This window comes from Lissotriton helveticus, chromosome 3_1 (genome assembly GCF_964261635.1).
Source record: "Lissotriton helveticus chromosome 3_1, aLisHel1.1, whole genome shotgun sequence".
Taxonomy (NCBI): Eukaryota; Metazoa; Chordata; class Amphibia; order Caudata; family Salamandridae; genus Lissotriton; species Lissotriton helveticus.
This window is the reverse complement of record NC_136061.1, coordinates 315,887,631-317,041,063: the sequence shown is the minus strand read 5'-3', so window position 1 is coordinate 317,041,063 and position 1,153,433 is coordinate 315,887,631. Positions and strand designations below refer to the sequence as shown.

Below are 1,153,433 nucleotides of genomic sequence, written 5' to 3'. Positions count from 1 at the left end.
TTGATGTGGGCTTTCATGTCTAGGTTCTCATCGAGTGTGATTCCTAGTGATTTTGCCGAGTCAACTGGGGTAGGGGTGCGGTTAAGCGCCGTGATCATTTTGGACCATTCCTTCACTTCTGTGTGGTTCTTTGGTGGTGAGATTAGTAAGAATTCTGTTTTTTGTGCGTTTAGCTTCAGATGATTGTTAGTTAACCATTGTAATGACATTTTTAAGGCCTCATTCATTAACCTGATATCTTCCAGAGACGCGATCTTGATGTATATCTGCGTGTCATTCGCGTACATGTGAAAGGATATTTTGGAATTTCGGACAATTTCTGTAAGAGGTTCGACATACAGGTTAAACAGTGAAGGAGATAATGTAGATCCTTGAAGGACTCCAATTGAGTTAAGGCACGATGGTGAAAGTGATTGGTTGACCAGGAATCTTTGCGTTCTATTCTGGAGGAAGGATTAAACCATTTTAGCACATTACCCGACATTCCCATCCTGTCATGGAGCATGTTCAGTAATTTTTCATTATTTACTGTGTCAAATGCAGATGACAGGTCTAGGAGGATGAGTAGACATGTTCGATTGTGGTCTAGGGACTGTAGAGCATCTTCGACAATATGTAGGATCGTCGTTTCCGTGCTGTGTCCTGTTCTAAATCCCGATTGGCAGTCGTCCAGTAGCGAGAAATTGGCGATGTGTTGGCTCAGTTGTTTTTGCACACATTTCTCTATTAGTTTGGCAAGTACAGTAATTTTGGTCACTGGGCGAAAGTTATTTGGATCCCTTAGGATACAGAGGCGTTTATAATTTTCGTCCATATAGGAATCACGTTATGGCTGATTTCTTTCTGGCATTTTGATGGGAGTGGGTCATTATAGTGGTTATTAGGTTTGATATCTAATAGCATTTTGGCGATGGTATTCTGGTCTAATAGTTTGAAGGTATCTCATTGTGCCTTGTTTTTTGCCCTATCATCGTTAATCTTCAAGTTGGTATTGCTCGTTAAGGGTGTTTGGTTGTCAAGGTTATCCGCTGCTCTCCAGAGCTCTCTTTCAAACGTGTTAGCTTTGTCAGTGAAGAATGTTGAGAATTCTTCACAACTTAGTTGCATTTTTGTGATTTCTTGGGCCGATTTGTCCAACTTATTGGATTGCTGTTTTAAGATCTCAAATATTTTCCGTGGTCTGTTTTTAGCATTATCCAGTTCTGATCTAATAAATTCCTTTTTGGAGTTGAGGATCATTTTGTTGTATTCCTTTCTGATTTTTCTGAGAGATTTCAGTTCAGTTCGGGGAAAGATGGGTGCTGTCTCCATTTTCTTTCTTGAACCATGGATTTGTAACCTTCTCTGTAACTCTTTTCAGTTTTAGTGGCATGGTGGCGTTGACTATATTCGTTATTGATGAAGTGTAGTGGTCCGTTAGATCATTCATGTTCTGCAAGTTGTTAGGTAGATTTAGGTCCTTCTCACAGCTTTCTAATAGTAGTTCAATGTTCGAGTCTTTAGTGTCCCGCATCCACTTTTTGAGCTTGATAGGTTGTGTGTTCCTGTTCTTTTTCCATCTGGGTATAAGGAAGGTTATGGCATGGTGATCTGACCAGTCGCACGGCTCTATTGAGAGGACTGAAATGTTATTGTTTTTGAAATTATCCAGTCCAACATAGCTCATTTCGAGTGAGTTGGCTGTGTGCATGCTTGGGAGAGGTTTAGCTCTGCTAAAAAGTCTTTGAAAGCGTGGATCTGTTTGTCGTTGCTGTCGTTCCAGTGTAGATTAAAATCCCCTAGGAATATGTTATTTGCGTCAGTGTTCGAGTTAGCCGTGATGATCTCCATTAGCTGGTCTATGAAAGTCACATTGTTTCCTGGTGGGTGATAAAGCGCATGCAGATTGCACCTTTGGTTGTTAGCCGATCTTATATTGAGACCTAGGTATTCGCAGGATTCGAGTGGGTCTGATTGTATTTGGCCTACCTCTATATCCGATCGGTGGATGCAGGCTATACCACCCCGTCTTTTTTAGTCTATCAAGTCTCACAATGTTATATTGAGGGGGCACTAGTAGATCCATGAATGGAGACGAAGTGTCAGGGTTGAGCTCCGCAGGATTCGGCTGATGCAATATGGGTTCCACCCCCAGACCGCAACAACACCCCTAGTATAACACAGGGTGTTCGAGTGATCAGGTAAGGGAAAATTGTGAGAAAAAATAATAAACAGGAGGGGAAGGAAGGGGACAGCTGGGAAGGGATAGCTGAAATGAGAAAACACACAGAATTATAATACATTCGATAATTCTACTCTCATTTCATTCTCGCTACCCTAACTAATCGATATATTCACCTGTGTCTTTTTGCATTCACCGCTCTCCTCTTGTTTCTAGCACCAAGTACTATCATGAGTTATCACTCCCTATTCGAAACAAACACACAGGTTAGGGCCATAGAATACCTCCTTGTATAAAGGAAAAAGCAACCACTCTGATTAGAACATACCCTCCTGTTTAGTATTCATGCAATGTATTGTTTCCATATGAGATCTTCATTAGTTAGTCTGTCTTTCATCAGAAAACAACCAAAGGTTCCCAAGAACGAAAAGGTTCCAAATTAAAGCAAAATATTACACCTCAGTGATTACTTCTCAAAGTATTGTTTTCTTGCACTGTATAATGTAGCTTCCTACCACTACTATCCGCACTATGCTCTGTTCATAGATTATTTGTTATCCTTAGAAAAAGAAAACATCCTTTTGACACGGTAGAATGTAGGGAGCTACCCCACTACTCTCCGCTCAAAGAACTGGTTCCAAATACGTCTTTGTAGCCACCAATCTCTAGACAGAAACGATACTGAACCGAGTTTACTTTCACTCGCACATCTCTTGAACAACAAGTCTTTTTAAAGTCATTAATGACATACACGCAAATGACCGCGCCTACCAGTACCGCTGGTGCGTTTTCTGAATATTTAGTTGGTCACAGCGGGCCCGCTGTGATGCTCTTGCAGCCTTCTCCTTCCTTATACAGCCTGCACTGGCCAGACGCCAACTCCAACAGTATCCGCACAGATAGAATCAGGAATTGTGCCCGCGAAGGAATTGAATCACGCGGCAGCTCTCTCTCCCTGACGAAACCCGACCAGGTTTCTATCACCTAGACAAAAATGGTCGCGCTGGAGCAGCGACCTGTTGTCTTCCTCAACCACGAACAAAGTATACAAATAACACACGATGTCTCTAAGCCACGCCCCCTCTTTTATGCTCCCACAACCGCAGGGAATTCTGGGAGATGTAGTTTAGTAACTAGGCAGGCGCAGTTTAGAAATCAAATCCTGACAGTATGTCCCCGTCCCTAGCGCCTCCTAGGAACAGGCTTATGCGGGCATCGCATATGAAAAGATCTCACCGCTCTGGGGGCATGCACATTGGACCAGGGTTCCCAGGAATCGTCCTCCGCGGAATATCCCTTCCAAGCCACCAGGTACCAGAGCAGCCCTCCGCGCAACTTGGAATCACGGATACTCCTGACCTCATACTCAACACCACCATCACTAATCACTGGAGGAGGTACTGCCCTCCTAGAGGACAATGCAGGTTTCAACAAATGTACATGAAACACAGGGTGTATACGCAGAGATCCTGGCAACTTCAGTTTGTAGGCCACAGGATTGATTTTCTTAACAATAGGATAAGGACCAATGAATCGAGGATGGAATACGCTGCGCAGTTTGAATTGGATATTCTTTGTCGACAGCCATACTCTATTACCCACCAGGTACTGATGACCCTCCGCACGATGCTTGTCCTCCCATTTTTTGTACACTTCTTTGGCTCGTACCAGATGGGCATGCACACCCTTATGCACACGCCTCAGCAGTCTCACTTGCTCTCTCACAGCAGGCTGATTCTGAACTTCATCAGGGATGTCCACTGGCAAGGTGTGGGCATCAAACCCATAATTGGCTTTGAAAGGGGACATACCGGTCGAGCAGTGCCATGCATTATTATACGCCAGCTCAGCCATCCATAGTAGTTCCACCCAAGATTCATGAGCCTCTTTGGAATAGCATCGCAGATATTTTTTCAAGGTCTGATTAAGTCTCTCAGTCTGTCCATCCGTCTGAGGATGGAAGCTGGTAGACAAGGATACATCAATGTTCAGCGCATGACACCACATCCGCCAAAAACGGGCTATAAATTGTGGCCCCCTATCACTGAGAATCACTTTAGGTAATCCATGTAATCTGATGACATTACTGGCCAACAACTGTACCGTCTGACTGGCGGTAGGCAAGTTTTTACAAGGGATAAAATGTCCCATTTTAGTAAGGCTGTCTACAACCACCAATATGGCATTATATCCTTGATCCATAGGTAGACCAGACACAAAATCCAGGCTAATGTTCAACCAGGGCCGCTTAGGAGTAGGCATCGGTATAAGCTTCCCAGCTTTTTTTGCATTCACCCCCTTAGATCGAGCACAAACGTCACATTGGGCCACCCACAATGTAATGTCCTTTACAAGTGATTCCCACCAGAAATGTCTTTGAATGGTGACCACAGTTTTGCGAATGCCTGGGTGACCTGCCATTGGTACTTCATGGCACCATCGAAAGGCTTTTCTTTGCAAAGGTACGTTGGGCAAATACAAACGCTCTTGTTGAAACGGCAATCCCTGTTTCACCAGTCTTGCTGGATTACCGTTTGCCCAAGCATTCCAACCTCCAGGGTATTGATGTGCTTTCACCTCATCCAAGAAGGTCTCCGCCCTCACTACACACACCACTTTGTCTGCTGGTATGATAGCCTGTACCTCTTCCTTTTTAGGCACTACTGGTAAAGTCTGTCTAGATAACGCATCAGCTTTGCGATTCTCAGAACCTGGTCTGAATGTAACCACGAAATTGTATTCTGTGAAAAAGAGCATCCAACGCATTTGTCTCTGCGTCAAGTGTCTCGCAGAAGTCATGTATTGTAGGTTTCGATGTTCAGTGTACACAGTGATGACATGACGTGCACCCCACAAATACTGTCTCCATTCCTGGAATGCCCTTTTTATAGACAGCAGTTCTTTTTCGGCTATTGTATAATTAAGTTCAGCCGAACTCAATTTCTTCGAGAGATACGCCACTGGATGTAGTTGCCCTGTATGTTTGTCTCTTTGGGACAGCACTGCTCCTATTGCTTCATCTGAGGCATCAGCCTCAACCACAAAAGGATGTTCTAAGTTCGGATGGGCTAACACAGGAGCCGTTATAAATGCTGACTTCAATCTCTCAAAGGCTTCCCCTGCTTCGCTGGTCCATGCAAAGGTGACTCCTTTCCTCACCAATCTAGTGATGGGTACCGCTATTTGTGAGAACTGCACTATAAACCTACGATAGTAGTTAGCGAAGCCCAGAAAACTCTGTACCTCCCTTACATTCCTAGGAACAGGCCACTCCTGGACTGCTTGCACCTTTCGCTCTGACATTTGTAGTCCCTCTGGACTGAGCATCACCCCCAAGAATTCAACTGAATGTACCCCGAATTCACATTTACTCAATTTGACATAGAGTTGATGTTCTCTCAACTTTTCCAAGACCATACACACATGTTCACTGTGTCTAGAGGTCTCCATTGAGTATACCAAAATGTCGTCTATGTAGACCACCACAAACAAATCAATATACTCCTTTAAAACATCATTAATGAGAAATTGAAATGCCGCGGGGGCGTTACACAGCCCAAAAGGCATAACCAGGTATTCATACAACCCGTACCGCGTCTTGAATGCCGTTTTCCACTCATCCCCCTCACGAACCCTGACCAGGTGATAAGCACCCCGCAGATCCAATCGGGTATAAATACTTGCTTCTCTCACCTGATCGAGTAATACAGAAATGAGGGGGAGAGGATAACGGTTACGTACGGTGTTTTTGTTCAAGACGCGGTAGTCCACACATGCTCGAGGATCGCCATTGGCTTTCGCTATGAAAAACAGCGGCGAGGCTGCAGGAGATCTTGAAGGTCTAATGAACCCCAACCTCACATAATGCTCCAAGTACTCCTTCAAATGTGCGGTTTCAGGGACCGACAGCGCATAGACCCGACATGTAGGAATGGTAGCCCCTTCTACCAGGTCTATGCGACAATCATAATCCCGATGTGGGGGCAAAGATTCCGCTTGGATTTCACTGAAAACATCTTGGTAGGATGAATATTCGACTGGCAACATCACATCCTTTCTGCTGCAGTCGCTATCATGAAAGAACTAGCCAACACTGCTACATGAGAGCACACACATGGAACAAAATGCTCTTGACAAAATTCAGGCAGAAACTTAATCGTTCTGCATTTCCAGTTTATCAAAGGGTTATGATATATCAACCATGGCATACCCAAAATGATCTCATATTGAGGGGCATCTATGATATTCAATTCCAACATCTCTGAATGTCTACCCTCATCCACCTCTATGGATACCCTCATCTCAGCTGTTCTCTCAGTGATGAGTCCTGATTTAATAGGCTGCCCATCCACCGCCAACACTTCCTTGGGATTTTCCCTAGGAACTCTAGGCAACTCTAGACGTGTAACCAACCCGTTATCTATGAAGTTGCCCATAGCACCGGAGTCCAACATCACTAGGACATTATGTGTTTTGTCTTCACATTCGACCACCATATTAAGAACCAGATGAGACTCTGTCTCCCCTATGACATTCGTGGACAAAGAGGTAAGCTTCCACTAATGGGGTTCTTCGTCTCTCTGAGGTAGGGACTCCCTTTCCTCCTGCACCCTTACTACAGAGGAGGCCGCCACTTTCCTGTTCTTATCCCAGGTATTAGCTCCCTGTTTTTTAACTGGACACTCCCTGACGTAATGACCTTTCCGGCCACAATACATACACAACCCCTGAACCCTCCTGCTCTCTCGTTCCTCTCTGGACAAAGGGGCCCTTACAGCACCTATTTCCATGGGTTCTGGTTCAGGGGTCGAGGCACTCGCTGATTTACCGGAATACCTGTCATACCGATATCTCCCCTTCTCCCATCGCTTCCTGTCCCCACTTCTGTCAGACATTCTACTATCCAGTCTCAAGGCCAGGTTTATCATATCTATACATGAAGTGGGTTGAGGGTCTATCTGAGCAATGACTTCCTTAATCTCATCTCTAAGCCCTTGATAGAAGAGTGACATACGTTTGCCTTCTGGCCACTCAGATTCAGCCACCAGCCGATTAAAGGATGTCAAATAGGTGATAAGTTCTCCCCTACGTTGTTTCAACTCCATCAATTCTTTATCGGCGCTAAAGGTATTAGCCCTCCTATCAAAAACCTTTTCAAATTCAGCTCTAAAAGCTGACCAGTTGGAGAGGATGGCATCATCGTTTTTCACCAGCGGAACAGCCCAATTAGCCGCTTCGCCTACCATATATGAAATGGCAAAAGCCACCCTGGAATGATTACTCGGAAACGCAGCAGGTTTACAAGAGAAGTGAAGTAACACCTGTGTGAGAAACACTTGGATCTTACGGGGATCCCCCGCATAACGTTCAGGATTCGCCAAAGGAATAGGGGGAGGTACAGTAACCTGTATTTGAGACGGACCAGAGGAAAAAGGGTTTTTTGACAGTTGTTCTACCCTATCTTTTAAAGCAACGGCCTCAGCCTTAGATGCTGCCAATTCCTGCTGCACCAAAACCAGTGCTTGTAGTACATCCTCCATGGAAGCCATATCTACACCAACCGAACCAGGCGGAGCGTAATTCTTGGGTGTGTTATTCTGTCAGGGTTGAGCTCCGCAGGATTCGGCTGATGCAATATGGGTTCCACCCCCAGACCGCACCAACACCCCTAGTATAACACAGGGTGTTCGAGTGATCAGGTAAGGGAAAATTGTGAGAAAAAATAATAAACAGGAGGGGAAGGAAGGGGACAGCTGGGAAGGGATAGCTGAAATGAGAAAACACACAGAATTATAATACATTCAATAATTCTACTCTCATTTCATTCTCGCTACCCTAACTAATCGATATATTCACCTGTGTCTTTTTGCATTCACCGCTCTCCTCTTGTTTCTAGCACCAAGTACTATCATGAGTTATCACTCCCTATTCGAAACAAACACACAGGTTAGGGCCATAGAATACCTCCTTGAATAAAGGAAAAAGCAACCACTCTGATTAGAACATACCCTCCTGTTTAGTATTCATGCAATGTATTGTTTCCATATGAGATCTTCATTAGTTAGTCTGTCTTTCATCAGAAAACAACCAAAGTTTCCCAAGAACGAAAAGGTTCCAAATTAAAGCAAAATATTACACCTCAGTGATTACTTCTCAAAGTATTGTTTTCTTGCACTGTATAATGTAGCTTCCTACCACTATTATCCGCACTATGCTCTGTTCATAGATTATTTGTTATCCTTAGAAAAAGAAAACATCCTTTTGACACGGTAGAATGTAGGGAGCTACCCCACTACTCTCCGCTCAAAGCACTGGTTCCAAATACGTCTTTGTAGCCACCAATCTCTAGACAGAAACGATACTGAACCGAGTTTACTTTCACTCGCACATCTGTTGAACAACAAGTCTTTTTAAAGTCATTAATGACACACACGCAAATGACCGCTCCTACCAGTACCGCTGGTGCGTTTTCTGAATATTTAGTTGGTCACAGCGGGCCCGCTGTGATGCTCTTGCAGCCTTCTCCTTCCTTATACAGCCTGCACTGGCCAGACGCCAACTCCAACAGTATCCGCACAGATAGAATCAGGAATTGTGCCCGCGAAGGAATTGAATCACGCGGCAGCTCTCTCTCCCTGACGAAACCCGACCAGGTTTCTATCACCTAGACAAAAATGGTCGCGCTGGAGACAGCGACCTGTTGTCTTCCTCAACCACGAACAAAGTATACAAATAACACACGATGTCTCTAAGCCACGCCCCCTCTTTTATGCTCCCACAACCGCAGGGAATTCTGGGAGATGTAGTTTAGTAACTAGGCAGGCGCAGTTTAGAAATCAAATCCTGACACGAAGATTGCGATAGCCATGTTTCCGTAAGGATTGTCATGTCAATTTTCTGGCTAATGATGAGGTCAGATATGTCTGATGCATGTTTAGCTGCAGACCGACAGTTGAGCAGTAGGCATTTCAGCGGTTTCCCTGTGCTACTTGGGTTCAGATTTTGCAGCTCGGTGATTGGCTGGACTTGTAAGTTGTTAAGGTTGGGTTTCCTCTCATTCTGTCTGGATGTTCTATTAGCATCGATCTGGACTGTTCTAATTTCCTCCCCTCTACTGCGGTCCGTCGGCTCATACTCCCGGAGTAAAGATAGGGTTTCTTCTTCCGTTAAGTATTTATGCTTCCTATCTGGTCGATTATGCCTATTTGATAATGGCATCGCCGTCTCATTCCTCTTTCTTTGAGAGTTATATACTAGTTCTTTTCCATCGCTTGTAGAGTGCTTAGTATGTCCTGCGACATGTTGTCTGTTTTTGTTTGAAGCTCTTTGATTTCTCTCAGAGTCTGGGGTGATGTATTACGGGTGCTCGCCCGCTTAATTTGGGATTCACATTTTGCGTTCCCGTGTTTTAGCTCTGATCTCTTCATCGGGATCCTTTTCTTTTTGTCATTAGTTAGGTTGTCTGCTCCACCTTTATTTGCAGTGTGGGATGCGCTATCAATGCTTTGTGCTTTTAATACCATGTTTGGGTGATATACATTTCGTAGGGTTCTAGATGTCCTATGTGCTGAAGTAGAGTGTGGTATGGAAGGGGTTGTATCTTCCATATTTGTTATTTCCAGGTTTTCAAAGAGTAGCCTACTCGTCGGAGATGCTCCGTCATTGAGGAGAGGCATCGATTCTTCCCTCTGATGAATATCTATGTCATTATTTACATATCGTGTAGATATTTCTGTTCTTTCTGTATCATTCCCAAGCGACTTGTCTCCTACTCCGATTGTGTCTTCTAGTTGCGTAGACTGTTGCAGTTCCTGAGGGTCTATAGTTAGTATGATGTATGTGGTGGTAGTGTCATCAGAGTCTAGAGTGAGTTCTTGTGGACTCAGGTGTTGTTGAGATCTTGAGGTCTCTACATATCCTTTTAAGGTTGAGAACATGTTGTTGAATTTTTCTAATTCGATGTTAGCTGCTTGTATCAGCACTATTCCGTTCTTGTAAATAGTTATGCAGAGGTCCGCTCTGCACCTTGGTGACGAAATTGTCATAATTTTTGTGCCATTTGGGATATTGGTTATAGTTTTTATGTTGAGCATATTTGTAATGGCATTGCGCCATTTAGCCGTTCTTTTGTTAAAGAATATCATATCATTCATGATAATGCCATTAACTATGTTAAATGAGGGGTCAGAGATCAGCGTGTCTGGTTTTTTTCCTTATTAGGTTATGCTTGAATTCTTTGGCTGCATTCTTGGATAATTTGGTTGGATACTTTATAATATGAGCGTTCATCCTTACTGGCTCTAAGTAGTTGTCCGCCATATTTGTTGATTGGTATGGAGAATTATTTGATTGATAAGGAGAATTATTTGATGTGCCCTCTTCTTAAAAGTTACTAACTGTGATGAAGGTTCAAGTACTCTCCTTGTTTTGATATATTTTGTTGTAGTTTTGTTTATTTTCTGCTTACTATGTGTTGCTTTCAGGACTGGGCAGGTAAACTCCTTATCTGACTCCAAATTACTCCTCACAGTTTATAAGATCCATTAGGATCGGTATTACAAACCCATAACAACTCTTTCTAAGCGATGGTCTTCACTTGTCCACAGGAATTTGTAATCGCAATTGCGGCGAGTTTTCCAAGATGGCCGCAATGTTACCTACCAGGTTGCCGGTCTAGTTTTTTAGACCAGCAAAGATCACAGATGTCCTCGCAGGCTGTTATCTGCGAAACTACGCACTTCAACTGTGTTCTGTGGGGAAGCGGTCGCATTTCCTGTGTCGACGCTTCAAATTCAATTGGTTTCGGAGGTCCGTGAGTATTATATATTTAGGAAGAGCAGAAGAAAACTCACTGCGGCTGTGGTGAGTCAATTATCAAATTCTCTTCACCTCAGAGACATTCTTTGAAGGAAATTCTTGACGGTTGTCAGGATTTGTTCTGTGAAGGAGGAACATCTCTTTTGGGCACAGCAGACAGAGTTCAGGAATATTCTAGTTCTAGTTGAGCTACTACATCGTTTTCAAACTCCTTGAGTCGAACATTATAAATGAGAATGCAGTGCAATTTCAGACATAAATAGGTCATTTTTAAGACTTTAGTGACTTTATTCTGTGAAAGTTGATATGAGAGAAATATCGAGTTACCAGCAGAATTCCTAGTGACATTCATCTCGAGTTTTCCAAACAAATATTATATAAATAAGGAAAGGCTCATCAGCAGTGTACCAGTAAGTAGGTGTGTGTTATATATATATATATATATATATATAAAGATACTTACCTCCTTTAAAGAAGTTATTTCCACCTTTCCTCATCCAAATTTTCCCTGGAAATCTTCGAGGGAGAACTAATTAAATACTGTAAGTTTAGATATGGTAGTTACATATTAATCAATGCACCTATGTATTTTAGAACTGCTATACAGAAGAAAAGTAGAAGACAGTCACCTTGTGATCAACACACAAGAGAACAGTTAGCCAAACTGCTTGGACAGGTATTACAGATAATAATTAAGAAATGAGTTTAGAATTAAACAGACACAGAAATTTGTATTGAGTTGCTTGTGTTACAGGAGGAAGACACAATAGAGTGGAAGACCAGTCCAGCAGAAGAAGCCTTGGCGTGTTTCTCTTTAATCCCAATCCCCTTTTCCCCCCTCCTAGCTGACAAGATCAATATGACCTTGGCAGCTGGGATAGGGGTTAGAGGAAATAGCATCTGCTCCTGCGGAAACCAAAGATTCTGGATTGACAGGTACTTGACAGTTGCCAGCTCAATGTTCAGAGTTCTTTCTTTCATCTTTCCTTGATTAAAAGTTATTTCAAGACGGTCGCAAGTTTGTCAGCCTTATCTGAGATCTGACTGCCTTTCTCTCTATCTATTGATTAATTGTCCTCTTTCCCTTACCCTTACTTTTGAGGCCATTTTGGAGATGATATCCTACTATGTAGACTCCTTCCCTCAAGATGGCCGGGAACCACAGCAGTAGAAGAAGTCCTACAGCGTGTGCAGTTTGAAGATTACAATCACAGTGAGGAGGGGACTGCTGTATCTGACCACATATCTGGATGTCAGCGGCGGTTGCCATTTTAAGGTCAGGCAGGCCGGGCCCTGACTCCCCAGTTTTTTTTCTCTCCTTTCCTAAATCTATTGTACATCCATCCTATTTGTATAATTTCTAGCGACCTGGAATAAGCTCTTTCAGCAGTAGGGGGGCCGCTGTGGCCCGCGCTGGGATGTCATGTGCGTTACAGACTCGTGAAATAAAGTCCCATGGACCTCTGCGCCGCTGCCCCGTCTGCGCAGCAGTGTGATGCCGATTCCGTGAGACCCGTGAGTTCATGCGGCGCTCTGGCGAATGTGCCTCATACCTTCATGTTTTCGGTTTCCCCCCTGCACTCACTGTTTCGCCCTCAGCCAAGACAAGCAGCCAAGACAAGCGCCGGGAAATATTACTGTCTATAGATGCGAGACAGTAGTAAGGCGTAGATCATTGGTGGCACCGATAGCCTGGGGGTGCCGTGGTCAGAGAATATGCCGCATTCCTTCCTGTTGTCGGGCTCCCCCCACGCACTCAGTGTCTCGCCCGCAGTCAAGACAAGCGCCGTAAAAAATATCTCTGTCCATGGAGGCGAGACAGCAGCAGGGCGCAGATCATTGGAGGCATCGATCGCCTGGGGGATCCGTGGGCAGAGGATCTGGACCCTCACCTCTGTCCACTACGGTCACATCATCCTGAAGGGGGTCAAGGCAAGGATCCGGACAATTGATTCTAGAGACGCGTCTAGAGGATCCCGCTGGGGGGCCAAGGCAGCGTTGTCTCGGGAGCAAAGATCAGCTTCCCGGTAGCTCCTATGCAGTTCTTGGACAGTGTATCGACACCATCCGGCCTCTCGTGTCCTCCGATGTCCCTGACAGGGCGAGTCGTCGAGATTGCTCCTGAGATCTCCTGTTCGTGTCCTCAGATGTGCGAGCTGGTGCTGACCAGGCGACGTAGTGCTGGATAAGTTCACTGCTCTTTTTAGGAGTACTGAGAGTGTTTTTAATAAAGAACTTTTCAGAACTTTCTGTTAGTTGGGGCTTGACTGGTTTCCCATCCAAACTATCTCTTCCTAGTTCTTCGTAGGTTTTTTCAATTATTCTGGCCAGTTCATATGGTTGCTCAGTTATATCAATTTCCCTTATTTTTTGGCGGATTGCCATTGATGCTGCTTCACCTTTAATATTAGCTAATATTATAGCTGAGACCTGTTTGAAATCTTTCAGTAATTTCATACCCAGTTTTAAAGCAGGCTCTGCCCCATATTAATTTTAAATCTGTTTCAGGACATCTGGTATCACCGCCATAGACGGAACACCATGTGTTTTTGTGTAGATTGCAGCAAAGACTGTACCCCAAGTGTCACAGTCCTCCAGGTGTGGTGCGATCCCCATTGGTAAACAGATTGTTAAAATTCTGTGTTTCTTATGAAGTGTACTGTCAGGAAATACTGCCTCTATTTGAGTAATTTTTTGAGCTATCCAGAATGGAATTTTCTTCCCTTTTTGCGGGTAATTTACCAATGACTGATTGTATAGTCTGTGGTGTAATTTTATTTGTGTTCCCCTGGTGAGGGGTTTGTTGTGGAATCCTTATAGGAGGTTGAACTGTTAGAGTCCGCATGACATATTGAACCAATTGTCTATGTATTTTTATTAGTTGTTTTAGTTGAACTAATAGTTCTTCACCTGTCATTTCTTCAATGGCAGGATGTGGTGTATAGCTGGCTAGTACCGGCCATGTTGCTCCTGGTCTACCAAGTGGACCGAACCTGGTAATGTGATTTTGATGTTGTAGGGCGCCTTTAAACCAGAGCTGATGCTCTTGGTAAATTAGTGGAATTTCAATGTCCTTTGATTAGTTTCTGACAACAGCATAAACATGACAACTTTGTTTCCCCAAGATTAAAACTGATCTTCAGAGTCGTGGAAACAATAGATAGAAATTTTACTCAGTCAATCGTGCATGCTTTGTTTCATCAGAGGTGCAGAGAAATAGAGAGACAGGCGTTTTCAATAAAAGGGTTTTATTGAACAGTCTTCTTTCTCATGCAAGTAAAGTGAACTGCTACAATCGTAATACTGGTTGCAAAGTATAATGCATACAGTAAGAAGAGTATTATAAAATAATACTGTAAAAGCATTGTATGGTTTCTAAACCATAGATAAAGGCATACTTAAATAACAAAGGATAAAAGTACTCAACTGGTGCTTCTAAAATACGCCTATCCCAATGTACCTAACCTAAGTTGAGTACGCGGGAAGAAGTAAGTGAGATGTAGCATAGGTTTAGTTTTTCTTTGCCAAGAATCTAACCAAGATTTCTCTTAGGGTCTAATCAGCTCCGTACCTTGGTTTTAGAATGAAGGAGGTCTGGTATCTCTGTCTCAGGTCTGGATTTCCCAACACCCCGCGAGGGGATCTTGGAAAAACTGGAGCTGTATTCTCACCGGGAGAAATGCAGCCTCTTGATCAGTACGTCAGCTGGAGGGTCAGCTTCCTTCGGCACTTGCTGTAGCGAGCTGTGTCGGGCAAGTAGATGATCGAGCTGCTCCTAACCACCGTGTGTTTGCTAGGGCAAGTGTAGGCATATTTATACCTTGAAGGTGCCTAGTTTGACGTAAAGTCGGACATAATAACGTCATCAAAGAACCCCAAGGGAATGGCAGTTCTTTGAAAACTCCATGATTTCTAGAAAAAATCAATGCTCAAGCAAGGGGATGTCCCGGACAGCTGAAGCCGAATTTTCCAAGAAATCGTTGTGGCTTTTTGGAACTAGTGGAAGTAGCCATGCCTGTATTTGGACTGGATGGGTTATGTCTAAATATGGGTAGGATTTTTATGTCTATATAAGGGCAATGTGAATTATACCTATATAAGGGCATGAATCGGTAAATTACACTTGGATTCTAAAATGCTACACAACACTCTTTATTTACAATGTGTACAGAGAGGGGCAGGCTTATAAGGAAATAGGGACACTGTGAACCTGGCAGGTGAGTGCCTAGCCAACTTTTCAATTTTCACAGCAGGGGGGCACGAGTTATTGAGCCTTGCCCTGGGCTAATGTAACGTGGTAGAGCCTTGAAGGCTAAAATAAGGAGGCAGTACTGCTATGGAAAGGAAAAGTGGCCTGTTACTGCCATAACCAGTAAGGGGTGGCAAGTAGTAGGTGGGTGCCCTCACTTCCATATCCATCTATCCGATAGCTGCGCCTGAAAGCTCAGGAGGTCCAGGGCAGAGTGAGCTGCTTGTCAAGTGGTGCCTGACGTGCAACTGACTTCTCCCCAGCTCTACCATCCTAGCAGGCGCACAAACCTGCTCAGGGATTCCCCATTCCACCAGATATCCTTTTACAAGCAGTGGAGTTGGGCCAGTGATCCTGGACTGACCCAGCCCGCCAGTCAGTGTAAGCTGAGGCCAAAAGCTGGGAGTAGTGTCAGCGGTGGGGGCCCAGCCGCCGAGGTTTGGGTCCTGGCTCGAAGACACAGGCTTGGGATCGGCTTGTGGAAGTCACAGTCTGGTGGCCTCCCAGGCCGCTCATGTTACAGTCCAACAAGGTCTGTAAGGGCCCCTCCCTGGGCCAGCTGTCTGCAGTGAAAGAACATACCAGCTCAAAGCCTACATGTAGTCGAATCATGCTTATTATGCAAAACTGTGCAAAACAGCCACACCAAGACACAGAGTCAGACCTGCTGGACCGGGAACCCAAAGCAGCTCTGGAGGGACCAAAAGAAAATAAAACTCACTGCGCCGCTTCAGCTACTGGCCGGTCCCGAGTCCCGCGTTTTCTTGCTGCTCTCCTCAGGAAAGTGGCCCACAGAAAGCCTCCCTCCCTTCTGCCAATCACAATGCTGTAATGGCAGCGTTGTGATTGGGGTGGTGCAGGCGCACCACACCAAGGGCCTCCCATTGGGCACCCAGCCGGGTGCCTAATGGGAGGCCCTTTTCTCTATGTAGGCTAAATGCAGCCTACACAGCCACGATCGGTAGTGGGAGTACCTGCCGGGCGGTGACGTGGGGATGGGGAGGGGCAGGGTGTGGGGTAGTAATCTATGGATTACGGAGCTTTACAGGTAAGTAAACATATAAATAAAACGAATTTCATTGCGCACACTGCGTCGCATTTGGGGATGCAGTGCATGCAATGATATTCGTTTTATTTATTTATATGTTTAATTACCTGTAAAGCTCCATAATCCATTGATTACTAACCCCCACTCTGCCACTCCCCCTCCCCACGTCACCGCCCGGCAGGTACTCCCACTACTGACCGCGGGTGAGCCTACATAGAGAAAGCATGACTACTTTGGTCGGCCCCAGGCTGACCAAAGCAGTCAGGGCCCACAACACTGGGCAAGCCACTCCCCCCTACCCTCGAACAGGACCCCCTACAACCAGGCACTTCTGCTTTCTCGCAGTGCGAGAGGCAGAAACATAACATTTTTGTTTTACCATTTTATGTTTCTGCTTCTCGCACTAAGAGAAAGCATTGGGGTGAAACCCCCACACCCTTGTGGAGGAGCCACCACTGGCTGCGTCACCTTACTCATGATTTATGAGGCGACTTAAAGCCACACAGGGTGGCTATGTGTGGCTTCATAAATCTTTATTAATGTGTATGTACCACTTTACGTGATGCAAAAATGATGCAGGGCTCTCACAAATAAGCCCCCAGTTACATTACACATGGGTAACTAGTGACGCATGTGGCTTACATGTGTTTTACAAAATGATCTCACAGATAATCCCTAGAGATTCCTGGGGGGTTTTGAAACCTTTGTGAATTTTTCTTTAATTCTATTTTTTCTGAAAATGCATTATAAACATACAAAATATCAAAAATAAAAATAATTAAAAATTATTTTTGAGAGTTTTTTTATCAATAGTAGGATAAGCACTTTTTATTAGAAGAGAAGAAAAACATGCCTCCAAGTGTACCACAACGATCATTATCATAGCTGAACTTGCCCATGTAGATTAAAACTGCCACATAATTTCCCAAAGTTTGTCGCAACGTGTTAGATAATAAAAAAATCACTTGTTTTTTACCTTGACCTTCTATCTGCCAAGGTACCCTAAAACAGCAAATTCAATATAAGGATAGAGTGTATTTAATCATGGGTAGGTCCACAGCAGGTGCAGCGTGTGCAAGATCTATCAGCCTTGACGCCTGTTTTATGAAAGTCCGTCAAATTTAGAAATGACTATCAAACTGGCGATCACGTCACAGTGGTTCCTGTCAATGCTGCTAATGTTTTTGCCAGCGGTGGCTGGCATAAGAGAGGCGAGCGCACACACACAAATAATATTATTAAAAAATAAAACAATTACCAGCACAATGTCCTCCGCTCCGGACCTCTTCTTTCACCTCAGGAACTGGAACTATATGCTGCAACTCCCTAGACCAATCCTAGAGCTGCTCACATGCTAACAAGCATGAGAGCAGAGCCCTGATTGGAGGGAGAGGCCTGTCTCAGCGCTTCACAGCACACTGGAGGGCTCTCAACCCAGCTGTCTTAAGATAGCTGTGTTGAAAGGTTTAAAGTGCGCATGTGTGGCTGACTTGCCAAGACGGCGGTCCAAAAGGACCTGCGCACTTGAAACAGTGCACAGACAGCAACAATGACCAGACAGCTCACCCTCCTCTCTGCTGCTGATGTCACTCAGCAGGCCCCGTCCTGTCCTGATGCTCTGTTCAGGACAGGTGGATGAAAAACAAAATGGTAATAAACTATAGGTTTAGTTTTAATCTCTGGGGTTTTGGCGGGCATTTAAGAAGGGCAATGCTCCTCTGCTTCAACGGAGGAGCCGCCCCTGGTTTTTGCTGGGCTCCGTCACTTCCTTTTAAAAATGCCACATTCTCTTTTTTCTGGTTTTAGTTCGGGATCCCAAAAAGTCTTACAACACAAGAGGTTTTTCTAATTGAGAAGTAAATATCAACTTCTATATGCTGAATTAAATCATTATCATATCAATGAAAGACGGTCAATGAGGTAAACCTGGCGCAATATAAAGCAAACGTTGAATAATAGCACAATTTCATATTATGAACTGAGACCTCCATCTTCTTCAAACACAGCATTTTGGGGGAGCAACTCTGGTTTCGCAGTTGCTGAAATAGAATAAGAAATAATTGTTCAATAAGCTGAAAACATTGGTATGCAAAGAACAGCGTGCAATAAAGACTAAAATATTAAATGGAGCACGGGCAACTTTAATAATGGAGTGCGTCCCGTAATAGTAAAAGGGAAATGGTGGCAGCAGAGTATTTACTTTACTTGTCAATGGATAGACAATTTAATCAATCGATTCTTCAGTGTTCTCACAAGCCTATAGGTTCCCAAATACCTTTTAGGTTTGTGTGAATAGGAACTCCTAATGCACTCCAGTTATATCTGCCTGGTTGTGCTGTAAAGTTAGCTGTCAGTCTTTCGGTGATTTGTTTATAGTCACACAGGACAAACATCGTCAGCATATAATTTAATTTTAGATGAAATATTCAAATATGGACGAGTTGCAGGATCAATTCAATATACACTGGCTAGAGATGAAATAAAATAGCATATAAAATAGACATAGGCCTGTCCTGTTATGTTATTTTTGTTACAGTTATCCTGTTTGATCAAGATTAACAGATTACGATCTGTGTTTGAGATTGTGCGTGCATGCAGATTGGCCAATAATCTCATAAATTGGGAGTAAGGAAAGCCATAAGACTGAAAAAAACGATAACAAGCATTACCCACTCATGAGATGAAAGGCCTTCTCAGGGTCAAGCATCATGATTACTGCCGAAGTCTGGTTTTGAGGGTAGACATCCATAGACTCAAGTAAATAATGTGTATTGGAATAGAGTTGCTGCCTGGTATAAAACCATTCTGGTCAGATTTTATTAAGGTTTTTGCTTCACTAGTGATCCTGGTTGCTAAGGTATTGTTTGAATAGCTTATGATCAGACATAAGCATAGATAGATGGTTGATATATACATTTTTAATAGAATTCCACCCTCCCTACATGTGTTTGCATTTGGGAGTCCCTAATGATCTAACTCAGAAATTGCTTCTCTTGGCATTGGGAATTATATCTGGAAACAATGTACATAAACTGCATTTTTCTGGATCCTTTTCTTATTAATATATTTCGTTGTTGAGGTCTGAAAAATCTTCTTAATCTCATACTGAGCCAATCTATTCAAATTAGACATGGATTTGTAAATTTGATTTATCCAGTTCTTACTATTGTAGTTGACCTTGCAAATAATTTCCCTTTATATTTACCTTCTTCATACATATTTGATAATAAGTAGCTCTGTTAACCATTTCTTCAGGATAATAGTGATCTTTTAGAGCTTCTTTTTAGCCTGATCCCAACTTTTCTTATTTTCTCCGGAGTTGCGGGAGAGGTATACATTTGGGATGCGCATAAAGCCTGATTTAGAGTTTGGTGGATAGGGTACTCTACTACAAATGTTGGGGCCATCGGCGTACGCCGTTGGTGTAGGTACATCAGACTGAATGCCCATTTTAGAGCAGACAGTCTGAAGTACTTGTTTTTCAGTTCAGCACCACCAGGAAAACCCTATTGCTCCCAAACTGAAAAACAATAAAAAAATTATCCCCATTGCCTGGAAGAAACGCACAGGGTGTCAGGGTCATAGGTTTTTTGTTTTTCAAAACCAAACTTGCTTTTAGAGTTTGTTTCTAAAAAAACTGAACAATAAACTGTACTGTACTGTATAGCTGGCCACTCAGCAAATTTTCAGTGCCTTCATAGGTACCACGGTGGCAATGACTCCTCCGAAGGCACAAAGCTCTCCACAGGGCCAGCAGAGATTGCTAAATATGATGGTCTTCGGTAATTAACTCTTCCACTCGGATAGACAATGGGCTACCTGCCATACTCAAAATGAAGCCCTTAATTTTTTCTCCAAGTGCTTTAATCCTGGACCTCCTTATTGATGATTGAGTTATAGAATAGGAAATTATTTTCCTTCTAAGGGTTGCTTTGAAGGCATGCCATACTACAAAAGGGTTATCTGATTTTGTTGTGTAGTTCCCACTAATCCGTAAGCAAATGAAAGTGATTACAAGCACTAAAATAGTTCCACCATCGTGCTGAACCAGTGAACATATGCAGGTATATAGAACAAGGTAGCAATCAGGCCTACTCCAATTATGCAATCCCTACTCTTTGTGCATCTAGAATAAGTGTAAGTTTGTGTATCTAGAGCCAAGATCCCTCCACGAGATGATCCAACCCCATTTCCTGGCAGGAAAAAATGTAGCACAAACTGGACACCTCTCACGGAGATGTTAGGCAGCTGCTTAGCAAAACCTCAGCACGCAGGGACCCCTGAACATCACCTGAAGTGTCTCCTTTGCTAATCCCCAGAAATGCTTATGTATTTATAATAAAAAGCATCCTTGCGATATATATGCAGATTAGCACTGTGGTGTTGCATCCAAATATAACACAATCCTGCTGACAAATGGTGATAACGTACCTAAATGGATTTGTGCACCTAAACAGTGCAAAGCACAAATATCGATGTAAAAATATCATTTTACACAAATATTGAGGTAAAAATATTGTGGGTCAGAAATATCGAGAGAAAAAATATTGTGGTCAAGAATATCGATTTTAGTTGAGTCATATAAATGTAAAAAATATTGAAGTGTTAAATATAATTTGTAAACATATAGGGCCCCATTAGGATGACAGGCGGAAAACCACCCGACCGCCATGGAGGCGGAAACCAACCACCCGCCGGGACCGTGGATTAGGAACAACCCCGAAAAAAGACCGACCGCGGCGGTAGCGGGCCAAACATAACTGCCCGACGCGAGCGGTGACGTCCAAAAACCGACCGCGCCGGTCAGAAATGCTGCGGAAAAGCTACAACCCGCCGCAAGCATAGCGGGGACACTGCACAGGAAATGAGTATATCCCCGATGGTTCCGCGGTACGATCCACTGTTTCCGGCCGTCGCATACAGGAGTGAATGTGAGAGACAGTGGAAGAGCTGCAGCATAGCTACCGCAGCGGACGATATATGAAAAACATGGCGGTCCAAAGCAAAAACACTGCCGCAATGCCAAAAATTGCACAAACCAAAGTAGCCATGCCCCCCAAATACATAAAATACAAACAAATGAAAAGGAAAAATGCCAAACTGAAACCTACAAATCCCAGGACAACCCCACAACACACCTGACAGCACAATCCCATGTGGACACACCCACACAGCTGTGTATAAAACCTGCCCCTTCACTGACCACAATCCTTTGCAACACCCCAGAACAGAAGAGCATACACCAGATCTGACAGGAGAGGCAAGAGAACACAGTACACCCAACACCACCACCATCACACCAGCACCAACAATCCCCCAGCACATAACACACCTCACACAAAAACACCACACCCCTGCACCCACAAACACTTCAAACACCACACACCATGGCATCACAGAAAATGTCCACATTCACAGAGGGTGAGTTGACAGTCGCGGAAAATGAGATAGTCAGAGTGGAACCACAACTGTTTGGTAGCCTGGTCCAAAAGACACCATTAGCCACAAGGACTCAAATGTGGGAAAGGATAGTACAAAGGGTCAATGCAGTTGGATCTACCCCGCGATCCAAGAAGGAGATCATGAAGCGGTGGCATAATCTCAAGAGGGTTGTCAAAGATAGGAGGAACAAGAACTGGGAGCTGGCTAACCAGACTGGCAGTGGCCCTCCCATCCCACAGAAAACATTCACACCATGGGAGGAGAAGGTACTTACCATACTGCATCCTGAGAGTCTCACAGGAGTATCCGGGGGAGTGGAGGCTGGTAAGTACAAACAAATGTCAACCAACAAACTGATATGTACTGTTTTGTACATCCAAAAACACACATCACACCAGACAAATCACATCCATCTGCACCACACACCCAAAAAAACCTGTCTCACGGATACAACAGACACCCACTCCCATGTACCCTAAACGTAGCTAGCAATATAACCATGGGAGCATGAGCACAGTCAGCCTGCACTACTACTCCCACCATGCCCACTGTCCCACACTCCAGCAAGATGGAGCCCACCCTCCCTCCCACAAGCACTGTGAAGATTGAGCCCTCCCCCCACACCACCCAGGAGCACATGGAAGCCATTGCATTCTTCACCCTCACCTTACAGGTAGGTAGCCATCTTCTCAGGGAGGCCTGCACTACTACTCCCACCATACCCCCTGTCCCACACCCCAGCAAGATGGAGCCCACCCTCCCTCCCACAAGCACTGTGAAGCCATTGTATTGTTCACCAAACAAACTAACAGGCAGGTAGCAGCTTCTCTGGGAGGCCTGTATGTTGGAGGGAGGCCTGTACTACTACTCCCACATGCCCCCTGTCCCACACCCCAGCAAGATGGAGCCCTCCCTCCCTCCCTCCAACAAGCATTGTGAAGCCATTGCATTGTTCACCAAACAAACTTACAGGTAGGTAGCCATCTTCACTTGGAGGCCTGTATGTGGGAGGGAGGTCTGCACTACTACTCCCATCATGCCCCCTGTCCCACACCCGAGCAAGATGGAGCCCTCCCTCCCACAAGCACTGCGAAGCCATTGCATTGTTCACCAAACAAACTTACAGGTAGGTAGCCATCTTCACTGGGAGGCCTGTCTGTGGGAGGGAGGTCTGCACTACTACTCCCACCATGCCCCCATCCCACATCCCAGCAAGATGGCACCCTTCCCCCCACACCACCCAGGAGCACATGGAAGCCATTGCATTTTTCACCCTCACCTTAAAGGTAGATAGCCATCTTCTCTGGGAGGCCTGTATGTGGGAGGGAGGCCTGCATCACTACACACACCACCAATTGCATTCAATGCATCGATACCTGAGATGTATGAGTAATTTATGTACCTCTGAATCATGTAATGAGGCACAGTATTGCACTTACAAACAAAATTGATGAACTGTCAATTATGTAGTGTACAGACAGTGGATGAGACACAGCTAACAGATTTCTTGTACAGTGCACAACACTGACCATTCCCCATCTAATCCACAGGTGACCAAGAACCTCGCGGCTGAGGACGACAACAACGACCAGCAGAGCCAGTCTCCATCCCCAGTACATGGACTCTCGGATGTAGACTCCCAGGATTCTTTGGACGATGACCTCCAGGCCAGCCCATCTGGTGTGCCAGGGAGTATCAAGTCCCAGGCCCCCATCCTCCCCACCACCACATCTGCTGCAATAACAACTGCACAGCAGACCCCTGCAGTTACGGCCTGTGCCACCACCGCCGCCATCACCACCACCACCACCAGTGCCACCTGCAGCACCCTCTCTGTCCCATTGGCTGACCAGCCCACACTAACTACTGCGGACGACAGGGAGAGTGTGCGTGGACCCATAGTGGCGAGGCAACAGATCCGTGGTAGCAGGGCAGGTGGGAGGGCCAGGGTCACCCCCAGACCTCAGGAGGTTGGCACACCATCCCTGGACCACTTCACCAGAGTCATCGCGCCTACGAACAGGTCCACGGACAAAGTGGCCGGTCTGAAGAACTATTACAAGAGCTCATCCTGCTGATGAGGTCCATCGACACACGCATGGGACTAATGGTGGACCTCATGAGCCAGCAAGTGGCGTTACTGAGGGACAGGCTTGCGTCCCAAACAACACCTCCGTCCCTCTCTGTTGTGCTGCAGGATGACAGTGCACCATCCTCTCCTGTGGCCACAGAGAGGGGTGAGTCCTCAGACGCCGCTGGCCATGCAGCAGGGCCCACCGCCCAAGCGATCAAGGGGGCGTCCAAAGAAGAGCCTGGGAGTATCTGGAGGCAAAGCACCAGCCAGACGCCAGTCATGGAGCCAGCTCTGATGGCAACCCTCTTCCCCACTGCATTGACTGGACTGTCCTTCCCCACACTGCCTTGTGAATGGCACCTGTCTGTTGGACTGGGTAACCACATCCATGTGGTGTCTACTCATACATCTCATTTACCATGACTGTTAACTCACTACAACATCACCACCTTCATGTAAGTCAGCTCGCACCCCTCACTTGTCAACTTTGTAAATAAAATACCTTACATAATTTAATTGGTTCAGCTTCGTCTTTAGTTCAATATTTACAGTGTTCAAAATGTCCATAATGTATCCAAAAGATGTACAGTATTTAGGCATGGATAACTTCAAGGCCCCTAGGGAGACACAACAGAACAACAGTCACTGGTGTGAGTGTGGCATCTTAGACAGTACACTACACCAACCATCTACATGAGTCAACGGGCAGGCAACACAATGTGCAACAAGTGTCAACAAACTGAGTTCCGTATATGTTCACAGATGACATGTCACAGCCACATTTCCACACACAGGTGACTTTACATGTGCCTGTCTGTACCATCCGCACATAGCCCTTCACGACCACAGCAATCACACCATACATAGTACAAGTTGTACCCCGTCACCCACCTTCAAGTGAAGTAGCGGGTGATTAGCTGTTGACGCATGTCAACTCCTTCCTCCTCTCCACTGTCCTCATCACTGGACTCAGGTCCTTGGGCAGGCGGGGGCCTTTGGTCCTCATCATAATCAAGGAGCAGGGGAATCCCCTTGTGAATGGCCATGTTGTTGAGCATACAGCATGCCACAACGATCTTACAGACCTTCCCAGGCGAGTATGACAGTGCCCCTCCAGTCCGGTCAAGGAGGCGGAATCTTGACTTGAGCAGGCCAAAAGTCCGCTCAATGACACGACGGGTCCTGCCATGGGCCTCATTGTACCTCATATCAGCCGGGGTCCTGGGATTACATAGTGGGCTCAGCAGTCATGGACGGCTGGGATATGCAGAGTCACCAGGAATGACAAACACACATTGCAATGTTGCACAGGCAGAGGGCAGCAGGTCACACACACAGCACGCCATATTATTAGGCATACTCATCCACAATCCAAGCACTCTCTGGAAGCAGATTTGCCATCATCCGGGGCACAATGCTGTTCCTCAGGATGTACGAGTCATGGGCCAAGACGGGAAATCCGGCACACACATGCGAAATGGTCATGTCTGCCAGGCACACCACCTGCACATTGATCGAGTGATAATGTTTTCGATTACGAAAAATGTGCTCACTCGCCTGTGGTGGCACCAGACCGACGTGTGCAATCAATGGCACCAACAACACGGGGGATGTTCCCAAGCGGATAGTAGTCTCCCTTACAACTGCCAATTCTGCTCCCCTGGGGAAATGTATGTATCTGTCCTTATAGATCATCATGGCTTCAATTACATCCCTCAGCACCAGGCTGAACATGGGTTGAAACATCCCTGCAGCACTGGCCACGATCTCCTGGTAGGAATCAGTTGCAAAAAAATGGAGGGCTGCCATTACTTTGTACGTTGGTGTGAAAGCTGTTGGGTAGTGGCGACGAGGCTGCAGGTGGCGCTCCAACAGATCACAAAGGGTCTTCAGGGTGGGTCTGTCGAGGCGGAATTTGCAAATGATCGCAACATCCTCCATGTCCTCCATCAGTGTCAAGTGACGTAGGAGATTAGGCCTTCTCCTACTTGAGATGAAAATGGATACATGACAATGAACAACCATCATGAGATGGCCACAGCACAACCCGTTAAGGATGTCACGGAAAAACTAACACTGCCCTGAGAAATGCGTGACACAACAGGTTACATGGGTGGACGTTTAAGCCACACAGAGGGCACACCTCTCCATTTACCATACAGAAGTTTCGCAAACAACCCATAGGTCATTGTGAATGCACACATACTAAATCCCATATTTCACATATGCACGCCTTGCAGCTTACCATCCAGCCAATGTGTGTAAAATGAACATGACTGTCTCATACTCATCTGCTGTACCTGTCACACCTCAATGCATCATGTAAACTTGGCACACATCCACAATGAACGCAGTAGTCTGCAAACTGTCAATTGTATGTATGAGAAGATATAGAAGCAGAAGTAAGTAACAACATCATACAGTGAGACAAGCCTTGTCACGGTCATCACTGACCCACAACACAATGATTAGTGCACACATTGTTGAGTCCACTTCAACAGTGTCACGCACCATCAACCATCAAATGCACACTTGACATGGCAGGGACTACAGACCAATGTATGTCACACATACCCAACCATGGCACATGCGGGCACCTGTGGAATCAATGAAATAATGGCATTGTGTAGACGATGATGTGCCCTTCACCATGTTGCCACTGTGTACGTTTTCAACAGTTCCTGGTGGACATTCCCATTGCATGCCACCTTACTCGTGGTAGCTACTGCCTGGCCCCAGTGGTGTGTCACGAGCACCACCCCTTACACAAGTGCAGTCGTCATTGGCATGGAGACATGCTCAAATGGTGGTGGGCATGCTCCGCCACCCTACTCGTGGTAGCTACCGCCTGACCCTGGCGGTGTGTCACCAGCACCACCCCTTGCACGAGTGCGGTAGTCATTGGCATGGAGAAATGCCCAAATGGTGGTGGGCATGCTCCGCCACCCTACTTGCGGTAGCTACCGCCTAACCGTGGTGGTGTGTCACCATCACCACCCCATACACAACTGCGGTTGTCATTGACATGCTTTCTCTATGTATATATGCTTGTGTTATGGCTACATTGCTATGTTATTTACCGTGGGACTCCTACTTCAACGACGGGGAATATTCAAGCATGTTAATCTATGAAAGACACTTCAGTACAGGAGAACTCATACTATGGGGAGATTTTAATACTACTTTGGACGCATCCATAGACAGAAAAACCCCCAAAGACCATAGCGGCGCAAACCTCAAACTGGGAGAGTTCACAGAGACTCTTGACCTAATAGACGTATGGAGAAATATCTCCCCAACTGAGCAACAATATTCATTCCATGCAGGAGTGTATAACAGCCTTTCCAGATTAGATTAAATTTTTACATTGGCAACTGGGCTGGTGGGGGTAACTGAGATCACGCACCTACCCAGGGGTATCTCGGACCACTCTCCAGTGCTCATCACATATACTGCCTCCACCCCCAGACGGTGCAGGCTGTTTCCACTTTCCACTAGTTACCTTAAAAACCAAAAGATCAGCAAGGATCTCCTTTAAACGACAGTCAACTACTTTGAAGAAATCCAACACTCGGTCCTGTCCCCCACAACATTGTGGGAGGCTTACAAAAATGTTCTTAGGGGGAAGGCTATCTCCCTGATAACTGGCCATAACCATACTCAGCAACAACACATTGAGAGTTTGGAGCAAGACATGTCTCAGGCAGATGCGGCTCATATTATAGATCCTGATGAAGGCACAACACACAGGTTACACTTAGCAAAACAAGAGTACAGGGCCTATGCATGGGAAGAGGCAAAAACCAAACACACTAAAACGCAACACACTAAATACCAACTAGGGGATAACGCGGGAAAACTCCTAGCATGGCTGGATAAAAAAGAGCAAACCAGTAAGTGGGACGCGCAGCTCCGGCTTGCAGATGGCGGTTTAACGACGGAGCCCCAGCAAATAACAGAAGCCTCAGCGATGCATTATAAAAAAGTTTACACCCCAACAGACACCAACACGGTGGAGGAAATTTTTGAATTCCTCAAAGATATAAAAATGCCCACACTGTCCCCTGGTGCGGCAGACTCTAGAAAAGGACCTGACTACGGAGGACCCAGAGCTGGCAATAGGTGCATTGCACAGGAAAAGCTTTAGGGCCTAATGGAATTCCAGTGGAATTTTAAAAGAAAGCGGCGCCATGGGTCATACCACATTTACTTAATATGTACACAGACAATTTGGAAAAAGGAATCCTACCCAGGGATCAGTGCCTGGCCACCATAGTGGCAATTCACAAGCCCGGCAAGCCACTGCATGAATGTATGTCATATAGACCAATTTCCTTAATTAACGCAGAGGCAAAAATACTGGCAAAGGCACTTGCCATGCGGCTGCAGTCCCATCTCGCCACTGTGATCCACCCGGATCAATCCGGATTTATGCCAAATCGAAACACAACACTTCATCTGAGACGCTTGCATGGAGTCGTGGCCCTTGAATCTACTATAGAAGAGGATGCAGTTATTTTATCGCTGGATGCACAAATCGCGTTCAAGTCTTGTCAAATTGCCCTTCTTGTTTGCGGTCCAGAGCTACTTTATACACTGCCACTCGCACAGGTGGTAGTGAACAGACATATATCAACAGATTTTCCATTAGGCAGAGGGATGAGACAAGGCTGTCCCCTTTCGCCACTGTTCCTTGTATTGGTTCTGGAACCGCTGGCGGCCTGGGTGCGTCAGGACCCGGCCACACGCGGTTTAAAATGGGCCATGGGCTGAGAAGACTGCATTTCAATTTATGCGGACCACATACTGTTATATTTGACAACTCCAGGATGCTCAATTAACTGCCTGTTGGATATTTGCATGTCATTTGGATGGGTTTCAGGTTACACCATTAATTGGGCAAAGTCGCTTCGCTACATACTGCACGGCTCCCTACCACGGCTTCCGCGGGTATGTGACATTCAAATAGCTCATGGGGGATTCAAATATCTAGGGATATATGTAACACATGATACAATGCAACTCATTGCTGAAAACCTCACACAGCCCCTGATGAGGTTCCGTCGTGATGTTAGAACTGTGGCGCACACTCCCGTTTACGCTACTGGGAAGAGCAGCCCTCTTTAAAATGATGGCGCTCCCCAGATTCCTATATGCACTACAAAATACACCATTCCCCGTTACTCCAAAATATTTTAGGGAGATAAACGCAGAAGTGGCCAATTTGCTATGGGACGGTAGGCCGCCGCGCATGGCCTGCAATAAACTTATGAGAAGCTGGTATGACGGTGGCATTGTCCTCCCTGATATCAAGTTATACTATTGGGCTTCGCAGCTCTTTGTTAGAAATCAATGGCTTCACATATCGCAGGATGACCCAGCATATCACATGGATAGACACCTCCTGGGAGCTGCGGGGCTTATGGAGGCGCTTTACAACAAGGTCAGGAAAAACACCCTTACCGGTCCGACAGCGCACACTATCAAAATATAGTTTGAGGTGCAACGAGCAATGGGTTGGGAGGGTGTAACGACACAGGCCACGCCACTATGGGACACAAAAAAGCTGGGCACACTTGGTCGTAGATCTGTGGAAAAAAAGGAGGGAGGTGGTCCCATTCGCTCAACTACAGACTACATATGATCTGACACACACGGAAATATTCCGATACACACAGATCAGACATGCACTCATGGCACTAATTCCACAAGGTATGCAGCTCGAAGAATCTTCACCACTGGAAGATACACTCCTCACAGACGACCTCACCAAAAAGGCCATCTCACAAACGTATTGCAAACTTATAAATAATCAACCAGATCCCACTGCGGCACTCAAAGCCAAATGGGAACAGGAGGTAGGTGAATTGGATGACGCAGACTGGCAAGAGGCACTTGCGTCTCCGAAGGAGGTTGCGATATAGTCCAAACTCAGGTTGGTGCAATTAAAAATCTTACACCGCACCTATTATACTAGGACAATCCTACACAAAATTAACCAGACAGACACACCACTCTGCCTCAGACAATGCGGTGCACCAGGTACATTCTTCTACACCCTCTGGCTTTTCCCGGAGGTTGCGGGTGACTGGACCGCAGTAATGCACACACTATCGCAAGTCACAAAGGTCATAATTCTCCCAGAACCGAAAAGGTGCCTTCTTAATAGGTGGGAACCCACGGATCTCAACCTCACACCACAGGACTGGGTGACAGTGGGCATGACATTAGCAAAGCGTAATATTGCACATCACTGGGGATCCCATCAAACCCCTACCCTGTGCCAGTGGTGCAAAGACATGGACAGTGCCATGATAGTGGAGAAATCAGTTTATGTGCACAGAGGATGTCCCAAACAAGCATTTACAATGCAATGGTCTCGGCATTATTAAAGGTAGAACTATTGGCATTGCTTATGACTTTTTTTTTAAAAATCATAAATAAATGGCATTGTCATTTACATCCCAATAGCTTAATCGTTAAATAAATGGCATTGTCATTTACAATGCAATAGCTTAATCGCTCGAAAATGCCTGACCTATTGCATTTACACCCACACAGAGCCACACACACAAAGCCACCTACACACACATATGGAGCCACCCACACAGAGTCATTCACACAGAGCCACCTACACAGAGCCACCCTCACACAGAGTCACTCACATAGAGCCACCTATACAGAGCCACCCTCACACAGACTAAGCCACCCACACATTGAGCCACCTACAAAAAAAGCTATCCACACAGAGCCACACACACACACAGAGCCCCCCACAAACACACACACAGCCAAACACACAGAGAGCCCCCACACACACAGAGCCCCCCACACACAGAACCCACCCCACATACACAGAGCCCCATACACACACAGAGCCCCACACACACACACTGAGCCCCCCACACACAGAGAGCCCCCCCACACACAGAGAGCCCACCCCACACACACAGAGCCCACCCCACACGCACAGAGCCGCCCCCACACACACAGAGCCCGCCCCCCACACACACACAGAGCCCCCCACACACAGAGCCCCCCACACACACAGAGCCCCCCCCACACCCCCACACACACAGAGCCCCCCACAACCCCACACACAGAGAGCCCACCCCACACACACAGAGCCCCCCACACACACAAACACAGAGCCCACCCCACACACAGAGAGCCCACCGCACACACAGAGAGTCCACCCCCACACAGAGCCCCACACACACACAGAGCCCCCCACAAACACACAGAGCCCCCTACAAACACAGAGCCCACCCCACACACAGAGAGCCCACCCCACACACAGAAAGCCCACCCCACACACAGAAAGCCCCATGTAAAGATTGATCAATGCCTAACAGCAAAGTCCGCCCAGTTGAGACGTAGGTCTCTATATCTGGAATTGATGGCGTTTTGCCCTAACAATTAGGTAACCTTAGGACAAATGATGAAACTAGATATAAAGGGGAAACAAGAAACAGACATATCTATACTGTGAGATCAATGACATGCCATATGTCCACCTAGTCGGTTGGCATACTGGGCACAGGAGAGGGAGGGGGCAACAAAATGTTACAGGAAAAAGGGCCTTCGCCAATTACACTTGAGATTTTGTGTTGCAGGCTGACTTTGTACCCATGTCAGGTACAGGCAAAATCACTTTTGGGGGTTTTAAGAGTAACATCAAAAGCGGCTGTCACACGCAAATTTAAGGTATCCTGTATAAACACTGTCTGGCTAACACACAAGACATTCAAGCTTCCATAAATAACTGGGAAGAGGATAATGTACGATGACACGTTCGGTTCCAAGATCCGGTATTTTACCGCACATCCTCCCCACTGTAAGTTAAAAAAAAGAATAATTTATGTTTAGCGCAACAACGGGCAGAGTATAAAAAGGAAGAAGGCTAATATTACCCGCATTTCTTCATCATAATCACTGCCTGGTTTGCGCAAAGAAATAAAGTATAAATGAGGGTGTGAATATATTCAAAGTTGGTTTTCGGGGGGTGGAGGGTAAATCACCGAGGTCTACAACACCCTAGAGGAGAGTTTAGAAGAAGCCACTCCTGTCGAAAGTGACGGCCCAGTCACGCATCGAGATTCTGTTAAGTTTGTGGCACAGACGGTTAACGAAACATTACAAACACTAACTCCAAGTATTGCAAACGTAATAAATGTTTCGCAAATCAATATGATGAAACACACCCCTTTTTGAATGGCTAGCTAACAGGTGGCCCTACGTCACATGTGGCACCTTCAGCTAACACTACGTTCTTTGCCGTGACCACTTTGCATGATGAGATTTGAAATACTTTTGATATTTAGAACTAAGCTACTTGCTCTTAAACGTGTTGTTGGCTAAAATGCCATGACTGGATAGAGATGGTACATGGCTTCTGGCCTCCAGGAAACTACCCGACTGTCCATGGGACTACTGCAGAGTTTCTAACCAATGTCTCGATTTTTAAAGTGGTGTGTATGGCCCGACGTGGGTCTTCGGCTCACTGTACCACTGGAATCAAGCTAGCCTGGCTGATGAGCGGTGGATGCCCCAAAACATGTCCCAGGATGCTGGACCTGGCTTGGCATTTCAGGCTGGACTGGTCCCATGAGGCACAGGGTAAAGACTGATTTGCAATGCAATTTCAAAACTTTATTCGACAGCCGTCATAAAAGCAATTTTACATTCTTCACTACACAATAAATACTACAAGAATATTAAAAATCATCATCTTTTTAAGAACAAATTAAACAAGGTGCTGTCATTTACAGAGTTACTACATAAAATCATGTAAATTAATCATATTAATATTTCATTAGGCAGAGTCTAACTGTTGAAAAGTGCGGGTGCGTATAATCCATGACCAACCTAGGAATTTGGCGACGGCCGTCGCCAAATAAGGTGTACAGTCTGTTTCCAGTATTCTTAATGCCTCTGCACATCTACGTGTTCCTAAATTTAGGCACACTGGTTTTAACCATATTCGTCGTGGGTTAGCATATAAGAGGCAGACAAACAATATGTGGGCCACATTCTCTATTAGGTCGTTGCAGTAAGGACATTTATCATCTAGGTTTATCGACCATCTGCAGGTGAACGCCTTGATAGGAAATGTTCCAATTCTAAACTGAAAATACAGTTTTCTATCAAGCGGTCTTTCAATGATGTCTCAATAGGACTCACATGATGGTACAGATTTAAAATTTAGGTAACGACCTGTTAGATTTAAATTTTAGCCTGTACGTTGAGTTGACAACCATATCATTTCCCAGTACATATTCTTTATTGTGGTCTTTGATGGGTAGCTTTCAATATTAGCAGAATTCCACATATGGGCTAATCCCAGCTTTCTAAGCAACCATCTTATTTCTTTTAGCCACTGGATTGAATGAAAGCGGTCTACCCTTATAATGTCCTTTAGGGCATTTGCAAAATGGGCAAGTTCTGGTGTTGTCATAGGTCGTCTCCAGAATAGTAGTGGGCGTAACCGAGCCAAATCATTAATGTTTTTTCTGCCCAGATCATAGGCCAGTGCTACGGTTGGGGTACTCTGGGGAACCCCAATCAAACGGCGGAGAAAACTATTTTCAGCTGCTGTTAATTGTTTCAGATTGGAGAAACCCCAGAGTTCAGAACCGTATAAAACAGCACTGATCAGCTTCATATTATAAATTTCTAGGGCAGGAGTAATAGGCTTGGTCAATGAGATTTTATGTTTGTGGGCCACTACACCTGCCAGTTGATGGAACTTAAGGACGACCATATCAGTGTGAGTTTTCCAGTTCATGTTAGATTGGAGGTTTATTCCCAGATATGTAAATGCTTCGACCTGTTCAAGTTGGATACCATTAACATTTATTGAACCTCTAAAGGTGTTTCGCTGGTTCAAGCACATGAACTTGGTTTTAGATGTCTTTAACACAAGTCCATGTGCTTTACAGAACTCTCCGAAGGCATAACTGCCTTCTGGAGGCCGCTCGGTGTACGAAAAACTATGAGCGTATCGTCCGCAAACATGAGGACAGGTACACGTGCGCCTGCTAGCATTGGGGCATCGGTGGGAGAACGGTTAAGATAATTTACAATACCGTTGATGTATATGGAGAACAATGTTGGTGCAAAACCACACCCCTGTCGAACCCCACGTTCGACAGGGAATGTCTCGGTCACCTCGCCCTGAGCACCCCACCTAATTCTAGCGTAATTGTTCTCATGTAAGCGGACCAATAACGTCAACAGTTCCGGGGCCATCCCGGCTTCAGCAAGCACCCCCCAGAGTTTAGAGCGAGGAACTAGGTCAAAAGCAGATTTTAAATCTACGAATACAGCCTAGAGTGTTCCCTTAGTAAGCAGGACATTCCTCCAATAAAGGGCTAAAAAAAAGAAAACCTGATCCACTGAGCTTGTGCAGGGACGGAACCCAGCTTGATAGGGAGATAAAATGTCTTTTTCATCAATCCAGGTTTGTATTTTATTCTGTACTAGACGGCCTATTATTTTTTGGGCAGAGTCTATTAGACTAATAGGTCTGTAGCTACTGGGTAATGATTTATCCCCCTTTTTGAAGACTGGAATTATTTCTGCACCCTTCCAAGAGGTCGGTATAGGTGCGCCTCTGGCCACAGAGTTTGTTAGCCACTCGAAATATTGGGACCAGGATGGGCGATCACTTAAAAACACATCTGCTGGTATGGCATCCATTCCAGGGGCACGACCCCCTGTCACACTATCCAACGCTATGTTGACATCCTTTAAGGTAAATAGATTCCGATGGTAAAAAACTGTAGGAGGTAAGCTATATTCTCCTTCAGTTAGCGCCCGTGCGTATTGAGGTTTAAAAAAGTCAACCCATTGGTTTTGTGCTACATTATTTTGCGGGGGTTGAGCCACCCCTCCTCTTTCCCATTTAACCAGGGCCCAAAATTGACTCTGATTCCTTACGTCACATGCAGCTTTCAAGTCACGCCAGTGGGCTTCATCCCATTTTTTCTTGGCCTCTTTTTGTACCTTCCTGTAGGTTTCCCTCGCTCTTCTCACCCCTAGAACATTCTTGCTCCTAAGTTCTACACTAAGGCTCTTGCGAGCTTCCCTACAGGCCTTGTCATACCATCCTGTTTTGGGCATGTTATTATGAGCGTTTCTTGGATTATTCTTCTTCTTAAAAAACTCTTGAAGTTTTGTAAAAAAAAATTTATGGGCATCAAGCATGATTTCAGGGAAGTTTTGCCTCTTAACTTGAGAGTTGATCTCAACCACTTCTTCCAAAACCAGTTTTTTTTAGCTCCTCTAAGCTTTCCCTGTTCTCAATAAGTCTACCCCATTTGATGTGGCGTTGGTTGTTCGAAGTTACCACATCCTGAGAAATATTACCTGACCCTTGATAATGTTTTCTTAACCCTACATTTGTTCTAAGGACCATACAGAGAGGATTGTGGTCACTCTCTGTTCGGGTTTTAATTATCATGTCAATCAGCCTATGCCATATTCTAACGTCCACTAAAATATAATCTATTCGACTGGAGAACCTACCATTATCAAATGTTTTGTTCCCCTGTCGATCTGAGGGGGTTCGTCCATTTGCTGCTCTAAGTCCTCTTGTTAAACATAGGGCCTTAAGTTGTATGGCCACCGTCGTCCATCTAGTGGCTACGGGAAGATCCAGCTGTGGGATGCCCCATTTGCTGTCCTCTTCCTCAGTTAGGAATTGGTCTTCTTCGCCAAGCGGTTCGAAGGTAGTATTAACATCGCCCCCTACAATTTATGGCAAATCAACTGGGAGAGCTTCAAGCTCATGGTCCCGAGCGGTTAATACTTCTGATGATTTGCCCCCCACAACTCCCCTGGCATAGATGTTAAATACGACCATCCCCTGACCATTTGCCCAGGTTAGTGTAATTGACAGAATATCGTCAAGTAGAGAACTCCTTTGTTGAATTTTACAGAATAAGTTTTGACAAACCCAAATAATCAGGCCCCCTGCCGGTCGACCCTTAGGTTTTTTTATAGCTGTATTGTAAAAATGTAAATACCCAAGGTGATGTAATGGGGTCACTGACCATGTTTCCTGGAACAATAGAATGTCGAATTGATCTATAAATGCACACCATTCGGGTGAAGCCAGCTTATTTGTGATTCCAGCAATGTTCCAGGATAGGAAGGACAACCCTGGCTCTACTGTTCCCTCTATTATTACATCTAGAGGGATCTGCGGTAGGAGGGAACCTTGTAGATGAGCTTCCGTCTCTATTTCTATTTCTCTAACTACATTATTATTGTGGTGGCATAAAGGTTCGAGTACAGATACGACAGGGTCAGAAACAGGGCATAATTCTCCCGTAGAGGGGTTTGATTGTGGCTCAAAGTGTATCATCTTATTTCTACTACTTCGAGTGAATGCTTCCTTTACCCTTTTCTCCAAATTCTGGGTAGTAGTAATTGCCACATAGGGCTCTTTCACTGTGGCAGTGTCTATGTTCATTAACTCCTCTAATTCATTTATCACTACTCTATCAGTCAGCTTAAGTCAATCACATTCGTTCAGATTAGACAAGGCCCCAAATCGATTTTCAAGGTCTATTTCCCATTCGCTAGATTGAGGGATCCTGCCCCGTTTGTATGACACCAGATTCCACTTGGTCTTTAGAATATTAGGATTCCCTATTTTAATACTGTGGTAGAAAATATCCAAAGTTAACGGGACAATATCTGTGCTCCTACGTTGTGGGGGATGGATGTACCTTAAGACCTCAGGAAGTATTTCTGGGTTTAAAAAATGTAAGACTACACAGTCACCCTTGAATTTTTTAACACCATTCCCAATCCATTCCACCCTTCTAGCCATGGTAATTTCTTCGGCTAGTTGCTGTTTGCCCCAGGGAGATATCAACATGTTATTAGATAGCCAATGATAGACTTTACTAATCAGAGAAGGGGTTGATTCTACTTGCCCCTTTTTTTAATGGTGGTACATTGGCCAGAACCAAAACTAGGGGGGAAGCCTCAACGATGAGTTGGACAGGACCTTTCTCATAGGCGTAGGTTTAGGTGGAGGATCTTCTGTGTTGGTTCTTTGGTTGTTATTAGGTGCATCATGTTGGGGCATTCGGGGAATCGGAGTCGTATTAGCCCTAGTCTCTGTCCCAGCACCTGTTACATTTACTATGGGTTCAACTCTGATTGTATCTAGGGATGATATATTGCCCACCTTTTCCGCGGTCTGATTTATAATACCCCCTAGCCTATTGATCTCCGATGTTAAATGATCAATTTTTGCTATCAACGGTTTGACAATACTTTTTATCTTTGAATCAATCATATTTACAAATAATGCAATTTGATCATCCCCCAGCGATACCTTCCCGCCGGACATCCCAGGTATGTCTTTTATTGGCATGATTTTCGGGGGGGGAAACAATCCTTTTCCTACTAGAGCGTAAGCCACCCCGTTTATTCTGTCCCTTTTTACAAGCTCTAGCTGCTCTGGTAACGGGAACAGACGCTGGCGAAGAGGGGAGGGATTTTTCTGGGGACTGGTTGGATAAATCTAAGGAGTCATTAACCAAAATGATAACAGTATGGATAGTTTGATCAGGGTTATCTTCCTGGGTGAATATATTATCATGAATGTCAACAATATCACTATGGTGCACCTGGATTGGGACTTCAACCTGATGTGATTCTAATAGAGAATTCTGGGTAGAAATAGAGGGAGGAGAACTCAGGCCCAGTGATAACCTTCTAGAATTATTAATTTTGCTCACTACCTGTACTAAATAATTATCTATGGTATTAGAAGCGGAGGATGACTTCTGTTTTGACATTATGCACAATCCAGTGGTACAACACATATACAAAGTTCAAGTGATAACACGAGTTAATTGTTAGCAAAAAAGCGCAGCCCAGTTAACAATAGAGGAAGGCAGCAAAATGAGTCTTACGGGCAGCAAGTCGCAGGGAGGCAGCAGAAGCAGCGAAAGATTCCTGGCCCAGTCCAGTCACGGTCAGTCTCGGACTGTCTCAGACTGTCCGCCCTTTGTCCGGGCTTCCTCCCGGGCTATTTCCCGCGCGCGTCCCGCGTCGCGGGGATAGGTGCGAGACTAAATCACTGCAGGCGGGGGGGCGGGAACGCCGAGGGAAGAGGCAGCAGCTGTGTACCAGAGGGCCTGCTGGACCTCGCAGTCCCTCGGCGTCTGTAGCAGTCAAAGATCTCTCCCCTTTCCGCAACCCGCACAAGGCAACAAGCGCTAGCAAATGCGCAGAGATCCCACGATGTCCTTTACTCGCAGCCACAGGATTTAGGGTCAGGAACAGCAGCACACAATGAGTGGCACCCCAACTGATTTGCATATGGCTGGGTCTAAACTGGGGTGGCATGTTGAGCAAAAGTAGGATGGATTTAACCCAGATCTCTTGACTGGAGGTGAATGTTTTCTTGGTAGCGCGCTACTCATGTAGGCATGCGCTCGAGATCCACACGTAGTTACAGTAAACTATACACACACGTTGCAATAGAAGTGTGCAAAATAACAGGGCTCTCAAGTGTCCAGTGATTATCCTATGTAATCCAATTAACGGCATTCTGGGATTTGTAGTCCTGATTTAATAAGTGCGCGATCAGACCTAGAGGGCATTCTGGGACTTGTAGTCCTGATTTAATAAGGGCGCGATCAGACCTAGAGAGCATTGATGCTGAGCTGATGAGTTCCTCCCATGGACCTGGGTAGCTTGAAAGCGCTGTACAAATGCAGAATTAAGTAAGGCATGCCGTACCTCAGGGTCGAAGTAGTCGTCATTCTGCAATGTGCGTGCGCGCCTCTTAACTGTACACTGGCAGGTCTGGTTGAAGAACTTGACCGGCCACCTCTCCCGGTCGTCCACGTTCCGTAGGTTGTAGGGGCCGCTCAACAGCCGCTCGTCCACGCGCACCGGCGTGCACCTGCCCCGGCTCTGCAGAGAACCGCACACGTTGGAAGGCTCCGGCCCCAGCGGCGGGCAGCACTGCTTGGATACCAGCGACTCCACCGTCATGCAGGCCCGGGGGAACTGGGTGTGCACGAGCCCGAAGGCTGCCAGCCAGAACAGCGCCCCCCAGAGCGCGGGCACCGCTCTGAAGCAGTACTGCGCCATTACTAGATGTAGGCCGTATTAGCACACCTAACAGAGCCCTTTACAGCTTTTAAAGGCTTAGCGGGAAGCACAACATAAATTCAACTGTGTCTGCCCTAAACTGAAATAATAATGAGCGTTTCCGCTGGCCATGAACATACCATAGATAGTTAGTGGTACTGTTTGGCACAATAATGCTATGGTAGGCTATAACGCTTGATTTCTTCAATTCCCTGTTAATTCGTTGGGAGCACTCGTGGTTGTACGGGGCTTGGCGAACATGCTTTTTGTTTAAGGGTATTACAGAATTCAGGCACCGCAAAAGCATGCAGCTGTCCAATGCTATGATATGCCGTTTTTACTTGGGCTAAGCAAGGAATGCGCATATCTCTTTCACAAGAAAGACAGTCCAAGATAATGTCCCTTGCTAGACTGGGCTGGCCTCTATATTTCGCCCTATGGCTAGCCATAATAGAGCTGGACGCACACATACAATCTTCCAGAAAGGGCAAGCCCAGCTTTTCCTGGCAGGTGAACCCTGGGGATGAAATGGAGACAGAAACAATTTCCCTACAAAAGCGGTGTTCTCCGCACTGAATAGCCGCACAGTTTGATGTACCTCAAACTTCAGCCCCGTACATTGCGATGGAAATATATTGGGACTTGTAAATCTGCAATAACGGGCTGAGCGAGTCACCTCCCACACGCTGCGGAAGGATACATAGCAAGATGTCATTCATTCACACTTACACATGCAAGTTAGTGCACACGCACTCAAGCGAACACACTATATTGAGAGCATTTTTGTTGCTTACCTTCATGTGCATGCACAGGCCCTGCTTCTGCTCCTCAGGTGCACCTGCTTCGTTTAGAGGTCCGGCCTCAACTACTAGAGCGGGAACCTGGGAACTGGAGCCGAGCAGTGCCTCAGAATGGGCCCAGCGACGCGTGCCGGAGTCCATACTGACACTGAGCACGCGCTAGCTTTCAGCCTCCTGCTTCCTCCAACCCTTTCCAAACTACGACAAGCTGGGGAAGTGTGAGGAGACAGACTGACCAGCCTGTAGTCTCACGCACTGTAATGCTGGAGCCTGAAGCGCGTGGGTTATCTTTAGCAAAGACACTGCAGTGCTGCGTCACACACGGGGAGGCACTGAGGCATGGCAGACCCTGAGGCCAGGACTTGGACTTGCTCAGCCCTGGACAATCTGTCAGATGCAGGCGCATGCGCTCACGGCAGTCATCAGACAGATGTTTCTGCAGACCTCCGGCTGCTCGATCCTTCTGAGGCTCAGCATGTTTCTACTATATAATAACCCTGAATAATGAATATTTCAGAAGGCATCAAACAGTAATACTTAAGCAAGATGGAACCTTTAACAAGCAGTGGGAACAACAGACGCTCCAAGCTTGCGCTCACAAAAACAAAATGGCGGCAGCAAACGTCCGAACATTTTCGGATTCGGGGGCGTGTTTTGGCGTTCTGAGTGACGGGGGATGTCACAGGTGGAAAGAACGCCAAAAACACGCCCCGAATCCGAAAGAGACAGGGCTTTATTGGAGTGATGCCTTTCTCCTCCAATGGCTGGCCTCCGTTTAGGAAGCCAGCCAATGGAGGAGAGAGGAGGAGAGAGGCGGGTTCAAGCCCCCATACTCCAAATCATTAAATCTCCGACCGGAGACTGCGCAAGCGCAGCCTTTAGGTCCTTGACCTAAAAATAGACACGGGTATGGGAAAGTTGGAAATATATGTGAACCCCCACTCGTGGAATCATTATCAGAAACGAGTGACTGACTGGACCAAAATAAAAGACTGGGTGCGAGATGAAATATATGCCACTTGCCCACAAACTATAGTCAGCATGAACCTCACCCACTACGATGTGTCCACTGGTGAGCTAATGTATACCCTATTGTGTCAATATGTATGTACCATTGTTGGAAATGGGGGTTGCCCAAGTCTCAAAGGGGGTAGCATGGCATCAAGCGGGCAGGCCAAACTTCGAGGACATGTGAAGCACTCACGCAGTACCCTCAGTCAACACACCAGGCACACCACAAAAGAGGCAGGACACCAGTTTGAGTTGGAAAAAGATACGTCCTTTAGTAGGGTTTCCAACCTGCAAGGCAAAAGAATGGAAAACAGTAGTGTCACACAGGACGCCAAATGGCGCCAGAGCCAAGTGAATAAAGGGGGGAATTATTTACATAGGAAGTAGTCCATGCTGAAATAAAGAACAATTGTGATTAAATAACAGTAGACCTGGGGCCAATCTAGCGGGGCCAACTCAGGCTCTCATCCTTAGGGGGTTGACTGAAATTGTTGCAACATTAGCGTAAGTACACCTCATGCGTGACCATACCAACCCAACCCCTGTTAGGGAAAGAAAACATTAGGGCATCACGGCATAACATGGGCAGGAACACCTGCAATAAATCAGCCTATCTGGCCCATCAATCTGGTACATAACAAGGGCCTGGAATAACATCAGGCCAACCCGTTGACCAACCTAGGCGGAATATACATCACCCAGCATGATATCAGGTAGGGGCCCTCCTCCTAGATCAGGAACACCTGTCAGGACTCAACTAGGCTCCCTTTACCATCACTAAGGGGTATCAACATCAGGGTGTACACAGCAGTCAACCCTCCTTACTTCGGGACTCCCTTAGACATTTCCTTCCTCAGGGTACCTTAATAACTGGGGACCTCAGGGCAACCCGTTCAGCAGGGACCTATATTTGCACTAAGGGAGAATAAAACTCTCTACCCCAAAATATGCGATAAGGACAACCGGCTTGCTCCTGAGTTGTCTAGAAGGACAGTTAGGTACAGGCGATGTAGGGCAGTTCAATACTTCTCGTGCCCAAGTTGCAGGTGCCCTCTGCCAGACGGGCCGCCTGATAAAGTAACACAGTCCCCGGGGCGGGCACCGGCAATGTACCCCGTTGCCCTCTTTATCCCCCACACAGTTAAATGTAGGCCCCACTCACAGGGCTCAATAGGTTCTGCGGGGCGTCCTTTGGGGTCTCCTCTGCAGGGGGGAACCAGGCACCGACAATGTGCCTCGAGGCCCCCCTTTCCGCGGTGTCACCCGGGGCCCAGGGGTTCCAAAACGGCCTCTGGACGGCCACACTCGCCTCACCCGGGCCTCCTTCTCTCACAGGGGCCTGGGGCTTCAACACGGTGTCTGGGCACCCGTGGGGGAAGCCTGCCTGGCTTTCCTCCCACGTTACAAGGCTCCTGCAGCCGGCTTCGTTGGAGGGGGCGGGGCTGGCACCGACAATGTGCCCCGGCCCCTCACTTAGGACCGCAGACCGGCGGGGTGGCCTCCCGCTCCGGTCGCTCCAATTCGGGGCTCCCCATTGACCACGGGGGCCCCGCACCAACACTTCACCTGGGTCCCCTTCCCTCACGGGGACCCAGGGCTTGGCGATGCTCTTCTCGCTCTGGCGGGCCGGCACCGACAGCGTGCCCCGGCCCCGCCTTCTCCACCGGCCCCTCGCGTGGGGCACAGACCGGCGGGGTGGCCTCCCGCTCCGGTCGCTTCTCTCGGGGCTCCCTCCTCGGCACGGGGGCCCCGCAACGGAGCTTCACCCGGGTCCCCCTCCTACCTCACGGGGACCCGGGGCTTCGATTCCCCTTCTCCCGGCCTTCCCGGCCGATAGCCAATCCCTGCGCGGCCTTCAGGGGTCACGGCCGCGCAGGCCAATCAGTGCGTGGCGGGGGCGGGCCGATGACGCGGTCAGGCCCCCGTCACGTGACGAGGTAGACGGCGGCTTCAGGGCCTAGCGCGGCCCTCACTCCACTTCGGCGGCCCTCTCCTGGCACCGGGGGCCGCCGCAACGAGGCCCACAGCAGTGGGGGGGGTCCCACACATGCCGGGCCGCGGCGGTGATTCCCAGCGGCGATAAGGGGTAGGCTCCCTTGTAATTAATTAATTATTTAGCGGACAGCGCGCGGAAACGAGGGTAGGCTCCTCAGCGCTATTCCTCCTCACAGTTTCCTCAGCACCTGCACAGCGCGATTCTCCTCAGCAGATGGCGCTATTTACAGCGCACTGCTCCTCCCTCTGCACGCAGCCAGAATAGGGACAGTTCAGTCAGGCTACACAGTACTTCGGCGCTTCACCGTGGTCGCAGTTCTCCTCACACCGCTGGCAAAGGGGGCCACAGCTCCTCCTTGGGGGCACCAACCTCCCCAAAACAGCGCTTCCACAGCACAGCGTCCAGCAGGTACACCTCACAGGGGCTCAATCCTCCCCAGGCGGCTCCACCCGGCCCAGCACTTCCAAGGGGGGCCACAGCTCCTCCAGAGGGGGTAGAAAGTCCCACTGCAGTTCCTCAGGGGCAACTCCTCACCTCCTGGGGGGAATCCAATTAGCTCCTTCCCTTCCCAGTGCTCTTTCAGCGCGGCGCTGGCATGGTTCAAGATCCCAACTGTGACAGGGACCTAGTCAGGGGCCCTCCCTTGTCAGGGGCCCATGGGGACAGCAGAGGGGGGGGTCCTAGGGGTGCAGGGCCCAGCTCACAGGCCCATGTGGCGGTAGCACCTCACAGCAGGTCCCCTCTCTTTCTTGTCCCTGCGCTGACTGACTTTCTGGTGACACTTCTCCCTATTTATACCCTCCTCCCAGGCAGTGCCAGGACCTTCTAGAATGTTGGCACATCTAGCCTAAACTGGTTCTAGGGGAGGGGGTGAGCACCCTGGGTGCCAGGCCTTCCCTCCAAAAGCTAGGGGTAGCTGGGTAATATTATCTAGACCGCTGACCTATGTCAGTCCAGTGGCAAAACCCATGGCCATGGCATCCATTTTAAAAGCAATACATTTCAGTCAGGTGCAGTTTTAAAATGGGGGTGCAGTTTTAAAATGGGGGATTTTACAAGTGCTCACATTATTTCAGGTAATTACATTTTCACAAGGTGTCTCACACCACTCATGGCCTATACAGGTTTAATCCCATGGGGGAGACAATCTAGATAAGGGGGTCAAAAGCGAAAAATTTTGGGGGGAAAAGGCCAAGTCCAACACGACTCCCCCCCAGCCAAAAGCCAGGGTAGACATATCAATGCCTTGATGGGCTTCCCTGCTTGGGGCGGAAAAAGGTGGACGCAGGCCTGCAACTACAGGAGCACCTGCAGTCTCTCCTCCACTCTGGAACCCGATGGTTCTCTTTCGCAACCCTCCCTTCACCAACAAAACCACCCCACTGGTGTTCCCTAGTGGGATGTTTCTCCTTCCTAGAGTGGGAGGCTCTAGCCTCAGGCTTGTAATTCTCTTGGACCACTCTTCTCTCTCCAAATTGCCACTGGTCCACCCATCTGGGGTCTACACCCTCAGACTGACCAGCCCTTAGGGGCGAGGCTCTCCTCCCCCTACTTCTCCTCCTAGGGTTCCTCCATCTCCTACGCTGGGGGACACCCTCACACAACTCTCTCCCCAACCTGGAGCCGAAACCCACAGGCTGAACCGGTGACAGGGGCGAGTCCTCCCTCTCCCTGCACCCCCTCCCAGAGTCCCGCACCCTCCTAACTGGAGTAGTACCCCTGGGAGTCACTTCCGGGGGGACTCTGGTTACAGAGGTCCCTCCCACCAGAGCAGGCAAACCCTGTCCCTGGCCACCCAACCCAGGATCTGCGCCCTGTGGCTGAGCTGGTGACAGAGAAGAGACCTTCCTCCCTCTGCACCCCCTCCCAGAGTTCCGCACCCTCCCACTGGGAGTAGTACCCCTGGGAGTCAAATTGGTAGGAACCTGAATTACAGGTACCCCACCCTCCAGGTCAGGCAACCCCTTAACCTGGAACCCCAGTCCAGGATCTAAACCCTGTGACTGGTCAGACCCCCGAACCACTGGAGCTCCGATTATTGATGCTCCGGGTCCTCCTGACATGAGGGGATCCCTTCCTCTGGATGACGCATCGGGACAGCCTAGTCTCCCAACCGGAGGTTCTCTTAAAGAACACTCCAGGCCCGGTGACCACAGCTGGGGCATCTCGGGACACCTCCCCGTCTCACTCCCTTCAGGATCACTTCCCTCAGCCTTCCCAGACGCTCTGGCACTTACCCAGAGGTCTGCCTCCCGTGCAAGTTCCCTGGGGTCTGAGAACCCGCACCGCAACAGATGGTGACGCAGTCTTGGGAAACAACTCCTCAGCATGTGCTCCCGGATAACGGCATGGCACAGCCCTTCCCAATCCTCCACTGCTCTCCTCGCCACCCAATCCTCCAGTACAGTCCAACACTCCTCCTCGAACTCTCCCCAGGACTGATGGAACAGCTTTCCCCTGCCCCTAAATACTAACCCGTCCTCCTCTTCCGGGGAATCAGGCACAGTCTCTTGGGCTTCGGGAGTGGGACTCCTTGCACTGGACCTACACTCGCTGCCACCACTGGATCCCACCCTCTTCGGTGAATCCAGACTCCTAAAACCACTCTCAGGGGACAACCTACCCACCTGAGCTGATCTCTCCCTGGCGAAGGCCCTCTCCGCCTCCGCCATCCTCTCCAGCGCTAGGACTTTTTCAGTCTCTAGTCGCTGCTCTTCTACCCTCAGCTGCGCTAAGCCCTCGGCATGCCTGAGCTTTGCTAGCGCCAGCTGATGCTCCCTCTCTTCTCTCCTATCTACCCACTCTTCTGGGGACAGGGAAAGGGATGGGGCAGTGCCCCCGGGACTGGACCCAGTGCGAGACTCCCTATCTTCGGTGTCCTCCACAGCTACTGGCGTCTCTGCCCTGCTAGACTCTTCCTCCTCCTCATCGGAGCAATTACCTCCCAGGGTTCTGGATGGGGAGCCCTCTCTCTGGTCTCTAACCCACTGACCCTTCAAAACTTCAGGAGGGTAGTCAGACAAGTCCCCATCAATCTCTAAGGGCTCTCCCCTCTTGAGGGCCTCATAGAGAAACAAATTCCTCCTAATGTTCCCTACTGGGGGTATCCCTCTCTCCAGGAGGAAGTCTATCACCTCCTGTTCGGTGTACTCCATCAGTTCCACTTCCTGGTAAATCAACCCCATCGTGGCGAGATACACCCGGGACACACCCACAGTGGACCAAGGGGACACAATTGTCAAACACTTTCAGGAGGAAGCAACAATAATCCCCACAACAAGGCTCGGATTACATCCAAAGCTCTATTTGCAGTGTAACCCGTGGTCGCTGTGGTACTGCGCAAACACAAGTCCTATCCCACCGCTCTGCCACCAAATGTTGGAAATGGGGGTTGCCCAAGTCTCAAAGGGGGTAGCATGGCATCAAGCGGGCAGGCCAAACTTCGAGGACATGTGAAGCACTCACGCAGTACCCTCAGTCAACACACCAGGCACACCACAAAAGAGGCAGGACACCAGTTTGAGTTGGAAAAAGATACGTCGTTTAGTAGGGTTTCCAACCTGCAAGGCAAAAGAATGCAAAACAGTAGTGTCACACAGGACGCCAAATGGCGCCAGAGCCAAGTGAATAAAGGGGGGAATAATTTACATAGGAAGTAGTCCATGCTGAAATAAAGAACAATTGTGATTAAATAACAGTAGACCTGGGGCCAATCTGGCGGGGCCAACTCAGGCTCTCATCCTTAGGGGGTTGACTGAAATTGTTGCAACATTAGCGTAAGTACACCTCATGCGTGACCATACCAACCCAACCCCTGTTAGGGAAAGAAAACATTAGGGCATCACGGCATAACATGGGCAGGAACACCTGCAATAAATCAGCCTATCTGGCCCATCAATCTGGTACATAACAAGGGCCTGGAATAACATCAGGCCAACCCGTTGACCAACCTAGCCGGAATATACATCACCCAGCATGATATCAGGTAGGGGCCCTCCTCCTAGATCAGGAACACCTGTCAGGACTCAACTAGGCTCCCTTTACCATCACTAAGGGGTATCAACATCAGGGTGTACACAGCAGTCAACCCTCCTTACTTCGGGACTCCCTTAGACATTTCCTTCCTCAGGGTACCTTAATAACTGGGGACCTCAGGGCAACCCGTTCAGCAGGGACCTATATTTGCACTAAGGGAGAATAAAACTCTCTACCCCAAAATATGCGATAAGGACAACCGGCTTGCTCCTGAGTTGTCTAGAAGGACAGTTAGGTACAGGCGATGTAGGGCAGTTCAATACTTCTCGTGCCCAAGTTGCAGGTGCCCTCTGCCAGACGGGCCGCCTGATAAAGTAACACAGTCCCCGGGGCGGGCACCGGCAATGTACCCCGTTGCCCTCTTTATCCCCCACACAGTTAAATGTAGGCCCCACTCACCGGGCTCAATAGGTTCTGCGGGGCGTCCTTTGGGGTCTCCTCTGCAGGGGGGAACCAGGCACCGACAATGTGCCTCGAGGCCCCCCTTTCCGCGGCGTCACCCGGGGCCCAGGGGTTCCAAAACGGCCTCTGGACGGCCACACTCGCCTCACCCGGGCCTCCTTCTCTCACAGGGGCCTGGGGCTTCAACACGGTGTCTGGGCACCCGTGGGGGAAGCCTGCCTGGCTTTCCTCCCACGTTACAAGGCTCCTGCAGCCGGCTTCGTTGGAGGGGGCGGGGCTGGCACCGACAATGTGCCCCGGCCCCTCACTTAGGACCGCAGACCGGCGGGGTGGCCTCCCGCTCCGGTCGCTCCAATTCGGGGCTCCCTATTGACCACGGGGGCCCCGCACCAACACTTCACCTGGGTCCCCTTCCCTCACGGGGACCCAGGGCTTGGCGATGCTCTTCTCGCTCTGGCGGGCCGGCACCGACAGCGTGCCCCGGCCCCGCCTTCTCCACCGGCCCCTCGCGTGGGGCACAGACCGGCGGGGTGGCCTCCCGCTCCGGTCGCTTCTCTCGGGGCTCCCTCCTCGGCACGGGGGCCCCGCAACGGAGCTTCACCCGGGTCCCCCTCCTACCTCACGGGGACCCGGGGCTTCGATTCCCCTTCTCCCGGCCTTCCCGGCCGATAGCCAATCCCTGCGCGGCCTTCAGGGGTCACGGCCGCGCAGGCCAATCAGTGCGTGGCGGGGGCGGGCCGATGACGCGGTCAGGCCCCCGTCACGTGACGAGGTAGATGGCGGCTTCAGGGCCTAGCGCGGCCCTCACTCCACTTCGGCGGCCCTCTCCTGGCACCGGGGGCCGCCGCAACGAGGCCCACAGCAGTGGGGGGGGTCCCACACATGCCGGGCCGCGGCGGTGATTCCCAGCGGCGATAAGGGGTAGGCTCCCTTGTAATTAATTAATTATTTAGCGGACAGCGCGCGGAAACGAGGGTAGGCTCCTCAGCGCTATTCCTCCTCACAGTTTCCTCAGCGCCTGCACAGCGCGATTCTCCTCAGCAGATGGCGCTATTTACAGCGCACTGCTCCTCCCTCTGCACGCAGCCAGAATAGGGACAGTTCAGTCAGGCTACACAGTACTTCGGCGCTTCACCGTGGTCGCAGTTCTCCTCACACCGCTGGCAAAGGGGGCCACAGCTCCTCCTTGGGGGCACCAACCTCCCCAAAACAGCGCTTCCACAGCACAGCGTCCAGCAGGTACACCTCACAGGGGCTCAATCCTCCCCAGGCGGCTCCACCCGGCCCAGCACTTCCAAGGGGGGCCACAGCTCCTCCAGAGGGGGTAGAAAGTCCCACTGCAGTTCCTCAGGGGCAACTCCTCACCTCCTGGGGGGAATCCAATTAGCTCCTTCCCTTCCCAGTGCTCTTTCAGCGCGGCGCTGGCATGGTTCAAGATCCCAACTGTGACAGGGACCTAGTCAGGGGCCCTCCCTTGTCAGGGGCCCATGGGGACAGCAGAGGGGGGGGTTCTAGGGGTGCAGGGCCCAGCTCACAGGCCCATGTGGCGGTAGCACCTCACAGCAGGTCCCCTCTCTTTCTTGTCCCTGCGCTGACTGACTTTCTGGTGACACTTCTCCCTATTTATACCCTCCTCCCAGGCAGTGCCAGGACCTTCTAGAATGTTGGCACATCTAGCCTAAACTGGTTCTAGGGGAGGGGGTGAGCACCCTGGGTGCCAGGCTTTCCCTCCAAAAGCTAGGGGTAGCTGGGTAATATTATCTAGACCGCTGACCTATGTCAGTCCAGTGGCAAAACCCATGTCCATGGCATCCATTTTAAAAGCAATACATTTCAGTCAGGTGCAGTTTTAAAATGGGGGTGCAGTTTTAAAATGGGGGATTTTACAAGTGCTCACATTATGTCAGGTAATTACATTTTCACAAGGTGTCTCACACCACTCATGGCCTATACAGGTTTAATCCCATGGGGGAGACAATCTAGATAAGGGGGTCTAAAGCGAAAAATTTGGGGGGGGAAAAGGCCAAGTCCAACAACCATGGAATATTGTTGGAAAGTATTTAATTGTTCTCTGAATCAAAATGTCAATAAAAAATATTTAAAAAGAATGCGTTCAAGTGTCTTGCCACCTAATAATAATAATAATAATAAATCTACACTTACCTTTGACCGCATTTTGGAGTCAATATATTGGTCACAGTATATCTGTAGGTTGATCTTTCTAGGGACGATATTGTAACATAGAACCCTTTATCAGGATCCATAGGCTCAAGTCTGAACAATGTTTAGTGTAAAGTTAAAATTCCATCTACCAGGATGGGGCAGAGTTTCCCTCTTCAGAGAGGTGTCTGGGAAGGTCATCTACACAGAATGCAATGCACGGTACTCTGCCTATATGCATAAGCCCAGCTTTACCTTAGAAGAGCCTCCTCATATGGGAAACCTTGTGCATCAGCCCTGGAACCATATTTCACAGGATGAGGAAGTGGCTGATGGTGTTGCCCACTGTGGACAGCATTCGTCCCCTACCCCACAACGTAAATACTGACAGATAAACTTAAAGGCAAGTGCGACAGTAATGTTCATTAAGCCTTTACCATAGACATTTGTTCAAATGTTTCAGAGGGTATGGTGGTGCCATTTCATATAAAGTTTGTGAGTAGGGACCCCCAACTTCTCCAAGTAGTAGGCAGCTCCCGTGGGTCCTGCTATGTACCCCAAACCAGAATAAATGGAATCATTTAAGGGGTTGAGGAGAGAGGGTTATTGGGGGGGCTAATCCTTCAAGACTGCTGGTTAGGGGGTTACATAAAAGGGCAATTCTGTGGCGCGCAAGAATGAAAAATGTCCTAGCTAACGGAAAGTTTTCATTCTATTACGGACTCGGAGGCGAGGATTATGCTAACACTTTCTATGCTTTATTACACAGCAGCCATCTTAAAGCACAACTTGGACCACATTTCCCAAACACCCTTGGGAAAAATGATCGAAAAAACATAACAAAAAAGGGACAATATATCCCTCAGTCCATAATGTCCAATCATAACTCAGGTATCCTCTCCTAGTCCGTCCTTGCTGCCCTGCTACTCCTCTTTCTTTGCGACTGTAATTCTGAAAAGTCTGGACTCGTGAATAAAACTTCATCATAACGTGCCGAATTTGGTATCAAAAGACCGAGAATGGCTAGTACACTATGTACAAGCATTTTCGTCATATTCCAGTAACGACTTCACCTCGAAATCGTCATTGGCGTCCTGAACCCTTGGCTTCCATTTTGTGTATAGCAGCCATTTTGTGAGTTGCCCTCACATAAGCTTATAATACAGCCAAATTCGATTCCAAAGGACACGTACACCTTAATTGACTTCTCTGTGACCTGGGCAAGCTGGAACCATTGCCCCAGGCCAAACCTGTTCGGTCAGTTCCTCTCCCAGTGGCCGAACGAGATAGCATCAAGGCACAACATGCCATAAACCCTTTTCATCGCACACACACCCTGCCTAATCTTGCTCCCACCTGTCCCTGTTCCTTTATCTCTCACTTGCTTTACGAGGAGGAGGTGCCCGTTTTTAATGGGGGTCCACCGATATCTGATGAAAATGTTGGGCCTTGCCGGGTGATTTGTTATGGGCTGGGCAAACTGTAATGTGGGCTTGTCATCATGACTCTGCTTTTCCTTTGTAGTGAAAACATGTGAATGGTATACTAAAATGTGAAGAATGTTTGCCTAAAGCACAATATTTCGTATAAAAAAAGAAGCCTGGTTTTGTAAGTGGAGCAGTCTCCTGAGAATATACACACCGTGTTGTTGTACTTCTAGGACGCCTGTTACTTGGTTGCAGCCAATAAATTCGATCTTTGACTTCACCTAGAAGACTCTGAGTTTCTGTGTCTGAATCAGTACTCGAGGTCTTAGGGTGTACCCTGACACCACTGGGTTACCGGTTCGGTACCGGTTCTGAAAAACCCAGTACCTCAGCTGGCGCCCAACGTGGGGCGATACCAATGGAACCGGTCCAAGCCAGAGGTTCGTGAGGAGCTTCGTGTGAAAATTCTGGAGGAAGGCCGTCACTTCATCGACCCCTGCATGTCGACGTGGTCCGAAAGTCTTTGCTGCGAGGTTCCCCGCTTCCCGACGGCTACAAAGGACTGCTGCCCTGGCTATCGCCCTGATTTGGACCCTTGATGTTTGGTAGAGCGAAACGATAGACGAGTCTTCTGGTGACGTCATCGATATCTCAGTTAAGTATAAGTGGAGCGTCTCCCAGTCCTTAGTTGGTTCTTAGTTTTGGGTATCCCTTCGGGATCTTTGATTTGGAACTTGCAAGTACCAAAGCCGAAGGACTCGTGTATTCACGAGAATATCGTAATCAATAATCCTTTGAAGTTTGAAGCTAGACTAGAAAGCGAAGATGCCTGGTCTTAGCAGACTTGGAAATTTGTTTTGTCTTGGTTGTAATAAGGATTCCCGATTGGAGGACTCGTGTCCGGTTCCTCCGATTGGAACTCCAACTTATGAATTGTATGTGAAACATGGAGTAGGCCCCATCACATATAATGAAGTGTGGATCCGCTACACCAGAAAAGATGGTGTTCTAAAATGGCCCCAATATGGTAGCTTTGACACGGAAATCCTAGATAATCTAGAAGTTAAACTTTTTAAGAAGAAAGCCCGGCCGGCGATGTTTGACTCTTTCCGCCTATGGCGTAAGGAAGCCAAACAGAAGGAAATTAAATTAGCGAAGAAAAATAAGAGAGAAAGGGGTATTTCGATAATGCAAGCTGCTATGCAGTTTAAAGACAATGAAGAAGAACAGATGAGTGAGCAGTTGCACCGGCAACGTAAAATGGTCATCGATAAATGCTACCCAGTTTTACCGCCTCTTCAGCAAGATGCAGCAAAAGAGCTTGAAAAAGATCCCCTAATGTCGCATTTGTTAAGTTCGCCACCCCCTTATGCGCAGAATGCTACAGCACCTCCGCAACCTTTAGTTGCGCAACCTGTGGTTGCATTGCCTCCTGCTCCTCCACAGCACCCACCAGCTATTCTTCAGATGGATCCTGCTCCTCCGGTGCAGCCTCCTCAAGGGCCACCGGCTTTTACATCTGCTCCTCCTATACTTCCTACAACTTTAACTACTATACCAACTACCACTGCTGGTACTCCTCCTGATACTGCCTCTGCATCTGCCTTGCCTCACCCTGTTTTTCCGCTGGTCTTTTCGTCGACTTCTCCTTCTGTTCGTCAGAGAGTGGCTAGTACTGTTACTAGTATTCTATAGCCTTTCTTTGGAGCGGCAAGTCCGGCTCCTATCTCTGAGCGCACACTGTTGCGTAGCCAACTGCCTGATTCTAGGGAGAAAGAAACGTTGAATCATTTGGCTCATAGATGGGTGACTGACCCGATGAAATATGACCTAAAATCTGTTATGGATGTCTTCCATCAGTGGGAAGCATCGAAACAGAGATACGTTTTTGAGAAAATGTGTGGTTTCCTATGTGAAGATTTAGAGGACAATGATTTGGACTCTAATCCGCCCGAGTTGAGCCATGTACGGTTCGAGTTTTCAAAAGGCGCAATTGTGGGTTCAGATGTTGAGAAAGCAGTTGCGACGTTGTTGTCGCTTAGGACTGAAGGTGTTTCTAGGTCGTTGTTTGAGTCTGATTCCTCTGTTAAGAAGAAGGGGAGACAGTATCCCATGAGAGAAGTTCCCCCCGTTTGGAGAGATGGGGATGCGAATGCTAAATCCAATTATTCTGCCACACTTTCAGCGTGTGTGGGTACATGTTCCATGGAAGCGAGCTGAAGTTTTGGCCCTTAAGCAGACATTGCCTGATCCCCGTAAGAATCCTGCAGGGTATTACAAGGAATTGTCACAGACTGCAGGGTCATGCATTATGAATTTAGCGGATATAGACATGTTGTTTGGGAATGTTGTTCCACAGCCTTTATGGGGAAAGATTCGCCATGCAGATCATGATCAGGAGTTAGGTGACTCATGGGCTAATATTGCTGCTGCAGATGCCCGACAAGTTGGTGGTGCTAAACCCGAGCCTTTAGTAACAGAACTTCCTGGTAAAATCATTGATTACATGAAAACTATAATGCCTGCGATGCGTGTAAATTGGGATAAATTGTCTGCGTGTAAGCAGAAGAAAGATGAAACGGTGTCAGATTTCTTCACCAGGTTTGAAGAAACGTTTGTCGACCACAGTGGTCAAGATATGAGTACAGAAGGTGGTCAGCGATTGTTCGTCGATAAATTTGTGCACAATTTGCTTCCCGAGTTGTGTAAAAAGTTAAAAGATTCAGAGAGTTCTTGGGCAGTTTCCTCTTCAGCACAGATATTGGTTACTGCACAGTACTACGAAAATCGAGCCAAAGATGAGAAAGATAGAGCAGAGAAGAAAACTAAAGAGTTAAAAACGAAGGTTCTGTTACAGCAAGCGTACCCGCCACCTGGTGGTCAGAATAGTGGTGCTCAGAGTAACTATCAGAATAACTGTCAGCAGCCTCAACAGTTTCAGAGGAACTCGCAAAGAGTCGAGTATACTCAACCACGTGTCCCTGTAGGTCCCAATCAATGTTTCTATTGTAAGGAAGAGGGTCACTTCAAGTATAGCTGCCCTGTTTTGCTACAGCGCGCGAATGGTGTCTCAGGTGCACGAGGTCGAGGTGTTCAGCAAGCGACTAGAGGTAGAGGACGTGTAAATTTCCCCCAGAATGCTCGTTCCTTTCCGCCTCAGAATTCAATGAATAGGTTTGATCAGCAGAATAACGCGTCTGGTAGGACGGCTCAGTACTATGCTGATGATTACTATGCAGAAGATGAGCATATGGAAGGTAATGATTGCTAGGACAGCCATAGACAAAGAGAGGGAGTTGTTTAAGTTTCAGTAGATCAGAGTGGACCTTACGTTGAGGTGATTGCATCAGGTGTATCAGAGCCTTTTCTGTTGGATACTGGTGCTACAAAGAGTTCTATTATGCAGTCAAAACTCCCTGGCGCACCTTTGTCTGGCGAAATGAATGTTTCAGTAGGTCTTTCTGGCGCCCCAGTTAGAAATCCGATTTCTGACCCTTTGTCCCTTTCTGTTGGACCTTGTGAATTCGAAGCACCCCTTATTCTGACAACAGGTTGTGGTGAAAACTTGTTGGGATTAGATCTATTAAAAAGATTGTATGCGACTTTGTACTGTTCTCCTTCTGGAATACAACTTACACTGGGTAAGAAAGTGGTTTCTCCAATGTATTTGTCAAGGGATAAACTTCCGACAGAATTGTCGTCTCTTCCTAATATTCTTTGGGCTACTGGTCCTAATGATGTAGGTCTTTTGGAAATACCGCCATATGTTGTAACATTGAAAGCCAATGTTAAAATGCCACGCATTCCCCAATACAAAATTTCTAGTGAAGGTGAGAAAGCTTTACCAGCGATCATTTATGATCTGATTGAAAAAGATGTAATTGAAGAGACAAGAGGCAACGTTTGCAATAGTCCTGTTCTGCCTGTTTTGAAACGAACTGACCCTTCCCAGCCACCTGTTTACAGATTTGTGATTGATCTTAGAGAGGTCAATAAAATAGTTGTGCCACAATTTCCAGTTGTTCCTGACATTACTGCCCTATTGACTATGATTCCAGCTTCTGCCACCTGGTTTTCGGTGATTGACTTGAAGAATGCTTTCTTCAGCATCCCGATTGCTGAGGAGAGTAGGGATATTTTTGGCTTCAGTTTAGGAGGTCGAAGCTTCCGCTTTAAACGCGCTCCACAGGGCTACTGTGAAAGTCCATCAATATATAGTCAAGCTTTAAAAACACAGCTTGATACGATTGTTTTACCTGATGGCGCTACCCTCATTCAGTATGTTGATGATTTGCTTGTTGCTGCAGATACTGAGGAAATCTGTAAAAAAGCCACGTTGTCATTGTTGCGTCATTTGTGTGATTTGCATCACAAAGTGTCTCTCTCAAAATTGCAATATTGTCGACAAGAAGTGACCTACTTAGGTCATCTCTTATCGAAGGAGGGAAGGAAACTGACCCCAGAAAGAATTCAGGCAATAGCGAAATTGAGTGTGCCAAGGACACAGCGAGAAGTGCGTGCTTTCTTGGGCATTACATCATATTGCAGGCAATGGATACCAAATTTTTCCTTGCTGGCCAAACCTTTGGTGGCATTAACCTGTAAAGATTCACCGAATCCCGTCCCATGGTCTGAAGAGTGTCAGAAAAGTTTTTCCGAATTGCGCACAGCATTATGTTCGGCTCCTGTGTTGGGTACCCCCAACTACAGTAAGCCCTTTACATTGTGTGTCCATGAGAAAGAAGGTTGTGCATTATCAGTATTGACACAGTTGTTTGGAGACAAGCAGCGTCCATGTGCATATTTTTCGTCCACTTTGGATCCGGTAGCTAAAGCATTGCCGAGTTGTTTAAGAGCAACAGCGGCAGCAGCTGTTGCTATTCGACAGTCTGCTGGTTTAGTGATGAATAACACGTTAATTGTGATGGTTCCACATGCAGTGGACACGTTGTTAAACAGAACCAAGACCCAGCACTTAACTAGTGCTCGATTGTCAGGTTACGAGTTAACATTGTTAGCGAGTCATGTGCACATAAAAAGATGCAACACACTTAACCCAGCTACGTTGTTGCCAATTGTAACAGAGTTAGATGATTCAGAACAGCATGACTGTTTTCTTAGAACAGAAGTAGAAACGAAAGGGAGAATAGATCTACTAGATACTCCCCTTGCAAAGTGTGATGGTACCTTATGGGTGGATGGTTCATGCTTCAAGCTTCCGAATGGTGATACGACTGCAGCATATGCTGTCACGACTTTGCATACAATTGTTGAAGCTGCACGTATCCCACATAATTCAGCTCAAGCAGCAGAATTGATTGCACTCACGAGAGTATGTGTGTTGTCGAAAGGAATGAAAGTGACTATCTATACCGACAGTCAGTATGCATTTGGAGTGGCTCACAGTTTTGGACGATTGTGGAAAGAACGTGGGTTCCTGACTTCGCATGGAGCTAAGATTCAGCATGGTCAGTTGGTGAATGAGCTTCTTGAGTCACTGACTTTGCCGTTGCAAGTTGCGATTGTGAAATGTAGTGCTCACAAGAAAGTGACTGATGATGTTGGTCGTGGTAATGCATTTGCTGACGAAATAGCAAAAGAAACTGCAAGGAATGTGATGAGTCGAATGTATGTTGCGGGCCCTGCAAGATGGGTTGGTGATGTTGGAATGTGTGAAGACACGATAGAGAGTGTGAAGTCTATTCAAGCTGAGGCTACAGAGAAAGAGTTGAGTGTGTGGAGAGAAAGTACGGGTAAATTGGATGCCAATGGTTGTTGGGTTGAATTGTCAGAGCATCAGAGATGGTTGTTACCCGATGCGTACATGCTTGCAGTGGTTACAATGGCCCATGGAATGGGTCACATCAGTGTGAAAGGGATTTGTAAGTTGTTGGCTCCAGTATGGCAAAATGCTGGAATTCCTAAGTGTGCAGAGAATGTTGTCAAGAATTGCATGGTGTGTCTGAAATACAATCCTGGTAGGGGAACCCCAACTCCAGCTGGTCATTTTGCGCCTCCTACGTATCCGTTCGAGGTTTTGCAGCTAGATTTCATCCACATGGAGAGGTGCAACAATTTAAAATACGTACTCGTTGTTGTTTGTGCCTTCTCAAGATGGGTAGAAGCATATCCCCTAAAAGACAATACTGCCTTATCCACAGCTAAAGCCCTTGTGAAAGAGTTCTTCCCCAGATTCGGAATGCCTAGAATGGTCTGGAGTGACAATGGGAGTGAATTTGTGGGTCGAGTGATGAAGAAAGTATGTGAAGGGCTAGGCATTCATCAGAAATTTCACGCTGCAAATCACCCCCAATCAGCTGGACTAGTAGAATGTTACAATGGCACATTGAAACTTAAATTGGCCAAAATTCAAGCGAGCACTGGTCTTAAATGGCCTGATGCTCTACCCTTAGCACTCCTATCCACCAGAATGACTGTGCATTCGCGAGTGGGACTTAGTCCCTATGAAATTGTTTTTGGCCGCCCGGCCAACATATGGGGAGTGCCAAGGCCCACAAAGTTCAGTGAAATCGAACACCCTGTTTTGCTTGATTATTTGTACGAACTGACGGCTAAATTGCGTGTTTTACACCAACAGGTCCATGACACCCTGCCTCCGGTCTCTGAAACTCCAGGTCATCAGATCGACCCTGGATCCTGGGTTCTAGTAAAGAACTTCCAGCGAACAAAGAACGATCAGCCCAGGTGGACCGGACCGCATCTCGTTCTTCTCTCAACAAGATCAGCTGTTCGAGTGGAGGGGAAGAAAAACTGGATCCACTGCAAGCGGATCCCTCTGCCTCTGCCATACGACCGGTGGGTCCAGGAGGGTGTCCCCGACTCAGAGACTGAAACTGTGCCACGTTTTCTGCCTTTCAGTGATGCACATGTAAAAGGAACACTTACTGAACAGGAGAGTGACAATATTTTGCAACCAGCTGTATCACCGTCAATTCGATTGGACACTACAGAACCTGAACTCCTTTTCCAAGACCAAACAGTACCTGGGAGAAAACGTTATAATTTGAGGCCGAGACCTATGGACAAATAAATAAAATTTTCCTTTGTTTTGCTATTTTTGAAAGCGCAGCTCTCCCATCTGAGAAACTTGCTTATTTTTGTTTTTCGAACCGCCATCCGGGTTCCGCTGCTAGGGCCGCGATTGCCCAAAGTCTTTGGGGTGCAGCTGACAACGTTAGGTCGACAGTTCTGGTTGGTCTAAGGGAGTTGCCCTAGACTGACAGAAGCATTCCTTAGCAGAAACAACCTCCCATCGCGGGCAGCATTGTATAGAGGATGGAGTTTTTCGAGATGGAGAGACCTGCCAAGGAAACGAACTTTAAAAACAGAATATGTAAAATGATGACAAAGAAAAGCTTTTTGATATTGTGCATTTTCATGTTATTCAGTGTGATGATATTTTTAATAGGTTATGTTTTATTCTCTTTTCGAGTAACATTTGCACCCACTACATCGCCTATACCTCCTCTTTCTACTGTTTCCTCTCATTCTTTTCAACCCCTTCCTGAACATGAATCCGCTAGGAGATTAGAGTTTATTAATAACTCCTTTGTTCAGCTTTTACACCAACACCAACTAGTAATGAACACGACTAACTGTTGGGTGTGTGGTCTTATGCCTCACACAACGGATAAAGGTATCCCTTATCTGGTCCTGGCTTTCAGCCACAATGGTTCTGTGTGGGCATACAGAACAATGTTCATATATGCACATGAAGTCTACCCCCTACGTTCTGAAACAGACAATCCTAAGAATAGTGCTCTAGTTAAGGGTATAGTAGACATGATTAAGGAAGATATTTCTTATGAGACTATCCCGAGAGATGAGACACTAGTATACGTAGGATGGAACGTAACCGGATATGGAGCTACTCTGAGTGAGAAACAGCAAGCTAAGAGATCTTCCCCGATTTGGATTGTACCCCATCAGGGTCACCTGTGTCTGCAAGGTAATGGCAAGAATCCCAGAGCTCAGTTAGGGAAGAGTATCTGCACTAAAATGTATGTTTTTGCAGCCCAGACTTCCCCTTCGTTCTTAGCAGCTAAGGGTACCTATTTCATCTGCCATGATAGAGCCTATACATGGTTGCCCCCTGACTTTTCGGGCACATGTTTTGTTTCGTTCCTGTTGCCTCCCACCTACACAGCAGCGGCAGATTACCACAAGACAAGGATAGTTAGAGGTGCCTTGAGTAAAGAAGACACTGCAGGACAAGAATTTGGGGACTTCGTAAAGGGTTTTCTGCCGTTCTGGGGACCGATGGCTAACAGCAGGAACATAAGGCAATTGACAAGGGTGGTTGAATCCACCATGGTTGAAACTGCCGGTGCCCTTAGTAACTTGACTGCTGAGCTCCAGTCGGATCGTCTTATGACCCTTCAGAACAGGGTCGCATTAGATGTCATACTTGCAGACCGAGGTGGGGTATGTAAATTGATCCAATCGAGTTGCTGTGTTTTCATTCCAGATAACGCTCCAACAGTGTACCAGGCCATCTCCAAACTACATAAGATTTCCGAATCTATTCATGTGGATAAAGGAGATTGGTCGTTAATGGGATGGTTCTGGGAACTGATATCCGCCTGGGGATGGAAAATTCTGATGGTCATTGGGATGGTCTTAGCCATTCTTTTCCTGTTCTGTCTGTGCGTGCAGTGTGCTCCTGCAATATGTGGCCTCTGTGCTACATCATGTGTAAGGAAACATGTATCAAAAGACGAACTAAGTAATAGGATGATGTTACAGCAACATCTCAATGACTTTAGAAATATAGACCTGGACTCAGATTAGCATGAGGATAGGTTAATTGCCTATGTAAGGGCAAAAGGAGGGTTTGTAGTTCTGAAAATTCTGGACTCGTGAATAAAACTTCATCATAACGTGACGAATTAGGTATCAAAAGACCGAGAATGGCTAGTACACTACGTACAAGCATTTTCGTCATATTCCAGTAACGATTTCACCTCGAAATCGTCATTGTCGTCCTGAACCCTTGGCTTCCATTTTGTGTACAGCAGCCATTTTGTGAGTTGCCCTCACATAGGCTTATAATACAGCCAAATTCGATTCCAAAGGACACGTACACCTTAATTGACTTCTCTGTGACCTGGGCAAGCTGGAACCATTGCCCCAGGCCAAACCTGTTCGGTCAGTTCCTCTCCCAGTGGCCGAACGAGATAGCATCAAGGCACAACATGCCATAAACCCTTTTTATCGCACACACACCCTGCCTAATCTTGCTCTGGCTTATAGAGTGCCATTACCAAGTGGTGCCTGTTTCTCTAATACGTTTGTTGCAACTCACAAGTGACCATATAGCACGCCGGTGTTACAAATACAACTTTGAGAGATACTACCATCCTGGTTCTGGGCAACTATTACCAGCTTTGGTTCTTGTTGTTTGTTGAAATGATTTAATCAGGACGTGTGTGGTAGCCCATTTTACTTTATTGACCATTCTCTTGCCCGGTTGTGTAACTACTTGACTGATTAAGGAGGCCAATATATTGGTTTTCACTTCACCATTTATTGTGATACTATATATGGTTGCTCCACATGGACATTTCCACGTCTTTATGCATTAGAAACCCATGGTGAATGACCTTATACTGTTATCCATCCTGCTGCATAATTTACGTTCCACGCATACGGGCATTTTGGACTGTGGTTTTTGTTTTTCTGCTGGAGCCTTTAGTATATTGCATCCTCCAGATGGACTGACATCACATGCGTCGAATCATTCTATCCTATTAGCCTTGAAAAAGTCCATGTACTTATTCACAGTACGGACGAAACACGTGTCGGCTGTTGTTTTATGAATTTGGAAATCACTTTGAGAATCAATAAAGAAAAAGATGACACGAAATATGAACTTTATTCATCCCTTTGTCCTATAACGTATGAGAAGTTACTGACCTCACTTGCAGTTACATGTTACTCTGACTGTATATTATATCAGTCTTGTACATAGTTATCTCATAGGATTGTGCTTTCCTGACCTCTCTGTTTGCTTATGTACATACTCGCTAATCCTTTGGCTTGACGAGTTTTTGATCCTTCCTGGTAGTGGGGGACATTGGTCTATGCAGCACTCCGTCTCTGATATTTGGAGAGATTCTATTGACTGTCCAGTACTGTTTTCATTTTTACCAATAACAGTGTATGTGCGGTTTATTCCAAATTCTTTGGGAACACCACTACCGATCTTTTGTATATAACTAATCTTGCTCCCACCTGTCCCTGTTCCTTTCTCTCTTACTTGCTTTACGAGGAGGAGGTGCCCGTTTTTATTGGGGGTCCACCGATATCTGATGAAAATGTTGGGCCTTGCCGGGTGATTTGTTATGGGCTGGGCGAACTGTAATGTGGGCTTGTCATCATGACTCTGCTTTTCCTTTGTAGTGAAAACATGTGAATGGTATACTAAAATGTGAAGAATGTTTGCCTAAAGCACAATATTTCGTATAAAAAGAGAAGCCTGGTTTTGTAAGTGGAGCAGTCTCCTGAGAATATACACACCGTGTTGTTGTACTTCTAGGACGCCTGTTACTTGGTTGCCGCCAATAAATTCGATCTTTGACTTCACCTAGAAGACTCTGAGTTTCTGTGTCTGAATCAGGAAAGTACTCGAGGTCTTAGGGTGTACCCTGACACCACTGGGTTACCGGTTCGGTACCGGTTCTGAAAAACCCAGTACCTCACGACGAAGCGCCGTCAATCCATTTAGGAATCCTGTTTTCCGGAATCCGATCCAGGAAAACCAAAGAATACATGAGGACCTAAGCCCAGAAAGATGAAGCAAACCAACTACAAAATGATACAAGTCAACAGCAGTAAAAATTAGCAGAACATGCCAACCTCATAATCCTGAACAGGGTAGGTATCACATCAGAATACTACAGCAGAGAAAACAGAACAACTTTGCAGAGAAAAAACAAAATCAAACGAGAACAGATACTTGCTCCCAACGGGGAGGGAATCTCACAGAGATCCGGGGTGAGATAATCCTCGCCTCTGAGTCCTTAATAGAATTGAAACTTTCTGTTACGTTCGCTAGGAAATTTTTCATTCTATGTCAGTGCCAGAGGCTTTGGATAATGCTGCTTCAAAGATTACTTACCACCAAATGGGCCATATCAATGACCGGCTTAAAATAGAATATTTTAATAGTAGAGTCAGAGGACCAGTCCACTGCATTCATAATGTCCTCTAACGAGCTCCCAGTGAAAAAGCTTTCGAGGCCATAGCACTTCTTGCTGAATGAGCCCCAAAATGTCTTAGACTAATGCCCACCTCTCCTGCATAACCCAACGCACCCAACGTGCTATAGTGGGCGATGACACTGCCTTGTGTGGCTTTTTAAGCGCAATTAAGAGAGCTGACCCTCTCCAGGAGGGCAAAGTTCCTCAGACATCTCCTCATATGCCTTAAGACAATGCACCACACAAAGCTTAGGAGAGTCTGGGAACGCTGGGTACTTAATAGTTTGCGTACGTGTCTTAGTCCTGCGACTAACAGTGAAAGAAACCCCCGAAGGAGAAAAAATTCTGCATGTGATGTCCAAAGCTTGCACGTCAGAAACTCTTTGACATGAAAATCAAACAAAGGAGCATAGCTAACTTCGTCGATAACTCCTTGCGAGAAAGAAACTTGTTCTGTTGCCATGAAAGGAAGAGATTAAGCACTCTGCTGTCATCCTAGAGCTCCGAATACCTGGGTTCCGGAAGCGATAAACGGAGACCTCTCAAGAGCCGGCAAACAATTGGATGCTCTCCCACCGGCTTACCCTCCAGTGGAGAATGTCCTGCAGAAATTGCCGAACGGAAGGTGTTAATTGACCGATATGCGGGACCTCGCTGAGCCAAGTGTGCCAAAAAATTAAAAATGTGGACCACCTTGGCGCCCACGGGATCACAACCCCGTCACACACAGCAACGAAACCATCTTGTCCCGGCCGAGCGATAACGCTTAATGGTACTATCTGACCGGGCTCTAGACAAGAGGCTCTCAGCTAACTGCGAAAGGCCCGGGAGCGACCATCATCCCCAGTAATCCTACACGCCATGAGGTGGAGAGAGCCGTCGAGAACCATCGGATGAGGAACTCCGTCTGGATTGAGGAGAAGCTCTGGAAAGCAGGGCAGTGGGATTGGAGAATCCCAAGAAAGTTCCAGAAGAACACTTGAGACTGGGCGTATTGAGAACCATGCGTGCCCGCTGACGCCGGATCTGAGCTGTGACACTTGTGATCATGGAGAAAGGCGGGAACGCATATGGTTTCTCCTGCATCCACTCCTGCAGGAACGCATCCGTGGCTGCCGCCAGGAGATCCGGCCTCCCACTGAAGAAACGAGGCAGCTGGTGATCCAACCTGGAAGCAAACAGATCCACAGAAAAACGACCCCAAAGGTCCTTAAGCCGAGAAAAAACGTCCAGATGCAACTTCCATACTGCCAGTCGGCCACCAATTTCTCCCGGCCCGGGAGATACTCCATCGTTAACAAGATCTGATTGTCGAGGCAAAACTGCCAAAGATTCGCAGCCAGGTCTGAAAGAACCTTCGAACGAGTACCTCCAAGGTGATTTATATACCTGACCGCCAAAACATTGTCCATCTTCCAAAGGACGCAAGACTGGACTCTTTCCTTGGTCCAACAATGCATGGCGAAAGAACCTGCCATTAGCTCTAGGTAGTTGATATGAAGCTTCTGCTCCCGCGGAGACCACGAGCTGCCTGTGGAGAAATCCCCGCACCTGGCGCCCCAGCCTGACCTGCTCGCATCGGATACTATGACTAGGTCAGGAGCGGAACCAAAGATCGCTCTCCCGTTCCACGCTTCCATGTGGGAGAGCCACCAACTAATCTCCTCCATAACCTCTGGATGGGAGTAAGGCAGCCCTTTCCATAAGCACTTGGCCTTGAGCCGTTGCAAGGCCCGATAGTGAAGGGGCCCCGGAAAGATTGCCTGGATCGAGGCTGACAACAACCCCACAATGCGAGCTATCTGCCGCAGGGGAACCGAGCCCCTGACCAAAGTCCTTCTGAGTTTGTGTCAAATTTTTACCACCTTCTGCGAAGGAAGGCTGAGGGTTGCCACCGTGGAATCGACCACGAAACCCCAAAACGTAACGTGTTGAGCCGGTACGAAGAGGGACTTTTTGGCGTTTATGGCGAAACCTAAGCTCTCCAAAAGCGTCACAGCTTGCTGTAACTGGTCCCGAAAGGTTTGCGGGTCCTGGGCTAGCAAGAGCATATCGTCCAGGTAAATGATTAGGCGAGTGCCTCCCGCCCTGAGGTACTCCACCACCGGTTTGAGAACCTTGGTGAAGCACAAAGGGGCGGAGGCGAGCCCGAAAGGAAGGGTTGTGAAATGGAACACCTGACCCCGCCAGAGGATTTGCAGGAATTTCTTGTGAGGAGCGAAAATAGGGATGGCTAAGTAAGCATCTTTTAAATCCAACCGGGCCATCCAATCCGCTGGCTGAAGCACATCTAGAAGGAGGTGAATACCCTCCATCTTGAAATGGCGGTAAAGCAGCCATTCGTTGAAATCGCTCAGATTGAGAACCGGGAGCTGCCCTCCCTCCGCCTTGTCAACCACAAACATGTTGCTGAGGAACTCTAGAGGATCTAAGACTGTGTGGCAAATAGCCCCTTTGTCTAAGAGAGTGGAGATTTCCGCGTCAATCAAGACCTCTTCCGGCCGAGAAAACTGAATGGGCTTGGGAGGAAATGACTGTCTGGGCTCGCCGCAAAACTCTATCCGAAACCCCAGTACAGTCTGGAGGACCCAAGCGTCGGACGTGATCGACCTCCACACACTCTGAAAGCGGGCCATGCTACCCCCCACTCTCACCACGGAAAAAGAAGAGAGTCTTACCGGTATTAGTGCTGTTGTCTCCGCTGCGGAAACCCCTGCCCCTGGAACGTCTGCCACGGGACGGGTAAAAGTTGGAGTAGCGTGCCTGCGTCTGATACTGCCCCTGTCTGGAGCCTTGTACCCTGGAATTGGAGGCATTGGGGACCTGGCCGGTCGAGCGGCCCCTTCTTCGGCCAGCCCCACGGAAAACCTGTGAGGGAAAAACCTTTTTAACAGAAGACTGGGCTCGATCTAAGGAAGTGAAAGTATTAACAAACTTCTCTAATTCCCTGATGAACGGTTCCCCAAACAAACCCCCTTGAGCCCCCGCTCCAGCCTCCGAATCCGCTAAATCTCCCAACTTGGGGTCCACCTTAATCAAAAATGACCTCCTGCGTTCTGTAGAAAGTGCATAATTTGCATTTCCTAAGAAAACAATTGCCCTCTGCGCCCACCCAGAGAGGGCCTCTGGGAAAATCAGGGCTCCTGAAGTCTTGGCATCCTCAGCCATATCTAATATCATTGTCATGGAGCCTTGATAAACTTAGCAAGAAAAGTCGCCATCCTGGGGTCGAGTTCAGGCGTATGCGCGACTTTCCCGTCAAGGGAGGGGCAAGGGCATTCAGACTGCAGGCGACTGCGCGCTTCCATGCCCATTGGGGTTCGGACCCTACTGGCCACATAACTGGCCACTTTAACAGAAGGTGTCCACTCCGAGGACCGAGGATGCATCAGAAGCTCGGGGTCCAACATATCCGAAACCCCCAAAGGAGCCTGAGCGTCTGGGAGGGTGAGGCGATGCGGAGGGACGCCACGGCCTTGAAGGCTCGGGCTCATCATTGGTATCCCCAGGGTCATCATCACCCATGTCCTGACCGGGGCTGGGCGGATCAATGGGCACTGCAGGGGAAGGAGGAATTATCTGCTGGGGCTGTGGAGCTTTCTGGGCCATGAAGGACTCACGCAAACGTTCAAAAGCATCCTGATTAACACCGTCCACCCTGGGACGCTTCGCAGGAGCCGGGTCGCTCTCAGGGACCGCTTGCTGGGTAGAAGGCGCCAGTGGGGTCAACTGAGCACAGAACTGCTCTAACGTTTTGCAAAGGTGCTCCTCCATGGGGCCCATGACATATTCTACGGCGCAGTAGATAGAGGAATCCACCGCGTCGTAGAAATCATCATGAAAAGGCAATTGAGATAGGGAATCCTCCCCCCCCTTTATTGTCTCCCTGCTGGGACATACTAAGATGCCCAAACCACCCCTGACAGACCAAGAAAAAAACCTAGTGGCACCCTCTACAGCCTCAAGACTGGAGATTCAATTGCTGGGGACCAGCGCAATTCACAGGGTAGAACCCAACTATCTGCTGAATGCCCCAAAAGAGCCTTAGGGACACACAAGCGTGGGTGCAGGGAGAAACACGCACTAACCGCCCTGGGACGTGTCCCACCAGGCCCCAATTCAGCCTGGAAAAGAATTGCCTAAATCAGCCAAGCCAAAAAATACACCCAGAGGGCGTCACCGCCAAACCACACACACCGACTCAACAAGCGAATGTCAGAAGGCTCAAGCAAAGCTCTACGGACCCTCCGGGAGGGCGTCAGTCTCCAGGGGACGTAAGGCAGATAGGCAACGGCGGTGGAATGACAGGAATGTAACAGAAGAAAGTCGAACCCGAGGTAAGACGCCACAACGCGCTAGGCACTTCAATACCAAATAAACAAAATATACCACAGAAGCGAACGGTATACAAACAATCATGCGTAAGGAAAAGACAGGTGAGAGACGTTGAACCGTCCCGCGACCGCCTTACAATATAACAAATTCAATAAATAGGCAGAAAAATACGAAAACCCTCATCTGAGGCTGCTGAACAGCAAAGAAAGAGGAGGAGCAGGGCAGCAAGGACGGACTAGGAGAGGGTTCCTGAGTTATGATTGGACATTATGGACTGAGGGATATGTTGTCCCTTTTTTGTTTTGTTTTTTTGACCATTTTACCCAAGGGTGTTTGGGAAATGTGGTCTAAGTTGTGATTTAAGATGGCTGCTGTGCAATAAAGCATAGAAAGTGTTAGTATAATCCGAAGCCTCCGGTCCTGACATAGAATTGATTTGCGGGTACTGTAGGTATTTGGGACCCCACAAACACTTATAAAAAAGGCAAAGGGTTGTGGAATTTTGAAACAAACTAAGTAAGTGGAAGCCATAACATGGCTACTCGGATGATGCAGGCCATCCCTACAGAATGTAGATTTTTATTAGGCTATCCTGAGAACCTGGTATTGTTTTGGCTACTCTGGGCCTATGCTGGTCACGTGCTTTATACAAATGGGACAGCCATCCACATACAAGCTGCCGAAATGAGTATCACACTTCACTTTCTGAAACATCTGATCCCTGTATTTAAGTGAAGCACCTATGTGATGGGTGTTTTTCTAACACCCAATTGTTAAACTTATTGCATTGTGAAAAAACAATGTATAAAGAGTAAAAACAGGTTGAATGCCTGATGTTCTAAGACCAATTCACAAACTAGGCTTTGCAATTTGCAGACCAATATCGGCCCGTGTATGAATTTCCAAATTGAGATGCAACCTGTATAATAAAGTTGCATCACAAATTGCACATTAGCAGGAGGTCGAAAATGACCTGTTAATGACTATTAAATAGGTCAAAACATGCACCCCCCTACAAATGGCTTCAAATGCAGGGGTGGTTACCTGCAAGCTACAGCAGACCATCATTCATACACTTACTTTCCCAAACAGGAAACATTTTTTTTAAAACAGGACATAGTCATTAAAGGGACAAGAGCTGGTTTTAACAAAATGTTTTCCGTTTGGGAAAAAATTGGGAGGGAGTATTCAGTTTTATTTTTATTTTTTATTTTATGCGTTTTTATATGGCGCGGACTTTACCCGAAGGTGTCAGAGCACTTCACAATAGGAACAGTAGCGTTACATGGGGAGAAAATTACAAGTGGGCATGTTACAAAAGCAAACGATACATTACATGAGGCAAAGGTGACAGTTATGCATGTAACAAAAGCAAACAAAATAAAAGAAGAGGTAGCAAACAATACGTTACACAAGGAAATAGTGACATGTTTGCAAATTACATAAGCGTACAAAATACAAGTAGAGGTTTAACACTGCAATAAATGGCAGACACTCAAAACACAATAACACAATGGGAAGGCACTTCTATATGTTATGTTATGTTACTTTAGTTTGTATAGCGCCAACTCACCTACAGGTCTCAAGACGCTTTAGACCAAGGAAAACACAACAATTCTACCAGCCAAAAAGGGGGATAAGATAACATGTAATTAGATCGGGCCAAGGGCTTCCCTAAACAAAAATGTTTTCAGCTGCTTTCTGAAGCGTAGAAGATTGGCCTATTTACGGAGAAGATCTGGCAACTTGTTCCACAGCTGTGGAATCTGTATGGAAAAGGATCTTCGACCCTTTGTTGTCATTTTAAAACGAGGGCAGGCCAACAACTGAGCATCAGAAGATCCGAGCGATCGTTTAGGGTTATAAGGCATCAAACGATCCTTTATATAGACAGGTGCTTGTCCATATATTGCTTTATGTGCTATACACAAGCTCTTGAACTCCACCCTCTGTTTCACGGGGAGCCAGTGAAGCTTGAGCAGTAAGGGGGAGGCATGAGTTCTTCTGGGAAGATTGAATATTAAACGCGCCGCGTCGTTCAGGACAACCTGCAATCTATTGATCAGATTATTTGGCAGGCCTAAGTAAAGAACGTTACCATAATCCATTCGTGATATAATTGTGGCTGAAACCACCGTGCGAAGCATAGACTGGGAGAGAAGAGGTACTAACCTACGCAGCTGCCTAATTAGGCCAATGTAGGTTCCAACTACCGTTGAAATCTGGGCAGACATTGACAATTCACGGTCAATTTTTATGCCAAGACTTTTAACATTTGCTGCTGGTGTTGGAGTAGGACCAAGTTCTTGAGGCCAATACAGGTCACCCCAAGGCGATGTACCAGTAGACACCACCAAAACTTCCGTCTTTTCGGGGTTAGTTTTCAGTCGGTTACAGTCATCCAGCTGACTGTGTACCTAAGGACCTCTTGCACATAGGCCTGAGCCACAGTTGAGTTCTCAATACTAAATACCAACTGGATGTCGTCTGCGTAGTTAAACACTCGACAACCCATGTGTACTAAGGACTCAATCAAAGGTTGTAGGTGAAGATTAAAAAGTAGTGGGGATAGTGCCGAGCCCTGCGGGACTCCGCACTCCACCCTACCTACATCGGAGATGCCATCTCCCTGCTGAATCCTCTGTCGCCTCCCTGTCAGAAAAGATTCTAGCCATTTATATGCCGCACCCTTTATTCCAAATCTGGCCAATATGTCCAAGAGCAGGTCATGGCTGACAGTATCAAATGCCGCTGATAGATCTAAAAGTATCAGGGCACTTGGTTTCCTACTGTCAGCCATGCCTCTAAGCTCATCCAGCACCGAGAGCATCACTAACTCGGTGCTGTGATGTGCCCGAAAGCCTGCCTGACGCCCATGGAGAAGGTTGTGAGACTCCAAAAAAGAAGAAAGAGCCTGCAGCACATGTTGTTCCAAGATTTTGGATACAAATGGTAATTGGGAGATCGGTCGGTAGTTTTTTAGATTTGCTGAATCCGCTCCCGTTTTTTTTATCAGAGGTCTGACCCGAGCCTCCTTAAGACTAGATGGAAGATAGCCCTTCGACAATGACATATTGAGAAAGGAGACAATGTGATTTTCCAGGATGGGACGCGCCACCCGGAAGACACTGGGGGGACAGGGGTCAGCCGGTGACCCTGATTTGATGCTATTCATCAGTTGCTCAAGCTTTGTTGAATCGATCTCAGGAAAGCTTGAGATGATACAATCCTGAGGAATTTCAACATTCTGCGACGCGATAAACCCATTTACTGTGTTGTTTTTGATCTCAGAAAGAATAGTTTCCACCTTCTCTAAGAAGTACTGTTGGAAAGTGGTACAATCGATCTTTGTATCAGTATTGACCGTTTTTTTTGTCAGTTCTGTCAAGATGTTAAAAGTTTCTTTCTGAACTTTATGCGCCTGCTTTATGCGGGTGTCAAAGTATTCTGCTTTTGCTGCCAGAATAAGTTTCTTATAAGTGTTTAATGTAGTTTTGTACTGTTCACGATCAATTTCCTCCTTTGTCTTCCTCCAACTCCTTTCCACACGACGAAGCTCTTTTTTATGTTCTCTCAAAGGAGGGGTAAACCACGGCGCACCTTTCCCCAGCCCTTTTACTTTTTGTAACCTCTCCGGGGCTATCTGATCGATCGCCTGAGTTAGATTCTGAGTTAAATTCATATAATCCTGATCTAGATTGCCGCTGAGAGGGTTAATGCAATGTGGAAGAGTGTCTGTCAAGGTTTGTAGATCAACCTTCTTCCATTGGCGAACTTTCTTCATTTTCGGGGCTTGGGTTAAAGGTTTCCCATTGATAGGGATAACATAATTGATCAGATAATGGTCCGACCAAACACAGGGTAGGACATCTGCAATGATCACTTCAGGGTCCGAGGTCCAAACGAGGTCAAGCGTGTGTCTCCTGTTATGCGTGGGACCTTCTATCAGCTGCTTCAAGCCAATTGAGGACATAAAGAACTCCAATTGTCGAGATACCGAGTCTTTAATAATTTTCTCCCAGTGTAGATTAAAGTCACCGGTTACCACCACCTTTTGGTATCTGGTGCAGATATCTGATATAATGGGGGCGAAAAGATTGTTAAATGCTAGCGTAGAGTTAGGGCTCGATAAATTGTAAGAATCACAAAACATGAGTTATTAAAAACAACCTTTACTCCAAGTAGATCTGCTAGATCCACCGACTCCGCTATTAAATTTTCTACTCTCAAGTACTTCTTAAATAAAATTGCGACTCCTCCACCTCGAGAGATGTTAGCACGATTTTGCCAGACTGTGTCATATTCTTTAGGGAGAGCTGCTATGATGTCCGGTACTGAATTTCCATCTAGCCATGTTTCAGTTAAAGTTAAAATATCTATATCTCCCTCTTGAAGAAGAGTAAAAATTTCAAGATGATGCTTGTGGAGAGAACGTGTGTTCAAGCTCACAACCTTCAACGAAGGTTGACTAAAATAGGACCTCGCCTTAGGGAGTTTTAGAATATGTATATCTTTTAACTTGCCGATAGTACTCGGACTTAACCTCACCTCATTAGAGTGTAACCGATGCAGGGTATCCGAAGAGTATGTAATACTCCGACCAAGAGTCCTGGCCCCTGGGCCCGTCCGTGCACGGACGGGCACAGACGGGCTGGACTCTGGCGTGACTCCGGCGTGCTCACGCTGCGTGTAGGCATGGCCGCTTTAAGTAGCTTTTTGGGTTCTCGCCGCCTAGCACGCTGCCCTGAATGGCGCCGCCATGCAAAATTACCCCCAAGATGGCGCTGCCTAATCAGAACCGAGGGAAGAAGGACCCGCGAAATGCGGTGATAAAAGTATTATGGAGCAAGTGAGGGGCGCTAAAAACAAGGTAGATGTAAAGCAACCATTAAATTAAATACAAAACAGGTATTTTAAAATTATACACAAGTTCGAAGCTGTTAGCCTGAAATGCGCGACTAATCTGAGCGCTATGAGAGAATTATGCGTCTTGCCTGATCAAAGGTTCTGCTCCCAAATACAGCCCGCTTTAAGTAGCTTTCTGGGTTCTCGCCGCCTAGCACGCCCCTGAATGGCGCCGCCGTGTAAAATTACCCCCAAGATGGCGCTGCCTAATCAGAACCGAGGGAAGAAGGACCCGCGAAATGCGGTGATCAAAGTATTATGGAGCAAGTGAGGGGCGATAAATACAAGGTAGATGTAAAGCAACCATTAAATTAAATACAAAACAGGTATTTTAAAATTATACACAAGTTCGAAGCTGTTAGCCTGAAATGCGCGACTAATCTGAGCGCTATGAGAGAATTAGGCGTCTTGCCTGATCAAAGGTTCTGCTCCCAAATACAGCCCGCTTTAAGTAGCTTTCTGGGTTCTCGCCGCCTAGCACGCTGCCCTGAATGGCGCCTCCGTGCAAAATTACCCCCAAGATGGCGCTGCCTAATCAGAACCGAGGGAAGAAGGACCCGCAAAATGCGGTGATCAAAGTATTATGGAGCAAGTGAGGGGCGCTAAAAACAAGGTAGATGTAAAGCAACCATTAAATTAAATACAAAACAGGTATTTTAAAATTATACACGAGTTCGAAGCTGTTAGCCTGAAATGCGCGACTAATCTGAGCGTTATGAGAGAATTATGCGTCTTGCCTGACCATAGGCATGAAGTACAGAATTTCCTATAGTGAAAGAACTTCCTTCAGGGAATAGAGAGAGCGTGAATGAGATTTGGAAGTGTCTTTGAAGGAGGAGAACGTTGAGGTCAGTTTTGAAGGACCAGGAAGAGGTGGTGGTCCGGAGTTTAGGCGGAAGTGAGTTTCCGATCCTTACCGCGTTGCCTGAAAAGGATTAGGCCATCGATCTTTCCTTTTTGAAAGTGGGAGGTTCAAGCAATACATTTTACGCGTTACGTGATGGTCTAGAGCCCCCAGAGAGCTTCAGTTTAATTGCCAGGTAGCAAGGAGAGGAGGAGTGCAAGGTTTTGTGGGTGATACAGGCAGTCTTGCAGATCGATCTTGCATTAATGGGAAGCCAACGGAGGGAGGATAAAATGGGTGTGATGTGGTCGCTTCTTTTGGCCCCATATATGAAATAAGCTGCTGAATGGAGAACAGATTTAAGAGGAGACAGGTGGGATTTAGGGAGGCCAGTAAGAAGAGAATTGCAGTAGTCCAATCTAGAGAGAACCAGCGATTGGACCAGGGTTTTAAGGTCCCCCAAAGAAGGCGCAGTTGGTATCGAGCAGACTTTGCAATGGAATTGATGTGTGAGAGTAGATTGAGTTTTTTGTCGAGTATGAAACCAAGGGATTTTTCGCTGTCGACAAAGATGGGTTTATTGTTGAGTAGATTCATCTGATCCATCCATGATTGAAACGTAGGAGGAGAGGAGGAGGAATTCAGTTTTGGAGGGATTCAGAATTAGTTGATGAGTTAGCATCCAGTTTTGAATGGAGTCAAGAGTAGAGTTTAGGACGGAGAGATCGTGAGTGGAGTAGATTTGAGTGTCGTCCGCATATAGATGATAGAGGATCCCGGATTTACTTAGGGGATTTCCCAATGGTTCCAAATAGAGGTTGAACAAAGTGGCTGCAAGTATAGAGCCTTGAGGAACACCTTGACCTACCGCCAAAGGAGATGAAAGACTGTTCATGATCATTTGGGATCTATCAGAGAGGAAGGAAGCAAACCATTTAAGCACAGTGCCCTGCATGCTCATTCTCTGTTGAAGAGTGTTAAGGAGAATGCTGTGATTGACAGTGTTAAAGGCTGCAGAAAGGTCAAGGAGAATTAGATCCGCAGCGCGTAATCAATCACTTGCAGCAGGGCTGTTTCAGTGCTGCAGTTTTGAATGAAGCCAGCCTGGAAATTGTCAAGAAGATCATTGTCCTTGATTTGACAGGAGAGTTGTTTCAATACACATCTTTCTGTGATTTTCGCAAGAAAAGGTAGGTTAGTGATGGAGCGGAAGTTGTTGAGGTTGTTCGCATCAGCGGTGGGTTTTTTAAGCAGAGGGGTAACCTGCCCAGTTTTGAAGGAAACGGGAAGGGAGAGGTTGACCAGAGTGGTCCCATAGGAAAGAGAATGGGTATAGAAGTCGATGGCAATGGCACTAGGGATGGGGTCACGAGAATGGTTGGAGGGCTTTGTTTCGAGGATGCATTTGAGGAGGGCATCTTCAGAGATGGGGGTCAAAGTTCTGCCAAATGGCTAAGGATTTGCGCTCCTCTGGCTGGAGGGGTTGGATGAATGGCCTGATCCACAAGTGATTTCACTTTTTTGTCAAAGAATATAGCGAATTCCACTGCTTTCCTTGTAGAATACTCCAACTTGGAGGTTGGGGGAGAGCAGTTTGGATTCTTGATGAGATCGAATAGTTGTTTGGGTCTATTTTTGGCTCAGTCGGGGAGGGTTCTGAAGTGCAATGCTTTTCCGAGGAAGATGTGCTTTCGGTACTTGGATCTTGCTGAACGAAGCGTGGCCAAATTATCGGTGGAGGGCACTTGTCTTCATTGTTTCTCCAGGATTCTTAGGTACTTCCTTTCTTCATAAAGGGATTTGTTGAACCAAGGTGCTGAGGGAGTAGGCCTTTTCTTTTTGCTTTGAAGAGGAGCGACGTTATTGATTTTGACTGCAAGGACTGTGAGACATTGGGAGGTGAGTTCGTTAACATCCAGGTTCGGGTCTAGCTTTGGAAGTGAAAGCAAAGCTGAATCACAGAGGGTACCGAGGTCAATATTTTTAGTGTCACGGAACCAGGAAGTATCCCTCTTTGGATGGCTGAGAGTTATAGAGTGTGATAACTGTCTATACTGTCATTTCTAAATATAGAATAGCATCTCAATATTGTTTAGGATGATTGTATCGGAGATTTCAAGTTTGTGTTTTATTGCAGATCTGCAGTTGTGGAGCAGACAGCGCAGCTCTGTCGAGACTGTTTTGGTAACAGGGGCACTTGGGCTATGAGGGGTGATAGGGATAATGTACTTATACAAGGGTGCTCGGGAGCATTTGGGTGGATGAGTGGTTCTGACAGAGGAGATGGACGGAATAGTGTAGATAGTAGAGTTACTTGGAGAGGAAAGTGGAAGAAGGGTGGCATTCGAGGACTTGTGAGAGTTCGCAATGTTTGCAGACGACAGGTTATGATTGGCTATATTGGGGTGTGGGGGTGAGGTGCATCTTGTGGGAAGGTGAGTGTCTTCCAAAGGAATTGAGGTGTATGGAAAGGTGGAAATCTTGGAGCTTAAAATTGAAATGAGAGCTTCAAGTTGGGAGATAGAGGTGATGAGAGAACCTAGCTTATTTTCCAGAGAGAGTAGGGCAGAGCACGGCATGCTGGGCGGCTCGATGGAAATAGGAGGGGGTGCAATTGGTGGTGGAAGGCAGGGAGAGGTGGGGGGACGGGAGTTGGGGTGCAGGGTTCAGAGGTGGGGAAAGGTGGTGGTTGGGAGCGGGTGTTGGTGCATCAGAGGTGAAAGGAGAGTTGTCTTTGTTGACGTTGCAAGAGGGATAGGAATTAAGGACATAGTTAGGGGGAGATAGGTGAGGAGCGAGGCGGTGGGGCGGAAAGGCAGGGGGGAATGTGTGGAGTCATGGGAAGGAAGGAGGTTTGGGAAGAAGAGAGGGAAGGGGGTTGGAGAGGTCATGTCGGCTAGGTGAGGAGGATGTGAGGGAACGGGCACCTGGCAGAGTGAGGGGGGTCGGGAAATAGGGAAGTTGAAGAAAGAAAGTGGTTCTGCTAGGCCTGATGGAGGGAAAGGGTTACCGGGGGGGAGGGGTAGCACAGCATTACTGGAGGAGTGGGGGAAGAAGGGAGATGCAATGGGTTTGTGAAAAAATCAGAGTATATAGTGAGTGGAGGAAGGGGTAGAAAAGAGGAGAAGAGGAGGGAATAGGGGGAGCGTAAGGAAAGTTAACTAGGGGAAGGGTGGGGGGAGAGGTGGACTAAATAGGGGGGTGGCAGATAGGGATAGGGGGAGGAGATAAAAATTGGAGTACCGGAACAGTGCAGATTGGACAAGGAGCGTAGTAGCTAGAGGTAAGGCTGAAGTGATGAAGGATGGGGCACACTGTGAGGGGGAAGAATGGGAGAGGAGGGCCCAAGGGAGGGGGGAAGAGGGTCGACCTGTGCCTCCCAAGAGAGCAGCCTATTGGAGTGTAGGGGGTCAGGGGAGGAGATAGGGAGTAATGGGTGGAGCCGGATGAAGAGTCAAAGGAGAACCCGGTCGCTGGGGAGGGGAGTAGGGAAGGGAAGAGGTGGTCAAAGAGAGAGAGACAGGTGTCTTTGGCTTGGATCATGACAGTACCGTTGTTATAGAGTGAGATAGTGAGGGAGCAGTTAAAACATGCAGAGGGGGACATTTTTAGCTATTTCCCATGAGGGATAGAGGAGGAGGAGGTGACGTTAAGGGAATTTTATAAGCTGGTGGACCAGGGGGGGACGTCGTGAGTGAAAAAAATTAAATCGTTTTTGAGCCTCCCATAACGACCATTGTAGAATTGATCAACAAAAATGGAATCAGGGAAACATTCAATGGTGTTATGCTTGAATCGTTTTGCTGAAGCTTTAGTCAGGTTAGGAGGATAGATGATTTTGTAGCAATTAATTCCAGATTTAACTCGAGTGGTGGCCATGTTGGGAAAATGAGTAGGAGGGGGGTGGTGGGGATATGAGAAGAGTATTACTAGGGTAGAGGTGGTGAGGAGAAGTATAAGGACAGGAAGGGGGCACATATTCCAGAAGTCGGGTGAAGATACCCAAATTAATGTGCAGTCAGGGAAGTGTGGCGATTAGGAACAGGTTGTTACTTCAGAACAGGACTGATTCAACAAGATAGGCCTGAAGATAGAGCGGTGTAGGAGGAAGAAGGGGGCACAGATTCCAGTAGTTGAGAGAGGATAATCGCTATAATGCGCGGTATGGCTCCTTTGTAAAGTCAAACTGAAGAGGAGCCAGTTATGACCCCGTCAAGCTGCACAGCCGTGCCTTCAAATAAGTCCAATAAATCAAACTCATAATATGCTTCCTTTAATCCATGTTTACTCCATTTTTTATCAATCTTTTTGTCCTTTATTTTCTTCGATTTATTTTACTCATTTCAATTCTCTGTCAACGTCTTTTCACAACAACACAGGAGAAACGTGTTTCCAGAGGTCACAATTTATTCAAGAACACCCAATGCATTTCGGGATTACCCTTCGTCAGGGGTTCATCTGGGGAAAAATATGTACACACAACTATCAATAAAATCCAACTTTTAAGTTTCTGTACATAAGCATCAAGCCACGTGTAAAACGTCATTCATCAGTGCTGTCTACTAAAAAGAGTCAAACAGTGTCCAACATTTCATGGCTCCTTTGTAAAGTTAGGCATTGTAGACTCAAATCTCCTCGGTCGTCAAGGGGCCACATAGAATTGCTGATCGTCAAAGTCAGTCAAGGTACCATGGTCACTACCTTGATTTTGGGATCGGCGCTCTCTCCAGGGGGTGGGGGGGAGAATCAGTGCTCACTCCAAGTGCTACTCGGGATATCACAAGGTGTCCCGGTCCTCATCAGCCACTCAGGTAAGGCACTACAGTTCTCTGGACTGTTCCAGTTAGGGGTAACAGCAGCAGGCTTGCACTTCTTCGCCTTGCCTGTGTTCCAAAGCCCCAATCCACTGGACTCCAGTCCCGCCTCAAAGCTTTACTGCTTGGGAGTCTCTATGACTCTGCTGGATTTTGCTGGGCCCTTCACCTAGGTATCTTTAGCGTCTCCTCATACTAAATGATCTTAATGGCGGCCATCTTAGGGTCAGGCAATGTTTGATGCTCCTGCTGTCAGTAATATGGCCCAATCACCACCATTTTAGAGTCAGGCGTGGCTGGAGGGAATCTCCTCACCGCCTCGCAGATATCCGCCTGTGCCTCCTTTTCCATGCGGGAGCCCGTCACGTATGTATCCCTGCAGGGGCCCCTATTATTTAATAACCTTTGCCGCAAGTCCGAAGGCAAATGCAGGGAGGCTCTGGCAGCAGGCGATCACTCAAGTCCATCCACCGCATCACTTTCACCAACATGCAGCCTGCAGAGTTCAGGAAGACGGTGTCTCCCCTGATCTCGCAGTGATCCCTTCTATTACCTCTGTTCCCATCGAGGCGGACCAACATAATTCCCAAATGGAAAGATGTCCCCTTTAGACAGAGCACTGGAGTTACTTGGCCGGAGAGGACCAAATTATGTGACAAGGTTGACTAAATTATATGCCAAGAAATAGTAAATTAAACAGCATAATGTAGCACATTTTGTGATAGTATTATATCCTTATTTTGATATGTTTATACAGGTTAATACTATATGGGCAAATGTTTCGCCTCATTAGTGTCTGTTTAAAAACCAAATACAGCGAGACGCAATAGAAAGGGGCTCAGCCAATACTTGCAAAGGGCCTTAACTGTGCAGGAACACGTTACCACATTTTTAGCAACTTTTGATCCCTTTGAGCAAGAAACAAAAACATTTTTTAATCTGCAGATGATGGATTATGTGTCAAACCATAGTTATGCAGAAAATACAGCGGCTGCAAAACTGTATAATTCCAGCTTCCCCTTCGCAGCCACAAACTAATGTGAATGCCAATGCGCAATTAGGCGGAAACATCCATGTTAAGCTTCCCTTCTAACTGCGATTTTGAATGAAGTGCAAAACCCCTTTTGCTAAGCAGAAGGATTTTCTAACTTTCAAACAAGGTTTAGTACATGTCCCGACACCATTGTGGAAAGACATAATGTGAAAATGGTGTCATATGTAGATGACACACAGCTTATTGTCACTTTATCACATGATCCTGAAGCTTCAGCCACTCGCTTCTCGCTATGTTTAGATGAGTTGGCCACCTGGATGGCAAATCATTGCCTCAAACTAAACGGCAATAAAACTGAGGTACTGATTGTAGGGAAGATGCCCTCTATCTGGTCCTCTGCCTGGTGGCCTGCCTCTGCGGGACAAACCCCCACTCCCAAAGCAGTAAGTAAAAACCTTGGGATCTGGTTCGACTCAGAACTATCCTTTGACTATCAAATCAGGATAGTCGCGGGTAAGTGCTTTGGAATCCTTAAAATGCTAAGGAAACTTATTGATCTCCTCCTCTTAGCAGCCAGCAAGACTATCGTGCATGCCTCAACTAGACTATGACAATGCCCTATATCTGGGGGTGACCAAAGGAAGTCTAACCATGCTTCAACGCATTCAGAATGCCACAGCTCGCCTGATATTGGGTCTCCCCAGAAGATCCTCAGCCTCCAAAGCATTGAACACTCTACATTGGCTGCCGAAAAAATAATTACCTATAAAGCGATGTGCTGCTGCCATTAAGTCTGATGGAATAGGAGCCCCAGCTACCTGCGTCCTCTAATCAGCCTTATACTCCTTGTCGCACTCTTAATCAAGCAAAACCATTCAGGCTAAGGTTCCCAAAATCCAGGCAGCGAGAATGGGCGTCCGCTCCTTCAGCTACCTGGCAGCAAAAATGTGGAACTCCCTACCCGTGCCGTTGAAATCTTGACAGATGGAACACTACTTCTGTAAACATCTAAAAACCTGGCTATTCATGTCATAATTCTGGTACTTCTTTGTATCTTCTAGATCTATGCTCTTTATCAGGGCACAAGTACTAAATAAAGAAGTGGGGGGACGCTCAAAGACAGGAAGTGATGTTACAACAGGAAGTGAGGTCACGAAAGGTAAAAACATTTGACCGGAGACGCTGGACCTCAAAAAGGGAAATATAAGAGTCTCATATCATTAAATGTCACGACTAAAAAGCTCTTCATTATTTTTATCGATGTCTACATAGAATTCCAAGCCAGTTATCAGTATGATGTTGTCATTTCGACCCCACATTAATAACGATGGGGTCAGCATCAGGACAGGAGATACTTTATGGTTTTCGAGGCTCCATATGGCAACCATAAGGGAGCCAGCAAATGTTAGGACGTCAACCCACCTTGACAGCTCACTGATGCGAGTCAAAAAGGAAACGGTGCCTCTTGCACCCACCTGTACTCGCGCTCGAGAGATGTTATTCTCTGTATTATGTCATCACTGTCTACGTGACACTGCGCCTGAATCATGTAGCATGCCATTTCAGTGTGACCGTTGTGTACAGCTTGGTGTACAGCTTTCCCGTTCGAAAGGTAGTCTCTGTTGCAGAGGTAGGAGTAGCGTGCACTCATCTTCGGTGCACCGTCTGGCTGCATTCAGTTAATGGCAAGAATACACTTTATGCCTCAGCAAGGGCATCTTTGCAGGGGGGACAGCGTCCACCTGGTAAAATAAGTGGGGGGACGCCGTCCACCCACATGGTACCCCGATTCGAGCCTTACTCTTTCTGCTCTTGCTGGTTTGGTCTGATTCTACCTCAGGGACACACCGTTTGGTGTAACCAGGCGCTTTACAAATGGTATTTGATTGATTTAGTCGCAAATTGTATAATTCTGTGAATTGCAGGAGTTGTGTCTGAAAAATGGTTGAACTTTGAGTGCGCTGGCTGCATTCGGCACACTTCTAACGTGCTTTCCTACTTGCAGTATACCTCAACCGAGGCTTTAATTAGCAGCTGGCAATATCCTAAAAGCTGGGAGAGTTCAAAAAATGTAACCTGCTTCGTTCCCTTAATCATAAGTGGTAAAATAATTATGGACAGTTCATTTTTATCAGTTCAGTCTGCCTTCTAGAAAAACAGAACGCGACCTGAAAGTCGTGTCCCACTTCGTTTTTGCACGATCGAGTGATTGTAAATGCAGCCGGTTGAGAATAGGCTCGATGCACACAGACTGCTCCCTGTGAACACTTCCTGAAAGGTTGATGCAGAATCACAAATTTGCTAGCATTCGCGACAAGAATTTGCAATTCTATTAAGGACACGGAGGCGAGGATTATGCTTCTCAAACTTTACTGCATCAACACAGCAGCCAATGAAAATATATTATTTTCTCAAGTAAACAGTAAAATTACTACATTTCCCATGAACACCATGGTTATAGGCACGCCCCCACAGTCCATAAGAACCCCCAGCGTGCACATCACATCCTCTTTCTTTGAGGCGATAAGTCCATAACGTGAACCAAACAAACAGTCCATAACATGAACCAAACAATCCTCCAACGTGGAAGAAGAACTTCAGGTCGTCATCTCGACGTCAGTCGTCTGTCAGTCCGACTTCTTATCCGATCCTGAAATAAAGGAAACAACACCACCGTAATCCTTGCATAAAAGGGTGGGTAAGCTTAATACATACAGTACATTAAGCCGGGTGGGATAATCCTCGCCTCCGTGTCCTTAATAGAATTGCAAATTCTTGTCGCGAATGCTAGCAAATTTGTGATTCTATGGCAGGACCGGAGGCTTCAGATTATGCTAGTTTAACGCTGATTAAATACCACAGAAGTAATGTCTCCCACCGGCTTGTAATAAAACGTCTTAAACGTTGAATCAGAGGACCAATCTGCACAATGCATAATATCTTGGATACTGGATCCTAAACCATAAGACTTGGACGCCATCGCGCCTCTAACTGAATGAGCACCAAAAACATTTGTATCAACACCTGCTTCCTTCATAATGAACCGAAGCCATCTAGCAATAGTGGCAGCCGCCACTGGTTTAAAGGGCTTCTGAATAGCAATCAATAATTGTGAACAGCCCTGCGGCCGCAAGGCCTTTGTACATTCCTCGTAGGTCTTCAAACAATGGACCACACATAGTTTTTCATTGTCAGGAAAAGCATTATAAGATATATGTCTAGACATTGTTTTAGTACGACCCGTAATATGAAAAGAAACCCCCTCCGGGGTAAACACTCTACCTGTTACGTCAAGAGCTCTGACATCCGAAGATCTTCTGCAAGAGGACAGACAAAGCAACATGGCTAGTTTAGCCCACAATTGCTTCCTGGACAGGAGAGAATTAACCGGCCATCTGTCGAGCAAAGAAATAACCACCGAGACATCCCACAAACCTGAATATTTGGGTTTGGGAGGGTTGGCCACCCTGATGCCTTTCAACAACTTACAAACAACCGGGTGCATGCCTACTGGTCTACCATCCACCAGGGCATGCCCCGCCGAGAGGGCTGAGCGAAAGTTGTTGACTGAACGATACGCTAGGCCACTTGCCGCCTTCTCGGAGAGAAAGTTCAACACTTGGGGTAATCCTGCCCCCACGGGATCCAGATGTCGTCCCACGCACCAATCCACCCAGTTCTTCCAGGCAGCGGAGTATCGCTTCCTGGTGGAAGGTGCCCAAGCCTGCTTGATAAAGTCAGCAGCCTTGTCCGAAATTCCTGGCATGTGCCACTGTTCCCTGAAAGCCTCCATGCCATCAGGGATAACCTGCCCTCCAACAGCAACGGGTGCTGTTCCTGACGAGGGCCCTGCAACAACCACTTCAAATCCGGCAGTAGCCGGGGGCGGTCGCAGCTCCACTGTAACAACTTGGGAAACCACGCTTGTGATGTCCACCACGGAGTCACCATGACAATTTCCGCCGCTTGCCGTATCACATGAGTCATTACTCTGGGAATCAACAGAAAGGGGGGAAATGCATACTGGGTCCCCTCCGACCAATCTTGGAGAAAAGCGTCCGTCGCTTCTGCCATCGGATCCGGTCTCCAGCTGAAGAACCGGGGAAGTTGATACGTCAACCTGGAGGCGAACAGGTCCGTCTGAAAAGGACCCCAAATCGCCTGTAACCAGAGAAAGACCTGGGGAAGCAGCTTCCAGTCGCTGTAATCCCTCAAGTGTCTGGAATGCCAGTCCGCCACTTGGTTGGCCTGACCCGGGATGTACTCCGCTATGACTGAAATCTGGTTCTGTAGACAGTACTGCCAAAACTCTCTGGCCATCTGGACAAGAAGAGACGACCTCGTGCCGCCCAACTTGTTGATATACCTCACTGCGGACACATTGTCCAGGCGCAGGAGGATGCAACATGATGTCTGCTTCGGGGATAACGTGCGGACCGCGAACGATCCTGCCAGTAATTCCAAACAGTTTATGTGAAGTTCCAGATCCTGAGACGACCATCTGCCGCCTGTGGAAACCTCTCCACAGCGCGCGCCCCAGCCCCATCTGCTGGCGTCCGACTCGATTACCACATCTGGTCGCGACCCGAAGATCGCTCTGCCGTTCCAGGCATCCACGTGGCCTAGCCACCACTGGAGCTCGTGCCGAACTTCGTCCGTAAGCGGAACCGAGTCCGTATACGAGAGACCCTTCTGAAGGTGTCTGATCTTTAGACGTTGGAGGGCTCTGTAGTGCAAGGGACCCGGAAATATCGCCTGGATAGAGGACGCCAGGACTCCTACAATCCTGGCCAGTGTTCTGAGCGAGACTAACTGCCTGTCCAGCAGTTTCCTGATCTCCTTCTTCAAGTCCCTCAACTTCGCCTGTGGAAGAAGCAGCTGCGCCGTGAGGGAGTTGATCGTGAACCCCAGAAAGTCTATTACCTGAGTCGGGGTCACTACTGACTTCGCTAGATTGATCACAAACCCCAGTCCTTGTAACAAGGAAGTAGTCATGGTCAAGTGTTGCAGTAACACTGACCGGTCCTGCGCCATGATCAGAATGTCGTCTAGGTAAATGATCATGCGCACACCCCTCTCCCTGAGGAAGGCCACCACTGGTTTCATTACCTTGGTGAAACACCAGGGAGCCGAGGAGAGACCGAAAGGAAGAGCTAAATACTCGTACCACTGGCCGCTCCACTGAAATTGCAGGAACCTGCGGTGTGGAGGAAAAATCGGAATAGAAAGATATGCATCTTTCAGATCTAATCGCACTAACCAATCTCCTTCTTGTAACAAATCCGCCAACATGTGGATACCTTTCATTTTGAAATGGTTGTACACCAGATGTTGGTTGAAATCTCTGAGGTTGAGTACAAGTCTGTTGCCACCTCCCTTCTTTTGGACCAGAAAGACATTGCTGGCGAAGCCGCGAGGGCTTCTCTGGCAAAGAGCGATCGCGCCCTTCCTCAGCAAGTCTGCCACCTCTGCTTCTATAAAACTGTGATCTAGTTGGGAAAAATGGAGAGGTGGCGGGGGAAACGCTTGCGCCGGAGGAGAGTAGAATTCCAGCTTGAATCCCTGAACAGTCTGCAAGACCCAAACATCCTGAGTTAACATTTGCCATTGCCGCAGACAATGCTGCGTGCGACCCCCCAAAGGAAGAAAAGACACATCTGTCAGACTCACCGGAACTTTGGTGGGCCTTGAAATTCGCCCTGTTGTTTCCCGACTGGAAACGGCCCTTGTTGAAGCCTCGTCGTGAGGGATAGAAGGTTCCTCCGCGGGTAGAGTCCCACTCGCCGCGGCCGCGGCCAAAATCCCCTCTCTGGGAGCCTCTCTGGAATCCTCGGCCTGACGAGCGACCCCCGCCTCGCCCGGCCCTGTTGAAAACACCCTGCGTGAGGGCGCGCTTAATACCACTCTGGGCCTTATCCAATGCGGTGAAGGTGCCAACATACTTGGTGACGTCCTTCACGAACCTGTCTCCGAAGAGACACCCACCGGCCAGAGGGCCAGGTTCAGCTTCCGCCAGCTCCGTTAAGTTGCTGTCCATGCGCATTAGTAAGGACTTGCGCCTCTCCGAAGAGACGGCGCAATTTGCGTTACCCAGAAAGCAAATGGCGCGCTGAGTCCACTCAGCCAAGATGTCCGGATCTACAGGAGTCGCACCCTCTTTGGCCGCTAAGGCCATCTCTAGGATCTTCGCCAGGGGCCCAATGACATCCAACATCTTGTCTTGACAGCCTCGCCAGGCCCTGTCAAGCCCCCTCTTAGGGTCCTTCGAAAAAATTTTCAGGAAAGTGAGCATACTGGCATCTATCTCCGGTGTGTCCGCGACACCGTCCGGAATATCCGGACGCGGACATTCCGACCGCAGCCGGTTGCGCACCTCTCGAGGAAAGCTCTTACGGAGGTGGCTGTGAATGTAATCAGACACGTCCGCTGGCGGGACCCAGTCCGAAGACCGAGGGTGGATGATGTCTGAAGGGTCAAAGTGGAAGGCCTTAGGGGCCTTGTCCTCCACAGGTTTAGAAGCCGGTCTGGCCTTCTTAGGGGGCGGAGGATGCTCCTCCGAAGTATCAGTATCGGTATTGGTATCAGTGTTAGTGGTGGTGGTATCCGTGTCCACCACCACGGGACGTTTACTTTTCGCCTTGCCGCCAGAACGTGGCTGACTAGCGCATTCCTTAACCGGAAGGGAAGCCAAGGACTGCGCATGCGGCCACGACTGGCGCTCCTCCGGAATTGAAGTAGAGGTAGACGGAGCATCGCGCTTCTGCTTCTTGCGTTTATCGTATCCATGACGCTTCGCAAAGCCTTCCAACTGCTTACGAATGGGGCGCAGGGCCACTGCGAGTGCTTGCTGCACAGTCTGGGGGACCTTCGTCTCCATGGCTCTGTCAACTGAAGCTTGGACCGAGGCATCCAAAGCTTCAACAATAGTATCCTCTAGAACAGCGTCCTGCTGCCCTTCATTAGTAACCTCCCCATCTGCCTCTTCCTCCTCAGGGTATTTAACCCACTCTTCCATGGTATCAAAATGGCACTGAAATATAAGGGAATAACCCTGGCAGCCTTTGGGGGTGGTGGGGGGGGTCAGCCCACTGCACACAACAGGTAAATATCACACAAACTGTACCCAAACCCCCTCAGCAAAGCTGTAGTCAGGAAGGCCAGTGACCAAGGTCCTCAAATATAGAGAGCGTGTGCCCACTCTGGACTCTCAATTATCCCACCCTGCACAGGTGATCCAACAAGGGGCAAGCCGGTGTGTAGAAAGCGCAAAACGCGCTTTCCAGGAAGCCAGGGGGACGTGCCGAGGCGCGCCGCCCAAAACGCGACCAAAATACTACTAAAACCAGCCCAAATGGTCAGCGTCCTTGGGCGCGCGCGTCGGCCGTGAGCCACCCGGCCTGAACGCAGGGCGCATTAGGGAGCCTCCGCGCGCCTTCAGGCAGCCGGTAACGGGCCCCAGTGATGAGCGCGGATCGCCCCTTGCCGGTCAAAGACCGTAGAAAACACGCGCTGACAGCCGCGCTCTCCACAACGGAAGCAGCGCGCTGACAGGCGCTCGCTCCAAGGCGGGAGCAGCCCCTTGTAGAAGACGGCCCAAGCAACGAAGCGCAAGGTGAGCGCTCGAATCTAGAAACACAGAAAATCAAAATGCACAAAAAAAACGAATATAAATGCCACCAGGGAGCACCCCCGTCCTCAATTCAGAAGCGGAACCACCCGCATTAGGCAATCAATCCAGACTTTTCCCAAGACACCCCCAAAGAGACAAGCAGAGTGAGGGGACAGGGAAGTGGCACTTAACTCTGTCTTGAGCAGCAAAGAAAGAGGATGTGATGTGCACGCTGGGGGTTCTTATGGACTGTGGGGGCGTGCCTATAACCATGGTGTTCATGGGAAATGTAGTAATTTTACTGTTTACTTGAGAAAATAATATATTTTCATTGGCTGCTGTGTTGATGCAGTAAAGTTTGAGAAGCATAATCTGAAGCCTCCGGTCCTGCCATAGAATCAGGCTGCCGGAAAGTCAATGGAATGTTGCAAGAGAAACATGCCGTGACGGTGACGTCAGCCTGGCACAAGTGTGCTTTGGGCGTTAGATGTTGCTAGGGAGCGTGCCAGGGCTCTGCGCAGCTTACCACAATGGTGCCTGTGTTAAACAGCGGACATGTTTAGACAAATGTGCTGCCCCCGCCACTTGGGCGTCTTCCAGTTGTCCGTCTCTGCCCTCTGTGTCGGTCTTCCATCCATTTTGCTGCAGCACAGCGTAAGGTATAGAAAGTCATAGCCCGCCTCCTGATTAAATTGCCGTAATACATTTCAAGGTGTTGAGTGCAGCTATGTGTTTGTACCTAAGGCCATTCGTGCATTGCAAATCTATATATATATATTCAGTGGAAGCCCGTAAATCTTTTCGCGCTGCATATTGAGGCGAGGGGAGCTCATGTTTGATTCATTGCATCATGTATTTCCCCGTCCATCCTCTCGATGTAACACATCCCTCTCTGCTGTAGCTTCACCCCTCATCTGCACTTCTCATCAGCATCCCTGCGCTTCCAGTCTCTTCACCACTCTCTCCCCACCACCCCTGCTTGAGTTTCCTGCTGCTCTGCACTCCACCTCTCCCTGTATGAATATGACGTCTAGTCAGGGCCGGCGCTAGGCATGGGCAGTATGGGCAGCCGCCCAGGGCCTCGCGCTCGGCTCAAACGCATGGGGCCTCGCTGGGGCCTCGCTTCCACGTGAAAGGCTTCATTAAAGTCAGGCCCCCCCTCCCCTCCGATCACTGCAATTTTACATTTTGCTAGTGAGGTGCCTAAACGTGAGCAGTTATAAAGGCGTGGTGTCAGTCCTGGGATCACGGGCATGGAGGGATGGAAAGAATGACCAGGGGTCTTGGAACAGCAGGGAAGACTATTGTGTGTGAGCAGGTCAAGGGCCAGGCTGTGCTCTGTTGAAAAGGTGCCATTTGCGTTTCCAAGCAACAAATGGCCCTTTTGTTTTCAGGATCGGCTGAACTGTAATAGGTGCGGAGAGGCGGCGCAGTAGAAGAGGGAGAAGCCGTGGCTGGGCAAAGTTTATAGTAAAAGCACCACACCTCTTTTAAGCCCGGGGGAGGTGGCCCCCACTTCCCTGGGCTTCCATGCACTGGATCAGGGCCCAAGTGCAGGGCCCCTATCTCTCGGCCTCACATCCCTTATCCAGCGCAAAGAGGCCCAGGGTAGGAGAGGCCCCTTGTGCCCTGCAGCAATGGATCAGACCTCTAAGCCCAAGTTTGGGGGGCCCTGCCCTGGGACATACAGTCATTATTCAGAACTGTGACACCCAGGGTTGGGCCGCCCCCCCCCCGCCCCCCCACCCCATCTCCTGAACTTTGTAGCACTAAAGTATGGCTCTGAAGCCCATGGGACAAACGCTTTCTTCTGGGCTTTATGCGCATTGAGCAGCCTAATAGAACTGAAGAACTAGGTTAGAGTCCCAGCGTCTGCTGAACATCCTGTGATTCTGGGCATATCACTATTTCCACACGCCCCTAAAAAATGAAAATATCCTTTTGTAACGTAACTGGCGATCATGTAAAGCTCTCTAATGCCTTAGAGCTGAGTTCACATAATATAAGACTGCAAATATCCTCACGTTCTGGAACTGAGTCATGCCTGACTTTACTGCCACAGTCCATGTAACACAGCAGAGTTTTACATTTGTAGGTGCATTTGCTGTGTGGGCAGTCCAGAGAATTTTCACATGCGCTGGAAATAGGGGTGAGTGGGGTGCTACAGCACCCCCTAAATAACCCTGCTGTTTTCCAAAGGTAAATAAGCAATAAAGATGCTTTTGAATTATTGCTTTTATATTGTCACATTTGTTGTGTGTGTTAACATCTGGGTCTGTGGTGTACCCTGCCCTTTAGGAGATAAGTGGATGGGAGCGTGCGGAGCGAAAGTGTGAAGATAACATATAGCAATAGAGGGGAAATGGGAAGACTTCAAACGTGAGACAGTTTGTGTTAGGACGAGAAAGGTGATCAAGAGACAAGATGCTGGAGGGAGGCTGAGAGAGGAAAGCAAAGGGGATACTTGAGAGAAGTAAATAGCAGCAACACACTCTGACTATGGGGAAACAGTGTGCTTAGACCAGGAGGAGGTAAGGAAAAGTGTAAAGAAATAAGATACATGCCGTATAGGAGACAAAGAAGGCTATAGGTGCTGGAAGTAGGAGTGCGGGGGGGGGGAGGGGGCAGCTGCAGGACCCCTAACTTTAAAATGCTGGGGCCTTATTTATGAAGGCCTTGCGCTACCGGTGCGTCACTTTTTCCCATTTTAAAAGTGACGCACCGGCGGCGCAAGGCCTTCATAAATAAGGCCCCTGGAGTTTGGAAGGTGAATGAGCAATAAAGATGCCTGTAAATTTCAAAGACAGACATCAAATATCAGGGGATGTGTTCTGACAAATTGCTGCCTATTCTTTTAACATAGAGTTTTCTTTTCTTTGAGTGCAAAGTGAGAGGACTTTACAAATTGATCTATGTGACAATCTTGCTGATGTAAAAGGAAAGGCTATAGGATGTAATTTTTTTCTAATACACATATAATGGTGTCGGGCGAGAACAGGCTGGCTTGGAGATTGGTTGTATGTCACTAAGGGGCCACCTGTTAAATTTCCCTGGTCCATGCAAGATGTCCTTCTACATCCCAAGTTTTTATTTTGATTTCTGGTGCTTGTAGTTTTGTTCATGCCATTATAAAGCAAGACAACAAGCCCCAGAAATCAAAGAAAAAACCTGGACTGGAACAGCACTTCATGCAGTGGCACCATTTCAGTTGCCAGGTCTGAAGTATATAGACCTCCGGGCCAGAACAGAGGGGTGGCATGTGCCAAAAATAACTGGGCTGCCACATATCACTACCGGGCAGAGCTTTTTAAATTACCTTTAATATCAGGTTAGCAAACGCAGTTGTCGTCATTAGAGGGGATTGTAACACCCGCTTCTAAGTATTGATCGCAGGGCAGTTTCCTGACATGAAGTCATTGATTTTTAATATCTGACTGTGGAATATATGCTCATGCGCTAGGCTGTGAAGAAAAATCTCTAAATAATGAAAATGATTGTAATCTTTTGACGCCAAGCTGTTCCTTGAGCCTTCCAACTAAACAGTGGAATGTAATGCTGGGCTTTGTTGAATGAGTAGTGTGGGGTTCCGTGGGGCTTTGCATTGAGGCCTACCCCTTTCAACATTTATTTAAGTCCATTGGCAGACATCGTCAAGGAATTTTAGGAGTTGATGGTCTCCTTTGCCGACAACACCCAACTGCCAGTCTCCCTTTACCTGGGAAAAGGTTTGCAACAACTAGTCCCTTTTTTAGAGAAAGTTGCATAATGGATGGCTAACTGCTCACTTAAATTGAAGGGAAACAAAGCCAAGCTGATGATTTTAAGAAACAAGCCAACACCGCAAACAACCCTCGGATGGCCAGAGTGTCTGGGGGCACTACCAATCTCTCCCCCTCCCCATTACGATCTTAGGTATGTGGTTGGATAGCTCCCTATCTATGGAGGCCTAAGTAAAAACGTTTACAGCATCTTGCTTTGGCTTTATCAGAACCCTACGGAAAATCCTAGACCTCCTACCTACACAATCTAGGAGAATAGTGGCCCAAGTGCTGATTCTTTTCCTGCTTGGACTATGGAAATTCCCTGTATATGGGCTCACCCAAATATATCACCAAGAGACTCCAGTTAGCCCAAAGTGTGGCAGCAAGAACTATCCTCAAGCTTCCCAAACATACCTCAGCAAACATTTCACTGGCTTCAAGTGAAGGAAAGGGTAGAATTTAAGACACTTTACTTGGTGCATAGGGGAATCAACTACAATGGACCCTCCTGGTACCTTACAATCCTAGCAGTACCTTAACATCCTCCAATGCTTGATTGCTACAGGTCCAAAGATCAGATTGGGGTGTGTGTATCCTTCTCGCATTTGACCCCTAAGCTCTGGAATGCTATGCCCACTGATCTCAGAAACTAAATGGACCAGATTAAGAAAATGCTTAAAACATGGCTTTGCCCCACTTGCTCTAGACATGTACCGCCTCAGAATCACGCTAGTATACACGGCGATCGACTCACGCAGCACTGGGAAGCCCTCAGGCGGCTAACTACTTTATAAATCTGCATAGAATAAATCTACATAGCATAACTTGAGGAGCACTGTTACAGGGTGGTAGTGAGGGAATTCATAGCGAAGGAGCTCATTGGCGAGGCGACCAACTGACATTGTCGCACCAACGCCCACCAGCACTAACGCCGGCACTGAATGTCCCAAATTAGAGGGGCCTCACATCTTCCCTTTCGCCCAGGGCCCCAAAAGTCCTAGGACCGGCCCTGCGTCTAGTCCTTGCACACCTTCCCTGTAAATTCCCCTCTCCTGTCCTCTGCAGTATTACAGAGCGCCATACAGGGAAACAACCTTTACAGTGCAACTTTTACAACACACTACCATCCGTTACCGTTACATCGCATGCCATTACAACGCAACCATTACAACGCATGACACTACAACCATACCACTACAACGCATGTCATTACAACGCATACCATTACAACGCATAACATTACAACGCATAGTACCCTTACACTATCCAACACTTACCCTACTGTTACACCCCCTGGAGTTAGAATAGTAATTTTTACCCCTACACTATCCAACACTTACCCTACTGTTGCACCCCCCTGGAGTTAGAATAGTAATTTTTACCCCTACACTATCCAACACTTATCCTACTGTTGCACCCCCCTGGAGTTAGAATAGTAATTCTTACTCCTACACTATCCAATACTTAACGTACATACAATGTAATGTTATGCGTTGTAATGGTATGCGTTGTAAAGGTAGTATGCATTGTAATGGAATGCGTTGTAAAGGTAGTTTTTAAAAATTCGTTGTAATGGCATGCGTTGTAATGAAATGCGTTGTAATGGATGTTGCATTGTAAAAAATGCTTTGTAAAAGTTTGCGTTGTAAAAGTATGCGTTGTAATGTCATACATCCCCATACACAGGTCTACGATTGCTCCTATAACCTGAACTGCAATACCCTTTCTGTTCCATTACTGGGAGCCACGGACAACTCTTTCAATACACACCAACACTTATCATAAGTGTCTCCAGCCATTCCAATAATGAGACCCAGATTCAATAGCTAGGATCTTACGAGTGTCCTATAACACCCACTACACTATGCGATTTACACATTAGGTAGCTACATGGGTTCTCTACTGCCTCACTCCTCACTTACAGCTCTTTTGCCATTTCACTACCAGGAACACACAGGTCTACCTATGCACCTTACCTCACTTTTTGTCCACCATAAGCGTGGAAGGGTATACTCAGATGTGAGTCCCTTGCTCATTGCACCATCAGGATTCAAGCAAGCCGGGCCGACGACGCCTGAAATGGCAGAAACCGGTCCCCGGAAGCTTGTTTCCTTCCCAGTATAAGAATTGGCTTGGTAGTTTGGTTTGCCCTGTTCCCATCATGCACTGGAACAGGAACAGACTAATTTGCATATAGCCAAGTTCTGAGCTGGGATGGTGCAGTGAGCTAAAAAACGGTGATGGATCAAGCCCTGATCTTTGGACTGGGTAAGAGTGGTCTGCTTAATTCAGGCACTCTGTTCATCACCACCCCCTTTTCTGAATCATTTTGTCCACCATAAGCGTGGAAGGGTATACTCAGATGTGAGTCCCTTGCTCATTGCACCATCAGGATTCAAGCAAGCCGGGCCGACGACGCCTGAAATGGCAGAAACCGGTCCCCGGAAGCTTGTTTCCTTCCCAGTATAAGAATTGGCTTGGTAGTTAGGTTTGCCCTGTTCCCATCATGCACTGGGGCAGGAACAGACTAATTTGCATATAGCCAAGTTCTGAGCTGGGATGGTGCAGTGAGCTAAAAAACGGTGATGGATCAAGCCCTGATCTTTGGACTGGGTAAGAGTGGTCTGCTTAATTCAGGCACTCTGTTCATCACCACCCCCTTTTCTGAATCATTTTGTCCACCATAAGCGTGGAAGGGTATACTCAGATGTGAGTCCCTTGCTCATTGCACCATCAGGATTCAAGCAAGCCGGGCCGACGACGCCTGAAATGGCAGAAACCGGTCCCCGGAAGCTTGTTTCCTTCCCAGTATAAGAATTGGCTTGGTAGTTTGGTTTGCCCTGTTCCCATCATGCACTGGGACAGGAACAGACTAATTTGCATATAGCCAAGTTCTGAGCTGGGATGGTGCAGTGAGCTAAAAAACGGTGATGGATCAAGCCCTGATCTTTGGACTGGGTAAGAGTGGTCTGCTTAATTCAGGCACTCTGTTCATCACCACCCCCTTTTCTGAATCATTTTGTCCACCATAAGCGTGGAAGGGTATACTCAGATGTGAGTCCCTTGCTCATTGCACCATCAGGATTCAAGCAAGCCGGGCCGACGACGCCTGAAATGGCAGAAACCGGTCCCCGGAAGCTTGTTTCCTTCCCAGTATAAGAATTGGCTTGCTAGTTTGGTTTGCCCTGTTCCCATCATGCACTGGGACAGGAACAGACTAATTTGCATATAGCCAAGTTCTGAGCTGGGATGGTGCAGTGAGCTAAAAAACGGTGATGGATCAAGCCCTGATCTTTGGACTGGGTAAGAGTGGTCTGCTTAATTCAGGCACTCTGTTCATCACCACCCCCTTTTCTGAATCATTTTGTCCACCATAAGCGTGGAAGGGTATACTCAGATGTGAGTCCCTTGCTCATTGCACCATCAGGATTCAAGCAAGCCGGGCCGACGACGCCTGAAATGGCAGAAACCGGTCCCCGGAAGCTTGTTTCCTTCCCAGTATAAGAATTGGCTTGGTAGTTTGGTTTGCCCTGTTCCCATCATGCACTGGGACAGGAACAGACTAATTTGCATATAGCCAAGTTCTGAGCTGGGATGGTGCAGTGAGCTAAAAAACGGTGATGGATCAAGCCCTGATCTTTGGACTGGGTAAGAGTGGTCTGCTTAATTCAGGCACTCTGTTCATCACCACCCCCTTTTCTGAATCATTTTGTCCACCATAAGCGTGGCAGGGTATACTCAGATGTGAGTCCCTTGCTCATTGCACCATCAGGATTCAAGCAAGCCGGGCCGACGACGCCTGAAATGGCAGAAACCGGTCCCCGGAAGCTTGTTTCCTTCCCAGTATAAGAATTGGCTTGGTAGTTTGGTTTGCCCTGTTCCCATCATGCACTGGGACAGGAACAGACTAATTTGCATATAGCCAAGTTCTGAGCTGGGATGGTGCAGTGAGCTAAAAAATGGTGATGGATCAAGCCCTGATCTTTGGACTGGGTAAGAGTGGTCTGCTTAATTCAGGCACTCTGTTCATCACCACCCCCTTTTTTGAATCATTTTGTCCACCATAAGCGTGGAAGGGTATACTCAGATGTGAGTCCCTTGCTCATTGCACCATCAGGATTCAAGCAAGCCGGGCCGACGATGCCTGAAATGGCAGAAACCGGTCCCCGGAAGCTTGTTTCCTTACCAGTATAAGAATTGGCTTGGTAGTTTGGTTTGCCCTGTTCCCATCATGCACTGGGACAGGAACAGACTAATTTGCATATAGCCAAGTTCTGAGCTGGGATGGTGCAGTGAGCTAAAAAACGGTGATGGATCAAGCCCTGATCTTTGGACTGGGTAAGAGTGGTCTGCTTAATTCAGGCACTCTGTTCATCACCACCCCCTTTTCTGAATCATTTTGTCCACCATAAGCGTGGAAGGGTATACTCAGATGTGAGTCCCTTGCTTATTGCACCATCAGGATTCAAGCAAGCCGGGCCGACGACGCCTGAAATGGCAGAAACCGGTCCCCGGAAGCTTGTTTCCTTCCCAGTATAAGAATTGGCTTGGTAGTTTGGTTTGCCCTGTTCCCATCATGCACTGGGACAGGAACAGACTAATTTGCATATAGCCAAGTTCTGAGCTGGGATGGTGCAGTGAGCTAAAAAACGGTGATGGGAGGAGGAGCCAAGATGGCGGCGGAGACGGACGTGTAATCGTCCGGCTCCCCGAGCCTGTTCCGCTAATAATTTATCCTGACTACTATCCTGCGGCAAATTAGCCGAGAAAGGACGATGATGGCGCGCTGTTGCTGGTGGCGTTTCTCCGGTGCTCTTACCTGCCCGACTTCTGGTTGTAACGGCGGATTTTCTCTTCGACCGGTGCCGAGCCCTGGACCAGTGCCCCGGGTCACTGTGCCCCGCTGGAGACGGTCGGAGCTCCTTTGAGCCCACTGACGGGTGGTGTGCCTGCGTCCCCCGCTGCGATTCATCGCCTGTCGGGTGCCCGCACCGATCGCTCCTGAGGAAGTGCTGTTTGACCGGCAGTGGGTTTCCATCGCTTCTTCCCCTCAGAGCGGCGTTGAGGTGAGCCGCGCTGTTTTGTGCTTGATTGAGCGGACATGGCCGCTGCGACTCGCCATTGTTCCGCACCGGTGCGGGTCTCCATGACGGGACCCACATGAATCATCGCAAGCTGATGAGGGGAACTCAGGATTTTGTGTGAGATCGCACCCCAGCTGCCTATCGTGGGACCCACCCGTACGAGTGGATAACCCTTTGTTGGTGCACAATATGGCGGTCGTCTCCTTTGCAGCACGAATGGGCTCCATCTCTGTCCCTGACGGTGTCGCCCTACATGGATTTAAGCGGCGGTCGGAATACTTGGCTGAACTCTGCACTACCGAATTTCTAGATCGGCCGCCTGGCATCACCCATGCCTCCATCCTCACAGCGTTAGCCGATTTAGGGGCAGACTGGCATGATTGCTATTGTGCGCTCGGCGCGAAGTTGGAAGCAGCCGCTCTGGGGCTGGAGAGTGCCTCGCCAGCTGTCCCCCCTTGTGGTATCGACCGAGTCTCTCCTGGCATCGATGTGGGGACATTGTTGCTGCGTAACTATCAGCTGGGGCAACATTCTGAGACTGGATTCTCTGCAGGACTGCAGCCAGCCCATGTCGTGGACGCTACATTGTTTCCTATCCTGCCTCAGCTTTCACTGTCGACCGATGTACACCTATCCTCGTTTGTGGCTCGGCTGGGGAAGCAACTAGGTTTCTACGCTGCTCAGGCTGGAGATGCTGTGGATTTAAATCACTCTTTTATGCCGCATTGTATGGACTTGGGTGCGACGCTATTCTGGATCAATGCCGTGGTTGGTGCCTGGGTGTGTACTATTCGTGCAGGGGGACATTCTCCTTGTAGAGGGCGGCCATCTTACCCCTTTGTTCTATCTGGGGCGGTGTGTTATCCGGGTTCATATTTGGGTGGACGCTTGAAATCTGGCCAGGGTTAGGAGTGATCTTCTTCGTGTTAACTGTGCTAAGGGACGGGTGGGGGCCCGGTACGGGACGCTACCTCGACGCGTGCTGAAACGATTTTTGATGTCTCTCCCTGCCTTTTTTCTGTTTGGATGCTCTGATTTTGTTGTCGTGGGTAGAGGAGTTTTTTGATGGCTGGGGAGTTCGGGTGATTTAGAATTTGGCCCTCCTCCAGTATTAGGGACTTCTTTTTCTATTTCTCTCTTTCTTTTCTCTATATTTCGGGTTCTTTAGTGGGCGACAGACACGCTGGCGGGGGGGGGGTAGGCCGTAGCCTCCGCATTGTTGTAGGGTGGGGGGGGGGTTTTAATTTCATACAGTTCATTTCTATGGGCCTTTTCTATTTTCTGCGCTTCTCTTCACCTATTTCTGTTCTGGGTTCGAGGGACGGGTTAGTGGGAGTGGGTGGCGCTGTGCATGGCGTGTACTTTTCAGTTTACGCTCTTGCTGTTTTGCCTTGATCCGCCATGTTGTCTTAGATGCCAGCTTATACGGTTGATTCCATACTATGCTGTTACCTGCTCATGATGTGAAGTAATGGTACGGACTCAGTACTCCTTGATCTCTATTCTTCACTGTTTATGTTTTGCATTTAAAAATTTTAAAACTAACCTTCACTGCTCCTGTTTTCCCGGTGGCACGTAATCGTTTTCGGACTTATTCCTAGATTATTGCTATTTATCCTGGTGCTGCTGGGAATCTGTATTGTTCGCTCTTGTGCTAAAAGTATTGTGGCCGGCCTGACGGTTGTGGGCCCGTATTTGTTGATGTTTTGCACAATAAAGGTTTTAAAAAAAAAAAAAAAAAAAAAAACGGTGATGGATCAAGCCCTGATCTTTGGACTGGGTAAGAGTGGTCTGCTTAATTCAGGCACTCTGTTCATCACCACCCCCTTTTCTGAATCATTTTGTCCACCATAAGCGTGGAAGGGTATACTCAGATGTGAGTCCCTTGCTCATTGCACCATCAGGATTCAAGCAAGCCGGGCCGACGACGCCTGAAATGGCAGAAACCGGTCCCCGGAAGCTTGTTTCCTTCCCAGTATAAGAATTGGCTTGGTAGTTTGGTTTGCCCTGTTCCCATCATGCACTGGGACAGGAACAGACTAATTTGCATATAGCCAAGTTCTGAGCTGGGATGGTGCAGTGAGCTAAAAAACGGTGATGGATCAAGCCCTGATCTTTGGACTGGGTAAGAGTGGTCTGCTTAATTCAAGCACTCTGTTCATCACCACCCCCTTTTCTGAATCTTTTTGTCCACCATAAGCGTGGAAGGGCATACTCAGATGTGAGTCCCTTGCTCATTGCACCATCAGGATTCAAGCAAGCCGGGCCGACGACGCCTGAAATGGCAGAAACCGGTCCCCGGAAGCTTGTTTCCTTCCCAGTATAAGAATTGGCTTGGTAGTTTGGTTTGCCCTGTTCCCATCATGCACTGGGACAGGAACAGACTAATTTGCATATAGCCAAGTTCTGAGCTGGGATGGTGCAGTGAGCTAAAAAACGGTGATGGATCAAGCCCTGATCTTTGGACTGGGTAAGAGTGGTCTGCTTAATTCAGGCACTCTGTTCATCACCACCCCCTTTTCTGAATCATTTTGTCCACCATAAGCGTGGAAGGGTATACTCAGATGTGAGTCCCTTGCTCATTGCACCATCAGGATTCAAGCAAGCCGGGCCGACGACGCCTGAAATGGCAGAAACCGGTCCCCGGAAGCTTGTTTCCTTCCCAGTATAAGAATTGGCTTGGTAGTTTGGTTTGCCCTGTTCCCATCATGCACTGGGACAGGAACAGACTAATTTGCATATAGCCAAGTTCTGAGCTGGGATGGTGCAGTGAGCTAAAAAACGGTGATGGATCAAGCCCTGATCTTTGGACTGGGTAAGAGTGGTCTGCTTAATTCAGGCACTCTGTTCATCACCACCCCCTTTTTTGAATCATTTTGTCCACCATAAGCGTGGAAGGGTATACTCAGATGTGAGTCCCTTGCTCATTGCACCATCAGGATTCAAGCAAGCCGGGCCGACGACGCCTGAAATGGCAGAAACCGGTCCCCGGAAGCTTGTTTCCTTACCAGTATAAGAATTGGCTTGGTAGTTTGGTTTGCCCTGTTCCCATCATGCACTGGGACAGGAACAGACTAATTTGCATATAGCCAAGTTCTGAGCTGGGATGGTGCAGTGAGCTAAAAAACGGTGATGGATCAAGCCCTGATCTTTGGACTGGGTAAGAGTGGTCTGCTTAATTCAGGCACTCTGTTCATCACCACCCCCTTTTCTGAATCATTTTGTCCACCATAAGCGTGGAAGGGTATACTCAGATGTGAGTCCCTTGCTTATTGCACCATCAGGATTCAAGCAAGCCGGGCCGACGACGCCTGAAATGGCAGAAACCGGTCCCCGGAAGCTTGTTTCCTTCCCAGTATAAGAATTGGCTTGGTAGTTTGGTTTGCCCTGTTCCCATCATGCACTGGGACAGGAACAGACTAATTTGCATATAGCCAAGTTCTGAGCTGGGATGGTGCAGTGAGCTAAAAAACGGTGATGGATCAAGCCCTGATCTTTGGACTGGGTAAGAGTGGTCTGCTTAATTCAGGCACTCTGTTCATCACCACCCCCTTTTCTGAATCATTTTGTCCACCATAAGCGTGGAAGGGTATACTCAGATGTGAGTCCCTTGCTCATTGCACCATCAGGATTCAAGCAAGCCGGGCCGACGACGCCTGAAATGGCAGAAACCGGTCCCCGGAAGCTTGTTTCCTTCCCAGTATAAGAATTGGCTTGGTAGTTTGGTTTGCCCTGTTCCCATCATGCACTGGGACAGGAACAGACTAATTTGCATATAGCCAAGTTCTGAGCTGGGATGGTGCAGTGAGCTAAAAAACGGTGATGGATCAAGCCCTGATCTTTGGACTGGGTAAGAGTGGTCTGCTTAATTCAAGCACTCTGTTCATCACCACCCCCTTTTCTGAATCTTTTTGTCCACCATAAGCGTGGAAGGGCATACTCAGATGTGAGTCCCTTGCTCATTGCACCATCAGGATTCAAGCAAGCCGGGCCGACGACGCCTGAAATGGCAGAAACCGGTCCCCGGAAGCTTGTTTCCTTCCCAGTATAAGAATTGGCTTGGTAGTTTGGTTTGCCCTGTTCCCATCATGCACTGGGACAGGAACAGACTAATTTGCATATAGCCAAGTTCTGAGCTGGGATGGTGCAGTGAGCTAAAAAACGGTGATGGATCAAGCCCTGATCTTTGGACTGGGTAAGAGTGGTCTGCTTAATTCAGGCACTCTGTTCATCACCACCCCCTTTTCTGAATCATTTTGTCCACCATAAGCGTGGAAGGGTATACTCAGATGTGAGTCCCTTGCTCATTGCACCATCAGGATTCAAGCAAGCCGGGCCGACGACGCCTGAAATGGCAGAAACCGGTCCCCGGAAGCTTGTTTCCTTCCCAGTATAAGAATTGGCTTGGTAGTTTGGTTTGCCCTGTTCCCATCATGCACTGGGACAGGAACAGACTAATTTGCATATAGCCAAGTTCTGAGCTGGGATGGTGCAGTGAGCTAAAAAACGGTGATGGATCAAGCCCTGATCTTTGGACTGGGTAAGAGTGGTCTGCTTAATTCAGGCACTCTGTTCATCACCACCCCCTTTTTTGAATCATTTTGTCCACCATAAGCATGGAAGGGTATACTCAGATGTGAGTCCCTTGCTCATTGCACCATCAGGATTCAAGCAAGCCGGGCCGACGACGCCTGAAATGGCAGAAACCGGTCCCCGGAAGCTTGTTTCCTTACCAGTATAAGAATTGGCTTGGTAGTTTGGTTTGCCCTGTTCCCATCATGCACTGGGACAGGAACAGACTAATTTGCATATAGCCAAGTTCTGAGCTGGGATGGTGCAGTGAGCTAAAAAACGGTGATGGATCAAGCCCTGATCTTTGGACTGGGTAAGAGTGGTCTGCTTAATTCAGGCACTCTGTTCATCACCACCCCCTTTTCTGAATCATTTTGTCCACCATAAGCGTGGAAGGGTATACTCAGATGTGAGTCCCTTGCTTATTGCACCATCAGGATTCAAGCAAGCCGGGCCGACGACGCCTGAAATGGCAGAAACCGGTCCCCGGAAGCTTGTTTCCTTCCCAGTATAAGAATTGGCTTGGTAGTTTGGTTTGCCCTGTTCCCATCATGCACTGGGACAGGAACAGACTAATTTGCATATAGCCAAGTTCTGAGCTGGGATGGTGCAGTGAGCTAAAAAACGGTGATGGATCAAGCCCTGATCTTTGGACTGGGTAAGAGTGGTCTGCTTAATTCAGGCACTCTGTTCATCACCACCCCCTTTTCTGAATCATTTTGTCCACCATAAGCGTGGAAGGGTATACTCAGATGTGAGTCCCTTGCTCATTGCACCATCAGGATTCAAGCAAGCCGGGCCGACGACGCCTGAAATGGCAGAAACCGGTCCCCGGAAGCTTGTTTCCTTCCCAGTATAAGAATTGGCTTGGTAGTTTGGTTTGCCCTGTTCCCATCATGCACTGGGACAGGAACAGACTAATTTGCATATAGCCAAGTTCTGAGCTGGGATGGTGCAGTGAGCTAAAAAACGGTGATGGATCAAGCCCTGATCTTTGGACTGGGTAAGAGTGGTCTGCTTAATTCAAGCACTCTGTTCATCACCACCCCCTTTTCTGAATCTTTTTGTCCACCATAAGCGTGGAAGGGCATACTCAGATGTGAGTCCCTTGCTCATTGCACCATCAGGATTCAAGCAAGCCGGGCCGACGACGCCTGAAATGGCAGAAACCGGTCCCCGGAAGCTTGTTTCCTTCCCAGTATAAGAATTGGCTTGGTAGTTTGGTTTGCCCTGTTCCCATCATGCACTGGGACAGGAACAGACTAATTTGCATATAGCCAAGTTCTGAGCTGGGATGGTGCAGTGAGCTAAAAAACGGTGATGGGTCAAGCCCTGATCTTTGGACTGGGTAAGAGTGGTCTGCTTAATTCAGGCACTCTGTTCATCACCACCCCCCTTTTCTGAATAATTTTGTCCACCATAAGCGTGGAAGGGTATACTCAGATGTGAGTCCCTTGCTCATTGCACCATCAGGATTCAAGCAAGCCGGGCCGACGACGCCTGAAATGGCAGAAACCGGTCCCCGGAAGCTTGTTTCCTTCCCAGTATAAGAATTGGCTTGGTAGTTTGGTTTGCCCTGTTCCCATCATGCACTGGGACAGGAACAGACTAATTTGCATATAGCCAAGTTCTGAGCTGGGATGGTGCAGTGAGCTAAAAAACGGTGATGGATCAAGCCCTGATCTTTGGACTGAGTAAGAGTGGTCTGCTTAATTCAGGCACTCTGTTCATCACCACCCCCTTTTCTGAATCATTTTGTCCACCATAAGCGTGGAAGGGTATACTCAGATGTGAGTCCCTTGCTCATTGCACCATCAGGATTCAAGCAAGCCGGGCCGACGACGCCTGAAATGGCAGAAACCGGTCCCCGGAAGCTTGTTTCCTTCCCAGTATAAGAATTGGCTTGGTAGTTTGGTTTGCCCTGTTCCCATCATGCACTGGGACAGGAACAGACTAATTTGCATATAGCCAAGTTCTGAGCTGGGATGGTGCAGTGAGCTAAAAAACGATGATGGATCAAGCCCTGATCTTTGGACTGGGTAAGAGTGGTCTGCTTAATTCAGGCACTCTGTTCATCACCACCCCCTTTTCTGAATCATTTTGTCCACCATAAGCGTGGAAGGGTATACTCAGATGTGAGTCCCTTGCTCATTGCACCATCAGGATTCAAGCAAGCCGGGCCGACGACGCCTGAAATGGCAGAAACCGGTCCCCGGAAGCTTGTTTCCTTCCCAGTATAAGAATTGGCTTGGTAGTTTGGTTTGCCCTGTTCCCATCATGCACTGGGACAGGAACAGACTAATTTGCATATAGCCAAGTTCTGAGCTGGGATGGTGCAGTGAGCTAAAAAACGGTGATGGATCAAGCCCTGATCTTTGGACTGGGTAGGAGTGGTCTGCTTAATTCAGGCACTCTGTTCATCACCACCCCCTTTTCTGAATCATTTTGTCCACCATAAGCGTGGAAGGGTATACTCAGATGTGAGTCCCTTGCTCATTGCACCATCAGGATTCAAGCAAGCCGGGCCGACGACGCCTGAAATGGCAGAAACCGGTCCCTGGAAGCTTGTTTCCTTCCCAGTATAAGAATTGGCTTGGTAGTTTGGTTTGCCCTGTTCCCATCATGCACTGGGACAGGAACAGACTAATTTGCATATAGCCAAGTTCTGAGCTGGGATGGTGCAGTGAGCTAAAAGCGGTGATGGATCAAGCCCTGATCTTTGGACTGGGTAAGAGTGGTCTGCTTAATTCAGGCACTCTGTTCATCACCACCCCCTTTTCTGAATCATTTTGTTCACCATAAGCGTGGAAGGGTATACTCAGATGTGAGTCCCTTGCTCATTGCACCATCAGGATTCAAGCAAGCTGGGCCGACGACGCCTGAAATGGCAGAAACCGGTCCCCGGAAGCTTGTTTCCTTCCCAGTATAAGAATTGGCTTGGTAGTTTGGTTTGCCCTGTTCCCATCATGCACTGGGACAGGAACAGACTAATTTGCATATAGCCAAGTTCTGAGCTGGGATGGTGCAGTGAGCTAAAAAACGGTGATGGATCAAGCCCTGATCTTTGGACTGGGTAAGAGTGGTCTGCTTAATTCAGGCACTCTGTTCATCACCACCCCCTTTTCTGAAAAACAGACCAACAGTCCTTCTCCACCTACGCATACAGATGGCGTGCGTCCGAGGAGGTGTGCAGTTCCTGTGGGAAGGTCGGTCTAGAAGTTCCTGAAGGGATTGAGTCCGGGGGATCTGATCCTTCAGGCGCAAGAGCCCACACACACCCCAAGGGGCGTCATGCTTCATCATAGGGCAGCTCCTCGTTGGGCCGGGCTGCAATGCCTAACGGGCCACGCGAAGGGGCTCTTTGCCGTAGTTCTTTTAAGCTGCCGTTGTGAAGTATGGGTGTGGTGGTGAGGGTGTAGTGAGTGAGTAGAGTGGTATGTTTAAAAATAGCTCATAGGTAATTTATCAATGAAATTTTAATGTGTAAAGCCCTAGGTTATATTAAAAACAAGTGTAGGCCAAGGTGGGTATAATGGTCCACATTACCTCAAGGTGTAAATTTTGGTCAACATTTTCCTTGCTGGTAAAGTCATAAAAGATCTAGGCAATTTGTCAGAACCGTAAAATGTTAACCCCTTCCATGCGGGGGTAATTCCCCTGCTGTGCTGTATGTTTTCGAGAGTTTGGTGATGGCACAAACCCCACATGACCCACACGGATAGTGTCCCGTTACGGATGGTAAAACCCAAAAAGATTGCTGTGTTTGTTTTTGTACAGTTTTGGGTCTCGTGTGGCCTATGGTATCTTTTAGTTTCAGGTGCATTTGAAGGAAAACCTTGGCAAGGGGTATTGCTGTCCCCCAGTCTGTAAAATACCCCAATGTTTTTTGATCACTCTTTTAATCTGATTTGAATGGGTTGTGAAAGATGTTACGAACGTTAAGATCTCATCTTGGACTTAAGGATATGATTCCTGAAGTGAGGCCCCGTTTTTATTGCAAGCTCTTTTGTGGGCCATCTTGACAATGTGGGTTGATACTGGCATGTTTTATGGCTGGATGTCAAACTGGCAACTTGTTGTTCAAAATCGACCAGGGTGCTGCAGTTACGAAGTTGGTGTAAAAATTGGCAACGCTTTTAGTGCAACTCTGCTCTTGCTCATTGGAGCACAGATTCCTATGTATAGCAGTAAGACTACCCTGCAGGATATTCCCCCTCTGTCACCCTGCACAGCGCATGAGAGTCCTGGTCCCCAACACTCATCATGAGGGCCTGGCTGTATAACTTCCCTCATGGCGTATTATTTGCCCACCATTTTTTGCCATAGCATACCCTTATGGTGGTACACATTTCGAGTGTGATTGTGCCTCATGGAGTCTTTAGTTTCACATCGCCCTGCATGAGAGCCACACTCCTGAATATCCATGCCTACGTTATTTCTTAACCTACGAGTGACCGCCTGTCCATCGCTATCGTGTATTTTCTTTTTGAATATTACTGGACAGGCGTACTGCTATACCTGCTATGCACTGAATTGAAGCATGCAATTGCCTGGCATGCACACTACTTCAGGCACCAAAACTGTAATTAAATCCTGTAATGACTGGTGGTGTGCCTCTCATCCCTTTTCTCCCCTTCCCTCCTTTTTTTCCTCTCCTCTAGGTCTGTACATTTATTGATTGCAACAAGGTAGATTCAATATCCACTTGCATTTGGATTAGCACGGTTCTAGATGACACATGTGCTTGACTGCTTTCCTCGGAGTAGTTTAGTTTATTACATTTCACAGTCCTGACGAATTGCCTGGATCTTTTATGACTTTACCGGCAAGAAACATGTTGACCAAAATTTACACCTTGAGGTAATGTGGACCATTATACCCTCCTTGGCCTACACTTGTTTGTAACATAACATAGGGCTTTACACATTAAAATTTGATTGGTAAATTCCCTATGAGTTATTTTTAAACATACCACTCTACCTTTAACTGGGCCTGTTTGGCATTGCATCACCGGCCCAAGGAGGAGCTGCCCTATGATGAAGCATGACACCCCTTGGGGTGAATGAGGGCTCTTGCTCCTGAAGGATCAGATCCCCCAGACTTGGACCCCTCAGGAACTTCTTGACCTACCTTCCCATTGGAACTGCATACCTTCTCGGATTTCCATTCTCCTGGGGGCGCGTGTGCTGGACCTTTATCTGCCCTCTGTCCCTCGTTGTGATTTTTTTATACAGATGGTGTGCACTATTTTACAAAAAAGCAACCGTTCTCAAACTTGAATCATAAAAAAAATGTTAGATGACAATCATGGGCAAACGGGTCATAAATTAATCCCAGGGAAGGATAAAGGTATTTTCCAGAAGAATGGAATTGCAAGAAAAGTAGTCCCTACAGTGAAGGCTCAACTCAAAACAACTTTATTAAGAAAGAATTCCATAAAACTTACATTAAAAATACAATATTTCGGGTCAGAATACAGTCGACTTGTGCATGCAAAATAGTTCATCCAATACTAATAGCTCACGAGAAATATTTAATCTCCGGTCAACTCACATGTAAAATCTGGTAATATCCAGGGAATTAAAACATGCAAATATAAAACATTGCACTAATTCGTACCCATGGCTGCAGGGGACAACCTGTGTCCAGTTCTCGCTGCATGTAATCAAAGGGTGTTTAGCAGAAAGATGTAGCTGTAAATAAAGTGAGAGGAGGATGTCGCTGAAGGTAACATCCAGCATCCAATGCTTCTGCACACAATTGAAGGCTGCCTTTAGTGAAATTTGAGTGACTGCAGGGTATGGCCATAAGTTATGATTCACGGTGGGCCAGGAGAACTTTCAGTCTGCAATGATTTCCTCTGGCCTCAACAGTGTCCCTCGGGTGTTCACAAAATTGATGGCGGTGGTCTCAGAACATCTATAGAGGTTGTGGGCGCTAGTCTTCACCTACCGTGACAACTAGCTGTTGAAGGGCGGGCTCACCCCAGGCAAGTTATCAACCACCTCGAGAAAACAGCAAACCTGCTAACATTGTTTTTTTTGTTTTTATATTTCTTTATATTAAGACAAGGCATCAGCAAAAAAAATCACAATACAGAAGATACACTTTTCCACATTACATTACGTCATCACGGAGGGGGGGGGACGGGGAACATACACATTAAGAACTCAAGGGGATGTGGGAAGTACAATAACGGAGTCTCTAGGCGGTACACAGATCTCACCCTATACCGGTTCCATGGTCCCCACACTGACGCCCACTTTCAAAGCTGGCCTCTCGCTATGTAAACAGTCTTTTCACGAAACATACACCAATCCATGTCTTCTTTCCATGCCTCAAGGGTAGGAACTCTCTCTGATCCCCACAGCTGAGCAATATTTCTCTTCGCAATCATATAACCGTGTGTTGCCCAATTAGTCTGTGCCAAGTTAAGATCCGTGGGCTCCCAAATATTCAGGAGGCATCTCCTTGCCTCCGGCAATATTGCCACCCCCAAGACCTCATGCATAGTGTCGTGGATCCCACCCCAAAACTCCAGTATATACCAACATTCCCAGAGGACGTGGAGAAAGGTACCCACAAGACCATACTTCCGTCTGCACAGCTCTGTTGCAGATAGCCCCATCTGAACTAAGCAGGCCCTGTGACATAAACCCTGTGTAGTATCTTCAACTGAACAAGCCTCAGTCGCACTGGGATCGCAACTTCCTTCGGCGAAGACACAGCAGCTTGCCAGTCCTCATCGTCCAATTCAATGCCGTCCCGCATCCATTTATCCCTCAGAACTGTGAGGAGATCCGCTCTATGATTAATCAATTTCTTACAGATCAGGGAGATAGTCTTCTCAGGCAAATGGCCATCTAGAATCCTATCCTCAAGGGGTGAGGCCTCTGGAAGGTCCGCCCCCACAGGCAGGGCCGCCTTCCATGCATGCCGGACCTGTGCATAGCGAAAGTACTCAGTTCTACTCAGGGCAAATTCGGCCTGCAGGTCTTTAAATGTTTTAATCCTCCCTTTATCCCAGATGTCCCTGATGGTTGAAATCCCTATCAAATCCCACTTGTCAAAACCTCTTGTGTTCCAAAGCTTTCCCAATTTCTCAGAGTCAAACAGTGGAGTGGCTAGTGTCAATCGGTCCCTCCATCCCAACGAACTCACGGCGTCGTGCCAGATCCGAACCGCATGTTTAGTGGCCCTGTCAAGCGCAATTTTGCTGACTTAGCATACAATGCTCTATTGTAATTACCTCCAGGGAGAAGCCACCTATCCATCGCGTATCCGGGATCTGTGACAGACCCATAAGTGCCCTGGTTAATGGCCTGCAAGCTGGGAAGCCCAGTAATATTGTTTGATGTCAGGGAGAGCGACACCGCCGTCTTACCATGGAAGCGTATATTTTGCCAAAGCAATACGGGGTCTGCCCTCCCATAATAGACTACGCTGCAACCCTTCCACCTCACGAAAATAACTGGCAGGCACTATATCTAAAGTATTCTGGAGGGGATACAGAAATCAAGGCAGTGACATCATTTTAAAGAGGACTGCACGCCCCAAGAGGGGAAGAGGAAGTTTCTTCCAATTAATCGTATCACTCCTTAGTCTCTGCAACGGGGGAAGGAGATTCCTTGCATACTGGACCGCCGGGTCCAAGGAAATGTAAATCCCCAAATACTTAAACCGCCCGTACCGATCTGAATTGGACAATTTTGCAGAGGGACAGGAGTCTCCCCACTAAAAACAAACAAGAGAGACTTCCCCCAGTTTATAGACAACCCAGAATTCCTACCAAAGGATGCCAGCACATCACAAACGACAATTAGGGACTTTCTGGGCGAGGTCAAATAAAGTAGAATGTCGTCCGCATACAGAGAGACTCGGTCCTCCCAATCTGGGGACCATCAAATACCCCGGATAGAAGGCTCCCAACGAATCCAAGCTGCCAAAGGTTCAAGAGCCAGTGAGAAAAGAAGAGGAGAGAGGGGACATCCCTGTCGGGTGCCCTGCCCAAGACAGAAGGACGCAGAGACCCGGTTGTTCACCACTACTTGGGCGAGCGGTTCAGTATATAACAAACGCACCCAGCCAATGAAGTCGGGACCAAACCCGAATTTAGCCAGGACTGACCACAAATACTGCCATTCCACGGTATCAAAGGCCATGGTTGCATCCAGCGAGGCTATTATGGCCGGTTCCTTCAGGGTATGAGCCCTGGCTATCACGCCTTGTAACCTGCGCAAATTTAGGGCAGTATTTCTAAGGGGAATAAAGCCCGACTGATCCGGATGTACCAGTCTGCTAATCACTTTAATCAACCTGTTGGCGAGAAGCTTGGCAAGTATTTTGGGCTCTGCGTTCAATAGCGAGATAGGCCTATAAGAGGCTTGCCCTCCTTATGAATAACCACCACCGACGCTACTCTCTGATCATAAGGCTCACGGGCCTCAACAAACATACCCTTAAGGTAAGGAGCGATCTTATCCGGCCGAAGCTTATATAGCTCAATGGGGAGCCCGTTGGGTCCCAGTGCCTTACCAGAGTTCAAGGAGCGAACTGCCAAGGCTATTTCATCAGCGGTAAGGGCACTATCCATGTACTCACGGTCCACCTTGTTCAAGCACGGGAGCTGTATATCTAACAGCAGCGAATAGGGGTCCTCCTCCGGTCGATCCGACACCGAGGTATAAACAGTGTGGAAATAAGCCGCAAAACTATCCACTATCGGTAAGCCGTGCTCCCTCAGCCATCACAAGTTCTCGAACAACTCGATCTGCCCTATCTTTTTTGTCCAGCCAAGCAATAAGCTTCCCTGCCTTAGCACCGAGGTCATATAGCCGTCCCTGCTGCTCTCTACTCAGGGCTCTGGCACTATCAGTAACCAGAGCTCTGTACTCAAGTTGCTTAAGATTCAGGACATGCAATTTAGCGAGTGTTACCTCCTGTTCCAGTCCTGCCTCCAGGCGACCTATCTCAGCCTCTGATTCAACAACTTCCTTATTCCTCTCCTTCTTCGCTCCCACTATCAAGGACAGAGCCTGACCCCTGATAACAATCTTAAAGGCTTCCCAGAGAGAAACAAAAGAGGACACCGACCCCTCATTTTCCAGAAAATACTGTTCCAGAGCCCTAATCAGGTCTTTACGAACTCTGGGATTACGCAGATACCAAGGGTTAATAGGAGTTATCCTACCCGCCGATCCGACGCAATAGAGTAGCGGATTAAAAGCGGGGAATGATCAGAGATGCCCCTAGCCAGGTGAACCGCCTCCGCAATGTAGGATGCGTGGGAAGCGGGCACAAGGCAATAATCCAAACGGGAAAGACTACCATGGGCCCCAAAGTGAAAGGTGTATTGCCTCTGGTCCGGGTGATGCAGTCGCCAGCCATCCACTAACCCCAGGGCATCTAGAAAGTCAGGGAGCCATCTCCGCTCACGCCTCGTATCACGCTGGGGGTGCCTATCCATCACTCCATAAACCACAGAATTAAAGTCTCCTCCCAAAATCAGCAGTCCCCCTCGGAAGATCCAGCAGAATCTTCCCTAAGTCGGCAAAAGTGATAGCCTGTGCATACCCGGGGGGATGTACACCGACAACAGAGTCAGGACCTGCCCCTCCCAGCGACCCGTCACCCCAACATATCTGCCTCTACCATCCTCCGAAACAGAGTCCATCACCAACGGAAGCCCCCTCCGAGTCAGGATGCCCAACCCTCTGGATCCCGTTGTAAATCCCGCATGAGCCACCAACCTGTAACCTATTCTATGCATCGCCTTACACGAATTACCTACTAAGTGCGTTTCCTGGAGTAAAACCACATCAGGCGCGTGACGTTTGAGATACTGAAGAACCACACTGCGTTTAATTTTGTCCCCCAACCCATTCACATTCCAACTCAATATCTTCAGTTCCCTACCCCCCATCATCAAACATGAAAAAGAAGCGACAATCCTCTGACTGCTGCAAGACATAAATGCCACATTTCAACTCAATACCTTGATCAATGAAAACTGAAAACACACAAAATAAATCAAAAACACAAAACAAAACCCACCCCACAAACGTTAATCTCTCTCCACCCCCCCACCCCGCACCTCTGCTCACGGCATTCGCCAACCCCCAACTCGCAGTGTGCCTGTCGCCTCATATTCTAACTAATCAACTATCTAAAAGTAGATCTGAGGAGGAGTGCGGCACTCCACTCCCCGCCTTACCCCTAGGATATTGCTACACCTGTTTTAAATCTATTTCCCAAAAAAGCACACCTGCGGAAACATCTCGTACATGACCCCCTTACCATTCCGGTCCCCCGCGACTGGCAACAATGTCACTCAACATTACTGTTTTAACGAGCCCTCTTCATCCTCGCCGCTCTGTCTTTGATCCTCTCCTCGGGAGAGAAGACTCTCTACCCAGTCCAAAGCAATTTCCGGATTGTCGAAGAACCAAACTTTTTCCTCGGCTTCAACACGCAACTTAGCAGGGTACATCATGGCGTACTTGAGTCCTTTTTCACGAAGCCGCTTCTTGACTCCGATGAAACTTTGCTGCTGCTTCTGAACTGCCTGTGTAAAGTCTGGAAAAAAGTTGAGGGTAGAATTCTCGTACTTCAGAGGGCCCCCGGACCTGGAGGCCTGCAGGATAGCGTCTCTGTCTCTAAAGTTGAGCACCCTCGCAATCATCGGCCGAGGTGGAGCCCCCGGTCGCAGCCTTCCTCCCGGAGTTCTGTGTGCTCGCTCCACTGTAAAGAAATTTCCCAGGCCCTTCGGTTTCAAATGGTTAAGTATAATATCCTTCACAAAAAGGTCCGGGGCCACACCCTCAGCCTTCTCTGGAACACCAATAATGTGCACGTTGTTTCTCCGGGCCCTTCCTTCATATTCGTCCAGCTTGCGGATTCCCATATCGCTCGAGGCCTTAAGGTTCCGGACCTCCTGCTGCAACTGTGCCATATCGTCCGTCAAACTCGTCGTTTTGATATCCAACGTCTTTACCTTTTCACTGGTTTTAGTGAGATCAGCCCGAATTAAATTAACCTCAATAGTTACTGTGTCCAACTTTTGCTCCAGGGACTCCATCTTCTGTCCAAGGGAGGTTTTAACCCCCTCTATTGCGGCCATCACATCCACAAACGTAGGATCCATTGTAGGGCCAGAGGCTACTCCACCCCCGTCTTGTGGTTTTCCAGTCCCCTTAGGTGAGCCACTGGGCTGCGTGTATCAATCCAGCTTGTTGGCTTGGACGTATCGGGATCCCCTGTTGGGCTTAGACTGCTGTTTCTCCGCATCCGGTTTCATCGCCATTTCAAGAGTCGGCCCAGGACAAGACGCTTGGTATCACAACTTCCTGCGACAATGGCAAAAGACTACCGCTGACCGAGGGGTCCTGGCCGCACCCCGGGCTGATCGGTGTCCGTCGCCAACAGCTCTGTTCACCAATGAATCGGAGGGCCGGCCGGACCTGTGACAACTTATTACGCAATTATCAGCGCACTTTTCGAGTAGTAAGCCCAGTCTTCTGTAGACCGGATAGGACACCACTTCTACTGCCCACCGCCAGTCAATAGCGACCTTCCATCACGTGGGCTCTCAGAACGTCTTGTCCGGTCCACCGCCGCTCCAGTGGCTCTGCCCATGCAACACATACGTGTCCCCTGGCCTGCGCAACATCCACGAGGCCACTCTTCACCACCTCCAGCGGCCTGACAGCACCGTGGGAGCAACCGGGCCACAACTCCACACACCAGCACAGTATCTGGCGCTCGTCCCCCCCAGGCAGCGTGTACATGGCCATGTCGTCGGGCAATCACCCCTCAATATCACCAATGTCTGCACTGGCAATATTCTCCAGCAGTCTAACGGGGGGGGGGTCGCCCTCAAAACAGGAAAGCTCCGGGCTAGATGCGGGGCCGGACCGGCGACTTCCGGTTTTCGGCCCCATTGTTGTTTCACTCGCGCCGGGGTCTGTTTCAACTCGAGACCCCGGCTTGCAGATGGGTAGGCCGCAAATTCGCCGGCGATGTTTCTCCGGCCCTCGGCATCGGAACAGACCGTGGAACTCAGCGCCCGGCACCGCTTGTCTTCCGTTACAGGATTCCGCCTTCAGGGCACAGGATTTTCAGCAGGATATCTCCGGGGGCGCCGGAGGACTCGGGAGCACCAAGCTCACGCGGCCATTTTGGACTCACGCAAAGCTCCTCCTCCCCTACTAACATTGTTGGAATCAATGATTCATAGTCACACCTGACCACCTTGCAGACACTACATTACATCACAGCCATTCTAGATATGGCACGGTTCTGTGCCTTACCACCAGAATGGAAAGTCTAGGACATTCGGGCTATAATCCGGATGTTTCAGCCTCTGTCCTAGATCTCAGTGCAAATGACTTATGAAGCCGCCTGAATTGTTGACTTACTGCATTCTGCTGGTGATGCATGCCAGATGGCACACGTTGAGTCTGCAGTGGGATCTAAAATCCAAGTGGACACAAAATTAGAAAATTCTGTCCGACTGTATCCAGAATTGGGGGGAGACTGCAAAAGTTCTGCAGTAGTAGCTGCTGGACCGCAATTGGAACAAAGGCAGCCCTTTTCTTATGCTAACCAAAGCTGACTGTGCTCACAGATGCATGAATGCTGGGTTGGGCTCTCCATCTAGGAGAGGTGGAGATCAGAGACCCTTCTCTGCAGCAGAAAATCAACTCAACATTAACTTGTTGGAAGTGTGGGCAGTATCTTTAAATAGGCAGTGTCAGTACTTCTGCACACTGGAGTTTCCAAAGCAGCTCTCCCTCTAAGATGATTCCATCTAGAGTAGAGTTCAGGACTTCTGCATGCCTTCCAACCACTACCTCTCTTGACCAAGGTTCTGAAGAATATTAGGAACAACCGGGCCCAAGTTATGCTAGTGGCAGTGGATTGGGCCAGGAGAGTGTAGTACCTGGAACCTTGGCACGAGCTTCTGTTCTCTGATCAAGCTGCCGCTTCAGGAGGATCATCTTTCGCAGCAGCATGGTAGGGTGTTGCACCTGAGCCTTCACACTTTGCATCTCCATGGTTTGGAGATTAAGTGGCAACTGCATTCTGGGGTAGCGGAAGTCATCTTGGCAGTGAGGTGTTAATCCACATAAACAGTGTACAACAGCCGTTGGGACAACTTTGTGGATTAGTGCGGCACCAGTCAAATTGTCCTTCACTAGGTAAAGTTGTTTGAAGTTTTGTTATTCGTTCTGTCCCTAGCCAGGAAAGGACTTGCCAATTACTACATATTGGATATTTTGGCCTTGCTACAGTTGCTGGAGTAGCCTTTGTTATTTAAATCACCAGTTACTATATGGCTTTTGAAAGGTTTTCAACATTTGCTTCCATCAAAGCCCTTTGTGATGCTCGAGTGGGACATGAATTTAGTCCTCACATTCTTTATGTCTACCATGTTTGAGCCATTGCACAGTTGTCCCTTGAGACTTCTAACCTTAAAAACAGTCTTTATCACCTCCATAACACTGACTACATTTATGAGCGAACTACTGGTTCTCTGTGTATATCCACCATACACCACCTTCTTCCCTGATACATTGATTTTGAGGACCACGCTCCCTTTATTCTGAAAGTGTTGTGCCCTTTCATGTCAGCCAGGTTGTCTTCTTTCTGGCATTTTTGACCCACCTCATCCCTCTAAGGAGGAAGAGAGACTCCATCAGTTGGATCTTAAAAGAACATATAGCTACATTCATCAAATACCCGTTTTGCGAGTCTTTAATAGCGATTCATAAGGAATCGCCTATTAAGGACTTGCAAAACGGGATTCATGTAGGAATTGCAAAAAATATTGCGATTCCTACATCTTCCTTATTTGCGATTAGCAAATTGCTAATCGCAAATAAGGAATAACTCCCCATGCATTCCTATGGGCCTACAGGCAAATAAGGATGCGATTTCAAGGGTGCCAGGGGTGTCCAAATGACACCCTGTAGCACCCCTGAAATGCAACATTACACAGGTGTTGCGCACACACATGTCCAAAGGACATGTGTGCGTGTAACATGCAACAGAGAATAATGCACTAAAGTGCTTTTTTCTATTTTTTATGCTATTTACCACGAAGTCTGACTTCGTGGTAAATAGCGGCCAAATATTGCAAATTTGCAATTTAAAATTGGTTAATGAATTGCATTTAAGGAATCTCAAATAGAGATTCCTTAAATGCAATTCCTCTCTAAAATGCGAATTCTGTAATAGCGATTTTTGCATTTGGGATGATGAATCCCAAATGCAAAAATTGCGCTCGCAAAGGGCCAGATTCTGAGAATCTGGCCCTTTGCGAGCCAATTTTCTTTTCATGAATCTAGCTGATAGAGTTTTGATATCCGTCGCATCAAGGAACACCAATTGGATGATTACCTCTCTGTATGGTTTTCCAGAGCAAAGAAGGGTAAGGCAGTGCAAAAGATGACCACTTACTGATGAATTTTTTTTCTGCATGAAGATCTACTGTGGACTGGTTAAAAGGTAGCCCCTGAAGGCTCACTGGCTCCTTCCACCAGGGCCAAAGCTGCTTCCACATCATTAGCACATGGACAACTGTCAGACAGCCACGTTTATGAAGAACTACTGGCTAGACAGTCAGGTCAGGTCCATTAAGAAGGGCATTTTGTTCATTCTGTCCTGTTGGACTTCTTGCTCTGAGCTAGCTCACAGATCTGCCCCCATGGAAGATTGAGCTTTGGCTTCTATTCACCAAGTGAGGACTCTGCACTTAGAAGTATCCATCGTAAAAGAGTTACTTTGGGTAATGATCTTTCTGGATTTTACCTTTTCTAATTACCAATTCCTCATCACTCTCCCACCTCCTCGCTCAGTAAACTGGACTATTTTCCATCTAAAAAGGCCCCACTCTAGAGATCTGACCACAGGTCATACCAATTTGCTGATGGGCTTTGCGTCTGAAACTTAGACAGCCTAGGAAACAACAGTGTGGCACTTATGGGTTTTTCAGTCACATCCTGAGTAGAGTGGAGTGGCAGCGGCGAGGAGCTGCGCGACACCACCTTGTGGCATACTGGAGACCTGTTCTGAAAGCTTCCTGATCTAATCTGACGCCTGGGCATTTTCCACAAGGTGAGGAATCTGGGGTTGATAGAGTATCCACCAGAAAGATCGTTATCAATCGTAAGTAATTTGTTAGTATGCCTTTTTTGGGAATGAACCTTAGGAAGTGAACTCAAGCCTTTCAACTTGTATAAAATAATTGCTATGTCATATGTTTTTGTAAAGCCCCTAAACATCACTATGGCCTTTTGACACTAGAAGCAGATAAGCAAATAGTTGATAGGATGTGACTAATCATGGGCCTTGCAGATCAGATTGAATTTAATAGTCAAATAATATGTGTGAAATTTACCTGGGGAGTGGGTTCAGAAAATGTATACCATAAACCCACCAGTTTTGGTGACCTTGCATGGCGGCTGTGGGTAGCTTAATAGTTGGGGGGGGTTGTACAATGGGCAATGGACAATGGTTTTTAGAAGGGAAGGACAGATGTGAGGCATCTAGGGCCCATTGGTAAGCAGTGACAAGAGCTTGGAGCACATAGACAGACTGCATTCTAGTTTTGGACACATGGGCATGTACAGGAACTTGTGGCACATGGGAAAACAGGGTAGGAAGACTGGGTCAGGAATCAGTCTTCAATACAGGGATCTCCAGTGGTCAGGAATGCAAGAAATACAGTCTAAACCACTTAGGATATTATTTTCTAGGAGTCTTAAAAAGTTATAGCAGTGGCACAACCATACGTAGACTTGGAGGCTTTAGAGAACGGGTAGATGGAAATTGGGAAGGTTATTTAAGGCTGGTGCTCCGAAGCTAAGGCCAAAATGGTCATCAACTGGTTTCAACTATAGGCATTTAGAAGCAGTTTCAGTTAAAAGGACAGCAAGCATGAAGTACTGTTCTTGGAAACAGCGGTAGTTGAGCTTTATCCGCTTTCGATCCAGTTCACACCCAACTGGCATTCTCTCATTTTTGTTGTGTTTTACCTTCCCATGGTGACCTCTGTAGGTAGCTCCATTTTAGGCAGGGCTCGGCCATCCTTCCTTTTCCTCTGTTCCCCTACAATCCTGTGATGCTTGGTGCTCACTTCACGACCAAAGCTTTGCTGGACCAATGCACCTTCCCCTTTTGGTTTTCTGGCTGTATGCTGGTAACTGTGAACCTAGTTACAGAGGTTTCCTTACTTGGTCATGGTAAGCAACATAGAGAAGCGTGGAGAAGCGTGGCTCAGTGGTAGTGGAGAAGCGTGGCTCAGTGGTTAGAGGCGGCAGACCCGGAACCTGAGATCAGCCGTGGACCAGGGTTCGATTCCCCGCCTCGGCGGGTCTCGGGCTCAAAAATTCCACGGACTCGATAATTCTCGCTCCGGTGCCTACTCGACTCACGGGGTCACACTCTGCGACTCTGGGCAATAGCTTGCTTAATCTCCACTACGGCCCCTCGCGGTGGGATGCCTGGCTTTCACCTTGTGAATTCCCTGCCGGGGTATCTCACAGGGGAATACCAGGACGGGTTCCCTAAGCAAGCGCCTTGAGACCCCTGGGTGATTCGTGCGCTATATAAATCGAAATACATTTACATTTACATTTACATATTGAGTCATAGTTGTGGAGTGAATCACACAGTTAAGGTCTGTTTCTTGTGTTTCATTCTTTCACTATAGAAATCAGAAGGCCCAGTGAGAAATGTGGCACATGAACACTCCATGCTAAGGATTTGTACTGCAAAGGAGATCCCAATCCTTCAGTGCCATAAAATCCTCACTTCTTGTGGATCCTCATGGCCAAGAGTCCTGAAGCTTACAGACACCCTCACCCAACACCCACTCCCACATACCTACTCCCTGCTATGCCCTGCAGATAAACTTTAACAACAAATAAGCAAAGGTGTAGCTTAGTAAGTGAGATTCGGGAGTGAATCTCAAATTTCCCAACACAAAAAGCAGTGGACAACAGAGGGAATGGGTGAGATGACCAAGATTTGGCAAGGACTTTTCCCGTTAGGAGCAGGGTCAGTACTGATTTTAGAGTCTGGCAGTCAAATACTGTATTGCAATAGCGACGGAGTACCCTGGCCGCTAAATTTAAGGTCTACTCACCCAATTTTGAGTTGGATGAACTTCCTCCAACTGACCAACAGAGTTAGGATCCGTCGGAGGTAAGTCATCCGACAGTCTGCACTATTTAGAATGGACAGTTAGGTGACTTTTGTTTACTATCCATCACCAACATGTGTATCCTGTTGGTGAGGGATAATAAAAAAGAAAAATGACCAGCACACTACAGAAGAAAACTGTCATGGTTTAGTGGTAATTTAAAAAAAAAAATTTAAACAAAATTCTGCTTTGATAGTTTGTTTTTAAAAAATAAAAAACTTTGGAAAAGTTTGATGGACGGTTACCGTGAGTAGTGGAGCTGCCCATCAAACTTTTCCTACATTGATAGGAACCGCCATGATGGCGGTTCCTGCCAATATATTGAGATGTCCGCGGGGCTAGCGGACATCTCTAAACTTGGCAGGTAGAGTAAAGACAGGATGGCTCATGTAAAGTCCTCCAACACAATATCTGTCTTTACTCCTTCTGCCAAACCCTAAATCAGGCCCTCTGTCTAGTGTGGCACATTGGGTGAAATGATGGTTCTGAATGCCAGCAACAGCAACTGCCCCTGAATGCCAGCCACAGCAATTGTCCCTGTTAATACTATTTGCAGGCATTTGTCTCAAGACCTTTTGAGTGTTTGCTTACCAGTATTATGCCTAGAAACCTGAGACGTGCACATCTTTCCAAGCTTGCTAATGCCAATGTTTATGAATTCCATAAACTAGTAGATTTACATCCATTTACGGAGCACTTCTATGGGTGCAGATGTTCTACTTTTTGGGTGAAAAAGTCACTATATATATTTAAGCTCAAAATATGAACAAGTTGAAATCTCGAAATGAAATCAGGACAAGAAAAACAAACAAAGACTTAGCATACCCGAGTCTGGGTCCACAGACCCAATTACCAAGTCAAGAAAACATTTCTTTGGGGCATGTCAAGCCGCAAACCCCCCCCCCGCCCGCCTACCCGAAGCAACGCTCGAGCAAATAAGCTGCTTCAGTCTTTCAGAATTAAAACGTATTTCCATTAGTTAAGAGCAATAGTATTTTGAAGCAGGCCGGGACTGGCAGTACAGGCACCTAGCGTTTTCCTAGGAGGCTGGAGGGAATGGGGATGGTTTTGTTACTGGGGCTGATTTAACAGGCCAGTCCACCGCTCACTTTAAACTTGCCACCTTTCGAGCCTCCGGTGCACTGCTGGCCAGTGCAGGGTAGCCTCTGCCTGCACTGTATACACAAAGTCAGAGTTTGACTAACTAAGAGCTGTTGTCCGTCTTTGATTTCCACAGATGGCACTGACAGAGAATGGAATGCGTAGTAGCCAGCAGGCCATGAATACGCCATGAGCCTGTTTTTAACATTCCACCTTTCAGCAGTGCTTAATGTGCCTGTGGTTTCCGGCACTTGGCACCGGCACTTATTTGTCAACACTGGCACCTATGACAGTTTGTCTACAATGGAGGGAACCTAGGGCTTTTTAGTGGCACCTATGACAGTTTGTCTACAATGAGAGGGAACCTAGGGCTTTTTAGGCAGGTCCAGCATACATGCCCTGACGGAGATCAATGCAAAAAAGGTTATGCAGTTCCTAAGTGAATAAAACATGTTGTGTAAGAGAGCAGCCTGTAGTGTTGCGCTCTAGTCTCCGACGCCCGACGTGATGACGCGGCGCGCCGGAGCAGGAGCGGAACACTAGCGCATGCGCGCAGGGCGGAGTGGAAAGCGCGCGCAGAGCGCCAGACGGAGGAGAAGCGACCGGAGCGGTTTTGTTAACGCTCGGCGCTCTTTGTATTAGCGTATCATTTCTAGTTGGAATAAAAGCATCTGTTCACTACACCTGCGAAGTGTCCTCTGTGGGGGAAGCATCTAAGTACATTACAGTGGCGACGAGGACTGGGATCACCCCACCACCCCCACACAGCAACATCGGAGAAGCTGCACCAGGGGCACGAGGAACAAAACAGGTCAGAGACTGGGGAAAGGGCCACACGCCAGTGGGCGCACCCTGATAATTAGCGCTATTTACAACAGAGCGTGGCAGCAGCGTGACACACCTGCAATCTGCATTGGTGAAAGCCCAGCGCCCAAAGGCAGGATAAAACCAGCATAACGCATAGGAACACAGAGCTGAGACCCTGGCAGAAAGAAGAGATAGTGACAGGGAGGAAGAAAAAGTACACCTCCCCGGCCCCACACGAGACACACCAATCAGCGCACCTGGCAGTCCCAATAGCCATGGGGACAACTTAGGTAGAGAAGATAACCCCAGCGCTCCGGGCAGCCCAGGGAGCCGGGACGGAGGGCCAGAAACAGCACCCAGAATGAGCAACCAGATGACATCCCTCACAGCGCCCGTCCCCTTCCTACCCAGACCAGGGGAACCCCTGATGAAGTGGGAGGACTGGAGGGAGTATTTCAAGAACTATGTGGAGGCCGTGGAAGATGAAAATGGTGAGCCATTTCCCAGCGCTAGAAAGAAAAGGTTACTGCTGCATAACCTGGGTCCAGAGGGTGTACGTGTGTATACTAACATTGTGCCAGCAGAGAGGCCAGCTACAGCCGATGACGTCTTCAAGAATGCCTTGGAAGACCTAGACAACCATTTTCGCCCAGCAGTATGCGTGTCTGTCGACCGGTACAACTTCCAACAACGGAAACAGGAGCAAGGAGAGTCCATAGATGATTATGTGGCAGCTCTGAGACGACTAGCCATCACATGCAAATATGGGCAACTACAGGATGAATATATCAAAGACCAAATAGTAATGCACACCACGAACAGGTTGGTCCAGGACAAGTTATGGGCACAGGGAGAGACGTCGCTCAAAGACGTTATCGCCATGGTAAAGAAGGCTGAACTTTCGAAGCGGTGTGCAGACTCAGCAAAAAAGGAAGGCGCGCAGAGACAGATGGTAAACAAGATCGACGAGACGCCCTCATCCACGAAGTACAAAGGAGACACAGGAGAAAGAAGGCAAGATTCTAGGTGGACAGGAAAACAAGCTACTCCTGGAAGACAACACTCGGACAGCAAATTTTCATGCTACAGGTGCGGGAGTGCAGATCATTCAGCGCAAGACAAAAGATGCCCTGCGTTTCGCGCCAGATGCTCCTTCTGCGGCATTTTGAGAAAGTGTGCCGCAAGAAAGGGAAAAGAACTGTGGTAAAGTACATAGGGCAGTCCTCGTTGGAGGCCCCGGCTGATGAAGACCTGGAGGATGACGACATGGTCTTATGCATCGAGGAGCAGGTGTTGGTGGTTGCAGGCGGACGCTCAGACAAACCACGCACGGACATGGTGATAGGAGGAGTGAAAGTCCACATTGCGATTGACTCAGGGTCCCCGTACTCCATTGTCCAACGGTCAGTATGGGAGGAAGACTTTGTGCCCATCCTGGGTCCCCGACTAGATCCACCGGACATACGTCCCATTTCGTACACTGAGAACGCAATCCCCATGGTTGGCTTCCGCACCTTGAAGTTTGAATTCAGGGGCAGATCAGCGAACAGCAAGTTGTATGTGGCAGAGAGGGGTCCCTCAGTGCTAGGCTGGAGAGACCAAGGCGATTTGGGCATCAAGCTAGATCCGGGTGGCAAAGAGCAAATCCTGCTGACAGAAGAAGGCCCATGGCCACAGCAAGACAAACTAAAGCAGGCATTCCCCAAAGTGTTTGGAGGCACGGTGGGTAAGCTGGACAAGTTTGTGCACAAAATACTGCTCAAGGAAGATGCCCGACCTGTGTCCCACAAAGTCAGAAACATCCCCATTGCTGTGAAGGAGGCAGTCCAGCTGGAACTCCAAAGATTGGAAGAACAAGGGATAATAGAACCCATAGACAGCTCAGAATGGTTGGCCCCCTTGGTCGTGGCCAGGAAGCCCAATGGCAAGGTACGCTTATGCGTGGACCTCCGCGAGCTCAACAAATGCTTAATTGTGGAAAAGTTCCCACTACCAAGGAAATGTTGGCTAGAACAAAGGGAGTGTCCTGGTTCTCTACAATAGACCTTACGTCGGCGTATCATCAGATCGACTTACACCCGTCAAGCAGGAAACTAACCTCGTTCATCACACCCTTTGGGTGTTATCAATTCCGCTGCATGCCGTTCGGGCTGGCCTCAGCGGCTGCGGTGTTCCAGAAATTGATGCACCGCCTATTCAAGGACTTACCAGGTGTCCAGTACTTTCAGGACGACATCCTGATCATGGGAACCAGTCGAGAAGATCATGATGAGAAGCTGACAAAAGTACTTACCGTGCTTCAAGAAAGAGGTCTCACGGCTGAGTGGAGTAAGTGCAGGCTGGGCATGTCATCAGTCACATATTAAGGGCATGAAATAGGGAACCATGGAATATCCCCTAAAAGGCAAAATGTGAAAGCTATTTGTGATGCAAGAGCTCCGGTCAACAAGGAAGAAGTGAGGTCATTCCTCGGGATGGCGGAGTACTATAGTAAATTCGTAAGACATTTTGCCACCAAGACTCACAAACTCCGCCAGCTTATCCGAGACAAGTCCCAGTTCACATGGGATGAGGAGGCACAGAGGGAATTCGAAAGGTTGAAGCTTGACATCAGTAGTGCGGTGCCGCTACATGGATATGACCCCAAGAGCAACACCATCCTGACTACGGACGCTAGTGAAAGAGGACTGGGAGCAGTGCTGGCACAGGAAAGAGCGGATGGCACGGTAGAAACACTCAGTTTTGCATCCAGATCACTGTCACCCATGGAGCAGAAATACAGTGTCATAGAGAAAGAAATGCTGGCGGTCTCTTGGGCAATGGGAAAATTTAGACAATTCGTCTGGGGTACCCGCTTCCAACTGCAAACGGACCATAAGCCTCTGGTCAAGGTGCTAACCTCAAGCGGCCACGACACAGCCACCCCACGCATCGCTAAGATGACGCTCAAGCTCCTTGACTACACCTATGATGTGGTGTACCTACCAGGGACATGTAATAAGGTAGCGGATTATCTGAGCCGAGCATCGGCCATGGAGGAGGCACCTGCGGTCTCACCTGACTCTGACGAGATGGTGGCAGTTATGGAGGATGCGGAAAAGGCCATCAGCAGACAGGAGTGGGCCCTGGCCTATGAGAAAGATGGAGAAATGGAGGAAGTAAAACAATACTTGATCTCAGGATGGCCAGAGAAAAGACACATTAAAGAGGACCTGAGGAAGTACTATGAGATAAGAGAGGAGCTGTCGATGAGTGACTCGGGCATTTTCATGTACCGGGGAGACAAGGTAATCCCTCCAATGACTCTGATCCCCCTACTTCTAAATCAACTCCACGAGGGTCACCTGGGCATTGTCAAAACAAAGTTAAGAGCGAAACAAATGTATTGGTGGCCGAGAATGGACAGCCAGATTGAAAGGCAAGTGAGGGAATGTGGCCAGTGCCAAGGTGCTGATAAAATACTAAGACCCCTGAGGCCAGCGTTGGGAAAATTCGAACAGCCCCAGAATCCCTGGGAAGACATAGCAGTAGACATTTTAGGGCCTGTGCTCGACTACAAGGGTATAGCCAAATACATATGTGTAGTCATAGACAAATACTCTAAATGGCCAGAGATTGATGTGCAGGAAACCATGGACATGGACACGGTGCTGAAATTCCTCACCTCGTTGTTCTTGAGGGAAGGAATACCGAGAACAATATTAAGCGACAATGGACCGCAGTTCACATCGGACAAATGGAGCAAGTACATGGAGAGGAACGGGATAAAGTCGAAACATACGGCAGTGTATCATCCCGCTTGCAATGGTCAGGTGGAACGGTATAACCGTGTACTGATGGGATCCATACAGGCAGCCATAATGCAAGGGAAAGACTGGGAAGTGGAAGTGCAGAGCATGTTGCGGGCTTACAGGATCACCCCTACAGCGCTAGGATACAGCCCCTTCCAAATCCTGAGAGGCAGGCTCCCCTTCACGAGATACAACGTGGTAAGGAGAGAAAAAAAAGTGACGAGCAAATGGTCACCGGCGGTAGTTCAGCACAACCTGGAGAAGGCTTAAAAGGTGTATGCTGCGCATTACAACAAAAGGCACAACACAATGGACACTGCTCTGGAAAAAGGGGAGTGGTTTAGAGTCAAGCTAGCGACTCTCCAAAGAAAAGGCGAAAGCAAGTACAGCAAACCCCTACAGGTGCAAGAAGTACATGGAAGAGCGGCCTTGCTCAGTGATGGGAGAGTGTGGTCCCAAGACCGCATGGCAAAAGTTAACAGGATCATGCGGTGGCCAGTTGCCAAGGACGAAGAGGATGAAGGCCCGGAGCAAGCCTACGAGGATGAAGAGACGGTGATAGGGAATGAGAGACTGAAGGAAAGACATACTCAAGGGGGCAAGGAAGAGATTGAGCAGGCAAGGGCACATGAAGGAGCAATGGTGAACGCGACCCCGGCTGGAGAGAAGGAAGCGGACACACACAAGAGAGTAAGGTGTCTTCCCGGTGAAGATAACAGAGAAGAGCTCACACCGGTAAGACGAACCCGTGCCGGGAGGGCGATCACCATGCCCTCTCGATTCAAAGACTATGATATGAGTGACTGTTGATGTTGGGACTTAACAATTGTATGTTATTGGAAAAGAAGGAGATATGTAGTGTTGCGCTCTAGTCTCCGACGCCCGACGTGATGACGCGGCGCGCCGGAGCAGGAGCGGAACACTAGCGCATGCGCGCAGGGCGGAGTGGAAAGCGCGCGCAGAGAGCCAGACGGAGGAGAAGCGAGCGGAGCGGTTTTGTTAACGCTCGGCGCTCTTTGTATTAGCGTATCATTTCTAGTTGGAATAAAAGCATCTGTTCACTACACCTGCGAATTGTCCTCTGTGGGGGAAGCATCTAAGTACATTACACAGCCGCTCTCTTGGTATCTAGACAGAGGAGGGGAATTCCTCTATTCAGAATTAGGACCCTCACACACCCAGCCAGTAATGACCAATGACAGTTTACCACATGGTGGCGCCGTTTAGCTTATTTAGAGATGAGCACAACAACTGTTGTTTATAAATTCAATAAACATTCAAAATGACTATTAATCGCCGCTGATGCCATTCTAATAGCTTTGGGGGCCTGGAATAGTCTGAATTGTCAAACTTGTAGGAGTGTGATAGTTAGTAGTTGTGTTTGTATTGTTATTGGCTGTGCTGGCAGGGGGTATGGGTGGTGCGAACTAAAGTGGCCTACTAACGAGGGTCCTGGCACTTTTTTTTTTTTTTTTTATACAAATTAAGCATTACCTTTAAGTGAGTGATAAGTGCCACTACTGCTGCCCGAGGCAATTTTAGAAACGCCGCCATTTGACACCCAGAAGACAGCATGAACAGAAGCCAAAAGATTATCTGCATGTCCTACTCAGAGCCAGGCGAGCAGGTCTGTCTACTTTGCTTAGTATGCTGGCATCTAGACTGAATGAGTAACGTGGCCACACACCTCCTTTTTTTCTCATTTAGGATGACTGTTGCATAACTATTGAAATGTAGTCTGTTAATAAGCACGGGCTAAGCTAATTATCAAATTTTAACATAACAAGGTACTTCATTCACATATTCATATCAGGTTGAATTACATCACAAGGAAAGTATGCTGTGTGTGCAGGGGAAACACTTTATTTTATAATCTAATTGAGTAATTTTAAATTGATGGTACTTTATTTCATCCTCTATTCGCACAACTAATCATCCACCAATTCAATCATCATTTCTCACTTTCAGTTTTACATCGTCCAATAAACTGTGCTCATGTATTGCTACTTATTAGCTCATCAATCCGTACATCTATCCGTCCATTCGTCCACACCATGTTCATTTATTTATCTTAAACTCCCTAATTCGTCCATTCAAATTCACATTCGTTCATATCATACACCCACCTTCACACTCTCATTTATTTGTCCTCCTACTCACAAACATCCAGACAAACTCACACCCATTTGAAACCAAAATATTCATTTAATGACAGGTTCATAGACCCATTTGAGGTGTATTATAAGATTAGATAAATTGCTTATATATAGGTGAATACAAAATAGACTTAGAGGGCCAGATGTAGGTGGCCAATTACCGGTCGGTAACGGCCGAATTCGGCCGTTACCGACCGGTAATTGGATTTTGAGATGTAGGGCATGCATTTACAGAATCGGTATTTTACCGATTCTGTATTTACCGATTCGGTAAAATTACCGAATCGGTAAATACAGACTCGGTAAAATACCGATTCTGTAAATGCAGATGTAGCTGGCACATGTCAGAGTGCCACAGGGCTTTAAGAATCGGTATTTTACCACCCAATCCAATTGGGTGGTAAAATACCGAATCCAGGTGTGCATGCACATGTGTGCATGCACACCTGTGCCATGTGACACATAGACATGCCCTTAGGGCATGTCTGTGTGCCACATGGCGCACATGCCTATTTTTGGGGTGCCAGAGGGTGTCAAAGTGACACCCCCTGCACCCTTGCTAAAATCGGTATTTACCGATTCTGTAATTACAGAATCGGTATTGCCCATTGATTCCTATGGGCTGCAAGGCCCATAGGAATCAATGGGCATTACCGATTCGGTATTTACAGAATCGGTAAATACCGAATCTTAACGATTCGGTATTTACCGAACCTGAAATACCTACATCTCCCCCCCTCTATTTTACCACCTCTTAAATACCGATTCGGTATGAATCGGTATTTAAGAGGTGGTAAAGTAAAATTACCTACATCTGGCCCTAAGTCCTTCTACTTACTAACTTCTCAAAAATGTACAAGAACTGCAAAGGAGACGTCATTAAACCAGATCTCTATTCCTTAGTGAGACCTGCACCTCTCTGGACATCACTCACTATCCCCCACACATCTTTTCTGTAGCCATGCACAGAATTGTATCTCCTTCAATTCTATATTTTTTCCCCACCAGCCAAGCGCTTTCCAGAGCAACTGCACTCTTCTCCTAGTAGGTACATCACACAAGCAGTAGAGTCAGTGCTTTAAATGGAAATATAGAAGTTCTGGTATTCACTCTCCACAGCACCAGTTTGCTCCTTAGACATGCCGGTACTGTCCCTTTCAATGTAATGCAGCAGTGCTGAGAAGTGCAGGTACTCTCCCTTTCAAATTAAATTAGGTTCTCAGTACTGGAAAGTACCTGCTGATGTAAAGCACTGGGAAGAGCAGATTTAGAGCATCTCTGCTAACCTTCGCATCCAGCCATAGCCTGTCTTCTTCCCATCCTTACACTAATTTGTAGTTATAAATCTTTCCGGCGATCTGATGTTTTGGTGGACGTGTGAGATGAAAGTAGAGGGAGGACAGAACTTTGAGAAACCAGGGAAATTGTAGGACAACAAGGGAAGAAATGTGGCCAAGAATAATCTTACAGAAGTTCTCCAAATTCAGGGCCAGATGTAGGTAATTTTAATTTACCACCTCTTAAATACCGATTCATACCGAATCGGTATTTAAGAGGTGGTAAAATAGAGGGGGGGAGATGTAGGTATTTCAGGGTCGGTAAATACCGAATCGTTAAGATTCGGTATTTACCGATTCTGTAAATACCGAATCGGTATTGCCCATTGATTCCTATGGGCCTTGCAGCCCATAGGAATCAATGGGCAATACCGATTCTGTAATTACAGAATCGGTAAATACCGATTTTTGCAAGGGTGCAGGGGGTGTCACTTTGACACCCTCTGGCACCCCAAAAATAGGCATGTGCGCCATGTGGCACACAGACATGCCCTAAGGGCATGTCTGTGTGTCACATGGCACAGGTGTGCATGCACACATGTGCATGCACACCTGGATTCGGTATTTTACCACCCAATTGGATTGGGTGGTAAAATACCGAATCTGAAAGGCCTGCGGCACTCAAAGATGTGCTACCTACATATGCTTTTACAGACTCGGTATTTTTACCGAGTCTGTATTCACCGATTCGGTAATTTTACCGAATCTGTAAATACAGAATCGATAAAATACCGATTCTGTAAAGCATGCTCCTACATCTCAAAATCCAATTACCGGTCGGTAACGGCCGAATTCGGCCGTTACCGACCGGTAATTGGCCACCTACATCTGGCCCTCAGAGTCTTCACCCTCAGAAGACACTAGACAGGTGTTCCATTAAGTAGGCGGAAAACTGATGAGCTCCTGTGTGCCCCTGTCTCCAAATGATAAGCATCAATACACATACGCCTATCATGGTGTATCGACCCATGTCAAAGAACAAATCAGATTTCTCTCAGGTTTTTATTTTAGTGAAGATCTGATCTTCTTGGCAGAGATATGAAGTTTCCACTCACACCCTCTGGACCACCTACGATTTCATCTTCTCTTTCTTCAGGCAATCCTGCTGTTCAATCTCTTTGTGTGCAACAGGCAAGGACTCCTCAGGTTGAGGGAGATGAGTTTTTATTTTTCTTCTGCACAGCAGTTTGGTTAGTGACTTTTGAGAGGAGCTATGTGGACTACATCTATAATGTTTCAAAGAGGTCCAGAGATATGTGCTTTTTAAAGAGCCTGGACACATGCATAACTAGTGCCAAATTTGTAAAAAAACATAAGTGCCAGGGCTCTCGTCAGGAGCCCATTGCACCTTGCACTACACATTTCCCCTTGTTGGACATGGCCCTTCTTAGGGGGGATTCCCCTAAAACGTTCTGCATTTTGTTCTCCTGGTTTTTGCCCACTCTGTTTTCCTGACCGTAGGACTCTAGGCACTTTCACACTGTATTGCAGTGGGAAGCACAGGCGCCCTTCCTACACATGCTAAAATAGTGTGCTTACTTAATTGGTTTAGATGTCGGTCCTGTGAGTGCCCGGTAAAAAGGTACACCACATACCCAGGGGGGTTGCTACACTGGCTAATGGTGAGACGCCACACTGATTGTGCTACCGCCCCCCCCCCCAGAATGGACTATCAAAAATGTCTACTGCTCAGGATGTCCTGGCTCACTCCATAGCCAACCCTGAGGTGGCTGTTCACTACCACCCCATTGGGTTAGGTGAGGGGCAGGGTAGGTACATCTGGCTGTGCACTGCCTGGGCAGGGGCGAACTCCCATGTGGGGTTCCCCTACCTAGGGGGTCGGCCCTCCCCAATGGGGGACACCTGTCGGGTATGGCTGGTTAACGTATTGCGGCCATAGGGCCAGGGGCCCTTTCCCCCTGTCAGTGCAGGGGGAAAGTGTGCACACCTTTCCTACACACATTAGAAAGTGATGCTTACCCAGTTTCTGAACATAGGTCAGGTCTGCCAGTGCAGGTCCGTGTGTGTGTGCGCACTCGCACCTTGGGTGGTTGTAACCCGATGCCCAGCCTACATTGCGGACCAGTGTGGGCACTTGCACATGTAATGTTTAAAAACCTGTGTCCAGCCTGCCATTACGGGCTGGGGAGCACATTTGCACTAATGGTCTCCCTGAATAGTTGTCCGACATGCCATTGCAGGCTGGGGTGTGCACTTATATCTGTGATGTCGCTGGATAAGTGCCCAGCCAGCCACTGCATGCTGGTGTGCTCATGGGCACCAATGGTGTTTCTACAAATGTGGCTGGCTTGAGTTTGCAGACTGGTGTGCGTGTTGCACCTATGGTGTTTCGGACCAGGTGTCCAACTTGCCATTGTGGGCTGGTGGGTGCCCTGGCACCAATGGTGTTCCTAAATACTTGTCCAGCCTGCTGCCACATGCTGGTGTGCGCTCGGCACCAATGGTGTCTCTAAATCTGTGTCCAGCCTACCATTGCAGGCTGTGTCCATTTTACCAATGTGGACTGCTGGGCATACTGGCAGTGATGGTATGTCTAAATACGTGTACACCTGCCACTGTAGGCTGGCATTTCAGGCTTCTTCATTCACAAGCTTGGAGCAGGCCCTATTCCACGTATACACACATCGGATCCTATTGATGAATGCCTTTAAGGATGATTCTTTACAACTATACGGTGATTTGATGAATGAGCTCCTTCCTGTATTTGAAAATACGTTTATTCATTGATTATATTTTCAGCACCCCTGAAGAAGGGCTTGTTTATTCCGCAATGCATTGGCACCGTTTTTAAGAGAAGATGGATTCTGTCCACATTAGACATATTGGAAATATTATCTGTAACCATTGTATACGTTGTCACTGAAGTGAATTCATGAAACATTGATTTGAGTTTTTATAAATCATGATTGTGTAACAGCAGGGAGGGATCAGCAATGAATAAAAAGAATACAATGCAATTGCACTAAACAATGTGTTTTAAAGTATATATATTGATTCAATTTGGTTGATTCTGTTTTAAGAAAATATCCAGCTGTGCGGCCAGGGGTCAAGTGAATTGTTACACTTGCAATACAGTCACTGGTACTTCAGGCTGCCATAGTAAATTGCAGTGGGGCAGCCTCATCATGTTTCCTATCATTTGATTGAGTGGCAACCCCTTCCCAGTGGTAAAGTTGGCTTTGTCATGATTTATGTAGAAATGCCACTGCTAGAAAGTGGGTATTTCTCTACTCTAAAACTCTGTTGTTTGCCTTTGTGCTTGGCTCCGTCCACACTGTGGGTTGGACATTTGGGCATTCCCCAGCGGCAGCTATAGAACACTGGGCATGCAACTGGAATGACAGGCCTCTGCAATTTGCGGGCCTGGACGGAGAGATCGGGGAGGAGTTTTTGATACTTGGCCTCTGAAGCCAGATCATAGCCTCACTAAAGATTACGATTCTACATTCCATGGCCTCATGGCAGACAGGAATGAAATTAAGGGGAGACATATTTGGTTCAAAGGAAGACCCTTTAAACCACCCACAACTTCAAAGGCACTCTGTAGTATAACTACTGGTACCATATTTCAGCAGGTCAGAGGTACTCTTGTGTGGACATGGGGCCAGAGAAACTGGAACTACGTGGTGTACACTGCCAGAGGAATCTTTGGTGCACAATAACGATTACTGCCATTGAAAGGGACTGCGTGCCCTTCCTGAATAGTGGCTTGCCTGGGCCAACTACCTGTGGCACCCTGAAGTGTGCTCTCCAAGGGCTTGTTGAGCTTGTCCCTTGTTCTTTCGTAGTTCTCAGGGGCATCAAAGTTCTCCTACGAAGGGGGGCGCTAGAGGGCGCACAAGCGGAATGGCTGCTTAGACGCGCAGCTCCCGCTCCTTGGTCTTTAATCCTGCAATTATCCTCCACCACAGGGTGCAGACTTGCCCGATTTTCACCTTACATGCTGTAAGGGGCTACGATCTACACTCGACCCACGTTTGGGGTCGCTGCGAGGAACGGTGCCGGAGATATCGCCCTTTGAAGTCCTGCCGGCGATTGCTCTGGAGCCGGCGTGTGAAGGAGGCCGGCTACGACAGCCCACGCAACCCCGGGGATGACCACGAGGCGATAGGCCGCAGAACCGAGAGCCGCCAGGAGTTGGAGTACCTGCTACCTGGGGACGCGGGACGGGGACGCTTGGCTGTAGCCCCCATCCGTGCACGGCTCCCCCCCTCCTCCCCGACATCAGACTCTGCTGACTGTTACTGCAGGTGAGCGGCTGCTTGCACCCGGACGGGCGCTGTGAGGCGGGATGACCTCGGGCGCCCACCGCAACCACCATCACGTCGGCGCTATCCTCACCTGGGGGGCTCAGGCTGCGGGTGATCCACGTCGGACGGCGAAACACCTGCCTCTGACTCACCGCGGGGGGGACCGTTATGCCTGTGCTGTACCCCTGAGCCCACCGCGCCCGGGCCTCGCCGCTGTGACGCTGCTGCCAGTTTCTGCGCCTCCGGGAATATACCGTGAGGGATCCTACCCCCCCCAACAACCTGCACTTGCTCTCCCACCTGTAGCAGCGTTGCAGGACTGGACATTGGGCTGACCCCGATCTCGAAGAGACCCCCGACGGCATCCTACCCATATCGGACTCTGCTTTCCTTCTGGGCCTGGCGCCTGAGAGTCATCTGCCAGCGCCCATAGCCTGCCTGTCCCGCGAGGACACTCTTGGCACCGTACCACGGACCACCTAGGGTGCGCAGGAGGTGCCTGAGGCTTACCACTGAACGCCTACATATCCCCGGTGTCGGTGCTTTCCCGGTGGTTGCTACGTAGCGCCCTACCTGCGAGGACTGCACGAGTCTCCTGCATTGGCATACCTCTACACCATCCCTGTGATTCCAGCGCTGATACGCCGCGGTGCCCCAGCGCTGCGCCCTGTTGCTCCATAATGAGGCCTGACAACCGCCAGTCCAAGCTTAGCTTCGATGGAGCCAAAAAAGGCGCGAAATCGGTGCCAATGGACCCTGGGCCTAGTGCGGCCGCATCGAAGGCCATCTCGTCCCCCGCCAACGACATTGATCTGCACAGCCTCTTTCAAGAGATGAGGCAGGGGTTCGCTACCGTCGTCGAGAAGGTCGACGGGGTCACTGCCCGGCTGGATGCCTTGGTGCATAAGGTGGATCGCCACGAGGAGAGGCTCACGACTGCGGAAAAACGTATTTCCGACAACACGGATGCCACCTCGACTCATACGACGCAATTGGCCAGAATGGATAATCTGCTCAGGGTCATAGCGGCCAAAAACGAGGATTTGGAAGCCCGTAGCCGCCGGAACAACATACGGGTCACCAATGTGCCGGAATCTACAGACACAGGCAGGATGGAGCTCTTTATTGAAAAGTTGCTAAAAGGTTCGATCGGGGATGACGCTTTCTCGCCTCAATTCATCGTGGAAAGAGCACACAGATCCCTGGCGCCTATACCGCAGCCCGGACTCCCGCCGCGGCCAATAATTGCTAGGCTGCTGAACTATCGTGACCGAGATACTGCCTTGCGGGTGGCCAGGTCTCAAAGGACATTGCAGTTTAATGGCATCTCCTTCTCCATATACCCGGACTTCACACCCATGGTGCAGGAGGAACGGCGCAAATTCCTCCCAGTGAAGAAGAAGCTACGAGAAGCCCAGGTGGACTATGCGCTGTTATATCCGGCGAAGCTGCGGGTAACACACCAGGGGAAGCAACGGTTTTTCACGAACCCGCAGAAAGTGGAGGATTTTCTAAAAACGCTCCGGAGAACACGCAGGGGGGACCGCGATGCTGCAGAGGACCAAGAGGACGGAGACCCTCCTCCGGCGCTACATGAGTGATGCTTACCTGCTCCAACTACGCTGGACACATCTTATGTGCTGCTTGTACCTCCTCTATTGCTACGAGCGTGGTCAGAGCGAAGACTACGCATGCTGGACCTGCACTGACTTCATATACCTGTGGTAATGTACACCAAGGACCACTCTCTTGGGCCTAGCCTCCACCAAGGGCGGTATAGTTTTGGAGCTATGGCCTGGGAGGTGGCTGTGCGTACTCTATGCTATTCCCCTATTGGGTATTCCCCTTAAGTCTGCTGATGTTTTTGCTGTTGTTGCTGAGGTTGGGGGGGGTTGGGGGAGGGGTGCTGGGAGGGGCTCATTGGCTACTGGCATGATTGGGATGCTGGGGTGGGAGGGGGGGCGGGATGTTCTACTCAGAGGCTTTCATCGACTGGACTAATTGTTTTGACTTTGCTTTGGTGTGGGCGCCGCGGGTGGCAGGGCAGACTGGGCCATATATTTTCGCCCTGGCCGGGACTATGGTGCTTAATGTTGGACTATCCATGCCTACTCTAAATGCTGATGCACACTTAACTTGCATTTCCTGGAATATACGGGGCTTGAATGATGCAAAGAAATGTCGCAATGTCCTTGCTTATCTTGATAGACATCGCTGCAGGAAACACATCTGTCACCGCAGGGTAGGACCACTTATGCGAGCAGATGGGCTGGGACTCGCATTTTCTCCTCATATTCCACTTACGCGAGGGGGGTTGCTAGCCTTATAGCCCGCAGCGTACCGTTTCAGAGACACGGAGAACTGATTGATGGGGAGGGGCGATATGCAATGTTGTGGGGCCAACTGGGACGTGACACTTACACATTTGTTGTCACAAATGCACCAAACATAGATACTCCTGAATTCTTTACTACGCTGTGGGGCAAGATCATGACTGCTGGGTCGCGATACATCGTCTGGGGCGGGGACTTCAATCTAGCGATGGTGCCACAGCTGGATAGGGCGGACGGAGTCTGCTCCTATAAACCTAGAGCGCGGGAGGCACTTGAGGGGGTGATTGTGGAAGGGGGGCTGCTAGACGCCTGGAGACACTTGCACCCATATGGGAGGGAGGGCACTCATTTCACCTCACACACGGGAACTTGGGCGCGCCTGGACTACTTCTTGATCACCAGTGGAATGGCTGCAGAGCTGGTAGGGGCAGTGCACCTGCCGAGAACATACTCTGATCACAACCCTGTCTTGCTACACTTTTGTACACCAGGATGGGACACCCCACGACCTCACTGGCGGCTCTGCCCTGACATTCTATTGGACAACTTATTTCGCACTGAACTCGGGGAGGAAATAGAAGCCTTTTTTCCCAGGAACAGGGGGTCAGTTGACTCGATAGAACACATATGGGAGGCTTTCAAGGTGACCATCAGGGGACTCTGTATCTCTAAGAGCCACAGGGTTTTGCGGGATATCCTTAATACGATACACACGCTAGAGAAAGAACTGCGTGCACTAGAACTTCGCATGGTCGTCGAGGATAGGCCAGAACTGCATGCTGCTTTCAGAGAGACACTGACAAAGTATGAGGAGGAAGCTATCAGGGAGGCCAAGTTCCGGGGTAAACACTGGCAAGCCCGGAAATATTGTGAGGGGGACAGGCCTGGGAAGGTACTCGCTACACTCACACAACCTGCATGCGCACACACTGTCCTCCTTGAAATTGCAGATGGTCACGGTCCCACAGTCAGGGACACAGATGAGATACTCAAGATATTTACGACACATCATCACTCGCTCTACACTTCCACCACGAGGCCCGACATGTCTTATGCTGACTACTTGAAAGATGTGGCGCTCTGTTGGCTCAGCGATGGGGATCGGGCGTTTCTGGCGGCGCCTTTCGAATTGGACGAGGTCCGCGAGGCCATAATGTCCCTCCAGAACGGCAAAGCCCCGGGCCTTGACGTCTTTCCTGCCGAGTTCTATAAAGCCTACATTGATATCATGGCACCTGTCCTTCGTGAGGTGTACTCTGAATCGCTCTGCGACGGTTTACTCCCTTGCTCTATGCGCGAGGTAGTGATCACCTCCCTTCTGAAGCCCGATAAAGAACCCAGCTCCTGCAATTCCTATCGACCACTCTCCCTCCTGAACTGCGATGTCAAAATACTCGCTAAAATTCTTGCCACCCGCTTGTCGCTGCTGATGACCAGGATCGTGTTGCCCGATCAGTCGGGCTTCGTGGCTGGCCGGTCCACCTCTCACAACCTCCGCACTCTATTCACTCTGCTTCGTACAGTTCATCCTGATATGCCTGTTGCAGCTGTCTTTCTCGACGCATCTAAGGCTTTCGACTCGTTAGAGTGGCCCTACCTGTTCTCGGTGTTGGCTAGCATGGGGTTCCCTAAACTGTTAATATCCTGGGTTCGCCTCCTCTATACCAACCCCACGGCGAGGGTGTTAATTAACGGTCGCCTGTCACAGCCCATTGCAATCACCTGGGGCACACGCCAAGGTTGCCCGCTTTCTCCCCTCCTTTTCGCCATAGCAGTTGAACCTCTTGCCTGTCGCTTGCGACAACTACACCGAGACGGGGCGGTACAGTGCTTACAACGTCAAATTGATGTGTCTCTATGCGCGGACGACATCACATTGTACGTTAAACACCCCGAGATACACCTTAATCCCCTACTCAGGGAGTTTGTTGCTTTTGGCGGGATGTCAGGTGTACATATCAATTGGTCCAAGTCGCAGTTTTTCCCCCTAACTGATGCGGTAACTGACTTTCCTCTTGATTATCCCCTAGAGTGGTGTCGGACTGACCTCCGGTACCTGGGGATCCGTATTTCCCGAGACAAAGACGAGACATTACGGTCCAATTATGGGGTGGCGATAACCAGGCTGACTGCTACTGTGGATCGCTGGATCACCCTGCCGCTCTCCATGGCTGGGCGGGCATCCCTCATTAAAATGGTTGTCCTTCCCCGATTTCTTTATTTCTTCCTCAATATTCCTTATTTCCCTGGCGCTTATTTTTTCAAAACCCTGAAGACGGAATTGCGCAGGCTGTTCTGGGGTGGCAAGAGTCCCCGGCTAAATGGTCCACGCTCACTCTCCCCTATGATAGGGGTGGCTTTGATGTCCCCGATTTCGAGGTATATTATCAGTGCGCGCGGGCACATTTTGCCTATCACTGGATGGCTCCTACGCCTTTCATGCCGCACATCGCGGTGGAGGACTGGATAGTGCATCCTCTCCCGCTTAATGGGCTGATGCACTGCCCCGAAACGTCCATACCTACGCCGAATACCTCGGTCTCTTGCACCTTAGACGCGTGGCGCCGTATAACCAAGAGGTTGTCATGTCCCCTGCTTTACTCGCCCAAACTGCCGCTCACCTATCCTCCTAATCTTACCCTACTGTTGGAGCAAGGTTTCCGCAACCTTTGTGCGAGGATTCGCATTGCCTGCTGGGGCGACTTGTTTTCTAACGGCCATTTTAAGTCGGCGGAACTTTTCTTTGCGACGCATGGCCACACCCCACTTGAGCTATTTTATTATATACGCCTGCGGACAGGGATGAGGGACATCCTGCCCGACTTTCCCGATGAACCTGAGGTTCTGGCTCCACTTCATTTCCTGCTCTGCTCGCAGGATGGGGCTCATCTGGTCTCCGGCCTTTACCGTCAGCTCAGGGACGCGGCTCCGACGCCGGATTCTAATGCTCGAACGCACTGGACTACGGAATTGGCCACTGACATTACTGACGAGCAGTGGCACTATTGCTGTGCGCTCACCTCTCGCATCTCTGCCAGTAGCAAACTGAAAATTATACATTATAAATTCCTGCAGAGGGTGTATTACACGCCGGCGAGGAAGCGCAGATTCGGCCTTGCGGTGGATGATCGCTGCGAGCGATGTCGCGCTGAACATGCAGACTTTCTGCATTTGGCATGGGGATGCCCCCAGGTCGAGTGCTTCTGGCGTCAGGTAACAGGGACCCTCACTGAGATGACGGGGGAAGCGGTACCCGCGGATCCACTGGTGATATTCCTTGGGTACACTTTGCAGATCCCTAGATCTTGCCGAAAATTTGTGGATATTGCACTGCTCTTGGCCAGAAGGCGTGTGTCGTGCCGCTGGGGTCGTGGCAGAGCGCCCAAATTCAAAGAATGGCTGGCAGATCTAACCTACTGTCAGGATCAACATAATACATTCGCTGAGCTGCTGCCCATCTCGAGTAGGCCTCGCGACATCTGGGCCCACTGGTGAGCTATTTGCTCACACGCTCAGATGACGCAGACTCGCCTGAAGACCCCCTTGCTACTGTTTAATATTCCGGTCTGAGCTTCGGACCTGACCATTGCTCCCATACATGTGCTCATAGTTGCTACTGGATGGTCCACGCCGGGGCCTCCTCCCCTCACGACATACCGACTGGACCTACTTCCCGGGCTTCGCGCGGCCCCCACCGTTGTGGATCTCTCCCCTTTCGCTTGCCTATCCCCCCTCCCATAGGCCACTCTGGGGTTTCATACGCCATGCTCTACACACACCGTTATTCCTTCTACTACTTCCCTTTTTTCTAATATCACATACATTGCTCCTTCTAGAACTGATGGATAGTCGTTAGGCTTAATGCGACGTGACTGTGGTACCGTGCCCACCTCTGCCTGCCTGGAATGCCACACCAACACATCACTATTTTCTCTTTGACCTGAAGTGAATTGCCTCTTAGTTTTTCTCTACAGTTGGGGGTTTCTGTTTACTGTTACGGGTGTGACCAACTTTCTCAAAGGAACAAGAGTAACCAAATAACCTGTTCTGCTGCTGTTTATCCTTCATTGCCCTACTACACCGGCAGTGTTCTTCATCCTCAAGCTTGGATGTGCTATGCCGCCGGGCCTCAGGGATGCCGGCCAAGAGGCTGTGTCATGATTAACTTTTTATGCTGCCGGCCTCCGGGTTGTAGGCGTGAAAAGCTGTGTCTTGTGATTCTTATTATACAATAAAGCAGTGTTTGAACCCAAAAAAAAAAAAAAAAAGTTCTCCTACGAAGGACCCACACCTTCTACCTGTGACACCTGGAGAGTGGTGCCCTCTCAAGTGTCCACATCATCTGCTGGAATGAAAGTGGTAGTGCGGGGTGGGCGTGGAACTAATAATAGTGCCTGGAGACCTGATTGCCTCATGCGAAGCCCGAAGTTTTGCTCGTATCGAAAGCGTGTGGCCCCATCAACATGGGGACCTTGGCACACATAAGTGTCTTGCTGATGGTAAGCGGATTCACCCATTGCGGAATCCAGAGTGGACTGCTTCAACTATCGTGATGCACCTTTGTCATGCAACAGGCCAACTACATGCTCATTGCGTGTGTTGTCTGATTCACAGGTTAAGACCCTTGGAGGTGGGGGCGTAACCATAGTAGTGCCTCATTCTACCTCGTAAGGTATTGCTGAACTTGCGCCTGTGTGTGTGACCGGAACTATGTGGTGCAACCAATATCAATGTGCACCGAATATTGTGCTTCATTTCCAGGGAGGCATGCAATTTATGACTCTTCATTGTGTGTGACCGGAACGGTCTGGTGCAACTTGTATGATGGTGCACCAAATGTTGGGCCCGAATTGTCTGGTGCGACCAATATCAGTTTAAACCAGACATTGTGCCTCATTTCCTAGGAGGTACATATTTTGCAACTCTTTGTTGTGTGTGACCGAGAGGGTCTGGTGCAACCCTTATCATCATGCACCAAATGTTGTGCCCAGATGCCGGGGTGCAACTCTGATCGATATGTACCTGGCGGGGTGCCTCCTCCTTCCTAGATGCCCCCCTCCCCTGTTTCATTCTCCATTCCTCGATTGTTCCCTTGCTGGCCCTCAGCGCAGCGGACCAACTGTCCTCTCTTCACCCGGCCTTCCCCTATGACATTGTGTTGCCCGGTAGCATTGCCCGGCTAGGGCCTAGGTGGTGAGAGCGATTGACTGAGCTGAAGGAACGCTTCAGAGAACGACTGGAAGTAGGTCAAGAGATTGCGTTTCCCCCCTCTGTGCTCTGCAGAACTGGTCCGATGCCGGTAGTCTCCAATCAGGAGGTGTAGGATAGTCGGGTGAGCCAGAGGGTGGAGGAAAACCTGGGGCCATGGAGTCAGAGGCATGTTACCAACTGACCTGCTGGGTAACAGCTGCACTGCATCAGGGTGCTGGGTGTATATGTGTGCGAACGCATTCTGTACGGACCTGACTGATATCCGTTGCACTGCGTAGCTGTGCAGATTGAGTGTGTGTGTGTGTGTGTGAGTGAGTGACAGTATGTGAACCATCTGTGATTCATGACAATGGCCAGCAGTTTGTCTTATATGTTGATTTCTCGCTAGGCTCACGTGGGAATTGGTTTTATCCGAGCGGCCTCGGCCCAACGCAGTGCTGCTAAATAGTGGTATAATTCTGTGTATGTACAAATTTCTGTTATTGTTGTGACCCTGGGTGCACCCTCTAACTGTGTGATAATGACGTACAATAATTGTTAGGGTGGGCCTGGGATGGACAACTTGTTGCATTGCATAGGCTGCTGAAGGAAGTGTAGAGGATATTTCCCAAGAGTGCATATTGCTGATATCATTCAAACACGTTTTGGCCTAGTACTGCTAGAAATAACTCCAAATGTGATTTATGCCCAGCAAAACATGCTGTTCATGTTCTGTTAATTATTATGTGTGTGTTGAATGCAAACATTATTTACATACACTTTGGAAGACTCTTTTGTGACACTCAAGCTATTTATGGTGAGTGAGTGCAGTACCAATGCTTTACACATTACCTCTGTGGTAAGCCTGACTGCTCAGTGCCAAGCTACCAAAGGGTGAGCACAGGTTATACAGTGTGTGTATTCACCTGTCCCTGATGGAAGTGTTTGGTTCTGCCTGGCTGGGGGAGTGCCTAAGCCACCCAGAAAGTGCCAGTTCCAACACCCTTGCTATGCTGCCAATGATAATAACAACACAACTTCTAACCATCGCACTCATACAGGAGTGACAATTCAGAATAGTTCATGCCACCAATGCTATAAGAAAGGCTTGGGTGGCAGGGAATAGTAATTTTTTATGTATATTGAATTAATAAATCACTGTTGTTGTGGTCATTTCTAAATTATCCAAACAGTGCCACCTTCTGACACACTATCAAAAGCACAGGTCTTTAAGTTAAGTGCTGGTGCCGAGGACCGGAAACCACTGACTCAAATTAAGCACTGTGCCTAATTTTCTTCAATGCTTCCTTGAAGCTTTCAGAAATGCCACTTGCTTGAGGGCATAAAGCAGTGTTTTTTCTGTGATGGAAGTCCATCTGACATAATCTTTAAAGCTGTTCCATTAAATTGTAGTCAGTGTTCAGATTTTACATCTTTATGTACGGTAAATATATAAATTGTATTAAATAGTGCTAAAACACTCTATTGACTGTAGTATTTCACTAAGCTATAACGTCAGGAACTGTGGAGTGTTTCTCAGTAACGGCAAGAAACACTGTCCTGCCGGGATTAGCGCAAAGAAATCAAAAGCTACCTGTTCCCAAGTGCTGTGAGGCAGCAGTCACAATTGTAACAGCTCACAAGAGAATGGCTTCCTGAAGCTCCGGCAAAAATGACTATCGCCTAACATTATTGATAGGCGTTCTTAACACAAACTCGGTGCAGCCATAGAACAGGATGCTGCATGCCAGGGCACACCTCTGTTCCTGTAATCACTGCCCAGCTCTATCTGATCCTTGCACCCTCCCTTCCATAAATGTACAGCTGCCACTCGCACCTTCTTCTCCCCTCCACCACCGCACACACACCCTGCAATCACCTGAAAGCACTTTAATGACCAGAGCAGACACTGCATGGATGCAGTTGAGCTCCTTATGCCTCTGCTGGGCTTGAAATGACATGGGGTGGCCCAGTATGGTACTCTGTAGCATTTACCCAAAGTTTCTGGGCATAGAACTGTGGTGGAACAGAGCTCTCATTTACAAGTCTCCTGGCTCGTGATGTTAATTCGTAAATGCTAAGCTCATGGCTGAAACATAGCCCCGGGTGGTAGTGTGCCTGGGCAGACAGACCATTCTCCGTGTCAAGTTAATTCAATACATAGCTGCATTGAAGACTTTTGGGCCGGTCCCTGACTGGTTTATTGTAACTTCACTTTAGATGGTCTCATTCCATTATCGGCATCAGTTGTCCCTAACTACACAGTGCACATCTCATCCAGGTCATGTGAAACACTGTGCATCAACAGTCTCCGCTCTCAATAGCAGATACACAGAGTGTAAATTGAAGTGAGCCTTTCACTGGACTGGAGATAGATGCTAATTGGGACTTAACAGGAAACTCTGTATAACTGAATATCCTGGTGAACTGTAAGAGCATTTCTATGCTTTAAACGTTAGTAGATTTGAATATTTAATGAACATTTTTTTTAAGAATGCACCATGTGTTTCCAAATTTTCTTTGGGGGAAAGGGGCGGGGACAGAATCCCACAAACTCCCTTTGTGGTGGTCAGACACTCTGACTGCGCTCACTCACAACGCACCCAACATGGGGTCTGGTCTGATAACATTTGCCAGGCCTGCTTTGGGTTCCCAGTTTGTGTATCCTAATAAATTAGCAATCCTTCCAGTAAGCACGCACTGTAAGCATTTATAGACACTCAAACAAGAACAATGCAGAACATAATCGTGGAAAAGGCCGCATTTTTAAAATACCTTCCAGAAATCGGAGCTAGAAGCTGCACTGAGAGACGAAGACGGGCATGCCATCATTGTTGGAAGCCAGCTACAATGGGAAGAAACCTCGCCCACAGCTGTCCCCCCGGCCAGAACAAAGCCGCAGATGCCTCGCGCTGTCATCTCCCTCACCCTGAAAATATATGGCCTGTTTCTATTCAGAAGCACCGCCTGGGAGAGCGGGCGAAAGGTGATCCGAGGGACGTGCCATTGTGTAAACGAAAGAGCAGAAACCTCCGAGCGATAGGAACACGCCTGAAAAAAGTCAACATGTCTCCACACAGCCAGCCCTGACCGATGCTTCTGGAACCCGACCGCGGAACTGACGCGCCGGGGCCTGAAGGTGTCTGGCTCTTTTCTGAAGTTGCTTGCTGACTCTGGACTGTGTAGAATATGCCCCTACAAATCTATAATTAGATTTATGTTGTTAATTTACCGCCGAACAAAGACGAAAGGCGCGAATTTCCGACGGTTGAGACAGATTCAAAAGAACCACAAACACTAAACCGACAACCAGCCTGCAGCCACACCTAGCCTGGTTAAAGGGGGTACTGCGGACCCCCAAAAGACACCGAAAGGAAAACCCAGTTACCTTTTTTAATGCATTTTTATGAAGCGCGGACTTTACCCGAAGGTGTCAGAGCGCTGTACAATAGAACCAGTTACGTTACATGAGAGGACCGTTGCAGGAACGGAACACACAAAAATAGCATGCCATAGAATCACAGCGACACAGGCAAAAGGCACACAATCTCAAGCACAGCAAGCACAGACTGTACAAGCAACAATAAGAATAAATATGACAAATTTTACAATGACTAAAGACCTTCCTGGCGAAAAATAGCAGGCCATAGAATCAAAACGACGCAGGCGAAAGGAACACAATATCAAACGCAGCAAGCACAGGATGTACAAACAAAAATTTAAATATATGAGACAAATTAACAATGAATAAAGAACTTTCAGGCGGGGTCTGAGAAGAAGGGAATTAGTTCTGAAAGTGTCTTTGGAATAAAAGAGATTTGAGTTCCGCTTTGAAGATCTCGATGGAGGTGGTGGCACAGAGCGAAGGAGGAAGCGAGTTCCAGATTCTCACAGCATTACCTGAGAACGATTGTGCCAACAATTTTTTCCTTTTGAAGGAGGGGGTTTCAAGAAGTAACTTTTCTGCATTCCGAGAAGGTCTTGAGCCTCCAGACAATTTCAGTTTCTTCGCCAGATAGCGAGGGGAGGAAGAGTGCAAAGCTTTGTGGGTGATGCATGCTGTTTTGTAGATAGCTCTAGCCTCGATGGGAAGCCATCGGAGAGAAGACAGGATAGGAGTGATGTGGTCACTTCGTTTGGAGCCAGAAATGAAGCGAGCTGATGAATGGAGGACGGATTTGAGGGGGGAGAGGTGAGATTTGGGAAGGCCAGTCAGAAGAGAATTACAATAATCCAGTCTAGAGAGAACTAGCGATTGGACCAAGGTTTTTAGGTCATTTTCCGGGAAGAATCGACGAATCCCCCATAAAAGGCGCAGCTGATAACGTGCGCTCTTGGCCATGGAATTTATGTGTGAGATTAGGTTGAGTCTTTTGTCAAGTATGACACCTAAGGATTTAGCGCAGTCCACAATGATGGGTTTACTGTTGAGTAGATTTGATTGATCCATCCAGGATTGAACAGGAGGCAGAGAGAGGGAGCTAGACTGTTCGCAATCTTGATCATTTGGGATCTGTCCGAGAGAAAAGAGGCAAACCATTTGAGTACTGTGCCTTCCACGCCCATTCTCTGTTGGAGAATGTTAAGGAGGGTGTTGTGATTAACAGTGTCAAAAGCTGCAGAGAGGTCAAGAAGAATCAGAAGGCACGATTCCCCCACACACATTATTCAGAATACCATGTACCACACAACACTTACCATTCATACATTTCTGAAACCAAACATCTTCGCGGAATATTACATACACAAATGCAAGCACGCACACACACAAACACATCTGAGGCTTATTTACAAGCCCATTTCGTCACCGGTGCAAAACTTTTTATTTTTATTTATTTTATTTTAAGCAACTTATAAAGCGCGCAAATACCCTTGGGCGTCTCAGCGCTGCAGATTGTGGGAAGAAACGGTCATGGAGCGGGTGACTTTTGGTTGAAAAGCCAGGTTTTTACCTGTTTCCTAAAAGCCAACAGGGTGGGACTGAGTTTAATGTGGAGGGGGAGAGTGTTCCACAGTTTGGCGGTAGCGACAGTGAATCGTCTATCGCCCCAAAAGGCTTTCTTGGTCCGAGGGACCGTCAGAAGGTTGGCTGCTGATGAGCGCAAGGGTCTATTGGGTATATATGCACAAAGTTTTTTTCAGAAACTCCGGTCCGGTGTTGTGGTTGGCCTTTTATGCAATGCATAGCTCCTTGAATTTGGTTCGGCTTCTTATGGGCAGCCAGTGGAGCTGTCGTACCACCTTGGATATAGGCTTGTACTTAGGGGTACCTGACAGAATCCTGGCGGCAGAGTTCTGTATGAGTTGTAGCTTACTAAGCACCTTTTCCTGGGCGTTGATTAGGAGACCACTACAGTAGTCAACTTTTGACATTACCAGTGTGCTGATGAGGGTTTTGCCAGCACTGGGTGGAAGGAATGGTAAAGGTTTTTTTTAATCATCCTGAGGACGTAAAGTGATGAGGAGACAACTGTGTTCGCGTGGTGTATGAAGGATAGTTTGTTGTCGAACATAACACCCAGGTTTCTGACCTTTTTGTCGGGGGACGGAGGTGATCCCAATTTGGCTGGCCACCATGTGGGGGACCATCTAGGGGAGAGATTGCCGAAAATCATCACCTCGTCTTGTCAGAGTTTAATTTTAGACAGTTGTTAGCCATCCATGTACTGATGGCCAGCATTCCTTCTTGAAATTCTTCTTAATTATATAGAAATTCCTTCTTCATATAAGAAATAGTGACATACCAGCGGCGCAACGGCCTTGTAAGTAATCCCCACACTTGCAGGAGCTTAGCGCAAACTGATGCCCCCCACCCTCCCCTACAGAATGTGACTAGGGGCCCGAGTCTCCCACATCTCATGGATATTTGGCCTTCGGGAAGAAGGGGAGCCCTGAAGGGTTGCCCCACCCCGTTGCCCCTTTGCGCCCCAGGGGATGCAGGGGCTTCCGTTGCGCCCCACCACTGTTGATTGGACTCATGCCAAAAACACATTCCAGATGCAATGGAATCCTTGACAACTAGGGCGCCACCGTCCTCAACTCTGCTACAAAGGGGAAACGGCCTCTACAACGAAGCCGTTTCCACTAAATCCTTAACCACGCATGCATTACCACGCATGCGTGGTTAACACGAAAGCCTTTACCACGCATACCTTTACTACGAGGTTTGTAGTAAAGGCATATGTGGTAAAGGTAAAAAGTAAAAAAAGGGGGGCTTGGGGGGGTCTCCCCCCCAAAATAAAATCTCACCTGAAGTCACGTCGGGTTATGTATTTAATCAGCGTCGTTTAAGAGAAATCGGAAAATAAACTTCCGCTTTCTCTTAACGACGTATGACGTCACCACGCAAGCATCCGAGGTAAAGGTTATGCGTGGAAAACGAATTCCGTTGTAACGCATGCGTGGTAAAGGCATGCGTTGCAACGGAATTCGTTGTAACGTCATACATTCATACAAAGCCCTTCCAACAGTAATGCATATCTAAGTAAATATCTGTAGTCACTTTTAAAAGCAGTTCTGAATGTGTGATAATGAGCAGATATATTCCTGCTTTCGTACCATGAACTCCCGCTGTGCAGTAACGTGCAGCAATAAATGTCTCTTTATCAGCTAATTACTGTGACTTATCAAAGGAATATAACGCAGAAGCTAAACTTGAAGAGCGAGTTATCGTTCTCATTGTTTAAACAACAGTTGTAATTCTGTTCTCCGACTGCCTTTCCAATCGTCTCCTGGCAGCAGGCATTGTGAGAGCACAACAAACCCATAATAACGTATTACAGTGAAATAATGATGTAATTTTCTCATTAGTATTGTCACAACTAAAGTGTCATAAAAAATATAGAGGCAGGTCTTGTACCCTTATCACAGACTTCCTTGTATTATAGTAATAATAGCTTGTGCTTGTAAAATGCCTCTTACCCTACTTCTCCCTCTTCTAAACGCTGCAAATAAAGGGTGTCTTTACCTCACACAAGGAGAGTAGGGAAGATTGCACTTTTAGTGCATCCCATGTTGCATAATACCATAACAGCAGGCGTCTCTGCTTTCCTAGTGTGTTGGTATGTGCACCTCATTGATAGTATGAAGAATGCAGTACCTAGGTATACTCTGGGGTCTTTACCGAACAATTGTGATGAACACTGAGGAACCGTGTTGCGTCACTATGCATGTGTTCTTGTTTGTGGGTGTTGGGAAATAAATTCCTCTTTATGATCTGTAGAGCATGCGCTCCCGGCCTATGTCATTTTTAGGTCGTGCTGTGCCACGAGCCGTATTGTTTACAATTCAGTGGGCTTTGATCCCGCCCATGGCATACAATTATTTCTTTTGTTGTTACTCTCACTTGCAATCTTTCAATTGCTTATCTCCTATAGGCTTTCCTTCCTTTCTTTTATTAGCTCCTTCCTGGAGCATGGACCAAGTATTTTTTTTTTGTTTAAATGTTTTTATTGAAGATTCACATCACATTACAACCATTATCCTGGCAGGTGTATACATTTTTCAATATGAGAGGAAGCAGAAAGAAAAAAAAATGCAGTAAGGCATGGCTGGTATCTATGCATTGAACAGTGGAAACATATCATATCGGTCACTACCGGCTACATCTCGAGCATAATTCCTGTGTGTACCTGTAACTATTGCTGTGGGGGGAATCTACATCCCTTGGTCTGCGCATCGTTATGCACTGCACGAGTCACACAATGGTATTGCAAGGAGTGCCCGGGGACAGTTTGTGTCATGTCTGTGTATAACTGTAGTAACTCCATCTATGCAGTTGGTGTATGTGTGTCGATGAATTGCGCGTCGGAATCAGAACTTCCGAATGTTGAGGGGAACAACTAACCGTAGTGGGGGGAGTGAACTAGGGGGGTAATGTTGCGGAGCTCTCATTAGTGGGAGAAAGGGAGGGTGGCGCGGACAGCGGCTGGTGTGGAGTGGGAGGCCATGGTGGACAGAGATGTTCGTGACTTGTGGGAGGGGTGGGGTTGGTATCCGGTAATCCTGTAGTCTAAGGGCCGGTATTTCTTTGGGAGGCTTCTACTGTCTGCTCTGGCGGGGAGTTCGGCGTGATATGTAACTGAGAAGGAGTGTGTAGCAGCTGTGCCCATTCGAGAGAGATGGGGTGTTTGCGTATGCCCTTTACCTCCTCATCTCGTAATACGCTCTCTTCCACCGCCCCCCATTATTTTACTGCTCCTCTCCATGCTGCCTCCGGGGGCCCCTCTGGGGCTCGCCAATGCATGGCTATCTCCCTCTTCGCTAGAAGAAGGGCGAGGCAGGTGAATCGGTAAGGCACCTTCTCATTTTTCCGCTTGCGAAACAGTCCTAGGGCACTAACTTCCCATGTGGGTAAGGTTGCATTTCCAGTAACTTCCATGAGAATACGGTGTACCTGTGTCCAGTATTGTGCAATGACGGGGCAATCCCAGAACATGTGTTTGACGTCGGCTTTGGGGGTTTGGCATCGGGGGCAGGCAAAATGTGTGTCAGGGTAGAACCGGTGAAGTCGCTGTGGGGTGAGGTACGCTCTATGAAGTATATTAAATTGGATGTTTCGAAAGCGGGTGTTTCTAGAGACTTTTTTGGGATATTCCAATACTTTTTCTCACTCCCTATCATTGAATATCCGACCGACCTCTTCCTCCCACACCTGTCGTAAGGAGTCCAAGGGTCGCAGCAGAAGCTCTCGGATTGCCTTGTATAACCACGTGACCAGGTGTCTGCCCACTCCCATATGTATTATAGTGTGTATCACCGGGTGTGTCGGGGGCTCACCCTCCCGCGCATCCCAAAAGGGGCGGCAACTGTCTACGAGTTGCCGGTGTAGGAGGAATTGACCAGGTGGGAGCTCATATAGATCCGTCAATTGAGCATAAGACATCAATTGGCCGTCATCGAAGAGGGACGCCATGTCCGTGATGGAGTGGTCCGTCCAAACCTGGAGGGCGCGGGGGTATAATAGCCTTCCTTTCGAAGGAGGCCTATCAGCGGAAGCAGCGGTGAGTACGGTGGTTTCCCTTTGGACATGTGGTTAATCCTGAGCATACACCTGCGCGCCACCGTTACCTGTAAGGGGTATGTACGCAGTGGCTTTGTGCCTGGGAGCAAAAGTCTGTGTATCGCCGGAAGGGAGACCCTGCTGTGGTCCGTGATTATTTCCCCGATATAGCGTTCCGCTGTCCAGTACGATACCCATTGGAGTTGCGCCGCCAGAATGTACGCCTCAAAGGATGGGGCTCCGAGTCCCCCTTGGGTAGTGGGGAGGTAAAGTGTGGAGACGGCCACCCTGTGTCTACCTCCTCCCCAGATCAGTGTTGTGAGGATCGAATTAAGTTCTGTAAAGAAGGATCGTGGTGGTATCACCGGGAGATTGGCAAAATGGTATAAGAGTCGAGGGACCATAATCATTTTTGCAAGCGCGACACGACCTATGAGGGCTAGTGGCAGAGTCTTCCAGAAGCGTACTGATGTTCGTAGCCCTGCTAAGACCTTACGGTGGTTCCCTTCATATAGGTCTGTGGGGGTGTGATATAGCTGCACCCCTAGGTACCGAGGTGCTGCTGTACACCATGGGAGCGTGTGGGGACCCATCAGTAGGTCGTGTGGCGCTAGGTGAGGGCTTAATGGGAAGATTGTGGATTTCGACCAGTTAACTTTAAGACCGGAAGCCTCCCCGAAACTCTGTAGTGCCAACCAGATCGAGGATAAGTCACCTGTAACGTCTCTGACGTATATCAAGAGATCATCTGCGTATAGTGACATACAGTGTGTGACGTCCGCTATTGGTATGCCCCATGTCTGTCCCTCCTGACGTAGTTTGATTGTGAGTGGTTCGACTGCTAGGGCAAACAGGAGGGGGGACAGGGGACATCCCTGTCTGGTCCACCTGTTGACCTGAAAGGGAACCGATATGTATTTACCTATCCGTACCCGAGATGTAAGGCCCTTGTAGAGGAGTTTGGTGTATCTCAACAAGACAGGTCCAACTCGGGCTCTGCGCAGTGTCGCGAATAAGTATGGCCAGAGTAGAGTGTCGAACACCCTTTTCGAGATCTAAGATCAAGCAGGCCGCATTAGGGAATCGCGTTCGCGCACTATCTTGGATGTGGAATAGCCGACGTATGTTTTGTGAAGTGTTTCGTCCAGGGATAAAACCGTTTTGGTCTGAGTGCACCAGGGGTGGGAGGACCTGGGTGTATCTGTTTGCTAGGATCTTCCCGAGTAGTTTACAGTCTGTATTTAGAAGTGTTATTGGCCGATATGAGGCCGGGAGGGTTGGGTCTCGACGCGGTTTGAGAAATGTTACAATGACAGATTCTCGGAGTGATTCCGGGAGTTGTCCCCGGGTTAGTGCCTCATCTAATATAGTCACTATCTTAGGAACCAGGTGCATCGAAGGACCTAAAGTTACATTTGCGCAGGTCTCGTAGTGCCTCTGCATAGGCAGTTCTGGCTTCCGCTATTTGTTCAACATTGGCGTCCGTGGTGTCAGTTTGCTTCGTAAGCGTTGCCAGTGTCTGTTCCGTAGTCTGTATAGTTCTGTCTAGTGTCCTACGGACTCCAAGGATCTGTTGTATGCATTGGCCCCTGGATGCTACTTTGAATGCGTCCCATTCTATTAGGCGAGACCCCGCTGTGCCTGTGTTAATCGTGAAGTGTTCACTGATGTAGGAGCCGTGTGTTTGTCTGAAAACCTGGTCGGAAAGACAGTCACTAGGTAGTTTCCAGGTGGGTATAGGGGGATGGGGGGGCGCCATCTAAGTGTCAGGATATGTGCATCATGGTCGGAGAGGACTCTACCGAGATAGTCAGAGTGTTGTACGAGTGGGAACAGTGTCATGGAGCAAAGAAATCTATCGAGGCGGACGCGTAGATCATGGGGTATGGAGTGAAAAGAGTATAGTTGTGTATCCGGGTTGTGTGCGCGCCACGGGTCTTTCAGGTTCCAATGCCGTACCCACTCCTGATATTGTGCAGTCTGCTTTTGTGCCGGTGAGTGAATCGGGGGGGGGGGGGTGTGATCTATCTAGTTGGAGATTCAGGACGCAATTATAATCCCCTCCGAGGAGCCATGGGGTCGTGAGATATCTGGCAAGTACTCCTGTAAGGCGTGCCCAGTAGTGGTCCTGGTCTATATTAGGAGCATATATGCTACCCAGTAGGAGAGCCTGACCGTCTAGTAAACCTTCCAGTAGGGCATATCGGCCTTCTTTATCTATGACTCTTGTGTGTTCCTTGAACAGGACTCCTGGCCTGATCCAAACAAGGGCGCCCCTGGCGTACGCCGAGTAGGTAGTAGTACATAGTATACCCCGCCATTTCCTTTGTAACCTGGTTACTTCCTGCGCAGACAGGTGGGTCTCTTGTAAAAACGCTATCTGCGCCTGCTGACGTTTAATATAGGTGTAAACAGCGTATCGTTTGCTAGGCGTATGCATACCCCTGACATTTATGGTAATGACCTTAATATCAGTATTTGGGGAACTAAGTGCCATGGTATGTCAAGGGTTGCCTCCCCTTTTCGTACATCGTCCCCGCTCCCTCCTCCCGCATCCCACCTCTCCAATTGTCCAACGTTTTCTGGTTGCATAGTCTCCCAACAGATCGATCTGCATAGGGTGTAGGTTGAGCCTTGTAAACTAGGACATTAAACTTGGATGTTCGGGAAACTTCCCAACAAGAGGGACATAGCGTCGGAAACGGGATGTCCAAACTGTACTTCATGTACTGTCTTTAAGTCGTTTTGTGGAGGAGGTGGTTGCTCGGTTGCGGGCGTCTCTAGCCGCCCGGCCGCCCGCTACATGATGATCAGTTCTTGTCGCTGGGGGGACAGGTTCTCCTGACGTCGCGAGTGCATCTGTCTGCAGTGTGGCTAGTGCTGGTCGGTCGGGCTCTTGGCCGTCTCTTGTTGCCAACCACAGTACTTGCACATACATTAGCCGCAATGCCGTGTTCAGTTTGATCCGTTTGTCCTGCCGCAAATTAGATCAGTGTGTCCACCGTTTGTGGGGTGACCAGCGGCGGTGTACCGGATCCATCAAGTGATGTGTGCGTATCGCTGGCTTCATCATCGGACGAGAAGATGTGAGGGGCTTCCTCTATGTCGGAGGTGTTCTTATCTTCTCTCCTTGCAGCAGCCGCCTGTATGACCTTTCTGCGTTCTGCTATAATTTGTTCCAGATTGGGGACTCTGCGCGCGGGCGATCTTGGATGGGAGGTGAGTTGTGTGAGAGTGACCTTCTTCCGTTGGTGCCTGGGGCGGCCCGATTGCCGGTGGTGTGGCGAGCCCTCCTCAGCTGCGGGGCCCGGCAGGGGCTGGTCCACCCAGGAACTCGCCTCCGCAGGGTCAGTGATAAAATGTGTGGAGTCTTTATAGATGATTTTTAGTCGGGCTGGAAAGAGGAGAGCGTATTGCACTTGCTTCTGTTGCAGGGAGCGTTTGACCACCAGGAAGGTGGCCCTTTGTTGCTGAACCGCTTTCGAGTAGTCTGGGAATAACATGACCCACTTATCTTCCACTAGTAATGCACCTCTCTCTCGGGCCGCTCGAATGATGGTGTCTCTGTCTTGGAAGTGGAGGAGCTTAAGGAGGAACGGTCTAGGGGGCAAGCCTGGTTTGGGCTTACAAGCCGGTACTCGATGTGCTCTCTCAATGGAGAAAAACTGAGTTAGGTCTTCGGGGCGAGTGAATGTCTCTATCCAGGTTTCCATGTGTGTGACCGGGTGGGAGCCTTCTGATCCTTCCGGCAGATTCAGGATGCGGATGTTGCTCCTCCGAGAGCGTCCCTCCAAGTCATCTGTTTTATTTTCGAGGAGTTGTATCCTGCGCAGCATGTCCGTCAGTGCATCCTGATGCGTGTGTACCTCCGGCGCCATGTCTTGGAGCGTTGTTTCGGCTTGTTTGACCCTGTCTGCCAATTTCCTGTGGTCATCTCGCAGGAGGCTCATGTCCGTGGCCAGTTCTCCAAATTTAGTTTCCATTGTGACCCTGGAGTGTTCAAGAGGTGGATGGTTTGGGAGGGATCCCTTCGGCCGTGGAGGAATGAGTGGGTTTCGGGGAATCCAGTCTGCGATTTCGTGCTGGCGGGATCTCCGCGGCGCGTTGGCGTCCCAGGACGCTGTTGGCGAGTGCTACGAGCTCCTGTTGAGGTGCGTGGATCTTGCCGCCCTATGTCGGGGAGGGGAAGGTGCCGCTAGGTCTGTGGCGTGAGAGCAGCTGCCGGTGAACACCAAGGCTTCGTAGGCGTCGCGCCGGGAGTCGTCGTCTGTGTCGTCCAGCTCCGGGGCCTCGGGGCGAGTGTGCGCCGGTCTTCGGTTACGAGCGAGCGTGCTGGGTCTATGACTGTCTCTTACTCACCTCGAACTCCAGGGCCGGCAGGGGGGCGGAGGTCCAGGGAATAAAGCCCTATGCCATCAGATTGCTGCGTAGGGGCGTAAGGCACATCTGGGCCGGGTCTAGTGGTGGACGCGCGTTGCGGCCTGTCCCCTGTGCGTTGCGGATCCCAGCGCGATGGTGTTGTGTGGTGCAGGTCCTGTGTGTTCCCCGCTGCGGGGAAACATCCTTTACAATGCAACTTTTACCACGCAGTGCCTTTACGACGCAACTATTACAACGCATGTCATTACAACGCATTGCGCTGGGGGGCGCTCTAGGATAGGGAATAGATTTAATTTACTATCCAACACCTTCCCTACTATCCACGGGGACTGGAGTTGGAATAGTAAATTAAACTATTCACTATCCAGCACCCCTAAGCGCTATGCGTTGTAAAAACTGCGTCGTAACAGCATGCGTGGTAAAAGCATGTGTTGTAATGTCATACATCCCCGCTGCGGGGTCCCCCTTCGTTCCGTTTACGCACCCCCACAACCCCACGACTGCCTGGGGGGTTAGGGGGGGTCTCCCTCAATGTCTCAGAGGCACCGGGAAGGTGGCGGGTGTACGCCACCCGTGTCCTCGTGGCGGCGCTGTGTGAAGGGTCGCAGTGATGTTCCCCGGCAGGGGCCCTTGTGGCAATGAAGCACCGGAGGTGATGTCTCCGCTGTCCTTCCCACCGACCACCGATTCGTGGCCCGGAGAGTATGGTAGCCGTTGGTGCCTCTTTTAACGCGCAGTGAGCAGGTGGGCAGGGAGGTCCCCGTGGGGCACCCGTGTCGTGTCCCTGCACCGGTATGGTAACCGTTGCTGGTTGCGTAGCGTCCCCCGCATGGGCCTCCCTCCGGTAGTCGAGCGTGGCGTGTGCAGGCAGGAACGCTCTCACCTTCGGGTTTGGGGGCGTCCGGGGGGGGGGGTCGCTGTCACTCCGTCTCCGGTATTGCTCTGGGCCCACCGCTGGTGAAGGTCGGCAAGTGCCACGGGTGAAAGGAGGCTCCCGATCCGCCGCCGCCGGGCCTCGCCGCAGGATGTCTACCAGGGCGCCGCCATGTTTCTGCTTCACTTCGGCCGCGGAACGACCTTCCCGGTTCTGCTGGTTCCTGGGAGCATTTCACGCCACCGCGGCGCTGAGGGTGTCCCGGTAGGTGCAGCTTGCGGTAGGGATGGTTGGAAGGTCAGGAAAGATACCCCAGCATACTTGGCGCAATTTTTAGGCGGGCAGCCGGGACGGAGCTCTAGAGAGTCGCGTCAGCCATCTTAGGCTGCCAAGCCACGCCCCTGGAGCATGGACCAAGTAAACATGCTCTTGCTTGTCTTTGTTCTTCCTAGTCTTTTTAAACCATTTTATAAGCATTTCTGTATTATTCCCGGATATGCAATGTATTTTCCCACTTTTAACACAGGCATATCACTTCTGATTTATGTTTGTTTTCTCCCTATCTGCTGTCTCTATTGACGATTTAGTTAGATACACCCACAACTGTACTGCTGTATGCCACTCTACTCTGCGCCTCACCTCACCACTCTACACCACTCTACACTCCACTCTGCACCACTTTATTCTATACCACTCTACTCTACGCCACTCAACTCTACTCTATGCTACTCCAATCTACTCTATGCCACTCCACTACACTCTACACCACTCTATTCCACTCTACGCCAATCAATGCCAGTCGACTACCCTCTATGCCACTCTACTCTATGCCATTCCACTTGACAGAATTCCACTCTACGGAACTCTACTCTATGCTACTCTACGCTACTCCACTCTACTCTACACCCCATATGCACCACTTCACTCTACTCTACTCTACGCCAAAACACTCTACTCCACACCACTCTATTCCACCCCACTCTATTCTATGCCACTCCACTCCACTCTAAGCCACTCCAGTTCACTCTACTCTGCACCACTCTTCTCCATACCACTCCACTTCACTCCATTCCACTCTACATTACACCACTCTACTCCACAAAAAGACACTCTATAGCTGTCTACGCCACTCCACTCTAGCACTCTACGCCACTCTGCTCCATTGCACATCACTCTATGCCACTCCATGTCTCTCCACCACTCTACTCTATGCCACTCCATTTCTTTCTACGCAAATATGGCAGTTTACTACACTGTATACCACCCTACTCTTTGTGACTCTACTCTATGCCAATCAACTCCACTCCACAGAATGCCTCTCTAGGGCACTCTACGGCACTCTACTCTATGCCACCCTTCTCTACACCAATCTACTCTAAGCAACTCTGCGACAATCGAGTCAGCTCCACTGCATGCCACGCTACTCCTCTCACTCTGTGCCACTCTCCTCTACACCACTCCATATTACACCACCCTAATCTACGCCATTCCACTCTACTCCACCATACTCTATTCCCCATCACTCTACTCCACGCCACTCCACTCTACTTTACGCGACTCCACACCACACAATGTCATCATATGGCAGTCTATGCCACTCCACTCTGCACCACTCTACTCCACACCACTCTAATCTATGCCACTCCACTCTATGCCACTCTACTCCACGCCACTTCATGCCACTCCACTGTACCTCACACCACTCCACTTCAAACAATGCCACTATAGGACACTCTACGCCACTCCACTCTACTCTAGCGATGTGCCCTCGAGCGCGCAGCGGTCGCGCGCAGCGGGCACGCCGTCTGCGCGCCGAAGGAGCGCCAAAGGAGGGCCCGTCTGTGCCCGTCCGTGCCTCGGACGGGCCCAGGGCCAGTCACCCTGCCCGGCCTCCTTTGGTGCCTACTAGCTCAGCGACGCGGCAATACTCGCGCGCTGATCTCCTGAGACTTGCCCCTCACAGCAAGGGCCTGCCTTGCACGCGTGCAAACCTAGCCAATGCTCTGGGCAGATGTGCTACGTGTGCATTCCAGCCCCAACCCTTCCCCCCCCCGCGTTCAGTCAGCAATGCCACCACCACCAACATCAGGGCGGGACTGATTAATGCAAGATCGGCGGTTAAGCATGCGGCCGATATTTTTGAACTACTCTCGGACGGCCAACTGGAGCTGCTGTTCCTCACGGAGACTTGGATGACCTGTACCTCCGCTCCTAGTGTTGAACTTGCGGTCCCCAGGGGGTTCAAGATAGCTAGAGTGGATCGCCCCCTGGGTAGAGGGGGCGGACTAGCAGTGGTGTTCAAGGAGGGATGGAGTTTTGAAACCGAGCCTCTGACTGAGAGTCTAGGGGGTGAGGCTCTCCACTTCTCCATTAAAACCTCTCCCCATTTCACCTTAGGTGGATCTTTGATTTACAGGCCCCCGGGCCTGGCTACCCAATTCCTAAATTCCTTAGAGGAATATTTAGTGCCACGGGCCTTAGGTTTTCCTAAGTTTCTTTTGGTCGGTGACCTAAATGTTCACATGGATGCCCCTGACTCCTCCGAAGCTCGCAGGCTTGGGGAAATTCTTGAGCTTGCTCAGTTAGTACAATGGGTTTCGGGTCCTACGCACGCGGGTGGCCATCTACTTGACCTGGTGTGCACGAATTTCCCCATCCAGTCAGTGTTTGTGGAAAAAACATCCTGGTCTGACCATGACTTGGTCAGGTTCAGCTGGGAGTTGGCAGAGTCCAGCCCCTCGCCCCCTACATGCCATCGTCAAAAAATTAACCTACCCGCGTTTAGACTGGCCCTGTCTAACACTCGTCCACAACTTAAGGGATGTTTGGACGAAGCAGTGGGGGAGTTTAATGAATGGATACGGCAGGCGGCGACTGCCTCTACTAAGCAAACTATGCTGACTAGAGCCAGACGCGCGCCCTCCCAACCCTGGTTTTCCCCTGAATTAAGAGAGATGAAACAGGGCTGCAAAAAATTAGAACGTTTATGGAGGAGAGAATACAGCCCCGAGGCCAAATCCGCCCTACGGCTTGCTCAAAAAGACTATTATGCAGCCATTAGGGATGCAAAAGGTAACTATTATGCTGGGCGCATTAACAAGGCCAATAACAACAGCAGAGAGATCTTTGCGATTGTCAAAAGCTTTGTGTCCCCTGTTGCGGAAGCTTTGCCCCTCCCGTCCTCTGCGCAATGGTGCGAGGAGTTGTCCACTTTTTTTATAACCAAAATAGCGAAGATTCAGCAGGGCCTTTTAGAGGCACTTCCTGCCGACTGCTCTGCAGCTGGCCCCTGTTCACCCTCTCCCTCATCCCCTGGGCACCAACTTACCACCTTCGCACAAGTTGCGGAGGGGGATGTTCTCCATCTTCTCCAGTCCCTAAAATCGGGCTCTCCTGCCGACCCATGCCCTGCCCGAGTGCTCTCGGAGGTGGCGGTTACAGTCTGCAGTGAGATTACGCAGATGGTTAACCTCTCCCTGGCCGCAGGCGCGGTTCCCCAGGTTTGGAAACACGCCAAACTCCTTCCACTCTTGAAGAAACCAGGACTGGATGTGTCGGTCCCGGGAAACTACCGACCCATCTCCCTTCTACCTGCTCTCACGAAAATCTGTGAGAAGGCAGTTCTTCAACAAGTGGAGAGCTTTGTCGAAACATCTAATGCCCTCCACCCTGCCCAATCGGGCTTTAGGGCTGCCTATAGCACCGAGACGGCCCTGGTGGAGATGACCGAGGCTATTCGGGAATGTCTAGACGGAGGTGGCAGAGCGGTCCTAATTTTATTGGACCTCTCTGCCGCTTTCGATACTGTCCCTTATGATCTCCTTCTCGGTCGGCTGTCTGACATTGGTATTGGGGGAGTGGTGCTGGAATGGCTGTCCTCTTTTTTATCTGATAGGACCCAGCAGGTCTGGATGCCTCCGCATACCTCGGAGCAAAAGCCTTTGCTTACAGGGGTCCCGCAGGGGTCCACACTTAGCCCTTTACTGTTCAATGTGTACATTACACCTTTGGTATACCTAGCTGAACAGTTTGGGGCTAAAATCTTAGGGTATGCTGATGACACCCAACTGTTGTTCACCTGGCCGGACGACAATCTGGACACGTCTCCAGTCCACCTGTGTCTGTCCTCAGTATTTCGCTGGCTAACACAGGCCCAGCTGAAGTGCAATGAGGACAAGTCCGAAGTGCTCTTTTATGGCTCCTTCCCCCCCTCATTTAAGAGCACACTTTGGCCCTCTAACATTCCTTGCCCAATAGAGATGGGGAGACCAGCAAAAAATCTGGGCATTTGGTTTACGGAGGATCTCAGATTTGAGCATCACATCAAAAAACTCACAGGCACCTGCTTTGCCACTCTGAAAATGCTCCGCAAATTCTTCCCCTTGCTCCCTAGGGAGGCCAGAGAGTCAGTTGCTAGAGCGCTCATACTGGCTCGCCTTGATTACGCGAATGCACTGTTCAGTGGCATTCCGGCATACCTGGTCAAACGCCTCCAAATTATTCAGAACGCAGCTGTACGCTTATTATTTAACATCCCCAGGTGGAAGAGCGTTCGCACGGAGCTGCGCTCGCTTCACTGGCTTCCCGTAGCGCAACGGATTCTGTTTAAATCTTTGGTGTTGGCGTTTCGGGCAACTCATGACCAAGGCCCCTCGTACCTGAGAAAGAGATTCACAAGGTACATTCCGGCACGCACCCTGAGATCTGCCTCTCTGTTTAAACTGTCCCTTCCCCGTTTTAAACGTGCCAGACTGGGCGGTCAGTCACTGTCTGTTGTGGTGGCCCGGGCCTGGAATGCCCTCCCGCACCATCTACGCTCCACGCCGACAGTGACTGCTTTCAAAAAACACCTGAAAACTCATCTATTCACGAGTGTAGGCTAGGAGGATCCCCCGTTGTTCTGTTCTCTGCCGATTTGTCCCTTTCCCCGCGCCAGGATACTCACCAGTAACAGAGCGCGTTACAAAACGGTTTATAACATATAACATAACATACTCTACTCCACTGTACTCTATGCCACTCTACGCCACTTGTCTCTACAACTACTCAACCCTAAGCCACTCAACTCTATGCCACACTACTTTACTCTATGCCACTCCAAGCCACTCCACCCTACGCCATTTCACTCCACACCACTCTAGTCCATGCACCTCTACTCCATGCCACTCCATTCTACTTTACACCACCCCACTCCACACAATGCCACTCTATGCCATTCTACACAAATTCACTCTACGCCACTCCATCCACGCCACTCTACTTCATGCCACTCCACTATAGGTCTCTCTACTTTACGTCACTTCTCTTCATAAAATGCCACTCACTCACTCCACTCTGCCATTCCACAGTACGCCACTGTTATCTACTCCACTATATGCCACTATTCTCTACTCTACTTCACTGTAAACCACTCTATTCCAAGCCACTCTACTCCACGCCATTCTACTCCACCCCACTATATGCCACTTCTCTGCACCACTCTATGCCACCCTACATAACTACACTCTACACCATTTCACTCTATACCAATGTAATCTATGTCACTCTACTCTACGCCACTCTATGCTACTCCAATCCACTCCACTCTATGCCAGTCCACTCCACACAATGCCACTCTACGGCAGTCTCCAGCACTCTACTCTACGCCTCTTCTGTGTGCGCTACTCTACTGTACACCGCTCTACTCTATGCCACGCTGGTCTACGCCAGGTCAGGCCACTCCACTCTATACTACTGCACTCTACGGCACTCCACACCACACAATGCCACTCTACAGCACTTTACATTAGTCTAACTGATTTGAACTAAGAGATTACAAGACTCACGCAAATCACTTGGCAGACAAACTGATGGCAAGAAAATATCATAGGAGAATGGTATCGCAAGCAAATAAAAAGGCAAAGAATAATAACAGAGACGCCCTCCTGGAACCGCCATTTGTGAAAGAGAAGGAAGACAGACCAATCTGCATAACAACTTGCAACATAGCAGCAAATGCAGTATCCAAACCCATTAACAAGCATTGGCGCATTCTCAACAGTGGTTGCCTGTCGATACAGCACCCTATGTTCTCTCAAAGGAAAGGGAAAAGCCTCAAAGACATACTAGTACACACATGCCCTCACAAGGACATGAATAATTGACTGACCACTCAAGGAACTTTGGCACCAATCACGGGCCATTACCCCTAGGGTAATTGCAGTGTTTGCCATTTGACAAAACCAACTAAAACATTGACATTCAGCTACAAAATGTCTTGGCAACGTAGGAAATTTACGAATTGCAACACTGAAAGAGTAGTTTAGATGATTACCTGTCCTTGTGGTCTTAATTACATTGGGATGACAAGAAAGATTAAGACCAGAATCTGCGAACATCGTATCAATCTACGCTGTGACCGTACAACAACAAAAAGCACACTAAATTGGAAAGAAGTACACAGTACACGATTTTAAATGGGTTATTTTATCATCTATGGAGAGTCTTGGTGCTGTTGAGACCAAACTGTTTGAGAAAGAACAACGGTGGGTTTTTAAACTTAAGACACATACTGAGGGTCTAAACGATAAGATATCATGTGGCAGTTTTGTACGATGATCAACTGAAAAAAACCTTTTTTACAGTCTACCAACTCATCTCATAGGACATAAACATGGAAAGGGTTTTCCACAGGAACCCTATAATGGCATGTACAAAAGGGATATACCATTTCAAAAAGCCTAATAGGTAATAAGCTGACCCGACAAGGCATATATAGAGCATACACCCAGTAATAATATGCCTAAACAAGTCTTTTTTCATTAATAAATATGCCCCATAATGGTATTAAGGAGCATACAGAAGGATGTCACTGCATCACGAGACATCCTCACTCACAAAATGCCCTATAATGGTATCAGCAATCCTCACATAAGGAATGTCAGAGACCTATTCCCTTCTTCAAGAAGCCCCATATGGTGATAGTAGAGTGCACACAATGATATGGGCATCCATACATACTAGTATAGATCCTATATTCAAAGCATACATTTCTTTTTTGAAACATGCTCTCGATCATTAGCTTGTCATTTACCCCAACTGGCCTTTTCTTAAACAACATAGACCCGTCCTAAATGATTACAAATGATATGAAACATTGAAAACGCTTATGGAGAATGACTTGCTCCACTACCCGACCACCATCTTGTTTTTTAGCGGGCTAGTAAACGGGCTAGTTGTTACGTCGCGATGACACTATATGCATACGTCCCCACTCTGTTTTAATCCACCGGTGTCCGGGATACCGGCAAGATGCTCTCGAGCGGCTCCCAAGTAGGTGAGAGAAGCAGAGTGAAGTCTTGATGAGGTAAGCGCTCACTGATGCCTGCTCATTTAACCAGTAATCGATAACGAATGGTCTTCAGAAAACCCTGTTTATGAGGCACAATACGAACCTTTCTGTTCTGCATTATGGAACAAAGGTTATTTCTCGATAACTTTAATATATTCTTTCCAACAGAGTGTGACTACAGACTACTCTCCACAGGATGAACCATGAAGCATTAGCTGAATATTACATATGTATGTGGTGTATTTATGTCTCGTCTGTGTTCATATTTGTGTGTGTGTTAAAATACTCAAAACGTTTTGATAACTCGATTATTTTTCGATTGTGTTTCTCACTAGATGTGCCACTGACTGCCACTAGCATGTTGAAAACGAGTCATGGAATGTTTTATTTTCACACTGAAGGTGCTCACTGATGTTACAGGGTTCCAATGATATCGGGGGAGTTAATTTGCAACTGTGACCCTGGAACTTGCAAAGTTTCATTCTCTCCCCATTTTAGCTTAACAGAATCAATAGTATGAACAAATGACAGGTGGTATAAGTATATTCACCATTAGGATGCAAGTTTATTTTTTGTTAAGTGTACAACTGCAAGAGTGGAACCAGGCATTGCAATAAGTGAAGAATTTAAATATGCTAGGTCCTGAAGAATAACCAATAGGGGTAGGCTAGAAACATGTCGACCATTAGGAGATAGTAACATTATTTCCTTTTGCCTAATAGTTCCCCCGTTTTTAACCATACCGATTAGGGGTTGCAATAAAATAATCATAACCCACTAGCCAGGTATTTTTAAAGATTCTCACTTCCTCTTTTCCCTCTCTCCTCCCTCACAGACCATCTCCTCTCTCATAGTCAACAAAGGTGTTCCTGCGTAACTTGTAGGTCGCAGCATGCCCCGTTCTGCTGCAGAACGGGAAAGACCCTATGATGAAGCATGCAACCAAGGGGTAACCCTGGTGGGTGAGGGTCTCATAGAAAATTTGGTGTTTTCTCCTGGGCACAAACTAGACTTTCCTAAAAATTGTTGGGTGCCTTTTTTCTGTGTTATGAATAGTGTTTGGAGGGCGACCCCAGCACTTATTCTCTAACTCCCTCTTTATTTATGTTTTCACCAGTCTAATCTATGCCACTCTTACTCCACTCCACCCCAATGTAAGCCAGTCTTCCCAATGCCACTTTATACCACTCTATTCTACAACACTCTACATTTCTGTACTCCACTCTATGCCACTTCACGATACGCCCCTCTACTCTATGTCACACCACTCAACTCCACGTTAATACACTTAACATCACTACCCTCTACACCACTCCACTACACTCCATACCCTACCACTCTACTCCACGTCCCTCTACTCTACACCACTCTACTCTGTGCCACTCTACCTCAAGCCACTTCACTCCACAGCATTCTACTCTATCCCACTTCCTCTTCACTATTCCAATCTATGCTACTCCACACTACACCTCTCTGTGCCACTACACTCTATTCTACTCTGTGCCACTCAACTTTACTCCATTCTACTCCTCTAGACTCTATGCCACCTCTATGCCTCCCCACTCTACTCCACTCTACTCTACTCAGTCTACTCGAACCACTCGACTCTACGCTACTCCACTGTACTTTATGCCACTTCACACAACGTCACTCTATGTCACTCTACTCTACACCACTCTACTCTACTCTGTGCCACTCTACTCTACTCCACACCACCCTACTATATGCCACTACAAGCTACGCTACTCTACATCACTACACTCTAATCTACCCACTCCATGCCACTTCACTCAATTCTACGGCACTCTACTCTATGCCACTTCACTTCCTACAACGCCACTCAATGTCACTCCACTCTATGCCATTCCACTGTATGTCACTGTACTCTACGCTATATGCCACTCTACTCTACGCCACTCCACTCGACTCTACCTCACCCTATGCCACGCCACTCCACACCACTCCACTCCATTTCAGGCCACTCTAGTCCATGCCATTCTACTCCAACCCACTCTATACCACTCTAATCTGCGCCACTTTATGCCACTCTACTATATGCCACTCTGACTCTGCACCACTGCACTCTACAACATGTCTCACTATACTAAAGTAATCTACACTACTCTGCTTTACGCCACTCTATGCCACTGCACTCCACTTCAATATACGCCACTCTACTCTACGTTACTCTATCCTACTGTACTCCAATCCACTCCAGTCTAGGCCACTCTACATCAATCCACTCCACACAAAGCCACTCTGCAGCAGTCTAAGGCACTCTACTCGTTGCCACCCCTGTGTGCAATACTCTACTGTACGCCACTCTACTCTATGCAACTCTAGTCTATGCCACACCACTCTACGGCACTCCACTTCACAAAATGCCACTCTATGCCAATCTACCCAGTGCCACTCTACCTCACTCTGTTCTGCGCCACTTCACTCTATGCCACTTCACGATAAGGCACTCTACTCTATGTCACTCCACACTACTCTATTTCACTCCACTCCACGCCACTTTACTTCACTCCACTCTACGACACTCCATACCTCACCACTCTACTCCAAATCACTCTACTCTACACCATTCTACTCGGTGCCACTCTACTCCATGCCACTCCGCCCGACTCTACGCCACTTCACTCCACAGCACTCTAGTCTACGCAACTCCAAATTATGCTCCTCTCCTCTACACTACTCCAATCTATGCCAATCTACACTACACCACTCATTGCCACTACACTCTATTATACTCTACGCCACTCAATTTCACTCCACTCTATGCCACTAAACTCTACGCCTCTCCACTCTGTGCCACTCCAGTGCATGCCATTCTACTCTACACAACTCTACTCAATGCCAGCCTATCTGCACCAGTCTACTCCATGCTACTCCATTGTACTCTATGTCACTCTACACCACTCTACTCTATGACACTCTACAATATGCCACTCTACTCAATGGCACTCCATTCCACTCTATGCCACTCCACTATATGCCACTCCATGCTAAGTGACTCTGCCCCACTCCACTCTACTCTATGTATGCATGTGTATGTAGATAATTTGTAGAGTGCAGGAATCACCCCCGCAGGGGTATCTCTGCGCTGTAGAAGAGAGTCAGACAAGCTTGAACCACCACAACTAGATTTTAAATAATTCCGTCATCAGGAGTTTCCTGAAGCAAGTGAGACTGGGGCATTTGCGTAGCTCCTCCGGTAAGGAGTTCCAGTATTTTGGAGCCAGATAGGCTACAGTTTTGCCACCTGATCGAATTTTCTTAAAGCGGGGGAGCACTAGAAGTCCCTTTCCTTACGATCTGAGACATCAATACGGGCAGTAGACAGTGAACTTGTCTTCCAGATAGCTCGGGTTCTTACCATAGTGTACTTTATGGGCAAGACAGCAGAGTTTACATTTTATTCTCTGGCGAATTGGGAGCCAGTGGAGAAATTTCAACAATGGCCCTGGGGAGGGTCGAGGAGGTTTCTTGAGGGACAGGCGTGCGGCCACATTCTGGACAATTTGCAGTCTGCTAAGCAGTGATTCGCTTGCTGATGCCAACAGAGCATTACAATAGTCCAGGTGGCCAATGATCAAGGCCTGAATCAAGGTTCTGCGTACAGAGAGGGGCAGCCACATGAACACTCTGAGTAGAAGGCGTAGCGTATGGTAGCATGGCCCTGCAGTGGCCAAGATATGATCCTTCATAGATAGCTGTGTGTTCAGTCGAACCCCTAGATTTTTAGCCACAGGGGATGGAGAGGGAGCAGGGCACAACCCTGGCGGCCACCACTCGGGGGACCAGGACGTTTGTGCAGCGCCAAACAGCAGGATCTCTGTCTTTGTCGCATTTAGCTGCAGGAAGTGTTCTGTCATCCACTCAGAGATAGCTAGCATGCCCTTACCAAAACGTTGATCAGCTAACTCCAAGTACTTGTCAAAGGACGGGAGAAGTTGCGTATCGTCCACATAGGAAAAGGGCGTGAAGCCGTACTCCCGGATGACTTTAGCAAGAGGGGCCACGTAGATGTTGAACAAAGTAAGGCTCAAACAGGAGCCCTGGGGCACCCCCTTACTAAGGTTTGAGAATGAAAAGGGCACAGATTAATGGTCTGAGTACGCTGGTCTAGGAAGCTAACAAGCCAATCAAGAGCTTGTCCCTGTAGGCCGGCCTCTCTCAGTCGAGATATCAGTTTCCGATGAGAGACCGTATCGAAGGCTGCTGTCAGGTCCAACAAAACCAACAGCACTGCTTTGTTATCGTCCTAGGCCACTTTGATATAATCAGTGACCCTAATGAGAGTGGTCTCTGTGGAGTAGTTGGATCTGAACCCCGACTGCGAGGAATCAAGGATGCCGTTGACTTCAAGGTAGTTCATTAATTGGGTGTTAACATGACTCTCCACCATTTTGCTCATGATTGGAAGGAGCGAAATGGGCCGGTAATTGGAGAGTACTTCGGCAGGCACCTGAGCTTTCTTCTTGATAGGAAGCACTTGGGCAGCCTTCCAGTCAAGAGGCAAACTACCCTCACTTAAAGAGGTATTCAAGATCGCAGGAATAGGGGCAGCCAGGAGAGTGGCGAGGAGAGCGAACTTGTCGGCGGACATAACATCCAGAGGGCATCCGGATTTCATTGTTTTTAACATGGCTTCCACCTGCAACACCTGAAAAGGATTAAAATGTTTCAGGCCTTCGCCGAAGCCTTCTAACGGTACAAATCCTGTGTTGGTTGGTAGCACATGATCAACGCTTGGAGGAAATTGGTTATAAATTAAATTGATTTTGTCGTCAAAGTACTCAGCTAAACTGTCACACAGTCCCTGAGAGGGAGTAATCTGCTGTGCACATGCAGTGGGATTGGTGAGAGAATTTAGAATTTTATAGAGATCCTTTGACGAATTTCCTGCCTGATTGAGTTTAATTATAACGCGATCTCTGTGTGCCTTTTTAGAAATTTTTGTGATAGGCAGTGAGGGCTAATTTAAATGTAAATTGTTCATTTACTAGCTGGGATTTGCGCCCGGATTTTTCCAGGCGTTTGCATCTAGATTTTTCCCCACGTAAGTCAGCATTGTACCAGTCTTCACTTTTTTTCCAAGAATTACTGAGCTGGTATTTCATAGGGGCCAGCCTGCCTATCACATCATTCATTGTGTCATCAAAGGTTCTAAGTTTCAATGTGCCATCCATATGTTCATTAAACACAGGGGGAATATATATTTTACTAAAGGAATCGTACAAGACTTTGTGCCAGCGCCTTTGCAGCCTGTTCAAAGGGCGAACCGTTGTCTGGTGTGTAAGGTAGCTGTTCACCCGAAAAGGAATCTTAAAATGATCTGACCACATCAGCGGGCAAGCGGGGTCAGCATCAATAAGGGAAGAGTTAGTAAATATAATGTCCAGTGTGTGGCCAGCAGAATGTGTAGGCCCGGAATTGATCTTACCTAAGCCTAAAGTGTTCATAACGGCTCGGAAATTCGCCACCTCTATATTCTCCTTCTCTTCGCTGTAACAGGAAGTGTTTGGATGTGGTAGTGTGAGGGGCAATTTTCTCAATGAGTTTTAGATTAAAATCTTTGAGTGGCCCGGGGGGTGGGGAGGGAAATAAATATGAGCGCCCTTAAAAAATTCCTGGGGTGTCAGCTCGATTTTAAATATACACATTTCTATCTTGTTATCCATAATGGAATCCATCACTAACTTTCAGTTCCTTTTTGTAGATAATGGCTACCCCACCACCCACTTTCCCTACTCTGTCCAGCCGAAGGAACCAGTAGGTTTCAGGGAGAGCCAGAGCATTATCCGGCACGGAGGCGGGTTTAAGCCATGTCTCTGTTAAGAAGCCTAAGTCTGGGGAATCAGTGCTCACCAGGTCCCAGAGTTCGGTGGCATGTTTGGGTAGCGAACATACGTTTGCTAAAAAACCCTTCCAGGAGCACAGCTGATTAGAAAAGTGCGGACTAACTGGGCTGGCGGTCACCACGCCTCCCCTGTCATTTCCTCACTTCTAGCATTGATACCTTGTGTATCAGATGTAATATCAAAGCAGTAAAACTTACAATGCAAGCAGGCAAAGGGACCTTCAAGATTAGTAGTGCTACGAACTTGCGAGCATGTTAAGAAGCCATGTCTCAGCTGTAGGAGTTGTGAGGCCGAATAAATGAGCCTGGGAGCGGTACCTGATGACAAACGGGCAGAAATCCTAGCTCCTGGCGACGAACAGGCGCGGATGGGTGTGGACGGGCTTGCCTTAGGCGCGCCAGCTGCGCCCCCGCTGCATGTGGGAGCAGGCGTCGAGTTAAGTAGTCATATGTGGTGGGCCACTATAGCGCTAACCTCCGTTCCGGTTTAATTACTGGAAGTGCCTTCCATCTCCTTCCGCAAGCGCTGACTTCCTCCAGACAAACAGGACAACCTGCGCTGGACCGGGAAGAAACGCTGAAGGTGCAACGCACGATGTAAGTAATAATAAATATATCACACAATAAAAGGCTAAAACACAAGCTAAAAACCCCCCAATTCACAATTTTAGAAGTGAACAGTATGGCCCTGATGTGAGCACTTCAGAGGCTGCAATTACCAGGTGTTGTGATTCGGGAGTGTCAGAGAGTCTCTAGCACGTCCGCTGCCCGTGGGAGCAGGCATCGAGTTAAGTAGTGATGTGAGGTGGGCCACTATAGCGCTAACCTCAGTTCCGGTTTAATTACCGGAAGTGCCTCCCGTCTCCTTCCGCAAGCGCTGACTTCCTCCAGACAAATGGGACAACCCGAGCGAAACATATCCCAATTCACAATTTTAGAAGTGAACAGTATGGACCTGATGCGAGCGCTTCTGAGGTTGCAATTACCAGGTGTTGTGATTTGGGAGTGTCAGAGAGTCTCTAGCACCACTCCACTACATGCCACTCCACTGTACGCCACTCCACTCTACGGCACTCCACTCCACTCCACACCACTTTACTCTACGCCAGTCTATTCCCTGCCACACCACTCTTCTCTATGCCACTCCACTCCACTCCACACGATGCCACTCTTCAGTACTCTAATCTATGCCACACTATTCCGTTCTACAACCACTCTACTTTATGCCCCAGTGTCCAGTGTCCAGGGGATGGTTGTAAGAGCTTTTTCTCATTAACGACTGTGTTTTCCCTTGTCAAGAGGACTGCCTGCTTGTTACAAAACTATAGACTAGCTGAAGCCAGGAGACCTCTGAAAGTTCTCACTGGCCATGCCCATACTTTGTAGTAGTTTACCCTACCAGGCTTAAGCCTCTTCCGGACATTGTCTGAAGGTATGTGGCATTGCTTAGCACTTTAGCAGTTTCATAGCACGTGCTTTGAAACATCATTAAATAGCAGGTCAAATCAGAGAAGAGTAAAGAGAGAGATAAGTTCCTATCAGAAGAATAGAAACCACACAGGTAGCTGACTGGAGACTGGATTAACCTGTATCGAGTAGAAGCATGAGCTTGTGCACTGTGCTGCTGATTGCTAGAAACCGTGCTCGTAATCATGTGGAGTGAACTGCCCCAATTGAATCAAATGGTCAATGATCTCTTGATGGTAAATCGAGCTTGGATATACGTTTTTAAATTCAGAAACTGAATGTGAACATATCCATGGGTTAACATTGGCTATGGTTACCAGCATTAAGAGAAAATGTGATGCTTAGCGCATAGGCAGTATAATAACATTTGAAGGAACTCGAAAGTTCTGGTTTTCGAATTGTATACTTGTTTTATATGTAGTACTGTGTCATATGATTATTAAAGTACTTTTGCTTTTACAAAGTACACCAATAGCAGAAGAGGTAGGCTTATTGTGGGTTGTAACTGTGCTTTACAATGTCCTAGATGTCTAACCTGCATTGTCTCCTTGACTAAGCCTTGATGTGCTCTGCCTTGATATTCTGAAAGTCAAGTGACAAAGGGGAATACCTGCCCATCCTCGTTGGAGCCCATTAGTACATTGTGCCCAGGACTCCGGTGTTAAACGAGTCACATGAACACAATTGGAGAGGAGTTATCACGTTCTACCATACGAACCAAGGCTTTTAGAGAGAAGTTGTTTATTTTCAACTATGACAGTACAATCATTTTTATCTTTTAATGTATTTTCATTTGGGATTAATGTCTTGAAGCTGGGCTGTGTTTTTGCATTGCATGCGATGGATGGAAATTATCTTCCTCCCTGCGCTAAGGCATTGTGTGCTATAGTTCTAGTCAACCTGCAGCAGAGCAACAGAAAGCTCTTGAATAAACCACTTACTTTTAACATTTTCCTCTGGCTGCTGTTAGGGCTGATACCAGGAAAGTTCACATCTGGGATGCACTGGCTTTTGAAGGCTGTGCATTATAACAAACAACTTTTACGAGATGAGATAACACCATCAGTTCACCTTCAAATCTACTGTAATTGCAGAGGCTGCTCCCGAAGGGGGCTCGAGAGTCGGCGCCATAACCTGCGCAGTGACCCCCCCCCGGATAAACTAGTGGTGGGGCGGAGTTTGGCGCGAAAAAGACAAAGAGGCCAAAAAGCCTCCCCCTCTCTCTTCCCCCCCGCAGCAGCCACCGGACTGGTGCAGACACCCCAGCCAATGGGGGTCATGGCGGGTTACAAACCTCCCCCAATGGAAAGGGGGGGCCTCCTAGTGGGAGGGAAGGCAAGTCAGGGGGCATATAAGGACTGCTCCCCCAGGCATGCTCCTATCTTCACGGAGCGGGGGGAGCAGCAACGACGGCGGGGCCCAATCTTGTCCCACCCACCCACACCTAAGGATCAGCAATGTCGCTGGGCCAAGGAAGAAGCAAGGCGTGGCGAAGAACTACGCTGATATCAGTTGGTACGGAGGCACACCGGAGGGCGGTGTGCCAGAATAGGTCCACTCACCTTCAGATGCCTCACGGCTGGGTGAGTTGGCCTAAGGACAGGTGGTAGGACTACACACTCTGGGATGCCTCACGGCTGGGTAACTTGGCCTACCGAATAGGGGGGGGTAACAAACGGAGACGGCGCTCGCAGTCAAGCCCCGCCGGACGGCAGGGCACAACAAAGTCGGACAAGGTAGCGAGATGGCCTAACTCCAGGACAGAAGCTACTCCCTTTCCGCGCAAACGGGGCCCAAAAATCCAACCTCCCAAAGGAAACGACCCAGAAGGGCCAAGAGACACTACCAAGGAAGTTGTAATATCATAATGCAAATTATATACATGTTTCCTTGTATTCCTAATAAACTGCGGCCAACAAATGACCACCACAAGACAAACGTGTACGTTGGCTTTTCTTGTTATAAGAAGGAATACAGTACAGGGGGTATATATGACATACAAGAGGGAGTGGGGCAGAATGCGGGGGTTATGTTACCTTCATCACCAATGCAAGCTGCTTTGTAGCGGCCTTAAGCAGCATATGTGTTGCAAGAACACATTACAAAAGTATGGTAGAAAAAAAACTATGGGCCAGGGGAGAAGGATGCCAGTGTGTGATCCTTTTCCTATAAGCAGAGCACTTCGCTCTACTCCAGAAGGTAATAACACACAAATGTTTTTGACTGTTGTACTATTATGGGGCTGACTACAACTGGCCCGAGTCGGATGCAATACTTATTGCACCTGCTAAAATCCGAGAGCAAGGTCTTATTTTTTCTCACCGTCTTATGGAGCTATTCACAATTGTGAGTAAATTATGCGTGTTTAGTTTGATTTGAGGTTTTATAAAGCGCTCAAATGCCCGAGGCCGTCTTGGTGCTACTGCCAAATGCCAGATTGCTACCAGTAAAGAAAGCTTCTAGACCAGATGGAGATAGCATAGTCCTTTCTTTCTTTTTTTTTTTTCAAATGCTTTACTAAATTTCCCATAATAAAACAAAATAAAGCATGTCTGGTAAAATATGTCAACCGCACTCTTGGTACAATGTTACATTTGAACAAAGCCTAAAATTGACGATATTCCTTAAAAATGATTGTTCCAAACAATATATAAACAAAAAATGTGTGAGAAAAACACAAAGAAAAGACAGAACAAGAAAGAAAAGAAAAACAGAAGAAAAAAAAAGAAAGAAGAAAGAAATAACTACTAAAGAAGAAGAATCTCTGTTAAGTAACTAACATGGTTAATATAAACAATAAAATAATTAAGTAATGAAACAATGAAGAGGCCTTCTGCAATATCTGGCAATTATGACCAAAACCACCAGACAATAAGGGGTCGATTCCGATTCGGGAAAAAAACCGTCTGTACGATTTGTATCCGGAGCCCTCTCCGTACGAATCGTACCCGTTCGTCCGAGTCCCGAAGTACGATCCGTAATCCGTGAATCCGTCCGAATTGTCGCGATCTGTACCGACGAGTACGATCCGGACCGGGGTATGAGGACGCGATTCGTACGGTCCACGTCAGGTAAAGGCGAGTCGTACGGAAAAGCACACAAACACATACACACCGTACGGTCCGTACACCCCATGATCGCAGGGGTACGCACCGTACCCCTGCGATCATGGGGTGTACGAGCTGTACCCCCATTGTACGATGGGTGTACGAGCCGTACCCCCATTGTACGATGGGTGTACGAGCTGTACCCCCATTGTACGATGGGTGTACGAGCCGTACCCCCATTATACGATGGGAGTACGGCTCGTACACCCATCATACAATGGGGGTACGGCTCGTACACCCATTGTACAATGGGGGTACGGCTCGTGCCTGCTTTGATTGATTGGCCGTATCGCCCTCTAGTCGAATGTCCCCATTTGGCTATCAGTGTTTGTTTACCTCGTCGCCATCACAACATCTCAGCAATGCAAAAGAAGCAAGTAGGTGAAGAATCTGGAAGGCGTTTCTTGGAGATATAAAGCATGGTTATTTTTGCTTAAGGGCCCTCGCGCCATCTGTGCAGGAACCATCGCGTGCACATGTGTCCAGCAGCGCAGCCCCCCACGAGGCCAGCTCCAGCCCTCGAGACACGCCGTAAAAGTACCATCCAGATCATAAAACACTCTAGAGGTGTGCGGAGATAAGGGCCTCTGGGCTACGGGCACAGGTCCAGGTGTGACAGTGTTCCATTCCTCTGATCCGACCCCTGGGGGCTCCTGGCACAAGCCCAGGTGTGGCATTATCTATATTGCACCAATCCCTGCTGTCCCCGGGCTGCCGCATATACCTGTCTGACCAGAATACACCTCTGTCCTCCCAAGGCATGCATGAATACTCTGATGTAGGCATTTATTTATTAAAAATGTTGCATATTTTAAAAACTATTTGAATGTGTGCACCGAGTTGTCGTCAGTGTGGTTGGTCCAACAGCTATCAGGCACATTTGCGCTACCTCTGTTGGCATTAGGGGGAGTAGAGGTCCACGGCGGTGGGGGAGCAGGGAGGGCTTCGTTATTACATGCTTGGGTGTCTGTGGCCCACGTTGCTAGTTACCTTTTGTCTCTTTGCGCAGTCTTGATTATGCGTGGGGTATCTGGCTTGTCTAATACCCGCTCTAAGTCCCTGACTCAGCGAGTGGTTTGGGTTGCTGCCTGCAGGGATCCCTCTTGACAAAATATAGACTAATCCGTACACAGAGAAGTCGTGCAGCAGTAGCTCGCGCCCTTCCAACGCCACGGGGCTAGGGGGAGGGGCGGGGATGCTGCTTGCTCTCTTCTAATGCCATAGTGCTCAGAGTTGTTGACTATTGAGTATCAGACCACCGAATGCCCTTATTTACCGACTCAGCCGACAACCTAAGCCTGTGTGCAGTTTCCCAGTAACGAAGTGCCCCGCTTAGAGTGGCCAGATCTTGAAACCACAAGACATATTCAACAAGCGGCAGTGAAAGCGATTTCGCAATCGCTATTGTAAAAAAAAAACCACGCATGCGAGTGGTGCGTGCGCCACAGCGAAACATATGGTTTCAATTATCGATTCCTTGTCTGGGCACGATAATTGAAACCCATGGCCGACGGTATGCTCAATAGACACCAATAGGCCATGGGTGGAGTAACGCGCCTGCCTTTGGCCTGTTGAGTGCTCTCTTGGTAAAAAAACACGCACGCAAAGCCAATAGCGTGCCCCTAAAGGAAAAGCACACGCTTGTGCGTGTGGCATTCCTAGGGCAGTTTCTGAAACCCCATTTTTACCTACTAAATGTCTCGTGCTGCGCGAGCAATGCTGCGCACTGCAACGCTAGGTGTGAGACCTAAAAAGGTCTAGGGGGAAAGCAAAAAGTTTAGGGAACTTTAGCCAAAATGGGCCAAGTCCAACAGTGGCATTAATAGCGTTCCAAAGAGTGTTTACGTTAGTTTCTGTATCATCATTATGCTTAAAATAATCTCTGATTGCTTCTTCAATTTTCTTTTTGTCCTCAGGGTCTGATAAGACATCATTATTAAAGCGCTATCTTTTGGGTGACGGTTCATGATGACTGCCAGCCAATTTAACACTGATGCAGGAATGATCAGACACTAACTTGGGCAATATATCTGAATGTTCAATTAAATATGTGAATGAACCTGAAATAGGAATGTATATGAATTGTGAGGGGCAGAATAAAAAGTATAATCTCTGGAGTCCAGATGTTGGAAACACCAGTTATCTTTGAGGTTAAATTTGGAACATATTTTATGAACTATTCCGTGCAATCTTTTGGCGGGATATTTGCATGTAGATTGTCGATCGATTATCGGATCTAACGGAATATTAAAATCGCCGCCGACTATGGTAAGATCATCCTGGGGGAGATTTTCTATAGTATTCGATATACCATTCCAGGCATCTGGATCAACTATGTTGGGGCCATATATATTAATTACATGTACAAGATCCTCTCCTTTCTTTAGATGTGTGACCTGACCAGTAATCTACCATCACTATCGTGAGATGGTGATTCCAGGTAAATAATGGCTTTTCTCGCTATTGAGGTAATTACTCCCTTCTTTTTATGAACCGCAGGTGAACAAGCAACTTGAGAGATCCAGTTACGTTTAATAAAAGCAGCATCTTCTCCAGATAACTTTGTTTCTCGTAATAATATGATGTCCCCCTTAGTTTTGGCTAAATCATCAAAAAGAATTTGGCGTTTAATCAGGTGATTAAGACCTTTGACATCTAAGGTTACGATATTGAGATCTTCTGCAATATTACCTGACTTATACGTTTGAAGGCAAGATAATCTAGACACATGCGTTATATATAGAATATTGAATATCAACAAAACTGATAAATCAATTCCAATAAACACATTAGGTGCATAACGATAACATGTATTGACTGTGACCATTCTAGAGATGCTAACAGCATTTATGAAGTAAGTAGCAGATAGGCACTCTTGTTTAAGCAAATCGAAATACAACCAAAACGATAATAAGAATAGAAAACAGAAAGAGAAAAACAAAAAACAACTGAGAATACCCAAGGCACAAGCAACATCCCATCCAATGTCATTCCACAACCCCTGGGATTCTCCCCCCTCCCTCCCCACCCTTCCCTGCAAACCTCGAATGTAGGAGGTGCCACGGCAGGAGCGTCAAACTGTCGGAAGGAGTATAACTACACTAACATGATACCTATTTCCAGAGTGAATCTTTACCAACCAAAACAAATTATCTATTAAAACCAACTATATTGCGAATTTGGCTGTTACCAAGGGAAAAAATAATCCCTAACTTCTAAACACATTAGAAAGCAATGAATATATCAACAATCAGCAATCTCATTGTAAAAGACCCAACACTGTATTAAGAGCTGACTTCAAACCACACGCTACCCCCATGGTTAAGGAAAAACAACCAGCGATTATGGGAGCATTTAGAGCAACATCCTGTGAAAGAACCCAAGACAAACAATTCTTATGAACCAAGATAAGTTCAGACACTTGAACATCAAGACTTCCTCTTATTAGTAGAGGACTGAGCAAAATCCATGTCTTAAGTGGGTGGACCTTCTAGAACACTCGATAAGTGATTAGGGTCCATAAAGTAGTGGTGCCGACCATTGACTATGATTCTGAATTTAGTCGGACGAACAAAGGAAAACTGAATATTTTTATCTCTTAGTTTGTCCCGTAGAATGAGAAAGCCCTTCCTGATGTCCACTGTAGGTTTAGAATAGTCCTGCGTGAAAATTATTTTGTGTCTGTTCCAAATAAGTTGACGACTTTTACGGGCAAAGTTTACGTATGTTGAAATCTCGGTGGTCTACAAATGATAGGATGGGTTGTTTGTCCTGAAGAAGAGTTAAAAGCCAGAACTCTGTGTGCCCGGTCCAACTATAAATGGGTTGAAAATGTTATATCAGTGAACTGAGGAATCCAAACTTTTAAAAAGGCCAAGCATGATCTGTCGGAATGTTCTGAACCTTCCGGAACACCCAGAATTCTAATGTTGCCTCTCCTGTTCCTATCTTCAAGCTCGGCAGTTTGTTTTTTAGATTAGTTGTCAAATCCCTAAGAGATTTCAACTCTTTGCTGGCCTGAGAAGAAAAATCCTCAAAGTTGCTAATTCTTTGCAATGCGGAAGCAATTTAGAATTGATTGTTTTCATGTCCGCCCGGATTGCGGTTAGTTCTAGCTGCAGAGCGTCCGTATTTTGTTTAGTAGCTTTAGCGAAATCATGGACATCCGCTAGTTTTTTGAGAATCATGGCCATTGTACTATTAATGTCTGCTTTGGCCTTGATGGGAGAATCAGGAGATGGATCCTCTTTGTTTTTAGGAACTGGAGTTTGGACTCTTTTTCTGTCATTGTACCAAACTTGTAAAGACAGACTGTAAATATACTCGTACTGATCCAACTAGCACTAATGGGATATAGGTTTCGAATGTCCCAACGCGCCAACTTATTTTTGAAAACCAGCTAACATGGACCAAGACAAGAATGACTGGTGATATCCGACCTCAATCAGATACGCTCACTGTGATGAGACGTAGGGTATATATTATATAAGGAGTGCTAATAAATTATATACCTTGACTGTGTAGTTGGACCCCTGCTATGGCTCAAAGGTAGGTGACCGACTAAAGGATAACTTCTCCTTAGGTGGCTGCACTATATGCTCAGTGTAACTGTAAGATCTACAGACTTTTGGGATCTTTTTTTCTTAGATCTGGCTGGAAGGTCCAACAAGTTTGATTAGTGACGCCTTTACCAGTAAAGCTGGGATGAAGTAATGGCAGGGTAGAAAATGGTATTTAATAATACTGAGCTCCATATTGATTATCACAGGCTCTTTTAAAATGCAAAGTGAGTGCCAAAAGCCTGATGATAGAAGCAAAAATAATGTGCCCCATCTTTGCTATAACAGAGAATGAGGAATTCAAGCACAGCCGTACTGCTAAAACCCCAAACCGGTCATAGGATGCTTGTTTCTAGTCCAGGGAGGACCTGGCTGGGCAGTTTGGGCTGGACTGTTCCCATGAGGCACAGGGTCAAGACTGATTTGCATATGGCTGGGTTCAAACTGGAATGGCATGGTGAGCAAAAAAACACTGGATTTAGGCTCAGATCTCTGTACTGGGGTGAATGTATGACATTGTTCTGCATTCTGTCCATCAATTGTTCTTTTTTCAAAAGGATGGAAGGCTCAGTCGGCATAATTAGGATTTTAATTTGTGATCTGCTGATCTCCATGGTGACTGTTTACGTCGCTGAGTCATACTACTGGAGACTTACCAAGACTGAACAAGAGAATTGATGAGTTTTATCAACCTGTTAAAATGGTGTGTTTATTCTACCTGACTGGAAGGCTTAGATGCCCATTAAGAAAGGACTGTGCTTGCGTGGCTTGGACAGCAGAGCCGATGGCTGCTTGATCCCGTCGCTCTGTCGTGCACGGAGACAGAAAAATTAATTCCAGAGGTTTTTGGAATCGCCGGTGTTTCGAGAGGAGTGGCTTTTATTCCTGATCAAGCTCTGCTGTTGCGGATGCTTTTATTACTGATCAAGAGCTGGGAATTGTAAAGAAAACACTGTCGATGGTTTTGCTGGGATCGGCGAACCGCAGATGTAAAATGGTGGCTCTTGTGCGATCTGCTTTCTGAAGCTTACTAAAGGCCGTCTACAACCCAGGATCCCATTCAAACTCTGGACCCATGAACTGATCACTGTGTTCACTCTCTCGAGAGGTATTTATACCTTTTTCAGGTAAAATGAGTGATCGGTGCATGTCTTTTCAAAATTGCAGCCTGACCCTAAAATGGCCGCTCCTAATGCCCTTTCGGATACCATGTTGCTGTTATTGAGGGTGTTGTGCTGCGAGTAATGGAGTAGGCGTGTAAACATTAAACCTGTCTTGGCTGATGTGCTAGCTGATGAATTAAGGAATTTGGAGCGGGTCCACTATCAACTTGCTGGCGTTCTGTAGGTGATCGATGCCTAAACCAGTTATGGCGGCTGTGTTACGACAATGTGAATCGTCACTGGGAATGCCAAGTGAGGATCTTCAAGCGTCTGATCAGTGCTCGTACTCCCGGTACTGCTTTGGTTTGAAAGCGCTTTGCAGTACTATTGCCCTTGTTGCCAAGACTTGCCTACATGGAGGGTCTCTTAGCCCAAGTGGTTTCTGTTAGTACAGTGCCCTTGGTTCCATGATCTCACGTTCTACTGAGCAGTACAAATGCAAAACAACAGTTCATGGACAGAATGCAGAACAATGTAAATGTCATACATTCACCCCAGTACAGAGATCTGGGCCTAAATCCATCGTTTTTTTGCACTCCACACCACCCCAGTTCAGACATGGCCATATGCAAATCAGCCTTGACCCTGTGCCTCATGGGAACAGTCCAGCCCGAACTGCCAAGCCATGTCTTTCCTGGACCGGAATCAAGCATCCTAGGACCAGTTTCTGTCTATCAGCCGTCTTCAGCCAGGATAGCTTGACTCCAGTGGTGTGGAGAGCATGGAACTCACGTCTGAGCATACCCATTCCACTTGGGGTGACAAATGTAAAACAACAGTTGATGGACAGAATGCAGAACAATGTCATACATTCACCCCAGTACAGAGATCTGGGCCTAAATCCATCGTTTTTTTGCACTCCACACCACCCCAGTTCAGACATGGCCTTATGCAAATCAGCCTTGACCCTGTGCCTCATGGGAACAGTCCAGCCCGAACTGCCAAGCCATGTCTTTCCTGGTCCGGAATCAAGCATCTTAGGACCGGTTTCTGGCTATCAGCCGTCTTCAGCCAGGATAGCTTGACTCCAGTGGTGTGGAGAGCATGGGACTTACGTCTGAACATACCCATCCCACTCGGGGGTGACAAATGCAAAACAACAGTTGATGGACAGAATGCAGAACAATGTCATACATTCACCCCAGTACAGAGATCTGGGCCTAAATCCATCGTTTTTTTGCACTCCACACCACCCCAGTTCAGACATGGCCATATGCAAATCAGCCTTGACCCTGTGCCTCATGGGAACAGTCCAGCCCGAACTGCCAAGCCATGTCTTTCCTGAACCGGAATCAAGCATCCTAGGACCGGTTTCTGTCTATCAGCCGTCTTCAGCCAGGATAGCTTGACTCCAGTGGTGTGGAGAGCATGGGACTCACGTCTGAGCATACCCATTCCACTTGGGGTGACAAATGTAAAACAACAGTTGATGGACAGAATGCAGAACAATGTCATACATTCACCCCAGTACAGAGATCTGGGCCTAAATCCATCGTTTTTTTGCACTCCACACCACCCCAGTTCAGACATGGCCATATGCAAATCAGCCTTGACCCTGTGCCTCATGGGAACAGTCCAGCCCGAACTGCCAAGCCATGTCTTTCCTGGTCCGGAATCAAGCATCCTAGGACCGGTTTCTGGCTATCAGCCGTCTTCAGCCAGGATAGATTGACTCCAGTGGTGTGGAGAGCATGGGACTTACGTCTGAACATACCCATCCCACTCGGGGGTGACAAATGCAAAACAACAGTTGATGGACAGAATGCAGAACAATGTCATACATTCACCCCAGTACAGAGATCTGGGCCTAAATCCATCGTTTTTTTGCACTCCACACCACCCCAGTTCAGATATAGCCATATGCAAATCAGCCTTGACCCTGTGCCTCGTGGGAACAGTCCAGCCCAAACTGCCAAGCCATGTCTTTCCTGGACCGGAATCAAGCATCCTAAGATCGGTTTCTGGCTATCAGCCGTCTTCCCGCCGGACGCAGACCGGAGGAAGAAGACCCGCCATTTTGCCGTGCCTGGAGGGCTGAGACGAAGGTCCGGGAGCCTGGCCCTGGCTGCTGCGGGTGCTCTTTTGGCCTCAACCCTGTGGCGCGGAGCGATGGAGCCCTACGGGCGGTTCCCCTGAACAGCGGAGGTGTGTGCCGGGAGACCTCTGAACCGCCGCGACCCCCCATCTTGAGGTTTGCGGGAACGGCCCGAGAGTGACGCTGAACTCTGGAGCCTTTGGGGCACTGAGGGAGGGTGCGTGGCGCCGCATCTGTGAGTGGCAGCGAGGTCCATTGGCGAACGGCGAGGATCCGGGCCCCGGAGGGAGACTGCCCTCGACGTGCTGCGAGGTGGTGCCTGGCCGGTGTGCACAGAGACGAGCCCCCCCGCTGAGCCTGTGCTGGTCTGCCTTTGCTGGCTGCTGTGGGAGAGAAGTGGCCCCCAGGGGTCTTTCAGGCGGAGGGCGAGGCCTGGGGGCATTCAGGTGAGCGGTGTCGTCCCGGCGAGGGTGGCGGAGGAGGACAGAGCAGTCCGCAATCTTCAGTCTACTGTGGGGTTTGACTGGGGAGGCCTGACGCCCCGAATAGTGGTTTTGTGGGCAAAGTGGGAGTGATCTGCCTCCCGCCCTTCATCGGGTCTCTGGCTGTTGCATCCCCCGGACAGTGGGGTGTTTGGAGTGGGGAGGGGGCGAGTTGCGGGGTATGGTTTCGCCCCTCTCTTGAGTCACCTGTCGCGGAGCCCTGGGCCTGAGCGGAGTGGACCCTACGCCGGGCGCTTGACGCACTCTTTCTTGCCTGGAACTGTGGTGAGGCTTTAGACTGTGGGATGGCTGGCTGATCATCTCTCTGGGCCCAGTTGTTGGAGAGTGGTCTCCTCGTTAGCCTGACCTTTGCCTTGCGGGTGGAGGGTCCTGCCTGGGTGTGGGGCCAAGATCTTTGGTGGTGGATGGGTGGCCTTGTTCCATCCCTAGACTTGCCCACGGTGGGCTGACCTCCTCCCCTGATCAGTGAGGGATTTGTTTGTGTTGCCTGCTCTGGAGAGCACTCAGTGATGACGCGCTCCAACAAAGGAAGCAAGGCCGACTCGGCTGCGACGCCCAAGGACAATACGGTTATGGCCATGTGGGGTAAAGCGGGGGTGCCTGCTGCTGGTGAGGGCCCATCCAGGGGTGCGGAAGGCTCTCTGCCGGTCACCCAGGCGTTCATGTCCTCCTTCATGGTTGAGCTGAAAGCAGAGATAGGTTCCCTGAGGTCCGAGGTTCACAGCTGTGTGAAGGAGCTCCGGAAGGAGGTGACGGACCTTGGAGATCGGGTAGATGGGCTAGAACGGAAAATGGATACACGCACGGAGGATCAGGAGCAACTATGGCAGCGCCTGGCGGCCCTGGAGGAGCAGAACATCGAGCTCCAGGTGAAGCAGGAGGACTTGGAGAATAGAAGCTGGCGCAATAATCTCCGCATCCGGGGCATTCCGTTGGGAGAGGAAGGGGAGGACATCATGGGCTACGTGGCGCAGCTTCTGCACGAGGTCTGGAGGGACGAGAACGCCTCACCCCCGACATTGGATCGGGCGCATCGGGTGGCCGGCCCGGCGGGGAGACCAGGGCTCTTGCCGGATATTCTGACCAGGGTCCACTTTTTCACTGAAAAGGAGGCAATCTGGAGGAATGCCCGTGACAACCCGGATCTGAGATATAATGGTCACAAGATTCAAATCTTTCAGGACCCTAAAGCGGAGGCGCGCATTCCGCCCGGTGACTGAGAAGCTGCGTAGTATGGGTATTGCATGCCAGTGGGGCCACCCGTTCGCACTTATTTTTCAGTGGGAGTCGAAGCGCAGAATTGTAAGATCCTACACGGAGGCGGCGCAGCTCCTTCGCCTGGCAACGACCCCTCCGCCGAGCCCGTCGCAGCCTCGTAGACAGAAGAGGACGCCGGCGGGACCAGATTGGACCACGGTGCATCGGTATCGTCGTGCCTCCCCCGTGGTGGTGGTCTCCCCTACTCAGGCCAAACAAGACATCATAGCCCACATACGGTCCCTTGAGGGGGATAAGGCAGAGTTAGACGAGGGCCCCCTACCACCTTGAACTATGGGCTGTCTCTTTCTCTATCCCTGTTCCGGGGAAGCTGCCCCTGAACCCGCTTGGCTTTGTGTGTGGCGGAGCGTGGAGGCTCCATACATATTACCCTGACTCCACCTGGGTGGGCTGTAGGGACGGCGGGAGCTCCTTAGCGGTATACCCTTTGAGACCGTCACTTTCCCCCCCTTTTTCTTGGTCTGCCCCTTAGGGAGTCACATCCCGGAGAGCGTCCGAACCTACGGGTGCAGGATGCCCTGTAAAAGGGTCAGTGTTCCACGGCCCTGTTGGCCGCGATTGTTATGTCATGATGGGTGGCCCTTGTGGCTACTAGTTACCTCTTTATCTCTCTCTTCTTTCCTTTGTTTCTGGCTGCTCTTTCTTTCCTTTTTCCTTTCCTCTTGTGGGGGCCCGGGAAGGGGGGGTGGGCTGCGGGTGAGGGGTGGGGGTGTGCGGCCCCAGACTAGGGGTGAGTGTGCTGAGAGCGGAATGGCTGTTGTGGGGGTTATGATAGCCTCTGAGACACCCAAGCATGGCTGTGAATGTGCCTAGTCCTATGAAAGTCCTGACCCTCAACGTGAAGGGTCTTAACTCGCCCAACAAGCGCAAACAGGTTTGGCACTATCTTCACCGTCAGAATCCAGACATCATATTCTTGCAGGAGACCCACCTTCTACAGGCTGACACTGGGCACATGGCACACCCTAGGTACCCTCTTCAGTTCTGGGCAGCGGCAGACACGAAGACAGCGGGGGTGGCAATATTGTGCAGGGCTAGCATCAGGTGGGGGGAAGGCAGACCCTTTCGGGGTGATGATGGCCGCTTTCTCAGAGTGAGTGTCGAGGTGGGACGTCACCGTTTCACATTGTGCAACATATACGCCCCCAACCAGGCGCAGGATCGCTACCTCCGAGACCTCTTGCGTGATCATGTGCCGCAGGGCGGCCCCTCGCGTATTATGGGGGGGGGATCTTAACATGGTCTGGTGCCCGGAGATGGATCGGAGTGAGGGCTCCTTCAGTGGTGCTGGAGCAATGTCCTCAGCGCTACGCAAGCAGATTGCAGACTTAGGGCTGTTCGACGCGTGGCGTTATTTATCCCCGGACAAGAAAGAGTACTCATTCTACTCGAGTGCTCATCGATCCTTCTCTCGCATCGATTATCTGTTTATGTCCCACGACCTCGCCCGGGATGTCTTGGGAGTGGAAATGTCCGATATCTCAATTTCTGATCACGCTCATGTGGAACTGCTCCTGCAAGATCCAGACGCTTGTCCTCCCCGGGAACGGAAATGGTGCTTGCCGCCAAGTATCCTCCGGGATGCAGCGGATGTTGAAGACATACGTGAGGCCATTACCTCCTATTTTGAGAGCAATGACTTGCCTGAGACGCCTTTTCCAGTGGTCTGGGACGCTTTTAAGGCCACGATACGGGGACATACTACATCCCTTGTGATCGCGAGGACGCGTGAGGCACGAGAGGTAGAGGACAGACTAGCGGATGACCTAAAGAAAGCGGAGGCACAAGATCAGGGCGGCTCTACTCAGCGGTCGAGGCGCCACCTGGCAAATCTTCGAGGCCAGCTCCAGATGTTGCGCACGAATAGGGCAGAAAGATCCCTTTTGGCATTAAAGCAGAAATATTTTGAAGGGGGGGACAAGGTGGGGAGACTTTTAGCGAGGAGACTGAAGGCCAGAGCGGCTAAGACATAGCGAACGTTCAACTACCCAATGGGACCAGGGTCGCGGCGGTTAAGGATAAATGCCAGGCTTTTCGGGATTACTATACATCACTTTACTCTGCGGAGAAACCACCTCCTGAGCTGGTGGAGGAAGTGTTAGGGCAGTATGGTGGGGCAACATTGCACCCCTATTTTGCGGAGCTACTGGAGGAGTCGATTACACAAGAGGAGGTAACCTTGGCTCTCCGAGAGCTCCACCTGGGGAAAACACCGGGGCCCGACGGGCTCCCGCTCTCCTTCTATCGCATGTTCCAGGCTCAACTGGGGCCCCACCTTCTCTGGCTCTATAACTCTTTCACTGACGAACAGGGACCTTCCCCGGATATGGGATTGGCTGAAATTGCTTTACTCTTGAAGCCTGGGAAAGACCCCACACTGTGCTTGTCATACCGCCCGATAGCTCTATTGAACACCGACTTTAAAATATACACCAAGTTGCTGGAGAGGCGACTGGACCCCCATATGCCTGGCCTGATAGACCCTGATCAGGTAGGTTTCATACGCGGCCGACAAGGGGCTGACAACGTACGAAGGGTGGCACATCTGGTAGGGAAGGCCCATCACTGGCAGATCCCGGCCTGCCTCCTCTCGCTAGACGTGGAAAAGGCGTTTGACCGGGTGGACTGGTCTTTCCTCCGGGCGGTCCTCCACAAGATTGGGATTGGCCCGAAGATGGTCACTAGAATAATGGCGCCTTACGTTGCACCGCGGGCCAGGATTCCCGTAAACGGGCAGCTCACGGAGCCGTTTAGAATAGGGAGAGGAACAAGGCAGGGCTGCCCGCTCTCGCCTTCACTATTCGCCTTGGCGATTGAGCCATTGGCGGACATGATTCGTCGGGCTCCGGACATTCACGGCATCCCCTTAGGTGGCCAGGACCATAAAGTGGAGCTCTTGGCAGATGATCTCATCCTTACCCTCAGTAAGCCCCGAGAGTCCTTGCCAGCGGTACATTCTACGCTCTGCCTCTTTGAGCGCGTCTCAGGCCTGAAAATTAATCACAGCAAGTCCTGGGCGCTCAACCTTACCGTCCCCAAAACGGAAATTCCACCTCTAGAGCAGATATGCCCTTACCGCTGGACGGAACACCATATCTGCTATCTCGGCTTGCAGCTGACCCCCTCGTTGGATGGCTGGACGCATGTTAACTGGAGGGAATGCCGCAGATCGGTCCTTGAGGATCTGCGGAGATGGAAACCGCTGGTACCGTCAGACTCAACGCGATAAAGATATCCATCCTACCCAAACTTCTTTACTTATTCCAGTGCCTACATACCCCCATCCCGCTGCATAATATAAGGAGTTTTCAGAGAGACTTAACCAACTTTATATGGGGGAAGGAAGAGGCCTCGATTCTCCCAGGCACTCGTTATGGCGCCGCGGGATCGTGGAGGGCTGGCATGTCCTAATTTGGCGGACTACTATTGGGCTGCCCATCTCCGCTTCGTAATTGAGTGGGGCACCAGGGAGAGTGAAAAGGGGTGGCTCCATATGGATAGAGCTGTGACTGGACATACCATCTGGGACTTGGCGTGGAAACATAAGGGAGGGCGTTCTCCGAGCGCCTACTTGGCGGTGCCCACGAAAACGGTGTTGGAGATATGGGACAGGATAGCGGTACGTAGGGGCCTCATGACTTTTCCTTCTCCGCACACCTCAATTGAGGGGAACCCGTGGTTTCCGCCGGCTCACCGTACTAGAGCCTTCCATAGGTGGTGTCAGGGCGATTGTAGGGTGCTTACAGATCTCTTTGACGGGGGCGCCCTTAAGACTTTCGCCCACTGCCGGGAGGAATTTCGACTCCCGCCTGAGGCTGAGATGCAATATATCCAGCTGCGGCACTGGGTGCTGGCGGATGCGACGTACCAGGCGGCTACCCGTGCTTTTACCCCGTTCGAGCGGCTAGCCCGTTCTTGTACGGAAACGAAGGGCTTGATCTCCAAAATTTATCAGATTCTGCAACACCCTCAAGTGCCGCCTTCCTATGCCTATCAACAACGATGGCACTCTATTTTGGGTGCTGACGTCACATCAGCGCAGTGGCTCCGTTTGTGGCGGGATATACCTAGAGTGTATCGTAGCATACCGCAACAGGAAAACGCATATAAAATGAAGACCCAGTGGTACTACACGCCGCAGCGATTGCGCAAAATGTTCCCAACCTCTTCTCCTGAATGCTGGAGGTGTCGATCTGCGCCTGGGGACTTTCTACATATCTGGTGGACCTGCCCCTTGATAACCGTCTTCTGGAAGGAGGTCCTGAGTCACATTAGGGGGTTCCTGGGGTTTCCTCTGCCTGATGCCGCTAGTACAGTGTTGCTGGGTGTCAAACCTGTGAATCTGCTGGGGCTGACCCGGAGTGATTGGATACTAGTGCTACAAATGCTGGGTGCTGCCAGACAACTCATCGCCCTGTACTGGAAGAAGACGGAGGCGCCTCCCATCGCTGCGTGGTTTGTGAGACTCTGGCATGTCATCACCATGGAGCTACTTTGAGCTAGATTTCAGTCTCGCGACACGAGCTTTAAGGCGGTGTGGCAACCCCTGGTGAAATATTTGTGCAAAGTTGACCATGCGCAAAACATGCCCCCTAAGCTTAGGGCGCTGCGTTTGGTGGATGATGCTGTGCTTCCCCCTACCTCGAACAGGCCTTTGCTATAACAGTCCTTGTGCCCGTGGTATAGAGCTTGGCGAGAGCTCCCGTTCTCCCCAAGGTTTGGAGCGACACTCTTCCCCCTGTCCCCTCCACTGTACTATAGGCCCTCTCCTCTTTTCTAATTCTTTCTCCTTACTCTCTTCTGCTGCCATTTCTGTTCTGGTGCCTCTCTTTTAGTCACTCTGTTACAGTTCGGACCAATCTGGCCCGGTAGTTCCATCAGTTCTAGTTCCTTGATTCCATTCGGCCCTAGGGGCCAGGCTATTATTGGCAGTGACTTTCCGGTATACCCTGGGTATTTTCAGACGCGGCCGGCCCTATTGGGTTGTAGGCAGAACGCTGTGTATAATGCTATGACTTAAGTATACTGTGAATGTTTTATTACTGCATTTTCTCTGACGCGGCTGGCCCTTCTAGGGTTGTGGGCTTATCGCTGTGTATATGTCACCTTTATCCGTACTCCCTGTTTCGGGGGTGAAATAAAAATAGATTTGATTATAAACACTCCTGGACCTGTGGAAGATTCGGATGAAGGACTGCCCTGCGGTCTGAAGCAGTAAGAAGGAAGAAAGATTGGACCGGCTTGCCTTGAACGCAGGCTCTCCAAAAGTGACTCCAACGGTCAGTTTGCTGATCTACTGTTAGAGCTACAGGGACACAACAAGGTTCCAGAGGCCTTTCCTGCAACTGCCTACTTGACCTGCACCAATGGGACCTGCCTGGGCCCAACTGCTGGCCTCTGATGGAGCATGTCCTGGTACGCAAAAGGTCCCTCCCACATCCTTGTCACTTGGCTGGCATCAGTGTGCACTCCTTCTGAAGAAAGGTTGAAGATACAGAGGTTTTGGGCTCCTAGGGATCGCCTAGCGACATCTTCTCGCCGAGAATTATCCACCTCTGATGACCTCCAACGCAAATCTCCAGTGGGACTGCTCTTCGTCCTGATAGTGACTGTCCACAACAACTGAAAAGTGAACCTCCAGTGAGACCTGCTCTTCGCGCCGGCAGCCCACATCGACGCAAATGTCCAGGGATGACTAGTTCTTCATGGTACAGCAGCGACTGTCCATGACACTTGACCTGCTCCTCATGCCGACTGTCTCCTTCTCACAGCCCCTGCCAACGCAAACAGCATTCTTTGTGTACACTTGAGGAGGTCAAATGTCAAATGTTCTTATATAGCGCACAACTCACCGTGAGGTCTCATGGCGCTAGCAGTTAAAGGACGATAGAACAGTCAACAATCCGAGGCTAGTTAGCGATTGGAGGGAAGAGCCAGGATTTACGTTTTTTACGGAAACCTTTGTGATCGGTTGTCGATGAGATATGTACAGGCAATTTATTCCATAACATGGGGGGCATGGTATGAAAAGGAACGGCCTCCGTTGTGCAAAGTTCGAATTCGAGGCTGAGCAAGGTATCATTTTGAGCTTGACCGTAATGATCTTCCTGGTACATACCATTTCAGTTTGTTTTTAAAATAGTAAGGGCTGGCATCATACATTGTCTTATGTGCTAGACTTAAGATCTTAAAATGGCATCTATGTCGGATCGGAAGCCAGTGAAGGGTTCGTAAATTGGAAGTGGATGGAGATCTGCAGGGAAGATTGAGGACAAGCCTAGCTGCTGTATTCTGCAGAATCTGGAGCTTGGAGAGCAGATCTTTGTTCAAGGCGGTAAACAGGGCGTTTCCATAGTCCAAGCGACTGATAATAAGGGCCTGCACCAACGGTTTCCATGCCTCGATGGGTAACCACTTAAAGATCTTACGAAGATTGCGCATGATCCCGTAGCAGACCCCTAAAACCTGATCAATATGGGATTTCATAGACAGAGAGCTGTCAATGGTGATGCCCAGATTTCATACATCTGACTTAGGGGAGGGACACGCTCCTAATTCAGAAGGCCACCAGTCATGTGACCAGAAGTCCTCAGCTCTTCCAAATAAGATGATTTCAGACTTATTGCTGTTTAGCTGTAGCTGATTTGTAATCATCCATTCATTTATTCGGGTCATACAGTTCTTAAAACGAGATCGAGTGCCGACGTAGTCATAGTCGCAAGTGACGAGTAATTGAGTGTCGTCAGCATAAGACACGATCTCAAAGCCGTAGGATCTAATTCTCGCCGCTACAGGGGTTAGATAGAGATTGAACAACATAGTGCTTAGAATGGAACCCTGTGGGACCCCTACAGTCACGGGATGACTCCATGAGGTTATGGTGTCCACTGCAACAGAGGTAGATCTGTCCGCCAAATAGCTCTCAAACCAGTCAAGGGATTTCCCTCTGACTCCCACCTCCCACAGTCGATGTTTCAATATGCTGTGGGAGATGGTATCAAAGGCGGCAGACAGATCTAAGAGAACCAGGACTGCTGATTCCCTCTTTTCCAAAGCTAATCTTATGTTGTCAACAACCTCAACAACGGCTGTCTCGGTACTGAGGGCGGATTGAAACCCAGACTGTGAAGTGTCGAGAAGACCGTGATTCCCCAGGGCCGTGAGTCTTTTGTTAACTAGATGTTCTAGTACCTTCCCGAAGTAAGGTAACAGGGAGATAGGACGGTAATTGGTCGGTAGATTAGGGTCGGCCAAAGGCTTCTTAAGAATGGGCTCTATTTGAGCTTGTTTCCATCTTGTTGGAACCTTGGCTTGTTGTAATGACATGTTGAAGATTTGAGTTAAGGCCTCTGCAAGTAAGGGCATGATCTTGGTGCAGGCTCGAGGGGGGAAGGGCTCAACTGGGGAGCCAGATTTGAACTTGGCCAGGCCTTCCAATACTTCGACAGTGACAATAGGTTCAAATTCATTTAGCACCGGGACGTTGGTTTTTATGGGTGTTGCTGGCATAGAATTAATAGAGTGGTGAGGATCTGAGTCCTGAAGGAAAGGAACAATAGATAGTTTCGATTTTATTGTGGAAAAAAGAAGAAATAGAGTCAAGCCATCCTTGGGTAGGGGAAAAGGAGGACCGTTCGACCACTGGGGAGGTGAATTCCTTAAGAATTTTATATAGTTCCTTGCTAGAGTGAGCAGCATTATGTATTCGTTGGGTTAAGTAGAGTTTTTTTGCAAGTTTTATATTTTTTATGTAGTGGAAATGGGCCTGCCTAAGTTACTTCGGTCTTTGTCTGTTTTTGTTGTCCTTCACTGACGCTCAGCTGTTCTGCTTAGCTGTTTATTAATATTCAGTGCAGCTGTAAACCATGGAGATGCTTTGCTTTTTACTTTTACTTTAGTGAGCGTAACTATAATGGATGTTTCCAACATACTTATGGCCTGTTCTACTGTATCAAACAGTCGGAGATCTGCTGTGGCTTAAAATGGGTTAAGAAGACGTCTGGGGTGAGTTTACGCCAGGGTCGAATTAGGGTGTCTCTCTTCAGCCCTAATTTCCTATCGAGATTAATGGACATGCCAAACTTTAAGAGATAGTGGTCTGTCCATAATAATGGGAGTGGTGGCTCGGTTGTCAGTTTGGATGTGTTAGTAAATATTAAGTCCAACGTGTGCCCGGCTAGATGTGTCGGGCCAACTGACATCTGCGTTAATCCTAAGGTATCCATTGCTTGAATTAAGTGACAGGTATCAGGGTCCATGGCTAGTTCCGCATGATAATTAAAATCACTGATTAATAAGAAATTATCCAGCGCCAATGCGTTCGGTGCTATGACTTTTAGTAGCTGGTTGACAAATTTCGTTGGTCTGTAAACCAGGGCTCCTCCCCAGGTTTCAGAGTCAGGAGTTTCCAGCCTGAATATCAATATTTCCAGGAGTGTAGACGTAGAAGACTCTAGCGCTTTAATCGCACAGGGGATGTTAGTGGCAACTGCAATGCCACCTCCTCTTCCAGCCTCCCTGTCCTGTCTAATGAGGTGGTACTGAGGGGGAAAGGCTATGGGGAACTCGAGGGAGGCCTGGCTATGGAGCCATGTCTCAGTGATAAAACAGATGTTGGGCATTTCGGCCTCCAAAAGGCTCCAAAGTTCTAATGCATGCTCCGGTATAGATCTTGCAATGAGATACAGGGCTTTCAGTTGTCTGGAAATTGCTTTTGCACCAGTGGCAGTGATCGTGGTGCTTTTACTATGGAGTGCAGGTGTTTTTAAATGATTCTGGGCATGAGGTTGGTGGCTATCGGTGGAGTTAGCTCTTTGTGAAGAGTGGTCGTAAGTTTGACAGCCTAGGGGGTTTAAGAGTCGTAACTCCTCGCTAGAATAGCTAAGCATAGTGTCTGGCGAACTCACCAGGGCGTAGAGGAAGATTTAGGCTGGGGTCCTGGCGGCTGGCGGCGGTCAGGCGCGGACGGGCGCAGACGGGCTTGCTTTTGGCACACTGCCGGCGCGCCATTGCGCGTGTCGGCATCCTGCACTGGGTTAAATGTTGGAGGGGGGCGGGGCCAGTGTGATGACGCTACCCTCAATCAGGTGAAGTGAAGGATGGCCTCAGGTCCCTCCGCTCAAGCACTTGCCGTGGCGGACCGGGGGCTGGCGATCCTGATAACGGGTAAGAAGTGCAACTTCAGTGTTCACTGTCCAGATGACAAAGCTCAAAAGCGAGTGTTTACAATACAAAACAATCGACAATCAAAACAAGTGTTTAAAATACAAGACAATCCTCAGAGGTTAAAAGTTACTGGCATAGCAGCTAGCGCGAGCTGCTAACACTCTCTATCGTTGGAGTAAATCGTTTCGCTGCACGCGTCAGCGCCCTGCACTGGGTTAAATGTCGGAGGGGGGCGGGGCCAATGTGATGACGCTACCCTAAATCAGGTGAAGTGAAGGATGGCCTCAGGTCCCTCCGCTCAAGCGGCACTTGCCGTGGCGGACCGGGGACTGGCGATCCTGATAACGGGTAAGGAGTGCAACTTCAGGAGGTAACCCTTCAGCAGGACAAACCTGGTCCTTGTATCTGACTTGCGCTTCATCGGCTTTCACCTCTCACAACTATTAACTCAATTTCTTACATCTACATTATGACGGGCCACACTGATTCTCCAAGACCATTGGCAGCAGTTGACACATTGGCAGCAGGTGACACAAAGGGGGAACTCCACATCTCATCTAATCCCAACGGCATCATTAACACATAACCCTGGCGACAATTGGTGGGTAATTAGTCGCTAAGTCCTGCATATTCACACAACATAGAGAATATTCCTATAAGCTTATGACGAGAGGGTAACCCTCTCCCATGCGATTAAAACCAATGTTTGGGGTTTCAGATGTTTTCTGGAAGGATTGTGGTGATAGGGGGACGTTGCTCCTTGCATCATGGCCCAGGATACACATATAAGCATTCTGGCACACATCCTATCCTATGATAAGTCCATTACTGGAAAAACTTTGCCACTAGAAATTGGGGGATTTAATTGTGACGATCCTCGGACGTACTCTTTCTGCGCTTTCTGGAGGTTAAGGAAAAGTAGTAAAAGGCTATACAATTGGGGAATTTTTTCACAAACCTTCCTTACTTATTTAACACAGTTACTTTAAGTTATTGGCAAAGATTTTCAAATGAATACAAAAGAAGTAATTGGATTGATCTTCAAACAAATGCAAGTAGATTTATTGAATTAATAAATCCATTTGTATATATATCTGAAGATCTGAAGATCTTCGCCTAGCGAGCTCTGGGTATTTTGTGAAAATAAATCTCCTAAGGGATCATTCTTCTTGATGCCTTTTATGGATATCTGGCTGGCTAGAAATTGTGTAACTAGGTAGGTTTAGGAATAGGCACAGTTTGAATTCTTTCAATAAAGAGAGGCAAGGAGGCCTCAAAGAAACCTTGTAAGTAATCATGAAGGTCCTAGCCATACATGTGTTCTCTGAGGCCAACTAGATGGAGCTTATTGTTTGGCCACGAGCCATTGGAACTTACGGACCACATCAGATTAATTTCTTACTAGTTTGCAGTTGTCTTCTAGAACACTGGCTTGCCTTTTGTTATGTTGAATGTGTTTATCATGGTGTGCCATTCTCCCATTCATTTTATTGGCCCCTTTATTGCTTCATTAACCACATTGATAGGGATCGTTTTGCTTTTAAGGACTTTTATAGCCTCCAGATCAAGTTCATCTGGAGGATTTGCATCTTGAGTAAAGCAGGCACTCATCTTGACCTCATTGTGTCGACACTTTCCAAGCACAATAGTGCTGTGATTTTTTTTATGGGTCACCCTACAGAGTATGCTTTCTTTGCTTTGAAATTTTTAGAACAACCCATTCTAAGGATCTAAAATTGGCTACCCTCCTACCTGACTTGCTACTTACAGAGCTCTGGAATAATCTCCACTATCAACCCTATTGTTAAATATCGACCACTACACATCTACATTATGACGGGCCACACTGATTCTCCAAGACCATTGGCAGCAGTTGACACATTGGCAGCAGGTGACACAAAGGGGGAACTCCACATCTCAACCAATCCCAACGGCATCATTAACACACATCCTCAGTATATGAGCCTTCGGAGAAACAGTTTTTTAGAAGATTGCTACCATCAGAAGAATCATCTGATGACATTTACCGGGAAACAAAAGAATTTAGTGAATGTAAGTTAAGGCGAATTGCCAGACATGGGCAAGGAAGGTCATGAAAAGGACTATATGATTGGAATACATGTGCAAGTTTTGGAAAATGGTTGTTGCCTCTAAGTCAAAATATCTACCCCCTCTCCTTGCTGGTACCAGTAAATGTTTAGGCAAAAGTTTAACAATTCAGTAACTTACACTATATTGCCTTTTCAATCAACAGAGGTCAACAAACAGCATTACACACAGAAAGCAGCATGACTTTTGCGAGTAGGAAGTAGTGAGGGCTCCCATAAAGATAAAATCAGAATGACCAGATTAGGTGCCTGTGGATCTACACAGAATAAGTGAAATAAGATGGTGGAGAAGGCTGGGTTTACTGTGTTAATAAATGCAGTGTTGTTCCATGATATTTGAAAATCGAGATTCTCCCACTTAAAAAAGCAAACCGGTATGACTCAGCCTCAGACAGGCCAATCACAATCCTTTATTCAGCCTCATAACCTTTTGAGAATATTTGCCTGCGGCGCCTTCAATCTTCAATGGAGCACATCATTGTGAAGGTCTAGGCTGTCTTTAAGAAAACATAGGGACTAATAATAACTATTTCATTCTCATAAGTGTATTACTGAATATGGCAACATTTATTTATTTATTTCATTTATTTATTTATTGAGTTTTATATAGCGAATTTATATACATAATTCGACAATATAATTTAATTTGCCAGAATCCATAGGAGAACGACTGTATTTGTCAGAAATGTGAGCAGAATCTGGTTTGTGAGGCTGGTTAGAGATCTCTACTTATCGAACACACGGAGTGGCATGTTTACTAACATTTAAAGCCAGCAAACTTGCGTCATACAGCAAAGGGGGCATGCGTTGTGGTCTGGATAGTTTTTGTGCAGGAAGGCATACCTTATTGCACAAAAACTATCCTTTGAGGCTATTTCTTCTTTGTATGTGTGGTGCAAAATGCACCACACATGCAAAGAGTAAATAACGAAGAGAAATAATGCTATTTCTCCTCATTAGGCAAGCCTCAGTTAAGCACACCTTTTTGGTGCAAACCCTTGTTTACAAGTCTTAGTAAGTATCGGGTTGTATCAAAATACATAGGTCGATGCATGCGAATACCCATGTACCACCCAGGTACGCCTACGTGAAGCAAGGTTACGCAAGGAAGTGCTATGCAGTGCACTGCTTTTTTTCACAAATAATGGATTTTGTGTCAGGATGCACCAAATAAATGAACACATTAGTGAAGCTAAATCTTTGTTTTTGTTTTTTAAATCAAACATTTAATAATTGGGAACACAGTTTTAACAAACATCAAAATACCCTTATCCACAATCATTTGACATTCATACATGCACTCTACGCACACATATTCTTTTCTTTTTAAAAACACCAAAGTATTCTTTTACCTATAATTACAGACATTGAATTAGCAGTAATTGACGACTAATTTGTCAACGCTGTGTTTTGATGGTTTACACAATGGTGTTACACCTGCTTTTTTTAACTTCTGTTTATTGAGGTTATACATCTATACACAGCAACAGTAGCAATAAGTCAGAATAATATCAACCTAGTCCACATTTCACATCTCAGTCAGGTCATTCACATAAGAAGTCTAGAAAACAGACTTTATTTTCATCACTAATTCTTTGTACTGACTTCTCTTGAAACTAATAACGCTTAAGTTCAAGAAGAAAAGACAGATAGAAGAGAGAGAAAGGAAAACAAGAAGGTAAAAGGGAGAAAGGAAGGTGTCTCGGTACATCAATCATTTAGGGGTCCCAATAGTCACAAATCGCCTCACCGATCATTGGAAAGGCAAACATACCCAGGGTCCTCCCTTCCATCTCTCCAAGCTGCCAGTGCCGCCCTCAGGTGGGAGGGGTGCTTTATCTGCAACCCAGGAGAGACCTGAGTACCAATCTGTCCTCGCAATCGCAAGTAACTTTGGAGGGGGGGTCCAAATTTATTTTGGTAGTGAGCTGACCGGCATTAAATCCCAATATGTTTTGAGTTGGCATTCCAATATGTTTTGAGCTGACAATATACCGCATCCTTGAGCCAGTCCTCCATTTGGGGGACCTTCCGACGGCCCCAACACATGGTCATCCTTCGCTTGTCCAGCAGCAACAACAGGGAAATCAGCTTTTGGCTGTCCAGGGTACCTCCATAACATATCCCAACAAAGCAGTGAGGGGGGAGCGTTCCAGTCACAAATCTGTAATCTCCTCCGTCACATCAAAAAAAACCTCCATTATCGTTCTGCGTCCAAGCACTCCCAGAACAGGTGCAAGAAATGAAAATTAAATTAGCAAAATTTTATTATCCACTTTGATCATGGACAAAGGCCTATATGATTTGCTGTGCTGTCGGTCTTCATCAGGCTTCAGGATCATAATGATAAGCGCCTTTCTAAGTGACAGTGGAAATTCACCCCTCTCCAGTGATTCGCTATACATATTGATAAGATGGGGGGCCAAAGGAGCTGCAAACTCCTTATAAAATGCAGCAGATAGGTCATCCAGACCCGGGGTCTTGTCTCCCGGGAGAGCATTGATGACCTGTATGACCTCTTCATCCGTAAAAAGTTCATCTAAAAAAATGGTGATGCCCATCCTCTACCCAGAGTAGCTGAAGCGAGTCAAAAACGGTATCAAGATCCAGGGGGCACTCACCTGTGACGTCCCATAAAGCGTTGAGTAAAAGGAGAGCATTACGTCCTGAACCGCCAACCTGGCCCACCACCTGCTCATTTTCCTCAGTACGGAGTTTGGCAATATAATCATTAGCCCGTGGCTTTCTAAGCAAGCCCGCCAGGGACTTACCGGCCGTCTCCCCATCTCCATATCTTATACCGCAGACCTCCTTGCCAAGATAGTGCACCTCTCGCATTGCAGCCTCCCCATAGTCATCTATCACATATACGACTCAACAACTCTGTAGTGTAGGTAGCAAAGTATTTATGTTCAAGCCCTCTGATCTCCTCTTCTAATCTCCTCAGCTTCCCTCTGAGCGCCTTCATCACTTCTGCTTGTTTGGCTATGCATTCACCCCTAATTACTGATTGGAACACCTCCCATATGACTGAGAAGGAGTCAACCGTGCCATCGTTATGCTCAAAATATTCCTTTATTGCTGCACAAACGGCCTCAAGGAATACCTGATCTTGTAAAGCTCCAGGGGGCAGTCTTGACATGAATGCTCTACCAGGGCACCCGGGCATGCTAAGCTCTATCAGCACCAGTGAGTGGGCCGACAGAGTGCTCGAGAGGTGGGTTGCAGCTGTCACCCAAGTCTTCACATCACGGGAAACCAGCCAATAGTCTATCCACGACCAGGATGAAAATGCAGTGGACATACTGGTGCCTTCCCGACTATCTCTGTGCCGGCCCGCCACACGTCAACCAAGTCATTCTCTACAATGGAGGAGTGGAGTTGGGCTGCTGCCTTGGGCTATGGTCGTCAGGAGTTTCCCGATTTGTCACGGTGGTAGTCCAAAATCACATTAAAATTGCCTCCCCACAAAACTGCCCTTGGTCCCAGGGACTCCACCAGCCTCCAAATCTCAGCCAAAAAATCTGGATCATCCACATTAGGACCATACAGGGACACAAGCCTGATTGGGTACCCGCCAAGCGTGCCAGATATCGCATAAGACTGTGTGCGTGCATCAAGGCAGCCCCTTCTTGATGATAATGCCAACCTCTCTAGCATAGTTCGAGTACCAGGCTATATGCATCTCCCTTATCCATCCCGCCCGCATTCGCGCGCCAGCGCTTTCAATCAAATGCAGCTCCTGCAGTACACAGATATCAGCAGCATGCCGACCCAGGTACATCACCAATCTCGCTTTTCGTTTATCATTCATACCACATCTGTTCCATGTAATCACCTTAATCGAAATCAGGATAGAATCTTAATCTTCCTAACCAATGACTCCGAATGATAGTGCACCACAAGAGGTGCCCCCACTACCCCAGTGCAATAAAGACCCAACAGAAACGAGACAAGAGATAGCACAGAGAGAGAAATAAATGTAAGCAGACATAACAATTCAAACCTTCCCCTCCACACCCACCTCGCATCCATTCCAGCCCCCCAGGCGGGCAGGAAGAAGATCCCCCCACCCAACCATAGCCTCATGGTGCTAACTCAGTAGAAATTTGAGGGACTCATCCCCGAGGAGGGAAACAATAGTCGCACAGCAAAGCCCAGCACCAGAAGGGCAGTGTGTCTGGAACAGAAAAATAGCCAGCAGACACTAGCCGAAGAACGGGGGAAGGACAGCACAACCACACATATAATCATCAACCAGAAGGGGAGCACCTCAACCACGTCCCCCTGCTCGGGCAGAGAGAGAATCAAACAGTAACCCATTTAACTAAGTTGACCAGTTAATCAGTCATTATCACTGCTGTGGCTGGCTTCCTCAGTGTCATGAGCTCCTCAAGGGTTCAAGCTGGCCAACCTGAGGCCCCTGACAAATGTAGCCGCAGCCTTGGGGACGGTGAAATAGGAAGTCTTGCCAGCATAGAAGCTGCACAGTTTTGCAGGGTACAGCAGTGAGTAAAACCAAAGATGATGGACCGAGTGTTAAACACTGCAAGCACTCACCCCCAGACAACTAATCTGGGTTTAATCCATCATCGTTCTTTAGCCCACTCTGCCACCCAAGTTTAGACATGGCTATATGCAAATCAGTCTGACCCTGTGCCTCATGGGAACAGTCCAGCCCGAACTGCCAAGCCATGTCTTCCCTGAACCGGAAACAAGCATCCTGGGAAAGGTTTCTAGCTAATCAGCCATCATCAGCCGGGCTAGCTTGAATCCAGTGGCAAAGTGAGCAAGGGACCCACGTCTGCGCATACCCTGCCAACTTAGGGTGAACAAAGCAAAACCAAAGGGGATGATGGACGGAATTTGGAACATTGCAAGCACTCACCCCCAGTCAACTGATCTGGGTTAATCCATCATCATTCTTTAGCTCACTCCGCCACCCCAGTTCAGACATGGCCATATGCAAATCAGTCTGACCCTGTGCCTCATGGCAACAGTCCAGCCCGAACTGCCAAGCCATGTCTTCCCTGGACCAGAAACAAGCATCCTGGGACCCCTTTCTGGCTAATCAGCCGTCATCAGCCAGGCTAGCTTACAATACTCGCCTACTGCAGTCCTAAGCACTCCCACACATGGAGCAAGGCACAGCACTGTGTGACCCCCGCTACTTCAGAAGAGCTTCAATCAGGGCCCAACAAAACGAATCGTGGTGGATCTACGACACTGTACTGCACCCCAGAGACCCAGTTCTTCTCACCTCAGGGGTCAGCACTTCCAGTTGACACCCCCCGGTATCAGAGGCTGTTGGCATGGCTCACGGGTGGCCGGGGCGATTGTAGGGGAGGATTTGTGCTGGGGGTTTGTTGTGTGCGCATTATAAATTTTTTTAAACGTACCTTGCTCCTGGTCCTGGGTTGCTGCTCCTGCTCTCCTTGTCTTGGAACAGGAAGGCCGACTGACCAATCACAACGCTGCAAGTTCTCCTTCACCTCAGCTCCGTAGCCTTCCATGGCCACTCACCGGGCTTCCCTCTCCGCTGGGCGACACACCTCTTCACCGCCAACAGCTCACTTTCTTATGCGATGCTTTCCAGTTCCCTTCTGCCCGGAGGAGCAGCTCCGTCCGAGGTGCCAGGCCTCAACAGCCACCACAAGTGTGGTAGGGTATACTCATATATGAGTCCCTTGCTCACTGCACCATCAGGATTCAAGCAAGCCGGGCCGAAGACGGCTGCAATGCCAGAAACCAGTCCCCGGAAGCTTGTTTCCTTTCCAGTAAAGAATTGGCTTGGTAGTTTGGTCTGTCCTGTTCCCATGATGCACTGGGCCAGGGTCAGACTAATTTGCATGTAGCCAGGTTCTGAGCTGGGATGGTGCAGTGAGCTAAAAAACGGTGATGGATCAAGCCCTGATCTTTTGACATGGGTAGGAGTGTTCTGCTTAATTCAGATACTCTGTCCATCACCACCCCCTTTTATGAATCGTTTTAGGCCTCAACAGCCGGCACGGTTCGCGGGAGCTTTATCTCCGTCTTTCGGGTCACAGAGGCCTCCCCATCAGCCAACAGCCACAGATGCCATCCAATGAAGCAGATAAATGTTGGATTGTTGATGCAGCCTGCAGAGTCTCACAGAGGGGAGGCCATTTTGGGGCCGGACTCTCTCGCGCCACCGTAAAGAAAAATCTTAGTAAATCTGGTCCAGGATGCACATTGTAAGCCCAAGGTAAATCACATCTTGTTTTTAACATATGAGATATGTAGAGATTGAGTTGTGTGCCTTTACCAATTTTTGGGTCTAAAATTTTGAGCTACGTGAGACATAAAGCGGACCCTCAAGTAATGAATAACTTCTGTCTCATCTCTCTGCTCCCATTCACCTTCATAATTCTAGAAAATGTCAATTGTTCTTATTTATATAGAACAATAAACTGCTCCATCAGGTGCTATCTAGGTTGTGCCCATACTATGGAAGTGAGCTAACCCTGCTTGCTTGTGTCTGAAGACCCCCTTGTCATACTTGTCCAAGGAAGTAGAGAAGCCATCTTTCTTTTAGATTTGAGTGCTGTATTTGAAACAAACCAAGTGTTGATTCGCCTTCTGGCACAATTTGGCATTTCAAATGCTGCTCTTGCATGGTTCCAGACTTTTCTCACTCATGTCACTGGCTTTTCATCTTCCTCCAATCAGTTCTTCTTACCTTACAGTGTCCTGCAAGGATCTTCACTTAGCTCCACTCTATTTAAAGTATATATCAATCATTTAGCATTTCTCTCAAGGGGAGCATTTAGACCCTGAAGGATGGTCTACATAGGCCCTCCACTTGTTCGCTGGTTATGACAAACCTGATACAGCACCTACAATTGGTCCAGAATGTTAAAGCTTGACTAGTTTTAGGCTTTTCTTCTTGTGCCAACATTTCACACTAACTTCCCCGTTATAATATCTCCTTTCTTTCCTGTCCTCCATTTTACCGGTTGGTACGTTGTAACCTCCCCCCTAATGGTACTGCCTGAGTATGGTGACAGGAGTGCACCTTAGAATGTTGGGGACTGTGGGCTGAGGAGCGCCAGGCTAGGCAGCTTGATGATTTGTCTCTAATAAATCCACGTTTCGTTTTTATCCGCCTTTGTGAATTACTTCTAACACTTCCCTACATTGGTTGCCAGTACTAAAGTAGTCTATTTTAAAGCTTTATTCTTGTGTCATAGGGCAATTTCCAAGTCAGGGTCCACTCTATCTTCAGGCTCTCTTCGTTGGCATTTACTCAACAGAGCCCTGCATCTTGCTGCATCAAATTACCTTGACATCCCTAACAATAAAAGGGCCTGATGTGGTGAGCTATCATTTGTCTTTTTAGGTTGTTAAAAATAAAACGTTACTCCATTAGACATCCAACTTCCCTCCATTAGACATCCATCCGTATGATGGTGGCCCAGCCAGTGTAGGTTTAGAATGAAAGTTCTACACTGAATAATACACAAATGTAAAGACTTTTGCAGTTTGTTTGACTTGTTGAGCTCTATAAACAGGTCAGAAGGCAGAGCCTGTGGTCATTTGTTGTGGTATTTACCTCTTTCAGGCTATAGCACAATATTCCTATGATAGTCTCTTGTTATCTGAGTTATATTATTTAATTTGTGACTCTAGGAGTTACCTCCTTTGCCTGCGTATATATCAGTCTTCCACCTTACAAAGTGCAGCCCGTAATACACCAGTGAAATAGAATAAATCGGAGTTACCTTAAAAATGTATGAATGTCTTAGATTGTATGATTATTACACACATGCATATGCTTGGGACAAAAGAACTTCAGTTAATCACATAGTAAGCCCGCACGACTACGGGATTGGACATCTGTTTGAATGCATAATTTTCTCTATATTAATTGAGATAGCTTTGCCACAATTTGCATTCAGTTTGTGAGCTTAGACTATGTGTAATCCTCAAAAGAAGTACATCGATATTCCAGGACTAGGCAGACGAGATGTCATCTCTCTGTAGTGCTCATTTGCAGGTTTCTGGGCGTTCAGAGCAAATAGGAGTCCATTCTTTGCTGCCCATCTGGGGCCTGGCTCGGGGAGAAATAGACAACCTGAATTGTGTATGAAGGAACAGAAAAAAAATGTTGGCACGGGATTTCCCTTATTATTGGATGGTAAAGACAGTGTAATTCAGTACAAGAGGTAATGTTGCTACTGAGAGACGGGCTAGCTTGAGAAAATACATTCACAGACACCAGAAAGGGAAAATAACACCTGTCGGGTTACACATCTATGGAACAAACCAAACAACACGGCAAACCAAACAAAAGAAAGCATGTGTAGTACACAATTGTCTCCACCTATGGAGATTTACGATCAAACAGTGCATTAAAATGTGTACAAGCTTGCCATGTGGCTCCAAGTACTTGTTTCCCACCCCACACACCTGATAAGGATTGCACCCTATTCTCCCCGCCTGTCGTGGAATGTGTTAATTCACCCAAAGCTGTTTATTGTGAGTCGGTACTAAAGTGGTTGATCAATCAGCAAGTTGAAATTGCACTGCCCCAAGAGACGTCTTCCTTATATGAAAAATATCTACAAAATGTGTATTCTTCCCCACCAGCCTTATATATGTGTCCAAATCAAGAGGACGGTTTCTTTTCGGTTGAGCCGCGCGCCTTCGACTTGATGCCAACCGCAACTTTCTAGCTTTACCGTGACCTCGAACATCGGCAGTCGGCCAATAGAGAAAGGGCCAGCATCTGACGTCACGCGCGCCTGTACCGCTGCATTCCATCCAGGAGACGACGCTGCTATAGCGCCAGCGGCCTGCGGACCCAACAGGAGTGCGCGCGGCCGCCGTTGACAGCGGGAGGCGCGCGCGTGCGCCAGATTGGAGCTCCGCGCAGCCCAGGCTCCCACAGCTGAAGCCCATGCCGCCGGGCTGGAGATAGAGGGCGGCGAACCCCAGGCTAGCGGCGGCGCTCAGGGCAGGACCAGGCCAATCAAGTAGTCTGGGGGTGAATTGGAGGGCACAGTTTACTCTTGCTTCTGCGAGGAGGGCTGCCTGTTGATCCCCCTTCTGCTCTGCGAAGAGCGGTGCCTGGTGTGCCCCCTCCGCCCTCTGGAATACCCGGTGCCCCTAACTCCGTCCCTCCCCCCAAGGCCATGTCGGAGGCCGTGCCTGCGGTGGCCCTCCTCGGAGAGAGCCTGGTGTCCGGAGGCGAGGCGCCGACGGAGGTGGACGTGCGTTCGCTTGCCTCGGCCCCCGGCGCCCTGCTCGGGCTCTTCTTCGGCAGCAGCCTGAGCGGGCCCTGCCGCCAGTTCAGCGCCAGCCTGGCTGACTTCTACGAGCGCTTCCGCCGCAGCCGCGGCTCCGGGTGCCTGGAGATCGTCTTCGTCTCGTCGGACCAGGACCACGAGCAGTGGAGAGAATTCATCAGGGACATGCCCTGGGTGTGCCTTCCGCACAAGGAGCGGCACCGCAAGGTGAGAGCATCCAGGTCTGAGCCAGGGGTCCTGGGGGCAGACACAAGGGGTGGGGACTCATGAGCACAAGGGGTACTCGATCAGAGACAAGCCTTGGGTGTGCCCATCGCACAAGGAGAGGCACTGCAAGGTGAGCAGATTAATTGGGGAAAGAGTGCGCAAACTCCAGAGAACTTGAGCCGGGACGTGCTTACTTTGTTGCTCCTACTTTAGGGTAGACGCAGAACGATCCCGAGTGAGGGGACATGTCACACTGGACTTTGATGATATCAGTGGTCCAGGCAGGAGGTAAAGGGAGAACATCAAGAGGGCAAGCATTGGGCATTGAGAAAGGGAACACGTCACGAGGTAGTACTATCCAAGAAAACGAGAAGCCAGGTTTCAGGAGGAAGGGGTTGGTAGTGCCGCGTTACACCTGCCCTGGTGGTAGCGGCATAAGGCCAAACACTGACTGCCAGAGAGAGGGTAAAAGCCCGTTGTCTTCTGACAATCCAGGAGTGCCATCAAAGGCTTTCAGATGAGGGAAAGGTTCTAGATTAGACGACTCTTCACAGAGAGCAAAGTGATGCTGGCTGCCTAATACTGCCATTCTGGGGTGTCAAGGTGGCCAGATCTGTCAATATAAAATAATAATTAACACTAATTAAAAGAACATCAAATGCTATTAGTGCAATACAATAATAAAAAAAAAATTGTGATAATGTCTACTTCAACCATCCATAGGGCCACTGGAATCATGCGTCAGTGAAGGACTGAATTACGTGGCAAAGTTGACTAAATTATGCGGCAACAAATGTAACATTAATTGTCTTAATAATTTTGTAACTTTTTCACATGTTGACACTGTGTGTTGGCAAAGGTTTCACTTAATTAGTACCAGTTTAACATCGAAATACAGTAATGAGCCTCCGAAAGATAACCAATCAACGTTTGCATAAGACGTTTCTTCCACTGTGCTGCTTTTGGTTCATTTAGCTAGCAACAATGATTTTTTTGTTAAGATTTGCCGATTACGCAGTAGATGATGGATTATGCACTAAATTCATAATTGTGCAGAAAACGTTCAGCTGCGGAATCGCATAATTCTAGTGTACCTGATGATAATGAGGCATTATTGCTTTTGGGTGCATCTCAAAGTTACATTTATATGCCTAATATTCTGCCTAGATTGAGGATCGAGACGGTACCTGGCTGGTGGTATTGGGTGAGTGGTACTTGAGGGAATGAAGAGAGAATATCTTGCTTGGTTCGTCTTGCTTTTCCAAGAGATGCCCAGTTAGTCAGGTGGTGGAAATGGATTGGTGTGAGTTAGGACTCCAGCACTACAGGTGAGATTGATAGGAGGACATGCAGCGGATACTTCTCCCTTTGACGTTAACATTATAAACATTTTTTAATGACCCCCCACTATAAACTGCAATGTTAGTGAGATATGCTTTGGAATGTGTGAATTTAGAGATTACTGTATTACGTAATTACGCTACTGATGTTTAGACCCAGGGGAAGTTGTGGGGAGGATTGCCTAATAGCCAGACATGTTGGTGGAAGGAAAACAACATCTTATGGGAAAATTCTGGACTTTGAATTAGAAGAAGTTTTAATGGACACATTTTGACTACTTAAGTAAATGAGACTGTTTATTGTGCTGATAATGAGGGCCACGGTTGTTTCTTATTGTAGACTCTTTGGGTAACCAGTTATAGCAGCTGCTTGGCACCAGATGTAGTCACTTATTGTCTTCTTTAGTTATAGTATGTAGTATTTGTTAGTTAGTTATTTTTATTTATTTGTTTGGAGAGTTTTATAAAGCGCGAACAAGATCCTAGCGGATATCAGAGCGCTGTACATACAATAAATGTTACTTATACAGCAAACAGAAATATATAAAATTAAATGTGTTATCCTTTGTTATCCACCCATTTCTTTTTCCTCAGTGGTTTACGTGGATGGGTTTAGCATCATGATGAACAGAGAAATCTTGTGTAATTAGTGCTAAGGTTTTAGATTGTGTGTTTCCCAGAGACATGCTGCCTCTCTGTTGTATGGACCGTTTTAAGGACAGTTTAGTTGTATTAGATTCTCCCTCCTTATCCTAGTATTTTTTTTCACCTTTCATTCTTAATACTAAGCTTCCATTTTACTTTTACATCTCCCTGTTAACTTGTACCATGGAAACTTACCCGTCCGTCCTTCCTTATCTCACCAAGTTTTACTGTGCAGCCTTCATAGATAGTTCCTCTGCTTTTCTTTATGCCTTTCTTCTAATGTTTTTCCCTCACCACCTTATTCCCTCCTAGCATTGTTTGTATCCTTCCCCAACACTTGTTCACCCCCATATTTCTATCCCTTCCCCATCTTTACATGCTTTTTTTCTCCCTATCATTTATTTTCTTCTTTCTCTCTTCAGCAATTGACCTACCTGCTTTTTCCTAATCTTTGCTGGACTCCTTCCTTTTCTCTGAGAGATGCCAGCTTTGCTGATGTCTTTTTGAAATATTTAAAAACATTTTAGGGGATCTCTAGCCTTTGCCATCTCCTGCCCACCAAGTCTTTGCTGGCGTCTTTCCTCCTCTTCACTTAAGCCGCCACATTGCACTCCGTTTTTTTTGTCATGTTCTTCTTTTCCTCTATTGCCTTTATCTGACTTCAACCCTTTTTTCTTTTTTCTCCAACATTTATATATATATATTTATATTCAATGGCTCTGCAGTGAAGAAAGCACACGGCAACAGAGAAGTCGGTAAGAACCTTCATTTAATGCTGAGAATGTCCCGGCTTCCGTCTCTCATTCTTGGCAGCCCGACGCGTTTCAGTGTTTCCTTCACTTTCCTCTGGGGCTTAATGACAGTGCGGTCTGATTTGAAGAAGGCTTGTATAATTACCCAGTCCCTGCTTACTTTAGTAGAATAGCCTGGGAGGCGCTTTGTCAGCACGTGACCTAATTGGTGTCTTCTGGGAATTGTAGTATCTTTTGCCTGTAAATATTTCCCACAGTGGGTTCCACACCGGCATTAAAGTTTTCCAAGTTGCGCTGGTCTAGTAGCATACTAAAGTAAGCAGGGACTGGGTAATTATACAAGCCTTCTTCAAATCAGACCGCACTGTCATTAAGCCCCAGAGGAAAGTGAAGGAAACACTGAAACGCGTCGGGCTGCCAAGAATGAGAGACGGAAGCCGGGACATTCTCAGCATTAAATGAAGGTTCTTACCGACTTCTCTGTTGCCGTGTGCTTTCTTCACTGCAGAGCCATTGAATATATATATATATATATATATATATATATATATATATATATATATATATATATATATATATATATACACACACGAAGTTGGGGCACGCCGTGCCCTGCTGATCCTGCCCACTTCGACCAATATATATATGTTCTTCTTTTCCTCTATTGCCTATATCTGACTTCAACCCTTTTTTCTCCAACATTTATATATAAATGTCACGAACATCAAGTTTTTTTTATAGGCGATGGCGGTTTCTTGTGTCCTGGAACACATTTTCAAGTAAAAAAGTAGGGGAACGGAATGCTTGGAATTAACAAAGTTGGGGCACGTCGTGCCCTGCTGATCCTGCCCACTTCGACCAATATATATATATATGTTCTTCTTTTCCTCTATTGCCTATATCTGACTTCAACATTTATATATATATATATATATATATATATATATATATATATATATATATATATATATTGGAGAAATAAGGGTTGAAGTCAGATATAGGCAATAGAGGAAAAGAAGAACATATATATATATATATATTGGTCGAAGTGGGCAGGATCAGCAGGGCACGATGTGCCCCAACTTCGTTAATTCCAAGCATTCCGTTCCCCTACTTTTTTACTTGAAAATGCGTTCCAGGACACAAGAAACCACCATCGCCTATAAAAAAAACTTGATGTTCGTGACGGGCGGGGTGGCAGAGAAGTAGCAGGATTCTGTCTTTTCCTTCTTGCCCAGAGAAGACCAAGACAGTGTTCTCTATTTCTCTGCTGCTTCAGCTGCCCTGCCACTCTTTTCTTCTTCCCTCTCTTTCTGTCTAGCAGTTATTCTCTTTAGAAAACTGTGACTTCAAGACGGGGTTCTCACTCTCTTTCCTCTCCTTTCTTTTATTTGCTCCCATGTGAAATGGATCCAAAAAAGAAAAACACTTTTGCAGAAAATGTTGTATTTTTCTGACATTTTAATTCCAAAGTGCAGCATCAGTAATAACAGGTTAAAAATATGAAAAATAACTAAATAAAATAAGACAGAGTGGTAGTAAACTGTCTAGATTGATTGTATTCACACCCACAACACATTAGCGCCACTTTTACAGAGTTTGCCAGTGAAGCGCTAATTTTGTTTTCTTGTCTTACAGATATAAGCAATGGACATTGAAATGGGTCCATTCAGGGCCCTGTAGTCATGTCCTTAACCCTTCAGGCAAAAGCACTCACTGATTTCTGAATAGTGAGTGTAAAAGCGATATTGTAACCATGTTGTTCCTGCTTACATTTCACATGTTTTGCAAAATTTTGCATTCTCTATGCTTGTTTATTTTTGCCAGGATCTTGTTACTTTTTCTTTGTAGGCCGCATATTGGTCTTGTCTAGTGCATAATTTAAATTGAGCCGCATTCAGGTGTTTATAGCCGGCAACAATTGGGTTGTAGTTGAAGGCAGTCCAATTTTCTCTCAGTGGGGCGTATGGTGTTCAGTGGGGGAGATAATGCGGCACTATGGCCAGAACTGCTGGATTTGGAACTGGGGAACCAGGTTCAGCCTTAATAACCAGTCCACCAGACCACTCACTTGAGAGAGCAAGTCAAGTCAAGTCAAGTCAAGTCATAAAATTTGTATAGCGCACTACATACCCAGAGGGTTTCAAGGCGCTTAGGAAGGGGAGGAGGATTATTTGTCAAATATCCACGTTTTAAGCTGCTTTCGGAACGCTAGGTGATTCTGGGTGAGGCGAAGGTAAGCGGGGAGTGAGTTCCATGTTTTGGCAGCCAGGTATGAAAAGGATCTGCCTCCCATGGTGGTCTTGTTGATGCGAGGTACAGTGGCGAAGGCTTGGCTGGAAGAGCGAAGTTGGCGGGAGGGGGTGTAGAAGGACAGTCGGGAGTTGAGGCAATCTGGTCCGATGTCGTAGAGTGATTTGTGTGCGTGGGGAAGCAGTCGGAAAGTGATCCTCTTATTGACGGGCAGCCAGTGGAGGTCTTTAAGGTGACCAGAGATGTGTTCGTTGCGTGGGATGTCTAATATGAGCCTGGCTGAGGCGTTTTGGATTCGTTGTAGTTTCTTCTGGAGTTTAGCGGTGGTACCTGCGTAGAGGGTGTTTCCGTAGTCCAGTCGGCTTGTGATTAGAGCGTGGGTGACTGTTTTCCTTGTTTCGGAGGGGATCCAGCGAAATGTTTTTCTGAGCATGCGAAGAATGTTAAAGCAGGAAGAGGATACGGCGCTGACTTGTCTGTTCATTGAGAGTGAAGAATCCAGGATGACGCCAAGGTTCCGTGCGTGGTCTGTCGGATTGGGTGCTTTTCCGAGGGCTTCCGGCCACCAGGAGTCGTCCCATGCAGATGGGGATGTACCTAAGATGAGGACTTCTGTTTTGTCTGAGTTCAGTTTCAGACGGCTTTGTTTCATCCAATCGGCGACTTCTTTCATTCCTTCGTGTAGGTTAGTTTTGGCGGTGCTGGGGTCCTTGGTGAGAGAAAGGATCAGTTGAGTGTCATCCGCGTAAGAGATGATGTTGAGGTTGTGATGGCGTGCGATGGCCGCGAGGGGGCTCATATATACGTTGAAGAGGGTGGGACTGAGAGAGGATCCTTGAGGTACGCCGCAGATGATTTCAGAGGCCTCGGACTTGAATGGTGGGAGGCGGACCTTCTGGGTTCTTCCGGTGAGGAACGAGGTGATCCATTCCAGTGCTTTTCCTTGGATTCCGATGTTTCTGAGGCGTTGTAAAAGGGTGCTGTGGCAGACTGTGTCGAAGGCTGCAGAGAGGTCGAGGAGGATGAGGGCGACTGTGTCTCCATTGTCCAGTAGAGTTCGAATGTCGTCTGTAGCTGCGATGAGGGCGGTCTCAGTGCTGTGTTTGGCTCGGAAGCCAGATTGTGAGGGGTCGAGTGATTTGTTGGCTTCGAGGAAGGCGGCGAGCTGGTTGTTGACAGCTTTCTCGATGACTTTGGCCGGGAATGGGAGAAGCGAGATGGGGCGGTAGTTTTTGAGTTCGGTGGGGTCTGCTGTTGGTTTTTTCAGAAGGGCGGTGAGTTCAGCGTGTTTCCAGTCTTCCGGGAAGGTAGCGGAGTTGAAGGAGCAGTTGATGACGTCTCGGAGGTGCGGAGCTATAACGGAGTCTGCTTTGTTGAAGATGTGGTGAGGGCATGGGTCTGTGGGGGATCCAGAGTGGATGGAATTCATCAGGCGGATGGTGTCCTCAGTGGAGATTGGGTTCCAGGCGTTAAGGGTGTTTACGGGGGGAAGATGGTCAGCAGATGGTAGGGTGGGTTGGCTTCCGGGTTGGTTGTCAAAGCTGTTGTGGATGTCAGCAATCTTGTTGTGGAAAAAAGAGGCTAGGGAGTCGCAGAGGGTTTGAGAGGGGGTGATGTCGTTGGAATTGGCCGAGGGGTTGGAAAATTCCTTGACGATGTTGAAAAGTTCCTTGCTGTTGTGGGCGTTGTTGTCAAGTCGATCCTTGAATGCTGTTTTCTTGGCTTTTCTGATCAGTTGGTGGTGAGTACGGGTGGCGCTTTTGAAGGCGTCCTTGTTGCTGGTGGATGGGTCTTTTTTCCAGGCCTTTTCAAGGGAGCGGCATAGTTTCTTGGACTTCTTGAGATCATCGTTGAACCATGAGGCCTTCTTGTTGCCAAGTTTGTGTTGACGTTTTTTCAGTGGTGCTAGGGTGTCGGCGGTGTTGGATAACCAAAGGGTGAGGTTGGAGGCGGCTTCGTTGGCGTTGGAAGAGAGGGCTGGGGAGGTTCGAAGGAGCGATGTGGAGATCAGATCCGTGGTGATTTTGTTCCAGTTTCTTTGTAGAGTTGGTTGGAGGTGGATGATGGGTTTCGGCTTGTTGTAGGTGAAGTGAACACAGCTGTGGTCAGTCCAGAGGAGATCCGTAGTGTGGCTGAAGGAGACATGGTTGCTGGAGGTGAAGATGGGGTCGAGAGTGTGACCTGCGATGTGGGTGGGGGCAGTGACCAGTTGTTTAAGTCCGAGGTTGGAGAGGTTGTCTAAGAGGGTGGCGGTGTTGCGGTCGTTGATGTTTTCAAGGTGGAAGTTGAGGTCTCCCAGAAGGATGTAGTCTTTGGAGGGGAGCGCGTGTGGGGTGATGAAGTCCGTGATGTCTTCACTGAATTTTGCGCGGGGTCCTGGTGGCCTGTAGAGGAGGGTGCCTCTAAGAGTTGTCTTGGGGTCGGTGTGGATCTGGAAGTGAAGGTGTTCGGAGTTAGCGAGGTTGGCGTCAGAGCTGGTTGAGATGCGGATGGATTTCTTATGGACGATAGCGATTCCTCCTCCTGTATGGTCGATGCGGTCCTTGCGTGTGATCTTATAGTCATCAGGGATAGAGATGGCGATGTCAGGGGCGGAGGAAGCGTTCATCCATGTTTCCGTTAGGAAGGCGACGTCTGGAGAGATGGCGTCTAGTAGGTTCCAAAGGTCGATGGCGTGCCTGTGGACCGAGCGGGTGTTGAGAAGGATGCATTGTAGGTGGTTGGGGTCGGGAATCTGTGGTGTGGTCGTAGCGGAGATGTTATTGGTGCCGCTAAATTTGCAGGAGTAGCAGGAGAACGGTCCATGGGTGCGACCAGGAGCGGCTTGGACGCAGGTGGGGGCGCGACCGGGGTTAAGGGCTAGGAGGGTGGCGGCATCGTAGGTAATGCGAGAGGGCTGGACAGCGCGCGGGGCAGGGGGTCTGGCGCTGGGCGCGGTCCAGGCGCGGACGGGCGTAGACGGGCTTACCTTTGGCGCACCTTCGGCGCGGGTTGGGCGCGGACGCTGCGCGTAAACGCTGCGCGTGGGAGTAACTGTCATATATGGATGGTGGGAAGGGGGAGGGGCGAGGGAGGGTCAGCTGGGAAGGCGGGAGCGGGGTGGAGCCTCGGGCGTGGCGACACAAACAACAACAGCCTTAACACTAAAATGGCCGGCAGCGCGGAGCAGGCAGCCACAGCAAATAATCCAAGTGCAGGACAAACTGAGCGAAAGGGCAGTCAGGGCAACACAGGGACGGCACAGTGGTACAAGCAGCAACCAAGCAGGCGAGGTGGTCAGCGCTATTAGGCGACAGCAATTAGATCGCAGAGCGCAGCAGCTATATCGCTGAAATAATTAAATAATATCGAAGTCAACAATTGCAGCGGTCCCGTAATGCGCGTTCAGACACAGATGGCAATGATTAGAATCAGCTGAGTAGAGTAACGATACCAGGCTGGAATCAGGTCGGGGAGCAGCGAGGAGGAGCAACCGTGTCTGTGGAACACAGGACGGTCACAGCGCGATCTATGCAGCGTGGGGCAAATGGTCTAAGTGGGAGGGAGGGTCAGCTGGGAAGGCGGGAGCGGGGTGGAGCCTCGGGCGTGGCGACACAAACAACAACAGCCTTAACACTAAAATGGCCGGCAGCGCGGAGCAGGCAGCCACAGCAAATAATCCAAGTGCAGGACAAACTGAGCGAAAGGGCAGTCAGGGCAACACAGGGACGGCACAGTGGTACAAGCAGCAACCAAGCAGGCGAGGTGGTCAGCGCTATTAGGCGACAGCAATTAGATCGCAGAGCGCAGCAGCTATATCGCTGAAATAATTAAATAATATCGAAGTCAACAATTGCAGCGGTCCCGTAATGCGCGTTCAGACACAGATGGCAATGATTAGAATCAGCTGAGTAGAGTAACGATACCAGGCTGGAATCAGGTCGGGGAGCAGCGAGGAGGAGCAACCGTGTCTGTGGAACACGTCCCATGAGCACAATCCCATGCTAGACCTTAGAAGACTTCGCAAGACCTTATAAGCCCTGGTGTCTTAGCACCAGGAGGTGAGCCCTAGCATGACAAGTGTAGGTTAACCTTCAAGGTGTAGGTTAACCTTCAAGGCTTGTCCACCACAATCCATATTGACGTTCACCTCCAGGTTTGCAGGCAAACCTATGAAGCAGCACACCTTAGAACAACAGTGACTCTGTCACTGAGGTCACAGGACCCTTGAGACGGGCCAGCTCTAGGGCGGTGCAACCGGTGTGACCGCACTGGGTGGTGACTTTGGGTGGAAGCATTATGTTCACAAGTATATTATGGTTTTAAAAGCGCTTTCCGCCTCCTTCCTGGCCTCCAGCAAATTTCGGCAACAATAAAAATGTAATGATGACTCTGGTGATTAATGTTCTTCCTAGAGAAAGATTGTAATTTTGGCTAGTGGAAGTTTTGACTCGTGGAAAGGTAGCTCAGAGGGTTAATGTGCCTGCTGCAAAGAAAATGTACCATGCAGACCACAAAGTGCACATAATGTAAATAGGTCAGTGGGATACTGCTTTTGTCAGAGAGATTCTTTTGTTACTTGCAGTTTATAAGTTAAAATCCTAACATAGAACAGTGAGCTATTAACTATCATCTAAGAGCCACATACAAACTGCAAGGTATAAATTAGAGAATTATGTTTTTCCCCCAGTCTTTGATTATGATAATGTTGCAAAAATTGTTTTTTTGGACAGAAATCAATTCTGATTATTAAAGAGAACCCCCAACCATATTACATTTTAAGTTCTGAATTTGTGTTTCTTCCGATACATCACTATTCAACTATACAGCCTACTAGTATGGTTGTCATGTGACTCCTACACCTTGTAGTCCTTACTCTTATGTAACATTTTCTGTACAGTGATTTACACACATTGATTGTCTCGGTGTAATGTGTGTGATGTAAAGTGCTCTGACACCCTACAATGGTATGGCGCTGTAAATCAAATTAAATGCACCCGAGAGAGAGTGGTTATGGAGACTTGAGAAGCACTGTTAAAGGGTGGTAGTGAGGGAATCCATGGCAGAGGTGGTCATTGGGGGGCACTAACAAACATTAATGCACAGGGCGCCACCAGTGCTAAGGCGGGCCCTGCCCTTGAGGCCAGTCTACCTCACCCATAGGTACCTCCATTGGCCTTGTTTCAGAAGTAGTAGCAGCAACTCACCAGGGATTGGCAATGCAGGATTTGCACGCACACCAAACTAAGTTCGCAAACTTAGTCTCTCTGCTTCATTCACAAGCAATTTTAACATGTGATGCCTGCTGTGGGGCCACTGGAATTAATTATGCAGCAAAGGGGGACATAATTATGCCGCAGTGTTGACTAAATTATGCACTAAAAAAAGTCTGCAGCGTAATGCAGTATGTTTTGACATTTTATTATTTAGACGTCTACACATGCTAATAGTCTCTGGAAAGATTTTGCCTTATTAGTACCAGTGTGACATACAAATGCAGCAGTGAGAAAGGTGATCAGTCAACCTTTGCAATAGGCCATCCACTCCGCAGCAACACAAGTCACATTTTTTATTAACTTTTGATACGTTTGAGCTACAAATAATTTATTAGTTTAAATGGCCAGATCATGCAGCAGATTTTGCATTATGCGGCAAATATGGCAGAGCCATAATTATATAGAAAACATTTGCTAACTAGGATATTTTGCCATTCATGTTTGAAACTGTTGTGCAAAAAGGGAGAAGTGCTGATGACAGAAACTCCATGGCTCGGAGACAAATGGTTTGTTCTCCCACATTTTATTGTATTTGGGACAGTCTGGGATTAGAAGCATATCCCACTTTGTGAATGTATTTTAATATCAATAACTCATAACCCTAAATAATCATGTGTATCCATTGATTGATTAAACTGGGCAGTGAAATGGCAAACAGATACTAAAAACTGGGATGTTTGCGCATTCTGGCCACACCTCTGGCTCCACCCACTGATCCAATCCTTGGGTTATTCCCGCCCTCTGATTCTCCGCCCACAGTTCTCCTACTTTTTTTCCCCCCACTTCGACCACTGCATTTATCCATCAATTCCGCAGGCGACCCTTTGCTGGTTTGAAGCTATTCAGCTAAGTGACAACCTGACTCTGTAGAGCACTTGTCTGCGATGATTTGGATTACATAGCATTCCATGTTAATCTGGTGTTAGACAAGATATTTTGATTTTACTAAAATTATACGTATAACATACTAAGGGGTTTTCAGGCCACCATATTCATCCATTGGTGTCATGTCATCCACATTTTTCATCTGCCCACTGTAGCATACAGCAGTGGTCCCACTTCAGCAATTGACTAACCTCATTGAATGACGGCATTGAGCCCTTTCATGAGGAGAAAATCCAAGCACAAAGTAGGTCCCTTCAGTTTCGGGCTACTATGGCAGTGTTTGATTTTTAGAGCAACTGTTGCTTGACGAGGGACCAAAGCTTCTCCAAAATAAAGTTTAGCTAAAACCATAACAAAACAAGCATTTAAAAAGGAAAAAGTTGGGCAGCCAATGCTAGAGCTATGGGCGTTGCCAAAGCTTATTTTAATATGAGGATTTCATTTCGCTATGAGGTAAATTTGCCAAAGTGAGCAAAGTTTTTCTTTTTCTTTTTTAGGGCTAACAATTTGTAGAGATTTTGTGCATATTTTGGAAATGGTTATATGTAATTTTTATTTATTGTTAATGTTCTTAGTGGTGTCACCATCTCGTATCGGTACTTCCCCAATCAGTGTTACTTTAATAACATATAGGCACAATATTTACCTTTAATTATCGAGAATGTGTAGGCAGAGAAGCCTTAAAATAGATGTCACCCGTATTTAATTTGTTGTGCAAATCTAACGTTGCTGAAAGAAGTTCTGCCAACGTCTGGTTAGGTCTAAAATGATGTTGGGCAGTGCCAACAATTGTGAAAATAGGGCATTGTCTGTCATAATGGGAATGTTATTAAATGTTGCAGCGCAAACAAGTAGAATTACCGAGTGACGGAAGAGAACGATTCATAATTAACGACATTGCATAAGATGGAAATTAAGTTTTATCTTTCTCTCTAACACCTTTTCCACTCCCTTCTGATTACTGCTGGATAGCCGAGAGTACTATACATCTTGGACGCTGTTAAGACCTGCAAATAGGTGATGAATATAAACAAAGCCAGTTAATTGCTGCAAGCTTAAACTGTTGCATTAGCATTTTTTTTGCTCCTCATTAGTCTGGTATTGAGTTAAATTGACTTGGATGTGATTTTGGGTGTAGGTTTTATCTATTTCCAAATTATTTTGTCCGGATTTTTTAAAGGATTGTTTGCAGGGTGCAAAGTACATCATTTAATATGCAAATAGGGAGCAGTCCTTAGAGTTATCATAGCATCCAATATTACATCATAGTAAGATAGGACAACGGCATAAATATGTTGGGGAAGAAGGAGCCATCATCAAAAATCCCATTGTGATTGTGACATAAAGCTTTGTCTCGAGTATATTATCAAGATAATTTTTATATAGAGCATGGGAGAAGAATGTATTAAAAAAAATACTAAGATCATGAATCTTGCCCAACTGTCCGGCCATCCTCATCACTTATTGATGATGATGGACTAAGTCTATATATTCCAGATCTATGTAAGACAAGTGACATATCCCTTCTATATCATCTTATATTTTTAATTAACGTTCTGAAAGGGACTAGATCTTCTCATGTGTCCATTCTGTCAGATACTAAAGCCAACAGGGGTTTTCCATGGCAAAAATATACCCGAGTTTTGGCCACCACATATTCACGGGTGGAGTTTTTGGATGTTTTGCTATTGTTAAATGAGCTACCAGCAAAAAGTGAGTGAGGAATTTGCCAACGTGGGTGGTTAGCAGATATCCCCCCTCTTCACCTGTGTCCCCCCAAAAACAACATCAACGAGTTTCTAGGCACATTAATGGCGCTTATCAGTCTAATTTGCTCCAACACCTCCAACCATAAAATCCCGACCTGTATGTCCCCATTCTAAGCATTGCTACTCGTGCCCCTGGATTAAACTCTCACTTCTCGAGGCACAGCTTGCATATATTACAGCTGAACAGCGTAGCCACTTCCTCTGCTGCTTTCATGTGGGCTGGCTTCCTCTTCGTCCTCAGATCAGATCTCCGCTGTCCTTTTGGAAGGGAAGATGCCTTTCGAAAAGTAACTACTTGTTTACTTTATGGGCGTGGCGAGCTGCGCGAGTTGCAAAACCCCGTTTGAGGTTTTGAAGTGAGTGGAACACACGTTTCTGGTATTCAAGTTAAATGTTGTTTTGCAAATCGGAGTGATCCAAGTTTGTCACCAGGGTGATGTCAGTTTTGCCTGCCAAAATTGTAATCTGCCCATCGCAGAACAAAGAACCATGACTGAACTTTTAGTCTGAGAAATCTCCCAAAAGTACAACTGCTTTGCGTATGCGGTTCTGGATAAACTCCTAACATTTGTTTCTCCCTGTATCACCGTGTTAGTTCCTAATCCGATGTAAATTATGTCTTGTCCGGTGTTTACTTTGGGGTTAGTGGAGTAAGCTCCATGTAAATCATGGTGTTTGGGTTTGTCATTCTTAGGCACATCACTTCACAGCCAATTATGTGGGAAGCTAGGCGGTAGCGATATCTATTTTTAATTCGAAGTTCGTTTATTTTCTCTCTTTACATGTCGCATTCTTTCGGCGTAGTGGCTTACATTTCAGTGTTAGACAATTTCTGAAGTGTCCACTGCAGGTAGAAAAATATGGTGGCAACAAATGAGTTTAGCATTCATGCAGTCTGGATTAAATGCATGAATGCTATTTTATCAGAACTTTGTAGGGCTCCTGTTTCACGTGATGGCCACTTGGAAGTGGGAAATGGTAATTTTTGGACCCCTCCGCATTTTCTTCCCCCCCTTCCGCTCCCCTTTGACTGATCCACTCTTGCAGTCCCTCTAGATCGCTGCAAGAAACCCCATTCCCAGGGCCTCTACAGCCGTTTCCTCTGCAACCATCCATCCTGGGCGTAGTAGGAGCCAACTTTGCTCATGCCCGGTGGGAGTATTTTTTCTTTGTGCTCCCACAAGATGGGAGCAATTCTGTGTTGTCCTGCCTGAAAGAACGTGTACAGGGAGAAACATTTGTGCTCCCCACCTGGTGGTAGCATTTCTGCTACTAACTCTAGATGGGAGAACTGAAGTCTTCCCTGCCTATGTTGTAGCGGTTAGGGAACAAGTGTCCAGAGGAATGGGGTCACATGAACACCAACATTGACCTGGTCCTGGGGGTTAGGGTCCCCAGTGCTGCACCATGGCTCGGGGTGGGGCCACACGCCCCCTCTCCATGAAATGAATTCGTCCCAGGGGGATTGTGTTCTAATGGCCTTAAAATGGCTTGGGAAGTAACTTCCTCTACATAAAAAGAATATCGGTCCTAGGGTATGGGGTCCATGGGGCCTTGGAATTGCTCGGCGGGGGCCGCACGCCCCTTCCCGTAAATTTTTTATTGTGCTGACCCCACCCCACCCCGGCTCTGGTGTACCCCAGAAGACATGTATTTCTAAAGAGCAGGAGTGTGCCCTTCTTTTTACTTCAGATGCTCCATGAGTCTGTGGAACCTTTTATTTTATTATTATTTTTTTTTAAATATTTCTAGGCCTCCGGGGGGGCCTTAATGGGGCAGTGCATAGCTTTTTTGTTTTTTTGTTTTTTTTAAATTCTTTTTGCAGGACAGAGGACTGAATCCCAGAATTCTAAAATGGCTTCCGCCGTATCTTTGTTGATGTTGTGGCACCCAGTCAGATTTTAGCTTTAGTTTTGTCCAGTCCAGAGATCTGTTGCAGCATGAAAACTAAACACATTTTAAATTAATTATCACAAACTGATGAAGAACAGATTTACACCAAATGACAAAAAAGCACACTTTCTGGCTCAAGTTCTAGCTTTTTGTGAAATTTGGTATAATTTCTTGAATCTATAATGTGGAATCGCTGTTAATTTTCGCCAGATAAAATTGCATGGAGAAAACTAGCTTTGGGACCTCCGCCCTTTTTTCTTGGCCATCTGCTGATGGTTCACCTCAAAACGTTCCAGGATGGAGCTGAGGCGGAAGAGACCCTTTCTTTTTTTTTTTTTTTTGGTGAAGCTTTGACAAACGGTGCAAAAGTTGAATGCAAACCAAAAAATCAAAGGTTAAAGTCAAGTTGTAAGGTTCTATTATATGAGTTTATGTTAAATAAAAACATCTTGAAATTCATTGTAAACACCAAAAGTTATAGTGACTTTATAATAAGGAATTGTAATACTAGAAAAACGGACATTTAAAAACTAAAAAAAAAAAAAAATTCACTAGTTCTAGTTTACTGAGCTAACTATAACTTGAACACCTGCCATGCATTGCTTATGACTTGACTTATTACGCCACTCAAGTCATGTTGAATGACATCATAGATGACCTCACTGATCATATCACTGATGAAATCTCCCAATGGATGTGACAGTTTGATGTAACCTTTTCATACCGGAAGGCATTAAGCAAGGTACACATAGACCCATTATTTCATAAGATCTACAGAACTTGAGTTTATCCTTTCACAAAGAGCAGATCATAAAGCATAATTGAAATCACCCACAATAAGGAGATATACCTTTGTAGCCTAGAGGCAGCGCGCATGTGCTACTCTGCGGGACTTATTCTAGAGGTGTAAGGAATAGAAGCCCCGTCCACCCGTCGCCCATATTTGCCATTGGCTTGTGTCATTGTACATCCTAAATGCTGGCTTCTGATTCGTCAATAGACTTGTGAGTCCCTCCGTAGTACAGCCTCCTCTTCATTTGTCACCTCCTATGGCGACTGACCCCTTTACTTCGGTTGTTACACGGTACATATTACTTCGACTGTGAGCACTATTTTCTTTAATGAGGTTCTCCTACTGCAGGCACAACATGCTTTGGTGCCTTCTTTACTCCCTCACCCTCCCTCCCGTTGCTGTGCCTTCTTCCCCCCGCCCGCCCGTTGTCTGTGCCTTCTTCCCCCTGCCCGCACTCCCGTTGTATGTGCCTTCTTCTGCCCGCCCGCCCGTTGTATGTGCCTTCTTCCCCCCCCGCCCGCCCTCCTGTTGTCTGTGCCTTCTTGCCCTCTGGATGTTTGTGCCTTCTCGCTCCCCTGCCCGCCCTCTGGTTGTCTGTGCCTTCTCGCCCCGCCCGCTCTCCCTCCCATTGTCCATGATGCAAACCATTTGCAAAGCAATAGGTCTTGTGTAAATGCAAGACGTATTGCATTGCAAATGCTTGTTTTGAACTGGTATTTAGTATACCTCCTTGTATGCCATTTTTTGGGTAAACACAGGTCGCAACATTTCTTTTCATGTTACGGCGAGTCAATCCGATCCTTTTGTCCCTCAATAGCGGTCCTGTGGGACCAAAAGTTCAGATTGGGGGAAAGGGGGAGGGGTGCTCTATTTTTTAGATTGGCAGGAACTGCAGTACTCCCATGTGAACAACTGTGCAGATATTACTGTTTTGAAGTTTATTTTCTCTGAAATGGTTTTACACCAGTTCAGAAAAAGCTTGCATCCTGAGTAAAGATTATAGGTTTCTGGCAAATTTAGTTTAATTTTGTAAAGCCATTATCGTCTGTACTTCTTACTAATATTGTTATGGGAAGAGAGTGTTTGTGTGCTGTGTCTGTGTGTGTGTGTGTGTGTCATTCACTGCAATTATGTGATGCTATGTCTTTTTTCGCATAATTAATTTGCCTCATAATTCATCATCGGCTGCATGCATAGTTCGCAATGTTTAACAAAAAGAAATTGTTGTTGGGGGCGTGGCCGGACAAGCCATCATGGGAGATGCTTTCTAGAGCGCTCAGTCTCACCGTGCCACAATATCCGACAACATCCTTCAATTTCCCCCGTGCAGACGGACAGGGCGACTCCTGGACCAAACATGGGAGAATTCAGTCTGTGGAACGGAGGTGATCGCCGAGCAGGCTGGCCTCGCAGACATCTGTGCTTTCCTTCTGCTTCTAGCCGGTGCCCGGCAAGGGTCGAGGACCGTGGTCCTTTCGCAGGCCCGCCTTTGGCAGGCCGTCACAGATCCTGGTGCGGTGGCTGTCAGAGTGCTGGGAGGAGTGGTGCACTCGGACTGGCAGGTGTAGCGGGCGGCCCGGTCTGTCGGCTCTGCGCCTGTGACCGCAGCGGGGCCTAGGGTCTGGGTGAAGGCCCAGGAGGCAATCTATTACCTGCTGACTCCGCCACCCGCGGTGCGAGGGTGCTTCCTGGTGGGCCCTCGCCCGGATACAGTATTGTAGGGGCCTGAGTGAGCCAGGGCCGCCTCCCGTCGACCACTACCGGCCGGGGGCGAGACTGCCTTCAAGAAATCCTCGTCCGGAGGCCCAGAGGTAGGCCTGTGGTGTGGGACGGCCTATTACAGGTTTGGACCCCAGGGATTCACCATACTGATCCACCGAGGTATCCTGACTGCCTGCCGATACCTGAATCTCTGTGGCCCCTCTTGCGCTGGGCGTGGGGGACCATACTGGGAGGCAACATAATAATAACAACCCGGTGAAGAGTTTTTACGATTGCTGGCATACCCCACGGTGGACGAAGTGGGGGCAGGTAGACGGAATAAAAGAGGCGCCGGCAGGGCGCTCGGGGGCTAGTGGTTCGGCTGGCTAGATCCTCTTATAGAGTCTGCTTGTGGTCAGCCCTTGGGTGGCAGAAGCAGCCGTGCTAGGCCTGTAGGCCAGGTGCGAGTTGCTGCTCAGGGTAGGCTGAATCTGTGAGGTTCTCGGTGCCCTACTTTGCATCAAAGAAGCCTCATCAGTGAGATACTGCTGCGTGAAGACTAGGCCCCAACCATGGTGATCCACCCCCCCATACCCTATCCGCCTCCACCCATGCCAACATGATGAAAGATAACATGTCGGCCAATTCTACAAAACCGAGCACTCTTGACCAATATGCCAGTGCAATTACTGGGGCAACTGGTGGGGCAGATGATGGGGATCCTATCCCAAACAACACTGCCCTGCTGGTAGCAATCTCAGTCATGCTACATGCTGGACGCCAAAATTGGTGCAGTGGGCACAGAGGTCTCATTTCTTCGACAGGACCTCCGGAAGGCAGTGGATCGCATTACCGAGACCTGGTTGACAGTAACTTCTCTCCAACAAAAAGTAAATCATATCACGGTGGTGACACAGGAGCTTGCAGCGCGGGTGGAGGCTGCAACAGGCGAAATAATTTACGCTTCGTAGGATTTCCAGAGGGGTGCAATGGTGCATCAATGGAGGGGTCCTGATGCGGTGACTGTGCTGACTCATGCCAGCGGGGGCACTTCTCTCTGCTTTGCTGTGGAGTGGGCCCATAGAGCCCTCACAGTGAAGCCACCCCGCCCTCCCTCAAGGCACGACCCCGTCCTGTCATTGCTAAGCTGCTGAATTACATGGACAGAGATTCTGTTCTTTAATTTGCTCGAGGTCACAGAGATAAACCCTTCCATGATTCACAGGCTATCATGATTTTCCCCGACAACACAAGGCTCGTCCAACAACAACGTCAATCATATGTAGCAGCCAAGTGCAGACTCCTGGAACTTAAGTTAGTACATGTTGCTATATCCGGCCGGATGAGAGTGATCTATAAATCTCAATCCTTATTCTTCGATACCCCTGATGAGGTCTTCAAGTGCACTGAGGAGACCGTACAGCTTGAGTCACATACACCGCCTTCACTGGAGTCTGACTCTTCCCAAAACAATAGGCAGAGCTGCCCGAAGAAATCCATGTCGAAACGGCGGCACTGATCAAGATCCAACTGGCGCTCCCAGACACAAAGGGGATGATTTATACACCAAATAAACTGGCTGCCCCAGGGACAGATACATTGCCACAGAATGGCTACCTTTAAATATGTTTTGCCTGGTCCGATTGCAGGGGCTAGCATACACTGTTGGCCTCCATGAATCTCATCTACACGCCCTAAAGAACTATGTTTTGAGGGTGTTGGGAGGTTGGAGAACCATTAGCGTGAGGCCCTCCAGGTCCCCCATTGGGGCCCGGTAGATACTCTCACCACAACAGATACTTCATGTTTGCTGAGATATTGGGGTGGGGGAAAGGGATGTTCAACTTAGATGGGAAACGTTTCACACTGTCTAGGCACAGGCATAAGGACCCAACCGATCCCATGCACCAGACCCACATATGGCGCCCTCCCTAATAACTAGATGACTAAAGACTCATTCAATGATCATACCGGCGGGATCCGTATTATGACTTAGATCGTCCTGGATAAAATTAAGCGTGGGGCTGTTCTGAAATAAGCCAATCGACTTGAAATTGATGTGCTGCTAATGCAGAAACCCAAATGATGGAAACTAGAGCCCCATGCCTGGCACGTTATGGGTTCAACCAAGTTTTTCACTCTGGCTGTGCCCCCTGACCCCCTAGGGAATCCATTCTCATTCATTGCAGAGTCCCCTATAAATGCATCAAAGTCTAGATGGACCCGGGAGGGCGTTACACTCTTGTGGCAGGTACATTACATGGAGAGTCACTGATCTTAGGCAGCTTTTACGCTCCCCCACCCCTAGGAACGACCTTTATAGAGAGGGTCATAGACCTTTTGGGGGGGGGGGGTCAGGGGGGGGTGGAGAATGCCGGATGGTCTGTCGGTGATGGAGGGGGAGTGGGGACTGGAATGGCATCATGGAACCCATTGACAGGTGGCGCACAGGTGGATTCTGCTACATCATGGGTGAATTGAAATTGCATTACCAAGCATTTTCGCTGGGATGGTCAGACGTATGGAGAGCATACCATCCATAGGAAACTGAATATACCTTTTTCTCAATGGCCCATAGGTCCCTATCTAAGCTAGATCATTTATTCCTCCCCCTTTTCCAAATCCATAGGGTCACAGCGGTGTCCATCCTGCCTCTAGGTCTATCAGACCACTCCCCAGTGACCCTCAAACTACACATAGGGCCCCAAAGATCTCCATTTCGTTGACAAATGTCACCCTGGCACCTGAGAGAGTCATCTTATAGGAAGGTCCTTCACCAAGCTGTCACAGATTATGTGGCACACAATATAGACTCCACCCCCTGTGGCGTTATCTTATGGGAGGCCCTAAAGCAGTAGCGGCCCGTGGTGGGCGCTGACGTGGGGTGGGTTGGGGGAGGGGCAGGGGCAGGGTGGGGGTAGTAAACTACGGATTACCGACGATTAGAGGTAAATTTGTTTTATTTATTTATATGGTTACTTACCTCTAATCGGCTGTAATCCGTAGTTTACTACCCCCCACCCTGCCCCTCCCCCACCCCACCCCACCTCAGCACCCAGCAGCACTCCCACCATGGGCCGCTACTGCCCTAAAGAGCACTATACATGGGGTAGATATCCGTTACTCTGCAGGGGAGAAATGTTGCTGCCTAACGCATATTGTAGACTTAAAGACTCAACAACGAGTCCTTGAAGACGAAGTGAAGGCAGATGGTGGAGCCCAAGCTAGGCGCCGCCTCCTCTTTTCTCAACAGCAACTACCGACTACTCACGAATGAGGCCCAACACGCGTGGCAAACGCCCCAGTACAGAATTTACCAATGGGACGACAATTCGAGAAGGATGCTACACCTTCTATACCAGATAGCGCAGTCAATGACCCTAATACCGGTATTGCGGGACGCTGAAGGTATGCTATGTACTAACCCTCGCGCGGTTGCCCAGTCTTTTGCAACTTGTTACTCAAGCCTATACGCAAAAAGGGAAACGCTATTGTTGGAAAACGGGGCAGCATCTGTGAGGCCTGCACAAATAACATGACACATTTGTCCTTCACTGGGAACCGAACACCCTAGGGCAGCGCCTGACTCTCAGAGGGTAGCGTTGCAGAGCAGTCTGAGGCTTATTCAAGGGAGGTGGTGTGGGCTAGTAATCTCCATTTGCAGGTGTGCGAAAATAACACTCAGTAATTGTATGTCCAATCTGTACTTTGCTTTATAAAAGTAAGAGTACATTTATTAAACACACACACCACTCAATACTACACACCAATTTACAAATATACATAAGCTGATGGAATTACTTTGTGACATTGCATAACATCTCCACCCCTCCCACAGGGGGGGGTGGGGTCTAGTACCACCACTCCCATGTATGCACATCAACATGCCCCCAATGCAGTGAATTGGTCTTAATCTGGAGCGAGGGCCCTGCGCACTGGCACCATCCCAGTGGCGACCCCCTCCATTACCTCAACAAGCATTAAACAGGATACACCTGCCTTGGTGACACATGACCCTGACTGAGCATCTCTTACTGACCATACAGTATGCACCTCTACATCTTAAGGGCTAATAGTCTGGGGTCTTCACCTAAGCACAGCAGCAAGACTACATGTTTACGCATACTTTAGAATGACAGTGCTCCTAACATTTGGATGTCCTTAGGATGCATTGCAAGTCCCTAAAGTCATCACAGATAAAATCACAGGTTCAAGTATTTACAGACAGACACCCTAGCAGGAATGTCTAGCCACTTGAATCCACTTTGCTTATGACATCACCTTAAACCAGTACTTCAGACCTTAAACCAGTACTTCAGATGGAACATCAGTCTCTTGAAAAGAAATAATCATTAATAGATGAATTTCAGTGCAAGTAGACCATTTCACCTCCAGGGGATGCCCTTCTCAAGACATCTCCAACTCTTTTTTTTTTTTTTTTAAACAAAATTTTATTGATTTTACACATCAACAAATAACAGATGACAGTGGTTCCACTAATTGCCTGTTACATATCAATAGTTCTGTTAACATACCCTACATGTCAAAGCCCTCACCTTCCCGCTCCCTCCACCCCCTCTACCCCCACCCCCCCCGTGTCAGTGCGCCTCATATGATACTCTTGCGTTGCAACATAAGTCCGCATGAAACAGCAGGTGTCTCCTCCTAGGTCTGAAACAGTAACTCCCACTCTTAGACGGGGTCTGAACGCTGAGCAGACCCGTGCATGCCACTCCTGCCAGCCTCCACCACCCCCAGTGCGATCATTCAGTCCCTTGGTTGTTAACGGATGTGTAGACCTAATGTGCTATTCCCCTTGCAGGTGTCCCCGCCCTCCCCGCTACCATCGCCTCCTCAGGGCCTGCTTGAGCCTCCGCCTCACTGCCCTCTGCAACGTCTGACATTGATTGTAATTCCACTACCAGCGCAGTCCACGCCCTGGCTGTTTCTAGTGCTTTATCATTGGCCGCGCGGGCGGCTAACTGTAAGCGGAGGGTCCCCTCACTAGAAGCCCATTGCTGGAAACACCCCCGCCATCTCAGGAAGCTGGGACCCCCCCTGGACTTCCAGTGTAGGGTGAGCTCCCTCTTGGCCAGGATCAACCCCAGATCGAAAAATTTACTGGTAACTTTCGTGGATGGGGTGTGCGGGAACCAAAGGAGGAGGCAAGCTCCCATGTCAATTTCAACCTGGCGTCCAGTAATCTCATTCAGACAAGTCATGACATCAGCCCAATACGAACCAAGCCCCGCGCAGGCCCAAAACATGTGTCCAAAGTCAGCACCCTCCGAGTTACAACGAGGGCACGCCGATTGCGCCCCTCCGAAAACCCGCTGGATCTTGGCCGGCGTCCAATACGCCCTATGTAGAGTGTAGTATTGGACCAATTGGAACCGAACATTGCGCGTGCCCTTCCAGGCCCGGCGCACAAGTTGGGGCCAAGTCGTCTCCGGGATCTGTCGGCCCAGGTCCGTTTCCCAGCGTTCCTGCAGCCTGTCCAGTGGGGGGGGGACCATCCAGCGCCAATCTCCTATATAAACAAGTAATGGCCTTGAAGGTGCCAGCCGCCGTCACGACATATTGACAGCCTAATGACGTGGGAGGTTCCGCCAAGCCCTTCCTCCAGCGTCTCTGGATCGCAGTGACTAGAGCCGCGTGGAGTAGGAAGTCGCCTCTCGGTAAGTCAAAAGCCACTTGTAGGTCGGAAAATGATAACAAGACACCATCCCTGTACAAGTCTCCTATCATGTGGACCCCATTGTCCTCCCAAGCAGCTAGCCCTGACCAGTCCCCGCCGTGCGGGAGGGCCGTACACATACCTAAGGGGATCTCCGGCGCATAAGGAATGTGGATACCAGCAAGACATCTCCAACTCAGCCCTTCACTCCATGATGCACCTCTTAACACACCCCCAGGTGAACAAAAGTTCCAGCCTAGGAGGTGATGCAATCTGGGCTGATCCCTTGAGGGGTTATTCTTTTTAAATCATCGTGTGACTTAGGGGGACTTGTCACTTATTGCTGGGTGGGGAGACTGTGCTTCTCCAGCAGCTCCCCCCAGCACCTTTTCACCATTGAGGGTGACCCCCCTCCTCTGGGGGGCCACCACGCGCCCAAAACGAGATTCCCCATGCCTTGCTAGGCATTATGGGGTGCTTCAGGCTCCTTTCTGTGAATATCGTATGAGCGGCTCTCCCGCTGTGCCGGGGAGAGCCGCGCTGATGCTGCCGGCGGTCGTCTGCCGCGTTCCAGCCTCGTTGGGGGGCCCGGTCCCACCCGGACCCCAAGGTACTGTCCCGTGGCCCGAGGAGCCCACCCCCGGCCGCTCGTGCTGATTTTTTCCTGGGGCCCGGTCCCACCCGAGCACTACGCCTCTCCTTGGAGGTTCTTCCGGGGGGGGGCCCGGTCCCACCCGGGACCCCCGCATGCCTTCTCGCTGGAGGGCAGCCCGGGGAGCCCACCTCCGGCTGCCCCCACCAGCTCCCCGCGCGGCCAGCACTCTTCTGTGCCCCCGGGACCTGACCCACCCCGGGGGCATCTCTGAGACCGGCGGCGGAGCCCCACTCGCTTCGTCGTCGGTCTTCTTAGGGGTCAAAGGTTGCCTACCTTCCGGGGGCCATATCTCAGCCCCTGGGGGTCCGATCTGCCCCATTTTCCTGTCTTCTGGCTCCTGGTGGCGTCCCCCAGCCACTGGAAGCACTCTCCTTTGCCCTCCGGGTCTCCAAGGGGGTGCATTCTGCAGGGAGCTGTTTTCACTTGCTCCCTGCGCCTCTCTTCTCCCTGCGCAGAGGCCTCCTCTTCTGCGACCTGATCCTGGGCTCTTCTTCTGGCGCTGTTAGGGGCCTGGGGGGCAGTCAGGGGTGTCCTCTTTCCAACTGCCCATGGCACCAGGCTCCAGCACCTTTCATCTCAGCAGACCACATCCAAGAGAGCTCCTCTTCCTGTACAAGTACTTTTTAAAAGTTGAGTAGGGGGCTGGCAGGAAGTCTCTGTGTGTCCTATCAAACAGCGACACATCACTTCCCTGCCCCTGCTCCCTCCTCCTTGTCCAGCCTCTGGTTTGTTCAAACATGGCGTCGTCCAATGTCTCTGGCCACATGGCCTCTGAAACCCAACTCCTTCCCCCCTCACTGCCTTCACATGAGGCAACCTGGTGCCTGGCACCCAGAGACAGCAGTTGATGAACTGGCTTGGCGCTCCACCTATCTTTTCTTCTTGGAGGGAAGATCTTCGTTCTGGGAAGAGAGGTCATTAATCTAACCTTTCTTGGCCAGACCGCAGCCAGGGACTCAGAGAAATATGACATTTCCGGGCGACCCAAAAGCAGTACAAATATGACTTTGGACTTTGCAGAATACTAATTTTCACATCTGCTACACTGGACATTCGTGCGTGTCTGGAATCTGTAGGCTTTGTGGTAGTCATTTTAGCCATGGGCCCCGCATCCCCTATGGGGAATAATGAAGTGAAAACACAGTAAAACACACTGACTTTCCCTGGCATGTTCCTTCCCAGGGTATAAAGCCTATTCCATGTCACTACCCAATCCTGCATACGTCCTACCACACCATTCCCTCTGTAGCTGCTCCTGGACTGCGCACGCTAGGAATCTCCCCTGCGCAGCCCCTACACGTGTGCACACGCATGTACACCCGTGTCTGCATGTAACCAGCACGGTGCCCCATACTCCAGCTGCTGTGCAGCAGCCTAGTCAAGCCAGGGGGACACCAGTAAAATCTCCATGCAGTATCCTTCATTATAAGTTCACTGTGGGTGAGTCCCAGATTATGAGGCTCCCCCACATGAAAAGCTCAACAGGTAGGTGCTCAAAAAGCGAAAAATCCGGTCGGCCCATAGTGTCAGAACCACCTTCACTTTGGAGGTAATTATTGTCATGAGTGAGAGCAATAGGAGTACATTAGAGGAGGAACCATTATCAAATGCTGGCACTGACATACTGAGGTAATTGTTGACGTAAGTGTCACTCATTGTATATGAATGGCATTAATAGCAACAATTCTGGCTCTGATATATTGTTTGTAATTGTTGGCCTATGAAGGCATCATGACAAAATGCTGGCCCATTCAGTTTTCACATGCCTCTTTCTTGCCACTTCTTAGCTCCATCAGCCCTGAGTGGGGGCCAAATAGTTTAAAGGGGCATACCACCAAAACCGGTTCCCGATAGTGTATGGGAACAATTGGACATGCCAATCGCAATAGAATAACTCACCAATGCCCTCTTAGGCATGCATCCTGACTGGGCTTCGGGCCCAAATGGGTTTCCAAGCGAATTTCTTAGACTACACATATTCCAATTAGGCCCCCACCGACTCAGGGCACTTCAGGAAGCCCTCGAACAACAGATCCTCCCACCAGACTGGAGACACGCAGAAATCGTGTTATTTCTTCAGCCTGGGCGTCTTCCAGAGGAACCATCCTCCTATCGCCCTATCTCATTGTTGAACCTGGAAGCCAAGCTTCTAGGTAAGATTCTTGCGAATCGCCTCTTCCCATAAATATCAGAACTTGTTCACCCGGATAAGTCCGGCTTTATGCCTTAACGATCCACACGTCATAATATCAGGTGAGTCCACAATGCTCAGGCCATGGCGGCAAAACTCAGACAACCAGCAGCCATTTTACTTACTGACATTGATAAAGCATTCAATTCTCTCAATTGGGAGTATCTATTCCTCCTGCTAGAAGCTCTTAATTTTTGCCTGAAATTCCTATTGTATATCCGTCTCCTATATGGAGATCTTTCAATTTTTGTGCGTGTAATAATTTTGCGCCGCTGCTGGCTCCCGGGAGCAAAACACTATGGGAGTAAACATTTCCCAAAAAGCTGGGACATCCACACGACTTTGGCAAATTGCATGCTTTCAATTTTGAAAGCCAGACGCAAAGGCCAATAGCGTGTGAGTACCACATGCACAAGCTTGAAGAAAAGCTGAAGTGTTTCAAAAAGGCCTATTCCTAGTGCAGCGCATGCGCCCTGCGCTAGGCTCAACCTAAAAATTTAGTACTTTCGTTATTGTGGGATAGGACAGGTGAACTACCCAAGTGATTAGTGAAGGACAAGTGTCTTGCATACCTTGTTTTGGATGCTGCAATACTGTATGTAGTGTTAGATACCTGTAATCTAAAAACATTTGGAGCAAATGTATGCATTAGTAAGTCTGATTAGGATAGTGGAGAATTCATGACGGGTCTCATAGGTACCTTAATGTTTAAAGAAACAGCTGGCCTAGATTAATGGTTCTGTTCTACTTTTTGTTACAGTATGATCTCTGTATTAGTTATTGATGGAAAAAGGCAGCTACATTTTTAAGTCGAGCCTTGCAGCGTGCATGCGCTGCTCTGCAAGGCATGGTGTGTTCTGTACATGTGTTTCAAGCCAGCCGATTACTTTTTATTGGTTGCTCTGGGTGCCCTACTAAATTCCTTACCTTTGAAGTGTAAATTATGCCCATTTGTCCCTCCTTTTGGTCTGTTGTTTCCTCCCATAGCGACTGGCCCCGTTACAGGGCTCATGTCACTTCTGTCCATTTCAGTTTGTTTGCGCTCTATTTTTTCCAATCGCCTGTCTTTGGTTCTGTAAATTCTGCAAACACGAGTGGCCGACCAGTGTTATTGCTTCCCTTCCCCCCACCATTTTTAGGTCTCGTCCTTTTCCATTGCGAAGCAATGGGAAATGGGGGAGAATTCATGTGCTCCATCGGATAGTCAAACCACCACTTTTTTCCGTGGCGTTTTCTTCGAGTGCACGTACAGGCACGCGCATTTGGCCCATACACTTTCATGGCCATCTGTTCCTGTTCCTAATGGCCCTCCCCCAGCACAGAGCGCGCATCGCGGCCGCACAGCACATCAAAGGGCTTCGCCCAGCGTGTGCTCTGCGGCTTCTCGGCTTCTCCTCCCCTAACTTCCTTGCATTTCTCCTCCCCCTCCCCAGCCAGCTTCCCCCAGGCCAGAAAAGTACATTGTCATCACACTGTTTGTTTCATTCAGTTCGTTACCTCCTTTATGCTGTCTATACATAAAACAAACGTATTTGCTACTTTTTACCAGTCTTGGTAAAGCCAACAGGTCCAGCATAAAAGCATTTGTGAATGCAGCTAAATGATTTGCCTACATGGGCTACCAGCTGCGATACAACGGAAGCACAGTGAATCACACATGCTTTCATCCATCCCCAGAGCACTCTGATCTTTAATTGGCAATCGGTAGCAACATGTAAAACCTGTAAAGATTTACAGAATACTATGATTGGACATTAGGGCCGAGAACATACCCTATTTATTAATTGCACGGCACTTTTAATTAAATTATGAGTTATCCTCTAATCAAACGTGGCCACAGGAGTTCTCTTTTAATGCTTTTCTCACTAAACAGTTACCTTTCTGTCTCTCGCGCCTTTTTCTGTTCGTCTTTCTTGCTCAAAGTTAGTCTTCTTGGCTTAATTGCTTTAAATTGACGCCCCCTTTATGATTCTCATTTTCGCTGTCGCTCTGTTAGTCAACATTATGCGTCCCTTGATCTCTCTTCTCTTTTTTTGCTCTCCTCTTCCTTGCTCCATTTTACTTCCTCGTTCGCTTTTCCCCTCTTCCCTGAATCCCTCATCTCCTTTTCTATCCCTCTCTTCCTGGGCACCCCTGGTAGAAAACTGACTTTTGTTCTAATTCATTGCCCGTGGTCAGGCCCGTGTAATATATCCTGTTCTCAGACAGACCTGGACTTCTTTTTCCCGCTGCCTCCTACCTTCGCCTCTGACTGTGAGACTGCATCCCAGACGTTTGCATTCGTCTTAAAATGTTCAATGTGCTTCTTTATTTAAATAAACTTTATTAATCTGTTGATATGCACGTTCCTAAGCAGTCACTGTCACCCTCGAATTTTTAAACAGCTCGTGCTACCACGTAATTCATAAAAGAAGGAACATCGATAAATTCATTCAAAACTGACCCAGAACATAGCGTTCAGCTATACCCAGCCTTAACCAACGCAAACATTCTGCCGTCAGCACAATCACTACATCAGCAGGACACACAATGACAGTCAGAGGAGCCGGAATAGCTAACGTCATTTGCATGGTGTCGCAAATTCATCATTCCTTCAATCAACTCACCGGACCCCCCCCCCCACAAGCACTCCCTCCCCGCACCTCTTGTGTCCCCACAGGGAGGAGCAGTGCAAGCTTCCCTCACACACAGAGCAGGTACAGCACAGGCAGCTACAGTGCAAGCTTCCCTCACACACGGAGCAGGTACAGCACAGGCAGCAACAGTGCAAGCTTCCCTCACACACAGAGCAGGTACAGCACAGGCAGCAACAGTGCAAGCTTCCCTCACACACAGAGCAGGTACAGCACAGGCAGCAACAGTGCAAGCTTCCCTCACACACAGAGCAGGTACAGCACAGGCAGCTACAGTGCAAGCTTCCCTCACACACGGAGCAGGTACAGCACAGGCAGCAACAGTGCAAGCTTCCCTCACACACAGAGCAGGTACAGCACAGGCAGCAACAGTGCAAGCTTCCCTCACACACAGATCAGGTACAGCACAGGCGGCAGCAGTGCAAGCTTCCCTTACACACAGAGCAGGTACAGCACCGACAGCAGCAGTGCAAGCTTCCCTCACACACGGAGCAGGTACAGCACAGGCAGCAACAGTGCAAGCTTCCCTCACACACGGAGGAGGTACAGCACAGGCAGCAACAGTGCAAGCTTCCCTCACACACGGAGGAGGTACAGCACAGGCAGCAACAGTGCAAGCTTCCCTCACACACAGATCAGGTACAGCACAGGCGGCAGCAGTGCAAGCTTCCCTTACACATGGAACAGGTACAGCACCGACAGCAGCAGTGCAAGCTTCCCTCACACACGGAGCAGGTACAGCACAGGCAGCAGCAGTGCAAGCTTCCCTCACACACGGAGCAGGTACAGCACAGGCAGCAACAGTGCAAGCTTCCCTTACACACAGAGCAGGTACAGCACAGGCAGCAACAGTGCAAGCTTCCATCACACACGGAGCAGGTACAGCACAGGCAACAGCAATGCAAGCTTCCCTCAAACACGGAGCAGGTACAGCACAGACAACAGCAGTGCAAGCTTCCCTTACACATGGAACAGGTACAGCACCGACAGCAGCAGTGCAAGCTTCCCTCACACATGGAGCAGGTACAGCACAGGCAGCAGCAGTGCAAGCTTCCCTCACACACAGAGCAGGTACAGCACCGACAGCAGCAGTGCAAGCTTCCCTCACACACGGAGCAGGTACAGCACAGGCAGCAGCAGTGCAAGCTTCCCTCACACACGGAGCAGGTACAGCACAGGCAGCAGCAGTGCAAGCTTCCCTCACACACAGAGCAGGTACAGCACAGGCAGCAGCAGTGCAAGCTTCCCTCACACACAGAGCAGGTACAGCACAGGCAGCAGCAGTGCAAGCTTCCCTCACACACGGAGCAGGTACAGCACAGGGAGGAGCAGTGCAAGCTTCCCTCACACACGGAACAGGTAGAGCACAGGCAGCAGCAGTGCAAGCTTCCCTCACACACGGAGCAGGTAGAGCACAGGGAGAAGCAGAGCAAGCTTTCCTCACACACGGAGCAGGTACAGCACAGGCAGCAGCAGTGCAAGCTTCCCTCACACAGAGGGCAGGTACAGCACAGGCAGCAGCAGTGCAAGCTTCCCTCACACATGGAACAGGTACAGCACCGACAGCAGCAGTGCAAGCTTCCCTCACACACGGAGCAGGTACAGCACAGGCAGCAGCAGTGCAAGCTTCCCTTACACATGGAACAGGTACAGCACCGACAGCAGCAGTGCAAGCTTCCCTCACACACGGAGCAGGTACAGCACAGGCAGCAGCAGTGCAAGCTTCCCTCACACACGGAGCAGGTACAGCACAGGCAGCAGCAGTGCAAGCTTCCCTCACACACAGAAAAGGTACAGCACAGGCAGTAGCAGTGCAAACTTCCCTCACACACAGAACAGGTACAGCACCGGCAGCAGCAGTGCAAGCTTCCCTCCCACACAGAGCAGGTACAGCACAGGCGGCAGCAGTGCAAGCTTCCCTCACACACGGAACAGGTACAGAACAGGCGGCAGCAGTGCAAGCTTCCTCACACACAGAGCAGGGACAGCAGCAGTGCAAGCTTCCCTCACACACAGAGTAGGTACAGCACAGGCGGCAGAAGTGCAAGCTTCCCTCACACACAGAGCAGGTACAGCACAGAAAGAAGGGGAAGGGGTTAAGTCAACAAGGACTACAGGTAGAAAGGGCGTGTTTTATGCACCGCTTGCAGGTTGTCAAAACACATAAATTGAAGGCATTGTCATTTAGAATGCCAGTAGCTCTCAAAATCTCGCAAATACGAGACCTATTGCATTGCAAATGCTTGTTCAGTGTGTTCTCCCCTTCACATCTTAGCTTTAAATTATGAGCTACAGAGTCTGGGTCACTTAAGATCGAGTTGATCAGTCACAAAGTTAGAATGTTAGAAATTTGACTTTACTCACTAGCTCCATTTCACCCAAACTTTCCTTTTTAGTATTAATTATGTTTCACTTGCTTCCATCTCCATTGCTCGGTTTTGTAAACAGGGCTGGAAATATTTTTCTTACTCTGGTCTGAAATGTGGCAGCTTTGTCTCTATTCCCAGTGGTAATTCCTCATTCTTAGTCCTCTAGACAGTGCTACAATTGCTTCTCTGGTCCCAGTGGTTATTCTTCCTTCTTAGTCCTCTAGCCACTGCTGCATCTGCTTCTCTGGTCCCAGTGGTAATTTCTCATTCTTTGTATTACAGCCAATGCTGCAGCTGCTTCTCTGGTTCCAGTGGTAATTCCTCATTTTAAGTCTTCTAGACAGTGCTGGAGCAGCTTCTCTGGTGCCAGTGGTAATTCCTCATTCTTAGTCCTCAAGGCAGTGCTGCAGCTGTAACTGTTCCCAGTGGTTAGTCCTCATTCTAAGTCCTTTAGACAGTGCTGCTAGGTGCTTCTCTGGTCTCATCAGTAATTCCTCATTCTAAGTCCTCCTCACAGTGGTGTAGCTGCTTCTCTGGTCCTGTCAGTAATTCCTATATTCTAAGTTCTCTAGACAGCGTGGTAGATGCTTCTTTGGTCCCAGTGGTCATTCCTGATTCTTAGTCTCTAGGCAGTGCTAATAACTGCTACTCTGGTCCTGTCAGTAATTCCTCATTCTAAGTCCTCTAGGCAGTGCTGCAGCTGTGTTTCTGTTCCCAGTGGTAATTACACATTCTAAGTCTTCTAGACAGTGCCTCTATCTGCTTCTGTGGTCTTGTCAGTAATTCCTCATTCTAAGTCCTCTAGCCAGTGCTGCAGCTGTGTCTGTTTCCAGTGGTAATTCCTCATTCTAAGTCCTCTAGACAGTGCTGCTACCTGCTTCTCTGGTCTCATCAATAATTCCTCAATCGCAATACTGCAACAGTGCCTCTGTTCCTTCATCCACTACACTCCAAACCAAAATACATAGATAAGACATTGTCATTTACAACACCAATAGTTCCAAATCTGACAAATGTGAGACCTATTGCATTACAAATGCTTGTTAAATGTTACAAAAAGATATGATATATTGGATCAATTACTCAGAATTCACAAAATATTCCCCATATTGGAGGTTATCGTGTAGACTCCAGGGGTGAAAAATCTAGGAGGTTTGGCCGCTGTACTTATCACTCGGTCCAGATTCTCTTATTTAGGAATCTAGGAATTTTATAGATATTTTTCCTTTAGAATTGTTAACCGTAATATCCTGTGTGCGGTTATTTAACTATTGTAGGAAGCAGGCCAAGTCTGATTCGCTTCCAGGGAATATGCCGAAGATGTTTTCGATGTACCTTACCCAAACAGTTATGCTTAGAAAGAACACAATATTTTTTTATAAGGAAATGTCTTTTTAAGACTGTGTCATGAAGAGGCTTGCCATCTGTGGGGCAAAATGAAAAGGAAAAAGCTCTTCTTCAGGGCATGGATTTCTAAGGATAAGATGAAATTTGAGGGTACTCTGTGATCTTTCCCTTTTTATCTAGATATATTTCTTATCCATGCAAGGCATCACTTTTGGGTATATTTGTATAAAGTAGCACAACATAAATTGTTAACCATTGTCATTCTTTTCTCAGCTGTCACACCAGCATAAGAACTACACACGTTTACTAAACTTTTTAGGTCTCGCTAGACGTACGCAAAGCTTTTTGCGTCTAGCGAGACAACTAATGTAATCACTTTCAGGGGAATGTAGACAGCAGACTGTCACGAGCGTCTCCTGCCGGAGATTCTACCTCGTGAGCGCGCACGCCGCCGTCCCTCATATTCCCATGCAAAGAAAGGCACACTGAACACACACATGCAGGCAAGAAGGCACACACACACAGGAGCGCACCTACACACATACAAAGCCCCCCCAAACCCCCCCCCCGTCGACGCCGCATACATAGAAGTCCCCCCCCCCACCTGCCGCCGCCGCCGCATACATAGAAGGGCCCCCACCCACCTCCCTGCCGCCGCCGTCGCATACATAGAAGGGCCCCCCCTCCCCCTGGCCGCCGCCGCATACATATAAGCCCCCCCTCCCCCGCCGCATACATAGAAGTTCCCCCCCCCACCGCCGTATACATAAAAGTGCCCCCCCAGGTGCCGCCATACATGCAAGCGCCCCCCCCCCCCACACCATACATGCAAGCGCCCCCCCCTTACCATGATTCTAAGGTCTTGCAGCCTCCGCGGGCTCTCCCTCGGGCATGAGCCCCGCGTCACCAGCACTGCTTTCCCGTGGGCGCGTGCGCGGCTTCCGAAGACTGAAGTCCCGCCCCAAGGAAGGTTTCGCTTTCGGAGCTGGTTATGTGCTTGTTGTTCCTTTATGATATAGTACAATTAGACTTACGTTGCGCTATTGTTTAACAACTTGCTGATACGCAGTTTCCTTGTTTTCTTATCCTAGTAAGAGCCATTGTTATGCTACTGCTCATATCCCGAACTGTGGTTTTACAAACGTTGGCTTTTTCGCAACAAGTTCACTTTTAAAGCCGTCCACATACACGCCCTATTGCTAACGCCCAAATCTTGCCAAACTCTTTGCCAGCCCTCTAACTACTTTTAAACTGTTCTTGCATTCTGCCTAACTTTACTCACCCATCAAATACGCTGCCTACCACCAGTAACACTTTTCCAACTGAACAAGTTAGCCTGCTATCACAACATATGCAACGCAATACTTAGTTAAAATGCATACCACACATTTCATACGTCTTATTATACCCTGTGATCTTATCCGCTGTTAAGCGTGGTCACAATACATTAAATGCCTATGTTTCCAGTTCCCAAACTAAAAACTCGCTAGTGCGGTTCACACAGTTGCTATAGCAAACACCACTATCAAGTTCTTGCAGGATGAGGGAAGACAGGCTGTACTCATTCTGCTTGACCTAACAGCAGCATTTGACACCATCTCGCATGTCATTCTTATCAACAGAATGCACGAGATTGGTGTGACAGATACTGTACTGACATGGATTACATCTTTCCTTTCCAATAGATCCCAAACGGTTTCATTAGGTCCCTACTCCTCCAGAGAAAGACCAATTACATCAGGAGTCCCCCAGGGGTCTATACTTAGCCCTCTTTTTTTTAACATTTATATGACCCCCCTCCTTGAACTGATAGAATCCCACGGAATCCTCGTTACATCATATGCTGATGACACTCAGCTTGTCGTTACCATCGATAAAAAATGCACGGATGCAGTCTTTAGATTTAAGAACTGTCTCTCCGAGGTCTTTCTGTGGTTGAATAGTAACCACCTCAGATGTAACAGTGCCAAGACTGAGATCATACCCCTAGGGAAAGACTTGTCCTTTTCCCCAAAAGATTGGTGGCCAAAAAACTCAGAAGCCCCTCCTAGTGCTGTCTCCTCGGCACGCAATCTCGGCATCCAATTTGACGCATCCCTCAGCTTTGATGACCATGTTCGCATCACTGCTGGGAGCTGTTTTAGTCTTATTAGAACACTGAAGAAATTCTTCGACTTCCTCCCCATCTCAGCCAGAAAATCGGTCGTGGTTGCCTTAGTCCTCTCCCGACTCGATTATTGCAACGGACTAATGGCAGGAGTGAAGAAGTCCACCTTGAGGAAACTGCAAAGTGTTCAGCATGCGGCTGCTAGACTCGTTCTTAAACTCCCCAGAAGGTCCTCAGCCTCAGCAGCCCTCAACACCCTCCACTGGCTACCTCTTCACAAAAGAACCTTGTTTAAACTCCTATTCACTGTATTTAAAGCCACTAGAAAAACTGGTCCCTTGTATTTTACCAAGTGCTTTATGTACTACAATCCTACGCGCTGCCTGAGATCCTCAGGAACCCACGTTGTCGTTATCCCAAGATTCAAGTTAAAAACGTGTGGGGGGAAGACTTTTTCCTTCTTAGCATCTAGAGCCTGGAACAACCTTCCCGTTAACCTCAGGCTAGCCGCCACTGAGAGCCACTTCAGAAAACTCTTGAAAACCTGGGTATTCCAGCAATCCGACTCCTCAGTCTTCGCAGCCATCTGACCTGTCGATCACTATGTTTCTTTTCCTGCATGCTCAGCGCCAAGATGCTCCTTCCGGAGCGATAGTCGCGCTTTACAAAATCCCATAAATATCAAATATCAAATATCAAACTAACCTCAATATTACTGCCTCCAAACCCACCCAATAAAAAAACGCTCCAAATTTATAACGATTAAAAACCTTTCTGTAATACAAACCCCACATTTACACATTATTGTTTAGCAAACTTACAGTTTTAGTTAGATTGGAATCTCCTGCAAAGCTGCTCGGCTCCCCGCAACACGCTAGCATATCCATGCGTACGCACCCACATTGTGCACGCATATGGCATCATTAGCAAAACGCCATGAACAGAAATATGCGCGAGCATGACTGCCAACGTATTAGCGCGCTTGTTGTTTTTTGCTAGCACGCGTACAGCACTGTTTGTGCACCTTAAACCAGCAAACAATTATCAACGTAACTTGTTATATTATGTCTTTGCAGTTTTATGGTGTATTGGATACTGTGTAGACTTTGTTAATAAAAGTCCATAGGCACAGTACAAGCATTGCGTGGTCTTGGGCAAATCGGGATATCGTCTGCTGCCTAATTTATTAGCATTTATGAACATACCATACATCAGGGCTTTTGACCCCTTTCTAGATGACACAGTAGTGGTGCAACTCCTCCATGACTCCCACCGTCACAAGTCAGTCCCAGCTTCTTAAAAGACTGAACAATCTATAAGTTTAGCCATCATATGTACAAGTGTGTTAGAGAGAATCCAGCGTTGATAAGTGAAACAATTATTTCACACACATTTATACTTAAGTGCCACATGAGCTCTAATACTCGTTTTCCCTTTTATAACGTGCCATTTCTCAAACTATCCCAGTTGGTCAGAAGTGAGATCTAAAAATTCATTAGGCGAAAATCCAGGATAAAATAAAACAAGCACAAATCACAATGCTTTTTAGTTATGTTTTAAAACCCAGCACATAAATAAAAGGCACTGTCATTTACAATGTCAATCTCAAACTCTCGCAAATGCGAGACCTATTGCATTGCAAATGCTTGTTTATACTGTCAGTAATCATATTTACCTTGAATGCAGTTGCAGAGACTCCTGTGGCTGCTATGTTTAAGTTAAGCTAGGGAATAGAATAAACTCCTGAGTGAACTATGCTTTGCTATAGATCTGCTCCCATTTTGCAAATATTTAAAAACCTCTCTTTTTAAATGTTTATATTATATGTTGGCTCGTGTCTGCCCTGTGCAGTTGTCTTCCTTATTTATCACCAAGAAACGTTAGTGAATGTGCGCTTACAAATAATAAATAGAAATAAAAAAAAAATCTAAATCCTCCCCAATTCTGTGCATGGAAGTTTTGAAACTAGGCCTCTTGAATGTGGCGTTCTTTAACCAACAAATGTGACACATTATAAGAGGAATTTATGAACTGAACTGATAAGAGGAAGTTATGCAATGTGTGTCAGCAAAATGAGAAACTGTCATTTTTGTGCTGCTGCATCTGAGTCAGACTGTTTGATTGCACTTGGGGTCTCCTTGGAAAGCAATGTTGGATTTCATTCATAAAGTTGTGATACACCCAGCTAAGGATGTGCCATGGTTACATCTCCTATAGGTAAACGTTAACACAGTCACCATCTTGAGGTTAGACGTATTCTGACTACAGGTTATGTGTTTCACATAGAGGAGTGGAGGATAATTTAAATTACTTTTTTCCAAGCTCATCTCTTGCTATGGTCTTTTATTTAAGACCGGTCTGTCTTGTCATAGGTGATCGATAAGTGACTGGTGCAGAATGCAGTCTTAGAAAAACAAATACAGTCCTTGGAACCTGTCATGGAGCTAACAACCGCAAGGTCCAGCAACTGATTGGACTAGGGTAGGGTTGTTTTGAAGAGACTATCAGCAATGGACATGGAGGCAGCAGTGTCAAAAGCAAAGTCTAATAGATGTGGATGAACAGAGTGATCCAGCGAGATACTTTAAATCTTTTGCTCTTCGGTTATTTGCAATGAGAACTGATAATACGAAATTGTCAAAGACCTCTCTTTATAGTGCTTCTAACATCACCAAATGAGTATAATACTAAAGCAAAAGGGCTGGACATGTTCTGGATCTTGAGCGCCTGGTCCTTAAAAACAGGCTAATGTGCTATTGTACACCTTGAACATAAATGTTGACAAAATGTATGCTATTAGGAAATAGCCAAGAAGTAATATAAAAGCAAGCGTTTTAGGTTTTTCTAATGGGCCTCGGAAAATAATTTGGACCCTCTCCTCGCTCAGCTGAAGGACTTATTGATCCACTATCAGGCATTGCAGCTTACTTTCACTCAAAACCAAGGGCCTGACTATGATTTTGGCAGTCTGTGGGATGGCCAAATCCACAGTGGTGTTGCAACTACCGCTGCACCAGCAGTCCGACTGCCGTATTTCAAGTTGGGCAGTCGGGCCACAATGGGACCGCTGCTACCACAAGGGATCCGCGATCTCTTGCAGTGGTATGAGGACTGTAATATGTTAGTGGTGCTGCTGTGACACTGCCAAGCATATTATCAATTTCCTCACTGCCACAGTTTTCATGGCAGTGAGACCACCATGAAAACCGTGGCGGTGAGGAAACTAGGCTTTTTGCCTCGGGCCATGAGGTGGATGCAGGAGGGCATGTATGCACCCCCCTGTGTGCATGCACATCAGCTACAGTACGGCATGGACTGCACCAGTCCATACCGTGCACAAACGGGATTAGGCGTTCCCAATGTAGTGCCTTTCTAAGGTTCACTGCCTGGGACCATCAAGGCACCGTCCGTCAAATCAGGAGAAAACTCCTAATCTGGTGGGCGGTCGAGTTTGGCGGTGTGGGAACAGGGCACTGGCGTGGCTGCCCACTCACACTTTAACACTAATCAACTCGAGGGGTATCCAGGCATCATACTCGTAATCAGGCCCTAAGTCTTTGTTCCATCATCCTCTTTCTTGAAAAATATATAAATATGATCAGTGTCTCTGATTCGCAAACTGTACGGCAACATAGAATGAAAACCTTTGTGTGTGACCTTCCCCTTGAGCATGGGTGCATTACTGCGTCCTTTATCAGACTCTACTTTTTCTTTTTTGTTTAAGCACTTCACGGATTATTTTAGTATCCTTTGTCATTTTGAAAATAAGTTCTATTTTGAAGGTTGGAGTCTGTACTCAGAAACTATTGCTGGCCTCCTGAAATGGCCTATTTCATGGTTTTCTTACATTTACTTCACCCATTTTGACCCCCTTCCTAATGCAAGAGGAATATCAAATTACTTGGTGTTGCATATCAGTGTTTTCCTGTGTTTTGTCCTGATGAAGGTAGAAGTGAAACTAGGGAGTTCCACCAAAATGTACACCAATGGCTTTTAATCAGTCTACAGTAGTAAGCCACACAAGGAGGAAAACATACTACTTTCCTCCAGGACATTTGGACTTTGTTTCTTCAGCTATGGCTTTTGCTTTTACGTAAAGACTAATATTTGGTTTGGTTCATTCAAGAATGGTGGGGGCTAAATTAATTTTGTTGCTTTGTAATTTTGTGATTTTTTTTAATGTTAGATCTAAATGATGTATCCTTAAATAATTTATAAGAAATAAATTATTGTTTTGATGAATTATTGATCTTGATGACTAATTGTATTGTTGGACTGAGAAGAGTTGGTTTTTGGCTCTGATAAGCGGGTACTCTCTTGCCCTTTAATTCCCACTACCTGATGAAGGTGAGCCAGAATAAAGTGCCTTCTGGGAGATGAAGGCTAGCTTGTATATATTTTATGCTTAGGTGGAGAGGCAGCTCCTTGCAATTGCCTTTCTTTTGCCATGGGATAGCCAAGCTACCATATGCAGTGCTCATTTGAGAGGGCTAGGTGTAGTTTGAGGATTAGTGCAGCCTTGTCAGCACCTGGGCTTGAGTAGCCTGTTAAAATCATTCTCAAACGTGACTGTATAAAGACAACAGAAGAGCCTAAGTAGGTATTGTGCCCCGTTGGGAAAAGAGGTTAAAATTGCTGCCAAAGAAGAAGGGTGGTGATTTGCCTCATTTTAAAATGTCATGGTGATATTGAGCATACATTGAGACACGTTTGGACTGGCATATAGTACAGTTTGTGGTCACGATGTGTATTTTGAGAGGGTTGAATTTGAGCTGATGAATTGTCATCCAGGATTGACTAACTTAGTTGGCCTACGCTGGGTGACGAAATTTTCAAATAGAGCAGAATGGCATAGGCATAGAAAGGGTAGCGATGCTTGAGTGCTTGAGACTCGAGGGTTCCTAGTTAAGGTTGAAAAGTTATTAGGAAGACCCCTCTTAAATTTATGACCAGTGAATTTTCCCAGATATTTTGGATGCCCTCCCACTTGGTATTTTAACTAAATTTTTACTTTTAGGGCATGGCAAGTCCCTGCAACAGTCCCTTTCAAGGTCCTTGCAGGGTTGAACCATTAACTCCCCCTTTTCCTGCTGCCCTAACTCAGTGTTGCCAATGCAAGTCCATACCCATGATAGAAATAGTAAAATCTGCAATTGCAGACAATAGACTTTGATTTATGTCTTCAGGGTTATAAAGTCTACAGAACAAATATTTTTTTATGTGTAGTACACTGACTGGAGGTCTGTGTCATTGTGAGTATTGTCCTTAAGGTTGGAAAGATGAAATATTGCCAAAGTCAGTAGGTTCTTCTGGTTTTAAATAAGCAGTGCCATTTGCAAATTCATGCTCTTCACGAACTGCAATTGGTTTTTTCCCGTTACAGGGTGCAGTAGTAACTCACAGGTGCCTTCTGTAGCATACTGCAGTACTTTAAGCCCTTACTAGTTATGCCACAGGCATAATGGACCCTTTGTTTTAACAAAAAAACGCAACCTTGGGGGAGGAGTATCGAGTATTGTGCACTATAGAGGTAAATTTGGTGTAGGTAGGGGAGTGTAGATAGGGAAGAGTAGCTCGGATAAGGTCGGTAGGGTAGTATTGGGTATGGTAGGTAGGCTAGGTATGTTATGGAATTCCACGGTAGGTATGGTTGATTAAGTAGGTTAGAATATTTCATACAGAAATGTTGCGGACATAGACACTGAATTCCAAATATTGTTCACAAATATATTCTCCCATTGGGTGTAATTTTTCTGTTCTTTACTTCAGTGTGGTGACTGGGTAGGTAGGTTGGTAAAGTAAGTTAAGTAGGTAAGTATGATAGGTCATGTACGATAGGTGATATGATAGGTGAGTTTGGTATTGCTGATTTGGTATGGCAGGACAAAGTACATTAGTCTTATATGTAACGGCTGGTTCTAATAAAGTTTTTTATAGACATCTTGCTTACAATTAATCACAGTACAAATGTGCATTAGTTACTGAAAGTGCCCTTTTAAAATTTAGCACAAAACCCTCTTAAAATTAAAACAAAATTGGTTGGGAGAATGATTTGGAGAGGGGCGGTGCAGGGTAAAGCAACACTGTTGGCAGGGTGTGAAGCAACACTGCTGGCAGGGGGTGAAGCTCAAAGCAGGTCGAGCAGAGAGGCAACACAAGAGAGGCAGAGAGAGCACTGTGAAAGAGAGCAATGAGTTTGGGTGGGAGATACGAAACACATAGGAGAGAGCAGTGTGAAGGGAGGAGAAAAGCTAACCAGGGAAACTGCTGGAAAACACATTCACTCTAATGTAGTGCTTTAAAAAGGAGCTACCAGAAAGTGAGCAGAGGAAGCATGGAACCCAGCCAATAAAAGAGATGGTAAAGAGGTTATGCTCCAGAGTAGGGACGAATACTAGATGGGCAGGCCAAAACCAGGAAAAATGATCCAATAGAAAGCAAGCAAATAAGAGTGACCGTAAAGCCACCAAATGGTAGCAAAGGTCTGGCTGCAAGCCCCTGTATGTTCCTGGTAATCCTACAGCATATCTCTTTAAGTAGTTCCACATCCAGTTCAATGCCAGCACGTGGCTTGGACATGATGGCTACATCCATATGGCCAACATCATTAAGCAAGAGATGACTACTCAAAAACTATTAGACTGAGACTTTGTCACTCAAGCCAAGAATTGATTGATTCGGGCTGAAGACTGAAACACGCTAATTGAATAAAGTCTGTGGTTGAAAGGGGCAGTTTGAAAGCTCATTATATGTATATTATTTGCAGTAGATCGGTTAGATGGCTTCACTGCCAAAATTCAGACCTTAAAAGCCCTTATGAGCTCTTCTAGCTGAACAGGAAAACGTTTGTCAGGGTCGCCCCCAAATCATCTGACAAAACAAACATTTACAATGCAATGGTCTCAGCATTATTAAAGGTAGAGCTATTGGCATTGCTCAAGACATTTTTTTCATTTAAAAAAAAAAACATAAATAAATGGTATTGTCATTTACAATGGCAATAGGTGAGCATTAGAGAGTATTCGCGGACACAGAGCCCCCCACACACAGAGAGCCCCCCACACACAGAGAGCCCCCCACACACAGAGAGCCCCCCACACACAGAGAGCCCCCCACACACAGAGAGCACACACACACACACAGAGCACACACACACACACACACAGAGCACACACACACACAGAGAACACACACACACACACAGAGAACACACACATAGAGCACACACACACACACACACACACACACAGCGAGCCCACACACCCACAGAGCGCCACAGAGCCCCACACACACAGCGAGCCACACACACACGAGTCACACACACGCACACAGCGAGCCACACACACAGCAAGCCAAACACAAAGCGAGCCACACACACACACACACACACACACAAAGCGAGCCACACACACACACAGCGAGCCACACACACACAGCGAGCCACACACACACACACACAGCGAGCCACACACACACACAGCGAGCCACACACACACACAGCGAGCCACACACACACACACAGCGAGCCACACACACACAGCGAGCCACACACACACACAGCGAGCCACACACACACACACACACACACACACACACAGCGAGCCCCACACACACAGCGAACCCCACACACAGCGAACCCCACACACAGCGAACCCCACACACAGCGAACCCCACACACAGCGAACCCCACACACAGCGAACCCCACACACAGCGAACCCCACACACAGCGAACCCCACACACAGCGAACCCCACACACAGCGAACCCCACACACAGCGAACCCCACACACAGCGAACCCCACACACAGCGAACCCCACACACACAGCGAACCCCACACACACAGCGAACCCCACACACACAGCGAACCCCACACACACAGCGAACCCCACACACACAGCGAGCCCCACACACCCACAGAGCCCCACCCACACAGAGCCCCACCCACACACAGAGCCCCACCCACACAGAGCCCCACCCACACACAGAGCCCCACCCACACACAGAGCCCCACCCACACACAGAGCCCCACCCACACACAGAGCCCCACCCACACACAGAGCCCCACCCACACACAGAGCCCCACCCACACACAGAGCCCCACCCACACACAGAGCCCCACCCACACACAGAGCCCCACCCACACACAGAGCCCCACCCACACACAGAGCCCCACCCACACACAGAGCCCCACCCACACACAGAGCCCCACCCACACACAGAGCCCCACCCACACACAGAGCCCCACCCACACACAGAGCCCCACACACACACACACACAGAGCCCCCCACACACACACACACACAGAGCCCCCCCCCACACACACACACACAGAGCCCCCCCCCACACACACACACACACACACAGAGCCCCACACACACACACACACAGAGCCCCCCACACACACAGAGCCCCCCACACACACAGAGCCCCCCACACACACACACACAGAGCCCCCCACACACACAGAGCCCCCCACACACACACAGAGCCCCCCACACACACACAGAGCCCCCCACACACACACAGAGCCCCCCACACACACACAGAGCCCCCCACACACACACACAGAGCCCCCCCCACACACACACAGAGCCCCCCCCACACACACACAGAGCCCCCCCCACACACACAGAGCCCCCCCACACACACAGAGCCCCCCACACACACAGAGCCCCCCACACACACAGAGCCCCCCACACACACAGAGCCCCCCACACACACAGAGCCCCACACACACCCAGAGCCCCCCACACACCCAGAGCCCCCCACACACCCAGAGCCCCCCACACACACAGAGCCCCCCACACACACAGAGCCCCCCACACACACAGAGCCCCCCACACACACAGAGCCCCCCCACACACACAGAGCCCCCCCCACACACACACACACACAGAGCCCCACACACACACACACACAGAGCCCCCCACACACACAGAGCCCCCCCCACACACACAGAGCCCCCCACACACACACAGAGCCCCCCCACACACACACAGAGCCCCCCCACACACACACAGAGCCCCCCACACGCACACAGAGCCCCCCCCACACACACAGAGCCCCCCACACACACAGAGCCCCCCACACACACACAGAGCCCCCCACACACACAGAGCCCCCCACACACACAGAGCCCCCCACACACACAGAGCCCCCCACACACACAGAGCCCCCCACACACACAGAGCCCCCCACACACACAGAGCCCCCCCCACACACACAGAGCCCCCCACACACACACAGAGCTCCCCCCACACACACACACACAGAGCTCCCCCTCCACACACACAAAGCCCCCCACACACACAGAGCCCCACACACACATACACAGAGCCCCACACACACATACACAGAGCCCCACACACACATACACAGAGCCCCCCCCCCACACACACAGAGCCCCCCCCACACACACAGAGCCCCCCCCCCACACACAGAGCCCCCCCCCACACACACACAGAGCCCCCCCCCCACACACACAGAACCCCCCCCACACACACACAGAACCCCCCACACACACAGAACCCCCCACACACACACAGAGCCCCCCCACACACAGAGCCCCCCCCCCCACACAAAGCCCCACAAAAGGAGAAGTGTGGCTCAATGGTTAGAACGGCAGACCCTGATGCAAAGGTCTGGCCTGGGACCAGGGTTCAATTCTCGCCTAGGCGGGTCTTGGGCTCAATTTCCTCGGACCTGATAATTCTCGCCTCGGTGCCTATTCTAATCATGGGTCCCACTCTGCAACTCTGGGCAATAGCTTGCTTAATCTCCACAACGGTCCCAAAAGCGCTAGGATGCCTGGCTGCACCTTGGGGGTGCCCAGGAGTGGGCGCTTCACAGGGAAAAGCCAGGAAGGGTTCCACAGAGGTATTCGGACAAGCGCCAGAGAGACCCCATGCGGGGTGATTCGGGCGCTATACAAGTACTACAACATTTACACACAGAGCCCCACACACACACACACACACACAGAGCACCACACACATACAGAGCCCCCCCCACACACACAGTGTTGTAGACGAATCTAGGACTCTAGTTAAATATTCCCGATTCATGCCCTTATGTGGTTATATCAAATCATACCCATATTAAGACATAGCCAATGCAGTCCAAATACGGCAAGGCTACTCCCATAGACTCCTAGAAAGCACAACGTGTTCTTAAACGAACCAAGCCTCCAGCAGCCCGGGAATCCCCCTGCTTCTGTATTGATTTGTCCTAGAACTCCCGGAGTCCTGAAAGAACTGCGAGTTCTTAGTGACGTCTTATGTCCAACCTTACGTCAAACTCGGCACCTTCCAGGTATAAATATACCAGCATCTGCCCTAGCAAAACACACTGTGGTTTGGAGCAGATCGACTATCTACTTGCCCGACGCCCTGTTGTAGCAAGTGCCGAAGGAAGCCGATCCTCCCGCTGACGCACTGAGAGAGACGCTGTCTTTTCTCCTGCCGAGAAATCCAGCTCCAGTGTTTCCCTGTCACCCTTGCGGGTTGCTGGGAGAACGAGTCCTGAGAGAGAGATACAAGACCTCCTTCATTCTATAGCCAAGGTACGGAGCTGATTAGACCCTTAGAGAATTCTTGATTTAGATTCTTGGCAGAAAGTATCTTAACTCAAACTACATCTCACTTACTCCTTCCCTGTACTAGGCTTAGGTTAGGTACACCGGGGTAGGCGTATCTTAGAAGCACCAGTTGAGTACGTTTAGTCATTATTTTATCATTGTGTGTATTATATCCATTTTAAACACCGTATGGCTTAGAAACCATACTATGCTTTTACAGTATTATTTTATAATACTCCTTTTACTGTACGCACTTTACTTTATGACAAGTATTGCGATTGTAGCAATTCACTTCTCTTGCATGAGAAAGAAGACTGTTCAATAAGTAACCTCTTTTATTAAAAACGCCCGTCTCTCTGTTTCTCTGCACTTCTGGGTAAACTAAGCATGCACGATTGACTGAGTAAAATAGCTATGTATTGTTTCCGCGACTCTGGAGATATACTCCTTGTTCTAGGGGAGCAAAGTTGTCATGTTTATGCAATTGTCAGAAACTAATCCCTTCTTGTGAATTCGAGAAAGTTTCTAGTGACCTCTGAGCTAGCTGACATTCATAATTAAGTCTAACATATTCAATAGAGACCGAGTTGACCTAAGTCCTACGTCTAAACTATCGTTTATGTTATTCCAATGTGCAGAGCCTATTGGGAATATAGGAACTACACTACGTGGCGCCCAACGTTTGGTAAGGCGATCATTTAACGCTAGATACTAGAGTAACTCAGTCGTGCTTTTCACACAGACCCCTTTTTCCCGTAAAAATTCCAATAGACGTCTGGAGTGGGTGAAAGGTTAATATCCGCCAAAACCTAGTAGGCTGAGAATCCTATGAATTAGTTTTTGGTTTAGTCAACGTTGAAGGATAGAGTGTTCCAAAATATTGTGCACCTAATCTTTGTTTCCTTGAAACTTGCATTGCAAACTTTCTGTCAGCAAAATTGACGGATAGTGACGACGAAAGGGAAAGAGCTAGAATAGCAGCTCAAGTAGTCTTAGATGACACAGCTCTCCAACAAAATGACCCGGATGCTATATTCATCCTGGTAAATATAAGGAAAACCATAACTATAAAACTTATAGAAATGGAGTATCATCGAGCGGTGGTACAGTCGTATTTGTAGTAGAGGCCCATGAATATCGGCAGACAGAGGTATTCTATTCATGGATAGCATTACCAGCAGCAAATGCTGTGACGCACGAGTTCCACTACTACAAAACAAAGGAACCTCCGTAGGAATACGTCCCCTTCGAGGACGTTGAAATTCCACTAACTTACCAAGAGCATCAGCTCTGGTTTAATGGCGCCCTAAAACATCAAAATCACATTACCAGGCTCGGTCCACTAGGTAGACCAGGAGCCACATGGCCGGTTCTAGCCGGCTACACACCACATCCTGACATTGAAGGAATGTCAGACAGAGAACTTTTAGTTCAGCTAAAACAATTAATTAAAATACATAGACAATTGGTCCAATATGTCATGCGGACTTTAACAGTCCAACCAGCAATAAAAATTCCACATCACACACCTCACCAGAGGAACACAAATAAAATTACACCACAGACTATACAATCAGTCATTGGCAAATTACCCGCAAAACGGGAACAAATTCCGTTCTGGTTAGCTCAAAAAATTACTGAAATAGAGGCAGTATTTCCTGATACTACACCTCATGAAAAACACAGAATTCTGACAATCTGTCTACCAATGGGGATCGCACCGCATATGGAGGACTGTGACACTTGGGGAACAGTCTTTGCTTCAATATACACAAAAACACATGGTGTTCCGTCTATGGCGGTTATACCAGACGTACTAAGACAGATTCAAAATGAATATGGTCCGGAGCCTGCTTTAAATCTAGGTATGAAATTACTGAAAGACTTTAAGCAAGTCTCGGCTATACTACTAGCCAACATAAAAGGAGAAGCGGCATCTGTGGCGATCCGCCAAAAATTAAAAGAAACAGAAATCACAGAACAACCTTTTGAACTTGCCAGAATAATTGAAAAGTGCTATGAAGAATTAGGTAGAGATAGTTTGGGTGGGAAACCACTAAAACCACAACTAACAGAAAATCCTGAAAAAACCTTTATTAAGAATAATATCATTACTCCAAAAAAGAAGTGGGAGGGTAATAAACAAATTACTCCCAGAGAAAATCAGTTTCAGTCCAGAGGAAAGTCTCCCCAACGGAGAAATAGATCTCCAGGATGAGGGGACAGGTCTCCACAACGGGAGCCCTCTGAAAAACGATACAACATTAGAAATAGTGACAATTTTAGAAAACCTGACCGATATCAAGATAATGATACACGTCCCTCTCGATCTTTTCAGACTTCCTCACAGAAATCGGAAAGAAGAGGACGGTCAGAACATAAAGAAGAGCACGTCAAGTCCAAAGACAAGGAACCTGCTCATCAAAGTAAAAAATTACAATTTCCCAAAAAGAAGGTAGCTAGTATTAAAATAAAACATGCCGAGGATTCTGAAGACACAACTCAAGACCGGAGAATGGGCCCAGACAATGCTAGACAGCGCAGCAGAAGTGACCATAGCTCGCAAGATCCTAATGAATCTTCTGGAGACAGTCGACACGAATTAATACATTCAGGTGGAAACTGCAGACACCAGAGTTAGTGTACCCCATACATTATATGAAATAACATTACGTATAGAAGGGGACAAAACTAGGAAAATAAGAGGTCTCTTTTGGGAGAATCTATCTAAAGGCTATGATATCCTTCTAGCAGAGAAAGACTGTCCACCAGAGTTTGTCAGGGAGTGCCCACATGGCGAAGAAATGATTATGCCTACCTTCTCAAATCACATTCCAATTAATAAAAAATACACATATGCTAGAAAATGGGCAGTGGCCCAAGCCCCTGCATTATATAAAAATCATGTAGGATGGGATGAGGATTCTCTTCGCCATAAAATTCAGTTAAATAATCAACCTACTGCGGAGAGGCAGTATCCTGTTAAGCAAGAAGCTAAAAAACAAGTCAGGGAGTTCTTAGATCAACTTGAATACCAGGGGGTGATTAAAACATGCACCTCACAAATTAACAACCCTTTGTTTCCTGTCTCCAAACCAGACGATTCATATCGTCTAGTTTTGGATTACAGACACCTAAACTCTTGTTGCAAAACATTTGCAGTACAAAACTCACACAGTGCAGCACTAATGAATAACATCGTGCGCAAAAAATATAAAACGACATTAGATATTTCAAATGGTTTCTTCTGTCAAAACATTGCACCAGAAAGCAGGTATTTGACCACTTTCTCCAGTATGGGGGCACAGGGGCAATTTTGTCGCCTCCCCCAGGGATTCAAGAATAGCCCAGGATTATTTTCAGCCAGGGTAACAGAATTACTACAAATATATGATGATGAGGCATTATCTTATGTCGATGACCTCTATCTTACAGACGATGACCTGGAGAGACACTTGAAAAGAGTGAACACCATTATACTTGGGTTCGCATCTAAAGAGTACAAATTCAACTTTAAAGAAGTCATGAATTGCCCACCTCACTGTCCTATTCTTAGGATATGAGTTATCAAGTGAAGGCAAAAGGCCTAGCAGACAACTTCTTAGAGAAGTGTGCAGTACTCTAAGCTCCAAAGACGCTGAAAAAGTTACAATCAATTCTAGGTTTCCTGAATTTCGGAAGAACTTACATTCTAAACTACGCAGAGAGGGTTAAACCCATCTACGAATTAATAAAACCTGATTTCAAACCAATTAATTGGACACAGAATCACACAAAAATTTTACGATCAATACAAACAGACATGTTAACTAAAACAAAACTGCAAACACGCGCAAACGAACGCAACCTTGTAATCCGCGTCATCCCAGGAAGATGCGGATTTACGTACCTGACCTCTAATGAGGGAGAAACTGTACCAATAGCGTATGAATCACACTTGTACACACAAGCTCAAATGAAATTCAGTTCTACTGAAAAAATTCTGACTGCGGTCCAAACTGCTGTAGCAAAAGAAAGAGCCCTCTCACAAGGTAAACGTATAATAATCGTTACACCGGTACCTGCCCTAGAGGCAGTAACAAGAACCAGCATTCCGAATGCTAAAGCTTTACATCCGAGATGGATACAATGGGTTAATTCTCTAACTGCAACAGACGTGATACATGCATTTGATCTCAAAATAAAAAAACTAGGACATCTAGAATACAAACATGAATGTCCTCTGTCGATCGAAATTGTGCCTCTCGAACAGTACGCCTGTGTTATCTACACAGACAGATTTGCACAACACTACGTTGTGAATAAACAAGTTTACAATGCAGCTTGCGCGATTGTTAAAGGTCGCTGGCGCTTAGGTAAATTCAGACCAATGGTCACTAAAACTGAATCACTCAAACTGTACAGCTCAGCGAGCTGAACTACGAGCTTTAAAGATGGCGCTTGAAAATGCCGATCGCGAATTCCCCACGCTATTAGTGTGCGATTCGTATTATTGCGTCCAGTCTTACAATAACTTCATGCAGACCTGGATTGAAAACGGTTACAAAGATGAGACAGTTGTCTCAATAAAGCATAAAAAAACTACGGGAACAAGTAGTTCTTTTACAGAAAGAACTACAAAAGACTCACGTGACACATACGCAGAGTCTTCAACTTGATGGCGTTCACGTTGCAGGGAATTCATTGGCTAACAAAGCCACAACGGCAGCTGTTCAACCGGCTTCCGTAGCTACAAAAAAGTGTTCCAAAAAACAAATAGATTGAGAAACCATGCTGACAGTAAAAGCCTCATTAAAAGGCTACTATGCGGCATTACCTCTAAATTATCCACTCAATAATGCATACATAATTGATGCGAACTCCGTTCCTTTTGCTTGAATCCCTGGAGTGGGGGACAGAGTAATTCCAAACACGAACCGGAGGGCTTACTTGATTCAAGATGCACACATGGGAATGGGTCTGAGGCACCAAGAGATCTTGAAATCTCTAATAGAATTACAATCACACTACTGGTGGCCGGGGATGAGCGTGCAAATTTATAACTTTGCAATGGATTGTCAGGACTGCAATAGAGATCGCAGTTGTGAACCGGACCAGATACCAGCCCAGACACCTCTATTAGACAGCATTAGGCTATCTACACGCAGACGTCCACAGGGAAAAATGCAATCCCATAAATATTAAGACGAGATTCATTTGGATGTGGCCCCAGCGCTCCGCTGACGCCAAAACTGTTATAAAAGATTTGCGAGTCTTATCGGCACATACGCAATTGGCATGCTACATTCTGACCAAGGTCCTGCGTTTAGCTCTCAAGCTTACAAGGAGGCCATGGCCAGCTTGGGCATTGCATTGCCGTTCTCTAGTCCATTCCACCCTGAGGGAAATGCAATAGTGGAGAGAAAAAACAGTGACATAAAGCAATCTATAACAGCGAGGGTATTAGGTTCAGGTGATGGGTGGGTCAAACATCTAATAAGTGTCCAATGTAGTCTTAATAATCTGCCAAGACATTCTCTGGGTGGAATCACTCCGTATGAACTTTTGTTTGGTACAAGAATGATAATCGAAGACCTCGATAGTCAGACTTCAGTGGTGGAACAAAAAACCTTTGATATCAAAGATCGTTTGGCTGTTTTACAGGACTTAAATGAGACAAGAAGAAGTCTAAGTAACACAAAGCTAAAGCCAACGGCCACTGAAGAAAAACCACCTGTCCCAGCAAGACCTGTCTGGATTCCAAAGATTGGGGATCTGGTCTGAGAAAAGATCGCGGTGAAGAAGGAATTTGGGCCTTCTTACAGGAAAGCAGTACCTGTCTTAGCAATCAATGGAACAAGATCAGTGGTACTACAGCCCCTTGCTGGTAAAAAGGAGAACAGAGTTGTATCAATCGACCTGGTAAAACCACAATCATGTGACCAATAATAAGTTGTAGGCCCAGTGGACTCCCAAGACGTAGCAGAAGACCCAACCCTGCTACAATTCAAAAGGTTCAAACTGAGAGACTAATCACATTTGATAAACCTGTAGTGAATAAAGGACTATGCAACAAAGCCATGGAACTTGTGCCTCTTGAAACCCAAATTGCAACCGTTCATCAAGAAACACCTATCTACAAAGATGTAGCCTCTGACTATACTAATATGACAAAAGAAAAAGCAACTACAAAGATTAATAAGAATCCTGAAGCAATTCCAACAATTGACAGAATTGCATCTGGCTACTTCATCAATTTCGATGAGTTTTCTGAAGATCCAAGTGAACATGAGGAAAAGCCAGCAAATAAAACTTTCAAAGAAAAAATAACTGAACTCTTTCCTCAACTTGGAGAAACATATCTGATTTCACCATGGATTGAATTGTGGATTGTGTTAGGTGTACTTTTCCTCCTACTCTGGCTCATTTTGGTTTTAAGATTGGGAAGAATGATTGATGGAAAATACAGTACAAAGGACACAGCAAGTCAGAACATCAACTTGGTTCTAAAGCCTCACATGTCATCTCACATTGAAAAAAGAGAACTATCATCAGTAAACATCACAGCCATTCCTATACCTGGTGGTGTAGCATGGGACGCTACTGACTACGACATCTATGGCCCGGTTGAACTCTTGAAATATCCACACCAGTTCAAGGTTTCTTTAAGTGACTTTGTATCACCTACCACTTTCTCTGATGATTGGGACTTTGAAAATATTAATAATATGATGTCAGATTTAAAAATGTCAGCAAAATTTACAGAACATGATTATTTAGAAGGTTCATCAGATTATGAAGAAATGTATTGCTTTAATCATTATGGGCACCACTATTTGCATAAATCTGCTAAATCCTAGAAATGTTTTCACTTATAATCAATGGGAACATTGTCCAACACCGCCAAAAGGCAGCTCGAAAACATTTTATGAGAAATTCCCATACTTCTCAGGGTTTAATAACACTGATCCAGAAACGTTTTATTTTAAGATTATAAATAAGACAGGAATGAAAAACATGTTGACAAATACTAAACTGATTTATTCTGAAAAATTTTATGAAAAATTGTCTACATTTGGTTTTGAATTTTGGAACAACAACATTGAGACAAAAACTATCTGGGGTACAAAAGACTGGCAGGTACAAGGTTTAGAATCATTATTCAGAGCCTGCATGATCCCAGAACAGATAATGTTCCTGAATGACACCATTTAACAAACAACCTGTCTTGGCCTAGCCAGGATAAAGGACTTAAACAAACCGTCTATACCAAAGCCCATACCTGATAGTAATAGCACTACTGATGTGGAGATAGACGTCTTCCATATTTTACACCAAAATAGAACTAATCCTGATTGGATAAAATGGTTGATCTGGCTCACAGACACTAATAACTGTCAAGATAGATTCCTGAACAAACCACAGGTGTTCAAACCGAACAGGCCAGACCCAAGATATTCCCAGAGACAACATCCAGGGATAATAACATATAGTGTAGGAAAACTATGCCTTGAATGGCTACAGAAATCCACACTACCTGAAATTAAGCAACACTTGACTTTACTTAAAGAAGGTGCTGACTTGCGAGATTTCTTATTGGGACCTCGCAAACAGCGTCAAAAACGTTTCATATACGCCTGTATATATGCTGCTTACAACGAAGCTTGGAAAGTAACGCAAATTGAAACTGTTGAAAAAATACGAGAAATTGATTGTATTAATTTGGAAAAATCACTGTCTGTAGTGGACAATGGGTTAATGACTCTGTCCTCCAGAATTTATTCACTGGACAGCATTGTATCATCTGCTATTGATATAATAGATCCGGATATGCTAATGTTACAACATGGCCAGTCCCAATCACGTTCTATTGTACAGTTAGGCTGGACGTTACAAAATCTCCGTTCAGGCTACATGCCATGGCGTCTAATCAACACAACGTCATTGTTTTCTGTCTTTAACCTTACAGATAAACAAATCTCTTTGGCACAAAGAGGACCAGACTATACGGTGCTGAGCATTGAAAAACTAGAAAGATTACCATTGACAATCTCCGAAAGACCTGTCATTGAATGGATAATACATGGCACCATTACAATTCCGATAACGACTTTTCAGTTTCAATATTGCCAAAAGCACATACCAGCGGGCCTGTATGAAAGGTTGGGTAAAGGGTACATCAAGTCAACCTGGAATTTACCTTACACACATAGATGTTGGAGTGGGGGGAAAAAAGAGGTATTTCTTAGTGGTAACAACTGTAAAAATTCACTGAGCGGTACACTTCTGTGTCAAGGAATTAACTTGCATGGAGCCTGCGAAGGTTCATCAAATAACCTTTCATGCCACCTGCACGGCACCCCTGCTACACAAATAGAGCCTTTTTTCAGACAACTTTCCAACTGCAGTTATGTTATGTTAAGTGACCGCAGCTGTTGTGGCATGGTGCCAGGAACGGCCAATCTCGTCAGTGTTACATCCAGGGTCACTTGCTGTATGCAAGTATTGTATCCAAACAGCAAACCAGACAAGGAGGCAATGATATGGCCTTCTCTGAATATCTCTTCTAATCGAATTGATACTTTAAGCAGAATGAAGTCCATTCTTTTACAAACAACTGTGCCTTTAACCTCGTCTAAAGAAACGTATGATCTGCAAGTCGCAAGGACATCGGGAGAGATACATGCATTATTATCAATAAATTGCCCCGTGCATTTCGTAGAAATGTTAAGTCCAATCTTAAACATGTCTGATACCAGTGGCATCGCACATGTATTTAAGACAATTTTTTCGGGACTCTTAGCACCCTTTGAAGCAGTCCTGAGCATCTTCCCGAATTTCGTGCACTCTGTGTTCGGCGGCCTGCCTCCCATCTTGGGACTCGTAGCAGGAATCTTATTTGTGTTCCTTCTGCTCCGATATGGCAAGTCCAGTCACAGACAAAACTCAGGCTACAATGGAAGAAACGCTCCTAGCAATGCGATACCGAGATCGGATTACTAAAGTCCTCGGCTTGGCTCGGCTAAGAGATCTGAATACTACCTGGTTTCTTTCATTCAGACCAATCTGGCAAGATTGCATCCTACCTGTTCTACGATGCCTGCTCTGTGGAGAGGAATGCGTGTTAGACGTCTGTCTCACACTCCATCAGCAGTACCTATGGATGTCGATACTTTGCTTGGTTCGGTAACGGCTCATGCAACGTGTTGTCCCCAGCGGCTACCTATTCTGATGACGGCATTCGTTGAGACCTCACCATTACGATTAGGTGGCGGTGAGGTACGAGATGAAAGCGGCACACAGGTACAACCTTCTGTGACCATTGCTGATCTAAGACACCGATGACGGCAATGCATCTCACATATGCACTATCTCTACTTTTTCGGACATGGCCCAACTTTCACCTACTGTTGTAGACAAATTCTTTGCCAGCCTATCTGAGTTAATGTTCTCTCCTAACAACGAGAATAACTTTTGAAAACACGAGCACTCTGAATTCGGCCTTCAGTTTTGATAAACAGAACTTCTAAAAAACTATTGGAACTATTTTTTTCCCTGAAAGCGGAATTATTTTTTCCCCGTTCCCAAAATATTTACCTTTTTGGCACATGATACTCTGCTTAAAATAGAACTATTCTTAGAGAACAAGATTTCTATTTTTGAAAACTCTAGAGACAATATTTTGACTTGGTCTCCAGCACATGTACAGTCTTGTATAAATATGTGATGAAATGGTCTCGACCTTCTCTTCTGTATTAAGAGCCATTTCATAAATGTAATTTTCGTGATTCATTCAGTCGCCATTTCAATGTACATTATATGCATTATCTGAACGATACTACTGCTTGAAAACGTACAGTATAATACTCATTTTTCGTGTATTTACCATTTCAAATGCATTTTATGTATTTTGGTGGTGGGATGGAAAACGCATGCATAGATATGTTTAAAATCGCGTAGTATTTAGTAATGATGGACATTATACGTGGAGTGGGTGTTGTTGACGAATCTAGGACTCTAGTTAAATATTCCCGATTCATGCCCTTATATCAAATCATATCCTTATATAGGCATAAGAATCATACCCATATTAAGACATAGCCAATGCAGTCCAAATACGGCAAGACTACTCCCATAGACTCCTAGAAAGCACAACATGTTCTTAAACAAACCAAGCCTCCAGCAGCCCGGGAATCCCCCCTGCTTCTGTATTGAATTGTCCTAGAACTCCCGGAGTCCTGAAAGAACTGCGAGTTCTTAGTGACGTCTTATGTCCAACCTTACGTCAAACTCGGCACCTTCCAGGTATAAATATACCAGCACCTGCCCTAACAACACACACGGTGGTTTGGAGCAGATCGACTATCTACTTGCCCGACGCCCTGCTGTAGCAAGTGCCGAAGGTAGCCGACCCTCCCGCTGACGCACTGAGAGAGACACGGTCTTTTCTCCTGCCGAGAAATCCAGCTCCAGTGTTTCCCTGTCACCCTTGCGGGTTGCTGGGAGAACGAGTCCTGAGAGAGAGATACAAGACCTCCTTCATTCTATAACCAAGGTACGGAGCTGATTAGACCCTTAGAGAATTCTTGATTTAGATTCTTGGCAGAAACTCAAACTACATCTCACTTACTCCTTCCCTGTACTAGGCTTAGTTTAGGTACACCGGAGTAGGTGTATCTTAGAAGCACCAGTTGAGTGCGTTTAGTCATTATTTTATCATTGTATGTATTATATCCATTTTAAACACCGTATGGCTTAGAAACCATACTATGCTTTTACAGTATTATTTTATCATACTCCTTTTACTGTACGCACTTTACTTTATGACAAGTATTGCGATTGTAGCAATTCACTTCTCTTGCATGAGAAAGAAGACTGTTCAATAAATAACCTCTTTTATTGAAAACGCCCGTCTCTCTGTTTCTCTGCACTTCTGGTGAAACTAAGCATGCACGATTGACTGAGTAAAATAGCTATCTATTGTTTCCACGACTTTGGAGATATACTCCTTGTTCTAGGGGAGCAAAGTTGTCATGTTTATGCGGTTGTCAGAAACGAATCCCTTCTTGTGAATTCGAGAAAGTTCCTAGTGACCTCTGAGCTAGCTGGCATTCATAATTCAGTCTAACATATTCAATAGAGACCTAGTCGACCTAAGTCCTACGTCTAAACTATCGTTTGTTATTCCAATGCGCAGAGCCTATTGAGAATATAAGAACTACACTACAACAGTGAGCCCCACACACACACACACACACACACACACACACACACACAGAGCCCCACACACACACACACACACAGCCCCCCCCCACACACACACAGCCCCCCCCACACACACACAGCCCCCCCCCACACACACACAGCCCCCCCCACACACACACAGCCCCCCCACACACACACAGAGCCCCCCACACACACACAGAGCCCCCCACACACAGAGAGCCCCCCACACACAGAGAGCCCCCCACACACAGAGAGCCCCCCACACACAGAGAGCCCCCCACACACAGAGAGCCCCCCACACACAGAGAGCCCCACACACACACACACACACACACACCCCCCCGAGACACACACACCCTGAGACACACACACCCCGAGACACACACACACCCCGAGACACACACACACCGCGAGCCACACACACACCGCGAGCCACACACACACACAGCGAGCCCCACACACAGAGCGGTCGCGACTAGGACAACGCAGGCGCCTGTCACAAATCAGAACCAGATAACAGAAAGCAAATGGCATTGGTTGGTTAGAAGCACAAGTTCAAAGTCGAATTCATAGGTCGGAGCCTAAAGGGTAAAAACATAGTTCGAAGGTCAGGAAAAATGAACATAAACTTATACCACCGCCAATGTATTGTCTGGAGCGACAAGGCTCTCCTCGCTCTCCTCGCATGGCACCGGTGTTTGGCATGGGGTGGCTTTTTGTTTCCACTGCCTCAAGGGACTCCATTTCCTCCTACACGTAAGTTTGGTTGTCAACTCGCAATCACCCCTGTCCCTCCTGCACATTTGAGCATGGGTCATATGTGCAGTGCGCTCTAGCAGCGAGGGTACCCCTAGCTCCCTTTCGCCCATGTCCGTAAGGACCAGTATACTTGTTGAAAGCTGCTTGTGGCAAGCTGTTAGATTATCGTAACTCATTTCTATTTGGTAAAAGTTTCCATTAGCAAAGAATCATTTGCCTGGACTTGGCAAGTGCGCTCAATCCACCGTAGTATTTCCGACTATTGTTACTATTTAACATCACTATACATGCCCTTTTTTTTTTTAAATTGCAATTGCGACTTTAATATCCAGTATCCCAATTGCTTGCACAATGCATTGTGGTATTTGGTTTCATGGACATCATACGTCCCCATACCTCCCCGCTCGTCAAGGTTTATTCCGTACCTGGTAATCGGGCATCACGAGTAGGCCACCCTGGGTTACGTATTTGTAAAGTGCACGTTCACCCCAAGATATCTCGGCACTATGTAACAGGTGCTTGTTGTTATGAATACAACTTTGCAATCACGGGTAAACTAGAGTTACACCTGCGTGTCCCTGACTGACGTTCAGCAGCCGCATTTGTTAACCAGCCCGCACTGCTTGTCTCCCCATGTCAGTAGGGAAGCGATTCTTTAAAAAAAAAATGTTTTTATTGCTGGCACGGCATTCCCCTCCGATCCTGCCTGCTTGAGCTCCACTTTGTAACCCACAGCAATGTTGCCTTCGGCACTCGTAGCTTAATGGGCTGGCCATGTGTGCAGGCGCGTGCGCATTTGTAGCTGGTCAGCACTCACCCTGTTCACGCACCAGCCCGCCCTGTTCCAGGAAGTACCCTGACATACACTGCCCTCTCCAAGCATGCTAATTACTTTTCTTGCGAGGAGGCTCTACTTACTTAGATCCATTAGCACAGCAGACCTATTTGCGTAGTTATGCGCACAGGGTTCTTGTTTTGTTTGTTACCTGAACCAATCTTACCATATCATCACCCAAACCTCAGTGCTACATACCACATGCTCTTTGCACGAGAAGCCCTTGTGAAAATAAGTCTGCGGTAGCCGCAATGTCCTATGATACAGAGGGACAGGCCCGTCTACAGCTCTCCTAGGGGTGAGGTTGAGGAGGTAATTTCCCCTACCCCTTGAGTCATCACTTAACCCTACTCAAAATTAATCTGGCAGGTAGCGCCTGGGGGTTTGCAAGGCAGGACAATTTCGCTCAAATTACCTCAACGAGCGCCAGGTGACCCGGTCCACAGTGGCATTTTTGTAATAAAATGAAAGTCCCGGTCTGGATCTCAGACACCTGAGGCCACCTGGTAACACTACTAGATATGCCTATTTCCTGTCCAACCCAACTGAAGTTATCTTTTACATTTTTCTCGACTCGGGCACGCTCCCCCTTGTTGCCCTTGCACACAACAAAGGTTATCAGCAACCGTGCTTCAACTTCCTTTGGTATGAATTATTCCTCTACTGGCATTCGCCTATCACTCTAACATTAGACGAGCCCGGGATCCCTTGACCCCCAATCGTACTCCCCGTGTGCCACAAAAACGCGTACTTTCTTTACCGCCTGTAGATAGTTTTATTTAGGCCCATTCGAGGCCTGGCACAAGCGCTATAGAATGGTGCAGTAAAATGTATTCAATGCCTAAACCATGCTCCTAATCGTTTTTGCAACATTATAGAGAGAATGAAGGGCCCTTGCCTCCGTGGACACTCCATCCCTTCTTTTAGGAATTGTTTGCAGAAATTACACGCTATCACTGGCTGTAGGGCCAATGTGGGGCCCGACTGGGTCTCTCTGTTCACAATCGAGCGCGCACTGTCCCTGTTATGACCCCCGTTCTGCCAGCGCCAGTATCTATGAGCAAACATCTTACCCCGGGCTGGAAGGCCAAAACTCAATATGGAGCATCATATCACTAGAGCCCAACGGTCCCCCATTACCTTCTGCGCCTGATCGAGGACGGTGCTCACCTCGCCCTCGCCGCCGCCCGCCTTTCGAAAGTTTCCATCGTGGGCAGCTGGGCTCAGCTTCCTTTTCGGATCGCGGGAATTTGGTGGCACCAAAATCACTGGCTCCTCTTGTCTGGTCTTGAAGAGTTATATCACTGCCACCGCTGCTGTCTTCCGCCATCCAGCTTCCCGGTGGAGGTGGTATTAGCACCAAGGTAGAGAATACTAAAATGAAGGGGGGGGGAGGGGGCACCTGAAGGATTACGATACCTTGCATGAGTAGGCGCCACTGGATTCAGGGGGCGCAGCCCCGTTCATTGGGACCTGCGCCGATGGGGTGACTTGACACCCAGAGCAGAAAAAAAAATGGCTGCCGCAAAGCTCCGACATTTTCGCGATTCGGGGGCGTGTTTTTTGTTGAGTGACGGATGACGTCACAGATAGAAAGAACGCAAAAAACACGCCCCCAAATCGGGAAAAGACTGGGCTTAAAGGGAGTGATGCCCCGCTCCTCCAATGGCTGGCCTCCGTTTAGGAAGCCAGCCAGTGGAGAAGAGGGGCGGGTTAATGCCCCACTCTAGGAGACATTAATTCTCTGACCGAGACTGCGCAAGCGCAGCCTTCGGTCCTCGACCTAAAAAGCCCCCCAGGCACGAGATGTCAGGGGCACTGCAGTTCCTGATCCTGGGTCTGGAAAAGGGATTGTAAGGAAATAGTTATCCAGTGGACTTAGGACCTTTGCTTTGGTTTCTGTAACAATAAATCATATAATCTGCTGTAACTCTAAAGCTGGGTTAGTATTTGTGCGCATGTCTACTTTTCTGTTAAATTAATTTGGGTATTGGACTGAGAGAGTTTAAGAATGTTTTTTAAAAATGGTTGCTTTAAGTGTTTCAACAAAACTTCACAGACCGCTGATCCTTAGAGCATCTTACTTGGTACGAGACTTAACTGGTGTTCTGTAAGAAAGATCCAAAGTAGATGATACATGTTCTCTGTTTTGCCAGCTGTAATAAATATTCTCTGACTGGGCTGACCACGAAGCAGTTCCATAAAACCTCCTCTGCGGCTTGCAGAAAATTAATGTGGTTTCCTTAATCCCTGATATAGTTGTTGTTTGGTTAAAATCTGGTTGAAAATGTAATGGTACATTAAAGACACAAGAATTAAATACTTTAAACATACAGATCATACGGCATTCTGTCACGGATGTATCCGACCGTAGTAGAGTTTTAAGCCTAGCAGAACTTTTTTGTCATGATCTATTATTTGCCTCGGGAATTATTAGTTGTCTGTCAACGACTGTATCTGATGTTCATCATTACTGCTTTTAAAGTTTAACTTTCTCGTCATGTTTATACAGAAGCCATATTTTTTTCTACTAGCAAGCTAGAATAAAAAATGTATTGACGGGGAAGTAAAAAATCTTTTTGCATTAAATTAATTAGAGTCATTATGCAACAAAGCGTTTGAGCCAGTAAAGATGAACAGAAACGTTATTCCATCTACTTTAGGAACAAAAACAGATCTAATCCTAAAATGGGCTTTGAACTTCCAAATAAGTGTACACGTGTCAAAAATGCCTGTGGTATACATGCATGTAAGTCTAATAAAATTATCCTCTTTCATTGTGTGTGTGTGTATAAATGTGTGTGTGTGTGTGTGTGTGTATATATATATATATATATATATATATATATACTCAAATGTTCCTAATTACCAGATTGGTATTATCAACGAGCTAGTTCACTCCAGATAGTGTGGAATGATCACATATGTTCGTATGATGACTGAGGTATGGGCTGTTAGACCATCATTTTTATCACTGGGCTGACACAATAGCTTTGTTGAGAGTTTGGGCTAAATATTGGTCTAGTATATGGACCTCCGTCTACAAATGATCATGTGGCTTGCTGATTTTGTACACGTTTGATAAGCACTTTTACTGTTGACATTCCTTTGCCTTTTTAATTTCAAATCTGTAGTGTAACAAGGATTATCATTTTATATGTTGCATTACATTTTCAAGATGGATGTAAAAACAGATGTTAACGGTCAGAATTAACAATTAGACAGCACTTAACAAGATAAAATAACTGCATAATATGTGGTAACCAAGTAAAGGGCATATTGGTTAAAACGTAACCCTACCTGTGCCATGAATATCCTAGGTGGCCATTGCCATTACTGATTTCTGGCTTTAAATAATGTGGAGTTGCTTTGCACGTTCTTAGGGTCCTCGCTAAACTCTTATAAATGCAGGTTTCAACAGAGTGTTGGGTCATCTGATTGCACCACCCTTGTGCTGACACTCCAGAAACTGCAAACTGGCAATGAATTCAGTGACATCCTTGTCTAGTGCCCATAGCCCGGGTCCTATTCCATCAGGGAACTTGAACTCTTGCCACAATTATAGCAACATATATTTGTCCCCAACACCGAAATAGAGGGCCCATTAAGTGATAGCCCAGTGGTAAGAAGGAGGATGGTGTAAGGTTTTTATTATCTCTTATGTTCATGAGACACCCTGGAGCAACGCTTTTGGCAATGACACTTAATTCCTAACCTTCTTCTCGAGCTATGGAACCTGCAGGTATTCTGTAGGACAGATCTGTCAGGGCCCTTTTGTAACTCCATAGAATCTGAAGACCAAGAGCCTGTAAGAGATGTTTCAAACGACAGAATGTCAGATATTGGCGGTTTCTTATATTGAAAAGTGCTGAACCCACAAAAATCTTGATTGTTTCTGAAAAGTAGACCTAATTTGTAATGTAGGCTAGTATATTTATTGATGCAGTAAACCTTCTTCTTGTATTACTGGTGCTGATGTGCGGCACAGATCTGAGGTTCCATCACACTTAAAATGTATACTTGAGGCCCCACCAAAAGTTCCCCATTTCCTCTATAATTTTCCAGATGCTTCCTGATAACACACTCCGGGGTGGGAGACAAGTATGGGAGGAGATTCGGTTAAGCTGGGCGTGCTCTAGCTTCTTAGCAGGGTCAGGAATAGGAAGAAGAGTAGCTTGAGATTTTCGAACTGGTGTACGTTGCTAATATCATAAATAAAGCATGTGGACAATTAGGGACTGCAAGCTTGAGTTTACTGAAGCAGTTATCCCAACAATGAGTTAAGGCTTTACCAGTTTATTGTACAGTGGCACTGTTCAAACTTGCAAAAGACGCGCATGCGGAACAAATCAAACATTCACCCTTGTCAAGAGATCTGGGTTAAATCTATTGTTCTTTTGCTCACCAAGCCACCCGAAGTTTGACCCAGCCATATGCAAATCAGTCTTGACCTTGCTCCTTATGGGTAAAGTCAGCCTGAACTGCTAAGTCATGTCCTCCCGGGACCAAAAACAAGCATCCTGGGTCCAGTTTCGGGGTATAACCCCTCATCAGCTAGGCTAGCTTGAATCCAGTGGCACAGTGAGCCCGGTACACACAACTGTTCATACCCGGTGTACTTGGGGCAAGAAAGCAAAAGATACACAAATGATGGACGGAATGCGGAACAAATCAAACTTGATACATCATGACAGTATTTATTTGTGTAAAAGTATACTCTTCCAGCAATGCAATGGGCAGTTGAGCCTCATTTGGAGAAGGGTGTTACATCAAATGCTTTTTCATGTAAGGTTATGAAACACTATGGCACTTACATGATACATTAAATCTAAACAAATCCAAATGACCACAGTTTGATACCTATTTTTCACCTAAATGGCTCAACAAAATTATTTTTCCTGTCCGTTAAGACGGAATGTTTTACATGTGTTTTGATTTTTAAGGTTTAGTTCATTGGGTCTTTGAATAAAATATATATTGATTTATTCAGGTCTGAAGTTTATAGTTAAATCTGTAATTTTAACACATTTGAATGCACAAGGTTTGCTTAGTACACAAGCTGCAAGAGTATGTTGCTTAACACCTAAATGTAATCATGCATCAGTAGAGACAACAGGACTGGTAAAAACATTAAAAGAAGACTACTGCAGTAAAATCACAAAATCACTACGTTCTGTAAGAAATTTATCTATGAAATAAAGAATTTAAAATGTGTACTTTTGAGCTGTTAAATAGTGCCTCATTCATTACAAAGCAAGTACTCCTTAGCAGAAGGAATGGTGCACCAACAGCCAAGAGTGTCCGATAAATTCTACTGTGGACAGAGCCATAGCCTAGTCTAAGTAAAGATTAAAGTACGACAACAGTAGGCTGTGCAGACTGGTCTAAAACAGAACGAGTATAAAGATGTTTTTACTGTCTGGAAAAGATCGATGCTATGAACTATTAATGCTATTTCCCAAATGGAACTTTATGGAAGTTGCAATATTGTTCTGCCTGTTCTGGGATGGGTGGGCAACAATCCAAAAACAATCCAGGGAGATTGTATACTCGTCAATTTCAGCAATCCCCTAACTGTACAAAATATTGCAGGCCAGCTTGTTAGCACTCATGTACCGCACACCATGGTCCGTACCCACACCTTGGACTTTTTCTACCCAGGCAACCACACTATACCTTGGACTCTACCATTTAGAGCTCCAATTAACTGATTCGAGCCATTATAAAACGTAGGCCAACCCCTTAGACCTGTTTTTAGCATTCCATTAGTAAATAGATATGGGCCCCTCGAGGAGGTGGATTGACTGGGGTTGCAAGGGGATCTCAACCCCAATAGAGGGACGGGGGTCCTAAGAAGGCAGCAGGGGCCAATCTGTGTGTCATGGATGAAGCACACCCTCTGTAGTGAAGACCATGAATTAGGGATACAGTCACCCTTACATCTTGTAGGAGCCCTTGACCACCATTAGCTAGGTCCAGCCATGCCCAATAATCTAGCCTCAACTCTTATGGATAATGTAATTCCCCGTCCAGTCCTTACAACGGAGGAACTTAAAGGTATCTAATTGGCACGGCTAGCAGTCACTCGTAGTTGTACCTCATCAGCCAGGATGCCTATGGCGGCAACACCTCCTCTGGCCATAAGCTAAGGATCTTATCCTGGAATATCGCTAGAATCAAAGACAAGCTCCACTGCCCTGATTGGGGAAGGTTTGTGGGCTCCCACGATGTCTTTATGTTCCAGGAGACCGGGGCAAGAGCGGATATAGAGAAGGGAGGTTTCGCAACCTTTAACATGCAGGCCACTTCAGGGGGAAGAGGTAGACCCTCGAGCGGCCTATGCACTTGGGTCGCTACCCATCTGGATTGCACAGCAGTTCAGCTGAGTACCCCATCCAATGGCCTGCAGTGCATCGTACTCCATTTCCCCTCCAGTTTGAAACTTGCACTTATTAACATCTAGTCCAGTCCCGTAAACATTACCCAGGAATCCTTGACTACAGAACTACTCAACTCCTTTATTGATACAGTGCCCCCGAACGCCAGACTGATTCTTGGGGGGGGGACTTCAACTGCCAATTTGAGCCCCTGGCTGCCCCTAAGGATGCCCCCTCCAGTGACGACAATAGCTTCTGGTCAATCCCTGACCCGCAAGTTCCACCGGTAAAGGCCTGGGCTCCTCTGGTACTCCAGATCAATGCAGTAACCCAAACCTATTCCTTGAGGGCCTGTAATGGCCGTACCAAGTCTGATCAGCCTGGGAAGCTAACTTTCAATAGAACAGGTCAATCAATCCTCCCTGCTGGACTATATTTTAGTGGAGACAAGCATGTGGCATTGGGTGGTCGACTTCACTGTCATACCAAGATTCAACAGCAACCATAATGGTCTGATATTGGACCTTGAGCCTCCAGAAATCTATAATCCTACATCTCCTGCCTCCTCCGCTAGTACCAATCTAATACTCACCAACAACAGAAGGAAAATCAGGTGGGGAAAGTTCAAGCAGTTTCCAGACAAGGAGGCCGAATTATAATCCAAAATCATCTCGCCCCTATTGGAAATGGAGTTGGCCACTGCAACACTTGGCACTCCACTCACCATCAGCAGACTAGAGGCACTCCATGAAGAACTGACAACTAGTCTGACCAACATCTTTAACCCTATGGCACGTCCTAAGCCCACTAAGGGTGCTAACCAAACCTGGTATAATAACTCTTGCCGTAAGGCAAAGGGTGCCCTCATAGGCGCTATCAAGATCAAGGATAGATCCTTAATAAAACAAAGCAGGGCCCAGTATAGAGACTGTACCAAGCTGGCCAAGAAGAACTGGGAGCTTGAAAGTTGGGAAGACATCAAGGCAGCTCTTTATAAAAGGGACATGAAGAGGTTTTGGTCTCTAGTGAGTGCAGACCGTTACGTAGAGAACTCTGCGATAGAGCCAAACATCTCTGCTGCAGCATGGAAACGGCATTTCCAAGCCCTCCACAAACCGAGGAACCCACTGAGCCCAAAGATGTAACTGACTTAGCAACCCAAGGGAGCCCTAGTGAAGAACCTCAATGGATCACCTTAAAAGAAGTCAGAAACGCAATTAGGAAGCTCCCTCTAGGAAAGGCCCCCGGTTTAGATAAGATCCCCAGGGACTTATTCAGGGAGGAACCTAATATCTGGGGACCCTATTTCTGGGCAGTATTCAATGCTATAATGCTAGGCATGAAGATCCCGGACACTTGGCTTGGGGCCGAAATCTTCCCTGTGTTCAAGAAAGGCTCACCCCTCTTGGCCTCTAACTACAGGCCAATCCGCCTCATAGACGTCACTCAGAAACTGTTCGCTAGGATTCTTCTCGAACGACTCCATTCTTGGATGGAAGGCCATGAAGTTTTGAGTCTGTATCAGGCTGGCTTTAGGAAGTATACCTCTATTATTGATCAGCTCTTCAGGCTCCAACTTTTATATTGGAAGACGGAGTCAATACAGGGTGGCAGTCTCTGATATTCGTCGACCTCAAATCGGCTTTCGATCTGGTCCCCTTAGCCAAATTGTGGGAGATTTTGGAGCAGCTGGGTATTCCGCCCTACCTATTGTCATTGTTCATGCGCTTACATACTGGAAATTTTGCCCATGCCAGGCATGGGAAATTCGGAGAACTGACCCCGCGCTTCCCAGTGAACAGAGGAGTGAGACGGGGTGTGTGCTAGCTCCCACTTTGTTTTGTCTCTTTATCAAAGCCTTGGTGGCTCAATTAAACGAGGTGGCGGACAACGATGCCCCAAACCTAGAGCAAGGCAAGGTGCCAGCAATGATGTTTGCGGACGACACCCTGCTCTTGTCCAAATCTCCCATGAGCATCCAAAGGATCCTAGATAGTTTTTCTCTATTCTGTAAAAATCGAGGACTAGAGATCAACACCACAGAGACCAAATTTATTGTTTTTAATCCAGCCAAAACATCTCGCCCAAATCCCATCTTAAATGGTTCTTACTTAGAGCGGGTGACTGTCTTTGAATACCTTGGCGTCACGCTGTACGAAACATTTGATTGAGGCCCACACCTAGCCAAGGAAGCTTGAGGCTAGCGCAGTTGGCGGGGGAAATTGCCAAATCCTATAGGAACTCCTCATACAAACCGCCAGGTCCTGTAGTTGAAATATACAAAGTGCAAGTGAGAAGTGCTGCAATGTATGGGGCTGAACAATGGGGCCACCGCCCTTCTGGCGGATTGGCCAAAACAGAAAACCAATTTATGAGAAAGCTCCTGGGCTTACCGCTTAGCACTCCCCTCATTCCTTTGCGCTTGGACTTAGGCCTATCTCCTCTACAATTAGTTTCACTCCTAAGACCACTGACCTTCTGGCGCAGACTGTGGGCAGCTCCTGAATTAGCATCCTACCGAAATGAACTTAAGGGGTCTTGGGTTTACCGAGGGTGGGTAAATTGTCTTGGTTCAAGCACATCAAAGAAACTTGTGCTAGAATAGGGATGCCCAACCTGTGGACCAACCCGGAGGTAGTGTCCTTAACAATATCACAACTACAACTTGTTAGAGCCTACAGGGCACACAAATTAGCCGATCTGCAGGTGAACACCAAACTCGGACACTTAACAGCTGAATTTCTTAACATAGAATGCAGCCTCGAGGTGGCCATATATAAAAATAAAGGTCGTATCAAACGCAAAAGAGGTATGATGATTTGGGATTCACTGTTGCAATGGATACAAATTCACACTTGGGACGGACAGATGTTCCTTGTAGATTTTTGGGTATATATTGAGAAATAGTAGCCTAGCAAGAACTATGGCTATCAGAACCAACTGTATTATGTATATATGATGAATTGCTTTGCAGACGGATTATTCTGCTAAATTATGTAATTAAATTTTGTCTCTGTGCGGCTATGGGCCGAGGTTGTAAGGGTGGGGGGAGGGAGGGAGGGAGGGGTGCTTTGGGTAATATGGAAAAAACCTAATAAAGATATTTTCTTTAAAAAAAAATCAGAGTAACACTTTGAGGCCTTTTTGGATAACATGCAGCCGCCTATGGCAAGGAAGCTGTGTGTCCAGTTCAGAGCAGGGACACTCCCTGTCAATGCTTTTGTGAACAAATGGTCAAACAATCCCTCTGTAGAATGTCCTGCCTGCAACAGCCCTGACGAGACAGACATTCATGGTCTTTTTTTCTGCCCAGGCTATAAATCTGCCAGATGGCGTTGGCTTATACCATTATGCAGAAACCTGGGATGCACACAGTGTCTGGAGGGATATAGAATGTTAAGATCTGATACGCACCCTCCCATAGTCTTTGCGTGCCTTGTTTCCTTAATTCCATGTTGACCAGGCGCAGGGACTTTTTTAATACATCTTAGCATTCGTAAAAAACTTTTTTGAATTTTTGTCCTCTTTAACCTCTAAATTTTAATAGCTTTTATCTGGTTTTAATCACTCTTATTTTTAATCGGCATAAAGAGTTTGGTCATATCAAATGTCTTTTTGGGATTTACTGCTATATTTAAATAATGAACTGGTAAAATCTGATCATCAATGCCACATTGTATATGAATTTCTACTTTTTATGGCCTTTTATGACCGAAATAAAGTTTGTTGAAGTGAGTGAAGTGTTCTGCCTCCTATTCTTGGTAGAAAATTCTGTAATAAACATTGCTTTTTTTGGGCTGAGCAGTTTCTAGAAATAAATATCGACAGATCCTGCCCCTTAAACTGTTAAACGATTACATACTAAGATCTCTTCTAAGAAACCTGGGAATGCATAATGAGAGATGCATAGTTCTGGAGTATTCCAGTGTGCAAAGAAATGTATTTTTTATCTCTAAGGCATTCATCTCCTGGGAGAAAATTGAAAACCTCTGTATTTGAGCCGTATCGACCAACAATTAGTTGCTGAATTAATCAATTTTTGTCTACCTATGGAAAACTCAAATCCTTGCACTGGCTTTGAATCTGAAGTGATTTGTTTAGTGGTCGTGAAGTACAGAAAGAAATGAAATACATGCGTGTGGGTGGTCTCAAGTGTTAAGTTTAAAACTCAGAAGGATAATTTTACTACAATTGCTCACGCAAGGTTTACTTAGTCCAGATACTGTGATAGTATGACATTGAATATGTGCATATGAGAGCAGTTTTCAGGGCATTATTCCTTTGGTGCATGGTTTTAGTTTCAAAACATGAATTAAAGTATTTTAATCAAGTTATTTTACTCCTTCCTTTGATAGGAGCGTTCATTTGGTGTTGGTTGTGACCATACCTCAGTTCAGGGTACTGGAAATAAATATGAGTCAGTCTTTTAGAAGTTTTTATGAAGGCAGTGTGATTGTAGTCATTTTCTCTTCCCCGCGCTCTATTGTTCAATTGAAGACAGACATTCTACAATTAAGCTATCGGAATATATTTTTATGATGGAAAAAAAACCAGTTATTGATTCTGAACAAAGCAGTGGAGAGTGTGATAAAAGGATGTAGTGTGATTTGGCTGGGTATTATGCTCTATATGTGATTGCGGCCTGTTCAACAATAACAAAGGCAATTCACTTTAATTTGTCCATCCTCAATCAATCAATCAATCAAATGGGGGATTGTAAGCGCGCTACTCACCCGTGAGGGTCTCGAGGCGCTGGCATCCTGAGGTTTTCATTCATATTTACACTCACTGAATAGCTCTGCCTATGTTCATTAATCTCTTTTTGAAACTAAATGATACTTATGATATTAGCTATTAAATTGCAGAGCCCGAGTAAATTCCATCTGAAAAGCACCATCTGATAGCAATTATTTCCAATCCTTTTTTATAAACAAAGGCAATTAACAACTAACTAGTCAAAAAATTTACTATAGTGCAGCCAGCGGGACTTCTCCAGTGTTCTCCAGTGCAATACAATTCAATGTTGCCGTATCTTTTATTCTTCTTCTGTAAAGAAGACTCACTAAACATTAGTATTTGTCTTTTCCACTTTTTTAAAAACATATTTCTTTCGTCTGTGTCTTTTAAGAGTTCAGTGCTTTTTAAAACAATTGGGGAAACCAGCTTAATTATCTTGCTTGCACACAGTCAAGTTTCTCTCTACTGTTTTCCTGTTCCACAGGCTAACCTTTTTAGCAAGTATGCTGTCAGTTTTTGGAAAAAAAAACGTAGAAAAACCAAAACAAAATGTGGAATGCTATGATTAATCTCAGCTATTGGTAATTACTCTGGGCTGTATTCCAGTCCATTGTTTTTCGCCCTAATTTGTATTCCAGGCAAAGACCAGACATATGCAAATCATACCTGGTCCTGCTCCCATAAAAACAGTCCAGCCTGAACTGCCAGGCTAAGGTCCCTTTAAGGTCCCTTTAAGACAGAACACAAACACAGACTAGTTTCCACTTTTTAAGACTTTTGAGATTCTTTTTTTTTTTTTTTTTTTTTTTTTAAAAACCTTTATTGAGAAACAGGTATAAGTACAAGCGCAGGCCTACAACCACAAGGGCCGGCCGCAAAATCAGGAGAGTCAAAAGAGAACAACATCAATGTGTACGGTAGGATGAATACAGGATAGACGAGTAATGAAATCGTTACACAGTAAGCGCCAGGATAAGAAAGGTTTCATTTTATGATGTATAGAGGAGGCAGAAGCCATATCCACCCGTGTGTCATGCAACATACTCAGAAAAAGAGGGGGGGGACGAGAGGGATGCAGCCCCCTACGCAATCAAATAACCACAGTAGAGCTAAGCCCAGATACATCCAATGCCCATCAAAGGTTCAAAAATAAAGGACAAATCGTAGCAAACAAGTAAATGGGTCACCGCATAGACCGCCCTCCCGCCCCAAAAAAGGAGAAAGTGCAGACACTTACGAAACGAAGGAGAAAGAACAAAGGGACATAGCCCACCCCCTAGAGAGAAAGCAAAAAAGGGACCATAGAAGAAAACAAACTAAAATAACAAACACCCCCCCCACCCTACATCACTGTAATGGCTATGGCCTATCCCACTAAACAGCGTGCCTGTCGCCCAGAGTCACCCGAAATATAGAAGAAAGAGAAAGGGAATAATAACGAAGGGAAAAAGAGAAAGGGATAAAAGGAGAGGAAAAAGAGGGAAGAGAAGGAGAGGAGAGAAGAGAAGAGAGGAGGGGAGCCAGCGATCCAAATACAGAACACCATCCCACCCGCAATAACGGATCACTAGTCGAGGTCAAAAAGGGAATACTGAGAAAAGCCTACATAAAGGATGAAGACAGGAACTGTCCAAATGATGAGGCATGGAGATGGCAGTTAACAAAACAAAAGTCCCGCAGGCACCCAGGCACGATCACCCCTGGCCACTTCTATGAAAAGCAGAGCTGCCAGACCCCGCCACGGCCAGGAAACAACATGATACAGTGGGTCCATACCAGTCAGGGACAGCAAGGGGGATCTTCACAGAACACCGTCTAGGCGAACAAAAAGCAGCCAGGAAAACTCGGCAGCAGTCAGAATGCAAAAGTAACCCAAAGATCCACGTGGCCAAGCACAAAGTCCGGGCTGTCCAGCACAAAGCAAAGAAATCAGGATGTAGAAATACTGCTGCATCGGCACCGGGTCCACTTGATCCCATGGAATCGAACACCCAGCCGGATAGCCCAGCACAGCAGCTGGAGAAGTCTCAACAAGACCAACTCGGGGAGACGACACCGCGTCACAAAATGGCTGAACAACCATGGCGGCGATCCGCAACTCCAGGTCCCGGCAGTGCAAGGACAGGTCGATCCGCAGAGCACCCAGGGCGAACAAGACAGCTGTCCGTGTAGGGGCCGCCCGAATCAAACGAGGTCTGGGGAGAACAAATGCAGCAACGTCCCTGTCTCCAGGAGGAAGACACTCCGAGGGGCCATCCGCCATCTTGTGCATATCGCCCGCCGCCATTGTCGCATCCGCCGCAAAGCCCACCAGGAGTGCCGGAGGCCCCAGGACACACAGCCGATCCGCGGCGGATGGCGCTCGGCGGAGAAAGGAGAGTCACCAGAAGAACGGGCGTGCTCCCCACCACACTCGGGGGAGCCCTGCACCGTATGACTTTTGAGATTATTAAAATGGCTGGTCTGAGTCTCAGTCTGACAAATTGAACTAGAGAAGGCGCTCCCTTACTGCAGAACATGCTGGGACTAGCTTTGACTCCCAGACACTGAGGATAGGCTGCATCACTTTCACCATCATTTTCCCCATTCGAGTGCATCTACATTAGTGGGTTGGCCATCATCATGTTTGATGTTGAAAGCTTCTTGCTAAAGAGAATCTTGACATCTCAGACCCTATGACACGCCATAGAAAAACTTCAGAGGCTTTTCAATGAGTATTCTGGTATTTATTGGCTTTTTCCTGGGGGCAAAATCTTAAATATGGCCATTTTCAGCTGACCATAAGGCTTAGCCTATGAATATTTCCCATGAACTTGGATGTAATTTAAGCATGAGACTGGGGTGCTAACAATTACACTGAGGTATATTAAGGGCTGATTGCGAAGTCTTAGACAGGACCCAGTTGAGACCAAGTGGGATGGAGGAGCTCCTGTTTGCATGACATTAAGTCAAGCAGCTCCTTGCTGCGCCCCTTGGAATATTGGTGGGCCCAGCCCATTCCCAAGGCCAGCGCTGGCCATGCCCCCGGGATCTCCATTGTATCTTTTATTAGGTCGAGCGACCTGTCTCAATGCGCATGCGCATTGAGTGGAGCGAGAGATAAAGGGGCTTAAACAGAGCTTACCGAGATCGGGCGATTCCATGCAGTGCCCGTGAAAGCTCGCTCAATGCGCATGTGCATTGCCATAAAAAGCGCGTGCACAGACACCAGCCCCCCTCCCACAGTCATCCCCCAGCGTGCGCTGTGCCAATAAGCCTTGAAGTGAAGCTTAGCTTCACTTCAAAGGTATCCGCTACCCCCGCCCCCTGCTTCACACTTTGGCGATATAAAATGGTCCTTCATCTATTGGAATGCAATTAATCCAAGGAAGGCAGAATGCTAAGTCAACCAGCCTTTAACACCTCACTCTGTCTACCACACTCTCTCCCGCCTTCTTCTCCTGCCATCATCTCTCTCCCGCTCTCTCTCTCCATCCCCCTCTCTTCCGTCTTCATTTGCTTTTCTCTCCCGCTTTCTTTTGTTCTACCTCTATTTATTTATTTCTCTTTCTCCAGCTCTCTCTCTCCTCCATCTTCATCTCCGTGTCTTTTTTCCGCTTCCATGACCGTAATTTGTTTTATTTATTTTTATTTAGACTTTATTGCAACAAACCCTAAACTTGTCTACAATAATATTTACACTTTAAGAGGAGCGCCAAATAAACGGGAATCTGCAGTAAAATGCTCTCACAGAGCCTTGATAAACAATTTCATATCAGACTGAGAAAAAAACTGTCTCTTCCCTGCCAGTCTTTTCATCGCGTCCCCCCCTCAGCCTCGGCGTCGTTGGTGGTGTCCAGACAATACTTACTGGGGCAGTAAGACGGCTGATCCACTCACATGTCTCCACTTTTAAAGTGCCTCGTCTTAAACTGGCTGCCAAGATAGCTCAGTGGGCTGTGTGCCCCATCCGGATATGTACTTCTAACCTGCAGGTGAACTTTACATCGAAGTATGGCTGATCTGCAGGTCATGCTTCCAACGTCGACACAATGTACAGTTTTATGTACACAACCCTTTCAAAATAGGCATTAAAATCAATACACACTGAAAGAACGCATTCATTAAATACATGTTTCCATTATAAAGGAAAAGAGTAAAAAAAATATTTAACCTAAAACAAGTTTTCACAAGCACTTTAAGAATGCAAAACTCTCATGACTGCGCCACAGCCTTGCTATTAAAGCTATTTTTTTTAATTAATCTTACCCTTCAAGCATTATTCTAAAATCTTTGTGGGCCAATTTCTTCAAAAAAGTATAGTTTATAGAAAAGGCTTTAATTTAATAAAATAAAATTTTGATTTCTGAACATAGCCAAATACAAGACTTTGAAACATTAAACAAGCATTGGCATAGCCAATCGGTCTCGCTTTTTGAACCTTATAAGTATTTACTTATGCAGCAGAATATCCTTGGTGCAACAACATGAACTGTTGCATGGCTAAACACTTATAAGGTCCCAAAGGCGAGACCTATTGGCTATGCCAATGCTTGTTAACACTGGGGCTGTGTGGCTGCTCAGCAGGCCCTCCAAAGGCAAGCTCATTTACGCCCTTCCATTCCTTGACTGTGCCAGTCATGTTGCTTTGCTGGCCTTATATCCCAACAATAGTCTCTCCTATTTTATGAGCTTAACTACTGAGAATGATGCCAACAGGTAAGCCATGCTTCAATAGTCCCCTGTTCACTGTTAACGTTTTCTGTCCATGATACAGCCCTAACTAAACTTCCTCGAACTGAATACTTTTTAAATCTCTGGTGTAGTCCATCGGCTCCCTGGTACACCAAGGAGCTAAGATTGAAAAACAGACAAAATACTGCAAAAGACTGGTACATCTTTTGGTGTTGTGCGTATCCTCCCCAAAGTAGCTTGAAAGGCTATTATTGTCTTGTGTGACTTGCCTGTGCTAGCGTCTTAACTAACAAGATTGCATTTGCATTGTGTGCCTCTCGGTAAGATTTTACCGGTCATCAACGAGCTGAGACATCACCAGGGGCGTGGAATTTAATAAAACATCTACTTGTCCATGAGGCAGGTTGCTTCATAAATCTACTTGTCCTGTAACAAAATCCACTTGTCCCTTTTGTGCCATGGCAACAATTTCATTATGTAAGCGCTCTGAAATAGCCTCTCTGATTATGCCAGGGCTCCTTCCATAGTAGGGTTTGAATACTTGCACTTCCCTTATGTTGCCACGTTCCCGCAGATCTACATACTGTGACTGAAGGTAATGGTAGGCAACAGTTCCAGGGTTGGATGCCCCTTTTGAGTCTATGCAAACCTACTAACTTGCATGCTTTAAGGGTTTTCACCAACTCTTCTCTAATCTTTTTCCATACTGAGAGAGGTTGGAAATTTACTGCTGACAATGGCAGACAAAAAACTTCTTCCAGTGTTGGGGAAAAAGTGGTTGGCGGGGAAGTAAACTTGAAAATCTACAACTGTATATTTACTCATGCTAAAAAGCAGTTCACAAATATTTTCTAGGAGTACTATTTCTTGGCTTACTTCTGTGAAGTCTTGTGCATTTCCCGAAAAACATATATCTGCACTTAATGCAAGGACGTGGGGGCACGTTTGTGACTTTATTTAATAATCGGGCCCCTAATTAGGTCTGGCGTTAACAACGACTTTTTGTGTTACTTAAGTTCTGTCTCTCTCTCTCTCGGTCTATCGCTAGCTTCATTGTGAGTCATGGTATTCTCTTCTTTCACAAGGAGCATATTGACATAGTCTTTTTGTTCAGTGGCAGGATCTACTGTGGCAATGTGTGCTTTTTGAAACTACAATTTTTTCACTTTTGCCAATGTTTGTTATAATGTAGAGGGCCCAGCAGCTTCCACGGCAGTAAGGTTTTACAAAAACCATGCCAAAACAAGCGATGCATTGGCAAAACCAAAGGCTAACCTACAATTTCAGACCTTCTAGCTTTACCAATGCTAGTTTATTTTTATGTTTCCCATAATCTTATTAAAACTGGTTACACAGACTTTCTATTATGAATGTGTTTGGAGAATACTAGCATACATCAACACATTTTACTAAATAATGCTGCAAAGAAATGGACCCTAAACTTTTACAGTAGTTTAGCGAAATGTTTTTTGCATTTTTTTTGTGAACATTTTATTTTGAAAGCAAAAAATCCTCAATCTTGCTTTCAAGCTTCTACCAATATTTGCATCTAATCAGAGAGCATTCTGGGAGCAGTATACATGGCTTCATATTGCTAAACATTGAAAACGGCTGTACACCTTTTTAGGTCTCGCAGACCTAGCAATGGAACGCGTATGCGCTCCTCGTTCTGCGAGGCTTATTGTGATCGATACACTTTATGAAGACCCGCCCATGATTCCTATTGGCCTGCGTCTTAGTGCATTGTAAATGCTGGCTTCTCATTGTAAAGGAGGCTTTTAGTCCCTTCTGGTTACCGCCCTGTCCTCTTTCGGCCCCGCCAACCCAGACTGGATCTTTTACTTGCGGCGTTACATCCACGGTCTCCATAAGTAAGTAAGCACTCTTTTTTTGTGTGATTTGCAGTGCAGTCCTCTCTTGTTACTGCCGCGTGCCCCTCTGAATAACGTCAACGGTGTTAAAGGAACACATGAAAGTCTGTGAAGTGCTGCTGATCCTGGTGACATTCAAACACAAGTACTCCTGAGGGGGGCTCACTCCACACATTACTAAACAAGAGCTGAGGGTGAGCGAAGGGGGGTTGCTTTATCTGAGGATGGCTCTGCAATGCAGCAGCTGCGAGAGCTCGGCGAGCCTACCCACGCCCTGTGAGAGGATGAACGGGCGCAGTTGTCGCACCAGCTCCCCTGGTGATCACACATAACCGGGAGGCAGACGCATCAAGAGGCTGGCAGACTAACACAGCCGGATATCCCTTCATCAGTGCAGGCCGCAGACGTACGTCAAAGAGGCTCAGCATGCCTGCTGCAGGGCGCTATCCGGGAGCTCCCGGGACCACGTGGCCTCTCATTCAAACCTAAAGCTCAGGGAACCCATGATAATTCCTATTATTAATATTGACAGCAAACTCGTGGCTCCTCGCAGGTATCCGACGGCTGCGATAACAAAGGTTGATATAACATCTTGTCAGTTGTACTTACTGACTCTGCATCAGAAGGATGATAAACTGAGTCGGTGCCGAAGTACGCGGTTACACACGCAATAAATATCCGCTTCCGATCAGGGTTATTGCTTTATAGATAAACAACACTGTGCGATTGAGCAGTCGCCATTGTGAAAGGGTGAGCACATTTGTCCAGGGCTTTTAAGAGCTCAGAATCTTGCTGGAGCATTTACCCTCGAGACTCACCTGACTCAATAATTTCAGGTACCCCTCCAATTTATGACGTTTTGATTTTACAGCTGTAATGAGTACTGCGGATTCCTCATGTCCTCTTCTCATAAGAATGCAGCCATCTTTTTTGAGACTCGACATCATTGAGATCTGTCTCATTGGTTTCATTAGTCCTTGGACATCTGGAGCCTGCAGGCCTTTTCTTACTTCTGCTGCTGATTAACTTTTAAAACTGGGCCAAGTAAAGAAGTACAGAGGTCCAGATTCGTTTTTCCTACTTGGCAAGCGACCCCCGACTCAGTAATTGTGTCTGGGTTACATAAAAGACATCTATGCTCGATCTTCTCCAAAGCCACTATAGACGATGAAAATGCAGGCCATAGGGATGATAGTTTGTGTTATTTTGTTCTCTGCTATGAGACTACAAGTGCTTCGATTTTTGGTGGACAAGTGTAAGTGGTCCTTTCTGATGTATACTTAACCACAGAGTCCTAAATTTGTGAATATCTCCAGGCACCAGACTGGATCCAGAGATTTTTCATCTGCTTGCACCACCCAGCAGGTGGTGTTGTGCGACTCTGCCGTGGCTCATCCCTCTCCAGTAGTGATATCGAAGCTGCATATAGATGTCACTCCAGCGTACTAACGTCAGTTCCTTTCTTTCCTCATTTTAGGGCACAGATCTGGAGTTCACTACCAAATTATTTCCTCTTCTTTGACAAACGTTATCCTTCAAAGAAACCTGCCCCATCCTAAAACAACTAGGTTTAAGCCATGTAAGGCCTGTTTCAAACATGTCTGTGACAGATCTCCACACTGTAGGTTCATCGCACTACCCCAAGGCTTGACAGGCCTGCTCCTGGATAAACCCGAAAGCAATATGGAACTGCAAAGCCAAACTCTACGTCACTGAGCACCGTTGGAAGGCATGCAAGTCCAACCTAGTTGAAGTAGAGGGCAAATACCCGCTCCCCAGGCTATTCCCACAAAAGCTCTTCCACACATTCAAAATCCTCCTGTAACTCTGAGTCCAAAAATAAATAAAATGAAACAAAGTGTTATTCTTCCTCGTTCCCGTCGCTCTTGACCAAATAGGTTGCTCATATGTCAAGATGTCACACAATTGTGGTCCTGGTCTCTTACAGATCAACAGAGTTCCTCAACTTATCCATATGCACCCATAATTTCCAGGTCCGTCGGTGATGTTGCAACAGCTAGAGGCTTTGAAAGAAGCCATTTTGCAAATATTTGGCATCATTCTGGCCCCATGGACCTAAGCCGGTCTCCAGTTGGATTACTGTCAATGCATCGGTCTTCAATGCCGCCGCTGCCACTTGAGCTCTCTGGGATGTCTGCCCTGACTCTGGTACCGACAATCGGCCAACTCTGGTAATTACAATCAACTTGACTTCAATTCTGAAGCCAAGAATCGTGCTGGTTCTCGCTACATTGATGCCGGCCCTGACAACAGAGAAGGACCTAATTGTTTTGCCTGGCTCTAAGTCCAACATGGCATGGTCGCGTCCTGTATAAATCCTGAGGCAACCAGTTCAACATCATTCAGACTCAGACAGTACGTTGCCACTACCTGGGAGTCGCCCATAGCATTTTTGGATTAGATTCTGAACATAGTGAACATGGCCTGGGTGATGACAATTGAGATGACGGGGATGATGCATCCCAATATTATAATGAAAACAGCCTCCTCATGGACTTACAAGTGGCCAGTGGTTTGGCTTTTTCCCTTTATACTGGTTTATTTTCTCCCCTGGTTCCTTTACAGAAGAATCTGCATCAATTGCTGTGGTGATCGGGCCGGTCGCCAAAGTCATATACTTGCAGTTACCATCTTTGAAAGTCGAGAGTAATGTCTTGACAGAGGTTCAGCGCTTGCCTTTCAATGAAGCCCCCGCGTTAATTGGCACTTTGGACAAATCTTGCTCTTGCCTGCCGATGAATAGGCAAGTGACTAGATGGCACACATCTGCCCTAGGTGACTCTGCCTTCCTTACTAAGCAACCGATGCCTGAGAGACTTGTGCTCCAGGCATCTACAAATAGAGTGAACTCGAATTTATTTCCTATGGCTCATCTCGATAGGGAGTCAAAACTTATGGAAGCATCTGGGAAAAGGATGTTTGACTCAGCCAGTCGAGCTCTTCGTTCTGTCAATGCTAGTCGTTTCCTGAGACGATAAACACATGTATTATGAGACTCGGCCAGTAATTCGTTGCTGGCAGTCCCTGATGAAATCTGCTCTAACCTAGCGCAAATCATTCAGGATAGACCCTATGTGGCAATGTATGTATCCGTCAGGACTGGACACTACTGACTGCTTAGGCAGGGCAGTTGTTACCATTGTGGTGCGTTGGCGCTATACATTGATGAGATCCAGTGCTTTTTCAGGTGACGTCCATTCGTCACTAATGGATATGCCATTTGATGGCACCTGTCTCTGGAGGAAAAAGCAAACTCTGCACTAGAGCACTTTTTTTTTATTGTTTTTTTTTTTAACTTTATTTTTTCAGCAGAAGAAACAATACTCCCCCCCCCCCCCCCCAAAAATTGGCATCAGTGTACATAGAATACAGGTGTACGCAGTTCACACTCCCAGCACGGCTTCAACAGTTGCAGATAGAACAGGAGTCGCAAGAACCAGATCCACGGGATACAGTGCAAGTATAGAAACTGACATAAGGTAACATGTGCGCAGTCATCAGGGTATTACCCCAGCCCCTACTCTCCCTCCCCATCACCCGCCACCCCTTCCTCAGGTCCCGATTCCTCGGACGAGAACAATGCAGCACTAGTAGCATCAGAGTCGCTGTCAGTCGACCCCACAGCACACATTATACGCCATGCAAGCAAGTCCTCCTGCAGCCGCTCATCTCTACGCGCATGCTGCATGTGCGTTTCTTCAGCCAATGTCCATTCCCCCAGATCCTGAAGCCATAATGTCACATCTGGCGCCCTTTGTCCCATCCAGGTGATAGCCACCCGCCGTCTAGCCAGCACTAAAAGCAGCTGCAGCATCTTATATGACAGATTCCTCTTCTTAGGTTTGGGGACCAGGGCTAACAAGCAATGGATCGGGGTCAGATCAAGACGCAGTCTCGTGACCCTCCGGATGCGGGCTACTACTACCCTCCAGAAGTCCCCGACCAGCGGGCACTCCCAAGCTAAATGGAGAAATCCGGCTCCTACCGAACCGCACCGAGGACAGGCATCCGATTTATCCGCTGCAATGCGGCGCAGAGCAACTGGGGTTACATAAGTGCGGTGCATGAAGTTAAAGTGGATTAATTTGAAACGTGCGTTACACGACACCTTCTTGGTGAGCGTCCCTATCCGCCCTCGCTGTCCCGGGTCCAAGGCAACCCCTAAATCTGCCTCCCACGCCGCCCAGGACGGAGCTACCGGGGGCGCCGAGTCGCATCTCATCGCTGTATATAACAGCGTTATCAATCGACGTCCCGCGCCGCACGACAGCAAGACATTCAAAGTATGGGACACCTGGGGTGCCTCAGGGAATTGTGGCCACGTCACCCTCGCCATGTCCCGCAGGGCTCCATAGTGAAGGTATTGGCCCCCAGTAAGACTGAAGGCCTCGATAGCTCTCTCCAGGGTCACAAAGGACTCGTCCGGATAGAAGTCAGCCAATGTGTCGCAACCGCCCTCACGCCAGTCCCGAAACGACATGTGCTCTTCCATTAGAGTGACCGGTGCCAATATCCATATTGGCAGCTCCCTATGAAAAGGGGCCCGTCTCAGCACTCTTTCCACCACTCGCTGCCAGATCCCCGCGGTATGCCGAACAATATACGGCAGGTTGCCATCCGCTCCTCTGCCACGCATCAGAGCCAACTGCAACGCCGTCTCATCTGCGCTGCCAGCCAGGAGTCGCAATTCCCAATTTTCCACGCCCGCGAACCAGCGCGCAGCCGGTATAAGTTGGGCCGCATAGTAGTATAGATCAAAGCGTGGGGCCTCCAAGCCCCCCTCCTCCCAGCGTCTGACCATCGTACGTAACGCAACTCTGCTGCGTCTGCCTGCCCAAAGCACGGAGGTAAGCATCGTATTAAGCTTATTGAAAATTCGAGGAGGAAGAGGACAGAGGGTATTCTGTAGGATATACAATATTCTAGGCAGCATCACCATCTTTGAGACGGCCAGTCGTCCCATGAGAGAGAGTGGAAGCGTATTCCAAAAGGATACAGATTGTTGTAGGGAACTAAGCACACGGTCCGCGTTTCGGGTCAACGATTGTTCATCAGAGACAGCCACCTGAATACCCAAATAGCGGAAGGCCTCCATCTCCCACCGCAGCCCCAGGGACGGGAAACCCACATGAGGGTCTTCACCGCATCCCGCAAGGGGAAAGATCAGGGATTTCACAGGATTAAGACGCAGCCCAGAAGCTGCACCAAAGCGTTCCAAGTGGCTTAACAGGATCGGTATCGACTCCCTCGGGGAGGTCAGGTAGAACAACGCATCGTCCGCATAAAGCGAAACTAGGTGCACCACATCCCCCACTCGTATTCCCCAGGGCGCCATCTCCGCGCGTAGTGTCACTGCAAGAGGCTCAATCGCCAGAGCGAACAGGAGCGGTGACAGGGGGCACCCCTGGCGGGTGCCCCTGCCCAACCGCCACTCCTCCGAGCGGGCCGCTCCGAGCCTGACCCTGGCCGTAGGCGCACTGTAAAGGATACAAATCCAGGTGCAGAAGAGGGGCCCCATCCCCGCCAACCGAAGCACCTCCAATATGTACCCCCAGCTGACAGTATCGAAGGCTTTAGCCAGGTCTATCGACACCAGGACCTGAGGATCCTCCCTATCGCGCACCTCATGTAGAACGTGGTTCAGACGCCGGAGATTCATGGCGGTGTTGCGGCCCGGAATGAACCCGCACTGTTCATGATGAACCAAGTGCGTCATATGTGGAGCCAGCCGGGAGGCCAAGATCTTAGTAAGAATCTTGGCGTCAGTATTGATTAAAGTGATCGGTCGGTAGGCCGCAGGATCACAGTCATCTCCACCCGGTTTCAGGAGCATGCAGACCTCACCCTGCTGCATAGTGGGCGGGAGCGCGGCTCGCTCCATCGCTTCATGGTAAACCTGCAAGAGATGGGGCGCGAGGGTATCAGTGAACGCCTGGTAAAACTCTGGGGGAAAACCGTCTCCTCCCGGCGACTTAGCCCTCGGTAGGGCGGCCACCGCCATCTTGACCTCATGAAGCGTCACTGAAGTATCCATGTCCTCAGCATCCTCTTTAGAGAGGGTCTGAAGGGGCAAATCCCGGAGGTATGACTGATAGGATGCCTTTGTCACCAGGGGGTCAGCAGTATAGACCTTCTGCAAATGTGTGCGGAGCACCGCAAGAAGTTCCCGTTCCGAGTGTACTAGGACTCCAGCGGGATTTCTCAACGCAACAATCCGCGCAGGGGCCGATTCCCTTCGGAGAATCCAGGCCAGCAATCGGCCCGACTTGTCCCCCTCACGGTGAAGACGTTGGCGATATCGACCAAGAGTGAATCTATCTAGCCGGTTCAGGATATCATGGACGCCTTCTCGGGCTGTCCGCTCAGAGTCCATGGTCGACCCATCCAGGTCCGGTAAGGACTGGTAATGACTGAGGCGCTCCTCCGCACTTGCGAGGTCACGGAGCAGCTGTTTACGGACTCCATACGTCAGACCCATACAGGCGCCCCGCACGACTGCCTTAAGGGCATCCCATTTGGTCGCATAAGGGATATCACCCACTTCCCAGTTCAGGTCCAGATAAGTACGCAGGGACGTCTCCACGTGGTCCCGTCCCACCGGATCCTGCAGAAGATCCCCTGGCATTCGCCAGGTTCTTGGGCGCGAGGAGCGGTCCACCCACTGTACCATGCACGCCACGGGCGAATGGTCGGATAAGAACCGGGCCTGATGTGTGACCGATAAGACTAGGGATGGACCAATGTTGGCCGCAAGGACCCTGTCGAGCCTGCTATGTGTGTTATGGGTGGGGGTATAGCAAGTGTAAAGCTTCAGTCCCGGATTACCGAGGCGCCAGACATCTACAGCACCCAGATTATCCATCACCTCCCGGAGTCGTGTCGTCATCCGAGGTTTCGTACCCGCCCGGGGAGGATGCCTGTCCACCAGTGGATCCAGTACACAATTAAAATCTCCAAACCGGAGGAGGGGGGCATCCAGGTCCGTCGCTATAAGCTCCTGCAGGCCAGTAAAGAAACTCGGGTCATCTATGTTAGGTGCATAAGAGTTCACCAGCAGGAAGTCCCTCCCATCCAGTTTCACACGTATAAGAACATATCTGCCCTCAACATCAGCCTCAACATACTGGACCGCTAGGGGAACCCCCAGAGCCACCCAGATCAGGACCCCCCTAGCATAGGTAGAGAAGGAGGAATGGAACACCTGACCCCTCCACTTCCTTGCTAATTTAAGAGCACCCTCTTCATTCAAATGCGTTTCCTGTAGGCACGCCACTGATACTCCATGCCGACGAAGGAAGGATAGCACCCTATGTCGCTTGGAGCAAGTACCCAGGCCACGCACGTTCCAAGTTAAAAATTTGAATCCCATAAGCGTTGGTCTTGCCCATCCGGGCACCCAAGTTGAACCTCTGCAAACAGCCACCTAGGGGCGCGAACAGTAGTACACACGATGCCAAAAACAGATACCCCCCACAACTCCCCCCAACCCCACATTACCCGCAACCACTCAACCCCTGAAACAGTCCTCCCCCACCCTCGAGCAGGAATGACTCAACAGGAAAACACACCCTCCCGGTCATCCCACGCCAGCGCCATCCAAAAACAATAGGACTCAACACCCCCTCAGAACCAGTCCCCCCCCCCCCCCCCCCACCCGCGAGCAAGAGGACAGCAACAACCAAGAACACCACTCTGCCCTTCCCCTGCCAGTTCCAGGACGTGCACAGCCACCCCATACACCACACGCACCCCACACTCACACACAACCAACCAAAACCACCCACCCTCCCCCCCAACTCCCCGAGGACCCAATGTTCCAGGACAGTCTCTGGAAATGTTCAGGAAAGTCCGTTCCAATGCCGGGCGACGGTACGCCATAAACTCTTGGACCTCGCACCACATCGCCTCGGCCAACATGGGTTCCATCCTCCGTTCAGCCTATCAACCAGGGTTCCCAGCGCCAGGTAGAGACAGCAATGGGCAGGCAAAAACCAGGGGGGGCGACTCACCCAACCTCCCAGGGCAACAACATTTTTACAAAAACAGTACCTCATATCAGAGTTCACTCAGGCCGTGTGTCGGAGAGGGCAGTTTCCGGTATCACCGGGGGAGCAGAGTGTACATCCAGCAAAGTTTCCTGCAAGGTGTCTGGGACCAGGATCTCACCAGGTGCAGGGGCTTCAGGCGACTCCGGAGCGGCCCCCGCCGTTGACGGCCTCACGTGAAGCGCCCCATCCTCTCCTACGGTAATCCGGGGCTCGGGAGAACCCCGGGTCCCAGACCTGCGTCTCCCTCGGCCTCGCCGGCGCCTCAGGGGCCGGATCCCCCAGGTCTCGCGGGGGCCACCTCGCTCACCAGGCGGTAAGTCGTCTCCCCGTATCTCGAGCCACTCCCACACCTCTGCCGGGGACTCGAAGAAATGAGCGCGGCCTTGGGAGAGCACCTTGAGTTTGGCCGGGTAAAGGAGCATGTATTGTAGCTTCATGTCCCGAAGTTTCTGCTTGACTCCCAGGTAGGACTTCCGTTGCTCCTGCACTTGTTGAGTATAGTCAGGGTAGATGGAAACACGACTATTTTCAATGGTGATGGACTCCATTTCTCTCGCGGCCCGTAGAATACAATCACGATCCTTATAATTTAGAATCTTCGCAATAATGGCTCTAGGTGACTCGCCTGGGCGTGGAGGGGGAACCAGGGCCCTGTGTGCCCTCTCAATGACAAAGACACTGGACAGTCCGGTCGGGCATAGCTGGGTACAGATCCATGTCTCCAAGAAGCGTTCAGCGTTTCCCGCCTCAAGGCGCTCCGGCACGCCTAGGACCCTGATGTTGCTCCGACGGGCTCTGCCCTCCGCATCTTCCGCTCTTCTCTCCAGTGCACGGGTAGTGGACGTCAGGTGCGCGACCGATTTCTGCAGGGTGGCCACTTCAGTTTGCAATTGCGCGATGTTGCCCTCCGCGTCTGAGACCTTGTCCGCCACCTTACGGAGGTCCGTCCGGAGGAGGTTTACATCGATCGACACAGTCTCGATCTGCCTCTCCAAGGCCGAATGGGATCCCTGGATTGCCTTCAGGATCTCCGCTCGGGAAGGTTCATGCGGTTCATCGCCCCCATCGTCCGGACCTGTCTGCCGCGTGATCCTCTGTGATGGCAGTCTTGGGGTGGTATACTGCATGATGGTGTTGGGTTGGGAGGATTTCGCAGTCCTATCCTTGCGGGTCGTCATCCTGGGGGGCAGACCGAGAGCCCTCTTGAGGCGCTTCAGCTAGGACTCGCCCGGTCCCACCGGGTAGGCCCAGATCCCAACCGCAGAGCGAAGGCGGGAGGGCCGGTGAAGAGGACAATCCAGCAGTGCGCCCCAGGCAAATCCGGCCCACACGACGACCCCCACCACGGGCAAAGGGAGAGTGGGGCAGCCAGTGGACAAGATGCACTCACCGAGCTGGGCGGGAGGACTTCCAATAACCAGATCAAAAGCAGCTTACTTCCAACCAGCGCACCCCGGGCGAGCCCCCTCCAGTTCCAGGAGCAACAGTGTGATTTTCTTGCCTCTTGGGGCAGCACAGTCCGAGTTCCGCTGCCTCACAGGGGGGGGGGGGCCACTCCGGCAGCCGGGGAAAATATCACGTAGTTTATGGGGGGGCCCCAAGTCGCCCGTGTCCCCCAAGAGTCGACACCGCAGGACGCCTCTAGTTACAGTGCAAGGTCCACGTGGAATGGTCTCCGTAGCACTCCACAGAAGGGACGGAGGCCGCAATCCCCACTGCCACAGGGGGCAGTCTGCGCAGGCCGCACCGGCTCCCCTTGAAGAGGCAGGCTTCAATGTCAATATGTCCGGCGGGCCAGCGTCCAGCTCTCAGCGATTACACCGCCTCAGTCCCCCAGGAGTCGCCAAAAGCCCCAGGCACCAGGGGAAACACTCACCCTGAGCTGTTCTCCGCAGCCGGGAGCTCGGTGTAGGATAGGGTCGGTGGGGGGAGGGGTCAGCTCCTCAACCCCCTGCACAGGTCAGCGGGAGTCACCGGACCCCAGCTCAGCCCTCCACAGGCCTCACAGGATGTCCACAGCAGGTCTCCGATCGTCGGGTGGTCCGCCGTGCACGCGAGCACCTCCCCAGCCGGGAAACTTCTTCAGCAAGCGGGCCGCACGCACCGCTACTTTCTCGCGCAGGCCCAGTCCGCGGTCTCGCGTAGAGACAGGCGGAGCCCTCCGAGCGCGGCGGCGTCAACGGGGCACCGGAGGCTCTCCTGGCAACGTGGCGGTCCCAGGCGGGACGAGAAAAGGATCCGGACCATCAGCTCCCCTTTGGAGGGTCCAGCAAGGATCTTATTGGCAGGATATAAAGGGTCCTCGGACGGAGCTGGTGAAGCTCACGTCCTGTCGGTAATGCTGCTTGGCCACGCCCCCTGCACTAGAGCACTTTAAAGAAAGCTGAGCCATGGCACACTCCCTCTGCATTTCTGTGCACTTGCAGCAGTATCTCCAACTATTCTGCCCCTTTCGGAGTTTTGGAAGTAGTATGACTTACGGACCACATAAAGGCCCACCACATTACGACCGGGTCGGCGATCCAGACGACAATATCCAGGCCAGCAGTGACAACGTTACTGCCCATTCCTCCGCCTCTGTTGCTTCATCTTCCAAACCCCTTCAGTATGCAGCACATGACTACCCTGTAGGAGGCAGGATAAGTTATTACAACGAAGGGTAGCACCTGACAAGTGAGTCTAAGAAGGTTCCACCCTAACATTCCTGTCCTCACCGCAGCATAGCACAACTACATCAGAGCAGCTTTCAGTGGGCCTTTTGTCAATTCTGCATCAGGAAGTCTAGGCTTCTTTGGACAAAGGCGCCCCAGAGAGGGTTGTGGTATATAAAATAGGGACTGGATGTTATTCTCGTTATTTCCCAGTGCAGAAGGACTGATACCTTTGTCCTATTTTGGATTGTCACCCTCAACATCTTCCTGAAAACAGGGCAAAAACAAGATGCTCACACTGGCCCAAGTTCTATCTGCCCAGGATCGTGGTGACTGAATGGTAGTGCTGGATCTTCAGGATCCTTATTTTCATATCTGTGCCATGCAAGCCCAATCTGCGATTGAAGGTGGGCTAAGAGCATCTTCAATTTTCTATGCTCCCCTTTGGCCTCACCAGTGCCAATCAGGTGTTCCGGAAAGTGATGACAGTTTCGAAGCACATCTTCAGACTTTGGATATATTAATCTTCCAGTAACTCGACGACTGGTTGTTAAAGGTGGTCCTATTACAGTCCGTCATGCACCACCTCCAGATGATGGTAAGTGTCCTAAAATCTTTGGGGTTTTCAATCAACAGGCTGAAGTCACATCTGACTCCTTCGCAGAGGCTCTCGCTCATTGGAGCCATTTTGCCCGAGCATTTCCTCTGGGTCAGTGTATCCAATGTAAACTTCAGCCCTGCATCTCAGTAAGACTTGTTCAGAGATTTCTTGGCCTCCTTCATTCTGCTATTTGACTACAGCAGATTAAACATATGGGCTCTTCAGGGAAGTATCTAAAATCACAAATAGTAGTAATGTTTTTTTATACATTTTTAGAAAAATGAATCTCAATATCCAATTAAACAATGCATAAAACATAAATATGTTAAATAATTTTGAATACACAAATAGACAATATTAAAAATCATTTCAAAGATTCCTAAGATTAATAAAAGAATAGCCTATCAATTCTTCAGTACATCAAATTTAGTCCTTTACCCATTGGGTACTTTATCATTACCATTGGTTATTTAAAGCAGTTAACTTAGTTGGTCAGATAACTTATTAATCTTCCGATAAAGGTGTTCATTTGTAACTGACAGCACGCTGTGATAGCCTCCTTTATAGTGCGCAGTGAATGCTTCCTGAAGCAAGGCCATATATTTTTTGAAGAATGTCGCTCAGATGCAGATAGTATGTTCTAAGGTTTAATTCTTGTAGTTATAAAGTCTGGAGTTAAAGGAACTAGATGTGGACTTCAGGAGACTTCAAATTCATTCAGATGAATATACAACAGACTGAATCGCGTAAAATTGTGTTTTATTGATGCTTTTAAATTGGATTAAATGTATTTCTGGCTGGATTGAAAGTATGATTCGAAACGTTTCTGTGCATGATTGTGACATGATACTTTATATAGATGTCTTAAACAAAAGGACTCTGTAAGAACTTACCTGATGACTCTTTTACGGGTTAATTGTTGCATCTTCCAGGGATCCTTAAGCAGGTATAGATTATATTCTACGATGCCAGAATTAATTTCATCAAAAGAAAAATCAGTGCTGGTCATAGTGTTTTGTTTCAGTACTTGATAAATCATATCTCTCTATGAGATGGGTTTTGCAGAAGCCCAGTAACAAAAATAGTTTGAGCCAGGTGAACTGCCTCAATTGATGGTAGACTTCATTCAGGTAAGATAATTGTATGAGGAGTGGATCTTCTGAAGTTGAATAAAAGACATACATTTTGGATGGAAAACTGGTTTTATTTATTTATCTTATTTTCATTTAATACCATCGACCCGTAAGTCAGAGGTAGGGCGTGTTTTGCCCTAAAGTCATTGTAATGAGCCTAATTGCATGCCCTACATATATTTAATGCAAACTTTAAAAATGATTTTGTTATCATGATAAACTTTATTTTTAACATATTTAAATGTTGTCCAGGAAACCAAACGTGAGATGTATTTGCACTTTGGTATTGCAAAGTTGGCATTTTAGATATGTTTCAGGAATTTAATGCATTAAAAAGTGTATTTAATTTTTATGATTGTTTGGGCTGTATTGTCTTTTATGCTGCAAGAAACCAAAATAAAGAAATTAAAATGAAACCTAGGTAAACCTGTGATTCTACTGACTTCACTTTATCTTCCAATCTCGATGTACATTTCTTTAATTTCTTCCTAAAGGATACGATTTTTGTTTTATTGGTGTTCGCCAAAAGGCCAGGCCTTTGATTATTGTTGTTGAGAGCAGCAAGCACTGGCTTTAATGTAATGCTCTACAACTTTGGATGCTGTTCTATTATGGCAATCGGGAACGCATTGGGGCCCGAGAATGCCTGCTTTTTGTTATTCGTGAAAATATTAGTTCTGCTGATGTTGTCATCCAATTATTCTAGGAAAAAAGGGGGAGTTGAGCCCATGGGACAGAAGGGTCGGCTGGGCCAATTGAAGTTACAACAAAAAAGATTTGCCTACCCTTCATATATTTTTAACTTTTGCAATTACTGAAGCAACAATGATAAACACGTTTCTTCTGTTTATCATAAACATTTATTTGTCATTTCATTCATAATTTTTGTTTTTTGAACATATATGCATGTGGAAAAATAAATAGTTGCCCTTTCAGCTTCTGCTCACATACCACAAGTAATACATTTCATAAAAAACAAGTGATTTTATACAGTAGAAAATTAAACAACATGTGATTTATGTACATTGGCAAAAAAGTGATTATGCTTGTCAAAACAAATATGCAAGATGATGATTTCAATCATGCATATAGCGCTTTTATACTATTTAGTACATTGTGAACAATAAAGTTTTTTTAACACAAAATGAAAGACCAGCTTGTCTATTTTAAACAGACATAAATCAGTGCGCCTCGTTTTACTACTAGGTTTGTGCCGACGCGTTTCGAGTCCGGACAATCAATCGCCAAACTCTCATCAGGGCTTTAATGTTCTGATCTACAAAATGAAATGTTTTGACAACATTAGAACGGGACCCATCTCTATTTGTGATTACTGCACTGTCTACCGTGATGTCAAAGGGGATACCTGAATGAGTGGTTTCGTCTTTCAATATAATTTAGGAGCGTTGTGGCCATCCAACGAACACCTGCAGGGGAACATATTTAAAACACTCTCAGTGTTTTGATTGATTTTTATGAGTTCATGCTTATCATGCATACAGGGAAAGAGTACATACCTAAAGAGGGTGCTCTTAATCCTCGATTTACTCACGATGTGGATCAAAAAATTAGGGACTTTGTTGCGTGTTTCTGGAAATCAAAAACGTTTGGATTTTTGGTTACATGTCCATTCCTTAGTCATTATTGTAAGTGAACCACAAGGGTGGAGTGAGGCGCAATGGTACCTGGATGAGTCGTTATTGAGTCATAATGTCGCTGGGGATCACTTGACCACACCCGGTTGACCAGATTGATTATACTTCAATTGCTATCTGCAATAAAGTAACATGATATTTTGAGTAATTTATTCTCTTGGCGGTGTCTTATTTGCGTAGAGAAACTCACCGCAGTTAAGCGCTCGTTTTCCTGGTAATCAGTCTCTCCTGCCAAAACGCCATTACTCCTTCACCAAGTGTTTGCTCAAAGTGTTGTTTCTATACTGTCATGTGATGAGTCATGTGACCTCGTGTCTTCCCTAAGCATTGTGGGATATGTAGTCCCTCTGTTATACCGCTGATGCATTTCTTTTAAGTATAAGCATTCAAAATCTATTTATTTCACTCATGCTATTCAATCCACTAAGTGCACTATTGAATTTCATTATTAAATAGGCCTCCCTACGTAACAATGTGGTTTTAATCTCAGAGGAACTCGGAGCGTTTATGACTGACAACACAGTCCACTGAAATTCGTTTTCACCATGTTTTTCCTCCATAAAGTGTTCCACCATGGGTGCAGTGGACACCTTGTTTTTATGCGTGATCTATGCTGCGTGATTCTCGCATTCACTTGCTGATTTGTTTTGCCAATGTATGTTCGACTGCAGGGGCAGCGGATGGCATACACAACATTTTTGGTTCTGCAATTAGTAAATTGCTCATGTTTCCACCTTATTCCATTATGTGCTATCCTTCATCAAGTCTGCTGAACTCTTCCAGCATCTCTTTTAACAAAGGTTTAGTGCCTAGTGCTGCAAGATTGACTGATAATTTAGCATTCTAGACTATCTTTTTGTTATTTAAAGCAGTTAACTTAGTTGGTGTAGGCACTTACATCCCCTAGACCGTGAGTATTCCTTTTACTCGCAGGCTCACGATGTACACTCCAGAATGTACCTTTTTTATGCACATCCTGGTTTGGTGCATGACTATCCAGGGTGGAATACCTGGAATGTACCCTATCAAACCATTGCTGATGACCTTACAATGAGGACGTCCGCGCCCAATCATACCCACCTGGTGATTACTAGCGGAAGCTTTGTCCGACCCTCCTTTCCGTGCGGATTTTAAACTTAATGCGGCAATGCAATGTCTTGTGCGGTTGAATGGGACCCATAAAGTGGTGGTGCAGGGCCACTGCTTGGCAGCCTCCTGTGGAATACGCAAAAGACCATTGAGAGACCTCTCAGACATGGAGTGCTAGCTTTGCTCCCTGGAGAATCGGGTAGCCAGTCATGCAGCCTCGACCGAGCAGCTTCACCGACAGTGAAAGCAGCACCACGAGGCCAAGGGCATGCTTAGCAAGCATGACTGAAGACAGCACATATCCCTGAAACCTGCAAAGGGCAACCGCTCAGGGCGATTGCTAGCCTGGCCTGTGCCTGAGGCTCAACAGCGCATCCCTATTGGCGCGATTCGCTCATCTACTGATGGGCGGCACACCTCGCAGCTGGACATCAACATGGCCTTCTGCGACTATTCCCGGGAACTGTATGCTGCCCCTGTCCACCAGCCCAATCCCGCATTCGTGTCTTCTTTGACCCTCCCGGCTTGCGCAGCTGAATGCTTTGCAGTGTGCTGAACTGGATGAGCAGCTGCAGCTAGAGGACATCCGTATGGCCATAGCTCAGATCGCACGCAATAAGACCCCGGGCACTGACAAACTAAAGATCGAGTTCTACGCCACCTTTGTCACCAAAAATGTCCAATGCCTTCTTTAAGTGTTTGTAGAGGCCATGGAGCGGAGTCACCTTCCAGGCTCCCATCGCAAGGCTCTGATTGTGGTTCTGCCCAAACCTGGAAGTGCGATCACCCTGTCCCCCTTTCTTCTCTTAACTTGGACTGTAAGATCCTGGACAGGGTTCTCCCTCTCACCCATCTGTTGGTTCACACCGACCAATCCGGCTTAATTCCAGGACGCAGCACTTTCGTGAATATCCGCTGCCAACTATGCCTCATGCACGGCACACCACCCGATGCACTCGAACAAGTAGCGGTGTCGCGGGATATGGAAAAAGCATTCAACACCCTGAGCTGAGACTGTCTCTTCTTGTACCTTACCAACATGGGGTTTGGACCGGGATTTCTGGGATGGGTACACACCCTCTATGCTAAACCCATGGTGCGAGTGAAAACCGGGCAGGTCATCTTGGACGAGATCGACATCGGAAGGGGAACGAAACAGGGATGCCTGTTATCCTCACTCTCATTTTTGCACTGGCCATGGGACCGCTGGCCTGTCAACTTCGTCAGCAGGAGGAAAGTGGGGCATCGGAGAAAATGACTTATACTATATTGTATCGCTATATGCTGACGAAGCTCCTGGGCCTCATGCAAATTTTGGTGCGATCTCTGGGCTACGTGTGAACTGGCACAGGCCATGTGTGTTCCCCCCGGTGCGCAGACAGACGGAGGACCGGATAGGACCCATGGAGACCCGCCTGCAAAGGTGCTACAACACATTTAAATAGTTAGGTATACAAATATACCACACTGAAAGATCTCAAGGAGGGGAATCTGGACAAGGCCGTGAGTTCTATATACCGATCCTTGCCTTTTTGGTGCTTGCTCCCTTTGTCCCCACTGCTTTGGGTGGCTCTATCTAAAATGTTGGTCCTCCCGCGACGGCTATACTCTTTTGTAGCTCTCCCTGTCGTGCTCCCCAGGAGCTTCTTCTGGTAACTAAACCGATTGTAGCTTGTATTGATATGGAGCTTGGGTCGCCGCCGGGTACCCCTGACCACAATACAACACCCACTCAGTGAGGGTGGCTTATGGGCACTTAATTTTGAGCTCTACTACGTTGCAGCACCGCTGCAATGTCAGATGGCGTGGTTGTGCATCCCGCACCACCCCAAAACTGGACAAGTGCACGCAGGGCATGAGCACTTAAACCTTGCTGTCCGAATCCCCCTCCCACCCATGTCATGAGTTTAGACAAATAGTGGTAGCTCACACCTGCTAGCGCAGGTACTTACACTCCAAAGGTCCTACGCTCCCATATTCCCCAGCAATTGTCCTCCGGGATTTACCACTCGTACACAGGGCAGTAAAATGCCCCAGCTCGGCTCTGTGGAGTGACGTGGACCAAATAGGGATATGCAACCTCTATAACAGGGCACACTCCTGTTGTTCAAAGGTTTAGTAGAGACACATGGTTTATGCAATGAACAGTTTCTGACGCACTGGGGTCTTCAGAGCGCAATCCAGGAGACGTGGAACGCGCATAAATCCGAGCCACCCACTTTCCTCACATTACAAGCACTTTTGTCCTCCACGTACACCCATCACACCATCACAACCATCACATGGCGATCCACAGCCCCTCTGCTAACCATGCCACGAAAGCGCGTGCCAGGTGAAATGAGATGCTGCCTTTATCTTGACGCGGCCTGGATTCGCGCCATCCAGGTGACTTAAGGGTGTGTCCTACAAACCCAGGTTCCCCTACGCACATTTCAATTGAATTCACCACATCTATCTCTCCCCAAAACGTATCCAGCTCATGTTCCCGGCACTCGCCCCAGAATGCTCCAGATGCAAACTGCAGAATGCAGACTTCTTCTACATGGTCTGGGCATGCCCATCATTACAACCCTCATGGGTGGAGTTAACCGCAATGGTGGCTGACATACTAGCATACATTTCTCCCCCCCCCCCTCACATCTTCAATTTTTGGATATTTTCCAGTGAGAATTGTGTTTCACTCGACGTCTGGGGTCTTCCTCTTCCAGTTGTTGTCTTTTTTTAACAGTTTTACCACCTATATCTTGTCGAAATGCCAGCTTTATTCGACAAGTGCCCTGAGTGTGGTAGGAAGAAGGCCAAGTCAGACCCCCACAGATTGTGCATAATCTGTCTGCCTGCTATTCATGTACCTGACTCCTGTGATATTTGCCATTCTTTCTCCAGGAGGACCCTGCGTGACAGGGAGAATGTCCGTCTCCAAGGCCTGGACCAGAGGAGACATCAAGAAGCAGGTGGGACCTCTGTGCATGGAGGGAATCTATCCTCATCCTCTGCCCATGCATCAGCCTCTGGGGGCTCCAAAGTCAAGAACAGGCCCAGAAAGGCACCGGTCCCAGTCGATGTCGAGGGCTTCGGCGTCGAGAGGTATGACTACCATCTGTTCCCCGTCGACCCAGGGCTCTGGGTCGAAGCGACGTCGACGTCGCAGGGTAGGACGTCGAGACCTCGGACGAGGTCGACGTCTAGGATTTCACCAGGGTAGACACCATCGTCGTCGTGCTGAGTCCCGAAGAGGCAGGTGCTCGCCATCGAGGCGGCACCGCTGTTTGCCTTAAACGTCGACACGAAGATCGATGTCGAGGAGACGAAGATCGACGTCAAGACGATGGACGTCAAGACGGTGGATGTCGAGGAGAACCACGTCGAGGAGATCGACGTAGAGGAAGGAAAAGTCGTTGTCGAAGAGGAAGTCTACTCCCCGGACGCGGTCTAGTATGGTGAGCGTCTCTCCATCAGAGAGTTCCCGGTTGCAGCGGCGCCGGCGTTCCTCCTCAGAGTCTACCTCCAGAGCATCCTCTCCGAGGCCTGCTCGTAAGAAGAGGAGAGTACTTAGATCTCTGGACTCTGATTACTCGAGGACCTACTCACCCTCAAGGCCTAGGACACCTACTCCACCACAACAACTACCTCCTCCTCTACCTCATCCTCCTCCTCCTCCTCCTCCTCCTCCGCCTCTTCCACCTCCTCCTCCACCGCCTCCTCCGCCTCCTCCTCCTCCTCAGCTTCTACAACTGAGGCCTTAGATTCCGGCTCAGCCGCCTCTTCTTCCGCAACAGCCGGTGCCGGTGGGTCAGGCGAGACCCAGGAAACCGAGGTCCCGATCAAGGGGGAGGCATCGCTCTTGCAGTGAGCGTAGATCTTCCACCAGGTCACGGCATCGTCATCGTAGGGAGAGGTCGCGGTCCAGGCATACCAGACACACAGACTCTTCCAGTGACAGGAGGTATTCGGCTACTTTGTCTGACTCTCTTCCAACGAGAGTGTCGCCAGTGGTTGACATCGTGACGTTTCAGGACGTGCTGTTGAGGGGAGCTGCGAAGTTGGGGATAGCCCTGACGATGCCCACCCCTTCCACCTCGGTCATCTTTGAAACGCTACAGTGTAAGCACCTGTCTCGCCCTTTGCTGCCTCTGGTGCCAGGGTTGGAGGAACCGGCCATGGAGCTGTTCCTGACACTGGCCTCGGTTAAGTCTGCCCCATCCCAGCTTCAGAAGAAGTACAGGCTCCCGGATTCAGATCTGGCTTTCCTGAGAAGGGATCCTGCCCCGCATTCAGTTATTGTTACAGCGGCAAAGAAGCAACACTCTACTGCTTCTTCGTGAACGGTCCCTCCGGACAAGGAGAGCTGTCACATGGATTCGGCAGTGAGGGAGGTCTGCAGCACGGCAGCCACTTCTATGAAAGCTGCGAGTTCGACAGCACTGCTGGGTCGGTATGACCACTCCTTGTGGGAGTCCCTGCAGCAATTCATTGAGCTCCTCCCGAGGGACAGAAGGGAAGATTTTCAGGAAATCTTGAATGAGAGCATGATGGTTTCCAACTAGTCTTCAGCGTTGCTGTGGATGCCTCTCTCCTGGCTGCCCACGTGTACTGCCATGGAGTAAACTTGAGACTCCACTCCTGGTTGCGCCTTACCTCTCTTAAGCCGGAGGCGCAGCAGCGTATTGCCAACTTGCCCTTTTCGGGCACTACCCTCTTCGGGACTCATGCGGATGAGGAGATGGCCCGCATGAAGGCAGAAGTTGAGACGCTGAAGGCGTTCGGTTTGGAGAAACCAAAGGACCAGCGGAAGTCTTTCCGCCCCTTCCAGAGGCTCTACTCCTCCCAACTATTCCAGCGAGGGCAGGGTCGCCAAGCTGGCCAACAGCAGCAGCAGCAGCAACAACAGCAATATCAGAGGCTGCCCTTCCAAAAGCATCAGAGGGGCAGAGGCGGTCAGCAGGCCTCATCCGGGAATAAGGTCCCAGCTGGGTCGAAGCCCTGAGGGATTACTTCCATTTCGTCTGTAACCCACTCCAGTGGGGGGAAGCAATCAGAATTACCCGGCAGAGTGGAGAAAAATTACTCCGGACAGATGGGTGCTGAATATTGTTTACAATGGATACAGTCTTTGTTTTGTCAGCCCTCCTCCAGCTATTATACCGGTTCGCTCGCAGTACCAGCTGCGCGAGCTCCAAGCAGAGGCCGATACCCTATTAAGAAAAAGGGCGATAGAAGACGTCCCTCTGTTTCAAAGGGGAAAGGGTCAATACTCCAGGTTCTTTCTGGTGCGCAAAAAGGACAAGAACGAGTTCAGGCCCATTCTGGATTTGCGACAAACAAACAAGTGGATCAGCAGGGAGAAGTTTTGCATGTTGTCCTTGCACCAGATTTATCCTCAGCTGGCTTTGCGCAATAGATCTACAGGATGCGTACTTCCATGTACCCATTGCACAGGAACAGCGAAAGTTCCTACACTTCCTAGTCCGCACCAACCACTATCAGTACACCGTACTTTCGTTTGGTCTGAAGCCTGCACCCAGGACTTTTTCGAAAATGCATGGCAGTGGTATCGGCACACCTGAGAAAGAACAAAGTGTTTGTCTACCCGTACCTGGACAACTGGCTGATCAAAGCCTCCACCTTCCAGGAAGCACAATTGCATTTTAACAGGACGGCTGTTCTGTTGAGCTAACTGGGTCTACACATCAACCTGTCCAAGTCTGTTCTGACTCCTGTTCAGTGTCTGCAGTACTTGGGAGCCTCCATCGATACTCTCGGAGCAAGTGTGTGCCCTTCGGAGGAGCAATGCTTATCGATCCTTTGGAAGGCTCAGACTCTCATGTCCGTTTCATCAACAACTGTGAGGACAGTGTCGTCTCTCCTAGGGTCGATGGCTTCTTGCATCCTCCTTACACCACATGCACACCTCCACATGAGACCGCTGCAGGAATGTCTGGAGGATCAGTGGGACCAGAAACGAGGGAGCTGGGAGGACAAGATCATACTGTCCCAACACGCTCAGCAGTCACTGAAGTGATGGTGCTCAGCAGAGAATCACCTCAAGAGGATTGCATTCCACAAGGACATTCCAATACAGACCATTGTGACAGATGCTTCTCTCCATGGCTGGGGAGCGCATTCGGACCATCTGCAGAGCCAAGGAACGTGGTCCCAGGCGGAGTCCACGTACCATATCAATTTTCTGGAACTCAGAGCTGTTCACTTGGCACTGAAGGCCTTTCATCCGTACTTCCAGACCAACTACCTGCTTGTACAGACAGACAATACGACCACAATGTATTACCTCAACAAGCAGGGAGGCTCGAGATCGCACACTCTGTCTCAGGAAGCGCAGGCAATCTGGCACTTGCTGTTAGCCAGAGGACTGACGATAACAGCTACCCATCTACCAGGTGTGCAGAATGCTCAGGCGGGCGCACTCAACAGGCTCGTTCAGGAGAACCACGAGTGGGTTCTAAACAACAAGGTGCTAGGAAACATCTTCGAAAGATGGGGCACTCCAGACGTAGATCTGTTCGCCACTGCCAAAAACAGCAAATGCCGAGACTTGGCCTCCAGGTTTTACCAACCGGGGACTCTGGGGAATGCGCTATTGATCAGCTGGTCGAACAGCTTTCTGTATGCTTTCCCACCCATTCCCCTGATTCCGGCAGTGCTCATCAAGCTGTCGCAATCCAGAGCGCGAATGATCCTCATTGCTCCTGAGTGGCCTCGACAGTGGTGGTTCACGGACCTGCTCCACCGGTCTCTCCAACCCCATGTCGGCCGGACCTTCTAACGAAGTTCGGGGGGCAGATGATGCACCCCTACCTCTCATGGTTGAGTTTGGCGGCATGGCTCCTGAGATAGTACAATATGGATACTTGAACTTGCCTGACAACTGTATGGAAATACTTAAGGAGGCTAAAAGGCCATCCACCAGGACTTCCTATGCCTACAAGTGGAAGAGGTTCTGCATTTGGTGCACATCCAAGAACGCTGACCCTACCTCCTGCAAGGAAGATGTCATCCTTCCATACCTCTTGCATTTAGCTCAATCTGGCCTTAATTTCCATTCTATTAAGGTTCACCTCGCAGCATTAACTGCGTACAGGAAATGCCCTTCACAAACATCCTTTTTCCAGATACCTGTAATGAAAGATTTTTTGGAGGGTTTGAAGGTGTTTCCCCCCCATTAGGAATCCTTGGTCGTCATGGGAGCTGAATGTGGTGCTGTCCAGGTTGATGAAGGAGCCTTTTGAGCCTATTCATAAGGCTTCTCTACAGCATTTGTCCTGGAAGGCAGCTTTCCTTGTGGCTATAACATCAGCGCGCAGGGTGAGTGAGAATCAGGCTTTGTGTTATCAAGAGCCTTTTACAGTATTTCATGCTTCCAAGGTTATCATGAGGACTCACCCTTAATTTTTCCCTAAGGTGATATCTGATTTCCATGTCAACCAGACGATCACATTACCAACGTTTTTTCAACATCCATCCTCTCCGGCGTAGAGGTCATTCATTCACTGGATGTGAGGCGGGTGTTGACATTTTACTTCGATAAGACCAAGGACATTCAGATGGAGAGAGATACCCGCAATGTTCCAGGAACTAATCTGTATGTCTTGTTGGTCGTCGTCATTTGGAAAGAAACCATTGTTAGATTGGATGTTCTATTAAGTGCATGGTTTTCAAGTTGAAGCTGTTATTATTCCAAAACATCTCGTTCAACTGGGCCAATATAGGCGGATGTTTAGGTTTGACCATCTGAGCTAACAGGATTCCCCATTCCCCATGTTTTTCTTTCCTATCCCAGATTCTGCGTGCAAATTCCTCTGTGGCCCAGGTTGCTTGAGTGAGCTCAGTATTACCATTATTTTTAATAAGAAAGGGAACAAACACAAGGTCTGCTGAAGTCACATACCTACGTTCCAGAAATGAATTTATTATTTTTAGAGTTTTCCGCCTATTCAAAATGTCTTGAGACCCCCTTGATTGATCAGGAGGTTTGAAATCCAAGACTTGGTTAGCTGTTACTTTGTTACTTTTTATTGTTGGCGTAGTATGCTCTTTAGTTTAAGGAGCCTTGATTTCGATCATTATGTGGTTTTGTGCCTGAAATAATTGTGAATAACGGTTCTTTTAACATGCGGTTCGGGCAGGGCTGTGTTGGTAAATGGTCCGGCATCGATAGGTTGCTCAAAATTAAGGTTATGCAGTTATCCATTAAATTGACCTGAACCAGACTATGCATGCACATTTTATTAACTAGAGTTACAAATCCATCTGCCACTTGATGCAACAAGTCCATCATAGGCGAAGTACTTGACTTGCTGATTGCTTCGAACCCTTGATTAGCTTTCCATTATAAAGTCCCTTACAGGAGATTTTTGTTAGTTTTTGTTGTTCCATGATTTCATCCAATATTTATTGCGTAATGTCCAAATTTCCATCTGAAGCTGGGTTCTTTGAGTTAACTGAAACGTGCTCAGGCCCTTCCAAAGATGTTTGGACCTCTATTGATAGTTCTTCTGTAATGCCACCATCCTGCTTCGAGTGTGGTACTGAGATGATTGGCTGTAGTTAAAGCTTTTCATTCTAATCATTGATTGTGAGTTACTGCTTTGCAAGGATCAGTACTAAGCTTATCCTTGCAATGAGGCATAAAAGCCATGTTTACATGTCATTGGTCGGTTTCTGTGAAGCAGATGAAGGCCCAGGATTGACACTCGTTACGTTCCTAAAAATCAAAAAGGATTTTTGCGCCCCTTGATTGACTGTAGAAAGCATCTCTGCCCACCTCTTTAGCCCTAACATTATCTACATTTTTATTTAATCCTTTCAGCTTTCCCAGTTGTTGTTTGCCTATATAATTCTCAAATGGGGCTTTTAGATCATGTGGGTTGATGCTTTGTGCCTCTTCCACAGTTACTGCCATCTCCTCCACCGTGGATGCTTCAGGTATTGAACAATTTTTAGAGTTTACTTTATCATGTACTGCACTTGATCTTGATTTTTGTGCCAAATTATTCAAAGCTCTCTCACTGATTTGAGTTGGTATAGTCAAATTCTGTGCTATGCGGTCAAATGAGGTTATATTCATAGGATTGTTAGGCTGCACCACGCTCAGCGCGGTCTAGATTTCTCCCCCGAGTGATTTTGGTATCCATGTATGCCTACGATGTGACTCTCTACGTACAACATCCAGCTGAAAATATGGATCCGCTCATCCGGGAAATAATTCGCTTCCGAGGCCTTTTGGGTGTCACCATAAATTGGCGGAAGTCCACTGTTTTCCCGCTAACTCCGCCGCTACCCCATTCCAGTCGGAGTTCCCACTTAAATGGCCTGATTCCCCGGTGAAATATCTGGGGATCTGGCTCAGCCGGAACATAGTCGAACTCTGGAGCTACAATAATGGTAAGCTCGTGGAGTGTCTGGAGAGTAGACTAAATTGATGGAAAACCCTCCCTTTGTCCCTGGCAAGTCGTCTGGCTATCGGCAAGATGGTGATCCTCCCTAAATTTCTATATGTTTTTGTTAACTTGCCGCTCCTCGTCACAGCTGCTTTCAGACGGCGACGGCGCTCGAATCTGATATCTCTGGCATGGGTGGGCAGACAACCCCACATAGCATGGGAAATTTTGACGCTGCCGTTTGAGCAGGGAGGAATGGGTGCCCCAGATATGGAACTATACTATAACTGCGCTCTGGCCCAATTTGGATACCACTGGGTGTACCCAACCCTGTTCCTGGTGCATACTGCTCCGGAGAGTGACCAGGTTGATCTGATCCCACTACATATGGCACTGTTTGAGCCCCCAAACAGACCCCGAGCCAAACTCAACACGGTTGGCTGCACAGTGTGGGCATGGCGAGAGCTTAGGCATAGAGCACATCTGGAGACAGTATTTGCCCCCTCAATTCCGCTCCTTAGGCATCCAGAGTTGCCCTTTACTGCAGAGGTGGGGGTATGATGGAGACTGCAGAAGCTCCAGCTCCACGATGGGGTGGGCGTTACCGAACGGGGTGTTTGCTACCATGGACGAGGCGCTTGGGGAGGACACCACAGGGTTATTAGGCAGGCTGACATACTTTCAGCTCCGAGCAGCATTGCACGCACTCTTCAAATCCTTCCCAGCAGCACCAACAACCTTTCAGGTGCTGGAGGAGTTCCTGGTGAATCCATCGCCACAGAAGCTCATTACTTGTTTGTACTCTGGTATGCAGCGAATGGAGGTGATATGTGTCCCCCCTGCACAGCGTGAAGGGGAGAGGGCTTTGGGAGGTCCCTTTGAGGAGGGTACATGGGCTTATTGCTGTGTGCAAATCAGGTAAATGTGGCCTAATCACACGCTGCGGCTTTTAAGTTTCTCCATAGACTGTACAGGACCCTTGTCTGCACAGAGCTGGATTGAGTGAGGATGCCAAGTGTGTGCGCCTCCGAGAGCCGGAGGCCTCTTTCCTGCACTTGGCCTTGGAGTGCCCGAAAGTAGCGAAATACTGAGAAACGCATATTTGGGGTGCTGGCTTCGATGCTTTATGGTGTAATAGAAGTCTCACGCCTGGTGGCTGTCCTGGGATATGTGCGTGGAGTGTCTGTGGTGCACAGGAAATTGGTGTTGCTGCTGGCAAAGAGGAGGGTGGCGATCTGCTTGGGCCACAGGCGCAGCCTGCGAGTGACTGAATGGCGACCCTGCGTTGTGCTATAGTCAGTTGTCCAGTTACTGGGAATTAATACCCGCGCAGTCGCGACCAATACACACATGGGAACCTCTGCAAAGGTATCTAGAGTCTCACCCCTTGACCAAAGGGAAACCACACCTGAGGAAGCACCAGCACTGTGAATTGACCATGACAACCAAAGACCGGTGAACTGCGCTTGCCACTATGCCTGGTAAGAACTGCTTCTTAAGGGCCAGAGAGTAGTCATCACCTCCCTTCCCTCTTCTAGGTCCCCTTACTCTCTTTTTCTCCTATATCTTCACTGTACCTATGGGGAATGCCTGGCGATCTGGAGTTCTTCAAGGGCAATTAGTTTTGATTAAAGACAGTCTGACATTAAATATTTTCCAGGCTGCTGCCCAGACATAATGTGAAAGATCGTGGATTTCTGCTTGATATTTCAGGTTAATTCTTTTCAGGATCACCAATATGACGTGTTCTGCTGTCTTTGTATTTTGCAAATTACAATAAAAAGAAAATTTAAATAAATATTCATAGGATTGTTCATTGTTAATTCTAATTTTAAACGGGAGCATATCTTTGTTGAGAGGAGCAGTAGTAGGCTGATTAGGTAGTCAATCCTCAACCAGTTATAAGTACTCTCCATAAGTATTGAGAATTTTGTGTCTACCCTAATTCTTAGTGGGCTCAGCATTAAGGGATCCTATCGGATTCCATCCAGGTTTCGGAGAAGACCACAAAATACCTGCAGTGATGGCTGCTTAATTAAAATTGTGCCAGCAGCACACCCCACCCAAAACTGATGGTGGCGGCAGATGCATCATTGCTGGGTTGGCGAGGTCACCTGGGATAAGTGGAGATCTGAGGGTACTAGTCTCTGGTTGAGACCCGGCTGCAAATCATCTTTTTAGATTTGCAGTTGAAAAACCTTGGCATTGAAAGCATTCCTGCCCACCATCAAAGAAAGATTGGTTCAGATCCTTTCGTACAATACCAACGCCATATGGCATTGCAGTGGGGTGTGGTCCTGGTTTCTCTGCCTGGAGGCCTACGGACCTGGTACTGACAGATGTTAGGGCAATTTGCTTGTCGTGAACCACTTGGCAGGCTTTTTAAACATCTGGGCTGACTAACTACGTCGACGACAACTCGTGGATTGCAATTAACAATAATACACTGAGGTGGTACAGGGAGACTTCCAGCAGTAGGGAAAACTCTGGCTTGATCTGTTTGCCAGAGCAGAGAACGTGCAATGTCAATACTTTCGCGTGCTGGAGTTCCCAAGAAAGCTCTCACTCAGAGAGGCATTTTGCCTGAAGTGGAGCTCGTAACTTGTATATGCCATCCTTCCTCTCCTACCCAGAGTTCTAAAGAAGATTAGAAATGACTGGGCCTAAGTCATGTTACTGGCTCTGGATTGGACGAGGAGAGTGTGTTACCCAGTACTTATGAGTATGACCATATATCCTCTGATCAAGCTGCTGCAGAAGGGCGGATCTTCTGTCGCAGCAGCAGGGCAGAGTATTGCATTGCAACTGTGCAGTCTACACTGCTATGGGTGGAAATTGAGTTGATTTGATCTTCTTCCAGAAGCGATTGATGTAATTCTTGCAGCCGGTCACCCATGTACAAAATCTGTCTACTACGGGTGCTGGAATAGGTTTGTGGCCTAGTGTGTGTCGCACAGTATGGACCCTTTACAAGCAGAGCTGTCCAATGTCTTGCTTTTTTGTGAAGTCTTTAGCCCAGCAATGACTTGTATTGGGTGGGCGGACTTATCAGACAGTGGACTTCATTGAAAAATGTCCTTATTCTGAGTACCACATGTATGCCTTTTAATTCATATATGAGATAACATAAACACAGTACAAAACCATATGTGACATATGCAGATTTTGAAGGAGGTACTCTGTTCCAGCTACAGGAGGATTTAACTGTGAATTGTGAGGCTCTGTAAGAAATTACTGTGGGAGGGTTCCAGACCAGTCTTGGGCTACTGGGCCCCAATAGTAGCAATTGGGTTTTCACTACTGGTGCCTCTGAACTAAGGACTGTACTGCAGACCCCCCAAACTGCATAGAGAGACGGGCCAGTCCAAGGCTTACTCAGGGAAGGAGCTGTGGGCTAGAGACTTGAAACACAGCAAATTATAATCCAGTCAGACTTTTTTTTTATTTAATGAAAAGTATATTATTACACACATTACTAAATACTAAGCACATATTAGGAAATATGTACAAACTGTTAAATAGAACTTATCTATAGTGACAACAATTAAGAGGCCTTACAATCAATAGGTGGCACACATTATAGAAAGGTCATTTATGCATTTTGACTTCATAAAAGTAGTCCGTAGCCTCGGCGCTGTAAGCACCGCCAGTGGTCTGTGCATCAGCAAGCACCAACTCCTTAAAAATACCATACTGCCTCCTCCTTTTGAACCTATCACAACATGAGGGGTGTGTTAATGAAACGTCAGCCTGCTGACTTTGTCAAGGTTTCACCAAACTAATCAAATGCAAATAAACCCTCACATATAATGCAGTTCAGTACTGAAATACTTTCAAGATTATACCATATTTCCATTACGTAAACAAATGTGCAATGCCTTAAAAGGTGACCATGTGCATATCAAAGTTTTCAACATTGAAGGTTTTTTGTTTATTTTCTTTTTTAATTTATAGTGAATAGGGTTACTGTGCAACTATTAGATCCCACAGCACAGGTTAACGAAGCCCAGTGTCTCTGGATAAACGTACCAGTTCCATAGAGCTTTATTTGCTTGGTGACACTTTTCCCTGGTCACTCTTCCAGTGGGAGATGTAGGATGACAATCTTCTCTGAGTAAAATTGTGGGGCTTTAGTTGTAGGGCTGCCACTCACCGTGCAGCCGAGAAATGTGGGCTCAGGGACCTCCCTCTTCAACTTCTCGCATTCTCATTGGCTCAACTAATAAGACCATGTGGCTCTTGGGGTAGACCACTCTGTCTGCTTGCCTGCCAGCCCTCCCCAGCCGCCGCTGCCTTCTGACCCCTTGCAGCATACTTTTGTATCTTGCAGCAGTCTGGGGGTACCCCTTCCCAGAGTGCCGCCAGCTGGAACAGGTTCACAGGAGATCTAAGGGAACCACTCTTTTCAAATGGTCTGTATTTGGGATGCGGCAAAGCAGCTGCAGTTTCAAAATTCCAAAATTAAATTAGTTACTTTGTAAACTGTATGATATCCTACATAGTGGAATTTTATATAGTCAAGTCAAAAAAGTTTATTGTATAGATTACTTACAACCATGACAATATAAAACATTTAAAAAAGACATAGTATACAAAATGCCAAAAGAGAATGATGATTCCTTGCAAGTCCCTGTAAAATAACTGGCGCATAGTGCCCAAAAATTTAAATCACAGAATGTACAAGCGATTTTAGTTATAATAGAATAATTTAACTATTTGCAGTCTATTACAATTAGACCAATTTAAATATTTTATAAGAAAGATAAAAATAGCTTAAAATCCACTGCAAAATGAAATAAACGCTGGGGCGTGGCTTGGAGGCCAATTGTGGAAGTCGCATGAGCGAGGAGCTCCGCCACAGGCCCGCATTAATCCTGCAACAAAACATCTTTAAAGCCCCCGTCGCCGCCCAATAATGGGTGAGGCGATATGTACCTGGGCTGGAGCAGCTCCGATCTGAAAACTGAGAAGATCGCGGAGCTCTGAGGGCGTTTTCCAACCCCGGGCCGAGCGGCGCAGACAAAATGGCGCCGAAGAGCAGCCTGATGACCCGGAGCTGTGGCTGCTAAGGACTGCTGCGCATTTCTATAGCCACAGCGGACACAACGTTCGGGTCAGGAAGCGGCCAGGGGCGCTCAATCTCACCCCCCTACCTCAGAAGTGTACGGGATGGCAGTTGAGGCGGCTGACCTAGGCAGCGGTAGTTAGCGTCCGGAGACACCGACGTGGGAGGAGCGCGGCAAGAGAGGCTGGGTATATTGTAGCTTCAGCAGCCACTGTGGACTGTGAGAGCGACGCCGGTGCGGGCTGCTGTTCTCCCGCACTGGCGCTGAGGGGCACAAGGAGAGACGTGATTGGGGCGCCGGCGCGGCCCGTCTCTGCCCTACAATAGGCCCGGGAGCAGCACGGAGGAGCCAGTAGAAAGGAATGACTCGCGCAGTGCTGCCTGAGGACGCCGGCGCGGCTGGAAACACCGTGAGGGCAGAAGGGGCGGCGGCCATAACGGGCCATGAGTGAGATGCTAACGGGGGTTGTGGTTCCCCTGACTGACGCAGCATGAGCTAGGCGGCGGACCCTTGAGGCCTCTGCACTTCCCACGCACGGCCTGAGAGCGGTGGAAAGGAGCAGAGGGAGGGATCGGCACAAACTGCAAAGACCTGCCCCAGGGAACTACCGGCAGGGGTGAGACACGGCACAGGAGTGCGAGAGGGCGAGAACCACGGCAGGAGCCACAGAGGAGAAGCACATCACCTGGGAGGCAGATATGGTCGAGGGACGAGTGAGAGTTGCATTGGTGAGTGAAGAGTAGGGGGTCCTGGGCCTGCGAACTGGGAAGTGGGCGCGGGCACCCGGGCTTTCTTAAAGCCGGGGAGTGGGGTGTGGGGGTGTAACTGCGCCCTGAGGAATATACTGACCCCTGATTGGGGGCACCACGCTGTTTAGAAGCTAGCACCTGAACTGATGACACAGGAGTATGGCGTTAGGGCGTGCTGAGGCTGGTTGATATGAGGGGCTGTAGACGGCCCTTGCAACAAGATTGGCACTGAACGCCTGATCCTACGAGCGGTGGGGGACTCTCCCGGGGCTGAAAGATCTGGAACTTGCCGGGACCCCGGGGACTGCTTGCATACCGCGGCGACCGCCGAATAGCGATCTGACCAGCGGTTGCTTGGGCCTGTCCAGGACCTGGTGGACAGAGCGAGCTGACATCGCATTGGGCACCTAGACCCTAGGGACTGGCCACCGGAGAGAGTACAGAGGCTGCGGCGGAGCAATCGCAGATAGAACAATCTGGAGCTGCACTCTACGGGGCGCTACAGGTGGGGGCCTACGGGTTCAGCGGTCGCCGCGGCTGGCCATTGGGTGGAAGTGACAGAGCACACATCGGAGCTGAACTAGGGGCACTACGTACAAAGGAAGACGACAAGGTCGCCCAACCCCCAACAAGAAGTACAAAGTTGTGGTGCCCACGAGTAGCGAGCACTGCGCTGATGAGTGGCCAAATGGGGAGAGTGAAGGGGAAGAAAGACTGAGCGCAGCAGCTCCCGAATGGCGAGCCTCCTGGACAACCAGATTCCGATGGGCAGGGGGCACGCGGGGACCCCGCCATGACACAATTCGATAAAATCCTGGCGGCAATAGCGGACTCTCGAGCTGCACTTCAACAAGACATAGCACATGTTGCGTCGGGGCTTGGACTCTTGCGAGCGGACCACTCTAAACTAGTGGACCGAGTAAAATTGGTGGAAGGGGCGCTCCAAGTCGTGGAACCGGAGCAGAAAGCATTGAAAGCCACAGTGTCAGATGCCTTGGACTGTATTGCGGCGTTAGAAAGGCGGGCTGAGGATGCGGAAGGTAGAAACCGCAGAAATAACATCCGCATAGTAGGTCTGCCGGTAAAAAAACAACGGGGCCGGATATGGTGCAATATTTAGAGAACTGGTTGAAAACAGTATTGGCGCAGGAGGGACTTTCATCCTTTTACACCTTGGAGCGTGCCCACAGAGTACCGGCAAGACCACCACCGCAGGGACGTCCCCCGAGACCAGTAGTGGCCCGCCTGTTGCACTTCCGAGACCGAGATTTGCTGCTCCAGAGGGCGCGCACCGACGGCCCTTATCAGGTGGGGAACAGTAAGGTCAACCTCTTCCCTGATTACACTTTTGAGGTTCAACAACGTCGTTCGTCCTTTCTCTCCGTTAAAAGAGAATTGAGAGAAGAAGGCCTGCGATATTCATTGTTGTTTCCCGCCAAACTGAGGGTAATAGTATATGACGCAACCAGTTTCTTTGACACCCCAGAAGATGCATGAACCTGGCTAGAGTCATATAGAGCTGGGAAGGATGGCCCTGGACAAAGAATGCAGAGTGCCTTGGTTGGACTTCCGCAGCGTAAATCGCAAAGATTGCGGCAGAGACGGCGGAGATTGCGAAAGCCCACAATGTCACAAACGGAGACAGAGCGGCTGGAAGTACTGCAGGTGTTATCAGCTTTTTCCGGAGATCAGCAGGTACACTCCTGCGAGGGCACTGACTCAGACAAGGAACGCTCTGACACTGAGGCCTCTGAGGTGGACAGTGTAAAGATGCCCCTGGTCTCGCCAGCGACAGCGGGTGGGTTACTGGACGAATGAAGGTTGTATTGTGAGGGAATGGCATGCTCTTAATGGGAAGGCTGGGAGGAACTGTGGACACTGCTGTAATGGCACAACATCGAGTTTGGTAGATATGGGGAGGGGGTGGGTGGGGGGTGAGGACATTACCACTCCTAGGAAAATGTGATATGCTTGAACTAGTGCGCTGTTGGCTGGATTTGACTACAATCCTAATGGAGGACGGGGGGGGGGTGTAACTGTTGTAGAGCATAACTGACCGGGGTCTAGGGCGGGATCTTTCCACAATATTAGCGGCGACACCTTGGCGCTGAGCTCGCCTCGAAGCCCATGAGGCATACCCTCAGTAACTACTGAAGGGACTTGTTGTAAGGGTTTGGATGGGGACTAGCCGTTTAATTCTAGGTCCTGTTCTTGGGGGGGAGGGGTTGTTTGAAAGGGTTGAGGGAAGTTGGGACACGGAACTCACTGGTGTGCAAGCTGGAGCGCGGATTGAAATATGGTTACTATATGGCAGGACAGGGGACGTTGCCTAATTTACGATGTATTACCTGGAATGTGAGGGGTCTTCGCACTATGACGCGTCGCCACAAGATCCATGCATATTTAGTCAGAAGGGGCCTACACATAGCTTTACTTCAGGAAACACACCTAACTAAGGCGGAGGGATTGGCGTTACAACGACATTGGAGTGGGCAGGTGTTTAGCACTGCCTACTCTGCATTTGCAAGAGGGGCACTGATATGGAGTAGAGCGGGGGTCCCTTTCCAGGTAACGAGACAAACAATAGATCCTGACGGCAGTTTTGTAGCCATAGAATGGTGACTCCAGGGTAGGGATATAGCACTTTGTAGCATTTATGCACCAAATATTGACCAAGCACGCTTCTTTGAGCGGCTGACTGGCACGCTGGCGCACTACCTTACTGGTTCTGTGGTGCTGGGAGGAGACTTCAACTCTGTAGCGGAAGAAACGAAAGATAGGTCGCACCCTCCGCTGGCGGATTCCACTGTAGTTAAACTAGCGAAAAGCAGGCTGGAATGGCAAAATAGGTGGAACTTAGTGGACGTATGGCACACACATCACCCATATGACAGAGACTACTCATGCTTCTCAGCAATGCACGAACTGTATGTTCGTCTAGATGCAGTCCTATGCTCTGCAGACATAGTGCCCTCTGTAGTACATACGGAATACCTGGCCAGGACAATCTCGGAACACAACCCGTTATTGTTTACTATGCATTGGATGGTGGCGATGTCCGCCATACCAACATGGCGACTGGGACCCGAAGCCTTAGATGATCCGCTGTTCCAAAGGGAATTAGCTGAGGGAATAACGCATTATTTTACTGAGAATGCTGGCACGACATTGACAAGAGCGACGGAATGGGACGCTTTTAAAGTAGTAATTCGAGGGCTCTGTATTAGCAAACATGTCGGTGTGAGGAGGGTACTGTTACAGGATGTGGATAGAGCCGAAAATAGGCTGCGGAGGGCGGAATTGGACAGGTCTGACCACCCTGAACAGCAGGAAGAGGTGATGGCAGCTAAAGAAGGGGTAGCGGTAAAAGTAGAGAGGTTGCGCTGTTTTGATTATAAAACCTATATCACGAAAGTGCATGCCGAAGGAGATAAGGCGGGGACGCCGCTTGCGTGGCTGGCCAACCTGTTAAAGAGGGGATCACCCATATTGGCCTTGGAAGATGGGAATGGATAGGTAGAGTTCACCCAAAGCGAGATTGTAAATAGATTCTTGCAGTACTATGAAGCTTTGTATAGGAGCTCGCTTATAGCGGGGGAGGAGGACATAGACTCCTATCTGGAGGGTGTCTTACTTCCAGCGCTAGAGGAAGAACAAGCGGAATGTTTAGGTAGTGATATAAGGCTGGAGGAAATCAGAAGTGCTATTAAGCACATGGCCCGTCACAAAACCCCAGGGGTAGATGGGTTGCCAATAGAGTTTTATTGGAAATATGTGGACCTGCTGACCCCCAGGCTGTTGGAAGTATACACGAAGGCGAAGGAATTGGGTCAGCTTCCTAGCTCCATGAGGGAAGCATTGGTCATCCCACTGTTGAAGCCCGGCAGAGTAGGCACTGATATGGCCTCATATCGGCCATTATCGATGCTGACAACTGATTATAAGATTCTGAGCAGAATCTTGGCGACTCGCCTTTTGCAGCACATGACAGCACTAATTCATGAGGATCAGGCAGGTTTTATCCCAACGAGGAATATGGCATCCAACGTGCGGCGATTGCTAAGAATATTAGACGAAGATCAACCTGCAGCGCGGCAACCTATGGCGCTTTCAGTAGACATAGAGAAAGCATTCGATAGTCTGGAGTGGTTATACCTCTATAAGACCCTGGGACGTTTTGGACTAGGAGATGACTTCGTGACCTGGACCAAGGTGCTTTATACGTCTGCAGTAGCCAAGGTGAGAGTGGGAACACTGATCTCGACCCAATACCCGGTAGGCCGAGGCACGAGACAGGGATGTTCGCTCTCCCCTTTATTGTTTGCCCTGGCCATGGAACCGCTAGCAGCACGAGCCAGGAAGGGAGAGGAATATGAGGGCCTTAGGTACAGAGGTGATAGGCAGTATATTTCGTTATATGCTGACGACCTACTGATGTTTCTGGAAGATGCAGGGGAGGCACTGGCTGGGGCTGCGAAATTGCTAATGGAATTCAGAGACATTTCAGGATTAAGTGTGAATTGGGCCAAAACTTGCCTATTTCCGATGAAGCCAGGAGGGTTACTGCCTGAGATGACTCATGAAGTACGATGGGAGTCGACATATCTGGCGTACCTGGGGGTCCATGTTTACCACAATGCTACTGACATGTTAGAGGGAAACGTGGGGAGATGTGTAAGAGCACTGAAGGGGAGCATGGCCTTTTGGGCAACATTTCCACTATCTGTGACAGGCCGTATAGCCCTACTGAAAATGGTGGCACTACCTAGGCTACTATATTTGTTTAGAACACTGCTGTTTGAATACCAATCTCAACATTTAAAACATTGAAATCCTTGTTAGTGGGGTTTTTATGGGGAACGGGAAGACGGAGAGTGGCCCAGGCTACGTTGAAACGACCAAAGGCAGAGGGGGGGCTGGCAGTCCCGGATTTTGAATTGTATTATATAGCAGCCCAACTACAGATATTGATGCAAGCAATAGCAAGGGAATTTAGGGGTCCTGAACACTTGAGAGGGAAGGGACTGCCGCGCCATGTCATATCCTTTATAGTTATACAACAAAAATTAGACCTCAAAGAACTCTCCACAGAGGAAAAAACATTGAGATTGTGCTGGAATAGATCACAGCGTAAGGCGGGAGTAGTTCACCCATATGCTCCTGAAATACCATTGGGTATGGCGACTGCGCTACCCCATGGAGGCGACTGGACATCTCTTCAGCAATGGGAACAGGCGGGGATACAGGTGATTGGAGATTTATATGAGTGTGGGGAACTGATACCTTACCAGGCATTACAAGAAAGATATGATCTACCCGGGGGGGGGATTCCTGATCCACGCGGCCCTGATTGGTGCCTTAAAGGCGCACTGGAAAGGAGGAATAACGGAACCCAAGGCGACAATGGTGGCCGGGACTTTTAAGCCAGTCACATGCTTGTACTCCAGAATGTTAAACGAAGGGCTAGTGCCAATGGATAATTTGAGATTGAAATGGGAAGTGAGGATAGGGAAACCCATACCAGAGACAACCTGGGAACACATAGTACGCAGGGCTTGGAAAAGCACAAGGAATGCCAGGTTTCAATTAATACATTTCTACATACTTCATAGAGCATACTTAACACTGGGCAAAAAAAGTAAGTATTTTAAAGTAGACGAAGCGGCCTTCCCTAGATGTACGAGAGCGGGAGTGGAGCTTGAGCATATGCTATGGGAGTGCCCTCAACTAGGGGCCTACTGGGAGGATATAGGAGACACTTTGAGCTCGATCACAGAGAGGCGGTTGACTTTTGACTTAGGAACGTGTGTATTGCACTGGTTCCCTCACACCTCTAAGACCAAGATTTCTAGTAAATTTATAGACATGGGACTATCGTTGGCAAAAAGAGAGATAACGAGACACTGGAAATGAAAAGACAGCCCCAGTAGTGAGAGATGGAAGGCTGAATTCATAAAATGGGCGCGAAGCGAGAGTACGCTCAGGTACCAGCAGGCAAGGAGACTAAATAATAAGGCACTGGATGCTGCGAATGCCTGGGAAACATTGGTCCAAGCATTACTGGATTACCATGTAGGTGAGGATTCAGAGCATGATAATGAGGTTTGAGAGAGGCACCCACGTCCACAGGTATGCAGAGAGATGGGCACAATAATCACTGTCCCAGGAACTAAAACTGGAACGTAGCTTGCAGTTACGCACACCGGTGGGGATGGAGGGGGGAGGGAAGATCGAAAGGAGTTGGGGCCGACTAATATTTGATTATAGTTTGCGAGATGCTGTGCATGTTGTAGAAATATGTAGATTATTGGAACATCCTACTGCAATGTCACTATTGGTGGTTTGGAAGGAGCAACGGGGGGAACACTGGAATGTGTGACTATTGACGATGACAAAGGGATATTGTTGGTATTCAGAGCATGTATGAAACTAATAAAATATGTTGTTAAAAAAAAATAATTAAATAAACGCTAAACCGGTATTAAAACTCAATTGCAAGGTGACCAAACTCTACAATGCCTTATGTCTGTGGTACAGAAACTAAGAGTTATCGATTTGCGATCATCTCACTGCTTTGTTGTGAGTTTTTAAGGAAGTCCTGCACAGCTTTAAATAATTTGCATATTTTTGCCAATTCGAGGGGCACCATGGTACTAAAAGTCTAGTTCATTGCATTAATACATTTTCTTATACCATCGGTTAAAAAGAGTGATTTTTATAGAGATCGCCAGAAGTCAAGCAACGTCGGGCAGCTACAAAGTAAATGTAAAAAAGTTTCCGATTTGTAGCCACAAAGTCTACACTTAACTATCTTAGAAAGAAGTGGCCAGTTTAGGTTAAAGTCTTTAATATGTAACGCCAGCATCCTTGCTGCCAAGATTTGGGTCAGGCAAGCTTTCCTCATTGCACAGTTAAGATAAGATTGTGCCTGAAGTCCAGCTTGGCTGTCGTTGTTGTATGATGCAGCCAGAGCTCTTAATGGCGGTGTGGACTTAATGTTTTGCAAGTCTGTGGTCTTTGAGTGTAATTTAGTTTGTCTTTTCATTATACTTTTTACTGCGGTGTACGTAATTGAAGGGGTGTTTAGAATGTATTTCAACAAAAGAAGAGAGGTCTGGTCAGTCAACGGACTGCCACAGATCTGGAGCAAATGATGGAAAAGTAACAAACTCACTCTGTTTGAGTAGGAAGGCCCTCACACACCGACCTAGTCAGTGTCATGCTTCATCATCGGGCCCCACCGAAGAGACCGAGTGCCTCTTCGGTGTGCTACGACGCCAGAAAGACTGCGGAGCTGGTCGTGTGGGGAGGGTGTGACGTGAGTGAAAAGTAATTAAAAAGTGCCTAGGAGGGTATCAAAAAAAAAAAGTTTTTTAATGTGTGATCCCTAAGACACAGGTAAGTGGTATATGTGTCTGAATTTACGTGCCAAGGTTGTTAGGATTTGGTTAAATTCAGCTAAATACCACAGGGTTAAATTAGTCAGTCAACATGTTTCTGCCGTACTAGTGGTATAGATTCACCAAGGCATTCTTCAGGACTATACCCCGGCGGTATGGACACTCTAATAGTCCACCCTAACCTGGGGACGTGAAAGTGAAAAAAGTAAAAGTGAAAAAGTGCTTAAAATTAGAAGAGCATGATGCTCATTCTAAGGAAAAAAAAACAAAATTCAGGGGTGTCTCAGCACCTGTGGAGAGAAAATATACAAACAAACATATATAGACATACATACAATTAGTGTACGCTATTGCGAATTATCATAGTGCTCCATAAAAAGTGGCCAACATTGGTGTGCCCATAGTAAACGCTATTTTAACCACCATCCAAGTAGCCCTTGGGGATGTTGTAGCGTTAAACACTGGGAGGTGAAGTGCTAGAGGTGGTTTAAAACTACAGTTGTAGAGGGGGAGTAAAAACACAGTACGAATTCTCCTTATAGGAGGGATCAATTGACCAAAAGGTCGGTGACCCCCCTAAGATGGTAAATATGGGTGATATCTCACTTCAAAAAAGGGCGCTACTAGCACCATGGGTCTCGGGAGGAGGGTTGGAGCGCGCCTGGCACATCCTGAAAAGGAAAAGAGTTAGATGGCATTGCTTCCAGAGCGTTCAGGTACTTAGCTTGTGAAGATCAGGATAATCGTCCTGCTCAGAATGAAAACTCACGCCCTCAGCGCTCACAACCCGCTTTTTAACCTTCAAAAATCCTCGGAACCGGACCCCGACGATGGGGAGCGGGGCCAGCGATTGAGTTTAAATGCGCTGTGTTTGGGTTTCAGCGCGCGATTCCGGGTTGGGCGTGCCACGCTCACAGCGAGGCTTGGAGCGCATACGCCCATGTGGGCGGAGTGCGGTGCGTTCTCAGAGTGAGGCTTGGATTCATAAGCCTATCGCTCGCCGGCCGTCAATGTGGTGCCGGTCAAGTGTCTGCAATAAAGAATATATGTTATTTCCGTGTGAATTAAAATTGAATAAACAGTGCTCCTGTGTTATAAGGAAAACGGGAATATTATCAAGGCACTGAATCTTAGATGCACATATTTTTTAAAGATGCACATATTTTTTGCAATAGGGAAAAGTAGAGAAAATCACAGCGTTCCTGTGATATGACAAAAAAAAAAAAAAAAAAAAGGTGGGGGGGGGGGGGGGCGGGGTATCTTGGTTTTGACCAGACTTTGGATGTTGAATGCATCCATTCTTAAATGCACATATTGTTAAAAGCTAGGGAAAAGCAGAGAAATTCAGAGGACATTTGTGTTTTGTTGTCAGACCCAATCTCAGACATATGCTGTTAGTAGTCAAGACCAGGGGTTCATGACAGAACTGTGTTCCAGGGAATGTCGTCATTAAGGCCATTGATGTTGGTCCCTAGACGATACACCCAACGCTGTTCCTTTTCGAACAGTCTGTTTTGTACATTCCTTGTGCCATCAATTGCTTCAATGACGGTCCATCTCATGTCATTGGTAGTATGATTATTGTCCAGGAAATGGTGGCTCAGTTTAGTTGTTGCTTTTTTGCACCTTATGTTGCTCCGGTGCTCGCAGATGCGTTGTTTGACCTTTCTTGTGGTCATACCTACGTAGCGGAGCTGGCAGGGACAGGTGATTAGGTAGATCACGTTTATTGAGTTGCAATTCGTGTGTTCACGTTGTGTCCACACTTTCCCATCTTCAAGTGACAATGTTTTGGTAGCTTGTGTTAAATGGCACACACTACAGTCCGAGCAGGGGTAGTGCCCGGTGATTTTTGGCAGACCCCAAGATGTTGTCACTGACGGTATTATGTTTGGTGGTTTTTCTTTCGGGCGAGTGTGTACCAATGCATCTCTCAGACTGCGTCCTTTTTTAAAAGAAAAAAGGGGTTTTTCCCAATCCGTTTTCAGGGTTTTCACAATGTTCCAGTGTTTGTTAATGCTTTTTTTCATCACGTTTGTGAGACTACTATATGTGGTGACACAAGTGAGTGGGATTTGGTCTGGATTGTTCGTTTTTTCTTCCAGGAGTGCCTCCCTTGGTTGGTTTTTTGCTCTTTTGAAACCCTTGTTTAGGGTAGATGTAGGGTAGCCTCTGTTTTTTAATTTTTCCGTGAGGTTGGCTGATTGATCTTTGAAGTCTGTGGTAGTACTACAGTTTCTTCTTAACCTGAGATATTGTCCGTAAGGAAGGTTTTCCTTCAAAGGACGGGGGTGGAAGCTGCTAAATTCCAGTAGGTTATTCTTCGCGGTTGGTTTGTTGTGGGTTTTGGTGGTGAGTAACGTTCCACTGACAGAAATGACCACATCTAGGAACACAATGTCTGTTTTGCTCGTAGTGTTGGTGAACCTCAGATTGTGGTCTAGGGTATTGATCCATGTCAGGAAATTTTCAAGGTCACTGTCACTACCAGTCCAAATGAGCAAAATGTCGTCAATGTAACACTTCCATAGAAGCATTGATGACGAGAAGGCTGCATTGGGTGGCAGAATGTACTTGGCTTCAAAGTCAGCTACATACAACCCGGCCACACTAGGCGCGAAGGTACTGCCCATAGATGTACCTGAGCATTGGAGGTATAATTGGTCTTTGAAGGAAAAGAAGTTCTCTTTCAATGCTATGGTAGCACAATCAATGATAAACTTTTTTGGTGTCTGGTGCTGCCAAACAGTGGAGTCAAGTACCTTGGTAAGGACTTCGATGGTGTCGTCCTGTGGGATACTCGTGTAGAGGCTTTCTACATCTAGGGTCACAAGGGTGATTGCATTTTCAGGGAATGTGATCTCCGTTAGTAGTCGCAACAAGCTTTTTGTGTCTTTAAGGTAACTTGGTGTAGACTGTACCAGAGGCTTTAAAAAGTAGTCACAAAACTGGGAAAGAGGCTCTAAAAGAGAACCAATTCCTGAAACAATTGGACGTCCAGGAGGCGGTAGTCTATTCTTGTGCATTTTCGGCAACGTATAAAAGTAGGGTATAACACTACTTGTCTTGTTCAGAAATGCTGCTTCGTTTTTGGACAGGTGGTCTTGTTCCTCTGCTTGTTTTACCAGGGACGTTATCCTTTTTGCAAGGTCAGCAGTGGGATCTGATGTAAGTGGGATGTAATTTCTGGCATCCCCGAGTAAATCTTTGCAGATGTTATCATAGTCAATTGTATTCTGGATAACAATTCCTCCGCCCTTGTCTGCAGGCTTTATAGTTATGGAGGTGTCGTTCTGCAATTGGTGTAATGCTTGGAATTCAGCTGTACTGAAATTCCCAAATATTTTTGGGTTGTGGCTGTTTTCTAAGTCTTTGAAGACAGCTTGCTCAAAGGCGGTTATGGCCGCTGGTATTGTGTGCGGAGGAGGGATAAAAGTAGAACTAAGTCTTAATCCCGTGTCGCCTTTCCTAACTGCTTCCATTGAATCCGTTTTTCCATCAAAGAATGCTTTCAATTTCAGTTTACGGAAAAAGCCAGCAAGTTCACAGTGCAACTTGAATTTGTCAGGTTTTGCTGTAGGTACAAAGCCTAAACCTTTTTCTAGTACTTGAATTTCCATAGGAGTTAGTGTTCTTGCAGACAGATTTGTCACTAAACTCATACTCCGCTCGTGCCCGGCTGCTGGTTGCTCCGGGTGTGGTTCGCTACCGAGTCGTCCTCTTGCCAGGATACTCTGGTGTTGCCTCTCCTTTTGCCTCGGCCTCTCCGGCCGCTCTCTAAAAAAGGCTGTCTGTACTGCTGTTGATAGTTTGCCGGTGGCATAAAGCCTGGGTTCCAGCCCATGAATGGGTAGGGTGGTTGTTGATAGGCATAAGGATGTGTGCCCATCCCCATTTGTGGTGGGTACCATTGTTGATGGTTACCTTGATTGCCGTGCCCGCCTCTATTGTTCCTATGGCCACGGTTCCCTCTTCTCTTTGTTAGTTTAAAAGAGTTGCCGCTTGAACCACTACTGTTGGATGAATCATCTGAGTAGTCAGAATTAATGGCATTGCGTGTTGGTGGGGTAAATGTAGCAGCAGAATAGGGGTACACCTTTTCGAACTCGAACTTCTTTTGGTCCTTTTGAAGTTTGGTAGCTTTCGATTGCATCAAGTTATCTTTATACTCATTCATTTCTTTGTTTAGTTCATCGAGCCGTTTTTTATAGCCGGTGATCGTGGCTTTGAAATGAGACTCAGGCTCTCTGATTTCTACCATAAGGGATTCGGAGAGTCTTAGAGCTGTTTTTATTATTAAGACCATCCAGTCGCGTGTGCAATGCCACGCGATCATTGCCCAGTCCTTTCTAAAAGCAGCATCATTAAGAAAGATGCGAGGGGCATTCGTTACCAACAGGCCTTTAGGGGCTGTATTGGATGTTAGATAGCCCTTCAGGATCGTGCCATGGAGAATAGTACGTATATGCTCTTTCTTTTTCTCTGATAAGTTTTCCCATTCAGCAGTATTGGCTATTGCTTGAGATATGTGCGGGTCTGCAAAGATGGTAGCATCTGACATCAACTCCTCGATTTCAGCCTCAGAGTAGGTCAGACCCAGGTTCGCCATAGTGAGATATCAGTGTTTGGAGATAAAAGGCCAAGCAATGATAGGGGGTTTTTATCTTGCTTGGAGTAAAAAAGCTCTCACAGCTGTGCGCTGCTATGATATGTTTCAACAAAGGGAGAGGTAGGGAGAATACGGGGTGTTTAGAATGGTCACGTCCATTTGTAAAGTTGCTGCTGCCGCCATTAAGTAGATGGCCATGGGTTATTTTTATATTTGAATATATCTTGCAGGATAAATTTCAAGGTACCTGGCAACGCTGCTGTGCATCTATAAATGTACTTTAAAAAGAATCCCATGCTAGACCATACGATGCCCACCAGGCCAAATTCAAGTCTCACCAAGGGTCCCCTGTTGTAATGGGGCAATTTGAACACTCTTTTATAAGATTTTAGGTGTAGTTTTACAATAGTTTTGGTGAGTTGAGCCGGAAAGTCCTCGCTGGAATTTTATATATTGTGAGCCACTGTCTAGTTCGATTCCATCTCTATGAAAACCAAATAAATTCGATATAATTCTTAGAAGGTGACTGGCTATGTTACCAAACCGTTTTTATGAGAGGAGAGTGCAGTAGAGGAATATTGTTAGCTTATCTTGAAGTTGTGACTCCATACAACCTTTTTGGTTGTTGGTTTGCTAGGGTCATGGTAGGAGCAGGGGCTCTTGGCAGAGGTTGCACATGGGCTAAACAAGATTCTCACGACAAAGCTGCCCTTAACTGCAGACACCCAGGCAATGGGATGCCTTGAGGAGAGTGCGTAAGTAAATGTACAGCTTCACCTGACATGCTTGTGGTTAGGCCCTGGCAACCAAGAAAAGGAAGTTGGCCAGGGGATGCTGTCAGGTGACTCGAAAAGACTGCCCAGCCCTTATTCCAGAGATCTGGAAGGTGGTCAAATTGAGACCATGGTGTAGACCTATGACCTCTGGAATCCCTGAAATAGAAAGGGTCGGGGCTATGCACAATGGGAAAGAAGAACTGAGAGAAAACATGTAGGAATCATGTTGAGGTTAGGGGGAACAATTATTGGTGCATCAGGAGAGAGGAAAGATGACAGAAGCCAAGTTGTGATGTGGAAAATCTACAGTGGCAAGAGGAGAGGACAGATAATTGTGCCATAATGAGAAAGTTGACCTAATTATCCATGCTGCAGGAGTGAGAGAAAAGATTGCTTTTATTTTTTGATGGGGGGAGGAGGGTAACTTTATTGAGGCTGGCTGAGGGGCAATACAAATGATGAGCGTTTTAATGGAGCACTAAAACGTCATTGGAATATTAGTTCTTTGCATCATAGTCACCTTATATTTAAGTTTGGATAGGCTGTCTCAGATCCATTTGGAGTTCTTTGCGGGAGGGGAGGGGTCACAATACAGACAATGGCAACTGGGCCCCCACTGAGGTAACTTGCCACTGTTGTCTTGGGGGTACATCCTACTTTGGTCCTGTAAACTGGGCCAAGTGCAACCCTTGCCCACCTGACTCTCAGGTTAGCAAGGTCAAGCAGTCTTAGGCTTCTAAAATAAGTTGTATGGAGGAACATGAGCTCAAAACTCAACAATCAACCAACCGATACAATAACTTAAATCACCAGGCCATAACTCATTTTGTTAAGTAAAGAAAGCACATTTTTTTTTATCACACAGCAGTACCAAACATTACTCTATTCAATCCAGTATACAGGGCAGTGATCCTGGTTAGGATTCCCTCCTTGTGGTGCTACAAACGCTGATTTCCCTCCTGCTAATCCCACCGGATGGCCTCTTGATGGCTTGTCTACTTTAGAAATTAGGGCAGTTACATGAATTGGGGCCAGGCGCAGTGTTAATAGCCACAAAAGTCAAATGCACACTCAAGTCATGTTTCACAAGGATCTTCACCCTGATGGTACAATGCACAATACATTTAATCTCTCGTGCTCCTCCGAAGCAAATGTATTGTGTCCTTGTTGAGTGAAGACCGCTTCTGTTCAGTAGTGAGCAATGGCCCTGGCACTTAAGCACAGGTGCCGGTCTCGCTGCTGTGGCTTCATGAGACCACAGGATGGGAGCTAGCCCCAAATGGACTATTCAACCAAGTCAGGGAAAAAAAGGCCCTGATCAGGCCAGCTCAGTCACCACAGCAGTTGCAGCCTGGATCATGCTGACACAGGCTTCATGCAGTTGTAGCCTTGATTGTGCCTGCGCAGTCACTACAGCGATCGGGCCAACAAAGGTTGCAGCCATATGACGTGACAAAGGCAGGTAGAGCCTCACTCGTGCTAATGCACTCATAGCTTGAAGCGATTCCTGCCAGGATCCTTGTCTGAGGGACCGGGGGACCCTCTGCAGCACTCAATCGCTCCTGGGTTTATTCTCAGGTAGTCTGCTTTCTCTGGTTGTCTCTCAGTTGCTGGGATCAGCTGGGCTTCTGCTACTGGAAAGCCTTTACTGGTGCAGTCCCTGTCAGACTCCTACCCTCTGGCTTCTAGATACTAGATAGATCATCTTCTAATCTCTCACAGGAAGTGGAGACTTCAAGTGTTGTCACATCACACATGGGGGACTACATGTACAGCACATTCTGGCCCTGGTCATAAAGCAGTCCTTTGAGTACACTGCAAAGCACAACCTTCCTTGATCATGAAGGTCTTGGAACTTGAACGAAATGTGGAGGTTTGTGTCCCACTTTCATACTCTGTGATGTGGACCCACTTTCTCCAACTTCAGAACCAGTTTTGAGGTGGTTCTCCTTTTCAGTGTCATTCTCCAAGTTGCTCTTCACACACATCCCTTTGTGAAGAGTGGGGCTTTTTGATGGCAGAAAGCCCTGGAGCTTACTCCAAACGGGAGTACCCACAACACAGACACAGTGAAGTGAAATGTCTGCACCTGACTTTTATCTGGTTCTCTGAGGCTGTCCTTGGGGTACGAAAAAAGGGCAGGCTTGACCTACAAACTTCCTCAACTAACTCAAAGAAACTGTAGTCACACCCTTTCTATCAATTAAATGTTAGTGCTCAGGAAGGGCTGATCTGCTTCCCCTTACTAACAAAAAACGTCATGGAATTTAGCTGTGTCTTCATCTGCCTCACTTCAGTGTTTGAATCTCTCCCTCCAGCTTGGCAATGCAGGCAATACACTTGCACTGCCCCCATTCTCCTCCTTGTGCTGTCTCAAACCAGAGCCATCGAAAATGGATTCCACTATCTCCATTACTCTAGTCACTCAGTCAGAGCTTTAATAAAGCACTTGTACTACATGCACATTCCCCATATACACACACACGACATACACACATAATACCAGACTAGGCATTAAGCAACAGAACTTTACAAAAGATGGGCTTGTAGGTTACACCCTTTGTGATACCTATTAAAAAGTCTAGTCACTATCCATCTAAAAACTATGTGAGATTTAAGTCTCGACTAGATTGTTGAACACCTAAAATATCAGGATTAGTTGCTCTTTGGGTGTTAGGAATTTTTTCTCGAGTCATCATGTATTGAATTTTAATCTATATGCATATAAATAGTTTGCACAGGAAACAGCTTTTTTGACATGCTTGTAATTTTGAATGTATTAATATTGATGTATTGATTTCTTGTATGTGTTTAATTGTATTGTCAATTTCAGTGGAGATTTATGTATGATATGAAACAATCCAGTTTTGTATTTACTTGGTTCACATTAATGTGATAGTTTGTGCAGTTGATGATGTGTTCCTAGTTTGGCCTAAACAAATATTGATAAACTTTTTTCTATGAAAACAAAATAAGAGGCAAAAATCATTGCCAAGATAGACATAATTAATTTGGTCTGTCTGTTGTTGTGATCGGAACTCCGATCTTAAATGAATGGAGGTGTGGGTGAATTTTTCTATTTACTGTTAATTGGTCATCTGGCATGTGTTGTTGCTTTGTATCCAGGCAGACACAGATGTGTCAGAGCAGTGCTGCATACACTTTAATTTCAGCTCTTGCCAGCCAAATACTCTTAGAAAGGAATTCACGTCCTTTGGACCCGTATGTAAAATACTGGTGAAAGTCAAGCGTAGCATACTTGAGAATATCTTGCAGCGTAATACTTTTTGCTGTTGAATCTTTGTCTCCTGGGAGAACATATCCCCGTTACAGAGGGGACGGGGCTGTCCAGTGCCCAGTTTGGTCTTAGACTTGCAAATGAATGTGTTAGGAAGGCATACGTATGATGGTATGAAATTGCTGAGATTTCACCAGGACCTGGATAATGATTGGAGATCGCCCACCGCTTTCTTTGGTTAAAAAACCCCAGAGTGGAATAATTTACACCTTTTGATTTTCAGCATTACATGTGTAGGCTGCTATCTATTACTCGTCAGTCTTTAAACACGTTAGTGCCTTCTCAGTCGTTTAATTTTGTTAAGTACTTTAAAGAGCTGGAATGTATTTTTTTTCTTTTTTGCTGAAATCATTTACAGATGTCGATACCCTGCCTCCAGACTCCTTCGAAAAAAGGCATCCAAGCTAAACCTCCCCAGCCCCCTCGAAATACTGCATCTGTGTCAATGTTGCTTAAGTGTTTAGAATTGCAGAGTAATAAGAATTAATTGGGTTTCGGTTGTTGACCGGAATTGTTTCACAGGACTGCCTGGAGGAATTTGGACTTTGTAGAATAAATTGCATTGAATTTAATTGGTAACAGCAACACACTAAGCTACCTTGTGACGTTATTTTCCATACCAGATCAAGATCTCCTTTAGTACATTGTGGTGGTAATTATCAAGAGTGAAAGACAAATCAGCAGTGAAAATCCTCTGTGACCCTGTTCCCGCAGAAGTGGAAAACGTTCTGCAAAATGTTGATACAGTTATCGAGTTCACAAACTCTTGGCTGTTGAATAAAAAATTATACACATTTTAAAGCCAGCTTTAACACTCGACCAGATCTTGTAATCCTGTGCAGTCGTAGGTTCCTTACATGCGTATTGTAGTGGCAGCACGCAGACCCAGGCTGAGCACAGATAGAGGCCCTAATTACGATGCCGGTTGGACAAGCGTCCGACCCACTTCGTGTCCCACTACGTGTCGGAATGGAAACCAACCGGCTAGTAGTTGGCGCTTTCATCTATTTTCCTAGTAGAGCTTGTACAGTGGGTGGAAAAGGGCTGCTGCACAACCCACATTAGGAAAATGGATGTTTACAAACATCCTTGCACCGTGAGCCAGGCACCATGTGGTGGCAGTGTTTGGGGGAGGGGGTCCTCAGGTACCCCCAGGCCTCTTACCATAGGGACAGGGGCTCTGCTAGGGGCATCCAAAGTCTGTTTCCGTCCTCCTTTTAATGGCTGTCGGACTGCCATTGAAAGACTTCCTGAAACGTGCATCGTAATCCCTATGTCCGTGTCTGAGCAGGCACCGCCCCTTTGTAGGGGATTACTTTCCTCCAGCTGCCGGATATGCAGCAGTCAATCCCTCCTCCCCCTGCCTCAGACTTCTGCATCATAATTGACTGCATGTAAAGATGTCAGTTGGATTGCAACTGATAGGCAGTCGGTTACGATACGACAGACATCGTAATCGGCTCCAACGTGTTGTACGACAACTAGAATACCTTCTCTAAGAGGTGGAATGCTGATTGTGAAGCTTTGATACGACCAGGTTCATTAGATTGGATTCTGAGTGATGTGAAAAAGACCCTACACGCTTCCCTAGATCCGCTAATCAAGTATGTCCTTAGCAGTTCGTCGTTTCTGTCTGATGAAGGTTCATAAGCATGTCTAAAAGTCAGTCGGTGGCTTCAGATCAGTGCTTCCTTTTTTGTAAACCATGATAATAAGTCACTCTGGCAATCCCCGTCGCTGACCCTGTTCAGGATGGATCTCAAGACCTGGCTATCCGACTGAACCACACCGCCCACACGGATCAACAGCCACTGCACCCCCTCCCCGCGCCTTGAGACCCTCATGAGTGAGTAGCCAGGCTATATAAACTCCTGATTGATTGATTTACACATATGGTTCACACTAGAAGAAAAGAATTACATTTGAGGCACAAAGTGATAAAAGCAATGCGTAAGAAATGCATTCCTGACAAACTGAATCGTATAAGCAGTAATACTTTTAAAATTTAATGCAAAATACATTTTTTTTTAAAAAAGTTCTTTAGAATAAATCCTAGTTAGCCAATGTGAAGACGGATAGAATGATTCTGACTGTGCAGTCTGAGGCAGTCAGCGAGCTCAAAGGTGCTTATTGATATGTGTGCATTACATATGCTTTTTTAATGATTACATGCAGAAGGAGAGATACTTCTTCTGGCAAGGTGCGGATTAGAGGCAACCAGAGATGTTTGGGGCGCAAGGGCCTTCACAGTGTTTTACATGAGACACAATAAGAAGTTGTTTAAAGATTCTGACAGTGAGGACTGCTATCGAGATCAGTGTAAATGATAATACTAGTACTTAACAAGCATAGTGCAGCGTGTTGTAGGTCAGAGCCTCACAGGGTTGCCTAATGATTATAGGAGGGCTCATGTAGTAATGGTAATCTGTACCCACTCTGTGTGCAGCACAGAACTTGCCTCTAGATTTTCTCCAGATTTCAGCATCTTTAAACTATTTGTTAAAAGATGATGTGCCTATCCCCGATACCTGTTTGCATTCAAGTATTATGATAGATTTGATGAATGCTACTGTGAAACCTCTAAAATCTGAAGCTCTCGTTTTAGGATCTGAATCTCTCGTTTTTTTCAATTAATCTGTGCCTCATCCATGCTCACCTTTGTCCTGCTTTCAGCCTGGCTCTATCCTTGACACCACACCTGCATAAACATTAGGTAACAAATCTAAATTGAGACATTGTAGGCTGCGTAAATATGCAAAGTCAGCACAAAAGAACAGCAGATGTCGGCACGGTGGGTTTCGTGGGTTTTTGTAAACAATGGTAAAGCCTTAGATAAAGTTTGCTCAGATAGCCTATCTTGTCATTCAGCTTCAGGATGCGACAGTTACACAATGCACCAAGGTTAGTGATTCTTACCGATTGTTTCATTTGTGTGTTTTTCCCAGAGCTCTAGTTACCTCTGGGCGTTCCTTGTCTGTGTTCTTCCCTATAAAAACCCATGTAACCATTGTTCAAGCGTGCTCTCTCCTTGAGTATCTCCATGGTCCTCTTGGATTGAGACTCATTCATGAATGATTAATAAATGACCTATGGATTGACTTCGATCCAGTGTCGATTCCTCCTTATTTGATAAGAAACCATGGCAAGAATGGTGACCCTGCACCAGCAGATTAGAATTAATCTGCTCCACACTACTAGGATAGTTTTATTTATCTGCTCTTGGCTCCTCCATATTTCAATGGCATGGTTTCCCCCGGTCTCTATGTAAATCTGACTTTAAGGTATATTTCTATTTGGGTTTATTGGGCAGCTAGAAAAGCGTCCTAAAGCAACCCTCCACTGAGCTTCTAATCATAGTCCAGTTAACGATACAAGCGAACTCTACAGCGTTTAATTGTCCAAGAAGCCCTTAAATTGCTTCAAAGAAATGTTTACCCTGCCATATTAGTAAAAGAAAGAAACCCAGAATAGAAATGAACTCCAACGGGCAGTCTGACACTTGTACTCTTGATGTTGGTTCTAAGATCGGTCCCAAACTAACTCATGCTTACACGGAGAATGGGTTTTGGACCAGCCCCTTAAAACCATTAGCTGGCTTGATTGATTCCCCTTCAGCTATTGTCTTGAGAAGTTGTGACTCACATCTTGAATCCGGTCAGAGCTATATTTTAGCCTCACTGTCCTACTCTTGACTGCCTGGGCGTCTCATTTCACCTCCTTAGAAATGTATCTATTGGAATGCATGGTGTACTATTTTACATCTAAAATGTGTTCTCAGTCATCAGATGCATTGTATCAACAAGCAACGGCACATCCAGTGGGTCTCGCCTTTGTGATCTATTGGTTCTGCCAATACTTTTGCCAAGACTATGCACCTTTGGCAAAACTAATATAAAAAAGTATAAATTATGCACATTAGCACATAGGTTTTATGATAAGCTGCTGTGTCAGTCATTGAGTGATATGTAAATGCATGATGGTGTGCATATGTGCGTCCCCAGGCGTGCATGTGCTTAGTGAATGAAGTGGTGATCATTTTAGATTCAAGAGCAATAGCGCCATTTGGAGTATTAAGTTAAAAAACAAATATTTACGCTTACACACAAACTACTTTCCTAACGTGGATTGGCAGCAAATGGGAACTGCCAGGCCCTTCCAAAGAGTTGTTTCATTTTAAATAATGCATCGTAAGGACTGCGAGGGTTGGTGGGAGCACTGAAGGAATGACTGCAAGCTAAGGGGCGTGGCTGGTGGAGCATTACATAACCTTTAAACTGTGGGAGTGAGATTAACTAAAATAATTAAAAGAATGGCTGTGGTGTAGTAGAAGAGAGCAGCATGCAGTGGTTGCAGTGAGGCTGGTATCAAAAGAAAAAGCGGCGCACAAGGAGATGAAGTGGCGGGTGCAACGGGGCACATTTTTGGGGTCAGGAGTGGAACACGAGGTAGAGAGTTAGAAAATGTACACTTTCTTGGAGTGCTGAAAGCCCAAAAAAGTAGTATGCTAAATGTGAGAAGCGGAAAGATACGTCAGCAAATTAAAAGGATGTCAAAGAGAGTATGCTTCAGGAGAGGGACAAACACATGAATAGGAAGCCATGCTATTGAATAGGAAGTCAACAAATGAGTGACAATAAAGCTTAAGAATGATAAGCAGTGGGTGGAGTTTAGGACCACTGTAAGGTTTTTTGTGTGGTCACACGATGTGTGCACCTGCAGTCAGCTATAAACTGTCTGGTTTGGTGAGAACCGAAAAGCAAGGCTTTTTGCTGCAAAGCTGATTGGTCTACTTTGAGGGAAAAGGGGAAAATTAATGAATTGCTTAGAAATCTGTAGAAAATCACATTTAGCTGCCAGGCTGCTGTAAAGGTTCTGCATACTTGACAGCTCTGCTGGCCATGCCCCTACCTCAAACGGGGCAAACCAGCCTTTCTGCCCTCAAGTGGGGCAGCCTATTTATCGGGCCAAGTGGGGTATTGCTGAGTGGTAGGAATTTTGTGTATTCCTGCTGGTTCTGGATGTTTCCATCAAAGAAATATAAGGAATATGTGTAATTTTAAGCAAAGTTTGAGGTTTGCAGGGCATTGCAGGTAAAAACCTGATGGGATCCACACAACGTACAACACCCTAGATTTCCCTGGGGGTCTAGTTTTCGAAAATGTCTGTGGTTGGTATGTTTCCATGGGTGATGGGCCCAAATACTGCAGCTGCCCCTTTTGCTAATCTTTGACAGAAAAAGTGTCCGATGCTGAGCAGACTGATAGCCATATTGATAAAACCATTGTAAACAATTTGGAAAATTCAAAGTGTAAAATGCAACAAAATAGCTCTAAAGTTCATTGCAATTGTAATCTGAAACAAAGTTCACCCTGACTTTCAGACCCACATCAAGCACAATGGTTAACTGAAACCTCAAACGGAGCCTTTTAGGTCGAGCCTACAGCAGCGCACATGAGCTGCTTGCTCGACCTTTAGTAATGGGCTTTAGAAAGCTCACCACACGCTCGTGCGTGTGCTTTTGTTGTTCTGCCAGCCTAATGGGCTTTGCGTGCGTCTTTCTAAGAAAGACAGCACACAATTGGGCAAAGGTGGGTGCATGTCCTGCCTTTCCTCCGACCACAGCCTATTGCTTGCGGTTACCTGCACAGGCCACATCTGTTTTCAATTATTGTGCCCAGACACGGGCGCGATAATTGAAACAGATCACTCGCTGTGGCGTGCGCGTGCACCACTCATGTGCTTGCTTTTCTTTTAATATACATTTGCAATACTGAAGGCCTACGATTTTAACAGTAGGCAGTCTATCACGATACCTGTTCGAGCGTAGGTGGATAGCTGGCCGTCCTTGCATATTATGTCCACTTCCAACACTATTAAGAAGTGTCCTTTGTAAGCATTTTTTAGTTTAGCGTTGGAGTATTGCGAGGCATACTGTATGAAGGGGGTGAGTTTGCACGTAAAGAGATGGGCTGACTAGCGAGAGAGGGAGAGTTCATGTGAGGCTGCGACTGCTGAAAGACTGGCCGGGCATGGGTCACAGGGGTGTCAGATGATCGTGGCAGTGCGCATCGCAATTTAATTAATACGGCCATTGATGTCCCATTTGCCAGAAAGGCAACGCACTCTGCATTGTAAGTGCTGTGCCATAAAATGGGTTTCTTTGTCCCGTTAAGGCCAGGCAATGTAGCACAGAGTATAAGCATGAAGTGGGTTAGGGCAAATATTATTTGTGGAGAGGAGTTATTATCAGGATTAGCCAGTTAACATTGTAGTTACAGCAGCAAGTTTCATAACCCGCTTCTGTCTTGTCTGTTAGCTATTGTCATAGTTCCAAGTGAGAACGTGCTTCTTCAGGATTCTGTCTAATTGGCTACTGGTTTGACGACACTGCTGATATACCATGTTACTTTACTGCAGTAGTGAGCCATAGGGTAATATTTTAACATATGCGCCTGCTTGACTTTACTGATTTGTACGCGCATCCACCCATTTTCAGTTGTAAAGTAGCGTTTCCGCACACCCATTTATTGCCTCCTGTTTCCCTTTCCTTCCCTTTCCATTTATCTAATTTTCACCCCTCCTGGCTCCCTTTACATTTTTCTATAGCTACATCCTATTTCTCCACTTACTTGATATCCCCTTTCCCTCATATGAGGTTATCACACCTCAGTCTATACCCTCCGTGTCTGTCAACCCCTCTCCCCCAGCAAGGTTAGTGCTGTGAGGTGATGGTCGCCCAGTTCCCGCACGCTGCATGTTGTCTCTCCTGTTTATTCCCCCCTGTCCCTCTCTGGCAGCACTGCTTTAGATCTGAAGCGCTGCTGCCCCTTCTTTCTCTCACCCCCGTCCTTACCCCTCTTTGAAAGTCCATCCGCTCTCTCATGGTCTGTCCAGCTGTGAGGGTCTCTGAATGGTCTACCTGTCAGCAGGTTGTGCTCCTGCCCCCGGCCGCACAGATCTGCCCCCGCCAGCAGCATCATGGACAGATATTTCCCCGCACCTCCTTGCCCCAGCGCCCTGCTCTCCTGTCACTCATCTGCACTGTGGGGGCTGTTGGGGACAGCAGCCGGCAGCTAATCACAGCAGGCACTGACGCAGCACCTCTTCTGCCGCGCGCCGGAGGATGCTGCGTGTCTTTACATCTCTGGTACCTGCCAGCGGTGGCTTTCTCGGGCCGCCTTGACTGAGCTAGTGGATTTCTTCATACGTTTACCGTACTTGCTGTGCTGGAACACAGCCGCCAGGTAGTGTGAATGATACGCAAGGGGGTGTGCGGACACTGCAAATGGAAACAGCATCAGACATACAAGTTTCAGCCATGCCTCGTGCACAGTGACCTTCCAAGGATTCAAAGTGCTTCCCAAAGTGCTTCTGGCGGAGATTTAAAGAAATATTCTGAAAGGGAAGAGAATCTTCTTTCAAGAGCTGTTGTCCCAGCTATCGCCACTACAACCTTTCTCTCTTCACCAAAACACTTAAGAAGCTGTTAGTCTGTCAAATAGCTCCTCCCCAAATACATATAATATCAGTAAACTAAACGCAGTGCTGGTGCGGTATAGACCATACGTAACCTCTTCAACATCAACACAACGCATGGTAGATTCGGGCATCACAAAATAACACTGCAGGACCCAGCATGGCATACTACTATATAACAAAAAATAGGGCAGATAAGGTGCGAAAACAGCATAAACAAGCATTGGCGTATCTTTAGGTATAGCCTTTGGGATCTTATAAGTGTTTACCCATGCAACAGTTGATGTCGTTGCCCCAAGGATATTCCGCTGGATAACTAAACACTTATAAGGTCCCAAAGGCGAGGCCTATTGGCTATGCCAATGCTTGTTTATGTATACTTTTAAGAGCACGTTTTCCTGTGCTTCAATTTTGGCTTTTGTCACCCTAAGGAGATAGGTCCTTATCAGTGGTTGAAACTAGACCTTTATAACAATCAAAACATCAAAATGTCTCAACCACACTTACTTCAAATTACCTTCAAGGAATGGAAAAATATTTATTTGATCCAAACCAGGCAAATTCATTTATTGCCAATTATTTTGTTTTTTATCAACAATTTTTTGATTATTGCAGCAGAAAAAATACACTGTACATTAAATATTTAAACATTTTCTGTACAAAAATCACAAAAAATTATTAAACATACAACATTCTACAAAAATACAAAAAATTATACCAATAACACAAATACATATATTGACAACAATGAATGATTGTTCTAATGTGCGTGGAATTTCGCCAAATGAATGGCAAAAGTACGAATCGCTGGACTACTAGGTCCTAGTTGTCATTTCTAGTCAAATTGAATTCCACCAAACACAAATGCCGACGCGTTTCGAGGCCAGGACCACTGTCCCTGGTCTCTCATCAGGGCTTAAATTCTTTATATCAGGTTTTGTATATGTGGCGGGGGCGTCGTGTTCCTAAGTGATCTAAGACACCGAGGGATTCATTTTAATGTGGGTACCTTGACTCTGCCGCCTCGAGGCCTAACGTTGGGAAAAATTGTGACCATCTGCCAATTATTCTTTTTCGTTGCTTAAATGGCCCGTAAAATTTCCAAAGATACCTCCACACGGTCGTGCCGTTTAACTCCGTACCATCTGGGGCTTGAATTACTCTCACACTGAGTCAAGATCCAATTTTGGCTTTTGTCATATCTATGCTGTGCACTAGGCAATAAGTTTCCTTTGACCAAGTTTTTATATACTCAAAAAGCGATCTTTTTAGTTTTGCGTATATGAATAGTCGGGTTTCTTGTTAAGAGACCACCGAATACAGATCACCCCAATCACATGTAAATTAAAAGCAGTCCTGTGTTATTTGTATGTAATGCAGAATGAGTTGCTGAATAAATAATGTTGCTTTGGCTGAACCAAAACGTAGCCTGTCTACCAATAACTATGGGAAATAATTTGCATGCTCTATAGAATATGCCAAAATATTTACGTTTCCCTGCTGAAAACAAGATTTTAAAAAGTCCCTACGAATATAATATGATGCATATTTTCTAAAACTTGATTTTAGTGCAACAGAGGCATACAGCAGGCTCCGACCGGAGTAGGAAACCGTATAATAATAATAATAATAATAAGGGAAATTTATAAAGCGCCTGGTTACGCACAAAAGGCGTGTCCCCGCGCTGTGGTGAGTGGAGTCAGCAGAGTCACAACGCAAGGTCAACCCGTCGTACTGCGTGTAGAGGTGGGTTTTTAATTTCGTCCTGAAGCCAGGTTCAGATGGCTCCAGGCGAAGGTCCAGTGGCAAAGCATTCCAGCTTTTCGCGGCCTGATACCTAAAGGACCTACCCCCCATGCGTGCCTTTTTTATCCTGGGAACCTTAAGTAGCCCTGCACAGGAGGACCGCAGAGCGCGCGCAGGTGCGTACCGGGTGATCAAACCCTGGAGCGGAGCGGGTGCCTTACCGCCCAAAATGCGGTGGCATGTGTAGAGGGCCTTAAATACGACCCTGCTCCTTACTGGGAGCCAATGAAGGGCTGCCTTAGACGCTGATCTCTTAGGGAATTTCAGGATCAGGCGAGCCGCTGCATTCTGCAGCACCTGAAGGCGGTTGATGGCCTTACCGGTGGCTCCCAGATAAAGCAGATTGCCATAATCCAGGCGCGATGTGAGGAGGGCATGCACCAGCGTCCTGCGGGCTGTCGTAGGGAGGAGATCTAAAACCTTCCGCAAGCTTTTCAGGACGCTGAAGCAGACCCCCACCACACGGCCTATCTGAGGTCCAAAAGACAGTTCTGCGTCAAACCACACTCCCAGGTTTTTTGCTTCTTGACAGGGTGTAGGGACATCCCCTAAACAGGATGGCCACCATGCCGATGACCAAACAGACGGGCTCCCCCCCACCACGAGCACCTCAGTCTTGCTGCCGTTTAACTTAAGACAGTTGGTGGACATCCAGGTAGCCAGTTCCTGCATGCAGGCCCTGAACCTGTCCACCGCAAGACTGGGCGCGCGTAATAGGGAGATGACCAGCTGCGTGTCATCGGCATAGGACACTATGTGCAGGCCGTGGCCTTCAGCGATGAGTGCCATCGGGGAGACATAGAGATTAAATAGGGTTGGGCTCAGGGACGAGCCCTGAGGCACGCCCTGGCCCAAGCCAATCTCCCTAGAGTAGCAGTCTCCCTGTCGAACCTGAAAGCCTCTCCCTGTCAGGAAAGACTGGATCCATTCAAGTGCAGTTCCTGATATCCCTCCGTCATTCAGACACTGTAGCAAGGTGGTATGAGCTACAGTGTCGAATGCTGCACTTAGATCCAGTAGGATGAGAGCCATAGTCTGGCCCTCATCCACCCCCTGGTGTAAGGTCTCCACTGCCATCAGTAGCGCTGATTCAGTCGAGTGGCGGGGACGGAAACCAAACTCGGTCTCGTGCAGGAGGGTGGCCTCTTCCACGAAATCCATCAGTTGTGTGTTTACCGTTTTCTCCGCTACTTTAGCCATGTACGGTAAAAGGGAAATTGGCCGGAGGTTCTCCAATTTTTCGAAGCTGATGTTAGGCTTCTTTTGGAGAGGTAGCACCACCGCCTGTTTCCAGTCTCTGGGCACAGTCTTGGTCCTGAAAGAAACGTCCAAAAGATGTCTAATGTACGGTTCCAGCGCTGGCAAGCTGTCGAATAACCGTTTAGGCGTAGTGGGGTCCCGAGGGGAGCCTGATTTGACTGACCCACAGATCTGCAAGAGAATCTCCGGGGATGGGGTGACGAAGTTAGTCAGCCTGTGTCGGTACCCCCATTCCCTAGGGGATTCTGCAAACTCAGACACTGCGGTAGGATGGCTAGGGCTAGTATGAAGTACTTGTCTCAAGAAAGCGCAAGACCCTACTGCAGCTACCCCTCCAACGTCTTCTGTGATGTATGGAGATATGGGTCATCTACAAAACATAAATGTTGGATTATCCACGTAGTTCCAATGCCACGTTGGCCATTTTGGAATGAAAGTAGTTACATGAACATATACTTTTATGTGCTCAATTGTCAAAACGAGCATTTTACCAGAAGTACATATGCTTGGGAGGGAGGGAGGAGGTGGGCGGGAACGGGTCGAGGTGCAAAGCGAGAGGGGGTTGGGGGACGGTCAAGCAACACCGGTACCTTAATTTAAACAAGCATTTACAATGCAACGGTTTTGCCTTTGCAAAAGTTAGAGCTATTGGCATTGTAAATGACAACTTTTTTATTTATGTGTTGGTTTTGAAAACAGATAAATAAATGGCACTGTCATTTTCAATGGCAATAGCTTAATCTCTCGCAAATGCCACACACACACCCATAGAGAGCCCCCCCACACGCACACAGAGCCCCCCCACACACACCCACACAGAGCCCCCCACACACACAACCACACAGAGCCCCCACACACAGAGCCCCCCCAACACAGAGCCCCCCCACACACATCCACACAGAGGACCCCCACACACCCACACAGAGGCCACCCCACACAGAGGCCCCCCCACACACCCACACAGAGCCCCCCACACTGCGAGCACACCCACACAGAGCCCCCCCCCACACTGCGAGCCCCACAAAGCACATATTACTGTAACTATTTGAGGAGATAATAGGTGCAGTAACAGCAAATTTCACAGCGCCTTATGCTGGGACAATCTTACCAACAACTGAAAGACCTGAGGGGCATTTTTTTTTGCTTTCTTAACGGCCCATCATTACAATTACTGAGCACTTTACTAACCTGGGTCATCAAAACTAGTAGCAGAGCTCAATTTATCCCGGTTATTGCAGTCGATGGCGCAGCTGGATACCACCGCCTGTGTTTTTGATGGCTGCCGCTTTTTTTTTTTTTATCTCAGACCAGGACTGAAGCATCAAGACAGTCATGAAAGATTGAGATAAAGAGACAAAAATGTAAAAGTGGAGGAAAGCAAAGCTATGAGCGGGGCCCCTAGAATTAAGTGACGATTAGGACCAAGTTATGTGGCAGGCTTAACTAAATTATGTGGCATGAAAAGGCGAAGTACGTGGCATAATTTGTGGCAGCATTACTTCAATAGGTTGAATTTTTTTGCAAGTTTGCACTATCTGGGAACGTTCACTCCTCATTAGTATGGGTTCAACACCATAATAGAGACATCAGTGACCGAAAGATGGCCAGGTAACTTTTCGCATGCGCTGTAGCAGCAACACGTGAGCTGCTCTTACCAAGAAAAGAGTCTATGGTGGTAACAGTGTCTCCCACTGTCATATCAGACTTCAGTTTTATTTTCCCCAGGGTGGCACGTATACTTAAACAAGGGTACAAATCCCTAGGGGTTCACAAGGCGAAGGCCCAACCTATTATTGATAGTTAAATAGCTGCCATTGAGGTGTGCCAACATGCCAGAGAAGTCGTCTACAAGTTAAATTACTGGCCTTACACGTTCCAGAGCCCCACTACTAAATATATGAAGAAAACATGAAAGTCAATGTGGTGCAACAGAATTAAACGTACCTTAGATGGGATGAGAGTTCCGCCCTTTTCTACCAGAACCGAAAGAGGTGGCCCGGTCAAGCCTCTTCTGGGCGCAGACAGGCCCGCTCCTGGCCTGGGCACAAGTCCTGGCACGCCGGCGCTGCGGGAGCCCTGCCAAAGATTTGTGTGCCTCCGAGAGCTAGAGTGCCGCAGTGAGCAGCAGGGAAATCTGGTGGCTGTAGTAATTGCGGCCCCCCTCCCCAAAATCTGTGCCTGCCACGGTAATCTGAAATCCCATGTAACTAAGTATTTCGCTACAGGCCAGTGTAACAACCACCCACCCCTTAAATGACTACTTAATTCAACATGCTTTTCACGAAAAATTCGCCAGACCATTGCCTTTGTAGTGACTTTAAATAATAAATGAAACAGTCCTAATGCCTTGAATATTGAATTGGCACCGTAACTATTATTCAGCCCCACTGTCTTGTGCAAAAACTTGCAATACAAGCACTCTTTTTTTTTTTTAGCAAAAACACCAAACTTCGGTTCAAACAATCAGAAGCTGTGCTCCAGAGAATCAACACGTGAGCTGGGCAAAATTTCCTCTCCAAGTAGTGCTTCAGAGCGCTCTTTTTCTGTTCATCACAATGTTAAAGGAGAAAAACACTGTCAATCCAGACCTATAAAGGTGGCCACGTTTTAGGTTGCAAGGGCTACATTGAAAATCAGGAGGACTGCAGCGCCCAGGACTGAAGTGAACATTTAGTGCCGAGTAAAGATATTGACAGGTCACTGGATCCTAATGCATGCGTAGAATGCGCTGCTACGTTGTACGTACACACTGGGCATTCTAAGGATCTGGAAAATAAAAAACAAGTTGAGCACTACAAATCAAATAGGAGTAAGTGTCGCAGCCTCCTGCATTGCACGACTTCCATAACCTTGTGAGAACCTGAGAATTCTCTGTTCCTTTCAGTAGAATTCAGCAAAAAGAGCACCTGCGCAGCGCGGGAAGGAGGGGGTGGGGTTGGATTTTATAAACTCAGCACCTCGCTTTTGTTCCAATGTACAAAAGTCTCAAAATACAATGAACAACGTAAAAAATCAGTGACGGGATTGAGCTGTGCTTGTTATAGTGACTCAGTCAGAAGCCACTCTCAGGCGAGGGTGGAAGGGGCCACGCACGCGGTGGCTAGGACGTGTGGAGAAAGTACGGACGTGTACAGTGTGTGCAGACAGGCCTGGGGGAGTGGCAAACACAGTGAACGCAAAGGAACACTTAGGGCCCGCTGAGTGTGAGGCGCAATCAAAGCCTCTTCAGAAAAGAGCCCAGGCGCTGTATTCCGCATCATTCAGGCCGCCAGCGCGCACTTTCACTGTCACAGTCTCAAGCAGCGCATATCGACCTCAGGGCCAAACTCCCCGTCTAAGAGAAACTGTGCAAAGCGTGCACTACGGAGGGTTGAGGACGAAAACAGTATGCAGGGACAACCTAAAGCAGCCTGAGCAATTTTGTTTCGGACCAGCCGATGCTATGAAGATACAAGCGCCGCCTCGAAGCCTCCCTCGCACTGCTGCAGCGCTCACTCCACACGCTCCCTCCCAGCTGCGAGCGAGACTCATGCAAACAAATGAGAACAAGCACCTACGAGCACACGAGAGCGGGAGGGAGGGGGGGCGGGCGGGAAAGGAACAAACAGCGGGAGGGGGGGCGGGAAACACGAATAAAATATGCCGCTTACCTGATAGCCGATGCCAGGCAGACGTCCCTCGTTGCGTGCCTTCCAGGACAAATGAACAAAACAAACCCCCCCCCCCCCCCAAAAAAAAGCACCGCCCACAGCCACATGACGTGGCCAAAAGGGAAAAATTCTGGGGAACGCCCCCGAATCTGGTCCGGCCTTGACGGACAGATCTGGCTCCCAATGGCTAGCCTCCATTTATGGAGCTAGCCAATGGGAGCAGGGGGCGAGTGGGGGGCGAGTCCCTGTTCCCCACTGTAAGACATAAGATTTTGCTAGCGCATGCGTACTTCGTACGCATTGCCAAGCAAAACCTAAAAACTCCTCTCACTTTGGAGTCCGAGAAAGAAAAATAAACAACCATCCTCGGAAATCAGCGTCTGATATTTGACCTCATTCTTTGAATGCACAGCAAATGTGATGAGATAAGAACAAGATTTATGGGGACCGAGAGCATTTTTGTTTACATTTCTAGCACTGTTTTCTTGCGAGCTAAAGGGTGCTGAGAAAGCGATGTGAAGCCCAGGGAGACTCTGTCTAAAAAGAAAAAACGATGGAGCATAGAGCTTTTTATCGCTGGCACGAAGTCTCCGTAGAACAGTGTAATGAGTAACGACTTGTTGATAAAAATACACTTTGAGGCATTTTTCGAAAAGAGGTCTATTTTTGTAGGGAATTGTGTGGACCCCTGACCCCCATTGGCGAGTACTGGAATTTGAAGCTCTCTGTAACAGACTTGCTGGAGAAATTATGCAGCTGAGCTGCATGAGAGGCAGCATGGCGGGGAAGCGCAGGAGGTGGGTCGGAAGCAGGGGGTTCCTCCATAATGACCGAGGAGTGCCACCCCACTGGTCAGAGTCAGTTGCAGAAAAATAAAGTATTAAAACAATAATATTATTTTATTTTTCCGTGAGGGGCCCTGGCTGACAGTGCAAGCTTGCGGGCCAGGCCATAACCGACTGGAAGGGTGGGCACTTAGAAGTGCTCATGTCAGTATTGCCTGCCGTCTCAGGCTGGCCAAACAGACATGTTCATCCCAGGCAAAGTCTGAGCAGCAGAGCATGCCAGTCAGACCAATCCTGAAGCTGTTCTCATAGCATAAGAACAGCGTCTGGATTGAGTTAGGAGCCTGTTCCTTCCCAGAGACTGCCGGGAGTCAGGCCCAGGGGCAGGCGTCTGGGCAGCAGAAGGTATGTTTTTTTTTAAATATATTATTTTTTCAATCCCCCCCCCATCACCAGTTCTCCCCTCTATCCCTACTCTCCACTCTCTCTCCCCCCTCCCCCCACTAACTTTCATTGTGCGGCCGCCGCCACTGGTCAGAAGACCTTGAAATTTCAGCTACACTCCAAGTGGAAGGCAATTTGAGGAGGTGTCATTTTCTGCTAGCTCTGTCTACCTTTGAAGGACCCCTCCTCCGTTCCATTCAAAGTGCAATATGCTTGTAGTTAACCCAGAAAACTTTGCCAAATGTTTATGGAATATTTCTGAATAAGAGGTACTTCCCTCCTCCGAACTGTATTTTTAACACAAGCTGATCGTTTGTTGTAGAGCGGTCTTGTTAGGGACACAACTAGGAAAACAGTGTCTGACATTTGACCTCGGTCTTTGAATGCACAGCAGATGTGACGAGATAAGGACCAGATTTACAGGTGTGTTTATGGAAGTGGAGTTTGAAGTGACTGAAAACACGAGGACTTGTGTGAAGTGCTAAAAACCCCCAGAAAAAGCAGTACCTAAATCAGTTCTTAAAATGGGAGCAGTGGATGTATAGTAGTAATTGGTCCATGCTCTCATGGAGGGCTAGGCACAGGAAGAGGCATAACTCATGAATGCCATGGACAAATGTGGAGACAGAATATGAGAGAGCCAGTAAATAGGAAGCCGATGAGCTGGCTGAAGCCTACTTATTAAATTCAAAATATCTCTTCGAGACAATGTATACAACGTCTTGCCGAGACCTAAAAAGGATAATTTTATAGTGCAATTATGTGATGTGTCTATGTTCTGTTTTGGGACCATTCCTGTAGTGAGCACTAGGCCAACCCTCACAAGTGAGGTTACATTTTTATTAGAAGACTTGCGGGAATACTGGGTGGTAGGAAATGTGCGACTCCCAGCAGATTCCAGCGGTTTTCTTCACAGAAATGTGAGGAAAATTTGTTTTTTGTCAAGCTTTGATGTTTGCAAGGGCTTCTGGGTAGGACAACCTGATTAGAGCCACACAAGTCATCACCCCCAGATTCCGCTGTGTGCCTAGTTTAAAGAAACAATATGTAGGTTTGGTAGATTTCCCCTCTGCCAGCTGAGCTACGGCTCAAAATCCACAGCAACCCACAATGCAAAAAAAGGGTAATTTTTCAGTGGAAGTATGTGATGTGTCCATGTTGCAATTTGGGCCCTTTCCTCTCGCAGGCACTAGACCTACCCACACAAGTGAGGTACCATTTGTATCTGGAGACGTGGGAACACAGAATAGAAGAACACTTGTTATTACTGATTGGATTTGTTTGCATTTGTGCCTTCCAAATGTAAGTATGTGTGTAAGAAAGAAGCAATTTTGCATAAATACCCACTGCTCCTAAACTCTGTATCTGGTCTACAATTCAGAAATGCATAGGTTTCCTTGATACCCATTTTTCACTCTATATATTTTACCATATGAATTGCTCAACCATTGAAGCAAGCAAGCTTGTGAAAGCACAACCATTGAAAGGTGCAACACAGTTGTTGGCTCTGGGTACCTCAGGTTCTTGGACAAACTACAAACACTACATATCCCCACAACCAGAAGAGACTAGCGGACATAATGGTATATTTATTTTGTAAACCGGCCATCGTGTCAAGAAATTACAGATTAAAACACTGTCACAAATGGCTTTTTTTACTACTCCTCATCAGTATTGTAAAACCTTGAGAGATCTACACAAATGCCCCTTTGCTGAATTCAGAATTTTGTCTACTCTTCAGAAATCTATAGCTTTCTGGTATCACCTATGGGTTTCACACCATTTTCCACCACAAACTGGAAGTAGGTTGAATGTACAAAAATTTACCAAAATGAGATACCTCATAGAAAAAAGCCAAAACTGTGGTAATTTCTTTTTTTTATTCAGACTTTAGCACAGCAAACCTTTTAATGATGCCATTTTTGGAGGAAAAAACCACAATTTTTTATGGAGCACTTTTTTCTTATTTTTCCCCAAAAATTCAAAATGGAGCTATATTTTGCCTATTGCCTATTTCTTCCTTGGTCCCCTCCATGGGAATCCACCAACCCTGACTAGCTTTAAAGTCTCTATGATATTGGGGGGGAAAGAGGGTGAAAATATGGCATGGATACCTTATGTGGAGTTACAGAGGCCTAAGCACGAGGTACCCAAAAAAAGGCTCATGACTGGAGTGAAAAAACCTCAGCATAATGGGGTTAAGTGTGTGCTTTCTCTGTAGGTTTTTAGTTTCCTGCTGCACATTACTCTTGTATCACATGTACTGTGAAGTGAGTCATTTCTATGTGGCTAAATTTCTGGGCGTTAGTTGGTGTTTATAATGGGGCATGATTCAGTACTCAGTAGCTGAGGATGAAGACCTTGCCAGCTTCTCATAGTGTCAGTCAGTGGGTCAGAAAGTTGTTGAGAATGTGTGTTCACCCAATCCTTGGCTTCCCTGCGGCACTCATAGAGCAATGGTCGAGTGCCAATTTTAATTGTAATTCTGTGCGAAAGTACTTGAAGGAAGTATACAGCTGTTGAATTAGGGACAGGAAGAAAGTAAAAGAAAATGCAGTACTTTTGGCTGAACGGGTGCAGTGAGTGTGGGGCGATGTTGAAGTGAAGGCGATGGAAGGAAATACATACAGGAGAGTGAACGGGTGCAGTGAGTGTGGGGTGATGTTGAAGTGAAGGCGATGCAAGGAAATACATACAGGAGTGTAGTGTAGCTCCTATTTTCCCAATAGGCTCTGCGCATTGGAATAGTACCTACGGCAGTAAAGGCCTAGACCAGACGTTAACTAGGTCTACTACTGTCGATACTAGACTTAATTTTTGGGTTTGCCAGCTAAGCTCAGAGTTCGCTAGAAACTTTCTCGAATGTTCAAGGAAGGATTAACTCCCCTGATTAGACAAGAAGGGATTTAGTTTCTGACAACCATAGAACATGACAACTTTGCTCTCCCCTAATCAAGAGTCAATCTCGAGAGTCGTGTGAGCACAAGGCAATTATTTTACTCAGTCAGTACGTGCATTCTTAGTCTCATCAGAATGTAGAGAAAAGGAAGAGACGGGCGTGTTCAATAAAAGATGTTATTTATTGATCAGTCTCTTTTCTCGTACAAGAGAAATGGATCGATATTATTGCAATACTTATAGTTAAGTAAAGTGCATACATTAAAAGCAATAGTATAAAATAATACTGTAAAAACATTGATATGGTTTCTGAGCCATATGATGCTTTAAAATAATTAAAATATATTTACATACACATATACATTTGACTAAACGTACTCAACTGGTGTTTCTAAATACGCCTACCCCGTGTACCTGACCTAAGTCTAATGCGTGGGCGGGAATAGAAAGTTACAGTTTAGGTTAAGTTTGTTTTTGCCAAGTGAATAACTAAAGAATTCTCTAGGAGGGGTTATTCAGTTCTGTACCTGGAATTTAGGATGAATGAGGAATGGTATCTCTTTCTCTGCTCTTGATATTCCAGGCTGCCTGTGAGGGCTGCCCAGAAGCGCCGGTGCTGGGTCTCTCGGCTTGAGATAGCAGCGCGTCTCTCAGCGCGTCAGGAAGGCGGGGCTGCTGCCTGCGGGGTCTGCTTCTGCTCTCGGCTTTGGCAAGTATGGCTGCTCCGTCTTGTCACCACGCGTGTGTTTGCATAGGGCAAGGTCGGCAATATTTATACCTTAAAGGTGCCGGGATTGACGTAAGGATGGACATAGGTACGTCAATAAAGATGTCATACGACTTGCTCGTTAGCACATTCTTTACTAAAGTTCTCTGTGAAATCAAAACAATGGCCGCACGGATTATCCAGGTTGTCATAGGTTTGATTTGTTATGAGAACGTCGTATGCCTTATCAGGGGCTGGAGGAATGTCGCTTGTCTAATTAGATCTCAAGCGTTATGACATAATCAGATAACACGTTCCTGTGCCGTAGTGTGACTGCGTCAGATAACGGTATCTGCATCATGGGGGATTTCTTGCCTCATGGGCTGACTGTTAATTAACTAGCTAGGTAGTTTAACCAGAATAGGGTCAGGAATAGGGGGATCGATTCAGAACCTATAGAAATACACGACACCCACTCCACGCTAACTATGGTCATATCTACTAATCTATGCATAGTATAACATAGTACAACATACTATAGAGTATAGTGTATACCTTACCACCCCAAAATACATTTTAAGGGGCTTTCTGAAAAAATTGCTGTCCGTGAACTGGATTGTAATTGTTCATGTGACTTTATTTTGAAAGTTGAAGGCCGGATTCAGGGAACGCCGTGTGCGAGTTTACTCAAAAGTCTCTATTTCTGTTCCGGAGAGAACATCATATCATTCAGGCTTTCGAAAAAACTGTCAACAGCTTCATGGGAAAGTTCCACTAAGTCGGAAATAGGGGTAACCATGCATTCATGCGCATGATTGTCTGCATTGACATTCTGATTTGCATTGCTGACAGAAGGTCGTACCTGTTCGATGCTGCTTTCATCTTGAACTTCACTACCCTTCAATCGCAGTGGTGAAGATTCCAGGAATGCCGTCATCAGAATTGGCAGCCTTTGAGGGCAGCACAAAGCGTGAACCTTGGTAGGAACCAGCAGTGTATCTGCATCCACCGGCGCATCCGATTGTAGCGTCAGACAGGTGTCTAACACGCATTCTTCTCCGCATAGCAGACACCTTAGTACAGGTAAAACACACCTTTGCCACATTGGTCGAAATGATAGAAACCAAGTCATGTTCAGGTCTCTAAGCCGGGAGAGTCCCAGGATTTTTGATATCCGGTCCCGGTATCCAATTGTTAGGATCGTTTCTTCCATTGTCGTGAGAGTTTGTTCTGTGACATGGGTTGCCATAACGAAAAATAAGGACTAGGAATAGGATTCCTGCAATTAGTCCCAGGATCAAGGGAAGTCCGCCAAAAATCGAATGGACGAAATCTGGAAAAATACCCAGTATGGCTTTGAATGGTGTTAATGCCATCGAAAATACTGTCTTAAATACCTTTGAGACCCCAGTGGTATCAGAAATATTTAAGATTTCGCTCAGGATTTCCGCAAAATGTACGGGGGAATTAGTTGATAATAATGTATGTATCTCTGCAGTCGTCCTTGCGACTTGTAGATCATACGTTTCTTTAGATGACGTGAGCCTTGTAGGCGTCTGAAGAAGCACTGTTTTCATTCTGCTTAAAGTGTCTATTCGAATAGAAGTAATTTTCAAACCGGGCCATGCCCTTGCCTCCCTGTCTGGAAAGGAGCTGGGGAACAAAGAACGTCCACAGCACTTGACCTTCGCCGTCGTAGTGACGAGATAAGGAGTCCCGGGCATAAGACTACAACATCTGCGGTCTACAATAAGAATGTAACTCCCATTATAGAGTCTTTGAAAGAATGGTTCTATTTCAGTTGCAGGTGCGCCTTGCTGGTGACATGAAAGGTTGTATGAATTCCCTTCACAGGCTCCGTGCAAACTAATACCGTTACACAGAAGCGTGCCGCTTAGTGACATAGCACAATTGTTGCCACTAAGAAACACTTTCTGTCCTTTGTTACTGACACATGCATGTGAATAGGGCAGGTTCCAAGTTGTTTTAAGGTACCCCTTTCCCAATTTCTCGTACATGCCAGCCTGTATATATTTTTGGCAGTATTGAAACCTGAAGGTTGAGATTGGAATATTTATGATTCCGTGGATTATCCATTCACTGACAGGTCGTTCTGACATTGTCAACGGTAATCTTTCTAGTTTTTCAATGCTCAAGATTGTATAATCAGCACCCTTCTGCGCCATACCGATTTGTCTATCAGTAAGGTTAAAGATTTGGAATAGTGACGTTGTGTTGATTAAACGCCAAGGCACATAGCCTGAACGCAGATTTTGTAACGTCCAGCCAAGCTGTACAATAGAACGCAATTGTGACTGACCATGTTGTAATAACAGTAAGTCTTGCGATAATATATCGATTGCTGAAGACACAATGCTGTCCAATGAAAAAATTCTGGAGGACAGAGTCATTAACCCATTGTCCACTACAGAAAGTGATTTTTCCAAATTAATACGATCAATTTCACGTATTCTCTCTGCTGTTTCAATTTGAGTAACCTTCCAGGCCTCATTGTATGCTGCATATACAGAGGCTGCTATGAAACGCTTTTGACGCTGTTTGCGTGGTCCCATTATGAAATCACGCAAGTCAGCACCATCAGTAAGTAAAGTTAGGTGTTGCTTAATTTCAGGCAGTGTGGAAGACTGTAGCCATTGAAGGCATAATTTGCCCACACTGTAGGTTGTTATTATCCCTGGGTGATGTCTTTGGGGATATCTAGGGTCTGGCCTGGTCATTTTGAAACCCTGTGTTTTATTCAGGAATCTATCTTGACAGTTATTTGTATCTGTGGGCCAGATCAACCATTGTTTCCAATCAGGATGTGTTCTGTTTTGGTTAAGTATATGGTTTATGTCTATTTCTTCATCTGTATCAGAGTTATTGCTAAACATTGTTGGCTTTGGAATAGACGGGTTATTTAAATCTTTGATTTTGGCTAAGCCAAGACAGGTGGTTTGTTGAACAGTGTCATTTAAAAATATCATTTGTTCTGGGATCATGCAGGCTCTAAACAAAGCTTCTATACCCTGTACTTGCCATTCTTTTGTACCCCAAACACTTTTCAAATCAACATTTTTGTCCCAATAATCGAATCCAAAAGTATTCATTTTTTCAAAGAATGAATCAGAATAAATCAATTTTGTGTTGGTTATCATGGTTTTGGTCCCTGTCTTGTTTGACAATTTATAATAAAATGTTTCAGCATTACTAGTGTTAAAACCTTGAAAGTATGAATATTTGTCATAAACGGTTCTAGAGCTCCCTTTTGGAGGTGTAGCACAATGTTCCCATTGATTATAATTTAAAACATTTCTAGGTTGTGCAGACTTATGCAAGAAATGGTTACCATAGTGGTTATAGCAATACATACTGTCATAATTTGTAGAACCTTGCAAATAATCATGTTTTGTAAATTTAGCAGACATTACTAAGTCAGACATCATATTGTTTATACTTTCAAAGTCCCAATCATCAGCAAATGAGTTTGGTTTTGCAAAGTCACTCAAAGAGATCTTAATTTGGTGTGGATATTTCAGGATCTCGACCGGACCATAAATTTCATAGTCAGTGTTGTCCCAGGCTACCCCACCAGGTATTGGAATTGCTGTGAAGTTGGCTGAAGAAAGTTCTGAAGAAAGTTCTCTTTTCTCGACGTGTGAAGATGTGTGTGGTTTGAGGACCAAGTTGATGTTCTGACTTGCTGTGTCCATTTTAGCATATTTTCCCTCAATGAAGCGTCCCAAAGTAAATACCATGATGAGCCAAAGTATGAGGATAAATGCACCAAAACCCACCCAAAATTCAATCCATGGAGAAATCAGATATGTTTCTTTTAGTTGTTTCAAAAGTTCCTTCGCTTTGTCTTTAAAGGATTTTGATGATGGCTGTGTCTTTTGTTCGCTGAAACCTTCAGAGGAATCATCGAAGTTGATGAAGTAACCGGATGCAGTTCTGTCAATTGTTCCAATTGGTTCAGGATTTTTGTTTCTTGCATTTTCACTTGGTACTTCAGTATAGATTGGTGTGTCTCTGCTAAATGTCTTTATTTGGGTTTTCAGAGGTCTAAGTTCTATTGCATTGTTGCATAGTCCTTGTTGTTCTTCTGTAGGCGTTTCGAATGTGATGAGCCTCTTTGTTAGGACCTCTGTACTGGTAGCAAACCTTGGTGTTCTGCTACTTATTGGGAGTCCACTTGGCCTACTGTTTGTTATCGGCCACATGTTGTGGTTTTACCAGGTCGATGGATACAACTCGGTTCTCCTTTTTTCCAGCAAGTGGCGGTAGTACAACTGATCTTGTCCCGTTGACAGACAAGACAGGAACTGCTTTTCTGTAAGAAGGCCCAAATTCCTTCTTTACCGCGATCTTTTCTCTGACTAGATCCCCAACTTTTGGAATCCAGACAGGTCTTGCTGGGACAGGTGGTGATTCTTCAGTGGTTGTTGGCTGTTGTTTCAACTGTATGTTGCTCAGGTCTTTTCTTGTTTTGTTTAAGTCCTGCAAAATAGCCAAACGGTCTTTGACATCAAAGCTTTTTTCTATTACCACTGAAGTCTGACTATCAAGGTCAGAGATCAACATCCTAGTTCCGAATAATAATTCGTAAGGACTGAATCCCTTCAGAGAATTTCTTGGCAAGTTATTTAGACTACGTTGGACACTTATTAGATGTTTGACCCACCCAGCTCCCGAACCTAATATCCTTTCTATTATAGATTGCTTTCTGTCTTGGTTTTTTCTTTACACCATCCCATACCCTCAGGAAGGAAGTGAGAAGATTCCCGCTGGGCTGTGCTCATTTGGCCATTCTTTCCCCCCCCAGGCTGGATTGCCTGAGAAAAAGAAAAAAATGGTCGAACGTAGCATGCTCTTAGCGTATATGCCATTTAGACTCGCAAATCTTGTATAACAGTCCGGACGTCAGCTGAGTGCTGTGGATCTACATTATAAGTGGGAACTAGCCTGTATATGTTAATCGCAAGCCATTCTTTTTAGTGGTGATGTTATCTGCAGTCAGATTCCACCGTATTTTATTTTTTCTCTCCCCACTACGATTTCTGTTGCAGTTTGGGCAGTTTTTTACAAAGATGGTAAGATGGAGGCTCATGCCTGGCCACCAGTACCGTGATTGTAAATCTTCCAGAGAATCTTTTAGTTTGAGGTGTTCAAGACCCTCACCCATATGTGCGTCTGCGATTAACAAGCTTCTCCTGTCCATGTTTGGAATCACTCTATCCCCCACTCCAGGGATTCGAGCAAAAGGGACGGAGTTTGCATCGATTATGTATGTATAATTGAGTGGATAGTTGATCGGTAACGCTGAGCAGTCGCCTTTTGATGACGTTTTCACCGCCAGCAATGTTTCACCGTCAATGTATTTTAATGTACGCTTTTTTCGATCTACGGGAGCCGATTTAGTGGCTGCCGCTGCGGCTGTCTCAGCTAATGAATTCCCCACAACGTGAACGCCATCACGTTGATGACTCAGTGAGTGAGTCACGTGAGTCTTTGGTAGTTCTTTCTTCAAAAGAGCTACTTGTTCCCAGAGAAGTCTCTGCTTTATTGGTGCATCTGTGTCATCTTTGTAACCGTTCTGAATCCATGTCTGCAAATCCTTGTTATATGCTTTGACGCAGAAATATGAATCTGACACTATAAGTGTCGGGAATTCGCGATCCGCATTATCTAGCGCCATTTTCAAAGCTATTATTTCAGTTTGCAGTTCTGAATTAGTTTCTACTGAGTGTGATTTTGTTAATAGAGGTCTTAGTTTACCTCCGCGCCACACTTCTTTTGTAATCTCACATGTGGGATTGTATGCATGTTCTCCCCAAACGGAGGGTTGAGCATGTCCGTCTGTATAGATTACACAGGCGTAATGTCGTAGAGGCAGAATGTCGATTGGCAGAGGATAAGTTTTTTCATATTTTAGATTTTTTAATTCTTCTAGTTCTGGATCAAAGAAGTAGTATACTTTGTCCGTTGTGATTGAATTTACCCATTGTAACCATTCTGGATCCAATGTTGTTGTTGGTAAATTACACGGTGTTGTTAATGCCTCAAAGGCTGATTCAGCTGTTCTGACTGTGATATGTCTACCGTCAGCTATGTCTTTTTCTCTAGCTATTGCGGTTTGAACTGCTTGAACAATTTTTCCTTTGTTGCTGAATCTCTGTTCAGCTTTTGTGTACAAGTGTGATCTGAATGCAATTGGTACCTTTTCTCCCTCATTGGAGGTCAGGTATGTGAATCCGCATCTCCCTGGGATGACTTGGATCACAAGGTTGCGTGTATTATCACGGGTTTCTAATTTTGTTTTAATTAGCATGTCTGTTTGTAAGGATCTCAAAATTTCTGTGTGTGTTTGAGTCCAACTGGATCTTTTAAAGTCTGGCTTAATTAGATCATAAAGGGGTTTGACCCTTTCTGCGTAATTTGCAATGTAAGTTCTTCCGAAATTTAGGAAGCCTAGAATTGACTGTAGGTTTTTTAGTGTTTTAGGAGCTTGGATTACGGCACATTTCTCTAGGAAATTGTCTGCCAGGCTTTTGCCTTCACTTGATAACTCATATCCTAAGAATAGGACCGTCAGATGGGCAATTCTGGACTTTTTGAAGTTGAATTTGTAACCCTCTGCAGCGAAACCAAGTATTATGGTGTTCACTCTTTTCAAGTGAGTCTCCAAGTCATCATCTGTTAAGTAAATGTCATCGACATAAGATAATGCTTCATCATCATATTGTTGTAGTAATTCTGTTACTCTCGCTGAGAATACCCCCGGGCTATTCTTGTACCCCTGGGCTAACCGACAGAATTGTTTTTGAGTGCCATTTACTGAGAAAGCTGTTAAATATCTGCTCTCTGGTGCTATGTTTTGACAAAAGAATCCGTTGGAGATGTCCAAGGTAGTTTTGTATTTTTTGCGCACTATGTTATTCATTAGTGCAGCACTGTGTGAATTTTGCACTGCAAAAGTTTTGCAACATGTGTTAAGGTGTCGGTAATCCAAAACTAGACGGTATGAATTGTCTGGTTTGGAGACCGGAAACAAAGGATTGTTCATTTGTGAGGTGCAAGTTTCAATCACCCCCTGGTATTCTAGCTGATCTAGTATTTCATTTACTTGTTTTTTAGCTTCTTGCTTAACTGGGTACTGCCTTTGTGCAGTAGGTTGTGATTTTAACTGGATTTTGTGAGGAGGAGAATCCTCATCCCATCCTACATGATTTTTGTATAAAGCAGGTGCTAAGGCCACTGCCCACTTTCTAGCAAGTGTGTATTTTTTATGAATCGGGATTTGATTCGAGAAGGCAGGCATAATTACTTCTTCGCCATGAGGGCACTCCCTGACAAACTCTGGTGGCCAGTCTTTTTCAGCTAAAAGGATGTCATAACCCTTTGAGAGGTTATCCCAAAATAGTCCCCTTATTTTCCTAGTCTTATCTCCCTCTATACGTAATGTTATCTCGTATATTTTGTGGGGCTTGCTAACTCTGGTATCTGCAGTTTCCACTTGAAGGTATTCATTCGTGTCCACTGTCTCCAGATGATTCATAAGGACTTTGCGAGCTATGCTCACCTCTGCTGCGCTGTCTAGCCTTGTCTGAGCCCACTCTCCGTTTTTCAGTTGTGTCCTCAGTATTCTCGGCATTCTTAACTACCTTGATACTGGCTACCTTCTTTTTTGGAAATTGTAATTTCTTTTTCAGTTGAGCAGGTTCCTTGTCTTTGGACTTGGCGTGCTCTTCTGATCGTCCTCTTCTTTCCGATTTCTGCGAGGAATTCTGAAAAGATTGAGAGGGACGTGTATCAATGTCTTGATATCTATCAGGTTTTTTAATATTATCCCTATTTCTAAGGTTATATCTATTCCCAGAGGGTTCACTCTGGGGTGACCTTTGTCTCGGGTTTGGAGATTTCTCTCTTCGCCTAGGAGACCTTCCTCTGGACTGGAATTTCTTTTCTTTAGGATTGGATTGTTTGTTCCCATCCCAGTTCTTTTTTGGTGAATTATTATTATTAAAAAACATTTTTTCTGGACTTGTAGTCAGTTGCGGTTTTACTGGTATTCCACCTAGACTATCTCTGCCTAGTTCTTCATAGGATTTTTCTATGATTCTGGCAATTTCAGCTGGTTGGTCTGCTATATCTGTCTCTTTTAACCTCTGGCGGATCGCCACGTTTGCTGCTTCACCTTTTATGTTGGCTAGTAATATAGCCGAGACCTGCTTGAAGTCTTTTAGTAATTTCATACCAAGAGTTAAAGCAGGTTCTGGACCGTATTCATCTTGAATTTGTTTTAGCACATCTGGTATCACCGAAATGGATGGAACACCGTGCGTTTTTGTGTAGATGGAAGCAAAGACTGTACCCCAAGTGTCACAGTCCTCAATGTGTGGTGCGATTCCCATTGGGAGACATATAGTCAGAATCCTGTGTTTTTCTAATGGGGTGGTGTCAGGAAACACCGCCTCTATTTGGGTAATTTTCTGTGCCAACCAGAATGGTATTTGTTCCCGTTTTGCTGGGACTTTACCTAGGCAGGATTGGATGTTCTGTGGTGTAATTTTATTTGTGTTCCCCTGGTGAGGGGTCAGCTGTGGAAGTTTAATCGCTGGCTGAATTGTTGAAGTCCGCATTACATACTGAACTAATTGTCTGTGAATTTTTAGTAGTTGTTTTAGCTGTATTAACAGCTCTGCTGCAGGCATTCTTTCGATGTCTGGATGTGGTGTGTATCCGGCTAGGACCGGCCTTGCTCCTGGTCTTCCTAAAGGACCGAGCCTTGTAATGTGATTGTTATGTATTAGGGCGCCATCAAATAAGAGCAAATGCTCTTGGAATTTGAGTGGTACTTCCACCTCCTCGAAAGGAGTGTACTCATTAGGAGGTTCCTCTACTTTGTAATAGTGGAAGTACTTTGTTACAGTATTAGCTGCTGGAAAATGTATCCATGTATAGTATACCTCTGTCTGCCGATATTCGTGTGCCTCGATTACGAATATGACTGTGCCACCTCTAGGTGTCAGTCCATTTTCTATAAGTTTTAAGGTTATAGATCTCCTTTTGGCGACCTGGATGAGTATTATATCCGGGTCTGCTGTTTGCATGGTAGCATCAGCATCTGCTATTTCAGTAGCTAATCTAGTAACCTCTCGTTCTTCATCGCTGTCCATTTTGCTGACAGGATGGTATTATGTTTATTTGCAGATCAGGTTTCTTTATGGAAACAGAGATTAGATGCACAATATTTTGGAACTTGTTTTATCCTTCAACGTTGACTAGACCAAGAACCATACATAGGAGTTCCCTCCTGCGAGGTTTTGGAGGATATAATAACCTTTCACCCACTCCAGACGTCTTTGGAGTATTTGGGAAAAGGGGTCTGAGTGAGAAAGCACGACTGAGTTACTCTAAATGTCTTACGTTAGTTTTATCGCCCTTTCCAAACGCGTTGGGCGCCATGTAGTGTAGCTCCTATTTTCCCAATAGGCTCTGCGCATTGGAATAGTACCTACGGCAGTAAAGGCCTAGACCAGACGTTAACTAGGTCTACTACTGTCGATACTAGACTTAATTTTTGGGTTTGCCAGCTAAGCTCAGAGTTCGCTAGAAACTTTCTCGAATGTTCAAGGAAGGATTAACTCCCCTGATTAGACAAGAAGGGATTTAGTTTCTGACAACCATAGAACATGACAACTTTGCTCTCCCCTAATCAAGAGTCAATCTCAAGAGTCGTGTGAGCACAAGGCAATTATTTTACTCAGTCAGTACGTGCATTCTTAGTCTCATCAGAATGTAGAGAAAAGGAAGAGACGGGCGTGTTCAATAAAAGATGTTATTTATTGATCAGTCTCTTTTCTCGTACAAGAGAAATGGATCGATATTATTGCAATACTTATAGTTAAGTAAAGTGCATACATTAAAAGCAATAGTATAAAATAATACTGTAAAAACATTGATATGGTTTCTGAGCCATATGATGCTTTAAAATAATTAAAATATATTTACATACACATATACATTTGACTAAACGTACTCAACTGGTGTTTCTAAATACGCCTACCCCGTGTACCTGACCTAAGTCTAATGCGTGGGCGGGAATAGAAAGTTACAGTTTAGGTTAAGTTTGTTTTTGCCAAGTGAATAACTAAAGAATTCTCTAGGAGGGGTTATTCAGTTCTGTACCTGGAATTTAGGATGAATGAGGAATGGTATCTCTTTCTCTGCTCTCGATATTCCAGGCTGCCTGCGAGGGCTGCCCAGAAGCGCCGGTGCTGGGTCTCTCGGCTTGAGATAGCAGCGCGTCTCTCAGCGCGTCAGGAAGGCGGGGCTGCTGCCTGCGGGGTCTGCTTCTGCTCTCGGCTTCGGCAAGTATGGCTGCTCCGTCTTGTCACCACGCGTGTGTTTGCATAGGGCAAGGTCGGCAATATTTATACCTTAAAGGTGCCGGGATTGACGTAAGGATGGACATAGGTACGTCAATAAAGATGTCATACGACTTGCTCGTTAGCACATTCTTTACTAAAGTTCTCTGTGAAATCAAAACAATGGCCGCACGGATTATCCAGGTTGTCATAGGTTTGATTTGTTATGAGAACGTCGTATGCCTTATCAGGGGCTGGAGGAATGTCGCTTGTCTAATTAGATCTCAAGCGTTATGACCTAATCAGATAACACGTTCCTGTGCCGTAGTGTGACTGCGTCAGATAACGGTATCTGCATCATGGGGGATTTCTTGCCTCATGGGCTGACTGTTAATTAACTAGCTAGGTAGTTTAACCAGAATAGGGTCAGGAATAGGGGGATCGATTCAGAACCTATAGAAATACACGACAGGAGAGTGAAAGAGTACAGGAGGTAAAGGAGATGAGATGTTAAATCTGCATATGGAGGATGTGGGAAACTGGCTTACTTGTCGAGGGGATGAAACCCTTGTCGAGCAGCATCTACAATAACTTTCTGGGTGAATTCACAAGGAAACCCTAAATTAACCTGTGCTTAGACCTCTGGTAGCTTGGCAAAAAAGCAGTCAGGCTTAACTTGGAGGCAATGTATAAAGTGTTTATGCAGAACTTCAAACAGTAATGAAGGGAAAGCACAACACAAGATAACTCCCACATCAACCAATCTAGCAAAAAATAGACTACATTTTTTATAAATTCTTTACGATATAAAATTACAAAAGTCCAATCATTAGAGCCGAAGAAATGCTACTTACAATTTTTAAATAAAAATAGTGCCTAGAAGCACAGAATGGCAACTGTCAGTTTCTGTTCTCATCAGACTGGAAGAAAGTCCCAAGTTCAGGCTGACCTCAATGGAGTGCAGGCCGGGTACGGGGGCCAAGTTAGGCCCGCTGAACAAAGTACCTTTAATCCGGGTTTCGAAGCATAGCAGCTTCCCGCCTTGAAGATGCGTCACGCAGTAGCAGTTCACAGGAAGCTGTGGCGCTGCGATGCAGAATCTTATGTCACAATCGAGGATGCAGTCGATGAGGGGCTTGCAATGCAAAGTCCCGTTCAAAGGATATGTCATGCAGCAGTGGCTCCGAAGAAGCTGCAGGCTGCGATGCAAGGTCCTGCGTCAGGGGTGTGCCAAACAGCGACGGTTTTGATGCGGCTGCGAGGAGATCCGTCGTGCTGCATCTATTCTGCTCACAGGATGACAGCGGGGCTGGCAGAGGAACTCCGGCCCATTTCCAAGGGTCTGAGACAGGTGACACCATTTGGGGGCTGGGGGGGGGGGTGTGGGCGGTTGGACGAACAGCAGACAGGCTCCAGGTGCTGGGCTCAAGGTGATTGAACCCTTTTCCGTTCTTGAGACTCTGATCAGGGGGGCAGCCAACCTGCCTTTGGAGTCACTCTGGTAGTCCTGGGTTCAAGATGCAGGTCCAGTCCTTTTCACTCAGGCAGAAGGGCAGCAGGGCAACTGAATAGAAGTCCTTTTTTCAGAGCAGCACAACAGTCCTTCTGAATCTTCCACGGGTCCAGAGGTGTACTGGAGAGTTGGGTTTACCTGGTACCCACTTTGAATTATGAGAAGTTCCTACAGGCTTCCACCCACGGAGGTGCTTGGAATTTCCTGCCTCCCTTCCCTGGCCCCAGCTTGTCTGGTGTCACAAAAGACTACAGTCAGGCCCTTTATGAGTGTGCTGAGGCAAAGCCTTTTTGATGGGCAAGTGTAGGTGACCGCTCCTCCCCTTATCAAGTCAGAGATGGCTCACCCTGCCAGCACCTATTGACCTTTTGTCTCACTGTCTGTGCAATACACACCACCTGCCAGCTACACCTAGTCATGTGACCCAGGATACATGCCGCTGGTACCACCAAATGGTCAGGACAAGAAAATGCCCACTTATTAAAAGTGCCATTTTCATAATTGTGACTCAAAATCCTACTTTACCATTAAAGAGTATTTTAAATTGCAATCCTTTAGACACCAAACTCGACTCTCCTACTTGCTCCCATGTGAAAGGTAGCACATATTAAATGTAATTAGGTAATTCGTTGTTATCCTGTGGGAGACGTAGGCCTTACAGTAGTGAAAAATTAATTTAAGAGTTTTTCAATACCAGGAAATGTAAAAGTTAGAATTACATCTGACTTTTTAAATATACTTCACCCCACCCTATGTGCTGTTTAGGGCTTACTCTAGGAGTGACTTCTATTTATTAAAATGGAAGATTTAGGCCTGGAAAAGGTTTATTTTGCCAGGTCAATATAGCAGTTTAAACTGCACACACAGGCTGCAATGGCAGGCCTGAGACATGTTTAAAAGGCTACATTAGTGGGTGGCACAATCAGTAGTGCGGGCCCACTAGTAGCATTTAAGTAATTAAATCGGCCAGTTTAGTGTAAGCCAGTTTACCATGTTTAAAGGAGAGAGAATGTGGACTTTAACACTGGTTAGAAGTGGTAAAGTGTGCAGAGACCTTTAGCCAGTAAAAACAAAGCCAGCAACAACAGGAGGATAGAAGGCCACACTTTGGGGGGGGAAAGCACGCCAAGGAGGTCTAGTCCAACAGAGGATTTCAGAAAGATGTAGGGAGAAAAACGGTGTGTCTAACTGAGAGACTGCTGATAAAAGTTAATATACTGGCCAAGACGGAAAAAATTGAGATGCACCAAAGGCCACTTAACGTGCCAGACCTTTTTTTATTTATTTTTTTATAATTTTTATTGGCTTAATAAAAGAGTAGAAAGATAACAATCCGCATAAGTGAGAAAAATAGCATAGTGAAAACACACAACTAAAAGATACTATGATAAAAGAAATTATACTGTCATGGTGGAAAAAAGATTGTAAAATGCAACCTTATGCTAGAAGATAAGTAAAAAGAGATCAGAGTACCTATCAAACAAAGTTATTTATGTAGAAAAAAGGGGTGGCAGGGTATAGGATGCGCTGAGTTGTGTAGAGTTACAGTAAACAAATCAGAGTGCTCAAGGATATAGGTAACGGCCACCCGCCGTCACTAATTGTGTTGGCAAAAGCCCACACATATAGCCATAAGAAGGAGTTAATATCCTGAACAATAAATGTCCAAAGTAATCCGAACAGTCCACATTGATAGTTGCCACAGAATTCTATGGTTCTTAATTTTCATTTGACACAGTTCAACTTAGATGTGGATTCTAGCCAACGCGTGTTACGCCTGTATGGAGTAAACCACAGACTGCAAAAAAGCTTGGTCAGAATAGTAGTATATAAAATACTTGAAGGTACAGAATCCAAGTTAGGAACTCCAGTAATGTTGGAAAGCACAATGGTTCAGATATCTAAAGAAAGTGAACAAAACTCCAATAGCATGGCACTAGATTCTCAAATTTCAATCGAAAGTCAATGAAAAATATCCATGAGTCTCCTGAGAGACATGAAAGTTCACGTGGAGTGTGTTCCCCGGGAGGTACGGCATTCACTTTTCGATTGAAACTTGAGAATCTAGTGCCTTGCTATTGGAGTTTTTTTCAATCTTTTGCGGTTTTTCATTGGTGGTATTCATGAACAGTTTAAGTGCACATAGTTTGTCTAAAATTGTGTCTAGGACCGGGTTAGGAGATGACTGGATTAGAAATGGAGGATCATTTTTGGCTCTTTTAAGTTTAGGGCCAGAGGAAGATGCTTTAGTAAGGCTAAGGGAATCACTAGCCATCTTGATGATGTATACCGGTCGATGAGTTTGTTTTTTTAATATTAGAGAGCCTGCCCATATAATAGGTAGCTGGTGAGAGAAAGTTTGATATAGTTGTGCGATGATTCACACCGGATGGTAAGGAGAAGGGCGAATAATTACATGCAATAGGCACACAACCACACAGGAGGCTATGAAGCGGAGTATAATAGAGGATCCCACTGGCTTGCAAACACGCAAGGGGACCGGGAGAAAAAAGTCTCCTGAAATACCGCCTCACAACTTGTGTGATCTAATTCGCATCCCCTCAGGCTCACACTCATGATGGAGCAAGTGTAATTAGTCCAACAATGCCATTATGGTGGAGTGGTGTGGCTCACTGGTTAGAGGCGGCAGACCCGGAAGCAGAAGTCGGCCCGGGACCAGGGTTCGATTCCCGACGCGGCAGGATCATGGACCAGGGTCAGCGGACTCGATAATTCTCGCCTCGGTGCCTACTCTAACCAGGGGTCCCACTCTGCAACTCTGGGCATTAGCTTGCCTAATCTCCACAACGGCCCCATCAACGCCGGGGATGCCTGGCTCCACCTTGGGGATTCCCAGCAGGGACCATCCCACAGGGAAAGCCAGGACGTGTTCCCCAGCGGTATACAGCGCCAGGACGCCGGCTGGCAAAAGTGCGATTTACAAGCATACACATTACATTACATTACATTATGCCACATTTTAACACAGTAATAATATTTAATAATATATATATTAGGGTAATTAAGCTTAAAGGCTTGAAGTGAACTAATAACGAAGCATCATTAGCATGGGTCCTTGAAAGCAGGGCTTTAAGTGGGGAAAAAAAACCTGGGGGTGCTCTAAAAGGGGCGTGACAAATTTCTTAAATGGGTGTGGCCTATCCGAGTAGGGCCGTGGTCTAAATTAAGATAAATAGCATTGTGTGCTTAAGAAAATCATGAACTCGCATCCAGCAAAGGATAATAAAATAGGCAAAAAAGTATATTTATTAAGTATAAGCCATAAAATACCAAACACTTTAAAAAAACATTTGCTATTTCCAAACTCAGAATTTATAAACCATCTTCACTAAAGGATGTGTTATTAAATTCTGAGTTCAGGCAGAGGCGCAACTAGAGCCAAATTTCAGCGGGGGCTAAGAAAACATTTCGGGGGGGGGAGCTGAATCTTTAAGCAATAGTCAGGGTGGATCTGCAGGGGCTCTTAGAAGGGGTGGGACAACAACAATTCTTCATTAATATGCAAATGGTCGTTTAAAGACCTGTGAAGTGCTTGGGTGCAGCTGTGTGTGTGCCCGGGAAGCGTCTCATCCCGGGCTGCCACTCATGACGGGGGGGAGCTGAAGCTCCTGGAGTCCAATGGGTGTTGCGCGCCTGAGTTTAGGGATACCAGATTCCATATGTCTATCTTGCTGTTATGGGAAGATATGCAGGTAAATATGTTACACAGCATTTCCCATGTTACCCTATGGGCAAGATAGCCTTTCAATAGTGAAAAACAAAATTGGCAGTATTTCACTATCAAGACATGTTACCGACACAAGTAACTCCAAACGAAAACCAGGACGTCTGCTCAACCTACCTTTGAGGCCCGTAAATAGAGCCCCCCAGAGCCCCCTTTCGAGGCCCTCCAAAAAAAACTGGGGGGGGGGCTCAGCCCCACACAGACCCCCCCACTTGAAGCCCTGCTTGAAAGAGGACATGTTGAATGTCACGCAAAGAAAATCAATAAATCGGGGTTAGAACATAGCATAATTGCACCAAAGATGCATGAATAAAGGTGAGGAATGAAAGGAAGTTCATCCAAGCATTGTTGGCCGCATAAGGAACCGGAGAGAAAAAAATATGAGCGGCACGCTGACAAAATCGCAGTCGCTCACGTGTGTGGAAAATCATCATCGTAGCTGAATTAGGTGAAGGACAGGTTTGGAAAATCTTTCGTTAGCTCACAAGCATGCCCCAACAATGCGATGCGTGAGACCTTCTTTGGGATCACTGGGCATGGTCTTGGAATGGCCGAAAATAGTTTCGTAAGTGACTTGAGGAGACGGAGCTTAGAGGTCCGCTGCCATCTTGTCTCAGCGCATAAGCCACACCCCCTGCCAGACTTTTGTAATGGCAATTTCAGTCTCATATTTTCATAATTGAAACCTTTTAAATTATAGTTATTCACAACAAAATCATAATTGAAAAAAATATATATGTTTTTATTGTTGTTTCCAAAATAACAAGCAGTGTACGACATTACAACAGTGTTGTATTGTTATCCTTATTTTCTAAACATTTGAACTTCGATTACGCTAATCTAGTGGTATAAACATACCCTCAGAGTAGGCAAGTCCTCCCCCTTCCCCCCCCTCCCCCATCCCCACCATTTTTCAATAACTTTTCATGGTATCAACGAAATTTCAAGATCAGTCTCATGCTATTAGTAGCAAGCTTGCACTATTAACAGTGAAAGTCCACTCAGCCCATGGGTCACCAGAGGCCTTGCAGGCCGATGCATCTTTCTTTCTCGTCCGTGGGATTCCATTTCCCATATACATTTGTGCGCAGACCATTAATGCCTCTGAGTGTGCACCACTTTTGCCCCCCTAACGTGCTTCCTTAACCTGTTATTTAAGTTTTCCCCTATTGTTCCCGGTGGATCAGAGTGAAACAAAATACGTACTATTACTCCTTTATCTGATTGTGATGGGTATGGCTGGTCTTTACTGTGTACTATTGTTCAGAGAGGCCTCAAAATACTAGCTGGGTGGCGCACTATCGGAAGTACAGGATTTTAGTTAACATGCTTCGAGCCAGGCCCTTAAGTACATAGGCCACACCTCTTGAAAGATTCTACTTCTGCTTCTTCATATCTCTTCATACAAGGTAAACGTTACTTAAAGCAGACCATCATTGTCTGTACACAGTAAATGCTACTGAGCAGAACAACAAACCTTCTAGAAAGAGTGTGATTTACCAGAACATCACACTTCCCCAAGCAAATTACAAGTTGTTTAAGCTGAACTGATACCCCTTCTCCAAAAGTAAACACTACTTTCGTTTAATATCATCAATGTTACCAAAAAGCCAGTGTTCGTTTTGGTGAACCTCATCCCCTCTGTATACACAAGCCAATGACCCTTTAGCACATCGTCATTCCTCATATTTTACTGAACGTTATGTATTTGAATTTAGCACTAAGATTTAAAAGTTAAAAAAGCACTTGGGTTAAAATAAGCCTGTTCATCTCTGTGAAGGAATACAATCAAACGAGGTGCAGTATTAAAAAAATGTTTTGTAAAACGTTGTTCGAATAGTTGCATATCTTAAAAAAAAAAAGTACCGACAGCGGCATTATTTCCGCCTTTATTATATTCTTGCTACCACCATCTACAATGCCATTGCCAACTCGGCCATTAAATGCTAAGCTGTAACCCTTTTATGCCCAGGCATAAAATATGACCATTTACTGACGTTATAAACAGCGGGATTACCGTAATATTATAAGTACAGTCGTAAAGTAATCCGGTAGAGCCCAGCATGTCTAGATCTGGTTTTGTGGCTCATGTACTTGCATCACATGCCCAATTACTGCCACCCTGTTCTGTGGTACATCTACTGCATGCCAAGTACATCCTCATAACTCCAGCCGTTGCCATTCTATACCATGGCACAACCATAACATGCTAAGTACATTATCACTTCATCACATCATCACATCATCACTTCTTGGTGTCCATTCTATGCCCTGTCTCTGCCACTCCTTCCATCTCTTCGGCTAGATGGGTTCAGAAGAGGGCTTGGAAAAAGCTTAGGTTAGAAGACTTCCATCGTCTTCTATTAGAGGAGCCGCTGGACCTTTTGACGGATGTAGAAAAGGGGTATGACCTCTTCTGTTCTTGGATCACCAGGGCCTTGGACTCTCTGATACCTATTGTATCAACTAAAATCAACTCTAGAGAGTCCAGTCCCTGGTACGATGGCGCACTTCGGGCCCTAAAGGGTGCCTGTAGACGAGCAGAGAGGGCCTGGAGGAAAACCTATGCGGCTGATTTTAAAGCCGCATATACCAGGTCCGTTAAGCTCTACCATCGAGCTATCTGCCGGGCTCGTGCGGCCTTCTACGCTACCGAATTCCAGAACAGCCCAAATCCGTCAAAGGCTATTTTTAAGGCCGTAAAACAACTTATGGCGAAGCGGACTACCACTACGACCGTAAGCTCTCTTTCCCATTGTGAATCCCTTGCTTCCTACTTTTTGGGGAAGGTCCAAGCCATTTACAGGACATTCCCTAGCATAGGGTCCACTGCGGAAAGTATTAATCGGGTTCACCATCAGACCACACTGCTTGTTTTCCCCCCCCTTGCCTTGGATGGTTTTGACAAACTTGCGTTGCAAGTTAAATCTGGGTCTCCATCTGACCCAGTAAGGCCTGCTCTCTTCCGAGACCAAGCTTTTATGGGGCGTACAGTTGTATGCTCCCTTGTCAATCTTTCCTTGGAGACGGGAATTGTACCATCTAAGTGGAAACAAGCCGTGGTGTCCCCGATTATTAAAAAGCCCACCCTGGACCCCTCTAAGCCTGAAAGCTATCGCCCCATCTCGCTGCTACCCTGGCCAGCCAAGATCACTGAAGCCCACGTAAATTTGGCCCTGTCTGAACATCTGACTCGGACCAATGCCCTCGACCCCACACAAAACGGATTCCGTGCTGGGCACAGTACGGAAACTGCGTTACTTGTGATGGTGGAACATCTTCGGGCAAGGTTGGATGCTGGTCAAACGGCGGCGCTTATTCTGTTAGATCTTAGCGCCGCCTTTGATACGGTAGACCACAGCATCCTCCTGCGTCGGCTTGAGGAGACTGGCATTGGTGGTGTGGTATTGCAATGGTTCCGCTCCTTCTTAGACGACCGCTCCTTCTGTGTTGCCATCCCTCCCTTTAAGTCCAGCTACCATCCACTGGCCATGGGGGTTCCGCAAGGGTCCTCGCTGAGTCCCACGCTGTTCAATCTGTACGTGAGACCGCTGGCTGATGTCGCCAGGCAGTGGGGCCTTACCCTGGTCTCGTATGCCGACGACACTCAGCTGGCGGTTACTCTCAGCGGGGATGCGGAAACTGAGGCCCCCTGGTTTCAGTCCGGACTGAAGGCGGTGGCTAGTTGGCTGACAGGCAACTGCCTTCAGCTAAACGCCACTAAAACAGAGGTGTTGGTCGTCGGGAAGGGAGTGGAGCTGTGGGGTGACCACTGGTGGCCTCCAGAGTTGGGTCCCACTCCGATCCCGGTATCGGAAGTGAAAAATCTGGGGATATGGCTGGACGCGGGCCTCTCCTTTATAGGCCATACGAAAAGAACTGCGGCCTGTTGTTTCGGTCTTCTGAGGGGCTTGAGACCTGTTCTCAAGTTCTTTGACGCCCCGACCAGGCAGCTGGTGATCCAGGCCACTATCATCTCTCGCCTGGACTATGCCAGCTCTCTCCTGGCTGGGGCCAACCAGGCTGAACTAACCCGGTTACAACGGGTTCAGAATGCTGCGGCGAGGGCGATTGTCGGCCTACCAAGATTTTGCTCAGTGACAGGTGTCCTTCGCTCCCTACACTGGCTTCCGGTTAGGAAGCGTATTCTTTTTAAAGTCTTGTGCCTCGCTTTTAAAATCTTGAGAGGTACAGGCCCGGAAATCCTGTCGAACTGTTTGTCTTTCTATGTTCCTGCCCGTTGCCTCCGCTCCCAAGGTCTGGCCCTCGCGGTGGTTCCCAGATTCAGGCTTAGCCGCATGGGAGGCCGCTCGTTTAGGGTAATGGCTGCGTCAGCATGGAACTCCTTGCCTGTTGAAATCCGTCTGCTGGAGGACCTTCTGACTTTCCGGAAGGCGATAAAAACCTTCCTGTTTTAGTTGTTTTTTGTCCCTGTTACTGTTTTAGCTGTTCATTAGCCTTTCTTTTACATCCCGTTGTGTTACGAGCTACCTTGTCTTTGCGCCGGGACGCTCCTTGGCTGGAGTCGCTGTGCGCACAATAAATAGACGTAACATAACATAACCTAACATCATCATTATCTTTATTTCGGCAACATATTGCCATAAAAGGTACAAAGAAGCATTACATTGAGAACGGCTAAAAATAGAAGATTTAAGAACATTGTTAAAACCAATTTATAAAATGAGGATCAGCCTCATACATTCAAACAATATTACTGTAGTAAATAAATTTGCAATTTAGCAGTTGTCATACATCCCCAATTAATAGGTGTCTTCTCTTATGCCAGACTATTCCCAGGTATTTGGCTATTGCAAAAACTATGAGCCCAGATAAGTCGGTCTTGAAGACCCTATATGCATGCAGACAGTGAGAGAACCCCAGGTTTTTACACACCGGGACGATCCATTTCCTCCTAGCCTGCGCATAAGCATTGCAAAAAAACAGTATGTGCAATTCAGTTTCCTGCTCTAGTTTACACCCTGGACAATGGCTCGGCGAAGATTCAGCCCATTTACTGGTATAAGCCCGAATCGGCAAACTGCCGTATCTCCATTGAAGATACAATTTCCTAATAGTGATTGGGAATATAACATCTAGAACAGTTTCAAACCTATAAATGTCCTTGGTCATTAAAAATGATTCTGTTAAGGTGCCCAAGCCTGTTCTTTGTAAGTGTGTAGCAAATTTGCTTTCCTGATACAGTGTGACAAGCTGCCTCCGTGTGACCCTAGAGCATGATGACAGTGGATCGGACCATAAGGTGAGTAGTCCTAATCGCCCTAGTTCATTCTTTATATAATTTAACCAGGGAATTTTCCCGACATTTGGGAGGGTAAGGATTTCCTGCAATTCTGACCTATAATTGAGTAACTCTGGTACAGACCATAGCCTACGCCCAAATATTAAAGGCCGTAGGCCCAGATCTTCATCAAGGGGTCTCATACCCAAATCAAGCCTCATTGGCAACAGGGGGGTGCTAGGAGGAAGTGATAAAAGCTGTCTAATGAATTTGTTCTCTGTTGCTACTATGTCACGTTGGCACGCATAGCCCCAGAGTTCGCTTCCATACATAACCGCGCCCCTATCCTGTGCTCTATAGATCTCTAACGGGGGACCAACCGGCTTGGAGGAAGATTTATTTTTGCTAACGATGTTAATGATTCCACCTGCTATTTGGGCCAGCTTTAGTTGTGATTTCTCCTGGTGGTGCCCCCACGACATCTTTTCGTTTAGGGTGATCCCCAGGTACTCAAAGGTACGGACCCTTTCTAGCCTTTTAGCACCAATATACGGATTAGGGCGGGTTCTAGATGGTGGATTGAAAACCATATATTTTGTTTTCAATACGTTGATTTCAAGGCCATGATCTCTACAAAATGCCTCGAAACCATTGAGAACTCGCTGAATCCCCATTGGTGACTTGGACAGCAGCAGGGTGTCGTCTGCGAACATAATCGCCGGCACCCTGCTGCCTGCAAGTTTAGGGGCATCGCTGTTTTCAACCCCATTCAGATGGGCAATAACCCCGTTGACAAAGAGGCAAAACAGGGTCTGTGCAAGCACGCAACCCTGTCTAACTCCCCTGTCAACGGGGAATCTATTGGATAAAGTTCCCTCCCTGCCACATCTGACCTGAGCGTAGTTATCTGTGTGTAATCTGATAACTACATTTAGAAGATGTTGCGGGACCCCCAGGTTGGTAAGCACGGACCAGAGTTTCCTACGGGATACAAGATCAAAAGCCGCTCGTAGGTCAACGAATACAGTATAGAGGCTGCCACCCTCCAACTGTACCGTTTTCCAGAATAAGAGGGCGAGACGGAAAACTTGATCTATAGTGGATACTTTATTCCTGAACCCGGCTTTGTAGGGGCTCAGGACAGAGTGGTCTAGCATCCATTCTAATAGGCGATCCAAGATCAGCCTCGCAAAGATCTTTTGAGGGACGTCAATTAAGCTGATGGGCCTATAATTGGCTGGGAGCAGGGGAGAACCCTTCTTGAAGATGGGGACAATCTCCGCCCCAGCCAAGTAATTGGCACCGACATCCCTCCTAAAATTGCAATAAATACCACCTGTAGGTAAGGAGCCCAAACCGTGGGTTCGTGTTTAAATAAATCACCAGGAAGTTTATCCAACCCTGGGGCTTTTTCTGTGAAGAGTCTAGAAATAGCTGCCCCAACCTCCGCCAAGGTGAATGTATCCGTCTCCAAAAGTGGCATGAGGATGGAGCCTGCCACCAGGTCTTCTTGGTCCCCAGACTGATCTACGTCGGCCTGGACATACAAAGATCTAAAATGGTCCTCCCACACACTGGGTGCAATGTTAGCCTCTACTGCTGGAGTGGGATTGGCAGAGCCGTTTTTGACAATCTGCCAGAATTTCCGGGCGTCTCTGGATTTGAGAGCACCCGTCATGTCTGTCCAGTTGTCATTGTCCCATTCGATCTTGGCATTATGGATAAGGTGTTTGTACTCCTTCCTCTTAGCCCTAACCAATAGAATGTTATCATGTTGCTTCATGGCCTCTAGTAGGTCAGCTTTGACCTTCCTGCAGGCGGCGTTATACCACGATGGACGCGTCCCCTTCCCTTTCTTTACCCTCTGTACTGGACCTCGGCTAAGGCGCTACACAGCTCCAGATGAATGACCCCCAGGTCTCTATGTCTCTCCACCGACGGGAGTTACTGGATAAGATTTTCAACTTTTTGTAAAACTGGGACAGTCTTCGCGTACAACCTCTGGATATCTTTAGGGTTTCCTATAATTTTGGGCCATCTAACTCTACGCCGATTGCTAGATAGGATCATACTCGAGTCCGTGAAATCATCGCCCCCCTGAATGGAAAGAGTAACATCCGGCACCGCAAATTTTAAAATCAGCGCGTTGTGGTCACTTTCATCTCGGGGAATTACATTGAAGTCCACAACTCTGGCCCAATCAGGTGTTTCCACAAATATATAATCCAGGCGAGAATTTGTTAAAAGTTGGTTTAGAAGGAATATCTCCGCTTGCCCGGCCGTTACAGGCCCTTAGAGTTTGCTAGGGTCAAACACATGATTTGTGTGGCTAGTGGTGTCCAGGACTTCACTGGAGGGCCTACCAGTGTAGGGATTCCCCATTGGTCATCCTCCTCCGTAGTTGCGCCTTCAAGAAATAATGGGAGGGGCTCAAATTGGCAATTGAAGTCTTCCCCCAACCACGTACGGTGTGCCTTGGGGGATGGAACTCAGAAACAGTGCTAGTTCCTCAATTGTGCTAGAAACATTTGCTATTCCCATTGGTCTTGAATAGACATTGACCAATGCCAGTTTAACGGCATTTGGCCATTCCAGAAGTACACATTGGACGTCCAGGGAGTTAGTTTCGAGGGACCTCGCCTTACACCCCAAATGAGAGCCCACCCAGATGAGTAGTCCGCCAGACGGGAGTCCCTTCCCCTTCCATTTCGCCCAAATTGAAAATGTGGCAAACCCCACACGCCAATGATCTTCCCTAGTCCATGTCTCCTGGAAGAGGCAAACATCTTGTGCGTCTATGAATGCCCCCCAGTCCGGGGAGTCAAGTTTGTTAGCCAGTCCCGCCAAATACCAGGAAACAATGGAGATCGAACCCCTATCGCCCAAATCTTCATTGGTGCAATTGTTTGGCCCGTTTACAACTGGATCAGGTGAATCCCGAGTGACCAGCTGGCAATTCCGGTCACAAGGGATGGGACTCCTCTTGTTGGTACTGGGGGAAGATTTCTCACATGGCCCGGGTGAGGTAGGTAGTCCGATATCAACATCTCGGCCCTCATCTTTACTCAAATCGCTGATAGTACGCGCCCTTATAACTGGAGTGCACCCAGACCCAGCTGAGCTAGTGCACCGCTGCTGAATAGCCCCACCCCTGTTGCCATGTCAGTCGACCATATCCAGGCAACTGAATCTATTGGGGTGCAAAAATTGACTATATGGGCCCTGATGATGGAGCGTGAACCAGTTACCTCTTCCACGGACTCTTGGTGGCGGCCTTGAACAGTCACCCCTACGAGGTCTTCTGGGTGTTACCCAAGACCAGCCCTCTTCCATCTCATCCCCAAACCGCTCAAATTTGTCAGGATAGAAGGAAGACAGTGGCAGAGTTTGTATTGAGGTGTCCGGTGAAGCCAGAGGCCAGTTACAGATATGGGCCATCGTCCTCGGGTCCCTAAAATTTATCAAGACACAATCACCAGTGATATTTTTCCTTGTCAAACCCACCCATGGTACTCATCTAACTGACATAATTTCACTGTTGAGCCCAAGGGGGAGAGGTCTATATTTATTTAACCAGCTAACGACCTTATTTTTCAAAGATGTAAAAGTTTCGTTGGCAGAAGTGGAAAGCTCGGGAACTCCGCTTAGGATAACCACAAACAGGGCTGCCTCAGGAGGAAGGTGAATAACTCGCTTATTGCTATGGGTTTTACCCTCCACCATAGTCCTGGTTGTGCCCAGAGATGGGTTACTAAAAGGGATAAGAGGAGGGGGGGGTTGGGAAGATGGAGGTGGAATACTCGGGTGGGGGGGGGACTACAGGAGGAAGTGGACCCACTATGATATCAGCCGCATGATTGTTAGCCAACTTCCTCTGTTGGTGATTAGCTACCTTAAGGTAATCTACAGTTGGCCCTGTTGCTTCTTCTTTTCTTGTGAGCCTAGCCTCCATTTGCGAGAGTCTATCCTCAAGCAGGTGAATTAGAGACTCAAGCAAGCTGCCCAAATTATTATGCTAGCTAAGTCTGCACCCACCCCTCGTAGACCATCCGCTGATGTTAAGCTAACTGAGAGTACTGGATGATTATGAACATCTGTGTTAGTTTGAATATTAGTATCTAAAGGTATGGGCTCGCCTTCTTTCCTCCCATTCTTATTATCAGTAGGATTATGATGTTTTGGGACCTTCGGCTTTTTACCCCCCGATGTATGCGGCCCACGCTTTCTTTTAGGGATTGCTCCTTCCCTATGCCCTTGATTGGGTTGATTATGTGACCCAACATTCTCATTTGCAGATGGTATGACTACAGTGCTTAGTGAGGGGACTAGCTCCGGAGTAACGGAAATGTTCAAAGGAGAATCCCTCAGTTGAACCGCAGTACTTTCTTGATTCAATGGAGTAATAATTAATACATTAGCCTCCACTGGAAGTTCCTGCCTAACGGGGGTTTGGACTTTGGCTATATGACCTAGGGAGGAGCGCGTAGTATTCTCAATTCCATGGGAAAGTCTGCGTTCCAGGTTGACAATTTCGTGTGTCAGGAGAGAATTAGCTCTAATGATGAAATTGTCCATAGCGCCAACTGTATGTGCAGTAGAATTTGCAGCTTTGCTCCTGGTTTCTCGTCCCACCATCTTATACCCGTGTGGTCACAATCCTTGTTCAGAATCGAAGTCAAATCTTACCCCAATGAAGTGGCGGATCAATGTCCTGATGTGTCAGCCAAGAGGGGTCTCAATCGGTCTTTAACGGGCTACAACGGGCCCGCCCTTGGCCCGGGCTTCGCCCGGCACGCGTCTGCACCCGTTCCGCGTACGGCCTGAGCTATATAGGAGGAGGCGGGGCGGGAAGAGGCTCCAGCTGCTGCGAGTGTCAAGCCGCTTGGAATGCTGGGCCTCGCAGTCCCGCACCCGTAGGCTTACTCCTGCTACCTGCTCCCCAAAGTGCGCTCTCCGGTAGGTGCGGGCAAATCCAAGTCCAAAGTCAGCTCCAAGCGATTGTAAGAACACGGGGATTCCGATTTCAGCCCCACGCAGCAAGTACAGGAAGAGTCACGGCTGGCGAACGGCAAGTACAGCTTCACAAGCCTAGGCACATCTTTGCATGACCCATGTACAGCCATCATGTGACCACTTAATGCTTGATGTGCCCAAATATAATTTTAAGTTGAGACACTGACATCCTCTGATAACTGCACCTTCAGTTACAGCTGTATGGACCCAGTTGGACCTGTCGCAACCATTTGCTTCCCATCCTCAGTCTCTGTATAACCAAGTGCAGTCAAATATGCTGCAGTTCTGTTTACTGGATTGAAAACATCTAATTTCAATACTGGACAAATACTATGCGGCAGTGCCGTGTTCCACTTACTGTTGTGAAAGACCTGCCAGTTAAGATTGATTAAAGCTTTTATTCGACCTCCCAGATCAACAAAGTCACGTGGTTCCGTTTTTTTTACTTTATATCTTGACAGATACATATTTATTAGTGTTTCCATAAGATATATGTCATTATTGCTTTCATATTCTCCTGATTGGATTACTGCAACGCCATGTTCATGAAAATACCCAACCAAGAATTTGTAGACGATAAGACTGCATTTCTGTGCCTGAATTTCACTATTTTTTTTTGTGCCACCTTTCAGACTAGCGGGTAGCAATCGATCAAATTAAAGACATTATCTCCATCCTCAAAGAGCAGCATGCTCAGTCCCTTCAGTCCTGCCATGAATACAGGTTCCTACGTTGAAGAGATCTCCCCTTTCGTAGTGGCGATTTTTCAGTAGTTGTTGTTTCATTTCACTCAGCCTGGCGGAAAGATCCAAACAATCTAAAATTCAGACAGTCCACAAGACCTGGCTCTTACCTAGTTATGTTGAACACACTTCCTCTGTCATTGCTATTTGTCATTGCGCCATAATGTAGTGGGCATTAGTTGCACTTCAAGTTTCCTGCGCAGTCAGCTACCATTTATTAACTACATATTCCTAATATTATTTTATAGGGTGTTTGTAAAGTTTGGACCTAGCTTTGAGAAGCAGCTGAGCAATGGCAAGGCAGCTGGGCATAATAGGGTATGCATAGATTTGTGCAGGACAGGAATTCAGGACCTGATTCACAAAGGGCCTCCGCACTCTTTGAGGAGGCCTCGGAGTCGTGGGGGGGGGGGGAGAGAGTCTCCGCACTTGGGATGGAATCTCTGCAATAAGAATTCTCACTGCGGAGATTCCGCCCCTATTGTGGAGACTCGCCCATGACTGCAAGGCCTCTGCCATGAGTGTGGAGGCCCTTTGTGAATCAGGCCCTCAGTTGTTATTGTGTAAAAAAAAAAAAGAAATTGCTATCCATAATCATGTAGGGCACACAAATCGCTCATTTAATACTAATTTAATTAGTCACAACACCAATAAATGGAAGTAGTTCCCTTAGGGGTTTTATATTTTACTGTGTTTCTTGGGGCATCCTCTGGCTATGTAGACATCTTCCTTTAAGCGAAGGCTGTTATCTATGCACCTTATCCAATTCGCTATTGCGGGTGCCATATCACAGCACCAGCATCTGATGATGCCCCAATTTACCCCATTTAGCCTTTTTGAATATCCATTGCCAGCAATGTACAAATGTATGTGCTTGAAGGCGGAGCGGGGGAGAACATTTCTCCAGTGATCTACAGAATCCCATACTTCAGGCTAAGGTCTTTTTGGGCTTCCTAGTACTACCCTGTTTTTTAGCCATGCCACCCAACCAACAAGTACACACGACCGCTACTCACAAAAACAGCTTACGACTTTTCATTTTCTCATCAATTCCGATCATCCTACCCCTATTCCAAACTCCACTAAATACACAAGAAACCATGAGTACAAACCTAATATGACTAATGCACAAGAAAAAAATTATTATACAAATTTACTACCAACTAATCTTAGGTTCTGAAGTAGTGTGCTACTCGCCGAAAAAGCGCTTCAGTGTCTCGTGGGCGGTTGCAAGCGCAATATAAATACATTTACAGTTTACAATTCACCATAGACAATGTGTATTGAGAAACTCACCAATAGTTCTTTCATGTCATTTTGGATTGTCTGATAATTCAGGAGTTCCAGACTGCATGACAGAAGAAGATAATTGAATTGTAGGATGTTCAAGAGGGCTGACATGGCCAACTTTCGCGTGGCCATCTTTGCCTCTCTTCAGTCATCCTCCTCTAGGAGGTCTAATTTCTGTTACTATCATCCTTGAAGGGCTCTGACGCATTTAGGGTTACTCACTAATGGGGATCTGGAAATCCATGAGATGCTTTTCCTGCCTATTGCTTCTACCTTCAACTTGGTTGGCGTCTATGGGCCTGAACTCTGCACAGTACACCCAGCACATGCCTAGGTTGCAAGAACCTATAAAGCTGCAAACAATATCATCCTTTAGTTCCTCAATGGATTTCGAGTTGTAGCTTGTTGTCACATTGCTCAGTTTGAAGACTCCTGTGTAATCCCATCTTCTGAATACAGCGCCTTTGGATGAGATAGCCATGTACCCTGCTTTGAGGGTGTAGAGTACCATGTTATGCTTTTGTCCCAGTCTATCCATATTAGTGCTGCGTGTCAACAGCCGAACGTGGCTTTGGTAAGTGAACACAGAGTCACTAGTGGCTAGGCTGTTCAAACCCATCCCTTCCAACCAGAAGACTGGGTTCATCCTTATCCCCAAAGTGCCGAACGTTAATGGTGATAAGTTGTGTTGTCCAGTTGTAGAATTGTATTTCAGCCATGCTTAGTCCAGCATAGTATGTGGATTCAACACATTTATGTTTTTTAACCTGTTGTATTTGTTTTCAGCACAGTACATAGGTTACAAGAGTATAGCAATCAGAAATCATTTGCATACTGCAGACAGTCTAGCATTGTCAGGGTTTGGTAGGGAGCAGTCGGTTCATTATTGCATAACAAAAACAGTAATCGGATCGACCATCAGATAAAAACTGTGGGATTCACACCACGTCTGCATGGTACTGCAAATAAGTTATTGTATTATTAGTGCCTCCCATGACGTTTCTATATTGGAAATGCGGCTAGTGGTTAGTTTGCTTCCTCCTTCTACCCAACAGTAGGGGGCTTGCGTGCACTCCCAGGGGAAAGAAAGTTGCCCTTGGGCCCCCTACGAATAGAAAGCCACAGGGGCACAAATCCTCATTCTGCCTCCATAATCAGATATTTCAAATCATTTAGTCCTAGGGCTTTGGAATGCACCCTTATCTACAATGACTCAACTGTTATTGAGCCAGTTTCAAAAGTACCATTGTGAGAAGTTGGCCTGATATATGATGTTTCCAATTCTGGAACCACCTTGTATCAGTCCAAACAACCCTTATGGTGTCTGGTTGTAAGTCAACCTTATTAGACAAGCTATCCTAGGGGTAGCATGGACTAAGCAGCCTAAAGGCTTAACTTAAGAGGTTGTGTTAAGCAAGCTGTTTTACCACATACAATCCTGTAATATCAAATAAAAGGACACCACACAAGTATATATTATAAAAATATATGTATTTATTACTAAAAACAATCCCCAGTATTCTTTATGAATAAAGGGGCACAAGCGTTAAATCAAAAGCACAGTATAACATACAAAGTTGCACAATTTTGGATGAGGCCAAGGGGCCACTCAAACCTTATACTAAAAAAATGGTATAAGAGGGACCATTCGATCAGTGGTTAGGCCTAGGGCCTAGGGAATCGCTGGGAGCAGTCGGGACAAGCAATGCTGAAGTCGGGAAAAGCCCGCGGGATTCGGGTGCAGTGCAGAAAGTGCACGCATGCATCAATGTTAATCAATGGTGCGTAAAAGTTACAAAGTTAGAGTTTAAGGACACTTCCGCTGAACCTAGAGGAACAAAACTTAAGACACAGACCCTAGAGGTGTGTACCAGTGTGGGAACACTGGCGTTGCAATGTTACCTCACCCACAGGAAGTGGGTGCACAGGGTCGAAGTTGAGTCGGGTTTCGTCACGCAGGCTCTTGGTGCTGAAAGGGCTGCAGGCGAGGTGAAGGAGAAGTGTCCGGTGGAGTCCAAGGGTGGACTCAAGTCGAAAAGTACCTGAAAGCAGAGGGGACAGAGTCTGGGTCACTCAGCAGTGACCAGGGTGGAACCAGGACGGAACCAGGCAATGTCGGGCGCAATCAGGTGGTTGTCGAGGAGCTTCTCTCCGCTGTCACGTGGGCTCTGGGGCATCTACGAAGTCCAGGAGCAGGTCACGATCTGTCCCACGAAGGCTCTCGCCGTCGGCGCTGTCGGCTTCAAGATTGGAGCAAACAACACTTGGCAAAAGCAATCCACGCGGAACTGGAAGATTGCTTCTCACTCGGACCAGGAAGGTCAGAGTGGGGGCTCCTTTTCAGAGGAGCTGGTGCAAATCTGGAGCAACCAGAATCGCAAGTCGAATTTCAAGTTTCGTCGGCACAGGGGCCACAAGCCAGCTGGCAAGTGACCGGACCAACGCGTTGAGCCAAAAGAAGCAGAAGGGCCCCACGCAGCACTCGTCGAGTGTGGAGGGCTGAACTTCGGTGCAAGAGTGGCTCAGGGTTGGGGCTTCTCAAACCCCGTTGTACAGCTTCGAGGGTCACTCGTGGGCTGCACGGTCAGCGTCTCGTGGTCTTTCCAAGATGGCGTGCCCCACGCTTCCGGTCGCCTCCACGGGTCTCAGCTCTGCAGGGACTGTGGATCGGGCTGTTAGAAGGCAGACAAGCTTGATCTCGTCGATCTGTGTCGCTCGAGTTCCGGCGGGAACTGCAACAAAGCAGACGTCGAGGGCTGGATGGTGCCTGTTTGCACAGGGTGGTCACTCCTTGACCACAAGGGAGATTCTTCAGTCTTCTACGTTGAGTAGGATGTCGAAGGGTCCAGAGTTTCGTTTCTTATGTTTCATCAGGATAATCTGAAGTGCATTGGCACTGCTCCCACTCTTATTCGAATCTGGGGGGCTGGATTACCTGCTAGGTCCCCTCCTATGGGTGGGACCCAGGAAGTGGATGGATACACCCCCTTCCTTTGATCCTGGCCGCGCTGGGACGGGGGCTGGAGTGCACCAGAACCGGTTTGGCCGGATTATGCAAGGGGCAGCCTGGTGCTCCCCATGCAGTGTCTGGTTTCTTTCAAACCTCCCTGCTACAATCCACTATCTCCTGTCTGGGGGGTTGTAACACCGCCCTGCGACAGGAAACCCTTTGTCCAGGCCCCCATGGCTGAGTTTCGGTCAGCTTCAGGGGGGTCAGACTTGTGTCTGTGGCAGAAGCAACCATTTTGTGGATCTGAGGCCCTTTTAGAAATTAACCGCATTTAAGTAAAGTAACATGTCTTACCCCTCTAGAGGGGTGGAATGCTATCCCCGTCGCCAGAACTGGCGAGGGGATAGTATTCCAAATCGTATGACACCTTACATGACATGTTTTGATAAAGCCAAACCAAAGTTGCTATATAACCGCGAGGATTATAATGCACTTAAGAGTATATGGTATGGCATTATCCTGAAACAGCTTAGGGATTTGTTCCCGACGGCTGCAGACAGGCTCAGCTCATGCTAGAGCTCCATCTCACATTAAACCACGCACTCTGCCTCTAGGATTGATGAGGCCTTCCATAGGAGTGGCTCACAGGTTTATATGTGTCCAGATATAGGTTTAGATATAGGTATACTATATCTAAGCAAGGGGTGATTACACCACCTTGCCCCAGCTGAGTGATCAGCCAGTTGTGTCAATTTAAGAACCAGCCAGGGGTGGCAAAAGATATGCTGCAGCCCCTGGTAGGCCTTGGTGGCACCTATGCCCTGAGCACCTATAGTGCATGGTACAGGGGCTGACAAGGAGTCCATTTCCAATTGTGGTATGTACCTATAGCACATGTATTAATAATTTAGAGAGAGAACAGCAGGCTGGGGGTCTGATTAGCAGGCCCACAGCCTCAGTAGTCGAAAACCAGTGAAGCAAAAAGCAAAAATTTGGGGTGACCATAGGATAGCAGACCCTACTCTCCTACACAACCCCCCCCCCCCCAAACGCAGGGACATTAAACTAACCTTGGCCAGATAAGTCTTCATTTTGCCTTACAGAAGCTCTCCCTAGCGAGGGGAACTGGGGCTGCGAGCGTCTGAAGAGCCTGGACAAATTACGATCTTACGCGCATTGTTTTAGCCATTGTTTTAGCCTTTGTAAAATATAATTTGGAGCGTTTTTAATGTTTTGTAATTCCGCCGTATTTTTACCATGGGGGCTGTTAGTATAAGGGGAATTGAGTAAACAGGCACTCTGACACTCTACACACCTTCACTTCCTCTTCTTTCAGCCCAACCGCTTTGTATTTCCCATCACTCGGCGGTGGGCGCCATCTTGAGTGAGGAAGGCGAGGTCAGCGCTCAAGTCGGGCCGGCCTCCCGCCCTTCCTCCTTCCTATATCATGTGTCACCCCCCCAGACGGCGCAGCGGGCTGGCGCAGCGGGCGCGCCGGTTGCGCGCCAAAGCCGCGCCAAAGCCAAGCCCGTCTGCGCTCGTCCGCGCCGAGGACGGGCCAACGGCCACCCCCCTTGTTACTCCGGCACCACGGCCTTCTACTTACACGGTGAGATTAACCTACTCCACCGACGAACTACTAAAACTGAGGCATTTAGCGGTCCAACCACATACACCCCCGCACTTAAGCTACTCTAATCACATCTTGGGCCCACTCTTATGCCCTACTTGCAACAAATGCACCGGGAAACCTTCAACAAATAACCTACCATTAATTCAAGCAGCGTTAATAAACGCCAGATCCCTCCCCAAACACAAAATAGAAATCGCTGATTTGATCGACGCGCACAATCTGGACCTACTGTTCGTCACCGAGACATGGGGCGATGACGCCTCAGGACCCGACTTTGCAGAAGCCACTCCAATCAACTACAATGTTTGTAGATTAGACAGACCATTAAAAAGAGGTGGCGGCATCGCCATAATTCACAAAAGCCGCTTCAAACTCACGACTAAACCATATACATGCCCAGAATATGAGTCGCTCATCTTTACTCTAGGCCTATCAGCAAAATCATCCTTCAAGGGAATGCTGATTTATCGCCCTCCAGGGTCAAGAGCCAAGTTTTTAGCAAACATAGGTAGTATAATTGAAGCAGTTGCCGACGCCCCTCATTTTACGCTACTAGGTGACTTCAACTTTCACCTTGAGACTTCAAATAACCACGATACCATGCAGCTTCTCGCAGACCTTTCAGCTGCAGGCCTAACGCAACTTATCAACTCCCCTACTCATCAGGCAGGTCACACACTGGACGGTATATTTACTAACAGTCCTCTTCTAAATATCACCCAAATAATTCCACTAATCTGGACAGACCACTCAGCTATTTGTTTTACAGTCCAAACAAACTCCACTAAACCGAGCTTCACTGCACCAGCTCGTTCAACATATAGAGACTGGAAAAACATTAACATAACCCAATTAGCAGAGATGATGCAGGATAATCATACCCCCAATGAGCATGACCCCACTAAAGCATCCTCAAACTACCAGACAAGCCTAGATACGGCCTGCGACAAGCTAGCCCCACTTAAATCATCACATCGTAACAGAAAAAAACCTTCAGCCCCATGGTTCACTGAGGCCCTACGCATGCAGAAACAATACTGCAGGAACCTCGAAAGACAATGGCGTCGCAACTACAGCCCCACAGACAAATCCAACTATAAAAATGCCCTCTCCATCTACAAAAGAGCGATAACCACTGAGAAAAGCCATTATTTTATCACTCAAATCAATCAGGCAAAGAACTCGTCAGGAGAACTATTCAGGGTAGTTGCCAATCTATCCAACCCCCCTATGCCGCCCTTAGAAGGCTCTCAATCACTGGCAGATGCCTTGGCCAGCTTCTTCGAGGAAAAAGTCAGCTCCATCTTCCAGACTTTCTCTCACTCTGCCCCCCTACCATCTTCGAGTCCTCTTCTTACGAGCACTCACCCAACCTTATTATCTTTCAACTCCGTGGACCAGGATCACATTCTACGTCTGGTAGCCAGCACTAAATCCGGCTCCCCCCTTGACCCATGTCCCCCTTCCATTCTCAACCGCATTCCGGAAGCAATTTCCCCTCCGTTGACGACCATATGCAATGCTATGTTCGCAACAGGTATATATCCCTCAGTCTGGAAAGAGGCGATCATAAAACCATTGCTGAAAAAACCAACGCTAGACCCTCTTATCCCAGCAAGCTATAGACCCATCGCCTGTCTCCCATTTCCAGCAAAGATTTTTGAAAAGTCCATGAACATGCAACTATCAAAATTCATCAACGACAACAACTTGCTCGATGACACACAGTTCGGTTTTAGGCAGGGACACGGGACAGAGACAGCACTATTGAAAGCCGCAGACGAAATCAGAACAACCATGGACAAGGGAGGATCGGCCGTCTTGATACTCCTAGATCTCTCCGCTGCATTTGACACGGTCGATCATACCACCCTGATCGACCGTGTCGCAGCTCTGGGAATAGGAGGAACAGCTAAAGATCTGATTGCTTCGTTCCTCGCCAATCGTCCACAGACTGTCAAAATGGGTAACTTCACCTCCCAGACCTTCTCACTTCCCTGCGGCGTTCCACAGGGCTCCTCGCTAAGTCCGACGCTTTTTAATATCTATGTATCGGACTTAGCGAGGGTGATAAAATCCTATGGTATTGCCCTTACCACTTACGCCGACGACACGCAACTAGTACTATCGGTGTACAATAATGGAGCTAGCGTGGCAGCCAACTTCCAGGAGGGAATGAAGGCAATAGGCTCCTGAATGTCATCAAACTGCCTCAAACTTAACTCCGATAAAACGGAGGTGATGACATTCGGGAGCTTGAGACCAACATGGTCCCCACAATGGTGGCCACCGGAGCTGGGATCTCCCCCCCAACCGGTGGTTAAGGTCCGCAACCTGGGGGTCACCTTTGATAATAAACTGACTTTCCACCATCACGCCAATGCCGTCGTATCATCCGCCTTCTACACCCTCAAAAAAATCAAGAAAATCCTCCCTTACCTACCACAGTCAGCCGGCAAAACACTTATTAGTTCTTTAGTGTTTTCAAGAACGGACTATTGCAACTCTCTGCTTCTTAATGCTCAGAAAGGAGTTCTCAACAAACTCCAGACTGTGCAAAACGCGGCGGCCAGAACCTTACTTTCTATCCCCAAATTCACATCTGTCTCCCATCACATCAAAGAGCTCCATTGGCTCCCAATCAGGAGCCGAATAAAGTTTAAGGCTCTTTGTATAGCCTATAAGACCCTTAACAACTCAGGGCCTAAGTTCCTAAAAGAAGCTCTTCGCCCATTGGAGCAACGCAGAACCCTTCGATCCTCCACAGCTTTCATGCTGTATGTCCCTCGGACAAAAAAGGCCACTTGGGGAGACAGGTGCTTCACCACAGCCACTGCTAAATTGTGGAACACCCTCCCACTCCATATCAAAACTGCCCCCACGCTCCTTAAATTCCGAAAAAGCCTCAAGACATGGCTTTTCTCTTCTGCCTAACCACCCCGTCAAAGTGTAGGGAGTTCTGTGATCACCAGCGCCGAGACACCTGTACGGGTATTTGCGCGCTTTAAAAATAGCAAAAAATAAATAAATAAATAAATAAATGTTCTAAGTGGAAGTACCTGGAGAGACCATCTGCATTACCATGGTCAGTCCCTGGGCGGTGCTCCACTGTAAAGTCCATCCCCTGTAGGGAAATGGACCACCTGAGCAGTGTGGGATTTTCACCCTTCATATGATTGAGCCACAAGAGGGGATTATGGTCTGTCTGAACTAGGAAGTGAGTTCCAAACAAGTAGGACCTCAACTTCTTCAGGGCCCAAACCACAGCAAAGGCCTCCCTCTCAATGGCTGACCAACGTTTCTACCTGGGGGTCAGCCTTCTGCTAATAAAAGCAATGGGCTGGTCTTGACCATCTTGATTAAGTTGTGAAAGCACAGCTCCCACCCCCAACTCAGAAGCATCTGTCTGTACAATGAACTGTTTGGAGTAGTCAGGACTCTTCAGGATAGGTGCAGAGCACATGGCCTTCTTCAGGTCATCAAATGCCTTCTGATAGCTAACTGTCCACTGAACCTTTTTTGGCATGTTCTTGGATGTCAAGTCATTTAATGGTGTCACAATGGACCCATAGTTTTTCACAAACTTTCTGTAATGCCCAGTGAGGCCCAAGAAGGCTCTGACTTGTGTCTGGGTAACTGGAGGAGCCCAGTCCTGTATGGTCTGGATTTTGCTCTCCAGTGGTTGAACCTGACCTCCACCTACTAGGTGGCCCAGGTACACAACCTTACTCTGCCCTATCTGGCACTTGGTAGCCTTGATAGTCAGGCCTCCCTTTTGCAGGGCCTCCAGAACCTTCTTCAGGTGGATCAGGTGATCCTCCCAGGTGGAGCTAAAGACAGCAATATCATCTAGATATGCTGCACAAAAGTCATCCAACCCAGCAAGGACTTGATTCACCAACCTTTGGAAGGTGGCAGGTGCATTCTTCAAACCAAAGGGCATCACCACAAACTGATAATGTCCACTGGGGGTAGAGAATGCTGTCTTGGCTTTTGACTCCTCAGCTAGTCTGATTTGCCAGTAGCCAGCTGTCAAATCAAATGTGCTCAGAAACTTGGCAGAAGCCAATCTGTCAATGAGCTCATCTGCTCTTGGAATGGGATGTGCATCTGTCCTAGTGACAGCATTGAGACCTCTGTAGTCCACACAAAACCTCATTTCTCTCTTTCCATCTTGGGTATGAGGTTTTGGCACAAGGACTACTGGGCTGGCCCATGGGCTCTCTGATGGCTCAATCACTCCAAGCTCCAACATCTTTTGCACCCCAGCCTTGATACAATCCCTGACATGGTCAGGTTGCCTGTAGATCTTATTCTTAACAGGCAGACTGTCACCAGTGTCCACCTCATGGGTGCACCAGTTAGTCTGGCTGGGTGTGAGTGAAAACAAGTGTCTGTGGGCTTGCAAAACCTGTCTGCAGTCCATCTGTTGCTGGTCAGTGAGGCTGCCTGCCAAGGCTACTCCATCAACTGAACCATCATCAGGGTTCTGAGAAAGCAGGTCTGGGAGAGGGTCACTCTCTTCCTCCTGTTCCCCATCTGTGGCCATGAGCAAGCTCATGTCCTCCCTGTCCACAAATGCTTTCAAACGATTCACATGGAGCACCCTGTGGGGGCTCCTAGGGGTTCCAAAGTCAACCAGGTAGGTGACTTCTCCCTTTTTCTCAATGATAGGGTAGGGTCCAGTCCATTTGTCCTGGAGTGCTGCTGGGGCCACTGGCTCCAACACCCACACCTTCTGCCCTGGCTGGAACTCAACCAGAACAGCCTTTTGGTCATGCCAAGCTTTCTGTAATTCTTGACTGGCCTCCAGGTTTTTGGATGCTCTCTCCATATACTCAGCCATCCTGGAGCGGAGACCAAGTACATAGTCCACTACATCTAGCTTAGGCTTTTTGAGAGGTAACTCCCACCCTTCCTTCACCAAACATAGTGGACCACTCACAGGGTGGCCAAACAAAAGTTCAAAAGGGCTGTAGCCTACCCCCTTCTGTGGGACCTCTCTGTAAGCAAAGAGCAAGCAGGGTAAAAGGATGTCCCATTTCCGCCTAAGCTTCTCTGGTAACCCTTTTATCATTCCCTTGAGGGTCTTGTTGAATCTCTCCACAAGCCCATTGCACTGTGGGTGATAGGGTGTGGTAAACTTGTAGTTTACTCCATATTCCTTCCACATTGCTTTCAAATAGCTAGACATGAAGTTAGTACCTCTGTCTGATAATACCTCCTTTGGGAAGCCCACTCTTGAGAAAACTGCAATTAGGGCTTTTGCCACCACAGGTGCTGTGGTGGTCCTCAGGGGAATAGCTTCTAGATACCTGGTGGCATGATCCACTACCACCAGTATAAATCTGTTCCCAGATGCTGTTTGAGGATCCATGGGACCCACAATATATATTCCAACTCTTTCAAAGGGTACTCCCACCACAGGTAGTGGTATGAGGGGGGCCTTTGTTGTGCCACCTGACTTACCACTGGCTTGGCAAGTGACACAGGAGCGACAAAACTCCTTGACATTTTCTGACATGTGAGGCCAGTGAAAGTGTGAAACAAGCCTGTCCCACGTTTTGTTCTGGCCTAAGTGTCCTGCAAGGGGAATATCATGGGCCAAGGTAAGAAGGAAACCCCTAAACTTCAGAGGTATGACCAACCTCCTGGATGTACCAGGCTTGGGGTCTCTAGCCTCTGAGTAAAGGAGTCCATCATCCCAATACACAGTATGGGTACCTTGGGCATCCCCTGCAGCCTCAGCAGCAGCCTGCTGTCTGAGGGGTTCAAGTGAAGGGCAATCTAATTGAGCCTGCCTCAGGTCTGCCCTTGAGGGTCCCCCTGTCCCCAGAAACTCAACCTGGTCAGGTTCAAGTTCCTCAGAGACAGTCTCCTCTTGGACTGCAGAATCAGTTTCCTGTGAAACCTGATCCTCAACCTGGGGCAAGGTGGAAGGCTCAGCCTTTCCTCTCTTGCTCCTTCTCTTGGGTTGTGGTTGGTCTATTGTTTCAAGATCCACCACTGGTTCAGGAAGGCACTTCTTATCCTGAGACCTTGTCACTGCAAGGACATGAGCTGAAATCCCTAGCATTTCTGCATGAGTCCTGTACTCCACTTCTGACCAAACTGAGCTTTCAAGATCATTGCCTAACAGACAGTCTACTGGGAGGTCTGCACTCACAACAACTTTCTTTAGGCCATCTACCCCTCCCCAGGAGAAGTTCACAACTGCCACACTATGGGAAGTAGTGGAGTTGCTTGCCTTGGTCACTAGCTAACTTTCACCTAGTACAATCTGTCCAGGGTCCACAAAGTCAGGTGTCACCATTGTGACACTGGCACATGTGTCCCTGTAGGCCTGAGCCAGTTTCTCATTGATTAAAGGCGTCTACCTATATTTGCCCAGGTTACTGGGACTCACTGTAGTGGACAAAGCTAAGTCCACATCATATAGGAGAACTGCCTGAGTAGGGATTCTGACTAGGCCAGATCCTACTTCAGTACCCAGGGTCAACCCTACTACACCCTTTGGCTGTGTTCCACCACTGCTTACTGAACTAGGGGGTGCAGGTGCTTTAGGAGCTGCAGTGGTGGGGACTGGATTTGTCTTGGTGCATTCACTGCCCCAGTGTGAAACTGATTTGCAGGTATTACACCAAGGTTTCTTTGGGCCATTATTCTTCTTTTTCTTGTTTCCATTTTGGGAACCACCCTCCTTATTACTATTTTGGGGGCCTGAAGACTTCTGGTCCTTTTCTTTATCTTTCTGATTTCCACCCTTCTGGTCTGTTTTCTTCTGGTCACCACCTTGGTTCTGGGGTTTCTGCTTAATCCTTGTTCTGACCCATTTGTCTGCCTTCTTTCCCAATTCTTGGGGAGAGGTCAGATCAGAGTCAATAATGTATTGATGCAACGCCATAGACGCTACAGACGCCAGAACGCCACAGACGAACTTGCCAGACCCTTGCCTTGTCAGAGGAGGAGAACAGGAGTGCAGCAGATGGAGCAGAGTACCCCCCGCCGCCGCCACTTTCCACCAGAGCGGCCGCCGAGCGGGGGGACTACAACCCCCAGGAGCCTTAGCGGGGGCGCCAGCAGTGACGCGCTACAGGCGTCCGGAGGCGCATAAGACAGCAGCGCTCCCGGAGAGCTGTGGGAGAACGCCATAGACGCTACAGACGCCAGAACGCCACAGACGAACTTGCCAGACCCTTGCCTTGTCAGAGGAGGAGAACAGGAGTGCAGCAGCTGGAGCAGAGTCCCCCCCGCCGCCGCCACTTTCCACCAGAGCGGCCGCCGAGCGGGGGGACTACAACCCCCAGGAACCTTAGCGGGGGCGCCAGCAGTGACGCGCTACAGGCGTCCGGAGGCGCATAAGACAACAACGCCCCCTCCGCGTAGCGGGACGCGCGCGGGACCAAGCGCGGGGCTAAGCCCGGGCAAAGGGCGGGCCCTCTGTGGCCCTCTGTGGCCCTCAGAGGCCTGAGGAGCCTGGCCTGGGCCGCCACCTCTGCCCGATTTCCCCCAGCCCAAGTGCCTATTGGACATAGAAACTGTAAGTCTGCTAAATATCACATCACAGTATATTGGGTTGTTAGTTGCCATCTATTGTCAAGCATTAAATGCATGGGCCTGTCATCTAACTGTTTTTAATATAAGAGGTCATCTGAAATTTGTACTGGAGAGTGTCATGAATTGTCGGGAGACCAGAAGCATGGCTGTTGCAGGAGCGAAAAAGTTAACTGGGACTCTGGATGACTTTATTGTTCGTACCAACGCATTGATTGACGAGGGGATAGTATTAATGGACAGGAGGGTGTCACAAGATCTAGCTACGGCCAAGAGATCTTCTCTAGGCCTCATTGCACAGGCACGTACGCCTAACCCTGAGTCCCGACCCAATACCCTCGCAATGGTACATAATATTGGGGATACCGGTGATTTTGAAGTCTTAAGCTCACAACAGGACCTAGAAGCCACTCCCAACCTTAATTTCTTGACAGAGAGTGGCTTAGATAGAACTGAGTTAGACAACCCACTCCGGGCAAGTGACACATATCAAAGGGGCCTGAAAGAAGGGGCAATCTCTAAGCAAAAGGCAAATAAACCCATTACCCTTAAAGGGAAGAAAGCACAAACTGCCCACAATCGAAATAATACCATCTTAGACCCGCCAATTGTGAATAATAACTTGGCAGTCTGTGCAAACGACACGGGGGGTGGGGGTGCACTCTACAAACATTGGTTTGCCTTTAAGCCTTCCAGACGATACTATCATTGATTAAAGTCTGGAGGAAATTCTTGAACTTAGTGGAGAAGTCACTAATTTAGCCAAACATAATCAGGATGGGAGTGGGTCAAGTATGGTTAACAATAACAACATTTTGAATATATTAAAATCCCTACTCGAACCCATAGAGGTCAGATTACGCTGCTTAGAAACCATCTTGAAGAACATCCATAGGGATATAAGTGCCCCAAGCCTTACTTTGAACGCCAAGACATCCCACATCGCCAACACAGCCAATAAGTCATCTTCGGCTGGTAAAAGTGCTGCCGCGGCTAATAATAATGTTCTTAAGAACACTAGTAATACTTTAAATCTGGAAGGCACTAAAGTCAAGGCCACCGAGTTAAAACAACTCGAGAATTCAATTAAACCCAAGCCAATTCCCCAAGTCAAATCAAATGATCCTACCCTGCCGACCCCAAACCCTGACCCGACCCCTAGAGTTAAGGCAACGGCCCTCCCTTTCTCTGAAAAAGAGTACCATAAAAGGAGTACCATAAAATTGCAGCTCCTGAGGAACCTGCTGTACCATGCAGGCTCTCTCAAGAGCAGTCATCCCCTTCCTTGTAGGGGGCCACAATTTTTGTCAGGTTTCTATTATCATAGCTTCTGTCTTTTTCTCTAGGAATATTGCTGCCACCAGTGACATCTAAGCCACACAATTTCTGCTCTCTTGCCAAGGCAAGTCTAGCTTGAGCCAGGGCTACCTCCTCCCTCTCTATTTGGAGTTTGACAGCTCTCATCCTGGCCTTATGCTCTATCTTTTGAGAGGCAGTCATACCTCTCTGAGATTCTCTTGAGGCACTAGAAATATGAGAGTCCCCTGATGGAGATCTCACTCTTCTGTTGCCTGGGAGAATGCTCTGGTGGGATCTGGGGAGGTGCTGGCCCTCTCCGTTTCCCAGTAGGTTTAAGTTGGCCTGGTTAAGCCTGGCAACTACAACCTGGTTAACCCCTTGATCCTGATCTTCAGGGTCCTCTACCTCTGAGTCCTCCTCCTCTTCTACCTCCTCATCTTCCTCCTCTGGGGTGGTCTCAGTGGCTGGGGGGTTCACTCCATCTCCTGATTCTAAGGGAACTGCATTTGCCTTTTCCAAGTCATCCTGTTCTAGAATGGCTATCCGGGAAGGACTGGTGGGACTTCTGCCCTCTTGAGATGCACAAGGCAACCAAGTCTTTGTGGGTTAGTTTGTCATAGCTGGAAGTTGCCTGGGTAAGGTCAACTGTCACAGGAACAGACCCGGAGGCTTTTCCTGGGTCAGACATGACTCTAGTGTGGTGTAAGTGATGCACCTACCTTCACTAAGTGTTTCCCTACTGTACCTTGCTAGTGAGTTGTAGTCAGGGTGTGCTAATCCCTTTAATCTACAACTACTAAGTTCAGTAGAACTTAAATATGCTAAGCTTTTGATTTATATGTACCTAAAGGTACTTGATGTTGATCTTTCAATTTGATAAAAAAGATTGCAATGGTAAAACAAACAGCAAGCTCAAATCCGCACCGCTGCTCACCAATGTGAGAAGTTGGCCTGATATATGATGTTTCCAATTCTGGAACCACCTTGTATCAGTCCAAACAACCCTTATGGTGTCTGGTTGTAAGTCAACCTTATTAGACAAGCTATCCTAGGGGTAGCATGGACTAAGCAGCCTAAAGGCTTAACTTAAGAGGTCGTGTTAAGCGAGCTGTTTTACCACATACAATCCTGTAATATCAAATGAAAGGACACCACACAAGTATATATTATAAAAATATATGTATTTATTACTAAAAACAATCCCCAGTATTCTTTATGAATAAAGGGGCACAAGCGTTAAATCAAAAGCACAGTATAACATACAAAGTTGCACAATTTTGGATGAGGCCAAGGGGCCACTCAAACCATATACTAAAAAAATGGTATAAGAGGGACCATTTGATCAGTGGTTAGGCCTAGGGCCTAGGGAATCGCTGGGAGCAGTCAGGACAAGCAATGCTGAAGCCGGGAAAAGCCAGCAGGATTCGGGTGCAGTGCAGAAAGTGCACGCATGCATCAATGTTAATCAATGGTGCGTAAAAGTTACAAAGTTAGAGTTTAAGGACACTTCCGCTGAACCTAGAGGAACAAAACCTAAGACACAGACCCTAGAGGTGTGTACCAGTGTGGGAACACCGGCGTTGCAATGTTACCTCACCCACAGGAAGTGGGTGCACAGGGTCAAAGTTGAGTTGGGTTTCGTCACGCAGGCTCTTGGTGCTTGGAGCTGAAAGGGCTGCAGACGAGGTGAAGGAGAAGTGTCCGGTGGAGTCCAAGGGTGGACTCAAGTCGAAAAGTACCTGAAAGCAGAGGGGACAGAGTCTGGGTCACTCAGCAGTGACCAGGGTGGAACCAGGACGGAACCAGGCAATGTCGGGCGCAATCAGGTGGTTGTCGAGGAGCTTCTCTCCGCTGTCACGTGGGCTCTGGGGCATCTACGAAGTCCAGGAGCAGGTCACGATCTGTCCCACGAAGGCTCTCGCCGTCGGCGCTGTCGGCTTCAAGATTGGAGCAAACAACACTTGGCAAAAGCAATCCACGCGGAACTGGAAGATTGCTTCTCACTCGGACCAGGAAGGTCAGAGTGGGGGCTCCTTTTCAGGGGAGCTGGTGCAAATCTGGAGCAACCAGAATCGCAAGTCGAATTTCAAGTTTCGTCGGCACAGGGGCCACAAGCCAGCTGGCAAGTGACCGGACCAACGCGTTGGGCCAAAAGAAGCAGAAGGGCCCCACGCAGCACTCGTCGAGTGTGGAGGGCTGAACTTCGGTGCAAGAGTGGCTCAGGGTTGGGGCTTCTCAAACCCCGTTGTACAGCTTCGAGGGTCACTCGTGGGCTGCACGGTCAGCGTCTCGTGGTCTTTCCAAGATGGCGTGCCCCACGCTTCCGGTCGCCTCCACGGGTCTCAGCTCTGCAGGGACTGTGGATCGGGCTGTTAGAAGGCAGACAAGCTTGATCTCGTCGATCTGTGTCGCTCGAGTTCCGGCGGGAACTGCAACAAAGCAGACGTCGAGGGCTGGATGGTGCCTGTTTGCACAGGGTGGTCACTCCTTGACCACAAGGGAGATTCTTCAGTCTTCTACGTTGAGTAGGATGTCGAAGGGTCCAGAGTTTCGTTTCTTATGTTTCATCAGGATAATCTGAAGTGCATTGGCACTGCTCCCACTCTTATTCGAATCTGGGGGGCTGGATTACCTGCTAGGTCCCCTCCTATGGGTGGGACCCAGGAAGTGGGTGGATACACCCCCTTCTTTTGATCCTGGCCGCGCTGGGACGGGGGCTGGAGTGCCCCAGAACCGGTTTGGCCGGATTATGCAAGGGGCAGCCTGGTGCACCCCATGCAGTGTCTGGTTTCTTTCAAACCTCCCTGCTACAATCCAATATCTCCTGTCTGGGGGGTTGAAACACCGCCCTGCGACAGGAAACCCTTTGTCCAGGCCCCCTTGGCTGAGTTTCGGTCAGCTTCAGGGGGTCAGACTTGTGTCTGTGGCAGAAGCATCCATTTTGTGGATCTGAGGCCCTTTTAGAAATTAACCGCATTTAAGTAAAGTAACATGTCTTACCCCTCTAGAGGGGTGGAATGCTATCCCCGTCGCCAGAACTGGCGAGGGGATAGTATTCCAAATCGTATGACACCTTACACGACATGTTTTGATAAAGCCAAACCAAAGTTGCTATATAACCGCGAGGATTATAATGCACTTAAGAGTATATGGTATGGCATTATCCTGAAACAGCTTAGGGATTTGTTCCCGACGGCTGCAGACAGGCTCAGCTCATGCTAGAGCTCCATCTCACATTAAACCACGCACTCTGCCTCCAGGATTGATGAGGCCTTCCATAGGAGTGGCTCACAGGTTTATATGTGTCCAGATATAGGTTTAGATATAGGTATACTATATCTAAGCAAGGGGTGATTACACCACCTTGCCCCAGCTGAGTGATCAGCCAGTTGTGTCAATTTAAGAACCAGCCAGGGGTGGCAAAAGATATGCTGCAGCCCCTGGTAGGCCTTGGTGGCATCTATGCCCTGAGCACCTATAGTGCATGGTACAGGGGCTGACAAGGAGTCCATTTCCAATTGTGGTATGTACCTATAGCACATGTATTAATAATTTAGAGAGAGAACAGCAGGCTGGGGGTCTGATTAGCAGGCCCACAGCCTCAGTAGTCGAAAACCAGAGAAGCAAAAAGCAAAAATTTGGGGTGACCATAGGATAGCAGACCCTATTCTCCTACAACCATAAAGTCTTGCGTCCTTGAAAATGAATATAAGCTCTGTTTTAGGTTAAAGCATCCACTCTAAAGCACAGGAGCAGACACCAACTCTTTAATTTACTGTGGTGTAGCTTCACTCATTCGTTGAGTTAGTGGACAGTGTGAGAGGAGCTACTTTTCATGGTTCTCACACTGGCCTTGTTGTTTAAAGGGCAGCCTCTATGGCGGGGATAGTATTGCTGTGGCCTGCCCTGCTAAAAACAAGGTGCTTCTTAGCAAAAGGTCTCGTCCAGTGTCAATGTCTGAATCCATTCTCCTCACTTCTGCTTTTAATCCCTCCACTTATTTTTTCCTTCCTCCTTCTTTCATCACTCCCTTTTTCCGTCTCCTTGTTACATCAAGGACAAAAGCTGAAATGCTGGGGAATAGTAGAGCACTTGCTCAGCCTCCTGTTTATGAGATACTCTTTTAGAGACAGGCAGCACTGTCGCACTCTAAATTGATCACTCCAAATGCCTCTTTTTTTTCTAACATACTTTTTCTTTAAAGAAAAAATGACAACTTCCTTACTAATTATTCATGATCCAGGCTAATGCTTTTTAACAAGAAGTGTAAATTGGATCTGCATTTTATTTTACAGATTGAAATTGAGAGTTTATGACCCAGTGGCACACCCAAGCTAAGGCATTGCTAACGCCATACTTACATGAAATACCTATCTGAAAACCAAAGCAGATGCTTTCTCATTGATCGTGTGTTTTATAATAAAACTTGCAACTAACCTTCAAGGCCCTTCTAACAAAGCCATGTAAAATATCTTTCATTTTGAAGAATAGCTGTCTGACGTCCAGCTCGAGTAGTCGCTCAAATTGCAGAAAACTAGAAGTATTCTGAAAACATTTTTCAAAAGTGTGCTCTTATAACTGCGAGGTCGGCTTTAGGGCAGTGCGACTGGTGCGGTTCTACTGGGCGCTGACCTAAGTAGGGGCGTTGTTTTTAGCAAAACATGATTGGAGAGTTATGGAGTACTATTGCCTTGTGGTAGTGAGAGAGTGCGAGGAGGCCGTCATGAGATGCCTGGGCGACAAAAATGATTGTTGCCCAGGGCTCCACGAGCGCTAAAGCCGGCCCTGCATAACTGTGATGTGGTGTCATTTTTTTTGTAAATTTGCTTTCTTTGACCAGTTCATGTGCACATCATTACAGACCAAAAAACTGTATTCAGTTATGATTTATAATGTAACTGTAACAATAACCTTCCAAGGAGGTGTCTGTTTCCCATTAAAAACAACTCCCGTACTTTGGGATGATCTGCAGCCTCAAATATGCCTCAAGACAATGGGATGGATATATGTTGCCTGTGATTTCCAGTGCGCCCAATTTATATGAGTAAACCGAAATATAAGTGGGTAAAGCATAATGTAAAACTAGCATTGGCAAGGTCGGTTGGTAGTGTCTGTGATGATTTTGACTTTGCCAATGCTAATTTCCTCCCATCCCTCTACGCTATGGGCACATGAATGCGCGGTCACAATCTTGAAAATATTATTTCTTAAAGCATTTAAAAAATGATTCAAAGATAGCTGTCCAGCATGCACATTTGTGTTGCACGCTGGTAGTGGTTTTTCTTATGCTTAAAGAAAAATCATTCAACAGCGGCTATCGTGTGTGCACAGGCACCTGCACTGTCCGTCTGGGTATATTATTATTCTATAAACTTTATTCTTAATGTACCTTACTAAGAGAGCGGTCAGCTGTTTCGGGTTGATAAATGAAAAAAAAGAAAGTCTGTATTAGATGTAAACCGATGTAAACAAGAGTGGCATGGTAGCAATTTTCTGCTGTCCATGGCTTCACGCAAAAAAAAAAAACTCAATAAACGTGGGAAGAGAGTGAGGAAAGTAATTCACTCGAATGGAGTGCTGCAAGGAAAATAAAACAAGCATTGGCGAAGCAAAAGGTCTCACCTTTGTTACCTGTTAGCTTTGTTCATGGGTTTTAGCCAGCTGCATAGCATCTGTGATGAATCTATGATGCTGAGCAGCATGGCCTAGTAAAAAAAAAAATCTTTTATGCGGCTACTTGGGGAATTTTGTAAAATCACGCACAACACATGTATACACCTACAAAACAACGCAGGCACTCCACCTCCCCCCCCCCTTTTTATTTACCAATCCAAGATTGATCATTAACTAAAAAGAAAAGAAAATGTGCAAAAGCATATTTTTTAGGCAGGCAGATGGGGAAGCAGAAGCAGCATTTGGTAAGGAAGTGAAAGCGGTGAATCAAAACTGGGGATAGTGCGGATCGAATGGCGAAGCAAAATGGGGCGATGTAAAAGCAACAATGAGAGGGTGGGAGCGAGAGCAACACAGGCCCGGAGAAAAGCAGCACGGAGGTCTTGGTGGGGTTAGCAACGGGGAGAAACAGGTGAGCATGTGAGGGAAGGGGTGAGGATAAGTCTGGTAACAGAGCAAAGTAGAGTGCAGTACACAAGGGAGACAGTTTGAAAACGCGCACACTCACCTAAAGTGCTTCTCAAAAAAGAAAAAAGTACTGCTTGAAAGACAGCCAGTGGAAGCATTGATGGCGCCAGTCAGTCATGGAGATCATAAATAGGCAATGCTCTATGGGAAGGAAAAACGCAGGGTTGACAAGCTGAAGTAGGCAAAAGAGTCAGCAAAACACCCAATCAATGGTCAGCAATGGACAGGCTCCAAGACCCTCTATGTTCTTGGTAAGCCACAATATGCTACACAACCAGCAGTGTGCATGAGCTTTCTAGTCGTCTTGACCTAAAAAGCAGTTTGAAGTCACAGCCTTAGCTCAGTATCCTGTGAATCCCAGTAAATCTCACTGTACCGAAAAAGAAAAACATGTTTCGCAGTCTTTAGCTCTTGTGAAGAGCTCATATGCTCTTGGCCAAGGTTCGCCCGGTGTAAAACTGCCCAAAATAAAATTTTGGCTTCGGCTTGTCCTGTAATATTGTCCAAGCATTATGAATACAGCTTAAAATTTGGTGCCAGAAAGATATACCTGTCTAGTGGCTGAATTGCACGATGTGAAGCTGGAAAATCTGGGATCAATCCCAACTTCTCTGCTTGACCAAATTGTGTGATCCTAGGCAAATACTCTATTTTACCGAGCCTCCTTATTGTTCATTATCACATATTGAGAGCACCTTTAAATTTGAAGTTCAAGATAAAAAAAAGCTTTCTATTGTTTGATTTTATAATCTATAATGTTGCTCCAATTATGATAGGAATCTAGGCCACATATTGGATACAAATGACAGCTGACTTGCCTTTTAGTTCACTAGTATCATGGTCATAAGGCGAAGGCAGGAATGTTTAATTATTTCAGCTCATGTTTGAAAATTCTCACTTGTAATAAATGTATGCATTTAAAGAGTGTTATATGGCGTGAGCATGACCCATCCGGGTATCGGAGCATGTACAGATAGCAAAACAAGTCAAACACAGAAAAAGCAGGCAGTAATCAAATAAAAATGCAATCAACAATATGTTGTACATATAGCAAATAGGTTGTAGCAGCAAAAGTAAAAAAAAAAGGAGAAATAATCTGATGCTGGCTCCTTTGTGTTAAAAAAATACACTTGTTGAATTTTTATGATACCGTATCATACTCATTTACATGCCAGCTATTTTCAGGGCTTGGCTCGTCTACGGGCTCTTATAGCCAGAGCCCATACTTGCCTCGGCTCTCGCTGTTATTTTGTTGGCATGCCCACCTTTACTATGTGAGGGCCATTCTATGCGGTTATTCAGGCAATAACACTTGGTACTCCCCCGGAGTCTGATGAACCAATAACTTGTGACTGGTAAGGGTACTATCAATAGCTTGCAGTCGTGATAAAAAAACATAGTGAAGAAACTTCTTATGCCCAGATCGTACATTTATATGCAACAATAACATTTCAGCAACAAGATTTGAAGGCTCGTAAGTGCTGGAACTGTGACGGTGTATCGAACATAAACATAAGGCAAATGAAAATAACAGCATCTCCTGAGCAAAAGCGCAAAAGCAAGCTATGCGACTGCATCACCAGTGCCCTATACTAATGGCTGATCTGCAGTGGGAGGAGGGACATCATGGTGTGGTGTACTACCATACATGGTAATTGAAGACTCACGTAAATTGTGGACACGTTCTGTTTCCATGTGTTGCCCCCAGGATCTGCTGCTGGGAGAATTAAGAGCTCTTCTGGAAGGAAAACCCCAAGTGAGCTAAAAGGGTCAGCTGTCTTCTACTGGTTTTAGGTCACTGACAGAGGCAGGAGATGGCCGGGGCAGTGCAGCCAGCTACAGCACATGTTCAGGGTGTAAAAAAGTATGCTGCTTTCTTTTTTAAAAATGTTTTATTTTTGGTTCTTATATAAACAATCATACAAAGGAATACCAATAAACAGATTACAACAACGTTTCCAAAAGCTTACTTTTCATTGTCATGGCGCAATATAGTTTTTAAACAAAAACAATAAAGATTAAAAAGAAAAAAGAAAAAGAGATAGCCAAACAAAGACATTGAAAGAATTTAAAGCTAGGCAGCAGCGACCGACATGTGCAATATACAGACAAGGGGTTTAGAAAGCATCTACAATCATCATTAAGATCATCCTACATTCAGGGCTTACTTTTCTAGCGTAATCCTTCTTTAGCCCTTTTGCTCGTCCTTTCCTTCCTTTTTGTGCATAAAGTGCATTTTCCAGGTTAAAGATATGTAAGAATCGAGCTTTCCATTGCCCAAAGGATGGAGATAGAGGATCTAGTCAAGCTGAGGCGATGCATAATCTGAGCACAGACATAGCTACAAATACCAGCTCTTCACCAGAGTCTTCTTGTGCTGTAACACCTAGTAACATAAGCTGAGGAGTCAGCTGAACTTCTCTTTTTAACACAAAGTGCAAAAGCCCTGAAACCTCGCCTCTTAATGTGTCCAAATTAGAACATGTAGAAAAAATGTGGGTCATGTACACCCCATGGCTATTGCACCTAAAACAGTGGACGCCTTCAGTACCACCCCATTTGACAATTTTTGCCGGAGTGATATATAAATCGTAGAGAGTCTGGAAGTGTTGGGCCCGTAGACTCGCCTGCATAACACCGCATTCGCCATTTCTATTGATTTGTGGAAGCACGAATCTACAACGTCCAACCTAGCCTGCCATTTCAACGAAAGCTTTTCAATATCGTCGTTTACCCCCTCAAGCAAAATGCTATAGACCAGTGTGATTGACGGGCCAGGTGTGCCAGTAAGGGCTTCCAGCAATGGGATCACTGAAAACCCCGAAATCCCACCCACTTTCTTAAGAAGAAATTCCCTTATCTGTAAAAACTTTAAAAAGTCCCGGCGATTAATGTTAAATCTGGCCATAATTATGTCAAACGAGGCAATATGTTCTCAAACCAATAGGTCGCCTATCCTAAAAAACCCTGCATTCCCCCACTCTGGAAATATTTGTCTGCCAATGTCGCCGGTATCTGATTATGATCTATTAATGGGGCATATCTACTAAATCTACCAAGCCCTATTTTCTTTCTTATCCAGTCCCAGTTTCGATATGTTGCTATAAGAGTCTTAAAACAAGTCTTTTTAAAGTAGTTAGGCTCATATATTTTTAGCAAACAGCCATTAGCACGTGAACCAATCAAGTTTTCGAATATAGAGGGCACATAGTAGGAATCAATATCCCGATTTTCCGTGATGCCAAATAAAGGCAGATAATATTTTAGGGATGCTGCTAGATAATATAGCTTAAAATTAGGCAAACCAAGGCCGCCCCTCTCCCTAGGAAGAGATAAAAATATATTAGATCTACGTGTCCGCTTATAAATCTGGCTATTTCCCTTTCAATCTGCCTAAACCATGCATTATGAATTTCCAAAGGAATCGTGTGAAAAATATCTAATAGTTTAGGCAGAATCACCATCTTAATAAGATTACATCTGCCAATTATTGACAGCTTTAGAATATCCCAGCGGCACATATCGGTCTTAATTTGACCAATTATGGGGGAAAGATTTGCCTCTATAATATCCTCAACTTTGGCTCTTATTCGTATACCCAAATATGTAGCCTCTTCTTCAACCCTCCTATCTACAGTAGAAATATATCTATTAACTAGAATCTGTTTTTTTTTCCCTATTCAGACGATAGCCAGAAAACGACCCAAACTGCTCAGCCAATGTCTCAACTTCAATCAGAGCACTCCCCAACTCAGAAGTAATTATGGCCACGTCATCGGCACATGCCAATAGTTTTGTGTCTCTACCGTGTAGCCTAAGCGGGGAAATATTCACCAAAGCCTCAAGACGCCTCAGAAAGGGATCCCTATATAACGCAAATAACAGGGGGGAAGATGGACACCCGTGTCTCGTGCCTCTAGCGATTACAAAAGGCTCTGACTCACCTCCCATGATCTGTATCCGTGCTGTAGGTTTATTATACAGAACCTGCATAGCTTTAATAAACCCTGAGCCTAGGCCATTGGTTTCCAGACATCTCCACAAATAGCTCCATGACACGCGGTCAAACGCCTTTTCGGCGTCTAAAAAGGCCACCGCCATAGGTTTTCTTAAAATGTCTGCTGCATCAAATAGTGAAATGAGCCGCCTACTGTGACCGTCGGTCCCCCTACCCTGAATAAATCCATGCTGACTCTATATGCTGCATAACTTTATTCAAACGTGACGCAAAAATCTTTGAATATAATTTCACATCACTATTTAACAATGTTATTGGTCTGTAAGACCCCATATTCAAAGAATCCTTCCCTTTCTTCCAAAAAATGACGATATTTGCCGATTCCTATGATACCGGAGGACTAGCCCCAGCACTGACTTTTTTAAACAGATCCAAAATCTCTTGAAAAACTTCCTTGTAAAAGATTTTATAAAACTTGAGGTATAGCGTCTGTGCCGGAAGCCTTGCCAGATGGAAGATCTAACAGTGCCCTCTGTAGCTCTACTTGAGAGATTTCGGAACCCAGAAATAGAGCCTCCTCCTGTGATAGTCTTGCCTTAGGTGGAAAGTCAACCTCATGAGTAATATCATCTACGGCACGCGGGGCTGCCGCAGTGTAGAGTACCCCATAATATTCTTTAAAGGCTTCTCTGATCTCGGTGGCATTGAATAAAATATCCCTCTGCATATTCCTAATTTGTTTCATATGCCCCGCCGCAGTCTGTTGTCTAGACCGGACTGCCAATAATCACCCTACTGTTTCACTATACTCATAACATTGTTGTCTATTAGCGAGGTACTTGCCGGCCAATTTATTTACATAAGTCATTTAGGGCAGCTTTAGTCACCATAATTGAATCTGAGATAATAGAGCAATCCCTACCATTAATAACGACAGAGATTAACTCAGTCTCCAAGAGAGCTAGTTTCTGATAATATTTAATTTGATCAGCACTTTTTTTTTGTTTGACGCTAAATCTCAGTCTCCTCTCTAACTGAGGCTTTAAAAGCATCCAATACTATTCCTGGGGGTGCAGTGTCTTTATTAAACGTGAAAAATTTGCAAATCTACCCTCTCATAATTTACATACTCCAGATCCTGAAGAAGTGCTCTCTCAAAAGTACATTTTTTCTGTGACCTGATTGCCCCTGCTAAAGAAAATTCATAAACTACCGGGTTGTGATCCGACATGACCCTAGGAAACAATTCTATTAGAGCCTCCTTAAAAAGAGACGTTGAGACCAGAAAATAATCTAGCCAAACGAAATTTTGATGGGGGGGCCGAATAGTATGTATATCCTGGGTCAGTGTCCCTCAGGTTAGGCCATGCATCAATCAAGCCTACATCTCTTAATAGAACCTTCAGTGCCCTACGAACTTGCGAGTTGTGCTTGTTGCCCCGTCTCTCCCCCTGGATCCAGTCACATTTAAATCCCCACACACCAAGTAAGGAGGGGGGCCAAGAGGGGAGCTCGATGGATATGTGGGTCAATACTGAGGGATCATCTAAGACGGGAGCGAATACTGAACACAATGTGAATGCCCCAGCCCCAGACTTAATTTCCATAATTATCCACCTTCCATGCTTATCAGCAATCTTTCTGACACAAATAATATTTTTATCTCTAGACAAAACTGCAACTCCCTTAGTCCTGACTACCTGAGTCGTATGTGCAATCCGCTTAAACCCTATAGTATTGAGTATTCTATAATCTTTACAGGCTATATGCGTCTCTTGGAGACACACCAGATCTGCCCGTAGAACTTTAAGATCTTCTTAACCTTCTTCTTTTACTCCCATCATTGAGGCCACAGATGTTTATGGTGGCAATGCGGATTTTAACCATTATTCCTTAAAAACAACATACCTACAAAAAAATCCCAGCACAATTAAACTGAGGCTTTCGGGCATCCCAACATGTAATTGAGATTGAATTTCAAGATAGCCCTGAATCATTAATCTGGCGCCTGCACCATTTTTACACAAACAAAAAATCAGACTGAAAAATACAGCTTAATTCACCTGTATATTGTTCTCACCTCCTCTGATAAGTATGCTGCTTTCTGATGTGCGTTATGACAGAGTGTGCTATCTGAACTAGAGTGACCAACCGTCCGTAAATTGGACCTCACGTCCGTTGTCCTTGAGCATCCTTTTTACGGACGTCCTTTGTCCGTAATTTTGGCCATCACAGGGAGCAGCGCTGCTCCCCTGTGTGAAGCCTTAGCCCCTTGATGCTAGCGCCTCGCACTCCTCCCCGAGCACAAGAGTAGCCCCACCCGCCCATTGTCATTCAGTATGCGGCGGTGATTGCCACATACAGAATGACAATGGGGCAGTGTGGGATGTTAAAGCATGTGGTGGTCTCCTCCTACAGTGAGGCCGTGTACAGCAGGGCATTGTGTTAGAAGGAAATTTTAAACCGCCCATGCTGCAAGGTAAGAATACAGTTTATATAAAGAAACCTGTGAAACAAGTAAAAAAGAACGGGTTATAGTTCTTTCACTGTCTCATCAGTTGAGAACTGACGCATTTTCAATATTATATTAAAAAAAGCCATGGTTGCTGCTTTTTTTTCTAAGCAACTAACAGCCATTGACAAAGTCAATAGTCCTGGCTTGTTGTTGGTGTAATGATACTTGCTTTATTATATATCTCGATGCAATGACAGAAACAACATTATACCAGTCGGGCGGAACACTATGCTAAGCTCATATTTTTAGCTTAGGTGTTTTAAGCCACGCCCTTAATTACATCAAACACCACATATGAAGAGACCCCCAGTTTTATTTTTACCCCACTTCAGGCCCTGGAAAAAACATCATGTCACAGTCACAGTCACCTCACGTCTTGGCACTGTGCACCATGCATCACTCATGACTTCTAAGTTTTCATATTGCTTGTGTGCAGGGGCATAGTGAACCCTCCCCCACCCAACCCCTTGCCTTAAGAACTACAATGAGGTGAAGGTTTTGATGGGCCTCTTCTGTCTGCAACTCTGCAGACAAAGGCTCAGCTCATAATGTGAAAAGGTGGGTGAGCAAATAAGTAAAGGAATGTCTGAATGGCTGGATGGATTAGTGAAAGGATGAATGGATGAATGAGAGGGTGAATGAATAGATAATGAATGAAAGAAAGGATGGAAGAGTGACTGTTTGGAAGGATGGATGAGAGAAAAGGTAAATAGATGGATGTTTGGGTGGAAGGGTAGGTGGATGGGTAACGGTGTATGGGTGAGTGAAAGGATGGATGGAGGAGTGAAAGGGTAGATGATGGGCGAGTGAATTGGTGGATGGATGAGTGAAATGATGGATGGATTGATGAATTGATAAGTGAAAGAGTGAAAGGATGGATGAGTGAAAGGGTGGGTGTAAGGATTGATGAGTGAGTGAAGGAGGGTAGATGGACAAAAGGATGGATAGATGAGTAAAGAAGTGAAAGGGTGGTTGGATAAAAGAATGGATGGATGAGTGCAAGGGTGGATGAGTAATAGGGTCAATAGATGGATTAATGAATGGATGAGTAGATGGGTTGGTGGGTGGAAGGATGCATGGATAAGTGAAAGGGGGATGGAAAAAAAGGGAGAATGAATGACTGAAAGGGTGAATGGATGGAAGGATAAGTGACTGGGTGGATGAGACAGCAGTCACCTGTGTGACTCACGTGACAGACGTTCCCGGAGCAGAGCAGAGTGGAGCGGAGAGTGCTGCTCCGTGCACCGAGCCAGGACTTGACCCGACCTGACCTGTTCAACCAGCGGGGGTCATCCGGTGGTAGGACAAGTGAAAAGGTGAAAGCCGAACGTGGGAGCACGGCGGGCTGCGGGACGGCAAGTGCATACTGGTGAGGCCGTCGGAAGCGGGCCTGGGTTTGGTTCAGTGCGTCCTGCGGACTGTTTGAATGTTGACTGATTACATCTTCCAGCTCAGCCTAACCCTCTCTAGCTTCCTCCCGCCCCTCCCCCCCACCCACGGATCCCCCGCAATCAGCCCACATCTCGGCGGTCGGAGGTCACGGCATCGGAGCAATCTTAAGTGCAAGCGCGGCTGCCCTTTAGCGGGCGGCCGCACCAAGAGAGTGCCCTTGGTAGTTTGCAGTGGCAACCCGATAGATCTGGTGCAGCCTGCAACCGCAACAGCCTTGTGAGCCCCGCTTGCCACATTTCGCTACACTTGAACCAGAGAATGCCTGCACCTTGAACCCTGAACTCGCCTGAAGCTGTCCCAGCCACAGCACCCTCCCAGCAGCCACCCAGCATTCAGCACTTCGCATCCAACATCCAGAATCCACCATTCTACAGTTTCTAGCTCAGCTCAAGTTTTCAGCTTCGAGCCCACACCTCACAGCTTACAGTTCACTGCCTCAGCCAACAGCTCACAGCCAGTGGCTCACACTAATTTCTGGTGTCCTTCTCGCTCCCAGTCCTTTTTTGTCTCAGACCACTCGAATGCACTTTGTCTACCCCAGTTTCTCCAATCTTCCTACCTTAAGCGCCCTCATAGCCAAATTCCCCAGGAAGGGCGGCTGCACCCCCTCTCAGCAAGAGTTTTTTCTTTTCTTTTAAAGCATGAGATCGGGAAGGATGAGGAAAGTAATAGCAAGGTCTGTGGAAAAAAAATGTAGGAGTAAAAGCACCTCTGAGTAATTTGGAAGGATTGGTCGAATTTCCAGAACCCCCCCGAACAATCACAACGACTACTTCTCACGAGTTTACATACTGGCCGTGACCTGGATTTAGAACCTGCCCCCAAGCTCTTGCACTCTTTAGTGCAAGACCGACTTTTCAAAGCACACCCGCCATATTCCGCAGTTGACTGGATGGCAGCAGCGCAGGAACATCAGGGAACAGAGGCACCGAAACCGGGCACAACAGCCCCCCCAAGCCCAAGTCCAACGATTAAACAATCTATATTAAGAGACTACTTTAGGAGCCTAGCACCATCGGCGCCCTCGAAGAGAAATCCCAGCACAGCAGACCCACTTCAGATTACCCCGCCAACAAAAACCATTGCATCTTCAAACCAAATTTTGATTCAGCTTATGATTCACGCAGTTGCTAATGAAGGTGAAAGTTCCTCTCTACAATATTCTACAGCAAAGACGTCCTCTCAAAGCACGGTCTCTGCAGAAGCCCCAGAAGGAAACCAACTGTCTCAGTCATCTGGACAGCCCTCTAAGTCCCCTCTTTTAATGTTGTCAGTCCACCAATCGCTGACCCAGTCCAGAATCTAAGTCAGTTTTCCCCATTAACATCAAAATTGCCATCTGTAACTCTGCCCGACAGCCAAAAAAAGATCACTAGGGTTTTGACCCCTGAAGTTGTGTCTCATTCCCGCCTCCAATTTGACAATTCCAACTCTGAAAAGGTCGATCAGGGTGACCAAACCGACAATTCAAAGGGACTGGGTGAGAATGTTATTCTTTCCCCTCTGGATTTCTCGTTTTTCTCATCAGCTCCTCAAAAACCTGCCGTTCAGGCAAGCCCATCAAGCGGCCTCAATGATCTCTGGTTTCAGTTATTGCAAACTCTCCATACTTCGGCAGCAGCCCTAGCTTATCACTCGGACAAGATGGACGTGCAGGTGCACCTTTTGAACACGCAGCGGTGTATACTGCAGGAACTGACAAAAAACTAGAGGCTCTCAATCAGCTCATTACGAAAGCCCAATCTCAAGTCCAACTGGTACAGTCGATGTGCTGCTGTTCCCCCATAATCAATTCCTTATCATCTCTACCACAATTTCTCTCCTCAGTACTAACAGAAATAAAGAAACTCCCATTGCCAGAGTCACCAGACCTCCCGCCCCCAGCTCCTAACACAGGCAAGGGGCCCACCACCATTGAAGACCAATTCTCATCCACCTCCCTGAGCTCCACGGAGCCTGTAGACAGCAAATCAACTCCCATCCATTTAGTTCAACAAAATAATAAACACAGGCTGTCAAAACGGTAAAGAAAAAGACTACGGAAGAGTCGGAACAAACATACAATTGAAACCAAAACCTTACATGATAGTAGCCTCATCACTGCCAACTTAGTCCAAGCAAGTGTGCCGTTACATACCTCTGGAGTAAACCTGTCTTCGAGCTCTGCAGCAAAAAGCCCAACTTCCCAGAGAGACTTCTCACTCTCCCACACCAAGCAAGAGGGCACCTTCCAAGACCAACAGCCCCATTCACAGTACCTTGCGCAAGCAACACCTGGATTCAGTCGACCTCTAATAGCCGTGCCTAACCCAGCTACAGAACAACTGGTAACCAAACTTCCCACGACTTTCCCCTCAGTTACCCGCCCGAGAAATCGTTCAACAGAGGTGGGTAAGCCCATCCACGTCCAATGTGCAGTTAAAGAACCCGTTTACCAGATTTTTTAAAACTCTTCAAGTGATCAACAGTTGGCGCCTATGAGCAAAAGTCTCTCCACTTCACCCCCATCAACTAGAAACTGCGATCCGTCTTCCTCACTGGCAGTTGCATGTTCGATGAAGCAAGTTCCGGTTGATAACCTAAAGACATCAAAGCCTTTAATGATCAACGAAGTTCCTGCTCAGCCTCCCTCTAACTCAGGCACCATACTATTGCTAACTCCAGAGTATGTTTCAAGAGGCCCCCACGACATTTTAAATCGAGGGAACATACTAAGACTTCTCAAATCATTTCCCGACTTGTGTTCCCTGCAGTCCCACGATATAATCTCCATCAAATGTATTCCACCAACTGGTACTAATGCGGGCGATACACCTGAATTAACGCTTGGGTCCTCAACAATTCGAGAACTAGTTCAGTCAAAAGCCGAACAATTAAAAAATTGGGGCATAACAATGTCAACGTTTAGCGCCCCTCTTTATCCATCAATTTTGGAAAATAACCAGACCCAGACCCCAAGTGGCAGCTCAGTCCCTTTTTCAGTATTAAAGTCAGCAAGAAGTCGCTCTCCTATAGCAACCTAGGAGTACCCAATAAACCAGCAAAACCCCGAAAATGTCGATTGGTCATGGCTCCCTGGAGCCATAGTAAGGAGCCGGAATGATTGAATAACCCCCAACCTCGGTCTGTCAATATGTTCCTGGAACATAAACGGCCTTGGTCACAAAATTCAATCAGCAGCCACCCTTGGTTTTATAAAGGAACACAATATTGTTCTGCTGCAGGAAACCTGGGCAACAGACAGCATTCCTATTGATGGCTACCTTGACTTTGCATCTCTCGCAACAAGACAATCCAAATTTGGCAGGCCGAGTGGCGGCCTGGTGATTTACGTGTCAACTAAACTTTCCCAGGCAATTAAGCAGCTAAAATTTGAGGAAAACTGGCTCTCCAGAATCCTTTTGGGCAATCATGAGATCGACAGCCAGCTCCTCCTTCTGAACGTTTACATATCCCCAGGTAGCATGGAGAAAAAATTAAAACTGGATTGCCTGGCCAATACCGCCTGCAACTTGTTCAGTGAATATGGCAGTATACCAAGCATAATTACAGGAGATTTTAACACCAATCTTCACTGTAACTTCCTCGATGAACCAGAATCAGCCCTCTCTATGGCTCCATTACATCGTGCAACAAAGTTAACTCCCGTAGGAAACAGACCATCAAAACTGGGGGAGTATGCAGTTACCCAGTTAGACAGCGTAGGCTATATCCTACTGAATGGTTGCTTCCCCACGGATACTCCTCCAGCCTGGACCCGAACCGATGGGCGGATCTTCTCCTTTCCGGATTTTTCCCTAGGTTGCATGGAACTTCTCCCTTTTATTGAGACCTTTCATATTGCACCACAACGCGAGAGCGATCACCGGCCGCAGATTATAACAATTCATTTCAACATCCCGCGCCACCAGGAGCTTGCGCATACACACGCAGCCTGCTACACGGAGAATTTAAAAAGGATGAAATGGTCAGACAACGCGGCACCCTTTTTAATTGAAAAATGTAGAACATTGTTAACCCAACCACTCGCCACTGACTTCTCGCCTGTCTGCACCTGGGCTAGCTTTATTAACCAACAATTAGAAACAGTACCACTTAAGAGGGGCACTGACCACTTCGAACTTCGACCACACACTTCAACCGCTACAAAAAAGCTAAAGCTATGCAGAAATCGTGCCCTTTGGAAATGCAGGAAGAGCCCAGGTAACAAAACCGCTTTTAAAGACTACAAGCAAGTTCAAGCAGCTTTCAAGTTCGCAGCACGTTGGGAAAAACAAGCAGCCACAGATCAATTCTGGGTGAAGCTCCTCTATGAAAGCAAAAATCCAAACTCAAAGAAATTCTGAACCTTGTACATAGGGGTCAGCTTGGTGGACGCGGCCATGGTAGTGCAAACATCAGTGCGGATGAATGGTCCCTCTATTTATCATCTCATTTCATTTTTTTTTTTAAAACAGATTTTATTGGGGTTCACATATGAAGAGCATACATCCTTTTCAAATTATCATTGAATATCAGCTGAGCTCACTATGTCGTAAGTGTCAATTCAGATATAACAGAATATTGTTTCACCCTTCAGCAAGTCAGTTGCATTCTCTGTAATCCCAGCGTGTATTGTCCAACCGTATCAGTAACAGGAGCCATTTTATCATCTCATTTCATGAGTAAGGATAAGGAAGCCGACTGCCCCAACCCTTCTTGCACGCCTAATGCAAAGGTAGCAGCCTTGGAGTCTACAAAACCAACCCGGCCGGGTCCCAGCTCTTCATTTATAAGTTCATCACCGGCACCCATAAATGTGGTTGGTGTAAATAACATTGTTTCCCTCTCGGAGACGACAGCGACATCGGAAGAACTAAATCGCAAGATTCTATGTTTAATTAAGAAAGCTAGAGCCGATGGTGCGCCCAGGCCAAATGGTCTCCCCCAGGCCCTGTTTAAATCGGAAGCTGAATTCTGGTAAGTTCCTTTGACCCCCCCTGTTTTCTTATTGCAGGTTAAACAACACTGTCCCCGAGTCCTGGAGAGGTGCCATCATTCATCCCATTTATAAGGGTGGGAAGAGAAACGACCCCAGCAACTACCGAATGATAGCACTTTTAGACGTTGAGTCTAAATACTACGCCAGCATTCTGTTGGACGAGCTACTGGTCTGGACCAAGGAAAGAAGGCGCCTCCCCTTCAATCAGACTGGGTTTGTGGCCAACTCTGGTACAACAACTAACCTACTAACCCTATCCGTTTTGATAGACAAAGCATCAGTCTAACAAATCCAACTGCACTGCTGCTTTGTAGATTTTAAAGCGGCTTTCGACCGAGTGCCCTGGGACCTACTGTGGCAAAAATAAAAATCTTGGGGCGCACCCCGGTCTCTGCTACTTGCGATAGCTCATCTCCATTGCAAAACATGGATTAAAATCAAGCTGGGCGAAGGCTCTCATTTCTCTAGGAAGATTGAGACGAGAAGCGGGGGTAAAACAAGGCTGCGTGCTGGCACCTCTCCTTTTTAACTTATTCATATCGGATCTCTCACAAATTCTCGACAGCGTCAATAACCACCCGCCCCAACTAGATGGGGTACGTATTTCTAACCTTATATACGGCGACGATCTAGTGTTGCTTAGTCACACGAAAGTGGGCCTACAGAGGCTACTTGATGAACTGCTCCCCTACACTAAAAGCAACTTCCTAGAGTTGAATCTGTCAAAAACAATCTCCTTTGGGAAGCAAAAGAAAAGGTGTGGTGGGTGGTATTTCAACAAGGTAAAAATAAACTCAACAACTCACTTTAAATATCTGGGAATATTTCTTGACTCCAGAAGTTCTTTTGCCAAACAGAAAGAAGCGCTGAGGACCAAAGCTCTGGCTTTAGAGGTTGTCGCCACGAAACTTTCCAAAAACTACTTCGCCCCAGCTTAATCCCATTGTTGAAGGTGATGAACGCCAAGATAACCAATTCATTAACGTATGGTCAAGAGATCATGATGGGCACCACAAATACCCTCTTAAATAAATGAATAACAACAATTTTTAAATGTGCATTTCATCTGCCAAAGTCGGCATCGCCTGCACAAGTTCGCCTTGAATTAGGTCTACTCGACCTCCACGGCATAGAGGCTGGTGCATTCATAAAGTTTTGTAATCGACTGCATCATGCCCGGGAGGGCTATTTGGAGGCCAGACTCTGGCAAGAAATTCAGAAAAGTAAAGTAGTAACAAATATCGGCTCCACTTGGACCATAGTTTACAACAACTCGGTGTTGAGGAATTCTGGGGAACAAATCCCTCCCAGTCGGCATTAAAAGTAGTAATTAAGAAGAGCGTCAGGCTGTGGTCCTTCCATTCAAACAGGGCAATACTGTCAAAAAGGAAACACGCCTGGGCAGTGATCACAAATTTTAAACCTGGGGTTGTACCCCCCCATTTATCAAGCACATTTGCACTTTTTTTTTAAAAGAAAGTTTTTGGCTCTAAGGATGGGTGAATGGCCTTTTTTAATGAACCTGCCAGAAAGGCGCCGACCAGATAACTACACTCACTGTAGGCTGTGTGGCTACCACAGCGAGGAACTAGAACACATAGTTTGTCTATGTCTCGCATTGCTCGACGTCAGATGTTTTTTACTGCGTGAAGAATGGAACAGGCTCGGAATTCGATCATGCCGCCAAGCCATAATAGCAGCTTTAAACCTGAGCAATACTAAGCTGAACATCGGATTAACAAAACTTGTAATGAAGGCGCTAAAACAGTTGGAAAGCCATTAATGTTTCCAACCACTCCCCTTTACGGCAGAGTGGCACTCCATCTCTGGGGTCAGCATCTGTTCTTTAACTACTATAAATCTTGCCGAACCTAAGCTGGCCCTCGGTTGGAACATTAATCGCCAAGAAGGTCTCCAAGGTTCCAAAGTACAATGCAAATTTTGGACTTCTGGGTAATTTTATATACTGTTTTTTCTTTTAAATAATATGCTGCAAATGTTTTTATATTGTAAGGGTTTTTAACCACATAACAATAAAGCCTTTCAGCACCGACTGGGTGGGTGGATGGATGAGTAAGCGAAAGGATGGCTGAATGGGTGAAACAGTAAATGGCTGGATGGATGAGTGAATAGATGGATGGGTTGAAGAGTGGATGGAGGAGTGTACGATGGATGGGGTGAAAGGGTGGATGGATGAATAATTGATGGATGACTGAAAGGGTGGATGGAGGGATGGATGGGTGAAATGGTGGATGGAAGGATACATGGTGGATAGGTTTGCAAATGGTTGAATATGTTTGGATATAGATGGGCACACAAATGGAAGGAAAGAATGAATTGGGAAAGACTGAATGATAGATTAAAGAATGATTACAACTTGTAGCACCCATTATCTTAAGTAACATTTCCTATACATTGATTTTCACCTTTATATGAGGCATTGTCTCTATATGATGTGTGTGTGATGTAACGCACTCCGACACCCTGCCCTACATACTTGGAATGAGTAGTACTACAAAATAAATTAAATACACATGAGAGACCGTCTATGTGAAGATGAGGGGCACCATTGGAGGGTGGTAGCAAGGCCGGACCGGCTGGACCGGGCATGGGGTGTTTTCCTGAGAGGCTGGAAAGGGGGGAGAGTGGTTTGTTACTGGGGGCTGGCACTGCAAAGTTCCTTGTATGTCCAGTAGTTTACAATCAACAATAAAAGCGGCCCCACTTGTATTCAGGTGTGGTTCACCATTGTCTGGTGACTAATACCTGCTGGAGCGAGATGTGAGTTTTGATTCGTCTAAGGTAGCAAGCTGCAGGCATACTGAAAAACCGTGAAGTGCACGAATGACTCAACCTAATATAAACTTATTTTGACTTGTACTTAAGTGGTTGGCTATTTACTTACTTTTATACTATTTCGCGCCCTCCTCTGACGTATCTGTAAAACGTACCTTTTGTCCCGAAGTTTTGTCCTGAATTTTGACCTCCTGTCCTGAATTTTGACCCTTTGTCCTGAATTGTTACACTCACCGTCCTGAATTTGCACCCATGCCAGTTGGCCACCCTAATCTGAACAAACTCGTTATTTGAATTGAGTGAAATTTAAGGTGCTAGACGGCAAACTAAACTGGCAGTTTCCAAGAATACAGTTAGGTTTGCACATTCCGAGTTGGCCTGCATGAAGTTTCATGAGGTCTGGAAGCACATGGCCAGGGAGGCATGTGTCGACGGCAGCATGTTAACTACTGAAGTTAGATAGGCGTATTCTTACCACAAAGAGACTGAACTCATCATGAAGAGTATTTATGCACCAGGCAGTTAAAAGCAAGAGCCGCATGTCCCAGCTCTACCCCACGTCCTGGTACTGAAGGAGTACGTGGTTAAAGACTTGCATTATACTGTCCCTCGCTGGTTCCAACAATCTAGATTGTGAGCATGGTACCTGCGCTTTCTGCTCAAAGAAGGGTAACCTTACTGGAAACTTGCTTTCTGAGTGGAGCAGAAGCGCTGTTGAATTACCCATACAGATACAACTGCGGTAAAAATGTGGCGTAAGAGCTTGTGGGTTCCTTTGCCATCACTGAAGATGATTGCTAGCCAGGTGAAGGGTTTTACAACGTCACCAAGAAGGTGAAACAGTTTCTACTGTTTGAACTGGCATTACAATGTCGAGAATTCGAGTAAAAATGTATATAGGAGTGTAGCACAGCTAATAGAAAGTAGAAGGAATTTTTATTCACCGAAAAAAGCTGTGGTTGAAGTCATTTAGACAGGGGGATCAACATCACGCTGCTTGCTAGTTCCTGTTTTGTGTGTATTTGTTTGTATTCGATGTGCAATTGAGTGAAATTTGTTACTCAAATTAGTTTTCATAAAATTTCTTAAGAAAGTAAAGCATTCATTTCCAAGTACATGCTCCTTTACTATACAAAATGTAAAATAAGAATACAGTTTAGAATTCATGTTGCATTCTCAAATGTATTAATTCTGTGTTGCTGTTAAAAGCCATTCGGTTAGATTTCTTGAATATCAAACCAATCAAATTCATAAGTTCAGTGTCAAGTGAGAAATGTCAATCAAATTGAATGTTTTGCGTGACTGAGGTCATCTTGTGCAGTCTGTTGCCCCTCACGTATTCTTTTGCAGAGGCCTTCGATTGTCCTGTGTTATGTTGTCTTGTGGTGTGAGTGCTTTGTAGGAGGCTCTTGGAGTGTGTTTCTGTGAAGGAAACGTGGTTTATTCTTTCGACCGCTTTTCTTGTGTGACAGTTGTATGCTTGGAAGTCTGTGGAAAGTACTTATGTGGGTGTTCTGTAATAAAGAATATATGCCGTCACCTGTGTTCTCGTCCCTCTAGTACATGGGTACTCACAAAATTTCTCTCGAGGGCCGCACCGGTGGGGCCGGGGTCATTACTGCCCTGGGACGCTTACGGGCAGCCATGCGCTTTACAAATCTGTTAAATAAATAAATAAATAAATTGGGGGAGGGGGCGGAGCTAGATCAACAACAAAAAACTATGGACCATGAGGTTGATCACAGGTCCCTGCAGCGGATGCCTTCATCCACTGCGCCACCAGACCCGGCATACACACATCTCTCTCCCTCCCTCGCTCTCGCTCCCTCCCTCCCTCGCCTCCTCTCTCTCTCCCTCTCTCGCTGCCTCGCTCCCTGTCTCGCTCCCTCTCTCTCTCACTCCCTCTCTCTCCCTCCGCTCTCCCTCCCTCCCTCTCTCCCTCCCTCCCTCTCTCCCTCCCTCTCTCCCTCCCTCCCTCCCTCCCTTGTTCCCTCTCTCCCTCGCTCCCTCTCTCCCTCTCTCCCTCCCTCCCTTGTTCCCTCTCGCTCCCTCTCTCCCTCCCTCCCTCGTTCCTTCCCTCTCTCGCTCCTTCCCTCTCCCTCCCTCTGTCTGTCTCTCTCACTCCCCCTCTCTTACTCCCTCTCTCACTCCCTCACTCCCTCTCTCACTCCCTCTCTCTCACTCCCTCTCTCTCACTCCCTCTCTCTCTCTCACTCCCTCTCTCACTCCCTCTCTCACTCACTCACTCCCTCTCTCACTCACTCCTCTCTCCCTCCCTCTCTCTCTCCCTTGCTCCCTCTCACTCTCTCTCGCTCCCTCTCGCTCTCTCTCACTCCCTCTCCCACTCCCTCCCTCTCTTGCTTCCTCTCCCGCTCCCTCCCTCTCTCCCTCCCTCTACCTCCCTCTGTCACCCTCTGTCATCTCACCCTTCCTGCGTGTCAGCTGGGGCTGAGACAGCTTCCAGGTGCACACACACACACACACACACACATACACATACACATACACACAGACGCACCCAAGCACTTCACAGGTCGTTCGAGGCCATTTGCATGCTAATGAGGCTTTGTTTTATTTCACCTCATCTTAGGCCCCTACAGCTCCACTCTGGCTATGCGAGAATCGCCCGACCCCCACAGAGCAGCAGAGACTGAGTCGCGCTGCAGCAGACACTCTTTTAAAAAAAAACAAAAAAAAACATGGGTATGATGTTTGCAGGGCCCGCGGGCCGTACTATGAGTACCCATGCTCTAGTAGATGCCTGGGCTGGTGTCTTGTTGGTATGATGGTGGGGTTTTCTTTGTGTGTTCCCTCAGTTACGGTTATCCTGGCCTCAGTACTGTCCTGGTGTATGAGTGTACAACATCTAGATCTTGGAAAATGCAGGGATGGGCCGTGACTCAACACTGGAGGGGGTGGGGGGCGACAGACAAACGAGGGGAGGAGAGTGGAGTGTAAAGGGATAATCAATACAAATTGTATTTACCCACCTTTGGCTCCGCATTTTGATCTTTCTTCTGCAGTCAGCTCGAAGGCACACCTCATGGAGCCTCAGGCAACCCCCTTCTGCAAATTCTGACCCTGCTCTCATGCTGTAGATGAGCAGCATGACAGCAGTGTCAGCATTGGCAGGAGCAAGCTGCCTCGACTCTCCAGCAGGACAAGAGGCCTGTGCCTGCTCTCTCCACCCAGCTGTTTAACCCCTTCCATCCGTTTGTCGGCCAACGGCCGTCATGAGCACGACCTCTGTAGTGCTGTGCACGTCCGTTGGCCGACGCAGCCCCGCCCATTCCGCTAAATCGCCTCACCGCTGTGGAATTGCCGCTGCGGTTAAGCGACTAAGAGATAGGTGGAAAGGTTTACACTGCGCAAGTCAGGCTGGCCATCTCAAGACGGCCAGCCAAAGTGACTTGCCCAGTGTAAACTGGTGGAGCGAGCACCACTCCCCTGCTGCCAGTCAGCAGTAGCACCGCCCCTAACACTGCTCGGCCTGTGAGCAATCCATATCCATACTAATATTATAAAGAGAGAGCCCAAACCTTTGAGGCGGGTAATCTCAGTAACCACAGCACCAATCACAACACCCAATACAGCGTTGGAAAGGGCAGTTGCAGCAGAAGGACATAGGCTATGCAGACGGCCACCATATACATTTAAAAGGTAAAAGAACCGTGCCAGCAAAGTAGTCCCTTGTGGGCGTGTCTGCATTCTGCTGTTGACGTGTGCTGGGGGCGTGACAAATGCTGGGGGCGTGTGGTACGTTCCGCCCGTCATGCCATGTGAGTCGTAATTGCGCTGCATCAAGGGGCACGCTGGGGGCGTGACACGCTGGGGCCGTGACAAACGCTGTGGGCGTGTGTCCGCCCTTCATGCCATGTGAAGCGCCAATTAGGCAATTGCGCCGCATTAAAGGGGCACGCTGGGGGCGTGACAAACGCTGGGGGCGTGTGCTACGTTCCGCACTTCATGCCATCTGGGTCGTACATTAATCAGATCGTCTGCTGTGACCGTGTGCTGCGGGCATCACAAAGACGTTCACCTCGAAGCGTGGTAAGTAACCATTCGCAAGACTCCCTTGGGGGACTGCCCGTTGTCTCACACATACTGGGGGTGCCGAACGCAGTGTGTGGCTTGGCCTGGGTGCGTCTAAAAAGCACTCGGGCCGAAGAGCGTCGGTGTGGGTCATAAGAAAATAAGAACAGTGGGAAACAATCATTCAAGACTCGCACAATTCTAATTGCTAGACGGTCGCCGCTGGCCCTCAAACGGGGGCACACGTGACTGAGCGTGTCTGTGGGGACAATTACTGCAGCCTCTCATGCCTCTCAGTTACTGAACTATCACATTAAACCAAATTACACGCGCCTGCTAACATCAGCCAGGGCTGTAGCCGGGCTCAGGCGGCGGATCACTACACTAATTACATGCGCCTGCTAATATGAACCAGGGCTGCAGCTGGGCCTCAAGCAGGGGGACACGCGCCTGCTAACATCAACCAGGGCTGCAGCTGGGCCTCAAGCGGGGGAACACGCGAATGACTGTATCTGAATACACACATTACACGCATTCTATTTTATACCCAGACAACGTTGGGACGGGCTGCTAGTGAATAATAAAACAGTAATTCATTTTACTACGGTTTTAATTTTCATTTTTGCTGCACTGCACTGGCAGCAAGGAGCCGACGCTCCTCTGCCCTAATTGGGAGGGCCGCCACTGGGAAAATGAGTGTTCAGTCTTTGGCTCCTCGTGTGCGTTCTCTGCGACCTGCAACCACAAAAGAATTAAAAATGCTGGAGAAGCATCTGACTCCCTGAGCATCCTTTACAATGTAGTTACATTACACACCTACCATATTTTTGCCACACAAAATGTAACATTCAATGATAATGGATAAAGTATAAACAGACGGATGTTAACATTTTAAAATTGTTAAGAGAACTTTTGCTTTTTCCAATATGGGAAACACCTTTAGATACCACTTGAACTCCAGCTATCTACCACCAGTCAAGACCCCATAGAGCACAAAAACGTTCAATCTTGGAATGGCCTTCTCAAAATCCACCCTGGTCCTCTATTTGTAATGATTTTTTACTTAGAATACACTTGGCAAAACTCTCAAATAGGGAATATGGCGATAATATTGCAGGATCGCTTGCATCCCATGCTTAAATATTAGTTCAATTCCCACTCATCAACAAATAATTGGCATGCAACCAATTGTTGTAATAACGTCAAAAAGGAGTTAGCTGTGTTGCTATCATTCAGAATAAAGATGTGAGATTTGATAAAGAGATGTGACCAATTATTCCTGTCTTACTAAGGTGAGTGCAGTGTTTTTTAAAATGTTTTATGGAATACAAAGCAACAGAAACTTCTCCACTCACCCTCATTTAGATGTCTTGAACGTCCTTGTTCTCCCCTTCACCCTGTCTGCCAACAACCTAAATTCCTTTATAAACTGCAGTAATATCATCCCTATAAAATAGCTTAGTGCCATTTATTTACATGGGATCACACAAGTAAACATACATCAGCCTCCAGGCACACAGATCAGTATGAGAAGTTTGTCAAGTGCCGAAACCAGGAACGGGTAATTCATGTCTTCCAATAATAATAACTTCCTACACTACAGCTCCAAACAAGCATTTGCAATGCAATCAGTCTCGCATTTCCGAGAGTTTAAGCTATTGGCATTGTAAATGACAATACCTTTTATCTATGTGTTTTGAAAACAAACACATAAATAAAAGGCATTGTCATTTATATTGGCAATAGCTCAAATGGGAGACCACTTTAATGGTGGCCGCACCCTTTTCTTTAGACTCTGCTCGCCGTATTCAGCTTACAGTGAGTCGCGTCTAAAGAAAGGGGTGCGGCCACCATTAAAGTGACAGTGCGGCATGGAAAACTTTTACAACAAAAACAACACATTTGTTTGTGTAGTTCACAAACTAATGTTTTTTTGTTGTAAAAATGTTGATGCAAACTTGTTTTTCTATTTGTGTGTATGGTTTTGAGGTACTAATATTAAAAGGTGCTTAGGGTCGGGGTACCCGGCTTCCAGTAAGGATTCAGTGGGGGTTCACAGAGGTTCAAAGTTAAGAACGGCTGATCTAAAGAAAAAGTTACTTGCCTTATCGAACGATTTTTCTGGTGAATGCTCTGTCAACCTGCATCCCACCGATCACACTCTCCACCATCCTCTCTGTTCTGAACTATTGTAATAGGGCCCAATAAAAAGGTTCAAATTATATTGCTGCTTAGCGCTACCTCAGTTTGTTGTTAATATTCTCCACCACTAAGGGCATGGAAAAAATTAACAGAAAATTTATGTCAGTGCACTGGGGTGGGCCCTTTATTCCCCCAGTGAAGTCACCTCCAGCTCCAAGATTAAAGAAAATGCCCCTGCAACTTAGGAGAGCTATGGAGTTTTTCTGGTCCAGTCTGACACCTGGGGAGATTTAACAGGCGAGTAATCTGCAGAAAGTGCCAAAGGTAATTAACTTTTTTCTGTAGGTTTATATATTGAACTCGAAATGGAAAAAAAGGCACTCCTCAATTGATGAACTCCATTGATTACCCATAAAATATTTTTCTGCAGTAACGTTGAACTCTGTAATATGAATTTATTTATTTATTTTTGTAGGTTTTATATAGCGCTAGCTAGACACGAAGACATCAGAGCGCTTTACATGAATGAGAGAAGAACACAATATAATCACGTCGTTTACCATATGATGCAAGATCTATAGGATTTTAGAACACACATAAAAATATACAAATCAAATCAGGCAAGGAGCATGCGTTGCCGAATGTGGGCAATAAGGGCAATCGATGTGTGTTAAGGGAGAAAAAGACCTAATCAACAACAGACATAATCATACAACCTGTGCTGTGTCTTTTACATGGGAGAGAAGTTTGCACTGTTGCTATTTCTGTCCTGTACATCTGCTTTGAGAGGGGAGCCTGCAAAGAATAGTTTCTAGAATACCTGCTGTATGAAGAGGGACGCCCCCACAGCTCCTGTCTTACAGTACTTGTTCTGTGATGAAGGGAAGCTTATACTGCTGTTGTGCATATGGAGCATTGAATGTCTCTTATGAGTGCTTGAAAACATCATATTCCTTTAAAAGAACCAAAATGATGCCATTACAGTTGGTGGTTAAGCCCTGGTTTTAGGTCTTAGCAAGACCCAGTACATAGAGGCAGCCTGCCACATTGCAAGAATGTGTTTAACAAAGGTGTTTTACTATTTTATGTTGTTTTTTTTTGTTTTATAATAGTTCAATTAATTCTTTAAAATGCAGCTTACTGCAGGGTTGTCTTCATGGTGGAGCACCCACAACAGAGGCACGCAGAGTTATTCACTTCCTACACCTGACTATCACCATCCAAACTTAATTGTGAGCAATAAGAGAAACAAACACCTGGTCTCAAATAAAGGACATTCCACACTCTGAACAAAAGAGACTGCAGTCCCACCCTTCCCTACCACTATCTACTAAATGTCAGTGCCCAAGACAACTAATCTGCAGCTACTTGCTGCTAAAAAACCTAATCCAATTTCTAAAGGGAGCCCTGTGTCCCCTTTACCCACTTCACACTCTATGCCTCCCTCCTTCAGCTTCAAGAATGTCACTAATACACTTTCACTGTCTGGGAAAGCAATCTTAATTCAATTTAGTGCATACAAGCATGCCAGGGTTTACCAAAATAGAACCTATAGGCCTTCATTTCTCTGACTCATTCATACACAATGCATGTACCATATAGGCTTCATACTCAAGCATGCACACCTACCCTTGGGATGTTAGCGACCTGGGTTAGCGCATAGAAGTGGAACTGTACACACATGGGCCAGTAGGCTTCCACTCCAGTAACACAGTTAAAGTCTAATCACAACTACTAATTTACAGAGCATGGTATGCTGCCATCACCATGCTACATGATAAACCGAAAGGGGCGGTAGTCCACTGTCCACCAAATGAGAGCACGCTTTGGGTCCTGGATCTATGTCAAAGGACAGGCCTAGTCCTCTGTACACACATGCGTTAGATTAGCATGAGTTTGGGGCCAAAATCAAAAATCAGTTTGCCATATATTGAGTTGGCACGGTGACAGGATTGTGGGCCATACAGCAGACGTTCCTGAACTAACAGTGTCTCCCGTTTGGATGGGCATTTTGGTGCCCCACTTGGAGGTGGTGAGCGCAGTACAGTGAACAATATGCCATCTCAAATGCAATGTTTTTATACAGTGTTAGATGCTCAGACTGCATGCTATCTCACAAAGTCTTTTTATTTTATTTTACATTCTTAATAACCTGCTTGCGTGTAGCCACTCTAAGTTGCATGACTGCCTGCCTTACTCTGTAATATAGTATTTCTGCAATTTACCACGCCCCACCTCATAGATCAGAAGCTCGCCTTCTTTGAAACCATATCCCTGCCACCTAATAATTATCTAATCTTCTCTAACCTGTCTTTTCATTACACCCATTATTTGCTTGAGCTCTAATGAGCACTCCTTGCTCCTATTAGTCTACCACAAAGAAACTGGAGTTAATGCATGGAATGTTTTACTTGAGATCACAAGAGTAGCCAGTAACTTCTGGATTAATCTCTAATCTTATGTTCCGGAGCGGCGTGCAACCGCCGCAAAATGCTTCAACGCCTTGTCAGAGGCAATAAGTGCTATATAATGCGATTTCAATACAATATACTTGAACTGGGCTTTTTGTCTGCACCTTGCTGATGACTGGATGGATTTGTTGTCAATATCACATGTCTGGTTTCCCCAAATGTTTGTGTTCGTACTGGCCTGGAGCATTTTGGTGTCACGGTGTTCTGGTTGGATGAGCTGCATTCTTCCATGCATGCTTGACTGCGCTCTATTTTGTTTCATTTTGTATTGAGTACTTCGTGCAAGTGTTTTCTAGCCCTCTCGTTCTGCGTAAGGTTTCATCCACCCTGCCCATGCTAAAGGACTGTTTTATCTAATAAGAATTCTTAATTATCACAGTTTTATTCCCATTCAATTCTTTGTCATTTATGCTTGCTAAGCAGATAGCAATGTTTAATTGTTGGCGCCAGCTATAAACAACTTGCTGAACCCCCTGCTCAACATGTCTGAGTTCTGGAGTGGTCCCTAGAGAGTGGAAGCATGCTCTCATTCTCCCGCTGATTAAAAAACCTCTGCTGGACCCTTTACAGCTGGCCAACTATAGACCAATCTCCCTCCTCCCTGCTCTGGCGAAGGTGGCGGAGAAACATGTTCAGCATACTCTTACCACCTTTATTGAGAATAACAAACTGCTGCATGACTCCCAATCTGGTTTCCGTGCTAATTATAGCACGGAGACAGCCCTTGTGGAGGTGACCGACGCCATCAGGGAGACGCTTGATCTTGGGGGAAAGGCTATGCTGGTCTTGCTGGACCTGTCGGCGGCATTCGACACCGTCCCTCATGCTGGCCTCCTTTTAAGACTCAAGGAGGTAGGATTACGGGGGACGGTGTTGGATTGGTTTCAATCCTTCTTAGCCGACCGCCGACAGGTGATCTGGGCTCCACCGTTCTCCGCGGAAATGCCTTCGTTAGAGGTGGGGGTGCCTCAAGGATCTATCTTGAGCCCCACCATATTTAACATTTATATGGCCCCTTTGGCGAAGGTCGCGGAGGCATTTGGAGCCCGGGTCATTTCATACGCTGACGACACCCAGCTCCTGTTTACCTGCAGGAAGGGAGAGGTTTTTGACGGCGGCAGAATCAGAGACTGTTTGAGTGCAGTCTTTGCATGGTTTCAGCACCAGAGCCTGAAATGCAACTCGGATAAGTCCGAGCTGCTTTTTTTTGGCTGCGCCCCAGACCCTGGTTGGAAGTCATGGTGGCCTCCTGACATGTTTCCACCTGAGAAACCCTCCTCCCAAGTAAAAAACCTAGGAGTGGTGTTTGACGACAGTCTTTCTTTCCGTCCACATATCACGGGTTTAGCGGGGAAATGCTTCGGCATTCTCAAGATGGTGAGGAAATTTCTCCCACTGCTGTCCTTACAATACCGTAAGAATATTGTCCAAGCGCTTGTGGGATCGCGTTTAGACTACGGTAACGCACTTTTTGCCGGACTGCCCAAATATCTGGTGTCCAGATTACAAACGGTTCAAAATTCAGCGGCCAGAGCCATTTTTGGCCTTCCACGGAGAGCTAGTGCCTCTCTGCTGCGTGGCAGGCTGCATTGGTTATCAGTGCCTTGCAGAATTAGGTTTAAAGTCCTCACGTTGGCGTTTAAAGCCCTCCACTCTACCGGCCCGGCTTACCTCAGGAAGCGTATTTCTTTCTACGTTCCCCGGAGGAATTTGAGATCTGCCGACCTGGCTAAAGTGGAGGTACCAGGGATCAAACGTGTGCGGATGGGAGGCCGGTCTTTCCAGTTCATGGCGGCCAGTCTTTGGAATGAGCTCCCTCTTTCGCTCCGCAAGGCTAATAATCTTCTGGCCTTTAGGAAGGAGCTAAAGACGGTCCTTTTTTCTGCTTAATCCACGCGTCTACAGTGTCTCCGCCTCTGGGTCTTCTTGGTTATGTTCAGGCCTCTTTGCCAAAGCGCCGGGACACCCGCTCTGGGTAGCCGTGCGCTCAAAAAGTGCTGTTTTAACATAACATAACATAACATTGTATTGTAAAAAGTATTAATTTATTGTTCCTGTCCGCATTCGAGTGGAGGCGTTACCCTGTAATACCACTTTCTTGTTTTTTTTTAATTTCTTGCACATCCGGGTAGCCTGTCCCTAAAAAGGGCAACATTTTGAGAGATTTACAGTATAACCTGTTTTCTCACAATGCAGCCTCCATCTTGGGGTAAGGCTATCAGTGTTGCAACAAGCCTATGAAAATCCACCTCTCCCCATCAGTCAAAAATGAGACGGCACTACTACTTAACCACATCACCAGTAACGTTGACCTGACTATGGGCCTGACCCCCTTACAGCCCAGCCAGGTAAATGTTCCACAAAAATGTATTATAATTTATAACGTGGCCTGAATTAATAGTTTTAATACCTTTATTCCTCATTTTTAGGTCTCGCGCCTAGTGTTGCACTGCGCAGCAGTGCTCGCGTAGCGCGAGGTATTTAGTAAGTGAAAAACAGAGTTTTAGCACTGACCTAGGAATCGCACACGCTCGTGCGTGTGCTTTTCCTTTTGTGCTACCCCATTGGCCTTAGCGTGCTTCTCATAATGAAAGACTGCACACTATTGGCTCAAGGCCCGCGCATAGCTTCTCCCATGGCCTATTGGTGTCTATTACGCGCACCAAGCACGTAATAGACACCAATAGGCCGTGGGAGGAGCTATGATCATGCCCAGACACAGGCATGACGCATGCGCCACTTGTTTCAATAGCGATCACTTTCGCTTTGTCCCGCTTTTCAGAGAAAGCCGTCTCTACATGGCTTGTAACGCCCCTACTCGTTTTCATTATTGTCGGTTAACAGTCGCCTAAATGCCTTGTTTATTTTCCCTTATTTGAAAGCCCCCACTAAAGGTTGAGCTGAGTGATTCTTTCTTGACGTTTTTTGGTTCTTTTTTCTCCAAGGTAGGTCACTCATCCTGGTTGAGTCAGTGGCATCCTGCGAGTCTTCACCAACTGCATTTAACCCCCAGTGCCGTATTTGCTCCCAGGGTGGGGTTCTTGGAAGACATCCGCGGCCCCTGCGGGCTGTGGAGCAGGTGCCACCTCGGCAAGTGCCATGTTTTCTGCCAGCAGGCTCGCTGCTGTCTCAGGTTTCTCCCAGTCCTGTCTTGTATTGTGTTTCTGGCAGGTGTCAGTGGAATGCCCTTCTCTTCCACAACTGACCTAGCCCACCTACACCCTACACACACCATTGATGAAAAAGCTTCCTTCATTGTGAGTGAAAAAAACTCATCGCTGTGGTACAACTCCTGTGTGTGAACATGCGTGTAGCTGCTCTCTGCAGCGCAACATGGCTTGTTTTCAAACTATGGGAATGCCTGTTTTCAGAAAACAAAATGCAGTTCTCTTCCCATCGCTGCAGATATATAGAAATAGACCGGTTTCATGGCCTCGTGCAATGTGGGGTGGGGGCACGGCTTGGGCTTCCTGAAGGTCTGTGAGAGGCTCTGAGGCTTAGGGGTAGGTCTATGGTGGTGACGCCACGCCCTGGTGCTGTGGCGTCAGGTCTAGACGTCAGCTGCAGAGCTGTGAGGGTGAGACTATGACGGCAAGGTGCATGTCTCTGGCGTCGTCGGTACGCAGGGTGGTGACGCCAGGTGACTTACCTGTGACCGCGGGGCGCAAGATGTGACGCAAATGTGAGGGTGGGGCTGTAGTGGGCAGTGCTCTGAAAGCGTGTTGCAGGTCCGTGACAACAGGTGCAGGCTGTTTATGTCGCACACATTTACATGGTTTTCCATACTTACTGCCAGCTTTCTGAACTTAATTGCTCTGTGCATTGGTCACCACGTTCCCATAGGCGCAGGCTAACCTAAGGAACGTCCCCACTACCTGAGCGTCCATGCAATTTGTTAATGGAAAGTCCCTTATTTTTTTTGCAGCTTTGTAGACTGTGTTTTTTTTTTTTTACCTTTTTACTTATTATATGAAATATGTAACTCGAAATAATCTGGCTGTGTGGAAGATTTCGAAGACATGGACGTGTGTAAGTAAGGAAACCGCAAGAAATGCAAGTTACGTGGTTTCGAAGCAGAATGGAATCCGGGCGAGCAGTGGAAGCAGATCTCGGTCACACACTGGCTCAGCACAGTAAGCCAGAGTTGTTAACTGGCGACAGTTTCAGTGAGCCTCATCCTCGGTTGTCAGTGGTTGGCCTAAGTGACCAATACCGAGCTCATTGTCACTGAAACATGTTAATTTGAGATCATTGTTACATTTTTAAATGAGCTCTTTTCCTGAACCTGTTTGTCATGTGCAAGGAGACAAGTGTCAAAGGCTTCTTGCAAGACTATTTCCTTCCTCTGAACAGAGGCAGACGGTCCTGAAAAACTTTCAGAGTTATAGCAGGGGATGGCCTATGTCACTAGTTATTGCATTTGTTCGAAAGGTTCCTATTGATGAAGTTTAAAGGAAATATATATTTTATGTGTATTTTGATTTGGATTCTTTTTCGAAAATTGTAAGATTGGCAAGATGTCTCAAGGTCAGACCTACAAAAGGTTGCTATCTTTACTATAGCATCCTTAAAATGTTTTATTTTTTTTAAATGCTATTGTCAAGCTCTCACTCCCTAGTGTTGCTGTAACTCTTGGTTATTAATCAAGCCACCATCTTTCAACTTTAATCTATTTTTTACCTCTGTTAAAAGCTGACCACTATGTCTAAAATTCGCATGTCAATCAATCAATCATATCAATCATATCATTTGTAAAGCGCACTACTCACCCGTGAGGGTCTCAAGGCGCTGGGGTGGGGAATGCTGCTACTGCTCGAAAAGCCAGGTCTTGAGGAGTTTTCTGAAGGTCAGCAGGTCTTGGGTCTGCCGTAGGTGGATGGGGAGGGTGTTCCAGGTCTTGGCGGCGAGGTGGGAGAACGATCTGCCGCCTGAGGTCGCTCTTCGGAAGCGGGGGACTGTAGCGAGGGCGAGGTCGGCAGAGCTGAGCTGGCGGGTGGGGTTGTAGAAGCTGAGTCGTCTGTTGAGGTATGTTGGTCCGGTGTTGTGGAGTGCCTTGTGTGCATGGGTGAGGAGCTTGAAGGTTATCCTCTTGTTGACCGGGAGCCAGTGCAGGTCTCTCAGGTGGGGTGTGATGTGGCTGCAGCGAGGAATGTCGAGGAGCAGGCGTGCTGAGGCGTTCTGGATGCGTTGGAGCCGTCACAGAAGTTTGGCCGAGGCTCCTGCGTAGAGGGCGTTTCCATAGTCCAACCTGCTGCTGACAAGGGCCTGGGTAACTGTTCTTCTCTTTTCAGTGGGAATCCACTTCTAGATCCTACGGAGCATGCGGAGGGTGTTGAAGCAGGAGGAGGAGACGGCGTTGACCTGTTTAGTCATGGAGAGGGTGGAGTCGAGGATGACCCCTAGGTTGCGTGCGTGGTCGATGGGTGTTGGAGCGTTTCCCAGTGCGGTCGGCCACCAGGAGTCGTCCCAGGCCAAAGGGTAACCTCCGTCTTGTCCGAGTTTAGCTTCAGTCGGCTGTTCCTCATCCATTCAGCAACGGCCTTCATTCCTTCGTGAAGGTTGGTTTTGGGGGTGTGGGGGTCCTTGGTGAGGGAGAGTATCAGCTGGGTGTCATCGACATAGGAGAGGATGTTGAGGTCGTGGCGACGTGGGCGAGCGGTGCCATGTAGATGTTAAACGGGGTTGGGCTTAGGGATGAGCCCTGGGGTACCCCGCAGATGATCTCGGTGGCTCCGGAGCAGAAGGGGGAGAAGGCGGACGCTCTGTGTTCTGCCGGAGAGGAAGGAGGTGGTCCAGTCCAGGGCCTTCTCTAGGATCCCAGCGTTGTGGAGGCGTATTCGTAGTGTGTGGTGACAGACCGTGTCGAAGGCGGTTGACAGGTCCATTAGGATGAAGGCCGCCGTTTCTCTGTTCTCCAGCAGGGATTTCATGTCATCGGTGGCGGTGATGAGGGCAGTCTCGGTGCTGTGGTTGCTGCGGAACCCGGACTGGGAAGGGACCAGGATGTTGGTCTCCTCAAGGTAGCGGGTCAGTTGTTCGTTGACGGTCTTCTCGAAGACCTTTGCCGGGAACGGGAGCAGGGAGATGGGCCGGAAGTTCTTAAGGTCCTTGGGGTCCGCCTTGGGTTTCTTGAGCAAGGCGTTGATCCCGGCGTGCTTCCAGCTCTCTGGGAAATGTTGCTGTCTCGAAGGAGGTGTTGATGACTTTCCGGAGATGGGGTGCGATGGATGTGCTGGCTTTGTTGAAGATGTGGTGTGGGCATGGATCTGACGGAGATCCGGAGTGGATGGTGTTCATGATCTTGATGGTGTCATCGTCATTGATGTTGGTCCAGTAGAGCAGGCGGTTGGTGCGGATGGTGGTCGTCGGGGCGGAGATCTCAGTGGTTGTCGTGGCGTTGAAACTGTCATGGATGTCTGTGATCTTGCGGTGGAAGAAGGTGGCCAGCGAGTCGCACAGGTCTTGCGAGGGTGGGACGTTGTTGGTGTTAGAGCTGGGGTTGGAGAGTTCCTTCACGATGTTGAAGAGCTCTTTGCTGTTGTGCGCGTTGTTGTCTAGGCGGTCTTTGAAGGAGGCCCTTTTGGCGGATCTGATGAGGTGATGGTGTCTGCAGGTGGCATTCTTGTGGGCGGTGTGGCTGTCCTGTGTTCGTTCACGGAGCCAGATCTTCTCCAGCTTTCGGCAGGTTTGCTTGGAGGCCCGGAGGTCTTCAGTGAACCAGCTGGCTTTCTTGTTGGTATGATTGTTGGAGGGTTTCTTGATCGGGGCGAGGGTGTTGGCGCAGTTGTTGATCCACTGTCTGAGGTTGCGGACGGCTGTGTCTGGGTCGGTATGGTCGGCGAGTGGGCTCTGGGCGAGGGTGGTGGTTAGCTGATCTTCGGTAACTTTGCTCCAGCAGCGGTGAGACATCTGTCCGGGCCGGACTTGTTTTTTAAATGCAGCCACACGCCTTTTTTTCTGTTTCTTTACTTTTGTTACAATCGCGGCACCCGCACTTTATCTTTAAATCGTGTGGGTTTTTTTCTTTTTGACAGCGCAGCACGCTTTAACTTCAGCGGCCACGCGCCTTCTTTGCTTTGGCAGCGCGCCTTTCTTTTCATCGGAGTACCAGGCAATGGCAGACGCCTGCCTTTATTTACCCTTCTCAGCTTCACTAATCAGCGGCATGCCTTCTAGGTGGGACTTGCTTCCTCTTCGGCCCATGGGACTGCTGAGGCGATGGCTGCAGCGTGCGTTCCTCCGTCTGTAGGGTGCCAAACTTCACAAACTGTATGTGCCCGCTGAGGGTGAAGGAGGATCTAGGGGTGCTGCCCTTCCTACCTCACAGCCACCAGTCCCTCCCACACAAGGCACCTTCACTCTCCGGGCATCCCAAACGCCACCACGGATGAATGAGTACAACATCCCCAGGTTAATGGCTCTCTTGACAGTCTTGGAACAAACAAAGGAGCTGCTGATTTAGGAACGAATTCCAACACCTTGTCTTTACCTGCCACACTGCTCCCCTCTTGCATTAATTATCTCCTTCGGTGACATGCCCTCTCGTGCTTTCAGGGTCCCTCACATATTTCCCATCATGTCATTTATAGATATTATGGTCCGGGCACTGACAGAAGCAGACACAGCAGCGGTCTTGCATTCAATACGGGACATGCAATCCATTCATATTTTTTAATAGTAGTACTGTAAAAACTCTACTGTAGTGCGCCTTTAAGAATCCTCTGCGAGGCCCGAGCACTACGCACGGCACCCTAGTTCTCCTCAGCTCGCCCTTCGTCAACTGGTGAGTGAAATTATATCAATAGAGGATTTGTGTGATGTCCTTTATTTTTTAATAAATGCACCTCTTACTAGCTATTGAAGCCTGCTAAAAGCTTGGACTTCTCTTTACCATGCTAGTTTCTGAAGGCTGCACAGGACGGATGTCTGATCCCACAACTGCTCCCCTCCACCCTGTTCCGCCACAATCTTGTTTTTCGTTGCAGCACTTTCACTTTGAACAATAGCGGGCTTCTCCATACCACCCGGTCCCGCCCTCCAAACCTTCCATGTTGTTGCCGGAGTTTAGCATTAAACAAACAGTGCCTGTTTGTTTTTACAGTGCTTGTTTTTATTTGCTCAACGCATTCACTTTTAACAAGAGCGGCCTTCCCCATACTCAGGCATAATTGATATCCTCAATGTGTGCCTCAGCCCTTATTGGAAATACATTAACCAGGCCGTCACATTTGTAAATAAGGGAATAACCCTCGGCAGGTCAGCAGAGATAAACAAGCATTTGCAATTCAATAAGTGTCGCATTACTAAAACTTTGAGCTATTGGCGTTCTAATTAATGCTACGTAATTAGCTCAAACTTTAAGTAATGCGAGACCTATTGCAAATGCTTGTTAAAATGTAGTTTTGTCACCATAGAAAACATGCAGCTCTGTTGGAGAGCAATAATTTAGTAGTAGGCGAGAGTTGTTCACTGGTAAGGTTTGTTTGCATTCGAGTCTGCCATACTTTCCCATTCTTAGATGGCAACAGCGATAGTAGGAAGGTTATTTATTTTATTGATTGAGTTTTATATAGCGCTGGCAGGACTCGGAGGTATCAGAGCGCTTTACATGAAGAACATGGCTACAAAGTTACATCAGTTTCTGGAGCTTAGTTACCAAGTACCAAGTGTTGGCAATGCCTCTAGCATGAACTTTACCAAGCGTGTTTTGTTTTGTTTCATTTGTTTGCAAGCATATTTACCAGAAGTTGCTAGTAAAAACATTTTCAGCGCAACAAACGATTTACTTAAGGCTCCGTCCATGCAGCTCACCTACATTTCTGATGAAGACTATTGCTGTAGATGACCATTGTATTGAACAGTGGCCTCACACTGACTTTAGAGTTGATCTAGTTCATGTGTTGAACTTTGAAGTGACTTAATGGTTAAAGAAATGTACGTACGTTTGTATAGTAGATGGGTCAGGTAATGTTTGTTACAAAACAAAAACATAAGCTCGTTGAAAAAGTAGCTTTGTACATTGTTCTAAAGTAAATATTTCCCTTCCCTCGCGCTGGTGGTACTTATAAATCTACTAATGTCGGTAACCATGTGAAGGACCGTTGTTGCTGAAAGCTATGTAAATTAGAGGCTCTTATGTTATGGAAGATTCAGTCGCCTAACGTGTCAGGCTGTGGCGTGCTGAGCCACAGGTTCTGGGCTCAAGTGCTTGAAAGGTGAAAAATATATCTTAGCTTTTTTACAAGCACATTCAAGTGGCAGTTTTGACTATTATTTTCATTGCATTGCATTGTTAACCAGCAAAAATAGGCTTGGTCAGAGAAGCTGCCAGAACTGCAGTGATTTATGGAAAGGAAGAGCAAGGCAGAGAAGATGTTTGGACATCTAGGACTCAGATAGACGATAAAAAACAGGAGCTTTGTACGCGGTTTTCAGTAACACAATAGTTCCCTCTTAGACTCCCGCGCAGTAACATGCTGGAACATCGTAAGAAACTAGTGATGTAGGTAACAGACTGTAGTTGTTTGCTGAAAGCTATGGAGAGTGCAGCCTCAGGTTTTCACGAAGCTTCAGTGGCTTAAAAGATATGCACTGCCATGCGGATGCACCTATTCTAGGTTCTTGTACCAGATAAGGTGAAAAATAATAGCTTTTCTGTTTTTTTGTTTTGTTTTAACTAACCAGCACAGTTAAGCAGTAGTTCATTTGAGTATTATTTTTGGCGATGTGAGCTAGGGGAAAAAGGAGAGCTTGCAGGGAATCTCAGGACTGCCATGACCCACAGACAAAAAAGGGTGGACCAGACAAGCTGCGGATACTTCTTTGAGCCAGGGACAGTTGCTGTGGCACTCAAGTGAGGTTAAGAAAAAGTAGGGGAAAAAATGGAGAAGTAAAGAAGTCTAATTTGGGGAGGACAACAATAATAGCAATGTAGAGGTTATAACACCTCCTCAAACGTGTCCAGTAATTGTAGGACTAAAAGACTCATTGTTTTTAACAAATTGTGGGGGGGGGGGGATCCTTTTCGACCGGGTTTCTTACCGGATGGCATATTTCTATTGGTTTTAGGCTTATGTTCTTCCAAATTGCGAGATCTGAAGCCAATTTGTCTTTAATCTTTAGTCTGGAGATGGGTAGTTATTTAACTAAAGGGTTCTGTAGTGCCTGGGTGAGTGGGCTTGCTTAGCGTATAATTGCTTGTAATTGTATAGGAATGTGTTGGTTATGTCACACAAGTATGTCACTTGCTGTATCGCTGGGTTGCAAACTTTGGGTGTTATTCTCCCACCCAGGTCCTTATTAGCTAACCAGTATATTACATGCTATTCCAGGTGAGCATCTTTTTCTGCAATTTCTCAAATTCTTTCTTGAGTGGGAAAACAATGTGTAGAAGTACACTTCTCCAAGAAAGACACAGCTTCAGAGACCCCATCCACCTTCAACCTCAGACCAACTGCCCACTGGTCCGATCCTTGCCCCAGCCTAGCAATCACCCCCACATTCCAGAATCCTTAAGTACAAAACATCACATATTATCCCCCTTTACACACTTGGAAAAAATAAAAAGAAACTGAACTACAGGTACATTAGAGAATCGAGTGCTAATACAGAAAAGATACAATGCTTGTATTAACAAACACGATTTTGCAGAAGATCACATCTTCTCCTTAATCTTAACCCAATCCCCAACGTTTACCACAATTATCTTCACAGCCTTTATTTTATCATACCAGATGTTCCTTCTTTCCATTTTCTTCTTCTCTCTCCACCCTTCCGTAATGCCCACCATATAAACGATCAAACTTCTCATAACATGGAATTGACTCCCTTGTGGGTGACGGTTAACAACCCTACCTTTAAACAAATGAAAAGGAGTTTCACCAATTTATGAATGCAATGTGAACCTATACTCGCAAATTTTTCTTTCTCAGGACTAACTCTCAATTCTCACCAGAGACCGCAGCTTGTTGTAGTGTTTCCTTAAGAACTCTCACCACACCATTGCTTTGTGGATGTTTTAGAGCTGCCTTTTTATGCTTATTCCTTCTGGCACTCAAAAATTCTTCCACCATTCTAAACGTAAACTGAACGCCGTTATCTGCCAATAGCGACAAAGGAAAAAAACTTGCGTTCATAAAGCTCTTCTAAAAATTCAGTCACCACTTCAGCAGATTCAGCAGAATTAACCACCTTAATGTCAGCTCAACAGGAAAATATATCAATGCACACAATCACATACCGATCCAGAGACCGCAATGTCCGACCAAAGACCAGTGGCTTGCTCCCTCAAGACATAGGCTTCTTTCTGCATTTCAAAATTCTATCACTACACACACACTCAGCACACTCACGAATCACGCTTTCTACATGCAAGTCCATAGCAGGCCACCAATACTCTTCTCTAATCCTTTCCTTCTTCTTGGCAATTCCCATATGACTAGCATAAGTATTCATCATTAATCTGTCTCTCTACGCTTATGTGGAAAAACCAACTTACTGCCTCACATGAGAAAGCCATCCACCACAACTAAGTCCTCGCTGAATTGCCAATAACCCTTAAGATCATCCTCCTCGCATTCCTTCTCACACCAGCCACCCGTAACCATAGACATAACCTTCTGCAAGACTAGATCATCGGCCAGACATTCCCTCCACTCACTTTCGGAAATCAACCCTTCACTAATGACACATACATTAACTTCCTCCTCCAATTCTTTACCACTAAACCACTAACTTTCTTCGGACACTTCACACCCATCACCACCGAGTCTTGAAAGACAATCTGCTAAAATATTTCTAGATTCAGGTAAGAAATGTCAAAGTCAAATTCTTGTAAAGTCACAACCCACTTCCATATTCTATGTGAGATAAAATCAATACTCTTCTTAGCAAATACCTCTTTCAAAGGTTTGTGGTCAGTAAGAATATTGAACTTCTTGCCCAAAAAATGTCCTCAATCTACGCACAGCCCTGAAAACACTGAGAGCTTCTTTTTCTACAACTGAATAGTTACATTCAGCACCTCTCAACAGTTTAGAGATAAAAAGAATGATCTTCTCCTTTCCTTGCTAAACACTTTCTGTAAGAGAACTGCTCCCAACCCTTTCAAGCTGGCATCCTTCATGAGATAAGATAATTTTGTGGCATCAATACTCCCTAGACACGGGGCTTCATTTAGATGATTCTTAATACATTCAAATTCTTTCTCACATTCTTTGGACCATGCAAATTCACTTCCTTTTTTGAGTAGTGTTCTCAAACAACATGTTTTTCCAGCAAAGTTTGGCGCAAACTTGTTGTATAACTTGGCCATGCCCAAAAACATCATCAATTCTTCTTTGTTTAGGGGTTCACGGAAATTACAAATGGTATTCACTAAGGAAGCTTTGGGTTTAATACCTGAAGCAGAGACTAAAGGTCCTAAGTACTTTATTTCTTTAACTTCAAACTTGCACTTGTCAGCTCTCAGAGTGAGACCTGCAACTTACAGTTTCTTCAAGAACAACCTCACCCTCCTATCATGCTCCTCAAAATCCACTCCCAAAGATGAGGACATCATCTCGATACACCTTGACACCCTGAAGACCCCCAGGAATGCTGTGCATCGCCCTCTGAAATACAGAGGCAATAGAATTAGTCCGAAAGGCATTCTTACGAACTTATTAGTGCCAAATGGTGTGATGAAGGACGTAAGATCCTGAGACGATGAGTGAAGCCTGACCTGATGGTCGGCCGAGGTCGAATATAAGCATGAGAAGTGCTTTGTGCCCTCAAGGGAACAAAACATCTCACTTATATTAGGCAGCAGATCATTGTCAACAACCACTGCCTTGTTGAGTTCCCTCAAATCGATACAGTGCCTGGCCTCCGCATTGGCTTTATGAGCCATAACCACAGGAGAGACCCACTCTGTGGCCTCAACTTCTTGAATTATTCCTTTGGCTAACAGTTTGTCTATTTCCACTCTCATGCTTTCCCTTACAAATAAAGGTACATTTCTGACCTTAGCTTCGTTTGGTGTGACATTCGGCTTGATCTTTATCTGGTGCAAGTAATTTTTGAGGCAACCCAATTTTTCATCAAAAAACGCAGGAAACTCTTCGTCCCAATTCTGACTAGCTTAAGCAACCACTCCAACTGGTTGTAATTCTCTTAGGAAAACAGATGGAATTTCATTAGGGTCTGGGAAAAACATGCAAATCATGCTGATGAAACCAACTTATCAGTGAGTTTCCTTTCATTGAGGCATACATTTCCGAGGAATAATTCTTCCTTTAAAGTCAATTGTGCCCCAGAATTAGCCCAAGAGGCCAACAGTCACCCCACAATAGCCTTTTGGTCTAATGTCAGGTTTCAGCAGCATTACTTTTCCTAACGGATTACATTTGTAAGACATTTTTTGAACTAGTTATTTTAGCTCTAGTGTCAAAAAGCATGCTCAGTGCTGCATCATTAATCAATACCATCTCAAGGGGACCATCACCAGTATGCTCTTTAGCTTGAATAATAATAATTTATTCTACATCCTCTTCATACAGATCAACCTCTGTGACTTTTTTTTTTGTTCCTTGCTTGTCTTGCAACACTTGGAGAAATTACCTGTCCTTCCACAGATTTTGCATATAGCCTTCCAGCCTGTGCAGTCTTTGACGTTCACCATATGACCAAAGTTGGCACACCTGAAGCACTTACCCGGAAACTTTTCATGTTAGAAGACTTTGGAGTTGTGCCTACACTAGACTTGAGTTTTACAGACTTCTCCTCCACCACCTTAACAACATCACCCTCCTTCTTTTCCCCTGAAATATCTTTACGTATAACATCAACATATGTTGAATGTTCGTGAGTTTTAGCTATTGTGAGAACAGCTTGCAATAATAGATTGCCTTTTTGCCAAAGGCTTTCTCTTGCTTTATTGAGGGCACACCCTAACATAAATTGGTCTTTTAAATGTTCTTCTGAGGCTGCCCCAAAACTGCAAGTGAAAGCCTATGTGCGTAAAACAGTGATGTATTGTTCCACTGATTCGACCTGTCTCTGCATCTTTCTTCCAAAGTGATACCTACCGTTCAAGAACAGTGCTCACCTTAGAGATAATTAAAGTCTAATTTCTGGATGCAAATCTCCTACTCATTAAGGCTGGAGGAATCATTGTCCAAGAGTTCAGGAAGGTGCTCAAAAACTTCTTGGCTTTCCGAACCCAAGCAATGCATGAGCAATGATGTCTTCTTCTCAGCACTTAAGGTTGTGCCACAAACCCAAGCATAATGTGCAAAGACTTTCTTCCATTTTAACCAGGGGAGAGGAGGATCCCCATGGGATGTCAGAAAGAAGGGAGGAGCAGTAACGTTCTGCATAATGAAAACTCAAATTAGACACAAGCGAAATGGCAAATAACCCTAAAGTTTGTCAATCACAATAACAGACCAAAATGTTGACTTTTAATATGACCACCAAAATTTGTACATTTGTCTAATGAAATCCCTTTCAAGCGACGCCCACAGACCCCAGAGGAACTATATTCCTCCACTCTTACTCGGCACCACTTCGAGTTTTCGACACTTATGGGGTAAGACTCATTTTTTTCTCAATGTTGATCTGGATGTGTATCCCTGTTTAAGTCTCTTCGGGGTTGTTGCGTGAGTAGGTAAATCGTCGCCAAAATGTACAAGTACGCCTCTCCAAGAAAGACGCAGATTCACCGTAGAGAAGGTCGACATGGTTTTATTCCGTAATACAGCTTCAGAGACCACATCCACCTTCAAGCTCAGACCAACTGCCCACTTGTCCGAAACTCGCGCCAGCCTAGCAAACATCCCCAAATTCCAGAAACCCTAAGTACAGAACATCACAACTACTCCCCCTTTACACACTTAAAAACAAAGAAAAAATTAAACAAGCACTGACATGGCCAATAGGTTTCGCTTTTGGGACCTTATAAGTATTTAGTTATGCAGCACAATATCCTTAGTGCAACAACATAAACTGTTGCATAGCTAAACACTAATAAGGTCCCAAAGGCGAGATCTATTGGCTATGTCAATGCTAAACTGCACGACCTAGCGTAATATATAACCATGGTTTAATATTATAGTTAGCTGAAGGAGCCAAAGAAACTGGACGGTTAGATGGCCAGTTCATATCATTCAACTCCTTCTGAGCTTTGTCTGTTAACTTCAAGCACTCAAGTATCTACGTAGACGATAATTAGACTGGTGCATTTATTGCCAATTACAATGAGGAAAGATTGGAGTTCAGTCTGATCTACTGGACGTGAGTAAAACATGCAACTCAAGTTGCAAGACCTTTCATCACCTTTCACAATCAGCTTAGAGAAAGGCGGCACTGGTCATGACAAGTGTTTCTCAGAGTCAGAACCTGTAAGGAAGTGGTTTGTCCCTCCCCCTTTAATTCTACCTCCGATACATTAACGTACAGTATGATTCAGCTTCTATTGTATTTAGTAGTTTTTGTTAAAGATGCAGTATGGTTAAGACGATTTTATACTGGCATTTAAATAAATCCAGTGTATGTGTGTATTTGTAAGACTCTTATTACCCATACCATACAACTTACGCAGAATTACTCGAAGGGCAAGACAATGTACTGCCTGGCGTCCATTGGGGAAAGATCTCCCGGTTTACATTATGTGCGTATCTTTTCTGTTGCAATCACATATGACACCTTGGTTGCCCTCTTTTGGCATATTGACGTGTACGAGAGTTAAGATTGGTCGAAAATAAACAGAGTCAGAGTCTGCAGTGCCACTTCTTGGAATAGAGTCTCTGTCAGTAAAGTCCTCTGACCTGAAATCCTCCAAGTCCGACCTTCCAAACCAACAATTTTGCTTTGGTAATTGTTTTTTTATGACTCTCTGGGTCTCTCTGTCAGACACCCGAAATAAGCCCTCCCACCTTTACCCAACCAGACTGGTGCAGTATATCCCTCCTTCAAGGCACTCCGCCGACAGACAGATCTATTAGTCTTAATGGTTCAAAATTGTGAGGACAGTCCATTCAGTACTGCCGAGAATGTTTTAAATGAAAATGGTGGGAAGGCTTAGTGTTCTTCAGTGTAAAGGATCCTAGGGAAGCGGTCCCTTTAATTCCGAATCCAAGGCAGAGAAAAACAAAACCTTGATTTATGCGAGCCTGGTAAGTCACGTGACTTGCAGGAAGGCGTCCTCCACTAGAGCTGCAGTCGCTTCCTCCCTCCCATATCTCCTCGCGGCGGACTCACACTGGCATGTAGAGTTGCAGATATCCAAGAAAGGGGCCTGCTGTACACGCTGCACCATGGAGGAAGGCACATGGGAAAGGGAGGAGGTTGTGAAGGGGGCAGGGAGTAAGGCAGCACACAGTAGGGCAGGCCAGAGCCGAGGGTCCCCCACATTGCTCTCATTTCTGCAATTCTTTCCTCATGAAACAGACAGACGGCGGGAAGCACATCCCAGTGATTTTCAGTGGTGCATGTGCGCCCACCACTGCAATCACCAACAAGCCCGGGAGTTGTGTACGCGCCCGCTAGCTGGTTATGTGGGGGCTACGAGGGTGGCAAGCCGTGAACAGAGTGCTGCATTTGAGGAGGAAAGACAGTAAAAAGAGGCCAGGCAACAAACAGGGGCAGTGAGGAGGAAAATCAGCGAGGGACCTGTCTGAGAGGAGGCTGATAGGCACTGAGTGGCCGGGAGGGGGGGCGGGTTGTGTGTGTGTGTGCGGGAGGGGGGATGGGTTGTGTGTTGGGGGGCCTTGGTTGTGAGGAAAGGCTAGGCAGGGAAGGGGGTTGCTACAGAGGAGGAGGGCTGCGTGTCTGAGATTTCTGCGATGTGTGTAGTGTGAGAGTCTGATCTCGGCTAACACTGAAATGAAGAGAACAAGGGGGTGGAGGAGCATGATTCACATGCTGTAAGGCTTTATGAGCCATGAAAGACAGGCAGATGGCGGCTGCGCGCGTGCACGCGCGTGTAACCGCAAGCTTGTGGCCAGCAAACGCCTTTGGTAGCTCTCTAAAAACCCACTTACTCAATGTCTCGCAGAGCAGCGTATGCGCTGGCTCAGGCGAGACCTAAAAACTTAACTACAGGTGCATTAGAGAACAAAGTGCAAATACAGAAAGGATACAATGCTTGTATTCACAAACAAGATATTGCAGAACATCACATAATTCAGCCTCTGCAGAGGACATCAATTCTTGCCTTCTTTTCTGCAGTCTGCCCATTTACAGAGATCCTGTCTCTGGTGTGTTAAGGGGTTTCTCTCAACCATTTAAGCATCAACAGGATTACCTCCATTCCCACACCGCCTATTTTATCGTCAAGCACCATTTTCGAATCTTGAATCACTTGCAAAATTGTAACTGGTGAACACGTATCCTCTGACTGGTTGTTTGGCTCGTGCCTGTCCTGCCAGAATTGAACTAGGCTTCTTGAATTTATGTACATTAGCCTTCAGGAAGGCGCTCTGCTCTTTATCTTTTCCCATCTTCCAGTTAGTGGCCATCATTTAGCTTCAAGATAGTGCCTGGGTCTGTACATGTTCAGGTGGGGAATCCTGCCTCACTCGCTCCCATGCCTGCGACATGAGTCGGCGCTTGTCATTTCTAATGCGGTCTCCGGCACACACTTCGCTAAATGTTATCATCGCTGATGATGGTTGATGGGTCTGTGCATAAGCAACTCAGTTTGATGGTCAGTAAGTTTATGACATTGGTATTTTGTATTTTCTTTGTGTCAAATGTTTAATTGGTCTGCCAAAACATCTTAATTGAAATGTAGCTCTAAACCTGGGCTAATTTTCTTCTCAGACTCTGTATCGTCTTTGATTTTCGATTTTCTTTGCACTCTGCTTATGTTAATTTTTAGGGCTCGGACTCCTTCCCAGTGTAAACTGGGAGGAGTTTGAGAACTAATGTTAAAGGAGAAAAAAAAGAAGAAGAGGGCCTTGGAGAGAGAAATTCCAGACATTCCTTAGCGTTTTCTGTCATCTGGTCAGTGATTCGTCTTCCTTGTGTTTTCTTTGTAATAGGCTTGAAGTGATAGGGTAAATGTAGTTTTGTTCCGCCATTTTGAGGCATATTTCGTGCGTGCTCGCGCAAAGAAGTACATTATTTATAATTAGGAGCTGTCAGGGTGGCCGTGTAATGCATTGCAGATGGTGCGCGCGCGTTCACCATCTAGCAGTGTGTTTGTCGGGCGCGCGTCCTCCTCACGTGCACACAGGCATATACGCCGTGTGCGGCTCCTTCCTGCCGGCCCGGGGAGCTGCTCTGCCGCTCTCTGCAGAGTACGGGCGACCGAGCGGCGAGCAGCATTGCCAAAAGAGGGAGCCCCAGAACCGAGGCCCACATCCGCAGGCCCATGAACGCCTTCATGGTGTGGGCCAAGGACGAGCGCAAGCGGCTGGCTCTACAGTTCCCGGATGTGCAGAACGCCGAGCTCAGCAAACTGCTAGGTAAGGCCCAGCGCCCAGAAGCTAAAATAGGCAACACTTAATAATAATGATTAATAAGACGAATTGCACTTTTTTTCCTCCAATTTTTGATTTATTCTGATTTCGATATTGCATTTGAAGCTAATTATGTTACTAACGCTGGCGGTGAGTTTCGAGGCTTCTGTTAAGTATGATGCATTTCGACCTCGTCTCCTCCTCAGACGGCAGCATCACCCCCGTTCGTCCCCACTCACAGTTACGCTACTACGCATGTGTTCTACTGAGGGGTGTTCTATATCACATTAATGTCAAGCCCTGGCCCTATGAGGTGACGTCCCCACTCTTGTGTGATTGAGGGCGGGTCGCGCATTCTTCTTGGGCCTCTCTGGACGTGTACGGAGGCCGGGCGGTGTGCAACAAGTCACTTCTGGTTACAACCGACCCGAGCCAGTCTTGGACTGTAGATGACCCCCACTCCCCTTGTTTAACCATAGCGCTCCGACGCACTGAGAGGCTAATCAAGGAATTATTGCTTTTATGGACTCTTTCCCTGTTTTTTTCTTAGTTTAAATCGGACTGTGCGTGTGTGCTGAATATTTGCAGATTGCTTTTTAGAAACTAAGTAGACACTCGCACAGAGCGATTTTTATGGGAAGCCCCGTCGCTATGTAGGCTTAAAAACTCCTAAATGGCGCGCAGATAATAGTTGATAAAAAGACACTCGCGTGTTCTGATTGTACGGTACATTTTTCCGTAGAAAATTCAATGTAAATGAAAAGTATGTACTGCCAGCTTTCTAGCTCGCTGCTTGTCTTTTGCCACCTCTGGAATTATAGTGGTTTCAGTGGGGTAACATTAGCACCTGCTTTACCGTGCACAGGCTCAAGTTTCGATACCTCACAGGGTGGTTGATCACGTATTTAACACACGATACAGTTTGAATGGATGAGTGAATCAACTAGTGAGCACCTGAAAATAAATAAATGCTTGAAGGAGTGAACAAAGCAGTGTCTAAACGAATGCATACTTTGTGCTTAACGCACCCAGTTAGGGCTTCGAGCGCTTTGGTGATCATGGTTAGAACAACGGAGGGACCGATTTAGAATTTAGACACTTGAGTTAAAGATGCTTTTTCAGGAACCCTTTGAATTGCATGAAAGGCACTTTTCAGAATGAGTATTCAGTTGGAGCAAAGTACACACTTTTAAAATGTTCAACTCTGCTGTGTACGAAAGTTTATGGATTTGCGTTTGCGTGCAGCTTCATGTGCACGCGCGCAAAATTAAAATAGTCTTGGAAATACAGGAAGGACATCACAGGCAGTAACGGTGCAATATTCTCACACTCACAAGGAGATCACTGGCAGTACACACCACATGAACACATTCCATAACACATAGCAACAATACATTGGCATTTACAATGCCATTAGCTCAAACTCAAATAAATCCGAGCCCGATTGCATTTCTAATGCTTGTTATTCTTTAGCCATGTGTACCTGGTGCCTTTACGGTGAGTATAAATCTTAGTAATACAGCCTTGGTAGTGTTTTTCCCCACACTTGCTCATATTTCTATGCACGAGCAGGTTATTTTATTTTTTGTTCGAATAGAATGTAGTTTTGCCCTTCACTGACATTCTACCTGTAGGGTGTGTCTTCACGATCAGACTCGCTTATAGAGCAATGAGGTAGCGCCCGAGGTGCTAGTTAATAGGTCAGTGTCTGGTGTGGTCTTTTAGAGGCTTGTGGGTCTGTTTTATGGTTTGAGAGGCCGGTTTTTAGAGTTGATTTTCCCAATATTCCCAAACACATAGCCGGTAGAAAGCACAGATGCGTGCAGTCCACCATACCTTGCAAAACAACTATTCAATGTGTCTTTACAAGTTCTAAACTGCCCAATTTGCAAATGTAGGTCCGTGTATTTAGCTATGATATTCTCAAAAGGGGGCCGCTTTTATTTTGGTACCAGTGCCTGATTTCTCTCCCAGTCCGACCGTGTGTGTCACAAATGTGCTGTCCTATCTTGAGCAAATAATTAACATGTGCACTTCATCAATAATGTCCCATCACTGCCTCTTAAATTTTGATTCAATAGTTGGATTTGATGTGTATATATGGATGAGCAATGTAATATACACTTGTAGCTCATTCGTAGCTTTTGGAATGGAACATATCTTTTGGAGCACTGACGTCCATATTTGGTGCTGTGTGGAAAGGTACGCTGATCAGTAACATTCGTGGGGGATTATTTATGTGAGTGCTTTGCAGTCATATTGAATGGGACTTTAATATGAGAACGATATGGTTGCTTGGAATTTATAAGTATTGGTCATCTGGATCTGTGCACGGTATACGCTGCCAAACGTTTGACTAGAGATTTATTATGGTGATATATTGTGCTGGAGGTTATTCTGCCAAGTACATCTTTATCACAAATGCGATTTCACTCCTTGATCAATCAGGCCTAAGTGTGTGCTTTCTCACTCCTGCTTTTTTGAGCAAGTGCGTTTGTGTGAGCTATTTTGAAGTTTGGACTTTATGTAGGCTGAGTTGCAGTAAAATAGATTCAGATGACTTCAAAGATTGTGGAGTATCAAGGCATTTGTGAGCTGTCAACTGTATTACTCAGATGTCAGAAGTATAGGCGTTTACACTTAGGTGCATAGATATTGATAAACTTTTGGATGCATTTTTTTTTTCCTGGTTAGAAAATTAATGTGGTATTTGTTTTTTGTTTGTTTTTAGTAGAAAGCAGAGTAAGTAAATCCTTGTAATCTAACAGAAGTTACTATTAGCAATAATACCAAGCATCAGAGAGAACATTCACAAATATCGAAGTGCAAAGTAAACCGTCAATTTATAGCACGGATACTAGGGGGTAGAAATAATCACCTCTCAATGTTTTTAGATTACGGATCTGGCCATGTTAGCAGTAATGCAATAAAATAAATTTTTAGGTCCATTCACCCACCAATGTGGACAACAGATGAGGGCCATTTCAGAGTAATCAAGAGACTTGCTACCAAATACAACAACAAAAAACTCAATGGCACCTGCTTCCTTATCGAGTCACTGACGATGCATAAAGGTTACATCTGGATTTCATTCTGTCGGATGCCAGGAACACTTCATTTATAGAAACACAAACCTCCTGATTTTTTTTTACAATATTCAGATCACATGCTTCCACTTTTAAAAATGTCCATAATACTTGGCATAGTTTCCAGAATGAGTTTGTAAAACATTGCAGTTAGTACTGGGAGTTTATACGTTAGCTAAATAATTTTATTTCATGCCAGTATCCTTTTGCAAAGCCAATATCTCACAAGCAGAGCAGCAAATCAAACTGCGACATTAATGAACTAGCCATCGAATGTAAACCAGTTTCTAAATGAAGTGTCATTCATGCATGAAAACTAATTGTATGCAGGTCTGGGAACTTTTTCTTTATCTTTGACCTATTGCCCATAGTATAGTTTGCATAGGCTCAATCATCCGGTCGAGCAGAGATGAAAGATAATGTTTTAACAAAAATATTGCACATCATTAAATCATCACATAGTCCCATGTGTATGTAGTATTTCCACAGGTCAGGAAAATACAATAAAAACATTCAGTTTTCAGTGTGGTGTCCTGCCTTTGGCTATGTGACCCCTATGTGCATGCATGTATATTAACCCACTCTCCTGAACCTCCTCCAAATGTCGCTATTACCCCACGAGGAGTGGTTCTCATATATATCAATTTAGGTTTTGGGGCTATTTTTCATTTCTTTTTAGGTTTGACCAGCAATGCCACTACCTCCTTTCCTGGTTATAATTCAATATTCAATACATACTCTATACACTTAACCTGCATTGGCAAAGCCTACAGGTCTCACCTATGCTAGAGCTATTGACTCTGCCAACGTGTTTTAGTTATGTTGTATACCAGGGTAGTTGCAGTTCAGCATGGCTAAAAATAAATGGCCTAAAGGAGAGTGGCGTGGTGGATTGGAGTGTCCTAAAGTGGAGTTGCGAAGAGTAGAGTATCTGGGAGTGGAGGGGCACAGTGAAGCAGAGTGGAGTTGTTTAGCCTAGAGTGCAGTGGGGTTGAGTGGGTAAAGTGGAGTATGTGCTTCTCCCACATGTAAGAATTACAAAAAAGTGATTGATTTGTGATTTCCTAATTCTCTGCTATGTTCTAAAATATTTCCACAGTTAATAGACAGACATTTACATTTTGTTGTGTGCGAGAAAGAAAAATATTTTCAATTCTCAGTACCCTGCAAGATTGAATCTTCTCACGTTGAAGTCCCAGAAAGAAAAGTAAACACCAAGCTCCCTCAGAAGACAGAGGCTGACACTTTTTTTTAAAACAGGATTTTATTGAAAAGTCACTCCACATCTCACATACATATCAGAGCATTGTACATTCTTCATCAAGGGGGTTATGCCACCCTGCACAGTATTAGCAATTGTGCCGAGTGTAGCTCACACCCCCTACCTTAGTGTTCCATTGTGCTTTGGACCTCTTCCCCTAGCCAAGGCAGAGGGCCAGTACTGGTTGCATTACTGCAACTGAAATAAAGACACCTGATAACGCAAACACCCACCTCTTACCCCCCTTCCCTGAACCCGGCGGTACCTATCCCACACCACCCCTTCTCCCTGCCAACTTTAATACCGGAACCAGTGGAATGGGACGGCAATCTATACAACCCGTCAGAGCTTGCCATTTCAGTCACCACTTCTCATCAGAAAGCCACAATTGGGGCCAACCAGCCTCGCATCGACAAGGTGCCCCAAGGCCGAGGGTCTTTCCAGGTCCTGAGTCACTGCCAGACTGGCAACTAATGTGTGATTAATCTCATCCTACTTATAGAGTGTAGTCCCCCTCAACCATTACCAACTCCAAGGTCCGCGAACCACGCCTGGTGGGGTTTGGCCAACCACGCCAGCAAAGGCCCAGTCTTGTCTCTCTTTGCTTGCTTGCAAACCATATACTCCCTGTAATCAAAACGTCAGAAAATCTCCACATGCTCGGTCACCCTTTCTCTCGCCTCCAGTAAGGTCTGGTGGAGGTCCGGCCTCTCGGGTCTTCGTCGCTCCAGCTCTTGGAGGGACTGTTTATGCACAGCAACCTCAGCTAGCGGTGTCCACTGTACTCCAGCCAACTCCGCTATGCACCGACCCCAGATGATTACCTTTAAAGGTCTCCCATTCACTTTCCACCGAGGATGCTGACCCTTCTAACCTAAAAGACACACAATTGATGGACGGAATGCAGAACAAATCAAAACATTCACCCCCAGTCAAGAGATCAGAGTTAAATCCATCATTCTTTTTTGCCCACCAGGCCACCCCAGTTTGGACCCCTCTAACCTGGCAGAATAATGTTGAATACCCTTCCTGATGGTCTCCCAGAAAGCTGGATCCTCCAAGCTCTCGGCCTTCAGTCGCCAACTTGGGATACACGTACTCTCGCCATCCCACTGCATGGTCAAGAGACAGATGTTATGATAGGAGATAGCCCTAACCAGGTACTCTACGCTCGTGATTATGCCTAGCATATCTGCTGAGCACAGAAAGATATCAAGGCAAACCTGCAACACATGCAGGGAGGAATGATCGGAATAATCCCAGTCTTACAGTCGGTGATTCCGCCACAATCCCACAAAGGCTCTGCCAGTCTGAGAATCTCCCAGCCAGCCGAATGGCAGGGGATGTGAGCGATTCAAGACCACATCAGCCACACAGTTTAAGTTGTTACCTATTACGAGTGCTTGTAGCATTAGGGGGAACAGGGTACAGGTCTGTGCATCAAAGAACACAGCCCAATCTACAATATCTTCCTTCTACATCTACTCTCTCACTTGTGACCGGAAAGGGAACACCTGTCATCACTCAGATGAGCGTCCCTCGAGCAAAGGCTGAGAACGTAATATAAACGCCATGCCCCTGCCACCTCTTACACAGTGCCTAAGCACCCACCCACCACCCGATCGGCCACAGAAACTAGCCAAAGGTTCAATTGATATCTTCGACTGTCTGCAGGGCGACAAGGGACGAGTCCGAACTATAGCTGGTGTCCAAGGTGGAGTCGGAATCCGGCCCAAGTCGGAGTCCCAACAGTCTCCCCCGATGGTGGCAGCAGCAGCCTCTCGGAGTCTGACGTTGCTATTCACCCTATGTGGGAAGGGTATGCCCAGACGTGGGTCCCTTGCTCACTACACCACTGGAGTCAAGCTATCCTGGCTGAAGATGGCTGATAGCCAGAAACCGGTCCTAGGATGCTTGATTCCGGGCCAGGAAAGACATGGCTTGGCAGTTCGGGCTGGACTGTTCCCATGAGGCACAGAGCCAAGACTGATTTGCATATGGCCATGTCTGAACTGGGGTGGCTTGGTGAGCAAAATAACGATGGATTAAACCCAGATCTGTGACTGGGGGTGAATGTTTTGCCATTGTGCAACATTCCATCCATCATCTTGTTTGTGTTGCACTCTTGGCAGCCACCTTCTCCACATCTAGACGATCATTCTGCACCTCCAGAGGTGGCATCACAAGCCAGTCCCAGACATTCTGCATATCCGGAATGAACTGATCAGTGGCAACCTGAAGACTTGCAGGATGCAACATTTTATGTCTAAGCAACACAGCTTACGTTTGGCTTCCATAAATGAAGCCCTCTCCTCCTGAACTTCCAAGGTAATGTTAGGGAAGATCCTGACCTTACTGTTTTCAATACGCAGCTCTCCAAGCTCCTGGGCACACTTCAGAATATGATCATGATCTCAAATATGGACAAGACACGTCACAGTAGGATATGATGCTCCACCCGATGGCCTCGATTCTCTGTTTTTTAGCTAAGGAGCGCGGTCACAACACAGGGCATCCACACAGAGAATTCAAGCCCCCTCTGGCCCAATTTCAGTACCTCTGTGCAGACGAAGTCCAAGTCCTCCGTCCACCTAGGCAATCGAGGACAGTCCAACACCTTTAGAAGCAGCAGCAGGCAGGGGGTCAGAACAATCATGGGCTCAGCATCTCCTCTAGAGCTCACCAAAGGCAGGTGTAAGCCCCCAGCAAGGGCAGGGCTAAGGAGCAACAGCCGCCAGATAATGTGACAATCCTGAGATGGCTCCCAAGAAACCCCTGGGACTCCGGTCCACAAGGCAGCCATTTGGCAGTTGGAATCCTCAAGTAAGGCCTCTGCCCACCGCCACAAGCTACGACCGGTTCAGCAGCTCCCCAACAGCAAACCCAGTCCCAGCTAGGGCACTCGCTGCCCACAGGCGCCACTTTAGCTGGCAGTAAACAGGTATCAAGCCACTGCAGCTCATCAAGGCCTCGGCTGTTTAGTCCACCGGGCACTCCTCTCAGTTCACTGGCCACTCCCATACAGTCCAGGGCGAGCACCGGGCGAGTTAGCATGTGTGAAGCCCCTAAAAGCACCAGGGAATCGCCGCTGCACTCGCATGTTCTCGCCTGCACAGGTCGGGCCCTCCAGGCCTTGCCGCAGGTCTTTAGCCACGGGCCCTGTCCAACGCATGCCAGGGATCCATGACCTCGCTGAACGTTGGGGGCCACCGCCACCTCACATCAAGGGCACTTCAGGCAGCCTGCACTCCTCAAGCTCTGACGTAGCGGGACGGGCATTACCAGGCCCCGAACCTTGGGTGTCGCCATCTTGGCAATCACCAACGCTGCGGTCCTGACTGATACCATTGGCCAGGAACTGCATTTTCACTCTCCGCAGCCAAGCGGGGGACACGGGCAATGGCGCTAGGTGCTGCCAGGATACCCTAAAGCAACGGGGGCATCTGTAAATGCCAGGATGGGAGCTCCGCAAACTGCATCCTACTCCATCGGCGCTAGCCCATGCACCCTGCATTGCCTGACATTTGACCTCTGTTTTTGAATGCACAGCAGATGCGACAAGATAATAACCACTTTCAAAGGCCTGTTTATAAAGAGTGAGGACTCGTTGAAGAATATGAGGCGTGAGCCAGAGAGGTGGTAAAAAGGCCACGGGAGGGAGGGACAAAGACCTGCTGGACAGCCTAAAACAAATACATCCAGCAAATAGAAAGCATGCAAATGTGAGTTACAACAAAGCCAATGGTAAGCAATTGGCGCAGTGCATCCTGGGAAGCTATCAGACTGACTCAAGTCTTTTTGCAACCAGAAAACTGTGTTGTGTGGTAGGCTTCAACCTAAAAAGGTGCCTTGGGTCTGCCTACCACAGCCATAGGCATCTTTGTCCATTGCCAGTTACAACTTAGACTAGCCCGCAGTAGTGTTTTAGTTCACTGTCTCTCTGTTAGCTTTGGGAGTGCCTTCCCTTATGCCCCTGTTGGGGTGCATGTGGGCTTACTGTGCATCTGAGAAGTGCATTCAATTCTTTATTTCACTATCTCATATATGCATTGTGTAGATGAATTGCGATTCTCCTATTAACATGCCTAGAGAATCTAGATTTCATTAAAGACACAGAGGCTCACATTATGCAATGACTTTTAATTGCAGTTCCAAGCAGCCGCATGAGTCACAATACAAAGGTTCCAAAAGAACACTGAGATAAACTAAGAGATATAACATAGCAACAATCTGCCTCTTTTAAATCAGGCGAAAAGAAGATCCAGTAGAAAGGAGAGAACTCGAAACGAAATCCAAAGGAGAGCTGAAGAAGGCAACCAGCCAATGAGCAGTCCACCAACGTAACTCAGGTAGAAGGATTATCTAAAAAGAAAGAAAGAAGGCAATGAAAAATGTAGATTTTCCTAGTGTTCATGACGGAAAGTCTTAATTTTATTAAAGACACGGAGGCGAGTATTATGCTTTCTAATCTTGCATTTATTAGAGTAGCAGCCAAGATAAGCAAAAAACTACAGTTCCCAGAGGGCCAGAGAACAAACTGGGCCATGGGAATGTGAAAAAACGAGAGTACAGTAACCAATCACTGAAGACCTAATAGATAAAGACCCTAACTGACTGCGCAGCTTCCTCTTTTCGCTGTCGAGCAAGTCATATAATGTCATTAAATAAAGGAAAAATTAACAAAACTAAGAACAGAGCCAAAGTCCAAGAACATAAGTCCTGCATCAGAGTAATCCAAGGGAGAAGACCAAACAGGACACCAGAAGGAGGATCCAGAAGCACTGGAGTCGGAGGACGTGGAGGTGAGGACCTCAGAAGTCGAAGCGTAGATCTCTTAAGATGAAGCCGGTGGCAAGGCTGGATTCGCTGTAGGGAGGGAGAAACAATGTTAGAAATGTTGCGGCGGGATAATACTCGCCTCCGTGTCTTTAATAAAATTAAGACTTTCCGTCATGAACACTAGGAAAATCTACATTTTATGACAAGACCGGAGGCTCCTATTATGCTTGTTTAAAGCATATTAACAACATCAGAAGCCACAGTATGAACCGGTTTACAATAGAACATGCGAAAAATACTGTCATTGGACCAATCTGCTGATCTCAGAATGTCTTCCAATCGAGAGCCAGACCAAAAGGCTTTAGAAGCCATGGCTCCCCTGGCCGAATGAGCCCCGAAGACGGAGACATCAATTCCGGCAAGAGACATGACCCAACGAACCCAACGGGCAAGGGAAGGGGAGGAGACGGGGAGATGGGGTTTACGAAAGGAAATAAGGAGTTGAGAATGGGAGGGCGTTCTGAGACCAGCGGTCCTTTCCTCATACACTTTTAAACATTGTCCAACACATAACTTGGGATGAGCAGGAAAATAAGGATAAAACACTGAATCCAAGTTAGTTTTAGTTCGTCTGCGTATTTGAAACAAGACACCTGTAGGAGAGAATTGGCGAGCAGAAATATCTAGAGCCTTAACATCAGAAACTCGCTTAATGGAAATTAAACAGAGTAACATGGTAAGCTTGGCAGATAACATCTTGAGGGAAAGAACAGAATTGTTAGGCCAATTTGTGAACAATCTAAGAACTACTGTAACATCCCATAAAGAAGTATACTTAGCCAACGGTGGTTTTGCACATCAAACTCCTTTCAATAGACGACAAATGAGAGGGTGAGCACCAACCGGTTTACCATCAATTTGGGAGTGGTTAAGGGAAATAGCTGAACGGTAGAGATTTACAGTGCGATAGGTCTTACCAGCGCTGGCCTCAGAAGCAAGGAAATTAATGACAAAATTCAGAGGGGCTGAAATGGGATTGAGGTCCCTTTCCAAACACCAGCTTGCCCAAAGAGACCAGGCGGATTTGTAAGCCTTTGAGGTGCCAGGGGCCCAGGCCTGGCTGATAAAGAGCGAAGCCTCTTGTGAAATGAGGACGTTAGAAGAGGAAGGCCGGAAACTTTCCAGGCCGACAATGTCAGGGAGTTGTCGAGAATGAGACTGTGCTGTTCGCCCTGAGGATTGAGTAGAAGATCCTGGAAGGAGGGAAGGAGAACTGGGAAGTCCACTGCCATCTCGAGAAGAGACGGAAACCATACCTGAGCCTGCCAGAAAGGAGCTACAAGAACTAGAGACGAAGACTGGCGGCGAATTTGGGAGAGGACCCTGTTGATCATCAGAAAAGGGGGGAAGGCATAATGCAGATGACGCGACCAATACTGCAGGAAAGCATCTGTCGCCAAAGCCATAGGGTCCGGACGCCAGCTGTAGAACTGGGGCAATTGGGAATTGAGCCGGGATGCAAAAAGATCGATAGAGAAAGGGCCCCAAAGATGGGAGAGAGAAAGAAAAACGGATGGACAGAGCTTCCAGTCGCTGGAATCTCGAAGAAACCTCGAGTGCCAATCCGCCACAGTGTTGAGATCCCCAGGAAGATACTCCGCTGTTAAGGATAGGTGATGGACAAGGCAGTATTCCCACAGGCTTTTCGCTAAGTCTGCCAGAGGTTTGGATCTGGTTCCGCCAAGATGGTTGATGTAGCGGACCGCAGAAACATTGTCCATACGGAGGAGAAGAGAACAGCGGATCCTGTTCTTTGAAAGGCTTTTGATCGCAAAGGAACCTGCAAGCATCTCTAAACAGTTGATGTGCAGCTTGGACTCCTCAGCGGACCATGAACCTCCAGTCGAGATTGGTCCACATCGGGCGCCCCAACCCGACAGGCTTGCATCGGATTCTAAGACAAGATCTGGGGCCGTGGCGAAGATAGTCCAGCCGTTCCACGCATCCAAATGGTCTATCCACCATTGAAGCTCGGTGCGGGATTCGGGATCTAGGGCAACGAGATCCGAGTAGGCGAGACCTTGGCGTAGGTGCCTTATTTTTAGACGCTGAAGAGCGCGATAATGAAGAGGGCCGGGGAAAATGGCTTGAATGGAGGAGGAGAGGAGACCGACGATCCTTGCCAAGGACCGGAGAGATAAGAGAGAGGACTGAAGAACGGAAACAATCTCCGTTTTGATTTTTGAAACTTTGGAGAGGGGAAGGCGAAGGGACGCCGCTGCAGAGTCCACTAGGAAACCCAAGAATTCCATGTTCTGAGATGGGATGAGAGATGATTTGTCTGTGTTGATGAGGAAACCCAGGTCTGAGAGGAGAGATCGTGTCAAGAGCAGTTCTGAGAGAAGAGCCTGCTTGTCGGAGTTCATGAGAAGAATGTCGTCCAGGTAAATTATCAGTCTTATGCCAAGGGAGCGAAGATAAGCGACCACTAGTTTTAAGAGTTTTGTGAAGCACCAGGGCGCGGACGATAAGCCAAAAGGAAGAGAGGTGAAACAGTAGTTGACACCCGCCCATTGGAATTGGAGAAACTTCCATTGGGAGTGATGAATAGGAACTGTGAGGTAAGCATCTTGAAGGTCCAAACGGACCATCCAATCGTGTGGACGAAGGGTGTCTCGAAGATGTAAAATCGTTTCCATTTTGAAATGGCGATAGACCACAAACTGGTTGAACCACTTTAAGTTGATTACAGTGCGGAGCTTCTTGTTTTTCTTTTGAACTAGAAAAATGGAGCTTAGAAAGCCTGAGGAGTCGAAGGGAAAAATTTGAACTGCTTGTTTTCGAAGAAGAACATCGATTTCGTTTGAAATCTGAGAGGCCATGAGAGAGGAGAAGACTAGAGGAGGAGGGAAAGAAGACTGGACGGGAGGGGAGAGAAATTCGATAAGGTAGCCTTGAACGGTGTTTAAGACCCAAGGGCTCGAACTGAGAGCACACCATTTTGGAAGGAAGAGCTTTAATCGACCCCCCACAGGAGGGGAAAAAGAAAGGCTTACCTTGTTGTTTGGAGTTATTGTGACGATAGTTTCCTTGACCTCTGCCTCTGTAGCCACGGCCACGTTGGGGATAGAATTGTGGCTTGTAGTCCTGGTTGCTAACAGACGACCCTCTGGAGCCTTGATTGTAGGGACAGCCGGAAGAGCGGCCCCTGCCTCTGCCGGCCCGTCCAAAAACCCGAGGCGCGAAAACCTTTTTTACGGTTTGCTGGGCTTTATCCAAAGAGGCAAAAGTGGAGACAAATCTGCTGAGGTCACGAACCAAATTTTCTCCGAACAGGAGACCATTAGCCTTGGGGCCAGGATCCATAGGGGCGAGATTGGAGAGTTTCGGATCCAATTTGATAAGGAGGCCCTTGCGGCGCTCATGAGTAATTGCGGCATTTGCATTACCTAGAAGACAAAAAGCGCGTTGAGCCCACATGGAGACCTCTTCTGCTGAGAGTTCTGAACCCTCCAAACGGGCGGCTTCTGCCAAATCAAAAATACGGGCGAGAGGACCCACAACATCTAGCCACTTGTCCTGACAAGTGGACCAAGCCTTGTCAACCCCTCTGCGGGGGTCCTTGCCGAACTTGGAAAAGAAGGTAAGAAGAGGTTGATCGATGGAAGGAACCAAAGTGATTTTGTCGGGAAGAGCAGGTTTGGGGCACTCAGATTTGAGCCTGGAACGCACTGCGGACTCCAGAGGGAGACGCAATCTGGCAGCAATGTATTCGCCGACATGATGGGAAGGCAACCATTCCGTAGAATTTGGATGACGGATAGTAGAAGGATCAAACATGGGAAAACCCTCAGAGTCAAAAACTGGCTCAAAAGAAAAAGAATCTAGCTTTGCAGATTTGGAAGGGGGGGGAGAAGGATCAACAGTGTCAAACATGTCAAATAATTGGTCAGCGTCATCCATGTTATCATCATCATCATCATTATCAGTGTCCAATATGGTGGAAATAACCAACTTTCTCCGAGGAGACTCTGCGTGTTTATCTTTAGTTTTTCTTGTGCCCTCGGGACCGACAAACCCCTCCTTGATAGGAGGCCTGGGAGGCGCTAAGTCCTCAGTCAAAAGCGAGGAAGACTCGCCAATTAATGACGCTTTTTTAGAGGCACGAGCCTGAGCAGAGTGGTCCCCCTTTCTCTTTCTGCTTTCCCCCGCAGAATGGGCCAGTACTTTGGACATGATGCTCAACATAGAGTTCTCCATATTTTTTGACATTCTTTTCATGGAGACTTCCACAGCTGACTCAACAGAGTTATTTATAAATTTGCTCAAATCCTTTTTAAAATTCTGAGAGTCCTCAGCAGGGACTTCCTCTGAGGAACTATCGTGTTCCATGGCCAGGGTATGAGAAAAACGAACAGAAATGCAGGAGAGGAAGGCGAGGGTTAATAGAGCCAGCAGAGGCGTGGCCGGAGGCAGGCCGAGCAGAGAGCGTCAGTCGGGCTCTAAACGCGGAAGAGGCAGAAGGACAAGCGCCGGCACACCGAGGAGCTGGGGACCGGAGAAGTCTCTGGAAGGTGAGAGGCGTGCAGAAGACGCGCGAAGCAGCGCGAGTCAGGGAGAAACTAAGCAAGCAAGCCCCGCGGGGAGGGGGGAAGAGGGGGGGGGAGGCGGGACTGAACACCGGAGTGTAATGCAGAAACGCGCTGACAGCGTGAACTCAGCAGCGCGAGGACGCGCTATACAACATCAAGTAAAACTGTCAAAATAACGCTGATATAAACAATAAGAGCATTAACAATAGCATAAATAGCTGAGAGCAATGATAAAGGCACTTATCTGACTGCGAGCAGCACGAAAAGAGGAAGCTGCGCAGTCAGTTAGGGTCTTTATCTATTAGGTCTTCAGTGATTGGTTACTGTACTCTCGTTTTTTCACATTCCCATGGCCCAGTTTGTTCTCTGGCCCTCTGGGAACTGTAGTTTTTTGCTTATCTTGGCTGCTATTCTAATAAATGCAAGATTAGAAAGCATAATAGGAGCCTCCGGTCTTGTCATAAAATTGTGTCCAAAGGGACAAAGTAATCACAAAACATGTCATTCATTTAATCTTTATTGCGGCTCGTTCGGCCATAAAAGATACATAGCATCAACAATACATTTAGCACGGAGGATACACAACAATCGATTCATATATAAATAGGAAGCAGAAAATATACAATACATCGTCAAATACAATAAATATACGAGTATATAAAAAAGAAAAAGGCATGTAACAAGTATATATTCAAAAACCACCACTAGCCAATATCAATGCAATATACCACAGTTTGTTTCTACAGGTCAAGAGCCATGTTTTTACGGGTATAACTAACACTTAATAAAAATCTGCTAACACAAAACACTGTGAGACGTCCAGTGTTTGATTTAATAATTCTAAATGCTTCAAGATATGAACGTATACCTAATGTATTACACAAGGGTTTGATCCATTTTCTCCTCGCTTGTTCATAAGCTGTGCAGAAAAATACTATATGGCTGACATCCTCTCTCTTCAACTGGCAGCATGTACAAGTTACATTTCCTAATTGCCCTGGAGATTTGTCCCATCTTGCTAATACAGATTTTGTTCTTAGTATACCATATCTGAATTGTATACCAAAACATATCATGAGAAACACATTGAACACTTAAAATAACATCTAAAATAACATCTTTAAATAACATTTAAAATAACATGTCAATGTAAGCAAATTATAAAGAACATGAGCAATCAGGTTATAAGTGAGAATAATAATGAAACACCAAATACCAAACAGGGAATAGGATGGGCGGGATAAGGTGAGCCTCCGTGTCTTTAATGAAATCTAGATTCTCTAGGCATGTTAATAGGAGAATCGCAATTTCATTACAAGAACGGAGGCTACATTATGCATGTTGGTATCCATGTAAAACTACATTAGACATGTGTTCAATTGGTTTACAATAGTGTCTTGCGAAGGTACCAGCATTGGACCAGTCGGCAACTTTAAGAATATCATCCAACATACCTCCGGACCAAAGGGACTTACTCGCCATACCACCTCTGAGAGAATGAGCTTGAAACTTGGTTATATCGATACCCGCTAGAGACATAACGGTTTTAATCCATCTAGCAATTGAAGTGGAGGAAATGGCCTTATGAGGTTTAACGAAGGAAATAAGAAGCTGATTCTCATCAATAGGCCGCAGGTTAGACATTGTCTGATCATAAGCCTTCATACATTCAACCACACAGTTTTGTACAAGGATCGAAACGACGATAGAAGATTGAGTCAGACATGGTCTTGGTTCTTATGTAAACCTCAAATTTGACTCCAAACAAGTTATACGATCTGTTAGAGATCTCCAAAACCATTAACGTCAGAAACTCTACGACAAGAGATAAGGCAAAGTCGAGTGGCGAGTTTATTAGAGAGAAATTTTCTATTCAAGAGAAAATTGTCGGGCAAAGAAGTGAAAAGATCTAGAATCAAATTCACATCCCAGAGTGTATCATATTTCGGCTTCGGGGGTCTTTTGAGACAAATACTCTAAATAACTCTACAAACAATGACGTTTTTACCGACGGTCTTGCCATTAACAAGAACATGACCCGCAGAAATAGCGGATCTATAGCAGTTGATCGATCTATAGCTTAAACCTCTGTCAAAAAGTTCAGCCAGAAAGTTCACTACATCAACGATAGGTGCCTGTATGGGACCCAAATCCCTCTCCAGGCACCAACGAAACCAAGACTTCCAGATATTATTGTATCTGTAGTGAGTTCCCGGCGCCCATGACTCTCTGAGGAGAGAAGAAGCTGATGTCGAAAGCCCAGAGACTTCGTTGGATCTCCTGACACTCTCGAAGCAAGAAGGTTCAAACTCCTGGATAGGGTCATGAGATGGGGATCTCCGTTTACGTCTGTAAGGAGATCTTCTAGAGAAGGTATCAGAAAGGGAAACTCGTAAGTTAGCTCTAGAACTGTGGGGAACCATGCTTGAGACGGCCAGAAGGGAGTTATCAAGGTTAGAGAGCATCGGTCCTGCCTCACTTTCTGCAAGACTCTCTGGATCATTGCGAAAGGGGGAAAGGCATATGCATTGATCCCTGACCAGGGTTGGAGAAATGCGTTCACTGCTAGAGCACCTGGATCTGGCATCCAGCTGAAGTAATGCTCCAGTTGAGAGGTGAGACGGCTCGCAAAAAGGTCTATCTCGAAGGGACCCCAGCAAGAATTCAATGAGTCGAAGACAGCGACGTTGAGTTTCCAGTCGCTGAAGTCTGAGAGGAACCTGGAATTCCAATCGGCAGAAACGTTCGATTTCCCTGGGTAGTATTCCACTCTGAGGCCAATTTTGTGTTCTAAGCAGAACATCCAGAGTCTCTTGGCCAGATTGGAAAGGTCGGCAGATTTCATACCTCCCAGCCGATTGATGTACGCCACTGCGGAAACATTGTCCATCTTTAGGATGACCGACCTCCCTTGTAAGGACTGTTTGAAACTCATAAGAGCGTAGAGGCCAGCAGTAAGTTCGAGGAAATTTATATGGTGAGACGACTCTTCCCGAGACCATATCCCTCCTGTATTCTGGTCCAGGAAGCATGCGCCCCAACCATGAAGGGAAGCGTCCGATTCCAACACAAAATCTGGTTCTGAACCAAAAATCGCTTTCCCATTCCAAACCTCCAGGTTTTGCAACCACCAATCTAGTTCTGCTTTGCCCTCCAAATCTAGGGTGATTCGGTCTTCGTTCCAAAGACCGGACCTCAAGGCCCTGCCTTTTATCCTTTGCAAGGCCCGATAATTCAGAGGGCCTGGAAAGATCTCTTGGATGGAGGAAGATAAGAGACCTAGCAGCCTTGCCAGCTCTCTTAAGGGGATATCCTCTTGTTTCAGGACATGTCAAATCTCTTTCTTGATCTTCGAGAACTTTGAAGGAGGTAAGAGGAGAAGACATCTGGAAGTATCCAGAGTAAAAGCCAGAAACTCCAGGGACTTCGAGGGAGTTAGAATGGACTTCTCTTTGTTGATAATGAATCCTAGGCTCTCTAGTAGATTCATAACCGTTCCCAGATCTTTGAGAATTTGATGGAGGTCTTGGAACATTATCAAGATGTCGTCGAGGTAAATAATAAGGCGGACGCCTCGTTCTCTCAGGAAGCAGGCTACTGTTCCCATAACCTTGGTATAGCACCAAGGAGCGGAAGAAAGTCCGAAAGGGAGAGCCTGGAATTGGTAAAGGTGGTTTTTCCATAGAAATTGCAGGAATGGTTGATGCACAACCGCCATAGGAATCGTGAAGTAGGCATCCTTCAAATCTAGTTTGACCAACCAGTCCTCTTTTTGGAGAAGATCTCTCAGGAGATGTATACCCTCCATTTTGAAATGCCTGTAAACTAGAAATTTGTTTAGTCCCTTCAGGTTTATGACAGGTCTCCAACCTTTTCCTTTTTTCTCTACGAGGAACAGTGTACTTACGAAGGTCAAAGAATCCAAACGAACTTCTATTATAGCCCCTTTTTGAAGCATAGAGGAGATCTCCTCTACTATTTTCTCCTTTTTTAGGGAAACAGGAATGTCCCTCGGTAAGGAAATTTGAGATGGGGTCTGAACAAAATCTATCATAAAGCCTCTTACTGTGGATAGAACCCAAGGGTCCCGTGTTATCTTTTCCCACCTTTTCGAAAAAAGTCTGAGTCTGCCCCCCACTTTTAAGGGGATAGAAGGAGAAAGTAAGGGCGCAGGACTTACTTGGAGGGTTCGAGGTGAATGAAGCTCGAGATCTTGTCCCTCTGGTTCGGTTTCCTCTTCCGCGGTTGTAGATGTAAGGGGTGTTGTAGCCATATTGTTGATAGCTTCTCCCGGGGTGTGATCTCTGGTAGGGCCTCTGGTTAAATCGGCCGGAAGAAAAGCCCCTTCTTCCGGCCCTCCCAAAAACATTATTGCCAAACACTCTCTTGATGTTCTGTTGGGCCTTATCAAGCGCTGTGAAAGTGGACACGTACTTTCCAAGCGACTTTATCAGCTCTTCACCAAAAAGAAGGCCTTTTGGGTTTGAGGATGGCTCCTTTTCCGCCATGTCAGAAAGCTTAGGATCGAGCTTGTAAAGAACCAGCCTACGCCTTTCGGCGTTAATACTGACATTAGCGTTGCCTAACCGAATGAGGGCTCTTTGACCCCATCCCCTAATCAAATCTGTATCGAGGTGGGTACCGTGGAGATGGCACTCCTCTGCGGAGTCAAGTATTCTAGCAAGTGGTCCGAGGACATCTAATAGGCGATCCTGGCACCCTTTGAAAGATTTTTCTAGGCCTTTTCTAGGATCGCGTCCAAGCCTGAAAAGGAACTTAATCAGTTCCGGATCTAGATTAGGAGCATAGCATGCCTTTTCATCAATTGAGGGCCTAGAACACTCCGCCCTTAGTATATTCCTTGTCTCCCTTTCAAGAGGGAAACTTATACTTTTTTTATACATTTTGAGACATGCTCCTGTGGAGACCATTGCGAAGAACGGGGGTGTTTTAATTTCAGGGGGGAGAACATCTCCTCTCCCAAGGGATTTAGAATAATGTCCTTCGAAGAAGGAGGCTCATCCTCCGCATCAAATATGCCTACATCCCCATCATCCAAATCCAGAACATACTCGTCTGGATCATCAGAAACATCATCTCTGAGTCCTCTGTGTAACCTTGAGCACCATGAGATAATGAGCTGCTAAGGGCATCCGAGATATTCGGGCCGCGAGGGGCACTCAAGGGTGACGTGTCGCCAGGTACAACTCTTAGTTGAGGTGCGAGGACCTCCCAATTGTTTTGAGGTGCTAAGACCACCAATATTGCCAGAGGTGCTAGGACCTCCTGTGCTCGCTTGGATCTCGGTAGTGGTATAATTAGACTTCTTTGTGTGTTTGATGCCCACAGGCAAGGTATCGTGAACAATCCCATCAGACACATCTTCCTGAGAGGGAAGGGGTCTTTTATAGGGCACGATCTGTGCAAAGGTCTCCAACATACAAGACTTCATCTCTTTTTGGATTAGAAGTCGGAAGTCTTCTTTATCAAAACTAGGGAGTGCAGCATTGTTTAAATCCGACTCAGTCAGATAAATTCTCCATTCACTTTTTTTTTTTTTTTATGTAGCAGCAAAACGAATCCAAACTATTTACCCTGTTTATATACAAAATATCCAATAAACTGGGCTCATAAGGGTTAACAAAGGAAAGCTCTCTATTTTCAGACTATCCACACTCGAGGGGTTAAAGGCGTTTCAACAACAAATCCAGCGGTGAAAAAGCCCTGAGCAGCTGATTCCAACTGCCGGTGCCGAAAGAGGAAAGTCCCTTGGCTAGACACGCACGAAGTGTGTCTCTTGCCAGGGACCTTTCCTCTAACGAGGGGAAGAATGGTTCCGTCGGCGCGAGAAACTCCGAGCCGATAACTCTGGGAAGGAGAGCGGGGCCGTGAAGTCAGGCGGGGCCAAAAGTCGGACTCAAGCGTCAAGTAGCAGGTAATACGCCCGTTGACGGGGAGACTCTAAACGCTAACGCGCTGCACTGGAAAAGCCCAGCTCGTTAGTGAGATCTGGTTCAATCAGGCTTTTCGGTGGAAAAAGCGTATTTAACACGAGGGAGAGACAACAAAGCGCTCGCGGGGGACACGATACTAACGAAGGTGTTGTGGAAGAAACAGCAAAAATAAGTCTAAACAAATATCAATCACAGGAATGAGGAAGATCTCCATAAATTGCAGATCACAGGGAGGGGGGAGGGAGGAGGGAGGATAAAGCTACCCACACACATAAAACCCCAAATATCAATCCATATTGTTATAAAATGACAACATAAGTGAAAATAAACAGAGAAGGAAGCAAGCTACTTATCTGCTTGGAGCCGCATTTAAAAGAGGCAGATGGTTGCTATGTTATATCTCTTAGTTTACCTCAGTGTTCTTTTGGAACCTTTGTATTGTGACTCATGCGGCTGCTTGGAACTGCAATTAAAAGTCATTGCATAATGTAGCCTCCGTTCTTGTAAGGAGATTACTGTAAAGCAAAGATAATCTTTGCTTTGGGGAGAGGAGTTGGCCTAACGGCTAGGGCGGTTGACCTAGAATCTGGGGAACTGGGTTCGAATCTCGGCAATGACGCTGAACATCCTGTGATTCTGGGAGAATACCTTAATCTCCCCGCGCCTAACAAAAATGAATGTGTCCTCATGTTATGTAACTGGTGCTATGTAAAGCGCTCTGATGCCCGATTCGGGTTAAGTTCGCGCTATATAAAACTCTGCCATGAAAATCGATGTTCATGCTTTTAAGTTATACCAAAGGGGATGATGGACGGAGTGTTTGAGCAAATCAAACACTCACCCCCAGTCAACTGATCTGGGTTTAATCCATCACCATTCTTTAGCTCACTCCACCACCCCAGTTCAGACATGGCCATATGCAAACCAGTCTGACCATGTGCCTTATGGGAGCAGTCCAGCCCGAACTGCCAAGCCATGTCTTCCCTGGACCGGAAACAAGCATCCTGGGACCGGTTTCGGATTCCTAATCCTCATCAGCCAGGCTATCTTGAATCCAGTGGTAGAGTGAGCAAGGGACCCACGTCTGGGCATACCCTGCCAACTTAGGGCGAACAAAGCGATACCAAAGGGGATGATGGACGGAGCGTTTGAGCAAATCAGACACTCACCCCCAGTCAACTGATCTGGGTTTAATCCATCACCATTCTTTAGCTCACTCCGCCACCCCAATTCAGACATGGCCATATGCAAATCAGACTGACCCTGTGCCTCATGGGAGCAGTCCAGCCCGAACTGCCAAGCCATGTCTTCCCTGGACCTGAAACAAGCATCCTGGGACCGGTTTCGGATTCCTAATCCTCATCAGCCAGGCTATCTTGAATCCAGTGGTAGAGTGAGCAAGGGACCCACGTCTGAGCATACCCTGCCAACATATGCAAATCAGTCAGTAACGTGGAGGCCGAGTCCACCGACCCTTCATTCTCTTTAAAGTAATTAATTGTCACCTTATGAGCCCCTAAGAGTACTTTGATGTGGCCCAGTCGTGGAGCCACGCCCGTGCATTTTCCTAGCGTCCTGCCAGGTTTTTCGAAACTGTACAGTCACATTTTCATAGGGAAAATTCTTTCGGAGTACTATTTCTCCTAATATGTTCTTGTGAAGGAATCTTCTTTGGTTCCAATATGGGAAGACTACAACCTAGTTCACGCCAGTTTACCTCATCCCAACCATTATTAAAAACATAATTTAGTTTAATTTTTGTAAGAAGCAAAGCCCGATGATACCTTGATTTCAGGGGAGCAAACCAATAATCACTCTGGTCCTATCTTTCAATGTAACGTTTCTGGAGTCTGTGTCACCTGTTTATCACCAAGGGATCCTGTCTGAGGGCAGTGAGCTTCCTCTGCTGTTGAAGGTTCCCAACTCTTTATCAAGGAGCACCGGAAGCATTCCTTTAGCGCACAGGGCAGAGCTTTCATGTTTCAAACTTTAGTCCTGTGTTTTCTTTTTCTTCGTAGTTTGATACTTGTATTCCAACCAGGACTGTGGGAGTAGGGTAAAACTCCACATACGAAGACGCGAGTAAGGACCATATGAAATGCTTACAAATTGAGAGATCTTGGCCTTTGTTAAATATAAACATGAATTTAATTTCTATTGCAAATACAAAAGTAGGGAAATCTTTTAAGTGCCATTCAATGGTTACCAGGGCAAAAAACAAGCATATACTTTAATCACAAATAATAATTTGCATAAACATTTTTCCTTTGCACACTAATTAACTATTTTTTTCCAGGCAACATTTTACTTGCCTCAGTGCATGCTCAGTGTTAATGGATCTTCCAAGGGTGCTTATCAGGAGCGACTCCAGGCTAATTTTGTCTGAAGGTGCTATTTCCACATCCCCTCAAGGGATCATTACAGCAGCTGTTGCAGCCATATTATGTAATGGTCTTGCAGCTTATGCTTTCTCCTATGGTGCTTGGACTTATTGTGCAGTACATGTCCTTTTTTCATCCAATGCAACTTTGTCCTCACTTTAACATCTGTGACAGTACCCCACAGTACAGCCCTGCCCCACCTGCATACTCCTACCATCTAGTGCTGGGCTTGTACGTTTGCAAGTTGTTTTTCCTCGACGGATGACCTGTGAATCCACCCTTTGTTGGCAATGCACATGGCCATCTTCATGGGCCAGTCCACCCTATGCACAGTCTCTATCTAGCCCAAGTGTGTCCCGTGTTTGCATCTCCTTCCCACGCTGCCTACCTGCTCAAGACCACCTGTGCCTGCCTGCTCTCTTGACCCCTTTACATCATTATACCTCACATACCTCCATGACCCATATGCAGTGTGCCTCCTGTGCCCTGCTCTTCTTGTGTCCCTTACGCCTGTGTGCTGTGCACCTATGCTCCCCATATTCAACTGTGCTCAACTTTAAGCCCTCCCATGCCCTTAGCACCTAGGCCCCTTGATCCTTCTTGTTTACAGTGGTCTTACTCCCACCACATCGGTCCTCTATGCCTTGTCATGTCCTAGCCCTTCACCTTCTTCGCATGTCCCCCTTCTGCTCTTGCCTGTGTCCTCCTCCTGTGGTTCCTTGACTTTGTCCCCGTTGTCTCGTTACCTGGGCCACCCAGCCCTTGATCCTCTCTATACCGATCTATCACCTGGGGTGCCTCTGCACTCCTCTGTCCCTCTCCTCGATTTCCTACTGTTCTTGCCCCTTCTGTACCTCAACATGTCTGCCCCAAAAACCCATCAGTCGAAAACCCTTGTGCCTTAATATTTATGGCTCCCACAATACTAGCAACTCTTTGCTCATTCATCCTTTTGCACTCTTGACTTGCCCGACTCTCTGGACCCCCCTGAACCTTCCCATACATATTAGCCTCTGCGGTTATTTAACTCCTACCTGTACCTCTCTGTTTGTGCCTGTTACTTGTATTCTCTCCCCAAACGCCTGTTTGACCCCTCTCCTTGCCTGTTTGATTCTCCTGCTTACGAGACAACTATTCCCTGCCAACACCATCTGAAGTATTTTTCACCCAAAGTCTTTTTTTGAGAGAGGGAAGCAAGACACACCTGTTACCTCGTGTGTGTCTTACTGAACCTGTTTGCCATCCAAAACCAAGATAATTGCCTATTTATCAGTGCTTGTTTTTCTGCACTTGCATGTGTAGGTCTCTTCTCCCGAAGCCTCATTTCTATTAGCGTATCAGATGGTTGAAGTAAATAGATTTCTGAGCGTCCAGTTTTTATTGCCCAAGCGTGTTTTACTTCCACAGACGTCCGATTCAGAGCTGGCTCCTATAGAGCACTTGTTCGACTAGAGTGTTGCTTCTTCTGCATCAATACTTGCATGGGTGCGAGAAGTGAAAGACAGACATCTGAAAACCTCATTAAACCCTATGCCGATTGCAACTGCTGTGCTCCACTACAGCCCCCTCTGATGTTCCCACACATCTTTATAACAATTGGACCTCTGTGCTAGCATATAAATCAAGTGCTGCAGGCTAGTGGAAGGTCAATAATCCGAACATGACCTGTTGCCAACAACTCCTGTTTTGCTTTTTGGTAGCAGAGCCTCTACTAATGCCACAGATGTCACATCTTGCCTCACCTTGCTTACGTGAAGTTCTTTCAGACTGCGAAAACTAGTGTACGTCCTCACACCTCTTAGTGAAAAAGGTCCTATGTTTGTGTTTGCATAGGTAATGGATAGCCAGTTGACAGTGCTGCTCTACAGCCAGGTGTATTTTTTAGCATAGGTTTTGGCCAGTAGGAGCCCTATCCCCTGGAACAGCATATTTGGATAGCATATTTATGGAAAAAAATGTGAATAAAATAAGAACGGAAACATAGTTTTAGGCGGATGACTCTCTCGGTTCTGCCTGTCAATAATCTCCTAAGAGTTTCAGCCTAATGTATAAAACGATGTTTACTTTTTGTTTAATCATAAGTAAAAATCCACAGTCCTATGCAACTATGATAACATTCTGTGTTCAGCCCCTCCTGGTAAACAGCTGTATTTATTTATTTATTTCTAAAGTTTTATATAGCGCGAACATGACCACCGAGGGTATTGGGTGCTTTACAGATTATGCAGCAAGGAAGGGTAAAGGCAAACATACAGAGTCAAAAAGCGAAAAGTGCAAATTTTAAAAATGTCCAACAATCACATGAGCAAAGCCTCTGGGCTACAAAACAGTGGCTATGGACCCCGAGTCAAGTGGGGCAGACAAACTGGTGCAGATATTTCTTGAGCAAGAGTCCGTTAACTTCCATTTTGAAGTGGACAGTGGAAGGGATCACCCTGACTTCAGGGGGGAGAGAGTTCCAGATCCTCTGCGCCATGCCGGAGAAGGCTCGGTTGTGAGTCTTTTTTTTCTTGAATTTTTGTGGTTTGAGTAAAAGGGTGCTGGCACTTCTGGAGGCTCTTGTACCACATGAGAGCTCCAGTTTCTGAGTGAGGTACAACGGAGTCTTGAAGTGGATGGCTTTGTGTGCCATGCAAGCAATTTTCAACTGTATCCGAGCTTCATATGGGAGCCATTTCAGGGCCAGCAGGTCCGGAGAGATGGTGTTGTAGTTTTTAGTACTAGTTCAGAGCCTAGCAGCAGAATTGAGGGCCACCCTAAGAGGAGCCGTTTTCACTCTGGGCAAGCAACAAAGCGTACCCAAAAAGTGTTGGCGTAGATAACCATTCAAGAAGAAAGATATTTGATATACCTTAATTTGGAAACTGCATCTTAAAACTAGCAACATTACAGCACACCTTTTAAAAGTTTACTCATGACGGTCCCTGATAGTGTGATGTATTCCTATAGGTTCTGAATTGATCCCCCTATTCCTGACCCTATTCTGGTTAACAAACTAACAAGTTAACTAGCAGTCAGCCCATGAGGCAGCAAACCCCCATGATGCAGATACCGTTATCTGACGAAGCCACACTACGGCACAGGAACGTGTTATCTGATTAGGTCATAACGCTTGCGATCTAATTAGACAAGCGATATTCCTCCAGCCCCTGATAAGGCATACGGAGTTCTCATAACAAATCAAACCTATGACAACCTGGGAAAAACCCTGCGGCCATTGTTTTGATTTCACCGAGAACTTCAGCAAAAGAATGTGCTAACGACCAAGTCGTATGACATCCTTATTGACGTATCTATGACCATCCTTACGTTAATCTCGGCACCTTAAAGGTATAAATATTACCGATATTGCCCTATGCAAACACACGCGGTGGTGACGAGACGGAGCAGCCATACTTGCCGAAGCCCAGAGCAGAGCAGACCCCGCTGGCGCAGCCCCGCCTTCCTGACGCGCTGAGAACGAGACGCGCTGCTTTCTCCTGCCGAGAGATCCAGCACCGGCGCTTCCGGGTAGCCCTCGCAGGCAGCCTGGAATATCGAGACCAGAGAGAGAGATACCATCCCTCATTCATCCTAACTTCCAGGTACAGAACTGAATAACCCCTCGCAGAGAATTCTTTAGTCAGTCACTTGGCAAAAACAAACTTAACTTAAACTGTAACTTTCTATTCCCGCCCACGTATTAGGCTTAGGTCAGGTACACGGGGTAGGCGTATTTAGAAACACCAGTTGAGTACGTTTAGTCAAATGTATATGTGTATGTAATATATTTTAATCATTTTAAACCTTCATATGGCTTAGAAACCATATCAATGTTTTTACAGTATTATTTTATACTTCTGCTTTTAATGTATGCACTTTACTTAACTATAAGTATTGCAATAATATCGATCCATTTCTCTTGTATGAGAAAAGAGACTGATCAATAAATAACATCTTTTATTGAACACGCCCGTCTCTTCCTTTTCTCTACAATCTGATGAGACTAAGAATGCACGTACTGACTGAGTAAAATAAATTGCCTTTTGTTCACACGACTCTCGAGATACACTCTTGATTAGGGGAGAGCAAAGTTGTCATGTTCTATGGTTGTCAGAAACTAAATCCCTTCTTGTCTAATCAGGGAAGTTAATTCTTTCCTGAACATTCGAGAAAGTTTCTAGTGAACTCTGAGCTAAGCTGGCAAACCCAAAACTTTAAGTCTAATATTGACAGTAGTAGACCTAGTTAACGTCTGGTCTAGGCCTATACTATTGAAGGTATTATTCCAATGCGCAGAGCCTATTGGGATGATAGGAACTACACTACATGGCGCCCAACGCGTTTGGAAAGGGCGATAAAACTAACGTAAGACATTTAGAGTAACTCAGTCGTGCTTTCTCACTCAGACCCCTTTCTCCCATAATACTCCAAAGACGTCTGGAGTGGGTAAAAGGTAATATCCTCCAAAACCTCGCAGGAGGGAACTCCTATGTATGGTTCTTGGTATAGTCAACGTTGAAGGATACACCGTTCCAAAATATTGTGCATCTAATCCTTTGTTTCCATAAGAAACCTGATCTGCAAACAAACCGAATAACCTTCCTGTCGGTAAAATGGACAGTGAAGATGAAAGAGAGGCAGTTAGAATAGCAACTGAACTCGCAGCAGCTGATGCTACTATGCAAGAAGCAGACCAGGATATAATACTCATCCCGGTCATCAAAAGGAAATCTATAACCTTAAAACTTATAGAAAATGGACTGACACCTAGAGGTGGCACAGTCATATTCGTAATTAAGGCACACGAATATCGGAAGACAGAGGTAAATGTAAATGTATAGGCATTTATATAGCGCACTACTTACCCATAGGGTCCCAAGGCGCTTCGACCGCTGCGAAACCCTTCCTGGCTTCCCTGAGAGATGGTCCCTTAATGGGTATCTCCAGGGTGAGACCAGGCATCCCCGGCGGTCTGGTGGGGCCGTTAGTGAAGATGAGGCAAGCTAATGCCCAGAGTTGCCGAGTGTGATCGCTGATCAGAGTGGGCACCGAGGCGAGAGAATTATCGAGTCCGCCTACCCTGGTCCAGAAACCTGCCGCGCCAGGAATCGAACCCTGGTCCCGGGCCGTCCTCTGCTCTCGGGTCTGCCGCCTCTAACCAGTGAGCCACACTACTTCATAGTGTGGCTCACTGGTTCTATTCATGGATACATTTTCCAGCAGCAAATGCTGTAACAAAGTACTTCCACTATTACAAGATAGAGGAACCTCCTGATATATACACTCCTTTCGAGGAGGTGGAAGTACCACTCAAATTTCAAGAGCATTTGCTCTTATTTGATGGCGCCCTAAAACCTAATAATCACATCACCAGGCTCGGTCCTTTAGGTAGACCAGGAGCAACGTGGCCGGTCCTAGCCGGATACACACCACATCCAGACATCGAAAGAATGCCTGCACCAGAGCTTTTAACACAGCTAAAACAATTAATAAAAGTACATAGACAATTAGTCCAGTATGTGATGCGGACTTCAACAATTCAACCAGCAATTAAAATTCCACAGCTGACCCCTCACCAGGGGAACACAAATAAAATTACACCACAGAACATACAGTCCTGCCTAGGTAAAGTACCGGCTAAACGGGAACAAATACCATTCTGGTTGACACAGAAAATCACCCAAATAGAGGCGGTGTTTCCAGACACCACCCCATTAGAAAAACACAGGATTCTGACTATCTGCCTTCCAATGGGAATCGCACCACACATTGAGGACTGTGACACTTGGGGTACAGTCTTTGCTTCCATTTACACAAAAACGCACGGTGTTCCATCCATTTCGGTAATACCAGATGTGCTAAAACAAATTCAAGATGAATACGGTCCAGAACCCGCTTTAACTCTTGGTATGAAATTACTAAAAGACTTCAAGCAGGTCTCGGCTATATTATTAGCCAACATCAAGGGAGAAGCAGCAAACGTAGCGATCCGCCAGAGGTTAAAAGAAACAGATATAGCAGACCAACCAGCTGAAATTGCCAGAATCATAGAAAAATCCTATGAGGAACTAGGTAGGGATAGTTTAGGTGGAATACCAGTAAAACCACAACTGATTGAAAGTCCTGAAAAAATATTTTTTAATAATAATTCAACATCACAGAAAAAGAGCTGGGATGGAAACAAACAATCCAATCCTAAAGAAAAGAAATTCCAGTCCAGAGGAAGGTCTCCTAGGCGAAGAGAAAAATCTCCGAACCAAAGACACAGGTCACCCCAAAGTGACCCCTCTGGGAAAAGATATAACCTTAGAAATAGGGATAATATAAAGAAACCTGATAGATATCAAGACATTGATACACGTCCCTCTCAATCTTTTCAGACTTCCTCGCAGAAATCGGAAAGAAGAGGACGATCAGAACAAAGAGAAGAGCACGCCAAGTCCAAAGACAAGGAACCTGCTCAGCTAAAAAAGAAATTACAATTTCCAAAAAAGAAGGTAGCCAGTATCAAGGTAGTTAACAATGCCGAGAATACTGAGGACACAACTGAAAAACGGAGAATGGGCTCAGACGATGCTAGACAGCGCAGCAGAAGTGAGCATAGCTCGCAAAGTCCTTATGAATCATCTGGAGACAGTGGACACGAATGAATATCTTCAAGTGGAAACTGCAGACACCAGAGTTAGCAAACCTCACAAAATATATGAAATAACATTGCGTATAGAAGGGGATAAGACTAGAAAAATAAGGGGACTATTTTGGGATAATCTCTCCAAGGGCTATGACATCCTTCTAGCTGAGAAAGACTGGCCACCAGAGTTTGTTAGGGAGTGCCCTCATGGCGAAGAAATAATTATGCCTGCCTTCTCAAATCATATCCCAATTCATAAAAAATACACACTTGCTAGAAAGTGGGCAGTGGCTCAAGCTCCTGCTTTATATAAAAATCACGTAGGATGGGATGAGGACTCTCCTCCTCACAAAATCCAGTTAAAATCACAACCTACTGCACAAAGGCAGTACCCAATTAAGCAAGAAGCTAAAAAACAGGTAAAAGAAATCCTAGATCAGCTAGAATACCAGGGGGTGATTGAAACTTGCACCTCACAAATGAACAACCCTTTGTTTCCGGTCTCCAAACCAGACAATTCATACCGTCTAGTTTTGGATTACCGACACCTTAACTCATGTTGCAAAACTTTTGCAGTGCAAAATTCGCATAGTGCTGCACTAATGAATAACATAGTGCGCAAAAAATACAAAACAACATTAGACATCTCTAATGGATTCTTTTGTCAAAACATAGCACCAGAGAGCAGATATTTGTCTGCGTTCTCAATAAATGGCACTCAAAAACAATTCTGTCGGTTAGCCCAGGGGTACAAGAACAGCCCGGGAGTATTCTCAGCGAGAGTAACAGAATTACTACAAATATATGATGATGAAGCATTATCTTATGTCGACGACATATACTTAACAGATAATGACTTGGAGACTCACTTGAAGAGAGTGAACACCATAATACTTGGGTTCGCAGCAGAGGGTTACAAATTCAACTTTAAAAAATCCAGAATTGCCCATCTGACAGTCCTGTTCTTAGGATATGAATTATCAAGTGAAGGCAAAAGCCTGGCTGACAATTTTCTAGAAAAATGTGCCGTACTCCAAGCACCTAGAACACTAAAAAACCTACAGTCAATTCTAGGCTTCCTAAATTTCGGAAGAACATACATTGCAAATTACGCAGAAAGGGTCAAACCCCTTTATGATCTAATTAAACCAGATTTTAAAAGAACCAATTGGACTCAAATACACACAGAAATTCTGAGATCCTTACAAACAGACATGTTAATTAAAACAAAATTAGAAACACGTGATAACACACGCAATCTTGTGATTCGAGTCATCCCAGGAAGATGCGGATTCACATACCTGACCTCTAATGAGGGAGAAAAGGTACCAATTGCATTCAAATCACACTTGTACACAGAATCTGAAAAGAAATTCAGCATTGAAGAAAAAATTGTTCATGCAGTTCAAACCGCAATAGCTAGAGAAAAAGATCAAGCAGACGGTAGACACATCACAATCAGAACAGCTGAATCCGCCTTTGAGGCATTAACAACCCCATGTAATTTACCAACAACAACATTGAATCCGGAATGGATACAATGGGTGAATTCAATCACAACGGACAAAGTGTACTACTACTTTGATCCGGAACTAGAGGAATTAAAAAATCTAGAATATGTAAGAACATTCCCTCTGCCAATCGACATTCTGCCTTTACGACATTACGCCTGTGTAATTTATACAGACGGACATGCTCAACCCCCCGTTTGGGGAGAACAAGCATACAACCCCACATGTGGGATTACAAAAGAAGTGTGGCGCGGAGGTAAACTAAGACCTCTATTAACAAAAACACACTCAGTAGAAACTAATTCAGAACAACAGACTGAAATAATAGCATTGAAAATGGCGCTAGATAATGCGGATCGCGAATTCCCGACACTTATAGTGTCTGATTCATATTACTGCGTCAAATCATACAACAAGGATTTGCAGACATGGATTCAAAACGGTTACAAAGATGACAATGATGCACCAATAAAGCAGAAATTGCTCTGGGAACAAATAGCTCTTTTACAAAAAGAACTACCAAAGACTCACGTGACACACTCACTGAGTCATCAACGTGATGGCGTTCACGTTGCAGGGAATTCATTGGCTGAAACAGCCACAGCGGCAGCCACTAAATCGGCTCCCGTAGTTCGAGAAAAGCGTACATTAAAATACATTGACGGTGAAACAGTGCTGGCGGTGAAAACGTCATCAAAAGGCGACTGCTCAGCGCTACCGATCAACTATCCACTCAATTATACATACATAATCGATGCAAACTCCGTCCCTTTTGCTCGAATCCCTGGAGTGGGGGATAGAGTGATTCCAAACATGGACAGGAGAAACTTGTTAATCGCAGACGCACATATGGGCGAGGGTCTCAGACACCTCAAACTAAAAGATTCTCTGGAAGAATTACAGTCAAGGTACTGGTGGCCAGGCATGAGCCTGCACCACACCATGTTTGTAAAAAACTGCCCAAACTGCAACAGAAACCGCAGTGGGGAGAGAAACAGTGTAATACCTCGTTGTTTCACTCCAGGAAAAATCAGGAGTAAAAAGCAAGGCTTGCGATTAACATATACGGGCTAGTTTCCACTTATAATGTAGATCACCAGCACTCGGCTGACGTCTGGACTGTTATACAAAGATTTGCGAGTCTAAATGGCATATACGCTAAGAGCATGCTACGTTTAACCATTGTTTTCACTCTAGCCCTCCAGCCTGAGGGGAAACATGGCCAAATGAGCATAGCACAGCGGGAATCTTCTCACTTCCTTCCTGAGGGATACGGGATGGTGTAAAGAAAAAACCAAGGCATAAAGCAATCTATAACGGAAAGGATATTAGGTTCGGGAGCTGGGTGGGTCAAACATCTAATAAGTGTCCAACGTAGTCTAAATAACTTGCCAAGAAATTCTCTGAAGGGATTCAGTCCGTACGAATTATTATTTGGAACTAGGATGTTGATCTCTGACCTTGATAGTCAGACTTCAGTGGTGAAAGAAAAAAGCTTTGATATCAAAGACCGTTTGGCTATTTTGCAGGACTTAAACAAAACAAGAAAAGACCTGAGCAACATAAAGTTGAAACAGCAGCCAACAACCACTGAAGAACCACCACCTGTCCCAGCAAGACCTGTCTGGATTCCAAAAGTCGGGGATCTAGTCAGAGAAAAGATCGCGGTAAAGAAGGAATTTGGGCCTTCTTACAGAAAAGCAGTTCCTGTCTTGTCTGTCAACGGGACAAGATCAGTTGTACTACCGCCACTTGCTGGTAAAAAGGAGAACCGAGTTGTATCCATCGACCTGGTAAAACCACAATCATGTGGCCGATAACAAACAGTAGGCCAAGTGGACTCCCAATAAGTAGCAGAACACCAAGGTTTGCTACCAGTACAGAGGTCCTAACAAAGAGACTAATCACATTCGAAACGCCTACAGAAGAACAACAAGGACTATGCAAAAATGCAATGGAACTTAGACCTCTGAAAACCCAAATAAAAACATTTAGCAGAGACACACCAATCTATAATGAAGTACCAAGTACAAATGCAAGAAACAGTGATCATGAACCAATTGGAACAATTGACAGAACTGCATCCGGCTACTTCATAAACTTCGATGATTCCTCTGAAGGCTTCAGTGAATCAAAGACACAGCCATCATCAAAAACCTTTAAAGATAAAGCTAAAGAACTTTTGAAACAAGTGAAAGAAACATATCTGATTTCTCCATGGATTGAATTGTGGGTGGGTTTTGGTGCATTTATCCTCATACTTTGACTCATCATGATACTAACTTTGGGACGCTTCATTGAGGGAAAATATGCTAAAATGGACACAGCAAGTCAGAAAATCAACTTGATCCTCAAGCCACACACATCTTCACACGTCGAGAAAAGAGAACTTTCTTCAGTCAACTTCACAGCCAATCCTATACCGGGTGGGGTAGCATGGGACAACACTGACTACGAAATCTATGGTCCGGTTGAAATCCTGAAATATCCACACCAAATTAAGATCTCATTGAGTGACTTTGTAAAACCAAACTCATTTGCTGATGATTGGGACTTCGAAAGCATTAATAATATGATGTCTGACTTAGTGATGTCTGCTAAATTTACCAAACATGATTATTTGCAGGGTTCTACAAATTATGATAGTATGTATTGCTACAACCACTATGGTAACCATTTTATACATAGATCTGCACAACCTAGAAATGTTTTAAATTATAATCAATGGGAACATTGTGCAACACCTCCAAAAGGAAGCTCAAGAACCGTTTATGACAAATATTCATACTTTTCAGGTTTTAACGCAAGTAATGCTGAAACATTTTATTTCAAATTGTCAAATAAGACAGGGACAAAGACCATGATAACAAACACAAAATTGATATATTCAGACTCATTCTTCGAACAAATGAATACTTTTGGTTTTGATTATTGGGACAAAAATGTTGAATTGAAAAGTGTTTGGGGCACAAAAGAATGGCAAGTACAGGGTATAGAATCTTTGTTTAGAGCCTGCATGATCCCAGAACAAATTATATTTTTGAATGACACTGTTCAACAAACCACCTGTCTTGGCTTAGCCAAAATCAAAGACTTAAATAAACCGTCTATTCCAAAACCAACAATGAACAGCAATAGCTCTACAGATGAAGAGATAGACGTAAACTATGTATTAAACCAAAACAGAACACATCCAGATTGGAAACAGTGGTTGATCTGGCCCACAGATACTAATAACTGTCAAGACAGATTCCTGAACAAATCACAGGGGTTCAAAATGACCAGGCCAGACCCTAGATATCCTCAAAGACAACACCCAGGGATAATAACCACCTACAGTGTGGGCAAATTATGCCTTCAATGGCTACAAACTTCCACACTGGCAGAAATTAAGCAACACCTAACTTTACTTACTGATGGTGCTGACTTGCGTGATTTCACTATGGGACCACGCAAACAGCGTCAAAAGCGTTTCATAGCAGCCTCTGTATATGCAGCATACAACGAGGCCTGGAAGGTTACTCAAATTGAAACAGCAGAAAGAATACGGGAAATTGACCGTATTAATTTGGAAAAATCACTTTCTGTAGTGGACAATGGGTTAATGACTCTGTCCTCCAGAATTTTTTCTCTGGACAGCATTGTGTCTTCAGCAATCGATATATTATCGCAGGACTTACTGTTATTACAACACGGTCAGTCTCAATTGCGTTCTATTGTACAGCTTGGCTGGACGTTACAAAATCTGCGTTCAGGCTATGTGCCTTGGCGTTTAATCAACACAACGTCACTATTCCATATCTTTAACCTTACTGATAGACAAATCAGTATGGCCCAGAAGGGTGCTGATTATACAATCCTGAGCATTGAGAAACTTGAGAGATTACCAGTGACAATGTCAGAACGACCTGTCAGTGAATGGATAATACATGGGATAATTAATATTCCAATATCAACCTTCAGGTTTCAATACTGCCAAAAATATATACAGGCTGGCATGTACGAAAAATTGGGGAAAGGGTACATTAAAACAACATGGAACTTGCCCTATTCACATGCATGTGTCAGTAATAAAGGACAGAAAGTGTTTCTTAGTGGCAATAATTGTGCGATGTCACTAAGCGGCACACTTCTGTGTAACGGAATTAGTTTGCATGGAGCCTGTGAAGGGAACTCAAATAACCTTTCATGTCACCAGCAAGGCGCACCTGCAACAGAGATAGAACCATTCTTTCAAAGACTCTACAATGGGAGCTACAATCTAATTGTAGATCGCAGATGTTGTAGTCTTATGCCCGGGACTCCTTGTCTAGTAACTACGACTGCGAAGGTCAAGTGCTGTGGACACTCATTGTTCCCCAGCTCCTTTCCAGACAGGGAGGCAAGGGCATGGCCCAACTTGAAAATTACTTCTATTCGAATAGATACTTTAAGCAGAATGAAAACAGTGCTTCTTCAGACGCCTACCAGGCTCACGTCATCAAAGGAAACGTATGATCTACAAGTCGCAAGGACGACTGCAGAGATATATTCATTGTTATCAACTAATTCCCCCATACATTTCGCAGAAATCCTGAACGAAATCTTAAATATTTCTGATACCACTGGGGTCTCAAAGGTATTTAAGACAATATTTACGATGGCATTAACACCATTCAAAGCCATACTGGGTATTTTTCCAGACTTCGTCCATTCGATTTTTGGCGGACTTCCCCTCATTTTAGGACTGATTGCAGGAATCCTATTCCTAGTCCTTATTTTTCGTTATGGCAAACCGTGTCACAGACAAAACACCTGCGACAAGGGAAGAAACAATCCTAGCCATTGGATACCGGGACCGGATAACAAAAATCCTAGGACTATCCCGGCTTAGAGACCTGAACATGACTTGGTTTCTATCATTTCGACCTATGTGGCAAAGATGTGTTTTACCTGTATTAAGGTGCCTGCTATGCGGAGAGGAATGCGTGTTAGACACCTGTCTGACGCTACAATCGGATGCGCCAATGGATGCAGAAACATTGTTGAGTCCGATAAAGGCTCATGCTTTGTCCTGCCCTCAACGGCTACCAATCCTGATGACGGCATTCGTGGAAGCTTCACCACTACGATTAAGGGGTAGTGAAGTTCAAGATGAAAGCAGCATCGATCAGGTACGACCTTCTGTCAGCAATCCAAATCAGAACGTCAATGGAGACAATCATGCGCACGAATGCATGGTTACACCTTTTTCCGAGTTAGTGGAACTTTCCCAGGAAGCTGTTGACAGCTTTTTCGAAAGCCTAAATGATATGATGTTCTCACCAGAGCAGAAATAGAGACTTTTGAGCAAGCTCGCACACGGCGTTCCCGACACCCTGAATTTGGCCTTCAACTTTAATAATAGAGTCACATGAACAATTTTCCTTCCAGTTCACGGACAGCAATTTTTTTCAGCAGCCCCAAAATATTTTTGCATATTTTTCGGGACACTATCTTCTGCTTAAAGTAAGAACTATTCTTAAAGAACTAAGATTTCTATTTTTAGATAGCTTATAGATATTAGCTGCCCGCTGGTATGTTCATAACTATTTTATTCTGTGATGAAATGGTCTCGAATTTTTTTTTCTGTATTAAGAGCCATTTCATGTGTAAATTCTTATATACCAAATAGCAATAATGTATACAAATGCGTAATTACTTAACATTATTCTACAGCTTGAGTGCATACTATACATATGACTGCATTTTTCCGTATATTTGATAATTTCAAAATGCATTTATGTATTTTGGGGTGGTAAGGTATACACAGTACCCTGTAGTATGTTGTACTAGGTTTTACTATGCCTAGATTAGTAAATATGTCCATAGTTAGCGTGGAGTGGGTGTGATGTATTCCTATAGGTTCTGAATCGATCCCCCTATTCCTGACCCTATTCTGGTTATCAAACCAACAAGTTAACTAGCAGTCAGCCCATGAGGCAGCAAACCCCCATGATGCAGATACCGTTATCTGACGAAGCCACACTACGGCACAGGAACGTGTTATCTGATTAGGTCATAACGCTTGCGATCTAATTAGACAAGCGATATTCCTCCAGCCCCTGATAAGGCATACGGAGTTCTCATAACAAATCAAACCTATGACAACCTGGGAAAAACCCTGCGGCCATTGTTTTGATTTCACCGAGAACTTCAGCAAAAGAATGTGCTAACGACCAAGTCGTATGACATCCTTATTGACGTATCTATGACCATCCTTACGTCAATCTCGGCACCTTAAAGGTATAAATATTACCGATATTGCCCTATGCAAACACACGCGGTGGTGACGAGACGGAGCAGCCATACTTGCCGAAGCCCAGAGCAGAGCAGACCCCGCTGGCGCAGCCCCGCCTTCCTGACGCGCTGAGAACGAGACGCGCTGCTTTCTCCTGCCGAGAGATCCAGCACCGGCGCTTCCGGGTAGCCCTCGCAGGCAGCCTGGAATATCGAGACCAGAGAGAGAGATACCATCCCTCATTCATCCTAACTTCCAGGTACAGAACTGAATAACCCCTCGCAGAGAATTCTTTAGTCAGTCACTTGGCAAAAACAAACTTAACTTAAACTGTAACTTTCTATTCCCGCCCACGTATTAGGCTTAGGTCAGGTACACGGGGTAGGCGTATTTAGAAACACCAGTTGAGTACGTTTAGTCAAATGTATATGTGTATGTAATATATTTTAATCATTTTAAACCTTCATATGGCTTAGAAACCATATCAATGTTTTTACAGTATTATTTTATACTTCTGCTTTTAATGTATGCACTTTACTTAACTATAAGTATTGCAATAATATCGATCCATTTCTCTTGTATGAGAAAAGAGACTGATCAATAAATAACATCTTTTATTGAACACGCCCGTCTCTTCCTTTTCTCTACAATCTGATGAGACTAAGAATGCACGTACTGACTGAGTAAAATAAATTGCCTTTTGTTCACACGACTCTCGAGATACACTCTTGATTAGGGGAGAGCAAAGTTGTCATGTTCTATGGTTGTCAGAAACTAAATCCCTTCTTGTCTAATCAGGGAAGTTAATTCTTTCCTGAACATTCGAGAAAGTTTCTAGTGAACTCTGAGCTAAGCTGGCAAACCCAAAACTTTAAGTCTAATATTGACAGTAGTAGACCTAGTTAACGTCTGGTCTAGGCCTATACTATTGAAGGTATTATTCCAATGCGCAGAGCCTATTGGGATGATAGGAACTACACTACAATAGTTTATGTAATACCATTCTTACTTCTTTCCTGTTACACACTAACAGCTAAAGGAGGGAACTTAACTGCATGTGCTCAAAGTAGGAATGCACTACATGGAATGTAGTATTTAGTGGCATGTGGCTAGCAAGGGGATGTTGCTGAGCAAGTTAAAATTGACCTATCTCATAAGGCCCACAGTCCACATCCAGGAGAAAGGAGCATTCATTTGTTGAACTGACAAAACCTTCTAGAATCTTGGTATATCAGCTGACAGTAAAGAACGTGCTGTTTGTTTCCGGAGATCTTCCTGTAGGAAAGATACTGCTTGCAGAGATTTCAAGGTCTTATCGAGTGATGTGGGTTAATCTAGTTCAGTCGCCCTATACAGCATCACATTAACATGCGGATTAATAAAGCCGACGTAGGTTTAAAGGCTTACCATTGATCACTGCCCCCTACTATCTGTCATTGCGGAAATGAAACACATATCAAATAAAGAAAAACAATCAACCCTGTTCGTCCCCCCTTCCCATTGTCAGATAATTTCAAACAACCATATCTTGTATCACCACAGTAATTAGCAGTAACCCTTAATTGAATTGAACAATAAGCTTCACAGCTGAGCTACATTATTGCGTTCAGTAGGCACAAGGATAGCATTCATTTTGGTCGAATGCCCCAAGATTATCCCTCCTCCTTTCGAGCTCGGGTAACCATCCGAAACGGGAACTCCGCATTTTGCCCATCTGAACACATCCCTCTGCCACCCAACCACCGGAGGGGCGAGTGCACTCCCCCAGGCCATTGCAATCCATCTTTTTGCGAGTACCAATGCCAGTGTCTGGAACCCACATAAATGATTTGTTCGTTTCGTCATCACTCCCGAATGTAGTAGACATAATACGGTCATACAGCAGAATAGATGCAGTGCCACCTGAGATATAGGAGAGCACCTCATGCCAAAAGACCACTAGTATAGCACACAACCACACCATGTGGAGGAAGTCCGCCCTAACCTGTTAACATCTGGGATACACCGCTCCCATGCAAAATTGTGTACTCTTTGCTGTCGTTCTAACGGAGCCCAGACAACTCCGCCATGTGGAGTCCTGCAATGCCCTATTCTTTTTCTCCTCCCACCATCCCTTAAGTATAGGGAACCCCCTATCCGTACCTTCCACCAAGACCAAAACATACTGTTTAAGGAGGTGTTTTAATATTTTCTTTAAACCAGCTCCTTGCTTGCAGATATCTGGACAGTGAAATATCTTGCTTGTGTGTTGTACGCGTGTGGGGACTAGATACTTGGCGGTAAATTGCTTGTTTTTCCTTTGAAGATTTCTTGCCCTTGCGACCGTTATTGTAGTATCAAGCATGGCAGCATATAATACCTTATGACAAGAATCTTTTTGGGTGGGTCACGCAGGAGCGGCCGCTCTTGTGAAGTGAGGGTCGAGGGGAGGTAGGACACAAAAAAAGACTATAAAAAAAAAGTAATTGACCTATTCTGACGGCCGCCGCCTTCCACACAATCCTCGCGGCCGCCGCCTTCCACACAATCCTCGCGTCCTTGTCCGGAACCTGGTGCACACTGATCAGGCTCCCAGCTCCCAATCCCAGCTCTGTTCATATGCTGGCAATCCAAGGGATTGGTTTTAGCGCCTTGATTCGGCGCTCACACAGAGTGGGAACCTGTGATGGTTTCTCTGCCCAGCTGTACAGCACAGCTAGGTGGAGAAAGGCTAAGTGCGCAAGATGGTTTAGCCGGCCCTCTGAGCCAGGCCAAACCATCATGCCCATTAAGCAGTGCCCACCACAGCCCCCACCCCCGTCGCTGCAGCGTCACTGTGGCAGTCCCCCGCCCGGCTGGCAGGCAGCCTGCGACGCTCTTCTGCCATAACGGAGGAGCCGCCATTGGTTGGGTGTTTTAACTGATTGTACTTAAGCAGTTAAATAATCCAGATTGAGACTGTGGTTATTTGTAAAATGTCTTCATCTTCCAGAATTGAAGATCCCTTGCTTAATTCTGGATCAGTTCTATTGTGACTAAACAAACCTTATGTGTTTTTTTACCTCACACAATAGCTTCAAATGAGATATTATCATAGTATAAATGAATGAAATGGGACTTCCAAACCGCACAGCTACCCCCAGGACTGTCCCGGCACTATGTTTAAAGTAGCCGCAGTTGCAACCTCCACAACTGTACTTGATGAAAGAACCAAATCTTTAGTTTTTTCGTAAACGGGTCACGGGATGTTACTAAACGTTACTCCATAGGGAGTTTATTCCAGGTCACTGATCACAGATAGGAAAGGGTCCTTCTGCCTATTCTAGTGTGACGGACGTTAGGCCTTTGTATCCTATTCTATTCTCCAGGATTTATAAAGCGCCTGGCTACACGAGAGGGGCTCCTAGTGCTCATATAGCAATCGGGTCCTCTAACTTAGCTGACAGTTACTCAAAAAGAATAGTTTTTCACATTTTTCTGAATTTTAGTTATAACTCAGTTTTCCTAATTTGCAATTGGAGAGCATTCCAAAGCTTGGCAACAATGGAAGCAAAAGTCCGACCCCCAGCTCTTGCTTTCTCTATCCTAGGGACTGTTAGCAGCTGCTGGTTTGTAGAGCGTAGAAATCTTGAAGGATTGTGGGGTGTAAGTAGTCTCTGTATCAACTTGGGTCCTTTTTTAATACACCGCTCTGTGAGCATGGCAAGTGTCTTGAAGTGAATTATTTTTAGCACTGGAAGCCAGTGCTAGGTTACCAGTGCTGCAGTTGCCAATTGATCTTTAGGGAGTTTTAGCAGAATGCGGGTTGCAGCCTTTTGTATGACCTGCATTCTTTTAGAACTGACTTGGGACTCGCAAGATATAGGGAATTCCCATAGTCGAGAGATTACCAGGCCTTGCACCACTATTCTGCATGCTGATTCTGGCAGCCACCGCAGTAGCCTTCCCAAAGTCAGGAGAAAGCCAAAGCAGGTGGCTGCCAATTCCTTGACTTGAATTTCCTTAGTAGCTTCCTGTCAAACCAGACTCCTAGACTTTTTACCTCTGTTTTAGGGGAGGGGTTGACCACCCCGTAAGATTGGCCAGTTCATCTCCATCCACCTGGTGGGGTGGTTTCCCACTACCATCAGCTCAGTTTTATCCCCATTTAATTTGACTGATTGCAGCCATCCAATCTACTACGTGCAAGAGGCAGGTGTTAAGGAGGGTGAAAGTACTTTCAGTTTGATGAAAGATACTGATATTAATTTGAGCATCGTCACCATAGGATATCGACAAGAAGCAGTAAGTCTTTATGATCTCTGCTAGTGGAAGGACATACAAATTGAACAAAGTCGGACTTAATGAGGAGCCTCGAGGCACTCCACATTTGAGGGAATGAATATTTGACTGCCTATCATCTTCGTATAATTGAAACGTTTTATTTTGGAGGAAAGAGATCAGTCATTTAAGTGCTGTACTGGTAATCCCTCCTTTCACTAGTCTTTTGACCAGTGTTAGATCCGAGACAGTGTCAAATGTGGCTCTTACTGTAGGATCAAGGTCGAGGAACCACCTTTGTCCAAAATTGCCCTAAGTTCCTCCATAGCTGCTTGGAGGGCAGTTTCTATACTGCGATCTAGTCGAAATCCTGCTTGAGAAGGGTGCAAAATTCCGTTTGACTCCAAGTATAGGAATAGATTTTTGTTTACAAATTGTTCCAGGAACTTGCTGGATCCCAACAGGAGAGAAATTGAGCTATAGTTTTCACATAATGATGGATCTGCCAAGGGCTTTTTTAATAATGGCTCGAATATGACATGTTTCCATATTGAATGAACCATACCAGACTTCAGTGAGTGGTTAAACATGTCAGCAGGAGTGTGGAGTTTAATCAAAAAAATCTACACGACTATGGGACAGCTTGCTTTACAAACCTACTTGTCCTGTAAATAAATCCACTTATCCCTTTGGTGCCAAATAGGCAATGGCAAATTACATAAAAGCTCTGATAGCCTTTCTGATTATTCCAGGGCTCCTACTATATTAGGGTTTGAATTCTAGCAATATCCTTATTTTGCCACCTTTCCACAGATCTACATTTACATGCTGGGACCGGAGGTAGCGTTAAACAATGTTCCAGGGTCAGAATGCCCTGTCGAGTCTTTGAAAACCATCTAAATTGCATATTTTGGCCAGATCTTCCCCAGTCTTTTTCCATACTGAGAAAATTTGGAAATTTACTCCTGACAATAGCAGAAGTAAAGCTACTTCCAGGGTTGGTAAAAAGTGGTTGGAGAGAAAGTGAACTTGTAATGCTCAACAGATTTTTGAATGAGCAAATATACACCTGCATATTTGCCCGTACTAAAAAGCAATTCACAAATATTTTCCAAGAGTACGATTTCCTGGCCTACTTCTGTAAATTCTTGTGAATTTATGAAAGCTGTAAATCTGCACTAATGACAGGACGTATTCCATGGGTGCAATTTTGTTGCTTTGTTTAAGAATTGTGCCCCATATTAGGTCTGTAGTTAACCAAAATCTTTTAAAAAAAAATTTTTTATTGCAATTCTATCTATCTATCTATCTGCTTCCTCTCTTTTACAAGGAGCATATCGGTACACAAAGTAATTTTGTTCAGTGCCAAGGAGTACTTTGACAATGTTTGTTTTTTGAGACCAAACATTATTATTGCTTTTTGCCAATGGTTATGATAATTGTGAAGGCCTGGCAGCTCTCACAAAGTTTTACAAAAACCATTTCGAAACAAGAGCCTCATTTACAAAAACTTAAGGCTGACTACCAATATCAGACCTATTTGCTTTGCCATTGCTTGTTTGTTTTCATGTTTTCCATTTTCTTGGTGAAACTAGTTGAACTGATTTCCTATAATGAATATTTGAATACTTGCATGCATCAGCACATTTTACTAAATGATGCTTCAAAGAAATGTCGTATACAATTTCACAGTAGTTAAGCTAAACATTTTTTTCCTGTTTGCATTTTCTATGAACATATATTTTGTTTTGGAAGTAAAGGATCATAACTCTTACTTTCAAGCTTCTGCAGATATTTTCATCTAATTAGAGAGGATTGATGTAGCCTAATATTGTTCAACTTTACAAACGTGTGTACACATGTTTACACTGGAACCACTGTCAGAAGTGCAGTCTGAGCTTACATTTCATTAGTGTTCACTCTAATAAGAAAGGCTTTGTATTAATGTACCATAAATACAAGTTCAAACAGCATTAACATATGGGCACATCTATTACCTTAACCTCAGACAATGCCCTGTAAACTGGCAGCCAAAAGTCCTTCTTATTCTAAAGCCAAAACAAACTTGAAAACGTGTTGCCTTTGACCCCAAACAATATGTCCTTAGAGTCACGCAATAGGAGTTCCACACCCCTTTATCAGTCAAAGTGGAGACAACTGGTATCCCACCTTTGGGTAAAAGGCCATGAGCGGGATCCTGAGGGGAACCTGATTGAAAAGATAACAGAATTTCCTGTCTATCTTCCTGTGTAATTTTTGGAAAAGTATGGAGTTTTCCATGCCCCAGCTCCAAGAGTGCAGTTGTTCTTTCATCTCCTCCCAATGTTCGGAGGATGTTATCGACCTTCTCCAAGAAGCTGGCCAGTAAGTTACACTTTGCCTCTGAGGGCGGGGGTCTGGATTTATTGTTCACCAAGTTGTACAGTTCATTAAAGGAATTAGATGCATTTTTGATTTTATCAGCAAAGTAATTAACTCTAGCTTCCCTGATGCCATAGTGGTACGTTTTTGCTGCCTTCTTATAGTCCTTTTTACTTGCATCATCGTAACTTGTCCTCCGTTCCCTTTCTAACAGCTTGATTCTTTTTTTTTGTTCCATGGGGTTTCGTAAAGAACTATGGCGCGCTCCCTCTGCGGTGTGAGGCTTTTTGTTGTTTTAAAGGTACCAGGAAATTAAGGACATTCCGTATCCATATCTCAAGACTGTGACATCTGTTAGCTATGTCTACTGTCATTTCGGGGATGGTGTTGGTTAGTGTGATGTCCGAAGCGCCTAGGCCCAGTTTAGACCAGTTCCGCCTAGTACTGGAGTTATTGGTTGCCATAACTGTGTGGGTTAATCTGGTCACTTAAAAAGGTATTATTTTATGATCTGACCATATAATATCTGTTGGGTCCCCTGTGATTAGTTCAGGTATGTTTGAAAGGATTGGGGTCAAGTAGATGACCCAGATTGTGGGTGGGGGCTTTGAGGTACATTAATAATACTTAGTAGTTTCGTTATTGTTGTTTCAAGATGGAGGTTAAGGTCCCCCTAACACTAAGAAGTTTGCTGTCCGCAGATTATGTTCTGCCTCAACATCTGGGAGTGCTTGTATAAACTGGGTAGCCGGGTCCGATTATCGGTATATAAGTAGCCCAGAGAAATTAAGGTAGGGGTTAGTTCCAGGCAAAATAACAGGCCTTCACATCAAGGGGATCACATTTAGCTTAGATCTCCTTTTTAGGTCTCGCCTACACAGTGCGCATGTGCTGCATAGGAGGGCCTTTAGCCGTCGCTCTCCTCATTTTCAAACACACACTCGTGCTTGTGGCGGCATCCATCTTGCGGGAGCGAGCAAGGGCACGCCACAAGCACGAGTGCAGTGCTTGAAAATAAGCAGACTGCTCTCCCAAGCGCGTGCTTGCGCTCGCCTCTCTCCTCGCCCACACATCCCGGACACTCACTCGCTCCGCCCTCTCCGTCTCAATCACAGACGTCAGATTACTGAAGCCATTGCTTGTTCTCCTCCTTAAATCGCTCGGCTCCCACGGGCAGTGGCTGTCTCTTCGCTCCCAAAAGTCTGCAAATAATTCACAAGCATGAGCAAAAACGGAGCAGGTGGGTGAAGATTATCAAAAACGGAAGAGCGGCGGGCCGGCTGTATACCTACGGCAACTCCGTGTGCACCTCGGTGCTATGCTGCCTTATTAATCCCCCTCTCCCCTCACATGGCTTACCCTGTCTTTCCACTCACCTGCCAGCCTCCACTCGCTTCTCCTGCCCCTCTGCCTATCCATGCCTCTGGCGCTCCTGCCCATTGGTTTCTTCTCCCTCCCTACCCGCTGTCTCACTCTCCTCTCACTTTCTATCACTGTTCCTCTCTCTACCTCTTATGCTAATTCCCTCGCATAAGTCACTCTCCTCTTACCGCTCGAGCCCCCTGTCTTGCTTTCTACCACACTCTTTTCCTCTGTAACATTGCCTCTCACCCTCTTTCTATCTATTTGGCCTCCTCGCCTCTGCATTGCTCCTTTCAACCATCATGTTCCTCTAGCCCCTCTTTTCTAGCTCTGTTACCTTCATCCCTTCCTCTCTGTGTTTCCCTCTCTCTTTCCTCTCCATATTGCATCCTCCTTTTCACAGTGTTCCCACCTTCTCGTTCCTACTTTAATTTGCACCAATATTTTCCTAACGGCTTCCCCCCTTCATTCGAGATTTTATCTTCCCTTGAAGCCCCCATCGCTGCCTTTTTGCGTCCCTGTCAGGTGCAGAAGACGGAGCCATGTTTCATGGAAATACAATTGCTGTTATTTTTTTTTTTTTTTAATCAAACAAATGGGTGCTTAGAAAACCGCATTAAATATATAATCGCTACAAACTAAGCATAAACAGTTGAGTCGCAAAATTCTGAGAGTTGTACCTGCTCCTGGAGGGCTCTGGTATCGCGCGCATCCTGCGTGAAAACACAACTGTTGCTCGACGCTGCCGGCTCGAGTGGCATGGATTCGCCTTCCATTTATTTATACGATTTATAAAGCACACAAATACCCGTGGGTGTCTCTAGAACTTTCTGCCACACTCCTGTCCCTACTTTGGGCGGCAAACTGCAAGAATTCTAGAATCACACTGAAGCGAACTGCAGCCGGGACTCAAGCGCCTCTCAAGGGCTCCAAATATCACACACACCAAGGGGCAGTGGTTTGACCCACACTTGCTCCAACCTTCAAGCTGTGTCCAACCTTTACTCCAAACTGCAGCCAGGATTGAAGCCCACCTCACACTGCAGAGTTCAAACATTCATCACAGTAACGCAAACTACAGCGTGCTCATCCTCACACTGCACAGGTGCAAATGTCAAACTCATGGAAGCTGGAGGGGTCTCAGGCTCCCACTCTGCCCAAAATGTAGGTGGCATCAACATTCACCCAACACTGCATGAAGTACTCAAGAGTAAAAACCTTAGTAACTCTCATGGAAACTGCAGGGGTCTCCTCCTCACACTCCCCTCAAACAGCTGTTGGGACCAACCCTCACCCCAAACTGCTGCCAGTTCTCTAGCTCACCTCGCACTGCAGTGTCTAAACATTAATTACACTCAAGCACACTACGGAGGGCTCATCCTCAAACGGCAGCTGAGACCAACCTTCACCCCACACTTCATGGAAGACTCAGCTTTAGTGCAGAGCGCAGGGGCCCAAATAGTGCCCTTACGCAAACTATAGAGGACACATTCCAGGATTGGCTTTAGGGAAATGCAACCAATGCGGCTGCACTGAGCTGACCTGGAGGGGGCGCTGACCTGAGGGGGCGTGCTGTGTTTAGCATAATTTAAGATTTAAAAGCACCTGCCGCAGAGTTTCTAGAGGGTCCAGGTTTTAGGCAGCAATAAAAACGTCAAGATAACTCTTGTGATTAATGTTCCTGCTAGACAGAGAGAGAGAGATGGAAGTTGTCTTGTGGCACTTTTGACTCGCTTTAAAGTAGAGTAGATGGTTAACATGCCTGCTGCAAAGAACAGGTCTGTATTTTATGTGGATAGCTGTGTGGATTAGTAAAGCCAGCCTTTACCAGCGCTTTAAAACAAATGAAATGGATTTGAGAAAGGGGCTATGGAGAGATGAAGAGCATTTTTGCCTGATGGTGGTGTATTCACTGTTTTCTTTTATCTTAACTTTTTTTATTTATTTACGCCTTTATCTTTCTCACAGTGCCTCTTTTAATCTTCTCTTGTTCCTGCCATTACTGGCTCTTGTCAGTTTTCTTTTTATTTTCTCATCCTCTGTTCTTTTCTTGCTCTGTTCTTATTTATCTTAGCGTTCTGTCCTTCCTTCTTTTCGCCACTCTTTATTTTCCCTTTTCATGTTTCGTGTTCAATGGTGATGACGGTGCTCTAAGTTGGATACAAAGAGGAGGGCGGAGTCTATAAAAGAGTAAAGAAGGGGTAAAAGTGCACTGCGGACTGTTACTCACTTTTTGTGTAACACACTTCTGTGACTTTCATGGCCTAGTAGCGCTGGTAAGGGCTGCCTCTTGCTATAGCCCCATAGTACCCTCAAAATCTGGCATCTGTTAATTCTCCCCTAATATCTGTCCGTTACTCAAATTATAATTCTCGTACTGTGTCCTAATCTCTACTCTCCTGTTATTTATATCTGCCCCCAGTCAAAAAAAAATAACCTATAACCAACACTAGGACAGGAACAAGTTGCCAACACTAAACGTTTTTTATATATATTTTTATTTTAATAAGGCCATTCAATTAGACATAATCTCATCTTAATTATAGAGAAGGTAAAAAAAAAAATGATTATAACACTTTTTTAATTATATCTTTCCAACATGCTGCACAGCAGCCACGCTGCTCCACACTATAGCTTAAACACATTAGCAAAACCAATAGCTCTGACTAAAGACTTATAAGGTTCCAAAGGCTAGACCTATTGGCTTTGCCAATGCTTGTGTATTTAGGATGGCTACTCCCCGTCATCTTTTACCTCTTTCTGTATCTCGCCAGGTGATTGCATAGCCCATGGGAAGGGTCATTGCAACATCAGTCATAGTGCCCTTCTGAAGCCAGGTTTATGTAAGGAACGTGGCTACTGGTTTCTCCCCCTCTAGGAAGGTAAAAAAAAGTCTAAACCCAGTTTGGGTAGAGACCTGCAGTTAGGTAGTTATAACTGCTAGTATTGTTTCTTAACATTATCCGTTTTCGGTCTACAGCATTAGGTATTGAGCCAGTCATAAACACTTAGCATTCTTCACAACTTAGGACTATGTTGTCGGGGTTAATTTTGTGCATGTATGCCCTACCTTTAGTGAAGCTGAGCGACTGTAATTACTTTGCAGATTAGCTTACCTTCTGCTTAAATTAGCAGGGGTCCTGGCCCTTGCTGGGTGCGGATGGGCGCGGACGAGCTTGCCTTTGGTGCACCTTCAGCCCAAAGGACTTTAAAGCATGAAGGGTTCCTTATTAGTATCTAAAGTTATTCAGAATCATTTGTTCCTCATAATGAACCAATTAATTTTAGATTTGGGGGAGGTTTCTCAAGATTGTATTTAAATGTATGTGTGAAATGGTCTAGTTAACACCCTCTTGCTCAAGCACCTTTAATTCAGTTCTTGAACTAAAGCATAAAAAGCAAACCTAAAATAAAATCAATGTTGGCGATCCCCCTTCTATAATGGCAGTTGAACCTACAAAAATTTACAGGTGAAGTTTTCATCCATCATACCCCTTCCTGCCGTCATTCTCAGAGCAGCTTCTGCTTGTCAAGGTGTCCAAACGTGTGAGCTGATCGCACACATTTGGGTGAGAGACCATTAATAAAGTAGCAGAGCTGTACAAGTTTAGCTTTTCGAACATGTTTTCATGAATTTCTCCTGGTATTCCCGTTTAAGGACCTTATTAGGAGTTCTTTGGCATTCCCAGGGCAATGCCTATGAAATAGGCACCACAATGGGACTGTCAAAGGCAGTACTGCAGAGCATTAACTGCTTCAGTCCATGCCATGCAGCTCCTGGAGTGCATGCACATGGTATAAAGGCACCAGGAGGGCCTGTAGCTAAGCTTACTATAACTCATGCACCCACAATGCACTGCTTATGACCTCACATATTACATCACTCATGACATGGTTAGTGACATCACTGTGGCATCCCAAATGACATCACTGTTGGTGACCGAGAGAGAGAGAGAGTGAGAGTGAACACTCAAACTTTTGAAAACACTCGCAATCTCTCTCTCTCTCTATATTATATATATCTATATCTATAATGTGTGTCTGCTGTATAGATGTTTCAGTGGGTGCATGACTGATTGTATACGTGACTGATTAGGTGTCTGCATGAATGTACGGGTGAGTGACTATAGAGTGTGAATGTATCAGTCTGTCATTTGGTGTTGAAGTAGCTGTATGGGTTGATAAGTACCTATGTGAGTGGCTGTAGTGGTGATTTATTGGTTATCTGAGTACCTGTATGGGTGTATGAATGTCTGCGTAGGTGGGTGAGGGTGTATGACTGCCTGAATGGAAGAGAGACTGGGTGAGTCCGTGGCTGTATGGGTTAGTGAGTGCATGTGTGAGTGGCTGTATGGGTCAGTGAGTGTGTATATGGTGTGTCGGTGAGTGAGTGCATGTGTCAGTGGTATATGGGTGAGTAACTGGGTATGTGAAAGGCGGTATAGGTGAGTGATGGAGTATGTGAGGGGCTGTATGGGTGTGTGTGTTCTTGTGTCATTGACTATAGGTGAGTGAGTACATGTTCGTATCTGTCCAAGTTAGTGTGTGTAACTGTATGGGGGAGTTAGTGACTGATTGACTGCATGGGTGAATGAGTAGGTGTCTGAATAGCTCTATGAGTGACTGACTCAGTGTGTGAGTGGGTGTATGAGTGGATATGTTAATGGCTGTATTAGTGAGTAAGATGGTGTATGAGTGGCTGTATGGGTAAGTGAGGGTGTGTGTGTGCTGATCTATAAATCAGTGAGTAATTGTAAGTGCTGCTATGGGTGTGTGAATGGGTTTAAGAATGGTAGTGTGGAAGTTGGAGTGGGTGGATGAAAGGTTATATGGGTGTGTGAGTGGCTGTGTCAGAGATTAGGTGCATGATGTCATCAGTGATGTCACTGACCATGTCATGAGTGATGTAATATGTGAGGTTTTAAGCAGTGCATTATAGTTAGCTCAGCTAACAAATACTGCTGAATTTCTATGGTTTTGGACGAGTGAAATGTCAGCCTAACTATAATGTACCTGTAAACTTTGTTTTTTTTCTCCAGTGCATTACCTATGAGTTTTTAACCAGTAGTTGCACTTGAAGAGTGGTGGGAAAAGGGGGCTGGACCTACACCCAGCTCTCAGAAATCCCACTGTGTAGGACTTACAGGAGGTACTAGGAGGGCTTCTTGGTCCCCACGGTCCCTCAGAAGTAAAGGGTATTTCATGTCCCAACCAGCAGTGCATAACGAGCCGCGTTTGCAGAGTGGTAAAGAAAGGGGACGTGGCCTCCAAAGACCTCTTGGAAATCCTACTATGTGGCACTTACTGGAAATAACAGGAGGGGGAGTTGGCCTCCAAAGACATCCTTGGGGCCCACTACCCCTCCTGTTACCTCCAGTAAGTCCCACACAGCAGGATTGCTGAGGCCACGCTCCCTTACTCCACCACTCTGCAAATGTGCCTCCTGATGCACTACTAGTAGGGTGATGAAGTGCCCTCTGCTATTGAGGGTCGTTTGAGGCCAACTAGCCCTCCTGTTACCTCCAGCAAGTTCCACACAGTGGGTTTGCTGAGAGGTTGTTGGTGGCAACACCCCCTTTCTCCACCACTCTGTAAATGTGCATCCTGACACACTACTAGTTGGGGGATGAAGTACACTTGGCTCTTCAGGGTCCTTTGGGTCCAACTAGCCCTCCTGTTACCTCCAGTAAGACCCACACTGGTAGATTGCTAAGAGGTCATCAGTGGCCACGACCCCTTTCTTCACAACTCTGCAAATGTGCCTCCTGGTGCACTACTTGTTGGGGGGAAGAAATCCACTTCAGTCCTGAGACCCTCAGGAGGCAAGGGGACCTAATCTCCCCACCAGCAGTGCACTGAGAGGCGCGTTTGCAGAGTGATGGAGGAAGGGGACGTGGCCTTCGACCACCTACTAGCAATCCCACTGTATGGGGCTGACTGGAGGTAACAAGAGTGTTTTTGGCCTATAAGGACCCTCAGCAGCCAAAGGGACGTCATTCTCCAACCAGGAGCATGTCAGGAGCTGTGTTTGCAGAGTAGTAGAGAAAGGGGTTGGGACCTTCAGCGCATTGCTGACTTTTTTTTTTTCGGATTATTTTTTAGGAAGGGGTGCTGCATGCACCTCCCCCCCCCCTTTCTGGCCCAAGGGACCGTGTCCCCTGGGGCCTACCCCATTTTTTCATGGTCTCAACCCAGGGCACCCACATTTTCCACGCTGGGGACTGCAGGTGGAGCCTCAAGGCCGTTGCGGGCCCGGCCGGCTCCCCCCCACCTCCTGCGGGAGCTTGCATTGCAATGGGATCCAAGGAGCTACTGACATGCAGCTCCCTGGATCTCAAATTTTTAAATATATTTTGTGGCCCTGTGGGGTTCCTGTGTGATCCCACCCCACTCTCAGCGGCCTAGGAGGGGTCAGGGTGTTTCTACCCTGCTCCCTTTTCTATTTTCTTTGTTAATCAACAACATTCAAGGTGGAGTGGAGGAGGAAATGCAAGGCAGAAAAACTGTGACATGGAGAAACCAGGGATGAAAAAGAATATGGAGGGGTGAAATAAAAGGCAGGGAGTATATTGTAGTGATGAAAGAGAGATAAGGTGAAATCAGGACTGCACTTCTTTGGTGTTAGTCGCACCTGACTTTTGATAGCACTGGCGTCTTGCTTCTGAGAAAAACTTTGAGCCCCGGTATTTCTTCTCTTACAAATTAAGCACTGGGTGACAACAACTCTGGCAGAGTGACCGATGTGCTTTTGAAAGCTGAGCTTGGGTCAGAAACGTCATTACCAACGCAGTACTAAGGCATTCTTGGAAGACCGGCGCAAGCATCTGTTTTTCATTTCCAGTCTTCTTTCCCGTTAGGCAGGAATACTGTCACAGACTCTGGCCAGGCTGCAAATTGAGAAATAATGTCATTGTTAATTTTCAAAGTCATTTCTTTTACATATTAAAATTGTTTTCGAAATTGATTATTTGGTAAAAACAGCCTTGAACTGCTTGCATTTTTTGCGTATGTTATAATATAATAAAGTGAAGTTGAAAACAGACACGTCCCATGATACTTTTAACCTAGCGATATTGGCCTTAATATATTCTATAAAAAATGGCAGTGACAAAAGTAATACATAATGTGATTTCTTAAAATAATAGTGTCAAGGGTTTTCTACGACCAGCTCAAAGATCCTCTCTGGTCCAATCAAATCTATACAAAATATGGCTTCACATGTCCCCAGAGCGATCTAGCAAGCCAGGTAAAATCAACAAATGGCATTTGGAAAATAATGACGTAAACATGATATAAATAAAATACATTAAAAAGCAACGGTGTGCAGCATTCAACTCATTGTTAGGATGTCACCGGGCCACTTACTGAGAAAAATCCCTTCTCACTTGGATTACCCTTGCTAGATTGTTTAATTAATTTCTTTTTCCAGGAGCAAAGCATCATGCTTAGATTTCCATAAGCTATTTCAGTAACTTTAAGTTCATGATTTACTTTTTCCTTCACTTTTGCAGAAATGTGCAGTCATTATATGTTGATGGCAGTAGGGAAATTAAAAGCTGTTGTAATGTCAATAAACCTTGGCACGACCTCCGATTTTTGTTTGTTAAATCTGAAGATATTTGCTTATCCTTTCCTCGGGGTGTACATCCAGCTGTGGCTGGGGGAGTAGAAACAAGGTATGGCAATGTTTGGCAGGGTGGGTTCTGACCTGCCTTGCTTCAGAGTCTCTGGCATATGCGGGCTGCATCTTGCCTGCATTCTTTTAATAATCCGAAAACGCCAGTCTTCAAGAATGAAACATTTTTAGGACAAGGACTTGAACTTTTTCTTTTCTGTGTGTGTAGAAAATTGCAAAATGGATTCAAGCACAAAATAACTTGACATCATTTTACGGTACGTAGTCACTTTGTGGCTTATAATTTTCCTCAGAGATTATTTTAAATCGACCGTGTTCCCTATGACCAGAAAACATCATGCACATGAACAATTGCAACATTAGGTTTAAAAAGAAGATACTTAAAAATCCTAAATGTTCGTATACAAATAAACACAAAAGCAAAGCTAAACCTGTCCCTCAGGTTTTAGCAATATTGAAGTGCTTGTTGTGTGCTTTGTTGGCTGAAAATGTTGTCTGTGTTGTTTTCCATGTTTCGTGGCTTGACTTGATGCTTCTCAAAAGCGCCAGCCTCCAAAGCGCATCCGCAAGGACTGTTGCAAGAAACAGCTTTTTTAGAGTGGCATTTTCACTTTTGTTTTCATGAGCACTTTTATGTACTGAATTCTAGAATATCTTCTACAAAACAAAGGACATTTTATAGAAGAATCTTCGGATTCAGGAGCAGATATTTGTAATACCTGTTACCTTCACAGTGAGGTTTGATTGGGGGTTATTCTGTATGGTAATTCACCTTTGTGTCTTGATTTCTTTCTACTCTCAATTTAGGATGTCAGTCTGAGACACCCTTTTCATGTCAGCACTAATTTACGAAAATGCTAATCTGCATCATGTGCCAGAATGGCAGACATCAGTCAAAGCGCTCATTTAAAACTGATGGTACTAAGCAGGGTGGTTCTATAGAAAGCTACAGTCAGTTAGATGTGTTGAAAGAACAACCCTTTCAACTTAAATTGAACTTAATGCAAAGATCTTGCAGGTGCTAGCCGGAGTTAAAACTCGTATAGAAAGTCTGGGTGTTAAAATTAATTGTTTTATGTGTAAAGTCAAACACACTTAAGGCAGAACTATATCAAATAAATAATCTGTTTGAATTGATGAAGCCAAACTGAGAATTTCGAATTCTGAAGATACGTTAGAGCAAACGATGGCTACAGTAAAACCACATTAATGCACATGGAAGCCAAAAATGAGGCTCAAGTACTGTTTACGCAATAAGAATGTACACATTGTCAATAGACAACTGAAATATTCTTCTACATGGGGCACATAGTTGGTACCCGTATTACTCAACTTTTTGATCCTGCTTTGTTGTCCGAGTTCTTTTCAGTAAAAAGGTGCTTACATCCTTGATATTTAGGGTCTTAATTGCCAAACTTCTAAACTACAGAGATTGAGATTCTGTGGCCAGGTAATCTGGAGACCTCTTGTGGCAGGGATAGGTTATGCATGTTTTTTCTACTGTCTGGTAAGTTCTCTGCAACCATAAAATCTGCAAACGTATTTCTAGCAATGGTGCTTTTACAATATGTTGCTAAAGCACATTTCTTTGACCCACCCAAGTCCGCACAAGTACAGAACTCAATATTGCCACTAACCATGCTTTCTGAGCCAAGAATAAAGCACAAGGCACTTCGATCACCGCCAAAGTGAACCACCTTATGATCTGGTTTAATATCCTGTATCCCTAAAGGTTTTCCATTGCCAGTACTTAATATTATGTGGTTTGTCTCAAGGTGTGAATTCATTTCTGTAAATATTTTTTATTTTCGTTCTGTGTAATGGGGTGTTCCACCATCACCTGTGAGTTTTCAGTGGTGGAAGATGCTCCCGTGAATACATCAACTGTTCATTTGTAGTCCTCTATTTTCCGTACATGTACATTAAGGGGCTCCTCCCTCATAGGTCACCTCCACTTTCAAATAGGAAGTCCTATATGTATGCAATGATGTGGTTTCAGGCTTGCTTAGGAAGCATAACTAAGGTGGATGTATGGGGGTTTAGGAGCAAAATGAGAAGCCTTTGCGGGGGTGAGTTGAGAGTATTGATTAAATGAGATTAGCCCTTGTTTTTTTGCCTCTTGCCTGGTGGGGGAGAACGTGGACATATGTTAAGTGTGAAGCGGTTGTAGGCTAATCTGTAAGGAGGAGAGTGAAAAGTCAGAAGAAAGTGTAAAATTAGACACAATAACTAATCGCACCCTACCACATATTAGGAGTCAGGCCATTTTAATATTAAGCAATGGTAAGGGAAAAGAGGATGAGTGGAACTGCACCAGAAGCAGGAAAATAGAGGAAGAGGGACATGTATGTGAGGCATCAACAAACTACTCCATTTGCGAATCTCTTAAGGACTTACACTTCTCCCAAGGCACCGTCCTTGCTTCTCCCAGTCTGGTGGTGGTTTGGGTCGGAGCCCTGTGAAATCAACAAACCTCATTTTTTAATACATCAGGGCATACAGGCACTGCCACCTAAAGTAGACATTTACGCTGACCCCCTTGCGCTCCAAGAGTGCTGTCCGAGTACATGCTGCCTTCCAGCAGTAGATGCTTCCATAGCTCGTCTGATTTGTTCAGTACTTAAGTGTCCAGGTGGATTTGATAGCCTTCGGTCATATTGTAGAAAGATCAGGTGGGACTTCGGAGAGGGCAACAGCAGCACAGCATTTTCCATGTCATGTGTCAGTGGTTGCTTGAAAAGAGATCCATATTTCTCCTTCACATGTTTTGCTGCACACAGTCAGTGATTATTGGAGTGGATGGCTAATGCCTGGAGGCAGAGCTGTTTGCACGGGAGACCTATTTACGCCGCATCAGAAGATAAGGTCAACCTTTTCTTATATTTCTTTTCCTGACACTTTTTTGTCTTTGAATTATTTTTTGTTGTAATTGACACGAATAATTTGCAGAAACGCATTACTTTCATGAACGTTCTAGTATTCATCAGTTTGGTATTGAAAACAATCATGGGTTTCAATTTTTGATGCATTTGTACTTCACAACATTTGTGCGTTCTTGGAATGGAGGTTGTCATGTGAAGAAGATCCTTGATGTTTTGCGTCTTCTCTAACACATGTTTTTGTAAGTCATTTTGATGTTCCATGAAAAATGTCATTAAATGTATTTGTATCAAACTATGTTTTAAAGTTTAAAAGAATGACTTTTTTTCTACTTTATAGCTGAAACTTTGGAACAAATTCAGGATTTCGAACATTCCATCACTGATATTTATAGATGCCTCCACAGGAAAAGTTGTGTGCAGGAATGGTCTGTTAGTCATCCGAGATGATCCAGAAGGTAAGCTACTCAATATGATCCTAAAAGATCTAATTTCGGTCATTAGGAACTCCATCTCATTTATGTGTGGTGAACAATCTACATCTTTCTTTCACTTACTATTGTTTTTTTTTTTTAAGTTCCCCATTTTCTTTCCTATGTATGTGTGTATATTTGGGGATATGCGTCACAGAGGTGGCGATGGTGCCTCATTAGTAGTGGTTGAGTTACACTTTACACTGTCTTTTTATCACTAATGCATTTGTCACCATTAGATGCATTAGCTCAAAACTTACTCCACAAAATCTTACTTACATGTAGTTTTAATATTGGAATGTTTGCTGAAAATTAGAGGAGTTTTTGTGAAATCCCAAAAGTTGAATGCCATACTTTATTACTTTGTTTCGTGTAATTATAGTCAGTAGTATTTGAGCTAAATAAAAAAAATATTTGTAGATAGCTTGTTACTTAGGTTTATAAACTCCTTTTCACAGTTCAACCTTTGTGCACATTTCAGAAAATCGTGCTAAAACTAGTCCGAGTTAAAGAAAAAAAGGAGAAAAGGACACACAAAGTATGGCATACTGAGCACAGAATGTGGCTGAAGGACCCTTCTTGTACAGTATTTGACAGGCATGGCCACAGCACAAGTTTCAGGCACTGGGACAGTGGTACGGACCACAGAGTGTACTTCGGAGTTGTAAAAAAAAAAAGCCTTAAACATTCCATGCAAAAAACTTCTAGGACATCATGTTTATGCTTGAAAACCTGAAAACCCTGAAATTAAGCATTTTTTTAGATCCCCAACTTCAGATTGGTGTAAGATAAAATAATTCAAATTAATTCCAGCCTATTCTCCTTAAGAACTTAAAACTGTAAAGCAAAAAACATATTATTTGATATTGTTAATATGTTTATATGATTTAAACAAGAAAACACTTGGAAAAAACCAAGATTGATTTACCAAACAAAGAAAATAATATATATTGTATTTTTTACATCTCGCATACAGTGGTAATGGCTAGCCCTATGAAATTAGGTTTGATGTCACTGATGACGTTACTAGTGACATCACTCAGGCAAATGTATTTCAACAGCCATATTAAGCAATTAGAGCCCTCGCAGAGCTTGCATAAAGAAGGAAGGCAGCTGTAGTTTTAAACCCAAATAAGGTATTCTCCCAGATATAAATGTAGCTGTAGGCCTACAGTCAGCAGCTAGATATCCTTGTAGTGATTATATTTCTGTTGAAAGGCAATTGTAAAGAAATTCTGATCTGCAAATTGTGTAAGAAAGTCCGCGACAATAGTATTATAGGTGTAAACCTGCCACGCTCTGACCCCAGAGTGTTCCCTAGGCATAGGGACTGAGAACATGGTTAATATGGTGATCATATAGGTTGTGTGTTTTTTGTCCTCCAGTCTCAGCAGTAGATCAGTTTCCCTACGTATCACAATAGGCCATGGTTGACTCAGCATACCGGCGTCTAGGAACACATCAGGGAAAAAGCTGTACAGGGTGGATGGTTGCAGACTACTGGACAGTAACAGATATTGAGTAGGCACGCTGGACACTAATCAGAGGTAAGAAGGAGGCCCACGGCGCTGTTAGCATTGTATAAAGAAATCCACCAGGGGCTGGCAGCATGCCGTGTGGCTGGGTGCTGGGATTGTAACTGGGAGAAAACTGTTGTGGGAGACATGGGGATATGAAAATAGGACGTGTAGTCTCAACTAGCTCCACAAGAAATGATCCATAGGGCCCAGTTACTGCAGCATGGTTGATCAGTTGGAAGACGGTGGATTCAAGTAGTGGAGTGGTGCAGCACCCATACAGTCCCTGTCCCTACCAAGGATGTAAGTGAGAGTACTCATTAGTGGGCAAGGGAGCCAAGGTCGCAGAGAGTGCAGCTCTGCAATCTCTGAAAACAGCATCAAATAGAGGGGAGCATAAGGAACATTGATGACTGCAGGAATTGAGGAATACGGTCCAGATAAGGGATCCATCCAACACAGCACCCTGCACCCAGAGCCCGGCCTGCACACGGACAACAGAGGCGCATAGCAGAATTCACCTGGTAAGGAGTCATCAAAGCTCTGAGCTTGCATAACGACACTTGCGAGACTTGCAAGATTGCAGTGAAGCTGGGCAGGCATACATAAGTGCAGGTTAAATTTGGCAAGGCTTGGAAGATTATATGTGAGAGCACAGAACACACCCTCAGAGGTCAGAGCCTAGATGCAAGAGTGACAGAACAACACTAGTGCTGCCCTAAGAATAACTGGCCTGAGACCAGGGCTCAAACCAGAGCTGACCATACCTTCTTTCCCATGGTGGCAGGAATGGTCCACAGGACTGCCTACATTGGAGAACAGGATAGGTCTTATCAGCACTTCCCAGAGAGATGACTGGCTCGGACTGTGCAATCACTGTGAAACAGTCCTAGGGGTATGAAAAAAGAAAGCTTCGACCACTCTTGTCAGTAGGCTGTCAAAACCTGGTGCATGCTTATGGGGGCGAGCTCAAGTCAAAATGCTGGACACCGATAATTCCCTGCTTATAACCAGACAATGGCACTACGGTGGGGTAGGAGTGGGGTAACATGGTTTGTAAAAGACCTGCAAACTGTGTGTCAATTTAACAAGATAGCCCACATTTAGGGATCTCCCCACCCCCCGAGCCCTGAAAAGAGATGGCAATGGTATTGCACAAGGATTTACTGAATAGTAATGGAATTCCATAGGGAGGAGATGGCATTCCAATCGAGAGTGAATGAGAACTTGCAGCCGGCAGATCTGCTAAGTCTCTTTAAAACACAGGCTGCGATAATAGAGCATTTTATAAAAGCTTTCAAAAGTTATCATCAGCATAACCATACTTAAGATGGGCACATTTCCAGGCCCGGGCAAGATGATGTCCCTTTTTTTACAAAATATTCTGCCTCAGACTTGTGCCCCTCTTGACAAATCTGTTCAACATCTTCTCTGGGAGTAGGTCCATGACTTCTTCCGTGTTCAATGCCACAATCGTGGTAACCCCTAACCTGGGCAGAGATCACTTGCAGCATGGTTCTGATAGGCAGATTTCTCTTTCAAATGTAGATATGATGATAGTAACACACGGTGATTCAGCCGGGGCAGGTTGACCTAGATTAATCAGCTTTAGTCTTTAGCAGGAACTTTCGAGACAACATTATGAGCATCCTGCACATAACTGGCAACATTGAAAGTCTCCACAAGAAAAGCTTTACTACGCTTTCTCAATGCATAGAAGGAGTTTGCATGAATTGGCAGTATCAACATGGCACACTTGAGCTCTCCGAAGTTGAACCGAAGTTTTGGACCTGTGTCATGTATGGGTACCCACAACTGGCTGCCTTGGTCCGGTTCAGCAGAGTCTCTGCTACTTCACAGCTGATCAAGAGAGGCATCGGGCAGGAATACGCCCTTACCACTGATTTGCCCTAGCCCTGCGACCACTGATAGTAAAAGTGTAAAAAAAATAGCATACATGGGGTTAAAATAGAATGAATACACGCAGTTATGACGTATGATCATGTCACTGACTTAGTCTTCCCAGTCTGCCCCTGTTGTGATGAAGAAGCTGGATTAGTGCAGAAAGGCCTCTGTGTTCAATATTAGCCCTCAAAAGTCTCAATTACCACTGCAGCAACAGGCGACACTGATTAAAGTGAGGTTCTCTTTGAACACCATAACCTTCTAGGGCATATAGATCACTCCCACAATCGATCTGACAGTACAGCTGGTAAACAAGGATGTCTAGACGTGACATTATGGAGGCCTCTTAGTGGTCTAGACTGGTGGGTGTTCAGATATGATTTTGCCACAGATCTTCTTAATAGTCCAACTCTACTCTTACCCACACCATTGGTGGCTCTAATTAAACTCCAAAGTGCTATTAACTACTTTATCTATGGTAGAAGGTCACTAGAATGTTGGCTAGGCGAAAAATACACCAAAGCCTAAAGCAGTAGATTTTTGCCTTTGCACCATCGAGGTTCTACCAAGCAGCACAAGTCAGATTCCTGGTAGAATAACAGATACCATAGTGGGATAAACATTGGTCCTTTATAAATCAGATCATAGCTGGAACACACATTTGGGGAATGGCCTTGAATGGCAAAAGCACACACGGTATGGGAATCTATTCATAATCTTGACAAGGGCCACAATAGCAGTTTAGGATAAAATAGAAGAGCGACTGAGTTACTCTACTTTTCCATCTCTTTTCACTCTGATATGGACAGTAACCTGACTTTTCCAAGCCACATACTTATTAGATGTCTGGCTAGTTGAGGGTTGCCGGAGAGCAATGAGATTTCTTTGAGACGAGCATCAGGTTATTCAGATATTTAAAGAAAGAATTGAATATATAGCTGAACTAAGATATTAGCTTAGTTGACACTGGCTTATGGAGCGCTTCAATAAGCCTTATGTCAGTAGTGCTCTTACACAATTCGAAAATGGTTTATTACATGTATAACACAGATATGAAGAAACTCCTTACGTAAAAAGCAACTGCAGGGAATACACGCAGAAAAAGGAGGTAGGAAGCTGTGCTAGGCAGGACTTGCTCTCAGGCTCCCTCAGAGGGAGATGATGATGATGATGAATGTAATGATGTACTGGTGTTACACAATTGCTAAGAAGTACAAAAGGGATTCTCAAAGGTACAGTGAGTGTGTGAGGCAGTTGCTGGGTACAGCATTGTCACATTTACTATGGCAGTCTTCCATATTGCACTGCAACCGGGCACATGTAGACACAGTCGACCACATGTTTGAAGTTAACATTCCAAGCTTTCCCACATACAGACTACTGGGCCTTCTCAATAAACTGACCATACCTCTATACTCACAGAAGGGTAAACGGATGTTACTCTCACCCTATATCAGCAGACCGTTGATCATGGCCTTCTGGGGCAAAGACAGACAACCTGATAATTGTGGGAACTTTTGGGAATGGAGAAAATCTCCTTAACTCCTTCCATGCTCAGGACGGCTCCCGGCTGTCATGAGTCCAGTAGGTGTGTGCTCATGACGGCCGGGAGCCGTCCGAACGTTGCCACTCCGCCCACGCGCTATTAATTCTCTGCCTGTGCAGGAGAATTAATCAGTGGGCGGAGTTCGGACGGCTCCCGGCCGTCATGAGCACATGCCTACTGTGACTCATGACGGCCGGGACCCGTCCTGAGTACCCGAGGGCCACTCTCAGCCCCGCCCCCCTCGCACCGCAGCAGAATTTGCCCCGCGGTGAAGGAGTTAATGTCAGAATGCAGTTTGAATCACTGCAGGAAATTTTTGAGCTACCTTTCCACCGAATTTAGAGAGCTCCTATGCCTACATTATCTCAGAGTACTGCAGATAACCCTATTACAGAATATTACGAATGGCATGGGGGGAATGCTGGTGCAGCAGTACAGAGAGGAAAAAGTCTGAGGGCCTGGGTCAAATTACACGAATAGAACTGCATAGAGCACCATGAGCTAGAAAACTCAGAACCTTATTAGGGGAGGGGTGTTGGTGTATTTTACTCGAGGTTGTAATCTCAAAGATAGTCTAGTATATACCAGACCTATCTTAGCACCAGCCAGTAGACCGAACACATTGTGGGGCCTTCCACCTGTCCAAGGCCATTTTCCCTGTGGCACCAGACACCTCGCCAATTACAATAACGAACAAATGGTGTACCTGATCACATGCCCATGCGGCCTCAGATACGTGGGCATGACCACTAGGAAAGTGAGAATCTGTATTCTTTTTTTTTAACAGATCTTTTTATTAAACAAACATCGGTGAATGATACATTACAGAGGACCAGGTGGTTTACTTTTCACAAATCGCATGATCGGAAGGATACATAGACAGTGCATATGAAAGGAACATTACGGAGAAATAGGGTCATCATGATCTACATTGTGAGGTGGTGTACAGATCTCTCCTCTATAAATATTCCAAGGGCTCCAGATACGGGACCACTTCTTAGGGCACCCCCTTGCCAAAAACACCGTCTTTTCTCTGAACATGCACCAGTCCAGGTTTCTTTCCCAGGCTTCCATCGTGGGTGGATGAGCTGCCTCCCGGAGTTGAGCGATGTTTCTTTTTGCTCACATGAACCCCAGAGTGTCCCATTGCGTCTGAGAAGTGTTTAAGTCTGTGGGCTCCCAGATAATTAGGAGGCATCTTCTCGCCTCAGGGCGGAGGGAGACATGCAATACTTCGTTAATCGTGTTGTGTACTTGACGCCAATAAGAGCTGATATGCGCGCATTCCCAGATAATGTGCATAAATGTTCCGGGAAGGCCGCATCGTCTTTTGCATTCCCCTGTGTCAGACCACCCCATGTGTACTAATCTAGGTCCCGTTACGTAAATCCTATGAAGGAGCTTAAGCTGAACAAGTCGCAGGCATGCCGGGATAGCCACAACTTTAGGGGGAGGACACTGCTGCCTGCCAATCCTCGTCGTCTAGCTCTATCCCATCATGTGCCCAGTTATCTCGCAATGTCAGGAGGGGGCTTGTCATGTGATTAATTAGCTTTTTGTATATTAATGATATCGTTTTGTCATGGAGGTGGCCATCTAAGATTCTGTCCTCCAGAGTAGAATCCTCTGAGGGATCAGCTCCTCTAGGCAATAACGACTGGAGTGAGTGCCGGACCTGCATGTAACGAAATAATTCTGTGTCTGCCAATTCATATTCACTCTGGAGCGTGCTGAAGGACTTGATCTCCCCTTTTCCCCAAGTATCTTTAATAACTGAGATCCCAATAAGGTCCCACTTGTCGAAACCCCTTGTTTTCTACAGATTGCTCAACTTCTCTTAATTCCAAAGAGGGGTGGCCAGTGTTAGTCTGTGCCTCCAACCAAGAAAATTAGTGGCATCATGCCAAATTTGAAGTGAGTGCTTCGTGGGGCCTGTTAGTTTGATTCGTTTAGGACGGGAGTACAATGCCCTACCATATGTGCCACCCGGAAGGAGCCATCTGTCCATGGCATAACCCGGGTCATCCGCGCGGCCATACGTGCCATGATTAATGGCTGCCATTTGGCAGGCCCAATAATATTTCTTGATATCGGGGAGGCTGATGCCCCCATCATACCAGTGTAGCGTTAGTTTATTCTAAGCGATTCGAGGTTTGCCGTCCCATAATAGGTCCCTCTGCAGGCCTTTAACCTCCTTAAAATAACTTGCTGGGTGTTTTGCAGGGCATATAGGAATCGTGGTAAAGCGTTCATTTTAAAAAGGGTTGCTTTGCCCAATAGTGAGATAGGGAGTGTCTTCCAGCTGGCGATATCGCTCCTAAGTCTACGAAGAGGGGGAAGGAGATTTTGGGCATAGCAGACCGAGGGGTACAGTGAGAGAAAAATCCCCAAATATTTAAATCCAACCGAGTTGATTAGTATTGGGCAGTTCCGGGGTGGGACGGGAGGGTCTCCCCTAAGTACAAATAATAAGGATTTCCCCCAATTTATGGAAAGTCCAGAGAATCTACCGAAGACCGTAAGAATGTCCAGTACAACTGCAAGCGATTTATTAGGGGAGGCCAAATACAATAATATATCGTCTGCATACAACGATATGCGGTCCTCCTATCCGGGGGACCACTGCAGACCCCTTATCATTTGATCCCAACATATCCAAGGCCAGGGAAAAGAAAAGGGGGGACAGTGGGCAACCCTTTCGAGTTCCTTAACTAAGTAGAAATGAGGCAGATACTTTGTTGTTTACTACCATTTGAGCCAGTGGTTCTGAATATAAAAGATGAACCCACTGAATGAACTCCGGTCCAAATCCCAATTTACCAAAACTGCCCATAAGTAAGGCCATTCAATGGTATCAAAGGCCATGGTCGCGTCTAACGTCACAATCACAGCTGGCTCTTGAAGGGTGTGGACTCTGTCTATCACCCCGTGAGCTCTGCGTAGGTTTAGGCCTGTATTTCTATGGGGCATAAAGCCAGATTGATCTGGATGCACTAAGCCGCTGATCACCTTCACCAAGCGATTAGCTAAAAGCGTGGCCAAAATCTTAGGTTCTGCGCTCAAAAGTGAGATGGGTCAGTATGAGGCACAATCTGTTTTGGCCTTTCCCGCCTTGTGGATGGTGACAAGAGTAGCTATTCTTTGCTCCCGGGGCAGCATTCCCAACTCCCTAGATTCTTCAAACGTTGATTTCAAATAGGGGGCCAGCTTATCTGGTCACAGTTTGTAGAGCTCAATGGGGAGTCCATTTGGGCCCAAAGCTTTTCCAGAATTTAAGGAGCGGATCGCTTGCGCGATCTCATCAGTTGTAAGAGAGCTATCCATGTATTTCCGGTCTTCGAGGGAGAGACAGGGAAGCTTGATATCGCGCAGTAGCTCCTGGGAATCTGCTTCTGTATGGGAGGATGAGAATCTGTATTCTTGAACATAAAAGTACAATTCGATGTGCTAAGCAGACCACCAAGTTCACCAAACATTTCTTAGAAATTAATCATCCTGCAGACACCATGAGATGGACAGTGTTAGACAAACCAAATCTTCACACTACTACACCCACCCTAACTAAAAGACTGATCAGGATCGAACAGAGATGGGTGTTTAGGCTGGGTACTGCTGAGAATGGGCTGAATTATGACATACCGTGGCTAGCACTATCTTAGTTAAACTCCCAAGGCCAGCTCATATTCCTCTTTCCTACGCACCTGGTGCATCCCCTTCCTTATCAGTCATGGACTCAGCCCGCCAAGTTATATGATTTCTCACACCGCAAAGTGAGCAATCAATGCACACTCATTACTGGCCGGTGAACCGCTGCACATTTCCGGGTACCAGGCATATCTGACAGTTATTACGAGAGTGATTTTTTACATCACTATTCGAGGTCTTACAGTACCTACAAAGCAGTTGCCTTGCTCTCTTTTTACCATGCTGCATAGTATCCAATCGCACACATTGCTCTAATACATGTCCCTCCACCAACTGGGACTGGAACTGTTCCACATGACTCATGCTCGTCAATCCACAGTGCGCAACCAGGCGCTCTCATTTCTGGTCTAAACGAAACCCCCTTAAAAAAAGTTATTGATATATCATTTTTGATATCGGACACAATTCACGGGGGCCAGCACCTAGCACAATCTTTTACACAACGATTCGAAGCCTCCCAGTACTGTGACTACCATTCATACTACCCTTTGTCATGATGCAAGGAATTAAACTCTACAAATCCCACCACCAACCGGGACTGGATATGTTACATTTTCACCGCCCAGGCACCAACCAACTGCATTTTCCAGCTTGCCCTGCACTGCATACAGGAAGTGATTGCGAGGTCACGTAGAACGTTGAGATATTTGCCTGCCCTGTTCGGGCCGGCACTCTCCGATCTTCCTGTCCCACGGACAAACTCCACGGCTCTCCGCTGTAATGCAAGTGCTAAGTGCAGGTAATTGATACTCATGCTGATTCTCACTGGCACCTCCCGTGGTATCTTCACCATGTCACACCCACTCTCCCTATTTGAGGACCCTCCCGGAACCGTAACTGTTTTATTGCCATCGCGATTTATTCCGATGTGATGCAGTCCCTGTATGCTACTAGGACGATCCCTTATTATCTCTGCGCCACCCTTGCCCATCCACAGCGGTATGCGCTGACCACTGTATTTCCGTTGCAACACAAGGGCTTGGGTACTTCCAGATACATGGGCACTCTCAGATACTGCCTTCTTATGTTCCTTTTGCATCATTTCGTCCAGAGCCACAGGAGATCGGACACTGAAGCGGCATCTAGTCATGACTCGCCCAGTCCCTAGTACCCATGCCTCCCCCCCCTCTTTTTAGAATTGATTCACGATCACAACGAGCAGTGTGCGCTTGATACAGTTCCTTTCTGATTCCGGTACTTTTACTGCAACTGCTTTACAAGGGTTGGGTTCAACTCCTTACATTCTTCTCTATTCGAGAAATATGCAGTCTCTCACCATGACAGTTACCATCTGGCCGGGGTATGGCGGATCTACTGAGCTCTTTATCTATGCAGTGATACTTGTAGCAGCTAGACTTCTGTTTCTCATTTTAGGGGTCTGCAGCATTCCTGAGGCCTTCCTTTTAGGTACTCTTACTACATGTGCTGCATGTCCTTGCCAGCACCATGGTATGGTCTCCCCTATCAATACCATTCGGTATCCAGCTCACATACTTTAGAACAGGTCTTTGGTCTCCATTTCACTTGATGTTCTCTTTTGAATGCTCGTCTGTTAAAACTCGGGGCATCTTTTCCTTCCGTTTTTTAACGCCACTGCCACTACTCATTAGGTTAGATGGGCATGTGTACCTTAGACTAGTTGCCGAGGACAGAGGTGGCACGGAACCTGACTTTGCAGGTGAGAGACATTTTTCATAAGATATAAGTTGTCCATAGTCACCACATAATCCACATTTGTGCATGAACAAGTAATAAAGTTGTTTTATAATTGTTTTCATATTGACATGTCTAGATGTGGGACAACTGCACAGCATTTTACTACACTAATTGCGCAGTTTATTGTTTGTCTTATTCACTGGGCCTACCGGTGAATCAGTTGAACTGCTGGATCACTGGTTTAGTATTTCTTATTCATAAACGTGACTCACTATGATTTCCTCTTTTCACCCACATGCAGCAGTAGCTTTATTTATGATCCTGATGAAAGCCACGACACTGTCCAGGTCTGAGGCTGAAACATGTTGATCACTACTCAGTGCGACTGCATCTTATGTTGGCAGTAGCACTAGACGTCATTTGTTTTTAACCTTAGCAATAGTAAACTGCATCTGGTTAACCTTGTAGTGAGTTTTAACCACTTATCCACCAGCACTGCACTTCCCCATCATACATACCGCTCACATTGGGTTACCCCTTTCATTTCAAAACATCCCCGAGCTCCTCCCTTTGAGGGAGGGGGTTGTAGACCGCATCATGATCAGGCTTCATGATGAAGCATGACACCTCAGGTGTGTGAGGGAAATCTTCCTTAAAAGGGAAACCCACCCTGCCCCCTCTGTAATTGTTGTTCTCACTTCTAGACTACCACTGTGTGACTTCAAACCAGAGGGCTCTTTGTGTGATTTTGGGTATTTTACGAACATACCTTGCCAGTCGATGGATGTAGGGAAATGTACGTGTTAACTTAAACAGCAATTAGAAAAATTATTTGATCCACCCAACTGCTGGACTGGAAAACAGCCCAGGGTTATACTTGCCTGTGATTAATTCAAGCATTTTGTCCATTGCTTTTTGTGCTCTCGAGTTTGTTGGGAGGGAACATGACAAGATGTGAGGGAAGCAGTTGCAGCAGATATCTTTAGCTTTTAGAAAGTTAAACATGGATGGCTGTTTTAATAGCCGTAAAACAGTTGGTGAGTTTGGAAGAGTTGTGGAGCATGTGTGTAAGGAAAGATTTACTAGCTGAAAGGAGGTAAGCAAGAGAGGTGGTGTGAAGGAAGAACAGTAGAGCACCCAGAACTGATGATAGGGTGGTTGACTATTTTAAATTCTGATGGCCGATCCATAGGAGTAAGATCCAGGACTTAAAATAGTTGCGAGCAGAATTTGGAGATATGCAAAATAGCTGTTTAAATGGACTGCAGTTAAGATAGGAGTTGTAGGGATTCAAAGATAGTAAGAGTAGAGATAATGGATAAGTCTACTGAAGACAGGTTACTCAAAAGTTTTAAACTAGAATGGGAGTTGGGATTGTTCAGTAGTTTGAATTGGCAGAAGATGTCGACATTTGTGTTTTTTAGTGAAAGCACGACAACTGCTGAGACAGTCAGAGTTGATCCCAGCTAAGAAGACTAGGTTAAAAAGTAGGGTAAGACAGGATAGGACTCTAGAAAATAGGATAGACTGACTACATGGGGACAGAAGTGTCAAAGGGGGCACTATTTATTGTTGGTGTGGAATGGGAAAACATTTAGAGATCGAGGTAAAGGAGTTCAGTCAAGCAAATAGTGTATTGATAAGAGGATGACGGTAGGAGAAGTAACTTTGGGTAGTGAAGTGTTCTTTTGTTAATAGATCTTGAAGTCGAGTAAGAAAAAAAGTGGTCCTGCTGGGGTCGGTCCTGGCAAATTCGTGTATTGTCTCAGAATGACTAGAGACTGAAATGATGCCCACTTCCCTTATTGTGTGGGAGTACTTGGTGAAAAGTCATGCTGTGTTGGAGGTGTTAAGGGCAGTACAGCTGACAGCAAAAACTTTCAAGTCAAAATCATGTTCACACTTAAATTAATTATTCATCAGGTGGGCACGAGAGAATAGTGTTCTGGTTTGACGTGCTTGAAGATGCCTACATTACAAGATTGCCTGGAGTAGGATGTACACATAGGGTAGCTGGATCTGTAAGTGTGCCCTTGTTCTTTGTGTTGAAAAACTTCAAAAGACTCTAAGACGCTTTAAGGAACACAATTTCATAAGTACTTCTGACTTTTTAGGGTACATGCCTATGCAAAATAATACTCCTAGCACAAACGTTTGATGCATATATTTTACATTTTCTAAAATGTTTGACTTTCAAATACTTTTTCAACAGAAGGTGCTTTCTTTGAGTATGCTTCATGACCTTTATTGCAACTAACGGTATGTTCCAATTCAGTACCGCTGGCTGAAAAATGGAATGCCACCCAGTAAGCACAATGGGCTATAAAATGAGATTCCCCTTTGTTTCCCAGGCATTGGGTCCACCAGATCTTCATCCTACGGAGAGTCCAGAACAATACATGGTTGAAACACTTCTCCGCCAGTCTTCAGGTGCAAAACGAACCACTCATTGCCCTATAAAGGCCTCACTAAATAATTGTGTGTAGTTTAAGAATGTGTTCAAGGGTCCTTAATCCCCTGTCATTTTAACAATGTTTGGAAAATGTGTGCAGTTCTCCAATCCACATATTCTTATTTTAAAATATTGGACATGTACTGTAAAGATACAGTTGTCTTCCTTTGCAGAAATAACCCCAGAAGTAAATTGCCACACTTTCAAAATCCTTTATCCTGTTTGAATCTTTTTGTGAGCATAACTTTGTTTTATCTAATCAGTCAGCACTAGCTTTTTCTCACTTGTGATAGTACACAATTTTATTGTATTGCACAGTTAAAGAAATATGATATATGTAGGAAAGTAGGATCTGCTTCTATGGTTACCTCCACTTTTTGCCTGGTGCTAAGCTGTATTTGATTAGTTTGACTGGGATCCTCCTAATCAGGACCCCAGTCTATCTGCTTTCTCCCTAAATTGTTGTGTTCAGTACTTGGGTACATCCCAGATTGGATACTGGGGTACTCTTATAAGTCCCTAATATATGGTACATGGGTACCCAGAGGTCTCCCATGGGCTGAAACATGTATTATGCCACCCATGAACGACCTTTCAAAACGGAACTACATGCCTGTCATTGCAGCCTATGTAAGCTGGTGCTAGCACCACTTACATAAGATATAGGTTTCCTATATGTGGGTAACTGCACTTAAAACCTATAAGTCACCCCTGCCTTTGCAATCCTGAGGCAGGGTGATTGGTTGTAAGTGAGAGGGTGCCCTTGCATGAACAGGACACCCCTGCAGCCTACAGAGACCATTCTCCCGGGTTGTCCGGTAGGCTTTCAGTGTTCCCGGTACTAGCCTTCTTGACCCAGACTGCACGAAAATGGTAGCTGCCGACCAGTGACAGGATCTGCCCTCCTGCTGCTGAGCCAAGCTCGAGCAGGGGAAGGCAGAACAATAGGCATCTTGTCGCAAGGAGGTGTAGCCCCCTCCCAGACAGGATTTGGTGTATTGTGGTGGGGTGGGCGAACTTTCCCGCGCCAGTTTTCCTCGTGGGGTTGCAATAACTGAACCCCTGTGCACCCCGTCAACTTGCGGTGGCAAAGGCTTGTTGACTTCTTTCCAAGAAGATCTTTCGGCTCCAAGTAGCCCCAACCTTAAGCACCTCCAGTGGCCAGAATCTCCAGCCACAACGCATTATGTGTATCATGGCCTGCATCTTTTGGTGAGCTGCTTGAGGTCCTCTCACGACTCCAGTGCCTCCGCCCTGTGGATCCACCGGAGGGTCACCTTTGCTTCCCTTGGGCTCCTCTGTTTGCTCAAGCCTACCCTGACTCCCCTGCTTTTGGTGAGTACCCCGGACCGTGCTGGTCCAGACGTTGCTCCTTCTTCGATTCCTGCGTGGGTTTATTTTGCCAAGGCTTGTTGGTGCTCCTGCCGGACACCGACCCCTCAGCACTCGATATCCTTTGTGGGGCAGCACGTGCATGACCCCTGGTCCTCACAGCTGCAGAGTCAAGGTCATCGTCATCCATCCTGCAACACCCGACATCGGAGGGCATTCATCTTTCAAGTCTCCTGGTCACTCCTGAGTGACATAGACTCTGTCCCCTCTGCTTGCAGGTACCTCTCATCTTGAATCCACCTTTGCATTCCACCGGACACTTTCTCCTCTTCCAGCAGGGGCACTTTCCTGACGTCCTCCATTGGGTTAGACTGCGGTTTCCGACACCACATCACACGTATGCACCCGGCTTCCCTAGAGTAGGTAAAGTGGATACTAGGTTATCCACAGTGGGTTGGCTTTCCAACCTTCGGTCTTCCACGTGGTTCCTTCAGGGTCCACTGGGAAGGGTCCCTAATCCTTAAAAATCCAACCGCGCTTTATCCATAGAGTTGCAAGGAGCACGCGGTTGTGTTCCCACATTACACAAGCTCTCTGTGGCATCCCTATCTACTCACTTTAGGTGGTTCTTTGGGTCCCCAGCACTTCTACATGCTCTCGACAATGTCTTGACCCGAGTCGAGGTTCTTATACCACTTTCTTAATAAATAGTTAGGCATCCGGGTCCACTGTGTATTACGCGCTTTTTCCTGCCCTAATTAATGTACTACCCCCCCCCAGCGTTCCCGTCAGTCTCCCGGGTAAAATTATACCTCATTTGTGTGGGTGGAGCAAGGGCCTGTGATTACGACGAGCCAAAAAACATAGGGGTTAAGGGTATCGTACTGAGAATTCTTAGCGCACATTTTTAAAAAAATATGTTTTTAGCCAATTCTTAATTGGGCACCCACACAAGTGAGGTATCATTTTACTCGGGAGACTGAGGGGAATGTTTTGGGGTAGGACATTTATGCCGGCACAGGGATTCCACACAGCAATATGTGGAAAATGTTTTTTCAGCTAAATTTGAGGTTTGCAGTGGATTTTGGGTAGGAAAATGTTGAGGGATCCACGCAAGCCTTACCTCATTGGATTCCCCAGGGTGTCTAATTTTCAGAAATGTGTAGATTGGGTTGGTTTCCAAAGATGGCCACCGAGCCCGGGGTCAAAAACTGAGGTGACACCCCCCCTCCCACCCAACCCCTTGCAAAACCAGTTCCTTTCAAAATAGGTAATTTTGATGACTCCGCAATTCGTTTTGGGCCCTTCCCTGCCAGGGTTACTTGGCCCACCTACACTAGTGAGGTACCATTTTTATCGGGAGACTTGGGGAACTGCTGTTGTAGGAAATGTGTTGTTTCTTTCTGAAGCGTGATAATGTTGGCACAGTAATTCAAGGAAAATGTGACAGTTACATTTTGAGGTTTTCTGAACATTGTGGGTAAGATTACTTGTTGGGATCCACAAGAGAGACAACACCATGTACTCCCCTGGTGTTTAGTTTACGAAAATATATGGAGTTGGTACGTTTTTCTTAGATGGAATGTACACCTTGGCAGAGGGACAAAAAAGACAAATATTACTGCACAACCATCTATTCCTTAAACACACACATATACTGGTTAGATTTGTCACGAGGCGAGTGATGGTTCAGTAGATAACATTTTATTAACAAGGGATTTCACAAAAATTAAATGCAGTGTCAAAAATTGAAAGGACAAAAAACTGAACCAGTGACTCCCAGCTTGTGAGCAAGGCCCCAACTGCTTTACAGGCCATTCACACACCTTTCGTACATCATACACACAAGACCATTCACAACACCAGGCACTGAACCAACACATTACAGCATTCACAAAAAGGGACAAGGGACACCCTGCATGAGAAAGACAGAAAAGACAAATATTACTGCACAACCATCTATTCCTCAAACACACATACATACTGGTTATCCAGTATTATGGGTGTCTTTCATAGATTCACATGCCTGAATCATTCCCCGTCGTCGAGACGGGAGTCTCCGGTACATAGAAAAGCAATGTCCTATAGACATATATAGAGAAAAATAGGCCTAAGGGCCTCGCCTTAGTAGCCTATCTATGTCCTTTTGTAAAAAGGACCAAACTCCAGAAGGTAGCCAATCAGCTATCACCTCCCTCTAGAACCTTCCTGTCAGGAGCCTCAGTCTCTCAGATTTTCTACCGCACGTTGTGCTAGGGAGTCTCTACCTGAGTTCTCCTCAGGTTTCCTTGTTTAAATTCTTTTCTTCACAGAAATTGGATATTTTCTTCATAGTTCTACCATGGCTGATCATCAGAAGAAGGGTCTCTTCGAGGCTTGCTCTTCTTGTGGTAAGAAGAGGCTCCATATTGATGATAAGCAGGAAACCTGCTTATACTGTCTTTATCCGGACCATACTCCAAAAGAATGTAGAATTTGTAGAACATTCTGTATGAAAACTCTAAAAGACAGAGAAGGACGACTATTACTCTGGTTGAACAGGCTTAAAACCAGAGACAACCTGGAGTCTTCAGAGGACGGTGAGATAGCTTCTGTTTCCTCTAAATTATCCTTGAAGAGGCCAAGGGTTTCTTCCCCTAGCCCTACAGACGTTCCTCCTAAAAAGACTGTCAAAGTCTTCAGAGGCAAAATCCACAACGTCTGACAAGGAGGTTCCTGCCTTCAGGAAGCCTGCGCCGTCGTCGACGATGACTTCGTCGATGCTTTCCTCAGCGCAGAAGAAGACTGTGTCTCCAGTCTGTTTCGACGTCTACGACGACAGTGTCGACGACGACGTCGTCAGCCTTCTCTTCGACGACGACGACTACTCCATCGTCGACGGCGGGTAAGCCTGTGTCGTCGATTATCCTTATTAAAAAGCCATCGACGACGTTAAAGATTTCGTCGACTACATCAGTGTCGACGACGAAGCCACAACCGTCGACGCCTGCGTTGTCGACAAAGAAACTCTCGTCGACGAGCGTGCCGTCGACGAAGACATCAACGACGATGAGGACACCGTCGACTAAGGTGTTGTCGACAAAGGTACCGTCGACGACGATTCATATTCAGTCGACGACAGCACCGTCGACGACATCATCGTCGACACTATGGAAGCAATCGGAGCTGATTTCTCCGTCGTCAGCTGCCATTCAGCCGTCTACGATCCCACCATCGACGACTGGGCCATTAACACCAGCAGACGGTGTGCATCACACCCCTCTAGGAAAAAAGGGGCACAAAAAAGTCAATAACACCAGACGTAATGTCTCCCAGTAGGGTGCAAAGGTTGCCCCCAGCTTGCCTACTACAGGACGAGGACTCAGACGAGGATCAGTACGGACAGGCCACCAGTCCTTCGGACCTAATAGTGAAGTGCCAAAGCACTGATGATGAGGGGGATGAAGTGGAATTTACAGAAGAGTCCAGACGCAAGTCACGCCAATGGTATGCCTTCCAGTGTCTATAGTTTCAGACTTGCAGTTCTTGATCCAAGACTACAAACAGCGATTTCCTGAATCGGCTTCTGCTCCATCAGCTGGGACAACTCCAGCTACATCTGGACCGACGCCATCTTCACAGCCTAGACCATCACCATTAGTGATCCGCCAGGAAAGAGAGCCAGTGCAGAATATCCCGTCTTCTGACGAGGAATTTGAAGAACCGGAGGATGGAGAGGTCCGAGATGACCAGTCTGACCATAGAGATGATGACTACATCGCTCCTTCTCCTGCCACACCTGAGCGCACTACTTCAGACTCACCGCCAGTGGACATTGGCGGATTTCACAACTTAGTGGAGAGAGCGGCCAAAAGATTCCATATGACAATGGAATCTCATGAAACAGACTGTTTCCTGTATGATTTTAAAGACCCGGTTAAGAAAACAACCAGATCAATTCCTATCATTGACCACATATGGGAGCAGGGAAAACAGCTGATGCAAACACCAGCCTCAGTCTCAGCAGTGGTACCACGGCTGGACAAAAAGTATAAGGCACCAACAACAGCGCCAGCCTGCCTTACTGGTCATCCCAAGCCGGATTCTGTGGTTACCCAGGCGGCACAGAAAAATTCTAGGAATCGGTCATCTCCATTGTCAGCTCCACCAGACAAGGAGGGCAGGAAACTAGACAGTATTGGCAAACGCTTTTCCACCACGTCGGCCATGACTGTGAAAGTAGCTAATTCCATTGCGCTACTAGGCCGCTACAACAGGCAATTGTGGGAGGATATTGCTCCGTATATGGCAGAGCTACCAGACACCGTGAAAGAGGAGGTTCAATCACTCCTTAAGGAGGGCCAAACATCAGCATCGGAACTTATCGATTGTGCGATGGATGTTGCATTGACCGGCTTCAGACAGCTGGCAGCGGCTGCGGTCTTGCGAAGGCAGGGGTGGCTCAAAGCTACATCTTTTCGCCAAGAAGTCCAAACTAAAGTACTGGACATGCCTTACGATGGCCAACACCTCTTTGGGGAGAAAATCGACGAGGCCCTACAAACGATCAAAAAAGATACGGACACGGCAAGGGCGCTTGGCACACTACAGTTTAGGAGCCAGTCCTTTCGAGGGAGCAGGGGTAGAGGTCATTCCTCTTACAGAGGATCCTACCAAAACAAATCCACATACTCCTATAATCAAGGCCGATCGCAATACCAACAGCGACAGCAGCAACAAGGTCGCCAGACCTCGTATGGAAAGTCCAACTACAGGGGAAAAAACCAGAGGAAACCCACTGGCGGACGCCAATGACCTTTTCCAGCAGCCAGTCTGTCCACAATCTCATTTTTTCAAACTTGGAGGAAATCTGACACACTTCCTCGACAATTGGAGATCAATTACAACAGATCAGTGGGTGCTCCAATTGATTCAATTCGGACATTCGTTGGAATTCAAATCAATTCCCCCGACAACTCCTCCTCGCAAAATGCAACACAGGAATTTACGATTACTCCTTCAAGAGGTCTCTTCTATGTTGAAGAAAGGAGCAATAGAGCGAGTACCATCAGCTCACAGAGGAAAGGGATTTTATTCCCGCTTCTTTCTGATACAAAAGAAAGGGAAGAAATGGAGGCCCATCTTAGATCTCCGGGCACTCAACGCATTCTTGAAGAGTCAATCGTTCCGCATGGTTACGATCCAGGAGATTTTGGGGTTGCTAGAGGAAGGGGACTTTATGACGCCTTTAGATCTGCAAGACGCATATTACCACATCCCTATTCACAAAGGCCACAGGAATTTCCTCAGATTCGCAGTGGCGGGTCAACACTATCAATTCTGTGTCCTCCCATTTGGCCTCAAGTCGGCACCTCGGATATTCACCAAGTGCCTCTCTCCAGTGGCGGCTTTCCTACATCAGAATGGACACCAGGTCTTTCCATTTTTTGGATGACTGGCTGGTGAAAGCACCATCTATACAAGGCGCAGCCAAATCCTCCAGCGCCTGTCTCGATCTTTTCCAGCACCTGGGCCTGACGTTCAATCACGAGAAGTCTACTCTACAGCCCTCCCGAGTTCTTACCTTTCTCGGGGCAACATTGGATACGGAATGTTCAAAAGCATTCCCATCTCAGGAAAGAAAGCACAAGCTTATCACTCTGGCCACCGCAGTAGCCTCGAGGAAAACTTTACTGGTCCGAACTTTCAAGTCCCTCTTGGGATGATGTCCTCTAGTATCCTGCTTATTCCCCACTGTCGGCTCAGAATGCGCCCGCTGCAGGAGGCCTTGACAGGCAATGGACTCAAAGCACAGGTTCTTTCGAGGATCGCATTGTGATAACTCAACAAATAACCAAGGCCTTACTCTGGTGGAGGTCGCTCAAGAACCTCTCACAAGGGCTACCATTCCTACTTCCTGCAGCCCCACATGTGATAACAACGGACGCCTCTCTAGAGGGATGGGGAGCGGTCCTCCAGGAATTGTAGATCAGCGGCAAGTGGACGGACCAGGAAAAGCAGCTCCATATCAACCTCCTAGAGCTGAGGGCAGTTTTTCTAGCTCTGCAGGCATTCCTACCGCGCATCAAGAACTCCCCAGTGCTCGTCGAGACCGACAACACCACGACGATGCACTACTTGAACAAGCAGAGAGGAACGCGTTCTCTCACACTATCTCGCGAATCACAGAGAATCTGGAACTGACTTATGCTCCACAGTATCACGTTAAAAGCGGAGTATGTCCCAGGCAAGGACAACGTCATAGCAGATGCTCTAAGCAGACAGAGATCTATGTCCCACAAATGGGAGCTCGACCAAGAGGTGCTAGACCACATCTTTCCGAAATGGGGGACACCGCAGATAGACCTTTTTGCCACCAGGGAGAACGCCAAATGCCGCAACTTCGCAAGTTGGCATCCCCAGTTAAGGTCCCTCGGAAATGCATTTTCCATCGCCTGGCGCAACGTGTTTGCGTACGTCTTTCCGCCGTTCCCACTGATACCAAGAGTCCTCAGAAAGATGAAGACAGAGCACTGCACTCTGATTCTGATTGCCCTGTTCTGGCTGAGGCAGCATTGGTTCACGGACCTCCATCGCCACTCCGTTCACCCGCCAATCCGTCTGCATCAACATCCATCCCTGCTCACGATGTCCAACGGCCAAGTACAGCACCCGAATCTGAAATCACTCAGGTTATCGGCTTGGCTCCTGAGTACCGAGAGTTCTGCCAGCTAGACATCCCGCAGGACTGCAAAGATGTCCTCGCAAAGGCAAGAGCTGAGAGCACAAACAAAACATATTCCTTAAAGTGGAAACGCTTTTGTATCTGGTGTAAGGACAAAGGTCTACATCCCTTTCAGGCTACTCCAGAGCAGCTGCTACCATACCTGCTACACCTGGCACAGTCGGGCCTTGCTCACGCCTCCATCAGAGTTCATTTGGCGGCAATTTCACGGTATACAAGAACTTCAAAAGGGCCCTCTCTCTGGTCACACAGGTTAATAAGAGAGTTCCTTAAAGGACTCTACAGATCCTTTCCTCGGCCACGGAGGGTTCCACCTACATGGCATCTCAATGTGGTCCTTAACCAATTGATGAAACACCCTTTCGAACCCATTCACAGGGCAGACGTCAAATACATCTCCTGGAAAACAGCCCTCCTACTGGCCCTGACCTCAGCAAGAAGGGTCAGTGAACTTCAGGCTCTTTCCATACAAAGTCCCTTCATGCAGTTCAAGGAAGACAGAGTGGTTTTAAGAACTAATCCTCGGTTTATACCTAAGGTCCCGTCGGACTTCCATTTAAATGAGCCTATAGTCCTCCGATCATTCTTCCCAAATCCCAGCACTGCAGCTTAAAGAACCCTGCACTCTTTGGACCTGAAGAGGTGTCTTAAATTTTACCTTGACAAGACAAAACAGTTCAGGAAAACAAATCAGTTATTCATCGCTTTTAGTAGACCAAGGAAAGTCATGCCGCTTTCCAAACAAAGTATTTCAAGATGGATATCTTCGGCAATTGCCTTTTGCCATGACAGAGCCGGACGGCCATTGCACTCCAAGGTAAGAGCTCATTCTACAAGAGCTGTGTCCACATCAGCTGCACTGTTCGCTGGGGTGCCAATACTGGACATTTGCAGAGCAGCGACATGGAGGTCGCCGCATACCTTCACCAGGCACTACTGCCTGGATACGGAACTGATGCAGGATGCAGCAGTGGGCCAGGCTGTGCTTCGCCATCTATTCCAATGAGGTGAGCCTTCCTCCTTCCCGCCATCCTTTGCTGGTATGCACATTTATTTACTTATTTCTTGTTATTTAGTGATGGCTCATAGTCGCATGATATATATTATCTACAGACTGGTATGTGCTGTTCCATCAGAAATGTGCATAATGTATTGCTTGCTACTCTGATTCAGGCATGTGAATCTATGAAAGACACCCATAATACTGGATAAGAATTGCATTACTTACCTGTAACTGCAGTTATCCAGTATTGGTGTCTTTCATAGATTCACATGCAACCCTCCCGCCTCCCCTGGAAGGACTCACTTATTTCTCTACAGTATTACGCCTACCTAGCTTGGTGCGTATGAAAATCTGAGAGACTGAGGCTCCTGACAGGAAGGTTCTAGAGGGAGGTAATAGCTGATTGGCTACCTTCTAGTGTTTGGTCCTTTTTACAAAAGGACATAGATAGGCTACTAAGGCGAGGCCCTTAGGCCTATTTTTCTCTATATATGCCTATAGGACATTGCTTTTCTATGTACCGGAGACTCCGTCTCGACGACGGGGAATGATTCAGGCATGTGAATCTATGAAAGACACCAATACTGGATAACTGCAGTTACAGGTAAGTAACGCAATTCTTGGATTTGGCATGAGGTTGATTGATGGTTCAGTATATACAATTGTATTAAGATATTTCACAAAAATGAAATGCACTGTTAATAATTGAAAGGATGAGAAACTGAGCCATTGACTCAGCTCGTGAGCTGTAAAGCCAAGACATGGCACCAACCTCTTTACAGGTCATTCATACACCTTTAATACCTGTGACACATACAAAGCCATTCACACCGCTGGCCTATCACATTACAACACTCACATCAGCAGACCGTGCCATTCAAGGGCCCATCATGTTCGCACTCCCATATGCCTGACACAGCAACCACACCAGCTGATGGATTGGGTGGACTGGCGTTTGACTACCAGTGTGTGTAGTGACCAGCAACAAGTCACTTCTCACACACCGCCAAACAAGGGCCAGTCCACACAAACCGCCAGCCAAGCGCCAGTTCATGCACACTGCCAGTAAAATGCCAGTCCATGTACACTGCCAGCCAAGCGCCAGGCCATGCACACTGCCATCCAAGCGCCAGTCCATGCACACTGCCATCCAAGCGCCAGTCCACGCACACTGCCAGCCAAGCGCCAGTCCACACACACCACCAGCCAAGCGCCAGCCAACACACACCACCAGCCAAGCGCCAGCCTACATACACCGGCATCACATTTAGGATTTTTTTAATACAATAAAGAAAACGCAAACCAATTGTAAATAGATACAAATCTACTGACACAAAATCTGAAACTAAATACATTACACAAATGCCAACCGTGAAACTGAATAAAAAATATAAAACAATACAGACCAGGCAGTTCACTTTACCATCCATTGATACGCCCAGAAATTATTTGCGTGTAGTACATTGTAAAACAAGCAGGCACACACAGCGCAGGGTTAGAAGGACACTCGGGCAGTATATAAGAGTCTCCCTCTGTGTACCTCTTCGCCAACAGACTCTACATATCCCACTGGGAAAGTCTTTTGAGAGCGTGGGAGGAATGTGATCAGAAAAGTGGCGATCTTTCAAGCCACATCCTCCACCACTCCAACTCTAGGAAAACTTGCATGTTCCACTACAACAAGGTTGCCTATTACAAACGCCTGAAACTTGTCCTGAGTCAAAGATGACTTTTGCTAACAATCCTTAAATACAACAAAAGCATTAAAGTTTGCCAAGTGGAAAAGATGGATAGCCAAATTCTTCTACCAAATGTAAGTCTTATGAAGAGCAGCGTAAGGTTCCATCCTCTGATCTACTCTATCAACACCACCCATGTGCATATTATAGTCTAAAATGCACACAGGTTTTCGCGCTTCAGCAACCTGACCCCAAAGTCACAGGTGAAGTGCTTTCATCATTGATGATGGTCAGCATGTAGACATCTCTCCTGTCTGCAAACTTTATAGCTAGAAGTTCCTCGCTACGCAACACACTACACTGTCTCCACACAAGCTTTTGACGAACAAGTTCTTTTGGTAAATGGTTAGAGCGGATTGTGCAACAGTGTCCACTTTGGCCAATTCCCTAAACAAGTGCACACCAGTGTAGAAGTTATCTACATATAAATGTTGACCTTTGTTAAACAGCCCTTTACCAAGTTCCCACACAATTTTCTCAGTCACTCCAGAAGTGGACGGATCACTGGGGGTGGGGGGAGTCGATCCTGGAATCCCTACCAGTGTACACCCTGAAATTAGAGACATATCCTGTCCTACTGTCACACAGCATATACATCTTAATTCCATAGTGTGCCCTCTTTCTCGGAATGTATTACCTAAAAACCAAGTGGCCCTTGAACAAGACCAAAGACTCATCCACTGCTATTTCTTTCACTGGAGCATAGATCTCAGATATTCGATCTACATAGTGATCAATGACAGTCCGAATCTTAAAAAGATGGTCACAATCAGGGTGATCTTGTGGCATGTATCGACAAAATGCAGCATCCGAAGCAGAAGCAAATACCTATCACGACTCATGACTGCTGGAAAAATAGCTATTGCCATCAAGGGACTAGTAGACCAATATGAAGACCTTGATGGTTTCCTTAGCAAACTCATCAAAAAAGTTTAACCCAAGATCTTCTTCAACTCATTCAGATTTGTGGGAGTCCACTGGGTAGCTCCAGAGTGAGGCTTAAGGCTGGGACTGTTGTCTCTCAAATTCTGTTCAGCATGCAAATTAGTCTGCTTAACAATCTCTGCCAAAAATACATCATCCATAAACAACTGAAAAAAATATACTGGCAAAAGGTTTTCAGTATCCACTCTACACCCTGGAACACCAGTAAAGTCTGGCAATGCCGGCTGCATCATGCCTGGGGCAACCCAGAGGTCCTCACTTCCAACAGGAAGCCTTGCAGCCCCAGGCTGCAGCCCAGATGCCTATTGTTGCACTATCGGCACATCAATGTCCTCTAAAACAGGCATTTCATCCGCACTAAGAGTAGCTTTATCCGCACTCCTCTTTTCTATCTTCACACTTTTCTCTAATTAATCTCCACTTTTCATCTGTGCACCGTTCCCACCACCAGTTCCTCTTGTCAAGAATCTAAAAATGTTGATTAAGGCCACTAGACTGCAAACATCACTGGAGGGAAAGAGAATCAGAAGGTGTCTTTACTGTAGCCAAAAATTACATTGTTTAAGTGTTATAGACATTATTACTAAATGGGACAAATGGCATCAATTTCTCGCTATTTTATTGGAATTTGCCTTTTTAGAGCATCGGGAAGGTACAACGAAGCGTATTTTTTAGTCTTTTACCATGGAGTCACTGCAGCAACATGAGAAAACGGGCGATTTAACACACACCATGATTACCTGAACTTTACATTACAGTGCCATATATAACAACATAATACGGACACTTGGATGCACACACTCTGTGTGCTCACATCACAGCACGCAAACATGTGCCATTAAGAAGTGAGGCCACAGCCATTTTACGTACACACGTCACGAGAAGAAGATTAAAAGAGGGCGAGCCACATCTATTCTCTTGTCTTAAAAACGAGTATCACTCACTAAGCGAAAAGACTGGAAAATATATTTTGCCCCCCAAAAAAAGGAGGTACAGGGACACGGAACAAAACTGTGCAAAGTTCACAATTAATGTTACATATCTCAATGCAATGAAGATGTCCACAAGGTACCAATATTATGGCGATACATTTAACGCGTTGAATAGTACCCACCCAGTGAGACATGAGCATGAGATGAGTGAGATGGAGAAAGAGGAGGGTGAGGTGAAGAGAGACAACAGTGAGGGAGGAGGATGCAGAGGGTGAGAAGAGCAAGGTAAGGTGGAGGCAGAGGAGGGTGAGGCATTCAGAAAGGAGCATGAGGTGTAGAGAAAGGAGGGTGACACAGAGAGCAACGGTAATAAAGAACCTGGATATAAAACAAACACTTAGAAATAGAGGTAAAACTAGTAAGCAGTAGGCAGAGTATGCAGCTTCTCCCCAGACCCCCTGCCCCCCTTCCATCCCGGTGATGCTACACAAATACATTCAGCATCCTGGCCCTGCCACGCTTCTTTCTTCATGGCCCTCCCAGATTTCGAATCCTGGAACCGGGCCTGGTCTTATTGCTCCTTTTGAAACAACTGCTTCTAGTCTCTGTGTAAATGTGGTTTCCTGGTAGGGTTGCCTTGGATGCCTAGGACGCAATGAAGTTCGTACTCCATAATAGCTTTTAGGCTAGTCTAGGCAGCAGCAGCAAGCAATCCGTGTGGGAAACTGTGTTTGCCAGACGCACAAGGCCTCGCACCGTTCACTTTAGGACGAGACATGCCCTCTTATCTTGTGTTAAAAAAGACAAAATGTCTAAAATGACGGAGCAAAATCCAGCGACTCCGTTTCCCTCCTCTGAGGATTGGAAAAAGAAGACTCCGACTTCACCGGGGCTTGTCAGAGTCAATGCCGCAAAAACCCGCCACTCAAGTTCATTCCTCAAGCCCGGCAGCGCCACCTAGTGCCGTTGAACCTACATCTCTGAAGAACGTTTCCCAGTGTAGCCTGATGCCTGAGAAGATGGTGGAAACAAGCATTGGCAAAGCATGCCGCTAGTTCTCAGCTATAATTGCTGATTGCATTTGTCAATGTTTGTAGTAGCAGTGCCAGACAGAATTAAGTTTAGGCACTTATTATTCGGCAAGTAGCATGGTATTTGGTCAACAGACTGTCCGGGTGATTTCAAAACACGACTCATTTAAACCCTCGTTATGTCTCAAAAATGATGGTACCGTTTTGAATTTAAATCTGACAATGTTTGTATTTATTTTTATTTTTAAAGTTGTATATAGCGCTAGCTAGACCCGTATGTATCAGAGCGCTTTACATACTCACTGTGAAAAAAGGACAATTACATTAGCATTGAAAACTGTTTGTAGAAAACATGACCCTGAGGTTTTATATCTAAACCGCAACTTGTGTGATGAAACAATTTGTTCTTGCACTGACACCGCCGTCATTTGCTGCGTCCAGTCTATCACGGGTGGTCGAAAGAAGCTCTCCGCCAGCTAGAAGAGCAGCAAAATTTAGCCCCGTTGTACCTTTTTGTGCATTTCTCTGCTGGGTGGATTGTCCAGAAATTGAAAAGGCCGTGGGATCCGTGCTACTGCACTTCCTGCACTAACGGAAACAACGCCCCTACTTGGAAGCTTATGTTTGATTAAGCCTTTCAATAGCAGCACTACCTTCAAAGAGAACCCCTTTCCCCGCGTCAAGCTAGTCACGTGTCATAGGGAAGGGCCTTCATACTTGGAACCCCTTGTGAAACCTCACTGCTGTAAAATTCACAGCCATATATATATATATATATCTTTTTTTTTAATGTATTTTATGAGCAAAATCTACCATGACCAGAAAGATCTGTAATCGCTCTGGGGGCAACGTGTAACATTAAATCCGGGGAAAAGTGTTTCAGAGTTTTTCTGCAAAATCTGAATATCTGGCGGAGCCCCTTGTTAATGCTGTGCGGGCCACACCTGCTCCCGCTGGTGGAATGTAAACAGACGACCAGGTGGCTCCGCTGGAGCTCAAAGTCAAGAGACAGAGTGGCATATGAGTTGTTATGGCTTCAGGTTTTAAAACTTGCGTATCACGTACCCTAGCATCCCCTTTGCCCGATTGTCAAAAAAGCCTCACAATTTGAAAACACACGTTTTCAAATTGTTTCTTAAGCAAGAAACGACTTTTGAACAAGTGAACATCACAAACAATTCACAGAGAGGAAGAAAAACACGGGAATGAAAATGCTTGAATTTCACAGAAGTTTTTAAAGCAGGACTTTTTTTTACTGCAAAGGATGTGCAAGGTTTAAACGTGTGAACATATGTAATATTAATAACAAAGCAATTGCGTCACCTATACAACATAAATTGCCTATCTCTGGCTTCTACATAAGTTGACTATAACAGTCAAATGTTTACCACGCACCTCAGCATGGCAGGGGCTCCAGAAATTGCCGATGAACCGAACCCCGGGTAAAGCTGTGCCCCCTGCCACAATCCTCTCAGCTTTCACTGTTGGGATGACTGCACTGCTGCGTGTGCCACTGCCCTAGCGGTGCCGGGTCCAGAGTGACGAAAGAAAGGCTCTGCCTGCTGCTCTCCCGACCTCGGGAACGTGTACACACCTTTATGGATCCACACTACGACCCTTCAGATGGCGTGGCGCGAGCCAGCCATATAAACTAAAGCATCAAGGGATGCCTTTCTGGAGCAGAAGCAGACGCCATCTCTTCAATACACAGCCTGACCTCAAACTGCTAGGAAGGAACTATCAACGTGGCACTCGATTTAGATGGACCTGGGAAGGGGAAAAGTAGTAGCAACTCAATCACGTTGAGAGCAGCAGACAGGCACGGATTAACTTGAATCAATTTGTACTTGGTTCTTGCTCCACAGAATGGATTGGAAATTACGTTTCGTCTGCACTGACCAATTAACCCCTTCCGTGCGGGGGTAATTCCCCCGCTGTGCTGGGGGGAGGGCGTGGGAGGGGGCACGCACAGTGCCCCCATGTTCATGACGAGCTCAGCTAGTCATGAGGCACGGCGCTCGTGTGCTCATGACGAGCTCAGCTCGTCATGACCACACCCGTTCCCGTGGAACGCTCAGCACAGCAGGGGAATTATCCCCACGAGTGAGCGTTCCACGGCTCATGGCGAGCTGAGATCATCATGAGCACCGGAGCGCCGTGCCTCATGACGAGCTAAGCTCGTCATGAGCATGGTTGAGGTTAAGGTGGCTGGTAAAGAAGAGTTGCCCATAAAGCCAACAAATGGTAATCAATGGGCTAGGCAGGCATCTAGAGCCAAATTTCGGGGGTGGCTGAAAAAGATTTGGGGGGGGGGCTAATTCTTCCAGCCATAGGCAGAGTGGCTCTAAGAAGGGGTGAAAATACAACAAAAGCCTCATTAACAAGTAAATGGTCTTTTAAAGATCTGTGAAGTACTCGGGTTCCGCAGCAATTAGAGGGTCGCCAGCCCACGAAGCTGTCTCAGCCCGGGCTAACACACACAACGGGGTGGGGGGCTGAAACCCGGTGAGCCCAATACGCATCTGCAATGGGCGGGCTCCAAGTCCTTTTTGTATACAATAGTGTCTCGCAAGCGAGACACATGCACAGGCTCTCCCCTAACAAGCATTGGCATAGCCAATAGGTCTCACCTTTAGGATGTTATAAGTGTTTAATTATCCAGCACAATATCCTTGGTGCAACAACATCAAGTGTTGCATGGCTAAACACTTATAAGGTCCCAAAGGCGAGACCTATTGGGTATGCCAATGCTTGTTTAGGACTTGTGACCTGTCACAGCCCTGCAGCGTCCCCAAAGTGCGCGATGTGTGCGATCCTAGATTGCATTTGGAGGCTAGCGAATGTCTCTATGCCCCATAGATAGGCACTTGGGTACGGAAAATCCCAGAGGGTATGAAATATGGGACACGAAAAAACGAGGTGGATGCAGTGGCTGCCAGTGCTCTAATGGTGTAAAACTCCCTCAGTAGGACAACATAGGTCCGGTATGAGTATCATAATATTCACCATCGGTGCTTGGAGGTTTGGACGTCGAGAAAGCCAGCAGAGAGTCAATGTGTGCTTGAGGTGATCTGTAGGCGACCGAAAAGAGACAGCAAGCATCAGGAAGGTCCAACCACTGAGCCAGGCATGCATCAGGGGCTTGTGTTCATCTGAGACAGAAGAAGGAATCTGATGATGGAGCTTCATCGAACATTTGCGAGGCCACATTGCTGAACAGAAGCCTTGCCGTGCCATTTAAGTAACGAGATGCTGCGTCCCCGTACGTCTATTAAGTGGAAACAGAACACAATGATTCGGCCCCTCTCACAAGACCAAATCCACAATTTCAGGACCAGGCACAGTTATGCCTAACCCTGAAATCTGCACACCGAGGCACGAAGAATAACACCTACATCTAAACACAAGCTTGCCGCAACAAAGCCAAGAACATATATGTAACAAAGGAACTCTTCATAAGCACACCATGCTCGCTAAGGCACAGCACGAGGAACCATTTTTCTTTTTTTCATCTTAATCGCTGCAGATTGTATTTAGATGTACTTTACATACTTGCAAAGGAGCAAAGTCATCTTGTTATAAAAAGAAGAACAAGACAAGAACTGGGAGTGGGAGGCTGCACACCTTTACTGAACGTGACAGGAAAAGGAGGACTCTGGCTGGAAAAACAAAAGAGTGAAGCACATAGTTTCTCAATTCGGAGTGTGCATTCCTGTTTTTTAATGTGGTATATGTGTGTGGGAGCAGCTACTAATGCCTGTCTTGAGAATAGGGCCACTTAGCGAGTGAGGCCTGTGAAGTGAAATGCAGATGAGGAAGGTAATATTACACATTCTTCCCGGTGGCACCACTGCACTGGCTACTGAACCAAAACTAAACAAGCATTGGCTGCGCGGCTGCGAAAGTCATCGCGATCGCAAAAATGAAATGGAAAAAAAACAAACGCTAGTGGTGCGCACGCGCGTCACCGCAAGTGCTACCTTGCCGGCCACCAGCATGCTATTACGCGCATGCGCTCGCGATAGTAAGCTGGTCGCCGGGATAGTAGCACTTTTAAAAGCAGCTACTAAATGTAACTTCTGCACGCAAAGAGCGTAAAATCTTAGACGCAGGACCTGATGCCCAGAATGTCACTGCTCAGGTGACACCCGGGACTGCACGTACATGTTACAAAAAAAGAAAAGCAACTGAGGGATAGGGGACATGAGATTCTCTGCTGTAGGGGTGTGCAGCACAGTGCTACACCATCGGAGATCTGGGCATGAGCAGACTGGTTCAGTGCACCTGCCAGTAGACGTGCATGGCATTGTTTGGAGATGCTTTCTTTCCGTACCTGGAAGGGCACGGACACAGATTCAAAGCGGTAGACTACATAAGCCACACTGGGGCAGGAGTTAAACAATATCAACAGTTCAATAAAAACAAGGCATACCCAGAACCCGGAGTGTGCGTAAAGGGTGATGCTTCGCCCCTCGAAAGCGAAATAAAGGCCCCCTCCCTTCCAGCTACACCCTCTGCTTGCCTTATCAGGGCCCCACGGGTGATGGAAGTCCCTTTAAACCACCTTCTCATCAGGGATTACAGTTTTCGAATTTGTAAAAAAAACATATAAAAACACCACAAATAAAATGTCAGCAGTTAAAAGCTAGTAATTTGGGGGGAAATGAAATATCAGTTTACTTATAGGAAACCATCATTATTGTCTTGACAGTTCGCTCTGCATTAAATCGCAAAGGTTTCTTCATTTCTATTTCTTCCACAAACGTAAATTTGCAAACAACCAGGAGATATACGTATATGGATGATCCGACACCAACATGAGTTTTACATTTAAAAAACTGTCCCAAAGAACGCCGAACAGGTCATTTAAATGTGCTGGCAATCTTTAGATAAGACCGCTTACGGAGAAAGGGGAATGCATGGGTTGGGAGCAAGGGGTAGGTACAAAACAAGTGTTTATAAAACCCAAATGGCTTTTGCAGCGATCATGGCTGTTGTGCTTCCCGAGGTAAGGTTTTGTGTATATGTGTGTGTTGGGGTGGGAGGGGCGCAAGCGGTAGCAATGAAGCCACCGGGTGCTTTGGGGCATGGCATCATGATGGGTGATGGAGGTAGAACTGACCAGCCTCGGACACTGTCTGCTCCACGTACACATAGGGGCTCCCCTGTCGCATAATTCACTCCCTGATGCCAGTGTACAGCATTGCCCTTCTAACAACACACCCAAAGATTCAGTGGTGTGACAGAGACCCATGGGCCCGTAGGCATGCATGGGAGTGGGCCTCGGTTACCCCTGCCACATGGTTAAAACCTATATAATGGCTTTGCAAAGGTGCCCTCAGTGGCTGGGGCCCGGGGCCAATACACCTGCAGCACAACCAGCCGCTGCTCCGAAGTAATACTCCCCATAGAGCTGCTCCCCTGGTGCATATACTGAGAAAATTAGGGCCAATGGGGATTCCAGAGCAGCAAGTGGCCCGGAGGGGGGCCACATTTGGTGGGTGTTTGCGGGGGGGGGGGGGCCGGAGGGTGTTACTGTCCATTGTTCAGCACCCTAAAGCCCAGGGGACCTTCACCCTATTAGTGAGAAATTTACATCAACTGCACCTTGGGGGGCCACCTCCTTATTGGTTAAGAGTCTCTAGCCATATTGTTGAGAGCACTACATAATATTCCCTGAAGTGATACCGGAAAAGTGAGAAAACCGGAGGCCAGAAAGAGGACAACAGCAAGAGATGGGGACGTGGGTAGAAGAGGTGGGCAGTGAGGTAGAGCAACATGGAAAAAAAGGCAGGCCGGGAAGGAAGCACGGAGATCACAGAAGTCGGTGGAGAGCGAAGGTAGACGCACAATGAAGCGAAAGAAGATCAGGAACAAATGCCAGGGGAGAGAAAGGGGAAGCGAGAGAATGAGAAAGGGAACAGCAAGGAGTACTGAGGCAGCATAGAGCAGAGGTCGGTACAGAGAAGGGATTGAAGAATCAGCAAGGGAAGCAGGCAGGCGTAAGGAAGGGTAGAGGAAAGGAAAGGGGGCACAGGTGGAGAGAAAAGAACAAATCAAGAGGGAATCGTGAAGGGCTACGAGTTAAGTGCGGAGGGGGGTGAAAGTGAGAAGAGAGGCCACATGAAACAAAGGTGGTCGGGTTAATAAACACAAAGAAAATAACAGTAATGGGATGTGGGGGAGACTTGAATCAAAAACACTAAGGAAAAAGGATAAGCAGAGAGAAAGAAGGACTTGAAACGGTCGGAGGGGAGAGGGGCAATAGAAGGCTGACCAGGAAGTAGAGAGTGAAAGGTGAAAGAAGGGTAAAAAAAAAAAGATAGGTAAACATGAGTTAAAGGAGAGCAAAGAAAGGCAACAAAGTGAAAGCGACCTGAGGAGGAAAATGAGGCACAGGAATCAGCAGAGGATGAAGAGAAAGCAACAGATAGGCAGACAGCAGAGGAAGCAGGAGTGGATCCAGGGAAACAAGACGAGACACAACCTAGATATAGACGAGCAAAGGATGGATAAAGCAGAAACAGGAGAAAAAGCCAGGAGGCAGAAAGAGATGGGACAAAGAAGAATACATGGAAAAAGAACCGAAGGCTGTGGGAGAGCAGAGAAAGAGGTGAGTGGCAGCAGGGGAAAAGGGTACGAAGAAAAACTGTATGAAAGAGAAAGAATCGGAGAGTCAAAGGAGGGAATGGGAGGAAGGACTTAAAGAGAGTGAGCTGAAGAGAAACAACGAGATGGAGAGAGCAGAGAAAAGGTTAAAAGAAAGGGAAGAGTTGGGAGAAGAGGGAGATGTGAACGAGAGCAAAGGGAACATGTAGAGAAAGGAGAAAATAAGCAGAGGAAAGATACGGAACAAGAGTGTGAAAGAGCAGAGGAAGAGAGAAAAGGGGGCAAGGAAAGGTGAGGAGAGGAGCCGGGGAAGGGAGCGTGGCGGACAGGGGCCAGCTGGGAGCAGCACAGAAGCCAGGGGAGAGGGGGCGCTGGACCCCGGAAGAGGGGGCGCTGGACCCCAGGAGAGCAGCCTTCGAGGTCACAGAGGCGGCAGTGAAAGTTGACTTACTTGGCGTGAGCCCCGCAGCAGGGCCCGGTCCCGGGCAGCATTGAAATTAAATAAAAAAGTAAAAAAACGTGAGTGGTGCGCACACGCGTCACCGCAAGTGCTACCTTGCCGGCCACCAGCTTGCTATTACGCGCATGCGCGCACCGCTCTTGTGCGCCTGAAAGAAAGCTGGTCGCGGGAAAGTAGCACTTTTAAAAGAAGCTACTAAATGTCCCGGTGAGACCAGCGTTTGCGCTGGATCAGGCAGAGACCTAAAAATGAATCTGCTGGAGTGAGGAGTCCATTACAGCAATGTGCTCCCTGGGAGCACATTGCTACCCAGGGCTTATTTTAATAAATCCACTTTTGAGAAAAGGTCAGCGGCATCATTTGCCATTTGCTGACCTCACCAAGCCAGAGTAGCATAATGATGTGATAAAGGCTTGAACATTTTTATTGTATTGGGTCCTTTTAAAGCACATGTTTAGCATGAATAGTCTTAACTCTAGGACATGCTTCTTCCTTGATGACCAACTTCCTAAATAAATAGATGGCTTTTGAGCTCTTTTGAAAGTGGAGACGATGCTGGCATAAAGATGTTCGGGGGCATGGAGTTCCACGGTTTTGGAACTTAGTGGACAAGGCTCGCCTGCCACATCTGGCTGACTTAATCCTGGAACATAATTTTAGTCTGTTGTAAGAACATAAGGGTCAGCAAGCTAGCCGCTGCAATGTAAAACGCCTAGTTCTTCATAAATGACAGGCTGCGAAATGGAAAGCAGTGAAGTTTGTTTCCTAAGTGATGCAGGCAAATTTCCAGAAATCTCAAACTAATCTCACCTTCAACTTCTAATATTCAGAATTAAGGCTGAAAGGTCATAATAGGACACGTTCCCACAGACAGTCAAGAAAGGTGTGTTGTCTCTAAGCACAAGCACAAGGACATGAAGGCATTGGCAAGAAGAAAGCGGAAGTTTGGGGATGGGAAGAATTTTTTTTTTAACGTCTCAATGGTAGAAGTAGCGATATGCGACCTCCAGGTCAATTTGGGTTAGCATTGTCATCAAACCAAGTTTCATTGCTGATGCAATAACAACTGTTGGTTAACTTAATTCAGAAGTCCAGATCAAGGAGTCCTAGAGGGACTTGTCAAATCCCACTGGAACTGTCTTGGTTTCGTCAATTTTAATTAAAAAAAATCATGCTTATCCAGCGGTGGATTTCCAAGGGGAGTTACAAGAACTTTCTGAAATAATTTCTAGCCAAAGGGTTTGGTAAGTTTTGCAAGTGGTAGTATGGAAATATTGAAAAGGAAATGGAATACCATGGCAAAACTACTGGTAATGAGAACGTGATTAGACTGAAAGGGGTGTTATAAGAAGATGAGATATGAGCAGAACCAGCCAAGTGCTGTGCCCCCCCCCGTGACTCTAGTTCAGTTCATTAGAAATCAAAAGGACCAATTCTGCAGTGTCGCCATCATTTTCCATCAGATACATGTTGTCTATGACAGCAATAATCACTGACTCATTAACCCTGATGGACAGAAGGCAGCCTGCTGACAGTCAAGATGTCTGCCTGCAGACAATCTAGAAGTTTAAACCATCAGACAGTCCACAAGCCAGCTTGAAAGGACCTTTTGACAAGCGTAGTCATTGCTGAAAAGAGCGGAATCAACCCATAGAAGAGACTTCCTTAACATTAGTCCCACTAGTGCCGGTTTTATGACACAGAAAAACCATGCCAGATTAAAGTATGGCATTGAGGATCGCTGCAAAGGGGGAGGGGTAGTTCATTTGAGAGGCCCTGTAAACTACCTGTTGGATATGTGTCGTCTTGAGGACTTGATCTGAGGAAATCTTGGGTGTTTCTTTCAGAGACTAAGGTGGGATTGTGATAATCCGAGGACATTCTGAAAGGCTGAGTTTGTTCTTCAGGACTGGGATGCTGGTCAGGTAGTCTGGATGGAATCAGAAGTCTTCAGAATATTTGCTGTGACGACCATTAGGGTCCATAGGATCTGCTTGACCTGTCCGAGCATCTGCTCTGCTTAATTTCCTCCAAGTGCCCATTGTCTCAGTAAGAGAGTGAAGTGGTTTAGATTCAGCACTATTGAGGATTGTTGTGGCAATAGAACCAGAAAAAGATCAGGCCATAATTGGAGAAGGATAGAATCTGTAGGACATTGGGTTATTGGTTGAGGGGGGGGGGGAGTATTAACTCCTCTCAAACAACAACCACAATCCCTCCCAGGGTGAACCACAAAAAGTCACTAAATTATCATGTGCTGAACCGGGGGGCGGAGCTAGCCTGCAACGGAGATGGCCGCCTGAATCCGAGCTCCTCCGTCTCGATCATCTATCCTGCAGTCATCCTGGAGAGTTGAGCTCCGCTAATGCTCCACGGTGGTACATCGAGGTGTGGAGCGGCTGCAGGCACGAAATCCTGCCAATTTTCCTGATTGTCTGCCCGGCGGGCATAGTGAAGCCTGTTACGGCCTGTGCCGTGCTGAGGCCTAGCGGAGCAGCGGCCTAAATTACATCGAGCCCCGGAGCGGGAGACGCGACTCCTCCTCCTGCGTCTCCTGGAGGTGCCCCTGGCGCTGGAGTGACCCTGGCGGAGCTACCCGAAACTGGCGGTGAGCGGTGGCGATGGCTTGGGGGGGGTGCGAGATTGTGACAGAGCGGGCCTGCATTCTTGAGTCTTCCCCCTCCTGTCCCCCCGCAACCCCCCGCGGAGAGACTTACAAACCTCAGCGCCGCGCTGGAGCCACGCGTGAGGAGTGGTGCGGGGAGCCTGCTGCAGTCCCTGGCAGCGGCGGCTCGTGCTCTTTGTGAACCGGGCAGTGCGACGGCCCATGTGCCCTCTTCTCCGGTCTGCCTCGGGAACGTTGCATGAGGGGCTGAACATCTGACCCTGCTGCCTGCCTCGTGGTGCCCCCCTGGGGGATTTGGCGTGCTGCTCCCCTCGATAGACAGCGGGAGGGGGCGAGAACTCTTCGCCTGCTACTACGCCCTCCCTGCATCCCTGTGGCACGGGCTGGGGGCGCTGGAGACCTTGACGTGCTGTGGCCGCCATTTTGCCACCTTCTCGCCCTACACCTGCGGGATAGCCTTTGGAGCGACTCGATCTTCTGTCCCGCGAAGAGGCCTGACCAGTGGGCTCTTTACGACCCGCGACTCTGCGGGTGCCGTTGCACGCTTCCCTGCGCTTGTTCCCCTCCATGGTGTTGCTGCCCGATGGCAGTACCTGCAGCCGGTCTGGTGGTCATCTGATGTTGTTGCAGTGGGTGCCGGCCCCAGTGATTTGAACAGGAGACACTGACGCGTGCTGGCAGACGATTCTCACCTGTTTGCTTATATATTGGACCCCTTGGTCTGGGGAGCACCCACACCCTTGTGCTTTCCGTAGGTCTGGCCCTGCAGAGGGTTTGCTGGTGGAGCTATGCAGACCTTAATTGATAAAACCGAGGATTTAGAGGCTCGCTCTCGGCGCTGCAACCTCCGCATCACGGGCCTTCCAGAGACCACCCAGACCGGGAATATGGAGCTTTTTGTCGAAGGCCTCCTAAAGAAACTCCTTGGGGACACAGCTTTCTCCGCCATGTTTGTGGTTGAAAGGGCCCACCGCTCGCTGGGACCACGTCCGAAACCGGGTGCCCCCCCTCGTCCCATAATAGCTAAAATGCTTAATTATCGAGATCGGGATGTGACCCTGAGATTGGCCAGGGACAAGCAGCCACTGCAGTACGAGGGCTCTGTGTTATCATTGTTCCCAGATTTTACAGCTAGGGTGCAGGAGGCCAGAAAACAGTTTGCACCGATGAAGCGTCAGCTACGGGAGCTGGGAGCCGACTATGCTATGCTCTATCCAGCAAAGCTGAGGATCAACAGGCAGGGGAAGTCTCTGATCTTCACGGATCCCAAGGCGTTACAGAAAGCCATCAGAGACTGGCAGAGGGAGAGTCGACTGTCCAGAAATGGGGAGTCAGGCGCTGCGGATGGCTCCCTGGAGGAACAAGACTGAATGGACTCTGTGCAGACAAGCTACATGGCACATAATGTGTATTAACCAGATATGGGGGGGGGAGGGGGGCGGGAATGCGGCATTCTGAATCTGAGTATTGAGGGGATTTCAGTTTTTGGTTGGTAGCCATTGACCACAGCGCTGGTGGTCGCTCTATGTATAATGCGGCGGCTGCATATGTCTGGATGCTTAACATGTCACTGTGGGACACGATTCCCCGCCATTCTACCCATCTGACAACAACTGTCATTCTGGACGATAGAAGGGGTATGGAACTTTGCTGTGGGGTTTGTGCTTCTCTGCTATGTCGGGGGATCAACAGCCTACTATTTCTGCTATGTGGGGTAATTGGTGATGACGGGAAATGTGTTTTCAACTCCTAATCTAATCTTCGTTTGAGACGGGGGCAACGGGGAGCGATGCTACCTATTCCTTCTTGTTGACTGTAGATTGTATTTGCGGGCTACTTCTGCCCTTGTGTGATAATCACTGAGTTCTAATGTGTGTAAGGGGAGGGGGATTGGGATAGCAGATTTGGTTGTTCTAGTTTTGAGCTTGCTTGTGCTTGGGGTGGGATGGGGGGTTGGGGTGGGGCTTGGGGGGAGGAAGGGGGTGCGCGGCCTAGTTGGGGTAGGGAAGGCGTGGGAGGGTTTCTGGGGGGGGGGGCGTTTAGAGGGAATGACGTCTTTCAGCATTGGAGAAATGTTGTGTTGTGTTCCTTGGATACGGCTCATAGGTTTATGTGTACGATGAAGGCAGATTATATTTGTATGGTTGGACTTGGCATGCTCTTGGTAGGTGACACGTACACACTTTGGATAACATGATGGCATTAGAGGACGAATCTCTTGATAATTTAAGGTTTATGACCAGGAACGTCCGGGGTCTCAATGACCACCGCAAGGTGCGAACATTTTTACAATACCTTGCTAGACACAGGGTTGACATAGCGCTATTGCAGGAAACTCACCTCTCCATGGACAGCCCGATTCTTCGCTATAGGGGACTTGGGAGCAATGTGCATGCGGCAGGGTTCACTACACACGCTAGGGGTGTACTCACGTGGTTCAACCCAAAGTCCTCACTGCAATGGGCCCCCCTAGTGACGGATAGTGATGCGAGGTATATGATCACTAGATGCTATGGCAAGGGCATGGACATGTGCTTAGTGAATACTTACGGTTCCAACTTCGACTACCCGGACTTTTACACTGCATTTACTGCGAAAATCATGCCACATACTGAGAAACTGACTTGCTGGGGAGGGGACTTTAACTTGATGCGGCACCCGGGACTGGACAAGTCGGACTGCCCGGCCCGATTACCATTGGCCTCTGCTCGGGTGCTGACTGTGAAGCTTGCTAATCTGAGCATGACTGACGTCTGGAGACACAGGCACCCTGCAATGGGTGGGTTCACGCACTATTCGGCCCCACATAATATTCACAAGAGAATTGACTACTGGTTTGTTATATCCCATTTCCTTTCTAACTACAGTCCTGCACTTTCTTGCCACGCACATATTCGGACCACTCTCCTATATTGATGGCTTTTACCACGCCCATGCGGAGGATTCCGCTTTTTGCTTGGCGCTTCCCCCCGTTTTCCTTGCTCGATGCCCTCTTCAAGGAGGAACTGTTGACGGCTACCGTTACCTTTTCTGAGGCCAACGTGGGCTCTGTCAACTCTTTTCAATCTGTCTGGGAGGCGTTTAAGCTTTTAATCAGGGGTGTCACTATCTCTAAACATGCTGGAGTGCTGAAATCGATTAGAGGCAGACTCCAAACCTTAGAATCCAAGCTCGGGGACCTGGACCTCCAGCGGCTGCAGTAGCGTGACGATACACTGACCCAGACAATAGCTGGGGTCCTGCAGGAATATGAGGAAGCGGATGCCGAGGTCAAGCATCTAGGCAAATATGCTACTGCTGGGACATATTGTGAGGGGGAGCGCCCGGGCTCGGTTCTTGCACGCCTCGCCAAACGTAGCAGGGACAGGACAGGTATCCCTGTGTTGAGATCTGAAGCGACGGGCGAACCCCTCACGAACACTCAAGTAGCGGAGCTCTTTCGAGTATATTATTCACAGCTATATGCTTCCCATGGCCCTGCTCCGGAGGAAAGTATTACCGATTATCTGTCCCATATCGAGTTGCCGTGGCTCTCTAATTTGCACCGCAAATTTCTGGCTCGGCCATTTGACCGGGAGAAAGATGTTCTTGCGCTATCTGCAATGAAAGGGGGGACCGCGCCTGGCAGTGATGGCCTCACGGTAGCCTTTTATATTTTATAAGGCATTTTCGGACCTCTTGATTCCTCATCTACTCACTCTGTTTGATGATATGGCTAACTCGGGAACAATGCCGCCCTCAATGAGGAAGGCGATTATCGTTGCGATTCTTAAACCTGGCAAGGACCCGGGGGAGTGTGCGTCGTATCACACCTTGTCTCTTATGAACGTGGACGCAAAGTTATTTGCCAAACTCCTCTCCAGCCTTTGGTCACCACGTTGGTGGCACCGGAACAGGCTGGATTTGTTCCCACTCGTGATCTTACCTACAATCTTAGAACGGTGTTTGCGGCTTTTCAACATACGCGCCCGGAGCTATCGGCAGTGGCCGTTTTCTTAGACATGGAAAAGGCCTTCGACTCCGTTGAGTGGCCTTTCCTCCGCCAGGTCCTGGGTCGGATGGGTGTGGGGCAGTTGTTTCTGCAGCTTTTAGCAGTGCTATATTCATCCCCTACGGCTCAAATACGTATTGGTTCGCTTATTACTGATCCTATTGAGATTGGTCGGGGGACGAGACAAGGCTGCCCCCTTTCTCCAATCCTCTATGCGCTAGCGGCTGAGCCCCTTGCCTGTGCCCTACGAGAATACCACAGCTGTAGAGACATCCGTTTCCCTACATATAATCTGATCGTCTCCACTTATGCGAGGTGGTCTTATTCGGTTCCCTGTCGGGTATGTATGTTAATTGGGACAAATCTATTATGTTTCCTCTGACGCCTGCTACGGAGAGATTTGATCCAGAGTACCCACTGCAGTGGACTACGGACGCGGCACGATATCTTGGGATCCGTTTCCACACGGATTCGGAGATCGTCCTCAAGGAAAATTATGGTAGAGCTATGTCCAAATTGAAGGACGATGTCGAGAAATGGATTGCTCTCCCGTTGTCACTTTTGGGACGTATTTCGCTCATGAAAATGATAGTCCTCCCGCGCGTTTTATTCTTGTTTTGCAATGTCCCGATGGTTTTATCATTTCATTTCCTCCGGCGGCTCCGGGCGCTGATGGTCCACCTTGCATGGGCTGGTAAGCAACCTAGGGTCGCGTGGAGCATTTTAATCCGTCCGTATGCAGCAGGGGGGCGCAACTCCCCGGATATGGAACTATACTACCGTGCTGCGCGGAGCGCCCATGCCTATTACTGGATACACTTACCACTGAATGTCCCACACGTGCGCATTGAAACAATTGTCGCAGACCCGACCCCGCTGCCTGCTCTATTGGCGAGACCTAGGGATCGCCGTACGGGGATTCTAGACTCCTTGAATTCTGTCACGCACGCTTGGCATTACATGATGGACGCCCAGGCGTACTCTCTGTTATATGTTCCGAAGGCGGCGATAGAGTGGTTTTCCTGGCTCGCACCGTGTAGCTAGAGGAGAGTGTTGTTGGCGATGCACCTGTTGAACATTCACACCATGGGAGATCTGTTTGTGGGGGGAACGGCGCGTACATGGGAGGGGATTGTGTCCGGTGACACACCTTTTCCGATGCTTGCACGCTTCCTGTTCCACAGGGTGAGACATGCACTAAGGGACCTTCTGGGTGATGATATGGAGGAGCCCCCGACGGTCACGGCATATGACTATGTGGTCAACGCTAAGTCCCCCGTTAAATTAATAACCAACTTATACCGCATCGCCATCTCTGAGAGAACGACGGAATATGCGAAGCCGAGACTGGCGTGGCAATTTGATTTGCAAATTGAGCTTCGGGAGGAGATGTGGCAGTATTGCTGCACCAGCACCCGAAAAATATCCCTGAATGGGCGACACAGGCTTATACGCTTTAAGTTCTTGAACAGAACTTATTATACCCCAGAGAGACTATTCCGGTATAACCTGCGAGACTCCCCTAATTGTGAGAGGTGCAATGAGCAGGTCGCCGATTTTTTGCATGTTGCCTGGTCCTGCCCTACAGTCCTGTCATTTTGGCACGCGGTATACGGGGAGATCAACAGAGTCGTGCAGTTGGCATTGGTTCCGGATCCACTCTTAGAAAATATTGGGCTATTCGAAGCCCCTACGTCCTGCGCATAGGCGTCTAATTGACATGGCTTTCCTCATAGCTAAATGGTGCATTGCGCGCGCTTGAATGAGAAGCCCCCACCCCCACTCTCAAGTCCTGGACGAGGGAACTGACTTACTGCTGCACGCAATCCGAGCTTTGCAGCGACTTGATGCCTCCGCGCAACAGACCCAAGAATTACAGGCTGATATGGATAGTAGTGTGGAGTTGCCGAGCGAAATACCGGGCACCGCGACTGAGCAGCACTCTGAGTGAGGTGCTGATGCTGATACTGTGTTTCGAGTCAGACTGTGCTCTTCTGTGTTCAGGATGTCCCACCTCCTGTTTCAATTGCCAGTGGTGTTGGACCTTGGATGTTTCTGGGCGCTATGCCTGGTTTCGTTCCTCTGTGCTGCTTTGATTTATGTTTGATGTGCACCTATTAATGTCGCTGTGTTTTCCTTGCCTATTATTTGCTGTCAGAGAATATTGCCAATGCTTATGATGCCTTTTCCTTGGTTTGTCTCTGTTTTTCTTTTGAAATGTCAATAAAACTAATAATAATAAAAAAATACATTATCATGTGCTGGACCCTTCGGTAGCTTTGCACAAAATACTTAACTTAAAAGATATGTGTAAAGTATGCATGCAGCACACAAATAGTACTAAAGTGACAACAACATAAGAAAAATCCAACACTAATTTCGAAAAATAGAGTAATATTTAATAAATAATTTGACACCAAAACCCCAGTGAAATCTAGCACTTAAAATGATCAAAGCGCCAGCGACTGGCATCTAGTCGTGCAAGACTCAGGCAAAGTCAAAAGCTATGACTGACCCCGATGGAGAGCAGTTTGAATACAAGAAGTGGATTGGCCCAATCTTGTCTTACCTTCGAATTTGGAATAAGGTAAAGTTCAGCGGTGCAAGGCCGCCACCGATGGTGTCCGAGGAGGTGGTGTTTTCATCGGGGAGCCACTAGACAAAATTGCGATAAAGATTTTTTTGGCAGGCCACAGGCATGTTTTGAAAGGCTGCTTACGTGGGTGGCACAATAAGTTATTAAGGGCCCTGGGTATGTGTAGTACCACATTGCCAGGGACTTAAAAGTAAATTAAATGAGTCAAATGGGTGTAAGCCAATTTTACTGCGTTTAAGGGAGTGATAAAAAATCTTCTAGCCCTGGTTAGCAGTGGTAAAGTTCACAAGGTCCTATGGCCAACAAAAACGTATTTTAGCAAACGGTAGGGAAGAAGGCAAAACATGTGGGGGGAGGCAGGGATCACCCTAAGGCTGGCTAGCAGGTGTAACAAGACCTGTCTTTAGGATCTTTTGCATGGCAACTAGAAGGTTTAGTGTGTGTTCTGCACTATGAATTGGGACTCAGCCGTTTGATCGATACAGAATTAAAAAAAGTTTTTGATAGTGAGTGTCTGGGCCTCTAATCAAATATTAAAGTAGCCCATTACTATTGTGATGGCAGATAAAAGCAGTCGTTTCATAACCGGAGGGTATTATGATGTAAACTAAGGAGCTAGTGAACACACAATTAGAAATATATGCAAAATTACACCTGGAAATAAAATGTAACCCCTTCTAAGAGGGGTTAAAAAAGGTTGTCACAGTGAAATTTTCTTCCTCCAGGGTTCATCTGTGGTGTTTGCTACCATTAAAATCCTTTCCTACTACATAATCATGTACAAATGCCGGTCTGTAGTCTTTAAATAGTGAAATAAAGCCATATTTGCTTTAACAAATGCTTTTCACAATAAATAAACTAGGCCTACTGTCTTTGTTTTAACTTTTCAAAATAACCGATAATTCCAATGGCATTACACTTAACATTTCTTATTGAAACATTGAGGCCTGCATTCTTTATCTTTGGATGATCACAATGAAAAGCTCGGCTTTCTGTATGGGCATAGCTTTCAAATAAAGGCAGGCAATAGGCATACAGTCATAAAACTGCAAATGTATATACAAAGTTACACCTGGCAAAATCAAATACAACCATCCTAAAAGGGCCTAAGAACGAATTTTGCCTAGAAGAAATATTTGCCTACTACAGTAGTCTGAGTTTCCTTGAAAACCATACCTCTTTACATTCTACCTTTAAGGGCCTGTTGATTTTAAAATCTGCTTTTCACAATAAGTAAGTCAGGTCCATTTCCCTTGTCATCACTTTTTATAATAAACAGGTTAGACCTATGGTACTTTAGTTAACATTTCCATGTAAACTAGTCAGGCATCTAGCCTTTTTAATTGGTTGGGCACCAATACAAACTGAGGCCTACTGCACTGAGCATAAGCTTTTCTGCAAGGCAACCATGAGGTCTGTAGTGATAAGTTACAAATATTTTCAAAATGAGAGTTGGCTAAACAAAAAAGAATCCTCCTAAGAAGGCCAAAAAAGGATTATCACTTTACAAATCAAATATCCCCGGGTTTGTCTGAGAGCTAAACCAAAACCTTTGCTGACAATGGTGATCTGGAGGATTTGATGTAACAAAGTAACCCTAATATATTGTAGTAGCAGTCAAATCTTAATTGCTTTTAGGCTTTAACAAATGCTTAACAGCAAACAAATGATGGACGGAATGCTGACAATGCAAACATTCTTCCTCAGTCAAAAGATCTGGGTTAAATCCATCATTCTTTTGCCCACTACGCCACCCCAGTTTGGACCCAGCCATATGCAAATCAATCTAAACCCTGTGCCCCATGGGAACAGTGCAGACCGAACTGCCAGGCCTGGTCCTCCCTGGACCGGAAACAAGCATCCTGGGACCGATTTCAGGGTACGTCACCCTTCTTCAGCCAGGCTAGCTTGAATCTGAGAATGCAAACATTCTCCCCCAGTCAAAATATCTGGGTTAAATCCATCGTTCTTTTGCCCACTACACCACCCCACTTTGGGCCCAGCCATATGCAAATCAACCCAGATCTTTTGACTGGGAGAGAATGTTTGCATTGTCAGCATTCTGTCCATCATTTGTTAGTTGTAACACTTTTTGCCCTAAGTGGGATGGGTATGCCCAGACGTGGGTCCCTTGATCACTGTGCCACTGGATTCAAGCTAGCCTGGCTGAAGAAGGGTGACATCCCCTGAAACCGGTCCCAGGATGCTGGTTTCCGGTCCAGGGAGGTCCTGGCCTGGCAGTTCGGTCTGGACTGTTCCCATGGGGCACAGGGTCAAGACTGATTTGCATATGGCTGGGTCCAAACTGGGACGATCGATTTCACCCATATCTTTTGACTGGGGGAGAATGTTTGCATTGTCAGCATTTCGTCCATCATTTGTTTGTTGTAACACTTAACAAATGCTTTTCACAATAAATATGCTAAGCCGGCTAACTTGGTCATAACTTGAAATAAAAATCAGATCGGGCCTATAGCGCTGATCATAGAATTAGCACCATAACCAACTCTGTCCTATTTTACTGAGCATAAGCTTTCCCATCAGGCAAAACGGGCAGTATATGCACTCTTTTTCGTGAAAGCACACAACCTCTGCCTACTTAAATGCTGTACCAAAGGAAATCAACATGTGATTGTAGCCCAAACCCCTCTCTCAGGAGTCCTCCTAAATACTCCTTGTCTGTTCATTGCATAAGGGCATGGCAACATATGTGCTATCAAAACAGACTTTAATACCCATTAACAAAGATATGTAACCTTTCATATTGAGCCACAGATTGTTATCTAGAAATGTGCAGCCTGATGTCCTTTAATTAAAATGTCGGTTCTGCTACTTTCACTCTTAAGCTTATTTCTAACCCTGTTCTCATTTTATTGTTATTAAAGCAATCTCTGCGTATTTCCTTTCCAGGGCATCTTAACCTTCAAACATTCACATTAATATAAATTATGGATGACATGAATTGTTAAACTCTACAAAAATACACTACAACCTATGTGATTTATTTCTTGCCTTGCTTTAGGTTTGGAGTTCCCCTGGGGTCCTAAACCATTCAGCGAAGTTATTGTGGGACCGCTTCTTAAAAACAACAGCCAGTCACAAGACAGTACTGCCTTAGAAGGATGTTACGTTGGTGTCTATTTTTCTGCTCATTGGGTAAGTTGCATCTTATTTAAGAATTTTCCCACATTGACCACTTACATGTACTCTATAAAAATGCAAGTCCGTTTGCATCAGTTGTGAGGAGCTCAGATCATATTTTGTAATTCTTTCTAGTATTTTATTTCTACTTAAAATGGTAAACCAGAAACGAGAAATGTTATAATTATTATTAATGACATGTAACTTGGGTTTAGCTGTAATGGTAAGAGCGCTGTGCATTTGCTCAATTCTATATCTTTGACTGCACAGTGACTGTATGTTTTGCATTGTGTCTCGAGGAAGCTGCTGGGCATGACTGGGGGAAGCAGCGAGGAGGAAGCTTGGCAGTGGAGAATGACCTCATAGGGCCTTGTAGGGGCATTGAATGAGCGTGGTGCTGGTGTAGACTGTTACTTGGTGGGAACCTGGCTGGGTTCGATCTGCAGTTGTGGTTGCTGCCCCTTTGGCTTTCTCGCCTCCTGCACTTTCCCACTGATGCCCCATCACCAGTATTCCGTCCCACCCCTCCTCCATCCTGAAGTAGGGAGATTGAATGGGCCACATGCGATCACCGGCAAGAGGACAAATGGATGTATTTAAAGTGGGGCTATAATTTGTCAATTGAAAAAGGACATTAAGGGAGACACCTGCCTAAAATACTTGCCTTAGATTCTTGCTGTGGGAGAGATTATAGGGCAGAAAAGTCAGCAAGTGGGCAGGCATTAGGCTTGCGGCCTCCTTGACGTAGTTGCGGAGGTGGCCGGCAGTAGGCCAGTGCGGCTTGCTCCTTGTTGAGGAGCCAGCATGCCCTCATGCGCGACGTCATGCCCTTACACTCATACCTCTGCCTACATCCTCATCAGTGCATTTGACTCTGCCACTTGATGGTATACGACTGTCGCCCCTGTGGGTCGTCTCCTGGGGGGTTAGCCTCTTTGTGTCTACCATTGTGCATCTATTCTTGTAGAGGAGATATTTACACTGGCCCCACAGGTCATCTTCTGCCTCCCCTGCCCCGTGGCAAGAGGTGTCTGGGAACCATGGAAAGGCAGTCCGGCGGTTTGGAAGCTTTTGTGGGTGCCCATATGTATTTAAGCACAGGGCATAGGATCCGCTATTTAATATTCCCGGCCACCCTCAGCTATCATTCATCAGTCCATCTATCCAGAAAGTCGCCTAGCTGCATGCTCATGCCCCTCCATTGCTGCGCTATTTCAGGGGCTAAGGTGACACGCAAGGTTTAATCAGACTTCACTCTAGATCTCAAAAAGCTGTGAAACCCCCTGAGTTTACGTCAAAAGCGTAAACTCCTCGGAAATGGTGAGAAGGAAGCAGCTCTGGCAGGTGAATTAATGAGTGACCAGTTGTCACAACTCTTAGCTTCAGACCAAGTCACTTCTACTGGCCCCAGATTAGTTCTATAGAGGGTTGGTGCAAGAGTCCTGCCCTGTCTCCATCTCGGGCTCACTTCTCTACAGAGAACTCAATTAAACATTAATTTTAAAAGGCAATAGAAACCATGCCAAAGAAATAAAAATATATTCCAGACACGATACCTATTGATATTTGCCTGAATAATTCGGGATGTTCCATCAGTCTGCCTAGCACACCTCAGGTAGCCACAATAAAGCCAAGCAACAAATCTGCCCGCACAGGGCTCCCCACCATACACAGAACACAATCATGCCCCAGCTTAAAACCGTGCAAGTCAATTATTGATCTGACAAGACTCCTCTCCACAGCTTGCTCTCCCCTTACCCAAGTCCGAGGATCTTTTTACAGGAGTGCTGGAGCAACTGCAAGAAGCATTGCCTGCTGTTAGCTACAGCCCTAACTTTAAAATAGGTTACTTGTCAGTTACCGCAAGCATAATCTTAAGCTCAAATACTATTTTTATAACTACACAAATTTATCGTCCCTTGGATTGGTCTCTGGAACAGACGAGCCACATGGCCATGCTACCTTAAACCAATGAATTAACCCAAATCAAAAGACCGCTTGTTCATTACCCAGAAGGGAGAGCTTTACTGACCAGGAACTGGGAATCCTGATGGACTGTTTACTTCCTAACATTGAGGCTCAAATAGTTGAAACACTGGGGCAAACCCAGTCAGTGACACAGGGTCCAGCGGAAAAAAACACTGAACCAGCTTTGATACCGCAGGCCACACCGCTTACCCAAGAGCTGGTAACAAATAGATCCATGTAGGACACTATAGTACGGTCTCTACTCTGGCAGTCATGGAAAATGGAACTGCAATTCGATCTGATCCAACCATTGGCAACTCAACTTGCAGAAATTGGTTCAAAGCCTAATCTCCTGGAAACAGAGGTAAAATCCCTTGTGAAGGATAAACCCTGTTCATGCTCCCCAATCATTTACAAGTTGAATACACTACCAGAAACACTGGGGAATTTGGTCGATACAATTAAGGTCTCTGCAACAAATAAAGCAACCCAGACTAAGTTATTAAATGCTATTATGGTACAGGTTGTCTATCAAATTAGCCATGGTATAATCAAACCAGTCATTCCACTGGAGGTTTCTCAGCAACCATCTGACATCCAGGATCAGGTGGCCTCTTCTTCTTTCAACAAGCCAATTGATCAACAAAGGGAGCCTTTGGACAGGATCACTCCAGTGTATGATGTGGCGGATACCACAAGATGGTTGCAGACGATATCAGATATTGGATCTCCACCTGAGCCACTCTAATCTTCCTGCCTGACAAAAAGGGCAAAAAACGTTTTAAAAAACAGACAAAAAGGCAGCATCTGCTTAAAAAAATCTATACGCCTTCCAAGTCACCTAGAAGTAATGAAGCACAAGAGCCGACAAATTCTGGAAATATTTTCCAATCTTTGCCCCTCCGACACAGACAATACCTCAACTCCCACTCCCCATTCACACGTCCCTCGTAGTCCCTCCCGCCATACCTGTATTATCTGAATCAGAAAAGATCAATCACTTCAGGAGGGGCTCAGGGATCAGAGGCCATCTGGTGCAGTGCAAAAGGCAACCCAAAATACGGAACTGCTGAATTGTGGAATGTCAGGACATGGGGCTTGCACCCTTGATAAGGAAAGGGATCTTACAGGAGTGGATGGGAGGCCAGGCACGCACAGTGGAAGGGTGGACCAAGGCACCCAGTCCAAATGGTAGACTCCGGAATTTCCAGGCCTTAACCACAGAGGTCCACAAAGGAGCCCATAAACCTATAGAACTATAAATGGCCATCACGCTTGGGGATTTTAATATCCACTTGGACAATCAGGAGAAGGCCTATACCACCTCTCTATTGGAGTCTATAGAAGCTCTGAATCTCTGCCCAAATGTGATATCTCACACTCACAATAAGGTTCATACCCTGATCAAATTTTTGGGAACAGCGTTATTCAAACTAATGTTTCGCTACCCCTGCCATGGTCGAACAATTCCTTGATCGGCTTTACGGTCCAGAAACTTGTTAAATCCCGACAGTCCCAGGCAAGACAGACACAGATTTCGTATAGGCCGTGGTACAAAAAATGACACCAGAATCCTTCAAAGATGAATTAGCCAAGCATCCCTTTGAGTTATATGGGACTATAGAATGGGATGTAGAATCTCTTGAAATCTGGGTCAACCAAGGTAACAGGACTCTAGCTCCCTTGATCACACACCCGGCGAAACCTGTCAGATGATCTGCGCCGTGGTTCAATGCCACTCTATCTCAGTCCAGAAAAGACTGCAAACGTCTGGAAAGACTTCAGTACAGAAAATAAAAAAAATATAAAAAAACTAGAAGAACTTATCATAAAAAGATACAGGAGGAAAAGAAATTATTTTTTGCTCGTAAAATTGAATCCACCGGAACAAAAGTAGAGAACTTTTCAGCATAGTGAAAAGTTTCTCGTCACCCAATGCTGGATCTAACCATCCCTTCTCCGTGGATTGGATCAACCAGTTAGCCAAATTTTTCTATACAAAAATAACAGAGATCCAATCTTCGTTCAGATTGCAGGACGGACCTGAAAACAAGGACTCCCTCCTGCACAACTGTTTTAACAAATTATGAAATGCTTCTCTTTCTTGCTTTCCCCCGGTCCCTTTGGAATCTTCCTTATCAATAATGAAGGGGCTGAGGTCTGGCTCCCCGTCAGACGTCTGCCCCGCTAAATTTCTGGCTGGGTTGGCAGAGATACTGAATCTTACAGTCAACAGTATCCTGAATCTGTCCTTGAATACTGGTCTAGTTCCGGAGAAGTGGAAGTGCACTGTTGAAGAAACCCTCAGCAGACCAAACTATACTTTTCAACTATAGACCTACCTCCCTTCTCCCGTTTTTTGATAAAACGTTGGAAAAATACGTACATTCGGTAGTCTCCAACTTTTCAGAAACAAATAACCTTCTTCACTCAAGCCAATCAGGCTTTCGTTCCAGCACTGAGACGGTCCTACTTGAGGTTTCTGCGAGCATCAGAGAGACCCTCGATAAGGGAGGAAAAGCGGTTTTGATTCTCTTGAACCTCTCCGCAGCCTTCGACACCCTGCTCCATGATCGCCTACTGCAGAGATTGCAGGAGTGTGGTTTTGGTGGCACAGTGTTGAAATGGTTTGCCTCCATTCTGCAGGACAGAAGGCAAGAGGTCTTGTCTCCTCCCTTCACAGCCAGGATTCCTCCTTTGAATGTGGGTGTCCACCAGGGCTCCATTTGAGCCCTGTATTATTTACTCTTTACATGTCTCCCCTAGCCAAGTTAGCGGAGGCAGGCGAGGCTAAGATTATATCTTATAACTCAGTTGTTGTTCACATGTAGGAAGGGGGAAGTTTTTAATGGACAGAGGATTAGAAATTGTCTGACAGAAGTGTTCTCTTGGTTTCAACTCCACCAACTCAAATGCAATCCTGAGAAGTCGGAAATTATCTTCTTTGGCTCCCCCCCCTCTGGATGTTTGGAAACAGTAGTGGCCTGACGAAATGTCGCCACCCCAGATGGCAGTTAACACAGTAAAAAATCTATCCATGAAAACTCAAGTTCAGACAGTAACTGGCACATGTTTTGGACTTCTGAAAATGATTAGGAAATTTCTCTACATGCTACCAACAATGCATAGAAAGTTAGTGGTGCAGGCCATCATCACCTCCAGATTGGACTATGTTAGTGTCCTATATCTTGGTCTCCCGGAGTGCTTACTGAACAGGCTGCAGATTGTTCAGAACTCGGCGGCCAGAGCGGTCCTGAAGTTAAGGGCCAGGGAACGGATGTCTCACTAGCTGAAGAAATTACATTGGCTTCCGGTCCGGTCCAGAATTCTGTTCAAATCCCTAACTCTTGCCTTTAAAGCTCTTCATGGGCTGGGGGCACATTACATCCGGAAAATAATTTTCTACTACACTCCTCGTAGATCGCTTAAATCAGCTCATCAATATTTGATCATGGCGCCGAGTTTTTTCAGAGCCCGTTGTGGAGGTCAGTCTTTCCATGTGCAAGTGGCTCGCGCTTGTAATAGCCTACCTTTATCGCTGAGACCGACCACAACCCTTCTGGAGTTTAGAAAGCAGTTAAAAACTTGGATGTGTCAGCAATCACCTTAATTTATTAGCCCCTCTCGGTCTCCGAGCTCTAGCTCTCTCGTCTCTTCTGTCATAGCACCGGGACACCCTGTTGAGTAGCTGTGCGCTCTATAAATCCTTGATTAACATGATCAAGCGCCTGGAAGGAAGACACCACCAACTTGTTGGAGCATACCTGCAGCTTCAGTGAATGGAACAGAGATCTTTACAGCTCACAGAAAAGGTTGGGCCCCAGTTCGTTTCAACTTGCAAGGAAGCCTTATTTAGTCAGGAAGGTGACTTTGCTGCGATGTGGGAGAAGGAGTGTTCTCCACTTCTGCTTCGGTCGATGCGAGGAGTATGGGCAAGTAAAAGAGAGACGGAGCATAGTCTCCTCGACAGTTGTTGGAAATTCATGCGGTGGTTAATGTATGGTGGGTCCTTGGCTGTTTAGAGCTTTGTGTGCGTGGGTCAGCAACTTGTATTGGCATCTCTTCTGGACGGGGAGCTATTGGAGTTGCCTGAGGTGGGGTGTGATGTAGGTTCATCAGGAAAGTCCAAGAATGAGTACTACGTAGAGGGCGTTGCCGTAGTCCCGTTGGCTGGTGATTTGTAGGGGATGGCGGAATTTGCGTAGTCGCGCTACGCAAAGCTCAGCCAAACGGTAAAAAATCTCAGCGAGCACGCAAAAGTTCAGCAAACGAGCGGAATTGCTTGTTCCGCCCGTTCGTGATGCTTTTTTCCTGTTCACGAATTCGGTTTGTGTTCTCGCAACATGCATTTTGAAAGCATGAACAGGCAAACAATTCTGCAAAGCCGCAGATCACGGAATCTTTGGCAATTTTGCGCTCTCCGCCGAACGCGAAATTACTCGGAATTCCGCAACGGAACGGAATTTTCAGCCCAGGCTTAGTTATTAGGTCCTGTGTCTCGTGCGTCTCATGTGTAGGGGTAGCCACTTGAAGATCTTACTTAGCAGGCGCAGAGTGAGGAAGCAGGTGGAGGGAGATGATGTTGCTCTTTGATTTCATGGTAAGCTTGTTGTCGGTGATGATCCTGAGGGTTTTGCATGATCAAAGGGAGTGGGACAGGTCCTTGGTCTGATGGCCACCAGGAGTCCTTCCATGTGTTGCTGTTGTTTCAGTACTATCGTCTTGTCTGTGTTCAGTTATTCTTCATCTAGCCCGCGATGTTTGCCATGCATCTGTGGAAGTTGGTTCTTGTGGTGGGGAGTCATCGGTGAATGAGAAGATGAGTTGGGTGTCATCTGCATAGGAAATTATGTTGAGACCATGGAATCTGACGATGTTGGCCAGTGGGGTCATATATGCGTTGAAGAGCGTGAGGCTGAGGGATGAGCCCTGCAGCACACCACATGTGATCTCCTTAGGTTCAGAGGTGAAAGGTAAGAGGTGGATTCTATGGGTTCTTCTGGTGAGGAAGGAGGTGATCCATCTGAGCGCATCCCCTTGGATGCTGATGTGGTTGAGTTTTTCGATCTATGTGTGGTGGGATATGGTGTCGAAGGATGCCGAGAGGTAGGGGAGATTAAAATCTGCTGTTTATCCGTGGTCAGGTAGGGTTCGGATGCCGTTAGTGACTGCGATGAGGGTGGTTTAGGTTCTGTATTTGCTGCAAAAGCCAGATTGGGAGGCGTCGAGTAGCAGGTTCTGCTACAGTTGTGTCATAAGTTGATTGTTGATGAACTTTTCTAGTACCTTTGTTGGAAATGGGAGCAGGGAGATTGGCTGGTAGTTTTTTTGAGTTCGTGGGGGAAGGGTTTTTTGAGTAGTGGTCTGACTTTAGCATGGTTCCAGGTATCAGGAAATGTTGCGGTGGTGATAAGAGGTGTTGAGTAGGGTGATTAGTTCCTGGTCAATCCTTTGGTTTCTGAGGTTGAATATGTGGTGCGGGCATGGGTCTGTGGGAGCTCCTGAGTGGATGGATTTCATGGCGGAGGTGGTGTTCTAGGTGGAGTGGGTGTTCCAGGTGGTCAGTGTGTAGTTCGTGTCGGTTACTGAGGTGGTGGACATGTCTAGGAAGTCTAGGTGTGGGTTGGGATTCGAAGTTTCTGTATATGGTTGCGATCTTGTTGTGGAAGAAATGGGTGAGGTTGTCGCACAGCTCCTGTCAGGGTATGATGTTGTTTTTGCTGGCATTCGGGTTGGAGAATTGTTTAAAATGTTGAAAAGTTCCTTGGTGTTGGCGCTGGTTTCTGTGCTTGCGGCAGAGGCTGTCTTCTTTGTTGCCATCTCGTTTCCAACTGTTTGATGTCCTGTTTCGTTGTTCTGAGTTCTTGGATGTACCATTTGGCCTTTTTGGAGGATTTTCTCTGGATGTTGCTCTTGATGGGGACAATGCTGTCTGCACAATTGGTGATCCAAGCCTGAACGATTTTCACTCTCTGTTCAAGGTTGGAGGTGTTGAGGGTTTTCACCCAGCTGGTCTCTGAGATTTTGTTCCACCTCTGGTGGGGGGCGTAGGTTATCTTGGGGGTGGCGGTGCACGAGCTGGAGATGCTGAAGAGGACGATGGAGTGATCAGCGATTGCTGGAGGTAAAAATTGGTTACAGGGTGTCTCCTGGGGTGTGTGTGTAGAATCTTGGACGATTTGGGTCATTCTGGGGCTGCTCATACTGTCGAGGAGGTGTGCAGTGTTTTTGTCGTTGGGGTCGTTAACGTGAAAATGTAGGGCGCTGAGGAAGTTGTAGTCCATGGAGCGTAAGGCTAGGGGTGCAATGAAGTTTGCGATGGTGTTTCAGAAGCTGGAGCATGGGCCCGGGGGTTGTTATATGAGGGTGCTTCTGCTGGTTGTCTTGCCATTCATGTGGCGCTTGAAGTTGAGATATTCCATAGGGGTGGTGGGGTTGTCGGAGGTAGTGGTACACTGTATGGTCTCTTTGTGGGTGATAGCTGTTCATCCTTCCGGCTTGTTGGTGCAGTTCAGGTGAGTGATGGTATATCCGTCGGAGATCGCTGTACCAATGTGGAGATGTTAGGTTGAGGTAGTTATCAGTGAGGAAGTCTATGTCAGGTGCGAGGGTGGTGATGACGTCCCATTATTCAGTGGAATGCTTGCATAGTGAGCGTGTGTTTAGAAAGACGCATGCAAGTTGGTGTTTTTATTCCGGTGGTGTCTGTGACTTATTTGGGATAGGCTGGTGTGTGTGCAGTTGCAGGTGAAGTGGCAGTAGGTTCAGGTGAAAGGTCCTACAATGGATCGTGGGTTGGGGCGGTGGAAGTGTTTGTTGCAGCGTTTGGGATCAAGTGTGTAGAGCTCAGCAATATTGTATCTTCTGGAGGAGGGGCAGGACAGGGGTCCTGGAGCTGGGCATGGTCCTGGTTCAGACATAGGCAGATGGGCATGCCTTTGGCGCACCTTAGGCGCACCAGTGTAGTGAGGGCTGGGCCTTACTTGTGCATTGCTATGTTAGCATAAGCTTATTACAAGTTTAAACGCCATTTTACCGTTTTGCTTTTTTGCACACAACACTATATGTAACTGTTGTTGTAAGTTAGGCTGCATGAATTGCTTCACATGAGAATGGCTTGTTTTCAACGTCCCTAGACTTACAGCTCGACCTTAGTCTGCACAGTGAGTGCTGAAGCCTCCAAGGTTATCAAAACAATGTTCGGTGTAGTTCAGGCTGATCGACTCATGCACTAGACATAACATGCACGCAGCTGCAGCTAACTGAAATCCTGGCGTCTTCAATATCACACTACATACATGATTTAGACACTCTGAAGGAAGCCGTTTCCAGAGAGACAGAGTGCTATTGCAGATCATGATGTGATTCACTTCTGCTGATCTTGGAGGTATGGGGTCCCCTATTCAAGCCTAAGAGACCTTCTATATTTAACATAGTTATTAGCTAGGGAGGATGGCTTACTAGGTGCTATATAACCTGTTCCCACCATCATTATAATATAATTTCTCCTTTTCTGTTTTATGGAATTGTAACAATGCTGATAGTATTATTTTTAATCATATGTCTGCTTATGCTCGCAAAAATACTGCATCTTAGAGCACGTCATTAAAATAAGTTTAATACACTTTATCGTGTCTCAGATCAGAATACGCTTTATTTGATTTAAAAATTGTTAAACCATAAAAGCACAAAACATAATAAACAATAAAAACATACATTTTATGTATATATACAAAATATAAATTCAAGCGATGCTTTAAGAATAGGACCATCCATTGACAGCCGTTGTCTGACCACCCCTTTCAAATATTTAACAATGTGATCTGTCACAGATCTGTCATTCAGATATTGCAGCTTTAAAAAGGCGGGCGACATTGTCTCAAGCATAACTCATTAAAATTGGTAATATCCATTTTCTCCTGGGCATAGAATAAAACTCAAAAAAACATAACGTGGATTGTCGACTGAACAGAGATATTGTCACACGGGCATAGACATAAGGTGCGGGACCAGTCGTTGATTTTTGGGACGGTAACCCTAGTGTGAAAAATGCCAAGGCGTAGGCGGGTCAATAACAATCTATCATAGGCTCCTGCAGTGTTCAGTAAGTATGGTTGTATCCCCGGTTGAGTCAAGAGTAGTTGGTGTGTACTCACTGACGGTTTTACAATATTACTGGATGGATTAATGGACTCCAGATAGTCCAAACATAATGATTTTAAATTATTTCTAGTAACATTGTTCACGCTGTCAGGATTGGAGAAATATTCTGGATGTCCTAGACTCTCTAAAAATTTTTTGACATAAGTCAACCAGGAAATACGATCAACCCCATCAAGGGACAAACCATCTTTAATCAGGTCCTTGTTCAAACCAGTAGAGATACCAGTCCAAACTTTATGCCACAGCAAGATGGGCTGCAATTTATTCAAATCTAAAAGATAAGGCAGCCCCAACTCAGCGTGGCATACAAATGCGGCTGTGCTACTGGGTACAGCCAAAAGATATCGCAGGAACCTGTTTTCAACTATTTGCAGGCACTCAGCATTAGCATAACCCCAGATACCTGCTCCATACATAGAAACAGGAATGCATTTCGCTTTATAGATTATTAAGTCAACGGGGCGCCTTCCCAATTTCCTTGCAAAGTTGATTACAGCACCAGTGGCTTTACAAAATAATAATTTTCTCGATTCAATAGCTTGAGCCCATTGTGGTAAATAAATAATTAATTACCGGTTCTATTTTTCAGGATACTCTAATAACAGACAGCTCAATAAATAAGAGTCAAGATTCGAGGTAGCTGAAGTATACAGGCTTTAATCAGGCATAAAAGGACAGGAACAGGACAGCCTGCATGGGAATAGGATGGCAGCTGCCGGGGACAGGATCTGGGAATTGGCTCGCTTTTAATAACAGTGCATTAATATATATACTAAAAACAATTACATTGCATTCAATACAGTAGGCGTAGCAGTAGGCGGAGTTTGTAGCAGTCGCGAAAGATAAGGCATAAAGTGGGTGTAACAAGAGGTGTGTACAGGGCGTATACATAGACATGTGATGCAAACGTAACAGAATATGTCATAAACGGGGCGGAAACATGGAGGGGGCTACCTGAGCAGCTGGGACCTCTAACCTAGTGGTGCGCGCAAACTGACAATGACGTGTTACTAGGGAGAACTGGGGGCTATGACTTCTGCACTAGAAGAGGAGACTAAAGTCTGGAGTGTCAGAGTGACATGTACTCAGGCATATCTGGTATCTGGTGTTTATAGTACATGTTGATAGAATCCAAAAGTTATCAGGGCAAAGGCTAACAGACATTAAGACTGGTGCATGCATTATTCTATATGTAGTGCGTGTGTGAGGAATATTCTATGAATATTAATACAGTATTTCTCTTTCATGGAGACATAAAGGCTAGACTATGACGGAAACTATTGATGCGATTCAGTAGCTTAGGAATGCAGAGAAGGAGGGCTGGACTGATAACTAGAAACATAACATATTCTTGGCAGACTGGGAGGCAGAGCCAGGCCGAGCCGGGCACTGCGAGGCAAGAAGTAAGCTAAAGGTCAGGGATGCAGGTGGGGGCTGTATCGCTCCTCGGAGAGGGTTCAGGAGACAGGAGCTGAATCTGAGTCCGGGCCCTTTTGAGGCCTAGAAACGGGGACAATTCAATGAATTAACGTGCACACTGTAAAATGTGGCAACGTAGGTTTACATAGGCCTAATATTCGTTGTTTTCACGAAGACTGGAAACTGGCATACTAGAGATGGACACAACTGTAATTGCGTCTTTAATCAATCAGAAGGGGATACATGCATATCGATCATGCACATATAACAAAACATGGGGAACACGTAGGCACATACAACATGGCAAAATTTACTTTTCCACATTCCCTCCTTGTGCCCTACGTTTCCATCAGGAAACATCAATATTCATGATACCATCTATCATTTCATATAGCATCATTTGCTCGTCTCGAATTGTCTTGGAACGGGATTTAGGACTAGGAATACAAGAGGTAGCACAAATGCCGCAAATCGCAGGGCCACATTGTATACAGAGGCAGCAACTGAATATGATCATTACTGCAATACCTAGGAATGACAATACTTTCCATCCCCAGGCAGATATGATACTCCAGAGCCAACCGGACCATGTCCAGGTGCCTGGATTCTGGTGTAACTGATGGGCAATTTTGTGAAGTCTGGTTATAGCTGAATAAACAGACGGCGCGTTATTAGGAATGAAAATGCAGCAACTAGATCCGATGACTCTACATGCTCCTCCTCTATCGGCCAGTATGACGTCAAGAACGAGACGATTTTGGAGCACGACAAATCTCATAGCAGATTGCTCTTCGGTTAAGTTACCTAGAGCAGAAGTAGTCTCATTCACTACTGCTTCAAGGGTTCTGGTTAGTCTACGTATTAACTTACTATTCTGGATAGGTCCTATAAAGAAGAAGAAACCTTTATTGAAATCTTGATATTGTTCTAGAGTAGTTTCAGTTTGATCGACTATTGGGGACTCGATCTCCCTTCTATGTCTGACGTGTACTAGATGTGTGTTTCTGTGATAATCAGATGGGGCTAGAAAAACTGGTGGCAGTAGGAAGGCAATGTAACATGTTCCATCCCAATCGAGGGGCAGACGAACATATGCGGTCTGACCACACACAAAATAAGAATGACGTGAGGCTTTGAAAATAGATTTCCCACTGTCACTATACTCGACAGTAGTAGTACAATCACTATGTCCTACATGTGCGGAACCATTCTTTCTGACACATAATTCGCCTTTGACTGGTAGTACTGAAATAGCAGGTAAATCTGGAGTAGTATCAGACTGAACATTCAGGACCATAAAATTCGAAGAATAATTACCCAAATCATATACTTCATTTTCTAGATCTAACCCTGTTCTATGGGGGAGACCTTGCTTGTCTGGGAAACATGTTCTATTCAGAAGGGACATATCATTGGAGGATGACGTTAAAGTGGACCATGCTCCACACGAACCATTGTGTGAAAACGGATAAGGAAAGAGTGGCAGAACTCCCTTCGGTGTCTGGAAAGGGGGGAGTCGACCACACACCCAACAATTAGTGGCATTGCTGGTCTGGTGTGAATAGTGTAACATTCTTATAAAGGTGTTATTGCGCATAGCAAGACGATAGGATAACTCGTGAGGAGGCAGATCACTAAATGTGTGCTCTACTGTAGCATTAGCAAACTTATTTACATGTGAACTTGGAAAACATAAATGTAATGCATAACTTGTGCAGGTAACCATCAAACTTAGAAACAATAAGAAACTTAGAATGACGATACATCGTATAGAGTTTTGACTAACTCTCTCACTATGGGGGTCTATCTCATACATGTCAGATACCTGTCTAACCGTTTCACCCGAGAGGGACTTAGACAATTAAACTGGCTGACTTATTTTACTAGACCGGAGCTTTAACTTATACTCCTGCTGCGGAGTTTTCTCTAACAGAGGAACTTTTAATTCAGATTTAAGTTCTGGTTTCAGGCAGTCTTTAGAAATGGAACAGTCCTTTTCGAATGTCTTTTTACGAAGTCCATGGAACTTCTTGACGTGGGACAGATGGACCCATCCCTTGCGGCCCTCCAACTTCACGGCCGTGCGGGTGGTCAGAAGGACAAGTCGCGGCTCTTTCCAACGAGGCTCCAGCGGACTTGAACGATCAAAGTTCCTTACAAGGACGAGGTCGCCTGGAATGACCTCATGCGGTTTCACTTCGGTATTGTCTGGGAATGCGGCGGCAACCTGTGAACGACAAGAGTGTAGGCTTTCTTTAATTCATTAAAACTAAGTGTATGTTCAGATGTCCAAGGAAGGACAGTCGATACGGCTGCCTCCTGTGTCGTTAACTGTATCAATGGCTTGGCTAGAAATGCATACTGAGGAATCCATTGTCTGCAATAAGAAGTAAGGCCAATAAAAGCACGTACCTCCTTCTGTGTCTTGGGCTGCGGAAGACTCGCTATCAACTGGATACGGTCTGGTGTCAACTGCCTACCCCACTTGGACAGCAAGTGGCCTAAGTAGATCACTTGCTGGACACAGAATTATAATTTGGAAGGGGACACCTTGTGCCCCTGCTCGGCCAGAAAATACAGGACTGTAAGTGACGCTCGCTCGCAGTCACGTTCAGAACGGGCAGTGATCAGTAGATCATCGACATACTGGAGCAGGGCAGTGTCAGTTGGCATGTGAATATTGTCTAGTTGTCTCTTGAGTGCTTGACTGTAAATACTAGGACTTTCTGTGAAACCTTGAGGAGCTCGTGTGAATTTATAGCTCCTTCCATTTAAACAAAAACCAAAAAGGTACTGGCTGTCTGGATGAATGGGGACACTGAAAAATGCATTCTTGAGGTCTATAACAGTGAAAAATGTAGCTTCAGAATCAATAGCTGTTAATAGGGAAGAAATATCTGGGACTACTGGATACTGGGGTATGATACATTTATTAAGTTCTCGAAGGTCAATCACTAATCGATATACTGGAGGTGCATTTGGATCAGTACGTTTCATGACTGGAATGATAGGAGAATTACATACATTGGAGTCAGTTTCTACAACCACTCCTTGAGCAATAAGCTCGTCAATAATTTTGGATAAGGCTGCTACAGCCTCAGGTGGCAATCTGTACTGTCTGATTCGTGGCAAAACTATACCTTGCTTGAGAGTCACACGATGGGGTGTGATTTGCATAAAACCTACATCAGTTGGACCTTGCGCCCATAAATGCTGTGGTACATTTAGGAGTCTTGGATCAAAATCGCTTAATACATAGTGACCTTTAAAGTCACGCAAAAACAAACGTATTCCTTCTGGGGAGCAGCAAATTACTGCACCTAATTCTTTCAATGTTTTAATGCCTAACAGATTTTCTGGACATGACTTCGTAAGTAACAAATCAGTAGTTCGGGACAATGGACCAACTTCTAGAGTAACTGGTTTTGAAATCTCGTTAACAATAGGCTTTCCTGAAAATCCAAGGGAAACATTTTTAGAGCCTGAGAGCGGAGCCACTGGAACCTCGTCATGACTGATAGTAGTCCTACTTGCCCCTGTATCAATCAGAAACTTTCTGTCTTTCCCTAATACTTGACTGTGTACATAGGGACCCTCTTGATCTACAGGTATCTCGATGAGAGGCAAGCCTACCTCCCACTCTAGGCTGTTTCATGAATACTGTTGATACTCTGGATACTCTGTCTGGGCATACTGGTACATCTGCTGTGTAACATGCTGTGTTGCAGCGATAGGCTGCGGTGCTGGAGCTGTCTGTTGTGCATTCTGTGGTGACTGAGAAGTCTGTGAAACTTGTTCTTGTCTAGGCGGACGTGGTCTTTCTTTAGTCTTACCAGTTGCTATGTTGTGTTTCAGAACTGCACACTCGTTTATAAAATGACCTGGCTGTTTACAATAATTGCATGTCCCTTTAACGGGAGCTGCAGGATGACTGACTTGATTCGGACCCCTCTTCTGACTGTCTTGTGGAACAGATTGTGCAACTAATACTTTCATTTTCGTATCTTTCATACGTCTCCTTTCGTGTTCTTGCTCTTCCCTGATTCTGTTCTGGTAATACTGGAGCATTTGAAGCATTTGTGACGGAGTATTAGCTTGCCAACTACTTTCGACTTTCAAAACTCGATTTTTAACTTGTGGACTTGAATTCTCGACTAGTTTAGTAACAAAAAGATGAGGGTACGACTCGCTACTTGTCTTCAAACCACTGTTGATAATAAAACATTTCTCAAATCTAGAATAAAAATCACTAGTGTCTTCATCCTGTTTCTGTTTACATGCTGAGATTGCATCCCAATCTTCCTTTTTCGTGGCTAGTAACCTTGGCAAAACTTGTATCAATAACTCGGGCAATTCTTTACATTTGTCCCCAAGACCGGTACCTGGTACTCGTATTTTATCTTCAGCTTCTAGAGCTGTCCAATCAATCTTTTTCTCTCCCACCTCCCATTCTTTTTCCTTGAGTTTTTCATATACCCCTGCGGGCAACAGGACCTTTAGCATTTTAATGATATCAGGATATGTGTATTCTCCCATACGGAGCATGTCTTTTAATTCTCGATGGAACCCTGCTGGATCTTTGTCGTGACAAGGAATTAATTTCTTCATCTCTAAGAGTTCCATCTTTGTGATAGGGGTGTAAACAAATACTCGTTGCATTTCACCACCCGCTGTCCTAACTGGGTGTACTTCTCGTAACGGATGCTGTCTATCTATGTAAAATGATTTACTTTCTGGAGGTGAGACGTGAACAAAATGCGGATTCAGGAACGTTCGATATTTGTGGCGCTGTTCTAGAATGACACTAATTAAATCGGTACCTAAACCTTTCCATCTATACTGGAGCAACTCGTTCAGAACATCATGTAACGGACCTGGATCAGAATGCTGACCCTCATACAGTGTGATGAGGTGCTGGATCATATACATACCCACCAGTCGCTGCTCGGCTGGGGGCAGTTTCAGAAACATTTGTGCCACTATTTCGTCTGGAAAAGTGGTAGAATCAGTAGCCCATCGGACTGCTGATCGGGCTAGTTCTTGTTCATGCATGGTACTAAGTTCACTATAACCGATTCGTGATTTCAGAATGTGAGCGGTAGCTTGAAATACTTGCTCAAGAGAACCTTGTTCTAGTGCTGGAAGGTGAAAAACTTTCTTGTGTTCTAGGCGCGAATGTCGGTCTGGAAATCTAGATTTACCTACATACGCTATTCTGGCGGTATTCTCGTCTTCTACCTCTTCAGTATCAGTGTTGTCTTCTTTCTCGGACACTTGTGCTGCTTTGCGTTTCTCGTGTAACCTTATTATTTCCTTACGAATTTTCTTGTACATACTCTCTATACTACTGAGTGTCTTGTGTCTTCCCTCGGCTATATGATCACTCCACTTTGTCAGAATTCTCATTTCGATCGGATCTTTAGTCGGACAATCTTGTTCCCTTACTAAACAATTGATTAGAAATTTTAATAGCATGAGCTGGGTCTCAGCTTTCCTTAGAGACATGATTTCGCCAATACTTTCTGGGTCTTCTCCTGTACGAATGAAACGATATATTCTGTCTAGATCTTCTTTCATATTCGGTAGGGTGTCCAAATACTCGGTCACCCGTCTTACACGCAATGAATATATAACCATATTATCATCGCCTGGGACTGGATCATAACGGCATTCGGTAAGAGCTCGTTTGATATCTGCAACGGACTGATATTTGGGCGTACGCTGTAACGCACGTTCATGTAACTCGACTAACGTTACACGTTTGTGTGGCGGCGGGGTACCAGGAGGACCTCCCCCCGCGGCCCCTATACTAGAATCGTCGACTGATACTCTTCGTGCTGGCAGAGTGACCGATGTAGCGGGAACTTGTACTACGGGCTGGACCGGGGGTACCGTAACAGGTGCTGTAACAGGTGCCCCGGTGGCTGGAGGAACAGGAATTACATTATTTACAGGAGCTGGCGGAACAGGATTTGCATATTCTGGGACTGTGTCGTCCAAATAGGACGAGAGAAAAATATCAGCTGCGGTCGGTTTGTGACGTAGCTTAATCGGAACTAATGGCGGCGGAAAATTACATGGTGCTTCCGGGGTTGCCTTTGGCAAGCCCTCGGCAAGAAGAGGATACATACCCTTAATAAGGGCATTTCTCTGTCTGTCTGACTGTTCGGCTTTAACTCGTTCACCTACTTCGATTGATTCCCTTTCTTGCGCTCTTTCTGAGGATTCTCTACTTAATTCTGACTTTCTGATTTCTTTTTCGGTTCTTTTATGAGATTCTTTGCGCCATAACTCGATGGCATCTTTCTGGGACTGTCTGGCTTTCTTTTTCCATAATACTTCTTCTACTCGCATGATGCACTCGGCATCCCACGTACCTGATACGGGCCATCTATATTTTTCCTCTAATTCTTTGGTGTACTCTACCCATAAGTCTAGATATAATATGGCACTTATGCCATGCTTATGATACATAAAATGACCTGGACTGTCCCTAGGCGGGACAGGAACTGCTTCCTCGAGCAGACCTTTTCTGGTTTTTAACTGACGTAACTTCGTGAACAGAGGCATAACTTAGACTGGAATCTGGACACAATACAATACACGATAAACACAATAATAACGTGAAAACAAATCACTCATACCACAACATTGAAAACACATGAAATAACATTTAAAATAACAGTTCGGACAGAATACTACCTGGAATACTGAAAACAGAAACACATGAATTTCTCGAGAACAGAACAGAACTTACTGGAATGACTAGATGCACTGCTAAAACAGTACGAAACTTACCGGTCTCATAAAGAGACACGTCAGGACCCGCATCCACCTAGGTGGACACTTCGTGTTGGATCTGTGTACCCAAACCCACGGACCAGAGACAAATTAATTGACCCTGTCTAGATACTACCCCAGCAACGGTACTCACCGGGCAGCAAGAACGGAAGGCCTCGGACTGGACTGGACTGCTACGACGACGGACGGACGAACTTCGGACTTCAGTTACATTACAGGTGGGCCTCCGGATACCTCGGACCTTGGACTCTCGGCTTGGGCTCTGGTCGGGACTCGCCGCGTTCCTCCACCGCCTCGTCTGGACGCTGGACCGCAACCTCCGTCTCCTCCGTGGGCCTGAGGGATACTTGAAGCAGAAATATCTGCACGTGGCTGGTATGGTTCCGTCACGGCTGCAGAGGATCAGGGGGCCTTCGTGGCTTCTCCGGCGCGTGGGGAAAGGGCAAGTCCCTATTCGGGCGCCATTATGTGGTAAATAAATAATTAATTACCGGTTCTATTTTTCAGGATACTCTAATAACAGATAGCTCAATAAATAAGAGTCAAGATTCGAGGTAGCTGAAGTATACAGGCTTTAATCAGGCATAAAAGGACAGGAACAGGACAGCCTGCATGGGAATAGGATGGCAGCTGCCGGGGACAGGATCTGGGAATTGGCTCGCTTTTAATAACAGTGCATTAATATATATACTAAAAACAATTACATTGCATTCAATACAGTAGGCGTAGCAGTAGGCGGAGTTTGTAGCAGTCGCGAAAGATAAGGCATAAAGTGGGTGTAACAAGAGGTGTGTACAGGGCGTATACATAGACATGTGATGCAAACGTAACAGAATATGTCATAAACGGGGCGGAAACATGGAGGGGGCTACCTGAGCAGCTGGGACCTCTAACCTAGTGGTGCGCGCAAACTGACAATGACGTGTTACTAGGGAGAACTGGGGGCTATGACTTCTGCACTAGAAGAGGAGACTAAAGTCTGGAGTGTCAGAGTGACATGTACTCAGGCATATCTGGTATCTGGTGTTTATAGTACATGTTGATAGAATCCAAAAGTTATCAGGGCAAAGGCTAACAGACATTAAGACTGGTGCATGCATTATTCTATATGTAGTGCGTGTGTGAGGAATATTCTATGAATATTAATACAGTATTTCTCTTTCATGGAGACATAAAGGCTAGACTATGACGGAAACTATTGATGCGATTCAGTAGCTTAGGAATGCAGAGAAGGAGGGCTGGACTGATAACTAGAAACATAACATATTCTTGGCAGACTGGGAGGCAGAGCCAGGCCGAGCCGGGCACTGCGAGGCAAGAAGTAAGCTAAAGGTCAGGGATGCAGGTGGGGGCTGTATCGCTCCTCGGAGAGGGTTCAGGAGACAGGAGCTGAATCTGAGTCCGGGCCCTTTTGAGGCCTAGAAACGGGGACAATTCAATGAATTAACGTGCACACTGTAAAATGTGGCAACGTAGGTTTACATAGGCCTAATATTCGTTGTTTTCACGAAGACTGGAAACTGGCATACTAGAGATGGACACAACTGTAATTGCGTCTTTAATCAATCAGAAGGGGATACATGCATATCGATCATGCACATATAACAAAACATGGGGAACACGTAGGCACATACAACATGGCAAAATTTACTTTTTCACACCATACACCCATTTTTTCAAAAACAATGCCCAGGTAAGAAAAATGAGCCGTGTGTTCGAGTTTCCTATTATTATTTATTTATTTATTACTTTATTTAACGATTTGTAGAGCGCCTGGTGACCCGGAGGCATCCCCGCGCTATAAGAAACTTGCGTTAGGCCAGAAGTGGAAAGATGGTCCTATTTGGGAAAGAGAAGGGTTTTTAGCTGTTTGCGGAAGCGTAAGTAGCAGGGTTCCAGCCGCATTATCGATGACGATTCTCGGTACTTGATGCTGGGCTTACAACATTTCATTGTAAATGTTTTGGTTATAATTACACGAAGATCAAGAGCTAGCATATAGGCAGAAAAGCTGGTAATTACATTTTGTAGGCCAAAGGGGGTACGAGCCAGTAAGACTGCATCATCAGCATATAATAAAGCTCCTATTGGCCGTCCATTAATGCATGGCAGATCATGACAATCATTACCTAATTTTGCCCCCATGCTGTTAATATAAAGAGTGAATTTGAAGTAAAGAGTGAACAAGAGGGGTGCCAACACACACCCCTGCCTCACCCCCTTCTTTACCGGTAGGGTCTTACTGAGTTCACCACCCCTTCCATAGTGCACCCGGCCCTAGCATCTAGATAAGACTGTATTAAAAAATTAAGAATGGGTGGATCAACCCCCATAATATCTAAAATGCTCCATAGCTTCTGATGGTTAACACAGTCAAAGGCTAAACTCAAAACAACAAAACATAAGAATAAATTCCTCTTTTTATCCTTTAAATACTTTCCTACCAGTAAGTTCAGATTCAGACATTGTTCAACGGTTCCCACACCTTGGCAGAAGCCGTACTGTAATTCAGAAATTATACAGTTTTCATCTGCCCATAACTGGAGGTGGTTTAAAACGACGCGCCCAGTCACCTAATAATGATATTGGTCTGTAGCATTACGGATCGTCCCGATTACCCTTCTTGTAAATAGGGACAATTATCGATTCCGTCCAAGTGGCTGTGAATCCCATGGAGAAACAAGCTTTTAAAACCAGGGCTAGCAGGGGTTCCCATATCAGTGGATCTGATTTAAATAAATCCACTGGTATACTGTCGGGGCCCGGGGCTTTGCCCCCCTTACTTTCATTAATGGCCTAGATCACATCCTGGGCGTCAGTCAATTTCAATAGGAAGATGGTTTGGAGGATTTAAACATATGGCCGCCTCATTTTGGGGGTCCACCTGATTATTATAAAGGCCAGAAAAGTGGGACACCCATTTATCCTCCCCTATTGCTATTTTGTTACTAGGCAGGTTAGCTGGGGCGAGGAAAGGGTCATTCACTGCCTTCCAGCAACCTTTCGTATCTTTCAAAGCTAATGCTCACTTTAGATCTTGCCATAGTTCCGACTTTATGATCGCCTTGCGTTACTTAAGAGACGTCTTATAGGCTAATCTTGCCCTTTTTATATCTGCTCGATCATTTATGGGCTTATGTAGGGCGGTTATCAAGGCTGTATGGGTTTGAGAACATTTGGAATCAAACCAACCACTTCTCTTATCAGCCCCTTTCTTACTTTTTGCCCGTAGTCTGTTTTGTATAGTCTGAGTTATTTTCCCAAAAGAACTAACAATATCTGTTTTATTTGTATTTTCATCGAGGCAGGCTATAAAATCACCTTTACAGACGGTCAAAAGATTCTTACAAAGTTCAAGTTGATTTACACCGGCCATTTGACTGTGTAACCATTTCGTCTATCGATAGCAATATCTCCCGCCAAGTGAGTTACCGATGTCTTACTTGTTAATACTTTGGCAGGGAGTTTTAAAAGGATACTGATCGGATAATGATCGCTAAAAGCAAAAGGATGTATTTTAAAATTGTGTATTCTGTCCGCCTATTTGTTTGATACCAATATATGGTCTATGGCTGAAAACAAGCCACGTCCATTAAAGGTACTATTTAAAGGGGTTGGGGGCAAACAGACACTGTTTGTAAATCCCAAGTCCATAGAATATTTTAACAAACTAAATAAATCTCTAGGAGTGGTATGCAGAAAATGGGACAAATCATTTGCATCATCTGGATCTACACCACAAACCTCTCCCACGGTATATGGGCAGGGTCCACAATTAAAATCCCCACCCCAGATTATACAGTAGTCTTTACCGGAACTTCTTTGGGTCTTGTCCAAATCTCTCTGCAAATGCATTAAGATTTGTCGGGTGTCCGCAATTGGTATATTATTATACAAATTTTACAAGACTAAATGATACTTATTATCTAAGTTGATTTTTAACACCTGATAATAAGTTTTAGACTTAATGAGAGCTATCGTATGAGCGTTTAACCCCTTCGCTGCTCGGGGTATTTCCCCGCTGTGCTGGGGGGTGGGGGGTGCGTACAGCACCCCCATGCTCATGACGAGGTCAGCTCGTTATGAGCCACGGCGCTCCAGTGCTCCTGACGAGCTGAGCTCGTCATGACCGCGCCCGTTCCAATGGAACGTTCAGCACAGCAGGGGAATCAGCCCAGCGTGCGAGCGTTCCACGGGACGGGTGCGGTCATGACGAGCTCAGCTCGTCATGAGCATGCAAGGAGTTAACCTATAGGACACATAAATGCAAAGGCCACCCTTATTCCTTCCCCTACTTGATGGCGCTGCTGGACTGGAAAGTGTCTTAAAACCATTAATATGTAAGATGTTAACAGACCAAGTTTCTTGAATACATATAATGTCAAAATTATAGATGAGGCAGGGTTAGACAGTTTACCTTTGAGGCCTGCCTCATTCCAGAACAAGATCTCGATTTATTTCAATCTAGGGCCAGACTCTGATGTGCAGTCAAAGGGGACAGGAGCTATATTGGGGCCACCATGGCTATTTAGTGTTTCACTGTAAGAAATGTTGACCTTCGATTGGGTTATTTTACTCTGGGTATTACAATTATTACAATTATTAGCAACATTTCTTTCCTTAATGTCAGACTGTTCAATATTTACAAATAAAGCTGTGTGTTGCGAGGATATTCCTTTTAATTGGAATTGTACTTTATTGCTAATACTGTTACTAAGTGAATCGTTGTCTTCCAAAGAAGAAAGAGCCTCAAATCTATTAGTCCAGGGTAAACTGAATTGGGTATGATGCGTGTTATTCATGAAGTGGGCTGGGGGCTGATTCTCCAGTCCTGCACATCAGCGATAGTTAGTAGGAGGATAAAAGTAACCCAATGGAAGTACATTTATACTGTAATTGGTCACATGGAGGGAGCCCTGTCGGCGCAAAATTTCTTGTGTTAAACTAGGTGATCTAAAGTTGAGAACTATACAGTCACCCGGGAGCCTCTTATCACATTTCCCCACCCATCCAACTCTCCTTGCCATTTTAAATTCCCTAAATAGGGCATCTGTAAGAACAATTTTAGACCCAAGCCACCAAGAGACTTATTGCGTAAAGTCTCCCAGGATTCGATTGAATTGGAGGTGGATTGTGGTGCATTTGCCAATATTATTGTATACAGTGTAGCTTCTGGAGGTAAATTCAAAGTCAGGCCTTCTTCACTTACCCTATCCCTTTCCCTATATGTGATCTCTGGGTTGGGCAATCTTTGATTACTAACGGGTGCTGTATTAGATGTCACTTTATTATGATCTAAATTCAGATGGATCATATGTCCAACACTGCTCCCCGATTTGTACGGCTAGTTGTGAGATATCTGCCATATGGGGGTTGGCTATATTTCCACCGTTTGATGTACTCGCTAAGCACCCTAGACAACTGGATGGTATGTTTGTGCCTACACACTGTATTTTACTCAACATATCCTCGATCGCCAGAGTCGTTGCCAACAATTTCTCTAATGTGGCCAAGACCACTGATGGAGGTTGATAGTGTAAGGCATTGCCAGAGTTCTGCCCCTCACTGGACACCAAAGAGTTCACAGTAGTAATTTGCGACTCCATGCGCCCAGACAAATCAGTCAATGTATCTTCCAGAAGCTTTAAACGGCCGTCCAATGAGGCAAAGGTTTTGTCTTTGGATTCCCTGATCCGACCAAGGGCAGTGTCCAGTACAGTCATATCGGTGGCATTAATGGCTGTGCCATCCTCCTTGGGACAGGATTGTATAGACAATGAAACATCCATGGTTTGAGTACCTACTGAGCCACTCTTTACTTCCGTATTAGTCTGTGAGGGGCACTGGGACTCTTTTTGGGGTTTTTGTTTTGACAGGCCCATACCCTTCTTACGGTTCACGGTTGCCTTTGCCTTCGGCTTAGACTTTATGCCCCCGCTAGAAAAATTGGAAGTCCGATTTCTAGAGGCTATGCTTGGTCCGTTAAAGGTATCCATTTGTAGTTCTGGTGGCTCGTCGTGTACAAGGGCCAACATTACCAACGCCACCGGTGCTGTCCCCAAGTTATAAGGTGATGATCAGGATTGAATTGAATTTTGGGAGTGTTGGACTTGGCCCTTTTTCCCCTGAATTTGTTCGCTTTTGTGGGAATCAACATGTCATGTAGATGTATTTCCAATGCAAATGTTAAATGCTGTGCAATGTTGTACGCACCTATATCTCCCCTATGGTAGAGGAATGTATAGGCCATGTGTGGTGCGAGATGCAGTGATACATGTTGCGCAATGGCGTGCGCAGAGTCATTTTCACCATTGTAGAAATGCACCTTTGTAAAATGTCACTTTTAAAATGGATGCCATTTCTGTCTGCTTGTGCCGCCTGACTGAGGTGGGTTAGCGGTCTAGTGTTTGAAGTGACAAGGTGCCCTATACTCCCCACAGTGACAGTTGAGGCTGGAACTGCCAGGAACCTTCTATAAGCTTCCAGCCTTTCTGGTATTTGTAGAGCAGTAGAGATGCCATGTGCTCAGTCAGAGCGCGGACTTGAGAGTGATGGGACCTGCTGCCAGGGGGTGCCGCCGCATGGGCCTGTGTGCTGGCCCCTGAGCCCATCTGTACCCCTCCACTGTCCACACGGCCAGTGAGAGTCTGCTGCTGGAGTTCAGGCTGCTGTACCAGGAGGAGTGCCACGTTACAGGGGATTATGGTTCCGAGGAGCTGCTGTCCTGTACTGATGAGTACCCACTGACCTGGCCTAGCACTGCCTGTCTGCTCTCCTGCCCTAGCGCGTGGTGAGCGCTATACCTAGGCCCTGACTGCTCCTTAGCGCCTGGAAAAGGAGAGCGATTTGACTGACTGCCAAGGAGCACCTTTGACTGCGTCCAGAAGGAGGTGAGGAGCGCGACCTGTTATCCCTGAGTCTGCTGGTGGGACCTAGCGCCTCGTGAGCCTTCCGTGTGGACTACCTGTACCCTCCCCCTGCCTGCACTCTAGCGCTGTACTGTCCAAGCGCTATATGCAGATGGCCAGTGAGGAGAGAGGAGCGTGGGCGCTATGTCCTTAGGTGGAACCCTTAATCTGTGGCAGCTACCTAGCGCCTCATGAGCGCTATATTCGCATTGCTGGTGAGGAACGCTACCTGTCGTCCCTGAAGCCCCTAGTGGGACTGAGCACATCGTAAGCGCTATATTCAGGGTGCCAGGGGAAGAGGAGCTGAGGCCTGCAGCGCTGTGCTGTCAAAGCGCTATATTTCAATTCCCCTGCATGTGTGCTGCATTGTGGTTCTGCCAGAGTGCCTTATTCGCATTGACTGTGCTCTGCTTGCTGCCAAGGCCCTACAGCTGTGCCCAGGAGAAGAGGAGCGGACGTCTGCAGCGCCGGGATTCTAAAGCGCTACGAGGGAATGCCGGCGTGTGGGATTCCCCCCTGCCTGCTTGGTTGACAGCAGGCAGCTTCAACATTGTGTGGCACTCTTAATTGCGGAGTCCAGAAGAGGGACTCTATTTTCCCCAGGCGCTGTGGCGCCAAAGGCTAAGCTGCAAGGCTTATAACACTTATGTGTGCCGCTTTCCCTCAATGACTGCGTGGCTGTTAATGTTTTATGCCCCCTACTAATGTGGCTTACGTTAATGTGGTGATCCCAGTGCATTTATGCTAATGTGTCAATGCTAACGCGTTTATGCTTATTGCAGTATTGCTAAGGTTTATGCTGATGTCCAATGCAGTGAGACTGATGCACATTGTGTTTTATGCGCATGATTTCTGTCAAATGTGTTTTATGCCCCAGATTGGCTACCTAGAGGGTTTCCTGCCATTTAGCCTAATGACATGCAATGATGTTCTATTCCAGGCCTCCCGCACCCATGCATTTATGATAATGAGGGTTATGCCTATTGGGATGCCCCCTGCTTATGTCAGGGCCTACTGAGAGCACACCCTATGATTATTACCCAATGAGATGCCCCAGGATTTATGCAAATAGGTATAAACATGTGAGCATAATAAGCCCTTATGCTCACATGTTTATGCCGTTGTGTTTTTCATGCAAATGCAGGAGGTGACTGATGCCCATGATTGTGCCCAATGATAAGGCACAATGTTCCAAGTGCTACTGTGTCTGCCCTGCTTTTACAATGCATAATGTGATGTTTATGCTAATGGTATGCCCAAGGTCCTGCTAATGCGGGTATGCATAATGTAAGTGATGTCAAGGGATGGTGTATTCATGCTCATGTGATTTTCCCTGACGGACATGTTTTGGTGCTCACCTGTTTATATCCAATACTAAGAAGGTTTAATGCATAAGGGGCCTGATTTAAGGTGTCGCTGGCCAATGAGTCTACAAAGCTTGTGTCTCTATGTCTAAGGAGGTGTTGAGGAGTTGCTGTTTCAGGCCCGCTCACCCAGCGATTGATGCCTATCATGAGACATGGCTAAGTTCCTGACTTTGCCAGTAGGTACAGGCTGCTCTACGTTCATTATTGATGCTAATGGGATGTTCCTGCCTAATGCGTCATGCTAATGTGATTTATGCCCCAGGTTTAGGCCTTATGACAATACTGTGGTGCTAATGTTGCAGCCATGCTGAAAGTGTTTCCCCTAAAGCTACAGCTGCTGGACTCTACATCTATTTCTTGCACCTACCTTTATTCCACATACTCTTGTGGTGGTTCTGGCAGAGGCCCGAGTGGCCCTGCCCTGTAAATAGTCCCCTTCTGTACATGACTACCGGGTGCCAGTTGGCGCCGTGTTCACCCCTGTGATTACTTCTTGCTGTGTTGTGCATAATACATATGCTGTTTTTCACCTAAACTGGTGTGGTCTCTTTTTGTAGTGTGCCTTGTGTGTCGTCTCTGTGTACTGCGTGGATGCTTCACACATGTCTTTGGAGTTTGGCCCGCCAGCTCTGCACCATGCTACCCCATTTCTAACAGGGAGATACCTGCCGGAATATGTAATCGTAATGAGGTTCGACTTGGGTGCGATGAAGGGTCTAGAGACAACCGCCTCTCTGTTAATTCTATCTCGTGGCATAGTAAGGATTCTGCCCTCGTTATAGTTCAAGTTCAAGTTCAGGCATTTGTAAAGGGCACTGCTCACCCAGAGGGTCTCAAGGCGCTAGGGGGAGGGGTTCATTATTTGTCGAATAGCCAAGTTTTAAGTTCTTTTCTGAAGGAGATGTGGTTCTGAGTAAGGCGGAGGTTGGTGGGGAGTGAGTTCCAGGTCTTGGCAGCCAGGAAGGAGAAGGATCTGCCACCCATGGTGGATTTCCGGATACGCGGGACTGCGGCGAGGGCTTGATTGGACGATCTTAGTTGGCGGGTGGGTTTGTAGAAGGACAGTCGAGTATTGAGGCATTCGGGTCCTAGATTGTAGAGGGCCTTGTGTGCGTGGGTGAGAAGGCGAAAGGTAATTCTTTTGTTGACGGGAAGCCAGTGGAGGTCTTTTAGATGTCCGGTGATGTGATCTTGGCGCGGGATGTCTAATATGAGTCTCGCTGACACGTTCTGGATGTGCTGGAGTTTTTTCTGTAGTTTTGTTGTGATTCCGGCGTAAAGAGTGTTACCATAGTCCAGTCGACTCGTGACAAATGCGTGGGTGACAGTCTTTCTTGTCTCGAGGGGGATCCAACGGAATATCTTTTTGAGAATGCGAAGTACGTTGAAGCAAGAGGACGAGACGGCGTTGACTTGTCTGGACATCGAGAGAGAGGAGTCTAGGATGAAGCCAAGGTTACGAGCATGGTCTGTGGGTGTGGGTGCTGTGCCCAGAGCGGAAGGCCACCAGGAGTCGTCCCAAGCTGAGGGGGAAGATCCTAGTATGAGCACTTCCGTTTTGTCTGAGTTGAGTTTTAGGCGGCTCTGGTTCATCCATTCGGCTACTTCTTTCATGCCTTCGTGAAGATTGGTTTTGGCGGTGTTGGGGTCTTTGGTGAGGGAAAGGATTAGCTGGGTGTCGTCGGCGTAGGAGATGATGTTGAGGTTGTGTTGACGCGCGATGGAGGCGAGAGGACTCATGTAGACGTTGAAGAGGGTGGGACTGAGTGAGGATCCTTGAGGTACGCCGCAGATGACTTCGGTGGCCTCCGAGTAGAATGGGCGAAGTTGGACTCTTTGCGTTCTTCCAGCGAGGAATGAGATGATCCAGTTCAGGGCTTTTCCTTGTATGCCGATGTTGCTGAGGCGTTGTATAAGGGTGTTGTGGCAGACTGTGTCGAAAGCGGCGGAAAGGTCGAGTAGGATGAGGGCCACTGTTTCTCCGTTGTCCAGGAGTGCTCGGATGTCGTCAGTCGCTGCTATGAGGGCGGTTTCGGTGCTGTGTTTGGCTCGAAACCCGGATTGAGATGGATCAAGGGAGTTGTTGGATTCAAGGAAGGCGGCGAGCTGGCTGTTGACGGCTTTCTCGATGACTTTGGCCGGGAATGGGAGGAGGGATATGGGTCGGTAGTTTTTAAGTTCAGAGGGGTCTGCTGTGGGTTTCTTCAGGAGGGCGCTGAGTTCGGCGTGTTTCCAGCTTTCTGGAAAGGTGGCAGAGTCGAACGAGCAGTTTATGACATCGCGAAGATGGGGTGCGATGATGGAGTCAGCTTTGTTGAAGATGTGGTGGGGGCAGGGGTCAGAAGGCGAGCCAGAGTGGATTGAGTTCATGAGACGAGTGGTGTCTTCAGTGGTGATTGGGTTCCAGGCGCTGAGGTTGTTAGTTGGCGGAGTAGGATCTGAGGGGGTGGGGAGGGTTGGACGCTGGGAGCATTCTTGAAGCTGTTGTGGATGTCGGCAATTTTGTTGTAGAAGAAGGAGGATAACGCATCGCAGAGGTCTTGGGAGGGGGTGATGTCGTTAGATGCTGCGGTGGGGTTGGTGAATTCTTTGACGATGTTGAAGAGTTCCTTGCTGTTATGAGTGTTGTTGTCGAGATGGTCCTTGAGTGCTGATTTCTTGGCAGATCGAATCAGTTGGTGGTGTTTGCGAGTGGCTGTCTTGAGGGAGTCCATGTTGTCTGAGGTAGGGTTTTTTCTCCAAATCTTCTCCAGGGTGCGGCATAGTTTTTTGGACTTTTTAAGTTCCTCATTGAACCAGGGAGCCTTTTTGTTGGCTGATTTCATCTGGTGCTTTTTCAGGGGTGCTAATTCGTCAGCACTGTGGGTAATCCATTGCCTAAGGTTGGTGGCCGCTTGGTCTGGGTCCATTGAGAGGGTGGGAGGGTTTTTGTTGAGTGAAGTGAGGAGTTGGTCGATGGTGATTTTGTTCCAGTTTCTTCGAGGAATAGGTTGTGGACGGTTGTGGGTCAGGGTCGTTTTGTAGCTGAAGTGAACACAGCTGTGATCCGTCCAGTGGAGAGCTGTAGTACGATCGAAGGAGATGTGCTTGCTGGAGGTGAAGATAGGGTCGAGCGTGTGTCCGGCTGTGTGGGTGGGGGTCTCAACAAGTTGTTTGAGTCCGAGATTGGCCAGGTTGTCCAGAAGGGTGGTGGTGTTGCTGTCGTGTTTGTTTTCAAGGTGGTAGTTGAGGTCACCTAAAAGAATGTAGTTCTCGGAGGCGAGGGCATGTGTGCTGACGAAGTCCGTGATGTCATCGCTGAATTGAGTTCGGGTGCCTGGAGGCCTGTAGATGAGGGTGCCTCTAAGTGTGGTTCTGGGGTCGGTGTGGATCTGAAAGTGGAGATGTTCAGCGGTTGTAAGATTGTCGTCGGAGCTGGTTGTTATTTTGATGGTGTTTCTGTGGATGATGGCGATGCCTCCACCTGTTTGATTGGTGCGGTCTTTTCGGATAATCTTGTAAGTGTCCGGTATGGCTATGGCGATGTCGGGAGCTGATGATGCGTTCATCCATGTTTCAGTAAGGAAGGCGATGTCCGGTGACGTAGTGTCGATTAGGTCCCAGAGTTCTGGTGCGTGTCTGTGGACCAAGCGGGTGTTGACCATGATGCACTTTAGGTGGTTAGAGTCGGAGTTTAGTTTGGAGGTTGTGGATTTGGTGAGAGTTCTGAAGCAGTTGAACTTGCAGGAGAGGCAGGCGAATGGGCCGTGGGTGCGTCCTGGAGTACCTTCGCAGCATAGTGGTGTACGTCCGGGGTTGAGGGCGAGGAGAGTAGCGGTATCGTATGTGATTCTGGAGGGTTGGGAGCGGCGGGGACCAGGGGGGTATGGCACTGGGCGCGGTCCAGGCGCGGAGGGGCTTACCTTTGGCACACCTTCGGCGCGCATGGGGCGCCACCGCTGCGCGTGACCGCTGCGCGGATATGCATCTGTCATAAGTGGATGGTGGAAAGGGGAGGGGCGAGGGAGGGTCAGCAGAGAAGGCGGGAGCGGGGTGGAGACCCGGGCAGGGCGAGACAATAACAACAAACAACAAAATGGCCGGCGGCCCTACACGGAGTTGTACAATACTTAATCAAATGTCACAGTGCAATACGACGCTTATAATAATGCAAGCCAGCAATTCAAATGCCCAATTACAGTGAGAGCAGCGGGGGTGCGCTAACAAGATGCAAAGCAATAAAGCAAAATCGGCAATATCGGTCACTGCAGCGGGGGTGCGCTATTAATATTCAAATGAGCAATACAAATTTGGCAATGTCAATAGATCAGCGGAGGTGCGCTAAGATACCAGGCTGTGAGGTGAGGCGAGGCAGGTCAGGGAGCAGTGTGGTGGAGCGACCGCGTCAGCAGATAGCAGGGCGGTCACAGCGCGAGCTGCAGAGAGCGACTCAGATAGTCTTAGTGGGAGGGAGGGTCAGCAGGGAAGGCGGGAGCGGGGTGGAGACCCGGGCAGGGCGAGACAATAACAACAAACAACAAAATGGCCGGCGGCCCTACACGGAGTTGTACAATACTTAATCAAATGTCACAGTGCAATACGACGCTTATAATAATGCAAGCCAGCATATCAAATGCCCAATTACAGTGAGAGCAGCGGGGGTGCGCTAACAAGATGCAAAGCAATAAAGCAAAATCGGCAATATCGGTCACTGCAGCGGGGGTGCGCTATTAATATTCAAATGAGCAATACAAATTCGGCAATGTCAATAGATCAGCGGAGGTGCGCTAAGATACCAGGCTGTGAGGTGAGGCGAGGCAGGTCAGGGAGCAGCGTGGTGGAGCGACCGCGTCAGCAGATAGCAGGGCGGTCATAAATGCATCCAAAGTCCCCTTGACCCCCTTTCGATTTGTCATTGCAGAATTACACATTTTTGCCAGCACAAGAGTGAAGGCAGTGAGCAAAGTAATATTGATATGTCACAATGCCAGCAATAATACAAGTTTGGTCAGGCCAATACCCCAAATATCAGATGTTAGAGGGCTTGCCCGGGCAAGGAAGGGCGGGAGCCCGCGCTGTGTTTTTAAAGCACCTCCGGGTGCTGAGGGCTGACTGGAGCAGCAACCGCCCCGACGCTGGCTGGGACAAATAGTCATGTGTCCCCTTCTGGCTGGAACAAACAGACAAGTGCAGGCAGTGAAATCGGGCAGCTGAAATCGGGCAGCTCTCCTTCACTCCGCTGCTGCCGCTCTACTCCGTACTCCGCTCTCAATCAGCAGCCAAAATCACTTAAAGGAAGGACCACCCATTCCCACCATCGAGGTGAAGCCGGTAAGAAACTTATGCTGAGTACAGCGTAACAGCAATTATTGCCTGCATGTTGTGTCTAAGGTCAATCCTTAAACAACATGTCTGTCTAGAAAACGAAAGTACAATGTGTGAAACTGCTCTGCACCCTGCTCGGTGGGCCCCGTGTCCCTTGTCCCTCACACCCAGGGCAAGATATGTATGCAGTGTTTTTTTTAGAGGGACACACGCGGCTATTTCAGACTCCAGCTCAGCTCCAGCGCCTGGGTGTACTTGCCAGAGTGTGTCGGCGAAAACACACGCTCTCGCGGCTAGGTCCCAGCACCGCGGCCCGGTTCCAGCTCACGGGAGCTCTCCTTCACTGCTGCTCTGTGCTCTGCTCTCGTGGCTCTCGCGGCTCAAACCAGTGCTGCGGCTCAATCCTGAGAGCTCCAGGCTCAATCCCGAGAACTCCCGGCTCGCGGCAGCTCTCCTGTTCTGTTCTCCGTGCTCATACTGTTGAGCAGATGGGCAGTGTTTTTGTCTTTGGGGTCGTTGATGTGAGAATGTAGGTCGCTGAGGAAGTTGTAGTCCATGGAGCGTAAGGCTAGGGGTGCAATGAAGTTTACAATGGTGTTTCAGAAGCTGGAGCATGGTCCCGGTGGTTGTTATATGAGGGTGCTTCTGCTGGTTGTCTTGCCATTCATGTGGAGCTTGAAGTTGAGATATTCCATAGGGGTGGTGGGGGTGTCTGAAGTAGTGGTACACTGTATGGTCTCTTTGTTGGTGATGGCTGTTCATCCTTCCGACTTGTTGGTGCGGTTCTGGTGAGTGATGGTATATCCGTCGGGGATCGCTGTACCAATGTGGAGATGTGAGTTTGAGGTAGTTCTCAGTGAGGAAGTCTATGTCAGGTGCGAGGGTGGTGATGACGTCCCATTATTCAGTGGAATGCTTGCATAGTAAGTGTGTGTTTAGAAAGATGCATGAAAGTTGGTGTTTTTGTTCCGGTGGTGTCTGTGACGTGTTTGGGGTGGGCTGGTATGTGTGCAGTTGCAGTTGAAGTGGCAGTAGGTTCAGGTGAAAGGTCCTACAATGGAGTGTGAGCAGTGTTTGTTGCGGCGTCTGGGATCAATTGTGTAGAGCTCAGCAATATTGTATCTTCTGGGGAAGGGGTGGGACAGGGGTCCTGGAGCTGGGTATGGTCCTGGTGCAGACATAGGCAGATGGGCATGCCTTTGGCGCACCTTAGGCGCACCAGTGTAGTGAGGGCTTGGCCTTACGTGCGCACATTACTATGTTAGCATAAGCTTATTCCAAGTTTAAACGCAATTTTACCTTTTTGCTGCTTTTGCACACAACACTATATGTAACTGTTGTTGTAAGTTAGACTGCATGAATTGCTTCATATGAGAATGACTTGTTTTCAATGTCCCTAGACTTACAGCTCGACCTTAGTCTGCACAGTGAGTGCTGAAGCCTCCAAGGTTATCAAAACAATGTTCGGTGTTGTTCGGCTGATCGACTCCTGCACTAGACATAACCTGCACGCAGCTGCAGCTAACTGAAATCCAGGCGTCTTTAATATCACACTGCATGCATGATTTAAACACTCTGAAGGAAGCCAGTTTCCAGAGAGACAGAGAGCTATTGCAGATCATGATGTGTTTCACTTCTGCTGATCTTGGAGGTATGGGGTCCCCTATTCAAGCCTAAGAGACCTTCTATATTTATCATAGTTTCTAGCTGAGGGTGGCATACTAGGTGCTATACAACCTGTTCCCACCATCATTATAATATAATTTCTACTTTTGTGTTTTATGGAATTGCAACAATGCTGATAGTATTATTTTTAAAAATATGTCTGCTTATGCTCGCAAAAATACTGCATCTTAGAGCACATCATTAAAATAAGTATAATACACTTTATTGTGTCTCATTTTTTACCCATGTTGTGGACTGGTATGAGAATATAACGAAAGAGTGTTCTTGATTCCCACCATTCCTGAGAGTAACCTAGGACGAAGAGCTAATGTGACACTGATGCTAGTCGGTTAGGGGTTCTAGGTACTGAGGTGAGTTTTTGAGTCCTCCACAATTCACCGATGTCCTGGGTCTCTGTGCATGAGCAGATTCCCTGCAACATGGTGCACCTAACGTAGTGGTCTTATTTTTGAGACACTCTAGTAGTGCTTATAACAGTCCACAACACCCTCACTGTTTCCGGTTGACAGTGGTGACGGTTTAACCTAACTAAAGTTACATAGGTCCTTTCAAGCTTGATAATTAAAAAGGTTCTTACTTGAGTTACTACCCTTAGTGCTACATTTATTTTGTATTGTACTTTTTATCTCCTGTGTCGCTATGGCTGACGTCGAGTTTCCCCAACATAGTAGTATGGCCGTCCGCAATCATTTGCAGACGTATGGCGACACTGTGGATGGAATTGCATTAGTTTTCGTGGTGAGTGCTGAGATTTTCTACTCATGGCTTACTTTTCCTGCGGTAAATGCAGATTGTGTTCTGTTTCACACTTATACTCCCACGGTAGTGCCTTTGAACTATGTCTTATTTGGGACACTGGAGATTCCTATTTCTGCATGCAGCATTGCGTTTGGTTTAATGGCGCCCTTCCCCAATCGGTGACTGCAGTTCGGTTGGGCCCTTTGTCCATTCCGTGGGCCACGTGGCCAGTCTTGTCCGGTTACATGCCGCATCCGCATCACAATCAAGTCACTATAGATGAGTTGTGTGTGCTCAATGCCTCTTTGGTCACAGTGCACCGGGCTCTAGTGCAATACGTTTCCCACCACGTCCAGACAGGTCCGCCTGGCGCTGCGGGGCGACCAGCTGTCCTGCCCTCCGTCATTAAGCGTGTTCAAGATGAACACGGGGCGGAGGCGGCTGTTGAATTGGGAATGAGACTCCTTGGAGCGTTTGCGGTTGTTTCTGATCTCGTCCTTGCTAATGTTAAGGGGAATGCTGTGAGCTTCCAAGTGTCTAATGCTTTACGCACAGTCCCCGATGCCGATAAGCCCCGGCAATTACCAAAAATCATTGATGATGCTTATAAAACCATTGGCCGCAATAGTTTGGGCGTTGAGCCTTTTGCTAAAACAGCAGTGCAGAAGCAAACTAAGGTGGCGTCTTCTGTTAAAGATGAAAGCCCCCCCTTATCTAAAACAGAATTGGAATAAGAATAAAAAACAGGGAAAAAAGCAACAGAAACAGTGGGCACGTCCTGCTTCGCCAATACCGGAGTCTACTGAGCGCACATATGATTTGCGTGACAGAGCTAGTATTAAGTCACCTGATCGTTTCAGGTTCCTGATGAACGTTCTCCTCGCTCTTTGCAGGATACATTGGTCTCACCCACCAGTGGAGGAGACCGCGGCAAAGGTCGGGGTGCCCAGCAAAGCAGAGACCAGCCCCGTAAGACCGACGGTAAAGGCAAGCGAGATGACTCACCGCATCAAAGGCCCCAGTTTCAGAAGAAAAAAGTTGTTGCTTTAACAGCGAGGTATGCCACGGATAGTGAGAACACAGCTTCGGAATCTGACATGAGCGCTGATGCTGTGAGACAGCGCGGCGGAAATTACAGTAGTGCGGGAAGCATTGCGTCTATTTCTGAAGGTTACAGCAACTGACAGGTTTGTTGTTGTTGAAACAGCTGACACTAGAGTAGCTCCCCCTGAAAGACTTTATGAAATAGTCCTGTTAATTGAAGGTGACATACAATGTAATATTTAAAGGGGTATTTTGGGAAAATCTGACTACTACCTATGACATTTTGTTAGCAGAGGCTGATTGGCTCCCACCCTTCGTTCTGTCTGCTCCGCAAGGGGAGGAGGTAACTGGCTGCCTTTTGAAGCCAGAATACATCTGAAAATCGCCTGAGCTCACCCGGCTATCTCACTCAGAAGTTGACAATTTCTGGCGGCTCTAGAAACACCAGAGGCACAAACATTCTTCTGCTGAAGCCTCGAAGATTCCGGAAGGAAAAAACATATTAACGCTCCTTCTCAGGAATGGCACCCAAGATCTGGAACTCACTCCCTCCCGAAACGAGGCGTATCTCCTCCTCTACACTTTTTAAGAAAGAAGTAAAAGCTATCCTCATGGCTAAATACACTTGAAGTATTATTTTGAAATCTTTTAAGACTCTGCACCGATTTGTACTACTTGTTCAACCCCTTTGCTTATTTGTTTTACTTGTATTATCGACTTACGTGATCTTCTATGCTCCCACGTATTTGTACTATTAGCATTACTGACGTACCTGTTTGACTATGTTCCCTCATGTTCCCCCTTTCTATGTAAAGCGCTCTGATATCTGCAAAGATCTTGTTCGCGCTATATAAAACTTTCAAAATAAATAAATAAATAAAATAAATCCTCCCTGCTTTCGCACACACAGTGCCAAAGGAGCAGGCCCTGAATTTTGCAGCAGAGTGGGCTAAGGTGCTTGCACTGGCGTTGTACCATACTCCGTGTGGATGGGACAAATTTTCCCCCAGACGTGAGATACCATTGCGGTCTTTGCCACAGCCTCAACCCCAATATCCCATGCGGCGTGAAGCGAAAGCTCCCGTGGCGGAAATCCTTGAACAATTGGAATATCAAGGTGTGATTGAAACGTGTGTATACGATGAATAATCCTCTTTTTACTGTGACTAAACCTGATGGCTTGTATCGTTTGGTTTTGGATTACCGGCATTTGAACTCTCATTGTCGGACCTGCACGATACAAAATACTCACAGTTCTGCCCTTGTGGATAGTCTTGTGCGTAAGCGTTTTAAAACCACACTTGACATATCCAATGGCTTTTTTAGCCATAACCTGTCATCTCTTAGTAGTCAATGGACAGCGTTCACCTGTGGCGGTAATTAGAAACAGTTCAGAAGATTAGCTATGGGCTATAAGAACAGTCCAGGCATCTTTGCTGCCTGCATAGTCTCTCTTTTGGAGAGACTCGACCTGGATGCATGTTCGTATGTTGATGACGTTTATCTCTCAGACGACAAATTATGGCTGCATCTGTGTAGTGTTGACTGCATCATTTGCATGTTTGCATACTTCGGTTACAAATTTAACTGCAAAATCACATATTGCAGAGTACACAGTGTTGTTCCTGAGCTATGAGTTCAACAATGAAGGTCGAGGTTTAGCACCTCACTTCCTGGAGAAATGCGCACTGCTGCGCGCTCCGACAACTCTGAAGAAACTACAATCTTTTTTTATTTTTTATTTATTTTTATTATTAAGTTGCAAAGCAGGGCAAATATACATACATTTAAGATCTGTTATTAGCCGCAAACACACCAAAAGCTGCAAAGTAACACCTCACAGTGACACTGTACAATGTTATTAAAACGAATATATCCACAACACCCAGTAGTTGTCCCTTCCTCATCAACACATTCCCACTATATGGAGACATCTTCTGCTGCAATGTCCGGCGGTTCACAGATATTGCCTCTTAACCTGTTCCAGGCCCCCCACACCCTTTCCCACTTCCGAGGACACCCACGATGAACAAAGACCGCCCTCTTCGCCACCATTTCCTCATCCATGTCTTTACACCACTTTTGGAGTGTAGGCAGAGCTTCAGCCCCCCACAACATAACAATATTACGTTTCGCCAACACCATACCCAACATAACCCAATCTTGTTGTTGATGATTTAAATCATTTAGCTCCCACACATTCAGTAGACAGCGTCGCGGCTCCGGTAGAACCGAAATTTCTATTGCTTGTGAGATTGTGCGCATTATTTTAATCCAGTATGCCGCAATGTATGTACAGTCCCAAATAGTGTGGTAGAACGTGCCCGCATTTGCGTAAACAGTACTTATGTGGGGCCGCCCCCATCACGAAAAGCGTTGATCTGGTGTAATAAGTGCGATAGAGTACCTTGAGTTGGACCAACCGTAGCCTGGAGGGTATCGCTGTCTCACGGGGGGGATGACAGGGCTTCTTGCCATTCGGATTCATCTAGGTCACCCATATCCCGAGACCAGGTCTGTTTTAATTTGAACGTTGGGTCTGGCAAGTTGTAAATTAGTTTTCGGTACGTCAATGACGTCGCCCTGCTTGTCATGTGCTCTGTCAATAGTCTATCCTCCAGTGGGGTGGACTCCTGCAAGGAGGTACCTGGAGGTATGACCGCCCGGAGCGCATGCCTGATCTGCAAGTATCTAAAGTGTTCAGTCTGTGCCATCCCAAACTGTATTCGCAGCTGTGTAAACTCGACCACCTCCCCCTTCCTCCAAAGATCACCCACCACAGAAAGACCTATGTTATCCCAGTTTTGGAACCCTTTGCTTCTGCAGAGGCAGCCCAATCGTTGTGAGTCCCATAACGGTGTCATTTGCGTAATGGTTCCAGCGCACTTGAGGCGGACCTGCGCTTGGTACCAAATACATATTGTATGCTCCGTTGTGCCGAGCAAATCTGGGGGTCTGCGGCGACTGTATAGTTCCCCATCAGTCTCCTATCTTCTAAGTTTTGCCTGTCTGTATGATATGCCGGCTCAGTCTGCGGGGTGTGCAGCCAAAAATGTATCAGTTTGAGATGTGCCGCCCAGTAATTAATAAAGCTCCACATTAGGAAGCGCTATCCCTCGGTCATACCAGCTGCGAATTAGTTTATCCTGGGCAATCCGTGCCGGTCTGCCTCCCCACAAAAGACCGGACACCTCCGCTGCTATGGCCTTGAAATAGCCTGGTGGAACCGGAAATGATGTGTTTTCAAGTACATACAAAAATTGTGGGAGCGCCATCATTTTGTATAGTGCTGCCTTTCCCAACATCGTGAGGGGGAGGCTTTGCCATACCCGTACATCACGCTTAAAACGGTCTAGTTGAGGCTTCAGATTTTTCGCATAGAAGTCGCCCGAATCAGGCGTAACGTAGATGCCCAAATATTTAAAGGCTTCATCAGTGACCCGTAGTGGACAGTCCACAGGCAGCAGCGGGGGGGGGAGGGGGCGGTCAGCACATATAGAACGGACTTAGATCAATTTATCCGATATCCAGACACTCTACCAAACTTCTCACAGACATTCAATAATTCGATGATTGATTTCCTAGGTGAGGTAAGGTACAAAAACACGTCGTCAGCGTATACTGATATCGGATCTTCCCAGACATCAGTCCACCGGAGTCCTCGAATAGAAGGCTCCCACCTGATCCATGCCAGAGGGGACAGTGGGCATCCCTGCCGCGTTCACCGAGCAAGTGGGAAGTCCCTAGAGATGTGCCCATTTGCCGCACATGTGCCAGTGGATTATTGTAGAGCAGCTGGATCCAGGCACAAATTTTGGTGCCGAAGCCCAGGTCTGCAGCACCGCAAACAGGTACGGCCATTCCACTGTGTCGAACGCCATACTGGCGTCCACGGAGAGGATGACTGCGGGCTCCTGTATGTAGGACCTCCGGGCCATCACTGCGTACAATCGTCGCAGATTAAGTGCCGTGCTACGCTGGGGCATAAACCCGGACTGGCCCGGGTCTATCAGGGATGAAAGGTATGGAGTCAGCCGCACTGCCAGTATCTTCGGTTCCACATTAATTAAAGATATGGGGCGGTAAGAACGACAGTCCGCTGGGGGTTTGCCCGGTTTGTGTTTTGCTATAATTGTGGCCAGCCGCTGATCGCGCGGCAACTCACCAGCCTGAAGACTGTCCCGGAACATGTCCAAGAGGTAAGGGGCCAGTGTTTGCGCAGAGAACTCTTATACAATTCAATTGGGAGTCCGTTGGGTCCTACCGCTTTACCCGACGCAAGAGAGCAAATGGCCGTCTGAAGTTCATCAACCGATATATCAGCCTCTAGAAGAAGTGCCTCCTCAGACGCGAGGCGTGGCATGGCTATATCTTTTTTTTACGCGTGTCCCTCCTCAACCGTGAACGCGGTGCGAGGGGCATATACCTGTTCAAAATAATATGCCAGGGTGTCTACTATATCGGCAGGGGTCGTTACCATGAAACCCGCGGTCGTGCGTAGTTGTGCAATCGCTCTATTGGCTTTTTCTTTTTTGTCTAACCAGTCTAACATTTTTCCGGCCTTATCCCCCAGCTTGTATACCCTGACGCGTGGCTTGGAGGTTGTCCATGACCATCTCCCTCTGGTATGCCACGAATTTACTTTGTTTAAGTCGTACGTCTTGTACAAGGTGGGGCGTCGGGTGAGCTGCATGCTGTGCCGTTACATCATCCTATTCAGCCTCCAGTCTGTCCAATTCTGCCCTTTTTTCCCGCTTATGTCCTGTAATTGACACTATTGCTTGCCCTCGTATAACTACTTTATAGGCCTCCCATAATATCCTGTCTGAATCTGCCAAACCCGCATTTTCTTGAAAACAGTGTTTCGTAGTGTCCATAAGACCCTTTAGTACTGCAGGGATGTGTAAATAGTTAGGATGCATGGGGAATACTCGCCGTCGAAGGGCCCGGTGGCGCGTGTACTGCAGTAGGACCGGTGAATGATCTGAGATCCCCCTAGGTCGAATATCTACTTCGGTTATCCCTTCCAAACCTCCCGCTGAGACCAGGAAGTAGTCAATGCGTGTGAGACCGTTGTGTACCCCGGAATGGAAAGTGAACTGTCTGGTACTGGGGTGTTTGTATCTGCAGGCGTCCGTGAGTCCCAGGGCAGACGGTGACTACGAGGTGGCATCGGTTTTGTGGGGTGCCTATCTAAAATACCATCTACTATATCATTGAAGTCGCCCCCTATCAACAGTGTCGCATCCGGCAATGCAAGCAAGAATGCAGTGAGGGCGAGGTGTGCCTGCGCATGTAGGGATGGTGGAATGTATGCCGAAACTAAGTTAAACAGTTGTCCCTCCCATTTGCATGTAACCGCTGCGAAGCGACCCTGGTCATCCACCCGCGTGTGCTGCACTATGAGCGGGAAGTTCTTTTTAATTAGCACCCCAACACCCCTAGACGTCTGAGGTGAATTCGGCGTGAGCCACCATTTTATACCCCCACCTATCCATGGCCTTACAAGCGGATCCCACTAGGTGTGTCTCCTGGAGGAGGGCTACTGCAGGTGTACATCGCTTTAAATATTGTAAAACCAGGCTTCTCTTCACCTTGTCCCCCAGCCCTCTCACATTCCAAGTCAGAACAGTCCGTGGTGCCCTCGGGGTCAGGTGGGTCAGTTGCGGACTAGTGCCCTGCTGGGTTTGTGTATACATATGTGTCAAAGTCAAGCGGTAACTTAGTGAAGCAAAATACAGTCATACAACCTCTGTGTGTCGCAGCTATACGCTTCAATATTTGTGCCCTGAAGAACTGCCAACATGAAACAAAACAGAACTGTACCGAAACCCCATACCCCATACCCCCCTCCCTGTAACCCTGCCCGGCGGATCCAGAACTGCCCGCCACCCCAACAGAGCAGAGTGCTTAAAGTCCCAAACAAACCACATTACTCGTGGAGAAAGTGTGGGGGGGTGGGGGTTAGTCTTCCGCTACCAGTACATGGCCTCTCTATCTGATAGTCTCTGCTCTGTGCCGCTGCTAGTAGTGCAATAGTTTGCTACTATGTGGGACACTCTCCCGAAATCAGACTGTTTTACCTCAAAGGTCTGGGCCCCACACCTCAAGTACGTAGTGTTCCATTTAGTCGGCGCCCCTATGCAGAAGCTTAGACTAGGGTTAGCAATACAGGGATAGCACCTCGAGTGCATGGCCGCCGACACCTTCTTCCCACTCCGTTCTTCGTAAGAGTCCCAACAATTCGAGGTCCCTGAAGTGTCATCATTTTGTGCATTCTCAGTTCTCATCAATGACCATTCTGCGTAGCAGCTCGGTTCCTGGACCGTCTGGCCGGCCTCCACCGTTCCAGCCAGTCTCGCGCCTCTCCCGGCGTGTCGAAGAATCACGTTTTCCCTTCCGATTCAATTCGGAGCCTTGCTGGAAAAAGCATAGAATATTTCAGTTCTAGACCACGCAGTTCTTTCTTAACTTCCAGAAAACTGCGCCTTTGTTGTTGAACTGCCGTCGTGTAATCAGGATAGAAGGCAATTTCAGCATTGTCGATCTTAAGCGGCGGGGCGACACGAGCTGCCTGCAAAATGGCGTCGAGATCTCTGAAGTTGAAAATGCGCGCCAGGATTGGCAGCCGCGGCGCTCCCGGCCGTGGTCTACTACCAGGCATCCGATGGGCCCTCTCCACTGAAAAATAATTGGAAAGTCCCCGCGGCTGCAGTTGGTTCTGAATGAGGTCCTCCATGAAAAGATCTAGTGCTCGTTCGCCTGTATTTTCCGGTACCACAACCAGGCGTACATTGTTGCGCCGGGAGCGCCCTTCTTGGTCATCAAGCTTGGCCTTCATCAACTTATTGTCCTCTTTCAGCTTCTTCATTTGTTGTTGCAGTGTCGCGGTGTCTGCGGATAGGCCCTCAGTCGTTTTTTCAACCTCCACCAGGTGATCGCCCATTTTAGAAAAGTCCACCCGCAGATGTGAGATATCTGTGGAAATGGTGCCCATGGACGATTGCAGTGTTCGGAGGGCCACCATCACATCCAAAAGGGTCACTTCCTCCGCTCCCTCGGGCATGGTAGTCGGCTGAACCACCGTTGGCGCTTCATCTCCCTTAGGGGCACTTGGGGGGGTCTTTATTATAGGCATATTTATCCAACCTTGGGGGCTGCTGTACCCTGTTCCCCCTGCCACTCATTTTGCAACACTGTAAATGTGCGATGCAGGGCACTGCTCGTTATGGCCAGTAGTACAATCTGTTGTCGCCCTGGAACACCCCTGAACAGTCCCCTTCTCCCTCCTCGGGCACCAGAGTTCTAGCACCAGCAGTGTCTGCTATTGTGGGCCCAGAGGTCCCGGCCAGGTCTACTGTGTGCGTTTAGAAAGGGGGCCTCTGTCCTGAGACCGCTGGATAAATGGGCAGTTATTGCGCTCGGGTAAGTGCGTGCCCCTTAAGCATGGAGCTGTTCCACTGCTGCACCTCCAGCTCGGCAAATCATGGGTCATTATGGTCGCGTGCCCCGCTCCCACTCCAACGCCAGGGCGGTCTTCAAATATGCAGCAGCCCGCAGTCACCAATCACTCCTCCGACATCCGCAACTCTGCTCCCATCTCCATCTAGATGCCAGACGCCTCTGTAGCCGGGCAGAGATTCCAGCGCTGCAGGCGCCCGCGCCACGGGTCGCGATCCTCCCCCCCCCAGGCGCGGGCCGATGTTTCCCTCCTCCCTCCGCAGGTCAGGGCCCCCGGAGTCCGTGGCAGGGCACCAACACTCGCGCCGAGGCCTCAGCGGTCGTTCCGTCTCGGCGCCCCCCACACCATCGGCGGCCGCAGTGCGACACCGATCCGTCCACTTCTGGGGTCAGGATGTACTGGAGTCCCCGGCTTCCGCAAGCTTCTTAGGCCACAACTTTGCCCGCAACAGAACTCGGCGATTTCTGCGCCGTTAGCAAGTTGGAGTGGCTCCGATGTCGTCGAAAGTTCCTCCGCCTCAGAGAACAAGAAGCAGCACGATCTGCAGACAGGAGAAATGTCGGGATTAATTAGGGAAAGCCTCGCCTGGCGCGGAGCTCAACTAGGCTGCGGCCATCTTTGCCAGGTCGCTAGCCACGCCCCCGGAACTACAATCTTTGCTGGGTTTTTTGAATTTTAGGCGTATCTACATTCCCGAATATGCCAAGCGTATCAAGCCTCTTTATGCCTTGGTACAACCTACTTTTACCAAATCTTGCTGGCTGCCTGAACATTCTGCAATGTTACGATGTTTGCAGTCTGATCTTCTTGAATCTAAATTCTTACTGACTCGTGACAACCACACAAACCTGGTGATAAGAATTGTGCCAGGCGCAGTTGTTTTCGGGTACCTGAATTTTAATGAGTGTGATACAGTCCCTATAGCTTACAAGTCACACATGTACACTTTGGCTGAATTCGGTTTTCCACTGTGGAAAAAGTTTTGACTGCAGTGCAGATGGCGATTCTGAAAGTACGGGCACTGACGCAGTGGAAACGCATGTTGGTTGGTACACCGTATCTTGCCTTGGAGGCAGTGACGAAAGCCAGTGTACCGAATTCAAAAGCTTTACACCCTAGGTGGATACAATGGGCCACGTCCTTGACCTCTCCGAATGTCACGTTCATCTTTGACTCCACTTTACAAACTCAAGAGTACTTGCAGTATGAGTTCATTCATCCTGCTCCTCTGACCATGTGCCCGCTGGTGGACTTCCATTGTATCATATACACTGACGGATCGGCGCAACCGGCGACGGTTTCAAAACATGCTTATTCTGTGGCCTGCGCAATAGTGGTTGGTACTTTGGTGAATTGAGAGTTCAAGTCCGATGTCGTGCATACACAGACATTAGGGGGCTGTACCGCCCAATTGGCAGAGCTAAGTGCTCTGGTACTTGCACTGGAGTATGCTGACCCTTGTGTGACTACTCTTATTGTGAGTGACTGACTACTGTGTTCAGTCTTACAATGACAATTTATTCTTTTGGATTCAGAATGACTATTGCGTTATCAAAGGTAGCACGATTAAATACAAAATGCTATGGGTCCGAGAGGCTGAGCTTAAAGAAAAGCTCCCACTCGTGTTTGTAATTCATACTCTTGTCACCAATGCATGGGGTACACCCTGTTGGTAACTGTCTTGCTGATGAAGCACCGAAGACTGCAGTTGCGACATACTTAGTAGCAGCAGTTACACATTCCAAAAGTATAATTGATCTTGGTAGTTATTGCCGCAACAGAGAAAGGAGGTAATTACCCTAGAGGTTTCCCTTCTAAATACTTTTATCTTTTAAGTCATGACAAAGTTCCCTATGTGAGAATTAACGGTGTTGGTGACAGGTTGATTCCCAACGCGAACCGCAGGCAAGCCTTGATAACAGCAGCTCACGAGGGTATGCCTCTGCTCACGCCGGCGTGTCAGCTACTGTAGCTCTTTTACAACAGTGTTACTGGTGGCGTGGATTGTACAGACGCGTGATTATGTCCTTCATTGTGGCATATGCCAGCAGATTAAACCTTCAACTGCTGCGCTCCCGCCCCAGACACAGTTGTACATATCTAATCAACAGCTTGGGTGTGTTTATTTAGATCACTGCGGTCCTTTCTCCTCTGATACTGCGTATAAGTACCTCTCAGTTGCAGTTGATTAGTGCACACGCTTTGTTTGGGTGTGGCCACAAAGGAGTACTGATGCCCGCACTGTCATCAGGGATTTGCGTGTCTTTGTGGGACGTTTTGCATGTGGTACCTTTCATTCGGACCAGGGTCCAATGTTCGCTACTAAGGCGTACAAGGATGCCATGCGTTCATTGGGGGTCCTAGTCAAATTTTCGTCTCCATATAGGCCTGAGGGCAATTCGGTTGTGGAGCGAATGAACCGTGACTTAAAGCAATCCTTGACAGCTAAGGTCTTAGGCACAGGCCGGAACTGGCTAGCCCATCTTTATAGCGTGCAGCGTGCACTTAATAATCTCCCTAGAAGGTCTCTGGGTTGGCAGACCCCATACAAAATGCTCTTTGGCATCAAAATGTTTGTTCCGGACCTTGAGGGTCTAGACATGGTGGCGTCTGCTGCATCCTTTGACGTAGAAGAACATTGTACTGTGTTACAGAACCTACAAAAGACCAGAGACAGTCTTGCAAAGGAACATTTGCCCTCCACATCTGATGCTGCTCTTCAGATTCCGGTAGTTGGCTAGCTACCCCGAGTTGGTGATCTGGTCCGAGAGAAGGTGGAGAACAAGGATTTCGACCCCTCATTTCATGCACCAATTCCTGTACTTGGCGTGCAGGGTACAAGATCAGTCATTTTACCACCACTTCCTGCTCGCAAGGAAAACAGGTACATCTCCATTGACCATGTCAAATTACAGCTAGTGGCCGATTCTTCTTAGTATGACTCCAGCGGTCTCCTGTACAGCGATGCTGAGAAATTCTGTTTTGGCTTCGGCGAGTACCACCAGGCCTGATATGGCCATCGAGATGCCTATAGTTACTGATCCTTTATTGAATACACCGGCTGGTGATCCCCTTAATGAGACAGAGGTATACCTACCCTACAGACTTGTCGATGCCCGATTTGCAAACTTCTGCAGTTAACCAGTCACGCTTTTCATTTGACACTGACTCTGTTGCGTCAAAGTCCCCATCGAAAATTTTGATTTTTTTTCTGTTAGGTTTAAGAAACACTTTTTGTTACCTCCTTGGACTTACATTTGGCTAGTGCTTTTTTCAATTTTTTTGTTCATGTCAATTGGATTTGTGGTGCATTTTTCCGTTTTGTAAATGGATACTATGTTCAAGAAAGAACTTCAATTCGGTTAATTGATGGAACTTTGTCACCCCACTCCTCATCTCACATCATGGAGAGGGACCAGACTTTTGTTAATATCACTGCTTGGCCCGTTTTAGATGGGATTGTATGGGATGCTGTCAGATTTCAAATCCATGGTCCCACAGAGGTTATTAATGTTCCCAATGTACTACGTGTTTCAATGAGGGATGTGGTCAAAAAAAATATACACTCTGATGATTGGGATTTCCAGGCCATAGAGGCTCTGTTTTCTGATTTAAAATATTATGCTGCTTTTGATGCTGAAGATTTGTATTTGGACTCAGCAAATTATGCTGATTTATTTTGTTACCAACATTATGGCAACCATTTTCTGCACAAAGCAAACACATTTAGGACTGAGGTTAATTATATGCAATGGGAACATTGTCCGGCTCCCGTTGAGGGCAGCTCAAAAACTCTTTTGAATTTTTTTGAATTTTTACTGATTTTAATCAATCAAATCCTGACTTATTTTATTTTAAAATGACTGGTGAGTCCTCTTCCAAAGTTAGACTTACCCACACTAAATTATATTCTAAATCCTTTCTTGACCAATTAGCAGTTGGGGCTTTGAACTGTGGAAAGATACTGTTGATCTTAAATCTGTTTGGGGTTCTAAAAACTGGCAGGTAAAAGGCACTGAGGCTTTGCATCGTGCATGTCTCATCCCGAACCATATGTTGTTTTTGAATTCGACAATTTCACAGACCACCTGCTTTGGATTGGCTACCTCTAAAAAATTAAATGCTCCCTCTCTTCCTGATTTAGGAGAATACGCAACATGGTACAATCATACAGATTTGTCCCTTAGTGAATTACAGTTTCTGTTGCTGAATTCGTCTTTTAACATTTTCAGTTTCCATTCCTGAGGTTGGTTATTATGGCAAAAAAGTTCTGATTTATGCCAACATCGATTTCTGGGTCTGGCCCCTGGCTATACGCAGGTGAGAGTAGAGCCCCATTTTCAAAGTGATCTTTCTGTTACTACCTATTCGGTAGGCAAGTTATGTCAGAACTGGCTCAAACATTCCACCTTAGCGTCAGTCAAACTCCATCTGTCCAAATTAAGTGAAGATGTTGATCTGAATGACTTTAAGGGCCCTGTGGGAGGCAGAGTGAAACAATGGGTACATGCTGTTTACAATGAAGTTTGGAAACTATCTCAAATTGAACCGGCTTCTAGATTGCATGAGATAGACCAAGCAAATTTAGAAAAAGTGGTTGCAGTTGTTAACAGCATTAACAACTTTTCTTCCCGAATTTACACATTGGACAATATCGTTTCTTCTGTTGTGGATATCGTCCAGGATGTAGTGTCTGTTGTTGATGGTATACTGCTGTTGATTTGCTTGCTCAAAAATGGCTGCACAATCTGTGCCCCACGACAACTTGCCCCGGCTGCTCCAGCTTCGTAACCGGATGCTTGATTACTATGGAGAGCTCCCGCTGCCTACATTAAGTGTGGCGTATGGATTATCTTTCTGTTTCTCGTATTTTACATGCGTGCAGCCTGTCTTCCATTGCCTGGATTGCTGTTTCGAATGGGCTCTGGATTTTTTGTCCCTGCAATATGGTGGCTCCTAAACCGGATTATGATCTACTTATGAGTCCCTTAGTTGCTCATGAGTTAGACTGTTCTGGTATTGGAATAATGGCCTGCGCAGCGGCACATGGAGTCTTAGGTAATTAGAACATATGGTCTGCAGCCCAGGATTTTCTGGCACGCAGTTATCTCAAAGAACACCCGAGTTGTCCTCTGATGGTGCTAGAGGCTCCGGCTGTCAAATAACATGTGTGTTCTTTCCCTTTATTGAATTGGATGGCTAAAATGTTTCCGATGAGAACATTGACTTCCTCTTGGAAGCAGTTGCAACGTACTGTGCTTATACTCTTTTGGATTGAAGTGGTTTCAACTTCAAACCCATTTTGTGACTCATGATTTTTTATCTATTTTATTGCTCAATTCACATTCTGTGCCTTAAACACTATACAGCCCCTGCATCGTGTAGACTGAAATTGATTTTTTATTTGTTATTGCTGATTCGGAATACTACTCCCAATTCTCCTGTTTGGCAAAATTTGAACTTGGTTCTGTCTCACTCGAACTTAAACTCTGCGTTTCAAATTGCCCCCGTTCTGTGCGTGTTCCGATCAAGGGAGCGCGTAGTGAGGGCTGGGCCTTACTTGCCCACATTGCTATGTTAGCATAAGCTTATTACAAGTTTAAACGCCATTTCACCTTTTAGCTGCTTTTGCACACAACACCATATGTAACTGTTGTAAGTTCGGCTGAGTGAATTGCTTTACATGAGAATGGCTTGTTTTCAACGTCCCTAGACTTACTGCTCGACCTTAGTCTGCACATGAGTGCTGAAGCCTCCAAGGTTATCAAAACAATGTTCGGTGTTGTTCGGGCTGATCAACTCATACACTAGACATAACATGCACACAGCTGCAGCTAACTGAAATCCTGACGACTTTAATATCCTACTGCATGCATGATTTAGACACTCTGAAGGAAGCCCTTTTCCCGAGCTATTGCAGATCATGATGTGATTCACTTCTGCTGATCTTGGAGGTATGGGATCCCCCATTCAAGCCTAAGAGACCTTCTATATTTATCATAGTTTCTAGCTAGGGAGGGTGGCATACTAGGTGCTATATAACCTGTCCCACCATCATTATAATATAATTTCTTCTTTTGTGTTTTATGGATTTGTAACAATGCTGATAGTGTTATTTTTAATCATATGTCTGCTTATGGTCGCAAAAATACTGCATCTTAGAGCACGTCGTTATAATAAATATTTTAAACTTTATCGTGTCTTTCTTTACCCATGTTGTGGACTGGTATGAGAATATAATGAAAGAGTGTTCTTGATTCCCACCATTCCTGAGAGTAACCTAAGTCGCATTTTCTGGTTGTCTAATCATTGGTACCTTTGCTATAGGACGAAGAGCTAATGTGAAACTGATGTTAATCAGTTAGGGGTTCTAGGTACTGAGGTGAGTTTTTTGGTCCACCACAATTCACTGATGTCCTGGGTCTCTGTGCACAGTTATGTATATGAGCAGCATCCCTGCAACACCAGTGGCACATTGTTGAGCTGTGGCCTGCATTAAGTAGGTCCTGGGGTGGACGGGCTTCTGTTGGCGGGAACAACTTTGAGTGGGAAAACCCAGTGGCACTGGATCTGCTAGGAATAAGCATGAACTGGAGGCCACAAGAAAATGCCAAGCTAGGTGTCCAGGTGCCTACTTGGTATTGTGATTTCTAACTCAGATGAAATAAAATTATTCTTTTCAATGTATCTAAGAGGAGTGTCTTCTAATCAGCTGATTCCCATGTTCTTCATCTTTTGATTGACTACATTTCCACTTTACCATGGGAAAAAGCAGTTATGTTTGTGGCTGGGGATTTTAACGTATGCTTTGAACCATTGGCATTTCATAATGAAATAGCAGGAAAGGAAGACCAGTATTGGCGTATCCTCCAAATTTCGAGTCCACCCTTAACCTTGCTTCCATGGGTTGCCCTGCAAATGCTGGATCTTTGTATGTGTTGCTGTATGAGGACATGTAAAGGTAAAACACCAAGATTTTAAAAGAAATATCTACTAGAGCTGTATTGACTATTTTTTATTACATCTCCAATCCTGGGGAAATCTTATTGATATGGAAAACTTGCCTGGATGTGAGAATGACACTTCCCCCTCCCTTAGTGAAAGTGGTGAACGGGAAAGTGGGACTCCCCAATTGCCTGGAGGTGTTCTTTCAGTCAGTGACAATCGGAGGAGAATTAAGGGGGAGAGCATTATGAACAATGAGTCCAAGTATACCGCACTCAATCATGACTTAGTCCCTATTTTGTTACATGGCTAACTTAGAAAAAGCTCCTGACATGATTATGGATCCTCATTCCAAATGGTATGAGAAATCGAAACTGAGCTTCTTTACTAAACCTCCCACACGTAGGAACCTCTCTCAGAAGAAAGCTCCTACATGGTATTGACTGGACTTGTAGGTCATCCAATTGCAATCTCCTGAGTACCCTCAAAAGAGGGATCTCGCAGGATATAAAGTCAGCTAGAGCAAACTACAAACTAGTCCTGAAGCATGCAAAATCTACATGAGATACAGTCATTTGGAATGACATTTTATCTCCAGCAAACTTGGGGGACCAGGTAGCTTTCTGGCATATAATACCATGTGGCGTCAAGACCAATAAGATGAAGCCAGAAACACATATTCTCCCACAAGATTGGGTGAATTACTTTGAATCTTTATATAATAGCTCCCCTCTAACCGCTGCGAACCTTGACCCCCCCTGATTCTATGTTTCCTCCACATCCTTTTAAACTAGATATGATTAAAGAGGTAATGGGCATTCTCAGTGAACGAAGTGACCGTGGCCATTAGATCTCAGATGGCAGGAAAGGCACCCAGGCTAGATCGAATCCTGGTGGACCTCTTTAAGTCTGAACCCGCAATTTGGAGACACTAGCTTACATGCCATTTTAGCAGGAGGCGAGATTCCGACTTCATGTAAAGGGGCAGGGCTTATTCCCATATATAAAAAAGGCCTAAAGTCTGATCCAGCGGACTACTGCACAATCAGCTTCATTGATTCTTCCCCAAAAAACTTTTGAAAGCTTTTATTAGATCAGCTCCTCACATGGGTTCAAAAAAAATAAAATATTAACTCAGTTTCAGGCTGGAATTTGTCCCAAAATTAGCGGTTGACCAGGTTTTTAGGTTTCAATTAATACGGTGGAAAGAAGTAGACATAAAAAAGGGTAACCTTTATGTTGCTCTTGTTCAGCATCGTCCCTAGGGATAAGTTATTGCCTACACTAGGCGACCTTGGGTTTTCCCTCTCCCTCCTCAATTTGTTTGGCAGGTTTCACTATGATAGTTTTTCTAAAGTCAGATGGGGTACAAATGGGGAAAACACCAATCCCTTTAAGGTTGCTAAAGGAGTCCGGCAAAGATGTGCCCTTGCCCCCAAGTTGTTCCTGCTGTTAAAAAATGGCTGCAATGGTTACCCCTTGGATTGTGATAATGATTCTCTGGTTCTAGGGGGAACCAAAATACCCGCCTTATTATTCATAGACCATGCTTTATTAGTATCAAGAACCCCCAAGGGCCTAGAGACGCTGATGAGTACGTTTAAAATATTCTGCCTAGATCCTGGACTGTCAATTAACACGATTAAGACCAATTTATGGCAGTCCAACCCCATAGAGGCTTCATTGTACCAATAATATTGGCAGGGGAGGAGATGGAGAAAGTGTTAGATTTTTATTAACTTGGTATTCGCTTCTCTAGTGCAAATACCTGGGGCACCCAGGTTACCAAAAGTACCCTTTGTATTAAAGCAAAGGGGGGCAGCAATTTTTAAATTCGAAACAAGACCTTGTCCCATCCAATTCTCACCACCCACCCCCTTCTTGAAGTCTTAGGGGGCAAATCTGTAGTTTCTTCAACATATGGAGGTTAGCTTTGGGACGTGTAATTTAAAATCCCTGGAGGTGGTTGGGAATACATTTTTAAGAGCTGCCCTTAAATTGCCCCAAAGCAAGCCATTGATATTTACACATGACGTAGGTTTCCGGTCTATCGTACCCCTAGCATACCTGAAACGTATTCTGTTCTGGCTGGGAATATGATCTACGCCTGAGCTGAAGCTAGAGTAAAAATCAATTAATGGACGTTCCGTGGCAGAAGGGTACGCTAAGAGTACGGCAAATGGGCGTCTAACTACCCATTTCCTATCCTTTAATCTTTTTCCTAAGTTTGAGCCCTTTCTGGATCTGATCTCACCACTGTTGGCAAAAAGTTTATTTTGGAGGCTTTGTTTGGGATGTTTACCTATAAGGCTTTTAGTTACTTGGCCACTGATCAAGTCTCTGTATGAGCCCCTGCATGTAGCGTAGCACAGGATTCTGAGGAACATATCCTGTTTTTAGCACTAAATACCGCATAATTCACAGGAGGTGGATTCGACCAATATGCTTGAATCTAGCAGTTAGACAGTATTGTGTTGCTTATAGAATTTTGAAGACTGATACTTCTGATTCCATTGTCTTAGCTGTAAGCCGTTTTCTGTTAAGCGTGTGCCTTAGGCGCCAGAATTTCTTGACCCAGGCAGATAAGGTAGCTAACATGTCCGGTACACTAGCAAGTGATGGCTGATTTGGCCTTCAGTGATATGATTATACTATGGGAAATTTGTGTTTAGGAAAATGGGGCTAATGTTTTTAATGCACTTTGCACTTTATCCATCTTTTAAGAATGCTTATTGATTTTCATGGTTGTGAAATTGTTCCATGAAATTTATGTATTTTTATTTCTGTTTTTTAATTGTTTTTATGTTGCTAATTTATATAAAATGTAATTCATTAGAGTATATTTATTCAGCATAAGATTATGTAAATGAATGGATTTTATGCACTTTGATGGTTTTAAAAACTGAATAAAAATTATTGAATGAATAATCATTAAGTTAACTCTTCATTTTAATTTTCTTTCATTTAAAAGCATTCAGAAATATAATTTTGTTCTCATTCTCCAATACTGAGTTGAGATTGACTTTTATTTAAGAGTTAAATACCTCGGGCTTTAGGTCTGAAACTCTGTGACCCAATTGACTCATTGTCTGCAGCCTGATAATAATGTAAAATAAACATAGCCTTCCCTTAACTTTCAAAGGAAAACGCAACACTTATTTATTGCAGTTCTTATTTGAAAATGAACTCAAGGCTGGGAGCTACTCTCAAGGTTTCTGCAAGCTACTAGTAGCTTCCAGTCGGCTGTTAGAGACACCTGCTCTAGAGCATCCAGACCCTGGTCTCCTGCAGGGGATTGCTGCAAGTGTGGTGTCTGCTCGGTAGTCCTATGCTGGTAAAAGGCCAGCTTCCCTTGATTAGGGTCTGATTTGCCCATTTTTGCTGGTGTTTGTGGGGGTGGAGGAGTATGGCACACCCTAGGTGGCAAGGGTGAGAACACTTCATACAGTGAAACTGAAGGTAGCAGTCCAGGCCGCAATGGCAAGGAGTTCCCGCCCTACATCAGGCAGCCTTAGTTTGATGTAAGTGAGTCAGTATTGACAGCTGGCCTCCCCAGTTCAGCAAAGCTACATGACGGGACTTTTCGACCAAGACAATCACCATCTTGACATTTCGACCAAGACAATCACCATTGGGACATGGAAAATGAGGAGCATGTACGAGACAGGCAAAACAGCCCAAGCTGCTGCGGAGATGATAAAATAGAACCTTCCTCTTCTTGGCATTAGATAGACTATATGGATTCAGTCCTGACAGAAAAGACAGGTTCCAGGAGGAATGCTGCTGTATTCTATTCTGGACACGAGGAGGAGAATGCCCCACACACTCAGGGAGTAGCACTCATTCGAACACCAGCATCCAACCGTGCTCTGATTGGATGGGTAACCCACAGTCCCTGAATCCTCACAGCGACCTTCCACAAAAAGAAAAAGAGGATCAACATGAATGTTATCCTGCGCTGTGCAACTACAAATGATGACAAATAGAAGGATAAAGAACAGGTTTACAACAGACTCCAACCCATCTTGGAGAAATGGTTTGAGAGGGACATCCCCATACTGATTAGGACCTCAGTGCCAGGATTAGAAGTAACAACACCGGGTATGAAGAAGTCATGTGCAACCATGGCCTTGGTTACGTGAATGAGACTGATGGAAGGCTTGTAGATCTCTGTACTCTGAAAAATCTGTAAAGCCAAAGAAAGTGGTCACCTGTGATTGCACCTACCGCCCTCAGGACTCCAGGGCCTTGTAAGGTACAACTTTACCCTATGGGATGCTGCAGGACTTGTTGGCAGTTGAGGGGATTGAGGCCTCCAATGTTCATAACAGCAGTTTGTCCTGTCCTTTAGAGCACATCACTATGGAGTGCCCGCAATTGGATGAGCACTGTATCCTACACGCCTATTGTGGACCCTTCAACACAGTCCCAAAATGTACTTACTTATGCTTGCAAAACCTCCTAGGTTATAGGCCATCAACCAGGACGCTCCAGGCATCTCTGTCATGGGCTTTTATTTCAAACTGGCTCCAGATGTAACCCATCTCCTTGCAGTCAGCCTCCAGACCCTGGCGCTTCTTGGTCGCCTAATTTTCCCTTGAGGGTTCCAAGCCCCGACTTGCCTGGTGGTGTCCAATGCAGGCTTGCGGAGGGTGTGACCTATCCAGCCCCAGCGTCTTTTCATGATTTCTTCATGAGCAGGGATTAGGAAAGTCTGTTGCAATAGGTCATTGTATCTGAGTGTTTGGCCAGTGGATTAAGAGGATTTTCCCCAGACGGGTGCTGATGAAGGTCTGGACTTTGTTGGTGGTGATTACCATTGTCCTCCAAGTTTCTGCTCCATACATTTTTAGTTGGTGTTAAAAAGCCTGTTCTTGGTTTGCAGCATTAGGTCCTTGGAGCTCTAAATCTCCTTTATCTGAATGAAGGCAGCCCTTGATTTGCGCCTGTGCTGTCCAGCTTGTTTATGACACTGCCCAGGTAGGAGAAGGCTTTCATCTCTTCCAGTGTGTCGTCTGCAAGAGTGACTGCAGTCTTGCTGGCCATGTTAGCCTTCGGGATCTCAGTTTTTCCCCGTGGATGTCGAGGCCAATTTGTGCTGATGTGGCTGCGACCTTGTCGGTCTTCTCTTGCACCTGCAGATGGGTATGGGAGAGTAGGGCCAGTTCATCTGCAAAGTCCAGGTCATCGAGCTGGATCCAAGGTGTCCAGTGGATCCAGTTTTTTCTCCTTGCTGTGGATGTGTTAATGATCCAGTCTATGGCCTTCAGGTAGAGAAAAAAGTCGAGAGCAAACAACCCTGGCGGACTCAATTCCTCACTTGGAAGGCTTCCGTAAATTGTCTTCCATGGACTTTCTGGGAGGACACTCGCTCGTTGGAGTTCCTGATGATTCTTAAGTGTTTATCTGGCACATTGTAGCAGCAGAGGAGTTTCTAAAGTGTCTCTCTGTCTGAACTGTTGAAGGCCTTCTCATTGTTGATGAACTTGACAGAGAGGGGGAGTTCCATTTCATTAACTGCTCAATGATAATGCACAGTGTTGCAATCAGGTCTGTGCAGGATCTATCATTGCAAAAGTCAGCTTGCTGGTTTTGCAACAGCGCATCAACGTGTTCTTTTATTCAGTTCAAGATGACTCTGTTGAACACTTTGTCTGTGGTTGACAGCACCTTTTCCTTTTCCCAGATTCTTCCAAAGTTGGGGTGGCTTGCCCTACTTATTTGCTGTGCCCTCACCAGGCTTGTTTAGGACTTGTTTACTGAATGCTTTGAATGGGGCTGCGCTGGAAATGCTGAGAGTAGGCGTGGTCTTTCGTTCGCAACTCAGCTGCCTGCCAGAGCACAGGCATCCCTGACTGTGCCGAGCAAGCAGAGTCTCATCATGGCCGGCACCCAGCAACCAGGCACAGAGAGGCGGGCCAGGCTGTGTTAATTGCAGCTGCCATTGGCAGCCACCAGCCCTCACCTCAAAAATAAGTGTGCCTAGCCGTAGGGGGGAATAAAAATCATTTAGTTGGTGCCAGGGTATAATGTTGCTTCAGTAAAGTTCCAATGGCTTCAATGCTCTCTTGTTGAGGTGTTGTGCTGGAAATGCTGAGAGTAGGCGTGGTGGTTCGTTCGCAGCTCAGCTGCCAGCCCAGAGCACCATGACCCCTGACTGTGCTGAGCTGAGCGAGTGGAGCCTCATGTCTCCATAATAGCTGGCGGCTGGCGACCAGGCACAGAGAAACGAGCCAGTCCGTGTTAATTGCAGCTGATCTTGCCGGCCGCCAGCCCTTGCTGCATAAGTAAGTGTTCCTAGCCATGGAGTGAGGCATAAAAATCATTCAGTTGCCGGCAGGGTATAATGCTGCCTAAGTAAAGTACCAATCGTTACCGGGCTCTCTTCTTTATGGTAGCAATTTACTCTCAAAGCATGGACAGGATATGTACAAACTGCTATGCATTATCTCAACATCCAGTCATTCCTGTACAGAATGGTTGTCTGGCTTGCCTTGCATCTTGGTTTTAATTGAGCAGACACACAGCAAGGAATAAAGCAGTACAGCTAGTGGTTGTCTAGCCCGTTTTTAGACTAGGTATACCGGGTTTCCTACGCTAGATCCCGGCACTCCTCACAGGGTTCACCCATATTACACTGAACACAAAATGTTCTTGTTCTTCTTCTTTGTTCCTCACCACTTGTTTGATTTACAAGTTGGCAGTTGCTAATGATGAGAACCTGGGGATACAGGCGAGTACCAGTCTGTAAACTCCCATGAGGCACTGCCATCTTTTCCTCACCTTTTTTCACCTCTAGTTCCTCTTCACGCTTTAAGGAGGGTTACACAAGCAGATACAGCATTAAACACTAGGTTTTAAATTAGTGATTGAGGTCACTCTATGGCAGATGGGAGAGATGGATCCACTGTTGTGTCACACAAAATTGTGTTTCAGAGAAAATACATGGTGGACGTCCATAATAGTCCAGACAGTTGATAGAACAGGTCCTTTCTTGTGTTGAATTTCGTGAGTGGGGGCGACCTGTTCTCTTTCACCCACTTGGCTCCAAGTTGTGAATAGTTGCATCTTTAGTAACCTGTGTGTTTCTGAAATGTATTCTTTTTTTTATTTGCTTTAGGAGTAGTGTTTGTGTTTTATTTACTTTGGACGCCATGTTCAGAAAAGAAAGGCGAATGTCTGCTTTATTTGCCGTGCCCCCACGAGCTGGTTTACTGTAAGTCAGCATCTGTGTTTTTTATGAATGCTATTTATGGGGTTGCGCCAGAAATACTGAGAGTAGGCGTGGTGGTTAGTTCACAGTTCTGCTGCCTGCCCAGAGCACCGGTAACCCCTGACTGCTGAGCCGAGTGAGTGGAGCCTCATGCCCTCATCATGCCCGGCAGCCAGCCACAACAAACAGAGGCAAGCCAGGCCGTGGTAATTGCAGTTGCACTTGCTGGCCACCAGCTCTCGCTGCACAGTAAGTGTGCCTATCCCTGGAGCGAGCAAAACACACAATATGAGCGACGGAATGTTGCTCAATGTCAAAACATTCACCCCCAGTCACAGATCTGGGTTTAATCCATCGTTATTTTGCTCACCAAGCCATCCCAGTTCAGTCATGGACTTGTGCCTCATGGGAACAGTCCAGACCGAACTGCCAAGCCATGTCTTCCCTGGACCGGAATCAAGCATCCTAGGACCGGTTTCTGGCTATCAGCCTTCATCAGCCAGGATAGCTTGACTCCAGTGGCGTAGTGAGCCCTGGAGCGAGGCATAAAAATCATTCATTTGCTGGCCAGGTGTAATGCTGCTTAAGTAAAGTACCAAATGTGCTTGGTGCTCTGCTCTCACTCGCAACAGTCACCGCCAAGGTCCACTCGCTGCGCTTTTCGTGCACTGGAGCATAGCCCGCTAGCCCCTGCCCGTAGCCAGCATGGTGTCAACGCCTGGCAGGCCAACCTGGTACTGCCACTACCACATTCAACCCTGAGTTTCCATGATGTGGTCTGTCACACCCCTTCAGTGCTCTAGGATCTTGCATACCTAAGGCCGGTACTTCACTGAGCCCGGAGCACAACCTCATGAAACAGTGATGTTGGTTTTCAATCCCATGGTTTGTATGGTAAAGCCAGCCATCTTTGAACATCAGTATATCTATGCTTAAGCAAGGAGCTAATGTAATGTTCTGTAATGGATAATGTGATGCACTGCTGAACATATGGGGTTCCTAAGGCGAGACCTACTGGCTATGCCAATGCTTGTTCTTCATTATCACGTTAGAGCACCTTGAAATATGAGTTCAGTATGTGCGCTGTACAAAAACTTCTCTTGTGTTTGATTCCATAGTCTATATTTTTGTTCCATGTATAACAACAACCTAGACCACATGGTGGGTTGGTGGGTGTTCAAGACAACTGACTTGCCTCTTGGTTCACTAATGGCATCATTGTCAGAGATGGCAAGGGCATGATTGTTTTTAAGTTCATGTATGAAGACGTACTTCTAGTTCATGGCACTGAAAGCAGTAATATATAATCTGATGCACGGAGGTGAAACAATTCCACATGTTGGAGAAGTACACTTTTTGAATATTGAAGTCTTTATCTTATTTTCACATGTCCGTTGCCGTTGTACATCTTTCTGAAAGTTAGTGCTCAGCCAGGTAAACAGCAGTCCTGTAATTCTGTTCACCAGGTCACCATGTGTAAAGTCAGGCTGGCCGCAAGCAGACCCCAGGCCGTGCAATGAGTATCCCTGCTCAAAGTCAAAATCTGATGTTGAATAATACCTTCCGGTCCTCAAAAACGAATGCTGGTATCCTCCACGGCCTGCTTCTACCAGCACAGATTAAGCGCTGGTTTTACCCTCAATCTACCTTCCGAAGACAACACGCCCTCAAACAGATCCTACTATGTCCACTTTCACCGTACCTTGGAGGAAACGTGACCTAAATACCTTCCAAGAAACTTGTCCTAAACACCCTACAATGAGAACTCATTGCAACCCTCTGAACCTAAACTGTCCATTAATCAAGTCCACCTTTGGTTTATAAAAGCTGTAGATACAGTTCTTCCCACTAAAACATCACACTGTCGATCTCATCACTGGAAAGCAGAATAGTTCAACACAAACGTTGTATTTGGTATAGTAAACATGGTAAGGTTTGTGATTTTGTTTTACATAAACGTCCTTTCTTATTATTGAATGCTTTTCCTTTTCAGTGTCCACCATGCCGAAGTCTTACACGGGTCTTGGTGGAATCATATAGAAAAATAAAAGAATCTGGTCAGAAGTTTGACATTGTCTTCATCAGTGCAGACAGGTAAACATCTTGGAAAACAACAAGCCTTGTGATTATAAACGTTTTACAAGACAATTTGGGGGTGAGAGTATGTACTAGTGCACGCTGTATGTATCACCTTCACGTCCTCTTCCTAAATGGATGACTGAAATTAACACTAGAACTAGTTTCACAGATTGTAAGAGATGGTACTTGTGCAGACCTCCTGTACAGCATTATTCCCTTACCATACATATGTTCTGTACAGTTTTCTCTTGTTCTGGCCATGTGAAAGATTTCAGTGTCTTGTTTCAGCTCTCTGCACCTATTACGCTGTCTCCTAGTAGTTTTGCAATGTAAAAGTCCTTTATGGAGCATGCTAAGCAAACCAAAGAGGATCTATGCACCTACAGGGCAAGAAATCGCACATTTGTGACCATTGCACTGGCTCTGCAATATCTCTGCACTGGTGGATTTTGGAAATCATAAATTAGGTAAGGATAAGGTATTTGTGAAGCCTGCTTGCACAGTTTTTTCTTATATGATCACATATTAATGGATCCTGCCAACCACTGTGAAGGTGGTCAAGGTGCGTTAGTTTCAGTCTGTGAATATTTAATTATTTATTTATATTTTTGGTTTAAGTGCCTTGCTAAACAGTATGGACTTAAGGGCTCAGTCCAAATTGGTGTGGTATTTTTCATATTGGCATGGGAGCAATGACCAATCTGTCCTTTAGATAGCAATACAAGGTCAAGTGCACAGTGGCGCCACCTCACTGCTTCACAGCAGTTCCAACTTTAGAAACATAAAATGATAATAACTTAGTTATTATAATTTTATGGTTTGTGTCCATCTGTATTGTGGGCGGTCGGGTGGGTGGTGCTACCCTGCTCTGGGAGCAGTGGAGGAGTGGTTCTCTCACTCCCAAGTGCTCAATGACTGTTTCGTCGGCCCTCTCGGGCCACCCAAAACAGTCATGCTCACCCCTCCAGACCCTGGCTGAGCGCTGTGTCACGGCGCGCCAACCAATCACAACGCTGCATTGTAGCATTGTGATTGGCTTAGGGGAGGAAGCCTAGCTGCCTGCTTCTTGTTCCTGTTGAAGGCAGGAGAGCACGAGCAGAGAAGACACGGGAACCATCCTCAAAGTAAGTTCACTTTTTTTTTTATTCAACCCCTGCCGCTGCCTCCTGCAGTCCCCCTTGCGCCCGCCACCCCACCCGAGCCATGCCTGCTGCCCCAGAAAGTGCACCCAAGATAATTTGGAGGCTGGTAAAACATGAGCAATATTTTAAAGGCTGAAGGGCAAAATAACATTTGGAAGAAAATTCTGTTTAAGTAGGGTGTTACTGAAGTAGGATTAATATCCATGTTTGCATTCTTTTCAGGTTTTTTTCACTTCTGACATCCATAAGTCATTCTTTTTTTAGGTCGACCCTCGGCGGCTCATGCAGCGCATGTGTGCGCTGCTCTGCGAGGTATGCTGTAGTCAAGTATGGTCTTGAAGCCCCGCCTACACTCCGCCCATATTTGTCGTTGGCTTGTGTCATTGTCCTTCATAAATGCTGGCTTCTGATTCGTTAATAGACTTGTTTGTCCATCCTTAGCCCCGCCTTGTTTTTATTTGTAACCTCCCATGAGGACTGGCCCTTTTACTTTTGTTTTTGCACTATATGTCTTATGTAGTCTGTAAGCACTATTTTCTTTAATGAGTTTCTCCTTTTGCAGGCACGACATGATTTCCTGCAACATTCAGCACCCCATGCACGCTCTCACTACCAAGCAGACCGGGACAATAGCGGACGCTTATTTGAAATGAACTAGGTCTCACATTTACATGAGTTTGAGCTATTGGCATTGTAAATGACCATGCCTTTTATTTATGTGTTAATTATCAAAAACAATAAATAAAAGGCATTGTCAATTACAATGCCAATAACTTAAACTCTTGCAAATGCTAGACCTATTGCATTGTAAATGCTTGTTAAATTTTTTTCCGTAGAATTTTGAGTTTTGAGAAAAAAATCCAACAGTAAGCATTGACATAGGCATAAAAGCATCCATGAGAGATACTTAGAGGGTTACTGGGTAAGGAGTAAACCTGTTTGTGTATTATCTTGTCAGTTACATAGAAATATTCTTAACTATGGAGAAAGGGGGGTATATAGAACAGAAACATTAATGACAGATGTGTGATGTGAGAAGTAGAAAGGCAAAGGACTGATTCTAGGTGAGATTAGTCTGCTTCTAGAAGCTGGGGTCACTTGTACTTGCTCAATCAGTAGAACTGAGTGTTAGGTTTGTGAAGGTCTCGATTTTTGAAGGTATAGGTCTGACTTGTTTGAAGATATCGGGGTGAGTTGAGTTTGAATGTTTTGTTAAGGATAATGTTCTTCAAAAAAGACCTATCCCTACCTTGTATGATTGGAGAGGTGTTTGAACATTTTCCAATCTCTAGGACAGTTTTAATCCCCGCTGTTAGTAGTAGGTCCCTAAGAAGCCCCAATCCAGTTACGTCAAGAGTGGAAATCTGAGTCCATTGGCCCAGGGTTGAGTTGTTAAAGTTTAGGGTGATGTTTGTTTTGAATATCTTATTTACGTTTGCTGTATTTCTTTCTGGGAGGTTCTTATTGGTTTGAACCAACTTGGCACGTGTTTCAAGTCGCTGCTTTGTTTCAAAGGTATTCCAAAATAGATCTGAGGCTGTATATGGTTGAGATATTACACTGCGATAGTTAAGGAGATACTTCTGCTTAGATCGAGAATCCAGATATACGACCAAATTTGTCCTGAAAGAGGTTCAATATGCGTTTTGTAGCATATATCACCCAATTTCTTTTGGATATGTATGTTATGTTTAAGCCTTTGTTATTGGGGAATTTGTAAATTATTGCAACTATATGTCCTGCTTTGATATTTGGTCAGGAAGTTATTTAGGTCATCATTGTGTGCTTTATTTAATTTCTGACTGCCATTTTGAGCTTGAGGATGCTGTTAAACTAATTACTGGGAAGAACTTGTTTTCTCTTTTAATCTAGCACGTTACTGGATCTGGGGGGAGCCAAGGTCATTTATTTGTAGCATACCATTTCTGGTCCATTCTTGCTAAAATTAGATTTTCTATCCGATGTGATGGGTGTTAAAGAGAGAACCAAGTGGGGAATCTTGAATTTTATTCATGAATCTTTTATCCAGTTATCTCAATGCATAATTAGACTCTTTAATGATGTTATAAGAGTGTAGGACATTTAGTCGAGCACACAAATTGCCAACCAGTATGACCCTGAACAAATCTGTTGCTGAGTGGCAATAAGGACCTCAAAGTTGAATGGGGAGCTTTGTGAAACTGCTACATTCCTCAAATCTTTAAATTGAGATGCCATAAATAATCTGTCCTACAGATTTATTTTCTGGAATACATATACTTTATGCCTAAGCTTTAAATCCAACAGTAAACTAAGTTGTGCTGTCTTAGTGTGCCCTCTGTTCCTTGAACACACCAACAATCAATTCTGCTTGGTGATAACAGCAACCTACATATCAGTCCCAAGGCTCACAAAAATTACCATTTGCCTGTTGGCTTAATCACTCTTCCATAATTTCATCACCCTTTTCTTACAAAAGATCCTTTTCTCATGTTTATTTCAAAACATTCTTTTTCACGAAATGTTAAATATTATCTGTCGATTAATGTGCATATATGTACAGCATCATTCAATTCCATTATCATGCGGAGTTAGAAATATTGCAATAATCTTGACTTGACTGCTGTGAATGAAACTAAGAAAGTGATAGCATAATCCTCAACTCAAAGTTCTTAATAGAATTGAAACTTTCTGTTACGGTAGCTAGGAACATTTTCATTCTTTGAAATGGCTTGGCAGATCGTGGGAGAACGATATGATGTTCTTCATGGCTGTGTCTTATTGATCTAAAAACCCGAGATCCAGCAGCAGAGAATCCTAAATCTACCATTTGCTAGAACTACTCCGTCTGGAGCCCATGCAGATGCCAAGAGGCAACGTATGAAGTCTGATTTGGGAACACAGAAAACTATAGCCCTTCAAAAGCGTAAGGAGTACAAGAAACACCAGTACAGACTTTACTTTGGATTTTATCGCTGGTTCAAACCCCTGAGTATCCACAGCAGTACCACCAACCGTCTCAACGCCACCAAAATGTCCAACCTCGCAAAACAACAAAAGGAAAAGGTGAACAGAAAGCACCAGTGTCTGGGGAAATGCCGAATCTCTTGTTTCTTGTTTTCCATTCACTACTCTGGTTGGAAGACATATCCGCAATCCGCATAGAAGCTTAAGCAATGTGGAAGTAGCTGGTTGTGCGGAACCTCTGCATCAGTTCTCCTGCCTGGCAACCAGCACACTGAAGTGGATTCTTTCAGTAGAACAGTACTAGAGAATCACAATTGCTACACAACAAAGTGGTGCACACTTTTTTTTACGAATGAGGCTTTCCAGTATTAAAATAAAACACATTGGAAAGCCAAACGTCAAATGTGCATTTAATGCAAAAGTAGCAAGCAGTACAACACATAATTAAGAGATTATTGTTATGGCAACCGACCTGAGTTTTCTCCCAAAACAGCCAGTTGCAGCATGTGATGCTATAATGTATGCAAAAGTGAAGGGTTCATATACATTTTTCACTCTACACAATTCTATGGAGCACAAGCATGTAATGGAATCTTGTTATTTTCAGTAAAACCCTATCTAATTAGCAGGTGGCATGATCTTCTCTAGGAGAAAATGCGAGACATCCTTAAAGCAAAGATAGAATACATGAAGACACTAACAAAACCACACTTCTGATTGTCAATATCATAAAAGAGACAAAAGGGCACATCAAATTAACAAAAAAATGACATTCATATTTGATTATAAAATATATTAGTGCACTTAGTGATATAGAGGTGCAAAGGAACATTGATGTTCAATAAATAGGAATACAATATTGTTTTCACAACTCCCCCCCCCCCTTTTGTGCCGGGAGGCAAACTTCTTCCCAGCAATTCAATCATACGTGTAATCAATAAGTCTGTTTTTACATCTTCATTGTCACTCTCCTCATAATCCTCAGCTGTAGCTAATGAAAAGATGTCAACAGCACCTTTATTTGTTCAAGAGTGTTGAATGATGCACATTATTACTTATTATCACATAGAGAACAACCACAGTTAAAACAGTTGCAATGATTATTTGAAACATTTTCATTCGCCAGTGCCCAAATATTTTACCCAACCACTTCCGGAAACCACCGAGATTAAAACCTAGCCTGTTCTGTAACTTGTTCAGTTTCCTGGTGAGATCCTTGAGGAGATCTAATTGCTCATGTATGCTTAGTGAGGTGTTGGGAAGACGAGTGCAGAATTCAGAACCTACAGTAGCACAATCCTCCACTTTGGCTCCTAAATTGTATTCTGGCTCCATCCTGTTCTGAACCAGTATCTTGGCATGGGCACCTAGTTAGTCTTCCACTAATCATAGCGGTATTGCGGTGGGGTAAGGTATTTATTCCATGATCTCTGCATTTCTTCCTGCCTCATCTAAAAAATGTGTTAATTCCATGTATTTGAAATTAAATCAGAAAAGAATCTAGAAGTAGTAGCAACGGCCTTCTCCTCCTCTTCTGCAAAGAGTGATCACCATAGCGTCTACTAGCAGGAATAATGTAACCTGAATAGCACGTCCCAGTCCAATCTAAGGTCACCGGTCAATAGGCTTAGGATCTACAAATGAAGTATGCATAACCTCCCTGCCTGATGGTGCTTGTGAAACAGTTCATGATGAAGACTGAGGCAGTTGGAAAAGAATGTTCTCTACACCTATGCTCTATTTATTGGAAGACGGTCACCCAGGCCCTCGTCACCAGCCGATTGGACTATGGAAACACCCTCTACGCCGGAACCACAGCCAAGCTACAGAAAAGACTCCAGCGCATCCAGAACGCCTCCGCCCGACTCATCCTGGACATCCCCCGACGCAGCCACATCTCCGGCCACCTGAAGGACCTGCACTGGCTCCCCGTCAACAAGAGGATCACGTTCAGGCTCCTCACCCACGCACACAAGTCTCTCCACGACCTGGGCCCGAAGTACCTCAACGACCGCCTGACCTTCTACACGCCCACCCGCCAGCTACGGTCTACTAGCCTCGCCGCCATACCACGCATCCGAAGAGCAACCGCCGGAGGCAGATCCTTCTCCTACCTGGCGGCCAAGACGTGGAACTCCCTCCCCATCCACCTTCGGCTGAACCAGCACCATCTCGCCTTCAGGAGACAACTCAAGACCTGGCTGTTCGAGCAGTAGCGGACCCCCTCCCCCAAGCGCCTTGAGACCCTCCCGGGTGAGTAGCACGCTATACAAGTGGTATGATTGATTGATTGATTGATTGATTGATTGATAACAAAAACGCTGGTGGTGTTTGCTTTATGGTGCTCACAGATAGAGCCTGGCATAATTGGTGCTAGATAAGTATGATTAAAAGGATTGCAAATCCATCCAAGGCCCTAATAAGAAGTCTGATGTGCCAGCGCACGCCATTATTCCTTGGCCATGGTCGGGAAGACAACAGCAAGTGTCATTATAACAGATGACAACACCAATCGTGGTGGGAGCCCAGTCGTCCAGCATCAAAAAATAATAAGCTGTAGGCTTCTTGTAAGCCCCATGACTCTCTACCAGCACTCAAAGTCCAAATTAATTTTGTTCATAACAATACAAAGTAAAGGTTTGGCATAATCAGAGAGTCTTAAGTCAGATGCAGACGCCAATGCTTCCTTTATTTTCACAAATGCATTTTCGGCTTCACTAGACCACTTCTAGAATTTAGGGTGTCATTTCTGACAAAGGTAATTATTAGGCATTCGCGGGGATGCAAGAAAAGATTATTGCAGGATTCGTGACAGGTGGTAAAACTGGGATAACCACATATTTAATGTCCCTAAGGTCCCGTATGAACCTGTACACGTTTGCTTTACCTGCCTTGAGTGTTGGGAGAATCCGACACTTGGATATTCCTACAGAGCAGATACCTTCTTTTGCCTCAGGTTTTAAATGGTACTGGAGTATACTAGGTAACCTCTTCTGAGGGTAGACCTTCAACTTTTCTTGTTCCAACTATATGAACTTTACATCGTTTCCCTCTGTGAACCACACATTTGATGGTGCCTATGACAGTAACTCAGTTGGATCAGGTGACATGGCAGTTTCTTTCACATTACTTCAGTAAATTGCACTCTTATACAATAATGCAAGTACTTACTTTTCTTGTTGATGGGGTGTATTGAGGAAAAGAACGTGTGGCATGCAAAATACAGTACAATTTAGCTTACTGTCTCTGCCTAGCAAATTAGTTGGGGAAGTTGGGCTAAGCAAACTGGAATGTGTATCGCTAATTGGTCCCAGGGAAATGGACACGGGGTCAGAAATGTATTGAGGAACTGGTTGGTTAGAAATACATCTTTTGTAGACATACCCAAGAGAATGGTAAAGTGGGGAATTCTGAGGTTTTTAGAGCTGAGCGACTTGCGCCCTTGTCAGTAAGACAAGTAATATGCTTTCCATTTATGAGGCAATATACATAGTGACTCTTTTGATTTACAGGGATTAAGGTATGCATAGAACAGTTGGAACTTCCCAGGCTGTCCTAAAATTCAGCATCTGGGTTTTGAGTTATGTGATAAAACCCAGACAGATCGGGGCAGTTTCATTGGACACAATGTTGGGACAGTTTTTTGCCAGTGTCCCAACTGCCTGCAGGCAACGGATGACCCTCCAGCTTCCGGGGCCTCTTTCAGCTCTTCTTCCTACCTTTGTGTCCCCCTTTGGTCCTCCCTTTGCAGTGTTCCACCTCCTACAGTCTTAACAGTTCTTTGCATATGCTGCAATTTCAGCTACATCAGTTTAGATTCTTCATTCGATTTCTTTTGCTCATGTTACACTACACAAAGGTTAGCGGCCTTCACCAGATCTGACAACTTCTTAGTCTGCCATCCAATGCAGGTAGTCAATATCTGTTTTCTGAAACAATCCCTGCACAAAAGCTGCACCTAGAAATGGCAATGCCCGAGTATCTTTCAATTACATTCCAATAGGTGTGTAAATATGGGGCTACTGTAGGAACTGGAGGATACAGTGCAATTAACAATTTTGTGAAGTGCACTAGTGGAGGATGCAGAGGAAAGAGCCTATGGAAACAATCTACGTGTTTGCTCCTTGAGCAATGGTTGTGTACAACAGTGCCTCAGGAGAGAGATTCTGCCTGCTTCATAATAGAGAGAGCACACAGGGCACACTTGCAACACCCTCTGGCAGGTTTACCTCCCCATCCAATGATCACCTGTTTCTTGATATACAAAGTTACGCTTGAAATCCTTGTTTGGCAAGAGAAAACAGAGCATTGACCTAGAAATTACTGAAGGTTAGGATTTGCCTTTTGATAATGAACCAACTCCCAGCGCTGCAATGCAGTCTGCAAACAAAGCTTCTTCTTGTACACGCAACCGGAACAGATTATGGAAATGCAGGCTCCAGAACACCCCACCTCGATTACATCCTAATCAACTGGGCAATATAAATGATGATAGCTCTGTGGCCTCTGAGAAGAGGTGCCCTTGTTAATCGGTAAACCCAGTGTTTAACTGCATCCTACTAAAAAGGCTTTGGGCATCGAATTTGTTCTACTGATTAGCGAGAATTATCTAGGACACTGACAGCCGTAACCTTCATTCATTCATTTATTTTTTAAGTCTGGGCTAGGTATTCAGTGACTAAGGGTGCATGGTCCTCCGCCCCCTTCTCTGGTTGGATAGTTTGGAATTTCTTTTCTCTCTCTCTCATTTAATTTTCCCACTATTGGTAGGGGTGGTTGGGTTATGCAAAGTTGAAACAGGTGGTTTGTTCTGCCCTGTTGGCAGCAGTATTGGTTCATTCCAGTGATAGATACTTCATTTTCAAGAAGTGTAGGTTGGAGGGAGTGAGGTGGTGTTTATCAGATGCCATTCATTATACTACTATGGCATAAAGCAACACAGAATGTATCACAGGAATCTATGTGTTGTCTACCCCTTATTGTCAGTCATGACATAGAACCCGAGAAGGGGCAATTAGGCACACTTACTTGGAAAATAAACGGCTTGCTAGTCAAAGTCAAAAGGGGTGCAAACCTAAGGCCGCAAAATACCAAAACCCAGACATATTTCTGTAAAAGGCCCATTTCATGGGCAATAAATATCTATTTTTGCCTCGCCTGGAATTTTCGTAGGTGTTCCATTAAAGTTTCACAAGAGGCTCAATGGGAATTGCCACAAGAACAAAAGTACCTGTCAGTCGAATAAAGCCGAGGCGCTCAGAAATAGTGCTGGAGGAAGGAATGCACAGAAGAAACAATACAACAACCAGATAAATCAAAAAATGAATTGACCATCAACATTTGCTGATTAAAGTCCTATCAGACCAACCAAACAAGGCGGGGCCTCATCATGTAGGACACTCAGGCCATGGTCAGTCTACAGATGCCCAGATGTAAATTGGCGATGTATGACTGAGTCATGGTCTGGATACCGCAAAAGTAAATATCGAAATGGTACTGATAGGTGCAGTGCAAACAAAAAAATACATAAGTATAGTGCAGTGGCTAAAATGGCTGTCGAGGCAAACAAAGACCTTTATTAGTGCCTGCCTGGACGTCAGATTAAAAATAGTGTAATGACAGCGTAAAATAATCACTGTCCTGCTCGCTTGGTGGAAAACAAAAATAAGGCCAACATGTTTCTGCCGTACTGTGTCAGTACACCGGCATTCGTCAGGGCCAAGCTCTCAAATGCTACTGCGGATCACACTACCTAATGTGTAGAAAAAATCATAAATGTAAATGAACTAAGAGTGGTCGGACACGACCATCCTACCGCATCTTCTAAATCTTGGCAGTGGATGCGAATGGTCTTCCCTATAGTAAAGAAGTGAAAGAAAAACAAACGTCAATTATATGAACACGTGGTGCCTATAAAATCACAGGCACTCTAGATTAATCACATAGGCCCTAAGTACCACGTATTATTCCAGTGCATCTCCAGCAATCATTCCAGCAACCTACGACAGATCAAACATAACTTATGATGATCATTCTAGTGGCGCGCGAACAACGTCACCACAAGCTACTACAGTGTAGAATTACATAATAAGTGAAAAAATTATTTAGCACTTACCCATCAAGCTGTGGGAAGTAAGCCTCACCTCACCCGGCAACTGCTCGGAAAGACAAGGCCCCGCTCTAGACGTGTAAAAAAAGACAGTTCCTAGGTCAGATCACTGTCAATGTTGTAGTACTCTGTACTGTCTACCTAACCCAATAAATTTCCGAATTTTCCACAAATGGGATCCCGCCATGCGAGAGAAAGATGGCCACATTAAGATGAGTCATTTGGGATAAAGTCCCAATGAATCAAGCCACATATCTAGTGACTACAGACACAATCCTTAGTTTGACACATCCACTTACAGAGTGTATAAACTCTATGAATATAGATATGGTTTAGCTGTAGGTATAGCGATAACAGCCAGGTATACCTCCACTAAGGGATGTGCAAACTATCAGGATACATAAATCGTTTTAGTTGTAAAACAACCGAAAACAAGGGAAAAATAAGCAGTATAGCTCCTCAACCCTTAAAGTATATCTGAAGTCAAGCCATAGCACAGATAAATCGTTTTAGTTGTAAAACAAACGAAAACAAGGGAGAAATAAGCAGTAAAGCTCCTCAACCCTTTAAGTATGTCTGAAGTCAAGCCATACACAAGCACAGATAGCCAAACTCAGCGGAGTGCGCTAAGAATACCCATAAAGTCACACGCAATCACTCACAACTAACCTGTCCGTCGGTACCTCACGGCGGGTTCACGAGCCGAAGGGGAGGCACCGACGGACTGTTCAGGGCCAGTATATATACTAGTGCTAATCGGTGTAATGCAGGGCAGCTGGACCGCGTCCCGCTGTAAACGCGCCTGTGTGTTACCGAGACACTACCCTGCGCATGCGCGTCTGTGAAGCCGGTGATGGCGCGCATGCGTGGAAGCCTCAATCATTACCGCCTCTCGCGCCACTACCCCAGCCGCACACTGTCTCAGGGCCGCGCATGCGCACACCACCGAAACGCAGAAAGCTGTATCTGCCACAGAATCACCGCGCATCATGGGCGCACAAGAGCCAGTCAAGCGAGCGCGACCTGGCTGTTGCAGTTCAAATCACAATGTGATAAGAGTAATAACTCACCCCCGGTGTACCCTCCTCGACTCAAGCGACCAACTTGGTAATCCATGGCTCACAGAGCATCAAACAAGGAGGAAGATAAGCCATGCGTCCTGAGTCAGTCACCTTTAGTTATTAGGTGCTACAGTGTGACTGCTCAATGTATAGTGGACCAATGCTTAAGTGAGTAACTAAGTATACACAATCTACCTGTGTATAGATCAATGTACCTCATCATTACTGGAAACACCCCCATCAGTAAGTAGGGACCTATGATAAGCAAACCTGCGGATAAGGGAGGTGCGATCGTGCTACAAGACACCACCACTTATCAGGCAGAATGCGAAAGACAACTGAGTGACACCAGAGCGTATCGGCGCCTGCAACAAGACCCTACGCTGAGAGTCTCGAATGACATCAAGAGTCTTGTAGAAGAAGGAGTATCAGAGGGTTGGATCACTCCTCAGGAGGCGAGATACCTAGTAACAGCACATCCGGTCACTCCTTACTTTTACTGTCTACCCAAGATCCACAAGACCCAGAGACCACCGCCTGGACGACCCATCATCTCGGGGATAGGCTCACTACTCGAGCCACTATCCACTTTTGTAGATGTTTTCTTGAAGCCGATAGTGAAAGAGACCCCTACCTACCTACAGGATACTGGGGATGTCCTGAGACTACTCACAGCTGTAGAGTTCGACGCAGAGACCGACCTACTGGTCAGCTTTGACGTCGAGTCGCTGTATACGTCGATTCCCCAACAGGAAACTCTTGACTGCATCAGAACCATCTTGGATGCAAAACAACTGGACACGATAACACCGGTTTCCTTTATCATGGAGTGCGCCAGGATCGCCATGATGGAGAACTTCTTCCAGTACCAGAACGATCTCTACCTCCAGGTGTCAGGCACGTCAATGGGGAGTGTCTTCGCACCGAGCCTGGCCAATCTATACATGCACCAATTCGAGCAGGACCATGTGCTTAATCACAGTAACCCCTTCTTCCACCAGGTAGGACTGTGGAAACGTTATATTGACGACATTCTCGTCATATGGAAGGGGTCTGCTGCCGATTTGGTATCTTTTCACGCCTGGTTGAACACAAGGAATCAGTTCCTTAATTTCACCATGGAGAGCAGTAAAGACAGATTGGCTTACCTGGACCTACATATCTTTCCAGCCGAGGGAGGTTTACGAAGTGAACTCTACAAAAAACCCATGGCACGGAACTCGCTACTGTCATTTCAGAGCTTCCATCCGCAATCTTTGCGCGAGAACTTGCCTGTTGGCCAATTCCTTAGGGTTAGAAGGAATTGTTCTTCGAACCCTCTATATGAACACCATGCGGCGGAATTAGCATCCAATCTAAGGGATCGGCACTACCCAAATCATCTAGTACGCAGGGCTCACAAGAGAGCTTTTAACAACAACCGTGAGGCTCTGCTTCAACACAGGAGGTCTGAGGGTACCAGAGACTGTATGACCATGGTACAGACCTTTACTACATCCTCCAATGCAGTCAAAAAAACCATACTCAGACACTGGAAGATGTTGAACACAGGGTCAGGCACCATACCCCGACCCCTGTTTGCATTCAAGAGAGCACCATCGATCAGAGACAGTTTGGTCCACACTCGACCACGGAGAGAACTTCAACAAAGTACCAACACCCTGTGGAACACCGTACCTGTACAAGGCCATTATCCATGTGGCAATTGCGCGGCGTGTCCACAGACACGCAAGACCCTAACAGTGGACATCGGGACCACGAGACCGTGGAGGCTCACAAAACATACGAATTGCAATTCGGACAAACTCATTTATCTAATCTCTTGTCCATGCAAGAAACAGTATGTGGGCCACACAACCAGACCCATCAAGGCTCGAATCAGCGAGCATAAAAGCACGATCCGCTGTAAGAAACAGTCTACGGGCCTCACCAACCATTTCCTAGAGGCTAAACACAAGGCCGAGGAGTTGTCTTGGGTAGTTCTCGAACAGCCGTATATTCCACCACATATCACTGATGTCTCGCACTTTTTATTCGTTAAAGAGCAGCGCTGGATCTTCAAATTGAAAACGGACGTGAGTGGCTTGAATGATAACATCCCGTGGATCTCCATCTGATAGCACTCACCTGTGCACCCACGACCTGTTAGTGCACCATTTGCCATTGCGATACTCCTCAATTACCCCTCCGGGAACTGAGCGGGTACCTTCCAACATTTGGACCTAAGTGTCATTGGTAAACCTGCTAATTGGTAACTGTCCCCGCTAGTACTGTGCACTCATGTTTGAGTTGTCAGCACCTATGGGGCTGTATAGCGTATTGTACTTCTTTAGGGACATATAGATACATATAGACTCCTTTCCTGGGGCACACAACCACCACACCATCCCCCCTTCTTTGATGAGTTTGGCCATCAGCTTTTTCCCAGGTAGGCGCCTTTGACTAGTCTGCTACCCTTTGATTTTACTGGGGAGGAGGTCTGCCTGGTGGAACTTTGCTTATCATAGGTCCCTACTTACTGATGGGGGTGTTTCCAGTAATGATGAGGTACATTGATCTATACACAGGTAGATTGTGTATACTTAGTTACTCACTTAAGCATTGGTCCACTATACATTGAGCAGTCACACTGTAGCACCTAATAACTAAAGGTGACTGACTCAGGACGCATGGCTTATCTTCCTCCTTGTTTGATGCTCTGTGAGCCATGGATTACCAAGTTGGTCGCTTGAGTCGAGGAGGGTACACCGGGGGTGAGTTATTACTCTTATCACATTGTGATTTGAACTGCAACAGCCAGGTCGCGCTCGCTTGACTGGCTCTTGTGCGCCCATGATGCGCGGTGATTCTGTGGCAGATACAGCTTTCTGCGTTTCGGTGGTGTGCGCATGCGCGGCCCTGAGACAGTGTGCGGCTGGGGTAGTGGCGCGAGAGGCGGTAATGATTGAGGCTTCCACGCATGCGCGCCATCACCGGCTTCACAGACGCGCATGCGCAGGGTAGTGTCTCGGTAACACACAGGCGCGTTTACAGCGGGACGCGGTCCAGCTGCCCTGCATTACACCGATTAGCACTAGTATATATACTGGCCCTGAACAGTCCGTCGGTGCCTCCCCTTCGGCTCGTGAACCCGCCGTGAGGTACCGACGGACAGGTTAGTTGTGAGTGATTGCGTGTGACTTTATGGGTATTCTTAGCGCACTCCGCTGAGTTTGGCTATCTGTGCTTGTGTATGGCTTGACTTCAGACATACTTAAAGGGTTGAGGAGCTTTACTGCTTATTTCTCCCTTGTTTTCGTTTGTTTTACAACTAAAACGATTTATCTGTGCTATGGCTTGACTTCAGATATACTTTAAGGGTTGAGGAGCTATACTGCTTATTTTTCCCTTGTTTTCGGTTGTTTTACAACTAAAACGATTTATGTATCCTGATAGTTTGCACATCCCTTAGTGGAGGTATACCTGGCTGTTATCGCTATACCTACAGCTAAACCATATCTATATTCATAGAGTTTATACACTCTGTAAGTGGATGTGTCAAACTAAGGATTGTGTCTGTAGTCACTAGATATGTGGCTTGATTCATTGGGACTTTATCCCAAATGACTCATCTTAATGTGGCCATCTTTCTCTCGCATGGCGGGATCCCATTTGTGGAAAATTCGGCAATTTATTGGGTTAGGTAGACAGTACAGAGTACTACAACATTGACAGTGATCTGACCTAGGAACTGTCTTTTTTTACACGTCTAGAGCGGGGCCTTGTCTTTCCGAGCAGTTGCCGGGTGAGGTGAGGCTTACTTCCCACAGCTTGATGGGTAAGTGCTAAATAATTTTTTCACTTATTATGTAATTCTACACTGTAGTAGCTTGTGGTGACGTTGTTCGCGCGCCACTAGAATGATCATCATAAGTTATGTTTGATCTGTCGTAGGTTGCTGGAATGATTGCTGGAGATGCACTGGAATAATACGTGGTACTTAGGGCCTATGTGATTAATCTAGAGTGCCTGTGATTTTATAGGCACCACGTGTTCATATAATTGACGTTTGTTTTTCTTTCACTTCTTTACTATAGGGAAGACCATTCGCATCCACTGCCAAGATTTAGAAGATGCGGTAGGATGGTCGTGTCCGACCACTCTTAGTTCATTTACATTTATGATTTTTTCTACACATTAGGTAGTGTGATCCGCAGTAGCATTTGAGAGCTTGGCCCTGACGAATGCCGGTGTACTGACACAGTACGGCAGAAACATGTTGGCCTTATTTTTGTTTTCCACCAAGCGAGCAGGACAGTGATTATTTTACGCTGTCATTACACTATTTTTAATCTGACGTCCAGGCAGGCACTAATAAAGGTCTTTGTTTGCCTCGACAGCCATTTTAGCCACTGCACTATACTTATGTATTTTTTTGTTTGCACTGCACCTATCAGTACCATTTCGATATTTACTTTTGCGGTATCCAGACCATGACTCAGTCATACATCGCCAATTTACATCTGGGCATCTGTAGACTGACCATGGCCTGAGTGTCCTACATGATGAGGCCCCGCCTTGTTTGGTTGGTCTGATAGGACTTTAATCAGCAAATGTTGATGGTCAATTCATTTTTTGATTTATCTGGTTGTTGTATTGTTTCTTCTGTGCATTCCTTCCTCCAGCACTATTTCTGAGCGCCTCGGCTTTATTCGACTGACAGGTACTTTTGTTCTTGTGGCTGTTGTACTGGGGGTAACTACCTGTGAGGTCGCTAAACTTTCCCTCGGACCCTCCTTTACCTTCTTGTTGTATTGCTCAATGGGAATTGCCATCCTACCCCATCATCATCTCCCTCTGCAGATTACACATATATGTATGAAAGTATTTCCCATGATGTCATGGTCACCAGATTGTTGTATGGAAGGCTATTGTCCCTAATTAGTATATATGCACCACATAAGCCCCTTTATGTATGTCTTTTCTGGAAGTTATTATTAGTAGGCTACTAAGAGTGGCTGCTTCTGGGGCCTTGGGCTCTAGGGGTAGATCTGAATGGTTTGGTTGACAGGAACCATTAAGGGTGAAGTGAGTTTGCCGTTCTTTAATGTAACCCTTCGATACTAGCAAAGTTCTTTGGGTCTTTGAGATTTGTTGACATTTGACAAACCTTCCATCAGAAAGAATAGCGTTTTACATTTTACTCTGTGGCACACAGAACTCTCTTCCATCTCAACTACTTATTAATGCCAAATGCTAAATTACCCATCTTCGGTCAAAGGCAAATCACCACAACGTTTTCTTTAATATTACCACCCCTATTTGACCCACTTATGATCTGTGGTGACATATAGCGGAAGGGCTGGTGTCATATAATACTCTCTTCCATAATAGCCAATTCCAGATGGATTCCTAGGCTTCACTGCTCCTATCTGCACATAGATACATTCACCCAGCAGCACGATGTGGTATACATTTGCACATGAGACTGTGACAGGTTTGGGGGCAGGGAGGGTGGGAGTTAATTGTTCATACTTTAATTTAATTTTGCTGCTCGATGTCTACACTGTACCTTTGCCAGCCACACGATGGCCTATGTCTGCACAAGGAAAAACGATACAGTTTGTGTTAAAAAAACGCTACGTTTCCCCGGGTGGCGGGTTCACATCTTAGCTGGTGGTCTCTCAGGTCACTCATCTGTGGAGCTTGACCTATTGATGGGCTCGAGAAGGACCACACTAGGGTGGCGCCTAAGTTCATCATGACTACAAGACGAACACTGTAGAAAATATATTGGAGAGGCAGTTGACACATACTACACAGATAACCAAAGATCGATGACTTTTCCTGGGGTACTTTGGGAAGCTTTTAAAGCCATTTTGCAAGGGCACCCGATCCGCTTTAAAGTTGAGGAAAAATTGTTGGTAGCAGCGGGAGGTGATAGACATGGATATCTGTCTCCTTGCGCTCGGGTGCTAACACACACCCACTCTGCCTCTCCATCCGCCATAATTGCTTACTAAAACATTACTTCACCAAATATTATTAGACGAGGCGAAGTTGGCTTGGCTTGTGACACAAAGTCCTGTCTGTCAGTGGGGGACAAAGCTGGCAAGACCGTATGTCCCCTGTGTCATAACATGTCTAAACAGGATTCAGTTTCATACATTTCCAGTGATAATAGGCAATTTGTAAGGGTGATTGGGCCATAGCTCAAACATTTGAAACTTATTATGCACACCTATATTCTTGGGTAAATAAACTGGACACTGAAGGTCTGACCAGTTCTGCTGTCAATCTGCCCAGGAGGCGGTAATTGGAAACAGAGCGAGATCTCCTTGAAGGAGAAATTACTTGTGAGGAGCTAACAGAGACCCCGAATGAGCTACAGTCAAGCAAAACAAAGGGGTCTAATAGCTCCCTGGCTAGATTTTTTAAACTTTGTGTTAGAACTGGATTTGTTCCTAGCAGTTATTCAGAGTCCTTTGAGAGCGGAAGGTTATCAGCAGACCTGCACTCAGTGGACAGAGTAGGTATGCACAAACCGGGACAACCCCCAGATCGGTGCTACTCTTATTGCACGATTTTTACTGTAGAGGTTACAATTTTAGCAAAAAACCCTGGCTACGCGCCTGTTGATGGTGACCACTTCTTTGATTCGACCAGACAGGTCAAGTTTTATGCTAAAGGTGTGCCAACAGACATAATATTAGGTGGCTCCACAATGCTCTGTCGAACAGATTAAAGAAACCCGCAAACCGATTAGAGGAAACCACTATGGTTCTTTTGGCTGACTTTGAAAAAGCCTTTATTCAGTAGGCTCACAATAGCTGTTTTGTTTATTAAACCAAATTATTATTGGCCCTAACTTTATTAAATATATATATTTTCTTTATACAGACCTGTTGGCAAGGGTTATAATGGGGCAGGAGACATCAAAACCATTTTCAGTGCAAATTGGTACAGAGCAGGGGTGCCCTTTATCCCCATTGAGTTTCACACTTGCAATCGAACCACTAGCAGCATGGATCAGCTGGCAACTTACTGATATCTGTATAGGGGGAGGGGGTGTTAAATATTTGGGATCTATATCACACGGGATGCCCATTTGGGATGGGATTGCAACATTCAACCTATTCTCAATAAATGTATTGGAGATCTGAAATTTTGGTCAAAACAGCAATTGTCGCTAATGGGCTGAACTGCAGTTTTTTATATGGTGGTATTACAGCGCCTAATGTATCAGTTGCAAAATGATCCCTTTGAGATATCTTGAACTTTCTTCCTGCACAATCTGTGGTGCTTCCTGTGCTACCAGGGTTCACCTAGAATAGTTCTTGTGAAATGTTTCAAATCCACATATATGATAGGTGAGTTGTGGCTGCTGATTTCCTATCATGTTGTGCTAGTACCTCCCACTTGGTGATCTTTGCACGGTGTACAGATACTATACCAGCTACCAAACTCAATTTAAAATCTGGAGTGATGCATCTAGGAATTTGGGGTGGGGCAGAAACTCGATACAGAAACACTCTTGTGGGTGGGGAAGGGACTGAGCCATGTAGTGGCGCTAGCACAATTTTAACAGTGGGACATCAACTGCATATCCCAACTTGGAGATGTGATGTTGGTAGTAGTACTTAAACCATTTGCCAGCTTACAGAGGGAACTTGATCTCCACAAAAGCCACTTTATTTATTTCCTCTAGCGTACCCATGCAAACACGTACTATGTGTTTGATCTGGAAAAATTTCTGACTTTGGCTCTTGGACACATAATAGTTGACAGGCAACTTAAAAGATGATAAAATTACACATATTTTCTCTTCCCTGCTCATTAATACTCCAGGCACGGGAACAGGATTTAGGACTGCTCACTCATGAAGGGTAGAGCAAAGGTGCTTGTGTCCACAAGTGATTCTGCCATTGCCTCTCAATACAGACTAATTCAATTAAAGTATTTACATAGCATGCACATTACACCAAATAGGCAGTGGTAGTATGGAGCGGTAACCACACCGTTCTATTTCAGATGTATCACACAGGTCAGAAATCTCATGTCTACAATATGAGTGAATAAAAATTGCTCCACTCTAGGAAGGCAATCTCTATACAATATGCACTGTACTGAGTTGGACACTATCTACCAATTCGAAAAGGATTATTCTGCATTTAAATGTAGCTCTGTATTCTAAAAGATATAAAATGGGCTTGATGTGTCTCAATCAATCATATAATTTGTAAAGCGCACTACTCTCCTGTGAGGGTCTCAATGCGCTGGGGTAAGGAATGCTGCTACTGCTCGAAAAGCCAGGTCTTGAGGAGTTTCCTGAAGGTCAGCAGGTCTTGGGTCTGCCGTAGGTGGATAGTGAAGGTTTTCCAGGTCTTGGCGGCAAGGTGGGAGACCGATCTGCCGCGGGAGGTCGCTCTTCGGAAGTGGTGGACTGTGGCGAGGGCGAGGTCGGCGGAGCAGAGCTGGCGGGTGGGGGTGTAGAAGCTGAGTCGTCTGTTGAGGTACGTTGCTCCGGTGTTGTGGAGTGCCTTGTGTGCGTGGTGAGGAGCCTAAAGGTTATCCTCTTGTTGACCGGGAGTCAGTGCAGGTCTCTCAGGTGGGGTGTGATGCGGCTGCGGCGAGGGATGTCAAGGATCAGGCTTGCACAGGGGTTCTGGATGCGTTGGAGCCGTCGCAGGAGTTTGGCCGAGGCTCCTGCGTAGAGGGCGTTTCCGTAGTCCAACCTGCTGTTGACAAGGTCCTGGGTGACCGTTCTTCTTGTTTCTGTGGGGATCCACTTGTAGATCCTGCGGAGGGTGTTGAAGCAGGAGGAGGGGACGGCGTTGACTTGTTTAGTCATGGAGTGGGTGGAGTTGAGGATGACCCCTAGGTTGCGTGCGTGGTTGGTGGGTGTTGGAACGGTTCCCAGTGCAGTCGGCCACCAGGAGTCGTCCCAGGCCGAAGGGGTGGATCCGAGGATGAGTCAGAGTTCAGCTTCAGTCGGCTGTTCCTCATCCATTCAGCGATGGCCTTCATTCCTTCGTGAAGGTAGGTTTTGGGGATCCTTGGTGAGGGAGAGGATCGGCTGGGTGTCATCGGCATAGGAGATGATGTTGAGGTCGTGCCGGCGGGCTACGTCGGCGAGCGGTGCCATGTAGATGTTAAACAGAGTTGGGCTGAGGGATGAGCCCTGGGGTATGCCGCAGACGATCTCTGTGGCTTCGGAGCCTAAGGGGGGAAGGTGGATGCTCTGTGTCCTGCCGTAGAGGAAGGAGGTGGTCCAGTCCAGGGCCTTCTGTTGGATCCCGGCGTTGTGGAGGCGTGTTCGTAGTGTGTGGTGGCAGACCGTGTCGAAGGTGGCTGACCGGTCCAGGAGGATGAGGGCCGCTTTTCTCCGTTGTCCAGCAAGGTCTCGGTGCTGTGGTTGCTGCGGAACCCGGACTGGGAAGTGTCCAGGGTGTTGTTCTCCTCGAGGTAGCGGGTCAGTTGTTAGTTGACGGTCTTCCCGATGACCTTTGCCGGGAACGGGAGCAGGGAGATGGGCCGGAAGTTCTTGAGGTCCTTGGGGTCCACCTTGGGTTTCTTGAGTAAGACGTTGATCTCACTGTGCTTCCTGCTGTCCGGGAAGGTTGCTGTCTCGAAGGAGGTGTTGATGACTTTGCGGAGATGGGGTGCAATGGATGTGCTGGCTTTGGTGAAGATGTGGTGTGGGCATGGGTCTGACGGAGATCCGGAGTGGATGGTGTTCATGATCTTGATGGTGTCGTTGATGTTGGTCCTGGAGATCAGGAGGTTAGTTTTGATGGTGTTCGTGGGTACGGAGGTCTCAGTGGTTGTCGGGGCGGTCGTGGCGTTGAAGCTGTCGTGGATGTCTGCAATCTTGCAGTGGAAGAAGGTGGCCAGCGAGTCGCACAGGTCTTGCGAGGGTGGGATGTCGTTGGTGTTGGAGCTGGGGGTGGAAAGTTTCTTCACGATGTTGAAGAGCTCTTTGCTGGTGTGCGCGTTGTTGTCTAGGTGGTTTTTGAAGGAGTCCCTTTTGGCGGATCTGATGAGGTGATGGTGTCTGTGGGCGGCGTTCTTGTGGGCTGTGTGGCTGTTTGGGCTTTCTTATTGCCAAAAAGGACCTAACCCACTTTTAGAAAGGGTCATGCGCTTCTACACTAGGAAGATGGAAAAAAGGAATAGTCCAATGTATGAATCTGGAGAAACCGATCTATCCAGCTGTTGGGTGACCTCAGAAATATTATTAAAATATGGATGACTCGGAATTAATGCAGGGGAGTACTATGTCCCAATGAGAATACAGGCTCTGGAGGAAAGATGATAAACTTCATAATTATAGAAATGTGAAATTAAGACACAGTAACAATGGCGGAATTGCCGAAATGCTGGCATCGTAATTGCCATTGAGTATAGTCCTAGATTGTGCTGTTGTCGTTTGCTTTGGGGGAAGTCCTAATCATTTTAGTATCGCACCAATCGATTCACATCCACCCAGTTAGTAAGGTATACTTGAAGCACGCGCTGCAGTTCTTCTCAAAATTGAGTAGAGGGGACGCTTGCCTGATATTGACTGCCATTTGCCTGCATTTACCTTTATTCTCGCCGCCACTGAAGAGGTCCTTGCCCGGTGGGGATCCTTGCCACACAGTTTTTGTTCCTGCTCGCCTGCTGCTTCGTAGCCTCTCCGAAGGAAGTCGCGGACCGCGCGCTGCCTACCACAACATCCAGAAGACAGCGCGGTCCCGCAAGAGGAGAGAAGGGGGCGGTGACTCTGGAGCGGGGCTCCCGTGGCGCGGGACGCGCCTGGGCGTGCCCGGGCCCCTCCGCGCCGGTCTTACGCCGAAAGAGGCCGGGCTGGGTCACCCCTCCAACCTTCTAGATACGGGACAAACTTTGAAAAACAAACAAGGAATTGTAATACCGCTGCGGCTTGGATATTTTCTGACATTTGGACTCTTGTCACTTTAGGATACTGCACTGAAGTACTTAAGAGCCTATAGGCTGTTAGCCAAATTGGTTATTGCCACTTGCATTTGCACTTTGTATTGCACTGAAGCACTTAAGAAATTATAGGCTGCTAGTCAAATTGCTTATTGTTACTTGCACTTTGTATTTTGCACATGCCTGGCTCTTTTATAGTTGTTTTGCCTAATTATCCGATCTTACAAATTTTTAACCCATAATTTAAAAAAATATTGGGTATTTATTACTTAAGGGGACCCGTACTTCCAGGTTTTTAGGTAGTGCTTTTCCATCTGGGACACTTTGAGGTAATAGGATTATAGGGGTTGTATAGTGCTGAGTTGATCCTGTGTGAGTCTTATCTCTTAGCGGTAAGACAAAATGGGGAAAAGAAAGAAAGCAGCTAGCCATATATTTAAAGCCCCGAGCAAACATAGGAAAGTTAACATGTCTTTATTGAACTACCTAACAGGGGCTGTGGGAGATATCGAGAGACAAACCATCTTTGTGGAGGAAAAAATAATTAATGATTCTGTCATCTCGCCCCCACAACAACAACACCGTGCCATGGCCAGCAAAGAAATATGCGAAGTAAGCATTGTAGAAACAGAGAGGAATGAGTTACCAGACTTGGATAACCATGCCAAACTTAATAATGGGTGCGTTCAGGTAATCGATGACGACATCTTAGTTGTCACTGCGGAAACAGAACAGTCAATTTTAGGGAAAAAAGGTTGCAATTTGCCCAAAGGAGCGGTACTAAACAACAACTCCAGGGATATTGTTTTAATTCATCCCGCTCCAGCTAATACCCCAAAACCCAAGTCCCAGCCCAAAAGGTTGTATGTAAAAACACATGGGGGCAGGAACAAAATACAGAGGGATCCGGCTACACTAAAAGGTGGAAACACAGCAATCATAGCCCCCAGTGATGCAGCAGAGATACTGTTAGCTATAAAAGCCCTCGAAGGATCTATGTTGGAATCAATTAACTCTTAGTTTAAGGTAGGACAAAATTTAAACGTAGGGAATCTTCTTGGGGACCATCAGAAGAACGCAATAGGAATTGTTGCATCAAAACAACAACCTCTGGGAAATGTGGGGCAACCGGAGGGCTTAGTAGTATTGCTATGACTAGTTTAAGGAACAAGAAAACCATTGAAGCTGGCATATGGGGCAACTGCTACGACCAATGCATAACTACATGTTCCCCTTGTGTGAATACCCACATATCATTAGAAGGTAGAACTCAATATATAACCTCAGGTGGGGAGGGTCAGAAATCGGGGATCACCCAAGGGCTGGAATAAATCTTAATAGAGGGGGGAAAAAATGCGAATGTGGATTCTGATAAAACACTAACACTGAATCTTCCCCCAGCGGCAACACCCTACACTATTATTTTAGCCAATGTTCCTAAACTGCCATTAGATACTGAAGAAGCCTGCCCCGCATTGAGAAATAAACCAACTAACTGTCTGGGCAAAAGGACAGGTCTAACAAATGCCCTCTTCAAAGAATTCAAGATGGTGAGGAGGGTGGCCTGGGTGGGCAAATGTGACAAAACCTATGAAGGGGACTGTATGGTGCTTTCGCTGGACGCACCGACCATAGTTAGAGAAGTCTTAACAATATTGTATAGATCAAATCTCTTTGATAGCAGCATTCTAGTGCGCCCCCTGGGGTTTTTCTACCCGCCCCATAATTTGAATATTCTGGCTAACTGGGACAGGTCAGATGGGAAACAGGCGGGAACAGCTTAACCTGTAGCCGTGTCAAATAGATTTGGCCCGCTTAGTTCCTTGGATGGGATCGTTGACATCAAACCACAAGGAGTAGAAATGTTTCTGGATATTCACGAAAATCCATTAATTCCGATACTAAGGCCATGCGGAAAAGGGACTTCATGACCGAAATAGAAAGTACCTCAGTTAATATCAGTGGTTCCCAGTCGCTAAAAGAAAACCCAGCAGGGACATGTAGTATCTTGTTATGGAATGTGGCGGGCATAAAAAACAAGGTGAATGACCAGGTATGGTTAACCTTTATTGATAAATACGATGTCCTCTGTCTACAAGAGACCTGGGCAATAGAAAGTATACATATAAACGGGTTTAAGACATACCATACACCAGCAATTCAATCCCCTAGCGGTAGGTCTAAAGGTGGATTATGTGTATACATTTCGAACCGGCTGGTCACATATAAGAGTGCCATGGTTAGTTCTGACATTTTTTACCAAACGGTCCTCATTCAGCTGGACAGTAATAATGCTCTGTTTCTCGTAAATTTTTATAATAATGTTGAAATAGACCATTTGGGTTCTGTTATAGGAAAGTTAAGTCGAGATATTACCAGATCTGAACTAAATGCTAATGTTGAAACCATTCCCATTTGGGGGGTTGATTTTAATAGGAGCTTGTGCCCCCTGGTGGGTGGCGGAAAGTGTGGTTTATCTTTAGATAATCTCGATCCATCTTTTCATTTTATACACTCTACAAAAGGTGATCATCTAAACGAGGTCATGTTTAAACATGACCTGGGATTCTCTAATCATATATGTATGCCTATGGTTGAGTTCGAATATACATTTATAGGGAGAGGAGCGAAATCACTTATTGATTTCATTATTATGCCAAATCGCTATGCGAGGCATGTGAAGGCCTTCTTTACCCATCAGAATGTTATGAGTGACCACCGGCCAATTAGTGTGAACATAAAAACACAAAGTGGGGAACGTAGTAATACTAGTAATAAGATAGCATGGGTACTAGATATAACGCTAGGGAAAAAAATGGTTATGCATTCCACTGGGGATAGCTCAAAATTGAGCAACAAATTAATTGTTAAAGCACTAGACCCAATACTAAAATGCCTAAGCGATAGTCCGACCCATGAGGAAGTCTTAACCGCGTTCCAAAATATTACCGAGGTGGTCTATTTAAAGACTCTAAGGGTACCCATAACACAAAAAAAGGATGGTTCGACAAAAACTGTACCAGTAGTTATGGCAGGTTGAAGAAGGCACTACACAGCGAGGTTAGAGATATGCCCGTGATAAGGGAGTGTAGAAAACTGTACCAGGAAGCTCGAAAAAATAGGCTATTGGAGCTGAAGGACAAAGCCTGGGAGGACCTTACTGAGGCCGCTGAGTCTAAAGATAGTATGAAATTCTGGCCCACTGTAAACGCACCTTTCTTCGCGAATAAAATAGACGAACCCACCATTGAATTGGCAATAGAAGAACAGGCCTGGATACACTTTTTTTCTGAAGTCTGTGCAAGACAGAAGTCAAATGAGGATACCGCTGAGAGATCAGACATAGAGACCACACAACAGCCCTTTTTACCCATTGAACTTGAAATTACACTAAATGATGTTGTTATGGCATTTAAAGCAAGTGAAAGCGGTTAAGCAGCTGGTCCTGACGGGATACCGATTTGACTTATATAAATCAAATTTGGAGGTATGGGGTCCCATTTTAACGAGCGTTTTACAAGCTTGTTGCGAAAAAGGTTTTATTAGTACATGGTCCGAATCCATCATAGTGCCCATTTTTAAAAAGGGTGACCGCGAGAACCCTGCATCTTACCGCCCGATATCCCTGTTGGACTCTTTGATGAAGGTGTTGGGTAGGATTGTTTTTGAAAAACTACTGGGATGGACCGAAGAAAACAATATTTTAAGTGACGTCCAATATGGCTTTAGAGCCGGTCTAGATACAAATGAGCAGATTTTGAATTTAAGTATTTTAATCGATAAATATACTAAAGTACAAGGAGGAAATTTTTATTTGGCCTTTGTAGACCTTTCAGCGGCTTTTGATTTTGTGGTTCATGAGAAACTATGGGGGATTTTAAACGAACTGAAAGTCGACCCTGTTTTAATTCAGTTTTTAAGACAACTGTATACAGGAGCAACCGCAAAGGTCCAGTATGGTATTGAGGGTGAGTGCACCGCCTCATTTAAAGTCGAACGAGGCGTCAGGCAGGGGTGCTTGTTGGCACACTCCTGTTCTCTCTATACACGAATGCCTTAGAACAGGAGTTGGTGTCAAACACAAGGGATCCTCCATCAGTGAATTTCCGCCATATCGCTACCCTCCTATACGCGGACGATGCAGTCCTCATGTCCCGAACCCAAATAGGACTACAGAGGGCCCTTTCTTTTTATACAAGTTTTATGGACAGCCTTGGTCTAAAATGTTTTGTGATGTCATGTGGTTGGAGTAGAAATAAGACCATAAGTTTCCAGGCCGGGGGGAAACAAGGTGGAAACTACCCCTGCATTTAGTTATTTGGGAGTGCTTTTTGATAGATCTGGTTCTTGGGCTCCAGCAGTAAAGGCTAGATCCCTACTCTTCATGAAGTCCATCGCAGCACTTTTTAATTTTTCTAAAAAACTGAGGAAAAGGCCACCAGATTTTTTTTTTAAAGTTCTTTTTTATTAACAAAGTAAAATAAAAGCATCAGGTGACAAACATTAGTTTTATTATTGACAATTACACAGTACCATATGACAGAATAAGATATTCCATTACTTTCCGGGATCATGGGGAATCCAGCGCCACTAACGCTTCTTCGGCCACTCGGGGGGTACATATATTCCCCATAAAGCTATTCCAAGCACCCCATACTTTCCCCCATTTCCTGGGGCACCCCCTTGCAATGTACACTGTTCTCTCCCTAAATATGGACCAATCTAGATCCTCCATCCACTTCCCAATCTGGGGCACTTGACTGGCCCCCCACAGCTGGGCAATGTTACTCTTGGCAATCATACACGCCAGAGTCACCCACTGTTTCCCATACGAGGTCAGGTCTGTGGGTTCCCAGACATTCAGCACACATCGTCGGATTTCCAACATCAACTCAACACTCATTACCTCACGGATCATATCATGGATTTTAACCCAGTAGTCTTGCATTTTCACACAGTGCCACAAAATGTGAATGAACGTCCCCGTCTCCCCACATCCCCTCCGACACACGCCACTCACTGCCAAACCCATCCGCACCAACCGGGGTCCCGTGGTGTAAGACCGGTGAAGTATCTTCAATTGCACCAACCTAAGTCTCATAGAAAAGGCCACCACTTTTGGGGAGGAGACTGCTTCTCTCCAGTCCTCTTCATCTAATATCAGGCCATCCGCATCCCACTGCTCCCTAAGTGTCTCCAATGGATCCCCCATGTGATTAATCAATTTCATGTATATTAGTGTGATGGTTTTTTCTGGGACATGGCCATCCAAAATCCGGTCTTCCAACGGTGAAGCCTCCGGAAGTGTAGCGTCTCTGGGAACATTTGCAAGAAGGGCGTGTCTGACCTGGAGGTATCGGTAACGCTCACTCTCCTGCAACTGGTATTTCTCTTGAAGGGCCTCGAAGGCAAGGATTCCGTCTCTCCCCCAAATGTCCTTAATCTGGGAGATCCCAATGAGATCCCACCGGTCGAAACCCCTCGTTTTCCACAGGCTGCCCAATCTCTCCAAGCTCCACAACGAGGTAGCCAGAGTGAGTTTCCCCTCCCATTTGTGGGATCGGGTAGCTGTGTGCCACACATGGACCTCGTGAGCCGCTGGCCCGACATGGGGAAACCGACCTCTCCTAGCATACAGAGCCCTAGTGAAATCCCCCCCTGGCATCTGGCCCCGATCCATTGCATATTCGGGATCTAGAGGAGACCCGTAAATAACGTGGTTTATCGCCGCCAGTTGGGAAGCCCAATAGTGTTTCTTGAGGTCCGGCAGTCCGATTCCTCCGTTGTACCAGGGAAGAGTAAGCTTGGAGAAAGCTATGCGGGGCCTACCGTCCCAGAGAAGCTGTCTTTGGAGGGACTCTATTACATAAAATATGAGGGGGGCACTAGGTCCATTGTGTTCTGGAGCGCATACAAGAAGCGGGGAAGGACCATCATTTTAAACAACATCGCTCGACCCAATAGGGAGAGTGGCAGCGACTTCCATCTCGCCACATCTCTCCGAAATCTGGCAAGAGGGGGACCCAGGTTATTATCATACCTCAACTTTAGGTCCATAGTCACAAATATTCCCAGGTACCTAAATCCCACCCTCTCTACCTTTACCGGGCAGTAGCACGGAATAGTCGGTGGGTCTCCGCTGACGACATAAAGCACCGACTTCGACCAGTTAATGGCCGAAGCCAGAGTGCCTCCCGAGTATGGCAAGGACATCCATGAAACAAATCAGTGATTCTCTGGGGGTGGTAAGATAAAGCAGAATATCATCTGCGTACAACGAAATCTTGTCTTCCCACTCCGCCGTCCAGAGCATACCTCTAATCGAACGATCCCAACGAACCCAGGCCGCCAGTGGCTCGAGTGCCAATGCAAATAAAAGTGGGGACAGAGGGACACCCCTGTTGTGTAACTCTGCCCAAAGGGAAATTCGCGGATTTGTGGTTGTTTACCACCACCCTGGCTATAGGATCTGTATACAAGAGACGGACCCAGCCAATGAATTCGTGGCCGAAACCCAACTTCTCCAAGACTGCAAATAAATAGGGCCACTCTACTTTATCAAAGGACATGGTAGCATCCAGGGACAGCAGGATCGCAAGTTCGTGAATGCGCGACGCTCCTCCCAGGATTCCATGTAACCTCCGTAGGTTAAGGGCTGTGTTTCGGCGCGGCATAATGCCAGACTGGTCTGGATGGATCAGAGTGGTAATGACCTTGAACAGCCTAGTCGCCAGCAGTTTTGCTAGCACCTTGGGTTCTGCGTTTAGGAGCGATCTTGGCTGGTACGAAGAGCACGTTGTCTTAGGCTTGCCTTCTTTGTGGATAACAGTGATATTAGCATCTCGTAGATCGTGTGGGAGCTGGCCTTTTTCTTTACTCTCGACAAACATAGCCCGAAGAAACGGTGCTAATTTGTTCGCGCTGAGTTTTTTACAATTCTATGGGGATTCCGTTTGGGCCTGAGGCCTTTCCGGAATGAACCCCTCGAATAGCCTTAGCCACTTTGTCGTTTGTAAAGTGGGAGTCCAGGTACTCCCTATAATCATCCGACAGAATGGGCATTTGAATGTCCTGTATCATTTCCGCGTTATCTGTCTCCGAATAGGTACCTGCAGATATATACACCGAATTATAATAAGCCGAGAACTCGTCCACAATCAGTTGCGGATCCGTCACACTACCGACTCCTTCTATCTGCAACTCTGGCACCAATCTCGACGCCCACTCCCCTTTTTCCAGCCACGCAATCAGCTCCCTGGCTTTATCTCCATGCTCATATACCCTGCTCTGGGTATCTGCATGCTGCACTTTGGCCCTCCCTCTGGCCAAGCTCCTGTACTCATCTCGTAGGAGACTCAAGCGGTGCAACCCCTCGGGAGTGGCAGCCCTCGACATCTCCCCTTCCATTTTCATTAATTCCATCTCCACTCTCTCTACCTCCGCCCGGCTCTTCTTTCTTCTCCCTGAAACTAAGGATAGAATTTCCCCTCTGATAACTGTCTTGTACGCCTCCCACAGAGACTGTGCCGACTCCACTGTTCCTAAACTTTCTTGGAAGTATCTTTCTGTGACCTGTATCGCCTCTTTCTTTGTGTCAGACCTGGGAGTGATAGGAGATCCTCCTACCGACACGACGCACCTCGCGGATCCATGCAGCCTGTGATGTCGGGACCAAGACATAGTCTATTCTTGATAAGGAGTGGTGCACGGCAGAGGCGTGCGTATAATGTGTTCCGCCAGGATTTCTCAGTAACCACCCATCGGTAAGCCCAGTAGTTGCAACAAAATCCGACAACCACCTCTGGGACTGTGTCAGAATTCGAGCTGGGTGTCTATCCACTTCACCATCCATTACCGCATTAAAGTCTCCACCCACAATCAGGAGCCCCACAGGCAAAGTTAGAAAAATTGCGCTAAGATCTCGGTAGGTGTCTGTCTGCAGACCAGGAGGAACATACACGGACAAGAAAGTTACAGTCCTCCCCTCCCACAATCCCGAAATGCCAATGTATCTACCTCCTTTGTCAACCCATGTGGCCTGGACAGTCAGCGGGAAGGAATTTCTAACCAGGATACCTACCCCTCTTGACCCAGTGGTAAACCCGGCGTGTGCCGCTAGCTTATAGCCCCCCTTGTGCAGAGCCATACATCGATTTCAGACCAGATGTGTTTCCTGCAGCAACACCACATCCTGGGAATGTCTCTTGATATGTTGACTAACCAGCCCCCTCTTTATTTTATCCCCCAGCCCGTTCACATTCCAACTAAGCGTGGATGTCCCCAATCCCAGCTTACCAGAAGACATTGTAACGGTAAATCCTGTCTAGGTCACCTGATGCCATAAAAACCCAACCACAGATCGCAAATAATGATGCACATAGTAAAATCTCTGTTGCAAAAAAAACCCAACTTTGGCCCCCCTCCCTGCACCCCAGCATGTAGCCAACGCTCAACCCCAACTAGCAGTGTGCCTGTCGCCCCAACACTTATCTACAGCTAACTAAAAGTAGAAAATAGAGGGAGGGCCCGAACGAACCCGCCAACCCCACTGCCTCCCGCCCCGCCACCGCTACTGTGTATCAAGTCAAATTATAACGATATCTGTACTAGGGCAGCAGGCCAAAGGAGCTGTCAGATGCCCACTCATCCCCAGCTCGCTACATCTTACTATTACGCCCTTCGAACATCATTGTGCACAAGTCTATTCATCCGCTTCGTCTCGATCTCGACTCTCCACCTCCGTCGCATGGATACTGTCCAGCCAATCCGCTGCCACCTCAGGGTTGTCGAAGAACCAAGCCTTACCGTTGAGCTCCACTCTGAGCCGGGCTGGAAACATCATGGTATATTTTAGTCCCTTGTCCCTCAATTTCTTCTTCACCGATAAAAAGCCTTGACGCGGTTTTTGCACCATTTGGGTAAAGCCTGGGAAGAAGGAGAGAGTTGCGTTTTCAAACTTCAAGGGGGGTACAGCTCGAGCCGTCTGCAAGATCACATCCCTGTCACGAAAGTTCAGGACCCTGTCGATCATAGGTCTGGGGGGTGCTCCCGGCCTGGGTCTGCCTCCGGGGACTCTGCGCGCACGTTCTACCGTAAAAAAGTTGCTAAGGCCTTTAGGTTTAAGGTGATTGAGTACCATATTTTCAACTAAGAGATCCAGTGTTTGCCCTTCAGATTTCTTGGGCACCCAAGGATACGGACGTTGTTCCACCTCTCCCTGCCTTCAAAATCATCCAACTTGCGAACTACTAGGACACTCGAGGCCTTAAGGTCCCTCACCTCTTGTTGTAGCCGATTCACTTCGTGTATCAAACTGGACGTCTTGAGATCCAGAGTCTTTACCTTCTCGTTGGCCTTTGTGAGGTCTACCCGCAGCAGCCACATCTCGATCGTGACGTTTATTATCCATGACTTCATCTTCTGGCCCAGGGTTGCTTGAACCCCATTGATGGCCGCCATTAGGTCTGTCAACGTCGGTCCTGAGGGGGCAAGAGTCGTCACTCCCGGGCTGGGTCTTCTTCGGTTCCACTGGGGACCCCTTCGGGAAGGTGTAGCGATCCAGCCGGTTCGTTTGAATGTTCCTGGATCCCTTGGAGGACCGGGGCAGGGGTTTGTCCAACTCCGATTTCGTCGCCATGTCTCCGCCCTTTCCCCCAAGGCCAGACCAAGTTGTAGTCTGTTCCCGAGGTCAGTAACTCTGGTCGGCCGTCAACTCCAGCCGTCCACCAGTCGAGTATATATATGATCTTGACGTCCCCAAGTCTCTGTTGAGTCACATCCGTTCATCCAGCGAGGGCTTTCCGCGACAATCTCCGCCACTCCCGGAGGGTGTGCGGCATTCCGAGGGTTTCGCTCCCCTCCCAGAATATTACCACCGAACACCCCGTCCACACAATATTCGCGTGAGCAGGACACCCCACAGCAGTCTCTCTCGACCCCCTCGGTATTGTGTACGACCTATATATTTCTTAGGAGCCCCCCTGTATTGTAGCTGTACACAGCAAATGTTCACCTCAGTGCTCTTCTGTGGAGTCAAGGATTGCGTCTCGACCACTCAGGTCTCTCCACCGCCATGACGCGCTTTCTTCATCACAAGGGCGGCTACCCCAGCGAGCACCCCACAGATGCCTCCGGCGCTGTATTCAAATCGCTGGTAATGTAGGTCTTCTCTATGGGGCGCTCTCAAGACGGTCCAGGAGTCCTATTCCCTATTCAGCAACCAACATGTCCTCTGTCTCTTGCAGCCCACCTAGGCCTCACAGCCTCCTCCACTCTCCATGCACAATCTCCCCCGGGGCACCAGTCATAAGGCAGGCTCAGCTTCCAACGCCCGCATCCCTCGAACTCTTCAGCACCGCCTCTCTCACTCCCCGGGCACCAAGAGTCCCCCGGGATATATCGCCTCCGTAGCAGGGCCGATGACAGGCAATCCGCGGCTCTTGTGCAGTGTACTCCAGGGCGGCTTTGGCACAGTGCAGCCCCTACTATCAGCTAATTAAGACATGCCGGGGCGTCTGATGCACCCGCATCCCTCCTGGTCACCATGCCGCCCCTGTGCCTGCAGCACTTTCAATCGCGAATCCCGGGGGGTGTGCACCCGCGCCACGGGCCGGACCGGTTTTAGTCCGTCCTCACCCCCGGGTGTTGACTCACTCGTAGCCGGCCACTCATGTACGCGAGTTCCCGGCTTTCATGCTGGACCAGGCCTCATTCTTCAAGGCGATGCAGCTGCGCCTCCGAGCCACAGAAATGACCCGCGGTAGAAGCGTTAGGAGTCTCTTCAGTTCCGGAGCCAGGGAGTAGGGCTCGGGCCAGGATACTTAACAGGATAAGTTGGCAGGGAACGGCGTTCGGCGGAGCCGGTTCCCTACGCGGCCATCTTGGTCGCTGGCTTGGCTCCTCCCCCGCCATCCGAAATTTTATTAAAAATATACCAAGCAAGGTGCGTGAGCATGGCGATCTACAGGGCAGGAACCTGGGGGAACCAAGATTGTAACATAATTCAACGATTTGAAAATACCTTTTTCAGATCCCTTTTATGTCTTCCTAACAGTGCCCCTGTTTTTAACTGTCACTCAGAATTGGGGGTTGTATCAATTACCGATTTGATCAAGGTACAGCCAGTATTACTATGGCACAGAATTTGGACCACAGAGAACGCAAGATTAAATAGAGAAATAATCAGGGACTCTATGAGATTAGATAAGGTTTGCAAAAACTTATGGTTGAAATATGTTAGAAGTTTTAAGCAGGACATTGCCCATCCAGAGTATTACACCAAGCCTGATTGTATGAACTTTATAAAACGTAAAGATTTTAAAAATATGTCTATGTCCCATTTAGAAGAAAACAGATTAGCATCAGAGTTGAGTAAACCTACGGTGATTAGCCACCAATTGACCCTTACGACTGTATCTATTCAACCCTATTTTCTTTGTGTTCAGGGTGGTTATGACAGATATCTTTTGACCAGATTTAGGTTTGGGACTTTTCATCATCTAATCACATACCCGATTGTAAATGACTGGTCAAGAGAACTGTGCCAATGCCCCTGCGATAATGTATCTAGACAAAGTACTATGCATGTGGTTTTATTCTGTAAGTTGTATAATAAGGAGAGGAGAAGATGATTAATACCTCTATTACATCAGGGCAGATGGAGATAGTCGCCCCGCTTTTATAAATCTACACATGCTTGAAAATTACTACTGTATTGGGTCTATGGTGGGCTTTCTAAAGAATGTTGTGAGGAGAAGGAAAGCAGTTAACAACTGAACTGTGGGAGATATGTTCTGGAACGCTTATCGAAAGGAAGAATGAAATCCCTCCAACTACTAGTCTAACTCTTGGTCGTCGTGGAGTCGTGACCGGCAGCGCCTGGTCAGAGACATAATTTCTGCTGCGGGGCTGTGCCGACGATCCACCTTGACCCCCGACTAGCACCTGGACCACGGGGATCACCCCATGTGTCCCGCTCATGTGGAGGACTGCCTTATGATAATCCTCCAGGTGCCGGGAAGAGTGGAGGCACTGTCGCGGTAAGTGGTGGAGGGCGGGAGCTCCGGGCTGGGAGTGCAGCGCGAGGACCTAGCGGACTGCCGCTTACACCAACGCGGCAGGGGGGGCAATAGCGGTATAGCGACGAGGCCGCGGAGATCATCAGGACTTTAATGTATACTTCCACCACCCCCATGCACAAAATGGCGGCACCCGATGCACCATCGGCCATTAGTGAGAGTTCTGGCTGATCAGCAGCAGCGCTACTGTGGAGCACAAAGAGCGATTTAACATACCAATGCTATGACTGCATTCAATCCATTATACAAGGTAGAAATATTGGGAATACAAGAGCGCGCTGACACCTTAGAGTGCTCTGCACTCGACAATACCCACACACAAAATGGATGCGGCAGCTAGGGCTTGTGATGGACAATAATTGCGCTGTGCCTACTTCGGTGCTCGATGTTTGTTGCCACCTGTGATGCTCTATCCGCGCAGGTGTTCACCCCTGGGGCGACTGAGGGGGCCTATTCCAGCACAAGTCGTAGACGTGTAAGGAGGTTTTGCACCCCCCCTATCATTACCAACACTATGCCACCGTTTTAAAATATAGCTGCGCTGACCCCTGGAATCCCACAAACTCCTTAATTGATTCAGCGTCTCTCACTGTGCTTTTATCTTTGCCCTTATCACATGTGCCCTTGAGCATCCCACAGCATAACGTGGAGCGGATCCAGGCCCTATGTTATATAGCTATTGTTTGAAAAGTGCACTGCTCTAAAGTCCATTGCAGCAAACTGCGACAACATGGGCAAACCGGATAAACAGCAGCCCAAACTCACTTTTGAATTAAAAAAAGTAATCAAAGGGCACGGCATCTCACTCAGACACTGAGTTAGAGGCGGACTCGCCAGCGGGATGAGCGATGGAGGCTGTCCTTAAATCATTTCAGTCAAGCTTGCAGGGCATCAATGGGAAGTTGGATCACCTCACCAAGCGAGTGGATAGTATGGCTGCAAAATTGGATAAACAAGGCGAGCGACTGGACAACGCAGAAACTCGCATTGCGGCTGTAGAAGATGAAGCACACGCCACTACCAGCAAATGCACTGGCATGGAAAAGGTGTGAGATGTTCTAAAGAATAAGGCTGAGGACTTAGAAGCCAGATCACGCCGGAATAATATCCGAATCGCAGGCGATCCAGAGTCTACCAATACTGGCCGACTCTAGACGTATGTGGAGGAGATGCTTCGGTCCGTTTTTGGAGCAGAACACTTCTCAGCAGTCCTCATTGTGGAGCGTGCTCATCGGTCCCTTGCCCCACGTCCACCTCCAGAGGCAGCCCCACATCCTATTATAGCTAAAATCTTAAACTATAGGGACAGAGATACTGCACTGAGGTTAGCCAGGGAGAAGCAACAAGTAACATACCTGGGTAATAAGTTGGAATTCTACCCTGATTTTACCATGGCGGTCCAACAGGCTCGCAGAGAATTTGCCCAGGCCAAATTGAAACTACGGGAGCTCAACGTGGAATATGCAATGCTTTATCCCGCTAGGCTGAAGGTAACGTGGGAAGGACGATCGACGATCCTACAGACCCCTAAAGCTGCTCAGGAATTCATCAAGAAGCTAACCTCAAAACGCAGGAACAATGGGCGTGGTGAGCTACTCCAGGACTCCGAATAGGATATCAACATAGTGCATGGTTTGGATGGACAGAGCGGTCCCGACAGGATTAGCCTACACTTTATGGCAATGAAACTGAAACATGAAATCTGCGCATCGCTATCTGGTTCTGCGTGGTACTGCCTTCCCACTGGCTCTGAATTGGGGTGGAGTGAGCACTGTTCCAGCTGTTGAAGAGGAGCCTTCCCTGACTCTCACTCACGGGTCTCATTGCCCCAGCGCATCTTCCAGCTATGGAGGGGAACTCAAGATATCAGGATATGTGAGGAGGTGATGCCCCTGCATGTTTGGAGGTCTGGGGTTGAACGTATTGTTGACTGTGACTTTGACCCGCTGTGAGGTGCACGTCGTGCTCCCCCTACGCCACGTATATTTGTACATGTGGTGCGAACTGCCTTGAGTTAGGGGGTTTTGGACTTGATTCGTGATTGAAAGGGAGTGGCTTCTGAAGGAGCTCACTATGGTATGAGTTGCGGGTGTATTGCCAGAGACGCACAGTGGCTGCCTGTGTGTATTGAGCATCCTGACATGGGTTGTTGGACCATATGGGACCTACCCGATGTAATTGTAGCAATAAGCATATGAAGGGGGCCGAATATGGTCACAATATGTGCACTTCCACAATCTGTTTGAATTCTAGCCAAGTCTTTTCATTTAATGTCTGATTACTCTTGCACTGCATTCATATTGTTAACCTGACCGCATCCACTACTGTGGATGGTGTTGTGTGCCCTTGGCGGACCTTCAAGCGGGGGTTCCCAGATTGTTCATGGTTTGTTTGGGATTTTATGAGGGGATTTGTCTTTGGCATTTTTGGGATGCTAAAGTGGGTGGGGGGTGGGAAGGTGAGGGTAGGAAATTGTTCTGCAGACCGAAGTGCTTGAGATGCTTGAGATGCAACGCCACACTCCATGAAACATGTGCCATACAATGCATGACAGATGCTACTCACAACATACTATATCTCCATAGGGTCGTGCAGTTACTGGCTACTATGTGGTGCTGGGATATGTTACTTAAGTTACTTAAGTGGTGCCATGGTTCACGATAAATTGAGACCCGCGTCTCTAAATTTTATTACATGGAATATACAGGGACTTAATAATCCTAAAAAAAATGGACATACGTTTGCTTATTTTGACCGTCTACATATTGATATCGTATTTCTTCAGGAAACACACATTGCCCCACGTTCTGGTTACAAATTGAGTCACAAATGGGCTGAAACTGTTCACAGTTCAACGTATTCCTCATATTCCAGGGGGGTTACCATTTTGATCAAAAAGGGTATGAATTTCTCTGTTGACACTACCATGGTAGACCCGCTGGGGAGGTATGTCATTGTTGTAGGCAACCTTCGTGGGCAGAAGATGGTACTTATAAACACATATGGTCCGAACGTGGATGCCCTCGATTTTTACCATGAGTGATGGCAGAAACTGTATAATGTGGCAGATAGAACATTGCTATGGGGAGGGGACCTTAATTTAGTATTAAATGACAGTCTCGATAGGTCGGGCTCTACTACAGAACCACACCGGAAAGCTATGTCCAAAATGATCGACTTTATGTCGGAACTGCAGTTGCATGACATCTGGCGGACTCAACATCCAACCTGTAGGGAAGCAACACACACATCAGTGGCGCATATTAGCTGGTCCCTAATTGATTATTGGTTAGGTACAAAAGATGTCCTGCTTTGGACTAATACGATCAAACACCTTCCGAGGACAATGTCAGATCATTAATTCCGTGCTTCTGACTGTTACGATACCACATTACGTATCGCCTCCTTATAGCTGGTGCTTTAATGCAAAAGCATTATCTGACTCGGTCTACACAGACGCAATTGCCACGACCATTTCGGACTACTTCTTTTTAAATGAACCTACCACCGATGACCCATGCCTGCTGTGTGAGGCTTTTAAAGCCACACTGCGTGGCGTTTGCATCAGCACCACTGCAGGTTTTTTGAAGGATATTCGCAGACAATTATTTTGATGTGAGAATCAGTTGTAGTCCCTGGAGCGGGACTATGAACAGACACAGAATTCAAAGAGACTTTGAGACATTAGGACGGTTATGTCAGAATATCAATCCCTAGCTACGATACAGGACAAAACAGGGTAGGGCCAGGGCCTTCGGCGAGGGTGGCAGACCCGGAAGTATGGTGGCATCTAAAATCTGTGAAGGCCGTACCCCACAAACTATCTTGCAGGTTCGAGACGAAACCGGGAAAGTGCAGACCGTCGCACATGGTATATTGCAAGAATTCATGAAAACATATGGTGTATTATATGAATCACGTAACACTGCGCCCTCAGGTGAGATTCTGAAGTATCTAGAGGATGTGGCCATCGCCTGACTCTCAGATACACAACGGGAGTACTTCTCCCAACCAATCACGGTAGAAGAAGTCACAGAAATTATCAAATCACTTCCTAATGGGAAGGCTCCAGGCCCGGACGGGTTCACTGGTGAGTTTTACAAGGCCTTTGCAGATTTACTAGCGCCTCACCTGGTTGCTATGTATGGTGACGCATTCGACAAAGCGATTCTTCCTGCTGTATTGGTCGCCCTCCTAAAACCTGCTAAGGACCCCGAATACTGCGAATCCTATAGACCGCTGTCGCTCATAAATGTGGACTTTAAAATATTGGCCAAATTGCTGGCAGTAAGACTGCTGCCCCTTATAACTAATCTGGTCCTACCGGACCAGTCGGGTTTCATACCGACGAGGTCAACGGCACACAATACCCGGACGTTGTTTGCACTTTCTCACTACATAGTACCTACTACCAGAGCAGCGGCAGTTATGTTAGATGCGGCCGAGGCCTTCGATTCAATAGAATGGCCCTATCTCATGACAGTACTTAAGAGAATGGGTTTCCACCGGTCTTTATACAATGGGTTCAGTTGTTATATACAAAGCCTGTGGACCATATTTGCATTAATAATTATATCTCAGACAGTATAACCATAGCACGTGGGACAAGGCAGGGATGTCCATTGTCCCCATTGTTATTTGCACTGGCGCTCGAACCTTTAGCCTGCAAGATCAGACAGTGTCATCGCTATTCCGCTTTGCAATTCCCACAGTGACCTTTACATATCTCCATGTACGCGGATGATTGTTATTATATGTGCGTGACCTGGAAATTCATTTAGCCCCCTTGTTGAGGGACTATATCAAATTCGGGAAACATTCTGGCCTCCAAATTAATTGGGACAAATCTATCATTATCCCCCTTAAAGATTCCACGCACCCGCACACCACAGAATTTCCTCTGGAGTGGCAGTACGACCCAGTGACGTACTTGGGAGTATGGTACCATCGAGATCCGGAAATTGTCATTCGTACAAACTATGGTCGAGCAATTTGTACTAAAACTGATAAAATTGATCGCTGGATCCAATTACCCCTGTCCCTGGCTGACAGGTTAGCTATAGTAAAAGTGGTGGTACTGCCAAAATTCCTGTATCTCTTTAACAACATCCCCATTACGCCCCCAACGGAAGTCTTCCGTCAACTATCATCATTAGTGACCAAACTCATCTGGGCCGGCAAGCAAGCCAGAATTGAATTGCGAGCTTTAACCTGCCATATTTCCGAGGTGGCTTCAAAGTTCCTGATTTCTTTCTCTATTATTTATGTGCACAAGCGCAGTACGCACACCACTGGTATAATCCAACCCCCCCTACCTTATGTATGCAGCAATTGAAGAAGGTGATGCGTTACCTGTTTCATTGACTGCCATAATAACCCACTGCAGGCCCCCATTGCACGCCAAAGATATCAACACAGTGGACACAACCAACACCGCATGGCGTCACATAGGTAGATTGACAAATAAATTCCCATTGTACGGCCCTGCCCTTCCATTACATCACCACCCAAATCTATCTGTAACACAAGAAGAGGTGGGAATGGGACTGTTAAGGCAAGTAGGGATTGACACGATACGTGATCTTTATATCGATGGGATGTTTCAGCAACTAAAGGATTTAGATTATGTTCACAACCAAACTTTGCTCTTCTGTTTCACATACCACAGACTCCAAGGGGCAATCAACCAGCACTACACTACATACCCGGGGGAACCCTCACAGTTGCAAGCACTTCAACTGATTATAACCTCCTCTAGAAATAAACGACTAATATCACGACTCTACACCACAATCCAAGAGGAAATAGCGGACACGACACACTAGGCTTGGACGAGGTGGAATGAGGCGCTCGACACTCCCCTTACGGAGGAGGAGTGGAGAGTAACCTGTTCTCTAACGGAAATGTTAACGCCTAACGGTTATTTAAGAATACTACATTACAAATATCTGCACCAAACTTACTATACACCGGCTAGGCTCCACAAATATGGGCTCCGTCCAGATGCGAGATGTAAACGATGTGGAATTGACTTAGCAGACTTTCTGCATCTTGCATGGAGCTGTTTGCTAATACAGGACTATTGGGTAAAAGTTACACAAATATTGAGTGTCCTGGTAGGAGTGTCGATTCTTTGCTCAAGCCGCACGTTTCTTCTGGGGCTATTATGCAATGTTCGGGCTTTGAAACGCAAGTATTGTATGATTGCTTTGCTTCTAGCTAAGCGTAGAGTCTCACTATGTTGGGATAGTAAAAACACACCTACAACTCGCCAATGGCTTCGCGATATGGCCTACTGTCATGACACACTCACCACTCACGAAGAAGAACTGCCAGCAGGATCAAGCCCACAAGACTACTGGACATATTTGGTTGACTATTTACAAACTAACTCACTGGATTAATGATGTATTGCACTGTTTTTTTTTATTTACTGTTTTTATTGGCTTACCTGTAATGGGTGGTATCTTATCTGCACTATGCATACAAAGGATTGCTGATCTTGGGTGCGGGATGCGGTAGCATGATGGTCTGTATGTTTGTTTATTTCGGACATGTTATGTATTGTAAAATATCAAAAAAAAGACCCGAAAAATCTTCCTGATCCAGTCTGACACCTGGGGAAATTCAAACGGTAAAGATTCTGCAGCTAGATATAGTCTCTATCAGATAAGGTGTTACCAACCGTAAGTAACTTGTTGTTCTAGTGCCCTCATGCTCTAAACCAAGGATTCCCACTCGTATGCATTCTCTGTTCACTAAGCTCCTATCAATCGTATCTGCCCAACTTGCTTGTTTGATCTGTCGTCTCCAACCCAGACAACAATTAGGCGCATTCATTTTTTAACAATACATTTACAACCATAAAAGAGGCCAATCAATTTAAGCTAATGAACAAAAATGTGGTACTCGCAAGTTAGACTTTACCTAAATTTTTGTCAGTTGTGCCCAATCTTTTAGCATATTCTTCAGGTCCAGCGTTGGGCCTTGCTCCACCCCAATCTTCCTAGAGAAAACTTTCACCTTTCCTCTGGTACCTGGGGTTATTGTGTGAAGTTCTATCCACTGCACTCCTACGTACTGCTTGCAGAGTTGATTTCCTGCCGCCAATATAACAACTGTTAAAACACAAAACGTCTGGAAACCAAAAGTCTAACATGCGTTTAATCGAGAGCTAAAAAAAAAGTGGGCAGCGTTGCAGCATACTAACTTGGGTTTTATGCATTTTTACCTCTGCACAAGTCTATAGAGAGCAAACATGTTTCAGAACCTTATTACTTTGAGTGAAACTTATCTAATGAGCAAATGGCAGGATCTTCTCAGACAAATGCAACACATCATTGAAGCAGATATACAACACATTATACTGCTGACTTCATTTATTTGTTAAAATCACGCTAAATACGCTTTATTTTGAAATGTGGTAAATGTGCTGCCTCGAATAAAATGGTTTCTAGGTCTACCAAAGCCACGAAGCTTAGCAGCTCTGTTGAAGCTAAAGAACTTCACATTAATGAGAAACCAACATCCATATTTGATTATAAGCTGGATCAGAGCATCTTTATAATATAAAGGTGCATAGGGACTTTGATGTTGAAGAACATCGACTTATTCGCAATGAAGATGAAATTCCCAAATTTTACATCTCGGTTGTATGCTCTTTTCAATGCTCTTTTCATCGGTTTCCTTCAGTCCCACTGATGCCTATGGAACTGACTAAGTTGCAGAAGGTACAAGCAAGGCTGATCCTCATTGCTCCAGAGTGGTTAAGTCGGTGGTGGTTCACCTATCAGAACGGCTGCACAAGAGACTACCAGGCAGACTAAATATCCTAGTCAAATTGAGGGCCAGAACGTGCACCCCAACCTACCACTGTTAAAACTGGTAGCTCAGCTCCTGAACTCTCACAATACGGTCCTTTAGATCTTCGGCCATATAACACGAGCCATTTCTAAAGAACACAGACATCCTTCCATAAAAATGTCCTACTCTTTTAAATGAAAGTTTTGCATCTGGTGCCTCCAAAGGAACATAGACCGGATAAGATGTCAAGAAGTACTTTAATTTGGCAAAGTCTGGGTTGAAGATGTTTCTATCAATGTGTACTTAGCAGTCAATACAGTTTATTGGAAAAACCATACACAAACCTTTTTCAAATCCCTGTTGTGAAGCACTTTTTGGAAGGTGTTAAAGTGACAATTCCTTAAGGAGACCATCAAACCCTGGAAACGAAATCTGATTTTGTCTAAATCTTTTGAGTTGACCCTGTTTGCAACATATTTCCAGGAAGGCAGCCTTTCTAGTAGCTATAACTTCTGCCAGTAAGATTGAGATACAGGCCCTCTATTATAAGGAATTATCATACTGTGCAACATAAGGTCAAAGTCCTGACTATGACTCCTCCAATTTTCCTTCCTTAAGTGGGATATATTTCCGTATGTATCAGAGAATATCTCTACTGACTTTCTTTCAGAATCCCTCCTCTCCAGCGGAAAGTCTTCACATTTGCTGGGCATTAAAGGAGCTTTGAAATTCTATTTACATAAGACCAAAGACAGTAGACTGATCATCTCTTTAACTATGGTCCAATATGAACAGGGTTAGCTACTTCGAAACAGTTTTTCTCAATGGATTATTTTCTATATCTTGCTGTTTTACAGTAATGATTGCCAACAAAGTTTCATGGATAAGCCCAGAACAGGAAGAACACACACTGCTGCATTGGTGAGAAACTTTTCTGTTGCCAACATTTGTAATAAGGTCACCTTCTTACAAATGTACGGTCACAACCATCCCCTCCCACTACTTTTAACAGCTAAAGTGGGGGTAGAGTTCTTCATGGGCATCTTCTAGTTGAAACTGGGCAGACAAAGGCTCATAAATAACATGAAAGGGTGGGTGGTTGTGCGAGTGAGTGACAGGATGGATGGATGGATGGATGGGTGTGTGAGTTAAAGAGTGGATGGATGGCTGACTAAAAGAGTGGATGGATGGGTAGATACATCGATGGATGAATGAGTGAAAGGATGATGTGATGATGGATGAGTGAAATAAAGGATGAATGAGTGAGAATGCGCCTGGATGGATGAAAACAAGGGTGGCTAGATGAAGGAGTGAATGGGTGAATGGAATATGAGAGAAATTATGTCTGCATGAGTGAGTGAAAATATAGATGGCTGAGTCAAAGATTGGATGGGTGGAGTAATAGGGTGGATGGATGGATGAGTAAGAGGATAAATGCTGGGTCGGCCTGAATCCCCAACGTTAGCAGCTAGAGCGGGGATAAAGTTCTTGGTGGGCCTCTTCTGTTCTGAGCTTGGTAGACAAAGGTGAGTGATAGGATGGATGGATGGATATGAGTGTATGTGAAAGGATAAATGGGTAGATGGGTGAATGAATGAAAGGATGAATGTGTGAAAGAATGGATACATGGATGAGTGAAAGGGAGGGTGAATGGATGAAAGGATGAATGAGTAAATGGAAGGATGGATTGGATGAGTGAAAGGGTGGATGGATGAGAGAAAGGATAGGTGTATGAGTGAAAGAATGTATGAGTGAAATGGAAGGTGGATGGATGGGCGAATGGAAGCGTGGATGGAAGGATAAGTAAAAGGAGGGTGAATAGATAGACAGATGAGTGAAAGCATGGATGGATAATTGAGTGAAAGGATTGATGGATGAGTGAGAGGGAGGATGGATGGCCGAAGTGAAAGAGTGGATGGGTGGATATTGAGTGGAGTGAAAGTGTGGATTGATGGATGAGGGAAAGGATGGATGAATACGTTTTTGTAGGGATGGATGGCTGAATGAAAGGGTGGATTAGGAGATGGATAGGTGAAAGGGTGGAGGGATATGAGGATAGGTTAAATGGATTGGTTTGGAGATGGATGAGCAGACAGACGGACATACTGGTGAAAGACTGAATGATGGTTGAAAGAATGAATGGATGAGAGAATGTAAAGGTGAAATGGTAGATATCAGCAGGTGGATGAATGGGTAGATGCTTGGGTGAAATAGACAATAGAGCTCTTCTGGGGCGGGTCGTAATGACTTGCTTCATTTGCTTGGTGCCATAAGAGTGTGGAGGGTATTTTAATTTTCTGGCTACTCCCTTGCCTGGGAGTGAATACAAACTTTCACAAAACCTTATTGTATTGACACAATTTGCAGAGATGATGCTCAAGTGAGACAACCCTTTCTGCAAAATCTTTTTGGTTAAAGCTCTTTGTTCTACATTGATCCTCCCTCTCTGTAAAAATAAATAATAATAATAAAAAAGAGTACTGGCTCAACTGTCAGCTACAGAACTTGATGGGATACTTGTGGGTTGCTAATACTTGATGGAGCAGCACCGTTTTCTGAGCCTTTTGGGCTTCAGCCTATTAGGCTATATTGTCCCTGTTATCTCTCATCCTCTTGTGAAAGAATTTTCTAGTCACTAGGTTATTGTTGTAACTGATGTGCCAGTTGTGTAAGAGTAGATCTAACTGCAGCTTTAATCAGCCTGCCACGGCATGACATTATCCTGCCAGTCTTCACCACAACTGACCACAGGAATTCAAAATGCAACACAGCACAACATTCTAAAAGAACCTTAGAAAACAGGTTCCTCTTACTTCATAAATATGACACATCCTTCTCCTTTCACATTGAAATAGAATACTATACAATAATTAAATAGCAACAATAAACAATAAAAATATAGAAATAAATAATACAAAAAATATTGCACTCTAAGCATGAATAGGCAAATAAAAAAATAGAGTAGCAGAATGAAATATCCTAACACTTCTTACGTATAGGAAAACCTGTCATACACCTATAATCGAATAATAAAATACAAAACACATTATCATGTCCTCTTATGTCTCACCGCACACAATCCTGCAAATAAGTGGGAGTTTTTCTTTCTCTCTGTATGCAACCTTCTCTTCTCTCAATTTTCATTATACTCCCATCACCAACTTCCCTTTCACACTCCATCTCCTGATACAAGGCTATTTTCCGTTTGTTCCACTTATTCCCATTCTCCAGAACCACATACCTATCAAAGACCTGCTCGACTCTGAGCTGACTTCGAAACTTTTTTCCCTTCCTAATCGTTCATCTTTCACTTTCACTCAGTCATCAACTTGAATATTTGACACTTTATGCCCCTGAAGAGCACAACAGGGATTATCACCGTCCTTCAACCAACTTGGAAGCAGTTTGGTCCTGGGTGTACAACCTCTCATCAACTCAGCAGGTGATTTGTAAAGCACCCTATTTTCAGTGCTGTGATGTTCCCACACTAATTCTTGAACTGCCTTACACATATCAGAGCACCTTCACACAGCTTACTAGATGGTACCCTTCATTATGCCATTCATCCGTAATGTAATACCATTGGCCTGAGGATTATAAAGAGCTGTGTAATGATGTTTTATGCCATGATCCACCAAAACGGCTTCATTTCATTCAACATGAGCTGAGTACCATTATCCGATATCTGGGTGTGAGGAAAACCTTCCCTCCAAAAGTTACTAATGCTAATCCGCATAGATGCGTCCTTCATGAATTTGACCACCATACATCAACCAAAACCATGGAAAACCTAAATTCTTTAACTCCTGCTAATAAACCTAAAAAATCCATACACACACTGTGCCATGTTTTTTTGGGATCTTGAATGTGACTCGATTCAGACTGCTCACCGACCTTAAACCTTTTCTCACTTTCCTTGCAATCCACACACCTTTCTACCCATTGCGCGGTTTGACCATCTATCACCAGCTACCAAAAGTTTCCTTTCACTTTCCATTGTGTCATGGTCTGCCCCAAATGACCTTCATGCGCTAACTGAATGATTTTTTTCCTCTGATTTTCCAGTGGTAGAAACCTGTCCCTCCTCATTAAAACACTCTTTTCACTGATGGGTAATTCATCAAATATTTTGATAAACGATCTCACGGAAGGAGTAACTGTGCTCTCTCTCCTTCTGCCACTAAAAAAACATTTTACACACTTCTCTCAAAGTATTATCCTTTGTCATTTCCTGCACCCATTCTTCTTCTGTAAAAACACCTACTCCACTCTACACCACGTCTTCTAACCATGCCACAGCACCCTCATTCTCTTTATCAATGGCTTCTCATTTATCCACAACCTTGCAATCACCGATAAATGAGCAAGAGCATTGGCCTGAGCTTTGCGCCAACCAGGAATGAGCTCAGTGATGCACTGGCATTCTTACTGATCCCTTACTAGCACCCCCATGAGTCAGAGCTTTTCAAAGGTGTGTGATCTGTTCTTAATTTGAAACTCACTCCCCATTAATATGTCGTGAAATAATCCGCAGACCAGGTCACCGCCAATGTCTTGCGCTCAATGACCGAGTAGCTCTTCTCAGTCTCCGTCAATAAGTGTGACACAAAAGCTACAGCATTTTCCACCCTCTTATGAAGTTGAGATAAGACAGCAACCATTCCCAATAAACTGGCATGCACAGTAAGAATGGGATTCAATTTGGTATCAAAAGGAACCAAAATTCTTGCAGCACTCACCTCCTGCTTGATATTATCACAGCATCTTTTTTGTTCTACATCCTACCTGAATGTACATCCTTTCATTAACATCAAATTAAGTCTCCAGTCTTGGTTGCAAAGTTTTCAACAAATTTGGCATAATATTCTGTGAGCCCTATAAAGATTCCGGAATGGACTCTCTGCAGTGGCCAGCTGGATGAATACCAACTGTCTCCAGCTAAACGCCAAAAAAACTGAGGTCATGGTTGTGGGCAAGCGGGCTGACCTTTGGGGTGACATATGGTGGCCCCCTGAGCTGGGTGTGACTCCCATCCCTGTCCTGGAGCTAAAAAACCTGGGGGTATGGCTGGATCCTGCCCTTAGCTTTTGTGGACACACTAAAAAAGTGGCGGCCACTTGCTTTGGCATTTTACGAGGGTTAAGACCTATTCTTAGGTTCTTTGATCCTTCCACCAGGCAGCTGGTTATACAGGCGTCCATTTTATTTCGGCTTGATTATGCCAGCTCGCTCCTATTGGGAGCCAATCAGGCAGAGATTACTCAGTTGCAATGTGTCCAGAACGCCGCAGCCAGAGCCCTGGTGGGCTTACCTCGATTCTGTTCTGCGGAAAGTACCATTCGTTCGCTGCACTGGCTGCCTGTGGCACAGAGGATCCATTTTAAGACCCTGTGCCTTTCTTTTAAGATCCTCAAGTTGGCCTCCCCCCAGAATCTTCGGAATCTTTTGGCGCCCTATGTCCCTGTCCGAAACTTGAGATCTTCGGGACAGAATCTGGTAACTGTTCCTCGGTTCAGGCTATGTAGAGCTGGCGGTCGGTCCTTCAGGGTACTGGCCGTAAAATTGTGGAACTCCCTTCCGCTCCATATCCGTGATGGATGAGCTCCTGAAGTTTAGGAGGGCTATTAAAACCCATCTTTTCCCTCATTTAGCTTAAGCCTCCTTGCAGTGTAGTTTCTTCCGTAGCTGCTGTGTTGTGTTTGTTATTCTTGGAAGCGCCGGGACGCCCCTTGGCTGGGGCAGCTGTGCGCTATAAAAGTGCTTTTAACATAACATAACATGACATAAACAACCAAAATGGGTCTTTCTCTTTGGGTTGAGGAGCCGACTTTATAGCTTCCAATAAGTCCCCTTTTGGTTGTACTCCTTCTCCAGACAATGTATGGCCCAAATACTCAATCTCTTTGCATGGAAACACATGATTTTCCTTACGTAGAGTAAGGCCCACATCGAACACTTTTTAAAAAGCCCTTTCATCAAGACTTAGTTGACTTGTTGCAGTAGCTCCGTATTCTAAAATGTCATCTTGTAAGATGATCACATTTGTGATACCCTTAAATATTTGTGACAACATCCGTTGAAATACGCTGGCTGCTGAAGACCATCCAAATGGCATTCTTGTGAAGCAGAAAGTCCTTTCTATCCCTGGAACTCTTATGCAACCGAATCTGATGTTAAGCACTTTTCAAATCTGGCTTTGAAAAGTACTTACACCATTGAGCAAAAGCAATAATTCATTTATGTTTGGTAAAGTGAACTTGTCTGTAATTATATTTTGATTGACACTGCAAAGGTTCGCACAAAATCTTGAATGCCCATCAGACATTTGTGTTAGGAGCACCGGTGATATTGAATTTGAAGCCTCCACAGGCAAACATTATTTCTTGTGACTTTCTACAGTGCATTACTCAAGGGTTGATCCCGCCTGTAATGTCCTATAGAGGGGGGGGTACTACTCTTGATTCAAGTAGGTGTACCATAACAGTTGGCATACGGGTCCAATCAACTCTAAACCTATACTATGAGAATGGATTGACACACCAAGATGTGGTATGAGTGAGAGTATGAACATGTCTTCGGAATACACGATAAAGTTTAAGGATAAAAGGAGCACAGTGTTCTTCTCTTTTAGCGAACCCACAAGCAAAAACCTCACTTCATAATGGTGCAGAATTTGACTTGGGCATTGTCTACCCCCCTCCCCCCATAGAGAATGGTTAAGACTTCCGGAGAGGAGCCTTTGGGCAAATGGATGGAAATGTAAGCTCTGTTGGGGGCAAATCGTCGAAGGGCATTCTGGGAGACATAGTCCCAGTTGATGCTGACATTAATGCCGAAGGGGCTGTAGATGCTGAGGGCTATGTGAGTGCACGCCCATCTGTTCCTCTCTCTACATCAGCTGCTGATTCAAGGGCCATTCAGACTATTGATGTTACCAGTCAGCTTTCTAAGGAGCTCGAAGCGGAGAAATTCTTTTCACTCTCAGAGCATACGGGATCGTCTTTGGAAGGGGATGACCCCAACTGGACTGATGATGATAGCGAAAATGGAGATTGGCGGCAGAATGACATTTTGAATAATGGCTTGGTCCCCCGACATCCAAGGACATTTCGGAAGGGGGGGGGGGGCTCAGGAATCTCGTGACATGGAGAGAGAGGACCCAGAGGTACATGGGTTTTCGTTTACGGATAATTCACTAATTAATGGTGGCGATTCTGCAGATTGCAATGTACTTGTCGAAATTTCTAAGGAGCCCCAAGCTTTGGAATTGCCGCCTTCAGAGATTACGTTGTCACTTATTTACCAAACAATGATGGCTCATCGAGAGGAAGCGCGCCAGGACAGTGCTCGCACCCAGGGGGTGTGTCGCAGAGTTCAGAACTCGGTTCGGAGAGTTGCAAAAACATGTTCTGAAATTGCATTGAGAATTACAGAGGCAGATGAAAGGATCTCTAGTCTCGAGGATGCCTTTGCTGCACAGAAGAGTGCAAATGACTTGAGTGGGGCACAGAAGGAGGACATTATTTGGAAATTGACTGATTTAGAAAATAGAGTGAGAAGGAACAATCTCAGAATTTTAGGGGTGCCAGAAGGATGTGAAGGGGATGATATAAGGCAATTCGTAGTGGAGCTTTTTAAAGAAGCATTCCCGGAAATTGCAGAGTGGGACTGGCAGTTGGAGGTATTGCACGCCCATAGATTCCCCTTTAAACAACGGCAAAGGACAGGGGATAAACCGCGGGCGATTCTGATTTGCCTTAATAATTTTTTAGCAAAGGAAAAGCTTTATGATTTGGCGCGGCCGGATAGGAAAAGGCGTGGCAAGGGCTGTGATTTTTTTGTTCGGCCTAATTTTTGCCCAGCGACAGTGGAACGGAGGTGGCAGCTCCGGCAGCTGATCACTCCCTTTCAGGCGAAAGGGGCTCAGGCTTTTTTGCTTTTTCCCTCAAAATTGCAAGTTATTCAGCATGGGCAAACAAAATGTTTCTCCTCTGAAATTCAGGCGAAGGAGTTCCTTTCTTCAATTTAAAAGAAAATGTGTCTTTCTCTCTGTGGTATATTGGGGGTTACCGCCCTGGGGATGACTGACTCCTTTTTGTAGGGTAAAGTGGGGGGGCTAAGTGGAAGGATAAGGTAGGGTATGTGGGTAATCATGTATATGCTTTTGAATTTAATGCTATTTTTATATGGTTTCTCTGACTTTTTTGGGGTAGCGACTCTGCCTGCAGCCCTCCTGCTGTCTTTTTGTCGGTTGATATAGGGTGAAGTAACCTGTGAGGAAGCAAGACCAGCTCTATCCATCACAAGGACATCAGTCCTGTTGCCACTTAAGGGTGTTGTAAGGGATGGGGGTTTAAAGGGGGGTGGGGGTTTGTATGGGGGCGGGACGGGGTTGGGAGAGGGTGGTGTAGGGGGGGTGAGGTAGGCTTAAGACTAAGAAGGTCTGAGAATTATAGTGCAGAATTGGTATTAAAGGATGTTCATATGATTTCATGTATGTATATTGGTACATTTTCAAGGCTGAGGAAGGCTTATTTCTGGCTGATTTTGGTATATTTAGATGGGGCAAGATAAACTTGTTATAGGCACATGGAACGTCTGTGGTCTCAATGATGCTAAGAAGCGAGCTCTATTTTTTAAAATTGTATATATTATGCGAGTAGACATATTATGTATACAGGAACCGCATGTACCATGGGGGAAGCGGGAGTGTCTTAGGCTTCCAGGTTTTGAGGTAGTATTATGCTCTAAACAGTCCTCAATGATTAGAGGAGTGGCTAGATTTATGAAGCGGGGGTCGGATTTTGCAAAAGGACTCTTGGTGATAGGGTGGGCAGGTGGGCCATAGCGGAACTATTTATAGGTGGCAAATCACTAACGGTCTGCACTGTCTATGGCTCGAATTTAGACGATCCTGAGGTGGTCAAATACCTTAATGTTGAATTGGCGGCTTGACCTAGCCCACTTTTTTAGTGTGGTGATATGAATATTAATACTCTAAGTGATTTTAACCTTGCAAGAGATTTAAACTATGTGGGTAGAAAGCCAAAAGTTTTCAAAGCACTTCAGGCTCTGCTCCAGGAACATGGTGTTATAGACTTATGGTTTTTGCATAATAAAATGGAAGACGGCTTCACGCATCATTCGATTCCCCACAATAAAAATGTTAGGTTAGATTATGTTTTTCTTTCAGAGCAGGTGGCAGCTGTCTCGTCTATTTCCTGTCCTCCACGGATCCTTTCGGATCATAATCCACTGATTGCTGAATGCCCGTGGCCGCGAATTAGGAGACCTCTGAGGGAGTGGACATTCGAAAGGAAATTATTTTTAGAAGAGGCGTACTGTGCATATATTAAAAAATGGGTAGTCAAATTTTTAAATATTAATAGGGGTTCAGCAACAGACCAGATAGTATGGGATACTTTGAAAACGGGACTACAGGGGGAGACTAAAAGCTTCTCTTCTCATAGGTGGAATTTAGAGCAAGAGCGGATTAAGATTCGTGTGAAAGAGTTAAGGGATGCGGAAATTGAACTTGCCTTAAAAATTAAGCACGGGCACGATACAGAGTCTAGTCAACAGGAAGTAGCAATTTTGAAGGCTCGATTGGTGGAGTCTTTTGGTCAGGATTTGTCCTTGAAGTACTTACAATATCGTACAGAGATGTTTGAGTTCGGGGAGAACTCAGGTAGGGTTTTTGCCAAGAGACTCCCATCAGCGAAGTGTACAGAGTCGGGTTACAAAAATTCAAGACCAATGGGGAATAGTACGTGACACCCAGGAGGCTGTTAACGAAGTGTTCTTGAACTATTACTCTACTCTATATAGAGAGGATACTTCCAGATTAGATATAGAGATGGCCGGGGAGGACTTTTTAGCTGATATTGATACTTCTAAACTCTCTCAGGAGCAGGCCGAATTCTTGGCAGCCCCTATTCAATGGGATGAGGTGGAGCTCGCGGTAAAATCTCTGGCTAATGGTAAGGCTTGTGGCCCAGATGAAATTCCGCTTGAGTTCTATAAGGCATCTTTAGTGGAGATCCAGCAGGTTTTTCTCGAGGTACTTTGAGCAGCTCAGAGGGGCATAGTACCCGAATCATGGCAAGATACAATTATAGTGCTGTTTAAAAAGAAGGGCAAACCCGAGCTGCTTCCGTCATCTTTTCGGCCGATCTCAATTATAAATAGTGACTTTAAAATGTACTCAAAAATTATGGCAGCCCGTCTAGCTCTAGTGGAAGGGATTTCCTGTAGAATTTAGGCAGGCGATCTGTGCGATGTATTCCTCTCCAAGAGCCGTACTTCGTATTTCTGGTCAACAGACCAGCTTTTTTTCCATCACTAGGGGCACGCGGCAGGGGTGTCCCTGTTCACCCCTGTTGTTCGCCCTTCATATCGACCCATTTTTGTCCAAAATAGAGGCTAATCAGAGTAGGGTATTTTGGTGGAGGTGTTGGAGCCCAGTTACTATAAAAGAACTCGATTTACGGTTATTATTGCTGCATTTACAATCTGGCAGAAAATAAGGCGGAAATTAGCTATTCCAAGTCTTAATTTGTACATGCCTTTCAAAGCTGCTCGACTATTTTCAGGCATTTTTCAAGACTATACTATGCATAGATGGCAACGGCAGGGGGTTCATGTGTTAAGGGATTTGGTGGGCGACGGACAAGTTTTATCCTACAGTGACATTAAGGACAAATTTCAGCTATTACCACGGGACTTTTTTAAGTACTTACAGATCCAAAGTTTTATTTATAAACATTTGAAGGATACACCATGTATGTTGGATAAAGTACCAATTTTTGAATTGATCAAAAAAAGAAGTAGAATAGGAATGCCGTATCAATATATAGTTTCGGCTCTTCCGGACGACTTGATAGCCCAAAGCACTAAGTGGCTATCAATTTAACACCAGTGTTAGAACTTGCCAGTCAGGTCATTGTGTCAGGATCACTTAGAACCCAAAGCTATATGGCAATGCTGGATTTATATTATACACCCGCTAAAATCGCAAAATGGGGTAGCAGAAAGGGTGATTCTTGTGCACGGTGCGGGCTGTTGGCGGCTGATATAATCCATATGTTCTATTCCTGTCCGTCCCTTGGTGGTTTTTTAGAAGACATTGAGCGCTTCATTAATATTATACCTAGGATTAGTTGCACTTTGACCCCAGCACTAGTGATATTTGGGCTTGATGTCTGTAACAATGTAGTAGGTAGGAATTCGCGATATGAATCAGCCCTCATATTCATAGCTATGTCACAGGCCCGCCTGTACATAACATCTCAATGGCTGTCCCCGGAAGCTCCTACCTTCCTGAACTGGCGAGCTAGATTGTTAGCCATCCATAGGCTTGAATTTTCTGCTTTTTCTTGTAAAGGGGGGAGGAGGTGACAATTGGAATCAAAGATTTGGGCGACGGTCGTAGAATGGGTGAGTTAAAAGAGCCATAATACTGGTGTATGTATTCTTTCTAGGCTGGGCTTTCTTTCTGTTTTTGCCTTTTTCTGTTTGCTTATTTCTAATATTAATGAATTCACAATGCAATGTATGTTGTAATGTATGTATATTGAAACATTTTTTACTTTGCTTCCTAAAACCAATTCTACAATGTAAGATTTAATTCTCATTGTCAATAAATCTTTAAAATAAAAAATAAATAAATAAAAAAACATAATGGTGCAGAATTTAAGTTCACACTACCATTCTAAAAAAGAGAATGCAGTGCAACATGAGCATAGTGGTTCTATTAAGAAGTAAGAATAGTACCTTTTTCAGGGGAGGAGCTACGTCAGCAAACAAGATGGCTGCTTAGGCTCCCGGCTCCGCCGATCTCCGTATCCCGCCGCAATATCCTGTACATTATCCTGATTTTACGCCTAGCCTCTTTGTACATGAACTGTTCCGCACTCCGATGGTGAAATCCGGGAACTTTTATCGGCTGGTTTAACGAAGTTACATCGAGTTGAAGATTGTGGCCTACTCCAGCGGTGAAGCCGGGGCCTCGAGTACTTTCACAGCCGGGCTGCAGTGCAACAACGTCGGCCGGGAGACCCAGGCTGGGTCCGGTCAATTGGAGTGGAGGCTTTGTTTAAGCCCGAATTTGGCGGCGATCATTTCTATTGCTCAGCATCGATGGAGGAGTGACTCTGCTTGCTGTTGGCTGCGGGTGGGGGTCCCCGTCCCGCGTATCCCGGTATTGGGCCCGCCGGGGTTCGGTGGGTTGGGGTCTCTGGCCTGCGGCCTTACCCGGGTTGACCGTGGCTGCGAATAAAGACTGGTCACCCTCCGCATCTGTACGTTCGTGATCCTGTTTGTTCCCCCTGAGGATGCCAGATTCACCCGGGGAGCTGATTGTGATTGGTGTCGGGTGTGAGATTATGGATCGAAAGGTGATTGAGCCATCGCTGAGGTCAATATTGGCAGAAATTAGGGCGTTTCATTCACATGTGGATGTCTTATTGTGCAAATTGGACACGCGCCTATCTGAGATGCTCCTGGTGGAACCGGACCCAGCCTTACTGTTGGAACAGCAACCTGCAGCCATTCAAACCGTGGCCATTTTGACTCCGTGCGAGAACCCCGTGAGGAAGCAAGTATTGAAACCATCGGATGGTGCCCTGGAGGAAGGTGTTCCCGAGGTCGTCAGTGTATTGCCGAACCTTCCACCACTATCGACTTTGGAGGTATCGAAAGGCGTTCCCCTCCCGGAGACTTTAGTTCTTGACTTTCCATTCATTTTGTGGTCGTCTTCTCTTTTCTTGGTGACTTTACGACTCCTGGGCAAGATACATTGGGACTGTCCATCTAGGAGGTAGAGTTTGTCTGCGTCTGAAGTTCTTGTGGACTCACTGCCTGCGAGCCGCCATAGATTGGTTCTTGATGACTCCCTTCTCCTCTATTACTCCTTTGTGTGCCTTTGGGTCTCGCTGGGGGGGGGTCCGTGTGCTGATTCGGAAGGGCCAAGGTTAAGATCAACTAGGTTGGGACGGGTTGGAGTGGCTTTTACGGATGTTCGACCTGCAACTATTTGATCTAAAAGGCTGGGCGGTGTATTACGGTGCCCCCTAATTTCTTCTATAAGTGTTGTCATACGTTGGTCTTTTAGTGATGGGGGTGTCTGTTTCTGGCGGGGGGACTAAAGGGGCTGGGAGCCCAAACGGATAAGCCCTCCTCCATTCTTTTTCCTACTTTTAGGGGTTTAGTTATTAGGGGCGACAGGCACGCTGCTAGTGGGGTTAGGCTGTAGCCATTTGCAGGGGTGCAGGGTTGGAAAGGGTTTTTTATTTTGCCTTTTTTATTTCTATGGCCTTTTTCTTTCCTTCCCTTTCTCTTTCTTAAAGGATCAGTATAGCTTGTGAATCATTCGGATTCTTATCGTGTATTTGTATTTAGTGTTTATGCTTTTTATGATATCCTGATTCCCGGGTGGGCAGGCCCTGAGAACTGCCGCTCAACATTGAATGTATATTGTATTGTCGTTTGCATAGATCCATATGCTTTGGCGCCACTGTTCCATTATAGCGGTTCTTGCGTGCATATCCTGTCTCTTGCCCTGTCCCCCGTATTCTTTTGTTTGATTGTATGGCGCCTGATCCTTTCTTAAATAATATAAAATGAAACCTGTCTCATCCCGGGACTCAGTTGTGCATTCTAATACAAGTTCTATCCTGAATCGCTGCCGGACCTAAGGGTTGTCGGCTGATGAACTGTGTCGTACTGTGATATAGGGGGTCTTAATCTTGTTTAGCGGCCGGCCCCTGCGGTTGTAGGCCCATGCTTGTATTTTTACTGAATGCTACAATAAAGGTTTTAAAAAAAAAAAAAAAGATTAGTACCTTTGTTTTTTTCCTCCTAAAACAATGTTGTCCTATTTCCAAAGACAACAACAACTTGCTAAAAAAACAAGTTTATCAGAAGTAACCAGTGATGATACTATTCACACTTTAATGGATGGCGAGTGTATTTGTGAGAAATGTGAACCTATTCCGTCAGTGAAGAAATATTTCTGTGAATAAGATAGTTGGGGTCAGATTGGTCCTGTCAAAAGCCGGAAGACCTGTGTAACTGAACATGACCGGCTGAAACTTGTTGACCTTTGGACAGACTGATTACTAACTACTCCTTTAATCTTTCTAAACGTTTACTCACTATTAAAGACTTTGGAGGTTTGCTTAAGTGATTTTATTTTATTCATGTTCCCAATAATAATATTTATTACCAACAAATACTCTCTTCTTAAGTGGCGTAGAGCCCGTCTGGCTATAACTAACTAGCCGGCCGAGGGCTCTATGGCAAAGCATTGGACACATCTGTGTGGGTGAGGGTCCTTTTAATAAAATCTAGGATTATACCAGATTTTTGGTTCAAAATGAGACAGGGTCTCCGTTTGAAATTGATGGGTGGCATTCTCTCTATATAAATAGCTACCCCTAGGGGAAGATGGGATGCTGGTCTAATATCCTTCCTTCCTCGGTTGTACGTATACAGACCCTGGTAGACAGACATTTTGGGGATGGAATAGGTTCCTTCTCTTTCAGGTGCAATTGATCATGATGCAGTCGACATTTGTCTTCAGGCAGCCTCTACTGCTCTGAACCCGCTCCAGCCTAGAGCAGAACGGTATTTCTAGGCCTTAGTTTTCACCTTCTCCAGCCTTGGAATGAAGGGCCTGTAAAAAAGGCAAAAAAAAACAAATGGGGAGAGAGTGGCGTAAAAACTACTGGCCTATGAGCAAGGCCATGTTTAAAGCAGTCTGAGGACCTATTATGCCGCTGTCCAAACAGCTTTGAATTTAAAATCAAATTCAAATTCAAAATTCCTTTATTCGGTTTTTGTCAGAAATAAAACCACAAAAGTACATTTAAAAGGATAAAAAAACATTTTTTCCACACCGTAATTATAAGAATGCATATCTCTAAAATACATTGCAAGGTAAAATTAATTTTGGGCTATAACAATTCATAAAGTGCAAATATGCAATCCTTTAAAAACTGTATAAAAAAACTTCGTAAAAAAAGTGTCTTAAACAGTACAATGACAAAAGAGAAGTCCTAAAAAGAATGTTATAGTCTACTCTAGGTTAGGCCTATGCTGCACAATAAACTTCAGAAATTTATCAATGGCTTTCGTTGCGCACTCCTCATCCAGAAATTGTAGGGAGAGCAGTGCGGGACGACATCTTCGAAGACCCATAGTTTTTAAGATCGGGATCAACCAAAGCCTTCTCGGTTCACTATAGAACTTACAAAATAAGATTGTATGAATTGTGGCTTGAGTAGAGAGGTCATCACAAGGGCAGAGTGGTAATACTGTGGCCCGGTTGTCTGTTTTTGGGAAGCTAACTAAACGATAAAAAGAGTTCAACCTAAACCGGATTAATAGAAATCTTTCGTAGCTGGTCAAGTTAAAGGTTAGGTAGGGTTGAATAGTCAGAATTGTTTGAATTAGCAGCATGTTTTGGACTGATGTTTAGCTGACCTCATTGGCTAGCCGCAGTTGTTCTAGATGTGTTAAACACTGCGCTTTGAATGCTTTTCTAGACAATTCTGAGATTGCGATGGGGGAATGAAAATATTTTTCCAGTCCCAGATCATATAGGAATTTTTTAATATAAACTATCCACCCAATCTTATGAGCATTCTCTAAAGAAATGCAGTCCTGTATGAACCCTTGACAGAAAATGGTACTATTGGACGACCATATACGATGCCATAAGAGAAGTGGTTGGATTTTGACAATGTCTATCAGATGCGGAAGACGCAGTTCCAAATGGCACGAAAAGGTCGCGGTACCTTGAGGAACAGCGAGAAGATACCTTAAAAAGCTATTTTCAACCTTTTGCAGAGCTTCTATCTTTCCATAGCCCCATGCACCGGCCCCGTAAGATGCAACAGTTGTACATTTAGCATTATATATCTTGATGAGTTCAGCGGGGGGGCCTTTTTCCCAGCCTACGAGAAAAATTTACTAGCGCAATAGTAGCCCTCATAAAAAGCAATTTTCTAGACTCAATGGCCTGTCTCCAGGAGGTTTTATGATCTAGTACTATGCCTAGATATGGGTATGACGTGGTGCTCTCAAGTTTAGTGTTGTTTAAGAAAATGGCCTTGGTTTTCTTAATTTTGGATCCGGAAGACATAACAAAGGTTTTTTTAATGTTAATATTCAAATCCATATTGGCCATGAAGGTGTTGTATCTCAAGAGAGCACGTTGTAATTCTAGAGGGGTACGTGCTAGTATCACAGCGTCGTCTGCATAGAGTAGGGACGGTATTGGGCCCCTATTAATCATGGAAGGTCCTGGCACCCTTTTACCATGTCCCGCTCCAGGCCATTGGTATAGAGTGTAAAAAGAAAGTGGGCCAGGACGCAGCCCTGCCTAACCCCTCTCTCTACCCCGAGCGACGCTGTTAGTTCCCCCCCAACAACATACCTCACTCTCGCTGTAGCGTCTGAATATAACTCGTGCAGGAAATCGACAAGCGCCTGCTCTACCCCCATTTCCATTAAAACTGACCATAGTTTTGAATGGGCGACACAATCAAACGCAGCCGATAAATATGTATATTTATTTATTTATTTATTTTTTGCATTTGTAATGCGCGCAGATACCCACAAAGGGTTTCCCGGCGCCAGGACTAAGAACCAAACAGCACAGAAAACAGGACGGCCAGAGACCAAATTATTTATTGAAAAGCCAGGTTTTAACGCTTTTCTTAAAGCTGGCAAAGTTTTCCTCCTTTCGTATAGCTGGGGGAAGGGAGTTCCAGAGGACTGGTCCCAGATAGGAAAAGGATCTCCCTCCCACTCTGGCCAGTTTAAATCTGGGTACCGCAAAGTTTGCTGCATTTAGAGAGCGGAGATTACGTGCAGGAAAGTAGGGCCTGACTAATTTTCCAAATACTTTGGTGCGGTTCCTGCCTTTATTTTGAACATATAGCTCAGGGCTTTGAACCGAACCCGGTTCTCCACCCTGAGCCAATGCAGGTCCTTAAGGTACTTAGAAATCCTCGCTGTCCTGGGGATTTTACACAGCAACCTGGCTGCGGAGTTCTGGACAAGCTGAAGCCGTCTGATCACGGCTAAGTTGGAACCCAGGTAAAGGATGTTACCGTAGTCAAGCCGAGATGTAATGAGGGCATTGACCACGGTCTTCTGGGTATCAGCAGGCAACATCCAGATAATCTTCCGCAGCCATTTGAGGATAGTGAAGCAAGTACCAGCCACTTTGTTGACCTGTTGTTTCATCGATAGTGTGTCATCGATGTGCACCCCTAAGTTTCTGACCTGGGTAGCTGGAATAGGGAAAGCGCCCAGGGATGGCGGCCAGTGAGTATCCTGCCAAAGGTCTCTGTTTTTACCTAAGAGAAGGATCTCAGTCTTCTCCCCATTGAGCTTCAGCTGGTTCGTAGACATCCAGCTGAAGACTTCATGAAGACCTAGTTTCAGCGCAGAAGGGGATGAAGGATCTGAATTAGTAAGAGAAAAAATAATCTGCGAATCGTCCGCATAGGTCATTAGTTCTAGACCAACTCGCTCCGCTAGATCGGCGAGAGGGCGGAGATACAGATTAAAAAATAACAGACTCAAAATTGAGCCCTGAGGCACGCCATGGGGCGAATAAAAGGTGTCTGACTGGGCCTGTGAAGACGAGATCTGAAACGTCCGGTTGCACAAATAGGATTCAATCCAGTCCAGCGCTGCCCCTCCGACACCATCCTCACTCAGTCTGGTAAGCAGTCTGTCGTGTGAGATGGTGTCGAAGGCCGCACTCAGATCGAGTAGGACAAGTGCAACCGTTTGCCCATCGTCCATGAGCCCCCTAATCTTCTCGGTGACTCCCAGGAGGGCGGATTCGGTGGAATGGCCAGCCCTGAAACCTGACTGGGAGAAATGGAGCAAGTTGTTGTTCTCCGTAAATGTGGTAAGTACACCGTGAATATGTTTCTCTAGAATTTTTGAGAAAGCAGGCAGCAGGGAGATGGGGCGGTAGTTGGCCAACACCTCAGGATCAGCAGAAGGCTTCTTCAGCAGAGGGCTGACCATGGCATGTTTCCAGGACGCTGGAACTTTTGCCAGATGAATAGAGGCATTTAATGTCTCGGAAATGATATTCAGAGCAGAGTCATCCAGTTGGCTTAGAATGCTGATAGGGAGAGGGTCACATGGGGAGCCTGACTTAATAGAGGTAGCTAGGGATTTCAAAGTTTCCAAAGTAATGGGTGGCCAGGAGTCAAGCCGGCACCCTACTGACCTAACTGGAGGCGGATCCTCTCTGCCATCCCTCGTAGGAGGATTGATATTGGGCAATGATAGTCTCAATCTTTTCCACAAAATAGGTGGCAAGGTCTTGACATTTTTGGGTGGTAAGGGGGCATGCAGCAGCCATAGAGTTTGCTCCAGCTAGTTCTTTAACAGTATTAAAGAGAGTCAGTGCTTTATTAGCAGCAGTGTTAATGGTCTCCGTTACATAACCGGCTTTGGCTCTCGTACAGGCCGAGTGATAAAGGTTTCTGGCCTTACGATAGATCTCTTTTTTTAGAGGGTCATAGTGTTTGCGCCATTTCCGTTCAAGTGCCTTACATTTAGTCTTTTCTAATTTAAGATCCTCAGTGTACCAGGGAGCAGGTGGGCGATGTACATTCCCTCTACACCTGGCAATAGGTAGACAAGTGTCAACTGCCCTCTCCAACCATGTATGGGTTTCAAACGCATTTTTATCCATATCGCAACCCATGACAGGGGGGGATTTCTTCAGTGCATTCTGCAGCTCAGTCAGATCCAGCCTTTTCCAATTTCTCATGAGGATCGGGGGCCGGGTGGAACATAGCTGCGTAGGTTCTCTGAGGGTAATGCTGAAGAGAGTTAGAAAGTGGTCAGACCAGCAAATGGGGTCAGTTTTAAGCCATTTTAACTCCTGTATGTTTGATATAATAGGGTCCAACAAATGTCCTGCTTTGTGAGTAGGGCCCTCATTGCGCAGTGTCATATTCAGAGCGGTGAAATCCTCCAGGAGGTTCATAGCTGTACTATTTGATTTGTCCTCCAAGTGGAGATTTAGATCACCCAGTATAGTTAAGTTTTGGGCGTTGAGAAAATAAGGCGAAATGAAATTGGCCAAGTTCGCAGCCCAAGCATTACTATTTCCAGGTGGGCGATAAATTAAAAAACCAGAGAACATAAAATTTGGGTTAAGTGAAATTTTAAAAAATGCTGCTTCGCATCCAGGAATATTAGCCAATTCAAGGTCGCATTTAAACTCCCTGTTGAAAATCACGGCAATGCCACCTCCAACATGTCCCATTCTATCTACTCTAGCAATAGCATAGGTCGTAGGCAAGGCGGCGGCTACATCCGGACCTGCACTTTCATGCAGCCAGGTTTCCGTTAAAAACACCGCACATGGTTTTTCCTCGGCTAATAGATGGAAAATATCTGATTTATGCTGGGGTAAAGATCTACAGTTGACGGTATAGAATGTGAAAACGCAGGGGTTTTGATCAGAGGATTGAATAGGTAGCTTACGACTACGTGTAACCTCTGGGTGGGGTTGAACATTGGATAGAGTAAAATCACAATGAGGACATGCTTGTGTACCTGTTAGGGAATGTATAAGGCTCCCGTAGCACTTACATACATGCCCATCAAAAGTGTCAAGTTAAGGGCTTGTTCAATAGTGCCAAGCCCCTCGCGGAATCCAAATTGTAGATCCGATAGGATCCTGTTATTAGGCATTCAAGAATAACTCGACCCGCCACTGTCCCGAGCGAATCAAGCAAGGAGATTGGACGGTAACAGGATGGCGATTGGCGGTCCCCCTTTTTAAAGATCGGAACGAGAATGGATTCTGACCATGAGTCCACAAGCCCCACCGCACATGATGCCTGCAGGACCCTGGTCAGAATTGGGGTCCACAATTCCAAGTTAGCTTTAAAGAAATCAATTGGTATCCCATCGGGGCCTGGCGCCTTTACGTTTTTGCTAGCCTTCAATGCGAGCTCTGCTTTGTCAGGCGTTATATCTAAAACGAAGGGGTAAGGAGTCAGTTTTAATTCCGGGTGCGTCTTTTCCTGGGAGTTGAATGCTTTGTGCCCCCTAGAAGAGAGGCCAAAAATCCGGGCAAAGTGTTCAACCCACGTCAATTCGTCTATCGCCACGTCAATTTTAGGGGTAGCTCTAGAATCAGAAAGGAAGGGAGATTTAATGACTGCCCAGAAAGCAGGGCTGTCCCTTAGGGTACAGCTTTTATGAAGTTGGTCCCACGGTTCCTTTTTCAATTCTGTTTTTCTGGATTTTACAGCTTGATTATACTGCTTTCTAAGAGTGATGATTTCTTGGGGATCCCGTTCTATTTTATGCAATGCGGCTTTCAATTTTGAATGCGCTTTTGTGCAGCTGTTCTTAAACCAACCTTTCTATTTAGGCTTTCTCTTTTTTAGTTTGACAGAAAGGACTTCTTTTATTGTTTTAGTAACAGTCAAAAAATTGATCAAGACTTCCTCGTCAGAGGTGTCAATGTCAAGACATTTTTCAATCGCCACTCGTGCTGTTTTGACTAGGTTTCTAATAATAGCTACAGGATCCACTTTATCCCATTTTAGTGAGAACCCATTTAGCCTGTCTAGAATCAAGGTATTTTGCTCCAGGGTCCTGACTGTATTATGTCTAGCTAGCTTCTGTAGAAGCAATAGAGAGATGCTATTTGGATGGTGATCACTCATAGCAATATCATGAGTCATACACTTCGTGACTCGTGGTTCCGCTTTACAAGAAATAAAAACAAAGTCTATTGTACTTGACCTGCCTCTACCGTTAAAGGTTGGGATAGGTGGGACCAGAGGGTTTTTCATGTTATTGGCCAGACCTAAATCTAAACCAAAAAGTGTTTCATTTAGACAGTCCCCTAGTGTTGTGTGGGGAAAAATGAGTTATCGGGTGAATTTAAAATCAATTTGGCTACATATGGCCTTAGAAATATTTTTCAGACCACTAAAACATTCCTGCACCCAAGGTCTGTAACCGGTGTATTGCCCCTTCCCAGGAACCTTGCGACTGGCTTGTAGATTTCATTGAGGCTAAGATCATTAAAATTCAGATGAATATGCACCACCCCATCGACTGCCCGGGTAAAATTTGCAGGGTGGTGCGCTTACTTATGAACATTGTGATGCCTTTCAGTTCAGATGTGTTTCAGTAGAGGAGTCTCAAATGGCAATACAGAACTGTAAATCCGGATCACTGACTGGACTTTGCACACCTTCTGTCTTTGTGCTTGGGGTTAAAGTGGGCAACCCACTCATAAATAAGGGTTTCAGTGCCTCATTATCAATTAGTACAATGGCATTATCTTCGAAACAGGCTAAAATTGTTCCATTATTAAAAAACCTTTGTTGGGTCCAAACTGCTATCCAACTTCTGGGCCATCTCCCTCCTCACTGCGTTATCTAAAATGTTGAAAAGCTTGTTAATACTTAGCCCTCAGATTTGATTAGAGCAACACAAGCTGTTGCATCCCAGCCAATCTGGGTTGAGCCGCCAACATAGTACAGAGAGAACCCTGTTACAAGCGACAGGTTATGCCAAGTTGAAACTCGATCAAGGGAAGAATGCCACTTTGATCTCACTTGATTTTCAGCTGTAGTCTCCCATTCAACGTCATGCCAACCTATTAGTAGATGGCCAGGAATTGGGCTAGATTGAGTTATTTTTTAACTCTAGGGGCAGGTGGTCTGGTTGGCTCCATTTTTATTGGTTATTAATCCTCTTCACCCAGGGGTGCCACATGGCTCTTCCTTGAGCCCTACGATAATACATACAAGGCTTTGCTGTCTCCCTGCTCCCCTGCCATTACGTCATTTTGATTTAAAATTATCTCCTATGCCAATGATACCCAATTACTTCTCTCTTTTGAGAGTAGATTGGAAACTGCTGGGATGTCCATCAAAGTCTTTAGCTGAATGCATTGCACATGAGTAATCTGAAGTGCAATGGAGATAAAACTGAAATTCTTTTGTTTGTAACCCACTGTGTTAATTGGTGGGAGTCTGGTTGGCCAGCAACTATACCATCTCCTCCACCACCCACTATAGTTGCAAAACATCATTGTGTTAAGTTTGACAAACAACCTTCCCTTCAAACACAGGTGCCTGCAGTGATAGGTTCTTGCTTTGCGCTGCTCCCTGCCCTCAAGTTCCTTTTTTTGGATTTCTCTACACTCCAGGAAGATGGTGGTTCAAGCTTTGATAACCACTAGTGTGGATCACCCTAATGCTTTCTACCTTAGGCTTCCTTGAAGGTCCTATCAGTTGGTTGCAATCAATAAATCAATCAGTCAGATTTTGTAGCGCACAGCACTGTCACCCGAGGGGTATCGGGGCATTGGCGGTGCGAGGTCTCTGTCGAAAATCCAGGTATCTTTCTGAAGTCTTCAAGGGAGGGTGCGGTCCGAAGGTGGAGGGCCAGGTCGTTCCAGGTTTTGGCTGCGATGTGGGAGAAGCACCGCCCCCTGCTACGTCTGCGACTGATGCTGGGGGTGTGCGCAAGGGCTAGTGCACAGAGGATAGCCCGCGCCTGGCAGTTTCATCTGGCCCGTCGCTGGCAATCTTCCCCCCTCTTTCAGCCGCTGCGTCCTTAGGACTTATGGGCACGCTTAAATCTGGATCGCCCTTGGACCCCTGCCCGGCGAAGTTTCTATCAAGTATGGCGGAAGTCCTAAATCCTCTGGTCAACCCTCTTCTTAATCTCTCACTGAGCCAGGGTTTGGTTCCGTTAGCTTGGAAGCAGGCTATGGTGATTCCCCTGTTGAAGAAGCCTGGCCTCGATCCTGAGGCGTTGGTCAATTATAGACCGATTTCTCTCCTGCCTGCCCTTATGAAAATTCTGGAGAAGCACATACACACGGTGCTCTCCAATTTTCGGGAATCGCATGAGCTCCTGCATGCCTCCCAATCGGGCTTCCGCCCTAATCTCAGCACAGAGACAGCACTCCTGGAGGTGTCGGAAGACATTAAAGGAGTTCTGGACTCGGGAGGCAAGGCCATGCTGGTCATGTTGGACCTTTCGGCGGCTTTTGACACCGTCCCCCATGATGGCCTTCTCTCTAGACTCTATGAGATAGGCCTCAGGGGGACGGTGCTCAGCTGGTTTTCATCATTTCTTGCTGACCGCCGACAAACGGTCTGGGTCTCCTCGGACTCTGCTGTGATGCCGCCACTGGGTGTTGGGGTCCCCCAGGGCTCTATTTTGAGCCCGACCCTTTTTAACATCTTTATGACCCCTTTGGCGGCACTGGCGGAGTCTTTTGGGGCCCGGATCGTGTCCTATGCCGACGACACACAGCTCCTCTTCTCCTGTGAGAGGGGGGGGAGATTTTAATGGAGAGAGCAACCGGGATTGCCTTGGGGCTGTTTTCAGATGGTTTCATTTGAATGGCCTCAAGTGCAATTCGGAGAAGTCGGAGGTTCTCTTCTTCGGGTGCACGTCGGACCCTGACTGGCATGGCTGGTGGCCTGTTAACATGTTTCCACCTTCCTCTCCATCTCTAGTTGCCAAGAATCTGGGGGTCAAGATGGATAAGGGCCTGACGATGAGAGCCCAGATTTTGGGAGTGACGGGCACTTGTTTCGGTCTCCTTAAGGTACTGAGGAAGTTTCTACCCCTTCTGTCGGAAGAACATCGCAAACTGACTGTGCAGGCTCTGATCGGGTCCAGGCTGGACTATGCCAATGTCCTTTACCTGGGCCTGCCGGAGTACTTGCTACAGCGCCTCCAGGTGACGCAGAACGCTGCGGCGAGAGCCATTTATGGCTTTAATAGGCGAGCCAGTGTGTCGGGTCTCCTGCAGGCCTTACATTGGCTCCCTATCCGCAAGCGCATCATCTTTAAGACGCTGACTCTGGCCTACAAGGCCCTTCATTCCGGGGGCGCAAAGTACCTCCAAAGGAGGCTGTCCTTTTACCATCCGGCCCGTGCTCTCAGATCGGAGTCACAGCTTCTGGCTGTGGTGCCACGCGTGGAAAGAGCTCGTATCGGAGGTCGTTCCTTTGGACTGCGGGCACCACAGCTGTGGAACTCCCTGCCGCTGACACTCCGGGGCGCTACTAGCCTTCTTGCTTTTAGGAAGGGCTTAAAGACCTGGCTGTTCACTCTTTAGGTCTTTGTTTTTTTTTCCTCTGTATTTTTGGTTTTTCTTCTCTGTTTTATTGCCGTGTTGTGTTATTTTGCTGTAGGTCCCGCAGCGAAAGCGCCGGGATACTCTTTTTGAGCCGCCCCGCGCTATACAAAAAGAAATATAACATAACATAACATAACATAGTGAGGAGGAGCGTAGGTGTCTTGAGGGTAGATGGAATCTAAGTCGGTGGCTGATGTAGGCCGGTACTTGATTGTGTAGGGCTTTGTTAGCGTCGAGAACCCTCTGCACCATGAGAATGGAGCCTCTGAAAATGCCCCCAGTCCTCCTGGTCTGGCTCTACTACAATTGGGTAAGAGTTTAACTTTGGAGAAACATCGTAGTAGAGTTAGGTAAGAGGGGTAAGTGGTGAAATACCGTAGCCACGCACTGCAAGCCCGGCAATACTTGACAGACAATAAAGCTCTACAGTTCTCTGGTTCAACTCTCCAGCTCCACAGGACTGTTGCCTTCCGCGTCAGTTACAACCATACCTTATGCAACAGCTCCAAGCTGGTAACACTGGACAAACGGGCATCACAAGTCATTTCACTTTGAAGGTTTCTCCTCCTCTCCATTCTCATGCACCCAAGTGGCAATTCCAGTGCTTGTGGGCTCTGGCACTATTTTCTGCTCTTTGTCAGTTGCCACAAGTTCACCTTCCCCTCTTGTCTTCTCCTTGTCCCTTCATCCAGCTGCCAACTTCCCTTCAGGACCACTAGAGTGGTTGCATGACCTCACAGACCTGCGGTCAGTTTCAGGATGATATTTGTTGGCTAGAGTTACCCCCAAAGCATGATGCATTGCATTCTAGGCCCTAATGCTTTATTTGCATCACTGAGATTTCATTTACTTGTTAATCTGAGGTTCAAATGGGTTCCAACTGTTCAGGCTATATAATAGGTTATGCCTATTTTGGTGTTTCAGAAATTTCTATTGGAGAACATGTTTTTCATCTCATAGTAGATGTATTTTGCTCTTTTTGCAATGTCTTTTGGTTTGAGTTCTAGTTAATTTGGATGTGCTATTGAATGTCTTCTACATACATTTGAAATAAAATTTTAATAAAAAGAAGTTAAAATGGGACAGGGGTCTTAAGTATATGTTAAAGGGCAAGAGATGAGCCCTGTAGTTTGGTTGATGTTGTACAGTAGAAAACACACTAGAACAGAGGGGTGAGAGGATCTAAACCCCCTTCGGCCTCCCGCTCAGACTTCAATCACAGACATAAGAGGGATCAAAATGATTCATAAAAAGAAAAGTTTCTAAGAGTGAGTAAAGGAAAATACACCTTACTTTTAAAACTGCCCTCACACACAGCAAGCTGTGTCATGCTTCATCATAGGGCTGCTAACACACCTCCGTGTTTACCCAGCACTGGAGGTGGAGCAATAGGGAGGGGAAGACAGTACAACATACAGTGAAAGGTTAGTGAAAACTCAAGGGTGAGAAATAGTGCAGAATCAGTGGTAGTAAATGCTGGTCCCAGGGGATTCTTATTACAATTTTAATATTAGGTCCTCTGTCCAGGATTTAAAAAGTAGTGGATGCAAGGTAGAGGAGCTTATTATGAGACTCCACCTGCTCCACAATGCATAGGTGTCGACATGTTTCCGCCGGCAAATGACAGTGCCCCGGCTTTCCTCAGGACTCTCACCTCTATGACCCTGGGTGACCCCCTTGACCTTCTACCAATTCAGAAGTGAAAAAAGGGGAATATCGCCTTTCAAAAGGGCTGTTCGCTTGTGAAGGGGAACCTGTACAAATAAAAACAACAACAGAAGACACATGACAATGTCAGTGCCCCTTGCTTATGTTCGTATACAACGTAACCACAAACATACATAAACTTGGTAAAACACATTTTTTGGTGCCTAGCATCCCTTTATTCTAAACACACTCTTAAAAACCTGGGGGGGCTTCCCCCATCCACACTGGATCTTGTGAAAGTGGGTGCTCTATTAAGGTAATGCCCGAGCCTAGTTACATGACAATTATCAACAAGACAACACACTTGATACAGGACTATTGCCATGTTAGCTTTCCAGTGTATAATAATCTATATTCTTCTCTGGACTCAGAATAATCTAAGAAGAAACTTTGGAAATGCCACTATCATCCAAGCTATTACACCCCAACACTTACCGAGATTATGGGTAAAGCGGACAGGGTTTTCGTGGACAGGAAGGAATGGCGCTCTGCAAGAATTAACGTAAAGTGTGAAGTTAGAAACAATTTGGTATGGTGCTAACCGGGAAGGGGAGACCCTACAACCCCTTAATCTGTCAAGGAAAATCCAAGCACAATCAAATATAGCAACAGTCCCTTGCACCCATAGTGTCTAGTAGTACATCGGGTTGACGTAATGTTGAAGCAAATGGACCTAATCCAACGTTGAAGTTCTTAAATTCTTTAATTGTTCGTGAAACGGAAAGACACACAGCCAGCCGACACGTGTTTGATCAGAGAAACAGTGTTCTCCGACTCTTCAGGGCTTTGTGGCTGAATTCAAAAGTCCATGATATCCCAAAGCCGGTGATAATTCCAACCCGGTAGGGTATGATCAGTCTTGATGGGGCCTTACAAGAATAAAAGTACGAACTAATCCAAATATATTGTAGGTCTAGACGCCAGTACGTGAGCTCGAGTGAGAGATCCCACCGCAACTAATACAATGAAGGATAAGTCCCGGTGAAGCACGTGTGTGTGCCGTACGAAATTATTAGTCTGTTAGCCATAACACGAACAGACTATTAATGTAGATGTACATTTAATGACATGGATTCTCCTCATAATTCACATTCGCCAACCATGCCAGTAAACGAAATATGTACCCAAACATGTCCCGAAGCCAACATCCCTTTCTGAAAACAGGACCGTTCTCTGCAATACTTCACCACTCTTAATTGTAACACAGAATCTCCCTGTTATCATTCGGACCCTCTTTTTTGATAGAAAGCCGTTCTCTACCAGCCCGTATTGATTTTAAATAACCGGTCCGAGTTCATGTAATCTCTACCCTTAGAATCATTATCGGTTATCAGGTAACAGTGCCTCTCCGAGATAAACAAAGTAAACAGAGCTGGCACCGAAACACCACCGCGGGTATCCAACCCCCTCTGCCCAGGTTCATCTACTCACTCCGGCGTCATCGTACTGACTTAATGCTTGCGAGGTAAGCTGTTGGCCGACAATATCGTCTCTCCAGCACGCCGCGTAGAGCACTTCCCCATTTACAAAAATGCTCTCTTGAAGAGGTGAACAACGCCTCCAGAGAGCGTGGGACACCACGAGGGGCGCGTCAGTGTAACCGAACATTTCGGAACGCTAGAGCGCTGGCCCCTCCGTGTGTTTAGACAATTATGGCATCCATTTTGGCCACAAATTGCTCCTGATAGTGTACCTTACACCCTGTGGAGCGCCTTACTCCTCTGACAATATATAAAATTTGTGAATAGAGACTATGGTATATTAATCTTATGAAAACTGTCTCAGTCAGGGGCTTCTATATACACCTGGAGTGGTTCCTATGTTAATAATGACTTAAGTTAATGTTCAAGGGGAGGATGATAATACTTCTGTGAACCGCACACCGCAGATGATACTAGGGGGGCAAGGGCATTAAAAATGAAGAGAACTATCCAATCTCCTGGTTCCAATACATTACAAAAGGAAAGGACCCACTCTGACTCAGCTGTTCCTAAATATGGGGCATACCTTAATTTTCAGTTTCCATAAAGCACCCTAAAGAGTTTCAGAAGTTGTTCAGAGTATTCCAGGGGATGTCATCATTCAGCCCCCTGGTAAAACTCTGTACCCTACAAATCCATTTTTGCTCTCTGATGAACAGAGCTCTTTCTGGGTTCCCCCCACTCATATTGATGTTGGGGTTTTCAATTACTGTCCAAGAGAAATCCTCAGCGGAGTGATTATTCTCTACAAAGTGTGTTGTCAGTCTACTAACATTCCGTTGGCACCTGAATGTGGCTCTATGCTCCATGATTCTTCTTTATACCTTTCTGGTGGTCATTCCCTGGTACATTAAATCACATGGGCATTTCAACATGTATGTAACGAAGGAAGAATTACAATTCATATGTCTCCTTTGCTCCTAAGGGTAAGTTAATCTGACCTCTTTCATTTTGGTGTTCTCTGTTAAATGGCATACATCACACATTCCACATCTTGTGTGACCAGTAACTGGGGGAAGGAACACCGTTCGGTTTCCTTCTCCTGTGCCCATCTGTATTCTGTTGTTCATTCTTGGTCTTGTATGCACCAAGATGTCTTTGATACTTTGACTCCGTTTGAAAGAAAAGAGCGGCTTTTCCAAAGATAAACCATTGAAATTCAAAATTTGCCAATGGTGTGAAACAATCTTTTGAATACTGCTGGAGGCTGTATTAAAGGTGGTAACACAAACCGTTCTCTCCATTCATGATTTTGTGATGTGATCATGATGTTGTACAGTAACCCATATTAATTTGCTGAATTCGGTTAGGAAGCAACACCATGGCTGAGTTATTCCAGTGACACCCACCCCAATTCACTATGATTTCCAGAAGATTTGTTTTTAATCCTACCTTTTAGAGGTAGCTAATAAATCAAATGGGATAGTAGCACTTTTCTGGTATCGTTTTAGCTCCTCTCCTCGGTCTGGCCTCTGATTGTGAGCCATGGAGACTGTTGTTCTTGCAAAATCCTGTTGTTGACATGTTACCACTCTCTCAAAAATTTGCTAACAAAGGTAAGTTTAAAATGGATCTGTAGTTAGGAAGGACTCGATTTTTTCATTTACTTTTTTTTAACATTAAAACAGCAGGTAGCCTATGCCACTAATGCACCCAACGTGAAGATGGAAATCTACTCTTGCCTTCCTTGGACAGCTAGACCTGAGATGTTGCATATGCGTTTTTACTGTATGTGCTTCACAAAATGATATTGTTGCATTTGTATAGTACTTACAACCCCTACATTTGCAGCAGAAGCATTTACCTACACGGATACCAAGCTACACCATGTAGGGTTTGGTGTGCGTGATGGCTACCAAGGCGTGGTTATGTTACGGTAAGCAGTGTCTGGTGGTGTGATGGGTGAGAGAGAAACATGCAAGTTATAATCATAATGAGGGCTAACCAGCTGAGCCAAAGGGGCAGAGGGATGGTGTATGCTCATATACTAAAAAGGGGAGAATACTCCGATAAATCCCAGTAATCCATATGGCATGTGCCAGGCAGAGAGGCTATCAAATTATTAAAAAGCTACCAAAAGGACAAGAAAGAGAATTGATGACATAAGCAGTAGCCATGCACCATTCCCTCCAGTTTTGTTACTGGTTAAAACAAATATTTCTTGAACAAAATGTTAAAACGTGTGGAGGCATTTGTTATTCTTTAAATCACATTTACCTATACTATGGAGTAAGTTTGTAGTAAAGTGTATGGTGCATCAATAACTAAAGTTTGTAATTATATGAGATTTTTAACAATCATGCAGTCATTTTACTACAACAAAACTATTCTTACTAGTAAGTAATGTGAAGGTTTTGCAATGCATCAAAGCATACTATTAATTTGGTTTAAACGTTCAATAAAAAATATGAACACACCGTGAACGTTTTCTGACCATTGCAATGTAGTTGAGCTCCACATTTAGCAAGTTATTTCTTCATCAAGATTAGAAACAGAAAGGTGAGAGATAAGGTTTCTGAGAAGAAATGAGGACAGAAAGGGAAGTCTAATCCATAGTTTTATTCTAAAGAGAATGTCAAGGGGTACAACTGCCCAGGATTCGGAACCGTGACTATCTGTGCTGAAGCCTGCTGCTGAATGACCCCTGCAGCTTCAGAGAAACCCCAATTAATTTTCACTTCGAATAGACTTCTTGTCGTCCATAATGGAGCCTATTCCCGAATACAATGTCAGCGATATGCATAAAAAGTACATTACTGTGTTCCCTTGTAGCACTCTATTTCCTTCAGTCATCTGTTTTCTGCTTCAGAACTGCTTAGTGATTCTATAAGGGGTTGTATGTAACTCACATTTTCAACGCCAATAGGTCTCACCTATCTAATTAATGCGAGTGCTGAGCAGTGGCTTTGCCAACGTTTGTTGTAAAGTACTGTTTAAAAAAAGTAAAAGAAAAAAATCAAATTATTGGAACAAGATAAACAGCAAACTTATTTTCAGATACTTTTCACTCCGAAAACTGTGAACAGAATTAAAAAAAAGATTAAGGTAGTGTCATACGTAAAGGGAAATGCTTGCCAAGGCCTAATTTACTTCCCCACAGGATTGAGCAATTTGGTTTTCTGCAGTAGCCTCCAGACATAGTGTCATGCTAAGTACACAATATGCCTAAGAAGCCAGTTGAGTGAGTGCAGCAGATGACCCTTCCCCCATGACACATAAGCCTTTGTGTGACAAAGCTTGGGCTTTCATGTGGGATGTATGTGGAATACATAAGATAAAGCAAAACAAGCTTTTAATTTTGCTATTCACCCCATGCACCAGCAAAATATACCTCGTACTGTACTTTTAAAGACAAGCTGGTATTGATGGGGAGCAACACAGTGGGGGTGGTTAAGCAGCACTAGAGGGAAATAGCTAGAAAACACATGCACTCATGGAATGCTGAATGAAAAAGAAAAAAGCAGTTTCCTAAATGTGAACTGTGAAACGATACAAGTGTGCCAAATAAAAGTAATGTAAAGAGGCTATGCTCCATGGAGGGACGAGCACAAGAGGAAGGCAATCCATCAAATAAGCAGCAAGCAAAGGAGAGTAAAAATAAAGCCAACCAATGATAATCATTGGACTGGTGCTAAGCTCACTGTAAATTGTAAGCTGGCTAGTATGCAAGATCAGTAAGCACCTATAGAATTGCGTAAAGTGACTCGCATGGAAAAAGTGTTAAGTGGATAAGGTCATTCTTAAGCAGTAAGTGAAGAATCTAAATTTTTTTCTATGCTTCTTTTGGCATTTAACAGATCTGAAGACTCATTTAAGCAATACTTCAGTGAAATGCCCTGGTTAGCTGTTCCATACAGTGATGAAACTAGAAGATCACGCTTGAACCGTCTTTATGGAATACAAGGTAGGAAAATAAGGAATTAATGTTTATGTATGTGGTATTTCTATAATTCAAACCTAGTTAAGCCGACCGCTGTACAGGGTCAAAGACAATAAAAGTTAACAAGTGATAGGAGCAGTTGCTGTTCTGTGGACTGTTAACACATTGTGGGGCATACAATTCGCCATTACCTTGGCTGCACGGGCTGACCTCACCGCACCTGGGTGCCCAACGCTGTTTGTCTCCCCTGCCGCCGTCACCAGATCACCGGTCGTAGTTGGGGGAGACTACAGCTCCCAGGAGGATTAGCGGCACTACAGCTTCCGGCCAGTTGCGCGCCCGGAGGCGCTGAAAAAGGTCAGGCTCCCTCGGAGGAGCGGGGGCATACAATTCGCCATTACCTTGGCTGCACGGGCTGACCTCACCGCACCTGGGTCCCCAACGCTGTTAGTCTCCCCTGCCGCCGTCACCAGATCACCGGTCGTAGTTGGGGGAGACTACAGCTCCCAGGAGGATTAGCGGCACTACAGCTTCCAGCCAGTTGCGCGCCCGGAGGCGCTGAAAAAGGACAGGCTCCATCTGCGTCGCGGGACGCGCGCGGGCAGCGCCGGGAGAAGCTCGGGACAAGGGCAGGGCCGTCTGCGGCCCTCCTAGGCAGACCGAGGCAGGGCCACCCCCCTTAATTGTGGCAATTTGGACCATCTGTATTAACAAGGTACTGTGCATATTGGATATTTTGACTGTCCCTTGACATATAAGACAGTGTGGGCCATTTACGTGTCGTATTGTTGTACATTGCGCCATCTATAAGGGTATTCTGCAGTTAACAATGGGTAAAAGAAAGGAAATGGAAGGGGGGGGCCCTGCAACTACAACCATAAAAATGAAGAAATCAAAAAAAAGTCACATGTTGCCCCAAATTGTGTAATGTTGAGCATCGAATCTATTGTTGAAGACTGCGAGGACATTTTATTGATGGCCCCTACCCTAGGAAACATGGCTAACCATGACCCCTTGGTCGAACGTTTATTGCAGAAAAAGAGTAAAGTTATCCCAGCCATCTTCTCTAAGAGACCAAAGTCCAATTGTTCGGTGGACGAAATGCACCTTAACCCTGTTAACCCAATTGAGGCTAATGTTACAGAGGCAATAAGAGGGGTAAATATGAGTGTTAATACCAAACTTTTGGCCCCACCAGTTGAAAATATAGAAAGTCTTTGCAGATAATAGCATGTGACATGGGTGTTACCTGTACTAACCGCTTTTCTGTATTGGAAGGGGAATCCAGGGAACTAAGTGAGGTTTTATCACAGGGGCCTAGTAAGGCTGCTGAAGCTGTGCTCAACCTAGGTGAATGCTCTAGATGTTCTAAGTTTGATAGTTTGATCATGATGAAAATGGAAGGCCTGGAAAGGGATATAGCTTTCATTAAGAAAATCATGATGGATTATACAAAACGGGAGGAACAACATACAACAAACACCACACATCCAGTGTTAGTATCCGTCCCGATAAAAACCTCTAGTTTACGAGCGGCCCCATCAAATCAAACAGCAGGAGTTGCCCTATCTAAATCGAATGCACGAACAGCCCCATCATGTGTTTCTAAAACGGTAGTAGAGCTACGACCTAAAATCCCAGTTCATAATTCCCCAGCTAAAACGATCCCTAGGCAAACCACCTCGGGTTCTTATGCTGGGGCAGTAAACCAGAGGGGGCCAATACTACAATGTAGAAATTTGCAGGATGATAAAAAATATCATAGCAATATGGCTGAAACAACCAATTGGAGTAACGAGCAGATAAATACACCATACAGATCTCAAGCTGGTACTATCTACATGACTTGGGTCAAGAAGCTGGGAACTGTAAACACTTATGAGAATAGCGATTCCATACGTAATAAAGCCATTCATTGGCTTCGTCACGTGAGAGGGTGCAGATCAGTTATTAGGGAGGACATGATTAATGTTAAAAGACTCTCCTTGCCTTGCTCACTGACACTGTATTGAGATACAGTTTGCCAATATAGCAATTGCAGATAATTTAGTAGCTTTAGAGTACAGGACATGCCCACCCAGGAACTCTAACATACAAATTAGATACGCACCCCTATGGTCCAAATCTATGCCCGAGGAGGTATCGGGCCTTAACAACATAGACTGACCATTAAAGGATAACTACCCGAATAGTGTCACACAAATATATAATTTGCACAAGCCCGAGTGTCAGATCGATTCCATCATAAGTACACTAGACATGGAGGCTACGGAGACTAATGATGAGATTGCCCGTCAGGTGGAGGAAAGTCCTAATGAAATGGTCAACGCTCAATATCCCCTAATAACAGTAGCTGGAAGGCCAGCCTTAGAAGTAGTTAATACAGAGAGGACTACTAATACAAACATTATTAAATTGCTTTCCTGGAACATAGCGGGGCTTCAAAAAAATATGGCAAATCCAGAATGGAACGAATTTATAGACATGTTCGACATCTGTATGTTCCAGGAAACATGGAGCATGTCTTCTCTGCATAAAAGTGGATATTCCACCCATTTTATTCCAGCAACCAGTCCAGGGAAAGGTCGCTCATCAGGAGGACTGCATATATTGGTCAAAGTGGCCTTGAATTGGGCACTCACTGTGCACCTCTTTACCATCACAAGATATATTATATATCTCCATCAAGGCCCACCAAAATGGAGGTACGATGAAGCCATTTAATATTTATGCTAGAGGTCCCCAGGAGGTCAAACTTCACCTACCATAGCTTTACTAGATACGGCACTAGCAGGTATTCCCCCACTGTCTAGTGTTATTGTAGGGGGAGATTTTAATTGTACATATGTACCCCTAAGCGAAGAAGACCTCTTGGGATTAAATGATGAGGAATCTAGACAGTCTATTCCGCCTCTAACTATAGCGCCAATCAGAAAATGGACGCCAAGAGCGATCCAATTAAATGCCCTAACACTAGAACATAACCTTTGTGCCCTGAATGGTAGGACAACCTCAGATCCAAATGGCAAAATGACTTATAACCGACTTAGTTGCCCATCCCGCATTGATTATATTCTGCTCGATACTAGTTCCTGGAGCAGACTAGTTGATATGGAAGTCAGACAGTCACAGGATAGTGATCACAATCCACTCTGCATGGAAATAAGATGGGGGGATGAGAGAGAAGTATCAAATGGCCTATTTATGATTACAAAAGAAATAGTCCCATCAAATTGCAAACGCAGATTAAAGTGGAATAGGGTGATGTGCCAAGAAGATAGTTTGACTTATATTAAAGAATTGGTAGAGGCAGAAACTAGGGAGCTCCTATCCGATATTCCTGTTCAGTCACCGGAACAAAGTTTAAAATGTTTAGACTCTTATAAGAATCTAATTGAAAAAATTGGCTCATTTTTTGTTATTAAAGACACCAGTGGGCCAAGAAAGAAGAACCCAACAAAAAGTGGCTCTCTTTCGTACACGACAGGATGTAGAGAAAAGAGAAGGGCTATAGCAACTGCCATTAGGAGAATGGACGCCATAGCAGTAAGGACTACTAGAAAGGAATATAATGATTGCATTAAAAGTGCAAAGAAGGAATGGGAGGAAGATTATTGGCAACAACTTAAGATAGCTGCCGGTCAAAAGAATTCTACCCAGTTTTGGGACATGATAAACAAACTTAACAGGAGAGGAGTAGACCCCCTCCCTAATCACATAACAGAGCAGCAGTGCTTTTCCCATTTTTCAAATTTGTATTGTGGCGTAGATAAGCTAGACCCGTCAGGGAGGGCACAAAATGATTTCATTAATGAGGAAGGTATATTTGCAGAACCCTTTACAACTCGGGAAGTTTGAGACTCTATTAGGACTATAATCTCCTCCAAAGCGCCAGGCCCAGACGGGTTACCGGGCGATTTGTATATACATGATCCCAAGCTGTGGTCTGAGTTTATCGGTCCCCTAATGAACAAAATCCTTTATTGATACCCAGTCCCAGACTCGTGGAGGGGTGCCGAAGTTGTCACAATCTACAAGAAAGGCGATAAGGAGGACCCTGCCAACTATAGGCCGATTAGCTTAATCGATGCAGTTCAGAAAATAGTTGGCAGGGTCATTATAAATAGAGTAGGTATGTGGCTAGAAGAAGGGAATATACGGTCCCACTTTCAGGCGGGTTTCCGCTAAAATGTAGGCACAATGGATCAGGTCTTTAGGTTTTGGGCAATATATTGGAAAATAGATACCATCATGAAGGGGAATCTATATCTGGCATTTATAGACCTCAAAAGCGCCTTTGACTTGGTGCCTCATGATAAACTCTGGAGGGTGCTGCTTGAAATTGGGTTTCTGCGTTACCTTCTGGAGTTTATAGTCAAACTACATCAAGACAACTATGCCAGAATTAGATGGGGGAACCAGAGGCAGCTAACAGGGAGTGTGCCAGTGAACAGGGGGGTTCGCCAGGGCTGTGTAATGGCCCCGACATTGTTCTCCCTCTTCATCAATGGGGTGGTAGACCATTTGAGGGAGGGCAATGCCGATGCCCCGGTTCTGGCAGGGGAGAAAACACCTACCCTCCTCTTCGCATACGACACCCTCCTGCTGTCCAAAACCCCCTCGGGGCTGCAGAAGCTCTCAGACAGATTTAGTCTGTTTTGTGATGAACGTGGGCTGACCATTAACACATCCAAAACTAAGTTGATGGTGTTGCCCCCCTCAAAAAAAGCTAAGAAAATTAATATTATCCTTAATGGGTCGCCCCTTGAGGTGGTGGAGGATTTTGACTACCTGGGAATCAGAATTAATAATAGAATTAAATGGGATTCCCACGTTGCCAAGATGCTGTTTAATCCCAAGAGGGTCTCGGGAGCTATTTTGAGGAGTCAACGTATGTCAGTTAGTAGGCCAATAGCCCCGGCTCTGGCTGTATATAAAGGAAAGGCGCTGTCCTCTGCAGTATATGGGTCGGAATTGTGGGGATGCGAAAATGTAACTGATTTGGTCAAAGCTGAGAATAAGTTCATTAGGGACTTAGTCTCTCTCCCTATCTCAACCCCATTGAAGCCCCTTTTCCATGATATGGGCAAACGCCCGATTTCAGATATAGTTCGCCTTCGCCCTGTGCTGTTCTGGGTGCGCCTAAGAAGGACCCCAGAACTAGCAAATTATGCCTTGGTGATGGACGAACTAATAGCCCTGAATAGCGCGAATAAAATACAGTGGCTAAATAAATTGAGAGAAATGGTCACGCAATTGGGACTGATCGAATCCTGGACCTCACAATCCCCTCCCCCTAAGCAAGTTGTTAAGAAAATCTATTGGGAGTGGGTCCATACCGAGGAGCAGACGAGCGCAAAATGGGGAACTTTAACCTCACAATTCTTGGAGCATAAGCCCACTAGAAAATTCGAGCGCCATAGGTTACAGAAGTGATAACCCTAGTATTGTAAATCTGGAGTAGTGGATACATAGGTTGGGTCAATGACAGCTTGTGTTCCTTCAACAATGCACCAGCGAGGTGACCGTGCTTTAAGGCCATGGTTTCTATCTGGGGCTTCCAACTAAGTTTTTTCCCTATTGTAATCCCCAGATAATTAAAAACATCTGTTTCATCTAGGTGTACTTTTTTTTAACCCTTTCTTTAATGGCCCGCTGCTTGTGGAGGACCATAAACTTGGTTTTACTAGCATTTATCTCCAGCCCACGTTCCCTACAAAATACCTCGAACCTATTCAAAGCCATCTGCAAACCACTCTGCGTTTTAGAAATACTGAGAGTATCGTCTGCGAACAAAAGTATAGGCGTTCTTATACCTGCAAGGGATGGTGCATCAGTCTGGAACGTAGAGAAATAAGCTACAACGCCATTAATAAACAATGAAAATAATGTTGGCGCCAAAACGCACCCCTGCCGAACCCCTCTAGATACGGGAAATTGGTTGGTCACATTGCCCTGGGTACTCCAACGTACTTGTGCATAATTCTCTGTGTACAGGTGTATCACAACAGATAGTAATTCTGCAGGCATACCTAGATCCTTACAAACCCTCCAGAGTTTATTTCGAGACACCAAATCAAAAGCAGATTTTAGATCTACAAAGGCGGCATAAATAGTACCAGAAGCCAGAACAACAACACACCAATATATTAAAACAAACCTAAAAACCTGATCTACAGTGCTTACATTAGTGCGAAATCCTGCCTGAAATGGAGACAATATATCCTTATCAATCCAGTCTAATATTCTATTGAGTACCATTCTTCCTATAATTTTTTGGATGGCATCTATGAGACTGATTGGTCGATAATTGCCTGGGCAGGAACAATCGCCTTTTTTATATATCAGTAAAATCTCTGCACCCTTCCAGGAAGCGGGAAGCGGTGCACTACTAGAAATTGTGTTTGCTAGCATAAGTATATACTCTAGCCTGAGTACCCTATCATTTTGAAACAGGTCGGCCGGTACGCCATCATGGCCAGGAGGTTTACCACTGGCAACCGAACCCAGCGCTGCTTCTACTTCTCCCATTGCAAATTGTAATACAGTGGCACAGGTCGGTGCAGTGTGGACATCCTCGTTCTCACCCTCTGCCCATAGGGCAAATTGTGATACATAATGACAGACCCACGCCTCTGGTGCTACATGGTTGTGGGGCACGGGTTCTTGACCCCTTCTCCCCCATTTTACCTGTTGCCAAAAGGACTGTTGGTTCCTCCCTTTGCTTGCCTCATAAAGGTCCGCCCATTTCTGCTCATCCCAGTCCCTTTTTGCTTGGTGCATTACTGATTTATACTTCTTCCGGGCAAGCTTAAATAGACCACAATTGTGTTGTTTAATAGCAACTGCCAATGATTTATAGGCTGCCCTACAGTTCTTATGATACCAGTTGGCATCTTTGGTCTTCTGTTTATTCATGCCTCTATCTTGTTTTAGGAAAAAAGTTCTAATATTACAAAATAGTTCTTCATGCAGAACCATAATTCTATTGTTTAGCTCGGGCTTTGTGGTAATAGCTCGTAGCTCTCCCAGTGTTTTTGAAACTGCATACCCGTAAGTGCTTGCTCATTACTCACTATCTTGGCCCATTTTAGCCTTCTCATGTTATTGCATAACTGAACCTCTCTAGTAGAACATAGCTGGACTGGGATTGATGGTTGGGCTATACCCATGGTTTCCATCTTTAGTAAAAGGGGATTATGGTCACTTTCAGCTCTCTCCAGAATCTCTATATCATTAATTAAGTACCAATATTACAGATTGATAGATATAAAGTCAATTCGGCTTGAGCTTACACCATTTTTAAATGTGTTGGCTCCCTGTTTGTCAGAGGGTGAGTGACCATTTACAGCTCTAATCCCCCTCTCCATGCACAATGCTTTCATTTGAAGCGCTGCCTCCGTCCGTTTTATTGGGGGCAGCTCTAGGATGGGTACGCTCCATAACATGTCTTCCTCCTTGGTCAATTTAAAATGTTCATTATCAAGGGGTTCAAAGGTAGTATTAAAATCCCCTGCAATAATTAGATTTGGGACACCGGTCAATCCCCCCACATAGTCCTCCAAGATGTCAACTGTTTTACTGTATACCGCCACTAAGACCCCGAGCATTAACATTAACAACAATTATGCATGTGTTGGAATTAGCCTTTAGACAGATGGCCATAATATCTGGCCTGTCAATCGAGGTCATACATATACTAAAGGGCAAATTCTGCTTGACCCCTATGGTTAGACCCCCTGACGGTCTGCCCTTTTGTCCTTGCATTGCTGGTTCATAAAAATGTAGGTATCTTAACCGATGTATTGGTTTGGTAGACCACGTCTCCTGCAATACACAAATCTCATTCTGCTCAATTAGTTCCTGCCAGTCCCTTGACTCGATCTTAGACTGTAGCCCTGCAATATTCCAGGACATATAGGATAATAGTGCAGGTGTAGTTGGTTTCGTCATTTCTATAGCATCAGTCTGCTCACAGAGTTGATCATTCCTTTCTTCCTAGTTCGATTTTACAATATGAGGCACGACTATCCCGTTATTACTCTCGGGAATAGGGTGTTCAGGGAGGATTAGTCAATCACACTGGTCTAAGCCGCTAAGGGGAGCAAACCTATTCTCTATTGTTACTCCCATGTATCCAAAATTACCCAATGCGTCATGCTTTGCGGCACTACCCCTCATGTGTGCACCCATTCCGCCAACTTCGGGATTCAATACATATGGTGGTTTGAAAAAGAATGCATAAGGCAGTGCTCTAATTTGGGTGCCACCCCCTGTAGTCCAGCTCAGACGATCTACAAGAAATCTAGGTATAAAGCGGTTATTAAAGTTTAAGACCACGCAATCTCCCGCCAGCGTTTTTTGACCTGGTCCCAACCACTCTACTCTTCTAACCATTATAAGTTGGCTAGCGAGCGAGTCCCCCGAATATCTCCTGTATTTACTTGATGGGTCAGCTAATGCAAAGACTTATTCAGAAATTGAGCAGTTTATTCTGTCTGATCCTCTTTCAATGGAGGGACATTTCATAATATCAATACAAGCGGTGATGATGCCTCAGGGAGGATAAACGGATAATGCGTATCGTGGGAGAGCCATGAAACTCCCCCACTATGCATAGCATTGGCCCTCCTCTGCCCCACTTGCGGTGATAGTCAGGTACTTGAACCCTCTCCTGTTGTATTAGCTGTTGGATTTGTCCGTGGATTGGGTTTTGGGTTTACGTTCCCACCCTGTTTCCTCTTGTTTACACCTGCAACAGAATTATATGCACCTGGACTAGAACCCGCTATAATGGGTTGTTCCCTCAAGGGACCACTTATCGCGGATGTCAGAATCTTCAGCTACTACAGGGTCTACACGTTCACAACAACATTTCGTAGTATTTGGAGGTAATGTATTTAACCTTTCAATTTGTGACAATTTCTCCTCAATTGACAATAATTTGTTTAGTAAGGGGTTTAATAGTTCTGTAACTAGCGTCTCAAGCCTTTTCCATTGTTCGGAGTCACAATCCGGGACCGGTGGAGTATATATGCTCTTGTTAAGCATAGTCTGCAATGTTGGACATTGTGTGGCTTCCTCAGCCACTAAATCAGAGGTTTGCAGTTTGAGGGGCTGATGCTTTGATTTTGACTTTGGCTTCTGTTTACACTTTTGCAAGGCACCTCCCCTACTCCTTTTGGCCAATGGTTCGTTGTTAGCTACTATAGTCAGCCTTGTCAAACCCACCCATGTGTTTTTTTTGGGATCTGGTTGAGACCACATTAACTCCCGGATCAGGTATTGAGGATGATGGCGCAATGAGAGCAATAGCTGCTGCGGGCTCTAGAGACATAACCATCGGCAGTGGCACTTCAGGTGCTGTTACAGGAGTAGCACTAATAGATTCCCCCATATTAGAAGAGTCAAAGTCTGTCAACGATGGTATCTGCTCTCCCATAACCCTAGCCGTGATCGGTCTCCCAGAAACAGTATGCAAATGTTTGTCAGTTACTCAAGGGGGTACAGGGGATTTGGCCAAGCTTAAACGACCCAGTGAAGAACGCTTCTGCACAGCAAAAGTATCCAGGGAGAGTCTCTTTTCGGTCAGCTGGATTTCATGGTTCAAAACTGACTCGACCCTAGTTAAAAATGCATCTAGAGTCCCCATGGTGCCCACCCCTGACGATGCAAGTCTCCTTCCTTTTACCCATACTTTCCCAGAGTATTAAACAACCGCTGCTATACCAGGGTAATAAACATAATTACAGTTACTGTAGATACCGTAATTGTCACAGTACACTGAGAATCAAAACCAAGAGCCCGGGCCCAGCCCAACCTCCTCCGGGCTCGGACGGGCTCAGACGGGCCCGCCCTTGGTTCGGGCTTTGTCCGTGCGCGGCCCGCCGGTGCTGAGGCTGCACTTCGTAGCGCGATGGGCACGCCTCCTCCCTCGCAGCCGCAGGCAATTGACAGCGATGTACCCTGGGACACTGAGTCCCACCAGGACATGTAATCCAGCAAGGAGGGTTGCACCGGCGGCAGACTGCGGGAGAATATCGCCGTCAACAGGTAGGGGAAGTGATTCCATAGTGCTCCTTGGCAAAGAGCACAATCCCCTGTCAGGAAACTGAAGCTAGTGTGCAAGCGCGTTTGGTCTTTTGAAATTACGTGAATAGGCTAATAATGTAATCATGTTAAAGCTTTCCTGGCTATGCTTAACATTGCACTACTCACTATATCTACTGTGAGACTCCCACTACAACCATAGGGATGGTTCAAGCATACAAATCTACGAAAAATTCCAAGACTGAAGAACTACAGTTACAGGCAAGTAACATTTTTCTTCTCTCTGCTAGGTCTTTCATTGCTAAGAAAAGAAAATATGACCATATGAAACAATTCTTTCAAACATAAGTGGCTATCTTCAAAGCTATCTTCATTACCTATAAATACTTACATTGGCCACACCTGCTTACTTTTACTTTGTTGGAGGGTCACGAAATCCAAGAAGAAAACCCCATTATGCCGAAAGACCCACATATGCAAGAAGATATCTACCACAATGTAAGTGTTTCTAAGCAATGCACTTACAGTACGGAACTCCCTTCCCGCCAGATTACTTTCCGTTCTCCCCTTTATCTTATATAAGTCTAGCATAAAGAAATACCTCCTAGGGGCATGCTGAATTACCAGAATCATCCGCACCTTGTGCACACACTCAGTGTTTTTCCTTTGCCTGAATACCTGCAATGACTATCTTAGCTTCTTGCTGCACACTTATGTCTACTGTTCCTAAACCATGCTTCCCCAACCCTGCACCCCCTCCCCGGCCCATCCAATGCTCCTATGTCCTGTTTGCTTCTTGTGCTGCAAGACTTTTAATGCTTTCCTCCATACCAGCATGAATGTCAGTTTCTCTGATATGTTTATATCAATGTTTACTTGTCTCTTTATGAAAAGCGCTCTGATGCACCTATTTGAGTTGAGCGAGTGCTATATAAAAACAACAGTAAATAAAAGAATTGAATTTGACTAAAATGTGGCTTCTTAAATTTGCCACCTCATTTGAACATTGCTAACAACCTTACAACCCTCTGTTACCATATATGAGACAACCATCCACCCACATTAAACCCTTCTCTAAAATAGCACTCACACATCTCAACATAGGACCCTGTCAACTACCAACTAAACAAAAGCTTCCATTCCTCAAAATCATAACTAAGCATTAATTATCCACCAAAAGACCAGATTTACATGAATTTCATACGAAAGCACTACTAATCTTGTTTTAGACCACACTACAGACGTGAAACAGCAAGTCATGGATGGCATTTTTGTCACCTTATAATAGGATGCCTGCCTGTGGCCCCTGCATAATATTTCAGCCACTTTGTATACGATTGGCTGTCAATCCCAAATCCTCTGATCATATGTTGAATTTCAGGTCACCAACTTTACAACCAACCTCAACTCGTCCATGCAGGCACTTTCAGATCTTACTGTCTCTTAATTTGCAGATTAGCCCAAACAGTGATAGCAGTGCTAGCTTCATTAAAGGGAGGCACAAATAAGGCAGCATCAGTGCATTTTTCCTTCAGACACACAGAGCAGGCAAAGTACAGGAACAAATTTGTCATGAAGGCCCACCCTAGCTGCTTCAGCTTAGATAAAAGCATAAGCCCACTGGACCAGATGTTGGAGTTCTGTGACACCCAAACTTGTTTGTAGACACTAATCTCTAAGAATAAGATCATAAATAGCACTGCAAGAGAAAGTGAATGGTTGGGGTAAAGAATCATGTTATCAACAGAGCCTAAACGTAACAATAGGAATCAATGTGATGAAGTCCTAAAATGAAAACAATAGTGAGCGTGACACATGAAATGAGCTAATGTGAAACAAATGATGAAAGCATAGGATAAAAAGAAAGAAATTATGGAAGGATGAAAGAAAGATGTGAAATAAAGCATGAACGTATTTTAGATGAAAAGGGATCAAAAGAGTAAATGTGAATTATTGAAGTGAATGATGAATAGAAAAATGAACAAAGGAAGAAAGGACCAAAGGGAAAAGAACAAAGCAAAAAAGGATATAAGAAAGGATGATAGGCTGGACCAATGACTGAAAGAAGGGAAGAAAGTGAATTGGGAATGAAAAAAAGGATCAAAGGAGCAGAGATTAAAAAAGAAAGAAGTAACAAGAGAAAATATTAAAAAAGCAAAGAAAGACTTAAATTAACATAAAAGGAAAGAGAAAAAAAAGGAGAATCAAGGAAACAAGAATTATGAGGAACAAGAGGAAGAATAAAACAAGATGGAAAATGGGGTTGAAGTGGATAGAAGTAAAACCAAAAATAAAGAAGTCAAAATAAGACAAAAAAATTAAGTGAGAAGAAAGAGATGTTACGTTACAAAAAGGGAAAAAGGAAAAGAAAATGAGTAGATAAGAAAGATGCTATACACTGAACAAATGGGAGAAACCGAAGGTAAGAACAAATAAGGGTAGGATAGAAGGAAAGGTACAGGAATGAAAATAAATAATTTTCTTGGTCCATTCATATTCTTTTAAGGTAGGCAAAAAGACGAAACAAAGGAATAAGGAATAATTAGAAACGATGAGAAGGACATTAATTAATTATTAGATAAACAAGTGAGGAGAACTCTAAAAATGAAAACGCGAAAGAGAAACTTGAAAGAATTAATTAGGAGTGCAGTGAGAAGCATACAACAAAGATGGGGTCTAGTGGGACAGTAGCATTAATATGGAGGTGTAATGATGGAGGGAGAAGGAGGTTGTAGAGAAAGAGATTGAAACGGGACAAGTTTGGAAAATGCAAGACTGAGAAGGTTAAGTGTTTGAATAAGAAAGTGGTGGAGTTTGAGTTCTCAATAATACAGGTAGCAGTTTAGGCCGGCATTGGGAACATTACTTTGCCCCCTTTTCTGTTTCCCCCTGACATTCTGTGAATATTCTCAGCATTATGTGAGTAAATAAAGTTCCCCTTCATGTTGTGATCTTTTTAGTCATTATGGAGACCTTAGCACAAGAAAGCTAGGCTTGTAAAACAAGTAAAAACAACGATTAGTATGAAACTCCAGGAGGAAGAAGAAACAAAATAAAAAAATACATTACATATAACACGTATTATGTGGTATGTGTACTTGAGTGCCTTTGTGGCCACAAGTGCATAGGAAGTACCAAATTGCCCTTAAAAAAGAGGGTCCTCGAACAACTGAGGGCCAATGTAAATAATGATCAGACTTACCCAGTGGACCAGTCACTTTTTTGTTAAACATGAAATTAATCCTAAAATACTAATGTACTATGGAATAGATAGGATTGAAAAAAACGTCAGAGGAGGGGACTGGGGAAAAAAACTCAGGATCTTGTGAGTCCAGATACATTATACAGTTGAATAGTAAAAATCCCTATGGATTGAATAGGGGCGAAGAATTAGCGATACACATAGGTACATAAAGTGAGAGAGAAATAGCCTGGCTTTATCATATGGGTTTCACTAGGGTCCGTGGTATGAGACCTTGAAAGACCAACTGACCTGCTATTAATTCCGTTCTTTATCGTCCGGCTTCTGAATGTGATATTTTACTACACATATCACTTGCACACTATTATTTGTATTAACATTCTTTACGGATACTGGTGTAGATTCACATTCTTACCTCACAGGCCAAAGTGTATCAGTAGTGACATGTAGTGAGCATGCCATCATGAGGCACTTGCCATGATATTCATTATCTTCTCCCTGTATTCTTTGAGACTATTTTTTTTTTTCCTGTCCTCATTGCCCAAGTATACCAGAGTTTTGGGTCTCGGGTCTCAATCAAGAAAAGGATTGAAACTGCCCTATCGACCGTATATTGGGATGGATCACTCTACGCCTTGCCCTCCTTATTCACCCATCGGTAGCTGATTCTTTATGGCTCTTGTATGCTACCATCAGAGTATTAGGCAGTGAGGTATAGAGGCCTAATCATCGGACTTTTATAGATTCAACCCATTTCTCATATGGAACCCAGAAGAATCTAAAACATTAGTATGTTGTATAGAGGCTAACTATTCTATTTTGCTGGGAGACACCACTTTCACCCAATTCTTACATATTTCCCTCCTGGCAAGTAGAATGAGGAGAAAGATCAATTTATTTATATTTTTTCTCTGTGATGCATAATTAACAGGGACTCCGAAAAAAATCAAAGATATGCTTACCTGGAGAGTCTCTCCAAGTATAATAGAGATTGTATTACTCACTTCCAACCAAAATTCCTGGATCATTGGACAATCATAGAACATATGAATATCATCGCCTTTTCCGCCTTAAATTTGCGGGCCGTACTGTGGAGTATAAAGTAGTACAAGATACTTGCCATAATTCTTCCAACAAGCTTCCAGGCAAGCTCTTCTCCCACAGATCTTTCGGCAGGTTGAAATGACCATCACTCAGCTCCACCAACAGCCATTGTCCTTGTGCCACCTCTTTTTTCAGGTTTGCACCAGCCGCCAGAGATGATTCCAGTTTATTGTCCTGTCCCGCCCCAAGTCCCGCAGTGCGACTCCAGCTCAGCATTTGAAGCTATTTAAATCTTGATAAGCGACCCTTGGTTAGTATTTGGGCCTCCTTCCAAGAGATTAAAACATCGTTTTTCATCACCGAGCCCCAGAGCAATATTCCCTCTTCTTTTAATGGTAGTGCCAAACTGTCCATAGTCCATTCCGAGGATCCTGGCGAGCCAAAGATTGACGCCCAACAGCTATAATAGTTGATTTTTAATTCCCTCCTAACTTTATACAACGTAATAACTAACCCCTGCAGAGTTTTTAATCGAATCTTTTTAAAGTAACGAGGGTCCCCATATTTGTGTATAAAATCAGTGTCTCGACCTTTTACATTTTTTAGCATGGCTTTATACATTTTGCCTATATCCGACTCTTCTGGAGATTTAAACAAACTTTTCCCTCCTTTTAACAAAAACATCCATGCATAGTAGGAAAGATCCAGCAGTTTCAGGCCTCCTTTCGCATTTTGTCTTCTAAGTTTCTTCCAGGAGATACGTACTCCTTTAGAGGCCCAAATGAAGCTAGAGATTTTGGACTGAGCCTTCTTGAGCTATTCTTCCTTAAAGGCCATTGGAATATGTTGGACTAGAAAAGTGATTTTTGGAAGGATGGTCATTTTAATGATATTTACTCTTCCATAAATTGATAATCGGTGGTGTGACCAACTCTGCAGCAATTTCCCAATTTCTTTGCTGACCTTATGAAAATTAGTTTCAGGGATTTGCTCCATATTCTGTACTATTTTTATACCCAAATATCTCATTTCCTCTTTTACACAGTCTACCCGTGTATCCATATTCCAAACCATTATAACAGCTTTACACTGATTTATTTCGTAGCCAGAGATCCTGCCAAAACCGGCAGCAAACTCATACACCACTGGCAGAGCTGAATCCAAATTGCTGTATACACCACTAAGTCATCGGCGTATAGGCCTACTTTCTTTTCCCATCCTCTTGCTTTGAAAGGAATGATTGTAGCATGCTTCCTAATTTTTTCTGCTAGGGGCTCGATATACAGGTTAAAGAGTAGTGGGGATACTACTGTCTTGTCTTGTCCCCCTACAGATGTTAAACTGCTTGGATAATCTCCCATTTATTAATACTTTTGCAAATGGGGCTGTATATATTTGCATTATAGCCCTACAGAAATTCCCACCTAGATTAGACAACCTCAAGATTTCCTCCAAATATCGCCAGTTCACTCGATCGAAAGCCTTGGTTGCATCAACAGTAATAACTGCTAAAGGCAATTTCTCCGCCGAGGCTAGATCGATGGCGCCTATGAGGTTATACGTAAGATCTTTTATATTTCTCCCTCTGACAAACCCCTTTTGATCCTCATGCAAGAGTGCTCCCACCACCCCATTTAGCCTATCCGCTAGTATTAATTAATAGATCTTATAATCAGAATTTAAAAGCGAGATAGGCCTATACGAGTCGCAACAATCTGGTGGTTTATCTGGTTTTAATATAAGCGTAACAGTAGCTTCATTCCATGAGGGAGGGATCTCTTCTCCCTTTTCAAATATAGCAGAAAAAAGTTTCTTTAAAACCGGAGCTAAAACTTTCTCTAATTTTTTATATAATTCCAAAGGGAGGCCATCCGGACCCGCTGCTTTATTTGATTTCCCTAATTTAATGGCCTTCCAAATTTCTTCCTCCGTTAACTCCTCATTAATACCCTCCTTCTGACACTCTGATATTTCCAGTGGGAGCTCTTGATGTAGCCATTCGAGTATCTCGGCCCCTGTTGTATTCAAGTCTTCTGTATATACTTGCTTGAAATATTTTAGTATTAAATCCTCTATACTATCCCCCACTTTTATTGGGCCTCCTGCTATCTCATAATTTAGCTCCTTTATGTAGCTTCTTACCTGGTCGCTTTTTATATTTCATGCTAAAAGCTTGCCACACACCTCCCCGTAGTTAAAATGAGCCAGTTTACCAGCGCGCCATCTATCTTGTAACCTCTTTTCTAGCACGTCTACTAAATTTAATTTGAGCCTGAATAGAAGCTTGCCCCTCCTCACATCTTATCCCATTATTGTGTATCCTGTGTTCCAGAGTCTGAATCTTTCTTTCTAAGTCTTAGATTTCCGCCTTCCTCTGCCTGTTCTTATGTATTTGAGCCGATGTAATTCTCCCTCTTAAAAAGGCTTTATAAGTGTCCCAAACTATACCTAAGGGAGCACTTCCCAAATTATTATCAAAGAATTCTTGAGATTCCTGACTCAGCCTTTCCATTAACGTGCCATCCACCAATATAGTGCGATCCACAGTCCATCGCTATTGCACACCCATATCCTGAGGAAACAGTGTTAGCGTTATGGCTGAGTGGTCTGACATATGCGCACCCACGTGATTTACGTCTCCAACTTGATGACTATTGTTTTAAATGGAGTGAACCTCACAGTGTCAGTCACATGGAGCATGCTTCGCTTTATTAGTAGGCTCCATTAGTTAATTCTGGCAACCTGGCACATATAGTATAATGGCCCTTATACCTGGGTCAATTGACTTGAGTACATTACACTCATATGTGGCATAATTATCACATCATTGCATGCACAGCACTTTTTACTGCTCTATTTGTATAAGCTCTTGAAGCTTTTATAACACGATGAAGTATAAAATTATAGGCTGATGTTACATTATATTTACAAGATATATGTGACATTTATAAATGCCATTGAATATCATTAAATCATTACAGAATTACTATTTCATTGGAATATCATCATGTAAGGAAGATATTGGAAATGTATAGTCTGCTATCAGTTTTTATGATTTCGGCCACTTGGCAAGTTCGTCATTAATGTCTACACTCCGTTCCCATGCCCTGAATGACTTGAAATTATCTGCAATTAATTGTGAACCGAAATGAGATGAATTTGCATTGGAAATAATATTTGCCGTAACAATGGTATATTCAAGCTATTGTTTATTCATTTCATGCATGTAACCCACTCGGTGTTCGAAGTATTTCTTTCATGTCTATGTAAGTGCTTCACTTATTTTGCCGATGTGGGGCAGGTCACTTTAAACTCGAAAAAGGCTACGGAGGTAGTTGAAACGCGTTGTTCTAATTATCAATAAAATAATATCATCAGGACTACGGTTGCGCAATCTTCTGTGGTTTGGAGTGAAGCTGAGAGAGGTGTATGTGTGTGTGTCTGTCTGTCTCTGTCTCTGCAGTGCAATTAGGAGAAGCAGCACATTGGCAGGAGACAAAGAAAACTGGTCGAATACTATTGAGAGCTCAAAGAAAAAAAGGTTCCCCGATATCAGCCATCCGAGGATAAAAGCCATTCCAACATAAGGATGCAAAATAATCTATGCTCAATGGGTGGGGCCTACAGAAGAAGAGGAATGTTAGCCATCGAATAAGAAGCAAGCAGATGTGAATGACAAGAAAACTAACAAATTATAAGCATGGGTCTGACCCATAGCCCACTCTTAAGTATTGATATAGTAGACAGTAGGTTTTGACAGCTGGCAGGTAAAAGCTGTCTATATGCAAGACCTAAAAACTGAGGCTTGACCAGCTGTAAATTACATTGAGAGGGTAAAAGGAATTGTTTAGATACAACTAGTGTTCAAGTTGGCAGTCTGACCCTTGCTAGTCAAGCCTACAATAGGTGGCAGGGCAGGAAGAGTTTGGAAGTGTGCATGAAGCCATCTTAGCTTGAAGAGCATTGCATGTCTGGACGTTCATGACCATGTTCAGTAAGTCTGGGCAGTGAACTCCGCTCCGCTTGCAAAGTTTGTGGAAATTTTTGTGTTATGCTGAGCTCGCAGAGTTCTGAAAAACTCAGTGGAGTGGAGTTTTTTGCTCGCTCGCGTTCGTCAACGTCAAGTTGGCGAGCAAGGATAATCCACATCCCGGCGAGATTTTCCCTCGTTCGCGATCACAGACATCAAGTTGGAGAGCGTGGAAAATGAACCTCCCGGCGACATTTCTCAACTCATGCGGTCAGCTTTCTCTTTGCGAGTGGTTGCAGATGCTTGCGACCGCTCGGGTTGTGAAAATGTCCGTTCGCATTAAGAAAGCTGTCCCTTGAGTGAAAATCTACTTGAGCAGCAGAAAGGAAGCAGCGCCCGCTTGATCTATGCATGGTGCCGTTTGTGATGATTGCACAATGCAGACAAGTACCTGGCACTGAAAATCATCGTGAACAGCATTCATCCAACGCACTCAGCTGCTTGCTGATCTCCGCATAGCGCGGCTGACATGTTTTTGCACTTCGCGGAGCTCGGCATAGCACAACTCCTCGAACCCTGCCCAGGCTTAATGTTCCAATCAAACAACACAACTGCCAGTGCTGGAAATTACTTTTCAAATACTGATAACGACCTTTATGAATAAAACATACCGGTCCGGTTTTGTTACTTTCGTCACTAGTTTATTATATCATTTAGTTCACTAGTCGAATATCATTTTTTCATAAGCAAATCATGAATTTTTTGTATGTACACATATAAAACATTACATCAAAAATAGAATATACAATACAGTTCACAAATTCCAAACACATCCTACTCACGCAATGGCCAAAACATTCATTCTTCACTCATACAAACATATATTTAGGTCCTAATGTCAAAAATAATTTTTATATATCCACATAAATGATTATTCATCTCATATTTTCATTTGGTCAGAGATATAATAAAAAGCAGCGCCCTGCTAAAAAGATAAGTTTCAATCTAATGTGGTTGACAAAAGGGACCAAAAACCAGGTCGACGCGTTTCAAACCCCCAATTTGCGGGGTTCTCCTCAGGACCAACTGTCTCTAAAAAACAAACAAACATTGGTTTTACTACTTATTCCGAAAAGCAACTGGAATAACTAATGACGTCACCACCTGTCGGTCCCCAAACACCCTACCTTCTTAATGAGAAATTCAGACACCAATACACGTAATGTTCAGTTGGCGAGGCACTAGAGACAAAAACAGCATAACACATTCTTAGCATTTGGCACAGGCATAATTGTTTTTAAGCCTAATGTGTAAGGACGTGGCGTGCAACATTGTGCACTTACCTATTTAATTTAGTGCGCGTTTCCTGTGGAAAGAGCGAGAAAAGGGAGCACTTATGAGTCAAACAAGTACCTTTGAAATTATGGCGGCCAGAACTAAAGACGTGCTGCTGGTGTACGCTTACCAAGAAGCTGTGCTGGAAACATCATAGCCATGATGTGAATAATTTGGAACGAATCTCGCGTTGTGCGCCCTGCAACGAGATGAGCTAGATTTTAGAAGAACTGATACGACGGCATGCACTTCAATACAACGGGACGACGAAGAGCCATAGTTACCTTTGTATCACTTCAAGGGCGCCTCTCACAGTATCGGAAGAGTGTACTTCTGTGTTCTTCCCTTCCATGTAATTAATTGGTTGTCATCGCGGTCACATGGTCCAATGACCAGAAACACAGTGGAAAGAATTTAAAGCGCAAGTGCATCTTTTCAGAGTTGTCAAAATTCAAGGCAACTTTATTGAACCCTCTTTATCTTTACAAACAGTGAAAGTTAAGCCTTAGAGAAAACGAGGGTGTTTGATAAAATCGTATAAAGCATGTGCTCTAATAGGAGTGAAGACATGTTTAGTCACTTGCAGCTAACCATTGTCTTGCGATTGCTGAAGTCAGTTTTAAAGAGAAATAAACCAAAGCCTGGTTTAAAAATGGACCAATCGTCACTGTGAAAACCTACCTATTCTGGTCGTCATGAATGTAAGCATAAATCAACACAGAGTTTTTATACTTCCTTTGAAGATCTCAGAAATTTCATTCAGCCCTGTGATTGCTGTATTATATTTCATTATTAGTAGAGCTTCACGCTGATTGAGTTTGCCTTGAATGTCTCCACCTCTGGGGTCCTTCTCGATCTTAGAGATGACAGTCCAACGTAAATCTTCCTCTTTGTGTTTGTGCAGCACCCAATGCTGTACCAAAGGGGCGTTTGGTGTCTCTTTCCTTATTCTAGATTTATGTTGCGTAATACGCTGTCGTGCTTCCTGGGTCGTCTTTCCTATATATAGTTTAGGGCAAGGGCATGTGATCCCATATACCACATTTTTGGACAGGCAATTTGTGAAGACCTCATGTTTCCAGTGGATTCCATTGAAACTGAATACAGAACCTTCCTCTACCTGCGAACAACAGGAACAGTTTCCACACTTATGGTGACCTACTACTGGAGCAAGTCCCAACAAACTTCTAAGAGTTGTTTTATGGGCAGGGGGTAATGCTGCCCTTACGATCTGTTGCGCGACACTTTTTTTTTTCTTAAAAGCAAAAAGTGGTGGTTCATTCAGATCACTGTGTAAGTTCTTAACTAAATGCCAGTTTTGTGTCACCAACTTGCGTACCTGGTTGGCATTAGGGCCAAACGTGGTAACGCATACAATCCTTTTTTGTTCGGGTCGTACTTTTTTTTTTAAGTAAAGTTTCTCGCGGGACCCACCAAACGCGTTTCAATGTATGTTTTAGTAATTTCTTTGGGTATCCTCTGGCTAGAAGACGTTGTAATAATCCATTTGCATGAAAGAAATATTCCTCCTTATTCGAACAGTTTCTTCTTATTCGAAGAAATTGCCCAAAGGGCAAATTTTGTTTAAGGCTTCTGGGGCGGTGGCTGGTATAATGAAGTCCCTTATTCCGGTCGGTTGTTTTGCGGAACAATGTGGTCCCCAACATCCCTTCTGATGCATAGATTTTAACATCCAAAAAAGTGATATTTAAGTTAGAGGAACTGCAGCTGAATTTAATGTCATCCATCCGCAGGCTTAATGTTCAGCACTGTGCTCAGTCTTAGTTAATAATTTTCTGATGATGGTTATAAAAGGGTATATATGAGGAGGTTTACCCAAACATAGTCACTGGGACCTGGGTTCTGATAGTACTAGGAGGAAGGGGTCCCAGTGTGAACTAGAATTAATAAACACAAATCACGGACCGAAACTCACAAAACAAATCATGTATCCACACTGTTTTAATTCACAATGGGTTAAAGTATATTCAATACACCAAGCAATTTTTCATGTAATATAGGACGGTTGCGTGGTGCCCAAGTAGGAAACAAGGGAAAGAAGGTGATAGTCAAGTGAGGATGTGAGGATAGAAGGAATTAGTGACAATAAAATCAGACAATTAGCAATATTATGTTTACGAATTAAATACGAAACAAAAAATGACCGGAGGTTCAGGCAATTAAATGAGATGGCATACTCCACATAGTACAATTATTGTTACAATGATGGCGTGAAGTTGACAAAAGGAAAGGTAGCTGTCGACGTTTCGACCCTCTATTATATGCAGGGATCAGTTGTGCCCTTGCTGTGGGGTCTTCTTCAGGACCAAAACGGGGGTGGGGGCAGGCAACCTGCGGGTCTAGAATCACACGGTGATACGTAGTGACATCACATAGGGTTGTTTTACTTCATCCGTGTCGACTGCCTTAAAATGGTGGTGGCAATTCAGTTGTTAATGAAACGATCGCACCGTCACCTATACGGTCCGGGGCACAGCCGCCTGAGAACTTCGGGTTTTCAAACTCCGTGGTATACGCGCCGAGTCAATCGGGACAGAAGCCGCCAAACGAACTCGCCGTCCTATATTACATGAAAAATTGCTTGGTGTATTGAATATACTTTGTCCCATTGTGAATTAAAACAGTGTGGATACATGATTTGTTTTGTGAGTTTCAGTCCGTGATTTGTGTTTATTAATTCTAGTTAACGATGGTTATAAAAGGACACTTATATAGGCGTCAGAATGAAATGTACATTTTGAAAGACCTGAGAAGACTCTAGAAACCCTGTTTTGTGAGCGCAGTAATATTCACACTAACAACCTGCAGTCTAATCTTGAACTTTTGAAGCACCTCGTCCAGAGATAGAAACCGCATTTTACCATCAGATTGTACTTTTTTTTTACTGTCTTAAATGTCGCTCTTACAATGAAAAAGTACAAAACGAAGCTTGACATCCCATTCATGCAGAGACGTTCAAGACGTGAGTTGTAGCATCCGCTGTGTCTTTAAATGTCATATTATTTATCTACTATGTCTAAAATAGAAATAGGTCTTCTGCATCCAGAGGCAGAATTTCTGCACGCTTGTTTTAATGATCCCAGTTCTGCAGGTGTTAAAATGCAGTAATCTTTGAAGAATTGACCCTGCGTAAGGGAATTGAGAGATTCCAGTTTAGGGGGTCTCCAACGGGTAGCTCAGGAGCTATTGGCTCCTCACCAGTACCCTGGAAGTTGCTGGCTTTACAGCGGTACTAGCTCTGTATGTAATTCAGAGGGTCTGGCTGTTTTAAAGATGGCAGTGCTACACATGTCCGTATTCTCAAAATGAGGTTTGGGGGGGGGGGGATAAGCGTGTTTTTCAAATATGGAGCATGCAGGTTTGTTGGAAAAAAACATTTTGGGAAACTCGTATGTAGTTGTTTGAAATCAAAAAGATAAAATTTCCCAAAAATATTTGAACTCAAGTCCAATTGAGGAGCTTTATAACTGTTAGTATTTTCTTATTGCCAGTGGACATTTTCTGCTGTTGCTGTTATTTTGTTACTTATTGTTGACATGGCTGCTTGTCCACACTAATGGTACTGGGGCACAAGAGAGACTCCGTGATCAGAATGTCTGCAGCAGTAGGAGGGGTAGGGAAACGAGCTGAAAGGGAGAGGAAAAAGCGAGTGAGAGACTAGGTAAGAGAGAGGGTATCTTACCTCACCACAGCAAAGTTGAAAACAAACTGTTAACTGAGTAAAGAAGCCATTATAAGCATATAGGTTTACATTTTTTTCTAACAAACAAAAATGACGTCTCGAAATACACCACTTCTCCGGCTTTAAAGAACGGATTGACTCTGCTTTTAAAGGCGCCCCACTTAACTAAAACAGTGTTGCTTTCTTATCAAAGAGAAACTGGTACGTATCAGTTCAGAACCAACTACAACTGACCACAACGCCATTCCTGCCAGAAATTACATGCATCATGTTCCTGGCCTATTGTAATCCTCCTTTCGTGTTTTGTTCTAGGTGGTCTTCCCTGATTTTAAGATGCATTCTTTTTTATAGAAAATCAGAGGATGACAATTTGAAAAATGCCCTTCCCCATGTTCATGGAAAATATATTTTTAAATAGCTCAAGTGCAGCGTTAGATTTTTTTTAACACACTCGAAAGTTTTGAAACAGGCTGCTTTGTTGAGGCTTCCAAATGCAGGCCTGGATTCACATGACAGCTTGCTATTTAATATTTAGCGGGTGCCCTATAGGGTTTCGGATCACAAAGCTGTTGAAAGTTGTGGAAAGCTTTTTTTCCCCTCCAAGCAAGTAAAAAATTGCTCCGAACATAAGAACCAATCTGATTGGTTGTGTTGAAGTCACTTAGTCGCTGAACCATGATGCAGTTACAGTAAATATTATTGGCTTCCCTGCAAATTATGTGAATTGCCCCAGGTGTATCCCTGGACAGCTGTGGAGTCCAGAAAGCCTCCGGCAATTCCACTTGCTAAAGGTTTGTTGTGTTTGAGTTCTGGTAGGGTGCAGAGTAAGTAGAGGAGCACACATTTTAAACCCATTTCACTTTATAGTGAAATTTTGACCGCTGCTCAAAGTGACCCACTTCACTTGGTTTGTGTCCCTCCAGCACTGACCTAGATACCCCAACCATCATTTACTTTGCATAAAGGAAGTTTTTTCCCCCAGAAATGCATATTGTAAAAAAGAATGGAAATGCCCTACTCCCAGAGAAATGTCACACATAAGAAATGGAAGTATCACACAGACGTCTAGTGCACGGATGGCAATGTCATACATGGCAAGCTTAAACATTAGCAGCTGTGCCACTGTGTTCTTTGGATGAACTCGCAGTCTGTTGCGCCTCATATAAAAAGCCTGACAAAATCCCCTTAACACCATCCCTACTGGGGAGCACTCCAGGACTAGCTGTGCACCGAGTGCGGCTTCCGCGGCGTCACCTACATGGACAACAGTGAGAGGAACTTAGTGTACACCACCTGCGCTGGTGCCCTATGAGTACTAGTGCCGTATGGTCCATGTGTGTACCGTCAAAACTACTGTTGTGTAGTTACTATAAACCTATATATGATCTGCCCGTTTAGACATCATATACTGTAGGATGGAGTCAGACTGAGTCTGGACACCCCTCCCAAATATGTCAGCCTGTATACCAGGAGAGAATAATATTGGCAACTATCGAACATGACAACCCTGCCCCTCAGAATTGTGGAAACGGTGTACTACCTTTCGCTCAGTCACTCGTCCTCACTGCGTCTCAGAGAGATGCACAGAATAAACGGCGGGGATGTTTCTCAATAAGTATTTATTGAACCAGCGCCATTCTAGTGTAAAATAGGTGTGCTGAAACAACCATTAGACAGTAACAGTTATAAATGATTATAAGCACTAACCGAGTAAAAGGATGGTAGAATTCTACCATCGTACAAAAACAATGTATACAGGCAAGTATATAAAATACATGACAGTAAAATGCGTACTTCTACGATGCGTCCCTAACTAGATGTACCCGAATGTACCTAGCATATATGTGGGTGTAAAGCCAAGAATCCCTCTAGGATAAAGTCAACCCAATTACCTGAAGTCGGAGACTGTGGGACCCCCGTCTTGGTCGCGAGATGAACACCCCGCAAGGGATGTCAGACCACTGCAAGCTGGAGTTTCTGCGCGCAGGAGCTTAAGCGTCAGTGTGTCGGCATGGAAGTCCTTTTCTTCTCTGACTATCTCACCAAGAGATGATGTATATATACCCAAAGTGGTACCCCCTGGGGATATACCTTGCTGTGTCATGTCAGACTGGGATGACGGAAGGAATGACCCTTATACATAGTTATTATGCTGTAGATGGTAGGCCTGCTCTCCTGCTGTGATCCCAAGAATTCTCATGCATATTGAATGAGGCTTAAGCTTTTCGGAGAAAACCCCATGTCATCTTTGGACATTACCGTAACTAGGTAAAAGGTCATTACTAAGAATCGTTATGTAGTGTAATGGTTGGGAGAATATAGGTGAAGGGTTTGGTGACTACCTGAGCCTATATAGGGTACCTATATGGAGCATAAAACTACTACATACTGGTGCCCCAGAGGGCAGGCCATGTGGAACTACTGTGCCGGCCACTGGTGCACAGGTGTGTCTAATATTGTGTATTGCAACATTAATATTTATTAACTTTTATTTCCAAAAAAGCTGTTGCTAAACTTTCTCAGAAATGATCCCTACCCTACTCTTCCAATTCCCCTGGCTTTGTCACTGCCCCCGCAGCCTATCAAAAACAAGGTTTTGTTCTCCGTGCACAGTGGCTGCATCAGTTGCCCAGTGTCGTCTTCCTCTCAGCAAATGAAAGACTCCTGAGTAGTGTGGGATATTGGCTCCCAAAACATAGATGGAACCAGTAAATGTTTCCTTATGATTCCACTTCAGAGTCTCATAACTGGATGCACTAGACCATGCAATGCCATCCCAGCTTCCCTCCTCAGTCCTGCTGTTATGCTGAAAAAAGAGCAGCCAAGGGTAATTGGGATTGGTGACCACCCACCTCCAACCAGAACCATTCTCACACCCTGATGCCCTGACAGATGACGTGCCATGGAGCTGCAGACTAATGTGCCATCAATGCACTATTTGTTACACAACATGCTCTTCGCTCTTGTGCTCCACCATTCATTCTTCCCCAGCTCTGTTCAGGCTTCACTTACAATAACTGTAGAAGGTACGGGTGTTGGAATACATGGGGAGTGGGTTGTCTGTACTTTGCCTCACTCTGCTTATTGCGGCACCACAGTAGGTAGTCTGTATAAAGCTTCCTTGAGATCTGTTGTTTGAGTTTATTGGGTTATTGAAAAACTTCCTGCTGCCAGATGTTACCAACTATGTCTCTCATTACAAGTAGTTCTCTAAATTCCAATGGGACCAGTAACAGTATTAACTTGCCCCCTTTGAAAGGCTTCAACATAAACTCATAATTGTTCCCAGCTGGAGTGACCAAATACCTCTTAACGAAAGCAACCCTCCCACCCCCTCCCCCCGGAGCAAAAATTAACCAACTAAATAAAAAAAAATGCTCCCTCTCCAAACACTTTATAGTTAAGTATTTATATATGCACATGTATATCCATTTTTCAATTACTCCCAGAATTATTACTGTTCCAAGTGTGACACTGTTCAATGATGAGACAAGGATACTCCATAGGCCCTGGCCAGCCAGAGTCCTATCTATGAATAACCAGCGCTTTTCTGACTCTGGGCGGGACCATTCCACAAAAGCCCTTAGTTGGGTAGCTTGTTTTGTTAGACTATCGCAGATGACTGTGAGCTCTATTTGTCTATGCCAGTGTCCTTTCAAAATCCTTGCTTGCTAAAGTCAATCTTCCCTCTTTGTCCTTCCTTTTTTTTCACTCCCACTACAAACCAAAACACATGGGTAAATGACATGGTCATCTCTCACAAATGCGAGACCAATTTGCATTGCAAATGCTTGTTTGAAATCTGCAGTTAAGGGATTAAGTCTGGTTTCAGGGAGCATTGAGTTCCAAATTCTTGGGACAATGCCCGAGAAGGCACATTGTATGTTTTCTTTTTATGAAATTTCTGTTGTTTCAGCAATAAAGTGCTGGTGCTTCTAGAGGACCTGCAACCACCAAATAACTCCAATTGTTGTGCAAGGTTCATTGGGGTCTTGATATGTAGGGCTTTTTGTGTTATGCAGGCAGTGTTTAGCTTAATCCTAGCCTCACATGGGAGCCAGTTTAGGGACAGTTTGGATCCTGTGATAACCCTTGCAGCAGTGTTAAGAGAGGCCCTTAGGGAGCCAGATTGTAACTAAGTAAACCACAGAGGGTTGCACTTCCATAATCCAACCTGGAGTTTACTACAGCTTGAGCAGCAGATTTGAAGTCATCAGGGGGAGGAAGGGTTTAATTTTCCATAAGATCCTCATTTGGAAGTTCGCTCCTCTGATGGCAGTGCTGGTGTGCTCCTGCATATTCAGGTTCTTATCCAGTTTTAATTCCAGTGATCTTATAGAATCTATGATTTGTGGTACGCAGTTGAAAGCAGTTAGTAATTTCTGGTACTCTTCAATAAAGGGAGACTGCTTGAGTGGGGCGTTTGGGAGGAATTCTGTTTTGAGAGTATTAGTTTGAGGTAGTTGGGTGTCATCAGCATACCTGTGATGGTGTATGTTACCTGATCCCAAAATTTCAGTTAATGGCTCCATTAACAGGTTGAAGAGAGTGGGTGAGAAGTACTCCTGTTGTCCACTTAATGTGACCGGTGTGGAATTGGTCAGGGATTGACTAACCTTGTTCTATAGTGGAAAAATGATGCAAACCAGTTTAAGACAGACACAGATAGACTCATCCTGTGTTCTAGAAGGTCTAGGAGGCTGTCATGTGCTTTGACCCTGACAGAAGCCAGATTAGAATTGGTGAAGTAGATGGAACTGATCTATGTGGTTACAAAGTTGGACATGAACACATTTCTCGAGGACCTTTGCCAGTGTTGGAATGTTTGTGATTGGGTGGAAGTTATTGAGGTCTCCGTGGGTTTCTTCAAAATAGGAGTTACGTGCCCCGACTTTAGGCAATCTGGGATCATGTCTTGAAGTAGTGAGGCATTTACTATCTTGTTTCAAAGTGTAAGTAAAGAATTCTTCATCTCATTGAAGAAATTCACAGGTAAATGGTCATTGCAGTGGTTTGAAGGTTTCAGTACTGTAAGCATATTGTGGATGGAGACCTTATCAAGAGTTTTGAATTTGTTCCAAGAAGCATTATTTTTTGGGAGGGCTCAAGGGGAATGGAAGGTCTCAAGGGTTGGGGATGGTGGGGCAGGAGGGTATATGAGGAATGACTGTTGACTGCAAATCCCTTTCAATCTTTTTCGTCTTTTCACGGAAAAACGAGGCGAATTCCTCAGAGTTTGGCAGCAAACTAGACCCTGTTGTGGGAGGGTTGTGTTGAATATTGGACTGTAGATTAACTACCTCTAACAGTTTTTGGAGCGATTTATGGCTTTATCGAATTGATTTCTAAAGAACTTCGCTTTTCTCACTTTTGATCAGTTTGTTGTTGCTGCTACTCAACAATCTCAGGTGCTTAAGATGTTCACGGGACAGTGAGAATCTTCATGTGCATTCGGCTGAAATAAGATTGCGTCTTTCTATGTTTAGGCTGTCATTAACCCCTTTGCTGCTAGGCCTTTTCCCCCTGTGATAAGCTTTTATTTTGGCTATTTGGGATAGCTGGCGCCTAGGCACCTGTAACTTTTTGTCGACATAAATAAGTAAGTAATTCTTAATTGCTTGATTAATAAAAATCATTCCAACTAAAGCAACTGAAAAAACAATACAATATATAAAACATGATCACATTCCTATAATTAATAATCGCCTGTATATAAAGAGTCTGTAGTTACAAGCCATACTGTGGACTTTTTTTACGTTTCTTTTCACAGCTTCACCAAGATGTCCTTAACATTTTATAATTACATTCGTAATCATACGTAGAAGTCTGAATGAGCTTACAGATCGTTTTGCAAGTCAACTTTGTAAATTATTAAGACCTAGAGAAAGTTTAAAGTGTGTGGTAAACAGTAACAGTATTGTCTTGCTGCAGGCAGACTAAACATGCATCATTGTTATATGAGGAAAATGTGATTTTGTTTTCAGCTAAATTTGAGGTTTCCAGGGGAGTCTGGGTAGGAAAACTTTGGGGGATCCACACAAGCCACACCTTCCAGCTCTCCCCCGGGTGTTTAATTTTCACAAATGTGTGAGTTTGGTAGTTTCCCTTGATGGCAGCGGGCCCAGGACCAAAAACACAGGTGCCCCCTTTGCAAAACCAGGTCATTTTGTGATAGAAAATGTTGATGTCTCTACAATACGTTTTGGGCCATTTCCTGTTTCAGGCACTAGGCCTACCCACACAATGAGGTACCATTTTTATCGGGAGACCTGGTGGAACGCTTGGTGGTTTTTCTGATACCAGAGATTTCACAAAAAGAAAATGCACTGTTAATAATTGAATGGTTAAAAACCTGAACCAATTACTCACAGGTCGTAAGCTGTAAAGCCACGTCAAGGCACCAAAAGTTTACATGCCATTCACTTACCTTTCATACTTGACACACATGTTCACACCACCTGCCACGGGCCCAGCACATTACAACACTCACATCAACAGACAATGTTGAAACAATGTACACTCTGGCAAAGAAACACAGAAAACGCATAGATTACTTCGCAACTAACTATTCCTTAAGTACACACACATACTTGTTGGATTTGGGATAAGGGTGAGTGAAGGTTGAGGGCATAACATTTTATTAACGAGAGATTTCAAAAAAAGAAAATGCACAGTTATTAATTAAAAGGTTAAAAACCTGAATCAGTGACTCACAGCTCGTGAGCTGTAAGGCCACGGCAAGGCACCAACCTCTTTACAGGCCATTCACACACCTTTCATACGTGACAAACAAAAGACCATTCATACCGCTAGCACATTACAACATTCACATCAACAGACCATGCCATTCAAAGGCCCATCAATTTCAAACGCCCATATGACTGACACCGCAATCCCACCGACTGGGGGTTGACATTTTGTGTACAGTGGCGTTTGGCTAGCAGTGTTTGTAATGACCATCAGCAAGTCGCTACTCTCACACCGTCAGCAAAACGCCAGTCCACGCACACCGCCAGCCAAGCACCAGCCCACGCACACCGCCAGTCCATGCACACCGCCAATTCATGCACAATGGCAGCCAAGCACCAGTCCACACACACCAACAGGCAAGCATTAGTCCCTGCACACCGCCAGCCAAGCGCCAGTCCACGCACACTGCGATCCCAACGCCAGTCCACACACACATACACCGCCAGCCAAGCACCAGTCCACGCACACCGCCAGCCAAATGCCAGTCCATGTACAGCTCCAAACGCCAGTCCACATACAGTCATCAATTATTTTTTTAACAAAGAAAACACAAACCAATTGGAACTAGATACAGAACTATAACTACAAACACAAAAGCAGAACCTAAACGCATCATTCTAATGGCAACCGTGAAACAGAACTAGAAATATAAAACCATACAGACCAGGCAGTTCACTGTTCGACTCAGGGTTGCTCCCAGAAACTCATTTGATTGTGATACAATTGGAAACATGTGGGCACACACAGCCCAGGATTAGAAGGACAATCAGCACACTGCATACTTCTGCATACCTCTTCACAAACAGACTCTACATTACTTACAGGGATTGGTTTTTTTGGGCGTGGGAAGAATTAAATCGGGAAAGTAGCGATCTTTCAATCTAGCCACATCCTCCACCACTCCAACTCTAGGAACACTTGCCTGTTCACCTACAACAAGGCTGCCTGTCACAGTCTCCTGAAACTGAACAAAAGTCATCCTTTATTCTAGAGAACACTCCTTAAACACAACAAAATCATTAAAAGTTGCTTGGTTGAAGAGATGAATTGTCAACTTCTTATACCAAATGTAAGCCGTACGAACATGAGTGTAAGGTTCCAACCTCTGATCTACCCTATCTACACCACCCATGTGCTTATTGTAGTCTACCATAATGCACACATGTTTGCACACTTCAGCAACCTGACCCCAAATAGTCACAGGTGGAGTACTTTCATCATGAATGGTAGTCAACATTTAGACATCCCTCCTGTCCACAAATTTCACAGCTAGCAGTTCATCACTACGCAAGGCCCTGCACTGTCCCCTCTGAAGCTTTTTGCAAACAAGCTCTTTTGATTAACCTTTACGGTTAGAGTGGATTGTTCCACAAGCAGGAGTATCCACTTTGAACAATTCCTTAAACAATTGCACAGCAGTGTAGAAATGATCTAGGTACTAATGGTTACCTTTGTTAAAAAGCTCTCTACCAAATTCCCACAAAATTTTCACTGAGATTCCTAAAGTGGATGGACAACCAGGGGCATCAATAGTGGAATCCCTACCAGTTTACTCCCGGAATTATAGAAATATCCTTTCCAACTCTCAGACAACATATACATCTGAATTCCATAACGTGCCCTCTTGCTATAATTATACTGCCTAAAAACCAAACGGCCCTTGAACAGGACCAAAGACTCATCAACAACTATTTCTTTCCCTGGAGTATGACTCTCTGAAAGTCAATATACAAAGTGATCAAGAACCGGCCAATTCTTAAAAAGACGGTTACAATCAGGGTGATCTCGTGGCAACGCCGAAGCATTATCAACAAAATGTGGCATCCGAAGCAAAAGTAAATACAGATCACGACTCATAATTGCAGACCATATGGACTGGTGGACCAATATGAAGACAGGGAAGGCTTCCTTTTCATGCCCAACAAAAAGTGTAAACCTAAAAACGTCATCTCATCCAGATTTGTGAGAGTCCACCAGGTAGCTCTAGAACAGGGCCTTAGTCTATTCTATTCTATTCTATTCGTTTTGGTAGAGCGCGACAGCTGCCCCAGCAATGAGGCGTCCCGGCGCTAAGAACCCAAGATCCTAGCCTGAGCAGGGAGAAACGAAGGCTGGAGAGAGGCTTTACAGGCAAGGGAATAGGAACGTTTTCACTGCTTTCCGGAATGCCGGTAGGCTGTCAGTGGAGCGAATGTGTTGTGGCAGGTCATTCCACAGCTTGGCTCCGAGGAACCTAAAGGAGCGGCCGCCCATGCGGCTGAGTTTTATGCGTGGGACGCATAGGAGGTTTTGGTTGGAAGATCTTAGGTTCCGTGACGGCGCATAGGGAGTGAGAAGGGGTCGAAGCAGAGGAGGGGTGTTGAATTTGAGGATTTTGAAAGACAGAATGAGGGTCTTGAATTTGATTCTAGAATCAACGGGTAGCCAGTGTAATTTCTTGATGGTCGCTCTGGCAGAGCATCTGCGGGGGAGGCCGACCAGAGTTCTAGCCGCAGAGTTCTGCACGCGTTGGAGCCGTGCTATCTCACATTTGTTGGCACCAAGAAGGAGCACATTAGCGTAGTCCAGGCGTGAGAGGATGGTGGCTTGGATAATGAGTTGGCGGGTTTTAGCGTTAAAAAAGCCAAGTATATGGCTGAGGCTTCTCAGTAAGCCAATGCAGGTGCCCGCAACCTTTTTGGTGTGAGACCGAAAGTTGAGTGAGGCATCCATCCAAACGCCTAGATTTTTTACTAGGGTTTTGGGGGGAGGGATGGTGCCTAGGGAGGACGGCCACCAGTGCTCATTCCAGAGGCTGGTGTCTTTGCCAAGGAATAGCACCTCTGTCTTTCCGCCGTTAAGTTGCAGACAATTCATTGTCATCCATTGGGCGACCGCAGAGAGTCCGTTTTTAAAGTTAGAGGATGAGCTGGAAGGGCCTTTTGAGAGAGCGATGGCTAGCTGTGTGTCGTCGGCGTACGACACTAATGTCAAGCCCCATTCTTTGGCCACTGCCGCCAAAGGCTGGACGTAGAAATTAAAAAGGGATGGGCTCAACGCAGAGCCCTGCGGAACTCCCTGAGCAATGGGGTGGGGTTTGGACAGGAAGGGGGGGGGTGGAGACTCGAAAGGACCTGTTGTCGAGGAAAGATCTGAACCAATCCAAGGCCTGCTCAGCCACTCCAAAGGTCTCCAAACGATTAAGAAGGATGTTATGAGACACCGTATCAAAGGCTGCGCTGAGATCCAAAAGGATCAGCGCAGCACTTTGACCGGCATCTAAGATCGTTCGGAGATGCTCTGTGGTGGCTAAGAGGGCAGACTCAGTGCTATGGCCTGGTCTAAACCCATTTTGTGATGGGTCTAGAATGTTGTTCTCGACCATATGCTGGGATAGAGCACTGTTGACATGCGCTTCAGCGAGTTTGGACAGCCATGGAAGCAGGGAGATTGGACGAAAATTCTCCGGTTTGGATGGATCTAGGGTGGGTTTCTTGATGATAGGCGAAACCCACGCTTGCTTCCAGGCAGATGGTACACACGCTGAAGTGAAGGAGAGGCTCAGGATGGTGGTAAGTGTCGGTAGAAAGAAGTTAAGTGATTCTAGGAATTGAGCCGGGCGCATAGGGTCCGCAGGGGAACCAGATTTGACTTTTTTACAAAGTCTGATGAGGATTTCATCAGAGATCTCCAGGATGTGAGTCAAGGTCGAGTAGTTGGGGGAAGGGGAAGGATTGCTGGTAGGGCTGGGGGAGTGCTGAGGGAAGGAAGTGTAAATTTTCTGTACTTTATCAACAAAGAACCTGGCAAGGTCTTCGCATTGTTGCTCGGAGGAAATACTCGGGAGGGGAGCTTTGCTGCTCTGAAGTTCTTGTACGAGCTTGAAGATTTCTTTGGCAGGGGTGGGACTAGATTCGATCTTGTCGGAGTAGAAAGTCTGGCACTGATGTCCCTCAAATACTGTTCAGCATACAAATGAGTCTGCTCAACAATCGCAGCCAAAAATACATCATTCATAAACAACTGAAAAAAAACGTATAGGCAAATAAAATTCACAATTCACTCCACACCCTGCAACCCCAATGAAGGTAGGCAACACCATGTTTGGATCAACCCAGAGTCTAGCACTTCCAATGGGAAGCCTTACAGCCCCAGGCTGCAATCCAGATGCCTCTTGCTGCACCATTGACACTTCACTGCCCTCCTCTAAAACAGGCACTTAATCTACACTGAGAGTAGCTTCATCCACACTGAAAGTAGCTTCATCATCAGATGATTTCTCGTGGACAGAAAACTCACTGCCAGAATCTTGCTCTTCCTCCTCTGCCTCAGATGATTGTCAGTCTCATAATGATGGTAAGAGGAAGATTAAAAAAGCATACCAACCACCTCTGAGCAGTAATCCTGCAGCTAGCCATAATCCTTACTAATAAAGGAATCACGACAAACAAGTCAACAACAACAAATACCTTGTAAAATAAGTAATAATCGAAATGTGTTTTTTACCACAAAGACCTATATACTCCAAACCGATACCACTCACTTGCCAGAAACAGCTAGACTCGCAACCACCTACTCTGCACAGACACAGCAAGGACCAACAATATCCCACTAGAAACAAAAATTACACGAGACTGAATACACATCGTTCACAAATCCAAAAATATTTTCACACTGAAAACATAAACTTAAAATGCTGCTATTATGAAACTACTTACAAAAACGTCATTCATGCATGACAATAATACTCATTTGGAGTAAACACTACAAAAATGTTTTTCTTATCAAACACCTACAACTACGCATACTAGATCAACCACTGCAGAAATCTCCAACAGGAATCAAAGGTTTTAAGAGCCCCAAGGTACCCCAATATAGGCATAGGTAGCTGCACAACCTTTTACTTACATTTGTCCTACCTTGCTCTGCATAATGGCTCTGTTGCTGATTTTTAACCTAGTTAAGTGCTGAATAAATGTTGTGTGGTTTTCTCCGAAAACTAGCCTAATTTATTATGCGTGAGGATTCTTGGTAATCCTGCTGTGAAACTATCTTCTGCATAATAACTCTGTACAAATTTAACCGCTATCGTCATCCTTGGACGACAATACCATGGCACATCTAGGTAGAACCCCTGAGGGTACCTTTGGGTATATAAGTACCGCATCTTTGCTGGGCAAACCAGAGGAGAAGCTTCCATGCTGACACAAGACGCTGAAGTCCCTGCACGCAGACACTCCAGCTTGCAGTGGTCTGACATCCCTCGTGGGGTGTCCAACTCGAAACCAAGACAGGGTCCTTCAGGTAATGGGTTGGCTCTTTCCTAGAAGGGAATCTTGGCTATACACCTACATACATGCTAGGTACACTTAGGTACATTTAGTTAGGGTTTGCATTGTAGGAGTACTCATGATTACTACCATGTATCTATATGCCCAGATCTCTTGACTGGTGGTGAATGTTATGATTTGTTCTGCATTCTGCCCATCATTTGTGTGTCTTTTGCTTTCTTGCACTAAGTGCGCCGGGTCTGGAGAAGCGTGGCTCAGTGGTTAGAGGCGGCAGACCCGGAAGCTGAGATCGGCCGCGGACCAGGGTTCGATTCCCCGCCTCTGCGGGTCTCGGGCTCAAAATTCCACGGACTCGACAATTCTCGCTCTGGTGCCTACTCGACTCACGGGGTCACACTCTGCGACTCTGGGCAATAGCTTGCTTAATCTCCACTACGGCCCCTCGCGGCGGGATGCCTGGCTTTCACCTTGTGGATACCCTGCCGGGGTATCTCACAGGGGAATACCAGGACGGGTTCCCTAAGCAAGCGCCTTGAGACCCCTGGGTGATTCGTGCGCTATATAAATCGAAATACATTTACATTTACATTATGCCCAGACGTGGGTCTCGGCTCACTGTGCCACTGGATTCAAGCTAGCCTGGCTGATGCGGGGTGAAACCCCGAAACCGGACCTAGGATGCTTGTTTCCGGTCCAGGGAGGACCTGGCTTGGCTGGACTGTTCCCATGAGGCACAGGGTCAAGATTAGTTTGCATATGGCTGGGTCTAAACTGGGGTGGCATGGTGAGCAAAAGACAAAAGGATTGAACCCAGATCTCTTGACTGGGTGTGAATTTTATGATTTGTTCTGCATTCTGTCCATCATGTGTGTGTCTTTTGATGTATCTATATGCCTCCGTATATTCACTGTTTTAGCATCATGGTAGAATTCTACCTTTTATTTACTGTGTTATTGCTTACAATCGTAAATGCCTGTTTCTGTCTAATGATTGTTGCAGCACACATATTTTATACTAAAATGACGCTGGTACAATAAATGCTTATTGAAAACGTCCCCTCCATGTTTTCTATATTTCTCTCTGAGTAGAAGTGAGGATGAGTGAGCAAAAAGTACTGTACTATTTCCACGATCCCTGAGGGGTCAGGTTTGTCATGTTCGAAAGTTGCCAGAAACTATTTTCTCCTTTGATAAGGTTGTAGGGCTTATAGTAGCACTGTGAGTTAGCTGGTCTACAGACTAAAGTATATTGGGGATGTCTGGAATCAGTCTGGACACCAGTCCCTTAGTTTATGTTGTCTAAACGTGCAGATCCTATATAGATTTGTAGGAACTACACGACATAGCGCCACCAACGTTGGTTAGGTTCTTATTTAATGGTCAAATCTGAGTAGTTCAGTTGTGCATTCTCAGAGACCCTATTCATATATACCAAGAGACGTTTGGAGTGGGAAGGGGAAAATCAAACGCAGCTGAGTAGGTATACCCTATATATTAGCTGTAGGTTTATTCAAGCTTGAACGATTATTTCCCTGCATTGTGCATAAACCTTATCTCTATTTCCTTGAACTTTATTTTGCAATGTCAGGCGCTTTATAAAAGCTATAAATAAATAAATAAATAAATGTCTGTCCAGGACGGCAATGCAAATGCAGGGGGAGGACAGCAAGAAGGTGATGAAATTGATTTTAAAAAATCCCTTGTGTCTCGTGGGCGTTCCTGTTGCACGATCGCGCCCCATGCGCAATCATGAAGTAGGAAAGCTCCTATGAGACATTGGAGGAAAGGAAAACGCTTTCCTTTTCCCTAATGCCTTTGTTTTAAAAAAAAAAACCTCCGTCCCCAAGGAGAAACGTACCTTTCTCCTAGGCGCGCTCAAAGCAAATGCCATCCAGCGCGTCCAACTTCATTTAATGACGTCAGCACATGGTGCGCTCTGACATCATTAGATGACGTGGAGTTGAGGGGCAAGGGGGAGCGGAAAGGTCTTACGCTGCCTTCCCTCGTGGGGGCAACCTAAAGGGCGGCCCACGGGCGAGCGCCAGTGCTTTACCCGTGGGTGGGTGCTAGGAAGGCTGGGAGCGGTCCAACGGACACCCCCACTGTGATATCGGACAGCTCCTGGCCGTTCCACTCATGTAAAGGGTAAAATCATGGTTTGGAGTCTTTGGTAGAAATTCTTTTTAGTTGTAATGGGGCAATCTAATCAAGAATGTTTGACATGCAATTGTTGTAATGGGCTGTGAGGTTATGGACATCAGACATGTCACCCAGAGGAGTCAAGGTATTATTGCTGAGGGATAACATTTTGTTTAGTTTTGTGTTTCATACATTCTTTTTCCAGTGTCTGGGTTTCTTTTGTTAAGTCGGTTCAATACATGTTTATCATTTGAATATTTTAAATCATGCAATATGTAAGAGCAACAACAATCCATATAAAAAAGTTCACATTTAGGATAAAAATACATTATTCATTATTTGGATTGAAAATTCCACATTTTAAAAGGTAGCAAATCGTCATAACACTGATAAAATTCCACTTATTAACTGTAATTTTTTATTTGACCAATATCTGGATTGTGCAGTTTTGCTATTAGACATATCCCATTTATACTCCTTAATTTTAGTTCACAGCAGTATTGCTGATGTCAAATCATCAGAGTCCAATTTCTTTTTTTATCGTTAATATACATTTTACTAAAGCGAAGCTCAAAACTATGTCAGTTTATTTAAGACATCTTATACATGCTTGTCTACAAAACCGTATTCTGCGAGTGTTAAAATACCTCCTAAGTATCATTCTTTTTTCTTCCTTCAAGTATGGGTATATACAAAGCAAATGGATAATATTTTCTTCTCCTTTTTTGCATAATCGACAAGCCATCCGTTCTGTTGTGTGCAGTCATGGCATTGCGTGAGATGATCCTGGGCAAAGGCCAGTTCATGCTTTAAAAAAAATATTTTTTAGATTTATTGACCAAGGAGTTTATAGATAGGATTGAGGATTGTGGCTTGCCCGTTTTGTACTCATTCATGAGTATCCATTCATGCGATCTTTTTCCGAGGAATTCTTTGGCTTTATGCATTGATAGTTGTGTTATTTTATTAAGTCTTTTTAAAATATACTGTCCCAAATAGCATGTGCTGAGGCAGCTTGTAAATACTTGCAACATTGAGATTTCTTATTTGTTTGTTTCTTGCCATAAAAGGTGGCTTGTGTTGTCTATTTTTATTCTTTTCCACAATTTTATGAATTGGCCTTTTCTATCAATGAGCTGGTGAGAAAGCCCAAATTTGGGAAAGCGATGCATTGTGTGGGAGCTGAAAATGTAACTTGAAGGTTTTGGTCAAGGGAATATTTATGGTTATAGAGACCTTTCCTCGCATTGTTTCACTACCATATGCTATACTTGGCAATAATTTAGCTTTTATCACTTTTAAAAGTGGGAGATGGCTAGATGCCCCTAGAGGCATCTGCAAGGATTGAAAAGCAGTCAGTAAGATATGACTTCTACTTTGCAGATCAATCTTGTGTGGTTGGAATGATCCATCTGAAAGAAACAGGTTAGTGTTAGATTCCTTACCTTAGAATATCCCCAGGTGTCAGACTGGATCCGGAAAGTTTTGCATAGCAGTACCCCTGCGCGTCGGTAGGCGTCGTCTGCAGCTCCGCGCCCATCGTCGTTGGCGCCGGGATGATGTCGTCGGAGTACTTAGACGCCGCCCTCGCGCGCTGACGTCGGGTCTTCTGTTTTCTGCGCCAGCAAGCGCAGATCCGGAAAAAGCAGTACTCCTTAGTCACTTTTTGACTAACTTTTTCGATCTTTTTGATCCTGTTTTCTAGTCGTAAGACTATCGGTGCCAGTAGGGATGCCCGGGTTCAAGCCCCGTGCCGATTGCAACCGACTGATGTCGGTTACCGACCCCCATCGCCGGTGCCTGTATTGCCTTGGGGCCGACCATGATGACAAGTCGTGCCCCAACTGCCGTGCCTTGACGTCAAAGGCTAGGCGGGAGCGGTCCTGTAAGCTCCTCGAGCTCCGACAGTCGGCCCAGCGTCGTTCCCGGTCCAGGTCGAGGAGGAGGTCGAAGGACCAGTCGCGGGGCCACAGTCATCGAAGCTCAGTGAGTCAACACCATTCGTCGGGCTCCAAGTCCTCAGGTAAGAGGCATAAGAAGTCGAAGAAATGACACCGCTCTTCCGACTCCGCCGCTGCCAGCTCCATACCCGCCGGTCCCTGGGCTGAACGCGACGCCGGAGGAGATCGATGCCTTCCTCATGGCCATGGGGTCGCTCTCTCCTCCGTCTCTCCTCCGTCGGGTCCAGCTGTAGCGCCTTCGGGCCCCGCGGCCCCGACTGGGAGCCCAAGCAGGCCGGGTGCTTCGGCCCAGGCGCCGTCGGGTGCTTCGGTCCTGGCGCTGTCGACGACTTCGGTCCTAATTCCGCAGGGCCCCACCGGATCCGGTTCTGGATCCGGGTCGCCGCTGGTCGACCTCACGACCCCTCCGCCGGCGCCGACTCCAAGGGTGTCGCCCCCGACGCGTCCCTGGACGACGTTGTCCCCGATTTCCCCCCCCCCCTCGATCCGGCATTCGACACCGAGAGAAGAGCAATTCTTCTATGATCCGGCCCCATCCTTCGTACACTACCAGGAGATGGAGGACGAGGGCGGTTGGGAGGGGTCTGAGGACCCTCTGGGCTGGGCAGGTGAGCTAGGGGAGGCCAGTGGTTTGGACACTTCACCCGACACTGGATTTGTCTCCCCATCTACCGTGGCTACGGAGGAGGGCGCTGCCTACAGTGTGGTGTTGGCGAGGGCAGCCAAGGCCTGAGCTCCCCGTCGCAGCCATGAGGACTAACCTCCTCACTGAGGTCCTCAAACCGCAGGCAAGCTCTTCAGACCCTCTACTGCCGTGCACATCACACTTTATTAAAACTGGCAATTTGCCTTACAAAACTACAACCTCCCCAAATTTAACGATAAACTACCAAACTCCAGCCAAACTTGGCCAACTTCAAAAACAACTCCGCCAGCACCTGTTCCAAGCGACAACAATACAGAAAATGACCCCTTATGCACCTGTTCCAATCAAAGCCCCTATCCAAAACCTACCAAAAACAGCCTCCCCCAAAAACCCTATCTACAGCGCTCCCAGCTACCAAGTCACCAGAACCTAAAATGGTGGCTGAGCTATTCCCAGGCAGCCCAAAGCAACAAAATGGCTGCACTCTGCTCGCCCCCCTCCCAAATCTGCCCGGGGGCAGACCTCGCGGTGCTCGGCTGCCCACCAAACCCCCTTACATAGACCATTGGGCTACAATTTTATCCAATTTGGTAGGAGTGGAAATCATTACCGGGGACCTTCGGTCAACACTCAATGACCGTCCCGGGGTACCGACGGATAGAGCGGGCCCCCTTCCCTGAGTAGTGACCAGGTTGAGGTGAGGGTGACACCCAATTGATATGGGTCCCCGGTAATGATTTCCACTCCTACCGAATTGGATAATGTTGGTGGAGTATATGTTATGTTCTATGTGACTTTTTCACTGTACATATATTGTTTTCACAATTTTATGTAGCAGCAGCAGTATTTGTTTGCTTGGTCCTGAGGAATGCCCTGATACTAGTAGATCTTACGAGGGAAGAAACATGTCGACCTATCACCGTGTTTGACTGCTTGAGAAACACAAGTGTCTACACACTGCTTTTTAAGTATGACAAGGGCACTCTGAGAATAAAATTAGTATAGAGTTCCATTAGTCTTTTTTAAGACACCTTTCTTCATTATTATTATTTTGCGCTGCACTTTTTGGTCTTTATAACCCTCTTCACGTAACATTTAGATATGTCTGTGGCTTTGAGAGTGTTATATGCGGAGTCATCAGCCATCCTTTAGGCTATCCCAGTTAATTGTCTAGACTGGGTTGCCGCACAAGAGAAGGCCGGATCCAAATGATAAGTCACTCTCTGTGAATGATGGATTCTGGCAAGAGAGGTATTCTTCTCTGACCTAGGAGGCTGTTGTCTTCGCGTTACACTTGGTTTGTCTTTCACCTATCTCACTTTTTGATCTGTGTCCTAGACCCGAGGTGTTTAGTGATTGACTTGTCAAGGAGTGACTCCCCTGCTTTGCAAGGACCAACGAAGCCTCTTGCTGGTCTGCATTTCCGAAGCTCCTGCCGGACTCTGATGTATTTGCAACACAGGAAGATTTCCAGACTTCTCAGAGACCGACCCAGTCCCCAGCAAAGCTGAGACCCACAGCCCTCACGAGTGACGTGGAACCGGAACCCCTGGACACTGTGCACATTTGCTAGTGCATTAACTTCTCGACGTCTCTTGAAGTTGTATTTCAGGTTACTTGTACCCCATGCCCCGAGCACCTTTTGCACCAAAGATTGTGCGCCGCTTCTTGCATTTTAGCTCCTTCGCGATCCCTGATCCGTCGACTGGTGAGTCCCCACGAATGCAACTCTGATTTTCCTTGGGCTTCCCTTGTTGTTCCAGACATGCCCTGACTCCCCACCTCGTGGTGAGTCCCTCGGACCTTGGTTGTCCACACCGAAGCATTTCTTTGATTCCTGCGTGGGTTGCTGTTGCTAAGGCTTGTTGGGTCCAATCCCGGCACCAATACCGCAGCACTCTACATCCTTCGTGGGACAGCTTGATTCCAGAAACTGGTCGTTGTCGACGCCTTCTGATCCTCGTGGCTGAAGAGTCAAGCTTCACCTCTTTCACCTGAAATCACCCGACATCGGTGGGCATTCGACTATCGTGCCCCTGGTCACTGGCAAGTGACCCAGACTCTGTCCCCCCTGCTTTCAGGTTCTTCTCATCTTCGATCTAGGCTTGAATCACACCGCACACTTTCCACTTGGACCGCAGAAGCACTTTGAAGCAGATCGCCATTGAAAACTACGACGATTCCTGACGCCAAAAGATACCTATGCACCCGGCTTCTCTGGGTGAGGTAACTCTAGTACTCCGGTGCCCCCGTGGGTGTTGGCCCTAGAACCCCTTAAGTCTAAAGGGGTTTGCTCAAAGTCCTCTCCTAAGTGTCCTTTATCTTTAAATTTCCAACTGCGACTTTCCCCATAGAAGCTAATGGTGATTCGCAACTGTGTTCTCACACTGCACGCGTCCTCCATGGGTCCCCTGTGTCACTACCTTGGGTGGTTCCTTGTGGCACCAGCGATTCTACAGGCTCTAGGCCTTGTGTCTAGTCAAATTGTGGTTCTTATACCACTTTCTTAATATATGGTTTGGTACGCCCCTAGGGCTCAACGTATATTGTGCTAATTTACTGTGTGATATAAGTTTACCCTATGTACTTTTGCCTCTAGCCTTATAAAGAGACTAGTAGTATGTGTTTAGAATAAATGCATATATTTTATAAATATACCTGGTGTGGTTCTCCTTTCATTTAGTCATTCACGAGATTGTAGACTGGTAAAACTAGCTGCTTTACATTCCTTCAAGACTTAGCATGAAGGCTGCTCTCCATAGCTGCTACTAGGATAGTTTTCACAAAAGGTTGTCTTTAACCTACCATCAATAAGGGTCGTTTGGACTGCTGCAAGGTGCCCACTAGAATAGTGGACAGCATATGCCATGCCAAGTTCTTACAGTGCGTACCGGCCTCTCCCCCTCCCCGTACACCTGGGCACAAGCGTACTGTTTTTTCAAAACAGACGGCATGACTGCCATGTACTACCTATGGAAAACAAAAAAGGGGGCATGGTCTACCCAGCTCTCGGTACTGGCACAGAGCATTTGGCATTGGGTGATCCACCACAAGGTACATCTACAAGCGGAATACCTTTTAAGAGCAGACAAAAAATTTGCAGACCTACTGAGTCGGCGGCAACAAGTTCACGAGTGGTAACTCTACCCCCAAGTCCTGCTCCCAATATTTCTAGTGTTGGGGGTTCCCTAACATAGATCGGTTCGCAACTGCCGAAAATGCCAAATACCCAAGCTCTGCCTCCAAGTTGCTGCACCCACAGTCAATGTGAAATGCACTATGGATTAACTGGTCAGAGATATTTGGCTACGCTACCTCGCCTCTCCCACTTCTTTCTTACGTAGTCCAGAGGCTACAGCAAACATCACTCACCCTCATCCTGGTGGTACCTACGTGGGCCAGACATCTCTAGTTCACAATTGTTATAGAGTTTTCTGTAGTCCCTCAGGAGAAGCTACCCTACTAGCTGTATCTTCTCACTCTACATCATGACACAGTCCGACACCCTGACCCCAAGTAGCTGAACTTAGCCATATTTTAGGACCTCAGGAGCTAAATCCCTATCTGAACCTGCTTGCTAAGTGTATGTTCATCCTCAGAGGCTCACTGTCCCACTACTCACCCCTGCTTGGTGGCAAAGAGGAATAGGTTTGTCCCTAATGAGTGTCATCCCCCTTTAGGTTGCCCGAACCTAGTCCTGGAATGTCAATGTAGTCCTCACTCTTCTCATGAGCCCCGTATTAAGTGCCCTCTCCAGTTCCTCTCATGGAAAGTTGCATTTCTAGTCACATTCACTTCTTTCAGGCATGTGAGTGAGATCCGAGCTCACATCCTGGAAGAGCCTTTTTTGAAAGTCCACACCGACAGATTAGTACATAGAACTAACCCAAAGTTTCTGCCCATGGTAGTCTCCCATTTCCACCTGCCAGTTGAGCTTCCAGTATTCTTCCCACAACCAGACTCACTAGCGGAAACAGCCCTTCACACATTAGATGTGAAAATGGCCCTCATGTACTACATCTTCAAGACCAATACAACAGTTATCTATCACCCACACTTACCAGACAAAGGCAGTGCCATTTCAAAAGCAGGGATAGCTCGCTGGCGCGTCAAGTGCATTCAGACCTGCTTCGCCAAGGCCAAATGACAGCCCCCTGCTCCCCCTAGGCCACATTCTACATGCAAGAAAGTGGTTTCCTTGGCTTTTTTGGGTAAGATCCCAATAGCTGACATTTGCAAGGCAGCTATCTGGTCCACTCCACACATGTTTACCAAATACTACTCTGTGGACGTCTTGGTACTTCAACAAGCTCAAGTGGGCCGGCTGTACTACGTACACTTTTTCAATCCTCTGCAGCATCCTCTGGCTAACCACCACGTATAGACAACTGTTTTACAGTCCATGCAAGCTATGTTTATTTACAGCTACACCTGCCATGAACAGAAAATGTTACTTTCCCTGTTAGCATCTGTTCATGTCCTGTAGTGCTGTTAATTCACATGAGCCAACCCACCTCCCCGGAAGTCTTTGGTTGTTGCAGATGCGTTACTTTATGTCACTTTCCTTTTCTTTTCATCATTCACCTGCACAGGGAAGCGCTGTCACTTATGTGTTCCATCTCCATCTTCACCCGCTAGGCAGGAAAACAATCTAACCATGTATCCCGATGCCCGTGCTCTTTACCAGCCATAGGAGGAGTCACTATACCTCGTGACTCAACAAAAGTCATCGAAAAGGCCATCAACAAACAACTAACCAGCTTCCTCGAAGAGAACAACATCCTGGACCCATCCCAGTCCTGGTTCCGCAGCAACCCCAGCACCGAAACTGCCCTCATCGCCGCCACCGACGACATCAGGATCATGCTCGACAATGAAGAAACCGCGGCCCTCATCCTACTGAATCTGTCAGCCGCTTTCGGCACAGTCTGCCACCGCACACTAAGAGCATGCCTACATGACGCCGGAATCCAAGAGAAGGCCCTGGACTGGACCACCTCCTTCCTTTCCGGGAGAACCCAGAGCGTCCACCTCCCCCCTTACGCTCCAAAGCCACCGAGATCATCTGCGGCGTACCCCAAGGCTCATCTCTCAGCCCAACGCTGTTCAACATCTACAAGGCACCACTTGCCCAGTCGCCCGACAGTACGACCTTAACATCATCTCCTACGCCGACGACACCCAGCTGATCCTCTCGCTCACCAAGGACCCCCACACCACCAAAACCAACCTCCAAAAAAGGAATGAAGGCTGTCGCCGACTGGATGAGGGACAGCCGACTGAAGCTGAACTCGGACAAGGCAGAGGTCCTCATCTTCGGCTCCACCCCCTCGGCCTGGGATGATTCCTGGTGGCCAATGGCACTAGGGGCAGCCCCTACACCCACAAACCACGCACGAAACATAGGGGTCATCCTCGACCCCACACTCTCCATGACAAAGCAGGTCAACGCCATCTCCTCCTCCTGCTTCAATACCCTCCGCATGCTTCGCAGGATCTTCAAGTGGATCCCCACTGAAATTAGAAGGACGGTCAGCCAAGCCCTCGTCCGCAGTAGACTGGACTACGGCAATGCACTCTACGCAGGAGCCCCGGCCAAACTCCTGACATGACTCCCAACGCATCCAGAACGCCTCCGCGCGCCTGATCCTCGACATCCCCCGCCGCAGCCACATCACACCCCCCCTGAAAGACCTGCACTGGCTCCCCATTAACAAGAGGACAACCTTCAAGCTCCTCACCCACGCACACAAGGCACTCCACAACGCCGGACCAGCGCACCTCAACAGACGACTCGGCCTCTGCACCCCCGCCCGCCAGCTCCGCCCCGCGACCACGCCCTCGCCATCGTCCCCCGCATCTGAAGAGTGACCACCGACGGCAGATCATTCTCCCACCTAGCCGCCAAGACGTGGAACACCTTCCCCATTCCCCTACGACAAACCGAAGACCTTCCAATCTTAAGGAGACTCCTCAAGACCTGGCTCTTCGAACAGTAGCAGCTGTTTCTGCTCCAGGCATTGGTGAAAGCAGTGTACTGTGAAAAATTCTGGATCACAAACCATGTTACCAAAGCTGTGTAACTTTGTTTTCAAGAGGTCCCTCAACTCCAGGAGGAACTAATTGCCTATTTTGACATTGCAAAATTCGTTTGACAGAACTCCTACTGCTCTATCAGAAAAATGTTGATGCTTCTTCCACCAAAGATCATTTGGTCCATTTATGAACGCAATGGCTTAGTTTCTAAAAGGTTGGCATAAGCACATTTCTGCATCTCTGAAGAAAACATTACTATTATTTGTGCAGTTAGAAAGAAGTATTGATTCTAATCCGGTCTGAAAGGGGAAGCGATGCATTGAAATCCAAGACTGTTCTGCCCTGTGGTTGATGCATCAGAAAAGTTAGCGCGCAGGTGCAATGCGTGGAAATCTGGGCACGGTGAATGTCGATGCGGCTGCACCAAACAGGCGCTGTGTCGATTTCTTCAGCCGTACAGCATGACCTGCGTCGGATTCAGTGCTGTGGTCTCGGACCCTGGAGACACGGTGTGCTGAACTAGGGTTGCAGCAGTTTCTTCGGCCACAGTCAGGCGCTGCGACCATTTCTTGTGGTGCACAGTGGTGTTGAGTGTAAATTTCCCCCGCACAGCGGTGCAGAGTCCTGTACAGTGCTGCACTCTAGTCTCTGATCGCTCTAAAGGTGGTACCCGCCCGTTTACCTTTGCTGCTGCCTCTGTAAACAGGGCCGCAAATCATCTGCTCGTGCCTCTCCCAACCAAGGAGCAGATGGCAATAGCATCTACAGCTCAGAAGAGGCCCCTGTACACCTTCAAGGCTACTATTTACTTTAGTTTGGACCAGAGAAGAATGATGCATATCCATCTAGGTCTCCATCTACTCCTCCCCTTATTGTAAGTAATATTCATCATTTCATTGTACGCTTATGCAATTCTTCATTGAAACTGTTCTCTTTCCTGCCAAAGCGTACTACTGTATATTTTTTAGTATGTCAGTTTGGTTACACTGAGACAACAAGGTGAAATAGTTATGACTGCTGATTTTTCGTAACATTAAGTTAATCTTTATTTGTGAAGGAAAAGTTGATCCTAGAATTGATAGTGTTTATCGGATCTGGGGAAGGTGAGCAGAAATGTAATGTTTAGGTGTAGTCTCTGGATGGACGATCCTTAGGCTGCTCTTTTGTCAGTGGACCGAACGAGAGACACTGCTTTTAGGGTCTGTTGCAGTGAAACTTCACTCTACTTTCACAAGAGTTAGTGACACACATACATTTCAAGTGGTCACTAAAAGTCATCGAATTTTCGTTGAGTACTATTTAAAAAGTGCAAGATGGACCGAATAGATGTGAAAAGTATGCAAACCTAGGGCGTCTGTTAACCGTGAATTGTATGTCTAAATTACTTTTAAAGTGGTTTCCACCTTCAGATGAAGAGCACAACTGTATGTATGAATGTACAAGAGCATAGGAAATCACCTGTCCACGTATTGTGTCTCTTTTTGATACAGGCATACCAACGCTCATAGTACTTGACCCTAAGGGAGATATTGTCACACGACAGGGACGAGTTGAAGTTTTAAATGATGTTGACTGCAAAGAGTTTCCATGGCATCCAAAGCCTATCCTGGAACTAACAGACTCCAATGCTGTGCAGCTGAATGAAGGACCTTGCCTGGTTCTTTTTGTGGGTAAGATATAGCTGTTTTAATTTACTGCTAATTTGTATTATGTTGCAAAATACAAATATTCACTTTATTGTGAGGTTTGTAATATGCTGCTGTTAACCTTAATGACTTCTGCTTTCCCTGCGCAAAGTACCCCAGGTTTTAGCTGGAAGAACTTGTACAGGAAATGGAACTCCCCATTCTGAGTTCCGCAGACAGAAAGAGCAGAACATATGAAGTCTCTAGGGGTGGGTGAAGAATTCCGCTCAGCCGGCGGAGTTCGCAGAGTTTCTCCTACTACCCGTTCCACACAGAGCTCAAAGTTCCACAAAACTCAGCAAAGTAATGCGGAGTGGAGTTTTTTCTCTCGAACAGCTCGCCACATTAAGTTGGCGAGCGCTTGTGAGAAAAAATCACATGCTAGACCTCCTCCCGGCGAGATTTCTCAATGTGGGTGGTCGTGGCAAGTCACGACTGCTCACATTATGTTGCGTCCGCTCGCATTGAGAAATCTGCTGCTCTCATTGAAGATGAGAAAAAACAAGGGGGGTTTCGTCCAAGACCAGACGCCAGGTTTGGACGTGTGAATATAATGAAGAAAAAAAGGGACATCCTGGCTATCAATTTATAACTCGCTATGTTAATTGGGCGGACAAAAGCTAAGACTTATAAGTTCTTGCTCTTTGAGTGTGTTGATCACATTTCTTTATTATGTTCGACACATTTTATAGAACATTTTTAATTTATTAAATACATTTCAAGTACACAACAACTGCGATACATATATAATGCATTTCATCAAGTAAATTAATGAGACATGAAAATTATGCAAACATGAAAAATATACAAACATTGTGCAAAAATTACACAAGCAGAATATTTGTGCAAATATTTCAACGCAATTCCAGTATTGATGATGCTGCAGTTCAAGTAGAACATCTATTCGAGCTGCAGAACGAAGCAGCGTCTTCTTGCGCTGCACGTTGTGCTGGTCGCGCTGATTTTACAGTGCTGGGAAATTCCTGGTTCTAAAAATCAGTGAGAGTATTGCTACTTGCCAAACTCCGCTAGGCTGAGTTTTTGCGTCACTTCGTGGAGCAGAACTCCACGAATTCCGCAAGGCTTAGAAGTCTCTTGCCTGTATTGCAGAAAGCGTAGACGTGAAAGCCCTATTCTTATCCCTATCCAACCCCTCAACCCCCTAGGCTCCGAAGTGGGGAAATGGTCATTTTTAACTATGCTTAGTTGTATCTCTTGTTGAAGTTAGATATTTAATTGGTGATTGAGAGATTAAAGAAACTGCTGAAAATGTGGCTTTTCTAGTTCTCTGTGCCTCCTGCCGTTCCAGCACTGGTAAGCCCCGTTTGAGCAGCAATGTACTTGACAAGATTAGCATAACATATACCGACTAATCCTTTCTTTCTGCATCATCCCGGCTGTTTCTTGTTTTCTAATAAGTTGAACTACCCTTATATCATTCTAACCAAATTCTAAGTTCATTGTGTGCAACTAAAATAAATGGGCCGCCCTATTGTGCGGGCTAGAACTGGATATTTTGTTATGTTAATTAATTCTGTGCTAATTCTTTTTAAGATTTTCATATTCATGCATTTTGAAATCGGTGATTCGAACCTTTAATTTTGATGACCCTACTATTTAAGTTCTGTTAAACTTTCTAATAATAACTGCGAATTTATCAATTTTTCTGTTGCAGGATTTCAGTGTGAAGTTATTGTTGAGTCTTCACTTTTTAAATACCGACTGCTAAGGCTGAAAATATTATTCTACCTACATTCTAATATCTGTCCTCGATCGGAGATGTTTCTTGACCAAGTGAATGCTGGAGTTTGTTTTGAGGATGTTTTAGCAGTGCAGCGATGTTACCCATTGACTGCTCTACCAAAGCTAAACACTGAAGTGCAAAGAATAGCATTCTACAGAGGCTCATCTGCCAACATTGGCAGGCTAAATTTCCTTTTCATAAATTAAACTGCTTAGAATAATACGCGGGAGGCAGTCCCCCAGAGGCATGATGAAGGATTTGTGGTGGATTAAAAAAACACATAACGCAACACTAGGATTAAAGAATGCTCAGGTTTTAGCAATATAAAAAGTTTTAAACATCAATAAATTGCTGTGAAATTATGTGAAGTGCCCCTACCACTGTATGTGACAATGTGACAACAGGAGGAGCATGGCCATGTTGTTCCCATCTTTGCAGTCCTGCCAGCCTCTACTGAGGGGTGTGGAATTTAATAAAATATCTACTTGTCCGTTGGACACAATGCTTCATAAATCTACTTGTCCTGTAAAAGAAATCCATTTGTCCTTTTGCTGCCATGTAGGGCAGTGACAAATTATGGCAGCAATGATAATAACCTCTCTGATTATGCAGGAGATCATACGTTAGTAGAATACTAGCAATTCACTTATTTCGCCAGCTGTCTTCCGGTCTGCATACAGGGCTAGTGGTAGTGGTAAGCAATAGATCCAGGGTTGGAATGCCCTTTTGAGTCTGTGCAAAACTACAAATTTGCATGTTTTAGGGTTTTTCTCAGAAAGGTTTGAAATGTACTCCTGACAAGGGTAGAAGTAAAACATCTTCCAGGGTTGGGGAAATAAGTGGTTGGAGCGAAAGTGAACTTGTAAATGCTCAACAGATTTTCACATGAGCAAATCTACACATGCATATTTGGTCATGCTAAAATGCAGTTCACAAATATTTTCTATGAACGATTTCCTGGCTTCCTTCTGTGAATTCATAAAAACAGTAAATCTGCATTGATTCAAGGACATATACTATGGGTGCACTTTTTCGACTTTCTGTAAGAATTGTGCCCCTAATTACGTCTGGCATTAACCAAGACCTATTGCTTTTCTTAAAATTCTATCTATCTAGCTTTATGCTGTCCTCACTGTGAGTGACATTCTGCTCTTTCACAAGGAGCATATCAGCAGACAAAGTAGTTTTGCTCAGTGCCAAGGACTACTATGACAGTTTGTGCTTTTGAGGCCAAAAATATTTTTGCTTTTTCCCAATGCTTGTTATAGTGGTGAGGGCCCGGCAGGTCCCTCAACAAAACTTGTGTATGAAAACCATCTCAAAACAAGACACACATTGACGAAACCAGAAGACTGACCACCAATATCTGACCTATTGGTTCTTCCAATGCTGTTTATTTTCATATATTCCTTAATCTTTTTGAAACTGGTTTACTGATTTTCCATTATGAATATTTGGGAAATACGAGCATGCATCAACAAGTTTTACTAAATGATGCTTCAGGAAATGGTACATATCATTTCTTAGTAGTTTAGAAAAACGTTTTTTTCCTCGTATTGTTTTGTGAATATTTTGAAAGCAAAGATTTCTCAATCTTGCTTTCAACCTTCTGCAAATATTTGCTCCTGATCAAATGACCTTAATTGCAGACAATTCCCTTCTCTGATCCATAATGTGGTACTGTAAACTGGCAACCAAATAGTTTACTGCAGGGGGTTGGTCTATAGGAATTCCACACCCCTGCTCTACCTCTTGCAATGCCATCTGCCACACCTGCTAGAGCCCAGTCTAAAGCCATTGGAGATGAGTGAAGACAAGAGAACTAAAATGCCACGCAGTAGAATGGCAATACTGCTACACGAGTTTACAAGTATTATTCTATTCTAAACACACGATCAAAACACTATGCCAGAGGGACATTTTTTTCTCAGTCATTTATCAATTTTGCATTTTATTTGCACATTTTTGATTTGGTATTTTTAAACACATTTATAGATTTTCCAAAAAAACATATTATACAACACATCACGAGAATATCAAAAACAACAATTTCTTTTTTTTCATACCACATTCATACTCATTCAACCAGGGGGGAATTTTTTCAAGGCACACTCAACACTTTCATCAAAATCACAATCTGAAAAAATGAGATACTGTATTTATACAATTTATATACACTTTTTTTAAGAAACCATAGGGTATCAGTAGAGATATAAATCGTTATTGTCACATTATTAATCTATTCTCTTATGGTTTCGGTGTGACAACGTCACAGAAGCAGGTCTACGCGTTTCGAACTCTTTTAGTGTAGAGTTCTCGTCAGGACCATAGACTGTAATGGAAAACAGAGAAACCTCTGTTAAAGTATATCATTTTATGTCAAAGAAAGCTACTTTTGGCTCTACACCCAGACCTCTGTCTCTTACCTCTCTAAATGTCAAACGGGATGTGTTCCTAAGTTAGCCAACGTCCGCGAAGCGGGACCACCTGTATAATAAATATATCCGGTTTTATACATGCTGCCAATTATCAGTCATTCAGCGTTACACACATTTTCTTACATACTTACTTAGAGATGACAGATGTTCATTTCTTTCTGTGAACAATAAACAGTGATAAGTGTAAGGATGTTGGTCTCTTGTTTGTAGTTTTTTATGCATTGTGATGGAGCGAGTAGAACAATCTTACCAGCTTAATCAGCCCTTATTTTTTGGAGGCTTTACGAGGGTCAGTCGGCGAATTTGTTCGCAGGGTTCACAGCACACCTAGAGGGCAAGAATACATTTTTCACTCATTGTGCGGTTAACGAGGCGTGTGCCCTGGGTTCAAACTCATCTTGATTCCTTCACCTACCGATTAGTTGTGGCGTGTTCTCTCTGAATGCCGGCGTCAATCTCGAGTGAGCGCTTAGCGAGACGCTGTGTTGTTTGTGTGTAGGTCACGTGACTTTTTCGGAATTACGGGCGCCATCTTGGCCTGGTCATGCTCGTTCTTCGAGCAGTGGGCTTGTGTGTACATTACTTGGATTGAGTGGTATGGATGGTATCCTATATTCAGTATATTTAATGGGTGGATCGTCGGACTTCACGCTCTGGGTTTAGAGCATTTTTCCTTTTTGTGTGATATATTATTGGGTACTTAGTCTATTTGTGGCGGCCATCTTTGATGTGGGATCCTTGCCAATAGCAACACTCCGGATGTATGAATGGGGCTATAGTTTGAACATCTCCGAAAGTTCATTTAACCCGTTAATTGCCGTGTTGAATCTTACAATCATCATTGCTTCTTGTTTAGATAATTTTTTATCAAGGTCTCCTCCTCTCTGGTCTTGTTCAATTTTTGTTATTACAGTCCATCGTAGGTCATTGTCTCCATGGTTCTTTTGTTGCCAATGATTTACCAGTGGGGCATTGGGTACCTTTCGTTTTATCCTTGACTTGTGCTGTTGAATTCTTACACGGATCTCTTGATTGGTTTTGCCGATATACAGAGAATTACAAGGACATCTGATCCCATAGATCACATATCGGGTTTTACAATTTGTGAACGTGTTATGTTTCCAAGTTGTTTAATTATGTTTGAAAATTGAACCCTCATCAGTGGAATCACAACAATTGCATCCTCCACATTTGTGGTGTCCTATCACTGGAGGTAATCCAATCATACTTCTTAAATTTGGTTGTTGTTTTGTTGGTAATGCTGCTCTGACTAGTTTATTTGCCAGGCTGGATTCTTTTTTGAATGCAAATAAGGGTGGATTTTTTAATTCATCACTTAGATGTTTAACCAAATGCCAGTTACTATTTACCACCTTTTTCAACTTGTTCGAATTTGGACAGAATGTGGTGACCAATACTGTTCGATCCAGTTTCTTTTTTTCTTTTTTCTCCAGAAGATGTTCTCGCGGAGTCCACCATGCTCGTTTTTTTGAACGGCGTAGAAGTTTTTTCAAACTTCTACGCCGTTCAAAAAAACGAGCATGGTGGACTCCGCGAGAACGTCTTCTGGAGAAAAAAGAAAAAAAGAAACTATCTAAACAAGAAGCAATGATGATTGTAAGATTCAACACGGCAATTAACGGGTTAAATGAACTTTCGGAGATGTTCAAACTATAGCCCCATTCATACATCCGGAGCGTTGCTATTGGCAAGGATCCCACATCAAAGATGGCCGCCACAAATAGACTAAGTAACCAATAATATATCACACAAAAAGGAAAAATGCTCTAAACCCAGAGCGTGAAGTCCGACGATCCACCCATTAAATATACTGAATATAGGATACCATCCATACCACTCAATCCAAGTAATGTACACACAAGCCCACTGCTCGAAGAACGAGCATGACCAGGCCAAGATGGCGCCCGTAATTCCGAAAAAGTCACGTGACCTACACACATAAACAACACAGCGTCTCGCTAAGCGCTCACTCGAGATTGACGCCGGCATTCAGAGAGAACACGCCACAACTAATCGGTACGTGAAGGAATCAAGATGAGTTTGAACCCAGGGCACACGCCTCGTTAACCGCACAATGAGTGAAAAATATATTCTTGCCCTCTAGGTGTGCTGTGAACCCTGCGAACAAATTCGCCGACTGACCCTCGTAAAGCGTCCAAAAAATAAGGGCTGATTAAGCTGGTAAGATTGTTCTACTCGCTTCATCACAATGCATAAAAAACTACAAACAAGAGACCAACATCCTTACACTTATCACTGTTTATTGTTCACAGAAAGAAATGAACATCTGTCATCTCTAAGTAAGTATGTAAGAAAATGTGTGTAACGCTGAATGACTGATAATTGGCAGCATGTATAAAACCGGATATATTTATTATACAGGTGGTCCCGCTTCGCGGACGTTGGCTAACTTAGGAACACATCCCGTTTGACATTTAGAGAGGTAAGAGACAGAGGTCTGGGTGTAGAGCCAAAAGTAGCTTTCTTTGACATAAAATGATATACTTTAACAGAGGTTTCTCTGTTTTCCATTACAGTCTATGGTCCTGACGAGAACTCTACACTAAAAGAGTTCGAAACGCGTAGACCTGCTTCTGTGACGTTGTCACACCGAAACCATAAGAGAATAGATTAATAATGTGACAATAACGATTTATATCTCTACTGATACCCTATGGTTTCTTCAAAAAAGTGTATATAAATTGTATAAATACACTATCTCATTTTTTCAGATTGTGATTTTGATGAAAGTGTTGAGTGTGCCTTGAAAAAATTCCCCCCTGGTTGAATGAGTATGAATGTGGTATGAAAAAAAAGAAATTGTTGTTTTTGATATTCTCGTGATGTGTTGTATATGTTTTTTTTGAAAATCTATAAATGTGTTTAAAAATACCAAATCAAAAATGTGCAAATAAAATGCAAAATTGATAAATGACTGAGAAAAAAATGTCCCTCTGGCATAGTGTTTTGATTGTGTGTTTAGAATAGAATGATACTTGTAAACTCGTGTAGCAGTATTGGCTTTTTTTGTTCGATATACTAAAAGGCAGGGTTTGGCCTTACTGCTTGGGAGCCCATACCCAGTGGTGATTTATAATACGCAGTAGAATGAGCAGTGCTATTGGCCAAAGAGGGGTTATTGGAACGTAAGTTTCTTGCTGGGCGAGTTTATCTTGATTTTTTGCTTTATCTGCTTTTATTGATTTTTATATACATTAACATACTTTTCCAACACATACAGCCAAATTAATCATTCTGTTACATTTTGTTTGATTGCATATTCAGTTCTGTAGTTTTTATTATTATGTTTTCGGCTCTCAAGCGAGGGCCACATATAACAATCATATAATTAAACACCAAAATATACAATATACAATGGTAAACACAAAGAAATCATTCAAGGAAATACCACATGAGCACAGACCGGAGAATTCACAAATTACCACTACAGATTTCATTAATAAATGTCTAAAAAAACTCTTTAAAAAATTAAAAATTTTGAAGCAAAACATTTCATTGGGTGGACAATAAAGAGCATGAAAAAAAGTATTTACATTAAGAATTCCTAATTTTAAGCAAATAGATCTTAACCATTTAGAACGAAATGGGCGTAGTATAGGACAGATAAACAGAACATGATTTCGGTCTTGGACTGCCTTATTACAAAAATTACATATGGGGGATGTTCCATACCACTTTGCTAGTAGAGAGTTTAAAGGGAGTAAATCGTGTCGCAAGAGGTACCATAGCCTTCGTACTCGATGAGGGATATTCCAGGTGACATACTGCTGGGCCTGCTTTATTGAATACGAATTTAGGAGTAATTCACCACCCTTCTTTCCATGTAAGGCAGTCATATCCAATTTAAAGCAGAGTTCCCAAGATGCATGTTTCAGCTGGGACTTTAGTTGAGAAGTAGAAAGTAAAAACAAAGTATTTTCCTCCAACTCTAACAATTTTACAGCTGTTCTAAAGTTTTTTACTAGTAATGAGAACTCATTTAAATTTCCCAGCAGTTCCTTTTTTATATATGCCCGTAAGGAACCCGGATCACCTCTGGCCAAACAGGTCACCCATCTTACTAGGGCAGTCAACCCCTGTACCCAACAGCTCCGGAGGCCGAATTCCAGCCTACATGCAGACACGGAACAAGCTGTATTAAGGGAAGAAAGTCTTCTCAAAACCTTTCCCTCCATTAACTGCAGAAAACCCCAATGTCTTTATTCCACCAATTCTAATCCATAAAGCAGAGTTGCAGGGATTTTTGCATTATACACTTCCATAAAACGAGCAAAGTGTCTTTTCCCTGTAGCAGAGTACAGCGAACATAACCCCATACCATGTGACAATGCTTTACGCGAATTATGTTCAATATGAGGTCTTTCACTTAAGTTTGCCGAGATTATTTTACCTAGAAAGGGGTAAGTCTTGACTACCTCTAATCTCTGACCACCTATAGCCCATCCAAACTTTACAGATCTACATTTTTTCCTTCCAGTGATACACATAATTTTGCTTTTGGAGACATTAATCTTCATGAAGTGTCCCTCTGCAAATAAGTGTAAAGCTTGTAGGCGATTAGATAAGCCCTTAGGAGTTAAATCTAAAATGAGGATATCATCCGCATACATTAAGACAGAAATGGATGAACCTCCAACCACCGGAGCTAAGCCAACACCTGCAGCAATAGAAGCAGGAAGGTCCGCAGTATATAGAGAAAACAACATGGGGGCCAGTAGACACCCCTGTTTTAACCCGTTTAAAGATGGGATGGACTGAGAAAGACCCCTTTCTCCACCTTGCAACACCTTACACCAGGTATTCGAGTGAAGGGATTTTACAAGTTCCAGAAGCTGGGGCGGCATACCCATTGCAGCAAGCTTTCTCCACAGCGTTGGACGATCCACCTTGTCGAACGCTGTGGAGAAGTCTATAAATGCCGCGAATACCCCACCTCCCCGGATTCGTACATATTTGTCCGTAATCACTTGAAGAGCAGTCAAATTATCAAGTGTACCATGTTTTTTACGGAACCCAGTCTGTTCCAAAGGTAAAATGTTATTTGCCTCCACCCAATCTTCAAATAATAATAGAAGGCATTTAGCGAAAACTTTTCCAACCGCATCCAGTAGAGCGATCAAACGATAATTCATGGGCTTGTCCCGCTCGCCCTTCTTAAATAAGGGTATTAATATACTTCCCTTCCAAGAAATAGGGACGTCTCTTAATAAAAAACATGCTTTAAACAGAGGGAAAAGGATCCTGCTCCAAGAAGTAACATCCTGTTTCAATACTGAAATGGGCAACTCATCTGGTCCCAATGCTCCGGAAGAGCGCATACTCTTAATCGCCAAAGCAATGGAATTCTCAGATGGAGGCTCCATAACAGACCTACAGTCCCATAAAAGATCACTATCCTCACTCCCTATGCCATTTGATGCATACATGTTCAATATAAATAAACGCCACACATCCTCAGGAATAGAAACAGGAATAGGGGAAGTTCTTACACCACATCCCTTGCCAATTATGGACCAAAATTCTCTAGATTTACCATAGATAGAAGCCTCCCTTAAGCTAATCCAGAGGGAGTCTTCTTTTTCTTTCTTTAATTTTGCTCTCACTCTGGTCCTCCTTCTTTTTAATAGGGATAACTTATTTTTAGTTTCCATGGATCTTGAAAGAAATTGTTGCCTCACTAATTTATTTATTTATTTATTTAAAGGCAACAATAAACCAGGGACAAAAGTCACTTTCCTGGGGTATCTAGGCTTCTTTGCGATTGCAGTAAGCTTTTTCATAAAGTTTTCAAAGTAGAAAAATTCCATACCCTGCCATTCTTTTAATTCAAGTAAGGTTTCTGCAAGGATAGTTTGTAAACCCTTCATAGTCGTTGGGTTCCAGAAACATCTACCTGACTTACAAAGCAAAGAGACTCCTCCAGTACTTAAAGACCATGTATCCGTGACCTGAGGTTGTAATAAAAGAGTTATACTGATCACGTTATGATCGCTCATAGGAGTTTGAGAGACCATTAAGTCCTGAATAAGAAAAAAAGAAACATAGTCCATAACTACATAATCGAGGATAGATTCACCCTTAGGGGACCTGTGAGTAAATTTAGCGGGATTATCTGATGCCATCCTACCATTTACGATCAACCCCTCTGAATGACTAAGTTCTTGCAGCAATAGTTTGCCTCTTTTGCTAGTTTTTATTTTACTTGGAAGAGTAGATTGCGGTATATTATAAGCCTCTTCTTTAAACTTATTTCTAAAAAATTTACGCTTGAGTGGGACACTTTACTATTCAAATCGCCCACAAGTAAAATATAGGGGGGCTGGTCACATTCTAATAGCTGTTTAACATATGAGAACATTTGCTTCAGTACAATATTAAAACCATCTTCTGGCGGAATGTATGCATTGATGATTACTAGAGAACCCAGGCTGCCTACACTGGTTAAATTATTAATAGTTATAGCTTGAAAAAGGTTGCTTTTATCAACATAATGAGAGAATTGCCATTGCAGTGCATTAGACAGGAGGCAGGCAATCCCCCCTTTTGCATGACCTTTTTCAGCCGGCGCGGCTGCTGCCTCTAGCACAAAATAATCCTTTCCACCATATAGACCATTTTTACACCAAGTTTCTTGGATGCATATCACATCCGCATTTAGTGAAAATAAAAAGTCAAGTTTCTCCGGTCTATTAAACAACCCTGCTGCATTCCAGGATAAAACTTTTAATTGACTGCTAAAGATGTTGAAACAGTCTTGGATTATCCGAGTTATTATTAGACAAAACTCCTGGAAGCCAATTCCACCGATGATTTTCTTCTATTACAGGAGCAGTCATGTTCAGAGGAGTAGGTAGAATCTGGGAAACCATACGTTTACCTCTCAAGACCCTGATTTGTAAGTCTTTAATAGATTTAGACATATTCTCCTGCCTAACACCCGGCTTTGTGGCCCCTTCTCTAGGGAGGATATCCTTTCCGGTATGTAGGAAGGGTAGCACGTCAATCCCTCTACATTGAAATAATTCTGCCTGTTGTAACACAAGATTAACTATTATTTTAGAATAAAATTTCGCCCGTACACATCGACCATTTTTATACCCTACTAAGGAAACCAAATCAATGTCATTCGACTGAATTAGTTTTAAACAATCAATATCCTTAAAACAGTTGAGCAACCATGACCTGTTTAGGTATAAATCAGAATCGAATAATGGCAAGAAGTCCAAAGTCAAGGTATCTACATATGAGTTAGACATTTTAAATTGTAGAGAAGAAGAGTTTATGGCAGCATCAACCGGTAGTTGAAAGATAGGCGCTGATGGGTTAAGTACCCCTGATACAGTAGGCATAGTTCTCCTCACTTCTTCCATTGGAACACTGGGCGATATTAAATTGTTCTCTTGTAGCGGGACTTCCGCAGTTTTGGTACCGTTATTACGAGAACAATTAACTACAGAACCATTGGTACAGTCAGTCACCTTATTAGAAAAAATGTCCAATAAAGATTTATCTTCAATCTCTGGCTCATTATAGACTTCATTGTTCATATGTTTTTGAAAAATGATTTGCCTCTGTTTTTTTTTCTTGTACTTACGAACGGGTTTCCTATTTTTCCCTTTATTCTTTCTACTTTTAGTGCCTTTTCCATTTTCATCAGAATTTACTTCAGAATTTACTTCAGGCTCCTTTCTTTCGGTGGTGAAAATTGGGAATAACTCTTTTCCCACCGTGTGGTCCACCTCCACCAAACTTTCCTCTTTTACGATTGGTTCTAATGCCTTCATACCATTAGAAACAGAAAGAATAGGTATCCCTAAGGACTCATTTTTGGTAACTATTTCTGGCATTCCAGCAGAAGCCTTTTTTTTCGATAAATTATTGCTGTCAAGAGGAAAGACAGTCTCCGGGACAACAGTAGTACCATTTTCTGCACTTTTTGCCAGCAATACCTTCAGAATCTGGGTAACTGAATCCAAGGTGCAGTCAGAATTCCCAACGAATTTGCTCAATAAAGACAATATGGAGGCCAACAAGTGTTCTAGTACTATTAGACAATCAGAGATAGGTCTATCATCTTTAGGCAATCCAGAAGCAGCAATGGGGCAAATACCTGATAGATTAAGTAGTGAACTCCTAGAATCATTCTGTAATGAAGGAATATCATTAGATGTTATAGAGGGAGTACTACTATATAGCAATAGTCCTGACGGCGTTGCTCCCGATGCCTTCTTACTAGGATTCAAGTGGTTCAAATTTCCATCCTCCATATAACGGCCACATAATTCAAGGTCAATACTGGACAAAAAGGACTCTCCTTTTTTTGCCCCGTTGGGACATTCTGCACTGGAGGAAATATTAGATCGCTGTGCCATCGTAACTTTTATCTTATTATTAGGCATTTCACCCCCTGAAGTGTAAGCTGGAAGATTATCCACAGAGGATGTTGGTTTAGGGGACAATAAGTCTTTTTCCACGACAGACGGCGCCCCCATCAAAGGCACCATCTGAGAACCACCTATCTCCGGGATTACAACGGGTTGTTCCCATAATTGCAATAGCTGCATCTGTCCCTTCATTAATACCCCGTTGTCATATTTATTCCTCAGGGGGTTAGATCTAGTTTTTGTACATGACCTTCCCCCTAGGACTCTTCCGGAACGTAATTTTTTTGCTGTCATCCTTAACAAAGAAACAACCAGGCAGCAAAGTATAGCTCAGATAGTATATATATATAGCAATCACTGATTATTGCAAATGGTGGTTGTTCGTCGTTGTACACAAGTATCTCCTATGGAGTGTCCCGAAGTGGCACTCTACGAAAATTCACGTGCAAATGAAAATAACGAGGCCCAGCCTACCTCAGCCACTGAGGGCCACGGAGGGCCCGCTCTTTGTCCGGTCTTCGCCCCGGGGCTGCGCCCCGCGCGCGTCCCGCGACGCGGTACTATCAGGCCAGTAATATACGAGGAGGTTGGAGGCGTGGCCGCCGGGGGAAGAGGCACCAGCTGTGTAGAGCTGAGGCTGCTGGTCCTCGCAGTCCCCCGGTAGGCTCGATGCACAAACTGGCACTTGGAGGCTCTCACCTGACCCGTCTTCCGCTGGGAGCGCGTGTGCTCTCTGCCGACTGCAGAGCCGCTCACACCAGTGAGGAACGGCGTCAGGGAACAGGTGAGCGGCACCCGCGCAGCGGGTGTCGCGAAAGGTGAAGGGCGAGCTGGAGGGATAACAGGCTGCAACAAAAGTCTCTGGCAATCCTTATGGCAAGAGAAAATCCAGTAGAAAGCACCCACTCAGCCGCTGTTGTGCTCGTTAATATCTGCTGGAGGTTGGAGGCGTGGCCGCCGGGGGAAGAGGCACCAGCTGTGTAGAGCTGAGGCTGCTGGTCCTCGCAGTCCCCCGGTAGGCTCGATGCACAAACTGGCACTTGGAGGCTCTCACCTGACCCGTCTTCCGCTGGGAGCGCGTGTGCTCTCTGCCGACTGCAGAGCCGCTCACACCAGTGAGGAACGGCGTCAGGGAACAGGTGAGCGGCACCCGCGCAGCGGGTGTCGCGAAAGGTGAAGGGCGAGCTGGAGGGATAACAGGCTGCAACAAAAGTCTCTGGCAATCCTTACGGCAAGAGAAAATCCAGTAGAAAGCACATTCAGTTCCATGCTGTTGTATTGAGATTAACAGATTTTACTCAGTAACGTTTGCATGCTTTACATTTATGCACATACAGTCTTTTGCTGCATGTTTCAAGAATTGTGAAGGCGGGTTGTAACTGAACCGGGGAAAATTAATACATAAAGGGAATGAAACTGGGGGCCGGCACTAGTGTTCCCCAGATCTATCCTCCCCCCTTGTCGTTGGGCATAATTCTACTCTAATGGTGATTACTAACATGTTGCGGGGTATGCACTGTGGTGTGCTCTATCTTGGACGTTTTCTGCGGGTATCTATGTGGTTCGGGCCTCAGTATCTTCTGGGGTCTGAGGTAAGGCGTTCGCTTCTTGTGTAGGGGTTAGGGCTGCCAATATGAACTGCAACCAGTCCTACTGGCAGGCCTTTTTTTAAATATAACTCTATGGAAAATATTTGTATTATTCTTGCAACGAACCCCCTCCGCACAAACATAATAGTGATAGAGTGCCATGTTATTTTGACATTTTTAGGGGTGCATCATCACGAGTAGTCAGCACCTATATATTTAGAGGACTGTATTAACATGTTATCATTAGAAATGTAGAACTAAATCGAGTATATTGCAATATGTAAGAGTGTGCTCATGTTATTCAAAGGCTAATGTAGTGCTTTAACCGAGAATATGCCTTAGGAAATGTTGAAAATGATGCTTCATGTTGAAATAGTGCACTAGAATTAAACCTGCCCCATGTTAAAGGTTGCACGTGTAGGTTGCTTATTTTCTGAGACGAAGAGTAATGCTTAAAAATGAAATTAATGTAATGCTTTTAGAAAGACTTCGGACGTAATGCTTATGATGTAGGGTTAGAAATGCATTTAAAAAGTGTAAAGGCCTGAGACATGGAAACGCTAGCAGAGGCCTAGCTGAATTTTCTTAGCTTAACTGTACATTGTAGACCCAAAATGTATTTTCCTTGGGAAAGGCTCTTTGTCTCTGTTGAATTTCGAATTGTAACTTAGAGTGAGTGCAAGGTTGCTTTCTCACACGATTCTGCTGCAGGTGCAAGGACACATAGCTTGTCAGGTAGAATAATCCTTTGTTTAGAGTTAGGATGGCAGAGTCGAGTATCGAGGGAGTGCAACAGAATTCATAAATGATACATTTGGCGGAGAAGGTGCCTGGGACCCAAGGATGAAGCTGAAGGTTTGCTGGAAAAATCCAGGAGGAAGCACCTGCCTTAAGTGGTGTGTTTAGGGCGTGTTTACTGTTTTTGGGATTTGTATTAGGGACAGTACCCCGAGGGTGGAGAGCCGTCTTAGGGTAGCCTTTGAGCAGATGGGGCAGAGAAGGAGCAGAATACAGACTTAGACTTGAGGCAGACCGACCGGAGAGGAGTGTAGGAAGGAGCATCTTAGAATGAGCTCTGTAGCTTAGGCTACTTACCTATGGAAAGTGAGTGTACTACTTAGGAAGTCTTCACTGCTGACACCTTTTTCTCTTGTCTGGGAGGGATGCTAAGTAAGGAAGTCACCTTAGAGTTAGTGTAGGGACAGATTAACCCATTCTTTTCGTTTAAGTAAATGCAGTCGAGACTTCAAGCAGGAACTGTCATTGTTTGCCTGATGCTTCTCGAACTTACTCTGATTTTCATATTGAGTCGTCTGAGACTCTTGCGTAGGATTATGTTTGTATTAGTACCGGTTTATTTTCTGAACCTCTTACTGAGGTGTTTGTATGTTCAGTTATTTTTGGCTTTGTAATAAATCTTTAAAATGTTACTCAGTAGTCAGTGGTCCTTTGAAATTGGATTGATTTGGTCATTTACAAAAGTTGTCATAAGTCATGAAATTGGAAATCGTCCCTTTACACTTCTTAGCAGGCAACAAAGATCGAGTCGACCACGGATTCTAAGGTTTGTGAAAATCTAGATAAGAAACCAGTTGTAACAGTAGGCATATGGTCAAGCATACATTAACAAATATTCATGTTCCCCACAGTAATCCAAGGTCGAGCCGCTATCTGCGGTGAGCTAGTACAGAATGTTTTCTCATCCGACAAATCTTCCCACCTCAATCGGGGTCTCCTGTTGTCCTCTGCTGCAATATCCTGATGTTTCATCCTGAGAATTATCATGCTTCCATCCACAGCACCACGTATTTTATCAAACTTACATGGGCAACCCCTTGCTTGATTCACCAACCTTTCCTCCCTCATACGCCAATCCATGCCTTCTTCCCACTCCCGCAGGTTCGACTGTAACCCCTTCGCTGCCCCCTCTAGCATTTAATGATATCCATCTGCGCCACTATCAGGCCCACATTACTGAAAAGCAAGACCTTGTGATCTAGGGTTTGTCCTCTACCACCATCCCCTTCCATATACCTAGGGAGGCCAGTTGAGGGGTGAGCTGCACTTTGCAATGAATGAATGAATGAATGAATGGCGTTTTTCTACCGCGCAAAACTTAGCCCCAAGGGGCATCAAGGCGCACAACGAACAGAGATGGAAAGTCCAGACTCCAGATAACTAGACCAAGGCCATTGGGAGAGCAAGAGTCTAATATGCTTGAGAAAAAAGCCAGGTTTTAAGAAGTTTTTTTAAAAGTTGCCAAGGAGGATTGACTGGTAAGCTCAAGGGGAAGGGAGTTCCACAATTTGGGAGCCAACACATCAAACACATCTGATAGTCTATTTTTTATCTTTGCCCAGTACACTCTGACCTCCCTCTGTGCACTCCCAAATCATGTGAAGCAGGGTGCAATCTATGTTTTATCTTTGCCCAGTACACTCTGACCTCCCTCTGTGCACTCCCAAATCATGTGAAGCAGGGTGCCCCTCATTCGGCAGCCCCACAAGCAGCAGTCATCGGCTGCCCTCCCCACCCGGAATAGTCCCTGTGGTAAAATTTCAGGTGGATTAACCGAAATCCTCTACTGATTGCCACTTCCTCTGGGTATCTGCACGCCAACCCCCAGTCATCGTTCTCCTGCCTACTCTGATCCCCCTACCATTCCTCCTGTAGTATCAAGTGGTGGGGGGCTATTGTGAAGCAGCGTAGAATAAATTTGGGATATCCCTTGGCTTGTCAGGGGACCGCCTTATATTCTAGCAGGGATGCCTCTTCCACCCGCTCTTTGAGGGCCTCGCTGTTCCCCACAATATATCTCAGTTCCTGATACCTCAGTAATTGACTGCCTGGCTCTCTAACCACACAGGGGATAGTTTCAATGTATATCAACATATTATTATGCCAGGAGGGTTAACTGGGTAAGAAGGGTCCCCAAAACACTTAAGGGGACTGCATCATCGTTAATTTTGACAATCACTACAAGGTAGGTGACCTACTAAGTTTGTTACCAAGCACCCCTACTCATTATTCTAAACTTTGTGCACTCCCGCTTGGTTTCTTTTATAAACCCTGCACCTCACTTCAAGTCCCATTCCACAAAATAAATAATAGCCATTTGCCTTCACGATATTTTAACCAACGTCTCCCGCAGCCTGTTTTACCTTTACCTCTTAGCAATAGATTTACTTTATTGGAAGGCATGGACGAATGTGATTGACTTGATGAGCAGAGTTTAATAGTAAATAATGTTGATGATACAGCGTTACATAAGGAGTCTTCTGTCGTTTCTTCCCCCCGGTAAACTTTCAACTAAATTCATGCCTGCAGACAGGTAGTTCAATCTTGCCTCAGTGTTCAATACATTTAGTGACTATCCCAGAATCTGTTGCAGCCATTTCTTGGAACATTGCTGGGTGTAACCAAAAAAGTCCAATTTAGAGTGGCTGTCTTTGTTGATGGCTAATGACATAATGTGCCTTCAGGAGACCTGGGAGGTTGACCCGATCTACCTGAATGGGTGCCGCTCATTTCTTACGCCTGCAATACCTCCATCCGCTGGTCGTGCAAAAGGTGGTCTATTGACATTACTTTCAAATACTTTTCCCTTAAAGGTGAAAACTTTTCTAACTCCTTCGCCGAGGGGCTAATTCCCGCACGGTGCAGAGGGGGGGGGGGACTGCGCGCGGCGCCACGGTGTTAGTGACGAGCTCAGCTCGTCCCGCTGAACGGTGGCGCTGTGATCATGACGAGCTCAGCTCGTCATTACCATGCCCGTTTCTTAGAACGCTCAGCACAGCAGGGGAATTATCCCCGCGTGGGAGCGCCGTGGCGGTCATGACGAGCTCAGCTTGTCATGAGCACAGCGCCACTGTGCCTCATGACGAGCTGAGCTCCTCATGAGCACCGAAGTTGTTACACACATCTCCATACTATCATCTTATACTTTTAGAGTTTTATAGTGACAAATATTGGCTACTTATATATATTTTTATAACAACAGCTTTGGTAGTAATCATGCAGCAATTTTGGACCCTCTGGGAAGAGATATTGTTAATTTGGAGAAAGTATGCAACAAGCCCTACGATATAATCTGACTTGGGGACTTCAATGCCAATCCTTGTAACAAGGTTACTGCACCAATGTGTGGGCTAGTAGATGAAGATGGGGATTTTGTTCCCCATTTTAGCCATAATGATTATAGTAAAGATTTAAATAGGCTATTAATTATAAATAATGTCGTATTTTTAAACACTTCTGAAATCCTAACTGGCCAGCTAAACTTCACTTTTTCTAGCCGCTCCCACTTCTAGACGCTTGATTATGTCCTGGTCTCTGATCCTATAAGGAAGCTTTTTACCCAATTCAAAATCAACTTTTATGCCTTCAGTGACCATGCTGCAATCACGTTTCTTATCCCTTCTTTACCAAAAAGGGAATATCCTGTTAAACGTAATATTAAACCAGTGATTGCAAGGGAGAATGGAATTGTCTTGAAGTGGGAGAGAGTTGATGCTGTGAGGTTTCCGGGTTTTTTATGAAAACAAGGGGGACCCAAAAGGTAGCAGAGGACCGTGGGTGTAGATTATTTGACGTGAACAGAGGTCCTGAGCTTAAATTAAGATATAAACAATTTTTGATATAGAACACAATAGGGACTATATATTTAACCTGTCCAGCCGGACCAGGATTTTTATTTTGTTACAATCAAAACAATAAATGGAATACAAAAAATAGTTGCTTGTAGTAGGGCACAATCCTGTACCAAACTAGTGAGAGAGACAGAAAATAGAAGCAAGAATAAGAGCAGAAAAATTCACAGGCAAGGAAAAAGAGCAAACTGGACACTTTTAAATCAGTGTAAGCAGTGTTCTCCAGAGTGTAGCATGCAAATTGATACACAATGGTTACATGTATGTCCACTTAAAAGAGCCGACGTTTCGATCCATTGCTCAAATAGTTAAGGATCATCATCAGGACTGTAAAAACAATTGATTTGCCTGAGGAAATTATTATGCCTCGATTGAGAAGGCTAGCCGTACTGAGATTAGTGCCAGAACCAAGTGAGGTCGCTGGGGCTGAAGTTAAAGGCTTACGCAGGGAATTGCCCAGTAAGCATCGAGTTGAGGAACACAGGTCGCTTGTTAGCGAAATCCTTCAAGGCAGTTGGCGGTCTTCGTATGATGGAAGATACGTGATGTGTTTGAACAGTGTCAGGATACACAGCAGTGAGGGGGCGTGATGGCGACGATGCGGTCTTGCCAGCCGGTGAGCCTGGATTGGATGAGGTTTCTGGGTAACATAGTCTCCAAACGAACATCAGAGATAATGATATGTCTAGACCCAAGATCTGATGATGGCATAGTTACAGCATTTGAGCAAATCGTACTGGAAATTAAAAACAATGTAATACTTTGTATATATAATGGGCACTGTAGGAGGCCTAACTGGTTTGACGATGAATGTGCAAAATCACTCAGGAATCTTCATACGGCCTTAAAGTCCAAACTTCAAGACCAATTTTTGGTCAAATCCTTACGCCAGCTTTTCAAGAAAGCAACGTTATCAAGGCTAAAAACCCTAAAAGAAGACTGGTGGGAAAGCCTGCAAAGGTCTGCTTTATTAAACACCCCACAGGCATTTTGCTTGTTGATTTGTTTATCAATGTACCTTTTCTAAGAGATCAGCAGAGGATGACAACAGATACACATGTAGAACAGGAGGCATGGGTTACAAACTTTAAAGGCCTATTTGGAAATACTGAGGAGGTAACCACCCAATTCCCCCTCTCAAGCCCGTTGGCACAGGTGGCAATGTCTTGTTCACGCTGGAAGAAACAAAATACGCTCTTAACCAGTGTAAAAGAGCGAAGTCTCCTGGACCCTACAGTGTCCCAATTGATCTTTTTCTAGATAATTAAGATCTCTGGGCCCCACTTTTAACAAATATTTTTAATCGGGTTGCTCAAATAGGTGCTCCTCCTTCATGGAAGATGACTGTAATTGTGCCTAGTTATACAAAGAGGGATAGAACAATTCCGAAAAATTATAGGCCCATATCTCTGATAGACTCTACTGCTAAATTAATGGGCCGGCTACTTTTAAATAGGCTCGAGGAATGGGATTAGGAAAAGAACATTATAATTCCATGCCAATACGGCTTTAGGAAAGGTAAGGGCTCGGTGGATCAGTGGTTGAACCTGAATCTAATAATAGCCAAATACACTGCAGCTAAGAATGGCCACTTATACCTTGCCTTCATGGATCTGTCGGCAGCCTTTGACTGCGTGGCACAGTCTAGGCTGTGTCAGATCATGGAGGCAATGGGGATTGATATACAGATTATTAATATAATCTGAGACCTGTATGCCGGAGCTACTGCCTGCGTCCTCTTTGGCAAGGAAGGAGAATGCACTAGACACTCTAAAATCACTTGAGGTATGAGGCAGGGGTGCGTCCTCGCGCCCTTTTTATTTGCATTTTTTTTACAAATGACGTAGAATCAGCTTTGTTAGGGTCCCCCCAGATGTCCCCCATATTAATTCACTACAAGTACCGATACTCCTTTACGTGGACGACGCAGTGATTTTGGCATGTAATAGTAATCCTCTGCGCCGACTCTTAATGGAATACACAAAATTTATGAATGATCTGGACATGAAAATGAATTACTCGAAGTCCTTCGTTCTTGTTGCAGGTCCAAAGCAGCAGAAACAGGCACAAATTGATATTGAAGGGGGAAGCTAGGTGTTGTGGACTTTTAATTACTTAGGGATCATGTTTCACCGACATAATAATTGGCGAAGAATGGTTTTCTAATAGGGGACTACAGATGAAAAAAAAATATTGGGGCTCTTTTTAGTTTCGCAAATAAAATCGGTACCAAACCTATTGAAGTGGTAAAGAAAGTTTATGAAGCTAAAACTGCATCTGCTGACACTTACGGGCAGCTGTCTGGGGCATCTCAGATTCTTCTAGATTGCAACGTATAAGAGATGCCTTTTTGGAAAAACCTGGCCTCCCTGCCTCAGTCATGTTCTAATTTTAACTGTCGCACAAAGCTGAGAGCACCTTATATTAGTGATAAAATCTGTACTGCACCCATTCTGATGTGGCACTCGTTTTGGCGTAAGGAGACCCTTTCACTGACCAGGTATATCATAAATGGCGTTTTGAATTTAGATGATGTGAATATCAGCTGGCTAACATACGTTGAGTTCACCCTTAAGACATTTGGGTTACACCATCTTTTTGTAGATCCAATGACGTGTTGGTCTATCTCTAAGAAAGAGCTGGAAACCCACTTACTGACCCAGTTACAGGCAAGGAGGCAGGATTCTAACCTTAAGCTGTCGACAGATAGAGCATATTACGCTGTCCAGAGTATGTCGATTGACGCAAATTTAACTTATCTATTGTTTGTACAGTGTTTTGTGGCTTTATATTACCTACAGTTATTGCCTGATCCCTTTACATGTTTTTCTTTGGCATCTGCCCTGGAAAGATCACATTGCCTATCTGACATTCAACTTGTAAATTAAGCTATTGAACTGTGCAATAACTATGTGTATCTTCACGAATTATCATCATTTGTATAATATGAATAATGTTTTAACTTGATCTTATTCTTTTAGTAATTTTGCTGTAATACATATAATTTTAATTCGCAATAACAATGGAAATTGATTTATTTGTAGAATACATTTTATTTATTTTATTTATTTATTTATTTTTTATTTGTTTTTTATTTGAGGGGTATTTGTAGAGCGCAACGTTCGCTCCGGAGGGAGCATCTTGGCGCTAAGAAACCTAAATGAACCAGGCCAGGGGGTTAGATGGAAGCTTTGGAGTACTCGTCCGGAAGATTAAAAATCCATGTTTTTAGAAGCTTTCTAAAGGGCTTTTCCTGGGTTTGTTGTCTGAGATTTTTAGGGAGTTTGTTCCAGGCTTTAGATGCAAGGAAGCTGAGGGTTTTCTCACCCTTCGTTTTCAGGTTGTATTTAGGGAGAAGGATGAGGTTGTCATTGGTTGAGCGAAGGTGACGGCTGGGCGTGTAATGGGGAAAGCGCCTGGTGAGGTATTTGGGGCCTGTCTTGTTATAGGCGCGGAAGGCTATAATCAGGATTTTAAAAAGAATCCTTTTGTGAAGGGGGAGCCAGTGGAGTGAGTGAAGCGCTGCAGAGATGGAGGATCTGCGGGGTAAGCCCAGGACAAGGCGGGCAGCTGTGTGAAGTACACTCTGCAATTTAAGGAGGGTGCTCTTTTTGACTCCTGCAAGCAAGCCATTGCAGTAGTCCAGTCGCGAGATTATGAGTGCGACTGTCACCGTCTTTCTGGCATTGATGGGGAGAAAGTCGAAGAACTTTCTGAGGGATCTGATCGTTCCGAAGCATTTGCCTGCAATGGTTCTGGCATGCTGGTCAAAGGAGAGTTCAGAGTCGAAGATTATGCCGAGGTTCCTGGCTGACGACACCGTCTGGGGGGGGGCAACAGAATTATCTGGCCACCATAGTGCTGGACAGAAGGAGATATTTGTGCCAATCGGGAGGATCTCTGTTTTGCTTGAGTTGCATTTCAGATGGTTATTGTCCATCCATCGGAATACTTCGGTCAGGCAGTGCTTAAGGTTGAGTTCAGCTCTGGTCGATAGTTTGTCAAGCGGCACAATGAGTTGTGTGTCATCGGCATATGAAGTGACAGGTATGCCAAATGATTCTATCAAGTTAAGGAGGGGGATGAGGTATACATTAAAGAGGAGGGGGCTTAGGATAGAACCTTGCGGGACACCTGAGGGGACAAGTTTGTTTTTGGAGTGGAAAGGGCCCAGCGTGACGGCTTGGGAACGGTCCGAAAGAAAAGATATAATCCAGGATAGGGCGGTGTCGGAGATTCCAATGTCCCTGAGTCTACTGATGAGAATGGAGTGGGAGACGGTGTCGAACGCCGCCGTTAGGTCGAGAAGGATAAGGATGCAATTCTTTCTCTGATCTTGTAGAGTTTTTATGGTGTCGGACAGTTCAATGAGAGCAGTTTCTGTCGAGTGTCTGGGACGGAATCCGGATTGTTGGGGATGGAGGAAGTTGTTATCATCCAGGTAACGTTTCAGCTCGTTGTGGACTAGGTGTTCCGTAATTTTACCCAAGGCCGGGAGTAGCGTAATAGGGCGGAGGTTGGTGAGATCCGTCAAGGGTTTATTTGCTTTCTTTATAAGGGGTTTGACGATCCCTTTTTTCCAACGGTTGGGTACTGATCCTGAGCTAAGCGAGCAGTTGATTAGGCTGTTGATGATCGGGTTGACCTCGTCAATGAGTTGATGAAGTATCATAGGGGGACAAGGGTCGGATGGGGCACCGGATTTGCAGGCCAGGATGGCTTTTTTCGACTGTTCAAAAGGGACAGTGGGGAAATGACTTAGTGCAGGGCTTGAGGGGGCCAATGGAGGGGACACTGGGGGGGCAATGGGGGGGGGGGAATTGATTTGGAGCGAGGCAATCTTTTCCTCGAAGTAGTCAGAAATTTGATCACAAAATTTCTGAGAAGGGGGAATTTCAGGCTGGAGTGCCTTTGGATGCGTGAAAGATTTGACGATTGAAAACAGAACTTTTTGTTTTTGGCCTGCATTTTTTATGGCATTGACATAGTGTTTTTTTTTTGCCAGTTTGATTTCCGCGAGGTAGTTTTTCCTTGTTGTAATATAGGAGGACCGGTTGGTAGCCTCGTATGTCATCCGCCATTTTCTTTCTGCTTTTTTACATAGCAGATGCATTTTAGCAAGGTCTGGTGTGAACCAGGGAGCATTAATTTTAGTTTTGGTTTTGCGCCGGGAGGCACAGGGGCGTGAAGGCGGGATTCTGGATTTAATTTCTTGAGTAATCCAGTTTTGGAAGAGATCGGCATCAGTGTCGATATTGCAGGATAGAGTGGGAGCTTGTGTTAGCATTGAGGGATTAAGAGCAATGTTATCCTGGACCTTTTTCCAATTGATATGTTTATCAGGGTTGGAGGCAACTTTGTCACGATTGGGTAGAATTTTGTTCAGGATATGGAATGGGATCAAGGAGTGATCAGACCAGATCTGAGGCAGAGGGGAAAGGGTAATCAAAGAAGGGAAATTAGAGCAGATTCCATCAAGGGTATGGCCTAGAGAGTGGGTGGGTGAGGTGATAAGTTGCCTAAAGTTGAACATCTCGAGGGTTTGTAAGAAATTGATGGTATGGATATCTGTATATGATTCTAGATGGAGGTTAAAATCACCAAGGAGGGTGAAGAAAGGGTATCTAAGAGAGAGTTGTCCTAGGGAATCGTACAGAGAGTCGAGAAACTCAGTTGCATTGCCCGGTGGGCGGTAGATAAGTCCGCCAGAGAACGAAGTGTGTTCGTTCAGTTTTATAGAGAAACCTAGTCCCTCAGTTTTTCTCAAAGGCTCTAGACTAAAGGTGTGGCAGTGGAAGGAGTCTTTAAGGATAATTGCAACACCTCCGCCTCGGCCCTTGGCTCTATCTTCCCGAAAGAGGGAGTAGCCCAGGGGAAGAGCAACAGCGATATCGGGGTTACTATCTGCTGTAAGCCATGTCTCAGTTATCATGAGGCAGTCGAGGTCGGACTCCAAGATGAGGTCGTGTATGTCTTGGTTGTGTTTGCACATGGAGCGAGCGTTGATCAAGCCACCTTTAAAGGAGGGTAGAGGGGCCTGAAGTAAATTGGCTGATGGGACGGCTGAGTGGAGCTCAGCGGACCAGTGGCAGAGTTTGCAACTGAGAGGGCCTAAAAGTGCGGTTGGGTCAAGTATGCATGGGCAATGCCTAGAGGGCTGTAGTTGAAGAAGATCGCTGGGTTGGTAGGTGATACGGGGAGTGAGTTGGGCAGAGTTTCCTGCGCCTGTCGCGGTCTTGGCGCGGACGGGCGCAGACGGGCTTGCCTTAGGCGCGCCTTCGGCGCGCAGACGGCGCTCCCGCTGCGCTCGTCCGCTGCGCGTCCTATGCATGCACGTTTGAAGGGCGGGTAAGGGGGCGTGGCCTCCAAGGGGGCGGAGTTAGCGCGCACGCCGCTGGGGATGGCGGCGGCAGGCAAGGACCTGAGAGAGCGCGAGCAGCTTTTGAATCAGCTGGGCGCTAAGGTGAGATCGAGCGCTAGGTTGTGCTTTGTGTTTTAAAAGCAGGTAAATAGTGACACAGAAGATATAGTGCAGTAAAAGTACAAGTTTTTTTAAAATTAGCAACAGAGTACCTCCAGCCCCGGCTTTCCGCCTCAAGGCTGGGTCAAGGTTTGCTGGTAGCCGCTCTGAATCAGCGGGTTAAGTAGGGCGGGTAAGGGGGCGTGGCCTCCAAGGGGGCAGAGTTAGCGCGCACGCCGCTGGGGATGGCGGCGGCAGGCAAGGACCTGAGAGAGCGCGAGCAGCTTTTGAATCAGCTGGGCGCTAAGGTGAGATCGAGCGCTAGGTTGTGCTTTGTGTTTTAAAAGCAGGTAAATAGTGACACAGAAGATATAGTGCAGTAAAAGTACAAGTTTTTTTAAAATTAGCAACAGAGTACCTCCAGCCCCGGCTTTCCGCCTCAAGGCTGGGTCAAGGTTTGCCATCATTGTGTTGGCAAAATGGTTATTTCTAACTGACTGACGTACGAATACAGTACGTATTCATCCTGCAAGGCTGCAGCGGGCATGCCCATCTTCATCGCACCATTTGTGACTCTGCCCAGCCTCTAGGAAACCTGACTGCCACATTGACCCTGTGCATATGCACTGAGCTTCAAAGAAAACAATGGGGTTGGCACTTGCCGTGAATCTGGCCTTTTATGTTGAGTCAGTTTGCTCATGGGCAACTTCTTGCCTTGTGGCTTGTCTGACAGGTATGCAGGTTGCACTGGTCTCCTTGAGCAGAGAGTGCCTCTCAAGCATCAGCTTACAGGCGACAAGGCACCACTCGTTGTCCAGATATCCGGGTACTGTAAATCCTCTCACTACCATGCTTGCGACTTTACTACAAACATGGTATGCAGCTGCGCTATTCTGCATGCATACTGTTCATCTCAGGTCACACAACTTGCAGGACCTTGGCCTGCCTGCTGCTTTCCTGGACGCAGCCATATGACAGCTCCTGCGCTGTCCAGATTGCTCCGCCCAGACTTCCTTTGCCTCAGAGTCGTGCTTTCACTCAGAAGGCCTATATTTCACTGCATTATGACTCTTAAAAAAATCCCTGCTACTTACACCCGTGGGCACCCATTGGTTTCCCTACAGACAAACCTGTATCAAACTCAGTGCATTTTACTGAGGGTTGTATAAGGGGCCTTGAGGATGCTCACAAATGTATCAGTAGTCCCAGAACAAATAGTTTCATGCACAAACGGCGGGTGTTTTTACACGTATTCTCACAGGTAAGCTCCTTAGTGCTGTCCTCCTTGATACATGGGCATCCGGGATCCTTCTGCCCTCATGTTAAACCTGAGGAATGAACCTTTAGAAATCCTCTGTTCGCCCTCATGCACCTGACATTTACTTATGAGTGTTTAGGGTTATGGAGATTGCTATTGCCTCAAGGTCCTTTATCCACTGTAAAGTATAGACAGAACGATAACGTCAAAGAAAACCGTTTCATAACGTTATATTCTGTATGTCCCACTTAATTAGATCTCTGCATATTCTCAGTTTAACATTGTGCATGCCTGTTTTTTTGTTTTTGACAAGGCTCTTTCCTATCAGGTTTTTACGTTGTATAAATATCTCACTTTAATAAAGCACTCTTGTAATCTAAACTTCACATTATGTATACCCCTCATTACTAAGGCACCCATTCATCTAGCCGAATCTCTGTCCATGTACTCTTTTTCTTTCATTTATCCATTCAATCACATATTCTTCATGCACGTGCTCATTCATTCATCTTTGCAGTCACTCATTCATCCAACTGTTGACTTATTCTCACACAGTCACCAATTCACATTAACGCACACAAACTTGACAGTAAAAAATCACTTTCATGTGTAAAGAGCCTGACAAATTGCCTTTGCCAGACTAAAATCTCCAGAGGACACGGGGAAGAGGTTCCTTCAAACAAGAGTCTCTAACTCCTGAGAATCTGAGTGCCCTCACAGAGTCTGATCCAAAAAGGGGGGACCTAAAAGCACAGTCTCGTCATTTTTGGGTAACACCAAGGACTCTAGTGACTAGATCAGTATTTCTGCCATCTGCTTTTTCATCAAGAACTAAACTGATGTTGAAACCCCATTGAACAATGAAGAAGAAACCAGGAGTATTGGGCTTAGATCTTAAGAGAACTAAGTGAGATACTGGAGACGGCCCTCGCAGTTGAGCCTAAACTGGTTCTTTTGGGAATAACAAACAATGTGGATCTGACTCGCCCACTTCTGATATTTGTGACACTGGCTCTGGTGGTGGCTAAGAGGGACGTGGCCCGGGGGTGGGGCGCTCCCACACCTCCCAAGCTACATGATTGGAGATGGGGCATGGATATGTACATGACTGCGGAGAGGGCCACCTACAAGGCCAGGGGGTGTCCCAAGAAGTTTACTAGAGTATGGGGGAAATGAAGACGATATCATGGACTGGATGGGGGACTGTGAAGAGACGGGGGAAGGGTCACTCTGTTATCCCGGTTGCATGCGGGGATTTCCCTGACTAATGTGTGTAATATAGAGACAGGTGGGGCATCATACTATCATTGTGTAGGATCACTGGTGAGACTTTGGGTACGGTGGGCGGAGGGAGGAGGGTGGATGGGGGACAGGGTATGGATAACGGATTCATGTGACATGCTCGTTATGTTTATGCACTTTGAAAAAAAGCAAATACAAATATTTAAAAAAACAATGAAGAAGAAAATGTAAATATATGATGAGAGAATCTTTGACATCAAAGTCTACCTCCCAACTCTGCCTCATTACTCCTGCATACTTTTTACAAACCAGGCTTTATTGTTTTGTGAAGACAAAAAAAAGACAGCATGAAACACATATAATGCACATTGCAATCACGCTGCTAAGTTCACCTGCTCAATCAATGGAGAAATCATTAAATCACAGCAATTGTCCGCTTAGGCAAAGTAGTCCCATCATTTCCCCCTTATCCTATGGTATTTCTTAGCGCAGACTCTAGCTTTTAGATGGGTTCTTCCATTTTAGAACAGCTGTCCAAGGCTTTCCTCCAGGCAGCGCAAGTTGGGGACAGTGAGATTTCCAGAGCTGGGCAATATCTCTTTTGGATATCAAAGTCCACATATCTGCTCGTTTGCAATCTCCTATGCAACCTCCCAAGTTTTCTAAAAAATTAAAAAATAAACTAATATCTCAATTCTGTGATGTCTTAAAAAATAAACTAATATCTCAATTCTGTGATGTCTCTATAATCAGCCAAAGTTGAAAATATATTTGACTAGGATTGCACTGATTGATTGATTGATTGATTTTGGGTTTTATAAAGCGCACAGCGACCCTCGGGTATCCCCGCACTGTCTCTGGGCTTTTTCAGACCATCTCAAGGAAATCGCTATCTATTTAATCACATCAAAAACATTTGAGCGAGGGAAGCCTACTAGCTTTCCATAGGTTTCTGGGAGCCAGGTAACTGATGTGTAAATATTTTAGCTGTATGAGTCGCAGCTGTGAGGGAATAGCCAGTCTCCCCAGTCGCTCTCCTCCAGGTGGCACCTATCTTTCTTTAAGTAACTGGAAAAAATCGGGCATTTAGGATTAATGATTTATATATATGCATGAGATGCCACCAGAGCTTAATGGATCTTGGTGGATTTTAACTTCTAAAGAGCTGTGTTCAGGAGGATTCACTAAGGAATTGTGGTCATATACATGCCGAAGTAGCAGGTATTTATAGAACTGTTTTATGAAGATCATATTCAGTTTGAACCTTCTGAAAATCTTTCATCTGTGTGCCTGGCCAAATGCCCCCCAGTCGAGATATGCCGATGAAGTTCCATCGAGCGAACCCCTACAGCAAGGTACTGTGTAGAAGCCATTGACACCACCATAAATTAGTTTCTAGTGTAGCTTTTTTATCCCTCTTTATCCACGAAAGGCAGAGCTCAAACTTAGGATAACTGCTTTGGGGGGAAAATCTGGTAACTTTTTCACTGGCTGTCATTTCAAGACATTGCGTGCAGGGTAATCCAAAGTATAAAAGACGTGGGTGAGCAGAAAGTAAGGAGGAGATTGTTTCTGTCTTTGCCTCCTATTATTATATACTCTATGAATAACAGGAACGTTCCAGTCAGGAAAAGGACACCCCCCTTGTGGGAAGACGTTCCCCTAGCATCTCTATCTGCCCTATATAGAGCGGAACCTTAGCAAGATATCACGGTGGAAGAGCTTGATATAAGGCCATTGGTGATTTACAATCGGGAAAAACTTCTGGACCAGATGGATTCTCAGTCTAATAATATAAGATATTCAGATCACTCCAATCTCCTCATCCAATGCCGAGAAGTGCTGAACACGGGTCAGTTCCCACCCGAACTAGACCTAGCGCCAACAGTAGGAATCCACTTTCTGCACTTTGAACTGCAAAACAACGCAATAAAAATCAGAAACAAATATGTATGGAACGAATACACTAATGTTGAAATATTTAATTTAATTCACAATCAAATATAGAAAAATCAACATTTTAATGAGAAGGTAGGAGCTTTCCTAAATTTGTTTTTCAGTTCGTAAAAACAGATATGCAAAACACTAGCGAATTGCGGTCCTTTTTTTTCGCTTCTCCTAATGCATGCTCTCTTTTTGTCATCACTTCGATTGAGGCAAGCCATGGTCTAAACTATATTGTGTCTGCTTTACTTGCGCTGCTCCAACAAAACAAGCTAAGGATACCAACTTAATTTGTAGCCTGCAGTTAACAATTCCTTTACATCTACGTTCTAAAATTTTAAATTTTCAGATTTGCTTCTTTATTTATATATACTTTATTAATATTATTCAATTTTCTATAGAGTCCCGGATTTCTTGTTAGGTGTCTCAGAACCTAAAGGGGGCTGCGGACCACAGGATAAGAACCACTGTGTTATGTCATTTACAATGTAAAATAATGACCGTGAGCCCCAGATTCATTCAAAAGGTCGGTTATTCAATGAATAGGATAGTCTCTGCGAGGTGTTGGCCGCACACCTTGAATAACGCCTCTTTGACTACCTATATCGTGACTATCAGAGGACTTTAAAAAGGCAAAGGTAGTCCACTGCCACAAAAGTGGGGAGCCATGAAGAGACTAAACTGTGACTACCAGTTAGCCTTTTTCAGTAGTGGGGAAGTTAATGGAATCAGTTAAAATGGGAAAAGTTGTTGAGCTACAGGGTCACTTACAGGGATATACACCAGCATGAACTAATTTAAAGGAACACATGATACATGATAGATGCATCTAATTAAGTTTTTTTCACCCCAACTATGTGACCAAATAGAAAAATTAATAAGTGATGATGAAACAATACATTAGTGTAAATTTGATCTGCAGGACATGAGGTGGAACGTCAGGATGTATGTATGCTTTCCAAATTCTCAAGCTGTACCTCCTGATTAACAAGCCTCAGTCACATATTTTCAAAATTATAATTAAAGACTTTTTATTACAAGTAAAGTGTTGCAATTCTTTATTCAGCGATCGTAGTGAAAAGCATCAATACAACAGAACGTAAAATAGCAAAAACAAATCAAGGATGATTGCTTTGAACTCCTTCTGTTGTTCTAAAATAAGGCACACGTTGACCATGCAGAAAATGTGGGTTTTAGCGTCACACTGCACAGAGTCAAGAACCCTGTATGCTTCACCCTTTGACCCCATTTAATCACTATGGAAGTAGGGGACCCCAGTCGAATCAATTTCTACTATTTGAAGTTCAAAACCATACTGAAACAAGTATAGACTGAACAGATGCCCAAATTCTGAAATGATATTTAATTCACAAACACAAAATAAACAAACATTAGAATTTTAAAGGGACGGTTAAAGCGTTTCAAGATGTGGGTTTATTTTTAAAAGCTGAAGCAGTATGCTAGATTCTAGGATATTACTTTTTCTTTATTTCTCCCAAAGCATGCTCTAATTTTTTTGCACCCATACCAGTGCTTCAAATGAGGCCACCAATTGTCCATACTAGATTCTGCTCCCATGAATTGAGCTAAGGATACCGACTTAATTTTTAGTCTCATATTTTAAATTGGACTACTAGCGTGGTAACAGCCTGAGGAAGTTCAATTCCTAAATATTGTGTGTATCACCCTTAGGATTCCAGTGGTACTTTTAACCAAATGCATTGTCGTCATAAGCTCAATATATTTTCTGCATTGTACTTTGTTTAAGATTCTGAAGATGATGGAGAATCGGAGGCAGCGAAGGAGCTAATCCGACCAATAGCCGAAAAAATCATTGCAAAATACAAAGCCAAAGAGGAAGAGGCACCACTACTGTTTTTTATTGCAGGCGAGGTGAGTAAAAATCATTTTAGATTCGTTTGAATTCTGTTGCTCTAGTAATGAAAGCAAGACTATAGATGCCTCTAATAACCTGTTTCTGTCCTATATGTCTTTGTTTTCTTTAAGTTTTCAATGTGTGCAAGTTTTAGTTTGAGGAGTCCACCTATCTCCGAGACTTATTTCAGCATGCAGTCTGATATTTTTGCATAATATTTTTTTAACGTAATCTGCTTCCTACAATTGTAACCCATTGTTGGTACAGAGTCCAAGAATACTTTCACCACTATATTGGTCAGACCCTGTTTGTGAGCCACAAGCCGGACTACTGATCCCCAACCATGGTAGTTTAGGCTCATTGAGTGCACAGGAATCCGTGGGTGGTCATTTTGTCTCATGGCTGGTGCTGCCACTAATTGGCTGATGATGTAGTAGCTTCAGCTTTGCCCAGGATAAGAAGCAAGTTGTAGCTGTCGCTATAGTTGAGCTTATGTTGTAGCACAGCTGTGACTGCCCTGACTGGGTCAGTTAGTCAGATGCAGGCCAGACCAGGATAATGTAGTTGTACGGCAGTTGCAGCCTTGACTAAGCCGAACAAGTGATAACGCAGAGTGGTTGCTGCCTGGAACCAGGAATGTGAGACCTGGGAGACCTTCCACACCCTTGTGTCATTCGGTACTTTTCAACCTTTACAGTCTCTCCTCCAAACAACCGGTTTGGGGTGGTTCTCCTTTAAAGTGTGCTTCTCGATCTGTGCTCCAGACACAGCCTTAGTGGCGAGAGATGCTTCTCACAGCAGGTATCTATGGGGCTGTGTCCAAATTAGAGTACCTCTAATTCAGGTATAATGAAGTGTGAGGTTTCTGCACCTGGCTGCACCCCCTCCACTGAAGCAGTAATCGGGGATAGACAAACCAGGCAGGCTGGGCGTAGAAACTTCCTCACCTTATGCATCAGTAAGTGTAGTCACTCCACTCACCCCTAGCATCAACCAAATGGTAGTGTTCAGTAAGAACTAATCAGCAGACCCTTGTTAAAGAAAGTCTTCATGGAATTTCTAAAGTTAACCTTGTCCACATCTTGCTCAATTCAGTGTTGGCATCTCCACCCTCTCCACCACAGCAATGCAGGTAAAACACGTCCATATTTTGCTATGTTAGGCCCTGGGTATTCAAAATGGATCCCACTGTGTTCATAACTCCTGCTCACTCCCACGTAGCCCTACTACTAAACATGTTCAAGATGAGCCATTAAGCCTCAGTCACAATGACTCATATAATAAGGTCTAGTCGTTCAGGTTTTTTTTGCTTAACCTTTCAACAATATAATGTTGATAAATTGTGGTCAATGGTAGAGCAGAACTGCTGATCCAGAAAAACAGCACGACTAATTGATACATCTCACAGAAAAAAAGTTGTATTAAAATTTTGACTTCTGCGGACCCCCACTAAATCATTACTGCAATCCAGGGGTCCCAACTGGGTCTCTATTGGAAACCGGGGACCCCCTCCTAAGCAATTTCTACGATGTGAACCTCAGAACAATACACAAAAATACAGAAACAAGTTTTCATCAAACATATACACAAATATCGAAATATTTCATTTAATTCACAAACGGAAAAATCCAATTTGAATTTGAATTGAACGTTTGGAGCTTTTCTGAATTTGATTTTTGAATCTTAAAGACCGAGATATTGCATATTGAATATTTTGTGTTCCTAATGCATGCTTTCATTTTTAAGTCTGCGCTTCAATATAGACCATCCAAATTTGTAGCCTCCAATTTCAAATTCCTTCACATTTACATAACGTTTTACATTTTTAAAAAATCAGTTTTGTTTCTTTATTTAAATATACTTATTTATTCATTCTATTAGTTAATTTTCTATGACCTGAGTTGGCTTGTCAGACCCCTTAGCTCCACAGAACACATATTAAGAACCACTGATTCCGATAATTATGAAATGTGCTTCAGTTACAGGGTGGGGGACTCACGTTGATAGTCTGACAATTTAAGTTGTCTGCTTAGAATAAGAGACGGCTTATGATGGGACATGCTGAACAGATACCAGCAGTCTACCTAGTCACAAGCCCTTTCTTACTTCAGTAAGGGAATGGGTTTCAAGAACAGTGTCCTTTACTGGGTCTCCTACCTTTCCAGTTGACACCAGTGTATCCACATGGTCATCTCTAGGCCACAAATATCCCTTTGACATGGAAGTACCACGGGGTTTTAGATTGTCTCTTATCTTCAACCTTTACATGGAGCTGCTTGTTGCTGTACTCACAGATAACAGCATCAAGATTTACCAATATGCTGATGATACACAACTCTACTTCAAAGTCTCTATGCTTCAGAGATTCAGCACTTTAAACGCTGTACATACATCATTCAGATCTGGATGTCTATTGCCTATCTGAAGCTCAATACACCCAAGACAGATTTACTATTATTAGCCAGAACAACAAACAAGATACATTATAAACCTGCCTCAATGACATGTACCAAGACTACTTTGAATCCCAACTCCTCCGAAATGCTAAGTCACGTCGCTTCACCCTGGACACCAATCTATCCCTCAAGAAACAAATTGCCAAAAACAAACAAAGACCACGTAATACAAGCTGTCTCTGCTAAAGTAAGTCAAACCATTTCTTTCAGAAAGCAACTTAAGAACTGATGTTCAAGCTGTTGTACCCTCACATCTGGATGGTGGTAATGCCCTACTCCATTTCCTCCCAGACTCTACACTGGCAGCTTTTAGGGGCATCCTGCATGCTGCAGCATGTCTCACTCAGGCCTGAAGAAATATGATCACATTACCCCAACCCTGATGGAACTCCATTGGCTCCCCTTGTCAGCTCGCGCCATCTTCAAAGACAGCTCCATCATTTACAAAGCCATCACAATCAGCCACCCACTTATGTTGTAGACAAGCTCACTATCTCTGGTGGCTCTTGGCACACCTACAGTCAGGATACCATAAGACTGCAGGCTAAGTAGTGTAAAAAAGAAGAGCAAGTCATCGGGCCTTCTCCATCTTTGCACCCAAGATCTGAAACAACTTCTCCATATCCATCCAATTCTGCTCCAATTTAGGCAAGAGTTGAAGACTCACCTCTTTGAAGAATACTTCACCACTACAATAACCGTCCTCAATTTAGGTTCCTCTCCTACTTCTCACAGCATTTTAGCCTGCTGTTGATCATGTACAGTGCTCCGCTGCCTTCTGGCTAGGTTTGTGCTATAAAGATACCATATATACAAGGGGTGACTCTACAACATAACATACAAGGGGTGACTCTGTAGTGACTAACACAAACAATTAGACTACTATATAATACTTAAACAAGCAAGGGGGGCTTTCCATTAGGAGACATAACTTGACACTGCCTCTTGAGTTCCCAGCAGTCTGAAATTGGAATCCCAAAGTAATGCACTTTTTTATCAGCTGGCAATGGGTGTTCCTAAGCTTCAGGAATCGAGAACAAGCCTCATAGCCCCAAGCTTTGCCTTACTAGTGGTAGCTTATGGCTGCCTTATATCCTAAGAAGAGGTTTACCAGAAAGAGGAAAGCAGATCACATTACCTCTGGTGATGAACCTCAGAGGATATTACAATAGTCTTATATCGCTGAATGCTACAGATTGGCTTCTAAATACTTGTACTATGGATACCCATGTGTCCATTCTAACTGTATAAAAATATTTAGGCAAACCAAAAGACCTCCAGCAAAATTGTTGTTCTTTCAAATGGACGAAGCTTCACATAGGGGACTTCATCAAAATCATTTAATCTAGAGCATCATCAACAATTCTCTTCCTGTGTGGTGTACTTCATGGCAGCGCAGACAAAAAATGCCCTTGTAAAAATCCTTTCTCACAGTTAAACTGAATGAGACTTTTTGGAAGATCTAAGCAAGGTATATTGCAATACCATTGTTTCCAAATTGATTCTACTTTGAGCTTATGCTGCGGTCAAACTGTGATGTATTCCTATAGGTTCTGTATCGATCCCCCTATTCCTGACCCCATTCTGGTTAACAAGTTAACTAGCAGCCATCCCATGAGGCAGAAAACCCCCATGATGCAGAAACCGTTATCTGATTAAGCCACACTACGGCACAGGAACGTGTTATCTCATTAGGTCATAACGCTTGCCATCTAATTAGACAAGCGATATTCCTCCAGCCCCTGATAAGGCATACGGAGTTCTCAAAACAAATCAAACCTATGACAACCTGGGAAAAACCCTGCGGCCATTGTTTTGATTTCACCGAGAACTTCAGCAAAAGAATGTGCTAATGACCAAGTCGTATGACATCCTTATTGACGTATCTATGTCCATCCTTACGTCAATCTCGGCACCTTAAAGGTATAAATATTACCGATATTGCCCTATGCAAACACACGCGGTGGTGACGAGATCGGAGCAGCCAGACTTGCCGAAGCCCAGAGCAGAGCAGACCCCGCTGGCGCAGCCCCGCCTTCCTGACGCGCTGAAAACGAGACGCTGCTTTCTCCTGCCGAGAAATCCAGCTCCGGCGCTTCCGAGCAGCCCTCGCAGGCAGCTTGGAATATCGAGACCAGAGACGAGAGATACCATCCCTCATTCATCCTAAATTCCAGGTACAGAACTGAATAACCCCTCGTAGAGAATTCTTGAGTCAGTCACTTGGCAAAACAAACTTAACTTAAACTGCTACTTTCTATTCCCGCCCACGTATTAGGCTTAGGTCAGGTACACCGGGGTAGGCGTAGTTAGAAACACCAGTTGAGTACGATTAGTCAAATGTGTATGTATATATATATTTTATCCATTTTAAACCTGCATATGGCTTAGAAACCATATAAATGTTTTTACAGTATTATTTTATACTTCTGCGTTTATTGTATGCACTTTACTTAACCATAAGTATTGCGATAATATCGATCCATTTCTCTTGTACGAGAAAAGAGACTGATCAATAAATACCATCTTTTATTGAACACGCCCGTCTCTTCCTTTTCTCTACAATCTGGTGAGACTAAGAATGAACATACTGACTGAGTAAAATAAGTCGTCTTTTGTTTTCACACGACTCTAGAGATACACTCTTGATTAGGGGAGAGCAAAGTTGTCATGTTCTATGGTTGTCAGAAACTAAATCCCTTCTTGTCTATCCAGGGAGGTTCAACTCCTCCTTGCCTATTCGAGAAAGTTTCTAGTGAACTCTGAGCTAGCTAATAGGAATTACACTACATGGCGCCCAACGTGTTTGGATAAGGCGATAAAACTAACGTAAGACATTTAGAGTAACTCAGTCGTGCTTTTTCACTCAGACCCCCTTTTTCCCATAATACTCCTAAGACGTCTGGAGTGGGTGAAAGGTAATATCCGCCAGACCTCGCAGGAGGAAACTCCTATGTATGGTTCTTGGTTTAGTCAACGTTGAAGGATGCACTGTTCCAAAATATTGTGCATCTAATCTTTGTTTCCATAAGAACCTGATCTGCAAACAAACAAAATAACCTTCTGGACAGTACAATGTCAGACAGTGAAGGAGAAAGGGAGGCAGCTAGAATAGCAGCTGAACTCGTAGCAGCTGATACTGCTATGCAAGACGCAGACCCGGATATAATACTCATCCCGGTCAACACAAGAAAATCTATAACTTTAAAACTTATAGAAAATGGACTGACACCTAGAGGTGGCACAGTCATATTCGTAATAGAGGCACACGAATATCGGCAGACAGCGGTGTTCTATTCATGGATACACTTTCCAGCAGCAAATGCTGTAACAAAGGTCTTCCACTACTACAAAACAGAGGAACCTCCTGAGGAGTACACTCCTTTCGAGGAGGTGGAAGTACCACTTAAATTTCAAGAGCACCTCCTCTTGTTTAATGGCGCCCTAAAACACAATAATCACATCACCAGGCTCGGTCCCTTAGGTAGACCAGGAGCAACGTGGCCGGTCCTAGCCGGATACACACCACATCCAGACATTGAAAGAATGCCTGCACCAGAGCTGTTAACACAGCTGAAACAATTAATAAAGTTACATAGACAATTAGTCCAGTATGTAATGCGGACTTCAACAATCCAACCAGCAATTAAAATTCCACAGCTGACCCCTCATCAGGGGAACACAAATAAAATTACACCACAGAACATACAATCCTGCCTGGGTAAAGTACCAGCTAAAATGGAACAAATACCATTCTGGTTAGCACAAAAAATCACCCAAATAGAGGCGGTGTTTCCAGACACCACCCCATTAGAAAAACACAGGATTCTGACTATCTGTCTTCCAATGGGAATCGCACCACACGTGGAGGACTGTGACACTTGGGGTACAGTCTTTGCTTCCATCTACACAAAAACGCATGGTGTTCCATCCATCTCGGTAATACCAGATGTGCTAAAACAAATTCAAGATGAATACGGTCCAGAACCCGCTTTAACTCTTGGTATGAAATTACTAAAAGACTTCAAGCAGATCTCTGCTATATTATTAGCTAACATCAAGGGAGAAGCAGCAAACGTGGCGATCCGCCAGAGGTTAAAAGAGACAGATATAGCAGACCAACCAGCTGAAATTGCCAGAATCATAGAAAAGTCCTATGAGGAACTAGGTAGAGATAGTTTAGGTGGAATACCAGTAAAACCACAACTGATTGAAAGTCCTGAAAAAATATTTTTTAATAATAATTCAACATCACAAAAAAAGAGCTGGGATGGAAACAAACAATCCAATCCTAAAGAAAAGAAATTCCAGTCCAGAGGAAGGTCTCCTCGGCGGAGAGAAAGATCTCCGAACCTAAGACACAGGTCACCCCAAAGTGACCCCTCTGGGAAAAGATATAACCTTAGAAATAGGGATAATATAAAGAAGCCTGATAGATATCAAGACATTGATACACGTCCCTCTCAATCTTTTCAGACTTCCTCGCAGAAATCGGAAAGAAGAGGACGATCAGAACAAAGAGAAGAGCACGCCAAGTCCAAAGACAAGGAACCTGCTCATCTAAAAAAGAAATTACAATTTCCAAAAAAGAAGGTAGCCAGCATTAAAGTAGTTAACAATGCCGAGAATACTGAGGACACAACTGAAAAACGGAGAATGGGCTCAGACAATGCTAGACAGCGCAGCAGAAGTGAGCATAGCTCGCAAAGTCCTTATGAATCTTCTGGAGACAGTGGACACGAATGAATACCTTCAAGTGGAAACTGCAGACACCAGAGTTAGCAAACCTCACAAAATATATGAAATAACTTTACGTATAGAAGGGGATAAGACTAGAAAAATAAGGGGACTATTTTGGGATAATCTCTCCAAGGGCTATGACATCCTTCTAGCTGAAAAAGACTGGCCACCAGAGTTTGTCAGGGACTGCCCTCATGGCGAAGAAATAATTATGCCTGCCTTCTCAAATCATATCCCAATTCATAAAAAATACACACTTGCTAGAAAGTGGGCAGTAGCTCAAGCTCCTGCTTTATATAAAAATCATGTAGGATGGGATGAGGACTCTCCTCCTCACAAAATCCAGTTAAAATCACAACCTACTGCACAAAGACAGTACCCAATTAAGCAAGAAGCTAAAAAACAGGTAAAAGAAATCCTAGATCAATTAGAATACCAGGGGGTGATTGAAACTTGCACCTCACAAATGAACAACCCTTTGTTTCCGGTCTCCAAACCAGACAATTCATATCGTCTAGTTTTGGATTACCGACACCTTAACTCATGTTGCAAAACGTTTGCAGTGCAAAACTCACATAGTGCTGCACTAATGAATAACATAGTGCGCAAAAAATACAAAACAACATTAGACATCTCTAATGGATTCTTTTGTCAAAACATAGCACCAGAGAGCAGATATTTGTCTGCGTTCTCAATAAATGGCACTCAAAAACAATTCTGTCGGTTAGCCCAGGGGTACAAGAACAGCCCAGGAGTATTCTCAGCGAGAGTAACAGAATTATTACAAACATATGACGAAGAGGCATTATCTTATGTCGACGACATATACCTAACAGATGATGACTTGGATACTCACTTGAAGAGAGTGAACACCATAATACTTGGGTTCGCAGCAGAGGGTTACAAATTCAATTTTAAAAAATCTAGAATTGCCCATTTAACAGTCCTGTTCTTAGGATATGAATTATCAAGTGAAGGCAAAAGCCTGGCTGACAATTTCGTAGATAAATGTGCCGTACTCCAAGCACCTAGAACACTAAAAAACCTACAGTCAATTCTAGGCTTCCTAAATTTCGGAAGAACATACATTGCAAATTACGCAGAAAGGGTCAAACCCCTTTATGGTCTAATAAAACCAGATTTTAAAAGAACCAATTGGACTCAGATACACACAGAAATTCTGAGATCCTTACAAACAGACATGTTAATTAAAACAAAATTAGAAACACGTGATAACACACGCAATCTTGTGATTCGAGTCATCCCAGGAAGATGCGGATTCACATACCTGACCTCTAATGAGGGAGAAAAGGTACCAATTGCATTCAAATCACACTTGTACACAGAAGCTGAAAAGAAATTCAGCATTAAAGAAAACATTGTTCATGCAGTTCAAACCGCAATAGCTAGAGAAAAAGATAAAGCTGACGGTAGACGTATCACAGTCAGAACAGCAGAATCAGCCTTTGAGGCATTAACAACACTGTGTAATTTACCAACAACAACATTGAATCCGGAATGGATACAATGGGTGAATTCAATTACAACGGACAAAGTATACTACTACTTTGATCCTGAACTAAAGGAATTAAAAAATCTAGAATATGAAAGAATATTCCCTCTGCCAGCCGACATTCTGCCATTACGACAGTACGCTTGTGTAATCTATACAGACGGACATGCTCAACCCTCCGTTTGGGGAGATCAAGCATACAACCCCACATGTGAGATTACAAAAGAAGTGTGGCGCGGAGGTAAATTAAGACCTCTATTAACAAAAACACACTCAGTAGAAACTAATTCAGAACAACAGACTGAAATAATAGCATTGAAAATGGCGCTAGATAATGCGGATCGCGAATTCCCGACACTTATAGTGTCCGATTCATATTACTGCATCAAATCATATAACAAGGATTTGCAGACATGGATTCAAAACGGTTACAAAGATGACACAGGTGCAACAATAAAGCAAAAACTGCTTTGGGAACAAATAGTTCTGTTACAAAAAGAACTACCAAAGACTCACGTGACACACTCACTGAGTCATCAGCGTGATGGCGTTCACGTTGCAGGGAATTCATTGGCTGAGACAGCCACAGCGGTAGCAACTAAATCGGCTTCCGTAGCTAGAAAAAGCGTACAATAAAATACATTGACGGTGAAACAGTGCTGGCGGTGAAAACGTCATCAAAAGGCGACTGCTCAGCACTACCGATCAACTATCCACTCAATTATACATACATAATCGATGCAAACTCCGTCCCTTTTGCTCGAATCCCTGGAGTGGGGGATAGAGTGATTCCAAACATGGACAGGAGAACTTTGTTAATTGTAGACGCACACATAGGCGAGGGTCTCAGACACCTCAAACTAAAAGATTCTCTGGAAGAACTACAATCAGTGTACTGGTGGCCACGCATGAGCCTGCAGCATGACATTTTTGTAAAAAATGCCCGGACTGCAACAGAGATCGCAGTGGCGAGAGAAACGGTATACTACCGTGGCGTTTCACTCCAGAAAGGATCAACAGTAAAAAGCAAAGCGTCCGATTAACATATACAGGCTAGTTTCCACTTATAATGTAGATCCCCAGCACTCGGCTGACGTCTGGACTGTTATACAAAGATGTGCGAGTCTAAATGGCATATACGCTAGGAGCATGCTACGTTTGACCAATGTTTTCACTTTAGCCCTTAAGCCTGAGGGGAAACATGGCCAAATGAGCATAGCACAGCGGGACTCTTCTCACTTCCTTCCTGAGGGATACGGGATGGTGTAAAGAAAAAACCAAGGCATAGAGCTATCTATAACGGAAAGGATATTAGGTTCGGGAGCTGGGTGGATCAAACATCTAATAAGTGTCCAACGTAGTCTAAATAACCTGCCAAGAAATTCTCAGAAGGGATTCAGTCAGTACGAATTATTATTTGGAACTAGGATGTTAGTCTTAGACCTCGACAGTCAGACTTCAGTGGTGAAGGAAAAAAGCTTTGATATCAAAGATCGTTTGGCTATTTTGCAGGACTTAAACGAAACAAGAAAAGACCTGAGCAACATAAAGTTGAAACAGCAGCCAACAACCACTGAAGAACCACCACCTGTCCCAGCAAGACCTGTCTGGATTCCAAAAGTCAGGGATCTAGTCAGGGAAAAGATCGCGGTAAAGAAGGAATTTGGGCCTTCTTACAGAAAAGCAGTTCCTGTCTTGTCTATCAACGGGACAAGATCAGTTGTACTACCGCCGCTTGCTGGTAAAAAGGAGAACCGAGTTGTATCCATCGACCTGGTAAAACCACAATCATGTGGCCGATAACAAATAGTAGGCCAAGTGGACTCCCGATAAGTAGCAGAACACCAAGGTTTGCTACAAATACAGAGGTCCAAACTAAGAGGCTAATCACATTCGAAACGCCTACAGAACAACTACAAGGACTATGCAACAATGCAATGGAACTCAGACCTCTAACAACCCAAATAAAAACATTTAGTAGAGACACACCGACCTACAATGAAGTAACAAACGAATATGCAAGAAACAATAATCCTGAAGCAATTGGAACAATTGACAGAACTGCATCCGGCTACTTCATAAACTTCGATGATTCCTCTGAAGACCTCAGTGAATCAAAAACACAGCCATCAACAAAAACCTTTAAAGATAAAGCTAAAGAACTTTTGAAACAACTGAAAGAAACATATCTGATTTCTCCATGGATTGAATTTTGGGTGGGTTTTGGTGCATTTATCCTCATACTTTGGCTCATCATGGTACTAACTTTGAGACGCTTCATTGAGGGAAAATATGCTAAAATGGACACAGCAAGTCAGAAAATCAACTTAATCCTCAAGCCACACACATCTTCACACGTCGAGAAAAGAGAACTTTCTTCAGTCAACTTCACAGCCAATCCTATACCTGGTGGGGTAGCATGGGACAACACTGACTACGAAATTTATGGTCCGGTTGAGATCCTGAAATATCCACACCAAATTAAGATCTCGTTGAGTGACTTTGTAAAACCAAGCTCATTTGCTGATGATTGGGACTTTGAAAGTATAAATAATATGATGTCTGACTTAGTGATGTCTGCTAAATTTACCAAACATGATTATTTGCAGGGTTCGACAAATTATGATAGTATGTACTGTTACAACCACTATGGTAACCATTTTCTACATAAATCTGCACAACCTAGAAATGTTTTAAATTATAATCAATGGGAACATTGTGCAACCCCTCCAAAAGGAAGCTCAAGAACCTTTTATGACAAATATGCATACTTTTCAGGTTTTAACACAAGTAATGCTGAAACATTTTATTTCAAATTGTCAAATAAGACAGGGACAAAGACCATGATAACAAACACGAAATTGATATATTCAGACTCATTTTTTGAACAAATGAATACTTTTGGTTTTGATTATTGGGACAAAAATGTTGAAGTAAAAAGTGTTTGGGGTACAAAAGAATGGCAAGTACAAGGTATAGAATCATTGTTTAGAGCCTGCATGATCCCAGAACAAATTATATTTTTGAATGACACTGTTCAACAAACCACCTGTCTTGGCTTAGCCAAAATCAAAGACTTAAATAAACCGTCTATTCCAAAACCAACAATGAACAGCAATAGCTAAACAGATGAAGAGATAGACGTAAATTATGTATTAAACCAAAACAGAACACATCCAGATTGGAAACAGTGGTTGATCTGGCCCACAGATACTAATAACTGTCAAGACAGATTCCTGAACAAAACACAGGGGTTCAAATTGACCAGGCCAGACCCTAGATATTCCCAAAGACAACACCCAGGGATAATAACAACCTACAGTGTGTGCAAATTATGCCTTCAATGGCTACAAACTTCCACACTGACAGAAATTAAGCAACACCTAACTTTACTTACTGATGGTGCTGACTTGCGTGATTTCATTATGGGACCACGCAAACAGCGTCAAAAACGCTTCATAGCAGCCTCTGTATATGCAGCATACAACGAGGCCTGGAAGGTGACTCAAATTGAGACAGCAGAAAGAATACGGGAAATTGACCGTATTAATTTGGAAAAATCACTTTCTGTAGTGGACAATGGGTTAATGACTCTGTCCTCCAGAATTTTTTCTTTGGACAGCATTGTGTCTTCAGCAATCGACATATTATCGCAAGACTTACTGCTGTTACAACACGGTCAGTCTCAATTGCGTTCTATTGTACAGCTTGGCTGGACGTTACAAAATCTGCGTTCAGGCTATGTGCCTTGGCGTTTAATCAACACAACGTCACTATTCAATATCTTTAACCTTACTGATAAACAAATCAGTATGGCACAGAAGGGTGCTGATTATACAATCCTGAGCATTGAGAAACTTGAGAGATTACCAGTGACAATGTCAGAACGACCTGTCAGTGAATGGATAATACATGGGATAATTAATATTCCAATATCAACCTTCAGGTTTCAATACTGCCAAAAATATATACAGGCTGGCATGTACGAAAAAATTGGGAAAAGGTTACATTAAGACAGCATGGAACTTGCCCTATTCACATGCATGTGTCAGTAATAAAGGACAGAAAGTGTTTCTTAGTGGCAATAATTGTGCGATGTCACTAAGCGGTACACTTCTGTGTAATGGAATTAGTTTGCATGGAGCCTGTGAAGGGAACTCAAATAACCTTTCATGTCACCAGCTAGGCGCACCTGCAACAAAGATAGAACCATTCTTTCAAAGACTCTACAATGGGAGTTACATTCTAATTGTGGATCACAGATGTTGTAGTCTTATGCCCGGGACTCCTTATCTCGTAACTACGACTGCGAAGGTCAAGTGCTGTGGACGCTTATTGTTCCCCAGCTCCTTTCCAGACAGGGAGGCAAGGGCATGGCCCAACTTGAAAATTACTTCTATTCGAATAGACACTTTAAGCAGAATGAAAACAGTGCTTCTTCAGACGCCAACCAGGCTCACGTCATCAAAAGAAACGTATGATCTCCTAGTCGCAAGGACGACTGCAGAGATTCACTCATTGTTATCAACTAATTCCCCCATACATTTCGCAGAAATCCTGAATGAAATCTTAAATATTTCTGATACCAGTGGAGTCTCAAAAGTATTTAAGACAGTATTTTCGATGGCATTAACACCATTCAAAGCCATACTGGGTATTTTTCCAGATTTCGTCCATTCGATTTTTGGCGGACTTCCCCTCATTTTGGGACTAATTGCAGGAATCCTATTCCTAGTCCTTATATTTCGTTATGGCAAACCGTGTCACAGACAAAACACCTGCGACAAGGGAAGAAACAATCCGAGCCATTGGATACCGGGACCGGATATCAAAAATCCTGGGACTAACCCGGCTTAGAGACCTGAACATGACTTGGTTTCTTTCATTTCGACCAATGTGGCATCGATGTGTTTTACCTGTATTAAGGTGCCTGCTATGCGGAGAAGAATGCGTGTTGGACACCTGTCTGACGCTACAATCAGATGCGCCAATGGATGCAGAAACATTGTTGAGTCCGATAAAGGCTCATGCTTTGTGCTGCCCTCAACGGCTGCCAATCCTGATGACGGCATTCGTGGAATCTTCACCACTACGATTGAGGGGTAGTGAAGTTCAAGATGAAAGCAGCATCGATCAGGTACGACCTTCTGTCAGCAATATTAATCAAAACGTCAATGGAGACAATCATGCGCATGAATGCATGGTTACATCCTTTTCCGAGTTAGTGGAACTCTCACAGGAAGCTGTTGACAGCTTTTTCGACAGTCTAAATGATATGATGTTCTCACCAGAACAGAAATAGAGACTTTTGAGCAAGCTCGCACACGGCGTTCCCTGAATTTGGCCTTCAACTTTAATAACAGAATACCATGAACAATTTTCCCTCCAGTTCACGGACAGCAATTTTTTTCAGCAGCCCCAAAATATTTTTACGATTTTTCGGGACACTTATCCTCTGCTTAAAGTAAGAACTATTCTTAGAGAACTAAAATTTCTATTTTTAGATACTTTTTAGACATTAGCTGCCCGCTGGTATGTTCATAATTATTTTATTCTGTGATGGAATGGTCTCGAACCTTTCTTCTGTATTAAGAGCCATTTCATGTGTAAATTCTCATATACCAATTAGCAATAATGTATACAAATGCGTGATTACCGTAGCATTATTCTACAGCTTGAGTGCATATAATACATGTGACTGCTTTTTCCGTATATTTGATAATTTCAGAATGCATTTTATGTATTTTGGGGTGGTGAGGTATACATAATACTCTACAGTATGTTTTACTATGCCTAGATTCGTAAATATGTCCATAGTTAGCGTGGAGTGGGTGTGATGTATTCCTATAGGTTCTGTATCGATCCCCCTATTCCTGACCCCATTCTGGTTAACAAGTTAACTAGCAGCCATCCCATGAGGCAGAAAACCCCCATGATGCAGAAACCGTTATCTGATTAAGCCACACTACGGCACAGGAACGTGTTATCTGATTAGGTCATAACGCTTGCCATCTAATTAGACAAGCGATATTCCTCCAGCCCCTGATAAGGCATACGGAGTTCTCAAAACAAATCAAACCTATGACAACCTGGGAAAAACCCTGCGGCCATTGTTTTGATTTCACCGAGAACTTCAGCAAAAGAATGTGCTAACGACCAAGTCGTATGACATCCTTATTGACTTATCTATGTCCATCCTTACGTCAATCTCGGCACCTTAAAGGTATAAATATTACCGATATTGCCCTATGCAAACACACGCGGTGGTGACGAGATCGGAGCAGCCAGACTTGCCGAAGCCCAGAGCAGAGCAGACCCCGCTGGCGCAGCCCCGCCTTCCTGACGCGCTGAAAACGAGACGCTGCTTTCTCCTGCCGAGAAATCCAGCTCCGGCGCTTCCGAGCAGCCCTCGCAGGCAGCTTGGAATATCGAGACCAGAGACGAGAGATACCATCCCTCATTCATCCTAAATTCCAGGTACAGAACTGAATAACCCCTCGCAGAGAATTCTTGAGTCAGTCACTTGGCAAAACAAACTTAACTTAAACTGCTACTTTCTATTCCCGCCCACGTATTAGGCTTAGGTCAGGTACACCGGGGTAGGCGTAGTTAGAAACACCAGTTGAGTACGATTAGTCAAATGTGTATGTATATATATATTTTATCCATTTTAAACCTGCATATGGCTTAGAAACCATATAAATGTTTTTACAGTATTATTTTATACTTCTGCTTTTATTGTATGCACTTTACTTAACCATAAGTATTGCGATAATATCGATCCATTTCTCTTGTACGAGAAAAGAGACTGATCAATAAATACCATCTTTTATTGAACACGCCCGTCTCTTCCTTTTCTCTACAAACTGGTGAGACTAAGAATGCACGTACTGACTGAGTAAAATAAGTCGTCTTTTGTTTTCACACGACTCTAGAGATACACTCTTGATTAGGGGAGAGCAAAGTTGTCATGTTCTATGGTTGTCAGAAACTAAATCCCTTCTTGTCTATCCAGGGAGGTTTAACTCCTCCTTGCCTATTCGAGAAAGTTTCTAGTGAACTCTGAGCTAGCTGGCAAACCCAAAACTTTAAGTCTAATATCGACAGTAGTAGACCTAGTTAACGTCTGGTCTAGGCCTATACTATTGAAGATATCATTCCAATGCGCAGAGCCTATTGGGATAATAGGAACTACACTACAAAACCATCACTCTTTGATTTTGTTGTTGTTGTTGTTGAATATTTGAACTGACGGTGTCCCTTACATCTGTCAGCATTCTGATTAGTCATATAAAATCTTCCACAATTATATGGTTTACCTCCGGGACTATCTCCTTCTTTTTTGATTTTTTTTTATCAGTGATCTCATATTTTCAGTTGGATCACTGTTTCATTTTCCCAGTATCTCTCCACAACTACAGAGAATTGTCTTAACATATTTTATGCAAAGAGATACATTAATTAATATTGCAATAAAATTAAAAGATCAGAACTGATGTTTGTAGAGTATGGTAATTGTCTGTGCAGCATTATCTGCTAAAAAAAAGTAACGGGATGGTTTTGTGTATTTTCTTTTGCAACCTGATATCAAACAGAACCTTACTAGCTCAAGATCTAAACTAATATTTTTATTAAGGTAAACGGGCTTGCTCTGGTATGTTGTTGAGAAAGATATTTGGAAAGCAGTCACAAGGAAAACAGTTTTTGGATGAGTTTTCTCCTCTCACCCATTCTTTTCTTTTTCTTTTTTTTTTGTATTGAAGAAAATTATCAAGGTAAAAAAGACATAACAAAACAAATGAAAACAAAAAATTCAACAACTTTGAGGAGGAACACTCAGAGGTAAAATCTAGAGTGCAGGAAGCGTCATACAAAATCAAATCTAATGAGTCCGAAAAAGACATTATGGTGATGCCATGTCTTGACCAGCCAAAGTGTGATAAATCCAGGCTCTTGCTGGTTCCCCTGTCATGCTCAGCATTGTTCTAGGTTCATCATTCTCTAAACATATTAAGAAATTCATACCACCAAACCAGCGGACTGGGGGAGCCTCTCTTAATAGCCACTGTCGTGCCAGGACCAGTCTAGCAAGAGTGATGACAAAGCAGTAAATCCCTATGGTGTTGCGTAGAATAAAGGGCGAGTGTCCCAATATGACTCACTTCAGGTCCCACACAATGCCTACATGGAAGATCCCATTGAGCTTCCCAAAAATATAGTATCAGTAATTATGTGTAGAGAAACAAGTTGCAATATATGGACGGCATACATGGAGGGATCGCCCACAGTGAATACTTAGCTAGAACAATATCAGACCACAACCCGCTGTTGATATCGCTAAATTGGTTGCCGGGTCGCCCCACTATCCCAACTTGGTGGCTGCGGCCGGAGACATTGGAGGAACCAGTGTTCCGGAGCACAATAGGCGCAGCGATAGAGGACTATTTCGGGCTCACCGCTGGGTCGGTGACAAGCCCACTAACGGAATGGGACGCCTTTAAGGCTATGATCAGGGGATGCTGCATAGGGGAAGTGGTGGAAGTACGGAGGGTACTGTCATGGGAGGTCCAAAGTGCAGAACATAACCTTAGGGAGGTGGAGAAAGAGAGACCTGAATGACCTGACAAGCAGGAGGATCTCATTGAGGCTTGCAAGGCTCTAGTGGTACACATAGAACGATTGAGATGCTTTGCCTACAAGGCTTATACTGCCCGGGCACATGCCGACTGAGATAAGTCTGAAGCACTATTGGCCTGGCTGGCCAACCCAGCGAGGAGGGGGACGTCGATAATGGAGTTGAGGGACCCCGTTTGTGACGCAGTGTATACTCCGTGTCCTATTAATGAGCAGTTCCTGTGGTACTAAACGGGATTATACCAGATTAAACTTGCTCCAGAGCTCCCAGGTTACGGGGATTTCCTGACCGCTGTGGAGTTCCCCAGGACTGAGGAGGAGGAGGAGGAACTGGGCAAAGATATAGAGGAGGGAGAGGTTCGTAGCGCCATCAAGCACATGGCTTGGAACAAGACGCCGGGGACCGATGGGCTTCCCGTGGAATTCTACTCGGCATACATCGATGCACTGGCCCCGCGCTTGGTAGCCCTGTACAATAGAGCGAGACATTAAGGCGTCCTCCCGACATCTACACAAGAGGCAATAATTGTCCCCCTTCTGAAGTCTGGTATACCGGCCTGGGATCGGACTTCTCACAGCCATGCTCAACTTGGATTACAAGATACTGAGCCGTGTGTTGGCTAGTAGATTGCTGGCCAACATGCCGACCAGGCCGGGTTTATCCCGTCTCAGAACACAGCGATGAATGTTCGGAATTTCCTACGCATCTTAGCGTGCGGATACTTATAGCAAGGAAGAGGCCTGTATTTTCAAGGTCGACATTGAGAAGGCTTTTGACAACCTCGAATGGCTGTATCTTTTTAATGTCTTGAAGGTGTTCGGTTTGGGGGACCGATTTGTGGAGTGGACGGCAATCTTGTACAATAATTCCACTGCCAGGGTCAAGGCGGGGGGGTCTGATCTCTGCTACCTGTTCAGTAGAAAGGGGCACGAGACTTGCGAGGCTTGCAAGGCTCTAGTGGTACACATAGAACGATTGAGATGCTTTGCCTACAAGGCTTATACTGCCCGGGCACATGCCGACTGCCCTAACAATGGAACCCATGGCTGTCCATGCCAGGACGGGACATTATCAGGGGCTACTAGTATACAGCCAGGTGCAACATATAGCGCTATATGCAGATGATCTACTTTTGTTCCTAGCCAATTCGGGTGAAGCGCTACGGGGCATTAAAGATTTGTGAAGCACGCTGGGGAAGGCTTCAGGGCTCTGGGTCAATTGGACCAAGTCGTTTTTGTTCCCTACCAGACCGGGAAGAGCTGAAACCCAGAGTGTGGAGGGCGTTCCATGGGAGTCGAATTGCTTGCCGTACCTGGGAACTCGGATATACCACGCCCCTGTGGACCTTTTTAAGGGTAATATAGGGCGCGCGGTGCGCAATGTTTAGAGCCGCTTTGAATTCTGGGGGACACTACCGCTGTCTGTGGCAGGTAGGGTCGTTCTTGTAAAGATGATCACTTTACCCAGGCTTTTTTATCTCTTTGGGGCGCTCCCCATATGGATCCCGCGTAAGATTTTTGCGCAGCTTACCTCCTTGCTCACGAGGTTTCTGTGGGACAGCGGGGGGCACTCGTCACTATGCAGTGGCCCAGGGCAGAAGGGGGTTTTGCTCTGCCGGACCTCAAGGCCCACTATTACGCAGCGCAGCTCCAGTGGTTCACGAAGTAGGCGGCGCGATAAATCCGGGATGCGGAGGATTTGGGTGGGTAGGACCCCAGTTTGACCCAGCTATCTCGGGTGCTGCTGCGATTGCCAGTGAGTGATAGGATTTCCCCTGACTTAGAGACGGTAAGACAATGCTTGAATCGCCTGGCTCTGAGGGCTCGAGTACGAATCCCATACGTGCCAGAGAATCCGCTGCGGATATGCGAGGCACTATCTCAAGGAAGTGACTGGAGCAAACTGCGCCAATGGGAAGATGCAGGGGTCATCACTATAGGAGACTTGTATGAAGAGGGTAACCTCCTCCCCTTTGTTGACCTATTGGAGCGTCACGATCTCCCACAAAGAGACTTTATTTTCCATGCGGCACTAACGGCAGCCATTAGAAAGCACTGGCAAGAGAGGTTGGTGGAACCTAAGACGTTCCTGGCCTGTCAGTACGTGGTGATGGCAGCACGGACTATCAAGGCGGTTACATGCCTTTATAGGTGGATCACACATGACTTGCGACAGCCGTTGGCAGACTTACTCCGTAAATGGGAAGCAGACTTGGGGGAGGCCATGGGGAGCGATATTAGAACGGGCCTGGAAGGGCACCAGGAACGTGCGCTTTCAGTTAATTCACTTCTATGTACTGCACAGGGCCTATCTTACGCCCGGGAAACTCACCGAGTACTTTAAGGTATCGTCCACCTACCCAAGAGGCACCCTGGAGGGAGCAGGGTTCTTACATATGTTTTGGGAGTACCCATGCCTGGGAGACTACTGGAGAGGGGTGACAACTGAACTGGTCACAGTGACGGAGAGAGAAGTAGCATTGACGCCTCGCTGTTGTCTGTTGCACTGGTTCCCACGCACTGCTAAGACAAAAATTACCAGTAAATTTATCGACCTGGGGTTAGTATTGGCAAAGAGGGAGCTTACTACCCATTGGAAGTCAACAAACATCCCCAGCCTTCGGAGATGGAATAGGGAATTAGTGAAATGGGCGGAGAGTGAGGGGACCTGCAGGTTACAAATGGCTACGCCCACAGGGAATGAAAGGTCGATGGAAATGGCGCGTGCCAGGTTGGCATTGGTGTACCTGGTAAAGCACCCGCTTGGGGATGCAGTGGGGGAGAGGGGCGAAGCACTGGGTGACTAAATCCAGTGATTCCCTGTAACTTGGATATAGTATGGGGCCTGTGAGGGTACAGCTGCAGATTCCCTTTCACTCTCACTGTGAGGGGCACGGAACATGATGGATGCACTAGGCGACCACAAACTGATATTTTCCTGAAGGAGCGGCATGCTTGAGGTGGTGGTGGGGGGGGGGGCGGCATTACCTGGGGAGTTGGGGAAGAGTGGGAGGGTGGGAAATGGGGTGGTGGCTGCTGTACGAATGTGTCTTTAAAATTCTTTTTCATGTATATTGAATCCTCTTTACAGGTGGCATTCGCACAAGGAATGCCACTGGGTTGTTCACTATAGGAAGCACTCTGGGACAATCATACGCAACCAGATACAGGGAGGGGAGGCGGTCCAGCAAGTAGACATACCTGTTGCCAAGCCGCCAGGAGGCTCGACACTGAGAAGGGAAGGAGGACTTTTCCAAATGAGTGAGGGGGGACACCTGTACTTGAGTTTAATTAAATTGAATTGCTCGATCATTTGATGTGCCCTTCGGGCTGCTTCTCCTATGATGTTGCATTGAAAAATCAATAAAAGTCTGCTTACAAAAAAATCAAGTATGTATTTCATTGAGTGCTTGGGATGTCCAATTTTTTTATTCCATTAAAAAAAATTGTGCAAAATATCTATGAGAACTATTGTTCTGATGGATACATCTGCCAGTGGATTCCTCACCTTGTGAATATCCACTTGCGTCAGCAACATTCAGAAATTCTTTTTGTAGCTTCGTGCCATATGTAGACGACGTCACAGAAGCACGGCATCGCGCGCGCGGCTCCGCTGACGTCACCAACTCCATAATAGGCCCACGTCGGCATGATGACATCAGTTCCCTTTTTTCTGCGTCGTCGACGCTAACGGTTTTTGAGGGATCCTCTGTAGCTTGATAGTAACTTTGTTACTATTGTGGTTTCTGTGTCTTTTCCAGTGTTACTGTCTCCTGTCGTGATGTCGACTAAGAAGACTGGTTTTAAGCCGTGTGGTGAATGCGGGAAGATGATGTCTATCTCGGACCTGCATGATGACTGCATATGGTGCCTGAGTTCGGATCACGATGTCCAGGGTTGTCATTCCTGTAGGAAGATGAATCCAAAAGCCCTTCGTGAATGTGAGGTAAAGCTCCTGGTTGCCAAATTAAAAGGAAAAGAGGCCAAGAAGAGTTAGAGGTCTCGATCGAGGTCGGCTTCAAAGTCGTCATCAGGACATGCTTCCAGATCAATGAAAAAGAAGCTTAAGAAGAGGAAGCATGGTTCAAGGCACCATTCGGGAAAAGAGTCAGATTCGAAAACGAAGTCGCCTGGAAGAAGGCATCGAAAGGGTATGGTATCTCCTTCTCCAGTACGGGATCCGGAAGGTGAGGCCTCGCCTGTGGAGTCGCCGGAGCATTCACCGGCTCTGGTGTCGAATCCCACTCCGGCTCCGTCTGATCCTCCAGTTCAGGAGGAGGAAGAGGTTTCCGTTCCTCGGGGCTCGACGACTCCGGCTCACCATCCCGAGGAACAAGAGGAGTCGATTCCGGCGCAGCCTCCTCGAGAGCAGCCGGTGAGTTCGTATCCTCCTTTTCCGGGTCCAGGACAAGACCCTTCTCAGTTTTTAAATGCCATGTATGGTGTTTATACGAGAGCCATGTACCCCTCTGGAGCACCGGCAGGTCCCATGGGTCCGTTGGCATACAATTTGAGTGTCCGACTCGGAGTTCGACGCCGGCTCCGGCTCTGTGTTCGACGCCGGCTCTGGCTCTGTGTTCGACGCCGGCTCTGTGTTCGACGCCGGCTTCGGCTCTGTGTTCGACGCCGGCTCCGGCTCTGTGTTCGACGCCGGCTCCGGCTCTGTGTTCGACGTCGGCTCTGTGTTCGACGTCGGCTCCGGCTCTGTGTTCGACTCCGGCTCCGGCTCTATGTTCGACTCCGGCTCTGTGTTCGACGCTGGCTCCGGCTCTGTGTCCGGCTCCGGCTCTGGCTCTGTGTTCGACGCCGGCTCCGGCTCTGTGTTCGACACCGGCTCCGGCTCCGTGTTCGACGCCGGCTCTGTGTTCGACGCCGGCTCTGTGTTCGACGCCGGCTCTGTGTTCGACGCCGGCTCTGTGTTCGACGCCGGCTCTGTGTTCGACGCCGGCTCTGTGTTCGACGCCGGCTCTGTGTTCGACGCCGGCTCTGTGTTCGACGCCGGCTCTGTGTTCGACGCCGGCTCTGTGTTCGACGCCGGCTCTGTGTTCGACGCCGGCTCTGTGTTCGACGCCGGCTCTGTGTTCGACGCCGGCTCTGTGTTCGACGCCGGCTCTGTGTTCGACGCCGGCTCTGTGTTCGACGCCGGCTCTGTGTTCGACGCCGGCTCTGTGTTCGACGCCGGCTCTGTGTTCGACGCCGGCTCTGTGTTCGACGCCGGCTCTGTGTTCGACGCCGGCTCTGTGTTCGACGCCGGCTCTGTGTTCGACGCCGGCTCCGTGTTCGACGCCGGCTCCGGCTCCGTGTTCGACGCCGGCTCCGGCTCCGTGTTCGACGCCGGCTCCGTGTTCGACGCCGGCTCTGGCTCAGTGTCCGACGCCGGCTCTGACTCCGTGTCCGACGCCGGCTCTGGCTCCGTGTCCGACGCCGGCTCTGGCTCCGTGTCCGACGCCGGCTCTGGCTCCGTGTCCGACGCCGGCTCTGGCTCCGTGTCCGACGCCGGCTCTGGCTCCGTGTTCGACGCCGGCTCTGGCTCCGTGTTCGACGCCGGCTCTGGCTCCGTGTTCGACGCCGGCTCTGGCTCCGTGTTCGACGCCGGCTCTGGCTCCGTGTTCGACGCCGGCTCTGGCTCCGTGTTCGACGCCGGCTCTGGCTCAGTGTCCGACGCCGGCTCTGGCTCCGTGTCCGACGCCGGCTCTGGCTCCGTGTCCGACGCCGGCTCTGGCTCCGTGTCCGACGCCGGCTCTGGCTCCGTGTCCGACGCCGGCTCTGGCTCCGTGTCCGACGCCGGCTCTGGCTCCGTGTCCGACGCCGGCTCTGGCTCCGTGTTCGACGCCGGCTCTGGCTCCGTGTTCGACGCCGGCTCTGGCTCCGTGTTCGACGCTGGCTCTGGCTCCGTGTTCGACGCCAGCTCTGGCTCCGTGTTCGACGCCAGCTCTGGCTCCGTGTTCGACGCCGGCTCTGGCTCCGTGTTCGACGCCGGCTCTGGCTCCGTGTTCGGCTCCGTGTTCGACGCCGGCTCTGGCTCCGTGTTCGGCTCCGTGTTCGACGCCGGCTCTGGCTCCGTGTTCGGCTCCGTGTTCGACGCCGGCTCTGGCTCCGTGTTCGGCTCCGTGTTCGACGCCGGCTCTGGCTCCGTGTTCGGCTCCGTGTTCGACGCCGGCTCTGGCTCCGTGTTCGACGCCGGCTCTGGCTCCGTGTTCGGCTCCGTGTTCGACGCCGGCTCTGGCTCCGTGTTCGGCTCCGTGTTCGACGCCGGCTCCGGCTCCTTCGGAGTCGATTCCGGAACTGACGATGTCGCTCCGGAAGGAGAGGTCGAGGTGTGAAGCTCTGCGCCTTTTGGAAGAGCAGAGGTATAGAGAAGCAGAACTTGAAGAGGGAGAGCTTCAAGAGTCGGAGGATTATTTTGATGATTTAAGGGAGGCAAGTGGACTTGAACTGTCCCCTGATTGGGATTTAGCCTCGGTATAGGATGCTCCTTGTAAAGATGTGGCTCCCTACCATGTAGTTATCAAGAAAGCAAAGGGTTTACTGAATTTGACTCTGCCCACTGCAGAGTATAAATCAAAGATTTTGACTGAAGCCCTCCATTCTCCTTCATCTGTGGTGGAGCCTATGATTCCTTTTACTGATGCCTTAATAGATCCTATCCTGGAGGTGTGGAGTAGACCTCTTACGGCTCCTGCGGTTTCTACGGCTGTTGCAAGATGTTATAGAGTGGCTACGGAGGACCCAGACTTTTTGTGCTCTCATCCTTTACCAGAGAGTTTAGTGGTACAGGCAGCCTGCTCTAAAAAATCCGCAGGTGCTTTTCCCCAGATACCTGGTGATAAGGATTCAAAAAAACAGGATTAATCTGCAAAAAAAGTTTTTTCTTCAGCGATTATGGCTCTCAAATCTACGAATGCCACTTGTCTCCTGGGTCATTATATTCATGCCTTGATGGATACTGTAAAGCAATTGACTCCTAAACTTCCTGAAGAGGACAGAAAAGATTTTAATGAGGTGCTTGCTGACACTCAGGCTGCTGCTCGGCAGGTCATACAGAGCGGTATGGACACAGCAGATTCAGTGGCTAGGGTCATGGGATCTTCGATTGCCACCAGAAGAGCTGCCTGGTTAAAGATTTCCGAGTTCTCTGCAGATGTTCAGGCTGCTTTGATGGATTTGCCCTTTGAAAGCTCAGGCCTTTTTGGTAAAAAAGCCTGATGCTGCATTGGAGAGGTTCAAAGACAGCAGGGCAACAGCCAGGTCTTTGGGTTTGCAGACTAGAGGATCTGTGAGCAAAAGGTATAGGGGCTTTGGAAGATCTTCTTTTCGTCCCTACAAGCAGTCACAGCAGCAGCAGCAACAGCAAAATCCGCTGTACAAATCCTACAGGGGCAGGCAAAGAGCAAAGGTGCATCCAATAAAATTCTCAAACCATATGGAATTGAATCTGTAGGCTCGAACATGTGAGAAAGGTAATTTTTCCAAATAGATCCACTAAGCAGAGTACACTGTTATGTGAACAGCATGATAATCTCTTTTAGGTCTATGAGAAGAAGAATGTGGCTGCAGTTCCTGGACCACAGGGAGATGTCAGGTATGCAGGAAGGTAGTACCCAATCAGTAGCAACAAAACTATAACCAAACATTATAATGGACAAAAGGAGGATTACTATTGAAAGAGAGATCCAAATGTTGGGCAAATGTATCTGTCACAGAACTAGCGACAGGTTGTTTTTTTGCTTTGAGTTGTGGCTTTTGCGACTCTAGAACCTAAAATATCCCAGCCTACGGAGTTGGACACTTCTGAACTAATTTTAGGAAGCTCCCATTCATAATTTTGCACAGGAACAGTGGACAAATGCCAGTGAAATGCTGCTTGCTTTCAAACGTTCTATATGATATGGTATGGTTCATATTCTGCAATTATTAAATAACGGTCTCACATTGGGAACTAAACGATATATTCTGCAATTTTAAGCAAAATGTATACCAGAATTAGGTTTTGTAGACCTTTTGGAAAAGAGCAGGCTACATGCCAACTTATTAACTTGCGACAGGAAACCTGGTGGACTGTACCCCATGAACCTCTTGCACATTACATGAAGATGGTACATTCTGGGCAGCGACCAGTTCTGTGAGACTCAAAGGAATATTTTTATTTGTGGTTCCAAATCTCTTTTCATCATATATGGGCATATTCAAGAATGCACACAATTAATCTATTTTATGATTTTAATAAAGTCAGCATCCTCTTCTATTGCAGGTAATGTAACTATACAATAAACTAAATAGTGGCAATGAAAGCAGTTATTAAAGTAAATATTAACAAGAATTGTAATATTGTGACAGTGTTGCTGAATTTCTGTGCATGAAAAGATGGAACCAGCCTCTGTTCTCCAACCTACCTTTTTACACCTCGCTAATCTTTTTAGCAAATAAGGTACTATATGAGCTTCTAAAGGGGCCTCTCACCCGCATAATTTAACTTAACAGTTGCGTTGTTCTGTATTGTGAAGTTTGTTCTCGGTCTCTGCACTCAGTAAGTTATGGCGTTCCCAGCAAATCGATAATGCCAACCTTGCTTTGAGGATGTTTACTGCTATACTTGCTAAAACTAAGTCTCCGAGGAAGTTGAAAATGCTGCTCTCTGCCTAATACTTGTCTCTTCCCAACTTGAATACACTTTTCTGATTATTTTGAAAAGTTCGGGCTTCACAATGAAAGCTGTAAAACACAAGAAATGACATGCTAATCTTGTTGCACCCTTACTTAATTCTATAATACAATATCAATCCTATGAATAATGAATGCACTATCAAATATATATTGTATACATGTACAATCAATACTAAAAGCAATATGCATTTATAAATGAGAACTCAAATATATGGAATAATGAAATGCAGTGGGGGGTGCATAAGCAGAAAACGCAAAGATTGTCACCTTTGCAGCAGGATTCCAACTACGACTAATATTCCTATCAGCCAAGTAGTTCATAAATGTGTATATAGCTAGCCAGCTAGCTAGATAGATAGATAGATAAAGGTTTTGATCAACAAATCATTGTATTAAAGTTTCTACCATTCAGATACCTTTAAATAAACCATAAACATGTAAATGTGGGTAAATCCAGCAAGGCATGGATTAAAACAGTTTCCCTGTGCTTCTCTCTGCCTAGACTTGCAGCAGATAAAATTAAGCAATCCAATGTGCCGATTCACTCACTGGCTAAATGTAAACAGCAGGGACACATCCAATTAAATTCATAGTCTTAAGATGCGACCCTGAGCATCTCTTTGAACAGAGAGCATCCCTCGGCCAGAAGACTCCACAAACGCAGACAGAGAAGGATGCCATACTGGTGATCTGTGGCCGGTGCCTGGGTAGAACTTGACCAGTGCAGAGGCCTCCCAGGAGCAAGGAATTAGTATGAGGTTGTGCATTGATCAATGGTTTGCTCCTGGAGAAGATGAGGCCACTGCACTTCAGAAGTAGCCAAGACTTTCCAGTCTTTTGCAGCTGCTGTCCACTTGCATGTTGTTTGCTGTAAGCCTGCTGAAGCAATAGACAAATAACTTTCCAGGACACTTCCAGACTGGTGGCAAGACAAAACCCCTAGAGGACTTAGACGAATCTCTGGTAGTGGGTCTACTGGAGCACCAGGAGTTGGCATAAGACTGACTGGTGCTCTTTGACCTAAGGAGTGACTCAACAGTGAGGAAATAGATGTTTCATTTGGAGGTCGCCACCATTTTCAAAAGGTTGGAGGGTGAGTGAGTAGACAGTGGCCCATTCCACTCAGCTGGCACTGTGTAAAACCCCAAGGAGTCATGGGAAAATATAGCAGCATTTGCACCTGCGAAGGAGTATATAGGTGGAAGGGAAACGTGGAGCAGAGACTTCTATACTCTGTGCTATTGTAATATCCAGATAAAAAGTGACCTACTCCACCCCTGGAAGCTTGGAGGTGCTGATGGATGGGGGCCACAGCTCTGTTCTGCTAAGGCGAGGTAGGGGGGAATTGTCATTGATTATGCAAACAATTAAGACAGTGATGGGTCTGAGAGAGGGCAGGAGCCCACATCAAAGAGATTCCGTGGATCAATTGAGAAATAGTCTTGGTAGGTCATTGTCTGTATGTTCCTGAGCCCCCCTCTCACATAAGCATACTTGAACTACAGAGGAATAGGAAGGGAAAGTCCGGTTGCACAACAGCTCCCTGAACTAAATGGCAGAGTGTTGAGACATCTGAAGTGTTAGGTGACCGAGAGAGGAATCCCTTTGATTAAGGTTATGTGGGCCCAACCTGTATGAAAAAGGACACGAGATGGATATGCTGCAACCCATATGACTCTTCTGAAAGGGCCTCTAAAAATATGTAAGACCAAAGATCAAACAAGAATGCTCAGACAACAGACAGGCATGTTTATTTCACTGAGACCTAAAACCCTGGTCGCATGAGCTCTTTGCAGAAGTGGGAGAACTGAGAGAGTGAACTACATTGAGCGCATAAAAAAGATCAAAAAGAGATGCGCAGTTAGTGAAAGAGTAGAGGTCCTGGAGGGACCAAATATTGAGACCTTGAAAATTATTTGCAGTAAAATAACATATGGATCAATGGGTCCTGAAACATACAGATGGTGATAAGAGAGGAATATGAGTGATGCGACACCCCTAGATAGATTGGAGAAAAAGCACAAGATAAACATATAGCAGGCCTGGAAAGGTGTACCAGCCAATATTTTAGCAAGAGTCCACTTCTTTGAAAGATGCATTCATTTTCGAGAGGCACAGGATGCATATCTACCAGGGCCTGTCAGTAATCACCTTGAGAAAATGCAGATTTCTTCCCCACTTACATACTGTCTGAGATTAGCAGATACAATATCAGTTGAATTATCCCTTTTGACTTCTTTTCCTGTTAAAGTAGAGACAGGTGGCAGTGAGATCCTCGAAGGAAGCAAATGAGATCCTAGGGTTCAAGGACGCACCAGAGAAACGCCAAAACATTAACGTGCTGCCCAAGTCTACAGAAATACACTCAGTCTCACAGAGTGTAAACTAAGGGAGATGAAGTAGTAATTCCAATGAAGCTGTGGCTTAAACAAAAAATCTATTATTGTACGTCATGAAGAATTTGGAAGCTACCAAATGGGAAATACAGTAGGGTAGATGAAGGACCAGGGTCTAAGCAGAAGCCTGACCTGTGGTAGTCTCCTGCACTAGATGGTAACATCAAGGCATTTGTATGTGGTGCCAGTCAGAGGTGGGCATCTTGTGGTCATACTGGATGGGTCGTGGTGAGCGGGTAATTCATTGTGGCATCAACACACATTTTTGGGAGGAAAGTGAGAATTTAGAGATTAAGGGGAAGGGGATCAGTTTTTGTGATCACAGGCTTCACCTTTCGACTAGGACAAAGCGTATTGGTTTGGTGGATATGTCATTACCAAGCCTAGGGATCATTGACTGAAAGGGCTAGGGAGGGGTAACCTGGCAGGTATTGAGGGCCGACCCTGGCGATAATGTCAAAGAAATACATGAATACATTGTTAATGGAATAGTGGTTTTGTTATGGGGGAAGCTGGAGTGATTCGGGTTTCTTCATAAGAAGCAGCTAGCTGGGGTTCTAGTCACATTGTGGAGATTTTTACTGGAAAATGTGGTGCAAGCTTATAGTTCTGATCCAGAACACTGGCCATAAACCAAGCCACAAACTAAGGGGGCCTAAGTCGCCAGCAAAGGAGAAGGGCATTTTTGACAATGATGAGAGCGTAGTCATAACATCTTGTTTGCAGCAAGTAACGCATTTGATCGAAAGAAACCCGTCTTGTTTGAGATCAAGATGATCCCTCAGCAGTTTCTCTCTTCAGGAGTAGCTAAGAGAGGTGGAAAAGCTATTCTTTGCAAGAGTAGTTTTAGTAGTACAATAATGGATGGTAAAGCTGACCCTATGGGCTGTTATATTTTATCGAATTTGGAACTGGGCAAACATAAGTACACAGTGGAATTGCTGTATGGACTAAAGACAGAAAAGGTGCTAGTTTTCAGAGACACTATGCCAGAGCTTGTTAGCTTAGTGGAGAAGGAGTTGATAATAAGTGTGACCTTAATATTTTTATAGACTACTAAAGGTAGAACACAGCCAGGAGTGGGAGGGTAAGAGTCGCTTGAAGCAACTCTGATGGAGATTACATACACTTTACCTTTTCCTCAGTGGGCCACAATGCATAAGCTCAATCTGACTATTGTCTTGTTAGCTCTCTTTTACGAGACATGGTGAGAGATTACTGTTGAACAGACTATACTATCTGATCATAGCCTGGTGCACCTGAAGACTACTTGGTGCTCCCTGCATATTAGCATAGGGCAAAGAGGCTGAATAAGCTGTTATTAGATGTGGTGACAGAAACACGATTAAAGATAATACAGGGATAGCGCCTACATAATGCGCATGCTAGCGGACCAAAGGCAAGCCCGTTTGTACCCAGACGGCGCCTGCGATACTACCGGTTCTGGGGCCTATCAGAGTTTGGACATGGTAAAGTCTTATTCCCATGCCCAACTTGTGTACCTTCAGCATTGAGGCTCTAAATTGGCCTGTCTGACTGTGCTGGATGTTTACAAAAGTACAGTTAGTTGTCCTGTTTCTCTTCCACTGCATGTCTGGGTACACTTGCCCATAAAGCCAAAAGTCTTAGCCTTGACAGCCAGAAATACTTCTGTGGTGCTGTGCTTAATACCCAGTCTCTCATAAAGCATAACATTGAAACACATGACATGATTCTTGTATTGTCCCTGGATTGTCTTTTTATAACCGAGAATTACCTTCTGCATGATCCCTCATGTACACAACATCCCTCCTTGGATTCATATCTAACATGGGGTTCTCCATGCGGGTTTGCTTGCCTACCCATACTGTAGGTCATACACTCAATGGTATCTTTACCTTCTATGAGGATCTGACTGTCAACTGTGTCCACGCTCGTAGCTGGGCAGACCATCAGGCTTTCTCATTCACTGTCTTTTCCCTGCGCTCTATATGTAGGGCGAGCCTGGCTCCACCCAAGCTTTCTAGCTGCAGAAATTTGAGTAAGATTACATCTGATAGCCTGGAACAGGCATTACAACTCTCCAGAGCCAGACATGTTGACTCCTATATTTACTTCGCAGATGGCTTCCAAACCTAGATCACCACTGCCCTGGATAGCATAGCAACTCTTAAGGTTAAAATGGTTACCAGAAGTAAACCATTTATGTCCTGTTTCTCTGTAGAACTGATGGACTTTACACAGGAATGCCGCAGACAAGAGCGGAAATAAGTCTGCTTTAGGCCCTGAGGGATAAAAAGAAGCATAAGGCCCTCCTACTGTATTATAAACACGCCATAAAACAGATCAAGACTGCTTTCTTCACAGACGAAAATAGGGCTGCAAATAACTATCCTTTGCTTCTTTTTAAAGTGTTGTCCCACCCCCCCTTCCAAGGGTTTAATTAATCCCAAGACCCCCTCTTCCCAGGGTGTGTTGACGTCTCTGACCCGCCCCAGGAGACCTAGCTTTCCTCCTGACTAGCACCCGCCCTCCCCCCTTGAGTACCAGATTGTACAGGTCTCAACTTCCAAGATCACCCAAATGTGTTTCCTTCCACCCCACTGGACAGGGAATCCAAGAGGCTAGACACATTGGAAAGCCCATGTTCTCTTCCACCAGCCTAGCCCTGCAGTTGGTTTACACCACTTGGGCTGATATTCCCATGTGTTTTGGGACACAGGTGCTTCCCCACCCAGGGCTGAAAGTGGTGACCAGTGCATTGCTTCAAGGTTGGGGTGACCACCTGTGAGACGTGGCAATCAGAGGCTTCTGGTCTCTGGTGCAAGCTCATCTCCACATTAATCTTCTGGAGCTAAGGACTATTTACTTGCCATTGAAAGCCTTCCTCCGATCCATCAAGGAAAGGCTGGTTCAGATGTTTACGTCCAACTCTAGTGCCATGTGGTACTGCAGTAAACAGAGTGCAGTGTGGGCTTTTGTACCAGGAGGCTCTGCGCCTCTGCACTTGACTGAAGTGCCAGGCCATCTTCCTGGTTGTACAACACCTGGTGGGGTCTCTGAACGCCAGGGCATACTAACTCAGCCGTTGATGCCTTGTGGATCATGAATGGAGGTTACACCCCAAGATGGCGTTAAGTTTCTTCAGAATGCGGAGAGCCTTGGCTCTATCTGCTCGCTACTGCCCAGAAAGCACAATGTCAGTACTTCTGTGTGTTGGAGTTTCCAAAACGGCTCTCGCTTGGAGACACATATAGCCTGGAACCTGGGACTCCTGTACTCCTTCCACTGATACCACTCTCAAGAAGATCAGAACCAACCGGGCCCAAGTCCTCTTAATGGCCCCTAACTGGGCGTTGAGAGTGTGGTATCCCAAACTCCTGGGCATATGTCCTCCGATCAGGCTGCCTCTTTGGGTGGATCTTCAATCACAACAGCAGGGCAGGGTCCTGCTACCGAACCTGCGCACTCTCCACCTTCATGCATGGAGATTGAGCAGCGACAGATGAAAGTTTTCGTTCTCCCTCCCGAGTTCTGTGAAGTCCTTGTGGCAGTCAATCATCCCTCCACTAAGACTGTATTCGCCTGCCAATGGGAAAACTTTTTGACTTGGTTCTCTTCACACCATGTGAACCCTCTTTCTGCACATCTGTTAGAGGTTTTGCTGTTTTTTTATCTCTATCCTGGTAAGGCTTTGCCCTGGGCACTGTTCAGAGTTACTTGTTGGCTATTTCAACTTTCCCACGCCTGCCAGATCAACCCTCCTTGTCCAAGTCACTGGTTGCGACTCATTTTGTGAAAGCTTTGCAGCACTTTTTCCCTCCTACCTCTTTTGTGATGCCCAAAAGGCACCTTAGTCTGGTCCTCGCATATCTTGTGTTCCCCTTTCGAGCCCCTACACAATACTATACTGCTCTTGACTGTTAAACCGGTTACATCTGCCAGAAGAGTCAGCACGCTTTAAACTCTGCCAGTCCACCCTGTGTACACCACATCTTTCCTGGACAAGCTGATCCTTCAAACTCGTGCCTCTTTCCTTCTGGAGGTGGTCACACTCTTCCAAGTTGGCCAGAACATCATGCTGCTTGCCTTTTTTCACCCCACCTCATCCTTCTAAGGAGGAGAAGAGACTCCATCGTCTGAATCCAAATAGAGCTCCCTCTTTCTACTTCAATCACACCAATAACAACAGGATGGACGATTAGCTCATAATCAGGTTTGCAGGTGCAATGAAGGGCAAGGCTCTGCAGAAATGGTGGCATCTCTCAATGGGTTGTAATTTACATTAAGATCTGATACGTATTAGCGAAGAAGCAACCTTCTGTGGGCCTGTTTCACGAGGCCAAGACGGCTTCTACTGCATTAGCATACAGGGTATCTGTCCTGGACTTCTATGAAGCTGCCACATGTTTACCAAGCGCTGCTTTCAGAAAGCAACTAAAAACCTGGATATTCGACATGTAATTCCCCACCCTTCTTCAAGCGCCTTGAGACCCTCTGGGTATGTAGCGCGCTATATAAATTAATTGACTTGACTTGACTACTGCTTGTACAATCAGGTCCATTGAGACGGAAATTTCATCAGCTTGGTGCTTTAGGATTTTCTGGTTTGAATCAGTTCGCAGACCCCACCTCCTGGGAGGTATTGATTGGTTAGCTATTCTAAGGTGAGGATTCTGAGTTTTGAAGTCTCTCTCAGGAGAACAAGTTACTTACCTTCGGTAATGCTATTTCTGGTAGAGACTCTATCTAGCTGCATATTCCTCAACGGCCTGCCCATCCCCCCCATTCTGCGACCTGGGCTCTTCATCCTAAAGATCCCATTAGACACTGGTCAAAACATTTATTTTTACATGGCTTCGTATTTTCGACACGGAAATAGTCACAGAAGAAACTCAACACACACGGGTGGCGTATATATCGACACCGCAATGTTACTTGCTGTGTGGATGGTGCAGAGCCAATGGTCACAATGTACCGGCATACATAGGTACTGCTCAAGATTTTCTGTAGCAAGTCTGATGTCTGGAGAACATACTAAGGTGAGGAATCTACGGTTTGATAGTCTCTACCAGAACAGGTGTTACCGTAGGCAAGTAACTTGTTCCTCTGTATGACCCTGAGGTTGAGGCAGATGACTTTGAGGTTCTCACTGTTATCAGGCGGTGTACTGTAATAGATGTCATGGATGCCAAAAGCAGAAAGGCCGACCTGTGGGGTTCTATAACTCTGCCCTCTAGAGAACCCTAATGGTGAAAAGGAGAGTTGCTTTCCCGCCTCTAGGGAACAACCCAGACTTTACCTCATCCCCTGCTTAAGTGATTTGACAAATGTAGAACAAAACTACACAAAAATGTGGGACCTCTTTAAAGGTTAGGAAAGGGATTTATTTGGTCCTTCCAAGGGATTCAACGTTATAGCCTGTCATTCTGAAAAGTTGCTTTATAACCAGCTACCTCATTGGATATTACATTCATATGTCTGGCGTTTGCGGTCACTCGTTAATTTTGTAAAATGGTCAACGTTCAAGGTGGGTGATAAGTGTCTAATAACTGGTCTATAACGCCTACTGGATTTCAGTGTTACTCAAAAGTACGACTTTCAAGAATGATGGGAGAAGAAGCTTTGATTCAATTTGTCAGACAGCCATTAGGGAACATGCTTAATATAGTCAGAAGAAGTGTGGCTCACTGGTTAGAGCAGGCAGACCCTGAAGCAGAGGTCAGACCCGGGACCAGGGTTCAATTCCCGACGCGGCAGGGTCTCGAGCTCAAATGTCCACGGACTCGATAATTCTCGCTTCGGTGCCTGACCTAATCATGGGTTCACACTCTGCAACTCTGGGCATTAAGCTTGCTTAATCTCCACAACGGCCCCCCGCGGCGGGATGCCTGGCTTTCACCTTGGGGATGCCCTGTAGGGGCTATCTCACAGGGAAAAGCCAGGACGGGTTCCCAAGGCAAAGCGCTTAGAGACCCCTGGGTTATAAGCGCTATATAAATCCAAAACAAACAAACAAACAAACAAAGACAGCCAGGATTTCAACGGTAGAAAGTCCTATCAAACTTATTTTCCACTGGTACTATATTCCAGCCAGATTCCAAAAATGGAAAGCAGGAGCATTAGACTGATGTTGGAGAGGATGTGTTTGAGGGGGTATGCTCTCAAACGTATATTTGAACTGCGCCAATTTGGCCAGCTATTGAGAGGATGTCTTTAACACTACTGATAGGCTATATGACACTGCCATACCTTGTAACCCATTGGTTCTCTTTGTTTGCTCAGTGTGCTGGGTGATGTCGCTGGTTATAAAAAGGGAGCAGGAGATCGTCCAGACAAGCTGTTGCAGCCAAATGACTGAGGGGAGAAGTACTGACTAGCTAGACTGACCGCACCAACTGTATTACCTTCTTGCCATGGGAAAGATAATTATTGAGATATTGATACAACCGAAAATAGTTTGTGATTGCTAAGTGATATATTAACAGAATTCCATGAACTTGTGTCCTGCAAGTACCTCAAGGTGGCGGGATCATTTCTTTTGAACTAAATCAGTTGTTAGTACAAGCTAGAGGAGTGGAGAACTCTAGAAAGTGATAGAATCGCTAGCGAGCCTTGGTCGTGGATCAAAAGTGTAGCGGGCCTGGAGTGTCCCAATTTCTTAGGTGTTGCTTGCTTGGGACCTGGCCATAGGGCATTGGGGTGCGAACAGAGCAGGGGTTATCTATTGAAGATGGTAATTTGACGAATTTGGGTTCGCTGGAGTCTTGGGATAAATACCACTCTTGCTGTATTTTATGTTTGCCTTTTAAACTCAGTAAAAATAGTTAAACCCATTTGCTTATTTATTTCTATATTTATTTTGCCCCAAACGAATGCTGTCCTCTTACAGAAGTCAGTATTGGACCTGGAGGGGACATGGATGAAAATACCCACACGCTTGCACGCTGTAATTGCTTGGCTTACCTTCCGCAAGTAGCTGTGGGACAAATCTGGGGTTGCATGACCAGGGAGGGAGGAGGCGCCCCTGCCCATGACGAAAGTAAAGAAACATTGCTACTTCATCAGTATGTGTGAATGCTTCTGTAACCCATGAGAGTGAGGTACAATATAGATGTCTGTTTCCTGTATGAGCGGTTGTACTGAACTTTCCAGAGACTGAGAGCCGTTCTTCATGCTTTAATTTGCTCTGATTCGACAGAAGCTTGTAAATAAATGTTACTGAGTATGACACTATGGCAGTGTATTACGTGCAAATCTTTTTGGGTAAAATTGCAACGGATGGTTTCCTGAAACTAGGATGGAGGTATGATTGTTTTATATGATGCAGCGTTATGTCCCCACAGCATGTTACAGACCTATGTTACTGGCCTCTCTCTCAGCAGTGAGGCTTATTTCAATGGCTACCACAACGGTGTCATTGTAAAGGAAAAGGGGCAACTGTCAATCCTCAGATCTGTATAACTACCTCTGCACGAGGATGGACACAGGGCACCCTGTCCGAACTAGGGACCTCCACCCAACATACCCTGGCAATGACCTCCGCATAAGAATGGAAGTTTGTAATTATGCAATGCAAACAATGAAATGTGCCTCTCCGCTCAATTTTGGAAGTACCTACTGCCACTTTTCACCTGAACACCTGCTTTTTGACTGATGCGATTGAGGACTCTAATTGTAGTGCTCCCCATCCCCACACACCTCACCGACATAGTGAACTGTGTGCCCTACCGCTAACCGCAAGATGGAAGACAGTAACTCAACGTCCTGACCGTCGTCCTGCTCCCATCTGATACAATCTGTTACCAGATAATATGATACATACAACTTCACCGCCTGATCCCCACTGACATCCTATAATGTAGATGAGAAAAAAGGGTGTATCTAGGCAAATCTCCTTACTTGAAGTCTCATAATAGCAAAGGACTGTCATTTTTTTTTTTACACAAACTTTATTGGTATTTTGTATTCAATACAGTACGCAAGTTCAATGCTTCATAGCATATCATATATGACCATACATTCTTTTATTGTTTGCATATATCATAGACTCTTTCCAGGTGCAAGTCGGCGATAGACATATTAGCAGTACAGAGTGCGGTATTTGTGCTTTGCAGTGTACAATGTTATCTGTGTTCTAAACCCATGAACTTGTTTTTTTTTATTTCAAAGTATTTTATTGAAAATAAAATTTTGCATATACAATACAGTTTGAAACATTTACTTGGCTGTTTGGTTTTAGGTGGAGAAGAAAGAGAAAGAAGAAAGAGGGGGGGGGTTATTGTTCCAGATGAGCGTCTAGGGCTGCCCACATCCCCTTTCTTGCTGTATGGTTGGCCGGTTGGTGGTTTGCGGTGATGTTGTCTGCCCCCCGCAGGAAGGTCACCCAGTTAAACCAACGTTTGAAAGTGGCTTTCCCAGTGTCCTTCCAGTTACCTAAGATAGTTTTGGCGGCAGCTGTGAGCAGGACATCCACTAGGTCACTGTTTCCTTTCGAGTCAAGCGATGTGGCCATGAAGGCCATGGTGATGCCTGGTAGGCCGCGTGTGGTTTGGCTGCCTGTGAGTGTGTCTATGAATTCGTGTACCCTGCGCCAAAAGTCCTTAACCTTGGGGCATTCGTATATAACGTGTGCTAGATCCCCCCTAGCCTTTTGGCAGTTCCAGCAGGTGTCACTGTCTCTGGCACCCACTGTCTCTAGTTTGGCTGGTGTCCAGTGTAGTCTATGCAGTAGCCAGTATTTTGTTTGGGCTAGCTGGGGTGTAACTTTGTTTTTTGACGCCGAATTCCATAGTTTGGCTTTTGCTGGCTCGTTCAGTGGTTTCTGGTACTCCCCCTCCCAGAATGCTAGTGTCTTGTTGTTGAGCGTTGTGGTGCGGGGGTGATAAGTTTATAAATATTCGCTGTTTGGTTTCCCACTTTGTTTAGGTTCTGTGTGTATTGTATTATTGAGGGCCTCTGTTTTGATAAGTTGGCTCTAGTGATTGCTGCTTTGATGCTGATGAAGGTGTAAAAGTCTCTGTTATGTAGCTTGTGTGCCCTCTGTAGGGCCTCGAATGTGAGTGGGTTGTTGTTTAGCTCCAGTTGGGCCGGTACTGTGATGCCTATGCTACACCACCCCACATTCACTAGTGTGTCTCCTTTGTATGTTATTCTGGGGTTGTGCCACAAGGATTCCCATTTGGAGATTTTGATGCTGACCTCCAGTTCTTTGTCCACCCTGAGCATGGCTGTCCTGGTGTTCCTGATGATTGCATTTTTCGCTTCTGGGTGTCTGCTTGCCGTTAGTGCCATCAGTGGGTCTGCCCCCCTAGGATGTTCCTTTCCACATCCAACCACACTGGCGTATAGTCCGGTGTGGGGGAGATCCAGTGTATGCCCTGTTTCGCCAGACATGCCATTTGGAATGCCTTGTAGTTAGTTAGGTTGAGCCCTCCTAGGTCTTTCTTCAGTCTGAGTTTTGAGAGGCTGATTCTGGCTCTTTTCCCCTCCCATAGGAATATGTTGAGCGCTTTGTCTAATTTATTGTGGAAATCCGACATTAGTGTTAGCGGTAGCCTGCTCAGCAGATAGTTTAACATAGGCGTCACCATCATTTTGATCGTTTCGATCCGACCCCACCAGCTAATGTATCTCGGGCTCCACTCCTCCAGTTTGCTTTTTATTTTCTTTAGCATTGCCTCCTCGTTGTGGTCTAGCGTTGTCCTCAGGTCTCTGCCGAAGAGGAGGCCTAGGTACTTCAGGGGTTTTGTCTGCCACGCCAGACCGGAGACGCCTAGCACCTCCCTTGTCGTGTGGCAGTTCATCGGTTTGCATTCGGATTTGTCACGGTTCAGTTTGTAACCCGAGATGTGGGCATATTCCTCAATGGTGGTCATTAGGGCTTCGATTGATGATTCTGGGTTGTGGGTGGTGATCAGGATGTCGTCCGCGTACGCTGCCAGTTTGAATGCCTGCTTCCCTACGCAAACTCCAGTTATTAGTGGGTTGGTTCTGATCATATGGAGGAGTGGTTCTAATGCTAGTAGGAATAGTCCTGGTGAGAGAGGGCATCCCTGCCTTGTCCCTCTTTCTAGTGTGAGCAGCGCCGATGTGGATGTGTTGACTACCACGCGTGCTCGGGGGTTTTGATAGAGCGACATGATCATCCCTCTGTATTTGTCGCCTAAACCGAACTTGCGCATGCATTCGTTGAGGAATGGCCATGAGACTCTATCAAAAGCCTTTTCGGCGTCTAGTGCTATCATTACTGCCTTTTCTGTGCTGTTGGCTGTGCGGTTTATGAGGTGACAGAGAAGTCTGGTGTTGTCTTGTGAAAGTCTGTTTTTAAGGTACCCTACCTGTGATCTGTGTATTAGGTGAGGGAGGTATGTGTTTAGCCTTGCCGCCATCACTCTGGCGTAGATCTTGCAGTCCACGTTTATTAGTGAGATAGGCCTGTAGTTCCGAGCGAATTGTGGATCTTTCCCTTCTTTGGGGATGAAAATGATGTTCGCCTCTGCCATAGAGTTCGTCATGCACCCCCTGGCTGCACATGTTTGGAAGACCCTGACCATGGTATCTTTTAGGAGGGGCTGGAACTTCTTGTAGAAAGCCGCCGTGAAGCCGTTCGGCCCCGGCGTCTTGTTCTGTTTCAGGGAGATTATGGCCATCTCCACCTCGGCCCCGGATATGTCCTGCTCTAATGATATTTTCTGTTCATCTGTTAGGCTGGGCAGGTCTAGTTTGTCTAGAAGGCTGATGCCTCCATCAGCGGCCAGCGAGTTGTCGGCCGCGTATAGTTCCTTCTAGAAACCCCTGAAGGTTTCCAGGATTGATTTGTTGTCCGTGTGTGTTCTGCCTTTGTTGTCTGTAATTGCTGCGACTGAGTATTGCCTCTGTTTGGCTTTGAGGTACCCTGCTAGTGCTTTGCCCGCTTTGTTGGCCGAGCAGAGATTGATGGACTTGTATTTGTTGATCCAATTACCTGCCCTCTCGCTTAGTGTCCTATTCAGTTCGTATTTTTTCTTTGTTAGTGCGGTGAGTGTGTTCCTGTCTATTAGGTTTGCACAGTGGTTCCTTTCTAGTTCTTTGATCTGGTCCTCTAGCTCTTGTATTTTTTTGTTCCTGCTGCGGTTCATCCTGCCCTTGATGCTCAGGAGTTTCCCTCTTACCGTGGCCTTTAGTGCCTCCCATAGGGTAAAGGTGTCAGTATCTGGGTTGTCATTGAAGGATAGGTACTCTCTAATTGCCTCTTCTATTTCCGTTATGTTCGAGGGGTTCTCTAGAATGTCACTGTTAAGGCGCCAGTTGTGGGTAGGCCTCACATTGTGTTTCCCACTTAGGGAGAGGGTGATGTGTGCGTGGTCTGATATTGTTATGGGCCCAATTTCTGTTGCCTGTGTGAGGTGCATGTGTGTGGAGGACATGAGTATGTAGTCAATTCTGCTATATGAGTTGTGTGGGTGTGAGTAGAAGGTGTATTCCCTTGTGCTGGGGTGTTGTAGTCTCCATGGGTCTGACAGTGTTAGTTTGGCGCAGAGGTTTTTGAGGGTAGTTTGTTCTAGTGTCGTATGGCTGGCTCTGTGTGGATGTCTATCTGTGGCGTTGTCCATCGCTAAGTTCATGTCTCCCGCTACTATTAGCATCTCTCCCAGTGGGATGTCGCTGAGTTCGCACTCTACCTCCTCCCAAAATTGTTTGTTTGCTGAGGTTGGGCCGTAGAGATTAGCCACGTGTATGGTGTCATCACCTCTCTTCATACTTGTGATTAGCCTCCTACCTTCTGTGTCTGCACGGCAGTCCTGTAGTTTAAGTTTCGCTTTCTTGCTAATGATAGTGATAACTCCCCCCTTTTTGTTTACTGCCGGAGAGCAGACCACCTCGCTTATCCACCGTGCCTTAAGTCGTTTGGCGTCCTCCTCGCTCCCTCTAGTCTCTTTGAGGACGAAAATATCTCCTTTGAGTTTGTTTAGGTGTTCTAGTGTCTTCCGGCGCTTTATAGGGTGGTTTAGGCCCTTGACGTTCATGGACACAATCTTGATGTCTGAGGTTAGTTGTGGCTGCGCATGTTTAGGCTGTGTAGTCATGGTGTGGTGTGTGCCTCGCTTACGCCTGCGCTTGTTCCGCGATGTTCCCCTGGCTCTCGGCGTGACCTGCGACCATGTCTACTGGTTTGTGTGTGGACTTGCCCCCCCCCCCTGGGGTCTTAGTGGGTGCTTGAGAATGGTGATAGAGCAGAAAGAAGAAGAAAAAGAGTGTCTCCACGGATTTGCTAATGTTTGTGTAGTTCCTTTCCCCCCCCGTGTCCCCCCTGCCCTCCCTCTCCTCCCTCCTACCAAAGTACAGTAAACGTGCGACGGCAACATTCCTCCCCGCCCTCCGAGTCCCTGTTACCCCTTTCCCTTGACTCTTATAGTTCACGTCTGTTAAAGGATATTTCTGTTGTGCCGCAGTCCTGTGCATCCTCTAGTCCCTGAGGTTATAATACTGAGATGGTAGTACAGTTTGTGTTTTAGGTTGTTTGCCATGCCCGCGGTGGCTGAGGTAGATGATGTACATGAGGTAGTTTAAGTGTTAAGGTGTCACCGCGGTCTGGTCTGACGGCATACATCGTTCAGTGTTGAAGCGCATGTAAGTCTTGCTGTAACATCGGATCCTTCTGCAGAGGAGGGCGGTCATGGAGTCTATCTGAACAGATCTCTGACTTGCCCTCACTGGTTCTTTACACCTTTTACCTATGCCACAGCCATAGATCTCAGCATGGATGGCTTCCTGCCTCAGCCAGCAAAGGGACTCCGATTGAAGAGATTATCAAAACAATAAAGGGGCCTTTAGAGCTGCCAGCATTCCATAAAATTTAAAAATGTGCATCTGTCTCTATATTTTCTCGTCCATCACAGCACCAAGTGCTGCATCCCATACACGAGAACCACCTCGATGCTCCCGGTGCACACCATGGAAACACCCCACATACGCACAAGGCACCAACCTAAGTAGTTTTTAGGTCTCGCTAGACGAAAGCAAAAGCAAAGCTTTTGCTGTCTATGCGAGACAACTAATGTAATCACTTTTGGGGGAATGTAGACAGCAGACTGTCACGAGCTTCTCCTGCCGGAGATTGGACCTCGTGTGCGCGCACGCCCAGCCGGGGCCGTGCACATCCCCTGCCTCTGATTCTCACCTAAACACGCAGTCAGGCACACACGCAGGCAGGCACCCACACAGACGCAGGCACATACAATCACACACGCACATGCCCCCCCCCACACACAGCCACGCACGCACACCTACCACTCACGGGCGCGCACACACACAGATACAACCCCCCCCCCTCCCACTCACCGTGCTCTTTCTGCCTTGTTTTAAATTGTGCTTGAATACTGTTCTGAAGGTTTGCAGAACTGCAGGAAATCGAGCATTGTTCCGACCCCCCTGTAACACTGACGAAGCCCCCGGGCTCCCCTAACGCTGCGCCTCCTGTACAGTTAGAGCTGCGCGCGCTCTGCATCCAGCGGGAGCCCGCCCAGCCTTCAGCAGTTCTTGCAGTCACGCGCCCTCTACACAGATACAACCCCCCTCCCTCCCACTCACCGTGCTCTTTCTGCCTCGTTTTAAATTGTGCTTGAATACAGGAAATCGAGCATTGTTCCGACACCCCTGTAACACTGACGAAGCTCCCGGGCTCCCCTAACGCGCCTGCGCCTCCTGTACAGTTAGAGCTGCGCGCGCTCTGCATCCAGCGGGAGCCCGCCCAGCCTTCAGCAGTTCTTGCAGTCACGAGCCCTCTAGTGGCCCGGTGTGGTAGAAGAGCTCGCGCGCGGCTGACGTCAGCGGCGCGGCCGCCTGAGCTTGGAGGCTGCTGGAGCGCGAGACGAGCGCGCGGGGAAAGAGTTGCTGGCGGAGCAAGGAGTTGTGCGGGGGGCACGCGGGCAGCCGGAAGGGAGCCGGAGCATCGGGAGGACGCGCGGCTGGAACAACGGGGTGCAGGGGCGACTCCCGCCGCCGCCAGTCCGGCGGCAGCCATGGCGCGGGCGCTCGCTGCCATCCTCGGGACTTGTGACTGCGGTGCGGGAAGGCGAGACTTACACAGGTAAGGAGAGCTGCGGATGGGACAGATCTGCGTCCTGGGGGGCGGGCAGCCCCCTTGTTGTGATTTTGCTTGATGCTCTGTTGCAGCAGAGAACCGGTGACATGGGACGTCGTCTACCCCTGTACTGCCAACAGTGCCCCTGCAGTGCTAACTGTGCCTCTGCCAAGCTAAGGGGTGCACAGGCACAGGATGCATCTGTAGTTTAAGGGTGAAAGTGTTCATGTAGAGGCCCGTGGCGTGGGTGAGCCCTTCCCTATCAGTGCATGCAACAGTGTGCGTAGTTGGCAAACTCCTCACCTGTGACTCGGGAGCTCTCTGGCAGCAGGCGCCCTGGCACGGCACATGGTATCAGCAGCAACTTCAGGGTGGCGCCCAAGGCTGCCCCTTTCCTCGCCCAAAACTGCCCCCTGGTCTGTCATAGGATTTCTATGCTTCCATTCCTGTGCCCTTTCAGCTTTTGTTGCAACTCCTGATGCTACCCTCTTCCCTATACCATGAGGGTGCCCTCGCCACCATGCTGTATCACTCCCGTTGTATGTGCCCTCATGCCCAATGTGGCTGCCCTCCTTCCTTCTCTGTCGGCTCGCCGCAGTTGCCCTGTCCTGTGCATCTGACCTCAGGTCTGTCTCCTGTGGGCATATCTGCGGTGTATTTACCCGAGATCTGCCCTTTCAGTTGTCCTATTCTCTGCTCCTCTTCATAGCTTAGGATCTGTGTATTTTTGCGGTCAGGGGGTGGGGGCACCAAAGTCTGCATGGTTCGCACGGGGTGCACCCCCTGCTCGGAGCCGATGTGCACTTTAAATGGGCAGGTACAGTTGGATACAGAGTTTCTGCACTTTACTTATGAAGGGGGAGCACCTGCCCTTCTCAGCAGAGATGCAGGGGAATATTACCGTCACTTCGCAGTATCCCGCGGGTATTCTGGGACAGTGAGTACCTAAACTTCTGTATTTCCATTTCAAATACTGGAACAGGAGCACACCCAAACCTAATGTCAAATCTGCTCCAAGCCCACTGACAGTCACTCCTTCTCGGGCAGTCTCCAGGGAATCTTGGCAAAGCTCGCCCGCGCCCTCCGCACCTCCTGTGAACTTCCAGTGCCGGTCGCTGAACAGACACTGCCTGATAAACATACTTCCCATGGCGGGTCGACTGGGTGGGACACGCCTTATGCCAGTCTCCTCAGCGGGGGATCGTCAGTAAACATTAAAGAAGAACGGGGGAGGGGGGAGGGCGCGATTCGCTCCAAACGCATCTCTTTCCAGAGATGGTGCGGTGCCCTGCAGTTTCAAAGTTTGGAGCCAGGGCACCAGCCGCCGAATACTGGCGCTCCCCTCCCTTCACCTAAAGTGTCTGACACTGGGCAAATCTCTGTAATTTCCAGTTCCACGCTTCCTTATCAACGTGAGGGCTGGGAGCACTTACGCTGAAGTCTGACGAGCCTTGCTGAAATTAAATCAAGTTCACACTTAACTCTACGCCTAGCCGCAAATTGACCCCAAACTCTCCTAAGCTCGGTTTCCATTGCTGAATAGCATCCTAGCAGGGGCGTCTGTCAGTCATGGTGGTTCTCCCCTTGGGGCAGGCTACTTGCCACCTAAATTTGTAATCTGTAAATATGTAACTCTCACCTCGAATAACCGTAGAACCCATAAATGTGGTTCCTTACTACCTTGTTACTTTAAACCTTCTCATGTAGCACTCCTCGCTCCAATCTAGAGCGCTCTGATGCCTCTGGTAGTGCAGGCACTATATAAAATCGCATACATAAATAAGTAATATTGACTAGTGCGTGTTCTTGGAATTGTCCCAGTTGACTTGCTATGACTAATAAAGTACATTTGAATTACATTTTGCTGAGGCCCTGTAATCCACCCTCCCCCCGGAGTGTTCTTTGGGGCTCGTTAAAAGCACACACTTGAAGCGAGCACCAGGCACACACACCACCAGCCGTCAGTGCACGCTTTAGCCAGGCACATACCACCAGCTGTCAGTGCACACTTTCACCAAACACACACAATACCAGCCGTCAGTGCACACTTCCACCAGGCACACACACCACCAACCGTCAGTGCACACTTCCACCAGGCACACACACCACCAGCCATCAGTGCACCATTTCTACAGGCACACACACCACCAGCCATCAGTGCACACATCAATTGTTAACGCATCCACAATTAACTATTGTAGAAATCGCAGTATGGCACACTTTACTTTCCACGCAACCACTGCATCACTCAGCGCAACCACAGCATCACTCAGCACCACCACAGCATCACTGGTTCAAATATGTTCTCTCAATGTTTCAAGCTTTATTACAAATGTCACAAAAAGATGTTAATATTTCACTTCTGTTCTTGGATTTTCGTCACAATAAAATACACTGAACAATAATGTTCATAAAAGTTATTTACAAAAGTTTAAGCTATTGCCATTATAAATTAGAATCACTTTTAAGTATTAATTATTAAAAAGAAATAAAAGCCATTGTTATTTGTAATACCAACACATGTAAGTCACGTAAATACAAAACATGTTGCATTACCAATGCTATAGGTGTCACATTTGTGAAAGTTATAACTATTGGCATTGTAAATGACAAAGCTATTAATTACGTTATTTAAAAAAAAAAACACATACATAAAAAATTTGTCATTTACCATACCAATAGCTCAAACTTTACTAATGCGAGACCTATTGCATTGCAAATGCTTGTGTAGAAGTGACATTAACATTGACAAGAATAACGTGAGCAAACATTATGCTTGTGGGCATGTCCTCTATAAATTCACTTTCACAGACAAAACGTATATTGTAGCGTAGTTTATAGATTGCAATTACCAAAACCACTAAAGTGAACGCATACAATATTTGAAGGTTAAATGAGGGCAATTCCTAAAAACAAAGGGCATCATTAGACAGTTAACACAGTGCGATCTAAAGTGAGCGAACCCTTTGCACTCACTGCATCATTCACCGCTTTAAACTCACCCCATTAAAATCAAAGCATCACATTGTTGAACTCGCTCCATCCCACGTATATGCCATTAAACTCCCAGATAAGTTTTCTCATGTAAAACATCTTAATCATTTTTTTAATCGATTTTTTTATTAGCATTTTAGTACAGATTACACAACACTTCTGTCTAGACATTCTATTCCAGAGCATAGCACTGACTGGGGCTACATAACACACACACACACTCAGGGTTCTTTCCGACCAATTCCGTGCTCCGATATACAGGACACAGCAAAACAGTACACTGATTACCATGATTCTGCCTCCATCACACTAACTGTTGCACGCAACACATCATACTGGCCGCCATTAGACTCGCTGCACTAGTCCAGCGAGCCTTGTGTGTAAGCAAACGACCCCTTTTGGAAGTCTCAGCTCATGCAGGAGCCGGCAGGGCTCTTCCTGGATTTTAGCTGGAAAGCTGTGACTTCCTGAAGTATGTATCTCACTCCAGGGTCACTCACTCACTCACGCAGCCATGCATTATCACTTGCTTGTGTGCCTTTCACGCATTCAGTCTATGGATATTTGCCTGCATGCGTATGTCTATAACTGTGGTATGTCTTGTGTGCCAACTTCGGCCCCAAAAAATGATTTCAGAAAGTGATTAATATTTCAAATCCTCCTTATTTTATTGTCGTATTCATTGCTTTTTTTGTGGATGTCACAGCCCTGTACCTGTACTACTTGCACGAGGTACAGTAATAATGTACACTGTATAGTGGCCCATTACTGTTGAAAAGTGGATGTTAAATAGCAGAAATACAGTTTAACAGTTGTCCTGAGCGAGGAGAGTGGAACTTTATATTACACTGATATCTTACAAGCAGTTTATGGTGGCGGTGGAGGACAATATAGTGGTTCCAGGTGAAATTTAGTTCGATGAAAGGTCCAAGCAGCAGCCCAAAGATGCATGTTTAAGAGAAGCTACGAGTAGGAAAAAGGTATGGTTAGTAGCTGTGGGTCAGGTCCACAGGGGTTGTTTTGAATGACAGCATATTTTTTTCACATTTATTGAGAATTCGATTACATGGTAGCTCTTTGACAACACCCCAGAGTCCAAGTACAACTTAGGAGGAGAGCTGGGGTCCTTTAAACACATTTTAGTCATGTTAAACTATAGCTGCAGTTTATCGATAGCGTCTGAACAAGTTGTGTTGCATTCGAGAGATGCACATGTCTCTACTGCTGCTCACCACGCCTGCCATATCTCCAGACATATCTGGAGTCACAGCGGTTTTTAGCGCTTTGGTTCTGCTGTATTTCACTAAAAAATGTTTCTTTGGGTTCTTGCAGGACGACATGACGGACTCGTTGCGAGACTACACCAATCTTCCAGAGGCTGCCCCATTGCTCACCATCCTTGACATGTCTGCCAGAGCCAAGTATGTGATGGATGTTGAAGAAATTACACCCGAGATTGTGGAGGGCTTTGTGAACGACTTCCTAGCAGACAAGTTAAAGCCAGAGCCCATTTAAAGAAATAAGGATTGATTTTTTTTTATATTCTGCATAAAAGACATTATTTATAACATGATCATTTTTTTATCAAAACAATGGATTTTCGATATGTTTTTCACGTTCTAATATCAAGCCTGTTGTGGTGCCTTTTTATAAGCCTGTCGAATCCTGTTCTGGACTACCATTGATTTTAGCAAACCATTGAAAGGAATCGCTTACGCACATTCCGGCTGGGACTATTATAATGTCAAACTCCAATGGTGTTACCTACAAAGATTGTGCTGAGTACATTGACTCCATGGAAAAGAGCTTGCACAAGCTGCTTTGTCCCTACGTACGTTTGCTTGAAGATGCAGTGATATTGGTCCATAAATGGATGCGACTGTGCCAAATTAAGTTGACCTTCTCTTAACGACGTGCCAAACTTTAAAAGCCAAGTGACTTAAAGATGAAACCGTCTCAGTGCACATACTTTGAGATTCGTGTTCAGATTATTTTATTATAGAAAAACTCAGATTCACTAGTGTCTTTTTAGATCCTCTGTGTTAACAATGCAAATTCTCAAATGCAAGGACTCGTGCTCAATGGAGGATCTAAATGGGGGCGCGGTCTGTTTTTTCACACTAACCTCTCGTCTCCATTTAAAATGTTTCTTTTAAATTGCTTCCCTAAGAGAGCATTCGCTTGGTAAAGCACAAGATCACCAGATTCTCTGTATGTGCCTACAGTCTGACATTTAAGGCATATATGCTCAGTTAATGAATTGTAAAATAAAGCGCACAAAAGCACTATTTCAACCTTAATGGTTGCGTTTATTTCTTTAACTGATCCATTGCCATACGTGTGACTAGTCAATCTTAGCGCAGCATTGTAATATAAACTGGACATTGTGAATAGCAGAAGCAATCCAAAAATGTAACCCAATTGCATTTCATAAAGGCTTTCCTGCTTATGAGTTTTGTCATAAGGTGGAACTCTTAAAATGCAGAAATAGATAAGCATTTGTAGTCAGTAGGTTTCCTTTATTTCAGTCATGGTGACCGAGGCCCTTGTAATGCAGATTGAGGAGGAGCCAAATGTAATGTGTACCAGAGTTTAACTGTTACTAGGTACCTATACCTACTATGATGGTTCTGCGGTTTCTTGTTCAAAGATCCTCAGTATGGTGGGGTGAAGCAAAAATTGTAGAGGTACCACACTGAATCTTGCTCATTCTGGTAATGTTGTTGTGAGCCATGGACTTGTAATACAGTGCGAAAGAGGTGGTTAGAGACAGACGAACACCCATGATATATTCCTTTTGAAGAAACTGCACGCAGGTCAGCTCTAAGTTCACTGAAATTGCCATACAAGCATCTTGGCATTGTGCTGTATTGCCTGAAGCTGCTATTTATTAACATCCCTATATACACTAAAGCAGTATAGTTGTATAGCTCCCAACATTCCACTGCCTTTTGTTATTCTAAGTGACATTTGCGAGTTCTTTAGGTATAGGTTCCTGGTTACATGGTCTGATTCTTTAAAATTTTCAGTGGATTCAACTTAACATTTTGTTCAACCTCTTTTTCTTTTACTTACCATGAGCTCCATTTTTTTTTTTGTATCTCACATTTATAGCTCATCTCAAAGATCATTTTAGTCTGTCAGCTACTGCCTCCTGTCCATAACAACTTTTTACCATACATTCAAGGTCCCCACCGAAACCAGAAAGACGGTCACCCAGGCCCTTGTCACCAGCCGACTGGACTACGGGAACGCCCTCTACGCGGGAACCACAGCCAAACTACAGAAAAGACTTCAACGCATACAGAACGCTTCTGCACGACTCATCCTGGACATCCCCCGTCACAGCCACATCTCTGCCCACCTGAGAGACCTGCACTGGCTCCCCGTCAGCAAGAGAATTACGTTCAGGCTCCTCACCCACGTACACAAGGCTCTCCACGACATGGGCCCCAAATACCTCAACAACCGCCTCACGTTCTACACACCCACCTGCCAGCTCTGATCCGCCAGCCTTGCCCTCGCCACCATCCCACGGATTCGCAGAACCACCACCGGGGGAAGATCTTTCTCCTATCTGGCGGCCAAGACATGGAACTCCCTCCACACCCACCTACGGCTGACCCAGGACCATCTCTCCTTCAGGAAGCAACTCAAGACATGGCTCTTCGAGCAGTAGCAGCACCCTCCCCTCAGCGCCTTGAGACCCTCACAGGTGAGTAGCGCGCTTTACAAATGTGATTGATTGATTGATTGATATAGCATATCTAACGTAGTAGATTTGACTTGGCCATAAAGTAATTGTCCTCCACTCAAATTAAAGCTCCTAAGTCGAAGGCGTTGGCACTTTATTGTGATTTAAAGCAGTTATTTGCATGGTAATACCCTTTCTATCTACAACTAATTGAACATACTCGTGTAAGACCATGGTGCTGCACCCCCATATATATATATTCTGTTTACACCCTTTTCCCGGCAGCTTCCTCGTCATATAACAATTTACGCAAGAGCCATGGAAGCTGGAGTTTGTAATTTGTGTACCTACTGTGGCAATGGAAGCCAAAGGCAGAATGATATAAAGCACTTTGTTGCCACCTATGGTGGCAGTATCGCGATGACCGCTGCACCGGGAAGTGTGTAGTTCGGATTGCAGCTGTCATTCAGCACCCCAGAAGAAGAACGTACTTAGCATGCCCACATTCGCCAAGAGCAGCAAGGGTTGGTGCTTTGTATGTTCATGGCTCCCCAAGCATTTCCATCCCCAGTTATTGACACTGAATGACAGCCGAAGTCAGAGGCTATTGTGTGTGTATCCTGCTTGGAAGGCTATACTTGTAGTGGTTGTTTCAGGCACCTGTTGACCTCTTGCCTTATTGTGTCAGTCAGATGAAATACGTACCTGAAAATTGTGCCCTCCCAAGACCAAATGCATTCTGAAATCTTGCAGGGCTGGTTTATTTTTTTTTCTATTTTTGTATTACCTACACCCAAATTCCAATGAGTAATACCGAGACAAATACCACGAAGGTAAGTGAACAAAGGAGAAAAGACAGGGACTTGTCAAATCCACCAAATACTGCATGTTAGCAGTAACATTTAAGTACGAAGTAAACTATGAATTTTCAGAGTTTTGTGGACTATGAACTAAGAATGCAAGCCAGAGTAGAAGAAACACGTTCCAACGAGAATAGCTTGCAAAAAGGATTGGAAAAGAGAAGCAGAACATGATAAGAGAGATTTCGCTTGGTGAAGTAGAGAAAAAAGTATAGAGAAAAGTAATGAAGAGGGATAGTCTGTGGATATATTGTAATATAATAATGAGTAATTAATAATAGATCCGTTGAGAGTCAAAGTCAAAGGATAGCTTTATTCGGTTTCAATAAAGAGAACCATAAAAGCACATAGAAATACAGACATAAAATAATTTGCACATAATAAAAATGAAAAACACTTTTCAAGCATATTCTGTGAAAATCTAAGAAAATACAATAGATACGACATCTCACATCAGTTCACTTTAAAAACAATAGCTTCAGATGAATTCAATTCAGTGAAAAGCATATGGCTAACGCATGGTCGCTCTGTATCTAATAGTAGATTTTAGGAACAGAGATACCGTACATATTGTCATTTCATCTTGCAGGGCTGCTCTACACTGTCTTATACCCCAAATTTTCAACAATGGCAACAAATACCTTTTCCTGCTCCAAATATAGTATTTACAAAATAAAATACAATGTATTAAGGATTGTGAGGAAGTGTCATCACATGGGCAGTTAATTAAGGTGTTTGACCAGTCGTTAATGGTTGGAAAAGTAACCAGCCTAAAAAAGCTGCCAGTTCTCAGTCGTGCTAGTAACATCCTAGTGTAACTAGACTGATCAGGAGACAAATAAAGCTGTATATCAGGGCCCTGAATTAAAAGCTGATGTTGAAATACAGACACCTTCTTCCCCTCTACATTCCATCGTTGGTCATCTAGGAACGCTAAACAGTGTTCCTTCAATGTTCTTCTGGAGATCGAGGACAATGAACAGGGTGTACTAAAGAATTCTGGATGTCCTAAGTCTGTTAGGAAATTCTTAACGTAACGAAGCCACTGTATATTTTTTGACCCCTCATGTTTAATACAGTCCTTCAGAATGAACCTGTTAAACTCTGTAGCAAGCGATGTCCATATCTTGTGCCAGAGCAAAATTGGGCTAGTCCTAATTACATCTGAAATATAGACCATCGCGAGTTCCCTGTGACAGACATAGGTGGGGGTGGATTTGGGGACAGCTAACAGATAGCGCAGGAAAGCGTTTTTACTTGTTTGAATCGCCTGGCAGTCTGAGATCCCCCAAATACCTGCCCCGTATACTGCAGTTGATATACATTTTGCTTTATAAATATCCTGCAGAATGCGTACAGGCCTTACCCCCAACTTGTTGGCGAACTGTCTAACTGCGCCAATAGCATGAATAAAGGCTAAGTTCCTAGTATTAATCGCAGTACTCCAGTTACCTCTATTATTAAAAACAATTCCCATCTATGAAAAGGTGCTAGTTAAACCTATCTTTGACTGTTCTAAAAAGGTGTTGCATGGTACCATTTTTTTAGATGAGCAGCACATGGTAAAGGTTTTCCCAATGTTGATCTTTAATCCCCTTGATCCCATGTATTCTGAGAAGCTGGTTAATGCTTTCTGTAGACCAACTTGGGTTCTTGCCATTATAACCGCATCATCTGCGTATAGTAAAATTGGTATTGCAGCACCATCAATTTGGGGGTAGTCCACCTTTAAATTTGTTAAATAATCAGCCATATTATAAATATACAAATTAAAAAGAAAGGGTGCCAGTACACAACCCTGGCGAACACCTTTCTTTATTAAAAATTTAGTTGTACATTCGCCTCTCTTACCGAAACGAACCTTGGCCCCTGCCCCTCTATATACAGTTCTTTAAGAAAGTTTAAGATACAGTGATCAATGCCAAGGTAAGCTAAAGTGCCCCATAAAACTTCATGACTTAAGAAGTCGAAAGCTGAACTAAGGTCTACAAATGTCATAAACAAATTCCCCTTTTTTGTCACCATATATTTTCCAACTAGTATCGCCAAATTTAGGCTTTGTTCAACCATGCCTATACCTGCCTTGAACCCATACTGAAATTTGGAAAGAGCACCCTCTTCCTCTGCCCATGTTTGTAATCTGTTTAAGACGATTCTGCCTGCCACTTTCATCATAGAGTCGAGTAAGGAAATGGGCCTGTAGCATTTGGGGTCATTTCGATTGCCTTTTTTAAATATTGGCACTACTACTGCTTCCTGCCAAGTTGATGGAAATCCTAAAATATTGTAGCTATTAAGCACATTTGTCAGGAGCGGGGCCCATAAGGTACTATTATCCTTAAATATAAGGCTATCTCCAGAGGGAAGGGGTCCAAGGTGGTTAGTTCCGTGGGTAACAGATGGCGTAGGCTCTCTGCTCTAACTAACGCATCTTCCTTATAAAGTTCAGTGAAGTAATTAACCCAAACGGTCTCGTCTATAGCAACCTCTACTTGATCCGTTTTCCTTTTAATAAAAAAGGGGGCGTTAACTGCTTGCCAAAAGGCGGTATTATCTTTCAAGGAACATGCCTTATATAAAGCTTCCCAGGCGGCCACCTTTAGTTTATTTTTCCGCCTTTTTACAGCAGTTTTATAAAACGCCCTAGTGGACCTAACTTCTAACATATTTTTGGGCACTCTTTTTAGAGATTGCAATAATGAGTGAGCTTTGCTACACTCAGAATTAAACCAGCCCTCTAACATGTGTCTCTCCCCTTCCCGTATGGTGCCCATTAACTTACTGCTAATCTGTTCACTAATCTTGTGGAAAGCTGCTATGACCAAACTTGGGTCGGAGTTTTCCTCAAGACAGCTCATAAATTCTTTTAGCTGGTCCGTGACCAGATTTTGCAGAAAGTTAATGGGGTTACCCTTATTCCATTTTATTCTGTAGCCGTTAGTTCTGGAGAGGGTAATCCCATGATGATATAGGTTTTCTGCCACATCAGAGGTCTGTTTGTTACTCAACCCAGTATCATAAGTTGAACTAATCGGAAAGTGGCCACTTAATGCAATGTCTTCTGTTTTAAACGATAAGACACTGCTAAAGTAGCTGGCCGTAACCAGAGTATAGTCTATGACAGATGATAGGCCCCGGCCATTAAACGTCGGGCTAAAATTGACCTGCGGATTGCAAAGCTCGTTTGCAAATCCCACTCAAATAGTAAATTATTAAATACATTTCCGAAAACAGAATGCTCAAAGTGGGTACAGGGATCGCCCTTAAGGTTGACCATTCCGCATATGTGAAGATTACTAAAAGGACCCAGGTGACAATTAAAGTCACCCGTTATTATTATACATCTCTCCCGAAGTTCTGGTCCTGTTCCATTATGTAGAAGATTAAATAATTCTTCCATTACCTTTTTTTGGTCGGCCTTTGGAATATTATTATACAGATTAATAAGAATAAAAATCTGATCGCATCCCGCCTTGAGTAAAAATACCTGGTAGAAACTATTTCCCCCAGCTGTTAAGCACATAACAGTCAGGTTAGTTGTATTAGCTATGAAGGTGCACAGCCCTCCAGAGCACCTTCCCCTGTTAGTTTGCTGTGCTGCAGCGAAAAAGGTTCTAAAACCATTAATATGGGGTTCATTCAGGTTCCAGCATTCCTGAAGACATATTACATTAAAATTATCAATAAAGGTTAGGAAAGTAGGGTCCTTTACTTTACTTGACAAGCCCGCTATATTCCAAGATAGCAGGGTCATTATTCCCCTTAGTTCGACCTTTTGCGTCATTGAGTCAGTTTTCCTAAGATCTACAGTATCTTTTACCCGTAAGGCAGATTCCAATGTATCACCTCCACTCCTATTTAACTCACTTACACTCCTCGACTGATTTGATAGGCTTTCTACTTCTCCTACAGTACTTATACAGTCTATAACCTCCAATCCATCTCTCTCCTGTACTATTGGACACTTTAAAGTAGGTGAGGTAGTGGCATCTTTGTCACTGTTCATGGGTGATGTTTTAATATTATGGCGGACCATTGGGTTAGTTTTCCTGATTAGTTTACAAGGCCCCTTCCGACATCCTTTTATAGTGTTATTAAACGGTGTCAGTCAGTCTACCATCTCCAAACAACTGAATCTGTTTACAGTTGTGGCACCCCTCCAGCTGTGTCTATATGCTTGGTCCCTGGTAGTACCAGCTCCCCAGGTTCCCCAAACGCCACCTGTAGTAAAAGAAGTCCACACGTTGTAAGTTTCTAGAACGTTTATTAGGTTCAATTCAATATAGGTGCCCCCTGCTTGGCAGGATAATCATTGTCAACATTCTACTGCTGCCTTCAGGTGACAGCTAGGGACATTCCAAGAGGGGAGGAAGCAGAGGGGGGAAAACCCCAAGGGTGGGAGGAACCAAGAGGTGAGTTGCAACACCACCCCAATCCTGGTGTCCTACTTTCCGCCATTTCCCTCCATAGTCTGGGGTGATGGATAGAAGAATGAAAGTCTTCTAGTTTCTATTCCTTCACTATTCTGATAGGGACTCCATGAACAAATATGGTCAACCGTACGGGGGTCCTCAAAATTAACCAAAATGCAGTCTCCCTGAGTGGATTTTCTTTCATGCCCTACCCAAGGTACCCTGCGCACCGTTAAAATCCTACTTGACCTATGTAATGGTAATGGACGATTTATGTTTAGCCAGTGTTGAACTTTATTCATTAATGACCAGTTAGGTTCTTCAAAAGATTCTGCCAACTCAGGGACCCCGGTCGTAACCACCACAAATGGGCCTGCCTCAGGAGGCAAATTGGCGGCGTGTCTGCCCTCTGCAATACCCTTGTTCCAGTCCCTATTTGGGTGTGGTGTGGGGGCGTTCGATTTATTCTCCTCTCGCCTTGTGTGTACCGCTGGACCCAAAGGTTTATCTGAAATCTTTTTCACTATGGCGGTTGGTGTTTTCAGGCTCACAGCAGGCGCTGGCGCCGTAGTTCTTGTTACTGTCGCGCCTGCTGGTTTAGTATTACTCGGTTTATTGCCCCCTATCTGGGATGCTGCAGAGTTTGATGCAATTCTTTTAGTAGCATCTAAATCAGTGAGCTGTTTTTCTATATGTGTCAATCTAGTCTCAATTGGAGCAAGATGTGTTCTTAAAACCTCCCCCATTTTCATTAGAAGTCGGTCAACAACAGCATCGTTTAAATCCCCAGCCCTTCTATCCGGGGCCTCTGCACTGCCTAAGTTCTCTGCATCGGTATGTGTTTGTTCTTGCCCTCCCTGAACAAATTGTGTTAGTCCCCCCCTATTTTTTTGCTGGGACTTTGACCTCCTTAGCTTTAATTGGTTTAGATTTGTTCCCACCTAACATAATAGTATTAAAACGTTTCGTCTTGGGTATTGCTCCCTCCTTTACTGCCTTCGTCTGTCTAGTGCTGGTTTCCTCCGGTGTAAGGTTTAAAACCAGTTCTGGAGACCTTTCTAAGGACAAATCTAGTTGGGAATCAGATAGTTATTGGGAGACCGACAAATCTACAACCTGTGGTATACTATGCACATCAGCATGGGCTTCTATAACACCACCTCCCTTGTCGTGCTCAGGAGTTCGGGCCATCGCAAACTGGCCCAAAGATGACCTTTTCGCCAGCATTAAGTCCTGAGACACTCTTCTTTCCATAAGGCTAATCCCTTGATCAATTACAGAGTTTGCCCTGGTTATGAAATTATCTAGCGGGCCTATTATCTGTACCCTGCCTGCGGCTGTTTTACTCCTGCTCTCTCGGTCGACATTGTACGTAATTAGTCACTGGATACAGCCACAGTTTGGATCTAATTATGTAATACAGAGAATATAATACATACAGTAAGTTTACTGTAGAGGAAGGGAAAGAGGGGGGGCCCGGTCCGGTCTCACATGGTCTTTAACGGGCTTGAACGGGCCTGCCCTTGGCCCGGGCTTCGCCCGCGTGCGCGTATACAGGTGATTCCTAAATAGGGAGTGCTGGGGGGCGGAGCGGGAAGAGGACCCAGGTGCGGCCGGTGTCTTTGGCGCTGGGCAACTTGGTCCTCACAGTCCCGCATTAGGAAAGGAACAGAGCCCCAAGTCGACGCTGGTCCCGGTAAGTGTAGCTGGCTGCAACGTGACAGATGCAAAAGGAAAGATTTCACCACAGTCCAAAGCCTCGAGCGGCACCCACGAAGCGGGGGCCGAGAGTGCTATGTAGTGCTGGGGGGCGGAGCGGGAAGAGGACCCAGGTGCGGCCGGTGTCTTTGGCGCTGGGCAACCTGGTCCTTGCAGTCCCGCGTTAGGAAAGGAACAGAGCCCCAAGTCGACGCTGGTCCCGGTAAGTGTTGCTGGCTGCAACGTGACAGATGCAAAAGGAAAGATTTCACCACAGTCCAAAGCCTCGAGCGGCTCCCGCGAAGCTTGGGCCGCCAGGCGCTATGTTGTGCTGGGGGGCGGAGCGGGAAGAGGACCCAGGTGCGGCCGATGTCTTTGGTGCTGGGCAACCTGGTCCTCGCAGTCCCGCGTTAGGAAAGGAACAGAGCCCCAAGTCGACGCTAGTCCCGGTAAGTGTAGCTGCCTGTAACGTGACAGATGCAAAAGTAAAGATTTCACCACAGTCCAAAGCCTCGAGCGGCACCTGTGAAGCGGGGGCCACGAGGTGCTATGTAGTGCTGGGGAGCGGAGCGGGAAGAGAACCCAGGTGCGGCCGGTGTCTTTGGCGCTGGCCAACCTGGTCCTCGCAGTCCCGCGTTATGAAAGGAACAGAGCCCCAAGTCGACGCTGGTCCCGGTAAGTGTAGCTGGCTGCAACGTGACAGATGCAAAAGGAAAGATTTCACCACAGTCCAAAGCCTCGAGCGGCAAGCGACGTTAGCTAAGAAGTGTAGAGTGAGTAGATCTGATGAGATCAAAAATAGAGCGTGCACTAGAATTCTGAGACTGTTAATATCCTAGGTAGTGGGTCCAGTAGAGAGTTAATCACATTACCCTTCTCTTGCCTCTTTTCTTGTTCCATTCATTGACTAAACAAGTCTCCTGACAGTCTTATGAAGCAGCTTGGTTTCAGTTTTCTTGAATCCTTTCTTTTGGCTTAATTGTCTCGCCATCCCAGCCACCTGCCCTTCCAGATGCTTCTAATAGGGTAGGTCCCCTCTGAGTATATCCTATCTTTGCGTTTTCGCTCCCAACCACTTCAGCTGTCTACCGCAGACAGCATTGTAACCACTACTTCAACATACACCTAGAGTAGGCTTTGAGTAGATGGCTTTCTAGTCTATTACAATTCCCTGTTCCTAAGTTGATGATTTTCCTCCTTATTTTGTGTTCACTCGTCCCCTGCAGCTTTTAGGTTTCACACTGCGTTTTGATTGTATCCTTCCACTGCTGACATCCGGGAACTGTTTTTATATTTCCATGTATTGTGCCAGTTGAACGTTAGCACTCAATGAAAATACTTGCCCTGATTTATTTTCCCAGTCTTTCTCCTTATTCCAGCCTCCCCAGTCATCCTTAGTTATCCCACTCACCGTCCACCACCTCCCTCCCTATTTCTGTGTTCTTCCTCTGCTGCCAGCATACAGCATTGCTGCATCTTGGTGTGCGTGTCTGTCATTCTTTTAGTCTCTCTTTTGCCTCACTGTACCTTCCTGCTTCAGTTGGCTTTACCAATTCTAGTAAAATTGCATGTGCCTTGGCCAAGCTGGTGTGGCAGGAACATTATTTTCTATATTTCCAATATGGGGGATAGAAAAGTGGTGGCAGCATAGTTGAGGTGTATGTCAAAAGTTTGACAACCTCTTTTGTTTGAGTGTAGATCATGACTTTACAAGAGCCACACTTGGAATGTGAGAACATGTTAGTAAAGTACAAGATGCTCAGTGCAGTGGATTGTGCATTACTTGATAAGTTAGTCATTCAGATGGAGTGGAAATACACCGAGAAGCTGTTGCTTCTTGGGTTTATGGTAAATATTTACCCCACTACTGATGAGGAAATAGTGTTGACTTATTCTGTTCCTGTGTATGTGACTTTGCTTAAATGGGCATGGAAGGTTTCTGTGTCAGCTGATGATCTAAATCCCATAGGTCTGGACTATTTGAGGAAGGAATCTGTTTTAAAAAGACTTCTACATGACCACGTCTGTCCAGTAGGACAGGCATCTTTGCAATCTTTATGGCCAAACCTATCAACAAGGACTTCTCAATCCTATATTACGTTATGCAGAATGAGGTGGTTTGTTCCTGGATGGTGTCCATTAAGGAGGAACAAATTATGATACTTCTGGATGTTGCTTATTACTGTATACATAGGTCTGCTTTTGTATGATTGAGGTGACAAGTGACCTTGGTGGCACCCGTAAAACTGCCATATTGGATGCCAGATATAACCCAAAAGAATTTATTGCTGCATATGCCCTTTTTTTAGGTTAAAAACTCTTGCACAGATCAGAAAGAGGTAAAGTATTTTTATAACCGTTAGTACACCTATATATTTCACCAGGTCCAAAGCTCAGTGCTTTAAATCCTGACATTTGTTTTCCAGAGCTTCCTCTTCCAGACACAGTATGGGATAAACTGCTGCCGCAGCAAGGCAAAAGAGGCCTGAGCAAGCTTGACTTGGCAGTGAAGTCCACTCTTGAAGGCTCCAGTAGTTGGGAGTCTTTATCTCTTCTAAAATGCATAGGATACTTCAAACTTGGATCTGTGAGTCTGACACATTGGTACTCAGCTCTGCCGTGTCTGATTCAAGGGCACTGCATCAGTGTGGATTACCAAAATAACAGTTTTGCCTAGAAATCCTGTTAATCGTGGAGCTCTGGCTTCTTGGGTAGAGCATCTGCTTTTTTTTAAATTTATTTTTTATTTATTTAATGCGATTTTCTATAGCGCGAACTTTACCCTAAGGTGTCAGAACGCTTTACATAAGAACCAGTTACAAAACATAAAAGATACAAACACAAAAAATTGCAAATGTACAAGATGTAAAATCACACAAGGAGGAGATACAAACAGAAAGAAAAATTGCAAATGTACAAGTAGTAAAGTCACTCAAGGAAGAGATACGAATGGATATACTCTAAGAGTCACATAGGAATGGTAGAGAGTACAAAGGTCTATTGCATATACTAGTGATTAGAGTTATCTCTATATACATATATATATATATATACACATACTAGATTTTCTCAGGGGAAAAAAAGAAACAGAAAAGCAGAGTTCCATTAAGTGGGGTCGGAGGGGGATGCAGTCACCAGCACCAAGAGAGGGTGGGAGGGATACAAGGGTATGGATAAAAGGCAAAACAGAAAAGGGAACAAACATTTGAGGATCGTCAAGGGGGAAACCAGGGAAAAGGGTAAAAGACGAGGGAATGGACATGATGGTGGGTCGGGGTCCAGAGAAAAGCGTACGAGAGCAGCAGCAAAATGGCGGCCAGGACAAAAGCAAAAGTAAAGAAGTCCTTGAGAATCCATGGCTGGAAGGAGACCATCTCCAAAAATGGCTGGATGCACAAAAGTCACCAAAGTCAAGAGTCCAATGAGGAACCCAGAGAGCCCTCTGGTTCGGGCCCTTGTGAGAGCAGTGCTTGCACCTGGTGGTGGAGGGAATCTGCAGGAGTTGGGTGCCGGGTGATTTGTTGTGAGTGTGTGCGCTGTAGCACTGGATTGCGTGCACGGTACTCACGAGCAGCAGGGGCGGCTTGACTCCTCCTCGCCCGGCGGCCGGTGCCGCAGTCACCTCCGTTCCCGCCCGGGGCCGCTCAGACCTTCATCCTTCGATGGACCACGGCAGGCTCCTCCTGCAGCAAGGGGCCCGGGGGAGAGGCGTTTGGACGGGAGGTAATGCCCAGCGGTGGGGGGGGAGGGGCCCTCGGGGTCCCTTCTTGTTATGTCTGCCGCCTGGACTACGCGTGTTGGAAAAGAAAGCAGGACGTTCCTGGGGAGGTGCTGGGAGGGCAGACGGTGTGGCAGATCAAAGATCTAGTGTAGGTTCCACTTCATATTCTTGGTAGTTCCAAAGGATTCTTGTTGCTCCTTAGCACACGTTTGGTATTCTACGTAATTGTTAAATACAAGTGTTTCCACAATACAGTTCATACACCAGCAAAATAAATTTCTTAATCCTTTTGTTCAGGGTTTGTCGTTGTTTATTGAAGGAGACGTCACAGCCAACACGTGTTTCGTCGTACTGGGGAATCTAATGTTGTTTATAAAACTTGAACAAATGTTATGATCTAAAGTAATGTGCTACAACATTACCATTTTCTTTAAACAGCCTTGAAAAAGTCGGGGGTTACATTCCCCAGTACGACGAAACACGTGTTGGCTGTGACGTCTCCTTCAATAAACAACGACAAACCCTGAACAAAAGGATTAAGAAATGTATTTTGCTGGTGTATGAACTGTATTGTGGAAACACTTGTATTTAACAATTACGTAGAATACCAAACGTGTGCTAAGGAGCAACAAGCATTTTGTGGCATCGCCTAACTAGAAGAGGGAAAGTGGTTCTCTTCTCCTTGTAGCACCGTGAAAAAATCAGCATCCAATTACTTGTATACAAGAAAAGTGCACATCTCCCTGTGGCGCCGGTAACCTAGTATAAATTACCACTATTCTAGTAGCCAATAGTTCCAAAGGATTGTTCAACATCACCCAAAGGATTTAAATAGATTTCTTTCAAAATGGAAACTTTACTTCTAGTCTTCCCGCTGATCAAGTCTCTGGCCTTCCTAATGCCGGTGGATCGTGCAGTCTGCACATCTTCATGGTTCAGTATCAAAGTCACTTTTATGGCTACCTATATGCACTTCAAAAGAAAACAACATTCAGGATATCCTATAAAGTCTAACATGCATTTAATGCAAAAAAAACAATAAGCAAGCGCAAATACTACAAGGCAATTGCCATTTTAATAGTGCAGAGCCTTCTCCTACCGTAATCATTTGGAACAGTAGTGCTAAAATGTATACTATTTTTGTACATTGTTATATACCTGTCTCTCAGTGCAAGTGAATAGGAATGAAACTACGTGGTAAAACAAGAGTACAATGCAATATCACTTGTTAATGCACACACAAGTATTGGCGTTTTCGTAGCACACATATATGTATTAAGGCACAGATCTATGTAAATCCATTTTATCAGGCACCCTTTTTTTTGGCTTTTTATGTAGTGTTTTTTAACACTATCCAAAATATGGCCTATCTTGTCAAATATGCAAAGTGAGTTGTTTTGGGGGGGGCTATGTACATCGCTTTGAACCTAGTATTCTGCAGAAATACCCCACCACTCCTTCATTTGGCTGACAGGAGGTAATCTAAAACCGCTCTGTTCTGTGAAAGCTTGGTTTTTATGCATTCTAGCTCATCAGTAATCTACCCTATAGAAATGGGGGTCACGTTGGCTTCCTCTTCTAGTAATTTCAGCATTGCATCTAGTCTCTTAGTAGCCTGCCCTACACCATCTAAATTTTTTTTTTAAAGAATCCAACACCCCTGAAACTTGTGTCTTGGCTTAATTGACCTCCGATTGAGGTATGTACAAATGCTTTCTTCTGGTGCCTGGACATCGGTCACCATGCTCCGCTCTTCTATCTGAGGACGGGCGTCTTGTTGGTCCTTAAGTCTCTGTTGAGACGGACCACTAATGCCAGTGCACCCTATATGTGTTTCCTCAATTCAAATGGAAGTTCAGATTGCTAGAGACAATGTCACAAGTTGGTCTTCTATGTACTGCTGAGTGACCAGGAGGTGGTGATTCACACACATAGTACTTTGGCTATGGCATATATCAGACAACCGATCGGGAGCATGTGAACAATGGCTGTAAAGGTTCTAGCTTCCAGAATCTTCACGTGAGCATAAAGCTGTTTGACTTGCTTGTCTGCTGTCCATATTAGGTATTACAGATTCAGAGAGTGTATCACCTCAGTCGGCTGTTCCCGTCTTCACAGGACTTTTGCATTTCTAAAACTGTGTTCTATGCGCTGTGCAAAAACGTTGGTCACCCCATCTTGGGCGTCTTTGTCACCTGAAAGTACTGGGTGGTTCCTCTCTTTTGCCAGATTCCTGAATCCTCTCATGGGGGTGGATGCATTGCTTGTTCTGTAGCCTGCGTTTTTTTGTGTGCCTTCCCTTTGATTCATTTACTCCCAAGGGTGATGCCAAAATTCAGAAGGAGGTGGCGAGGGGTGGGCATGTTGGATGTGCAGTGATATATATCTCTATGCTTCTCCATCCCGCAGTAATTAGATAAAAAACATTTATTTTATTTTTTTAAATAAAAAAAAGCAAAAACTGCATGCGGGTCTAAACATGTAGCAGAACCTACAGCAACCACCAGAGACTCATGGGAGCACCTCTCTCCCTTGTCTCTACCACAGCAGCGAGAGATAACAGTAAGGGACCTTGCCAAGATTTCCTACCTTGTGGCCTGTGTGGCTTTAACAGGCAGCCAGAAGAAAGAAAACGAGGGTGCCTGATTGTGATGACAGTGCTGTCCTCTGGTCTGGTACTGTGGCAGAGCAGTGTGGCAGATCCTGTTGTGTCACTGAAGTGTCTTGGCACAAAAGCGAAGCAAAAGAGCCCAGACCATACTGACCTGACTTTGGGGCTAGTGAAGGCACAAATTGTCATCCTCTTGTCTCATGGCAGTGCCCTCCTAGGAACCACCCTTTGCGGAGCAGAGACGGATAGACCAGAAATGTAAATGGGAGCTGTGTGCTGGAAGCCTACACCAGTGTACTGTCAGTGCAAGGGGTTGGGCTGTAACGCTGGGCCCTTAATATTGATATTACTTTAATATGGGAAATAAGGCTTACGGGAAAGGGCCTCTAATTTTAGAGCCTTTTGAAGCCTGCATTGAGACTAAAACGATCTAAGTGCTTATTTAAAAGGGGAGCTTCCTATGAAAAGAACTGGTCAAAGGGTGCTCTTCATTCTGGAAAAAATAGCAGCAAACTAAGCTGGGGGAAAGGTCTAGTGACTCCGATAGTGTGACACCCTGATCGAAATTAAGTAAGGTTATGTGCAAAAGCTGAAATGCCTGAAAGATCTCATTATTTGCGAATAGAGGTTTAGGTGTGATTCTGAGGCTCTACATGAAAAGGAAGAAGAAGCTATTATTTTTGTTGATTTTTAGAGAAAAATGAAATAAATCCAAAATCTAGAAATGTGTCTCTGCTAGAGCATAGACAAGTGAACGTAATGAATGGCACTGGACCTGAAAGAAACGTTACTAAGAAACTTGTTTTAGTAATACTGGTCCGATGCTATAAAGGTGACCTGTTCCATTCCAGTATTAAAGATTCGACTGGATGGTGTGGAAGAAGGAATCTGCTATCTTGAAGGGGCTCAACAAGCATAACGTTTTGAGGTTTCCTGATTGGACGAGAGAGCATTTGGATTTGAGAGAAGAGAACAAGAAATGTTGTATAAACTGAACGATATTGAGAAGTGCGAAAGGGGATGCAGCCTATGTTTTTTTGCAGAGTGTATGAGATGTGGGGAGACCCTGAGGGAGGTGAAACTAATGGTTAAAGACAGTGTTACTTGGGTTCAAGAAGGGGGGACTAAACACCATTTTAGAGGACATAGGGGAGCAAATATAATAAAAAGTCTGAGCGAGATTATTGCTGATTGATTCCTCCGAGTGGGGGTAGAGCTCCTGTCCAAGCTCAGAGGCCAGAAACTGATGGCAAGGATCCCTGGTGACAGTTTTCCAAGATGTGTCCGCATATGTATTCTGTAAATGCTAGGAATGCAAAGCTGTGACTTAATGATTGTGAGCTACATAGATCAGGTGCCACTGCAGGCTTCTGTTCTCACGCGCCTTTAAAAACCTATTAGAGACATAACCGGGGCCACAAGGAACTGACCGGTAGGGAGGGGAGCTCTTTCTCATAGGAATTCAGTGGAGATGATGATGGTGAGGCAGATTTGGGGAACTAGAAGAGAACAGTCCAGGGGCACGAAAGATGTTTTTGATGGCGATTTCTAACTATAGATTTCTCACCTTGGAATACTATCCAGGCACCAGACTGTACCTGGAAACTGTTTTCAGCAATGCTCCTACATGCTGCTAGGTAGCACAGTGGGGCACTGTGCTGCCTCGCAAGTGGTGGAGTGAAGCCACATATAAGCGCCATCCCTCTACAATAAGGTGGAAGAGGTGTGGCACAGCAGCAAGGGTGCCTGACTCCGGACCACAGGGTTCACGGTTCGATCCCCGGCTCCTTCAGCAGGTTAGCCCATCACCATGTGACTCTGGACAATAGCTTGCTTAATCTTTTCGACGGCCCCCAGCGCCGGGACACCTCTCCGGAAGTAGCTGTGCGCTTTACAAATGCTGGCATTTATGTAAACTCCTCTCTTACCCACTCCTTCCGACCCAGGTCTGGTGCTCTGCTCCGAAATTCCTCGGCCTAATGAGGACCCCTAAAAATGCAATCCAGTGTGTTCGGGAACAATGTCCCCCTCCTAAAGCTACAGGTTTTAAACCATGCTGTTACTGGAGAAAACAGATGCAGGTTACGGGCACGCACAAGGTGTTTCTCTGGGGTTTAGCTTGGGATATGACTCGCAGTCATGTGATTAGTTTGCCCTCTGGCACCTAAAAGCGATCTTGGACCAAGAATTGAAACTACATGCCACCTAAAATAGAAAGAATGGTGGCCAAGATTGCGGCAGAGTAAGGCTTCTCCTCTAGAGGTCACTTAAGCGGTGGCTGGGGTATTGAATCTAAAGATCCCCATGGATGCAAAGTGACTTTTATTGATAGTCTCTGGGGAGGAGGCGTACCCTCAATATCGAAAAATGTGGCTGGCACTGGCGGCCGGGGTGGCAAAAAGGAATATAGCACGGGCATGGATTTCCTTTAATCCCCCTAGCCTACAGGACTGGTAAACAGACCTAGACTGGTGTAAGAGAGCTGAAAAAACAGTCTACCTACCAATGCAGGGGCTGTCCAAAGAAGTGGAGGAAGATTTGGGGACCATGGTAGACATACAGGGGATTCTGATGAGACATATTTGGCGTGGGTCAGACCTGCTTTGGGGCAAGATGGTGTGGTAAATAAATAAATAATACCCTATTTTTGACTAAGCATATAGTATAACAGATAGCTCAATAAATAAGAGTCAAGATTCGAGGTAGTAGGAGTTTCTGCAGGTTTATTACAGCATAAGGACAGGATCAGGACAACCTGCATGGGAACAGAGTGACAGGGCCCAGCAGGACAACTGGGGCCCAGCAGGGGAAAAGAGGCCCAGCAGCTGCTGGGGCTAGGTCTGGGATGAGCGCGCTAGCTTTTAATAACAATACATCAACTTATATACATAGCGCAAACACATAGCATTACATTGCAGTAGGCGTAGCAGTGGGTGGAGCAGAAGGCGTGACGCGTAGCAGTCGCGAGAGATAACAGTAAAAGTAGGTGTAACTGGGAGTATACATAGACATGTGATGCAAACGTAACAGAATATGTCATGAATGGGCGGAAACATAGGAGGGGGCTACCTAAGGAGCCGGGACCTCTAACCTGGTGGTGCGCGAAAACTGGCAATGACGTATTACTAGGAGAAACTGGGGGCTACGAACTCTGTGCTAGGAGCAGAGACTAGAGTCTGGAGGGTCGGAGGGACATGTACCTAAACCCTATCTGGTATCTGATGTTTAGGGAACATGTTGATATAAACTAGGAGTCATGAGGGGAAAAGCTAACTTGATTCTAAGACTGGACCATGCATTATCCTACATGTAGTGCGTGATGGAGAATACTAAATGACCATTAATACAGTATTTCTCTAACGTGGAGACGAGAAGGCTAGACAATGACGGAAACTATTGATGCAGTTCAGTAGCTCAGGAATGCAGAGAAGGAGGACTGAACTGATAGCTGGAATCATAACATACTCTTGGCAGACTCGAAGGCAGAGCCAAGCTGCACCGGGCACTGCGAGGCAGGAAGTAAGTGAAGGGTCGAGGATACAGGTGGGGGCTGTATCGCTCCTCAGCGAGGCTTTCAGGAGACAGGAGCTGAATCTGATGTCCGGGCCCTTTTGAGGCCTGGAAACGGGGACTTTATAATGGAATAACGTGCACACTGGGAAACGTGGCAACATTACTTTACATATGCCTGATATTCGTAGTATTCACGAAGACTGGAAACTAGCATACTAAAGGTGGACACAACTGGAATTGCGTCATTAATCGGACATGGGGAATAACATATGCATATTGGTCATGCACACATAACATATGATGGATGAGGCGTAGGGACACAGAACATGGCAAAATTTACTTTTCCACATTCCCTCCTTGTCACTACGTTTCCATCAGGAAACATCAATTTTCATGATACCATCTATCATTTCATACAGTACCATTTGCTCATCTCGAATTGTCTTGGACCGGGATTTAGAACGGGGCTTGGGACTAGGAATACAAGAGGTAGCACACATGCTGCAAATCGCAGGGCCACATTGTATACAGAGGCAGCAGCTAAATATGATCGCTACTGCAATACCTAGAAAGGACAGGACTTTCCATCCCCAGGCGGAAATTATATTCCAGAACCAACCGGACCATGTCCAGGTGCCTGGATCTTGGTGTAACAGATGTGCAATTTTATGGAGTCTGGTTATAGCTGAATAAACAGACGGCGCGTTATTTGGAATGAAAATGCAGCAACTAGATCCGATGACTCTACAGGCCCCGCCCCTATCGGCCAGTATGACGTCAAGGACGAGACGATTTTGCAAAACGACAAATCTCATAGCAGATTGTTCTTCGGTTAGGTTACCTAGAGCAGAGGCAGTCTCATTTACTACAGCTTCAAGGGTTCTTGTTAACCTACGAATCAGTTTACTATTCTGGACAGGTCCTACAAAGAAGAAGAAACCTTTATTGAAATCTGTATACTGTTCTAGAGTAGTTTCAGTATAATCGACAATTGGGGACTCCCTTCTATGTCTAATGTGTACTAGATGTGTGTTTCTGTGATAATCAGATGGGGCTAGGAAAACAGGTGGCAGTAGGAAAGCAATGTAACAGGTTCCCTCCCAATCGAGGGGCAGACGAACATATGCAGTTTGACCACAAACAAAATAAGAGTGACGTGAAGCTTTGAAAACAGATTTCCCACTGTTACTATACTTGATAACAGTAGTACAGTCACTATGACCTACATGTATGGAACCATAATTACGGACACATAATTCGCCTTTGACAGGTAATACTGAAATAGCAGGTAAGTCTGGAGTAGTATCAGACTGAACATTCAGGACCATAAAATTCGACGAATAATTACCTAAATTATAAACTTCATTTTCGAGATCTAAACCTGTTCTGTGGGGGAGACCTTGCTTGTCTGGGAAACATGTACTGTTAAGAAAAGACATATCTGTTGAGGATGACGTTAACGTGGACCATGCTCCACACGAACCATTATGTGAGAATGGATAAGGAAAGAGTGGCAGAACTCCCTTCGGTGTCTGGAAAGGGGGGAGTCGACCACACACCCAACAATTAGTGGCATTGCTGGTCTGGTGTGAATAATGTAACATACGGATAAATGTGTTGTTGCGCATAGCGAGGCGGTATGAATATTCGTGAGGAGGCAGATCACTAAACGTGTGCTCTACTGTAGCATTAGCAGACATATTTACATGAGGAACTGGAAAATACAGATAGAATGCATAGCTGGTGCAGGAAATCATAATACTGATGAATAATACGAAACTCAGAAAAACGATACATCTGATTGAATTTTGACTGACTCTCTCACTATGGGGGTCTATTTTATACATGTCAGAAACAATCTAACCGTTTCACCTAGGGGAGGACTTATACAATCAAACTGACTGACTTATTTTACTAGACCTGAGCTTTAACTTATACTCCTGCTGCGGAGTTTTCTCTAACAAGGGAGGGGTTGTAATAATGTCTTGTGCGGGACAGTCCTTTAAAACAATGTCTTGACAGTTTTTAAAATCCTGGGAATCCTGGGAAATGTTCTTGGAGACGGGTTTCAATCCATTGAAAAGTTTTACATGAGAAAGGTGGACCCACCCCTTCCTGCCTTCCAACTTGACGGCAGTACGGGTGGTCAAGAGGACCTGACGTGGCTCCTTCCAACGTGGTTCCAGCGGACTTGATCTGTCGAAATTTCTGATCATCACCAAGGAGCCTGGAACGATCTCGTGCGGTGCCACCTCGGTATTGTCTGGAAATGCGGCGGCAACCTGTGAACGACATGAGTTGAGGGCAGACATCAAGGAAGCTAGGTAATCTGTCAGCATATTACATGAAACATCGGTAATACTTCGGGGTCTAGGAGTACCCCACATGTTAGGGGGGCGGCCGAATACGACCTCGTACGGGGACAGACCTGATCTGGAATGTGCAACCATGCGCATATAAAATAAAGCGACTGGCAGAGCTACTAGCCAGTCCACACCTTTTTCCTTACAGACTTTTGCAATGCGGATTTTCAGAGTCTGATTATGTCTCTCTACGAGACCGGCTGCTTCAGGATGGCGTACACAATGAAACTTCCACTGGTACCCTAACAAAAGGGAAACGTGCTTCATGAGTTCAGATGAGAATGGCTGACCGTTATCAGAATATACGACTCTAGGGAGTCCGTATCTAGGGAAAAATTCACGAACCAACTGCTTGGCAGTGGTCGCGGCTGTGTAATCTGGGACTGGATATGCTTCTGTCCATCTGGACAAAGCGCATACAACTACAAGGACATACTTGAAACCTCGACATCGCTCCATTTGAATATAATCCATCTGGAGGACCTCAAAAGGGGGGTCAGGAGGCTGAAAACCACCTTGTTCCACCGGGACACTTTTACCTGGATTAAACTGACAACATATCATACAGGTACGGACTTTCTGCTTGGCTGCAGCTCGTAAATGCTTGTTGAACCAAATGTTCTGGATACTGTCTAACATAGCTTTTTCTCCTAAATGTGCTGGACTATGTGCGGTATTGATAATGACTTGAACCATAGAGTCGGGGAGAAACCATATGGCTCTACCCTTCGTTAACCATCCTTGATCTGTCTGGACCCCTCCTTGTTCAGACCATTTCTTGATTTCATCGGGGGTAGCATGTAACTGGATATCTATGACATCTTGTGTAGGGTCCTTAACTGTCATGTATTTAATCGGATCTGGAGTATGTGTCTGATTAACTGGAATGTCTGGAGTCTGTGCTGTAAGCTTGGCTGTGCGGTCTGCTAGATCATTACCTTGGGAAATAATGTCAGTAACTTTCGTATGTGCTTTGCACTTCATGATGGCAATGGATGTCGGTAAATGTATGGCATCTAACAGGGCTTGAATAAGGAGACCATGCTGAATCTTGGTTCCATGAGAAGTCATGAAACCTCTCTCCTGCCAGAGCACTCCGAAGTCGTGTACAACTCCGAATGCGTAACGTGAATCTGTGTAAACATTAACTTTCAGGTTCTTGGCGTGTATACAGGCTTGTGTCAGAGCAACTAGCTCTGCTGCTTGAGCGGACAGGGTATCAATACGGTGTGTTTCAATAACTTCAGTGTCAGTAGTCACTGCATATGCGGCGACTAGTTCTCCTGTACTAGTTCTCATACATGAACCATCCACATAAAGTGTCAGGTCGGGATCTGGTAACGGAATATCTGTCAGGTCTTGTCTTGGCTTTGTCGTAATGTTGACTACTTCCACACAATCATGTGGGTCAGAATTTGAACTAACTGATGGTAACAGTGTAGCAGGATTCAGGACGTTGCAGCGTCTAATTTCTATGTGTGGCTGGAACAGTGTCAATTCATAACCCGTTAAACGTGCAATTGTCAAGTGCTGAGTTTGTGTTCGGTTTAAAAGAACTTCTACTGAATGTGGGACTTGTATTGTCAGGGAATGTCCTAAAACTATGGAATCACTTTGTCTGATAGCTAGTGCTGTAGCTGCAACTGACTTGAGGCACGCAGGCAACGCCTGGGCGACTGGATCTAATGTGCTCGAAAAATAAGCACAGGGCTTGTATTGTCCTGCTTGATCTTGTGTGAGAACAGATAATGCTGTACCTTCACGTTCAGTAACGAAAAGTGTAAAAGGCTTACTGTAGTTCGGTGTAGCTAGAACTGGAGCTTGACATAGGGCTTTCTTTAACTCGTTGAAACTAAGTGTATGTTCAGATGTCCAAGGGAGGACAGTCGATACGGCTGCCTCCTGTGTCGTTAACTGTATCAGTGGCTTGGCTAGAAATGCATACTGGGGAATCCATTGTCTACAATAAGAAGTAAGGCCGATAAAGGCACGTACCTCCTTCTGGGTTCTGGGCTGGGGAAGACTCGCTATTAACTGGATACGGTCAGGTGTCAACTGCCTACCCCTCTTGGACAGCAAGTGTCCTAAGTATACCACTTGCTGGACACAGAATTGAAGCTTCGAAGGTGACACCTTGTGCCCCATCTCGGCTAGAAAATACAGAACTGTAAGGGATGCTCGCTCGCAAGCACGTTCAGAACGGGCTGTGATCAGTAGATCATCGACATACTGGAGCAGGGCAGTGTCAGTTGGCATGTGAATGTTGTCTAGTTGTCTCTTAAGTGCTTGACTATAAATACTAGGACTTTCTGTGAAACCTTGAGGAGCGCGTGTGAACATATAGCTCCTTCCATTTAAACAAAATCCGAAAAGAAACTGGCTGTCTGGATGAATTGGAACACTAAAAAATGCATTCTTAAGGTCTATGACAGTGAAGAACATGGCTTCGGAATCAATGGCTGTTAACAGGGAAGAGATGTCTGGAACAACTGGGTACTGAGGAATAATACATTTATTAAGCTCTCGTAAATCAATCACTAATCGATATACTGGGGGTGCATTTGGATCAGTACGTTTCATGACTGGAATGATCGGAGAATTGCATACATTGGAGTCAGTTTCTACAACTACTCCTTGAGCCATGAGCTCGTCAATAATTTTGGATAAGGCTGCTACAGCCTCAGGTGGCAATCTGTACTGTCTGATTCGGGGTAACACTACACCTGGCTTGAGAGTCACACGATAGGGTGTGATTTGCATGTAACCTACATCAGTTGGACCTTGCGCCCATAAGTGCTGCGGAACATTAGACAATCTTGAATCAAAATCTCGTAATACATAGTGACCCTTAAAGTCACGTAGGAACAGACGTATTCCCTCTGGGGAACAGCAAATAACTGCACCTAATTCTTTCAGTGTCTTAATGCCTAACAGGTTTTCTGGACATGACTTAGTAAGTAACAGATCAGTAGTACGGGACAATGGACCTACTTCTAGAGTAACTGGCTTTGATATCTCGTTAACTATTGGTTTTCCTGAAAATCCAAGGGAAACATTTCTTGAGCCTGAGAGCGGAGCCCCTGGAACTTCGGCATGACTAATTGTGGTCCTACTTGCCCCTGTATCAATCAAAAACTTTCTGTCTTTCCCTAATACTTGACTGTGAACATAGGGACCTTCTTGATCTACAGGTATCTCGATGAGAGGCAAGCCTACCTCCCTCTCTAGGCTATTTCATGAATATGGCTGGTACTCTGGATACTCGGACTGTGCATACTGGTACATCTGCGATGTAACGTGCTGTGTTGCAGCTATAGGCTGCGGTGCGGGAACTGTCTGTTGTGCATTCTGTGACTGAGGAATCTGTGAAACTTGTTCTTGTCTAGGCGGACGTGGTCTTTCTTTAGTCTTACCAGTAGCTATGTTGTGTTTCAGAACTGCACACTCGTTTATAAAATGACCTGGCTGTTTACAATAATTGCAGTTCCCTTTAACGGGAGCTGCAGGATGACTGGCTTGATTCGGACCCCTCTTCTGACTGTCTTGAGGAACAGATTGTGCAACTAGCACTTTCATTTTCGTGTCTTTCATACGTTTTCTTTCGTGCTCTTGCTCTTCTCTGATTCTATTCTGGTGGTACTGGAGCATCTGGAGCATCTGGGACGGAGTATTTGCTTGCCAGGTGCTTTCGACTTTCAAAACTCGGTTTTTAATTTGTGGACTTGAATTCTCGACTAATTTAGTAACAAAAAGGTGAGGGTATGACTCACTACTTGTCTTGAGACCACTGTTGATACTAAAACATTTTTCAAATCTAGAATAAAAATCACTAATATCTTCATCTTGTTTCTGTTTACAGGCTGAGATTGCATCCCAGTCTTCTTTTCTAGTTGTCAATAATCTGGGTAAAACCTGAATCAGTAATTCTGGTAATTCTTTACATTTATCTCCAAGACCGGTACCTGGTACTCGTGCCTTGTCTTCAGCTTCTAGAGCTGCCCAATCGATCTTTTTCTCTCCCACCTCCCATTCCTTTTCCTTTAACTTTTCATACACCCCTGCGGGTAACAGGACCTTTAACATTTTAATGATATCTGGGTAAGTGTATTCTCCCATACGGAGCATGTCTTTTAATTCTCTATGGAACCCTGCTGGATCTTTGTCATGACAGGGAATTAATTTCTTCATTTCAAGAAGTTCCATCTTTGAAATCGGAGTGTATACAAACACTCGTTGCATTACGCCACCCGCCCCTTGGACTGGGTGGACTTCTCGTAACGGATTCTGTCTGTCTATGTAAAACGGTTTACTTTCTGGGGGTGAGGCATGAACAAAATGCGGATTCAAGAACGTTCTATATTTGTGGCGCTGTTCTAGAATGATACTGATTAAATCGGTACCTAGACCTCTCCATCTATACTGGAGTAACTCGTTCAGGACATCGTGTAACGGACCTGGATCGGAATGTTGACCCTCATACAGAGTAATGAGGTGCTGGATCATATACATACCCACCAGTCGCTGCTCGGCTGGGGGCAGTTTCAGAAACATTTGTGCCACTATTTCGTCTGGAAAAGTGGTAGAATCAGTAATCCATCGGACTGCTGATCGGGCTAGTTCTTGTTCATGCATAGTACTTAATTCGCTATAACCGATTCGTGATTTCAGAATGTGATCGGTAGCTTGAAATACTTGCTCTAGAGAACCTTGTTCTGGTGCTGGATGATGAAAAATAGACTTGTGTTCTAGACGTAAATGGCGATCTGGAAATCTAGATTTTCCTACATACGCTATTCTGTCGGAATTCTCGTCTTCCTCTTCAGGATCAGAGATACTTTCTTTCTCGCTTACTTGTGCTGCTTTACGCTGTTCGTGTAACCTTATTATTTCTTTACGAATTTTCTTGTACATACTCTCCATGGCACTAACGGTCTTGTGCTTACCCTCGGCTATATTATCACTCCACCTTGTCAGGATTCTCATTTCGGCGGGATCTTTAGACGGGTAATCTTGTTCTCTTATTAGACAATTGATCAGGAACTTTAATATCATGAGCTGAATCTCGGCTTTCCTTTGAGACATAATCTCGCCAATACTTTCTGGATCATCCCCTGTACGGATGAAACGATATATTCTGTCTAGATCTTCTTTCATATTCGGTAAGGTGACTAGATACTCGGTCACTCTCCTTACACGTAAGGAATATAAAACCATATTATATTCGCCTGGAACTGGATCATAGACACATTCGTTAAGGGCTTGTCTGATTTCTGTGACAGACTTATTACTTTTAGGAGTACGCTGTGATGCTTGAGCATGTAATTCGAGTGCTGATAAACGCTTGTGTGGCGGCGGGGTTTGAGGAGTAGCTCCTCCTGCGGCCCCTAGACTGGAGTCGTCTACTGAGGCTCTACGTCCTGGCAGAGTGGGAAATGGAACTGTAGGCTGGACCGGGGGTACCGTAACAGGTACTCCGGTGTCTGGAGGAGCGGGAAGTGCCTGATTTATAGGGACTGGCGGAGCGCGAACAGGATTTGCATATTCGGGGACTGTGTCGTCCAAATAGGACGAAATAAAAATATCAGCTGCGGTCGGTTTGTGACGTAGCTTGGTCGGAACTAATGGTGGCGGGAAATTACTGGATGCCTCTGGGGTCGCTTTTGGCGAGCCCTCGGCAAGAAGAGGATACATACCCTTAATGAGGGCATGCCTCCGTCTGTCTGACTGTTCGGCTTTGACTTGTTCACCTATCTCGATTAATTCTCTTTCTTGGGCTCGTTCTTGGGATTCTCTACTTAACTCTGACTTTCTGACTTCCTTTTCCGTTCTTTTATGCGCTTCTTTACGCCATAACTCGATGGCATCTTTCTGTGACTGTCTGGCTTTCTTTTTCCATAATGCTTCTTCTACTCGCATGATACATTCGGCATCCCATGTACCCGATACGGGCCATCTATACTTTTCTTCCAACTGTTTGGTATACTCTACCCATAAATCTAGATATAATATGGCGCTTATGCCATGTTTCTGATACATAAAGTGACCTGGACTGTCCCTAGGCGGGACAGGAACTGCTGCTTCCAGCAGACCCTTTCTAGTTTTTAACTGACGTAACTTGGAAAATATAGGCATGACTGAACTGTAATCTGGACACAATACAATATACAATGAAAACACGAAATCACATCACACTCATACCACAACATTAAAATACATGAAGAACATTATAAATAACAGTTCGAACAGAATATTACCTGGAATACTGAGAACAGAAATAGAACAGATTTTCTCGAGAACGGAACAGACTAGAGTTACTGGATGCACTGCTGTAACAGTACGGAACATACCGGTCCCATAAAGGGACGCATCAAGACCCGTATCCACCTAGGTGAAGACTTGGTTTGTGAGTCTGGGCACCACCAACCCACGGACCAGGAGTCAATTTAGATTGGTCCTGTCTAGATACTACCCCAGCAATGGTACTCACCGGGCAGCACGGAACGGAAGGCCTCGGACTGGACTGGATTTCTACGACGACGAACTTCGGACTTCAGTTACGGGTGGGCCTCCGGATACCTCGGACCTTGGACTCTCGGCTTGGGCTCTGGTCGGGACTCGCCGCGTTCCTCCACCGTCTCGTTTGGATGCTGGACCGCCTCCTCCGTCTCCTCCGTGGGCCTGAGGGATACTTGGAGCAGAAATATCTGCCAGTGCACGGTATGGTTCCGTCACGACTGCAGAGGGTCAGGGGGTCGGCGTGGCTTCACCGACGCGTGGGGAAAGGGCAAGTCCCTATTCGGGCGCCATTATGTGGTAAATAAATAAATAATACCCTATTTTTGACTAAGCATATAGTATAACAGATAGCTCAATAAATAAGATTCAAGATTCGAGGTAGTAGGAGTTTCTGCAGGTTTATTACAGCATAAGGACAGGATCAGGACAACCTGCATGGGAACAGAGTGACAGGGCCCAGCAGGACAACTGGGGCCCAGCAGGGGAAAAGAGGCCCAGCAGCTGCTGGGGCTAGGTCTGGGATGAGCGCGCTAGCTTTTAATAACAATACATCAACTTATATACATAGCGCAAACACATAGCATTACATTGCAGTAGGCGTAGCAGTGGGTGGAGCAGAAGGCGTGACGCGTAGCAGTCGCGAGAGATAACAGTAAAAGTAGGTGTAACTGGGAGTATACATAGACATGTGATGCAAACGTAACAGAATATGTCATGAATGGGCGGAAACATAGGAGGGGGCTACCTAAGGAGCCGGGACCTCTAACCTGGTGGTGCGCGAAAACTGGCAATGACGTATTACTAGGAGAAACTGGGGGCTACGAACTCTGTGCTAGGAGCAGAGACTAGAGTCTGGAGGGTCGGAGCGACATGTACCTAAACCCTATCTGGTATCTGATGTTTAGGGAACATGTTGATATAAACTAGGAGTCATGAGGGGAAAAGCTAACTTGATTCTAAGACTGGACCATGCATTATCCTACATGTAGTGCGTGATGGAGAATACTAAATGACCATTAATACAGTATTTCTCTAACGTGGAGACGAGAAGGCTAGACAATGACGGAAACTATTGATGCAGTTCAGTAGCTCAGGAATGCAGAGAAGGAGGACTGAACTGATAGCTGGAATCATAACATACTCTTGGCAGACTCGAAGGCAGAGCCAAGCTGCACCGGGCACTGCGAGGCAGGAAGTAAGTGAAGGGTCGAGGATACAGGTGGGGGCTGTATCGCTCCTCAGCGAGGCTTTCAGGAGACAGGAGCTGAATCTGATGTCCGGGCCCTTTTGAGGCCTGGAAACGGGGACTTTATAATGGAATAACGTGCACACTGGGAAACGTGGCAACATTACTTTACATATGCCTGATATTCGTAGTATTCACGAAGACTGGAAACTAGCATACTAAAGGTGGACACAACTGGAATTGCGTCATTAATCGGACATGGGGAATAACATATGCATATTGGTCATGCACACATAACATATGATGGATGAGGCGTAGGGACACAGAACATGGCAAAATTTACTTTTCCACAATGGGGGCAGGCGGAGAGGTTCAATATTACAGATGGACTGTAAAAGCACCTTCGCAGATCCAGTGGTTTACTGCTGGTCATTCAGCTTTTTGTCATTCAAATGTCATGTATGTGCGATATGATTCAATATGCTATGATGTAAGTCCTTCTCTGTTGAGCAAGTTTGCAATAAATACGTTTTTTTAAAAAGATTACGGTGGAATGAGACATGAGGATTGCACCTCCACTGCCCAGACCTTCATTTGCAACTGATAATGCGGTCCCGGGGAATGCTGCTGCATCTCCACTTACCCCAGATGGTGCAGTAATAGCTGGGCCACCGGTGGGGGGCTTATCTTTGACCTGAAGGAGCTTCAATTGCAGAGAGGTGGCCTGGGCGGCTGACTGAGACCCAGGCAAAATGGCAGTAGCCGGAAGGGATACTGCCCACTACCTCCTGTACGCAACGGGTGGCTGCTGGCATACGGACACAACTGAGTCCCCTAGATCCTACCAAGGGACTGCATTGCTGCTAGAGGTTTCACGCCTTTGCTCACTGGGTGTTGCTGGTGCGGCCAGAGGGAAACAAAATGGCAGCCTCCCGCACATAAGGCCAGCTGACCTGATGACGGAGATCCCAGCAGCAACAGTGCCCGATTTCACCACCATGAGAGGTCAGCATAGAGGCGGTGCGACACAGGAGATGGGGGGGCTCCACGCAGTCTAACAGCACATGCGATGGCCCTTGTGACTACAGCACGACCAGAACCTCAGAGAAATCCTGGCAACCGCACCAAGGCCTGGGGGGCAATGGTGTGCCCCTAGTTTTACACGAGTTGTGAGCTCAGGCAGAATGCTCAAACCAACGTCTGAATAGGCCTTTGCACCGCAGACCCCTGCACTGCCCGGCTGGCCTACCGCTATGCAATTGGGGCATGACCTCTGCCAGAAGAGTATAGCTAGTGCCCACTGTAACTGACATGGGGTTCCACTCCGTTCCTCCTTGATGGACTCTAGCTTGACGCTCAGAACACAATGAGTACAGAGATCAGGAGGGCAGTATGGTGTGCTCAGGGCTGCGCACATCTGACGCTGGCCCAGAGGGTGTTCCATGGCCCGCCTACCCAGAGTCCCCCACCAGTCGCACACCCACATGCTGGTCTGCCTCTCTGTGCCCAAGACGCACCACAGCCGGCACCCCTCCTCTTCACATTGTCCGTCTGAGGCAGCACCTGGGAATTGGGGTGATCTGCTGACGATCTGAGCGTGGCTCTGCAGTAGTAAGGCCAGAAATCTACAGCTTACACCCACCTCAAATATGGCAGCAGCAAAAGGCAAGCGTGAACACAGTGCGTTACATGTCCACCCGCTCTCCCCCGGCTGCCTCCAAGGATCCTGTACCAGGCTCGCAAAGACCTCCTCATGCGGACGCCGAAACATGCTCACCCGCTCTACCCCAGCTGCCTCCAAGGATCCTGTACCAGGCCGCAAAGACCTCCTCATGCGGACCCGAGGGAGATCTCAACCAGGATAAGGCACCAGTGACCTAGGCCTTTCTGTCGTCCTTGTTAGACTCCCTCAAGGCAGATATTCAAGACCTCAAGCAGAACCTCTCTTAAGAGCTTTGTGGTGTGAAGCAGGACCTGAACTCCATGGGAAAGTGGATTTCATTACTGGAAGACAACGAACTGGCAAGGGCGAGTAGTTTGTGATGCTGCAGCAAGAGGTTATCCGCCTGCATGAACAACACAACGAGCTCTAGGCTCAGGCATGGGAACTGGAGAATTGGTCCCACCACAACAGCCTCCGCCTTTGGGGTATACCAGTGGGCTCCGACATACAGGGCTACGTCAAAGCACTGTTCGGCTTTGTCCTGGGTTGTGACGATGACGCCACATTGTGCTTGACATGTTCCACTGGGTTGGTCGCTCTCAGGGTACTAACACCAAGCCACGGAATATCCTGGTTTGTGTACATGACTTCCAGACCAAAGAAGATGTCATGAAAAAAGCAAGCGCCTCAAAACCTATCCATTTCTGTGGGCACCAAATAGGGATCTTCCAGAATATCTCTGTGATCACCCTTCAGTGACCTCAAGCCGATCACTGAGTTCCTACGCTCCAAAGAAGTGTCCTAAGGTTGAGGTCACCCTTTAAGACTAGTCTTCTGCTGGAACGTCCAACTGTTGGGGGAGGCTCACCACATCCTGGTTTTACCTGGGGCCTCACATACCTGATCTACATCCAGATCCCCTAGGGGCTCCCCCACCCCATGTGCACAGCTGTGGCAGAAAACGTGGCAAACCAAAAGAAACAAGTCTGAAAGAACGGGCTCAGGAACGTCAAGTGGTGCAGGACAGTCTGCCATCTGGGACTGTGCCCGCATGACCATCGACATCTCTTGTTTCTGGGGACTTTGGAATGTGCTTTCTCCCTGGGACTACACCTTCCTACCTGGTGACGTGGCGGAGGGCTGTCTATACACCTGCACTAAGTGAAGACCGTGCACTACGTCCTCTGCTGCACCATTCCCGGCTTCCTGTTATCCATTTGTAATGGACTTGCTAATTTTATGGGCTCAGCTGCCTTCCCAGCATTTAGGATGCCTCCCTAGAGGGTGGGTACTTGGCGTCTGTCCTCCCCTGCCTATTGAGCCCTATTAAGCAGACGGCTATTCGGTCACTCCTAGAACGGCTTGGAAGCGACATCTGCCTCCTTCAGGAGACCCACCTTATCCATCTGCCTTCTTCAGGAGACCCACCTTATCCATCTGCCTTCTTCAGGAGACCCACCTTATCCCCACCTTATCCCAAAGATGAGCGTAGGATGAAATCCCGCTGGCTCCTGCACCAGTACTGGTCCTCTGGGCCTGTGAAAAATGGTGAGGTGGCGAGTCTCTTCTCTAGGGTTCTCGGGGTCGGGGTGTGGAATATAGTAGCTGAGATTAAAGAGCCGCTGCTTGCCTACTGGCTACAAGTGGGCCTCTTCCATATCACGCTTGCTTTTCTGTATGCACCCAGCAACCAGCAGGAGGAATTCATTGTTGGAGCCCACACATCGGTATTGGAAACCCCTGATGCTGCCATCTTGGATAGGGGGGCCACCTGAACCTCATTATGAATGCAGACCTGGACCATTCCAGTCAATGTTTCGGCCAATCTAGCACATTCTTGACTCCGGGATTCCAATGGTTGGGTGACTGGGGCTTAGGGGACTTTTGCCGACTCTCCCACCCCACTACCCAAATTTACACATACTATTCTGCAGCCCATAAAACATATGCCCACATTGATTACTATGTATCCTCTCCTGCGATACAGACCCTTGTCCAGGATGTGCACATTGCTCGCATGCCGGTGCCCTATCATGCCTTCCTCTCGATGATTATTCGAGTGGACCGTAGCTCCATTAGGCCTTCTCATTTGAGGCTCCAGGATAGCCTCATACAGTCAGAGTCTGTAAGAAGGAGAAACAGAAGGTCTGGAGCAAAAGGTTCTTGAGTTAGACATCATCCACAAACGCATGGGTCCTGAGGGTTTGGAGGGAGTTGAAAAAAGTGTGCCTACAGCTTGAGCACCGGGACCTCAACAGGGTGGAATGTGCTCTGTCCCGTTTGAAGCATACATTTTAAGTCTGGAGTAACCAGTGTGGCCAGATGCTGGCCCACCGGCGTCAGTCTAAAACTCACAGGGATACTGTTAACATGATCCATAAAAATCAGGGATCTGAGATTCGAGAATACACGGAAATAGTCAACATCTTTTAAGACTTCAACAGAACACTACACAATGCCGATGACTTGGAGAAGCCTATCCGGGTTGAGGAAGTGATCTTGGGTATTGCCCGATTGAAACCGCTGAAAGCTCCTGGACCGCACAGCTACTTCCCTTAGTGTTATAACATGTTTTGTCATGCTCTTGCCCACTTGCTTACTCAGCTTTTTAGCTCTTTTGTCAACATGGGGACAATGACAGACACCATGATTAAGGCATCCATCTCAGTCATCCTTAAACCTGGGAAAGACAGCGCAACATGCACAGTGAGTACGGGGATCCTATTAACCTATCTCCCTTCTTAATGTCGATGCCAAGCTGCTACCAGCATCCTCGCCCTCCACCTTAACCCTCTCATGCCCGGCTGGTTTAATTCCCAACCGCCAATGCAGGGTAAACACAAAGCGTATCTTCTGCCTTACGGACAAGATCCACTGGTCCCAAGGCTCTCCTCCTTTCAGTCAACAACGAAAACGCGTTCGATAAGGTACATTGGCCTCTATCTCTTTGCGATCTTGCAACAGTTTGGTGTTGGAGGGAGATTCCTAAGCTGGATCCAGAGCGTCTAGCTCGCCATGGGTATCAGTAAGAGTCAATGGAGTTGCATCTCAACCCTTCCCAATCCAAAGGGGCACTCTGCAATGGGGTCCGCTCTCCCCTCTGCATTTTGCTTTATTCATGGAACCCCATGCCCAACGGATGAGAGTGGAATCCTGGGGACCTCCTTTGAAGGCAATCAGCACATTATTATCCTCTATGTTGATGAAGTTATTATTGCTCTCTCTAACCTGATGTCCTCTTCCCCTGCCCTAGTGATGGAACTATCCTTATTCGGAGAAACCTCCGGGTTCAAGGTTAACATACAAAAGTCCCAAATATGTTGCCTGTCTCTTTCACCACAGCCTGAAGTATATCTCCGCTCCCGTTTTCCGTTTGAATGGGCAGGAGAGTTTATACCCTACCTCGGCATTAAACTGGCCCGATCGGTCACAGACAGTAACACTGCCCATACCTCCCAGGTCTTGTTCGACCCAGTAAACTGGTACCGGTTGCAGCTGTCCTTCGAGGACAGATAGTGACTATCAAAATAACAGTACTCCTGCGGATTCTTTATCTTCCAAACCCTGTCACTCATGCCACCAAAACACATTGTAAAGACCCTACAGCTGGGGATCAATACATTTATTTGGGATAGGAAGACTCCCCAGCTTGACAGGCACCTACTTTTCCCCTCGACCTGGAAGGGGGATTACCCATCCCCTTGGTAGCCAGATATTTCCAAGCCTTCCAATGCTTCGTGTTGGAGTGGAGTCGCTTTTCTTCTGAGAAACACTGGTGTTTTATGGACCAGGCAGTGGTAGGGTCCCAAATCTGGAAGAAACTGTGGCTGCCCTGCAGACGTAGAGCAAGGGATCTCTACTCTTCCCCTGTGACCAGCTCCACCTTCAGGGGTTGGGACGTGTGGCGCTGCGGGCTGGATTGACTTCCCCTTACCCATAACTCCCATACTAGCTAACCCTGACTTCCCTCTAGGCATGCAGCAGGAGAGGTTTAGACTTTTGCGGGAGGGAGGTTGGAAGCGCATAGGTTGCATGTTTGACACCCAGGGGATTATCCCATTCGACTACCTGAAAACGTACAATGGCTTAGAAGAGGCCGACCTCATTCAATACTTACAAATCTGCCATTGGGTGTTTCAGCCAGCTGTCAGGCAGTACGCAGAGAACCCCCTCAAGCCCTTTGAGAAATGGGACTTCCTCAAGAGGGATGACAGATGACATATCACTGAGCTCTGTGCACTCTTGGGGGTGGGAGGGTAGTGGGGAGGTGCAACAACACCAGAAAAGATGACGGGTAAAAGACGATGGAAGACAGAGTTGGGCAGAGCACTTGCCTCCAAAGAATGGGCGGACATTTCCTGTCAAACCCGACACACTGCACATAACATGGCAAGTATGGTATAGTTTCATACTTGCACCAGACTCTTGGTCAAACCGGCATCCTAATGAATGCTGGAGGGGTAGCGGTAGCACAGGCACCTTAGTACATCTGGGACTGCTGAGACGAAGCACTTTACTTTCAGAGCCTTGAAAAAGCCCAAGGCCAATGGGCCACTAGGGCGAAACACGTGTCGGCTTTTCTTTTCCCTATTTCTGTCTGCACTTTATGGAAATATAAATAAAAACCAAGCATGTGATAAACATCAGCAAAACGTCTGACATTTATTTCATACCGACGTTGACCAATCAAGAGGGCACAACCCTCCATCTCTCTTCACACCTTAGTACATTCACTCTGGCACTGTCCTAAACTGGTTCGTTATTGGGAACTAATCCTAGATGATATATATGGGGCTTCACTACTACTATCCCAAGGTTCCTAGCTTACGCTATCCTATCCTTAACCCTCTGACATATCCACAGCACTCCATGAGGGGAAAACAAACTGACCTGGCTCTTGGGATTACCCATCAAGTCATACTCTCTCCCTGGAGTACTGTCAGAATACCCAACTACATAGCGTGGCTACATTAATGGTGGTATATCTCTGGTTGGAAAGTTATCCCTAGCTATAGACCCAAGGCGCAACTCTTACTTTGAACTGTGGGCACCGTTTAACACTATCCTGTCTTCCAAATTACCTTGAACTTCTACGCCTGCTCCCTGCGGTGCAGACTCCCACTGAACCAGTTCTGACCTGAAAGCGGAGTGCTTGCCCTCTCTCACATAGGTCCACAACTCAAACTACCATACAGCAGATGTGGATCACCAAATCTATATTATTGGAAGGAGGAGGGACAGGGGAGAAGTTACCTTGAGGGTTTTAGAAGTTACAATTTTGATTTTGCATTTACTATGATGCCGGTCCCAGAGTTGCATGTGGAAAGCTGTGGATTTCACCTGATTTGCTTGTGTTCCATTCACTAAACAGAACTGACCCATAAAATAAGAAGCTGAGACCCTCACGTAAGCCCCACGTACACTCTTTCTCGCTGCCAGGGCCATTGCAGCTAGCGGTGTACCTCATTTTCGAAGTCCTCCAGTAACTCTATTTTTTTTAATGATTTTTATTGTCAAGAATATACTTAAAGTATCTTATACTGTCCAAAAAAGAAAAAAACACCTTAGAGGTACATCACCACACATATATAAGCATTCTTGAAATAATTATACAATTAAGAAAGAAAAAAAAATAATGATTATAAGCTTAAGACTGGCATCTAATTACGGCTTACAGGAGACACCCCTTTCACTTACATATTACTCATTCCCCCCAATCTAGTCTTTTACTTGTGTATCTAGTGCCAAGTACTCCCATATGGTCTTTCATTTCATCAGAGAACGAGTTCCCCTTGCCCTAGTTAGGGCTTTCTCCATTTCATAAGTTCCCCTTACTATAAGCCCACCATGTGCCTATATAGAGGGGGATTTAGGAAAAACTCAAACCCTAGCGATAGTAATTTGGGCAGCAACTTGTAAAAGTGAGATAAGCAGCGTTAGTCCCTGACTCTCTTCTTTGTATCATTCATTAACTCTAATTCGAAGCTCAAACAATAACATAAAAAAGTAAAGCAGTGCTCAACCCCATCCAGCCAATCCATATCCAAGATGAAGGCATCACAGTTTCAGTCGGTCCTTCTCGGATTCCCCGCTGCAGAGTAATTCCGCAACTTATCCCAGTGTGCCATGAGTTTCCTGGGCCATTGGCAATGCTGCAGCAGATTTAGGACTCCAAAGGCCTGCTACTGATTTGTGGTGTACTTCCGACTCTCTATGGCACACCTTCAGGTCCCAAAGAACCATAGGCCTCCAGTAGGGTTCCTGCTTGCATAGCTTCCTTCAGTGCTGTTTGACCCCTCAGGACTGGCTCCGGGGCCTTTGATGACTCTGCTACATACATCTACTCGAATACCAAGACCTTCTCTGGGCTATTCCTCATCAATGCTGGTACCCACGCCAGGCCAGAAGAGGATCCAGTGCTGATGCGGATGTCTTAGTCCAAACTAGCCTCATCTACTGATGTTGAGCTACAAAAGTACCAATGCTCAGCCAGTCGTCATACAGTTTCACACTGTAATCAGTGCATCAACTATTGCCTCAAACTCTGCACAAGTTTCAGAGTGAGCTGATGGAGTGGAGGTGGAAGGTGAAACCCCCCTAATTAGGAGGATGACAATGTTTTAATGGACTTACTAGATACTAGTTGGCTTGATACCTCCACTAGCCACTTGAACCACCACTTGAGAAGACTGCATCATTTGCAGTAGTGGTTTGACGGGCAACTGAGATTTAAAATTTGCAGCTGACTTCCGTCGTAACCAAAACCAACAATCTTATGGAAATTTTATAGTCTGTGTCGAGGCACACATTGATACCTTGCTGGTCACTTGGTCAACGTTCTGTTCTTGTCCACCAGTGAAGAGGCAAGTGACCAGGCATAACAGACCCACGCCTCGCAACCCTGATTTTCTCATTAAACACCCTACCCCAGAGAGCCTGGTGATTCAGACTTCAACCTCCAAATTGAACCACAATTCATTTCCCATGACTTCTCCGGATAGGGAGTCCAATATTATTGAAGCGTTTGGAAAACAAATGGTTTCCTCAGCTGGCCTATAATTGTGATTTGTCAACGCAGACTGATTTTTGGGTCTTTATATGCGTACCCTTTGGGACATAGCCAAAGATCTGGCCAGCGGTCCAGAAGGCTGTAGAGCCTTTCTGGCTCAAACAATTCATGATAATCAAGTAGCAACCAAATAATTAATTTGTGCTGGCTTTCATACTACTTACAGCGCCTGGGATAGCTGGTTAGCATCAGTGTTGTAGTCCGCCATCATGTGAAGATACATTTCATAGGATTTTCTGGAGATGTAAAAGCCTCTCATGGATATACCCTTTGATGGGTCACACCTTTTTGGTGAAAAAGCTGTTTTTGCCTTGGAGCACTTTAAGGATAGTAGAGCTACAGTGCGTACCCTGGGCCTCTTGGCTCCAGCCAAGCAGTTCCTAGATCAGTTCAGAAAATTCAGAGCATACTCCAGGGGGCTGGACTATAGGCAGGGATAGTTGCTCCAACAATCCCCCCTAGGTCAAAAAGTGCTCCAGTCATCCTATTCCCCTTTCCCCTATGGCAACAGGCACTAAACATCTACAGTCTTACCTCAGCAGCGGTGGGGTGGGGGGTGGAGGGGGCAGGATTTAATATTTCTTCCCTTCCTCTGACGGATGGGACATACACATCTTTTTCATTTTTGCTCTGCCAAATGTTTCCCCCACATCCAACCGATTTTCAGAGGAGCACCTCTCCATTCTGTTAACAGGAGGTGCAAGTGTTGCTCTTTAAAGTTGCTATTGAAAGGGTCCCAGACTCAGAAAAAAAATAACTGGCTGCAGAAGGCAGGTGTCACAGTCCGCTGTAAATCATATCCAGGTCAAAGAGCCACAGTCGCACCTGAATTCTTCATAGAAGCTACCATTCATTTAAGCAATCCTGCATACAGTGCAGTGCAAGGCCTTCCCTCTACCACGAGTCCCAGACATTAAGGCTGGACCCCAATGTTTTAGCCTTGGATCTTGGTAAGAAAAGTTTTGAGGCTTCTCAGCCTCCTAGCATCCTGCATCTTCCTGGTCAACTATGCCACGCAGCACATGCAATGGACTCTGAAGTTCCAGTGGGCCTAGCCAGAATAGAATTCTATTAGATGCCATTCAATTTACGGAAAAGACACCTTATAATTTGTATTGATGGCTGCTCAAATGCAATTTGTCCAGTGGCAGGCCCCTCTCTCTTCCCCACCCAGAGCTGACAGTGGTGATGGATGCATCACCAGTGGGTTGAAAAGGCCATCTGGAGAACAGAGACTTCTGGTCTCTGATGGAAGCCTGTCTCTAAAGCAGTCGAAATTGCTGGCCATTCACTTGGCTCTGAAGGCCTTACTGCCATCCATCAAGAGGAGGCTGCTGTAGGTTCTCATAGAAAACACCACCTTGTAATACAACAGCAGGGCTGAGTGGAATCCTTGGTTCAATGCCAGCAGGCTCTGCTCCTCTAGAGTTGGTTGGAGTGTGTGGCAATTTCCATGATCATGAACCACCCATCGGGATCCTTGAATGACCAGAGGAGACGAGCTAAGCAAGCCGTGTCTGGGAGATAACGAATGGCATCTGCATCCTAAGGTGCCACAGGGCATCTACTGAAGTGAGGAGAACCCTGGCTAAATCTTTTAGCCACAGTCAAGAATACAGAGTCAAAGGTTTTGTCCACTGAAGTTTCCATCAGAACTAGGCAAGATGGAACTCGCAGAGTTCTACTCTATAGAATACCGCTGAGTCAATAAACAACTCAGTGAGGTTCTGCAGAGTTCCGGACACCTTTCTGACTAGCTGGGCAGTTGCCCGGTCACTGTCTCCTGAATATGAGCATGCGGTAAGAGCATGGACAAGCCTCACACATGTGCATCAAATGATACATGCTTGTGGCAGCAGAAACCATGTGTATGCAACATAGCTCCTATGGCGCGAGTCAGCAAAGGGTAGAGAAGGGGCGGGAGGGGCAAAGGGGCTGGGAAGGCTTGTGAGTGCAGAAACTTCCTGCATTGTTGAGGGTGGGCAGAAGTCTTTTGACTTTTAACTCCTCTCTCCCACTGCCTCTGGCGCAAACCTCTACAGTACCTCCATGTCTCCGCAACACACACAGCATCACTTAATGTCTTCCCTTCTTGACACAGATTTAGTTTGGAGTACCCTCACAGAAAGCACTGTGTGCGCTAATTCTCTAGAGGCGGGGTTTCGGATGCAGCAAGGCTACCTGCAGTAACCGCAAACTGGAGTTATAATGACCCCTCCTCTCCTTACCGTTCGCTGCAGTCAAAGCTGGCTTAAGCTGCTACTAATTCAACTCCTGGTGGTTACTCCGCCGGAGTAATCGCCCTCCGACTATTCTGTCTTTAGAAATGACAGAACAGGCAAAGTTGGGGAATGTGTTGCAATCATCTTCAGAAACTCCCTTTAACTTAAGGCTTTTCTTAACAGCTCCTTCCGTACATTCGAATGCCTGTGTTTGGACCTTCAAGTGCAACACTGCTCACCCTTCAGATTTCATGCCATTTATCACCCGCCGGTGACTGCTCCTCCTTTTTGGAGGAACTCACCGACTTCATCAGCGACCAATACTCTCAAGTGACAGACAGATCTTCCTGGGAGACTTCAATCTTCACTGGGGCTCTTTGGAAGATTCTGCTGCCAATAAGCTTGCCACTTATCTCTCAGCAAATGATCTTATCCAACAATGCTCTGAAACAACACACTCCAAGGGCTCAATTCTGCACCTTGTTATATCTAAAGCAGACATGCTTACTATTGCTATTGCTATCCCTATTCATGTATACTGGTCTGACCACTTCCTCACCCCCTTCTCTCTTCACCTATCACACACTCTAGGCCAACCTAAAAGGACTACTACCTGGTTCCGTAACACCAAAAACATTAACCTTGACACTTTGTGATTCTGCTATGCTTTCACTTCCAAGGTTAGACCCTAAATTGGATGTCAACTATCTTACCTCCCAATGCCTCTTAGTCCTTGCAGTCGAATTTGATAATGTTGCTCCACTTCAAAGCAAAAGGAAAGGGCCTACCCCTTCTGCACCATGGTTAAAAAAATCCCTTTATGAAGAAATGAAGAACCTGAGAATCCTGGAGAAACAAGGGAGATATTCTCCATCCACCACTAATCTTTCTATTCTACGTTCAGCTAGATCAAGATACCACAAACCGATCTTCCATGGAAAAGCATCACTCTTCAGAACCCTCCTTGACTCAGCCAAAAACAGACCCAAAAAACTATTTTACCTCCTCAAAAATCCGAAATGCTCTCCCCCAACCATCAAGCTTGACGACCCTCCAAAGAAAGCAGCAGAATTCGCTATATTCTTTGATGAAAAAGTGAAATCATTGGTGGATCAGGTCATTCATCCTACCCCCCCCCCCCATAGGAGCACAAATCCTCAGTCATTCGGCAGAACTTTGACGTCATCTCCCAAGATGCCCTCCTCAAATGCATCCTCGAACAGTTGATGGAGCAAGGTGGAGAAACAAAATTTTGTATACCCCTTGTGAAATTACACTTCCATAACCATAATTTGAACTAATGGAATGATGTGTGAAAATAACCAACCTAGAATAAAAATTGCACCTACACAAGTACACGTGGGAAACTAATTTTGCTTATGTTGCAATCATAATTAACTAATCAAGTGATTTTGTCGTGTCCTGAACTAATGCAAAGCTTCAAAATAAGTAAAAGCAGCATAAATGTGCATTTTGTACATGTATTTGTGGCAGAAACCGAAGGATAAGTGAGTATAAATTGTATAAATGTCGCTTATTTGCCAGGTAATAATTAACAGAGAAACCCTAGTATGGGGGGGAGATAAACAAAAGGGCTATAATTTCATATTTAACATTTATTTGTGTTTGTGTCTATGATAGTTCCCCTTTTTGCTCGTGAGGCCTACCAGAAAAATGGAGTCACTCGATTACTGTGGCCATAAGAGAAATACGCATGCGTGAATAAAGCCAAGAATGAATGCGAGCTGACTGTGCCTGAACAGCGAGGTTCAAGGCCACCATGCCCCGAGAATACAGATGATTGCCAACAACTGTGGATGTCACTATTGTATAACGTGGGAATATGTTTGGATATAACAATTTTTGAGAACGTGACTAGGCCAGACATTTTCTTAAACAAAAGACTCATTAAATTTTAGCTGACACAACGGAAGGCGAATATTAAAAAGATGAGGTTATGCTCATCTACCCCAAATTGTCCAATCAGGATTTGAGTTTATGCTGTTAGTTACTTTTGTAGATAGATTAAGTTAGTGAAAAAGGTATAAAAAGTGCTTATTTTACTTGAGAAAAAACTCCTCTTCAATTTCCTCCAGAGATGCTGTCGGAATGCTGATTTTTCCTGAGATGTAAGACTTAGAATAGTTTTCTATTTTTCTTTGAATGAGGTCTGAGCTTTAGATGAGGTTATTAGTCAGGGAAGTTAGGGAAAATGAATTTTGGGAACTATCTGTCTTTTGCTAATACTTGCGTTCTGAATCTAAATAATAATGTCTATTTCTGAATTTTCTAAAATAAATGGATATAACTGTCTGAGATAACTCTTATTCTTTATTGTTGTTTTTTGAATAAAGAAATAAATAAAGTGAAAAAACTTTTAGACATGCTAAACTTTGCTTTTAATAAAAATTAGATAAATGGAGAATTAAGCTGGTCATGTATTTTCCTACGCCTAATTTTTTCTAGCAGATTCGTCGACCACAATGGTGGCGTGTCTAAACAAATGTTTTGTTAATAAAAACCATGGTAAACTCATTTAAACTGCAGATGTAAATAGTATAAATATCCAGTTTTAGTTTAGACACTCCATTATGATACAGCAGCTCTCCTCTGAATCTCACCGATCAATGAAGTAGGATGGAAGTGTTTTGTGAGTGACTCGCGGTGTTATGGGCCCCACTGACTAGTAGATGTATGAGTTTTGTACTTCAGGGAAAGGTGACATGGTTTTAGAAATTATTTCCGGAGTAGCGCTGCATCATCCTCTAACCATTCTTTTGACCCCATCCCTAGTGACATTGCCATTGATTTCTACACCCTGGACTTGTCTGGTTAACCTTTTCCTCAGCCAAGGCTCCCTTCCTGTTGCCCTAGAAACACGACAGGTTACCACACTTCTTAAAAAACTCACGGCTAATGCGAACGACCTCAACAACTTCCGTCCTATCACCAACCTCCCTTTTCTTGCGAAAATCACAGAAATATGTGTAGCAAAACAACTTTCCTTACATATTAAGGATAATAATCTTCTTTACAATTTCCAGTCTGGCTTCATTCAAAAGCAAGGAAGCAGCCCTGCTGCAAGTGATCGATGATACATTGCGTAAACTCGATTCAGGGGGGTTCTTGTCTTCTGATTCTTCTTGACCTCTCTGCAGCCTTTGACACTGTTAATCACAAAACTCTCCTTAACACTCTTCCAACAGAGAATGGGTTTGGAAGGCACAGTGCGTAACCCGTTCTGTGCTCATGACGAGCTCAGCTCGTCATGAGGCACAGTGCTCAGGTGCTCATGACAAGCTGAGCTCGTCATGGCCCGTGGAATGCTCACACAGCGGGGATAATTCCCATGCTGTGCTGAACGTTCCATGGGAACGGGTGTGGCCGTGACGAGCTCAGCTCATCATGAGCACCTGAGCGCTGTGCCTCATGACGAGCTGAGCTCGTCATGAGCATGGGGGCGCTGTGCGGGCCCCCTCACCCCCCAGCACAGCGGGAAGAATTACCCCTGCATGCAAGGGGTAAATGATTTGCCTCATTCTTCTCGGACAGGTCCCTAATGATCAAAATAGCGGACAGTCTTTTGTCCTCATTGGTGGTAGGTCAAGGCGTCCCTCAAGCTTCTATCCTTTAACGCACTTTATTCAATCTCCATCTAGAGCCTTTGGGAAATCTCCTAGTTAAATCTGGGATCTACCTCTATGCGGATGACACTCAAATCTACCAAAATTTCTGGAATTCTTCAACCCTTGCTTACAGTGGCGACAAAGACAATGAGAGCTATAAATCATGCAGATATCTTTTCCAGTCTAATGAAAGTGTGAGCTAGAGGTTGCGCTAATGAAAATGTGAGCTAAAGGTTGTGCCAGCTATCTTGGTGGATCAGCAACGTGAGATACATGTGTATCTTAGAGGATCCAATATATTTTGAATGGCTACGTAGTTCTAAAAGTATAATCACGCACATTTACTCAACGGTTTCTCTTTGCTTTCCAATATAAAACTAGTGCTGGTGATTAATTATAATTATTCCGTTGGTGGAGCGGAGCTGTGGAGTTTATGAATTTCACGTTACAAGAGTAACGCAGAATTAATCAATTCCTCCAGCGGAATGAAAGATTTTGCCCACCCCTAACTAGAACATTCAATATGAGATGCATTCCAGCTGAAATGGCACATATGACTTGTGTATGCTTTCCAGCCCCTGCCTTTTCTTCCCTGAGTTTTGAAAAAGATCAGGAGCGACTGGGCCCAAGTTATCATGGTGGCTCCGGATTTGAGCCAGGAGAGTGTGGTACCCATAACTTCAGGGCATGAGTACCTGTCAGGCAGTCACTTTGCGAGGACATCCTGTCTTGCAACAGGGTAGGGTCCTCCTCCCGAATCTATGCAATTTACACCTTCATGCATGAAGACTGAGCAGTATCAGTTGACTGCATTTGATCTTCTGCCTTAAATGGTGGATGTCACCTTATCTGCTTGATAACCTTTCAAGAAGTCCATTTATTCTGGGCACTGGTAAAGATTTGTTGCCTGGTGTGATAGCCACAGGTTTGACCCTTTCTGTTGTGTTAATATAGTCTATACATTTCACAACCCCGAAAGTGGTATCTCGGTGCATAGCCAGAAGCACATGCCAGGCAAGGAATTACTGTTCTAAAAGAACACTGTCTTCAATAGTTTTATAAATTGGAGATGATATTCCAGTACAGAGGGACAAGACACGAAAAGGATCTGCCTCTTTTATGGGTCCTTCTGACACGTGGGACAGCCAACAGTGTCTTGTCGCTAGATCTCAGTTGTCTAGAACGGCAGTAATTAGCGAGTCTGGATGATAGATAGCTGGGACCTTATCCAAGTAAGGAATTATGTGTCAGACAACAGATTTTAAATCCTTGTAAGGACCCTTCACAAGCTAAGGTGTCAGATGTTCTTTTGATCGTTTTGTCTTTTGACCCACCAAGACCTTGTAGTTGGCACTATTAATACTTATTTGTCAGCCCTATTAGTAATTTTATGTAGGAAACTGTAAGAAATCTGCCTTTTCTGCAAGGTCTCCCTAGATTTTTTTTCCTGTTGCTGCACCCTATATTTTATGTTGGCTTTAAAACTTGGTGCACTTTACACCTGCTAACCAATAGTAAAGTGCCTCGGTAACCTTTTAACATGGTTGAATTGGCGTACTCCTAATTGCTATAGTGAACTGGTCTATATACAATACAATGTGTGCCCAGGGCCTGGTAATTAAATGCGACTAGTGGACTGCAGCGCCTATCGTGCCATCTACTTCAGTAGCAGTTCATACATGGCTTCAGGCTTGTCATTAGAGTCTGGCTGTAGCAGTGTAAAGACTCCAATATGACCTATCAAAATAAGCCCTTTTGACAGGTAAAAACTTACCTTTTAAATATTTAATAAGTCGCCCCTATGTAGGCTTTGTCATTCAGAAAGCAGGGTGTGTGGATTTTAAAAGCAAAAATGTAGAAATGTAGGGTAAGAGTTACTGAAAGTTCACCCAGTTCAAAGTAGCAAAGCAAGTTGCTGAGTTGCATGAGTGGGAGAGAGTTGAACAGTACCATATTTACAACGATATAGCACTGTTTACCTCTCTTCCTGCGGTGGCCTACTTCTAGCTTCCTAGCACCAACACAGGCACTTTTGCATCATATTGCAAAGGTACCTGTGTTGTGATCAGGGTTGTTTTTGTGCAGGAAACTCTTGAGAGGCATATTCAGAACTCATGGAAACTTGTTATGACTCTCTCTGTAGGTGCACCATTGTGGTGCAATCCCATGTTTACTGCCTTTAGTAAATCTGTGTTTGTATAAAAATACTTGGATGTATGCAAGGGGACACCCCTTCTCCATCCATGTAATGCCTACCCAACGCATGGCAACACAAATCGGCTTGCCCGTTGCTTTGTTCATCTCCACTAGCATTTGCGTCCTGGCTGCGCCAAAAAAGAAGCACAACCCCAATGCAGAATCTTAGTAAATGAGGTCTTCAATGTTAACATGTCTTTACAGTGACTAGCACCCAACAGCTATTTTCATTGTGGCAGACCTGCCTTATATGGAAAGTACAGGTTAAATACTAATACTGTATCTTGGGAACGGGAACAGTTGGAAAAGTAATTAAACAATTATTTGTAATAGTTATTCAATGGTGACATTGTATTTTTTATAAATATGAAGGAAAAAAAACTTTTAGAGTTACCTTTTTCCTGCCTGGAGTTCGTGGGGGCTAATTTGCATGTGCTCCAGCTTCTCCCATTCAGTAATTATCCTTAAATAAGGGTGAAATGCTTCTGAGGAGCAAACAATAGGCTGACCTGAATGAGTAGCGATGAATCATCTGAACTCCACAGAATATAGTGTCAAATCCTATTTGACAGATCTGCTGGGTTCACATAACGCTTGGTGCACACTTAAAAGGATAGAAAATAGGATTCCAGGACGATTCTTGTGACTCCAATGGCTGGTTGCCTAAGGACTTCTGTCTCTGAGTTTATATATAAGCCTTCGGGCACACTTGAAAGGGGAGAGAACAGGATGCCAAGACAGTTCTTTTGGAGCTACTGTCTGCTTGATGAAGGATTGTGTGTTTGTCGTAACAGATTTCTGTCTCTAGGATTATTGTGGATTTTAATGTTGGTGGAGGACACCAGGATTACCATAGTAGTACACTCCCCATATATGCACATAGCCCTCTGAACCCACATTTAGTGTAGCCAAAGACTTTTTTCCTCAACACATTTTATTTGATTTCATGCCACAATAAGGCAGGAAAGGACAAAATACAGAGACAATTAGGTTCTCAGTCGTTGACATGGCATTATTTCCTGTGCTTAAACCCAGCATACTTGCTAATAAAGAAATAAAAATACAAGACAACAACATAACGGAATGCAACTTAGCCTGCCAGTGCTCCCTATGCCTGCCCACCCCGCAGTCAGCCATATTCTTGAGTTACTAAGTATTACATGTGTCCAAACCATATTGTCGGATTTCAGTGTCTTATTGCCTTTCCACAGAGGCGATGGGTTCAAGAATCAAGCTTCGGTAGTATGCCCACCTCTGCCCGATTTTGGAATGCTTCTGTGGGCATCTCTTCAGTCCATGCCCTTCTTCCAGATGCCCAGATAGGGTGGAGTCTCTGCCTTCCACAGTCTGATAAGGTCATGCTTATTGAGGGTAAGACCAAGAAAAAGCATATGGCGTTTATTTCTGTTACCCCCAATCCCATCAGTGCTATGTAGTAGAAGTAATTTCGGGGACATGGGAAGGTCCCAGGCCTAAACTTCAGTCAGGCACGCCACAATCCCCCTCCAGAACCGTGCAAGAGCTCCACAGGACCAACCTATTTGCAAGAAGGTACCATCTCTGTTGCCACACCGCAGGCAAACTGGGGAGGCAACAAGTCCCATTAGCCAAAGCTTATGTCTAGTATAGTAGGTGCGATAAAAAAAGTTTTACAAAATTATTATCTGGACATGTATTATTCTTAATAGTTTCGAAAATTGCTATGCCATGATCATCTCGTCAATTTCTTATACAATATTTCCTTCATCAACAATATCTGCAATATATACAATAAATCCAACCCGGGAATCATTGTTAGTAATACATAGGAGTCTTGTGGTCTCGATGAAAAATTACTTGATCTATTTCTATTCTTTTGTAGATACAGACAAATAATCAGCCCAGCCAACGTGTTTCATCCTTGAGGACGACAACAGAGCTGTACTGCAACCTAGAGCCATTTAAATTCTAAAATCTGACTGGTCAGAAATGGAGTACTGTTTTTCAGCAACATGAACAGAAATGTAATATTTGCAAGGCATCAAAGCCCTGATGAAGTCCACAAAGACGAATCAATACAGATATCATCCATCTGTATTGATGGGGCTATGGTGGCATGCAGAGCTGTACTGCACTCTAGAGCTATTTAAATTCTGAAATCTTACTGGTCAGAAATGGAGTACTGCTTTTCAGCAACATGCACACAAATGCAATATTTGCAAGGCATCAAAGCCCTGATGAAGTCAGCAAGGACAAAACGCGTTAACTCGGCTGATTATTTGTCTGTATCTACAAAAGAATAGAAATAAATCAAGAAATGTTTCATCTAGACCACGTGATGACTCGTGTAATACTAACAATGATTCCTTTAGGGGCTATAGAGGAGTCTGTATATTAATGTGCTCTTCCTTTTCTTTACGAATCCAAGGGTAACGCATGATCCCCAGGGAAAACTGGTTGCAGCTACAGGTGGCTGGGAGGGACACGTCTTTAATATTATCCGACTGTATATACCCCCCGACAGCAAATCCCTGTACTGCCAGAATTAAGGGTTCTCCTTTTGAGTCGCCCGGAGGGGGTGGTGTTATCGGGGGTGACTGTAATGCGGCCCTGTCCCCGACATTAAACCATCAACCGCCACGACCGCAAGACCAGGCGGGTACGGTATTATCTGACTTTGTGTCATGGGTTTACATGATATCTGGAGGGACCTCAACCCCAAATCACAGCAGTACAAATATCTCTCGAGGGCACATGGTAGTATGTCACTTATCTATTATTTTTTTACACTAGCTTAGCAGGCACCCCATTTTCAAGAAGCTTATAAGATGGCCCGTGTAATATCAGATCATTCTCCAATTTGTGTCCATTACGAAATGTCAGAACTTAGGCTGAAGCGTCTGGGCAGGAATAACCCCTGGTACTTTCAAATCCCTGCTATTAGATCTAAAATGCATGAAGCAACTGATTAATAAATATCTGATAATACTGGTACAGTGGACTCAGCCTGCATACTCTGGGAGGCTTAAAAGGCGCTGATCAGGGGTCAGGGAATCTCTCTAAAAGCAGGTGAAAAAAAATAAGTATACACAATTAGACGAGATAGACCGAAACATCCTGGCTCTGGAGGCAAGTTTGATCAGTAATAACGATATTGGAGTAAAGCATCAGTTGGTTTTTAAAAAAAGTGGAGTTTAAGGCAATAGCCGAAGATGCAGCAAAAGCCAGATATCGGGCGATGAAACCAAACCTTTACGAGGTGGGAGATAGAGCAGGCAAATTGCTGGCATGGTTGGATAGGAACTCTGAGGCTTCTATATGGGTGTAGAGAAGTAATGGAACCACTGTCCTGGGTGGGAGTCAAATTGCGGATGCGTTTGCAGACTATTATTAATATCTCTATGCATCGGACTCCAGCACCACAATCATGGCCTAATAGGAGTTACTAGCTACGCTCAGATTGCCGCTTCTCAGGCCAGAGTAAAGGGAATTATTAGAGCAAGACTTGGTAGAGTCTGAAATAGCCAAAGCAATTAAAGACTTCCGATCAGGTAAAGCCGCTGGTCCCAATGGGCTACCAATTGAATTATACAAAATCACATGGACCAAAGTGACACCCCTATTGCATAAAATGTTTAATGAAAGCTATAATCATGGGATACTCCCCAGAGACCAACAAAGAGCTAATATTGTGGTGATTCCAAAGCCAGGTAAGCCCCCTAACGACAGCGGCCCGCATAGACCGATTTCGCTTTTGAATGCCAAACCTAAAATCTTGGCCAAGCTTTTGGCTAACCACCCACTCCCGGTGATAAATTCTCTGGTCGGCCCTGACAAATCTGGCTTTATGCCGAGACGTAACACAGCCCTTAACCTTAGACGACAACATGAGGTGATTGGTAGAGCCGTGACTATTGAGGAGGATGCGTTGGTGGTGTCGCTGGACACACGCATGGTATTCGACACGGTGCAATGGAACTTTTTGTACGCAGTATTGGAGAGACTGGGTTTCAGGCCAAAATTTATAAACTGGATCAGGCTCTTGTATGCGGAACCCCTGGCACAGGTTTCGGTAAATGGGAGTGAGTCTAGAGTGTTTGAGCTTCGGAGAGGGACGTGGCAGGGATGTCTGCTATCCCCCCTGCTGTTTGCATTGGTCCTAGAGCCCCTGGCGACCTGGATTTGGGAAGATCCTATGATCCGTGGGTTACGATGGACCCTGGAGTGGGAGGATGACATTTCTCTATATGCGGAGGATGTTCTTATGTATGTAGCAAACCCAAAGGTCACAATCCACAGGATGCTTAATATATTTGAACTGTTCTGCAAGTATTCGGGGTACACAATAAACTAATAAACAATAAACAAGTCAGTGATCTATGTCCTAGCAGGAAGTCAGCCTATACTCCCCAGTGGATGCCAACTCTGAATAGATACAAAGGGGTTTCGATATTTGGGTATATACATCACTAACGATCACAAGAGCTTTTACGAGCAAAATGTGGCCCCTCTGTTACACAGCCTGCAGTGTGCGTCCAGCACATTACCACTATCCCTTTTAGGTAGAGCTGCACTTTTTAAAATGGTAGCTTTGCCTAGATTCCTTTATGTGCTCCACAATAAGCCTTATCCAGTGCCCCCTCGGTATTTTCAGCCAATAGATGCAGCAGTACGACAGCTGTTGTGGGATGGGGGAGCGGCTCGAATCGTGTTAACAAAATTGACCAGGGGATGGTATGATGGAGGTATAGCACGTCCCTCGCTTAGACACTATTACTGGGCAGCCCACAGTCATCAACCACTGGATATATAAATCCCAGAGTGAGCCTGCGTACCGAAACAACATGCAATTAGGAGGATATCTGATGTTGCTATTTGAGGGAGGGAGGCGGTCGATTCCTTCCCCCCCCCTCCCCCCCCCCGACTTAGACTATGCTACGAGTTTGGCAGGAAGGTAAAAAGGCGATGGGTTGGCAGGGTAGAATTGTCTTAATGACCCCTGTGCGATGCGAGGAGGTTAGGCTTGTTGGGGCTCTGGGCGAGTTTTGGTGGGTGGGACACGCTTGGGATCTCGAAAATGGGTGACCTCTGGGAGGGAGAAGACATCAAGACCTTCCCGGCTCTAGATAAAGAATATCAGATGCCACAATCTGAAACTTTTAGATATCTCCAAATCACACATGCGCTAAGAGCGACAATACCCAAGAGGACTGAACTGGCAGAGGACTCCCCATTTGAGGACAGGCTGCTAGATGGCTATCTCGCCACAAGAGCGACATCACTGGTTTACCGTAAACTTATAAATAATTTGCTGGACCCCTTGAGGTCGCTACAGAACAGGTGGGAAGAAGACCTGGGTGTTTTGGATGACGAGGATTGGGTAGAAGCTATGGCCTCAACCAGAGAGGTGGCCATACGATTGCGCTTCAGATTAATTCAGCTCAAGATTCTTCATAGGGTCTATTATGCGTGTACCACACAGGTAAAAATGAGGATACTCACATCCTCATGATGCCCAAGGAGGTGTGGACAGGAAGGTACCTTCTTCCACCTAATGTGGGAGTGCCCACCACTTCAACATTATTGGACAGCAATACTGACGACTATGAGGGAGGTTTATAATGTGGAGGAAGAAAAGTTTCCATGATGGTGTCTGTTAAACATTTGGGGAGTCTCTGACCTTACAAATGCTGAACGCCTATGGGTAACATTGGGGTGAATGATTGCAAAACGTAATATAGCAAAGAAATGGAGGACACTGGATGCTCAGACACTGAAGGAGTGAAAAATCGATCTAAATTGGCATATGCAGGTGGAAAGGACGATCTATGAAAGTAGGGGATGCCCCCAAAAATTGACAAATATTTGGGGGAAATGAAACAGTTATCGGGGATTGTTGTGTGGCCCAATTGCCAGACAAGATCAGGAGCAAGAGACACTATAACTGAATGATGTGCCAGGGTATGGGCGGGGGGATTTTGTTCTATTATAAGAAGATTGTTATCAATTTATTGGTCTGTTCGAGAATTGTCGAATTATTGAGATATGTATCCTTTAAAGAGATGGCATGTTGTTGCTTTGATAATTTATAAATAAAATTAACACAAAAAGCAATGATTCCCGTAGATTCGGGTTGGATTTAATGTACATATTGCAGATATTGTTGATGATGTAACTATTCAGAATAATATATATCCAGACAATAAACCCTCCTGCTTTATTTTTGTTATTTCAATGTGGTGACTTACAACAGTTGAGCGTTTTCAGTGTTACTGATAATATAGATAAATACTGGTGGGATTGTCTCATAGCATTCCAGTCTTTTTTCTTTGGATACAGTAGGCGGAATGTAGATATTTAAATCCAATCAGTTGCAGACGAGAGGATATCGCAGCCCCTCCAACGCCTCCGTCCAGTCATCGTCATCAATATGTCCTAAATTACTCTGCCACGTGACCCAGAGGGCATCTAAGGTGGTAGTGCTATTTGCGATTAAAGATTGGTAGATCTTTGTTATTTTATGTTCACCAAGGTCCCACATTAGGAGTTTCCCCTGTAAAGGGTTAAACTCTGTAAGGGCTGTGAAACCATTGATATATGAGGTTAAAGAATGGTGGAGTTGGAGGTACTTATCAAATTGGCTGCAGGACATGGAGAATTTGGATTATAGTTCCTGGAATGATTTAAGGATAAGGCCGTGCATAATGTCACCAAAAGAGGAAATGCCAATATGATCCCATCCCCGAAAGCCCTGCAGGCCTGCCACTTGGGGAATAGGTCTATTCTGCCATAACTGAGTATTTCGCATGAGGCCACCCTACCACCCCATCCTGCGAAGGGACTGCCTCAACAGCAGGATCACAACTCTCACAGCCAGAGGAAGAGCACTTGCAGCCAAAGAATTTGCCATCTTGAAAATGTCCAAAGTGGATAGGGTTGGCCCAGGAACTTTTACCCCATTGGTTAGGGTGTACCCAAGATTCATTCGCATCCACTAGCTAGTGCCAGGCAGAAACTTGGCACCTCCAGTCACTCACTTCAGAACACTTTCTGGACCTGTGGCAGATCAGAAGATGACTGGACTTGCTGCCTGTGACCTGGGAGGAGTCCTGAAGGACTGTACCTGGTCCCTCTTGTACACAGGACAAGGATGTGGACTTCTAGGCCATATGCCTCAACTGCTGTTCAAGCTACAGGGATACAACAAGCTACAAGCGGCCTTTTCTTGGAATCGCTCAGCGGACCCTGCTGTAGGCCTCTGCCTGACACCCTGTCAGTCTCTAAATGCCTCCCCTGAGGTCGAGGGGGACTTTAGAAGTGTACTCTTGTGGGGGATTGGGACTTAAAAGTGTAAGGTCCTGTTAGAAATAGGAGTCTCAAGTTGGTAGAGGTAGGTACCTTTGTCCAAATAGGGACCCTTGCTTCTAGTCAGGGTAGGGGGGATACACACTTAAGATAAACCCTGCTCAGCCCCTGGGTAGCTTGGCACGAGCAGACAGACTTATCCCAAAGGCAATGTGTAAAGTATTTGTACTCAAAACACATAGTAATACAGTGATAACACCACAAATGAACACCACACCAGGAGAGCGGTGCGTCAAGTCCAGTCTGTAGGGGGAAAGCGATGCGTCGACTCCAAGGCGACTCCGATCCGCAGGTGATGCATCGGGCAAACTTGCCGCACAGGTACGATGCGTGGAAATCCGGGATGCGTCGGTGATCGATGCAGACGGCGTCGAGCGGCATTGCGTTGGTTTCTTCAACCCGCGATCCCTCGATGCATCGGTTCTTCATTGGTTTCGACAGCAGCGATGCGTGAAGATTCTTCTCGCACCATGGTGCTGTGTCAGAAAAACTGCTGCAAGAAGAGTGATGCATCGTTGTACTTGTAGTTGAGTCGCTTTTCCAGCTCCCAACAGCAGAAACAACCCCCAGAGGCCCAAGACAGTCACAGGCAACTCCTGGCAGGTCAGAACTCCCAGCAAGGAAGTTCAGGGGAGCTGGGGGTGAAGTCTTTGTGTCCCTGAGACTTCAAAACAGGAGGCAAGCTCTACTCAAGCCCTTGGGGATAATCTTCAAGCAGGAGACACAGCAACGTCCTTCTCCTTTCCTTGGCAGAAACAGCTACTGCAGGCCAACCCCATTCACAGCAAAGGAGCAGTACTTCTCCCCAGTTTTCCCAGCTCTTCTGCTTGGCAAAGTTCCTCTTGATTCCAGAAGTAGTCTAAAGTTCAGGGGTTTTAGGTCTAATACTTATACCCCAGAATGTATTTGTTCTGTTTGTTTGTGCAAGGGTTTCTGAGCCCAGTCCAAACCAGTTCTGTCCTTACTGGTGCAGTATGACCACAGGGGTGGAGACAGCATTGTGCAAGGGAGTCAGGCCCTATTCAGGTGCAAGGAAATCTCCTCCCATTACTCTAAATTCAGTCAGGGTCTGTTCAGCCCAGCTCTGAGTCATCCAGGAAGGGCCGGGCTCACCTTAACCCCCCCAGTGGCTGTCTACAATGAATGCACATCCCCGACCTTAACACTCCAAATCCAGACGGTCAATACACAAACAGGCAGAGGCACACAGAATGGTGAAACAAGAAAATGCCTACTTTCTAAAAGTGGCATTTCAAACACACAATTTAAAAACCGTCTTTACTAAAAGATGTGTTACCAAATACTGAGTTTAGAGAGCCTAAAACGTATTTCTCGATATTGTTCCAATGGGAAGTTATATTTATACGATGTTATAAATAAACTCCTGTTCTATCCTATGGGCCAATATAGCCTTTCAATAGCGAAAAACGAAATTGCCAGTATTTCACTATCAGGTCATGTCACACACACCCGTACATGTCCCACCTTTCACATACACTGCACCCTGCCCAGGGGGTACCTAGGGCCTACCAAGGGGTGCCTTACATGTAAGAAAAGGGAATGTTAGGGCTTGGCAAGTGGATGCACTTGCCATGTCGACATGGCAGTGAACTGCTAACAGGCACTGCAGTAGCCGGCCCGAGTTACCTTTTCAGAGCTACTCATGTGGGTGGCACAATCAGTGCTGCAGGCCCACTAATAGCATTTGATTTACAGGCCCTGGCACACTTCAGAGCACTTTTCTAGGGACTTACCAATAAATCAAATATGCCAATCAGGGACAACCAATTGTAACAACAATTTACCAAAGGAGCACTTGCACTTTGGCACTGATCAGCAGTTGCAAAGTTCCCTGAGCATCTAAGCCAGCAAAAACGAAATACAGGAGATAGAGGCAAAAAGTCAGGGGAAACCACACAAAAGAAGCCAAGTCTAACAGGGCCTGATTTATAGGTTTGTGCAAAGGGTACTCCATCTCACCAGCAATGGAGTACCCATTCTGTCAATCTGAAAGTTTTCCCGCCTTGTTTAGAGTCAGGCAGACCTTAAGTGAATAGACAGTGGAGACTACTCGGACCTACACAAACCTCCGACGGCCTGAGTAAGAGCCGTCGGAGGTTTGGCCATATGTTCGCATGCTCTATTTAGTTTGGACGGACACATGGCCAGTTTTCACTGCCCTTTACCACCATGAAAAATGTGGCAGTATGGGGCAGTAAAATCTTTAAATGACCCCAACGCCATGGGAGAAAACTCGCATGATGAGGTCATTGTTCTTTTAATTTTCAGAAAGAAAATCCAGCTTGGGACTTTGTTTGAAAATAAAAAATAAAACATTGTAAGCTTGATGTACATGTTGATGGAGCCATCTGTCAAACTTACAATGCATTTCCAGGAGCCGCAGTGACAGCTGTTCTTGGAAATGCTACAGATGTCCGCGGGTGCGGCGGAAATCTCTAAATACAGTGGGTGCAGTAACCTTGCCATGGCAAGAGTGAAGTTCTCTGCCATGTGAGAGTAATTACTCTGACTACAAATAATTAAATCAGCCCCTTAGTCAGAAGGTAAAATATTTAGTTAGGGTGAACCTTGTATGTGTATCTGTCCCGCGCTCCATCACGCTCATCCTCAAAATATGCCTAGGTATTGATTTACTGAGGGCCGTGAATATGATTGGTGTTTTGTGGTTTTTGGCACAATTTCTTCATAAAATTTTAAATATTCATACCTCTGGTTCCCAATACTGGATTTTTGTCATTTTGTTTACTAAAGTTTACTGTATTTTTCTAATTTGGCTTGGAATTTTAATTGTTTTAGATTTTGACTTTATTACTGTTTTGGTACTGCATAAAAACTTTACACAATGTCCTGCGTTAAGCCTTTCTGCTCCGTGCCATAGCTACCAGAGCTTGAGCTCAGATTAATTTAGTGACTTTGAGGGTAAGGCAACCCACCATCCTTGTTTTAATCTTGTTATGGGTTTTATAAAAGATTTTAAACACGTTCCCTCCCAAACCATTTGTGATACCACAGTGGGGCCTCAGTTTTGTCTTGATGTGTTTTGCGTGCACACCCTTCGCGCCAATGCACAGTTGCTAGCGGCATCTCTTGACTTTGAAGGCTATATCACTCTTTGCCATTACTTCAGCTTATCACATAAGTGAGCTTTAGGTACTGTCAGAGCAACCACCCTACACCATCTTTTTTCCCCGACAAATGTGGTGTTGCGAACATGGGTAGCCTTCTTGCCTAGAGTTATGACTCCTTTCCACATTGAGCAGTGCATTATTTGTCCTTCTCACTCCTTGAAACAAGAGGAGAGGCATCATCAACTGGATGCCAAAAGGGCTTTAAACTTTTATATTGATTGTACCGAGGAACATCATGTGGACAATCACCTCTTTGTGTGGTTCTCCAGGCCAAAGAAAAGGAAGGCTGTGCTGAAGAGGACACTCTCTGCTTTAAGATCTGCTAGGCACTGGTCAAGAAGATTGCACCAAAAAGTCTAAGAGCCCATTCCCTTAGGGCCAATGCTGGTACCATTGCAGTTGCACGCAGAGTGCCTGCCCGTGACATCTGCCATGCTGCGACACAGACATCATTGCATACGTTCAAGAAATACACTACTGACTTGATAGCCAGGTCTGGTGCAAAGGACATTTTGGATGCTCAGTCCTGCAAGACCTTTGTTCTTACAGATCCTCCACTCAGGGAAGTACTGCTTTGGTATCTATTCTAAGTTTCGGAGTCAAGCTACTTACTTTTGATAACACTCTTTCTGGTGGATACTCTAGCTAATCTCATATTCCTCACCACACTCCCCCCCGCCCCCCGTTCTGTGGAGTGGCCTTTTTCTAAGGTCTAAAAAGGTCCTAAGTTACATTGTTCAACAGTTCCCATGCCTTTCTGGAAACCATACTACAGGTCGCTCATTATTTCGTTTTCCTCCGCCCAATTCTGGAGTCTTGCCAGGATAATTCTACCGAGAATGTTTACGGATGAATCAAGAAGGGAGGTTGGCCTATAACAAGCACAATTTTGTCTCTCACCCTTCTTGTAAATCGGCACAATTATCGAAGTAAACCAGGATGAATTTAAACCATAGGCAAGTGCGGCATTAAAAAGCTGTACCAACACGGGACCCCAAATCTCTTTGTTTGCTTTATATAGGTCTGCGGGGATCCCGTTAGGGCCAGCAGCCTTTCCACCCTTCGTTGCCTTCAACCCAGTTAAAACTTCCTCCAGGGATATCACCAGATTCTCCTCACCCATTCCACCGTTAACCAATTTAAGAACATTTGTAATATAAGGAGCATCCTGCGAGCTATATAAAGTTGAAAAATGTTCCGCCCATTTCTTCTTCGGTAATCGCCGTCTCTATGCGAGCCTTATGGAGAGGTGTGGCGCCGCGGCCAGGGCGACTGACGCTGGAATCTGGGGACCACGGTTCGATCCCCGGCTCCGGCGGCAGGTTAGCCCAGCACCATGTGACTCTGGGCAATAGCTCGCTTAATCTTCCCGACGGCCCCCAGCGCCTAGAGACCCTTACGGGTGATTGTGCGCTTTACAAATGTGGACTTTACTTTTTATGACTATCAAAGAGGAAGGGAGTGTTAACAGCCCGCCAGAAAGCAGATGCATCCTTTGACTGTGCAGCCTCGCAGAGGGCTTCTAGGGCCTCCTTTTTTATAGCGTTTTTTTCTATTTTTCAGGGCCTTATTATAGGTTTTCCTCAACCCTCTTATTACTAAGTGATCCTGGGGAGACCTATGGATAGCATGTTTCAAATCACTTAGTGCCCTGGTACAAGCGGTATCAAACCAGCTTTTAGTACGCCTAGTCCTGTTTTTTACCTCCACCCACAGACTTTTCTTAATTTGAAGAGCTATTCTATCAAAATGCTCTAAAATCTGATTGGACTGAGACGTCTCCCCAACACAAATAGAAAAACTATCTGAACAGGCATTTAACAGCTTTGCAAGAAACATTTCTGGCATGACTTTGCCCCATTTTAGTGTGTACCCATTTTGCCTTCCCAAACTCACATCAGAGGCGGTATGTGAGGTGAAAGTATGTTCACAAAATTCATAAAAAGGGTTCTCAACCTCTAATGATAGGGGCAAATGATCGCTATGGGGTAACTCTAAAATCTCTAAGCTATTGATCCTATGGCTATAACTATTTGATACAAGAATAAAATCAATAGTGGACATGGCTCCTCTGCCAATAAATGTAGGCCCAAAAGAAGTAGGGTTCTGAGCTATTTCGTTTGCAAAACCCAAATCATACACAAATACTAGTTCATTAAGTAGGTCCCCGATCAAGGAATGATCAAAGTGTGTTAGATTTATATCTTGTTCTAGCATTAAGCCACAAATCCCCTTTTTTCCCCTTTGTGCAGAGTGGACAGTTAAAATCCCCCCCCCATAAAATTACCATTTCTTTATTTGATTTGTCTGTTTCATGTTGTATATCTACCCTAAGTGTTTTTAAAGTATTCGGGATTTCATCTTTCAGAATGTTATTGTAGAAATTTATCAGGACTACATTAACTCCCTTTTTTAAGTTTAGGGTTATTACTTGGTAGTAACTAGAATTAGACTTAAAACGTACTTTCTCATGTTTGAGCTGATTAGAGAGAAGTGTTATTAGACCTCCCTTCGCACGTCCGTGTTGGCCCCCCTCAGCCGGAGTAAAGAAGGTTCTATATCCACTTATATACACCGGGTCCGGGGTCCAAGTTTCTTGAAGAACCACGACATCCCGCCCGTTTAGGATAATCTCCCAGGATGGATTATTTATCTTGTTCTTTAGTCCTGCTACATTCCAAGATAGAAATGTACAGGAATTCCCTTTTTTATTATTTACTTCCAAATCTGCCCGGGGGATATCACAGGGTGTCTCCTTGCATGGAGGGCTTACTCCTCCACTGTTATCCCCCACCTCTGCCTCCTGGGTGTTCGGAATGTTACAGGGAGGCTCTTCAACGTCACCATAATTTATGTTTAGGGTCAGTTCTAAAGATAAGGTAGTTTTACATCCCTCCCCCAGGGTGGACATTTTAAGATTCTTTTTAGAGTCAGCCACATCTCCTACACTCAAAATGTTTGTCCGGTCGGGATCCTTTTTTTGTCAATCGACGTAATCAAGGCCCGAAAAAACATCAAATCTATTATAGATTGGTAGATTATAGGCTGGAAGGGGAAAATCTCTATTCTCCCAAAAACGGTTATTATTTCCATAATCTAGTCCGGACGTTGTTGGAAGAAATTGCCTTTGATTAAAATTAAGCTGTCTCCGAGTTTGGGATAAAGGAATCGAACCGTAACCACGTTGATTTAAACTAAACCAATCTGCGGGATGCCTTACTTTATCCCTATCTCCAGGGTTTTGCCCTGGAAAATAAGGATAGAAGTAGCTGAGATAGTGGGTGGTGATAGAGTCGCTACTTCTTGACTCATACCAATCTCCTATATGCCGGACCACTCTATAATAACATCCCCTTTCTTGTCTTTGGGTCTAGAGCCCACCCAAAATGATCGCCTCACGGTCAGGATTTCTCCATTAATATGCGCAGGCAGGGGTCTATTATTATGTAACCAATGTGTCACTTTCTTTCTTAAGGCTCAATGGTCTTCCCTAATATCCATAAGTAACTCGGGGACACCCGCCATGACTATTGTGTAAGGAGCAGCTTCAGGTGGTAGGTCAACAATTCTCTGTGGGTGCCATTTTCTATTATAAGAGTTTGCTGTACCATTCTCCTTAGTGGCCTTAGGTTGCAGTATCTGTGGCCTTTCTTCCACAATCATATTTTCCCCGCCTTGGCCACCTACTATACTTAGAGTTTTGATTTCAGGGTCGGGCTTCTTTTTTAACAAAGGTGTAGATGGAGCATTTTTTGGTATCGGCCCAGTTGATTTTGCCCCAATTTGAACAGTTTTTGTAGGGGGGGCTGAGCAAGGTGGTACTTGTTTAGGAGCAATCATCATTGAAACAGATGGACCACTAGATTTCATGAGATTCACCCCCTGTACCAGATCAGCTAGTAATAGCGTATTTTTCCCTACTTTTTTATCTAACTGATCAAGTCTAGTATTACACAAATTTATTTTTTCTAGCAGGGGCTGAGTTAACACTTTTAACAGGCTTTCTAATTTTACTAATAATCCAGTCTCACCAAAAGAACAAGGGTGAGTTATCATTTGAGGTAGAGTCGGAAGGGATGGTAAAGTAGCCGCATCAGTCACTACTGCAATTGGACTCCTCTTCTGTAATTTGGCTTCCCTAGTCTTCATAGGACAACCCCCTCTTTTATTGGTGATATTAGTATTAGTTTTAGGCGGTGACACCTGGATTGTATTTGGAGATGATGCTGGAGAAAATCTAGGGGAATTTGATAACCCTTCATCAACATAAGTGCTACACAGACTCGTGTGGGGTGGTTGCATACTAATAGGAGTACTTAAAATAGAGATCTCAGTGGTAGAATAATCTAATACTTCATCCTTATCCCCCCTGTCTCCTAAGTTAGATGACCTATTTTCTTCCATACTAGTATGTATATGGGTTATCGATTGCGCTGTCCCTATATGACCCGCACAAGTACTTTTATATATCATGTTAACCACTTGTGTGCTCTTTTTAGCTGTTTGTACTTAGTGAGTTTGCTTCCCCCTTCTCTTTCTTGATTTTGCCTTTTTAAATATTCTTACTGGGGGTGTAAGATGTTGTTTTTCCACGATATCTAGGTGATCGGCAAGTTTTACAGCATGCACCTGTGCTATCGCAGTGACCACTTTCCCACAGGCAGTAGGGGGGTTTTTAGGCGTAGATAAATCAATTAACTGCGCCTCATCCTGGGTCAGAGAAAGGTTCCCATGACCTAGAGAGGCCCGTCTATTACAATTAATCTGAGTAATTTTCTGAATTAAATAATTATCCATAGGCCCTTTGTCTAATTTCTCCTTAGACGTCATACTAGCTTAAATTCATACAGATTCTGAAAGGATAGTAAAAATAGTTAAGATAGGTAATAATAACAAGACAACAGGGCTTCAGCGCTCAGCGCTCAGAACCTAAACCTAGATCTGTATAACAGGAGTTCACAAAAAGTACCTGTCTATAAAGTGTCCCAAAAGGTACCAGCGTCTAGTGCCCAGTCCAGTCTCCTCTGGCCTCTGAGGGCCTCAGAGGGCCCGCCCTTTGCTCCGCGCGCGTCCCGCTAGCGCGTCTGAGGCTGTCTCTAAATAACGGGAGGGGGCGGGAAGAGGCCCAGCTGCGGCGAGTCTAAGAACGCAGCGCCCGCTGGTCCTCGCAGTCCCGCAAAGGTGTTGGCGTCCCTCGACGGCTCCTCTCTAAATCAGGGAGTCCTGTAAAGGTAGATGCCTTGAGCGGCTCCCGCGAAGCGGGGGCCGCGAGGAGTGGGCAAGAGGCAGCAAAAAATCCGCTTAGGCACAAAAACAACCGTTGACAGCAGCACAAGGCACACCCAGCCCTCCGTTCTTGTAATCCAGGCGGGAGGGGGCAGGAAGAGGACCAGCTGCGGCGAGTCTAAGAACGCAGCGCCCGCTGGTCCTTGCAGTCACGCAAAGGTGCTGGCGTCCCTCGACGGCTCCTCTCCAAATCAGGGAGTCCTGTAAAGGTAGATGCCTCGAGCGGCGCCCGCGAAGCGGGGGCCGTGAGGAGTGGGCAAGAGGCAGCAAAAAATCCGCTTGGGAACAAAAACAACCGTTGACAGCAGCACAAGGCACACCCAGCCCTCCGTTCTTGTAATCCAGGCAGGAGGGGGCGGGAAGAGGACCAGCTGCGGCGAGTCTAAGAACGCAGCGCCCGCTGGTCCTCGCAGTCCCGCAAAGGTGTTGGCGTCCCTCGACGGCTCCTGTCCAAATCAGGGAGTCCTGTAAAGGTAGATGCCTCGAGCGGCTCCCGCGAAGCGGGGGCCGCGAGGAGTGGGCAAGAGGCAGCAAAAAATCCGCTTGGGCACAAAAACAACCATTGACAGCAGCACAAGGCACACCCAGCCCTCCGTTCTTGTAATCCAGGCGGGAGGGGGCGGGAAGAGGACCAGCTGCGGCGAGTCTAAGATCGCAGCGCCCGCTGATCCTCGCAGTCCCGCAAAGGTGTTGGCGTCCCTCGACGGCTCCGCTCCAAATCAGGGAGTCCTGTAAAGGTAGATGCCTCGAGCGGCGCCCGCGAAGCGGGGGCCGCAAGGAGTGGGCAAGAGGCAGCAACAAATCCGCTTGGGCACAAAAACAACCGTTGACAGCAGCACAAGGCACACCCAGCCCTCCGTTCTTGTAATCCAGGCGGGAGGGGGCGGGAAGAGGACCAGCTGTGGCGAGTCTAAGAACGCAGCGCCCGCTGGTCCTCCCAGTCCCGCAAAGGTTTTGGCGTCCCTCGACGGCTCCTCTCCAAATCAGGGAGTCCTGTAAAGGTAGATGCCTCGAGCGGCGCCCGCGAAGCGGGGGCGCGAGGAGTGGGCAAGAGGCAGCAAAGAATCCGCTTGGGCACAAAAACAACCGTTGACAGCAGCACAAAGCACACCCAGCCCTCCCTTCTTGTAATCCAGGCGGGAGGGGGCGGGAAGAGGACCAGCTGCGGCGAGTCTAAGAACGCAGCGCCCGCTGGTCCTCGCAGTCCCGCAAAGGTGTTGGCGTCCCTCGACGGCTCCTCTCCAAATCAGGGAGTCCTGTAAAGGTAGATGCCTCGAGCGGCTCCCGCGAAGCGGGGGCCGCAAGGAGTGGGCAAGAGGCAGCAAAAAATCCGCTTGGGCACAAAAACAACTGTTGACAGCAGCCTCGGTATTCATTCCATTTGCCCCAGATAGTGGACCATTTTTTTGGGCACCCCCTGTGTACATATACTGCCTTTTCTGCCACCATCGCCGCATCCATGTCATTTCCCCATTGTGTCCTTGAGGGAACGGTTCCGGTCCCCCATTTTCTAGCTATGTTGCGCTAGTGTCATGCCCAGTGTTGCCCAAGTCTGTTGCCCCCGGTTAAGATCCGTGGGCGGCTATATGTTCAATATACTGCATCGTGGGTCAAGTTGTATTTCTACCCCGCTCGCATTTGTGAGTTCTGACAGCACTCCTGTCCAGTACGTTTTTATTCTGGGGCAGTCCCAAAGAGTATGAAAGTACGTTCCCGGGATTCCACAACCCCTCAGGCACCCAGGCTCCGGGACGTGACCTAATTTGTGTAGTAATGTGCGGGAATAATAGATTCGTGCAGTATCTTCAATTGTATGAGTTTCAGCCGAGACGGTATGGAGGCGTCTCTTGCCAAGGCAAGGGCGTGTAGCCAGTCTTCGTCTTCTATATCCCCTAATTCCACTTCCCACTTGCTACGGAGGACCACTGTGGGGTCTGGAAGATTGTTTAGCAACTTGCGGTACGTTAGTGAAATTGCTTTTTTCTCAAGATGGTCAGTGAGGAGTCTGTCCTCCAGTGGGGAGGATTCAACCAGGGTCGTTCCTGTCGGGATGGCTCCTTTTAGGGCGTGTCTGATTTGCATGTAACCGTACCGCTCTGTGTTTGCCAGTCCGTATTTTCCTTGCAGGGCTTCAAATGTGATGATGTCGCCCCTATTCCACAAGTCCCCTATCTTTGAGATACCTATGAGGTCTCACTGCCGGAAACCCTTGGTGTTGGCCAGGGTACCCAGTCGGCGCGTGTCCCAAAGCGGGGTAGCCAACGTGAGCACTCCCTCCCATCCCAAGGCTCTCTGTGTGAGCCGTAGGGCCAGTAAGCGCGCGACTCCGCTTATTGGTGTACAGGGCCTTCAGCAGGTGGTCTGTGGGGAGTAGCGTTCTGTCTAGACTGTAAGCTGGCTCAGTGTGCGGGGTGTAGCTGTTTATTAGTGGTGCTGCCAAGTATTGTCTATCTTAAATGCGTGAGCCGAAGACCTCATGGGAGCATCCTGTGGAGGATGGAATTCATAGCGGCGAAGGCCTGCTGACAGTGCACAAAAACACACAACCTACTGTATAGGAAACTTCACTGTGCAAGCAAATCCCACCATGTAGGAGACACCCTAGCTGATCCCAGGCAAGGACTAGCACATGTCATTTCGCATTCACTAGAGGATACCAGAGCAGCATTTTTCCATTACGGTGCGAATTCGACATGAATCAAGTTTGTCAGAGGTCTAACACAACACCCCTTTGAATATGATTTACTTCCTGTCTGTAATTTTAGTGAATTACAGCATTTACAGTGGTGATGAGCAGGTACACCGAAATAAAGAACCTTGGCAAGCACTGTTTATAATCCATTCATGTATCTTGCTAGCGACAGTTCCATTTTTCCACTATTCACCCTCCTAGTAATATCAATAAAAATCTAGCGGTGTTTTGACATACTTTAATACTGAAGTTTGGGGGAAACCTTATAATTTATTTTTATTTTATTTTTCAGGAAACCAACCTGTACTCATTTTGGTGCCGTTTCTCAAAATGGAGTTATATGTTATTATTCCTAGCCCAAGCAGGGCCAATTAAGCGGGAGGAGGGTTAAATATTTTTTGCCAACTATCTGATAGCACTAGATGGATAAGATGTTAGACGTTCTAGAAAAACAGCATTATTAGTTAGTGTATTTGGTAAAGAGGTTCAATGTGTTTTGAAATTTCTACTAGAAGCTTATGAATTCAGTGGTCAACCAGTAGAGAATGAGGATAGAAATCAGACTTGACCCCAGTTTTGTGAATCATTTGAATTTGGCCATGATGGGTATATATCTTGCATGCAGTCTCAAAGAACTGGATAATCAATTGACATATCTGTTGCAAACTTGGAAGAAGTTTTGTCCAATGTCAGTTTGTTGTTTTAACTGATGAGTGAGATCAACTCAGTACAATGTAGGACAGTGTAGGTGTAAGTTTATTTCAAACCAACTAAGACGGCCACGTTAAATTACTGTTTGACACAGTAGTGTCTGGCACCTCAAAAGTTTGTCTAGAAAACCCTCACACACCAACCTGGTTGGTGTCATGCTTCATCATCGGGTCCCAGCTAAGTAGCCAAATTCTACTCAGCTGTGCTGCAACACCTGTTTACAGTGGAGTGGATTTGTGGTGTAAGTGAGTGTGAATTTAAAAATACCTCTGGATTTCTACCTGTTAATTACTTTTATTCCTGGTGATCCAGGGTATTGATAAAAACCGCAGAGTGGATAATGTGTTAAGGATACTATGTGTAATCTGCTATTATCCTTTGATGGTCAATATGTTTCAGCCCTCTGGAAATTATTGGGGCTTTCTTCAGGACCTCTCAAATACAGTGAGTGAAGTGAAAAAATGTGAGTGGGAAAAATATACCACGTGTTACAGCATTTTTAGTACTCGCGCTAAGGAGTACTGTATATGCTAGGAGGCCTGACCGTGCTTAAGGTCCTCAAATGGGCTAGTACACTAATCGTATGACTGGCTCACGCATCTGGTCCTGGGAGGGGGGAGCCTTTTAAGTCACATATTGGTGAATAGGTCTCTCCTGCTGCATGATCTATTGCGGTGTCCTAAGGAGCAGGCTGGTCTAGGTGTAAGTTTAACTTTCTGCACCAAGGCCCTTTTCATGTGCGTGTATAAGCCCGTTACTCCTTCTTCTAGAGTCAGGTGTGTCACTCCCCAGTGTTGGTAGCTATTCCCACAATAAGATTCCCCAGTGCTACTTGTGTACACTGCACTTTCTCAATGTCCTTTCATAAGGGTCAAACCATTTTTCAATATCACCCCTCCCCGCACCTTACCAACAAAGCTAGCCACAATATTTTTGGAAAGAGAGGGTTGAGAGCCCACCCCCCCCCTTTAAGACACCTCACCTTTGCAGCCACCATTTTCGTGGGTCCGTACAGGTCCAACCCTGACTCTAGGGTAGCCAGCTTTAGCCTCAATTCTCTCTCAGCTTTCTAGGCTTCAAATTCTAGCTTGTGAGATTCCAGCTCTGACTGAGATTATGCGGCAAGAAGACACACTGCTTCCTGGACAACACAGGTGATTCTGCTCTTTGAAAGAATCTCGTAATCCGCCTTTCTTGCATATCGGCCCATCTTCAGCTTCCTTGCTTTGACCATGGCTTCTATTTCCACAACAGGAAGATTAGCAAGGGTATCCAGATGCACCTATATGTTCCCTTAGACTTAAGGTGCAAAAATATTTTTTGCTGTCAATTACATTTTGGGAAGTTTAACTTCAAGTTTTAAAACTAAGTGGTGCTGCTAAGCACAAGTTCTGGTTCCCACAGCAGGACACCAATCTGAGAAATGTACTTATTAATTGGGGTGGTTAGTAGTCCAACACAAGTAATAAAGTCACTAACTTGTTAGGTTCAGTCAAAGGTTTTAGCAACCTTAACCTGAACCTTTGGTAGCTATGGCACAGACACGCTTAACTTAAACTGTGTAGAGCATCTAGAAGTACCAAAACAGTTAGAAAGTCAAAAACACAACACAATAAAATTTCTTCTCCAGTATATAAAAAGGGAGAAAAATATAACAAGCTAAATAACACCAAAAGGACAAAATGCAATAAGTAGAACCAGAGATATACATTTTTTAAAGATCTAAGTGGGAAAACTGCCAGCGTGCCAATGGTAGTCTGGGACCGAGGGACAATTTGATTCCGACCACGATGAAGCATGGGTTGGATACACCAAGTAGATTGGCCATCCTAGAAGCTGGAAGTTGGGATCAAAAAAGTTTTAAAGTCCAAATCGGCAGAAGAATCCTTCTGCACATGAGACTATGCTGAAATTCATTAGACACTATGGAACTGCAGATCGGATACGTTATGAGGTCAGTCCCCTTGAAGCTTAGGAGCAAAAGTTTTGAAAAAGTTCCCAAACTTCTTTTGGTGTCCAAATAGCCATAGTAGTACACTTGTAAGACCCCCAGGACCTGTAGGATAAACTTAGAGACTCTCAGGGTATCAGTAACATCCAGTCCAGGTCCAGATGCCACTAGTCCGCTGGATTCTACACAGAAATGTCCTTTTCAGCTTTTTTATGTTCCTGGAGCCAGCCAAGGAATTTGCCTTATAATCCTTGGAGATCTTTCCATCCTTGCATTTCAAGTGGAATGGAGTCCAGCCTCTTCAGGGCCTTTTCACAGGTCACATATGCCAAGGGCAGCAGGTTCAATATGCCTGGTATCCTTCCGCAAGTCCAGCAATGTCTGGACTTTGCTGTTATAGATTGCTTTATGTCACGGTTTTTTCTTTCTACAATTCCGTTCCCCTCAGGGTGAAATGGACAAGAGTACCGCAATGTAACGCCCATGCTGACCATGGCCTCCTTATAAGCTCTAGAGCTAAAAGCAGGACCATGGTCCGAATGCAGCATGCCAATTGCGTATGTGCCGATAAAGACTCGCAAATCTTTTATAACAGTTCTGGCGTCAGCCGTTCGCTGGGGCCACATCCATATGAATCTCGTGCATGAATCCACTGCGACCAGGATATATTTATAGTTCCCAATCCCTTTGTAAGGGACCACAGTGGTCCAGATAAACACAGGCTAATGGTTTATCTGAGATTAGAAGGGGCGTCTGCGCTGGTCGTCTCACCGTTGATACTTTCATTCTTTGACATATTTCACATTCTAGAACATAGTTCCTTGTTTGTCTTCTCATTTGTGGCCACCAGTATCTCTGTTTTAACAATGATACTGTGGCTGAGACGCCAGCATGTACAGAAGCGAGCCCTTCGTGTGCCGCTATTATTAGTCCTAACCTATGTTCCATGTTTGGAATTGCCCTATCCCCCACTCCAGGGATTCGAGCAAACGGAACATTATTTGCATCAGTTATGTATAAGTATTTTACTGGAAAGCCTTTCGGGAGTGTTTCTATCGAATCCTTTTCTGTAGCGCTGACAGCCTGTAATATTTCGCTGTCTATTTTTGTTTTTGACCGTGTGATGGCAGCTACGGAAGCCGTTTGCACAGCTGCCTTCGCGGCCTCATCAGCCAATGAATTCCCTGCAACGTGAACGCCATCACGTTGATGACTCAGTGTATGTATCACGTGAGTCTTTGGTAGTTCTTTCTGTAAAAGAACTACTTGTTCCCAGAGCATTTTATGCTTGATTGTGCCTCCTTTTGCATCCTTAAAACCATTCTGAAGCCAGATCTGCAAGTATTCATTGTAAGAATGAACGCAATAATACGAATCGCACACTATGAGTGTGGGGAATTCTCGATCGGTATTTTCAAGCGCCATCTTGAATGCCAGTAGTTCAGCTCGCTGAGCTGTACAATCTCCCAGAGATTGTGTTTTGGTGATAGCTGGTTTAAATTTCCCTTCGTGCCAGCGACCTTTAACAATCGCGCACGCAGCACTGTAAGCTTGTTTACCCCCCACTGCGGGTTGTGCTGATCCGTCTGTATATATTATACAGCCGTAATGATCTAGAGGCAGAATTTCGGTCGGCGGAGGACATTCGAATTCGTATTGGAGAAATTCTTGTGTTTTTAAATTGGGATCAAATTCATATACCACGTCAGTTGCAGCAAGAGAATTAGCCCACTGTATCCACCTTGGATGTAGTGCTTTAGCATTCGGAATGCTTGCCTTTGTTACCGCCTCCAGGGCTGGTATCGGTGTCACGATTATTATTCGTTTACCTTGTGCCAGGGCTCGTTCTTTTGCTATAGCTGTCTGTGTTGCAGTTAGAATTTTTTCCGTTGGGCTAAATTTCATTTCAGCTTTAGTGTACAAGTGTGATTTGAATGCAATTGGTACCTTTTCTCCCTCGTTAGAGGTCAGGTATGTGAATCCGCATCTTCCTGGGATGACTCGAATCACAAGATTGCGTGTGTTATCACGTGTTTCTAATTTTGTTTTAATTAACATATCTGTTTGTAAGGATCTCAGAATTTCTGTGTGTATTTGAGTCCAATTGGTTTTTTTTAAATCTGGTTTTATTAGATCATAAAGGGGTTTGACCCTTTCTGCGTAATTTGCAATGTATGTTCTTCCGAAATTTAGGAAGCCTAGAATTGACTGTAGGTTTTTTAGTGTTCTTGGTGCTTGGAGTACGGCACATTTCTCTAGGCAATTGTCAGCCAGGCATTTGCCTTCACTTGATAATTCATATCCTAAGAACAGGACAGTTAGATGGGCAATTCTAGATTTTTTAAAGTTGAATTTGTAACCCTCTGCTGCGAACCCAAGTATTATGGTGTTCACTCTCTTCAAGTGAGTATCCAAGTCATCATCTGTTAGGTATATGTCGTCGACATAAGATAATGCATCTTCGTCATATGTTTGTAATAATTCTGTTCTCTCGCTGAGAATAATCCTGGGCTGTTCTTGAACCCTTGGGGTAACCGACAGAATTGTTTTTGAGCGCCATTTATTGAGAACGCAGACAAATATCTGCTCTCTGGTGCTATATTTTGACAGAAGAATCCATTAGAGATGTCTAATGTTGTTTTGTATTTTTTGCGCACTATGTTATTCATTAGTGCTGCACTATGCGAGTTTTGTACTGCAAAAGTTTTGCAACATGAGTTAAGGTGTCTGTAATCCAAAACTAGACGATATGAATTGTCTGGTTTGGAGACAGGAAACAAAGGGTTGTTCATTTGTGAGGTGCAAGTTTCAATCACCCCCTGGTATTCTAATTGGTCTAGGATTTCTTTTACCTGTTTTTTAGCTTCTTGCTTAATTGGGTACTGTCTTTGTGCAGTAGGTTGTGATTTTAACTGGATTTTGTGAGGAGGAGAGTCCTCATCCCATCCTACATGATTTTTATATAAAGCAGGAGCTTGAGCTACTGCCCACTTTCTTGCAAGTGTATATTTTTTATGAATTGGGATATGATTTGAGAAGGCAGGCATAATTATTTCTTCGCCATGAGGGCAGTCCCTGACAAACTCTGGTGGCCAGTCTTTTTCAGCTAGAAGGATGTCATAGCCCTTGGAGAGATTATCCCAAAATAGTCCCCTTATTTTTCTAGTCTTATCCCCCTCTATACGTAATGTTATTTCATATATTTTGTGAGGTTTGCTAACTTTGGTGTCTGCAGTTTCCACTTGAAGGTATTCATTCGTGTCCACTGTCTCCAGATGATTCATAAGGACTTTGCGAGCTATGCTCACTTCTGCTGCGCTGTCTAGCATTGTCTGAGCCCACTCTCCGTTTTTCAGCTGTGTCCTCAGTATTCTCGGCATTGTTGAATACTTTAATACTGGCTACCTTCTTTTTGGGAAATTGTAATTTCTTATTTGGATGAGCAGGTTCCTTGTCTTTGGACTTGACGTGCCCTTCCCTGGGTTCCGATCGTCCTCTTCTTTCCGATTTCTGCGAGGAAGTCTGAAAAGATTGAGTGGGACGTGTATCAAAATCTTGATATCTATCCGGTTTCTTTATATTATCCCTATTTCTAAGGTTGTATTTTTTCCCAGAGGGCTCACTTTGGGGAGACCTGTGTCCTTGGTTTGGAGATTTTTCTCTCCGCCGAGGAGACCTTCCTCTGGACTGGAATCTCTTTTCTTTCGGATTGGATTGTTTGTTTCCATCCCAGTTCTTCTTTTGTGATGTTAAATTATTTTTAATAAATATTTTTTCAGGACTTTCAATCAGTTGGGGTTTTACTGGTATTTCACATAAACTATCTCTACCTAGTTCCTCATAGGATTTTTCTATGATTCTGGCTATTTCAGCTGGTTGGTCTGCTATATCTGTTTCTTTTAACCTCTGGCGGATCGCCACGTTTGCTGCTTCTCCCTTTATATTGGCTAGTAATATAGCCGAGACCTGCTTGAAGTCTTTCAGTAATTTCATACCAAGAGTTAAAGCGGGTTCTGGACCGTATTCGTCTTGAATTTGTTTTAGCACATCTGGTATTACCGAGATGGATGGAACACCATGCGTTTTTGTGTAGATGGAAGCAAAGACTGTACCCCAAGTGTCACAGTCCTCCACGTGTGGTGCGATTCCCATTGGAAGACAGATAGTCAGAATCCTGTGTTTATCCACAGGAGTGGTGTCTGGAAACACCGCCTCTATTTGGGTGATTTTTTGTGCTAACCGGAATGGTATTTGTTCCCTTTTAGCTGGTACCTTACCTAGGCAGGACTGTATGTTCTGTGGTGTAATTTTATTTGTGTTCCCCTGATGAGTGGTCAGCTGTGGAATTTTAATTGCTGGTTGGATTGTTGAAGTCCGCATTACATATTGGACTAATTGTCTATGTATTTTTATTAATTGTTTTAGTTGTACTAAAACATCTGCTGCAGACATTCTTTCGATGTCTGGATGTGGTGTGTATCCGGCTAGGACCGGCCACGTTGCTCCTGGTCTACCTAATGGACCGAGCCTGGTGATGTGATTGTTGTGTTTTAGGGCGCCATTAAACAAGAGCAGGTGCTCTTGAAATTTAAGTGGTACTTCCACCTCCTCGAAAGGAGTGTATTCTTCAGGAGGTTCCTCTGTTTTGTAATGGTGGAAGACCTTTGTTACAGCGTTTGCTGCTGGAAAGTTTATCCATGAATAGAATACCTCTGTCTGCCGATATTCGTGTGCCTCTATTACGAATATGACTGTGCCACCTCTAGGTGTCAGTCCATTTTCTATAAGTTTTAAAGTTATAGATTTCCTTATGTTGACCGGGATGAGTATTAAATCCGGGTCTGCTTCTTGCATAGTATTATCAGCTGCTACGAGTTCAGCTGCTACTCTAGCTATCTCTCTTTCTTCTTCAGTATCTGACATTCTACTGTCAGGAAGGTTATTTTGTTTGTTTGCAGATCAGGTTTCTTATGGAAACAAAGATTTAGATGCACAATATTTTGGAACAGTGTATCCTTCAACGTTGACTAAACCAAGAACCATACATAGGAGTTTCCTCCTGCGAGGTTTGGCGGATATGACCTTTCACCCACTCCAGACGTCTTTGGAGTATTATGGGAAAAAAGGGGTCTGAGTGAAAAAGCACGACTGAGTTACTCTAATGTCTTGCGTTAGTTTTATCGCCTTTCCAAACGTTTGGGCGCCATGTAGTGTAGTTCCTATTATCCCAATAGGCTCTGCGCATTGGAATAATACCTTCAATAGTATAGGCCTAGACCAGACGTTAACTAGGTCTTCTATTGTCGATATTAGACTTAAAGTTTTGGGTTTGCCAGCTAGCTCAGAGTTCACTAGAAACTTTCTCGAATAGGCAAGGAGGAGTTGAACCTCCCTGGATAGACAAGAAGGGATTTAGTTTCTGACAACCATAGAACATGACAACTTTGCTCTCCCCTAATCAAGAGTGTATCTCTAGAGTCGTGTGAAAACAAAAGACAACTTATTTTACTCAGTCAGTACGTGCATTCTTAGTCTCACCAGATTGTAGAGAAAAGGAAGAGACGGGCGTGTTCAATAAAAGATGTTATTTATTGATCAGTCTCTTTTCTCATACAAGAGAAATGGATCGATATTATCGCAATACTTATGGTTAAGTAAAGTGCATACAATAAAAGCAGAAGTATAAAATAATACTGTAAAAACATTTATATGGTTTCTAAGCCATATGCAGGTTTAAAATGGATAAAATATATATATACATATACATTTGACTAATCGTACTCAACTGGTGTTTCTAACTACGCCTACCCCGGTGTACCTGACCTAAGCCTAATACGTGGGCGGGAATAGAAAGTAGCAGTTTAAGTTAAGTTTGTTTTGCCAAGTGACTGACTCAAGAATTCTCTGCGAGGGGTTATTCAGTTCTGTACCTGGAATTTAGGATGAATGAGGGATGGTATCTCTCGTCTCTGGTCTCGATATTCCAGGCTGCCTGCGAGGGCTACCCGGAAGCGCCGGAGCTGGATTTCTCGGCAGGAGAAAGCAGCGTCTCGTTCTCAGCGCGTCAGGAAGGCGGGGCTGCGCCAGCGGGGTCTGCTCTGCTCCGGGCTTCGGCAAGTCTGGCTGCTCCGATCTCGTCACCACCGCGTGTGTTTGCTTAAGGCAATATCGGTAATATTTATACCTGTAAGGTGCCGAGATTGACGCAAGGATGGACATAGATACGTCAATAAGGATGTCATACGAGCTGGTCGTTAGCACATTCTTTTGCTGAAGTTCTCGGTGAAATCAAAACAATGGCCGCAGGGTTTTTCCCAGGTTGTCATAGGTTTGATTTGTTTTGAGAACTCCGTATGCCTTATCAGGGGCTGGAGGAATATTGCTTGTCAAATTTTTGAGACAGGTAGTTGCCCTTCCCCAGAGTACCCCATTACTCCCACTCAGATTAGATCTGGGTATTATACCCATAACAGAGGAGTTGGGACTCAAACCCCTAAAATTTTGGAGGCGTTTGTGGTCCAGCCCAGATCTTGTAAGTTATAGAGAGGAACTACAGGAATTCCTGGAACAAGGGAACACAAAGAAGTTTCCTTGGTTGACTTATGTCAAGGGAAGCTTCGAGGAAATTGGGTTCCCAGAACTATGGACAGATCCTATTAATTCATGTACGAAGATATCAAAGAAGGTACTTGTGAGTGCCTACAACGACATGATGTTCACCAGAGCCTCCAATAATTCTCGTGAGGGGTCCCTGACAAAATCATTCCTGGAATTAAAAGACACTTACTCTCTCGAAAAAACACTGGACAATATTTCCCCAGCACTAACAAGGAAACTGTTCTTACAATGGCGCTATGGATGTCTTCCTCTAGCCTCGTTTACAGCGTCTTGGACAGCGTGCTCCACCGTGCCATCTTGCCCAATGTGTGCTCACCCGAAGGAGGACGACATGCATGTGGTCTTCTTCTGTAAGGGTTATGAGCGAAGCAGAAAGTATTGGCTAGTTCCGATGCTTAGGAACCTGGGTTTTAGGTCTTTCCAAACTGCTTATAGAGTTCTAAAATCTGACCTCTCCCCTTATGTAGTTTTTGTACTTTCAAAATTTTTAACTGCATTGTGGGTCACCCGAACTCGAATGATGAAAAGATTGGTATAATGGACTCCTTCAGTGGCTTTTCTCACTGTTTTACTCAACATTTAAATGAATTTTACCATACCGGATCACACTATGTTTAATAAGCTTTTTAATTGTATGTTCTTGTTGCATCTTTTATGATCTGTGATCGAAATAAAGATTTTTTGAAATTGAAATTGAAATTGCTTGTCTAATTAGATGGCAAGCGTTATGACCTAATCAGATAACACGTTCCTGTGCCGTGGTGTGGCTTCATCAGATAACGGTTTCTGCATCATGGGATGGCTGCTAGTTAACTTGTTAACCAGAACAGGGTCAGGAATAGGGGGATCGATACAGAACCTATAGGAATACATCACAGTATTCTTTCAGGCCCTGGAAGAGATGTGCTGCAGTATGTAGGATACCCCTAAGGGGTGCTGTGTGTGGTCTGGAAGGCCATGGAGTAGGGCATTAAAACCATCCAGATGGGAGAGCAGGAGGACTTAAACAGCATTTCTGAAGTAGATTTTTGGAAGAAACATATGGAACTTCTTTTGAAGAAGGAGTTGGTACCACACTGCCTTTGTTTTATTTGTCAATTTGCTCCTTGACAGTGAGGTTGTTGTAAAGGGTGAATCCCATGACTTGACATTCAGTGGAAGTTGGGGTTCTAGGCCATCAAGGTGCATGTCATAGAGCCGGGTTTGTACTGTATCTAGTTGATTATTTTTGGCAAATAACAGGAATTCTGTCTTAATTGTGTTGACATCCAGGAAAGGCGCTGGACATCCAGATCTGGATGATATGAAAGCAGTGTTTTTAAGGCATTGGATGTCTTAAGTAGTGAAGACTTTTAAGAAGAGTTGTGAATCATTTGCCAATTGGTGAATTTTTATGTTGTCTGCGAGTAGAGCACGAAGCGGCTCCATGGATAGATTATAGATGACAGGAGGCAGTATTGAGTTCTGGGGACTCCACAAATGATAGGGATCTTTTTTGTGGCCTGGACGTGCCCATGTGAACAAACTGCTGTTGGATGGAAAGGTAGGAGGAGAACCAGTGAAGGACATTGCTGGTGAATCCCATTCGAGACTCTAGGGTGTGTATATTCTATCCCTTTCAAGTGTGCCCCAAAGGTTATATGTAGCGTAGACTGTCCAAGCAGAATTTGACAGTGTGTTGTCAACAGGATGCCCATAGTCCCCACACTCTAAATGCTCTAAATATTCATCTGGCAGAAACGTAGAGCTTGTCTCTAGAATAAAGTATTGACGATACAGAGAGGTGAGCTATGGCTTGCACTTCCGAACTTCTTGTTGTATTATAAAGCAGCAAAACTTAGGGTACTCTGAGTGGTCCATGAGGGAGTCAGATAAACACTTGCTTCACATGGATAGGGCAATAGTTGGATGGACAACTTGGGATGTAATATGGAAACCCAAGAATGCTAAGCCCCCCAATGCCTATCTGAGTACACCTACTAGAACTATGTTAAAAGTATGGGATGAGGTGACTCGCAGGACTAGACTGACGACCTTCCCCGTCGCCATACACCCCCCATTCATGGCAATAAAGCTTTCCCACCTGCCCTCACACAGGGGCCCTTTGATCTTTGGCCAGAAGGGGGTGACTCACTATCTCAGACCTGTATCACAATTCGGCTATACACACATTTGATTACTGTTGTAGAGATTTTAACTTTCCCAACATGGAGAGATTTAATAACAATCAACTGATACACTGGGTGATGCAACCTGAGAACAGACAGGCAACCACTAGAGAATTACTCAGTCAAAAAATGTGTCCATCATGGGGGCGGGTCCTAAGGGGAATATTACCTTTTTATACTGTCTTCTTAACACAGTTTCTGCTATACATATCCTGAGACACAGGGGCCTATGGAATCAGATTTTGGTAAGTACGATAAAAACAAAACAATGGAAAAGATTGCGGAGTGATATCCCTAGTTATAACCGCTCCTTGGTGTTGCAGGGTTTCTGCTCATGCACAGAACTATGCGCAGGAAACCAGGACCTCAGTGTATTGTGGTGTACCAAAAACCCACCTCAGTGCCCAGAACACCTATCCGACTAGCACCAGTGTCTCATTCGTTCTCCGTATTACAGCAAAGCTACTAATGATTAGACAACCCAGAACAAGCAGCTTTGTGACCTCTCAGGAATAGTGGGAATCAAGAACACTCTTTCGTTTATATTCTCATAAATGTCCACAACGTGAGTAATCAGAGACACAGTATAGTTTAAAATGTTTATTTTAACTGTGTGCTCTAAGATGCAGTATCTTTGCTAACGTAAGTAAAATGATGCATAAAATCAGCACAATCAGCATTGTTACAATTCCATAAAAATCAAAGGGAGAAATCATATTATAATGATAGTGGAACTAGGTCTGTAGTGCCTTGTGTACCACCCTCCCTTTCTAGGAGCTAGGTATTATAATAGAAGATCTCTAGGCTAAAACGGGGATCCCCATACCTCCAAGATCAGGTGAAGTGAATCACATCCCAGATCAGAACAGCTCTTTGTTGATGAAAAGGTTTCTTCCAAGTCCTTGTCTCATGCATGCAATGCAATATTAAAAGCACCCAAGTTTCAGAAATGAGCAGCTGTGTTCGTGTTGTGTCTTGAGCTAGGGCCGATCAACCTGCATCAACAGCATACATTGTTATTTTAACCTTGAACACTTTGTGCAGACTTGAGGTCACAGTGTGAGTCTAGAGATGTGGAAAACAGGCCGTTCTCATGTGAAGGAAATCAAGTAGTTTGTCTTTATAAAAACAGAGAGCAGTAGTGTTGTGTTAAAAAAGCAGCAAAATGGTGTTTCAGCAACTAACTAACTTATGCTAACATATCAATGTGTGCAGGCAGAAGCGTATCCTCAATACATTGAGTCTACGAGAGGCCCATTACAAAGTTTTATACGACTGGTTTCTCTTCCAGGGGATCCTCATCAATAGTCATAAGCATTAGGATATTCCCGCCCATGCGCGGGACCCCGGAAACACTATAGTATATGTGCCCCACATATATATACTCATATTCGCCCACCTATGCGAACCTCCTGATGGGGGCGTGGGAAAGTGAGGTGGTGAAGAAAGAAGAAGAAAACAGAGGTGGATCCAGAATAAAACTTTGGTGTCGTTTTATTGATGACTTGTTCATCATATGGGAAGGAGACAATAGCTCACTAGAACTATTTATTGAATCCCTGGAAGTAAATGATTATAATCTACACTTCACCTCAAGCATCAGTTCCACAAAACTCATCTTTCTAGATGTAGAGATATTCATAAAGAACAACAAACTGTGCTCCAAGATTCACAGGAAACCAACATCGTGCAACAGCATCCTCCACGCGACTAGTGGACATCCTGTGAAATTAAAATGGAGCATTCCATATGGCCAAATGCTTCGAGCGAAAAGAAACTGCTCTGAACAAATGGATCTAGAAGAGGAAATAAACAAAATGAGTCTTCGATTTCTTGAGAGGGGATACCCTGAAGAAGTAATATCCTCCGCAAAATCAAGGATGACGACAAAAAATAGAGTGGATTTGCTTGTACCGAAAAATCAAAGGTCTGAAAACATCATAGACATGGTAAGTAATCATGAGAATGAAGTGACAAGATTAATCATGGATTTTGTTAACCAAAGTAATGAAATGAAAAGGGCCTTGCAAAAACATTGGAAAATCTTGCTCCTGGATGAAACTTTGAAAAATAACCTAACAACTTGTCCAGGTATTGCCTACCGGAAAACTTCATCTCTAAGAGATATCTTAACACAAAGTCACCTTGAGTTAAGAGAACCGGATGAACGAACTTGGTTAACTGCTCCTGGGTTTTGGAAGTGCTACAAGTGCAAAGCCTGTGAAGATGGCGTGAACATCAAGGAGTACAAACTTCAAAACGGCAAAACAGAGAAAATAAGGGACCACATTACATGTGAATCCAAATGTGTGGTCTACAGATTACAATGCCCCTGTGACAAATCTTATATCGGGAGCACGATCAACAAGTTGAAGTTAAGAATATTTCAACACTTAAGGGCAATCAAGAACAAAGACCCTAGCTACCCGATGGCCAAACATTTTGCCAAACACCATCAGAGCCACCCTGCCTTATTGAAATATTCAGGAATTAAATTAAGTAAAATCTCGGAGAGAGGTGGAGATCGAACTCTTCAACTTCGAAAGCTGGAATCCAGAATGATATTAGGCATGGGAACTGAGTCCCATTTGGACATAATTTAGATGCCGAACTGTTTGTACATCTGTAAGAGGAAATGGAAGAGAAAACGAGAAATCTAAATCACAAAACAGAGAAGTGTAAGAACGGTACAAATAACGTAAATAGATGTGAGGAAATTTGAAACTGAACATAACACATTAGCCAGAACCTATAAACCAAAATATTTAAGCATCCCAGAGTTTGTACGGAATTATTATAAATCATTGTTACAGAGGAAACGGACAATAATGGAACAACATTGAATGAATGGGTACTTGGGATATGAACAAAGTGGATATAGAACTTGTACTTTACATAAATCTTGAATGTTCATTTGCGCCACCCAATCAAATACTGCCATATAAACTAGCAACTAAGGAATATGTACATAATTATGGAAAATTGAACAAATTGTAGTCAACAATATGTAAATAGTGTACATATATACCAGCGGAACTAGAAATTGGCTTTAAATGTATGTTGAAATATAACTATGTCCGAGATTGTGGATTCAATAGAGTACTTCACTGAATATAGTCAAGTCAAGTCAAGTCATAGGATTTATATAGCGCACTACATACCCAGGGGGTTTCAAGGCGCTTAGGAAGGGGAGGAGGATTATTTGTCAAATATCCACGTTTTAAGCTGCTTTCTGAACGCTAGGTGATTCTGGGTGAGGCGAAGGTAAGCGGGGAGTGAGTTCCATGTTTTGGCAGCCAGGTAAGAGAAGGATCTGCCTCCCATGGTGGTCTTGTTGATGCGAGGTACAGTGGCGAAGGCTTGGTTGGAGGAGCGAAGTTGGCGGGAGGGGGAGTAGAAGGACAGTCGAGAGTTGAGGCAATCTGGTCCGATGTCGTAGAGTGATTTGTGTGCGTGAGTGAGCAGTCGGAAAGTAATCCTCTTATTGACGAGTAGCCAGTGGAGATCTTTAAGGTGACCAGAGATGTGTTCGTTGCGTGGGATGTCTAATATGAGCCTGGCTGAGGCGTTTTGGATTCGTTGTAGTTTCTTCTGGAGTTTAGCGGTGGTACCTGCGTAGAGGGTGTTTCCGTAGTCCAGTCGGCTCGTGACCAGAGCGTGGGTGACTATTTTCCTTGTTTCGGTGGGGATCCAGCGAAATGTTTTTCTGAGCATGCGAAGAATGTTAAAGCAGGAAGAGGATACGGCGTTGACTTGTCTGTTCATTGATAGTGAGGAATCCAGGATGACACCAAGGTTCCGTGCGTGGTCTGTCGGGATGGGTGCATTTCCGAGGGCTTCCGGCCACCAGGAGTTGTCCCAAGCAGAGGGGGATTTACCTAAGATGAGGACTTCTGTTTTGTCTGAATTCAGTTTCAGTCGGCTTTGTTTCATCCATTCGGCGACTTCTTTCATTCCTTCGTGAAGGTTAGTTTTGGCGGTGCTGGGGTCCTTGGTGAGAGATAGGATCAGTTGAGTGTCATCCGCGTAAGAGATGATGTTGAGGTTGTGTTGGCGGGCGATGGCCGCGAGGGGGCTCATGTATACGTTGAAGAGGGTGGGACTGAGTGAGGATCCTTGCGGTACGCCGCAGATGATTTCAGAGGCCTCGGACTTGAATGGTGGGAGGCGGACTCTCTGGGTTCTTCCGGTGAGGAACGAGGTTATCCATTCCAGTGCCTTTCCTTGGATTCCGATGTTTCTGAGGCGTTGTAAAAGGGTGCTGTGGCAGACTGTGTCGAAGGCTGCAGAGAGGTCGAGGAGGATGAGGGCGACTGTGTCTCCATTGTCCAATAGAGTTCGAATGTCGTCTGTTGCTGCGATGAGGGCGGTCTCAGTACTGTGTTTGGCTCGGAAGCCAGATTGTGAAGGGTCGAGTGAATTGTTGGCTTCGAGGAAGGCGGCGAGCTGGTTGTTGACAGCTTTTTCGATGACTTTGGCCGGGAATGGAAGAAGCGAGATGGGGCGGTAGTTTTTGAGTTCGGTGGGGTCTGCTGTTGGTTTTTTCAGAAGGGCGGTGAGTTCAGCGTGTTTCCAATCTTCTGGGAAGGTAGCGGAGTTGAAGGAACAGTTGATGACGTCTCGGAGGTGAGGAGCTATGACGGAGTCTGCTTTGTTGAAGATGTGGTGAGGGCATGGGTCTGTGGGGGATCCAGAGTGGATGGAATTCATCAGGCAGATGGTGTCCTCAGTGGAGATGGGGTTCCAGGCGTTAAGGGTGTTAACGGGGGGCAGATGGTCAGCTGATGGTAGGGTGGGCTGGCTTCCAGGTTGGTTGTCGAAGCTGTTGTGGATGTCAGCAATCTTGTTGTGGAAAAAAGAGGCTAGGGAGTCGCAGAGGGCTTGAGAGGGGGTGATGTTGTTGGAGTTGGCCGAGGGGTTGGAAAATTCCTTGACGATGTTGAAAAGTTCCTTGCTGTTGTGGGCGTTGTTGTCCAGTCGATCTTTGAATGCTGTTTTCTTGGCTATTCGGATCAGTTGGTGGTGAGTACGGATGGCGCTTTTGAAGGCGTCCTTGTTACTGGTGGATGGGTCTTTTTTCCAGGCCTTTTCACGGGAGCGGCACAGTTTCTTGGACTTCTTGAGGTCATCGTTGAACCATGAGGCCTTCTTGATGCCGAGTTTGTGTTGGCGTTTTTTCAGTGGTGCTAAGGTGTCGGCGGTGTTGGATAACCAAAGGGTGAGGTAAGATGCGGCTTCGTTGGCGTTAGAAGAGAGGGCTGGGGAGGTTTGAAGGAGCGATGTGGAGATCTGCTCCGTGGTGATTTTGTTCCAGTTTCTTTGAAGAGTTGGTTGGAGGTGGACGATGGGTTTCGGTTTGTTGTAGGTGAAGTGAACGCAGCTGTGGTCAGTCCAGAGGAGATCCGTAGTGTGGTTGAAGGAGACATGGTTGCTGGAGGTGAAGATGGGGTCGAGTGTGTGACCTGCGATGTGGGTGGGGGAAGTGACCAGTTGTTTAAGTCCGAGGTTGTCTAAGAGGGTGGCGGTGTTGCGGTCGTTGATCTTTTCCAGGTGGAAGTTGAGGTCTCCCAGAAGGATGTAGTCTTTGGAGGGGAGCGCGTGTGGGGTGATGAAGTCCGTGATGTCTTCACTGAATTTTGCGCGGGGTCCTGGTGGTCTGTAGAGGAGGGTGCCTCTGAGTGTGGTCTTGGGGTCGATGTGGATCTGGAAGTGAAGGTGTTCGGAGTTAGCGAGGTTGGCGTCAGAGTTGGTTGAGATGCGGATTGATTTCTTATGGACGATAGCGATTCCACCTCCTGTATGGTCGGTGCGGTCCTTGCGTGTGATCTTATAGTCATCAGGTATGGCAATGGCGATGTCAGGGGCGGAGGAAGCGTTCATCCATGTTTCCGTTAGGAAGGCGACGTCAGGAGAGATGGTGTCTAGTAGGTTCCAAAGGTCGATGGCGTGCCTGTGGACCGAGCGGGTGTTGAGAAGGATGCATTCTAGGTGGTTGGGGTCGGGAATCTGTGGTGTGGTCGTAGCGGAGATGTTGGCGGTGCCGATGAATTTGCAGGAGGGGCAGGAGAACGGTCCATGGCTGCGTCCAGGAGCGGCTTGGACGCAGTTGGGGGCGCGACCGGGGTTAAGGGCTAGGAGGGTGGCAGCATCGTAGGTAATGCGGTGGGGCTGGGCAGCGCGAGGGGCAGGGGGTATGGCGCTGGGCGCGGTCCAGGCGCGGACGGGCGTAGACGGGCTTACCTTTGGCGCACCTTCGGCGCGGGTTGGGCGCGGACGCTGCGCGTGAACGCTGCGCGCGGGAAGAACTGTCATATATGGATAGTGGAGGGGGAGGGGCGAGGGCGTATCAGCTGGGAGGCGGGGCGGGTGCACGAGGACGACGAGGAAAACAAACAAGATGGAGGCGGAGGGGAGAGGCACAGCGTAGCGCTACAGGAGAATGCGCTGAGAGCGTAGGTGAAGCAGTAGTTATGTAACAGAGCGCAAATGAGGCACAAAGCAAGCACAATGTTAAAAAGCGGCACAATTTTACAAGCCACAGAGCGCCAATGTAAAATACACTTTGAGCAGCTAAACAGCGCAGAACAGGCAAAGCGCTACTTAGCTATGCAGCAGGAGATGAACAGAGTCAATAATTATGGCAAAGCAGCGCGGAGAAACCAGCTGTCTGCAGGGACAGTGGGAGCGACTCCTCAACTCGTGGGGAAGGAGCGAGTCACGGCGCTACCAGGGGCAGGGAACTATTTGAGGACAGTGGGAGGGCGTATCAGCTGGGAGGCGGGGCGGGTGCACGAGGACGACGAGGAAAACAAACAAGATGGAGGCGGAGGGGAGAGGCACAGCGTAGCGCTACAGGAGAATGCGCTGAGAGCGTAGGTGAAGCAGTAGTTATGTAACAGAGCGCAAATGAGGCACAAAGCAAGCACAATGTTAAAAAGCGGCACAATTTTACAAGCCACAGAGCGCCAATGTAAAATACACTTTGAGCAGCTAAACAGCGCAGAACAGGCAAAGCGCTACTTAGCTATGCAGCAGGAGATGAACAGAGTCAATAATTATGGCAAAGCAGCGCGGAGAAACCAGCTGTCTGCAGGGACAGTGGGAGCGACTCCTCAACTCGTGGGGAAGGAGCGAGTCACGGCGCTACCAGGGGCAGGGAACTATTTGAGGACAGTGGGAGGGCGTATCAGCTGGGAGGCGGGGCGGGTGCACGAGGACGACGAGGAAAACAAACAAGATGGAGGCGGAGGGGAGAGGCACAGCGTAGCGCTACAGGAGAATGCGCTGAGAGCGTAGGTGAAGCAGTAGTTATGTAACAGAGCGCAAATGAGGCACAAAGCAAGCACAATGTTAAAAAGCGGCACAATTTTACAAGCCACAGAGCGCCAATGTAAAATACACTTTGAGCAGCTAAACAGCGCAGAACAGGCAAAGCGCTACTTAGCTATGCAGCAGGAGATGAACAGAGTCAATAATTATGGCAAAGCAGCGCGGAGAAACCAGCTGTCTGCAGGGACAGTGGGAGCGACTCCTCAACTCGTGGGGAAGGAGCGAGTATAGTCAAGTAACAATGTGTTCCTTAACTACAACGTAACCACAATTGCAAATAGAATTGGGGATGTAAACATTGTAAAATTGTAAAAATGTCAATATGTACATATTATAATTTGGTTTAGATTGGGTCTGAACAAATAGAGTACTTTACGTAATTGCTAGAATGTAAAATGGCTGCTTTAGTATGCCGACTTGAACTATGCAGGGTTGTTGGTCTAGATGACCATGGAAAGGGTAAAGGGTACTTACACTGAGCACTTTAAAAATGAGGTCTAGACTCGAGGACTCTATGGTCCAGTAGAAGGCTAGGAGTAGCCGAAACGCGTAGGCCGTCCATTATTTGATGCACGTTATTTTGCACATGGTGTGTAAATAAAATATCTGTGAACTGACCTGTTGCTGTGCCGTGACTTCATCCATGGTAAATTGTGGTGAGAAGACACAAAGCATCATATATATATATATATATACATATATATATATAAAAACATGCAATAGCAGCCAAATCACATCAGAGCTGAAATATGCTGTGAAGAATTTCCACCATACATGAATAATATGCATTAGAAACATGAGAAACAACAACAAAGATTGTTTAGAAACTGTTTTAATGCTTAGGCATCAGTAGAAATTCTTATAACTCCCTGAAAGCATAGAAAGCTCCCAGGCTGCATTGCAAACACACAGTCTAAAAAGACTGAAAAGCTAACCTGTAACTGTATACAAAAAACTGACACCGTGCCTTTAAGGCACCCATGACCCCCGGTATCCCATCATGCCTCAGGGGTGACAGTTAGGTCAGTTGTTCTTTCCGGCTCCTTCAGGAAGGATCCTGGTAACACAGCTCCACTAATTTCAGTTTTTTCTGACAGAAAATTACTTCATCTTAACAACTTTTTCTACTTACTTTGACATTTTACAACTAGTCAAGGAAGGAACTGTCTTTTTTAGTCAGTTTAGTGAGCATTTTCAGCTGAGAATGCCTTCACTTTTTGACAAATGTCCTTCTTGTGGCAACAAGAAAGTAAAATCCGACAACCACGACGTTTGTATCCTGTGTCTGCCTGAAGAACATGATCCAGGCACCTGTCCTCACTGCGAGCACCTGTCAGGAAGAACTCTCAAAGACAGGGAGAGAATTCGCATTTATGGCCTGGCTCACAGGTCATCCAGAGGAAGGTCTCCAGTGAAGAAGGGTTTCAAGAAGGCTAGAACATCTTCAAAAGAGAAGCCTTCACATCCTTCAGCTTCAGCGTCAGGCTTGGCGCTAAGGAAAGAGCCACCGATGGGTCATTTATCTTCAAAACTACCGTCGACGGCGAGCTCGCCGTCGAAAAGAAGACCAGGTACGTCGACGACGTCGAAGGATCCAGCTCCGTCGTCGAAATCCCCTCCACCATCGTCAACCGGGCGACGATCGGCGTCAAAAATGTGACTCCGCCGCCGTCAACCGGGCGACGGTCGGCGTCGAGATCCAAGGCCCCTCCGCCGTCATCAACCTGGCAACGATCGGCGTCGAGGGAGGTCACTCCTCCGCCGTCGTCATCCAGGCGACGACCGGCGTCGAGAAGTGTGACCCCTCGGCCGTCGTCTAAGAAACGACGTTCGGCGTCGAGGACCAAGACCTCTTCGCCGTCGAAAACAAAACATCGATCGGCGTCGAGGACGCAGTCTCCGACGATTTTTCGTCGATGTTCGGCGTCGAGGGGGACCAATACCCCTCCGCCGTCGTCGCACAGACATTCGACGTCGAGAGAGAGGGCTCCGTCGACGGCTGGTCATCACCGTTCCACGTCGAGAGAGAGGGCTCCGTCGAAGGCTGGTCATCGCCGTTCGACGTCGAGAGAGAGAGCTCCGTCGACGGCTGGTCATCACCGTTCGACGTCGAGAGAGAGGGCTCCGTCGAAGGCTGGTCATCGCCGTTCGACGTCGAGAGAGAGAGCTCCGTCGGCGGCTGGTCATCGCCGTTCGACGTCGAGAGAGAGGGCTCCGTTGACGGCTGGTCATCGTCACTCGACGTCGAGAGACCATAAATCCTCGCATCGATCGCCGTCGAGGCATTCGAAGTCGAGATTGATGGACCCGCCGACTCCCCGGGGGCATTCTGCGTCGAGAAAAAGACATACGACGCCAGAACGCTCGACGTCGAGACATTCAGAAAGAGCTCGATCGACTGTCACCCAGATGGTACAAGCCATTGGACCATTGGCGAGAGTCAGGGGCTACCAAACGTATGCACGAGTATGTCAGTCCGCAGCACAGATCTCCTCTCCAGAAACTGGTGGATGAAGTGGACAGGCGTAGTCCTCCCAGGCGCCAAGCAGACAAATCGCCTGAGAGAAGACCAAACAGATCTCACTCTCCCAGATGGGAAGATCCGATTAGATCTCGATCTCCCAGAAGAGAAAATCCGCCCAGAAGAGAAGACCCGGTCAGATCTCGCTCTCCTAGAAGGGAAGAGCACCCTAGAAGATCACGTGAGAGGAGGCACGGTGCTCACCGTAGACGTCGAAGAACTCCGTCTACTCCATCTACCTCTTCTACCAGGTCTTCCAAGAGGGATTACTCTCCCACGCTGACGGATAGTCCTACTTCTAGATCCTCTCCAGTGGATGACATCGACACTTATCTAGATGTCCTACAAAGAGGAGCTCAGAAGCTGAGCATTGAAATGTCTGTCCCCCAGGTTACTACGACAGTAATTGTTGAGACTTTGCACAAAAAATCTATCTCTCCGCCACTGCTGCCTTTAGTCTCGGGGATTATGGACCCTGTCAAGGACGTTTTCTTAACTCCAGCAACCATCAGAGCGGTGCCAGCCCGCATACAGAAGAAATACAAACCAGCTTCTTCGGACCCAGTTTTTGTAAAATCTGACCCTCCAGCAGACTCTGTGATAGTGGCAGCGGCAAGGAAGACGCATGCAGTTGCTGCTTCCCCTTCAATCCCACCAGATAAGGACAGTAAATCACAGGACTCGTGGGGTCGCAAGGTTTGCGATTGAGCTGCCTCCACGCTGAAGGTCTCCAGTGCGGCTGCACTGCTGGGTAGATATGACAGAGCCTTGTGGGACTCCATGGAAAGGTTCAAGTCCAAGCTGCCAAAGGAGGACCAGAAGGACTTCGAAGAAACTATGACAGAAGGATGTCTGGTGGCGAATCAGTTAATAAGCACTGCAGCTGACGGTGCAGTGCTTGCGGCACATTCCTACTCACATGGGGTTTGTGCCAGGAGGTCAGCTTGGTTGCGCCTCACAGGGCTGAAGCCAGATGCTCAGCATCGCATCCTTAATCTTCCTTTTTCGGGTTCCTCTCTCTTTGGAGAACATGCTGACGAAGAGATGACTCGTATGAAGACAGAGCTGGATACGGTAAAAGCGGTGGGTTTGGAGAAGAAAAAATAATTCAAACGCCGCTTTAAGACCAACAAGGGGAGAGGGGCTCAACAGAGGGTTCAAACCCCTCAGTGGTCCCAAAATAAGAATCAGGGAAAATCCCAGTTTCGAGGCAAATCCAACAGGGGTAGAGGAGGACACCAGCGGTCCTCTACCACCACAAGAGGAGGAAAGGCCTGAGCAGTGGCTTCCTCTGGCGCCGTTGCCCACTCCAGTGGGAGGAAGTGCTTCACAACACCTGGCAGAGTGGGTCAGCATCACAAAGGATCAGTGGATGCTGAATATACTGCGCAATGGATACAGGCTACGTTTCCGTGCGCTTCCGAAGAACATTCCTCCAAAGAACTCTTGCCCTCACCAGCTAAGCTTGCTCCGAAGAGAGGTGAAAGTTCTGCTACAAAAAAGAGCTATAGAGGAAGTTCCTCCCTCTCAAAGAGGAAAGGGAGTCTACTCCAGATCCTTTCTTGTCCCCAAAAAAGATCAGGAGGACAAGTTCAGACCGATACTCGATCTGTGTCTCCTAAACAAAGTCCTCGTCAGAGAAAAGTTCCGCATGTTAGCTCTTCACCAAATATGCTCACATCTTCAAGCCGGAGATTGGATGTGTTCGGTGGATCTGCAAGATGCATACTTTCACATTCCGATTGCACTGCAGCATCGCAAGTACTTGAGGTTTGTTGTAGGAAACAAACACTACCAGTACAAGGTGCTACCATTCGGTCTCAAGTCCGCACCACGAGTCTTCACCAAATGCATGGCAGTGGTGGCGGCTTTTCTTCACAAGAAGGGTCTCTTCATCTACCCATACCTGGACGACTGGCTCCTAAAGGGCCCGTCTCCGGTACAGGTAACACACAACCTGCAACTTTGCCTACACCAGTTGCACAGGCTCGATCTCCATGTAAACCTGGAGAAGTCAGTCCAGCGGCCGACACACTACCTAGGCTCCGTTCTGGACACAAAATTGGGAAAAGCGTTTCCTTCGTAGGAGAGACTTTTTTCCATGAGGCAGAAGTGTGGGATTCTATTAGAGTCTCAACTTCCAACAGTCCGGCAGGTAGCCTCCCTGCTGGGTTCCATGGCGTCCTCCATTTTTCTCATCCCGAACGCCAGGCTGAGAATGCGGCCTCTTCAACAGGCTCTCGAAGACCAGTGGGACCAGGTGACAGGGCGTTGGGAAGATCGTATCACTCTTTCCCAAACAGCGAGGGATGCCATCAAATGGTGGACTCGGACGAGGAATGTGCTGGTAGGAGTTCCTTTTCACCAATCTCTACCAACCCAGTCTATAGTGACAGATGCCTCTCTGCAAGCGCATGGGTCCCCTTCAGATTCAGGGTCAGTGGTCTGCGCAGGAGCGGACGTACCACATCAACATGCTGGAACTCAGAGCGGTGTTTCTGGCTCTCAAAGCTTTTCTTCCAGCGATCGAGTCCAACTCTATCCTATTTCAGACGGACAATACAATCACCATGTTCTATCTGAACAAGCAAGGAGGCACGCGGTCACGTCCTCTCTCCCGGGAGGCTCAAACCATCTGGCACTGGCTTCTCGCTCGAAACCTTTCAGTGGTGGCGGTGCACCTTCCAGGAGAGTTAAACATCAAATCAGACGCACTCAGCAGGCACTTCGAAGATTAGCCAGACTGGGTGCTAAACAACGAAGTGGTAGAAGAGCTTTTTCGTTGTTGGGGTCGTCCAGCCATTGACTTGTTCGCGGACGAAGAAAACGCAAGAGCATCCTGCCTGCAGAGATCGTCGGAGGGGCGAAGGAACCCCAGGGATCGAGTTCAGTGCCACTCTGGCGCTCTGAAACCTGCTTGGCAGACTAGCTGAGGGTCGCGCCGCTTCGGCCTCAAAATGGCGGGCGGAGCTCGGAGCCAGTGCAGCTGAGCGCCGAGTGAAAACGGCATTCCCCTCTCCGGATGCACCGGGCAAGTAGGAGGCGCCGCCCGAGATCCTCCTGATCGGCACCAACTACGGAGGCCGCTCCCGGATCCCCTGACAACAACGGCGGCGGACTCGGTTGCTGGCCGCCGGGCTCCCCCACCGGAACCCACAAGATGGCGGCTGACCCGGGAGTCGGCGGATGAAGAGACCGCAGTGTGAGAGGGCCAAGGATACAGCGCATTGTGCCCGCCCTGCACAGAGCCAGCCGGCGAGGAGAGCGGTCCACCAGAATAACCGGGGAACGATTTCCCAGTGTCTTGAATCCGGAGTGCCGGCGAGAAGCGGGGGGTCATTACCGGCATACCGGAACCAAGGGAGCACGCAGCTGTGCGCTTTTGAGCGGTGCAGGCTGCCGAGGACCGGAGATAACAAACGCTCAGGCGGGGCTGGGAGTGCATGGAGCCCCATGAATAGGGCTGAATGACTGCGGCATTGAAATCAAGCCGCCGACAGCGTTGGTGACGGCGGTTTTAGCCCGAAGGGAGCGTGAGTGTAAAGGAGCCCCCTGTGTGGACCCACGCCCCCGGAGCGGCCCCGGAGACGGTGGAGGCTACGGGAGGACCCCTGGTCCTGAGAAGGAGAGTTTTACTGCAGATAGCCATTCGAGCCCAGCTGGGGTGGCGCTGGCAGGATCAGGAGGCCGGGAGCGCTGCAAATAGTGCAGCGACGAGAGCGGACGCATTCAGCCTGAGACCTCAACGAACACTGGAGGTGAGCAAGGCGGCGAATGGATAGTGATGGGGTGGCCTGGTAAAGGCTGAAGGGAGGACTAGGGTGCCGTGGTTGACCGGATCAAGCCGAGAAGTTTTGAGCGGGCTGCTGTTGCGAGGGGCCCCCTAGAACTGAAAGCTGCAGCGGAAAGGGGTGCTGACCGGAGGTGGAGGCGCTGAAAGCCGGACAGACCTTACAAGCTGCAGCCTGTGGTGCTCTTGGAGCGGTTTACGGAGGGGCTGTTGAGTCTACGCTCCTTGCAGAGGGGCGGGGAGCGAGACCCCCTTGTTGGTATTACAGGGGAGAAACTGCCGGCTGGCGGACAAATCGAGATGGGGAAACTCAAAGGGAGAGTGGAAGGGGCTGCTGGCTCTGAGGCGGCGGACGACACGGGGCAGGGCCCAACGAACTTAAAACAAATGTAGGATCGTATCCTGGAAGCTATCACGGCCACGAAAGATGCTCTGCGACAGGAGATTGCTCAGGTAGCAACAGGATTTGGGCTTCTGAGAGCGGATCACGATAAACTGAAGGCCAGGGTCAAGAGCACAGAGGTCACTCTACAAGAGATAGTGCCAGAGCATAAATCTATGGAGGGACGATTAGGAGATGCTCTGGACCGAATACTAGCACTGGAACAGCGGGCAGAGGACGCTGAAAATCGCAGTAGGCGCAATAATGTACGCTTGGTTGGCCTGCCGGAGAAAAAAGAGGGTGACGGCATGGTGGGATTCCTGGATAAATGGTTGCGGACAGAAGTGGCACCAGAGGGGCTCTCACCTTTCTTCACGCTTGAACGAGCGCACCGGGTCCCGGCCAGACCACCTAAGCCGGGCCAACCACCCCGCCCAGTGGTGATAAAACTGTTGCATTACAAGGACAGGGACTGGTTGTTGCAAAGGGCCAGAGAAGCGGGCCCATTCCAAGTGGATAATAACAACATGACAATGTTCCCAGACTTCACATTTGAAACGCAGAACTGCGTGTGGAGGGCATAAAATACTCACTCCTCTTCCCAGCCAAGCTTAGAGTTGTGGTGGATGACAAAGCACTCTTCTTCCCCACATCAGCAGATGCCTGGGCGTGGTGGGACACTTACAAGGCCGAGCCCGAGTCAGAGCCGAGGAGGAGAAGCGTAGACAGCCGATCCAAAAATCACAGAGACTCCGGAAGCGCAGACAGACACCACTCTAGACAGGTCTCACCCACCACTGGGAGCATCACCAGTGCATCGACTGGCGAAGCTTAGACTCGACTGTCAGGAGAGATGGGAGTTGGTGGACGCTTGGAGGGCACTGCATCCAACCTTGAGGAATTACTCGTATTACTCTAGTCTGCATGATCTCCACGTCCGTCTAGACGTGTTTTTGTGCTCCTCGCTCGTGATCTCAACTGTGGCAAACGCTGAGTATTTGACTCGCACACTATCCGACCACAACCCCCTATTATTGACGCTAAACTGGATGACCGAGACCTCACGAGTCCCGACATGGCAACTACGTCCGGACACCCTGGACGACTCACCGTTTAGGGAGGCCCTAGGGGAGAGAATCACGCAATACTTTGAAGAAAATAGTGGCACCACGGCCTCCGGAGCGATGGAGTGGAATGCCTTCAAGGTTGTCATCAGAGGCCACTGTATCGGGAAATATGCAGGGGCCCGCAAGATGCTCTTAGACGATCTGGATAAGGCAGAGGGGGTGTTGCGGAAAGCCGAGTTGGCACGCCCTAACCATCCTGAGCTGCAGGAAGCTGTTAGTGAGGCCAAGGAAGCAGTGGCGGTTGAAATGGAGCGGCTCCGGTGCTTGGACCATAAGATTTATCTGACGAGGGTGCACGCCGAGGGGGACAAGGCGGGGACGATGCTCGCCTGGTTGGCTAATCCGACTAGGCGAAGCCACCCGATCTTGGCCATCGAGGAAGGAGGGGGTACCTTTCTGCAACACCCAACCAGAGATATTAGACAGCTTCCGGGCATATTACGAAACGCTATACGAAAGCGGATTGGAGGGTCAGTAGGTTGAGATCGATACCTTTCTGGAGGGACTGCAATTGCCGCAGCTGGCTCGTGAACAATCAGAAGAACTGGGCAGGGCTATTACGCTGGGGAGATAGGAAGCGCGGTGAAGCGGATGGCTCGAAACCAAACCCCGGGATCGGACGGCTTGCCCATAGAGTTTTACAGTAAATACTTGGGGCAACTAGCTCCGCGGCTCCAGGCGGTTTACAACGAAGCTAAGTCGAGGGGAAGGTTGCCTCAATCTATTAGCGAAGCCCTGATGATCCCGTTGTTGAAGCCGGGGAGGGAGAACAATAAACTAGCCTCTTATCGCCCGCTGTCCATGCTGACGACGGACTACAAAATCCTGAGTACAATACTGGCCACTAGACTGTTGAGCCACATGACGGTGCTGATCCACAGTGATCAGTCCGGCTTCATCCCCACGCGGAACACTACTATTAATGTACGCCGGCTGATACGACTAATGGGTGACCCGATGTCAGAGACGCGGATGCCCTTGGTATTATCAGTTGATATCGAAAAGGCGTTTGACAGTTTAGAATGGGAATATCTTTATAGGGTCATGAAGCGCTTCGGCCTGGGTGATAATTATATAGGTTGGACCAAAGTGCTATACACGTTGGCGAAGGCGCGAGTCCGGATAGGCTCCCTAATTTCGCACCAATACCAAGTGGGCCGTGGCACTAGGCAAGGGTGCTCGCTATCTCCCCTGCTATTTGCCTTAGCGATGGAGCCATTTGCGGCGGAAGCACGAACGGGACGTTATTACAAGGGCCTAGTCTACAGGGGAATCCCGCAGGCCATCTCGTTGTACGCGGACGACCTCTTAATATTTCTAGAGGATGCAGGTGAGGCGCTGAAGGGCGCAGAACGACTTCTCAAACTTTTTGGTAAGCTATCAGGCTTAAAGGTCAACTGGGCCAAGTCCTGTTTATTCCCACTACGACAGGGAGAGAAGCGACCTGTTAATCGTCCGCTACTTAAATGGGAACCTGTTTGTCTGAAATATCTGGGAGTATATGTGTACCACGAGGCGGCGAATATGCTAGAGGGCAATGTGGGCCGTTGTATCCGAGCATTGAAGGGAAGCATGTCCTTTTGGGCCACTCTTCCGCTCTCGGTAACAGGCCGTATCTCCTTAATGAAAATGATAGCCCTACCGCGCCTCCTTTATTACTTCCGTACGTTGCCAGTATGGGTACCGGGCTCTATCTTTCAGCAGTTGAGATCGTTGCTGATATCATTCCTATGGGGCTCGGGCAGACGCAGAATAGCGTTAGACACGTTGATCCGACCAGAGCACGAGGGGGGCATGGCAGTACCGGATTTTGAGCTCTACTACCTAGTGGCTCAATTACAAGTCTTCATGCAGGAAGTGGCGAGGGTGTACCAAGGTCCGGAGCAAGAGAGGGATGGGGGCACCCCCCGACATGTGCTCGCGTACATTACTCTACAGCAGAGGCTCATCCTCAGAGATTTATCCCTAGAGGAGCAGACATTTAGGCTCTGCTGGAATAGAGCACGACGGAGAGCAGGAGTGCGGCGTATGTACGCACCCGAGATACCGCTGGGAATGGTGACAGCTCTCCCTCACAGCGGCGACTGGTCGCGACTACAGGGGTCGGAAGAGGCAGGGCTACTAATGCTGGGAGACCTATATGAAGACGGAGTATTACTCCCATACCAGACCTTGCAGGATCGATTCGATCACCCAAGAGGGGACTATCTGATGCATGCTGCTGTGACCAGAGCCATGCAGGCGCACTGGGGGGAAGGGTTGCTGGAGCCCGCCACTTCCATGGCCTGCCTACCCGAGATACCGCTGGGAATGGTGACAGCTCTCCCTCACAGCGGCGACTGGTCGCGACTACAGGGGTCGGAAGAGGCAGGGCTACTAATGCTGGGAGACCTATATGAAGACTGAGTATTACTCCCATACCAGACCTTGCAGGATCGATTCGATCACCCAAGAGGGGACTATCTGATGCATGCTGCTGTGACCAGAGCCATGCAGGCGCACTGGGGGGAAGGGTTGCTGGAGCCCGCCACGTCCATGGCCTGCCAGTACACTATGATGGCGGCTGGTACTTATAAGGCGGTGACGTGCCTTTATTCTAGAATGCTGCGAGAAACTTTAAAACCACTGACAACACTAAAGGCCAAATGGGAATTAGATCTCCAGCTGGAGATCCCTGACACAACTTGGGGGCAACTACTGAGGCGGGCGAGGAAGAGCACGAGAAACGAGTGCTTTCAACTGACATTTCTATATTCTCCATAGGGCCTACCTCACACCGGGGAAAATTGGGAAATATTTTGGGGTAGAAAATGCAGCTTGCCCCAGATGCAACACAGCAGAAGCGGATCTAGGTCATATGCTATGGGACTGCCCACACTTGCGAGACTACTGGCAGGAGATTGGCGAGACATTGAACAACGCAACGGATAGGGAACTACAATACACTAAGGCGGTAGGAGTACTGCATTGGTAACCGCACACATCCAGGAATAGGGTCACGATAGGGTCACGAGCAAATTTATAGATATGGGATTGATACTGGCTAAGAGGGAAATAACTAGAAATTGGAAATCAAAAAAGGGACTCACGCACAAAAGATGGTATAATGAATGTCTGAAAGGAAAAGAATCTTGTATCGCGCTACTAAGCCCGAGGGCATCAAGGCGCCTACCAGCAAAACCATAGGAACAAAAGAAGACAGTAACTACGGGTACGCCCTTACAAACAACCATGTTTTCAGTGCTTTCCGAAAAAGCAGAACGGAAGACTGAGATTTAATTTCAAAAGGAAGGGTATTCCATAACCTAGGGCCAATTGAAGAAAAAGCCCTACCACCCCATTTATTCCTACGGAAGCGAGGTACAGCCAGCAGGTTCTTTGTGGAGGAGCGTAAGCCTCTGCCCGATACATAGGGTAGCAGCAGTTTCTTAACACCCCCCGCCCCCTTACCAGAGAGTGCACTATAGGTCAGGCAAAGCGTTTTGAAGATGATCCTCGATTCAATAGGAAGCCAGTGTAAGGCCTTCCTGGCTGCCGTTGCTGACGCCAGTCTGGGAGCGTCCAGAACGAATTTCGCTGCCGCATTTTGGGCAGTCTGAAGACGCTGTATCAGGCTCTCACTCATGCCGGTGTATAAGGCGTTACAATAATCAAGTCGCGAAGCGACAAGTGCTACCACCACTTGCTTCCGCGCCTGAGGAGACAGGTAATGTTTTATTTTTCGGAGTATTTTAATAATACCCCAGCAGGTAGCAACAGTTCTGTTGACTTGCAGAGTCATGGAGAGGGCGGGCTCAATCATTACTCCCAAGTTCCGTGCCGACTCCGTAGGAATAGCACAGGTCCCCAGCGAGGGCGGCCACCATTCAGGTGACCAGATGTTATTGTTTGGGCCGAACACCAAGATCTCAGTCTTCTCACCGTTCAACTTTAGTGAGTTGTAAATCATCCACTGGGACCCTGCTTCCATGCAGTTCCTCAAGTTGAACGGTGAAGAGTTACCCAGATGGGAGAGGGAAACCAGGATCTGTGTGTCGTCAGCATAAGAGACTACCTCCATCCCAAAAGATCTAACCAGCCAGGCAAGCGGGGTCACGTAGATGTTAAACAGGGTCGGACTTAATGCCGACCCCTGTGGGACCCCACATTGCACAGGAAGGGATGGAGATAGGAACTCTCCCAGCTTAACCCTCTGTTCTCAAATGGGCGGCGAGCGAAAGTACACTCAGGTATCAACTGGCTCGCCGCAAAGCTGACGACAGGGTGCTGGAAGTGGCAACAGCATGGGAGGCGCTAGTGCAAGCACTACGAGATAGTATGCTGGGAGAAGAAGAAGGGCACTCTGACTCAGGAACTGAAGATCCCACTAGCACACCAGGTGCACTTTCTTTGTGAACACCACTTCACTCCTTACAGTGCAATATACACACACTGACTGCGAATCCAGGCCCAGGCGCAGGCACTGGGAGGTGGGTGGGGGGGGTTAGGGAGTTAGGAAGTTGGGGGGGAGGAGGGGCTGGGGGGCAGAGGGGTGAAAAATGTAAAAGCAGACTGTAGAAATTCTTGCACAAGAGCTTAATAGCGCTTGGGGGTTGCTAGGAGGGGTGATTCACTGATTGACGCCGCCCGACCCCCGGGTTGTGGGCTTGTTGGCTGTGTAAACGAATCTCCCAAATAAGAAATAAGCAATGTTAATAGCCATGTAAGGTGCCCATAAGTGTATGATGTATGTAAGACTTGGTTCTGCAATAAAAACGATAAAAAAAAAAAATGGCACCTGAGGTCCTGCAATATGGGCATCTGAACCTACCACCCGAATGTATGCACGTTTTAAAGGAGGCTAAGAGACCTTCCACGAGAGCGTCTTATGCGTTCAAGTGGAAAAGGTTTTACATATAGTGTAGGGATCATCACCTAGATCCGACTACAGGGCAGGAGGAGGTAATCCTGCCATACCTCCTTTCCTTGGCAACTTCTGGTTTGAAATATGCTTCCATTAGAGTGCATTTGTCAGCCATAGTAGCGTACAGGAAATCACCTACTCAGATTTCTTTCTTTCAGGTTCCGGTGGTTAAGGACTTCCTCCAGGGGTTGAAAAAAGTGTATCCCCCGGTGCGAAATCCTTCTCCTCCTTGGGAATTGAACCTGGTTCTATCCAGGTTAATGTCACCTCCTTTCAAGCCCATCCACAAGGCCTCTTTGCAACATCTCTCTTGGAAAGCTGCTTTTTTGGTGGCGATTACCTCAGCGCGCAGAGTTAGCGAGATACAAGCGCTCTGTGCGAAGGAACCATATACTGTTTTCCACCACCATAGAGTAGTCCTGAGGGCTCATCCATCTTTCTTGCCTAAGGTGGTTTCTGATTTTCATATAAATCAGTCCATTTCCCTCCCTTCGTTTTTTCCAAATCCTACGACCCCAGCCGAGCGGTCACTGCACTCCTTGGATCTTAAGAGAGTGCTCAAGTTCTATTTGGAAAAGACTAAAGGGATCAGGAAAACGGATCAGCTGTTTGTGAACTATGGTTCAATGAGAACGGGTTTTCCAGCAGCCAAGAGGTCCATCTCCAGATAGATTGTCTCTTGCATTAAATTGGCCTATCAGCTTGCAGGCAAGCCTTTATTGGTATCACCCAAAGCGCATTCTACCAGAGGGAAAGCGGCCACAGTGGTTTTCTTGCATGACATTCCAATGTCAGAAATATGCAAAGCTGCAACCTGGAAATCAGTTCATACATTTACGAGGCATTACTGTCTCGAATCTGATTCCAGGGCCGATACTCAAGTAGGGCAAGCCTCCTTGAGAAATTTGTTTGGGTAGCCTATAGCCTACTCAGGCTTGTTGATCAGATTACTGTCTTATCATTCCTTTGCCCGCAGGGAAGAGGAGAGGCTCGTCATTCTATTCTAATGCTTATGACTATTGATGAGGATCCCCTGGAAGAGAAGGATTAGTTACTTACCTGTAATCCTAGTTCTCTTCCAGGGGTATCCTCATCAAAGTCAAAAGCAACCCTCCCGCCTCCCCGGGCAAAGGATGTTCTTTAATAAGGAGATATTGTTAACCTATTTGTTACTTGGTTTTTTCAGTCTCCGAAAAGAACAACTGACCTAACTGTCACCCCTGAGGCATGATGGGATACCGGGGGTCATGGGTGCCTTAAAGGCACGGTGTCATTTTTTTGTATACAGCTACAGGTTAGCTTTTCAGTCTTTTTAGACTGTGTGTTTGCAATGCAGCCTGGGAGCTTTCTATGCTTTCAGGGAGTTATAAGAATTTCTACTCATGCCTAAGCATTAAAACAGTTTCTAAACAATCTTTGGTGTTGTTTCTCATGTTTCTAATGCATATTATTCATGTATGGTGGAAATTCTTCACAGCATATTTCAGCTCTGATGTGATTTGGCTGCTATTGCATGTTTATATATATATATATGTATATATATATATATATATATATGAATACGCCCAAGTGTAGTCTTTAGCACTTCCGCTCTCGCGAGTGAAAAACGACCACGCAACTCCAACGAAAAATTAAATGGCAAATAGATTTTAATTCAGTAGAGCCACCAGATCCGACGCGTTTCGGGCATCCGCCCTTGCTCACAGATCGTCAGACAAATCAGTCTCCACAACTTAAATACATTTTTTTCGCGGTAGTATTCCGCATTTTTTTCAAACACCCCACGTGATCATTGAAATAGAGGACACACTACAAAAACATAGGTATAGCAGTCTGTTTTTACATATTTCTAAACCCTCCGATGTTCTATTCAAATTTCATATATGAGTATATACATGTGGAGCACATATAATTTAGTGTTTCTGGGGTCCCGCACATGGGCGGGAATATTCTAATGCTTATGACTTTGATGAGGATACCCCTGGAAGAGAACTAGGATTACAGGTAAGTAACTAAACCATCTTTACCCCTCAAAACTCCACAAGACACATCCGAATACATCCGATTGATGTTGGAGGAGATGTGGACTCCTGGGGGATTTTTAGACATATATGGTGGGTTTGCCCCTCGATTAAACCATATTGGAACAAAATCAAGGCTCAAAAGAAGGAGATTTAGGGATACTCTATTCCACAGACACTGTACTTTGTCCTGCTGGGACTTCGAGATCCAGACTGTGGGGGATAGATCTATTATATGGCTCTGCTTCGAGGCCGCCAAGATGAGTTTGGCTGCTGCCTGGAAGAAGCCATTAGCCCCCTCAATATAGCTGTGGTATGCTTGCCTCTGGCAATATCTCACTATGGAAAGTTTAACGGATAAACTCACAGAATCCCGGAAAGGGTTTGACTATATATGGGGGCCCCTGGTGAGATAACTCTTTGTTGGCTTGCCGTTGTTCTCTTGTCGCCCACATTCAAGAACCCTGCATTTGTTCCAAGTTTGAGCCTCTCCTCCCCTCTCCATGAGTCAATTGTTGACAACTCTGAATGTATGCCTTCTGTGTATACCTGCCTAGTACCTGTAAGGAATATCAAAGCTCTATGTGTGCATGTATTCTTTTTCAAGTTTTTCCCTGTTCCCAAGAGTTTTTTTTTCTTTTCTGTTAAACGAATGCTGCGGGGGAGGGGTGGCGTTGTATATCCCCTTCCTGATGTGTAAGCAGTAGGATCTTCTAGCCTAGAGGGAAATCAATGTAGTAACTATGCAGTAACCATTTTACACAAATCTGTTTCTTACTATGGCATTGGTTTGTAATATGGTTCAGCTGATGCTATGATATCCTGCTGCATTTATGTTGTAAAATCAAGATATTTTGAGAAAAAAGGGAATATTTATGATTAGTACAGAATTCAAATGTATTTATAAAAAAAAAAATTCAACATGATAATCAAGGTTGCTTGAATATATTCCCAGTACCTAATCTAAAAGCTTGAGCGCACGGGTGGCAGCACACCATATCCGTAGGATTGAACAGGTCTGCTTTAACCTGCTTGTTGGACTTGGCCCTTTTTGCAGGGTCATCCCAGAACGTTTTACCTTCCCCCTGTATTTCTTTCTGACCTGTGGTTGGTGGTTTTTGGACTCTGGGCACTTTATCACTGCCGATCAGTGCTAAAGTGCATGTGCTTTCTATGATAAACTTGGTAAGATTGGTCTACACCTCGTGGAGTGGTGTGGCTCACTGGTTAGAGGCGGCAGGCCTGAGAGCAGAAGTCAGCCTGGGACCAGGGTTCAATTCCCGACGCGGCAGGGTCTTGGACCTTGGGCAGCAGACTCGATAATTCTCGCTTCGGTGCTTACTCTAATCAGGGGTTCCACTCGGCAACTCTGGGCATTAGCTTGCCTAATCTCCACAACGGCCCCACCAATTCCGGGGATGCCTGGCTCCACCTTGGGGACTCCCAGCAAGGGACCATCCCACAGGGAAAGCCAGGACGGGTTCCCCAGAGTTATACAGCGCCGGGACGCCCCGTTGCTGGGGCAGCTGTGCGCTTTACAAGTATACTACATTTACATTTACATTTTACACCTGTTTGGCATATTTAATTTACCTGTCAGTACTTTGTACAGTGGTATCCCATATACCCAGCGCCAGTAAATTAAATGCTACATTTGGGCTTTCAGCGCTGCTTGCACCACCCACCAAAGTAGCCTTTCAAACCTGTCTCAGGCCTCTGCCACAGCAGGGCCTGTGAGCACGGTTTAGTGCTGCTGTGACGTGGCACATAAAGTGATTGCCACGTCTGCAACTCCCCTTTGACTAGTACTCAATCTAAAAGCTTGAGCACGCGGGTGGCAGCCCACCGTTTCAGTAGGATTGAACATGTCTGCTCTAACCTGTCACTGGCGTTAGGCCTACAGGTCCACTCATTCGAAACTCCGCTGTTGTGTGCTTAACTGACACCTTGCCTTACATTGGTTTGGGGTGGACTGCTGTGCAGTGCATGAGTGGTGTATCTGTACTGGGTGTAATTGTGCCTGGGAAAAGTAAAATACAGGGATAATGCAGTTCTGTGCAGGCCCTGCATGTTCAAGGCATATGTGCTAGGTGTATGTGTGCCTGTGAGTGGTACAATCCATGAATTATATAGTGCTGTGTAGTGTGTGCATGGTAAATGCAAATGCTGAGTGTATGTGTGCCTGTGAGTGATACAGTACCTGAAGGATATAGTGCTGTGCAGTGCATGTGCTGGGTGTATGTATGTATTCATGCCTTTGAATGGTACAATACATGACAGACTTTGGGTTCCATCTGGGGAAACCCAGGGCTGCATGGTGAAACATGAGAAGAGGATGTAGAGAAATCCATACAGAACGATGTGTGTATTGTTGCATTCCTGTAAGCTCGGTGGGACACTCTGGAGAAGGGAGATCCAGGCTTCCCCATACACTGTGAAAGAGTGCTCTTTCGATCAGAGAGAGGTCATGAGGAAGGGTCCTAGGCACATCTCAGGAAGGAGATTGGGCTGATAAGAGCATAATAAAGAATAGGGCTGGGGCACTGGGCTAACCTTTTAAGACATATTTCACTAAAGTTAACATCTAGGTCTGAACTTCAGTCACTCCCATGGCCAGTGTTGTGAGGCAATCAACTTTGGAGTTGATACTGCTGTGACAGACTGCTTCCAAGAGGAAGAGAGGTCAGAGGAGTGGGCACTTCAAAAGTAAGAAGACCCTCCTCACCCCCCCCACATACACCTCAAAGACTCAGACTCTAAATCAGATTTGGTGTCTAGAAATGGACTAAAAGAAGGGCCGGTTGAGATCCCAAAAATTGTCAACTGTCAAGCAGCCAGTCGGGCTGTGCGAGGAAGAAAAGCTATTTAACCCCTTCGCTGCTAGGCCTTTTCCCTTCCTGTGCTAAGCCTTGTTTTGGCAATTTGGGGTAGTGCGCACTTAGGCCCCTGTAACTTTTTGACCACATAAGGTATCCACGCCAATGTTGCGTCCTTTTCTTCCAACTCCATGGGGATTCTAAAGGTACCCAGGGTTTGTGGATTCCCTTGGAGGGGTCCCAGAAATTAGCCAAAATACTGTAACATTTTTGTTTTTTTCAGAAAAATTGGAAAAACGGGCTACAAATGAAAGCGCCTGAGTTTTTCCCTGCAAATTTTATCTTGTTTGTGGGGCTGAAATCACCATTTTTCTGGTTCATAGCCTATTTGTGCTATTTTTAGTGCGTTCAACCTCCTTCCAGCTAATGGTAAAAATGAGTATGAAAGCAATAATGGATCCTTGAAAGCTATACCATTTAGAAAAGTAGATACAATTCTGAATTCAGAAAGGGGTCATTTGTGTAGCGGAGCTCCAGGAATTGTTGCCCAGATTAGGTTTTGGGACTGATTGCTTAAATCATCAGCGCAATGTTATGGAGCTGATAATATGAATCTACTTGTTATCTATCTGGAGCTGCAATCATTACACAGGGAGGAGCATACTCACTGTACCGTGGGTCTTTTCACCAGGCACTGGTTGGGGCTATGTGTTGGGTCACCACATTTTATCTTTTGTGTTCACTTGGAAAACCATGCTGACTTCCTGAGTAGCTCAAGGGCTCTTCGGTTCAAGACCTATTCTAAACAATGAACAGAAAGGTAGTATATGTCACTGGCTAGTAGATGGGGGCTCCCCCAAGGACTGACCTTGATCCTAGATCTAGAGACTAGAGGCCTGAAGGGAAGAACAATGGGTTGTCCCACAATCTACAGACTTAAGCTAGCGGGAGGACGAAGCGAAGGGTGTTTCCCAATTACACCGTGACCAATGCCTTTGATTAAACTATGATGATGCCCCATGGGCGAAAAAAACGAATCTGTTTGTAATTACCACTGATCCCGAGTGCCATTGGCTGTTACCCGGTGGGTGCAGCTATAGAGGAGTCTGGCCATGGTTCACCCCCTCGACCGTCACCTACCCAGCCAGACATCGGACATTGTTTTTAACGGTGCTTCATGGTCTTGTCTATCTTTCACTTTGACTGCTTGTTTCCCCTGAAGTCCCTTCCCCCCTCTGGTCTGCCTGACGCTATCTGCATTCCTTTTCCCCCTGTTTACCACTGCCCCCATCTACCTTCTATTCCACATTAGACATGTTGTATTTGCTACGTAATGCGAAAATAACTTATCGCGTAATAGCATGTTTTTCGTCTGTCTGTTCTCACCGCAAAGTCCGAACAACCTAGGCCGATGCCAACGTGGAACTGTCCTATGCATCTACAGAGGAGTTTGGCCGTGTTTCACCCCCTCAGCCGTCACCTACCCAGTCGGACTTCTGACATTGTTTTCCTTGCCTCCCCGTTATGTTTCCTTCCCTTTATCTTTCTCTTATGTCTATACTTGGAATCTGTAACTGAAGTAATTATGTAATCTTTAACTTGCTGATCCTCATATAAAGCGCTCTGATACCTACGGGTCTAGCCAGCACTATATAAAACTTTGCAAATAAAATAAGGTAAGTTAGAGGGATTAAGCCTGATAGGTAGACGGTTTCATTGATCATCATAATCAAGGGACTAAGCTTTTGCTAGTAGTGAATCACTTTGTTCGGCAATTGTTGAAAGGGAAAGATTTGAACTGACGTAATCCGTTATGGAAGCAATAATAAAATATATCTCTTGGCCAGAGGAAAGTGGCGCATGCAAAGACCTTTTTGTTTCAAATTTTATGGAAGGCTGGGACAGAAAAGGAAGTTAGGATAGGAGTTACTTATGTACTAGGAAGTGAGTGAGTGGGCACTGGGAGTAAAGGGAAACACAACTATTTATTTTTCGCATTGCCATGACATTTGTAAAGGGGTCTACACATTAACTGAGGCATACTCACATTGCACAGCAAGCAATGCAGTGCCGCCGATTTAACCAGGCAGCTGATAGGTTACCCATGGCTGTCACTGGTGAAATCCCATGGGTAGGGAGTTGGTAGCGAGGCGTTTATTGATGATGGGGGGTGGGTACTAGGAAGGGTACATAATATATGTTACGCTTGAAAACTACTGTTAGTCAAGGGAGTAGTCTGAAATACCATCTCAACCCCTTCAATCAAAAACCCTGTTAAAAAAACATTCCAAGCAAGTAAAGAAGGTGAGAAGAACGCCACTACAGAAGAGCACCCTAGTCCCTTGTTTACTCTACTTCCCAGGGATCTTTCCATTTATCATCGCATTGTTCTTCTACTATTGTTATTCTTCACCCTTGGCTTTGTTACACAGTCACCAATAAGTTTTACATTCTCTCCATCCAGTCTTCACCTATGAATACCATCCATCCATCCACCATCTATCTATATATCCATATATCCATCTATCCAAATATGGCTCACATTCTCAATGAACCTTTCACCAACATACATTTGTAATATAACTATCACCAACTAACACCAGAGGATTCCTTTCACTTATACACTTTCACCCACCCAGACATGCATCCTTTCACCTTTCATCCATCCTTCACCCACCCATGGATCCTATCAGCCACCTATAGTATATGCATCCTTTCACTCACGCATCCTTCTCTTCCAGTCATATTACATTTCACCCGTTCTTCCTCCTTCCATCCTTCTTTCCCTTTTCCATCAACCCATCAAGGTCTGACTCTTCATGAAATTTTCTCTGCTGAATTCAAGATAGAAGAGGCCATTAGTTCATCAACTCCCACTGTATATGCTAAGTAAAACGGGGGGTGTTCAACTGTTCACAAGTCTCAACAGTACACCCTTGCAGTGAGTATATAATTAATTGTCAATATGCAAGGAATATGACTTACCACCGCCTGCCACTACTGCTGGCTCATCCCATACCGTTGCTGCGTCTGCTACTTGGCTGGCGGCGCCGCCATCAACGTTGGCCCTGGCACTGGTGGTTGGTGCGGCTAGAAAAAACATTACACATTTTTTAGATGCCAGATACACCTTCCCCTATTAAATTACTTTTATACCAACATTTTATCCCAATTGTAGTGTTGTGTGTGGTGTATTTTCAGACAGTATCTTCTAGCAAAAATATCAGGTGAGGCATTTTGTTGGTGGCAATTTTTTAAAAGCCTCTCAAGGAAACAACCTGTAAAGGACTGGAGTGGCTGGAGCTATTAATGAATCTGAGTTTTTGAAAAGAAACAATAGTGAACAACTGGACGTAAGGTCTTGGTTGGTCTTGGGGCTGCCTTCCTCATACTTCTTTCCAGCGATGGTGCACTGTAATCAGTTCGCCACCAACTGCTGCTAATAATACTAGTCCTAGCTAAGAAGAAAAAGACACAACTTTGGGGTGTCCAAAGTGACCATGGTCACTTTCTTGTTTTACTGATTCAGCATGAGTAAGTTAAAGAAAGCCGCCTCATCTCAACAAAAAAGTGTAGAATACATACTTGGGCATGCATTCTGCACAGCAGAGTAGTTGTACTAGTAGTAATACGTGACCATGACCAATGGGTTCTCTGAGTCTTACAGTACCACCACTAGGCCGTCCGCAAAATATATAAGGGGAGAGGGAAAGCTGACTGACAAAGCAGAAGAAAGGAAGCTACAGATAGGCCAGTACAGTCAGTTTGAGGTAAAATACAGACACTAGGAATATATAAACTAAGTAAATAGGATAATGCTGAGATAACAAGTATTTAGAAACGGATAGATCAAAGAGAATTTGGGAAAAAATAAAATTAGGAAAGGGTAAAAATAATCATTTAAAATAAGGACCGGTAAAAGTAAGGGAAATATATATTAATATTAACAGCAAGACTTACTGGGGCCAGCAAAGTCATAGGCAGAGGAACGTTCTTCGGAATGGGAGGCACCTCCAGCTCCCTCATCCACCTTTGGACAACCTCTTGTCCCTGGATGCTGATGTAAGACATAAAGAGACAAAAAATTATTGGTGGTCAATAAATAATCTCTACAAAAAGTGTTTTTGACAGGAAAAGGCAATTGCAATAACATTTAACTTTCCTAAATTCGATCGACTAGTAGTAGACTAGTATCGCGGACCGTCCTATCTATTTAATCCACATTTCTTAAACCTACCTAGACCGCTTATTCCAAAGACTTTCGAATTACTAATAAATTGCAACTAATTATGTTTGCTTTTAAATTCTAATCTCATTCGCAATCATTGTTAACCTCCTTTGACGGTCAAATTCACTAAGTCTGCATTTTGTATGTAGGAAAGCCTCGCAGGAAAGCCTTGTAGAAGTGACGCAGTGAAATCTACGAGATTTCACTGGGCCACTTCTAGGATGCCACTACGTTAAAACCTTATGCTTGCTTGAAGCAGATGTAAGGAGTGACGGAGTACAATGACTGTTAGACCTGACATCATTGGCATGAGTCTCTCCTCCATTTTTTTATGTTTGCCTCCTCTGTTTATGATGTTTTTGCTGGTATAATGCTTTGGGCACTGTGCCACTGCTGATCAGTGCCACAGTGCAAGTGCTCCCTATGTGAAATTGCTGTATTGATTGAATTCCATGTTTGGCTCATTTGGTTTACTGTCAGTCCCTAGTAGAGTGCACCAGGAGTGCCAGGGCTTGTAAATACAAATGCTGCTAGTGGGCTTGCAGCACGTGTTGTGCCACCCACAGAAGCGGCCTAGTAAAAGTATGTCTACAGGTCTGCCATTGCTAGACCTACGTGCAGTCTGGTACTGTCACGCAGACTGCGCAAGTACACCTACTTGCCAGTCCCTAAACCTTCCCTTAACTTCATGTTAGTCACCCCTATGGTAGGCCCAAGGGCATTGTGCATTGTAAGCATAAGGTAGGACAAGCCTGACAAGGTTGGCATGTCCTAATAGTGAATTACAGCCATATTCGTTTTTCACTATTGTAAGGTTACCTGCTCTCCATCAGTTAGAATGGGCTGCCAGGATTATTAATGCTATATTCCTAGCGGGCTCGGGGAGCATGGTGCAATGTCGAGTTTGGTATCCCTGAACTCAGGGTTTAATAACGCATCAGTTTGGGTGGATGGTTTTTGGACTCTGTGTTTGAAAATAGCACTTTTAGAAAGTAGCTATTTTCTTGTCTAACTGTCTACCGGTCTCTGCTGGTTCTGGTGTGCGTGTGACAGGAGCTGGGTGGCTCCAGAGGTCTGAATGAGTCAGTGTGGGGTGAGAGGGGCATTTGCATTGAGAGTAGGGGAAGAGTAGCTCCTGATAGCCTACCCTGCCTGATACAATGCTGGCTCCGCCCCCCTGCCAGGCGACTGATGACTCTGTGCCTGCCAGGGACTTTCCTGGCCCCACCTCCTACCGGGCGACTGATGGCCCTGCCCCTGCCAGTGACAATGCTGGCTCCGCTCCTGCTGGGCGGCTGAAGACTCTGCCCTGCACAGTGAATAGGCCAGGTGCCTCGGCCTGGCAACACCCACAACAAACCCGAGATGGGGGGAAATTCCCCTGCAGGGACAAAGGGATCAAAGCCAAAAAGGGGTATAAGAGAAGGACCCCTGAACCAAGAATTTAGATCACTTCTGACAAGGAAACCTGAACCAAGTTCAAGAAGCCTGCTGATCTAAGGACTTGCCTACCCCTTCTGCCAGTGTGCTGTTTGTTGGGGGAATCCCAGGGATGGGGAACACTCAGTGTTGTGTAAAATACCCCTCACACACCAACAGGCCCCTTGGTGTCATGCTTCATCATCGGGGTCTTCGCACCCCGCTAAAGGGATGCGGCACGCTACGACCTGCGACTACGCGGGAGCGTTAACAAGAAATGACTATGTGTGGTGTGTGTTGAGTGCATGTGAGGGGATTAATGTGAGTGAAGGGTGTAGTGAAAAATTAAAAAGTACCTGGCTAGTGGGAGGTGTGAAAAAAACTTTATTCCATACCCCTAGCTGGTGCTATTAAAAAGGTGTGCAAAAAACGAGGTTAGTTGTCTTAATTAGGGACAAAACCTCTGGTGTGCGTCGACATGTTTCGGAACTGGTGTTCCTTCTTCAGGACGGGGCACAACTTCCCAACCCTACTCACGTATTCCTATAAAAATGTGTTATTCTAATTATCTTTTAACAAAAAGTGATAACAATCTCACGAAGGCTAGCAATGTGCCTACAGCGGTATCTTCGGTTCATGCAAATGCATGCCTCATAGTCACTGTTGTAAATTGCGTCATGAGCATATCCAGAAACATCAGGGTAGGTAGGTGGATCCACAATGAAATCCGCCTAAATTGGCCTCCTTCTACCACCCTGTGCTGCGGAGCCTAAATTGGCCTCCTTCTACCACCCTGTGCTGCGGAGCAGCACAGGGTGGTAGAAGGAGGCCAATTTAGGCGGATTTCATTGTGGATCCACCTACCTACCCTGATGTTTCTGGATATGCTCATGACGCAATTTACAACAGTGACTATGAGGCATGCATTTGCATGAACCGAAGATACCGCTGTAGGCACATTGCTAGCCTTCGTGAGATTGTTATCACTTTTTGTTAAAAGATAATTAGAATAACACATTTTTATAGGAATACGTGAGTAGGGTTGGGAAGTTGTGCCCCGTCCTGAAGAAGGAACACCAGTTCCGAAACATGTCGACGCACACCAGAGGTTTTGTCCCTAATTAAGACAACTAACCTCGTTTTTTGCACACCTTTTTAATAGCACCAGCTAGGGGTATGGAATAAAGTTTTTTTCACACCTCCCACTAGCCAGGTACTTTTTAATTTTTCACTACACCCTTCACTCACATTAATCCCCTCACATGCACTCAACACACACCACACATAGTCATTTCTTGTTAACGCTCCCGCGTAGTCGCAGGTCGTAGCGTGCCGCATCCCTTTAGCGGGGTGCGAAGACCCCGATGATGAAGCATGACACCAAGGGGCCTGTTGGTGTGTGAGGGGTATTTTACACAACACTGAGTGTTCCCCATCCCTGTGGTGCACACTGGAAGTAGGATTCTTCTTGTTTATTTATCAGTGCCTGTGGAGTAGGAATCCTATCCTTTCACTCTACCTCCCTTCATTGTTATTTTAGTGTTGGGGGAATCCTGCAGTTGCTTCTTTATTTTTGCCAAGGAACCAGGAGAGAGGAACTGAGTGTGTACTCTCAAGCTTTGCCAAGGAAATCTCCAAGGGCTGGAAGAGTGCCAGCCTCCTGTTGAAGTCACAGGGCCAAAGGACTTCATTTATTTGCTGAAAGTGCTTGTTGCTGGAACCTGAAAATCCAGCACCTCTGAAGAATCCAGCAATCTCGACGCCGACGGACGCCGCCGAATCCAGCTCGACATCGTGAGTGCAGCTCCCGTGTCCCGCACCTTCGACGCCGGCCGCCGGGCCCGATCGACGCCAGTAGCGACGCCAGTGAGTAGCGAGTTCGGCTCCAGCTCCAAGTGACCCTGTGTCGACGCCGCCACTGATCGCATCGACACCGAGCCCTCTCGACGCCGTGAGCGCTGCTCACTCTTGCAACATCGACATCAACGCCGTAGCCTACTTCACCTCGTGAGCGCTGCTCCTGCCTGACATCTGTCGACGCCGCTGCAGATCGCCCCGACTCCGAGGCCCGATCGACGCCGAAGACGCGACGCCGGACATCACGACGCCGCTGATCATCGAGTGCTTCGCTTTTCCAAGGTACTGTGTTGTGGGGGTCTGTGCGACTCCGGGCTCGACGTAGCGCTCCTCGCGGTCGACGCCGAATCTTTGGATTAACTTTGCCTCGACGTCGTGTGACTCCCGTGTGGGTTACATTGTTACCAAGAACTGTGTTTTAAAGAAGAAGAGTTGCTTTTGATACTAAAGACTTTGTGCTAAGAAGAAACTATGCTTGAACTATTCTTTTTTCCTTCCAAGAGTATTTATTAAGATTGTGGTATATTTTTGTCGTTATTTGGTCTTGTGCTAAGCCTTATATAAACATTCTTATTTTTTATAATACTACTGTGTCGTGTCCATTTGTAGTGTATTCACTTTATTACTGTATGGGGTCATAAATGCTTAACGCACTGCCTCTGAGATAAGCCTGTCTGCTTTGCCAAGCTACCAAGGGGGTGAGCAGGGGTTATCTAAGTGTGTGATCCCCTTGCCCTGACTGGAAAAGGTGTGTCCCTATTTGTCAGAAGTGTATACCTCTGCCAACTAGAGACAGCCGCTTCTAACATTGACTATAAGTCTCCCCATGCATTGCCAGAGTTGCGTCGTGCTTGCAACACGATTTCAGCAATGCGTGACTTTTGGGCCAACAGATGCTTCAGAATTTCTGACGTATCTGTTAATCCTTGCGCCATGGTGCGCCGTATTGGAAATACGGTGCATCCATGGTGGCGCAAGTGTATCGCAGGCTGGTGCAGGGAAACAGACGCATCTCTACAGACGTGTCAGTTTCTTGTGAATCTGCCCCCAAATTGGTTGATTGCTTGTCACTCTAAGAGCTACAAAAACGGTTCTAAAAACTGAAGTGAGAGGACGTGTGCCACTAAATTACTAATACACTATCTTAGTGACTGGACAAAGAAGTCTATAGTCTGCATTACTCAAGTTCTTACATAATCAGTCTAAGCGAATGAAAACAAGTACAGTTAGGTAGCTCTGAGCACCTGTCTAGAATAACGATCACATAATATAATATTTCTAAACTTAACTTACCTAAGAAACTAACTTACTTAAGAAAAAAAGTGTGGTCTCCCCCACTCTAAAAAACACCCCCATGCCACCCCGGGTAGGCTAGGGCCAAGTGAGCAGCATAATCTATTTAGTAGGGGAGGGTGGTGAGCACCCCCCTCGAGCTTCAGGGCTCAGGCCAAATCGGCCCCAGGGCCATCCCCTGGGGCCGATATGGAATTGAATGGGAGAGGGGAATGTGCCCCCTTCCAAGCCTTCCTGAGTCTTCTATCCTCCAGGTTCATTAACAATTTGAGGGTGTGAGCTCCCTCTCCCTGAAATTTTGTATGTCCCCCTAGACACCATCACACGGGGCCAGCTCCGCTGCAGTGTCCCGAGGATCCCAACCCACAGGACAAGATGGTTTCCATACCCACATGAGCGCTGGCAGAAAAGTCTAATGTTATCCCAACCAGCGGTAGCAGAAAGCTGCTCCTGCCGGGTGGGAGCACAATACTTTATCCCAGTCCACTCTCTTGTGGGCTAAAAGATGCAGAATTGCTCTCATTCAGCAGAGGAGCAAAAGAAAAACGGATCCCACAGGGTGGAAGCAATGCCGGGTCCTGCTAGCTCTCGGTATGAGTGCTGGTAGGGGAGCCGGTAGGGCTTTTGGGGCCTTGGTACTACCCCCCTCATCTTCCATTATAGAACATGCTGTGAAGTGCCCCAGATGGGTACCTGGACATTGCAGTTTTGAAAAAAAGAAAAGAGTTGCCAACTTCTGCGTACCCCGTGGGAAGGGCTGGACTAGTCGTAGAGGGCATCGTGCATTTTCCCCCGGAGGCTGGCAGGGTGGGGGCTGGTTTTGTAGCAGGTCTGTCAGGGCTGATTTGTTTTCTCAGTCCAGCCCTGCCCGTGGGGCCGCTTACAGGGGGCCGGCAGGGCCGAATGGCTCGCCCCCACAGCCCGAACTAAAATTAAATATATGGGTGTCCCGGGTGAGCCCAGAGACGCCCCAAAACACCCCAAATAATTGAATAATGAATGAGCTGCAGGATACACTAATTTATTATTCTTTGCTCCAAGCAAGGAGCATCTCATAATGCCCTGTGAGGCCTTTAAATGAGTTTTTGGAGCCTTGTGGTACTCCTAGAAGATGAAGGGGCACCACCAAGCATTTGTTTAATGTTGTGGGGGGCTGCAGGGAGTTCAGCAGGCTCCCAGCATAGCATTTGTTTTTTAAAGCACTCCTAGCTGGAGCTCTATGCTTTTCAGCTGAACTGCTGGGCCCTCTTGTGGTTGTTTTTAATGCTGCATTTTGTAGCCTGAAAAATGTTAAAAGAAAGACTCCAAGACATATTCATTTTTTTAAACGTTACCACTTTTAGTAAACATTGCAATGTGTGAATTAATTAAATATATATTTGATTATAATTATTGGTGATTTTTTGACTAAGACAATAGGTCTACTATATATGTTGATAAGCCAATTGGCCCATTTTTTCAGGTTTGTCTTGTGAAATCTGTTGTTTTTATCATAAACTTAAAAGGGGCTCACTTCCCACCCCCTCTCTTCCCTCGCTTTATATTCATTCATTTGCTTACCACTTACTTTTCCTGCATTTCTATTGGCTGAAGCATATTTTCCTACATTTAGCAATGCTTGTTCCTCGTCTGCTGCCTCTTATCAGTTTCCCCTCCCTGAAATACTGTTAACATCCGCTTTAGTGGAACTATTTTTTCATGAATCATCTTGCAACAGAATTATATAGGACAGCTTATCACCAGGAACATTAAGTGATTTGCCCAGAATTACAGGATGTTGCGCGCAGCTGGGTATGACTTAAAAACAAGGGAAATGACAACTGTCTTGCCGTCCATGCAGGACAAGGCACCTTGATCTCGGCACTACATGGAGAGACGGGGCACCTCCGAACGGCGACCAGGAACTAGCCCCTGCTGTCTCACAAGTGCGTTTCTATTTGGGGACACGGGGAAGGGGCTTGAGTGTTGCACATATAAAAGTTACTTTTTGCTCCAATTCTCATGACCTCCAAAAACCATCGCACTGTCTCTGCTTCACTGAGTTGTCCAACTTTGACTTTCCCTTCACCTTAACTTTGAACCTGCAGACTTTTATTTTTCTGCCATTTGTCATTTCCTCTGAACTCACTGATGTGTGCGATGAAGGCAAGAGTACGTAGTGCTGTGGTGCACTGAAAACGCCCTCTTCATTGACTTCATTCGCCAGCTTTTTATGGGAATGATTTTAAGTAATTTCAGTGTTTTTAAATCATTTTCAGTTTGACCCTTCATTTGCCTTTATATATTCAAATCCGATGCCCCCGCTGTTTGCCCACTTGACGGAAAGTTACTGCTGCAGAAAAGTTGCTTGATGGTTCATATTCAGTATTATAAGACTGACATCCCTTGCGAGTGTCGCTTATGAATGCATGCCCCATAATCATCGCAGTACCAAAAGCATGGTCTTGTGCAGATGGAGAACCAAACACTATGGCAATCACAGTGATGGCTCAACACGGTATTTGTGGGAATACCTTCCCAGAAAAATTGTCATCTTTCCGTGAGCTGCTTTGACTTTCCAGTTTTTGGGAATGCATGCAAGCATGTAGTTGTGTTCCAGATCAGTTCACTATTTCATGCCTCCCCTTCTTTAAGACCTTGTGCATCTGCGGCATTGAACAGCAAGGAACCACTGATACTCTGAACTGTGCCATGTTCAGTTGGGACAGGGTCTGTTGTATGCATACACATCCATTTATGTTCAGTTGTAGCTTAGGAGTTAGGAGGCATTTAGGAGTCCTAACTTTAAAACTCCTAAATGCCTTCTGTGAATACTGAAAGTCTTAAAGTTAGGATTTTCTCAGTTTAGGAGTAGTAATGTTAGGACTCCTAACTTTAGGACTCCTAAATGCCTTCTATGAATACTGAAATTCTTAAAGTTCAGATTTGTCTCAGTTTAGTAGTAGTAAAGTTAGGACTCCTAACTTTCGGACTCCTAAATGCCTTCTGTGTATACCGAAAGTCTTAAAGTAAGGATTTTTCTCAGTTTAGGAGTCCTAAAGTTAGGAGTCCTAACTTTCCTAACTTTTTTTAAGGGAAAGTCCCTTATACAGAGAGAGGTTCGGGGGATGTACTTGTCAGTGGTTCAAGTTTACCATCAATGTTTTGCAAATCACTGAATTTATTAGCAAACAATCCATCTACAAAATCAAAGCTAAGTGCTCCCATTTATTCGTTCATAAATGTGTACAGATCCTCCGAAATTGCTTCAAAAGCAAACCGACATGCAAGGAGCACAGAGAGCTTTTCAACCAGGTCTCAGGCAATTGCAAATGGCTGCTAGCTTCTTAAAAATACAAACCAAATTCTAATGATCTAAATGGTCTGTCAGAAATAGTTTCACTCCTTAGAAGCAGTCCAGATAACAAAAAGCTGTTAAGTGAAGGAATGACCTCGTCAGAACAAAGTTGTGGAGCAGAACTGAACGTCCTCCTTCTCTTAAGGCCAGATCTACAGCAACAACGGAGGTGCAGGCTCTGGAGGTGGATCTGGAGGCGCCGGTGTCAATGGATCTGGCAGTAGTTACGAATCTGGTGGATCTGCTGGTGGGTACGGCACGACTACAATGACAGCTACAGCACAGCAGCGCCTCCAAACAACATGTGACTGAGTAGCCATCATAAAAAGCCTCCTAAATCAAGGCTACAGAGCACACCAGAGCCAGACACCCTTCTACAACCAGAATCAGTACAGCAATTATTTATTTATTTATTTATTTTATAATTTTTATATAGGGCTAGCTACACCCGGGGGTATCAGAGCGCTTTACATACATAGGTGCAGAACATAGCATAACAGAGGGATGCATATGGGCCATCCTCTGCAAAACAGAAAGGCTTCAACCAAGGTGGAAGAGGTGTTGGTGGTGGTGCAGGAAACTATTCTTACTCCTGTTTTTACTCTGCTGGTGCTGGTGTATGCACTGGCAGTTCCGACTACAGCTACTCTAAAACAAAGTACCATTGTAAGCTTAAAGTGGATTTTTGCTTTCTAATCTTTTTTTATTGCATTTTAGAACCGTCTTAGTGTTTCATAATTCATACCTACAAAAATGGCCGCTTGGCGCTTGTGTGCTGTTGGTGCTGCCTTGCACCATTGTTATTAGGAGGATGTACTTTAAGGCTTAACATTTCAAGGGTCTTAAAGCAACGGGTTTCAGCATGTGACTAAGCATGCACAACAGTTGAGCTAATGTGCAACATGGCTTAAAGTAAAAAAAGCACTGGTGCAGTCAGCATTGTCTGCATCCTAACGCTTTTTTTTTACTTGAAGCCATGTTGCACAGAAGCTTAACTGCTGTGCAACATGTACAAAAACATTGGCAACGCCAATAGATTGACTTTGCCATTGCTTGTTATATTTGGTGTTCTCACACTTTGGCAAAGTTGGTACGTCTGCTTTACTTAAAATGATACCCTTAATATTGCAACACCACACAGTCAGCCGTGAGTGCCCGCTGGGGTTTAGCACCCTGCCCCAAGCCGCACAAGGCGCACACCCAAAGGCTATGTATAGCGAGGGGGTTGGGCACCTGCAGGGGTTGTGCACAGGGCCTGGCTAAAGGCCAGGCCTTGTGCCCAACCCCACACCACGCACAGAAATCCACACCCTACTTTACGTTAAAAAAACACAGAAAGCAATGAAAAAGACAAAGGTTCAAGAAACTTTAAAGTTGGAAATTGTGATAATATGCTACTTTACACAAAAAAACACTTAGAAATTCACAGAAAAAAACAAAGGTTGAAGGGGCGTTATAGTTAGGTAAAAATGTCAGTTAAAACATATCATTTTCATCTAACAAAACCACGGAAATTTATCAGTTATACTTCGCAAGTAGCTATAAATTGTGCCACTTTTGGTGGCAGGACAGGTGGGAAAATTAGTAAGCAGAGTAGGAGTGTCCACCTCAGCCTGGCACACTCCTAGGTTCGCCAGGAGCTGAGGAGAACTCCTCTCTTAGAAATTCTCCATCTTGAATTGAAGAATTAAGCCCAATAGGACTAGGGATGTGCCCCTCTCCCCAAAGGGTGCAGTCACCCTAGGGGACAGTAGCCATTATCTACTGCCTCCCGACCTCAGTAACACCCAAAAACTTAGTATTTAAGTGCTCCCCTGACCCTTATTCCTCAGATTCGATGGCCTAAGTAGAAAAAGGACCGAAGAGCTGTGCAGCAGTGGAGAAGAAGACGATAACTGGCTTGGCACCAGCCCGTCTCCACCAGCGGGCCTGCTCCAATAAACCGGCATTCGCCGCAGCCAGAAACCTCAAGAACCCCAGAGGACCTGTGCTGTCTTCAGCAAAGACTATTGTCTCCCGTGGACACCGGATTTGCCCAACCAAGAAACCAACACAAGGACACTACACCCGATGCCCGAGTCCAGTGGCCCACCGACCGAGTGAAGTCTCCCCACCTGAGATCTAGCGTTGGACAACCTCTCCTGAGCTCCCACTCGATGCCTTTAGCCTCAACCTCAAAGGGCCCCCCTCAACCGCAACCGGATCAGGTGAGAAAACCAGATGGCAAAAGTCACCCCTGCACCCGCAGCCCCTGGCCTTGGAGAGCCCAACTGACCGTGTCCGGTATCCCCCTACTATCCAACTTACCTCTTCAGTCGTGGAATTCCTTCAGCCAACCTCTAAAACCAAGCCTGCAGCTGTTTTCCCCAACTGAGGATCTCCATTGATTTCAACAGGGTCCCAAAGCCTTCTTTGCACTCTGCACCCAGCTGCCCAGGTGCCACTGGTGGTGCAGTCTCAGTGCTCTTTGGTGGCCCTACCAGTGCTGATCTTAACCCCCAGGGCCTGTGTCCCTGAGCCGTAGGTACTTACCTGTAACCAGCCCCTCTTCGAGGCGCCCCCAGCCTTCATAGGATAACACTGGGCCTAGTGACCTCTGCAACCAGCTGCCCAGTGCCGCTGGTGGTGCAGTACCTACCTTGGTCAGACCCTGGCCCAGTGTTGATCCAAACCCCTGGAGACTGAACTTGAGAACTGCTTACTGTAAGTTACTCACCTGTCTTTTTCCCATATGATTGCATTAGTCTCTCACTGTATTGTACTAAGTGTGATCCTGCATGCAAGGTATCTCCTTCTGTATTGAAAAGCATTTCATGCACATTCAAAATATTGTTGATGCTATGCAGAACCTATTGTCAGTAATTGAAAGTATTGCATAAAAGTCTACTTACCTGTAACTGAGTTAAACTTAGTTCCTAGAAATAAAAGTAACAAAAGTAATATTTTTCTACAAACATTGGCCTGGAGTCAGTTATTGGGTGTGTGTTCCTACCTTGTAGGAGTATGTACACCAAAAGCATTCACACTACCCTCTGATAAGCCTAACTGCTCAACCCAGCTACCACTAAATTGAGAGTAAGGTATTATCACCTTTAACCTCTGCCATACCATTGGGTGCTCACTGCACTCTGTCCACACTATACCTCTTTTTGGTATAGTATATACAGAGCCAGCTTCCTACAGTCCCTGTCACCTTTGTTTTTTTCAGTCAAATTCTAGGGTTTTTATTGTTATTTCCTAACTATAATGTCCCTTTAACCTTTGTTTTTTCAGTGAATTTCTATGGCTTTGTTAATTATATTTCCTATACTATAACCAGTAAACTTTGAGAATGGGTGTATGAGTGGCTGTATAGGTCAGTGAGTGGGTGTATGACTGGCTGTATGGATCTGTGAGTGGGTGTGTGAGTGGCTGCATGGGTCTCTGAGAAGGGTGTGTCTGTATGGATGTAAGTATTGGTATGGGAGTGTCTGTATGGGTATGTGGGTGGGTTGATGTTGGACCCGGCCCTTTGGGCAGGTTCACCCCGCGACTTTTTGCTTTTTCCTAGCTTGTTTCTGGAACCTGGGTTGGTGATTTTAGGCCTCTGCGCACTTTTTTACTGTGGTACAGTGTAAAGCGCGTGTGCTCTCTGTGTATGTGTGGTGAGTGACCTGCCCTCCCATAGGAATGAATGAGGAATATGTATGCCCATGGTAGTTCCTGATGTGTGGGGAGTGCAGGGTCGAGTTTGATATGTGCGAACTCGGGAGAATGAATGCTGCAGAATGGTGTGTGCGGCATGGTTTTGTCTAGTCTAGAAGTGCCACTTTTAGAAGTTAGCATATTTGTGTAGTGAGTCTGCTGGTACGTGATTGGCTGGTGAGCCTGGCCCAGGAGTGCCTGGGCCTGCTTGTGGATTGACTGTCTGGTTTGAGTGTGACAAGGGCTGCAGAGCCCCCAGATGGTTGTCTGAGTCAGCCGTGGATGAAAGGCAGCATCTGCTGCCAGGGAAGTGGGAGGAGATTTAGCACCTGATAGTGAAGGGCTGTGCCTGCCAGCCACAATGCTGGCTCCACCCCCCCGCTGGGCGACTGTCACCTCTGTCCCTGATACTGAAGGGACTTCCCTCTAAACCAGTCTAGCTGGTTATCACACTGAAACTTCAAAGACTTCAAAGACTTTTCTGTGTATAAGAAGGGGCTGTGTCCCCTTCCAAAAGGTTCTTGTTTTCTAACTTGAATCTCCCAGGGGCGTGCTGCTGCTGGGGCTCAGCCCAGCCCCTGGACACCTAATGGACTTTCCTGTTCTGGGAGCTGTGGTACTCCCCCTTATGTCCTGGACTGCTGAGGTCCTGGACTGCTGAAGGACTTTGCTTTACTCTAGGGCCCCTCTGCTTTGCCTGGGGAGCTTGGAGGACTTTTTCTTTGTGGATGGCGCCCTGGGAGTGCTTTCCTTTTTATTGCAGGACCCCTGGGTACATCTAGCGCTGGGAGCGCTGTATTCGCCCATAGCGCTTGAGAGCGCTTTTATGCCTGTTTATATTTACTCAATTTACGGGTGCCACCCCGTTTTTATTGAATTATCTGAGGCCGGTGCCCACCCGGCATTGCCCTGTGTTTGATTCACCGCCGCCGGCCCGGAGATCGTGTGAGGAGGTGCTGAGCCCGCCTCCCTGCCCAGGGCCGCACTGCCATTGGGGGCCCTGCGAGACAGGAAGCCAGGCAGACCCTTTGGTGACGTCGGCGGGGCCTTTGTGAGGCAACTTCCGCTTCCCCCTGCCCGGGGAAAGCTTTCGTTTTTCGTTGCCGGTCTCCCATGCTATGGAGGGAGACCGGAGATGTGCCCGAGGATCGTGTAGGCCGGCGTGAGGACGGGAGAGCCCCGCGGTGATGTGGCAGCCCGACGAGAGAAGAGAGGACGCCGCAGGAAGAAGGCGCCCGGGAGATGGCCGCTGGTGTCGCCGGTGCGGGGCTCCCATTGCTGAGGGAGCCCTGGAGGAGCGGAGCAGTAGCGGAGGGGGCGCGAGGCACATTGCCGGTGCCTGCCTCCGCCGCAGAGAGAAGAGACTGCCGCCGGGAGCCTTGCTGGCTCCACCCTGAGTCCCGGTCCCGAGATGGGGGACCGGGCAAAGCAAGGAGAGTCTGTGAGGAGCAGGAGCTCCTCAGATGCCGCTGAGCCCGCCCCTGCCGCACCGAAGACCGGCGAGAGCACAGGGAGCAGCCGGGTGAGTGAGGGCTGGGGCAGGGCTCTTTGTCAGTGTAGGGCGGCCCCGGATGGCAGCGGGCCGCCCCAACGGTGCCTAGAAAGCTTTTTTTGGGCCCTCGTGTGGCCCCATGGGGGCATGGCGCATTCCTCGAGCCTACGCTGCTCCTACCACGTGGGGATGTTTGTTTCGAGCGCCAGTGCGCTCCGTGGGGGCATATGTATTTTTGAGCCCGTGCTGGCTCCCCCTCTGGCTATGGTTGTTGGAGAGCCCTGAGAAGGCTCTGGGGCCATTCTTTTTAGGTAGAGGGGGCACCATTGTTTCCAGAGCCTGAGGGCTCCATGGGGCCTAGGTGTTTTAGAGCCTGTGTAGCTCCAACGTTTGGCCATTTTTAGTTAGAGGGGGCGTCGGGGCACATTGCCGGTGCCCGCTCCCTCCTGCCTGCGAGGAATGTGTTTTTAGAGCCTGTGTGGCTCCCACAGTGGGTACAGTTTGCGCCCAAGGGTCAGTGAGGACCCTGTCGCAGTTTCTTTGATTCCCAGCTGCCCAGCAATTAGTGGGCAGCTGCACCCTTTAGGTCTTGTGTGTTCCCAGGTGCCCAGCAAGTAGTGGGCACCTGCTACGTTTAGGCTTGTGCTTGGACTGGCGCTGCATGGCAGCGCGCCCTGACATTGAGACTCAGGGCGTCCTAGCCCCAACAAGGCCAGGTGGCCTAGGGACTGCCACAGGTGGTGGCTTATGTAAGGTTGTGCGCAATTGTATGGTTTTTATTCCTGCACCTCTGAATGTTTTTAGACATCATGTGACTTTTGCGCTATTGTATTGTTATGGTACCTCTGAATGTATTTTTATTGCATCATGTGCTTTATTCTTAACACCGCTGAATGTGTAGGTTTATGCATTATGTGTTTCCCTTTACTACTCCTCTGAATGTGTTTCATACATCATGGGTAATGTGTTCTTTACTAGACCCCTAAATGCTGTGTGATACTTAGGTGGTTGTTCTTTTTAGTACAGGTGGTCCTAGTGAGGTCCTGGACCCCTGCGTGACATTCTCCTAAGGTGTTTAGGGTTGCGTAGGTGGTACTTACCTGTCCCCAGTAGTTACTGGATGTGATTTACAACTGTTATATTTTTTTGCTATACTTATTCTAAGTTCTATAAGTACTATTTCTATTTCTAAAAGTGCTGATTATGACAGTGGCCCATGTGGCCCTGTCCTGTGTAAATAATCCCATGTGAATATTGCCCGTGCTAGGTGGCATAATGTATATGTGTCATTCTATCTGATATGTTTTGTCAATACAAAAGTTATTTTAATATAACCTTGTGTGGAGTTCCTTTTGTGGTGTGCCTAGGATGTTGTTGCTGTTGTGTGCTGGCGCAAATGCTTTACACATTGCCTCCGAGTTTTGCCTCACTGCTCGTGCCAAGCTACCAAGGGGGTGAGCAGGGGTTATCTTGGCATGTGACTTCCTTGCCCTGACTAGAATGGTGATTTCTGCCTGGCTTTGGCGTCAGCCTTAGCCTACCAGAAATAGCCAGTTCTAACATTGTTGGTCAGCGGTGCGGATTTGGACTTGTGTTTGCGCAGTGCCACAGCGACAGCTGGCTACATTACAAAACTCTGCATTTTTCAGATAGTCACATGTTTGGGATTATTGTTTTTGATTTTGTTTTTCCTCAAGAGTGTCATTTTCAGATGGTGTTCCTGCGCTTTATGTTTAGTGGCAGATGAGAGAAAATGACAGGGCGGGACGCCAGTAGAGAGGGGAGGTTCCCATAGATTAGGAATCCCTTGCTGGGTCCAGTGCCCAATCCCTATTCCTGTCCCTGTGTGGGTAGATGGAAGAGAGGGAGTGTGGAGGAGAAGTAACTTGCTTGGGAGGGTGGTTATCCCCTGAGTGTAGTGTGTGTGTGTCTGGATTCCCCAGTATGGTAGGATCCAGTGGTGGCAGCTTAAATGTGTCCAGTGCGTGAATTCCCATTCCCAGTTCCCAGAGTATGGTGCCTGGTGCTCAGTAAGAGGGTGACAGGTTGAGAGTCAGGGGCAGTGAGGAACTGTCTCACCAGTCTGGAGGGGGAGTGCGTGGATGAGTGGTGTCTTGAACTGGAGGAGTTGGTGTGAGGTTTTTTTAAGGAGCTTGCACGTGAGGTGTACCTCTGGTGGTGTGCAGGAGATCCTGCAGAGGCACTGGACAAGAAGGTGGATGTCTGGCTGTGTGCTAGATGTCTTGCAGAGGCATTAGGGAGTGATTCTAAAAGTAGTGGCTTGTGTATCTGATGATCCTGTGTAGGTGAAGAGGTTCATGTGTAGCCCAGCTAGGTCCCATTAGGATGGTAGGGGTGTAGGGGCTCACGTCCTGTCTCAGTGGAGGCGGAGTGAGTGTGGGGCGGTGTGTCCCACGTTGGCCCGAAACCCTATCTCAGGGCCTGGAGGGTTCCCTAAGGGAGCGCCAGGTCAGGGGCCTAGGCTGTACTTACAAGTCATTTGAGGAGGATCTTCCTGTGTCTAGAGGACGGGGAGTGTCTGTAACCAGAACTCCGGCGGTCCTAGTGTTGGGCAGTACCGCTCCTAAGTGGAGGGTGCAGAAGTCCTGGCTCGCTGAGCATTTGACCGTCTAGAGTGCTTGACAATTTGTGGGGCCGCTGGAGGTCGTTCCCCGAGGAGGGGGAAAGCCAGGTTGGGGTTGTAGCCTGACCTGGAAGGAGTACTGGAGGAGAGTGTGTCACTGATACGCCGCTGGCGTGTGCTCTGTCTAGCCTGGGACATACTGAGAATCACCCTGTGATAGGGAGTACTGGAGGAGAATGTGTCGCTGATACGCCGCTGGTGTGTGCTCTGTCTAGTCTGAGACATACTGGGCCTGTAATCATGGAACTGGAAGGGGGTGCAGAGGGACGGTGTACTTCTGACCCCGGTGCAACCTGAGGGTTTAGATCCTAGGTTGGGAGATTAGGAAGCTTCCAGGTCAAGAGGAATCTCTACCAAAGTGGATCAGCTGAAGAGACTGAGGGGGCTGCCCTTGCTGTGTGTTCTAGGGCCCACCTGCAGTCTGTTGTTTCTACTAAGGTAGAGGAAAGGGGACTTTGCTGTGTGCTGTGTCCCCCCACCTGCTTGAAGAGGAACTGTGCTGTGTGCTTTGTACCTCAGAAGTGGAATAGTTTCCAGGTGGTAGACCAGTGATGGAGTGAGGTCCTGATCCTGTAGGAGAGTTGTGTTCTGGTGAGTGCTTCCCTGTGAGGGTGCGGAAACCCAGAAGTAGAGGTAGGGTGGGGCATGCTTGCCCGTGACCTCTGGTCAGCCTGAGGGTATAGCCCCTAGGTTGAAGGTTCAGTGGTAGTGTAGCTACACTGAGAGAGAGAGTGGAGAATGGCTATTGTGTGCCAGGGGTTACTGCCCCCCGCTCTGTGTGGTGGTTAGGACCAGTGATATTTGGATGGCCTAGGGCCTGGTCCTGGCTGTGGATGACTAGTGTGTACCAGTGGGGACCCTAGTTGTGCCAGAGAGCTTTTGTTGAGGGAAATCTATGTGGGTTCAGAGTGGCGAAAAACTGGGTGGTGTCCCTGCCGTGCGGGCCCGTGTCCGTGTTTTGTCGCCCAAAGCAAGGAAGCCCATCAGTGGAGTGATTGGTCTACCCTGCGTTTTGCCTGGAAGGGGGTTGTGTTGGACCCTTTGGGCAGGTTCACCCCGTGACTTTTTGCTTTTTCCTAGCCTGTTTCTGGAACCTGGGTTGGTGATTTTAGGCCTCTGCGCACTTTTTTACTGTGGTACAGTGTAAAGCGCGTGTGCTCTCTGTGTATGTGTGGTGAGTGACCTGCCCTCCCATAGGAATGAATGAGGAATATGTATGCCCATGGTAGTTCCTGATGTGTGGGGAGTGCAGGGTCGAGTTTGATATGTGCGAACTCGGGAGAATGAATGCTGCAGAATGGTGTATGCGGCATGGTTGTGTCTAGTCTAGAAGTGCCACTTTTAGAAGTTGGCATATTTGTGTAGTGAGTCTGCTGGCACGTGATTGGCTGGTGAGCCTGGCCCAGGAGTGCCTGGGCCTGCTTGTGGATTGACTGTCTGGTTTGAGTGTGACAAGGGCTGCAGAGCCCCCAGATGGTTGTCTGAGTCAGCCGTGGATGAAAGGCAGCATCTGCTGCCAGGGAAGTGGGAGGAGATTTAGCACCTGATAGTGAAGGGCTGTGCCTGCCTGCCACAATGCTGGCTCCACCTCCCCGCTGGGCGACTGTCACCTCTGTCCCTGATACTGAAGGGACTTCCCTCTAAACCAGTCTAGCTGGTTCTCACACTGAGACTTCAAAGACTTCAAAGACTTTTCTGTGTATAAGAAGGGGCTGTGTCCCCTTCCAAAAGGTTCTTGTTTTCTAACTTGAATCTCCCAGGGGCGTGCTGCTGCTGGGGCTCAGGGGAATCCCTGAGCCCTGCCCAGCCCCTGGACACCTAATAGACTTTCCTGTTCTGGGAGCTGTGGTACTCCCCCTTATGTCCTGGACTGCTGAGGTCCTGGACTGCTGAAGGACTTTGCTTTACTCTAGGGCCCCTCTGCTTTGCCTGGGGAGCTTGGAGGACTTTTTCTTTGTGGATGGTGCCCTGGGAGTGCTTTCCTTTTTATTGCAGGACCCCTGGGTACATCTAGCGCTGGGAGCGCTGTATTCGCCCATAGCGCTTGAGAGCGCTTTTATGCCCGTTTATTTACTCAATTTTCGGGTGCCACCCCGTTTTTATTGAATTATCTGAGGCCGGTGCCCACCCGGCATTGCCCTGTGTTTGATTCACCGCCGCCGGCCCGGAGATCATGTGAGGAGGTGCTGAGCCCGCCTCCCTGCCCAGGGCCGCGCTGCCATTGGCGGCCCTGCGAGACAGGAAGCCAGGCATATCCTTTGGTGACGTGGGCGGGGCCTGTGTGAGGCAACTTCCGCTTCCCCCTGCCCGGGGAAAGCTTTCGTTTTTCGTTACCGGTCTCCCATGCTATGGAGGGAGACCGGAGATGTGCCCGAGGATCGTGGAGGCCGGCGTGAGCTTTCGCGGGGCTCCCATGAGGACGGGAGAGCCCTGCGGTGATGTGGCAGCCCGACGAGAGAAGAGAGGACGCCGCAGGAAGAAGGTGCCCGGGAGATGGCGGCTGGTGTCGCCGGTGCTAGGCTCCCATTGCTGAGGGAGCCCTGGAGGAGCGGAGCAGTAGCGGAGGGGGCGCGAGGCACATTGCCGGTGCCTGCCCCCGCCGCAGAGAGAAGAGACTGCCGCCGGGAGCCTTGCTGGCTCCACCCTGAGTCCCGGTCCCGAGATGGGGGACCGGACAAAGCAAGGAGAGTCTGTGAGGAGCAGGATCTCCTCAGATGCCGCTGAGCCCGCCCCCGCCGCACCGAAGACCGGCGAGAGCACAGGGAGCAGCCCGGTGAGTGAGGGCTGGGGCAGGGCTCTTTGTCAGTGTAGGGCGGCCCCGGATGGCAGCGGGCCTCCCCAACGGTGCCTAGAAAGCTTTTTTTGGGCCCTCGTATGGCCCCGTGGGGGCATGGCGCATTCATCGAGCCTACGCTGCTCCTACCACGTGGGGATGTTTGTTTCGAGCGCCAGTGCGCTCCGTGGGGGCATATGTATTTTTGAGCCCGTGCTGGCTCCCCCTCTGGCTATGGTTGTTGGAGAGCCCTGAGAAGGCTCTGGGGCCATTCTTTTTAGGTAGAGGGGGCACCATTGTTTCCAGAGCCTGAGGGCTCCATGGGGCCTAGGTGTTTTAGAGCCTGTGTAGCTCCAACGTTTGGCTATTTTTAGTTAGAGGGGGCGTCGGGGCACATTGCCGGTGCCCGCCCCCTCCTGCCTGCGAGGAATGTGTTTTTAGAGCCTGTGTGGCTCCCACAGTGGGTACAGTTTGCGCCCAAGGGTCAGTGAGGACCCTGTCGCAGTTTCTTTGATTCCCAGCTGCCCAGCAATTAGTGGGCAGCTGCACCGTTTAGGTCTTGTGTGTTCCCAGGTGCCCAGCAAGTAGTGGGCACCTGCTACGTTTAGGCTTGTGCTTGGACTGGCGCGCGCCCTGACATTGAGACTCAGGGCGTCCTAGCCCCAACAAGGCCAGGTGGCCTAGGGACTGCCACAGGTGGTGGCTTATGTAAGGTTGTGCGCAATTGTATGGTTTTTATTCCTGCACCTCTGAATGTTTTTAGACATCATGTGACTTTTGCGCTATTGTATTGTTATGGTACCTCTGAATGTATTTTTATTGCATCATGTGCTTTATTCTTAACACCGCTGAATGTGTAGGTTTATGCATTATGTGTTTCTCTTTACTACTCCTCTGAATGTGTTTCATACATCATGGGTAATGTGTTCTTTCCTAGACCCCTAAATGCTGTGTGATACTTAGGTGGTTGTTCTTTTTAGTACAGGTGGTCCTAGTGAGGTCCTGGTCCCCTGCGTGACATTCTCCTAAGGTGTTTAGGGTTGCGTAGGTGGTACTTACCTGTCCCCAGTAGTTACTGGATGTGATTTACAACTGTTATATTTTTTTGCCATACTTATTCTAAGTTCTATAAGTACTATTTCTATTTCTAAAAGTGCTGATTATGACAGTGGCCCATGTGGCCCTGTCCTGTGTAAATAATCCCATGTGAATATTGCCCGTGCCAGTTGGCACAATGTATATGTGTGATTCTATCTGATATGTTTTGTCAATACAAAAGTTATTTTAATATAACCTTGTGTGGAGTTCCTTTTGTGGTGTGCCTAGGATGTTGTTGCTGTTGTGCTTTACACATTGCCTCCGAGTTTAGCCTCACTGCTCGTGCCAACCTACCAAGGGGGTGAGCAGGGGTTATCTTGGCGTGTGACTTCCTTGCCCTGACTAGAATGGTGGTTTCTGCCTGGCTTTGGCGTCAGCCTTAGCCTACCAGAAATAGCCAGTTCTAACAGTTGAGAATGTCTGTATGAGTGTAAGTGTGAGTGTGAACGTGCATGGGTTTGTGAGTGGGTGTGAGAGTGTCTGTATGGGTTTTAGAGTATCTGTATGGGTATGTAAATGGGGTCAGAGTGTGTATGGGTATAAGTATGGGTGAGAGAGTGTCTGTATGGGTGTGAGTGGGTGTGAGAGTGTCTGTATGTATATGTATGTGGGTGTAAGAATGAGTGTATGAGTATGTGAGTAGATGTAAGAGTGTCTGTATAGGTGTAATAGTGGGTGTGAGAGTGTATAGGTGTAAGTGTGGGTGTGGAAGTGTGTATAGATGTAAGTGTGGGTGTTGAGGTAACAGGTTTTTAGGAACCCGTTTGGTGCCAGGGGATAACACCCGAAGACCTCTGAGTTCTCCCTGTTCCGGACCACAGAAACACGGAGTCTTCTAGTCGAGTCAGAGATAGAGTTTTATTGATAGCTACCAAGTAACAGGTGTCCTAGAAGCACGACAAACACGGGTCATGTGTTCTCAGGAGACTGTTCCTTTTTACAGAACCAGCCTTCTCCTTATATACAGAAATAATAGCTGCGAGCGAGAATTCTTGAGTTTATGATATGGCTATACACATATTTCTACAATAATACAAAAGAGCGAAGTCATGTAGGCAAGCCCGTATTTTAGATGTCCAATGTGTGATAGATTACTCTGCCAAGCCCGGAACTCCCATCAGATATCGATGAAACCCCAATAAAGGAAGGCACCTCCTAGTCATAAAACTGGCCATAAACAGGGAACAGGACAGGTGTGTGTTTGTAGAAAGCATGGTTTGTATGTAGTGAATGGTTTGAGGAATGTTATGTGTCGATGCTATCGCATTTGGCCACTGGGCGAGGGGCTGCCCAGACAGGTTTGGCTAAAGGCAATGGAGTCGGTTGGGATAGGTCAGGGGGAAGTCAGGGAAGGAGGACGTGTCCTTTTAGATCAAGCTCGACCTGTAATTGACTTATCATGAGGGCAAGACGTAAGATGGATGCCGTTCACAAAATGGAGTCTAAGGGGTTGGGACGGAAACTACGATTTGGGGGTGTTGGCGACCCTCGATTATGACGCAAATGCATGGGAATGATGCCCTAATCATTATCGGTTCGCTGACACCAAATTCGTCATGGTACGTTGATATTTTGTGACACGGGTATTGGACCTCGTTATCGGGATGACGACAGGGTCCAGATTTTCAGAACCACAGACCCTCCTTTTGCCCTTATGTAAGGCAATAAATCATATTAATCTGAGTCCAAATCCGTATGAAGGAATTCGTGGAGATGCTGCTGTAACATCATTCTGTTGCTTAGTTCGTCTCTTGACGCAGGCTTCCGTACACATGACGTAGCACAGAGGCCACATAGTGCAGGAGCGCACTGTATACACAGGCAGAACATAAACAGAAATGCTAAGATCATCCCAATGAAGATCAGTGTTTTCCATCCTCATGTAGCGATCAGTTCCCAGAACCACCCTAGTAAGGACCAATCTCCTTTTTCCACGTGGAGGGAATCAGATATTTCGTGTAGTTTAGAGATGGCTTGGTACATTGTCGGTGCGTTATCAGGGATGAAAATGCAACAACTGGATTGGATCACTCTACACACACCACCACGATCGGCGAGTATGATATCTAGGGCAACTCGGTTCTGAAGGGTCATAAGTCGATCCGACTGAAGTTCGGTCGTCAAATTTCCGAGGGCTCCGGCCGTTGTAGTCACGGCGGATTCAACTATCCTCGATAACTGGCGAATATTCCTGCTATTTACCATAGGCCCCCAAAATGGCAGAAAACCCTTTGCGAAGTCAGTGAATTCCTGACCCGCGGTGTCGTCTTTACTCACGACGCCTCTAGCTCTCCTTGTCCGATGGTAATCTGCTCTGGCCGTGTAAGTGGGAGGCAGCAGAAATGCGATAAAGCATGTACCTGAGAAGTCAGGGGGCAACCACGTGTAAGCTTGGTCATGGCAGACGAAGTACGTGCCTTTGGCTGCTAATAGTGTAGGGGAAGTTCGGGAAGCGAACACATATGTTTCCGCGCATATACTCTTTCCTAATTGAGCTTTGGGATCCCTACCGATACCCTGTAAACATAAGTGACCTCGGTTGGGTACTATCCAAACTGGGCGGGATTTCTTTGCCGTCTGGCTCTTACTCAGGTAAACCCCATATTTGGTTACGTTCCAACGAGTGTACGGAGTGAGTTCATCTTTGGGAATCGTAAGATAGGTGTCGAACTCTCTACTCATATTTCTTATCCCTGCTATTAGTGCCTTGTTACTGGAATCACTTTCAGTAGAACGTGTCGGGTATTGTTCTAGGGCGAATAGGAACATGGTCTGGAAAGCCCACAGAGAACCATAATAACTGAAAGGCAGGATGAAGTATGGGATACCCTTATCCGTCGTGTGTGGCATGAGTCCACATATCCAACAGTTCGATGTGTTCATGATGGACTGGTGTTGGTGTAGGAGTTGAATAAATGAGTTATTTACAAATTCGAGTCTTCTGGCAGATTCGTGTTCAGGTAGATGGTGAAAGTAGTGTGGAGAGATAGTAGGAGGAGGCTGTGGCCGGGTGTCATTTGAAAAGGTAACTTGGAATACGAATAGAGTATAACCAGTCAAAAACATCGTTATGCTACACAACATTAAAATACATGTTATCAGAAACCTTCTCTTGGCCAGTACAGTGCATAATTGTCTTTCAAAGTTTGGGAGTCTGGTAGGTCTCTTTACCCTAGGAAACTCCATCCTCTAGTTGCTGCCCGCGGTGGTAGGTTGGTTCTGCCAGGGGGTGCGCTCTGTTCAGTCCGGGGTAACTCCCTTGGACCAACCAGAACCGTTGACCTAAACGTCCCCAGTTGCACTCCCCAGCCTTCAACCGCGACCCTAGCAGCAGAACCGGATGGCGGTTCGAAAAATAAAAATGAGCAAGTTTCCTGAGAGTGAGAGAGCTGGAAAATCAAAAATAGTTCTTGGGGGGAAGGGAAAATCACATTCGTTTGTGTTTTTTTTATTAGTCTCTTTGTCTTGACCTTAGATTATACTGTTCTTTCCCAGGTACGGTGTGGTCTTCAAACAATGTCTCAGGTTCGGTAGTGTCCAACTGCATAGACGGTGGCACAAGTCCTTGTAAAATACGATCACTCTCCTTTTCGGTACCAGTTTCTTTTAAACGTGCATCGCTGAAAGGGATGAAGCGAGGTATGGATTCTGTCTCGGAGTCGGCAATTCCTTCGTTGACCCACCGGTCGTATGGAAGGGGCAGAGGGACCCGTTTGCAATGGGTCCCGTGCACCCAGTTCTTTTTGCCGTCCACCCGAACCGCTGACCTCGTGGAAAGAAGTACCAGGTAAGGTCCGGTCCACCTCGGCTGTCCGTTGTTGGTGCGCTGGAAGTTCCGCACCAAGACCCACGTGCCGGGTGTGATGGAGTGACCTGGATCGTCAGAGGCTGGTGGAGAGGAACTGTGAACCTGTTGGTGTAAAACACGCAATTTAGTTGTCAATTCGCACAAATAGTCAAGCAGTACGGGGTGCTCTATTTCGCTAAGTTTCTTTGGTCTTGGCACGCCCCAGACGTTGGCTGGGCGGCCAAACACTATCTCGTGAGGGCTAAATCCTAATCTGGAATGGGCAGTCATCCTAGTTGACAAGAGTGCTAGGGGCAAAGCGTCGGGCCATTTAAGACCTGTACTGGCTTGGATCTTGGCTAATTTGAGCTTTAAAGTGCCGTTGTAGCACTCTACCAATCCAGCTGATTGGGGGTGATTCGCAGAGTGGAATTTTTGCTGTATGCCTAAACATTCACACACTCTCTTCATCACGCGTCCTACGAATTCACTTCCATTATCACTCCAGACAATTCTAGGCATGCCAAACCTCGGGAAGAACTCTTTGACAAGGGCTTTGGCGGTTGACAAGGCAGTATTGTCTTTAAGGGGGTACGCTTCCACCTACCTGGAGAAAGCGCAAATAACAACGAGCACATACTTCAGATTGTTGCATCTCTCCATGTGAATGAAATCGAGCTGCAAAACCTCGAACGGATACGTTGGAGGCGCAAAATGACCAGCTTGAGTTGGGGTTCTCCTACCGGGATTGTACTTCAAACACACCATACAGTTTCTGACCACATTCTCTGCATATTTCGGGATGTTGCTATTTTGCCATACTGGGGCCAATACTTTACAGATTCCTCTCGAACTGATGTGTGCAAATCCGTGAGCCATTGTTACTACTGCAAGTACATAGGCGTTAGGCAATAACCATCGCTGGTGTTCTGACAATTCGACCCAACAACCATTCGTATCTAATCTACCCTTACTTTCTCTCCATTCATTCACCTCTTTCTCAGTTGCCTCGGCTTGTATAGATTTCACGCTTTCAATGGTGTCCTCACACATTCCTACATCAGTAATCCATCTAGCGGGACCTACAACATACATCCGACTCATTGTGTTCCTTGCAGTCTCTTTCGCAACCTCGTCTGCAAATGCATTCCCGCGGCCAACATCATCCTGAATCTTTTTGTGTGCACTACATTTTATAATGGCAACTTGTAGTGGCAAGGTCAGTGACTGGAGGAGCTCATTAACTAGCTGACCATGTTGTATCTTAGCACCATGTGACGTAAGAAACCCACGTTCACGCCACAATCTCCCAAAACTGTGAGCCACACCAAAGGCGTATTGGCTGTCAGTGTACACATTCACTCGTTTTCCTTTTGCTAACACACATGCTCTGGTAAGCGCAATTAGCTCTGCAGCTTGTGCAGAATTATGGGAAATGCGCGCAGTTTCTATAATGGTGTGTAATGTCGTTACGGCATATGCTGCAGTCGTATCACCATTCGGCAGCTTGAAACATGAACCATCAACCCATAAAGTATCATTGCATTCAGGAAGGGGAGTGTCCTGTAAGTCTACTCTCCCTTTTGTCTCTTCTTCTGTCCTAAAGCAGCAGTCATGTTTATCAATCTCGTCTGTTCCTGTCGGAATGGGTAATAACGTTGCGGGGTTCAGTGTATCGCACCTCTTTATGTGGATGTGACTTGCTAGCAACGTAAGTTCGTAACTGGATAGTCGAGCGCTAGTAAGGTGTTGTGTCTTCGTCCTGTTTAGTAAAATGTCTACTGCATGCGGAACCATAACGATCAGAGTATTATTCATGACTAATCCAGCGGACTGTCGGATGCAGACAGCTGCTGCGGCGGTAGCCCTCAGACAACTTGGTAGGGCTTTAGCCACAGGATCTAGAGTTGCCGAAAAATACGCGCATGGGCGCTGTCTGTCCCCAAAATGTTGTGTTAAAACTGATAATGCACAACCTTCCTTCTCGTGGACATATAATGTAAAAGGCTTACTGTAGTTGGGGTTTCCCAACACAGGAGCCGAACATAATGCATCACGCAACTTGTGAAAACTCGTCTGGCAATCTTCAGACCAAGGCATAGGATTTGGCGTGTCTTTACAGAGTAGTGCCAGCAAGGGTTTAGCTAGTAGTGAGAAATTCGGTATCCATTGTCTACAGTACGATGTAATGCCCAAGAAGGCTCGAACCTCTCTCTGTGTCCTTGGGGCACTTAGTTCTGCGATTGCCTGTATTCTTTCTGGTGTCAGTCTCCTTCCCTCCTTCGACAAGATGTGACCTAAGTAGGTTACTTCTTGTCGGCAAAATTGTAGTTTGGAAAGAGACACTTTGTGCTTCATGTCACATAAATGATGCAATAATGATAACGTAGCTTTCTTGCAAATCTCTTCAGTGTCTGCAGCGATCAGTAGATCGTCTACATACTGAATCAGAGTTGAACCATTTGGTAGAACAATCGTGTCTAGTTGTGTTTTCAGGGCCTGACTGAATATTGATGGGCTTTCGCAGTAGCCTTGAGGAGCGCACTTGAAGCGGAAACTTCGTCCTCCTAAATTAAATCCGAAAATATCTCTACTCTCCTCAGCAATCGGGATACTGAAGAAAGCGTTCTTCAGGTCAATCACCGAGAACCAATTTGCTGAAGCTGGAACCATCGTCAATAAAGCAGTAATGTCGGGGACAACTGGAAACTGTGGGATAACTATCTTGTTCACTTCTCTGAGGTCGATCACGAACCTATACACAGGGGGTTGTGAAGGATCAGTACGTTTTAAGACGGGCAAAACTGGACTGTTACAAACATTTCCTGTTGTTTCTTCGATGACGTCTTTATCAATCAGGTCATAAACAATCGTCAATAACGCCTTTTCACATTCGCTAGATATTTTGTATTGGGGAATACGTGGCAACCTAATGTTGGCTTTCAACGTTATGACATACGGTGCTATCTCCAAACGACCTACATCATTAGAACCGTTTGCCCAGAGTGCATCAGGAAGACACGACAATTCAGTTGCAATATTTTCTTTCGACACATACATTGGAGAAATGACTTTCTTACCGAAAGTAAGTTGTACTCCTAATGGTGAACAGTACAAAGTCGCATATAACCTTTTTGGCAAATCCAATCCTAACAAATTTTCACCACAACCTGTTGTAAGAATGAGGGGTGCCTCTAATTCGCATGGGCCAATAGAAAGAGATACAGGACTGGAGATCGGGTTTCTAACAGGGGCGCCAGAGAAACCTACTGAGACATTCATTTCGCCAGACAAAGGTGCGCCAGGAAGTTTCGAGTGCATGATAGAACTTTTTGTAGCACCAGTATCCAGCAGAAATGGCTCTGACACTCCTGAGGCTATTACCTCGACATAAGGTCCATTCTGATCTACTGGAACTGAAACAACTCCCTCTCTTTGTCCATGGCTGTCCTAGCAATCGTTACCCTCATATTCATGTTCGGTGTAATAGTCGTCAGCATAGTACTGAGCTGACCTGGTCGACGCATTATTCTGTTGGTCGAAGCTGTTCATCGAATTCTGAGGCGTAAAAGAAGTTGTATTCTGCGTGGAATTTCCACGGCCCCTACCTCTAGGGGCATGTTGAACACCTCTTCCCCTTACACCCGAAGCACCGCTCAAACGTCGCGCAAGAGCCGGACAATTACTTTTAAAGTGACCCTCTTCCTTGCAATATGCACATTGATTCGGGCCATAAGCAATACGCTGGTGGGAAAACTCGTTTCCTTGCGCGTTTCTCGAATACTGATGTTGCGGTTGATAACTGGGCTGACTAGCCGTACGAGGCGGATAAGCTTGCTGGAGAAGAACTTTAGTTTTTAAATCTTTTGTCTTTCTGTCTACTTTATCTAGCTCGTCTTTGCGCCTATTTTCATAGTACTGGGCTGTAGCTAAAATTTGAGCTGACGTAGAGACAGCCCAAGCACTCTCTGAATCTTTCAATTTATTACACAGTTCAGGGATTAAATTATGTACGAACTTGTCTACAAACAATCTTTGGCCACCCTCGGTAGCCATATCTTGACCACTATGATCGGTGAAAGTCTCCTCGAATCTTGTGAAAAAGTCAGACACATTCTCATCTTTCTTCTGCTTGCATGCAGATAGCTTGTCCCAGTTCACGCGTACTTCAGGCATTATTGTTTTCATGTACGCAATAATTCTACCGGGAAGTTCAGCTATTAACGGCTCAGGTTTAGAACCACCAATTTGTCTAGCATCTATAGCGGCAATGTTCGCCCATGAGTCACCTAGTTCTTGGGCATGGTTCGTATGACGTATTTTGCTCCATAGAGGATGTGGAACAACGTTCCCAAACAGCATGTCTATGTCCGCTAAATTCATTATACATGAGCTTGCAGTTTGCGATAATTCCTTATAATACCCAGTCGGGTTTTTACTAGGGTCAGGCAATGTCTGCTTGAGCGCCAAGACTTCGGATCGTTTCCAGGGGACATGTACCCATACACGCTGGAAATGAGGCAGAATTGGCGGTACTACATTTGCATCGCCTTCCCTCCAAACCGGAGGAACCTCTCTCATGGGGTACTGTCTCGCTCTTTTCCTATCTGATACGTCGTCTTCGTACAATGATCTAGAGACGTTTCCTTTACTCCTATAAGAGAGTAATAACTCTATCGCTTTCTCAACATCTCTGCCTGTAATCATGCCTTCGTGGAACTTAAAGCGTGTACGCCATAGTTCGTTCATTGTGTATGTGGGATCATTTGTCTCCAAATCTTCGCCCAGATATACACACATTTCTTCGAATACGTATCTCTGAGTGGGTGCATTCCATTGACGGAAAACTTCCATAACAGACTGAACATCATACCTAACAGTATCCGTAATCCATTTACGGGCTAGTTCATTTAGCACTTTTCTTTCCTCGTAATCAGGCAGTTGACTACGTAACTGTCTATTTTCTGTTTTAGGGGTCCTCTTAGGCGACCCGAAGAAAGGTGAAAGCAGACCAGTGACGGTACCTGTCACTCTTTGTCTAATAGAAGGAGAAGCTTGCGGAGGAGCAAGTGCATTGGAAAAAATAGGCTGAGGCAAAGAAGAAGTAGAGGCAATAGTAGAGGAGATTGAAGTAGTAGCAGACGCGGTATCATAGACAATAGCTGGAGCTGTAGGCAAAGTCGTAGAAGTAGATGGAGTAGGTAGCAAAGATGGCGGCCCTTGAGAAGGCTGCGCCGGAGAAGTAGGAACCAGCTGAACAGTAGCTGGCGTGTGTGCAAAAGCTGTGTTTCGTGTGCCGGGGCGTGGTATAGAAAAACGCTTTGGCGTTGTAGTAGCGTCTAACGCATACGGTGGAGGTGAGCTTAATAAGTGGGACATTAATGGATCTTTCTCGGATCTTTCCTCTTGACCTTGTCCCTTATTTGGTAACATCGGGTAGCATTTATCTACTGCTAGTTTCTTGCTCCTAAGTATTTGTTCGCTTTCTTGCTCTTCCTCGTTATCCCTGTATGCAACGGCGGCTTGCACCATCGACATACCTCTTTTATTCTTTTTCGCTAACTTTATTTCTTTCTGTTTGGCTTCTTTGCGCCATAAGCGAAAAGAGTCAAACATCGCCGGCCGGGCTTTTCTCTTAAATAATCTGACCTCTAGGTTATCTAATATTTCTGAGTCGAAACTACCATATTGGGGCCATTTTAAAACACCATCCTTGCGGGTGTATTTTATCCACACTTCATTATATGTGATAGGGCCTACGCCGTGCTTTACATAGAGCTCATATGTTGGAGTTCCAATCGGAGGAACCGGACAGGAATCCTCTAATCGGGAGCCCTTACTATAACCAAGACAAAACAAGTTTCCAAGTCTGCTAAAACCAGGCATCTTTGCTCACTAGTCTAGCTTCAAACTTCAAAGGATTATCAATTACGATATTTCTCGTGAAAACACAAGTCCTTCGGCTTTGGGGCTTGCAAGTACCAAATCAAGGCGTATCTCAAGGATACCAAAAAACTAAGGACAAACTGAGGACTGGGAGACGCTCCACTTATACTTAACTGAAGTATTAGAAGATCGGTGACGTCGCTAGAAGACTCGTCTATCGTTTCGCTCTACCAAGGATCACTGGGTCCAAAACAAGGCGATAGTCAGGGCAGCAGTCCTTCGTAGCCGTTGGGACGCGGGGAACCTCGCAGCAAAGACCTTCGGAACCACGTCGACATACAGGGGTCGCTGAAGTGGCTGGCCGTCCTCCGGAATTTTCACACGAAGCTCCTCACGAACATCTGGCTTAGACCGTCGCCGCTTGATACCGCCCTACGTTGGGCGCCAACTGAGGTAACGGGTTTTTAGGAACCCGTTTGGTGCCAGGGGATAACACCCGAAGACCTCTGAGTTCTCCCTGTTCCGGACCACAGAAACACGGAGTCTTCTAGTCGAGTCAGAGATAGAGTTTTATTGATAGCTACCAAGTAACAGGTGTCCTAGAAGCACGACAAACACGGGTCATGTGTTCTCAGGAGACTGTTCCTTTTTACAGAACCAGCCTTCTCCTTATATACAGAAATAATAGCTGCGAGCGAGAATTCTTGAGTTTATGATATGGCTATACACATATTTCTACAATAATACAAAAGAGCGAAGTCATGTAGGCAAGCCCGTATTTTAGATGTCCAATGTGTGATAGATTACTCTGCCAAGCCCGGAACTCCCATCAGATATCGATGAAACCCCAATAAAGGAAGGCACCTCCTAGTCATAAAACTGGCCATAAACAGGGAACAGGACAGGTGTGTGTTTGTAGAAAGCATGGTTTGTATGTAGTGAATGGTTTGAGGAATGTTATGTGTCGATGCTATCGCATTTGGCCACTGGGCGAGGGGCTGCCCAGACAGGTTTGGCTAAAGGCAATGGAGTCGGTTGGGATAGGTCAGGGGGAAGTCAGGGAAGGAGGACGTGTCCTTTTAGATCAAGCTCGACCTGTAATTGACTTATCATGAGGGCAAGACGTAAGATGGATGCCGTTCACAAAATGGAGTCTAAGGGGTTGGGACGGAAACTACGATTTGGGGGTGTTGGCGACCCTCGATTATGACGCAAATGCATGGGAATGATGCCCTAATCATTATCGGTTCGCTGACACCAAATTCGTCATGGTACGTTGATATTTTGTGACACGGGTATTGGACCTCGTTATCGGGATGACGACAGGGTCCAGATTTTCAGAACCACAGAGTGAAACTGTATGGCAGAGCTTTCCAAAGTGTGTGTCCCGGTGTGTCGTAGGATGACACCGGTATTTATGGGCACTTAGCACATAACTGCTGGTAATTAAGAGGCATTAAGCTGTGCTTTAAGGCCTCTGCCAGTGACATCATTCACCCACTCTCCCCTGGTCTCTGTTGAAAACACCCGATTGTCTGCTGATAAAACATCCCCCCCTCGCATCGACGAGATACAGAGCTGGCATGTAGGGGACCATGAGTTATTCAAATACTTTCTGCGAAATTAGAGAAATTTAAATACAAAACGCTGTTAGAGTGCAAAGTGCCAGGCTTTCTACACAGCAGGGCACGCGATCAGCTCGTCTATGTTCAGAGCTCATGTCTGCTGTGTGTATGGAAAAGAAAAAGAATTCCAACCATATATTCTGCAGGAAGCGAAAATAAAATTCTTTTTTTTTTTTAACAAATATTGTTAGCTTTTTAATAGAACTAACTGTCCGTGTCCTCCTTCCCCACCGGGTCAATTTGTTATTTTATTTTATTCTTAACAAACATATTTTGGCCTCCTAAGAAATGCGTTGGCATGTGCACATCTAACCGACATACTCCTTCCGTCTACTGTCTGGAATAGACTTTTTTTATTGTTTGTTCTCCTGAGGCACAGCCGGGAGCAGGGACACTCTGTATTTTAACTTGTGTAATAACGTGTTTTTAGAAAGACTTAAGGACTGATTCCCCGCACAGCGGTAGAACGCTGACGCGGGCGGGTGGTTCCTGAAGCACCGGAGGTCATTGGCCGGTTCCCAAGGCACGCCCACTGACACAAGCAACGCCCCCCATCTGTTTAAAACGCGCGCTGACTGCGAGCGCGGCGCTTTTTATTGTTTGTTCTCCTGAGGCACAGCCGGGAGCAGGGACACTCTGTATTTTAACTTGTGTAATAACGTGTTTTTAGAAAGACTTAAGGACTGATTCCCCGCACAGCGGTAGAACGCTGACGCGGGCGGGTGGTTCCTGAAGCACCGGAGGTCATTGGCCGGTTCCCAAGGCACGCCCACTGACACAAGCAACGCCCCCCTTTTTTCTCCTAAACCCCTACCCATAAAGGATGTGTCAATGCCGGAAGCGCAGCGGACGAGCGCAGCGGGCGCGACGAATGCGCGCCAAAGGCGCGCATAAGGCAAGCTCGTCTGCGCTCGTCCGTGCCGAGGTAGTGCCATGGGCCACCTACGCTGCCGGTTACGGTCTCTCACATCAGGAGCAACTCCCTGCCGGGCCACCTTACTCTAGAGAGGTGCTCATTCAAATAGGTAAGCAGCATACAGATAAAGGAATTCTGTCCCTAGCACCTACGTCACATCCTCAAGCTGATGTTTTATGTGACGCTTTTTTGAATTGTGGGCTGCTAAATGTTAGGTCCCTGCCTAAACACTGTACGGAGATCCAACTGCTAATGGAATCTCACGAGTTAGATATTCTGTTCATGACAGAAACTTGGACTCGCCCTGACTGTTTGGTCGACCCTGGCTTTGCCTGCCCAACCGGGTTTAAATTTCTCCACTCCCCTAGGCCTACTGGGAAAGGCGGAGGTGTGGGAGTGATCTTCAGAGCCTCTTGCAGCATTAAGGTCCTCACATTAGACCCTACTTTGGGCACTGAGATGCTGGGACTTTCTATACAGACCCACTCTGGGACTATTGTCACAGGGCTAGTTTGCTATCGCCCACCGGGACCGTTTAGCCTTCAACAGCAAGAAGCTTAACTACTACCCTGACCAATATCGCTCTATCTCACCAGAAGCTTCTTATACTCGGTGATTTTAATCTTTGGCGTAATGGTACACTTAATTTAGCTTTGGAGAACCTTCTTTTAGCCTGTGATAGCTTAGGTCTCTCCCAACTGGTCTCTAAGGCCACCCATAAAGCTGGCCACCTCTTGGATCTGGTTTTTGCAATACCAGATCTGGTGGTAATGGGGGATACCTTGCCGATGGACTGGACAGACCACTTATTAGTCAAATTCTTCCTTCTTAAAAAGAAGGGTTCCAACAAACCCCCTGTCCGGACTAGGGAAATTATGTGTAGGGATTGGAAGGCTCTTTCACGCTTACACCCTTCTGGTGATTTGTTCCATCTGGATTCGCTCTTTGAGGTGAATAATAGTATTGATGACAATTATAACTCTCTTTTCACCAGCATCTCCTCGGTTATTGATGCCCTGGCTCCTTTAAAAACTCGGACCTGTAGGGGTAAAGACTCTGCCCCATGGTTTAACGACAATCTAAAAACGTTAAAACTGGGATGCAAACAAGCAGAGAGAAGGTGGAGACGCGACTATAATGAAATCTCTAAAGAAATGTGTAAAACTAAGATCCTTGCTTATAAGAATCTCATTAACCGCATGCGTGCGGGCGGAATTCCGCCCGTACGCTGGGTTTTTAAAAAGCGCACTTTACGTGACGAGCTGGGCTCGTCATGAGCGTGCGAGGAGGCTACGCCATGACGAGCCCAGCTCGTCATGAGCGTCGAAGGGGTTAAAAAATCCAAAGCTGACTATTACTCCTCTTTAATTTGTAACACCACTAACAACTCCAGGAGTATTTTTAACATCTTAAATAGCGTCACCAACCCGGAGTCTTGCAAAAATGCGATTGTCCCGTCCAAAGATCTCTGACAATCTGGCCACTTTTTTTAAAGAGAAAATAGAACTGATCCTTAAAGACCTGGACACCCCTCCTGACATTGACACCCCTTCTATTCCAAGCCCTGCCTCTTCGGGGGTCCAATTACCTGTTTCGGTTTTTTCTCCTGAAAATTTATTATGGAGGTTTTTGCCGCTCACATTCGAAAACTTCTCCAAGGTAGCTAGGGGGATTGTTTCCGGGTCTCCTTTGGACCCGGTGCCTCCTAAAATCTGGAAGGAATTTGAGGGCGAGCTTTTCCCCCCACTCTTTTTAATTTGTAATCAATCCCTAGTAACTGGCACCGTCCCAGCTCACTGGAAACGGGCGTTAGTCTCCCCCTTGTTAAAAAAACCCTCCTTAGATCCTGACTGCTCCAAAAACTATCGGCCTATCTCACTGCTGCCGTTCCCTGCCAAGATAGTTGAAAAGGTGGTTAGCAACACTCTTTCCACCCACCTGGAACATCATCTACTACTTGACGAGGACCAATTCGGTTTTCGGCCTGCCCATGGAACAGAAATTGCCCTCATCACCGCCATGGACGAACTTCAAAGCCGTGCAGACAGAAGACAGGGATCGTTTCAGATTCTGCTCGATATGTCAGCCGCCTTTGATACGGTGAATCATAAGATCTTGCTGAAGCGGCTGTTTGAGGCAGGAGTGAGAGACACGGCACTGCTATGCTTTCACTCTTTTTTGAAGGACAGGCAGCAGGCAGTGTCTATGCCTCCTTTTCAATCATCTTTTTCCCCTGTACTGCACTGAGTCCCTTAGGGCTCCGCTATTAGCCCAATACTTTTTAATGTTTACCTCAGGCCGTTAATTTCACTTATTAAAGGCTTTGGCATTAGAATTGTCAATTACGCAGATGACACACAGATGATCCTCTCCTTAGAAGGTGAGGATTCTATCACTGTGGAGATCCTACATAACTGTCTCTGGAACACGGCAAGGTGGCTGAAGGACAATTCACTTCAGTTTAATGTCGAGAAAACTGAGGTGCTCTTTAGTGCTGGTACGAGGACCCTTCGTCCTTTTCCAAATAACTTCTGGCCCCCGGAAACTGGCTCCAACGTACGTCTTGCGGACTCCGTCCGCAACCTTGGGGTCATGCTGAACCATAAACTCAGCATGGAGACCCATGTGCATAAAACATCGGCCTGTTGCCTTGCCATCCTCCGCTCACTAAGGAAGGTTCTGCCCCTCTTACCCACCCTGGCGCGTGCCCAAGTGGTCAGATGCACCATCCTGAGCAGGTTGGACTATTGCAATGCCCTCCTGCTTGGGTCTCCTGAGTTTCTGCTGGATAAGCTCCAAAGGGTCCAATCGGCGGCTGCAAAACTGGCCCTGGGGTTGCCGAGAAGATCTCATGGACCATTTGCGCTGGCAAAACTACACTGGCTTCCTCTTAGACAGAGGATTCAATTTAAGGCCCTCTGCATAGTTTTCAGGGCCCTCCGTGGTTGCGGCCCAGCCCCTCTAAAATCTAAGTTTGTATGGTATGTCCCCACCAGACAACTTTGTTCTTCTGACGCTAAATTGGTAGTTGTTCCCAGATTTAGGAAGGTTAGAGCCGGAGGTAGATCCTTCGAGGTGGCGGCCGCCAGACTATGGAACACTCTCCCCATTGAGATTAGGCATATTAATGAACTTCTGCAGTTTAGAAGAAAGGTGAAAACTTGGCTTTACCCTGGTTAGTTTACTTCAATTGTCCCTACTTCTCGCCCTCCTCTGTTTTATGTTAGCGCCAGGATACCTGCAATGGTGACAGTCGCGCTTTATAAATTCCTAAATAATAATAATAATAATAGACAGAGGGAGGAGGGCGACAGAGGGCCAAAGGGCGACAGAGGGAAGAGGGCGACAGAGGAAAGAGGGCGACAGAGGAGAGAGGGAGACAGAGAGAGGGAGGCAGAGGAGAAAGGGCGACAGAGGAGAGGGGGCGACAGAGGAGAGAGGGCGACAGAGGGAAAAGGATGACAGAGGGAAGAGGGTGACAGAGGAGAGGGGGCGACAGAGGGAAGAGGGCGACAGAGGGAAGAGGGCGACAGAGGGAAGAGGGCGACAGAAGGAAGAGGGTGACAGGGCGGAGAGGTGGTGACAGAGGAGAGAGGGCGACAGAGGAGAGAGGGCGACAGAGCAGGAAGGGCGACAGGAGAGAGGGCGACAGAGGAGAGAGGGCGACAGAGGGAAAAGGATGACAGAGGGAAGAGGGCGACAGAGGAGAGGGGGCGACAGAGGGAAGAGGGTGACAGAGGGAAGAGGGTGACAGAGGGAAGAGGGCGACAGAGGGGAGAGGGCGACAGAGGAGAGAGGGCGACAGAGGGAAGAGGGCGACAGAGGGAAGAGGGCAACAGAGGGAAGAGGGCGACAGAGCAGAGAGGGCGACAGAGGAGAGAGGGCGACAGAGGGAAGAGGGCGACAGAGGAGAGAGGGCGACAGAGGAGAGAGGGCGACAGAGGAGAGAGGGCGGCAGAGGAGAGAGGGCAACAGAGGGAAAAGGATGACAGAGGGAAGAGGGCGACAGAGGAGAGGGGGCGACAGAGGGAAGAAGGCGACAGAGGGAAGAGGGCGACAGAGCAGAGAGGGTGACAGAGGAGAGAGGGCGACAGAGGGAAGAGGGCGACAGAGGAGAGAGGGCGACAGAGGAGAGAGGGCGACAGAGGAGAGAGGGCGACAGAGGAGAGAAGGCGACAGAGGGGAGAGGACGACAGAGGGGAGAGGACGACAGAGGGCAGAGGACGACAGAGGGGAGAAGGCGACAGAGGGAAGAGGGCGACAGAGGAGAGAGGGCGACAGAGGGAAGAGGGTGACAGAGCAGAGAGGGCGACAGAGGAGAGAGGGCGACAGAGGAGAGAGGGCGACAGAGGAGAGAGGGCGACAGAGGGAAGAGGGCGACAGAGGAGAGAGGGCGACAGAGGAGAGAGGGTGACAGAGGGGAGCGGGCGACAGAGGGGAGAGGGCGACAGAGGGAAGAGGGCAACAGAGGAGAGAGGGCGACAGAGGAGAGAGGGCGACAGAGGAGAGAGGGACAGAGGAGAGAGGGCGACAGAGGAGAGAGGGCGACAAAGGGAAGAGGGCGACAGAGGGAAGAGGGCGACAGAGGGAAGAGGGCGACAGAGCAGAGAGGGTGACAGAGGAGAGAGGGCGACAGAGGGAAGAGGGCGACAGAGGAGAGAGGGTGACAGAGGAGAGAGGGCGACAGAGGGAAAAGGATGACAGAGGGAAGAGGGTGACAGAGGGAAGAGGGCGACAGAGCAGAGAGGGCAACAGAGGAGAGAGGGCGACAAAGGGAAGAGGGTGACAGAGGAGAGAGGGCGACAGAGGAGAGAGGGCGACAGAGGAGAGAGGGCAACAGAGGAGAGAGGGTGACAGAGGGAAGAGGGTGACAGAGCAGAGAGGGCGACAGAGGAGAGAGGGCGAAAGAGGGAAGAGGGCGACAGAGGAGAGAGGGCGACAGAGGGGAAAAGATGACAGAGGGGAGAGGACAACAGAGGGAAGAGGGCGACAGAGGAGAGAGGGCGACAGAGGGAAGATGGTGACAGAGCAGAGAGGGCGACAGAGGAGGAGGGCTACAGAGGAGAGAGAGTGACAGAGGAGAGAGGGCGACAGAGTAGAGAGGGCGACAGAGGAGAGAGGGCGACAGAGGGAAGAGGGTGACAGAGGGAAGAGGGCCACAGAGGGGAGAGGACAACAGAGGGGAGAGGATGACAGAGGGAAGAGGGCGACAGAGGAGAGAGGGCGACAGAGGGAAGAGGGTGACAGAGCAGAGAGGGCGACAGAGGAGAGAGGGCGACAAAGGGAAGAGGGTGACAGAGGGGAGAGGGCGACAGAGGGCAGAGGACGACAGAGGGGAGAGGACGACAGAGGGAAGAGGGCTACAGAGGAGAGAGGGCGACAGAGGGAAAAGGATGACAGAGGGAAGAGGGCGACAGAGGAGAGAGGGCGACAGAGGGGAGAGGACGACAGAGGGGAGAGGACAACAGAGGGGAGAGGATGACAGAGGGAAGAGGGCGACAGAGGAGAGAGGGCGACAGAGGGAAGAGGGTGACAGAGCAGAGAGGGCGACAGAGGAGAGAGGGCGACAAAGGGAAGAGGGCGACAGAGGAGAGAGGGCGACAGAGGAGAGAGGGTGACAGAGGAGAGAGGGCGACAGAGGCAAAAGGATGACAGAGGGAAGAGGGTGACAGAGGAGAGGGGGCGACAGAGGGAAGAGGGCGACAGAGGCAGGAGGGCGACAGAGCAGAGAGGGTGACAGAGGTGAGAGGGCGACAGAGGGAAGAGGGCAACAGAGGAGAGAGGGCGACAGAGGAGAGAGGGCGACAGAGGGAAAAGGATGACAGAGGGAAGAGGGCGACAGAGGAGAGAGGGCGACAGAGGGGAGAGGACGACAGAGGGGAGAGGACAACAGAGGGGAGAGGATGACAGAGGGAAGAGGGCGACAGAGGAGAGAGGGCGACAGAGGGAAAAGGATGACAGAGGGAAGAGGGTGACAGAGGAGAGGGGGCGACAGAGGGAAGAGGGCGACAGAGGGAAGAGGGCGACAGAGGGAAGAGGGCGACAGAAGGAAGAGGGTGACAGGGCGGAGAGGTGGTGACAGAGGAGAGAGGGCGACAGAGGAGAGAGGGCGACAGAGCAGGAAGGGCGACAGGAGAGAGGGCGACAGAGGAGAGAGGGCGACAGAGGGAAGAGGGTGACAGAGGGAAGAGGGTGACAGAGGGAAGATGGCGACAGAGGGGAGAGGGCGACAGAGGAGAGAGGGCGACAGAGGGAAGAGGGCGACAGAGGGAAGAGGGCAACAGAGGGAAGAGGGCGACAGAACAGAGAGGGCGACAGAGGAGAGAGGGTGACAGAGGGAAGAGGGCGACAGAGGAGAGAGGGCGACAGAGGAGAGAGGGCGGCAGAGGAGAGAGGGCGACAGAGGGAAAAGGATGACAGAGGGAAGAGGGCGACAGAGGAGAGGGGGCGACAGAGGGAAGAGGGCGACAGAGGGAAGAGGGCGACAGAGCAGAGAGGGTGACAGAGGAGAGAGGGCGACAGAGGGAAGAGGGCGACAGAGGAGAGAGGGCGACAGAGGAGAGAGGGCGACAGAGGAGAGAAGGCGACAGAGGGGAGAGGACGACAGAGGGGAGAGGACGACAGAGGGCAGAGGACGACAGAGGGGAGAGGATGACAGAGGGAAGAGGGCGACAGAGGAGAGAGGGCGACAGAGGGAAGAGGGCGACAGAGCAGAGAGGGCGACAGAGGAGAGAGGGCGACAGAGGAGAGAGGGCGACAGAGGGGAGAGGACGACAGAGGGGAGAAGGCGACAGAGGGAAGAGGGCGACAGAGGAGAGAGGGCGACAGAGGGAAGAGGGTGACAGAGCAGAGAGGGCGACAGAGGAGAGAGGGCGACAGAGGAGAGAGGGCGACAGAGGAGAGAGGGCGACAGAGGGAAGAGGGCGACAGAGGAGAGAGGGCGACAGAGGAGAGAGGGTGACAGAGGGGAGCGGGCGACAGAGGGGAGAGGACGACAGAGGGAAGAGGGCGACAGAGGGAAGAGGGCGACAGAGGGAAGAGGGTGACAGAGCAGAGAGGGCGACAGAGGAGAGAGGGTGACAGAGGGAAGAGGGCGACAGAGGAGAGAGGGCGACAGAGGAGAGAGGGCGACAGAGGAGTGAGGGACAGAGGAGAGAGGGCGACAGAGGAGAGAGGGCGACAAAGGGAAGAGGGCGACAGAGGGAACGACAGAGGGAAGAGGGCGACAGAGCAGAGAGGGTGACAGAGGAGAGTGGGCGACAGAGGGAAGAGGGCGACAGAGGAGAGAGGGCGACAGAGGAGAGAGGGCGACAGAGGGAAAAGGATGACAGAGGGAAGAGGGTGACAGAGGGAAGAGGGCGACAGAGCAGAGAGGGCAACAGAGGAGAGAGGGCGACAAAGGGAAGAGGGCGACAGAGGAGAGAGGGCGACAGAGGAGAGAGGGCGACAGAGGAGAGAGGGCAACAGAGGAGAGAGGGTGACAGAGGGAAGAGGGCGACAGAGGAGAGAGGGCGACAGAGGGGAAAAGATGACAGAGGGGAGAGGATAACAGAGGGAAGAGGGCGACAGAGGAGAGAGGGCGACAGAGGGAAGATGGTGACAGAGCAGAGAGGGCGACAGAGGAGGAGGGCTACAGAGGAGAGAGAGTGACAGAGGAGAGAGGGCGACAGAGTAGAGAGGGCGACAGAGGAGAGAGGGCGACAGAGGGAAGAGGGTGACAGAGGGAAGAGGGCCACAGAGGGGAGAGGACAACAGAGGGGAGAGGATGACAGAGGGAAGAGGGCGACAGAGGAGAGAGGGCGACAGAGGAGAGAGGGCGACAGAGGGAAGAGGGTGACAGAGCAGAGAGGGCGACAGAGGAGAGAGGGCGACAAAGGGAAGAGGGTGACAAAGGGGAGAGGGCGACAGAGGGCAGAGGACGACAGAGGGGAGAGGACGACAGAGGGAAGAGGGCTACAGAGGAGAGAGGGCGACAGAGGGAAAAGGATGACAGAGGGAAGAGGGCGACAGAGGAGAGAGGGCGACAGAGGGGAGAGGACGACAGAGGGGAGAGGACAACAGAGGGGAGAGGATGACAGAGGGAAGAGGGCGACAGAGGAGAGAGGGCGACAGAGGGAAGAGGGTGACAGAGCAGAGAGGGCGACAGAGGAGAGAGGGCGACAAAGGGAAGAGGGCGACAGAGGAGAGAGGGCGACAGAGGAGAGAGGGTGACAGAGGAGAGAGGGCGACAGAGGGAAAAGGATGACAGAGGGAAGAGGGTGACAGAGGAGAGGGGGCGACAGAGGGAAGAGGGCGACAGAGGCAGGAGGGCGACAGAGCAGAGAGGGTGACAGAGGAGAGAGGGCGACAGAGGGAAGAGGGCAACAGAGGAGAGAGGGCGACAGAGGAGAGAGGGCGACAGAGGGGAGAGGACGACAGAGGGGAGAGGAGGGCAGAGGACGACAGAGGGAAGAGGGCTACAGACGAGAGAGGGCAACAGAGGGAAGAGGGCGACAGAGCAGAGAGGGCCACAGAGGAGAGAGGGTGACAGAGGAGAGAGGGAAACAGAGGAGAGAGGGAGACAGAGGAGAGAGGGAGACAGAGGAGAGAGGGCGACAGAGGAGAGAGGGCGACAGGAGAGAAGGCGACAGAGGAGAGAGGGAGACAGAGAGGGAGACAGAGAGAGGGCGACAGAGGGAAGAGGGCGACAGAGGAGAGAGGGCGACAGAGGAAAGAGGGTGACAGAGGAGAGGGGGCGACAGAGGAGAGAGGGCGACAGAGGGGAGAGGATGACAGAGGGAAGAGGGCGACAGAGGAGAGAGGGCGACAGAGGGAAGAGGGTGACAGAGCAGAGAGGGCGACAGATGAGAGAGGGCGACAGAGGGAAGAGGGCGACAGAGGAGAGAGGGCGACAGAGGAGAGAGGGTGACAGAGGAGAGAGGGCGACAGAGGAGAGAGGGCGACAGAGGAGAGAGGGCGACAGAGGAGAGAGTGGGACAGAGGAGAGAGGGGGACAGAGGAGAGAGGGGGACAGAGGAGAGAGGGGGACAGAGGGGAGAGGGAGACAGAGGAAGGAGGGAGACAGAGAGAGGTAGAAATAGCAGGAGACAGAGAGAGAGAAGGAGACAGAGAGAGGGAGACAGAGAGAGGGGGAGAGAGGGAGGGAGACATAGGGAGGGAGGGAGAGAGAGGGAGACAGAGAGAGACAGAGAGAGAGGGAGACAGAGGGAGAGAGATTGGGAGAGGGAGACAGAGGGAGAGAGAGAGGGAGAGGGAGGGATGCAGACCGAGGAACGGAGACAGAGGGAGGGAGACCGAGGAATGGAGACAGAGGGAGAGAGACAGAGGGATAGAAACAGAGGGAGAAAGAGGGAGAGAGACAGAGGGAGAGAGACAGAGGAAGAAAGAGGGAGAGAGACAGGAAGAAAGTGGGAGAAAGAGGGAGAGAGGGAGAGGGAGGTAGACAGACAAGGAGACAGACGGAGACAGAGGGAGAGAGACAGAGGGAGAGAGACAGAGGGAGAGGGAGACAGAGAGGGAGACAGAGGGAGAGAGACAGAGGGAGAGAGAGGAAGAAAGAGGGAGAGAGAGGAAGAAAGAGGGAGAGAGAGGCAGAGAGAGGGAGAGAGAGGAAGAAAAAGGGAGAGAGAGGGAGAGAGGGAGAGGGAGGGAGAGAGAGGGAGAGGGAGGGAGACAGACAGATAGAGACAGAGAGAGAGGGAGACATAGGGAGAGAGACTGGAGAGGGAGGGAGATGGAGACAGAGGGAGAGGGAGACAGAGGGAGGGAGACAGTGAGAGGGAGACACAGAGCGTGAGACAGAAGGAGACAGACAGAGGGAGGAGGGCGACAGGGAGCCAGACAGAGGGAGCCAGACAGAGAGAGATAGAGGGAGGTAGACAGACAGAGGGAGACGGACGGAGACAGACAGTGGGAGAGAGAGGGAGGGACACAGAGGGAGAGGGAGGAAGGGAGACAGAGGGAGCGAGACGGTTAGAGAGAGAGAGTGAGACAGACAGAGTGAGTGAGAACCCCCCCGAGCCCCGCCCTAGGTGGTTCGGGCTCGCTTGCTATGATCGCTCGCTACACTGCCTTACTGTGTCCCAAAATGATGCATCTCCAAAAAGTGTGTCACCAACATGAAAAGTTTGGAAAGCTGTGCTGTATGGGTATGTAAATGGGTGTCAGAGAGTGTGTTAAGTATGGGTGAGAGAGTGTCTGGGCAAGTGAGTGGGTGTGAAAGTATCTGTATGTATATGTCAGTGGATGGAAGAGTGAGTGTATCAGTATGTGAGTAGATGGAAGAGTGTCTCTGGGTGTGAGAGTGTCTATATGTGTATGTGAGTAGGTTTGAGAGTGTCTGTATGGGTGTAAGTGTGGGTTTAAGAGTGTCTATATGTGTATGTGAGTAGGTGTGAGTTCAAGTTCAAGTTTAACATTTGTATAGCGCACTATTCACCCAGAGGGTCTCAAGGCGCTTGAGGGAGGGGGGTGCTTTACTTATCGAATATCCAAGTTTTTAGTTGTTTTCTGAAGGAGAGGTGGTTCTGTGTAAGGCGGAGGTGGGTGGGGAGAGAATTCCAGGTTTTGGCAGCTAAGTAGGAGAAGGATCTTCCCCCCATGGTGGATCTATGGATGTGTGGAATTGCCGCGAGGGCTTGATTGGACGATCGTAGTTGGCGGGTGGGGGTGTAAAAGGACAGGCGTGCCTGTATAGGTATGTGATAGTGTCTGTATAGGTATGTGAGTGGATGCAAGAGTGTCTGCCTGGGTGTAATTGTGGATGTTAGAGTGTCTGTATCGGTATGTGAATGTCTTGATTTCACCAGGAATTTTTACATATACACAGACAAATACACACACACACACACACACACACACACCCACACACACACACACACGTTCTCCCTCTCTATTTTAAAAGTCTTCAAAAATGTTGGGTATTTTAGATTTTTTTTTATTTTCTCTCACTTGGTACCCCTATCAATTCTCATTCGTTGCCCTTTCCACTGCCTCTTTAGCCCCTTTCATGTGCCCCGGTTGTCGTATAATGTATTTTGCAATTATATGCCAGTGTGATTGTTGAGAACGATAGGGGGTGAGAGGCTGGTGTGACAGAGTGGCCACATGCAAAGGGTCTAACGGTCTAAAGGTTATATTAGGGTGTGAGAAGATGCATCAAATTATCACATGGATGATGTCATCAGTGATGTCATTTGAGATGTCATTAGTGATGTCACTGACCAGGTCAGGAGTGATGTATTATGTGACATCCTCAGCAGTGCATTGTGGGGCGCGAGTTATAGTTAGCTGAACTAACTATAACAGGGGAATTTCTATGGTTTTGTATGAGTGAAATGTCCAACTAACTATAACTTTCCCTAAAACCTATGTTTTTTTCAGTGAATTTCTAAGGTTTTTGTAAATGCTAATTTCTAACTATAACGTGTCTTAAACCTATGTTTTTTTCAGTGAATTTCAAAGGTTTTTTAAATGCTAATTTCTAACTTTAACGTGCCTGAAACCTATGGTTTTCTAAGTAAATTTCAAAGGTTTTTTTAAATGCTAGTTTCTAACTATGCCTACAGAGGTAGGACATGTGAAGAAAGAAAACAAACGCACAGAAAGAAGCAAAAGAAATGCAGAAAGAAGCAACAGAAGTCCACAAAGACGAATAAAAGTGCAGGAAGAAGCAAGACGTGCAGAAAGAACCAACAGAGGAGCAGAGAGAGGCCTTGTTGCAAAATTATCCTGTACCCACACCTTTTTCAGACGGGTACGGTGGTAACTGACTCTGACTAACCAGGCCTAAAGCCAGTGTTATGCTAAAAGACACTTAGAATACAGTGAAAACACCTACATACACTAGGGAACACTATGCGTTGGGATACCCGTGTTATTAGAATGACCTCCTCTGTAAGGCCCTAGTACATAAGGGGATTAAAACTACCTCTAAGTCAGAGGTGCAGAAATATGCTACCTTAACTAGCAGTCATGTTTGCAGAGTGGTGGAGAAAGAGTGCTGGGCATTCAACCAACGCTCAGGAATTCCTCTGCGTAGGACTTACAGGAGGTACCAGGAGGGATTCTCTGCCTCCAAACTCCCTCAGGACTAAATTGGACTTCATCCCCCATCCCGTAGTCTGCCACTAGGCACGTTGGCAGAGTGGTAGAGAAAGGGGGCCATGGCCTCCGAACACGTCTTAGCAATCCCACTGTGTGGGACTTACTGGAGGTAACAAGAGGGGTAGTTGGCCCCAAAGGACATCCTTGGGGACAACTTCCATTGCAAAGAGGTGTAAAAAGGGGCCTGGCCTGGACCACCTCTCTGCAACGCAGGCCTGTGGCGATTACTGGAGGCACCTGGTGGGCTAGTAAGCCCTCAGGATTGAAGGGGAATTAAAGCCCTAACTTAAAACACGTCACAGGGCGTGTTTGCACATATGTCACCTCAGGCCCGCCCCCTCCCTTCACCATTGTGCAAACGCGCCCATGGCGCATTTTAAGTTGGGGGATTAAGTCCCCTTGAATCCTGAGGGTCCCTAGGGTCCAATTAGCCCACCAAGTACCTCCAGTAAGCGCCACAGAGCTGCTTTGCAGAGAGGTGTAAAAAGGGTCGTGGCCTGGACCACCTCTCTGCAACGCAGCCCTGTGGCGCTTACTGGAGATACCTGGTGGGCTAGATGGCTCCCAGGGGCACTCAGGATTGAAGGGGAATTAATTCCCATACTTAAAATGCGCCACAGGGTGTGTTTGCACATGTCACCTCAGGCCCTGCCCCCTCCCTTCACCACTGTGCAAACGCACCCGTGGTGCGTTTTAAGTTGGGGGATTAAGTCCCCTTGAATCCTGAGGGTCCCTGGTGTCCAACTAGCCCACCAGGTACCTCCAGTAAGAGCCACAGAGCTGCGTTGCAGAGAGGTGTAAAAAGGGGGGTGGCCTGGACCATCTCTCTGCAACGCAGCCCTGTGGCGCTTACTGGAGATACCTGTGGCCCCCCTATCCGTTGGGGACCATCGGGGGAGCCCCAATGCTCCCACGGTCCCGCCGGCTCCCCGCGTCCTGCAGGGGCCGGCATTGCTTTTCCACTTGGGGAGCTGCTAACATGTAGCTCCCCATGTGGAAAAGCAATCTGCTTTGCTTCATTGAAGCGAGAGCAGGTTCCCTGCTCTCGCTTCAATGAAGCAAAGCAGTTTGCAATACAGGGTGGGAGCCGCACGTCTACCGCCCTGTCATTGCAAACAGCAGGGTCCTGGGGGGTGGGCACCCCGGGACACTGCAGGAGCCAGCCTTGGGGGCCGGGCCCCTCCCAACATTGGCAAAGCCTTTGGGAGGTGGTGGTCTCCGGGACTTGGGAGCCCATTATAGACCCCCGATTTGAATATTAGTGCTCTGGGGAGGTGGCGGTCCCTGGGGCGTGTGGAGGGGCTCGAGCCCCCTAACAAAGGTGTATATTTAAAAAAATAAAAGCCCCAGGGGGTGGCGGTCCCCGGGGCAATGGGGGCCCTGGAGGCCCCCCTCACATTAAAAATAAGAAGCCCCAGGGGGTGGCGGTCCCCAGGGTTGCGGGGGCCTCCCTGGGCCCCTGCAATTACATTATTGAATGCCCCGGGACGTGGCCCACCCGTGGTCTAAATAATACCGAAGCCCGCGCTTTGTTTTTTTTATTTTTGGCCAGATTCGCACACCCAGCGCGAATTCGGACGATTAAAAAAAAAATGCTTTTTTGGGCCCTGGGGATCCTTGTGGGACCCCCTGAGCAGGCCTAGGGGGTCAGGGTGTTTCTACTCTGCCCCCTTGTCTTGTTTTTTGCGTTTGTTTCCCTGTTTTCTTGTGCCTCGATTACCTAGGCACAAGATGGCTGCCAACACTTCCTGGTTTGGTGTGTTGACAACCAATTAGAATAAAGCTTGTGATCGTGAGGGTGCGTGGATCCTCCATGCCTCTAAATATCGAAACTTTTATTTTGGGATTTTCTCTGCAACGACTGAACTTATTTACACCATTTAAAAAAAGGATGCTTTCTGAAGCAAGCACTACCTTTTTGCCAAATTTGGTGTAATTCCGTTCAGCAGTTCCAGCTGTAGCCCTGTGTCTAAAGTTTCCTATGGGAAATGCATTTTTGACCTCTTTTTTTAAAATATCTCAGGAACTACTGAACAGATTTACACCATTTAACAAAAAGAGTTCTTTCTGAAACAAGGGCTACCTTTTTGCCAAATTTAGTGTAATTTCATTTAGCAGTTCGGACTTTAGTCATGTCTAAAGTTTCTTATGGGAATTAACATGGAGAAAACACGTTTTGGGACCCCCCCTTTTGTCTCGGCCCTCGCTTGCCGAATCACCCCGAAACTTTCAAGATAGGAGCTGACCGGAACGGGCCAAAAGTTTTGTCTCTGGGGTTTTTCCCTTTTTTTGAACAAGACTATAGCTCGACCTGCTGAACTGAATTAGACCAAATTTGGCAGAAAGCTAGTTGTTGGTCTAGAAAGCTTTTTGTGATTTGGTGTAAATCCGTTCAGTAGTTTCAAAGATATTTAAGTTAAAAAAATCATATCTGGCAGCCAAAATTCCTACTGAAATTTGATTGGCTGCCAACACTTCAACCAGTAAGTATTGGAAGCCATCTTGGGACTCAGTTGAACCGAGTCCCACAAAAAATGTAAAGAAAAGGGGGTAGGGTAGAAAGACCTTGACCCCAGGTGTCCTGGGGGGGTCCCACTGGGACCTTGCAGGGCCAAAAAAAGTGTTTTATTAAAAACATTTCTGGGGGATCCACGGATCCGGCTAAATATTTTAAAAAACAAATCTAGGGCTCCGGCACTCGGGCCCTCCCTCTGGGGCCTATTTGCCCTAGGGACCACCACCTCCCCAGGGCTTCTTTGATTATCAATGCAGGTGAAGGACTGAATGGGGGACCACCACCTCCTTGGAGCTTAAATCTTTTAAAGCTCCAGGGTGGAACCCGAGCCCCCCAGCCCTGGAGACCGCTACCTCCTTGGATCTTTAGTTTTAAAAAATGTGGGGGACCACACAGAGTCCCCTCCCCGGGGCATAACTTTCATTGAGTTTGGGGGGGCAGGAGGGGAGGAGGGCCAGCAGCCCCGTGGACCACCACCTCCCCGGGGCAAATTAGAAAATTGGAGGGGGCCGCACGGCCCCCCTCCTGCAGCCCTATATTAGCCTGGGAACCGCAACGCACCAGGGCCAGCTCCTGCAATCTCCTGGGGAGCCAACCCCAAGGACATTGTAGTATGCTATGGCTTGGCAGGAGCACCGCTCCCGCTAAGCAATAGTAAATACTGCTCCACTTCAATGTTTTTAATGATTAAAGAAGGCCCCAAATTTTATTATATTGAATATGTTCAACAGTTCTTGCCTCAAAATGACTATCTGGGTGAGTTCAGGTTGTTGAGGGTGTTTAAGACAGAACAGTATTGAGACCTCCAAAGCAGAGTGCCTGTCGGTGCGTCATAGAGGTGTTGACACTACAGGCACATTCAATCCTTGGCGTCTCTGCAGAGCTCCTTGAAAATGGTAACGTGCCATATTTGGGAAAGGAAATATAGGAGATCAAACCTGCCAAAATATGTACAGCGCTGTTTTAATTTCCACCTGCTTTATGTTTAACATAAAGTGAGTTGACAAGAAATTATAGTGGTATTTTTCTTGTTTTCATAATCAAGCAGCCAGGAACTGCTGTGCGTTGCATGTAATATTAGGTAAATCTAGTAATACAATCACTCCTTCAATAATTTTCTCAGTAAACGGTATTACAAAATAGAAATAAATACCGTGTTGCAAATAAGTTTAAAATCAATTCACCCATCTTCTAATGATTACTAAAGGCCCATAGAGAAAATTAATTTGTCTTTGAAACATACGACAAACAGAGCTTCCACTGAATGCTGACCCTCCAAAATTCCCAAAACAAGAGATTTGGCGCAGGGCAGCGCCACAAGGAATCTTGATGTGCTGCTCTACATCAACACAAAATGGCAGGAATGCGCTGTATCTATGACATATCGCACTTTCCTGTCCTTTTCCCCTGCGCTGGTGTAAAATGGGCTTCCATGCACCAATGCAGGTGCCTGCATTGCAGGCTGATTGATGTTGTGCAGGAAGGGACACCTTTTTGCACAAAATCAATCAATTCAGGCAATTTCCTTTTTCTATGTGTGCTTCAGAATGCAGCACACACAGATAAAGAAAAAAACAAGGATACATTAAAACATTTCTTCTCGTTGCGCCTTCCTAATGCCACCCCTGTGGTGGAGCTGGATTCTGAGGCACTCCCAGGTTTACGATTTCTCATAAATCTGGAAATGTTTCAGATTCTATGGGTGTTGCGTGGGAACACCCAGAGCAACACCCATGGAATGCCCCTTTCACAGTGTTCTGCGTGAAAGGGGCACATATTTACAAGACCATGAAAAGCCACGTAAAGTGGCTTTACATGGCCTTGTAAATATCCTGTGGCACCGGAGTGTGACGTTTCGCCGGCGCAAAAGTGCCGCAATGGACCTTATTTATGAGGCCTAAAGTATTTAACTCTGACTCTCCTGCATAGCTAATGTTTGCACAGTGCCTGTGACCTGAAAAAAAAGTAAAGTCCACATTTGTAAAGCGCACAATCACCCGTATGGGTCTCTAGGCGCTGGGGGCCGTCGGGAAGATTAAGCGAGCTATTGCCCAGAGTCACATGGTGCTGGGCTAACCTGCCGCCGGAGCCGGGGATCGAACCGTGGTCCCCAGATTCCAGCGTCAGTCGCCCTGGCCGCGGCGCCACACCTCTTCCGAGCAAAAGCGTGTTACTCGAGACACGTAGGAAAAAGAAAGCAACAGAAAATATAGCACCAATGATAGGGCACACAAAAAACACACACCTACAAGCACGGAGAGTCACAAACACAAACGTGCCTAAACACACATGCCTACAGAGACACAAGCAGACAGGCACAAACCCCCCCATGCCTGCGCACACACAGACACACACCACACACAAACACGCACAGGCTAACTATGATTTTGATTAGCGATCGCGTCAGCATCACCCCAATGAATTCTGCTCAGCGGACTGAGAAGGACATGATTCATCTATTGAATTTTAAAGCCTCAGTCCCTGGAGTGCCTCAGTTCTTAACCCGCAACTTCCATAAAAGTCTTTCCATCTTACTCTGGAGGCCTGTGGAAGGACATGCCAGGGTGATTGCAGGACAATACTTCTCTCTCCTTCGCGTGCAGTGCCATCACTGATGCTACTCATGAGGGGGATGAGACCATTACGTCAATAAAAGGGGAAAAGCATGGTTAATCATTGCATGGCTTCACAATAAAGCTATACCTTGATTGGCCATTGTTTGTGAACCTCCCACCCAAGCGCTAGCTCTTCTGTGCAGGCCCACGTGGGACAGGCTTACTGCCTGACACTTGACCAAGCCAATATCCTTTTCCTGACGTCACGGTGACTGCACACGCGTAATTTCTTCTGCTGCGGAATGTCCGGCGCGGCGAAGCGGCTAAAGACACTGCTTACTTGCTGTTTATGTTGGTAAACAGCATGAGAGCAGCACCAGGATTGGCAAACCCAGTGCTCCTTAGGAGAGGGGTATCTGTGGCTGCGTTTCCATAAGATCTTTAACACCTTCGGTGCTCATGACGAGCTGAGCTCGTCATGAGCCACGGCACTCCGTGGAACGCTCAGGTGCGGGGAGAATTCCCCCGCTGTGCTGAGCGTTCCACGGGAGCCAATGCACCTGTGACGAGCTCAGCTCATGATGAGCACCGGAGCACCGGAGCTCATGACGAGCTAAGCTCGTCATGAGCTGTGTGCGCCCCCCTCCCCCCAGCACAGCGGGGGAATAAAACCCGCAACGAAGGGGTTAAAAAGGCACAGGTAGGTGAGAATCAAAGTATGCATGTCAGGCTGGTCAGAACAAGCCACCAGTCCAACCTAACATGCGCACTACATTTTCAGGCTGCTTCACTGTAATCTGCTGGTTCTTGAAGCTCTAGCCTGACCTCCCTCTTCAGGCATAAAGGCATCCAGCTTACCTTATCATTATGACACTTTAAACCTAATGTATGTGTCGGATCACATCGGGCAGGGGGTCAATGCCCTTTTGCCCATATGAAGAAAGTACCCCAGAATAAGTACGTAGAAAACTAAACTGATATGCTGTTTTGCATTGTCATGCCTGCATTTCTCTTCATTCAATAGCCAGATGTGCACACAAGATGTCTGTATTGCAGATGAAAGGCCACAAAGGTTGCAGAGATTTTTAAAATACAGGCCCAGATTTAATATCCTTTTTGCCATTACTAAGTCACTTGCATGGCTTTGCTTGGTTTAGTAAATTCAAAGTGACGCAATGCAGCGCATAGCGTTGCCTTGCATTATTTTGCATCAGGTTGTCATTGCATGGGTGGGACATGTCCCCACGAATCCACCCATATATTTCGACGCAAACCCAGATTTGCAAAGACCTGTAAACCTTGGTTGGCACCAAAATGGAGCACATACCTGCAAAAAGGTTAACAGGGAGAAATATCTTTACTTCCTGTTTCCATGTGTGCCACATTCTGCAGCACACATGGAAAGAGAAAAACATGCCTGAATGGATTGTTTTTTGTGAAAGTAGGTATCGCTTCCTGCACCAACCAATTCTGCTCTCAATGCTAGAACGCTTGCACTATGCAAGGGTGCTTGCATTGGCTCTTGGCAGCCCACAGTGCGCTAGCGCAAAGAGAGAGCAAAAAAGCTCCTTAGCTTCGCAAATATGGATCATTTCTGCTGTCTGTCTCCCTATCACAGCGAGCTCCTTTGCCACGCCGCATTGCGTGAAATATTAGTAAATGTGCCCAGAGTATCTTAACTTTCTTTCATCACTTCCTCATCATCGTTTGTCGAATCAGAGTCAAACTGCATGCAGCCTGCTCTTGTGTTGAGATTCCCTTTCTGAAATAGTGACAAGGCACTAAACCGAGGCCTAGTGCCTCTTAACCAATGAAGCTGCTCACAGACTGCAGCTCCGTTTCAGTTAAAAAAAATTTTTTAAAACAGTATATCAAGAACAATGTTGAATGTCGATTGTAACAAGTCAGTCATGTGACATCTGTGCGTGGCCGAAGTACCAGATTCCCAGCAAAGGTTTGGCAATATGAGATGCTATTCCTATTCCCTCACTGAAGAAACTTTCAAGTGGGGGGCGAGTCTCTGTTGGGCAAATTCGTCATTTTTGACTCTTGCTTTAATCTCTGCTTACCTTACTGCTCTGCCCATCACTCATATTTCCAAGCCTTTGTTTTCCCACCATAAATCTCCCTACCGTGACACAGCACAAAGCCAGGCGACACTAGAGAGGGATTCATGCCAAAATGGTGTGCGTTTCACTCTTAATGTTGACGGTATATTGGAAGTATCGAGTTCGCCTGTTGACGTATTTAGACTTGCTATCCAGCACCCCTTACAGCTACCACTCCTTAGACTGCTTCCATAAATCACTGGGCCTGGAACACCAGTTTATTTGCTACAAAAAATGTAAGCTTTCAATCCTTTGCGTTTGCGATTCCATTATACCATATGGCCAGGGATTGCCGGAGGACCCCCACCCTTCTGTCAACCAACATTATGAACAGGACATGAGAGGGATTTCTTTGGAAGGCGGGGGATCTTTCAACCCCCCCGGCTGTATTTATTGAAACATACAAATACATGAAAACATACAAATACATTGAAATAAACAATATGTATACAATTAAGCATAAAACGTTTACAATTGATATATACAGATATCAGATGGCTAACCTTAACATCATTCTAGTACAAGATATTTCCTATCCGAGTCTAACATATCAATCACATACATATTTATTTTCTGCATACCTATTTGGGCCTATGGCAAGGTCAATAACTGGTGTCAGATCCTTATCACTAAACCACGCCCTCTTGAAGGAGTGCGCATGCGCAGAGGGCCCGTTTACCAGGAGGGTTCTTCTCCCCCCGGTTACCCCCGTACACCCGACTAACCACACCCTTCTGTTGAAGTGCGCATGCGCAGAGGGCGGGAGGGTACTTCTCCCCCCGGTTACCTCCGTACGCCCAACTCACCACACTCTTCTGTCGAAGTGCGCATGTGCAGAGGGCGGGAGGGTACTTCTCCCCCCCGGTTACCCCCGTACGCCCAACTCACCACACCCTTCTGTCGAAGTGCGCATGCGCAGAAGGCCCGTTTACCGGGAGTGAACTCCCGTCCCCCAGTTACCCCCGTACGCCCTATTAACTCCATTAAAAGGGGGCCCTTGCATCTCTGCGCCATTTACTGGCGTCATTGTGCACGTGCGGGGTGGCCAACCAACCTAGAGAAAGCGTGACTCTCCCCTCCCCCGCACCCATGTACCCAACAGGCTGTACCTGCCCCTGGAGTTCTAGGAGAGACCACTTGTCCCTCCGTTTGGGGGACCCCATTCGAGAATGGCGCCGCCCTCTAAGGACCTTAAATTAACTGCTCACCAATCATGACCTTACCGCCTGACCAAGGAATAGCAACAAATACGACGATTGATGATCTGCAAACGGGAGAAAGTTCTAAGGAACAAAACGTATTATTGAGACACACTTGTCATCCATAAACACTTGTAACAAAATTGTGAAAACTTTCATAACACACAATAACAATCATCTGCTTCAGGGGTTGGTGGGTGGGAAAATAATTACAGCCTCCTGGAGGCTGGAAGGGCAGGCCGTGCCGCGCAGGAGTCAAAGAGATTGACTCTCGCGCACCATGGCGTTTTAAACCCTTCATCCGCCAGGCCTTATCTAACCGGCCTGGCCTTTGTTCCCTTCGTGACCCGGAAGCGACTCCATCACTTCCGGGTCACCAGGGGACCTGAGGCGGGTGGGGGCCGGTGCGCCCCACCATAACTGCGGCGGGGCCGATGCGGCCCTGCCTTTCCTTATGGCCAGGGACTGCCGGAGGACCCCCACTCTTCCGTCAACCAACATTATTAACAGGACATGAGAGGGATTTCTTTGGAAGGCGGGGGGTCTTTCAACCCCCCGGCCGTATTTATTAAAACATACAAAATAAATCAAAATTGAAATAAACAATATTTATACAATTACGCAGAAAACTTTTACAATTGATATATACAGATATCAGATGGCTAACCTTAACATCATTCTAGTACAAGGTATTTCCTATCCGAGTCTAACATATCAATCACATACATATTTATTTTCTGCGTACCTATTTGGGCCTACAGCAAGGTCAATAACTGGTGTCAGATCCTTATCACTAAACCACGCCCTCCTGAAGGAGTGCGCATGCGCAGAGGACCCGTTTACCGGTAGGGTACTTCTCCCCCCGGTTACCCCCGTACGCCCGACTAGCCACGCCCTTCTGTCGAAGTGCGCATGCGCAGAGGACCCGTTTACCGGGAGGGTACTTCTGCCCCCGGTTACCCCCATACGCCCAACTCACCACGCCCTTCTGTCGAAGGGCGTTTGAGCAGAGGGCCCGTTTACCGTGAGGGTACTTCTGCTCCCCGGTTACCCCCGTCCGCCCTATTAACTCCATTAAAAGGGGGCCCTTGCATCTCTGCGCCGTTTACTGGCATCATTGTGCACGTGCGGGGTGGCCAACCAGCCTAGAGAAAGCGTGACTCTCCCCTCCCCCGCACCCATGTTCCCAACAGGCTGTACCTGCCCCTGGAGTTCTAGGAGAGACCACTTGTCCCTCCGTTTGGACGACCCCATTCGAGAATGGTGACGCCCCCTAAGGACCTTAAATTAACTGCTTACCAATCATGACCTCACCGCCACAGGCCAGCGTAGTTGACCGACTTTCTGGCCCCCCCCTACCCTCCTACACTGAAAGGTCATGCCCTGCCTGAAAAATCCCCCTAGCCAAGCCATTATATTTTTCAGCCCAACTATCCGGCCCTACCAATTTACTGCAAGGCCATGCCATGTCCCTATCTGCGCCTAACTAGGTAAGAAGATCCCCAAGCGACTGCTTAACCCCCCCAGTGTGAACAAATGGACACCGTCTTCTTAGGAAGCACGGTTTCACCCATATCCACCCTTGTGTTATAGTCTGTAAGTGTCAAGCCCTAGCTAACCTCAGAAGTTTGTCACTAGGTATGTTTCCAATGGCCCAATGGCCTCACAGACTCACCTCCTCGCTTAGAAGCTCTGGAATGTCTGGGTGTACCCTGGTGCACCAACAGGTCACCTCACTATACACAACTAACTGGGTCTAAAGATCTGTCCGCAGGTTTCCTGCCCTACTCTAGACGGACAGACACCATCTTTGGAAACTTTGGACTTGCTGTGACAGGGCATATTTATGACCCTGGACATGTAAAACCATCCTACTTCAGTGTTCCTGACCACCCAATCTTGCTCCAATAGCAGGGACATAAAACTGGGGCTGGCCTACTCATAGGAACTTGACATCCCCTCTTGGAGCCATTACCTGGCCTCCGTCATCAGCATTATGGTGCACCGGATATTCACGCCTCGCCCGTCCATGCTAATCGTTGTCGGTGCAACTATACCATTGCAAGGCGAAGCCCTGTGCAAGCCTATCTTCCTACTACGGGGCCTCCTACCACCACGCAGTGTCAATTATGAAAGGCGCCCGCAAGCACAGGTGCCGTCATAGCAGTAACCGTTTCACAACAAGGGTGTTGTTGTGACGCCTCCTCCATATACTTGTGCTCCTGGTCAATCAGTGACGGTACACACCTGTGCACTGCCCATTTCCCACAACTAGCAACACAAATGGGTGACAATTGCACACTTCAACTATAATGAAATGGGTAGCACCTTCTCATGCCGTTACTGCCTGCCTTTGCTTGACGTTCCCGTTCCGGGTAGGTCCCCTTGGCTGTCCACCTCCTGCAGTCGTTGTGGTGTGGAGCACTTTCCAGGTATCCGCCATGGATCCGGCCATACATAGATGAAAAACAAATACAAACGATTAGTGTTTCTGGCTTCCTGACGAAAGATCCAGTACTCATGCCCGTATTATATTTGTCACATGCTAAGCCTTAGCTACGATTAGCACCAGAAGCATTCCCATCAAACTTGCAACTGCGAGTGTTTAGCATAGCATCAGTTTGTGTCACATACGGAGCAATTGAATTAGTGTTACAGTGAGGGTGCCTGGTAATATGACATTCATAAAAGAATATACCTGGAGTCTACAGTGAATGCAATAGCCCCTCCATGATTACTTAAGGACAGTACACCGTGTGAAATAGCGCATTCATGTTTACCAAAAGGTACGCTGCTGCCCAGCACATTTCTTGCCGGGCCGATGCTATTGGCTTTTCCGAAGTCTGTCTGCATATACGTGTATGAGCGTATCTGTGTGACATGGCACCCCCCCCGCCCCCCAAAGCTTAAGTGCACCACCCCTTGGTACCTAGGGCTTTAGACACAGGCCTCCGCAACTGCGCGCAGGGAGACCCTTGAAGATATGACAACAGGGCCTGGGATGTATTGTTTTGACGTCAGTGTTGAAGGTGTACCTGAGTGACCCTCCCCGAGGCCATTTCCAAGTAGGCCTGACATCCCTGCCATATAAAGAAATTGCTGTAATATGCTAAGCATCCCTCCCTCAGTAAGTACAGACCCTTGTTGAAACCTGGAGCCCGCCCCCAGAAGTAACCTACATGTAAAGAAAGAAGATATGGGCCATATTTTGCAATTCACTAACTACGTGAGCAGACCCCATAATGATAGTTCTGAACACATATTCCACAAGTACCCCCTGCGGGTGACCCTACCGATGGTTCAAGCCCACTATCAGCATTTGGCCTACCGTAAACCTAGTTACTGTTACACTTTCCATCGAGGGCACATACCGTATCTACAATGACTCAATAACGCCTTCCTGGTTACTTAAGGAAGGTATAGAGTATACATTGGAGCTCTTTCAGTTCCTTATGAAAGACCCCCCCCGCTAAGTCCAGCCAAGTCTTTCCAGGTGATGTTGCTTCTGCGCGGCACACTTCTCCAGGTCTTACTGTGCCGCTCATCACGATCAGCTGCGCCGCACATTCAACCAATGCAGCTTCTCGATAGCAAGCCTGCAGCCACAAAGAAAATTAGTGAAAATATCCCCCCCGCCCGCGTGGCCTCCCCAGCGACGATCCGCTGCTCCGATTACGAAGACCTGCAAGGGGGGAACACAACAAAAATAATGACACCCTCCTGGAGGCTGGAAGGGCAGGCCATGGCGCGCAGGGGTCAAAGAGACCGACTCTCGCGCTCCACAGCCTTTTAAACCAACCCTTCATCGGCCAGGCCTCATCTAACCGGCCTGGCCTTTGTTCCCTTCGTGACCCGGAAGCGACTCCATCACTTCCGGGTCACCAGGGGACCTGAGGCGGGTGGGGGCCGGTGCGCCCCGCCATAACTGCGGCGGGGCCGATGCGGCCCGCCTTTCCTTTACTGGGGAAAGTCACGTGACCAACAGTGGTAGCCATTTCCCATCGCTCGAAACGACCTCTTTCATCTGGAATGTCTGTGCTGTATACACCCGGTAACCACCACAAGGACAGCAAGTACCCCCAAAGCCAACAGGTCTGGATACCAATGTATGTAAACAGAGGCATTCAGTTCAGTTCAGTTCAGTTCAGTAAATCTTTATTCGATGATTAAAAAACATCATAAAAGTACATATATACAGTTTTAAAAGAATTCAATTAAATAACATATCTGAACTTCATTTAAAAATCACCAACACAAATAAAAACCGGTTAAGAAGGATTTTATCTGGGACCATTGATTAACCCTGTCCTCTTGTGTTTCTTAACCTCACCGAGACTTTTATAAAATTCATAATGCAACATAGTGTACGCATGTCAGTTGCTCTTTGTAAGAAGAGCAAAGCCACGTTTTTTAGCATGACGGAACTTTGCCTCTTTTAAAATATGTACCAAGAATTTCCGTCTAGGTATTTTATAAAAAGGACATAAAAGTACAAAATGAAGGGTGTCCTGCGGAGACCGATTGTCGCAGTCGCAGGCACCCTTCTGCTCAATTGTTAAAGTAAAACCTGGTGGGTCAGCCAGTATATTCGGTAATAAATTGAGCCTAAAACGACACATTAAAAACCTATCCTGGGAGTTATACATCAGGTACAAATAAGGTTCCATGCCCTCGCTATTCTTGATGAGACCATGGGCACTCACTGACCGTTTGGAAAGTTATATTTCTGCTCTACGTGTGGCAAACTGGTCAAGTAACATTTTTTTAATCTGTGGTTTGTCCTGATTTAATATTGCATTTGGGTTGGTAAAAAGATCCTCCCGGTCTAGATCCTTTAAGGTACTCTTCATGTATTTTAACCATGGGATCTGTAGACCTTTATCCCTACGTAGACAATCCCTCACGATTAGTCTACCTAGGTCTGCCGCAGGATTTGCCCAAATTCTTAACCATGCCATAACGGGGCTAAGCCTGATCTGATCCTCAATGAATGGTCTGCCCAGTTCTCTGTGCGCGATGACCGCTGGGGTGCTCTGGGGGATTTTTAGAACCCTTTGCAGGTATTTGTCTTCCTCTAACTGTAGTTGCTTAGTATCCACAAAGTCCCACACTTCTGAACCATACGTGGCTTTCATAGTGCTTATCGAGCCATGGGCGCTTCTCCTACTCCAGCGGCCGAAGTTAAAAATCTGGGGGTCTGGCTGGATTCCCATCTTTCTTTTGCCAGTCACACAAAGAAGACAGCAGCTACCTGTTTTGGTATCCTGCGAGGACTGCGACCTGTCCTTAAGTTCTTCGACCCCCCCACGCGGCAACTGGTGGTTCAGGCCTCCATTTTGTCGCGATTGGACTACGGGAGTGCTTTGCTACTTGGAGTGAACCAGGCTGAGGCTTCTAGGCTTCAGATTGTGCAGAACGCTGCGGCACGTGCCATCGTGGGCCTCCCGAGACGATGTTCTGTCTCCTCTGTCCTGACCTCCCTTCACTGGCTTCCGGTTAGACAGAGAATCAAATTTAAGGCTCTCTGTCTGACATTTAAGATTCTGAAGCTTTCCTCCCCTCCTGCTCTTGCGGGCCTCATTTCTCCGTATCTCCCCACACGGTCCCTCAGGTCTGAATCTCTCCATCTGGCGATTAAGCCTAGGTTCAGACTGAGTAGGATGGGAGGGCGCTCTTTTCGTGTTCTGGCGGCTGATTTATGGAACTCCCTCCCGGTACACATTCGTGCCCTGGATAGCCTTACTCTTTTCAGACGCGCCATTAAAACTCACCTGTTCGCTTCGGTTAATTGATCTTTCTTCCTTTCAGCTCTGACCTGTTGTGTTGTGGTATCTGATCAGGCGCCAGGACGCCCCTTCGCTGGGGCAGCTGTGCGCCGAATAAAAGTTATTAACATAACATAACATATAGGTATATGACCTGTTCCGGGGACCAACGACCCAGCCTTCGGGCAAAGTTTGTTATAGCACCATTTGAGGATATCATTCTTGAGCACCGTTCTTCTACCAAGGTTTTAAATTTCAAAGCTCCATCAAATAGTAGCCCAAGATAAGAGAAGGACTTCACCTTCGCTAGAGTGTGGGTCCCTATTTTGAATATAAAGTTCCTACAGGGCTTCGTACCAGTGAACATCACAAAGGACTTACTCAAATTCACTGATAGATCTAAGGTGCCCATAAAATTTACAAATCCATCGATTAGGCACTGCAAGCCCCTCGGAGTACGGGCAAGCAGGACCGCGTCATCCGCGTACAAAAGCACCGGTACATGGAGCGTTCCTGCTTTTCGGCAATCAGTGTTCAGAGCAATCAAGGTTCTCTCCAGATTATTAATGTAGAGTGAGAACAAAAAAGGGGCAACAATACAACCTTGTCTTACTCCACTGGTACAAGGAAAGGATTCTGTGTTCCCCCCCTCCATGTTGTAGCGGACTTTGGCAGTAGTATCCCAATGTAGCTCTCTAAGAATATCGATCAAACCTGGGTCAATTCTCCAACAGAGGCATTCACGAATGCTGTTTACATGCGCTGCATGTACAAATGCCATATTTAGGAAGTCAGGCACTGCAGTAATGTTTAATTATTCCATTTGAAAATGCAATCAAATATTTCATTGTCAATTTATGCTATCGGCTGCCCGGTCTCCCTAAAAGTGTAAAAGTATCCATAGTGTGAGGGACGTTGAGGGTTATTTGGAACTCTCCTCACCGCCAATTTGACACCTACAGGACAAAAGTGACTCGCTGTCTCTTTTCTTTCTTTCACTAAAACAAACATTGTCAAAGACAATAGGTCTCCCCTATAAGCGAGAACTATTTGCTTTGTCAATGTCTTTTAGCTGCGTTGTATAGCAGAGGCGCTACTGTGGAGTATGACTGAAAGTAAAAACAAGCATTGGCAAAGTCAATATGTCTCGGCAACCCGAGAGCTATTGGCATAGTCTTTGTCAATGTCTGTGGCCTTTCCAAATGTGTCAACTTTATATTACAGGCACATGCCTCAAGTCTCAGCACAAATAGGGGCCAAATTCAAATAATATAGCATCATAAGGGAGGAGTGGTAGGGATTTTTAAGTGACATTTCCTCAGACACTTTGAGTAGTTAAGGAGGTAGGTCCCAGGACGTAGGGTCAGCAGGACCGTATACTATATTTGGAAAGAGCAAAATGCCAACCCCACCACTTTTCAGATGCTCACCAATCTGAGCAAACAAATCAAAATGAATTCAGATTTGTTCGGTATGTTTTATTTATACCTTTTACTTAAGAATATTTTTAAACACTTAAGAATGATCATATGTCTGAGAAAGACACTCAACACATAACATACTACAAAAATGACAATCACATAACTAAATTATTTAAGCAAACAAAAACCATGTTATACACCTTTTCTTTTGAACAAAAAGCAGTGAATCTTTGCATATGTTCAAGAAAAACAATATTTTGCAATTTTTCAATTCAATGATAGAGACACGTTCAAAGAAGAAATCAAGGAACACAAATCAATTAGAGACATTAATCAAGATCAGAAATTACGTTGAGTGTATCGGTAAGTCATTGCGCAAACAAACGCGCTTCATAAAACCCGCTTTTGCAGTCATAGCGGAGTAGTAACTGTTTGCTGTTCTCGATCGGTAGGTGACTCGTTGAGTACAAGAGCGGCAAGGCGTTCACACGCCGGCTGTGTTGACAGAAGCATATCGACTAGGCGAGCGAAGCGGCGGCATACGAGCGCAGGTAAATGGGCGGCGAGTCTTTTTATTGTACAGTGTTTAGTTTACACGCAAAAATTATTTCACTAACGGGTACAAACAGACTCAAGTCCCGCTCTTTGTCCGTTCTAGAACGTTTTCTCATATACTAAGAGGCCCCCGCTCTGAATCGAGAATGCGACGGGAAAATCATTGAAATCCAGGCCAAAAGAGGACCTATAAAAATAGAAGGGAGGATCACATATACCTGTCTAAGGTATGAACTTTTTTTGCGCTACTCGTCTTTATGTACCATACGAATTGCACTATGACATTTTATACTTAGTTTACCGTTATCTTGCAGATAACACTGTCTCGAATAAGTGTGGGACTTTTACATCATCGTGACAACTGCTACTGATTTACTAACAGGTACAGGAGGACAATAGAGGGGGAGGTGGGTTGGTCACCTAATAACTGAATGATGGTTGGTGACACAGTGCTCTCTTTTCTTTCTTTTTTAATACACCTCACAGAACCCCATTGATTGAGCCCTGATGAGAGTCCGTGCATTTTTCCACGGATTCGAAACGCGTCGGCAGAATATAAAGAATACATGAACCACACAGGATTAATTTCTGATCTTGATTAATGTCTCTAATTGATTTGTGTTCTTTGATTTCTTCTTTGAACGTGTCTCTATCATTGAATTGAAAAATTGCGAAATATTGTTTTTCTTGAACATATGCAAAGATTCACTGCTTTTTGTTCAAAAGAAAAGGTGTATAACATGGTTTTTGTTTGCTTAAATAATTTAGTTATGTGATTGTCATTTTTGTAGTATGTTATGTGTTGAGTGTCTTTCTCAGACATATGATCATTCTTAAGTGTTTAAAAATATTCTTAAGTAAAAGGTATAAATAAAACATACCGAACAAATCTGAATTCATTTTGATTTGTTTGCTCAGATTGGTGAGCATCTGACAGTGGTGGGGTTGGCATTTTGCTCTTTCCAAATTTCCTCAGACACAGCACTTAGATGAATTGTTCGGAATAATAGCATAATAGGGAAAAACAAGAACATCTGTGGTATGAAAAAAATATGGAAATACAAGGGAGAGTGAGTAACACACCATAATTGCATACATAATTTAGAATTGCATTCCAGTGCACATTGAGCATGGCCTATTATTTCTGAAATTTAGGATAAATATTGAAAACAACTTTTGAAACAGCATCTTGTGTAGCATTGTTAATCACTCAACTTATCCAGCTCCTAGACTCAGTCAAAGAGACGTGTTTATTCATTGCCAGATCACAGCTCCCGCCTAGGAACGCTCTGGAAAAAAATCCTCCTGTGGTCTGTACCACTTAATATTGATTCTAGTCTCAGTTTGCATCTTATAGATACTAATACTTAAATGTATCTTGCTACTCCAGAGACAAACTTGGATAATAAAGGGTTAAACAGGTTAATTTAAACCAATTCTAAACGATATCAATATGTTACACTGATTGTCTCAACAATATTTGCACCAAATGTATGCAGTACAGTTGGAGCATCAACAAAAATAAGGTGTATGACATTAACAAAGGTGTGCTGTGCTACAGACACAAAACAATACAAAGCTTTAGAAGTAACTGAGAAACTGTATGGCCTTTGCGGGGAGCAAGGAGTGTCGGTTGAACCTCTTCCTTGCTATGCCACCCTTTCCTCCAATCATCTGTCACAGTTCTTACATCGGATGGTGTGGAAGCCACAGTGTGGCTGATTCTCGAAGCTCTCTCCAAGTTTTGGGGATCTCTCCGTGCTGTGGAAGATGGGGAAGCCTGCGCCATTCATCCTCCAACCCGGCACCTGCTGTCAACGCTGACCATTTATTGAACGCGAAAGAGATGAGGGCCGGGTAGTGAAGTCTGCCAAGAAAACATTCCCTACTCAGCAAACAGGTGTACGCACTGTGTGGTTGGGAGAATGCCGGGCTCGCTCGTTTGGGTTCCTACCGGCATATTCACACAGTTGTGAAACTACTAGTCAATACCTTGCCAACTTGGTAGACATCTTCTGTGGGTTAAACAGAAAAGTGAACCGTGTCTGAGATATTTATAAATCTCCAGATTGCTCTTGTATTTTGAAAGTCTGAGTAAATTTTCTTAGGGTTAGTTTATTGTTTTCAAACATATATCGCCAAAAACTAAACAAAACTTAAAGTATACCTGGAGATATTAGTAATTTGTTTTTACTATGCAAATCTCTCCATGATAAGTTTCCTTGTTTCCTATAAAAACGATTGAATTGTGTCACCTCTCAGTTCCCACCAAGATACAGTTTACCATTTTAAGATGGATAATAGTTTTTATGCAGTTCCGTTAGCGCATCAATGTCAGTGTCATGATGCCTCGCCCCTTAGACTACACTGACAAGGAAAGACTGAGACAATGAGCAAATATGTCAGCCTGGGTTGATACAGAATTGGGGAGCTTCCATTTGAATTGCCGGTGGTTTGCACCACAATGTGAAGTGTTTACGCGCATCGACAAGATCGCACCATGGCCATCTTTAAACGGCATACTTTGTTTTTTTTGTCATGCATCGAAATGAATACGAGGTTAATATAAGTTATTGCCCGAAACTGTTTGAAATCGTTCTATATTAATACAATATGGAAGATCCTAGAAGAAATTATTTAGAAAACTCAGAGTAGTGTAAAGATAGCTGTCATGTGGAGTTTTTTTCTGAATAACCACTGGGGGTTTCTTCTTCATACCATGAGATAACACCGGCCGAAATCAGGTCCTAGAAGCCAACCTGGTACGTATGAATTCTCTTGTTAAGAAACCTTCAGTGATTGATGATGCATGGCAGAAGAGCACTTTCATCTGTGACGTATAAGATGCTGTAGTGGACAATATTTTAATTTCTATTTGAAAAAACATTGTCCATAAAGCATCAGAACTGTGCAAATAAGAAAGGCAGTTTCGGCGGCTGTCGTGACACTAGCCTGTCATAGGGAGCCGTCACTACCCAATCCTCAGATTAGCTGCATGGCCGCTGGTTGTTCTAAGTGCCGCTATGTGTTATAGTGTTTTGAGACATGCAGCCCACCAGAGTCTCCTATTACTTGTGCTAGTTGGTATCTTAGGACTGGTGTCGGGAGAAAGGGTGACTCGTCTTTCCCTTTTTAATTGGAAGATAAAGTAACTTGAAACGCTTCAGTGCACTCTGTTAGGTACTATTGGAGACCACTGCAATGTAATTGTTCTTTATGTTCAGACTCCGAGTGAGTGAAAACACATTGCTCATGTGAAGTGCTCTTCAGAAAAGAAAAATAGAGTTCTGAAAACATTCCCTGAAAAGAGAGCAGCAGATGAATTGTAGCAATTGGTTCCTGCTCTTGCGAAGGGCTAAACACTCGAAGAGGCATGATGAAGGCATTGTATGGACAAATGGGGAAAAAAGAAGGCAAAGACGGAGCCAACAAATGGGAAGCCTAAAGGTGGGCTTCTAGCCCACCAAGTATATACAACATGTCTTTTTGAGACAGCGCATGCTGTCTAGAGCCGAGACCTAAAAAAGTGCTATGACATCATAAACACTGGCCGCATCAAAGTGCTTTTTTTTATTACTGACATGAGGCAACACAGAACGAGGGAGGGCAACAGAGACAATGGAGAGCGTGAGAAAAAGTGCTATGATGCAGCTAGTGCTGGCCACGCCATAGCACTTTTCTTTTTGTTTATTGTGGGGTGGGAGGTAACACAGAGGGAGGGTAGGCAGGAGGCAAGACAGAAGGAGGGGGAGCAGGAAGCAACACAGAGAGAGAGGGCAAGTTGACAGCAACATGGACCACAGAGGTTGATAGGAAGAGCCTGGGAGCAAGCACACAGACAACATAGGGCGGGAGGGGGGTCAGGCTGATGCACAACATGAGGTGAAATTGATCGGGCAAGCAACACCATGATCAACATGGATGGAGGGAAGGTGAGTGGGGGCAAGCAACAAAGATGAGGGTGGGTGAAGGGCAAGCAACACAGAGTTGTGAGGTCGGGTAGGGGCAAACAACACAGAGAACGGAAAATGGGTTGGGGCAAGCAACACAGATGATTTGGATTCAAGCAACACCGACGAGAGGTAGGGAGGAAGTGGGGACAAGTACACGAGGGAGTCAATTGAAAGAGACACAGCCTTATAGAGTCACATAGAAACAGTAGCGCCTAAAAAATGAGTACTGGAAGGACTCAAGTAATAAGTCCATGCTCCAAGGGAGGGACAAACACATCAAGAGGAAGGAAGCCTAAGGCAGCTGACCAATAAGAAGCAATTAAATAAAAGTCAAGAGTCCTTCATGAATTCCAATCGAACAATATCTTGCAAGGAGGAATGATACGCCAGACTTCGTAATGGAAGTTGATACATGCTTTACAGTTTCAATATTTTCCTATCTTTGAGATTAATGTTTCTGGTTGTAAGATAATTTTTAAAATGAGATGTGCCTTTTTTATGGTCTGGCTTTACCGCACAGCTGTCGGCAGACAATTATGTGAGAGGGGCTCTGCCCATATGTTGGGAGCTAGGAGTACATGTTTTGATTGAGCATAAGTTGCTTGCCTCCACAAAAAAGTGTGTGCCATGCACACAGATGTGATCATTTTGTTGTTCGGCTGCTTGAAGTTTATGGGGCATACGCATGACATTGTAACGTGTTGTAGATAACTAGATAAAGTATGGTGTTTTTCTCTGGCAGAAGCACAGTTGGAAGGAGGGTAGTCATGAACCTACATGGATTTTTAGGTCTGGCTTGACAATGCAAGTATCGCCTGACCTTTCAACCTACATCAGTATTAACCTATAGTTCTGTGCTTCCACACAAATACATATCCATTCCCTTGCTATCTACGTGTAATGCTTCACCTTACCATACAACATTCTTTAAAAGTAAGACCTATTGGCATTGCCAATGCTTGTTATATGGGATACCGATTGGTAAATTAATGGAGCGGGAAATTAGGCTCAGCTTCGAAAAAGGTAGGCACAATAGAGACAGATAACAGTGGGCTCCCTCTGTTCGTTTGAACCCAGCCCTGCATAAGAGATTCCTGTTAACTGCTACTTTTGTCCTGCTAGGGAACAATAAATAGTATGCTCCCAGTGGTGTAACGAACCTTGAGGGGGCCCCCTGCAGGGTACGTGATAGGGCCCCCTCCGGACTCAATCTAGAGCTCCCCAGGAGAAGTGCGGTGCTGACGGGGCCCCCTGGAGGGTGAGGGCCCCCCCGCACCGCGGGGCTGCAGGCGCCTGTGTTACGCCCCTGTATGCTCCTCCTCTTCCCTGGTAACTTGTCCAATGTCGAAGTTGCCTTTTCATCAACATGTCTGTCCTGCTACAGGTACAGCGATAGAAAAACCTTGTGCTCACAGCCACAACTTGTTAATAAACCTTTGAATCACAGTTTCGGGATGTCTTACATGGAAGGCCTTATAAACAGTAATATTAGTGGGGAGTAACCGTCATAATGAAGCACCTGTTTCACCATCCTCAACACACAGATGCGGAGAGATGCTTACGACGCATACATAATCCTGATACCAGCTCAAGCCCTTAAAAAACAAGCTTTGGCAAAGCCAATAGGTCTTGTCAATCGGAGAGCTACAGGCGTTGTCAGTGTTAATGTGTTTTAGCTTTGTGTAATGCTTAGAGTGGCCACCACCACACGTGCGTTTGTGTAGGACACTGGCGCTGGTGACATTGACATATAGGTTGTCGGCAGAAGAATGCTTCCATAGCTGGTGTTGGCCGTTCTGTCACAACTAACTAAGCGCTGTGGGAGCGCGGTTTTGCACATTAAAATTGAGCTCTCGTAGCTCCTTGATGATACAGAGCAATAGCGAGAGAGGTGGAGAATAAAGAAACACATGGGTAAGAGAGAGCAATACGGACGGGGATTGAGGGGACAGAAGCACGCACATCTGAAGCTACTAATGCTGGGCGGGGGTGTGGTGGAGGGATGGTGTTATGTTATCCTTCACTTTAATTTTGCCCTGTCATAGGTTTTAAAGTTAACCACCCGGGTGAAGAACTGTATCGGAATGAGAATGCAAGATTCTGCTCATGTGTTAATGTGTTTTAAAATGCTGCAGCAACGAACATACACACTGAGCCTACAATGCTTGAAAACGTTACTTTAACCCCCAATTACTTTTTAATTTACAAGTTGCTGTTTGCAGAGCTAGCGCCTGTGTAAATCCTTCAATGCGCTTTATTTTAAAGAACGCGGGAAGAAACCACGCAGGTCGGCACAGACTGCGTCAGCTCCTCACAGACAGGCACTGGCTAATACAAATCACCACACACAGACGTGCGATTCAGGGACAGTGGGACTGGTGACAAAATTAGGGCCTTTTCTATAGACACACAATACAAATGTAAAATGTGCAGCCATTCTACAAAGGGAGATATTGCTTCTGAATTATGATGCCACCCTCCCATCCGATAAAGGCTGCCTGCTCTGTGTGTGATTTGTCTGCCGACTTACCGGGGTTTATTTGATAATAGGCTTTGTATTGTCAAGCATGAGGTTGCTTCGTGTTCATGTTAATATGCCGAAAGGGTTTTTTAAAAATTACCCACAAAGGGTCAAAATATATCCTCTCACTTTAAAGTCAGAGAAAGAAAAGTAAACTGACGCCCTTAGAATACAGCGTCTTAAATTTTACCTCACTCGTTTAATGTACACCAAATGTGAATAGATAAGAACAAGCGTTATAGATCTATTTAACGAAGCTAGGAGCGAGTGAAAACACAAGTGCTCAAGTGAAGTGCTCTTCATAAAACATTTCCTAAAATGAGAGCAGTGGATGGATAGTAGTAATTGGTCCATACTCTCCGTGAGGGCTAAATACAGGAAAAAGCATGACGCAAGCATGCCATGGACAAATGGTGAGACAGAATAGGAGAGCGACGATGAAGCCAGCAAATAAGAAGCCTATGGGTGGGCTGAAGCCACAAAGTGGGGTGGTATGGTGAGCAAAAGAATGATGGATTTAACCTAGATCTCTTGGCTGGGGGTAATTGTTTGATTTGTTCCGCATTCCATCCATTATTTTTTGTGTCTTTTGCTTCCTCCCACTGTGCCACTGGATTCAAGCTAACCTGGCTGATGAGGGGTGATACCCTGAAACCGGTCCATGGATGCTTGTTTCTGGTCCAGGGAGGACCCGATTTGGCAGTTCGGGCTGGACTGTTCCCAGGAGAAGCAGGGTCAACACTAATTTGCATATGGCTGGGACTAAACTGGGGTGGCATGATGAGCAAAAGAACAATGGATTGAGCCCAGATCTTTTGACTTGGGGTGAACGTTTGATTTGTTCTGCATTCCATCCATCATGTGTGTGTCTTTCACACAGTATATACAACATGTCTCAACGAGACAGCACATGTGCTGTCTACAGCCGAGACTTAAAAAGACTTGGTAAAATATAAATGATGGCTATAGAAAGAGAACCAGAGGGAGAGTGTGTGTGTGTGTGTGTGTGTGTGTGTGTGTGAGTGTGTGTGTGTCTTTCGCAGTCTAATCAGATTTGCTATGCTGAGGCAGCCACATTTAGCAGAAAACATTCAGAATTTCAATAGAAATTGTCTCAAATTGGGTGGAAAAAGAGTTTGTGATTACATCTAACCTAAGCCTTCAATCTTTAAATAAATGTTACCAATGTACATTTTGTATGCTTCGACTGATGAGCTAACACTCAATAAGGGACCACAAGGGGTATATTTACAAGAACTGCCGCTAACAAGCGTTCGCTAGCAGCAGTTTTCTTAACGCAGCCTATCACCAAAAACTATCGTCCTATTTTTGTACATGGCGATAGTAACAGCTAGCTGCGGTGGAATCTGCCGCTAACACTAGCGTCAAGGCGATAAAAATGTTGACGTTAGCAAGAGCGAAGTGACGAAAGGCCCATTAGCGGCAAACAATGTTTACGTTAGTTAGCCCAACGTGACTTCTTTTTGCCTCTAGAGGAAAAAATAGCCTGTAAGTCCACCTCCAATGAAAAAAAGGAAATAAAACCAATGAAATGCAGAAGGGAGCAGCCAGGGCCAAGTGCAGCACAGATCAAAACCCCCCTAAACCCTTCAACAGCCAGGATGACCAGACAGAGTCCCACAGAAAGAGGAAATGCAGATTCAGGACTACAACTATGAAACGAGGCGCATCGCTGGGAAAAACCAGTGATGAATCACTTTTCATAGCCCTCTCCTTGCAAGACCATGGCAGCCAAAACCTTGAAAGCGGGGACAGTCCCTGGGCCTGGAGGCCCGCTAGGCTGCCTCTGTGACCTAGAGTGGGAGGCAGAGGTGCTGTGGAGTTGCTGGGCCGTGGTGGTAGTCATTGAGGGGTCAGCGATCACCCTTACCTGATGGTGAAGTCTGGCAGGTCGCATGGAGACACATTACTGAACTGTGTGAGAAGACTGCCTGGTGGCCCTTGGAGCTGTGAATGGTAGAGGCGCTCCTGCATCGCATACCTGGTGCCACCACTACACCGGGGTGCACAGAGGAGATTACCAAATGTGGGCTGTTACTATCTGCATCACAAGCTGGAGGATGTTGGGCTGGCCAAACGCTGTGGAAGGTGAGGCCCCTGAGCTGCTTCAAACGTGTTTGGCGGGAGCGCTGCAACTTCACGCCTATGGGGGCCCTGTTGCATCACCTGCATCGAGAAGTTGCCAGCAGACTTGGCGGTGACTGCTGTACCCAGGCTTGTGAAATCCCGACTGGCTGAGGCTCCTGCTGGCAGAGTAACAGATTTGGAGAGAGTGCAGCGCATTGAGCCCCAGTGTCAATGTCCAGGTGAGGAGAAGTTTGGACGCTTAGCGGAGGAGGCCCGGGGGGCGAGTCGGGCTCAGGCCTAGCACCCATTGGTGACATACACCATGCCCTGAGCAATTCCTGCGCTGCGACTGACCTACATCACAGCGGGCACTGCACAAGACTGGTGGGGGACTCCAATACCTGGCTCAAGTCGCTGAGATCAGCCATTTGTGGCAGTGTGTGCCAGGGGCATGGGGCTGGGTATGTAGCTTGCTGGGGAACACGGAATCTTGTAGCCACTGTTAGATCGGAGGAGGCAACCGGGTGGGGCGCCTTTCCTTGCCCCCTGTAAGTTTGCTTTTGGGTGTATGGGGACTAACCCTTAGCGGACTTCATCTTCCCACAGTGCTGCGCCGTCTGGTTGCTGCTGCTGCTGCTGCTGCGGTCCCAATTTGCTACTACTGGTTCCTCTGACCCGGAGGTCTGGTGTTCGAGTCCCTCCTCCACCCGGAGGCTCCTGCCTGTGCCTCATCTCTGGTGGTAGACCCCCGTCCCTCTTTTCTGCTGTTCCTGTTAATCTTTCTGCTCTTCTCCATTGCTTTTCAACCTTTGTCTTTTTTTAATCTTTGCTTTGTTTGGCTTTGTTTTTCCTGTGCTTTTTTGCAGTTCCTTTACCCCTATCATCTCCCTCGTTGCCACTGCGATCCGCCGCATCCTCGCCCCTCCATTGTCCTTTCCCACGTTTCTCGCCTCCCAGCTGTCCAGCCCCCCTACAGCATTACTTAATGGCGGACGTTGTGCGGCCATGCGCAGTGGGTGTGCCACTGGTGTGCCGTTGGCAAGCCCGCCTGCATCCATCCACCCCTGTACCGTGCCCAGCACCAAGGACCCTGCTCTCGGACACTCCACCACTATGACGCCAGCACCCTCCTCGCCCTCAAGCCTGGACGCCATGCGCCTGCCATCTAGCATCACCAAAGAATACTCTTGAACCCAGCGCCTGCTGAAACTGCAAACCCACCTCTTGCCACAATAGCACACTAGCGCCTCTTGCCGCCCAGTCAATCAACAGCGCACCCAACCGGCTGAACTGCATCCTCATCAACATGCGGCCCCTCCACAAATACGCCACAGAAATCTGGGACCTCCTCGACACCACCTCTTCAGACATCTCCTTCTTCACGGAAATCTGGACCAATCCCTGCTCCGGAGCGGACATCGCCATCGCCATCCCCGACTGCTACAAACTCACCCGCAAGGAGGCATTGCCATCGTCTACAATAGCACACTCCGACTGACCACACACTCTAATGACCCAATGGCGACCATGGAATACCTCCACTTCCAGATCCGGACTAACCCCAACACCACCCTCCATGGTACCCTCGTCTACAGGCCCCCCGGGCCAATAAGCCCCATCCACTGATACCATTGTAGACCTCATCGCACCCCAGGCTCTCCCATCCACGAACAACATCCTACTCGGAGACCTCAAGTTCCACCTGGACAACCCCAGTGACCAGAACACAACCTCCCTCCTGGGGAACCTCGCCAACATCGGACTCAAGCAGTTAGTCACCGCACCACCCACATAGCCGGACACACGCTCAAGCCCGTCTTCTCAACCAGCGGGAACTTCAACTACAGCCACACCACAGAGCTCTCCTGGACCGACCATCATTGTATACATCACGCCTTCACCACGTTCACCGTACACCACCGCCATCATCCCACCGGTTGCAGCTGGTTCAAGGCCACCAAAGAACTTCTCGTCAGCTCCCTCAGCACCACCACTCCGTCAACGCTTACATACGCCAACACCACAGCGCGCAACTTCCACCGATGATTCTCCAACTGTGCCGACAATCCTGGCACCCCTCAAGAAAAGATCTGGCAAACAACACTCCAAGAAGGCCAAATGGTCCATTCCCGCCCTCCACTAGTCCAGACGCACCTGCAGACGTCTCGAGAAGCGACGAAGCCACACCAATACCCCTGAAACTCACACAACCTTCAAATTCATCAACGCACACCATACAGAGGAAGAGGAAATACCCTGGATTTGTGCAGGTACTAGTACCTTTCTGCATAACATCAATCAACTCTGCAACGCCTATTTAAGGCAGACTCGTGGTGTCTGACGGCGGTCAGGCTTTGCTGGACTTATTGGCTTTGCATTTTAGCGCGTCGCTCCTCAGCGCTGTATTTTAACTTTAATGCGCATTTATATGCGTTTATTTTTCTTCTGGTCTGCTGCTTTGCCTGGGGGAAAGGGTTTCCACTCACCTGCACTTAAAATATTAGCGCACCGCCGCTTTGGCGGGTCCGGGTCCCGAGGGGGCATATTTGTTTAACTTTAGCCGCCATTTTGGATTGGGGCTGTTGGCGCTTTTTGCGGGCGCCATCTTAGAGCGTCCTGACGCTCGCTTCAGTCCAGGGGACGCCTATTTAAAGTCGTCCTCTCCGCGCAGCGGGAACGCGCAGCCGGGACGCCGTCGCTTAGCCGGAGTCGTGCCTGAGTCCTGCTCGTCTGCGCCCGTCCGCGCTAAGGACGTGCGGGACTCGGGCTAGGCCCTGCTGGTACGGTGTGCGGGTGGTTTTTTCCAGCCATGTTGACATACTCCTGTGACACCTTGCGAGACTTAGGACGTCGGACTGCTAGGTGTAGTATACCTCTCTTACATCCGTTAGTCGGTCCTTATTATTGTGCTGGCTGTCAGTGGTTTTTGGAGCGAGCTACTTCCATCGCCCCTACGCATTCGGTGGCAGCCGTTTGCAATAACCGCCCGGAGCATGCTCTCCGCATTTTTAGTTTTAATGCTAGGTCTCTGGTGTCGCACTATCAGGCAGTATTTGACCTGTTGCAGGATGAAAGCCCAGACATCGTGGTTATCACCGAGACATGGCTGAAAGACGAGGACGCGGCCATTATTAATCTGGCATTCCCCCCTGACTATACAGTCCGTACCCTTAATCGATCTTCTAGGGGAGGGGGAATTGCCCTGGCTATTCGTTCTAGTTTTACTTGCTGCTGGTCTGCACTGACCATTGCGGGATGTGAAAGTGCGATGTTTAAGATTCTGGTTACCCCTCACTTTTCACTCTCGGGGATGGTGGTCTATCGTCCCCCAGGGAGCGAGGCGGCGTTTCGCGCTGCTTTCCCTGATGTGGTCAGCTCCTTGGTGGTAGGGTGTCCCAATTTTTCGATTTTGGGGGACCTCAATCTCCATTTCGACAGACCCAACCTACCCGCGGTCAGTGGCATTCTCGCGGATTTGGAGACTTTACAGCTGACGCAACTTGTTCAGCAGTCCACCCACACCGGTGGCCACACGCTAGATCCCTTCTTCACTAATTTGGCAGATGCTTCTGTCACTGCCGTCTCGCCCCTGGGTTGGACTGACCACTCTTTGGTCGCCATTAGTACCCCTTTACCAGGTAGGACTGTCATTCCTCCTGCCAAGCTGGTCGTAAGGCGGCATTGGGGTAAATTACGGTTGGAAGATCTGCACCGTGTCCTCGCTGCAGAGCCATTAGACCCGTTTGTAACTGTTGATTCAGGTTACGATGGGTTCTGCGCGTGGATCTCCAAGGCGCTAGATGCGCTTATTCCACTCACCGCCTGTAAGACCAGTGCTAGAGAATCTAGCCCGTGGTACGATGGCGCCCTACGTGCGCTCAAGGGTAGCTGTAGGCGTGCAGAGAGGGCTTGGCGGAAGGCGTACGATTTGGGGAAAAAAGCTATCTACCTCGCCTCCGTCAAAGTGTACCATCGGGCTGTGTGCCGTGCTCTGGCAACGTACTATACTGCCGAAGTTGGCAACAGCTCTAATCCCTCGAAAACTATTTTGAAATTGATGAAGGACCTTCTAGCTAAGCGCCCTGATGCTCCGACGATTGGCTCCACTGCACATTGTGAGGCCCTTGCGGTGTTCTTTCAGGAAAAGGTCCAAAACATCTATAAGACCTTTCCATCTACAGGACCCCCAGTTGAGTCTCCGATTTCCATCTGTGGAGACACGGCCCTGCACGCGTTGCCCCTGTTGACATCTGAAAGGTTTGACATCTTGGCAAAGCAGGTGAAATCTGGGTCCCCCGCCGACCCTCTTAGTTCGGCTCTCTTTAGACATGAGTCGTTCTTGGGCCGGACCGTGGTACACTCCTTGATCAACATCTCGTTGGAGTCGGGCACGGTCCCCCTTAGCTGGAAGCGGGCGGTGGTTTCTCCCATTCTAAAGAAACCCTCATTGGACCCAGACAAGCCTGAAAACTATTGGCCTATCTCTTTGCTTCCCTGGCCTACCAAAGTAATGGAGGCCCATGTCAACAAAGTTCTCTCGGCCCACCTTATCCAGGTTAACATCTTGGATCCCACCCAAAATGGCTTCCGTGCTGGTCACAGCACGGAGACCGCCCTTCTCTCCATGGCTGAACACCTGCGCACAGTGATGGATGCGGGGCAGACAGCGGCGCTCGTTTTATTAGATCTGAGCGCCGCGTTCGACACCGTGTCCCATCCTATCCTGTTGCATCGCCTGGAGGAGATCCGGCTGGGTGGCTCTGCCCTCCAGTGGTTTCGCTCCTTCCCGAACGATCGTTTCTTTAGCGTTGCTCTGCCACCGTTCCAGTCCCAATTCCTTCCTCTGAGACAGGGGGTCCCGCAAGGCTCCTCGCTGAGTCCCACGTTGTTCAATCTGTACGTGAGACCGCTGGCTGAGATCGTCAAGCAATGGGACATGACTATGGTCTCGTATGCTGACGATACTCAGTTAGCGGTTACTATCAGCGGGGATGCGGACCGGGATGCCCCCAGGTTTCAGAGTGGACTTAGGGCGGTGGCAAGCTGGATGAAGAACAACTGTCTCCAGCTCAACGCGAAGAAAACTGAGATCATGATCGTCGGCAGGAGGGCGGAACTGTGGGGGGACAAGTGGTGGCCCATTGAACTGGGGCCGGTCCCTCTCCCGGTCACTGAACTTAGGAATCTGGGAGTTTGGATGGATCCTGCTCTTAGTTACGAGGGCCATTCGAAGAAAATCGCGGCCTGCTGTTTTGGTATCTTGCGGTCGCTGAGGCCCATTCTTAAGTTCTTTGACCGTGGTACCAGGCAGCTGATAGTCCAGGCCACGGTATTATCTCGCCTGGACTATGCCAGCTCGCTTTTGGCAGGGACCAATGTGGCGGAGACCACCCGCCTCCAACGCGTGCAGAATGCCGCGGCGAGAGCCATTGTTGGCTTACCTCGAAGGAGTTCTGTCTCGGGAGTCTTGAGATCTTTGCATTGGCTCCCCATCAAATCACGCATCCAGTTTAAGGTGTTGTGCTTGGCGTTTAAGATCTTGAGGGGAGTAGGTCCGCCAATTCTTGCTGATCTCCTGTCGTGGTATGTTCCTTCCCGCGCTCTGAGATCGGGAAGCCAAGCGCTCGCCGTGGTCCCCCGATACAGGCTGTGTCGGGTTGGTGGTCGCTCTTTCCGGGTTAGGGCGGCTGAACTTTGGAATTCCCTCCCAGTGGACTTGCGGCTATTGGATGACCTCTTGGCCTTTCGCAAAGCACTGACAACTTTCCTTTTTAAATAAACTCTTTTATCTGTGTTGTGTTTCTGCTAACTGTTGCACATTGCCTGCCATGCGCCAGGACGCCCCTTAGCTGGGGCAGCTGTGCGCAACACAAAAGTGCATAACATAACATAACATAACAACACCATGGTGAAAGGGTGCCTGCGTTGGCGCATGGCAGCCATTCTGCTTCAATGTGGGGCAAAATTACAGGGGGGCTTATTCATGAGCCTCTTCCGACAGTTTAAAGCCACAGGTGCATCATTTTCTTGACATACTTACAGCATGAATTTTGCACCACAATATGCCGTATTTACAAAGTGATGCATCTAGGCATATGCGTGACCTTGTGAAGCCCTGTGCCACATTATACCTGTGTCAGGTATGATGTATGCAGGGTGGGCGTTCCCACGCAACAAAGCCTCATAAGAGTGGCAGAGTGAAATCCATCCGATTTTACTGCAACAATTCTAGGACACCACTGCATTAGACTCTTACACCTGCCTCATGGCAGGCGTAAGGGTGACGCAGTGCAATAGGGATAGGCTGGCCCCATGCATTGCTGGAGCTACGTCATGCTTGTGACACAACTGCAGCAATGCATGACTTTAGCGGTGACAGATACATCAGGATTCCAGACGCATCTCTTATTAGTTGCGACATGGAGCGCTGTACAGTAAATACGGCACATCCATGGTGTCGCAAAAAGGGCGCAGTGAAAATTGTTGCAACGCTGTTTTGTTGCAGCGATGCAACACTTTTCATGAATGAGGCCCAGGAATGCACCCTATCTTATTGATAGTGTGCTTTCCTGCCCTATTGTTTTGTCGCAGGGTAGCGCAGCAATATTACTTGCAGCGCTGTCCAGCACCAAAACCTCTGAAATGAGGCCTCAAGTGTTTGCACCAGTTTTAAGACCAGCTATTTTCGGATCTTAAAAAACTGCCTCTTAGTGGACTTAGCAGCAGTTTTGGGGGGTTATCGCCGGTAGGAAATTCCATTGTAAATATCGCGAAGTGGGGTTAGCGGCCGTTTTTGCACGGGAAGGTCCACCTTGCATCTCTGTTCGTTAAGTCCAGCTAACAGAAGTGGCAATCTTGAAAATTAATGTTTATGCTGGAAAAATGCAGCTAATTGTAGTTAGCGGCACTTTGTAAATAAGGCGATAAAAAAAGCCGCCATAACGTCAAAAAATTGATGCTACGGCGGCATTAAGTTCTTGTACATATGCCCCCAAGTGCGTGTAAATACATGCAGAATGTAAAAAACAATACAGCTCTCCGGAGGGGCAGGTGGGCTATTTGAAGGGATCGGCGCTTCAGGCTTTTGCTGACAACTCATCTGCTAAACATGTAAGAAGTAACAAAAGTAAATGAAACATACTCTTACCATTGACCATAGCGTGGCTTGTTCACCACAAGCTCCTCAATGTACAGTGGTTAGTGTTAAACAGCCTGGGGTGAAAAAGTAAAGGAAGTAAAATGAGACATAAAATAAAACTGACAAAAAAGGTGGACTACAGACATGGCACAAAGTAGGTAGGAAAGAAGAATGAAATGTAAACAAAGGCATTATTTTATTATTTGAAGACATTGTGCTTCGATAGAATGCCACCACTAGCCTATAACAGAGCCAATGGTTGAAGTAGGCTGACCCTGCGCCACATGCTCAAAATGTGAATGGCACAAGAGACCAATAGAATAGTCTGATGTAATAAACTCAAAAGTAAATGTGAAGATCTAAAAAGTATAAATAGCCTTGTGGACAACAATCATAAATGTGAAAATAACTCGTGTACAAAGGCAGACTACATAATGCTGCTCAGAACGCAGTAAGTGATGGATAGAATATTGGAATTAATATCAGTCACTGGTCATTAATCTAGGCTATATTCTAGCCAATAGTGTTTCTGCTGACTCTGCCACCTCAGAAGGGGAACAGACATATGCAAATTAGTCTTGCTGCAGAGAAGGGCAAAAAATATGGATGGAACTCTGGAGTTAATCCCAGTTACTATTACTTATTATAGACTGCTTCCTATCTCATGTTGTTCTATTTTATGTTAAAAAACAACGCACATACATTGGCTCATCTACATTGAAGCGGGAAAGAAGTTATGCATGCATAAGTCACTCAAGAGAAAGGCAAAGTGGTCCGTGTCTACTGACCAGAATAGTTCAGCAGTCTCACTGAACTGTGGCACAACTTATCTCTTGTGACGACAGATTGTAAGTGGACGGGTCACTATTGTCTAATGATTTTTGCCTTCTGTTCGGACTTTGTTTTTGTTGGCATTAGAATTCTGGGCATGTTACCACTGCTAACCAGTGCTAAAGTGCTTGTGCTCTCCCCTTCAGACATGGTAGATTTGGCATAATCCTAATTGGAAACAAAAAAACAAAAAACAGAATATAAAGGAGAGTCTATAGGGGAAATATATTTAAAGACCTATTTGCATCTTATCCCCTAATCTAACTAGCAACCGATACACAAGGGATGCCGAAGGTCTAAATACGGCTCAAAAATGTCGGCTTACTAAACAGTGGGTGCATGTAAAAGCAGAGTCAGGTGAGAAACAGTGTAGAAATATACCCATCAGCCCACCAAATGGCGGAAACTCATCATCTTTTTTATGAGACTGGTATCTGTTAGGTTACTCACTTAAGATATTGTGAGAAATCCTAAGAACAGATCCGCCAGTGATGGAGGCCAAAAAGTAGTGGTACAGGTGCTGAGATGGGAAAAAAAGTTGCAGTGCTCAAAGGGTGTGTGAACCAATAATGAAAAAGTGAAGATTAAAATTGCCTAGTGTGGTGCAAAGAAATGACTTTATTGTAGGGGCCACCACAATGGCAAGGTTAAAAGCAGAGTGTAGATAGTGCCAACAAATACTACTATCAATAGATGGAGCTGGTCAACATGTTTCAGCCAAAGAATGGCTTTCTTCAGGACCTCATGGTATTGAAACACTACTGCAACAAGTGAGGACAGAATAGAAATTATCTATCCATAAACCAAAATGTACCATGCGGGAATAACCTACCGTGTGTTTAATATTGAACGGTAGGAAAATGAAGACATGGTCACCAACATTCTCACCTATAAGAAAGACAAATACATGCACAGACAATTTTGTAGAAGGAGCAGAGAGTTTGTGAACATAAACACATAATGGCCTATTATCAAAGCTAGATTCATCCATGTATTTCATGTTTTACATATTTCCATATTGTTTGTTTTAGAAAAGGAAACTCACCCAAGAATTTGATGGGAAAAGCCTCACCTCGCCTGGCACTCGCTCAGGTAGAGAGGCCCCGCTCTAGAGAGGATGGAAAGAGGAGGAAAAAGACACATTCATTTCATCCATAACATACATTTCTGTGTTTTAACCATCTCTCTAAGGCTGACTTTAGTGTATGATGAACAGAATGGAATGGCGATCTCAGCAAACCGGCAAGGCTGATCGACGACTATGATTGATTACCTCAATTCAAGATGTTATATATAACAAAGTGTTGCAAAGTATTCAGAATTATACTAGTGCAAATTCCGCTAAATGTGAAGGACTAGGTGTGGGGGATTGCCAACTGGCACAGAGCAAGGGTACATGCATCAAAAATGTGGAAATAGTGCAGTTGATGGTAGCATACCAAAGATAGGAAGAAGCCAATTGCCTCTAGATCAAAGAGAAACTCAAGATGGATCTAGAGTCTCCGAATAAATGAAGGGGCAATGGAGTCCACCACGAAGATCAGAAGTCTGAACGGCAATCCTCCAAAGTCCGACACGTAACCAGAACACCAGCCAGGATAGCCACCCACCTGTCCGTCGGTACCTCCGGCTGAAACTGAGCCGAGGGGAAGGTATCGGCACAGGTGGCGCGGCGGTTTAAAAACTGGAGACTGCGGACCAAAGAGGAGACAGGGCTCCTCTTATCTGATTGGTTAGCCACAGAGACAGGAAACCGGAAGTTGTTGTAGAACGCTCCCGTATTCAACGCGGCTGAGTAAGAGCACAACCCAAGGCGGGGTCGTTCTTGCGAGTGTATTAAAACGTAAAGGGACCCACACAGTGGATAGATCTCGGGTCTTTTCATAGAAAATGCTAGTAATGATAAATGAGTCAACTGCTTAATTGGGACAAGCGATTCACGAGTGCGCAGAGCATAGATGTACAGAACATTAGTTCTCAAGCCTCATTAAGACTGCGGACCAGAAGGGAAACAATGCTCCTGCATTTGGATTAGCTAGTCGACCAAGAAACGGAAACCGGAAGTAGGTGTCTATTCCTCCGGTATTCCGCGCGGCTGACAGACTCAACACAAATTCGTGGATGTATAAAGGCGGAAAAAAGTGGAAAAAAGTCTCACATACAGATAAAGTCTCGGCTCATTGTCTCCAAGCTCAGTTTACGTAAACTGCTCGTGAATACGAACAGAGGGATAGTGAAGTCTTCAAGCTCGATTGTTGGAAGTCACTCGTATTACCGAATTGGCACATTTCATTTGCTTTCAGTCCCTAGGTTGGGGTACTACATGTACCTAGGGCCAGTAAATGAGATGCTAGTAGTGCGCCCTCAGCGCTCATTGTGCCACCCACTAAAGTATCAATTTAAAACATGCCCATGTCCTGCCACTGCAGCTTGTAGTGCGGTTTACAACTGCCATTTCGACCTGGCAGAATAAACTCTTTGCCTGGCCTAAACTTTTCTTTTTAATACTTATAAGTCACCCCTGAGGTAGGACCTAAAGGCTCACAGGGCAGGGTGCATGTTATCTAAACAGTAGGACATGTGGGTTTAAGTTTTATATGTCCTGGTAGAGGAAAAACTCATACAGTCGTTTTTTAACTACTTTAAGGCTTATCTCTCCCACTGGCTAACACTGGGTTACCTTATATTTAATAAGTGTTAACATTGGATTGGGAGCAGATAGATATATGCTGCTTAGACTAAAATAACTCAATCATCATTAATGTTAAAGTAGGGTTTTAAGTTACAATTATGAAAATGCCAATTTTAGAAAGTTGGCATTTTCTTGTCCTAACTATTTGTGCCTTCTTCTGCCTGTGTCCTAGGTCACATGATTGGGAATGGTTCTGCTGTTGGGCTTTGTGTATTTCTCCAAGACAGTGAGATAATAGAGGACTGATACAGACAGGATGGGCCATCCTGCCAGGCTGGCTGGGGTGAAGCGGTGCCTTGCCCCACTTACACTTCAAAGTCTTACCTCCAAAACACACAAAGAAACCTGACATCGGCCTCAGCTCTGCCAAGTACCAAACATCAGGGGTTAGACTAACGCATTTTAGTGCTGGTGTCCACATCACTCCACTAAAATGCATTAGTCACGCATTAAAGGTCTTCTGAGAATGTGGGAGTATAGGGCGTTGTAGAAATGAACAACAAAAGTAACAGTGGTGCGATGTTTGGCTGCTTAATTTGAAGTGTGGCCCAATCAATGCATTTGCGTGCTCTCTGTCGGCAGAGACTTGCTACTGTAGAGCGCACGGCTACCCCAAGGGGTGTCCCGGCGCTTTGACAAAGAGGCCTACTATGGTTACCACCCTATTAGTTTGACTAAAGATAAATTGTTTCCGCATTGGCGCAGGGCTTTAAAACTAATCTGCTCTTCTTGGATTAGTTGGATGATGTATTGTTATGGGGTTGTCTGGAAACATCTCATTGCTTGCTCATAATTGGCTGTTGGGCTTTGGCTACTGTTTACAATGGCTTGATACTGGCTGAGGCAAAGTTTGTCAGTTGTGCATTGACTGCTCTGCTATATCACTGAGAGTGCAAGTAGTGTCCCAGCACAGAAGGTGCCTGCTGTGCGTCTTTTGCCAGTCGGCGGGGCTCCCTGGCTCCTTCCTGAGTGACTGTGTCTGTCCCACACATCCAGCCTGAGTCCGGGCCAGTGAGACCTGTAGACATTCGTGCTTGTTAGGATCAGTGCATGTGAACTGACTATTTGCCAAAGCAATGTGAGTCTGTGAGGAGTCTGACTCCCCCCACCACAATCTTCTTCACGCTGATTGATTTTGCATGCTTTGCTCTCCCATCGCATCTAGCGCTGCAGCACGAAGCTACTCCTCGGTATCTACCAAAAGTGGGGGATTAAAACACCTTTAGCACTCCTCATTGCACAACCATGCATGTTTAGGGGGGATCCTGTAACAACCAATTGGAATTGTACACGAGGGGCATGTTCAACATATTTTGGGACCTTAGCCGTTTTCTTCACTCTTGTGTTCTTTGTGGATTTTCCCACCCTCATATCAGTCCCGGAGAAAGCAGCATCAAATCGCATTTTAAAATTTGTTATAATTATGGAGATAGTTTTGCGCCCAGCGCGATTTTAGTCTTCTGTATGTATTTATTTGAGATGCCAGGCAAGGCTGGAGGACTGCAGTATAATAAATAGCACTCTCAGCAAAGCTGTCAGCGGTCCACACTGCTTGTGTCTTGGAGGCTGGCTCAGCTGCACAGAGACATTCAACCACAGCATTCTGCAGCTTGTCTCACCCTCGTCAGTCACTACAGGAAATGATTCCCGATTCCCAGCAGCTGTCTGCAGCCAAGGAGGGTGACAGCCTCCAAGAGACTAGGGGGACCCATGACCAGCAGTCTTTATACCCCCAGCAGCAACACTGTGACTCAGAGACTTGGTAAGTGTCAAAAATGAAATCTGCTGACATTATGAATGTTCCTGCTGAGGTAAGGTCATGGTTGAAGTTTTAATATAATGGTTAGATATTTGTTTTATAGTACGACCTAGTTACAAGGACAATAGGCGAGTGCCCTTTCCTTTCTCGTGCTTTACAGCAGTTCCAAAATCTTCCTAGAGTTTCTTGTTGCTCAAATGGGTGTCATTTATGTTTCCCTCATCTTCATTGCTTGATTTTGATCATGAGAAAGTGTCACTCATAGTTGTTGACATCTCACTCATAAGTACACTATAATTATGAAAATGTCACACACAGCAATGTGAAACCTTGGCAATCATGATCGTCCCGGTGCCAGACTGATCCACAGCACGGCAAGTGCAGAGAACAAAAGGTTCCCATGCAGGGGTGCAGGATCCGGGAAACTTTTCTCCTAGCTGCAGAGGATTACCCATCTGTGCACTGCATTCGCCATGATCTGTGCAGCAGGTATAATTCGTATTGACTCCAAACTTGCCTCTTTTTTAAAAACACTTGACTTTTTGTATTTTATAATACAGGAAAATTCCATATTTATTCATACCATGCCCATAAGAGATATTCACTAAATGCATGTGTCTGGTAGCTGCACACTCCATAGTTGTGTTTTCACATTTGAGCGATGAGCTGTGCTGAAGAACACCTCAAGCTCCTAAGCTGCCTCACTCAGCTGGTGGGAATGCACTTCTAGACACAGATAAGATAAGTGAGGGAGTCCAGCACTGACTAAGTTCATTGAAATATAATCTGCTTGTTATCTTTTTATTGACGCCTGGAAAAGCACCGTTTCGTCTCTAAAACATGGGGTAGCGATCGCAATACTATGGATCCATGGTCTTGTCACACGAATCTGCCTCCACAGGCCCCTTCCTCTGCTGATCACAGCCTCATATAGCCCAGTCGTTTGTTTTAGTTTTGCATAGAAAGCTTCTGTTTTAATAAATGCCAAACATGAACACATTTTTGGAAAAGTAGTATGAAAAGAGAAAATGAAGAAATAATCCCTAAAAAAATATTACTTGGAGCTTACAGTTCACATTTAATGATGCTAAATATTATTTCTTAATAACGATGAATGATCATCTGTGTAGCAATTTCCATCTCCATGCAGTTTTAAAAGACAAGCCTTTTGCTAGCATGAAACATGAAATGGTACCGTTCAGATTCCCCTTCCTGTAACACTCCTCTTAGAAAGGGGCAGTAGGTGAGTGACTTTACAATTCAGGGGGTTTGCAGCAGTTTGAAAGTCTTTTTAGAGCTTATTATTGGTTAAAGGGACGTATTTACTGATATTTATCATTTTCCAAGGTACTTAAGTGCTTACTTTAATTTAAGGAAAAAATGTCCCTTCTACGTGTCACACGTTTGGCAGTAGATTGTCACTCATAAGTACACTGAAACTGTGAAACCATAGAAATGTTGAACATATGCAATTTGAGAACATGGCATCTATGAGGGGGCATGGCAGTCTTTAGGGAGAGCCAAGGCAGGGTTCTGACTTGACTCTAAGAGCCAGAACACGAACTGAGCCATCAAAAGTTGTAAATCAGGCAACAAATGTCATGAAAAAATAGGATACAGACTTGTAATTTGTTTTTTTTAAAAACATTTCTCAGTGGCTCAATTAAGTACACATGTTCTCTATTTATATATGCTATATTGTTATTAAATGTGAGTCACACTTATTTTATAACCATAGGCTTTTGTAGAGCAAGGACATGGTACTGAATTACATCAGGGTGCTCTGAAACTGGATCGGTAAGGAAAATGATGCATAGTGAAGTAAAGCGATGAGCCGTGGATCACACCGTTTGGTCAAGTAGGGAAGCTGGGCTAAGAACTCAGAATTTCATATTGCACGGTTCAGACTGTAGTGTTTAATACACCCTTCTCTCTTCCATTTAACACGAAAGGCAGTCATATTGCAGGAATCACGTTTGCAATGCCCCTTAACAGTACTTATCAGACTGTCCTACATTTATTTATGAACGAAAAATACACCTACCTAGTCCTAATTCCCATCAACTGTTATGACTGTCCGATTCGGAAAAACCTCAACTATTGTGATGTATACACTATCTGTGAGACTGTGACTCTCAAGCCCTGCTGTGCTCCTGCAGTGCCAGAGGCTACATCGTTCTCTAGGCCTGCATTTTTTTTCAGGGCCACATGCCAATTTTGCAAACTGGGTGTCAGATTTATTAAGCAGCTGCATTGTCTGTGTGTCATGCAAGGTGACGCTAGGCAGCGCAATTCCTTAATTCGGATTTATAACACCAAGCAAGAGGAAGTAACAAGGAGAAATAAAGAGATTTCTCCTGGTTACACCTCTGGCACCTAGGCACACCATTTTGACGCAAACCAAGGTTTACAAGTCTTTGTAAGTCTGGGTTTGCGTCTAAATACGTGGGAGGATGCATGGGAACCCCCATGCTCCACCCATGTAACATCTACTCAGTGCAAAGTAAGGCGAAGCAGTGCTACGAGGTACGTTGTGTCACTTTGTATTTACTAAACCACGCACAGCAGCTTTGCATGGCTTAGTTAATGCCAAAAGTTATTTTGTGTTGGGGCTGGCCACAAAAGTGATGCAAAATCATAGGAAATCTGGGCTCGAGTACTTGCGAGTAGCTGTGAATAATTCATACCTTGGCCCAGATTTACTATGATTTTGCATAGGTGTTGTGTCATTTTTGTGGCACAGCCCTGATGCAAAATAATGTTTGCCATTTACTAAGCCACACTAAGCCATTTTGCATGGTTTAATAAATAAAAAATAGAGCAATGCAGCGCTTAGCGCTTCCTTGCATTATTTTAGGTCAGGTAGGCATTGCATGGTGAAGCAGGAACATTCCCATTCATCCACCCAAGGATTTTGAAGCAAACCCAGATTTACAAAGACTTGTAAACTGGGTTTGCGTCAAAATGGTGTACCTACCCAACAGAGGTGTAACGGCAAGAGATATCTTTATTCTTGTTAATTCCTCTTTCTAAATGTGCTACGTTCTGCAGCACACATAGAAAGAGGAAAATGCATCTAAAAATTATTTTTATGCAGGAAAGTGTCTTTTTTGTGTGTAGTAAGGTGTCCCTTCCTGCACAAAAACAACTCCGTCCATAACACAAGCACCATTGTAGTCAAGTGCAAGGGTACCTGTGTTGGTGCTAAGCTGCACACAGTGCACCAGCACAAGAGAGTAGAAATGCTCCATCTCTTTGTAATTAAGGAGCATTTCTCACAGTGAGTTAACTTGCTACACCACGTTGTGTAAATTATTAGTAAATGTGCCCCCCGCCCATCACTTTTCTGTTTCTCCAAATTTAGCGCTAGTGCCTTGATCAAGTCATAGCACATGGTACTTCAGCCTTGATATAATGTGAGACATACTAATACTCGACCAGTGCTGGCATGTGATGGGACAGAATACATCAGTTCTACACACACTAACAAGAAAAGGACAAATTCATGAAAGAGTTGAGTCGCCCTTGCGCCACACAATGAGGCGCACGAGCGACGCAACTCTTAAGTTAGATTCATCAAGTCACATAATGCCACCTCCTCTTTACTTCCTGTTTCTATGTGTGCAACAGAATGCAGCACACATCGAAAGAGGAAAAGGCCTCTCAGGATTTTTGTGTGCAGGAAAGTGTCCCTTCATGTACATAAACAATCCTGCTTACACCCTTGCACTATGGTGCAAGGGTGCTGTTAGATATGGCGCATTCCTGCCCTTTCCCTATCATGCAGAGCAGCTAGCTGACTTGCTGTCCTGCATGATTTTTATAAACATGCCTCATAATGACCTAACTCTGATGCAGCAGTCATTGCAGTTACCATCCAAGGTGCTTCAGGCATCAGAGCAAAACATCATGACAAGTAAATTCAACACAGCTCAAAAACATACACAGGCTTGCAAACCTCTTGTTGGCAAATGAGGCACTATTTCGGCTCACTGTTCTTGCTATATTCACTGTTCACTCTCTCGCGATACAACCAATGAGACATTGAATCACTACTCCCCTTTCAACAAGGTCATTCAGCATCATGATCCTGTGTTTGAAACAGCCTTGATCAACGAACTCGGATATTAGGTTGATGCGACCGGTCCCAAAAAGGGCACGGCTTCAACAACAAAAACTGCATATACACTCTTGAGACTTAAGTGAACGTTGGTTCATTTCTATGTGATTCATTTGTTGTTTTTGGATTGTTATGGAAATAATTCCAGTCGATGTGTATGAAGTCTGAGCACACTCCCTTCTGAGTATCTTACCACCTGTTGAAGACTCCAGAATAAAAACAAGTTTCATTCTACAGAGGGAGGGCAACCATTAGTTTACACTCTGGTATTAACATATATTTAAGTATTTGTTTCTCTTTTTTGAGGAGCCAACTTTTTCAACTTGTTTCATTTTATTTAAAATGTATTTCAGGAGCACTATAAATTGCAGAGGAGTGAGAAATATGTTACCAATGCTTCTTTGTTTTGTCTTTTGGCGGTGGGGGCACCACAGACATCAGAATGGGGCGAGACAGGACAATGGCATACACAGGAGATTTTAGAAAAATATTAGAGAGTATGGGCCCGATTCACAGAATGAACTTAAGACTCAATCCTAAACTTACTACTATTTTGGTATTCACAGAATGCAGTTACTACTTTTGGCATTCACAGAATGAACTTACTACTTTTGGTATTCACAGAAGTTAGGATTTTGTCTTAAGACAAACTTAAGACAGACTTAAGACAAACTTAAGACAGACTTAAGACAAAATCCTAACTTCTGTGAATACCAAAAGTAGTAAGTGCATTCTGTGAATACCAAAATAGTAGTAAGTTTAGGATTGAGTCTTAAGTTCATTCTGTGAATCGGGCCCATTGTTTTTCTGCTATTGACTTCTATTAAGGCCTGAATCAGGTTATTGCAATGTATGGAACTTGCAAGTGTGTTGCTGCAGGCCAGTTGTGAACTGGCCTGCAGGCACAGGTTACTGGCAGTGCAACCTCTGAATCACACAAGACTACTCCCTGTCAGCTGAAGCCCACAGAGGAATCGGATATTTGCATGCAGGAATTGGGAGGCACGAAACAAGCCTTGAAATCGGTAGTCTCTCATCTGAATTGGAAGGGTGGCATGTATGCAATTAGGAAACAACATTCACAAAGAGGTTTGAGGGGGAGGTAAAAAGCAACATGGACAAGGGAGATGCAGGAAAGAAATAAAACGGACAATGGGGGTAGGAGGTGAAAAGTACGACAACAGGGGCAGAAGAACGAGCAAGCAATGACAAAGCCAATAATTTAGCTGTCTTGTACAGCACTGTGGTTTTACAGAATGTTTAAAGCTTTATTCTAAATTGATATGAAACAGCCATTATTCTTTTGTTATTTATTAATACGAGAAGTTGGCTTGAGTTTTGAATTACAATTGCAAATTAAGGGAAAGTAGCAACACGAACAATAGTTGTCTTAAAAAGTATGATATAGTAAACACTGAACTTTTTTATGAAGGGGTTGGCTGTGCTTAATAAAAAGAATAGGATGGGTAGTGGCAGGTAATAGGTAAAGTGGATAATGTTAGTGGAAAGGGCTGTTTAATTTAAATTTATTAAATAAACATTTAAATTGATGGAAATAGTGCAAATTAATTAACATTGCAAGTGAAGGGAGGTGGAAAGCAGATTTTCTTACCTCAAAGATAACAGTGTGTGTTTATAACAGGCAAGGAGTTTCCCAAATGTGATAATATGTGCTTGAGCTAAGAATGAATGCTATTTTATTTTAAAACACAGCAAAAGTGTGCCCATTAAGTTTTCTGGCTCAGTAAAGTTTATAATAAAACTTTGGTTGTGTGTGAGGTGCATTTTCAAATACTGTTTAAAGCTGGCTAACTTAACGAATAAAAGGCTGCAATGACCCAGGTGGAATAAAGGTAAATTTAAAGCTGAATGTAAAGATTGCCCTCTTGGTTGTTTTTTGGACACCGTTATGCTAAATAAGTCAAAGGTAACATTTTCCTGTGTACTTTGCACACATCCGATGTTTTTGCAGTCACAACTATTATTCAAAGCTGTCTAACAAAAGAATTGAAAGGCAGCATTGTTCACCGGGAATACAACTTAGGTTGTGGTTGAAGTGCAGTCGCAAATATTGTGTAAAGTTGTCTAACATAAATGAAAGGCAACATTGTTCGAGGGGGAATTAATGTAAATGTAAAGCTAAATGTAAATGATGCCCTCTTGGATGCTTTTTGAACACACATAAACTAAAATAAGAGAAGGGTAACATTTTCCTCTGGACCTTGCACACATCTTGTGTTTTTGTAGTCACACCTATTGCTTAAAGCAGTCTAATAAAAGAATTGAAAGGCAGCATTGTTCAAGGGGAAACAAACTTTGGTCGTGGTTGCGATTGAGTCACAAATATTGTTTAAAGCTGTCTAACTTAACAAGTGAAAGGAACCATTGTCTGAGGCAGAATAAAGGTAACTAAATAAGCCCTCACATGCAAGGGCCCTTTCGTTTGAGATAAGAAAATGTGTTTCCAAGCTGCTTTCACTTACAATGTTAAGGGAGGAGCGGGGGGACATGAATGGGGTTCCTCAGCTTCAAAAGCCACAGGTCTGCACATAACAAAACACACAGCAATGCGGGATCTTCTTATCTGTAGCTCAGTGGCCTTTGAAGCTGGGGCACTCATAAAAGTCTGGTAAAAAAGAGGAATCAGCAATTTCCCTGTAACACTGCAAGTGAAGAGTGCGTTGGAAACACATTTTCTTATCTCAAAGGAAATGGAATGCAACACAATGTGTGCATAACAGGCAAGCAGTCCCCTTACTGTGATAATGTGTGCTTGAGCTAAGAATAAACAAACACTCACATGCAAGGTGCCCTCCCAGTCGTGCCTTAAACACAATCTCAGGCAAATAGAAAAATTAAATAAAAACACAGTAAGGATGTGGCCGAGATGCAGTTGCAAACAGTAGTGAACGCTAAATAAACAAGGATGGGGGCATGACAATGGGTGGAAGGGGGAACAAGCACACACAGACAGACAATATGATGGAGCAGATGACAGAACCAGCTAGGAAAGATGCACTCTGTAGAGTGGCTCAAAATATAGGTCCCAATAGTGCGAGCAGTGTAAGGACACAAGTACTTAGGCCATGCCTAGGGAAGGGTCACATGAAAGAAGAGGGAAGTGTTGATCGCAGACCTGACCAGGAGGAAGCAAACTATTGAGAGTGGTTTTGAAGCTTACCAATGGTAAGTAATGGGTTGGCTCTAAGCCCATTAACAGTAAACAAAATAACGATGAGACAGCGCATGCTTTGTCTAGGCGAGACTTAAAAACAGAACCTCACTCACAGAGCGAGCAGTGGAGGGACACTAATCAAAATGTAGCAAACAGTACTTGGTTCATGCTCCATATGAAAGAAGAGAAACTGGCACACAATGGACAACTCGAAGGCAGCAATTAAGAGTGACAAAGAAGCCAACAAATGGTAAGCAACGGGCGGGCCCCAAGCCCCTTGTTGTAAACAGGATCTCTCGCAAGCGCTGCCTTAGATGAGATCTAAACATATGAACAGTGAACTTTTCAAATGTTACTCCACATGTGACATTCCTGTTTTGTTGTCTCTCGTACACATTATTAGTGTGCAGAAATCACATTTGCAGGGCCCACCCTGACCTGCTCTTCAACTAGTATCACACTACCGTGTATTTAATTGTGAATGCAAAAGTACATTAAGTCCTAGGTCCCATCAACAATCAGTAGTAACACTTGATCTTAGCCAAAAGGGATGAAGAGATTGGTCATATTGCTATATCTATATATATATATATATAGATATATCTATATCTATATATATATATATATATATAGATATAGATATATCTATATATATATATATAGATATATATATATTGCGTTAACCTATGATTGATTCTTTAAGACTTTTAGATTTCTTATATCTGTAGATTGCATTATTTATCATACTATTTATCTTTATAGTTAAAAGTGTTATTTATTGGTGCATAGTATTTATCATATATGAATTTTCTCTTCCATATATTCAATATATGTATTCATATAATTCAAATTGCAATTTACTATTAATCTTACTGTACTTATTATTTTTTCAAAATGTCAATAAAAAAGTATAACAAAAAAACCAATCAGTAGTGACAATCTCACTTGGCATAATCTACACTATTGTCAGAGCTGACTTTGTGCATGGACTAGCTGGGCCCACCTAGATTTAGAGGGGTGCAAACACAGCTGACCTTGCAAGTTTATTTAAATAATGCTTTCATTCCAGGTCGAAATGCCTTAAGTAATGCTTACATTCCAGTCCACCGGTTCAGTTCATTACCTCCAGGCTGGCTATAAAATGTTCTTCTCTTCTCTTTACTTTCCTTAGCCTGTGCCTTTCTCCCTCTCCTCCTCCTTTCTTCCTCTCACCCTTGCCCACTCATATGGACTCTCACCTCTATTGAAACAACTTAATGGATGATTCAATTAAAGGGGCAAGGTGTAAATGTGTGTTCACAGGCCAGAGACTGTTCTATGGTATTCAGCCAGGACATGTCCTGTTAGCACAAACAGGCCCCCTACGTCACCATTGGTAGTGGGGTGATGGGGAAGAGATGGAGGAGGATCAGGAGGGGAGCCACATTTAGGGACTTATTTACAAGCCCCTTGCGCCCCGCCAGTGCATCACTTTTTATCATATTAAAAATAAGAGACTGGTGACACAAGGGGCTTGTAAATAAGTCTCTTAGTTTCGACCTGAGCACTGACAATAGAAAGGCCAGCCATGACAGCTGTGATGAATAAATTACTGTGACTCTACTGTGACCCCCAAACAGTGGCGGCCGCCACATACAAAAAGTAGTGAGGTGCGGGGGGGGGGGGGGGGGGGGGGGGAATACAAAAATAAATAAATCTTACCTTAAGTTGACAGCTGGGTCTGGCGTTGCGCCGGGTGCTTCCTCTTACGTGTCCCAGCAGGCACTGGGACTGCATCAGACTCCCTGTCCAATCCCCGCGTTGACTGGCTTAAGTAGGTTAGAAAGACGCCCTGCTCAGACCAGAGAGTATTTGGGGTTTCTCCAGCTCGTCTGCTCAATGCAGCTGGGCTGTTGAAATCTAAGTGTGCATGTGTGTTTTGGTTGGCCTGAGACGGCAGGCCAAACACACATGTGCACTTAGAGAGTGCACTTGGCACTCCTACCCATTCCCATGCCCCACCTCTGCCCCTCCTGGCACACTCTGGCTGATCCAACTGCTTAAAAATAAAACGATAATCAAATATTGTTTTATTTGTTAGCTGCTGGCCACGCCAGAAGGGCGACGCTCCTCCACCATTGCTGAGGAGCCACCCCTGCCCTCAAACTACCTTGTGTGGTCTTGCGCAGGGTCGTTAGGGGGCTCGTGCTTTTTCAGGCCGCCATGTTGCAAATCCTATTCACAGATTTTGAAGAAGGGCTGCTTGCTGTTCATGACTGACCGTGAGCTCGGCATGACATTTTTGTTTCAGGACCAATTTATGACAAGCTTATTGTCGTAATATATATATACTTGCTGTCTGAAAACATTGTTTCAGCTTTATCTTATGAGCATACATTGCGCTGCTTACTATGTATGATAAAAATACAATACAATTATAAACTAAAAAAACATACAGGCATAAAAAAGCTGCAATTTACCTAATCAAAGGATGGAAATATTAATCAAAGATAAACATTTTAACTGTTCAGATTATTTAAGGTGGCATGTATATAATTATGATACAGCACTAGAGATCGAAGTGGGCGGGATTGTAGGGGCCCGACGTGCCCATACTTTTTGAATTAATGATAAACAGGTCCCATACTTTTTGTGAATAGACAACCGTCCCGGGACGGTTAATTACAATAGTTTAAATGCTCCCTCTGAAGTGTCACTCGTTGAGTCTCTTGTGATGTGAAACCGAAGCCGGGCAGAGAGCCCGGCAGATAAGCCTTCCTGCCAGGGTGCTTGCTTGCATGAAAGAAATTAAAATGGTTGCAACTGGTTCATCTACAAATATAAAGGGTGCTTGGACGATTATTAGCTTTAATTGATGGAATCACTTGAAGCTTCCTGATAACACAGATTTATTCTTTTTGAGGGGTAGTGCAAGGAGTTACCAGATGAGCTGAGAAGTGAGTGCTTTTTTTAAAATTCTTTTTTATTAACAAAAGGAAACAAACAATACATATTCAAACATCGACCAGAATGCATCAGGTGACCACTGTTACATATTTTGAGATGCAGACTTCCACAGAAAAAGCAATCAAATAAAGAAGAGAGTGGACCTAGGCGTCCTCCTGTTCCTCACTAACAGGATCTAATTCCGGTGGTTCACAGATGTCGCCTCGATAGGCATTCCAGGTTCCCCAGATCTTGATCCATTTGCGGGGTCGCCCTCTGGACACATGCACAGACTTCTCACGAAACATACACCAGTTGAGGTCTTCCATCCATTTCCCAACTCGAGGTGCCCGAGAAGCACCCCAAAAGCTGTGCAATATTCCGCTTAGCAACCGCACAAGCAAGAGCCACCCAGACCTTACCATGGCTCGGCAGATCCGTAGGCTCCCACACATTCAACAAACATCTTCTTGCCTCCATTTCAACCCTCACTCCCCACACTTCGCTCATTTTCGAATGTATCTTGGTCCAGAAGTCACGGACCCTCTCACACTCCCACAAAATGTGCAGGAACGTCCCAGGCAGACCACATCCCCGACGACAATCAGCAGACCCGGCCAAGCCCATCCTCTGCAATCTCGGACCCGTGATATAGGAGCGGTGTAGGATCCTTAGTTGAACCAATCGGAGCCTCATAGGGACCGCCACCTCCTTGGGGGATGATACCGCCTCCCTCCAATCCTCCTCATCAAGTACAAAACAGTCAGCAACCCATTGTTCGCGCAACTGCACCAGGGGGTCCTCAGTGTGGTTGATCAGTTTGCCGTATGTTAAGGAAATTGTATTGGTGGGGACAAGGCCATCTAGCAAATGATTCTCCAGTTGGGAGGCCACCGGTGGCGTTTCGCCTCTGGGAATAACTGCACATAAGGCATGGCTAATCTGAAGGTATCGAAACTGTTCCGTCTCATTCAGCTGATACTTGGTCTGCAGCTCCTCAAACCTCAACATCCTGCCCTTACCCCACACATCACGCACCTGAGTTATACCAATCAAATCCCAGCGATCAAACCCTTTCGTTTTCCAAAGCATCCCCAACTGCTCAGAATTCCACAACGGGGTAGCCAGTGTCAAGCGCCCGGCCCATTTAAGGTCCCTATTGGCCTCATGCCACACTCTCGTAGAGATCAAGGGGGGCCCCACCAATGGGGAATGACCACGCCTCGCATATAGCACGCAGGTGTACTCTCCCCCCGGCACCTGGCCACGGTCCATCCCGTACCCCGGATCAGCCGGTGAGCCATAATTAGCGTGGTTGATAGGGGCCAACCGGGACGCCCAGTAGTACTTCCGTATATTAGGCAGACCGATGCTCCCGTCATACCAAGGCAGCATCAATTTCGACAATGCAATACGCAGCCTCCCCTCCCACAGAAGGCTACGCTGCAAAGACTCAACTTCGTTAAAATACGACGGGGGCACGGGGTCAAAGGAATTCTGTAGGGCATATAAAAATCGCGGAAGAGCCATCATCTTGAAAAGGACTGATCGGCCCAACAGAGAGAGCGGTAACGTCTTCCACCTCGCAACATCAGCGCGAAGTCTGGCCAAGGGGGGCAACAAGTTCAACCGAAAGCGCACCCTAGGATCCTTAGAAATATGAATCCCGAGGTAGCGAAAACTGACCGGTTCCATTTTCACGGGGCAGTTCCCAGGCACCCTAGGGGGGTCTCCACTCAAAACAAAAAGGACCGATTTCGCCCAGTTAATCGCGAAGCCCGAGTACCTTCCAAAGATAGCGAGAACATTCATGAAAACAATGAGGGAACTGCGAGGGGAGGTCAGGTACAACAGAATATCATCAGCATAGAGCAAAATCTTGTCCTCCCACTCCGTCCAACGTAGCCCTCTGCTCGATCGATCCCACCTCACCCAGGCCGCAAGCGGTTCCAAGGCCAAGGCAAACAAAAGAGGCGAGAGGGGGCAGCCCTGACGAGTCCCCCGACCAAGAGAAAAGTCACGGGACCTATGATTATTCACGACCACCCGAGTTAAGGGGGCAGAATACAGAAGACGTACCCAATCGATGAATACTGGGCCAAACCCCAGCTTTGTCAAAACCGCGAAAAGATAGGGCCACTCCACCCGGTCGAAGGCCATGGTTTCGTCTAGAGACAATAACACTGTCGGCTCGTGAATGCGAGACGCACTCGCCACCACGCCATGCAGCCGACGAAGATTAAGTGCAGTGTTGCGCCGCGGCATAAAGCCGGACTGACCTGGATGGATCAAGGTCGATATGACTTTCACCAAGCGGGTGGCCAACAGTTTGGCCAAAACCTTAGGTTCCACGTTCAACAAAGAAATCGGGTGATATGAGGAACAATCCAGCCTGGGCTTACCCTCCTTATAAATGACCACAAAATTGGCAACACGTTGATCGTAGGGCAACGCCCCATGATCGCGGCTTTCCATGTACATGTGCTTCAGGTACAGGCCAATCGGTTGGCATGGGGCCTAAACAATTCAATGGGGAGACCGTTAGGGCTGGAGGCCCTACCAGAATGGACCCCCCTAATGGCCATCGGCACCTCGTCATTCGTGAGAGCAGAGTCCAATAATTCCCTATGATCATCCAACAGGGCAGGCATCGGTATATCCCGTAGCATTTCAGCGTTATCTGCCTCAGTAAAAGTTCCAGCCGAGGGTACACCTCCTCAAAGTATCGAGCAAATTCCTCAACTATCAACTGGGAGTCCGACGCGACCACCGAGCCCGCAATACTCAGCTCCGGTACCAAGCGAGACCCCCAGTCGCCCTTCTCCAACCAGGCAATCAGCTTCCCTGCCTTGTCCCCGTGCTCATAGATCCTGCTCTGTGTAGTGGCGTGTTGTGCCCTCGCACTATCACGTGTCAGAGTCCTATATTCATCCCGGAGCAGTCCTAGGCGATGGCTCTCCCCAGAATCACTCCCGGAGGAAACAGCAGTTTCCAAGGCCAGGAGCTCCGCCTCCACTCTATCCAACTCCGCCCTCTTCTTCTTCTTCTGCCCAGATACAAAGGAGAGGACCTCCCCTCTCACGACTGTCTTATACGCTTCCCAAAGGGAGTACCTCGATGTGACCGATCCCTCATTTTCACGGAAATACCTATCTGTGATCCGCACCAACTCCTTTTTTACCACAGGGTCTTTCAGACGCCACGCATTTATAGGAGCTATCGACCAACATCACCCTGTCCCATACACAGCCGGAGCCAGATCGGCGAATGGTCCGAGACCCCCCGCACCAAGTGGGCTACGTCCCGAACAATGGCCGCCTGTGCCGCCAGCAATAACACATGATCAATCCTTGAAAGGGAGTGATGCGCCGCTGAGGCGTGAGTGTACTCGATAGCACTCGGGTGTCTGAGACGCCAACAGTCTACCAACCCCGACGCAGAAAGAAAGTCAGGCAACAACCTACGAGAGGGCAACAACACACGGGAGGGGAGCCTATCTAGCTCCCCGTCCATGACTGCGTTAAAATCCCCGCCCAGCACCGTGGTGCCGACGGGTAGAGTTAGGATCATCCGGCCCAGATCACGAAACGTGTCAACTTGCAGCATCGAAGGGACATAGATAGACACAAGTGTAACAGTCCTACCCCCCCAAATACCCGATATAGCTACATAACGGCTGCGGTTATCAGACCAAGTCGAACGGACCGCAAAGGAAAAGGAGTTCCTCACTAAGATGCCCACACCCCTAGAGCCAGATGTAAAGCCAGCATGGGCGACAAGTTTGTAAGCGCCCCTGTGCAACGCCATACATCGCCTTCCCATGAGATGCGTCTCTTGCAACAATACAACGTCTGACATGTGCCGTCTAATGAGCTGACTCACCATGGTTCGCTTTATCTTATCGCCCAAACCATTCACATTCCAGCTAAGGACGGAGAACCCCAGGCCCTGTCTAACGGAAACCATACATCATTTCGAAAAACAGGAGATCCAAGTGCACCCATAGCAATCCCTGGTCATACAAAACAAACAAACCAAAACACAAAAACTCCCAACACCCAATCCCCCAACCCCCCACCCTGCACCCCTGAATGCAGCGAATGCACATCCCCAACTCGCAGTGTGCCTGTCGCCCCGAACTAACTACAGTTATCTAAAGGTAGAAAAACGGAGGCCGACCTTACAACAGGCCGCCCGCCCCCACCACCCCAAACCAACCACTGTCCCCCCCATCCGGTAAAGGCACAAAAGAAGAGTCATGAACAAAGATAGTCCAGAGGGGGGGGGGAGCATTAGGACAACCCCTACCACACCCCTCTGCGCCACCAGTACAGTTTAAAACAAGTCACTGTTCCTCACTGTCCGATCGGGCCCAAGCCCCCGGCTCCGATCCCTCAATTCGATCCAGCCAGTCCGCGGCCACCTCAGGAGTGTCAAAAACCCAAGTTTTTCCGTCGCGTTCAATCCTCAAACGAGGCGGATACATCATAGAGTACTTGATGTCACAGTCCCTCAGTCGCCGTTTGATAGACAGAAACCCTTGCCGTTGTCTCTGAACCAACTGAGTAAAGTCCGGAAAAAATAGCAAGGAAGCATTCTCGTAGGCCAACGGGCCCGTGGACCTCGCCATTTGCAGGATAGCGTCCCGGTCCCGAAAATTCGGGACCCGTGCAATGATGGGACGCGGAGGCGCCCCAACCTTCGGGCGGCTGCCGGGGATCCTGTGTGCCCTTTCCACGGTGAAGAAATTGCTGAGGCCCTTAGGCTTGAGATGATTTAGGATGAGATCCTCAACAAATAAGTCTGGGGTCACCCCTTTGGACCGCTCCGGAACCCCCAGGATACGGACGTTGTTGCGGCGTGCCCGGCCCTCATACTCATCGAGGTTCCCATTGAATTTGAGTCGGGCCGCCTGGAGATCACGCGGTATACAACCTTTACCACGCATTTTTTACCACGCACTACCATTACAACGCGGTTTTTACCACGCATACCATTACAACGCATTGCGCTGGGGGGCGCTCTAGGATAGGGAATAGGTTAATTTACTATCCAATAACCTTCCCTAGTGTCCACGGGGACTGGAGTTGGAATAGTTAATTAAACTATTCACTATCCAGCACCCCAAAGCGCTATGCGTTGTAATGGTATGCGTGGTAAAAACCGCGTTGTAATGGTATGCGTGGTAAAAGTATGCGTTGTAACGTCATACATCCGATCACGCACCTCCTTCTGGAGCTCCGAAACATCCTCGAGGAGACTCCCCGTCTTGATCTCAAGGCTCTTAACCTTCTCAGTAGTTTTGGTTAGGTCAGCCATGATGAGACCTACCTCAACAGTGACAGTGTCCAGTTTTGTGTCCATCTTGCCCAAGGAAGATTGAACCCCAGTGATAGCAGCCATTAAGTCCTTCATGGTGGGGTCATCACCGTCCGGATCCCCTTCCGCACCCCCAGACGGGGTTCGTTTCGCATCAACAGGGGACCCCTTGGAAACGGCGTACTTGTCAATACGATTCGACTGGACCTGCCGAGCGGATTTCAAAGATCTCGGCAGAGGCTTTTCGAGGTCTCTCGACGCCATCTCAACCGCAAATGCAGGAGAAACCCACCACTCCTCAGTCGAGTGTAGGCGGGTCCTGCGATGGGTGACCACTGAACAGGATAGAGAGGCCCAAGACGTCTCGGCCACCACTCGGAGGTGACAAAGTGAGATCCGACCGGCCACTTCCGGTCCCGGATGCCGATGTTGTTGCACTACACCCCAGATGGCTCCAAACCAGGGGTCCCGGACCCCGAGACCACAGGCCCAAATCCTTCAGTCGAGGTTATTCAGTCACCAGAACAGCCAAACAAGCCAGAATTTCACCTAGCGGCTCAGGTACTGGTCCCCCACCCGTCGGTAGGGACGGGGTTCAGGATATTGTGCCGGATAGTCGGTCAGGATGCGGCGGCCGGCGGAGCCGGTGCTCAAGTGGCCATCTTGGTCGCTGGCCCGGCTCCTCCTCTAGAAGTGAGTGCTTTTAAGGGTCAGTTATATAATAATAAATGCACTATATACAGGCTGGGTATTACTAAAATCTATATCGTGGAAGCACCTTTTAATCTTCAACCTTTTGGGCATTTTCTAGCAGCCTATCGTTTACTGGGTGTAATGCACATATAAATAAAATAATGAAAAATAATGACATATTCACAGTGCTTTCTGACTTGGAAAGGTGGCAACACTACATGAGCTATGCCCAAGATTTTCAGAGAGGCTGTGGCCAGTCAACCTACTAGCACTGTTGAAAGAAGGTCTGCCCTTCACAACATCCAGGCAAGACATGAGGGACCAGAGTATCCCCTGGCCTCACCTGGATTCAACCCAGGAAAATAGAATTTGTACCCGGAGCTGATAGTAGAGAAGCATACATTAATGGCGACTTCACAGCTAAGCCATTGAGGGTCAAGGGATCTCTTAATCAACATATTAAAATAGAGCAATCAAAAGAAAGAGGGTCAAGTTAAAGTGGCAGGATGGAACCCTCATTTGGCAGTTTTTGGCAGTCTGTTACAAAAGGTGGTAAATGAGGAACCCAACCTGAGTGCCTCAAAACAAGTATCAAGAGTTAGGCACTGCTAGTTCCAACGCAAACAGTAAGCAAATGCAGACAAACAACTTCTCTTTAACCCGTTCCGTGCTCGCGTCAGCCAAAGCGAGCACTACCTTCTGGGTGCTGTGCATGACCGTTGGCTGACGCAGCCCTGCCCACTCAGTAGAACGTCCGCACTGCGGCAGAATGTCTGCCGCAGTAAACGGGTTAAATAACACAGGTAGCACAGGCACAACAAACTACCACCTTCAGATCAGATCAGCACTATTTCCTACGCTGACGATACACAGCTCATTTTGGTACTCGACAGGGAGGCACTACTAGCGGAAGATAACCTCAAAATGTGCTTAACAGCGACATTTGAATGGATGAAGACCAACCACTTGAAGTGCAATTCTGGGAAAACAGAAGTACTTCCTTTTGGCCCGCAAAATCTATTCTCTCCGAAGCAGTGGTGTCCGGAAGGCGCCGAAGCTCCCCCAAACACCATCTCCTCTGCCCGCAACTTGGGAGTTAAATTCGACAATGCGCTATCTTTCAAGCAACAAGCCATGGGGGTAGCAAGTACCTGTTTTCATATTATCAGAATGCTAAGGAAATTTTTCGATCTTCTTCCTTTGTCCACGAGAAAGACGGTAGCGGTGGCACTTATTACATCGAGACTGGACTACTGCAACAGCCTATATGCGGGAGCCAATAAGACCGTGCTACATAGGCTGCAGATGGTCCAACATGCAGCCGCCCGCCTTGTCCTGGGTTGGCCCAGGAAATCATCGGCCTCGGCCGCACTCCGTGCCCTCCATTGGCTTCCCATCCATAAGCGCATACTATTTAAAATCTTGATTATCACCTTTAGAGCCTACCACGCACAAGGACCTAGATACCTTTCCAAAAACTTCAAACGGCATCTTCCAACTCGGAATCTAAGATCCTCCCACCTTAATCTGCTAGTTGTCCCTAAATTTAGGCTAGCGACCAAGGGTGGAAAATCCATCGTAGTGCTAGGCTCCAGAGCCTGGAACAAACTCCCTCCCGCGCTTCGTCAAATTTCTTCTGAATCTCTTTTCAGGAAAGCCTTAAAGACCTGGGTTTTTACGCTTACTGATACTGCTTGCAAAGCTCTGGTGTAAGGTGTATATGCTTGAGAGTTGTTCCAGCTTACCCACCTCTTTCTATCCTGGGGTGGCTCACAGCGCCAAGATGCTCCTTGGAGCGATAGAATGCGCTATATAAAAGCCATTTTACATTTACATTTACATTACCACCTGAGAACATTTCCAACATGACCTTGAAAAGTGAAATAAGAATGTGATGCTGAATAAGTCCGTTGCAAAATTTGAAGGAGTAGCCAGTAGATCCACAATGCGCAATGGGACCCACATTTTTGGACTCACCTTCTGTAATTTAGGGGCATATTATCAAGAACGGGGTTAAAATTATCGCCGTTTTAGCAGCAGGAAACTGCTGCTAAAGCGGCGATAACGGGCTTTAAAATATGCCCTTGTGAATTCCCAATGAAGCCCATGTTCTGATGTGAACCTGGGCTTCTATGGGAATTCACCAGGGCATATTATCAAGCCCATTATCGGCAGTTTCCGGCCGCTAAAGAATCGATAATTTTAACGCCGTTCGTGATAATATGCCCCTTTGAACTTTAAAACTGGGACACTGCTATCAAGTGCTCAGTGTATGTCCCCTGATCCGTTAAAGTCGAAATTGGCTTAACCCCGCCCCCCATTTGGCATATCAAATTCTACTATAAGGCCATTGTATGTAGTGTACAAACGACCCTTATGGCATGTAAAAGCAAATATCACATGTGAACTCAAGCACTACAATGTGCTAGCCACTTTAAAATCCTGAGAACATAATACAGACCTCCACTGAGGCCTGATCGCCTGCAGCCTGTATGCTCCCATGGTTGCAGATAGACCCGTAAAAAGAAACACTTTTACAGGCCTAAAAATCCCACTTCTAAGCTCTAAATAGGTTACTCCTAAAATTACCAAATTGGCCATAAGGTAGGGTGCATGGTAGTGGTACATATCTAAATGTATGCTAGCACGTATTTACTATGGTATATTACAAAAGCTATTTTCACTAGGTTTGGCTGTTCTCATAGAAAATACTAACAAAGCAGATTAAATATGTATTTCTGCATTACCTAGTATTACAGCTTCACAAAAAAGTTCAAGAACTTTTCCTGTTTTTAAAATCCATTTCATTGGTAAGTCAGATTATTTTCTAACTAGTGAGGAAATAAAACATTCAGGGCCCGATTCACAGAATGAACTTAAGACTAAATCCTAAACTTACTACTATTTGGTATTCACAGAATACACTTACTACTTTTGGGATTCACAGAGTGAACTTACTACTTTCGGGATTCACAGAATGAACCTACTACTTTTGGCATTCACAGAATAGATTTAAGACTACTAACTTTATGTCCGCACTCGGGCCAGAAATTCCGGCCCAGAGGCGGAGCTTCCGGCTTGGAGGCGGAGCTTCCGGCCCAGAGGCGGAGCTTGCGGCCCAGAGGTGGAGATTTCAGCCATGGCTAAATCCCCACCTCCGAGCCGGAAGCTACGCCTCCACGCCGCAAGCTCTGCCTCTGGGCCGCAAGCTCCGCCCCCAAGCTGGAAGCTCTGCCTCTGGGCTGGAAACTCCGCCTCCAGGCCGGAATTTCCAGCCCAAGTGCGGACATAAAGTTAGTAGTCTTAAATCTATTCTGTGAATACCGAAGTAGTAAGTTTATTCTGTGAATCCCGAAAGTAGTAAGTGCATTCTGTGAATACCAAATAGTAGTAAGTTTAGGATTTAGTCTTAAGTTCATTCTGTGAATCGGGCCCCCTGAAACATTATATTTACTTGCCTGAACAACAGTGGGCTAATTAGCTAGTCTGCAGCTGCTGCTCTTACTGTAATGAGGTATGAAATTCCTTCCAGGAGACACACAATACACCATTTGGATTTGCAGGTCGATATGAATGGGTAGGGACGACTCATCTGAGCTTAGAAGAAAGAGAATATTCACTGTGGGTCTGCTGTCTCTCCTGTTGGTGCAACAGTATCAAATTAATGACAGGACTGTCTGAGGCAAATGTAAACCTTATGTGCCTTTGCAAAGGATCAAACAGGCACAAATCACAATTCTTGTGTATCCCATGGCTGGTCAACTGAAGGACCTTCACTGTCTTAGTCGACTTCAGTTTCAATTTATGTTGTGGATCCAGGGCCTGTTTCAAACTGGCTTTTGGCGTTTGACGTGGGAGGACTCTAGTAATTTTACCTATACCCTCTCAGACACACCCTCAACTCTTAAAGTTCAAGTTTAGTGTGGCTGAATACTTTGGCCACCTTGGATTTGCCCTGACTCATTGCATTTTGGGACCGTTTGCAGTAGGCCAAACAGGAACTATGGAAAACAATAGGTAGGTCAGGGTCTGGGAACATTTACTCCATTGGTCAAAGAGGGATTAGGAGTGCCTTAGTATGTCCTGCAGCCACAGACTGGTGAACTCTACCCTCAGAACACTGCTGAACTTGTGAAAGGATAACAGGCAGACTGAACATGCTGCACTTGGCATCTGTGAGTAGAACCTGAGGAGATTGGACCTCCGCCCACATGAATTTCAAGGACATAAAGATCTCCAAAGATCATTAAGCTGATCTCCTTCGTTGCATTTTGATCAACCACAGTGTACCAGTGGCAAATATACTTTACTGTTAGGCTCTGCCTGACACCCTGAGATTCTTGTAGTGCCTTCCCCTGAGCCCCTGGGGGCTTTTGAAATGTATTCCAGTGGTTGTTTCGGCACCAGGAGAAAGCCTGGAAACTTTTCCTCCAGAACTCCAGAGAAACCTGTGAAAAAAAGTATCAGACAGGGAGTTCCGCAGAGTCTAATTGGATTTTAGCTTTGTTCCACACTTAGATCTCCACAGCTCTGGAAAAAACAACTATGTGCCATTCGTAGTTGGGACTTTCAAAATTTTCAGCAATGAACCTCAAAAGCTCCTGAGTTCCAGCAGGACCAACCTGCTTGAAGTATCCGGCCATCGGTTCCATGTCGGCAGCTACAGTACAGCAGTGTCATGAACGGAAAGCATTTTTTCCTCAAAAAGTGACAATGTCCCTTTTTTTGCGTTGGGACTTAGAAGAAATGTCAACATTTTGCTTCAAAAACAAAACTGACAAAGTTCTTTTCCAAAGTGGGACTTAGATACATTTTCAAACATTTTGACTTCCAGACTTTCATAGTGACCAATTCACTTGGCTAATCCGACAACGGCTGCATCATGGTCGGCCTGAAACTGCAACTTAAGTCCAGTCTAAAGGGACCATTGACTTACATAAGGTGCTTTATTTTTTATTTTTTGGGAACTCTTTTTATTGAATTTCAGATTAAATACAAAAAATTCAACAATTATATTAACTGTGCTGCAGAATGCCCATGCCCTTTATATCCACCAAGAAAATCAACAATAGGAAGCCATGCACAAGCTAACCACCGGTGTTAGGGTATTCAAATAAGCTATACAACCTACCTGAGCTACGGTGACAGCTAGATTTAGTGCTCACTTTCCAAACAGCCACAACACAGGAAGGGCTGGGTGTGACCGAACACATCTGCATGCTGATAGCCTTCCTGGGCTGAGAGAGGAAGAGGTTGTTCTCACTTTACATTTGTATAGCCTGTCCTGTTATCACGCAAAGGGCCACATTTACCCCCTATTGATCATCTGGAGCCAGGGCAGGGTTGAAAGGGATTGCTGTGCACTTTCAAGGATTCCTTTGAAGTAACCCCATCAAAGCCATTTTTGAGTGTAAGTACATGTGGGCCTTGACACCATGTTTTTAGACACTGCGTGGGACTTGTACCCAGATGCTTCTGGACCTACATATTGCACATTGCCAGAGAAGTGTTGTGCTGCCAGGAGGAACCGCTATTAGGACTACCTGCTTTGTTGTGCTGCTGGAGGGACTGCCACTTTGCCAAGTACCTGGATGTGCTGGCCTGGCTGTCGTTCCTTGTGTGGCCCCCCCAAGTGTTCTCCAAGGAGGCGGCGTGGCCAAGCCGCCAAACCGTAATGGCCGCGTAGGCGTGTAGCTTTGCCGATGATACCCTGTACACCGCTCGTCCTGGCGGCTATGGCGGCAATGCCGTATTGCAAAATGATATCTGGGATGTAGGAAGCGGTGGTGCGGCTGCCGACATGAAAATTGGCCCGATTGCAGATCCTGGCACGGATCGGCACCAAACTATGGAGACTGGGCGTGGTGCGGCCTGCAGCCTCGAGTGCTGCATGGGACTCGAGTAATGCATTGGCTGGAGTCAGGGCGTGGACTGTGGGGGCTGCTGCAAGCCTAGAACATGCAGCAACATTTTGAGGTGAGCGGTTGCGGTGAGGGCTAGAAACTGCCAAGAATCCGGCAGTGGGACACAGCCGCTCCCCGGAGGCCCCGTGGTGTCAGGGGCCACGGGTGAGCCTGGAGACCGGCAGCCCGGATGGGAACTGTGGTACCCGCATGGGCTGCTCCTCCGTGACCGCAACCCTTTCACCAGATGCGGCGGTGAGCCCCCCCTTCCTTTCTGCCCACCATTACTGGCTGTATGACAGCGGCAGGGCCTGTCTGGGCTGAGATGGGCCGCACTGCGTCAATCCACAAGTAACGACGACTTGGTGCTTGGACCACCTTCACACGCCCTGCACAGCATTGTGGATGTTTCCTGGGGCACTTTGAGGATGGCTGGAGAGGCTAGACTGCCGCAGTGACAGAGTTGCTAGTCGAACTTCCGCCCTCTTTGTATTTATCGTGCTGGCACCATGGCCTATTTCAGATTGGATCACATCAGGGGCTTGCAGGCAGCATTTTCAACAGCCTGAATGCCGGGTGCTGTAGTGATACCATACTGTTTCAACTGAGGCGACTTTGGTGAAATGGGTGAACCATGAGCCTGTGTAGAATCGCACCACGGAGCGAATCCTTCCGACGACCGTGGCCCACCTGACACTGCCCTGTTGGTCTAATATAAAGGGGCTGTCTTCACGGATTGGGTCCCGCACCTCAAAAACTTGGGGTATGGGGCATAAAGACCCTAAGCAAAGCACTTTGACCTTTAAAACACCTGGTACCTGTACTGCGACGCAACCGAGAAGCATGGCGGAGGGAGGAGTGTCGCACACAACTGAGGCAGCTGTGCCTGACAATTTGTTGTTGGAATTGAGGGCGGGCTTCAGGGCCCTGGACACCCGGTTTGATGCCCTGGACAAGAGGTTGCAATCTATGGGGGCCCGGCTGGAAGGGCGTTTGACCACAGTAGAGGAAAGCATCTCCGGCCTGGAAGATGGCGCTGCCGCAACCACCAAGAAATATGAAAGAATTGAGAAGCTCCTCAAAGCGGTTGCCATTAAGAATGAGGTTTTAGAGGCTTGTGGGCGGCGGAATAACATTTGTATTTTGGGGGTACCCGAATCTACCAATACCAATATCGGGCGGCTGGATGAATTTGTGGAAACGCTCCTTACAGATATATTTGGTGGGGAGTCCTTCACTACTACATTCATGGTTGAACATGCACATCGCACTCTGGGACCATGACCTAACCCAGGGTGCCCGCCAAGACCGATCATGGCCCGCTTATTGAACTTTAGAGATAGGGATACAGCCCTACAGATGGCTTGTGAAAAAGGCTAACTTCAATGGCAGGGATCAACCATATCTATGTACCCGGACTTCGCCGCCTTGGTAAAGGAAGCACGCGGAAAGTACACCGGGGTGAAGGCGACCCTACAGAAGATGGGGTTACAGTACGGAATGTTATACCCAGCACGCTTAAAGGTGAACATTGAAGTTCGGTCTTGCATCTTCGACTCCCCTCATGAAGTCCAGGAGTTCTGTCAGAAATATTCAAATGTGGGGAAGAAGCATGGCACAACGTCCCCGCAGCAGTCACAGGACATACCAGACTCTGGTGCAAGTGCCAATCTCTTCTCTGCCAGCTAGTTATACAGAGTTTTACTATTCAAGGGCAGTGGTCCGGTGAGGATGCGTTTTATGACACTTAAACTCCATCACCTTGTTTCCGCACCAGTGCCGCACTGGGGCACTGCCAGGGACTAATAAGATGCACATATGCAGGCACTTGGCGCCAAGACTAGGGGGAGCAGGGGCGGGCGGTCCAGCGACTACCTGAGTTACTCTCTGAAATCCCCTCGCAGGTATTCTTCAGTGCAACTTCTGAGCCTGAGTCGTGCCTGTAGCAGTGATTGTATTCCTCTGGACCATCTCTTAGAGGATATTACTGCCTGTCCTGGTTGCGGCTGGTCAATCTGTGAAACCTTGCCGCCAGGGAACACCCGGGAGAAGGGGCTCGTCGTTGCCCCTCTGTCAGGGGCGAATCACTCTAAACACATTTTTAGCTGTGCCCTTCTGAACATTCGGTCAGTGAGCAAACATGTTCAGGATTTATTCAATCTTTTGGTCGACTCTAAACCAGCCTGTCTGTTTTTGACAGAAACCTGGCTTGGTGAGGCGTCGGAACCGGATATAGCTAATGCTCTGCCCCCTAACTACTGCATGGTGAGGAAAGATCGGGGTTTGGGCAGAGGTGGAGGCGTTGCTCTAGTGATAGACAGGCGCTTCAAATGCACTATTATACCAACTGAAGACATTCAGGGAGCAGAAGCGCTGGGTTTCTGCCTGGCACTATCACCAGCCCAATCCTGTGCTGGACTGTTGGTCTACAGACCCCCAGGTCCTATCGGATCTTTCCATGAGGGACTCTCCTCAGTGATGTCATCACTGTGTGTACAGTTTAAACACTGTATACTCCTTGGCGACTTCAACATCCACTTTGACGAAGTGGATGCTGTAGATACGATCAAGTTTTTAGATTCCACGGAGCCACTAGGCTTACTACCTTACCTGATGTCACCGACACACAACAAAGGTCATACTTTGGATCAAATCTTTTCTACTGCCCTTATCAGAGTCGCCCCTCCTTTGCCAGTACTTTGGTCTGATCACCTGTTGGTGTCCTTTGATATTATGCATAAATCTAGGTCCAATATTGGAGATAAAGGACACTCATTCCAGCCCCCTCGTGCCTTTTATAAAGTGTCACCAGACATGATTGACCAATATCTGGTTAATCATCCGTGTTGTCTGTCAGGTGACGTGGAGACAGATATTAATCTTTTTCAAAGTTGGCTTACACGCTGTTTGGAGGAGTTGGTGCCGCTCGAGGGCTCTTTTAAGGCCTCGTCCCGCGCATCCGCTCCATGGTTTACTTCAGCGCTGAACTCCAGCCGTAGGCTTTGTAAGAAAGCAGAACGAGCATGGAGAGTAAGCTATTTGGAGCCTCTAAAGGAAGCGTATAAGACCAGGATCAAGGCCTACCACAGGGAAATCTATTTAGAGAAAAAAGCCTATTTTACCAGAAGGATTGAGGAGGCCAGTAACACCAGTAAAGAAGTTTTCCTGGTAGTGAAGGAATTTACTTCCCCGGCCGCGATTACACCTAAGTGCTCCTTTTCGGAACCTTGGGTGGTCCAACTGGCTAGCTTTTTCTCTAATAAGATTATCAGCATTCAGGATACTTTTCCAGTTGCGGTGGGAGGGGGTCCGCTTGACCCAGCACTAGGTTCTCCGAAGGTGATTGCTGGACAGCCTACTTTGACGATTTTTCCACCCATTGAGTTGCAATCCTCTTTGGAAATTTTGTCTAAAATGAGATCCGGCTCCCCGCTTGACCCATGCCCCGCTAAGTTCTTAGCTAAAATCGCGCATGTCATCAATCCGACTGTCAATCTGATCCTCAATAGGTCATTGGAAACCGGAACTGTACCGCTAGCATGGAAACAGGCGATGGTTCTCCCTCTCTTGAAGAAACTGTCCCTGGACCCCAGCAACCATGCCAATTATAGGCCCATTTCGCTGCTCCCGGCCCTGGCCAAGGCTACCGAAAAGCATGTGCACTCAGTCCTGGCCGACTTTGTAGAGTCTAACGAGATCTTGCACTACACCCAGTCCGGTTTCAGGGCTAATATGAGCACAGAGTCGGCACTGTTGGAGGTGTCAGAAGCCATCAAGGAAGTCCTAGATAAGGGAGGGAAAGCAGTGTTGGTATTACTAGATCTTTCGGCGGCGTTTGACACCGTTCCCCATGACCGGCTCCTGGCGAGACTCTTGGAGATCGGGGTTCAGGGAACGGTGTTCAGATGGTTTGAGTCGTTTCTTTCCAACCGACAACAGACAGTCTGGGCCCCTCCGTACTCTGCTGTAGTGCCGCCTCTGGAGGTGGGAGTCCCTCAGGGGTCGATTCTGAGCCCCACTCTTTTTAATATCTAAATGTCCCCCCTCGCGGCACTGGCAGAGTCTTTGGGTGCCCAGATTATATTGTACGCCGATGATACCCAGCTTCTCTTCACTTGTGGTAAGAACATGGACTTTGATGGCGAGAGCATTAAGAACTGCCTGGGCGCAATAATTGCTTGGTTTCAACTTAACCAGTTGAAATGCAACTCCGACAAGTCCGAGCTTCTCTTCTTCGGATGCCCCCCTGATCCCGGATGAAAGACCTGGTGGCCTGCAGGAATGTTCCCCCCTGCTACTGACTCCAAGGTAGCTAAGAACCTGGGAATCAAGATGGACAATTGCCTTTCATTGAAACCCAGATTCTTGGCTTGGTGGGGCAGTGCTTTGGAATACTCAAAATGTTGAGGAAATTTCTCCCCTTTCTCTCTATCGCCCATAGGAAAATAACGGTACAAGCTCTGATTGGATCAAGGTTGGACTACGTGAACGTACTCTACCTCGGCCTGCCTGATTATCTTTTGTCACGGTTACAGGTAGTGCAGAACGCGGCGGCTCGGGCCATTTTCGGCCTTGGTCGCCGTTCCCATGTCACTGGCCTTCTGGGGTCCCTTCATTGGCTTCCAATCAGGAAGCGCATTAAGTTCAAGGCCCTTACTATGGCGTTTAAAGCCCTTCATGGCATTGGGGCTCTCTATCTGCGGAAGAGAGTTGTCTTCCACCATCCAACCAGAGATTTACGATTGGCTGCCATGTCACGAGAGAGGATCCCAGTAATTAGGCGTGCACGGACTGGGGGCCGATCCTTTCAACATCTAGCGTCACGGGCCTGGAATGATCTGCCTCTAGCTCTGAGAAAGAGCGAGAATTTGGCTTCTTTCAGGAGAGACCTTAAAACGTGGCTGTTCTACCTCTAATTCCCCTTCCGTTGGATGAGTTATGCTGTGTCTGGTCTGTCAGCGCCGGGACACACTGCTAGAGTAGCTGAGCGCTTAATAAAACCTACGATAACATAACATAACATAACAAGCAGCTGGATGATGCCGCCCTTCAAGTGCGGATGCACCTGTTTAAATCTATGCAGGTTTACAGTTTAATTTTTTTTGTTTGCACTATCATTTAACTATGGTTATTAGGGATGGGGATCCCCCCAGTTAGGGTAAGGGGGATAGGTGGTGGGAGGGGGGGGTACTGGGTTTGTGGGTAGTATGGTTTTCTTAGAGTCGTCATTTGCAGTGCAACAATAATGGTGCAGGTGCCAGTGAGTTGGAAATGCAAGATATAGATTGTGATTAATAAGGTGATGGCAGAAGGAAGTGTGGTAAAGATGTCCTGGAATGTCAGGGCCCTAACAATACCTGTAAGTGTAAACAAGTGACTATTTACATACAACGCTATCAGGTGGACATTGACCTTTTACAAGAGACTAATTTGGCAACTATTGCCAAGACGTCACTGGCCTCAAGCTGGGGGGCACATAAATATTTTGAAGGCTACAGTTCATATGCCAGAGGTGTTGCAGTATTGATACATAAACGGGTGCCGTACTGGGAGGAGGAGATTTGTCGGGATGCCGGGGGCGCTATTTATTGGTGAGGGGCCGTCTGCTTAAGCATTCTGTCTTGTTAATGTATATCCGCCAAATGTTGATGACCCCGCTTTCTTTGACACTATTCATACCCACATGGAACGCATGGGGGCAGATTACAGATACATGGAAGGGATTTTAACGTACTACTCGATCCGGAGCGCGATAGCACAGCACACACAATAGGCACAAAACTCAGGGCAAGGCGGGTGAAATTGGACACTATCGAAAAGTTTGGGCTAGTAGACGCATGGAGATACCAGTGTGCAGACTGTGAGGGGTACACCCATTACTCTGCACCCCACAACACCTGGAAGCGCTTGGATTACTGTTGCCTGTCGGCTGCAGTGGCAATATGGATCGACAGAGTTATCTACCTGCCCTGCGCACTACCCGATCGTTCTCCAGTACTGGTAAAACTAAGGGTCCCTAGAGCAGGGGGGGTAGAGCGTCCATGGAGATTCCCTGATATGGCTCTGAGAGATGCCGTTTTTTGCAACCGAATTGGGGGAGAGGGCACCGAATATTTTGCAATAAATGTAGGGTCAGTGGATTTCAAGGCCACACTATGGGCCCAGTCACCCAGGCCCTCGTCACCAGCCGACTGGACTACGGCAACTCCCTCTACGCCGGAATCACCGCCAAACTCCAGAAGAGACTCCAGCGGATCCAGAACGCCTCAGCAAGACTCATCCTGGACATCCCCCGTCGCAACCACATCTCCGGACACCTGCGAGACCTGCACTGGCTCCCGGTCAACAAGAGAATCACCTTCCGTCTCCTCACCCACGCACACAAAGCCCTGCACAACCAAGGACCAGGATACCTCAACAGCAGCCTCAATTTCTACGCTTCCAAACGCCAGCTTCGATCGACCGGCCACGCCCTCGCCGCCGTCCCCCGCATCCGAAGAGTCACCACAGGGGGAAGGTCCTTCTCCTACCTCGCCGCCAAGACCTGGAACTCCCTCCCGACCCACCTCCGCCTGACCCAGGACCACCTCGCCTTCAGGAAGCAGCTCAAGACCTGGCTGTTCGAGCAGTAGCGGACCCCCCCTCCCCAAGCGCCTTGAGACCCTCCGGGTGAGTAGCGCGCTATACAAATGCTTGATTGATTGATTGATTGGGACGCCTATAAGGCCTATACAAGAAGGGTGTGTATCTCAAAAAGCGCTGGGGTGCTCAGGGACCTGCGCCGACCGCTTGCACAGATAGATTCACAGCTCAAGGAGCTATACCGTATAGAATCAAACACTTTAGGGCCCCCGATCAGCAAAGACGTGCAGCGCTGGGGACAGAATTCCACGAAGCAGCAGAACGTGAGGCACACTTCCTAGGCAAATATGCAGTGGCTAGGTGGTACGGGGAAGGCGAGAGGCCGGGTAGAACGTTAACTAGACTGATGCAACAGTCCCGCAGACCGACGTATATAGCCAAACTAATAGGACATTATAAAGAGCCCATAACTTTGAATGTTGGGATCCTTAAAGAGGTACTTAAATATTATACAGCATTATGCACCTCCAGAGCTACCGGACTCCCTCCAGGCTGCAGTGACTACCTCGATGAGGTCTCACTGGTTTGGATGGAAAAGGCACACCAGGATTTTCTGGCTGAGCCCTTTTCGTAGGATGAAGTAACCGAGGTTATTAATGCCCTAGACGGCTCCAAAACGCCAGGACTCGGCGGGTTTACGGGCTGTTGTTATAAAAAATATAAAAGCCTCATTACACCCCATCTTATAGATATGTATCAGGAGGCAGGAGTTCTCCCACCCACCTAGAGAGAAGGGGTTATAATCCTGCTGCTTAAGCCCGAGAAGGAAGTGCCGAAATGTAGCTCTTACCGGCCAATTTCTCTCTTAAACTTCGACAATAAGATTCTAGCTAAGATTTTGGCAACAAGGCTTGCATTCATTGTGGAACAACTGATCTCTTCAGCGCAATTGGGTTTTATTCCCCACAAGTCAACAGCCCTTAATCTCCGCACATTATTTGCCACACTGCACAGGATATCACCAACATTCACTTGAGTGGCCTTTTTTATATGCAGCATTGGTTGGTACACCTTAATGCTGCCGTACGAGAAGGGTGGGTTTGGAGTACCAAACTTTCAGATTTACAATCTGGTAGCACAGGTGAGCTTTGCCCGACACTGGTATCATGCAGATATTGGGATCCCTTATTATAGACCAGAGACCGATTTGGCGCTTCCGGCACCACTCACCACACCCTGCTGCCATATGGATTCCCACGTTACCAGACTGTCCAAAACCAGTTGGGCATTATATACGTTATTACGAGTAACAGGATCCTGTATAATATATTCATCCGCACTGCCACTCGCAGGTAATGGCTGGGTTCCCATTTTGCAAGAGACTTTAGTGAAGCTCACACTGGCCAAATATCAGCTGATAACATTTGGCGACTTGTTCCCAGGCGGGCACATTGTCTCACGCACGGAGGATACTGGCTTTAGATATGCCACTGTAATGGATCACTTTGTGCTGAAAAGGTTGCAGAGGGCAATCAATGTGTGTGAGCATGTAAAGTTACCCTTTGGAGCCTCCTGACTTTTCAAGCCTGAGGGGTAATTAAGGATGGGTATGGGAATCTCTTGATGGCTCGAATGTATAAGGCAGCAGTGGCGCTGCTTCTGTGTCATGATGTGGGTGGGCTGGCGGCTTGGGAATGCGACCTTGGTTGCCCACTTACGGATGCGCAGTGGGGTCGGTGCTGCAGGCAAACACACCGGGTCTTCCCTAATCATCGGCACAAGTTGTACATTTAAATTTCTATGGAGGGCATACATGACACCTAACAAATTACATCGTATGGACCCCTCTCGTCCCCATAAGTGCCCGAAATGTCTCTCCCCAGAGGCCAACTTTGCACATATGACATGGACCTGCATTAGGATAGAGCGCTATTGGAGGTCGTTCTTTGGGGAAATCTCCCATATGGTAGAAATGGAGGTTACACCCTCGCCCCTGATGGCGCTGCTGGGGTACGTGCAAGATCTCCCCAAATCCAAGCGCCGAATTGTTGCAATTGTACTCCTTATTGCTAAAGGCTAAGTGCTATAAAATGGGCTTGTAAGCATGCCCCCACATTGCATGCATGGCTCCACAGTATGACATACTGTAACACCACCAGTGATACCTACGAACAACTGCTGCAACCTGCTGTCAGGCCCGTAGATATATGGCAACCATTCCAATCCTATTTACTAGCAATGCAGGATGGAAACGACACCCCCACACAGGTGCAGGCTACACCCATTGGAACCAAGGTAAATAGGGACATGTGGGGTAAATGTACCATTGTAGACATCGCTGTGTACATAACTGGAGGCTGTGCCTCATTGCAATACAGTACAGATTCTGTGTCTAATGATATATGGGTCTAGCTATGCGTATCATTGGACATATGACTATGTAAGATTTTGCTTTAATTTAGTTGCTGAATGCTGCACTGTAATGCCATGCTCTCTTTTTCTTTTCTTGTTGTAACTTCAATAAAACCTTATTAAAAAAGTGTTCTCCAAGGAGCACAGCGCGTGGCAAGTGCTGTCTTCTGCTCTTTGCCACTTCTATCCCAGTGCGTGGTGAGTGCTGTTTACTGCTCTCTGGTTCGAAGAACAGCACATGTTGAGCGCTTTGCTCTCTGACAAGGAGCGCCTCGTTCCTGGGGAGAACAGCGCATGTGGACAGTGGATCACCTCTTAGGGTGCAGAGAACAGCAGAGGTTTCTATATCCCGTGCGGGTTGTAGCACTGAGGGAAGCCCTGGGGTCGCATTTGAGTGATTTCTACTTCTTAAAGAGGGCGGCATGCATCATCTCCAGCACGGCCCCCTAGCCAGGGGTACCACGACACGCGACCTCTACGAGCTAAGTGCTGTGTCGAGGCACCCGCTCTCTACAATTGCCATTGCCCCAAGGGAATGTCCCTCTTACTGAGAGCCGCAGCACCGAGGAGAGGACTCTGCTCGTACAGTTTGTGTCAGCAACTCTCTCCCCAGTGGCCACTCGCCTACGACCTCGACTGGCATGAAAGAAGGTATTGTGCCTTGCAAACGGGCCCCGCGGAGTCCGCTGTGATCGCCCAGTCCATTCTAAAGAAAAAGGCTGCACTTGTTTCAGCAGCTGCACTGCACGCTTGCAGACAGCTGTATTAGTAAATTGTACATGGGGGAGCTGAACGAGGTCTCCCGACGTGGCCCTGCAGTTGTGCTTCCCCCTGGGGGATGGATCACTAGAGCATTGCTGTCTCTATTTAATAGTGGGGGGAAACCTCTGGAGAGGACCCTGTGAACGGCGCAGGGCAGTACCTGAAAACCAAATGACTTGAGGACTCGAGCAGAATTACTGTAGTACACAAATCGTAGGCGTGCAGGTGCTCCTTTGCCGTTCGTGGGATGCCTGACGACCCTATAAAGGGTAGTAGGAGTGCAGGTACGCTGCACCTTTTACTAATGGTGATAATTTGTGATCCATGTACTTATGATGATATTGGGGATTTAGGGTTTTGTCCTCTAACCTATAAGGCACTACAGGCAAAGCAATCTTCTCCAAAAGTCTGTTTTTGGTCTACTGTCATTGAGAGTATTGCTCTTGTGGTGGCGCTGTCGAGCAATAGCAGGCGAGCAGCCGAGTGGAGAACTCGACCGCAACGCAGGCGAGTGGCGAGGAGAGCCGCAAGAGGAGACGAAAGAGAAGCCGGGAGCCGGGAGGAGCCCGCGGTGCCGAGCTGCTGTTCCCGCCGAGCCGAGCGGGGGCTGATTCTGAGCCTGTCCTTGAGACCCGGAGACTCGGACCCGGAGGCTCGGTGACTCACCCGGAGACTCGGACTCGGAGACTTGCCCGACGGCACCCAGTGGCACCCAGTGACAGCGGCTGCGAGAACTTCACGCACGTACCCGATCAAGGCGGTGAGGAGATGCAAGGGGGTGCGGAAGCAGAGGCAGCGGGCGGTGTGAGCGGAGGGAGCTCGTTCACAGCCACTGCTTAGCCTAGCCCAGACCTGCCTCCTTATCATCTTTTCGCCGTCCCTGTCATCTGCTCGAAGAGGCAGTTTTGTAGAAGCACGCTCTCTCTCTCTCTCCCACAATTGTGCCACCCCCAGCCTGTCCTGTGCCACAGCAGGACAGTAGGACAGCAGGGCACACACCCCAAGCGCCCCCCCCCCCCCCTCAGTGTGGCTCAGGGGTTAGAGGCGGCAGACCCGGAAGCTGAGATCGGTCCTGGACCAGGGTTCAATTCCCCGCCTCGGCGGGTCTTGGGCTAAAAATTCCACGGACTCGATAATTCTCGCCCCGGTGCCTCCTCGACTCACGGGTTCACACTCTGCGACTCTGGGCAATAGCTTGCTTAATCTCCACAACGGCCCCTCGCGGCGGGATGCCTGACTTTCACCTTGTGGATACCCTGCTATCTCACAGGGGAATATCAGGAAGGGTTCCCTAAGCAAGCGCCGGGAAACCCACTGCGGGTAGCTGTGCGCTATATAAGCTCAACTACATTTACATTTACATTTGCTGGTAGTGGTGTTGAGCACCCTGAGGAGCAACAAAGGGGAGGAAGAGTAGGGTGAACAGCAAAAAATAAAAAAACCTAATCGAGTGGAAAGTAGCAATTCAACAATCCAACATCTGACCACTTGATCAACCCTAGTCAGGCAAATAAGTCAAGTTGATTTTCGCGCCCCCAACTGCTGAGGAGCAGCAAAGAGGAGTAGGAGCAGGGTGAGCAGAAAAGAAAGAAAAAAACACCTAATCAAGTGACAAGTGGCAATTCAGGGTAGAGGCATCAGGTCCTGGGAAAAAACAAAACAAAAACAAACAAAAAAATCCAGTTCGGACAACCTCACTTCAGCTCATTTGGCTTCAAGGGCAGTAAAGCAGTAAGGCAGCAAAAGGCACGCAACGTCAGTTCACCCAGGAACAATGAGGTCGGGGAGGACACGAAGGAATCCACCACAACTCATGAAGCGGAAATCTAAAATCAAATCAGCAACCAATAACTCTGAGAACAATGCGGTTAATCCCCTCACAACCTCACTAATACCACCAATTTATTCGATATTTGGCTCAATGAATCCCACAGGCAAATTCTCATTCCTGAAAGACCCCGTCGCAGCAATCTACACAATGCCAGCAACTCCAAATGGACTTCAAAAACCTTTGACACCAAGTAAGGCAAGTATGGCAAGCACGCAGTTGGTAGTTGCATCAACCCCATTACCCCATTCAAATATCAGCACAGCAAACGGCATCGGAACAGAAGAACAAGGCAGGAGCATGACACTAGACCAAGAGGCTCATAGGCCAATAAGCCAGGGGAACAACAATACACAAGCTCAAGTGCACATGGAAATTGGAGGCCACGCCCAGGCACAAACAAAGTACAACACACCGCAAGGTTCTACTGACAGGATCTCGGACAATACCACTGAAAACCCACTAGAAAATGGCATAATGCACACAAGTCAAATGAGAGCAACAAGGACAACCGCATCTCCAGCATTATCAATAAGTGACAAAAATCTGGACCAATTAGAGGCTGGTAGCCCTCCATGCACAGACAATGACCAGGGATGCATTAACACCAGCAATCTAGGTGCAGCGTACAAAGAACAACCAAATAAGCACTCGACACCTAGACAAGGGTCACGTCTAAATCAAGCAATGGTCGATCCTAATAAAAAGGATGAGGTGTGTAACTCCTGGTTGGATTCCAAAATTTTCTTCGATAATAAGGAAATCTTACAAGTCCAATGCATAACTCCAGCCAATGACAAACAAATCAAGAACAAAAGAGAAACTGACCTCAAGCAAATGAAACCACTTAACAAGTTCGTAATCACACCTAATGATGCGCAACAAAAAACCTCAGCTGGCTGTCACACAAGCAAACAACTGCTTTTAGAATCAACAAAGGAAAAGCTAATTGAGATATCAAGTGGGTCGGATCAGGAAGCATACCCACCCACGGACCCATTCAAAAAAACAAATCAGGTAGCCCGACCGGATACAACAATAATAGAAATATCGAGTGTGCTGGAATTGTCCGACTCACTATACCCAAAAGTTATGGATAAAGCACGTCTCCTGACCAAATTAAACGCGGAACACCGAGTCGATATGGCAGGTGAAAACGTCGAGGAACTCCCAAACCGTACAACCAACAGACTCAATCACAAGGTCAACCGGTGCCAACAACCAGAAAAGCTTGGTCCTAATCAAAATTTAGAATCCATAATTAAACTACATGGTGCTTTAGGGAAAATACTAGAAACATCAATTAAAACGTTGAATATGCAGTCCGATAAACTCAACATCCAAATAAACCTCATGAGTATAATCGCCGAGTATATCTCTGACATTAACAAAAAACTTGATGCCATGGCAAACACATTTGCAACTCTTCATGACCAGTATAACCATCGGGTTGAGTCCTCAAATTGTACATGTAGCCCCATACTAGAAAAATTAAGGGATCTACCATCAATACTGAAAAACATCTTACAGGAATGCAAACGTGCAAATCATGGCACCATCTGCACATTTGATGAAAGAGAGATAATTACCCGTGACCATCATAAAGCCATGCTTAATGAAGCCACAGCCAACTTAGAAGCTAGGAGTGAAAGACCCCTTATAGAAACTTCACAACAAACAATAGACTCAAACACCCACCAAAAAAATATATCAAAAATAAAAACTGGTGAATCAACTGAAGAACGAACATCACCAGGGGTTATACCCCAGACCGGATTAATTATTCTCATCACTTGACTGAAGAACAACCAAGACGGTTGCAGATAAAAGCCACAAATAATCAACAACAAGTTCTAACTAAACAACAGAAAAAATGTGCAAGAAAAATCAGAAACCAACAATTAAACAGTAGACCCGCCAATAAGCAGGCCTTGACCAATTATCCAATCTTCAATCTCCCCAAAACCCGAACAAATCTTCAAATCCAAACAGACAAGGGAGAACATCAGTCAAGAACTATGACCAAGAAGCCAAGAAAAACCCAGATTCAAAGCACCAATGAGGAAGAACAACAGACTACTGCCATGGGAGAAAATCATAATGGAATAGCCAACGCACCAAGATCAAACACACTAACATCCATAGAGGAACCTAACAATGGCGAACTCACCACCCACTCCACAGAAAAGAGTAGTGCAAACTGGAGCCTCGCGAGTGCTGATGATGAACTCACACAACCGAACAGAATAGTAGGGAGCCCAAAGGGCCAATCTAAAAATAGCGGGAACAAATCAATACAAACAGTCCTGACTTCCCAGCCGGACCAGGCACAGTCCATAAGGGCCCAGGAGCACACTCTGAGTGTGATGGGGAAGCAGGGACACCCAAGGGAGGTAACTGCTAAAGCCGACAATAATACACAAAAAGTATCCCTCATCCACCATACAACGTTCAGCCCCATCACAACTACCACTAGAAGGGACACTAAAAACCATAGGCAAGTCACAGCGAAAGTTGACAAGAGCCTGCAAGATCACCAATTAGTCAAGATAACCACGGATCTTGATAGCCTCACCCGATTGGTGGCCCGGAACTAGCAACAAGGACAGGTCCACCCCAAGCGACAACCATTAACGAGCACGCATTATACTTTGGGTTGCGTGGCCCAAAAAGAGAAAACTCGAAGGCAACCACAAAAATAATCGAGCCCTCCGTGCACACAGGGATGGAGGACAATTAGTACAACATGAAAAATTCACTCAACGATGCAAGGGATAAAGTAAGAAACAATATAATGAGACACTGGGCAAACGATCAGGCACCGTCCACTCCCGAGCTAACGCAAGACACAAAATCGAACGCAAAAGGAAGGATCCTTTTCATTCCAAATTACAAAACACAAGGCCCACAAGATTACCTAAACAGAAGAAATATTCTTCATTTGACATCCGCAATTCCGAGCCTTAACCACCTAACATCTGATGATCTATTATCAATAGAATTTGTTAACCTTGGAAACAATACAGCAAAGGAAGGCACCCTAACAACCTGGACGAATGCAGAAATAGCTAAGGAGATACTCCATGAAATTACTAAACTCGATGAGTGGGGAATCACTCTGAAAGCAGAGGTAATACCAGGTTACCCGTCCCCTCTTTTGATGAAACACCTTACAAGAGTAAATAGTTCACTGGTAAAACGATTCACATACTCGGTACTGCAAGGCGCTAGGGGAGCGGAAAACTTGAAGCCCAACTTCAGTCCCGATCAAATTACGGAATAAGAGAAGTCTGAAATAATACCCAGGGTGACCAAATGGATCAAAGTCCCGTAAAAGTCCTCTCTTGGAATATCGCTGGAGCAAAAGACATCGTAAGTGACAAAAGAAAAACGGACTCCTGGGACACCTATGACATCATTGTATTACAAGAAACATGGCTAACTGCTCCAGTTGATGTCCCAGGCAGGATAGGTTTTCATGTTAGTGCCACCCGAACCCAGCACTACGGGCGAGCAAAGGGGGGTCTCTCGGTTTATATTTCCACAGCACTAAACATTAAGTCCTATCAATTATCCGCATCAATTGCAGATATGCAAATAATCAAATTGGAAATGGGACCTCAGGTTGGCATCGGAACTGTCATCCTTATTAACATATATGCCTATCCGAAATCCAAGGTAAGACAAGAGCTTTTCAAAAAAATTAGCGTAGTTATATCAGAATTCCGCCTTGAAGAGCCAACTTGGGAGATAATACTCACAGGTGATTTCAATGCCAATCTACTACATCCCCACGAAGATGAAGAAAACATCATCACTTCCAATGAACTTTGGGCCGTCGAAACACAGGTGATCCCGTACGTGAAGAGAATGGACAAAGTGGGCCGGCAGCTGATGTGGGACCTCGAGCAGCAAGGGCTGCGAGTGTTAAACGGGCGATTAACCCAGGACAGACCCGCCACTAGCACCCATGTTGGTTCTAGCTCAAGTACAATCCTGGACTACACTATAGTTTCCCTTCCACTCCTTGGATTAATCAAAAAGTTTCAAATCATATCCTCTCCAGACAGTGATCACTCGGTCCAGCATATTGAAATCAAACTAACACCTCCCAAACACCTAAATGCCCCAAAATCAGCATGGGAAACGTCAACAATAAATTTGAAACGCTTAAGGTGGACAAGTGTCACACTTCCGCAAATAGCCTTAGATGCAAAGATTCTAATGCAAATGCTTACCCCGGACAATGAATTGGCCGTTGAAACATGGACCGCTTTTGTGGAGAAATTACCAAAAACCGGAGGCCACGTCAAAATAATGCATAAGGCAAAGAATAACAGCTATCGCAGCCAGACAACACTCTCTTTGAGAAGGCGTTTGCGTCAGTCCATGAGGAGAGCACAAGGTCACAGTCCACAATCCAAGGTTTGTCAGGATATACGTTCCATAAAGAAACTACAAGAAACAAATCTGGAACGAAAAAAAATATGAAGTCTCCAACTTTTGGACAAAAATATTACATAACGCAAAAAAATCCGACTCCAGAGCGTTCTGGATGCAAGTAAACTCACTTAACAGACCCGGTAACCCAATAAGCATGACCTGCATTACAGAAATGGCTTGGGTACAGCATCTAATTGAAACCTTTTCAATAATTCCGATGGCACCTCCCTCAGAATTCAAAACATCCAATGCAGAGACTCGGTTGACAACAGTTTTCGATCTGTTAAACACCTTGCATAACAAACTCAATGGACCAGACTACACACCACGACGATATGAGGAAGAAGAAATACTACAAATAATAAAGAAAAGCAGGCAAGACAGTGCACCAGGACCGAATGGCGTTCCCCAGGCAATCTATAAGGAAGATCCCCACTTTTGGGTCAGTAACTTCAACAAACTGTTCTGGACGATAAACATCTGTGGTCGGATCCCGGAAAGCTGGCGAGGGGCGATCATCAACCCAATATACAAAGGCGGTGATCGAAAAAATCCTGCAAACTATTGCCTGATAGCGCTCATTGACGCTGAGGCAAAGTATTACGCCTCACTGGTGCTACCTGACCTCACAAAATGGTCTGATGACAACAACAAAATCCCCGTCAACCAGTCTGGGTTTCACCGTGGCATAGGCACCATGGCAAACGTCATAGCATTAAGCCTGATAGCTGAAAAAAGCCTGCAAAATCATCAAGCATTACACTTATGCTTCGTGGACTTCAAGGCGGCCTTCGACCGTGTTAGCCGACAATTACTTTGGGCCAAACCAAAGCAGCAGGGCCTGCCAGATGCGATCTTAAATCCAATAATGGACTTATACACCAACACCTGGATGCAGGTAAAGATTGATAACGGCAATCGGCTCACGCGGAAGATCAGAACCTGTGAAGGATTAAAGCAAGGCTGCGTCTTGGCCCCTCATCTGTTTAACTTATTTATGGCCGATCTGACACCAAGGCTAGACGGAATCAACGCACACCCCCCACGGCTAGGAATAATGCCTCTCACGCATCTCTCCTATGCCGATGACGTTGTTCTCCTCAGCCAGACGAAAATAGGACTGCAGCGTCTCATGAACGACCTGGCCGAATATACCAAACAGAACCTTTTGGAAATAAACAGTAAGAAAACAAAGGTCATGATAATAACCCATCGCCGCATAAAACTGTTGAACTACACAATTGACAATAAGAACTTGGAAGTAGTGGAAAGCTACAAGTACCTGGGGATACATCTGGACAGACGGTTCACGTTTTCCGCGCATTTTGATGCCATCGAGAAGAAAGGATCAGCCCTACTTCACGCATTCAGCAGTTTATCTAAGCAGCTTAAAGGCCCTCTATTAACCCCCCTTCTAACAGTCATCAAAGCCAAGCTACTTCCAACAATAGCTGATGGCAGTGTGGTACATTGTGGAAGGAGTGCACCGCCCTTAGACAAAATTCAAACGAGAGTGTATAAACGTGTATTCAGCTTACCATGCGACGCCTCACCCGCCCAGGTTCGGCTCAAATTTGGTTTGCAGTGCCAAAATATGAGACAGTAAAATTTTGGTATAACATCTGGTTGAACCGCGAAACAGAAATCAACCTCGCCATTTGGGAAGCTATGCAAAGCAATCCAAATTCCCAGTATGCAAAGTACTTAAACTCCTCCCTTGAAATCACGAAGTTGGCGTCATTGTGGGAAAGGAAGCTACCCGTACCCTCATTCAAGCAGGCTGTTAAAAAGGCAGTTAACATGCACTCGTTGATCGATGACAAAACAATTCTGAGTCATCGCTCGCACGCTTGGATGATAATACAATCCTATAAGAAGCTGGTACCTGCAGCCTATCTAGGGCTTGCCTTCCCTTCACACTTCAAACTAAAATACCTAAAGCTACGTATAGGCAAATTGCCTACAAACGCCGACCAACCTGGCTGGAGGACACCAGGCCCAAAGGAGTGTAACTTATGCGGTGCAGCCGTACAAGACATTATTCACTTGATCTGCATTTGCCCTGTATTGGATAGTGAACGCCGGCGCTTACTCAAGGCAAAATTCAATGAAAAAGGAATTCGCACATGCCGCTCAGCGATCCTTCAAGCATGGGACTCAGTGGACTCACAATTTATTTGCCGAACAATTAAATATGTTATTAATTTTGAAAAAAAACAAGAAATTGTGAAAAGAGCTAACATAAACTCGACCTTCTTGAACTCTTAATTTGTATTTTCTAAACATTGAATCAGCTCTCTGAATCATTAGGTCATTAACATCATGCTCACCATTTTCAACTAATTGTTGTTTTAACACTGTATAAGAAAGTCTTTTTCTATATATCTTAAATGCCGCATTTTATATTGTAAACGTTTTTATTAACTATACAATAAAATAATTATTTACTTATTTATAAGGCACTACATGCACGGATGTTATGATACATGTTGTTTTGATTCTTGGATAACAAGTACTATCTCAGTATTTGCATAGTATGCACAATATTTATGATTCATTTCATTTTGGTTCTATGTTATATAACATATACTATATTTTGATATAATCCTGTGTGGAGTCTCCTCTGTGGTGTGTTCATTGTGTTTCTTCTGTGTGAGTGTATTGTGCAGACGCTTTTTAGATTGCCTCTGATAAGCCTTACTGCTCAGCGCAACGCTACCAGAGGGGGAACACAGGGTATCTTTGGTGTGTATCTGATTTGCCCTGACTTGAGTGGTGGGCTCAGCCTCGCTTAGGTGCATACCCTAGCCAACAAGAAATCCCATTTCCAACACCTACGTACACACCCAGCGCTTTATTTTTCTTAGTATGTTTTCACTTTAATTCTTTAAGAAATCATATCTCCGGTTCCTTCTATTGGAGTTTCGTAATTTAGGTCTCTCTTTTAAATTGGTTGTGGAGTTGTTTTATGTTTTACGACTTTGTCTACTGTTTATGCACTAGTTAAAATACATTGCCTTTGATTTAAGCCGGACTGTGCTGTGTCACATTACCTGGGATTGAGCACGTTTATTTTTTTTAATTTGTGGAGATATAGCAGGTGGTAGTCATATCCTTTGATGTACACATTTACTCACCTCAAATAATAATCCACTTACCTACATTTATGCTCAGCAGTGGATGTGCACTTGTTTTGCATTGCTACACAATTTTAAAAGTCCATCAAACATTTTTAACCAATTTTTAGAGCACAAATTTCGTTTTTGACTTTTAATTGGTATTTAAGTTTTGAACTAGGTCATTTTTGATTTTTTTCAAAATGTTATTTTTTGACTACAAATGTTTGCATCTTTTTCCTTGATGAGCATGGGAATTGATCTCACAAGCCAGGTTCACCTTAGTGTAAGAGAGATAAAGGCCATTCCTTAAGGAGAGGGAGCAGAAGCTGAGCCACAGGGCCAAGAAGGCGGAATATATGAAAGCCCTGCAGACCTGGAAAGAGGCTCACCAAGCACAGATCCCTCAAGAGGAAAATGAAGGAGAGAATGAGAATGCCCCAGAAGAAAAGGCAGTAGGTGACATCCTTTCTCAATATGAAACACCAGTGCACATTGCAGGACTGGGAGCAGTGTGATCTCTACCAGCATGAGCCCCACGAGTTGGCACTCTGCCAATTGAGTTCAAGGACAAGCAGGTAGAGAGAGAGCATAAGGCTCAGGTGGAAATGGAGAGGCAGGCCCCTGAGAAGGAGAAGTCAGCCACGATTCCTGAGAAGGAGAGGCTGGCCATGGCCCTGGAAGAAATAAGCATACTAGAGATGTAGACCCTGGCCTTGCTGCAGCAAAAGGCCAGTTCAGAACCTGCACGGTTCAAAGAAGAAGGTGGCAGCGACAGTGAGGTGTACACAAGGAGGTCCCGCACCCCCTTTTACACAAAGATGAGGCTTCTTTGTTGTGAGGCATGACAGTGTCAAGTGGTTTCTTGCTTACATGAGAGTATTAAAAGGTGCACAAGAACACTTGGGAGCGCTGTTGTGGGGACTGGTACCTACAGACAGGAGGGATACCCTCCCCTCCTAACTATGGCTAAAGATGAAGCACACTCCTACAAACACTAAGGGAACTTTAGTGCATAAGTTTGGTCTGAAACCTAAGCAGTATATAAAGAAATCCCCACCCTGCCCGCAGAAACACAACATACATGGGTGTAGTTTGTTGACTTCTCACTGGAAGCACTGGCGTGCTGGTTGAAGGGCAGTTATGTCTTATGATGGGTTACATGAGTTATTTACGGAAAAGCACATCCTAAGTATTTGTCTTTTAGAGTGGGACTAGTATCTGGTGGATACTAAGCTGACTGACACCAGGCAGCTTGGTGAGGCAGCTGATGAGTGGGTAAGCACTTAGTTGAAGACGTCCTCGGGGGGGCATCTCCAAAAAGGATGCCACATCTTCCCAAGCAAAGGAAAGCAGAAGAAAAAAACATACTGAGTACTCTGAATGGCCCCAAAAGTTTTTAAAAAAGGAAAGCGAGTCCCAGACAAACACATTTAAAGAACACAGACAGGACATTTGGGATTATGTGTGAGGCCTCCGCTCTCGGATTGCAGAGTACATGAAATAGATTAACAAAACATTTGAGGCTTGCAAGCGATGGTAAACAGGTGTGAACAGAAAGCAACCCTGGTTAAGTACCAGCCTGGCCAGAAAGTGTGGGTGAAGGTGCATCTGGCTCTCGCAGCACTTCAGGAGAAGTAGACTGGGCATACTCAAAAAGGTGGGAGAGGTCCTACCTGATAGATGTGGAGACCTACTGACACCCGCACAAGGCGATGTACGCCAACCAACTGAAGCTCCAGTATGACCAGGCTAATGTGACCAAATTGACGGATACTGATTGAGGCGAGGAAGAGGAGAGTGAGTCCACTCCGTAGAAGGAGTAGTACTCTCCCCTACACTTACACACCGGGAGCAGAGGGACTGTCACCAGCTAATCTAAGTTTGCTGGGCAGTTTTCTCTGACACCTGGTTTAACTCAGTGGTGTATCCATGACAGACACTGGTGATAGCTCATCTGTCAAGAGCAAAATCTACAGGTTGTTAGATAAGGAGAGGTCATGCTTCAAGAATGAGGCTTCCAATATGCTGTTCCTGGGAGTGATTGAGCCTTCCAGTAGCCCAGGGGTCAGTCCCATGGTGCCAGTTTTCCACGCCACCCCCACAGGATGGGATCCCTTAAAAGAGGAGTTGTGTCCACTGCAGAAGGCTCAATTCTGTCACAAAAACAGACACACAACCATTCCCAGAGCAGATGAGCTTATTGATTGGTATGAGCTGCCAATTACCTGAGTACTTTTAACTTAACATCAGGATATGGCAGATTGCTCCAACTGTGGGGGCTAAGGAAAGGTCAACATTCAGTTCACGGTTATGCACTTTGGTCTAAATAATGTACCTGCCTCCATCCAAAGGTTGGTCCTCCGTGTCCTGTTAGGTCTGAAGAACTTTAGTGCCGCATATCCTGATAATATTGTTGTCTTTAGCTACACCTGGCAGGACCACCTGACTCACCTGCATGAAGTGGTTCAGACGCTGCAGCAGGCTGGCCGAACTATCAAGGCAAGTGTTAATTAGGGCAGGGTTCTGTTGTGTACCTGGGACACCAAGTTAGCAGATACATGTGCAGCCTCTCCAGCCATGGGAGCTTTCTTGGACCCAGACTCAGGTGAGACCCTATTTAGTCCTCACAGGACAGTATAGGAGGTTTTTCAAGGGGCATGGTACCATATCGACCCGCTGACTTCCAAGCAGCAGCCCATATGGACCCCCAGAGTGTTGAGACCTTCCACACCCTTAGAGGCGCCGTGCACAGCACCAGTGCAGAAGGCATCACATTTCTGCAATGAGTTCCTCATCCTGACAGATGCTTCAGAGCATGGCAATGGGCTTGTCCTACCACAGCTGAATGAAGAGGGTCCGGACCAACTAGTCCCTTGTATAAGCTGACCCCCTCATTCCCAGAGAGCAGTGTTAGAGTGCCATTGAGACGGAAGCCTTTGCTGCGATTTGATCATTGAAGAAACAATGGATGCCCTACTTGCTTGAGACTAATTTCCGTATTCAGAATGGCCACAGACCTCTTAGGTGGATAATGCAGATGAGGGGTGAACACCTAAAATTGTTGAGGTAGTCAATCTCCCTGCAGCGTATGGACTTCACAGTGGAATACAGACATGGGATTGACCACGCCAGTTCAGATGGCCTTTCCTGGTTTTCCACTTAGATGAGAACAGATTGGCGGTTGGCTGGTTGCCTCACACCTTTGATTGGAGGAGCGAGTTGCAAAGTGACCCCTTCTTGGGTGGTCATCCTACTTTTCTATTTTTTGGGCAACACATCTGCTGGTAATTTTGAATTAAAACTGGGACAGTGCTATCCAGTATATGCCCCATAAAACAACGTTAAAATTGGCATAAAACCCAAAGGGGGCATATTTAATTTTACTCTAAGGCCATTGTATATGGTGTAAAAACTTAACCGATTGCTCATAAAATAAAATTTCACATGCACACTGAAGCACTATATTGTGCCACTCATTTGTGACCCTGACGTGACAGCTGCCAGACAGGCAGTTACCCAAGACACTGATTTTCTAGTATCCTCGGCCCAGAGAGTAAATACATTTACTGCTTTTATTATTCGTTTTTTTTTACAGATTTTTATATAGCGTGAACTTGATCAGAATCGGGTATCAGAGCGCTCTACATAGCACCAGTTGCATTACACAAGGACAAATTCATTTTTGTTAGGCATTGGGAGATTAAGTGATTTGCCCAGAATCACAGGATGTTCAGCGTAGTTGCCGAGACTCAAACCCAGTTCCCCAGATTCGAGGTCGATCGCCCTAGCCATTAGGCCAACTCCTCTCATCTCTGGTTCTGGCATCACTTGTGGCACTTGTGCTAAGAAACTTTCTTAACTCCACTGGTATTGCTGATGTGTGTCTGGGGCGAAGACCAGTTCAGCTATGCTCTTAATTCATTCTATTTAAAAAAAATATTTCTATCATTTAGCACATGGAATAAAACAACATACAGGCGGCATTGCGTTATAGTACAGATGTTTCAACCATATAAAACAATACAGGATATCCACAGATGCCGACAGTCTTAATACCCTCAATTGCAAGTTTCTGAGCCCATACCAATAGAACTTCCCAGTTGTGTATCAAGGTCCGCCATTGTTTGTCTGAAGTGGGCTTGCCATGGTCCCCAAATCCATTGGTGGTTTTTGCTGTAACCTCTGGCCCTATACACGGTCTCCTTTGCTATAGAGCATTGGTCCATACCTCTGAGCAAGTCTGTCTTTGTTGGAACCCTTGTGTATCTCCACTTACGAGCAATTAAAAGGCCTATTCCCAGCAAGGGGGAGCTACCCTAGTTCCTCCACACTCCTCCATAATGCAATTTTAGGGTCTGGTGGGACATCCTGGCCAAGTCTTCCTTCGTGTGTACCGGTTTTCTCAGCTCTGGGTCAAAAGGGATAATTTCACTGACCATGTCCGGTTTCTTAATCAGTACAGCTGGGAGAAATAGCATTAGCTTCCACGTTAATAAACTCTTCTACATGCCTAACCCGGATGTCTGTGATCAGCTGAAGACAGTATAACACCAGTTTTCTTACTGATCCTAGTGTAGTGTAGCTCCTATTTTCCCAATAGGCTCTGCGCATTGGAATAGTACCTACAGCAGTAAAGGCCTAGGCCAGACGTTAACTAGGTCTACTACTGTCGATACTAGACTTAATTTTTGGGTTTGCCAGCTAAGCTCAGAGTTCGCTAGAAACTTTCTCGAATGTTCAAGGAAGGAATTAACTCCCCTGATTAGACAAGAAGGGATTTAGTTTCTGACAACCATAGAACATGACAACTTTGCTCTCCCCTAATCAAGAGTCAATCTCAAGAGTCGTGTGAGCACAAGGCAATTATTTTACTCAGTCAGTACGTGCATTCTTAGTCTCATCAGAATGTAGAGAAAAGGAAGAGACGGGCGTGTTCAATAAAAGATGTTATTTATTGATCAGTCTCTTTTCTCGTACAAGAGAAATGGATCGATATTATTGCAATACTTATAGTTAAGTAAAGTGCATACATTAGAAGCAATAGTATAAAATAATACTGTAAAAACATTGATATGGTTTCTGAGCCATATGATGTTTAAAATGATTAAAATATATTTACATACACATATACATTTGACTAAACGCACTCAACTGGTGTTTCTAAATACGCCTACCCCGTGTACCTGACCTAAGTCTAATGCGTGGGCGGGAATAGAAAGTTACAGTTTAAGTTAAGTTTGTTTTTGCCAAGTGAATAACTAAAGAATTCTCTAGGAGGGGTTATTCAGTTCTGTACCTGGAAGTTAGGATGAAATGAGGAATGGTATCTCTTTCTCTGCTCTCGATATTCCAGGCTGCCTGCGAGGGCTACCCGGAAGCGCCGGTGCTGGGTCTCTCGGCTTGAGATAGCAGCGCGTCTCTCAGCGCGTCAGGAAGGCGGGGCTGCTGCCTGCGGGGTCTGCTTCTGCTCTTGGCTTCGGCAAGTATGGCTGCTCCGTCTTGTCACCACGCGTGTGTTTGCATAGGGCAAGGTCGGCAATATTTATACCTTAAAGGTGCCGAGATTGACGTAAGGATGGACATAGGTACGTCAATAAAGATGTCATACGACTTGCTCGTTAGCACATTCTTTACTAAAGTTCTCTGTGAAATCAAAACAATGGCCGCACGGATTATCCAGGTTGTCATAGGTTTGATTTGTTATGAGAACGTCGTATGCCTTATCAGGGGCTGGAGGAATGTCGCTTGTCTAATTAGATCTCAAGCGTTATGACCTAATCAGATAACACGTTCCTGTGCCGTAGTGTGACTGCGTCAGATAACGGTATCTGCATCATGGGGGTTTTCTTGCCTCATGGGCTGACTGTTAGTTAACTTGATAGTTAGTTTAACCAGAATAGGGTCAGGAATAGGGGGACTGATTCAGAACCTATAGAAATACACGACACCCACTCCACGCTAACTATGGTCATATCTACTAATCTATGCATAGTATAACATAGTACAACATACTATAGAGTATAGTGTATACCTTACCACCCCAAAATACATAAATGCATTTCGAAATTTTCAAATATACTGAAAAATTGCAGTCATATAATGTATGCACTTAAGCTATGAATTAAATGCAAAAGTAAACACGCATTGTTATGCATTATTGCTTGTTGGTATATGAGAAATACACATGAAATGGCTCTTAATATGGCTATACAGAAAAAAAGTCGAAACCATTTCATCACATAAAATATATTGTGAACATACCAGCGGGCAGCTAAAGTCTATATAAAGTCTATAAAGTATCTAAAAAAATAGAAATCTTAGTTCTCTAGGAATAGTTTCTTACTTTAGGCAGAAGATCAGTGTCCCGGGAAAAAATATATAGAAAAATATTTTAGGGGCTTGCTGAAAAAAGTTGCTGTCCGTGAACTGGATTGTAATTGTTCATGTGACTTTATTGTTAAAGTTGAAGGCCGAATTCAGGGAACGCCGTGTGCGAGTTTACTCAAAAGTCTCTATTTCTGTTCCGGAGAGAACATCATATCATTCAGGCTTTCGAAAAAACTGTCAACAGCTTCATGGGAAAGTTCCTCTAAGTCGGAAATAGGGGTAACCATGCATTCATGCGCATGATTGTCTCCATTGACATTCTGATTTGCATTGCTGACAGAAGGTCGTACCTGTTCGATGCTGCTTTCATCTTGAACTTCACTACTCTTCAATCGCAGTGGTGAAGATTCCAGGAATGCCGTCATCAGAATTGGCAGCCTTTGAGGGCAGCACAGTGCGTGAACCTTGGTAGGAACAAACAGTGTATCTGCATCCACCGGCGCATCCGATTGTAGCGTCAGACAGGTGTCTAACACGCATTCTTCTCCGCATAGCAGACACCTTAGTACAGGTAAAACACACCTTTGCCACATTGGTCGAAATGATAGAAACCAAGTCATGTTCAGGTCTCTAAGCCGGGAGAGTCCCAGGATTTTTGATATCCGGTCCCGGTATCCAATGGCTAGGATCGTTTCTTCCATTGTCGTCAGAGTTTGGTCTGTGACATGGGTTGCCATAACGAAAAATAAGGACTAGGAATAGGATTCCTGCAATTAGTCCCAGGATCAGGGGAAGTCCGCCAAAAATCGAATGGACGAAATCTGGAAAAATACCCAGTATGGCTTTGAATGGTGTTAATGCCATCGAAAATACTGTCTTAAATACCTTTGAGACCCCAGTGGTATCAGAAATATTTAAGATTTCGCTCAGGATTTCCGCGAAATGTACGGGGGAATTAGTTGATAATAATGTATGTATCTCTGCAGTCGTCCTTGCGACTTGTAGATCATACGTTTCTTTAGATGACGTGAGCCTTGTAGGCGTCTGAAGAAGCACTGTTTTCATTCTGCTTAAAGTGTCTATTCGAATAGAAGTAATTTTCAAACTGGGCCATGCCCTCGCCTCCCTGTCTGGAAAGGAGCTGGGGAACAAAGAACGTCCACAGCACTTGACCTTCGCTGTTGTAGTTACTAGATAAGGAGTCCCGGGCATAAGACTGCAACATCTGCGGTCTACAATAAGAATGTAACTCCCATTATAGAGTCTTTGAAAGAATGGTTCTATTTCAGTTGCAGGTGCGCCTTGCTGGTGACATGAAAGGTTGTATGAATTCCCTTCACAGGCTCCGTGCAAACTAATACCGTTACATAGAAGCGTGCCGCTTAGTGACATAGCACAATTGTTGCCACTAAGAAACACTTTCTGGCCTTTATTACTGACACATGCATGTGAATAGGGCAGGTTCCATGTTGTTTTAAGGTACCCTTTCCCAATTTCTCGTACATGCCAGCCTGTATATATTTTTGGCAGTATTGAAACCTGAAGGTTGAGATTGGAATATTTATGATTCCGTGGATTATCCATTCACTGACAGGTCGTTCTGACATTGTCAACGGTAATCTTTCTAGTTTTTCAATGCTCCAGATTGTATAATCAGCACCCTTCTGCGCCATACCGATTTGTCTATCAGTAAGGTTAAAGATTTGGAATAGTGACGTTGTGTTGATTAAACGCCAAGGCACGTAGCCTGAACGCAGATTTTGTAACGTCCAGCCAAGCTGTACAATAGAACGCAATTGTGACTGACCATGTTGTAATAACAGTAAGTCTTGCGATAATATATCGATTGCTGAAGACACAATGCTGTCCAATGAAAAAATTCTGGAGGACAGAGTCATTAACCCATTGTCCACTACAGAAAGTGATTTTTCCAAATTAATACGGTCAATTTCCCGTATTCTTTCTGCTGTCTCAATTTGAGTAACCTTCCAGGCCTCATTGTATGCTGCATATACAGAGGCTGCTATGAAACGCTTTTGACGCTGTTTGCGTGGTCCCATTATGAAATCACGCAAGTCAGCACCATCAGTAAGTAAAGTTAGGTGTTGCTTAATTTCAGGCAGTGTGGAAGTTTGTAGCCATTGAAGGCATAATTTGCCCACACTGTAGGTTGTTATTATCCCTGGGTGATGTCTTTGGGGATATCTAGGGTCTGGCCTGGTCATTTTGAAACCCTGTGTTTTATTCAGGAATCTATCTTGACAGTTATTTGTATCTGTGGGCCAGATCAACCATTGTTTCCAATCAGGATGTGTTCTGTTTTGGTTAAGTATATGGTTTATGTCTATTTCTTCATCTGTATCAGAGTTATTGCTAAACATTGTTGGCTTTGGAATAGACAGGTTATTTAAATCTTTGATTTTGGCTAAGCCAAGACAGGTGGTTTGTTGAACAGTGTCATTTAAAAATATCATTTGTTCTGGGATCATGCAGGCTCTAAACAAAGCTTCTATACCCTGTACTTGCCATTCTTTTGTACCCCAAACACTTTTCAAATCAACATTTTTGTCCCAATAATTAAATCCAAAAGTATTCATTTGTTCAAAGAATAAGTCAGAATAAATCAATTTTGTGTTGGTTATCATGGTTTTGGTCCCTGTCTTGTTTGACAATTTAAAATAAAATGTTTCCGCATTACTTGTGTTAAAACCTGAAAAATATGAATATTTGCCATACACGGTTCTTGAGCTCCCTTTTGGAGGTGTAGCACAATGTTCCCATTGATTAAAATTTAAAACATTTCTAGGTTGTGCAGATTTATGCAAGAAATGGTTACCATAATGGTTATAGCAGTACATGCTGTCATAATTTGTAGAACCCTGCAAATAATCATGTTTTGTAAATTTAGCAGACATTACTAAGTCAGACATCATATTGTTAATACTTTCAAAGTCCCAATCATCAGCAAATGAGTTTGGTTTTGCAAAGTCACTCAAAGAGATCTTAATTTGGTGTGGATATTTCAGGATCTCGACCGGACCATAAATTTCATAGTCAGTGTTGTCCCAGGCTACCCCACCAGGTATTGGAATTGCTGTAAAATTGGCTGAAGAAAGTTCTGAAGAAAGTTCTCGTTTCTCGACGTGTGAAGATGTGTGTGGTTTGAGGACCAAGTTGATGTTCTGACTTGCTGTGTCCATTTTAGCATATTTTCCCTCAATGAAGCGTCCCAAGGTAAATACCATGATGAGCCAAAGTATGAGGATAAATGCACCAAAACCCACCCAAAATTCAATCCATGGAGAAATCAGATATGTTTCTTTTAGTTGTTTCAAAAGTTCCTTTGCTTTGTCTTTAAAGGATTTTGGTGATGGCTGTGTCTTTTGTTCGCTGAAGCCGTCAGAGGAATCATCGAAGTTGATGAAGTAACCAGATGCAGTTCTATCAATTGTTCCAATTGGTTCAGGATTTTTGTTTCTTGCATTTTCACTTGGTACTTCTGTATAGATTGGTGTGTCTCTGCTAAATGTCTTTATTTGGGTTTTCAGAGGTCTTAGTTCTATTGCATTGTTGCATAGTCCTTGTTGTTCTTCTGTTGGCGTTTCGAATGTGATGAGCCTCTTTGATAGGACCTCTGTACTGGTAGCAAACCTTGGTGTTCTGCTACTTATTGGGAGTCCACTTGGCCTACCGTTGGTTATCGGCCACATGTTGTGGTTTTACCAGGTCGATGGATACAACTCGGTTCTCCTTTTTTCCAGCAAGTGGCGGTAGTACAACTGATCTTGTCCCGTTGACAGACAATACAGGAACTGCTTTTCTGTAAGAAGGCCCAAATTCCTTCTTTACCGCGATCTTCTCCCTGACTAGATCCCCGACTTTTGGAATCCAGACAGGTCTTGCTGGGACAGGTGGTGAATCTTCAGTGGTCGTTGGCTGTTGTTTCAACTGTATGTTGCTCAGGTCTTTTCTTGTTTTGTTTAAGTCCTGCAAAATAGCCAAACGGTCTTTGACATCAAAGCTTTTTTCTGTTACCACTGAAGTCTGACTATCAAGGTCAGAGATCAACATCCTAGTTCCGAATAATAATTCGTACGGACTGAATCCCTTCAGAGAATTTCTTGGCAAGTTATTTAGACTACGTTGGACACTTATTAGATGTTTGACCCACCCAGCTCCCGAACCTAATACCTTTGCCGTTATAGATTGCTTTATGTCACGGTTTTTTCTTTCAACAATTCCGTTCCCCTCAGGGTGAAATGGACAAGAGTACCGCAATTGCACGCCCATGCTGACCATGGCCTCCTTATAAGCCAGAGAGCTAAAAGCAGGACCATTGTCCGAATGCAGAATGCCAATTGCGTATGTGCCGATAAAGACCCGCAAATCTTTTATAACAGTTCTGGCGTCAGCCGTTCGCTGGGGCCACATCCATATGAATCTCGTGCATGAGTCCACTGCGACCAAGATATATTTATAGTTACCGTCCCTTTGTAAGGGACCGCAGTGGTCTAGATAAACACAGGCTAATGGTTTATCCGAGATTAGAAGGGGCGTCTGTGCTGGACGTCTCACAGTTGATACTTTCATTTTTTGACATATTTCACATGCTAGAACATAGTTCCTTGTTTGTCTTCTCATTTGCGGCCACCAGTATCTCTGTTTTAATAATGATACTGTGGCTGAGACGCCAGCATGGGTAGAAGCAAGCCCTTCGTGTGTCGCTATTATTAGTCCTAATCTGTGTTCCATGTTTGGAATTGCCCTATCCCCCACTCCAGGGATTTGAGCAAAAGGAACATTGTTTTCATCTGTTATGTATGAGTACTTTAATGGAAAGCCTTTAGGGAGTGGTTCTATCGAATCCTTTTCAGAAGCGCTGACAGCTTGTAATATTTCGCTGTCTATTTTTGTTTTTGACCGGGTGATGGCAGCTACGGAAGCCGTTTGCACAGCTGCCTTCGCGGCCTCATCAGCCAATGAATTCCCTGCAACGTGAACGCCATCACGTTGATGACTCAGTGTATGTATCACGTGAGTCTTTGGTAGTTCTTTTTGTAAAAGAGCTACTTGTTCCCATAGCATTTTATGCTTGATTGTGCCTCCTTTCGCATCCTTGAAACCATTTTGAAGCCAGATCTGCAAGTATTCATTATAAGATTGAACGCAATAATACGAATCGCACACTATGAGTGTGGGGAATTCTCGATCGGTATTTTCAAGCGCCATCTTGAATGCTAGTAATTCAGCTCGCTGAGCTGTGCAATCTCCTAGAGATTGGGTCTTAGTTAGGGTTGGTTTAAATTTCCCTTCGTGCCAACGACCTTTAACAATCGCGCACGCAGCACTGTAAGCTTGTTTACCCCCTACTGCGGGTTGTGCTGATCCGTCTGTATATATTATACAGCCGTATTGGTCTAGAGGCAGAATTTCGGTTGGCAGAGGACATTCGAATTCATATTGTAGAAATTCTTGTGTTTTTAAGTAAGGATCAAATTCGTACACCACGTCTGTTGCAGCAAGAGAGTTAGCCCATTGTATCCATCTCGGATGGAGTGCTTTCGCATTTGGAATGCTTGCCTTTGTTACCGCCTCTAAGGCTGGTATTGGTGTCACGATTATTATTCGTTTACCTTGTGCCAGGGCTCGTTCTTTTGCTATAGCTGTCTGTGTTGCTGTAAGAATTTTTTCCGTTGGGCTAAATTTCATTTCAGCCTTAGTGTACAAGTGCGATTTAAATGCAATTGGTACCTTATCTCCCTCATTAGAGGTTAGGTATGTGAATCCGCATCTCCCTGGGATGACTCGGATCACAAGGTTGCGTGTATTATCACGGGTTTCTAATTTTGTTTTAATTAGCATGTCTGTTTGTAAGGATCTCAAAATTTCTGTGTGTGCTTGAGTCCAACTGGATCTTTTAAAGTCTGGTTTAATTAGATCATAAAGGGGTTTGACCCTTTCTGCGTAATTTGCAATATATGTTCTTCCGAAATTTAGGAAGCCTAGAATTGACTGTAGGTTTTTTAGTGTTTTAGGAGCTTGGATTACGGCACATTTCTCTAGGAAATTGTCTGCCAGGCTTTTGCCTTCACTTGATAACTCATATCCTAAGAATAGGACCGTCAGATGGGCAATTCTGGACTTTTTGAAGTTGAATTTGTAACCCTCTGCAGCGAAACCAAGTATTATGGTGTTCACTCTTTTCAAGTGAGTCTCCAAGTCATCATCTGTTAAGTAAATGTCATCGACTTAAGATAATGCTTCATCATCATATAGTTGTAGTAATTCTGTTACTCTTGCTGAGAATACCCCCGGGCTGTTCTTGTACCCCTGGGCTAACCGACAGAATTGTTTTTGAGTGCCATTTACTGAGAATGCAGTTAAATATCTGCTCTCTGGTGCTATGTTTTGACAAAAGAATCCGTTGGATATGTCCAAGGTTGTTTTGTATTTTTTGCGCACTATGTTATTCACTAGTGCAGCACTGTGTGAGTTTTGCACTGCAAAAGTTTTGCAACATGTGTTAAGGTGTCGGTAATCCAAAACTAGACGGTACGAATTGTCTGGTTTGGAGACCGGAAACAAAGGATTGTTCATTTGTGAGGTGCAAGTTTCAATCACCCCCTGGTATTCTAGCTGATCTAGTATTTCATTTACTTGTTTTTTAGCTTCTTGCTTAATTGGGTACTGCCTTTGTGCAGTAGGTTGTGATTTTAACTGGATTTTGTGAGGAGGAGAATCCTCATCCCATCCTACATGATTTTTATATAAAGCAGGTGCTAAGGCCACTGCCCACTTTCTAGCAAGTGTATATTTTTTATGAATCGGTATTTGATTCGAGAAGGCAGGCATAATTACTTCTTCGCCATGAGGGCACTCCCTGACAAACTCTGGTGGCCAGTCTTTTTCAGCTAGAAGTATGTCATAACCCTTTGAGAGGTTATCCCAAAATAGTCCCCTTATTTTCCTAGTCTTATCTCCCTCTATACGTAATGTTATCTCGTATATTTTGTGGGGCTTGCTAACTCTGGTATCTGCAGTTTCCACTTGAAGATATTCATTCGTGTCCACTGTCTCCAGATGATTCATCAGGACTTTGCGAGCTATGCTCACCTCTGCTGCGCTGTCTAGCATTGTCTGAGCCCATTCTCCGTTTTTCAGTTGTGTCCTCAGTATTCTCGGCATTGTTAACTACCTTGATACTGGCTACCTTCTTTTTGGGAAATTGTAATTTCTTTTTCAGTTGAGCAGGTTCTTTGTCTTTGGACTTGGCGTGCTCTTCTGATCGTCCTCTTCTTTCCGATTTCTGCGAGGAAGTCTGAAAAGATTGAGAGGGACGTGTATCAATGTCTTGATATCTATCAGGTTTTTTAATATTATCCCTATTTCTAAGGTTATATCTATTCCCAGAGGGTTCACTCTGAGGTGACCTTTGTCTCGGGTTCGGAGATTTCTCTCTTCGCCTAGGAGACCTTCCTCTGGACTGGAATTTCTTTTCTTTAGGATTGGATTGTTTGTTTCCATCCCAGTTCTTTTTTGGTGAATTATTATTATTAAAAAATATTTTTTCTGGACTTGTAGTCAGTTGCGGTTTTACTGGTATTCCACCTAGACTATCTCTGCCTAGTTCTTCATAGGATTTTTCTATGATTCTGGCAATTTCAGCTGGTTGGTCTGCTATGTCTGTCTCTTTTAACCTCTGGCGGATCGCCACGTTTGCTGCTTCACCCTTTATGTTGGCTAGTAATATAGCCGAGACCTGCTTGAAGTCTTTTAGTAATTTCATACCAAGAGTTAAAGCAGGTTCTGGACCGTATTCATCTTGAATTTGTTTTAGCACATCTGGTATTACCGAAATGGATGGAACACCGTGCGTTTTTGTGTAGATGGAAGCAAAGACTGTACCCCAAGTGTCACAGTCCTCAATGTGTGGTGCGATTCCCATTGGGAGACATATAGTCAGAATTCTGTGTTTTTCTAATGGGGTGGTGTCAGGAAACACCGCCTCTATTTGGGTAATTTTCTGTGCCAACCAGAATGGTATCTGTTCCCGTTTAGCTGGAACTTTACCTAGGCAGGATTGGATGTTCTGTGGTGTAATTTTATTTGTGTTCCCCTGGTGAGGGGTCAGCTGTGGAAGTTTAATCGCTGGCTGAATTGTTGAAGTCCGCATTACATACTGAACTAATTGTCTGTGAATTTTTAGTAGTTGTTTTAGCTGTATTAACAGCTCTGCTGCAGGCATTCTTTCGATGTCTGGATATGGTGTGTATCCGGCTAGGACCGGCCACGTTGCTCCTGGTCTTCCTAAAGGACCGAGCCTTGTAATGTGATTATTATGTTTTAGGGCGCCATCAAATAAGAGCAAATGCTCTTGGAATTTGAGTGGTACTTCCACTTCCTCGAAAGGAGTGTACTCATTAGGAGGTTCCTCTACTTTGTAATAGTGGAAGTACTTTGTTATAGTATTAGCTGCTGGAAAATGTATCCATGTATAGTATACCTCTGTCTGCCGATATTCGTGTGCCTCGATTACGAATATGACTGTGCCACCTCTAGGTGTCAGTCCATTTTCTATAAGTTTTAAGGTTATAGATCTCCTTTTGGCGACCGGAATGAGTATTATATCCGCGTCTGCTGCTTGCATGGTAGCATCAGCATCTGCTATTTCAGTAGCTAATCTAGTAACCTCTCGTTCTTCATCGCTGTCCATTTTGCTGACAGGATGGTATTATGTTTATTTGCAGATCAGGTTTCTTTATGGAAACAGAGATTAGATGCACAATATTGTGGAACTGTTTTATCCTTCAACGTTGACTAGACCAAGAACCATACATAGGAGTTCCCTCCTGCGAGGTTTTGGAGGATATTATAACCTTTCACCCACTCCAGACGTCTTTGGAGTATTTGGGAAAAGGGGTCTGAGTGAGAAAGCACGACTGAGTTACTCTAAATGTCTTACGTTAGTTTTATCGCCCTTTCCAAACGCGTTGGGCGCCATGTAGTGTAGCTCCTATTTTCCCAATAGGCTCTGCGCATTGGAATAGTACCTACAGCAGTAAAGGCCTAGGCCAGACGTTAACTAGGTCTACTACTGTCGATACTAGACTTAATTTTTGGGTTTGCCAGCTAAGCTCAGAGTTCGCTAGAAACTTTCTCGAATGTTCAAGGAAGGAATTAACTCCCCTGATTAGACAAGAAGGGATTTAGTTTCTGACAACCATAGAACATGACAACTTTGCTCTCCCCTAATCAAGAGTCAATCTCAAGAGTCGTGTGAGCACAAGGCAATTATTTTACTCAGTCAGTACGTGCATTCTTAGTCTCATCAGAATGTAGAGAAAAGGAAGAGACGGGCTTGTTCAATAAAAGATGTTATTTATTGATCAGTCTCTTTTCTCGTACAAGAGAAATGGATCGATATTATTGCAATACTTATAGTTAAGTAAAGTGCATACATTAGAAGCAATAGTATAAAATAATACTGTAAAAACATTGATATGGTTTCTGAGCCATATGATGTTTAAAATGATTAAAATATATTTACATACACATATACATTTGACTAAACGCACTCAACTGGTGTTTCTAAATACGCCTACCCCGTGTACCTGACCTAAGTCTAATGCGTGGGCGGGAATAGAAAGTTACAGTTTAAGTTAAGTTTGTTTTTGCCAAGTGAATAACTAAAGAATTCTCTAGGAGGGGTTATTCAGTTCTGTACCTGGAAGTTAGGATGAAATGAGGAATGGTATCTCTTTCTCTGCTCTCGATATTCCAGGCTGCCTGCGAGGGCTACCCGGAAGCGCCGGTGCTGGGTCTCTCGGCTTGAGATAGCAGCGCGTCTCTCAGCGCGTCAGGAAGGCGGGGCTGCTGCCTGCGGGGTCTGCTTCTGCTCTTGGCTTCGGCAAGTATGGCTGCTCCGTCTTGTCACCACGCGTGTGTTTGCATAGGGCAAGGTCGGCAATATTTATACCTTAAAGGTGCCGAGATTGATGTAAGGATGGACATAGGTACGTCAATAAAGATGTCATACGACTTGCTCGTTAGCACATTCTTTACTAAAGTTCTCTGTGAAATCAAAACAATGGCCGCACGGATTATCCAGGTTGTCATAGGTTTGATTTGTTATGAGAACGTCGTATGCCTTATCAGGGGCTGGAGGAATGTCGCTTGTCTAATTAGATCTCAAGCGTTATGACCTAATCAGATAACACGTTCCTGTGCCGTAGTGTGACTGCGTCAGATAACGGTATCTGCATCATGGGGGTTTTCTTGCCTCATGGGCTGACTGTTAGTTAACTTGATAGTTAGTTTAACCAGAATAGGGTCAGGAATAGGGGGACTGATTCAGAACCTATAGAAATACACGACACTAGGGTTGTGGGGCAGACAGCAGTTTGGCAATGTATTGCATGTACTGCAGCAATGTTGTCTGACCAAGTGAGGGGTCTGTGGTTGAACATTCTCTGGTCAGATGAACACTGCAACCAGAATTGGGAAGAGTTTGCAAATTGCAATATTATCAGTCCTGTTGCATGCGTGCCGAAGGATCAGTCCATTTTCCTTTATAAAATCAAATTGCATCATGGGACTCCACAACGTTCTCTAGCAGAGGCATCGGTGAATATTGTGTCTGATGACAGGAGGTCTGTGGTGTATGGCATAAGCCAATGAAAAGGTCAGCCACATGTGAATCCTCCTTCAAGTCTGATAAAAGTGGTGCTTCCATCTCACAAACACGGTCTTCTAGAATAAGGTGTGCTGCAAACGTCAGCTTCCCCATCAGTTCTTGAATCACCTTCAACATGTTCATATCTTTAGAAAGTACCATCCAATTGGCTTCAGAGAACATCTATAGCTTGGCTGAAAGGTGGGAATGGCCTTCAACACACCAAGGAACGTCAAGCTTGCTGTGGGATCTTTCATCTTGTCAGCAGCTCTAGGATTGCCACCAAGGCAAAGAAAGCTGCAAGGCTGTACAAAGCCAGTGGCAACACTTTAGCCACGAACAGGAAATCATCCAAATAGAATACCTTGCAATCTAGAAATGAAATGAACTTCTCAAAGATGGCAAACTCCATGGGCATGTGCATCTGGTGGAGAACACCAAGTTTCCTTGACACGTGACAAACTCCTCCTACATGAAAACCAACAGTCGGGCATTTTGCTGCTGTAGTGCAAACAGAGACTTGAGATGTTAAAGGGTCATCACAAATGCTGTAGAGGTCACTTCAAACTGATCTAGGTTGAGTGTGCCTGTGGAGTGGGCAGTTGGGGAACATTTAATGTTATTCTGCTGATAAGGATGATAAGCATTATATTTTAGTTGATGTGTTCATTAGACTAATGATAAATGCAATAAAAAATAAAAATGAAGTTTAGGAGTCTAAACAAGTATTGGGGTCAAGCCAACGTTTATTAGGTGTATCTAGCCACTCCTTTTGGGGGCACACTAAGGGAGACACTGAGAAATCCCATGAAAGGAGGGCAACTAAAGGAAACTAAGCATATATACAATTGAGGGAGGGTTCAAGGGGCAGTTTAACGACCAAGGCACAGTAAATATCCCCCTAGTAAGCTTATGAAAAAACAACGAATAACTGTGGGTCTTAAACAAAACTATGTGTGTAAGAGGCTGGCTATGTGTCTGCTTCAGGAATTACTTTGAAGACAAACTATTGGACAAATACCCACTTTGAAAAATGTCCATCAGTTACACGATTCGTACCACCCAGTACATCATTTGGTCTACTTCACAGTAGGTAGTCCATTGTCTATCTCCATGAATAGAGAAAGGAGACGGATGTCTGGTAGATTGTTATTGTACTTGTAACTGAAAGCAGTGCAAAAGTGATTAGTGAAAAAAGGTGAATGTGTTCATAGTAAAATTGGATGGTGCATGCAATACAACTTTATTCTGGAGTCATGCACCTCCAAAAATAAAATCAATAGAGTGCAAAAAAGTCAGATGGTTCAAACAAATAACTTCTGACTGGGTAATCTTTAAGGTAAATCCTTATAATTCTTTTCAGCAACCAAATATTTAAGTGGAGATAGGTGCTATACTGCCTGTTATCTGGCCACTCTACAGGATCCGAAGCCTTCTATACTATTTTTAAAAGGTTTACTGTGAACTCTGTAGGGGTATGCATTAGGAATGATGTACAGTGTGTCCTTCTTGCAGAGGGAGGAAACTTTGGTCAGTGCTTTTCCCCTGTGGTTGGTTGTGTGGAGAAAGGAGATCCCACGCTATTCGTAGTTGGAGGTTAATGAAAAGTAAGGGTCAAATTGGCAGCTTTACAGAATGTGCAATTATTCAGGAATTTACAGGCAAAGCTGAAGGTGCAATTTCCAACATTGTAATGCAGGCATAAATTATCTTGGATCTTTTGAGAGGGGTTACACGTGGGCCCTTTCAGTCCACTAATAAACATTCTTTAACTTGCTCAAGAGGAATTGGGGCCAACTGGGTGTGACTGAGCCCTGATGAGATGTTGTGTGGATAGCTGGTTTTGTAAACCCAGTGTTGCTAGGATGAGACACCACTTGCAAGGGAGTGTTCTGTACCCACAACCTCCCCACCTTCCCCGTATTCCTGCTAGTACATCTGACCACATACTTCTAGCCTTGGAACTATCCCCTTGAGGCTGGAGCACTCTCACATACACTTTTGATCCCTACAAATCAACATAGATGCTCCCCTATAATTATTTGCAGCAATTAGTGTTACCGATGAGCCAATGCTTCACGATATTTCACACGGTTAAATAGGGCAAACTCTGATGAAGCATGCTATACTGATTAATGCCAGAATATCGGCCATGCCACTTAGGACAGAAAAGGATGGCACCGTATAAACATCAGCAATGCTCTTGGAGAGCAATTGTGAATATACATGAAACATAGCCATACTGTCGAAAGCACAATTACCAGTGTATTGTAAAATATCCCATGTTAATTTAGAGAGGTTTCTTCAGTCTTTGCTCCCTCTTTTTCAGATTCTCGAATAGCCTTGCTGTAGGATGCATAATGTGAAAGCCAATTGTAATTTCCCTCCTTGTTTGATTACTGTAATGTGACAATCTTTTGAAACTACATTAACCACGTCTTATGAGGCTGTATATGGATAGGCATGAGCAACTGAAAATGTTACTTATATATGTATGTAAATTCAATGGACAGAAACAGCCATGGTGTTACAGTATATATATCTATGATTTTAGATAATGCCTCATACATAAACGTCTTCGTAATTTGGATTCTCTGACATTTGGGTGAAATCTATGACGTCTTTTTGAATACACTTTTGGATTCTCTGACATTTGGTTGAAATCTACAACGTCTTTTTGAATACACTTTTTCTCTTACTCTACAAAGGTATGATATTAACAATTACTATTCTCCAACTAACAATGCTGTTTTCAGCTTAAACTTGTCTATTTCTATACTGTGGTGTAAATTGAACTGTGCCAATCACTAATGACATTGTCCCCGTTGTGATAATAACTGTAAATAGGCCAATTTATAATTCTAAGTGATGTCAAAAAAATATCCTTCATTACAACAAGTATGATACATCACATCAACAAATGTATATATGCGTGCTTACTTTTAATGTATTGAGTGTGCTTTAGTGTATGTATGAGCATATTTTTTTCATCTGTATTTGTATGTTTTTCTGATAACCCTGAAGAAGTCTCTTCGTGAGACAAAACGTGTCGGTTATGGTCTTATGTTTTTAAGAAAAAATGCAATATAGAGAAATCCTTTTAAGAAATCAACATCTGGGATCTGGACATCTTCTTGTGTGCTCACTGCCTCTTTAATACTGATATTGGTTGTTACAATTTGTTGAACAGTACTGAACCCTTTTATGTGTAATGTTGCCATAGGATTCTGTTCCTAGTTAAGGAGGGGAGTGCTCCTTGGTTCTTTGCACTACCACGATACATTGAGACACTTTTCATTGTCCCTCCTCCCTTCCCTTCCCTCAATGGATATCAGCCTTTTTACAGCGCGGGGATGCCCTTGGGTCACCAGGCGCTATACAAATCGCTAAATAAATAAATAAATAAATTGTCAGGTTCGCTGGTACTTAACCAGGATAGCCTCTACCCTCAATTCAATTGTATTCACTTTTGAAGATGTGCTTGGGACTGGTGTGCCTCCCAACGATGAAGTCGGGGTTGTGATTGTGCTCCATATATTGCTGTGACACAAGGGTATGTTGGCATGGGGCTGGCTGGGTGTCTAATCATATTGTACCGATTTGGGGTTGAAGGGTGCTGAGGTAGGAAAACAATAGTCTTAATGAAATTGTGGCTCTCTAGGGTTCCAAAATATGTTGCTGGCTGCGAGTTGTTGCAGAGCACTCCCCCTGACCTAGACCATGACCACCCTGCCAAGCTTGAGAATACACCAAGTAATCTAGTGGTCTTTCTACCTTGAGCTTTCTAACGCACCCCACTCTTTAAGTCACTATCTCCACCAAATCATGATTTCATCAGGTGCTCCCTTGTCCTACAACTTATCGTCTGCCACTTCCATGTGCTAACTGAAATTCAGGTCATGCTGTAAACACGTCATACCGCCATACTTCCTTAACTAATCCATGATGTATGGGGCTTTTCCATGTTCTCCTTGGCCTTTACCCTCTCCCCCCCATTTCATCTTCATCACTACTTATTTGTCAGTGCCCTCTTTATGGGTGCTACTAGCAGATATAGCACTTCACGGTCCCATCAGGGGTAGCAAGCGCGATATAAATGCACACATGTTTCCCTCTTCTATCCCTCCACTATCCTTCTCAATCCAAATAATTGACTAACATATCCACCACTCAAATTACTATCATATTTCATTATACTAATTCACCACTTATCCTTTATGGGTTCCCTGAGTAGCATGCTACTCGCTGAAAAAGCACTTTGACGCCCCGTCAGCAGTAAAAAAACAAAAAGCACAATATATAAATGCATTTACAATACATGCGCCGCCTATAGTCTTTTTTTATGTCTAATGGAATACACCATCTTAAAATCACACCCTCAAGACTACCCATAGTAACAGATCCTTTCTTTGGCGAAAAGCCTGGGAGTAGTGGAGGCAGAGTTGGTAGTTGTCTCCCAAGGGAAAACCACCCCTTAGGCCTTGACCTACAAGCTTCCCCTTATGAGTATCAAGACTGAGGCATAGCTCGGCTACAAGCGTCCCTTTAAGTGTATTTGTACTGTGGCCTCAGTGATACAGAAGATGGATTGTCACATCAGATGGACAGTGGAAGTGAAAAGGGTTTCACTTCTCTGTATGTCATACTTGATGAAAGCGGAGTGGAGACTGGCTGATCGGTTAAATCCTGGAGGGAAAGGAGCATCTATTTTGATTTGTAGGGATGGAAATAATTTCAGAGTTCTCTCACAAGAACTGTCTGGAGCACTTGTTTGGCGCTATCAACGCTGACAAAAAGGCATGACAGTCTTAAATGTTTTGAGGCCAGGTCACCTACTGTCTCATTTATAGTGCAATGCTTTATGGATCTGTTATTTGTTCATAATAGGGTTTGCTGTCTGACAACACGAGCTGGAGCTCTGAGGTTTTTGATATATTATAAACACAAGAATTTTTCATGCTTTCATGAAATGGTATTGTAATAATATAGAACATATTTTCGTTTACGAGAAGTATGCCATCAAGTGGAAGGTGTCACCGAGTATGGTTGTGCATGCTTCACGATTCGTCTGTTTATTCAATAGATATAGCTAATGGTTTTAGCATTCAGTACAGTATATTTTGGAGAGGTGCATGCCATTTGGCAAGAGTTTCTCATTAAAAAGAAACATATGGGGGGCGCGGCCAAGATGGCGGCAGAGTTCCTGTTCCTCCGGCGGCGCCTGAATATAGCATTGTTTATCGCCCCTTCTTCTGCCCATCTGTGCCGGCCACGGGTGTCTGCTATCCCTCCTGACATTGCTGGCCCTGGAACGGTCCCTATTTTTGCGCCCCAGAGCAGTTATTGGCCTTTATTCAACGGCCCGGCCCTAAAGTCCGTGGAGACCCGGCGGACCTTGCTGAGCGGGCCTGCGGGGGCCACCGTCTGCCCTGTGGGGTCTCGGCTGATTTGTGCGGCGGCTGTCTGCGAGAAAGGAGCTGCGTGCTGCTGGGCTGAGTGGTGGGCCCAGGAGCGGAGAGCTGGTGCGGAGTCATTTTGTTGCTTTGATGCCCTAGGCTGTGTAAGGAGGCGAGTGGAGACTACAACGGGGACAGCTGCGATATCGCACGGTGCAGCCCGGATGCCCCAGTTGAGGGGCGGTGGCAGCCTACCTTCCCTGTTGATCGTCTGAGAGCTCCTGAGAGGCTGCGGTGGGAGCCGAAAAGCGGGGGCCCACGGACCACGAGGAGAGGAAGGCCGGCTGGTGCGAGACTGCGAACTCGGTCCGCGGCTCGGCAGACGGTGGGAGGCCTTGTGAACACGGCGGAGTGGGGCCCTGGTGCTGCGCCGCCATCTGTGGAGCCCTGGGGCCCCCGTTCATCGCGTGGGTGCGAGCCTGCCACGAGTGAGAGCATCTGGCCTGTGAGCCGGTGACAGCAGGGCCTGCAGGTCGGTGTCGGGGTGAGTGGCCCTCTTCTAGTGAGAGCAGTGCCGCGTGAGCGCGGCGGCAGTGTCGGGGCCTGTGTGCCTTGAGCGGAGTGTGGGGTCTAACTTCGGCCCGTAGGTCAACGGGCGGTGCCTCTATATCAGCGTTTGAGCCCCCGTGGAAGGAGACCTGCAGTCAGGGACTGGAAAGGGGCCGCTGCCCGGAGCGGGACTGTGACTTTGGCCCCTGTTGGAGAGTGGTGGGGGCGGCGTGTGGTGTGCCTCGGCCATCTGCTCGGTCCGTACTTCGGCAGACGGTGGTAAAGCGTGGCCATGCAGTGGGGGGAGGCGCTGGTTTGGGAGGCTCCGCTGTGGGGTGTGTGGTGTTACCCCCCTCTCTCCTCCCTTGCATTCTATCGTGGCTGTTGGCTGGACTCCCCGGTTTCGCCTTCCCCTCCTTGACGGGCCGACGTCACTGCTTGAGCCTCGGCGGGGCTTCTGAGGGGCTGGGTGGAGGCATGCCTGCGCTGTGGCCCTCCTTTTCCCGGACGTTCACGATGACCGCTTGGTGCTGGCCACGAGCCTCTGTCTGGGCTGGTGCGCGTGCCCTGAAGTGCGGGGGCTCTAGCTGTGCCCGGGGGCTTCCTGCTCCTTTGCCCGGTGTGAGAAGTTGGCCTGAAATATGATGTTCACTATTCTAGTGAGCACCTTGTATCAGTCCAAACAATCCCTTATGGTGGTGGTTGTAAAGTCAACCTTATAGACAAGCTATCCTAATGGTAGCATGGACTAAGCAGTCTTAGGCTTAACTCAAGAGGGCATGTGAAGCCAGCTGTTTTACCATATGCAATCCTGTAATATCAAATGAAAGGACACCACACAAGTTATATATTATAAAAATATATGTATTTATTACTAGAATAATCCTCTGTACTCTTTATGAGTGCAGAGGCACAAGCGTTTAAACAAAAGCACAGTTAAACATATAAAAGTTGCACAATTATGGATAGGTATAAGAATCACTTTACGAACAATGGTAAGGCCTAGGGCCTTGGGAATCGCTGGGACTACACTGGACTAACTGTAGTTAGGACGGAGGTAGCCCGCGGGATTCGGGTGCAGCGCTAAAAGCACACGCATGCACCAATGCAAAGTTAATGGTGCGTTAAAGTTACTGCTTTGGAAGTCTTCCGACTGGAATAGAACTTAGGACACTAGAGGTGTAAACCACTACAGGAGCACCGGTGTTAGATCGTTACCTCACCCACAGGAAGAGGGTGCATAGGTGCCAAAGTGTGTTGGGTTTCGTCATGGAGTTCTATGGAGCCTGGAGATGAAGATGCTGCAGGGGGCCAGGAGAGAAGAGTCCGGTTGGGTCCAAGGGTGGATCGAAGATGTAGAGTACCTGAAAGCAGAGGGGACAGAGTCTGGGTCACTAGCCAGTGACCAGGAAGGATCCAGGCGATGTCGGGCGCAATCAGGTGGTTGTTGAGAAGCTTGTCTCCGCTGCCACGTGGACTCTGGAGCATCGAGCATGACCAGGAGTGGATCACGAGCTGTCCCACGAAGGCTCTGGCTGTCGGCGGTGTCGGCTTCCGGATCTGAGTCAACAGGCCTTGGCAAATGCAACCCACACACGATTTGAAGATCGCTGCTTACTCGGACCAGCAAGGTCAGAGAGGTTGCTCCTTTTCAGGGGAGCGAGGGCCAGTCTGGAGCAACCAGACTAGCAGAGTAGTTTCAAAGAATCGTCATTGTAGAGGCCACTAGCCAACGGGCAAGTGACCGGACAGACGCGTCGAGCAGGAAAATGCAAAAGGGCCCCACGCAGCACTCGGTGAGTGTGGAGGGGTGATCTTCGGTGCACAAGCTGCTCGGGGATGGGGCTTCTCAAACCCCAATGCACAGCTTCGAGGATGCCTCAGGAGCTGCACGGTCAGCACTTCGCAGTCTTTTCAAGATGGCCGGTCCCACGTCTCACGTCGCCTCCACGGGTCTCAGCTTTGCTGTGGCTGTGGATCGGGCTGTTGGATGTCTGGGAATCCGGTTCTTGTCGATCTCTGTCGCTCGAGCTCCGGCGGGAGCTGCAACAAAGCAAACTGTTGGGCGCTGGATGGTGCCTGTTTGCACAGGGTGGTCACTCGTTGACCACAAGGGAGATTCTTCAGTCTTCCACGTCGAGTGGGATGTCGAAGGGTCCAGAGTTCTGTATCAAAGTTTCAGTCAGGATAATCTGATGTCTATGGACATGGCTCCTACCTTTATTCCAAATCAAGGGGCTGGATTACCTGCTAGGTCCCTCCTATGGGTGGGACCCAGGAAGGGGGTGGTTACACCCCTTTCCCTTTGTCCAGTTTCACGCCAGAGCTGGGGCTGGAGGGCCCCAGCACCGGTTTGAACCGGGCTATGCATGAGGAGCCTTGTGCCCCCCCCAGGCAGTGTCTAGTTTCACTCGCCCTGCCTGCCTCAATCCACTATCTCCTGTCTGGGGTGGTGTAACACCTCCCTGTGACAGGAAACCTTTTGTCCAGGCCTCCCCTGCCAGAGTTTCGGTCAGCAGCAGGAGGCCAGACCTGTGTCTGTGGCAGCAGCATCCATTTTGTGATGCTGAGGCTCTGGTTAGATTTAACCGCATTTAAGTAAAGTAACATGTCTTCTCCCTCTAGAAGGGTGGAATGCTACCCCCGTCGCCAGAACTGGCGTGGGGGTAATATTCCAAAGTGTATGACACCTTACAAGACCTGTTTTGATAAAGCCAAACCAAAGTTAGCAATAACCGCGAAGATTATAATGCACTTAAGAGTATATGGTATGGCAATATCCTGGAACAGCTATAAGGAAATGGTTCCGAAAGCTGCAGACAGGCCCAGCTCATGCTAGAGCACCATCTCACATAAAACCAAGCACTCTGCCTCCAGGATTGTTAAGGCCTGCCATAGGAGTGACTTATAGGTGCATATGTGTCCAGATATAGGTTTAGACATATGTATACTATATCTAAGCAAGGGGTGATTACACAACCTTGCCCCAGCTGAGTGATCAGCCAGTTGTGTTCTGTTTGGATAGCCAGCCAGGGGTGGCAAAAGATATGCTGCAGCCCCTGGTAGGCCTGAGATGCACCTAAGCCCTGGGTACCTATAGTACACTGTACAGGGGCTCATAAGGTGATCCAATACCCAATTGGTGATGTACCTAAAGTACATGTATGTGAATTTAGAGAGAGAACAGCAGGCTGTGGGTCTGATTAGCAGGCCCACAGCCACATTAAGTCGAAAACCAGTCAAGCAAAAAGCAAAAATTGGGGTGACCATAGGATAGCAGACCCTACTCTTCTACACAACCCCCCCCCCCCCCCCCCAAACACAGAGACATTAAACTTAACCTTGACCAGATAAGTCTTCATGTTCTAAGTGGAAATACCTGGAGAGACCATCTGCATTGCCATGGTCAGTCCCTGGTCTGTGCTCCACTGTAAAGTCCATCCCCTGTAGGCAAATGGACCACCTGAGCAGTTTGGGATTTTCATCCTTCATCTGATTGAGCCACAAGAGGGGCTTATGGTCTGTTTGAATCTTGAAGTGAGTGCCAAACAAGTATGGTCTCAACTTCTTCAGGGCCCAAACCACAGCAAAGGCCTCCCTCTCAATGGCTGACCAACGTTTCTCTCTAGGGGTCAGCCTTCTGCTAATGAAAGCAATGGGCTGGTCTTGACCATCTACATTAAGTCGTGAAAGCACAGCTCCCACCCCAACTCAGAAGCATCTGTTTGGACAATGAACTCTTTGGAGTAGTCAGGACTCTTTAGTATAGGTGCAGAGCACATGGCCTTCTTCAGGTCATCAAATGCCTTTTGACAGTTACCTGTCCACTGAACCTTTTTAGGCATCTTCTTGGATGTCAGATCATTTAATGGTGTCACAATGGACCCCTAGTTCTTTACAAATTTCCTGTAATACCCAGTCAGGCCCAAGAAGGCTCTGACTTGTGTCTGGGTAGTTGGAGGAGCCCAGTCCTGTGTGGCCTGGATCTTGCTCTCCAATGGTTGAACCTGACCACCACCTACTAGGTGGCCCAGGTACACAACCTTGCTCTGCCCTATCTGGCACGTGGTAGCCTTGATAGTCAGGCCTGCCATTTGCAGGGCCTCCAGAACTTTCTTCAGGTGGACCAGGTGATCCTCCCAGGTGGAGCTGAAGACCGCAATATCATCTAGATAAGCTGCACAAAAGTCATCCAACCCAGCAAGGACTTGATTCACCAACCTATGGAAAGTGGCAGGTGCATTCTTCAAAGCAAAGGGCATTACCACAAACTGATAATGTCCACTGGTGGTTGAGAATGCTGTTTTGGCTTTGGACTCCTCAGCTAACCCGATTTGCCAATAGCCAGCTGTCAGATCAAATGTGCTCAGAAATTTGGCAGAAGCCAACTTATCTTTGAGCTCATCTGCCCTTGGAATAGGATGAGCATCTGTCCTAGTGACAGCATTGAGACCTCTATAGTCCACACAGAACCTCATTTCTCCCTTTCCATCTTGGGTATGAGGTTTTGGCACAAGGACTACTGGGCTGGCCCAGGGGCTCTCTGATGGCTCAATTACTCCAAGTTCAAGCATTTTCTGCACCTCAGCCTTTATACAATCCCTGACATGGTCAGGTTGCCTGTAGATTTTATTCTTCACAGGCAGACTGTCACAAGTGTCCACCTCATAGGTGCACCAGTTAGTTTGACTGGGTGTAAGAGAAAACATATGTCTGTGAGCCGGCAGAACCTGTCTGCAGTCCCATTGCTGCTGGTCAGAGAGGCTGCCTGCCAAGGCTACTCCATCCACAGAACCATCATCAGGGTTTTGGGATAACAGGTCTGGGAGCGGGTCACTCTCTTCCTCCTGGCCCCCATCTGTTGCCATGAGCAAGCCCATGTCTGCCCTGTCCACATATGCTTTTAATCTGTTTACATGGAGCACCCTGTGGGGGCCCCCAGGGGTGCCACGGTCCACCAAGTAGGTGACCTCTCCCTTTTTCTCAAATATGGTGTGGGGTCCAGACCATTTGTCCTGTAGGGCTGCTGGGGCCACTGGCTCCAACACCCACACCTTCTGCCCTGGCTGGTACTCAGCCAGCCCAGCCTTTTGGTCATGCCAAGCTTTCTGTAATTCTTGACTGGCCTCAAGGTTTTTGGTTGCCTTCTCCATGTATTCAGCCATCCTGGAGCGGAGACCAAGTAATAGTCCACAATATCAAGCTTAGGCTTTTTGAGAGGTAACTCCCATCCTTCCTTCACAAGACACAGTGGACCCCTTACAGGGTGGCCAAACAAAAGTTCAAACGGGCTGTAGCCAACCCCCTTCTGTGGGACCTCCCTATAAGCAAAGAGTAGGCAGGGTAAAAGGATGTCCCATCTTCGCCTTAGCTTTTCAGGTAACCCTTTTATCATTCCCTTTAGGGTCTTGTTGAACCTTTCAACAAGCCCATTGCACTGTGGATGGTAGGGTGTGGTGAACTTATAGTTCACTCCACACTCTTTCCACATTGCCTTCAAATATCCAGACATGAAGTTGGTACCTTTGTCTGAAAGTACCTCCTTTGGAAAGCCCACTCTGGAGAAAACTCCAAGTAGGGCCCTTGCCACAACAGGAGCTGTTGTGGTCCTCAGGGGAATTGCCTCTGGATACCTGGTGGCATGATCCACTACCACCAGTATAAAACTGTGCCCAGATGCTGTTTGGGGATCCATTGGTCCAACAATGTCTATCCCAACTCTCTCAAAGGGTACCCCAACCAAGGTAGTGGTATTAGGGGGGGGGGGCTTTGTGGTGCCACCTGATTTGCCACTGGCTTGGCAGGTGTCACAGGAGCGACAAAACTCCATGGTATTCTCTGACATGTTAGGCCAGTGAAAGTGAGGGACAAGTCTTTCCCAAGTCTTGTTCTGGCCTAAGTGTTCTGCTAGGGGAATTTCATTGGCCATGGTTAGAAGGAAGCCCCTAAATTGCAGAGGTATAACCAACCTCCTGGTAGCACCAGGCTTGGGGTCTCTAGCCTCTGAATAAAGGAGCCCATCATCCCAATACACTCTTAAGGACACCTTGAGCATTCCCAGCAGCCTGCTGTCTGAGGGGTTCAAGAGAAGGACAAGTTAACTGAGCCTGCCCCCAGATCTGTCCTTGAGGGTCCCCCTGTCCCCAGAAACTCAACCTGATCAGGTTCAAGTTCTTCCAGGACAGTCTCCTCTTGGATCACAGAACCAACCTCCTGAGAAGGCTGATCCTCAACCTGGGGCAAGATGGAAGGCACTGCCTTAACCCTCTTGCTCTTTCTCTTGGGTTGTGGTTGGTCTATAGTTTCAAGATCCACCACAGGTTCAGGTAGGCACTTCTTGGCCTGGGACCTGGTTATAGCAAGGACATGTGCTGAAATACCTAACATCTCTGCAAGAGTCCTGTACTCCACTTCTGACCATAAGGAATCCTCTAGATCATTGCCCAAAAGACAGTCAGGGGATCTTACCGCGACTTTCTTCTGTGTTCCTGCACCATTGGGGGCATTGTTTAAAACCCGCTTGCTGGCCCCGGAGGCCGCCGCTCTACTCTGCTACACCCGGTCTCCCCCTGCCGCCGTAGCTTTGCCATCTGTGCTCGGCCGCTGTAGGGGGGAGAACGCGGGTGATTGGAGCTGGTTACTGGGACTCCAAATACCGGAAGCCCTTGCGGCTGGAAGCCGCCCACGGAGATTCCGCGCCAGGAGACGCATATAACTGCGGTCATCCCCCGCGTCGCGGGGAGCGCCGGGCGAAGCCCCGGCAAAGGGCGGGCCCTCTTAGGCCCTCCGAGGCCGAGTGAGGCCGGGCAGGGCTTATCCCCTTTCATTGACTGTCAGGTACCTAGCTTTTGTACTTTCCAGTGAAATGTCTATCATGGTTCCAAGCCCTGAGAAAGCCACTGTAGAAAAACCGGGGGGGGGGGGTCACTCAATAGCACTCTTGACAGATATTTCACAAAAGTTGTCATTGACCTAGATAAGGAAACAACACTAGCAGAGCGAAGGGCGGAGCGCCGTCGTTCGGTTGAAAGCATGAAGAATAAGATACCGTCAGAAGGTAGTCTTAGTGGTAATGATGATTTCACATCCCTGGAGAGTGTGCCACTTTTACTTAGAGATTGTACACCTACACCTTGTGTCTCCACCGAACAGTCTTTGAGTCACATTTCCCCCCCCCAGTCCTACAAGTATAACTGAGAATTTGACCACCCTAACTCCTACTCATGGTAAATCTGTTCGAAGTAAGACACAGAAGCCAATGGCGCTTAAGGTCCATGGTCCACCACCCTGTAAAAGAAGGCGTAAGGGGGTGGAATGGCAAAAATCGAAGATTAGTCATTCCGACTTCGGTAAGTCTTCTAACCCTATCATCATTACTGATCAGGTTGTAACAGTCGCACCTGATAAATTGCCAAGTGTGATAGTGGGAGAGGTGTGGCGCCGCGGCCAGGGCGACTGACGCTGGAATCTGGGGATCAGGGTTCGATCCCCGGCTCCGGCGGCAGGTTAGCCCAGCACCATGCGACTCTGGGCAATAGCTTGCTTAATCTTCCCGACGGCCCCCCAGCGCCTAGAGACCCTAACGGGTGATTGTGCGCTATACAAATGTGGATTATTATTATTATAGTCCCCCTAATATCTCCACAAATCGATAAGGATGCTAGTACCAGTGCACCAATTGTAGGTCCTGCTGAACCCCTGCTGCAACCAGTATATTCTACCGTTACACTGGACAGTATTGAACATCTAATCAGGTCTTACACCCTACCAATTATTGAGAGGTTAAACAGGGTGGAGGAACGACTCAAAGAAATAGAGTCTGGAATAAGGAGCAAGGATGGCCCAACTAAGGCATCGGTGAATGTGGCTGTGCAACTTCCAACTTTGGCTACATTACCCACCACATCTGCCCCTAATGTTACATTCCAACCGACCATAGCCACATCAAAACCTCCCAAAATAGCAAACATCAACCAACACAAGTCATCTCCCCCAAAGCAGACAAACAAACTAGCTGCAATCTCCGTCAGTAAACCCACAAGGGGATTGGAGAAGGTGCGCATGGGGAAATTACGAGAGGAGGGGGGAGGCACTAGGCATGCAGGGGTTCCAATGAATAGGGGTCCATTAGCAGAACTTCCTCCTGAAGCTGTGCCTTTTGTGGTTGTCCTTACAGGGGTCCCCGAATTGGCAGAAAACAAGAGGGAAGGGTTCGCCCAGCTAAAGAATACAATTATGCACTGGCTCAGTATATACAGACCAATTGCAAATAACATCAATGGCGAAATAGTACATGTTCGCCGACTTCAATGGCTGGGTGGCAGAGGCAAAGACATTGAGGGAGATGTAGTTGTAGTTAATTTTAGAGACCCGCGTGCGGTCAATTTTATACTAAATTGGCCCCCAGGCAATAGCAATAACTGCATCATCCTCCGTGCCCTGACGTATTTTTATCCTAGATCCCTAGTGTTCCCTCCAACCTACAAAAGCGGTCAATTACTTACCAATAATTATTTTCCAACTTCATACAACACTAGGCATCAATTATATGCACAATAACCAGTACCCGTTGCTGATCCCTTTGGGCGGAATATTGTACCTCCTAGGTTTAATACAAATGCTAACAGGAGAATGGATCACTTGAGACCCTTTACACCCCTGGAGACAGCAAACAGGTTTGATGTATTTACTGGTATTGATGATTGCGACTGAAGACTACAGCCTACATGGGGTATGGGTGGTCGAGAACGCACTATCAGCCTAGCATTCAAAGACCATGGGTTTTCCATGGTAAATACATCACATTTTGTGTTACATCAGCCTCTGGGGGGAATTAATGTAGCCAGTTATAACCGGGGAAAACACAGCAGTGTATTTTCACCCTATTCTGAGGGTGATACTTATGTGGAATCATCACATACCAAACCTTGTAGCACACAAATGGCCCAAAAAGTCCCGGCTTTGGAAGAAGCTTCAGTGGGACCACATGACCTGATTAGAACATACCCTCAGGCAGTTAGCAGGGGGGGAATAGTGAAAGATACAATTAAACATGGTTTAGTGTCTTACAAACTAACTAGGAGGGCGATAGGAACAACAGAAGTAGATGTCATAGGACCCAACGATAGTTTGCAGAGTCATGGGTCTGCTGAGCCCAACGACACCCCCGGACTTACAATCTCTGAGAGGGATGTGTATCCACAGTATGACCAGGCCCCAAGAGAATTAAGTAAAGACCAGGTCGGACAGTTTTTAGTGTCATGGAATGTAGCTGGTCTTAGGAACAAGATGGCTTCCAGGGATTGGTCAAACTTTATTGACAAATACATCGTAATCATCATGCAGGGAAACCTGGGCAGTGGAATCCCAGTATAGGCCGGGCTACCTAAATTTTTCGTTACCAGCAACCCACACAAACAGGGGAAGGCCAATGGGGGGCCTGACCACCTGGGTTAAGCAGGATGATAGGTATACTACTGCGCAATTAGACTCCAACTCCAAGGATATTCTAATTGTAAAACTAAACTCCCTATGTTTGAAGATTTAATAATCTTCAATGTGTACGCAAGGGGGAAACCGGAAGGAAAATTGTCAGACAGTTGACCAATTGGGTAACCATCTAAAAAAGCTTAGGGGAAATGCAAATGTATTGATATGTGGTGATTTTAATTGCTCTTTTGAGCCCCTGGACCAATTCGATATCGATCTTACAGAGGCAGAAGACGATAGCTGGCAAATCCCCCAACTAAACATACCCCCTATAAAGAGATGGACCCAAGCAGCTCTCCAACTCAAAACTTTAAATCTTGAGTGTGGACTTAGAGCAGTAAATGGAAGAACAAATGGGGATAAGCACGAAAGTCCTACATTTAACAATGGCAATAGCTCAAGTAGGATAGATTATATTCTAGTCAATCTGGAATTCTGGTCAGCTATCCGGGACATGAACGTTATTAAAAGAATTGAGAGTGACCATAATCCCCTCAGTTTAGAGATTCAGCTCCTTAAGGGCAAGGGAGAAGTCGCCAGGGATACAACAAATGATATCGTTCTTGCTAACGACACAAGGCGACTAAAATGGGCTGAATGTTTAGGTAATCGCCACTGCATCACAGAAATGGATGCATTGGTATCGGGTGCAATCTCTGAGTTACAGGGCTGCTCATCAGATGATGATTATGTGATCAGGGTGGTTCCAATCCACACAACTCTTTTTTTAAATCTCAGTAAATTTTTTTATTAATGCAAGAAATGATCCACTCCGTAAAGGTAGAAGGAAGCCAGACTCCTGGTAACTCAAAAGTTGTAGAACTGCCTACAAATCCCTAGCAGTGCGATCAACGGACAGGCTCTTAATACGTGATGCTAGGCGTCATTATAAAATGACCCAGCAGGAAGCAAAAAAATCCTGGGACAATAAATACTGGGAAGAATATGAGGCAAGTAAGTCCAGAAATATGACAGGCTTCTGGAATCTGGTGAGATGGGGCAAAGGGAACCATAGGCCCCAGCCAGAAAATTCTGTCCCTCCTGAACGCTGGGTATCGCACTTTAAATTACAGTTTGCACGCCCCGATGGGGTAAGCGTAGAAAGTCTGGATCCTACTATAAATTACACAGCTACTACCCCGCTGGTGTTTAGTCGGAGAGATATTGAACAAGCTCTAAACACAATACAGAGAGGAAGATCCCGGGTCCGGACACGATTCCGGCAGACCTTTTTCTTCATAGCAAAGAGGTCTGGGTGCCGTATATAGAGCTGTTGGCGAATGCCATTTCCAGGGGCTCGCCAATACCAGAAGTTTGAGGGGAGCTGAAATAATTCCAATTTTCAAAAAAGGGGACCGTGCCGATCCTGCGAACTATAGGCCAATTAGCCTAATTGCATGTATTCAGAAGGTGGTGGCCAGGCTCGTGCTCCTTAGGATTCAGAACTGGATAGACGACTCAGGGGTCATGTCCGCGCTTCAGGCAGGCTTTCGCCCATTTACGAGTTCTGTGGATCAAGTTTTTAGATTCTCTGCCATATATTGGAAATGGGTTATCCTTGGAGGGGGCACTCTTTACGCAGCCTTTGTCGATTTGAAATCGGCCTTTGATCTTGTGCCACGCACTAGGCTGTGGCGAGTGCTTCATGAGCAAGGTATGCCATATGAACTCCTTGCCTTCCTGATCAAATTTCATGAAAACAATTACGCTCAGGTTAGGGGGGGAAATCAGGACCAGGTTACTGATAAATTTGCAACAAAAAGGGGAGTTAGACAAGGGTGCGTCCTGGCACCAACACTGTTTACGTTATATATAAACAGGGTCATCGAATATTATAGGGAAGTACACACAGATGCACCAAAACAAAATGGTATCCCAGTTCCCCTATTAATGTTTGCAGACAACACCCTCATAATCTCCAAAACGCAAGAAGGGCTTCAGAAAGCAATTGGTTGTTTTGAGATGTTCTGCAATGATCATGGCCTAATCATTAATGTGTCGAAAACAAAATTTATGGTAATGCATAGACACAAGAAAGTAAGGGGCACAGTTTTTATGAATGGCGAGCTCTTAGAACAAACAGATAGTTTCAGTTATTTGGGTATTACACTGGGGTCTCGTTTAGAGTGGAAGCCACACATGACTTATTTAACCACTAAACATGCACAGTTGGCTGGTGTCCTACTGAGAGAGTTAAAATCCTCAGCCACACAACCAATAGCCCCAGCCCTTAAAATATACGACACAAAAGTTAGGGCCTCAATGCTGTATGGGGCTGAACTGTGGGGGGTTTCCGACGTCACAGCCTTGACTAATGCACAAAACAAATTCTTGCGTGCCTAACAAGGCTCCCGCAATCTACACCACTGGTACCTCTGTACATGGTTCTGGGATGTCGGAAAATACAGGACATATCTAGCTTTAGACCTATCGCATATTGGAGGAGGCTATGGGTTACACCCGAACTTTCCCATTATGCTTTAGCGCTTCTGGAAACCAGAAATATGGATTCAGGGGGTAAAATACTATGGTTTAGACAGGTCAAGTCGCTTTTCAAAGCCTTAGGAATGATGGAACTATGGGAAAAACCTTCAGAAAATATCTTCCCCTCTCAAAAGACCTTAAAAGAGTTGTACTGGGCGTACATAACCCAAAGGGAGTTTCAGAAACATACTGATCCATCACTCACTAGGGCCTTTCTGGAACAAAAACACACTCCTGCTTACGAGCGCTATTGGGACCTAATTACCATCCCAAATGATAGGAAACTTTTCCATCAATACAGGGTGGGAACCCTTCCTATCAATACATTTACTAGCAAATGGTCAAGTAACAAAGATCACCATCTGTGTCATTTTTGTGTAGCCCAATCTGAAAGTCTAGCTCATCTTTTGTTTATATGTCCAGCATATAAAGCCCCGCGCCATAAATGGATTAGACCAATTTGCATACAGAAAGGCATCCAAAGTGGCACTGCGGCACTAAGAATTGTTAAAACAGATTGCACAGATAGCATGGTAATTGCACTTGCAAAATTTTTAAAATGGATGTGGTCAATACGCAGGGATAACTTGAAATTACTGTAGTCTGCATTATTTTAATCTGGCCCCTAAACCTAAAAAATGCATGATAAGTAAAATGGTACTAAATTTTAATGGATTTTATATTCACACAGTATTTATTTTCTTAAATGGTTGTGTTGGAACACCCTGTACATAGCATCGATTGGATAAATTAAGTAATGAATTTTCCCTGTAAACTGTGAACATTGGATGTAATAAGTATGAAATGTTGTTTTTATTGTGTTGTCTTTTATGACTAATTGTCGAAATAAAGACATATTTGACTTTGACAGTCAACTGGGAGGTCTGCACTCTTTTGAGGCCAGTTACCCCCTCCCCAGGAGAAGTTAACAGCCACACTATGTGTAGTATTGGCATTGCTAGCATTGGTCGCTAGGTAATTTTCACCCAGTACAATTTGTCCAGGGTCCACAAAGTTAGGTGTCACCATAGTGACACTGGCACATGTGTCCCTGTAGGCCTGAGCCATTTTCTCATTGATCAAAGGCGTCTGCCTATACTTGCCCAAAGTATTGGGACTCACAGTAGTGGACATAGCCATGTCCACATCATAGAGCAGAACTGCCTGAGTAGGGACTCTGAATAGGCCAGACTCCATCTCAGTACCCAGGGCTAACCCCACTAAAGCCTTGGGTTGTGCACTACCACTTCTGACTGTACTAGGGGGTGCAGGTGCCTTAGGGGCTGCAGTGGTAGGGGCTGTACCTTTCTTAGTGCATTTATACCCCAGTGTGAAACTGATTTACAGGTATTGCACCAAGGTTTCTTTGGCCCATCATTCTTCTTTTTATTTCCAGTTTGGGACCCACCCGCTTTAGGAGTATTTTGGGGGCCTGAAGAAGACTTCTGGTCTTTTTGTTTCTGATCTCCACCCTTCTGGTCTGCCTTTTTCTGATCACCTCCATGGTTCTGGGGTTTCTTCTTAACCCTGGTTCTGACCCATTTGTCTGCCTTCTTTCCCAATTCTTGGGGAGAGGTCAGATCTGAGTCAATCAGGTGTTGATGCAACTGCTGGTTCTGGCAATTATTAAGGATCTGTTCTCTCATTATTAGATTGTACAACCCTGTATAGTCTGTGACTTTACTTCCCAGCAACCAACCCTCCAGAGCCTTAGTGGCACAATCAACAAAATCAGTCCTATCCTGAGTCTGAGCTTTTTGGGTATCTCTGAACAACAACCTGTATTGCTCAGTGGTTAGGCCAAACCCATCAATAAGAGCACTCTTCAGGACAGTGTATTTTTTAGCATCCCCAGGACTAACTGTGAGGAGCGTATCTCTCCCTTTCTCAGAAAAGGAGTACCATAAGATTGCTGCCCACTGGTCTTGGGGAACCTGCTGTACCATGCAGGCCCTCTCCAGAGCAGTCATCCATTTGTGGATGTCATCCCCTTCTTTATAAGGGGGAACAATCTTTGTCAGGTTTCTATTGTCATAGGACCTGTCTTTATCTCTAGGGGTATATTGCTGCCACCAGTGGAATCTAATCCACTCAATTTCTTTTCCCTTGCTAAAGCAAGTTTAGCTTGGGCCAGGGCTATCTCTTCCCTCTCTATCTGAAGTTTGACAGCTCTCATCCTGGCCTGATGCTCTTTTCTCTGAGGGGGAAGTCATTCCCCTTTGAGAACCCCTTGAGGCATTAGAAAGGTTAGATTCCCTGGAAAGGGATCTCTCTCTTCTCTTGCCAGGGTATATTCTGCTATTGGGTCTGGGGAGGTGGTTCACCTCTCCATCCCCATGTAGGCTCAAGTTAGCATGTCTAAGCCTTCTAACTTGGACCTGGGTATCCCCGTGATCTGAATCTTGATCCTCATCTACCACCTCATCTACCTCTGGGGTGATGGTCTCATCATCTAGGGGGGTTATTCCATCTCCTGGATTACCTGAGGGACCTGCACTAGCCTTCTCAAGATCCTTTTCTAGGAGTCCTATCAGGAAAGGAATGGTAGGGTTGTGACCCTTTTCAGCCCCCTTGTAGTGCACAAGGCACTCAAGTCTCTGAAGCTGAGTGTGTCATAGCTGGAAGGTGCCTTGGTAAGGTCACCTGCCACAGGTAGAGAACTGGGTTGCTCACCTGTGCCAGACATGACTCTAGTGAGGTGTAAGTGGTGCACTTACCTACACTATGTGTTTTTCTACTGGAACCTTGCTAGTGAGTTGTGGTCAGGGTATGCTAAGCCCTTTGGTCTACAACTACTAAGTTCAGTAGAACTTCAGTATGTAACCTTTGTTTATATGTACCTATGGTACTTAATGTGATCTTTCAAATGATATAAAGATTGCAATGGTAAAACAACAGCAAGCTCAAATCCCACCGCTGCCACCAATGTGAGAAGTTGGCCTGATGTATGATGTTCAATATTCTAGTGAGCACCTTGTATCAGTCCAAATAATCCCTTATGGTGGTGGTTGTAAAGTCAACCTTATAGACAAGCTATCCTAATGGTAGCATGGACTAAGCAGTCTTAGGCTTAACTCAAGAGGGCATGTGAAGCCAGCTGTTTTACCATATGCAATCCTGTAATATCAAATGAAAGGACACCACACAAGTTATATATTATAAAAATATATGTATTTATTACTAAAATAATCCTCTGTACTCTTTATGAGTGCAGAGGCACAAGCGTTTAAACAAAAGTTAAACATACAAAAGTTGCACAATTATGGATAGGCCCGGTGGCCACTCAAACCATATATTAAATAAGTGGTATAAGAATCACTTTATGAACAACGGTAAGGCCTAGGGCCTTGGGAATCGCTGGGACTACACTGGACTAATTGTAGTTAGGATGGGAGTAGGCCGCGGGATTCGGGTGAAGCGCTAAAAGCACACGCATGCACCAATGCAAAGTCAATGGTGCGTAAAAGTTATAAAGTTACTGCTTTGGAAGTCTTCCGACTGGAATAGAACTTAGCCACTTAAAACTAGGACACTAGAGGTGTAAACCACTACAGGAGTACCGGTGTTAGATCGTTACCTCACCCACGGGAAGTGTGTGCATAGGTGCCAAAGTGGGTCGGGTTTCGTCGTGGAGTTCTATGGAGCCTGGAGATGAAGATGATGCAGGCAGCCAGGAGAGAAGAGTCCGGTTGGATCCAAGGGTGGATCGAAGATGTAGAGTACCTGAAAGCAGAGGGGACAGAGTCTGGGTCACTAGCCAGTGACCAGGATGGAACCAGGAAGGAACCAGGCGATGTCGGGCGCAATCAGGTGGTTGTCGAGAAGCTGGTCTCCGCTGCCAAGTGGACTCTGGGGCATCGAGGATGACCAGGAGTGGATCACGAGCTGTCCCACGAAGGCTCTCTCAGTCGGCGGTGTCGGCTTCCGGATCGGAGTCAACAGGCCTTGGCAAATGCAAACCACGCAGGACTTGAAGATCGTTCTTACTCGGACCAGCAAGGTCAGAGAGGTTGCTCCTTTTCAGGGGAGCGAGGGCCAGTCTGGAGCAACCAGACTAGCAGAGCCTCCACGGGTCTCAGCTTTGCTGTGGCTGTGGATCGGGCTGTTGGATGTCTGGGAATCCGGTTCTTGTCAATCTCTGTCACTCGAGCTCCGGCGGGAGCTGCAACAAAGCAAACCGTTGGACGCTGGATGGTGCCTGTTTGCACAGGGTGGTCGCTCCTTGACCACAAGGGAGATTCTTCAGTCTTCCACGTCGAGTGGGATGTTGAAGGGTCCAGAGTTCTGTATCAAAGTTTCAGTCAGGATAATCTGATGTCTATGGACATGGCTCCTACCTTTATTCCAAATCAAGGGGCTGGATTACCTGCTAGGTCCCTCCTATGGGTGGGACCCAGCAAGGGGGTGGTTACACCCCTTTCCCTTTGTCCAGTTTCGCCCCAGAGCTGGGGCTGGAGTGTCCCAGCACCGGTTTGAACCGGGCTATGCATGAGGAGCCTTGTGCCCCCCAGGCAGTGTCTAGTTTCACTCGCCCTGCCTGCCTCAATCCACTATCTCCTGTCTGGGGGGGTGTAACACCTCCCTGTGACAGGAAACCTTTTGTCCAGGCCTCCCCTGCCAGAGTTTCGGTCAGCAGCAGGAGGCCAGAACCGTGTCTGTGGCAGCAGCATCCATTTTGTGATGCTGAGGCTCTGGTTAGATTTAACCGCATTTAAGTAAAGTAACACGTCTTCTCCCTCTAGAAGGGTGGAATGCTACCCCCGTCGCCAGAACTGGCGAGGGGGTAGTATTCCAAAGTGTATGCCACCTTACACGACATGTTTTAATAAAGCCAAACCATAGTTAGCAATAACCGCGAGGATTATAATGCACTTAAAAGTATATGGTATGGCAATATCCTGGAACAGCTCTAAGGAAATGGTTCCGAAAGCTGCAGACACGCCCAGCTCATGCTAGAGCACCATCTCACATAAAACCAAGCACTCTGCCTCCAGGATTGTTAAGGCCTGCCATAGGAGTGACTTATAGGTGCATATGTGGCCAGATATAGGTTTAGACAAAGGTATACTATATCTAAGCAAGGGGTGATTACACGACCTTGCCCTAGCTGAGTGATCAGCCAGTTGTGTCTGTTTGGATAGCCAGCCAGGGGTGGCAAAAGATATGCTGCAGCCCCTGGTAGGCCTGTGATGCACCTATGCCCTGGGTACCTATAGTACACTGTACAGGGGCTCAGAAGGTGATCCAATACCCAATTGGTGATGTACCTAAAGTACATGTATGTGAATTTAGAGAGAGAACAGCAGGCTGTGGGTCTGATTAGCAGGCCCACATCAAGTCGAAAACCAGTCAAGCAAAAATTGGGGTGACCATAGGAAAGCAGACCCTACTCTCCTACACCCGGTCTGCGCGCTGCTGTGAGCGGGTCCTTGTCTGTGGCACGATGTCCTCCGCCAGGAACCGGAGGGACAAGCCCCGAAAAGAAATGCTTCAAAAGGCGGAGGGTCAGGCTGCCTCTCAGTCAGATGATTCATCCCTGCGATCTGAAGATGAGCTCCCAGCGACCAAGGCCTTCATGCTAGAGCTGTTTTCTGCCATAAAGGAGGACATCTTGGAGCTTCGCTCGCAGCTCGCCTCAGATCCGCGCGAGCTGAGGCGCGATGTAGATGCTTAGATCTACAGGCTCACGCCGAGGACTAGGAGAACCGGTCCTGGCGGAACAATATTCGAAATCGGTCAGAGGGAGACAGCCTACGTGAGTATGTTGGGGCGCTTTTCCATCAGGTGTTAGGTGACAAAGAGGATCATGAAATACAGTTGGACCTTGTCCACCGAGGTGGCCTGCCCCGTGGAGCTAGGGCCCCTCCCCCAGACATATTGGGGTGTGTACACGACTTTCAGATTAAAGAGAGGATTCTTCGGAAGGCCCGTGATCTCAACCCCATACAATTCCGGGGCCATCAACCTGCGCTTTTCCAGGACTTAACGGCCTCCACCCTTGTGAAGCGTCGGGACTTTAAACCCATCACTAATCATCTTTGTGAGCAAGGAATCCCCTACTCGTGGGGACACCCGTTTCGGCTTATTTTCAAGCATAAGGGCAAGCTCATACAGGTTCGCTCGCTGGATGCTGCCTTTGATAACTGGTGTCTGGAGCGTCTCCTGAAGGTCAGTAGGTCCTGCGTCCGCCATAGGTGGAGGGAGTTCCATGTCTTGGCGGCGAGGTAGGAGAAGGAACTGCCGCCGGTGGTTGCTCTTTGGATACGGGGGGACAGTGGCGAGGGCGTGGTAGGCGGAGCGGAGCTGGCGGGTGGGGGTGTAGAAACTGAGGCGGCACTTGAGGTACGTTGGTCCAGTGTTGTGGAGTGCTTTGTGTGCGTTGGTGAGGAGCTTGAAGGTTATCCTTATTGACGGGGAGCCACTGTAGGTCTTTCAGGGGGGTTGTGATGTGGCTGTGGCGCGGGATGTCGAGTATCAGACGTGTGGATGCGTTGGAGCCGTGAGGAGTTTTGCCGAGGCTTCTGCGTAGAGGACGTTTCCGTAATCCAGTCTGCTGCTGATGAGGGCCTGGGTGACCGTCCTTCTAGTTTCGGTGGGGATCCACTTGTAGAACCTGCGGAGCATACGGAGGGTGTTGAAGCAGGAGGAGGAGGAGGAGGAGGAGGAGACGGCGTTGACCTGCAAGGTCATGTAGAGGGTGGAATCGAGGATGATCCCTAGGTTGTGTGCGTGGTCGGTGGGTGTGGGAGTCGTCCTAGCGAAGTAGGCCACCAGGAGTCATCCCATACTGAGGGGGTGGATCCGAGGATGAGGACCTCCGTCTTGTCTGAATTCAGCGCCAGCCGGCGGTTTCTCATCCAGTCGGCGATGGCCGTCATTCCCTCGTGGAGGTTGGTCTTGGCTGTCCGAGGGTCTTTGGTGAGGGAGAGGATCAGCTGGGTGTCATCGGCGTAAGAGATGATGTTGAGGTTGTGCAGTCGGGCGATGTAGGCGAGCAGGTCCATGTAGTTGTTGAACAGCGTGGGGCTGAGGGATGAGCTCTGGGGTACGCCGCAGATGATCTCGGTGGCTGTAGAGCAGAAGGGGGAGGGCGGGGGGAGGAGGACGATCTGTGTTCTGTCGGAGAGGAAGGAGGTGGTCCAGTCCAGGGCTTTCTCTTGTATCCCAGCGTCGTGGAGGCGTGTATGTAGGGTGTGGTGGCAGACCGTGTCGAAGGCGGCTGACAGGTCCAGGAGGATGAGGGCCGCGGTCTCACCGTTGTCTTGCAGGGTTCTGATGTCGTCGGACGCAGCTAGGAGGGCTGTCTTGGTGCTGTGGTTGCGGCGGAATCCAGATTGGGACGAGTCCAGAATGCAGTTTTCCTCGAAGAACCTGGTCAGTTGTATGTTGACGGCCTTCTCGATGACCTTCGCCGGGAGCAGGGAGATGGATCGGAGGTTTTTGAGGTCCTTGGGGTCGGCCGTGGGTTTCTTCAGTAGGGCGTTGATTTTGGCGTGCTTCCAGTCCTTTGGGAAGGTAGTTGTCTCGAGGGAAATGTTGACGGCTTTCCGGAGGTGGGGTGCGATGACTGTGCTGGCCCTGTTGAAGATGTGGTGTGGGCAAGTGTCAGCAATGGATCCGGAGTTCATGATCTTGATGGTGTCGTTGTAGTCGATGCTGGTCCAGGAGGTCAGGCGGTTGGTGCGAGTGGTGGTCGTGGGGTGAGGGTGGAGGTGGAGGTGGAGGTGGTTGCAGGGGTGGTCGCAGTGTTGAAGCTGTCATGGATGTCAGTGATTTTGCTGCGGAAGAAGTTGGCCAGTGAGCCGCACAGTTCTTGAGAGGGTGGGATGTCGTTGGAGCTAGAGTTGGGGTGGAAGAGTTCTTTCACGATGTTGAAGAGCTCTTTCCTGTTGTGTGCGTTGTTGTCTAGGCGGTTTTTGAAGGAGGCTCTCTTGGCGGATCTGATGAGGTGGTGGTGGATGCGGGTGGCGACTTGTGAGCTGCGTAGCTTTCTGGGGTTCGTTCGCGGGTCCAGTTCTTTAACTTTCTGCAGGTTTTCTTGGATGCCTGGAGGTCTTCGGAGAACCAGCTTGCTTTCTTCCTGGTGTGGCTGGTGGAGGGTTTGTTGATTGGGGCAAGGGTGTTGGTGCAGTCTTCGATCCATTGTCTGAGGTTGTGGGCTGCAGTGTCTGGGTCGGTCGGATCTGCGGGTGGCCTTTGGGCGAGGGTGGTGGTTAGCTGGTCATCGGTGACTTTGCTCCAGCAGCGTCGATGCATCTGTTGGGTGCGGTGGGGTGTGAAGGGTTTCCGGTAGGTAAAGTGGATGCAGTGGTGCTCAGTCCAGTGGAGTTCGGTGGAATGGCTGAGAATATGGGGCCGGCGGCATGGGTGGCCGTTGTGACGAGTTGTCGGAGTCAGAGGTTGGCGAGGTTGTCTATCAGGGTGGATGAGTTGGGGTCGTTGTTGTTCTCGAGGTGGAAGTTCAGGTCCACGAGGAGGATATAGTCCGTGGAGGCGAGGGCGTGCGCAGGGTCCGAGGGGTCTGTAGACGAGTGTTCCTCTGAGGGTGGTGTTGGGGTCGGTGTGGATCTGGAAGTGCAGGTGTTCGGCAGTGCTGAGGGTGTCATCAGCGTTTGTGGAGATGTTGAGAGTGTTTCTGTGGGGCGATGGCAATTCCTCCTCCTACTCCGTTGGTGCAGTCCTTGCGGGTGATCTTGTAGCCTTCTGGGATGGCTATGGCGATGTCGGGTGCCGAGGAGGATTTCAGCCAGGTCTCTGTCAGGAATGCGACGTCTGTGGTGTTGAGTAGGTCCAAGAGTTAAACGGCGTGTTTTCTGGCAGAGCGGGTGTTGAGGAGGATGCATCTGAGGTAGTTGTCTTGTTTAGCAGGAGGTTTGTCGGGCCGGATGCTGGAGTAGCTGCAGTATCGGCAGGAGAAGGGTCCTTGGGTGCGCTTCGGGTGGCCAGGCAGCAGGTGCGTGATCGATCGGTGTTGAGTGCGTGGAGGGTGCTGGTGGTGTAGTGGAGACATGTGTTGTGGCGGTCGCGGGGGCCAGGGGTTCTGGCGCTGGGCGCCGACTGGCTTGCCTTAGGAGCACCTTCGGCACGGCCGCTTCGCGGCCTGCATATGAAGTGGCTTGGGAAGGAGGAGCAGCTGGGAGGCGGGAGCGGGGAGGCGAATGGGTGTGCAGGGGGGCGGGTCCGCAGGGAAGCAGCGGTGGGAAAGGACTTGAAGCTGCGGGGAGGCGGGGGAACCGGCGCACAGGGCAGAGGGGAAGGAGAAAACCCAGCCAACAAGGGCTGAAGGGGAGGAGAAACCCAGGAAACAAGGAGGCAGCAAGAAGGCAGGAACCAAGGCAGTCCGGTGACGAGCAGCGGCGTGGGGGCGACCTGCCTCCGAGCATAGATTGCGGGTGCGAGCTCAGTTGACGGCCATACACTCCATTAGAGACCCACAGACAGTAGAACATACCACTGACGCCCTTATTGTGGAATACGTTCGGCACTTCTACCGAGCCTGTACAAGGGGGAGGCAGCGGACACAAGGGGAATGGCGGAATACTTGGCGTCTTGTGACATTACACCTCTTTTTCAGACTTCGGTGGACGCTTTAGATTCCGAGATCTGCATAGGAGGAGGTCATATCTGCGATTGATCGGCTGAAGGTAGCTAAGTCCCCGGGGCCAGATGGCTTCTCTGCCATATTTTATAAAACCTACTGTGTGGAGCTGGCTCCTCTTTTAACACATCAATTCAATTCCTTTCTGGATACAGGAAAGGCGACTCCCTCCATGTCAGAGGCAGCGATTACAGTCATTCTTAAACCTGGGAAGGACCCCAAAGACTGTGGCTCGTACAGGCCAATCTCTTTACTCAATGTCGATGCAAAACTCTTTGCGAGTAATTTTAGCGGCAAGGCTTAGTCCACTGATGGACGGACTCATAGATCGCGGATCAGGCAGGCCTTATCCCGACGCGGCAGGGGGGTATAATACAAAGCGTCTTCTACACCTCATAGACCTGGTCCACCGATCTCGAGCTTAGGCCTTTTTGCTTTCCATAGACGCCGAGAGGGCCTTTGATCGGGTTGTTAAAATCTGATTTGCGATGTCAACATTATCGGCGCCATCTTGTCCCCTTTCAGACTCACGCTCACTTACAACAGCAGCCATCTTTTTGAAAGCCAAGGTCTCTCTGCCCACTGCCAATAGCCAGCGCGTCTCTCCCCCTCACCCCCCGGCCTCGCAAGCATCCCCCGTGCCCGACAGCCCCCGGTCTCTCCTGCCTGGGCCATAAACGCACCTCCAACGCGACCCTGCCTCCGAGCCACATCCCGCGCTGAACCCTCTCACTCTTTCATCTCATTCATAGAACAGGCCCTTTTTGATAACCTCTTCCTCCCTGCCCGATTGTCCGGCCTGATCCCAGGCCATCACCTAGCCCAACAGATGCAGTTTATTGCCCCCCCCCCTACAGTAGGACCTCGCCTCACATCAAAGGAGCGGGGATTAATCAATGCCTTCACACCCCTAGATCCGATCGATCGCCCGCATTCCTGTTCCCAGCGGAATGTCCAGCTGCGCGATAGCCATCATGCTGAGATTTGGGTGGGGACCCCTACTGTAGATATGTGTGAGAACGGGCCTGAACCGGGGATTCCAAAGATGCCTTTTTCGCACTTCAAAGCAATACCACGGATGTCATAAATGTAATAAAGCCATAAACTTGTGTATAAGAGGCCAGGCATCAGAGATGCGGTTAGAGCACCTCGAGAAGATACCCTGTTGTCTGATTTGACGTGTTCTGCTCCGTCGGAATAAACTCCTGTTTCCTGCCTTCTGTCTCCAGCGCCTGCCTCTTCGTTTGGTAACCTTGAGTTGGGTGAGAGGCGGCTATCGCCGGGCAAACATTGAAAAGGGGTAATCGATCTGACCTGCTTGCGCCCTTTTTCCACAATTGGCGTCCCAAACGTGGGGCCCATCAGCGACACGTGGATCCAGTGGGAGAGGTCCCAACGACAGTGTGAACGACTGCAACGTTCGGGAAAGAGCTCCTGCCCGATAGACCCTCGTCTGGCAGCCGATCATCCGAACTTCACCGGTTCCGAGCAGACCTCTCTCCAGTGATCTACGGTCCGGACTGGGAACCATCAGGAGTGCCACAGCAATTACGGAGAATAGAGGACGATCAGGCGCTGGAAGCGGAAGACGAGAAACTGTCCATGCGGTCCGGGTAAGGTCGTGTAACACGACGAATTGCGAATTGATTGTTTGATTGTCTTGGAAAATACTAGTATTACGCATTTGATTGTTTGGTTCTGAGAGATTCTCTGTCTACAAACGGGGAAGGATAGGAGTATTCTCCCTTTGCAGATAGTGAAGGGTAGGTAGCGCAGGCTTTTGCCCCCGTTGTAACCCGTCGCGCCTACTTCCCTCTCCATTGATTGATTGTTTGTTCGAGCATTAACTGTTCGAAATTGGTTCTCTGAAAGGATCTTCTCTGCCTACAAACGGGGAGGAACAGGAATTTCCCTCTCTCTTTGCAGATAGTGAGGGGTAGGTAGCGCAGGCTTTTGCCCCCGTTGTAACCCGTCGCGCCTATTTTATTCCTCATTTGCTTGATTGATTGTTTGTCCGAACATTGACTGTTTGGAATTAGTTCTCTCTTTGGGTATTCCCTATTTGCGAATACTGTAGAATAGAAATATTCTGCCTAGTCTTCACAAAGTAGTGAAGGATAGGTAGTGCAGACTTTTGTCCCCATTGTAACCCGTCATGCCTATCTTCTCCCCATTGTTCAGTAGTTGGTTCAGCCCGGACCGCTTATTAGAGGTGGATCATCCGGCTCCTCTGGAAGGCACCCCTAATAAGGATATGTTTTTAAAGTATGGACTAGTCGCCGTAGCTTATAGTAAGTTATGGCATAAATATACTAAAAAGGATCAGGAAAGTCAGTGGCCACTGATAGGATCCGTCGATGATACTAAAATAAGCGTGCTGGAAACAGCCCTTCATAACCATAAAACAACGCCCACTATGCTTGATAGTTTTGGCATGTGGCGCAAAGAAACAGAACAGCGAAAGAAAAGAAATGAAGTCAGACTAGAAAAAGAATTACGAAAAGCAGCTCATTTAGCCGCGAACAAGTTGAAAGAAGAAATAAAAGAGGAAGCTAAACTAAAACAAGAATCTGAAACATCAAGCCAATGTCCCGTTAGAACGCCCGCCACGCTTTACCCTGAGCTACCTTCGAAGCAGCGAGCGAACGATGATCTACTGCTAGGTCCCCCGATCATCTACATGCCCCCTCCATACGCCCCTTCCCAACCCCTAGTGCAACGCACGTAACCCCCAAGCACAGATGAGAGCGGTACCAGAGCCTCGATCCTCACGGCCTCCGTGCCGGCCGAGCCCCTTGTACTCAACGCAGCGCAGGCAGCAACAGTAGATGACCCCGACACTGAGAAGAAAGACTCCGCTAGATTAAATCGATTGAGTAAGAATGAACGAGCAGGGATTGATAAAATCGTAAAGACGCTAGTGGAACGGAAAGAAAGCGAAGATTACGTAACAGATATATGCAATTCGTATGCCAATAACCACACACGACACTTTGTTACACGTTTCTGTTACCACACCCTTAATGCTTATGAAGATCGGTACCAAGCCAAAGGTCCTGAAAGCCTAACGACTCTGTATAGAAAAGTCGACATCGGAGACGGAGGTGAGTGTGATGTGACGGACCTCTTCATGCGCACGCTTGAAGTCTCCCGCCACCTCACTGAACAAAGATTAGAAGCTAGCACCACAACCCCTGTAGCAACTGTACCTCAAACCGAGGGAACTAACACCATGATGCCGATAAGAGAAGCAGCTCCTTATTGGGTCCCCTCACGAGGACAGGGAACACACGACGATATTAACCACCAAGATGCGAGGGGGAGGGTAATGTACAACTGGGTCTACCAACCCTGGGATCGGCAAGACATCCTGACTTTTCAAAAGTCCTTGCCTGATCTACGAAAGAACCCCACTGCCTTCTACACAGAATTAGGTACCGCCTTGGGGTTGACGATTATGACCCTAGCGGACATCGACTTGTTTTTCGGGCTATGTCTACCAGCTGATGTGTGGAAGCTAATCCGGAAAGTCGACCACCTTGAGCTGTTCGGACATACCTGGTTACAACTCGATGGCATAGACAAGCAACGAGAGCCCGGACAGAAACCTTTGAAATCAATTCTAGACCTGCCAGACAAAATCGTACAAAAACTCAAAACCATAGTCCCAGAAAAGAAGGTGGACTGGTCGATAGTAACGGCCTGCTGCCAGAAACCCCAGGAAGACGTATCAGAATACTTTTCCAGGTTCGAAACGGTGTTCTCCGATTACAGTGGCCAGGACATGACCTCTGCAACCGGACATCACTTATTCGTCCAGAATTACGTAAAGGGCCTGACTCCAGAAGTCTCGCAGAAACTGCAGACTAGTGAAAGTAGTTGGGCTGCCTCCAAACCCGCGGCTATCCTTCAGATGGCTCAATACTACGAACGACAAAAGAATGAGAACGACAAAGCGACTGAGAGAAAGAAAAAGGACTTGAAAGAACGAGTAATGATCGCTCAATTGCAAGGAGCGACGATAGGTAGGGAACCGTACAAAGGACACTATCAGTCGACTGCCCCTAGAAATCCACCCCCTAAAGACCGTACCCCCGCGCCCTATGCTGGACGGACAGACTGACGACAACCAGTGTGCGTTCTGCAAGGGATTTCGGCATTGGAAGTCCCAGTGTCCGGTCCTGTTAGATATGTACAAAAATAGAGACACAAAAGACGTAGCGGATGGGCCGAAAAATAGAGGACAGGGACGAGGGCACACAAACGACGCTAGCAATGACAGACCAGGCAGACCGAACACTTTTGACCGCCCCCGACAGAACCAATGCCAGCAGGCTGACTGTGAAGATGCCCGCGACTTCGCATAGGACTGCCAAGGGCAAGGGAGGGATCCAGTCGAGCTCTATGTTGACCAGCAAGGTCCTTATGTCACCGCTAAGGTCCTAGGTACGAAGTCACCATTTCTGGTAGACACTGGCGCGACACGTAGTGCGTTAGGCTCCAAAGAGTACAAAATGCCGCGGCACGAGCCATTGTGGGCCTTCCCAGACACTGTTCAGTGTCTGGCACCATCATGGCCTTACATTGGCTCCCGGTCAGACAGCGAATCAAGTTCAAGGCGCTTTGTCTGGCCTTTAAAATTCTGAAATCTTCTTCGCCGCCGGCACTTGCCAATCTACTCACGCCCTATGTGCCTGCGAGATCCTTGAGATCGGAGGGGCTCCATCTGAATGTTTGTCCACGCTTTAAGCTGAGCAGAATGGGTGGGCGTTCCTTTAGGGTGCTAGCGGCAGGCTTATGGAATTCGCTCCCGGTATATATCCGTGCTCTTGATGACTTGTTCGCCTTCAGGCAGGCGATTAAAACTTTTCTGTTTCCTGTGTCTGGTTAATTTCCTTCTTTTACTGTGTGTTATGTTATAGTGTCTGTCAAAGCGCCAGGACGCCCCTTTGCTGGGGCAGCTGTGCGCTATAAAAATTTCATAACATAACATTATCTAAACGACTGATTCCAAGGGCACCCTTGTCTGGCTCACACATAACATCAATAGGTTTTGATGGAACGCCCTCCACTAATCCCTTGTCCGCGCCGATCTCCTTCAACTTGGACAGTAACCCCACTGACACGACGTTTCTGCTTTCCTCCAACACCCCCGATGCCATTATGGGACTTGACTTGCTGAAGCATTTCCGAGCTACTATTAGGTGTTCACAGGACAGAGTTCGAGTCATTCTGTACGATATCCAGACTCTGCTCAGACCTTATCCCTTACGACACATGTTCTCCATCTCTGACGCTGACTCATCCTTACTCGACTCTCTACCTCTGTATCTGTGGGCCAAAACTGACGCCGACGTAGGACGCATGATGATTGACCCTGTGCACATAACTGTTCGCCAAGATGCGATACTCCCAAAACTCCCACAGTATCGGATATCGCCCGAAGGTGAGAAGGCATTGGTAAAGATAATTCAGTCCTTGGTAGAGGAAGTAGTCAGCAATATTTGCAACAGCCCTATCCTACCCATTGTAAAGAAGCAGGGTGAGGGAGATGAGAAAGCGTACCGCTTCATCATCGACCTTCGAGAGGTCAACAAAGTGGTTGTACCTCAGTACCCCGTAGTCTCGGATATCACCACCATTCTGACCCTGATTCCTTCCACAGCCACCACCTTCACTGTAATCGATCTCAAGAATGCATTCTTCTCCATCACCATCCACCCAGACAGCCGCTACCTTTTCGGCTTCACGTTAAAATCCCGCTCATATAGATTTTGTAGAGCTCCCCAAGGTTACACAGAAAGTCCCAGCATCTATAGCCAGGCCCTCAAGAGACAGCTGGATGCCGTTCAGCTGCCGGATGGAGTGGTGTTGATACAATACGTCGATGATATCCTTTTGGCGGCCGACACCACCCCACTTGCAGTCACTACCACTGTCCAACTCCTGCACTTCCTTGCGGAAAATGGCCACAAGGTCTCCAAGAAGAAGTTGCAATTCTGCCAACCCCAGGTCACCTACCTAGGCCACCTCTTGTCCAAAGACGGGAGAAAGCTTACACCCGATCGAATTCAGGCCATTCTAGAAACCCCTGTCCCAAAGACCCAGAAACAAGTCCGCTCCCTGGTAGGCCTCACCTCCTTCTGCCGGCAGTGGTTGCCAAACTTCTGCCTCATTGTAAAGCCACTGCTTTCTCTACTAGCTAAAGATGTCCCCTTCCCGCTCCCTTGGACCCCCGATTGCCAATGATCCTTCAAAGAACTTCGAGACGCCCTTTGTTCTGCACCAGTCCTAGGAACCCCCGATTATACCAAACCCTTCTCTCTCTACACTCACGAAAGGGAGGGATGCGCTTTGTCTGTCCTGACTCAAACCATCGGCCCCAAGCAACGACCATGTGCCTATTTCTCTGCCACTCTTGATCCCGTAGCGAGAGCCTTGCCTGCCTGCCTTCGAGCCGTAGCTGCCGCTGCTGTCTCTATCCGACAAAGTGAGGGGATCGTACTCTCGAATTCCCTCACGGTATTAGTGCCCCATGCTGTTGACACCCTCCTGAACCAAACTAAGACGCAACACCTGACTAGCGCACGACTGACTGGATACGAACTGACTCTGCTTGCACCCCACATCACGCTGAAAAGATGCACCACGCTGAACCCAGCCACCTTGTTGCCTCTGCCCGAAAATGACCCAAATGTCCCCCCTATACATGACTGTGTGACCCTCACGGACGAACAGACTAGGAGTAGAGTTGACCTCCGAGACACTGCCTTCCCAAACCCTGACGGAGAGCTATGGGTAGACGGCTCTTGCATTAAACTCCCCGACGGCACCACCTCAGCTGCCTATGCAGTTACCACAGCCCGAACTGTAGTTGAAACCGCCCGCATCACGCAACGATCCGCACAGGCGGCAGAACTGATTGCCCTCACGCGAGCATGTATCCTAGCAAAGGGGACGACAGCTAACATTTATACGGACAGCCAGTATGCCTTCGGGGTGGTTCATCATTTTGGGCTCTTATGGAAGGAGAGGGGATTTCTGACATCTCATGGCACACCCATCCTGCACGGAGATCTAGTCTCCGCTATGACTGAAGCGGTTCTCCTCCCCAAACGACTTGCCGTAATCAAATGCCAAGCACACAAAAAAGTGACAGACATCATTGGACAGGGAAATGCACTGGCCGACATCACTGCCCGAACCGCAGCTGAGAATAGGACGACGACTCACATGTACGTGACTAGGTCACAAGCAGAAAAATGGACGGACGCTAGGGAAACTATGAGGGACATCCAAATGGCCAGCTCACCACACGAATTGACTGAATGGGCACGGGTGGGATTAAAAGACGATGAAGGCTGCTGGCGGACAAAAGACACGAACAAATGGTTGCTACCCAACTCGTATCTGATCCCCATACTGACTATGGCCCATTCCCCTGCACACATAGGATCTGCCCCTATGACCGAACTTGTCTCCCGAGTTTGGCATAACGATAGAATTGCAGACTCAGCCAAACGATTAGTCCAGCAATGTCTAGTCTGCCTGCAACACAACCCTGGGAAAGGAACTGTCGTACCCCGGGGGGGGTTTGGGGTCCCCAACCATCCATTTGAAGTCCTACAGATGGACTATATCCAATTAGAGAGATGTCAAGGACTGAAGTATGTACTGGTTGTTGTATGCGCTTTTAGCAAATGGGTGGAAGCCTACCCGACGCGTGACAACACTGCCATTGCCACTGCAAAAGTACTACTGAAAGAGTTCTTCCCTCGCTACGGCCTTTGTCGTATTTTATGGAGTGACAATGGCCCCCATTTCGTAGCTGAGGTTATCCAGCTTATCCTGAAGGGGCTGGGGGTACGACAGAAATTCCACGCAGTTTTTCACCCCCAATCAGCTGGACTGGTCGAGCGACACAAAGCCACATTGAAACTAAAACTGGCAAAAATAGTGGCTACCACAGGACTAAAATGGCCAGACGCTCCTCCCCTGGCATTGCTGTCAATGCGTTCCACCCCCACCAAACACCACTTGACCCCTTACGAGGTCGTTTTTGGCCGACCCATGAGTATCTGGTCTGCACCCAAACCGACATCTATTCACGACGTCCCGGACGTCCTAATGTCTGACTATCTGTATAACCTAACTAAAACGCTGTCTGTTATTCATCATCAGGTGCTGCAGGCCATACCCGATGCTTCCAGGGGCCCCGGACATACCATCCAGCCTGGAGATTTCGTCCTAATTCGGACCTTGCAGCGGGAGAAGAGTCTGGAAACCCGCTGGACGGGCCCCTGGCAAGTTTTGATCACCACCCGAACAGCTCTTCGAGTGGAGGGAAAGCGCAATTGGCTGCACGCACACCACTGCAAGAAGGTCTCGTCGAATCTGACAACAACCGAAGGCATGACCACGCAAGAAGAGCTCCTGAACAAAGATCGACCATCCCTGAGCTGCTACCCGGAAACAGACGCGCTTGAACTGGCAACATATCCCGACCCCACTGTGCCATCCAGAGAAGGGTACAACCTGCGACGAAAGGAGGGAGCTTCGGCTAAATAGACCACTGACTAAGTTTATATTCTCAGAGCGGTGGCCTAACGCTACTAAGGTCGCCAGGAGAGAAGCCAAACGAAGGTTGTGGTTCTGCCCACTACCGAGCCCCCTTGAAGATGATGGAAGCGCCCGATACGAAGATGGTGGAAGCGACCGGATATCCAAAGACCCACTACAGAAACCCAAAGACTGACAAAATGCACAGTTCAAAGACTATTGTCTTCTTTGTTACCCTTCTCTTCGGTCTCCTCCTCATGACCACCCTCTGGATCTTGGAAGAAACCTAACCAGCACAAGAGACACTTCTAGCCACTGTACTACCTGTCACCGTGAAGGAACACCACCTGATCTCTCTCTCACCTCAACTCCGAGAAAGACGTAAGGAGTTTTGGAATAACTCCTTCGTACAACTTTTGCACCAGCACAACCTTGCCGCCAATGCCACCAACTGCTGGATCTGCGGGTTGCTTCCGCATGCCACTGGTCATTCCATCCCTTTCATCCACTCACCATTCTCTGTTCATGGCTCCTGCCTCGCCTGGTTGATTCTCCTGCAAGAGAGCTACAGAGATAAGACAATCTCCAGCGAAACCATGTCGCACTTTTATCAAGGGGTCTGGCTGAACGAAACAAAAAAAACGACTGCACCCTTTTGCCCACTGACGTCCAACACCTCTGTTCACTTGGACATCCCAGCCAAAGAGCGTGTCGAAATGCAGGTGTTCAACAACCCGGCCAGACCTACCTTCTCCTACCTCCGGAAACAAACAGCAGCCACCCTGACTGTGGCCCTATCTGTTGTCAATATCTCGGGCCTTGTATGCATCAAAGGCCTCGGGACACAATTTGTAGGTCACAGTGCCTGCAACATCACCAGAACCTTGGACACTACTGACCCACCCTCTTTTGTCACTTCTCCAAACATGTACTTTGTCTGCGGTACGAAAGCCTACACCTGGCTCCCAAAAGGCTGGGGAGGTACCTGCTATATTGCCTTCATCCTTCCTCCGACCTATGTGGCATCTGCAAACCACCACCGACAAAAGCGAGAGAGAGACATTGAACAAGCCGACTCTGCTGGAGCACAGTTCCTGGACGCAATGAAGGGACTTGTTCCACTCTGGGGTCCAATGGAAAACAGCCGTGCCATCCGACATTTATTTATTTATTTATTTATTTGCTTATTGAGCGCCTGATTCAATTCCCAGAGGGATATCTCTGCGCTTTTTTGCTTCTGCTGTTTAGTCGCTGTTAGCTTTCAGTTATGAGTAAAAATGAGACAAAAAGGGGGATTGTATTAGGGCAGTGTGAAAAGGTATGTTTTGAGTTTTTTCCTGAAAGATTCAAGGCTAGGGATCAGTTTCAGTGCAATTGGTAAGGAATTCCAGATTATTGGTCCTTTGTAAGATAGGGCTCGTCCACCTTGTCTGGCTTTTCTTACTTTTGGAACCTGTAGCAGTAGGTGGTTGCTGGAGCGCAGTGTGCGGCCGGGGATGTATGGTACAAATATTTTCTTAAGATATTTGGGACCTGCACCGAACAAACATCTATGTATCATGCAGCATATTTTGAACTTGATACGGTGCTTTACCGGCAGCCAGTGGAGTTGGTGTAAAAGGGGACGAGAAGGGGTTCTATGGGGAGCATTTAGAGCTAATCTTGCTGCCGTGTTTTGGACTACTTGTAATTTCTCCAGTTGTTCCTCATTAGCCGATACGTAAAGGCCATTACAGTAGTCCATTCTACCTATTATAAGAGTTTGAATGAGTGTTTTCCTGTGGTTGTCTGGCAGAAAGGGGAAAACACGTCGGAGCAGCCCCACCACATGGAAGCATGCACCTGTCACTTGGGTAGTGTGTTCCTTGAGTAGGAGTGCCTGGTCAAGTTTAATACCAAGGTTTTTTACTGTTAATTTAGGGGTTGGGACCGGACCCAACTCCAGGGGCCACCAGTCTGGAGACCACAAAAGAGTTGCCCCCCCAAACAGCATTACTTCGGTTTTTGTCACATTGCATTGGAGATAATTTTGTGCCATCCATCGTGCCACTGCTCTCATCCCGTCCGCAAAAGTTGTTTGTACTGTGGGTGTGAGGGTTTGGAAGGGAAACAAAAGCTGGGTGTCATCAGCGTATGACACCGGGGTAAATCCGTAAGATCTTATGATGTTAGCTAAGGGGGCCACGTACACGTTAAAGAGCGTGGGGCTTAGGCATGAGCCCTGTGGCACTCCCTTAGTGAGCTCCCTTGAGGTCGAAGAATGGGAGCCCAATTTAACACCTTGTGCACGTCCCGAGAGAAAGCTCTCCAACAAGGACAAGGCCGTTCCCTCCACTCCTATATCCCTCAGTCTGTCGAGAAGAAGTTCATGGGACACCGTGTCGAAAGCAGCGGAAAGATCTAACAGCACCAGAATCACTGAGCTCCCTCCATCTAGTGACATTCTGATGTTATCGGTCACTGAGAGGAGGGCTGATTCTGTGCTGTGATCGGGCCTGAACCCAGATTGAGAGGGGTCCAGGCCTTCCACTGCTTCGATGTATTTCGACAGTTGGGTGTTCACATGCTTCTCGGTGAGTTTACTGAGATAGGGTAGGAGGGAGATGGGTCTTAGGTTGGAGAGGTCCGTCCAGGGGAGAGTGGCGTTTTTTCGGATGGGATTGACCACAGCTTGTTTCCATTCTGCTGGCACTCGTCCTTCTCTAAGAGAATGATTTATTATTGTTTGGATGTGGGGACCTAAGAAGGAGCATAAGGAAGTCATCATTTTGGCTGGTACAAGGTCATTAGGAGAGCCTGATTTGATGTGGCTAATAAGGGGAGGAAGGTCTGTGTCCGCGACTGGTGAGAAGGTTAATAGGGACGACTTCTTTTGTTTAGGTATAGGGGAAATAGAGGTACCACAGTTGGAATTAGTGGCTTTCAGGATTTTCTCATAAATTGTGTTTATTTTGTTCTCGAAAAATAGTGATATTTCATTGCATAAAGGCAAAGAGAAATCATCTGAGCTAACACAGGCTGCGGGTTTAACAAATGTTTCGAGGATTCTGTATAACTCCTTCGAGGAGTTTCCAGCCTCTATCAATTGTTGGGTCAGACTACTCTTATGGGCCAGTCTAATATTTTTGTAGTATTTCGATTGTGCTTCAAGATATGCTTTTTTTTCCTCTTCTAGATGTGTCTTCCTCCATCTTTTTTCTAATCTACATCCTTGCTTCTCGGATCGCAGTGCCTCTGTATACCATTTCTCCTGTTTATTTGGGGGAAATTGTTTATGCAGTTTGAGAGGAGCCAGTTTATCTATTGCCTCAGTAAGAGAGATCTTAAATTTGCTTAATGTGTCTTCCCAGTGTTGACCCAGGCAGTTGAAACAACCATGAACATTACAGCTGGCATCCTCACAAATAACACGGCCGAGCTTCAAGGAGTCCGCTTGGTGGCCCTTCAGAACCGCCTTGTTCTAGATGTGGTTCTAGCAGATCGTGGAGGGGCATGCCGCATCATAGGGTCTAGCTGCTGAACCTATATACCGGACAATTCACCCTCAGTGCACAAAGCCATTGAACATCTCCACAGACTTTCCTCAGAAGTCCACCAGGAACAAGAAGAATGGTCGCTTGGGGATGGTTCTGGAGTACTGTAAAGAACTGGGGGTGGAGGTTGTTTACAATTATACTGATACCCGTTGTTGTGTTATGTGGGTTCTGCCTAGGAATTCAATGCCTGCCGCCTTTGTGCTCACTATGTGCAAACTGTATCTGCCCAAAGACTCTGGACTTTGACAAGGAACGCATGAGAGCATTGTACGACGTCGAGGATTTAATGAAGATCGATATCGACTAGACTAAATGGCTAGATATGTTGAAAAGGGAGGACTGTTAAAATCTGGTTTGCGATGTCAACATTATCGGCGCCATCTTGTCCCCTTTCAGACTCACGCTCACTTACAACAGCAGCCATCTTTTTGAAAGCCATGGTCTCTCTGCCCACTGCCAATAGCCAGCGCGTCTCTCCCCCTCACCCCCCGGCCTCGCAAGCATCCCCCGCGCCCCGACAGCCCCCGGTCTCTCCTGCCTGGGCCATAAACGCACCTCCAACGCTACCCTGCCTCCGAGCCACATCCCGCGCTGAACCCTCTCACTCGTTCATCTCATTCATAGAACAGGCCCTTTTTGATAACCTCTTCCTCCCTGCCCGATTGTCCGGCCTGATCCCAGGCCATCACCTAGCCCAACAGATGCAGTTTATTGCCCCCCCCCTACAGTAGGACCTCGCCTCACATCAAAGGAGCGGGGATTAATCAATGCCTTCACACTACTGGATCCGACCGATCGCCCGCATTCCTGTTCCCAGCGGAATGTCCAGCTGCGCGATAGCCATCATGCTGAGATTTGGGTGGGGACCCCTACTGTAGATATGTGTGAGAACGGGCCTGAACCGGGGATTCCAAAGATGCCTTTTTCACACTTCAAAGCAATACCACGGATGTCATAAATGTAATAAAGCCATAAACTTGTGTATAAGAGGCCAGGCCTCAGAGATGCGGTTAGAGCACCTCGAGAAGATACCCTGTTGTCTGATTTGACGTGTTCTGCTCCGCTCCGTCGGAATAAACTCCTGTTTCCTGCCTTCCAGTCTCCAGCGCCTGCCTCTTCATTTGGTAACCTTGAGTTGGGTGAGAGGCGGCTATCGCCGGGCAAACATTGAAAAGGGGTAATCGATCTGACCTGCTTGCGCCCTTTTTCCACAGGGTGGACTGGGAATACTTGTTTGCAGTCCTGAAGGCCATCGGGATGGGTGACAATTTTGAGGGGATTAAGTTTGGGGCTGATACTCACAAGATTAGTTTATTTGCTGATGATGTTATTCTGTCACTGACTCAGCCTCAATGCTCCCTGCGCTACCTCTGATTGGAGCTCCTCGAATTTGGAAAGGTTGCGGGTTTCAAAGTTAACTTCTCAAAATCGCAAATCCTTAATGTCTCTATACCCAATACGGAGGTTTGCGATCTGCAGCAGGAGTTCGCTTTTCAGTGGGTGCAATCGGATTCAATATCTGGGTATCTGGTTGACCTCCTCTATTGCTAGCACGGTCTCCCTTAACTATAGACTATTGGTTGATCAAACTGCCAAAGCACTTTCGGACTGGTCCCGCCTCAATTTGTCCCGGTATGGGAGGCTGGCAGCAGTGAAAATGACGGTGCTCCCGCGTGTGTTATACCTTTTCCAAATGCTGCCTCTGACTCCCCCGCCGGGCTCTCTTCGGAAACTTCAGGGGCTTCTCAATAAATTCTTGTGGAGCAACAAGAGGCCAAGGCTTTCATTGTCCCTCGTCACCACGCCAAAGGCCGCAGGTGGGTTGGGGTTGCGCTAAGCCTGGGATCACTTAGCCCAGCGTAGGGGTTGGACTACATTTCCCTCCCCGATGACCCCCATTGTCGATAATCCCAATTTTCCGCCGGGGGGTGCGTCTCCAGTCTTCCACCGCTGGCGGGAGGAGGGCTGTAAAAGGGTGGGTTCCTTCTTCGATCTTGAAGGCCTGATCCCTTTCCCCAATTGTGTAAAGGACTACTTCCATTTACCAGAGGCAATCGCTTTTCACTACTGGCAGCTAGCGCATTGGGTAACACAACCATCTAACTTCGCCTCCATGTTCCGCCCCTTGACTACTTTTGAGAAACGGCTGGTCTGCAAGAAGGATGACCGTAGCTCATATCTGAACTCTACGAGATGATTCTCTTACACCCCAAGAAACAGCATACAAAGGCACAGGTTTGCTGGGAGACAGAGTTGGGGCGCCCTTTGACACGTAAAGAATGGGAACACATCTTTTACCGCGTACACCACACTGCCTCTAGCACTGTGGGCACCGAATATGCCTATAAAGTGGCCGCTTATTGGTACTATACACCGGCGTGCATTAAGGCATGGGGCGAAGTCAGGTCTCTGCTGGCGGGGATGTGGTCTTTCGGGTACTTTGGTACATCTGCTGTGGAATTGCCCGAAGTTGGTGCGGTATTGGAAAGCGGTTCTTGATGACCTGGATGATGCCTTCCAGATTACATTACCCCGAGCACCTGAGCACACGCTGCTGGGGCTCCCTCATCTGATGTCCTTTCCCCTGCGCTCGCTGAGGGGTAGACAGATTGCATTAGCTTTACTTGCGGCGCAGCAGGTCCTTTTGGCACAGTGGGGCTCCTCAGCTACACCTGATCCAAGGGATTGGATCCAAAGGCTCTGGCGTCTCTTGGCTATGGAACGCCTCTCGCTGGGCCTCGACGGAAAGGGTTCTGAATATGCGAAGCTTTGGGGTCCATTTCTGCAACTCTTCTCTAAAGATCCGAGGGAGGTCATGTGCCCGAAGTACCTACAAATATTACAGCTCATTCCTTTGGAACCTCTGGGGGCCACTAATGTTGCTTGAGTGGTGGTGGGGCGAGTTTGAGGGTCTTGGAGGGTGGACGGGGGTGCTAGAGACTGATGCGGAGCTGGGTGGGAGGGGTGGAGGGTTTGGGTATTTGTCTTTTTTTTTGTTTGTTTCCTTCTGATAACCGTGGTATCTACACACTTGACTTTGCTGTCCGTGATGGCTCGAAATCTCTTCCGCTGGGTCGCCCTCCGGGTTGTGGACCCGTACACTGTGTAGATGACAAGAGATTGCGCTCTGCTGGCAATTTGATGTAGGCAGCTGAGCTGTGTAATAAGATGCTTTACCACATAATAAAAACGATTGATTCTAAAAAGAAACACGTATACTCTACAACAGTGATTCTTAACTTGTGGTCTGCAGACACAAGGGGTGTGAAACGCCAACTCGAGGAATGTCCTACTAATATTTGAAAAAGTAAATATGAGAAGATTAATAAAGTACATACATAAAAAGTTAAACTGAATGTTTTAAAACGTTTTGTAAATGTGAAGGAATTTGAAACTGGTATCAAATTAAGATGGTATCCTCAACTTGAGTCAAAAGAGCAGTGCAAATATAGCAAACAGAATCTAGTATAAACAAATGGTTTCCTCATTTGAAGCAGCACTGCTATGTCTCCACAAAAAGACAGTATGCATTAGGAGCAAAAAAAGATAGTGATATGCTAGTGACTTCCAGAAGTAAAACTACATTTTGAAAAGTGCGAACCTGCCCATTAAAATTTCAAGTTTGTATTTCTTTGTCCATAAATTTTGTGAAATATTTCATCATTTGTTTCATATTCTAATGTTTCTTAATTTGTATGTATTGTTTTGATTTTCAAATTGTAGAAATTGTTGAGAAGGTGGATGGTATTGTTCTCGGCTTCCTGTAGTGGGTCCACAAAAGGTTAAGCACCGATACTCTACAATATTTAGCGCTAAAAGAAAATCACAATACAATATACGGAAGAACTGCAGGGACAATATATTTATTTACAAAATGGTGTATGCACATAAGCCAGCAATACTTACAGTTATTGATTGAAGCAAGGTAATCTTACAAGTAAACTGTCCTTTGCTCAACAGATGATGTTTCACAAAAGCAGCGATTTTATAATTGACAACAATGGCAAAATCGGAGAGTCCAATCATCTTACAAAACCTAGTCAGAAGAGTCATCACAATCTACAGGGTAGATTTGATGCTACTCCTCATTTAGGGTACTACTTTTGAACTTCAAGAGCCAATCGGAATTAGCGCCATCTTCAACAGAAAATTCAATTAAAACATTCCCTGACTAGACTGGAGTTCAAAATTGAATTATTTTGAGGGGTAAAGTTTTACGAAAAATATTGCCGCACTTCGATGGCGTGCCAACACATTCAAGTTAGCAAGTTTTAGCACAAGGTTTGTAGGATTACATAAATTAAATATCAGTATGGGTATGTTATAATTGCGAGGACACATGTTGAACCTGTGTAAATGTTAGTGCAAACAAAAGTCTCAGCAGTCAGACTTGACATCCGGTGGGCAGCTGTTCACCTCCCATTAGACAGCTGGCCGCCTGCAATACGAGAAGCATGGGCTCACTGTATCATCTGACCTTCCAGAATAAGTCTTTCATACAAAGCAGACTTTCTGATTGGTCCTTCCAGACTCTTAATTCCCCATGACACTATTTTTTCATAACTGTGCTCTCACACACAACTGCCCCACAGTGCTTTACCTGATAGTACATCTTATAGTCCAATATTGCACGTTTCAATTCATGCTAACATAGAATGTCTTTTGCTTCTAGTTTCTGGGCTTTTCCTTAATTGAAGTTGCCTTTTTCCTTCAAACAACAGAATACTCGCTGCCATAGCGGAATTTAAGCTCTCAACACCTGGCACAATAGGGATGAGGAGAATGGCTCCACCCATACTTTCTGCCAGCTGAAGGGACTCCAAACTCAAACCCTGGGTCTCTCCACCAATGATGAGGGCGGCTGGATCCTGCGCCCAACAATCATGGTAACTCTGTACATTGAGCTCTGGGAGGGAAGCGTTGCCCAGCATCTCTTCATCCTCACTCTCATCGCTTTCATCACCAGAAGAGAAATAATCATCCGCATGGGCGCTCATTTTCTTTGGGTGGGTGGATACCCAGCCATAATCACTGGCTTTTCTAGATAGGCTGTTCCCTTTGAGTCCGGTGCTATTGTTTAAATCCTGGTCCTTTACTCGCTTGTTATCCATGTTGTGCCTGGTGTTTGTGCTGCAGTTATCTGCCACATAGACTCGAGTGTCTTCTGAAAGGTAGTTGCGAAGAACATCCCACTCAAGACTGGTGATGACAGGTATGCGGAAATGAGCGCCCATACCGGCACGGAGAACCTTGGGCTCCCATGCGTCAACACAACCTAGAAAGAGGAAGCAAAATGTATTTAGAAATGCAGCCAAACCCAGTACAATTCTTCTCTGTCATTCCCATCATTTCACAAATCTTCTGGTAAGGAATACAAAAAAAAAATGCAAAAGGCTTTTATGGAGCCTGAAATACACATACTGAAGGAGATTAGTTTAAGTGCTTTGTTGCAAGAAAAGGATTACCCATGTTCATCTTTACAATCTTCTCTTCTCTCATCAGACTAGAGTCTTTGGACTGGGAACCAAGATCACAAAATGTTTTCCTTGAGTACACATGTCGTACTTCTTGAAATTCAGGAGTAAGTCACACCTTAACAAGAATGCATCGCACCAGCTCACAAAAATCTTGGAAACTAACCTGAAATGTAAGCCGGAAGCAAATATCTGACGAAAAGTAAAGCTCAAACCTTGTACTCCTGGAATGGGTTCGTCATTGCTATAAATCACGGAAGGAGAAACGATCAAGCTACTCCATATTTCATTTATTTACATAAATGTGCAAAAACTGGCAATTAAGGTATCTCACTTGCTTAGGTTAATTATCCCATGTTTACATTTGCTCGGAAGTGGGCACTGGTAACAACACAGGAAATACGTAAGCAATCTGGTAAAGCCCCCAGGGTCTCAATGCGACAATTTCACGACCCACACAACTGACAACACACAACCATATGATTCACTCAGACTTCGGATCTGCTGTTGATATACTAGTAAGATTATGAGGTACGCGAACGTTAATTAATATTAACAATTAATCTACCCACATTGCTTTCTACTCCAGGAAAGTCTCTTCAAAGCGCTCGTTCTATGGCGCTAGAAGGGCTGCACTTCTGCTGTCTCCACCAACATGCAAGAAAAGGTGAGCTTACCCATCACCCTTACCAGGGAATCGCATGCAACTATGTTTAAAGTTGCACTTGCTGGAATATTTCTGGCACAATACTTAAGTGAAAAGTACCACCAATTGCACTCATTCAAGGCACAAGGAAATAGTAGCTTAGAAAAGGGGATTTAAATAAAAAAAAAAAAACCACATGCATCTTTTACCGTGGCCCAATGTCTTACATTGCAATGTGTTGGGTCAACTAAACTTGGGGGGACCTTGTTTTTTCTTCCGCTCAGCCTGCCACATGCTCACCAGGGAAACAATATATCAAAATTGGTTAACTGGTTAATTTGCTTAAACAGATAACCTGGAAATCAAGGCATGCAGTAACTTATCATTACTAATTAAAACAGAACTAGAACTGCACTGTAAAAAAATTGTTTAACTGCTACTGGACTTTTCCAGGCGAGCAGCAGCAGCAGCGTGTGGAGACTGAGGAGCGGTGCGGAACACGTTCGACATTCGGCGGCTCGGCGCTGCTGAGTAGGACAGCAGGGACAAGCGGGACAGCGAGGCAAGCTGTGCTGAACCACTACCCCAATCCGCAAGCAGCAAGCCGACGCCGAGAGGAAAGGAGACTCGCGGGCGGGGACCACGGTGCGGCGGACTGCGCCGAGCCGTGCCGCGTTGCTGCGGTTTGCTGTGTGGCGAGAAAGGGAAAGAGACCCGTGGGCGGGAAACCGCGGGAGCGGCAGTGCGGCGGACTGCGCTGAGCTGCCTCGGTGCTGTGTGGCGAGAAAAGGAAGGAAGCTCGCGGGTGGGAACCACGGGAACGGCAGTGTGGCAGACTGAGCAGCTGAACCACGTCGCTGCTGTGTGGCGAGCCACGGGGGGCAAAGACGAGAAGTGCGGTAGAGCGGCAGTGCAGCGTTTGAGCAGCAGGTATTCAGAGCTACGAGCCACGAGCCTCGACAAAGTTAAAGTTAGGGTTAAGGAAACAAGGTGAAAGATGAAAAGAGTAAGGAAAGGGGGTCTTGCTCTAACCAACTAACCAGTCCTGCAATTCACGGTTTCGGCGGCCAGAGAGTCGGACGATTTGTAGCAGGTACCGTGTACTAAGCTGAAGAAAGCGGTAGCAGTGTAGTGGAGAGATTGAGAGGCGCACTGCAAGGAGCCACGGGAAGCACAGCTGTGGCTGTGAGTTATAAAAAATAAAAAATAAAAAAATAAAAAAATCGATTTGACTTTGGCAATGAGGCATTGAGGTATTGAGTGGTGCTGGCACGTTTTTTTTTCTCCATAAGACGAGGCCCCTGAAAGCTCTGTCCAGCCCTGCCGGCCCCAGTCTGACTCTTGCTAGCCCCTTTTGTTCCATCTTATAAATATTTAACTTAATACTACATCAAAATACTCTCCTGCTGTTAGACGGTAGAGGATGAGGTCTGGTCATCAGCATGGGGCTTTACCAAAGCTAAAACAAAGACAGAAGACCGAGGAGGCCATAGTCGATACACCCCAATTGGAGCTGTGCCCAAAAAATTATGAAAGTGAGGAAAGTAGCGGTGGCAGTGTCGCCTTAGAGGAGCATACGAGCCAGCCATCTAAGGCAGTTGTTTTACCTATAACTTTTGGCCAGGATTGTATTAAGTCGCCACATGCCACCCAGCCATCTATAAAGAGTTTCTTTTTTAAGTACCATCAAAAACAGTCACAAAAACAAAAAAGAGACATTAATGAAAATAAAGAGACTACTGAGAATGCTAGTGACTGCAACAACTGCATTATCAGCTTTACCATTATGTGGAAAAGGAGTAAAAAGTGGTTACCCTTGTGATTTAACACGGTCCAAGTTGTCCAAGTTGTTCTCTGAAAAAGAAAAATCGAATGATGTAGTAGGTGTTCAGGATAGGATTGTAATTGATGAAAAGGCTGAAAAGGACGATGTGTTGTTACCGTCGCATCCACTATTAATAGCAGTTGGTCAGTTACAGACTCAAGCTCAAATTCACTCATATGTCTCTGTTGCCCATCCCGCAGAGTTAATGTTGGTTGATGATTCTCAGATTACCAGCCAGGTGGAGCATTGCAAAATGACAGTCGAGAGCAGTAAAGAGTCTGGATCAGTAATTGATAGGTCTTCCTGTGTAGTTCACAATGTAAGCGATGAGGTTACGGTGTCAGATTTTAGAGTTGGAGAGCTAAATTCCAAGGAGGGGTTTATTGAGCCCATATTAGTTTCAGAAGAATTGGTATCTGGCCAACTTGATAAAAGTGGTAATGCCGTTTTTTTTTAAAATTTGGACCAGTCAAGCATAATCCTGGAGAATAGCTTCACCATCAAAAATCACTATTGGTTCCAGGTGTGTGTAGTATAGAGAACGTTCCTAATTCAATTGAGCATTGTAGTTTAGTTTTAAATAATCAGTTTAACCCAGCTGATTTATCTTTATTAACTAAATTTGAATTTTCAGGATAGACCGGGTGAGTTAGAAAATAGTGTCTCTAGACCTGAGCGTGGTACATGGGATTGACTTTTACACACTATGGACTCAATCACTAATGCTCTCAACTTCTATTCAGATAAACCAGACAAATTAGATATTCAGGTAGACATTCTAAATACATTGGCATCACATTTAGTAGGTATTGATTTAAGGATTTTGCAATTAACTAACCTGATCACTACGGTGCAAGCTGATAAAGAGAGTCAGTTAATAACCTGTACATGTGCACAATTAATAGACAAAATCTCGGATTTACCGTCAATTGTAAGTTCAATGGTGCATGAAGTAAAATTGCCGTCGGGTAGAAAAGTTCAAGGCTATGAAGAAACTAGTAACCTACCGGATAAAAAGAATGATTTAAGAAGTATTGCTAGACCTGGGTCATCAATTAAAGACAAACCGACCATATTGCAAAAAGATGCATACAATATAAATAGTATAGATATCCATAGGAATGATCAACCTGTAAATGATGACAACAAATTGCAAGCTTCGAAGGTATCTCTTCTTAGTCCTAAATGTATTAAAAATAAAGACTGTATGGTAGTAGAAGATACAATTAGTGATTATCCTGTGCCAATTCAAAAGTCAAGCATTATGGAAAATTCTGATACGAAAATGATCTGCCCTAATCACAGCCAGAGAATAAGTTTCACTACCAAACCAATGATTCTGTCCAAACGGGCTAGAAAAAGGAAAACACATAAGAAAATGCAGGGTATAAAAATCTCCTAGTAAGGAAGTTATTAATAATCCTAAAATGTCTAAGGAACCTAAAATGTAAGCTTATTTCCCGATTTTTGGACCTAAGAAAGATTCTGGGCTTGATTTAAAGGACAAACAATTTAATGAGTGCGTTAATAATTTTGTGCAGGAGGAGGCTAAACTAAGTTTAGGGCCCAAAGTTGAGCCCCCAATAAAGTTAGGGGAAGATGTATCTGATCAATCTAGAAATGAAAGGGCTGCCGAACAAGGTGAGCAAATAAACTTTAATCAGAAAACTGTAGATCCTATTAATCCCCAATGTAGTAGTAGGATTGATCAGGGGTACTAATCATGAGCACAGCCCAGAAATGAATCAAACTCCCAACAAGGAGACCAAAACACTTTTAATCAGAAACTGTAAATCTCAGTAATCTTCAATGTAGCAATAGGAACGATCAGGCAGTGCGTTCGTGTATTCAGGACCAAAAAACAATAGAAATTAACGAAGCAAATCATTTGACAGTTTCCATTTTGGCTCCTTCTAGTGGGAAGAGGAATTCAACTGACCCGGGAGATAAGGAGAATACAGAGTCTTCCAACTTGTTGGCTGAAAAGAGGAAATTAGTCTTCTGCCCTCAATATATAACGAGAGGCACTTATGATATTTTGAACCGCGGAAACATTTTGAAATTGTTACATGCAATTTCAGACCTGAAAGATGTAGTATCTGACGATTTGGAAATTGTTGAGCTTCAGAAAGATTGTGATAACACCTACAGGGAGATAACGATTACAACCTGGTTCAATATCAAAATTGTTGATAAAATAATGGCTAACTGGATTATATTTGAGAAATGGGGTATCAAAGTTTGGAGACTTCAAGGTCCACGATATCCAACGTTGTTAATCCCAATTAAGTCACCGTGTAGCCCGGTTCCAAAGAAGAAGGACAAAAAAATAGTTAGGGCATCACAGGTTAGAGTGTTGAAAGGTGCTTCAGGTCCATCTTCAGAGTTAAATGTGTCATGCGGTATTAAGATCAGGAGCTGTCAGCCTGGTTTACGATCATGTGAGGAGTTAAAAAAAAGTCCCCGATCCAGTTGATGATTGGAGTTGGCTTCCGGCAATATTAACAAATGCAAATTCTGGGAAGAAGGATTGATGCCGACTAGCGCATGAAAAAGCATTAAACCCTTACAACCTTTGTTCCTGGAACACAAATGGTCTAAAATCACTTATTGAGGACCCAAATGTTATAGACTTTTTAAAAACTTTTGATATGTTAATTTTACAAGAAACTTAGAATAGGTGGAGTGAACCCCTCTTTGGTTATTTTGAATATTTGAAAATGACAAGTCGTGAGGCCTCTATGGGTCACCCAAGTGGTGGCCTCTCTATATATGTTTCCTTGAGTCTTAAAGTTGAACACATCGAGATTGACCTCCAGGTAAAATGGATACAGTGTATTAACTTAATTGCTAGTCAATCGATTATTTTTTTTAAATGTTTGAGTTCTAAAAAAAAAAAAAAAAGTTAGATCCACGCAAATTACTCACCTATGGGAAATGGTGAAAGTGTTATATTTTGATCATCTAGATTCAATGATCATTATTTCTGGCGATTTTAATATGCATCTTGTTTTATATAAAAAGCTGACAAAGGATTTAAAATGCTTAGCTCAATGGACAAATTGTGCGTTCATAAAATATAATTTAAAGATTATGCATGATGGTGATAATATACCGACATTTAATAAAATAGGTAGTTCTTCCATAATAGATTATACAATAATGTCCGAGAAATTATTTAAATTAGTTCAAAGTTATAAAATAGTCCCGAGGATTGAGAGTGATCACAATCCTCAAGTTATCTTTCTTGATTTTCCGCTTGATTATCTGCCTGAAACCAGAATAATTAAAACTGCTCCTACCCCTTTTAACCTTAAAAGGTTAATATGGAATGATAAAACGGAGAAAGATATTTTAGAAGTACTTTCTCGTTTAATTCAAGATGTGCAGGTTGCAAATGCTGAAGGGAAATCTATGGTTGCTCTCTGGCCACGCTTCTGTGCCGTGCTTTTGGTTAATTTCTCTAATCAGAAACCCTCTATGGTGTATAACCCTGAACCCTAAGAATCCAGGGTGGTATTCTCATTGCTTACTATACCTTAAAAGAAGTCTTAATAAAACAATAAGATCATTGTATAGGAAAGCAAAAGGGTTATAATTTTTTTTTGATATCCCTCAAAATTAGAGAATTTAAAAAGGGAAATAAGAATGAAATTTGGAAAGCCAAGCAAGCATATTATGAAGAAACTTGGTCTAAATTACATTATGCTTGTAAATCTAAAGATTTGCGGCTATTTTTGAGTATTATTAACAACCTTGAAAATGGTAATAACAGAAGTAATAGTGCCAATGTTAATGAATTAAGTTGGGTAAACTTTTTTAATCTGAAAATTGCTCATCAAAGCCCACAGTGTGACACTGGTAAAAGTAATCGACATCACTGCCTACATGAGACAATAAATGGAGGGACACATGTTAGTGCCTATGACCTACAAAGTTGTGTTGATATTGAGCCATGGTCGGTCGATAAAGTAAAAAAAGTTATAAACAAGATTAGATCTAATGGAGCGCCAGGCCCTAATGGAATTCCAAATGCCATATTTAAAGCAAAATTAAGGAACTGGCCAGTGCTATTAACGCTCCTGTTTAATGATGTGCTTAAATCAGGCCTTATTCCGTTATCATGGCAGGGAAGTATCATTCAACCAATATATAAAAGTGGCCCCCAGGACAATCCGGCAAACTATCGCTTAATAACACTTACAGATGTAGATGCGAACATTTTTGCCAGTTGTCTGCTGGATGAATTGGAATCATGGGCCATAAGAGAGGAGTTGATTCCTAATTTACAAACTGGTTTTAGAAAGGGTGAATCAACTTATACTATTTTGATTTTATTAACCGAATTAGGCGAAAGAGCCAAAAGTAGGAAACAAAAATTGTATATTTGCTTTATTGACCTAAAAGCCGCTTTTGATTCTGTGCCCCGAAATGTTCTTTGGTGGAAGTTCATTAATTGGGGTATATCTGAAACACTTGTAAAAATGATTAAATTATTATACTCAGACACCTGGGTACAGAGCAAAATTGGCGACGGTAGACATACAACCCGTCGCCTAGCAACTAATGTCGGCTTGAAACAAGGTTGTGTTTTGGCTCCTTGTCTTTTTAATATTTTTGTGTCTGATCTCCCAGCCCATTTTAATAATGTTAATGCGCACTCCCCCTCTGTTTGGTAAAGAGATCAAATATTTGCAATATGCAGACGATACCATTTTATTGAGCCAAACGGTTATAGGGTTCAAAAGATTAATAGATTCTTTTAACACTTACGTTACACAAAATGGTTTAACAATTAACATAAAGACAAAAATGATGACAGTGGGAAAAGGCAAACTGGGAGTAAAAGAATGGAATATTAATGGTTTGGTTATCGAAAATGTTAAATCATATAAATATTTGGGACTTACATTTGATGAGGGTATGACATTTAGGCAGCATTTTAATAACCTTGAAACAAGGGGCACCTCGCTCGCATTTGCCTTTAAAAAATTGAGGGATAAGTGATCATGCCCTAATTATGATCATCTAATGAGGGTGATGAGAGAAAAGTTAATCCCATCTCTGGACTACGGTTCTATTATCTTTCGGGGCAAAGATGCGAAACTGCTTGATGACATAGAAGTACGGACATATAAATCTGTTTTTAGGATTCCCAGATATATTAGTCGTGCCAATATAGGACTTGAATTTGGCTTAAAGAATCAGTTATTGTCCCGACAATCTACATTTTTAAAGTCCTTACTGTCATTATCTCGAGCAGAAGAGGGTTCATTAGCAAAGTTGTGCTGGCTTGAGATCTCGAAAGGTGAATACTCGAGGAGTTGGCAGACTTATTTAAACGAGTGCTTATGTAATTTTGAATGTTCAAAATTAGGGGGAATAAGTAATGAGTAAAATAGTTTATAAGAAAATAATTAACCAAACGGCTGCTTAACTGTCTACTATAACGGATAAAGAGGAACTAAGGAAAAAAAATCACTAATGGTCAATAGCCAACTCTTTTGGTAAATTGTCGCCCCAACCTTACTGTTAGATCATTTAAAACCCCTGATTAAGAATACATTTATGTTACTACGGTTTGGGAGATATCCAACTAAAGATGGAATTCCACAATGGGAGAACAAATGGCCATTGAGTATTTGTAGGCTATGTGAGCTGTGTGATGAAACCTTACTGCACATTGTAACCCTATGCCCAATCCTGTCAGAGGCTCGCAAGACTATCTTAAAGCCTATTTTCAACAATTGGGAGTTAGAACATGTAGGAATGCAATTATTGTCTGTCTAAGAGGGGTTAACATCCAATTTATCCATCAATTTGTTAAGTTAATCTTTATCGCTGAAAAGAAATTCCGTAAAGTAGACATAAGCTAATTAATTCCCGTTGTGAAAAGCATTTAGAAAAAATTATAAGGATATAAGGTTCTTAAATGTTTTTAGGGAGTTTGGGAGCTATTTTAAGGTGTTTTATATTCATTTAGTATTGAAAATTACCCTATAATAGTGGATTGTATTTTAAGCATAGCACAAGTCACTTTAATTCTCCTGGAGTTTACTACTAGTAATAAGTCCATTGCACTTTAGTTACTATTGTTGATTAGTATTCCGTGAAGTATTACTAACTTGAGTTTATTTGTAATTTTTGCTGTTAGAATTATACTTTTTGTACTGAATGCACAATGCACTTTGTTCTGGCTGCTAACTGTTATTGGCAATATGTTGAAATCGCTAATATTTGCTGCTAGCATAAGGCATTGTATTTTAGGTATAGTACAAGCCATTTTAATTAATTTTACTGGAGTTTAGCCCTAGTAATAAGCCCATGGCACTGTAACCATAGTTGTTGTATAGTATTCCATGTAATATTACTACTTTAAGGAGTCTATTTGTAATTTCTGCTGTCAAAACTACCTTAGGTACTGAATGCACAATGCACTTTTTCTTTGGCTGCTAATTGTTATTGGCAAAATGTTGAAATCATAATATTTGCTGCTAGCATAAGGCACTTTAGTTCTGATGCTGTAAGCACAATATTTGCTGCTAGCATAAGGCACTTTAGTTCTGATGTCGTATGCACAATGCACTTTTTCTTTTGTTGCTAAAGGTTATTATCAAACTGTTAAAATCGTCATTGATCATCTTATGATAGGTGGATCCTACCGAGGGTGTTAAAACTACATTGTTCTGCGTGTTTCTTTATTTTTAATTTGATTTTGTCATGGATATGTATTGTTCTTTTGTTTGTGATGATTTTAAATTAAATCAACAAATAAAAACTTTTGCTACTACTACTACTGGACTTTTCCGTCCATCAGGAGTCCATAACAATAAGATCCTGTAGTGGGGGAAATCATCTAGGCCAGTGGTCTTCAAATTGTGGGGATAAGTTCCTGGCAAGTGCCAGGGTGCGTGCCCTGGGAGTGAGGCTGTAGGTAGGAGGATGACATCTTTCTTAGTCACAAAAAACATTATCTCGGAAAAACAATAGAATTTTGCTAATGTCCCTAGGGAAAAACATTATTACAGGGAAAACATAATGGCAGTAAAACTGAGATCCTCATCTGCACAGACAAAACACATGAAACTTTATACGATATGGCCAATCTTGACACTGCTCTAACACTTTTAAATTGGTCAGAAACCCTTCGATGGTTCATGGACACTGAATTAGCCTTCTCCACTCATGTTATCCTTGTCACCAAGAACTTAGTTTTCTACCTCAGCCACATCCATGAGATACTCCTGCAACTATGACCTTAAACCAAATTGCTCTTCTCATTCTGTTGGTCTCCCACAAAGATTACTGTTGTTAAGTATATGGCGGTCTTCCATTTAAAAACATGAGGAAACGTCATTAAGCACAAACCTTTGCAGTCCTACTCGTGTTTTCCTAGACCGGTTCTGCCATAACCCTGAGGCATTAAAACCACTCCACTGGTATACCATCTAACATAGGATCAAAATTAAATCCTCATCCTACTGCACAAAGCCTACGACAGTCCTGGACTATAGATCCAAACTGTTAATTCAAGTCACTGCACTGAACACTAAGTTCAGCTACTTGCGGCTGGCCTGAACGTACAGTGGTTTACTAATTGTCCAATTTTTAAATATCGGTAACTCTACCCTAGTCCCTTCATGCCACCGTTGGTCCTGACCTGTTCTAAGGACTTTACACCCTCATGGTCAAAAAGATAGCCAATCCTCTCACATCCAGCTTCCTGCCAGGTTATGAACTCCATTCCTTTTAATGTTGGGGTAAAGTCTGGGTTGCAGATAATAGGAGTAATAGGTGCTGGGATGGTGGAAAGAACCCTCCTAAATTCCTAATCAGAACTGTGTCCCATGCCACCAATGTGGCTCTTATAACTGGTGAACAGTACAGGCCCTGCACCATGTACTTCTTGGGAAGCCAAGGAGTCTTTAATATGAGCACCCAAGCAATCATACGGTCAATAGAGCACTAAAGCTTTCCACTTTCTGTTCATTGCAACTTCATAGTATAGTGTAGTTGAGTTACATAACCAGCTACTATTACGCATCAAAGACTGAGACCCGCACAAACATAAGGAGCTAGGATCATTACCTCTACATCCCTCGTCCTCAACTCAGTCATAACAACAGGTATATTCCACTGACCGGAAACAAAACAGGAAATGCTTTGAGGCTCCACCCACCCTGCTGCCAGGGCAATAACATTATAGCCAGCAGAAAGCACTTTATGTTTTGTTTCCGGTCGGTGGACATGACGGGGGATGTTGTAAGGTAATTGCAGGGCTCTTACCTGGAGATGTCCTCTGGTTACCTCCTTTGCAAGGCTCTGGGGGTGCCTTTGGACCTTTGTGGGAGCAGCTGGAGTCAGGATGCGTGGCCTCCTGGACTAGGTGAGTGGCTCTGGGTGCCTGGGTAGCTGGTCTTGTCAGGCCTCGGTTGCCTTCTCTTCCTTCTGGATAGTCGCATTCATCACTGTGGAGTATCATCACCGTTATGGAGGCGTCTTGTCCTGTTCCCGCCCAACTGGTTCTGTTGCAGGCTGGTGGACACCATCTATGTGCTTCATGTGAAGAGTACTTTGTGGTGTACCTCCAGTATGTGTCGGCACCTCCCGCGATGTTCTTTGGCACGGTGAGGGTATTGACGTCTGTTGAACTTTGGACCCCGCTGGGTCGGCATGTACGGGCCTTCTTGAGGAGTCCCTTTCTCCACTCCAGTATGGCAAGAGCGAGGGGGGATGGGGGTGGAGGGGAGGCGGCAGTGACCTCGTTGGTGCCTGGCCAGGAGCCTGCATGAGTCTCTCCTGGCTGGTTGCCTTCAGACATGCATGTGGTGGGAGGAGGTTGTTTTGGGATTGTTCTGGCCTGGGCCTGTGTGGTAGTGGGAGCTCCTCCTCTTGTGGTGTGGCCTTCGGCAGCTGCTTCCTATTCTTTTTTCTACTGCAATGTGTTGTCCTAAGCCACAACCTTTTCATACCTCTCATTCCTTGCATCGGCTGACAGCTGGGTTGAGCTGCCTGTTGCGACGTGCACTATGACTGGCTGATTGAGAAAAAAAAGGATTTGGTTCATGGTTCATTTGCATAAATAGGGGGAAATATTTCCTTACATAGTAGACAAATGGTGTTCCATGGTCACTTGCTTTGGTTTCACTACAGGGAAACATCATCAGAAGCGCAGGCATGTTTATCCTGTTTTTTCTCTGTCTTCACCAGGGGGCAGTGTGGATTCTTCCCCTCCTTTAAAGCGGAGTAAATTGGATTATGACACTTGTCTGAAAAAGCTGATTTTGGAGAGCTTGTCTGATTTAATCTCGCCATCCGTTCTGGGGTGTATGGTGCTTATGTCGCTCAGTCTGTGTTGTCCGACTTTAAGGCCACCATGCAGGAAGGTGGTAGTTGCCCTGACTTAGAGTCTATGAAGCATCAGGCTGAATTCCTTTCTAAAATTGCTTTTGACTGTGCGTGCTGAGGCCAGGCGGAACTTATAACTAAAGGGATGGAACACTGATGCGGCTTAACAATCCATGGCGTTGCGTTTGCCTTTTACTGGTCCTTGACTTTTTGGAAAAGGCCTTGAGGAGAAGTTACACAAGGTGTTCAAAGAACTGAAACATTCCTTGTCCTTCTGGCATCAGCTACGTCGTAAGTAGTCGTTCTTTTCCAATACTAAGTCTTTTCAACAGCCTTCTTGCATGCAGAAGAAGTTCAGGAACCAGAAGGGCACTGGGAAGGGTTTCCAACAAAGGTTTCAGAAGTAGCCTCCTCCCTATGTAGGTCAGGGTAATCAGCGTCCCGGACTATGCCGCCTCCCGGCTCGTTCCAGCTGGAGTGGTGCCAGAGGTTGATGGGAGGTTGCAAGATTTCCTGGCGGCTTGGAATCTCTTGACGACGGACCAGTGGGTCCTGGATGTGCTGGAACGGGGTTACTGGATCGAGTACATATCCCCTCCCCCTGCATCAGGCAGGGTGCAGACTCGGATGCCAAAGGAAGTGTTGTGAAGCCCTGTTGGACGGGGTTCAAACCCTGTTTCAGAAGAAGGTGGTTGTGCCTGTACCCCGATCGGAGTGGGGTCATGGGACTTATTCAGTCACCTTCCTTGTGCCGAAGTTCATGGGTGGCTTTCAGATCATGATTAATCTCCGGCCTCTGAATTGGTTTGGCCAGAGGATTCCCTTCAAAATGGAGACCCTGCAGCAGGTGATAACATTGATTCGGGCTGGCTGGGTGATGTCTACCTTGGATTTCCAGAATTTGCACCTACATGTTCCTGTGGCCCTGGAGTTCCAGCGGTTACTGAGGTTTTACCCAAAGGGTCGTCATTGGCAGTTTTGCGTCCACCCTTTCGACCTGCGTTCATCGCCTAGGGTCTTCACCAAAGTGGCGGCCCCTCTTGTGACCCGTCTTCACCTCCTGGGAGGGTCTGCGTTTCCCTGCCTGGATGACTGGCTTCGGCAGGCTGCTTTTGCCCTAGTCATGTCTCAGCATCTGGAGTTGCCCATTCATATGCTAGAAGACCACTGCGTTCTCCTGAATTGTCTGAAGTGCCATCTTCTTCCTGCCACCCGGAGGTCCTTTATAGGGGCGGACTATTCTGTTCTGGGCAAGGTGTTCCTGCCTGCGTCCAGGATGCTGCGTCTATGGTCATTTTTGAGGAATTCGTTGTCTCGGACTTCGGACCCTCTGCTTCAATGGTTGGAGAAGCAGGGTCACATGGCTGCTTAAGTGTTCACTGTTGCTTGGGCCAGTGTAATGCAATTAAGAATGATATATTGGACATTGACTTCTTTTTGCATAACTGAATCCATTTTCTATTCTGACTCCATCTTGTGTAACAGACTCCGTTTTCTGTGCTCGCACGTAGCTGCAAAGTGGGGAGGGGATGTTTTCGCTCTTCACCTGTTTTCGCTCCTCACCGATCAGAGTGAACTGGAACATGTCAAATATTTTGGGGCCCTATTCCTTTGTGAGTCTCTTCCAGTTCTTACACTTTTGCTTCAAGCTCTTGCTGCTTTTTTTTTTGTCTTTATTGATCATTGCTGCTAGGCAGATGAGTGTTCCTCTAGTAGACGCCTCTTGCAAAAAAGGGATGGGATTGCACACTCTTCGGGTTGTTTTATTTTCCTTAACAGAGTTTTATAAAGCATGAACTTAACCCGTATCAGAGCGCTTTACATAGCACCAGATGCACTACACAAGGACAAATTCATTTTTGTTAGGCACAGGGAGATTAAGTGATTTGCCCAGAATCACAGAATGGTCAGCGTTATTGCCAAGGCTCAAACCCAGTTCCTCAGATTCAAAGTTGACCGTTGTAGCCGTTAGGCCAACTCCTGTCTGGTTCTGGCATCATTTGTGGGACTTGTGCTAAGAACATTTCTTAACTCCACTGGTATTGCCGATGTGTGTCTGGGGCGAGGACCAGTTCATCTATGCTCTTAAGTCATTCAATTTTTTTTATATTTCTATAATTCAGCACATGGAATAAGACAACATACAGGCAGCATTGTGTTATAGTACAGATGTTTCAACCATATAAAACAATACAGGATATTCGTAGATGCCGACAGTCTTAGTACCCTCAAGTGCAAGTTTCTGAGCCCATACCAATAGAGCTTCCCAGTTGTGTATCAAGGTCCGCCCCTATGTTTGTCTGAAGTGGGCTTGCCATGGTCCCCAAATCCTTTGGTGTTTCTTGCTGCAACCTCTTGCCCTATACACTGTCTCCTCTGCTATAGAGCATTGGCCCATACCTCTGAGCCAGTCTGTCTTTGTTGGGACCCTTGTGCATCTCCACTTACGAGCAACTAAAAAGCCTATTCCTCCACACTCCTCCATTATGCAATTCTAGGGTCTGGTGGGACATCCTTGCTCTTACCTATATTCGCTGTAAAAGAAGGCCTTTGTGTAACCATCAACTTTTTATGTGTTACAACAGAGGTTCTTAACCTGTGGTCTGGGAGACCCTGGATGTCTGAGACACCTGCTCAGGGGGCACACGACTGCTTAAAAAAATTAAATAATTTAACAGATTAACAAGGTATACATAAAGAAGCAAAATGTATAAATTATAATATAAAATGTTCTGTAAATGTTAGGAATTTGAAATTGGAGGCTAAAAATTAATTTTCTTCCACTTATTTGGTCTAGATGGCTATATGACTTGACTCTGTAAGGGGCGTAGTTCGCCTCAAGGCCCATCAAGATCTCCACCAGCGTCCCCATACATCTGATGTGGAATGGATTCCCCCATATGTATTTGATCTCCTTGCTCCTCAGTGAGTGACTATTAGGAACTCAACATTTTTGCAGTAAGATTGTCAAGAAATCATGGAAAAGCATGATCTTGAAACAATTTGACCCATTTCTCTGCCGGTTCCAAATACGTCCTCCTTTTGCCTAAACAAGTGTCCACCGGTCATGATATTGTGGAAGCGGGGCCTGGATTGGGAGTGGGCCAGCAGCGGAGGGGGTAGTTCTCCATATCTGAGAAGGGCAAGTGGTCCAGCAGAATGTCCTAGTCTAGAAGGCATAGAAAGAATGACCTCTTCCCTCTGTATTTCTGGGAACATTTTTGATCCTTCTGTTTTACTTCCTCACATGGTTTTCAATGTCCTCTAGGTGTGCTTACAAATCCATTGCTGCTCTTTCAGAGAGAACTTCTTGCATCTCCTCTTTTTTTCTAGAGTCAAGGAGGCCCTGCTTCTCAACTCAGTTGTATCCTGCTTGAGGCCCAGCTGTTCCCGCCGCTCCCATACGGCCACGCCCCCCTCCTGCCTCCCAGCTGCTCCGCTCTCCCTCCTCGCCTCTTAAGGCGGCCGCACGGACAGGGTGACCCTCGACCCTGCTCCAGGGCCGGGTCACTCCCCTGCCGCCTCAGCACCACCTGTGAGTGCTCTCCCCCGCTACTGCCGTCCTGACTGGGGTTAGAGCCTGTGCCCAGATCAGCCGTGGTTCGTCTCCAGTTTTGGTATTATTGTTTGACTGTTGCATTTTCTGCTCTGTTCCTTCCCTTACTCCCCTCCGTAGCTGCACCCTCGCCCCCCCACCCCCGCCTTCTGAGCCCAGCTGGTCCCGCCGCTCCCATACGGCCACACCCCCCTCGCCGCCCCGCTCCCGCCTCCCAGCTGCTCCTCCCTCCCCTCTTAAGGCGGCCATGGACGTATGGACAGGGTGACCCTCGACCCTGCTCCAGGGCCGGGTCACTCCCCTGCCGCCTCAGAACCACCTGTGAGCGCTCTCCCCCACTGCTGCCGTCCTGACTGGGGTTCGAACCATCATCCAGAGAACGCAATCACCTCCGATGCATCCTCCTCAACACCCGCTCCGCTCGCAAGCATGCCATCGAACTTTGGGACCTCCTCGACTCTACCGCCCCCGACGTCGCCTTCCTGACGGAGACCTGGCTGAACACCACCTCGGCACCAGACATCGCCATAGCCATCCCAGAAGGCTACATGATCTCCCGCAGAGACTGCACTAACGGAGTGGGAATCGACATCATGCACAAGAACACCCTCAGAGTCTTGACCAACACCGCCAACATCCTCACCACCGCTGAGCACATGCACTTCCAGATCCACACAGATCCACACAGACCCCAACACCACCCTCAGAGGAACACTCGTCTACAGACCACCCGGACGCCGACCACAGTTCAGCGACACCATCACCGACCTCGTCAGCACCCACGCCCTCGCCTCCATGGACTACATCCTCCTGGGGGACCTGAATTTCCTCGAGAACACCAACGACGCCAACTCTACCGCCCTGATCGACAACCTCGCCAATCTCAGACTCAAACAGCTTGTGACGACTCCCACCCACGCCGCTGGACACACACTGGACCCCATATTCTCCTCAAGTCTCCTTCAACCACACCACGGAACCCCAATGGACCGACCACAGATGTGTCCACTTCACCTTTAGGAAACCCACCACACACCACCGCACCCAACAGATGCCATGCCGCTGCTGGGGCAAGGTCACTGAGGACCAACTGACCACCACCCTCGCCTTGGGACCACCCGCCGACCCCAGCGCCGCCATCAACCTCAAACAGTGGATCAACGACTGCGCCGACACCCTCGCCCCACTCAGGACACCCGCAACCAGCCACACCAACAAGAAAGCCACATGGTTTACCGAAGACCTGCGGACCACACAGCACGCCTGCCGGAAGCTGGAGAAGAGCTGGCTCACCGACCGAACACCTGACAGATACACAGCTCACAAGAGTGCCACCCGCAGACACCACCAACTCATCAGGGCCGCCAAGAGGACTGCCTTCAAGGACCGCATAGACAGCAACGTACACAACAGCAAAGAGCTCTTCAACATCGTGAAAGAACTCTCCAACCCCAGCTCCAACACCAACGACATTCCCCCATGGCAAGACCTGTGCGACTCACTGGCCACCTTCTTTCACCGCAAGATCACCGATATCCACCACAGCTTCAACACTGCCACCACCCCGAGTCCAACACCCATGCAACCACCACCCGCACCAACCTCCTGGTCCGACATCAGCGACGAAGACACCACCAGGACTATGAACTCCATCCCCTTGCCCACACCACGTTTTCAACAAAGCCAGCACAGCAATCGCGCCCCATCTCCGGAAAACAATCAAAATCTCCTTCGAGACAGCAACCTTCCTGGAGAGCTGGAAGCACGCAGAGATCAACGCCCTACTGAAGAAACCTAAGGCGGACCTCAAGAACTTCCGGCCCATCTCCCTGCTCCCTTTGCCGGCGAAAGTCACGGAGAAGATCGTCAACAGCCAGCTGACCCGCTACCTTGAAGAGAACAATATCCTGGACCCCTCCCAATCCGGCTTCCGCAGCAACCACAGCACCGAGACCGCCCTCATTGCCGCCACCAACGACATCAGGATTCTCATGGACAAGGGAGAAACAGCTGCCCTCATCCTTCTGGACTTATCAGCCACCTTCGACACAGTCTGCCACCGCATCCTAACAGCACGCCTCCACGACGCCGGAATCCAAGAGAAGGCCCTGGCCTGGACCACATCATTCCTCTCTGGCAGATCCCAGAGTGTCCGCCTCCCACCCTTCCGCCCCAAGACCACCGAGATCATCTGCGGCGTTCCACAGGGATCATCCCTCAGCCTGACACTGTTCAATATCTACATGGCACCACTCGCCCACGTCGCCTGACAGCACAGCCTCAAACATCATCTCCTACGCAGACGACACACAGCTGATCATCTCCCTCACCGAAGACCCCCACACCGCCAATCCCAACCTCCACAGAGGAATGAAGGCAGTCGCCGAATGGATGAAGGAGAGCAGACTGAAGCTGAATTCAGACAAGACGGAGGTCCTCATCCTCGGCTCCACTCCCCAGCCTGGGACGACTCCTGGTGGCCAACATCGCTAGGAACACCCCCGGAACCCACCGACCACGCTCGCAATCTGGTGGTCATCCTCGACTCTGCCCTCTCCATGACCAAGCAGGTCAACGCCGTCTTTGCTTCCTGCTTCAACACCCTCCGAATGCTCCGCACGATTTTCAAGTGGATCCCCTCAGACATGAGGAAAACCGTCACCCAGGCCCTCGTCACCAGCAGACTGGACTACGGGAACGCCCTCTACGCAGGAACAACCACCAAACTCCTAAGACGGCTCCAACGCATCCAGAACGCCTCGGAATGACTAGTCCTCGACGTCCCCCGACGCAACCACATCACACCCCACCTGAGAGACCTACATTGGCTCCCCGTCAACAAGAGGATCACCTTCAAACTCCTCATCCACGCACACAAAGCCCTACACAACGCCGGACCAGCATACCTTAACGGTCGACTCAGCTTCTACACCCCCACCCGCAGCCTCCGCTCAGCCAACCTCGCCCTCGCCACAGTTCCACGCATCCGGAAAACCACCGCCGGCAGCAGATCCTTCTCCTACCTTGCCGCCAAGACCTGGAACACTCTCCCTACCGGCCTACATCAGACCCAGGACCTGCTGACCTTCAGACGACTACTCAAGACCTGGCTCTTCGAGTAACAGCAGCCGCCCCTCCCCCTCCTCCCCCTCCCTCCCCACCCCCTCAGCGCCTTGAGACCCTCACGGGTATGTAGAGCGCTCTACAAATGTTTGATTGATTGATACCACTGTTCACTGCCTCTCTTAGGGCATCCTGCAGTCCCCGAAATAGATTCTCCATGAATGAGTTGGGTGGGTGGGAGAGGTATCTACCAATGTGCTCTTCTGTGGGCCATTTTCATGACGCTTATTGCTGTTTGTGACCCACGTCTGGATAGCATCTCTTAAAAGTGTACTCTATCTTTCACTTACCTGATAGTATCACTCGAGTTTGGTTTGGTGCCCTATGACACAGGACCCAGGTAGAGGCCAAATGCGGTTCAATGTCAGGCTAGTCAGCTTGCAGTCATGTAGGGCAGTCCTTTAGACACCTCTAGAATATACAAGTCAACATTTGTATAAGCCCTTCACTGCGCGGTCTGAGGGCCCTCTTTGCCACTTTGTGTCCCTGTTCGCTCACATAGCTAGTGCAACTTACTGCACAACATTCAAAGGAGCTGCAGACGTTCACTCACTTTTTTATTCCTTTGTTATAGGTGTTGTCTGTTTTAGTATAGCACCATATAGAGGCGGTGCCCTGCTTTTAGTATATTTCTGATTCGCACAGGACCCACGTAGCTTCGGGACCCGCACCCAGGCATGCCTTGCGACTCCTTTTGGTACCAAGGACAAACCCCATCCCAGGGCTAATCTCTTTGCGAGGTTACCCCCTTGGACTGCATGAATCCCTCCCACACTCCCGGTTCGCTTTTTCGCCTTTTTCTAGCAAGTTTGGCCAACTCTCTGATACACGATCACCCCGTCAAACTACCTAACCTACAAACATTCAGTGAGCATGATTCTCCCGCTCCCCTCTGTGGCACCCGCCATCTCGAGTGTTGCAGCCGTCGTCTACAATCAATCTTCCTAGTTATTCTGCCATCTACATTCTTCCGTCTCAGGGTCACGGTGAGCTCAAAGACCAGGGCTACAGGGTCCCTGCCTCTCCACTATTCGATAGGGTGTCCCCTTCCTGCTTGGTCCATAGATTGCACCTGGCGGGTATAAAGGACTTCGCTTTGGCCCTGCTCGAGTCCTTCCTCACAAATGGGACCCACACTGAACTATCTGCATTTTATTGCAGAATCCTTCTAGGCACTCTGAAGGGGGCCGCAGGGCTTCTCTCTTAGCCCTACTTTGTTTAACCTGTATGTTGCCTCCCTGGCTCAACTGATAAAGTCTTTTTGTTTCCAAGGAATGTCACATGCGGATGATACCCAAATTGTTGTCTCTATTAAAAATGACGTATGTGAGGTATCAGACAAATTAAAATGCTGCATGACTGAACTATCCACTTGGATGAAAGTGAATTTGTTAAAACTGAATGCCGACAAGACAGTAATCTGATATTTGGGAAGCAACTGTTATGGTCAGAGTTGTGGTGGCCAGAGACCAAAGACCCCAGATCCCTTACCCAGTCTGGTTACTGAAGCTAAAAATGTTGGTGTCATTTGACAGGACACGCCATTTTGATTCCCAGGCCCAGAGGTCCACGAGAGCCTGTTTTATTAATAAAATATTTAAAAAATATTCCCTTTTATTCCTGCCGAGCTTAGAGTGGTAGTAGTTATCATGCTTATTATTTCTTGGCTGGATTATTATTCTCCGATTTTAAACATTAATATATCTACTCTTAATAGGCTTCAGATTGTTCAAAATGCGGCCGCTCACTTAATTCTGTATATCCCTAAACGCCTTTCATAAAGGGATGGCACTCAGGCCCTCCACTGGCTGCCAGTCAGGAAGCGTGTGACCTTCAAAGCCCTCTGCTCATTTCATTCCCCCTGCAGTTGGAGGGACTGCTTGCCCTGACATCGGCCTTCCGGTGATATATTCCCAATAGACTGTTGAGGACGTCGTCGCTCAGGAAGGAGAATACACCAAAATTTCGGAAAGCAAGATGGAGAGGACGGATTTTTTCAGTCACTGCAGCCAGGCTGTGGAATACGTTAACCACCTGCATCGCTGGTATCACTTCCCATACTGTTTTTAGTAAGAAATTGAAAACCTGGCTTTTCTCCCTTGGGTAACGATTAGGTTGGTTCACTTCCTCACCTTACAGCTTCTTCACTTACTGCTAACAGGTTTGACACCCTTGGGTAGAACGCGATTTAACACATTCCAAATACACCTGTAGACTGCCAACAGAGTCCGGGGAATTCGTTACTTCGTTGGGCCAGTGGAAAGTAGAGCACACCACAGTTCTCATAAACATTCAAAGATGTCTCCCAGTCCACGTTTTATCGTGTGGGTGCCATTTTATTCCATTATTGTGCTGCAAAGCTCCTGAACATACTGGTTGTCCTTTCTTATGCCCCTTTTAGAACTCCACTTATTCCTACACAATCCTTTTTTCAAGATATTATAGTTTTTACTGGAGAATTGTGTGTTGGTCTTCCAAGTAATTGTTCTTGCTCATGCATTCTATGGTCAACTGTTTCTTCCAAGATTTACACCCCGCCACCTAGGCCCAAAAACACCTTTCATGATCCCTGATGAAATTGTCGTGAGTTTCCCCCTGGCAATGAAACATGTTGGCTTTTAAAATGAGCAGACACACAGCACAGAATAAATTTACATAGCCAGTGTGGTCTAGCTCAGTTTGATATTGGGAAGGGTGGTGTTTCAACTCGGATCCCGCTATCTCTTATAGGGTTGATTATGCAACACACTTGGATAAGTTATCTGGTGCATAGGCAGCACTCGATACCGCACCTAACACTGTGTCTTTTGTCTTTCTCTTCTTTTTCTTACTTTGTCACAGTTTGCGTTACAGGTTGGCGGCTGCTGATGATGATGATGAGAACCTAAGGATGCAGGCAAGTACCGCCTACCTTTCTCACCTTTTTTTCTTTCACTTTGGTTCGCACAAGCCGGTCATATCATACCAGGGAGTGGGTTTGACCGAGGGAGACTTAAACAAATTGACTACAGATTTTTTATCACAGATTTTTATAACAGAATGGTGATCCAGGTCCCTCCTGTACAGACGGTATAAGGTTAACCGCTGGTCCAAAACAAAGTTTATAGACTGTAATGGATTGGAAGGGTCCTGAGTAATACATTCAGAGTGAACAGGTCCTTTGTTGTTTGTGATTACATAAGTGGGGGATGACCTGTTCTCTACCCCTTCAGCTCCTTGTTATACCCGGTCTGATTATCACCATATTGCTCTTAGGGCCTCCTGCACATCCAGATGCAGTGTCTCCTACTCCAACCGGTCTGGTCCCAGAGCGTGCTCTTACTTGGGTTTTTCTTGTAAGCTGGTCCTCTGCCATTGGTTTCCCCAAGCTGTGAATCACATAGGGCCCGATTACAATGCCATAGGAAACGGTTCCGATTGAGGGTCAGAGCCGTTCATACAACATTGTAATTGGCAGTTCGGATGGCCATGTCTGAACTGGGGTGGCGGAGTGAGCTAAAGAACGGTGATGGATTAAACCCAGATCAGTTGACTGGGGGTGAGTGTTTGTATTGTCAACGCTCCGTCCATCACCACCTTTGGTTTTGCTTTGTTCGCCCTAAGTTGGCAGTGTATGCTCAGACGTGAGTCCCTTGCTCACTTTGCCACTGGAGTCAAGCAAGCCCGGCTTAAGACGGCTGTAATGCCAGAAACCGGTCCTGGGAAGCTTGATTCCGGTCCAGGGAAGACATGGCTTGGCAGTTCGGGCTGGACTGTTCCCCTGAGGCACAGGGTCAGACTGATTTGCATATGGCCATGTCTGAACTGGGGTGGCCGAGTGAGCTAAAGAACGGTAATGGATTAAACCCAGATCAGTTGACTGGGGGTGAGTGTTTGTATTGTCAACGCTCCGTCCATCACCACCTTTGGTTTTCCCGGATTCCTTTCCAACCAACCCATTTTGATGGGGTTGGCCGGAAAGAAATCCGAACAGGATTTCCGGATGGCCGCCAACGGTCTTCACTCAATCGTCAAATATTTCCATCTGCCACGATTGCCTCAGTGGTCAAAGGGGACTAACACGTTAATAATTGCACAGTACCTATGTGGTAAGGTGAACCACTAACCAATGGCTGTTCAGTTCACGGCTTTCACCTTCTTTTTGCACACAAAACAACATCTTTCACTCAATCAATTAATAGCTAAAGCATTGTTATGTTATGTTATGTTATTTGGGTTCTTCTATAGCGCAACGGCTACTCCAGTAGGAGTGTCCCGGCGCTTTGGCGAAGAAGTCCTTTAGGTAAAGGAACATAACTGCAGAATAAAAGGAACAGCGAAGTTAACTGGTAAAAAGCCAGGTTTTTAATGCCTTTCTGAAAGACATCAGACTAGGGGCCTGTCTGAGAGAAATGGGAAGTTCATTCCAAGCGCGCGGGGCCAGGTAATGAAAAGAGCGCCCCCCTTGTCTGGTTCGCTTGATGGACGGAACGACCATTTTTGACAAGGAGGCAGATCGCAAAGCTCTGCTCGGCTTGTAAAGAGCAAGACGCTTCCTAATGTACCTAGGGCCTGAGTCGTGAAGGGCCTTGTAGGTCAGTGTCAGGCTTTTAAAAAGAGCCCTCTTGGCTATAGGAAGCCAGTGCAATTCCTTCAACAAGTCAGAAGCACTAGCTCGTCTAGGGAGTCCATAAATAGCCCTGGCAGCTGAATTTTGGACTACTTGAAGTCTCCTCACGAGATATTTAGGGAGTCCTAGATAGAGGACATTTACATAGTCTAATCGCGACCCGACAAGTGCTTGAACAATGATCCTTCGATGGTTCATAGAAATCAGGGGGAGGAATTTCCTGAGCATCCGCAGGATCCCGAAACATTTCCCGGAGAGACAGGATATTTGAGGCCCAAAGGTTAACTCATTGTCAACAATGATACCTAGGTTTTTAGCCTTGGTACTTGCATTTGCAGGTGGAAACAGGTCTTGTGGCCACCAACTTTTCCAGTTTGGTTCCGAGACACATCCAAAAAAGAGCAGCTCCGATTTATCGGAGTTGCATTTTAAGCCGTGTCTTTTGAACCAATCAAAGACTGCTTCTAGGCAGCCTCTGATACGGATCCCATCGAACACCTCATTCTTGTCGTATGTGAACAAGAGCTCGGTGTCGTCAGCGTACGACACGATCTGAGCGCCAAACGACTCCGCAACCTCTGCAAGGGGGGCCAGAAAGATGTTAAAGAGCAGGGGGCTAAGAATAGACCCCTGAGGGACCCCCACTTCCAGAGTTGCCATAGCTGCGGAGTGAGGTGGCGCCCAGATCGTTTGTCGACGGCTAGCTAGAAATGATTTGAGCCAGTTCCACACCGTCCCCCGGAGACCACAATCCCAGAGTCGAGTTAGGAGGGTATCATGGGGAACGGTGTCAAACGCCGCCGACAGGTCCAACATGACCAACATGGCCTTTCCTCCAGTATCCAAGACCTCTCTAATGGCGGTGGTGACTTCAAGTAGCGCGGTCTCTGTGCTGTAATTCGCACGAAACCCAGATTGAGTAGTGTGCAACAGATTGTTATTCTCGATGAAATCAGAGATAGATCTGTGCACATGTCTTTCCGCCACCTTCGCTAGAGCGGGGAGGAGAGAAATAGGCCTGTAGTTGGCATGTATGATGGGATCCAAAGCTGGGTTTTTTTATGAGTGGAAGGATGAGAGCACTCTTCCAAGCCAGAAGACAGTGAGGAATTAAGAATGGAATTGATGGGGCCATTTAGCACAAGGGCTATTTTGTTGAGGCAAGAGACCGGGCAGGGATCTAGAGGAGAGCCCGACTTCAAGCCTGTCAGATGGTCTAATGAAGCAGCAAGGCTCAGCTGCGGGAATTCCCAGAGGGTGGGTTGTGAAGAGGAGAGGGCACCAAGAGCAGCATCCTGAGACTGTTTAGAGTAAATAGCAAGAGAGGCTTGAATAGATGTTATTTTATCTACAAAATAATGTGCCAGTTCAGTCAGCCAAGGTTCTGAGTGAGACTGAGCAGAGATACCTAGGGACGGAGAAGTAAAATCCTTAACAATTTTAAAGATTTCCTTACAGGAGTTTTCAGATTCGTCTATCCGACGTTCAAGATAAGATTTTTTTCCACTCCAAATCATCTTGTGGTGGGATCTAGTTAAGTTTTTAAATTTTTCTTTCTCAAGAGGTTTGTAGTCTTTCCTCCAGGCTCTTTCTGCTCTCTTGCAGTTTTGCCGGGCTTCTCTGAGCTGAGATGTGAACCAAGGAGCGGAAGGACGTTTGTTTCCGGGTTTAGCGGCTTTCTCAGGCACGAGATCCGCCAGTATAGTCGTGAGCCATTCAGTGTAATGAGCTAGATCGATTTCCACATTACCTGACAAGGTGCACGGTGAACATGACATGGCCTGTAGTAGCATCTCATTAGAGAGCAGATGAAAAGGCCTGGAAAGTCGTTTAGCAGAGATGGTGGGATTTGGTCTAGGGGGAGGGGTACTTAATAGGAAAAAAGAGATTAAGTAATGATCCGACCATAATACTGGCTGAGGAGCAAGTACATTAATAGGGACGGTGGAAAAAACTTGGTCCAGAGTATGGCCCTTATTATGCGTGGGATCGTGAATGAAAGGTATAAGTCCTAATGCTGTTGTGACCTCCATGAGTTTTATTGTGTCAGGATTTGTGGCCTCATCCATGTGTATGTTTAGGTCGCCTAGAAGTAAACAATGTTCCGATTTAAGACATGGGACTGAAAGTGCTACCTGTAATTCATCCAGGAAAGAGCCTAAGGGACCGGGAGTTCTATATGCGAGAATGCCGGTACATGCCTGGTAGGGAGACAAATGAAGTGTGAAGCCGAGCGCTTCGGTGTCCTGAATATTGTCTATCGGGAAGGTAGTGCAGTGCAGCTGGTTGTGGACTATGATAGCCACACCACCCCCGCGCCCAGATGTTCTGTCCCTCCTGATGATGGAATAATTAGGTGGGATGGCGTTGACTAAGTCAGGGGCCGAGGTATCACTAAGCCAAGTCTCAGTGAGAAAAAGGCAAGATATATTAGAGTTATCGAGCAAATTCCAAATATCTAGCGCATGACAGCCTAGGGAACGTGTGTTAAGGAGTAGGCAAGTGATAGTGATAGGTTGATGGATCAGTTTCGGCTTGTTGTGTATAGGAAAGCGCCATCCGCACTCAGTGCAGCCTTTTCTAAGGGCACGGCAACCGGGAAAGACAGAGTGGCAGCGACCTACCGGAGGACGGATATTTAAGAGGGTCTCTGACGAGTAAGAGAAACACATAGCTGAAGCTGAGAAGAGTAAGGCACCAACCAGAAGTAAATGCCAGCCAGCCGTCCTGCCCCGTCTGCTACCGGAGCGCTGACGGGCGCAGACGGGCTGACTCTGGCGTGACTCCGGCGCTGAGGAGGCGCGTCCGCAAACGCGACCGCTAGCGCGGAGAACGACCGTTTCCTTAAGTACAGGAGACTGGAGCGCTCTCACCGCTCTCGCCCCCTCACCCAATATGGCCGCCGTAGAATCTGTTTACTCTGCACCTCGATCTTCAGCCCTAAAATCGGCTGGGATCGTCAAAACAAGGCGAAAATGGTGCCAAGTGGGTGCCAGGTGTGCTGAGTGCAAGCAGTGTGGAAATTCAGCAATTTAGAAATAAAATTCGGCGTTTTTTAAAAAGTACAAACACGTTGCACGCAGTAGCTCTAAGTTGCTCCTAGCGTGTTCTGATAACAAACAAAGTGTTGGCAAGGCGTTGGAATCACGCGCCTGCCTCCTAGGGGCTCCTTAAGTACAGGAGACTGGAGCGCTCTCACCGCTCTCGCCCCCTCACCCAATATGGCCGCCGTAGAATCTGTTTACTCTGCACCTCGATCTTCAGCCCTAAAATCGGCTGGGATCGTCAAAACAAGGCGAAAATGGTGCCAAGTGGGTGCCAGGTGTGCTGAGTGCAAGCAGTGTGGAAATTCAGCAATTTAGAAATAAAATTCGGCGTTTGTCTTACTTTCTGTCATTTAATGAAACCCTTCTTTCCCCACCTAGAGTGGACCATCTCAGTTGTTCAAAAATATGTTCTGGTGGTAAGGAGTCACAACAGCAGTGGATGAGAAAGGTAGCTCAAAGCAGATTAAGGGCATAGGCAAGGCAAATTAACAACCGAAATACATCAAAAGATCATGCATGAACACCCACCCGTTTTGGGAACTACAATATGAGCAAATTCACAAGTGTGACCTCGCCTACCACATAATGTGAAAAGTGATGAACAATTTACTTACCTGTAACAATTAGTCCTGAGACATGTGACATTTACCACCCTTGAGTACTATGAAATTTTGCTTGTGTACATCATTGCTGTTGTCATTAAGAAATTAGGAAAATCCAATGAAGCCCTGGTAAAGTCTTTCTACGGAGCAATCGGCAGTAGACTATATTAAAATGTACAGTTCTTACTTATAAAGTTTGTGGTGCAGGCTATTTCAGTAAGTTCTATAAAGGAAGAGCATCAAAACGTTTAAACCTTTCACTGAGAATCCCAGAATACCGTATGGGAACAACTAAAGAGGCGTACTCTGCATTACGCACCATTGTGATGGTAAACTGTTAAAGGTAGGTGACTTGTTTTTCCTCTCGAGTACTTTACTCGCTATATTGGTCTAATATGGTTGATTTAATTTTATTTCACACTTGACATTGCTTCTATTGTCATATTTAATTATAAGAGAGACAGGAACATTTTTGAAACACAGTAAAGAGAGTAGAGCCACATACTGATAGGGTCCATATTTTTAGGTCTGCAAGTGATTGAGAGTTTTAATATAAAGGTAATCAAACCAGACTACTATAAATTCTTAGGAATCAGATATATGTGATAGAGGTATATTTTAATTAAGCTTTTTAAATTCAGACAAACAGATTGTACCTTTTGAGAGGGATGAGAATTGAGAACCTATTTGAATAGGGGATAATTGACACAGCTAAGAAATACGGTGTAAATAAAATAGACTGTCAAGACAGAAAATGTCAATAAAATTGAGACAAAAAATATGTATAACCATGATATCAACAGGTAAGACTGAATACATGTTATTATACATCTAGCAGAATTGGAGAACGTTTAATCCACAATATTAGTGTATAATGCTAGATTAGTAGTGGCTTTGAATTCATGCACATTCCGTAATGCAATACTCCTCACCCTGGATATTAATTTATTACGGGTAATTTATAGTTTAACATTTTTCTATATATAATATATAGTGTCAATTATATAGGTACGTTGTGAGGTACCACATTTTAATGCATCTTTCAACAAACGTTTGATGCATTTATCCTGAAGAAGGTGAAGAAAATCATGTACCACTGAAACACTGCGTCAATGGAAATAAATGTGGTTTCTGTTGAAGTGATGCAAAATATTTTAAGATGAATAACATTTTTATATTTTGGATTACATTATTTTTCAAAAGCATTGATTAATTGTTGAAATGAGCAGATCAGTGATCAATATAATGGGGGATATAATACTGGTTTTTAGGGCTCGCCTGCTGATGCGCTTCAGCGCATAGCTGGCGAAGCTCTATAGGGGCTTATCCAGTGTTTATCCACTGGCGATTCCACTGGCGATTCCTTCAAGTGCATGTGCTTTTTAGGTCATTGCGCTTGCGCAAGCCCTAAAAAGCGCGTGCACAATGCCACCAGCCGCCTGCCTGCCTGCCTCGCATTACCACATCAAAGGCAGCCCTCCGAGCGCATTTCTCACCCCCTAATTATTCACGGCCGGCCGGCAGGCACATCAAAGGCTGCTGCTGCCGTGACTCGCATTTCTCCTCCCTCCTCCCCTATCACTGCCCAGGCCGGCCGTACTTTCTCTTTACAAGGGCGCCCATTCCTGAATCACTTGAAATCTCTCCACATTATTTGCATTTTGTTAATTAAAAAAATTAACTTCAACACAGCGTTGCACATTTTTCTCGACTTCGGAAGGATGAGTCCCAATCTCATTTGTACAAAGTGTTGTAATGGGATTATTGGAGAATTAGAGAAACGTGCTCACAAGTTACATTTTTATGCAAATCATCTGAGTAAATAAACAATAGCATGGTGCCGTTTGCGTCCTTGACTTGATCTGGTTTTTATTTTTATTTTGCTATTATTCTCACAAAGGCTAAGAAGGTCTGCCTACTTTAGTATTAAGTGCTATACGTCGCATAAGCAACAGCTAACCATTCACTCACCCACGCAACGCCACTCACCCATGCAACGCCACTCACCCACGCAACGCCACTCACCCACGCAACGCCACTCACCCACGCAACGCCACTCACCCACGCAACGCCACTCACCCACGCAACGCCACTCACACACGCAACGCCACTCACACACGCAACGCCACTCACACACGCAACGCCACACACACACGCAACGCCACACACACACGCAACGCCACACACACACGCAACGCCACACACACATGCAACGCCACTCACACATGCAACGCCACTCACACATGCAACGCCACTCACACATGCAACGCCACTCACACACGCAACGCCACTCAACCACGCAACGCCACTCAACCACGCAACGCCACTCAGCCACGCAACGCCACTCAGCCACGCAACGCCACTCAGCCACGCAACGCCACTCAGCCACGCAACGCCACTCAGCCACGCAACGCCACTCAGCCACGCAACGCCACTCAGCCACGCAACGCCACTCACACACGCAACGCCACACACGCAACGCCACACACACACGCAACGCCACTCACACACGCAACGCCACTCACACACGCAACGCCACTCACACACGCAACGCCACTCACACATGCAACGCCACTCACCCACGCAACGCCACTCACCCACGCAACGCCACTCACCCACGCAACGCCACTCAGCCACGCAACGCCACTCACCCACGCAACGCCACTCAGCCACGCAACGCCACTCAGCCACGCAACGCCACTCAGCCACGCAACGCCACACACACACGCAACGCCACACACACACGCAACGCCACACACACACACGCAACGCCACTCACACACGCAACGCCACTCACACACGCAACGCCACTCACACACGCAACGCCACTCACACACGCAACGCCACTCACACACGCAACGCCACTCACCCACGCAACGCCACTCACCCACGCAACGCCACTCACCCACGCAACGCCACTCACCCACGCAACGCCACTCACCCACGCAACGCCACTCACCCACGCAACGCCACACACCCACGCAACGCCACACACACACGCAACGCCACACACACACGCAACGCCACACACACACGCAACGCCACACACCCACGCAACGCCACACACACACGCAATGCCACACACACACGCAACGCCACTCACCCACGCAACGCCACTCACCCACGCAACGCCACTCACCCACGCAACGCCACTCACCCACGCAACGCCACTCACCCACGCAACGCCACTCAGCCACGCAACGCCACTCAGCCACGCAACTCAGCCACGCAACGCCACTCAGCCACGCAACGCCGCTCAGCCACGCAACGCCGCTCATCCACGCAACGCCGCTCACCCACGCAACGCCACTCACCCACGCAACGCCACTCACCCACGCAACGCCACTCACCCACGCAACGCCACTCACCCACGCAACGCCACTCATCCACGCAACGCCACTCATCCACGCAACGCCACTCATCCATATGCAAAACGAAAAATGTCAAACTCTTCTATTGCGAGACCTATTGCATTTTCAATGCTTGTTTTGTTAGCATGTATGTTTTTTTAATACGTTAATGATACTGTTTTTAAAAAGCAATGTAAAATACCCAATATGTATGAGATCATAATTTGTGAATCTGTGGTAAGATTCAAGTTTTTAAACACAACCCAGAAAAATAAACCACCATGCTGGTGACACAGGGTTTAGTAATAAATATAGAAGGCCTAAGGTTGGAGTCAGCACAAGAGTACAAATATTTGGGGGTTATATTTGATGCAAGAGTCTCTTTCAAGTCTCACTGTGTGGTGATGCAAAGAAGGAACAAAGCATTAAATGTAGCGTTTGCCTTGCTTCGGAACACCCTTAGAGGCCTGCCTCCTAAACCACTACTACAAGTCATAGCAGCTAATCACGCCCCGTCCCCGTCCTAGGGCGTGGAGACTCTGAGGGAGAAAGCCGATAAAATAATAGATAACCTTACGGCAGGGACCTTTCGGAGCCTATTTAATCTCCCAATACAGGCTTCGTTTGCACATATTCGATTAGAGTTTGGCCTCAAGAGACAAAATATAAATAGTCTCGTGGCATTTTTAAAATGTTGTTATAAACTAAACATGCATTTACAATGCAATAGGTTTCGCAGCATTAAAGTTTGAGTTATTGGCATTGTGTATGACAATGCGTTGCATACATTTTTTAGCAAACTTTGAATTGCTGAGCAGTGAGAGTGTGTGCAAGAGGATGCTGTTGCTTACAGCTGTTATTATTCACACAGCTCTGATGATGCAACTCACGCACGGGGCTGACGCAGTTATTATTCACACAGCTCTGATGATGCACCTGAGCACGGGGCTGACGCAGTTATTATTCACACACTCTGATGATGCACCTCAGCACTGGGCTGACGCAGTTATTATTCACACAGCTCTGATGATGCACCTCAGGCACGGGCTCACAGCTGTTAGGCCGACGAGTGCATGCGAGGTGGGCGAGTAGTACCGCGGGTCTCGCACTATAGGAGGTACGGTTAGAGGGTAAAGAGGCTGGAAAAGACAGTGGCGAGGAATGAAAGTGGGAGGGCTCGGTAGGTGCGAAGAGAAGCTGTGGCTTGAGGGGGATGCGTTGTTGAAGTATGCGCACTGTGCAAAAGGAGGCTGGTATAATGTGTGAGAGATGGGCTGTCAGTGCCAGTTATATTCGGGGGGGTGGTGAATGGCTTGCGATGCATTTGCGGAGGGTGGAGCTCGTAGTGTGGGTGGAATAACAGAGGAGGCGGGCTATGCTGTGGCTTGGGGGCAAGCATTTTTAGGAATATGTGAAGCGCTGTGGTTAGAGGAGGGGCGGTTTGGTTTGTTGATCTGTGAGCGCTAAGGAGATGGGTGTCTTGTGTAAGGAGGTGAACAACGCAGATAGCTTGCAGCTTCCGTGTGAGAATGCCTGTCACGCCATGGAAAGGGAGAGAGGGCGGGAAAAGACAAGGAGTGATGCAATACTAGTAAGACGCCCCTAGAGGAGTCCTCTGGGAAGCCGTGAGAGTTTTGAGAAGGTAAACAGCCATTCCCGCGGGGGCGAGAGAGTTAGGATTGAGTCTGGGTCAGTTTTAGGGTGTCAGAAATAGATGGACAGGTCTGTCTACAGCCAAAGACAGGACGTTATCGGAAAGCGAGAGACGTGTAGCAGAACGGACTACGCCTGGACAGACAGAACCTCTTCTTTCATGACCCACTCAACGTTAGCCGATCCCTTCCTTCCTTCCACGGCCTCTTCTTACTGCGCATGCGCACCAGTACGGCAAGCTACTTCCTGGTAGACGGAGACGCGCATCGTGACGTTGCACGAATGGAGCTAGGCCGAGCTTATGTGACGGCTACCAGAGGCTGGAAGTCGTTGCGTTTTCGGCGGCGGTGGTGCGGAGCAGCAACAGAAGATGGCGGAGTATCTTGCATCCATCTTCGGTACCGAGAAGGACAAGTAAGAACCCCAGAAAGAATTTCAGGCTTTTGTAGAGGATGTGAATATGGTACAGGTGGCTCCGGGGACCTTGGGGTAGCGAGGAGCTCACAGGACAGAAACGGGTATGCGTGTGTGAATGCGCGGCGGCAGGGGAGGGGGTCTGTGTGTGTGTGCGTGCGTTTCTGCTTCCAAGGAGCCATGGGAGACAGGAAGTGCGCGTGACCTGATCCGTTCACCCGCGCGTGCACATCACTTGTCTCCTGTCTCCCTTAACTCCTTGAAAGCAGAAACGATTGCAATAGGTTTCACTGCGACGATCGCGAAGCGATCGGTTCGCAGGTGCGAAACCTAAAAAAGATATCAACTCCACTCAAATGACAACCGTATAGCAGGCCATAAGTGACCCTAGAAATACTGTAGCTCATAAATATTTTAATCTTACCAGGACTACTTTTAGTGCAGAACAAGTATGGATTTTACTCCTCTCACAGGGCGATTTTGATTAAAGGGACCAGTAAAAAAGTATTATCTATAATGGATAGAGACGCCCTAGCAAAGATCACACACTTGGATGGTGATTTCATCATATGGCCAACTGAAACCCCAGAATTATCTGGGGGGCTTAAACGATTTAAAAGTCAAGTTATAGCTTATGAGTCTCCAGCTAGGTAATTTTCAGTGTTGTAGTAATTTGCCAGCTTGGAAAAGGGTGGGCAATTCAACGTCACGTCACCTCTGTAATTATTACAGGGAAGACATTTGTCATATAGTGTGTAGTCCTCCGGCTCTATCAAGAGAACGTACATACCTGCTAAGAGAGGGTTTTATTGAATATGCTGTTCACACATATCATCAAGCAGTAATAGCTGGTTTGTTGGGAGAAGATTTATCACTCACTGGTAAATTACTAAAGTTCATTGAGGTAGCAGAGGGCAAACTAGCTAAATGCGTATAATAACAATTAACGATGTTGATCATGAAATGTACCCTTGCTCGAACTGAGGGTAATGAGATACACAGGGTAAGGGTTCCCCATCGAATAAATGCGCGTGTGGTTGTAAATGTTGTGTTGTTTTCCTCCATAAGTTTTCTAAGGTAAATATTTACAATGATGTTTACAAATATGGGCACAAAGCACTTTAAAATTCTTAAAGAAGAAAGTGGGCAAAATAGACACAAGCCGGGAAATTTATGGAATAATTTTCTTATTCTTTTTCTTTGAAGCAGTTTGAAAGTGCATTTTAAACATAGGATCGCTGACAGGCATGTTGCACTTTTTGTTGATTATTTTGCAATAAGTGAATTGTGGATTAATCCAAATGGTGTAAATAGGATATTTAAGGGGCAATGGGTGTATTAAGTGGAATAAGAATTTATGAAATGTTTCAACTTTAAGTTTTACCTTGGAGTTTTTGAAAATATTACGAAGATTAACTATTTTAAAATAAATTTTTTTAATGATATTTAGTTATGATGTGTCATGTGGTTATGTAAGAGTGACAGACAAATTGTAACTTTTAATTAACTGAACAATAAAGTATCAATCATATAAATAGATTGATGAATGTAACTTAGTATTTTAGAGGAACCAATTGCATACTGGATTATTTGCATACGTATGTTTACAAGAATAAGTGCCATTCCTGTGAGAGTACATATTAGGAAAATATTCCGAACTGCAAATAGAGTATTGTTAGATTTTAATCCTTACACCGTTTGCAGAGGCATGCCCTTTGGGCTTCTTTATTGTTGTTGCATGATTACTTTTACTCATGCTCTAATGGAGGATCCCCTAATAGAGCAAACGAGCTCCACCTCTTTTACACAGCAGCTTGTTTTCTAACAAAATACAACCTCATTAGTTAAGGGAATCTTATGTTATATTTTAATACGCACCAACATATAGTCCAAGTCTGTGAGAGTAGGACTCTTCTGACTCAAAGTACCTCACAGAAAACAGTAGACTAGACATACTTACTGGCTTGCAACAAATTAATCAGTTAGCACTGAAGCACGAGTCACAACTTAAGAAATTCCTTTTCCAGCTGTTAGTCAGTACTTTTGTCTGTGGATTCTGCCTACACAGACTACTTCATATTTAGAAACATATTTACTGTACAGTATTGGCAGTCTCCACTGAGATATGCCCAACCTGCCATCAGAACATACCTTTGGTAAGCAGTACTTTGCTACAGCCAGCCCCAGCAGCAGATCGCAGGATTGTGCCCAGGTTTCCTGGATCCCGTATATTGTCGCAGATGAGTGTCAGTGGCAGTGAACAGTCAACCTGTGACGCAGGATAGCACATTTTTGAGTGATCGGGTCGTGCAAAAATTCCTAAAAAAACAAATTAAACCAGGTTTGATGAAAACAGAACCCACTATCCTTCTAGTACGGAGCATTTGTTTCACTTCCTGAAATGCTCTTGCTAATGGCAAAACTCCCCAAGACTTGTGGACATCAAGACTGCTATTGCAAGCATTAAATATAGGTGACTGTAGCAGTGCGCAGGATTATCCAAACATATCAGTACAGCCAGGGTCGCCATCTAACCCAAGGAGGAAGAGTATCAATACCCGAGCAAAAAAAAAAAAAAATCTCGTCAAGCGTCTCACTACCAGGAACAATGAACAATCAACTATAGTAAGGGCAGAATTAACCTCAAAAGGTTAAAAATCAATCTATCCTTCAACACCTAGGCCATGCATTAAACACTTCATATCTGCCAATCTTTTACAGTACAACAATCGAATTGTTGGTTCACCAAAATCTACACAATAGTTTGAACGTTCCCATCTTAAGCAGTTGTTTGCCACAGCTGGGAGCAAGCACTATAAATTGCACAATACATACTTTTCCTATCAGTGAAAAAATAGGAATAAAACAAACATCAGAGTGCATGGTTCTGCCATCACAGCAGAAAACTAAAATGATTGGCTATTAGACTGACGTCACAGGAGAAGATCACTGCTGACCATGTTTACAGAATAACCGCTCTAAGCCGCGTTTCCTCAATGACTTGAATCTTTTAGTGCACACTGATCTCTATCACATATTGATGACTTCAGTAACAGTATGTTACCTCGATAAATGAAGTAGCGGTCACTGGTCCAGCATTAAGAAGATACTCACCTGCTTCAAGGAAAAACCATTTTCAAAGCCAATAAGTCTCATCTTTCGGACCGAATGGGTTCGGAAATGATTTTAGCGATATGTCACTTTATAAACATTGCATGTTTAGCATAAGTAAAAACCTTGAATTTATTGAGATTTGTAAGTGCTCTATAAGTGTAATTTTTCATTGTTATTTACAAAGTATTGGCAAAGCCAAGCGGCCTCTGCTCTAAAAGTATGAGTTATGGAGTTTTTCAGCGCTGATATGGTACATTTGAGAGGATTTGCATTTAGGTGTCTAGGTGAGTTATGGTTGTCAGAGGGAGTTCATAAAGGGGCTAGACTGAGAGCTCTGGAGTGGCGACTGAAGGTAGTGCAAGTCAGTGGGCAATACCAGTGTTCAGATTACATTCTCACCCAATCCTTGACATCTCTCCACTGTGCAATTGGTGATGATCACATATGTACTATTTGTATTTACCAATTCTAAATATTTACAACAAAATAATTGTTGTTGCTCATTTATATCAAACTGCTAACAAGCACTCACAAAGCCAGCAGACCTGGCCTGTTTTGGACATAAGTTTGTTGTTGTGCGATATGTCAGGATGCAATAGCAGAAGTCGCAAGTTAAGTAAAAGCACAGGATTGTAGCTCCTAAGTTTAAACCCTAATTATTCAGGTCCCTTTTCATGGCACTTAAAGCACTGTGGTCTACAAGAGGCTTCTGCCTACAAACAGCTAAAATCTGTCTCATGGGTGAGACCTAAAAATCGCGATGTAAAACTTTGGAGTTCTTGGATTCACATCTAAAACTTCTGTAGTAGAAAGAAGCCACTGCTTTCCTCCTCTGTGGCACTCACACAGCAGCATCTTTGGGATGGCAGGAGCACAGCTGGTGATACACGTCAGAAGGAGGAGTCCTGTACTTCAGTGAAAGAAAGCCATAGGCCTGACCTCCATCACTGTGACACTCCAGGCAATTTAGGTCCTGAGGCTCTTTGTGCCACCATGCCCCTTTAGCAGTAGAGCTACAGTATTTGCACCCAAGCAAAGGTGATCCAAAGGTTGTGCAGGGAATTTGCTCCCTGATGAAGCAAAGCCAAATATCCTCAGCTTCTCCAGGACAAACACGGGTGAGACACACCAAAATGGAGCACAGGATGGGGAGGGGCAGAAGTAATATGCAGGGCAGAATCAAAGAGATTGGTTATAGGGGAAGAAACAGGAGGGCTGAAGAAGCACACACAGAGGGTGGGGAGAAAGCAACACGGGGCAGGTGAAGGGGGTGGAGCAGAAGCAACATGGGACGCGGCAGGAGGAAGCAACAGAGGATGAGCTAAGGGGAACCAAACTAATGGGGAAGCGAGCAACCTGGAGGTGGGGGTGAAAGGGAAAAGTAAAAGGTTAAGAACAATGGAAAGAAGCGGGGGGGACTCATGAGCAAGAGAGCTCACTCCCATGGAGTGCTTTAACAAAAAGAAAAAAAGTTAAAAAGTTAACACCTGAAAAGTGAGTGGTAGAAGACGTAATGAGACCGTGCTCTATGGGAGGGACAAACACAAGAAGAAGAGGTTGAATAGGAAGCAATCAAATGAGAGGGACAATAAAGCCAACCAATAGTAAGCAGTGGGCAGACTATAAGCCCACAGTAAGCTAGCATATGCATGTATTGCCTAGAAGGCAAGATCTTAACAAGCATTTACAATGCAACTGGTCTCTCATTTGTGAAAGTTAGAGCTACTGGCGTTGTAAATGACAGCTTTTTTTTTGCAGTGGGGAGATCATTTAGAAAGTAAGTGCACGCTATACCAAAAGAAGTAACATTATGAAAAAGTGGTTGCATAGCCTTCTGATCTACTGTGCCGAACACGAGGGAGTCTGGGGCTCCCAGCAGTAGCCTAAGCAATAAAAAACTCCACGAAGCAGGGAAGTGTTGTAGTACCACAGGCTGTTACTATGTGTCCCTCTGGACCTCTATTAGCCACATAATGTACTGCAACCCGCATTCTTTCATGCCTTCAGTGCGGTGCATTTTCCCCGCTGTGCGCTGACTTTATTTTAAAAACCCGCGGTTCATGACGAGCTCAGCTCCTCATGAGCGTACGAGAGGTGTACCTCATGACGAGCTGAGCTCGTAATGAGCGTCGAAGGGGTTAAGAATCTGATCAGAATCACACTGATGAGTGGGAAAAAAAACATTAAATTGCGAACCTCCTCAAATGCAACATAATGTAATGTATCTGTGCCTTAGCTCACCAGAGGCTGGAGTTTAGCATTTCGATGCGATCTCTGCCGCACATGGGCCAAGCAGTATGAAACGAAATACTGATACTGTTTGGTGAGTATTGTGTCAGGAAAAGAGAAATGCTTACTGTAGCGGTTCCCAGCAAGCAAAAACAAAAACAGGCTTTCCCACTACACTCCTTTTTCTAGGGCTGAACGTTTAGGCATTATTCCTATTCTTCTGTCGGTTGCAGTTTCGTGGCACCAAAGGAATAGCGACAGGATGTTCTACTGTGGGAGAGGTGTGGCGCCGCGGCCAGGGCGACTGACGCTGGAATCTGGGGATCAGGGTTCGATCCCCGGCTACGGCGGCAGGTTAGCCCAGCACCATGTGACTCTGGGCAATAGCTTGCTTAATCTTCCCGACTGCCCCCAGCGCCTAGAGACCCTTTCGGGTGATTGTGCGCTTTACAAATGTGGATTATTATTATTATTATTACTGTGCCGGACACAATGGGGTCTCGGACTCCCAGCAGTAGCATAAGCAATAATAGAAAACCCATGAAGCAGGGAAAGGGTGCAGTACCAAAAGGTTATTATGTGTCGCTCTGGAGTTCTAAAGGGACCTTTATATGGTAGTGCACCCTGCGATCCTGAAGAATCTGAAAGGCAGTACACTGAGGCTTTTTAGTCATGAAGCAGAGACTGGGTGCAGTACCAAAGATTTTTAGGTGTCGCTCTGGAGTTCTAAAGGGACATCTATATGGTACTGCACCCTGCAATCCGACAGGAAGTACAGTGTTGACTAAATAGCCATGCAGTATAAAACGAAATATAGATACTGTTTGGTGAGCATTGTGTCAGGGAAGGGGAGAAGCTTACCGCAGTGGTTCTGGCAAGAGTCAATAATAGTCCAGGAAGACACTGCCAAGCACAGCCTTACAATACCGCTCACCTGATGTTGTTAACTGACAAACTGCTAGACCATACTAATTATATGCTCAAGAAGAGAAATGCCCTCCATGGCTGAGCAGCCATCAGAAGGAGCTTTTGTTGCGGTGCTGCGAGGAGTAGGAGCAGTAGAGCCGACACTTTCAGTTGCCTGACAGAGTGTCTCCAAAACAATGTACCAGCCTGCACAGAGTGATGTATGCGGGAGCAGGTAGTGCACCTCATTGGTCCTATGGTGCCCCTGGGGGACCCTCCATGAGTCCGGAGTGCTTCCTGTATAAAAGCGCTGCTGCTATTTTTGGAAGCCTTGATTTAGTACTAACCCGACATCGATGTATTTGTAATGGCAATATGTGGGCAGAGTCCGTGCATGCAAATTTCAGCTGAGCATTTTTGTCAAACCCGAATAACGGCGTAGCACTGAGGGAACCATGGTTTGCTGGGCAAGTAGGAAATAAAAGCAGGGCAGGAGAGAGAGCGGTGAGGGATTGGAACAAATGGAACGCATGGTGGATAGGCAAGGACAGTGTAGCACAAGTAGAGGGCATGTGCACATTAAAAAACGGGGCTGAGGAGAGGGAGCAAGCATGTGCAAGAGAATTCCTGAGCCTAAATAAGTAACAATAAAAACAAGAGTGCTTGTTAAGTAATGAATAACATGAGGAGTAAGAGCACATGTAACCGAGGCAGTCCTTGTGGGAGGCACCAAAAGTAAAATGGCAGGGACTACTGAGGATATTACCCAAAGAAAAGCTGCGATTTACGAAGGACAGTAAAAGGAGCTAATTAATAATAATAATAATCTTTATTCGGCATATAAGAAAATATGACCATAAAAAGGTACAATTTCATCAACACATCAATCTGAAAACAGTGATCATAAGGGTAAAAAAGCACCCTCGGGATAGAATAATACAGTAAAAATAGTACTTAATAGTTACTATAAAGCATTAAAAGGACTCTACCAACTATCCTAATTAATACATAGATTCAATAGGTGGTCTTCCGCTTTTATGATTTCCAGATACTTCTTAGCTTTTAAGCAGATCTTAAAAAGTTCGAGACACAGAATAAGGTAAAAACATCTGGAGCAAGTTTTAAAAATAACAGGGCCACACGGGCCCGTTTGAATCGGAGTTTCTTTAAAAGCCCCTAAAGAGGTACTTTTCTCGGGAATTAATAATACGGGCATAGAAGAACAAAATGTAGGGTGTCCTGTGGCATCCTAGAGTCGCAGCCACAGAGCCCCTTTTGCTCAGGATGTTCCACGTACCCAGCCGGTACAGCCAGTACAGACAGTAGATGGTGAAATAGATTTTTAATTACGAGGTTTAGGTTGAATCCATCATGTGCACTGGCTATGAGGGTTAGATACGGTTCTATGCTTTGTGTCGACACAACTGAAACATAATTTCTGACCGTGGGTTTATTCAGTTCTATTTCCTCCCTTTGAGTCACAGTATATTTAAAACATAGATCTTTAATAAGCGCTTTGTCCCGTGCACACACCGTATCTGGATTGGAGACCAAATCTGATCTACTAAGCATTGTAAACAAGTTTAAGTACTTCAGCCACAGGATTTTCAACGCATGGTCCAGAGAGAGAGAGAGACAGTCCCGAATTATTTGCCTGTTAAAATCTGCTTCAACATTGGACCATATGTTTACCCAATACAGAAGAGGTTTCACTGCTACCAGGTCAGAAGTATATTTAGACCCCAGCTCCTCATGCACAATAAATACAGGGGTACTCTGGGGGACTTTCAACAAATGCCTAAGATAACAATGTTCTTCATTTTGGAGTTTGTTTGTCCTCACTTCCATATAGAACTTTAGAGCTACAAAAGGAGTTATACACTTTTTAAATTGTCCCCGGCGACCATCTACCTAATCTGTGGGCATAGCTTGTAATCGCTCCAGTAGACTTTGTCAAACCAATACACTTGCCCTCTAATAACGGTTTAAAACAAAGTTTATCATCGATCAGGATGCCTAGGTATGAGAAGGCCTGTACTTGCCCCACGGTATGTGTACCTACTTTATAGGTGTTTGGCTTCCTACTCTTCTTCCCTAATTCCATTATATAAGATTTTGTTAAAATAGGGGACAATTCCAACTCGTTAGTAAACCCTACAAACCAATCTAATAAAACCTGCAAGCCCTTAGGTGGACGAACAAGGAGGACCGCATCATCCACATAAAGTAAAACAGGGGCTGGTCTTGGACCTACCTTTGGGGTGTCTGCTTTAAGTGCGGTTAATGCAGAATGCAGGCCATTAATATATATTGTAAATAAAAAGGGTGCTAAAATACATCCCTGTCTAACCCCACACAGACACTTAAAATATTCTGCTGTCTTCCCCTCTTGCGTGCATCTTACTGCAGCAGAAGTCTTTAAATGTAATGACCTAAGGCTGTTAATTAGGGCCGGATCCTCGGCCAGTGATCCCATGATGTTCCAAAGTTTACTGCGATTAACACGGTCAAAAGCTGCAGTAAGGTCCATAAAGGCTAAGAAAAGCGCACCAGCCTTGACTACTGTATACTTTGCAATAACAAGATAAAGATTTAAACAATGATCAACCGTAGATTTACCAGCAGGGAACCCATACTGCACATCCGTTATTATGCCTTACATCTCAGCCCATTCTGCCAACCTGTTCAGTACCACTCAGACCAAAACTTTTGCTGTCACATCAATAAGCAATATTGAGCGATAGCAATGTAGACTGTCCCTATCCCCTTTCTTGAATATTGGGACAATGGTGGCGGTGGACCATGAGGGAGGCATTTCATTTGCAACTGCAGCATTTAGTACCCTTACCGGAATCGGAGCTCATGCCTCTGGGTTGCTTCTGAATAGATAGGTGGAATCCAGTCTGGTCCCGGGCTTTAGTCCGTGCAACAAAGTCTATTCCAAGTCTTACCTCTTCTAAGGTGAACGAGATAATGTCCCTGCTCTGGTCGAGGTATAAGGTCTGTGGCTCGTCCACTCTTAAGGGATGATTATACAGCCCCTCAAAATGAGCCTGCCAATACTTGGGTAAAAAGTTATGGGCCAGACATGGAGTGTTAGAATTTTAAAACATGGGCTATTGATGACCTTCCAGAAATAAGTAGAGTTCTTTAGCTCAGCAGCCTCTTCTAAATCCTCCCAAACCTTCATTTGGAGTTGGCGCTTCTGTGTCCTAACTGCTTGCTTATACCCTTTGCGGCAGGACACAATCCATTCCCTGTCTCTTGGTAATTTTTTAAGGGCCCTCTTTGAAGTTCTAAAGGCCTGCGAACACTGGCCGTCAAACCATCTTGGTGTGATCATTGGAGCATGAATGTGCAGGTGCTTTTAGAAAGCTATTTACTAAATGTGCAATGTCTATAAAAGTCTGAACTAGGTCTTGTCCCTTATTTTCCAGATCTAAACACTTCTGTATCTCTTGCTTACCTCTGGTAAAAAGGGAATTTTTAAAAGCCGCAGTGTCAATCTGTGCCCAACGCAATCGCCCACCTTGATCAGTTGCTGAGATCTTTCCCCCTGTCAAACTGTACGATGCCGGGTGACATTGGGGGGCCACCAGTTATAGAATTACAGGATTATGATCACTAAAAGTGCTAGGACCGATATTAAAAGTGGTAATGAGCCTCCTAACTATATGAGAGACAAAGATAAAATCAATAAAAGATGCACATCCTCTGCCCTTATAGGTAGGGGGCACAGTTGTATCTGGATGATGGGGAATCATATACATTGCGTGGGTTAGGCCAAAGGTATTTAGGAGCATACTCAACTCTCGTCCTACCTGGTTGTGTTCCATGTGTGGTCCCTTTTTTAATGTACAAGTCTGCCAATCACCATCTGTCACCCTCAATTTGGGATACAGATGGCAGTTAAAATCACCAGCTAGTATTAGAGGTGACTGGACTTGGACCTCAAGTTGCAATTTTTCCAACTATATTCGTCTTGGCACTTTAGTCCTTGCAAGTTTGACTGTGCGTTATAAAAATTAATAAGTGCCAGACGATACGTATTGCTTAAAAATTGTAGGCCCTGTACTACATCCGACTCCCATAGCATGGGCTTCCATCTCCCCTGAACACTAAATCTGCAAACATTATTAAGCCACCCCTTGCTCTCCCTGCACTAGACCTTTGAGCTGGACAGAAGAAAGTTTTGTACCCTTCTAAAAAGAAGGTATTTGCTGGCTCCCATGTTTCCTGGATGGCAATTATGTAAAGGTTTCTGATATAGCAGAGCCACTGCTCGTCCTGAAACTTACTCGTCAAACCTGCTGCGTTCCACGAGATCAATTTCAAATCACCCATAATTTGCCTCACATGAGGTCCAGACGTTTCAGTAATAGCCCCATAATCGCTAGGAGATCTCAATTTCCCTTGCTCCCTCTGCCCATAATCAGTTTCACCGGATGTCTCGTCATTGATCTCCACTCTCCCGCTTTGTACCTCAATGTGTCCCACCCCGGTACCATCTATTCTTGCTACTCTTGCCCCCCCTATGAGAGTTAATCTAGGTCATTGAAATCCCTCAGTAGTGCGAAAGGATTTCCAGAATTCAGATTGCCCCCACCCCAACTAGGGCCCACTTCCTGTGTTGCCACATAGAGGGGATACAAGGGTGTGGACGGTGGTCTGTAAAAGAAACCCAGTGGTACTGGTTTAATCCCAGAGTCTATGGTAAATGATAGAGAAGATGAAAACAAAATCTTCTGAGCCAGTTCCGGATACTTAAGTGTAACAATCACACTTTCCCCAGGGAAAATGTTCTCAGACCGGTCAATCAACGCCACCCTTCTAGCCATCAGGATGTGTCTATAGTCTGAAGTATTTAACCCAGCACATTTGCCCAACCAATGGATTACCTTGTTTATCAACTGGGCACTAGACTCATCCTCTGTACAGTCTCGTCCTGGAACCTCCACTAGGACCACCGTGTAAGGACAGCATGCTGGAGGGAGGTCTATAACGGGCAAGTTTCGGGTATTGTGGGCCAATTGAGTGACACCGCTGGCCCGCTGACCATGATGTTGAGACCCCCCCTGGGAGCCTCTTGCGTTTGGCTCCCTATTCTGGTTGGTCAGCCCCCCTGTCCTAATCATCCCCGTAGCCTCCGGTCAGTGGCGGGCAAGGATGGGTCCGCCCTTGGCCCGGGCGCGCCCGCGTGCGTCCCGCGAAGTGGGAGCCGCGAGTAACTCTATGCGCCTCCGGGCGTGTGAAATAAAGTCTCCTGGCGCGAGAACAGGGCAGTCTGGGGCTAAAGTCCCCCTGGTGCAGCAGGTGCCAGTATTTTGGTGCGTGGTTCCCAAGGAGCCAATTAGAAAGATGGACGGTGCCTAATGCCCATATTCTAGATACAGCATGTCTCTAAAAGAAAGCGCATGCGCTGCATAAGCGAGACCTAAAAAAAGGGGTGGCTTTTTTCTCAACAGTAGCAAAAAAGAACCAAACATAACATTTTAGATAGGAAGGTATTAAGGAGATGTGGTTACCACCTCAAGATAACAAGAGACATCACTAAGGAGCCCAAGACAAAACAAACCTCTTTCAGTCACTGGATTCATCTGGAAGGCCTCTCTAGAAAACATCCATGTTCTTGGACACCCACTATTTTAATTCTATGTATATATTGGTTATTCTCGCTTTTAAACACTGATCAAATATAATTTAACTTGAGAACCAACATGATTAGGTCTTCTATTCATTGCAAAATTAGAATTTGCCTGGTGAACACTTTGGAGCTCACTGGATCTCTAGCACATATGATGGGCATTCATGGCCAGATTACCAAAGATTTTTTTCTACGAGAATCACTTACACTAGAAAAATCTAAAGTAAGCACAGATGAATCAGAAGTAAGCCAAACATACGGAAACATCTTTGTGAATCAAGCCCGATACACAGAAGTGGATAAGGTAGAACAAACCTGACTCATAAGCCACAGTGCTTTTACAACCCTTTTAAGAAAGAAAGAAAAAAGGGGAGAACAGATGTAGTCAACAAACGTGAAAGAAGAGAGAAACGTGCCTATTTCTGGAGTCGGGTGTTAAGTGACTACTTTTGTTCATCTATGATGGAAAACAATTTTGCTTTATTTACTGCTGTATATGTTGGTATGCCCTGCGATGACCTGCATTCAAATGGAAGCTTTATACATAAGCATGTGCAAAGCCTGCTGACTACAATTAAACAGAGCTCTATGGTGCAAACGCTGGTCACAGAGGCATGCCAATGGGTGAAATGTTAGAGGTATCTTTAATACAGCACTTGGTAAACCTTTGCAGAAGAATTTCTGGCACAGTTACTGGTTTGCAGCATTGTTACCACCAAATTTGAGGTAACTTTCCTGCTCACTTACCGATCACACCTTGAGGCGTTACAAGATCCGACCATATCTTAATTTCTTCAAACTTCACTTTTAGAAGTTGCACGCGTTTCAGTTTTGACAATGGCAACTCTTTCAGGTGGTCCACTGTGCTAAAAAACAGGGTTTGAAGCTCTGCACCAGTTTCCAAGGCATCAGTTATCAATCTCCGACCCTCCAGAAGAATTTTGCCATGCTTGTCTCGAAATTTCTTGGATTTTGCAATTGTAACCACCTTCCTATTTAAATTCAAACAAAAAAAAAGAGATACATTTTTGGGGGGGGGAAGGTAAATTAAAGAGGAAATGCTTTAATCAATATTCAAGATTATGGGTCTTTGCAAATGCCGTTCCTCTATTTAACAAGACCGAAACATGTCAAATCAAATGTAGGCTTAAAATGTTTATGTTTGATTTTAAACTAAAAACTTCGTTGGCATTATACATTCAAGTGACTGTTGTCCTTGTAATGACATCACCAGCCCAAATATGAAATCGAAAAAGTGCACAAGCTACTTGATATGCTGTAAAATCACAATTACACATTTCTTCAACTTGAGATATTGATTTATAAAGCCAGAGGGCAAAGAAATAGAGTTTACAGTTAAAGGTACATTATACCCAAGATATTCATTTTTACATAAATACAACTGCCACTAACACAAGCAGTTGAAAGCAAAGGATGAATGAGTCAAAAATAATGTAGTCAAGGATATATATACGTGTCATCACAACATAGTTGCCAAAGTAACCCTGCAGTATGATGGTCTCCAAATCTGCTTACATAAGACATTTCTGGGGAGAATTCCCACACTTCATGGTACAAGAAAACCAATATACGGGGGGGAAGGCTTGAAGCATCAAAAGTTGCATTAAGATGCAATGTCTTACTGTTTTAAAACTGTGCTTAAAATAGCAATTTCCTGATAGACCCTTGAATTTGTTCTGAGCCTTCTTATTGGACTGCAAATTGACATCTGTCAACACCAAAGCATTGACCTTTGTTGCACTCTGTTCCATGTGTTCGGCTTTTTTCAGCCTCATATTAGTTTCAAAGTGTCCCTTCAACAGTTGAGACATATTTGTCTATGTGCCTTGTGGTGGAATGGGATTCCGGCAACATTTTTTGTATTTTAGCCTCGCTCTGTGATGGGCTTCGTCACACAAGCTCCTAGCATCAAACCTCTCAGTATCGCCCATAGATCAAAATGTGTTGAGGTTTGAAAAGTATTTAACCCTTCTTTAACTGCATCGTCTGTCTTGGGTGGCAAGCTGTACTCTCCTATCTGTCTCCCCAGATCCCAAACAGCCCTCATACAGGTGCTGCCTTCAAGGTCCTTTGGCCTCCAACAATACATGCACAACCAAACAGCTCTACCTCCCAGCAACGCCGTGCACCACAAGGTCAGGGTTTCCAGGGGGAACAGAATGCAGACAACTCTGGAGTAATTGCCTACCAGCTTCAGACTCGGTGTCCCCTGAGCGCTCGCCTCAGCCACATAACTAGTGTGCTGGAGTCAACTTGAGCACAGTCGAAGAAAGAGGTTTTCTCTGACTGTTCAGCAGCCTACATCCATGAATTGAAGTCTACAGACTATATCCACGGAAGATTGTTTTCTCTCGCACCTCGCACTCCTATCAGCAGGTCGCTGCTCTTGTTCCCAAGACCCCAGAAGGGTAGGCCGTGTAAGCAACATCTTTCCCAGTTTACCCAAGCCCCGTACTTTCACATAAAACCTGTATTTACATCTTTCAAACATTTATTTTTTTTCCACTTCGCTTACTCTTCATAGTTTATTACAATTATGGAGATTAGCTCATTAATATCTATTATTAACTACTTGAAGTATTATTAACCGCATGCGTGCGGGCGGAATTCCGCCCGTACGCTGGGAATCTGTAAAGTGCACTTTACATGACGAGCTGGGCTCGTCATGAGCGTGCGAGGAGGCTACCTCATGACGAGCCCAGCTCGTCATGAGCGTCGAAGGGGTTAACTACCTGAAGTATTTCCTAATTTTACTAAAAAAAAAAAAAAACTGGTTTATGTACTTATCTCCTTTCGTTCATTGTCCACTAATTCCAGCAAGCATTAAAAACGTGACCCTTCCCAACATTACAAACACAAGAAGCAGGCTATCTCAGGGAAACAAGAAGTACGCAATCTCACTGCCGCAGAGTTTTTTGCATTATTATGGAGTTGCCGCATTTGCCACAATCTATTTGCTGCATAATCTGCAGAAGTAAACAAAAAAAAAATTCTAGCTCAAACGGTTCAAAAGTTACTAAAATGCAGCCACACGTGTTGCTACACAGTGGAAGGCCCTTGCAAAGGTTGACTGGTCTCATTTTTAGGTTGAGCATTCGAAACCTCTTGTATATTAGTATATACTTATATGTGTATGTACTTTCAGGGCTCTGGAGATCAGCCCTAGGACTTGTCTGCTTAGGAACTTTTTTTCTGTTCAACTGCCTCTATGTTATGCTAATGCGGCTTGTATAGCGCACAGCTGCCCCAGCAAAGGGGCGTCCCGGCGCTTGCAGCTACGAAGTGTGATACGCACAGTGACCAGAAACCAGGTTACTGCCAGAAGTACCAGAAGTTAGGCTAAAGGAAAGAGGAAAGTTTTAACAGCTTTCCTAAAAGCGAGTACACAATGCATACCACGGATCTGATCCGGCAAAGACTTCCACAGCCTAGCTGCCAGATAGCTAAAGGAACGACCTCCCGCACGGCTGCACTTAACCCGCAGAACAACGACCAGCTGCTGCCCTGCCGACCGCAGCCTGCATGTGGGAACATAAAGAGTGAGCAAGTTGAATAACAGGCTGGGATGCGCAAATTTCACAATCTTGAAAGATAGGCACAGTGCCTTGAATTGAATCCGTTTCTTCATGGGAAGCCAATGCAGCCTCCGGATAGTATCAGCAGCAGAACAGAATGGCGGGAAGCCTACCAGGGCTCTGGCAGCGGCATTTTGGACACATTGCAGCCTTATTTGCCCCAAGTAAAAGAGAGATGGCATAATCGAGGCGTGAAAGGATGGTAGCCTGTATAACCAGCTGACGTGTAGTGGTGTCGAAAAATTTCAGAAGGGGCTTCAGACCCCGCAGCAGGACGAAACAGGTGCCAGCAACTTTCCTAGTGTGGTCTCGAAAACTAAGAGATGAGTCCATCCACACCCCAAGATTTATTTTACTGTCTTAATAGAAAACGACCACCAGAGGTTAGTAAAATAAACACCAACATTTGTAAAGCACACAGCTACCTCCGGAGAGGTGTCCCTGCTGGGCCAACCTGCCACTGGGGATTGATCCGTGAACCCCGTGGTCTGGAGTCAGGCACCCTGGCCGCTGCGCCAGCCCTCCCACCAGAATTGCTTTCTGCTTAGGGACTTTCTTTGGGGTTTTTTCTGGCAACTAGCTCATTTTAACTTTCTTGATAGAAAACGCCCAGCAGAGATCAGTAAAATACCAGAATCACTTTAGCATTCTCTAGATTCCAGTCCATAGAAATTATCTTCCACGAGCACCCGTAGACTTATAATATTTTTTTCAAATCTTTTATTTTCAGTGATATGACCACCTAAGGCCCTGATTTTTTTATTAAAAACAGAGATTTGGACTATACAATTTCCCGCTGAAAGGCAATATTTCTCTCCATGTGTTCCCATACCTGGCGTGTCACGCAGTTTGGTGCTTACTTTCCCTCCATGTTAAAGAACAGTAGATGTTTCAGCACCCAGGCTAATGTGCTGCATAGCTAAATACATATAAGGTCCCAAAGGCAAGACCGATTGCATTGCAAATGCTGGTTATTGATTGTTGCTATATTTGGGTGTTAAACTGGTACTAGACAGTTAACAAGTGTTAAATGTCAAAGTAATAAAGTAATGCTATCACCAAATGTGCAGCATTATGCTGCATAAGTTGCTTTTCTTGAAACATAATTTAGTCAACCCAGCTACATAATTTGGCCCTCCCCTCCTACATATTCCAGTGGCCGTGACTACACTTTATACAAACCAATAGGGAGGTGATCGCCGAACCACCTACTCTCACATTCTCCACATTACACATTTATGTGCAGTTACACATGCCGAACCAGGTTTGGAGCCAAGATTTGATTTTCACGCACCTCAAACAACATTACCCATAAAGAAAATTTTATAGCAGCCAAAACCCTCTTAAGCTATGAAGCAAAATAATTAATTAGAAAAACTGCTTAAATTCTGAGATGTTTAGACCTTCTCAAATACCCATCTTTAATCTATCATCTCATAATCTTGATACTGCCAGTATATCACTTTTATCAAAAGGACTTTCCTTTGTTCCCCATTCCTAAATAATATTTTCGAACTTCACCAAGATATCCATTCTTTTTTCAGGAAGATTAGATTAAAAAAAAATTTGGAAAACAATGAAAGTTCTGATTCAGACAACATTATCAACAATATAGTAGCTCTCCCTTCCACCTTCACTCCCACGTTGGAACAAATAGGCCCGAGGTTGCCATTTTTGAAAAGGTTGTCCTAAATAGATTAGAGCAAGCCCTCCATTTTGTCCCCAAGCCAAGATACAATATCACTAAAGATGAATTCACTTCTTTAACATCTTTAAAGAATCACAAATCTTTGACGATCAAATGTTGCGATAAAGGGGGTGGCATTGTCCTTATAGATGCAACCGACTATGAAAAAAACATGGTAAAAATGCTGAACAATCAAGCCTATTACAAAAGAATTACAGTTAGACCTACTGAAAAAATAGTAAGAACCATTCAAAATATCACTTCCAAGGCTCTTGAACGAGGAATTATAACCAACAAAGAATATGATTTCCTAAACAAATCAGACAAGAAAATCGCTTGCATCTACGGTGCACCCAAAATACACAAAAACCAACTAGACCCCCCTTATCGCCCCATAGTATCTACTATAGGCACTCCAACAGAAGCAATCTCCAAATATGTAGATAATATCTTGAGAACTTACATACCAATGAGTGCCTCTTACATCAAAGATACAGGGGACATTATATCCAAGGTTGAACACCTTCCATTCAATCCTTCTTCTGATATTCTAGTAACCCTAGATATTGAATCACTATACAGCAACATCCCTCAATCTGAGGCGATAGATGCAGTCGAGTGGTTCATAGATCAACACCATATACCCTGTTCTAAACCTTTTATCCGAGAATGTCTCCTTCTGGTACTAAAAGAAAACGCTTTTGAATTTGGAGAATTTTTATATCTCCAAACGAAGGGAGTCAGCATGGGAGCTACGGTTGCTCCCTCAATAGCGAACATTTACATGTCGCTTTTTGAATCTATACACATCAACAATGAAATTGCCCCTTTCTATGAGGTTGTTTCCCATTGGTACCGATATATTGATGACATCTTTTTTATATGGACCGATGGGGAACAGACTCTAAAGGAATTCCTTACTTGGCTGAACTTGACTAATGTCAATCTTCGGTTTACAGCCCACACTGACCATCAACAAGTAGAATTCCTTGACATATTGATCAGACACAGCTGTGGGATTTTGGAGGTTGATTTATATATCAAACCCACAGCAAGAAACACTCTCCTCCACTTCCAAAGTTACCACCCAAGAAATCAAAAGAATGGCATCCCTTTCTCTCAATTTCTTCGAGTTAGGCGCAACTGCACCAATTTAAAAGACTATGACACCCAAGCAGTCGCCATGAAGAAGAAATTCCTAGACAGTGGCTATCCACACCGCCTAATAAGAGAAGCTTATAAGCGGGCACGCTTTTTTGACAGGGACTCGCTTTTGAACACTACAAAACCCAAACAAGATCCCCAACTAGTGTGTATAACTAAACACTCCACATTAGATTCCACTGTCAAACAAGTCATCAACTCTAACTGGCACCTTTTGAATGTGGACCATAGCCAAAAAAAGATACCAAAGCCCCTTTTTGCCCACCGCCGTAACAAAAACCTAAAAGATATCATAGTAAGATCCAGATATTCAGGCAATCATACTAATCCTGCATTCATCCAAAAATCAATAGATGGCATAAACCCAGTTAGAGGCACCACAAGTTGCGCCTCCTGCCTATCCTGTAATAATATCCTTACAGGTGAAACCCTGATGTTTAACAACTTTAAAATCTGTGCACAGGAATTATGGACATGTGACACGCGTAATGTCATCTACCTCATCACATGTCCATGTAACCTTGGCTACGTTGGAGAAACCTCACAGGCTATTAAGACCCGTCTTAACGAACATAGGTCAGCCATCAAGACGGGCAAATTTTCAGCACCTTTAGTTAGCCATTTCCTACAGTTCAGACACAAACCCATGGACATCAAATGGCGGATTCTGGAAAAGATCCACACACCGACAAGAATGGAGGAGATAAAATTCGGGAGAAAAAAAGGGAGGTTTTTTGGATTTTTTCTCTTGGCACTTTCCATCATGGCCTCAATAATGAATTGCCGTGGGAGAATGCCATAATATAAATGTAGTTCTCCCAATTACACCTCCACTCTGATCTTTGCCCCCACACAATCAGCCTTAGGGAGAATTAGCAATAAATTAGAGAATATATATTTCAACCTCCCGCGTCGCCCATCTTCATTATTAATCTACGTGTTTCCACTACTTCATACTACTATGTAGGACTGTCTTATTAGGTACCTTGCGCTTTAAATCTAGGCAGGACTTGCAATGAGGTCCAATTAACACGGCCCGTATATAAACCAAACAGCAGCCGTTTTACATCCCTCGCTGCCGGTTTGAAGAAAGACGGAAGTACTCAGAAGAGCTTGCTCCCAGCGTTTCAAGGTACGATTTCCATCGCGGCACTCTATTTATTTCACCCCACAGCCGTATGTTTTTTTGCCCCCACATCTGCTTCTTGGTGCGGTTTAATTCTAACGCGCACCTCAACCTTTTAGGTTCAGCAAATCTGGTCACGCTATCTTGCCTACGTGAATCCTGTCGACACCTACAGTCTGTATACTCTGGTTTACCCTCAACGCACAACTATTAGTGCAGGTATACATTTTATCTTTACTATGTCCCACACTTTAGAGACTCGGTTTGTGTAACAGATTAAATGTCCAACGTAATCCAATCCATACGGATAGCTCACCCTCACTGACAATTTAATTGTTTTTCATATTTTAGATTTTACGTACCCACTGAAAGCGTGTTACCCGACGTAACAAATATCTCAAGCCAATTACCATTTCCATCAAGTATCACTTATGGAAAGGTAATTCTATCTCTGGCTTCCTTTATTATGGTCTTACCCCAGTAAATCCAGCGATCTAGGAAAATTGTGTCATGCAATAATATCAGAAAACGTAACACGCACGATTGTGCAAGTTTAACACCCATTCTTTTATGCCACCCTCTATATATAACCATCCATGTTTTGGCACTTATCCATACTGTTTTTCATCACAGAGTCTGTCCTGCTGGAGCCTCAAGAATAGTACTTCTTCGCAGTTATCTATGGCCATCGTGCCATCTCTATTGCCGCACACGAACCATCGAGGTAAACATTATACCCCGCATCACCATATTGATAAGATAAGATATTGTATTCCTAAGTTACAAATCTCCATATGTTCTTTCTAATTGCAGCTATTTCAGCACCCTATATATTCGCACTCACTGAATCACATAGACCGGTAGCTTGAACCAACTAAAACAATCCAGTCCCAGCAGGTAATAGCCACCGCTTTATTTTCAGCATGCAAGTACTGAGACTTCATTAGAATCACCTGTTAGTTGAGCCATTCTTTAATCCACCTAATTTCCCCTTTCTATCCACATGCATATCTTTATTCTTCCCCCTTTTTTTCTGTTCTTTCGTGCTTCCATCTAGGATGTTGCCTAAATTCCATTTATTAATAAAGTATCTAAGTATGATTGTGTAAAACATGTATAGCTTCACATCAAATGTTTGAGTCCGTTTAGGATTGGAAATCTGTCCCATGACTTTAGAGCGGTGCATCATGCATTCTGACCATAATTAAAGGCAATGTAGTATGCAATATTGTATTCTATTGAACAATCACTTGTGCACTTGACTATGTCAAAAAAATTGTTTTAAAGTTTGTTCGTTTATTTTTAGATTATCAATTAAAGATGATTTTTGTCCTGATGAAGACACGCCTGTGTCGAAACGCGTAGAGAAGAAATCGTCTTGTTTTCCCACATTTATTGGGTCACCAACTATACTGCTGATTGATTTATATTCCATGAATGTTTGAAAATTTTTTAATTCCATGTATTTTATGAACATATACCAAATCTGTACCTTATCAACTTTTTATTAATATATTAAACCAAATATTTTTGTTATTTCAAGTGCCTAGATTGTTTCATTTGCACTCATTGCCTTTCCTCTAGTTTTGCCTGGGCATGTTAATTTGCATAAATAGACCTTCTCAAAAGTCATGCATTAAAGTCTGCATTGTTTGCTATGCTCTATTTTCCGTTGCAGAAACAACATGGTTGCCAAAAATGCTTTTGAAAACAAGCTTTAAAACAGACTTGGAAATTTCTACAGCTGCTACCATCAAAGGGAAATTGCTAAAATTGCCATTACGTAAAATGTTTACGATGACCTTCACAAGAAGTGGCTTTATCTTACACAGGAACTACATGTTGATAATAGACATTTTGAAGAAGCAAAATAATGTTGTCAACATTTCTCATCGAATAATTTTGGGATGAAATGCGTGTCTTGGAAGTAGATTTTTAACAGTTAGAGCACTGAATAAATACTCATCATCATTCCAAGATACTTTCGACCACTTGTAGATTAACAACATGCATAACTCTAATTACTGTTCATCACAGTCAGTGATCCCAGTAAGACCCAGCATGTAATGTTATGGTTTCATAAAGCCTTTGATTGCCTATAAACTATCCTGGTGCATGCCCATTACCAGATATATGAGCTGCACCCTGTATTGCTTAACATAATGCAAAACACTCAATATGCCTTTGCGAGTTTGAAGATTCTACTAATTAACTCGAGAGACCACAAATAGTAGCATACTGCTAATGGGTGCGTTTAGGAAGTTGGTTCTAGTATACCAAAAAGAGGTACACTGTGCAGAGTCCAGGTACTCCCTTATAAATAGACAGGGGCTTGCTCTAGCAATCCCATAGTGCTCTCTAAGGGGGTAGTGTGGTCGAGCAGACTTAGGCTTATCAGAGAGGAGTGTTAGACATCTGCAAATGCACACAGTCAATAAATGATGCCCACGACTCAGTAAGAATATCCACATCAATTTATAGAAAAATTACACATATCTTTATATATATTAAGGCATCAAAATCATCACGATAAAATCAGTAGGTTTCAAGTTATTAATTTTTACAGTTTTTAAAAATGTACACAGTACAATTCCTGAAGCGGTAATGTTATCATATGGATGAAAGACATACACTGTATACAGGTGTGTCACAGAAACCTACGGGTCCAATCTCCTGGACGTACGGTAGGTATGGGGCACGGTCCAAGGCAGCACCAAGAGGTAACCTTGAGCAGCACTGGGGCAGCCGGGTGCAGAAGTGCTTTTCAGCATTGGATGCCCAATGTTATCCTATGGGTGGAAAACGTACTGCATTTGGGCACTTCATGGCAGCTTACAGAACCAATCGCCTGGACTTAAGGCAAGTATGCAATAGGTGTAAGGTCACACCAAAAGGTCACCTCGGGAGGCTCTGGGGCGTCCTGGTGCAGAGGTGTGTTTCGGCGTTGAGTGTCCTATTCACTTTAATCTGGAATGGTCCAGTTCCAAAGAGGCTGCAAGCTCAGACTGGGAGACCAGTCAGGCTGACCAACAAGGGGGCTCAGGTATCACGCTGCTCAGGGGACACCTTTGGTCCTCTTCTCCTCGGGCCAGGGAGTTCCAATGAAAAAGTGTTCTGAGGCATTGGGTTTCTCACAGCCGAGTCACTCGTGGTTGGGGAGGGGATGGGCAAAGAGGCTGCAGGCTGCGTCGAGGAGTCCACTTGGGCAAACCCAATGTGGCCTTCTCTGGAGGACCATGCTGGCCTTTTTGTCTCTGGTAACTGCAGGGTGCAAGGGAGCAGCTCTGCTATTTCATGGTAGAAGTGCTGGCAGAACCCCAGGCTTTTAAAGGCACAGCGGCTTACAAGAGAAGTCGACTTTGGCACAAACGCCGGGAACAGGCTGGCACCAAGTCAGTTGTTCCTTCCACAGTTCTTGCTTTTCGCCGCTCGTCCATCTTTCTTCTTTTAGGTCGGCAGGATTGGATTTCCTGGTGCCAGGATTTGGGACGTATGGGGAGTTTAGGGTAGTAGTGAATGGGTTACTTACCCCTGGGGTCACTAGTTCACCCCCTATATGACCACTTCCCCTGGGAAGTGGGCATAACCCTGTCCCAGAGTTCCTACGTTGCTATAACAGGCGAGGTTTTGCATAATACAACAACGCATATTGCAGAGAACTAAACTTTCAATTTCAGAAACAATATCTTGAAAAAAAGGGAAATGGAATTAATTATGCTTTTTGTGCTATTGGAAAAAAGCTATATGGTCCTTCATTCACGCCACTAATCTCAGTGATGGCTGCGAAGCTGCTACCGGCAATAACCTATGCTAGTATAGTGTTAAATGGTAAAGACGGAAAAATCATTGACTCTTTACAAATTAAGGCCTACAAAAAAGTTTTCGGTCTACCGCAGTCAGCAGCCCCGGCACAAGTCCGATTGGAATTCGGCCTTATCAAGCAGGAAATTGGGAGAAAATATGCTGTGATTAAAACTTGGTATAAATTGTGGCAGAATCGATCAAATTTACTAAATGACGCCTTGTGGCAAGCCCAGGACAACCCAAACTCAAGTTATGGCAAATTTTTGAAAATGGCATTGAACGACACCGAGACAATGGATCTATGGGCAAAAAACCCTTCATTCCAAGTCTTCCGTAGATTAACAAATAAGGCGGCAAAACTACAATCACTCCTGGAAGATAAAGGTACCTTAGCAAAAAGATCCCACGTCTGGATGGTTCTGCAATCTTATACATCACTCCGACCGGCAGAATATCTCGGCGTAGAATACTCGCCCCACCTGAAACGCAAACTAATGGCAACTAGATTTGGGGTACTACCAAGCCTGGCTGAACAACCATCATGGAAGCATATCGGCGTCAAATCATGTAGCCTATGTGGCCTAGCAAGATAAGATATTATCCATCTAATATGTATCTGCCCCTGCCTAAAAATGAAACGCGTTGCTTTACTAAAAAAGGCTTTTAATGATAGAGGTATTCGAACTTGTAGATCTGCAATCATTAGAGGTCTTGGCACTACAGACCCGCAGCTGACTTGTAAAATGATGAAATTCCTATTGTGTTATGAGAAAAATAATGTCGCACTACAAGATCAATAATGTTTAGTAATCTAAAGGAACATAACGATGGCCAGAACTTTATTGCAATTTTATAAAAATGTTTAAAATGTTTCATGCGTCATTTAGTAGCAAAAACTATAATTTGACAATAATATGATGTTGTAGAACACATTTTTAAAGTGCCTCATGATAAGTACACCGCTATCGGTTTTTAGGTCTAACATAATTAATAAGTTTTTTAATACTTTTTTATACAGTTCATATGGATACCATATTTGTACTATGACATTGTTATGGTTTTAAATAACTTAATCAATAAAGATTACTTACTTACATATTGCAGAGGTCGTATTACTCAAGGACATTTGTCTATTGTAGGGACGAGCCAAGGACGCCCTTTGTCTTAGGGGGTGTGGGAATGAGGGCATATTTTCACACATAATCTGGGACTGCCCAATAGTACGACGATACTGATCCAGGATGACACAAATAATGTCAAGGGTCACAGGCCATGAGGTACCTCAGTTAGCCAAGTAGCACATATTATGCATATCGGGGGATGAGGAGTGGTTCAGATTTCAAGCAAACTGGCTGCGATTGGCATCAGGTATTGCAAAAAGGAACAGTCTGTGCCTGTGGGGGGGGAGGGGAGAGTGTCTGAGAATGTGGACTGGGTGGTGGACGTGGATTGGTGCCATAGAACCAAATGGGCGATCTATCAGGGCACGGGATGCCCAAAGAAATGGGAACAGATCTGGAACCCATGGCCCAACTACAGAGAAGAGTCAGGGGGTTAGAATGTGCTAGAATAAAGCAAATTCCATGAGATATCAAGACAGGGTGTTCCCATAACCAAATGTACAGGTGGAGTAGGTGGAAAAATGCTCTTTTGTGGGTGAGGGGGGGCGGCATCCTCTCCTGTGAGGGAAGCCAGATTTGCATGCCAGAGGTGGTGGGCTCTTTGAAGCTCTAGGGGTCAGTAACTAGACTATGGTGGCAGGCTGGCTAGGACCAGTAAGTAGGCACACTAGTAGTTGGTAGGATTTCAGGGAGCATCTCTAAGGTGCCTTCTGGATGCATGTATTAATAAATCCATTACTGCAATCAGTGTGGGTTTATTAATACGAGAGGTTTGATATCAAATATCTTGAGTTTCAGTGAAGCCATCACGTAGCCGGTGAACTACTTTCCACCAGTATCCGGCTGAGGTACTTAAAATGGCTTTCCTGGTCACTTGTACTGGGAGCAATTGAACTGACCAGCACAGGGGCATACCTGCTCATGCAGATATGTGCATACATACAGCATAGTAAACCCTGCCTTAGGGCTGTAAGGACTGCTGTATGGGTGACTAACCCAGGCTGCATGCAGTGTCTGTGGGCATACCACACATGGATGTGTGCCATGTCATGTTTTCACTTTTGTCTGCACCAAGACACGCAGCCTGCAATGGCAGTCTGCCTGTGCTTAGTGAGGGTTCCTTAGGATTGCACAATTTGTGCTGCAGCCCTTACACACTGCAGCCCTTATGGACCCTCTTTAGTACCCCATGCCTTAGGGACCACGGGTACGATTTACTAGGTGCTAAACATATTGCCAATAGGGGTACAGTTGTACACTTTTAGGGAAAGAGTTCTGGCCCTGGGGACCTGTTTAGCAAGATTTTAAAATGGGGTGATAAAATTGGTATTGCTGGACACAAACCTGGAAGCCTACGCAAATAGGAAAATATAAAATAGATCTTTTGTCCGGTAATTATTAACTGAAGTGAGGTTTGTGAATGAAGCCTAGTCTCTGCTCATGTCCGAGTGATGGCCTTACATTCTAGAGACGAGTTGTAAACCCGTAAAAGAATATAAGTATTCTGAGTAAGTTGATCCAAGGGGATTTCAATATTAGATTAAGTTAAAACAGGGTGTGGTATTAGTTATTAGTATTATTGTTGTCTGATGGGAGAAGACTTACATCATGCTATAACATTCCCTTCCCATATGTCACAAACAAATTTGTTATGCTAAAAGAGAGGTCTCCACTTTAGTTGCATTGTCTCTAAATATTACCCAGAGGATGCTAAGAACACATTTTGGTGGCCCGAGCCATTGACCAAAATGTCAAGTTGCTGATAAATATATGTATAATATTTGTTGTCTAGAACAGTGGCTCCCAACCTTTTGACTACTGATGACCCTCATTGAGTCACTACTGGAAGCAGGGGACCACCAAGCAATTTGAACAATTTAAATGTCATACGTTAAAACAGTAATTTGCAGAAAATACACAAGCAAGTGCACACCAAACCAATATTCGAACTTCTAAAGATTTTATTTTACTGCAAAATAATCAAAAGAATGTAATAAGAAGGTTGGTGCAGCATCTCGGCGACTAACTTTTCAATGTTTGGCTTTATTTCGCGATACAAGGCTCTTGCCAGGGCCGGACTGGGAACCCAAAATAGCCCTGGCAAAGGTTGTCAGACAAGCCCCCGTACGGTGCACACCAAGTGAACCGTGCGGGTATTATTACAAAAGGGGCTTTGGGGGAAAATTGTACTGTTTACAACATTTTGTCACTATATATTGACTTGTACTAGCTTTTAAAGCATGGTAAACTATGACCTTACTGTGCACCAGGATATGACAATCTTTTTTTGGGGCTCTTCAATGATTTCCTCACTATCACCCTCAAACAGTGTCTCGCATCTCTCCATAGCCCCTCTGTCACATGTATTTAATTTGTTTAATACCAGCTTTCATACCAGTGTAGTGTATCAGATCACTTAACATCACACACATTCAGAGACAATGAATCATGTGTGTGTAAATTTATATATAGAAAATGTTACATAAGCCGAAGGGAAGGTGGAGGGATCACATCATCCATACTGGTAGGCATTTTTTAAGAGTGCTTTGTCTGAAGAAGCACAAACTCAGGATTCATAAAACAGTGGTTATGCGCGGACTTTAAAAATAAGAATGTATTTCTACCCAAACAAACATTTTTTAGCAGCATCGGGATAATGAAAGACTGGGGGGGGAAACATAACTTACTAACTTGTACTAGGCAGTTTGCTTGCAGCTCTCTGATGGCAGTTCAGTGCTAGATTTCGACTGTAATCTATGAACTGCATAGTAACAAAAGAATCTGTGACAAAAGCTGTAACCCACTGAGCTATGCACATATATATGGTACAAGATCTTTGCTGCAGGTATATTAATCATGCGCGCTACTTTAGATGAGTCAAATCTGGCACTGGACAAAACTCCCATCTCTCTCTGGCAGGTACATTAATCACTGGCGTTATCTTGACACTTACTGTTACCCAAAAACTGCTGATTATACAAGGAACTTTGCAGTACTTATTAAACTGCTGCCTGTGGACCCCCTGGGAATGTGTCACAGACCCCTGGGGGTCTGCGGACCAGTTTGGTACCCATTGGTCTAGAAGATATGAATTTTGGCAGAAAAGATTTCTCTACTCATGGTACACTCTTGACCCCTGTAGAAACACCCAAAATATTCTGAGAGATGTTACTCTTGACTTTGAGACCTTATCGCCTGTTACACCAGAACATTAATGTTAATTGGTGTGATTTTTACTCAGCCTACAGCTACACAAGGAATTAAAGATCTTACAAGACCGGTTGTTTAAAAATATGTGGTCAATACATAGGTTTTTTTCTAATACCCATATAAGTGCCAATGGTATCAAGTTCACATCGAAGGAGCCGGCAGACTTCCTGCAAGGAACAGATACTGCTCACCATCACATGACTCTCCAACATAGGGTCGCTAAACCGCATAACCACTTGTCTGCCTGTTTTGTAGATTATGACATGAGACAGTAATGGGCTTAGTGGGAGGTGGGGTAGTTGGTGCCTGTTCAATGAGACGAGGAGGTATTGCACTTCGATTGAAGTCACCATAGAACCCTTTTAAGTCACGTTAGGTTGTTGTCATGAGACTACTATTAGTGATCATGGCTCCAGCAAGAGGTCTCATACCGGACTTTGACTAAACAGCACCGTAGTAAACTAGCGCAGAAGTAGAGGATCAAGTCCCCAAAATTGGAATTCTGTGACTCTAAGACTGGCATATTTACTAAATAATTATGGATATGCCACAACCGACACAATCAACATATTAATAAAAAATAAATTGCTTATAGATCAGTCGGATTAAAAGTTAGTAAAAATGCTACCAAGTTTGTTGCAGCAGAAGGTAAATTTCCAAAGTTTAACTGGTCGCCGTTCAATTGCTGATTGACGTATTCGGGTGTTAAAACTGTTACTAATGAGATGCAACGGTTTTGCCCAATGTTAATGTGCAAAAAAAATGCCATAAAAAGTTCTCCAATATGCCTCACGATTTGCCTTTTCCCGATGCATTATTTGGTCCGTCCCTGCCATATAGTTCAGTATCCCTGGATAAAGTAGGACAAAGGTAGGGATAATCAAACATGCCTAACAAAAAAAAGTGACTACTCACAGACGCGTATTAAACAAGCATTGAAAATGCAATAGGTCTCGCAATAGAAGAGTTTGACATTTTTCGTTTTGCAAATGGATGAGTGGCGTTGCGTGGATGAGTGGCGTTGCGTGGATGAGTGGCGTTGCGTGGGTGAGTGGCGTTGCGTGGGTGAGTGGCGTTGCGTGGGTGAGCGGCGTTGCGTGGGTGAGCGGCGTTGCGTGGGTGAGCGGCGTTGCGTGGGTGAGCGGCGTTGCGTGGGTGAGCGGCGTTGCGTGGGTGAGTGGCGTTGCGTGGGTGAGTGGCGTTGCGTGGGTGAGTGGCGTTGCGTGTGTGTGTGGCGTTGCGTGTGTGTGTGGCGTTGCGTGTGTGAGTGGCGTTGAGTGGGTGAGTGGCGTTGAGTGGGTGAGTGGCGTTGCGTGGGTGAGTGGCGTTGCGTGGGTGAGTGGCGTTGCGTGTGTGAGTGGCGTTGCGTGTGTGAGTGGCGTTGCGTGTGTGAGTGGCGTTGCGTGTGTGTGTGGCGTTGCGTGTGTGTGTGGCGTTGCGTGTGTGAGTGGCGTTGCGTGGGGGAGTGGCGTTGCGTGGGTGAGTGGCGTTGCGTGGGTGAGTGGCGTTGCGTGGGTGAGTGGCGTTGCGTGGGTGAGTGGCGTTGCGTGGGTGAGTGGCGTTGCGTGGGTGAGTGGCGTTGCGTGGGTGAGTGGCGTTGCGTGGGTGAGTGGCGTTGCGTGGGTGAGTGGCGTTGCGTGGTTGAGTGGCGTTGCGTGGTTGAGTGGCGTTGCGTGGTTGAGTGGCGTTGCGTGTGAGTGTGGCGTTGCGTGTGAGTGTGGCGTTGCGTGTGAGTGTGGCGTTGCGTGGGTGAGTGGCGTTGCGTGGGTGAGTGGCGTTGCGTGGGTGAGTGGCGTTGCGTGGGTGAGTGGCGTTGCGTGGGTGAGTGGCGTTGCGTGGGTGAGTGGCGTTGCGTGGGTGAGTGGCGTTGCGTGGGTGAGTGGCGTTGCGTGGGTGAGTGGCGTTGCGTGGGTGAGTGGCGTTGCGTGGGTGAGTGGCGTTGCGTGGGTGAGTGGCGTTGCGTGGGTGAGTGGCGTTGCGTGGTTGAGTGGCGTTGCGTGTGTGAGTGGCGTTGCGTGTGTGTGTGGCGTTGCGTGTGTGTGTGGCGTTGCGTGTGTGTGTGGCGTTGCGTGTGTGTGTGGCGTTGCGTGTGTGTGTGGCGTTGCGTGTGTGTGTGGCGTTGCGTGTGTGTGTGGCGTTGCGTGTGTGTGTGGCGTTGCGTGGGTGAGTGGCGTTGCGTGGGTGAGTGGCGTTGCGTGGGTGAGTGGCGTTGCGTGGGTGAGTGGCGTTGCGTGGGTGAGTGGCGTTGCGTGGGTGAGTGAATGGTTAGCTGTTGCTTATGCGACGTATAGCACTTAATACTAAAGTAGGCAGACCTTCTTAGCCTTTGTGAGAATAATAGCAAAATAAAAATAAAAACCAGATCAAGTCAAGGACGCAAACGGCACCATGCTATTGTTTATTTACTCAGATGATTTGCATAAAAATGTAACTTGTGAGCACGTTTCTCTAACTCTCCAATAATCCCATTACAACACTTTGTACAAATGAGATTGGGACTCATCCTTCCGAAGTCGAGAAAAATGTGCAACGCTGTGTTGTAGTTAATTTTTTTAATTAACAAAATGCAAATAATGTGGAGAGATTTCAAGTGATTCAGGAATGGGCGCCCTTGTAAAGAGAAAGTATGGCCGGCCTGGGCAGTGATAGGGGAGGAGGGAGGAGAAATGCGAGTCACGGCAGCAGCAGCCTTTGATGTGCCTGCCGGCCGGCCGTGAATAATTAGGGGGTGAGAAATGCGCTCGGAGGGCTGCCTTTGATGTGGTAATGCGAGGCAGGCAGGCAGGCGGCTGGTGGCATTGTGCACGCGCTTTTTAGGGCTTGCGCAAGCGCAATGACCTAAAAAGCACATGCACTTGAAGGAATCGCCAGTGGAATCGCCAGTGGTGGTTAAACACTGGATAAGCCCCTATAGAGCTTCGCCAGCTATGCGCTGAAGCGCATCAGCAGGCGAGCCCTTTAAATGTTCAAAAGGTCATTACCATTTCTCAGGTTTATATATGCGAGAAGCTGAAGAAAAGCAATAAAGAACTCTGGACCAAACAAGGTATTCGTGTGCCATGGTGGGCGCAGGGTCATGGGTTAAAGACTCGCAATAGCTCCCATGGGAAGAACGTTGAAGGGACAAGGTGCAGATTCGTGTGTTAAGTGCAGCCTGTAGAAAACAAACTTACGCCAGTCTTCTGTCGTCAGGCAATGCTTTTTCGTAACGTAGCCCTTCCAAAAAGGACTCTGGATCCCTGCTGGCCCCTGGTGATGCTCCTCGCGCCGAGGACCTTGTCCTTATGTACTGCCCAGAATCCTGGCTCCCACCTGCAAAGGCAACAGTTCCCGACTTTTGGATTCCTTCACGACTCTTCCTTCCTCCGATAGGTTTAAGGGTTTCAGCCTTCCAATTACCCCCATGGCCCGGTTTCTCCCTTGTTGAGGAAAACGATCCTGATCGTAGGTGGCTGAGAGAGTCATTCGTGTCCCGTTGCGGGGCCGGTCTCCTTGGCTTCAGGCTCTGTTTCTCACTTGTAAAATTAGGGGCCCCCGCATTCTGCCTGGCTGAGGCTTCATCATTCTCAGAGTATAAGACCTGCACTGGTCGCCTTCGAAGCGCTCTCACCGACCGCCGGGCTTGAACGGCTCCTCCTTTCCAGAAGCTACCTAACAGTGCCACTGACATGCCCCGCATGAGCGCAGCCATCTTGTTGCTGTGGTACCAGCGTCGCGGTGAGGCGTCAGACCTAGGCGACGTTCTGAGGAAAACCCTGCGCGTAGATGTGGCGGCCATCTTAGGGGAACATTCTGGTTAAAGTTGGAACTGGCAGCCATCTTACCATGGTGTACAGTCTATATTAGTCTCTTTGCAGTAGCTGATAGCTATATTTTTACAATTTCAGGAGAGCAAAGTGGGAGATTTAAAAAACAAAAAAATCGGGAGAATGGGGCTTTGAATCGGGTTACTGGCATGTATGGGCTTTGAAAGTGTGCTGCTGTAGGATCTGAAATTTGAAACGCAAATGCACGTTTTTTTCTTACCTTTTAGAAGCATGGAGCATAATGGCAGGCAGAGAGGGTGTTGCAAGTTTTGGGCACTGGCCTTGCAGGTTGTTGGCAGTGCATGCACCCCCGCACCCCCCTGTGGCAGCCCGGGCTGAAACAGCTTCCCCCCCCAGTAATTCGCAGGTCTTTAAAAGACGATTCCCTTGTTAATGACGCTTTGTTGGTTTTTCACCCTTTCGAGAGTCCCTGCATCGCCACTCTTTGCTGGAAGAATTTGCACTTTACACAATACCAAGCCCTGTCAGCTGAAACCCCCGAAGAATCGGTTTTTTTTGCTTGTAGGGATCGGGAGGAAGGAGACTAGCCTTCAAATCGGTAGTCTCACGCCTGAATCGGGAGGGTTGGCATGTCTGAATTGGCATATTGCTAATTCCTTGACAATAGACTTCAAGTGCGCGTAATTTTGAGCGTACACCAAAATTATTAAAGCGTGTCTATCTCTCCCAGTTTTCCATGCGTTATTTGGGCACATCTATTCCTTTACTTTGGTGCGCATCCCAATGTAATATGTTTTTGGTTTTGAGCAGGTGCCTGGTGTGTTCAGCGTTTTAGGGCCCTCGAAGGGATGACTTGTGGCGTTAGCTAGCGACGGCTGGTGGAATTTCAAAGTGATGCGGCGTAAACGTTGGTGATGATGAGTTTTACGCAGCAAGCTAGCTAGGCTACCGAGCTAGACTCACAGAAGGAGGTTCTCCCCGGATATTTTTATTTTTAAAAAAAGCTACATTTAATAAAGAAGTTTGTTAGAAAACAAGGTGGTTTATAAAGCAGCTCTGAGCATGTATTCTTGGAATATTTAAAAACATTCAAGTACCTCATATCTGCATTATGTGCAGCAGGCATCTTAATCCATAACATAGTTTAACAAGCATTGGTAATGCATTGGTGTCGCCTGTGTGATACATAACAAGCATTTACAATGCAACGGTCTCGCCTTTGCAAAAGTTAGAGCTATTGGCATTGTAAATGACAACATTTTTATTTATGTGTTGGTTTTGAAAACAGATAAATAAATGGCATTGTCAAAATGCCACACACAGACCCCCCCACACACACAGACCCCCCCTACACACACACAGAGCCACACACACACACACAGAGAGCCACACACACACAGAGCCACACACACACAGACAGAGCCACACACAGACAGAGCTACACACACACAGAGCCACACACACACACACAGCCACACATACACACAGCCACACACACACACAGCCACACACACAACCACTCACACACAGAGCCACACACACACACACACAGAGCCACACCCACACACAGAGCCACACACACACAGAGCCACACATACACACACAGAGCCACACATACACACACAGAGCCACACATACACACAGAGCCATAGTCAGACACACACAGAGCCACACACACACACACAGAGCCATAGTAAGACACATACAGATAGAGAGACTCACACACACACACACACACACACCCTCCCAGAGACAAGCTTTAATATGGCTTCTGTCTGCTACCCATGCACCAAGAATTGTATGTGAAGCCTGAAAACTTGAGCTTGCTCCTGGTTTTCCCATTTGACTAAAGTGTGAGATCCTGGACAAACATTTTTTTTACAAAGCCTCCTTTTTCTTCTTTAAAATATATGATAGGGCATATGTATATCCTTATACATTGTTAATGCCCCAGATACCCCAACATACTATACTGAGCTTACTGTCCATGCTAGAATCCATTAGGAGAGTACTATCCATGCAACTAATTCCACCTGCGTCTCGACTCTGAATGTTGATAGCTGCCAGTAGGCGGGAGTTGGGGTGGTTAGGGCAAAGAGTTAGAAGTTGTACCATGTTTAAGGATGGTAATGTACACAAAGTTCTGCAAGGCACGAATACTAAACTTTGTACTGGCTAAATGTTTGCTGCTAATCTGAACTTTGATATCACGCAAGTTACATGTAAACAGTGGGATATTTGGTCTTAATTGAACTACAATAACACCAAGGATTGTATGTACTTACAAAATCATATATGACAACACTTTCCGATATGTGTGCCATGTACAAAAATAATCTAATGTATTCAGATAAAACGCTTCTGCACTTTAAAGATTTTTTATTTGATTTTATAGAGACTATCGAATTTCCATACAACGATGTAAGATTTAGATGGCAACTATTTACCGGGCTCGGCTCATGCATGAGCTCTGAGACCCCAGCCAAAACCTTGGTTCGCCCTCTTTAACTTGTTGGCTCACCCGCCTCTACTCTTAGATAGTGCAGTGGTAAGGACACTATGTCATTTTAGATATTTGGGCAGCTGGGGCTGAAGAAAAAAAACTGATCAACCCTAACATAAAAGAAAATGTGACATTACCACAAACCTCTCAAGAGCAGCAGCCGCTCACCTTGAGCACGATGTTGAGGTCTCGCACAGGTTCCTCGTTGAGCCGCAGCCGCCTTGCCTCCGCTGCCGCCAAATAGTACTTGATGGGCTCAGCTCTGAACTCGGAGCTGAAGACCTGCAGCAGGGTCTCGCCCACCCATCTGCCCTTGCAGTAGGTCTCGAAGTAGTAGGGCCGCACCTTGCTCACCCCTGTGTGCCGCTTCTTCGGGGGCGGCACATAACCCTCTCGGGGGCCCGAGCTCGGCTGGCCGCGCTGCAGCTTAGAGGGATGGGGCTCGGGCGTCTCGCTCTTCCTCTTCGTGACCCCACCTCGTCCATCACCCCGCGGAGGGCTCTCCAAGCACCGCTGAAGTTCAACACAGATCTACGGTCCGAGCCTGGGGAGAGTGTGAACCAGATCCACTACCTTCAAAGCATTCTTTGCCTAAGAGAACCCCCAGCTCCCCAACTCAAAGTGGTTACGTACCATGGGGAGAACCTCACCAAAATAAAACAATTGCAGTATATTAAATAAAAAACACGCATTTTATTAGCAAAATCTACCATGATCAGCAAAGAGATCTAATTACACTTTGGGCAGAACGTGTAGCATGAAATTTACCTGCATTTATCTGATTATCCAGTGGAGGCCCTTGTTAATCCCATGTGTAAACCACCGTTGCTGTCCTGGGTGGAATGTAAACAGAGGATTGATTAGCAGCACCGCTGCGAGCTCGGATAAACAGACCTGTGCCGAGATTCCGGCTTTTAAAACATACACACCACACACCCTAGTATCCCCTTTACACTGGGGATAAAAAGAGCGCCCTTTAAAGAAATGGGTAGATTTTACTAACACCTCTCAACCAAATTTGCAGATTGTTCCTTCAGTAATGACTTTTGGACAAGATAAACACCAGAGACAAGTCACAGAGAGAAAGGAAGCCCCTAAAATTAAAAGGCTTTGATTTCACTGCTGTTTACATATAAAGCAGGACTTATTACAGAGATGGAACGTAGGAGTTTTAAACTTGTGTTAACATGCTTCCTGTATTATCAAAACAATTTTGTCACCTTTAAAACATACGTTTTCTAGCGCATGTAAGATCCGGGCTACACCGGGAGACCGCTGCGCTGGAGAAGTGACCCCCTCCTTGGCACAAACCCCGGCCTGCAGCTAAAGACCCGCTGCTGCAACAGGCGAGTTCCCGACTTTGCACGTGATGTTTGCACACAGCCTTTTGTCTGTAAGCCCCATCCTTTTCAGACTGTGGGCGTGTTTTGACTGTTTGACTGTTGTTTACATCCTTTGATGTTTTTAGGTCTTCGGCAGCTCGACTGCGCATGTGCGCAGTCTTTCGTAGGCGGAGACCTAAAAACATCAAAGAATGTAAGAAACAGCAAGTCTGAAAAGGACGGGGCCTAGATAGAAAGAAGAATGTCACTAGGACCCCTTCTCCAATGGCTGGCCACAGTTTAGGAGGCCAGCCAATGGAGAAGAGGGGCGGGGCTTAACCTCGCTAGTGATGTTCTCTCTATCCCATTAAGTCTCGACAGCGGGACGAAGGAAAGAGCTCCCTGACAAGTAACATGGTAGTGGAAAGGATATGGTGCAGTGGCCAAAGGTGCTGACTCAAGAGCTTGGGATCACAAGCAAAATATCCTGTGATTCTGGGCAAATCACTTAACTCTAAGTACATTGTGCTATAAATCAGCTGCAAGGCAAAGAGGCAAAACTTTATAAAAAGTAGTTCCACCAAAATGGATGTTAACAGTATTTCGGCTATGGGGAACTGGTAAGAGAAGCAGGTGAATAACAAGTATTGGTAAATGCATGAAAATATGCTACAGCCAATAAAAATCAAGAAAAAGTATGTGGCACGCACGGGAACCAATGAAAAGCGAGGAAAGCGATGGGTGGGATGTAAACCTCTTTTAAGTTTATATTAAAAACAATAGATTCCACAAGGAAAGCGCAAAATCTAAAAAGCTGTGTGTGTGAGGGCTTTTAAACATAAACTGGAGTATCCCAACCTTGGTACATGCACTGTACATTGCATAAAGAAAGGTGGAGCAGAAAAAGTCTGAGTTATTGATCTCCCTCACTATTCTGTATTACGTTTTGTAATGCGCAGTGTTTTTTAGAGATTATTAGCATTAGTTGTGTAATCTCATATCCATAGCTGCCAACGTTTCAGATTGCTTATTTGATTGCTTATTTGTTACATTTTCAAGGTTTCAGTGCACTTATGAGTGACATTCAACGACTAAATGTGTAACACTTAGAGTGAAACTTCCTCATGAGCAAAAGCATGCAATAAAGTCCCTGAAACCTGACAAATATCAGAAATTACTCCTACTTGAGCAACTAGAAGCTCTAAGGAACTCAGCAGAAGGTGCTTTTGAACCTATAATTTCTAAATGCACAGCACCCTACCCAACCCTCACCTCAGCACAAGCTGCGGCTTCACCACAAATAATAAAAGGATCTCTGTGACAAAAGCAATAACCCACCGAACTATCAGCATAAAATACAGTTATATGAAATGCTTGTACACATTCTTTACAGCAGGCATATTAAACAACTCTGAGCACATGCACTCTTTAATCCAAATGAGAGTACTCCAGTAGTCTTCAAGTCCAGCAAATATTCTCTTTAATAGCTAATTTCACACCAGCTTTGCACCAGCCAACACGTGTTTCCTCTTCGGGTTTAGTCACCCTACGACTTCTTCAGGGCTGGAATATTAATTGACAGGGGTAGTCTAAAGTTTTCACAAACGGTAATACTTATTTGGTTTATTTTTTAATTTTTTTATTGGGGTTTTTTACAGTACAATACAATATAGAGCACATTTAACATAAAATAACATTTTGCTGGGTGTACATCGGGCATTAGGGTTGTCGTTTGTCATCAGAGAACGCTTGCCCCTCTCTGCGTTTACAAATAACACAAAAACCACGAGTTGTTGCGATGTTGTCTTGGTTCGAGTTATACATGAAACATAAAAACATGCAGGTGATGATTTGGCTGTTGTGGTAGACCTTATTTTGTTTTACTTCCGGTACTTTGTTGAGTCTTTCTATTTTATTTCCATTCATGGGGGTTCGTAAGGGTCAAGCAACTTATCTAGCGTTGACCACATCTCTCTGTTGGGATTCTTCCATGGGGCGTATCTAAGCGCTGTGTTGTCTGTGCCTCTGAGGAAAGTTAACCAATTTAGCCATCCCTTGAGTAATACTTATTTGTGACACCGTACCCAGGTGCTCATTGGGAAAACGTGAAATCAGTGCTCCCCACACTGTAATTTTCCAGGAGAAAACCTCAAATTCAACGTTAAAGAGCAGTGTGCATATAGCAGTCTATTAGTAGACAAAGTAAAGCAAATGTGAGTAACTGAACATCGAAAGGTCACCATCTATAACAGAAGAAATACATGACCCAAAATGTTTTCAATTGCCAATGCCACCACTGAGAGTTGTGAGATATTTCAAAGATCACGTATACTGTTATTATATGTGCCATGCATTGTATAAGCCCAGACAAAGCATGCTCCAAAGCTCCCAATATCACCCAAAATTCATGAATAAACCTGTAATATTCTTCTTTGTCCTAAAAAAAGCAAACAAGGCACAATATCATAACATGCCCTCTATATTAAAAACAACCTGTAATAACTATATCTCACAAGAAATACACTTTATCAAAACCACTTACCTTCACGAGGTATATCACCAACTACAATGTGGCAAATCCTAATCCGTATAAATTGTGATCAACATATCATTAATAGATATCGTTTCTGGGCGTCTAGATGTCCAAGGAAGAATGCTGCCTCCTATGATGTAAAATAACACACTGTAGAACGGCCATAAAAATTCTATGTCAACACAATGCTAGGTAAGGAGCTGGTCGCAACTGTCTGTTGAACATATTCTCTGTACAACTACTATAAGTCTCTATTGTGGAGACATAAGTGTATAATAAAATACATGGAGATTACAGGAAAAGTACTTCTAACAAACGTAACTTAGAAGTAGCAACTGGCTTGGTGACATGTCCGCTGAGACTACCCAGCAAAAAAAAAATGTACTACTATCAAGTTCGATAAATGTCATCCTTTACTTTAGTCAACAGTCAAAAACCAAGCATATTCAGAGCTTACCCGAGTGGGGGCCGGCGTTTCCAATACCTCAGCACAGCGTATCGTTCCGTGTCAGTAAAACCAAGACAGACGCTATGTCGGAAGGAAACGTGTAAATATAGGCACCATAAACGTGAAATTTAAGGGAACCGCCATCTTTGAATGGTAAACAAAGTTTTTATAAAATTAAATTATTACTAATACAATCATGTTGAAAAAAAAAACTGGTCCTAATTCAAAATGCAACTGGTCAAAAGTAGAGAAGGATATTCCCTTGTGTGTATACATAAAAAACATGCAGACTCTATTTCGATCGGAGCAAAGCGCCATATCCGAAAATAGCTTGTAATATTACGTAATGGTGCACGTGACATGAACGGTATCTAAATCAGACCCGCCGTTTCCAAAAGGCAATCCCCGATTGTGTAATTAAAGATAATTCCTTATTTTCTTTGTACTGGGATAATGGTTCTAGTTCCAAACTCAATACAACCCAATTAAGAACAAAACCTCCCTGAACATGTATGAATAATGATATAAATTTAACAGGAGAAGTATTCATTATTATAGTAGTCCGACCTGGCTTTAAAAGGTAAAGCGTCATAATGAAGAAGCTTCCTGGGCGAGCAGTGGCAATTGAGTACAGTATCAATTAATAAGTAGTATAATATACAGTCCATATGTTCATCATCATATGAAAAGAATCAACAGGGTGACAATAAGTGTCACACATATAAAGAATGTTCATTATACAAATCACATATGTTCCTAAACAGGAGTCACCGTTTTGGGAAGAGACATTCAACTCTCAGGATACATATATATGTACATGTATAATTCTTATATGTTCTTATACTGAAATTACTATTTATGACAGAAAGCATTCACATCTCAGAACACATATTGTAAGTGTGGCAGAAATCTCTATTCTAGCATTTCGTCAGTGAATCATCCTCTACCTTCTATTATTATAATTCTGAGGTCACCACCCTTATCTGTAGCCATAATAACAAATTCTGTTGTCCAATTTACCTGTCTCATAAGAAATAGTGAAGTTCCTGATCTGTGTCCAGTTTCAACTGTCTGTAGGCATAGGATCCCTTTTGCCTAGCATCTTCTGAGCGTTAATTCTCTATTGCCTCCCCTCGGGTCTCGTGGTATATGATCTATACCAAAAAACTCAAAGCTTTTGTAAGGACCCTGAGTTCTACACTCTCTTATATGGACCGCTACAGGGTATTTGTGGTCCAACATTTTCACTGTTCTCATATGCTCATATATTCTGTCTTTGAGCGCCCTTATCGTACTCCCAACATACATGAGTACACATTGAAATATTATAACATAGACTACAAACGTAGTGTGACATGTGATGTTGTAGCGTATGGTATAATTCCTCATTCTTGTGTCTATAAAGCTTTTCGTATTGTCCTTAGCCCAACTGCACATCGTGCAGCAGCCAATGTGTGTTTCATGAGCCAGTTATCTTGTGTTCCTTGCCTACGGTAACTAGGACATAGTAAAGTCTGTAAGGTCCGACCTCTATGGTAAGTAACCAATGGATGTTCTGATAAAAACTTTTCCAGCATTCTATCACTCTTTAACAGATGCCAATATTTATTCAGACATTTACGATATTTAGTAGACATTCGGTTATATTCAGTAATATGATGTACCCGTTTGGAGTCACATCTCTCTTTAAAACATTCTTCAATGCATGTTGTCTGTCTATACTGGTCATTCTACTCCTTGCTGTTCTCACCACATGTGCACTGTATCCTCTTTCTATGAAACGCATCTCCATATCATTTATATATAGTTGATATTCATGGTCCTTGCTAAAATTCCTTCTCGCTCTCAAAATCTATCAGAAAGGAATTGCACTAATCTGACTTTTAGGGTGAGAGCTAGAAGCGTGTAGGGTTGCATTGCATAAGGTAGGTTTCCGAAAAAGTCTACTGTGTAGCTTGTCATTCTTAACATAGAGTTCTAAGTCCAGAAATTCAATACAGTCCTTGCTATACTTGGTAGTGAATCTTATATTGGAATCAATGGTATTAAGATAGACAACGAAATCATTCAGCTGCGTCTCATTGCCTATCCAAATCAACAGGGAATCATCGATGTACCGCCCCCCAGTATAAAATATGATCAATCCACTTTGAACCTCATAAGCCCCAAATATGCCTCTCCTCAAACACCCCCATAAAGAAGGGACCAATCTGAAGCCCATCGCAGTCCCTTGCAGCTGTCGGTAATAGGAATGGTCAAACATGAACACATTATTTTCCAAAGTAATACTAGTCATTGATAATAATATCTTTGTATGTGCATAGTAAATCACTGATCTAGTGTTTAGAAAGCGATTCAATGCTAATATACCTTTCTCATGTGATATGCTAGTATAAAGAGATGTTGCATCAAGTGTGACTAAGCACATTCCAGACTTCCACTGTACATCCTGTAATATGTTCAAAACATGTTTAGTGTCCCTTGTAGGTGAGTTTTTGCAAATACGGCTGTATAAGAGGTAATCCTTTCTGTAGGTCCCCCAATACCTGAAAGAATTGGCGTCCCAGGTGGGAAGGCGGCATCTTTATGAATTTTAGGGAATGTATACAGTGTCTCTTGGTCGATCAATACGTAGGTAGTAAAATTCACCCACAGTCAACAAACACTTATCATACCAACTTTTCAGTTGTAGATTAATCATTTTACACTGCTTAAATATAGGATTACCCTGAAATCTCTCATAACTTAGCGTATTGTTAAGTAGTGACATTATTTCGTTGTTGTAATCAGAGCGGTTCATAACGATATTAACCCCTTTATCTGCTTCTTGTATAATGAGATTAGTATTTCGTTGGAGTTGTTTGAGGGCATCCCGTTCTCCTCTACTTAAATTATCCACAATCTTATTATGTTGCCACCGTTTGTCTGTATCCCATTTCTCAAGATCTCTACTCATTAGATTGTAAAATATGTCAATAGTGTTGCCACTAAACAATTGTGGCGTCCATTGAGATATGCTTTTCAAACCACTATCAACGCTCATATCAGCTTGTACATTTAGAGAGTCTAAAACACTTGCTGCAGCAGTTACATCACCCTCCATGTCTGTAATATTAATAGATAGTAACATCAATGTGTCGTGTAAATTCTGTATAGTTAATTCGTCACACAAGAAGTCAGACTTGGGTATGCATTCCGTTTTATTGCCACTAGGGTCCATGGCAAATAATGTTTTCAATTTCAGATGATGAACAAATTGAAATAAGTAAATTTTCA

At 46.3% G+C, this 1,153,433-nt stretch overlaps 2 protein-coding genes and 1 long non-coding RNA gene across 4 annotated transcripts; 2 read left to right on the top strand and 1 right to left on the bottom strand.

Annotated features, from left to right (window-relative positions):
- Positions 1-198,773: 198,773 nt before the first annotated feature.
- NXN (nucleoredoxin) lies at positions 198,774-791,337 on the top strand. Its single transcript, XM_078679884.1, has 8 exons — positions 198,774-199,392; positions 485,749-485,866; positions 531,673-531,806; positions 590,803-590,903; positions 664,104-664,210; positions 711,782-711,961; positions 743,495-743,619; positions 790,376-791,337. Exons 1-8 carry the CDS (start codon positions 199,072-199,074, stop codon positions 790,556-790,558), a joined length of 1,269 nt encoding a protein of 422 aa, XP_078536010.1. The 5' UTR covers positions 198,774-199,071; the 3' UTR covers positions 790,559-791,337.
- A 286,846-nt stretch (positions 791,338-1,078,183) lies between these two features.
- MRM3 (mitochondrial rRNA methyltransferase 3) lies at positions 1,078,184-1,143,350 on the bottom strand. Of its 2 annotated transcripts, XM_078679881.1 has the most exons (4): positions 1,142,758-1,143,350; positions 1,124,624-1,124,868; positions 1,114,135-1,114,302; positions 1,078,184-1,079,611 (listed from the first exon to the last, which is right to left on the bottom strand). In XM_078679881.1, the coding sequence occupies exons 1-4, from the start codon at positions 1,143,273-1,143,275 to the stop codon at positions 1,078,977-1,078,979; spliced, it is 1,566 nt and encodes a 521-aa protein (XP_078536007.1). In that variant the 5' UTR covers positions 1,143,276-1,143,350; the 3' UTR covers positions 1,078,184-1,078,976. The 2 variants fall into 2 exon arrangements, with proteins under 2 accessions (XP_078536007.1, XP_078536008.1); XM_078679882.1 differs by lacking the exon at positions 1,114,135-1,114,302 and having other exon boundaries at positions 1,142,758-1,143,317.
- On the top strand, positions 1,132,080-1,132,879 carry LOC144824523 (uncharacterized). Its single transcript, XR_013608997.1, has 3 exons — positions 1,132,080-1,132,173; positions 1,132,263-1,132,346; positions 1,132,756-1,132,879. It is a non-coding gene; the product is annotated as an uncharacterized LOC144824523 (long non-coding RNA).
- Positions 1,143,351-1,153,433: the final 10,083 nt, after the last annotated feature.

Bases quoted from the DNA above. Each gene is read 5' to 3' on its own strand.
- NXN (XM_078679884.1), top strand. From the start codon at position 199,072: ATGTCGGAGGCCGTGCCTGCGGTGGCCCTCCTCGGAGAGAGCCTGGTG. The intron at 199,393-485,748 runs GTGAGAGCATCC...TCTACTTTATAG, and splicing joins ACAAGGAGCGGCACCGCAAG to CTGAAACTTTGGAACAAATT. The intron at 485,867-531,672 runs GTAAGCTACTCA...GCCTTGCTTTAG, and splicing joins CATCCGAGATGATCCAGAAG to GTTTGGAGTTCCCCTGGGGT.
- MRM3 (XM_078679881.1), bottom strand. From the start codon at position 1,143,275: ATGGCTGCGCTCATGCGGGGCATGTCAGTGGCACTGTTAGGTAGCTTC. The intron at 1,124,869-1,142,757 runs GTAAGTTTGTTT...GAATTTAAATAG, and splicing joins CCTGACGACAGAAGACTGGC to GAAGGTGGTTACAATTGCAA. The intron at 1,114,303-1,124,623 runs GTAAGTGAGCAG...TTGTTTTTTTAG, and splicing joins AACGCCTCAAGGTGTGATCG to GAATTTTTGCACGACCCGAT.